The 1,153,433-nt window shown below is 43.5% G+C and overlaps 4 protein-coding genes and 1 non-coding gene across 9 annotated transcripts; 3 read left to right on the forward strand and 2 right to left on the reverse strand.

The window, feature by feature from the left end:
* The first annotated feature begins 107,388 nt into the window (after positions 1-107,388).
* On the forward strand, positions 107,389-158,578 carry GCLM (glutamate-cysteine ligase modifier subunit). The gene is made up of 7 exons (XM_073593115.1): positions 107,389-107,685; positions 110,849-110,914; positions 129,132-129,216; positions 143,351-143,407; positions 150,530-150,732; positions 156,007-156,121; positions 158,099-158,578. Exons 1-7 carry the CDS (start codon positions 107,566-107,568, stop codon positions 158,269-158,271), a joined length of 819 nt encoding a protein of 272 aa, XP_073449216.1. The 5' UTR covers positions 107,389-107,565; the 3' UTR covers positions 158,272-158,578.
* A 14,850-nt stretch (positions 158,579-173,428) lies between these two features.
* LOC141102956 (E3 SUMO-protein ligase ZBED1-like) lies at positions 173,429-179,075 on the forward strand. The gene is made up of 3 exons (XM_073592021.1): positions 173,429-173,900; positions 174,002-174,915; positions 178,857-179,075. Exons 1-3 carry the CDS (start codon positions 173,429-173,431, stop codon positions 179,073-179,075), a joined length of 1,605 nt encoding a protein of 534 aa, XP_073448122.1.
* A 27,398-nt stretch (positions 179,076-206,473) lies between these two features.
* TRNAR-UCU (transfer RNA arginine (anticodon UCU)) lies at positions 206,474-206,559 on the reverse strand. The gene is given in 2 exon segments: positions 206,474-206,509; positions 206,523-206,559. It is a non-coding gene; the product is annotated as a tRNA-Arg (tRNA).
* Positions 206,560-430,877: 224,318 nt separating this feature from the next.
* On the forward strand, positions 430,878-627,907 carry BCAR3 (BCAR3 adaptor protein, NSP family member). Of its 2 annotated transcripts, XM_073593116.1 has the most exons (12): positions 430,878-431,041; positions 464,215-464,543; positions 501,964-502,003; positions 581,100-581,231; positions 595,546-595,994; positions 597,402-597,502; positions 598,920-599,545; positions 614,683-614,798; positions 620,481-620,649; positions 622,411-622,522; positions 625,039-625,251; positions 627,216-627,907. In XM_073593116.1, the coding sequence occupies exons 2-12, from the start codon at positions 464,224-464,226 to the stop codon at positions 627,377-627,379; spliced, it is 2,442 nt and encodes an 813-aa protein (XP_073449217.1). In that variant the 5' UTR covers positions 430,878-431,041; positions 464,215-464,223; the 3' UTR covers positions 627,380-627,907. The 2 variants fall into 2 exon arrangements, with proteins under 2 accessions (XP_073449217.1, XP_073449218.1); XM_073593117.1 differs by lacking the exons at positions 430,878-431,041; positions 464,215-464,543; positions 501,964-502,003 and adding an exon at positions 540,418-540,726.
* An 816-nt stretch (positions 627,908-628,723) lies between these two features.
* Positions 628,724-934,366, reverse strand: FNBP1L (formin binding protein 1 like). 4 transcript variants are annotated; one of them, XM_073593118.1, is made up of 17 exons: positions 934,227-934,366; positions 792,156-792,271; positions 733,096-733,149; positions 727,239-727,386; positions 718,226-718,288; positions 716,585-716,689; positions 708,059-708,187; positions 680,699-680,845; positions 678,651-678,854; positions 669,975-669,989; positions 660,850-660,959; positions 653,841-653,973; positions 646,006-646,100; positions 644,024-644,169; positions 640,906-641,064; positions 638,499-638,555; positions 628,724-633,026 (listed from the first exon to the last, which is right to left on the reverse strand). In XM_073593118.1, exons 1-16 carry the CDS (start codon positions 934,248-934,250, stop codon positions 638,521-638,523), a joined length of 1,683 nt encoding a protein of 560 aa, XP_073449219.1. In that variant the 5' UTR covers positions 934,251-934,366; the 3' UTR covers positions 628,724-633,026; positions 638,499-638,520. The 4 variants fall into 4 exon arrangements, with proteins under 4 accessions (XP_073449219.1, XP_073449220.1, XP_073449222.1 ...); XM_073593119.1 differs by lacking the exon at positions 669,975-669,989; XM_073593121.1 differs by lacking the exon at positions 638,499-638,555.
* Between the last annotated feature and the right edge of the window lie 219,067 nt (positions 934,367-1,153,433).

A 1,153,433-nucleotide genomic window follows, 5' to 3' on the forward strand; every position in this document is an offset into this window, starting at 1 on the left:
GAGTACAGACGCTTCTAAGAGATCTTGAGGACCTTTGTGATTATGCCACACCTCTGGTGCTAGAGAGTCAGCTATGGGTCTAGTTAAAGGGGACACCAGGTTGTCCATCTAATTGTCTACTTAAAGGGACTCTGCTTTGGTGGCTCTGAAGGAGGAGTTACAGTTAACTACTACCACTAACTTAAAGCTTAAGTATGCTGTTTACGACAAGCACAGACTTTGCTATAGCTTGTTCTGAAAAATACCTAAAAAAAAGTCCTCAAGTTAAACATACAGTAGTTCTTGTTTTTGGAGTATCCCACCTAATTCTCTCAGCCCTATCCAAGTTCTCCTAAAATAAAAACAGCACCCCTAGACTGGTCAAAGAAGAAATGTGTGAATGAGCCAGTGTGACTGGCTGTGGGGGCAAAGCTTGTGGGGAAGACCTGGACAGTAATCCTGCAGCTTCTATGGGAGTAGCGCTACAAATACATTCAACAATATCCCCCATCCAGTGTTGGATATGGGGTGGCCACTGACTTGCCCCCTATGGAGGCATAAATGACATTTGATGGATATTTGATGCCTCACACCTTGTGCGTGTTCATTTTATTAGAGTAAGAAGAGGTATGAATTGTCAGACAAATGTGACCGAATATCAGACAGGTGAATTGTTACTAAGGCTAGCTTCACGCTATTGCAGGCACCTGTAGCCAAAAAGTACTGCTCTTTAATAGACGTGTGGAAGTGCCACGAATTCTTAATGGCACCCCACGCATCAAAAAACATGCCAAACTGCGTGGTGCAAAAGCCCATTTAATTCTATGAAGCCGCATTGTTAGAAAAAAGTATCAGGGACTTTTTCCCTGCAGAAAATTCAGGTACAACAGCCCATTCAAATGAATGGGCTGCTGTGCCCACACAAACGTGACATTCCTGAAATGCGGAGATGTGAACCTATCCTAAAGCTTCACTGGAGAAGTTAAAAACAAATCCTTTATAAATAAACCTCATGTATTAGTGAGACACAACTCTGGATGGATGAGCAGAGGAAGCACAGCAGACAACAGCATTGTCAGTCTGGTGGGGAGGGTAGTGTTAAATGTACTAACAGCAGTGGCGGTGCGTCCATAAGGGCGCACGGGCGCCGCCCCCTCTCTCCTGCCACCCCCTCTAGCACCAATAGACAGATGCATGCATTGCATGCATCTATCTATGGCCGCCGCTGCCACCCCCTATTCAGAAGCCCGACACTTTTTGGGTGCCTGAATTACAGCAGCGGGGGGTGTTATTAAAGCACCTGATTAGAGCCATAGGCATCAAAAAAGGCTTTCCTAATACTAAACCGCCTCTCCGCCAATCAGGTGCTCGGATCTGTTACCCGTCACCTGATTGGCTGAAACGACAGGCGCTGTGATTGGACACCTGTCAGGCGTCCAATCATAGCAGAGGGCAGGAAGAGAGGACGGGAGAAGACATTGAGGAGCATCGAGGAGCTGTCCCAACGATGACAGGGTAAGTGCAGACGGCGGGCGGGAGCACACTGGCAGCATTTGATATGGACAGTGAGAGCATTTGATGGGGCACAGTGGCAGCATTTGATGGCACAGTGGGATCATTTGATATGGCACAGTGGCTGCGTTTGATGGGAACAGTGGCTGCGTTCGATGGGAACAGTGGCAGCAATTGACGGGCACATTGGCTGCGTTTGATGCATAGTGGCTGCGTTTGATGGCACAGTGGCTGCGTTTGATGGGCACAGTGGCTGTGTTTGATGGTACAATGGCGGCAATTAATGGGCATAGTGGCTGCGTTTGATGGGCACAGTGGCTGTGTTTGATGACACAGTGGCGGCAATTGATGGGAACAGTGGCTGCGTTTTATGGGCACAGTGGCTGCGTTTTATGGGCACAGTGGCTGCATTTGATGGCACAGTGGCGGCAATTAATGGGCACAGTGGCTGTTTTTTTTTCAGAATTTTTCAGTTTGTTTGCGGGGGGATAAGGGTTTTGCATGAATAAATAAAAGCTGATCATTTTTCACTCCTGTCAGTGTTAGGTGGTTTGTCTCATCCATGTAACCTGATACATTTTGCTGGAGAGCTTGGGCTTTTGAAAAATGCACTTGCTGGCTGGATCACCAGATGAAAACAGAAGAAAGAAAGCCTAAAAAAGGAAACATAGGCTGGGTTCACACTTAGTGTGGACGTGGCTCACAGCAGGGGTCCAGTAAGTCTCTGTTCTAAATTTCAGGGATGAATCAAGCTCAAATTTTTGTCTGAATTCGGACCTGAAACTGAGCCAAAGACCCCTGTGCAATCCGCTCCGCGGCCACCACGGAGATGTGTGAACTGACTCTATTGAGAGCCAGGCACACTCTCCTGGCATGTGAATTGGATGTGGGGAAACCCTATGCTATCAGCATGAGTCACTTCTAACAAGTTTTCCTGACACCAAAAGAGAAATGGTGACAGGGGAGGGCATAGTCTGAGATTGACAGCCCCAGCTCAGTTTCTGTGTTCTGTGTGAAGGGGGGGGGGGGGGGGGGTGTCACTTCCCTCTAATCAGCTCTGAGTTCTCCTCACTGATGCAACTTCAGCTCTTTGTCCCCTGATTTTCAGAGATAAGAGATTTCTGCACTTTGAATGAATGTAGGGAAAAGACGGCGGTAGATAAACAGGTACAACTTATGTAGGAGGATTTGTTTAATCTGTGTATCACCCGAGGCCAGTCACTTCACTGGGTATATGTAAGGGTTTACAACAACCTGAATACTGCTTTAAATTATGACAGATATCTGTTATTGATTTGTTACAATGTGATACACTGCCATGCTGTCAAATAAGTATATTCACAAATTTCATTAAAAATACTCCACCCAGAGTTATATCACAGCATGTAATGCTTGTAGAAACACTCTGCTACATATTGCAGCAATATTGCAGGCCTTACACCTGTATAATTTCCTTTAAAATGTATTGTTTTCAAGAGCTTCATTTAATTATCTAAGGCTGCATTCATACTGGGCGTTTTGAATTGCGGGCAGAATAACTGCGATTCTGCCCATGATTTCAAAATTCTCTGGTAAAATGACAAATTGCACAACTCAAATTTCAGATGCCATTCATTTTAATGGTATCTAAAAATGCGGTGAGATTCTGCCACGAATGATGTACAATAAATCACGTTGCAATCCCAGCAAACCACATCGCGTGAAGCTTGTTGCCCAAAAAAGGTTCAGGACCTTCTTTTGGGTGACAAGCTTCATGCGATGCGGTTTGCCATGATTGCAGCGTGATTTATCATGCGACAACCATGGCAGAACCGCACATTTTAAGGTGCCAATAAAATGAATGGCAATCTGAAATTCCCATTGTGTGATTTGTCATTTTAGCAGAGCGTTTTCAAATTGCAGGTAGCATCACGGCAATTCTGCCCGCAATTCAAAACGCCCAGGTGGGAATTTATTTCGTCCAGAGCGAACGAAAAAAAGGACGAGGATGAAAAGCTTTTGCCGAATTGGATGGGAGAAAAATATTAACCACTTCAGCCCCGGAAGGATTTGCCCCCTTCCTGACCAGACCTTTTTTTGCGATCCGGTGTTCTGACATATACTGTCCTCCTATCGGGTAGTGTCCGCTCCGTACTGCGCAGGCGCAGCGCTTGCGCAGTACGGAGCAGGAGGAGATGCCGAAAGTGTCCGAAGTTGATCAGCTGACCATCAGCTGTACACGGCGCTTCGGCACTTGTTAGCGATGGCTGTGTAAGAGGGCCCCTCGCGGGCTCGCTTCGCTCGCCGCGCTTCGGGCACGGCCTCGCTGCGCTCGGCAACTATTTATTCTCACTCTATGTCCACTTGGATAGTAGGGAATGAACCTGGACATAGGGTGAGAATAAAAGCGCAGGCGCCGTGTACAGCTGATGATCAGCTGTTAAACTTCGGAGACTTTCGGCGTCTCATTTGTCCTCCGTACTGCGCCTGCGCAGTACAGGGAGGACACTATATGATAGGGGACTGTATTTGACAAGACAACGGCACTGCGTCGCTTTAACTAACAATTGCGCGTTGTGCGACGTTGTACCCAAACAACATTTATGTCCTTTTTTCCCAACAAATAGAGCTTTCTTTTGGTGGTATTTTGTCGCCTCTGTGGTTTTTATTTTTCGTGCTATAAACAAAAAAACGCCAATTTTGAAAAAAACACAATATTTTGTACTTTTTGCTATAATAAATATCCCAAAAATGTCTTCATCAGCTTAGGCTGATATATATTCTTCTACATATTTTTGGTAAAAAAAAATCGCAATAAGAGTATATTGATTGGTTTGCGCAAAAGTTATAATGTCTACAAAATAGGGGATAGATTTATGTCATTTTTATTATTTATTTTTATTTTTACTAGTAATGGCGGCGATCTGCGATTTTTATCAGGACTGCGACATTGCAGCGGACAGATCGGACACTTTTGACACTATTTTGGGACCATGACATTTATACAGTGATCAGAGCTAAAAATAGCCACTGATTACTGTATAAAAGTCACTGGCAGGGAAGGGGTTAACACTAGGGGGCGATCAAGGGGTTAACTGTGTTCTCCCTCAGCGTGTTTTAACTGTAGGGGGATGGGACTGACTAGGGGAGAAGACTGATCGGTGATTATACTTAGTATGAACACACATCCCTGTTCTCGCTCTGTCACGAGTGATCACGGGTGCCGGTGATCATCGCACCCGCCAGGCACGCGCATCAGCTCTGGGGACACGCGGCAGACACATGCGCGTGCTGGGACATCTTAAAGGAGCAACGTACACCTACGGTGATTTGCGCAGCCGTGTCAACCTGCCGCAGTGTAACTGCGGCGGCTGGTCGGCTAGCGGTTAACTAATCTTATTCGCATGCGCTTATCAAAGTTAACTACTAGACTACTTGAAGATTTTACCCCCTTCATGACCAGGCCATTTTTTGCTACTTAGCACTGCACTAATTTAACTGGCAATGGCATGGTCGTGCAATGCTGTACCCAAATTAAATTTATATCATTTTTGTCACACAAATAGAGCTTTCTTTTGGTGGTATTTGATCACCACTGGAATTTTTATTTTTTTGTTACATAAAAAAAAAAAAAAATATATAGAAAAAATTCAGAAGGTGGGATTGCTGCACAAACGATTTATTTGAAAAATGTAATCAAAAGGACATGCCTGAAGAAGGGCGTGATCCATAATAGCCCGAAAATGTTTACACATATCACGTATGCCTGATTTTTGGATGTCATGTTGATGTCCTTTTGATGAAATTTTTCTAATAAATCGTTTATGCAGCAATCCCATCTTCTGAATTTTCTCTATATCGAAGCCTGTGGGAAGGCTTGATTGCTAAGCACAACCAACTGGGACTGACGTGCACCTCACCCTCTAGATTGTTTATATATATATAAATATAACTTTCTGCTTATAAGTAAATAATAAAAATAAAAAAAATAAACTTAGGCCAATATGTATTGTTCTACATATTTTTGGTAAAAAAAAATCCCAATAAGCATATATGGATTGGTTTGCGCAAAAGTTATAGCATCTACATATCCTTATAGCATCTACATATACTCAGATTTTTATTTATTTTATTTATACTAGTAATGGCGGTGATCAGCAACTTATAGCAGGATTGCGATATTGCGGCGGACATTCTGACACTTTTGACACTTTGTGGGAACCAGTGGCACTAATACAGTGATCAGTGCTAAAAATATGCACTGACACTGTACTAGTGACACTGGCTGGGAAGGGGTTAAACATCAAGGGCGATTGAAGGTTTACTAAGAAGAAACACACAGATCGTTCCCTCTGGGTTGTGATTGGACACAGCTGATCAGCAGGCCATGAATCATTGGCTGAAATCTAGTTATAAGAAATATGTGGCGCTAACTAAAGTGCATAAATAGTATGAGCAACTAGCACAAATAATGTGGCTATACATTTGACTAGAGGCAATTCTTCAAAGTGACATAAAAAAACTAGTAAAATAATAATAATATAAGGATCCAATAATAATACATAAATCCAATGAAACCCTTAAAGTGCATAAAAGTGAAAAAAAAAATCACAAAAATTGAAAAAAAAAAAAAAAATCACATAAAGTGAAAAAAGTCGCATAAATGGAGAAAAAATTGCATAAAGTGCAAAAAAGTGAAACAAACACTAAATAAAAGTGCATAGTCCAACAAGTGCAATAAAGTTCCAACATCAGTGGAACAAATCTTCATATAACAGTTCATGCAAAAACAAAAGTGCATGTGCATAAAATGATCGGTTTCAGATTCCTCCACTCATCGGCAATCCGTGGTGCCCCACACGATTCCCCCAGCCTCTCACCTCTATTAGAGACCCCTACAGGTCAAATCAAGCCTGCAGTCTGGAAGCAGAGAACCAACAATCGATCGATCTCCTCCGATCATCACAGCACCCTCGGGTCTCTGGTGGAAGGCTTCAAACTTGGCAAGTAAGGTGGAGGCATGCTCTATTAGAGACCCCTACGGGTCAAATCAAGCCTCTAGTCTGGAAGCAGATGAGAACCAACAATTGATCGATCTCCGATCGTCACAGCACTGGCGGGTCTCTGGTGGAAGGCTTCAAGTTTTTATCTGCATATAACGGTCCTTTACACAGAGCCGGAACAAAAGAGCGTCTCTCACCTCCTCCCTGAGCGGCCCCTCAGCTCCGACCACTCTATTCCTGGAGCTCAGAGAACGGACAAGACGACACCGGCAGCTCACAGCTGTTTGCAGCCCCGGAGTACAGAACGAAAAAAAACCATTCAACATTAGCCAAGTCCATAAAGGCCTCATCAGATGGTCAGATGAGTGATTTTTATATTTTCTCATCTGAACATTTAAACAAAATTCTACAGGGTTAAAGCTAGTATAATCTCCATTCTCCTATCAGAGAACCAATGAGTTCAACTTCCACTTGTGAAAAGGGTTCTTAGGTTCTGACTCAGAATCAAATGTATTCTACTTCTTTAATAATGAACTGGAATGAAAACAAAACCCATTTAATAGATTCTGACTGAGAAGGTTATGTGAGTAAATTGAGGACTCACCAATATCGTCGCTTCACTGCAGAGCACTACAAGAAAATGTACAGTATCTCACAAAAGTGAGTACACCCCTCACATTTTTGTAAATATTTTATTATATTTTTTCATGTGACAACACTGAAGAAATGACACTTTGCTACAATGTAAAGTAGTGAGTGTACAGCTTGTATAACAGTGTAAATTTGCTGTCCCATCAAAATAACTCAACACACAGCCATTAATGTCTAAACCGCTGGCAACAAAAGTGAGTACACCCCTAAGTGAAAATGTCCAAATTGGGCCCAAACTGTCAATATTTTGTGTGGCCACCATTATTTTCCAGCACTGCCTTAACCCTCTTGGGTATGGAATTCACCAGAGCTTCACAGGTTGCCACTGGAATCCTCTTCCACTCCTCCATGACAACATCACAGAGCTGGTGGATGTTAGAGACCTTGCGCTTCTCCGCCTTCCGTTTGAGGATGCCCCACAGATGCTCAATAGGGTTTAGGTCTGGAGACATGCTTGGCCAGTCCATCACCTTTACCCTCAGCTTCTTTAGCAAGGCAGTGGTCGTCTTTTTTGTTGTTTTTTTAGACTGCAAATAGCAACTTTAAAGCGATTCTTAAAGCGGAGTTCCACCTAAAAATGGAACTAACGCTTTAAGGCCTCCTCCCTGACTCCTGTTTGTGAAACTGAGCTTTTGAGAATTTGACAGGTACCTGCCCCCATTTCTGTTCTGGCCGCCAAGGCAACCGAAAGCAGGAGCTCTCCCTCTTGAAGTATTCTGGGACATATGACAGGTCCTGTCACAGACCGCAGCACCGCTTGCGCACAGTGGTGTAGTGGCTAGCAGTAAAAAGGGATGTTGGTTTGAATCCCAACCATGACACTACCTGCCTGGAGTTTGCATGTTCTCCCTGTACCTGCGTGGGTTTCCTCCGGGTACTCCGGTTTCCTCCCACACTCCAAAGACATGCTGGTAGGTTAATTGGCTTCTGTCCAAAATTGGCCCTAGTATATGAGTGTGAGTTGGGGACCTTGGACTGTGGGCTCCTTGAGGGTAGGGACCGATGTGAGTGTGCGATGTATGTGTGGAGCGCTGCGTAAATTGACAGCGCTATATGGGTACCTTAAATAAAATAATAATATAATAGATGAGCATCTTAGGCCCGGTTCACACTGATGCGAGTTCATAACGAATGCAATGCGTCAAAAACACTTTAAATTCGCATGTCATCCCTAAAGTCATTGTTTTCAATGACGGTCGTTCACATACATGTGTTGTGATTCCTCTACGAATGCGATGCGATAAAAAAAAGGGTCTTGTGCGCGTTTACTGCGTTGCGTTGCGAATTTAGTCTCCATAGACATCAATGTAGATCATTCTTGAATCGCATTGATGGTTCACATATGTGCGAATTCGTCACCTCCAGCTCCTCCTCCACACTCTCCACACACTTCACAAAAACCAGGAAGAGAACAGGAAGTTTGGGTTCCATTGGCCAGACAGAAATCGCAGTCACCTCCAAAAATGACAACTCATTCCAGTAGAATCGCAGTAAATTCGCAACAAACACGTAATGAATTCGCAAAGAAGATCCGCAACTCAATTGGGTCAAAATCGCGCTAAATTCACAACGCATCAGTGTGAACCGGGCCTTAATGAGACACAATGTACAGGGATAGGGACAATTGTAGACATGCACTCACACTGGATAGACTGTTGTCTTTATTCAACCTTACTAACTATGTAAGTGGGTACCTGGCTGTGAAGCCGCAAGCTGTCACAGCCGGGTGCCCATAGCAGAGATGCTGACGCCACAGAGGGAGGACACGGGGAGAACTCGGCTGCGGTGAGTACATCGCTGGACTGTGGGACAGGTGAAAGGCTGGTTATTAAAAGTCAGCAGCTACACTTTTTGTAGCTGCTGACTTTTAATAAACAAACAATTGAGTGGAACTCCACTTTAACAACAACAAAAAAATTCAAAAGTCAGCAGCTACAAACACTGTGGTGACTGCATTCGTTTTCACCTAGTTATCCAGCCAGCAACACACTTCCTGTCTTAGACCCCTTTCACACTGGGGCATTTTTCATGCGCTTTTGGTCTAAAAATAGTACCTGTAAAGTGCCTGAAAAACACCTCCCCTGCCACCCCCGTGTGAGAGCCCGAGAGCCTGAGTCACACTGAGGTGGTGCATTTGCAGGACGTTAGAAAAAGTCCTGAAAGCAGCATCTTTCGGGCAGTGCGGGAGTGGTGTTTACACTGCTCCTCCACCGCCCCTGCCATTGAAATCAATAGGCACCGCTGCCGAATCGACTGCAGAGCGCTTTAGGTGCGGCTCTTTGCACTTTTAACCCTTTATTCGGCCGCAAGCTAGAGTCCAAAAAGCGCTGCTATAACAGCGGTAAAGCGCTGCTAAAATTAGCAGTGCTTTATCGCTAAGGCCCCCGCCCCAGTGTGAAGGTAGCCTAAGGGTGTCTTCGACACCCTTGACAGCGGCATTGTTAATCCAGGGAGAGGGTGGTGTTGGATGACCTAGCAGATTTACATGAACTTGACTAACAAATAAAGCTAGACTCCAAATAACACTTTTTAGGCAGTTACAGCAACTTTTATTTTACCTTTTGGAATAAAGATTTGACATAAATGCATAAAAACTGACCATTGGAAGCACCCTTGCCAGTGTTAAATGGTTTGTTTCAACCATCTAACTGCCACATTTGCTAGACAACTTGGTCTGATCTTGGAGTTTGAATAAGAATACTGCTAGAGATATTTCCAAAACACTTGGGAGCATGTAAAACATTTTGCCACACCTCACAGAACATTGGCTAAGGAAAATGAGTTCAACTTCACTTGCAAAGTGCAGTCTATTTGCCTTTAGTAAATCAACCCCGTAAACTGTTCACTTTGCAGGGGAATTTTCATAGCGAATGCGGTGAAGTGTCACTTTGCAAAGAATACCCAATCACGTGCAGTGCAAATTTAAGAAAAGCTATTTTTGTTGAACATGATTTGAACATGGAAGTCAGCAGAGCTTCCCTCATTTACTAAGCTCTGGGGAAAATTATTTTGCAAAGTGAAATTTTCTGTGCAAAACAATCTATTTGTCTGTAGGTTGCAATGCCAGGTAGATGCAACAAAATTGTTTATCATGTAGACCTGCTGAGAAAGTGGAAAGAGAGAGAAAATATATCTCTTAATATCATGACAGCAGTCCCCAATCCCACCGGTGTCACCATAGTGTGACGATTGCACTTACAGACTCACCCTGCACTGGGATTTTCCAGTTTTTGGGACAATAATTTAAGTGCCAGCAGACTGAGAGTGATCATCATTGGACTATGTGTCTTAGACCCCTTTCACACTCCTGAAAAACGCCTCCCTTGCAGTCTCAGGGCTTTCACCCTGGGGCGCTGCGCTGGCAGGACGTTAAAAAAAGTCCTGCAAGCAGCATCTTTGGGTGGTGGAGGAGCAGTGTATACATCGTTCCTCCACCACTCCTGCCCATTGAAATGAAAAGGCACCACTGCCAAAGTGCCTGCAAGGTCGCTAAAACAACAGTAAAGTGCCTCTAAAACTAGCGGTGTTTTACCATCATCGCCCACCTGCCCCAGTGTGAAAGCAGCCTTATTGAAAAGAGGCAGGTGCTACAAAAATTTCAACTGTTAAAGTGGTAGTAAAGTCCTTTTTTTTTACTTGTACCTACAGGTATGCATATAATAAAGCTTACCTGTAGGTACAGTGAATATCTCCTAGACATGCACTGTTTAGGAGATATTCACACTGCACGCAGTGACGTCACTGGCGCATGCGCTTTGAAGGGACAGCATACCCGTGCCGCCCCTTCAGTGCCCCATGCCATGGCCGTGACTCCCACCCACATGCATGGGAGTGAAGTTATTGTGGCTCGGCCAGTCAGATGGCTGGTGCATTCGAACCCGGAAGGAAGACCAGGTCAAGATGGAAGACTTGTCAACGATGACAGCGCACCGCTTGAGGGCTTCTTTCTAAGGTAAGTATTTCATAATGTGCTAGCATGCGATGTCTTTGTTACATCTTTAATCGTTTTTATACTATGTTTTGTATATTGAGGTAATTTCTGTCCGGCTGGTTTATGATTGTCTTCATGACCCTGGGGGATCATGGAGACTCTGCCCTTTTCTGTGTGGCCACACAGCGCCGCTCACCCTTTAGTTTTCGTTGAATGGGTGCGTGGCGATTGGTGGGGCTGCTGATTGGTCTTGGCTTCCTTTTGGCCCGCCCCTGTCATTGTGTCATTGGCTGCTTGCTACGGTGTCAGCGGCGTGATCTGGCACATGCTTGTGGTTTGCCTGACCATCGTCACTTCCGGTTTGGAGTGACGCATTTCCTGTCGGGGGTCATGGGATGACTTTCGCCTCCCTCCAGCTCCGTCTCTGCTGCCGCTTCATTGGCCACTTGCGGCGCATGCGCCGCAACCCGTGGCCAGGCCGGACATCGTCACTTCTGGTTTGAGGTGACGTATTTCCGGCCGGGACACATTCATATAGGGCTGCTTTCAGGCTGTCTAGTTAGGCCACACTCTCTCTCCAGGAAAGCACACACGGCTTTGCCTTTCTACCATTTTTTAATTGCACGGTCCACTAAAGGTAAGGTTTGCAGGCTATTCATGGCTGCCTTATTGGCATCCATTCAACTTTGCTTATACTTATTATTTTTCTAGCAATATTACACTGCTTTTCTCCCCTTTCCTTTTGTTTTATTATTAGGTATTGGCTTTTTGAGCCATAGACCCTCTTTCTTGATCATTGGTTCTACTAACAGTGACACTTGTTGGCTCATATTGCTGCGATAGACAGCAATCAAAAGTGTGTGCTCTTTATTACACTTCCTTGACAGTATGGTTACCAGCTGTTTAGTGTTGGATATAGGCCTATTTTAGCCATTAGGTAAGCCCTCCTTCTGCTATATTTTTCATATACTAGCTTCTGTATGTGTGCTTACAGCGCACGGCCGGTTATGGGCTATATGTTAGGCCTGACAGTGTTCTGTCTATACATACTGATATTATGGCCTTGTCTGGCATATATATATATATATATATATATAGATATATATATATATCTATATATATATATATATATGCATTTTTCTTTATTATTTATAGATCTCGTTACTTGAATACTTGGGACAATTTGTTTGACCTACATTTACCACACTGCTTCTATGCTGTGTTATCTAGAAACCTTAAGTATTTATTTTTGTGTAATACAACATGCGATACCTGATTTGCCATATACACACTCTCTAGCTTATCTGTACAGTAGATCTTTTAATATATACGTATGTGCCCCCATGGGAGGGTTCTGTTTCCTGCCCCCTAGTGGTCACCGGACTTGAGCTTTTTCCCTGCCGGACTTTATCAAAATGACTATTTCCTTGCTTTTATTGCTCTTGTTTTATGTATTGAATACTATGATATACTTATTCGATGTTCTTCTACATATCTATTAGATCTGAAAGCTCCTGAAGAAGCGCAAATGTGCGTGTAACATGTAGAACGAATCCTCTGTGTGACCTCATATTGTGACTCAACTACTCCATGCACCTTATTCCTATTGGATGCTGCTACTGGTTAGCTTTAATATTGCACTGATCTGGATTAGAATATATAATTTGGAGGTGTTATTTGAGTCTTTGGGGTCATAGAATATTTAAATGTTTTCTTTTTAAAAAATATATGTTTGTAAACCATGATTTTAACTCTATCGAATTAAAAACTTCAATTTACTTTTATCAATTCTAGGCGTGTGCCTATAAAGTCCATTTTGCAATTTTCAATTTTTTCTTTCAAACTACATTAGGATGTTGGCACGTTATTATCTGTGTATCCACAATGTCACCCTGTTATGATACCCGTTAAAACCTTACATTCTTTGTTAGCACATTATGCCATTGTCTTGCAGAGTTTTTTTTTTTTCTTTAAAGATGCGATTTACTACTACTCTAAGAAATGTCTGTGACACTCATTGTTTCACTAGACAGGAACGCAACAGAGATTAGAATATGGTAGCTTTCATCTACTAGGTTTGCTTTTCTCACCCTGATCCTGCTTTAAACACTGCAGTGCACTGCACCCAAATCCCGCCTGCCCCCATCCTATATGAATGGGTATTCGTTACATTTTACCCCTACTCATTCACCAAAAAAAGTGTCAAAAAATAAAAAATGACAGGAGACAGTTTTTGACATTTCCTTTATTAAAAAATAAAAATAAAAAAAGTGTCCTGCGATGTCCATCCATATGCAATCACAGCGTCTGACGGTCCAGAGAAAAAAAGGAAAAGCTCTACCTCCATGGGAGGCGTCCCTGTGACTGCCGTGTTTCTGCTTTGACAGCTGTTATATGGGCATGGGCTGGGCCACCCTGTGATGTAACTGGGTGACCCCGCCCCCTTCTGACGTCATGTGACCGTCACTGGATGGCCCTGCCCTCAGCTATATAACAGCTGTCATTGTGAAAAGGCTGCAGTCGGCGGGACGCTTTCCATGGAGGCATGGGCTTCCGCAGCATAGGGCAAGGGGGGGCAATTGCCCCCCCTGGAATCGTAAGAAGGTAGAGATCGACCAATATATTGGAGAAGGGAGGAGGAATGTGGGATTCCTCCTCCCTTCTCCACACTCTGTTGGCAGAGCAGCGCCCCGGTGTGTGAAACTGTATGAAGAGAGAGGAGCTATCAAAATTGAGGTTGGATGTTGGGGGTGGGCGGGACCCAGCTATCCAACACCAGCCAATGGGGTGGGATCTGGGCAGGCCGCTACCTATATGTGGCCCCGCCCCTTTCTTTAACAGCATAATCATTGGCTCCTGGGTCCTGCCCACCCCGGGTCCTACCCACCCTGGGTCCCACCCACCCCGGGTCACACCTACCTCTGACATCACGCTGAATTTGTCAGCTCCCCTCTCTCTCTCCATACAGTTTCACACACCACGGCGCTGCAGAGAGCATTCAGTTTTACACAGTTACACTATCGGCTGTGAAACCTGCCATTGCCAACCAGTGCCACCTGCCAGTGCCAATTAGTGCCATCTGCCCATCAGTGCCACCTGCCAGTGCCAGTGCCATCTGCCAGTGCCATCCAGTGCCACCTGCCAGTCCCATCTGCCAGTGCCAATCATTGCCTGCCAGTGCCACCTGCCAGTGCCAATCAGTGCCATCCAGTGCCATCTGCCAGTGCCAACCAGTGCCACCTGCCAGTGCCAATTAGTGCCATCCAGTGCCACCTGCCAGTGCCAATTAGTGGCACCTGCCAATCAGTGCCAACCAGTGCCACCTGCCAGTGCCAATCAGTGCCTGCCAGTGCCAACCAGTGCCACCTGTCAGTGCCACCTGCCAGTGCCAATCAGTGCCATCTGCCAGTGCCATCCAGTGCCACCTGCCAGTGCCAATTAGTGCCACCTACCAGTGCCAATTAGTGCCAACCAGTGCCACTTGCCAGTGTCACCCGTCAGTGCCACCTGCCAGTGCCAACCAGTGACATCTGCCAATGCCACCTGTCAGTGCCTGCCAGTTCCACCTGGCAAAAAAAATCGGCCTAAAATATCGGCCGCAAAAATCGGCATCATATATCGGCCATCGGCACCCTGATTTCTAAATATCGGCATCGGCCAGAGAAAAACCCATATCGGTCGACCTTTATAAGGTGTTAAAGAATGAAGACAGTTGCCCTGTTTAACGCAATGGCCACTGCCTCCGTGGCAGCCGTGGACTTTTTTTTTCTACGTCTGCTGGCCTGGGGCTACTCTCAGTCTGTTCCGACTTATCACAGATTGATACAGACATCCGTCCCTCCCTCCCTCACCCCCGGCCCGATCATCGGATTGGCTCTGACTGCCGCTCGGGTCTCTGCTCAACATCTCGGCTGTTCCGGAATGTGATTGGCTGCCTCAGCCTGCCTGTGTAACGTCGCTATGCCGATCCAGCCGGTGCAGCGCCAGCTCCTCCCACAGGTGCGTGCAGTGACCGAGGGAGAATACGCTGCCAGTGCTATCGCATCCCTGAAGAACCACAGGTAACAGCACTGCAGTGCCACTGTGCCAGTTAGGAGGAATATATATATATATATATATATATATATATATATATATATATATATATATATATATATATATATATATATATATATATATATATATATATATATATATATATATATATATATTGCTTGGAAAGTTGGACAGCTAAGCTATTGCTGGAAAAATATATTTGTGTTGTGTGTTATAATATCTTCTTCACTTTGTATGGAACTTACTCAGGCTCTCAGGTATACCAGTCTATGATGCCCATATAAATATAGCCTAGAGAATGTACATCTTTCTATATTGCAATACATCTGTTGTGGCCATATTTTGATCTTGATGAAAACAACCTATACAGTATAGGCTGTTTTCATGAAGATCAAAATATGGCCACAACAGATGTATTGCAATACAATGCAATATAGAAAGATGTACATTCTCTAGGCTATATTTATATGGGCATGGAGGGAAGCTGAATTATCTCAAGAGCTATTTCACACTGCCATGTGGCCGCGTTATCGGTAAAGCGCCGCTAGCTCCAGCAGCGCTTTACCATCGTCTTAGCGGCGCTATTTGGCCACTAGCGGGGGTTAAAACCCCCGTTAGCGGTCGATGAAAGGGTTAAATGCGAGTGTATCGCCGCTGCCGAAGCGCGCCCCCCCCCCCCCCGAAAAAAGTTCTGCGGACGCCCATGCATGGAGGTGGAGTTTTTCTGGGTTTTTTTGTGATTGAAGATGGATGGACATCGCGGGACACTTTTTTTCTTTTTTTTTTTAAATAAAGGAATTGTCCAAAACTGTCTCCTGTAATTTTTCTTTTTTGACACTTTTTTGGGGGAATGAGTAGGGGTACAATGTACCCGATACCTGATACCCATTCACATTTTTAAAGGAGGCTTCCAGATTCCGTTAAGCCCCCTGCCCGCAGACCCCCGCAACCACCGGGCAAGAGTTGTGGGGAAGAGGCCCTTGTCCCCATCAACATAGGGACAAAGTGTTTTGGGGGGGACCCCAAAGCACCCTCCCCATGTTGAGGGCATGTGGCCTGGTACGGTTTAAGAGGGGGGGGCGCTCTCTCGTCCGTCCCCCGTTTTCCCGCTGCCTGCCAGGTTGCGTGCTCGGATAGGGGCTGGTATGGATTTTGGGGGGACTCCCACACCATTTTTTTTATTTTGGTGCGGGGTTCCCCTTAAAATCCATACCAGACCTGAAGGGCCTGGTATGGTTTTTGGGGGGACCCCACGCCATTTTTTTTACATTTTGGTGCGGGGTTCCCCTTAAAATCCATACCAGACCTGAAGGGCCTGGTATGGATTTTGGGGGGACCCCACGCCATTTTTTAAAAAATTTTGGCGCGGAGTTCCCCTTAATACCCATACCAATGGACTGGGGGGGGGGGGGCGACACTCACGCATTTTTTTTCAATGATTTTTATGTATTATGCCGGGATCGGGCAATACATTACAGCCACGAGCAGTTTTAAATTACATTTTTTTCTTTAGAAATGTCATTTTGCTGCCCTCATTCATTACACTATGTACGGCCGCTGTGTAAGCAACCTTACATAGTGTGGGGCGTGGACTATGATTAGCCAAAGGTACCCTGCCTTTGGCAAATCATGGCTCTCACAGCAGAGCGTGCTGTTATTGGCCAAAGCATGCAGGTCAGGTGCATGCTTTGGCCAATCAGCAGCCGTCAATGCACTGCGATCTCGCAGTGCATTGACGATCTCGCAGTGCATTATGGGGCGTTCCGCGGGCGCTCAGATTTCTCGCGAACGCCCCATAATGTTCTAAATTTGGCGACAAGACGAACACCTGATGTTCAAGTCGAACTTACGTTTGACTTGAACATCGGGTTCATCCCTATTGAGGAGTATCTGTGAGTGCCAAGCCAGGGACCCAGCGGTGAAGCTGGGGTGACGCTTGAGGAAGAGACTGAGTGCTAGATTAGAAGAGCTCAGGGGATCCAGTGGCAGTGGATCAGTTAGTTCTAGTGGAAGACTGAGAGCTCCGTGGAGTGAAGTTTTACAACAGGAGATTGTAGAAGAAGTAAAAGAGTTCATTGCAACCTTTGTTAGAAACTGTTACAAGATTGTTGCCATAGGAGAGTGTTCCTACTCATGCGGATGTGGTAACTGGCTGGATACCTTTTCCTGTATGGATGTCTGCCTATAGTCTGCCAATTAACATTGCATCCCCTGATGAAGATACGATATTTCCCTTGTATCGACACGTGTAGGGAAGGGGACTGGACGGTGCAGGAGGCAGCTGCTCTGTCATATGGAGTAGGAGCACACAATCTCATCCATGGCTTGGCACTATTAAGACATGCTATAGAGCGGTGCACTAACGGACCAGACCCATGTGAGTACCCTATAATAGGGCTTTGTTTGCATTAAATAAAATCTTTTAAAACGTTATTACACTATGTAAGTCTATTTTTGATATTTATATATGAGGATGTCACATCTTTGAGCAGTATTTGGACCGTGCAACCTGACCTGGAATTTGTTTTGACGATTCAAAAGCGTGTACTGACCAAACTTAATTGCAAGGTCACACGCTCTGAGGTGAGCGGCCATTATCTTGGGGTGGGAGCACCTGAGTGTAATCACTGCTGAAGATTGCTATATTCACAGTCACCTATCAAGTCACGTTTATTATCTTTGTATTAAGGATGCTGAAAACTGACCCTGGATGGTCAGAGTATCACGGACCTATATGCACCTGAGCACTTTATGGATCACTTTTGTATCAATATTTATATTTTATGAAATGTGTGTATATTCACGCTATATGATGTTGTAAGCTGTATGACAACAACATTCGCTTATATATATATTTTTTATTCTTGGGATTGCATTTATATGCACATCACTTTAGTTAACAATTTTGTTTTTTAGGTTTTTGCTGCAGGTTCAGCAGATCATTAAGGGGATAGCGCAGCACATTATTTATTTATTTATCTGTGATTCCCACATGCTAGTATGGGACGTGATTAGTGCTACCAGCTGTCATCACACTATTATAAGATAGGGGATCTTTGATTTGGTAACTCACAAGACCTTTACTACTATTTTGGCATCTACTTAAGGGTGTCCTGGCCCCAAACCTTTCTCCCACAGTTCTGTTTAAGAGACAATAAATCTCTTTGCATTCAAGAAGTGTCTGGCGCCCATCAATCCACCTTACATTACACCCACCATGCGTCATAACCCACTCTACACAGAAGGATGTCAGCTGTCCCTAACTCTGGAGGTCACCATTAGGCCTAGGGAGGCCTGGGACTTTGCTACACCTACTTGAATGATCATATGCCATACTGGCAGTACCAGGCAGGGATACTTAAATACTAGTAGTTTTTTGTGGACAACCAAGCCAGTGAGAGTTCCACTAGATCTTTCTTATCATTTCAAAGTTGGTCACCTACAGCAGGGATTTGCAATTAGCATGCATCCAGCTGTTGCTAAACTACAAGTCCCATCATACCTCAGCCATTGGGTTTCATGCTTCTGGCTGTCAGTCTTGCTATGTCTCAAGGGACTTGTAGTTCTGCAACAGCTGGAGGTCCACTAATTGCATATCTCTGATCTGCAGAAAGACAGAAAAATGGAACCAGAAATGAAATGCAGGAACACAAGACTACCACTAGGAGTGGACATGTCATTATTTTTTTCAGCTAAAAAATATTGCAGTTTCCTCATGTTTACTTCAAAAAACCACACAAGAGTTTTACAGTATTCTGTTTCTCATGCTGAATCCTACAACATTTATTCATGTGGGCTTATTTATTCAAACAATATATAGAGCTAAGAACAGTCGGAAGTATCCATATTAGCCTATTTAGAATCCATCTTTTACTGGTTTGGCTTTGCAATGCGAGTTGCAATGGGTTTCTATAGCTCGTGATTTTCTCCTTGCACCATTTATTGAATAAGGTTGTAAAGCTGCAATATGTTCACATTATTTTTGGTAAGTGTAAGCTCTATTTACACATGGGATTCATATATAAGTTTTATATGAACAGCAAATCTAGAATAAAATTCACATGTACAATACTTATGACAAGGCTCCTCTGCCTATAACACAAATGTGCTTCAATGTGTTTGATGATCACAGTGTATACATTAGTTCCAAAAATATGTGCCAAATTACAAGCTTAGCACAAGATTTCACAAGTGTTCTTAGAGGTGTACGTTAACTGTCTCCATTGTAATGATTTAAATATAGCTCAGATTCTCAGAAAGTGGTTAATTCATCTTCAGCATGAAATGCTTCACTGTTCACCTGGTCTCAACCTCTAATATTTCTTTTGATCAGCCCCACATTAGCAGATCCACGGGCAGGCCGTTATGTGTGCATTTTTGTCCCCTAATGCCGTGTACACACGACCGGACTTTTCGACAGCAAAGTTCCGATGGAACGAATCCGCCGGACAATTCGATCGTGTGTGGGCTTCATCGGACCTTTGCTGTCGAAAAATCAGACAGACTTTAGAAATAGGACATGTTTCAAATCCCTCCCCCCTACAAACACCCTCCAACTCACATCAAATAGTGTGTTCAGTCAAATTTCACGAAAACAGTAGGAGGGTCTTAAAGGGGCATTAAATACCAGGATTGCATTACATACAGAGTGCAGAGCTGTCACTTGTAAACACAGAAACCAAACTTCTGTGTTTACAAGTGATTGTGGTGAGCAGGCACCAAAGGGTCTGAGCCAGAGGTGGTGGAATTGAGTTCCACCAAGTTCCCCCTGAAAAAAAGCCTCTAATAAGGCTTACCTATTTGTACTGAAAATATCTCCTAAACGGATGCTGTTTAGGAGATATTTACTTTGTAGTGCGCCAATGATGCCGTGACTGGTGGCTCCCACACGCATGCGCGGGAGTGATGTCACGCGACTCCGGCAAGTCACAGAGCCGGAGTCAGCGGCCCCAGAAGGAAGAGGGGCGACAATGGATGCTTCCACCAGTGGGGAGATCGCGGGCTTCTTTGCAGGTAAGTGCCACATAATGGACTAGTATGCAATACATACTAGCCCATTACGCTTTTACTTTGCAGGGGAATAAAGAGGAATAAAGAGCAAGTAAAACCCATCAGGGTTTACTTCCTCTTTAACAAACTGAATAACATTTCTGAGCCAGCAATGCAGAGCATATAACCGACTCCACCAACCTACATCCCCTCATACCCTTCAGTGTCCCAGTTGACAAACAGTTGCTCCATACTTCATGACATTCCACCCTTCCATATTCCTGGGAGCTAAAAACGTGCTTCTTGCAGGGATCCATCTGTTCTGGAGATGCCTCAAATTATATATACCGTATTTATCGGCGTATAACACGCACTTTTTTCCCCTTAAAATCAGGGGAAAATCGCGGGTGCGTGTTATACGCCGATCCCCTGCGATCCTGAGTTTCAAAATCGCCGACCGCGATTTGAAAATGGCGCCGCCGGCGCCGAAATACACGGAGCCGGTTCTCGGCTCTTCTCGGCCATTTTCGGCTTCACTTGAGCGCCGCCCGAACCTAGCCGAGTGTACTCAGCTAGGTACAGATAGCTCCGCTCACAGTCACGCCCATCCCGGGCGGGACTACGAGTGGAGCCGAAAGGGAACGAGAGCAGCCGAGAAGAGCCGTGGACCGGCTCTGTGTATTTCTGCGCCAGGGGCGCCATTTTCAAATCGCGGTCGGCGATTTTGAAGCTCAGGCTCGCAGGGGATCACAGGATCGCAGTTTCAAACTGCGAGCTGCAAGGTTGCACTGGAGCAAGGCTGCACTGGGGAAGGCTGCACTGACAAGGCTGCACTGACAAGGCTGCACTGACATGGCTGCACTGGGACAAGGCTGCACTGAGAAGGCTGCAATGATGGGCATTTAAATGTAAGTTTTTTTCCCTTAAACTTCCCTCCTAAAAGTTTTTTTTCCTTAAAATTCCCCCCTAAACTTGGGGCGCGTGTTATACGCCGGTGCGTGTTATACGCCGATAAATACGGTATATATATATATATATATTGGATAGATGTGGTAAATACATACATACATACACTATATTACCAAAAGTATTGGAATTCCTGCCTTTACACGCACATGAACTTTAATGGCATCCCAGTCTTATGCCCCGTACACTCGGACATTGATCGGACATTCCGATAAAAAAATCCTAGGATTTTTTCCGACGGATGTTTGCTCAAACGTGTTTTGCGTACACACGGTCGCACAAAGTTGTCGGAATTACCGATCGCCAAGAACGCGGTGACGTAAACCACGTACGACAAGGCTAGAAAAGGCCAGTTCAGAACCAAGCGCGACACCCTTTGGGCTCCTTTTGCTAATCTCGTGTTAGTAAAAGTTTGGTGAGAGATGATTTGCGCTTTTTCAGACTCGTGGTTTTCAGATCGTTTTCTGCTGTTCCGTTTGTGCTTGTGGGTTTGTATCTGCTCTTCAGTGCGTGCAGCAAGCTACGCGTGACTTATTTGAGTCATTGTGTTCTTGTTCGTTCTTACTGTTTTTCAGGTCGCTCTTCACAGGCCTTGCTGTTCTTCAGTACGTTCTGTTACTCCGTTCTGAGCAGCCGACCGTTTTCTAGCCATGTTGCGTATACGTACTCCTCGTAGAGTTCGTGCTGTGCGGGGGCTTGGTGTTGGGGTCCTGACCTTGACACAAGTCCAGTCCATGAACAGGGTGGGGAGGAGTTCATGGACCAAGAATTGGTTGCTTCAGCGTGACCAGTTCTGTCATATGCCTTTGCTCCGTGAGATCCGTGAGAATAATCCTGATGATTTCAGGAACTTTCTCCGGATGACGGACCCCGTATTTCACCGTTTGTTGGCTTTGCTGACCCCCTATATTAGCAGGCAGGATACCTGCATGAGGCAAGTCATCACTCCGGAGCAGAGGCTCATCGCCACCCTGCGGTACTTGGCGATGGGGAGAAGCCTGCAGGACCTCAAGTTCTCAACAGGCATCTCCCCCCAGGCTCTGTGGATCATTATCCCGGAGACCTGTTCTGCCATCATTCAGGTCCTACAGAAGGAGTATATTAAGGTAAGATTTTTATCCTTTAATATCACATTTTAGTGTATTTAATGTTTGATAATATATTGTATTTCTTTCCTTATTCCCTAATTACCATGATTGGAATATGCTGTGAATGTCCCCTTTGTCCTCATGCATGCTGGATTTTTTTGTAATTATTATTTTGCTCCTTCATACATATTTGCCTTCACTTACCTCCCCAGCATGGTCTACAGGCCCTATATTCACCTCATGTAGTCACTTAACAATGTATTTTGTTAGCTCCATAGTAGTACTTTACCCCAAACATCCCCTAAAATGTTTTAAAATGTGATTGGTGCTTTAAATTCAGGCAGAGTGCCATAGGCTTTTTTTGGGGGGTTCCCAAATCATTTTTAACCCTCCCTCCCCCCAGCTGCTAAGTCAGCTGATACCAATTCTCTATCTATCCTCAATCATCTATCTGCTGACTTTGGCAAACCCATACACACTATACCCATCTCTTTTGTGGTCAGATTTATGGATGAATTCCCCAAAGCATGTAGTGCAAGGGCCTGCCTGTATACTTTCAAATGGTACTGTTTAAAGTTTTTTTTATCCTATTATTATCTTGATAGGTAATAGCAGAATGTCCAAACGTGCTCAAATGTGTACAATGTGTATTTATATCTTTGTATTATGACACTTCTTACCTGTCCAGTGGGCTGCCAATAGTGTAACTAAGGAGGGGCTGTTCAAAGTAATACCCATTATTTAGGCATTCATCTCTCAATGAAGTGGAGAGGGTTACCTGTCCAAGAGCTCACCCCCCTCTATAATGTTAGAAATGGCCCATGAGAGGGGGTGGGGGAGGGTGAATCTGATAGGTGTACCTTATACTTTGGTGTTTAAAAATTCCCATTAATAAATGTTATCTTGATGTTGGCCAAGAATGTTTGTGTCTATTCTGCTTTCCATGTTTTAATGTGCAAAAAGACAAATTTTTTTTTTTCCTCCACAGTTTCCTTCCACACCACAGGAATGGCAGACTGTGGCCTCCCACTTTGCCCCGCGGTGGGACTCTCCTAACTGCAGAGGGGCAATTGATGGGAAACACATCCACATCATCCCACCACCCAACTCGGGGTCATACTATTATAATTATAAAGGGTTCAATAGTATTGTGACATTGGCAGTGGTGTCGGCTAATTATGAGTTCCTGTATGTGGACGTGGGGAAGAATGGCCGGATGTCCGATGGTGGAGTCATCGCCCAGACTGATTCTTGCAGGTGTCTCCAGAATGGCAGCTTGGACTTGCCACCTCCAGAAGACAATGTGGAAGGACTCCCATTCGTCTTCGTTGCGGATGAAGCCTTTACGCTGGGGGACCACCTTATGCGGCCATTCTCGATGAGGACCCTCACCCCGGACCAGAGGGTTTTTAATTACTGGCTGGCCAGAGCCAGAAGAGTGGTGGAGAACACATTTGGAATCATGGCCAGCCGGTTCCGCCTATTTCTTACACCCATCCATATGGTGGAGTACAAACTGAATCATATAATCCTGGCGTGCTGTGTTCTACATAACTTTTTACGGCAACATTCTGCCAACTATGATGGCTCAGTTGGGCCTGAGGCTGCAATTATAAATGAAACAACCCTGATGGCGCTTGAAAGTGGCCGTCCTGGCTTGCCCTCCCTGAGTGCCCGTGATGTCCGGCTAAGATACCTAGAGTTCTTTGCGGGTAGGGGGGCCATCAATATGCCAGACAATTTGTGAAACCTTGATCAAATAAAAAAAAAATTAAGCAAATCTTTGGTGACATTTACTGCTTGTGTTTGTTTTAGCTGACCCTGACCGAAATGTGGTGAGTCCTGAAAATGGCGTGATTGTGTAACCTTATACAAAGCACTGTTGGGTGTTATTTACTAAAGGCAAATACACTTTGCACTACAAGTGCACTTGAAAATGCACTGAAACTGCACTTGTAGTGCAAAGTGGATTTGCCCTTAGGAAATAACACCCATTGTCACAGAAAGCAGCAATTACATCACCACAAAAGTGTTGTAGCGTTGAGACAATAATCCACACATTCTTGATTAACAATCTTTTTAATACCTGCACAATCACATGTGCATTTATAAAAGGTTTTTAAAACAAACCAACATGTTTGTTGTATAACAATTTTTGTGGTGGCATTATCAAAAATAGAAATGTCCATTTAAGATAAAACAGGCATGTTTCAAAACAACAAGAAAGACGCAAATCTTGAACTTACAAAGTTCACATTAGGTAAAACTTGAAGGCAATATCAGACATGAGTATTTAGGAACTGTGTTTGATATTGCGTTCAGATGGGGTGAAGTCACCCCATAAAAAGCCAAATTTTGAAGATGCACACCAATTTACGAATGTCAACATGTGCTAGCTGCCATCATGGGGGATCAAGGGACGTGTTTTGGGGGAGCAACCCCTTCCTCTCAGCTACTTTATTATTGAGGAAGGGGTTGCACCCCCAAAACGCGTCCATTGATCTCCCGTGATGGCAGATAGCACATGTTGACACACTGTGTGCATCCTCAAAATTTGGCTTTTCTAAAAATCGCTAAAACATTTTTAACATTGTAGCACACAAAAAACAAAGGGATTTGGAGGGGTTTTAAACTCTCCCCAAAACATCAATGATGTTGTTATTTTTTTGAATAACATCATTGATGTTTTTCTTGAGGTTTTCCAATGCTAAATTACACCCCATGATCTCCCCAATCAGGATCTGTGCACTTTCCGAGGTGAAATGCCCTGGATCCACAACATCACGATCACCTAAAAAGAGAGAAACCAAAAAAAACCCAGGTATTATAAATATGCCGGCATCCATCTCTTACCTGAGCCTGTGGTCGCAGACACTCACCTGTTGTGGTGCCTATTTCCACCACGTCTTCCTCCTCCTGCTCTGCTTGTGTTGGGGGTATTTCCCCTTCTTCCCGAGGTGGGGGGTCTCTGGTCTCCTCGGATGAGGGGTGTCCTCCGAGTCTTTTCACCCCTATGTAAAACAAAAATGGTATACTTAGCACACAGATATTTGATGGCAGAACTATAAAGATGAAACATTGCTTGGAAGTGGAGTACAATTGTCTATTTTTGCAGAGTTCCAAGATGTAGAATTTTTACTGTCCATTGTCAAGCTTCTATACTTTATCTGTTTTGTACAAGCTTCACAGATGGAGACCCCCCTATAGTATCCACTGGAGCACCTGTGTGGGCCCCCTAATAAAAAGGATGTTCTTGTGTCCCACACTAGTGCTCCAGCATCCAGATGTGAAAACAGCTGCTGAGTGTCCTCTCCTTACACAGAATCTAGTTTGCATTTCATTCTAGTAACAAACCCATCTACACAACCAAATATTTTTCATACAAGTAGGCCCTAAAAAATGTGGGCAAATGCATATGGCCTAAACAATGGTGTTTTATAGGCCAAAAGAAAAATGTTTGATACGAACGAATAATGTTTCCATGAACATGAAAGTTGCCATTTTAAACTGTACAACACTTAAGAAAAGCACATGGAGCAGCGCGAACGTAATAAAGACAAAAAGAATAGGAACACAGCATAACTACTTACTTTTTTGCAGCACTCTCCGGATCTTTCTGTACTGCTCGGGCTCTCTTAATTTCAGGTCCTACCACCGCTTCCTGAGCTGATCTTTCGATCGTCGTACCCCGAAATTCCGCTGCAGACTTTTGACCACTTTCGCCATGATCTTGGCCTTTCTGATATTGGAGTTGGGGTAAGGTCCATACTTTCCGTCATAGTCGGCCTTCTTCAGGATGTCGACCATCTCCAACATCTCACCAAAGGTGAGGCCTTAAATTGTCTCCTTCTGGATCAGGACGTTTACGGATCCGGGCTTTCCTCCTCCTCCTCCTCCTCATTGCTATAATTAGCACGCACCTGCTCTGACTCCACCATGTGCTCTTCACCCACTGCGCCGAACGAAAAGGGGCGGGGAATAGACTAGAAAGAACGTCAGGGGCGGGCGGAGTTACACGCATGCGCAGTGTATATAAAGCCTAACACGCATGCGTAGTACGTACGATCTGTGAGCGGAGGAAGGAGTATCGGAGGCGCCGATCGTGATAACGAATGTAAGAGCCAAACTTGGGCCTATACTGCTTCTAGATTGAGGCCTATATTGTAACTAGATTAGGAGAGTTTTGCCTGACATTAGGGTTTGTCTTGTGTTGTGTCTTGCAGTGAAAATGGATATCTTGAAAGATACCGACTTTATGGCAATCTTCATAGATATGTTCAGGGAGCTGCCTTGTCTTTGGGAGATAAACCACCCACATTATATGAACCAAACAAAGAGGAAGGCAGCACTGGATCAATTGCTGGAATTTGTGAAGACGGTGATCCCCACGGCAGACATGACCTATTTGAAGATCCTAATTGGTGGCCTGAGGAGCACTTATCTAAGGGAGCACAAGAAGGTCCAGGATTCCCAGAGATCCGGAGCAGCAGATGACATCTATGTCCCCAGGATGTGGTACTATGACAGGCTGCATTTTCTGGCAGGCCAGACTGAACCCAGGTCATCACTCTCCAGTCTTCCTTCCACGCTTCCTTCCCCCCCAGCCAGGGGCATAACTACCACCACAGCGACCCATGCGGGCGCTATGGGGCCCGCAGCCAAGTGGGGCCCATTGAGGATGAGAACACCGCCGGCACAGTCTCCCAGCCAGGGGAAGAGAGAGGAGAGGAAGAGGCAAGCTGTCACCTGTGCCCAATGCAGCGTGACCTGTGCCCAATACAGCGTGACCTGTGCCCAATACAGCGTTGCCTGTGCCCAATACAGCGTTGCCTGTGCCCAATACAGCCTCACCTGTGCAGAGGAAGAGGCAAGCCACCTGGATCAGCAGAGAGCTGAATTGCCCGATGTAATAGCTTTCATTAGAACTTCCAGTGTTCCTGGGGCTCACGTCACATAGCTCCACCTCTTGGCCCGGCGCCTTTGATAGACAGAACGCCAATCCAATGCGGGACGTGTGACATCATCAAAGGCGTCAGGCCAAGAGGTGGGGCTATGTGAAGATAAGCCCCGGGAAGACGGGAAATTCAAATGAAAGCTATTACAGTGGGCAATCCCGCTCTCTGCTGATCTGGGTGGCTTGCTTCTTCCTCTGCACAGGTGAGGCTGTATGGGGCACAGGCAGACCAGGCTGTACTGGGCACAGGCAACGCTGTATTGGGCAGAGGTCACGCTGTATGGGGCACAGGTCACGATGTATGGGGCACAGGTCACGCTGCATTGGGCACAGGTCTCGTTGTATGGGGCACAGGTCGCACTGCATTGGGCACAGGTTACGCTGTATTGGGCACAGGTCACGCTGCATTGGGCACAGGTCATGCTGCATTGGGCACAGGTCACACTGCATGGGGCACAGGTCATGCTTCATGGGGCACAGGTCATGCTTCATGGGGCACAGGTCATGCTGTATGGGGCACAGGTCACATTGTATGGGGCACAGGTCACACTGCATTGGGCACAGGTCACGCTGCATGGGGCACAGGTCACACTGCATGGGGCACAGGTCACGCTGCATTGGGCACAGGTCACGCTGCATTGGGCACAGGTCACGCTGTATGGGGCACAGGTCATGCTGCATTGGGCACAGTTTACGCTGCATTGGGCACAGGTCATGCTGCATTGGGCACAGGTCACGCTGTATGGGGCACAGGTCACGCTGCATTGGGCACAGGTCACACTGCATTGGGCATAGGTCACGCTGTATGGGGCACAGGTCACGCTGTATGGGGCACAGGTAATGCTGCATTGGGCACAGGTCACGCTGCATTGACACTAGAGCAGCTGTGGGAGGGGCTACAATACAATATTTTGCTATGGGGCCCTGCTATTTCTAGTTACGCCCCTGCCCCCAGCTGAGGCTTCTGACGCCCAATCTGGGCCTTCCAGGCAGCAACATGTGGAGGAGCCCAGCTTGAGCCAGGTATAGCATTCTTCTAAATATTTCTACTTCTCCAATCAATGATGTTAACTAGAAGTTAGTTTGGAGTACTAATTTATGATTGTGATTGATGATGCAAAAAGTAAAACCATGTCCCTTTTTCATACACAGGGAAGTCTCAGCCAGGAGGTGGCCGGGCCGAGCAGGCTGCCTGATATCCAGGTCCCTCCCAGCCACCTGCAAAGAGAAAGTGGCAGGAAGAGGAGTACCCTGGAGGAGGCTGCCATATGCCTCTTTTGGAAGGCTACAGAGGCCCTGACAGCCCCCCACACTGTGGAGGAGGACTTTGCTGGCATAATTGTCTGCAAAATGCAGCGGATGGCGGAGGGCCAACAATTTATGTGTGAGTCCTTAATGTTGGAAGCTCTCAATAAGAGGTTGAGGGGCCAAATAACATCTGCTACCCACATTTGTGACCTCACACATGGTCCTCCTCCTCCTCCAGGTCCTACTATTCCTCCTCCTCCTCCAGGTCCTACTAGTCCTCCTCCTCCTCCAGGTCCTACTCCTCCTCCTGCCACATCTCCAACAGCAGAGCCACAGCCAGGAAGGAAGCGTGGAAAGAAGACCAGAAAGTGATGACCCTGGGTCCAGTCTGGTCTGGCAAAAGATGCAGGCTCTTGTAGTACCACAGCCTGGGGACACAGATGTCATCTGCTGCTTTCCGGATCTCGGGGACTTCTGGACCAGACTGCACTCCCTTAGATATGGACTCCTCAGGCCACCAATTTTGATGATAAAGAATTGATGTCTGCCCTGGGGGTCCAAGGCTTCGCCAATTTCTGCTGTTTCTCCAGCGTTGCCTCCCTCTTTGGTTCTGAGCCCTTAATAAAGACATTTTTGTTTCAATTATACTCGCCTATGTGTGTTTTCCTTCAAAAAGGACAGTTTGTTTGTGAGGATTCAGGTACATTTCTAAAGTACAATGTGAAATTAACAAGAGACACCAACACCAAGCAATCTCCTTGAGATTAAATAATACAAGATGGTGTTGTGGTAACTTGACACACAAAACACACACAAAAATATTCTGGAGTAAAACTATAAATAAAATAAAACAAAGATCAGCCTTAAAAAAAATACAAACCTAAAAAAAAAAAAAATAAAAAAATTATGCCTTAAAATAAAAAAATAAATAAAACAACACAAAAATAATTTTGTCAGATGTGACAAATCAAAATATATTGAGGGAATCCCGATAAATAATAAAGAAAGAAGTTTGTGAGAAGTCTGTGTGAATATGAGCAGCAAAACTACTTAATTCTTCTCACATTATAAAGAAGAAGAGAGTGCGCTGTATTAAACCATTTTTAACATTGCACCGTGACGAAAGTATTGTATTGCGAACGCTAATTTTACCAGACCAATCGGTTCCGTTTCGGAATTTCTTCTGAGCATGCGTGGCACTTTGTGCGTCGGAACTGGCCACACACGGTCGGAATTGACGCGATCGGATTTTGTTGTCGGAAAAATTTATAGCCTGCTCTCAAACTTTGTGTGTCGGAAAATCCGATGGAAAATGTCCGATGAAGCCCACACACGGTCGGAATTTCCGACAACATGCTCCAATCGGACATTATCCATCGGAAAATCCGACCGTGTGTACGGGGCATTAGTCCGTAGAGTTCAATATTGCGTTGGCCCACCCTTTGCAGCTATAGCAGCTTCAACTCTTCTGGGAAGGCTGTCCACAAGGTTTAAGAGTGTGTCTATGAATATGTTTGACCATTCTTCCAGAAGCGCATTTATGAGCTTAGGCACTGATGTAGACAAGAAGGCCTGGCTTACAGCCTCAGCTCTTATTCATCCCAAAGGTGTTCTATCGGTTTGAGGTCAGCACTTTATGCAGGCCAGTCAAGTTCCTCCACCCCAAACTCCATGTTTTTATGGACCTTGCTTTGTGCACTTGTGCGCAGTCATGGTGGAACAGGACGGGGCCATCCTTAAACTGTTCCCATAAACTTGGGAGCATGAAATTGTCCAAAATGTCTTGGTATGCTGACGCCTTAAGAGTTCCCTTCATTGGAACTAAGGGACCAAGCCCAACCCCTGAAAAATAACCCTACACCATAATCCCCACTTCACCAAATGATTTGGACCGGGGCACAAAGCAAGGTCCATAAAGACATGGATGAGTGAGTTTGGGGTGGAGGAACTTGACTGGCCTGCACAGAGTCCTGACCTCAACCCCATAGAACACCTTTGGGATGAAATAGAGCGGATACTGTGAGCCAGGCCTTCTTGTCCACATCAGTGCCTGACCACACAAATGCGCTTCTGGAAGAATGGTCAAACATTCCCATAGACACACTCCTAAACCTTGTGGGCAGCCTTCCCAGAAGAATTGAAGCTGTTATAGCTGCAAAGGGTGGGCCAACTCAATACTGAGCTACGGACTAAGACTGGGATGCTATTAATGGTTATGTGCGTGTAAAGGCAGGCATCCCACTTTACTTTTGGTAATACAGTGTGTTATATCTATCTATCTATCTATCTATCTATCTATCTATCTATCTATCTATCTATCTATCTATCTATCTATCTATCACTGTTTGTTTGTTTGTTTGATTGTTTGGGGGGTTTTGAGGGTGATATGTGAAATTGGTTTTGTATATATTGTTATGTATTTTATATGGAAAAGGAAATTATTTTATTAAAAAATTATTTGAATAAAAAAAAAAAAATTGCTACTTCTTCTTGAGGTCTCACCCTCGTGATACTCAGGTCAGGTCCCTAGGACGCCCCGTACCTTGGCCAGACCCAAGTTGGGATACTGACCTCTAAGAAAGGAATCCAAGCACACTGATCCCTTCACTACTGAGGACTTCCATCACCTCCCCCAAGTCACCTTCTCCCCATCCAGCTGGTTGCTATCCATTCAACACTTGTACCTTTATGTACCATCGGTCGCGACACAGCCACAAGTACTAAAGGCAGTAGGTTTCTTATCCTAATGCATTAGTGCATAAATAGTTCAGTGACATAACTTACACGTGTCAAATTTAAATAAACAATTGTGACAAAATCCTTAATAAATAAAAGTTCATTAAAAGTGCTTTTCTTCTTTCAAATATTCTTCCTTTAAAGTGTGCTTCTTATATTCTGCAGTCTTTAAATCTTCACCCTCGTGGATCTTAATTAATACAAATGTGTAGTGGCTCCCACCACCTTTCACCACTGCGCTCACCTCCAATATAGACCTGTTCCCACTTCTAAAAATGCCTTCCCTTGCTGTGGTTAAATTTAGACTCCTTAGCTATTCACACTCCTTTCCTCACCGAGCTGTCTGGGCTTTCGCTTAGTAAGCTCCTTTCCTCCACGTTCCCTCAGTAAAAGAAATACACTCCCATTGTGTAGTATATAAAGTGTTTCACATGTATTGCATAATATCCACTTACATATAAACTTGAAACAGTTCACTTTAAAAGACCATCTAAAAGGGCAGCGGGTCCGTATACTCCATGATTACAGTACTTCGTCACCCAACTCCGCCCAACACATATCGTCACGATCACGTAACTTCCTCAGGTGAAGAAAAAACAGCAGCAATGCTGTGGATTATTTACAGCTCACGTTCATTTTGGTAGCATAATTAGTAATGTGGAATGTATGTTCTTTTGGAAAAGAACATTAAATATTATCAAACTATTATAGGTAAAGTTTTAAGATCGAACCTGCAAGATGTAAGTATCTGCCCCCCTTGCCAGTCTTATGCATCTTAAAGTTTATGTTTAATGAAAACTGTTTTTAAGGAAATGTCCCCTAAGTGAGGGGAATTCCCCTTTTGTACAGTTGTTACCCAATTTCTCACTCTCCTGGCAGCTGCTGCTGTCCGCTGTCTCATGCCTTCGGGATGCAGACAAGCCCTTGGTGTTCTTGCCTACAATACGGGAAGCTGTCCACTGTCTCATGCTTTCGGGATGCAGACAAGCCCTTGGTGTTCTTGCCTACAATACAGGAACACTGGCCGTGCATTGCATGTGGTGATGTCAAAGAGCTGGTTTGATTGTGCAGTGAAAAGAAGCAGCTTCAGGGGACCAGTACAGAGGAATCCTTCGCCGTATTCAAATTCCTCTAGAAAAAAATGAGTTAACCTTTTTTGTGCAGAGGGGGACCCATTGCAAGAGGAACTTATCTTTAACCCCAACTTCAGTTTTAATGTTCTATAGATTACCACAAAGCCCAACTCCACTTAAAAATTACATTTTGACCAAGAATAGTAAGTTTTGTATTTTTCTCAGCAATGTATGTTCAGTCACCTCTTCCTCAAATACAGTATTTGTGTTCTGCTCCGTCAAAGCACCAGGTTCCTGTGTTATTTCCTGCCCTGGGGACCTGAAAGATTTCTTCACTAGTTATCTCTAAGGGAACCAGTCTCCTCATTGCCCCTCTCTAGTTTTTTAACTGCAGCTGTCTCACCACCACCTCTCCCCACTTTCTCTTGTCTCCCTTGTTGTATTTGTAACTGCCCAAGAAGAGCCATACAACACGCCCACCAAGGAACCCACCTGCCATGTACACATTGTAAATTGAAATGTAGTTTCCCCTATGTGGGGAGGAAAAGGTCGGGAGTGACGTGCGCTTGTACATAGAATCCTCCCACCATTTATTCAGTATGCAAATGTTGATTAGGTGGGGTAGTGCTGACTGCCCCATACATGGTTTAATTATCTGCAGCTTAGTTCAAAACCTCTAGTAAGATGTGTGGACCATGTATGGCAAGCTTTACTATTCATTCCTAGGGTAACATTTCACTTCATTAATGTTTCATTAGGCACAAACTGCTCAATCAATTACAGATCCTGTAAGGTACCTAGATATGTTTATAAAAGATTAATAAGCAATTAATTGCAGGCAATTAATAGATTTTTGAAATTTAAATCCCAAGCCTGTTGGCTAGTTTTGGGTAGACTTAGAAAGATGAAATACTTCTCAAAGTTTTATTGTTGTTCATGGCCCCATTGAGGAGACTTCATTACCTGTCTCAGGACAAGAAATGAGGGAAACGGTTGTAACTGGGAGCGTAAGACACAGACAGTAATATTATCCTGGCAGAGTTTCTATACCCGTCTGTATTTTACAGAAGGTGTGTTCTGTTGCAGTCTTGGAATTTAGGAAGTGAGGGGAAAGTTTCCCATTGGGGACATAGACCGCAAATAAAAAACATGACAGAGCCAATATTATTTCCCCACTCTGTCCAAAACTTAAATCTTGTGCTTGTGTTGGTTTTTTTTTCAGCAGTGAAATAAAATTTATTGCCAACAGCTCCCAGTATGCATACAGTTACTTCATTACAAAAGAAAATCTCACTACAGAATATTGAATCTTCAAAGTACATATATTTTTATTAGAGCTGTTAGAAGAATGTTTTATAGGCATTGTTATAGTGTTTATTTACTCTATTTTCATGCATTCATTTAAAGAGTATGTCAAGGAGGGGGAAGAGCAGATAGCAGATGCTGTACACATCTGTAATACCTGCATATTTCCCCATGTTGTATCCCTTTACCTTAAAGAGTCACTAAACCCACTTCATAAAAAACGATCATAAATGCTGTATTACATGCGGTTCATACTCACTCAGTCACTATGAGATTTGTGAATCACGATATTGTCCCAGGAGTGTGGCATGAAGAAGCCAGCAACGTGAACACAGATCCTCATTTTTTTACACACATGCGGTTGCCTCATAACCGCAAGGTAAGAGGCCATTGCTATTAGTGTGTTTTTGCACAAAGAGGAAATCCTTATTCCTGCACTTTGCACTGTGTGGTTGTATGCACAGAAGAAGAGACTGAGTAATTTTTTGCACAATTCATTTGCATGTTGCACTTTGTTCCATTTATGGAAGAGGACTATTATTATTATTACTATTAATTTCAGCACTTTGTATTATTTGGTTTACTGTCACTTGGCACTTTTAAACAAGTCACTGTATTGTTGAAATATTTTATATATCACCGTATGTGTCAGTATTCATCCTTGTGATCATCATTTACTTTGCACATATACCTGTAGCAATACTGCACAGTGTTTTTCATTAGTTTGTGAAGTTTTTGTTATTTTTTTAACAGCTCAGTATTCACCTTTGTGATTATGGCCCCTTTCACACGATGGACCGTCTATCCGTTTTTCTTCCATCCGTCGACGGAGGTCAATGCATTCCTATGGGCAAACGGATGACCATCCGTTACCAATTGTTAACCTCCACCTCCGTTTTTATCCCATCTTTTTAACGTACAAGGCTACGTCCAGATCCATGAAAACGGATATTAACTGACATTAACGGACAATATCCATCAATGTCCGATCAGTTAAGATCCGTTTTGAAGAAATGTTTTTTTTTTTTTCTGTGAACTCAACCTATGCCCCAGGCAGTAGTTGGACAATAGGAAGTACATCCCCAGTTCATGCCCAAGGAGAAACATGGCAAGAGATGTCTCACATGAGGAGCTTATAAACCTGGTGCACGAAAGGCCAGGCTTGTGGGACTCAACCTGTCGGGACCACAGTGACAGAGTAAGAACACAGCAACTATGGGATGAAATCTCTAAGCTTGTGACACCAAATTGGTCCACCATGACTCCCAAACAGTGTGATCAACGTGGTAAGTGTTACCCAACTGCAGCTTGCTCTTTTGTCAGTGTTTTTATATAACCATTAGATTATGGCTGTTAGGGTTATTTTTAGCATTTTAGCAAACTTTATTTCAGTATTCTATGCCTCTATTATAAAAATGTTGCAAACATTCTAACAAACATTTTTTTTTAATGAAATGTTCAGCAGAGAGATCATGGTTGATGCAAAGATTCACATGCATTACTACAAACGTTAAATAACTATACATACAAAGCATTGTGCCACATGGTTTGGCTCTGCTGCAGCGAGAGACTGAACAGTACATTACTCACATGTTTCCATAATCTAATAATGTCAAAATCTTTACTCAAATTCTTTCTCAATGTGTGTTTACATCATTTGAAATTAACAGAAGGTGGCGTTCTCTGAGAGACCGTTTTCGCAGAGATTTGCATGATGAGGCAAAGTGTGCAAGCGGTTCCGGAGCTACCACAAAGAAAAAAAATCTGTCTGCTTTGAAATGTTGTCCTTCCTAAGGAAAGTCATGGGTGTTAGACCGTAAGTGACGTTTGGATGTTCAATCTAGAAAGTGAAAAAAATAGGTCTCCATATAGTAAGGTTTTGTGACCAAATGTTCCTCCTTTTTATTGTAGTACATCAAACGTCTCAGAGTGTGAGGAGAACACTGACAATAATGAGACAGAAGCAGTGCAGGGAGATGAGCAAGCCACACAAGAGGGAGAAGGCCAGTCCCAGTCTGTGGATGAGACAGCACGTCCAAGTGCACATCCAAGTTCTTCTCAAAGATCCATACATGTAAGCATACTATTGATTACTATACTTTATCTGATGTACACCAAGGCATCATTGCATTTCTCAATCGGCATATTATTCTCTACAGGTTAGTCATGACAGGCCAACAACATCATGATCCTCCCAGCGTGGCAAAAAGCCTGAAAATCCAGAGATGGACAAAGCCATGAAGTCATTCATGGACGAGATGACCTCCTTTAAAAGACAGGAGAGTAAAGATCCATTCTGTGATCCAAATAACTCAAATGCGTCCTTCCTGAGGACAATTTATCATACACTTCTAAAAGCATCAGTAGAGTGGCAGATGGAGAAACATATGGGTATTTTTAATTAAGTGGGGGGATGCATTGCCCACTATTAGCCAGTATGAACCCCCTCAGAGGTCATACCGTCAATATTCCTACGAGTCCCCATGTCTTCCTGCCCAGCCATATCTACCACCCTATCCACAGACCCCTGTGCGTGCATACAGATCAATGCACAATACGCAGAGGCCTTATGCTTCCTCTCCTGCTCATTCCTCATAGGGAACATATCCTCAGAGTGTAAACACTAGCTCAAAATCTGCTGATGTTTCTCAAGCTAATAGCCAAACCAGCTCTGGTTCTTCTTCCTAAAATTCCACTTCCTATTCCCCATCCCCCACCTCTTTTTATCAAGATTTGTAACCTGGTTTTTATGTTAAACTACAAATTTTGTAATATTTTGCATATTTTATGCTTTGTACATACTTTGATAAATAAAAAAACAGTTAAGTGAAGAAACATTTATTTTAAACAGGTTATGCAGAATAATAAAACTAAAACCGTTTTGAACATATCATGTGCTTTTGTGTCTTTTTATGCTATCAAAACACAATGAAATAACCTAATTAATTAATTAATTTAAATTTGCACTTCATTATTTACATATATTGGTACTGCCATGGAACTTCTCCTGATGGAGATAGAAAGTAGTCTGCAAATTGTTCACGCATGGCAATGCATGGCATTGCACGTATTCTGCTGTACTGTACGGAGGGCAGGTGGAACTCTTCGTCTTCCTCAACATGGATGCTCTCCTTCTCCCAGACAGTATTATGCAGAATGCAGCAGGCCTTAATTACTAACTCAGCATTCTCAAGACTGAGTTACAAGGGTGTTTGGAAAACACGCCATTTACTGGACAATATGCCAAATGTGCATTCAATGAGGCATCTTGCGCAGCTCAGCCGATAATTAAAGATCCTCTTCTTGCCGTCCAGATTACTTCTGGCATACGGCCTAAACAGATATTGCAAAAGTGTGAAGGCCTCATCTGCAACCAGCACGAAAGGTAGGTCTGGTCCTTCAGTTCAAGGCAGAGGCTTATCAAATGGTATGTTGAATCACCCTTCTCGCAGTCTTCGACCCATTACAGACTCACGGAACACTCTGGAATCAGAACTGCTGCCATATGCCCCAATGTCCACAGCGAAGTATAATTACTATCACAGATAGCCATGAGGACCAATGAAAAATATTTCTTATAGTTATGAAATCTAGACCCGGAACATGGAGGCTTTTGGATACGGATATGCTTTCCATCAAGAGCTCCGATACAATTTGGAAAGTTTGCTTGATTCCAAAATCCTTTGGCTATTCTTCGCCACATTTTTCCATCTGGTAATGGCATCACTGCTGGACACAGCTATTCCCATATGGATAGGCAAGTATCATGCACTATCTCCGAAATAGTTGAAATGCCCAGTAAAAAATAATGGTTTAAAGATAGGACTGGCCAGTTGCAAGAAACCTAGAAAAAAAAAATGAAACATCTTTTTAGCTTTAGCTTTTAAAGTAAAACAACATTCTACTGGCACATAAATGGATACGATATTTATTATCTATACATACTGTACATACACACACAGTAGACCAGGGGTAGGCAACCTGACACTTGATAAATGAATAACTTCTTACCTCAAAGACACTAGGAGACGTTCATCTGCAGGTACACATTTTCTCATGTTGGTATGTCTCCGCTGCAGCCGTGGGTGCAGCTTGTCCAGTAAGTAGTCAAATGTGGCTACGGTCATCCTGCTGAAGTTGAAAAACTTAGTGGGATACTGTCAGAGATGAGTGTAGTGCAAAGTCACAAAACCTTCAGAAGGCCGCTTCATTAGCATGGGGTGGGTCCAAAATCGACGTCTCCTAGCCACAATCTGCTTTTTTTTGCTCTCCATTCTCCTCATATAGGCAAATACGACAAATAATGTCACGCTGTCCCAAAAATTGTTGGAATCCATTGCACAATGCAGATAGCACACACAAGGACATGGACAAAGGAAGGACACAGCAAGGACAAGTCACTCACTGAAAACTGCAATGCAGCATGGGAGGAGCAATGCTTTCTGGGTAATTTCCTTAAAGGCACAGAAACTGCTGTAAACGGAACAAAAGTATACAAAAACAGATGAAAAAATGGATGTAAACATGTACATTAACGGTTGAAAATGGATATTAACGGAACGGAAGACGGATGAAAACGTAGATTAACGGAACTGATGACGAATGAAAACGGATGAAGCAACTGATAAGAACTGATACGTTTTTAACATGGCTAAACTGACGGTGCCCGTGTGAAAGGGGCCTATCATTTACTTTGCACATATACCTGTAGCACTTTAGCAATATTGCAGTGTTTTTTATTAGTTTATGAAGCTTTAGTTACTTATAAATTTTTAACAGCGCAGCACCAGCTATTCCTTTTATATTCTTGTGTATGGGTATGGATTGACCCACATTCGGTGTTTGCAGCAGTTGTTTGTATTTATATTCATATAATAGCGCAGGAATATATTTACTTTTTACCTACACTGACCTGCCTACGCTGACCTGCCTACGCTGACCTGCCTACGCTGACCTGCCTACGCTGACCTGCCTACGCTGACCTGCCTACGCTGACCTGCCTACAATGACCTACACTGACATACACACACTGACCTACCTGACCAGGGAACAGATTTCATGTTGTGTCCTGCAGCAGCAGCTCAGGCGTTGGTGGTGTGCGAGGCAGCCAGAGCGGAGAGGAGAGCCGCCCGCCCGAGCGCCAAGCGGGGATCGATGTGGTGCGGCGGCCGCATTGTCATTTCCACCTTCTGGAGCCTGCAGTGCCTATGATGGACGTCACACGTCCCGCGGTCCTGCCATTGGATCAGTGGGACATCCGCCATAGGCACTGCAGGCTCCAGAAGACGGGACCTGCTATATGACTCGGCCGCACTCGGCGGTGCTCGGGATCGGATTGGTCCCCGCTCAGCGGCGCTCGGGGCTAACAATTAAATTGTGCATGCCTGACACCTGGAGCTTTTCGGGGACCCATTCGGGGCTCCAGCCCCCCCCTCCCGACGCCCCTGTGTCAGGTGCAATTTTTTTATGTCACATGATAAACATACTAATGTTTATCAAATCCGAATTTACAGTAAAATATACACTACAACTTTAGTACAAACAAACACAATGCAATACCTAATATTTTGGTAAAATATAAAAGATGAGGTTGTGTTGAGTAAACAGATGCCAAATATGTCTTAACTCATACATTTAGACTAATGGCCCTAGAATTACTGCTGTCACTCTGGTGTGTGCAGCGAGGAATGATCTAGCATGGCACCTTCATTCACATTCACTTTACAGCCACCTGAATAACATCTACTACATAGCCAGCAGCCGGGAGTGAAAAAACAGACTCCAAGCTGCTATAGCAGCCATGAGTTTTTTTACATGCTGCATCCAGTAGGTACACTGGTGGCAACAAAAGTGTTAAATTACCCTGCAAGTACAGAAAATACCTGCGTATCTATCAGAAATGCAATTAGCTCCCAACTTCCTTTAGTGAACTTTTTGTAGACTTTTGCAAGATTTGGTGTCAGCCCTGCTCACTTTGTACTTATTAAACAGATATAACAAAATGTTTTCAATAGTAAATTTAGCAGACGATAAGGGAGCAAATAAAAGATGTTTGGGTTTACGTATACTTATATATCACCTAGTACACTGACTTATTTTACAGCACTTTGAACATTCACATCAGTCAAATTCATATACGGTAAGTAGTCTTTATCTTTTTCTAATAGCATTTACTTTTTTCTCCTGCATTAGAAGCCACAGCCACAGGGTATCTCTTGGGAATAGTAATGCTGATTGATATTATTTTATTGCACTACCAGCATACATAGTAAGCAAAACAGGGATTTATTTAAATGGCTTTTCTTTCTTGCCTCTTTACTGAACACTTTTTTGCAGCTGTCCCATTTTGCCTTGTGCTGACTTCCAATATATTCAAATTGTGTCATGAACAGGTTTGCAAACAGATGGATAATATAGAAATTGTTGGATTTATTGCCACATTGTTACGTCCAAGGGTTTAATAAATACTGCCCCCCAGTGCATTTAATAATTCTTATATTAAAGTGCAGTGCTTCCCTAAGCCAATTCTTTGGTGTAAGATATACATAATATATATGTTTAGCTGTATATTTTAATCTGTTGGGTAAGAATAGCAAAAATAAATAAATATAACACAAAAATAAAAGTGTGACTACAACATGTTCTTTCATTTTCAGAAAAATGGCAAGATCTTGTTTGGAGATGTCATCAAAATCAGCTATTAAGTCCAAAGCATTTCACTAAAATCAATAACCCCTTTGCATGGGTAAAAAAAATGTTTTAATATAAACAAAGAATCCTGCGAGCTACCAGAGATATATCCAAACCATAAACATAACTAACCCACATGTGTTGTGGTAAGCTATATACAATGAGATGAAAAAACTATATATACAGCAACTGGCATTGATCACACTCCCATAATTAGTGGTAAATTTGAATATATAGATAAATAATGCAGCGCTATGTGATTAAATCCTCAATATCACCATACCATAATCGCTATAAATTGAGTGTAAAGTGCTATATGTAAAATAAATAAATAAATGATTCATAAATATACAACATCAAATGATATGTGCTTCACAGAACAATAATAACAACAGTGCTCCAAACAGAATCCCAGTACAAAGTGATAAAATTGCTTATATTAACCCCTTCCCGACCAGCCGCCACAGTTATAATGCGGCAGGCTGGCACTGCTGCGGGAGCCGTCATAGCTGTATGTCGGCTCTTTAAGATGCTGTAGCAGGCGTGCGCGCGCCACCGGAGACATGCACCCGCAGCATGTCCCCGAAGCCGATGCGCGTGCCCCGTGGACGCGATGATCCACTGGACACGGTGTCTGTGTGGGATCTTTTGTCAGGGGAGAGGTTCTGTGTGTGTTCCTACTAAGTAGGAACAATGATCTGTCTCCTCCTCTAGTCAGCCACACTCCCCCCACAGTTAGAAACACACATAGGCAACACAGTTAAGCCCTGGATCGCCCCCTAGTGTTAACCCCTTCCCTGCCAGTGACATTTATACAATAATCATTGGCTATTTTTAGCTTGGATAGCTGTATAAATGTCACTGGTACCAAAAAAGTGTCAAAAGTGTCCGATGTGTCTGTCACAATGTTGCAGTCCTGATAAAAATCGCAGATCGCCGCCATTACTAGTAAAAAAAATAATAATAATAAAAATGCCATAAATCTATCCCCTATTTTGTAGACGCGATAACTTTTGCGCAAACCAATCAATATACGCTTATTGTGATTTTTTTTTTAACCAAAAATATGTAGAATACTTATCGGCCTAAACTGATGAAGAAATTTGTTTTTTAATTTTTTTGGGGATATTTATTATAGCAAAAAGTACAAAATATTGTGTTTTGCTCAAAATTGTTGCTCTTTTTTTGTTTATAGCGCAAAAAATAAAAACCACAGAGGTGATCAAATACCACCATATTACCATAATACCACTGCCCATAATATGCAACCTCACTGTGCCAATCATATGTTGTCTCACTGTGCCCATAATATACAGCCTCGCTGTGCCCGTAATATGCAGCCTCACTGTGCCCATAACATGCAGCCTCACTGTGCCCATAATATGCAACCTCACTGTGCCCATATTATGCAGCTTCACTGTGCCAATTATATGCGGCCTCACTGTGCAAATCATATGCAGCCTCACAGTGCACGTAATATGCAGCCTCATTGTGCACGTAATATGCAGCCTCACTGTGCCAATCATATGGGGCCTCACTGTGCCCGTAATATGCAGCTTCACCATGCCAATCATATGCGGCCTCACTGTGCACGTAATATGCAGCCTCATGTGCAATGCACACAGTTGCGAGGTGGTTACAGTGCAGCCCCATTCACCTGGAGGTATATTTCCAGCCGTGTCCACATCATTTATACACCTCCAGCTGCTACCTTTGCAGTTAAAGGGGAGCAGTTGGGGGTGGTAAAAAGTGCTTAACTGCATTTTTTTACTGCCTTCAACCTCATATGTGAACAAGCCTTTGCCTGCAGCAGATAGCACATGTAGGGCATACATAAATATAAAAAAGAAAAGAGGCTTGACTCCCATGTAGACAGCGTATGCCTAAACAAACCACTGTGGTTGCGCTTCAACCCCAAAAGAGACTATGCAAAAAATGTCCCAAACGGGGGGACAGAGAAAAGCGGGGCTAATGAAAGGGCAAAACACAGATAATTGTAACAAAAATGAAAAATTTATGTTTTTGTCTTATGTCCTTGTTACATGTTGTATTGTTCCCCCTGTTTTCTGTGGTTGCGACAGACCAGCAATTCCAGGTGGTCGGCAATATTTTACTAGGAACAGTACATTATTGGGTCTTTACCCTTTTACCTGCAATTTATGTATATGCCAATACATTTTTCATTTTTGATACAATTATCTGTGTTTTGCCCTTTCATTAGCCCTGCTTTTCTCCGTCCCCCCGTTTGGGACATTTTTTGCATAGCACGTGTAGGGCAGTCCATGCATTTCAATAGGTTCCCCTATCTGCAGAAATGCATGGAAAGAAGCTCCTGACCCATTTTTTTAAATTGCGCTGCACCAAGAACACCCTGCATTTGCCAATGTGTGGGGTACCATTAAGAATTAAAGGCAAACTTAACCACTTCAGCCCCAGAAGGTTTCACCCCCTTAATGACCAGGCCATTTTTTACAATACGGCACTACGCTGCTTTAACTGACAATTGCGCGTCGTGCAACGCTGCATCCAAATAAAATGAATGTCCTTTTTTTTCCACTAATAGAGCTGTCTTTTGGTGGTATGTGATCACCTCTGCGGTTTTTCTTCTAATCTGATATCTATCTATCTATCTATCTATCTATCTATCTATCTATCTATCTATCAATATATAATATATCTTTCTGCTATAAAACACATCCAATAAAAAAATTTTAAAAAAATCAAATTTCTTCACCAGTTTAGGCCAATAGGTATTCTGCTACATATTTTTGGTAAAAAAAAATCCCAATAAATCCCAAAATAATCTATGGGATAGATTTAGGGCATTTTTATTTTTTACTAGTAATTGCGGCAATCAGCAATTTTTAGAGGGACTGTGACATTGCAGCAGACAAATCTGACACTAAGTGACACTTTTTGGGGACCAGTGACACTAATACAGTCATCAGTGCTAAAAAAAATGCAGTGTCACTGTATAAATGACACAGGCAGGAAAGGGGTTAACACCAGGGACAGTAAAAGTGATCCTAGGGAGTGATTTCTAACTGTGTGGGGGATGGAGTGACTGGAGGAAGACACATCTGTGTTCCTGACTAGCAGGAGCACAAGATCTCTCTCTTCCTCTCTGACAGAACAGAACGACGGTCTGCCTTGTTTACATAGGCAGGCCGCCATTCTGCCTCTCCAGCGAACGATCGGCGGGTCTCGGCAGCCATCGTGGCTGCCTAACCCGCTGATTGTGTCCAATCACAGTGGGATTGGGTCGCTGGCGACGTGCGCACCCCAAACACTGAGGCGGAAGCAACGTACAGGTATTTTGTTTCGTGCAGCCGGGCCGCCCTGCAACAGTAAATGTGCGGTGCGGGGTCCGGAAGCAGTTAAAGAGCAAAGCATTTGTCTGTGTGTCAGGAAGGAGCGCAATTTTGCGTGCGTTCCGCGACATGCAGTAATGTGAACCAAGCCTTGGACTGGGGTGCCTCGAGGCTGAAAATACTTTTCAAGGGTGCCTGGCTGGAAAAAGGTTGAAAAACACTGGTCTAAAGAACTTCTAAAACCCATTCTCCATTTAATGTTATTGAAAATAACGGTGTCACCTCTCACCTCTCCGCACTTGTCCTCATTTTCCTGGAATCCATCTGGTGCCTCCCAATGAGTCTCTAGGATACAAAGAAAAAAAAACTTAAGAAAAAAAAAAAAACAGCATTATTCATTCACAGAGTTATGTGAATGTAAAAACTTCAAGTATCAACAGCCTTTGAAGCTGTCAGCTTGTAGTCCTCAATGAACTACCAAGGCGTTGAGCGCCAAAAAAAAATTTCAGTGTTGAATCGATATAGTAATACATGCAGTACCTCCGAACAATGTATTGTATAGGTAAATAACAAATGTAAAATAGTCACTCTAACTGTAATTGGTGTCAATGGGAAAGGTGAGTATGCATATAATCTTTGTCAGTTCCCAGCCAGGTGTAAACAGCATAGATACAGCTCACCACTCTCCCAATACCTGGGCTGTCCTAAGCCATCTAGAGACGTTGATTCGGTGTGATCACCTTGTCCTCACAGGATAGGGGAGAAGGAGCCTGTACATTGGCCAGCGTGTCCGCTCACCTCAAGAGATCACTTCCGCCCACCGATGTACATCCGAGAGTGTATATATCTTTATATGTATATCTGCACAGAAACAAGGGATATCATTTACAATTAGAGTTTTTTTTTTTAAAAGGTATTACCTTTTGCAGGAGCTTTTTGTACTTCTTGATTTATAATCCTTGTAAATGGTGAAAAACTTCCTGTTTTTTTCCTGTGCATATAGATAGATAGATAGATATAGATATATACACAGGGCTCAAAAGTTCAAGTCCTGAGCCACTAGCCCAGCCTTAAGAGTTACTCGCCACCAGTTGCCCCACTCAACCCCTCCCCTGGCCCGCCCCGCCCCTATGTCCGCCCCCAAACACGCCCTCGTAAATTATCTCATGAAATTACACTGTTAAATGTTTTATACAGAATTAAGTTCCAAAATAAATATTAACAACAACTATGATATTGCCCCACATTGATAATGCCCCATTAATATTTCCCCATCAAAATCCCCCCACATAATTGCCTCCATTAAAATTGCCCCATCATATTTCCCCATCAATATTGCCCCATCATATTGCCCCATCATATTGCCCCATCAAAATTGCCCCTATCATATTGCCCCCATCAAAATAGCCCCATCATATTGCCATCAAAATTGCCCCATCATATTGCCTCCATCAAAATTGCCGCCATCATATTGCCTCCATCAAAATTGCCGCCATCATATTTCCCCCATCAAAACTGCCTCCATCAATATTGCCCTCATCATATTGCCACATCAATACTGCCATCATCAAAACTGCCCCATCAAAATTTCCCCACCAAAATAGCCCCATCATATCGCCATCAAAATTGCCCCTATAATATTTCCTCCCTCATATTTCCCCCATCAAAACTGCCTCCATCAATATTGCCCTCATCATATTGCCCCATCAATATTGCCCTCATCAAAACTGCCACCATCAATATTGTCCTCATTATATTGCCCTCATCAAAATTGTCCCCATCAATATTGCCACCATCAAAATTGCCCAATCAAAATCGCCCATACAATATTGCCCTCATCATATTGCCCCTATCAAACTTGCCCCTATCAATATTGTCACCATGAATATTGCCACCATCAATATTTCCCCATCAAATGTGCCCCTATCAATATAGTCACCATGAATATTGCCCCATCAATATTGCCCCATCAATATTGCCCCATCAATATTGCCACCATCAAATTTACCCCCATCAAAATTGCCCCATCATATTGCCCCATCAAAATTGCCCCGTCATATTGCCCTATTAAAATTGCCCTATCAATATTCCCCCCCATCATATTGCCCCCATCAAAATTGCCCCATCAAATCGCCCCTACCGCAATTTTCCCATCAATATTGCAACCATCAAAATTGCCACCTTCATATTGCCTCATCAATATTTCCCACATCAAAATTGCCCCATCAATATTTCCCACATCAAAATTGCTCCATTAATATTTACACCATCAAAATTGCCCCATCATTATTGTCCCATCCATACTACCTCCATCAAAATTGCCCCATCATATTGCCCTCATCAATATTGCCACCATCATATTGCCCTCATCAATATTGCCCCATCAAAATTGCCCCATCATATTTCCCCCATAAAAATTGCCCCATCAATATTGCTCCATCAATATTGGCCCCATCAATATTGGCCCCATCAATATTGCCCCCATCATACTGCCCCATCAAAATTCCCCCATCAATATTGACACCATCAATATTGCCCCCATCAAAATTGCCCTATCATATTGCCCCCATCAAAATTGCCCCATCAATATTCCCCCATCATATTATCCCAATCAAAATTCCCCCATCTTATTGCCCCCATCAAAATTACCCCATCAATATTACAACCATCAAAATTGCCACCTTCGTATTGCCCCATCAATATTTCCCCCATCAAATTTGCCCCATCAGTATTTACACCATCAAAATTGCCCCATTATATTGCCCCATCAAAATTGACCCCATCATATTGCCCCCATCATATTGCCCCATCAATATTACCCCATCAAAAGTGCCCCCATCAATATTGCCCCCATCAATATTGCCCCCATCAATATTGCCCCCATCAATATTGCCTTCATCAATATTTCCCCCATCAAAACTGCCCCCATCATATCACCCCACCAATATTGCACCATCAATATTGCCCCCCACAAAATTGCCCCCTTATATCACCCCCATCAATATTGCCCCATCAATATTACCCCCATCAATATTGCCCCATCAATATTACCCCCATCAATATTACCCCCATCAATATTGCCCCATCAATATTGCCCCCATCATATAAATCATTAGTATTGCTGTGACTGTGCTGTCCCCCGGGTTTTGTAATCAGAGCCGATATGCTCCAGCCACCTCCCCCACCGCCCATCACTGTGCACAAGAAGTTTTGGTAACCATGGCAACAAAAGCCTGGTTACCCTTTTAAAAAATGGCGCAGAGTGACGCCTTGCAATTCGTTCCAAGTGTACAGTTTAGTGCTGGATGGTGAGGAGTACAAAATGTGGGAGGAGCTCCGCTTTAAGCCATAGTACTGTAAGAATGTAAACATGTTTTTTTTAAAAGGAGCCACATCCTTGTTTATTAGATTTGTATACTAAGCCTACTGGCTGAATTTCTAAACCAGGAGGAGGCTCCTTTAAGAAAAATTGCCAGTTAGAGGAGCACCAGGAGATTTGAAAAAAAAAAAAAGGTTCCCATGACAACACCAACACTGCTCTGTGATGTCATCGGCTGCTCTCATATAAGAAACACTCAGCAGGGTTCCTGCTAGTTGCTTTGTTTACTCTTTACTCTGAACGGTTAACACAAGCTTCTTTCTCTGGCGAGTTTTTTCTTCTAATCTGATCCGATTTTATCCGATTTCATTATAATTTAATTTTCGCCCATTTAAAGCGTGTTTCATTATTCTTCATAATGAACAGATTTAACCTTAAAAAGGTTGTTTCTCAAAATAACACCAAAGAGAAAGCCACCAGTGGAAGACCACCTATGGAAGGAGATATCAGTGTCCATCCTGCAGATATCCCAAGCAAGAAGCCCACAAGAATAAAGAGGACACGGGCTCTTATGCGCGGCTGCTTCAGAGCCGTTGTTGGATGCTTTGGTGCCAGCTGTAAAGTCAATGGCCAACAGCAGAAAAACGAAGACCTGAATGGTAAGTTTTATGGTTATTGATAGATACAAGATAAAGGAAAACCTTTCATTGGATCCTTTAAAAAACATATGTTTTTTTTTTTTTTAATCAAGTCCTTTTTTATTACGTTTTTTAGTTACAATCAACACAAGACATACATACAACCCATGTACTTATTGTATAATCATAATAAACAGACATTTATAAGCAATATTTAAAGTGGCTGTAATTTTTTTAAGTGGTTGTAAACCCACAAAAAAAGAACATGCCATTGCTTCACTGTAGTAAAAAGTGGTCTGTAAGGGTTTACAATCACTTTAAGAAAAAGAAAAGAAAAAAAACCAGACCTCATAACATTGTAGCCTAATAATATCTTTATCTTTCACCATTCAAGTTTTTACACTGCTATATTTAGAGGTTCATATATATCCGGCGTAGTAAAAGGTCAATACATCATCACAACTATATCTGTCCTCAAAACCCTTGTGCCACTCTACCTAATTGATCGTTGTGAGTGCTGAACCCATGGTAGTCAGCCACATACCCCACACCTTACCAAATTATTCTAAGCAGTTCCTATGTAGATATATTTATTTTTCTCTAAGTACCTTATTATTTATTTGCATTTTCCATTCGCCTAATGTCAGAGGATGTGGAGACATCCATTTTTGGGCTACACGTTTACAGGCCTTAAAGAGAGTCTTAACTATCGGTACATGGGTGTTTTCCGGGGGGTCCTAGATTCATCTATCATACTTAAAAGACATACTCCAGGTTCTTTCATCAATTCTGTCTTGAAGATAGAGTTACCAGTAGAAATAACCCCTTGCCAATAGTGATGGAGTTTAGGACATCTCCATAACATGTATTAAATTAGCCGTCCCCATATTACATCTAGGACAAAGAGGGGAAGAGGGGTATCTTTACACTGCCATTTAAACAATTTCTCAGGGGTATGATAAGTCCTGTGTGAAATGAATAGTTGGGTTAATTTCTGTGTGGAAGATAAAGAGACCATGCCAATGCCGCCTCCCAATGATCATCCGATATGGGACCTAGATTCTTTCCCACTGTCTCTTTGAAGGTTTAATTTTGATTGCAAGATATATGTCAATCTTTTGTTTTCATTTCCAACAATCCACGTGTACACACTACTGGTGAATCCATACACATGCAGATGGATGGTTATAGATCTCTTATTAGCACCATCTCCCCGTGATTTTGTACTTGCTGAAAACCAGATTAGAGGTGCCCCAAAGAAAACATGAAATAGTCCCTCCTGTTCCCTGCAGAATTGACAAAAAATAATGGATTGTCTGAACTGCCTTAGGGCTCATTTAAACATGTTGTGCCCTCTGAACAGCAATCCACATTCAGGTCGCTTTTCAGAGGGCATTTGACAGGTGGTAAGAAGGTGTTATATTGCCTCCTCACCACTTGTTTAAACATGACAACATTATATACACATATTAGATCCCTGTGTGCTGTACAGGTTTTAAACCCCTACACTGTTAGGAAAATGTTGTCACACCCTAATTTCTTCACAGAGCACACCCCCTCCTTTTCCTCTGCTGGCTGAATGTGAGCTGGGGGGCAGGCTCAGGCCCTGGCTCTTATAGGTGGAGGGGGCCCAGTCATGTAAGCTGTACGGGGCCCCATGATTTCTAACAGCGGCCCTGGGTGTGGGTGAATGGCCCTGAATGCAGACAGTGCATGTCATATTAGGAGAAGTGGCTGCGTGTGTGAAGCTGTGCGTTCTGCTCATTTTCAATATACTGCCTGCATGCAGCACCTGGAAGTTACAGATGTTGCAAAAACGACCCGTTCATGCTATATGGGGCTCATCACCCTTGTAAACAAGGCAATACAGACAGACAAAATTCATACAAATAAAACGTGCTAATTAATTATTCATGAGCATTTTAATATGCACTATGCCTTTAACCTAAGTGCTGTAATTAAAAGTGTCTGTACGCCTAAAGCCGGCGATAGACAGTTAGAATCTCGGCCGGTTCAGCAGGGACCAGCCGAGATTCTAATCATGTATGGGCAGGCTGATTATGGGCTGGGTACAACCAGCCCATTTGATTTTACATGCGATTATTGCCAGCCAGTGGGTTGGGGTGAGTGGCGGGCAACCAGCATTTTTATACAAAGGCCAGCATTAGTCATCCTTGTGTCCCTGTCATGTCGAATTTATTCTTTTCTCTCTATTATTTGATGTTGTACAAAGAAAAATACATGAAATGTAGGTGAAGGTGCTAAATCTAATTCCTCTCTTTTTTTATTGAAGATGTACGCGGTATTGACTGCACACAAGGCTCACACGGCAGGCCTGTCGACCAACACATTGAGACACCGCCAAAAAGTGACGTTCAAATTAGTACTCCACCAGAGTGCGACCTGGACATGGCCACTTCACCAGAATGCGACCTGGACATGGCCACTTCACCAGAGTGCGACCTGGACATGGCCACTTCACCAGAGTGCGACCTGGACATGGCCACTTCACCAGAGTGCGACCTGGACATGGCCACTTCACCAGAGTGCGACCTGGACATGGCCACTTCACCAGAGTGCGACCTGGACATGGCCACTTCACCAGAGTGCGACCTGGACATGGCCACTTCACCAGAGTGCGACCTGGACATGGCCACTTCACCAGAGTGCGACCTGGACATGGCCACTTCACCAGAGTGCGACCTGGACATGGCCACTTCACCAGAGTGCGACCTGGACATGGCCACTTCACCAGAGTGCGACCTGGACATGGCCACTTCACCAGAGTGCGACCTGGACATGGCCACTTCACCAGAGTGCGACCTGGACATGGCCACTTCACCAGAGTGCGACCTGGACATGGCCACTTCACCAGAGTGCGACCTGGACATGGCCACTTCACCAGAGTGCGACCTGGACATGGCCACTTCACCAGAGTGCGACCTGGACATGGCCACTTCACCAGAGTGCGACCTGGACATGGCCACTTCACCAGAGTGCGACCTGGACATGGCCACTTCACCAGAGTGCGACCTGGACATGGCCACTTCACCAGAGTGCGACCTGGACATGGCCACTTCACCAGAGTGCGACCTGGACATGGCCACTTCACCAGAGTGCGACCTGGACATGGCCACTTCACCAGAGTGCGACCTGGACATGGCCACTTCACCAGAGTGCGACCTGGACATGGCCACTTCACCAGAGTGCGACCTGGACATGGCCACTTCACCAGAGTGCGACCTGGACATGGCCACTTCACCAGAGTGCGACCTGGACATGGCCACTTCACCAGAGTGCGACCTGGACATGGCCACTTCACCAGAGTGCGACCTGGACATGGCCACTTCACCAGAGTGCGACCTGGACATGGCCACTTCACCAGAGTGCGACCTGGACATGGCCACTTCACCAGAGTGCGACCTTGACATGGCCACTTCACCAGAGTGCGACCTGGACATGGCCACTTCACCAGAGTGCGACCTGGACATGGCCACTTCACCAGAGTGCGACCTGGACATGGCCACTTCACCAGAGTGCGACCTGGACATGGCCACTTCACCAGAGTGCGACCTGGACATGGCCACTCCACCAGAGTGCGACCTAGACATGGGCACTCCACCAGAGTGCGACCTAGACATGGGCACTCCACCAGAGTGCGACCTAGACATGGGCACTCCACCAGAGTGCGACCTAGACATGGGCACTCCACCAGAGTGCGACCTAGACATGGGCACTCCACCAGAGTGCGACCTAGACATGGGCACTCCACCAGAGTGCGACCTAGACATGGGCACTCCACCAGAGTGCGACCTAGACATGGGCACTCCACCAGAGTGCGACCTAGACATGGGCACTCCACCAGAGTGCGACCTGGACATGGGCACTCCACCAGAGTGCGACCTGGACATGGCCACTTCACCAGAGTGCGACCTGGACATGGCCACTTCACCAGAGTGCGACCTGGACATGGCCACTTCACCAGAGTGCGACCTGGACATGGCCACTTCACCAGAGTGCGACCTGGACATGGCCACTTCACCAGAGTGCGACCTGGACATGGCCACTTCACCAGAGTGCGACCTGGACATGGCCACTTCACCAGAGTGCGACCTGGACATGGCCACTTCACCAGAGTGCGACCTGGACATGGCCACTTCACCAGAGTGCGACCTGGACATGGCCACTTCACCAGAGTGCGACCTGGACATGGCCACTTCACCAGAGTGCGACCTGGACATGGCCACTTCACCAGAGTGCGACCTGGACATGGCCACTTCACCAGAGTGCGACCTGGACATGGCCACTTCACCAGAGTGCGACCTGGACATGGCCACTTCACCAGAGTGCGACCTTGACATGGCCACTTCACCAGAGTGCGACCTTGACATGGCCACTTCACCAGAGTGCGACCTGGACATGGCCACTTCACCAGAGTGCGACCTGGACATGGCCACTTCACCAGAGTGCGACCTGGACATGGCCACTCCACCAGAGTGCGACCTAGACATGGGCACTCCACCAGAGTGCGACCTAGACATGGGCACTCCACCAGAGTGCGACCTAGACATGGGCACTCCACCAGAGTGCGACCTAGACATGGGCACTCCACCAGAGTGCGACCTAGACATGGGCACTCCACCAGAGTGCGACCTAGACATGGGCACTCCACCAGAGTGCGACCTAGACATGGGCACTCCACCAGAGTGCGACCTAGACATGGGCACTCCACCAGAGTGCGACCTAGACATGGGCACTCCACCAGAGTGCGACCTAGACATGGGCACTCCACCAGAGTGCGACCTAGACATGGGCACTCCACCAGAGTGCGACCTAGACATGGGCACTCCACCAGAGTGCGACCTAGACATGGGCACTCCACCAGAGTGCGACCTAGACATGGGCACTCCACCAGAGTGCGACCTAGACATGGGCACTCCACCAGAGTGTTACCTGAATATGGCCACTCCACCAGAGTGCGACCTACACATGGCCACTCCACCAGAGTGGAACTTCCACAAGGAGACTCCACCAGAGTGCGAGATTCACATGGAAAATCCACCAGCATGTGACATTCACACGGAGAATCCACTAGAATGTAACGTTCACGTTGATACTCCACAAAAATGCCAGGGGAACGTCTCCAGTGAAGATGGCAAGGTTACAAGAAAGGATAAGCAGATACTAGTGGTAAGGGACTCAGTTATTGGAAGGATACAGAGGGCAATCTGTCACAAATACCCTTATCACCAAACAGTATGTTGTTTACCAGGCGCTCGTGTTCGGAACATTGTAGATTGCATGGATAGATTGTTGGATGGGGCTGGAGTGGACCCAGCTGTCATGTTATATATCGGTACCAATGAGAAAGTTCGAGAAAGATGGAGTGCCCTACAAAATGATTTCAGGGACTTAGGGGCTATATTGAAGAAAAAGTCCCCCAAGGCAATATTTTCAGAAATACTGCCTGTACTTCGAGCCACACCAGAGAGGCAGCAGGAGCTTATGGTACTTCACAAATGGCTGAGGAACTTGTGCAGGGTGGAGGGGTTTGGGTTCATGGAAAACTGGACTGACTTTTTGCTAAATTACCGGCTCTATAGCAGGGACAGACTGCACTTAAATGGGCAGGATGCCGCTCTATTAGGAGAAAAGATGACCAAAAAGCTAGAAGAAATTCAGGTTGATGCTCTACCAGAATGTGAAGTTCACATTGAGGACCTACCAGAATGTGACTCTCACGCTGAGACTCACCCAGAATGTGACGTTAACGTTGACACTACACCAGAAAGTGACGTTCACATTGTTACTCCACCAGAATGTGGCATTCATGTTGTGACTTCACCAGAATGTGACGCTCAAGATGAGACTCCACAAAAATGCCAGAGGAACCTTGGGAACATCTCCAGTGAAGATGGGGGCAAAGTTACAGCAAAAAATAGGAAGATACTGGTGGTAGGGGACTCAATCATTAGAAGGACAGAAAGGGCAATCTGTCACAAAGACTGTTATTACCGAACAGTATGTTGTTTACCGGATGCTCATGTTCGGGACATTCAGATGGACAGATTGTTGGATGGGGCTGGGGAGAACCCAGCTGTCATGATACATATTGGTACTAACGACAAAGTTAGAGGAAGATGGGCACCCTAAAAAATGATTTAAGGGACTTAGGGGCTATATTGAAGAAAAGGACCTCCAAGGCAATATTTTCAGAAATATTGCCTGTACCTCGAGCCACACCAGAGAGGCAGCAGGAGCTTAGAGATCTTAACAACTGGCTGAGAAACTATTGCAGGGAGGAGGGGTTTGGCTTCATGGTGAACTGGGCTGACTTTTCAGTCAGTTACAGTCTTTATAGCAGTGATGGATTGCACTTAAATGGAAGAGGTGCAGCTTTTTTGGGAACGAAGATGACCAAAACATTGCAAGAAATTTTAAACTAGGAGATGAGGAGGGATCAGAGGATGATTTGCTAGTGAACATGACGGAGAAGATCTTCAAGTCAAGCCATCATCACCGGAGTCCACTACGTCATCACTATCGGCACCTATCTTCAAGAGAGCAATCTTTTCTGCATAGTCCAAGTTTTGTGCGTGGGGATAGAGTGTTATAAAACTCAATGGAAAGCTTGAGGAACCCTCCCAGGGACCAGGTACGCCTGTACCAACACAGGTCTCTACACTGGTGGTGGCTGCCACTCCAGTAACCGGAAGGTCTTCCCATCAGCCCTCTATTTTCCTTTCTTTAGCTTCTGAATCACCAACTATCAATGTAGTTGATCAAACAAGACAATTGGCTGTTCCTAGAAGAAATTCAACAAAAAGTCTGAGGAACCCTCCTAAGGACCAGGTACGGCTGTACCAACACAGGTCCCTACAATGGTGGTGGCTGCCACTCCAGTAACGGGAGGGTCTTGCCATCAGCCCTTCATTTTCATTTTTGGCGCTTCTGAATCACCAACTATCAATGCAGTAGGACAAACAAGACAATTGGATGTTCCTAGAAGAAGACTCAACAAAAAGTCTGAGGAACCCTCCCAGGAACCAGGTACGGCTGTACCAACACAGGTCTTTACACTGGTGGCGGCTGCCACTTTAGTAACCGGAGGGTCTTCCCATCAGCTCTATATTTCCCTTTCTGTAGCTTCTGAATCACCAACTATCAATGTAGTTGGACAAAGAAGATAATTGGCCTTTTCCTAGAAGAAGACTCAACAAAAAGTCTGAGGAACCCTCCTAGGGACCAGGTACGGCTGTACCAACACAGGTCCCTACAGTGGTGGCAGCTGCCACTCCAGTAACCTGAGGGTCTTCCCATCAGCCCTCTATTTACCTTTCTGCAGCTTCTGCAGAAGCTTTAAGGTTCGACAATACATCGCCCAAACATAATCACCTGTAAAAAAGTACCTGAGATGTTGGTAGTAAACAGCCTGCTAAGCACGGGGGAACTGAACCAAGTCCTCCATAATCTGCCTCCATAATCTGCCTCATATCCATCTCAGACACTTTTTTACAGGTGATAATGTTTGATCAATATATTGTCGATCGACATTAAGTAATTGATTATGTTGTGAAGTTTGGAGGCTGGTAGGCTTTTGAGGCGTGTGTTAGACCGACAATGAGGAGAGCCTGGAGGCCGGTATGTTTTTGAGGCGTGTGTTGGACCGGCTATGAGGGGAGGTTGAAGGCCGGTATGTTTTTGAGGCGTGTGTTGGATCGGCTATGAGGGGAGGTTGAAGGCCGGTATGTTTTTGAGGCGTGTGTTGGATCTGCTATGAGGGGAGGTTGGAACTCTGTCTTCAGAGGTGGGAGGAGTCTTTCCAGCTTTCTTTAGGCTTTCTCTGCTGGAAAAATGAGAACTCTTCCCACCAGTGAGGTCCTTTATGGAGAAGTCCAAGGCCTCACTCACATGGGGTGTATGAATTTGTACCCTGTGTCGGGCTGTGTTTACCCCAAAAAATACATCCATGTGGGTGCAGTTGCGTGGATGCACCCTGGGTGCGTTCGGGGCCGTGCACCGGCACCCACACAGATGTCACATTGGATACAGCCGCTGCACCCCAGTTGACAGCAATGAGGACTGCCTACATGGGATGCTGGGAACACCTACACGGCCCTCCCATGGGGTACAGATTCATACCCTCCATGTGAATAAGACCTAAGTGTGAATGGAATAATTAGCTCCATTGCGTCTCCATTGTGTGCTAATTTGGGGACCACTGTACCCCGCTTTATTGTTATTTGGGTGTGTTTTATATAGATATTGTAGATTAGGATAAGTTTGTATATGTTGTGGAGGTGTGTGTTATTCCTTGGGTGTGTTTTGGAGTGAATATATATATATATCTATATATATATATATATATATATATATATATATATATATATATATAGATATATATATATATATATATATATATATATCTATATCTATATCTATATATATATCTATATATATATATATATCTATAGATATAGATATATATATATAGATTGTAGTTATTGTAGTTTAGGTTAAGTTTGGATTTCTTCTGGAGGCGCTTTGAGTGGATATAACTGAAGTACTCTGCTCAGCCGGGGAGGGCCTTAGAGAACAGAGGCCGCATATGGGCAGCACAGAGGCTTAGGAGTTAGCCTTGCAGCACTGGGGTCCATGGTTCAAATCCTGACCAGGACACTATCTGCATGGAGTTTGCATGTTCTCCCTGTGCTTGCGTGGGTTTCCTCCGGGTACTCTGGTTTCCTCCCACACTACAAAGACATGCTACCTTGCGTTGGTGGTGCAATGGGGAGCATAGCTACCTTTCAAGCAGCTGACCCGGGTTCAATTCCCGGCCAACGCCATCAATACTTGGAGTCCTCAGAGAGAAAATCGCTATACAAGGTCAATGCGGAGTGTATATTAGCGGTGGAATAAAGATTGAAGCGAATGTGTGGAATGTTTGAGGAAGAAAATGTTCCCCCTGAATCTATAGAATGTGAACCCAGCAACAGACGCTTAGGCTGCGATCACACGGATTGCGGGAAGAATTACTGCGATTCCCAAATTGCTGCAAAATGCGTGACATGTTTGTGATCCCGTTACTTTCAATGGCACCCCAATCACAGGACAATATTGTCACCTGACAAATCGCACAAACAAAATCACGGGATGCCTGTTTCCCAAAAGCAGTCTTGCAATTTGTCAGGTGACAATCGTGGCAAAAACACGCCCCTTTTGGGGAGATATTGAACGTAAAGGGATCGCAAGCGTGTGCTGCGTTTTGCATATATTCGGGAATCCGGAACACCTAGGTGTGAACAGAGCCGCGCTGTGTCCATCATACGACAAGAACTTCTTGCACAACAGTGGCGGCTGGTGCTCAAAATTTTTTGGGGGGCGCAAACAAACTGAAAAATTCTGAAAAAAACCCCATCAATTGCAACCTCACTGTGCCATCAAACGTAGCCACTGTACCCTTCAAACGCAGCCACTGTACCCTTCAAACGCAGCCACTGTACCCTTCAAACACAGCCACTGTACCCTTCAAACACAGCCACTGTACCCTTCAAACACAGCCACTGTACCCTTCAAACACAGCCACTGTGCCAAACGCAGCCACTGTGCCCATCAATTGCTGCCACTGTGCCAAATGCAGCAAAATACTGGAGAGCACATAGAAATATAAAAGGATATCTTATATTTCAACAGGCCATAGCTGGCTCCAGTAGTCATCCACAGGTGACTCCTCTACCTTCTCTGGAAATGCTGGTCTTTTGAGGGGCTTGGCACAATGGCACAATAGTAAAGCAAACATGAGAAGCCACTAACAGGTTATTGCCATGTGTGAACAGACAAAGTATTACTTTGTGCACCTGTTATGCAGAGTACTCCCTGTGGAGAAGCTCAGGCTTTGCATAGTGGCTGCAGGGAGCAAGGCACAGCAATACCCAGCAATTCAGCATTCATTTGGATACAAAGCATTTTTCAAATTTAGCTTACCCAACCTCCGTCATCCGACTGTAAACACCGGCACAGTGCTGGTGCGCATGCAGAGAAGAGACTGTCAACACCGCTGCACACTTTACATCGACCCAGTGGACCCCAGACAAGGCTGTTAGCCATTATTATTATTATTATTCAGGATTTATATAGCGCCAACAGTTTACGCATCGCTTTACAATCTAAAAGAGAGACAATACAGTTATAATACAATAAAATACAAGGGGATTAAGAGGGCCCTGCTCAGAAGAGCTTACAATCTAATAGGGTGGGGCAGGTGGTACAAAAGGTTGTAACTGTGGGGAATGAGCTGGTGGAAGTGGTAGGAGATCAGTTGGAGACATGATAGGCTTTCCTGAAGAGATGAGTTTTCAGGGATCGTCTGAAGGTATTAAACGAAAAAGAAAAAAGAGAGCGCACCAGCCTAGTGCATTATCCTTGACAGATTTATTTAATTAAAAGCAAAAATAAAAACTACTCACAAAGGTCGAAGACAAATTCGCATAACAATGGCGCAGAGGCAATTAATTCAGTGGTAGCAGTTTTCCAGGTTCCAGGAAGGCGGCATACGGATTACTGCTGGCTAACGCGTTTCGAAGGTAACCTTCGAAACGCGTTAGCCAGCAGTAATCCGTATGCCGCCTTCCTGGAACCTGGAAAACTGCTACCACTGAATTAATTGCCTCTGCGCCATTGTTATGCGAATTTGTCTTCGACCTTTGTGAGTAGTTTTTATTTTTGCTTTTAATTAAATAAATCTGTCAAGGATAATGCACTAGGCTGGTGCGCTCTCTTTTTTCTTTTTCGTTTAATACTAGGACAATCCCATCCTCTGAGAGCAGCAAGGCCGAAATCCATAGTCCTTCTCGAACCTCTGGGACTTTTTAGCCAACACACTTGTGCGCAAGAGCACTGTTTTGTATCGTCTGAAGGTAGCAAGAGTAGGGGATAGCCGGATAGATGGAGGTAGCGAGTTCCAGAGGATGGGAGAGGCTCTGGAGAAATCCTGGAGACGAGCATGGGAGGAGGAGATGACAGAGCTTGAAAGCAGGAGGTCTTGAGAAGAGCAGAGAGGTCGATTTGGGTGATATTTGGAGACAAGATTAGTAATGTAGCTCGGGGCAGAGTTGTGAATGGCTTTGTATGTTGTGATGGGAGCCAGTGTAGGGATTGGAGTAGAGGGTTGGCAGACACTGAGCGGTTGGTAAGGTGGACAAGTCTGGCAGCAGCATTCATGATAGACTGAAGAGGGGATAGCCTATGGAGAGGTAAGCCAATGAGAAGGGAGTTGCAATAGTCAAGGCGAGAGATCACAAGGGAGTGAATGAGGAGCTTGGTGGTTTCATTTAATAAAAAGGGGCGAATTTTAGAGATGTTACAGAGGTGAATTCTACAAACTTTTGACAACGATTGGATTTGAGGCTGAAATGACAAGTCAGAGTCTAGGATTACACCTAGTACCCTGGCGTGAGGGGAGGGACTGATGGTTGCATTGTTGATTTTGATGGAAAAGTCATGAAGGGGGGCACGGGCGGGGGGGGGAATATTGATAGCTCAGTTTTAGAGAGATTTAGTTTAAGGAAGTGGTGCGACATCCATGCTGATATGTCAGTTAGTAAGTTAGTAATGCGAGAGGAGACTGAAGGAGTGAGGTGAGGAGTAGACAGATAGATTTGAGTGTCATCAGTGTATAAGTGGTATTGGAAGCCATGGGCAGTTATTAAGTGACCAAGGGAGGAGGTGTAGATAGAGAAGAGAAGGGGTCCAAGAACCGAGCCTTGGGGGACCCCCACAGAAAGGGGCAATGGAGAGGAGGAGACAGAGTTGTAGGTGACACTGAAGGAGTGCTGTGATAAATAGGCAGAGAACCAGGATAGAGCAGAATCTCGGAGGCCAAGGGAATGTAGTTTATTGAGAAGGAGCGGGCGGTCAACAGTATCAAAGGCCGCAGAGAGGTCAAGTAGTAGGAGTATGGAGTACTGGCTGTTGGTTTTAGCAGTTAGTAAATCGTTAGTGAGTTTTAGTAAGGCAGTTTCCGTTGAGTGCTGCGAGCGAAAGCCAGACTGTAAGGGGTCAAGAAGGTTATTTTCATTGAGGTAGGAGCTAAGACGGTTGTAGACTAAGTGTTCTAGAAGTTTAGAGGTGAATGGGAGCAATGAGATGGGTCTTAAGTTGTTCAGGTCGGTAGGGTCCAGTGAGGTCTTTTTAAGAATGGGAGTGATCTGCGCATGTTTTAGAGGGGAGGGGAAGATGCCACTAGAGAGGGAGAGATTGAAGATGTGGGTGAGGGAGCATAGGATAGAAGAAGAGGGTGACCGTAGTAGTTGTGAGGGAACAGGATCCAAGGGACAATTGGTTAGGTGGGCATCCGAGAAAATTTTTGTAACCTCTTCCGTAGTAGCCAATTCAAAAGAGGAGAGTGTTGAATGTGCTGCTAGGCAAGGTATGTTGGGTGGGGAAGACGTACGCACAGTAGAGATGTCCTCACGAATTGCATCGATCTTGTCTTTGAAGTGATTGGCAATCTCTTGGGCAGTGAGTGAGTTAGTGGGTAGAGGGGGTGGTGGATGAAGCAGAGAGTTAAAGGTTGAGAAGAGCTGATGGGGACTGGATGACAAGGAATTAATAAGAGAGACAAAGTAGGCTTGTTTGGCAGCATGGAGGCATGAATTGTATTTTAGAAGGGCAGATTTATATAGGGTGAAGTCTTGCAGGCATTTGGTTTTACGCCACAGTCGTTCAAGAGCACGGCAATATCTCTTGAGATTTCTAGTGTTGTCAGTTTTCCAGGGTTGTAACGGTCGGGGCCTGATTCTGCGTGTGGTTAGAGGAGCAAGTGCATCTAGTGATGATGAGAGTGAACTGTTGTAGACAGATGTGGCCTGGTCAGGACAGGACAGGGGAGATATTATGTCATATAGGTGGTCAGTAGAAGAATAGAGAAGAGAAGGGTTAAAGTGGCGAAGGTTTCTACAAGTAATTGTTTGCTGCTTGGAGGGATGGGTGGTTGGAGGCAAGAATACAGTGAAAGTAATGAGGTTGTGATCAGATAGAGGAAAGGGGGTGTTGGTGAGGTTGCCAGGGTTGCAGAGATGGGAGAATACAAGGTCAAGGGTATTACCATTGGAGTGAGTGGAAGTATGTGTCCATTGGGTTAGGTCAAAAGATGAGGTTAAGTCGAGAAGTTTAGCTGTAGTTGGGCTGTTAACATTGACAGGAATGTTAAAGTCACCAATAATAATGGTGGGTATTTCAGAGGAGAGAAAGTAGGGTAGCCAGGCGGCAAAGTCATCAAGAAAGCGCGATACCGGTCCTGGAGGCCTATAAATTGCTGCAATCCTCAGAGAAATTGGAGAAAACAGACGAATACAGTGCATCTCGAAAGAAGAGAGGGATAGAGAGGGAGGGACAGGAAGGACTTGGAAGGTGCTTTGTGGGGATAGAAGGAAGCCAACTCCACCTCCTTACTGTCTGTTGGCCATAATAAAAGCCGCCCGAGGACCAGCAGCGGGGCTCCCTGGATTATGGGTCATTTAGCCGAGACACCAGGGACTGCATCCAGCCTAATCCACACACACACATGGACGAACGGCCAGCCATTGAGACCAGCCAGGTAGAGGAGCACACCTAGGTCCTGCGCATAGGAGGAAAAAAAGAAGAACGCCGAGGCTGTAGGTGGGCTCAAATTTATATGAGTTAAGTCCTGGAGGCATGGGGAGCCTATACCCAGCTATGCTGCCATGGAACTGTCAGGAAAGAGGCAGAGTACGGGGAATGGTCTGCATAATCCTGTTTATTGGTAGGGTCCCAGCTGTGGAGTTCAGCCACATGGAGTAGTTTGGTGCCTTTCTACATGCTGAGGTCAGTGGAAAGAACCACAATATGTAAAAGAAGTGTCAGATGCAGAAAGCTTTACTGGAGCCCTTAATGCTTGAAGACAGCAGAGTTTGGACCTGCCACAGAGGTAAATATTCAGTGTCTTTTACTGCAGATGTCAGAATCTGCATTTTTAGAGTGACATGGTCATATTAAATTCTTTAAATAATTAAAATGTAAGATTAGGTGATTTCTGTGACCAATCAGTGTTCACTCTTGTAAATAAAGGCTGCATGCTGCAGCCTTTGAGCCATTCCCTTCCATAGCGTTTGGGACTGTAGTAAGCACTCAGAGCATAAAAAAAGAAATTAAAAATGATTACCCCCCACACCCCCACACCCCTCCTCATGAGCAGTACAGTTTCACTATGGTAACATTGCATTGCTCTGTCTATTATTCAGGGACATTGATTACTGCACTGATGACACTATATGTCAGAGCAGCATCCATTTTCTCTGATCAATAGCCACAGTAGTACAATGTGGCTCTGCACTGCTCTAGTAACAGAATAAAGAAAAAATATTATATATATATATATATATATATATATATATATATATATATATATATATATATATATAGTGACGTTATACTGCTTTGGCAGTGATCATGTGCAATGGCTGGCTGCTCTGATATCACTGTATGTCAATGCAGCCAGCCATTGTCTTTCAATCGTGAGACTTACTGCTCCCCTTTCCCCAACGTCAAGTCCCCAATTATCACCACACCAGTCAGTGTTCAAAAATGTGATAGGTAGTCACAAAATTACATGTGTAATTTATGTCCCTAGAAAGCCTGAATGTGCTCCTTGGAGTTTAGGCCTCTATGCAGCTAGGCTGTAAAAAAGTCTCACACATGTTGTATTGCCATACATGGGAGGAGTAGCAGAATGTGTTTTTGGGTGTAATTTCAAGTATGTCTATGCTGTGTGTTAGAAACAATTTTTTATAAAAAAAAATGGATTAGAAATGGATTAAAATCCGGTTTAAGGATCAGACCTGTCCAGGCCTATACTGGCCATCGAGACTACCGGGAGTTTCCCGGTGGGTCGATGGCTCAGTGGGCCGGCCTGGTTGTCAGTGTCACTACTCGTCATCTCTACTCTGAGTCTGTCTGTGTCGTGGACGGTGGATGTCACAATTACGCTAGTGCTCTGCCTCTGCTCCTCCTGCACCCGGCACACATGCACCACCCATCATCGCTGCCACGACTTCACTCCCCCTAAGGTTACAGCCCCGTCCCGGCGGCGTGACATCACTCAAGGCCGGAGGTGGGATGGGAACATGGGAGGAGCGTAGCGAGCTGCTGCCCAAGCTCAGCTGCAACCAAGAGGAGCCAGCGCCGCCGAGGAGGAAATAGCAAATTCCTGCAAGTTCAGACAGCAGCACAGGAACAAAGTCAGTCATCACTAATCATCTGTGTTTTAAATTCAAATAACAAGTAAGCAAGCACTAAATAAGCTAAGCTGATGCCATACGGGATGCAGGCTGCATGATTAATAATAAACGGTTACTGTCTGTCTGTGATTTTTGTAATATGCAGCATGGCGGGGGGGAGGAGGTAGGGGTAAATGTACTGCCACTGGTCACGGTCACTGATGAATGAATTTATTGCCACTGGTCACGGTAACTGAGGAATAATTTACTGCCACTGGTCACGGTAACTGATGAATAATTTACTGCCACTGGTCACGGTAACTGATGAATAATTTACTGCCACTGGTCACTGATGAATGAATTTACTGCCACTGGTCAAGGTCACTGATGAATAGCTTTTGCTCTCCAAGCAGGAGTGGAAGCGGAACTAAGTTGGCTGGAGGAACAAGGTGCACGGCTAGTGGGCATCACCAGTTGTACCAGTAAAGAAAGCTAATGGGGACTTATGCATTTGTGGCGATTTCCGCATGGCACTGAACTCCCAACTGGAGTTAGACCAGTATCCCCTACCCAGAGTAGATGACATTTTTGCATCTCTTGCAGGGGGTCAAAAGTTCACCAAGCTTGATCTCAGACAAGCATTTTTACAGTTTGAGGTCCATCCTTCTTCCAGCAAGTTTCTAACCATCAACATGATCGGATGGTGTTTGGTGTAGCCTCCGCCCCAGCCATTTGGCAACGAAAAATGGACGAGATTTTGGCGGACATTCCTTTCACGCAGAGCATGCTAGATGACATGCTCTTCACGGGACGGACAGAGCGCGAACACAAGTGGAACGTGGCGCTTGTGTCGGCGAAACTCCAAGAGCAGGGTCCAAAAGTGAACTTTGCAAAATGCCAATTCATGGTACCTAAATTGGAGTTTTGTGGCCACCTTGTGGATGCAGAGGGTATACACACCACGGAAGCCAAGGTTGATGCTTTAGTCAAAGCTCCAGCCCCAACCAACGTCCAGGAGCTGCGATCATACCTTGGCTTGCTAAACTATTACCACAAATTCCTGCCAGATCTGGCACACACCTCCAGAAGCCTCTCACCTTGGGTTGTGATGCTTCACCCTATGGTCTGGGGGTGTACTATCTCACATCTTACCAGATGGGTCAGAAAAAACAGCAGCATTTGCCTCCGGGTCTTTGACAAAAGCAGAAAGCAATTACTCACACATTGACAAAGAGGCTCTTGCGCTAATATGGGCAATTAAGAAGTTTCATCTTTACCTGTATGGTAGGGAATTAACCATAATGACGGACCATAAACCACTCCTTCAGATCTCTAGCCCTGACAAAGGCATCTCTCAGACTACTGCGGCCCGCCTCCAACTCTATGCCTTATTCTTGGGAGCATACAGCTACAAAATCCAGTATCGCGGTCATGATGCCAATGCTAATGCGGACGCAATGTCCTGACTGACAGGGACGTCGATGGACTCTTCTCCACCGGTCAAGAGTTGTCGTTACACCAGCCTGTCCTTCTTGTCTTATGGGGAGATAGCAGCACATACAGCCAAGGATACATTTCTGAAAACAATACTCTCCTGGGTACAGTCCGGTTGGCCTGCAACCGTCACTCAGGATTATGAACCTTATTTCTGTAGGCGTATGGAATTAACTGTGGCTGGCAACTATGTCTTATGGGGAGACCGAGTGATCATTCCACAGACCCTCCGGAGACACATTCTGGATTTGCTACATACTGGTCATCCTGGGGGCACACGTATAAAACAAAAGGCCCGAGGCTATGTGTGGTGGCCAAACCTAGACTCAGATATCACAACATATGTGAATGCTTGTGCCGGATGTGCACAGACTGCAAGAGACCCTCCTCGAGGGTGCGTCCAGCCCTGGACTTGGCCTGCGGTTCCTTGGTTTCGCCTACACTTGGACTTTGCAGGCCCAATCAGTGGACACACCTTCTTGATCATAGTGGACGCTCATTCAAAGTGGCCTGAGGTCATTCCTGTTACTCAGCCAATGACTAAGGCAACGGTTTCCATACTGTTACATCTTGCTGCTGCGTTTGGATACCCCAGAGAAATCGTCACGGACAACGGTGCACAATTCACCAGTCAGGAGTTTCAGCATTTCCTGACTGCCCACAACATCAAGCACAAGTTGACCGCACCTTACCACCTGGCTACAAATGGTCAAGCAGAACAGTTTGTGCAGACTTTCAAACGCTATTTCAAAGCTACAGTGGCTGCAAGTAAACAACAGTCCCTGTCACCCCAGCAGCTGGACTCCTTCCTTTCTGCCTACAGAAACACACCACATGCAACCACTGGGAAAACTCCAGCGGAACTCCTTCTGGGTCGGCAGCCATGGACTGTTTTGGACATGCTCCGCCCTCAAACAGTCCAGGAACATGTACTGCAGTCCCAAGACAAGATGGTCAGACACGATGAGCTCCCCCGACTCGCAGCCCAACCAAAGGTATGGTCCCAATCTTATGGGGCTACAAACACCCGTTGGCTTCCTGCTGTTATTGCAGAGACTTTGGGACCCAAGATGTATAGGGTCTGCCTGGAAGATGGTTCCATTTGCAGACGGCATGCGGACCAACTGTGTCCTCGTTCTCAACTGCCCGAATCCCTGACACCGGCTGAACCACCAGTGTTGCAAGGATCTGCTCCCAGCGGATCAGGATACACTGGGACTGATGATTGGGGGGACTCAGAACTTTTGAGCTTAGCTCCAACAGAGCCCTCCAGCCCTGGTCTGGAGGTCTGTTCACCCTCTGAGCTAGTGGATCTCTTCTTGGCCCCACCGGTGCCCATACCGGCCAACCCTGTTTCCTCCGGTCCCGAGTCGCTGGGTGCCCATGCTCATCCCATGGACGGGCTGCCACTGATACCCTGATACCATATATATACCATAGTTTGTAGACTCTATAACTTTTACGAAGACTACATAATATACACTGATTTTTTTTTCACCAAAGAAATGTAGCAGAATACATTTTGGCCCAAATTTATGAAGAAAGAATATTTGTTTTCAAAGTCTTTAACAAAAATTAAGAAAAAAAATTTTTTTCTCAACATTTTTCCTTTATATAGTAAAAATTAGATAACAAAAGTGGTGATTAAATACTACCAAAAAAGCTCTATTCATATAAAAAAAGATATAAAATTAATTTGGGTACAGTGTTGTCATTCAGAGTGTGATAGCGCTGAAAAAAAATAGCTCGGACTGAATCAGTCTGGTTTTCAAGTCGTTTTAACCTAAAAATACATTTATTGTATCGCAAATGTTGAACATGTTAAAATGGTAGGAAACTCTGCCTCTCAAGTGTGCCTTCTCAATGCAGCCAGTATAATAAAGCTTTCCACTACATTCTGCCTAATTAGTGATCCCTTTGAATATTTCTTATGCCGCATACACGCGATCGGATTTTCTGACAACAAAAACTGTAGATTTTTTTCCGACGGATGATGGCTCAAACTTGTCTTGCATACACACACGGTCGCACAAATATTGTCGGAAATTCCGATCGCCAAGAACACACTGATGTACAACACGTACAACGAGCTAAGAAAAATGAAGTTCAATAGCTATTGCGGCTCTTCTGCTTAATTCAGAGCATGCGTGGAATTTTGTGCGTCGGAGTTGTCTACACACGCTTGGAATTTACGACAATGGATGTTGTTGTCGGAAAATTTGAGATCCAGCTCTCAAACATCTGTTGTCGGAAATTCCAACAGCAAATTTCCGATGGAGCCTACACACAGTCAGAATTTCCTACAACAAGCTCACATTGAACATTTGTTGTCGGAAATTCCGACCATGTGTACGCGGCATTACTGTTATTTGGTATGTTTTTCATTTTCTTCCTTCATGTCTGATGCCAGCGCCATCTTGTCTATTGTCTTCTGAGGCAGCAGCGGTGTCGGCTCCCGCTCTTTCTATTTCTCCCTGTCATAATCTCGCACTTGCACATGAGTTTTAAACCAGGCCTCGTTTTCATTCCGAATTACCATGGCAACCCTGTCAGGTGAGCTCCTCGCTCCTGTCCTGAGCTATGCATGGATCACTGCCCTGTGACATTGCAAGTCACATTGGGGGTGAACACAGAAAAGTCTGAATGGGTCTGTACTCTTGCGGGATTGCAGAGCAATGCCGAAGAGAGGACATGATGAAGCCATGGCATGTTACTGAAAGGACTAATGCCGCGTACACATGACCGATTTTTCCGTCGGAATGAACTCTGACGGTTTTTTCGACGGAGTTCCGACGGAGTTCCGCTGAAACAGACTTGCCTACACACGATCACACCAAAGTCCGATCGTTTAGAACACGATGACGTACGACGGGACTAGAAAAAGGAAGTTCAATAGCCAGTAGCCAAACAAAAAAGTAAAGTTGCGCTACTATAAACAACAAAACATAAAAGTAGTAGCAGCCAGCATCAACAGTGTAGCAAACTGCACAAAAACGAAATACAAAAACGAACTGCACAAAAATGAAATACAAATGCAGCGCTAGTAAGTGATATATGAAACAAGGCGACAGCATATCACCCCGGAAGTGATGCAAAGTTACTAATGGCTTGATGGTACACTACAAGCAACTCTGTGACAAAACAAGTAAAATGGAAAGTCAATCTCCAATAACCTAAAAAAATAGTATCCATAATAAAGTGAATGTTCTTCAATAAGTGAAAAAAAAGTGTTTTTCATAGAAAAAAAGAGGATATGTGTAAGTGATGCCTTTCAGCCAATAGGTAAAACGAAACAGTTGTCCTTGTGTGATCAAGGTCCACAGGTCCAGCTGTAATGGCAGAGAGAATGGATACGCTTACCAGAAAGGGTGGACACACTCACCGTACGGCGGTATGTCAATCAGGCATATGGATCCATCGATCCAGTGGGTGCTTGGTAGAAGACACTGGTGGTATGAAGATGCGTTCCAATGGCCTCATCCAAAGTAACCATAGATGGATGGTGATGCTCAGGTCCCCAGCAGATGGATGTGCTCACATTCACGGAGAGTGGACAGCTAGAGCATGCAGACTCCACAGCACAGGATGTCAAATCATAAGGGAGAGAAGGAAAAGTCTCCACATAGTGCATGAATCCAGTATAAAAGGTTTATTAAAAAACACCAGAATGAAAACAAAAGGGTTATACAATCACCTAAACCGGTGAGTACAAATGGTGATCACAAATGAGTATAAAAATCGCGTGGTGACAGGGTACAAAAGGCTCAGCAACCCAATACCAGCCAGTAGCCAATAGCTGCCCTTGCGTCGTTTTTGGTCCGTCGGAATAGCATACAGACGAACGGTTTTCCCGATAGGAATCGATTCCGTCGGAAAGATTTAAAACATGTTCTATTTCTAGGTCATCAGAATTTTCGAATGGAAAAGTCAGATGAAGCCCACACACGATCGAAATGTCCGATGGAATGATTCCGTTGGACCTTTTCTGCCGGAAAGTCCGGTTGTGTGTACGTGGCATAATGCTATGATAAGCGTGACATAAAAAGGGGACATTCTGCATATGTGCTGGTGACATCATAGAACTGAACATGGACGTATTGCAGGAAAAAGTAAGCAGATTAGAAGGGATCTAGAGATAGCGATTTATAGGCTATGTGCTGATTATTTAAATGGGGAAAATTGTACTGGGAGAATTTACTACAACTTTAACCACTTCAGCCCCGGAAGGTTTTACCCCCTTCCTGATCAGAGCACTTTTTGCAATTCAGCACTGCGTCGCTTTAACTGACAATTGCGTGGCCGTGCGATGTTACACCAAAACAAAATTTACATCCTTTTTTCCCACAAATAGAGCTTTCTTTTTGGTGGTATTTGATCACCTCTGTGGTTATTATTTAAAAAATCGCGTATATTGATTGGTTTGCGCAAAAGTTGTAGTGGCTACAAAATAGGGGTTAGATTTATGGCATTTGTATTATTATTTTATTTTTTAGTAATAGCAGTGATCTTCGATTTTTATCATGACTAGGACATTGCAGCGGACACATTGGACACTTTTGACACTATTTTGGGACCATTGTCATTTATACAGTGATCAGTGCTATAAAATGCACTGATTACTGTGTAAATGACACTGGCAAGGAAGGGGCTAAACCCTAGGGGCCAATCAAGGGGTTAAGTGTGTCCTAGGGAGTGATTCTAACTGTGGGGAGGATGGGCTCAATACAACATGACAGAGATCACTGCTTCTGATGACAGGGAGCAGTAGATCTGTCATGTTGCTAGGCAGAACAGGGAATTGCATTGTTTGCATCTCCCCATTCTGCCGCTCCGTGACACGATCGCGGGACACCGGCGGATATTGAGTCCGCTGGACCTGCGGTCGCGCAGCACGAGGCAGGCGCGCGTGCCCACTAGCCCCGCAATTAAAGGGGACGTACAGGTACGCCCATTTGCCCACCGCTGCCATTGTGCCGACGTATATTGGCAGTCGTCAAGTGGTTAATCAGCCCATAGATGATTCAGTTTTTTTTCTTGTTCAACCAAAGGGTTGAATGAAAAAAATTGTCCCATTTCCCCCATCCACACATTCAATGTGCGTGGGAGAATCACTCCCTCTGAGCTATTGTGTTCTGATGGTGGGGAGACTTCCCTGTCATTAGAATACATCGATCAGCGCTGCCAGCTGTAGCTGGCAGCGCTGATCAAAAGGCAGGCTGGTTGTACAGAAGTCCATTGGTAGAGGGACTTCTGCTCAACCACTGTCCCCATTATGTGTATGGAGATTCAGTCTGTTTAAATTTCGATCTACCTATGGCCTGCTTTATACTTAATTGCATTCCCACTTTTGTCTTCAGAGAAATGGCTCACACACTTGTGCACACTTATCACAATCATTAGTAGACCAGTTTCCCAAACAATAGTGGCCAAATACCAGAGCACTTTTTGCGATTCCTCACTGTGTCGCTTTAACTGACAATTGCGCAGTCGTGCGACGTGGTTCCCAAACAAAATTGACGTCCTTTTTTTCCCACAAATAAGCTGGTTGTACAGAAGTCCATTGGTAGAGGGACTTCTACTCAACCACTGTCCCCATATGTGTATGGAGTTTCAGTCTGTTTAAATTTCGATCTACCTATGGCCTGCTTTATACTTGCTTGCATTCCCACTTTTGTCTTCAGAGAAATGGCTCACACATTTGTGCACACTTATCACAATCATTAGTGGACCAGTTTCCCAAACAATAGTGTCCAAATACCAGAGCACTTTTTGCGATTCCTCACTGTGTCGCTTTAACTGACAATTGCACGGTCGTGCGACGTGGCTCCCAAACAAAATTGACGCCCTTTTTTTCCCACAAATAGAGCTTTCTTTTGGTATTTGATCACCTCTGCGGTTTTTATTTTTTGCGCTATAAACAAAAATAGAGCAACAATTGTGAAAAAAACGCATTATTTTTTACTTTTTGCTGTAATAAATATCCCCCAAAAATATATACAAAAACATTTTTTTTCCTCAGTTTAGACCAATACGTATTCTTCTACATATTTTTGGTAAAAAAAAAAATTGCAATAAGCGTTTATTGATTGGTTTGCACAAAAGTTATAGCGTCTACAAAATAGGGGTTAGTTTTATGGCATTTTTATTAATTTTTTTTTTTTACTAGAAATGGCGGCGATCTGCAATTTTTATCGTGACTGTGACATTATGGCGGATACATCGGACAATTCTGACACGTTTTTGGGACCATTGTCATTTTTACAGCGATCAGTGCTATAAAATTGCACTGATTACTGTAAAAATGACACTGGCAGTGAAGGGATTAACCACTAGCTGGCTAGGAAGGGGTTAAGTGTGTCCTAGGGAGTGATTCTAACTGTTAGGAGGCGTGGCTACGAGTGACACATCACTGATCATAGCTCCCGATCACAGGGAGCTATGATCAGTGACAGTGTCACTAGGCAGAACGGGGAGATGTTTGTTTACATTAGCATCTCCCCGTTCTTCAGCTCCGTGAGACGATCATGGGTATCCGACATCGAGTCCGCGGGAGTCGCGATCCTACTCACTGAGCTCGCGGAAGGGCGGCGCGCACGCGACCACATGGCGGCAAATTCAAAGGGACATACAGGAACGCCCATTTGCGCAGCCGTGCCATTCTGCCGACGTATATGTACATGCGGCGGTCGGCAAGTGGTTAAAAAAAATATTAGCTTTTGTTACTGAACATAACCGGAGGATATTGAGCAATATATATATATATATATATATATATATATATATATATATATATATAGAACAAACACATATAAAGGTGGATTAGTATGATAAAAAGTTATGTAAACCAAATAGATCATGTGACAACAGATTGGAGGCATAGTACTGACATACATACGATAAGAACTTGTATGGGTGTGGACTGTGTCACTCATCACTGTGAATGAGATACAAACAAAAGATAAGTGTTTTAAAAAATAAGAAAACAAACCGATGAGAAGAGGAGAAAAACATGCTACAGGAAAAGTTCAAAAGGGGGTGAGAAAATATCATAAACAGGAAGGAGAATACAGACTGTGGGGAGAGTAAAGAAGCTGTAAAGGAGAGATTTAATCAAAACTTCAGCCACAAATTTCTTTTCAACTCAGATGGAATGGGAAAAGGTTGGAATTTTTTCATTGCCACACGTGTCTGTGCTGAGCAAACATTCCCTTGTTTCCTGTCCAGCTGACCAAAACAGGAAGTAGGGAAAATGGAGACACGAACAGCAAAAGAGGAAGGATAAAAGTCAAAATAACTAGTAAAGTGTGGCACAAGACTAGCACATTCTGGGGCAGAATACTCTTTGTCCCTAAATACCTAAAAAGTGAATTTAACAAATATAAACAAAATACAAGGGCTAAGGTGCAAGATTTTTACAAAAATACTAGAGAAGTCAGTATAGATTTATAGAGAGGACGACATAGGTAACTAAAGCTCAAAAAAACAAGAAAAATAGCCCTGGGACTTTAGATGAGGTGAGAGAGGTTTAGCCAATGTCCACAGTGAACACTGAGACAAAATCAATTTATTCATTTCAAAATGTTATGTAACTGAGCGATAACAACAATGATTGTGAGTTACCAGGCATAATAGCCAATGTACACAACACAGATGAACGTAAATATACAAAGATTTATTACAAATGTTATACATCAATGAGCAACAATAAAACTTGAAAATTGCTGGGTCAGTAAGTACACATACAAAATAAGATAAAATGTACATACATGTGGACAGGGAAGTATGTAAACATAATGCAGACATCAATAATACCCAGCATGTACCGGCATAAAATAAGCATCAATAAAGCCCTATGCATTTCGCGAGACCCTGCTCGCTCTTCAGGGGCGGATGCATGAATGTTGTATCCGCAATGTAAGTAATAAGATCAATAAATGTATGTGGTTGGTAAATGGGGGCAGATGGAATGGTTAGCAAGAGAGGCCTGATGCAGAGACCTCATACTTACCGTAGTCTGAGATGAATCGCCAAATGCTGGATATCGAAATGGCAGCAGTGTAATGCATCCAGCTCGGGAGCTGAGGAGGCGGAACAAAACAAGGCCACAATAGGGGAACATCCGGAGGATCAGCACGGACTGGATAGGGGTATTTCTCACTGCGGTCTCCACTTAGCCCCTTAACATTGTGTCTGGAAAATGTCTGCAAGGATGCATATATATCAGAGGGCATCATAACTGCAAAATGAACTTATTGTATAGGGTACTAAGCTTTAATTTATATATACATAAAGATGTAAGTGAGTGAATTAAGATTATAAGAGTGTCTTGGTATGAACAAGCTAACTGAGATATGGAATATAGTAAATGCATGAATGCATGGTTATAAAACTGGTATGGGCAGAGAGACTACGGGGCAATGTAGAATGATATAGTATTACATGTGTATAAAAACAATGTAACAAACCCAATGGGTGTCAGGAAAGTAAAAAAGTTGTACCTCAATAGGAGTGAAAAACATCCAATGGTTGTCAGTTTGTTCTTAGAGATGTGACTGCTCTATCCAATCGCCAAGTAATGAATCAGAATCCCAACCGTGCTGAACGTCCAGATATACCCACAAGACCCCGAAGGCTACACCCCCAGCGTCATGCATGGGCATCCAAAAGACATCCACCATCAAAGGGGGTGCACAGATGCAACCACCACCCAACCGTCCGGGATGACCCACACACCCACACAGCCCACACCTGAGTTACCTCAGGGAGACGTCAGTGTATGGGCGTTTGCATACTGTTCCCAGGGGGCCTTGCTGGGCTGAGCTGTTCCCCTTTCGCTGGTGGTCTTTTGTGGCAGTGGTTTTCATCCAGCTCGGGGGCTGCGATGTGCATAGGGGAGCTCTGTTCTTGATCTCTTGCTGTCCTCTCCTGTCTGTGACGGGGGTGGCCATCTGCACATCGGCGCCATGTTTTCCACGCCCATACACTGACGTCTCCCTGAGGTTACTCAGGTGTGGGCTGTGTGGGTCATCCCGGACGGTTGGGTGGTTGTTGCATCTGTGCACCCCCCTTTGATGGTGGATGTCTTTTGGACGCCCATGTGTCACCGCCCGTACATGACGCTGGGGGTGTAGCCTTCGGGGTCTTGTGGGTATATCTGGATGTTCAGCACGGTTGGGATTCTGATTCATTACTTGGCGATTGGATAGAGCAGTCACATCTCTAAGAACAAACTGACAACCATTGGATGTTTTTCACTCCTATTGAGGTACAACTTTTTTACTTTCCTGACACCCATTGGGTTTGTTACATTGTTTTTATACACATGTAATACTATATCATTCTACATTGCCCCGTAGTCTCTCTGCCCATACCAGTTTTATAACCATGCATTCATGCATTTACTATATTCCATATCTCAGTTAGCTTGTTCATACCAAGACACTCTTATAATCTTAATTCACTCACTTACATCTTTATGTATATATAAATTAAAGCTTAGTACCCTATACAATAAGTTCATTTTGCAGTTATGATGCCCTCTGATATATATGCATCCTTGCAGACATTTTCCAGACACAATGTTAAGGGGCTAAGTAGAGACCGCAGTGAGAAATACCCCTATCCAGTCCGTGCTGATCCTCCGGATGTTCCCCTATTGTGGCCTTGTTTTGTTCCACCTCCTCAGCTCCCGAGCTGGATGCATTACACTGCTGCCATATCCAGCATTTGGCGATTCATCTCAGACTCCGGTAAGTATGAGGTCTCTGCATCAGGCCTCTCTTGCTAACCATTCCATCTGCCCCCATTTACCAACCACATACATTTATTGATCTTATTACTTACATTGCAGATACAACATTCATGCATCCGCCCCTGAAGAGCGAGCAGGGTCTCGCGAAATGCATAGGGCTTTATTGATGCTTATTTTATGCCGGTACATGCTGGGTATTATTGATGTCTGCATTATGTTTACATACTTCCCTGTCCACATGTATGTACATTTTATCTTATTTTGTATGTGTACTTACTGACCCAGCAATTTTCAAGTTTTATTGTTGCTCATTGATGTATAACATTTGTAATAAATCTTTGTATATTTACGTTCATCTGTGTTGTGTACATTGGCTATTATGCCTGGTAACTCACAATCATTGTTGTTACCGCTCAGTTACATAACATTTTGAAATGAATAAATTGATTTTGTCTCAGTGTTTACTGTGGACATTGGCTAAACCTCTCTCACCTCATCTAAAGTCCCAGGGCTATTTTTCTTGTTTTTTTGTGCACTATTAGGGATGGAGGTGTCAGAGGGGTCACACCAGACCTTAATCTTCCTTTTTAGGTAACTAAAGCTGGCCATACAGGGTTCCATTTTTTTTTTCATTCCGCCAGCTGGCTGAACCAAGAAAAAACTAAACCAATTTCTCCATCCGCACATTCAAAGAGCAATCAGAATCCTCCCTGCTGCACTATTTTTTTCTGACAGCGGGGATACTCTCCCGCTCTCAGAATACACAGATTAATGCTGCAGCCACTGATGGAGTGGCTTTTATCCGACAGTCCAGTTGAACAGAAGTCGATCAATAGATCAACTTCTGTTCAACTGCAATGGTCACACAAATTCAGAGGTCTGTGCTGAATGGAACAAATTTAGATCCATCTATGGCCACCTTAACAGTGTAGATTCTGGAGCAATAGAGAGACATTTGATTATATATTGCAAATCTCCTTTCATTATTTGAACATGCTAACATTAATTGATGCAAAAGAAACTAGTATGTGAGCTGCTCAGGCTTTTAGGAGGGGTGCAAGTCCTGCTCAGTCTACTGCTGTGCCAGCTTGGGAGGGAGCACCTCCCAGCTCCAAACATCACTGTGTGTAGAAATGGATCTCCCTGTAGCCGCACATCGAAACAGTCCCGCTAGTAGTAGATTTATGGCAACATTAACCTGGGGTCCAACCAGGCTACGCCCCCAACGTGTTTCACTCCGCCCCTCAGAGCTTAATCATGGGGAGAGGGGCGGAGCAAAATGCATTGGGAGCGTGGCCTGGTTGGAGACCAGGCTGAGGTTGCCATACATCTACTACTAGTGGGATTGTTGCGATGTTTGGCTACAGGGAGATCCATTTCTACAGACAATAATTGATTGCCAAGTTTATAGAAAATACAGTAGGTATACTAACATTGATAAGACTGGTTGAAGTCTTACACTATGATGGCCACACACATATCAATATGATAAAGTGATATATAGTGTCTCAATAATTCAATGAATGAGGAATCACTCTTTGGGCATTTATTATTTTTAAATTGATCATAAATCACAACATGTATGATGGCCATTAAAGTCTCAAAATGATAAGTATATATACAGGGCACCCTAATGGAGAAATTTGCTTCAGACAAATCTGATGGAAGCAGCCATTCCTGGCTTAAGGGTGGAGAAATTGAACCCATGTAGCTTAGAAAGTGCAATCCATGGTTTAGCAATGGCAAACCAAATCAGGTTTATTCTAATGCTGGCCATATATTATACGAAAAATCGGCCGAACCCATTTTCGAAAAACGAACATTCGGCCGTGAGCGCAAACGATGGTGCCGGCCATACATGGAATTGTCGTTCGAATTTTGCACCATTAGTGGGACACAGCAATGGCCGATTTTCGCGCGGCTATCGAATCGGAGTGATCGGACATGTTAGAAATTTTTTGAAAGACAAACGATTTTCTTATCAATGATGGGAAAATCGTGTGAGAAATATAACTGAAAAAGGAATGCTCAAGTGCAAGAAAAGAAAATTCCCAGAATGAAAAGAAGACTCCCAGACACAAAAATTCTTTTCTGTAGCAACATGAGGTGAAATTGAAGGCTTGGTTGGTCGGATTTCAAAAATCAATGGTGGCACCATCGGATCACAAAACGCACTAAATTTCTGATTTTGAAAAGAAAATTTGTTCAGAATTCGACCATGTATGGCCTGCCTAAAGCCTCGGACACACGATCGGATTTTCTGCAGACAAAACCTCGGACTTTTGTTCGAAGGGCATTGGCCAGGAGATTAGAGAACTGGTCACCTGCAATACCACCCATGTGACCTACGTCATTGAATGTCCGTGCCGAATGCAATATGTGGGTAGGACCACTAGACCCCTTTGTGTACGTATTAGGGAACACATTAACAATATTAGAAAGGGGTTCCCTAAACACAACCTCTCCAGACATTTCGATGAATTTCACCATAGGGATCCATCTGGCCTGGTCTTTTATGGTATTGACACCATCAAGGACCATTGGAGGGGGGGTAGTAAAAAGAATCTGATATCCCAGAATGAAACCAGATGGATATACCGTTTAGATTGTCTGGTTCCTAGGGGACTTAATGTGGAAATTGACTTAAATTGTTTTTTATCCAATTTCTAATAATAAGTGTCAATATAGACCACTTCCTTAGTCCCCACATACCCTCCATTTCATCTCCCCCATGTTTAACAGTGTTTCCTATATAGCTTCAATACAGCGTTTCCTATATAGTGTTTTTAACAAAGCATTTTTAATATATATTATTTCCTGTTTTTCTTTTTCCCATTTTTTTCTTCTTATACATATGTATAATTTATATATGTATATGTAGACAATATTAGCCTATACACACATCTGCCTACCGCATTTAAGGTTGCCATAGGAGACATATCTCCTTACGACCATATGGCCTTGCAGTGTTTCACTTTACCCCTTTTACACACTTGATATATATGATGGAGGATTTAGCTAAAATAATTTTTTTTATATCCCGCTTTATAATATTTTTTATATTTTTTATATATATATTTTTTATATTTTTTTATATATTATATATTTTTTTCTTTCTTCCATATTTATTATTAATTTTTCTTTCTTCCATATGTTCCTTATTTCGTTTTCTTTTTGATCTACTGAAGGAAATATATTGTCATGTTATGCATATGTAATTTTTTATGATTTTTGTCCATTTGATGATTAAATTGTATATATGGAGGCGCCAACTACGACATTACTTTAAGAGTCCACTAGATGGCACTCGGTGCAAACCTTCTCATTTAAGCATGAAGTTTTTTTCGCATCCGCTTGGTGGGTGTGACCGCATACTAAGGTTTTTGATTGGAGATCATGGCGCCTCTATGTACTATATATAGACATATGGTGTACCAAGATGGCCGCGCCTCAGATGACGTCTTGATAACGAAACGCGTAAATCGTGGCTACGTGGTACGCATACGTTGCCTTCTGTGTGCTTTTTTTACTCTGGACTTCCGGTTTCTGGTAGGCAGGCGGTGGAACGCACGCCGCCGCCACCACGCTGCTGTTACGGCTATCGGCTTTGAGCCGGCCGGCGGAGCACTGTCAGCTCTCGTTTTTAAAGTGTTTTTTACAATAAACATGCTCTTTTTGGATTTACACTATGAGGCTCCTTTTTTCTATAACATATGGATGCTTATTGTTGGGGACTATTAAGAGGACATCACTGACACATTGGAGAAGGGAAGGACGGCACGGGCTGAGGATTATCGCCAAGAAACATCATTGCTGGATCCTAACCTACACGCCTATTACCCCTGCAGGGGTTGGGCACTCTGGTGAGTGAGGGCACAATTGGGGGTGCAGTGGAAGACGGGGAGCACTTGCTACATCAAGATTCTTTTTATTGGATTGATATATTACAGTTTCTTCAGACTTTAGTGATTTTTTGAGGGTTTTTTTAATAATAATTTTTTACCATCACTTGTACACCAGTATCAACTTTTTTGGTGTTTTGGACACTTCTTCACAGTGGTTTAGAGTGGTTTTGGATGATTTTTTGCAACATGCTATTTGGTGTTTTATATCACTGTTAAAGAATTTTTGTGGATTATATCTCATTGATATACGTCAGGTCACATATTTTCTAGCACTTGGCAATTTATGGTATAGTGTAATATTTTGGCATATTTTCACTTATATATGGTTTTTCCATTTATTAATTTATTTTTATTTATCACTTTTTATCCATTTTTATCTTTGAATATCTATTGTACACGTGTTTGAACAGCGCCAATTCCCCCATTATAGGATCTTGATTGGCCAGGAACTTGTCTTGCATACAAACGGCAAGGAATTGTCGGCCAACAAATACGAACGTAGTGACGTACTACGTGTTTTTTCAGCTCTTTAGCGCCACCCTTCTGCTAATTTCATGTTAGTAGAAGTTTGGTGAGTGATTCGCGCTTTTCATTTTGCGCTTCTCATTTTGCGCTTTTCAGTTCATTTTTGAACGGCCGTTTGTCAACCAGCCATGTTGCAGAATCGGAGGAGATAACATGTTATTTATTATTGGCCTTGGTGTTATTGTTTTGACCCAAGTTCAGTCCTGGAACAGGAGGAGGAGGATTTCTGGGACCAAAAATTGGTTGCTTTATTAATCTTGACCAATTATGTCATATGCCTTTGCTGCGGTAACTCCAGAAGAATAATCCAGATGTTTTTCGGAATTATCTCTGGATGACAGACCCCTGCTTTATTAAGAAGCAGGACACATGCATGAGGCTTTTATTTTATTTTTGTTTGAATAATAATGATTTGATTTGGTATAATTTCTATATCTTTGGATGCATATAATGCACTTTTTTGGTTAAGTTCTATTGACAGATAGCATGTCTAATTTTATTTGTTTTCTTTTTTTAATGCACAATAAAAAAATGTGGAGAATAATACTTGGCTTTGTGTTTTACTTCAAATGACAGTTTGAGAGTAGGCAGTTACATTTTAAAAAATACAATGTAAAATTAACAAGGGACACCAACTTAGTTGTATCTTTGATCTTAAAAACTAGGGGACAATGGTGTTGTGGTAACTTGCACCAATAAAAACAAGCATAATAATATTATTCTTGATATCACAAAAAAAAAGCATTTGAAAATTAATTTGCAATAACTCCATCAGTATCACCAGCAAAGCAGCTTCATTATTATCCCGTTAAAGAAGAGAATGTGTGCTGCGTTTAGAAATGTAATAATTTGCCACGTCACGAATGTTAATACTCCATTACGAACGCTAGTTTACAAGACCGACCGCTTCCAGCTCGTCCTTGCTTCCGAGCATGTGTGTTTGTACTTTGGACTTCAATCCGACGGACTTGTGTACACACACCCAGAAAATCTGACAACAGACATTTGTCTGCGGAAAATTTTAAAGCCTGCCATCCAACATTTGTCTGCGGAAAATCCGACAACAATTGTCCGATAGAGCTCACAAACGGTCGGATTTTCTGCCAACAGCCTGTCATCACACAATTCCCGTCAGAAAATCCGATCTTGTGTACGCGGATTATTCTCCTGGAGCTCCCGCAGCAAAGGCATATGACATAATTGGTCACGATTAATAAAGCGACCAATTTTTGCTCCAAGAAATCCTCCTCCTCCTGTTCCTGGACTGGACTTGAGTCAAAGCAATAACTCCAAGGCCAATAATAAATAACACGTTATGCCCTCATATTGCGCCATATTGCTGGCTGATGAATGGAAAAGCACAAAATGAAAAGTGCAAAATGGAAAGCGCAAATCAACACTCACCAAACTTCTACTAACATGAAATTAGCAGAATTGAGCCCAAAGGGTGGCGCTAAAGAGCTAAAAAAAACACGTAGTACGTCACTACATTCGTGTTTGTTTTCCCGACAATTCCTTGCCGTTTGTATGCAAGACAAAACCCAGGCACAAGCCTTCGTAAAAAAGTCAGAGGTTTTGTCGGTGGAAAATCCAATCGTGTGTACGAGGCTTTAAAATCAGTAAATTGTCTGACCCTATTAAAGCCTGTATAGGAAGGGAGGATAAAATGCCCAAGCATATGCATAATCTTATGATAGGACCAGTCAAGTAAATTATGTTATGAGGGTAAGGTGTTTCTGAAATAACCCTGCAAATAGTTTTCCTAGATTTAAAATAGATTTTCATTCTGTATATGGAGCACAGTCAGCAGTAGTCATTCATATAAAAGATTTCTGTGACATAGAACTGCTACAACATTTTCATTTTAAGGAGAAACATAATCCATTTCCTCAGCAGATATCATAAGTCATACTAGCAGCTGTTTTATTCCAGTATATGTACCACAGGATAAAGCACAATAAAGGTCATGTTATATTAATACGAAAATGCCACTTGCAAGTTAGGACACATTATTAGATTTGACAAGAACATATCCAATGCACACATATATAATTTTTATGATAAGAAAATGTATGTATAGCTTCAGAAATGTTCAGTTTTGTAGTGAAAGGAACAGAATTTAAATTAAGGGTATGCTGTGGTAAGGTAGTAGGGTACATTTCTTGGATACAAATGTAATTGAGCAATATATTTATTTTTAATACTTAAGTTTATTTTCAAATCAATGTTTCATTCATTCACATAAGTAAACATTAAAACAGAACTTCATCCAAAAGTTTATCCCCCCGCTATATTTGGAATGTGTTTACTTTGAAAGGGGTTTTGACAGGTACCCGATCCCACTTCCACTCCCCCCCTTCCCTGTCCTCAGCCTTCTGGGACACATCACAGGTCCCAGAAGGCTACGGGACCATTCAGAAATTGAAGCGTGGCTGGCCTGAGGAGTCCATATATAAGGGAGTACAATCTGGTCCAGAAGTCCAAGAGATCATGAACAGCAGCAGATGATATCTATGTCCCCAGGCTGTGGTCATACAACAGCTTGCATCTTTTGCCAGACCAGACTGAACCCAGGTCATCACTCTCTGGTCTTCCTTAGACCCTTCCTTCCAGGCTGTGGCTCTGGTGCTGGAGGTGTGGCAGGAGGAGGAGGAGGCTTTGGCTTGTAAGATGGCCCCTCAACCCCTTATTTAGGGCTTGTAAGATGATTTACTCACATATTAGGCGTTGGCCCTCCTCCATTTCCAGCATTTTGCAGGCTGTTATGTATGCAAAGTCCTCTTGAACACTGTGGGGGGTTCTGAGGGCCGCAGTAGCCTTCCAAAATAGGCCAATTGCTGCCTCCTTCATGTTACTCCTCTTCCTGCCACTTTTTGGTTGAAGGAGGAGGGGAGGGACCTGGCTATCGGGCAGACTACTGGGCCCGGCTACCTCCTGGCTGAGACTTTCCTGTGTATGAAAAAGGGACATCGTTTTAGTTTTTGGTTCATCAATCACACACAATTTTCAGCTCATGACTGTTGTGAATTGAATGTTAATAAATAGAAAAGACTATCATTCTGAGCCCAGCATTTTTCATTCTTGTCACAATCATTTGTGGCCACTACTGTCTATTGATATGTAAAACACTTTGTGAAATTAGAAATCCAAACTAACATAGATTTAACATCATTAATTTTACCAACAGAAATATTTAGAAGAATGCTATACCTGGCTCAAGCTAGGCTCCTCCACATGTTGCTGCCTGGAAGGCCCAGGTTGGGCGTCATAAGCCTCAGCTGAGGTGGAAGGAAGCGTGGAAGGAAGAGTGGAGAGTGCTGGCCTGGGTTCAGTCTGGCCTGCCAGAAAATGCAGTCTGTCATAGTACCACAGCCTGGGGACATAAATGTCATCTGCTGCAGCTGCTGATCTCTGGAAATCCTGAACCTTCTTGTGCTCCCTAAAATAAGTACTCCTCATGCCACCAATTAGGGCCTTCAAATAGGGGATGTCTGCCGTGGGGATCACTGGCTTCACGAATTCCAGCCATTGATCCAACGCTGCCTTCCTCTTTGGTTTATTGTTATAATGTGGGTGGTTTACCTGCCACAGACAGGACAGCTCCCTGAACATATCAATGAATATTGGCATAAAGTCATGATTATTGACTAGATCCATTTTCTCTGCAAGACACAACACAAGACAAACCCTAATGTAAGGCTAAGTCATTATCGACTTTCCTTGATGAGTTTTCTGCCTGGCTACCCTACTTTCTCTCTTCGGATATTCCCACAATCCTTCTCAGTGATTTCAACATCCCTGCTAATACAAACACTCCTTCTACTTCTAAACTTCTTAGTCTAACCTCTTCATTTGACCTGAAGCAATGGGTACAGGCTTCTACTCACTCTGATGGCAACACGCTTGACCTTGTATTCTCCTACCTATGCACTCCATGCAACTTCTCAAACAATCCTTTTCCTCTCTCCGACCACCACCTTATTAGTTTCTCTCTCCCCCTGTCTTCCAACACCTTTCCCTCCAATCGCCTAACCATCACCCGTAGAAACTTTCGCAACTTCAACTCCTCTCTCCTCTATTCTGCTACTGACCACCTCTATGACAAAATCTCTCCCCTGTCCTGCCCCAACCAAGCCACGTCCATCTACAATAAATCTCTGTCCTCCACCCTGGACAAGCTCGCTCCCCTCACTACACGCAGAATCAGGCCTCGACTCCTGACACTAAAATTCTCAAAAAACGTAGTTGCGCTCTTGAGCGTCTGTGGTACAAGACTAAGTCTCTCAAAGACTTCAACCAATACAAATCTGCCCTCCAAAAATACTATTCTTTCCTCCACACTGCCAAGCAAACCTATTTTACAACTCTTATTAACACCTTCTCATCCAATCCCTGTAAACTCTTCTCTACCTTCAACTCTCTACTTTGTTCTCCACCGCCTCCACCCACTGACTTACTCACTGCCCAGGAAATCGCTAATCACTTCAAAAACAAGATTGATACAATCCGTGATGAAATCTCCATTCTACAGGTATCTCCCCCAGCTAAGACCCCATGTCAACAGGTACAACTGACACTCCCCCTATTCAAATCTGCTACTACAGACGAAGTTGCTAAACTCCTTTCTATCGCCCACCTAACCACCTGTCCCCTGGACCCTATTCCCTCTCAAATGCTACGGTCACCCTCTGACCCCATCCTACACTCTCTAACCCACATCTTCAATCTCTCCCTTACCTCTGGCATCTTCCCCGATGCTCTAAAACATGCACTGGTCACTCCCATACTCAAAAAGCCGTCCTTGGACCCTACCATCTTAACAACCTACGCCCTATCTCCTTGCTCCCCTTTTCCTCTAAACTCCTTGAACGCCTGGTTTACAACCAACTGAGTGACCACCTCATTAAAAACAACCTTCTTGATCCCCTTCAATCTGGATTTCGCCCTCAACACTACACAGAAACTGCTCTTTTAAAACTCACAAAAGACCTACTAACTGCAAAAACCAATGGACACTATTCTGTACTCTTACTTCTGGATCTTTCAGCTGCCTTTGACATGGTTGACCACCCCCTCCTCCTCAAAAAACTTTACTTCCTCGGTCTCCGTGACTGTGCTCTTCAGTGGCTCTCATCCTACCTATCCCATCGCACCTTCAGTGTCACTTACAATTCTACTTCCTCCACTCCTCTTCCCTTCTCTGTCAGGGTCCCCCAAGGTTCTGTTCTTGGACCTCTTTTATTTTCAATCTACACCTCTTCCCTGGGTCAGTTGATAGCCTCTCACGGCTTTCAATATCATTTCTATGCTGATGACACACAAATCTATCTTTCCACCCCTCAACTCACTCCATCAGTCTCCTCATGCATCACTCACTTACTAATCGACATATCTGTATGGATGTCACACCACTTCCTCAAACTCAACTTGTCCAAAACCGAGCTTATAATATTTCCTCCCCCACGTGCCTCTTTCCCTGACTTCTCTGTCAAGAGCAATGGCAAAACCATCCACCCGTCCCCACATGTCAGGGTGCTAGGTGTTATTCTGAATTCTGAACTCTCCTTTCGGTCCCACATCCAATCACTTTCCAAAGCTTGCCGCCTCAACCTCTGCAACATCTCTAAACTACGTCCCTTTCTAACCAGTGAAACCACAAAGCTCCTGATTCACTCCCTGGTTATCTCTGGTTATACGAGGAGGAGGAGGAAAGCCCGGAGCCAGAAACGTCACAATCCCGGAGGAGAAGATTTAAGGCCTCAAATATGGCCTTTGTTGAGATGGTGGAGATGGTCGACATATTGCAAAGGGCCGACTATGAAGGGAAGCATGGACCTTACCCCAACCCAAATGTGAGAAAGGCCAAGATCATGGCGAAAGTTGTGAAGAGTCTGCACAGGAATTTTGGGGTACGACGATCCAAGGATCAACTGAGGAAGCGGTGGTCGGACCTCAAATTAAGAAAGCACGATCAGTATAGAAGGATCAGGAGAGTGCTGCGAAAAAGTAAGTAGTTGTCCTGTGTTCCTATTCTTTATTTTCATTACATTTGTGCTGCTCCATGTGCTTTTCTTTACTATTGAACAGTTTAAAATGGCAGCTTTTATGTTCATGGACACATTATTCGTTCGTAGGAAACATTGTTCGTTCGGCCACTAAAACACCATGTTTTGTCCAGATGCAGTTCAATACATTTTTTATGCCCTACTTCTCTTAAAAAAAGTTTGTTGTCAAGATGGGTTTGTAACTAGAATGAAATGCAAACTAGATTCTGTGTAAGGAGAGGACACTCAGCAGCTGTTTACACATCTGGACACTGGAGCACTAGTGTGGGAAACCAGAACACCCTTTTTATTAGGGGGCCCCACATAGGTGCTCTAGTGTATACTATAGGGGTGTCTCCATCTGTGAAGCTTGTACAAAACAGGTAAGTATTCAAGCTTGACAAAGGACAAAAAAAATTCTTCATCTTGGAACTCTGTGCTAAGTATACCTATTTTTTTTCACATAGGAGAGAAAAGACTCGGAGGACCACACTCATCAGAGGAGACCACGGACCCCCCACCTCAGGAAGAAGGGGAAATCCCCCAAACCCAACCAGAAGAGGAGGAGGGAGACGTTATAGAAATTGTCACCACAACAGGTGAGTGTCTGCGACCACAGGCTCAGGTAAGAGATGGATGCCTGCATATTTATAATACATGGTGTTTTTTTTTTTTTTTCTTTTAGGTGATCGTGATGTTGTGGAAGAGGAATGTAATTTCACAAGTGAAAGTGCCCAGATCCTCATCGGAGAGATAATGGGGTGTAATAGGGATTTAGAAAACATAAAGCAAAACATCAATGATGTTCAAAACAAAATGAAGAATATCATGATGTTTTAGGGAGAATATAAAACACCCAGAAATCCCCAACTTATTGCAGGTTTATTGTTATTTTTATGACAAATTTTTGACACATTATAGAAAAGCCAAATTTTGAAGATGCACACAGTGTGGCAACATGTGCTATGTGCCATCACGGGAGATCAATGTACGAGTTTTGTGGGTGCAACCCATTCCTCAATAATAAAGTAGCTGAGAGGAAGGGGTTGCACCCACAAAACACGTTCATTGATCCCCCATGATGGCAGCTATCACATGTTGACATTAGGCAATTTGTGTTCATCTTCAAAATTTGGCTTTTCCAGGGGTGACATCACCCCATCTGCTGAACGCAATATCAAACACAGTTTGTAAATACTCATGTCTGATATTGCCTTCACTTTCTATAAAAGTTGAACTTTGTAAGTTCCAGAGTTGTGTATTTTTTTATTGTTTAAAACATGCCTGTTTTACCTTAAAAGGCAATTTCTACTTATTATCAATGTGACCTTAAAAATTGTTATACAACAAACATATTGGTTTGTTCAAAAACCCTTTTAGAAACGCACATGTGATTGTGCTTTGATTAAAAAGATTGATAATCAACAATGTGTGGCTTCTTCTTTCAATGCTCAAAAGCATTTTTTGGAGTATTAAGTTGTTGTTTTCAGTGACAATGGGGGTTATTTACTAAAGGCAACTCCACTTTGCACTACAAGTGCAGTTTCAGTGCAGTCTCAAGTGCACTTGTAGTGCAAAGTGTAGTTTCCTTTAGTAAATAACACCCAACAGTGCTTTCTAATTTTACACAATCACACCATTTTCAGGACTCCCCAAATTTCGGTCATGGTCAGCTAAAAGAAAGCCAAGCAGTAAATCAAAGCAAATATTTGTTCAGTTTAAAATATATTTTTATTTAAAAAATGTCTCAGACATTGTCTGGCATATCGATGCCCCCCCTACCCGCAAAGTATTCCATGTATCTTAGAGGGACCTCACGGGCACTCTGGGGGGGCAAGCCAGGACGGCCAGTTTCAAGCGCCATCAGGGTTAGTTCATTCTGAATTCCGGCCTCAGGCCCAACTGAGCCAGCATAGTTCACAGAATTTCTCCTTAAAAAATTGTGGAGAACACAGCAAGCCAGGATGATGTGATTGAGTTTATATTCCGCCATGTGTATGGGTGTAAGAAATAGACGGAACCGGCTGGTCATTATTCCAAAAGTGTTCTCCACCACTCTTCTGGCTCTGGCCAGCCGGTAATTAAAAACCCTCTGGTCCGGGGTGAGGGTCCTCATAGGGAATGGCCACATAACATGGTCCCCCAGCGCAAACGATTCATCCGCAACGAAGACAAATGGGAGTTCTTCCGCATTGTCTTCTGGAGGTGGCAAGCCCAAGCTGCCATTCTGGAGACGCCTGTAGAACTCTGTGTGGGCGATGACTCCACCATCTGACATCCGGCCATTCTTCCCCACGTCCACATACAGGAACTCATAAGTAGCCGACACCACCGCCAACATCACAATACTATTGAGCCCCTTGTAATTATAATAGTATGACCCCGAGTTGGGGGGTGGGACGATGTGGACGTGTTGCCCATCAATTGCCCCGACACAGTTGGGAAAGTCCCACCGCTGGGCAAAGTGGGAGGCCACAGTCTGCCATTCCTGTGGGTTGGAAGGAAGCTGTGGAGTCAAACAAGAAAAAAAAAATTCAATCATTTTGCACATAAACATTGAAAGCAGATTAGACACAAAAAAATCAGTATAGCAATTATTTTAGGGAGTATTTAAAGACAAAGGTATAAGGGCCACTTATCAGATTCATCACCCCCTCTCATGGGCCATTTTAAAAATTTTAGGGGGGGAGATGTTTTGGACAAGTAACCGTCTCCACTTCATTGAGAGATGAATGCCTAAATAATGTGCATTACTTTGGCCAGCCCCTCCTTACTTACACTATTGGCAGCCCATTGGACAGGTAAGAAATGTCATAATACAAAGATATAAATACACACTGTACACATTTTAGCACATTTTTACATTCTGCTATTACCTATCAAGATAATAATAGGATACAAAAACTTTTAACATGTGCAGTTTCTGGTGTGAATTAGTTAGAGGGGTTTTTAAACGAGGCAACGGGGGGGGGGGGGGTGCAGGGTCCAGAGGTATGCCCTGTACACACGGTCGGACATTGTTCGGACATTCCAATAACAAAATCCATCTGATTTTTTCCGACGGATGTTGGCTCAAACTTGTCTTGCATACACACGGTTACAGAACGTTCTCGGAATTTCCGAACGTCAGGAACGCGGTGACGTACACCACGTACAACAAGACTATAAAAGGGCAGTTCAATACAAAGCGTGCCACCCTTTGGGCTCCTTTTGCTAATCTCGTGTTAGTAAAAGTTTGGTGAGAGACGATTCGCGCTTTTCAGCCTCGTGGTTTTCAGATCGTGTTTCTGGTGTTCAGTTTGTGCTTGTGGGTTTGTATCTGTTCTTCAGTGCGTGCAGTGAGTTCCCATTGGTTTATTCAGTGTGTTCTTGTCCGCTCGTTGCTGTTTTTCAGGTCACTCTTCACAGGCCTTGCTGTTCTGCAGTGCGTTCTGTTACTTCGTTCTGACCAGCCGACCGTTTTCTAGCCATGTTGCGTTTACGTGCTCATCGTAGAGTTCGTGCTGTGCAGGGGCTTGGTGTTGGAGTTCTTACTTTGACACAAGCCCAGTCCATGAATAGGGCGAGAAGCAGTTCATGGACCAAGAATTGGTTGCTCCAGCGTGACCAATTCTGTCACATGCCTTTGCTCCGTGAGATCCGTGAGAATAATACTGAAGATTTTAGGAACTTTCTCCGGATGACGGACCCGTTTGTTGGCTATGCTGACCCCTTATATCAGCAGGCAGGATACCTGCATGAGGCAAGCCATCACTCCAGAGCAGAGGCTAGTTGCCATGTTGCGGTACTTGGCGACAGGGAGAAGCCTACAGGACCTCAAGTTCTCGACAGGCATCTCCCCCAGGCTCTGGGGATCATTATCCCAGAGTCCTGTTCTGCCATCATCCAGGTCCTGCAGAAGGACTATATTAAGGTAAGATTTGTATCCTTTAACATCACATTTTATTGTATTTAATGTATGCTAATGTATTGTATTTCTTTCCTCATTCCCTAATTACCATGATTGTAATATGCTTTGAATGTCCCCTTTGTCCTCATGCATGCTGGAATTTTTTAAAGCTTTTTTTTGTCCTTCATGCATATTTGCCTTCAATTACCTCCCCAGCATGCTCTCCTGGGCCTATATCCACCTCGCCTAGTCACTTAACAATGTATTTTGTCAGCTCCATAGTAGTGCTTTACCCTAAACACCCCCTAAAATGTGTATAAATTTTATTTGTGCTTTAAATTCAGACAGAGTGCCAGAGGCTTTTTTTTGGGGGTCCCAAAATCATTTGGAACCCTCCTTCCCTCCCAACTGCTAAGTCAGCTGATACCAATCCTCTATCTGCTGACTTTGCCAAACCCATACACACTATAACCACCTCTTTTGTGGACATATTTATGGATGAATTCCCCAAAGCATGTAGTGCAAGGGCCTGCCTGAAAACTTTCAAATGGTAATGTTTAAAGTTTTTGTATCCTATTATCTTGATAGTTAATAGCCAGAATGTAAAAATGTGCTAAAATTTTTACAGTGTGTATTTATATCTTTGTATTATGACACTTCTTACCTGTCCAGTGGGCTGCCAATAGTGTAAAGTAAGGAGGGGCTGGCCAAAGTAACACATATTATTTATGCATTCAGCTCTCAATGAAGTGGAGAGGGTTACCTGTCCAAAACATCTCCCCCCCTAAAATTTTTTTAATGGGCCATCAGAGGGGGTGAGGAATCTGAGAGGTGGACCTTATACTTTTGTCTTTAAATACTCCCTAAAATAAATGTTATACTGATGTTGGCCAAGAATGTTTGTGTCTAATCTGCTTTCAATGTTTTTGTGCAAAATTACAAAATTTTTTCTTCTTGTTTGACTCCACAGTTTCCTTCCACGCCACAGGAATGGCAGACTGTGGCCTCCCACTTTGCCCAGCAGTGGGACTTTCCCAACTGCGGAGGGCAATTGATGGGAAACATTTCCACATCGTCCCACCCCCAACTCGGGGTCATACTATTATAAGGGGTTCAATAATATTGTGATGTTGGCGGTGGTGTCGGCTACTTACGAGTTCCTGTATGTGGGCATGGGGAAGAATGGCCGGATGTTGGATAATGGTGTCATCGCCCACGGAGTTCTACAGGCATCTCCAGAATGGCAGCTTGGGCTTGCCACCTCCAGGAGACAATACGGAAGGACTCCCATTCGTCTTTGTTGCGGATGAAGTATTTGCACTGGGGGACCATCTTATGCGGCCATTCCCTATGAGGACCCTCACCCCGGACCAGAGGGTTTTTAATTACCGGCTGGCCAGAGCCAGAAGAGTGGTGGAGAACACGTTTGGAATAATGGCCAGCCAGTTCCGCTTATTTCTTACACCCATACACATGGCGGAATATAAACTCAATCACATCATCCTGGCTTGCTGTATTCTCCACAATTTTTTAAGGAGAAATTCTCTAAACGATGCTGCCTTAGTTGGGCCTGAGGCCAGAATTCCTAATGAATAAACGCTGACGGCGATTGAAACTGGCCGTCCTGGCTTGCCCCCCCAGAGTACCCGTGAGGTCTGTCTAAGATACATGGAATATTTTGCCGGTAGGGAGGCCATCAATATGCCAGACAATGTCTGAGACATTTTTAAATAAATTAGGGCGGCACAGTGGTGTAGTGGGTAGCACTCTCGCCTAGCAGTAAGAAGGGTCGCTGGTTCAAATCCCGACCATGACACTACCTGCCTGGAGTTTGCATGTTCTCCCTGTGCCTGCGTAGGTTTCCTCCGGGTACTCCGGTTTCCTCCCACACTCCAAAGACATGCTGGTAGGTTAATTGGATTCTGTCTAAATTGGCTCTAGTATGTATGAATGTGAGTTAGGGACCTTAGATTGTAAGCTCCTTGAGGGTGTAGGGACTGATGTGAATGTATAATGTATATGTAAAGCGCTGCGTAAATTGACGGAGCTATATAAGTACCTAAAATAAAATAAAAGATATCTTTCAAACTTAAGAAATATTTTATTTTATTTCCTGCTTGCCTTTCTTTTAGCTGTCTCCTCGGTTTTCTCTTAATGTTATTATTTAGTTGGCCTTTTGATTCAACAGTGAAAACGAAATTTATTTCAGACATGAGGTGACAATCTCTTATTCGGCTAATATTAGAAAAGTATGTTGTGGGTCTGCTACACACACCTTGTTTTTGTTGTTAATGTATGTAATGCATTACTGACAAAAATCTTCATCATTTTCAGCACCATGACCGAAATTTGGGGAGCCCTGAAAATGGCATGATTGTGTAAAATTATAAAGCACTGTGGGTGTTATTTACCAATGGAAAAAACACTTTGCACTAAAAGTGCTCTTGAAACTGCACTTGTAGTGCAAAGTGGATTTGCCTTTAGTAAATAGCAACCATTGCCAGGGAGAAAAACAAACTTTACTCCAAAAACTGCTTTTGAGCATTGAAAGAAGAAGCCACACATTGGTCAGTATCCAAATTTTTACTTCAAGCACAAGCACATGTGCGTTTATAAACGGTATTTTTACAAACCAACATGTTTGTTGTCTAAAATTTTTGGAGTTCACATTTCTACAAAATAGCCTTTAATAGGTAAAACAGGCATATTTAAAACCATAAAACAATACACAACTCTGGAACTTACAAAGTTCAACTTATGCAGCGTACACACTGGCGGACTTTTCGACCGGACTGGTCCGACGGACCGAATCCGGCGGACAATCTGACCATGTGTGGGCTGCATCGGACTTCCGACGGACCGTTTCGGTCGGAAATATGACGGATTTAGATTTGAAACTTGTTTCAAATCTTCCCGCCGGAACTCCGCCGGACCCAGTTCCTATCGGGAAGCCCGTTCGGTCTGTATGCTGACCGACGGACCAAATACGACGCAAGGTTCTTGGCGACAGGGTACTACATCTCGCGCTCGCTGCAATAGGAAAAACAACACATTTTCCTATTGCCACGAGCGCGCGAGGGAGGTGACAATGGCCTTTAGGTCTGGTATGGATTTTAAGGGGAAACCCCCTGTGCTGAAAAAACGGTGTGGGGTCCCCTCAAAATCCATACCAGACCCTTATCCGAGCACGCAGCCCGGCCGGTCAGGAAAGGGGGTGGGGACGAGCGCCCCCCCTCCTGAACCGTACCAGACCACATGCCCTCAACATGGGGGGTGCTTTGGGGGAGGGGGGCGCACTGTGGCCGCCCCCACTCCAAAGCACCTTGTCCCCATGTTGATGAGGACAAGGCTCTCTTCCCGACAACCCTGGCCTTTGGTTGTCGGGGTCTGCGGGCAGGGGGCTTATCGGAATCCGGGAGCCCTCTTTAATAAGGGGGCCCCCAGATCCCGGCCCCCCACCCTATGTGAATGAGTATGGGGTACATCGTACCCCTACCCATTCACCTAGGGAAAAAAGTGTCAATAAAAAAACACACTAGACAGGTTTTTAAAGTAATTTATAAGGGAGCTCCGGGGGTCTTCTTCCAACTTCGGGGGGTCTTCTTCCGACGTCTCCGCTCTCTCCGGCCTCTTCTCCCGATGTCCAGTTCTTCTCTCGCTCTCCGGCCTCTTCTCCCGGTGTTCGGCCTCTTCTCCTGCTCTCCAGTTCTTCTGCCGGGCTCCTCCGCTATCTTCTGCTCTTTTGCCACTCTTTTGCTAGCGGTGGCCTGGTCTTCTGCGTCTTCTTTTCTCTTCTCTTCTTCCGATGTTGACACGACGCTCTCTCCCGCTGTAATGCAGTGTGAGCGCTGCGCAATTACTTATATAGGCACGGGGCGTGTTCACCGGGTGATGTCATCCGGTGACCCCGCCCCCTTATGACGTCACAGCCCAGGGCATGCTGGGGCTGTGATGTCATAAGGGGCGTGTTCACCGCATGATATCACCCGGTGAACACGCCCCATGTCTATATAAGTCATTGCACAGCGCTCACACAGCATTACATTGGGAGAGAGCGTCATGTCAACATCGGAAGAAGACGACGCAGAAGACTGGGCCACCGCTAGCAAAATAGCGGCAAAAGAGCAGAAGATAGCGGAGACCGGGAGAAGAGGCCGAACACCGGGAGAAGAGAGCGGGAGAAGAACCGGACATCGGGAGAAGAGGCGGGGGCCGGAATCTGGGGGCCCGTTATTAAAGGGGGCTCCCGGATTCCGATAAGCCCCCTGCCGGGAGACCCCGACAACCAACGGCCAGGGTTGTCGGGAAGAGGCCCTTGTCCTCATCAACATGGGGACAAGGTGCTTTGGGTTGGGGGGGCTGCAGGGCTCCCCCCTCCCCCCAAAGCACCCACCCCCCAGGTTGAGGGGATGCAGTCTGGTATGGTTTAGGAGGGGGGCACTCGCTCGTCCCAACCCCCTTTCCTGACCGGCCGGGCTGCATGCTCGGATAAGGGTCTGGTATGGATTTTGGGGGGACCCCCACGCCGTTTTTTCGGTGTAGGAGGTTCCTCTTAAGATCTATACCAAACCTAAGGGCCTGGTATGCTCTGCGACGGGGCCCGCAAGGTGTCAATCTCGCCGATAAAAGCTGCGAGATTGACTTCCTTTTCTAGTCCCATCGTACCCGAGTCACGTTCAAAATGAACGGACTTGTCCGTGTGTGGGCAAGTCCGTTCATTCGGAAAGTCCGCCATAACTCCGTCGGGAAGACCGGCGTATCTAGTCTGCCGGAAAGTTCGGTCGTGTGTAGGCAAGTCCGTACGTTCAGAAAGTCCGTCGGAAGTCCGCCGGGAAGACCATCGGACCTAGTCTGTCGGAAAGTCCGGTCGTGTGTACGGGGCATAATAGAAAGTGAAGGCAATATAAGACATGAGTATTTATAAACTGTGTTTGATATTGCGTTCAGCAGATGGGGTGATGTCACCCCTGGAAAAGCCAAATTTTGTAGATGCACACAAATTGCCTAATGTCAACATGTGCTAGCTGCCATCATGGGGGATCAAGGGACGTGTTTTGTGGGTGCAACCCCTTCCTCTCAGCTACTTTATAATCGAGGAAGGGGTTGCACCCACAAAATGCGTACATTGATCTCCCGTGATGGCAGATAGCACATGTTGACACACTGTGCATCTTCAAAATTTGACTTTTCTAATATGTCAAAAATTAGTCATAAATACAAAAATAAACCTGCAATAAGTTAGGGATTTCTGGGTGTTTTATATTCTCTCTAAAACATCAATGATGTTCTTCATTTTGTTTTGAACATCATTAATGTTTTTTTTTAGGGTTTCTAAATCCCTATAACACTCCATTATCTCCCCGATGAGGTTCTGGGTACTTTCACTTGCGAAATGACATTCCTCTTCCACATCACAATCACCTAAAACAAACAAAAAAAAAAACACCATGTATTATAAATATGCAGGCATCCGTCTATTACCTGAGGCTGTGTTCGCAGACACTCACCTGATGTGGTGACAATTTCTATAACGTCTCCCTCCTCCTCCTCTGGTTGGGTTTGGGGGATTTCCCCTTATTCCTGAGGTGTGGAGTCCCTGGTGTCCTGGGGTACAATTGTCCGTTTTGGCAGAGTTCCAAGATGAAGAAATATTTTTCTCCTTTGTAAAGCTTGAATACTTACCTGTTTTGTACAAGCTTCACAGATGGAGACACCCCTATAATATACACTGGAGCACCTGTGTGGGCTCCCTAATAAAAAGGGTGTTCTGGTACACTAGTGCTTCTGTGTCCAGATGTGTAAACTGCTGCTGAGTGTCCTCTCCTTACAGAGAATTTAGTTTGCATTTCATTCTAGTTACAAACCCATATAGACAACCAACTTATTTTAAGAGAAGTAGGCCAGAAAAAATGTATTGAACTGCATCTGGCCAAAACATGGTGTTTTAGTGGCCGAACGAACAATGTTTCCTACGCACAAATGTGTCCATGAACATGAAAGTTGCCATTTTAAACTGTACAACAGTAAAGAAAAGCACATGAAGCAGCACAAACGTCATAAAGATAAAGAATAGGAACACAGGACAGGGGAGGGGTATGCCTATATATCAAGAATAATATACAGAATAGTGATGCAGAAGAGGAGGAGAGGACACAGGAGCCGCTGCCCGTCGCCCGTAGGAGTCCGCAACCTGCCCGCTGCCCGTCGCCCGTAGGAGTCCGCAACCTGCCCGCTGCCCGCCTCCCATAGAAGCCCGCAGCCCGGCGGTTCCCACCGCCCGTAGGAGCCCGCAACCCGCCCGCCGCCCACCCGCAACCTAGATGGGGTAAGAGCCAGGGGAAGTGTGGGTGTTTACCGCCCCCCCCCCCAAAAAAAAAAAAAAACACCAGCTGCCACTGGCAGGCACTGTTGGGCAGAAGATCACTCCCCCATTCCGCAAACAAAGGAAGTACAGGAAGTTCAGTGTGCAGTTAAGCATAAAGAAAGAGTGAGGGGTTGATCCAGATCCATTTTCATGAAACAGTTTAGCTTTTGAAGTTATTAAAGAGGAAACAAACTTCCTCTGCTGACATTTACCTTTAGGCAAGTCTATAATAAGGCCAAAGGCGTGCGCACAGGGTGTGCCAGGTGTGCCTGGGCACACTCTAATCACCCTGTGTGGTGCAGATTCCCACCCTTGATATTTTTCCATGCCCCCTAACAGGGCTTCTAAAAAAATGTAAAAAAAAAATAAAAATAAAATTGTAAAAAATAATAAAAAATAAAATAATAAAAATAAAAACTACTGACACCGTCCACTGCCCTACTGACCAATCTCTGCCCTACTACACCCTCTATTGCTCTACTGACGCTGTCAGTATATATAGACATGCGCGCGCACAAACGCGCATATGTGTTTGATTTTTGGGGTGCACACCCTAATGTAATAGGCTGTGCACACCTATGAATAAGGCTTACCTATGAGTAGTGTAAAAATCTCCTAAACTTGCACTGTTTAAGAGATATTTACATTATATGCAGCCAGTGACATCACTGGTGCATGCGCTCTGAAGGAACGGCCACGATGTCCTTTCTAGCCCTTTGCCGTGAACGGCAGCTCATGCTCAACACCCGGAAGCAAGTCGGGTGCAAATGGAAGCGGCATTGCGGCGCTTGAACAGCTTCGTTTTAAGGTAAGTTTCACATAATGTGCTAGTATGCAATGCATGCTAGCACATTATGATTTTACCTTGCAGGAAGGAAAAAAAAAACGTCCAGTGTTATACAACCGCTTTAAGCCTATTAAGCTAGGTTAACACTATTGCGGGTTGTTGCGGGTGAGGAGTTGAAAAGTGCTGCTCTTTAAAAACGCGTGGGCTGCCATTCAATCTTAACGGCACCCCCACGCATCTAAATGCTTGCAGGTGCAGAAACCGCAGGGAAATTGCATACTGCAAAAGCACCGTACGGTTTCCCAGACGCTTTTTTTTAAAATGCTGCAGGAACCTTTTCCCTGTGTGAAAGGTAGGCACAGCAGCCCATTCAAATTAATAGGTTGCCGTGCCTGCATAAACGTGGGCCGCAAATCCGCAAGAATGTGAACCTAGCCTAAAAGTATAAATATATTTTTTTATATTGTATACAATGTGGAAGTATCAAAACCCTTGTGAGGTTTTTATTATTGTCTCCGATGGGGAGATGTGTAAGTAGATGTTAAAGCAGAATTCCAATAATTTTTTTGTGTTTATTAACCACTTGCCGACCAGCCACCGTCATTATACTGCGGCAGGTCAGAAAGATCCCACGAACCGGTGTAGCTATACGTCCGTCCCTTTAAGTGGGATAATTAAGCCAATGCTCGTGACCGTCGGTCGCGATGAACGCTGGCCACGAGTGATCACGGGCACGTGAAGCAGAACACGGACGTGTGTGTGTAAACACACACATCCCAGTTCTGTGAGGAGAGGAGAGAGAGAGAGTGTGAGTTCGTACAAGCTGGGAACCACGATCTTTCATCTCCTATAGTCAGTCCCATCCCCCACAGTTAGAACACACACATAGGGAACACAAAGTTACCCCTTGATCGCCCCCTAGTGTTAACCCCTTCCCTGCCAGTGACATTTATACAGTAATCAGTGCATTTTTATAGCACTGATCGCTGTATATTGTCAGTCGACCCAAAAATGTGTCAAAAGTGTCCGATGTGTCCGCCATAATGTCGCAGTCTCAATAAAAATCACAGATCGCCGCCATTACTAGTAAAAAAAAAACAAATAATAAAAATGCCATGAATCTATCCCCTATTTTGTAGACTCTATAACTTTTGCGCGAACAAATCAATATTTGCAATTTTTACTACCAAAAATATGTAGAAGAATACATATCGGCCTAAAATGAGGAAAAAATTAGCTTTTTTAAAAAAAAATTGGGGCAATTTATTACAGCAAAAAGTACAAAATATTGTTTTTTTTTCAAAATTGTCGCTCTTTTTTTGTTTATAGCACAAAAAATAAAAACCGCAGAGATTATCAAATACCACCAAAAGAAAGCTCTATTTGTGGGAAAAAAAGGACGTCAACTTTGTTTGGGTACAGCGTCGTATGACCGCGCAATTGTCAGTTAAAGTGACGCAGTGCCGTATCGCAAAAAATGGCCTGGTCATTGAGCAGCCAATTCTTCCAGGGGGTGAAGTGATTAAAAGCCAGCAGCTACAAAAAGTGTAAAAAAACGCGCACTCACCTGTCTCATGATCCAGCGATACGGCTGCCCGAACCCTCGGTTCTCACCCTCGCCTCTCCCTGGTGCCGGCATTGCAAGTGTGAGCACCTGACTGTGACAGCTTGCGGCTTCAAAACCTAGTTGCGCACTGCGCATGCGAGCGTAGCACTGCGCCTCCTTAGTGGCCGGGAAATTTTCTGGGACCTGTGACATATCCCAGAAGATTGCAGGGAAGGAGAGGAGAACTTCCGCTTGAGTCGCCTAGGTGGCCCGAGCGGAAGTGGGAGCAGGGTACCTGTCAAAACTAATTACCTGCCCCCCAAGAAAAAATGACATGCCAAATGGGCATAGAAGGGGTTAACGCTGAAATTCCACTTTTGGGTGGAACTCTGCTTTACCCCTTTAATGTATGGCCAATTCCCTCTTGCGGAGTGTGCTCCTTAGTAGCCCGGCCCTGTCCCTTTTATTAGATGGGATGAGAAGCTGCTCAGTGGTTGACATGAAGAGGGAATATCAAGATGCAACATGAGAAAGGTAGAACTTCCCCTCCGGGGAAAGGGAAGCCATGAGCCCTAAGGCCTGGAGAGGACATGTTTGAGGACTTTATTTAGTAGGTAACATTACAGCAACCCCTCCTGTATAGTTAGTGGTACTTTACATTTATTACAACCAGGATATGTAAGTAGGGGTTTGCACCCCCTTTAGAGAGGTCCCTCTGGGTGTAATTGTGGGTGGAGTTTGTACCCCTTTATAATCAGGTGTGGGTGGAGTCCTGGGCAGAAGGTGTATGGGAACAGGTTACCCCTGACATACACAACGTAAGTTTATAGTCTGGAAAGGAAAAGGCCTTTTGTGCCCAAGACCAGAAAGAGACTCTAGGTGAGGCCCCCTTTGAACGAGGACTGATGGTGGAGGATGGCTACACTTTCTGAGTTCAAATTATCTAAACTATTATTCCCTGTATGGCTGATTTGGAATGTGGACATAAGGAAGTTGTTGATATCATTTCACAGTAAAATTGTTAAAGCGGAGGTTCACACAAAAATTGAACCTCCGCTTTTCGGAACCCTCCCCCCCTCCGGTGTCACATTTGGCACCTTTCAGGGGGGAGGGGGGTAAAGATACCTGTCTAAGACAAGTATTTGCACCCACTTCCGGCATAGACTCCCACGGGAGTCTATGCCTCTTCCCGTCCCCACCGCGCTGTCTGCTGGGACACACACGGGTCCCAGAGACAGCGGGGACCAGTTAGGAAGCGCAGCGCGACTTGCGCAGCGCAGTGGGGAACCGGGAAGCCGCAGCGCTTCACTTCCTGATTCCTTTACAGAGAATGGTGGCGGCAGCACCCGAGGACCGAGGGATGATTCAGTCTCGGGTGCCGACATCGCTGGACCCTGGGACAGGTGAGTGTCCTTATTTTAAAAGTCAGCAGCTGCAGTATTTGTAGCTGCTGACTTTTACTTTTTTTTTTTCCGCGGGATTCCCTCTTTAAAAGGATACTTGTGTGGACACTCCCTTATTTGTGAAGGTGGGCCTTAGGCCAAGAGAATGTGAGTACAACATGGTGGAGTTCCTCCCCTTAGGCTACATTCACACCTGAGGTTTAGGCTGGTGCGAAGTGGGCAGTCCACTAGCGGATCTTGGGGGAGTGCCATCTGTTGAGGGTGTGTTTTTTTTTTTTTTCTTTGGCTTTAAAGTGCTTGTAATCGATCACCTTGTAAAACAGCTCATTCAGTTTAAAAAAGAAATAAAATACAAAATATTTGTGTAAAATATAATATATATTTTATAAATATAAAAAAAAAAAGATAAATACCTTTTTCCCTTTTTTTAAGTGATCACATTCCCTCTGTTCTCAGCTGCGTAGCAGGGAGTTCCAGAGAGAGCTGGGAAAAGTCCTGTTCGGGGTTTATACGTCTCCCAGGCTCCTCTCATACACGTTTAGGAATCTATGATCCCTGGTCCAGTTCGGGTCTTGGTCCTCTCCCCAGGCTAATTTAAACTTACCTTTGACAGCCAGCCAGTGCTCTTGGCCTGGGAACCTCAGACAACTTCTGTCTAGGAGAGCAACAAGTTGGTAAAAAGCTGTGTATGTGCAAGCTGTATGCTTGCTCCGCCTGGTAGTTGGGACCTGTAAATATTGTATAGTTAGTGCCGAGACACGGCTAGGTTTTTGTTACAGCTGCATAAGAGCTAGGGGGAGGAGAAGCAGCAGTGAATGGCTGTGCAGCGGGAGCGTGTTAGGACAAGTCTGATCATTGAAGGAAAGCAGCATAGCTAGAGAACTGACCACTCTGCGCTCTCCTGCCTGGTGTGGTCAGTTTTTAATAGAAAAGTAGACAGACTAGTAGGAACACGCGTGATTTGACACAAAGGAAGCAATCCAAAGAGAACAGGGTTTTTCATACAAGTACATGGCACAGCAGGCACAAGAATATAAAATGTTGGGTTTACAAACTCTTTAAAGCATGGTTCCACCTGTAGCGGTACCCTCTTGAGGGCTGCTGGGTGTTTGTAGTCTGTCTGTCACAGGGGCGGACTGACAACTCATGGGGCCTCCGGGCAATAGGAGATTATGGGGCCCCTCAGCCAGTGGCGTAGCATGTGTTGTCAGAGCAAGGCACGTAATTTGCGCCCCCTAACCTGCGGACTTTTAGCACTCCCTGAGTCCCTTCCCTTCCTACAATAGTACTGACAAACATGATTCCTACACTGACCAACCTGATTCCTACACTGACCTACCTGATTCCTACACTAACCACTATACTACACTCTACACTGTCCACTACACTACACTATCAACTAAACACTAAACTGCCAACTACACTACACACTAAACTGCCCACTACACTACACCACACACTACACACTAAACTGCTCACTACACTGAAAAAGAAAGTGATTTCACGCAATAATCAAGTGTTGAGGAATTATTGCATTATTGCGCAAAATCACTTTCTTTTTCAGTATTATTACATTTGTGTTGTTGTGAACACTTAGATTTTGCTGCAAATATCTCACACTACTTATTCACTCTTAATGATTCACTACTGAAGAACACGCGCGAAGAACACTCATCACTACACTGCCCACTACACTGCCCACTACACTGACTTACCGGCTGCTCCCTCTCCCCAGACCATGTCCGCTCCCCCCCAGGCCAGCAACGCGACTCACGAGGGAGTCTCTCACTCACCTGCTTTTCTTCCATCTGCTCTGCTCTGCCTTTGCAGTCTGTCACACTGCCAGACTGCCTGCCACAACAGGGAAAACGATCTGGGATCCGGACCGGACTCAGGAGGAGGGGGGAAGACAGCAGCGGCTTACAGCTAAGCTGAGACCAGCCCCGCTCACCAGCGATTGAGGACAGGCCAGCCCCGCCTCTGCACATGACCCCATTCGCCTAATCACAGACGCCAGGGGCTATCCTGCGACAGAACATGGCGGCCAAAGTGCAGAGACATGGGAAATCAAAATTAGGAGGATAGAGCCGGGGGAACACACTCTGGCACGGGATTTTGCCCCCCCAAATGTTGCGCCCGGGGCCACGGCCCCCCTCGCACCCCCAACGCTACACCACTGCCCCCAGCAAGCTGCTTGCTGTGGGGGCACTCAACAGGAGGGAGGGGCCAGGAGCAGTGAAGAGGAGGATCCGGGCTGCTCTGTGCAAAACCACTACACAGAGGAGGTAAGTATAACATGTTTGTTATTTAAAAAAAAAAAAAAACGAGATTTTACAATCCCTTTAATTAAAACCAGCAACTGTTGAGACAACACCTTAGTCAGGTCTATGTACAGCAAATTGTACAGAGTACGTGGGTCAGGAGTAAGTAGCGAACAAAACAACATATAAAGTACAGCAGTCAGGATGAGTGCCTAGTTCACATCAGAGTCCTCTCTTACATCAAAGTCCCAACATTCTCCCTATAATCACAGTCCGCAGAGTCAGTCCACCCTTACATCAGAATCGCACCCTACGGCAGAGCCCCCAGAGTGCAACCCTACGGCAGAGCCCCCAGAGTGTCCCCTTACACACACCTGGCAGCTGGCGGGAAAAGGCTTTAAAAAAGATCCACTTGTTCCAGGCTCTGAACTGCGCAAGTGAGTCATGGAGCCAGTGGGATAGGGAACTGCTGTGGTTGACCTCAGATCGGCCATGATATCACTGCAGAGGTGTGCACCCAGACCTGCCCTGCTGCCTGATCCGAGGCCCAGCTTGGCAGCGCACCAATCAGCTGCCTCCGAATGGCAACAAGTGGATTTTTCATGGGCACAGGATTGTTAGATCGACTTCTGTTGAGCGGCAGTAGGCACACATGGATCATACAGTATACACACACACACAGTATTAAGACACACACACAGTATACATACACAGTATACACACAGACACATGCATGCACAGTATACATACACACAGACACACGCACAGACACACGCACGCACAGTATACATAGACACACACATGCACAGACATACGCACAGTATACATACAAATAGACACACACAGTATACAGACACACACAAACACACGCACTCACAGTATACATACACACAGACACACGCACAGACACACGCACGCACAGTATACATACACATAGACACACACAGTATACAGACATACACAGACACATGCACGCACAGTATACATACACAAGACACACACAGTATTCAGACATACACACACAGTTTACATACACAGTATACGCACAGACACATGCACGCACAGTATACATACACATAGACACACACACAGTATACACACAGACACATGCACAGACATAAGGACAGACACACGCACGCACAGTATACATACACATAGACACACACATGCACAGACACACGCACAGTATACATACAAATAGACACACACAGTATACAGACACACACAAACACACGCACTCACAGTATACATACACACAGACACACGCACAGACACACGCACACACAGTATACATACACATAGACACACACAGTATACAGACATACACAGACACATGCACGCACAGTATACATACACAAGACACACACAGTATTCAGACATACACACACAGTTTACATACACAGTATACGCACAGACACATGCACAGACATAAGGACAGACACACGCACGCACAGTATACATACACATAGACACACACATGCACAGACACACGCACAGTATACATACAAATAGACACACATAGTATACAGACACACACAGACACACGCACTCACAGTGTACATATACAAGACACACACACAGTATACAGACACAGTATACACACAGACACAGGCATGCACAGTATACATACGCATTGACACACGGTATACAGACACAGTAGTATGCACACAGGCACACGCACGCACAGTATACATACACAATACACACACACAGTATACAGACGCACGCACAGTATACATACACATAGACACACACACAGTATACAGACACAGTATACACACAGACACATGCGCAGACACACGCATGCACAGTATACATACACACGCACAGTATACATACACATAGACACACACACAGTATACAGACACACGCACAATATACATACACATAGACACACACAGTATATATACAGTATACATATACACACACACATTAAGCATATACATACACACACAGTATACACACACCAGCACTTTTCATCAAGAAATCAGCCTAATTGAACACACTGCTGCTTCCCCCATCTCCTGGCATGCTGGTACTTGTAGTGCCCCAGGCAGCTTACAGACACATTCGGTGGTAATACAGGAGAGGAGGATGATGTGTCTGTGTATTGGTGAGCAGGTAATCAGTAGGGAGATGTAGCAGAGATTGGGGGAGAACTTCAGAACATTCTTCCTCCAGGAGCAGTGCACTTCTCACACACAGAACAACGATCTAAGACAGGAGCTCTTCTAGAGGAAACACGGCCTCCTCCCCCTCCTGTTCACCAGAGAAAGCACTGATAAAACTACATTTAAAGGGGTTGTAAAGGTTCGCGTTTTTTCACCTTAATGCATCCTATGCATTAAGGTGAAAAAACATATGACAATACCGCCCCCCCCAGCCCCGCCATACTTACCTGAGCCTGTTCACCTGCTGCGCTCGCCCCCGATTTCCTCTTCGACGCTCATCCTGGCCATTGATTGGCTAGAGTGGATGGATTGAAAGCAGCGCAGCCATTGGCTCGCGCTGCTGTCAATCACATCCAATGACGTGGCGCGGCGGGGGCGGGGCCAAGTGATACAATCAGCGGCTATAGCTGCCGGCTGTATCACGGGAGCACGCCCGCAGGAACTAAACACCATGCGAGAGAGCTCGCATGAAGGTGTTTAGTTCTTGTGGGGAGGAGCTGAGACAGCCGCCGAGGGACCCCAGCAGACCAGGTTCGGGGCCACTCTGTGCAAAACGAGCGGCACAGTGAAGGTAAGTATAACATGTTTGTTATTTTTTTTTTTAAATTACCTTTACAACCCCTCAGCAAAGTTAGTAATCTTACCATGTATCAGCCTGCAGCCCGTCCCACACTGCATGCTGTGTCCCCGCCTCCCTCTCCTCTCCTCCAGATGTCGGTATCTCCTGCTCTGAAGTCAAAGAAGCCGCGCCGGGGGAAGGGGGCGTGTACACTGTGTTCCCATTGGCTGAGGAGGTAGTGGAGGGGCAGAGCAGCTATAGCCTCCGAATTTTTACATCAAAATGATGTCGGTGTCAGACATTTCAGGGACAGATGTAAAAAAACATGGATTTTTACAATCTGTCCCTGGTTTTACTAAGGCTGGCAGCCCTGATGGGGCCCCCTAGTGGCCGGGCCCTCGGACAGTGGTCAGTCCGCCCCTGGTCTGTCACCCTGCCCAGTCAGGCACACAGTTTTCATTCACCCTCTGGCAGAAACTTGTCCTTGAACTTTGTTTTTATCGAGGGGAATAAACTTGGATTGGGATAGGAAAATGTATGAGATGCCTAGATGACTAGGAACAATTCAGGGACTTTAGACTATATACAGCTCTAATATTTACACTTCCCCTCTTTTCTCCAACACATCGCTTGCAGACTATCTCTCCTCAACACCTCCAGCACATCACTTGCTTGCAGACTATCTCTCCTCAACATCTCCAGCACATCACTTGCTTGCACTTTCCGGACCAGCTAGCACTATATTTTAGGCCTGATGCTGGCTCAGCCAGGCCCAAAATGAATGCCGTTTGCACGCAGAGACAGCAGGTCCCTTTGGTGTAGAAAAATATGTAGGTAGTCCTAGTGCTAGCTGTCCACATGGCTACCGAGCCCATACCACATCTTTAGGCCCTCCTGTCTGCAGCTGCCTCTCTCCACTGCCCGTGCCACCCCAACCCACTCCACTGGCTCTGCACCCATCTCAGTCTGCACTCTCCCAGTCCTTTCGGGCATGTCGCTCACCAGCCCTCTTGGCTGTGACCTGCTGTTCCTCCCTGGAGACTTGCCCGGCAGTGCTTTCTCCTGTTGTCCTCTCTTGCTCTCATGCCACCTGTCCAGGACACCTCCGTGTGCTATGAGAAGGGTCCTGTCCGAATCCCAGTCACCCAGCCCCCCCCCCCCCCCAGACTGGGGAGCTCCCTCAAAGGCCCTGACAGCCTAGCATTCCATCTCCAGCTTCCACATGAACAACTCCTCCAGCTGGGCTGACCCTGGATATTTAAGGAGGCCTGCCCCCTGCCGATCCACATTGGGAGCCTGGAAATTTACCTACACTCAAAAAAAAATATCACTATCCTGCTAGCACACTAGAGGGTGCTACACACCCAAAAGTGGAACTTCCGCTTTAAGCACTCCTCGACCCCTTTAACATTTGGCATGTAATTTTTTGGGGGGGGACTGGGTACCTAGTTTTGACAGGTACCCAGCTCCCACTTCCTGCGCTCGTCACCTAGGCTACTCCTCCTCCTCCCCACCCCCCTGCAATATTCTGGGACACGTCACAGGTCCCAGAAGATTGCCCAGCCATTCAAGACATGCAGCACGACTCGCGCATGAGCTGTGCGCACCCGGCTGTGAAGCCAAAAGCTGTCACAGCTGGGTTCCCACACTAGTGATGCTGGGGCCGGGAAAGGCAGGGGGGAGAACAGAGGCTTTGGGCCACTGGATCAGGTGAGTATTTAAAGTCAGCAGCTACACTTTTTGCACCTGCTGACTTTTATTAAACATAGAAAAGGCTGTAAATCTGCTTTAAAGGACAAGCCCAGCCTGAGCTTGTTTGACTGGGCTTCTCCTATGGGTCAAAAGAGTGCAATTTGTTTTGCACTCCTGTGACCCGTTTTCAACAGAGTGGACTGAAGTCCGCTCTCTGCTGATGTCACTGGAATCAGTCCAGGCACCGCGTCATCACGAAAGTCTGGATCCGCCAGGTGCCTGGACTGATGCCTGTCTCAGCTTCTCAGCGGGCCACTGAGATGGCCGCTCCCCGCCCCTCCACAGCTCAGTGCTCCAGTGAGCGTGGAGGAGCAGAGTGGAGAGCTGCTGATTGACTAGGGGAGCTGTGAGAACTGAGCCATCGGCGATGTTCGTTCACTCGGTTCCCAGTGTAGAGGCGCCGGAGGACCAATACAGCATTGGACCGATGTTGCATCCACCTAGGTAAGTATGATGGGGGGGGGACCCCAAACCATACTTCTCTTTAAATGTGAGTACTAACTTTTTTAATAAACTGTCCTTTAGATGGCGCTTTTCACTTTCTATACACACAGGAGCTGTGGGGCATGTTGCATGCACCGCATTCCTGTTCAAATTGCATGCAAATTTTTTTTTATTTTGCAGTGCAATTTTTGCCCATTTATTTTGTATTGATGCAAATCGCACCTCAAAGTATCTGTACTTGGTATCGGCAAATACTTGACTGAAAGTATCGGGACTCGCTGATAAAAAAAAACGGTATTGGTGCAACCCTAGTGAAGGGTCATTTCTCATTCCCCTCCAAATAGAGGGCTACATATCTCTGCTCCAGTGGCTGTGCATCCATACAGGCGCACGGGCGCCGCCCCCTGTCTCCAGCCACCCCCTCTATGACCGCTATGCATGAATCTATCTATGGCTGCTGCTGCCACCAGTGTACATTTTGGCAGCTAATTTCGATTTAGTTTTAGTCCTAGTCTTAGGACTAAAATGGCATTTTAGTTTTAGTTCCATTTTAGTCTTCTGCAATTGTTTTAGTTTTAGTCGTATTTAGTCGAATAAATCTCCAGTACATTTTAGTCGACTAAAATGTCCTATGTTTTAGTCGGCTAAAATCTCCAGTATATTTTAGTCGACAAAAACTCGTTTTAGTCGTCTAAAATCTAATGGGTGTAATTCAATTGTAATGCATTAGTTAACAATTCTCTACAATTTGCAAACTCATTATATACTGCTGGAGTGAAAAATCTAATATGTTATTTATTATTACATTGAGGTATGAACATGCACTACAGACCAGTGTTAATTTTGAAGTCAAATTTCAATTTAGTTTTAGTCTTTGGACTAAAATGGCATTTTAGTTTTAGTCCCATTTTAGTCTTTTGACTAAAATGTGTATTTTAGTCATTTCAGTTGTTTTAGTTTTAGTCGACTAAAATAAGATTCATTTAGTTGACTAAAATGTTTTAGTCGACGAAATTAACACTAGCTACCACCCCCTATTCACGCGCCCAGGCGCCTGAATTACAGCGGCGGGAGGTGTGTTTGAAGTACCTGATTAGAGCCATAGGCCCTAATAGGTGTCAAAAAAGGTGCACTGCGAACGTCATGCTTGTCGCTCGCAGTTCACCCAGGTGTGTTAGAACAGTGAATGAATATTCGCTTTTCTAACACTGAACCGCCAACCAGGTGCTCGGGTCTGTTACCTGTCACCTGATTGGCTGAAATGACAGGCGCTGTGAATCGCCTATGGGAGAGCCTGGGAGAAGACGTATGGAGGACACTGCTCGCTGCCGTCACCCGCTGCCCCACTGAGACAGGGTGTGTGCGCCGGGCAGATGGCGGGCAGGGGGGCGTTTCATGGCACAGTAAGTCTGCAATTGATTTTTTTTTTCAGTTTGTCTGCACCCCCAAAAAAAATTTTGAGCGCCAGCCACCACTGCTCTGCTCTATGCCCCAGGTTCTCTGGTGCTTCTGTTGCCTTGCAGTGTCAGCCAGAAGTTCAGGGAATAGGGGTAGAGGGGGCTGCAGTTTGAAATGCTCTAAATTGTAGGTGTCTCTTGGTTTTTCCAGAAGAAAACGCCTATTGTCTGTTGCTTAGCTGACCAAGTGTAATATAATTGTAGATAATGTGAGGCTCTACCCTGGACTGCAGTCTCATCACTCTCTTCATCTACCGGTACATATGTATGGCAGTTATGATGTAGGTAACACTCCCGGACAGCAGGGGGCGCTGCTCCGCTCTGATGATAATAATAGAAGCGGCGTGTTCAGTGTTGTAGTAGAGTGCGGCGGGCGCACGTGTCTCGGTGCTCGGGGCTGGCCGGCTGGTGTGTCACTATTACGCAGCACTTTTTCTTGTGGAGTCACCGTGCTCCGGCTATAACAGCGGAAGGCGGAGAGTCGCTCAGCACACCGAGGAAGGCAGCGGAACGACAAGGAGCTCACCTTCCCCCATTCATAGAGGAGACATGGGTACCGACACCGCCCGGAGCCTGCTCAGCACAGCCCGAACCCTCATCCTACACACCGGGAACCTCATGAACTGGGGCCGCCTGAAGAAGAAGTGTCCGGTCACCCCCGGCGAGGAGGTGAGACCCCCCCCTGGGACTGTCCTATACATCTCTGTCTTGTCATCTCTTATTCCTCCCACTGCCATACATAGACCGATCTCATCTGATCATTGTCCACAGACAGGTGATCAGCTCATCAATAATCACATGTGATGGGGCCTCACCCAATCATTACATTGTTTTCTATGGGAATAATATCTGCACCTTCTTCAATTTTCATTGATCATATTGTAAATCGCTGCGCAAACTTTTGGTGCAATATAAATCCTGAATAATAATGACCTGATATATATATGGTGATCATTGTCTCCTATCTGTGCCCAAAAATGTCACTCATTCAGAATTTTGTGTGTGTGTGTGTGTGTGTGTGTGTGTGTGTGTGTGTGTATATATATATATATATATATATATATATATATATATTTTTTATTATTCATACTGTAGATTTTGATACAAATAGTACAGATTTTGAAAATATATATTACATTTTTTTATATATATATATATATATAATTTTGTATGTGTGTATTGTGTCTTAGACTTTGTGTACAATAACTGTCCCTCACAATCCAATAGGAGGACACGAGGTTACAGCTGCTGCTGATTGTTGTGTTTTCTGTGCATTAAAGGGCTAAGCATGAATTACACAACACAGGGGGCGGTGCCAGCTGTCAGGGGAGGACACTCATTGGCCTGGCAGTGGACACACCCACTCATTGAATGCTCACCTACATACACATCCATCACTTCAGAACGCAGTTACTTATGCTTTCCTTAGTCATTTCCTCTCTCAGGATGACTTGCTTTTTTTTTTTTTTTTTTTTTTTTTTTTTTTGCTCGTCTTATGTTCAGCTCTTTTCTATGTCCAGGCTTCCTTTTAAACATTTACTGTTCTAAAGTGTGTGTGTGTTCTTTTAAGTTAGACCATTCATTAAAGAAGAACTCTGATCTGAACATCTAATAGATCTCCAAATTAAACGTATTAATTTGTTTTGGAAGTTAATATTCAATGTAGAGATTTCCTAATCCAGAGAGAATTAATCGTTGCCTGTTCCCATCCTGCATAAACCTGGCACTGGCATGAGAATGCAAAGTTTGCTTATCTCGTCGCATGTGTTTTTTTTTTTTTTTTCAGTAGGTTGATCATTTTCTCATAATATAAAAAAGGGCCGTGACCTCTTATATGTTGTGCAAGCTTGCATGCCTGTGTGCACAGCGGACAACTCAGTGCCACCTTATCTTGGGGATGCAATGTACAATTTTATAAATATCAAATTTTCCAGCCTGACCAATAAACGGTTATATTAAAGCTGGCCAATGCATGTGCTGTTAGTCGGTGCTCCTTGCTAGCAACATAATCAAAAATCAGTGGCGGGTGATTGTCCGACCACACTGCTTAGCTTCAACACCACTTGGAAAAATAGGACAAGGTCTTGTATGCAGGATTAAATTAGGTGGCGACTGGGGAGGCCGCTTTAAAAGGGAGGTATAGGGTACAGACTTTTTTCTGAATCCTACTTACCTAGGTGGATACAGCATCGGTCCCCCGCCGCCTCTAACACTGAGAACTGAGCGATCTAACACCGCAGATCACTCGGTTCTCACAGCCCCCCCAACAGAGAGCTGGTGACTGTCAGACACCTCTCTGCTCTGCCCCCTTATCGCTCACTGGAGCGCTGAGCTGTGGAGGCAGCGGCCGTCTCGGGTTTTCAGTGGTTTGCTGAAGTGGGTGCCAGTCCAGGCATGTGGACAGATCTCAACCCCGGTGTCGCGATCTGGACCGGCTCTGTGACATCAGCGGACTTTAGCTCACTGTATGCTGAAAACGGGTCACAGGAGTGCAAACCGGACTGCAGACCTGTAAACCATAGGAGAAGTACAGCCAAACAGGCTTTGGCTGTACTCCTTTTTTTTAAAGTGTAAATCCAGCCAAAACCTTTAACTTTTTCTAGAATAAAGAATGCTTAGAATCCCTGTCAGGTTTCACAGCACCAGGGACTCCTTTTGATGGGTTTTTCCATTACTTCCGGTCTACTAAAACGACCGTTATCACTTGGACAGAAAGTGAAGGAAAATCTGAACGTCAATTCCCTAGCACAGCCCCTTGGTGCTGGGGGTAAATGTTTTATATAGTGTCACCTGAGCGAGAGCTCGGAGTCTTCCGGGGCTGCTGACATCACTTCCAAGATGGTGATACCCTGCAGCAGTCTCAGAGCTTTTAGTTCTCTACATAAGGGAGGCTATTTACAGGCAAATAGTTAGCATACAATATATAAAATGCACATATAATCTTAAAATAACTTTGAAATGACTGGATTGGTGACAAGCTCTTTTAAAACACACTTCAGTTCCGTTATGGGAGCACAGATTGTCACTGTAAACAAACTGCCAGTAATATAAAAATGTATATGTATGTGATCCGGTGCACAGGTGCCACTCTGTAGCAGTAAAACTGCTATAAGGCGAACCTTTAAGCAGTTAAAGTCACAGCGTTCCCATTTTGATCTGTATTTAACCTACCAAGCATGGAACTGAAAGATATTTTTTAAAGTCAACAAGTTGTCAAACTGGCTGAAATCTTGAGGATTTTTCATAAATGGCCCCATGGTAAACAGGCGCAGCTCCTATAAAAGCTGAATTCTGTATATACAATGCCTAAAGTTGGCCATACTCTAGAAGTTTGGTTGTTTTTTTTTTTTTTTTTTTTTTTTGTTACATTAACATTTGTACGAAAATTGTCAGTACATTTTGATGACTTGACAAATGATCTTTGAAAGCATTTCAAAATTTTATTTGTTTTTGGAATGAATTGACTTTTCAAGAGGAAAATAAGTCACGGTTAGAAATTCATTGGTTTGAGAGAAATTGTCCGTCCTGATCCTTAATTCTCAGCACTGCGGTAGAAAACAAACATCAGTTTGACTCCACTAACAATAAGAAAATAGAATGAACATTCTGGAAACAAAAAACTGCAAACTAAATTCTGCCAGCTTAAGAGCAGTGTGTGAATGTTGTCTGCTGTGGTCTTTTGCACGCCCTTAAACATCTGTATGTTTGCTTATTCTCTATGGGATGACAATCTGTAATAATACAATTGTAATGAATGTTGACTAATAAGTGTAGTTGTTACAAATACTTTTTATGAATATTTTATCCTAAAGCAGTACTTTTTTCTTTACAGTTGGGAGATTGCATCAGGATTACACTGAGTGAATGGAGCTCGAAGGCCAGTCCAGAACATATACAGGTAATATTGTTGACATCTGGGCTCATAATCTTGTGGATGAATGATCCAAATTTTATAGCGGTTTCTGTTTAACAGTTTCATAGCCTCATAACCCTGGAGACTGGCCACAAGTTATGTTTATGGTCTCCTTTTTTCTCCTGGTGCCTCACCATCCCTGCAGATATTTTCATGTCTCAAGGAACCGCTGCTAAATTTATTTTAGCTATTGTTCACGGTACATTTGCAGGGTCAGTAAGTTTTAAATGTATTAATACTTGAAAGATTGTAGTGTACCTAGCAAATTTTAACACCCAAAACTCTCCCCTGCTTTCTAACAAAAAATTGTTTCAATCATGAAATGAAACCAACGGTGAAATTGTACCCCTCACATTGGTGGTTAATAGAAAAGCGTCCACTTATATCGGTAGTGTGTTTTTAATGGTTCTATACATCGGTGGCCAGTAGACGGACCATCTATATTAATGGCGATTTAGAATTCGGACACTACATTGTTGACCAGTGGAAAAATTGCCCCCTTGCCAACAGTTAAAAAGATAATTGGTATCAGTGGTTACTGGGAGTTAGAAACTTCATTGATCAAAGAATCCCTAGCAACCTGTGGTGGAACCCCAGTTGTGAAGCCTCGTCCTTGATCTTCGGTGGGGAGAAACTGATTTGGGACCAGGCCTGGCAGTCAGGAAGACTGTGGTTACTTGAAGTCCTGTAAGGGAGGCAGGAGCTCTCCCAGGGACATGGTGTGGTACATACCCTGCCGCACAGTTCGCCACCCCAGCTTCACTGAGTGCTGGAGGAAGATCCGAGGGCCCACTATTGCATCCACAGGGTTGCAGCAGGAAGGAAGCTCCGCTCTCCCTGTACACGGGCAAGCCGCAATTGGAACCAGGTGGGCTGAGCGGCGGGTAATGTAATTTCCGGTGGAGAGCAGATGCTTCCCTTTGACCCGTGACTTCTGGTTCCTGGTCGTGGGGCTGATAGTGGGCCGGTCGCAGTCTGGAGAGGATTCGGGAACGCGGCACAGGCAGCGTGAGACTCCACAAGCCGCAACCACAGGTGCAGGTCATATCTGGAGCGGACGCCCAGACAGCGCACAGCGATGATAGCTCCAGCCATCCTAAGGTAAGAGCACCCTGGGGAAGGGTCCACTCCATCTAGGATTTCCCCCCCCCTCTACGAATGGTTCCTGGTAGTGGTGGGGGCCTCTGGGTGGTGGTGGTGGGGGGGGGGGGGGGGGGTTTGGATCCTTACTTGTTAAAAGGGTCTAGTACACTCCCAACGGGTTGTATCATATGTGGAAAGCTGATGTTTATTTTTCTTGCATGTATTTCAGAAAGTTACTGAAAAGTCAAGATCCTCACATAGCTCTAGGAGTGCGCCTCTTGTAGGGACACCCTAGGGGAATCTTGGACAAAAGTATTGTGCAAGGACTGGTATAGATGCTTTAGTCAGAGAGAGGGCATCAGAGCAGGAAGCGGGGTTAGCAGCTTCATTGAAAGAACTTTCTTCCACCTTTTTCAGTCTTTCAAATCTTTGTGTTTGAAGGTTTTCAGCTTCCTACTAATCTCTCAACTGCATCCCAAAGTACAACCCCCTCCACAAGCACAGGGCTCTGCATCTTCCCAACCGACTGCCACGGAAGATGGCTCTACTGGGGCCTCCAGAGAGGAGGCTAGGGAACAGCCGGATAGTGCCACCTCTGGTTCCCAGGAGGGAGAGGACCGGGATGGTGAGTCCAGGAAACCCTCAAGATATAAACTGTCACTGGAAGAGGTAGAGGACCTCTTGGGGGCAATTCATACCACCCCTGTAATTCAAGCGGACAAAAAAGCCCTGACACTCCACGACCAAATATATAGGGGCTTGGGGGAACAGAAAAATAAGGTTTTCCTAGTCCATGAGGTCCTAGTAGAAACTGTAAAGGAGTGGCAGGATCCTGAGCGGAAACTTTTTTTTTTTTTTTTTTTTTTTCTCCAGACCTTTGAAAAGAAGGTTCCCATTTTTCAGAAGATCCATCGTCCATCTGGAATAAGAACCCCACACTGGATGCTGCCTTCTCCCGGGTCTTCAGACATACAGACTTGGCCTTCGACGATATGGGGGCTCTGGCAAATATTATAGACAAGAGTATAGATTCTCCCCCTAAAAAAAAAAAGACCTGGGAATCAACTATAGGGAATTTGAAGCCGGAAATGGCTGTCACAGTAGTGGCCCGTAATCTGGAACATTGGCTTTCCCAAATTCAGGCCCATAGTGAAGCGGGAACTGCCAAGGAGACTATATTGTCATCTTTTCCTACTATTTTGTGAGGAGTGGCATATATAGCGAATGCATCTGCAGAGGCTGTTCGTATGTCGGCCAGAAACGCGGCTCTAGCCAACTCGGCCAGAAGAGCCCTTTGGCTAAAAACATGGCTGAGCGATAGTGCCTCTAAGATCAATCTGTGTAGGATCCCGCTGACAGCAGATCTACTGTTTTGGCCCAGGTTTAGAAGCTGTGCTATACCGCACAGCAGACAAGAAGAAATCCTTGTGCAAAGAGGGGATAGGTATGGCGCTACTCTTATTAAGAGGTGACCTACAACCTCTAAATGCTTGAGGGGTGTGTGTCACGGGTGAATTTAGTGCAAAAAGTGACAGTAGTGCAGAAAATTAAATATCTATATATTCACAAAAATCTACAAAAAAATCCTACTATGTAAACTTCCTAACCGCTTCTATATAGTACATATTGTTATGTTCAAACGAAAATAGAATAAACACAATCCTGTGCAAAACCTGCAATTCAAAGTGACATTTCTGTGCAAAAAAAATCCAACATATGACTGGTGTATATTGCTGTGAAACTGGGTTCAGAATTATGCATATACCGTTCTTAAACCCAGGTGTATTTAAAAAAAAAAAAAAAAAAAAAAAAAAAAAAAGTCCAATAAAGTGACAAATGTGCTTCTTTAAATTGTTCTGTGCTTCTTGGAAAACAGTGCTCCATAAGAAACGAACTCACCGCTATTATTCACCCAACAAGGAGGTATTTCACCTTCACAGTATGAGCCACTGTGGAGTGGGAGGAAACTTCCTGTCCTGTGTTCTCCAAGTGCCTCCTTGTCTGCGATGTAAGTGGTCTCCTCACTGTTAACCTCCTTTAGATGTTGCCCACATGTAGAGAGGAAAGAGACTCCATAGTGTGATACCGTACAAATATCCAAAAATTTATTAATACTGATGGGTACTCACATTTATTAAAAATCATTAAAAGCGAAAACTGTTTAAAAACAGGAAACCTGAACGATCTGCGCTCCGCGTCTTGAAACCGGACGTGATGCATTAATGCTGTATAGTCCCTCCCTACGTGTTTCGTCAATGGGACATCATCTGGAGCAGTGCCATCCTGCTACACCATCTGGTTTTTATATGGTATGAGGTGGCTCCTAAATTGATGGCTATGTGACCGTGGCCATTTTTGGTTAGTCCAGGCTTCGGCATGGCGAATGCTATTGCTAGTAGTGTGATTTAAAATGCCAATAGACAACACTACTCCAATATGACGAGGGATAATTTTAAAAGGACTACTTAACTCCAAGTTGTAACGGACACACCGCATAATACCAAAATTCATATCATAATACACAATATTACAAAATTAAATTTAAGTTAAAAAATGGGTAAGAAATATGATTGCATTATGGTATTCTGTTGGACTAGATGTAAAAAAATTGTTAGAGGATGTATAGTGACATCCGAAGGTGAATATAAGGGAAAAGAGGGTGGTATTGCGATAAAGGCAAAAAAATTGCCAGAAAATTGCATAAAGTCGCAAATTGCAAAAAAGTTGCTAAAATATGTAAAGTGCATTTATATATACAAAAAATGCCTTCATCATTCAGAATAGTGTAATGGTGTTTTACTAGTGGCTTAACTTAGCTTAAAGGTGGAAAGGATGTATATTGTAGTAACAGGTCATGAGAAATCGGGGAAAAAAGAGAGGGTGGTATTGCGGCGAAAGTGCCAAAAATTGCAAAAAAAATCGCATAAAGCCGCAAATAGCTAAAATTGCTGAGAAATGTCAAATGTATCACGTGCGTACAGAAATGCTTTAAAAACATATGATAAAGACCATAGTTGATAAGGGAACCCTTTTGTCGACAAAAGGAGATAAAATTAGAAGTTGGTGAGGAAGCAGTTTAAATCTATGTCAAAGTTCAGTCCTTTAGGCTGAAGGGTGTCTAAAGTAAAGATCCACCTGGTCTCATTTTGGAGGAGTGTTTTTGTTTGTTTTTTTTTTTGTTTGTTTTTTTTTCTTTTATTATCTCCTCTCCAATGTCCCTTTTTTATCTTGTCTATACCATAAAAAAATTAGACCAGATGGGTCCTCATTGTGGCACTCTTTAAAGTGTCTGTCTGGATACACCGTGTTTTGTAAAGCCTGTTTTGATATTGTTTGTGTTCCCTAATTCTGACGATTAAGGGTCTGGTATTTCTGCCCACATATTACTTGTGGCAAGGGCATTCCAGAACATATGTGACGTGTGCTGGTCCACGTTATTAACTCCTTCCCCTTTTTTTTTTTTTTTTTTTTTTTTTTTTTTTTTTTTTATTCTTTCTCTGTAGTAAGATCTAAAAGCCTCTTTCGTTCCGTTCTGGTTTTTTTTTTTTTTTTTTTTTTTTTTTTTTTTTTTTTTTTTTTTTTTTTTTTTTTTTGCTTTTTCTGCAGGAAAGACACTTTCCACATTTAAAAAATCCTTTTAGATCTTTGGAAATCTTGATTTGTTTACGGGGATCTAGTGCATTGTGCACCAACCTATTTCTTAGAGCAGGAGCACTTCTGTAAATGAGGGTTTATTTGGAAGTAAGTTTCTTAAAATGTTGTCCGACTATAGAACAGGCCAGTGTTATGTGGTGGTGTGTGGGGGTTTTTTTTTTTTTGTTTTTTTTGTTTTTTTTTTTTTTTAGTTAGAACCTTTTCTACTAATTTTATGTTGTCGGCTGAAACCTGTGAGGAAGGCCATCTCGTTTGTACCAATGATTTTTCTCATTCTTCTGCTCTATCATGATATTTATGTCCATTGCTTTCATTTGATTCTTTAGGGATTCCAGGTTCTTCTTTTTGTATCCCTTTTTCCTCGCAATGAGTGTATTGGCCTGGTAATCCCTCGTCATGTTGCGGAGTAGTGTTGTCTATTGGCATTTTAAGTCGCACTACTAGCAATAGCATCCGCCATGCCGAAGCCTGGACTAACCAAAAATGGCCGCGGTCACATGGCCATCAATTTAGGACACACCTCATACCATATAAAAACCGGATGGTGTAGCAGGATGGCACAGCTCCAGATGATGTCCCATTGATGAAACGCGTAGGGTGGAACTATACAGCGTCATTGCATCACTACTGGTTTCGAGCCGTGGAGCGCGGATCGCTCTGGTTTCCTGTTTTTAAACACTGTTTTCTCTTTTAATGATTTTTATTAAATGTGAGTAGCCATCAGTATTACATTTTTAGATATTTTATACAGTATTACACAATGGAGTCTCTTTCCTCTCTACATGTGGGCAACATCTAAGAGGTTAACAGTGAGGAGACCACATACATCGCAGACAAGGAGGCACTTGGAGAACACAGGACAGGAAGTTTCCTCCCACTCCACAGGCTACACAGTAACTCATACTGTGAAGGTGAAATACCTCCTTGTGGGGTGAATAGTGGTAAGTGCATTTCTTATGGGGCACTGTTTTCCAAGAAGCACAGAACAATTTTGAAGGAGCACATTGTCACTTTATTGCACTTTTTTTATACACCAGGGTTTAAGGACGGTATATGCATATTTCTGAACCCAGTTTCACAGCAACAATATACACCAGTTATATATGTTGGATTCATTTATTTAATTTTTTTTTTTTGTTAGAAATGTCATTTTTGAATTGCAGGTTTTGCACAGGATTGTGTTTTTATTTTATTTTCGCTTGAACATCACAATATGTAATTAAAAAAAAAAAAAATACATACATACATACAGTTAGGAAGTTTACACAGTAGGATTTTTGATTTTTTTTTTTTTTTTTGTTTAATATACAAATATATTTTCTGCACTTTTGTCAATTTTTGCACTAAATTTACCCGTGACACACACCCATTAAGTATTTAGAGGTTTGTAGGTCACCTCTTAACCACTTGCCGACCGCCGCACGACGATGTACGTCCAAACTTTGAAGGGGTATATCGTTGTTATGGCAGCAGCTAGCTGCCATAAGCCCGGTATCCCCGTTTTTCATGTGGCGGCCGGCTTTCAGATAAAAGTGGTCCCTGCGGTGGATTTGCCGCGAGATCACTTTTATCGGTGGAGGGGGGGGGGCCTCCCGCCGCGATCCGGTGCCCTCAGCCGCTTACCGGAGCCGTCCGTAGCGGCGGAGGCGATCGCATCCTGTGCCTGGAGAGGAGTGAGGCTAAGATGGCGCCCACTCGTCTCCATGACACTGCTGGGCGGAAGCAACGAGCTCGTGCACAGAAGCGAACGCATACGCGAGTAGCGCCCCCATATGAAAACAGTGGTCAAACCACACGTGAGGTATTGCCGCGACCGGTAGAGCGAGAGCAATAATTCTAGCCCTAGACCTCCTCTGTACCGCAAAATATGCAACCTGTAGAATCTCGCCTATGGAGATTTTTGAGGGTAAAAGTTTGATGCCATTCCACGAGTGGGCGCAATTTTGAAGCGTGACAATTTACTTGGCGTAACATTATATTTGACAATATAAAAAAAAATTGGGCTAACTTTACTGTTGTCTTATGTTAACTTTTTTGAAGAAAAAAAAAAAATATATATATATATTTTTTTTTTTTTCTCTAGGGTGTTAGAACCCCCAAATATTATATATCGTTTTTCTTCTAAGTAATTTTCTAGCAAAAAAAACAGTTTTAAACATGTAAACACCTAAAATCCAAAACGAGGCTGGTCCTTAAATGGTTAAGAGCAGTGCCATACCTATCCCCTCCTTTTCACATTTCTTCTAGATTCACCTTAGGGTGAATTTATTGATAGAGGCTGCAGCTCCTCATTTTTCATTTTCACCATAAGCGCGGGGGTCTAACTTTTTTTTTTTTTTCACAAGAAGAAATCCTTCCTGGTGAAACATAAACCCCCAGTTCAGACAAAGGGGTTTCGTCCACAGAAGCGAAGGGAGGGGGTGGGCCTTCCTCCTTTAGTTGGAAGCTGTTTCCCCCAGTCATTTTATCCTGGGATCATAAGGAGTAGTACCGCCTAGAATTTACAATACCAGCTAGAGGTCGACCGATATATCGGCCGATATTTGGCTTTTTTTACTTAATCGGCATCGGCCGATTGTGCTGATAAAAAAAGCCGATTCAGCGGGACTTGCAAATGACTTCTGTAATAGAAGTCAATTGCAAGTTGTCTGATGTTTTCTTCTCTCCTCCCTGGGCAGCCTGCCAAGTCTGATAAGAAGATACATTGTATCTCTTTCAGGTTCTTTTATCAATAGACTGAACTCCTTGGAGAAGTTCTCAGTTTAACCATTTAAAGACTAAATCTTTTCTGACACTTGTTGCTTACAAGTAAAATTCCTGTATTTTCTGCTAGAAAATCACTTAGAACCCCCAAACATTATATATATATATATATATATATATATATTTTTTTTTAGCAGAGACCCTAGGGAATAAAATAGCGGTTGTTGCAATATTTTATGTCACACGGTATTTGCGCAGCGGTCTTTCAAACGCAAATTTTAAAAAATACACTAATGAAATTAAAAAAAAAAAAAAGCAGTAAAGTTAGCCCATTTTTTTTCGTCCAAAAGTTTTGATTACCTGTTTTTGTGTATTTAATATTTAAGATATAGTTATTTTTTTTAAATCTAAATTCTACATACAAGTGAACTGATTGGAGGTTTGTTTTGTTTAATGTTTAAATATAAAAAAATTTCTGTATTACTTAAGGCTGCTTTCACACTGGAGTGGGCATGCGTTGACGGTAAAACGCTGTTAATTTTAGCGGCGCTTTACCGTCATTTTAGCGGCGCTATTCGGCTGCTAGCGGGGCACTTATAACCCAGCTAGCGGCCGAAGAAGGGGTTAAATGCGCCCCTGAAGCGCTGCTGCCGAAACGCTTTGCAGGCGCTTCGGCAGCAGTGCGCATTCATTTCAATGGGCAGGAGTGGTGGAGGAGCGGTATACACCGCTCCAAAGATGCTGCTTGCAGGACTTTTTTTTTTTTTTTTACATCCTGCCAGCGCATCACCTCGTGTGAAAGCACTCAAGCTTACACACAGACTGCAGGGGAGCCCTTTTTACAGGCGCTATTTTTAGCCCAAAAGCGCCTGAAAAACGCCCCAGTGTGTAAGGGGTCTAACTGTTAGATTTTATGAGATGAAGGGAAAAAAATAAAAAAATCGGCCTAATATATCGGCCCAAAAAAATCGGCATCATATATCGGCCATCAGCCACCGCGATTTCTAAATATCGGCTTTGGCATCGGCTAGAGAAAAACCCATATCGGTCGACCTCTAATACCAACCCCACGCAGACTCCTCGTCACACACCTTCCCAAGTGTGCGGCAAAAACTGAGGCCCTACGAGGGGCATTAAAGGATCTAGAGGAACAGAACGTGGTTTGCAGAGTTCCAAAAGGGGTGGAGGGGGGGGGGGGGGGGGGGGCTTTTATTCACACATTTTTGTAGTAAAAAAAGCCATCTGGAAAATGCAGATTGATCCTGAACCAGTCGATTTTCCTACAAAAGGTTCCGTATGGAATCGATCTTTACAGTCAGAGCCTTGCTACCGCAGAACTGTTACATGGTTTCACTAGATCTCAGGGATGCCTACCTCCACATCCCTATCGGGGAAACTTTCCAGAACTTTCTCCATCTAGAAGCGAGCGTAGAAGGAGAAACAACCCACTATACAGTTTCAGCCACTTCCATTCGGCCTATCCACGTCACCCCGAATATTCACAAAGGTCGTGATAGAAGCCATGGCCTTTCTGCGAATCAGAGTCTCAATTATTGCATATCTAGATGACCTGCTCCTCTTTGCAGTATCTCCAGAACAGCTAACCAGAGATCTTGTTCTGACAAAGGAAACCCTGACAGGGCTGGTGTGGCTGCTGAACCTGGAAAAGTCCAGCCTGATTCCATCTCAGCGCATTACCTACCTAGGGTACCTGCTAGACTTCACTTAGTTGAGTTTTTCTCCCGGAAGAAAACGTACAGAGATTGGACAAGGCAGTAGCCTCTCTCCAAAACAACCAGTAGGTCTCCATAAGGTCAGCAATGTCAACTCTGGGTCTGCTAACGTCAAGGGGTTACATTTTCGGCCCCTACAAGCCTTTGTCCTAAAAGTGTGGGATCACAGTCAGGAGTTTAGACACCGTTCTATGTGTTCCTTCTCGGGTAAAAAGATCCCTCTGGTGGTTGAAGAAAATGGTAAACCTGTTGCTGGGGCGTCTGGCTAATCCCGTTCTCCAGGATGGTAACCACAGATGTAAAAACTGGGGCGCACACTTGGGAACCCTACTGGCGCAGGGCACCTGGAGAGATGAGCTCAAAAGGTCATCCAATTGGAAAGAACAAAAAGCTGTCGGGTTGGCACTCAAGGCCTTCAGGAGGGAACTTCAGGGCCACCACATTCAAGTGTGCTCAGACAATTCTTCAGTTGTCGCTTATGTAAATGAGCAAGGCGGCACGACGAGTGGAATCCTGTTAGCCCTAGCAAAAGAAGTGCTGAACTGGGCCGAGGCCAATGCACTCTCCCTATCGGGGGTGTTTCTAAGGGGGGGGGGGGGGAGCGTGGTGGCAGACTTTCTCAGCAGAAAGCAGCTGAGGGGGCGCAATTGAGTCCTCAACCAGGAGGTCTCCAGCGTTGTATATCCAAAAGATGGGGACCCCCAGAGGTGGACTTCTTCGCATCAAGGGACAACGCAAAAAAACCCTGTGTGGGGGTTTTTTTTTTTTTTTTTTTTCCTCACTAAACCGGTGGGAAAACGCACTAGGGGTAGATGCGCTAATGCAATGCTGGCATTTCAAAAGCTGCTATGCCTTCCCGCCCCCAGTCTTGCTCCCGGCTGTACTGAGAAAATTTCAGGGAAACCTCTCTGATTTTGGTGGCACCACATTGGCCCAAAAGGGCTTTGTTCTCGATCCTCAAACAGTTAGCAGTAGAACCTCCTTGGTTCCTACCACTTTGGGAGGATCTCCTTTCACAGGGCCTGGTCCTCTGTCCCCAAGTACACCGTTGGAATTTAGCAGCCTGACTACTGAGGAAGGAATGTTAACCAAGGGATTAAGCCAGATCTACAAAAAGGTCTGGGTTCGCTTTAACGAGTGGTGCATAAGAAACTCCTTCAAGATGCAGAGCCCCATAGCAGTTTTGGAGTTTTTGCAGTGTGGGGCAGATAAAGGGTTAGGCATTTCTACACTTAAAAGCCAGGTATCAGCGCTGAGCACATATTTGGGAAAACCTCTGGCTACCGACCCTGGTTCAGAGCGCTAGCTAGACAAAGACCAGTTCAAGGTCCACCCTTCCCAAGTGGGACCTATCTCTGGTCTTGCAGGTCCTACCAGAGCCACCATTTGAGCCTTTAGAAAATTGTTCACTAAAGGATCTTTCAAGACAGTATTTTTGGTTGCAGTGACAACTGCCAGGAGGGTCAGCGAAATAGAGGCCTTATTTGTCAGGCCTCCTTTCTGTGTTTGTTTTTTCGGATGAGGTAGTTTTTAAAACCGATCTGGCATTTTTACCTAAAGTGGCCTCGAAGTTTTATAGCAGCCAGGAGATTTAGCCGCTTTCTGCCCTAATCCCTAATGGAAAAACTGAAGTCCGGCAGGGGGAAGTAAAAATTTATTGGCTGGCTCAGTGTTTCCTAAAGAAGGGGAGGAGCCAAGGTCTCTCATTGTGGCTGTCCTGAAAGACTACTGGAAAAGACATTACCGGTAAGCGTAACTTTAAACTTTTACATCACAGAAACCTGAGATTTTAACAGGGTGTGTATAGACTTTCTATATCCAATGCGTGTGTGGGGCCAATGTAAAAATATACCATACCTGGATATCATTCCTCACTATCTGCATATTGCTTTTAGTGTGATGGACAACCCCTAAGAATTCAGTGTTCCAGCTCAGTGGGCTGAGTTCAAAGTACACAGTCTGTATAGTATGTGTTTTTTAGTAGGTTTTTTTTTTTTAATATAGTGGACAGTGAGTAGAGTGGATTGTCTCTGTACTGTTGCCAGCATTGCAGATAATGGTTCCAACAGGCTTCTGAGTGTTTTTGCAATTCTATATGGATCAAAACCCAGCCAAAGTTGGGTGATATATTTTTTTTTTTTTTTTTTTTTTTTTTTCCACAAGTTATATTTTTATTCCTACCCTGTATTACTTCCAAGGATTTAGATTGTGATAAATTGGTAGTGTTTATTTTTCTAAACTTTGAATGTACATGGCTGCCTATAATTGTAAGTGATTGCTGATGAGATGAGTAGCCAACTGGCTTATTTTGGGAATCCAGCAGTGATTTCTTCCTGTTTGAGTATGACTCTCCTCCCTATCCCAAAAACGTTGTCAGTTGCGTGTGATGCACTATTGGGCTTCAGTGGGGGAAATGTAAAAAAAAAAAAAAAAAAAAAAAAAAGAGAAATGCCACAGTAAAATGATTACCGCCCAACTGAACCCTTGTATAAATGCTTCTTTGTGCACTTTAATAGTAAGTGTGCAAAGTCTTGGTATTCATGTCCAAGCCCCCTGGTATTCACAGCTAGATCCTTACATTGAGGAAGTGTTGGCTTTGCTGAGTGGAGGCCTCTAACCCTCACTTACAGGGGACATGTTGGACAGCAGCGGTGATGGCAGGTCCTGAAGCTTGCCATAGAGTGAGAAAACCTGATGAATAGGCAGAAATTCGATCAGTGGGTGGCCCTGTCCGCACAGCACCACTGTGCCCACAGCCTTCAACAGTGGGGTGTGTGGGTGGTGTGTTTTTAAAAAAAAAAAAAAAAAAAACCCATATGAAAAATTGTTGGACAAACAATGCCTGCACCTAATTAGATGCTGACACTCTTTGGGAATTCTGACAGCCGTCTGTAAGGATACAAAAGCAGGCAGAGGAGATTTTCTCCATCTGCATATTTTATTTCGTTCAATCCAAAGCAGACTCCTGCAACAAGTTTTTTGCAGATACCTGCTGCTGCAAAGCAATGACTGGCTGACTGGAACTGTGGCTTTTCTCTATCTGCACGACCAGCAAATTCCTGCATGTAGGGACAGATGATCGGTCCTGGACAATCTGTCTGCATTTAAGGACATTATCTGTCCAAAGCAGCTGGTGACCACTCTGTGTGTGGACAGCTGTGGCTCCTATCAGCCTATCATTGCTTTGAATGGACTGAGTGGCTGTTCGCATACGCCTGTGATTCCAGCTGCGGGATTTCATTACCTGGCCGTATTAAGTGTAAATGTGGCCTAAATACAGTGGGGGAGCAGCTCCATATTTGCAGGTTTTCTGCAGTATAAGAAATGCTGCTTATACCGCATAGCTGTTTTGGTATTGGTATTCAAGAGAATTGCCGGATTCATGTGACTGCTTATTCTGCAGTGGAAGGACAGCCTATGACCTTTGGGGTATTGTTACTCTGTGCATAGCGCTGTTATTAAATTGAAACATCAGCCTTTGCTTTCCTGCCAAAATAATAACAGAATATAGTTTAACTTTTGCTTCCAGTCCTGTGTAAATCCAGTAATTGGTCATAGAAGGTAGAATAAATTAGTGGGATGGCGACTGCAGTGTATCTCTGGGGGTGTCACAGGCATGAGATCATTGCTTTATCAGTCAGAAAATGGCTGGTTCATGCAACACTTGTGTCTGGATACCTTGAAGAGAATGACATTTTTGCCTATTAACCTGTTCTGCTGCAATTTTCTTCCAACCACTGATATTTGCCTTCACTCTAGATAGATATGTCTATCTCACGTTCAAGTGAACCTTTCACTTTGTTCTGAAGCTTTTAAAAAGAAAATCTCTTGGATGTGTTTAAACATGTCAAAAAAGCATGTTGGCACTATAGGCGCGTCGATTCATGCTTGTGTGACCTACAGTGTCCATAAGCTGGCCACTAACTGCTACTGATGACCTCAATTTCAATCTTTACTTAAAGTGGAGTTCCACCCACTTTTACAACTCTTCAGCATCCCTCACTAAACTGCGCACTGTAAACAAATTGGATATTTAAAATTTTTTTTTCTCAGCTCCTACTGTATATCTGCTGTATTCATTTTTCACTTCCTCCTCCCTGGCCGCGGCCCATCACATTTCCTGTTTGCAATGCCTTCTGGGAAGGGGCGGCAACTTCCTCTGACACTGCCGTTGCTATGGAAACCTGACCTGAAACCTATTACACTGCTTGCGCTGCACTGAGCATGTGCGAGATCTGCAAGGATGAGATCCAGGAAGAAATACAATCTGGCTTCAGATGCCCACACTTAAGATGGCCACGGCCAGGTGTAAGTTTATAAAATAACAAACTACTGCTATAAACTAACAAAACAGACCTTAGTTTACAGACTAACTTTACTAGAATACATTAAGCTTGTGTGTTTAAAGGGGTATTTTTTATTTAAAAAGTATCATTTCGGCCGGAACACCACTTTAAGATTGCTGTGACTTATCTAAACCCAAAAAATTTCCAGCAGTTGGAAATTCTTTGCTTGCTTGTTTTACCTTTTTGTAAAGATTCCACTAAAAGATGATGGATTCTTTCCCCTGCTGTGCAGCAGAAGAAAGGCTCAAAGTACCGCATATGCACCACTGTTGGCATTGGACAAGGATCATGGCAGGTCCAAGTGTTCTGTCGACTTTCATGAACACCTGGTCTTCTGAGATCTTCTAATTACACAGGTTGGAGTTCAGACATGTTTTGTCTTTGTACAGCTGCTTTACATGTGTACTGATGGGTCTAAAAAGAGAGGCTACATTGCTAAGGCAAAACTAAAAATATAGGTGAAAGAGACCCCTGAAAAAGTCACAGGAGGACCAAGCAGAGAAGATAGGGAAAAAGATTTATTGCACAGTTAGTTTACAAGGACACACAAACTAGATACCCAACGCCTAAACTCTATATTTAAAATAAAACAACGTCTGTGTAAAAGCAGCTGCGTCATGTCATATGGCAACCATACACCAAAATAGGATTAAATACCAAGTACAGGAGGTGGCGGTTAAGTAGGCATGTATGTCCAGGTGTCAAGCACCATCAGGACACGTGCATATCCAGCCGCCATTGGGCCCCCAACCTATAGAGCCAGTGCCACTGAGGAGGCTAGATTGATTGTAGGCAATTAGTGGTGTAGACTGAAGGGTGGCATAGCCATTGTCTGTCAATATTACAGCCTCAGACAAAACCATACTGACAGGGGTAGTTCAGTGGGAGGTGTAATGATGTGGACAGTGGGTAGAAGTTAGCAGAAAGTCAGAACCAGGATAGCTATGAAGTCATTACAGTCAGAGGAGCAATGGTCGGCTCACCCAACCATTAAACAGGAATCTCTGTTGGCTGGCAAGTGTCCCGGGTATCTCCGTGAGGATCCGTCTGTAGGACAGTCTCACGCTGCCCAGTTGCAGTCATCCGGGATGCTCAATTGCCAAGTAGAACTCCAAAGAGTATCACAGTGCAGGTCCGCCTGTTGCGCTGTAGTGTTATTGAGCCATCTAGATGTGCCGTCCTGGTTATTTAGACGAGTATGGCTCCCCACATGACTGACATGTTTCACCTAATCACATGGGTTTATCAAGGATGCTAACTTCTACTCCTGTACTTGGTATTTAATCCTATTTTGGTGTATATGGTGTATGCTTGCTGTATGACATGATGCAGCTGCTTTTTACACAGACAACTTTGTCTTATTTTAATATAGAGTCTACGTGTTGGTGGGTACATAGTTTTTGTGTCCTTGTAAACTGTGCAATAAATCTTTTTCCCAAATATAAGCTGCTTGGTCCTCCCGTGACTTCTTTTTCAGGGGTCTCTTTCACCTCTATTTTTAGTTTTGTCATAGCTTCAAGTCTCGGAGGCCGCAGTCTGCAATTTAGGGACGTTGTACCTCCAACACATAATTATCTGGTGGTACAGCACCTATATTATAAGTGAGTTGATGGTTTTCTTTTCTTTTGCAAGGCTTCATTGCTAATGCTGTTTCTTCAGCACACAGGAATTGACAAAAACGCTGCATTTCTGGCAAGATTAAACCGTTTTCTGTACTTGCTAAAAAAAAAAATGCAGCCTCCACATCTAAGGACTGGTAAGCTGAAATATATAACACAATCGGGTACCAGGCAACAATACATTTCAAGTAACTGGTGTGTTTTTTGGCTTTTTGTTCAAAAGTTTTTGGGCAAGAAAGGGGTCCTAAAAAATACATTTTGTAAACCCCCCCCCCAAATCACAGCTATATTGCAAAGTGTATTTTTTTCTCATAAACCAGATTTGTCTTGTAGTTAAAGTTTGGAGAGAGCCTGTCTGCGGTGATAGATAGCTGGTATGTACCAGGCCATTGTTTCAGCCCAGACAGTTATTTTTACCCAGACATGCCTTGTCAATGTGTATTAGCTGGAAAGATTATTTATCTTCCACTGTAATCACTATTTAGGTCATGCATTCATTATTGACATTGCCACTGAAAATTGTTCTCAAACTTTTATGAAAATTTTTTACGAAGTTACAAAAGTATTGCTACTAAAATAATTATGTAATTACAGTTATGTTCATAGTAAATGGTGGCAGTTGTGTTCCACTATTGAACAGTCAGGTTTCCCGGGGGTCAGCTCTAGCCCTCATGCTTTTAATATCTTTTAAAGAGTTTTTATGAATCCAGTCCGGTGTTTTTGAGGTACTGACCAATACCAGTTTTCAAAACGGCAATATAGGGACATGCCACACAAATGGGCATTGTACATTACAAAAGGAAAAATGTTTCTGTTAGGATTACTCTCCTCTTGTGATCAGTCGAACTCCAGATGTATTGAAAAGCAGACAATTTTTCAGATGTGTCACACAAATGGATGATGCTTACAAGCCAAAAGATGCGGTAAGAATCACACAAAGAGATGTACATCCCCCCCCCCCCCCCCCTCCTAATACCTATAATAATATAGGGATAACGCGTCTATTGGCTGAGGAAACACAGATAGCGTGCCTGGTACAAAATGGTACTTTATTTCGCTAATTAGTGTTTCCTGTACATTCTTGTTCTACCATATATGGTTAAGCCTAATCATCCTACAACTTACTATGGAGTTAGTTAAAGCAAACGATACAGCAAGTTAATACAACAATGTGCTCAGAAGTCATCTTAAGAAAAGTCTCAGGGTTATTGTTTTTCTAAGGCCCCTTTCACACTGGGGCGGTAGGGGGCATCGGCGGTAAAACAGCGCTATTTTTAGCGCTGTTTTACCGCGGTATTCGGCCGCTAGCAGTGTGGTTTTAACCCCCCGCTGGTGGCCGAAAAAGGGTTAAAACCCCTTGTATAGCACGGCTGTAGCAGCGGTATTGCCGCGGTATAGCCGCGCTCTCCCATTGATTTCAATATGCAGGAGCGGTGAATACACCGCTCCTTCCGCTCCAAAGATGCGGCTGACAGGAGATTTTTTTTCTTCTCCTGCCAGCGCACCGCTTCAGTGTGAAAGCCCTCGGGCTTTCACACTGAACAAACAGCGGAGGCTGTTTAGGGGTGGTATGCAGGCGCTATTTTTAGCGCAATAACGCCTGCAAACCGCCCCAGTGTGAAAGGGGCCTAATAGTTTTTCTAATAGTCACACAATAAACATTTAAAACTTTTCTAACAGTTTCAACATGGAATATACAAGCGGTACATTTTACTGTGCATGTAAAATGCCTCAATGACATTCGGAGAGGCCACAACATTGGAAAATAAAACCCAGTACCAAAGTTCAGGTAACATAGTGAAGGGGAAAAGGTAGGGGGAGGAACATGGTATGATGGTTTTGAGAATGTTCTGAAAATGTCTGAACTCATCGTCAAAGAGTTTCCGGAGACACTAAGGGGGTAAAAAATCACTGAATTATTAGGGTACGGAAACCTGTTGAGTCACTATCGGCCCTCCAGCAGGTCCATATAGTACAGACTTTTTCAGGGTCGGAGCTGTCTTCAGCTGCTAGCATGTTCATTTCCATGATGTGATTGAGTACCTGGGCCCACTCAAAGGGGGAGAAGAGAAGTACATTTCCAGTGGTGGGAATTGGCAACCTGGGCCGCCAACAGTGTCTCGGGATGCCTCCCTTTATGCTATCCATCTAACGCTAAACTGGTGCTAAAGTGTGAGAACCTACATAATTTTACCTTTTTTTAAAGTGGTTGTAAACCTCAGACATGAAGAATTGAACAAAACATATCCCACTATAGTGTGTACTAACCTGAATCCAAAGCACCAAGTCTGATTCCTTTCTAATCTATCTGCATGACTCGCTCCTAATAGTTTATGCCTACCCCACCGCCTCCCAGGAGATATAGCCCCAGCACAAAGCAGATGACTCATAGGCTCAGTTTCTCTAAGACCCCTTTCACACTGGGGCGTTTTTCAGGCGCTTTAGCGTTAAAAAAAGCGCCTGAAAGAAGCTGCAATCCCAATGTGAAAGCCCGAGCCCTTTCACACTGCCAGTGCCCGAAAAACACTGGTAAAGTGCCGCTTAAGACCCCTTTCACACTGGGGTGTTTTTCGGGCGCTGACAGTGTGAAGGGGCTCGGGCCATCGGCGCACCCAGCCCGGTGGCAAAAACACAAAAGCGCTGCAAAGAAGCTGCTTGCAGGACTTTTTTTTTGATGCCCAGCCAGCGCAGCGCCCCAGTGTGAAAGCACTCGGGCTTTCACATTGGGATTGCAGATGAGGCTTCTTTCAAGCGCTTTTTTAACGCTAAAGCGCCTGAAAAACGCCCCTGTGTGAAAGGGGTCTAAGCCTGTGAAGAAGGGGTATGTCATTTTTCTCCTATTAGCTCTCAGATTACTCAGTTCTGCTGTGTGGGTGTGGTCAGATCTCTGTCCCCCTGCTTTCTGCTGCTGAGAAAAATCCTTTCATCCTTGTGTTGTAGAAGGATGTTTCAGGACAGATGGCTGTAGATAAACGGGTACAACTTATGTAGGAGGATTTGTTTCATCTGTGTATCACCTGAGACTAGTCATATGGTTATAAATTGGTATTTTCTCACTTTTTAGGACTCGTCACAGACCCTGGAGTGTGCTGTTAATCAGGCTTTGGAAACCATAAACCCTGAAGAGAGAGAGGAAATGAAAGTATCTGGTAAATACTAACAATAGGTGTATTTTATATCATTTATTGTAGTTTACTGTATTTATATTGGTTGAATGGTGTTGGCTTAATACCTAGCTGCATTTACCTAAATGGAATGGACTATAGCTAGAATTGTTTCACTAGAAAGTACTGGCCTTCCTATAGCCATTATGTTTTCAGGAATATTAATAACTTTAACATCAAGTCTTGTTTCACCAGCCAATGAGAATAAATGTAAACTGCATGGCAATCCCCTGTTGGCTGTAAAACTGTTAAATGCGTAGGACTAACGGAAATTTGTCATAAATGTGAAATAAAATAGTAGGTTTAGCAAAGGGTACAATATAGTTGGTGCCATAACTGTAGTATTTATAATTGTATGCTGAAAAATTTTATATACACATACTGAAATGTTACCATTGTTTGGCTTCACACATGTCTAGAATACTCAACTTCGGTTCACTAAAAGGCTATGAGCACTAGTCCATTTTTTTTTTTTTTTTTTTTTTCCTGTAGCAAAACTCGTGCATGGTAAAAAATACAATGAACCTTTTGGAAATGTGCAAAATAGTGTTGCCAGTTCAACAGCTCATCACATCTATGGTCACATAGGAGATAAACATAAAATACCATGAGCAAAAGGAGGACAAATAAAAAAAGAGTGCATTGATATGTTCAGGTCCATAAGGTAGAATGATTGGGGGATAAGTAAGAGCTACAGTATTCTGAAACACGCTGCTTAGAGTGTAGATGGAAAATGCCCTCATGGGTTTTTGCATGCAGAATATTATCAAACCACCTATTCTAAAGCTATAATATTGAGGGTATACAATATAACGATGCTGAAAATTAACCATGTGACCATGTCAGCCAGGCTCAAGCCTGGTGGCCTGATGAGATAGGATATGTAAAAAGAGTAAGGGGGGGGCGTAGAGGAGGAGAGGGGTGACGGACCAGGAGAACAAATGAGGGTAAGGAGTAAGAAGGGTGGGGGGGGCAAGCAGATATTGGATCAATAGGAGTATAGAATCAAATCTGGTAGGTCGTATGTAGGTGACCCAAGGCTGCCAGATCCTAAGGAATTTATCGTGAGTGTCTGAAAGTATGGACGTCAGCTTTTAATTTACCGTAATGTCGTTCATAGCATAAGTATGGGTGTCTTCCAGGCTCTTGCTATAGTCAGTTTAGTTGCAGTGAACAGAGCCAGCTGGTGTTCCTGACGATGTAGTCCTATAATTGGTTTACGTAGGAGAGCCTCATAAGGGTCCCTCTTCAGATTGGTATGACATAAGGTGCGGAGAAGGGCATAGGCTCTGACCCATAATCTGCATGCTCTTGGACAGGTTCACCAGATGTGACATGGTACCTTCTTGAGAGCATCCCCGGAAGCAACGAGGAGAATAAGTTGTAATAAAAAGAGCCAATCTAGCTGGGGTATAATGCCATCTGTATAGTATTTTATATGCTTTCTCCAAAATGAGAGCGTTTTTGGAGCATTTGGACAGAGCGATAGTCATGACCTGCCAGTCCTCTCGATCCAGCTCCCTCCCACTGGAGGTGGTAAGGTTTGATCTGTGGTTTTTTTTTTTTTTTTTTTTTTTTTTTTTTTTTTTTTTTTTTTTTTAGGAAATGATTGCTGTGTAGACTAAAGAAATTGAGGCCGGGATCTACAAAGGCTTTCAAAAGGGCTCAAGATGTATGGAGTAGGTCAGGACTTGATGAGCTGTTGTAGAAAGTGGCGAAGCTGTAGATAGCTATAATGTTCACGGAGTGGAATATCGTGTGAGGAATGTAGCACATCCAAATGCAATTATCCTAGTGGGGGTGAATAAAGAATGGATATCGACAAAACCATTATTAGTCCACCAAGAGAACTGTTGTGGGTTATCACGGCCCGGTGGAGACAAAGGGCAATGGAGGAGGCAAAGTCAGGGAAGATGAGGAGAAATCGGGGCCACCAGGTATTTAATTGAGTCCCACAAGCGGAGGTAATGTGACAGGCAAGGCCCAAGCGTGTCAGGACGGTGTTTGTGAGGGAGCCAGGGCAGGGAGGCATCCGGAATCGGATAAGAGTCAACTAAATCCATTGTGGCCCATAACGGCATTTGATGTTGCTTATGGAGGTGAGATAATGGGGCTATGTTTGCTGTATAGTAGGCTTGGAGATTGGGAACCGAGAGGCAACCGTTGATCTTACGGGCGTATAGAACCTGTTTGTTTCTGGGTCTGGTGGAACCCCAGACAAATTTCAGGATTTTACGTTAATGAATGCTCAGAATATGTCTAGGAACCGGGACCGGCAAGACGCGAAAAAGGTACAGCAGTTTTGGGATATAAGTCATGCAGACTGCCACAATCCTGCTGAACCTGGATAACGGGAGATGGGACCAGGGGGACAGCATATCCAATAGCTTCCTAAATGGGGGGGGGGGGGGGGTTTAAAAGTGCCCCACTAGAGGTCGAAAGCCTCAGCAAAAACTACGGTAAAGTGCCGCTAAAAATAGGGTTACTGTTACAGGGTACTATTCAGGACATGGAAGTTACCATCCTGACATACTATGCCCCAAATATAAATCCAGAGCCCTTTCTGACCCATGTTTGCTCTTTGTTGAAAGCCCACCGGAAGGGTATTCTCCTTCTGGCAGGAGACTCCATTGTGACTCTGAACCCTGCGCTTGACAAATATCCCTCGCAACGCAAAGCACCTTCTCCGGATGATAAAGTTTACACTCCCTGCAAAGTCATGACCTGGTGGACATCTGGAGAGAGCTCCATCACCTGGGCAGGGACTACACATTACTCTCATCCCCATCATTCCCACTCCCGAATTGATCAGATTTGTGTCCAGGAAACACCTTCCCGTAATTGTATCAGCCTCTATATCAGCCACCCCCCGCCGCTCTAGTGGACGAAAAAGGGTTAAAAGCGCCGGTGGTTCGGCGGTGCTGCCCATTGGTTTCCATGGGCAGGGGAGCTTTAAACAGCGCCGCAAAGATGCGGCTTGCAACACTTTTTTTACCGTCCTGCCAGCGCACCGCTCCAGTGTGAAAGGAGAGGCTCTTTCAAGGTGCTTTTGCAGGCACTATTTTTAGCGTTAAAGCGCCTCGGTGTGAAAGTAGGAAAAGGAAGAGAACATTTGGGACTTTATATGAGGCACACTACTAGGCATGATGAACCAATCATTGTAAACATTGTTTAATTGATACAAAAGGCATACATATATAACATAGTAAAATAGCATATTAAATAAGTTGGTCTCAATAGATATCATCTAAACAATTAGTGAGTTATACATAACTATCGCATCATGATATTCATAGTAATGGACCTTGGGTATGTAGACCAGATTGTAATAACATATAGGCATAATAAACAATGATGGATAGGTTCACAATCGTAGCCTATATTCAGATAAATTGGTGACACATGAATACTGTGACATTGCATCATGGAAAAGCTCTATGCGTTTCGTGGTTCCAATATCACTCATCAGGAGCAGATGCAGGATTTGGAAATATCTATAATATCTGTAAGTAAAATGCCAAAATGATATAGTAAGAATATAAAACATAGAAAGAAGAGGGGGACCATAAGATCACAAACACTCTTACCTACTTGTAGTATATGGATAAAATTGTAGATAACAACAATGATGGAAAGTACTATAGATGACATTGTCCCCGGGAGCTGAGGCGGTGACACCTAGGTACGGCGGCGGCACCAACAGCCAAAGGAATGCATAAAAATAAGATCTCCAGTATTTGATCTGTGGTATGTATATTTATTACTATAAAACGGTCATACTGTAAATCCCAAGAATATCTGTAAAAATAGGTAAATTGACAATGAACCAACTATACAACTGAAGAAAGGAGCCCACACCCATATGTGCATATTGGGAATATCAACACTTATTCTCTCTCTCACTTGATATTCCCAATATGCACCCATGGGTGTGGGCTCCTTTCTTCAGTTTATCAGCTGTATGGTTAGTTCATTGTCAATTTACCTATTTTTACAGATATTCTTGGGAACTATTTACATTATGACTGTTTTATAGTACTAAATATACGTACCACAGCTGAAATACTGGAGATCTTATCTTTATGCATTCCTTTGGCCGTTGGTGGTGCCGCCGCTGTACCTAGGTGTGACCGCCTCAGCTCCCGGGGATGACATCTATAGTACTTTCCATCATTGTTATCATCTACAATTTTACCCATATACTACAAGTAGGTAAGAGTGTTTGGGATCTTATGTTCCCCCTCTTCTTTCTATGTTTTATATTCTTTTTCTTACTATATTATTTTGGCATTGTACTTTTTATTATAGATATTTCCAAATCCCGCATCTGCTCCTGATGAGTGGTATTGTAACCATGAAACGCGTAGAGCTTTCCCATGATGCAATGTCACCAATTTATTGGAATATAGTCTACGATTATGAACCTATCTTTTTTTTTTTTTTTTTTTTTTTTTTTTTTATTATGCCTATTTGTTACAATCTGGTCTACATACCCAAGGTCCATTACTATGTATATCATGATGTGATAATTATGTATAACTCACCAATTGTTTATCTGTTGAGATCAACTTATTTAATATGCTATTTTACTATGTTATGTGTATGTATGCCTTTTGTATCAATTTAACAATGTTTACAATGATTTGGTTCATCATGCCTAGTAGTGTGCCTCATATATAAAGTCCCAAATGTTCTCTTCCTTTTCTAAATTAATAGGGATGGAGGCAAGTCTCAGTTATTGCCTCACACAAAGCCCAAACCTTACATCTTGTTCTCAGTGTGAAAGTAGCCTTAGAGTATTCAAGTAAAATAAGACCTATACATAGCTGTACAAGGAGGTCCCTCATTCTCCCGGGGCTGCCATCTCCAAACTGTGCCTCCCAGGGAGAGCAAGCGACCTAAGAAACCAGCACAACAAATGCAGGCCATTAAATCAATAATTGCAAAGTGTAAAACAAACATGAGCCAAAAGTCTCTAACAGATTAAACTGGGATGGAAGACATCTATTTGATCAAATACACCACCGGTTGACGACTGGGGGTCACTGTCATCCAACCCTTATATAAAAAGAATTGTGGGCCGCCCATAAGGGGCAGCCAACCTATATTAAGTGAACAGTCTCTTCCAAGTACCTACCCCCACCCGCCACACAGTAATCAAGAAACTTCTGAAGCGACTAGGGCAACAGGTGACTAGGTGATAGAAAAAGGCAACAATAATACCCAAAACTAGGAACCTCAGGACATTGAGTATCGTAGGTCACTGTTCCCAAGGCCGCCATCTCACAGGGGGGCGGCCCTTAATTGGGCAGCAATCCAGTCCAAAATTCGGAGTAAGGGGTCATATGGGTAGAGGACAAACACCTGAGAGTTCAGTTCAGTTCAATTCCATGAAAGTACAGGAACAGTGGGGTGGATGGCATCAGGCACCACACATATGAGCGCAGCAAAGGACGGTGTCAAATGCACCCATTCAGCCCCTGGAGATCACCGGGGTAGTAGCAATGTATGGAAATCGGAAAGAAGAGGCCACTACCGTCAGCCCACAGGGACCTTTGTAAAACACTGGGCCTGGAGATCTCGCAGGGCCTGAGGGTTGGGTTGAGACTTTTGTGAAGGTTGAGAGAGTGGGATCTTGGCCGGGAGGCTGTAGACGCTGTGTCCTCTTGGGATGAAGGCAGGTCGAACTGTAACTCCTGAAAAAGACGTTTCAGATCAGATGGAGAGGAGACATGGAACTGTCAGCCCTGGTGGGAGAACGAGAGTTTTAAGGGAAATCCCCCATCTGTATTTGATCCCTTGTGACTGCAGGATTCGGAGATAGGGTTTCAGGCTCTGGCACCTTATGATGGTGACTGGTGAGAGGTCTGTAAACAGCTGGAGAGGGTTTCCTTGGAAGGAGAGGTCTTGTTGTTCCCTAGCAGACTGCAGCAGTCTCTCCTTAGTGCGGTAGTAGTGTAGTTTGATAATTCTGTCCCAAGGCGGGCCCTCCGATGGTTTGGGGGCAAGTGAATACTTACCAGTCATCGGTGAATACTCATCAGTCAAATTCCAACCTTTCTAGAGGAATCTCGGGCGCCAATCGCTGAAAGAAAGCAGTTGCTGTGCCCTGTGGGTCAGTGACGACTTCAGGGATACCCCGGATGCAAAGGTTATCCCTACGGGCCCATTCTCTCTGCATTTTCAAGGTTATATCGCATGACGTCCGGTTCTGCAGACAATTTATCTACTTCCTCCTCATGGCCCTCTAGCACAGTAGTAGCCAGATCCATGTGGTGGTCCAACTGATTTGTGCAGTGGCCCATCTCTTTTTAAGGCCCTTCACTATATCAGAGGAGAGCTTGCGGGAGACAGTGGTAATTCCATCCCGCACAATAGAACGGAACTTGGCCAGCATAGTCAGTTTGTATTGGGCTTACCAAGTCCGTAGGGAACTGATGGAGGCTGTCAGTGGGCAAAGCTAGAGCTGCTGCAGAGAGCTGTGTGACCTTGGGCTCCGGAGGTTCGGGCTTCATCTTGCCTTTTCCCTTGTGTGCTTCTGGGGAGGCCTTAGAGCTCTTGTGGTCATTCCGTTGCTGCTTGGACGAGCGGTACATAACCGCCGGGTGCCCAGGGTGTTCCGGAGCTGCGGGCGGTAGGAAAGAAGTGCCGGGATGCAGGCTGTGCGAGCGTGTATGTTCTGACAGCGCAGAGCTAGTAGATATGGGCTTTCGGCCAGGAGAGCCATTGTGCCGCATTAAATCTGCGTTAAAGAACTTGTGTTAACTTTGAAAAAAAATGTGGGACACATTTAATCCCTTGCGCACAGCAATAAAAAAAAATCTTTTAAACCCAGACCAAAGAAGTGCTTGGCAGTAAACCTTCCACATGTCGGGCAGCCACCCCGTCCACTAGAGCTGCACGATTCTACCTAAAATGAGAATCACGATTTTTTTTTTTTTTTTGCTTGGAAGATAGATCACGATTCTCGCGGCATAACATCCTCTTTCACATTAAAACAAGAAATTTGGGCTAGCTTTGCTGTTCTTCCCTTTTTTTTTTTTTTTTTTTTCCCCAAAAAATTGCATTTGAAAGACCTGGACAAATACAGTGAGACATAAAATATTGCAGCAATTGACATTTTATTATAACTTAAGTGTCAAAAGACTAAGGCCCCTTTCACACGATCGGACCGTTCAGGTCCGCCTGTCAGTTTTGACGGGCGGACCGTTCAGGTCCGCCTGTCAGTTTTGACGGGCGGACCGTTCAGGTCCGCCTGTCAGTTTTGACGGGCGGACCGTTCAGGTCCGCCTGTCAGTTTTGACGGGCGGACCTGAACGGGCGCTCCATGTTAGTCTGTGGAGCGTCGGATGTCAGCGGAGACATGTCCGCTGACATCCGACCCCGTCCGATCCGCTAAAAGCAGACAGATGGCCCTACGTCCAGGTCCGTCGCTATCGGATGAGATCTGATGAAAATGAACATGCTGTCCGTTTTCATCCGATCCCTCCATAGGCGGCAGTGGCGCCTGACAAGCCCCTCCCCGCTCAGTGAGCAGAGAGACCTGTCATCCGCCGGCTCAGCGGAGATCAACGGACAGATCTCCCGCTGAGCCAGCGGACTCAGTTTCTATGCCTCGTGTGAAAGGGGCCTTAGACTTTAAGTGGTTAAACTTCCTGCATTTTACATGTTGTTTAAAAACTTGGCAGACTGCCTGGATTTTTTTTTTTTTTTTTTTAACACAGAAGTTTTATCCCTTTTGATCTAAGAAGGAAGTTAGGAGTTGCCATGTTTCATTAAAAAATTGTCAGACTGCCCATGTTTTCTTTTGACAGTTGAGTGAGCAGATAAGTCTCTCAACTTGTTATATGAAAGAATCCGCAAACTCTGCAATAGAGATCGTCAGGGGGTTTGAATCGAGATCACAATTTTTTTTATTTTTTTTTTTAACGATTGTGCGGCTCTACCGTCCACTAGCAGAGAACAGCCTGACAAATTTGACCAAGAAAAATCGTCAGCAACCCCGTCCTCTGACTCCGACAGGCTTATGTTTAGACTCAGTGGATGAAGAGGAAGACCCTCAAAGGTTACTCTTCCCAACAGAGTAACTACTGAGGGCAATCAAGGATACACTAGGAATAAAAACAAAAGCCAGAGCTGTCACTACACGACAAACTGTATAAAAGCCTAGGTCATTCCCTGTACACCAAACCTTAAAATATTAAAAAGGAATAGGAAGAACCCGAGAAAACACTTTTTTTTACATCTTCAGCAATAAAACGCAGGTACCCATTTGCTAAAGACATGCAATTCTGGGCTAAATGCCCTAAGGTAGACTCATCACTGTCAAGCATAGCAAACAAGTCGGACCCCTCGTTTTGAAGACTCCGGCACGCTAAAAGATCCCATGGATAAAAAAAACTGAATCGTTACCAAAAGGCATGGGAAGCAGGGGCAGCAAACCTCAATCCCACTATTGCATCCATATGCACAGCAAGAACCTTGCTGCTTTGGCTAAACCAACTGCAATAACTCCTAGGAGACACTCCCAGAGAACAGATACTAAAAACCATGCCCACTCTGACGCAGGCAGTGGCCTTCGTAGCAGACGCATCAGCCGAGGCCGTTAAAATTACAGCAAGGGCAATAGCCTTGATCAATTCAGCCAGGAGGGCACTATGGCTTAAAGAGTGGACAGGGGACGCTGCCTCCAAAAACATATTATGTGGTATCCCTTTCACAGGCGACGCTCTTTTTGGAACAGGTACTAGACAGGTTAGCAGACAGAAAAAAGGGGTTCCCGCAGGCAAAGAAAAAACAAAGCAAAATGCCTTTTTGTCAGCAGAAAAAAGTTACAAGCAAAGTGAAAACAGTAAGAGATGGTCCTTTCAAAGGAGGAAGAATGGGGAAAACTTCAGCCTTAAGCCTCCCAGGGGCAACTCCAAATAACAGTGACACCCAGCAGATGGGAGGCAGACTCTCTCGGCATTCATAGACAAGTGGCGAGAAGTCACCTCGAACGAACAAGTTTGTCCTCCACGCGGTAGAACGAAGGTATTCCATAAAATTTTCAAACACCCCAACAACCAGATACTTGATGACGGCACTCCGAAGAGCGAAAGCAGAGGGATTCCTGCCATCACTAGAAAACCTAACACAACGTCTTAACGTCTTCATCTGTTAAAAAAAAAAAAAAAAAAATCAGTGGTTCCACAAGACAAAATAGACAAGGGGTTTTACTTGCACATATTTACCAGGAAAAAACTCTCTGGGAAGTACAGGCTCATTTTGAACCTAAAACCCCTCAAATTTCGAATGGAATCCATCTACTCAGTAAGGAACCTACTACCGCCAGGGGCTTTTATGGCCACAGTAGGCTTGCAGAATGGCTACCTGCACATACCAATAAACGGAGACCACCACAAGTTTCTAAGATTGCAATACAGGGTCCAAAGTCTACCCTGCATTTCCAGTACACTTCCTTGCCCTTTGGAGTTTTGTCAGCACCCAGAATATTCACCAAAATACAGGCAGAGGCACTAAAAGGCTTAAGACTAGAAGGCATAGGAGTCGTACCATATCTGGACCACCTCCTCCCCTTTTTCACCAGCACAAGAGAACTTGGCAGCCAACCTCCAGTCAGGTCTCAACTATTTAAAGGAATTAGGGTGGATAATAAACAAAAGTCCAGCCTAATTCCCAGTAAACTACCTCGGGCAGTGATGGCCAACCTTGGCAACTCAGATGTTTTGGAACTACGTTTCCCATGATGCTCAACTACACTGCAGGGTGCATGAGCATCATGGGAAATGTAGTTCCAAAACATCTGGGGTGCCAAGGTTCGCCATCACTGACCTAGGGTATGTGCTAGACGCAAGAGAAACAAAGATCCTTCTACCACAGGACAAGGTAGCAAAACTAACGAACGTTATTGAGACCTTATGTCTCCCCAATGCAGTTACCATCAGGAAGAGCATGATGGTGCTGGGCCTCATGACCTCCTCCATACCGGCCATCGCGTGGGTACAACTGCATGCGAGACCGCTACAGAACTTCATTCTGGCTCAGTGGGACAGGAACCCACGCTCCATGGAGTCCTGGGTCACAATCCCACAAGAGATCAAATCGTCACTGCAATGGTGGCTCAAACCACACACATACAGCCAGGGACGCATATGGACACAAACTAATGTGATCCGCATAACTACAGATGCCAGCACCACAGGCTGGGGAGCACACTTAGCAGAACACCTGGCCCAAGGCTCCTGGAACCAGGGCTGGTTTCTTGCCTCATCTTAGTATCAAAAGAAGTGATTTCGGGCAATAGTCTAATGTGTAGAATGTGAAATGGGTCCTAATGGTGTATGTGCAGTGCACTAGGGGTAAAACAATCAGGTGCACTGTGTGATATATGAACACTCACTATAGGGACATAATATTCTCACATACAGCAAATGCTAGAAATCATCACAAAATAAAAGAATTAAAAGTAAAATGTGTGCAAAAAAAAAAAATCACTAAATTGTATATATCTCTCTCTATCACTGCATAAAAAGTCTCGTGTGTGTGTGTGGAATAGATGATTGAAGGTGACTGGCTATTGAATAGATGATTGAAGGTGACTGACTATTGAGTGACTGGCTAGTGATGTGATTAGGTTAAATAACCCATAAAGATTCCATATAGTGACTTCTAAGTGTGGTCTCTCAGAACTCTCTCCTTCAAGCTGGTAAATATTGGCATTAAGGATAACGTATATAAAGATGTGGTTGCTGATGAGTTCTGTCAGTGAAGCCCGTGAGTCTCTCTTGAATTCCTCCATCGATATCTCCTAAAAAATGCTCCAATGTTGCCACCCCAGTGGCGGGGGAGAAAGGGGGGGGGGGGGGGGGGAAGAGACCTCCACTAGTGTGATAACGTTTAAACAATAGGGGGATGTTTATTAAGTGTCTAAAATTGGACTCTTACATAGGTGACAGATAAAAAGGCAGAGTGAATAAAATGACAGTCTGGCGTTCTCAGCACCCTCTCACTTGTCTTGCTGATGTGCGTATCGTTCCGGCCACTCCCTACGCGTTATGGCACGATCACGTGTCTTCATCTGGGGACAGATGACCACACTTAGAAGTCACTATAGAATCTTTATGGGTTATTTAACCTAATCACATCACTAGCCAGTCACCTAATAGAAGACCTTCAGTCATCTTATTCCACACACGAGACTTTTTATGCAGTATTGGATGTGTTATATGGACTATAATTTTTCCATTATTCATATATACATATACATATATATATATATATATATATATATTCTTTTTCTCCTGTAGATCTTTCTTTGCTATAACCCTTCACTGTTGCTTCATTATCACAATTTTTAGTGATATATTTTTTTTTTTTTTTGCACACATTTTACTTTCAATTCTTTTATTTTGTGATTTCTAGCATTTGCTGTATGTGAGACTATTATGTCCCTATAGTGAGTGTTCATATATCACACAGTGCACCTGATTGTTTTACCCCTAGTGCACTGCACATGCACTATTAGGACCCATTTCACTTTCTACACATTAGATTATTGCGCAAAATCACTTCTTTTGATACTAATACTATATTGTATTGTTGTGAACACTTAGATTTTGCTGCAATCAATTACAATCATTGTTTTACACTATATTATCCTTTTAGCACGAAGGACACTTTACCATTGATCTCTTGCCTCATCTAACGTGAGAGAGATGGAGGCAGTAAATCTAGCGCTGAAATTCTTCAAAATGCAGATCGGACAGACGTATCCAGATAACGTAACAACCGTAGCATACATAAACGGACAGGGGGGAACCAGATCCCCCTCAACTCATGTCTACAGCAGAGACAATCCTGAAGTGAGCGGAAGCAAACTTAGTCAATATCCGGCTTACACCTGAGAGGGTCAGAGAATATCCTAGCTGCTTACCTAAGCAGAAACAAGGTACGGCACATGGAATAGGCCCTAGAACAAGCAACCTTTGATTGGATAGGTCAGATCTGGGGGACACCTTAGGTAGACCTATTCGCGTCAAGACACAACAAGGTCCCGAGATTGTTCTCCCTCTCCCCAGGGGACGGGTGCATGGCAGTGAACGCCCTGGCACAAGACTGGTCATTCCCACTAGGGTATACATTCCCCTTAATGATCCTAATCCCCAGGGTCATCCAAAAACTCAAGAAGGCCGGTTATCCTGGTGGCCCCCTACTGGCCGCAAAGAGCATGGTTCAGCCATTTAATTAATATGAGGTGGTGCGGTTGGCTGCTCATATATTACCATACAAACCAGAGCTACTAACGCAGGGACCAATCCGGCACCCGAACATCAAAATCCTAAAGCTTTCAGCCTGAAAGGATAATGTTACGAAACAAAGGCCTGTCAAAGTGGTGAATACCATCTTAATCAGTAGAAAGAAAGTCACACAGGCAATATACGAAAAGGTTAAAAAAAAAAGTAGCTTGGTGCTGGGAAAAAGGAGGGTGTGGGGAAAGATTTATTCCGACCATCTTGGACTCGCTACAAGAGGGCGCAAATAGGAATATATCGCACAACACCTTAAAAGGTACAGGTTGCCACTCTATCCTCCTTCCTCGATGTAAGGCTAGCAGAAGACCCGCTCCATAAAGCGATTCCTCTTTTCGGTCAGGAAATCAAAGCCCGCATGGGCTAAGAAATTTTCCTTATTGGACCTATCAGCAGTATTGAAAGGGTCCCTCTCCACTCCTTTCAAGCCTATAGACGAATGCTCAGGTAAAACATTAACACTAAAAAACTGTGGTATTGGTCTCCCTGATATCGGAAAGAAGAGTCAGCAAGGTTTAGGCACTGGCAATCCTGGAACCATACTGTAGGATTCTGTTGTACACGATAGTCATCTTGCCTGAGCCGGCCTTTCTACCAAAAGTCAACATTCCACAGGTCTTAGAACATTATCAGAACCATCCCTCCCAGCTAACCTTTTATAGCAACAAAAGGGAAACGTATGACAAAATAGATGTCAGAAGAATTCTGATAGCCTTTCTAGGAAGGACCAAGGCTTGGCGAAAGACCTCATCTTTGTCCTATACTCAGGAAAAAATATAGGCTAGCAAGCTTCAAAGAGCTGTATAGGAGGATGGATCAAAATGGGCATCGCACTGGCATACCAGTCCCAGAACCTACATCCGCCGGAGGAAATCGCAGCCCACTCTACCAGAGCATGGGCCTCCTCCTTAGCAGAAAAACCTGGGGCTACACCGGAGCAGATCTGCAGGGCAGCAACATAGTCGAGATTTAAGACCTTTTTGTGAGGCACTATCACATCAACTGTCTGTCAGACCAAGATCAAACTTTCGGTAGGAAAATGCTCCAGGAGGTGGACAACCCCCCCCCCCCCTAAGTATCCCATGCTACCTCCTTTCGGATGCTGCCCTGGAAGACTACTTGAGAAAACAGAGTTGGGTACCTGGTAACTCCTTTCTTAGGAAGTTTACCAGGGCAGCACTCGTTCCCTCCCTAAGAAAGAAAAAGAAAACAATCGGATTTCAGTGGAAAAGCATGATTTCCATGATTAGCTCCTGTTCTGTGGGTACTATTTTATATTACTGAGGCATGCAGGTATGTGTAATCTTTTTATAATGGTGGACATTGAGGCTCCTCCTACAGGAAACAATCTCTCAGATGCTGCCCTGGAAGACTTCCAAGAAAAGGAGTTACCAGGTACCCAACTCTGTTTTTGTTAACTTAAAGTTTTCATGATGGGGAACCACTCTGGTTCCTGATCATCGGTGGGGACTGGAACTGTAGTGACCATCAGAATTGAGAGCCATGCAGTATGTCAGCTGGTGGCTCTCTCAGGGAAGATATCTCAGGGAAGATATGTTGTCTGTGGTTGGCCTCATGTATAGTAAGGAAAAAAAAGTTGCAAAAAGTCAGAAATTGAACAGAAAACATATCCGTGTCTGAGCTTGACCTTGTAATGTATTTTTAATTTGTCGTGTAATTGCAGCATACTTTGCATGTGCTGAAAGTCAGTTTTATAAGGAAATATGAGCCTTGCATTCTTAACAAAGCAGAATACTCTGTATAAATCACATGTTTTGACCTCTGTGGGTTTTTTTTTTGTTTTTCAGCAAAATTGTTTGTTTTGGATTCTGGTCTCTCATCAATTGGGCATGCTGTAGATATGGGTAAGTTGATATAAAGAAAATGGGTTAATTCGTTTTGAGCAGTTATCTACCTCTGTCTAAGCCTTTTTTTTATAGTTGATCATGTATGCATGATCATATAGAAGCCAATGGGCTCGAATTGTGGACAGCATTCTCTGATGGTAGTGTGCTCAGAGAGCTGGAAGCCTGACCTCATTTGAACTCAGTCTCTTTTTACACTAAAGCCTGTGGTGGTCAAGAGGAATGGAAATGGTGATGTAAACCACATTGAAAATAAACAGCTATTTTGGCAGATCATGTTGCTGGCTCCAGCACTAAAGACTCAGAGAACACCATAGCTTAGCAAACATATGTTGGTATTGTTGTACACAAGTTCAGATTCCATGAGAGTCTGCCAAAAAAAGGCTTGGAGGCCATCATATCCATTGTGTTTGTGATAAAACGGTGTGCTGGGTCTGATGTACTGGGAACAGAAGTTTAAATAGTTTCCTGTGAAATCCAATAGCATAAGGGATCAATAACATTTTGGCTAGCCATTTTATACAGTCTGTTTACTTGCATGTATATATTATGTAGATCAAGGCCACTATAGGCTGTATTAAAAACTGCATTTCTGTTTTACAATTTACTAAAAGTAGCTTGAATATATGACCTTATTTTTGTTAGATTTCTGGTAGTTTCAACAGTATTTCTCTGTATGGTCACTGATACCTTCGCAATACTAATTTTAACAATTTTTAAAGTGATTGTAAAGGATTTTTTAAAATGACAAACGTGTTTGCTATGGGAGCACTCGCACGGGCTCGATCCTGAGAAGGGCTCTGTCTGTCGATGCACGAAGCGCAACTCGGCCTCGCTTTCTCCTCACAGGCTGTGATTGACAGCAGCAGGCACCAATGGCTCCCACTACTGCCTCAATGTCAAGAGGAGAGAGTGACTGTTGTGGGGCACAGTGCTAGATTAAGATTGGGCTCAGGTAAGTATTTGAGGGGTAGCTGAACAGAGATGGGGTTTTTTTGTTGTTTTGTTTTTTGTTGTTTTTTTTTAGCCTTAGTGGTTGTAAAGGTAGATTAAATTTAAAAAAAAAAAATTTAACAAACATGTCTATACTTGCCTGCTCTGTGCAGTGGAATTGCTGCGAACCTCCTCTTTTTTCGGGTCCCCCCGAACCACACTGCTGCATCCCTTGACACAACGGGGCTTAGCCCCGCCCCTCCCTTGTCACTGGCTTTGACAGCACTGGGAGCCAGTGGCTCGAGGTGCCCTAGCGAAGCCAGGGAGACCCGGAAGTGAGGGGAGAGAAGAGCTGCAGACATCCACAGCACTGGATCGAATGAAGGCTCAGGTAAGTAAAAGGGGGCTGGGGGGGGGGAATGCTGACACCTAATTTCCATCAAAGTATGTAGTGAGAAAAATAACGGATAACCTCAAAGACCCTATAATAGAGTGAGCAGTACAGTCAAACACTAACAATAACATGCAAAGCCATTTACAATTCTGCCCCGAGCTACATCACCAATCTTATCTCCAAATATCACCCAAATCGTCCTCTCCGCTCCTCCCAAGACCTTCTGCTCTCTAGCTCCCTTGCCTCCTCCTCCCATGCTCATCTCTAGGACTTCTCCAGAGCCTCTCCCATCCTCTGGAACACACTACACCAATCTGTCCGGCTATCTTCTACTCGGTCCACTTTTAGGCGATCCCTGAAAACTCATCTCTTCAGGGAGGCTTATCCTGTCTCCAGCTAACAACCAAATCTTCCACTCCCCTAATCAGTTCAGTTCATCTTTCACAGTCCCTACCTTTGTTTCACCAGCCCCTCCCTCTTAGATTGTAAGCTTGCAGGAGCAGGGCTCCTCTAACCCTCTTGTGAATTGTACTGTTGGTGTAGTGTCTCCCTACATTGTGCAGTGCTGCGCAAACTGTTGGTGCTATATAAATCCTGTATAAAAATAGTCCTCAGTGCAAACTTTGAAGATTTTTTGAAGGAGAAATCGGAAAGGAAAAAGGGGAAAAACAATAGGCTAGGCAGTGGAATAATGTCCTTTACAGGATGCCTCAGACTTACAAGCTGACCGCTGTGCACTGTTTAATAGGGCAGTTATGTGGAAAATTAGGTTTTAAAGTGTTTGTAAGCCCCGGTTCACACAGGGGCGGCACGACTTGCAAGGTCGCCTCACCGAGGCGACCTGCACACGACTTCCACGGCAACTTGCAAAACGACTTCTGTATAGAAGTCTATGCAATTCGCCTGAAGTTGCCCCAGAAATGCTACAGGAACCTTTTTCTAAGTCGGAGCGACTTGCGTCGCTTCTATTAGAACGGTTCCGTAGTACAGAACGGGAGGCGACTTGTCAGGCGGCTAGGTCGCCTGACAAGTCGCCCCTGTGTGAACTGGCACTAACGGTTCGTTTGTTTTTTTTTTTAATTCAAAATAACAAACATATCCTACTTGCCTCCACTGTGCAGCTCGTTTTGCTCGTTTGGCCCTGAACCTGCTCTTTTGGGGTCCCCCGGCGGCTCCTCCCCGCATCAGATAACCCCCTAGGGCAGTGATGGCAAACCTTGGCACCCCAGATGTTTTGGAACTACTTTTCCCATGATGCTCAACTACACTACAGTGTAGTTGAGCATCATGGGAAATGTAGTTCCAAAACATCTGGGGTGCCAAGGTTCGCCATCACTGCTGTAGGGGAATCGCTTTCCCGAGGGGGTTACCTTGCGGGCGCTCTTCCGAGTCCAGCATTCAGCATCCATAGACATCGAATGTATGATTCAGCCCCGGCGCCCGCCTCATTGGATTTGATTGACAGCAGCGGGAGCCAATGGGCTGCGCTGCTATCAATCTAGCCAATCAAGAGGCGAGAGCCCCCTGCAGAGAGAAAGAGAGAGCGCATCCCCGGCGGGTCACGTTCCAGGGCTCAGGTAAGTAAAACGGGGGGGGGGGGGGGGGTGGCTGGTCACTGCCAGGTGTTTTTTCACCTTAATGCATAGGATGCATTAAGGTGAAAAAACACAAAGGTTTGCAACCCCTTTTTAATGTTAGTCCTCAAATGCATAACAAATGCATCTAAAACATGCACACATCATACATTCTAGGAAGTGAACAGTTGAAGGAATCCATGTTTTGAGAAGGATCTGGGTGTTCTGGTAGATCATAAACTGAATAATAGCATGCAGTGCCAAGCTGCAGTTTCTAAAGCTAGCAAAATACTTGTTATAAAAGGGTTTAGACTTCAGACTGAGAGAGATATTTGCCCCCTGTACTGGAATATGCAGTTAAATTTTTGGCAGCAGTTCACAAAAATGATATTTGAGATCTTGAGAGTGCAGAAGACAACAGCCAAATTGATGAAAGGCATGGAGGAGATCAGCTATGAGGAAAGATTGTCTGAACTGAATGTATTCTCTCTTAAAGAGAATACAGGGGGATAAAATCTGCATGTATAAATAAATTTGTGTCTCCCATATAGTGAACTTGGAGTAAAGTTGTTCACTTTTGGGTCATTACAGAGCACAAGGTCGCACTTTTAACATCTAGTGGAAAAGAGACTTAACCTTTACATACAGAAAGGCTTCTTCACAGTAAGAGCGGTAAAAATGTAGAATAGACTCCCTCAAGAACTGGTTCTGGCCAGCTCAGTAGATTTTTTTTTTTTTTTTTTTTAAACAAACAGCTGGATGCATTCCTAAACACACAAAATATAACTGGATACTAACAGAATTAATAACTCAAAGGGTAGTTGATCCAGGGAATATCTGATTGCCTCCTGGGGGATCATGAAGGCATTTTTACCCCACTGGAGCACATTGGATCATGCTTTATTGGGTTTGTCATTTTCTCTGAATCACTTGTGGGTATAGGATTGTGTACAGTATATGGAGGCTTTTGTATAAGTTTTTTTATGTGTGTTTATGGTGGGATGTTTGTGTGCGTGTTTTTTTTTTTTTTTTTTTTTTTTTCCCCTTCTTCCATTCTGACTAATTTTGTAACTATGTATATAGAGTACTGATGGGGTAGAGAACATAGGTGATAGATGGGAGTCTGAAGATGGGGATCGACTGTAGTGGTAGGGCTATTGTCGGGACCCTACCAGGGCTGTAGTATCACCGTTCTGTCACAGTTCTATCACATCTGATCACTTAGGAGGTTTATACACAGCTTCAGATATTATTTTCTTGAGCCATAGCATATGGGCAGCTATGCATGTCCCACAAGTTTCCCTATGTTTCCTTCTGGTTTAGCTCTGGCAGCATGACCTTGACGTGTCCTTATCAGAATGTATACAGAAAGTTATGAAAACATATGCACTAAAGCTGATCTGCACTGTGGGAACAAGCGTAACTCAGAAATGGTGCACAAGACCTTGGATCTTATTTCAGCTAGGTGGACTTATACTAATTTTCGAAATTCTGATATCGATAGAATTATCTTGGCGCCACCTTTTGTTTGTAGTTTGTGTGTCCTAAAAAAATCACAACCTTTTTTCCCATGGAAATTTTGAAGTGAAATGCAAATATGACTGGTATATTTGTTTATTTGGCAAGAAAAAGTATGTGAAACCCCTTGGCATTAAGGGATGAGGAAAGGTATAGGATAGGTCCAGGTGTCCACGTAGAGTCAAGCTTCAGCATTTTGAGGAGGATACATCATCGCCCTAAGGGTAGAGCTAATTCCGGGTTGTATTGGTGCTGCTTGTACAGAGATTCAAGTCTTTGAAAATGAGCCATCTAGTCTTTTTTATGTAGGAGGACATGGTTTCTCTGCTGATGTGCACCAGTTCCTCCATCTGATCGATTCTGTGGAACCATTCAGAGATCTCGGGTACCTTTTTGGTAGAGTTCTATAATCTTGGGATGAGCGTTTTTAGTTGCGCTAAACAAATGAACAGTATGAGCGCTTGAATGTGGTGGGAGACATTTCGGTATGGTGAAGTAGGAAGGAGACGGGAAACCTTACTGTCTATGAGATTTCCTACTGTTCCATCAGGAGGTGGACTTGTGTCCAGAAAGGGTGTATTTTAGGGCAAGACCACCATATGTGTAAAAGTGTACCTCTCTTCGAGAGACCTCTCTAGCATCTGACAGAGTGGGTGACATAGCGTGAAGACATGTCAGCTTGTGGTACCATGGGCATCAGCATTTGTAGTTTTTTGTCTATTGTATATTTACGTTGATTAATCCTCTGAGGTGGTTCACATGTGACCAGTCTTCCTCTGCAAGTGGCAAGTCCAGGTCTCTTGCCCATGCCTCAGCAGCCCTATCTCCATTGGATTTGTGGGTTTGATATCCTGTAAGGTGGTGTTGAGAGTCTAAGTGGCAGAGTTTTTAATTTTCTGTGAGGTGCCAGTTATGATGTGGGTGTTGAGAAGGTGTTCAAAAAGTGCTTGATTTGGAGATAGGCTAGAATGGAAGGGGTACAGTCAGGTTGTGTTCCTGTAGGGATTGGTAAACATGAAAGGTGTTCTGTTCAAAAAAGATATGTGCCGGTGTTCTGCCATATAGTGTCCTCGTATCAGATAGTGTCCGCAGGAGATGTAGGAGATGCCGAAAATGCCCGAAGTTGATCAGCTGACCATCAGCTGTACACGGCGCTCGGGCACCTGTTAGCAATGGCAGTGTAAGAGGGCCCCTCGCGGGCTCGCTTCGCTCGCCACGCTTCGGGCACGGCCTCGCTGCGCTCGGCAAATATTTATTCTAACTCTATGTCCACTTGGATAGTAGGGAATGATCCTGGACAGAGGGTAAGAATAAATGCGCAGGCGCCGTGTACAGCTGACGATCAGCTGTTGAACTTCGGAGACTTTCGGCGTCTCTTTTGTCCTCCGTACTGCGCCTGCGCAGTACAGGGAGGACACTATATGATAGGGGACTGAATTCGATAAGACACCGGCAGTAAAGGCCCACCAAGTATGTATGAAGGATGAAAAGTCTGCTGGAGTCTCCGCCTGTTCTCCGGGCCGCTGTCGGAGCTTGGAGAGCAGGGTAGCAGTCCTTGTCTGCATGCCCCATCCCGCCTGTCCTCCGGGCAGCTGTTGGAGGAATCCAGCCTCTGGGTGGCGCTGCCGCATTGGGGTTGCGCCTGCCGCTCCTCACATTCTGGTGGTCAGGGATCGTGACTGGGTACAGAACTCTCCATAAATTGCTGAGCTCTGAGGCAGGGATCACAGTGGTCTAGCTGGCAGAGGTGATGACATAAGCATACCTGGGAACACAACCTTTATAATGCAGTGTGAGGAGGGGGAAGAATCAAACTTGGGCATGGTTTAGTTTACCTGCACCTGTTGTGAGTACAACCTAAAACTCTCAAACAAAAATTGCCATTCCCTGATGGTTTCCCGAAAGGCTACTATGAACGTTTCTTTATCTTTGGCCCCCTCCCCACCCCACCCCCCACCCCCTTGCTTTGTTTTGTAAAAAAAAAAAAAGAGAGAGAGTAATTATCTGCACTAGAAAGGGGGGAAAAAAAGCTTTAATTTGCATTTTGCTCAAACATGGTAACCATTCAACAGTAGATAACTATAGACTAACTTTATTAACCACTTCAAGTCTGGACACTTTCTCCCCTTTCAGTTCAGGTCATGGCTGAGTGCTGTCCCTTTTTTTTTTTTTTTTTTTTTTTTTTGATACAGAGCTTTCTTTTGGTGGGCTGTTGTGGCCTGAACAAACGCGGGCCACATGGCCCACACAAGTGTGAACCTAGCTCAAGAGATTCCAAATTCTAAAACATTGATGTGGTATATAATCTGAACTGGAATAGCTAAGCTACACTCCAAGCTTCTCCGAAGTGTTACAAAGGTGGTTACCAGCTGAGCACCATACTTCATATTTGATGGCAAAGGCTCAAAATGCACACATTCTGGATTGGAGTTTTCAACGGGTTATATTCCATAACTCATGTTGCCTAAAACAGCCTTATTTGTGGAAAGACTAACTCCTCCTTCCTTCCCCTTCTTTTTTTTTTTTTTTTTGCTAAACTGTTGACATGTCTATTTCATATGGTTGTAATTCCCTTATACGAAAAGCTTTTCTCCTGATAACTCAAATGCTTGATAAAGCCCTTTGAAAATGTTTTTCTGTTTACAGTAGTCATTTTGTCATTTTGCTGCCTGATAATCTGCTTTCATATCTCTGTTCTTCTAGCATGTTCCACCTTGGCTGTTGGCCAGTTGGATTCAGTAATCATTGCACCACCCCCTCTGGAAGATGGAGTCATTCTTACCTTGGAGCATTTACAGCCCTACTGGAGAGAGCTGGAAAGTCTTGTCCAAGACAATAAAGTTGTTGCTATAGGAACCTCGGATCTGGATAAACCACTCTTGGAGCAGCTTTACCTCTGGGCACAGGTGAGGCTCAGCACCCACTGGTAGTCTTAAGAGTGCAAAAAATTTCCCATTCTTTATATTTCACGAAGATTGTAATAGAATTAAAGAAGCCGCAACCTATTAAAAGGCCTTTTACGCTTGCAGTAATGTATTTTGCAGGACTTTTTTTTTTTTTTTTTTTTTTTTTTCCAGGTTTCATACCCAGTTTAATTTTTCATGTGGTTCTCAAAAGTCTCACTATGGGACCAGAATATTTATCAGGCATTTCCAGTGGGGGGTATGCTATATATACTGTGTATTTGCAAATAATTTTATGTAAAAATGTGGGTTTACTTAATACTCTACCCAGTAACTGTCCTTGAATATGTTCATAAAAGCACATCTGTAATGGTTGCGCATATTGAGCTAATGAAAGGCTATATGCAACATCCATTTTGTTCATGTCCCCCCGGCTCAGCTATGTCATGTGAAGGGCATAGCCACAGTGACCCTGCACCCCTCACCTTCTGTCAGTTATACAATAAACACATATTGCTAACTGATGCCAGGACCTTTTCCATCCACACACACATATATATATATATATATATATATATATATATATATATATATATATATATATATATATATATATATATATATATATATATATATATATACATACACACACACTGGTTAGCAGCCAAAACTCTTAACACATCTGCATATTTCATAACTTCTGAAATCGCACAGCCAGAATGTGCACATATTTACCTCCCTCAGTTAATTTATAGCATTTTGAGCCCAAACACCGCTACCCTAGGATTACTGGGAGCAGAATTGTCCCCTAAGTCCTCTCCTAGGCAAACTGGGCATCTGAAACCTGCCAAGGTTATATTCATTTTGAAGCTAAATTCAGGCTGGATAATCTGCATGTTAGGCTGTACCCGGTAGGTACTCAGATATGAGTACCTATAGAAAACTGTATCTGGGACATAATCATAAACCATAATGATATCCCAGAAACCACTCCTCAGACTATTAATCGGTCAGTTGCCCTCTGTCAACAGCCCTTTGATACCAGAGAAAAAGGGAATGCCAGGACAGTTTGACAGCTCTCGTTAGCATCAAACCAAGGAACACCTAACAGGACTTGAGAGCCTCTGCTCAGTTTTTGCTTATTCGCTGGACTCTGCTGAAACCAGGATTTGCAAGTATTCTATCTTTTCAACTCTATTTCTCTGTGTTGCATTTTTGTCTCTTTATAACACCCTTTTTCTGTAAATATTTTTTATTTGCACCATTTGGACCTTTTTCATTATTAAACCGGAAGTAAACCCTGCAAAGTAAAAGCATAATGGGCTAGTATGCATCGCATACTAGCCCGTTATGTTGTACTTGCCTACAAACGAAGCCTGTGATGTCCTCGCTGGTGGCCGCATCCATCTTCGCCCCTCTTCCTTCCGGGACTGGCCGGAGTCACGTGATGTCACGGGCGATCGTGCCCTTTTTTCAGTGCGCATTCGCTGATGATGGTGCAAGCGCATATGGTAAGCATATAGGCTTACCTGAATAAGGCTTACCTGTAGGTAACAGTATTGAAGTTCAGCCTGAGCTTGTTTGGCTGGGCTTCTCCTAAGGGTCACAGAAGTGCAATTCGTTTTGCACTCCTGTGACCCGCTTTCAACAGAGAGCGGTCTGAAGTCTGCTCTCTGCTGACTTCACTGGAATCAGTCCAGGCACCGTGTCGTCATGACAATGAAGTCTGGATTCGCCAGACGAATGGACTGACGGTCGTCTCAGCCTCTCAGCGAGCCGCTGAGACGGCCCTCCACAGCTCATCGCTCCAGTGAGTGCGGAGGAGCAGAGCAGGAGAGCTGCTGACTGACAGGCAGCAGGTCTCTGCTGGTGGAGCCGAGATAACCGAGCCATCGGCTGTGTTTGATGGCTCGGTTCTCAGTGTAGACGCCGGGGGACAGATGCAGCATTCGTTCATATACAGTGCAGCTCAGGTTTCAAAAAAAGACATTGGTGGTCTGTTTAGACCCCTTATGTCTCTCCAAAGAGCCCCCCCCCCCAAAAAAAAAGATTCAAACTAAAAAGTTGTAAAAAAAATAAATAAATCTGTAAGGGTAGATTTAGACATGTGTCTAAGACCCCTTTCACACTGGGGCTAGTTTTAGCAGTGCTCTACCGCTGTTATAGCAGCGCTTTTAGGGCGCTTTTAAGATGGGTCAAGTTTGGCGCAAAGCATCGCGGCATCTACTGCCTATTACAGCTTAAAGCAGAGCTCTAACCAAAAGGGGAAGCTCCGCTTGTTTGCACCCTCCCCAACTCCACTGCCACATTTGGCACCTTTTTTTTGGGTTCCCACTTCCGGGTAAGATCGCCGCGGCAATCTACAAAGCTGTTTTTCCCCTCCTCCTTCCCCCTGCAGACTTCTGAGACAGACAGAAAAATGCGGAACTATTCAGCAGGACTCATTCATGCGCAGAAGAAATCCAGCTGTTAAACCTGAAAAGGCTTCACTGTGCGGTTTCCCTTAGTGAAGATGCCGGCACCTGCACTCGAAGCCGATTGAAGAATCCGCTCTGGTGCCGACATCGCTGGATCCCTGGACAGGTAAATGTCCTTAAACGTCAGCAGCTACAGTAGTTGTATAGCTGCTAAATTGTCATTTGGGGGGGGGGGGGGGGGGGATTGGAGCTCCTCTTTAGGGGTGGGGGAAGTTTGGCCGGCAGCAAAACTGCAGCTTAACCGTATTTTTGCCACCCCCAATTGCAAGTCTAAACAAAACCAAAGGCCTTGTTCACGTGGGGTATACTACAGCACGGCCATGTTTAGCTGCACAGGGATGCAAGGGTGTTCCATGCAGACAATCCTATTGGTGTCAATTTGGACACAGCAGCTGCACAACAATGCACAGGTGTTCCATGCACGTGCGGGTAAACACAGCCCTCCATGAACGTACGATGTAGCACTCCCCATTGAGTGAGGCCTTAGTAGGAATTTAGCAGAAATTATGTAAGTTATGTTGTGGTGTTATGTGCAAATAAGTTTTTTTTTTTTTTCAGTGAAAATAGCAATGTGACAAACATTTGCGCAAGTATTGTGGGGCTAAAAAAAAAAAAAAAAAAATAATTAGCAACTTTTTTTTCTACAGGTCATGTGCTTTTAGAAAATGTATGGCTTGGGGGGGGGGGGGTCTTCAAAATCTGAAAGCTATAAATGAAAATATCCAAAATTTTTGAGACATTTTTGCGTACATTTTGGTTTTCAGAAAGGTGCAATTTAAAATTTACAAATGGTATTAACTCAACACAGGATAGCTTTTTATATTCATCAGAAATTTAGCAGAAATTATGTAAAATTGTGTGTTTTTATCTGCTAATAACGGTTTTGGTGTATTTTTAGCAACAATGTTTTGATAAACATTTTACGCAAATACCGCGGGGCCTTAAAAATCAGTAGCGCCTTCTTTTTATTCTACAGGTCATATGCTTTCAGAAAATATTTGATTTTGGAGGTGTTTCACAAATTCTGAAAGCTGTAAGGGAAAAATAAAAACCTTCAGATTTTTGGATATTTGCACTTTTGTGTCCGATTCTCATCGTTTTGCAAAAAAGACGCAATTTTTAAAAGTTACAAATATTTCTTATCTATTTAACTCGATACAGGTTAACCACTTAAGCCCCAGGCCATTTGGCTGCCCAAAGACCAGAGCACTTTTTGTGATTCGGCACAGCATCACTTTAACTGACAATTGCGCGGACGTGCGACGTGGTTCCCAAACAAAATTGACGTCCTTTTTTCCCCACAAATAGAGCTTTCTTTTGGTGGTATTTGATCACCTCTGTGGTTTTTTTGTTTTTTTTTTTTTCTTACTTTTTGCTATAATATCCCCAAAAAATATGTAAAAAAAAAATTTCCTCAGTTTAGGACGATACGTATTGTACATATTTTTGGTAAAAAAAAAATTGCAATAAGCATTTATTGATTGGTTTGCACAAAAGTTGTAGCGTCTACAAAATAGGGGATAGTTTTATGGCATTTTTATTTACTAGTAATGGCGGCGATCAGCGATTGAATTTTTTTTTTTCTTTCTTTTTTTTATCTCTATATATCGTGACTGCAACATTATGGTGGACAGATCAAACACTTTTGGCGCGATTTTGGAACCATTCACATTTTTATACAGCGATCAGTGCAATGAAAATTGCATTGATTACTGTGTAAATGTGACTGGCAGGGAAGGGGTTAACCACTAGGTGGCGCTGTAGGGGTTAAGTGTGTCCTAGGGAGCAATTCTAACTGAGGGGGGTGTGTGCCTATGTGTGACACGACACTGATCCCGATTACAGGGAGCGGTGATCAGTGTCCTGTCACTAGGCAGAACGGGGAAATGCTTGTTTACATCAGCATTTCCCCGTTTTTCCTCTGCGAGACGATCGCGGGTATGCCCGCGGACAGAGTCCATGGGACCCGCGATCACACTCGCAGCGTGCGCCCCCTAACCGCTTCTTGAAGGGCAGCGTACAGGTACGTGCTCTTCTGCCGATTTGTATATCGGTCGGCAAACAGTTAAGCTTTTATATTTAGTAGGGATTTTGTAAAATTTGCTGTTTTTAGCTGCTGATAATGATTTTAGTGGATTTGTAGCAAAAAATATTGTTTTCATAAACATTTGAGCAAATGTCGTGGGACCTTAATCAGTAGCACCTTTTTTCTTCTACTGGTCATGTGCTTTCAGAAAATATATGGCTTGGGGGATCTTTTATAAACTCTGAAAGCTATAAGCGAAAAATAAAAAAGCAAAGGAAAAAAATGTGGGTGGCAGTTAAAGGATTAATTGCTTGAATAACTTTAACCCAGTGACAATTACACTCAGGCTGCGGGCACCTAGATTGTAGGCCCGCGCGGTGGAAAAATCTTTGTGCAGGGTGGCGCTGAGAGTAACATTGTTATGCAAGAGACAGCACGATCTGAGATTGGCCAGTCCTTTGTCACGAGTTGATGAGAACTCTAGGGGTCTAAATCTGTCTGTCACAATATGTTTATATATCATTTTTGTGCATCACATTCTGCTATCCTTCTTTCTAGTGAAAATGCTTGGAAGGAGGATAGTGTTGGTAATAATAATGTATGGCTTGTGCAAGTGGTTAACAAATTAGAATATCTACTTCAACTTTTTTTTTTTTTTTTTTTTTTCCCCATTTAATCATAATGCCCGACTGGCTGGTTTTTGGTACAATTTTGTAATTTCATTTTGAGAAATGTATTTGTGATCTAAACATATTCTATGTTTTTATTTTTCAGATAAAGCCAAGTAGTAACCAAGTAAATCTTGCATCATGCTGTATAATGCCTCCTGATTTAACTGCTTTTGCAAAAGAATTTGACATTCAGTTACTAACTCACAGTGATTCTAAAGGTAACTAAGAAATGTTTGATTCTGGCTTGCACAGTGCTAGACCTCTCTGTATGACATACCGTCCTTATCGGTGTATAACACGCACCCGAATTTTAGGAGGGAAGTTTAAGTATAAAAACTTACATTTTAAATAGAGAACTTTGAAGCAAAATTAGGGTCACAGCTCATCAGTGCACCCTGCTCAGTGCCCATCTGCAGCCATTAAATTGACCAGCAATGCAGCCTGTTCAGTGCCCATCTGCAGCCTTGCCTTTCCCTCGCCAGTGTATGCTTATCCCTGCTGTTTCCGAGGGAAGAGGAGGAGCGAGCACCGCTGAATTACACTGAGCCGTGATCTTCTGTGTACCCAGCGCTCTGCCACTCACAGCTATGCCTCCTGGCCCTGCTCACATGATAGACAGAACAGTGGCCCAATGTGGGGCCAGGAGGCGTGGCTGTGAGTGACGGAGCGCTAGTTACACAGGAGATCGTGGCTCTCGCTCCTCTTCCCTCAGACAGCAGGGATCGGTGTATAACATGTACCCACGATTTTCTCCTGATTTTAAGGGGGGAAAAGTGCGTGTTATATGCCGATTAAATACGGTATATGGCTAATCTTAGTCGGCTTTGCTTTGCACTTAAAAGAACCAAGACTAGTGTGATGGCTCTTGGGGTTTAACCACTTCCTGACCACCTGCCATACATAGCCACCCTGCCGCAGTATATTACGCAAAATCGTGTACCTGTACATGATGTCAATGGCCACGGGGTAGCCAGTCAGCGGGCATGGCGGACGGGTGTCCACCAGCCACCTGTGATCGCTCCCTGCAGAGACACAAGTGTTCCTGATAATCGGAAGCACGGATCAGTGTTCATGCCATAAATATATCCCCTATATTGTAGACTCTAACTTTTTTGCACAAACCAATCAATATATGCTTATTGGGATTTTTATTTTACCAAAAATATGGGTCTGTACCTGCACTGCATAGGGGTCCACTGCTCATTTTTCTCTAGGGGAGAAGCAAAGGGAAAATTTACCTGATCCTCCTGACATCCTTGCACTCCAGCGGAGTAGGAGCTAAAGACCAGTAACAGTCCACCACTGGACTGTGGGGGAATGCAGTTTTCCAAAATGATCAGTTGACCTGTGCAGTGTGGGCACAGCCCCACTGTATGGGATAACTTTTTTTTTTTTTTTTTTTTGCCTGCAGTTGGGCTTTGGGGAAAAAAAAACAGCTGACTGTTGGCTATACTCTAACACAGCCCTCAAAAAATTCTGCTCGCAATTTGCAAGTGGATTTTGAGGGCTGGCGAGCTATGGCTGCCTGGGAGCGGGGCGGCGGGGGCGATCACTACCGGCAGCCTGGGTGGAATGAGAGTACTTCTCCCAGCAATCGTGGAGGAAAGAGACGGAGCTGCCCGGATGATCAGAGCACAGGGAACAAAACGATGACAGCTTTCATTTCACATTGCCGTGTTCCCTGCTGCTCGCTGTCAAATACAGCCCCTGTTCCTGGTCCCGGGGCTGTGATAGACAGATCACCTGTCTAATCGCATGAAAGATGATCTGTCCATCAAAGTTCCCCAGCCAGGCAGCGGGGCTGTATATGACCTTGAATGGCGGGAACACAGCAATTAAAATGAAAGCTGTTATCGCTGTGTTCCCTGCGCTGCGCTCTGATCATCCGGGCGACTCTCCTGCTTCTCTCCTCGTGGGCACAGGCTGGCTGCATTGGTGGGCACAGGCTGGCTGCATTGGTGGGCACGGATAAAGTTGTTAAATGTTTTATGCAGAATTAAGTTATAAAAATAATTAAATGTCATTTCATGAGATAATTTGAGGGCGTGTTTAGGGGCGGGATTGGGTGGGGCAACTGGTGGCGAGTAACCCTTGAGGCCTGGCTAGTAGTTCAGGACTTGAAATTTTGAGCCCCGCATTTTTATCTTTTTGTAACATTTTTTTTTTTCTTTATGTCTTCTTTTTTCACAATGCAGAAATCTTGTCTGAAGAAAGTTTCCAAGAAGTTCTGAGGGACAGTGTTGAGGGGAGTGATGCAGATGAATGGTCACCCGTGTGGGTCCTCAGATACTCAGTCATTGTTAAAACCCGTGGGATTATCAAATCAAAAGGCTACATTGTGCAAGCAAAGAGGAAAGCTCCCCATTAACAATTTGTTTGGGACAAACCACTGAAATGTTTTACCAGATGCACACAAATGTCTTTACACATAAAGAGATGTTCCTAAGACCAAATGACTTGTACACCAATATCAAAGCAATATCTGCAGCCACAATGTTTACAAGTTCCAAACTGCAAATGAAAATTGGAAAATATGTAAAAAGAATTTAATTTACCCTTGGGAATCTGACAATTGAAGGGTCCATTGTGTTCTTTTTCACATCACTAGGTGCCCCTGTTTAAATGATTGGTAATGTTGGAGGGAACAGCCTTTGTTCAGGCCATTACTACTACTAAAAAAAAAAAAAAAAAAAAAAAAAAAACATCTCAGTACTTCGAGCTGCTACATTTCTTGATGATTTTGTATAATATGACACTCAATGAGAATCCCCTGTTCTCCCCAGAAGTGATGAAAACTGATACAACCACCTTTTTTAATAGCTTTTATACGTTGTGCATTTTAATTATGACTTAGTATTCCTCACTCTCGCATACAAAACCAACTGACAGCGAGACACTTGTAATAAGGCATACATGTAGGCAACCATTGCTGACCTAGTAGTTGCCTGGCTTCAAAGTCATTGCCCCCAAAGCAAAGGTGCAGCAGAGTGGGTTAAAGCTCAGATCTGCAGACATGTTTTGGGTCAGTATTTCAGAAGTTACTAAAGCTAATAGATCAGCAGCCAGGCAAGTAGAATTTTCAAATGGAAGGGTCTGCAATAGTAGCCATATTTACCTAAGATTAGGTTTTCTCTAAAGACATTTTTAGGGCAAGTGGACAGTGTCATTTCAGAGAGGGCCCCCTGACCAACTGTTACTCTCCTTGCCTGCACTATCCCTGCCATTCCTTGCTTCATCATGGTGTGCAGCAATATCCAATATTTCCGGGTATAGGGGAGCATGTGATCACATCCCAAGTGACCGATGTAGTCTAGTAGCCATTTACTAGGCATGATCACTGTCACCTGACAGATGGAGTAATGTTGCAACCCTTTTTTAGTGTAGAACACTAGCCAGCACTGGGTATTTTGGTGCCAGGTGAGTGGAAGGGGCACTAAATGGGCAAGATGGTAGTGTCTTTTTTGCTTAAAAATGGTGCTCACTATCTGTTATAATACTGGATTCATTCCTATAACTGGGTTTATAAAATCCATCAAAACAAGACCAGTAAAAATTATAATACACAGTTGTGAAGGCAGCATTCGAGTGCTAAAGGCCACTTGAGATAGATATGGGGGAAAATTAAAGCGTGGCAATCCCCTTTTGTTGGGAGTATCTGCTCACTGTTCTATGCTGTGACTGTTACTGACACAGCACAGACCAGTTCAGTTAGAGCCATGTGCTCTGATCCCTCTGCCCCTCTCCGACCGTTGCTCTGCTAGGACCGGAAGAAAGGACAGTTTTTAACCCTGCCAGCTCTGCCCGTACTGTGTAGTTACTGCACAGGCAGAGGGATGTGAGCTTTCTGCAGATAGCTCATAGTCCGTATGCCAGGTCCAACCTGGCTGGGATTTGCAGAGTTTTCTATATTGAAAACTGCCGCATTACCTTTTGTTAATTGGGTGCAGACACTGCACCAATTTAATTTTCACTCTAATACATCTGCTTAATGTGGCAAACGCTGCTCACACCAGTGAGCTTAGGCAGGCCATTGATGATGCGATTTTTTTTTTTTTTTTTTTTTTTTTTTTTTTTTTTTTTTCCCCCCTTTCCTACAACCACAGGTTGTGCATTCAACACAGTCAGTGTTGATGGGGAATCCCTCCCAGAGAGCTATTGTGTTCTCCCAGTGGTGGCAGGGGGGAGGGGGGGGGGGGGGGGGAAACGCGGGGAGCCGTCCCTGCTGGTAGAACACAGTGATTATTGCTACTGGCTATAGCTGCTGGCAATTGCATGCTAGGAATTGGACATGCTGGTTGTACCAAAGTCAATTGATTGATCGACCTGGGCACAGTCAGCCTGCCTATACATGGATGAAATCTCGACCGGTCTCTATTGAAGCGGCTGAGATTCGAACTGCCTATGGCCTGCTTTAGTCCATGTCCCTGTCTACCATTTTACTGCTTTACAATGAACAAGCACAAACCATCTAACCTGCAGAGAATAATTCTGATTTTTATTGTCTAAGGAATATAGCAAGCTTTTTCTGTAACAATATGGCCTCTTCTCTAATATCCGTTACCAACTACTTGTTTTTGCGTAGGAAGCCTTAATGTACAATGTAAACATTGCACTTTGAAGGTTAGTCTGGTTTTATTGTCCTTATCTCTGGAGCTGTACAAACTTAATATCATGACCTTAGTGCTTGGCTAGGAAAATAAGTCTTTTGATTTATTACAGGACCTGACTGACAATTAACCTTTGTTTGTCCTGGCTTATATGCATTGTTTATCCCTCCAGTCCTACTAAAGTACTGGCTGGACAATAGCTACTCAGGTACCTCCCAGATGGGCTCCTTGTATTCTAATTGAATGTCATGTATGGCAGCTAGGGACTAAACAAACTTCCTTGACCTGCTACATTGTTTTTGACAGTTTGAGCATATTATGAAATCATCTCTGCAGATGTATCGCAGTGCAAAATACTTGACTGGTAATTCTAAAGAAAAGCCACTGAAACAATTCTCTTTAAATCTTTTTATGAAAAGGACTCCTGGCAGAAACTGATGCAAAGTAAATAAAAAAAGCTGCTATAACCTTTTAGACAAAGCCGACTGAATACACATTTGTGGCTCTTGCATGCTGAAAGTGAAATTGGCATTTCAGATATCTAAGGATTATTAAACATAATTATATGTTGGAGGGACTTGCTTGACCCTATCTGGATGACCTAGTCACCTAGGAAAGGCCGATAAAATGGGTACTCTATATTATAGTGACAGCTATGTGCAGTAAGCCAATCGGCTTGCTCAGGCTGATGCAGATGTTGGTGTAAATGTTTTAAAGTGGAGTTCCACCCAAAAGTGGAACTTCCGCTCATATGGCACCTTTTTGGGGGGGGAGCGGATACCTGTCTTTTGACTGTCCCCACTTTCTGGGAGTCTGGCCTGCAGCAAATTATGTCAGCGGCTCGGCTCCCTCCTTCTTCCCCTGCCGCCAGGCCAGTAGGAGATTGCAGCGGTGCCTCGCACATTCGCAGTAGGGACCCGGCGTGAAGCCGTAATGCTGCACTGCCGGGTGCCCTTACCCGCAATTGCGACGGCAGCACCTGACAGCTGATGGAAACGGTGTGGTGCCAAGATCGCTGGACTCCAGGACAGGTAAGTGTCCTATTAAAAGTCAGCAGCTGCAGTATGTGTAGCTGCTGGCTTTTAATTTTTGCAGGGGTGGGCGGACCTCCTCTTTTTATGTGATCTTGTTCATATGGTTATTTGTTTTATATGGCTGACTTTATGTATATGTGAACCAAACGTGGTGCCAGAATCCCGCAGCACCAAAATAGTAAAAGGTATTGTATTATATCATCAAAGATACATGTTTGTGTGTATATATGTAGTTGATTTAAAAAAAAAAAATGTATTGTAGAGCTTGAAATTATTTGTATTCATGTTGGGTAATCTGTTGCTTGTTACTTTTTAAAAGTTTTTGTTTTAAAAAATGGTGTTGTGTTTTAAGAAAAAAAGGTAAAGTGTAAAGGTGTTGCATACACTCAGTAAATCTGACCTGTACTGAACAAAATCAGCTGGAATCTGGTTGCTATGGGCAGCACCTCTGTATAGTTCTACCCCCGTTAGGGTCAATATGCAATGTGACAATACAAACTTTGTGCAATTAACTTTAGTTTTACCAAAATTATGTAATATGAGAACCTACCTATTCTATCCAGTCAACTATGAATTAAACTATGAATTAATTTGTATCAAACAGGCACTACATAGTTGGTAGATGTGTTTTTCATAGGTCACGTGACTCAAAAACCGCATCAGAAACTTAAAACAGGTGCATTATTGATGTGTTCTTACTGCATTTTCAATGCATTTTAACAGGGAGGTGTTTTATGTGTGGTGTGTTTTTTTTTTTTTTTTTTTTTTTTTTTTTTTTTTTTTTTTTTTTTTTTTTTTTTCTGACCAAAAATGCAGCAAGCAAGATTTTTTTAACACCACAATGGAAATGTAAGGGACCAGTGCGAAGTCATAGAATTTTTAAAGGGGTGCACTTTTCTTACGCTAAAGGTGGCGACCATAAAAATTAAGTCGAATATAATACAATTATATATAAAAATGTATATATATTTTTAAAAAACTGTAATTTTTCAGTTTCAGCCAAGTGCATCCTGAATTTTGGTGCCAAAATTTCCATTCGATGCACCTCTAGTTGTGACTTCACTTGCTGCTTGCTTGTTACAGGTCAGAGATTATAGCTTCATTCTCATGGTAAAAATTGTTCCACGTGCAGCAAGAATCCAGCTGATTCCTGATGCTCAATGTACAGGTGGATGTGGCTATCTGTACAAAGCAATGACAGGCTTACAGTAGCCACAGACATCTACTGAAGTTCAGATGTAATCGCACAGCCTGTGATTACCTGCGGTTAGGGACAGCTGATCACTTTTGGTGCAGCTGGGACACTTTTGCTGTGTGAATGAGGCCTGAGACATTAAAAATGGAGGATCACTATTGCTGCAAGGCAACTCCTGTTTTTCTGAGGCCAGTAATGTACACTCTCAAAGTTGCATGTTTGTCTGCAGCTGAGCTCAAGGGAAGCCACATGAGCAGCATGCAACTTCAAATAGACAACTTCTGTGTAGCTGAACTACCAAAGGTCAGTGTTTTTTGGCTTCAGCACCAGTGATGTCATTGATCTGGCAACAGAATACAGCTGGCGGTTGAACATTTTTCATACTGTGTACACTACCTAGTTTACAATACATACATTTATGACTGCTGCAGTGTATCCCAACCTGCCTGATTATCATAGTAGAAGAGCAAGAGCTGGAGACTCGAGCTATAGAACGATTATATAATTAGCTTAAACATTTTAAAGTGGTTATTTTATTTATGCTCCTTCATCTCACCTCTTTACAATATGCAGACATTAAAAAAGCTACACCTCAAGCACCCTAACTACTAAACCGGCCATGGCACACTCAGCCACATGTACACGAACATAGACTATTGGCTGTACCTGGCTCTTGCACTACTGTTATCCCTTTATGGGTATGCCTAACTTACACAAAACCATGACCAGAGAGCACATGTTGCAATGTGCAGGAAACGGAGCCTGCATTGTGATGTACAATGAAGATAAGAGCCTGTAATCGCTGACTGTGGGCAAGTCAGAGTGCTATGAGAGGTATTTTAATAAATCTATATTGAGAAGGGCCTGACTGGCATTTACACTTTTAAGATTTCTAGAATATTTTCTGGAATCCAAATGAACCTAGCGTCTCAACATGCCTGAGAAAACATTTATAAATGAGGCCTATTGTCTTGTATAGGAGTGTCCTTTTTGTTAAATGTAGATGAATATATATTACTGATTGCTTTTATTGTACTGGAGGTATATAATAATTAGCTTCTAATTGGTTGCATTGCATTTTGTGATCAAAGACTGTACTAATGAGCATGGCGCACTTTGCATTTAGTGCTGGCGGAGCGGTTACCTGTCAGTGTGCAAAGGAATAGTTCACTATATACTGTATATCATTGTAGATTACAGTTACAGTGCTATACAGCTATTATAGTAGACTAAAGCGTTAACTTTTTTTTTTTTTCCTTTCCTCCAGTAGATGTCACCAAGTGATTTGATTATTTTAGAAATTTATTTGTTTTAATTTTGAAATATTTATGTTCTATGTTCTGTAAGCTTCATGTATGTTTGTGCTAAATAAAAGGCCACTAAACCTGGGATGTTTCCACTTTAATTGTTGAACTTACAGATGACTTTAATAAAGGAAACCTGTCTTTAGGAAATGATGTGAGTTGCTGTTATTGACCAGTTGAATTTGCTAGTTGCCTGCCAACTTATAATCTACCTTCAAAAATTGTAATCCTAATTAAAAAAAAAATAAAAAAAAGTGACTTTTGATTGTCAGCTCAGATATTTTTTTTGTGTAGTGCTACCCCTTAAGGAGCCTCTGAGTTTTTGAGTTCCTTTTTATAGTCTGCACAGCCAGGCAACATGCATTTTCCACACGTTCATCTAATGTCAGTAACCAGTTCATGGGCTTGTTTTTTAGGCTTTAATGGGGATTTCAACTTGGATAGGGTAAAGGGAGTACATGGGATACCCAACTTGCAAAGAAACTTTGAGGACAAAATTGTCCTATTTCTGTACAAAAATACACAAAGATGGATCCTGGACTTTCCACAGTGGCCTGTGTCTCCTAACATATCAGTAACAGTCTCTCTAAGGAGCATTTGGTCCCCTCTAACCCTTTTGCTGTCAGGTCCCTACGTCATACACATCTGACAGAGGGAGGTTTTACACACACACACTCCGAAGGTTACAGACTTCTGCCTGTCTGGTGGATGCATTTGTGCAGCTGTATTGCCTCCAGCGCATAGAAAATATAGGGTACTGAAGTTTTGTTGCCATTTCACGGGCATGCACAAATTTATTAGTGGTTGTATAGGCAGAAGGTTTTTTTTTTTTTTTTAAATCTTAATTCATTCTATGCATCAAGATTAAAAAGCCTTCTGTGTGTAGCAGCCCCTCTAATACTTACCTGAGCCCCATCTTGATCCAGCGATGTTGCACAAGAGTTGGCTGTCTAGGACGCTCCCTCCTCAGTGGCTGAGACAGCAGCGAAGCGCCATTGGCTTCCGCTGCTATCCATCAAAGTCTGTGAGCCAATGAGGTGAGAGAGGGGGCCTGGCTACTAAATGGACACACAGAGCTGCGGCTCAGCTCGGGGGCCCCTATAACAGGTTGCTTGCTGTGGGGGTCACACAACAGGAGGGAGGAGCCAGGAGGGCCGAAGAGGGACCTGAGAAGAGGATGATCTGGGCTGCTCTGTGCAAAACCACTGCACAGAGCTGGTAAGTATAACATGTTAGTCTTGTTTTTAAACAAAAAAAAAAAATTGTTTCACTTTAAGGTTTGACATGTTGGGTATCTATTCACTTGGTGCAACCTTTTGCTTTAGTTTATTGATTAAAAAAAAAATGAAATTTTGTTTCCTAGACCTTTTTTGTGGTAATAGCTATCAAGTGACAAAAAAATTGGAACTACCACAATTTTATTCTCTAGGGTGTCTGCTTGCAGAAAATATGTTTAGGGGTTTTATGTAATCTTCAGGCCTAAAATTATTTTTTTTATGTGTGCAAAAATGACTGGCAGCGAAAGGGTTAAATGAACCTCTTCAGACTTCAGCTAGAACCTACCAGCCCCCTCTGGCTGCCTTGAAGAGTATCCCAGAGCAAGGGATTCCAGAACAGACTTAAAGCACTGTCCCAGGGAGAACTGGTTGAGTATGGCACCTAGCAACCCTCTCCCTTGTAGGCTCTGGGGGGTGTAGAGGTACTCACACGACTGTCTCCTTGTCCTGCAGCTGTAGGTGAAACTGCTTTCAGGCCTGGACTAGTTTCCTTCCTGGCTAACATCCCCTGTGGACTGCAGGTCAGTGGAAAACCCTCTTTCAGCTTCCTTCCAGCCTGGAGGCAGACCCCCTTCTCCCAGGCACACTCGCACTAGTGCTTCCAACACGCATGAAAAGCTCCCGAAAATGAATTTCCATTAAAATCAATTAATGATTTCACACTGGTGCGGTGAAAAAGGGCCTCAAAATCACCCCTCTCCTTTGAGATGAATGGGAAGTGCCTGAAAAAGGCACAAAATGCATTTCAAAAGCGCCCAGTGTTTTATGGGCAGTTTTCAAGCATCTCCGTGTGAAAGCAGCCTCAATCTTCCACCCCACTTCCCTTCTCGTTAGGCTCCTCTATTTATGGACTGGTTCAGCCACCCTGCCAGACCGCCTGCCTGGATATTGGTCAGATTCTCATAAATATTCAGATCGGCACCAAGATTTTTCAAACTTCTAGAACCAGGGGGAGGTACCAGAGGCCTGACCTGCAGAGCCCTCCAGCCTTATCTAAAGTAAACACTCACCCTCAACCAGGCTTCTAACCAGCCTCTATCTACACTACACAACTATGTACACAAGAGGATGCTACACCTGCAGCTACACACATGACAGGTGTGTTTTTAAAGCAAATGTGGTAGTTTTGTACATTTTTTGTATTAAGTATTGTGCAGTCTTCTATTGAGCCTGCAGATGGAGCTCTAGTGTTCTTTTCATATATTTTGCTTTGCTGAAAAGCCTTTTTTTTGAGAAAGCGATATCTCTTGTCACCATGACATAATGGAACTCGACTGTGACAGGACCATCCCATGTTTCCGTCAGTATACTGCTTCCTCTAGTCTGAACTTAGATATCAGATGATATAGCTGCCTATTGCAACCAAGAACTGGACGGGACTCTTTGTACTATTTTACTACACAATCAGGTGGGGCTGATCACATTATCATATGCAAATGTATACAGAAGGATAATTAACACTAGAAACATTAAGTTACATAAACTAGCCACCTGCACACTCCGAGATCTCATTCCAGGTCAGACTTGCTGGCTTCAAGCTCACAAAGTACAATACACATTATTACAAGTGTAAACCATCCCCACCTGTAGTTTGTTAGTAGACAACAGGAGACCCAAGGTTTTCTGGATCTCATTAACCAGCGTTCCACCAATGTGACAGAACCGTCCCACACTCCACTTGAGTGCTTCAGTCAGTATACCCCTTCTTCCAGTCTGAACATAGATATCAGATATTATAGCAACAAAGAACTAGACAGGACTTGTTTGGCTGCAAAACTGGAACTCTTTATTTGAAAACTCACAGAGAATTAATATTACACAACCAGGTGGGACTGATCACATTATCATATGCAAATGCTGTAACTGTATACAGAAGGATAATTAACACTATAAACATTATGTTAATTAAACTAGCCACCTGGACACTCAGAGATCTCATACCTGTTCAGACTCGCCGGTTTCGAGCTCACAAAGTACAATACACATTAATACAAGTGTAAACACATCCCAACAGTAGTTTGCTAGCAGACAATAGTTGTGTTAATTAGCACAATTAACAATGGGTGAAAGACCCTTCAGACTACTAGACAACAGTAGACCCAGGGCTTTCCAGATCTCATTAACCAGCGTTCCTTTCACCTACATCTATCTACTGAGTCCCAAGCTGGAATAGAACATCATGGCCTCCTTATCAATGTCATTTTGCATTACATAACAAAATATCTTCCTAAATGCTTGTAGCTTCCTCAAATGCCAGGGCCCATAGTCAGTAGACAAGAGGCTAGCATTCAGTCCCCTCCAAAAGCCTCTGTCACAACAACGGTTTCATAAGACAATCAATGCTCATTCATTGTAAATTGATCCTAACACGCACATTAAGTGTGCTCATAGTGCACCTAAATGTGCAGGTGCATATGCCCTTTAAGTGCTCTGCTTTTTAAGAACTTGTGCAGGCCTTTTTTTTTTCAAGCATTGACCGCCCATTCAAAATAAATGTACTGCCTAATGCGGTGCTCACCAACTAAAAAAATGCATGTCTGTTAAAGTACACAACATTGTGGTGTGAATCGGCCCTAACGCCTGGGCTGGCTGGTGTGGCTGGTGTGGATGGATAGATGCTGGTTGGTTTATTAATCCACTGGCTTCTACTGTCTTAGACTGATGCCCCTCCCCCATGTGATCTAAAATATTTTGTTGCAACACAAATGTAACTTTGTCCTCCTGTTGCAGCTTCTTAACAGAATATTACTGATGAACTATGTCAGCAGGAGTATATTCCCCTTGTGATGTCCAAGTCAGGTGTATGGTGCACTACAATGTTGCCACCAATTTCATAATAAAGTATTTGCAAAGGTGGAGATTTATTCAGTCTGCTGTCCAAAACCAATATTTCAGTTTTAGATGAAATGGCCCTTTAAAATGTTTACCACTAACTTGTCTACACTATTCCAGCCGTTCTAAACCAGGATTCTGTGAAACGCTAGGGTTCCTCCTGATGTTTCTAGGGGTTCTGTGAGAAATAAACAATTTCTGCCTATTGGATAAGTAACCATTGACAACAATGATTATTTTAGTTATATGTAGATATAGCGTTAGTCTCACAACCTCCAATGTAAGGAGCATTCTTCCCACTGACAACCCGTATAATGGGGCCACTTTCCCAGTGTTATCTAATGTAAGATGGTACTTCTTACACTGACCAACAAGGTGGTAATGGAGCTCTTTCGCTGCCAATCATTGTAAGGGGACACTTTTTCAATAAGCGCCCTGTGTGGGAACACTACACTTTCACTGTCTGTATTTCTTTTCTGGTCAGTATTTCCTTTCAATATTACTGGAAATTAATTGTTCTAAAGTACAGCCTAGGATGTCAAGTAGAGGAGCCATGAAGCATCTTGGGATCACTCATGGTGAATCAATCCTTCTGGGAAGGTGCAGCTCTGGGCCCTTACAGTGGGTCCTTCTGGGAGACTGCTGCCCACTCCTGCATGTACCTCCTTCTTGCATGGGACACCTTGTTGGTGATAGGCTCCCATGGTCAAGATTCAGAAGAGCTGTGTCTGTCAATGAACGTAAGAGAAATTAATTGGTATATAGTGCAGCCCATGATGTCAAGTAGTTTGTCACCTTTAATATTGGCTTATATTGCAACACAAAAGTTGTTGCAAGGGTTTCTCCCTGTTAAAAAGGTTGAGAAATGCTACTCTAAACTGTTTGCACCTTAGTGATCTTAGCAAATTATTGACATAGTTCCAAAGACTAAACTTGTTTTTCTGTACTGGTTTTCAGCTTTAGCATTGTAAATATATATCTAAAGACAGCTGACTTTCATTATATAGCTAGAGGTATAACACTGTAAAAATCTTTAGGGAAAGAAAAAAATAAGTTCCAAACACCACCTCATCTACTTACGGACCAGGAACAATTAACCTAATATTATTTTTTCCCACTTAGAGACAACTACAATAGGCAATACCCCCCCCCCAAAAAAAGGAAACACATACACCCCTCTAAACACACCACTAGTTTTCATCAATCTAATGCCCCGTACACACGATCGGAAATTTCGCCAGCAAAAGTCTGATGTGAGCTTTTGGTCGGAAATTCCGACCGTTTGCTCCATCGGACTTTTTCCGCCAGCAAAAGATTGAGGGCAGGTCCTCTATTTTTCCGTCGGAAAAAGTTCCTATCAGAAATTCCGTTCATCTGTATGCAATTCCGACGCGCAAAAAACCACACATGCTCAGAATCATCGCTTCTTATGGAACTTCCCTTTTTCTAGTGCCATCGTATGTGTTATACGTCACCACGTTCTTGACGGTCAAAAGTTCAGAGAACTTTTGTGTGACCGTGTGTATGCAAGCCAAGCTTGAGTGGAATTCTGTTGGAAAAACCATCCAAAGTTTTTCCGACGAAAATTACGATCGTGTGTACAGGGCATAATACCTTGAAATAAGTAGTGCCGTAATCTACAGATTGAAAAAGGCAAAATGAACATTTTAAAATAGTGGATAATTTTTCAAATGTGCTTTACTGCAACGCATAAATGTGAGCCTGCCTTAATGAAATTGGCCCTTGCAATGTCCCCTCACAGGGTAACCACCAATGTGAAATACCTTTGACCCATTTATGGTCTCTCTAATACCTCCCAACAGTCCCGGATTGGGTAGGACATTCTAGGGCTGGGAAAAAAATCGATTTGAATCTTGAATCGAGTTGAGAGGTCAAATCGATTCAAATCTTCTTCAAATCAATTTTTTTAGATTTTTTTTTTTTTTTAACAGCACCGCGCCGGGCCTGAGGAGCTGCGGGCACGATTTTTCAGGCGAGGCCGCGGCTTCGGCCTAGTCCGCGAGGCCCGACGCTGTGCATGGGTGGGTGGGTGTGTAGGCGGGGTAGTGGACGAGGCTGTTGGTGGAACGCCGCTGTGTATTGGAGGGCTGTGATATCAGGAGGAGGAGGGGGTGGGGGGATCACAGGGACATTCCCGGGCTGCAGCGAGAGAGCGAGAAGGGAGGGTGAGTCAGAGCTGCCTGTATGGTGTATTGCATGAGATAGTGATACTGATAGCCATGTGATGATCACTGCCAGAAAGAATAATACCTCAGAGGAGAGAAGTCACATCCCATCACATCCCATTTCCATATATTCACCCTTCTTAAATATCATTACATAGCACTGTGCTCAATATATGAAAAAACCCCCATATGGCATCACACAGCAATGTGCTCATCACTGTATACTGACACACTACATCACTGAATACTGACACACTACATCACTGAGTGATGTAGTGTGTCAGTATACGGTAATGTAGTGTGTGTCAGTATACGGTGATGTAGTGTGTCAGTATACGGTAATGTAGTGTGTGTCAGTATAAGGTAATGTAGTGTGTATCAGTATACGGTGATGTAGTGTGTGTCAGTATACGGTGATGTAGTGTGTCAGTATACGGTGATGTAGTGTGTGTCAGTATACGGTGATGTAGTGTGTGTCAGTATACGGTGATTTAGTGTGTCAGTATACGGTGATGTAGTGTGTGTCAGTATACGGTGATGTAGTGTGTCAGTATACGGTGATGTAGTGTGTCAGTATACGGTGATGTAGTGTGTGTCAGTATACGGTGATGTAGTGTGTCAGTATACAGTGATGTAGTGTGTCAGTATACGGTGATGTAGTGTATCAGTATACGGTGATGTAGTGTATCAGTATACGGTGATGTAGTGTATCAGTATACAGTGATGTAGTGTGTCAGTATACGGTGATGTAGTGTGTCAGTATATACAGTGATGTAGTGTGTCAGTATATACAGTGATGTAGTGTGTCAGTATATACAGTGATGTAGTGTGTCAGTATACGGTGATGTAGTGTGTCAGTATATACAGTGATGTAGTGTGTCAGTATATACAGTGATGTAGTGTGTCAGTATATACAGTGATGTAGTGTGTCAGTATACGGTGATGTAGTGTGTCAGTATATACGGTGATGTAGTGTGTCAGTATACGGTGATGTAGTGTGTCAGTATACGGTGATGTAGTGTGTCAGTATATACAGTGATGTAGTGTGTCAGTATACGGTGATGTAGTGTGTCAGTATACGGTGATGTAGTGTGTCAGTATATACAGTGATGTAGTGTGTCAGTATACGGTGATGTAGTGTGTCAGTATATACAGTGATGTAGTGTGTCAGTATATACAGTGATGTAGTGTGTCAGTATATACAGTGATGTAGTGTGTCAGTATACGGTGATGTAGTGTGTCAGTATATGCAGTGATGTAGTGTGTCAGTATATACAGTGATGTAGTGTGTCAGTATATACAGTGATGTAGTGTGTCAGTATACGGTGATGTAGTGTGTCAGTATATACGGTGATGTAGTGTGTCAGTATACGGTGATGTAGTGTGTCAGTATATACAGTGATGTAGTGTGTCAGTATATACAGTGATGTAGTGTGTCAGTATACAGTGATGTAGTGTGTCAGTATACGGTGATGTAGTGTGTCAGTATACAGTGATGTAGTGTGTCAGTATACGGTGATGTAGTGTGTCAGTATATACAGTGATGTAGTGTGTCAGTATACGGTGATGTAGTGTATCAGTATACGGTGATGTAGTGTGTCAGTATATACGGTGATGTAGTGTGTCAGTGTATACGGTGATGTAGTGTGTCAGTATATACGGTGATGTAGTGTGTCAGTATACGGTGATGTAGTGTGTCAGTATATACAGTGATGTAGTGTGTCAGTATACGGTGATGTAGTGTGTCAGTGTATACGGTGATGTAGTGTGTCTGTGTCAGTATACGGTGATGTAGTGTGTCAGTATACACTCAGTGATGTAGTGTGTCAGTATACAGTAGTAAATAAATTATTTCTCAATTACCTAAATACCAATTTTCTTACAAAATGTCAGTAAAAAAGACAAGCAAGCATGCATTGTTTTATAGCCAATGTGCTACAAAGCATCCTGTACTCTTAGTCCAGCGTCCCGTCTATTTCCCCACCATAACTATAGTATACTAAGATGATGATATACCATTGTCTTCATAATATAGGCTTTCTTTCTGAACATATGCAGCTGCTTTTTTTTTTTTTTTTTTTTTTTTTACAATTATGCCCTGTACACACGGTCTTGCATACACACGGTCGCAGAAAGTTGTCGGAAAATCCGATCGTTCTGAACGCGGTGACGTAAAACACGTACATCGGGACTAAAAAACGGGGCAATAGCCAATAGCTTTCGTCTCTTAATTTATTCTGAGCATGCATGTGTGGCACTTTGTCCGTCGGATTTGTCTACACACAATCGGAATTTAAAGGATCGAATTTTGTTGTCGGAAAATTTTATAGCCTGCTCTCAAACTTTGTGTCGGAAATTCCAATGGAAAAAGTCCGATGGAGCCCACACACGGTCGGAATTTCCGACAACAAGCTCCGATCGCACCTATTCCGTCGGAAAGTCTGACCGTGTGTACAGGGCATAAGAGTAAACAATACCATATTAGGGCCTGAGTCGGCAGACTTTAGGCTTGTGTTGATGTCATCAATTTGACATCAGTTTAATAATTTACAATTCACTTGCAGGTGGAATTTTACCTACCAGTGTGTGTGTGTGTGACTGACCTGCATTGGACCTGCTTCAAGCACGTTTGGACTTTCCCATACCATAGACAATATATATACAGTACACAGTCACACTTTCACAAACAACATGGCAGAAACAGCCGGCGAAAGAGAGCAGCTCCTTCCAAAGAAATGCTCTTCGACTTCAGTCGTGTGGAGTTGGTTTGGATTTACAGCATCTGATGAGGAACAGACAACACCTCGATGCAAACTATGTCTTAAGGCTGTTGTTGTTGGTAGTAGCAGTACGACAAATCTGTTTCAGCATTTAAAGCGAAAACATGCGGCTGGGTTTGAGAAGTGTTGCCTTCTTCGAAAAGCAAACCACTCTACTGGCATCAGCGCTAGCAGTAGCACCCTGGGGCCGGGCGAGTTTGCAAAGCAAACAACTCTTGAACAAAGCTTTTTACACGGTGTACCGTATGAGAAGAGCGGGCCAAGGTAGAAAGCCATAACTGAGGCAATTACCCTTTATATAGCTACGGATATGCTGCCAGTTTACTCTGTTGAGAAGAGAGGGTTTAGCAACCTGCTGAAAGTTTTGGACGCTCGATATACAGTACCTAGCCGCAGGTATTTCTCTGGCGTTGCTCTTCCTCAGCTGTATAACAAGACTCAGCAAAAGATATTAAGCGAGTTGAAGGGAATGGACTTTTATGCTGCCACTACTGACCTGTGGTCGAGCCGAACCATGCAGCCTTACATGTCTCTTACGGTTCATTATGTCAGTGAAAGCTGGGACATGCGAAGCGTCTGTCTCCAAACATCATATTTCCCTCAGGACCATACGGGCGAAACGATTGCAGTAGAGTTAAAGGATGCTCTGAACTCCTGGGGCCTTTCAGAGGAGCGCCTTACCTGTATGACAACCGACAGTGGCCCCAATATAATCAGAGCTATGAAGGACAATAATTGGCCAAATCTCAAGTGCTTTGGACATCGACTGCACAATGCTGTCAGTAAGTTTGTGTGAAAATAAATTAGAAACAAAAGGGGTGTGTGATGATATAACCAAAACTAGTCAAATGAAATATTGTTGTTGTTTTTTTCTTTATTACAGTGAATGGTGTGAAAGATGAACGGATTGACCGTGCCATTGGAGTGTGTAAAAAGGCAGTTTCTGCCTTTTCATATAGTTGGAAAAAAAGACGGGACATGGCAGAGGTTCAGGCAGAGCTGGGTCTTCCTCCTCATCAACTGGTAACAGAGTCACTTACAAGATGGGGTTCGCGTCAAAAAATGATTGAAAGATATCTTGAACAAGAGAGAGTCATCGTCCGTGTTCTGGGTGCTGACAAGAAAACCCGCCATCTTGTTCCTACGTGGCAAGATCTGAAGGTTTTAGATGCCACAAACAAAGCTATCAAATCACTTCAGGACTTTACTGACGCGCTGTCTGGAGAAGCTTACGTAAGCGTTTCATACATTAAACCTGTGCTGCATCTGTTTAAAACAAGTCTCCTTCAGCGAGAGGAGAAAGATGTAGATCTCACCGCTACAATAAAAGAAAATATTATGTGCTACCTTGAACAGAAATACAGTGACCCCGAGAATGACGAGCTCCTGGACATGGCTTCACTAATGGATCCACGGTTCCGTACCACCTACATTACCCCGGACAAATTGGACATTATAAAGAAAAGAGCTGTCACTGAGCTCTCTGCCCTCTGCTCAGAGGAAGAAGGTCCTGCTGTACAAATATGCCAAGCCCAAGAAGAACAGACGAGCCCACTTAAGAAGAAAACTTTAGCTGCCTTCTTTAAGAAAGCAGCACCTGCACTGTCCCTCCAGTCAGTAAACGAGAAAATTGAAGCAGAGCTCGAGTCCTACTTATTGGGTCCTGAGGTGGATCCTGAAACTGACCCACTTGAGTGGTGGAAGCAGCATCAGCCCAACTTCTCAAGACTCAGTCGTCTGGCAAGAAAATACCTGGCCATTCCAGCAACTAGCGCCCCATCAGAGAGGGTCTTTAGTGTGGGTGGGGGTATTGTCACCTGTCACCGAGCTTGCCTCAAGCCTGCTGTTGTTGATAGGCTCATTTTCCTTGCAAAGAATGTTTAAAATGCAATTTCATTGGAAGGGACAGGGAATGGGGGAGGAGGGAAGTGAAGGGGCAGAAGGAGGGGGGGGAGGAAGCGGGAGGGGGAAAAAGGAGGGGAGGGAAAAAGGGGGGGAGGGGATAGTGGCCAGAAGGAAAAGAGGGGGGGGGAAGGAGAAATAAGAATAACCTTCCACACTTGGTGAAACTTGCAATTGTTCATATAGAAGTAAAGCGCAACCCACCAACACTCAGATGAAAAATAAAAAAACTGTTGTTACTGACACCCGGGGATAAAAAGTTGATTCCCAGCGACCACTTTAGGAAGACACTTAGGCCCCTTTCACACTGGGGCGGGGGCAGCAACGGCGGTAAAGCGCCGCTATTAAAAACCACCGTAAAGCGCCTCTGCAGAGGCGCTTTGCCGGCGGTATAGAAGCACCGTCCCATTGATTTCAATCAGCAGGAGCGGTAAAGGAGCGGTATACACTCCGCTCCTTCACCGCTCCGAAGATGCTGCTAGCAGGACTTTTTTTACCGTTTTGCCAGCGCACCGCTCCAGTGTGAAAGCCCTCGGGGCTTTCACACTGGGATTAAAGCAGCGGCACTTTCGGGTCGGTTTGCAGGCGCTATTATTAGCGCAATAGCGCCTGCAAACCGCCTCAGTGTGAAAGGACCCTTAGGCATACATGGGTAAGGAGGGCCCTTGAAGTAAAAAGTATGGTATTAGAAACAAGTTGTTGCTGGAGGATGGTGTACCCACGGGGTCCTCCAGAGGAGAGGTCCATCGTGGTCACTACATCATCCAGCTAAAAAAGTAATAGGGAGAAAGAAGAGGGGCCGCCAAACTGGCTAACCACTTACTGTGGGTCCGCTGGTCAATAACCTCCGGGTGTCCGCCGTCCACACAAGGTAGCCATGACGGCTGCCTTTTGTGCCCCCAACCCGGAAGACGTACAGCGCTGTGTGCGTCGAGTGCCACCGTCACCGGGTCTGATTCTCCTCTATTGCGCATATGTCGGAAAATATTCCGCGCATGCGCATAGCCCTAATGTTGGTGACGCTGTAAGCGTCACCTGAGGGAAGCAGGGGAAGAGGCCGCCCAACGAGGGAAGCCCAACCTCTGCTGGAAAGCCGCATGCCGCCACTAGGGGCAGAATAAACTCACTTTAGAAGTGACAGATCCCCAATTTATTTGCAAAGAGATTCCTTTCTTTATTTTGTATTGTATATTTTCATTCCTTATTGTTGGCTTGCAATGTGATGTATTAATATGTTTATTACTGCATTGTTGTTATAATGCTCATTTTACTTGTTATATTTTGTGTTAGGATGCAAGCATCCATGCCGGCGAATTGGACTTTTCTCCTCCTCCGGCGGGATGCATTGCTCCCCTAACATTTATCTGTGACTTATTCAAGTTTTTCTTATGTACTACAATCCCCTCCCACTAACACGGCGTGAGGAGTTTATTCTCCCCCTAGTGGCTGGCATGCGTCTTTCCCCGGGTGTCAGTAACAACAGTTTTTATTTTTCATCTGAGTGTTGGTGGGTTGCGCTTTACTTCTATATGAACAATTGCAAGTTTCACCAAGTGTGGAAGGTTATTCTTATTTCTCCTCCCCCCCCCCTCTTTTCCTTCTGGCCACTATCCCCTTCCCCCCCTTTTTCCCTCCCCTCCTTTTTCCCCCTCCCCCTTCCCCCCCCCCCTCCTTCTGCCCCTTCACTTCCCTCCTCCCCCATTCCCTGTCCCTTCCAACCCCTTCCCCCCTCCTCCCCTCATTGCCTTCCCCTCCCCCTGTCTATCTCCCTTCACTCCCTTCCTCCCTCTCCATTTCCTTCCCCCTTCTTTGCTCCTCTCACTGTTTCTCCCTCCCCTTCTCCCCCTCCTTTTTCCCCCTCCCCTTTCTTTCTCCCCTCCTCCTTTCCCTCCCCTTCCCTCTTCCTCTCCCCACTGTCTTCCCACCCTATTCACTGAGGTGGCAATCACCTTACTATTATTTGATACCCCACACCAACACTCATCTTATACCTTTTGCTTTTTATACACTTCGCCAAAAAAACACCCCTTGCTCGCCCCCGGGGGAACGCCCGCAAATGGGCATCTCGCAAGTGCCGTCCAAGCCCGAAGGGGCAGTGGTTGGTGAGTGTGTTCTAAAAATTGAATAACTACTCCAAATGTCATGTTATTTACTGTACATTATTTTTTACCACTATGTATAAGTAATTTTGATTGTTCTACCTTGTAGAGAGTTTACTTGGACGCCTCCTGAGGAAGCGGCTTGACCGCGAAACTGTCGAGGCTCACGTCCTTAAGTATTCAAAACAAGCCTTCATTCACCTATGCGGGCGCTTTAAATTGTTATCTCAACAAATTTTGTACTGTAATATGTCTTTACTACACCATTGTCAATCTATATTGTGTATATATAGATTCTTTTAAAAATGTCTATTTTTGAATAAATTTAAATTTTTTATACTCTGCATGTTTTCATGAGGTACCGCGATAGTCCCCATTGTTCTCTTTCATGGTGAGGTAGGACTTAATTGGAGAAGTCCTGGTCATTCCCTCCCCAATTTCCCTCTATACAATAGTTGAATTGAACATGTAACTTTACATGTTCAACTCAACTAAAGCTGGCCATACACCTATAGATTATCTGCAGATTTTCTATGGTTAGATGGAAAAAGTGCAACAGATTTCTCCATGTATTCATGTATTGTAATGTACGCTACACTGTGTGGATGGAGGAAACTCTCACTGGGCCAAGCTTCAGTATCTTGCTAGTCAGCCCCGTTGGATTCTCTACCTAAACAATGCCTGCACCCAATCAGAATGTTCAGGTATTGTGAGAGCCAGCGGGGCCGACGAGCGCAAGATATGGAAGCTTGGGCCAGTGGGAGATAGATCCTTCCATCCACACAGTTCAGCATAGATGGAGGAATCTGTTCCACTTTTTCCATCTGACCTGACCATAGAAATCTGCAGATAATCTATAGGTAGTAAATAAGTATGGCCAGTCTTAGAGTCAGTTACCTCAGGATTTTTTGTTGTTTTGTGGGGTTATTGTCACCAGGCTGTCACCGAGCTTGCCTCAACCTGCTGTTGTTGATAGGCACATTTTCCTTGCAAAGAATGTTTAAAATGCAATTTCATTTTTGATGGCGAATGGTGTTACTGTTTACAATAGTTGAATTGAACATGTAACTTTACATGTTCAACTCAACTAAAGCTGGCCATACACCTATAGATTATCTGCAGATTTTCTATGGTTAGATGGAAAAAGTGCAACAGATTTCTCCATGTATTCATGTATTGTAATTTACGCTACACTGTGTGGATGGAGGAAACTCTCGCTGGGCCAAGCTTCAGTATCTTGCTAGTCAGCCCCATTGGATTCTCTACCTAAACAATGCCTGCACCCAATCAGAATGTTCAGAGTCAGTTACCTCAGGATTTTTTGTTTTGTGGGGATATCATATTGTCACCTGTCACCACCGAGCTTGCCTCAACCTGCTGTTGTTGATAGGTACATTTTCCTTGCAAAGAATGTTTAAAATGCACTTAAATTTTTTTTGAAATTTTGTTTGTTGATGCACTTTAAAATAATGAAAAAAAAAAATCGGATTCGAATCGTGAATCGAGTTTTTTATAAAAAAATCGCAGATTTTTTTGGGGGGGAAAATCTCCCAGCCCTAGGACATTCCCGCATCTGCACCTTTGTCCCGCTGTGAAGGAGGTATGTCCCTCATCATTGGTTTCAGCCTCGGTTAGTATCCAGCGGGGAATGTAATTGCCGGGAACTACAGCACAAAGATTACTTCGCGTGGACTACTTGATGATTTTTGCCTCTGCTCCATTGCTTTTTTCTGGCAGAACTGCCAAACTTCTCAGACAATGGACAGGATCCTACAGGAGGAGAAGAGGTGCCCAGTAGACACTGAGGGCACTCAAACCCTGGACAACTTTACAGAGAGGAAGAGACAGCTAAAGAAGAAAGAGTTTGGCAGGCAGTTCGCTCTGGCCGGCATCCTGTCAGTGTTCGGGTGGAGAATTGGAGGACAGCGCGCTGGATCGGGGATAGAAGCTCCATGATCCAGCTGACCGGGAACAGACCCTGCAGGAGACCAGCCACAGAATCAGCTACATCCACAGTACTTGGCTGGGTAAGAAAAACATTGACCTGAGGGAGGGGAGAGACGGGGGGAATTCTTAGGATTCTTTGCTATCACCTCTGTGTTGTATGTGATGATCAGGAGTCAGGGCAGGGTGCCAGCATAACACACAGGGGATTATTTACGAAAGGCAAATCCACTTTGCACTACAAGTGCACTTGGAAGTGCAGTCGCTGTAGATCTGAGGGGAAAATCTGAAATAAGGGGAATCTCTGCTGATTTTATCATCCAATCATGTGCAAGCTAAATTGCTGTTTTTAATTTTCCTTGCATGTCCCCCTCAGATCTACAGCGACTGCACTTGAAAGTGCACTTTCACGTGCACTTGCAGTGCATTTGTAGTGCAAAGTGGATTTGCCTTTCGGAAATAACCCTCATAGCGTCCTGCATATGAGCGAGAATAGTGTGTCCACTCCGCATGTCCTTCTGCCTGCCCCCCCCCCTCGCTCACTCTGATCAGATGAATTGCAATTAATTGCAAAGTCCCTCTTTGCCATGAAAATGAATTTAATCCCATTAAAAACAATTAAATTAATTTCCACTGCATTTGTGAAGAAGGCTTCAGGGCACCCAAGAAAGTCCAGCAAGTGCCAGGACTGTCTCCTACAGTTGATTCATCTGTCGGATCGGGGCACCACCAGTGCAGAGCTTGCTCAGGAATGGCAGCAGGCAGGTGTGAGTGCCTATGCACGCACAGTGAGGCGAAGACTTTTGAAGGGTGGCCTGGTGTCAAGAAGGGCAGCAAAGAAGCCACTTCTCTCCAGGAAAAACATCAGGGACCGACTGATATTCTGCAAAAGGTACTGCTGAGGACTGGGGTAAAGTAATTTTCTCAGATGAATCCCCTTTCTGATTGTAGGGGGATCCAAAAAAACCTTGTCCGAAGAAGAATAGGTGAGCACTACCATCAGTCCCGTGTCATGCCAACAGTGAAGCATCCTAAAACCATTCATGTATGGGGTTGCTTCTCAGCCAAGGGAGGGGGCTCACTCACAATTTTATCTAAGAACACAGCCATGAATAAAGAATTGTACAAAAACATCCTCTGAGAGCAACTTCTCCCAACCATCCAAGGCAGTTTGGTGACAAATAATGCCTTTTCCAGCATGATGGAGTACCTTGCCATAAAGCAAAAGTGATAACTAAGTGGCTTGGGGAACAAAACATAAAAAATTTTGGTCCATGGCCAGGAAAGTCCCCAGGCCTTAAACCCACTGAGAACTTGTGGTCAATCCTCAAGAGGCAGGTGAAGAAAAAAAAACCCCACAAATTCTGACAAAATCCAAGCATTGATTATGCCAGTGTTTCTCAACTCCAGTCCAAGGCGCCCCAACGCTGCAGAGAGCAGACCTCTGTGCAGCAGCTCCAGCCATCCGGCCACCCAGGACTCATCCCGGACTCCCCTAGTAGAACTGTACTGGGACCCCCCTACCTATCCATTGCGCCGTCCAGTCCATCCGGACGCCGCGTTCCAGCCCGCCGGCTGCACAGGCCCATCCCGCAGGACACTCCGCGGCTCCAGCCTAGCTCCAGCCAGGGCTGAACTGCCGCCTCACCTCCCACAGCCCATCGGCAGCCTGACCGGTTGGCCCATGCGCCCCTCCGACCGGATCCACCCTCTATCACCTTCCATCGTCAGCCGGACCGGGAACATAGCACCGGAACATAGCACCCAGACAGCCCGCGGCTCGGGCCTAGCCGGCGGCCGTCTTAGTCCTCCCTAGCTCCGGACAGCCCGCGGCTCGGGCCCAGCCGGAGGCCATCTTGGTACTCCCTCCTGAGGCTACAGCACTCCACCGGCCCTCGGAGAGCATCCTGTCATGTCCAAGCAGGTCCCATCATCCCACGGAACCCCTCACTGCCACAGTCCCGGAACTACCACTATAGCCCTCACCAGGGTACCCACCACTGCCGCCGTCCGATCGCCCCGTCTCTAGCCTCTAGACTCGGGGGACAGACCGCGGCTGCGGCCTAGCTCCGGCCAGCATACACCTTATATCCATCCCACACTTTTTTTCAGCAGGCCCCCGTGCCCCCCTACGCCTTCCTCGCTACTGGACCGCACTGCAGGGGCACAGGTTGACACCGGAGGCCAGGATATCCACGGCTCTGGCCTTGCCCGGAATCCATCTTTAGATCCTCTCAGACGCGGCCGCAGCACCAGTACTAGAACCAGTAAGTAGTGGACAGGTCCCCCTTCACCCCTTCCACAGCCCCCCATCCCCCATCTCTCCTCTCCCCTGTCTTTTTCTTCTGGATCGTCCCGGATCAGGTAAGCCCACAGGGGGACCCCAGCAGTTGATCCAGGGTCCTCGAGTCCGACCGCCCCTCGGGGGGTCAGGAAGGAATTTTTTCCTCCGCTGCAGCAATTGGCAAGCTCAGCTAGGGGTTTTTCACCTTCCTCTGGATCAACAGGAGGGCGGTAGGTCAGCAGGCGCCCCCTTCATCACCTCCTCCAGAACTTTCCACACCATCATCTGGACCGTCAACAACACTACCCCCGTAGCAGTGGCAGCCATCTGATCCCTCCATCCCCCAGCAAGCTCATCATCGCTACATCAGTACCATCATCAGATCACCCTTCCTTCAGCAACTTTGTCGTTCTCACCATGTGCAACTTCAAATACTCAGCGGACGCCCTCCACAGGCTAAGAAACACCGCCACAACTTTACCAACCGCCATTCAAAAAAGACTAAAAAAAAAGAACAATTACTAAGGACCAACCTACAATCAACCATCAAATACAGGGAGACACCAATCATGCCACAACAACTAGCATGCGCCCTGATCAACACCAGATCTGCAGTCAAGCACAGACTGGAAATCCACGACTTCATCATTGAAAACAACATAGATTGCCTCTTCATCACGGAAAGCTGGCTTACACCTGACTGCAACACAATCCTAACTGAATTGGTGCCTGAGAACTACAGTTTCCTAACTGAGCATAGAATAGGAAAAAAAGGAGGAGGCCTAGCAGTGATCTTCAAATCGCACCTAGTGTTCACCAAACCAACTTTACAGAACTCAGTGCCTTTCATGGAGACACTCTCCCTTCATCTTCAAACAACACCCCAAGACACTATTCACATACTACTATGCTACAGACCACCAGGACCGAAGACCAATCTCCTTACACCACTCACTGAATTCATTTCAATACACACCCTGAAAACCAAAAACTTTCTGGCACTTGGGGACTTTAACCTCTGGGCAAACTCTACTCAAGACCCTATCGCTACCGCCTGCATTAACCAACTGGAAGAATTAGGTCTTCAGCAGCTGATAAATGCTCCCACGCACGGTTCGGGACACACTCTGGACCTCATCTTCAAACAAAATTTGGACATCAACATATTCGACAACATACCACTACCATGGACGGACGACCACGCTATCAAATTTAAAATCACCACTAACACCACCCTCCAAAAACGGAAACACGTAACAACACACTGGAACAGATCTCAGAAGAAACTACACTCTGAACTCTTCAAAACCACATTATCAAACAAAATACTGCTAAATTTAAACCTCTCAATGGAACAAACTCTCAACTCCCTAAACAAGGCATTACTACAAACAGCAGACTCAGTGGCGCCAAAACGTAGAACACTCATCCGCAAAAAAAACTCGAGATGGTTTAATGGCACTCTCACCCTACTCAAGCAAGAACGCAGAAGAGCTGAAAGAGCATGGAGAAGAAATCCTACCAAGGAAAACCATACAAACTACAAAGCACTCACTGTGAAATACCACAAAGCAATCTTCAAAGCCAAAAAAGAACATTTCTCAAACACCATCTCAACTGCCTTAAACTGGCCGCGGGAACTTTTCAAAATAGTTGCCCTGTCGATGAACCCAACCTGCTTAGAGCCCCCAGCAAATGAAACTCAAGAATTTTGCAATGAGTTATAAAAATTTTTTCATCGACAAAATCGACAGCATTCGGAAAACACAAAAAAACAACCAACCTCACTCAACCAAAACAAAAAAAGGATATCGACACGAACATCACACAATCACCAAATTTCTCTCTGACCCCAATCACCACTGACACCACCAAAAACATCATCAGAAGCCTTCGAGACAGCACACCATCAAACATCATTCCCACAAAACTCCTGAAAGAATGTTCCAACATCTTGGCTCCTACGATAACACACCTCAAGCAAGTCATTCAAAGAAGGGATTGTTCCGACCACCCTCAAGCAAGGCATCGTCAAACCCCTGCTAAAGAAACCCAACCTCGACCCTAAGAACCCTAACTACCACAGACTGATAACAAGCCTCGACACCATCTCCAAGATTATGGAGAAAGCAGTAGCACAACAGCTACAACGCCACCTGGACACACACAAACTCCTGGACCCTCTGCAATCAGGCTTCCGCCCAGGCCACGGCACAGAAACGGCACTTCTCAAAATATGGGACGACGTCCTTGAAGCAGCAGATGACGATGAATCATGTCTCCTGGTACTGTTAGACCTCAGTGCAGCATTTGATACAGTGGACCACAATACTCTACTCGTCTGCCTCACAGAAGTAGCAGGAGCCACAGATTCTGGTCTACATTGGTTTGCATCCTTCTTAGAGAATCGTTCTCAGACAGTGAAACTAGGAGCATTCACCTCAGAAACCCGCGCAATCTCCTGTGGAGTCCCTCAAGGTTCACCCTTGTCACCAGTGCTCTTCAACATCTACATCCGCCCACTCCTCAAAAATCATCAGAAAATCGGGCCTCTGCTTCCACTCATACGCTGATGACACTCAACTCTACTTCCGCATCACCGGACAAAAAGACCATCATCAGCAACTAGAGAAATGCCTCACTTTGATAGATGACTGGATGACCACTAGCTCCCTCAAACTCAACGGTTCAAAAACAGAACTTCTTCTCCTACACGCTAACCAAAATTCCAAAACAAAGATCCCCTGGACACCCCCCACCATCTTTGGACAGACCATCTCTCCAAGCACCAAAGCCAAGAGTCTCGGAGTCATCTTTGACTGAGAAATGTCAATGGATGCACAAATAGGATCAGTAGTTAGCGGATCTCACTATCTCCTTCACCTGCTACGTAGACTCATCCCCTTCATCCCAGAAGAGGACAAAGCAGCAGTAGTTGGAACAATCATCAATTCCCGACTCGACTACGCAAACTCCCTCTACATAGGGTTACCCCAATATCAGCTTGCGCGCTTACAACTCATCCAAAACACGGCGGCAAGACTACTAGCAGGAAAAAACCCTGGGAATCCATCTCCTCATCCCTGAGGAGCCTACATTGGCTAACCGTAAAGAATCGGATCACATTCAAGACCCTCTGCTTCACCCACAAATGCAAACAAGGAAACGCTCAATACCTTCAAGAGTGGATAAAACACTACACACCAAATCGCAGTCTTCGATCACCTAACCAAAACCTCCTCCTCATTCCCAAATACCGCTACAAATCAAAGGGAGAACGAAGATTCGCAGTCCAAGGACCACGGCTATGGAACGCTTTTCCGACTCACATCCGCATGGAAGAAAACCATCAGGCCTTCAGGAAAAAACTCAAGACCTACCTCTTCTAAGAAGCTGACAACACAGAACGGATCTAGCGCCTTGAGGCGATTCAGTTCACATTTGCAGCTCTTTACAAATCATTAATTCATTCATGTTTTCAGGCTCTCCATTATTTTGCACAGGTGAATTGATCGGTTTCACTGCCTTAGTAATTACCGCAGCCGTTTCATCTGAAGTAAATCCTGAAAACATGACCTGTTAGGGCGCCTTGAGGACTGAAGTTGCGAAACACTGGATTATACAAGAATGGGCTACCATCAGTTAGGATGTGGACCAGAAGTTGATTAACATGCCAGGGCAAATTGCAGAGGCCTTAAAAAAGAAGGGTCAACGATGCAAATATTGACTCTGCATAAACTTAATGTAATTGTCAATAAAAGCCTTTGACATGTATGAAATGCTTGTAATTATACTTCTGTATACCAAAGTAACATCTGACAAAAAGATCTAAAAACACTGAAGCAGCAGACTTTGTGAAAATTAACATTTGGGGGGGCATGGCCAAGATCAGCATGTGAGAGGACGCACTTCTCACAGCTCCTGCCTGATCCGTAGTCTGATCCTAGTAGTCGGCATCCCTGATCCTGCTTTTTTCGGCCCCCCAGCTGGCTTCCGAGACCCCCCACCATCCGGACCCACCACCGGCCCTCTGCACAAGAGGGAAGACCCGCTGAGGCCCGTTGGAGATGGCGGGACCAGACTCCCAAGATGGCGCCGCCGCTACAGCAGCCAAAGCACAGCGCACGCTGCGAACGGTAGACAAGAACAGGGACAATACCAGCAAAAAGCAGCTGAAAGCACCGGGTAAGGAGCAATACAAAAACATGACATATTATACACAGAAATGACAAGGCCGGAGGAAGTGGGGGGGGGCAAGCAATGGAGAGGCTGCAGATCTCTTTACACAGGCTGATTGGGGCCATGATACTGACAGTACTCCTGTGCAGTTGCAAGAAGGTATTGCTCATCCTCCCTCCCCCCCACCCTCGGATGAAATAATAGAGAACCTGGAGCAACCCACATTGGCTGATATTCTAAAGGCTGTTCATATGTGCACGGCTACAGTCACTGATATGAAGGAGCAGTTTGGGGGCCTGAGAGAAGAGGTATCTCTCCTTAGACAAGACCTTCAAAAGGTTAGAGAAAGAGCAACTGCAGTTGAGAGCAGAGTTTGTGATATAGAGGAGCAATTACCCCCGCTGGCGTGAGAAGCGAAGGCAGCATACCGCATGGCCCAAGACACATACAATAGAGCAGAAGACACGGAAAACCGTTTGCGCAGAAACAATGTCCGTATTGTTGGCCTCCCTGAGAAATCGGAGGGCAAAGATCCCACAGCGTTTGTGGAGAACTGGCTGGTTGAGATATTTGGTTAGATCACAACGAACAGGCGCTACGCCGTCATCGCGCGGATGCTGAAGGTGACTGACGGGACATTGTACTGGATAAAATGAGGTTTGTCTGTATACCTGGATGCCATATTCCCTCCTCCATATTGGTCTTTTCGACTGCAACGTCGCTACCATAACTCTAATTTTGTTTCTTTACCCTTTACCATAACCCGCCAACATACCTGACTCTCTCCAAGTTACCTAATTGCCGGGGATTATCCTATATCTCTCACGTGAAAGGAACTGAACTGCGAAACTCCCCCTCACTCAACTTGAGATGTGTGATTTTTTAGTCGGCCTGCTTTCAGGCCGCATTAGGCCCTATGGACCTGCCCTGTTGGCAAGGTATGTAAGGTTGACCACACTTTTTATTTTTGCATGGTCTCTCACTGAAGTGAGAGCGTCAAACCGTACATGGAAATATCTAAGTGCAGTTGCACTGTTGTTTATTGGCACCGTTGTGCCCTGTTCTTATGTACAACATAACCCATTCTGCAGTCCAGGATTCTTCTTTTCATTGATCACATGGAACCCTGATGCCACTGAACTCTGCTGCCAACCCTTCAACCAGGATCCTGGTGGTTTCTATACAAGGAAGCCGCTTCATGGCCCACACCTGCAGCTAACTGAGTTTTTGAAATGGCGGGCTCTCCGGTGATCTCCTGGAATGTCAGGGGCATGAACTCTCCCCTAAAACGCACTATGATTTTCTCATGTCTGAAAAAGTTTTATCCTACGGTCATATGCTTGCAGGAAACGCATTTAACGTCTGATTCTAAAAGTTGTATGAAGTATAGATGGATTGGGTGATCGTACCACTCCACTCACACCTCCTTTTCTCGTGGGGTGAGTGTAGTGATACACAGTTCCATGGACTATCAGGAATTTGAATAAAAAATAGACCAGGAGGGTAGATTTGTATTTTTGCATTGTCGCATTGGTATTCTGAAATGTGTATTGGCCTGTGTTTACATACCTCCTCCTTTTGATGCTCGGGGACTCCGGCTCCTTCTGGAATTTCTGGAGGGGAAGTCGGACCTCCCGCTGCTACTAGAGGGAGACTTTAATAGCTGGCTGGCTCCGGCCTTGGATAAACACCCGGGCCCGAGCTCTCCAGCTCCCCACAGAACAACTCCTTTGGCTAGATTGCTGCAGGAGGTGGGTTGGTTAGATATATGGAGACACCGAAATCCCACTGCTAAACAGTTCTCTTGTTTCTCAAAAGCACACGGCTCACTATCTAGAATAGATTTGGCAGTGGGAAATCCGGCTATGCACTCCTCAGTTTTAGACATTTCTTACAAGCCTCGGTGTGTATCTGATCACTCCTATATGGTGATAAACCTTATTGTATCCCACCAATCGGCACTTCCAAGCGTACCGTGGAAATTTAACGCCTTTTGGCTACAGCTATTTACCTCACATGAGGACTTAGAGGGCAATATAAAAAAGTTCTTCTCCTGTCAACAGGGCTCATTGTCTGTCCTTACAGAATGGGAGGGCTTTAAAACCCATCTTAGGAAAATACTTAGTATTGAGGTTACCAAGATTAAAAAACATTCTGAAGCACTACGGGTAACACTGGAATAACATGCTTGATCTCTGGAGGCAAAATATGTTCAGGACCCCACTGACTCCGCTAGGGAGGCATGGCAGTCGGCTCAATCAGCGTACGAGCACCTGCTGGACTCCTCGGCGGACAAAAAGAGGTTTTTCTCTAAAACTGCCTTTTTTGAGGAGGGTGAAACGACAGGCGACCTTTTGGCTAGAATAGCTAATTCTGAACAGAGATCCCCAGTAATTGGTTCCATAAAGAAGGCTGACGGGCGCCTGGTACACTCCCCAGATCAGATACTCCAAACGCTGGCAGAATTTTATGAAACACTGTACTGTTCCTCTTCGAGGAGCAGCCCTGGGGAGTTATCCAGCTACCTGGATGAAATTGATTTCCCGCATCTCTCGGTCTCCCAGAGAAAGGAATTAGACGCCCCATTAACTCTGGATGAGCTGCAGATGGCGGTGGCAGAATTCCCTAACTGTAAAGCCCCAGGGGGGGATGGTATCCCCATGGAAATTTATAAAACTTACTCTGAGGTATTACTTCCCAAGCTATTAAATGTCTTTAATACCGCCAGGGTGCACAATACCCTACCGCCCTCCATGTCTAAGGCCCACATTGTGTTAATTCTAAAACCAGGTAAGGACCCAGTGGACCCAGCCTCGTACAGGCCGATATCCTTACTGCAGTCTGACATAAAAATACTAGCAAAAGTTTTGGCTCTCAGGTTAAATAAGGCTATTGCCTCAATTATACACCCCGATCAGGCGGGGTTTATGCCCAACAAATCCACGGCAATAAACCTTAGAAGATTATATCTTAACATGCAGTCCCTGCCGGATAACAAAGGGAAGAGGGCTCTGCTGTCTCTAGACGCAATGAAAGCCTTTGACAGTGTGGAATGGCCATATTTATGGGAGGTAATGAGGCGATTCGACTTTGGTGAAATATACATTTCTTGGGTGCGTTTGTTATATCACTGCCCTCAGGCGATAATTAGAGAAGCGGGTAGAATGTCGCTACCCTTTGCTCTGGGTCGGGGTACACGGCAGGAGTGCCCTTTGTCCCCCCTGCTGTTTGCCCTGGCAATAGAACCACTGGCAATACGGATTAGAGATCACAAGGATATCACCAGCTTCTGCTATGGAGATAGACAGGAGAAGGTGATTCTCTATGCTGATGATACCATGATTCTTTTGGGAGATACGGATCAATCACTAAGAAACACAATGGATACAGTGGTTCGTTTTGGGGAATTTTCAGGCCTTAAAATAAACTGGACCAAATCAGCCCTAATGCCGATAGATGATGTACAACTACTAAATGAAGAGAAGGTGGGGGATATACCCTTAACCGCTTCCTTTAGATACTTGGGGATACAGATTTCTCCTAAGATCAGGGAATACAGCCAGTTAAATATCTCCCCACTGTTGGTACGATTTCGTTTACGAGTCAAGACCTGGAATGCTCTGTGTATGTCAGTTGCAGGCAAAGTGAATCTAATTAAAATGATTCTAATGCCTCAATTGTTATATATATTGCACAATTCACCGGTAGTGATTCCACTAAAGATCTTCAGGATAGTGAATGCCATTTTTCGTGAACTGATATGGAAGAATCGTCCACCTAGGATAAAACTAGAAAATCTACAACGCCCTAAAGATGAAGGAGGTCTTGCATTACCGAATCCACAGCTTTACTACTTGGCATCGCAAATGCAACATTTGATAGGTACCATGGCCATGGAGGGGGAACTTACAGTCAGAACCCCTAGTGCTTCAGAATATATAATGCTACACACAATAGGTGGTAACTCTGTTCCAACCACCTTAGAGGCCTCAGCTTTCGGAAAGCCTCATAAAAGTTTCCCCACTTATGCCCTTATACAAAAAGTATGGAATAAAACTAAGTATATACAGGAGGCGATAGGCATTAATGAGTATAGTCCTATTTGGGGAAATTAATCCTATAAACATCACGTGACAAGCACAAAGAAACTCTTCTTTAAGGACAAACCGGTACTAAAGGTATAAATCTTTATTCAATTAACTATCCAAAGTTTAAACATATACATCTAAATCAAATGTCAAACAACAACCCTTATTCCCAGAACACATTAAAAAGACCTCATGTCTGAAGGAAATATTGGTGGCCACCAGTTTGCAGATAAATCTCATCGACCTCTCATACTCACATCCACATACACCATTCAATCAAAGTCGCTTGTCAAGTCTGTCTGGATACTCATCCGATGATTATGGGATTTGTCAGTAATAGTGATACACGTGTTGGATCATCATAGGCAGTCCCGATCATGGATTATTTATTCACTATTAAAGCAGTCTCATGAAAAGATTTAAAGTGCAGGTGTGGTGAAACAATTCCAAATGAATTCCGTGAGATTAGCTTAAGACAATTGCGGCTTTAAGTAGAACCAAATGTCAGTAATCTGATCAATTCAATAATAGCCAGCAGTGGGGTAACACAGCATGTAAAGAGTAGCATCTATGTAATATATTGGAGATAAATCTGATTTTACCGTAGGCTGGAGCAGACCAGGAAGCGTCACATCATGCCAAGTGTCAGCGGGATCAGCGTGCAGATATCGACATTTAAAAAAGTTCTTTAGCGAACTGTAGAACGCTGTCACTAAAGCTGGACAGGGGGATCCCTTTTGGTGGTCTCGATGTAATCATCCACAATTTGCGATGTCAGTCTTCATCAGCTGGTTATACGGACATCATCTCCTTGATGCTATGACAGGTGCTATACCCGCTGAGAGAGCCGCAAGTGTCAGGCTCTGATGCTTTTCCACGGTCAGTACGGAGAGAGGTTTGGAGAGCAATTCAATTAAAGGTGTGTGGCCATCCGTAGATCCTTCTTGTGGATATCACCTTAATGATGCTTACATGTTTCGCTAAATAATAGCTTCCTCAGAGCATGCGCATTAGTGTGTCAGTCAGGTTATATATCGTCATTACAATCAAGTTTCAATTGATTACTACTGGTCAGCAGTCCACAGCGCATTAATCATTCATGATATCACTCACCCGTGCATAGTCACACATAGTGCAGAGGAACATTCAGAATTTAACCCCCTATGTATCTGGAATCATTTCAGATATTGGGTTTTGTAGGGGAATTGCCCTTCCTATTTAGATTGACCAACGTAACTAGAAGTAACCAGAAGTAACCACCAACAGTTTAAATAAAATAAAACTATATAAAAAAATCCCAAATCGTTTAGGGAAATTTTTATAAACAAATCATCTATTGAAAATTGCTACAGTGCCTAGTGGATACATGGATGGATGAATAGGTGTAGCCGTTCATAACGGATAAAACCCAGATCAATTTCCTGTGCATGTATGCACCTGAAAACTGATCATTTATTTAAGTAGATGGTTTTTTGAACAAATAGATCAGTGCAGGCAGCTCTAATATAAGGATAGGGAAACTTCATATACAATGTTTATAAAGGATAAAAAACATTAAACAAGGTTTCTTGGTAGCGATTTCCTGATTATAGTTATTAATCATAGGCAGATCATATAGGGATAATGGTTTAGGGAATCATTGGTTCAATACCGTCCTACACCCAGATTCCTGGGCTTCTGGGGAAGTAATCCTATCATATTAAGTTACCAAATATAACCATTCTAAAAAAGTTGCTACATTCCACTATTTAGTGGATACAAAAATATATGTAGCAATTTTATAGCACAAAGAGGTCATCATTACACCTAGTGCAGATATACCCTTAGAGATTAGTCACTTATTTTTTAGAATAACATTATAAACAGAAAGGGTAAACCAGGTAGCTAATATATGCAAGTAAGGAAACTACACATGCCTAGTTAATAAAGGATATAAAAATTAAATGGAGGTTTTTGATAACAGATCCCTAATAATACCTATTGGTCCAGACAAAGGGGTTATATACAGATAGACGGCAGTCATGGGGACTCCTAATTCAGTCCCATCATATGAAGAATCCCCATTCATATCCACAAGCCCCTTGTTAGGGGGGCTTTGCAATGGTAGTTATCCTTTATGGTTCTAAAAAAACAGATAAGTTGCATTCATTGTTCAGGCCTCGTGGCTGCATGCTTTTTAACATAAATATCCACATTTTTTCCTTTTGATATAACACTTTGTCAAAATCACCTCTCCTTGGGGGCAAATTCAGTTTATAGATACCTTTGCATTTAAGGCCACTTGGATCGCCATCGTGTTTCTCCAGAAAGTGCAGTGATAGAGGTCCCTCATCATCCTTATTTAATATGCTTTGGACATGTTCGCCAATGCGGACTTTAAGCTGTCTTTTGGTCTTGCCCACGTAAATAAGACCACACGGGCATGTGAGCATATATATGACCCTCATTGACCGACAGTTGATAAAATGATGGATTTTGAATTGTTTTGTGCCGTCCGAATTGGCAAACCTGTCCGTCTTGTCTACATATTTGCAGATGTGGCATCTGCCACATCGGAACATACCCCTAAGGGGAGGGAGGCTAGTGAGCCAATTTCGTCTGGTAGGTCTCGTATATTCCGAATGGACCAAGTTGTCTCTCAAGTTTGTGGCCCTTCTTGCCGTCATTAAGGGTCTGCTGCCTACTATTCTCCCCAATATAGGGGATTCGGCTAGGATATGCCAATGGCGATTAAGTATTTTACGGACTTGCCCCCATTGTGTCCCATATTTAGTGATGATCCTTATTGGGGGAGAGGTGGTTTTGTCTAATTGTTGGACAGGTTTGTTTTTAGAAAGTAAGGATGATCGTTCAGTAAGGTACGCACGTTTTTTCGCTTTTCTGATACATCCATGTGAGTATCCTCGCTCACGGAATCGCCCGTATAGTTCGCGGGATTCCAGGAGGAATGTATTGTCCTCTGAGCAGTTGCGTCTGGTTCGTAAAAACTGCCCCACTGGGATTCCGTGAATGAGGGACCTCGGATGGTGACTTGTAGCCAAAAGCAGAGTATTGGCTGCTGTATCCTTCCTGAACGTTTTTGTGGAGATTTGGCCATTGTTGATCTGAATCTTAAGGTCAAGGAATGGCAGGATACAAGAATCAAAAGAAAAGGTCAGTTTGATATTTAGGTCATTCAGATTCAGTTCGTCAATGAAGGACTGCAGTTCCCGGGGGGTGCCCCCCCATAGCATAATCACGTCATCTATGTACCTCAGCCACATGACACAGTGGCCGAGGTACATAGACGAGGGATAAACGCGCTCCCGTTCCCATAGCCCTAGGTGCAGACAAGCATATGCTGGTGCCCATGGTGCCCCCATGGAGGTGCCCCTTATCTGTCTATAATATTGATTAAGGAATTGGAAGCAGTTGTTATCCAGCATAAACTGTAGCAAGTCTACAATGAATTCATTCTGAGCGGCTAATTGTGGGAACTTGGAGTCAAGGAAATACTGTACCGCTCTGAGTCCACATTCATGTGGGATCGACGTATACAGGGACTCTACGTCAATCCCCACCAATATGGTGTCTGTTGGTACCCTGAGTCCGTCGATTTTCCTTAGAACGTCGCGAGTGTCCTGTACATAGGAAGGGAGATCAGTCACTAATTCCTTTATCATTGCTTCAACGAATTTGCCCACTCTCTCCAGTGGTCCTTTGATCGCTGACACTATGGGCCTTCCTGGAGGGTTCGTAATCGATTTATGCAGTTTGGGTATTATATAAAAAGTTGGCGTATTAAATTCGCTGACGCAAAGATACTTTGTTTCCTTATTAGAAAGGAGGTTGCTATCACAAGTCATCCTTAATTTGAAGTTTAAAGTATCAATGATTTCGGGAAAAGGATTGTAAGGTAGTTTCTTATATGTAGTTTGATCATTTAAGAGGCGCATAGTTTCCGTCTCATACATGTCCGGTGATAGCAATACTGTATTTCCACCTTTATCACTGCTTTTAATGATAATATCCTTCGATTCCTTAAGCTCTCTAAGGGCCTTTCTCTCCTCCGGGCTTAAGTTGTCTATTCCATGGTAGTCCCAGTTAATTGTGGACAAGTCCCTTTGGACCTGCTCCAAAAATGCCTGGATCTGTTTATGTTTCGAGAGGGATGGCATTTTAAGAGACCTAATAGTTAAATTTGAGGGACGCAGAGGTATGGATGAAGGGCTATTGATTTCATCATTGAGACTAGTATTGTCATTTTCTTCCAGCAGAGATACAAGTATCTCTAAAGCCTCCCTCTCTTCCCTAGTTTTCTCATCATTGGGATTCACTTCCCCTTTGTCAGAGTGCCAGTATCTAAAGATGACCTTACGTAGAAATAGGTTTATATCTTTAAACACCTCAAATTCACTCATTGAGCTTGCAGGTGAAAAAGAGAGTCCCTTTTGTAGAAGTGATATATGGTGCTGATTTAAAGGAAAGTTAGATAAATTAACCACTTTTTTATCTTGCATACCTGAAACATGTATGTTGTGTGTTTCACTCATATTTCCCTCCTTAGTTAAGTCCTCCGTGAGGACGATCTTAATTCCCTCTGGCTTCCTTTTATGTCTCTTTCTCTTCCTTGACTTCCGTTTTTGCCTTGGGGAGGAATTTTTCCTGTTTTCCCTTGGCCCCTTCTGGAATTTGGGCTGTTGGGTAACTCCCCCCCTGTATCTAAAAAAGCAACTGTCCTTTCAAGATTTCCTGTTTCACTATCTGTGGATGAGTGTCTTGATTGAGTTACTTTGGACCTCTTTCTATGGTTTCGTCTGCGGGATCTACTTCTACCCCTGGATATGCTGGGATCAAACACATCACCACTTTCCCAGTCCTGTAGGTTTTGTTTGAATTTTTCTTGTTTTGTAGACTTCAGGGTTCTTTGTGTTTTTTCTACCTCTTTCTTCAAGAGTTCATTAGATTTGATGAATAGAGGATCCTCTTTGTATGGTTCAAGTAATTGGACACTTGTGTCTATGTCCCTTTTAATCTCTTCTAGCTGTAACTGTTCTTCCTCAACTATCATGTTAAGAATAGCTAGACCACGCTCCAAACAGCTTTGTTTCCAAAGCTGGAGAAATCTTGGGGTATGTAGATGCCCTGCTGGAGTTACTCTTTCCCTCAGACCTCTGGGAATTATCTTGTGTGCGATATGCGATTTTAGTGAGGAGATGTCCCACTTTCTATTAAGGAATTTAATCGTAAGTTTTTTATGATTTTTCAAAAGTCCTTTTAGGGTTTCATCTCCACCACTATATATCGCTGTCGCTTCATCTGAAAATGCAGATTGTATTTCAAGGTCTATTTCTTCATCCAATAGATATGCCATCCTCAAGCTGATGATGGAAAGGGTCAGTAATTCCCCACAATTTCCCTAATTTATACCCGCATGTGATTTATATATGTATTTTAAAGAGTATATTCAGAATGTCCCTCATTGTGTATATTAAAAGTGACCCAGGAATAAATGGGTGGGTGGATAGGGAGAGGAGTCCTTTAGAAGGGAAGTATAATCCCACTGGGTTTCATGTAATCAGAAAGAAAAGAAGAAAGGCGCAAAAGGATGTCTCAACTACTCCTGTATACCAAACCGGATCTCCCTCTAGGAAGCTAGGTGGCCATACATTGGCCCTGACCTCTAATGGGGATTAAACCCGATTATACCGTCTAAATCCGGCGTCTCGGATAATGGTTATAAATCAGAGACGCCAGGATTTAGTTGTCCTCTGAGTTATTGTTAAATCATAGAAACATCACGTGACAAGCACAAAGAAACTCTTCTGTAAGGACAAACCGGTACTAAAGGTATAAATCTTTATTCAATTAACTATCCAAAGTTTAAACATATACATCTAAATCAAATGTCAAACAACAACCCTTATTCCCAGAACACATTAAAAAGACCTCATGTCTGAAGGAAATATTGGTGGCCACCAGTTTGCAGATAAATCTCATCGACCTCTCATACTCACATCCACATACACCATTCAATCAAAGTCGCTTGTCAAGTCTGTCTGGATACTCATCCGATGATTATGGGATTTGTCAGTAATAGTGATACACGTGTTGGATCATCATAGGCAGTCCCGATCATGGATTATTTATTCACTATTAAAGCAGTCTCATGAAAAGATTTAAAGTGCAGGTGTGGTGAAACAATTCCAAATGAATTCCGTGAGATTAGCTTAAGACAATTGCGGCTTTAAGTAGAACCAAATGTCAGTAATCTGATCAATTCAATAATAGCCAGCAGTGGGGTAACACAGCATGTAAAGAGTAGCATCTATGTAATATATTGGAGATAAATCTGATTTTACCGTAGGCTGGAGCAGACCAGGAAGCGTCACATCATGCCAAGTGTCAGCGGGATCAGCGTGCAGATATCCACATTTAAAAAAGTTCTTTAGCGAACTGTAGAACGCTGTCACTAAAGCTGGACAGGGGGATCCCTTTTGGTGGTCTCGATGTAATCATCCACAATTTGCGATGTCAGTCTTCATCAGCTGGTTATACGGACATCATCTCCTTGATGCTATGACAGGTGCTATACCCGCTGAGAGAGCCGCAAGTGTCAGGCTCTGATGCTTTTCCACGGTCAGTACGGAGAGAGGTTTGGAGAGCAATTCAATTAAAGGTGTGTGGCCATCCGTAGATCCTTCTTGTGGATATCACCTTAATGATGCTTACATGTTTCGCTAAATAATAGCTTCCTCAGAGCATGCGCATTAGTGTGTCAGTCAGGTTATATATCGTCATTACAATCAAGTTTCAATTGATTACTACTGGTCAGCAGTCCACAGCGCATTAATCATTCATGATATCACTCACCCGTGCATAGTCACACATAGTGCAGAGGAACATTCAGAATTTAACCCCCTATGTATCTGGAATCCTATCCAGAGCTGGCTAAACTACAACATGCGGAGAGGTGGAAGAGGTTTGGTATTTTTTACTTAACGCAAATTATAAGTGAAGGAAAATTGCGATCTTTTGACACTTTGAGGGACCTATATAGGCTGCCGGCTTCTATGCTTTTTTTATTATATGCAACTTAGGCATGCATTTACAACCCAATCAAAAACCTCTGAATGGCATACTGACTCGACCCCTCTTATCGCTTTACTTAAAGCTGCTGAGACCTCTAAAGGCTTCATTTCCCAGAGCTATAGCACTTTACTCCACAAATACCTTATAAAACACCCCTTGACAGTGAAAGGAAAATGGGAGCTGGATGTTGGGCCCTTGGATGAGGATCAATGGGAGGAGGCTCTGCAGTCAGTTTCCGTATGCTCACTGAACGTAGCGCAAAGACTAACGCAACTATATACACTCCTGAGAACGTATTATAAACCTCATAGGTTACATAATATGGGACTGCTGTCCACATCAACCTGTACTAGATGTAAAAGAGATCACGGAGATTTAATACATATGTTATGGAGGTGCCCCAAATTACATACGTATTGGAGGGGGGTGGCGGACACACTGGGCGCAGTGTTTGGGATCTCGATTCCATTGGACCCTAGACACTGTATTCTGAATGTGCCAGATGAACTGGAATGGGACCCTAATGTCAGAGAAGCTCTCACTAGGGCCCTTTTTGTGGCCCGTAAGTTAATCATGGTGCACTGGAAGTCTGAAACACCCCCTTCAGTCGGGGAATGGGTTACCGCTCTAGGCAATACACTGAGAATGGAAAAAATTATATACCAACACAGGGGATGTTCAAGTAAATTTGAAAAACTTGGGGAGTCATGGCTTGGTACTCCTGGGCTAGCCCCGGAGGACCTGGTCATGGATAGGCTATTGCGTCTTAATAGTGGTTAAATGCATTTTGTACCCTGCATTAGACTTGAAAAGTGCTTGAAAGCCCTGCCTGATGAGGACAGAGGGAAGGGATCAGAGAGGAAATAGACATAGTAATTTTACTGTTTGGTAGTGCGGACTATATTAATGTATATACTCAAATCTATTTCTGGAACTGTTCCCATTTATCTTGTATAACTTACCTGAAGATTTTTGGACTGTAAGTACTTGTTTTTCAATAAAAACTTCTTGTTTGGATAAAAAAAAAAAGAAAATTAACATTTGTGTCATTCTCAAAACATTTGGTCACAGCTGTAGATTTTACACAGTGTTCCAATTTTTTGGAATTGGGCTTGTAATTAAAGGTGAACTCCAGCTAACACTTTTAAAGCAGTTACAGCAACAGATTTTTTTTTCTTTTGGGCTAAGGGCTTTACGTATATCAATAAAAGCTGATCGTTGTAAGCACCACTGTGAGTGTTAAGTGGTTCATCTCAACCCTCTAACTGCCACTTTTGCTGGACAGCTTAGTGTGTTAAAGGAAGTAGAAATAAAACAGACTTATTGGCAAGATCAATAGGGTAAAAAAAAAAAGGAAATAGCCTAAAAAAAAGAAAAGAATGCATCCACTAAAGTGTTTGTTACACTTCATATTCCCGATATGTACCATGTACTTGTATGAAAAGGTATCCTGTTTCTATTCCTTCATTTGTGTGAAATCCCTGGTGTTCCTGCCAGTCCCTCTGCTTTCCTATTAAAAACAAAACTGACCACACTAGGCATGAGGGCAGAGTGTGGTCAGTTATCTAGCAGCACTGGGAACTCAGCCTGCTCTCCTCCAATGATCAGACTTGTCTGGACACACCCCCCACTTCCCCACATACACACACACACACACCCTTTCACTGGGAAGCTCAGTGTACTGCTGCTTCCCCTCTCTCCAGCTCTTATGCAACTGAGAACAGAGGGAATGTGATCCCTTATAAAAAAAATAAGGGAAAAATGTATTTATAATGTTTTATCTATGCAAAAATGTTTGGCATTTAATTTCTATTTTAAACTGAATAGGTTGCTTTACAAGGTGAACGTTTACAATCACTTTAAAGTGTAACTAAAGTCACCATACTTATCTCCTCTCCAATGGTCTGAAGTCCCTCAGGGGTCCCTTGCTGGTGCTGGAATCTTTGTCCATCTTTATTGACCAGTGTGGGATGAGGTAACTCTTGCACATGTGCAGAAGTCAGCCATCCAGGAACACAGAAACCAAGCTGGATATGTAAACTGAGAGGCTGATTTACTGTTTTATCCCCGTTACGTAATAGTTAAAAAAAATAAATAATTTTGTTTTTTTTCGAGAAGTGCAGAGAGATCACACAAACACTTGTAGGTAAAATCAAACTGTATATAACATTTAATTGAATAATAATAGATAAAGATAACAAATGTAACAATATTGGAAAATGTAAGAAGAATACTTAACTCTTGATGCCTTTCGCCAAGGAGTCCCCCGTTTTGCGGCCTAGCACAATGAAGAAACCTGGTGTGCTCGCCCTGGTACGGGACTAACTATTACACGTTTTGGCTGTAGTCTATACAAGACTAGTCCGTAGCATTTGAGCAAAAATAACTCCTGGAAAAAGTGTATATCTTTTAAGGAAGACAGCACACAATCCTTGGTCAGTTCGTAATGACATTCCTTTAATATAAGTCATCTAAGGTAAAACCATCCTTATACTTCATGTCCTTATATTGCCCCTTAACTAGGTTTTGGAGGCATTCTTATACATTATTAAGCTACAATCAACGAAAAATGAATTTCTCTATCACTTGTGCATGCGCAGCTCTGTTTACATGCAGCAGAAGACTGTGAGCAGGCAGTTATTTGTATTTTATTAAGAAAAGACATTGCATGTTTTTTTCTATGTTGTCTCCAGTTCCATGTTCAGTTCTGTATTTTTCGGTTTAATACCGCTTTAAGGGCTCATTTACACTTGCTTCACCTTTAACACACATTAAAGCGGAGGTCCTGACAATTTTTTTTTTTTTTTAAAAGTCAGCAGCTACAAATACTGCACCTGCTGACTTTTAAAATATGGACACTTACCTGTCCAGGGTGCCCGCGATGTCGGCACCCGAACTCGATCTGTCCCTCGACTCTTGGGTGGCGGCGCCGCCATCTTCGGTAAGGGAATCAGGAAGTGAAGCCTTGCGGATTTACAGCCTGGTTCCCTACTGCGCATGCGCAAGTCGCGCTGCACGATCCCACAAGTCCCTGCTGTCTCCCAGAAGACAGCAAGGGGATGGAGGAGGCGCCGGATATGGCATAGATATCCGCGGGTACCTGCAGATATCTATGCCCGGAAGTGGGAGCAAATACCTGGATTATACAGGTATCTGCTCTCCCCTCCCCCTGAAAGGTGCCAAATGTGACACGGAGGGGGGGGGGGGGGATTCCGAAAAGCAGAAGTTCCATTTTTGGGTGGAACTCCGTTTTAAAGCACCTACCTCTTCAACATGCTTTTTTTTATGTGTTTTTGATGCTTCTGTTATGTTTTTTTAGAAGCGAAGCTTTAACACCTGCTATAGGCCGGACGGGGGCTTTGCCATCCTGACTGGATGCCATATGTTGTCCTGTACATCATGGCGTGCAGTGCAGTGATCAGTTGGGAGCTGTGTCTTCAGACAGAGTAAAGAGCCAATGACGTAAGCTCTTTACCATGTGATCAGCTGTGTCCAATCACAGCTGATGACATGTAAACAAATGCCGGTTATCTGCATTTCCTTTCCTCAGCGCTGTCAGTGCCTGAGTAAGGGAAAGCTGATAATCGGCTTTCCAGTTACTGGGGACATTTACACTGATCATCAGTGCCCTGATCATTAGTGCAGCATATCAGTGCCCATCAGTGCCCATCAGTGCAGCCTCATCAGCGCACATCAGTCAAGAAGAAAAATTACTTATTCGCAAAATTGTATAACAGAAACAAAGAAAACTTTTTTTTAAAATGTTGTCTTTTTTTTTCGTTTGTTTAGCAAAAAATATTTATGGTTAAATACCACCAAAAGAAAGCTCTGTTTCCAAAAAATGATACAAAATGTTATATGGGTACAGTGTTGCATGACAGAGCTGGCCTGGGCAGGAAGTGGATAAAAGTGCCCTGTATTGAAGTGGTTAATGAAGCTTGGTAGATGTCCTGTGTATGTGTTGAGGCCCAGTAGTACCCCCACTCAGCAGAACCCCACCTCCTTAGTACCCATATTCAGCATTGTACCCTCATTCAGCAGATCCCCGGCTTATTACTAGGGTTCTTCAAAAAGTTTCCACACTTTTTTTAAAGTTTCGCAGTCATCTTCACCACAGCGTGACAACTCGTATACTAAACTGCAAGTTTGCCAGACTAGTCACACATGACACTCTTAGACATGACCAATTACTACTCCTTCCACTTTCACCCTTTCCAATAAAAATATAAAAGTGCAGAAACATTTTAAAGACCCCTCATATTACCCTTGTTCAGCAGATCCCCTGCTCAGTAGTACCCCCAACTGTGTTGATGCCCCACTTAGTAGTACTCCCAGCTTTGCTGATCCCCTGCTCAGTAGTAATCCCCTGCTCTGCTGATCGCTCACTCAATAGTAACCCCCAGTCCTCTCTCGTTGGTCCCCGCTCACCTTCCGCTAAAAATAGATTCAGGATCTAAAAAAAGTTTAAACTATCTTTGTACAAAAACTGTCTTTATGAGGTCTTTATACACAGGGGGTCAGGAGCCCCTCTGACCTGCACTCTGACCATAGTATGTGAGATCTTTGTACACAGGTTGTCAGGGGCCCCTTTGCTCTGCCCTCCCCGTCAGTGTCAGGGTATCATCTACACCAGTCAGCCCAGCTCTTCACCACACACAATTATTGCACTTGTTCTCATTGGAGTTGATGAGGCCGTTGTACAGTGGGGTAGACAGAGACCTCTTTCTTTGCCCTAAGCCGCGGAACCTTCCTACGAGCGCCGAGCTTCCTCCTGGAACACTGAGCCTGGACAGACCGCTAGCCCCCACCAGTCCCTGGCGCAGCAGCCCAGCTTAAGAGGAACTAGACGGGGAGGAAGAAGAAGACGAGAAGATGGAGTACAGGCCTGTTCCACCTCCCGGCCCTGTGAGCTGCTGAGACTGCCGACCAGAGGACATGATCCGACCAAGGGATGCTCAGCCCTGGTACATTCTTCTGTTCACCAGATGCAGAACAATAAAGTGTCAACAAGAGAACCACTTCCAGCCTGAAACTCCTTGATCTAAAAATAGATCGAGCTGTTCAGACCTAGATCTAAAAATAGATAGAGGATCTAAAAATAGATTGAGCTGTTTAGACCTGGATCTAACAATAGATTGAGCTGTTTAGATCTGGATCTAAGAATAGATCGAGCTGTATAGATCTGGATTTAAAACTAGATCCTCTCAAAAGCGGATAGATTGAGCTGTATGGACCTGGATCTAAAAATAGATTGAGGATCTAAAAATAGATTGAACTATATAGACCTGAATCTAAAAATAGATCAAGCTGTTTAGACCTGGATCTAAAAATAGATTGGAGGATCTAAAAATATGTCAAGCTGTTTAGACCTGGATCTAAAAATAGATTGAGGAACTAAAAATAGATTGAGCTGTTTAGACCTGGATCTAAAAATAGATTGAGGATATAAAAATGGATCAAACTGTTTAGACCTGGATCTAAAAATAGATCTAGGATCTAAAAATAGATCGAGCTGTTTAGACCTGGATCTAAAAATAGAGTGAGCTGTTTAGACCTGGATCTAAAAATAGATCCTCTCAAAAGCTGCAGGTGCTGTAAGCGAGCTTTATCATAGACCGCTTTGAAGATGCTTTGAAGCACCATGAAAGTGACATGGGGTATAATTTTTGAAGCAAAACAAACACAGCATGTGAATAGGTCGGTAAGCTAACCATTTGATTCAGGCTGGTTTATATTTGAGAACGCAGCGGCTCACAACAGGAGTCCGATGCATCTCCATTCACCGTTTCAGGTCCGATTTCAGCCCGAATTTTTGTCTGAATTCGGACCTGAGACAGACCAAAAGACACACAGGACTCCTGTGGAATTCGCTCCGGAGCCGCCACGGAGATGTGGGAACCGGCTTCATAGAAAGCCGGTCACAGTCTCCTGCTATGCGAACTGGATGCGGGGAAACCGCATCCAATTTGCATAGGTGTGAACCCAGCCTTAGTTATAGGTGCTCTGACTGGCATTCAGAGTGCTTTAAAAGGCATTTCCAATGTAACATTTTGAAGCAAGTGTGAATGAAAGTTTTCTTGAAAACCACACCCCTTCATCAAACTATTCACATCCCTTATCTAAACTGCCCATACCCACTCTCTGTATTATTATTATTATAATACAGGATTTATATAGCGCCAATAGTTTGCGCAGCGCTTTACAACATGAGGGCAAACAGTACAGTTACAATACAATTCAATACAGGGGGAATCAGCGGGCCCTGCTCGTTAGCATCCTTTAGGGCTGCAACTAATGATTATTTTCATAATCGATTAGTTGGCCGATTATTGTTGCTATCATATACTATTAGAGGAGATGTACTGTATATACTATTAGAGGAGAGATATACTGTATATGCTATTGGAGGATATATACTATTAAAAGGGTGAATCTGGTAAATATCAGACTCAGAGATCAAATCTTTTTTATTTAAAAAACAAACAATGTCTTCCTTCAAAAAAAAAAAAAAGGCATTTTAAGAACGTTAGTTCGATTTTCTAATCGTTAGTGGGGTCAAATCGACGTTCATTTTCAACCATGGTGACAATTTGGAAATAATAACAAACTTCTTGGTCAAAGGAATTTTCAGACGGTGTATATGGTTTTCCTTCATTTTAAAAACAAAATGTTAAAAACAAGTGAAAATTTCAAACATTCTTTCATTCAGCGAATGTACAAAGATTTTCTGTCTGAATATTCTCGTCTAAAAAATTGATCGGTGTGGCCAGCATAAGGCTTGGTACACACCTATGCAGTTTGCTTTTTGATCTTTCTGCAGTGCTTTTTGCTGTGCGTTTTGATTTTTGCACACGTGATTTTGCTGCGATTTGCGTTTTTGCATTTTTTTTGGCCAACTTGTTGTTGGGCAGATTAAAAAACACAAATTTCTGCAAAAACGCATTACATGCTTTTCTGCAGCTTCTCCATTGAAGTATATTGAACAAAAAAAGCACCGTTTTGCGTTAAAAAAGTCCCTGACCCTTTGTGAACGCGTCCCATAGGATACCATGTAAATGAACTGTAGTGCAACCAGGTCTAAGACGTTTAGTAACATAATGGGGTTAAAAAAAAACTAAAATTAGCCCTTTATAGTACAAAAAAAAGCAGATCACCACTACTGTAATGGGTTCATTTTTTTACTGTAGAACAGTGACAGTAATATTTACAGTAGTGATTATTTGCTCTTTTTGTACTATAAAGGGCTCATTTTAGTTTTTCTTAACCCCATTATGTTACTGGCTGATTAATCGATTATGAAAATAGTAATCGATTAATTTCATAATCGATTAGTTGTCGATTAATCGATTAGTTGTTTCAGCCCTAGCATCCTATACAGCCCACTTTCCGCCAACATGGCACCATACTACCACATGTATGCTGCCATGGACTGGTACTAGGAAAGGAAGATTATGGTAATTACCGTATTTATCTGCGTATAACACGCACTTTTTTCCCCTTAAAATCAGGGGAAAGTCGTGGGTGCGTGTTATACGCCGATCCCCGCTAATTGTGAGCTATCGGCGGCGATCGCCGCCGACATTCACATAGCGAGTAGTTTTAAATATGGCGCCGCGGAGTTCGGAGGGACTCGGCGGTGCTGAACGAGCGCCGCCAAAATCACAGAGCCGAGATACACATAGTCGAGTGTATTCGGCTCTTTCCGGCGCCGCTCACAGTCACGCCCAGTCCCACCATTGGACCTGTGTTATGTCCATCATAGGGCGGGACTGGGCGGGACTGTGAGCGGCGCCGGAAAGAGCCGAATACACTCGACTATGTGTATCTTGGCGGCGTTCGTTCAGTTCCCTCCGAACTCCGCGGCGCCATATTAAAAACAAGGCTGCACTGGGGACAAGGCTGCACTGGGGACAAGGCTGCACTGAGGCAAGGCTGCACTGGGGACAAGGCTGCACTGGGGACAAGGCTGCACTGGGGACAAGGCTGCACTAAGGCAAGGCTGCACTGGGGACAAGGCTGCACTGGGGACAAGGCTGCACTGGGGACAAGGCTGCACTAAGGCAAGGCTGCACTGGGGACAAGGCTGCACTAAGGCAAGGCTGCACTGGGGACAAGGCTGCACTGGGGACAAGGCTGCACTAAGGCAAGGCTGCACTGGGGACAAGGCTGCACTAAGGCAAGGCTGCACTGGGGACAAGGCTGCACTGGGGACAAGGCTGCACTGAGGCAAGGCTGCACTGGGGACAAGGCTGCACTAAGGCAAGGCTGCACTGGGGACAAGGCTGCACTGGGGACAAGGCTGCACTGAGGCAAGGCTGCACTGGGGACAAGGCTGCACTGGGGAAAAGGCTGCACTGGGGACAAGGCTGCACTAAGGCAAGGCTGCACTGGGGACAAGGCTGCACTGGGGACAAGGCTGCACTGAGGCAAGGCTGCACTGGGGACAAGGCTGCACTGGGGAAAAGGCTGCACTGGGGACAAGGCTGCACTGGGGACAAGGCTGCACTGACAAGACTGCACTGGGGCAAAGCTGCACTGACAAGGCTGCACTGGGGCAAAGCTGCACTGACAAGGCTGCACTGGGGCAAAGCTGCACTGACAAGGCTGCACTGGGGCAAAGCTGCACTGACACTGAAAAGGCTGCAGATGAACACTGATGAGGCTGCATTGATGGGCATTTTAATGTAAGTTTCTTTTCCTTAAACTTCCCTCCTAAAAGTTTTTTTCCTTAAAATTCTCTCCTAAACTTGGGGTGCGTGTTATACACCGGCACGTGTTATACGCCGATAAATACGGTATTTAATACAATTTACCATTTCCTGGTGCAGCATACATGAGGCAATATGCTACCATGGATTGGCACCAGGAAAATATAAAATGATGGTAAATATTTGATACAATTTTCCATTACTTTATCACCCTTGAAACGTTCTTCCTGGATTGACATCTCTGATCAATTCCTAGAAATGTGCAGTGATGTGTGCCGTTTATATCTGGCCGGAGCTCAGCTTTGGAAAGGAGCAGTAATGGAGGAAACAGAACACAGGATGTCCTATGAAGATGAATATGAACAGTGGGCTAAGCAGATCAAGCGCAGCCATTTCCTACCAAACGCCAGGATCCCCATTCAAATAGTAAATACAACGTATAAAAAGAACGTCCGTCAGTATGAGTCCTGCGACTATCAATATTGTTGTCTTGTCCAGACAATGCGATGCTCTAATCTACTAACAGGCCAGGGATGGCCATACGCTGGGGATCTGATAGTTTGGAAATAAGTAATCAGATTTATGAAGACTCTTCTATTGTTAATCTCATATCTGCTTTACCAGTAGGATGGATGAGAGGTCAGTATTATACCTATATACCTGTTTCCCGCACTCCTCCAATTTGATCATTCATATTCTACGCATGGTGAGTCTGTCAAACAATTGAATGTAACATATTTGTATCCTGCGATCTGTTGTGTATTGCCATATATACTTTTTAAAAAAATTTTTAAATAGCATTTGATCAAAATAACAGCAACGAAACATCACCAACACAAACAGGCAGCTGTCAGAGCTGCAGAATAATAACAGCTGCAGTATTGATGGAGACAGTCCTAGCCATGTCATCCAGATGGTAAATCTGCTTTTCATCTGACCTTGTGTGCCAGCAACTCTTACAATTCTATGACTTGATTAAAATACAAACATTTACTATTCCACCACACACAGTCATCAATTAATCGCGTATAATAATAATGCATTAATCTATTTGGAGGATGAAAAAAATAACAAAAGTCCCGACTCCGCCGGGACTCGAACCCGGAACCTTTGAATACCTTCCCTCCTCTAGAAGTCCAATGCGCTATCCATTGCGCCACGGAGCCACCTGTTGGATTTAAAGGAAATAATATACATTGCACTAAAGTATTCCGGCCACTAAATGAAGAGAATAAATAGCCCGGCACTTCAAGAAATACAGCGGTCGCGATAGTCTGAGTTGTGTCATCTCTCCGCTGCATCTGGAAGCCAGTCGAAGCTGAGAGCTCTGTGAAACATTCCCCAACACGAACACTCACTCCGTTCTGATTTCGCAACAGGAAAAGAACGGAGCATGCGCATTGGTTCACTTCGGTCCCGTAGCTTTCAATGCGCATGTGTGTATGTTTTCTAACGCCTTATGGTTGCATTTATGTCAAGGAAAGAAGACATTTTTGTGTCGTTGCTGACAATTAGGGATGAGCTTCGAGTTCGAGTCGAACTCATGTTCGACTCGAACATTGGCTGTTCGCAAGTTCACCGAACAGCGAACAATTTGGGGTGTTCGCGGCAAATTCGAATGCCGCGGAACACCCTTTAAAAGTCTATGGGAGAAATCAAAAGTGCTAATTTTAAAGGCTAATATGCATGGTATTGTCATAAAAAGTGTTTGAGGACCTGGGTCCTGCCCCAGGGGACATGGATCAATGCAAAAAAAAGTTTTAAAAACGGCCGTTTTTTCAGGAGCAGTGATTTTAATAATGCTTAAAGTCAATCAATAAAAGTGTAATATCCCTTTAAATTTCGTACCTGGGGGGTGTCTATAGTGTGCCTGTAAAGGGGCGCATGTTTCCTGTGTTTAGAACAGTCTGACAGCAAAATGACATTTTGAAGGAAAAAACTCATTTAAAACTACTCGCGGCTATTGCATTGCCGACAATACACATAGAAGTTCATTGATAAAAACGGCATGGGAATTCCCCAAAGGGGAACCCCGAACCAAAATTAAAAAAAAAAAATGACGTGGGAGTCCCCCTAAATTCCATACCAGGCCCTTCAGGTCTGGTATGGATATTAAGGGGAACCCCGGCCAAAATTAAAAAAAAAAAATGACGTGGGGTTCCCCCTAAATTCCATACCAGACCCTTCAGGTCTGGTATGGATTTTAAGGGGAACCCCGCGCCAAAAAAAAAAAAAAAAAAAACGGCGTGGGGTCCCCCCAAAAATCCATACCAGACCCTTATCCGAGCACGCAACCTGGCAGGCCGCAGGAAAAGAGGGGGGGACGAGAGTGCGGCCCCCCCTCCCTCCTGAACCGTACCAGGCCACATGCCCTCAACATTGGGAGGGTGCTTTGGGGTAGCCCCCCAAAACACCTTGTCCCCATGTTGATGAGGACAAGGGCCTCATCCCCACAACCCTGGCCGGTGGTTGTGGGGGTCTGCGGGCGGAGGGCTTATCGGAATCTGGAAGCCCCCTTTAACAAGGTGACCCCCAGATCCCGGCCCCCCCCTGTGTGAAATGGTAAGGGGGTACATAAGTACCCCTACCATTTCACGAAAAAAGTGTCAAAAATGTTAAAAATGACAAGAGACAGTTTTTGACAATTCCTTTATTTAAATGCTTCTTCTTTCTTCTATCTTCCTTCATCTTCTGGTTCTTCTGGTTCTTCTGGCTCTTCTGGTTCTTCCTCCGGCGTTCTCGTCCAGCATCTCCTCCGCGGCGTCTTCTATCTTCTTCTCCTCGGGCCGCTCCGCACCCATGGCATGGGGGGGAGGCTCCCGCTCTTCTCTTCTTCTTTTCTTCTTCTCTTCTTCTCTTCTTCTTTTCTTCTTTTCTTCTCCGGGCCGCTCCGCAATCCATGCTGGCATGGAGGGAGGCTCCCGCTGTGTGACGGCGCTCCTCGTCTGACAGTTCTTAAATAACGGGGGGGGGGGGCACCCGGTGACCCCGCCCCCCTCTGACGCACGGTGACTTGACGGGACTTCCCTGTGACGTCACGGGGAATGCCACAGGGAAGTCCCGTCAAGTCACCGTGCGCCAGAGGGGGGCGGGGCCACCCGGTGACCCCGCCCCCCCCGTTATTTAAGAACTGTCAGACGAGGAGCGCCGTCACACAGCGGGAGCCTCCCTCCATGCCAGCATGGATTGCGGAGCGGCCCGGAGAAGAAAATGAAGAAGAGAAGAAGAGAAGAAAAGAAGAAGAGAAGAAGAGAAGAGCGGGAGCCTCCCCCCCATGCCATGGGTGCGGAGCGGCCCGAGGAGAAGAAGACAGAAGACGCCGCGGAGGAGATGCTGGACGAGAACGCCGGAGGAAGAACCAGAAGAGCCAGAAGAACCAGAAGAACCAGAAGATGAAGGAAGATAGAAGAAAGAAGAAGCATTTAAATAAAGGAATTGTCAAAAACTGTCTCTTGTCATTTTTAACATTTTTGACACTTTCTTCGTGAAATGGTAGGGGTACTTATGTACCCCCTTACCATTTCACACAGGGGGGGGGCCGGGATCTGGGGGTCACCTTGTTAAAGGGGGCTTCCAGATTCCGATAAGCCCCCCGCCCGCAGACCCCCACAACCACCGGCCAGGGTTGTGGGGATGAGGCCCTTGTCCTCATCAACATGGGGACAAGGTGTTTTGGGGGCTACCCCAAAGCACCCTCCCAATGTTGAGGGCATGTGGCCTGGTACGGTTCAGGAGGGAGGGGGGGCCGCACTCGTCCCCCCCTCTTTTCCTGCGGCCTGCCAGGTTGCGTGCTCGGATAAGGGTCTGGTATGGATTTTTGGGGGGACCCCACGCCGTTTTTTTTTTTTTTTTTTGGCGCGGGGTTCCCCTTAAAATCCATACCAGACCTGAAGGGTCTGGTATGGAATTTAGGGGGAACCCCACGTCATTTTTTTTTTAAATTTTGGCCGGGGTTCCCCTTAATATCCATACCAGACCTGAAGGGCCTGGTATGGAATTTAGGAGGACTCCCACGTCATTTTTTTTTTTTAATTTTGGTTCGGGGTTCCCCTTTGGGGAATTCCCATGCCGTTTTTATCAATGAACTTCTATGTGTATTGTCGGCAATGCAATAGCCGCGAGTAGTTTTAAATGAGTTTTTTCTTTCAAAATGTCATTTTGCTGTCAGACTATTCTAAACACAGGAAACATGCGCCCCTTTACAGGCATACTATAGACACCCCCCAGCTACGAAATTTAAAGGGATATTACACTTTTATTGTTTGACTTTAAGCATTATTAAAATCACTGCTCCTGAAAAAACGGCCGTTTTTAAAACTTTTTTTTGCATTGATCCATGTCCCCTGGGGCAGGACCCAGGTCCCCAAACACTTTTTATGACAATAACTTTCATATAAGCCTTTAAAATTAGCACTTTTGATTATTCATGTTCGTGTCCCATAGACTTTAACGGTGTTCGCATGTTCGAACAAACTTTTTTCCTGTTCGCATGTTCTGGTGCGAACCGAACAGGGGGGTGTTCGGCTCATCCCTACTGACAATACACACAGAATCGTGGTCTTCAAGAAAATGGCCAACAAAAATCACTTCCACCACAGAGTAGTACTTCTTTAGTGTTGTCGTGCTGAATTTATGAGTACACCAGAACCTAGGTCACTGTGCTGTGGAAACAGAAACATACATTTCCTGATGATATAAACAGCGGGCCCTGCTCGATAGCATCCTTTACAGCCCACCTAACCACTATTAACCACTTCAGTACCGGACACTTTTACCCCCATCTTGCCCAGGCCAATTTTCAGCTCTGTCACACTTTGAATGACAATTGCGCGGTCATGCAACACCGTACCCAAACTACATTTGTATCATTTTGTTCACACAAATAGAGCTTTCGTTTTAGTGGTATTTCATCACCACTGGGTTTTTTTATTTTTTGCTAAATAAATTTTAAAAAAGACTGAACATTTTGAAAAACAAAAAAACAAAAAAAAAAAAAAACGTTTTTCTTCGTTTCTGTTAAAAATTTTGTGTTTGTGGAAGTGGATTTAGAAGACTGACCTTGAGCAGTGTTTTTTTCATACACAGTCTTTTATGCCTAATACTTCACTTGGATTGCGCCCTCTGCTTTATGTTTATCTTGTTGTCAGTTGGAGATTCCCCACAATCTCAGAGAGGGGCTGCAGTGTATCTGGATGAAGTCTGATAGCCCTAGGTGTCAGTGCACTTTTTCATACAATGACTCATGGACTTTCTAAATAAAAGTTTCCCATAGTTCCACTTCTGGTTGTTTTTCTATCTATGCGTAAAGGGCACTTTTTGAGATATTCCTTTTATGTTTTTTATTTATAACTTTTTTTCAGCTATAACAATAGAATCTTTATTTTACAAATAAACATGTATTTAAAACAGGAAACACTCTTGAGAAAGGATTCCCAAAGCACTATAGATTTTCTACCCTTCCTTAAATCACAGTGTACCAACCCATTGTAACCCATGAGATGTCAGTTAAACAGTGTTAAATCAGTGAAAAAAATATGGAATTTAACTAGTTCCAGTTGGTAACTGGCTTTTGCATGCAGCCATTGCACTTTGAACCCCCGTTCACACAGGTGCGACTTGTCATGTGATTTGACAGGTCCAAGTCACATGACAAGTCGTGACAAGTCGCTCCCTTTTGTCGGCAACTGTTCAAATCGATGCAACATCAACTTTGCGGTGCAGCACCAATTTGAAAACGCAGTTCCTGCTTTATTTTTGCCAAAATCAGGTGCAACTTGCATAGACATCTGTGCATGAAGTCGCACAGATGTCAGCCAAGTTGCACCTGACGATGCACTGACATGTGGCTTTGAAATAGTGCAATTTCAAGTGAAGTTGCACGATTTCAAAGTCGGATTCAGTGTGAACGGGGGCTTTACAAACTTAGTTGCAGATTCCTACCATTTGTTATTCTAAAGAGATAACTGCTTGTCTGTGTCCATGTTCTGAGTAAATCTGTATGGAAGTGATTTTTTATTTATCCAACAACTGCTGCACCTGCAGGGCTCTAATGAGAAAAGTGTCAGGGTCTGCATCCCTTTAGACGTGACTTCCCTTTGGGAGTATCTCACCAAAAATGACATTTTTGTTGCAAGGGATGCCAAAAATCTGACTTGTACCTTAGTGCAGACTTTTCAAAAAAAGTAAGCCAATCACACAAGCAGGAAAGACATTTCTGGTGGGCGTTCTGTACATCATCTGTGTACAGAAAACCTCCAGGTAGCCATATTGCATTGCATTTTCAGAAAATTACAGAGCTGCAGATTGAAAAGGAAATGTCTTTTTTTAATAACATTCAATTGCAGTGTGATTGAGTCCCAAATGTAGACCCTATATTAATATTTTCTTGCTTGCTATTTTTTTTCCCACTAAGGTGTAGTTACTCTTTAACACTACACTGTATGCATTAAGTACTTTATACAGAGAGGGAGAGGAAAAACACATTTTGGGAATTTTCTCACACCCCAAAGGTTTTTCCTCCTCCTCTCTCTTTTCCCCAGGGACGTGCAGTCAGGGGAAGCAGGTGAAGCTTGAACATTAAAAAAAAAAAAATCGAGCTTCGAGGGTCATAGCTCAGCGACCTGGAGTCATAGTGACCCCAAATTTGGGGGGTTTGTAGCCTAAGTCCTACCCCACCACTGGTAAAAATAGTAGGGGCTCCTACAACCTATGGTTCTAGAGATACGGGGCTCCTTGCGCAGCCTGTCAGAAACTAAATACAGAGCGGCCACTTTAAATACAAGCTGGCACACTCTGTTTGCAGCAGACTGAGAGGATGAGCTCACAGTGCCTCTCCTCACTTTTTGTCAGAGGCACTGAGCTCAATGGACAGCCTGGAGTCTTGGACCAATGGTAAAGTACCATTAGTCGCAGCTGTCCAATAAAAATGCTGCAGTGGAGGCACGCCTCTCACTGCAGTGTCATAGAAGGGGCATGTGTCTAAAAGACAAATACTTCCTTCCAGCACAGCCCTCTTAACCACCTCACGTCCACGCTATAACCGAAAGACGGCTGCAGCGTGGACCTAATTTGCCGGGAGGGCGTCCATGGACGTCCTCCTGTGCTCGAGCGGCAGGGAGCGCGGGGCGCGCTTTGTGATCAGCGAGTCTATGAGACTCGGCTGATCACAGATCAGAATAAGGGGTCGATCCTGACCCCTTACCATGTGATCAGCTGTCAGCCAGTGACAGCTGATCATGTGACTTAAACAGAGCCGGTAATCGGCTATTTTTTCTCCTCACGCTGGTGAAAGCTCCATTTGTGTGAAAAAAATGATAAAAATGTAATTTGAGTACAGTGTTGGATGACCGCGCAATTGTCATTCAAAGTGTGAGAGCGCTGAAAGCTAAAAATTGGTCTGGGCAGAAGGGGGGGTTTAAGTGCCCAGTAAGCAAGTGGTTAACTACAAGGAAATAACATGTATTATGGGTGTAAGATTTACCAGCGGCTGTGAGAGGGACATGAGTCCTGATCATGGAGCCACCAGCGCCACCTACCAGTGCCCACCAGCGCCACCTAACAGTGCCCACAGTACCACCCATCAGTGCCCACAGTGTCACCCATCAGTGCCCACAGTGTCACCTATCAGTGCCCACAGTGCCACCAATCAGTGCCTCATCACCAGTGCTGCCTATCAATAGCACCTATTAGTGCCCATCAGTGCCACCTACCAGTGCCCATCAGTACAACCTATGAGTGCCCATTAGTGACATGCATCAGTGCCACCCATCAGTGCCACTCATCAGTGCCACCCATCAGTGCCACTCATCAGTGCCCATCAGTGCCGTCTTATCAGTGCCCATCTGTGCCGTCTTATCAGTGCCTATCAGTGTCACCTTATCTGTGCTTATCAGTGCAGCCCATAAGTGCAGCCTCATCAGCGAATATCAATGAAGGAGAAAAATTACCCGTTTGCAAAATTTTATAACAAACTATAAAACATGTTTTTTGGGGTTTTTTTTCGAAAATTTCTGTCTTTTTTTGTTTGTTTAGCAAAAAATAAATATAAAATAAAAAACCCAGTGGTGATTAAATACCACCAAAAGAAAGCTCCATTTGTGTGAAAAAAATGATAAAAATGTAATTTGAGTACAGTGTTGGATGACCGCGCAATTGTCATTCAAAGTGTGAGAGCGCTGAAAGCTAAAAATTGGTCTGGGCAGAAGGGGGGGTTTAAGTGCCCAGTAAGCAAGTGGTTAACTACAAGGAAATAACATGTATTATGGGTGTAAGATTTACCTACAATCCCATGTTTTTCTCACACAGTTAAGAGGGAGAATGAGAATCTGCCGCCTGCTGAAAAGGTACTGTTATAATCAAGCTAAATCATATATTATTATGCTATATGTTATAAGATAATAATTTATTATTTATCTTTCCTTATCACTTGTCACTGGGTGATTCTCGTATGATTCAATGTTATTTTAGTTATTTATTTACAGTGCCACTATTCACTTTAGTAGTTTATACTGCATGTGATAGCTGCCTAGCAAATATTTGTTGAGGGTTTTTGCAGTCCATTATTATATAGACTGTTAGACAACTAAACCAAGTTCCCAGGGGAGCAATGCCATTTGGACATTCTGCTATTACTTACAGTTGCAACTGACATATACTTAATGTCCACTAGGTGGCAATATAACACAACCAAAATTATGTTAGTCAGTAAGCCTCAAAAGGAAACATTTTATAACTATAATTTTCCAAAAACCCTTTATGTGGAAAAACAGGACCAATCCAGTAATTCTTAAAATGACATCATTTTTAAAATTAAATAGTAATTCATATTTTAAAGTGAAGACCATCTGGGGTCATTTTTTACTTGATGATGTCATCCGCCATATTATATATTTGCTTATGATTCACATATATTGGAACTGTTGTGACAAAAAATATAGTTGACTTTATTTGCAAAGGCTGCCATCCCAGGGTTCTTCTACTAATACCTACAGGAAAGAGCTGACATCTGATTGGTTGCTATAGGGAAAGTACGCTTTTCTCTATTTTTTCTAATTCAGCTTTTAAGTATCAAAGCTATAGAAAGAGAAACATTTTTTGGTGCACCTTGCCATAAGGCTCCGTTCACATCTAGGCATTTTTGGGCAATTTTCTGATCTAAGCTTCAGCTCTAAAAACGCTCAACAAGACAAATCCCATTCATTTCAATGGCCCCTCTTCGCATCTGAGCGTTCTTAAGCAAAACGCCTGTTGCTCAAAAAAGTACATGAGTTTCTTTTTTGGCAGATTACAGGAGTTTCTACTGCTTTTCATTGGTGCCTTGTCAACTTCAAAACACCTGTACAAAAACGCTGCAAAAACGGCAGAAAAAATGCCAGAAAATACGCCAGAAAAAACATCTGTAAAAAAGCAATGCCTAGATGTGAACGGAACCTTTAGGCCCCATTCACACATGAGCGTTTTGTAGCTTGAAGCCTGAAGCTACAAAACACTGGAGGGGAAAAAAGGCAATTATTCTCTATGGAGATGGTTCACATCTCCACTCCAAAACGCCTGAAGCCAGATGCCTGAAGCTCAAAAAAGTTCTGGAGCTTTTTTTGAAGCTCAGTTCGGGCGTTTTTCTCCTTTTTACATCGGTGACCTTTTGACCTGTACAAAAACGCAGCAAAAACACAACAAAAAAAAAAATTGCTGTAAAAACACGTGATTTCTGCCTGAAAACACTATGCTCAGGCGTGAATGCAGCCCGGGCCAGTTCACACCAGATGCAGTCCAGTGGGTTTTTTTCTGCATCAAAAACGCATGGAAATTAGGTTATATGGTTTTCAATGGCATAGTTCACACCAGTGCTTGCAGTTCCAGTGCATTCCAGTTCCAGAAAAAAAGTAGAACATGCTGCATTTCTTCTGCACTGGACTGTACTGGAATGCTGTAAAACGCATCTAAAATGCACTGGAACTCATTAAGGGCCAGTTCACACCACATGCAGTCCAGTGCATTTTTGTTCTGGATAAAAAACGCATGGAAAGTAGGTTATAGAATGAAAGAAAAATTTGTCCCCTGACTGGACTTTAAAGGCACAAAAATTACATGATGAGTAAAAAAGTATGAATTTTATTAATAGCGTAATTGCTTAATAGGATACAGGATAAAAAAGGGAAAAAGGGGAGTGGAATGTTATCAATAACGCATGTAAATTATGACAGTCACCACAACGATTGACAGTTTTGGCTATGGTTCAACCAACGCGTTTCGGAGTTTTCAAAATCTTCTTCGGGGGTACATGAAAGGGTCAATCATGTGTCTATAACATATTAATAGGCAGTTTAGGCATATAAATTCAGTAGTAACATACACATATAGTAAAATGAAATGTTGGTAATAGGTACATATAACCTGTCTACTTACATGTTTTCTGAAACTGTCATATGCATAACATTCCAATAAAGTATCAAAAGCAACACAAAAGTTGAGCGGAGTTGTGTCTGCCCGTTTGTAATCTTTTATATTACATTAAATATAAACGTGCTTGCTGAATGGTAACCAGAGCAACCCGGGAGAAAATAGTCATCCAATAATGCTGAAGTCAATGAGAGTCATGTCCTTGTAAGTAAAAGGGTTTTAGGCTATGTGTATGTTTATTATAGTTGTTTAGTCTAAAAGTCACATGTTGGTGCCACGCATAAAGTGCGAAGTGTCATGGTTATGCAATAGAGTTTGTCTGTCAGCTTACCTCCCACCATGCGTTCATCTCTAGAGACCAGCCACTCTCATCTGACTGCTTTTATAATCTCTCCTCTAAGCATGGCTCCACCCCAGCCCATACCTCCCAACCGTCCCGGATTGCCCGTGAAAGACCCGCTGTGGGAGGTCTGTCCCGCGTCCCGGGCACCTTCATTCCGGGACAATACAATGTCCCGGAATTGCCCCACTGGCCGATCTGATGCCCCCCTAAAAATTGCCGCCGCATTGCCGCTGTCCCTCACTGCCCGTTGTACTAGTTTTGGCCGAGACCGCTTCATTTCACCCCCAGACGCTGCCTGGCACACTGCCAAAACAACTGGTTGCTAGGCATGGCCCGCCTGGCGTCTAACAACCAGTGACGTCACGTCAAGGAGGAGAGAGGAGCCCCAACATTTAGCCAAAGGAGGAGTCCTCTTCGCGCCTAAGCTCCGCCCCTGACTCCGCCCCCGACTCCGGGTCTTCCCTGAGTGGAGCCCCAGCATTTAGCCAAAGGAGGATTCCTCTTCGCGCCTAAGCTCCGCCCCGGCTCCGCCCCTGACTCCGCCCCCGACTCCGGGTCTTCCCCGAAGGCTGTTCCTGCGCTGGATGAAAGGTAGGAGAAATGCTCCCTGCACTGCCCTGACTCTGAGTACACTCATGGTCACTCTGCTCCTTCCCATACACTGCCCCTCTCCAGTCATGCTGTACAGTCCCCCCATACTGCCCTCCACTACCCCCCATTATACTGCCCCCCTCCCATTTTACTGCCCTCCACTACCCCCCCAATATACTGCCCTCTACTACCACCCCTCCCATCATACTGCCCCAATCCCATCATACTGCCCCCCCTCCTATTTTACTGCCCTCCACTACCCCCCCCCAATATACTGCCCTCTACTACCACCCTCCCATCATACTGCCCCAATCCCATCATACTGCCCCCCCTCCTATTATACTGCCCTCCACTACCCCCCCAATATACTGCCCTCGACTACCACCCCTCCCATCATACTGCCCCAATCCCATCATACTGCCCCCCCCTCCTATTATACTGCCCTCCACTACCCCCCCAATATACTGCCCTCTACTACCACCCCTCCCATCATACTGCCCCAATCCCATCATACTGCCCCCCCTCCTATTATACTGCCCTCCACTACCCCCCCAATATACTGCCCTCTACTACCACCCCTCCATCATACTGCCCCAATCCCATCATACTGCCACCCCTCCTATTATACTGCCCTCCACTAACCCCCCATTATACTGCCTTTCACTGCCACCCCCACCCATCATACTGCCCCCCTCCAATTATACTGCCCTCCACCACCACTCCTCCTATTATACTGCCCTCCACTAACCCCCCTCCCATTATACTGCCCTCCACTACCACCCCTCCCATCATACTGCCCTCCACTACCACCCTTCCCATCATACTGCTCTCCCTCCCATCATACTGCCATCCACTACCACCCCTCCCATAATACTGCCCTCAATTAAACCCCCTCCCATTATATTGCCCTCCACTACCATCCCTCCCATCATACTGCCCTGCACTAACCCCCTCTCCCATGATACTGCCCTCCACTACCGCCTCCTCCCATCATACTGCCCTCCACTACCTCCTCTACCGTCATACTGCCCTCCACCCCATCATACTGCCCTCCGCTGCCTCCCCTCCCATCATAATGCCTTCCACTGCCTCCGCCCCCAACATACTGCCTTCCACTGCCACCCCTCCCATCATACTGCCCTCCACTGACACCCCCTCCCATCATACTGCCCTCCACCCCATCATACTGCCCTCCACTGCCACCAACTCCCATCAAAAACTGTAAAAAAAACTCTAAAAAATAAAATGGATAAAATATAATGGTAAAAAATAATAAGAAAAATAAAATAACAACAATAAAAAAAAACTACTGATCCTGTCCACTGCCCTACTGATTATGTCTACTGCCCTACTGACCACGTCCACTGCTCTACTGACCATGTCCACTGCCCTACTGACCATGTCCACTGCCGTACTGATTATGTCTACTGCCCTACTGACCACGTCCACTGCTCTACTGACCATGTCCACTGCCCTACTGACCATGTCCACTGCCCTTCTGACCATGTCCACTGCCCTACTGACCATGTCCACTACCTTACTGACCACCTTCTCTGCCATACTGACCACTTTCTCTGCCATACTGACCACTTCCACCGCTCTACTGACAATGTCCACTGCCCTACTGACTGACACCATTCACAGTCCACACTGACACCACTGGCGGAACTACCAGCAAAGGTTGCACTTGCAACTAGGCCCTGGCCTTCTGCTACCATGGCCGGGCCCAATCTGCTGTGAGACCATGAAGGGTGATGGGATCAGTGGGAAGGGCTCTGGGCTCGAAGGGAATGGCCCAGGCTGGAGGTCGGGGGGCCCTTCATGGTTTCTTGCACCAGGGCCCCTGAAGGTTCTAATTATGCCTCTGCTGCACCCTGTATATAGCTCATCCAGTACCCTGTGCCCTGTATATAGCTCGTCTCAGAACCCCGCACCCTGTATATAGCTCATCCCAGAACCCTGCACCCTGTATATAGCTCATCCCAGCACCCTTTATATAACTCATCCAAGAACCCTGCACCCTGTATATATCTCCTCCCAGAACCCTACACCCTGTATATAGCTCATCCTAGAACCCTGTATATAGCTCGTTTCAGATCCCTGGACCCTGTATATAGCTCATCCCAGAACCATGCACCCTGTATATATGCTCATCTCAGAACCCTGCACTCTGCACATAGCTCATCCCAGAACCCTGCACTCTGCACATAGCTCATCCCAGAACCCTGCACTCTGCACATAGCTCATTCCAGAACCCTGCACTCTGCACATAGCTCATTCCAGAACCCTGCACTCTGCACATAGCTCATTCCAGAACCCTGCACTCTGCACATAGCTCATTCCAGAACCCTGCACTCTGCACATAGCTCATCCCAGAACCCTGCACTCTGCACATAGCTCATTCCAGAACCCTGCACTCTGCGCATAGCTCATTCCAGAACCCTGCACTCTGCACATTGCTCATTTCAGAACCCTGCACTCTGCACATAGCGCATCCCAGAACCCTGCACTCTGCACATAGCTCATTCCAGAACCCTGCACTCTGCACATAGCTCATTCCAGAACCCTGCACTCTGCGCATAGCTCATTCCAGAACCCTGCACTCTGCGCATTGCTCATTTCAGAACCCTGCACTCTGCACATAGCGCATCCCAGAACCCTGCACTCTGCACATAGCTCATTCCAGAACCCTGCACTCTGCACATAGCTCATTCCAGAACCCTGCACTCTGCGCATAGCTCATTCCAGAACCCTGCACTCTGCACATTGCTCATTTCAGAACCCTGCACTCTGCACATAGCGCATCCCAGAACCCTGCACTCTGCACATAGCTCATTCCAGAACCCTGCACTCTGCACATAGCTCATTCCAGAACCCTGCACTGTTTACATAGCTCATTCCAGAACCCTGCACTCTTTACATAGCTCATCCCAGAACCCTGCACTCTGTACATAGCTCATCCCAGAACCCTGCACTCTGTGCATAGCTCATCCCAGAACCCTGCACTCTGTGCATAGCTCATCTCAGAACCCTGCACTCTGTGCATAGCTCATCTCAGAACCCTGCACTCTGTACATAGCTCATCTCAGAACCCTGCACTCTGTACATAGCCCACCCCAGAACCCTGCTCTCTGTACATAGCTCATCCCAGAACCCTGCACTCTGTACATAGCTCAACCCAGAACCCTGCACTCTGCATGCAGCTCACTCCAGAACCCTGCACTCTGAATGCAGCTCACCCCAGAACCCTGCACTCTGTACGCAGCCCATGCAAGAACCCTGCACTCTGTACACACACAGCTCATGCCAGAACCCTGCACTCTGTACACACACAGCTCATGCTAGAACCCTGCACTCTGTACACAGCTCATGCAAGAACCCTGCACTCTGTACACAGCTCATGCCAGAACCCTGCACTCTGTACACAGCTCATGCCAGAACCCTGCACTCTGTACATAGCTCATGCCAGAACCCTGCACTCTGTACATAGCTCATGCCAGAACCCTGCACTTTGTACATAGCTCATCCTACAACCCTGCACTCTGTATATAGCTCATGCCAGAACCCTGCACTCTGTATATAGCTCATCCTACAACCCTGCACTTTGTACGTAATGCACTCCAAACACTGCATTCTTTTATCCTTTTTTTTTAAATTAATGTGCTGGGGTATGTATGTATCCATGAGACTCTTGCTTGTGGAACAATAATAAAAGCATATTTTATAGATACAAGGAAGCCCAAGTTTTGTTTAATGATGCCCATTAAGCGCCTCCCACTGTCAAAAGTTTGACCACGCCCACATTTGCCGCAGCGCGCTATGCAAGGTTACTTCCTTCCTCAAGTGTCCCTCATTCTGAAGTTCAAAAGTTGGGAGGTATGCCAGCCTCTATCAGAGAACTCTATATTAACCTGTGCACTGCAGGCCAGCCCTGCTGATCAACCATTGTATGTTTGGCTTCCTGTTTCCTGCTTGCCGTGTGCTCTACGTTTGTCTCTGTTACCGACCTTGGCGTGTTCTCGACTAATCCTGTCTGTTCATGACCCTGACCTTTTAGCGTGTCCCCGACTATCCCTGTTTGCCTGTGACCCTGAACCTTTGGCGTGTACTCTGTTGTCCATTTCTGCTAGTCGTCCCAACCTTGGCTTATTCCCTTTCTATCCCTATCCTCCTGTTGCCTACTGTGGGCGTGAGCTGGGGGACCCTGGGGTTCACCACCTGGAGCCAGTTACAGCCCAGTCCATCCTCACCACTAGAGGCTCTGGTGAACACCTGCTGGCTGTTAGACTCCATGCCCTAGGGAATCTTACGCTGTAACCCCGGTGGGATCTGTGTTGGTGTTCCATTGGCCCTGCCTTCCTTACCACCCAGGCTCCCATCCGCAGCAGTCAGCCGTAGGCTCCACTTCCTTGCGGTGCACTCCTGATCCCAACGGTGTGCATCTTTCACCTAGCCTCAGGTGGCCTGACACTAAGTTCAATAAAAAAAATACCATATGATAAGAGCGATAATTGCTGCTCATTCACAGGCCATTATAGTACGCTACCAGCAAGGTAGCCACTGAAAAATAGAGTATGAGAAAAGTCGGGGAAGGGAGAAAAAGAAGGAAGGCGTTTTATTGGTAGATTCATGTATGTGTGGACATAATGACTGTAGACTGAAATAAAGCTGACTACATGCCCAAAATAGGTTATTGGTCAACTCTGAGTTTATAGCAAGGAAGGACTCATATTTTTTGTAAAAAGAGAAATGAAAGTGATTAAGCATCGGACATGATGTATAAGAGGGCATTCTGGGTTATCAAAGTAGATGTTTAATCCATAAACCATAACATTTAAACATAATAGAAGACATTTCTATGTGTTTATATTGGCTTGTAATATATGTTATGTCCACCAGATGGCATTGGTCTGACCAAGGCATTGGTCTGATCAGACAGGGATAGCCAATAGGTAAAGTTTAAATGAATCATTGGCATGTAGGTTAGAAATTCAGTATAGTAATTGATGGTGTTGATAACAAGAAAAGGAGTCTAAATAACCATGGGCATGAGACAGCCAGAGGAAGAAAAATGAATGCATAAGCCAGTACCTTAGATCAGTGGTCATCAACCCTGTCCTCAGGGCCCACTAACGGGCCAGGTTTTATGTATTACCTTGGGGAGATGCAGACTAGAATAATGCAATCACTGAGCAGCAAATGATATCACCTGTCATGTATTTCATTTATCTTGCAAACCTGACCTGTTAGTGGGACCTGAGGACAGGGCTGATGACCACTGCCTTAGATGATGTAAACAGCCGTGTGGAGACACAAACCAAGTGGTGGATGTCGGAGTGTGCTGTACAGGGCCTGCTATTTGTAGTGAGAATCCCGCCCATCACAGACACAGCTAGTTGGAATCAGCTGCGTCCAAAATCTGGGGGGGGAGGTACAGAGAGAGAGTGTCATCGGCTTCCTGAGCCGAGCATGCACGTCCCAAACCGACCGCGCATGCGCGACGCAAGCATGGCAGAATTACGGCCTGCTCCCTCGGCCCACCGACACAGTGGCCTCGCCGGCGCACATGCGGAGTGGCAAGATGGCGGCCGGACGGAAAAAATTCCATCTGAACGGTCAGCCATACACAAGACATACCTACATACACCAAAAGGAAAGCATAAAAAAATGCATCAAAAACACACTGGACCCTAGCATAGTGAGAAATTTTTTTTAAAAAGCACCTGGAATGCATCTGGAAATGCATCAAAAGCGCACCAAAAACGCACTAGAACACATCAAAAACTAATTAAAAACGCACATACAGAAACCCATCCAGAACGGATCTGGTGTGCGTTTTTGTGGTATGAACTGGCCCTAAAGGTTAAGAAAAGAGGGGGAAAAAAAGCACTCAACTGCATCAAAACACACTAGAACGTCGAAAACGCGCATGCAGAAAAGCATCTAGAATGCATCCGGACTGCGTTTCTATGGTGTGAACTGGCCCCAGTGCAGAAAAAAGCGCACGGAACTGCATCTGGTGTGAACTAGCACTAAATGTTTTTAAAGCTGAACTCCAGGGGAAAAAAATGGACAATTGCTATGTAAAAATAACTTATCACTAATGATGTGTCTCATGTGTGATTGGTGTTGCGTTAAAACTCTTCCATAGCTAAAACTTACCTTTTTGGCTAGCTGCTCTCTCCCTCTCCCCCTCATCCATTCACAAAATGCCTCCTATTCTTTTCACAGAATACAAGTCCTCTGTGAATAGACAAGGGAGGATCCATTGCTATTTCTGGACATCTGCCATATACTGGATTGAGTCCTTTCGTGAACACTATCAACATTCGTGTTAGAACAGTGTGACTGGAATTGCAGAAATATGATTGGCTCTGAAGAACTGGACCCTCGATTATCAGAAACTGTTCAGGTGTGTTGAATGGACCATCAAGAGTGGCAGATTGTTATCAGATCTGAAGGCATCTCATTTATACTGAGAATTTATATGTGCACACAATGGGGGGGGGGGCCTTGCACAAGGGGTTTGTATTTATAATTATTGTACTAGAGATATTAAAATGAGTTTATATTGTAGAAGATGGTGTGAGAGCATTGGCTTTGGATCCATTGTTAAATTAAGTGTAGGGTTCAGTCATTTTGAGAGAGAGTCAGGGCTGAGGCAGCCATTATGATGCACCCCACCCCAACCCCATCATTGATTGCTAGGACGTTGGTGGCCAGACGACACAGCATCATTGGTTGCTAGGACGTTGGTGGCCAGACGACACAGCATCACTGGTTGCTAGGACGTTGGTGGCCAGACGACACAGCATCATTGGTTGCTAGGACGTTGGTGGCCAGACGACACAGCATCATTGGTTGCTTGGATGCAGATGGCAGCCTACACTATAACAACCACTGATTCTGTGCAGCCCAGAGACTTAACATGCACCAAGGACAGAGTGTTTGATACAGTCTAGCTCTAGCTCAGTCCCCATTACTGATGCCAGTCAGTGCTGGCTATCACTGCTGCCCACCACTGCTGCCCATCAATTCCTATCACTGCTGCCCATCAATGCCACCCATCAATGCCCATCAGTGCCGCCTATCCGTGTTGCCTATCTGTGCCCAACAGTGCCGCCTATCTGTGCCCATCAGTGCCACCAACCAGTGCTCACCAGTGTCACCCATCAGTGCCCACCAGTGCCGCCTATCAGTGCTCATCAGTACCACATATCAGTGCCACCTATCAGTGCCCATAAGTGCTGCCTCATCAGTGCCACCTAATCAGTGCCTATAAGTGCCACCTCATCAGTGCCCATCAGTGCAGCCTATCAGTGCCCATCAGTGCCGCCTCATCAGCGCCCATCAGTGAAGGAGAAAAATTACTTATTTACAAAATTTACTGACAGAAACTAAGAAAAACTTGTATTATCTTCTTTTTTTCTTTAAGGAAAAAATGAAAAACCCCAGAAGTGATTAAATACCACCAAAAGAAAGCTCTATTTGTTTGAAGAACATTATAAAAATGTCACATGGTTACAGTGTAGCATGACCGTGCAATTGTCATTCAAAGTGTGACAACGCTGAAAGCTGAAAAATGGATGGCCTGGGCAGGAAGGGGGTGTAAGTGCACAGTACTGAAGTGTTTAAAGTGGGGTTCCACCCAAAAAAAAGACTACATGAAAAATTACAAAAAAAAAATACAAAAAAACATTTGGATATTTTTTTTTTTTTTTTACTTACCTCTAAATGCCTGTTGTTAGGTGGTCCCTCGTAGTCTGCCTCTTCCAGTGCCTGGGCTGGTGACATCACTTCCCCCTCGGCACAGGAAGGGCTCAGCTCTGCTCCCTCCCTCCTGTCAATCATCTGGGACCCATTACAGGTCCCAGGTGACTGAGCGGCCAATCACGGCGCGCGGCGCCGCTCGCGCATGCGCAGTGGGTGCCAGGCTGTGAAGCCACAGCCCGGCGCCCACAGTTGCAATGCCGGCGCCGCTGAACAGAGGGGGAGATGAGCCGGGCTTCGATCCCCCGAATCGCTGGACCCTGGGACAGGTAAGTGTCCAATTAAAAGTCAGCAACTGCAGTATTTGTAGCTGCTGACTTTTAATTTTTTTTTTTTTTTTTTACTGGACCTCGGGTGGAACTCCTCTTTAAATATGCAACTTTCATTAACATAATACCTGGTGATCTGGCCATGAAGGTCCTGGTTCAGGCACTTCCTGCTTTATGGTGACAATGCCCTGAATCTCAGTTTTGCTCCTATGTTGTCACCCCGTCACATGGCCTACTTGCACAGACTTTATGTAGCCATTGCAACACATATTACACAGGCATAGATCAGAAAATAACTTGAGGAACATTGAGCCATAGCTGGGGTCAATGCCTGTAGATTAGACGTGCCCACAAAGAGGCTGCAAGAGATCAACAGTACTAAAATGCAACAAATGATGATAAAAGGTGAAATCAAGCATCTCAATAAATAGGTATTTTTTTTAATAATACACAGTTTGATGTTTACGGTATGGTCAGTCTTTGGTTCTACCATTGCTCTTCATGCTATATTTTACATCTTTACTCCACAGTACTTTGCTCTCCAATTATTTATGTTTGTTACTAGCCTATGCACTTCCTATTACCATCACTCCAAGAGCCACAAACATAAGAATATTGGAGAATTTCAAGAATACAGGAAATGGGACTTTTAAGGTGCCAATTGAATAAACAGTATATTTAAAAATATATAAATGTTATTAGAATAACAATATATATTTTTTTCTAAATACATTCAATAATCAATTGTATACATTTCATACAACATTGCAGCCACCTATACTCAACATGTTTCGCTCTGAAAGAGCTTCTTCAGGAGATTTATTGTGCTGCACGCAGTTTAATACTGCAAAGAGAATACAAGATATTAACATCATTGATAACATTAAAATATTATTACAGTTTTGTCACATTAGTTGTTGTTTTTACATTTCAAAAAATCATCACATGCAAATTGTCATCAGGCCGAGAGGAAAATCTACCAGTGAATCTAAAATCAATTCTTGAGATGATCAGACATCTTCCAAAACCATGGTCAAGGCTATCAATTTCTATTACCATCACTCCAAGAGCCACAAACATAAGAATATTGGAGTTGATATTTATTAAATTCTCAAAAACTGCAGATGGGAGTCTATGTTGTTTAGATAGAAGTGTGAGGATGATATGAAATTTCAGCTAACATATAGAGAATGCTGGGATATAATAATAATAATATTACTACTATTATAATATTTTTTAAGCCTATGCTTAGAGAACATTTTACAACAGTACATGTTCTCTGACTGTACAAATGAAACAATGGAATATGTTGCTATCATGTTTAAACTCATACTGCACTCCTTGAATTCTTGTGAACTTTAACAATATCCGCCAGGCATAATTGGTATGTTTCCTCCTAAAAGCATTGAGAAATATTAATATAAAGACTACTTGAATGTAACTGGTTGTATGTGCTTAAAATGTAATTTAAAAGAAAATAGTTTTTCTTCAGCTACCAATGAACTTCTGCTTGCTTCCCAGAGTGGTTAAACAGATGTAATTTCCCCCTATAGCTTTATTAGTTAATTAGGTCACTCCTACCAAAAAGTACAAAATGACTTATCTGAAAATTCAGTGTGCATAGTTTGGTATCCCACAGCAGCCAAGCAAAAATCATGTTTCAGTGTCTGGGCTGTACTGCACATACAGTATTATCACACTGCTATGCAACCCATAAGGCCCTGGTGCCCAACCTTCAGCTCAAGGGCCACATACGTCCCTTTGGTGTTTACAGTACAGCCCTTGGACCCAGCAGACAGCAGTGAGAGTTATGATTTGTAATGGGTCTATAATAGCTGTGATCACCAGCAGTTTCATGTAACCTGTCCCCAGTCTCTGACAGCTTGACTCCAGTCTCCAAAAACTCTTTCAGCAAAGTCTATGACCAGCTCCTCTTGTAAGTCTTCAGTCTTTGATAGTCTTTTATAGCAATACATATAATAAATATTGTATTCGGCCCTTTGGTGATATCAGGAGCTGCATTTAGGGCCCCGTATACCTTGTAAGTAGACAACCAATGTCATAAGGTGTCTGGACCTTCCTTCTGCTGGCAATGAAAATCATATTCAAATACAGACTTTCTGAAAGAATTTGCATAGGCCTTTGGGAAGGAGTGGGGGATGGTGCACATGTCCCCAAATCCAATAGTACCCAAGGCACCATAGGGTGGGCATACACACTACAATCCAATTGTACAATTCCTGTACAATCTCATTTAAATTGATCAAAATGTAATATGGGAAAAAAACAAATTGCAAATATAATATAGATGCTGGTAGGAGATTGTACAATCAGATTGCATATTAGTATAGTTAGTTTTGGAAGATCGGGGCAGTGGGGGAACCCAGTGCAGGGAGGGGTAGACAGCCAAGAGGTGGCACCAAATAAATGCTGGAGGGGGGAGGCATTATGTCTTAATTGGTTAGGAGCACCCTTACAAAGAAAGAAAGAATAGGAAATGTTGGATTTAGGATGTCATTTATATTGCATCCAAATGCTCGCCATTGTGTCTAATGTGTTTGCCTAGTTTGGATACAGATTTGCATTAAAAGTCAACCTTAGCTTTGGGTAAAAGGTCCTAAATTACAGATTAAACAAATGTTGCCCAATCATGCTTATTTCAGCTACATCAGTTAATAATTGTTATATTTGGGGGTACCAGTAGTTTATAGCAGACACTTGGCAGATCCAGTAGCTAGGTATTGGAGACAAGTCTATTGGTTGAGTTGAATTTCTCAGGTAATCATCACTGTTCTATCAGAGAGCCGGTGTCTTGCCGAGAAAGTTCCCCCGGTGGATAAGGACCCCCCTCTACTGCGCAGGCGCAGCGCTTGCGCAGTAGGAACAACAAGGGAGCCGCCGAAAAGAGCCGAAGCTGAACACCTGAGTCAGCTGTACACAGCGCCTGCGCACTACATTCTACCCTATGTCCACATTAAAGCCCCACCATCCAAGTGGACATAGAGTTAGAATAATAATATGCAGAGCGCAGCGAGGCCGTGCCCGAAGCGTGACGAGTGTAGCGAGCCCGCGAGGGGCATGTTACAAACTCTTTTTTAATAATATAGTCTTTGCAAGCAGGCGCCATGTACAGCTGACTCAGGTGTTCAGCTTTGGCTCTTTTCGGCGGCTCCCTTGTTGTTCCTACTGCGCAAGCGCTGTGCCTGCGCAGTAGAGGGGGGTCCCTATCCGCCGAGGGGAACTTTCTCGGCAGAACACCGGCTTTAGGGATGTTAGCTCACTGCATAAAGATGCATAATCAGGCAAATAAATAATGGTTCTTTATCATTAGAAGGAAAAAAGGGTAATCAAATATTATTGTCATCTGATGTCCCTTTTCAGAGTAAACTTGTTATATCTATATATACAGTATCTCACAAAAGTGAGTACACCCCTCACATTTTCGTAAATATTTTATTATATTTTTTTCATGTGACAACACTGAAGAAATGACACTTTGCTACAATGTAAAGGGGTGAGTGTACAGCTTGTACAACAGTGTAAATTCGCTGTCACCTCAAAATAACTCAACACACAGCCATTAATGTCTAAACTGCTGGCAACAAAAGTGAGTACACCCCTAAGTGAAAATGTCCAAATTTGGCCCAAAGTGTCAATATTTTGTGTGGCCACCATTATTTTCCAGTACTGCCTTAACCCTCTTGGGCATGGAGTTCACCAGAGTTTCACAGGTTGCCACTGGAGTCCTCTTCCACTCCTCCATAACGAAGCTGGTGGATGTTAGAGACCTTGCGCTCCTCCACCTTCCGTTTGAGAATGCCCCACAGATGCTCAATAGGGTTTAGGTCTGGAGACATGCTTGTCTAGTCCATCACCTTTACCCTCAGTTTCTTTAGCAAGGCAGTGGTCGTCTTGGAGGTTTGTTTGGGGTCGTTATCATGTTGGAATACTGCTCTGCGGCCCAGTCTCCGAAGGGAGGGGATCATGCTCTGTCACAGTACATGTTGGCATTCATGGTTCTCTCAATGAACTGTAGCTCCCCAGTACCAGAAGCACTCATGCAGCCCCAGAGCATGACACTCCCACCACCATGCTTAACTGTAGCCAAAACACACTTGTCTTTGTACTCCTGACCTGGTTGCCGCCACACATGCTTGACACCATCTGAACCAAATAAGTATATCTTGGTCTCATCAGACCACAGGACATGGTTCCAGTAATCCATGTCCTTAGTCTGCTTGTCTTCAGCAAACTGTTTGCGGGCTTTCTTGTGCATCATCTTAAGAAGATTCTTCCTTCTGGGATGTCAGCTATGCAGACCAATTTGATGCAGTGTGTGGCATATGGTCTGAGGACTGACAGGCTGACCCCCCCCCCCCCACCCCTTCAACCTCTGCAGCAATGCTGGCAGCACTCATAAGTCTATTTCCCAAAGACAACCTCTGGATATGATGCTGAGCACGTGCACTCAACTTTTTTGGTCGACCATGGCGAGGCCTTTTCTGAGTGGAACCTGTTCTGGTCTTGGCCACCATGCTGCAGCACAGTTTCAGGGTCTTATAGCCTAGGCAATCTTTATGTAGAGCAACAATTATTTTTTTCAGATCCTCTGAGAGTTCTTTGCCATGAGGTGCCATGTTGAACTTCCAGTGACCAGTATGAGAGAGAGTGAGAGCGATAACACCAAATTTAACACACCTGCTCCCCATTTATACCTGAGACCTTGTAACACTAACGAGTCACATGACACTGGGGAGGGGAAAATGGCTAATTGTTCCCAATTTCAAAAGAGAAGTGGAGTGGTGGCGCATGTATGTGCTGGTCTGGCCAATCCGGTAAGAAAACAAACAGAGAAAGGCCTAGTGCTCAAGGCACAGCATACCCCTCAGGATTTTGAGGACAGACCAGAGATATAGAAAAGGTTTTCTTTATTAATACAAAAATGATAATACAATAAGGTATAAAATCAATGAAATAGCAGTTATTATGTTTGCGACTATTGCACTAACAATAGAGCAGCTATTCTCTGTATAAAGCGATTTTAACTTGATTGCATTTCTATACTGTCATCTATCTATGTTTACCTTATAGAATAATTGTGCTATAGATGACACAAAAGCCTTTGAAGAAGGACAGTTAGTCTGAAACATGTCAGGTGTCATTCTATACAGCCACTTGCACTGATTTTCTGCTGCTCTATTGTTAGCAGTTATCATGTTTGCGACTATTGCACTGTCACTGATTTTATACCTTATTGTATTATCATTTTTGTATTAATAAAGAAAACTTTTTATATATCTCTGGTCTGTCCTCAAAATCCTGAGGGGTATGCTGTGCCTTGAGCACTAGGCCTTTCTCTGATTTGACCCAATTTGGACATTTTCACTTAGGTGTGTACTGACTTTTGTTGCCAGCAGTTTGGACATTAATGGCTGTTTGTTGAGTTGTTTTGAGGGGACAGCAAATTTACACTGTTATACAAGCTGTACACTCACTACTTTACATTGTAGCAAAGTGTCATTTCATCAGTGTTGTCACATGAAAAGGTATAATAAAATATTTTTAAAAATGTGAGGGGTGTACTCACTTTTGTGAGATACTGTATATGTTACTAAAGCTAACATAAAGTTAACAGAAGAACAGCATTTCTCTTTCTGTAGTTCAGAAAACACTGTTATGGTGGTCACCTCGAGCTGGTAAGGAGCCTCATACCTCACTTGGGTGCGAATCACTTTGGATGCTGGATTCACCTATGTCACATCTCTTCTGATTATATGCACTTTGGTCATCAACTCACTTTACTTATGGACTATTTTTGAGTTTTTGTAATATTTATAATTGGGACTTATTTCTTATTACTTTATTTAATTATTTTTCACTTGTGGTATAAGGTGAGGCATCTGTCTCTGTCTTCTATGGGAGACTTGTCCTCTTTTTTTATATTTTCTTTTCATTTATTTTTGGTGGATCAATCACTTCTTTATGGTTATTTTTAGTATGATATACAACTCAAATTTTAGTTTTAGCGCTGCACTCATTCTGTTTTCTGATGTTTTGGAGTTTAGTATTAGACTTTTAGTGCTGGCGGCTTCTACAATTTATTTATCAATATACACTTTTCTAGCGCAGCGTTAACCCTTTTTGTGGGTTTTTATTTTCTTTCTGTAGTTTCCCTAGTGCCCCAGGAGCCCCTGAATCTGGGACATTCATTTTACAAACATCAGCTTCCAGCTCTAAATTCAGACCTAATCATATTCTCTATGGATATGAAAGTTTTTTAATTAGATAGATAAATATGAAAAAAATGCATATTATTTGTCACAGATCAGCAGCAAAGCTTACCTGTAATGTAGATCTCTCACCATGTAAACTCTCTTACCTTATACTGCCACTTGCAGTATAGGCTTGGCCAGATTCCATCCACTGATACACAGCCAGTCTCCAATCAGCTTTTTAATCAACCTCACTATTAACTGTGCTTAGGCCAACACCCAAAGAATTTCCTAGCCCAAGGTTCTAGTCTGTGTTAGCACCTGCATTCCTGTTTTTCTAATTGTAGACTTCAACTTGTATTGAGTACTCATGTTCGCTGCGCGTTCTGACCCCAGGCCTGTCCCTGGTTCTGTATCTACCTGTCAACTTTGTACCATGATCTGGTTCTAACCTTAAGTCAGCTGCCATATATCTGCACCGGTGTGCCCAAGGACTGCAACATGGTACATCCTTGGGTAAAGTCCATCATCCCTTGAAGGGTGCTCTCATGAAGATTCGATGGATTGTAGTTAAGACTATACATCTCAGCAATTTTAAGGGCTTACCCCCTCTCCAGTGTGCAGATAGCACAGAGCAGGGCTTTTTTTCAGCTGGAACTTGGGGGAACTCAGTTCCACTACCTCTGGCTCAGGCTCTCTGCTCACCACTATTACTTGAAAACACAAAAGTCCAGCTTCTATGCTTACAAGTGACAGCTTGTTCCCCAATAGCTCCCACAGGTCAGATCTCCTGAGTGGCTCCCACTAAATGGGATGGGGACAAGGGAGATGCAGGTGCCCAGGATGCAGTACAAATGCCAATATCACCACTGGATGATCTCCCCGCAAGTGTGAGGCGGAGCCACCTACAGTATGTGGGGAGGTATTAGAGCCGACTGGGTGTTTCAACTTAATACAGCAACAAAAATAATACATGTGGAAGATGGTGGAGCTTTTAAGGAGATGGGGAGAAGATGGGGGCAGTCGAGGGGGGTTGCATGCAGAGGTAAGAGCTGAAGAGGGGTGAAAGTGAGATGTGGACGGGGGATGCAGAGGTAAGCAGCTGTGGAAGAAGGCTGAAACCTGCACTCTGTGTGTAGCATACCCCTAAGCTCTGTATGCAGCGCACTAACGAACTCTGCAGTCTGTGTATAACCCCCTCCCCAAAATCTGCACTCTGTACATAATGCACTTCTGGTATCTAATGGCCCTGTTAAGACCCTCCCACTGTCAGTGAAATTTAACCAGACCCACTGTTTGATGTGGTTTGGAAGGTGTGTGTAGGGGGGGTCATGATTGAGTTCCTGTACCTATTTTCAGAGGAAAAAAAAGCCCTGCCACAGAGAGTCCACTATCCATTATTGTCCATAACATTTATATTTTGTACTAGGGACTAATCCCTTTTTATTCTGATTCCAGTTGTTGTAATAGTGACGTATCCCCTCCTGACACCTCTATGCTTGGCAAAACTTATCAGAGACAATGACTGCAGACAATCTTAATCAGATAGCGGAATTCACCAAACATTAGGCATCCACAAATATCTTTATTGCATGCAGAAGGTTGAAGCAATATGATGTGGTAGATATGATATTGAATTGTTTAAGATGGTTAAAATGAATATTTTCTTTTCCTAGCCTCAATGCAAGAACAATACTGGAGCTCACAAATGAAGAAAAAGAAATTACATCATACAACAAAGGGGGAGGAATTTAAAAATTGTAAATCAAAACAATGACCATAAGGTGGCAGCATAACCAAAAACAATCAACTAATGAACAGCATAGACCAAGTGTCTCGAAACTTTCTAAACAAAAGGGCCGTTTTCTGCCCTTGGTGCTTTAGGGTGGGGCAGACTGTGGCTGGTGGGGGGAGGTACCCCCTGTCAGTGGGGGTAAGAATACCCTGTGGTCTTAGCCCCCTTAATACCTGATCCCATCTCGATCCAGCAATGTTGCACGAGAACCTTGGCTGCCCGGGACTCTCCCTCCTGATTGGCTAAAAATTTCAGTCGCAATTGGCTCCTGCTGCTGTCAATCAAAGTCATTTGGCCAATAAGGAGAGAGAGGAGGTGGGGCCAAGCTGTGGCTCCGTGTCTGAATGGACAAACAGAGCAGTGGCTCGGCTCGAGTGCCCCCATAGCAAGCTGCTTGCTATGGGGGCACTCGGTAGAGGAGGGAGGGGCTAGGAGCGCAGACAGGAGACCTGAGAAGAGGAGGATCTGGGCTGCTCTGTACAAAACCACTGCACAGAGCAAGTAAGTACAACGTGTTTGTTATTTTTAAATGAAAAAAGATCAGGTTTCTTTAGGTCATCTGTACTCCAGTGAGCACATTTACCTTTACTTCCAACAGGAAGTCCAACAGAAAGTGAGATGAATTCTCCAAAGTAAGGGAATCTCTTCTTAGACAGGTGTCACTGGAACAAGTGTCTATCCTTATTGGAAGATTTCTCTTCTATTGCTGTCATGGTGACAATTTCAGATTGTCAGTCCCTTTAAGCCTCGAACACACGATCGGATTTTCAGCAGGGAATTGTGTGATGACATACTGTTTGCCTAAAATCCGACTGTTAGTATGTTCCATCAGACAATTGTTGGCCAACTTTCCGCCAGCAAATGTTGGATGGTAGGCTAGTAAATTTTCAGCGGAAAAACGGTCTGTTGTCAGATTTTCCTATCGTCTGTACACAAGTCCATCACACAAAAGTCCACAGTACAAACACACATGCTCGGAATCAATGCTCACCAAACACGACATTAGCAGAAGGTGCCCAAAGGGTAGCACTCAAGAGCTGAAATTCCTCGTAGTACGTCACTACGTTCGTGTTTGTTGGCAGACAATTGTGTGCTGTTAGTATGCAAGACAAAATCCAGACACACGCCCTTCGGACAAAAGTCTGATGCTTTGTCTGCGGAAAATCCGATCATGTGCTTTAGGCTTTAGTGTCAGTGTTCCCCAGGATGAATAGAGAGAATGAATCTCCCAGCAGGAACACAGACAGCAAAAAAAATCTAACGGGTGTTCTAACCATTTCCTACTTTCTCCCAAATTAAAAAAAAGTTTTGCTTTATATATTTAATACAATCACCAGAATCTCTAGTTTGCCAGTATAGCTGTCTATACTATACACTATTTTTTATTGTTATACATTTTATGTAAAATCTAAATGACTCATAGGTGAGTTAACAATTTTAAAATTGTCTTTTAATGCATATTTGATTTCCTACAAATATTTCAGTTTTGGATAGAGGCTAGACAAGTGAATCACTCACCTGGGCGTATAGCCAGGATATCTAATACAGCGATATCACCAAATGCTCTCTTTAATCACTAACCTCCTTAGGAAAATGCTTTTTGCCTGACTACCATGCTGATACACTGTATTCAGGTCTTTTGGGGTCACTGACGCAAAATGGCAGACTTAGCATTTATTTTATAAGTACAGTATATTTTAAAAAGGGTTTTGCATTTTCAATCACTCAGATTTGCAGCGGAAAATGTTTACCTTTGCTATTGGAACACAGCCACTGGCCTGAGCCTTAAGCCTTATTCTGTATAGTAAACGTCTTGTGACAAAGAATAAGGACACAGACAAGATCTGATGACTCTGATGAGGAAGGACAAAAATAAATAGAACAGAAAAAAGGGAAGATGGGCTATACTTAGAAATAGGGTTTTTTGTAGCTAAAAGTAAACATTCTATTATTATTAGCAGCACATACACAGGGTGTGTAAACAAGATTGGCTCAATCCCCAGGGCCAGAACAATGTTCTCTGGAACCCATGACAAGGATGCCAAAGTGTGCCCTCTTCCAGTTCTTTGGTTCACTTCTACAACAACGAACATGAATTTAAAATGGTACAAAAAACATTTTAGCTAATTTTTTTGGTACAAAGCAGTCTTCTTTTAATTTGCCACTACAAACACAAACAAACTTACATTTAATTTGAAGGGTCTTGTGTAAATATTGGGGTGCCCTAACAATTTATTTACCGCAGTCCCTGCCCCTTTGTCTACATTTTGCTGTCAGCCAGGAATTCCTAGCTGACAGCTGAATGGGCTGGGTGGGGATGACTCATGGTTGCTAGGATGCAGGTGGCTGGCAGCTTCCTAACAACCAGCCTGAGGGGTAGCTATCACATTTAGTAGAGTTAGCAATGCCACTGCTATACATTTGACTTCCTGCTGCCATTAACATGACTGTTCAACATGACTGAACATCAATTTGGTGGGGCGATTTGGCCAAACTCTGAACAAGAAAAATTCAGTTTGAACCTAGATTCGTACTGACCTACCAGTTTATTCCTACTTTCTAGACAGCATATATCGCCTGCTCATGGGTAAATATTTTTTATTAAAATATAAATCATTTTCAGTTAACAGTAATATTTGCCTAGGGTCTCTGGAATATACAAGAAGACTTTCACATTTGAATAGTTTAAATACTGCTCAGAATATCCATATTGGAGAAAAGTTTTTACTTTCTCAACCTTTCATTTACCAATGTTTTATTCAACTCTTGTGGATGCTCTGACAAGTCCCAGTGCTGGATCTCCAAACCTCCAAAACTCTTCTTTTCTGGAAACATATGGCAACAGACATGGGTATATTTATAATTGTTTTCACAAACAATTTGTATAACATTCACTGATAAATTATACACTTTGCCAAGTGACTCCAATCAGAAAAATATGTGAAAGCTGTGTGATTCTTGGGTGAAAAAAATATAAATGGACTGCTAAGTGTGCAAATACCAATAACATTAGACTCAAGAGGGGGCTGGGGCCCAACCACCTGCTTGGGGAGCAAAAGCAAGACGAATGTTTTTGTTGCGCTTTTATTTTCCTAGATTTTTATTGCCATGCTCTGCACAGACCTGTAAGGGAGACAATGCCAGTTAAAATTGCTTTACAATCAGTATAATCATAGATCTATGTCGTTTCTGTTTTTTGAACATGTTTCTGATTTATGAAATATCATTACTCGGAAATAACAAAAATAGCACCATACATGTATTTTTTTCTGTTAGTGATTTCCTGTTTAAATATCTTTTGGTTTGGTTTCATTACAACTCGATAAAGAGATCCTGCACAGTCCTAAAATATTTACCCATGACATTTGAATAAATAAATGTACATTGCACTACTGAATATGAAGATATACAGAACATGTGATTGCTTTAATGTGTCCCTGTGGCTACCCTCTAGTAGTTTTACAATATTTTCATTATTTATTTATATCAAAAACTTTTTTTGTCAACCAACTTACCCAACCACATATGTAAAACGTTCAATCAAAAGCTTCTTCCAGGTAAGAGTAATAACTCATAATGCATAGTCACTTAAAATACAGTATGTTTTCTTTTTTTCCTACTTTTTTCCTACAAACAAGAAAATTGCATGCTGTTTTAAGGAAACCTTAAAAAACAAAACATATCCTGTGACAAATCTAGCCCTAAGGCACTACCTGTTTCTTGATCTGCATCATCAGCACTTGGGGATTACGAATGATACGCCTCCAGAGCATCTAAAGAAAAGGAGATGGTTGATAAAGCAATAGAATGCAAGAATGACTGGAATGCTAGTCAGCCATCCATGAGATGAATAAAGTTATTTAAATAGTTTTCTTTTGTCAAACAAATGTTACTGGAATGTGACCAATTCACTTTCAGTGTTCTTAAGGGCTAAAGGAGACACAGGAATATTATACAACTATTTTATATAACATTTTAGAAATGTATATTTCCCCTCCCCAAGACATTCACAAATTATTTATGAAAATACTGCATTATGCGAGAAGTCCAGACATCCACTTTGTAGTTGTTTTAAGAGTCAGTGTTAATTAACTTAGCCTAAGAACTAACTTGAAATAAGTAGACATATTTATATAAAACATTCTTAGCCCCCGTACACACGGTCGGACTTTGTTCGGACATTCCGACAACAAAATCCTAGGATTTTTTCTGACGGATGTTGGCTCAAACTTGTCTTGCATACACATGGTCACACAAAGTTGTTGGAAAATCCGATCGTTCTGAACGCGGTGACGTAAAACACGTACGTCGGGACTATAAACGGGGCAGTGGCCAATAGCTTTCATCTCTTTATTTATTCTGAGCATGCGTGGCACTTTGTGTGTCGGATTTGTGTACACACGATCGGAAATTCCGACAACAGATTTTGTTGTCGGAAAATTTTATAGCCTGCTCTCAAACTTTGTGTGTCGGAAAATCCAATGGAAAATGTGTGATGGAGCCCACACACGGTCGGAATTTCCGACAACAAGGTCCTATCACACATTTTCCGTTGGAAAATCCGACCGTGTGTACAGGGCATAAGTGTTTTCTCTTGGTATTGTCATGTGAGCTATAATGGATTTCCTAAAAGATACTTACTGTAATTTTCCTTTCCCGATAGACTCCATGATGGCATACATTTAGGTAGACTTTGCCCTTACTCTTATCACATAGGACTCCACTCCCACAAATTTTGAGACTGAGAAAGAGGACATGTTCCATAACTAGCCTACTCATAACATTAGGAGAATACCCATGCTGCCATTGAGTTTATAAGGAAAGGAAAATTACAGTAAGTATTTGATGAGAAATTTTCTGATTTCCTGACTCACTCCAAGGCAGCATACGTTTGGGAAATACCTAGCCAAAAACAAGGATTGGATACAGAAAAAAGTAAGGTTTTAATCATAGCTCTAGCCAACAGAAACCTTAAGGCCAAAAATTAACAGGATAATAAAGCTAGCTTCACACCACAGTGAGCCAGAAGAGTTTTAGTTTAGGCCCATGTTGTCACCCTATAATTATTCCTGATACCTTGTTACAAGAAGCCCACAAAGTCTACATAGTCCTGGTTAAGTGTGTTGTCACGGGTTTCTGTAGGAACCAAGCCTTTAACCCTCTAAGCCAGTTGACTAGCCAGCACAACCCATCAGTTAATGATTCTGCATGATTTCTCCATTTGTTTTTCTTTTTTTCTTTTTTTTCTTTTAACAAAAGTTACTGCACAGTGTCTGGTCAGGTGCTTTGTGTCAACCTCAAACCACACATACTCAAGCATCCTAGACCACTTCCGCAGAGGGATCAATCCACATGCTGGGCACACTTTGGACCACCCGCTGTTAGCTGGGCATTCGGTCAAACATAGTCCCATTGGTGGCTGGGAATACTCTCTGATATGTGCCTTATCACATGTGTGAATACCACCCTGCTGTTTGTTGGGGAATCCAGTCCCACTGCTAACTGGGAACAATGTCTGCGAGCCATTGGCTGTCAATGGCTCCGAGTGCTGATCGAACGCTGGTTTTCCAGCATGCTTGTTTGACAGAAGCTAGTCATGAGACCTGCTTCTGTTGCACAGGAAGCTGTACAAATGTGCCAAAAGTAATCCGATTTCTGCCAAGCCAACCATTTTCAGCTGTACCCAGCCTAAGATAAGGCATCACTGGGCCACACAAAAGATGGCCTCTTCATTAGAAGGAACAGAGATACTTTAGCAGAAGAACCCAGCCAGGAGACTTCGAAAATAAAAGCTATGTGTCTTCCAGTAGTCAGGGCAAGGACAGGTAAGTGTAAAGCTTGGGGTCGGTTGCTCGGGAAAGAGGGGCCATTTAAAGAACTCCAGTCACAAATAAAAAAAGGAACATTTAACTCTTTCTCGTCCACCCCTTTAAAATGTTCTGAACCCTGGGTGGGGGGGATCAGCCAATTACGTGACAAGTGATTGGCTGTCAGAGTGGTCACATCAGGAACCGGTCCCACCAGCTATTGATCATTAGCAGGGACCAAGAGCTGTCTTTTACAGCTCGATCCTTGTGCTGGGAGCATGCAGTGAGCGCGCTCTCAGCACAGAAACATCGGCTGCCCATTGACGCATATGTGTAGCGTGTGTGCGTTAAAGCCCACCCTTTTGCCGCCGCACATATGTGTTAGGAAGTCATAAAGGGGTTAAAGTTAAAAATAAAGAGAAAAACAGCTTTTGCTGCAACCCTACCTTTTGTATAGAATTGTTTACTGTAGTATAAACAGAACTCCACGGGGTTGAATGACATCCAGCATCATTTAACCCACTTCCTCTGGGTGAAGGCTTTCATGGACCCACTAGCCTTGAAGTACAAGCAGCAGAGTGATGAGCTCATCTGTCCGTCATTCTGCTTTCTCTTCCTATCAGCATGCTCGATGTCAGCACATGAACCATTCAGCTCCTTGTGCTGCTTCTACCTCTTCCACTCTGAGTTCTGCTGTACAGAGACTGCGAGAGCCTGATTCCAGGTCATATTCAGTTACTTATACTGCTTGCATTTTAAGGAGTTGCAAACTTTAAAAAAAAAAAATAATAATAATAAACATGTTATACTTCACTGCTTTGTGCTTCTGCGGTCCCCTGCTGGCACTCTAGGCTTCTCTCCTTCTCCGTGTGCCACCATAGGAATCCGCTTCCTATGGTGTCACATGTGTGGCCACACTCCCAAACCCTGCTCTGTGTGTCCATAGACACACACAGCGTAGTTCGGATCCCTCCCCCACTTACAGGATTTGATTGACAGCAGAAGGAGCCAATGGCTCCTACTGTTGCCTCTCTGTTCTGTGAGAGAGGTGAGAGAGGATAGGGCAGTTGCAGATGGGCACAAAGCTGGATCGAGTGAGAATTCACATATGTGTTTAGGGAGGTGATGGGGCGATACAAATACTGGAACATTTTTTACTTCAATGCAGGGGAAAAAAGAACCACTATAAACAATAAATTTACTGATATAATGATTACAGAACAACATTCATTTGTGCCTTTTATATCTACCTAGAGTTTAGCCTTAAAGTCTGTCTGCAAATGATATCACAACCTTGAAAACAGTAAATTGATGTTTGTGTCTAGCAAGACTCAGTAATATCAGCCTCTTTGCCAATATACAACCCACAATAATAAAATGCCTGAAGTGTGCGGCTGTACTTTGTCTGCCTCTTATCATTTTCTATGTATACAAATAAGAATTGAATGTTCAGCAGAAACACCTGATTCACCACATATGACTTATGCACATGTATAAACAGGTTTGAATTTCAAAGGTAAAAGACACCTACATGCATTTGAAGTTGATACAGAGCAATTATAAATTATTAATAAAGAATTGTTTCTTACAGCAAAATATTTATCTGCTAGTTATATGGTAATAAGAAATGAAAGGATTTTTTTCTTATTGATGCTAATGACCTTGAACCGCACTCAGGCCTGTCTATTTTGACAGAAAACAGAAGCATAATACCTGGCAGTGGCAATGCTTTTTAACTGTCACTTTGTTTTATGTTCCCAATACCTCCCACAATGAGTCTGTGCCTTTTGTAGCTGATAATCTCTATTTTAATCTATTTGACCCGGAGGAGAAGAATGCAAACTTGAGTCCTGTGGTACATGTGGAAATCAAATACCAGTCATGTTGATTAAATAGACATTACTTGACCTGATTGATTTATCAGAGCACATACAGTAGGTATAGAAAAGAATGACCCCCCCTCTCCCTTTAAAATAATCACATTTTGTTGCTTTGCAGCCGGAAATGAAGACAGACACAGTTTTCGTTTTATCCAGCTGTACTTAATGAAATTTATAACATCCAAGTGAAAGATATAACACCAAGATGTCAGAAAAAAAAATGTAAAAAAATCAAAAACAATCACTGAGTTTAATTACTTTAATTACAGCCTTTCCACTGTTGGGATATGTCTTTACTAACTTTGCACATCTAGACTTTACAATATTCGCCCACTCTTCTTTGCAGAATTGCAAAACTGCTCAAGTTCAGTTAAATTTGATGGTGAGAGTTTGTGGACTGCAGTCTTCAAGTCACTCCATAGATTTTCAATGGGGTTTAAGTCTGGGCTCTGACTAGGCCATGCAAGGACATTCACCTTTTTCTCCTTCAACCACTGTGTGGTCATTCTTGCCCTGTGCTTTGGGTCATTGTGATGTTGGAAGGTAAACCTTCTTCCCATTGACAACTTTCTGGCAGCAAGCAGCAGATTTTCCTCAAGAATTTGATGGCAAGTGCTGCAGTCCCTGCTGCAGAGAAACACTCCCATAACAGGATATTACCACCTCCATGTTTTACTGTAGGAATGGTGTTATTTGGATGGTGAGCTGTATTGGATTTCCGCCAGACATATTGTTTGGTGTTGAGGCCAAATAATTTCAATTTTAGTCTGAGGAGTGGTAATTGTGATATTGCTGTCACATGCACACAATGAACACTCTTTGTCATACATTCCTGCAGCTGCTTCAGAGTTGCTGTAGGCCTCTTGGTAGCCTCTCTGACCAGTTTGCTACTGGCTCATTCACCCAGTTTAAAGTGATGTCGTGATCCAGGGAGGGTCTGTGTTGTACCAAATACCTTCCACCCAATAGACTTCACTGTGTTTCTAGGCATTGATAAAGCTTTGCCAAAAACGCCTTTGAAATTTTTTGGTAGTCATCTCCTGACTTGTACCTGTCCACAACTTTATCCCGGAGATCTTTCAACAGAGCCTTGCCACCCATGGTTGAATGTTTGCTTCAGTTGCACTATCTGGGACTGAAATGCTCCAGGCAGTGACGGAACTACCAGGGTCGCAGCAGTCGCACTTGCAACTGGGCCATGGAGTTCCGCCACAGTGGGTGGGCCCGGCCCGCCCGCCCCGCCCGCCCGTTCTCCCACTGTAAGGGGCCCGCCTGCCCGTTTTCCCACTGTGAGGGGCCCGCTTGCTCATTCTGGTTGTGCCACTGTGAGGGGCCCGCCTGCCCGTTCTCCCACTGTGAGTGGCCCAGCCACCCATTCTCACACTGTGAGGGGCCCGCCCGTTCTGTCTCTGCCAGTGTGAGGGGCTCGCCTACCTGCTCGTTTGTTCCACTGCTGGGGGGCGCTCGTCCTTTAGCCACTGAGGGGGGCCGAGCAGTGACTACCACTTCACTGGGCCTCCCTACCTATTCTCTCATGAGAGAAGCAATGTAGAGAGGCAGACACTGAAAGGCTGAAAGGGATGCATCAGCTGAGCAGCTGACAGCCAATAGAATGAAGGGGGAGGAGCTCTCCCCTCTGCGAGGAGACCCCATGACACAGAGGCATCCCTGGAGGCACATGAATACTGAGGGGAATCGATTGACTGAGTAAGTGACTAGCTGCCAGGTACATAGGTGTGCGCAGCCAATTGCATTAGGGTATGCACCTCAAAACTCAACCACACGTGCGTGTGGGTATGTGTGTGTGTATATATATATATACAGTGGGGACGGAAAGTATTCAGACCCCCTTAAATTTTTCACTCTTTGTTATATTGCAGCCATTTGCTAAAATCATTTAAGTTCATTTTTTTCCTCATTAATGTACACATAGCACCCCATATTGACAGAAAAACAGAATTGTTGACATTTTTGCAGATTTATTAAAAAAAGAAAAACTGAAATATCACATGGTCCTAAGTATTCAGACCCTTTGCTGTGACACTCATATATTTAACTCAGGTGCTGTCCATTTCTTCTGATTATCCTTGAGATGGTTCTACACCTTCATTTGAGTCCAGCTGTGTTTGATTATACTGATTGGACTTAATTAGGAAAGCCACACACCTGTCTATATAAGACCTTACAGCTCACAATGCATGTCAGAGCAAATGAGAATCATGAGGTCAAAGGAACTGCCTGAAGAGCTCAGAGACAGAATTGTGACAAGGCACAGATCTGGCCAAGGTTACAAAAAAATTTGCTGCACTTAAGGTTCCTAAGAGCACAGTGGCCTCCATAATCCTTAAATGGAAGACGTTTGGAACGATCAGAACCCTTCCTAGAGCTGGCCGTCCGGCCAAACTGAGCTATCGGGGGAGAAGAGCTTTGGTGAGAGGTAAAGAAGAACCCAAAGATCACTGTGGGCTCCATCGGACATTTTCCATCAGATTTTCCGACACACAAAGTTTGAGAGCAGGCTATAAAATTTTCCAACAACAAAATCCGATCGCGTCAATTCCAACCGTGTGTGGCCAGTTCCGACGCACAAAGTGCCACGCATGCTCAGAATAAATTTCGAGACGGAACAGCTCGGTCTGGTAAAATTAGCGTTCGCAATGGATACAGCACTTTCGTCGTGCTGCAATGTAAAAAATGGTTTAATACAGCGCACTCTCTTCTTCTTTATAATGTGAGAAGAATTAAGCAGTTTTGCTGCTCATATTCAAACAGACTTCTCTCAAACTTCTTTCTTTATTATTTATCGTGATTCCCTCAATATATTTTGATTTGTCACATCTGACAAAATTTTTTTTTTTGTTGTATTTTTTTCAAGGCTGATCTTTGTTTTATTTTTTTTTTGTTTTACTCCCTAATAATTTTGTGTGCGTTATGTGTGTCAAGTTGCCACAACATCATTGATATTTTATATTATTTAATCTCAAGAAGGTTGCATGGTGTTGGTGTCCCTTGTTAATTTCACGTTGTATTTTTGAAATGTACCTGAATCCTCACAAACAAACTGTCCTTTTTGAAGGAAAACACACATAGGCGAGTATAATTGAAACAAAAAATCCTTTATTAAGGGCTCAGAACCAAACAAAGAGGGAGGCAACGCTGGAGAAACATCAGAAATTGGCGAAGCCTTGGACCCCCAGGGCAGACATCAATTATTTAACCCCTTCCCGCCGACCGAACGCATATATGCGTCCTCGGCTTTCCGGGGTTATACCGGGATGATGCCCGCAGCTGCAGGCATCATCCCGGTACCGTTGTTTTCAGCGGGCGATCGGCTACCCGAATATAACAACCGATGCGGCTAAAAGCCGCTCGGTTGTTATACCGGAGGAGCGGGAGGGGACATCCCCCCCCTCCCGCCGCCTCCCGCCGCTGTTACCGGGCCTCCCGTGCGATCGGGAGGCCCGGTGTCCGGTCCGCTGCCTTCGGCGGCTGGGGGCGGACTGGAACGAAGCTGCGAGCGGCTTCGTTCCAGCCTTCTTCTTGTAAATGCGGAAGCGACGTCATGACGTCACTTCCCGTTTACTCGGCTGCCAATGGCGCCGAATTTAAAAAAGTACACAGTATTCAGAATCGCCGTTTTCGGCGATCTGAATACTTTGAAGTGTAAAGGAGGGATGGGGGGTCTTTTAGACCCCCGATCCCTCCATAAAGAGTACCTGTCACCACATATTACTGTCACAAGGGATGTTTACATTGCTTGTGACAGCAATAAAAGTAAAAAAAAAAAAAAAAAATTTTAAACACAATTTATAAAGTACAAAAATAAATAAATTAAATAAAAAAAAAAAAAAAAAATTTTTTTAAAGTGCCCCTGTCCCCGCGAGCTCGCGCAGCGAAGAAAACGCATACGGAAGTCGCGCCCGCATATGTAAACGGTGTTCAAACCACACATGTGAGGTATCGCCGCGATCGTCAGAGCGAGAGCAATAATTCTAGCCCTAGACCTCCTCTGTAGCTCAAACCTGGTAACCGTAAAAATTTTTTAAAGCGTCGCCTATGGAAATTCAAAGGTACCGTAGTTCGTCGCCATTCCACGAGTGCGTGCAATTATAAAGGGTGACATGTTTGGTATCTATTTACTCGGCATAACATCATCTTTCACATTATACAAAAAAATTGGGGTAACTTTACTGTTTGGATTTTTTAAAATTCATGAAAGTGTCACTTTTCCAAAAATTTGCGTTTAAAACACCGCTGCACAAATACCGTGTGATAAAAAATATTGCAACAATCGTCATTTTATTCTCTAGATTCTTTGCTAAAAAAATATATATAATGTTTGGGGGTTCTAAGTAATTTTCTAGCAAAAAATATGGATTTTAACTTGTAAACACCAAATTTCAAAAATAGGCTTAGTCATGAAAGGGTTAACATCAAAATTGGTGGCCTGAGGAGTCCATATCTAAGGGAGTGCAGTCTGGTGCAGAAGTCCCAGAGATCCGGAAAGCAGCAGATGCTGTGCTACTACAAAAGGCTGCATCTTTTGCCAGACCAGACTGGACCTAGGGTCATCACTTTCTGGTCTTCTTTCCACGCTTCCTTCCTGGTTGTGGCTCTGGTGTTGGAGATGTGGCAGGAGGAGGAGTAGGACCTGGAGGAGGAGGAGAAGTAGTAGGACCTGGAGGAGGAGGAGGAGGAGGAGTAGTAGGACCCGGAGGAGGAGGAGGACTATGTGTGAGGTCACAAATGTGGGTAGCAGATGTTATTTGGCCCCTCAACCCCTTATTGAGAGCTTCCAAAATTAAGGACTCACACAGGAGTCATTGGCCCTCCTCCATCTGCAGCATTTTGCAGGCAGTTATGCCAGCAAAGTCCTTCTCCACACTGTGGGGGCCTCTCAGGGCCTCTGTAGCCTTCCAAAAGTCCTATGGCAGCCTCCTCCAGGTTACTCCTCTTCCTGCCACTTTGTCTTTGAAGGTGTAGGGGAGTGACCTGGATATCAGGCAGCCTGCTTGGCCCTGCCACCTCCTGGCTGAGACTTCCCTATGTATGAAAAAGGGACATGGTTTTAGTTTTTGCATCATCAATCACAATCATAAATTAGTACTCCAAACTAACATCTAGTTAACATCATTGATTGGACAAGCAGAAATATTTAGAAGAATGCTATACCTGGCTCAAGCTGGGCTCCTCCACATGTTGCTGCCTGGAAGGCCCAGGTTGGGCGTCAGAAGCCTCAGCTGGGGGGGAAGGAAGTATGAAAGGAAGACTGGAGAGTGCTGGCCTGGGTTCAGTCTTACCTGCCAGTAGGGATGAGCTTCGAGTTCGAGTCGAACTCATGTTCGACTCGAACATTAGCTGTTCGCAAGTTCGCCGAACAGCGAACAATTTGGGGTGTTCGCGGCAAATTCGAATGCCACAGAACACCCTTTAAAAGTCTATGGGAGAAATCAAAAGTGCTAATTTTAAAGGCTTATATGTAAGTTATTGTCATAAAAAGTGTTTGGGGACCCGGGTCCTGCCCCAGGGGACATGGATCAATGCAAAAAAAAGTTTTAAAAACGGCCGTTTTTTCAGGAGCAGTGATTTTAATAATGCTTAAAGTCAAACAATAAAAGTGTAATATCCCTTTAAATTTCGTACCTGGGGGGTGTCTATAGTATGCCTGTAAAGGGGCGCATGTTTCCCGTGTTTAGAACAGTCTGACAGCAAAATGACATTTGGAAGGAAAAAACCCATTTAAAACTACCCGCGGCTATTGCATTGCCGACAATACACATAGAAGTTTATTGATAAAAACGGCATGGGAATTCCCCACAGGGAAACCCCGAACCAAAATTTAAAAAAATAAAATGACGTGGGAGTCCCCCTAAATTCCATACCAGGCCCTTCAGGTCTAGCATGGATTTTAAGGGAAACCCCGCGCCAAAAAAAAAAAAAAAAAAAACGGCGTCCCCCCAAAAATCCATACCAGACCCTTATCCGAGCACGCAACCTGGCAGGCCGCAGGAAAAGGGGGGGGACGAGAGTGCGCCCCCCCTCCTGAACCGTACCAGGCCACATGCCCTCAACATTGGGAGGGTGCTTTGGGGTAGCCCCCCAAAACACCTTGTCCCCATGTTGATGAGGACAAGGGCCTCACCCCCACAACCCTGGCCGGTGGTTGTGGGGGTCTGCGGGCGGGGGACTTATCGGAATCTGGAAGCCCCCTTTAACAAGGGGACCCCCAGATCCCGGCCCCCCCTGTGTGAAATGGTAAGGGGGTACTTACCCCTACCATTTCACTAAAAAACTGTCAAAAATGTTAAAAATGACAAGAGACAGTTTTTGACAATTCCTTTATGTAAATGCTTCTTCTTTCTTCTATCTTCCTTCATCTTCTTCTTCTTCTGGTTCTTCTGGCTCTTCTGGTTCTTCCTCCGGCGTTCTCGTCCAGCATCTCCTCCGCGGTGTCTTCTATCTTCTTCTCCTCGGGCCGCTCCGCACCCATGGCATGGGGGAGGCTTCCGCTCTTCTCTTCATCTTCTTCTTCATCCTCTTCTCTTCTTCCTTCTTCTCTTCTTCATTTTATTCTCCGGGCCGCTCCGCATCCATGCTGGCATGGAGGGAGGCTCCCGCTGTGTGACGGCGTGTCCTTGTCTGATGGTTCTTAAATAACGGGGGGGCGGGACCACCCGGTGACCCCGCCCCCTCTGACGCACGGGACATGACGGGACTTCCCTGTGGCATTCCCCATGACGTCTCTTTTCCTGCGGCCTGCCAGGTTGCGTGCTCGGATAAGGGTCTGGTATGGATCTTTGGGGGGACCCCACGCCGTTTTTTTTTTTTTTTTTGGCGCGGGGCTCCCCTTAAAATCCATATGGAATTTAGGGTGAACCCCACGTCATTTTTTTTTTTAAATTTTGGCCGGGGTTCCCTTTAATATCCATACCAGACCTGAAGGGCCTGGTATGGAATTTAGGGGGACTCCCACGTCATTTTTTTTTTTTAATTTTGGTTCGGGGTTTCCCTGTGGGGAATTCCCATGCCGTTTTTATCAATGAACTTCTATGTGTATTGTCGGCAATGCAATAGCCGCGGGTAGTTTTAAATGGGTTTTTTCCTTCCAAATGTCATTTTGCTGTCAGACTGTTCTAAACACGGGAAACATGTGCCCCTTTACAGGCATACTATAGACACCCCCCAGGTACGAAATTTAAAGGGATATTACACTTTTATTGTTTGACTTTAAGCATTATTAAAATCATTGCTCCTGAAAAAACGGCCGTTTTTAAAACTTTTTTTTGCATTGATCCATGTCCCCTGGGGCAGGACCCGGGTCCCCAAACACTTTTTATGACAATAACTTGCATATAAGCCTTTAAAATTAGCACTTTTGATTATTCATGTTCGTGTCCCATAGACTTTAACGGTGTTCGCGTGTTCGAGCAAACTTTTTTCCTGTTCGCATGTTCTGGTGCGAACCGAACAGGGGGGTGTTTGGCTCATCCCTACCTGCCAGAAAATGCAGTCTGTCATAGTACCACAGCCTGGGGACATAAATGTCATCTGCAGCTCCTGATCTCTGGGAATCCTGGACCTTCTTGTGCTCCCTTAGATAAGTGCTCCTCAGGCCACCAATTAGGATCATCAAATAGGTGATGTCTGCCGTGGGGATCACCGTCTTCACAAATTCCAGCAATTGATCCAGCGCTGCCTTCCTCTTTGTTTGGTTCTTATATTCAGGGTGGTTTATCTCCCACAGACAAGGCAGCTCCCTGAACATATCAATGAAGATTGGCATAAAGTCCTTATCTTTCAAGATATCCATTTTCACTGCAAGACACAACACAAGACAAACCCTAATGTCAGCCTAAAGTCTTCTAAACTTGTGCAAATACAGGCCTCAATCTAGAAGCAGTATAGGCCCAATGTTAAATCTTACCTTCGTTATCACGATCGGTGCCTCCGTTACTCCTTCCTCCGCCCACAGATTGTACATACTACGCATGCGTGTTACGCTTTATAGACACTCCGCATGCATGAAACTCCGCCTGCCCCTGACATTCTTTCTAGTCTATTCCCCGCCCCTTCTCATTCGGCGCAGTGGGGAAGAGCACATGGCGGAGTCAGAGCAGGTGTCTGATATTTACACCAACGAGGAGGAGGAGGAGGAAAGCCCAGGGCCTGAAACGTCCCGATCCAGAAGGAGACGATATAAGGCATCAAATATGTCCTTTGGGGAGATGTTGGAGATGGTCAACATAATGAAGAGGGATGGAAAGTATGGACCTTACCCCAACCCCAATGTCCGTAAGGCCAAGATCATGGCGAAAGTGGTCAAAAGTCTGCACCGGAATTTCGGGGTACGTCGATCGAAAGATCAGCTCAGGAAGCGGTGGTCGGACCTGAAATTACGAGAACACGAGCAGTACAGAAAGATCCGGAGAGTGCTGCAAAAAAGTAAGTAGTTGTGCTGTGTTCCTATTCTTTTTGTCTTTATTATGTTCGTGCTGCTCCATGTGCTTTTCTTAACTGTTAATCCAGTTTAAAATGTCAACTTTCATGTTCATGGGCACATTATTCGTTCGTATCAAACATTTTTCTTTCGGCCTATAAAACACCATTGTTTGGGCCATATGCATTTGCCAACATTTTTTAGGGCCTACTTGTCTGAAAATAATTTGGTTGTGTAGATGTGTTTGTTAATAGAATGAAATGCAAACTAGATTCTGTGTAAGGAGAGGACACTCAGCAGCTGTTTAGACATCTGGACGCTGGAGCACTAGTGTGGGACACAAGAACACCCTTTTTATTAGGGGGCCCACACAAGTGCTCCAGTGTATACTATAGGGGTGTCTCCATCTGTGAAGCTTGTACAAAACAGGTAAAGTATTGAAGCTTGACAAAGGACACTAAAAATTCGACATCTTGTAACTCAGCCAAAATAGACAATTGTACCCCACTTCCAAGCAATGTTTCATATTTATAGTTCTGCCATCAAATATCTGTGTGCTAAGTATACCATTTTTTACATAGGGGAGAAAAGACTAGGAGGACACCCCTCATCCGAGGAGACCAGAGACCCCCCACCTCTGGAAGATGGGGAAATCCCCCAAAGACAAGAAGAGCAGGAGGAGGAAGACGTGGTGGAAATTGGCACCACAACAGGTGAGTGTCTGCGACCACAAGCTCAGGTAAGAGATGGATGCCGGCATATTTATAATACATGTTTTTTTTTTTTTTGGTTTATATCTTTTTAGGTGATCGTGATGTTGTGGATCCAGGGCATTTCACCTCGGAAAGTGCACAGATCCTGATTGGGGAGATCATGGGGTGTAAAAGTCACTTGGAAAACATCAAGAAAAGCATCAATGATGTTCTCCAAAAAAATAAGAACATCATTGATGTTTTGGGGAGAGTTTAAAACCCCTCCAAATCCCTTATTTTATGGTGTGCTACAATTTTAACTTTTTTTGTCTAATTGGAGAAAAGCCAAATTTTGAGGATGCACACAGTGTGTCAACATGTGCTATCTGCCATCACGGGAGATCAATGGACGCGTTTTGGGGGTGCAACCCCTTCCTCAATAATAAAGTAGCTGTGAGGAAGGGGTTGCTCCCCAAAACACGTCCCTTGATCCCCCATGATGGCAGCTAGCACATGTTGACATTCAGCTATTTGTGTGCATCTTCAAAATTTGGCTTTTCCGGGGGTGACTTCACCCCATCTGAACACAATATCAAACACAGTTCCTAAATACTCATGTCTGATATTGCCTTCAAGTTCTACCAAATGTGAACTTTGTAAGTTCAAGATTTGTGTCTTTCTTGTGGGTTTTGAACATGCCTGTTTTATCTTAAATGGACATTTCTACTTTTTCTAATGTGACCCCAAAAATTGTTATACAACAAACATGTTGGTTTGTTTTAAAAACCTTTTCTAAATGCACATGTGATTGTGCAGGTATTAAAAAGATTGTTAATCAAGAATGTGTGGATTATTGTCTCAATGCTGCAACACTTTTGGGGTGCTCTAATTGGTGTTTTCTGTGACAATGGGTGTTATTTCCTAAGGACAAATCCACTTTGCACTCCAAGTGCAGTTTCAAGTACACTTGTAGTGCAAAGTGTCTTTGCCTTTAGTAAATAACACCCAACAGTGCTTTGTATAAGGTTACACAATCACGCCATTTTCAGGACTCAACACATTTCTGTCAGGGTCAGCTAAAACAAACACAAGCAGTAAATGTCACCAAAGATTTGCTTAATACATTTTGTATTTGATAAAGGTTTCACACATTGTCTGGCATATTGATAGCCCCGCTACCCGCAAAGAATTCCAGGTATCTTAGTGGGACATCACAGGCACTCAGGGAGGGCAAGCCAGGACGGTCACTTTCAAGCGCCGTCATGGTTGGTTCATTTAGAATTCCGGCCTCAGGCCCAACTGAGCCAGCATAGTTGGTAGAATGTTGCAGTAAAAAGTTGTGTAGAACACAGCACGCCAGGATAATATGATTCAGTTTATACTCCGCCATATGTATGGGTGTAAGAAATAGGCGGAACCGGCTGGCCATGATTCCAAACGTGTTCTCCACCACTCTTCTGGCTCGGGCCAGCCGGTAATTAAAAACCCTCTGGTCCGGGGTGAGGGTCCTCATCGGGAATGGCCGCATAAGATGGTCCCCCAGCGCAAAGGCTTTATCCGCAATGAAGACGAATGGGAGTCCTTCCACATTGTCTTCTGGAGGTGGCAAGTCCAAGCTGCCATTCTGGAGACGCCTGTAGAACTCCGTCTGGGCGATGACTCCACCATCGGACATCCAGCCATTCTTCCCCTCACGTCCACATACAGGAACTCATAAGTAGCCGACACCACCGCCAACATCACAAAACTATTGAACCCCTTATAATTATAATAGTACAACCCCGAGTTGGGTGGTGGGATGATGTGGACGTGTTTCCCATCAATTGCCCCTCCGCAGTTAGGAAAGTAATAAATTCAGAAAGTAGGGAGTGGCGCTGTGCATAAAAGAGGGAGTGTTGGTATATAATAATCTTCTTAATTAAAGTGACTGGCGTGTCTATATAATATTCTTTAAGGATATCAATTTAGCATTGTAACATTGGATGCAATAGTGTATACCACGCATAAAAAGTGATAAGTGCTAATTAGTATAAAAATAATAAATTGTATAAAATAAATAATATCAATTAGTGCAACCATAAAATCAAAAAAGAAGAAATTGTAAACTGATTATTTTTGTTAGTGTAATCATGATCCCATATACAAAATATAAGCACTAATGGCCTATACGGTGATCCGTGATATATTAATCGGTCTGTTGTATAAATAAACAAACCAAAAGTGATAAGTGCAAAGTGTCAGGTGCAGACTAATTAATGGTATTTCAGCCCCTACCTAGTAGTGTGCAAATAAACTTCAAATAGTATGTAACAAAAACAAAATATTGGTGTCCCCACCCCTCAATAGTGATGTGCAGGTGAGACTCAAAAAAAAAAAAAAAAATATATATATATATATATATATATATATATATATATATATATATATATATATATATATATATATAAAAAAATATATATATGAAATTTCTGTAGTAAATCCTCTATACTCTCAAATAATAAATAATAATATTTGATATGTATTTATGTTGAACCAAAGAAAAAAGTCTTATATAATGTGAAATGTCAAATGTTCATATTATGTCTTCCAACCGAATTCTTCCCGATTTTTAACAGACTCCCCCTGATGTGGTTCCACTCACCGGAGCTCTATACCCCTGCAGGGGTATAAGCGTAAGATGTTTATTTTCCAGGTACCGATATTCTACCGAATCCTTAGGTGTTGGTATCTTTTCCAATCCAATTCCTCGATCTGGATAATCCACTCATGCAAAGGAAGGAGGTAGGAGGAAAGGTACACAATCCCCTATTTCAATCTTGTTCCCAGTCGAACATCCGCTCCAGCATATTATATGAAAATAAAAAAGTAATCCACATAGCGTAACTCCGAATATGATTTAAAAAATAGAGGAGGGAGCATACAAGCTCTCTAAATCTCCTCCCGATCCCGGAACGCAGCGCTGCTCACAGCCACCGCTTGCGTTCCACCGGTCAGGTAACAGAAACCACGATCACAGGAAATGACGTTGTGCGTGCCAAGATAGTCCCTCCTTACGCGTTTCGTCACACGGACGTCATCGGAGGCGCTACCATCTTGGTCCTCCCAGCGTCTTATATCTGGGTGTATTACATGCTGCGGCCAATCCTCCGCTAGATGCTGAACAACGAGCGTCATGCGGGTCCAATCAGGAAATCGCTCATCATGGAGATAAGGGCCATAAACCTATTCACTTTCAACCTCATTAAATCAGAGGGATATTAGTATGTGAACGAATAGGATCTCCCTGAGTGCCATCTAGTGGTATTTTATAAATGATGCTATAATTTACATGGAATGGCAGCAATGAGAGAAAAACACCCCTTAGCAAACCAGATATTATCTAGTAAAACTTTATACAAAATATTAAAATCTCATCAAGTAACAATCATATAACTTAAAACCCGTACATATAAGAAGAGGTATAAATAAATTAGTTCTAATTTTCCCAGGAGGTATTACTTTTAGAAGTTTATATAAAAGGGAAGGAGGAGAGAAATTATTTTATATATATAAAGGTGAAAAAAATTGAATTAAAAAATACATAAAAATTATATAAATATATAAAATTAAAAAACGGAAAAACAATAAAAAATAATAAAGAAATATATATATATATATATATAAAAAAAAATGTTTTGGGGATATTAAATATGACGATACAAAGTATATAAAGGTATACATGAAACCAATGTGTGTCATGTAATCAGAGCGAGTGCAAACGGAGGGATTAGGTTCGTTTACAGTTAATATGAGAGATTAAAAATTCCCGTCTAGACTATTATGTTATCTCTATACATTGTGTTGGAGTTATCATTAAGGGAAAGGTTAATTAGATCTATGTGTTATGTAAAAAATCCTTAAATATCCACGGATATCCAGAGGCAAGCTAAAAATAGGAACAAGTGTAAAATCCACTCATTTAAAAATTGGATAAGAAACAATTCAGATCGATGTCTACATTCAACCCCCTAGGGACCAAGCTCCCTAGGCGGTATATCCACTTAGTTTCATTCTGGGACACTTTTATTCTTTTATTACCGCCCCTCCAATGATCTTTAATCAAATCTATACCGTAAAAAATTAGTCCCGTAGGGTTTCTATTGTGGACCTCATCAAAGTGCCTAGAGAGGTTGTGCTTTGGAAAGCCTTTTTTAATATTATTAATATGTTCTCTAATCCTGACACGGAGAGGCCTAGTGGTTCTACCCACATACTGTAACCGACAGGGACATTCGATCACATATGTAACGTGAGTGCTTTCACAGGTGATCAATTCCCTGATTTGGTACACTCTCCCTGCTCTAGATTTAAAGGATGATTTTTTCTTTGGCTGTTTTTTACTCAAACGGCAGGGCAGGCACTTTTGGCATCTATAGAAGCCTTTCATCTCAGGGAATAATTTAACCGTTTTAGGTGGGTCGATCACATTATGTACCAGCTGGTTCCTCAAATTAGGGGCCTTTTTATAGATGAATCTTGTTTTTTTTGAAAGTATCTTTGCCAAAATTCTGTCGGATTTTAAAATTTGCCAATACTTCCTAATTATGTGTTCGACCGAACGGTTTTGATTATTAAAACCGGTAATAAAGGCCATATCCATCCCGGACTAGTTGTCATCTTTCTCCTTTTTTCTCAATAGGAGATCACGATCCAAACCCCCTATCTCCATCATCTGCCTCATTAAGGGTTCTTTTTGGTATCCTTTATCAATACATTTTTTGATCAGAGTGTCACCTTGTATGTAATAATCATCTATCTTGTAGCAATTTCTTCGTAACCTCATTAGTTGACCTTTCGGAATATTCTCCTTCCACTTGGGATGGTGACAACTAGATGTTGGGATGTAGCCGTTGCGATCTGTTGTTTTAAAAAAAGTTCTAGTATGTAATTCATTGTTCTCTTTGAAGATCTGTACATCTAGATAATCTATCTCTTGAGGATCCCATTTACCACTGAAAGAGATGCCATATTGATTTTGATTCATTATTCTCAGGAAATCCTGGAAAGAGTCTGCCGTGCCCCTCCACACGATGATCACGTCATCAATATAGCGACGGTAAAATTCAATCTCCGGGCGTGGCTTCTCGTATATGTGTTCTTCTTCCCACATGTCCATAAATAAATTCGTCACGCTCGGGGCATATCTTGCCCCCATGGCGTTGCCCCTAGTCTGAACATAATAATCCTTCTGGTACCAAAAATAATTACTTTCCATTGCTAGTTTTAAGGCTTCCAAAATAAAGTTGATTTGTTCTTGTTTAAGATTGGCATCTCCATGAAGTGCTTTTTCTACCCCCTTTATACTATGTTTTTGTATAATACTAATATATAAGGAGTTCACATCTATTGTCCAAGAAGGCAATCTTCAACCTCAGTCACATGCTTTAATTCATTGATCAATTGCATACTATTCCTTAGGTATGACCTTCCTTCTACTACCAATGGTTTCAGGAAACAATCGATGTATTCTCCCAATCTGGAAAACAAGGAATTAATCCCGCTTATAATTGGTCTTCCTGGGGAGTTCTCTAATCACTTATGCACTTTCGGTAAATAGCATATAACTGGTGTCTTCGTGGACTCACATATCAGATATTTTGCTTCTTTTTTATTTAAAATCCCTCTATCTTTCCCTTTTTTCACGAGAGCTTTCAGTTTCTTCCATAAAGTTGTTTTGGATTTCCTTTAAGTTTCTTGTAGGTATTTTCTACTCTAAGGAGGTTCTTCATCTCTTCCTCGTAGTCTTCTTTCCTTAATATGACCAGTCCGCCCCCTTTGTCTGCGGGGCGTATGGCTACTTCTTTTCTTTTTCCGATTTCTTTAATTGCTTTCCACACGTTCCTATCTTTAGAATTCTTACTTTCGAGTTTCGCAAGATCGCTTTCCACCATCTTCTTGAAAGCATTCATACATTGGTCACCCGGCACCTTTGGATTAAAAATGGAATTGTTCCTAAGATTAGTGTGTGTAAAACTGGATGGTTCTGCTGCTGGTTTCTTATCCTTATTTAAAGCGTAATGTTTTCTTATTCTTAGTTTACGCATAAATTTCTGCAAATCAATGAATACTTCAAACTTATCAATATTCTTGTCCGGTGCGAATTTTAATCCTAGATCCAAAATCTTTAGTTCCTCATCGGTAAAAATGGCGTCGCTCAAGTTAAAAATCCCTTCTCCTAATACTCTCTTCTCCTTTTTCTTCTTCTTTCCTCCTCGTTTTCCTCTTGCCTGTAACCTCTTTCTATATCCCTTAGGGTTTGATCTGATCCTCTGCCTTGGTTCCTGTTCAATCCATTCCTTGTCTGTTGTGGATGTCCGTAGGTAACAGTGTCCCTTTGTTGTGGATGTCCGTAGGTTCCTGTATCCCTCGGCTCTCTGTGCATGGGTGGGCCCCCTTGTCTCTGGAAGTCCCTGCTGATCTCTGATCGATCTTTCCATCCCTGTCTTCTGTATGGGGGTTGCACTTTCCATCTTCCAGGCGGGCCACCCCTGTGAAAATTCCTATTTTCCCTAGGGGATCCCCTATATTGGGGATTATTATAGGTACCATAATATCTCCTTTCTCTTAAGGGTGAATACCTATTTTGAGTAGGGATATTATATCTTGGAGTGCCTGGGGATCTCCCATTCAAAGATTCTAGGGGATATTCTTCCCTACCCCTCACCCAGGGTCCACTTGTTCGGTAATTGGGTGTACGTGGCATCTCGGTACGTCTAATAATAGGGGTATGTTCGAACCTAGTTTGTCTCATATTATCCGATATTTCCTCTTCCTCTACTGGACTCTCATCCATAGAGTTTTCATCCTCTTCATTACTCGGTTCATCTACTTCTTCTTGCCACTTGTAGACCCTTTTATTAGCATAATCCAAAACATCTCTCTTAAATTTTTTCTGTTTCTTTGTCTGTATCTCCACATCATATTTCTTTATAATCTCTTGTAATTCTTTATCCTTATATTTATATTCTTGTTGACCGATGAAGGGGAGTAAGAAGTTTTTAATCTCAGTAATCCGTTCTTCTACTTTTCTTAATTTAATATGTCTTCTTACTAATATTTTATGTAAAAGCTCATTCTCACACCCTGAGAAGAAAGAATACCATTCTTCATTCAGGGAGGCATCATCAATGCTATCGTTTGGGCTCAAATCCCACCTTAGCCTCCTAGGTGTCATTTTCTTTTACATACATCTCAAGGGTAACAATGTCCCACCACACCCTTAGCTGTTTTTGTATTTTTTAAATCATATTCCTTGGAATTGGCTATACTCCTTGGATTTTATCAGCACTATTAATAAACTTATCCAAACGGAGTTACGCTATGTGGATTACTTTTTTATTTTCATATAATATGCTGGAGCGGATGTTCGGCTGGGAACAAGATTGAAATAGGGGATTGTGTACCTTTCCTCCTATCTCCCTCCTTCCTTTGCATGAGTGCATGATCCAATTGGATTGGAAAAGATACCAACACCTAAGGATTCGGTAGGATATTGGTACCTGGAAAATAAACATCTTACGCTTATACCCCTGCAGGGGTATAGCGCTCCAGTGAGTGGAACCACATCAGGGGGAGTCTGTTAAAAATCGGGAAGAATTTGGTTGGAAGACATAATATGAACATTTGACATTTCACATTATATAAGACTTTTTTCTTTGGTTCAACATAAATACATATCAAATATTATTATTTATTATTTGAGAGTATAGAGGATTTACTACAGAAATTTCATATATATTATATATATATATATATATATATATATATATATATATATATATATATATATATATATATATATATTTTTTTTTTTTTTTTTTTTTTTTTTTTGAGTCTCACCTGCACATCACTATTGAGGGGTGGGGACACCAATATTTTGTTTTTTGTTACATACTATTTGAAGTTTATTTGCACACTACTAGGTAGGGACTGAAATACCATTAATTAGTCTGCACCTGACACTTTGCACTTATCACTTTTGGTCTGTTTATTTATACAACAGACCGATTAATATATCACGGATCACCGTATAGGCCATTAGTGCTTATATTTTGTATATGGGATCATGATTACACTAATAAAAATAATCAGTTTACAATTTCTTCTTTTTTGATTTTATGGTTGCACTAATTGATATTATTTATTTTATACTATTTATTATTTTTATACTAATTAGCACTTATCACTTTTTATGTGTGGTATACACTATTGCATCCAATGTTACAATGCTAAATTGATATCCTTAAAGGATATTATATAGACACGCCAGTCACTTTAATTAAGAAGATTATTATATACCAACACTCCCTCTTTTATGCACAGCGCCACTCCCTACTTTCTGAATGTATTCTTTTGGGGGTACACGGTAGTGTCCCCTGCCTATATAGGGGGGCAGCAGTTGCAAAAAAATCCTGAAGCACGGATCCACTGACAAATAAGCAGTTAGGAAAGTCCCACCGCTGGGCAAAGTGGGAGGCCACAGTCTGCCATTCCTGTGGCGTGAAAGGAAACTGTGGAGGAAAACAAAAAAAAATTAGTCTTTTTGCACATAAACATGGATTAGACACAAACATTCTTGGGCAACATCAAGATAACATTTATTTATGGGAATTTTTAAAGACCAAAGTATAAGGTACACCTATCATTCCCCCCCCCCCTCACGGGCCATTTCTAACATTATAGGGGGGGGGGAGCTCTTGGACAGGTAACCCTCTCCACTTCATTGAGAGATGAATGCATAAATAATGTGTATTACTTTGAACAGCCCCTCCTTAGTTACACTATTGGCAGCCCACTGGACAGGTAAGAAGTGTCACAATACAAAGATATAAATACACACTGTACACATTTGAGCACATTTGGACATTCTGCTATTACCTATCAAGATAATAATAGTATACAAAAACTTTAAACAGTACCATTTGAAAGTATACAGGCAGGCCCTTGCACTACATGCTTTGGGGAATTCATCCATAAATATGACCACAAAAGAGATGGGTATAGTGTGTATGGGTTTGGCAAAGTCAGCAGATAGATGATTGAGGATAGATAGAGAATTGGTATCAGCTGACTTAGCAGTTGGGGGAGGGAGGGTTCCAAATGATTTGGGGACCCCCCAAAAAAGCCTCTGGCACTCTGCCTGAATTTAACGCACAAATCACATTTCAACACATTTTAGGGGGTGTTTGGGGTAAAGCACTACTATGGAGCTGACAAAATACATTGTTATGTGACTACATGAGATGAATATAGGCCCAGGAGACCATGCTGGGGAGGTAAGTGAAGGCAAATATGTATGAAGGACAACAAAAATAATTACATAAAAATCCAGCATGCATGAGGACAAGGGGACATTCACAGCATATTCCAATCATGGTAATTAGGGAATGAGGAAAGAAATACAATATATTAGCAAACATTAAATACAATAAAATGTGATATTAAAGGATAAAAATCTTACCTTAATATACTCCTTCTGTAGGACCTGGATGATGGCAGAACAGGTCTCAGGGATAATGATCCCCAGAGCCTGGGGGGAGATGCCTGTCGAGAACTTGAGGTCCTGCAGGCTTCTCCCCGTCGCCAAGTACCGCAGGGTGGCGACGATCCTCTGCTCCGGAGTGATGGATTGCCTCATGCAGGTATCCTGCCTGCTAATATAGGGGGTCAGCAAAGCCAACAAACGGTGAAATACGGGGTCCGTCATCCGGAGAAAGTTTCTGAAATCATCAGGATTATTCTCACGGATCTCACGGAGCAAAGGCATATGACAGAACTGGTCACTCTGAAGCAACCAATTCTTGGTTCATGAACTCCTCCCCACCCTGTTCATGGACTGGACTTGTGTCAAGGTCAGGACCCCAACACCAAGCCCCCGCACAGCACGAACTCTACGAGGAGTACATATACGCAACATGCCTAGAAAATTGGTCGGCTGCTCAGAACGAAGTAACAGAACGCACTGAAGAACAGCAAAGCCTGTAAAGAGCGACCTGAAAAACAATAACGAACGAACAAGAACACAATGACAAAGTCACGCGTAGCAATGATCTGAAAACCACGAGTCTGAAAAAGCGCGAATCGTCTCTCACCAAACTTTTACTAACACGAGATTAGCAAAAGGAGCCCAAAGGTTGCCGTGCTTGGTTCTGAACAGGCCTTTTCTAGTCTCGTCGTACCTGTTGTACGTCACCGCGTTCTTGGCGATCGGAGATTCTGACAACTTTGTGTGACCGTGTGAACGCAAAACAAGTTTGAGCCAACATCGGAAAAAATCCTAGGATTTTGTTGTCGGAATGTCTGATCAATGTCCGACCGTGTGTACAGGGCATAAGTGTGGAGAAAACCAGGCACTGCTCATCACCTGTCCAATACAGTCCCAACAGTGAAGCATGGTGGTGGCAGCATCATGCTGTGGGGGTGTTTTTTAGCTGCAGGGACAGGACGACTCGTTGCAATCGAGAGAAAGATGAATGCGGCCAAGTACAGGGATATCCTGGACAAAAACTTTCTCCAGAGTGCTCAGGACCTCAGACTGGGCCGAAGGTTTATCTTCCAACAAGACAATGACCCTAAGCACACAGCTAAAATAATGAAGGAGTGGCTTCACAACAACTCCGTGACTATTCTTGAATGGCCCAGCCAGAGCCCTGATTTAAACCCAATTGAGCATCTCTGGAGAGACCTAAAAATGGCTGTCCACCAACGTTTACCATCCAACCTGACAGAACTGAAGAGGATCTGCAAGGAGGAATGGCAGCAGATCCCCAAATCCATGTGTGAAAAACTTGTTGAATCTTTCCCAAAATGACTCATGGCTGTATTAGATCAAAAGGGTTCTACTAAATACTGAGCAAAGGGTCTGAATACTTAGGACCATGTGATATTTCAGTTTTTCTTTTTTATTAAATATGCAAAAATGTCAAAAATTCTGTCTCTGAGCTCTTCAGGCAGTTCCTTTGACCTCATGATTCTCATTTGCTTTGACATGCACTGTGAGCTGTAAGGTCTTATATAGACAGGTGTGTGGCTTTCCTAATCAAGTCCAATCAGTATAATCAAACACAGCTGGACTAAAATGAAGGTGTAGAACCATCTCAAGGATGATCAGAAGAAATGGACAGCACCTGAGTTAAATATATGAGTGTCACAGCAAAGGGTCTGAATACTTAGGACCATGTGATATTTCAGCTTTTCTTTTTTAATAAATCTGCAAAAATGTCAACAATTCTGTGTTTTTTTGTCAATATGGGGTGCTGTGTGTACATTAATGAGGAAAAAAATGAACTTAAATGATTTTAGCAAATGGCTGCAATATAACAAAGAGTGAAAAATTTAAGGGGGTCTGAATACTTTCCGTCCCCACTGTATATATATATAGATAGATAGATAGATAGATAGATAGATAGATAGATAGATAGATAGATAGATAGATAGATAGATAGATAGATAGATAGATACACTCGTTTAAATAAATGTAAATAAACATTTTGAAATGTTAAAATGTTTAAAAAATGTTTTAATATGTTTACATCTTATGGCAAAGCCAGTCAGGGGCAGGGCCGTCTTTAATATTGATTGGACCCTGGGCAAAAATTTTCTTGGGCCCCCCTCCCACCCCATGCAATTTCACTCTCCACCTGCTCTGAGACATACAATAAATAGCAGCTAGACTTAAAATCAGTTTACTGAATCAGATCAGGCAGCAATTGCGATTGGTTGCCAGCAGTTACAGTATATCATTACTGCTTACTGACTGGTTGCTAGAGGTTACAGCACACATTACGGCTCACTGATTAGTTGCTAGAGGTTACAGCAAATGATTTCTGCTTGCTAATTGGTTGCTAGAGATTACTGTACAGTAATACTGCTCACTGATTGGTTGCTAGAGGTTACAGCACATTATCTCCTCACTGCAGGGGGGCATGATATACATATAAATGCCGCCTTTATTTACATATCAATGTCGCCGGCCGCAGCTATTTACTTATGAATGGCGGTTATTTACATCTAAACACAGGGTCTGCAGGTGAGTCATCTGTACACAACAATAGGGCAGAGCTTGGCAGCATTAGTACCAGCACTTCACACTGAGATATCTGGGCACTGCACAGGACTAAAACTTCAAGAGACAAGGGAATTTAAACTGGGATAGTTGGTAAGTATGAAGCAGCTGCTTTGGGCCCCACAACAAGGACAGGGCCCAGGGCAGCTGCCCCTTTTGCCCTGCCTTAAAGACGGCCCTGGTCAGCGGGAGAGAGGGGGGGTGAGGGAGGGAGAGGGAGAGAGAGAGAGGTGAGAAAGAGAGAAAGAGAGAGGGGAGAGAGAGAGAGGAGAGAGAGAGGGGGTGAGAGATAGAGGGGGATGTGCAAGAGAGAGGGGGGTGATAAAAGAGAAAGAGAGCGAGAGAGATAGAGGGGGTGAGAAAGGGTGAAAGGGAGGGGGGTGAGAAAGGGTGAAAGAGAGAGGGGGTGAGAGAGGGGAGAAAGGGAGGTGAGAGAGAGATGGGGGATGAGAGAGGGAGGGGTTGCTGCAGATAAATACCTGTATAATGGATTACTTGTGGTGTGTAGTGCGTAACAGGGCACAGTGGGTCCCCCTTCCCTCGTGCCCAGGAGCCTTGCACACTTCTGTACACTGGATGATACACTGGATGGAGCTAGTGCAAGGGGTGATTAGGGTGTGCCCAGGCACACCCAGGCACCCTCACTGCGCACGCCTATGGCCAGGAGTCAGTGCAACTGATCCCATCCTCCACCACCGCTTCCTCTTATCGATCCCACCCCCCCGCCACCACAGATCTCATCCTTATACCCCCATCACCTCTGCGACTGAGGTGATGGGGGATAGGTATGAGATCTTGGTGGTGGTGGGGGGATGGGATCAGTGAGAGGCAGCTGTGGTGGTGGGGGAGGATGGCACCACCTTTGCCGTGGATCCCACCCCCTTTCACCACCACTGCTGCCACTGATCCCACCCCTTCACCACCACCACTGCCACTGATCCCACCCCCCTCGCCACCACCACCACTGCCACTGATCCCAGGGGGGCCCTTCATGGTTTCATGCAGCAGGGTCCTGAAGGTTATAGTTATGCCTCTGGCTCCAGAAAAGCTCTTTTCATGCTGGGCTAATCAAAATGAACACAGCTGAAAGTCAAATGGCTTTGTGTGCCATTGAGAAGGTGATTAGCTACACCTGATTGAGTTTACAAGTAATTTTTAGGAGGGGGTGATCCTTTTCCCAACACAGAGATTCTGTTTTTTATTTATTTATTTTTTTGTGACATGTTGGTGTTATATCTTTCACTTGGATGTTATAAGTTGGACTGAGTAAATACAGCTGGATAAAACAAAAATGATGTCTGTCTTCATTTCATGCTGAAAAGCAACAAAATGTGATTTTTTTTTAAAGGGGGGGGGGGGGTGATACTTTTCTATACCCACTGTACATTGGGGAGTATGAAGAGAAGAATCATTTGATTTGGATTTTCCTGGATTAGTTTAGAGCACGAACAACTGAAAAATTTGTTTTCAACAGATTGACCCTTTAGTTTGTTTGTCAAATAGACCTTAGCAGAGCACAGCAGGAGAGTGGCGATAGAGCATTGTACTTTGTACAGAAATGGCTTTCCACATCTTTTTCCTGATTGGTCAAAGCTGGAATCTCTATGGGTTCAATTCACTAAACAGTGAAATTATTTTGCACATCTTATTTCGCCATGTTTATCATGCTAACTTTTACCAATTAAACCTTGTTCACTAAAATGTTACCGTTCTATTACCATACTTCTAAAGCTAAAATTTTAATACACTAATACATGCAAAATGAATGTGCAAAAATATATGATTTAGGCTGGGTTCACACTGCTGTGCGGAGTGACTCACAGCAGGGGTCTGGTGCGTCCCTGTTCTCAGTTTCAGGAACGAATCAGGCAGAATTTTTGGCTGGATTCGGACCTGAAACAGACCAGAAGACGAACAGAACTCTTCTGCAAACCGCTCTGCAGCCGTCCCGGAGCTGTGTGAACCAGCTCCATTGAGAGCCAGTCACAATCTCCTGACATGCAAATTGGATGCAGGGAAACCCAGCCTCGGGGCCCATGCACACTTGAGCTAAAAAATTATGCTTTTACAGGCATTTGAGCTTCTTTTTTCTCTGCCTCTAAATCCCCTTCATGTAGGCCTATGTGTCCATGTACACTATAGGAATTTACAGGCGTTTAGAGGCAGAAAACCCCCCCACCAAAGTTGTGTTCAGGAGAGGAGCTTTTGAGCATAAAAAAGGCTGAAAAGCACCTATACAAGTATAAACAAGTGTTAACGCTAAGCGCGTTCATGCACTATTACATTCTAATGGCCAAAATAAATGAACATTATGGCCAATTGAATGCATTAATGCCCAAAGCATGAGCGCACATTAACCTCTTGCCGACCGCCTACCGCAGATATACTGTGGCAGGTTGGCTCTATTGTGCACAATGACGTACCTGTACGTCATTTCATGTAATAGACACTGGTGGCGCACGCTGATTGGACAAAGGGGGAGCCAATCAGCGGGTCCGGCGGACCTGATGTCCGCCGGCCACCCGTAATCATTCCCCAGAGAGGCAGAACAAGGTAGATCGCTGTTTTGACAGGGAAGAAGATGGAAATCTAAGCAGGAACACCGAGCTTTGTCTTCATCCAGTCAGACCATCCCCCACACAGTTAGCAAACACCCCCTAGGGACACATTTAACCCTTTGATCGCTCCTGATGTTAACCCTTTCTCTACCAGTGTCACTAGTACAGTAACAGTGCATATTTTTAGCACTGATCACTGTAGTAATGTCACTGGTTTTCAAAAAAGTGTCAAAAGTGTCAGTTAGGTGTCCAATTTGTCCGCTGTAATGTACCACTAAAAATCGCTGCTTGCCGCCATTACTAGTAAATATATATATATATAAAAATATCCCATAGTTTGTAGACATGATAACTTTTTTTGCAAACCAATCAATATATGCTTATTGGAATTTTTTGTACCAAAAATATGTAGCAGAATACATATTGGCCTAAATTGATGAAGAAATTAGGTTTTTTAAATTTTTTTTATTGGATGTGTTTATAGCAAAAAGTAAAAAATATTGGGTTTTTTTTCCAAAATTGTCCTTATTTTTTGTTGCAAAAAATAAAAACGGCAGAGGTGATCAAATACCACCAAAGGAAAGCTCTATTTTTGGGGAAAAAAGGACATACATTTTATTTGGGTACAGCATCGCACGACCGCGCAATTGTCAGTTAAAGTAACACAGTGCCATATCACAAAAAATGGCCTGGTCATGAAGGGGGTAAAACGTTCAGGGGCTGAAGTCGTTAAAGGGTATATAAACACGCATGCAAAAATGTGGCATTTTACAGCCTTTTTTCTACTGTTAAAGTTATGTAAGAGAAAAGGCATCATAGAGAAAACAGTGTGCATTTAGCCTTAGTATGTGCACAGTGCACATATGATCTCTTTTAAAGTACCATTTTGCCTCCACCCCTCCCTGTCCCACTTCATATGCACACATTGATTTCTTACCGAGAAAAACAATCCTACTGTCTTGACCCCAAAGAGCCTGTGGAGAAATGGCTCTTGGGAGATGTAGTTCATAGAGCCATGTCTAGATCAGTACATCAGTTATGCCGCGTACACACGGTCGGACTTTTCGTCTACAAAAGTCCGACAGCCTGTCCGACAGACTTCCGGCGGACTTTCGGCGGACTTGCGGCAGACTTTCTAACGAACGGACTTGCCTACACACGACCACACAAAAGTTCGACAGCCTAGTACGCGGTGACGTACACCAAGTCCGGCGAGACTATAAAACGGAAGTTCAATAGCCCGTACGACACCCTTTGGGCTCCTTCTGCTAATCTCGTGTTTATCTCGTGTTAGTAGAAGTTTGGTGAGAGACGATTCGCGCTTGTGAGACTCGTATTTTTCAGTTCGTTTTAACTGTTGTTCAGTCTGTGCTTGTGAGGTTTGTATCTGCTTTTCAGTGCGTTTGGTCAGTTGGCATTGAGAAATCTTTGTTTTATTGTCCGCTCGTTCCTGATTTTCAGGTCGCTCTTCACAGGCCTTGCTGTTCTTCAGTGCGTTCTGTTTAGTGCGTTCTGACCAGCCGACCGTTTTGAAACCATGTTACCTGTACGTACTCGTCGTCGAGCTCGTGCATTGTATGTGTTTGGTGCTGTAGTTTATTCTTCAGACCAAGACCAGTCCATGAACAGGGCGAGGAGGAGTTCATGGACCAAGAATTGGTTGCTCCAGCGTGACCAGTTCTGTCACATGCCATTGCTCCGTGAGATCCGTGAGAATAATCCTGAGGATTTCAGGAACTTTCTCTGGATGACGGACCCCGTTTTTGACCGTTTGTTGGCTTTGCTGACCCCCTATATCAGCAGGCAGGATACCTGCATGAGGCAAGCCATCACTCCGGAGCAGAGGCTAGTTGCCACGTTGCGGTACTTGGCGACAGGGAGAAGCCTGCAGGACCTCAAGTTCTCGACAGGCATCTCCTCCCAGGCTCTGGGGATCATTATCCCAGAGACCTGTTCTGCCATCATCCAGGTCCTGCAGAAGGACTATATTAAGGTAAGATATTTTTCTTTTATTAGCATCACATGTTCTTTTATGTAATGTATTTGATAATGTAATGTATTTCTTGCCTCAAACACTACTTACCATCATTGCAATATAGTGTGAATGTCCCCTTTTTATCCTCACACATGCTGGATTTTTTTCCTGTTCTTTTTTGTCATGCATGTATATTTTCCTTCAATAACCTTCTCAGCATGCAATGATGGGCACATATCCACCTAGTCTACTCATTTTGAATGTATTTTGTTTGAGTGTATTTAGTGTGCTTATAATTAGCAATTAGCTTGATTTCCCAACCCCCTCCCCCCCACCTAAACTCAATCCAAATAGTGTGCTTATAATTAGCAATTAGCTTGATTTCCCAACCCCCCCCCCCACCCTCGTAAAAATTTGCTAGAATGTTCTGTGGTGTTGATTTGTATAAAGCAAATATATGTTGCAAAATGCATGTGCACTTTGCAAAATGCATGTGCACTCTCCAAGTGCATTTGTTCCAGTGCTTTAGTAAATGAGCAGAAGCTCTGCTGATTTCCATCATCAAATCATATGCAAGCCACAAAGTGTTTTCATTAATTGCCCTTGCATGTGATTGTGTACTCCTTGCAACATGACTGCCTTTTTACCTTACCTCATTTACTGTAAGCTGGGTAGCAACTGCACTTGCAGAGTGCGACAACTGCAGTCTTGTAGCCTTTTTAGTCCCTAAATCCCTGCGTGTCCTAAAAGTAATCTTTTTTAGGGATTTCACAACCCCCTAAAATGTAATCAATGTTCCATCAGAGGGGGTGAGCAATCTGATAAGTGTGCCTTTCCATATTAGTTCTTCCCGAAGATTTAAATTATTTAATGTTATACTGATCCTGGGGAATAATGTTTTTAATTGTATAATTTTCTTGCAATGTTATCTTCAAAATTAATGATTTTGGTTTTCTTGTTTGATTCCCCAGTTTCCTTCAACGCCACAGGAATGGCAGACTGTGGCATCCCATTTTGCCACCCGTTGGGACTTTCCCAATTGTGGAGGGGCTATAGATGGGAAACATGTCCACATCGTGCCACCACCCCATTCGGGGTCATACTATTTTAATTATAAGGGGTTCCACAGTATTGTTTTAATGGCAGTGGTGTCGGCACACTATGAATTTTTATATGTGGACGTGGGGAAGAATGGCCGGATGTCGGATGGAGGAGTATTTGCCCAGACGGAGTTCTGCCAGCGTCTCCAGAGTGGTGGCCTGGGATTGCCACCTGATGCGGATAACGTGGAAGGACTCCCCTTTGTCTTCATTGCCGATGAAGCCTTCGCTCTGAGCAAGCACCTCATGAGGCCATTCCCGCAAAGAACCCTCACCCCGGAGAGGAGGGTTTTTAATTTCCGGCTGGCCAGAGCTAGAAGAGTGGTTGAGAATGCGTTTGGGATTCTGGCCAGCCGGTTCCGCCTGTTTCAAACCTCCATTAATTTGGCGGAATACAAACTTAATTTTATCATTTTATCGTGCTGCATCCTGCACAACTTTTTACAACAACATTCTCCAAATTATATGGTAACAGTTGGGCCTGAGGCCGGACTTATCGATGACAACCTTACGGGCCTGGATACTGTCCGTACTGGCTTGGCCCCCCAAAGTGCCCGTCAAGTTAGACAGCAATATGTTAATTATTTTATGGGTAGGGGGGCCATTGCAATGGGCCAGGATATCTAAATATTTTAAATAAAAAAAATCTTGATGAAATCGTGAATTATATTTATTGCTTGCCTTTCTTTTGGGCTTTCTCCTAGGTTATGGTCGAGCAGTTGTAGTGCCAACTGTATTTTCCTTTTAAATGTCTAAATAAGCTCCATTGCCACTGTAAACAACTTTTTTAAAATTATAACCAAACTGATACTGAGCATTGAAATAACAAACCACACATTTCTTTAATTCTTAAGCAGATGTTTTTATTAATCGTTGTTATGCATTCAGTTATGCATTTAGTATAAAATGTTCCTAGACAAAAATATAATGATATCTTAATAATTTCGAAAAATATAATTATAGTTAAATATTTTTACATAATCAAAAATACAATTTTTTGGGCATTTTGATTTTAGCAAACATGCGTTTTTTTAATTTTTTTTTTTTTGTTTTTTAAAATCCTTTTTTTTTTTTTTTTTTTTGGTTTTTTAAAATCCATTTTTTTTTTTTTTTGGTTTTTTAAAAACCATTTTTTTTTTTTTTGGTTTTTTAAAATCACTTTTTTTTTTTTTTGGGTTTTTGAAAATCACTTTTTTTTTTGGGGGGGGGGTTTTAAAATCACTTTTTTTTTTTTTTTTGGGTTTTTGAAAATCACTTTTTTTTTTTATGGGTTTTTTAAAATCACTTTTTTTTTTTTTTGGGGGGTTTTTTAAAATCACTTTTTTTTTTTTTTTTTTTTTTTGGATTTTTAAGGTATTTTCTCTAAACAGCCCTCCTTTTTTAAATGCTGTTAAACAGCCATATAATTTGACCAAAAATAATAAAGAGAAGGCCCAGAATGGGGTCAGCAAACCAGGAAATGAAGGACATGATCGATGTTTTGGGGTTTCAAAAAGGGCATTTAGATTCGACCCAAAACATCAATCATGTCCTTCATTTCCTGCTGCATACGATCCAGCCGATTACGCATTTCATCGATCTCCCCATTCCAGGCCATTATTTGACAAATTAGCCGTTGGGCACTGTCTGAGGTGAAATAGTCACTTCTTGTACCTAAAGTGGAATGAAACAAAAAAATGTGTTTAGAAATATGCACACGTACATAGTTTACCTTACCATAAAGCTGGTGTCTCAGACACTGACCTGGTGGGGTGCCCATGTCGCATAATTCCTGAACATCCTCGGGGGTGGCGCTGTTGCTTGACTCAAGCACAACCAGATCACCTAAAATAGAGTAGAAAAATTACATAAAAGAAAAGGCAGCCATGCATAGATTACCGTAAGCTGGTGTGTCAGACACTCACCTGGTGGGGTGCCCATGTCGCCCACCTCTCCTTCCTCCACATCCTCAGTGGGGCTTGGGCTGATTTCCCAAGTATGTTCTTTTGCTGGGGGGGACTGGGTTCCTCTTGTTGGCTGAGTGATTTTTCCCCTATGTGAAGCAAAAAATTAATATACTTAGCACACAGATATTTTAGTACATACTAATCTTCAAACATTTGTAGTGAAGTGGTGTACAAATTGTCTGTTTGTGTAGAGTTCCTAGTAGACTTCAAGATTTTAATTTCTAAAGATATATCAAGATGGATAGATATCTCGATATCTAGATATCAATATCAAAATATATACAAAAATCTTTGGATCTCTCTCTCTCTATATATCTATAACTAAATATAAATCTTCAATCTCAAACAAAATCTAAATCTAAAAATAGATATTAATTTAATTAAAAAAAAGAAAAAAATTCTATATCTATCTATATATCTACCTATATATCTATATACATACATATATACATACATACATATGTATATATATATATATATATATATATATATATATGTGTATATGTGTATATATATATATATATATATATATATATATATATATATGTGTATATATATATATATATATATATATATATATATATATATATATATGTGTATATATATATATATATATATATATATATATATATATATATATGTCTATGTGTATATATATAGAGAGAGATATATATGTATATATTATATATAGATATGTAACGATGTTTATTAAAAGATCGTTTCAAACGATGCAAACAATCGTAGAGGAATGAAAAGCACATGGAGCGGTATACGAGGTAATCAACACAAGATGAAAACACAGGTACTTACTTTTTTGCAGCACTTTCCGGATCCGTCTGAACTGATCCGGCTCCCTGAGTTTCAGGTCAGACCATCTTTTTCTAAGTTGATCCCTGGAGCGCTGTACCCCAAAAGAAGCCTGTAAAGTGTCCACCACCTTCGCCATTATTTTGGCCTTGCGCAAATTTGGCCAGGCGTACGTCCCATACTTCCCATCATAGTCCTTTTTTTGAAGAATGGCCACCATCTCCACCATCTCTTCAAAACTCATATTGGAGGCCTTAAATCTAGGCCTCACAGATCTTGTTGACGTTCCAGCCTCCGGGCTTTTTTCGCTACCTGAGGTAGTTAACATGCCGTGTGTCTCCGCCATTATTCACCCCACTACGCGCCGTAACTAAAAATGGGCAGAGAACATGAGTTAAAATCGAACGTCAGGGGCGGGCGACGCAGGCGGAGTTTCACACATGCGTAGTGTATAAAGAGGGGCCTTGCGCACGTGTCGTACGTACGTTCTGTGCGTAGAATTAAGGGGCGGAGAACATGAGTTAAAATCGAACGTCAGGGGCGGGCGACGCAGGCGGAGTTTCACACATGCGTAGTGTATAAAGAGGGGCCTTGCGCACGTGTCGTACGTACATTCTGTGCGTAGAATTAAGGGGCGGAGAACATGAGTTAAAATCGAACGTCAGGGGCGGGCGACGCAGGCGGAGTTTCACACATGCGTAGTGTATAAAGAGGGGCCTTGCGCACGTGTCGTACGTACGTTCTGTGCGTAGAATTAAGGGGCGGAGAACATGAGTTAAAATCGAACGTCAGGGGCGGGCGACGCAGGCGGAGTTTCACACATGCGTAGTGTATAAAGAGGGGCCTTGCGCACGTGTCGTACGTACGTTCTGTGCGTAGGTGATAGTGAACCGGGACGCTACTAAACGAAGGTAATTTAAAATTTATACTTTTGGTCAAGACTTTGTAGCAAGCGGCCTATATGGCTTGACAGATTGATGAGGCCTACATAGGGATAAGATGATGAGGGTTTAGCAGAAACCCAATAAAAGTGTTTTTTGTCTTGTGACTTTATCTTTTATACAGACATTATGAATCCCCTATTTAAGGATCCAGAGTTCCTTACTGCTTTTATTTCTAAATATAGAGAGATGAGGAATTTGTGGGAGGTGAAACACCCACAGTATTATGCAAAGCATGTGAGGAAGTCAACGCTGGAGAGACTTCTGGCCTTTGTCCAGGCGACCATCCCGGAAGCAACAATGGAGACATTGCTCAAGAAAATTGGGGTCTTGAGGAACATGTATAAGAGGGAACATAAGAAGATCCAGGAATCAATGAGATCAGGAGCATCAGCAGATGATGTTTATGTACCCAGGCTGTGGTACTACAATCAACTCCGTTTTCTTGATGACCAGACTGAAGCCAGGGCATCACTTTCAACCCTTCCCTCCACCCTTCCCTCCACCCTTCCCTCCACCCCAGCAGAGGCTGATGAGGAGCAAGCTGGGTCTTCCATCCTGGATGAACCGGATATGACCATCTGGAGTCAGGTAAATTATTTTAACAAATATTTACTGTACTAATATTAATGATGTTAACTGGATGTTATAATTATCTAAAATAATTTTGCCCTCCAAATTGTGTATACATATAAATTGACAGTAGTGGCTAAATATGTTTGGCACCTGCTTGAAATAATTAGGGTGTCTGATTAGACTCTTTTATTAAAGAGATGTATTCACATTGAATTTGCTAGTCATGAGAAGCAAACTGTGTGTCATTGATGAACCCAAAAAAATATACTAAAACTATTGTCCTTTTTTTATACACAGGATGAGTCCATCCAGGAGGAATGTGGGGAAAGTGGCAGGCAGGAGGAGACCGGGCCCATGGACAGCCTGGAGGAGGCTGGGCCCAGTGTCAGGCAGGAGGTGGCTGCTCCCAGTGAGGTGGCTGCTCCCAGTGAGGTGGCTGGGCCAAGTGAGGTGGCTGGGCCAAGTGAGGTGGCTGGGCCCAGTAGGAGCCTGACCGAATCCCAAGTGCCTCCCCTCCACCTTCCCAAAAAAAGGGCCAGGAAGGGGACGGTCACACAGGAGGCATCCCTGCGCCTCATGCAAGAGGCCACCCGTTTTTTAAAGAGCCCCCCCGAAGCGGAAGAGTCCTATGGCTGCTACTTAGCCAGCAGGCTTCTTCAAATGGATTGGGAGCAGCGCCTCATTTGTGAGCGACTATTTGGGGAAACAATCCAGAAGGGGCTGCAGGGCATGCTAACACAAAACACCCAACTACATGAGGCAGCCCCCCCTCCTCCTCCTCCTCCTCCTCCTCCTCCTCCTCCTGCCACAACTGAAACACCAGAGCCACAGCCTCGAAAGAAGGCTACAGGGAAGGCTGCAGGGAAGGCTGCAGGGCAGCGTGGAGGAAAGGCTGCAGGGAAGAGAAGAAAGTGATGACTTGGGTTCAGTCTGGTCTGACAGAAGACGCAGGCTGTTGTAGTACCACAGTCTGGGGACATCTATATCATCTGCTGGTGCTGTTGATCTCTGGGATTCTTGGACCAGATTGTGCTCCCTCTTATATGGACTCCTCAAGATCCCCATTTTCTTGTACACATACTTTTTCCAGCGTTGACTTCCTCTTTATTTTATTTAGACCATAAATAAATGGATCTTTTTTGAGTTTAGGTTTTTTATTTTAAATCATAGATTTTAGACACAATGTTTTAAATTAACAAGGGACAACAATCTCATTGATTTTGCAAAAACACAACAAAAATAGATTAAAATAATGTTAATAATGTTCGAGTGGTAAGTATTTAAAAAAAAAAAGATACATAACCAAAAACGGTTCTTTGGGTTAACTTTATATAAAAAAAATAACAAATCACTATAAAAACAAAAATTATAAAGGGTTCTTTGTGGTAACTTTACAAACATTAAAAAAAATTTAAAAAATATATATAAAAATGGGTTCCCTGTGGTAACTTTACAAAAAAATTTAGAGATAAACAGAAAAAAAGTTCCACAACAATCATAAAATAAATATCTGGATAAAAATTACAAGAAAAGATGACTCCACCAAAAAAAAAAAAAAGTTTAAAAAGTATTATTAGTATGGAAACATTGTTTTGAAAAAGCATACCATGTCATTCATGAGATCAAAGAGAAAAAGAATCCAGAAATCTGTTTGGGAGAACTCTGAATATGAACAGCAAAACATCTTCGTTCTTTATAGCATTCGTAAAGAAGACATTAAATGCGCTGCATTCAACGATCACAGATTTTGCAGCGTGAGGAATGTGCTACCTACAATACGAACACTAGTTTTACTAGACCGAGTGCTTCCGTTTAGTTTTTGCTTATGAGCATGCGTCGTTTTTTTGTCCGTCGGACTAGCATACAGACGAGCGGACTTCGGGGTCCGTCGTAGTTACGACGTAAAGATTTGAAGCATGTTTCAAATCTAAAGTCCGTCGGATTTGAGGCTAAAAAAGTCAGTTGAAAGTCCGGAGAAGCCCACACACGATCGGATTACCAGCCAGCTTTAGTCCGTCAGCGTCCGTTGGACTTTTGTAGACGAAAAGTCCGACCGTGTGTACGCGGCATTAGAACTGACATTCCAGCAGCTGCTTGTGCAAGAACTTTACACATTTTTACACACATTGGACTAAACGTACGTCAGGCTAGACGCGGAGCAGCGGTGACGTCCGAACACTCGTGGAGGGTGCTGGACAAACAAATGTTTCCATTTTGAGCCTAATTTTATCGTTTTTATTGTAAGTACAACTTTTAATAAACTCCTGTGTGCTTTTAAAAGAATGTTGTGCAATGAGTTTATCTTCCTCTTTCATATGCTGAATGTGTGACCGGACTCTGGAGTTTCCTTAACTGATGATAGCTGTGGAATATACACCTGTGGAATCCAATTAAGCAGGCTGGGTAGTGGATGCGGTTGAGCTCATAGTGAGGGGTGAAAGCTCACTAATGCGCAGATAGACCCTGGAGGGTCTTCAAATCTGGTAAGCAGATATACTTACCCTGTCTATCCTGTGGGGAGCACTGGGTGTCTTCACCAATTGGAACATTGGAGCAACACAAATTTTGAGTTCACTTTATGGATGTGGAATTGGGACATTTGGACTATTATTAATAATAATTTTCTTATCGCACATGTGCATGTGCACGAACCTGTGTTCATGATCGCGCATATGCAAGTGATAAACGGCCACGGACAGAGCTTACAGAAACCACACACCTGGATCTTCCCTGACACTATGGTAAGAAGGGGCAGCTAAGAAGCCAGGAGGGAAGGTGGGAGCTTTGTCTCATGTTGCCCATATAAGGCACCTCCATATACAAGATTCACACTCAGGCTTGTGTTAGGAATGAACCTGCCAGGTCCAAATGGGCAGAATCAAAGAATCTGCCTCTTTGACTGTTTAGCTAGAACAAACCATCTTGTAACACTATGAGATGGGCCAAACTGAAGCTCTCCCAAGCTGTGTGCTATCAGATAAACTATGCAAAGTCTGTGCCTACAATAACTGATAATGGATTTTACTCAGCTGTGTTGAATTTTCAGTGTTCAGGTTACATGTATCTTTCCAAAACCCATCAACATGCTGACTCTGCCTGGCAACTCATAACACAATGAATAATGCGGGTGATGGGGGAGAGATTTAATTAAAAATTTAAATCAAGTTCATGACAGACTGTTCTGTGTAAGTAATCCAATATTCAGCTTTCTATTTAAGTAGCTTTGAAATATGGCAACTGTCAAGCAAATCTGATTCATTTTCCAAAGCTGTTTTCCAAAAGCACCTGCATGATAACAAGCAATTTGTTATAGAGAAAACAAACAGCGCCTCTCTTCTTCACCCAGCCAGTTGAGTTAACACTTGTTTGTACAATTTTTTAATGTTTAAAAAAAAAAAATACAGTGCAACCTATGAGTACCAGTAGGGACGTGTAGTCAGGGGAGACAGGGGAGCCAGAGCCTCCCCTGCCATGAACATTAAAACAAAAAAAAACAAAACATTTTGAACTTTGAGGGTTGTAGCTCAGCGACCTGAGGTCACAGAGAACCCAAATTCGGGTGGTAGGGTGGTAGGTAGCCTAAGTCATACAAATGGGGCTCCTACGACCTATGGTTCCTGAGATACGGGGCTGCTTGCGCAACCTGTCAGAAGCTACATACAGAGCGGCCAGTTTAAATACAAGCTGGCACACTCTGTTTGCAGCAGAGTGAGAGGATGAGCTCTCAGTGCCTCTCCTCACTTCTTGTCAGAGGCACTGACCTCAATGGATAGCTTGGAGTCTTGGACCAATGGTAAAGTACCATTAGCCCCAGCTGTCCAATAAAAATTCTGCAGTGGAGGCATGCCTCTCATTGCAGTGTCATAGAAGGGGCATGTGTCTAAAAGACAAATGCTCCCTTCCAGCCCAGCCCTCTTAACTAGAAGGAAATAACATGTGTATAAGATTTACCCACAATCCCATGTTTTTCTCACACAGTCAAGAGGGAGAATGTGAATCTGCTGCTGTTGAAAATGTACTGTTATAATCAAGCTAGATCATATATTATTATGCTATATGTTATAGGATAATAAATGTATTTATCTATTTACTGTGAAATTATTGGTTTGAAGTTCTAACTTCAAACTTAAGTAATTTGTCCGTTAAGCCACCTGCTTGAGTACAGTTTTTGAAAATATAGTAAATTACCTTAAAAATAATATATAATAATTATTTATATATTACTTACTTATAGTAATTAACCCCTTGCCACCCAGGCCAATTCTGACACTTCTCTCCTACGTGTAATAATCATAATTTTTTTGCTAGAAAATTATTCAGAACCCCCAAACATTATATATATTGTTTTAGCAGACACCCTAGGGAATAAAATGGTGGCCGTTGCACCTTTTTATGTTACACGGCATTTGCGCAGAAAATTTCATAAATATTAAAAAAAAACACTAAAGATAACCAGATTTTTTTGTATAGTGTGAAAGTTGATGTTATGCCAAGTAAATAGATACCTAACACGTCACACTTTAAAATTGCACACACTCGTGGAATGGCGCCAAACTTTAGTACTTCAGTACCTAAAAATCTCCATAGGCGACGCTTAAATTTTTTTTACAGATTAGGTTTAGAGTTACAGAGGAGGTCTAGTGCTAGAATTATTGTTCTTGCTCTAACAATCGCGGTGTATGTAACCTGTGTGTATCTGGTGCTGATACTAGCCAGTGCCTCACCAGCCACTAACCTCACCGTACGTCCCTGAGTACCAGTACACATCATTTCAGCACTGACATTGGCAAAAATTTACGATGACTTTTAAGTAAATCTGTCTTTGTGCATTTACCTCCTCACAACTCCCTTGAGTTCGAGAGCATTATTTGGAGGCGGTTCCATTTTGCATCCTATACTATACAAAAAATAAAATACTTAGCTTGGTCTACCCTAACAAAATACACATCTTTTTTGTTCAGCACATACATGCCTTCAATTTGTTAGGTGATTGGGATGCAAAAAAATTATTTCCTAATATTTTTTTTTCTTATTCCCCAATAAGAAAAAAAAGTAAAAAGGCAGCGAAAAATGCATATTCTTTTAATTCTTGCCAACAAAACTTTTGCAGAATTTGGACATGTGTTCTAAAATATAACCAACAAAGTCTAATTAAAAGGATATTTATAACGAAGAGCTTATGGTGCAGATGTGTCTTGATGTTGGCTTCTGGTTTTTCCCTGGTTCAAATATTTGGTGAATCAAGCTAGAAGTTATATTCCTAATAATATTGTAAGTGGGGGCAAAAATGCAAACAGCTGTAAGAAACTCTCATTAGTGTAGCTTTTTAGATATGGCTATCAAGTGACTAACCCACTGGTATTTACCCAAAAATTTAATATTGTTCTTTAACTGCCAAGGTTAGCAACTCCAATGAAAGAACACTTATTTACAGTCACCAGATGCCCTTTGTCCTGCAGGTAGGGATTTAGAGAATACATAAGCGTACCACTGCATGTCACTAGGTTTACATATGCATGTGTGGATACTGTATATGCGGGAGAAAATAAAACAGAGAAGCAATAAAAAACAAATGTTAAGCTGTGGGATACAATGCAGAACTGATTTAGTGGAATGTACAGTTCATTCATCATCCATCCAGGAGGTGAATAAATTAGGAAGGCTTTGTATATTCCATTCCCGGTTTGTAGCAGAGTAGCTGTGAGTACACTGGAGACCTGAGTCATGTTTACCTTCGCTGGTTAACACTAAGGTTATCAGACTGCTGCCTGTTAGACCAAGATTGTTAGACATCTACAGAAGACCAATCACAAAAACACCTGTACGATCAAAAGCAATCCTTGATGCACCAAAAGCTGTGCTTTACATCTGTAGGCAATCAAGTGGTTGGGATCTCTTCAGCAAAAGGGGCAGTAAGTTTGTTCACACTATTTTCTTTGAGGTTGTTTTGCGGGATCTTGACAGTTCTGACCCCATAAATGTGGGGACTTAAAGTAACCCATCTGCTCAGTTTGATCTACATTCGTCATGATGTGGTGGGCTAAATGTGGTCACGACTGCTTTTTGTTCCCTATGGTTTAAAGGGTACCTCCACTTTCGTGGGAAAAAAAATAGCAAATAAAGAAAAAATAATATAGCGTATACAATTACGACACAAGTCATATTATGATTGAAGGTTATTAAAAATTACCTTTCCTTTTCAATCTGCAGCTGCTGAAATTTTATGAAAATGCAATACAATATGGTTACCTGGAGTTGTTCTGTACACAGAAGTAGTGCAGTGTCGGTGAGGTGTCATTATTTTCATCTGTGCTGCTGCACACTGTTGTCAGTGTCAATGTGAGGGTCAATTTCATGTGTTTGCCTTAAAATCTACCTTAAGTCACATTGCTAATAGCATAATATACTTGTTTGTAGCCTACATATTGAAATTTGCACTTTAAACTATAATTTTGTAACCTTTGGTAATGTCTGTAAAAACTTGGCTGTGCCAGTAAATTTTGGGTGTCGTTTCGGTAAATTTCAATCTGGTAGGTTGGCAACACTGAAAAGCAGCTTTGGTGGAATTTAGATTAGCCAGGCAAAAGATTTGAAACTGCACTATGACCTCATGGCAGAGCAGGGAAGATGTGATGCTCATAAGGCTGGGTTCACACTAGTGCGACAAAAGCTCCAACATTGAGAGCTCATGTCGCATGATGTGTGAAAATCAATGTTTCCCTATGGGAGCTATCTTAACTGGTCCGACACAAGTTGGTTCGACTTTGAAAATGCTCCCTGTACTACTTTGGTCTGACTTTGATCCTACTTCAGCCCATTGACTATCATTGAAGTCGGATCAAAGTCGGATCCCGTCTTGCATGATCCGACTTTGGCATGCAACTTGTGCTCAGATGATCTTGAGGGGGAACTCTGCGCCAAATTTTAAATAAAAAACCGGCATGGGTTCTCCCTCCAAAAGCATATCAGGCCCTTGGGTCTGGTATGGGTTTTAAGGGAAACCCCCTACGTCGAAAAAACGGCATGGGGGTCCCCCCCATATCCATAACAGACCCTTATCCGAGCACAGAGCCCGGCCGGTCAGGAAAAGGGGTGGGGATGAGCGAGTGCCCCCCTTCCTGAACCGTACCAGGTCGCATGCCCTCAACATGGGGGGGTGGGTGTTTTGGGGCAGGGGGGCGCCCTGCGGCCCCCCTACCCCAAAGCACCTTGTCCCCATGTTGATGAGGACAAGGGCCTCTTCCAGACAACCCTGGCAGTTGGTTGTCGGGGTCTGCAGGCGGGGGGCTTATTGGAATCCGGGAGCCCCCTTTAATAAGGGGGCCCCCAGATCCCGGCCCCCCACCCTATGTGAAAGAGTATGGGGTACATCGTACCCTTACCCATTCACCTAGGAAAAAAAGTGTCAATAAAAAAACACACTAGACAGGTTTTTAAAGTAATTTATTAGGCAGCTCCGGGGGTCTTCTTCCGACTTTGGAGGTCTCTTCCTTCTTCTCCGCGCTCTCTGGCCTCTTCTCCACGCTCTCCGGTTCTTCTCCCGCTCTCCGGTATCTTCTGCCAGGCTCCTCCACTATCTTCTGCTCTTTTGCCCGCTCATTGAAAGTTGGACATATGTCGGCTTCAAGTCGCAGGGCAAAGTCAGATCCAAAGTAAGACGGCTGTCGTGTCGCACCAGTGTCAACCCGGCCTAAGGACAGATGTCAGGAGGTTCACAAATAACACTGCACATCAGGCAGTCTCAAATTAAGGCTGGCAATACATTATATAATTTTCCTTTCGATTTACCAAAACAATATACTATGAGGTCATACCGAAACACAATTGTATGCAATCAGGCAGGCCCTTGCACTACATAGTTGAAGGTAAATCGAAAGGAAATTGAACAGGAAAATTGTATAATGCATGGCCAGCTTTAGGCCCTTGAGCGGGACACAGCCTGCCTCTCCTTATTCGCATAATCAGAACAATGTTATATTGGCTGCCAATTAGAACCAAAATATCTGATGAGCAATTTGAGAATTAATTGAGAATTGCTACAACATCCATCGACCCAGATATTGATGCATTCGTTTACCACGGCCCATCTCCCAGAAGTTCAGGCCCCCTCCTCCTTCCCCTGCCGCCGGGCCAATTAGAAAGTGCAGCGCACTTCGCGCATGCGCAGTAGGGAACCAGCAGTGAGGCCGAAAGGCTTCACTGCCTGGTTCCCTTACCAGGAATGGCGGCGGCTGCACCTGGGAATCGAGCCGAAGATTGGCTGGAGTGCAGACAGGTAAGTGCCCTAATATTATTTGTAGCTGCTGACTTTTACTTTTTTTTTTTTTTGGCTGGACCTCCTCTTTAACTTGTGATCTGCCCAACTTGTTTCTGCTTATCAGCTATCCTTTTGTTAGTGTATTTTGTTTGGCACAAGACAATTCCTCTTCTCCCAATGCGACCCACAAAAGGTCAAAAGGTCGGACACCCCTGGTTTAGATCATTTGCAAACTTTTAGCTATGCCTCTGGATGGTCTTGTATCAGCAGCAGTTACATTTCAGCTGATTAATAACTCGCTGTCCAGTCAATATATTCATTCATGCTATGATCTGTATTCTGTAATGTTTCAATAAACATTTACTGAAAGTGAACAGGGCACATAGAAAACAATTCTATTCTGTTTACTCTTACAGAGACCTGCATTTTTCTAGCCTAGAAAATGCAGGTCTCTGCAAATAGTGTGAACGAGCTCATCTTACTGTATTGCTGCTGTTCCATTACTCATTCATCCAGCTGGAAAAACAAGAGCAATAGACTACAGCTACTCCCTGATGCTGGATGAATGAGTACCTTTACTGCAGCTGTACTGCAACTCAATCATTCAGCTGCAGGCCAGAAAAAACAACTGCAGCATGCTATGAACTGCAGCTACAGTCTGCTACCCATTTAAGTGTCTGTTTATGGCTGACTTCCAATGAAGCGCACAGGTCACACAGCTCGTGGTACTCCTGACTAGAGACAGCTGGCCCACATAGAAGACAGAGATCAAATGCAAACATAAAAATACAACCCACACAGCAAATTTATTTTATGGCATGCAGGAGTCATTACAGGCAAAGTTGGGTCAGGTGGCAATTGATCAGATCAAGGTCAAAGCAATAGTAAGACCCCTTTCATACTGGAGCGGTTTTCAGGTGCTTTCAGGCCGCCTTCCATTCATTCAAGTATGACTTTTCACACTGGGGCGGTGCGCTTATGGGACGCTCCAAAAAGTCCTGCAAGCAGACTCTTTGGGGCAGTTTGAGACCGCTGTATTTAGCGCTCCGAAAATGCCCTGCCCATTGGAATGAATGGGCAGCACTTCTGAAGTGCCACAACATGGGTAGGGTGACCACATTTCCAAACTACCATTCAGGGACACCCCCTGCCCCCCTTCCCAAAAAAAGATGGGGGGGTTGGGGGAATATAGTCTCAGGGTTGACGGGGAATTCGGCGGCAGGGGTGATTTGTCGGGTTTTATTACATTGGTGTTGTACTACATTGTAATATATAATGAAATTGTTCAACTCACCATAATGCAGAATCAGTGGGGACCCTGAGCTTGTCACTTGCCACCTGATGCAGTGTGTCACTTGCCACAGTTGCCTGCCACTAGATGCAGCTTGTTACTTGCCACTGTCGCCTGCCCCCAGATGCAGCTTGTCACTTGCCACCAGATGCAGCATGTCACTTTCCACCAGACGCAGTGTGCCACTTGCCACCGTTGCCTTCCACTAGATGCAGCTAGTTACTTGCCACTGTCGCCTGCCCCCAGATGCAGCTTGTCACTTGCCACCATTGTCTGCTGCCAGATGCAGCGTGTCACTTGCCACCTGATGCAGTGTTTCACTTGCCACAGTTGCCTGCCACTAGATCTAGCTTGTTACTTGCCACTGTCGCCTGCCCCCAGATGCAGCTTGTCACTTGCCACCAGATGCAGCATGTCACTTTCCACCAGACCAAGTGTGCCACTTGCCATCGTTGCCTGCCACTAGATGCAGCTAGTTAATTGCCACTGTCACCTGCCCCCAGATGCAGCGTGTCACTTGCCACCAGATGCAGTGTTTCACTTGCCACCGTTGCCTGACGCCAGATGCAGTGTGCCACTTTCCACCCATAGCCTGCCACCAGATGCAGTGTGCCACTTTTCACCCGTAGCCTGCCACCAGATGCAGTCTGCCACTTGTCACCTATAGCCTGCCACCAGTCTGATACACCGGAGCCCCGGGAAAGTGAATGCCCCTCCCGCCGCTGGCTGCTGATGTTACTTTTCCCATGCGGGGGCCGGGGGGGTGTCACATATTCAGCTCTGAGGGGTTCATGCTGGGACCTGTAGTCCTTCACTTTTGGGGGGGTCAAATCCCCCAAAAGTGAAGGACTACAAGTCCCAGCATGAACCCCTGATATCTAAGGATGTGACCCCCCCCCAAATTGAAGGACTGCAGGTCCCAGCATGGACCCCTGAGAATTAAGGGTGTGGCCCCATAGATTTCACATGCTAATGCTGGGACCTGTAGTTCTTCACTGATTGGGGGGGCATCACATCTTCAGTTCTGAGGGGTTCATGCTGGGACCTGTAGTCCTTCACTTTTGGGGGGGGTCACATCCCAGCATGAACCCTGTCCTGATATCTAAGGATGTGTCCTCCTTCCATCCCTATGAGGGTGTCAACTCATCTGTCAGTGTCCTCTCCTCTTCGGCAGACCCCTTATCTGCCTACCATACTCTTATCAGTGCTATCTCCAAGCTGACACACACTGGGAGCTCCTGTAAAGTGCTGACAGTTCAGCACAGAATGCTGGCTGCTGGGGGAGAGCTGACTGAGGATTTTAACCCCGAACTGTCCATGGTGAGTGCTTTGGATTCACTTGCATTTCTACAAAACTCATCTCTCCTTCGTGCCCTTCTGCATGCTGCTGGCGGAACAATGCAGGGAGAAGGTGGGTGGAGCTAATTAGTAGGGGCGGAGGAGGAAGTTAAATCTTCCCGCTGTGAATGTTGGGGCTCTGTCTCTCTCCCCCTCATGATGTCACTGGTTGCTATATGCGAGGCGGGCAGTGGCTAGCAACCATTTGGGCACTGAGCCAACGGCTCGTAAAAGGGGTCTCACCAGCCAGGGGTCCACCACAGGCTGTTAGTGAGTGATAGCAGAGATGTGAGAGATATTTTAGAGGGCATCAGAACAGTCCAGTGCCAGGGGGCAATTCCGGGACACTGTATTGTCCCGGAATGAGGGTGCCCGGGACCCGGGACAGACCTGCTAATTGCGGGATTGTCCCGAGCAATCCGGGACATGTGGGCACCCTAAACATGGAAGTCTTTAACCCCTTCTTTGGGGTTAAAAATACCCCGCTAGCGGCCGAAAAGCACCGCTAAAACGAGCAGCACTTTAACGCTAACACGGCCGCGGCCCCAGTGTGAAAGGGGTCTAAGGATGGGCAGCAAACAGATTCTGGAAAACCTGGAGGATCAGAAACAGGTTGACATAACAGGGTAGATGTACTAAAATTAGAGCACTCAGAATCTGGTGCATCTGTGCATGGTAGCCAATCAGCTTCTAACTTCAGCGTGTTCAGTTAAGCTTTGTCAATAAAAGCTGTTTGGTTTCTTTACAGAGCTGCACCAGATTTTGTACGCTTCAGTTTTAGTAAATAAGCTCCAAGGAATCACAGTATATCCACTAAAGCTCACAAAGGACAAGGAAGGGCTTTTTATTTATGCGGTTTCTCAGTGCACTGAAGAATGGGAGAAAAGGGGGTAGCCTTATTGGGCCCCCCTTTGCAATATGGGGCCGTTGCGACGGCAATTCGGTCAATACAGGAGATTTTGATAATAAAAATGTTATATTAAGTTAATTTAGTTCAGGTGTGCTCTAAAAATTAGGTTAATGGTGAGGTCGGGTTATGATTGGTCAAGAATGTCAGGTGACTAATAGAACTCTCTAGAAGCAGAGGTGGGAGTCTATTTAAGGAATCAGCTGACAGGATTCTTGGCCAGTCACCAGAGAAGAAGTCGTCACTAGGAGCTCTGGGCGGAAATTTTGAATAGCTCCATTTCACATCTCGGGCATAATGAAGACTCTTCTCCGTCAATTAATTGAAAGAGCAGAGGCAGCTGGAGGTGAGGAGTGGATTCACCAGTGTTTATCTTTACCTGAGAGCCAAGTGTCAGCGGGGGTCAGCGGAGTTAACAGCGGAGCGTCGGAGGCGGCAGGAGGTGTCATTTTACCTCAGAATATTCAGGCAAATCCCGCTGTGTCAGTCTCTCGTCAGGAGGATGTCAGTCCTGTTGGCAGTGAAGAGTGTCAGCGGCGGAGCAAGAGACGGCGCCAGCAGAGGAGGAGTGTAAACCCGGTACAGCCCGAATTTTCTAGAAGCCAGAGAGGGAGGTTGGTATCAGCATTAGGCAGTTACCAGCCTGTCAGTGTGTCTTCAGGTCAGAGGCAGTGGAATAGTGTTAGAAGGTCGGCAGCGGGAGTGGAATCTTCTACAGGACAGCAGGGAGCGACAGCCATGCAAGTGCCTTTGCCTGTGCATGGGCTTGACCCAGGAAATCTCAGTCAGCATACAGATTGTGAGTTGCCTCAGCAGGTGGGGATAGAGCAAGCCAGCAGTACTATACCTGTGCGGTGTGCCCCACCTTTAGTGGATACGGGTAATGACAGCAATTCTGAAATTGGTAAGTGTAACACAATGGAAAAGCTGTCTGGCATTTCTGCATCATTAGAACTGATACAAATCATGCATAATCAATTCAGTAATGATAGTTCTAAGCAACAAGAAGGTGTTGCAGGAGTATGGTCTTCAGTATTAGTCGATAATCCTGTGGTGTCTCAGAACCCTTTGTCTTTACAGGATAGGAACCAAGAAAAGAATATTAAAGAATGCATGCAGTGTGTCCTATCTCCCCTTGGTTTCCATTTATCTTCCTCAGTTAAGGAAAAGATATGGAAAAACGAATACATTGATTTAAGTTTGTTGCTTCCTCCTACTAGGGATTTTTCACACAAATATGATGAAAAAGATGAAAAAATAGAGGATGATAGGCGTAAACCAGTCCTGAAATCTTTTTATTCATGGTTACAAGCATTTAGTATTTATTCCAGTGTTTTGTGTGAAAAATTTCCAGAAAGAAGCACGGCATTATTTCAGCATATAGATATTATTCTTGAGGTTTACAGAAGCTTTAGGGGTTTCGCATGGTTAACATATGATGAGGCGTTCAGGCAAAAATTAGCTGTACAACCTGCAATACAATGGGGTTCCAAAGATGTTAGCTTGTGGCTGAATTTATTTCTGCCTCAGAAACAACCTTTTATCCGTCAACCTAATATTAATAATATCAACCAATTAGTGAATACATATAAGAAAGGTTTGTGTTCCGCTTTCAATGATGGTCAGTGTAAATGGAGGAATGCATGTAGATACAAACACGAATGTGCATTTTGCGCTGGGTCTCATCCAATATCGAAATGTTTTCGTAAGCTTCAGGCAGGTCAAAAGGAGAATTTTCAAAAAAGCAGCAACCCCGATGAATATCCAAAGAATGTTACCATGGTTGCAGGTTTACCCAAACAGGCAGAAGGCTTCGCTGCTAATTAAAGGTTTTTTGAATGGTTTCAATCTGCCTTCTTTCAAAGGAGAGGGTTGTTCAATTATTAAGAATTTGAAATCTGCTCAGGAATTCCCCAAATATAGTCAGAGAAAAACTTTTTAAGGAGGTGGTAGCAGGTAGAATTGAAGGCCCTTTTATTCCCCCCCCCCCCCTTTTAAGGATTTTAGGATTTCTCCTCTGGGTTTAATGCCAAAAAAAGAATCAGGGGAATTTCGCCTTATACATCACTTGTCGTTCCCTTTCGGAGACTCTTTGAACGAGCAGATTGATCCCAATTTAGCAGCAGTAACTTATGCGTCTTTTGAATCCGCAGTTAGTAAATTACGTTTATTAGGCCCTAACGCGTTAATGGCGAAAGCAGATATTAAATCTGCTTTCAGACTATTACCACTAAACCCAGCTTGCTTTAATTCTTTAGGAATTATTTCTTTAGGAAGAAAAGACTGTTTTTCCAACAACTAACATTGAATTTCTTGGTATAGGTTTAAATACTATAGATATGGAATTTAGTCTTCCAGCTGATAAGGTATATAAGTTATGTCAGGTGTTACTGAAATTCATTAGGATGAAAAAAGTTAGTTTGAAAGAAATGCAATCTTTATTCGGTCAGTTGGCCTTTGCAGCTAGAGTCCTTCCGATAGGTAGGGTTTTTTCTAGAAGGCTATATAGCTCAATATCAGGTTTAAAAAATCCATCATCCCATGTTAGGGTTAATTCTGAAATGAAAGCGGATCTTTTAGTATGGTTAAATTTTCTGGAAAATTTTAATGGAAAGTCTTTATTCCAGCAGGATTTTATTTTGCATTCAGACTTTCATTTAGCTACAGATGTGGCGGGTTCTATAGGTTTTGGGGTTATTTGGAAATCTCACTGGTGTTTTTCAGCTTGACCTATCAGGTGGGTAAGTAAGGGTTTTTGTAAAAACATTGTTTTACTGGAATCATTTCCAGTTCTAGTAGCTTTGGAAATTTGGGGTACTCAATTTGTTAATAGAAGGATTTTAGTTAGCACTGATAATCAGGGAGTAGCGTTTGCCGTAAATTGCCTATCTTCCAAATCCCCTCAAGTTGTGGTTTTATTGCGCCATTTAGTCTTTTTGTGTCTAAAATGGAACGTCTGGATCAAGGCGAAATATATTCAAGGTAAGTCTAATATAATTGTCAATTCTCTCTCTCGTCAACAGATGGAACGGTTTTTCTTGCTAATGCTGGAAGCGGATGTAGTCGGGGAGCATTGCCCATCCCATTTATGGGAACTAATTTAATTTATAACCATATTCAGAACTCATTGTCTATTTCAACTTGGAAGAATTATACAGCATCATGGTTATTATGGTCCACCTTCTTGGCATCCTTGAACACTGATAATTCTGCATTCTCTGAAAATTTTGTGTTACTTTTCCTTCATTCGTTATTGGAGAAAGGTCATTCATGGTCACACGTTAACAAGGTTATATCAGGTGTTTCATTTTTCTTGAAACTTAACGGGTTTCAATCCTGTTTAAGTTTCTTTTCAGTTAAGCAGGTTTTAAAAGGATACAAAAGGAGCAGATTTTTCAAGGATGATAGATGTCCTGTTACCCCAGAATTATTATCCAGTTTAGGTAAAGTTACTCCTTGGGTGTGTTTTTCTCTGTTTGAATCGGTGCTATTCAATTCAGTTTTTTCATTAGCCTTTTTTGCGGCATTTAGAATTTTGGAATTATTGCCGCCATCAAAAAAGAAAGAGTCTGGTATTTTATTTTCAAATATTGTCTTATTGGAACATGGTTTATGAATTTTTCTTCAATTCAGTAAAACAGACCCTTTAGGTTTAGGGTCTTGGATAACTTTGCAGGAGTGTGTGGTAGCTGATATATGCCCGGTTAGGTCATTGAAGGCTTATTTGAAGGTTAGACCGAATTTTCAGGGTCTGCACTCGGGATTGCATCGCAGGATCCATGTTCAGCTTACTTACCTTGTCCCCAGGATCCTGCGATGTCTCCCAGCTGTGTGTGTGAGCCATCCTCCGCTCGATCTATCACAGTGCCGAGCTCCGTTCCCTGCGAGCGTCGCGATGTACGGGGATGGAGCCCGGCGCCAAATTCAAAAAGTAAAAAACACATTACACATACAGTACACTGTAATCTTACAGATTACATTACTGTATCAAATTATTTTACATCCCCTTTGTCCCTAATGCTTTGTCCAGTGCCCTGCATACAGTTTTATATTATATATACTGTTCTTTCTGCCTGGAAACTGGAGAATGTCCATAGCAACCAAAAAGTGTCCCTTTACATCAAAAGCAGTTTTAGACTAGTTAGGAAACAGCAATAATAAATTAGAATCACTTGCAGAATTGAGCGATAGTGATTTGTGGGGATATTAGTCATCAAACACTGAAAGTGACGACAGTGACAATTCAGACCTGAGCAAATTTCAGTGTTTTTGATTTGATTACATTATTGAATACATTTTATTATTATTATATTATTATTTGTTATAATTATTTATAGTTATATTATATTATAATTTATGATTTCGTGTTTCAAACTTTATCATACACGGGATGTCTACTAGACTCTTGTTTGGACAGATTTAAGTGAGTTATTACTAAGAATTACAGGCCTACAATATAAAATGCCACATTTCCATGTGAAACAATGTACCGTTTTGAGCATTGAAAATCTGACATAATCATACCGCCAGGGAGGTTAATGGCTGTGTTGAGTTATTTTGAGGGGACAGCAAATTTACACTGTTATACAAGCTGTACACTCACTACTTTACATTGTAGCAAAGTGTCATTTCTTCAGTGTAGTAACTTGAAAAGATATAATAAAGTATTTACAAAAAATGTGAGGGGTGTACTCACTTTTGTGAGATACTGTACATCCACTTTAATATAAATGGTATGTAGAGGTGTAAAAAAAACCGTTGTACCCTCTTTTCATATTCTTTCCATAAAAAACAGAATTAGGTATACGCCTTAAATGAAACAGAAAGGCCTGCTGGTTAAATTTGCCTAAATCTTTCAAAAAGTTTTACCAAAACAGCTCTGTATCTTGTAGCAAGAGAAGTAGAATCTGTTTTAGAAAAAAATAAAAATAAAAGGCAAGAAATGGTCAACAGATTAAGTGTCGTCGCACATGTGTTTCTCATGTGGCCATTTTTAAGCCCATTATCTGTTTGCCACCTATTTGTGTGTGGTAGAGCGTGGCTTGAAAACGAGGGTCAAGTATTTACTTAAATGTCTGTTGCACCAGCATGTAGCCCCTGGGCACATTACAATTACTTCACTAATGTCATTGAATAAAGGTTTAAAAATTAAGCTCAAGTCATTATTAGTTGTCAATACCCATTGTTAGCAATTAGTCCAGTGGGCCTCTGGGTGGAGAGACTACAGGAAAGCAGAATGTTTTCACACTATGATATAAACAAGAAATCAGCCAATTTTCTTTTAGATTTACCAAAACAATAAAATATGACGTCAAACCTAAATGCTTTCAATATGTATGCAATCGGGCAGGCCCTTGCACTACATAGTTGAAGGTAAATCTAAAGAAAATTGAATAAAAAAATAGAATAATGCATGGCCAGCTTTACTTTGCTTCTGCCACCATTCATGTTCAGACTAGTTCTGAAAATCTGCATTCAATTGATGACTTTGGGGAAATGACTGCCGTTTTCAGGAAGAACACACTGATGTCCCCTAAGCCACCATTTTCAAGCCTGAACTATATAGTGTTCTAAATCGACAAGGAACAACCATTTTTTTTAAAGTGTTTATTTAATACCTTTCTTTTTGCATATTCCAACAGCAGGAACATTTTTACAGGAATGTAGAGATAATAAACAACAAGCCATACAAGGCTGACTAGTTAACAAAATGGTGACATAGCACAAAAATATCCCAATAGGGAGCAATAGGGCATAAAGTAACAAATCTAAACAAATTGGTTCCACACAACAGAGCCAAACATATTGCTCTATTAGTTTCTAAAAGTAAAAGAATCATACACAGCCACAACCAAACACTCATACAACACTCACACCTCCATCCAACCAAACACTCATACAACACTCCCACCCCCCTCCACCTCCACCCTCACCATCGAACAGGAGAGGCCAAGAAGCCCATAGCCTGCACTTCCAACAAACCCACAATGTGAAGGCATCAAAATATGTCTACCACATTACGATTGTTGAGATAACGGAGTATCTTTCCAAAAGGAGTCCACTATATCAAGTCAAGGCTGCCAGATTTGAAAGAACTTTTTAGGGCAAGCCTTACACTTATATATCAACTTGAAAACAGGTAAATCTTTTTTCACCAAACGATAAAAGTTTTGAGGAACAGCCATTTTTAAATTGCTCTGACGTTCTTGGGTTTTTTTTTTTTGTAAACTGACCTAAAAGTAATTTGTATGAGATGTATTCATTTGTTTGCCATGCCATATTTACGTTATAATATTTCATATACAGATTTACAATATGCCTTTTCAGTGGCTGTTTGTAAGGCACTGCAAGTAGCATTTTAATAGAATGATAATAGAATAGGAAAAAAGTTAATGACCAAACCACCTAGGGAATGTATTTTTTTTGAGAAAGTGAGGCCCGGAACGAAAGGACTGCAAGGAGGGATAGTGTAGGGCCGGGCATGACAGTTTGTCTAAGGGAGACACATATGGGGTTAATGTGGAAAGGAGTAATGGGAGTGGCAAGAAAGGGGAAGGTAAGAAAGAAGTTTTTGCCAAAGGGGAGTGGTTATATTTATAGAGGGGGCGGTGCAAAGGGTCAGTGTGAAGATGAACTTACAGGAGGAGGCAGTTTTTCTCACTGCTCCTCCATGATGGCAGAGATTGAAGCAATACCAGAGTGGCTGCAGAGACAGGCGCGGAGCTCATGGAGGATGAGGCAGACGGATCCCCGTCAGGTGAGGTGTCCCATCGCGGAGGTCGCGGCCTCCAGCGTGCTTTTCACCAGGGCCTGCATCTAGACCCATTCACCTCCCCAGAAGCCCGACAGAGGAGCGATCGCTTCCCCCGGCAAAACAGCATCAGCCACAGCTTTCAGCAGGCCCTGGGTGGTCCACACGCCGCCTGCCTAATCCAGTGGGTGGGGCCACGGGCCAACATGGCGCCGGTTCCCCGCACGGACATCGTGGGTCAGGAAGCAGGGCGGCATCCCCATCCGCACACAGCGATCAGAGGGGGGAGATGATGAGGGACGGAGAGCCGAGCAGAGACACGGAGGTGGTGGAGCGGGAGATCGGGAAGTCGGTGAGGGGGCGGAGCCTACCGGGACAGCGCTCGGTGGGACAAGATGGCGGAGGAAGAACAACACATGACAGCCAGGACATCGCCAGGTCAGGTCAGTGACGCCGGTCTGGAGAAGGAGGAATTTCGGGGGTGAAGCGGGCCCCACAACTGCCAAGCACCACGGCCTTAGGGATTTCATCTCCCGGGGGGCTTGCTATGCCACCCATCCTGGAACAGGACGAGAGGTCAGAAGGGAAAGCATCAGGGGAGGAGGAACCACTAGTACCAGCGATGGAGAGCAACGCGGCGGCTGTTGGGGGAGCTCCTGGTCAGCCCGGTAAGTCAATGGTTAATTTGTCTTTGTCTGATGCATTGCAGGATGTGTTAGGGGTGGTAGCTGCGGGTACGGTTAGGCCAGCAGTTCCTTTGATACAGTCAGGGGGGGATACGCTGGGCCAGCAGGGGGCAGGGCACAGGCAGCTGACGGATTTATTGGAGGGCCTGCGGGCGTTGTTAGGTAGATTTGAGGCAGTGGTTGGAGGAACTGGGGGATCTGGGGTGGAGATGCCCCCGGCAGCTCCGATACCCGTGCAGTCAGGGGTAGGAGTGGTCACCGAGAAGGCAGGGGGAAAAGGGGATACGGAGAAGGCGGAGAGGACCAATATGGTCAGGACTGCGAACGCGGCAAAGTGCGAGGTATACCTCTACTTAGAGGGCCTGCTGGGAGCTCATCTAAAACAGGAAGTCCCGGATAAGATTTACAAGGGCGAGTATGTGGAGATTTTTCGCTACTGCCATTGGAAAAAATTAACTTGGACAGGGTGAAACCTGATGATTCCAAGAAGGAGAACGAGGAAAGAAGGAGGTACAGGCTTATACCGTGTACATTTGTTAACTGGCTGCAAGCGTTTGCCATTATGGTGAGCGTTATTGGTGAGAAGAACCCCGAGCATTGCTCGGCTTTGTTCTGTTACATGGACGCTATAGGAGGGGCACATGGGGTGTACGGTGGTACTGCTTGGCTTAGATACAACGAGCAGTTCAGACAGCGCAGAGCAGGCCGCCCGTCTCTGCATTGGGATCATAAAGATATTAGCCTCTGGATGAGGCTTATGTCTTCAGCGAGGGCCCCGCCTCAGTTTTTTCAGGGGAAGGCCGGGGGTACACATTCCTCAGGACTGCCGGCCGGAAAGAAGTGGGGAGTATGCTGGCAGTGCAATGAGGGCTCCTGTAAATTTGGAGCAGCATAAAAGTTCAAGCACGAGTGCTCTGGGTGAGGGGGAGCCCATATATTGTCCAGGTGTTTTAAGAGAGGGAAGCATGCCGGTGACTCTGCTCAAAAGAGGGACGACGCCGGTGAGGGTGGAAAGGATGCTTCCTTTTCTAAGTAAGTATCCAGACAGGGAAGCGGCAAAGTTATTGGCTTCGGGGTTTCAGGACGGTTTTAAGAACCCGTGTTCGTTGGCGATGGTTCTGCCAAAGGCAAGGAATCTGACATCTGCTTTACAGCATCCGGGGGTGGTGGAGGACAAATTGGGAAGAGAAGTGGCCATGGGGCGCATGGGGGGGCCCTTTGCCAACAAACCCTGGCAGGATTTGGTGGTGTCACCATTGGGGGTGGTGCCCAAGAAGGAACCGAACAAGTTCCGCGTGATACACCACTTATCTTTTCCAAAAGCCATGTTCGCGGCTTTCAGCTCGTTTTTGGAGTGGGTGATTAGGGAGGTTTCCGGCTTAGGTTCAGTCATACATTATTTGGATGACTTTTTGTGTATAGGCCCCCCTGCTTCCTCTGTGTGTGCGATTCTACTTTCCACGTTGCAGCACATCGCAGGCAGGTTTGGTATACCATTGGCCGCAGAAAGAACGGAAGGCCCAACGGCTGAACTTAGCTTTTGGGGATAGTAATAGACTCAATGGCGATGGAGTGCCGATTGCCCAGAGGTAAGTTGGAGGACTTGCAGAAGGAAATTCGGGAAATCCACGGACTGCGGAAAGTTCAGTTGAGGACTCTGCAGTCGTTGCTGGGTAAGTTGAATTTTGCCTGCAGGATCATCCCCATGGGGCAGGTATTGCCGACGGCTGTCGGCAGCCACCGCGGGGGTAAAGGCCCCGACTCATTTTATTCGCCTGACCGGGGAACACAGGGAGGATTTAAAGGTGTGGTATGAGTTTTTAGCCTCATACAATGGCAGGGCGGTGTGGATGTCTGGCCCGGTGAGTAATTTCGATGTAGAGCTGGTTACAGATGCTGCAGGCTCCATGGGCTATGGTGCATTTTTCCAAGGGCAGTGGAGCGTGGACCCCTGGCCGCAGTCTTGGGAGAGGGCGGAGTTCCTTAAGAATTTAGTGCAACTGGAACTTTTCCAGTGGTGCTGGCTTTGGAACTGTGGGGGGAGGCATGCCAGATTCTAAAGTTGAGAATAAATTGTGACAACATGGGAGTAGTGCAGGTGGTCAATCGCATGTCTGCGTCACCACAACCAGTTATACGGCTTTTGCGGAAACTGGTGTTGAGGTGTTTGAGATTAAATATTTTATTTATGCGGTGCACATCCCGGGTGTCGACAATTTGCTAGCTGACTCCTTGTCTCGATTTCAATGGAACAAGTTCAGGGAGCTGGCTCCGGGTGCACAAAAAGAAGGAGTTCCTTGCCCGGACTGGATTTGGGAGCTGCCCTTGGAGTCACCGCGGGATGGATTCGGCAGTCTAAGTGAGTCCACTTGGTCAGCCTACGCGAAGGTATGGAAAGAATGGTCAGGGTTGGTACAGGAGGCAGGGGCTGGGAAAATGGGGTCTGACGGACGGTTACTGGTATTGTATTTTGTAGCTAGGAACATTGAAAAATGTTTTTTCGGTCTCTTCCATCGATAAAAAAATGGCGGGCTTATCGTTTCTTTTCAAATTAATGGGAGGGGAGGACTGGAAAAAAGATTTTGGGTGAAGCAGGCCATAAAGGGTTATCGAAAACAGCATATGTGGAAGGATGTGAGACGGCCTGTCACTTTTGCGAACCTGGGGTCCGTATGTGCGATGTTGGGTTCAATATGTAAATCGCGGTATGAAGCGTTGCTGTTTACAGCAGTGTTCTCGCTAGCATTTTTGGGGTTTTTCGGACAGGGGAGTTGGTTAGCCCATCGAAGTGTTTGGCAGTGGGCCTGTTGGGAGCAAGATGTGCAGGTGGAGGTGGATAGAGTGTGTTTGCGGCTGCCCAGGTCAAAAACTGATCACCAGGGTAAGGGTGTGGATGTGTCGCTGTTCGCATTACCTGGGTCTAGGGTGTGCCCTGTTGAGGCAGTGCGTGAATTTCCGAAGATTAGAACAGATGGGGCAGGGCCATTCCTGAGGCATGAGGATGGGTACTACTTGTCAAAGTTTCAGTTCATATCAATTTTTAGGAAATGTCGTAAAGCAGCTGGGTTGGACGGGGCAGGGTACGCTTCACACTCCTTCCGCATAGGGGCGGCTACAGAAGCTGCCAGATGTGGGTTGGATGAGGCGGCTGTGCGCAGAATTGGAAGATGGGATTTGTGAGATTTCGGTCTTATATTAGGCCTCATTTGGCCGTGGAATAGATATAAAAAAAAAAAAAAAAAAAAAAAAACTATCTTGGATGTTTACAGGAAAAGGAGGGTGCATGTGGGATTCGCATGTTGTGATATGGTTGTGTTAAGTTGACAGGTGTGTTGCTGCCTTTATGTTATTTGTTTGTCGTTTCAGATGGAGGTTCAGTACGCCTTGTCTGGATCATAGGGCACTCCTAGGTGAGTTGGGGGGCCAGGAGAGGAGACGTAAGACCGGATGGCAGGCAATTGGGTATTTTCCAGGAGGGAGGCTTATCGGAGATGGTTGGGGATACCCGGGATGAGGTGGGGTAGAGTGATGGTGGAGGTGGAGAGGTACGTAAGGCTGGATAGACCACCTGACGTGTTAGTGATACATGAGGAATGATTTGGGGATCCGGACAGTCAGGGACCTGATCGCGGATATTAAATCCGATTTCACGCACTTGCGCACTAAATTCCCGGGTACCCCTTTTTGCTGTGGTCTGACATTGTGGCTAGAACGACATGGCGTTGGGCTAGATCTGTGGTGAGCATCAGTAAGACTCGTATCAACAAAGTAGTGGGTAGGTTCGTGGCACAGAATGGGGGTATTGTGATTAGGCACAGAGAGCTTGGAAAAAATGTGGGGCTCTACTTGAGGAGTGATGGAGTTCGTCTCTCTGAAGTGGGGATTGACTTATGGCTATGGGTTTACAGGAAGGAATAGAACGGGCCCTGAGGGTGTGGAGGTGCCCTCAAGGGTAAGGTTGTCACCCTTTCGGGCTGTGGCGGTGTTCTTCTGGTGGTCTTTGACGGTGGCAGTAAACGGAGGGATCAAAAAGGGGTGGGGGGCTCATCGTTTGTATGTGCCCCTCCGGTGTATTCCTGAACGGTGGATGGAATACTGGAATGGTTGCACTGTGGGAAGGGGTTGTCTCCGAGCGGTCACAGCTGGAGGCCTATCAGTTTGGAAAAGGTCCCACAGTGCATTGGTGTGGTATGTGGTTATACGTGGTTAAAAGGTGGGTCACCGTCAGAGACCATCAGACTGGGGTTAACAGGTTATGTTATTGTTTATTATATTTATATATACAGTATATATAATATATATAGTGGTTTGGAGTTATTTAGTTGGTTTGTTTTAATAAAATAGGCTGTTATGGCCATTTTACTCCATAAAATATAAGTGTGGTCTCATTATTTGAGGTGGGTAAGGTACGGGTTGGAGATAAGTGGGTAACAGCAATAAGAATGAAGGGGACATTTAGACTACACTGGTCAAGTCTACTGGCATGGCTCTGCCTTTAAACTTGCGCTGACATAAGAGGAAAAGTGGAGTATAATCTTCATACTGTTTTACTAAACAGGAAGCACAGCATTTACATATGAAAATTGCTAATTAAAACTATAAAAAGTACGAACAATCTTGCTTGAAGGTCTTCCTTCCCATATGTCAAAACCGCTCATCTAGGAAGTAAACATGCAATAGAAACTATTGTATAAAAAATTTTTCTCTACTTCTGTTTACATTAAAAAGACAATTGGTTATTTCAGCCAGACAATGTAGACTTTCACAATCAGCTCTATCCAAGTAAACAGCAGCATTGCTGAAAGAAAACTTTATAATAACATAGTAATTATTCAAGAGTCGCTCCGTAATTACAAAAGCATGTACTCAAATGGATTTCAATGAACACATTTTACAAAGGGGTTTATTTACTAAAACTGGAGAGTGCAAAATCTGGTGCAGCTCTGCATAGAAACCAATCAGCTTCTAACTTCAGCTTGTTCAATTAAGGTTTGAAAAAGAAAACTGGAAGCTGATTGGTTTGCATGCAGAACTGCACCAGATTTTGCACTCTCCAGTTTTAGTAGATCTCCCCCGTAGTGTCACCACAGACCATGCTGCATATATCTGCACTTTTGTATGATCTGCGGACATTTGTGCAATGGCCAAATAGACCTTGCCAAGGAAAGCAATACTTTCAGCCATGGCAGACTACTGTATGTTTACAAAATATGTACATTACCAAATTGGCTAATATTGTTAAAGAGTAACTCCACTTTTGTTGAGAAAAAAACATTCCCCCTGGGTGATCTAGGTACATTACAAGGATTAGAACAACCTTTGTTGAAGATTCCTACCTTTTGTTATTCTGAAGAAATCCATGTGTGTTTCTCTGTGTCCATGTGGGAAAGTGAATCTAATGGGAGTGGTTTCAAAATTATCAATCAGCTGTGCACCTGCAGGGCACTATTGAGGAAAGCTACTGGGTCTGAATCCCTTTAGACGTGTTCCTATTGGAAGTATCCCACCAAAAATGACATTTTCATTGCAGGGGATGCCTAAAATCTGACTTGTATCTTAGTGTAGACTTCTGGGAAAATCGTTGAGCACAAACAGGAAATGATGTTTCTGGGGGGCGTTCTATACACATTCTGTGTGCAGATCACCTCCAAGTAGCCATATAGCATTGCATTTTCAGAAAATTACAGCGGCTGCAGATTGTAAAGGAAAGGTAATTCTTAATAACATTAAATTACAATATGACTTGTGTCGCAATTGTATACGCTATATTATTTTTTCTTTATTTGCTGTTTTTTTCCCCACAAAAGTGGCGTTACCCTTTAGATGAAAACAAAATTATGTTATCACATTAGAAGACATATATTTATTTGAAGTGTATATAGTATTGGGATAGCTTTATAGAATTAGTATTTGTGGTCTCCAAGGTAGAACAATCGTTTTTAGTTTAGGTTTAGTTTTATGACAATATGACCCAGTTCGATTCATCAATTGTTAGGAGAATCCTGTTTGAATGTCAACAAGCCTGACTTTAGTGGAAAATACCATTGAAGTTGATCATACTAAATTCGTTTTTTAGGGAAAATAGACAAACTGTAAATGCCCAAAAAAAGCCATTGGAAGCTGGACACTGTCATGGAACACATGTACCGATGTAGAAAAAAATCTTTTAGTAACAGCTACAGAGACAGTATACACTGGCAGCGTATATTTGGCTGTGGAATAGATTTAAAATTAGCTTGGCTTACATACTGCAACAGAACCCCTATCTGATTTATTTCAGTTTCAAAAAATGAGCCAGGACTAAGCCTCGTGGGTGGGGTGAAACGTGCCAGGGGATTGGCTAGGACAGAGATAGACTGAGGCTACTACTACTCTTTGATGCACTCTATTGCTTTGGTGTGCAGCTCTCAGGACACATTTTTTGACTTTGGAATCTATATACTGTAAAATTTGGATGGAGTCTTTCTCCAGCCAACACCCACAGTGGAACCCATTGAAATTAGCTGTACCAGCTGGAGCAAGGACCTGAAATTTATAGTTGGCTCACAGTCGAGCTCTATTCACACCTGTACAGCAGGTGAAGTGCATTAAATAAACTTAAAATAAAGTTTGCTGCAATTTGTATGCTGTTTCATCAAAACGCGTTATATAGACTTCAATTGTATCACATGTAAAACGTGCATAAAATGCAACGCATCTAAAACAAACCATGAAGGTATGAATCCTTCCCTACCAGCTGTGTGAAAGACTTATCACATACCCTTTGGTCTTTATGAAAGAACACTGCATGTATTTTTCTTTTTTTTTTTTTTTTTTTTATGAATCTCTGTTTCTGTTGATACTTTGTTGTTCTCCAAAGCTTTTGTGCGTTCAAAATAAAAGAAAAAATAGACACAAATTAAATCACTTAAAGGCCCCTTTTATATGAGGCGGACTTCATTTTAATCAGCAGGGGATTTTTTCACTGATCCCCTGCTGAGCAGAGCAGCAGATGACAGGTCCGTGTCAGCTCAGTTTCATGAGTGGACATGGACAAAGCGCACCCTGCTCTATGGGCAGCTGGGAGTAAAAGCATCAATTCCCGCACCCCCAACCACCCGCAGCCGAATCGCACTGCTCTTGTGAGATGCGTGGGTGAATGGCAGCCCCATGCATCTCAGTCCACAGCATGATCACCAAAAAGACCATGCGGTTTCCCTACGGCCACGTTTTTAAAAAGGCGCTTGCACCTTTTTTTGTGCGTTTCACGTAGCACAGCAGCCCATTCAAATGAATGAATTGCCGTGCCGAGCAAATATGGAACGCACGGCCTGTACTAGTGTGAACCGAGCCTTACAGTTGACTGCCCACCGATCCACCTAGACAGAAGGACATGGATCCCCTTATATTTTTTTTTAATGGACCAGACTGGACCCAAGCTAAGCAGGTGTAAACGGACACAAGTCCATTTACAGTAACCAGTCCAGGGGTGGATAGACCATCCAATTAGGTCCACCTGAAAAACTGACAGGTGGACCTGGTTGGACCCTTCGTGTAAAAGGGGCCTTAGATATTACTATTTATTTATTTACTGTTTTGATTGCATTAATCCCTTAAAGCTGGCCATAGATGGATGGAAGTTTGGCCGATCAGCAGGGACCTAGGGACCTAGCGATCAACTCCTCTTGAACAGGACTGTTGGAAAATTTGCTAGATTGAGCTGTGTATTCTGGCAGTGATGGAGTCCCACTGTCAAAACACAATAGCTCAGAAAGGAAGGTTCCTTCATCCACCTCGAATGTGTGTATGGGAGAATCAGATGGCTAATCAAAAAAAAAAAGCATCTATAGTCAGCTTAAGTAGGAACATATGCTACAGTATTACTATGTATACTAACAGCCATCATGCAATGTACAAGAAAATTATATAATGTACGGTCAGCCTTACTCTTATACCACAAGAAAAAGTTGGCATTTAAAGCCCTATGTGGTTAGAACTCTTGCCTAGTAGTATTGGAGTCCTCCTCCAGGGACACTTTTGCATTAAAGTATAACTAAAGGCAACAGTTTTTTTATTTAGTTTTGGATAGAGTGCAGAGAGATTAGAATGCTTGCTATTTTTTATTGCTGTCTGTGCCCCCATTAAGGAGATTCACCCTCCCCTTTTTATCATTAGCATTGAAAGTGAAAGTAAAAGTAAAAGAAAATCCTACATTTTCAGTTGTCCCAAGAAAAGTAGAGGGAAAGAGGTAAAATCTTCCACTGTGGACACTAGTTCTGGTGACCTGGAGGTCCCCAAGGAATTTCCTTAATTTGCAGGGATTTCCTCTCACTTCCTGTTTAGCTATGAGACAGGAAGTGAAGGGAAATCTGCACAATGGGACACAGATTGCCTAAAAAAACCTGACAGGGGTTATAACCCTCTCTTGCTCTATTTAAAAATAATGTTTTGCCTATAGCTCTTCTTTAAAGCGGGGTTCCACCCAAATTTTGAACAATATCTGTATGTATTCTCTTCCTTGCCTAGATGCTGACATGCCGTTTAAAAAAATGTAAATCACCGTAATTACCTTTTATTTTTCTATTCTTCTTTGCACTTCCTGGTTCTCCTCCCATGGGAGTAGGCGTGTTTCTAGCCTCTCCCAGACTCCTGGGAGCTAGTCTCAGGCTTCCCAGGATGCCACTGAGCATGTGCAGGAACGAGCGGTGAATGCTGGGAGCACAGCATTCACCACATCCAGGAAATAAATGCTTGTGGGCTTCAAATGCCCACAATGAAGATGGAAGCCGCCTGCAGTGAATAATATAAGTTATTCTTTCCGACGAAATCTGACACAGGCGGAGATATTACACACAATATGTGAGTATGTAATGCTGAGAAGAAAAGTTTGTGAATGAACTCAAAAAAAAAAAAAATGATAGATAGGTGGACCCCCGCTTTAAGTATTATTTAAATATGGTGTGGAAGGACACAAGCCTGTAAGTTTCTTCAGGGGCAGGATCTGCTGAGAATATTTCTCTAATAAGTGCAGCTAAGGTTTCAGAGCTATACTGTGGGAACAATCAATTCATGGAGGCTTAGGGCTTTTGCTTTTTGATTGATTGACTGAAAAGGTGCACCTACATACTGGCTGCTTTTTTTTGCTTGCACTTCATTTTGAAGTTGAACTTTTGGCTTAACCAGAAGTTAATACTGACCCTCCTGGGTCATGACAATGCAGACTACTTGCCAAAATGACGCCTCTACCTTCTAGGAGACCATGCTTGGGGCTTCCATCTTGTTTGCACCTACTTCTCCCTGTGCATATACCCTTACCATAAAAAAAAAGCCAAATTAGTGGAGCTTTATCACAGTTCTGTGGCATAGTTGTCATTTCTGGACTTATAATTCTTACCATAATGCAAACAGTGCGATGGGGAAGGGCTGGGGGCAGCAGTATGGGTGAATGACTTCCTGGTAGACAGCAGCAAATTAACCTTTACTCAGGAATTTTGGGCCTGGGTGGGTGGTTACAAGGATGCTCATCAAGACTAGGCTCATGCCAAATGCTGCTGGCTAAAGTAAACACTCTCTAAAGAAGCCAGTCTGTAGACTTGATAGTCTGTAGTCTAGATGTCTGAATAAGCGCTACAGATAGAGAAGTAAGGACGTATCATACCATTAATATGGCAGCAAAAAATGCATTTAACCACTTGCCTATTTGGCACTTTTACCCCCTTCCTGAAAATTAATAAAGAAACAATAAAACCTTTTCATAGTTTGTTATAAAATTTTGCAAACAGGTAATTTTTCTCCTTCACTGGTGTGCGCTGATGAGCCTTCACTGATGGGCACTGATAGGCTGCACTGATGGGCACTGTTGAGACAGCATTGATGGGCACTGATAAGCTGCACTGCACTGATGGATACAGATGAGGCTGCACTGATAGGCGGCACTGATAGGTGGCACTGATGGGCACTGATAGGTTGCACTGATTGGCACCGATAGGTGACACTAATGAGGACGCACTTATGGGCACTGATTGGCAGTACTGATGGGCACTTATTGGCAGCACTGGTGGGCACAGATTGGCAACACTGGTGGACACTGTTGGGACTGCACTGATAATCAGGACACTGATAATCAGTGTACATGCCCCTTTTAGAGAAACCAGTTATCAGCTCTCTTCTCCTTTCCTCGTGCTGTCAGTGCCAATAACTGTGATTGGACACAGCTGATCACGCAGTAAAGATTGTCTCTTTACTTCAATCTATGATCAGCAGTGTCCTATGACGGCCTTCCAGAACTAGCTGTCTGCGCTGTAACCGGCATTTGGCTATAGCGCCAAATGGTTAAACAGGTTAAAAAACATGGGTTTAAAATAAAAGTAAAGATATTATTTTCATTTTGGATAGCGTAAGAATGAGTTTTAACCCCTGTTAGTTTTTTTTTTTTTTTTTTGCCGTTTGTGTACCAGTAGGGAGATTTATATTCACTTCCTGTCCCATACTCAAAACAGGATGTAAGAGGAAATCCCTCCAAAATGAGGGAATCTCTGGTTCTCACCAGAATTAGTATCCCCGTTGGACATCTTACCCACAACTCCTATTCTTTCTTTCACTTTAAGTGTTACAAGTACAAATAGAGAGGGTGAAACTTCCAACAGGGACACAGAAAGCAATAAAAACTGACAGGTGTTCTAATCCTATTCCATCCTTTCCAAAACTGAAAAAAAATGTCTTTACTTATACTTTAAGTACTGCTGTCAATTCTGTTCAAATAAGAGAGCATTTCATACTGTTAGATCGCATAACATACCTTTACACACCTGTGATCATTTACAGCTAGGTATAAAATAAAATATGATAGCATGTAAAGCTTTTCTGTAGACTTAATGCAGAATGTGTCTTTTATTTGTATGACAAGAATGCAGTAAATTTGGCTCTGTCTTAAGACTGATTTCTTTCTTTTGACCTTTGGTCTCACAATCATTTTTCTGTTGCTAAGAATTTTAATCCTTCCAGCAGTGGGAAGTTTAAGTTTGATGAGTGCATTCAGAATTTCCTTAGTTTGTAAGGATTAGCAAATGACTTCTGTGAAAGCAAACATGCCTCTTTTTGTGTGCGGGTAAGAGGTTCTGGGCATTTTGCATAACGCAAACCATGGTGAAAGGGATATGGACAAGGTGATGACAACCACGACCATGTTAAAGATGATTGGTATTAAATAAGCACAAAAGAAGGACCTTACCCATTTCCCCTCAAAGAAACAAAAAACGTAATTGAAGAATTAGGTAATGAATCATTTAATTTACTTGCTGTCCCTAACAATGTCAAGCAGCCCACTTTCAGTAATGAAAGAAGACATTAGGGGCTATTTAAAGTGTTCTTTAATGCAAAAGAAAACATTTCAAAGAGAAGTGCAAAGTATATATTTAAAAAAAAAATTCATACTCATCTAGTCACCATTCTCTGCTCTGCCCCTCCAGCGCAGATTTAAGTGCCGTGTTATGGGGGGGCGGGAGCGGCTGACTCAGGCTGTCATTGGCTCACTGAGAAGCTGAGCCAGCTCCTGGTCCAGGCATCTGGATGGATCCCGACATTAAAGTTGGGATTTCTCCCGAGCCTGGACTGGCTGAGTGACGTCAGCCGACAGCAGACTTTAGCTGCTCTCAGCTGAATACGGGTCACAGGAGAGCAGATCTAAGTGCACTCCTGTGATCCACAGGAGAAGTAGGGCCAAAAGAGCCTCCCCTCTAATAAATTACAGCTTACCAGTCCTTGGATGTGATGGCTGTATAAGGCTGACTAGTAGATTTTAAAACAAATGGTCGTATGAATATTCTTTGCACATTTGATGGCTGGACAAGTGTCGTTCAAAAGTACGTCAACATTTTGTTTGCATTCAACATTCGATTTATTTTGGAATGAATGTAATTTCCAATACAGAAACCACATTCACTGTTAGAAATGCATCCATTGGAAAAAAAAATTCCATCCTACTCCTTCAAATTTTCTCATCATTGTGGTAAACAACAAATGTCGATTTGACTCTATTAACAATATGAAAATGTATTGAACGTTATTAAAAGGAAAAACTTTGAACAAAATTCTGCTACTGTACAGCAAGCTTTAGTTTTCTTTTTTCCCACTGTTCACCTCTTGTCTTCACCTGTTGATTCTGCCAGTAACTTTGAGCTTTGTCCTTTACAATGTCGATTTGACTCTATTAACAATATGAAAATGTATTGAACGTTATTAAAAGGAAAAATTTTGAACAAAATTCTGCTACTGTACAGCAAGCTTTAGTTTTCTTTTTTCCCACTGTTCACCTCTTGTCTTCACCTGTTGATTCTGCCAGTAACTTTGAGCTTTGTCCTTTACAATGTTCACTCACTCTATTGTATCTATGGAGGAGAAGCATTGTCACCATAGGAAAGGAAGTGAGGGGAAGATGTCCTGTAGTTCTAACACGTTTCCTAATAACATTGTTTAAGGTAACTCTGCAGAGTGCAATGGACAGCTACTCCCCCCCCCCAAATGTATGAACATTGTGTGTCAGTAAGATTCCCCCTCCTCCCCCCCAAAAAAATATTGACCACTAATCTGCACGCTTAAAAATCCCCCTTCTTCCAGTACAATTCCCCCCCAATCCCCTTTTTAGCACAAATCCTTTCCCCCTCCCAGCACAAATCACCCCTTCTAGACCAACTCCCCCCCCCCCCATGTTTCCCCTGCTAGAACATATCTTACCCCCGATAACCCCAAAATTCCCCCTCCCAGCACAAATCCCCCTAAATTTCCCCACCTAAAACAAATTTTACCCCATCACCACCCAAATCCCCCCTCCAGCACAATTTCCCTACTCCCAATACCCCCCCCCACCCCAGCACAAATTCCCATACTTCCCCCACCCCCTAAATCCCCCCCCATTTCCTTTCCTAGAACAAATCTAACTCCCGTTACCCCCCCGAATGTTCCCTTCCAGCACAAATGCCCTGCAAATTTCCCCTCCTAGAACAATTCTTACTCCTGTCACCCCCCAAATTCTCCCTCTCAATAAAAATCCCCCAAATTTCCCCTCCTAAAGCAAATCTTACCCTTGTCACGCCCCAAATTCCCCATCTCAGCAAAACAACTTTCTCAAATTCCCCCTTCTAGCACAAATCCACACTTTTTCCTCTTCCTGTACAAATTCCGCCCCCCCATTCCGCCACTTAGCACTAACCCACTTGTCCTTGCACTGGGCAGGACTGGAGCAGTTGTCAAACATCAGGTCCCATCACAAATCCCTCAAGGCTTGAGAAAGGGGACAGAGCCCCAGAAACGTATCGGCCTGCCCTGCATTCATCCCATTGGTTGACAGGCAGAGATGCCACTGTGTTGCTGCAAGGCTAAGGGATCGCTGCTCGGGGACATGCTGGTTATCAGATAAGGACTTTAGAGAGTTTGCTTACCCTGCACAGTCCTGATCTGACAGTCCCGATCTGGAGTGCTGCAGCAGATGTAGTACAGAGCTAGAGAGGGGAGAGAGCACAGCCCACACCTCCCGGCTCTCTCTCTAGAGTTTTGGCTTGTCATTACCTGCACTAAGCTGAGAGGAGTAGTGATGCATCAGCAACTCTCCTTGGAGCCCCCCCCCAACCTTACATGATACCAGCGCTCAGGGCAGCCGCCCTTCCTGCCCACCCCCTGACCCGGCCCTGAGTAAAGCTTATGGGGGGGGGTAAAAGTTCAAACAGATATGGGGTGCCAAGCCATGAAGAGCCTTATAGGTGGGCAAGAGGATCTTAAAGTCTATGCGAAACCTGACAGATAGCCGGTTTAAGGAATCCAGGATAGGGGTGATATGATCGCTTGTTCCAGACCTAGTCAGGATTCTGGCTGCAGAATTATGAACATATTGAAGTTGATTACTAGTGGATTTAGTTACACCAGCGAGTAGAGCATTGCATTAGCCAAGTCGGGAGAACACAAATGTATGGATCAGCTTATCCGGTACAGTGTATGATAGCCTAGGACACAGCTGAACAATGTTTCTCAAGTGGACAAAAGATGTTCTGAAAACATTTTGTACATGTGGATCAAGGAGTAGCTAGCATCAAATATCATATCATATTATAGATAAACTATCGGGACTGGCCTTACATAATTGATGGGGAGGGTGTGCCAATAAACATTACTTCATTGGTGGTTAATGGAGAAGTGTGCCAATATAGTGGTGGTCAATGGAGAAGTGTGTCAATACAATAGTGGTCAGTGGAGTAGTGTGCCAATACAGTGGTGTCAGTGATGTAAAGTGATGAAGTAGCCCTGGTGTCAGAAAAGCACAATGATATAGGCAGTACGTAGATAAATGCTTTGTTACCTTGGTAGTGTTAAATTGCATTATCGCAGTGGAGCTCAGCACAGATGGGTGTCACTGCAATGGCAGCCAGTGAAGAAATTCATCTGCAGTCAGTGTCTCCGATGTCAGTCGTGGTCAGCGGAGAATCCCATGGTGTCATTGGTAACATACCTGTTAGTCCCTCGACATTGGCTGTGCCAAGGATGATGCTTGCCCTGTCCTTGGAATCATCACTATTGGCAGAAAAATATCAACAGCATAGGCGTGCGCACAGGGTGTGCCGGGTGTGCCCAGGCACACCCTAATCACCCCATGCGCATTAGTGTTATCGCTCTCTGTAGCAGCAGAAACAGGGGAAAGATCTTCCTCTTACCTGCTCTGCCATAAGAAAAGTGTTTATGCTCTTCTCTTTCACTGTGTCGGCAGGGAGATCAATGTGCCGGGTTCATATATATGTAGACACATACACATGCATGTGCGTTTGAGCTTAAGGGTGCACACCCTAATACAATAGGCTGCGCACACCTATGATCAACAGCAACTGTCAATGCCGCTGACCAGGAAGAGAATTTGTTTATAAAATATGAATTGAATATTAATTTGTTTATAAAATGTGAATTGAAGGTTGTAATGTGTGCTACTGGAGCTCCACAGCGCTATGTTGGTGCTGATACCTTGAACGTGAACACAAGTACTTATGTTGATTTATGAAAACACCTTGCGTGAGGTGCAGTTTGAGACATTCACTTGACAGATATAAGAGATGTTTAGAGTGATGGACAAAATTTCCACTCCTGAACCTGGCTTACTATTTAAAAACTGTCAGGCAAAATGAAGCAGAGGATTATCGTTTTTGACAGTCGAATTACGAGAAGTATTACAGTGAACTTGTATTGTAATACTGCAGCAATCATCCAGATAAACTCAAACTGAACTCCAGGCAAAGAGCTAAGTACACAATTGAAATACATATATGGGAGCTGTCTTACCTGCCAAAGGATTTGTATTTCTGTCTATTCGGACCTGCCAGACAACTTAGACAGCCTGGTGATCTGACCTTCTCTATGCAATTAAACAATACAGCCTGCCTATCTTTCAGGATGGAGAGTGAAGCAGCAACAAGCTGATAAGGCAATCCCTGTTCTTTCCCCCTGTCAGCACACATAGTCAGCTCCTAGTACTGGCTCTCCCTCTCTCAGTATAAATGCTGATGTACTGGGGAATACAAGATTCTGAAATCAGCTCAGTTTTAGAAATGTATAATAGTTACTTTAAAAATGCTCTTTAGGGGTCATTTACACAAGCATCAATACCATGTGTTTAAGTGGCATTTAAGCAGTGCTTTTGAAGTCTCATAACCACCCTTCAATGGCTGCCGTGAATATTACAGTGGGCGCAGTACAGTACATGCAGGAATGGTAGGTCGTCACGTCCTCCATGTTTCCCTCCTCATTGGGCTCCAAACAAGGGTCACATGAGAGGGCCACCCGGAGGTGGGTTCTTCTGGGCTACGCTAGGCACCTTTAACAGGATCACTGAATTGGACACGGGGTACCTTTACTTTTGTGCCATCTTCATCAATGCCCTGAGACCAGGCTAAGGCCATTGTAGAGGAATACTCAACCTTAAGGCGGCCTCTGCTTTTAGTGATGAACGTACAACGTGTACACTTGCACCATAATTGTTCTTCAGTTTACTTTGGGGTCCCCATGGCAATGAACACCTTTTTTGCAACTTGCACTTAGGATGGACATGCTGAGCCTTGTCCACAACCACCTGTCCAGCGCATCACCGCTACTCCCAGTAATTGTATGGGGTCCCCCCGTGCACATATCCCGGACACCATACATGCACTTCACTTTATTGTTCCATGCCTGAGCACAGGCTGCAGATCTTCCATAAATCCCTAACCCTAACTCAGGCTGTGTGCTGCCCCGACATACCCGCACAGGTAGTGTCCATGATATTACAGAGTCCATCAGAGGTATTCTCCAGCCACTGGTGTCTTTGGGGCGGACCCCAAGTTCTGAAGACTTTACATCCAGGTAGTAATTAGCTACATCCTTCTGCTCCTCATGGGTTCTATTCTCCATCTCACCTCCTTATGGGTCCTGGATCTCTCTCACTTGTTACAGGCCCTAGACCCGTTAGGATCTTCCCCGGCCCCCAACTACTCTCCATGCCGGAAAACTGTCTCACTTATATAACACAGGATCAGTGGGTTGGACCAGGGGATACCCGCCAAAAGACCAAAGAACTGGGAAAGCATTAACTCCTACCCTCCCACCTGGGACAGCACATAAATAGCTATTTTCAACCTGCTTACAAGCAAGTATCATGAAGGTTGATGATTTTAATTTATCAGTATTCTTAGAAATGGTGGAAAGATAGATTCAATATCTGATATTTACAGCTATGGAATCCGCTTACTGCCAATCACAAGGCAAGAGGCCCTGATGGTGTAATTGTTTTCATAAATGGCCATGAAGAGAATATTTAGACACAACCGCAAAGGTAAAAGATGTTCTTCTGGTGACATAGAACATCTCATATAAATTGTGGCTCCCATTAGTTGGGGTCCAACAATCTCACGAAGTGCATCAAAGTCGACACCTTAATACGGGTATAATAAAAGAAAGCCCACAATTTCTGGTAAAGAGTATGGAAATGTCCCTTGGAATTTCTCAACAGGATTATGGGTTGCACCTAAAATTGACTCACCAACCTTCTGTTTTTCCACTGGGCCATTCTTTCCATAATCGTCTTGAGCTTAACCAAGCTAAGTGTCAAAGAGATCAAAGTATAGGAATCCATCTGGCAGAGAATTCACAAAAATGCCTGCTATCACACTACAATCTGATCACCCCTCAAAGCAGATTATTTCCTTTACATCACATAACCTTTAATCACCTATCCCTAGAAAAACAACACTTTCATGGACATTTAACAAGCTTTCTTGATGCTTTTTTACACAAACGCATCAGAAATACATCATAATTGCTATTAGCGTGTTAATGAGCTAGTTTCCTTCTTCATAATCAACACACGTGTAAACAAACCCTAAATTGTAGGTAAACAGTTATTTAAGTTTTGGTTGTGTTTAAAATTTGGTTGAAGTGGGGAAGCAGTAGCGGTACCCCCGTGAGGGCTGCTGATTGACTGTATACCCCACTGGCTACCTGGATCCTCTCTTACCTCTGACACCTTGAGTTCCATCCTGCAATGTGGCATTAGCAATAAGAAACTCACACAATATTACTAAACCAATCAGAAAGGTTTAGTGAGATAAGTAATGGAAAACAATAAAGAGCATTAATAAACACAATTATGCTTGACAATAGTTAACACTTTATGCACATATAACATATAACCTTTTAATCACCTCAAGATATGTAAACAGATGCACAGAGGGACAGGTACCCAATATATTCAAAGCATATATTAAATACCTTCCCACTGATGCCTCAACACACAGACCAAAATGCAGTCTATAAACATTACATTCAATAACACAGTGTAAAATTAAGCAACTACACAAATGGCTCCACCTAGGCAATAGTTCAGAGATCAACTAGTGAGTAGAGCAGCAATGCTTAGTAAAAGAATAAGATGGTGAAAGTTCTTTAATTCCAGATATCTTCAGCTAGCCTGATGGTTAAACTGCAGTATGATGTTGTAATTTGTAATCCACAGAGACAAAGGAAAATAAATGACTGTAGAACAAAAGGTGTGCTGATGATTGCTTAACTGAAAGAATATCACCACTTGTAGAGTCCTCTTTACATGTGAGTGCAATACAGTACTGACCTTACAGTGCAGGGAAGAAACAAGGCCCCAAACTACAGCTGTATGATGCCTGTAAAGAAGTAGATTCACCTCCGTGGAACTACAAGTCTCACCAGCAGTTTGTAGATAGAACTCACTCAGCAATACTGTAATCTCAACTGAAATGGGCAGGTGCCCTTTCACCGCAATCAGCTCCAATGGCTGTGAGGCTCTGTCCAGAATCCCCTCCTGGTGTCTCTGTCTGTTGAAAATCGCGCCGCCGAGCCGTGCTGAAACTCCCAATGGACTGAAGTGCAGGTGGCTTCCAGTTGCTCTGAAGCACAGGCCGTTCCACTTGCTTGGATAACAAGGCTGTCCTCCAAGATCCCTCAGAAGCGGGCCTGTATAGGCCGCAGTCTCTCACTCCTGGTCACACACAGACCTCCTGCTGGCAGGTGTTGAATGGCGTTCAGAGAGGCTGAAAGCAAGCCGTGCCTGTCCTTTTATCACTCCTCCCAGCAGGCAGTTCTGCGCGCTTTGCATTGTCTGTCATGTAGTTCAGAGCTGATCCAGCTAACAGAGTCACTTCCTCCTCCAAACTCCATCTCCCACAATACTTGGCTGCATTCCTTCTCAAAGAGTGAGGAAATATCCTAACAGAGTCCAGCAGCCACTAGGGGGAGCCAAACTCATTTGCAACAGCAACAGCAACAAACTGTTCAACTATAATGACTATAGTAGCAAACTCTTGGCTGCACATGTTTAAATTAATTTTCTAAATGCAAGTAGTGTAATGCAAGTACCTAAATTTGACTTGGTATAAGTACAGCGGAACTAGAATTAGGAGAGAGAGAAATAGCATGAGGAGCCAAAAAGGAGTGGTGCAGTGTTCATGTGTTAGCAAGGATCATGCTAATAGGAGGAGAGTGCTGCTTCTCCTTTCACTGTCCAGTCACAAACTGGGATTAGGAAGGAGACCTGTAAATCTCAAGACTGGATGGACAAGAATAGAAATGATATTGCCAGTAAAATAGCTCCCTTATATGTATTTCATCTGTATATTTAGGTATTTGATAGAGTTCAGCTTTGATCGTTGTAGGAGAATAGTGAACAAAAGAGGGTGGCTACTTTCCTAAATCACTTGGATTATGGATAATGAGCGTAGCGCACAGCATCAAGGAAAAAAAAAAAAGGAATCTGGGGATTTCGAAGAGGCTGAGAGCAACAGAAGGTACTTTTTGAGTTAGGAACACATTCTTAAATAGATTTTGATTTAAACCAGAGTTTAGTGTCACTTTAATGCATTCACAGAATTAAAGTGATTGTGAACACTTACATATACCCATCAAAGTGATTGGTCTCAGGTGATTCATAGAGATGAAACAAATCCTCTCACATAAGTTAAACCTGTATATCTACAGCCACCTTTTCCCTACATCCTTTCAAAGTGCAGAATTTACACAGGGTCGCTCAGCTCTGAAAAATAGGAGGTAGAGAGCTGACGTTACATTAGTAAGGAGAGCTCTGAGAGCTGATTGAAGGGAAGGGACACACCCTTTACACAGCACACAGGAACAGAACTGAGGCTTCATGCACACTGGCAAAAAAGAAAAAAGCCAATTCTATAGGCGTTTGACGTTTTTTTTCACCTGCCTGTAGAAGCTATTGTATTCTATGTGTCTTTGCACATTATGACGACTACAGGTGTTTTCTGACAGGGACTTTCAGAGGCAGAAAAAAAAACCCTTCTCGATCACGTTTTCTGGAGAAGTTTAGAAGCTGTAAAAACATCAATCGCTCCTAAACTCCTGTTATCTCTTGTGAACGTCAGGTTTCAACATATTTTTTTATTTGGGAGTTAACTTTTGCAGAGGGGAGTGTTGTGCAAAAAAAGCCTGTAAACTCAAACGCTCATAAACTCGCCTAAACTTTGTACAATATGCTCTCAATTCGCATTTTTTCTGCCACGTTTTTCCAGCTAAAATGCTTACGTTTTTTTCTGCTCCTAGTGTGCATGGAGCCTGAGGCTGTCAACCACTGGCTGTGCCCTCACCTGTCATCATTTTTCTCTTGGTGTCAGGAAAACAGATGTAGCAGTTAGAGTGATTCAACTATGTTGCTGTTCAAAGTTGCCCCTGTGTTTCTTCATCCAGAGTGGAGGCACTGTATTACTGATCAGATCACCAAGTTAAAACAGAGGGAAAAAAGGGGCAGTGCTTCCCCTGAGCGGCGGGCGGCTGGTTCACCCTGCGTCTCCTCCTCCTGGGCTTCACAGTGCTTCTCCTGCATCTCCTCCCTCCTCAGCGACCAATAGGATCGCTTCTCCTCTTGGCCAATCGGGTGACGGGTCTCAGCTTCCTGATTGGCCGGGAGGAGAATCAGGAAGACAACAGCGAATATTAATTCACTATTGTCACACAATATAACCCTTTTTTGAAGCCAATTAAAGCCTCAGGCTCTAATCATATGCTTCTAAACAAAAAACCCCATTGGAGGCCATGCGTCATAGGCTTCTAAACAAAAAACCCCATTGGAGGCCATGCGTCCAGCGCCCTACATGTAGATTAGGGGCTGGGTGCATGGATTAGGGGGGCGGTGCCCCTGCGCCCCATATGGACGGGCCGCCACTGTCTGGGACCATGATTTATATAACAGTATTGTTTCAAAAACTATTCCATATGCTAGTAATTGTTTTCTACTTTTAACAAAAAATACTTGGAGTAGCTAATAGCCAAGCTGTAAAAAATTATAATTTTACTGCACAAGTGTTCATCAGTGAAAACAAATAAAAAAAAAAATGTTGGCCACTTTGTTGTTGGGCAGATAAAAACACAAAAAACACAAAAATGCACTACATGCTTTCCTGCAGTGTCTCCATTGAAATCTATTGAACCAAAAAGCGCTGTTTTATGTCTATGTCACACCCACCTAACAACTGTCCCCGAGCCACCCCCATCAAATCATTCCCTGCATCTATTACCTTTTGTACCACCACCCTCCCTTTAGAATGTAAGCTCTACGAGCAGGCCCCTCCTGTCCCTTCTGTATTGAACTGTACTGTAATTGAACTGTCCCCCTCTACATTGTAAAGTGCTGCATAAACTGTCGGCGTTATATAAATCGTGTATTATAATAATAATAATAATAATCACAGCTCTCAATTAAAAGCTTTCTATACTTTCTTTAAACTTCAGGCTGGGTTCACACCTAATACCGATGCGGCTCCCAGCAGGGGTCCTTTGCGTCCCCGTTCACCGTTTCAGGTACGGTTTCAGCCCGAATTTTTGGCTGAATTAGAACCCGAAATGGACCAAAAGACGCACAGGGCTCCTGTGCAAAATCGCCCCAGAGCCGCAGCGGAGATATGTGAACCGGCTCTATAGAGAGACGATCAAAATCTCCTGCTATTGTGGATTGCAATTCGCAATGGTGTGAACCCAGCCTCAGACAATGACTGGTTCTGTAAGGACAAAAAAACGTAATTGTTATTATCAGGTGGAAACTTGGGCCTGGGATGATAAATGCAACCACCTTCATTGAATTAACTTCACATCAGAAGTCCCTCTTCACATCAAAGGTACCCCCATCACAACAGAGCCATCCCTTCACATCACAGTCCCCACTTCACGTCAGAGGCCCCCATCATGTGAAAGTCCACCCTTCACCCTGTGTTTTGTGTATGTTTACTTGATGAAGAGGTGGGTGCTGCCTTGAAACATGTTGTGATTCAATAAACCCTTCAAACTTCACTTCTGTGTTTTTACTTGAGCGTGTATACCACCTGTCATTTTCGCAGGCAGGGTCATTGATCCTCAGAGACACCTCAATACCGGTACCCTACTATATTAGGTGTTATAGCTTGACTAAGGGATGTGCAGATTACTGAGGCTATTGTTTCCTACAAAGCTATCAACCCCTCCACATTCCTTAACCAATGATTGACCAGGCGACACATTCCTTTTTGGAGTCGAATGGCCATAGCAGCCTTTTTATTACAACAAAATGAAATACAAAAAACTCACAAACATACAACGTAATGCATATAATTCATTTTTTACATAACCATTAAACCAGATAAAATTCAGTTTAAACCCGCCCGGTCTAGAGGTCTTTGAAGGGCAATTATTTTTCGACCAAATAGTTGTATCGGTACACCCCATAAAGGCCCCACGCCATGTATTACGCAAGCTCAGGGACAACCAGTTACTGCCTTCCAGATACAACCAACTACACACCATTGTTACCATTGTATTGTTAGTAAGGGAAGGGACACCCATACCCCCAGATGGGCCCAACCCCCCTAAACCTCCATTATTTTTCCAGCACCGCCTTCAAAGACCCCGTAGACCTTCCGCCACAGCACACGAATGTGACACCTTACGTTCATGTCGCCCTCCAAACTCGGAAAGCCCGCTGGACGCATCCTGCAAACCCAGCTGCCACAGGTCAATGCCGATGGCATTTAGGTGAACACCATCCGGACGTAAAAAACGCCACGTCTCCTCCTCCAACTCCCGATAACGCACAGCCAAACCCCCATTACATACAAAAAACTTGGCTACCGCCTTGTCCTTGACCCTAGCTCTGTTAATACCTGCAACAGAACGAGCCAAACGTCAAGCAGACCTGGCCACTATATCAGACCATCATACAAAAATGGTATCCGGGAAAAAAAACTGTAGTCGCAAAAAAATAAAATTTAATGTCCCTGATCAGTTCATGTGTGCAACGCAAACCAAGGTCATTACCCCCCACATGTAACAGAACCACATCAGGGGGCCTGTCCAGTCGAGCGTACCTGTGCATTTCAGGCACAACCCTGGACCATAGCATGCCTGGAATCCCAAGCCAACGTACCATGCCCTCATCCCCAGATAAACCCAGCAGCCTGCCTCCCTTCCTGACATCAGCCCTCCTGGCACCCCAATACACATAAGAGTGCCCCAGGATCCACACCAGTCAGGCCTCTGAATCTGAAAGAAAAGAAAAAAAGGGGGGGTATAGCACCCCCAAACCAACTCAAGGACTCCCAGTAACAAACAACATGGATATGTGAAGAGTTAGGAGAGAGAGGAGCCACAAGGAAACCCCCCCCGCTGACTTACAATAAATGAGGGTGGATATACGATCTGAATCGAGCAGACTCCCAGCACCCAATGCTTTGCACCACCTTATCATCCAGACCCCAGCGGACTGCCTATGTAGCTGCCCCAATGGGGAAAGAATGGGAAGAATAATTATCCGCCCACAACCCCGCCGCCACCAAACATTTTTTATCCACACCGCCTGAAATTGGAAGTGGGACAGAGCAGTCCCATCCTCATGCTTGAAGAACACCCCCGGGCCATGAGGCCTAATCTGATAGAAATCCCCAACAGCCGCGACTGGACATATCGGAGAGAAAGGGACCGCCTTCAACTCAACCCAGGCTCCCCTGCCCAACTGGTCCATCTTGGATCGCCTCAGAAACACCCCCAAGGTATCTCCCCGTACCTACACATCCTGGACTCCCAGGCCGCCCTCACCCCTCCTATTCCAACTAACCAGTTCGCCTACCCGAAAGGCCCAGAAAAAAGGCCAATACAAAAACAACCCGGAACAAACCCCTCTCATACCCAGACACACAAACCTTACCCAACTGACCTACCACGATACCCAGGACTGTAAAAGAAACAGGGCGTCTTGTGTCAGCTGCCACGCGACCAACGCGGTACCCCCGCATAGCACGCCAAACCATAAAGGCCTTCGTTGCGTCCCATTGCCCAGCCAACTGAAACATAAAAGCCAACCCAGCTAACTTCTGCAACATATACGAGGCCGAGACCCCACCCTCAAAATTCCTGCAAGTGAAACAAAGCAACAGATGAACCCTACCCTCATCATGAGAGCACCCCCCAACCTCACTTACCAAGTCCCCCCATTCCTGCCAAACCTTGCTGTACGCTGTCCAGGTAGCCGCAGAGACCAATTTACGGATCAAAAACTGGGAAGTGGCAATGCGATGCTCCATAGCCGGGGCAGGGAATCCCGTGCAGCTCCACTTCCGGTGCTAATTGACGGAATCTGTCCCACTGGAAACGGGACAACGCATCGGCCACTGAGTTATCGATCCCCAGAACATGCACAGCAGACACAAAACAATTAATTCGCAAACAGGTAAGAACCAGGTGCCGCAGTAAGCGAACAACCGGAGGGGAAGAAGCCGTGTTATTATTAATGGCCTGCACCCCCCCATGTTATCACAGTGAAAACGTACACGGCGATTACTGAAATCCTCCGCCCATAGGTCAACAACCAGCACAATGGGAAACAATTCCAAAGCTGCCAGGTTGCGTACCAAACCAACCTCCCTCCATGCTGCCAGCCACTCCCCGGCACTCCATCGACCCTGGCAAAAAGCCCCAAACCCACCTGAACCTGCCGCGTCGGTGAAAAGTTCCATGTCAAAATTTGAAACCACCTGTCCCAACCAAAGAGATCGGCCATTATAGGAAGCCAAACAGGAATCCCACACTTTCAAATCCTCCTTATGATCCTGCACCAATCTGATGTAATGATGTGGTGCCCTGGCACCGGCCGTGGCCGCTGCCAGTCGCCTGCGCTCCATAGGCATAACGCGGCAGGCAGAATTCAATTTGCCCAAAAGAGATTGTAGGTCCCAAAGCCGAATTTTCTTGTCCCGCAAGGCCCCATAAACCTCCCTCTTCAGATCCTCAAGTTTGTCCAAAGGTAAACAGCACCATAGCCAAGGTATCTATGATGATACCCAAAAAACGTAATTCTGTGGCTGGACCCTCGGTCTTGTCGGCGGCCAAGGGAACCCCAAAGGATTTGAAAACTTGTTGAACTCTAGCCAACAGGAAGGCACAGACCGAACTCTCCACTGGCCCTATACACAAGAAGTCATCCAGGTAGTGACAGGCCCGAATCATCCTGCACCACCCATTCCAGAAAGAAACTAAACTGCTTGAACAGGGAACAGGAAATAGTGCACGCCATGGGTAAACACCTGTCAACAAAAAACTGACCCTGCCATTGACAGCCCAACAGATGGCAGCAACCTGGATGCCCCGGCAAAAGATGAAAAGCAGCCTCAATGTCAGTCTTAGCCAACAGCACCCCCCGACCATACCGTCGCACCAAAGCCACCGCCATATCAAAAGATGTGTATGACACCGTACAAAGGTCCGGGTCAATGGAATCGTTGACGGACCCCTCTCGTGGAAGGGACAAATGATGAATGAGCCGACAACACCCAACGGAGAGACAACCAGATTGGGCACTGGCGGCGACTCAAAGGGGCCAGCCATGCAACCCAACGAAATTTCCTTAAACAATTTTTCCGTAACAACCTTCGGATGCGCTCTAGATGACCACAAGTTGTTGGCCAGAGGCGGGACCACCTGTAAATGACTGTTTAACTTAAAACCCTCAGTAAAACCCAACTCCAGTAACTCAGCCACTTCCCGATTAGGATAACGCCTTAGAAAGGGAGCCATCCTTCTTACCCTCACTGACTTCTTCCCTTTTTCCAGAATCGCCCCCTTTTCCACGTCCCTGTTTAAACACCGAGATTGTGGGTGAAATCCCCCACAGCCGGAACACTCGTGCCGGAAACGACACCTGGCCCCGAATTTGCAAACACCAGCATTAAATTGCCAGCAGAAACCCATGCGACTACCGGCCAGTTGCGCAGCGGAGGCTACACTCCAGGCCCCACCCTGAGAGGGAGGCAACATACTTCTTGGAGAGGACATCAGCTTCATCCAGAGGCTGATGTCCTTATGGTCCCACCGCAAAGAAGGGCGGACCGCCTTCCATTGGCGGAATCGCTCATCATAGCGCAGCCAAGCAATCCCCCCGTACACAGGCTATGCCTCGCCAATGGAGTCTAGATAGCAAAAAAAGAGGTGAGCAATTTTCCGGGGCCTTTTCCCCAATAACGCTCGCCAAAATCGCAAACGCCTGCAACCAGTTTGCAAACGTGTGGGGAATCAGCCTGTAGCTACGCTTTTCTTTCTTTTCTTTCTTGCTCTCGTCTGGTTAACTTTGTCCAAGTTAAACTTCTCCAAGGGCAACAAAGAGAAAATTTCAACGTATTCCCCCTTACAGATGCGTTCCTTCACTTCCAACTTTAAATGAGCGCCCAAAGGACCCTCAAAACAGACGTAGACTTCGCATTTTGCGGCATCCGCCAAATGCACCCCATCTATCCCAACCGTACAACCGATACTGCCACTGGGCTGGCCAACACCGCTGTTGTCGTACAAGGGAATCGCACGCTCCCGGCCCACCGGTACTTGGACCACCCCTCCCGGCCCCCAAAACCCCAGCAGGCGGTACCGGGATGGGCACCGACTGAGTTGTGCCCTGAGCAGCGGAAGTGCGGGCCGCTGCATCCGCCACCGGCCGTGCACCAGTCTCGCAGCGCCCCAGCACCTCCCACAGGCCAGCCAACAAAGTGTGCACCACCCCCACCTCCTGCGTTGCTGCTAAAACCAGTGGAGGGGAACCTGTATCACTACCTAAACTATCTGGAAACCCCTTCTGTACCACAGGCCCCCCAGCATCCCCCACACCGCTCACTGAGCCCCCCAAGCTAAGGACAGGAGAAGACAAGGAAAGGACAGAAGACCGGTTCTTACCTGGCTGACGTTGCCCCTCAGGACATCCAGCCACAAATCTGTGCAGCCTCCTGGATCTCGCCCTCCTCTGAATCAGCGATCTCCCGTTCCGACATGCCATCTTTCAAACTCTCCTAAGCCTCCCTGCGTTCCGGAAGAGTAGGCCGCAACGATGTGTTCCTAGGGATCGCTGGGCGCCCTCTGGTGACGTCACACCAGTCCGTACCGGGACTCATGGCCCGCTCCATGCTGCCTCCATGCTGGGCTCTGGGCCGGGCAGGGGAAGCCCGCCTAGCTGCCGACCGGGTCCACGAAGCCCCCACCAAGCTGACAGCCCGCCCGCGACGATCCTCTCCGCCCAGGCATCAGGCCGGCACCCACCGACTCGCCTCTCCCCCGCTGAGCTGCCCTCTGAGCGGGCGGGAAGCCCGCACAGGTGGCCACGCTGGATATATGGTGAGTAGAGGGGGAGTGAGAGCAGGCCTCAGATACTTTGCCCCCACCCCGGGTCCGTGTGGTCGGGGATTCCTCCCGACTAGAGAGATTGGTGGCATCCTTAATAACGTTCAACAAAGCCACATAAATACCCAGTTTAAAGTGGCTCTGGATTTTGTCAATCACGTTGAGAGGTTAGTAGAGAGTGTGATGGTACAGGACAGAAATCTGTCATGGCCTCTGGCGTGCACGCAGGGGCAGGCGGAATTATCAATCAACATCAAACTGATTGTACAGTCTCTGTATGAGGGGCAGTGGCCTTATGAGTTAGCATCACAGCTCAGTAAAATTTTGCCAAAACACATCTTTTACACTAATCCAAGGTGGTGGTCGAATGCCTGGATGGGCTGTGCTAGTTTGGATTATGAGAGTTGTTATGCTTCCTTATTGATCCCCAATACAGAAGTGCAGACTCGGTCTGTATATTTGGTGGCATCAATGGGCTTACTGACTGGGGATTCTACCTTGTTGCATCTGAGGCTAAATTACCCACATGTGATCAGAGAGGATGGAAGCTGGAGGCAGGTTGATATTTCCCTCTGTCGAAGGCATGACCATGACGTCCTTTGTATGCCAGGTTAATACATGGTGGTGAACGAGAAAGGTTGGGAAGATATTTCACTCTGGGTTCTGGATGGAGAGATCATTGCTGAGAAGGAAGCACCTGGGTATTATTTGGGACATAGACGAGTTTGTTTCTTTGTCCTAAAGGATACCGATGTAATGTTAGTCATGGAACTAGGGTGTTCTGTGAACCTAACGATAGGTAGAGGTGCATGGTATACCCTGGGCATGGTCTCTGGAATCCAGGCACAGGGATGCAATTTTGTGGTGTGTCGTTGTTTCTGGTTTATATGTGTTAGACTCAATATTTATATAGAAGGGTCTCCCATTTATCTATGCAAGTTGAGGGCCGAATTGACGGTAAGGTCTGTTCGTACAAGTTAGAGGCTTTGCTGCCAATTCAGAGCCCTGAAATATCGCTGACGTGCCGAAATTGCGGAAGGAAAGGCCATTGTGAGCAAGCTTGCCTAATCCCGACCCGTATCTACAGTGAAGAGTTATAGGAGGTTGGGAGTGGGATGCGTAATTGGATGGGTCACATATATATTTATATATTATGGTAATGGGTTGATTTCTGTTATGGTATAGTGTGACATATGTGTATTTTAGGTTAGTAATATGGGTGAGTAAGGCCCTTCTCGAGACTCTGTATCTGAAAGCTGGTTAATATGTTGCTCTGAGTGTGTGCTGGTGAATTGTGAGTGAATGGACACCCCTTGCCTGTAATGCACCCCGTCGTGAAGATACCAGAGAGCAGAAGACACAGGATGGTGACATGGAAGCTGTCGCGGAAGAATGATGGTATTGTGTCACTTAGTGGCAAAGCGGCACAGGTTGGGAAACACAGCCCGTTAGGACCGTTATGGACTGTTCCATAGGAGACAGTTATGGACTGTTCCATAGAAGTTGTGGCTGAAGAAGTGTGATATGCGCCCTTTAGGTGCAAAGCGGCTTATGTTGGAAGTCAACATGATTTAATATCATATTTCTGGAGTTTCTTTCTGGTTGATACAACCAAGCCTTTGCTTTCTTGGGAGCGGTCTGGAATGTCTTTGTAGCATATCTGAAAGAAGAGATCAGGCCTTCATCAAGGCTGAACAACGGTTGGTTCCAGACCGTCTGTTGTTATAATGCTATGCAAGCAAACTTGAAAGGGACCATAGCTGACAAGATGATTGATGAATGTCCTGCTACAGAAGATCAAAAGATCAAAGACTGAAGATTGATCTAGGATACAGAGTCATGATACATGGACAATGCTGCCCCTAGAGGCCAATACAGCAGGACGGATAGTAATATAATATATTGAGGAGGACTGCCTCATAAGTACTGTGATTCGTCAAAAGTCTAGATGGGATGGCAATGGGGTTGGGTCTGAATGGTGTATAATAAAAGTATACAAGGACTGAACGAGTCAGAGAGCTCACTCTCTCTAACCTTTTCGCTCTTGGTTCAAGCCGCATGGCTCCCTCTCTATCATCTTGAACCCAGCCGAGGAGACCATGCGATAAGTATCTTTGATGTTCTTGTATTATATGTTCTGTTGTTATATGCTTGGTAGTATCTTTCTTTAGTATTTTCATGTTAGCGTTTTCCTATTTTCTTGGGAAATACATAAGACATTGTTTTCCTAAGCAGTGTATTTGTTTTCATAGCTAACCTTATATCATTATGTTTATCAGAGTTTTAATAGACTAGCTAACTATAGGAATAGACAAGGTAATACATATATGCAATAAATAGAGAGAATCCGTAACCAGCCTCGAATAATATTTATTGTACCAATTACTTCAGCATGTTAAACAGCGCCTTCGTTCTCTGCATTTGGTAGACAGTTGGAGGGTGCTGCATGAGCGGGACAGGGATTTCAGCTATTATTCCAAAACACATAATGTATATTCAAGGATCGATAAGTTGTTGGTCGTTCAATATTTTCTGAATTATGTAAATTCATCAATTATTGAGTAAATCACCATGTCAGACCATGCTCCAATAAGCTTAACAATAATGATACAGTATCTCACAAAAGTGAGTACACCCCTTACATTTTTGTAAATATTTTATTATATCTTTTCATGTGACAACACTGAAGAAATTACACTTTGCTACAATGCAAAGTAGTAAGTGTACAGCTTGTGTAATGCCCCGTACACACGATCGGACATTGATCGGACATTCCGACAACAAAATCCATGGATTTTTGCCGACGGATGTTGGCTCAAACTTGTTTTGCATACACAAGGTCGCACAAAGTTGTCGGAATTTCCGATCGCCAAGAACGCGGTGACGTACACCACGTACGACGAGACTATAAAAGGGCAGTTCAGAACCAAGCGCGGCACCCTTTGGGCTCCTTTTGCTAATCTTGTATTAGTAAAAGTTTGGTGAGAGACGATTCGAGCTTTTTCAGACTCGTGGTTTTCAGATCGTTTTCTGCTGTTCGGTTTGTGCTTGTGGGTTTGTATCTGGTCTTCAGTGCGTACAGCGAGTACAATTGACTTGCCGTTGTGTTCGTGTTCATTTTCAGGTCGCTCTTCACAGGCCTTGCTGTTCTTCAGTGCGTTCTGTTACCTCGTTCTGAGCAGCCGACCGTTTTCTAGCCGTGTTGCGTATACGTACTCCTCGTAGAGTTCGTGCTGTGCGGGGGCTTGGTGTTGGGGTCCTTACCTGGACCCAAGTCCAGTCCATGAACCCCGTATTTCACAGTTTGTTGGCTTTGCTGACCCCTTATATTAGCAGGCAGGATACCTGCATGAGGCAAGCCATCACTCCGGAGCAGAGGTTAGTCGCCACCCTGCGGTACTTGGCGACAGGGAGAAGCCTGCAGGACCTCAAGTTCTCGACAGGCATCTCCCCCAGGCTCTGGGGATCATTATCCCAGAGATCTGTTCTGCCATCATTCCAGCATGCTGGATTTTTTTTTTTTGTCCTTCATACATATTTGCCTTCACTTACCTCCCCAGCATGCTCTCCTGGGCCTATATTCACCTCGTTTAGTCACTTAACAATGTATTTTGTCAGCTCCATAGTAGTGCTTTACCCCAAACATCCCCTAAAATGTGTAAAAATGTGATTTGTGCTCTAAATTCAGGCAGAGTGGCAGAGGCTTTTTTTGGTGTCCCAAAATCATTTGGAACCCTCCCTCCCCCCAACTGCTAATTCAGCTGATACAAATCTGCTGACTTTGCCAAACCCATACACACTATACCCACCTCTTTTGTGGTCAGATTTATGGATGAATTCCCAAAAGCATGTAGTGCAAGGGCCTGCTTGAATACTTTTAAATGGTACAGTTTGAAGTTTTTGTATCCTATTATTATATTGATAGGTAAAGCAGAATGTAAAAATGTGCTAAAATGTGTACAGTGCGTATTTATCTCTTTGTATTATGACACTTCTTACCTGTCCAGTGGGCTGCCAATAGTGTAAAGTAAGGAGGGGCTGGCCAAAGTAATCCACATTATTTAGGCATTCATCTCTCAATGAAGTGGAGAGGGTTACCTGTCCAAAACATCTCCCCCCCTTAAAATTTTACAAATGGCCCATGAGAGGGGGGGAGGAGGAATCTGATAGGTGGACCTTATACCTTGGTCTTTAAATACTCCCTAAAATAAATGTTATACTGATGTTGGCCAAGAATGTTTGTGTCTAATCTGCTTTCCATGTTTATGTGATTATGATTAATTTCTTTTTCTTGTTTGACTCCACAGTTTCCTTCCAACCCACAGGAATGGCAGACTGTGGCCTCCCACTTTGCCCAGCGGTGGAACTTTTCTAACTGCGGAGGGGCAATTGATGGGAAACACGTCCACATCGTCCCACCACCCAACTCGGGGTCATACTATTATAATTATAAATGGTTCAATAGTACTGTGATGTTGGCAGTGGTGTCGGCTACTTATGAGTTCCTGTATGTGGACGTGGGGAAGAATGGCCGGATGTCCGATGGTGGAGTCATCGCCCAGACGGAGTTCTACAGGCGTCTCCAGAATGACAGCTTGGACTTGCCACCTCCAGAAGACAATGTGGAAGGACTCCCATTCGTCTTCATTGCTGATGAAGCGTTTGCGCTGGGGGACCATCTTATGCGGCCATTCCCTATGAGGACCCTCACCCCGGACCAGAGGGTCTTTAATTACTGGCTGGCCAGAGCCAGAAGAGTGGTGGAGAACACGTTTGGAATCATGTCCAGCCGGTTCCGCTTATTTCTTACACCCATACACATGGCGGAGTATAAACTGAATCATATCATCCTGGCGTGCTGTGTTCTCCACAACTTTTTAATGCGAAATTCTGCCAACTATGCTGCCTTAGTTGGGCCTGAGGCCGGAATTCAAGTAAATGAACTAACTGATGGCGCTTGAAAGTGGCCATCCTGGCTTGCCCCCCCGAGTGCCCACAAGGTCCGTCTTAGATACCTTGAATACTTTGCGTTTAGGGGGGCCATCAATATGCCAGACAATGTCTGATACATTTTGAAAATAAAAAAATCATTTTAACTACTAAAATCTTTGGTGACATTTACTGCTTGTGTTTATTTTAGCTGACCCTGACAGAAATGTGGGGAGTCCTGAAAATGTTGTGATTGTGTAACATTAAAAAGCACTGTTGGGTGTTATTTACTAAAGGAAAATACACTTTGCACTACAAGTGAACTTGAGCCTGCACTGAAACTGCTCTTGTAGTGCAAAGTGGATTTGCCCTTAGGAAATAACCCCCATTGTCACTGAAAACACTAATTTTACCACAACAAAATTTTAGGAACATTGAAACAATAATCCACACACGTGTTTTGGGGGTGCAACCCCTTCCTCTCAGCTACTTTATTATTGAGGAAGGGGTTGCACCCCCAAAACGCCTACATTGATCTCCCGTGATGGCAGATAGCACATGTTGACACACTGTGTGCATCTTCAAAATTTGGCTTTTCTATAAAATGGCAAAAAATGTTAAAAATGTTTACATTCCAAATACCACAAAAAAGGAAGGGATTTGGAGGTGTTTTAAACTCTCCCTAAAACATCAATGATGTTCTTCATTTTGTTTTTAACATCATTGATGTTTTTCTGGATGTTTTCCAAGTCCCTATTACACCCCATGATCTCCCTGATCAGGATCTGTGCACTTTCACTGGTGAAATGACTTGGATCCACAACATCATTATCACCTAAAAATATAGAAACAAAAACATACCATGTATTATAAATATGCCGGCATCCATCTCTTACCTGAGCCTGTGGTCGCAGACACTCATCTGATGTGGTGACTATTACCACCACGTCTCCTTCCTCCTCCTCCTGTTGGCTTTGGGGGATTTCCCCTTCTTCATGATGTGGGGGGTCTGTGGTCTCCTCAGATGAGTGGTGTCCTCCAAGTCTTTTCTCCCTTATGAAAAAAAAAAAATAGGTATACTTAGCACACAGATATTTGATGGCAAAAATAGAAATATGAAACATTGCTTGGAAGTGGGGTACAATTGTCTATTTTGGCAGAGTTCCAAGATGAAGAAATATTTTTTTCCTTTGTCAAGCTTGAATACTTACTTGTTTTGTACAACCTTCACAGATGGAGACACCCCTATAGTATACATTGGAGCACCTGTGTGGGCCCCCTAATAAAAAGGGTGTTTTGGTGTCCCTCACTAGTGCTCCAGTGTCCAGATGTGTAAACAGCTGCTGAGTGTCCTCTCCTTACACAGAATCTAGTTTGCATTACATTCTAGTTACAAACCCATCTAGACTCAAAAATGATTTTAATAGGCTAGTAGGCTAGCAAAAATGTATTCAAATGCATATGGCCAAAACAATGGTGTTTTCTATGCCGAACGAACAATGTTTCATACGAACGAACAATGTGCCCATGAACATGAAAGTTGCCATTTTAAAGTGTACAACAGTAAAGAAAAACATATGTAGCAGCACGAACGTAATCAAAATAAAGAATAGGAACACAGCACAACTACTTACTTTTTTGCAGCACTCTCCTGATCTTTCTGTACTGATCGTGCTCCCTTAATTTGAGGTCCGACCACCGCTTCCTGAGCTGATCCTTGGATCGTCGTACCCCGAAATTCTTCTGCAGACTTTTGACCACTTTTGCCATGATCTTGGCCTTTCTGACATTGGGGTTGGGGTAAGGTCCATACTTTCCGTCATAGTCAGCCCTCTTCAGGATGTCGACCATCTCCAACATCTCCCCAAAGGACATATTTGAGACCTTAAATCGTCTCTTCCGGAATCGGGACATTATTGGCTCCGGGCTTTCCTCCTCCTCCTCCTCGTTGCTGTAATTAGCACGCACCTGTTGTGTTTCTGCCATGTGCTCTTCCCCCACTGCCCCGAACGAGAAGGGGCAGGGAATAGACTAGAAAGAACGTCAGGGGCGGGCGGAGTTTCACGCATGCGCAGTGTATATAAAGCGTAACACCCGTGCGTAGTACGTACGATCTGTGAGCAGAGGAAGGAATATCAGAGGCGCCGATCGTGATAACGAAGGTAAGATCTAAACTTGGGCCTATACTGCTTCTAGATTGAGGCCTATATTGTAACAAGATTAGGAGAGTTTCGCCTGACATTAGGGTTTGTCTTGTGTCTTGCCGTTAAAATGGATGGCTTCAATGACCACAACGTCCTCCCCCTGTTCATAGACAAGTACAGGGAGCTGCCCTGTCTGTGGCAGGTGAAACACCCCCAATACAATAATAAACAAAAGAGGCAGGCAGCGCTGGAGAAACTGCTGGAGTTGGTGAAGACGGTGGTCCCCACGGCAACCATCCCCTATTTAAAAGCCAAAATTGGTGGCCTGAGGAGCACTTATCTTAGGGAGCGCAAGAAGGTCACGGATTCCCAGAGATCAGGAGCTGCAGCAGATGACGTTTATGTCCCCAGGCTGTGGTACTATGAGAGACTGCGATTTCTGTCAGACCAGACTGATGTCAGGGAATCCCTCTCCACTCTTCCTTCCACTCTTCCTTCCACCCTATCTTCCACCCCAGCTGAGGCTTCCAATGTCCAACCTGGGACTTCCAGCCAGGAAGAAGTGGAGGAGCCCAGCTGGAGCCAGGTATAGCATTCTTCTACAGATTTCTGGTCAATAAAAAAATGATGTTTACTAGATGTTATTATTGATAACTAATTGCTGAATTATTAAAGTGTTTAACATATCAATAGACAGTAGTGGGCAAAAATAATTGGGACAAGAATGAAAAATGCTGAGCTCAGAATGATAGTTTGTTATATTTGTTAACTTTCAATTTGCAACAGTCATGAGGTGAAAATTGTGTGTGATTGATGAAGAAAAAACTAAAACTATGTCCCTTTTTCATACACAGGAAGACCTCAGCCAGGACGAGGCTCTGGAATGTGGCACACAGGAGGAGGCTGTGGAATGTGGCAGCCAGGAGGAGGCGGGGGTTAGTGGCAGCCAGGAGGAGGTGGGGCTAAGTGGCAGCCAGGAGAAAGCCGGGCCCAGTAGGAGCCTGACAGAATCGCAGGTCCCTCCCCTCCGCCTTTCAAACAAAAGACCCAGGAAGGGGAGTAACGTGCAGGATTCAGCACTCAGGCTGATTCAGGAGGCTTCTGCATCCCTCAGAGCCACCCCCACTCCCGAAGAGGCCTTTGCCTGCATGGCTGCCACCAAACTGCAGGGCATGCAGGAGGGTCAACGCCTCATGTGTGAGGACCTTCTTTACAAAACACTAACTAAGGGGGTGAGGGGTGAAATCACACACAAAACCCACCTGTGTGAGTTGGACCATCCTCCTCCTCCTCCTGCCACAACTCCACCACCACAGACACAGCGTGGAAGGAAGCGTGGAAGGAAGACCAGAGAGTGATGACCTGGGTTCAGTCTGGTCTGAAAAAAGATGCAGGCTCTTGTATGACCACAGCCTGGGAACATACATGTCATCTGCTGCTGTTCAGGATCTCTTGGTCTTCTGGACCAGATTGCACTCCCTTAGATATGGACTCCTCAGGCCACCAATTTTGCAGTAAAATAATTGATGTCTGCCCTGGGGGCCAAAGGCTTCGCTAATTTCTGCTGTTTCTCCAGCGTTGCCTCCCTCTTTGTTTGGTTCTGATCCCTTAATAAAGGATTTTGTGTTTCAATTATAATTGCCTATGTGTGTTTTCCTTCAAAAAGGACAGTTTATTTGTGAGGAGGCAGATACATTTCTAAAATACAATGTGAAATTAACAAGAGACACCAACACCAAGCAATCTCTTGAGATTAAATAATACAAGATAATAATGGTGTTGTGGTAACTTGACACACAAAACACACCCAAAAATATTCTGGAATTTAAAAAATTGTATGCAGATCCTAGAGCAAGGGTTAAAGTCAATGGTAGATTATCAGATTATTTTGAGATACGGAATGGGACTAGGCGAGATGCCTATTGTCCCCATTGTTATTTGCTATGGTGCTGAAGCCCTTTCTGTGAACGATTAGGGGAAATAGGAAGATTAAAGGGATTTGTATTGGATCAATAGAACCAGGACTTTTTTTCAGCAGGAACGCAGGGGGAACACAGTTCCGGCACCGTCAGCACTGAATGTATGTAATGGCAAGGAGTGCTGGGTTGTGCTACAGTGTCTATTGCTGCTGGCTGGTGGTGGATGTATTGTTGCTGGAGCGGATCTATTTCTGCAGAAGGGTTGATTGCTGCTGGGGAGGTCTATTGTTGCTGGCGGGGGATCTATTGTTGCTGGGGTGGGCCTTATGTTGCTGGGAGGTCAGTTGTCGCTGGGAGGGATCTACTGTTGAGGGAGCAGTCTATTATAGCTGGCTGCTAGAGGGTCTATTGTTGCTGGGGGTATTTTGCTGTAGGTGGTCCATTGTTGCAGGGGGTGATCTATTGTTGCTGGTGGGTCTATTGTTGTTGGCTGTGGGGGGTCTATTTTACTACTTTTCTTGTTATCAATAACAAATTCCATACGAATTACTTAGTACCACAAATGCTACTTGGTTCTGTATTCTCTAAAAGGGGCAGTGCTGGGAGGTGGGTAGGCGGTGGAACCAAGGACTTGTGCTCAGAGGTAGGTAGGGGCAAAGACAATGGGTAACTCCCAAAAGGGGGAGTTCCTGCACCTATTCTCTGAGAAAAAAAGCCCTAAATAGAACATAAGATCTCAGCTTACGCAGATGATCTACTGTTGTACCTTTCTTCTCCTCAAGAGTCTTTCACAGAACTGATGTTGGAAATAGACAGGTTTGGCCTTATATCTAATTTTAAAATAAATAGTGAGAAGTCAGTGTTGATGCCGAGCCATGTTCCTTTGAGGATGATGACCACTCTGCAACAATCCTTTCCTTTTGTTTGGCACTTCGATTCTATATCCTACTTGGGGATTTATATTTCGTTAGATGCAAACTGCCTATATGATCTAAATTATGGTCCCTTGGTAGTATCTATATTAAAAGATTTGCAGAAGTGGAGAAGTCATACTCTGACGTGGTTCAGCAGGGTAAATGTGCTTAAAATGAGTGTAATCCCTAGACTTATTTATGTCTTGCATACCGTGCCCATAACACTTCCACAGACATTCTTCAAACAAAGACGAAGGGCTTTTATGACCTTTGTGTGGGGATGTAAACATCCCAGGTTGGCATATGAGATTTTGAGGAGACCAAAATGGGAGGGTGGGTGGGACTCCCGGACATAGCGACTTATTACAGAGCCCTGGCCCTGGTCTGTATTATGAATTGTTTTCATGACTCTGTTGGTAAACTTTGGGTGCCCTTGGAGAAGACATTAGCGGGTAGGAACTTGAGCTAATAACTTGAGCTCCCTGGATTCCGGTTTCTTATAGGGGGTTATCGGAATATGTATCACCATTGATGAAAACAACATTATCCATCTGGGACAAAATGAATAGTATGGGAAAGTTTGCCCCCCCCCCAATATCCCCCATGACACCATTGGAAGGATTCCCCTCTTTCCCCCCAGGGGAAGAGAAAGGGAATTTAGACCATTGGGGAATATATGGGAAGGGTAACTGTGCTAGAGTGGCCCCACAGGGTAAATTGTTACCACTGGCAGAGTTGGTTGTGATATTGGGGGCAATACCAATGGCTGCATGGAAATATCATCAAATGACGGATTTGTTTAATAAGTGGAAGCATCAAATTAGGCCAGCAAACCCGCTTACTACTTTTGAGGAATGGTGTGTTACTTTATCAGAACTGGTTCATATGTTGTCTCGAATGTATAAGCTGGTTCTGAGTGCTCAAAATATGACAACTCCCTATTTTATCCGAGAATGGGAAAGGGAGCTGGGTTATAACTTCACATCCGAACAAATTAAAAGGTTGATGGGGGCAACACACCATACTTCAATAAGTTCTCATATACAGGAGATGTCTTATAAGTTCTTGACAAGATGATATCGTACACCGGTTCGACTGGCTCAGATATATCCATCAGCAGATGTTAATTGCTGGAGGGAATGTAACCAAAGGGGTTAATTTCTTCACTTATGGTGGCGTTGCCCAAAGATTAAAGTATTTTGGGAGACGATAGCCCCTTGGATTAGGAAAATGACACTTATGCCCTGTACACACGGTCGGACATTGGTCGGACATTCCGACAACAAAATCCATGGATTTTTTCTGACGGATGTTGGCTCAAACTTGTCTTACATACACACGGTCACACAAAGTTGTCGGAAAATCAGATCGTTCTGAATGCAGTGACGTAAACCATGTACGTCGGGACTATAAACGGGGCAGTAGCCAATAGCTTTTGTTTCTTAATTTATTCTGAGCATGCGTGGCACTTTGTGCGTCGGATTTGTGTACACACGATCAGAATTTCCGACAACGGATTTTGTTGTTGGAAAATTTTATAGAAAGCTCTCAAACTTTGTGTTTCGGAAATTCCTATGGAAAATGTGTGATGGAGCCCACACACGGTCAGAATTTCCGACAACAAGGTCCTATCACACATTTTCCATCGGAAAATCCTATCGTGTGTACAGGGCATTAGACCTATAGAGCCTTCCCCCATTACATTTTCTCTTTCATGGGATGCCATCATCCGCTAGGTTCTATAAAAGAAGCATTACTCCACATTTGCTAAATGCAGCTGATATATTGATAATATTGATACCCAGATTCCGGAAACTGCTTATTGTGATTTTTTTTACCAAAAATATGTAGAAGAATATATATCTAGATATATATAAATAGATATATATCTAGATATATATATATAGATTTTTTTTTTTACATTTTTTTGGATATTTATTATAGCACATAGTATTTTTTTTCCAAAATTGTCACTCTTTTTTTGTTTATAGCGCAAAAAATAAAAACCGCAGAGGTGATCAAATAACACCAAAAGAAAGCTCTATGTGTGGGAAAAAAAGGAAGTCAGTTTTGTTTGGGTACAGCATCGCACGACCACGCAATTGTCAGTTAAAGCGACACAGTGCTGTATCGCAAAAAAAGGCCTGGTCATTAAGGAGAAAATTCTTCCGGTCCTTAAGTGGTTAACCATTCTTCCAGAAGCGCATTTGTGAGGTCAGGCACTGGTGTGGACGTGAAGACCTGGCTCTAATTTATCCCAAAGGTGTTCTATCAGGTTAAGGTCAGGACTCTTTGCAGGCCAGTCAAGTTCCTCCACCCCAAACTCGTTCACCCATGTCTTTATGGACCTTGTTTGTGCACTTGTCACTTGTCTTTGTACTCCTCACCTGGTTGCCACCACACATGCTTGACACCATCTGAACCAAATACATTTAGCTTGGTCTCATCAGACCACGGGACATGGTTCCAGTAATCCATGTCCTTAGTCTGCTTGTCTTCAGCAGACTGTTTGTGGACTTTCTTGTGCATCATCTTTAGAAGAGGCTTCCTTCCGGGACGACAGCCATGCAGATCAATTTGATGCAGCGTATGGTCTGAGCACTGACAGGCTGATCCCCCACCCTTTCAACCTCTGCAGCAATGCTGGCAGCACTCATACGTCTATTTCCCAAAACCAACCTCTGGATATGACGCTGAGCATGTGCACTAACATTCTTTGGTCTGTTCTGAGTGGAACCTGTCCAGTTAAACCATGCTGCAGCTTAGTTTCAGGGTCTTGGCAATCTTCTTATAGCCTAGGCCATCTTTGTGTAGAGCAACAATTCTTTTTTTCAGATCCTCAGAGAGTTCTTTGCCACGAGGTGCCATGTTGAACTTCCAGTGACCATTATGAGAGCGATAACACCAAATTTAACACACCTGTTCCCCATTCACACCTGAGGCCTTGTAACACTAATGAGTCACATGAAGCCGGGAAGGGAAAATGGCTAATTGGCCCAATTTGGACATTTTCACTTGGGGTGTACTCACTTTTGTTTCCAGCAGTTTAGACATTAATGGCTGTGTGTTGAGTTATTTTGAGGGGACAGCAAATTGACACTGTTATACAAGTTGTACACTCACTACTTTATATTATAACAAAGTGTAATTTCTTCAGTGTTGTCACATGAAAAGATATAATAAAATATTTACAAAAATGTGAGGGGTGTACTCACTTTTGTGAGATACTGTATATACATAAACACAGTATATAAATGTATTTTATGTATATAAATATTTTTTACATGCCAAAGGATTCCCAGAGCACTATGGGATGAAACAACAAACTGAGCTGTCTGACAAGGGATGAGGAGATAAGTCACTGGAAAGAGTCTTTTCTGATTAGCCATTGCACTGTGCAAACCACAGCTTTACACCAATACACCTTTAAAACATCAACACAAGCCTAAAGCCTAGTACACACTATCAGTTTTTTTTAATTCACCCCAACTCAGGTCGGAGCCACTGTACTAACAATCCGATGTTAGTACAGCAATCTCCCCTGCTGAGCTTTTCTGGTCTGAAAGGATGACGACCCCCGAAAACCAGAAGCCAGCCAAACAGCCAGCTTCTGTCGGACCGGCTGCCATACATATGGGCCCGTCATTCAGCCCATGTGTACTAGGCTTAAAGCTCCACCTGACGGCTTAGATGCAGAAAGCTAAATATCAATATTCTTAATTTCAAATTTTGCTTGACAAAAAATGTATCTTATTAAGTCCTGACAACAGTAAATGTTTTACAAAACCAAATAATTTTTCCTTAAACTAGCAATTCTAAGGTCACTTTAATTGAAGGTATGTGTTTTGTGGATGTGAGCACAATGAATTTGTTGGCTTGTTGTGTTAAATTAAATTTAGTAACTGAATTTCTGAAATAACATATGTTAATATACATATCCTGTCACATTACACTAGGGGCCAATTAATTGTCAAGTGGGCAAAGATGTGTCTCAGGTAATTGCCACCTCAGTATGTTTATCTGACATTAAGTCACTTTGTTCTGGAAATTTGTTTGCGGTATTTGGTATATAATTATAAATCCCATAAATACAATTCAACTGTTCATCACCAGGTTATTGTTCTGCAAGAGGAAATCTACCATACATAATGGAAATTCTTCCTGTACCACCCATGTTTCCACAGGAAATATGTCTAATGCCAGCTTTGTTTTTATATGCCAGCTGAATCTTCCACTTTCCGGATATAAATGTGAATCAGGCACTTCACTATGTACAATATCCAATATTTTCATAAATGTTCTATGCTCACTAATATCTCTAAAACTGACAATGCTGCACCACTATAACATTTTATTGATTTATTTATAACAATCATAAAAAATCATAATTTGCAGGAAAGAAGGTAATCAAATTCAAATAGACCAAGGGGTGGCCAAATATGGTCTTTAGAAGATCACAAAAACCTTTAGCCTTTATAAGGTTTGTATATTGTTCTTGTATATGCTTTACATGTAAATTATTATTATTATTATACAGGATTTATATAGCACCAACAGTTTACGTAGCGCTTTACAACTTGAAATAGTTTAGGTTCCTTAGACAACTCATTCTAAGATACCTAATTTAGGTCATCAAGAGAGCATTTAATATGTTCTTGCATGGCAGCCAAGGATGATCATACTGATGAAACATCACTGCACTATCATGAAATTTAGCACAGATCTATTGAACTTGTGAACCATTTAAAGTTACCTAAATTGGCCCAAGGTTTAGCCCTGACTGCCTCTTTCTCCCATACCCCTATCTTTGACACCCTAGTTGAAGCAAATACTACCACAGCCCGTACACAACGACTACGTCTTGTAAGCTCAGATGGGAGGCAGACCTGGATGTCCTTCCAGAGGATGTCTAGGATGAAGATTTGTTAAATACTTGTTTTGCTCTCCCCAACTCATAGGGTGACCCAGCTCTTCATTCTGCATTGGGTATATCGTACCCCAAAATGTCTAAAAATTTGTCTCAAAGACAATCCGCAATGTCTGAGATGTGCTCATACTCAATCCCCAGGTACCTTGATAAACCTAATCTGGAGATGTGCTTAGCTTCATCGCTACTGGCGGGGGTGCTGGACACCCTCAATACCCTATATGGTCTTGCGTTGACCCCTAATCCAGTGTTATGTCTTCTGGGGTTTATAAACTCTATTGAGATATTGGCAATCGTGAGATCACTTTTGGTAGCACGTAAACTGATTGCCTCCCAGTGTGTTTCGACTAATCCTCCCACAGTGAGTGAATGCATATCTGAGATGAATAAATATCCTCCCACAGTAAGCGAATGGATATCTAAGATGAATAAATATGTTATGTTGTGTCCCTTCCTCGCCTGTTAAACATGACATGTTTATACTGCTATTCCTGAGATGGCAGTTGGTAGATGATGCTCCATGAGGAGTTCTGGTACACTGGCAGTGCAATCTACCTGCAATATGTGTCTTTTGTATATCCTATGCTGGTTCTGGAATGTACCTGCTAGAGTCGGTATGTATGCCTGGAGCTATGGTGCCCTGCAAGGCAAGCTGTAATCTTTCTTTTTATGGTTTTCTACCTGTTTATACAAACAACCTTTTATAAATAATTCTGATTAAAGTTACCTAAACAAAAGGACACAAATTTAATATATTGCAGCTTAAGGCCAGGTTCACACTAGAACAGGGAGCGGCTCACAGCAGGAGTCCGGTGCATATCTATTCACCGTTTCAGGTCTTATTTCAGCCCGAATTATGGGTTGAATTCGGACCTGAAATGGACCTAAAGACGCACAGGACTCCTGTGCAATTCGCCCCGGAGCCACTGCGGAGATGTGTGAACCGGCTCCATAGAGAGCCGGTCATAATCTCCTGCTATGCGAATTGGATGTGGGGAAACCTGCATCCAATTTGCATAAGTGTGAACCCTGCCTATTAGTCCATATATGTGGTGGCTGCATTTGCTTTGTTTTTTCTTTTTAACCTTTTATTCTTACCTGGTGATTCTTACAGTAACACAATTGCTGCACTAGGGTGACAAACATTGCTCTCTCTTTATACTGTATTTATCGAACAGCAGCATTGTCACTTTGGAACAGAAAGTGTATTAGGACTACAGAACTCCTCGCCCTTTAAAGTTGGACAACTTTGTCATAAGGTACTATTATTGTTACTTGCAGCTCAAACATTGATAATTTTTTTAAGTACTGTATATCTGAACCCCAGAACAAAATGTATAGGAATATAGCAGCTTACCAGTCCTTAAACTATGTGGTTGCATTAGTTTTCTTTTCCTTTATTTTCACCTGGGGATCCTTCTAGTAACTAAATTTCCGTCTACGGGTGACAGCATTTTCTCATTGTACTGTATTTATGGAACAGCAACATTGCCACCTTAAAACAGGAAGTGTATTAGGACTCTTGACCATCTCTTCATCTCAATAAATGATATGTGGTTTGTAGTCCACAAAGTAAACTAGGCAAGTCTCATAATACCATTTGGGATTTCAGTGCAGAATAGGCATAAAGTACAGGAGCTAACTGGATTTCTGGTAGGATCATCAGGTATTTTTCTGTACTTGTAACACAAGACAAAGCATAAGGAAAATGTGCACGTATCTCCCTCAACGTGAAGTCCATTACAGCAACATAAACATAAAACTACATATGAATCTATTATTTCACTTGTATAATTTTTTTAAGCCTCATTGATTAAAAGGTTTTCTATTCTGAAGAAGAATGAATTGTTACATGTATTGTTACACATGTGACATTACTTTCAAATGTTTCCTTTCCAATCTGATCCCCTGCTGTTACCTCATAAAGGTGATTGCAGTCATCATCATGATATAAACGTTTCATATCAAGCAAAGAACATCTACAAAAACTGCTTGCTACTGGACTGATTTATACAAGGTATTCGGCAGGGCATCATAACTCAACCAGAAAAGAACAGTCTCTAAATCAGTCATTCTCAACCAGTGTTTAATGGAACCCTAGGGTTCCTTTGAAGGTTTCTAGGGGATCCTTGGGCTGTGGTTGACTGACCTCCCATTTCATGGTTCCTTCATAGTTCCAGGGACAATGTTATTTAGCATAACAAGTAGCATGTCACCAATTTTTGTAGCAGTCTGTAAGGGTGGCATTCTTACCACTACTGTCTACTGCCTCCTACTGATCACCATTCTAAAAGGCATTTTCCCTATTGACCCCTGATGAATTGGTTTTAGAAAGGGCTCCCCAGGACCTGAAAATTATTTTAGGGGTTCCAATGGGCAAAAAGTTTCAGAAAGGCTGCTCTAATTGTTTCCCTCTAAAGCACATACTGACGGGACTTGTTACCACTGGAGGAGGAGGAACTAGGGAGAGGAGGACGGGCGCGTGGAGATGACAACCCCCCCCTCATGTGTGGCACCCCGGTGGCATAGACGCCCTCTCCTTCCCGCACACCCACACTGCCTGCCTCTGTTTTCATGCTTGAGACCATCCTGCAGGACACGGCTACTAATGGGAACGACGTTCCTGCTGTGGTAAAAGTCCTGGAACATCGTTCCCACGCGTTCCCGCAGGACTCGAGCCCTGAATTCAATACATGTTTAACAATCTGTAGTGGAGCAAAAAAGTTCATATTGCACAATGGGGACTTGAAAGGGTTAATAGCAGAGTGTTGGACTACAAACAAGTGCATGGTACAATAGTTAGGCAACAAACAGACAATTGTTTTAAAACATACGTAACAAAAAGGCAATTGTTGCAATATGCTGGCAACAAATGGGCAATCGTAACAATACACAGGCAACAGGCGAGCAATTATCGGCCAGTAAATTATTCTTACATTGTGCAGGCAACAGACAAGCAGTAGTTGCGATACGGGGGCAACAAACAGGCACTTGTTACAATTCACGGGAAATAACAATAATAGCTGCAATAACTAGGGTCCAGTATGACCCCGCCCACTCTTACCTTTATTCCAGATCAACTGGATGTAGGGATCTCTGCTGGAGTGCACATTTTTCTGTCTCTCTACTCTACTTTAGTGCTAACTTGCCACTTTGGGTGCTGGTTGACAGGAGTAGCAATGCTCATATCTCTACTTCTTTTAGCATATAATCAGCAGAGTCGGAAGGAACTCCCAGTGACCTGGAGATCTGGTAACCAAACTGATTAGCCGGAGCATCCAGGCCAAAACCAGAGAGTTCCCAGCTATACTGATAGATAAATATAAAAATCTATACGCACCTTTTGCCCTAAGACTGCAGTGTTGCGTTACATACAGTACTTTATGTTATTAATGAAGATCATGAGATTATGAGATCATTACATTTGTACATTGGAATATGCTACACTATATGCCCCTCCAAAAATAGGTTGCTGATCACCAGTCACCATGGAAAAATAAAAGTAAATAACTGTAAACTGTAACTGTTTACTGGCACTTGGAGTACAAATAGCATACTAAGCACATTGAACAGAAATGTATCAACCCTAAACATTGTTCCTTTTTAAAAAAAACTTGGCACTGCAAGGAGCTGGATTATTGTGAGGTTTCCACATACTAAGGATTACACTTTATTTCCACATCATGCAAATATCACCTTCAGAAAGGATTCCCTGTGTCTGCATGGATTAGATATAATGCCATTTTTGGCATTGCACCTAATCCACAAATCATTCAAATCCAGCTACAAAATCTTCTCTAAAGGTGTATTTTTTTGTCAGTGTGATGATGACGTGATTTTTCTCATATATAAACATGAATATGATTTCCAAATCGTGAAAAGAATTTTATTCACATAACAGAAACCCTATGGTTAAATAGGAACTCTAGGCATACAGGTAAATACATTGTTAAAATACATATAGACAATATATGAACTGTTTTAACTGCCAAAACATTTATTAATAATTTTGTTTAGCCATGTTTGTGTAGCGATACCCCCGAAGGGGCTGCTTAAGTATGTTCAGTCCGGTACTCTGCCTCTCAACCCCAATAACAGTCTCTACCCCTCTTGGCACACCTGGCAATAGTGTAGGTGCAATGACCAGTGAGAAACACACAAGTTATGATAAAAACACATAAATTGTCTTTACTGCAATATTTCTGTGAAGGAATAACAAACAGTAACAGTATATATTCGAATAATCAACTGGAGAACAATAACTGAGATTAAGAGCAATATAGCTCCCAATCCTATATTCAAGCTACTTTCAGGGGATTCCAAACCTGAGAATGTCCCCAAGAGCAGAGGCACACATAAATGGCAAATAAAGCACAATATAACACTTTAAATCAGATTGGTTACCTTTACTCAGGTTGGCTCTATGAGTCCAGGCAGGAGGAGAGCAGAGGAATGACTCCCTTTGCATCAGGCCTCTCTCTACTGTCCCCTGACACCACAGGCCCAGCTTTACATACTTATTCAAGTCAACAAATAATGGCTTAACTTTATACATAAACTGTCCCACACACCCAATGCATATGGGGAGCCCTGAATATGTGTGTGCAGATCCGTCCTTTTGAAGCTTTGGTGTCTTCAGCTAGCCACTTTCGTTGGTGCACTTAAACTGCTGTATAGCAGGGCCAAACAACACAACTGGCCCAGATTATCAGGTGAAACAGGCAGGGTTTTGTTCAACAAGGTGAGAGGACAATGATGTCTGTATACAGTGTTCAGAAATAGATAGTATTATTCTTTATCCCTGTGGTACTACAAGTGTCAGCAAGATGACTACCAGTAATGATGTCTGTATACAGTGTTCAAATAATTCCTTCTACAGTGCAGTGTCTCTGTTCCCTGCAGATGGGCAAAATTGCCCCCTCGCCACCTCCTGTGATCAAGGCCCAAATGAATGTCCTGGAATAGACAAGCTCTCTTGGCAACCCGACTGGTCACCTCACACCGGAACGATTTACCATCTGTCCAGGTGCGCTTCAATATGCATCTGGGATCTCCCTCTCACAGGCTGGATGTCCCGACTGGCGGTGGAGGCCTGAATCGCGCAGGAAGATCATCTCTGAGACAGCATCTCTCCTCCAGGTCTGATCTCTCTCACTCCCTCCTGGAGAACCTGAGAATCTCCTGAGAACACAAAATCGAGTTCTTAGCCAGCTCTCTGTTTTGCAAACTCCTCGGAGATGTAGTTTCTCCCTGTATACCAGTCTATGGGGGCATTTTGTGAGGGAACTGCATGTCCCAGAATCCATTGCAGCTCTTCCTGCAGTTCAGTACAGTCTCTCTCATTGGCTGCTGTAACTGTGCCTTTAATTGGCTTTCTTCTTCCTGCCAATAGGGGCACAAGAGAGGCTACTGAATGCACAGCTCTGTGTGTGTCAGCTCATATTGCAGCAGACTCAGTCAGTGAAATAGGGAGAAGGGGGGTGAAAAGCCCATGCAGACATGACAGGCAATTCTCCCTCTGTGAAAAGCCTGCTTGGCAGGGTCACGAGTGAAAAAGTGGGGCATCCGCTACATTTGCAATTCACATACTCATGCAAATATGTAAAAACTACCAGGAAAAATTGGTGACAAAAGTCTACTGACTGTATTTGTAAATAATGCTGCTTGTTATTTATCGCAGAGTTAGTTGGTTATAAACAGGTTTTCCTGTCCTTGCTAGCTGGGTCAGAAACCCCAGATGGAGGAAGTAAAAACTTTGAGAAGCTGAGACACATGTCCTACTATAGAGGGGCTGCCACTCACTCAGTCCAAAAACAGAGACTATTAGGTAAGTGTTCCTATATTTAATAGTTTACTATTGTTGCCTATAGCTTCTGGGTATATGAATATATATATTTAAAGACTGGTGACAGACGTAGGTCTGACAACTTGTTGTTATCTCACTCACATGCACTATACCAATTAGTTCAGTCTGTGACACAGTGGGGGGTTATTTACGAAAGGCAAATCCACTTTACACTGCAAGTGCACTTGAAAGTGCACTGAAAGTGCACTTGGAAGTGCAGTCGCTCTAAATCTAAGGGGTAGATCTAAGGGGTATGTGTGTGTGTGTAGTGGTCACCTTGCTGTATGTTATTAGGTGAGCCTTTTTCATGAAATAGAGTTTATATGCAGCTCCTATCATTCTAGCTAACCCTGTCTCTTCTGGTTTGGTTAATTTCAGTTCAGGGCTCAATAACCAACTACTTTTAGCTAGTTTTAGTTCAGGGCTCAATAACCAGTATAGGCTAGAGCCAGGTTAGGCATCTGATGGCCCATTAGATAATTAGAGGTCTGGTTGTATGGCAGATTAGAAGTTACTAGGGACTAAGATGCAGAGTAGATAGGCTATACTGTTGGCCCCTCTGTTCGCTCCCAGTTTTAGAAAAGATGAGCAGTGGAGAGAGTAAAAGGTGACTATATCCTTCTAGGGAGGTTGATGTCAATTGTCAATGTGCATCTCTAGCCACAACATTGTTTTAGCTTTAAGGAAGGGTTAAAACCCTGTTGGGTCTTTTCTTTATTGCTTTGTCCTTTTAGAGCTATTTTTTTTTAATTGGTTGAACTAGATGGACTTGTGTCTTTTTTCAGCCAGTCTAACCATGTACAGTAACTATGTAACTGCTCCTGAAGACTCAGCTGGAACCCTTTTAGACATTTGTCACCAAAACAGGTGCCTCTATTTTCCAAATGGTGACAACCATAACATTTTGGATTTCCCTTCACTTTTTCTGTCTCAGCAACAAAATTCACAAGGAAAGGAATGCAGACAGCAGTATCAAGGTGACAGAGGATATAACCCCTCCCCACTCTATCCTTACTGAAGAAAAAAGGTTTTAGCTGGAGATATACTTTAAACTGTAAGTGCACCATTGATGCACTGACACTTACAGTGGGGAAAATAATTATTTGATCACCTGCATATTTTGTAGATTTGCCCATTTACAAAGAACTGAATGGTCTATAATTTTTATCAAAGGTGTATTTTAAATTATAGAGACAGAATATCAACCAAAAATCCAGAAAAAAACACATGATACAAATGTTATAAATTGAGTTGCAATGCAGTGAGTAAAATAAGTATTTGATCCCCAAGCAAAACATGACGTAGTACTTGGTGGAGAAACCCTTGTTGGCAAGCACAGAGGTAAGATGTTTTTTGTAGTTGGTTACCAGGTTTGCCCATATCTCAGGATGGATATTGGTCCACTCTTCTTTATAGATCTTCTCTAAATCCTTAAAGTGGATGTAAACCCACTCTCATTCTTTCTAAACTACTGCCATGGTAGGTTAACTATAAGGATATACATGCCTCCTGCATGTATCCTTACTTGTCAAATGTCTCTCCTCTGTCTGTTATGAGAACCGAAAAACTCCAGATTCTGTGGGTGGGTCTGTTGTCCAGGGCTCGGTGGGTGGAGTCATGATGTCAGTAGACTCCCTGCCCACCTCTACACTCCCCTTGTCAACATGCATTTTCTCCTGTGTATTTCTTACACTGAACTTCTGCTATGATCACTAACATCCAGTCAAAACCCAGAGATGTCACCACATGACTTCAGCAGCCAATCCTGGGAAATCCTGGGAAAGCTGGAAAAGAAAGGAGGGGGGGTGGGAAGTACATAGAATGCCTCTCTCAGGCTCATGCATGAGATATTTAAATCACCTGTCTGTCACTGCAAGGGGAAATAACTAACTCCTATTTCTCTGTGTGTCAGTTTTTATCTTACTGAAAAAATCTAAGAGGATTGCTCAGAGCTGGATTAACTCTTCATGGCAAGACTGGGCATAGATGACGTGAAATCCTATACTGTACAAGGTGCAAGCCTTAATTTGAAAAACATTTTTTTGGGTTTACATTCACTTTAAGGTTTCTTGGCTTTCACTTGGCAACTCAAAGTTTCAGCTCCCTCCATAAATTTCCTATAGGATTAAGGTCTGGAGACTGGCTAGGCCACTCCATGACCTTAATGTGCTGCTTCTTGAGCAACTCCTTTGTTGCCTTGGCGGTATGTTTAGGGTCATTGTCATGCTGGAAGTTCTATCCACGACCCATATTCAGTGTTCTGGCTGAGGGAAGAAGGTTCTCATCCAAGATTTTACAATACATGGCCCCGTTCCTTGGCCCCTCAATGCAGCAAAGTCAGCCTGTACCTTTATCAGAGAAACAGACCAAAAACATAATGTTTCTGCCTCTGTGCTTGACTGTAGGGGTGGTGTTCTTAGGGTCATAGGCAGCATTTGTCTTCCTCCAAACACGGTGAGTCAAGTTAATGCCAAAGAGCTAATTTTTGGTCTCTGACCACAGCATTTTCTCCCAATACTTCTCTGAATCATTTAGATGTTCATTGGCAAACTTCAGACGGGCTTGTACATGTGCCTTCTTGAGAAGGGGGACCTTGCGGGGTGCTGCAGAATTTCAATCCATGGCGGCATATTGTGTTACCAAGGATTTGTTCGGTGACTGTGGTCCCAACTGCCTTGAGATCATTCACAAGCTCCTCCTGTGTAGTTCTGGGCTGATCCCTCACTTTCTGATGATTATCCTTACCCCATTAGGTGAAATCTTGCATGGAGATACAGACCAAGGGCGATTGATGGTTATTTTGTATTTCTTCCATTTGTGAATAATCGCTCCAACAGTTGTCTCCTTCTTACCAAGCTTCTTTCTGATGGTCTTCCAGCCTTATGCAGGTCTACAATCTTGTCTCTGATGTCTTTTGACAGCTCTTTGGTCTTGCCCATCATGGTAAGGTTTGAATGGAAGAAAGAGATTCTGTGGACAGGTGTCTTTTATACACATAACAAGTTGTCCTTAGGAGCACCTTCTTAACCGCTTGCCGCCCACCAGCCGTCATATGACTACTAGGCGGCGCGGCTCTTGTTCTGGGCGGGCGTCATATGATGTCCGTCCATTTAAACAGGGCATGCGCATGATCATGTGTGCGCAGCCCTGTGCCTTCAGTGGTGGCGTGTCACGGAGACACTGCTCACCACAGAGGGAGGTGAACAGCCATTGAGCATGGCTGTTTACCAAGTGATTGGCCGTGATGAAGTCACGGCCGATCACAGATGGTACCGTCCCACTTTGCACGGCGCATGTCACAGTCCATCTGAGTACCTGTCACAATTCATATGAGTACTGAGTACCTGAGTACCTGTCACCGCCCTTCAGAGTACCCGAATACCAGTCACCAGGCCATCAGAGTAACCGAGTGCTTGTCACCAGGCCATCAGAGTACCCTAATACCTGTCACCAGGCCATCAGCGTACCCGAGTACCTGTCACCAGGCCATCAGAGTACCCGAGTACCTGTCTGCAGCTCATCAAGTTACCCGAGTACCTATCTGCAGCCCATCAGAGTACCCGAGTACCTATCTGCAGCCCATGCCTCATAGAATATACGTTGGGGTGTTTGCTTTCCAAAATGGGGTCATTTTGTGGGTATTTCCACTGTCCTGGTGCTCAAGGACCTTCAAAAGTGTGATAGGTAGGAATGAAATGAGATGTGTAATTTATGCTCCTAGAACGCCTGAAGGTACTACTTCAATGTTGGGCCTCTGTATGTGGCCAGGCTGTGTAAAAGTCTCACACATGTGGTATTGCCATACTTGGGAAGAGTAGCAGAATGTATTTTGGGGTGTAATTTTTGCTATAATCATGCTATGTGTTGGAAATATCTTATAAATTGACAACTTTGTGTAAAAAAAAGCGTTTTCATTTTTTCTTTACACATTTTCCAAAAACTTCTGGAAAAAATGAACCATTCAAAAGACTCATTATGCCTCATAGATTATACGTTGGGGTGTTAGCTTTCCAAAATGGGGTCATTTTGTGGGTAATTCCACTATCCTGGTGCTCCAGGGCCTTCTTTTTTTTTTTTTTGTTTAATTAATTTTTATTGATAGAGTATGAAATACAAAACATTTACAAGAAAATAATCTTATCTGCCATTGGGCCCTAAAAGCACCTTACCTGAAGTAGCCGACAATTGAAGTAAGGTAATCGTTAACCATTTTAAATTCCAAAAATGGTGTCATAAGCCTGACACATAGTTGAGTACAATATGTAGCTTCTCCTCCTAGTAATCCGGCAGTGCAGACCACCGTGGATGTCAGCTAACCAGTAACACAAATAACAAAATAGCCTCTATGTGGGCCTTCATTCGAATATAAGCATATACATAATCTCCAGAATAATCAGAAGAAAGAGAAGAGAGGAAAAAAGAGAAGAAAAAGAGATAGGGGGGGAGGAAAAGGTAGGGGTAAATGTGTGGGGAAGGGGAAAGAGGGGGGGGAGGGGTACCCGCATCAGTCCAATCCTTCTAAGTTGCTTCCAACACAGTGTATTTATCATATCTTTTACTTATTTTGAGACATAATTTCCGTATATGCAGATGTATATTTGAAGGCGAACCAGCAGGACCATATTTTCTGGACTAGATCGGATTTATTTCTGAGGGAGTACGTAAGATCTTCCATGTAGTATGTATGGTCTACTTCTGTTAGCCATTGGCGTAGGGAAGGTATGTGCGATTGCTTCCAATAACGGGATATGAGTGCCTTTGCGGCATTGAGCAAGTGGGGTGTAATGAATTTTTGGTATGTTCCTGCTGGTGAGCCTGTACAGTGGAGTAGTATAACCCACGGGTCATTAGGTATCTCAGTACCTTGAATCTCTTTCACCCAGTGCAAAATAGACAACCAATATGGGCGGATCAGTGGACAATACCACCAAATATGTGCGTGTGTAGCACGTTCGCCACAACCTCTCCAGCATAGTGGCGAGGATTCAGGGAACATTCTGTGTAGTACTTCTGGGGTATAATGCCATCTTGTTAGCAGTTTATAGTTCAATTCCGCTGTTTTTGAAGCCGTGGAAGAGGTGTGAGCCATTAGGAGAATGGTGGACTTCTGAGTTTCTGACAACTCTTTATTAAGATCTTTCTCCCAATTGGTTAAGAAAGTGGGATTGCCTGTAGAGTTTATCATCTGTAAAGCTTGGTAAAAATAGGAGATGGTTCTCTCAACCGGCTGGTCTTCTGAGAAGGCGAAATCTATGGGTGTTAAACCTGTGGCGTCAAATGCCGTCAATTGGCCATATCTCCAATGATCCATGGGTGCAGCCGTAGGGGTAGATAGTAATGTGGAGATAGGGACAATGCCTGTTTGGGTGACCACTTGGTGAAGGAGGGGTGAATTTCCCAAATTCCAGGTATGTGACCTAGGGTCGATGTTTCCAGGGAGAAAATAGTTATGACCCGTCAGTGGCATAAGAGGAGAGTTGTATGACCATTTGTGAGCTTTACATAGTGAGTCCCACACCATTAGAGTCGAATGCGTGAGCGGTGAAGAGGTCAATGATAAAGGTCTATATTTCTTAGGGATCCAAATTTGGGAGAAGAGATCTGATCCGCTGAGTGCTATTTCCAGGTTTACCCATAATTTTGAATTCTTACGATATTTCCAGTCTGAAATCCTATTTAAAACTATTGCCGAAAAGTACTGCTTAAGATTAGGTAAAGCCAGGACTCCTTGCCTTTTAGATCTGACAAGGAGAGACCTAGCCAATCTGGGTTGCCTTCTGTTCCATACATATCTGCCTATCAATGAACTAACCAGCGTAAAGAAACCAATAGGTATTCTATACGGTATCATTTGGAGCAAAAACAGTAACCTGGGTAGTATGTTCATCTTCACCACGCTGATCTTCCCTAACCACGAATGCGACATTTGAGACCATTTTTTGCAGGTCTGCCCTTATTGTTTTGAGAAGGGGCACAAAAGTTGGTGCGAAATAGAGAAGCCAGGTCAGGGGTGAGATAAATCCCTAGATACTTCATTTTATTTGTTTGCCAGCTAAAGGGGAGGGACTGTTTCAAGTGACCTACGGTTGCATTTGACACTGAGATATTTAGAATTTCGGATTTGGTCATGTTAATCTTAAAATTAGAGATATCGCTAAATTTCGAGAAAGCTGTCATAAGGTTAGGTATAGAGATCCTGGGTTGCTGAATGTAAAATAGAATGTCGTCCACATAAGTGGCATACTTATATTCTACGCCTCCTACATTAACTCCGTGGATACAAGGGTCATATCGGATCCTTGATAAGAAAGGCTCCAATGATAAAGCAAATAAAATGGGGGAGAGGGGGCAGCCTTGGCGGGTGCCGTTGAAAAGTGTAAAGGGTTCATTTAGGGTACCATTTATTCGTATTTGGGCCGTAGGGAGGTTATATAGCGCTGATATATGAGTTAGAAGAGAGGGGCTAATACCAAGATAAGATAGTGTTGCCATAAGATACTCCCAGTCCACCCTATCAAACGCTTTTTCTGCATCTGTTGATAATAGAAGGGTGGGCTGGGAGGACCTCCGTACATGAGCTATTAGGGATAAAGTGCGAAGCGAATTATCTCGTGCTTCTCTTCCTGGTATAAATCCCGTCTGGTCACTAGAGACCCAGCGTGGGATTAAGGGAAGGAGTCTGTTTGCAATAACCTTTGCGTTCAACTTGGCGATTATATTCAGTAAAGAAATAGGGCGATAACTACCACAAGTACTAGGATTCTTCACAGGTTTGGGGATCACAGTGATGTGTGCGTGGCGGGTTTCTGGGCGTCGGTTCCCCTCCGAGGGGACCGCATTGGCATAGGAGGCCAGGCGTGGGCAGTAGGATATCTGCAAAAGCTCTGTAATATGCGACAGTGAAGCCATCTGGCCCTGGTGCTTTACCATTAACCATGGCCTTCAATGCAATGTGTAACTCTGCAATAGTGAATTCTCCCTCTAATGTAGTTAAGGTGTCGGCTGGAAGCCTGGGCAATTCAGCTTGTGCTAAATAATTACTAATAAGGGAAGTTCTAGTGTCTTGGTCTGCGATAATGTGTTGGACGTGGTATAGTTGTTGGTAGAATTCTCTAAATGCTTTAGCTATGTCTGGTGTTTTGTGTATTAGGGTATCCGAGGAGGTCTTAATTTTTTCTATGAAGGAGGCAGTCTTTTTTTGTTGCAATGAGCGTGCTAATAATCTTCCCGGTTTATTACCCCACTCATGGAAGCGTTGCGCTACTGTGCGGAAGTGTCGCTTTGCTCTACGTGAAAGAGGGCTTTCAATTCCTCTCTTTTCAGTGTTAGAGTATGAAATACGGCCTTAAATTGATTGGCTTTGTGTTGTTGTTCAAGAGCAGTTATGTCTCGAATCAATTAATTTTGTTGGTGAATGCGTTCTCTCTTTTTCCTGGTCCCTAGCTCAATTAGTTTACCGCGGATATGTGCCTTATGCGCTTCCCACAGTACATCTGGTGAAATGTCCGGGTGCACGTTTCTTTAAAGTAAGTGGCTAACTCCTCCCCTATCATCTTCTTGTCAATATCCTCATATAGGAGATTCTCATTAAGCTTCCAATTAGTGGTTTTAAGCGGTATGGAAGGAATTTTTAAAGTAAGTGTTATCGGAGCATGGTCCGATATGGGGGAAGTTGCAATGTCAGCATTCGTGTGTAGGGGAAGATAGTGATGATCTATGAAGAAAAAATCGATTCTAGAATAGGTTTGGTGCACGTGGGAAAAATGGGTATAGTCCCTCGACCGCGGATGCATAATCCTCCATATGTCCATTAACTGGGCATCATGTAATCGTTTGCGTATGAACAACAAACGTTTGTGCGGGATGCTAGATGTCCCCTGGGATGTGTCTATACAAGGCTCTAATGTGTATTAAAATCCCCAGCAAGGAGAATGCATCCACGGGCGAATTCTTTCAGTCTTTTGATGGTGGACGCAATAAAACCCGCTTAGTGGCATACAAAGTCGCTAGAGTACAGGCAAACCTCCCAAATTACCCCTCAGGAACAGAAAGCTCCCATTAGGGTCGTTTAACATAGAATCTAACGTGAATGAGGTTCCTCTGCGGAACCCAATGGCCACTCCTTTGGCCGATAGGCTATAATACCATGTGGGATATTGAGGTGAAAAAAGTTTTACAAATGTGGTGAGCGTTAGGTGGGTCTCCTGCAGGAAAACAATGTCTCCCTGCAGTCGACCCAGCTCTCTGTACAAATTATGTCTCTTACCTGGAGCATGGAGGCCCCTCACATTTAGGGATAATAATTTCACTGTAGCCATGGGAACCAGCAGAGAGACCCCACACTCAATATTTTCCTGGGGAGTAGTACCTGAGGCGGGGAGTGGGGAGGGAAAAAGAAGGGAAGGGGAGGGGTGGGGTGGGGTGATAGAAGACAAGAAAGTAGGAAATGTAAGAAGAAAAAGAACAGTTAATAAACAGCAGCATGTAAACCACAACCCATGTCAGTACATGGTCAGTATGTGCACTGTCATGAACAGGTGTGACCAGATTGTGTGGACTGCAAAGAGGAAATAAGAATAATGTTTATTTAAGATAAGTGATATAAATAAACAAACACCCCAATTATAAATAGTGCTCAACCAACCAACAGAAACCCACAAACAACAGATAATATATACAGCCAAAGGGAAGTACCAAAATCAAACACGTAAGCCAGGCCAGGGTCATACACAGGGGATCAGCAACTGAACAAGGGATCAGATCGGATACAGGCTCAGATTCAGGTTCAGGTTCAGGTACGGGTACAGGTACAGGTTCAGGTACGGGTACAGGTACAGGTACAAGTTTACAGGTCAGGGCGCAAGGAAGAAAGATACCAAAGGCCAGCCTGTGAGGGCTTGCCGGGTATTTATAAGGCTGTAGTAATTGGCCTCATGTTACAGCTGAGCGCAGAGGGTGCTGTTTGCTCCACACTGCCGGAGTGCACCCGCTGGTGGACACTGGTACTACGGCCCAAGGATGCAACAGTGCCACCAGCAGGAGAGTCCTCTTACTACAGGTCCTATGTGTTGGAAGACACCCGCTGGTGGACACTGGTACTGCGACCCAAGAGACCGATAGCGCAACCAACGGGTAAACCCTCTCATGACAGTACCCCCCCACAAAGGAGCGGCCTCTGGACGCTCCAACAAGATAAAATTGTCCAAAGTTCATGGCCTCAAACCAAACAACAGATGAGGGCACATCAGGCTGGACATCGGGTACATCAAACTGGACAGTGGGTACATCCGAGAAGACAGCCGGCACATCCGAGAAGACAGCGGGCACATCCGAGAAGACAGCGGGCAGGAACAACCCAAGCTGGGCAGCAGGCACTTCGAGCTGGGCAGCAGGCACGGGCACTTCGAGCTGGGCAGCAGGCACGGGCACTTCAAGCTGGGCAGCAGGCACGGGCCCTTCGAGCTAGGCAGCAGGCACGGGCCCTTCGAGCTAGGCAGCAGGCACATCAGGCTGGGCAGCAGGCATGGGCACTTCGAGCTGGGCAGCAGGCACATTAGGCTGGGCAGCAGGCATGGGCACTTCGAGCTGGGCAGCAGGCACATCAGGCTGGGCAGCAGGCATGGGCACTTCAGGCTGGGCAGCAAGCACGGGCACATCGGGCTGGGCAGCAGGCAGGGGCACATTGAGCTGGGCAGCAGGCATGAGCACATCAGGCTGGGCAGCAGGCACATCAGGCTGGCAAGCAGGCATGGGCACTTCAGGCTGGGCAGCAGGCACGGGCACATCAGGCTGGGCAGCAGGCACATCAGTCTGTGAAGCTGGCACATCAGTCTGGGAAGCTGGCACTGAGACATCAGGCTGGAAGCCAGGCACTGGGACATCAGGCTGGAAATCGGGCACATCAGTCTGAGAAGCTGGCACATCAGACTGGGAAGCTGGCACATCAGGCTGGAAGGCAGGCACTGGGACAATAGGCTGGAAAGCGAGCACCTCAGACTGGGAAGCTGGCACATCAGACTGGGAAGCTGGCACATCAGGCTGGAAGACAGGCATCGAGACATCAGGCTGGAAGGCAAGCTTCGAGACATCAGGCTGGAAGGCAAGCACTGAGACAGACTGGGAAGCTGATACATCAAACTGGGAAGCTGGCACATCAAACTGGGAAGCTGGCACATCAGGCTGGAAGGCAGGCACATCAGGCTGGAAGGCAGGCATCAAGAAATCAGGCTGGAAGGCAAACTTGGAGACATCAGGCTGGAAGGCAAGCTTCGAGACATCAGGCTGGAAGGCAAGCTTCGAGACATCAGGCTGGAGGGCAGGCACTGAGACATCAGACTGGAAGGCAGGCACTGAGACATCAGACTGGGAAGCGGGCACATCAGACTGGAAAGCGGGCACCGACTGACAAGTGGGCACATCAGACTGAAAGGCAGGCATCGAGACATCAGGCTGGAAAGTGGGCACATCAGACTGGAAGGTAGATACATCAGGCTGGAAGGCAGGCACCGAGACTTCAGGCTGGAAGGCAGGCATCAAGACATCAGACTGAAAAGCGGACACATCTGACTGGAAGGTAGGCACATCAGGCTGGAAGGCAGGCACCGCGACTTCAGACTGGAAAGCGGGTACATCAGACTGGAAAGTGGACACATCAGACTGGAAGGCAGGCACATCAGACTGGAAGGCAGGCACATCAGACTGGAAGGCAGGCTCCGAGACTTTGGGCTGGAAGGCAGGCACGGAGACTTCAGGCTGGAAGGCAGGCATCAAGACATCAGACTGGAAAGAGGACACATCTGACTGGAAGGTAGGCACATCTGGCTGGAAGGTAGGCATATCAGGTTGGAAGGCAGGCACCGGGGCATCAGACTGGAAAGCGGATACATCAGACTGGAAAGTGGACACATCAGACTGGAAGGCAGGCACTGAGACTTTGGGCTGGAAGGCAGGCATCAAGACATCAGACTGGGAAGCAGGCACTGGGTTGGCAGGTTTAGGTGGGTCATCAAGTTCAACTGGCATGAACGCAGGCTGGAACAGGTTGGTTGGTGTGGAAGCAAGTTGGGTTACTGGCAGGATCGTGTGAGTGGGGAAGAACTTCCGTTTCTTCTTTGGCTTAACTGCTGGAGATCTGTAGGTGGCTGTAGGACTGTAGACAGGAGGTGAGGCATACTGAAAGGAAGGGCTCGGATATGGCAAGGAAGGGGGAACAGCGGCCAGAGGAAGTTCTTGTGGGGAAGTTGCAGGTATTAGAGAAGAGGCAGGTGGGTTAAAGGCAGGAAGTAGAAACAGGGCATTGATACCTGGTGGGGAGTAGGGTATATTGGACTGCAGCTGAGGTTATCAGGGGTAATGGGAGAAAGGACATCTGAGCAGGCAGGTGTTTAGTAGCAGGTCTGGTTTGTGGAGAGCTGACAGAAGCTGGGCATAACAGGTCTGACCATGCCTGAAGTACAGGTAGCACAAAAGTGGGCTCACATTCCCTCTGTCTGACCAGCGACTGCACTTCATCTATACAATCTTTCAACAACTGTTTGGGACAAACCAAATAATGCTCAAAAAAGGATGCAGAGTCATCCTCCAACAGTCATACTAAGGACGCAACCTGGTTAATGCTGAAGGGGGGAGAAAAGTCATCATGGCCCTTTGGGATAAAAGGCAGAGCCAGCTCTGTACACATTCCAATCAAAGGCTGAACATCCTCAAACAGTATACTGCCCTGATCGACCACAGAGTGAGCTAAACGGATTATTTCCAGCAGCTGATCACTGGACCACCCTTTCACTGTCTGGCGGAGATATTCAGAACTCTCTGTTGCCAGCAGAGCATAATAAACAATTATATCTGAATTCATCCCAGCAATGTGAAACAGAACCGAGATGGTTCCCCTGTGCAGCCACTTCTGGTCAGAGATGGCCTTGGTATGCTGTCATGAACAGGTGTGACCAGATTGTGTGGACTGCAAAGAGGAAACCAAAACGCATGTAAAGTGAAATAAGAATAATGTTTATTTAACCACTTGACAACTGGGCACTTAAACCCCCCTCGTGACCAGACCAATTTTCAGCTTTCAGCGCTCTCACACTTTGAATGACAATTACTCAGTCATGTAATACTGTACCCAAATGAATTTTTTGTCCTTTTTTCATACAAATAGAGCTTTATTTTGGTGGTATTTGATCACCTCTGGGTTTTTTATTTTTTGCGCTATAAATGAAAAAAGACCGAAAATTTTGAAAAAAAATGCATTTTTCTTTGTTTCTGTGATAAAATTTTGCAAATTAGTAATTTTTCTTCATAAATTTTGGCCACAATTTATACTGCTACATATCTTTGGTAAAAATAACCCAAATTAGTGGATATTATTTGGTCTTTGTGAAAGTTAGAGAGTCTACAAGTTATGGTGCAAATCATAAAAAATTGATCACATCTGAAGTACTGACGGCCTATCTCATTTCTTGCCACCCGAACAAGTCAGGAAAGTACAAATACCCCCCAAATGACCCCTTTTTTGAAAGTAGACATTCTAAGGTATTTAGTAAGATGCATGGTGAGGTTTTTGATGTTGTCATTTTTTCCCACAATTCTTTGCAAAATGAAGATTTTTTTTTTTTTTTTTTCCCCACAAAATTGTCATTGTAATAGGTTATTTCTCTCATATGGCATGTGTATACCACAAATGACACCCCAAAATACATTCTGCTACTCCTCCTGAGTATTACGATACCACATGTGTGAGACTTTTTCACAGCCTGGCCACATAGAGAGGCCCAACATGCAGGGAGCGCCATCACGTGTTCTAGGAGCATAAATTACACATCTGACTTGTTGACTACCTATTACACTTTTGAAGGCCCTGGAGAACCAGGACAATGACATGTGACACTGACGTGGCACTGATGACAAATGGCACTGATGTGGCACTGATGACAGATGGCACTGATACGTGGCACTGACACTGATGTGGCACTGATGACAGATGGCACTAATACATGGCACTGATGACAGATGGCACTAATACGTGACACTGATGACAGATGGCACTAATACGTGGCACTGACAGATGGCACTAATACGTGGCACTGATGACACGTGACACTGATGACAGATGGCACTAATATGTGGCACTGATGACATGTGGCGCTGATGACAAATGGCACTGATGACAGATGGCACTGATGACAGATGGCACTAATATGTGGCACTGATGACACGTGGCACTAATGAAAGATGGCACTAATACATGGCACTGATGACAGATGGCACTAATACGTGGCACTGATGACAGATGGCACTAATACATGGCACTGATGACACTGATGACAGATGGCACTGATACGTGGCACTGATGACACTGATGACAGATGGCACTGATACGTGGCACTGATGACAGATGGCACTGATACGTGGCACTGATGACTTGTGACACTGATGACAGATGGCACGTGACACTGACAGGTGGCACTGATGACAAATGGCACTATGTGGCACTGATGACAGATGGCATTTATACATGGCACTGGGGACAGATGGCACTGGGGACAGATGGCAGGGACAGATGGCAGGGACAGATGGCAGGACAGATGGCAGGGGCAGATGGCAGGGGCAGATGGCAGGACAGATGGCAGGGGCAGATGGCAGGACAGATGGCAGGGGCAGATCAGATGGCAGGACAGTTGGCAGGGGCAGATGGCAGGACAGATAACAGTGGGGACACTTTTATTTTTCTTTTTTTTTTTTTTTTTTTACACTTACCGCAGCAGCGGTTCGCTCTCCCTCCTCACACGCTGTCTCTGTGTGAGGAGGGAGAGCCGGCGATGAGAGATGATCTCATATGTTTATATATGAGATCCTCTCTCATTGGTAGAGCGATCGCACTGTAAACGGCCGCTGTCATTGGCCGTTTACGGCGATCTGTGACTGGCCGTGTCCGAGGGACACGGCCAGCACAAAACTTCCGCGATGCGCGCCCGCGGGAGCGCGCAATGCGGAAGTAAACAGGAGGACGTCCAGGGACGCCCTCCCGGCAATTGGAGTCCGCGCTGTAGCCGTCTTTCGGCTATAGCGCGGGCGCCTAGTGGTTAAGATAAGTGATATAAATAAACAAACACCCCAAATATAAATAGTGCTCAACCAACCAACAGAAACCCACAAACAACAGATAATATATACAGCCAAAGGGAAGTACCAAAATCAAACACGTAAGCCAGGCCAGGGTCATACACAGGGGATCAGCAACTGAACAAGGGCAGGATAGGAGAGGGAGATAATGGATGGGATATGGATACAAGGGAAGAGGAACACAGGAGGGACAGGATCAGGATGGGATCGGATCGGATACAGGCTCAGGTTCAGGTTCAGGTACGGGTACAGGTACAGGTTCAGGTACGGGTACAGGTACAGGTACAGGTTTACAGGTCAGGGCGCAAGGAAGCAAGATACCAAGGCCAGCCTGTGAGGGCTTGCCGGGTATTTATAAGGCTGTAGTAATTGGCCTCATGTTACAGCTGAGCGCAGAGGGTGCTGTTTGCTCCACACTGCCGGAGTGCACCCGCTGGTGGACACCGGTACTACGGCCCAAGGATGCAACAGTGCCACCAGCAGGAGAGTCCTCTTACTACAGGTCCTATGTGTTGGAAGACACCCGCTGGTGGACACTGGTACTGCGACCCAAGAGACCGATAGCGCCACCAACAGGTAAACCCTCTCATGACATGCACGCATAAAACTGCGGTGCATAGAGGGGAAAATCATGCAGACCAACCCCCACACACCCACCGCCCGTAAACGGGCAGAGGCATGAGGGCGTCGGGCAACCCGACATCCCCTAGGGGGGAGGTGAGTAACCTCAGGCATCAGAGCACGAACAGTGTACTTATTAACATAATACCAAAAGACTGGCGCCCAGAACTCAAAACGAGAGAGCTAGACTACGGCCATTTAAACTGGGGCAAGTAGAGTCCAGTAAGTAGTGATTCAAAGTGGAGCCTGTTTAGCACCCATATAGGTGCTGAAGTCTGGGTGCATTTTAAAGGACGGTTTATACTTGTGTTCAAAAGGGATCAAGCAAACTAAACCAGGGGCTTAGCGGGCCTTGAGTGGTTGTGGTCCTCAGTCACGGTGATCACTCTAACTGGGGTGATGCGTCAGGAGCCACCGAGCGGTTTTCCCGTCTCTGCGTGCAATCAAAGCCGCTGGAAAGCTCCATCTGTAATTGATGGAAGTTGATCGCAGTTTCTCGGTCAAAGGTTTCAGCGCCCTGCAACGGACCAGTGTCTCTCGTGCCAGATCTGGGAAAAAAGATAAGGATGCGCCGTCGAAATCTAGGGGTGCGGCATCTCTGGCTTTTTTCATGATGAGCTCCTTTTCATCATAGTAATGGACCCTGCAGATCACATCCCGCGGGGTGTCTGTGGATAGGTTGCGGGGCCGGAGGGCTCTGTGAACTCGTTCTATTTTTAAAGGATGGTCTGCTGCATGACCTAGTAGGCCATTAAAGATACCACGTACCGATGGTAGTAGATCATCGTCACCAGTCGCCTCTGGAAGACCTCGGATGCGGATATTATTACGCCGATTTCGGTTTTCCTGGTCCTCGATCTTGTAAAGGGCCATCCTGTGTGCAATGGGCAGAGATCGTGTGGATGCTTGCAGATTTCTAATGGCGGCAGCGTGCCTGTCTAAACGGAGCTCAGATTCCTCAACTCGAACTAGGACCTGAGACAAGTCCGCACGTACTGCAGATACCTCTTTTTTAATAGCTCGTTCAAGTCCCAGGAGCATGGAGGCCAGTTCAGTTCTGGTAGGGAGTCCGCTTACCAGCGCTGCGACTTCAGATTGTCTGGAGGTACTTTCTTCTCCTTCTGATCCGGCTGATGAGGCTGACGACCGGCGTCTGGGCCTAAGCCGTCCATGTCCGCCAGTTCTTCCGGGTCCGTTGCTAGGAACCGCTTAATGGAGCCTGCGGAGGTGTTTTTTTTCGGCAGGGATTTTCCAGTCCTCTTACACATCTTCTCCAATGTTTTAACGGTGGTTTAGGGCTGAAATAAGTGCCTTAATTACTGGGTCGGTGGCGGAGCTCAGGAGAGAAGCGTCCTCACCGCTGCATGCCTAAACCACGCCCCCCTCCAGGGCCTTCTAAAGTGTAAAAGGTGGTTGAGAAATGATGTGTGTGAGAAATAACCTGATAATATGACAATTTTGTAAAAAAAAAAAAAAAAAATCTTCATTTTGCAAAGAATTGTGGGAAAAAATTACAACTTAAAAGAACTCACCATACTACTTACTTAATACCTTGGAATGTCTACTTTCTAAAAAGGGGTCATTTGGGGGTATTTGTACTTTCCTGACTTGTTAGTGTCTCAAGAAATGACATACACCTGGTGTTTTGAAGGCCTGATCAGATGTGATCAATTTTCAGTGATTGGCACCATAGTTTGTAGACTCTATAACTTTCATAAATACCAAATAATATACACTAATTTGGGTTATTTTTACCAAAGCTATGTAGCAGTATAAATTTTGGCCAAAATTTATGAAGAAAAAGTACTAATTTGCAAAAATTTACGACAGAAATAAAGAAAAAGGCTTTTTTTTTCACAAAATGTACATTTTTTTTAATTTATAGCACAAAAAATAAAAACCCACTAGTGATTAAATACCACCAAAAGAAAGCTCTATTTGTGTGAAAAAAGATGCAAATTTCATATGGGTACAGTGTTGCATGACTGAGTAATTGTCATTCAAAGCGTGAGAGCGCTGAAAGCTGAAAATTGGTCTGGGCATGAAGGGGGTGTAAGTGCACTGTATTGAGGTGGTTAAATTGGCAGGACTAATCCGTGTACCACATTAGCACATACTGTAGGCCAGCCCTTAAAATTTTCGCTTGAATTTTGCGAGTGAAAAAATGAAGATTGCGAGTGTTGCAGGGCTGTGCTGTCTCGGGAATGTATAGCCAGCCCCCCCCCCCCCCCCCCGCTGCACACAGGCTTGCAGTGTGGCCATTTCAATAGGAGTCAAACAGCTGCCTGGTACCGCCCCCTCCACCTCCCTCCTGCCCCACATCCCACCCCGATTAGGCTCACATAGCGGGCTTTCAATAGGTGTCAAAGAGCCGTTTCGGACCGCCCCCTTTACCTCCCTCCTTCCACATAAGGCATAGGTATGATGGATCAGGGGGAAAAATGAAAGTATAGATGCGCTGGATTGGGGGGGGGGATTAGAGGCATAGGTGTGCTTGAGAGGGAAGGTTGGAAGACGAGGTGTGCTGGGGGGTCGTTAAAAGCAGAGGTGTGCTGGGAGGGGGTGTAAGGAGGCAGAGATATGCTGGGAAGAGGAATTAGAGGTAGAGGTGTGCTAGGGGGAGGGGAGATGCATTGGAGGTAGAGGTGTACTGGGGGGGGGGCATTGGGGATACTTAGTTATTTTTTTAACTTAATTCTGCATAAAATATTTAACAGTGTAATTTCATTAAATATTTATGAGGGCGTGTTTAGGGGTGGAATTAGGGGTGGGGCAGGGTGGAGCAACTGGTGGCGAGTAATCCCTAAGGCCTGGCTAGTAGCTCAGGACTTGAAATTTTGAGCCCTGTGGGAGCCAGACTTATTGTTGGTTGGTAAGGGATCAAATACTTATTTTACTCACAGAACTGCAACTCAATTTATAACATTTGTATCGTGTTTTTTGCTGGATTTTTTGTTGATATTCTGTTTCTATAATTTAAAATACACCTATGATAACAATTATAGACCCTTCATTTCTTGGTAAGTGGGCAAACTTACAAAATCTGCAGGGGATCAAATAATTGTTTCCCCCACTGTATATTGGGTTGCCCCCCCCCCCCCCCCCCCAGTATTAGAGCCCATTCACACAACTTGTATTGTGGTGAAACAGGGAGAAGGAGGAAATGAATGTTAACTGTATGGGTATACTTCAGTGACATTTATTCTGAATAGCAACCCAAATGCACCCTCTATACATATGCTTCAAATGTGCAGCATAGCATGGCACTTTTTTTTTTGCACCCTGCCTTAGATTCTTGTGTGTTGAGCTGTGTTTCTGCCCATTTATTAGGAATGGGCTATTAAATGTAATGCTCTGCAAAGCATGACAATGCATGCAATGTAGTGCACTGTGCTCTGGTGTAAATGGGCCCTTATTTTCACCTGTCCCCAATTCAGCTAGATATTGTTAATAGATTGCCCAGCTATTTGTCAAGAACATTCTCGGCCCAGCTCTGCAATTCCATTCATTCCTATGGACGTCTGAGTATGAGACTTGCCCTACATGAGAAAAATCACAGGCTCACTTAAAACGTTAATGAAATGCTTCACATGTTAGCACAATGTCAAGGTAAAAATCAATTTTCATAAAACAAATATTTTTGTTTTGCAGGATTAATACTTCTATTCAATGTAAATGTAATATCTTCAAGGGAAAAAAAGATACTTTGATTGTTCAGTTCTCATCCATAATTAAAGCTGTGGTAAGCATTAAAAAGAAGAAGGCATTTGCCAGAGTGTTTTGCATCTCATTTTGCAGTGTAATTAAAACAAAAACACATTATGGTATAAAGAACTGGCAGGTTATAACATGAAAGAAGCAATAATCACATTTTCTCTCTGGTGTAAAGGGCTGGTACAACTCACTGATAGACTCAGGATTCACACTATAAAATGAGTGACTCTCATTGGTTCGCTTTTACTTATTTTTCATTTATTTTAATTTGTATTATTTTATTTTGCATACTAATCATGGCCACGGCAATCCGACGATCGTTCACAGGAGAGACGGAGCAGCGGTGTGCATATGTAAACAAAACACACCGCTGCTCTGTCAGGGAGGAAAAGAGAGAGATTGTGTTTCAGCTGACAATTTATGAGGGAATATTTAGTTTATTTTTGTATTCTGTATAAAACTTCAATAAACCTAGATTGAACACAAATGATAATAGGTATGAATGTGGTAGTTTAGGTTCAGGTTTAGGGCTGATTCATAATCCTGGCACTTGGCACTGTTTTCTTTTTTGATACCACAGGAAACAAAGCAAATTACCTTGTCTTTGCATTGGGACTGCATGAGCAATGATGCCAATAACATCCCAATGCAAATTGTGTGACTAGGCCCTTTGGAAGTTAGGTTTAAAGTTGAACTCCACTCTAGTCCAAATCTTTTCTTCTAATTTTGAACAAAGTGAGAAAAGGTTAGAAATGTTATTGCTGTCTATTACAAAAAAAAAGTAATTTGGAGGAGGCCAAGAGCAATATAGGGTACTTTTTGGAGTTAAGAACACTTACTTAAATAGATTTATTTTTTTAAATTAGAGTTTAGTGCAACTTTACACCTATCAGGAGATTTCCAAACTCATCTCCACCTGAACTGTGAACCTGCGCTCTTTTATACTCCAATAAGTTGCATGCCACGCAGTGGCGTACCTACAGGGGGGGGGGGGGCAGTGCCACACATTGGGGGGGTGTCAGGCCAGCTATCAGAGCCAGGACAAGGCAGTGGCCGGTGCAGGAGGTGTTCTGTAGCTGTGCTGGCTCTGTGTGTTTGTGCGAGTGTGCAGCGTTTGTTGTTCAGTGTCACTGAGCTCACATCGGGCTCTATACTGCCACCTCTGGCTACTTCATGTATGTGCGCCCCTCGTGTGTGCTGCCAGCAATTTATTTTCACAGGGACATGTGAAATCAAGACCTGGGACAAGGAAGACCGACCACCTTACAAGTGGGGGCTGTAAGTACAAGGAAGGAGGCTGTTTATGTACGGGGGGCAGAGCTGTGTGTGTGTGTTTACAGATGTGTGTGTGTGTGGGGGGCCAGCTGAGTATGTACAGGTGTGAGGGGAGGGGGGGAGGGGAGTGTTTACAGGTGTGGGAGAGGCAGTTGAGTGTCTACAGGTGTGGGGGGGCAGCTGAGTGTTTACAGGTATGAGGGGGCCAAGTGTGTACAGGTGGGGCGGCTGAGTGCGTACAGGTGGGTGGGCTGAGTACGTACAGGTAGGCTGAGTGTGTACAGGTATGAGGGGGCTGAATGCGTACTGGTATGAGGGGGCTGAGTGCGTACAGACATGACCAGTGAAGGGGGGTATATAGGATCCGCCCTGGGTGCCAAATGCTCTAGGTGTGTTCCTGATGCCAGGTCATTTCCTCCCCAGAGCTCACATAAACAAATAGAAATGGCCCGCAACTCATTGGAGTAAAAAAAATGCACAAGTTCGAAGTTTGGGTAGAGATGAGTTTGGAGGATGCCAAAGCCCGTGAACCCTTCTGGAAAGAGTCAGTGTTTACGGTTGTGACGGGAGTCACCTTTGGGCACAGGGTGACTGAGAAAATATATCTTGGATAACTTAAAATGGGACAGTAATATTTATTCACAATATCTCCCAGGATATATGTAAAGATTATTCTTGGTTTGTTTGATTCTGAACTCAACATGTTAGTTGAGAGAGCTGATCACACTGGCCTCTAGAACTGGGTAGGAGACGGACAGTCTACTCCTACTATAGTTTGTTGCCTAATAGGCTGAGGAGGGGGGGAGATCACTGTTTGTATTGTTAATTGTAATTAGCTACTGCTATTGTGAGAAGGTGTCCTGTGTTTATACTAATGTGTGAAGCTCGGTGACAACAAGTCTGACCTGTAGTGAAATTCTGATTAATCATACAATGCCCAGGAGGGCACGGAGTCACATCGGCTGCTTTAAGGGATTAGTTAATTAATTCATTTTAATTCTGTTTCTGGTTATAGTTGTATTGCTAGAGTAACATGAGCAGGAGGGGGGACCTCCTCTTCTACTGTATATAAGGCTGTATTCTGGTTCTAATAAAAAAGAAGTCTGATTCCTGTTTGACCCTCCGTATAGAGCCTCATCTCGTACTTGGGGGGAAGAATTATTCGTATGGGTTTCTTGTTCGGCTGATTGGAGTGTTCGGTAGCTGCCTTAGTGTTTGGAAATGGAATGTCCTAAATGGCTTTAACCCCTTTCATACTCAGGGTGTTGTTACAATGGTCAACCATTTTTTTAAATGTTTTCTATTTTCACAGCAATTGCTCCATAATGACCTTTTAAAATAAAGGCAATTTACAAAATATATGCAGTAAAAACTAGCTGGAGAATGGCCGAGGCAGATACAAATCACTGAGACAGGTTTTATAGCCAGGATGACAACTATCACCTCTGGGCACACATCCTTTTGATGACTTACAGCAGAAACATGAGTATGTTACCAATCCAGGTGCGAAGAAGAGACTGCTAATTTGGGGGAAAGGCTCTGACTGTAAACATCATGAAGACCTAATACTATGACTGGGTTAGACTGGCATTTCTCAACATAAAACTAAACCTGGTGAAAAAAATATATGTATCTTTTAGAAAAGGGTGATGGGGGAACAGTGGAGAGATGATAAAGATTTCCAACCTAAGTCTATGTAATACAAAATGGTAAAAGTAACTCATAACGGTCCACTAAACTTAAAATGTCTTGCATAAACTGGTTTCTGGAACACTATCATTTTCAAGGAATAAGGAACACATTCAAGAGATTATTGGAATAGAAGTTGTTTAATATGAAGCTGGTTTAGTAGGAAGTGATATGTTCACACAAAAACCTTATGTCCTGACTGATATTCTCATAAATGTAAGCTGCCATAATTTGGTTATGAAAATGTATTCCACATTAACTGATGACCAAGTAAACTAGCAAGCCTAGTGGAAAATATTGGGGTTTAGCAAACAATAATTAAAAATGCTGATTTATTTGAAAGGTTTGCTTTGCAACTCTTGACTATTTAAGAAGACTTCTGATTTGTTTTATGGTGTTTTAGATGTAAGGTGATGCAATATAAATAAACTGTCTGTGAAAAAGCCCTGTTTAGCTGAGTTCTTAGGAACTCTACTTTTCTAGCAAAATGTCTTGTGGAGATAGGTACAGTGATCCCCAGGTTCATTATGTGTCATGGCAAAGTTCAGTTAGCCAGGTAATTTGCAAGACATGAAGCTCACCTGGTTTACTAATGGAAACACTTATAGTGCTGAACAGCAGTGCAGAGACGCTTGGAAACATCTGAAGAATGTCTATGTCTTTCATAAAAACCTTTAATAATAGCCTGCTTTTCTTCACAGATCAGCCAAGTCCAAAAATATTGCCTGAAGGTGAAAGTTACTTCAAGTATATAAATACAAATTAGAGGAGCTGTTCGGTTACATCCACAATAAAAAAAGGGGAGATCATGATATATTTGGACATTACTTTTGGCCCAACTGATTAAAGGGTATGGTCAGTTGTATATAAATAATCAAGGGAAAAACGATAGTTTTTGGGGTAATTTTATATGATATATATATATATATATATATATATATATATATATATATATATATATAATATTCCTTTCTTTACCCGCTTCCGGACCGCCCCACATACATTTATGGTGGCAGGGTGGCCCGAGTGTGCAAAATCACGTACCTGTATGTGATTTCGTGCACGCGGTTTAGGGGGAGCGTGCATCATGGCCGCGGCAACCTGCTGATCGCTCACAGGAGAGGGGGAGCAGCAGTGTGCCAACGTAAACAAAGCATACCTCTGCTCTGTCAGGGAGGAAAAGAGAGAGATTGTGTTTCAGCTAAGCTGAATCACGATCTCTCTTTTCCTCCAGTGAATCCACTCCCCCCGCAGTTAAAAAGCACCTCCCAAGGAACACATTTAACCTCTTAATCATCCCTGAAGTTAACCCCTTCCCTGCCAGTTTAACTTATACAGGGATCAGTGCGTTTATTTAGCACTGATCACTGTATTGGTGTCACTGGTCCCCAAAAAGTGTCAGTGTCAGATTTTTCTGCCGCAATGTCGCACTCCCGCTAAAAATCGCAGATCGCCACCATTACCAGTAAAAACAATAAAAAAGTCCCTAAACCAATCCCCTATTTTGTAGACACTATAACTTTTGTGCAAAGCAAACAATATACACTTATTGGGATATTTTACCAAAAATATGTAGAAGAATACATATTGGCCTAAATTGATGAAGACGTTTGTTTTTTTATATTTTGTTTTTGGATATGTATTATAGCAAAAAGTAATAAATATTGGGGGTTTTTTCAAAATCGTCGGTCTTTTTTTGTTTATAGCGCAAAAAATAAAAACCGCAGAGGTGATCAAATACCACCAAAAGAAAGCTCTATTTGTGGGAAAAAAGGACATCAATTTTATTTTGGTACAGCATCGCACGACCATGCAATTGTCAGTTAAAATAATGCAGTGCAGCATAAAAAAAAAAAATGACATGGTCAGAAAGTGACGTTGCTCTTTGTAAATTGCCCGGCGGTGGGGGAAGGTGAGATCAAGGTACCCCCCCACTCCGAAAGGTGCTAAATGTGGTTCCTGGGGGGGGGGGGGGGCAGATAAGCAGAGCTTCTCCTTTTGGGTGGAGCTCTGCTGTAAGGCTGTCTGAATAGAGCAGGTGGAGGTCGAGGGATGAGTAGTTTTTCTGGTTCATTAAGTGGTGCAAATGTGAGTGTCAGCTGTTGTAAACAATAGGCTTTGTACAACAGAAGAAAAGAATTGGTAGATAAGAGTAGCCTGGAGCAGTTTTTCTCAACCTTTTCCCAGTCAAGGCGATCTCGAGGCACCCCATTCTAAAATGTAAAAAAACCAAACATATAGTTTTACATATAGCAGCAGCTCCCCCCAAAGCTAGTGACAAAAAAAAGGGGTCCTTTAAAAAAAAAATTTTTTAAAGTTCTTTAAATTCACTGTGCTTGGGCGCAGGCCACATTGCACTATGGAAGCATCATGCCAATGCATTCCCATGATTGCAGGCAAGACGCTACACTTGCGGGGTTTTGTGTTCCTTTTGGGTGCGGAGCACCCCACTCCCTCATAAGTACCTCTCATTAGTGTCCACTTGTGTCATGGGCGGAGACCTCAAAGTTCTCCCATATAGAAGAGTTTATTGCTCTCATGGTTCAGAGAAGCAGGATCTCCCAATCTATAGATAGTGTAGGACCCACTAATCATGGAGTACTTTGTCGCAGTAAGTGGGCTTAAGCACCATATGGTGTGACCAAACCCCCATATTTTTTTATAATGTTTTTGAAAGTGTTTAGGTACTTTTAATGAGCCTTACTGGAGGTAAATGTCTTTTTTGCATGTGTGCGCTGTAATATTTTGTTCTGTTGTATGGTCTTATGGCTGCGCCATCTTTAATGCATCTTTTAGGGTGTGCCCCCTAAATATCTTGCTTGTCTATTGTATGGATTCTGACCAAATTCTTCTGGGTGCGGGCATCCCACTCCCTCATAAGTACCCCTTATTAGTGTCCACTTGTGTCATGGGTGGAGACCTCAAAGTTCTCCCCTATAGTATGGTCTTATGGCTGCACCATCTTTAATGCATCTTTTAGGGTGTGCTCCCCAAATATCTTGCTTGTGTTGCTCTGTGGCGCAAAGCTAAGCGCCTCTCCACTCTCATTGGGTCAGTCTTCTGTCTGTCTGCCTATCTGACCATTAGCACCGCCGTAGGACTTGGGCGGTGCTTTAACCCGGGCAGCCATGTCACTTTCGGTTTCTATGCCAGTGGGAAGTCGGCTCCATGAAGCAAGAATCAAGGTAATGTGATCTGACACTCTGTCAGTGTCTGTCCCTCCACATACCTTGTAATGTTCCTTGTAATACCTTGTAATGTTCTCATTCTGTGATGATGATCTGTGATCGGACGGTGGGGGGAGGGGGTGCCCTGCTTCTTCTGTGCCCGGGAATTAACCTCCATTCACCTAGCAATCTGCAGGAGCATTTATGTGTACCATGAGGGTTCCCAGCATTGTGTCCTGCTACAGCCATCGTATACAGTATATCCTCATCTTCACCAGGTCTCTATCTATCTCTCTCCCTCTCTCTTCTCACTCTATCTATCTATCTATCTATCTATCTATCTATCTATCTATCTATCTACCTACCTATGTATGTATCGATCTATCGATCTATCAATCCATCCATCATGTCTGTCTGTGTACCTATCTACCTGCCTATCGATCTATCTGTCTGCCTATCGATCTGTCTGTCTGTCTGTACCTATCTGCCTGCCTATCGATCTGTCTGTCCGTCTGTCTGTATACCTATCGATCTGTCTGTCTATCGATCTGTCTGTCTGTGTACCTATCGATCTGCCTGCCTATCAATCTGTCTATCTATCTGTCTGTCTGTGTACCTATCTGTCTGTCTGTGTACCTATCTGCCTGCCTATTGATCTGTCTGCTTATCGGTCTGTCTGTGTACCTATCTGCCTGCCTATCGATCTGTCTGTGTACCTATCGATCTGCCTGCCTATCGATCTGTCTGTCTGTGTACCTATCTGCTTGCCTATCGGTCTGTCTGTCTGTGTACCTATCTGCCTGCCTATCGATCTGTCTGTGACCTATCGATCTGTCTGCCTATCGATCTGTCTGTCTGTGTACCTATCTGCTTGCCTATCGATCTGTCTGTCTGTGTCCCTTTTGGTCTGTCTGTATGTCTGTCTGCCTATCGATCTGTCTGTCTGTCTATGTACCTATCTGCCTATCAATCTGTCTGTCTGTAGGCCCTATCAAGGGCGAGTGACGGGGGGGTTGGTGTTGTTGGTTGGGGCTATGTTTGCGCCCCTCCAAAAATTGAGCACCAGCCACCACTGAGCAGCACCCATACACATAGAACACCCAATATTAGAGGTGATTTTATGCTTTCAAAGCAAATGAACTTTTGTATTCTTCCTTGGTTTCTCCCCCCATGCAGCTAAAATTGACCGCAGGGCTGATAGAGGAGGGCAGAGGAGGGCGGGGTCAGACAAGGTTTCTTTACAGGTGTTCAATGTCCTCCTTATAAAGCAATGCCGTCAGGAGTTGTTAGGATGCTGGCGGCTGGCCTGCATAGTGCCTAGAGTTGTAATGTTGCACAATGAAAACCTGTAGCTTTGTATAACAAAAAGCAGGCTTAATCAACCCACTGGCTTGTGCACAATTTTTGGGCAATTTGGGGCAATTTTTAGGCATTTTTCCAAGGCACCCCTGAAGAACCTAGAAATCATGGCGTAGAGCTCCACCTGCTAACTAGAAGTAAATAAACAATAAAAATTCATATGCAGTATTTCATATTTTCCCAACTAAAGTGAAACACATAAAATAGTATTTGTTCAGTATTTTTTAAAATAATAAAGAAAAATATGTTACATTTTTTTTTTTTTTTATCCTCTTTACTGTGCATCTTTTATGTGAAGCTCTTGCAACCTCCACCTGCTCAATATTAACATTGTGACCTCCACCCAAAATGGAAACTTACGGGATAGTTGGACCCCAGTATGTATAAAGTGAGTGTGCAGACATAACAAGCTCTGAAAAGAATTAGCAAAACTTGTAGTAAAGTTAAAGCTGTCTTGTCATGGCAACAACACCAAGACAGAGGACTTCCAAAAAAAACAAAACAAATATGCTTATGTCATAAATGTCCTGGTGGCAAGGGTGTTTGTAATAATTTCCAATACAAGATAGCAAAAGAAAAAATTGTCTTACAGCATTGAATGTTCTAAATGTTGTTGTTAAACAATGCCATATTCACAGTGTTAAATATTTCAGATGTCTTGATATAATATCTATATAGTCTGGTAACACAGCTCCGAAGCCATTTTGAGTTGGGTGACTACCAGGCATTCTTTGTCTATCTCAATCTGTAGGCTCAGTGATATGATGTCAGCCAACAGAAATGAATAATAATGTGTTCATTGTCAGATAATTGGGTTTATCAGTATGCCTGGCAGCAATATCTTGCAAGGCTACAGACAAGTCAAAGTGTTCTTTTCTCATTTTATCTAATTTCGGAATGTTTGGGCTTAATTACATCTCTAGTCAAAGCTACATTCGTCTCACAACTAATTTCATCAAAGTGTGAACATTTAATATTCTGTTATATAAAAATACATTTGCATACTAACTATTGTTTCCTTTTTATTTTAGTATCTAATAATTGTACCAAATTCCCACCACTGCCTGTAGGGGGCAAAGATGTAATATGATGGATTGCAGTGTGGTTACAAAAGAAAATTACTCCCTGACACCCATATGTGAACTGTTATGTAATTGGATCTCCGCAAAGTCTGATAAAGGAGGATGTTGGTTTATCTTAAAGGGCCAGTGCCTTCAAAATGAATAATTCCATTATAGATGGATTCTGGTGAGCTGAAATACCAACTTTATTCTAATGTATTGGCAAAATTATATTACTTCTTGAGAAATCATTTGGCAACCAAACAGTAATGGCTCCTCTGTGCTACTCTGGCTTATTACAGCCCCATACACTACTATGGCTAAAGTGGGACTTCTGTTGGGTTTGGAGAACACAAGGTTTCATTTAAAAACAAATGATAAGTGAAACCTTAAATAGTTGGGTCTATTGGTAAAGATAGCAAAGCAATAGGAGATCGGAAAACCTTAATTTTAGTTGATTTTCTCCATAACTGAAATTACACCTCCGGAAGACCAGAATCGCCTTTCTTTTTTGTACAGATATAGGGGTTGATTTACTAAAAGCCAATCAGCTTTTAACTTCAGCTTGTTCAATTAAGCTTTGACAAAAAAAAAAAAACTGGAAGATGGTTGGTTTTTTGCAGAGCTGCACCAGATTTTGCACTCTCCAGCTTAAGTTAATCAACCCCACTGTGTTTAGGTTTGATCCCATGATCCTTAAATAATAGTCATCCTTAGATGATGGTTCCAGCACTTTGGGCTCTTAATTCAATGATCAGGTCTCAATGGGACCTCCAATTGTAGTGCTTGACACTGTTCAACTTAAAATTTGCAGTAACCCCAAGTAAAAGTATTGTATACACAATTTAAAAAAGCAGAACTAAACTCATCAATTCAATGGTTTCCCAAAACCGTTACATTCAAGGCATGTCGTGAATGATAACTGTTACAAGTTGTACTCTACACTATACTGTCAAGCCAGTCAACGGTTAGTATCATTGCTGATCAAATGTGTAGCATATTGGCAATTGCAGATCAAACAGAGGCTAAGATGGCAGCTTCCTTGGCTGAAAAGGATAGGATGCACTTTAAGCCTCTTGATTTAGGCTGGGTTCACACTAGTGCAAATTGGATGGGGGTTTTGCCCCATCCAATTTGCATGACAGGAGATTGTGACCAGCCCTCAATAGAGCTGGTTCACACATCTCCAGGGCAGCTGCGGAGCGCACCGCAGAAGGGTCCTGTGCGTCTTTGTCTCCATTTCAGGTCCGAATTCAGGCAAAAATTTGGGCCTGATTCGTCCCTGAAATGGATAACAGGGATGCACTGGACCTTACTATCAGTGAATAAAAAAACACTCACACACAAAAAACAACAACCCACTTAATCAAAATAAGGTCATTATGTAGCTAATTTTATTTGCTGTATACAAAGAAGTAAACAAACACAAAATCATTTTTAGTAAGTATTGTATCCTATGGTGCAACACAGGCATACCTAGAGCATTTGGCACCCCTAGTGGATCCTATATCTGGCCCCCTCCCCCCCCCCCCAGCCGGGTGGGCAGTGTACATCGATGTCAAGTGACGTTAGGGTGGTATATAGTGTCAGGGTGGTGTATAGTGCCAGGTTAGGGTGGTATATAGTGTCAGGAGGGTGGAATATAGTACCAGGTCAGGGTGGTATATAGTGCCAGGTTGGGGTGATATATAGAGACAGGTCAGGGTGGTATATAGTGCCAGGTCAGGGTGGTATATAGTGCCAGGCCAGGGTGGTATATAGTGCCAGGTCAGGGTGGTATAGAGTGCCAGGTTAGGGTGATATATAGAGCCAGGTTAGGTGGGTATATAGCGCCAGGTTAGGGTGGTATATAGTGCCAGGTTAGGGTGATATACAGAGCCAGGTCAGGGTGGTATATAGTGCCAGGTCAGGGTGGTATATAGTGCCAGGTTAGGGTGATATATAGAGCCAGGTTAGGTGGGTATATAGTGCCAGGTTAGGGTGGTATATAGTGCCAGGTTAGGGTGGTATATAGTGCCAGGTTAGGTGTGCATTGCTCAGTCACTTACAGCATGTCAGAAGATTCCCGGGCTGCTGTGGTCTCTCCTCCTCTTTCTTCTTTAGCTGTGGGAGGGGATCAGCCTGAGGGGAGGAGTCTGTAGGAGGAGTGGAGGAGCCAGCTGCAATGACAGGGAAAGTGCAGGGGCCCCACATGCACCTGGGGTCCCTGGGCAGTGCCTGACACCCCCAATGTGTGTCACCCGGGGTGGTCCCCGGTACGTCACTGACAGGAGACTGGAGACATAACTTTATAACATATAGGATATTCAAACATGAACTAAATCCTACACCACACCTTTGTTAAAGTGGTTGTAAACCCTCTATTTCAACTTCAGCTCATTATAAACTGCATAGAACAGGCAGCTGATTGCTGCCTGTGAAATGTCACTTACTATAACAGTTTCCTCACAATCCGTCCTGCAATCTGTAATGATGTCACCTGCGCATGCCCAGTCCGTAGCGTCTTTAACGGCACGCTATGTGTGCCGTTTCACTATCCACAGCATACCAGCTTATTTCTTTTCACTCTGAATGGCACAGGAAAGGAAGCCTCGCGATACTGTGCCCTACTCACCTTCCTGGATAGAGGCTTGGTTTAAACGTGACTGCGTTCGCGTATGCGCGAGATTAACACAGGGAAGGAAAGGAAGGGCGGAAATGACGTCCACACAAGAGCCAGCAATCAATAGTATAGATATCGTGGCCGATTCCTGGAAAAAGAGAAAATGTATAAAAACAAAAAAAGGTATTTCCAAACCTTATTTTAGTGATATTTTCGCATGTAAGACTTCTATATACATTGCTGCATTATAATTTTTTAAAAAAAGGAAAAAAATCTGGGGTTTACTTCCTCTTTGATGTTACAGACATAGGGAGGGCAACGGCATGGTAAAACAATATCACCAAATTAGTTCCTCCTACACAATAGGTGAGTGGTAGGTTAAAAACAGAGTACGCTTCAGCTTAAGACGTCTAAGCCTATAAAAAAGCCTTGTTGGCCATGGTTCACACACTGAGAGCACAGAACTAGGTCTGCCGTGTACTCCACATGTTATCATCCCTAAGGGCCAAAGGGCCTGTAAAAGTGAAAAAAGGAGTAGAAAAGGAAGAAAAGGAAGGAAGTGCAACCCATCCCATCCAGATATGTGCTGTCTTGGATATCTCATGAGGCTCCAATCAATGGATCCCAAATTTTCTCTAAGAAAGCAAGTTTATCACATAAAACAGCCGAAAGGTGTTCATTAACTACGATCCATGATAATTTATATAGTTGGATTATTCTGCCCTTACCATACTAGTGATGTGATCAATGTTGTATGTGACAAAAAAACTGTGAGAAAATATGTGAAAAAATAAGAATAAAAATTAAAAAAAAAAATTATATGTGAATGCCGCTACTTCCAAGAATTAAATACTCAATTCACAAACATATAAATAAATAAAAAGAAATTGTGCAAACCTAAGCCACATTCAATGTTAACTATTCATACAAAAACACATAAAACCATAAAGGTTAATTGATCAATGTAGATCGATTAATGAATCGATTAATGAATGTTAAATATTGTGTTGAATAAACGTCCCAAAACACAAAAAAAACTTTAAGTGAAGTAGTGATGAAATATCCAAATACAACTTCTGATGCAGCACTTGGATATCTGCATTGGCAAATGGTAGGTACTTTATATCCCAGCGGAGAAAAAAACTAAAGCCAGATGGCCTCTTACCAGACAACATGGACTCCAAATTATAAGAATCAAACTCACTTGATATGCACAGCGATCAGCTGTGTCTGCTCCAAGTATTAGCCACTCTCCTCTGACAAAGACAATGAAATGATTAGTAACTTTCCAACCTTCCAGTCAATTTGCTTTGTACTCCTCCAGTGTATGTACAAGATTCAGAAAAAGAAGGAACTTCATAGTGCAGTAAAAAGTGGTAGTTTATTCCAAATTTTGCATAAGCACAGCGAAGAAATATGATACAGACACAGCCGCAAGCTTTCAAACTGCCAGCTGGTACGTGGTGACGTCACAAGATTCTCTCCAACCGACACGTTTCCCTGTAACAAGCATCGAGTGAGATTGGAGATAAATCTGGGACGTCACTCACCACGTAATTTATACTAGGCACGAGAGATACCGGAGGTACAGAATTCACTTGTTCCTCCCCGGTGTCACACAAATAATACAGCTTTTTATACAGCAAATGTTATTTAAAAAGCAATATTTAACTAGTTGGCGCCCACCAACCGTCAAATGATGGCGGGGCGGTGCAGCTCTTGTTCTGGGATGCCGTCATACGACGGCGTGCCCACCAGTGCCCACCAGTGCCGCCTATCAGTGCCCACCAGTGCCACCTATCAGTGCTCATCAGTGCCACCTATTAGTGCCCTTTAGTGCGGCATATTAGTGCCTCCTCATCAGTGCCACCTAATCAGTGCCCATAAGTGCTGCCTCATCAATGCCCATAAGTGCCACCTCATCAATGCCCACCAGTTCAGCCTATCAGTGCCCATCAGTGCCGCCTCATCAGCGCACATCAGTGAAGGAGAAAAATTACTTAGTTACAAAAACTAAGTTAAAATTTTTTTTTTTTTTTTTTAGTAAAAAATAAAAAACCCAGCTGGGATTAAATACCACCAAAAGAAAGCTCTATTTGTGTGAAGAAAATGATTAATTCAAAGTGCGACAGCGTTGAAAGCTGAAAAATTGCCTGGGCAGGAAGGGGGTGTAAGTGTCCTGTGGGCAAGTGGTTAAAAAGAATTTCACGTATACCGCCACAGTGAAGCATATCATAATCCAATCTTAAAAAAGGTTTTCATTCACTTATTTAATACACTTTCAACAATTCTATGTAAACATGGTTACCACAAATATAGCTATTAAGTATCGCTTTGAATCTGACACCAAAAATAATATTTAAGCATGTTTTAACTCAGTCAGATACAAGGTTTACCATGATATATTCAATAATTAGCTGATTATTATCTAAAAAGCAGTAAAGTTACATAATCAATGTTAATAATACACAGAATACTCTAACCACCATGAATATAAAAAAAAACTTAAAAAAATTCATACCCATAGGGATAATAAAAAAATGATAAACAATTAAAAAAGAAATTAATAAATTGATGTGTGGCAATTAAATAACTGCAAGGTCCATAAAGATATGGATGAGCGGGTTTGGGGTGGAGGAACTTGACTCACCTGCACAGAGTCCTGACCTCAACCCAGTAGAACACCTTTGGGAAGAAATAGAGCAGAGACTGTGAGCCAGGCCTTCTCATCCACATTAGTGCCCGACCTCACAAAGGCGCTTCTGGAAGAATGGTCAAACATTCCCATAGACACACTCCTAAATCTTGTGGACAGCTTTCCCAGAAGAGTGTATGGCAAGGATGCCTATCTGCAGAAGAATATGAGAAGCTTAGCTATAATTCAACACACTACCAATCACTCTAATTTGAAATATCAGTTTTGGTGGAGCTGGTTTTGAAATACATTTTCCCAGTAACTGGAGCTATATAGGATACAGTGTGTGCTTTATGGAAGCATTGCCTTCATACAAGAGACTACGCAGTAACAAAACATTGAGGAGGATGAGAACATTGCCTGCAGCCATTCATTTGTATGTGTGCCAACAATGAATAAGAAAGCTGACTGCAACATGATCTCCGGGATGTTGTCAGACACTGTCTGCTGACAAGGCCAGTGATAGGTTTTATTTAGCCATTTTGTTTTTTGTTTTTTTTTGTTTTTTTATGGTGGCAGATGCATTTTGTAAGGTTGGTCATAAACTGTCAAATATTTCATCAGGTGTATGGAAAGAAGTGCTGTTTGCTAACATTCACTATGCGATTAAACTCAATCTCTAGCTTGAAAATCTTAAAGCCCCACTCCATGTTTCTATGCCTCCCCCAAAGCCTCCTCCTCTCCTTGCACACATTTCCCCCCTACCAATTTATACATTTCCAGCATACTTATCTTAAATACAGAATTCTTACAGTTGATCAAGTGATGATCAGGTGCTTCCTCTTCTTCTCTCCAGCATTGTCAGTTAGCAGTCTTCACTGCTGGATATAATGTTGCTCATATTATGCAGCAATTTGTTTCCTTTGAGCCCAGGTTGTGTGATGATGCACTCCAGGGAGAGTGTCCATGACCCTCTGGGCTCACAATAAGGGGGTTGAATGATGCTGGATGCTGGCCCGGCATATCAGCTTCAGAAACTGAAAGAAAGAGCTCTACCACATGTCTGTATTTGTAGACCAGAATTTCTCTTTAAAGTGGAACTCACTAAAAACTACATAAATGTATTAAAGCTGAACTCTGGGATTAACAAATGTTGTCTAAATACAAATGACACGTGTGTTTGTACTTGAATTTTGTTGTGCCTCTTCTGCAGTCAGCTTGTAGTGGGTTAGCCTGCTGGTTCCTTCACACAGATCTACTATGTGCAGCTCAGAGATAATATTAATGCTACTTTTGCAAGTTAGTAACTTGGTTTGCAAAGGCATTTGATGCATGCAAAGTGGATTTATATCCTTTGTGACTTTTTAGGAATATATTTAAATGATTGTTGTTGTGCCTGGAGTTTAGTTTTAAGTATCTAATAGAACCCTGGAAAATGACCGCAGCTGAATTCATACATGTTTTTGTTTTTTGTTAATGTAGCACCCCCTGGGTATACTGGGAGCAAAGAGGGTACCTCCAGATACAGAGAGCGGACTTACATTCACCCCAGGGCCATGGCTATAATGGGAAGTTAGAACAAATGTGGGCACCAGTCACTTTAGGTATTTTTCAATGCTTTAATTAGAACTTAAGAAAGGTTGTAGGAAAGAGGTTGAGGGGAGGTTTCAGATACCCTTTTTAGCAGATCACTTAGGCCCCTTTCACACTGGGGTGGTGGGGGCATCGGCGGTAAAACGCAGCTATTTTTAGCGGTGCTTTACAGTCGTTTTAGCGGCGGTATAAGGCTGCTAGCGGGGTGGTTTTAACCCCCACTAGCGGCCAAAAAAAGGTTAAAACCACCCGCAAAGCGCCGCTACAGCACCGCTATGCCAGCGGTATAGCCGCGCTGCGCCACTGATTTCAATGGGCAGGAGTGGTGAAGGAGCGGTGTATACACCGCTCCTTCACCGCTCCAAAGATGCTGTTTGCAGGAGTTTTTTTTCCCTCCTGCCAGCGCACCGCTCAGGTGTGAAAGCCCTTGGGCTTTCACACTGGAGACACAGCAGCGGCAGTTTCAGGTCGGTTTGCAGGCGCTATTTTTAGCGCAATAGCGCCTGCAAACAGCCCCAGTGTGAAAGGGGGCTTACAAACCCCTTGAATCAAAGGACACAACAGCTTTTCTTCTAGCAGATCTTGAATACCTGGGTAGGTCTCTCACACAGATCTAGCAACCAGTAAGTGCCTGGATAAGCCTCTCACAGACTTAGCAGCCAGCAGATACCTGGATAAGTCTCTCTCAGGAGCCAGGAGCTTGTTACCTTGATTGGATTGTAGAACAGCTTCACAGTACCAGAACCAGGATCTCAGCTTGGCTCGGCTTCTTCCAAACAGGCAAGAAAGCCTAGGACCACCTCAGGATTAGTAGGCCCCAGACAGAACCTTGGCACCCTAGATGTTTTGGAACTACATTTCCCATGATGCTCAACTACACTGCAGGGTACATGAGCCACTGCTAGACTATACATATTAAGTTCCTGAAGTCTTTCTTGATATGTTTTATCCCTCAGACCTTTCACCATTTTTGTTACTTGTCTGTGTATTTTATCCTTCTTTTGCTGATTTACGTAAAAAAGGGTTTGTCTCCTTTCTTTAGATTTAGCAATTTCCTCCTCATTCTGTGCATGGCAGCACTGATAATGCGTTTGGCCTCCTTTTGTCTATTTTTATACACTTCAGCTACACTTCCTGTTTCCTTGAATCTCCTGTATGCAGATTTCTTTCCTTTTACTATTCTACTTACGTCTTTAGTGAACCATATTAGTTTTCTCTTCTGTTTATGCTTACTAAATTGCCTGACATATAATCTAGTTGCCTCCAGGATAGTAGACTTAACAGTGCCCACTGATTACTGGCTCCTGTCCATATACTCAAACCTTTCAATTTATTTTTAGAATTTCCCCCATTTCAGCAAAATTTGTCTTTTTGAAATGTAAAACTTTTATTTTTGTATATGGTTTTTCAGTTCTTGTTTTAATATCAAATCAAAGACATTGGTGATCACTAAAACCCAAATTTTCTCCCACCTCGTGGGAGAGGTTTCTCTCACCTAAATATCTACTGCCCATTTAGTTTAGAGCAGGGGTCTCAAACTGGCGGCCCTCCAGCTTTGCAAAACTACAAATCCCATGATGCCTCTGCCTGTGGGAGTCATGCTTGTAACTGGCAGCCTTACATTGCCTCGTGGGACTTGTAGTTTTCGCAACAGCTGGATGGCCGCCAGTTTGAGACCCCTGGTTTAGAGGCATGTAAGAGAGAATTACTATTCCTTGGTCCTGCTAGTTTCTTCGATGTAGATGCCGATATTGATGAGTGGTCACACAAAGCCACTCCTCTTTTCCAAGTGTGTGGCTGCCCCCTCGCAACATCATCACGTACAATGCAAGGCCAGCAGCCACCACAACAAGGGCCCATTCACACTTCACAGCTGCAGTCAGAGCAAAGAAAATCTCAGGCTGTTCTTCTCTCTTATACCCCCATTGAGACGTCAGGTTTAAAGGACGGGTGAACCTTTTTTGAAATTTTTCTTAACCCACCCACCCTAAGCTAAACTGCAAAAATACACACCCTTGCCAAGCTTCAGAGCTACAACCCTCTGTGTTTACATTCTTACCATCAATTTTTTACATAGGCTTGAATAGGGCCATATATCTAGTCTTAAGTAGTCAAGGAAAAAGTTTGCCGCCAAGGTTGGAAACACTGAAGCGGACCATAGCTCTGGAATTAAGATAAATATGCAACACTGGGAAGGATTGGTGCATTTTTTCACTTTATTGTATTTCTACTTCTCGCTCTCTCTCTCTTTTTTTTCTATTACCGCCTATGTTTTTCTCAGTTTTTTTTTTTTTTGCTCTGGCGTAACTGCAGATGTGTGTGAGCAAGAAAGGAAAATGAGGGTAATACAATTACCAGGTTTTTGTACCTCCAGTTAGCATGGTTCGGAGAAGATGAAGTTATTGTATGCCACCACTATGTGTTAAATATCCTCTTTTGTTTAGTGGTTATGGAATGTGCCTCTCTGACATATTTAGAATATTTTATTTTGCCTGTACCTCTGTATTTTCTCATAACCTTGCATGAATGAGTGGGACTAGTACTGTGTGTACATCGGGGTGGCCCTAATAACGCAAAGACCTCTTCACAGGTGGGATTGTGTAAGGTACGTAAAGAAAGATTTTTTTTTTTCAAATGAATGAAAAACTATTACAGCCATATACATCCCCTGGCTGCCTCACTGTCTTCATGTATGATATGTTCAGAATTGGTGCCCAGATCACAGCATTGCTGCAGTCTGAAATTGGCTCTAAATCTTTGCATTGTGCTGACAAGCATTAAAACTGTATATGTGCACTGTCATAAATTGTGGCAACATGTAGGATATGAGATTTGATGTACATTGAAATTAATTCCTAATGGCACCCCGATGCATATTTATAGCATAAAAAAATGAATCTGCACTATGTTTTTTTGTAAGTTGAGGTCCAATTTAGAATGTATGGGCTGCACACAAAACTGTGCACCTTAACAATGCAAAGTGTGAAGGGGTTGTCAGAGTTTAAATCTGATTGATGGATTTGTAGGACACAATTTAGTCCACTGGCCATAGTTTCTGCTGTCAGTTTGTTGTGTATGAGAACACTAGAGTTATTGACATTGCTGATAACTCCTGCAATTGTCCAGACAGACATGGATCTATGCCGGAATTGACAGGGGCCCAGTGCAGGGTTCTCCCTCCTGTTTATGTTGTTCTTGTGCTGTATACTGCAGCAGTTCACTTCACCAGTAAAGGCTTACCATGAAGGCTTACCATGGTGAAGGCTTTACCATGGCTTACCATTTAAGTCAGGTCTTCCATAAGCAAAATATGTGCTTGCCCCAAATCCTAAACTACATGTAGGCATTAGGAATTCTAGAAAACTACCCCTACTATGACCCCCAGGAAGGGGAAGAATGGACTATCTCATTACCCAGATATTTACAATAACATGATTAAAACATTTTACAGTTTATTTATACAAAAAATTTAAAACCGCATATCCACATACATGATTAAAAACAACAATTATAGTAACATATTCAAATCATGTGTTATTCTAGACAGTTTTTGCTGGTAATGTGGTATAAAGTACCATCTGTAACAAAGACATAAAAAAAATTTAATCATGGTATTGTTAATATCTGGGTACAGACATAGTCAATTCTTCCCCTTTCTGGGGGCATAGTAGTGGTTAGCCCCTAGTTTTCTAATATTTACTACTATAAGGATGATGGTACCCCCACATCTGTTAACTACTTGATTCATTAGAGGCCCATACTTTAATATGTAGGCAGTAGGGATTTTTTTTTTTTTTTTTTTCCGACAACAGGGTTTGTTAAGCACAGAAAACACAAACCTTTGGCCAAAAATTTCATTTAAGATACTGTGTCAAGGGCCGGTCACTCACATCTGATCACTGCATGAGCGATTACATGCAAGTGGCCGCAATTAGCTGTGGGAGCTTGCAGCCTCCCTTTACTTTTAATGGGGCTGCCTCCCACAGCTAATCGCGGGAACCCCATTGTGGTTCGCCCACATATTCGGAGTGTGGTAGCGTTTGGAGACGTGAATGTATCCTAAATCTTCAAAACACTTATGACAATCCTCAAAGGCCAAGTTTATAGTATAGACAGACTGTTTATGCTGAGCAAATATAAAGCAAAAAAAATGCAAAGAAGAAAAGTGTTAATTTCTGGCCTTCTTCTGTCAGTACTGTCATCTTAAATTACAGGGCTCAGAATACAGTGCTAAGTGATCTCGTACACAGTATGTCTGCAGGTTAATTGCTTATTTTACTAACCACAAGTTCAGTACTCCAGGCACACCTCACACTCTTAAAGAAAAGCTGCCTCCTAATAAAATAAACCAGAGGCTGCTGAAAACTGAGATATAGTAATGCTGTTGGAATATGCTATAAATCTAAAAATGTCTAAATTGTGCATCTTGGTCCGTTTAAGACTACAAGAATTATACAAAACAGGGATAGTTTAAAATACAACTTGGTCAACGCAATTATAGAATTAATAAATCTCCATTATACAACTAATTACTAAGAGGCTGCCAACATTTTGTGAGCATACGCTGTAAAGAGGTGGTCATCACTATGCGTAAAAAAGGTCCAACCTCATCTGATACAAAACTTACACAGAGTTCGACTCCTGGCTCCAACAAAAGAATGGAGCAGTGGGGTAGTTCAGCAAACAGAAGTATACGTGCGTGAGGGGTAGGCTGTTTTTTTTTTCAAAGTGTGCAAAGGGACTTTGTTTCTTTAAATTTAAACAAATGTGTAAAACCCTAACCAAAGTGTATTTGGTTTTTAAATTCTGATGAGAAAGGATTAAAGGCCAATTACACCTAAGTAAATGGTAGGTGGTCCACAATAAAACAAAAAAATTAAAATAAAGCAGTTTTGACTGCCATATTCACCTGCTGTCCCCCCACTCATGGTCCCTGCTGCTGCTCCTTTTTTCAGGTTGAATGATGCCTGGTATCATCCAATTTACTTCCTGTAAGCCTTGCCCCATTATGTAACACCCAGCCAGGATTTATAGTACTCCTAGATATAACATAGGTTGAGTGCCAGGTTATTCAGAAAGAAGGATCTCCCACACCTACTACCTCCAGATAAGAGAATGTACTCATGAGATCAGTGGACCAGCCTGAAGCCTGTAGGAAAAAAATAGCTATAAAGTATATGCTTTTTTGCAGTTGGTGGGCCAAGGGAAAAGGGGGGCTTTATGGAGGAGACAGGTGGGGTATTTACATAAAGTGTAGCTTGATGTTAAACAATTAGGAAACAGACATCATTTATTGGAGACACAATAAAATGTTATAAACCTGAGTCCAATTTGCTAGTGCTGGTATTTAGTCATGACCATGCAGCGGTGTACTTACACCTATGCATGTGGCTGTGGGTGCAGGAATCTTAGGAGATGCACAGGACTACCATTTATTTTGAATGGAACCCCCACGGATCTCAGTATGCTTGTGGGTGCGGAAACTGCAGGTAAATCGCATGGTCAAAAATACCATGCGATTTACCTGTGGCTGCGTTTTTGAAAAGGCGCATGCACCTGTTTTGTTTGCAGAAACACAAGCACAGCAGCCCAAACAAGGGCCGCACTAGCGTCAGCGTTTACTGACAGTTTAAGCTGTACCATGGGTTTGAGGTGAATCTTGCAGGTTCAAGTCACAAGTTGCTAACTTGTTGGGTATTTTTTTTTTATTTGCTTGTACTGTATATGTTAGATCTGCCTTTTGTTTGTATTTCTGTTTAAAATTACCCAACAGATACAGCCTCAACAAAAAAATTGCCAATTTTCTGTATGTAACTTTAAAAGAAAAAAATCTATTTCACAGCCAAATTTGTGCTGCCAGTGTTTGTTGTCCATGAAAATTATACTTTTCTGTAATACCACATACAGCTTTAAGACATCCCCCAAGCATGGTATTTAAAGAATGTGGGTATTTTAAATATTGCTTTTGAGGCCGCATGAAAGGTCCCTGCTCTGTACAGTAATTTTAAAAACTTCTATTGGTACATGCCCCCCATGGCATTTTCAACTCCCCATGTCTTTTTTACAGTAGCGTGCCTATTATCTCTAAAATATGACAGAATGTATTCATGGAATTTGCTTCTCATAAATTTCAACAGGATTGAGCCCAGGTTCACACTGCTGCGGGATTGAAATCGTGCGAGTTCAGCTGAACTCACACAATTTCATTCCTGCATATCAGTCTGGCGATTTCAGAGACATCTGTGCGGTTTCCTGCACAGATGTCTATTGAAATTGCACCTGAAATCGCCAAAAAGTAGTACAGAAACTACTTTTGGGAATCGTTGCTGCGCTGCAAGGTCGCGTTGCACCGTTTCGGGCAGTTCTATTGCGGGCAATAGCCGCCGATTTGGCATGCGATTTGACATGTCAAATCACATGCCAAATCTCATCAATGTGAACCAAGGCTGTTCACTTTGCAGAATTTCAAACAGGATTCGCTGGATCCTTGGCTAATTGAACCCAGGCAGATTCACGGTTCACCCATCCCTATTTAAGACAAATAGCATTAAATATTTATTTAGCTACGGATATAATGGAATCATTGGAATGAAAGCAAGAAATAGCCTCTTCAAGATATGAAGCAATATACACCAAGGCCACTCAGAGATTGAGATATTTTACAGGGTGTCTCCATTTTTGCTTTAAAATGGGTATAAATATAAATGCTAGGCAAGCTGTTTTATAATTTATCATTAATAAAAATAATATCTCTTTCCTCTGGGGCCCCCAAGCACCATGATACAAATTTGCTACTCTGTTTAGACCATTCCTGCAGGATGGACTGCAATGCTGGATCTTTACAAGTATCTTTTAACCACACAACTAATGGCTGCTCGTTGGTAGCACTAAGCAGACATCAACAGTTCTTCCACTATGTTGGAAGCTGCTTTGTTATGCTCATTGGAGGCACCATAGTCACTTTTAAATCATGGTTTGAAGACCCAATATTCTCTCACCCTAGCCATGAAAACTACTATTAGGACCTGGAGTGCAGGCCTTCACTTGGAATCGTTGACTCTGGGCTCTATCTCACCACACACCCCTTTTTGGAATAATCTATGGTTACCACATTTCCTCAAGATTACTGATAAAAAAATAAAACTATTGTGCACATTGTAGAAAACTATATTTTAATTCCTTTTGATGTTTTTCGTGCTAGGTATAACTTCCTCTTTTACTATAAGATCAGAAACCTGCAGGATCTGGAACTCTTGCTCAGGGTTGACCAACTTTCAAAACCAGATTTGGCTCTCTACCATCATCTCCTTCTGGTCAAATGCCCAAATTCAACAGCCCTTAAAAAAAATGACTGATTAATATTCTGGACCTGGATGATGATGACTGGACTAAAAAAATGGGACATGTCATTCAAGCAGCCTGTGTCAGCCATGGATAAATTGATCCAAAAAAACTTCTTAGAGCATACTATACTCCATATTGTCTCCAAAAAGTGAACCCCGTGCTTTCCTCTGCCGGCTGGCACTGTGGTCACTCAAAGGAAGGAGACTTTTTTCATATTTTTTTTACTTGCCCTGTTATATCTACACACTGGCAAGAGATCCTTGATTCTGTGAATGAAATCACTCAGACCAGTCTGTCTTCCATGCTTAGATTTTGCTTATTGGTCCAGGATATTGAAATATATTACTGATCTTACTGGCATTGTTGTTCCCCAGGCTGTCGGGTTATGTCTAATAGGTTTGGTGGTGTCTCTGGCCAATAGAATGGCAACCAAGAGTCTGCTTAGCCTTTTGTTATTTTATGCCAGAAAAGCTATAATCCTTCAGTGGAAAGGTCAAGCTCCTCCTACCCTGAATAGATGGAAATCACTACCCAGATAGCAAGGACAACTTGCCACAAATTTGTGGCAGTGTTGCATTGTAATTCTTGCTAACCTGCTGCACATTTTCACTGGCAAGTTGTACACTTGCAGAGCACTTAAAGCACAAGTTCCAGTTGACACTTGTCCAATTTGTAGCAAATTTGCATGGTAAATCTCTAGCAAGAGTAAAGTTGCAGTGGTAAGTCTACAGCAAGAGCTCTGCAAGTCACAATGCCCCCTATGGTGGGATGGCTAATGCACAACATAGCTGAACCAGAACTTGCAGTAGACTTGCAGAATGTTTGCAAAGAAAGTTGATCTGGAGTCATGCAATGCTGACTTGCTGCAATTGTGCAACAAACTTGTGAAGCCTGGCAAGTCTAGCAATTTTCTTTTTTCCAGATAAAGTCTAGCAATAGCTTAGCAAGACATTTTCAAATGTTTAGCTCAATTGCTTGCTATGTGGGCTCCTTATGATTTTATTTAGCCATATTTTAGCACATCTCCTTACGCTATTCATTAAGGCTAAGTTCACACTGGCATTAAAAGCAGGCATTTGAGCGGCATTAAAAATGCCCCAGAAACACCTATGCAAATGATACAATGGACAACACACAGTGCTGTTCACATTATAAAAACATGAAGCGTTAGCGTTGCGCCGCTTCAAAATTGAAGCCTCCTGTAGAGTCAGGACATGATTGAAGCCTATCAACACCTCACATTCAAGTCTATGGTAATGCTTTGCAAACTCTTTGGCGGTTGCGGGGCGTTAGGATTAGTTTATTTCCCTAATAGAATAGGTGTTTGTGGAGCAGTTTTAACGCTTCAAAACTGCACATAGGGCGTTTGGGGAGTGTTTTTAACTCTTCATTAATGCTTGTAAAATGGCAGTCTAATGCCGCATACACACGTTCGGACTTTTCGACCGGACTTGTCCGACGGACCAAATCCGGCGGACAATCCGATCGTGTGTGGGCTTCATCAGACCTTCAGCTGACTTTTCCAGTCACAAATCTGACGGACTTTAGATTTGGAACTTGCTTCAAATCTTTACGTCGTAACTCCGCCGGACCCAGAAATCCGCTCGTCTGTATGCTAGTCCAACGGACAAAAACCCACGCTAGGGCAGCTATTGGCTACTGGCTATCAACTTCCTTATTTTAGTCCGGTGTACGTCATCACGTACAAATCCGTCGGACTTTGGTGTGATCGTGTGTAGGCAAGTCCGGTCATTAGAAAGTCTGTTGCAAGTCCGCCAAAAGTCCGTTGAAAGTCTGTCGAAAGTCTGGCGGACGGGCTGTCGGACTTTTGTAGCTGAAAAGTCTGACCGTGTGTACGCGGCATAAGGCCCATACTAAAGCTCATTGACGCCAGGCTAACACCCATACTAACTCTATAGGAGCGTTTGTTAAGCGTTAGAAATGTAGCCAAGTGTGAACAAGCCCTTAGGTTACTTGCTGTCTGTTTATATTAATGGTTACTATTCGATTTTACTGTATTACCTCTACTGGCTTCTGTGACTTATCTTGAGCTCTTGTTATCATTAGTTACTATGAGCACGCACAATAGGTGAAGTATGGAGTGGAGTACTACTGCTTCTCTGTTTGGGCACGGTTTGTGCCAGCCTTTTGTACTGTTTTGTACTACCAGTATAACTTTATATTAAATTCAAAATGACTAAAAAAAAGGTTTTAAAAATGTGCTTATTGGGCCTAGTTGAGGATATGGTCCCTACTACAGCCTTAAAGGGTAAGTTCACCTTTGTACACTTTTTCTTTCCCTAAATTCCTGCTCCCCTATGCACCAATATAGCATTCATGTACTTTGCAAAAATATTGAAGCTTTCCATTAAATCGACATTGCATTTCACATGGGAGTGGGTGGGTGGATGATGCAGGGTGTGTACTAATGAGGCTAGCTGGCCAACTCCTTCCTGTGTCATGACCTAAAGTCTGATCAAGAAGAAAGACATTACTAATGGAAACGTCTGGAAATGTGGATTATGACAAGAAAAGTAAGTGACTGTAGATTTAATAGAAAGCTTTGATATTTTTGCATAGGGGAGCTGGAATTTAGAAGAAAAAAAAAGTGTACAAAGGTGAACTTACCCTTTAAGCTCCTTAATGCCAGGAATTACAATCAGCTGGAAAAGGTCAGATCCATCATCTGTAAACAACTGATCAACTCAAACCTTCCGCTGTATCAAGATATTTACCACCACATGAGATGTCCAAAGAAATTTAATCGAGTTTTGGCTAGATGGCTTGAGGACACCTCAAAAGCATCAGTACTAACTTTTCAATTGTCTCATATAAGGCTCTTAATGGGGTTATCTTTGTTTTTTTTCTAACTCCTCTGCCCTCAGGAGCTGAGCTTGATTGGGCAATGTTTCGTACTTCTAACATATCTGTTTTTGACTACATGAGTCACATAATATATAGTATTTATTATATTTTGGTGTGTTTATATTCTTACAAGTGGTCTTCCCCGACGGATCATCACTGATCCGCCCCATGTGAAAGAGCCCTAAAAAAGCATGCGATATTTACCACCAGGGTTTTGCTGGCGGTATCACATGCGGTGTTTTTCAAAAATGTTTTTGACAAATAGCTGGTTGCTAAGGAGCGGGCCGGGAAGCTGGCCGCCGCGTTCTTAACAACGCATGACTCATCAGCTGTCAGTGGGTTCCACGCTGACAGCTGAACGTAAAAAAAAATGCCAACAATTATAAATGATGAAAAAAAAAAACAGTGTGGGGTCCCCCAATGCATACCAGGCCCTTCAGGTCTGGTATGGATTTTAAGGGGAACCCCACGCCAAAATAAAGAGAAAAAATGGCATGGCCCCCCCCCCCAAAATCCAAACCAGACCCTTATCCAAGCATGCAGCCCAGCAGATCAGGAAAAGGGGGGATGAGGGAGCGCCCCCCTCCTGGACCATACCAGGCCACATGCCCTCAACATGGGGGTGGGTACTTTGGGGCAGGGGGTGCTCTGTAAGGGGTGCACTGTAATGTAAAGGGGGGCTGTGATGTAAAGGGGACTGCACTGTAAAGTTGTCACTGTGATATAAAGAGGACTGACTACAGTGCCCCTTTACAGTGCAGTCCCCTTTATATTACAGTGCCCCTGGCAATTACAGCCTCCTCCATCACAGTGCCCCTGCAGTATGTCCCCCCTTTGCTCTCTAACATTCCATGACACTTGCCCATTCTAATGTCTGCTTCCCCTGCACAGGACTCGTACCTTTGCCAGGGCAAAGGCTGTGATCAGTCCGTGCGTCCTCTTCCGGCTCCCCCGCCCACCCGACGATGTCATCCTATCAGCAGGGCAGGGGGCGGGAGGAGCTCTTCATTCTGATCTGCAGCTTCTCCTGCCCTGCTGAATGGATGACATTGTCGGCCGGGTGGGCAGAGGAGCCAGGAGAGGACAGACAGGCATGGCTGCGCAGCAGGAGGTGAGCGGCGACCGTGGCCTGTGATAGCCCTGTGTGAACCACAGTCGGCGCTCATCTCCTGCTATGTGGCCCGGTCATCAACAGGCTCAGGGGTTGGGGACCCCTGTTTTAGCAGACGCATGGTTTCCCATATTTGTTTACGGTACCCTATGCATCTGCTAACGCTCCTACTTTTGTGTGCCAAACCGCATGGTGGTACTGCACTATGCACTTCGGTGAGGCGTGATTTTGGAAAAGGTCAGGCACTTCTTTTCTGCGTTTCTAATGCCTAGGGCAGTCTATTGAAATTAATTGACTGCCCTATACAAGGTGCATGGGAATGCAGTAAAAACGCATGGAAATGCGTATACACTCTGTCGCACGTACAAGTGTGAACCAAGCCTTTTACAGCAATGGTTTAGTCACTTCAGTTGATTAAATGTATCAGCTTTCTAGGTTATGCCAATGTTTTCCTCCTTTACATACAGTAATAAACGAGGACAGATTCATCTCTAGGGGCTTGGGCAGTCAGCATTGTAGTGGGACCCAGCAATCTGTCATTACAGAGAATCGGCAAAACCAGGTGTTATGAATCCCCAGTCTGGAGCAAAAGCTCAAAAAATCTTACCACTTGTCATTTCCTTTTCTTAGAAAGTACTGACACTCACTTAATGTGCGAAAGCTTTAACTTAATAAGTTCCCAGGCTATATAATTTCATAGTCTTACTTCATAATAATAGCACTGACCGCTAAATACCACAATTGGGTTTTTGTTTCATGTTGGTGTCAGTTTTCATATTGGTAACTGAGATAATCACAGAGAAATTATTTGCTTGATTATTTGGTTCATTATTTTAGTTAAATAGAAAAGTTTTTTCATATACTGTATACTGGATTAGACATCAGAAGCTCTGTAGCTACTGAGAAGTCAGCTTTCTACCTCCAAGTGATTATTTTGGCCTAAATAAAGATCTTTTGAAATTTGGGGTTCAGAAAGCTTCCCAATACAAATAAATGTATGGTGGTGGGGCTTAAGGCACCCTAGTAAGGACAATGTGGAACTGCACTCTCTAAAGCCTGAATCACAGCCGGAGCTGCGGTCATGTGAAATCAACATTAAGGCAGTCCTCCAGACTTTAGAAGCGAGCAGCAACTTGCATAGTTAATGCCTTGTACTCCGTGGCTGAACCTCTTACATCATTGACACTTGCACATTTCAGACATACTTCTGTTTGAGGACACCACTTCCCCAGATGTGCAGCATTTGTGAGCAGGTGCCGCAGAGCCTGGACTGGTCTCAACCAATCCAGCAATACAATCACTTCTCTCCTAGTAAGCAATCTAGTTTGCTCTCTCTCCATTCTCCTTGCTTGCTTTCTCTTCCCGGGTCCCCTCTACATCTCTATCTCTCCTGTGACTTCAGGCTGGGTCCTCAGACGCTCTGTGCCATGTATCTAGTCCCATAAATTGGGGAACCAGACGCTAATGAAGGTGTCATGCACATAACCCCTTCCACTACCAGAGTAACCATCACCTTTGCCATGTCACCCGTCTCCTGACTGATTGGCTGCTTTGCATGTGACAAAGACATTGTAGTTACTGGCAACGACATTTTTTTTTTTTGTAATTGTATTTTCTTTAGTTTCAAAAAGAAAAACGTAAAACGGTACAAACATAACAGTTGCATCACATGATGCATAAGAAGAAATATACACAGGGCATGAAAACACATAATCATGGAACATCAACAAGACATTCTCGTTATTAAATCCTCAATAAAGATTAACATAGGGCCTCGACACACAGTATGGGGTATATAAACCCAAGTGATGGGTCATAATGAACGTTTCTACAGTATAGCAGAGAAAAACATTCATTAAGGGCATCAGATGATTTAACTTAAATATAAAATAAATTGTAGCGCTAAAACACATATATTGATAGTGAATATAAAGTTCAAAGTGCATGTAGACGTAATGTCCCAAGAAAAAAAGGGAATATATAATCCAAAAAGGACAACAGTCCGCAGTGAGGATAAATAATCTGTGTATCGATCCTGTCTGCTTCCCAACCGTCAACTTGTATATCATCAACTTTAGCGAATAGATGGAATACGCTTACCCGAGAGGTTGGATTCTACTGCCATGAGCATAGAATCAATGGAGCTTGATGCCACCCTGGGCAAAGTAGTGAAGTGTTAGAGGCAAGGGTAGAGCCTCTACAGGGCCGGGAAGTCCCCTCTTTGTCCACCGAAGCAGAGCCAAAATGGATTCCAAAAAGCAAAGTGGTTTCTGAGTTCAGGGGGATTGAACTCAAATAGGTGTACACCTAGTGAGTCAATCAAGCTTTGTAGTATAATATACCAAGGGGATCAGATGCTCTATTCATATATGACCTCCAGATGGACCTCTGAACAGGTGTAAGGTATGGATGGACTCAGTAGATATAGGCAATCAGCCCCATGAGTGTTTAGCAGTAAAATCAAGCCCTTGTATAAAAGAAGACAGTGGTCTCAGCATATCCTCTAAGTCATAACGCGTTTCGACCTAGAAGTCATCATCTGGGGATGATGACCCCAGATGACACCCCAGATGATGACTTCTAAGTCGAAACGCGTTACGACTTAGAGGATATGCTGAGACCACTGTCTTCTTTTATACAAGGGCTTGATTTTACTGCTAAACACTCATGGGGCTGACTGCCTATATCTACTGAGTCCATCCATACTTTACACCTGTTCAGAGGTCCATCTGGAGGTCATATATGAATAGAGCATCTGATCCCCTTGGTATATTATACTAAAAAGCTTGATTGACTCACTAGGTGTACACCTATTTGAGTTCAATCCCCCTGAACTCAGAAACCACTTTGCTTTTTCGAATCCATTTTGGCTCTGCTTCGGTGGACAAAGAGGGGACTTCCCGGCCCTGTAGAGGCTCTACCCTTGCCTCCAACGCTTCACTACTTTGCCCAGGGTGGCATCAAGCTCCATTGATTCTATGCTCATGGCAGTAGAATCGAACCTCTCTGGTAAGCGTATTCCATCTATTCGCTAAAGTTGATGATATACAAGTTGACGGCTGGGAAGCAGACAGGATCGATACACAGATTATTTATCCTCTCTGCGGACTGTTGTCCTTTTTGGATTATATATTCCCTTTTTTTCTTGGGACATTACGTCTACATGCACTTTGAACTTTATATTCACTATCAATATATGTGTTTTAGCGCTACAATTTATTTTATATTCATTACCTTTTTGTCACATGGTTTGTAGCAGCTGGTTTTTGTTCATTTGGGTAGCGCATTAATCATTTCTTTTTTTCACTGTATTTAACTTAAATGATCGCCATATGTTGATTGGTCCCAGAGCTCCCACATTTTTTTAAACTGAGGAACCATATCATGAGCTGTGGCAGTGAGAAACGCCATCCTTCTGACCTCTGCTATCAGTTGTAGAAATTGGAAGTGAGAGGGAGGAGCAGTGGACAACCAACACAGTCGAATAGACCTCTTGGCTGCTAAAAGAATATAGGAGATCAGACGTTTGATTGATTTGGCAACACCTGGAAAAGGGAGTCCTAACAAGTAGTGGATAGGGTCTAAGGGGAGTGGTAAGCTTGTTACATCCTGAAGCATTTGCATAACCTCTAACTAGAAAGTCTGTATAAGTGAACAGGTCCAAAAAATATAATAATGTGAGCCTGTCTCCACACCACACCTCCAACGTAGCTGGAAGTATGGGATTTATATGGTGAATACGTTCCGGTGTTCTATATCAGAACATTAAGATCTTTACCGCCATTTCTCTCTGAACCACACACTTGGAGGATTTAAAAGTTGATGACCAGATTTTGGTCCATATTTACATTGGAATAGTACATCCCAATAGCACATTCCATTTACGCATATATAGATGCATGTCTTCTAATACTTGAGTGGAGTCATGTAAAATGTGGTATATAGAGGATATTAGATGTAATTGGTGTGGACCTTCAACACACAAGTGTTCAAAAGAGGTGGGTAGATCCAGGGTGAGAGACGGAGACAATGAATGAAAGAAATGTCTAACTTGAAGATAAAAATAAAACAGGCTTTGAGGAAAAGAAAATTTACCCTGTAGTGTCTCAAAAGTATGGAGTTTGCGAGTAATCGGGTGTACCAGGTTACGCAATTGAAATAGAGGTGTTTGCATCCAGGGCAACAGGCGTCCAAAGGACAGACTATCTGGTAGAGCCGGGTTCCACAGTATATTAGATAGAGGAGGGCATGGTGAGGAGAGAGAATATTTCACCACGCATTTAGACCATATGGACTGAATAAATAACATCGGTGCTAAGCACATATGCTTTAAAAAAAGGATCAGTAACCAGGGAGCGAGACCATACTAAAGAACATGGGTGTACAGGATATATGGCGCCCCTCTCAATCTCTGACCACTGGTTTGGAGCCACTTGACATGACCAGGAAATCACAGCCCTTAGGTGAGAAGCGTAGTAGTACTTAATGATATCAGGTGCTCCCAAACCTTCTTGAGTCCTTAGAGCAAAAACCACTGAGCTAGCAATCCTGTGTATCTTATTGTTCCATATAAATTTCAAGAAAGCTCTATGGAGGGCTTTAAGTTGGTCAATAGGTACAGCTACCGGTAAAGTTTCAAAGAGATACAATAATCGTGGTAACACAAACATTTTCAAAACGTTTATTCTACCCAACATAGTTATAGGATAAGTAGCCCATTGGTGGAGGCACCGGTATATGTCCTGGAACAAAGGGGGGAAATTTGTGGAATATACGCTAGAATATGAGGATGTAAGCTTGATACCCAAGTAAGTAAGGGATTTGGGACACCATTTATAGGGATATGTACTCTTTAGTTGCACTAAAGCTTCTGGTGGTATATGTAGAGGAAGAGCTTCAGTTTTGGCAGTGTTCATTTTATAGCCTGATATGGACCCAAATGTATGTAGGAGGGCATGCAAGGAAGGCAGTGATATAATAGGGCTCGTTAAAGTTAAAAGAATATCATTAGCAAAGAGGGATAATTTGTACTCTCGCTGTCTCATCAATACCCCCCTAATGTCAGGATGGCATCTTATTGCTTCCGCCAAAGGCTCCAAACAGAGGATGAAAAGGAGATGGCAACAACATTTTGACTCTAGATAGCGCTCTCTATGTTAGACCCATGTACTGTATCTTCTCTAACTTGGTCACTTTTGTAAGCCCTGTTCTTTTGATAAGCTGTGCACACACCCCTTTAATTAAAACAGTGTGCGGAACAAAAGAAAGAAAATTAATTGATTCTCCCACCCATTTGACGTGGGAATCCCTCCTGCTGAGCTATTGTATTCTAACAGCGGGGAGAGTTCCCAGCCATCAAAATACACCCATCATCAGCACCGCTGGCTATAGCCGGCGGCACTGATCGAGCAAAAATTTTCCAACAGGCTTGAGAGATTGACTTCTGTACAACCAACACGCCTATATATGGATCGAAATTCGGACTGTTCCTGTTGAACCAAACAAATTTTGATCCATCTATGGCTAGCTACACAGAAGGAAGAAATCCTGCGCCTGTCACGTAATCATGGTCAATTGCATCATGAGGGGGCACTCATCCAAATATTTCAGGATCTGTTTGCCGTCACTCTCCAACATAGGAGAGATTTATGTCCTCTTCTCAACGCTCTACGAGAGAGGCACATTGTGTACCGTTGGAAGTTCCCTTTTTGTCTGCAAGCCACAGTGGGGAACCGCTCAGCACTTTTGCGAACATCTGTGGACCTGCAACCCTTCTGTGACACTCTTGGCATCCCGTTGATAGCTGTTCCAGTCTGGTATGGATTCCTTTCTGCAACCAGAACCCTGGATTTCCACTCACTCAGAGGTTACTCCACGCTCCTGTCGCAGCAGACAGAGATGCCGCAGATCTTCGTCTGACTCATCTCTGAGAGGCCAAGGCAACGTGGATACAGATCGCAGTTCACAAGCCTTGCCATCTTCTGCCAGACGCAAAACGGATCATTGTGCTGAGTCTAAATGGATCTGTGAGTTTGCTCCTTTGTTCTGTTTTTTTTCTCTTCATTTGAGGGTTCTAATCCCAGTAAAACATGCTGATTTCCCAAGGTTTTGATTAGCATTGACATGGAAGTTACATACGCCATGGGATGGTATTCAAGACTACTTTCATGCTCCTGCAGTTTGGCAGAATGAAACCCGACCGAAAAGTCGCTGGTAGGAATGTACCTGTTTTGTGGTCCTAACTACCATAGTCCTAACTAACAGGTACCCCCCCCCCTTTTTTTTTTTTTCACGCGCACTTGCCCTTTACTCGGATAAATAAACGAATCCCCAGGCCATTTAAGGCAGGTGCCCATACAGGTCCTTCGGATTGTACAAACTGAGGGGGTTATACAGATATATAAGACAGCTAGACTGTCCTCAGATTCATCTGCAAGATACGGACTGCCTTGACAGACATTGTGCGGTTCGTGAGTGATTTAGGATAATGGGCTCTCCTACCCTGCATACACTGCAGTGAATTTGTAGTGCCTGATATGGCTGGAGACAGCATGTTTATTAAAGCCTAGGTTATATATGCGTACCTGCTAATTTTCCTCTGATTATCATACTGGAGATCAGGGTCCTGAATGAAGTTAATTTAGGTATCAAGATCTCTAGCGGGGTACTCTACCATTATATATATATATTTTTTTTTCTTGCCCTAGTATTATCCAGGACAGTTACTCCTCCGGGGGGGCTATAGGTTGTTTGCCTGACTGTGACTACGGCTTTTGTCTCTTGCTTTCCATGTCCCACTTAGAGCAATCATTACAGGCGAATGGAGTTCAAGCTCTGGCTAAACTACATTAAATATGGATGCTGTTGTTATATATGCTATCTATGTTCTAAATGTTTCACTTAGGAGCTCAGTTATTCAGTTATATAGGTTTAGCAGTATGGTCCGTCATTCAGATGTGGGGGGGGGGGCTTCTACCCTCTCGATATACACACATGGGTGCATGACAGGGGGTGGGAGTCCTCGTCCTGCAGACAAATGGGGTGGCACTGCTGTAACACTGGTTTAATGGATTCTATACTATTTCTAGTTGGGTTTGTGGTTCAGGTGCATTGGGTTCAGTTTACATTCACCTAATGGTTTATTCATTCTGCAGCTTCAAACGATCTGTGGTTTAGCACTGGTGAAAACTTTTGTTATGTATACTATTTGTGTTGAGGATGGCTCCTTTAACTTGTGGTCCTTGGGATGGGGAGGGTCGGTCTGTCATCTCACCTAGTCACGGGTATGGCTGGATCGTATCTTCCCACCCCCCCCAGGAAGTAGGATCTCTCCCTCATGTGACCTCTTTTTATTCAGGGAAGCCCTGGGTAGTCGATATTGTCTGACATCTCCTGTGTTTGACCCGTCTCCCACCTTTGAGAGGCAGGATCCCCTCTGAATCTTTCCGGCTTCCCTTTTCCTTCCATCACTATACTCCCCCTATTAGGTGGACTAGCAGGTCTATAGCCACATCCGGTACTTCGTACATTGGTCACTAATTACTTGGCCTTTCTCCCTGGGATTTGTCTATCCCTTATAGTTATCATATAGTTAACTATATCATCCACACAGTCTACAACAGGCTCTTTCCATTATTGTATTTGTTTATTCCTCCCTCCCCCCTCTTTTTTTTTGCTTTCCTCTCTCTCCTCTCCCCCTCTTTTTACATTAATTTCTCTCTCCCAGCAGCTGTCTTCTCCATTCAACTTCCATAGTGCTTAGCATCAATAGGCACACTAAGATTTATAGCTTGCATACCTATGACTATGCCTCTCAACTCACAATGCTCAACTCCTCTATCTCTCAAAGTGTACTCTCTTAATATTAGAGGCCTTAATGTGCCTGAAAAACATAGCAGCCTGCTTGTAGAAGCACACCAACATCTAGCACATATTGTTTTTTTGCAAGAAACACATTTTAAATCTAGATCAATCCCACGTTTATCTAACGGGTGATTCCCCATTGCGCATCATGCAACTTGTACAGACTCCAAGCCAAAAGGGGTGTCGATCCTGCTTTACAAATCTATGGCATTCCACCCTGCAGATAAATTACTGGATCCAGAGGGCAGATTTAATTTTATAAAAGGGACCTGGCAGAATAGACCAGTAACATTGGCAAATGTGTACTGTCCTAATTCAAAACAGGTATCCTTTTTACGGGAGGTTCTTACGAATCTTGCGCTTTTCCAGACGGGCCTTCTAATCCTTGGGGGTGATTTTAATATACCCCCGGACCCTCATGTGGACACCTCAAATGGGTTCTCCTCTCTCCCCTTCTCTGCTCTACGTCAGATTAAGCTCCAATTGGCTTCTCTTCCGCTGCATAATACGCGACAAACTCTCTACCCTCGGGATAGGGATTACACCTTTTTTTCATTACCACATAATCGCTATTCAAGACTGGAGTATTTGTTTATTCATCAGGCAGACCTTTCCTACCTCCATAGTGCAACTATAGAAAACATGGTGATATCTGACCATCACCTTATAACTATGAATTTGCTTTTTCCAGATAGAACCTCCTTCACCAAAACGTGGAGGATAGACGCATCACTACTTACAGACCTGGGTGATTTGGCTGCTATCACACAACAGATAGGTGACTTTTTTCACCATAATGACACCCCGGATGTTTCACCCATGACGCAATGGGAGGCACACAAATGTATCATAAGAGGCCATTTCCTCTCCATTGCAGCTCAGAAGAAGAAAGAACACCAAGCTCTGTTATTGGAACTTTCCAATAAGATTAGTAAGCTGGAGGCTCAGCACAATTGATCGCGGGCACTTCAGATAGCACAGGAATTGGGGGAAACACGCTCCCTTCTATTGGAAGAACTTTTCAAAAAGGCACGCCGACTTAACATTCTCAGAAGTTGTTCTATGAGCAAGGAAACAAACCAGGCATACTTTTGGCCAGGGCTACTCAACAGCGCATGCTTGCTTCGACAGATCACCATTTTGTAGATGCAGCAGGTGTAACCCATTCTAAAAATTAAGATATAGCTTACCAATTTCAGTGCTTCTATAATAACTTGTACAACATGCAGTGGGGTGCCTTGGATTCTGCTTCAACGACTAGGCAAGCTGATTTGATTCAGGACTTCCCACGACAATATGGCCCCCCTGCCTTGTCTGTGGAGGACTCAAAGGCACTTGAGGCCCCTTTATGAGAGGAGGAGTGGAAAGCGCCATTAAAAGACACAAAACCCGGGAAATGCCCAGGCTCAGATGGCTTCCAGGCAGTATTATAAAACATTCTCAGAGCTCTTGGTCTCTGGCTTTCTGAAGACCTTCAATTTGTTGTCTACTAGACCCTGCACCTCAATGAGCCTTCTTGGGGCCTATATTTCTGTCATACCAAAGGAAGTTAAGGAAGCCACCAATGTAGCTAATTACCGCCCAATTTCGCTCCTTAATATGGACCTTAAGCTGTTTTCAAAGATCTTGGCGACCCGATTGTTCTATCATGTGCCGATCTGGGTGGGTTTGGATCAGGTGGGCAGGGATAACACTATTAAAGCTTTGAATTTGCATCACTGGCTTACCTCAAATCAACAGGAGGGGTTCTTTCTTTACATGGATGCAGAGAAGGCGTTTGACAGAGTGGCCTGGGACTATATGGAAGCTGTCCTAGGAGCTTTGGGACTTGGGACACATATGAGAGCTCTCGTGTTATCCTTATATGCCAACCCCAGAGCCAGGGTTAAATGGCCACCTGTCGAGCGCCTTCTCTATATATAACGGGACCAGACAGGGATGCCCTTTATCCCCCTATACATTCTTACACTGGAACTCTCCTTCGGTGAATTCGGGCCCATCCTGATGTTAAAGGCATTGAGGTACACAACCGGGTCTACAAGATCGCTGCCAAGTGTTGTCCAATCACTCCAGTGCGAGGCAATCCTGATCCCCCCCCCCCCCCCAGTCTTGCCTTTATACCTTTCTAGTGGTGGTGGTGGTATAGAACACCAGATTTACTGCATACATTTTCTCCTTCAGTCCCTGAAAGCTCTTGGAGATGTGGTAGAGAGAAAGGTACTTTCCTCCATATTTGGTTGAACTGCCTGCTGATCCAGTCTTTTTGGCGTAAGGTGCATGACACGACCATGGCGGTCTCTTCACTCCCGTTGGAGTTCTCCCCGTCACAGTACCTTCTGCATTCCAAGATATCTAAAAAGCAATATTATAAATCGGTTGCTATGCATATGATTAACGATTTTTTTTTTTTTTACTGGCAGCAGTGGGGTACCTTAAACTTTTTCTGGACATTTCACCACATCAACATGAAATTTTGTAGTGAAAAAATAATTCTTTACTAGCAATATTTTGTAATGGTATTACATTCAACAGTTAACCAGCATACGGGACATGAACAACAACCCTATAGTCCAGTGGTCATCAACCCTGTCCTCAGGGCCCACTAACAGGCCAGGTTTACAAGATAACTGAAATACATCACAGGTGATATCATTTGCTGCTCAGTGATTGCAGTATTCTAGTCTGCATCTCCCCAAGGTAATACATAAAATCTGTCCTGTTAGTGAGCCCTGAGGACAGGGTTGATAACCACTGCTATAGTCAGACATCACTCTAAAGCAGTGGTTCTCAACTCCGGTCCTCAGGACCCACTAACAGGCCAGGTTTGCAAGATAACTGAAATACATCACAGGTGATATAATTTGCTGCTCAGTGATTGCAGTATTCTAATCTGCATCTCCCCAAGGTAATGCTTAAAATCTGGCCTGTTGGTGGGTCCTGAGGACTGGAGTTGAGAACCACTGCTCTAAAGAGTGCTGCACAGTATGTAGAGACCTACACAAGGTTTGGGAAGCAACTATAAATTCTAAACATAAACTATTAATAATAAAACACCATAGTTTTCACATATCAAAATAAATGGGGAAACTCAACATTTTTTTACAGATATTAATGCCGCGTACACATGGGCGGACTTTTCGAAGGACTAGGTCTGGCGGACTTTTTGACGGACTTTCCGACGGACTTTCCGAATGAACGGACTTGCCTACACACGATCAACCAAAGTCCGATGGATTCGTATGTGATGACGTATGACTGGACTAAAACAAGGAAGTTGATAGCCTGTAGCCAATAGCTGCCCTAGCGTCGGTTTTTGTCCGTCGGACTAGCATACAGACGAGCGGACTTTTCGACCGGACTCGAGTCCGTCGGAAAGATTTAAAACATGTTTCATTTCTAGGTCCGTCAAACTTTTGGGAAAAAAAAGAAGTCAGCTGGAGCCCACACACGATTGAATTATCCGACGGATTCCGGTCCTCCGGACCAAGTCTGCCGTAAAGTCTGCTCGTGTGTACGCGGCATTAATTTCTTCACTGACATTAGAGACTGCTTCAAACAGCCTGCATTTTTAATACACAGTCCACAAATTTCTGTACAGTTAGTAACCCTGATTGTGATCTACACACCCCTGCCAAAAAGAATAGTAAGGCCGGTCATAGATTGAGCAAATTTATTTTCTGCAATCACAGGTTGCAAAAATTTGTTTGATTCCCCCATCAACACAGACAGTGTTGACAAGGGAATTCCTCCCTCGAACCATTCTGTTCTCCCAACGGGGGGGTGCAGGGAAAGCCGACCCGGCTGGGAGAACACAGTGATTATTGCTAGTGGCTATAACTGCTGTTAACGATAATTGCATGTAAAATCTGGCGGGCTGGTTGTACCCAAGTTGATTGATCAGCTTGGGTACATTAAGCCTGTCCATACATGGTTTGAATCTCAACCGGTTCCTTCTGAACCAGCCAAGATTTAAGCTGTCAATGACTAGCTTTAGATCCTCAACCTTCAATGAAATGGCAACACATCCTGGTTAGAAACATATGCAGCTGATTGGACTAATACATGAGACGCAGCACACTGATAAATCATTATTTACTCTGCCTTCTCTTTTTGTTACTACAGCACATCCTAATTGGTTCCCTATCATCAGCTGCTGGAGGTTAAAGGCAGCTGATGCAGGAATTAAAAGAATGTTAGCGTTTAATAAAAATTCACACTTATAGGCTTTTTCAGGTTGCATAAAATGCAATGATAACATGTGAAGTGAAGTTACCCCTAGCAACCAACCAATTTAAATATGATCAGAATGTGAACAATAATTTTGTATGCATTGGGTATGTGCTAAACATCATCCCGGTCCTTTTAAATACGGTACTTTCCTAAATAAACCTTTTAGTAGTATTTGTTTTTTTTTTTTAATTTTATTCCCTGACCTTGGATTGTGTATGTTGTAATCAATTTTAAAAACATTTTCAGGTTCATATGTGATGTATGTAATTCATAGTATACCGATTATAGTCTATTCAAGCAGATGTTGAACAACTATATTTTCTGTGTGAAATTGTCCTGTTTATACATGTCTACTAAAGAGCTGACAGCATATAAAGATTTGTAACATCCATCCAATCAAAGCAATCATTGCTTTTTATTCTTCTTATAATCGTTAAAGAGACCAGAGGGTGTTTATCTGAATATTTTAATGTATATGAAAAGTGCCAGCATTCTTACAAAGTATGGGAATTCAGTGGGAAGCTAGTAATTCAGTAGGATTATTTATTTATTTATTTTGTTAATTGGTGGTGATACTTTTTTTTGCCAGAAACATTACATTGGGATTTTATAGGCAATATAGAACAAGACTTTGTTATATACTGTATAAAACATAATACTTTATTTATACAAAATTCAACAAAACATTCTCTAGTAAGAAAATGGCTGTTGTACAATCCAATTATATCACAGTGATATACTGTGATATACTGTATTTGGATTGTACAATGCACAAACAGCCCCCTTCTTTTTAGAGAATGTTTTTATTGAATTTCATATAAAAGTACTATGCTTTATATATCACACATGTCTTGTTCTATACATGGGAGTTCCTTCTCTATTCCATACACAATCAGGATGATTGCAATGTCAATCTAGGCCAGGGGTGTCAAACGCATCAGCAATATCGTTGCCCTCAAAAGGCCGGTGGCATCTGTAAGACTAGATGTCCAGAGCACCCCCCCCCCCCTTACATCGGATGTCGAGAGCTTCCACACCATCAGAAGTCGAGAGTCCCCCACCCTCATTTACATTACGGTGCACCCCCTTACCTTTTGCTCTTTTGCTGCTGCCAGGAAGGAGCTGGGAAGCAGAAAGTGCAGGATCTGAAGGAAGACTGGAGGGAGTCAGCTGCTGGAGTCTGAGACCAGGGGAGAAGGAGACGAGGGGGTGCTGCAGCTGCACAGAGAGATGCAGGATCTGTAGGAGGCGTTTTGTTCTCCTCTCTCCTGCCGAGTGCTGAGAAGGGTGAAGGCAGAGATGAGGGTGGTGCCGCAGCTGCAGGAGAGATGCAAGGGCCACATGAAATGGCCTGGTGGGCCGGATTTAGCCCGCAGGCCTTGTGTTTGACACATGTGATATAGGCTTTCACCTTATACTTCAGTTGACCTGCTTGGACCAATGTAAGTATGCATTTTCCCAATGCTGCAAAGATTTATCTGATTGGATGAGATAGAGAGGTGGGGTGATGACATCACAAGGCTTTGCATTCACTGAGAAAATGCAGCGTGTTCTGTAAATGGCACATGTCTGTAAAGCTGTAATCACTGTAGTAGCAGTGTATACTACCCTAATTTCCATCTTCTACATGGATAGGACAGGTACACCACATGCATGTAAACATTGGTCCAAGCTGGAACAATGTAACCGTGGAAAGAGAAGACCCCCACTATGCCAACATCCTATTATTTAGAAAAAAGGATTGAATGAGTTTAGACAACTCTATCAAAAAACAAATGGATTTTGTGGGTACAGCATGAGACAATAATTATCTAAAAATATGCATCTTTATTACAAAATACATAGTTTTAAAAAAGACATAAATATACATAGCACCCTACTGACTAATGGAATCAACAATACCCAATATGATAAACATGGATATATGGACATAAATAAAGTCCTTGTGGACAGGTATACTGTACAAATTGTATGGATAAATAGGATCTATAAACTCCTCCATGAACTCTTGTCAATGCGTTTCACAAAATGCTTCCTCAGAACATTACTGGGTAGATGCTGATGATTCTCAGAAGCAGATAAAGGGGACACCTCCTACAGTAATTCAGAAACCAAGATGATTTAAAATAATTTGGAGATCCTTGAAACCAAGCAATAAAAATTCCACCTCTGATCTAGCCAAGGTTGTTGGTAATTTCATCAAAAATGGTTGTGCTTAGCCCTCAATCAGTGATATGTAGCTCCGTAAGTTAATTAAATGTATCCACTCAAAATTTGCCTCCAGTCCTCAGCTAGGTATGCTGAACCGGAACCTTAGGGGGTAATAGGGTCTATTAAAGGCCAAGGTGTAACCATGGGTGTCCCCGCTGATTCTTGTAACTATGCAAAAAAAAGCCACATCTAAATCTCAGCTGTAAAAACCTTTAGTTGGCTGGGGGGCCTTCCAATGTGTTTATCAGTGCCCTAGGAACTCTGAAAACCAGGGCCCTCTGATAAGGCAGTACTGACATTGCTTTACAAAGATGGCTGGCCCACCTACTCAGTTACCTAGCTTCTGGTTATTGAGCCCATCCACTATGCCTAAAGTCCAACAGCTAAAATAATGGTGTGGACTAGTCACTGACTTTCTGAAGCACAGTCAGTATTTGCATATCAGAACACATTAGGGTTCTGAAAATGCATCAAGTTACATGCAGGTACATGGGAGTGCCAGATTGTAATTACTATTGTTGCTTTAGAATTTTCTGTAAATGGAAAGGTTCCCTAAAAGTCGGTGTGATAAACCATGATACGAAGTCATGACTACATGTATATTAGGATCTTACATAATAAATACCACAATAACATTAGTCCCAATAAATGTGGTTGATTTCAATTGTTTATATACATTTACAAATCTGCGTCAATCTGCAGACAGAATCAGAAATAATAGGCTTACACTATCCAAATAAACATTCTTTCCCATCCTCATCTGCAGATATTCTGCTTGCTTTCATCTTTGGGGTTGGTCTGGTTCTGTTTGATTTATTTTACATTTGTGTACATTGTATGAAATGAAGAAGACGAATTGTAATATATGCAACTATCTCTCACTAACCATATATATATTATACAATGCAGTCAGAAGACACACTTCCAAATGCTTGATTTGAATATCCATCCAACATTCTTGACAAGTAAAAACAAAGTGATTGAGCTTTTGAGAGAAATTTGGTAGGGCAAATGATAAGAACAAACAAATTATACAACACTAATATAATCCAATGATCCTGATGTTGCAAGCCTCAGAGCACAGTCATAATTAGGCACTTATTACTTCTTATCTGTTTGTTGATATGATCACTTGATTATCTTATGTCAGGTTTATGGAATAAAAAAAGAAGATTTACAATATATTTCCTGACAAATGGATAGTTTTGCTTATTTTAATTTGTGAGATCTATGACCTTTACATGACATTTTGGTATTAGGTTTCCTCCTAGACCCTGGGTATATTATTACAAGACTACAATGTAATTTAGCTCTTTGTAGATTTGAATACGGTTTACAGATTATTACATTTATGGATTGTTCAAAAGCTCTTGCATTGTCTCTCTGTGTATTGTAAAGAAGTGGAACAGAAGGTATTAATGTAAAATTACTTTCTCAACAAAAACAAACAATAAAGAGTCTATTCTCATTTAGGCCAGATGTGAAAATGCATATGGTGTCAAATTAGCAAAGCTGACCATACGCTATACAATCTGACTATACAATTGCCTCGAGTGCCGGTTCACACTTGTGCGAGTTTATAACGAATGCGTTGCGTTAAACAAAAACTAGATTCGCATGTCATCCAAAAAGTAATTGTTTTCAATTACGGTCGTTTACATATATGCGTTGCGATTCCTCTCCGAATGCGATAAAAAAAAGGCTCTTGTGCGAGTTTACAGTGTTGCATTGTGAATTTGACCACTGACCACCAATCCCACTGACCACCAATGCCACTGACCACCAATCTTACTGACCACCAATGCCACTGACAACCAATCCCACTGACCACCAATGCCACTGACAACCAATCCCACTGACCACCAATGTAAGGGCATGCATCCCACTGACCACCAATCTCACTGACCACCAATCTCACTGACCACTAATCCCACTGACCACTAATCCCACTGACCACCAATACCACTGACCACCAATGCCACTGACCACCAATGTTGTGTAATGAAATTGCATGCTCTGTATGTTGACACAGAAAGTGCAAAAAATAGATGGACACACTGTTGAACAATAAAACTTTATTATATTTATAGAAAAAAGTACAGATAGTAGACAATGCAGCATTGACAGGGAAAAAGTTATTGGTCTTTATTGAATGGCATCAAGCTGCCATGATACGTGACTGGCAGGACTCATACAGAAGTAAATTTCTCACGGATGCTGGCCCCTCTGTAATTGCCCCTTGTATGTGTCCAATCTGCGCCTTCCATCTCATCCATTAAAGAGTCCTCGAAAAGGTATCCATCTCTTTCGCGGACAAAATTGTGGAGTGCACAGGCTGCTTTTACAGCAATTATGGCGTTTTCCATGCTTAAAGTTATTGGGGTGTGAAGAAATCGCCATTTGTTTGCCAGGATTCCGAAAGTACACTCCACAACTCTTTGTGTTCTTGTAAGCCGATAATTAAAGACCCTTTTCTCCACAGACAGTGACCGGTTAGCATGTGGCCTGAGCATTTTTTCTGAAAGAGCAAAAACCTCATCACCGACAAATATTAAAGGGAGAGAGGGTGCTGATGTTCCAGGGAGTGGTCGTTCGTTTGGGAGGTCTAGTGCGTTCTCCCGAATCATTCTTCCAAAACTTGAGTGGGAAAAAATGCTGGAGTCAGAACTGCTCCCATAAGAACCAATGTCGATGTAGGTAAACGAGTAGTTTGCATCAGCCACTGCCAGAAGAACGAAAGAAAAATATTTTTTATAATTAAAAAATTTTGTCCCACTACCGACTGGCCTCACAATTCTGATGTGCTTGCCGTCTATGGCACCAACACAGTTAAGGAAGTTGCAGCGCTCCCAAAACAACTCATCTTTGGTGTTCCATTCCTCTTTGTTTGGTTTTCTCATGACCACATCACTTAGGACCTCCCAGATGGCGATACAGGTGTCACGCACAATTGTGCTCACCGTAGATTTTCCCAATTTGAACTCATAGTGTAAGCTGGCAAATGAATTTCCAGTTGCTAGGTACCTGAAAAAAATATAAAATAAATTAGTTATATTTTTTTTTTATTACAGAAGGACTCATATGCACTAGGTGGCGGAGCCTCAAGGACACACTTCAGAGACACCAGAGACTGCAGCGTGAAGCAAGGAGTGGGTCTGGTGCCCCCCAAAGCGTTCCTATGCCTTCACCAGATACATGGATTTTTTGAAGCCAGTACTAGAATTGAGGAAGTATGTTATGATACATGAATCGGTCACTCTACCATCTCTATCTAATTAACCAGTCCTAACCCTAACCTTTACTTCTCCCCCTATCAGATATACTTTTTACTTCATAACAGAGTTCCAATTTAAATTTTTTTGTATTGCAGCACGGAAGCAAGTTGGGAAGAGGAGGAGCAGGGGGAAGAGGAGCATGCTCCTAGTGTTGACGATGATGAAGGAGTATCATTTGCTTGCACAAATCAGGAGGATTCATCTATGGAGCTCCAGGGTGAGCTGATCGAGGTACATGAGTCCTCTGCTCAGGGAGGATAATGAGGATACGGATGTTTCGACACCTTCCAGCAGAAGGCAAAGACAAGCATCTGCTTCCCACAGGAAGAAAAGCAGCAGGGCAGCAGAACAGGTTGAAGACCAAGACCAGACCAATACATTTCTACACATAGTGTCAGGTATCACTGAACAAATCGATGCCCAGCGATGCCCTCACACTATGTTTGCCATTAGTTTGGTGCCTCTTCTCAAAGAGGTCTTGCCAGACCATTACTTTAATATAAGGATTGCAGTGCAACATTGCATCCATTCATTCACTGTGCCACGCCATGTTTCTGTGCCAATGCACGACATTCCTTGTACTCAAATATTTACTCCCATTTCTTCTGCCTCAAACACTGCACCAAACCCTTATCCCTCTAGTTTTGCAGAACCCTCTAGCATGTATGAGAAACCCAGATCACGAATCCTATATCCTATTCCTTCATCTGTTGCCTCAGTAATTTCACCCCCAAGTAGAACCACGGATATCGGCAGACAAATGGATATGAGACCACTTGACTCAACATCTTACCATGTCCCGACACAAAACAGACCAGCACAGCTCTACGAGCAAATACCGTCCGTGACAAATAAATTTCCACCTGTAACAAGACCAATGGAACAGCAGAAACTGACAATTCCAAGTCATTATCCATATCACAATCGATTGCTTGAAGTAGCCTCAAACATGCTTACACCCTATCGACATCATGGGCCCCCAAGTGTACCACCAGATAACGAGATATCCCCGCCTGTGTTATTTGAGGAAATATCCCTCAACACAAGGTGAAGCCTTGCTGCTAACACCACCAAGCTCTTCAACAGCAACACTACAACGGCATGATTTAACCAAGCCTGATGAACGTAGTTCACCAAGTTTTTTGAATTTGTAGATGACTACCTGCTAATGCTGCTACCAACTTCACGTTGAAAATTAATACTTTCTTTGTTAGCGTTATGTTTTTGTTAAATTATTTTTTGTAATTTTGAATAGTGTATTCCAAAATTCTATCATATTTTGAATGGCTCAGGGAAATAGAGATGTAGAGAAAAAAGATTAGGGGGAAAGTGGAGATGAAGATGCGAGGGAGGGAGGATGAGAGAGTGGGAGATGACAGGGAGGATGAGTTGGAGAGATAGAGTTTGAGTTACTAAAGTTTTGTAACTTAATATTAAAGTTCAGTTACGTTCAAGCTAGACAGTCAGAGGAAGCAAGACAGTCAGAGGAATTAGGAGAGTCAGGGGAAGTTAGAGAGTCAGGGGAAGTTAGAGAGTCAGAGGAAGTAAGAGAGTCAGAGTGAGTAAGAGAGTCAGGGGAAGTTAGAGAGTCAGAGGAAGTTAGAGAGCCAGCATGAGTTAGAGAGTCAGAGGAAGGGAGGATGAGAGAGTGGGAGATGACAGGGAGGATGAGTTGGAGAGATAGAGTTTGAGTTACTAAAGTTTTGTAACTTAATATTAAAGTTCAGTTACGTTCAAGCTAGACAGTCAGAGGAAGCAAGACAGTCAGAGGAATTAAGAGAGTCAGAGGAAGTTAGAGAGTCAGGGGAAGTTAGAGAGTCAGGGGAAGTTAAAGAGTCAGAGGAAGTTAGAGAGTCAGAGGAAGTTAGAGAGTCAGAGGAAGTAAGAGAGTCAGAGTGAGTTAGAGAGTCAGAGGAAGTAAGAGAGTCAGGGGAAGTTAGAGAGTCAGAGGAAGTAAGAGAGTCAGAGTGAGTTAGAGAGTCAGAGGGAGTTAGAGAGTCAGGGGAAGTTAGAGAGTTAGAGAGTCAGAGGAGGTCAGAGAGTCAGAGGGAGTTAAAGAGTTAGAGAGTCAGAGGAGGTCAGAGGGACATAGAGAGTCAAAGGAATTTAGAGAGTCAGAGGAAGTTAGATTCTTTCCAAAACATTTCATGCAAAGTATGTAATCAAAAAATAATTACGTATTAAGTTTTTGAAAATACAAAAATAAATACTTTGGGGGAGGGCGTTCCTGTGGGGCGGAGTTTAGGAGTGCAGTGGGAAGGTGAAAAGGGATAGAACCAGAGAAATGCCTGATCTTAAGTTTCTATCATATAATGTAAAAGGTCTAAACTCACCTATAAAAAGACATAAAATACTGAAGGAACTCCAACACTATGGAGCCGACATAGTTTTCCTTCAGGAGACTCACCTAGTATTGGAGTCCAGGATCAGGCTTTTCTCCCCAGGCCTGCCGCAATGGTTTTACAGCGACTCCCCTATTAGAAGATCGAAGGGTGTGGCAATAGGGCTATCGAGGTCCTCTAACGTCTCCCTGATAGATAGGATGACGGATCCGGATGGCCGGTACATTTTTTTGAAGGGCAATATTGGGAATAAAACATTTACTTTAGCGAATATATACTGTCCTAACAAAAACCCAACGGTATTCTTGGGACAGGTACTGACGAAGCTGACGAAGTTTAGGGAGGGGGAGGTGGTGTTGGCGGGGGACCTCAACTTCTGCCTCGACCCTGGCCTCGATAGTACGTCCCGGGCACAGGGGACAAGGAAGGCCTTAATTAGCGCAACTAAAAAGCCGCCACCCGGTTGACGCATGGCGGTTGCAACATGCCAAGGATAGAGATTACACTTTCTTCTCCCCTGTGCACGGGTTGTATTCGAGATTAGATTATATTTTTGTGGACCATAGTCTCCTGGAATGGGTAGAGGAAACTAGAATAGAAATTTTATCTCTCTCAGATCATTCACCAGTCACGATGAGGATGAGGCTCCCGGAGAGGGATGAGAGGCCTTTCTCGTGGAAGTTGGATGAATTTCTGTTGAAGGATCCAAAAATATTGGAAAAGATACAGGAAGAAGTTGATTTTTACTTCAAATCAAATGACACAGGAGAGGTTTCCTTTTCCATTATATGGGAAGCGCACAAGGCGTATACTAGAGGGGTTTTTATTTCCATAGGAGGGGGATTTAAAAAAAAGAGAAAGGAAGAAAGGGAAAGGATGATTGAGGAAATTTTCTCATTGGAACAGACCCATAAAAAGTTGAGGGGACAGAGTCAGGAAGTCTTCCATCAACTAGTTGTTAAAAGGGAGGAGTTAAGGGACGTTATGGAACAGGACTCTAAGCGTGCTCTCAATAGGATAACAAAGGATAATTACCTATGGGCAAACAAGTCAAGTAAACACCTGGCCAGATTAGTAAGAAAGAAAAGGGACAGGAATTTTATTGAAAAAATACAGAATAAAAAAAGGGAGTTAATAGGGACTAGTAAAGGTATAGCAAATGAGTTCAAAAAGTTTTATGAGGCGCTATATTCTATTGGGCAAAATAGAGTAGGTAACCCAACACATATGGTGATGGCCGAGGAATTTTTGAGGGGGGCGGGAGTTACGGAGCTCACAGAGGAAGAGAGAACGGCCCTCGATAGACCGATAGGAGAGGAAGAAATCTTGGCAGTCCTGAAAACTTGCCCAAAGGGCAAGAGTCCAGGCCCTGATGGTTTCACTACGCTATACCTGGACAAACTGAAACACATCCTAGTCCCTAGACTCTGCCAATTCTGGAACGAGTTGGGCGCCAACTGCGAAATGGGGAGAGAGGCGTTAACAGCTTCGATCACCCTAATATTAAAAGAAGGAAAAAATTATAAGCTTTGTTCTAGCTATAGACCCATCTCGCTGCTGAATGCAGACGTTAAACTCTATGCAAAAGTTCTGGCGAGCAGACTGAAGGATAAAATGACCTCTCTTGTACATGCAGATTAGGCCGGCTTTGTGCCCGGGAGACAGAGCAGGGATAACGGGGTACGAGCAGCGCTCCTTTTGGAATCAAGTAAACAAGAGGGACCCCCAGTTCTATTCCTGTCAGTAGACGCGGAAAAAGCGTTTGACAGGGTAGACTGGGGGTTCATGATGAAAACGTTGGAAGTAATGGGGGTGGACCCGAGGTATATTTCGTGGGTCAAGGCCCTTTACAACAACCCCACGGCTACAGTTAGGGTCAATGGGGTTTTCTCAAAACCTTTCAATATGGAAAACGGCACTAGGCAGGGGTGTCCTTTGTCCCCTCTCCTGTTTGTCCTGTCCCTTGAGCCTCTATTAGCCACTATTCGCAATAACCCAGATTGCAATGGGGTGAAGATAGGAGTAGAGGAACACAAACTCGCGGCTTTCGCCGATGATGTAATGATTTTTATTGCAAACCCTAGAATCACCCTCCCGAATGTACTACGGATTCTTAGAAGATACGGGGAAACTTCAAATTTTAAAATAAATCTGAAGAAGTCGGAGATCCTGAATATTAGTGTGGGAAAACAAGAGGAAGCCCACCTCGCTCGGGAATTCCCTTTCCCTTGGAAAAAGGAAATCAAGTATTTAGGGATAAAACTATCCAATACATTTAAAAAATTGTACCTAAAAAACTATATACCGTTGTTGGATGAGATTAGGCAGGAAGCTAGAAGATTATCATCGAGACCTCTTTCATGGCTTGGGCGTGTGAATGCGGTTAAGATGATACTGACCCCTAAAATATTGTTTAAATTTCAGATGTTGCCTATTCCACTCCCTCAGTATTACCTCAGAGCTCTAAGGAGTTCGATAGCAAGATTTGTCTGGGGTGGCAAAAAAACACGTATCTCCTACGCAGTTTTGAGTAGGGGGAAAAAAAAAGGGGGATTGGCCCTACCCGCCTTTAATAAATATTATTTAGCAGTCACATTATCACACATTATTGAATGGTCAAAAAAGGATTCGGAGAAGAGATGGGTTAGCATAGAACACTATTTGAGTAACACTGATCTAGGAAGGATTATTTGGAACCCCCCAAAGTATAGAGCACTGGGCACAAACACAGCGGAATTGACACGAAACACCCTTAAACATTGGGATTTGGTACACACTCAGAATAAGTGGACACATAACTCACCTTTGATTTACATGAAAGATAATTTGTTTTTTGAGCCAGGGATGAGGGAGGTGGGAGGGAATTGGTTAAAAGAGGAAGGAATTCAACTAAAAAATTTTTTAAACAAGGGGAGATTACGCACATATGCAGATTTAAGGTCAGAACCGGGGTTGCGGGCTATGGATGTGTGGAGGTATCTCCAGCTCTCGCATTTCATTGAAAAATTACCGAAACCACTCAGAAGCGAGGAGGAGTATAGACCATTCGAGCGGCTCTGTGTGAGGGAGCAACCGATTGGTGCTATTTCACAAATCTACAGGATTCTGGGCGAGAGGTCAGAACTGGAGGTGCCTCCTTACGTCAAAAAGTGGGAGCAGGAGTTGGGGTCACAATGTAGTGAATCCACGTTGGTGAAGATATTGAAGTTGGTACATTTGGCAGCACTTGATACTAGGAGAATTGAAAGTCATTACAAATGCTTGGCAAGATGGTATGCCACCCCAGACAAGTTAAGCAAAATAGATAATACTAAATCCGATTTATGTTGGAGGGGGTGTATTCACTTGGGAACAATGGCCCACATGTGGTGGGAGTGTCCCTGTATAAAAATCTTCTGGGAAAAAATCATAATACTGATTAAGGAAATAACAGGGGAAGACATTGCTGAAGATCCGTGGGTGTGTTTATTCCACGGTACGGCAAAGACGTTGAAGAGTTACCAATCCTCTATTGTTCCTATATTGCTGGATGCAGCCAAGAAGCAGATAGCAACAAAATGGTTAGACCCAGCTAGCCCAAACATTCGGGACTGGTTCCTCTGTATTAATGAGGTATACAACGTCGAAAGTTTGGACAGCAGGGGAATGGCACCAGATGAGGGTGAGGTACGGGGTGGCAAATGGGCAGGATGGCAAAAATATAAAAAGACCTGGAGCTATGTGGAGGAGTTTATAAACGCCGCATAAAGCGAGGGTGAGTTAGATAAGATTGGGTGTAAATAGATGTACTAGATGTCTCCTTGAGATCCTTCTGCAGGAACGGGGGGGTGGTGGGGGGGAGATTGTCAGTAATATGTTGTATTTTCCTAATGGAATGTGTATTCTCTTTTTTTTATTGGAGGGGCTTGGTTTTGTATGGAAAAAATATTAAATAAAGTATTTAAAAAAAAAAAAAAAGAATGGTAATAGGCAAGAGTTCTAGTAAAAGGAGAAAAGAGATCAAAAGTAGGATTGGTGGTCAGTGGCATTGGTGGTCAGTGGCATTGGTGGTCAGTAAGATTGGTGGTCAGTGGGATGCATGCCCTTACATTGGTGGTCAGTGGGATTGGTGGTCAGTGGAATTGGTGGTCAGTGGCATTGGTGGTCAGTGGCATTGGTGGTCAGTGGGATTGGTGGTCAGTAGGATGCATGTCAGTGATAGATAGTAAGAAGGAGGGAGGAGGAGAAGGAAGAGGGGTACAGGTACCAACCTATTTACTGACATCCGGGAATAGTTGAAGAACTTCTCCTCATGCTGCCTGAGATCATTGTAGAGGATCCTGAACTGGCCTCTCTCTTCCCTATTTTGAATAATTGGATGGACCCAATATCTTCTTTAACTCATCAGTCTCTTCCTCCTCCTCCTCCTCTTCCTCCTGGCTTTGTCCATCAGGACTGCAGCAGTAGCAGTAACAACTGCTGCCATGATCAACGGCATTTGATGAGCCATAATGACCAAAAATCAAAATCCTCGCTGACTACTCACAAACAAACCACACTCCTCAACTACAATACTCTCCCCACAAAGGAAAACAAGGAAGAGCACAGGAAGTTAACACCCATTTTTTTCTTGCTTTTTCGATTGGCCTGAGCACAAATCGCATCTGTGCCTAATTTACATTCTAAGCGCATAACATTCGCATTGAATTCGCAATACAATCACGCTGGTAATAAGCAAACACGCAATGAAAAAATTTGCATCAAAATCGCATCGCACAAGTGTGAACCGGCACTTAAATCTACCATCAACTATGTAGTGCAAGGGGGTTGTTTGATTTGATACAAAAAAAATGGGTTGTAAAAGTTTATCCTCATATTACATAGTTTTAGTGAATCTAAATGATATTAGACATAGATTTTGTTTAAATATTGTAGCCTTTCCCAAACTTTTTAACATGGAGGGACCTTTGAAATAACTTTCTGGTCTCAGGGAACCTGGCTTATAATTATTAGATATAGTGTGATGGTCAGTGGGACAAATGCTCCATACTTTTTGTGGCCCATAGGAAAAGTCACAGATGGTAAGGCAAAAAGACGATTGTTGGTGGTGATTACATATCTGATAGGTAGAAATTGCTCAAGGAACTCCTAGCAATCTCTGTAGGAACCTGCATCCCCAATGTCACTAATGATAAAAAAGGGAAAAGGAGAAGAGAACAAATGGGGAGTTGGGGAAAGTAGGAAGGGACAGAGGTGGGAAAGGATAAGGGAATGATAAAAGGAGTCTATGCGCACCTCTCTTGGGAATAACTCCTGAGACAAAGAGTGCTGAGGTTGTGAAAAAATGCTGAGGAACATCAAAACGTCATGCTGATATCCAAATAGTGAACGTAAACTGATATTAATAGTGCAGTAAACCCCCACCGGTGAAAATGAAGGCTTACCAGATGGTTTGAACTCAAAAGAACATATATTCTATGAGTCAAACAAACTTATATTGTCAAACGACAAACAGGGTGAAGACTTGGGGATCCTCTGTGGCTAGGTCATGTACCGTCCAGATATTCCTGAAATCTCAATCTCCATAAGAGGGTGGTTTTCATACAGGATGGTATCAAATTCTCATCAGTCCTCGAAGGACTCCACTGCCTATGGCGGAAACCGCTGATCAGAGTGAACTAGCGGGGGGCTATCCCTCTGCCAGAACACAACAGCTCAGTGGGGGGAGATTGCTATACTAACTTTGCATAGTTAGTACAGTGGCTTGAATGGAAAAAACGAATAATGTGTACCAGGCTTAAGGATGTCATGCATCTATGGGCTCAGAGCCACAAATAAGTCAATACACACAATGTAATTTTAGCCAGCACTTAACCCTTCCCTATCAAGGATTAGAAACATATAACAATGGTAAACACATTAAGGGGAATTTACTAAAACTGGCCATAGATGGATTAAAATTCGGCCAGTTCAGCAGGGACCAGATGAATTTCAAGCCATCTATGGCTGTTCTCACTTGACTAACAAGCAACTTCTGTCTAAAAGGAATATTGTTAGAATTCTGGTTGATCACCGGCTTGTAGCTGTTGATCAGTATATTCTGATAGTTGAGGAATCCCGTTGTCAGAATACAATGGCACAGTAGGGCGTATTTCTCCATTCATCTCGCATATGTGGAGTGGGAAATCTTTTTGTTTTTGTTTTTTTTGTTTTTTAGCCCACTGGCTGAATGAAAAAAATATGAATTATCTATGGCCAGCCTACGACTGGAGCAGCCAGAATCTGGATCAGTTGTGCATGATAACAAATTAGCTTTCAGATTTAATTTTCAGTTTAAGTTTAAATGAACAAGCTGAAATTAGAAACTGATTGGTTACTATACATTGCTGCTCCAGTTTTAGTAAATTCCTTCCAGTTATAGTTCTTTCATGCTGGTTTAGATACTAGTCAAATTATGTGTGGCAGTTAAAATATGTTCCATGTGAACCTATTTTTTTCAAGATATTCTATCCACCTATATGTATAAAACTTGCAATTCCCTCATGTCTTCACAGTTCCCACCATGTGAAATCAAAGAAGACCAGCCATGTCTCTGCTTAATGTGACCTGGGGGGATTCCTGTGACATCATCCTTCCTCTATGTATCAGGTACCCAGCTGAGAGGATGGTGACCCTACTTGTCCCTTACGGCTATATGTGCCGATAAACGAGGCAGACATAATTTCAGCCACTGAAAAGACTCTCACAAGAGTTCAGACATACAGAAGTGATCCTGTCACCCAGAGGAAAGCCTGATCACTCTTTATGATCAGTGCGTAAGCTTATTTTTGTACAAAGGAAATAGCATCCCTAATCCTTTTTCTGCTAGTATGACCTCTGGTAAAGGCATTTGTGAGTTTTAGATGTACATTTTAGCAGAAATGGGCAAAACTGGACATTTACAAATACTGGAGATGAGCAAATCAAACCACCAAGTATGATCAGGCCACAATTAAAAGTCTGATTGCCATACCCCATCTCATAGAAATCCATTAGAGTGACCAGAGAATAAGATTCTTGGAAAATCCTATACTCTACTTCCCATATTGTTATTGGTTAATAGGAGCAATTTGCGGAACTAGGGGGTAGCAGCTTAAAGTCCATCTTTTATTAAGATTATAAGTTGGCACAAATAAATGCACAATACAGAAAGTTTAGAGTTTAAGTGATACCTTCTCCTTTTTATCTTTAAAAGACAGCTGTGTTTCCCCAGTGACTTGCCTAGGAAGAGATTATGTCATCAGGCTACTGCAGGCAGGAGGAAGCATTTCCTCAGTCTCTTCTCCAGACTGAAAAACTGTAAATTTGTAGAAAGTTATAAGGGGCAACACACAGCCAAGAACTGCATAGGCACCAGGATTTACATGATTGTATCATACCTGAGCCAGCACTTCAGTCCAGGTAATAGACGCTGATTGGATCGCTCACAATAGATCATTTTCATATCACATATAAAAGTTTTCAAAAACTGGATTAAAGTTGTGCATTTGGCGGACTTTACAATATTTAATTTGCTGGAAATTACTCCCAGTTCACACATTATTTTTATTTTGGCAAGATCGATATTTTGTGTGAAAATGTGCAGCGTTGCACTGAGCGTGTGTCATGACGTCTATTCCATAAGCCAGTTACATGCACCTGTAAATGAAATCAGTATTGAGCACATGGCCTCAGACAACCCACAACAACCAATCAGATTCAAACTTTCATTCTTCAAATGTCACATTATTTTGCAGGTTTTAATCTGTGTTGTAAGCTCTCAGCTGGGACAGAGCCTTCATTCAATACATAATCCTTGTACTTTGTCTGCTGCATTGACAAAACTCATCCTATTGTTCCTGCTAAAACATGACCTGAATTGTCCTCCACTTGTCAATGGCTCTATCATAAAACACAGCCTGATTTGTTTTTTAATGTTCCATTATGTACGTCATTCTCATGCAAATGGTTATAATACATGGCGGAATTACTTGTACCAGACTAGAACCACTAATTTGTTGATGTAATGCAGTAGGCCACCCATGAGGCTGGCTTGGTCAACATAGCATGTTTCAAATAGGCATATTGGGTAATGTGATCTTAATGTACTGTATATAGGAAAGCATTGGGGAACACTGAAATGTATATTCAAATGCAGCTTATATTGTTAAAGTTATATTGTTTATGTTAAAGTAAGCCTTTATGATAGATTTGGCACCATAAATGAAATAAAGGCACACTCGGTTGCCCATATTTTGATCACTCTTTTTGAGTTTTGCTGTACTATGAGGAAATAAGACTGGATGACAAACTACCCTTGCATTTTCTTCATTTAATTTGTCAGTGGAAAATTTTTGAAAAGTTTTTATAATCAGACTTGTATTGTAATGCTGTGCTCTAGGGTCCTGTGATGTGTCCAGCAGACCACTTAACTCTTCCTGTGGTGCTTAATCAGCAAGATATGACTCCACTGCTTCTTCCTCGCAGCTTTCTGGGCCAGCAAGAGAGCAATGTCCAAAAGAGGAACAGTGGTGATTCTATCACTAGAGATGGGTTGTATTTTAACCACTTCCTGCTGATTTGGGTGAAATAAGTTCCCTGCGTGAAGTACCATTTTTGAGCATGCTGACATAGGAAACAAGGATTTTGGAATTGTCAATGGGTTGGGGCTCTGCTTGAAAAAGCTGACAGCATTGACCCAATGCATCTGGTTTGAATGAGCCTTATATATTTACTCACTTTTAAAAAATTGAAAAAGTGCTTTAAGCTAGCCATAGATGGATCAAAATTTGTTTGGTTCAGCAGGTACTGTCCGAATTTCGATCCATATATAGGCGTATTGGTTGTACAGAAGTCAATCTTTCAATTGACTTCTGTACAACCAGCCTGCTGGAAAATTTTTGCTCGATCAGTGCGCCGGCTATAGCCAGTGAACAAAAGTCCTGGATGGCTTAACTCCAATGTAAAAATGCATATAAAAGCAAAGGAGAAGGCCTTCAAAAAATACAAGGTTGAGGGATCATCCTCAGCATTCAGACTTTATAAAGAATGCAACAAGAAATGTAAGGGTGCAATTAGGACAGCTAAGATAGAACATGAAAGACACATAGCGGAGGAGAGCAAAAAAAATCCCAAGAAATTCTTTAAGTATGTAAACAGTAAAAAAGGGAGAACAGACCATATTGGCCCCATAAAGAATGAGGAAGGACATCTGGTTACAAAGGATGGGGAGATGGCGAAGATATTGATCTTATTCTTCTCCTCAGTCTTCACGAGTGAATAGGGGGGCTTCAGTAACCAAAACTGCAGTGTTTATCCTCATGACACAACACAGGAAGCACCTCCATGGTTAACAGAGGACAGAATTAAAATTAGACTTGAGAAACTTAACATTAATAAATCACCGGGACCAGATGGCTTGCATCCGAGGGTACTTAGGGAACTCAGTCAAGTGATTGCCAGACCGTTGTTCCTAATTTTTACAGATAGTCTACTGACTGGAATGGTACCAGCTGATTGGAGAAAAGCCAATGTAGCACCAATATTTAAAAAGGGCCCAAAATACATCCCTGGGAATTACAGACCAGTTAGCCTAACATCAATAGTATGTAAACTCTTGGAGGGGATGATAAGGGACTATATACGAGATTTTAGTAATGAGAACGGTATCATTAGCAGTAATCAGCATGGATTCATGAAGAATTGTTCTTGCCAAACCAATCTATTAACCTTCTATGAGGAGGTGAGTTGCCATCTAGATAAAGGAAGGCCCGTAGACGTGGTGTATCTGGATTTTGCAAAAGCATTTGACACAGTTCCCCATAAACGTTTACTGTACAAAATAAGGTCCGTTGGCATGGACCATAGGATGAGTACATGGATTGAAAACTGGCTACAAGGGCGAGTTCAGAGGGTGGTGATAAATTGGGAGTACTCGGAATGGTCAGGGGTGGGTAGTGGGGTTCCCCAGGGTTCTGTGCTGGGACCAATCCTATTTAATTTGTTCATAAACGACCTGGAGGATGGGATAAACAGTTTAATCTCTGTATTTGCAGACGATACTAAGCTAAGCAGGGCAATAACTTCTCCGCAGGATGTGGAAACCTTGCAAGAAGACCTGAACAAATTAATGGGATGGGCGACTACATGGCAAATGAGGTTCAATGTAGAAAAATGTAAACAATGCATTTGGGTGGCAAAAATATGAATGCAATCTATACACTGGGGGGGAGAACCTCTGGGGGAATCTAGGATGGAAAAGGACCTGGGGGTCCTAGTAGATGATAGGCTCAGCAATGGCATGCAATGCCAAGCTGCTGCTAACAAAGCAAACAGAATATTGGCATGCATTAAAAAGGGGATCAACTCCAGAGATAAAACGATAATTCTCCCACTCTACAAGACTCTGGTCCGGCCGCACCTGGAGTATGCTGTCCAGTTCTGGGCACCAGTCCTCAGGAAGGATGTACTGGAAATGGAGCGAGTACAAAGAAGGGCAACAAAGCTAATAAAGGGTCTGGAGGATCTTAGTTATGAGGAAAGGTTGCGAGCACTGAACTTATTCTCTCTGGAGAAGAGAGGCTTGAGAGGGGATATGATTTCAATATACAAATACCGTACTGGTGACCCCACAATAGGGATAAAACTTTTTCGCAGAAGAGAGTTTAACAAGACTTGTGGCCACTCATTAAAATGAGAAGAAAAGAGGTTTAGCCTTAAACTACGTAGAGGGTTCTTTACTGTAAGAGCGGCAAGGATGTGGAATTCCCTTCCACAGGCAGTGGTCTCAGCTGGGAGCATTGATAGCTTCAAGAAACTATTAGATAAGCACCTGAATGACCGCAACATACAGGGATACATAATGTAATACTGACACATAATCACACACATAGGATGGACTTGTGTCTTTTTTCAACCTCACCTACTATGATGATGAGTGCATTTTAATGGCAGGGAACTCTCTCCGCTGTTAGAATACAATAGCTCAGCAGGAGGGATTCCCACATCAAATGGGTGGGAGAATCAATTAATTTTCTTTCTTTCGTTCCACACACTGGTTGAATGAAAGAAAATGAATCATGCATGGCCTGCCTTAGGCTCCATTCACACCGGAGCGATCCAGATCACGGACAGAATCATCGCGATTCTGCTTGCGATTCCAGAATTGCAGCAAAATGTGGAACACTTTTGCGATGCCATTATTTCTTAATGGCACACCAAACGCGGGACGATTTGGCAGTGACCGTCGAGAGACAAATCACGCTACAATTGCGGCAAAAATCGCAACTGCAAACTCTCCTGGTTCTATGCCAAGATTTGGTACATGAGCTTCTTTTGGAGAGGAGGGAGGCCCATTCAAAATGCTCAACTAAAAAAACAAAGAAAAAGCTAAAAAAAAGACAAGCTGCTGGAGATCGCTCAGGTGTGAATGAAGCCTTATGCCTCATACAAGCGATCAGATTGTTGGCCAAAAAAAACGTGGAATTTTGTTTGAAGGGTGTGGGCTCAAACTTGTCTTGCATACACACGGTCACACAAATGTTGGCCAACAACGAACGTAGTGACGTACTAGACGTACTATGTGATTTTTCAGCTCTTTAGCGCCACCCTTTGGGCTCCTTCTGCTAATTTCGTGTTAGTAGAAGTTTGGTGAGTGTTGATTCGCGCTTTTCTTTTCGCGTTTTTCAATTAGCGCTTTTCAGTTTGTGCTTTTCACTTTGTGCTTTTCAGTTCATTTCTGAGCGGCCGTTCGTCAACCAGACATGTTGCAGAATCGGAGGAGATGACGTGTTTTTTATTAATGGCCTTGGAGTTATTGCTTTGACATTATTTTTTTGGTTGAATAATGATTTCATTTGGTATATTTTCTATATATTTTGATGCATAGAATGCACTTTTTGGTTAAGTTCTATTGGCCGATAGCATGTCTAATTTTTTTTTTTTTAATGCACAATAAAAAAATTGTGGGGAATAATACTTGGCTATGTGTTTTACTTCAAATGACAGTTTGGGAGTAGGCAGTTACATTTTAAAATATACAATGTAAAATTGACAAGGGACACCAACATAGTTATATCTTTGATCTCAAAAACTAGGGGATAATGGTGTTGTGGTAACTTGCACAAATAAAAAAAAACAATAATAATATTATTCTTGATATCACTAGAAAAACAAAGCCTTTGAAAATTGTTTGCCATAACTCCATCAGTATCACCAGCAAAGCAGCTTCATTATTATCCTATTAAAGAAGAAGAGGATTGTGCGCTGCATTAGGAGATTTCATAATTTGCCACGTCACGAATGTTAATACTCCATTACAAAAGTTTAGTTTACAAGACTGTCCGCTTCTGCTTCCGAGCATGTGTGTTTGTACTTTGGACTTTTGTTCGACGGACTTCTGTACATATGATCGGTAAATCTGACAACACACATTTGTTGCCGGAAAATTTGAAGACATGCTAGCCAACATTTGTTGGTGGAAAGTCCGACAATAATTGTCTGATGGAGCATACACACGGTCGGATTTTCTGCCAACAGCCTGACATCCAACATCTCCCGTCGGAAAGTCCGATCGTGTGTACGGGCCTTTAAGCTCGGTTCACGCTAGGACGACTTATCAGGCGACCTAGGTCGCCTGACAAGTAGCGTCCCGTTCAGTACAATGGAACCGTTCTAATCGGAGCAACGCAAGTCGCTCCGACTTAGAAAAAGTTTCCTGTACGACTTTGGGGGCGACTTGGGGCGACTTGCATAGACTTCTATACAGAAGTCGTTTTGCAAGTCGCCCGGGCAGTCGTGTGCAGGTCGCCTTGGTGAGGCGACCTGCAAGTCGTGCCGCCTCTGGTGTGAACCGAGGCTTAGTGTCATCACATACAATCAGCAATTGTCAGTGGTAACGTTAGCAGACCTTTTAATCTTATTTGCATCCCAATTGCAAAAATTCCTCTGCTATTCACTTAGAATACGAATTCTCATAGTTGCAGGAAAAAATGCACATATAGTTTCTTAGCAAATCCCAGTCCCTCTTCCTGATGATGGTGCTCACATAACATCTGTGTTTTGAGGCATATGCTAAAACTTTTTATAGACTGTTTTTACAGTCCTGATTTTGTTTCTGTGACACATATGGATGGGATGTGGGCTAAAAGAGAAAATTAAACAGTGGTGGACATCACCAATATAGGTTGTAAATAGAAATGATTGATTACTCTGGGAACAGTCAATCGTTCACACAGAGATGCCTGAAGGTTTCACAGTTCCACGTGCCCTGATTACACAGCAATTCCAACAAGGGCTCAGAGTTTCACACCAAACTTGTAGCATCCTGCCTGCTCATATACTGCTATATATTAACATTAAATCTAGTGTTCAGTCAGGTAATAACACCCATTCACATAGCTCCCAACTGTCCCTGATTTCGAGGGACTGTCCCTGATTTGGAGCAATGTCCCTCTGTCCCTCTTTCCTCCTCATTTGTCCCTCATCTTGGTCAGATCCATATAGTTGTATATAAATTGCACTTTTTATCTTTAAAAAAGTGTTTCCCAGTGCTAAACCTTTCATCCAATTTCTAAATTGCTGCATTTGTACATTTTAAAAGCCAACAAAAAGGAATAGTAGTGGTAAAAAAAAGCACTTGTGGATTTAATTAACCTTTTTGGGGGTTTATTCTCCTTTAAGGGGGTGTGGCAGGGGACATGTCCTATGCCTACATACATTTGTTAGTAGGTGTCCCTCATTCCTATCTCAAAATGTTGGGAGGTATGCATTCATACCTTTGCGCTTTACCTGTGTTTCATAGTGCTTCTTTTCAGTTTGTTTTCTGGACTTGATATGAACCTCTCATATGAGAAATAACACATTACCATTCTTCAATCTGGGGGATCAGCATGACGACCAAGAAAATTAGCATTTGTTCATGTTCACTATGCTCTTTGTAATTGCAGCACTGTTATTTGTACAAGTTTATGGGAATGCAAAACCTGCTTGAAGTTAGTCACATGCAGGTCAGAATGAGACCAACTGCAATGAATGAATTCTAAATAATCTCAAACTGATGTCATTGACCAAAGTCTAAAACCCCTTTCTATCACTTGCCATTATCCCCCGTTACACAGTTGGATAGTAAAAAATCTTTTGTAGGGGTAGCTTTTCTGTGGGACTTGGTCCCACACTTTATACTTTCTTGCCTAGATGGGAATGATGTTATTCCCCCCCCCCCCCCGACACCCACCCCAGGAGCCTCCTGGGAAACCGACACCACATATCACAGAAAGCTTCAAGCAATCTTGCCCTGGGAACTCTCTGCTGCACCGTGCATGCTCCGCCACCCCTTTATCAGGAGGCCTGAAGCGAGAGCCGAAACCCTGATGATGCCAGATAAGAAGATGGTGGTAAAGGTCAATCTCTGTATTTGCAGAAGATACTAAGCTAAGCAGGGCAATAACTTCTCCGCAGGATGTGGAAACCTTGCAAAAAGATCTGAACAAATTAATGGGGTGGGCAACTACATGGCAAATGAGGTTCAATGTAGAAAAATGTTAAATAATGCATTTGGGTGGCAAAAATATGAATGCAATCTATACACTGGGGGGAGAACCTCTGGGGGAATCTAGGATGGAAGAGGACCTGGGGGTCCTAGTAGATGATAGGCTCAGCAATGGCATGCAATGCCAAGCTGCTGCTAACAAAGCAAACAGAATATTGACATGCATTAAAAAGGGGATCAACTCCAGAGATAAAACGATAATTCTCCCACTCTACAAGACTCTGGTCCGGCCGCACCTGGAGTATGCTGTCCAGTTCTGGGCACCAGTCCTCAGGAAGGATGTACTGGAAATGGAGCAAGTACAAAGAAGGGCAACAAAGCTAATAAAGTGTCTGGAGGATCTTAGTTATGAGGAAAGGTTGCGAGCACTGAACTTATTGTCTCTGGAGAAGAGACGCTTGAGAGGGGATAAGATTTCAATATACAAATACCGTACTGGTGACCTCACAATAAGGATAAAACTTTTTCGCAGAAGAGAGTTTAACAAGACTCGCAGCCACTCATTAAAATTAAAAGAAAAGAGGTTTAACCTTAAACTACGTAGAGGGTTCTTTACTGTAAGAGCGGCAAGGATGTGGAATTCCCTTCCACAGGCGGTGGTCTCAGCGGGGAGCATTGATAGCTTCAAGAAACTATTAGATAAGCACCTGAATGACCGCAACATACAGGGATATATAATGTAATACTGACACATAATCACACATAGGTTGGACTTGATGGACTTGTATCTTTTTTCAACCTCACCTACTATGTAACTATGTAAGGTTCAGAAGTGCTGAGACAAAGTGGTGGCAGAACAGACAGACAGGAATAAAAATCTGCTAGGGATTCTAGCCCTACTCTATTAAGGAAAATAGTTTTATTGATGTGTTTGCTTAATTTGAACTTTTAAGTGTTTTTGAAGGCAGATTTAAAAAAAACAAAAACAAACATGTAATACTTATGCAGTGGTTTTGCACAGAACAGCCCCATTCCGCCTCTTCTCGGGTCCCCCCTGGCCCCTCCCTCTTGCCGTGTGCCCCCATAGCAAGCAGCTTGCTATGGGGGCACCTGAGCAGGCTCGCTCCCAAGCCGTTGCTCTATCTGTCCTTTCCCACACGGAGTGCGGCTTCTCCTCGCCCCCTGCTCTTTCCTCATTGGCTCACTGGCTGTGATTCACAGTGGATAAGATAAGTAATTGATTCAGATAAGTAATTGGGGGGGCCGCTGCACACTGAAGGTTTTTTACCAGCATAGAATACATAAAGGTATAAAACCTTGAGCCTTTACAACCACTTTAGGTACTGCATTTTTCTTTTAGGGCTCCTTCATACTATGTGCAGTGACTGAAAGGGCAGTTTCTGTAAGGGTACATAGAAAAAAAATGTTTTCTATGTGCCCTGATCATACCACAATGTTGACATGCTGCAATTTTCTGCAGAGCACTGGATGGGACAGCATGTCACTGCACTGCTGTGCAGAGACATGAATGAAGCGCACTTCAAATAAAGTAAAAAAAATTAAAAAAAATAAACAATGCAATGTGCTGAAAGGACATCACACCACCTCCTCACCGCAGTTCACTACACGGCAAAACTGATAGCTACTCACTAGCTAAAATGAAGAATGAGCAGTGAACAAGCAGTGTTATTGCATTAATTTATGATTATTGTGCAAAAAAAATAATGATGGACATGCAAGCATGGTTCCTCTGAATTTTCAGTGCTTCAAGTGAAACTATATAAAAAAAATAGGAAAAATGTTAAAACTGGTATCAAAACATACAATGACACACTTACACCATGGTGTAAAACCTTCCAAATTTAACTGAAGCAATTCAAATTTCCAGATCTTCTTTGCTGTTGATGAGAGAATATTACATCCACATCCATGGATAACCGGTCACAACTGTCTAAAGGTATAGCAGGTCTTCATTCTGTGTTCTGCAGATTATGGGGTGGATTTACTAAAGGCAAATAGGCTGTGCATTTTGCCACTGCAGTTGCTCCAGAGCTTAGTAAATGAGAGGAAGCTCTGCTTTCAACATCCAATCACATGCAAGCAAAAATGCATTTTATTTATTTTTTCCTTGCATGTGACTGGGTATTCTCTGCAAAGTGAAGCTTCACATCATTTACTAATCTCTGGAGCAACTGAAACTTCAAAGTGCACAGTCTATTTGCCTTTAATAAATCCACTCCTATGTGTCCTGGACCATGTTCTGGGATCACGGCATCAACCTTATTTTAGTTACTGCACATGTGTAGTAACTCAAAATGGCATTCATTGTGGGGATTGGGGCTGCAAGTGAGCAGTCTCTGCATATTTAGAGGCACGGTTTGGGAGGGACCAACCAATAAAATGGTCGTGATGGGTGGTCGCCAAATATTTTGAATTTGGGGTTGATGTCCACCCTGCATTTTCCCTAACATAAATACATATTCATGAGAGAGTGGGAATTCCTCTTGATGTTGACAGCAGATGTGCAAATATTCAGGAACCCAAGTGCAGAGATCCCATCAGCTTTGCAGATCTCTACCAAAATCTAAATCAGCATTATAGCTCATGGTAATATCACTTGAGAATATACCTTAGCACTTTGCTAATGCAGCCTGTTGAGTCAGAAGCTGCCTCCTTTTAAAGAGCCAGAGCCCAGCACGTCCAATGCAAGTCCTGCCAACCCTTCTGGCTGCAGCAACTTAACTTCAACACCACAGTCTCTCCCTCTGGCTCCACTTCCAATCCTGGCATATCTCCCTTTAGGCTTCTCACTGTGCTTCTCACTCACCGATCCCGGCATGGATCCCTCCTGAATGACTTTCCTGGCTATGCTCCCCGCTGTCTTCCTCCTGCTCCTGTTGCAGGACACCTCTCAATGACTGTGTAGAGAGAGGCTCCCTCCCAGCTCCTGCGCTTCAGGCCCAGGTACACCCCCGCCCAGAAAGGGGGTCCCTCAAGGGCCAACACAGCCTAACATGCCATCATTCAATTCTTCCACCCGACAACTCCTCCTACAATAGGCTGACCATGGGTATATATAGGAGGCCTGCCCCCTGCCAATCCTATTTGGGCATTGGTCAGGGCTCCCAAATACGCCCCATGTCACTCCAGCCCTCTGCCCTTCCTCTTTTCCAGAACCTTCTCACTGGAAACAGAGGAGGCGCCCAAGAGCTGAGGCACATGTCAGTCACCTGCTGCTACCCTTAACCACTCCCCTGTCCCCAGATCAATAACAAACAGGCCTAGCTCACAGCTAGGCCTTCCTAAATTTACCTGGCAGAAAAAACACAAACACTACTCTAGCACCTGCCTACCTAAGGTAGAGGGTGCTACAAATGGGACACTATTCCTTCTACTGATACCAGTGATGGGGCACTATGTCTCCTACTGACATCAATGATGGGACATCTATTCCTCCTACTAATACCGATGGAGGGACATCAATTCCATTTGCTGATACCAATGATAAGGCACTATTCCTCCTACTGATATCAATGATGGGGTACTATTCCTCCTACAGACACCAATGATGGGGTACTATTCCTTCCATGACACCAATGACAGGGAACTATTTCTCCCACTGATACAATAGGTCACTATTCCTCCTATTAAAACCAATGATGAAACATTGTTTACTTCCACTGACACCCAGGCACATTTCCTACTTCCACTGGCCATAGTCTGGCACCCCTAAAGCTGGAAGGACAGTAAACTGGCCCTTTGTTTAGAAAGTTCAGAGACCTTTACCTTAAAGTATAACTAAATGCATTTTTAAAAAATTCTGGATAGAATGGCGCGGGATTAGAACAATGTAACGCTGAAGATTTATCGTCCCAGCCGTCCATTCTAGTCCTAACAATATAGCCGGACAGGGCTGTACACATGCTGCGACTGTACTGCTTTTCTTCATAGCTGCAGCATTTTTGACTTGGGCTGCAGAGCAGTGGCCACCCATCCATTAGGGGCGCAGGGGCGCCGCCTCCTAATCTACATGCAGGGCGCCGGACGCGTGGATTCCAATGTTTTTTTTTTTTTTTTTTTAGAAGCAAGCGATTAGAGCCAGAGGCTCTAATTGGGTTCAAAAAAGGGTGGGCACAGGGAGCAGAGCACTGCGCCCTAAGCCCACCCAGTTGTGTGACAATAGAGAATTAATATTCTCTATAGTCTTACTGATTCTCCTCCCGGCCAATCAGGAAGCGGGTGAGACCCGATTGGCTGAGAGGAGAAGCGATCATATTGGAAGGCGTCGTGAAGCTCGAGAGCACAGAGGAGGAGGAGATGCAGGAAGTAGCCAAAGCTGCCCGCGACCTAGATAGGGTAATTGCGGGGCCGGCTGACCGGGGTGGGGGGGATGGTGGTGTAAGTGTGGGGCAGACCGACAGGGGGATATCTTGTTTGCCGCCCCCCCCGCAAAATATACAGCACCAGCCACCACTGCTGCAGAATTTGACAAATGCTTTGAAACTTGCCCTTTGAGTTTATTAGGGTTGCACCTAAACAGCATGCAAATTTAGAACAGGAATAGATGGGAAATCTTCCCTCATTTTGAAAGGATTTACTCTCACTTCCTGTTTTGGCTATGGGACGGGAAGTGAAAGGAAACCTCCCCATGGGGACACGGCTAAAAAAACTGACAGAAGTTTTTGCTCTCTCTTATTCTATCCAAAATCAGTAAAACTGTTTTGCATTTAGGTCTACTTTAAGTAGCACGTACGTTCGACTCAAACTCGAAGCTTATTCTTAGTGGTAATAAAGGCAGAAGTTTTCTTTTACCTTAATGCATTCTATGCATTAGGGTGCAGCTCCCCCTTATACTTACATGTGCCCCATCTCAATCCAGCGATCCCGGGTCTCTCTCTCCTCATTGGCTCACGCAGCAGCGGGAGCCATTGGCCCCTGCTGCTGTCATTCACAGCCAGAAAGCCAATGAGTAGAGAGCAGGGGGCAGGGCCGAGCATCGCTCTGTGTGTGAATGGACAGTGTCTATTGGGGGCACTCGGCAGGAGGGAGGAGCCAGGGCTGCCGGCAGGGGACCCAAAAAGAAGAGGATTGGGGCTTCTCTGTGCAAACCATTAAACAGAGCAAGTAAGTATAACATGTTTGTTATTTTTTTTTAAATTACAATCTTTAGAATCACTTTACACTCAGAGACTGTTTGGTCGGATGCATGACCGAGTTGTCAATCCAAGAGCATATCCTGTTGTTTATTGGTTGTATATTTTTCAGTTAGGAATGCTCCGAAGTCCAGTTTAGGTAATAATACAGATTTAGTAAGTAGATGTGAATAGCAAGCTGCAACATCAACAGTGTAGAAAGGTATTCATGTCCTGGAGGGCCACAATCTCAAATAATATGCATGACCCCTCCAGGCATGACACGTGAAATAGAACACTGTTTGTAAAGGGGACACTGCAAGTGCTTCTGTCATATTACATTATTAAACAAAATATTAAAAAAAGTTTTGTGAAATGAAGGATAATATTTCTGGTGCAGTCACTCAATATTGCAGCTCATCATTCAGCAGCGAGGATCCTAGAGGCTGATGAACGCCTGAAAGATTCCAGCTAGTTGATGCAGCCCCTAGAATTCAAAGCTACAATGGCCGAATCACTCTTGTGTCTCCTTGCAATGCAGATTATGACAGATATCACCCTAGGGGGAACACAAATCGTGCTGCTGCTAAGCAGAAGTGTTGATTTGACATTCATTTGTATGCCCATCAGTACAACACAAGCTGCCATCTATATACTATTTCATTGCATATTTCAAAGTCAGACAGGCAAGTCTATTAAATTTTGTATTTCATCTTTCTAAATGGTCAGGGTTTTCTTTTTCTAAAGTTTTACTGAAATCTTTTGCAAGATAGGTGGGGGATCTTGTAATAATTATAACATGGCACTATCCCCTATAACAGGGTTCAGCAACCTTTTTCCACTTAAGGGCCAGATTCAATGTATGTGAATGCATGGGCCGCATTCACCTTGTAATAAATGAAGATAATAATCTGGACCTCTTTACATTACACAGCCCCCCCACTGCATATTACACCCCCCCCCCCTACCCAGACCCCCCTTTTATGCTTTGAAATTGCGCACACTTGTGGAATGGCGACAAACAACAATAGTTCAAAATCTCCATAGGCAACGTTTTCAACATTTCTACAGGTTACCAGTTTAGAGTTACAGAGGAGGTCCTGTGCTAGAATTATTGTTCTCGCTTTAACGATTGTGGCGATACCTCACAAGTGTGGTTTGAACACTGTTTACATTTGCAGTTGCGACTATAATATGCACACGAGCACAGAGGGACGGGGCGCTTAAAATTTTATCTTTTCTTTATTTTACACTGTCTCTTTAAAAAAAAAATTCTGATCACTTTTATTGCTGTCAGAAGGAATGTAAGCATCCTTTGTGATAGTAATAGGCAGTGACAGGTACTATTTTGGAGGGATCTGGGGTCTATAAGACCCCAAATCCCTCCTTTGCACTTAGAAGCATTCAAAACACCAAGTTTGGCAGTTTTGAATACCATCTTTTTTTAAATTTGGTGCCTTTAAAGTGGTTGTAAACCTACGCAAAGGAAAAAAAACCTGGAAGACAAAGGCATAATGAAATACTTACCTTAGATCGAAGCCCCCGCAGCGGTCTGGCACACTGCTGTGGCCAGCGACATGTCTCCCGGAGTTATTTCCGGGTATTGTAGGCTCCGACGCTGTGATTGGCCAGAGCCGCGATGACGTCACTCCTGCGAGGGAGACGCTGTAAACGGCATAGCAGCTGAAGAAACGGCACGAGAGAGCTGTTTCTTCAGTGCACATGTGTCGATGATGTCGGCACATGCTGATACAGTGAATATTTAGACGGTACAAGTTTAGGAGATATTCACGGTCCCTGCAGGTAAACCTTATTATAGGCTTACCTGTAGGTAAAAGTGGTGTGTAAGGGTTTACAACCACTTTAAGGCTTCTATAAACCAGAAGTGATGTCATGACATCACTTTCAGGTTACTAGATCCAAGACCTGATCGAAGCCCATTTCTGGTCTATGGTCAGTCGGCAGACGTGCCGACTGGTTGCTCGGCTCCTGGCAGGACGAGCCAAGGAAGGCGGCAGGAGGAGGGGGGGGGACATTCCCTACCGCTGCTTGAGATAACAGCCAAGCTGAAGGCATTTTAATGTGCCACAAAAATCAAAAACAAACATAATCCATTAAATATAATTTTTACTTTCACATTAAAATCAGCAACACATAAAACATGTATTCTTAGTTGCAATCTGGCATAAAAATGATATATCTAAACACTCATAGAAGAGGATAGGTGGACTGATACATTACGCTTGAAAAAAGCTCCCTCAGGATCCGCTTTGTTATTCACTCTTTAGAATCCACTAATCCCAGCTACTGACTGGGTGCAATCAATAAAAGTCCCCAAATAATTCAATAAATAGAAAATGTATATGTTTGCAATCAGGGCTTTTTTTTCAGAGAATAGGTGCAGGAACTCCTCTCTTCCGAGTCGCCCATTGACTCCGCCCCCTACCCACCTCCGAGCACCGTTCCTTGGTTCCACCCCTTACCCACCTCCCAGTACCACCCCTTTTAAGGATACAGAACCAAGCATCATTTTGTTGTGCTTAGTAATTTGTATGGAATTTGTTAATGATAACAAGAAAGGCAGTAAAATAGATCTGGCAACAATGGACACCCCAGCGACAATAGATCAACCCCAGCAACAATGGACTCCCAACAGGCAGCATCAATAGACCCTCCAGCAGCCAGAAACATTAGACCCCTCCCTCAACAGTAGATCCCTCTCAGCAATGATTGACCCACTGCAACATATGACCCACCCCCAGGAACAATAGACCCCCATCAGCAACAATAGACCTCCCCAGCAAAAATAGATCCCCCTGCAAAAATAGATCCCCTCCAGCAACAATAGATGCCCGAGCAGCCAGCATCAATAGATCCTCCAGCAGCCAGCAACAAAGACCCCTCCCTCAACAGTAGATCCCTCCCAGAAACGACTGACCCCCCCCCCGCAACATTAGACCCACCCCAGCAACAATAGATACCCCACAAGCAACAGAAGACCTCCCCACCAACAATGTACATCCTTCCTCTGCATAGATAGACCCCCTCCAGCAACAATAGATCCCCTAGCAGCCAGGACCAATAAACCCTCCAGCACACCCCAACACCCCTTGCCATTACATGCATTTAATTCTGGAGGTGCTGGAACTGTGTTCCCCCGTGTTACTGCTGGGAAAAAGCCATGTCTGCAATAACTACCATATAAGAGTCCAGTGTGTCAGTAAACAGCATCAGTCCCTATGTACGGTCCCAAAGAGCATTTGCATTATTATTATTATTATACAGGATTTATATAGCACAGCACTTTACAATGTTAGGGCAGACAGTACAATTACAATACAATTTAATAGAGGAGGAATCAGAGGGCCATGCACCAGATGTAATGATGTGAATATACAATATACGTAAAGAGCTGCGTAAATGTATGGCACTATATAAGTACCCGTAATAAAATAAATAAATAAATACAAATAAAAGATGTATCAAAGGACACTAAGGTAAGCACTACTGAGGCCCAACTCCACCTATGCCAGAAACCATGCCTATAAAAAAGTTGATGGAAGATGAACCGTAGACGGAATTAAAAAGCCCAGCACAGAGAGTGCATCCACAGATCAACAAAACCCACAATACAAAAAGTGGGTCCGCACAATGGACAAATATATGTACTTTTGAACCCACATTGATTAGATACCCCACTGTCAAGCCTCAATACCCAATTTTGTGAAAGTGCCTCTAAAAGCAATCTGCGCCAATTGATGTACTTGTCTAGGACTTATACTCGAATTTGGGTCACTTTTGGAATGCATATGAGACACTCTTGCAAAATCTGTCTGTGACAGGGTCTCTCTCTGTACACCAAATGAGTTGGTCTTAATTATCTCCACTTTCATAAGATATGAACTGGTGGTATTTTATTTAGAAGGGTTTACAAAAAAACACAAGGGTTCACAACCTCTTTAAATATAATGGCCACAATTGTTTTCTTTTTTAGACATTTTTCTTTAAAGGAGTTGAAAAGGCAGAAGGTTTTTTTTATCTTGATGCATTCTATGCATTAGGATAAAAAAACCTTCTGTGTGTAGCAGCCTCCCCAGCACCCCCTAATACGTACCTGAGCCCCATCTCTCTCCAGCGATGTCCATGAGTGTCTCAGCCATCCGGGACTCTCCTCCTGATTGGCTGAGGCACAGCAGCGGCACCATTGGCTCCCACGGCTGTCAATCAAAGTCAGTTAGTTAATCAGGGAAGAGGGGGGGCGGGGCTCCGTGTCTGAATGGACACAGGGAGCTGTGACTCGGCTCAGGTGCCCCCATAGCAAGCTACTTGCTGTGGGGGCACTTAACAGGGGGGGAGGGGGGTGCAGAAGCAGCGAAGAGGGACCTGAGAAGAGGAGGATCTAGGCTGCTAACAATAACATTTGTTATTTAAAAAAAAAAAAAAAGAAAGAAAAAAGAAACTGACTTTACAATCACTTTAAATTAACCTGGTGATCCCGCCAGTGTTATTTTTCAGCTTCCTTTAACAGACCAAACTGTCCAGAAATAGTGTCAGTTAGAGGGATAAGACAGACCATTTATTACTCACAGGGGTGCTTGCAGTGGTCAGCTTTTATTATTATTAATGTACAACCTTTATCTCAAAAGGGATATAACTTTTGCTGTAACTGCCTAAAAAGTGTTAGCTGGAGTTCGGCTTTAATTTGTTGGTCAAATCTATTTAAATCTGCTAGTGCATCTAACACTGCTCTCCTCTACCCAGATTGACAATGCTGCTGTCCAGAGGTGTCTCCATTGCTCCTCCATCCAGAGTGCAGGCACCCTAGGACAGAAAGTGTGTTACTGGTAGAACAAGAGGTGAAAAAAGTAAAAAAAAAAAAAAATGAATGCAGCCATACCGTTTAAGGAATTGTGCCACACGGAAATGTATGGAGCAAAACGCACCCCTTTTGCCGGCGCGTGGGGGTCCTATTAGGCATTAATGGCATCCCTGTGCATCTGCTAAAGAGCAGCGCATTTCTCTCGTGTTTCAGGAATGCGTGTGATTGTGCGTGTCTTCCCAAATCGCAATAATCTGAACCTCTGGTGAGTGTGATTTATCACAGGTGTGGATTGCTCTCTGGTGTTTTTTCATGGAAGGATTACCAAGAGGATATTTTGTTGCTTTTGTGCAAAGATTGTTATTTGTGTTGCAGTTGGGTACGTAATCATTTGTGAGTGCAGCTACATACCTCCCAACTTTCTGAGATGGGAATGAGGGACACCTATCAGCAAAAGTATGCAAGCATAGGACACACCCCTTACCACGCCCCCTTAAAGGAGAATTGTACAAAAAAAACAAGATTGGTTAAATCCACAACTGTTTTTTTTTTTTACCACTACTATTCCTTTATATTGGCTTTTTGAATTTACAAATGCAGAAATTTAGAAATCAGATGAAAGGTTTAGCGCTGGGAAACACTTTTTGATAGCTAAAAAGTGCATTTTATATACATCTATATAGATTTGACCAAAATGAGGGACAAATGAGGATGAATGAGGGACAGAGGGACTTTGCTCCAAATCAGGGACAGTCCCCCGAAATCAGGGACAGTTGGGAGCTATGCAGCTAGTCTGCTGGTCATCTCTTTCCACAACTTCCTGGTTTCCTGTCATCCTATCCAAGCTTCTCCTCTGCTCTTTAACCCTTTCGCTGCCAGGTTCGTATGTCATACAGACCTACAGCGGGGGGGGGGGGTTGACACACAATCCAGTGGCTGCAGCTACCAGGATTGTGCGTAAAACTGCTTGTCAGGTGGATGCACCCACACACCCCCAGTATTCCGGGCTCTGCTTGCCCATCTGTGGGCCCAGGACCAACATTGCGGCTGCCACAGGGCAGAGGTAAAAGAGAAGAGCAGACATACTCCCCTTTTTTACTGTGACCCGTGTATAACGCCACTTTCAGGTCAGCCTCTCCGTGTCTCAGTAAAGTTACACCCAAGAATAAACTGTAAATATTAATGAATTAACTGCGCTAAAACAATATTAAAATGCATGTCCATTCATAGAAACAACAATAGAGTGATAAATGAATAAAGTCCTATAAAGCTCCGAAGGAGTCTCAAATAATGAAGTCCCATAAAGGCTCTGAATTGTTCAAAACCAATTCTGTGATCAAAAACACTCGTGACTCTGTATGTCTTCTTTTCACCAACATTCATATGTGCATCCTACTCACCAGAGCGTATTGACCCCCATTACAGGTAGTCAAAGACAGCATCATTTGATTATCTCCTCTGGAGAAAGAGACAGCCTGGGGAAGGTACCACTGACGTTGCTCCTAGATTCCTAGATGCTTGTGCTGGCTTATATAGAGGTAAAAAAGAGACCTCTCATTGTGTAGTAAACCCAGAATATTTATAAAATCACACTGGCAGCTTGTGAATTAAAACCAAAAAACAAACAGGGGATGCCGTGTTGCGCTCAACCTACTTTCCAAGAAAGAGGAAGTGATGTGTGACGCTTGATCCCAACCAACGCGTTTCATCGGTATGTGTCTGACGTCATCAGGGTTCACAACTATTTTATTTTCACAAAGTTTTCCGCTTCCCTCTTGGAGTGCTGTTATAGTGTTTTGAATTAACGTCCATAAGCCTGACTTTTTTCATTCATTTTTTTCGTTGGGGACACTCTCTCTGGTCTGATGCTGTTATCCAGAAGCGCCCTTCATTCACATTTCCTGGTTTACACTGTGCAGTCTTCTCTTTTATATTTTTGCCATAAATGTGGGTAATGTATTGCATTTGGTTGCCCTAAAATTTACTTTAGTGTGTTTTTTACTGAAATGTTGTGTTTCCTAGACCTTTGTGGTAATATCAAGTGACATGCAGGGTGTCTGCTTTCAGAAAATATATACTGTTTGGAAATTGTATGTAATCTTTAGGCCGAAAATGCAATGTCTAAGGACTACATATCCCATGGTACTTTGCTGCTTGCAAGGAGGGATTCCTGTACCGACTCCGCCTCCTGAGACTCCTCCTCTCAGCACCTGTGTAGGTAGGAAGGCAGGCTCTGTGTAATGTGTGACACAGCAGTGTCTCCTCCTCACAGGACATGGTGACTTTGTGTGACAAAATTCCAGGAAGTGAATGTGAGGGGATCTTCACAGACTAAAGACTTCAGAATCATTCCAAATAATAGGAGGAGGCGGGAAGTCATTGAAATCCAATGAGGAAAAGAAGATATATTGGGTGTCATAGAGGCGATGTACATGGCTGTGTGAAGCAGTTGCATGCACACAGCACATATCTTCAGAGAGTACATTCGGTGTGTATACCAGTGTGAGAGCTTCCTATAACCCCGGCCATGTACAGCCGCCTCTTCTCTCCATGGGCAGCCCTTGGCCGGCCATGTACATGAGGGGATTATTATAAAATATGAATAGTTTGTGATACATTCTATTAGGAAGACTCAGAGCCGTGTGTATGAGGCGAGTGAGGAGAGAGCGGCTCATCCCATGTAATGAGGAGTCCTAGCTCCGCACACAGGGCTGTACAGGGGCGGGGCCGTTCAGAGCTCTGTGTGAGGCTGAGCTCCGTCTACTACAAGTGTTCAGGATCCGGAGTACTGATATCACCGAGCGGGAGAGCTGGGCGGCTGTACACGGCAATGATCGCTGGATGACCGACACTCATCACACACTGTACAGGTGAGAGATCCTTCCATCTACTCCGCAATACTATCACTGCTGCCTGCATCTCATGTATACAGGTCATGTAACTGGTATCACCCCTGATACTGGAACTACCTGACTCCCCTTTATTACATGTCACTAGACCCCCACCCCATCAAAAATCACTCACCCCCCCTTATCAGATGTCACTGACCCCCTTCTTATCAGGTGTCACTGACCCCCACCCCATCAAAAATCACTCACCCCCCCTTATCAGATGTCACTGACCCCCTTCTTATCAGGTGTCACTGACCCCCACCCCATCAAAAATCACTCACCCCCCCTTATCAGATGTCACTGACCCCCACCCCATCAAAAATCACTGACCCCCCCTTATCAGATGTCACTGACCCCCTTCTTATCAGGTGTCACTGACCCCCACCCCATCAAAAATCACTCACCCCCCCTTATCAGATGTCACTGACCCCCACCCCATCAAAAATCACTGACCCCCCCTTATCAGATGTCACTGACCCCCTTCTTATCAGGTGTCACTGACCCCCACCCCATCAAAAATCATTGACCCCCCCCTTATCAGATGTCACTGACCCCCCCTTATCAGATGTCACTGACCCCCTTCTTATCAGGTGTCACTGACCCCCACCCCATCAAAAATCACTGACCCCCCCTTATCAGATGTCACTGACCCCCTTCTTATCAGATGTCACTGACCCCCACCCCATCAAAAATCACTCATCCCCCCTCTTATCAGATGTCACTGACCCCCTTCTTATCAGATGTCACTGCCCCCCCTCTTATCAGATGTCACTGCCCCCCCCTCTTATCAGATGTCACTGACCCCCCCTCTTATCAGATGTCACTGACCCCCCCTCTTATCAGATGTCACTGCCCCCCACCTCATCAAAAATCACTCACCCCACTCTTATCAGGTGTCACTGACCCCCCCACTTATCAGATGTCACTGCCCCCCCTCTTATCAGATGTCACTGACCCCCCCCTTATCAGATGTCACTGACCCCCCCCTTATCAGATGTCACTGACCCCCCCTCTTATCAGATGTCACTGACCCCCCCTCTTATCAGATGTCACTGACCCCCCCTCTTATCAGATGTCACTGACCCCCCCACTTTTCAGATGTCACTGACCCCCCCTCTTATCAGATGTCACTGACCCCCTCTTATCAGATGTCACTGCCCCCCACCCCATCAAAAATCACTGACTCCCCTCTTATCAGATGTCACTGGCCTCCCCTCTTATCAGATGTCACTGACCCCCTCTTATCAGATGTCACTGACCCCCCCCTTATCAGATGTCACTGACCCCCACCTTATCAAAAATAACTGACCCCCCCCTTGTCAGATGTCACTGACCCCCCTCTTATCAGATGTCAATAACCCCCCCTCTTATCAGATGTCACTGACCCCCCCTCTTATCAGATGTCATTGACTCGACTCCCCCCCCCCCATGTTATCACATGTCACTGACCCCCCTCCCTTGTCAGAGGTCACTTAACCCCCCTTATCAGATGTCTATGATCCCCCCACCCTCGATTAGACATTGCTGCCCCCCCTCCCCCTGATGAAAACACAGCATTTTGTTATCTGTATCCATTCAGCAATTTTTAAATCATTATTATTATTATACAGGATTTATATAGCGCCAACAGTTTGCGCAGCGCTTTACAACATGAGGGCAGACAGTACACTTACAATACAAATGAATACAGGAGAAATCAGAGGGCCTGCTCGTTAGACCTTACAATCTAGAAAATAGATCTGAATGCAGCTGTATAGGTTTCAGTGGCTCCAATGCACACAGTTGCATAAAGTTCTGTAAATGTGCCCTGCATTCAGATCCATGCAAAAAATAGAAGGTCTGAGGTCTGTATTGTACATTGCATGTACATCGTATCGGAGCTGCCTGCATCCTAGCAACAGAAGGACACTAGATGGCAAACCTTGCCTGCTTTCTAGCAACAGAAGAATGCTAGGTGGTAGAAGATGATTTCATCCTAGCAACAGAAGGACACTAGGTGGCAAAACTTGCCTGCATCCTAGCAACAGAAGGATGCTAGGTGGTAGAAGCAGATTGCATTCTAAGTAGGTGCTATATTCTAGTTGGCAGAAGCAGATTACATCCTAGCAACAGAAGAATGCTAGGTGGTAGAAGCAGATTGCATCCTAGCAAATGAAGAATGCAAGGTGGTAGAAGCAGATTGCGTCCTAGCAACAGAAGGATGCTAGGTGACAGAGGACAGCTGTATCCTAGCAATATAGGGACACTAGGTTTCAGAAGCCAACTGCAACCTAGCAACAGAAGGATGCAAGGCGACAGAAGCTGACAACATTCTAGCAACAGAAGAATGCTAGGCAGCAGAAACTGCCTGTGTTCTAGCAACAGAGGGATGCTAAGTTGTAGAGCAACCTGCATCCTAGCAACAGGACACTAGACAACAGAAACCATCTGCCTCCTAGAAACAAAAGGAACGCTAAGTGGCAGAAGTCACCTGTGTCCTAGCAACAGGCAGCCATTTATGTACACATTTATATGTTTGTCTAACGGTGTATGTGTGTAGCATGCAAAGCACTTTATACGTAGGTGCATGTGTTGTAAATGACAGTAATTGATTCACCCCCAGTGAATGTTTGTTGAATGTCACATTTACTACTTTTAAAAATAAGCCCCCCTAGAAGACATGTGTAGATTTGGTCCTTAGCTCGATTACTTGAAGGTAGTGAATTTCGCAGTGTTTGTTTTTTTTGCTGATTATTTATATGCATTTTACTAATTGTTAAGTAGTACGTGCAATGTGTATGTTAGTAGTAAAGGACAAATAGCTGTTTTTCAGCCAGTTCCTTAGCATTTCCCAGCACAGTTCACTCACAGATGAGGGAGGTTATCTCAGGAGCTCCCAGTGACCTGTAGTCCATGATCTCCTAGGACACGGCACTCCGCTTTGGTCACAGTTCAACCATAAAGATTGGAATTTGCAAACACTTCATCTTCCTGCATGCAGTACACATTCGTTTCAGTTTACCTTTCTCAGAAATGTTCCCGATAAGTAACCAGGTCATGTTACTGGGTCATTGAAGAAAAGATGAAACCTTAGATTGTGAGCTCCTTGGGGTATAATCCCCTCTTGTGCTTTACAAGCTCAGTTTAACATTATTGTCTCTTGCTGTGTTATGAATGTTCATTGTGGAAATTAAATGGTTTGTTCACATCACAGTGCTTCAGTGCTGCACAGTACATCTGTATCTATAGGGCACGGGTCTACAAACCTTCTAAACAAAGGGCCAGTTTACTGTCCTTCTTAACTTCAGTAGGGCCAGATTGTAGCCAGTGAGAGTAGAAAATGTCCTGGTGTCAGTTGGGGTAAACAATTCCCCATGATTGGTATCAGTGGGAGAAATAGTGCCCCATCCTTGGTATCAATGAGATTAAAGTGTTACTAAACCCACAACAGTAAAATCAGTCTGTATATGCAGTAAAGCATGCTTATTATACTCACTGTGGAGCCTAAGGGGTTAATCCTCTGCATTGTGTAAAAAGGCTGCTTGATCTTGTATGCATAGATCCTCCCGTTCCTGCACTGTCCCCCTGGACAAATCTGGATAAGACAGAGCCTTTGGAGTCAGGCTGCACATGCCCAGTTTGGAGTGTATTGCTGGAGTATTTAGTAGTTTATATTTACTAAAATAATTGCATTCCCATGTTCTCTGTACTGTGGGAGACCGCGTATTGTGAATGTAGGCACCTGGGTTTAGTAACACTTCAATAGTGCCCCATCATTGGTATCAATTGGAGGAATAGTGCTCCATCGTTGGTATCAATGGGAGGAATACAGTAGTTCACCGCCGTTAGTATCAGTGGGATTAACAGTGCCCCATCATTGGTAACAATGGGAGGAATAGTGCGCCATCATTGGGATGAGAGGGAGGAATAGTGCCCCATCATTGTTATTAATAGTGCCCCATCGTTGGCATTAATGGAAGGAATAGTGCCCCATCATTGATATTAATGAGATTAATAGTGCCCCATCATTGGTATAAATGGGAGGAATAGTGCCCCATCGTTGGTATTAATGGGAGGAATAGTACCCCATCATTGGTATCAATGAGATTAATAGTGCCCCATTGTTGGTAACAGTGGGAGGAATAGTGCCCCATCATTGGTATCAGATGGAGGAATAGTGCCCCATCATTGGTATAAGAGGGAGGAATAGTGCGCCATCAATGGTAAGAATAAGGTTAATAGTACCCCATCATTGGTAGCAATGGAAGGAATAGTGCATCATCATTGGTATCAATGGGATTATTAGTGCCCCATCATTAGTAACAAATGGAGGAATAGTGCGCCATCATTGATATTTTTGGGAAGTGCCCCATAATTGGTTTCAGTGCTCATTGTTGGTATCACTGTGAGGAATACTGCCCTATTGTGGTATCAATGGGAGGAATAGTGCCCCATCATTGGGAGGAATAGTGCCCCATCATTGGTTGTTGTCAGTGGGGATAATATTGCCCCAAGGGATGGATAAAAGCAAGCAAAGGGTCGCAGTTTGGAGACCACTGCTATAGGGCTCATGCAGATGGACGCATTCAGGTGCACAGTGCAGGATTTCAGGGTATTTCCGTGGCCAGCAGCGTGTACAAATCAGTGACAGGTCTTGGATGCTGCCGCTGTGCGCCTGTAACCACACATTCAAGTGATTACACATGTACAGGGACAGATGAGCGGCCCTGAACTTGAACAGTCTGCATCCAGGACTGCTGGTTTGTCCCTATACAGCCCCTTGTTCAGGCTGCTGACCACAGCGGTACACCAACACCTGGGACTCTCAGGAAAGGAAATACACTGAATCTTATGTGTCCATATGCATCCATGTGCGTTAACTCTTAATGTGGTATTAAACCCAAAAACAAATATGTAATAAATTGCAGCTCACCAATCATTAGATGTGGTGGCTGCATCAGTTTTCTTTTTTTAAGCTTTTTTCATCTGGTGATCTGGCCAGTAACAAACCACCTGTATTAAAGGGCATCCACTCTGGATGAATGACCACGGGGTGCACAGCAGACAGAAGCATTGTCAGACTGGGGGAGGGAGGGTAGTGTTAATTGTACTAGCAGATTTAGATACACTAAAAAATTGATGCTGAACTAACAGCAAACAGTTTTTTTCCTTTTTGGGATTTATATAAATAAATAAATAAATAAAAGCTCATAATTGTAAGCACCCCTGCCAGTGTTGGTTAGTCCCATCCCTGTAAACTGAGCTTGTAGTTTTAAAAAACAACAGACCTACTGGTCAGATCACCAAATGAAAATAGAAGAAAGCCTAAAATAGAAAACTAATGCAGCCATCACATCTAAGAATTGGTAAGCTGCAATATAATAAATGTTTGCTTTTGGGTTTAATACTGCTTTAAGTTAGTGATATTTTTTGGCATTTTAGCTAGTGAAACTGTTCATTATTACGTGGTTACATATGGTACACAGAGATTAAGTATATGCAAACTCCTGCATGTCATAGCTTGGGTGCACTGTATGTAGGTGTCAGTGATGGGCGGCCTGTGTGTAGGTGTCAGTGATGGGCGGCCTGTGTGTAGGTGTCAGTGATGGGCGGCCTGTGTGTAGGTGTCAGCGATGGGCGGCCTGTGTGTAGGTGTCAGCGATGGGCGGCCTGTGTGTAGGTGTCAGCGATGGGCGGCCTGTGTGTAGGTGTCAGCGATGGGCGGCCTGTGTGTAGGTGTCAGCGATGGGCGGCCTGTGTGTAGGTGTCAGCGATGGGCGGCCTGTGTGTAGGTGTCAGTGATGGGCGGCCTGTGTGTAGGTGTCAGTGATGGGCGGCCTGTGTGTAGGTGTCAGTGATGGGCGGCCTGTGTGTAGGTGTCAGTGATGGGCGGCCTGTGTGTAGGTGTCAGCGATGGGCGGCCTGTGTGTAGGTGTCAGTGATGGGCGGCCTGTGTGTAGGTGTCAGTGATGGGCGGCCTGTGTGTAGGTGTCAGTGATGGGCGGCCTGTGTGTAGGTGTCAGCGATGGGCAGCCTGTGTGTAGGTGTCAGTGATGGGCGGCCTTTGTGTAGGTGTCAGCGATGGGCAGCCTGTGTGTAGGTGTCAGTGATGGGCGGCCTGTGTGTAGGTGTCAGTGATGGGCGGCCTGTGTGTAGGTGTCAGTGATGGGCGGCCTGTATGTAGGTGTCAGTGATGGGCGGCCTGTGTGTAGGTGTCAGCGATGGGCGGCCTGTGTGTAGGTGTCAGTGATGGGCGGCCTGTGTGTAGGTGTCAGCGATGGGCGGCCTGTGTGTAGGTGTCAGTGATGGGCGGCCTGTGTGTAGGTGTCAGTGATGGGCGGCCTGTGTGTAGGTGTCAGCGATGGGCGGCCTGTGTGTAGGTGTCAGTGATGGGCGGCCTGTGTGTAGGTGTCAGTGATGGGCGGCCTGTGTGTAGGTGTCAGTGATGGGCGGCCTGTGTGTAGGTGTCAGTGATGGGCGGCCTGTGTGTAGGTGTCAGTGATGGGCGGCCTGTGTGTAGGTGTCAGTGATGGGCGGCCTTTGTGTAGGTGTCAGCGATGGGCAGCCTGTGTGTAGGTGTCAGCGATGGGCGCCCTTATGGGAGAACATAATGCATCTTTTAGGGTGTGCCCCCCAAATCTTTGTTTGTCTTACAGGAGAACCTATCGCCACACTTTGAAAACTTTGCGGATTTCAGTGCAGATGTCAGAATAATACCCAATTGTGCTCCAATATATAGAAATTTCTATATTCTGCATGATATGTATATGATATGATATGATATGTATACATATATCAGGGTAAAAGTAGACAAGCACAAAGCTGAAGCTTGAGATTCAGTACATTGCTATCTTCATAGTGATGGTTTGTGCATGCAGGATGGCCCTTATTCACCTGTATGGTGACCTGCATTGCATGTGTATGACAGCAAACCTTCAATGAGAGGTAAATATACAGTGCCTTGAAAAAGTATTCATACCCCTTGAAATTGTCCACATTTTGTCATGTTACAACCAAAAATGTAAATATTGTGATTTTATGTGATAAACCAACACAAAGTGGCACATAATTTTCAAGTGGAAGGAAAATGATAAATGTTTTTTACATTTTTTTACAAATAAATATGTGAAAAGTGTGGCGTGCATTTGTTTTCAGCCCCCCTGAGTCAATACTTTGTAGAACCACCTTTCTCTACAAGTCTTTTTGGGGATGTCTCTACCAGCTTTGCACATCTAGAGAGTGAAATTTTTGCCCATTCTTCTTTGAAAAATAGCTCAAGCTCTGTCAGATTGGATGGAGAGCGTCTGTGAACAGCAATGTCATATAAAATCTGTCACATAAAATCCCAAAAAATACATTTATGTTTTTGGTTGTAACATGACAAAATGTGGGAAATTTCAAGGGGTGTGAATACTTTTTCAAGGTACTGCATTAAACTCTACCTTTTATGTCCGACTCCAAAAACATATGTATGAGCCCAGTTAAATAAGATTTAAAGATTTAGACAAAATAATAAGTATTCCATTAGTACAAATTTTCATTTCAATTGGGAAAAAAAACTGTCATAAAGAAAATGTGAATGGCCAACAAGTCATATGAGGGCTTGCTCACAAGGGCTATACTGATTTAGGCTCCATGGAAAATCGCTGCTTCTACAGGAGTTTTATGTTTTACCTGTAGAATCAGCTTAATTACAGACATATTTTGAGCTCAACGTTTATGCCTCCTTCACACTTGTACGACCTGAAGCAATGCCTGTGGAATCTTGAAGTCTATGGACCTCAAGTCGCATCAAAGTTGGACCAAACTAGTGCAGGGACTACTTTTAAGTCGCTGTGATTTGAAGTTGCACAGATATGAACGGTAGTCATTGGGAATCATGGTGTATGAATTTTAAGCTCAGTGTGCATGGAGCCTAATGTAGATCAACACAAGGGCACATAGAAAATGGCACGTCGCTGTGGTGAATTGTAGTGCAGACATGCTGCATTTATACACAGCTCAACTTGGAGCACCTTTGCGCATGGCAAAGTACAGCAGTGTATAGACTGGAAAGAGATATCATTCTGTGACACTTTAATAGTACCTAATTAAGGTAAACATTGCATTGTGTTGTAACAAGGCAAAACGCAGTCTTGCACTGCCCCTGCACAACAAATACAAGTTTTTGCATGTGGGCTTGTATTAATTAGCTATAATTGTTTTTCATATATATATTTACATCCAGTCCTGAAAAGTAGGGGCTGGAACCTGGTTTTCCACAGCAGGCGGACTATATTTCCCCCATCAGGTCATTGCTGTATCTTATCTGTCAAACCTGATCCATTACATTTTAATCTGACAGTTGTGATCATTTTTGATCATTGCTATTAAATACAACTGCCAGTAAAAGAGAGACTTATTTGATTAAATAGTCCAAAAATGAAAGCACTAAGTGTGAAGTACAGCACCAATAGCAACCAGTACAAATCCATCTGGTCTGACCTTAGAAATCAGATTTTGTTTGGTTGCTAGGAATGCTGTACTTTGCTCTTTGTGTTGTTTATTCAGCGTAGTCGTGAAAGTAATATGTGAATGGAACCCACACAGCCATTTATTACCTCTCACAGAGATCACTGTTCTCCCCTTGACAGTTCTTCATCTGCCTTTCACTCCAGAATGGCACCATCCTCGGTAAGGCATTATCCAGAGTCACCATCAACCTTCTGGATTGAGATGCTGGCTCACGTAAATTCTGGCATTTAGCTCCGCATGTGAATCGCACAGGAACCGCACCGCATTTCTGTGCAATTCACATGCGATTCAGTGTGATGCGATTTGAGCCCACCCATTAATGGTAGTTTTTTTACCATGCGATCCATTTGCGATTCATTTGGGGTTTCGTTAGCTTGTTTTGACACCCGCAGCGGATCACAAACACAGCGCGATTACAGGGATCGCTCCGTTTCCTGCACCACATATGTGCGAACCTAGGCTTACACCGTTTTGGGCTGTGCTCACAAATGTTTGGCATAGATCAGTCATCCTCTTATCTTGTGACTTGATACACAGTTATAATGTGCAGTCTGATCAGTGGGGGAGAAGGAGAGTGAAGAAATTATGACTTCTGTTTGCAGTAAACTGATGACATCATCCCGGCCTAGACAAATTTACTGAACTCCAGGGCTGCTTTGTAATGATAAAAGGTGGCGCTTTTTTGGAAAAGGTCTAGTTTAAACTTGCGGTAGGGGGTGGTAAAAACAGACGTTCCATGTTTTTCAAATTTCACATTCAAATGTGCCCTTGTGTGAGTGATTTTTATATATATATATATATATATATATATATATATATATATATATATATATATATATATAAAGCCTTCTATACCTAATTTCAGAGCTCTTCTCAGCGATCACATGATTGGCTGAGTTTCTTCTTTCCCCGTCTGACAGATGCAGTGGTCAGGGCCGAGTTTTCCCCCTCTGACATCACTCGGGAGAGGAAAAGATAGAGAGAGAGCCAGCCGATCATGTGATCGCTCAGAAGAGCTGTGAAATGAGGTATAGCAGACTTTTTTTTTTTTTCACTCACAAAGGGGCACACAGGTTTAGAACACAGAGGGGATGGTATGAAGATGTGAAAGTTATTTGAGCAGCATGAGTTGAGGGGGCAGGCACTGTCACAAGCTGACAGGCAGAGAGGGGAGGGGGAGAGAGCACAGAGAAGACAGCTAGCAGGCTGCGGATGATGGAGGCACGTACGGATGATTCCAGTGTCAGGGCTCAGCAGCCTTGATATATCGGAGTCAGCGTACAGGGGGGAGGGTATAGCCAGGCAGGATAAGCCAGGTATTACAGGTGTTACAAGGGGCCAAATGCTTTAAAAGAACAGGATCTTTTAGTTTATTTTTTTTGGGTTAACAAACGCTTTAAGACTCACGATTGTTAATAAATATTCTGCTGTGCTTGTAATGAGGAACACTTGAGAAAGTAAGTGGTGTGAGGAGTGTACAGAGTCTTATATTCCCTTTGCTGATCATTTCACTCTTTTTAGTTACACTTCTGTGGTTTGGCTGGAGGGCTTGTTGGGCAGTTAAGTTTTCTGGTGCTCAAACAGCTGCTACTTAAAATGACCACGGCCAGTGTCATAAATATCCATGTTTGTGAAATTCTGCAGGAGCAGTTATATTTGTTTATTACATACAATATATCTGCTTTTTCCCCCACTACCTGGGTTTGGGGCTTTATGTCTGAGCACATACGCTACTTTACACAAATAGGGGTGCATAGCTGGACACAGCCACCTTCATCCACTCATGTCTATGGTTGGTTGTGCACAGCTCCAGGACATCCAGGGGCACCAGAAATATGCAGTGTCTTTAGGAAGCATGAGCAAATGTGCATGAAACCAAAAGGAAAATTGAAAGCACTTTTAGACTTTGTTTATGCTATGGACACTGAAAAATGTATATATTTTTAACAAGCAATAAATAGAATTGAAAAAAGCTCTCCTTGATCTCTGTAGCTGCTGGCACTGTGGAGCAGTTCATCAGGTGTACAGCAGAAGTACTGAGGATGTGCTCTTGGCCAGCTCAGCTCATACTGCTCCTCCTCCCAGCAGTGACTCAGAATCTCAGCTCATCCTGTTTCCTTCTTCCATCAGTGGATATTGTCCTGCCCCTCTCCCTTCCACTCTTCTTCAATGCTACCACCTTTAAGCCAGCCATACATGAATTGAAGTTCAGCCTGTTCAGCAGGGACCGACCAAGATTTGATCCATCTATGGGCAAGCTGATTCTATCCAAGTCGATCCATCGATTGACATTTGGTACAACAAGCCTGTAGGAGTTTTTACATGTGATTATTGCCGGTGGCTATAGCTGCTAGCATTAATCATTGTGTTCTGTGGGCTGAGAAGGCAAGCGTGTGCAGATGTGGAGCGGGTCCAAAAGACATGCAGAGCATGAATCTCATGACGGGCAGGCGCCCCTCAGTTAAAGGTATTTAACTTTTCTAATAATGGGGAACCTTTTCCTACTATTGTGTAAGAGGTGTGTGTTGTAATGGGTAAAGGTCTGCTTTACTATGAACATAGTAGGGGGCTGGGTGAGCAGAGCTGCTGAGAAAACACTTTCACTGCTTCTGTTGTGAATTTCAGAGATGAATTGCTCCATAGTGCTTGCAGCATCAAAGGTAGTAGAGATCTTGTTTTAAAGCTTATTTAAAATACAATTTTAATGTTTTATTTATTGCATTAGTAAATAACCGATTTGATTTTGTTAGTTCTCCAAAATGAATATTTAGCTTTTAATAAATAAATTATTGTGGTGTGAATGTTTCTAAACTTGTAAGAATACTTTCCTTTTAATTGCTGTCAAGAAGTAGCACAGTTCTTAGGCTGGTTAAATTGGAGCAGAGCCCTTAGCGCTCTCAGGCAGTGTAATCCTTCTACTGTGTTGTAATCTTATCTCTGCCACGGCAGCACTAATGAGCATGTTGGCACCTTTAACATGTGAGGTTAAATCAGAATACAGAGAATGTTCTGTTAACCTAGATCAAGCAGAGCGGCTGCTTGTCTGCTCACAACCAGAGGGGTTTAGTGCGTGTGTGCTCAAATGCCCTTTTGTGCTAGAAATGCATTTGAAGTTTGTCCCTTTGCAGTCCATTTCTCCAGCCATCTGGCTTATTGCTGGGTTGCTGTTACTCTGATGAAGTTTTGTAGTCTTCCACAGTTGGGAAACAGTTGGAGGAGGCAAACATTCCAATCAGCCTTCCTAGTAAGAAAAGCTTTACCATGTAGGCTGTATCTAAGTGTCTGGGTAGCATTGTTCTCATTTATTGTTGTCCTGACATGAATGGGGGCACTGTGTCTTCAGTCTGGTCATATGGGTGGCAGCAGATTTCCCATGCGGCTTTTTTGGCACAATATCCATATCCCATGTATAGACACAGTATAAACTTATATTCTTCCTAGGAGTTAAATTATAGGTTTGCATTTCATTACTGTCTATATACTTTAGCAGTTTTAATAAGCAGGACCCTCTTTATTACTTTCAGGGTTATTTTGTGAGGCAGTGATGTGCAGAGTGCATTAATCCATGCATCCATCCTATAAGTAAATGGATTTTGTACATTGCTGTTCACATTAGGGTAGGTTTCAGATAGTTGTGTTTAGTGCAGTATATTTTTAACTCATAGATCACTTCATTATTTGCTATACTTGAATTACACAATAAAGTTGAAGAAAACCCCAACTTTCACTATTCTTAAAAATTTACCACCCCCCTCCTACCTATCCTGCCTAACCTGCATAAAAAAAAAAAAAAGTTTTGTGTACTTCTCTATTTTCAGTCCACTCCGGTCATGTGATCCTTCAGTTCTGTGTATGGCTGGGAATTCCAGGAGCCATTTACCCATAGGCGCATATGGCCCATTGTTGGAGCTCCCTCCTTTCCCCTCTAGTAGCTGCTCACTGACACAGGGAAGCCAGAGCTGCGGATCATGTGAATGGACCAAAGCACATTAACCACTGGCCTACTGTTTGCTTTCACCCCCTTCCTGCCCAGGACAATTTTTAGGTTTCATTGCTGTCGCACTTGACAATTGCGCCGTCATGCAACAATTTTTATCATTTTTTGGAGACAGATAGAGCTTTCTTTTGGTGGTATTTAATCACCTCTGGGGTTTTTATTTTTTGCCAAACAAAAAAAAGTTTTTCTTACTTTCTGTCATAAAATTTTGTAAGTAATTTTTCTCCTTCATTGATGTGCGTTGATGAGCACTAATATGCTGCACTGATGAGCACTGATAGGTGGCACTGATGTGGCTGCACTGATATGCGACATTGATGGGCACTGATAGGCATCACTGACAGGCATCAATGACGGGCACTGATTGGCAGCACTGGTGGGCACTGTTGGGTCTGCACTGATCATCAGGTCACTGATGATCAGTGCCCTAATGATCAGTGTAGATATCCCCTGTGTGGATTTGCCAGAATGATATAGGCATTCAGATAAGTATAAATGTAACGATAAGGCCCCTTTCACACGGGGCTGTCCGTTTTTAGTACTCCGTTTGCTCAGCGGGGATCGCTCCGTTGTTCCCCGCTGAGCCGGCGGATGACAAGTCCGTCTCTGCACTCTGTGGATGGGCGGACCTGTCAGAGAGTCCGCTCTCCCCTATGGGGGAATTGGAAGATTACGGACCGCCTGTCCGTTTTCATCCGATCCGCCAGACGGATGGAAAATAGGACATCCATCCGTCTGGATTTTGCGGAGCGAATCGGATGTCAGCGAACATGTCACCGCTGACATTCGACGCTCCATAGAGCTGTATGGAGCGACCGTTCAGATCAGCCTGAAAAACTGACAGGCGGATCTCAACGGTCCGCACATGTGAAAGGGGCGTAATTGTTAAAGCGGATATCCCCCCTAATTACCTGCCCATGCCAAATAAAGTGGGGTGGGGGGGGGGGGGTTATAAAATTGCCAAAAGGTTTTAGATTTTGATTTGCTTTGAAAAATTTGTTTTAACCTTTCAAAATATGTGTGTGTGTGTGTGTGTGTCGGTATTTATGTATAATTTGCTTCTTTAGCAGTGCCAGTACAACTAGGCTGCCAAGATGCTTATAAAAAAAAAGTAGTGAAGGTAGCAAAGTCTTTCTAATATCAACCCGTGCTCTGAAATGTTGCTCCAGACTGCAAAGAAGAAGTATGACTAACGGGTACATTTTAAATACCATTGGTTAATGAGGCTTAATTAGTTGAATTTGACTTTTTAGTGTCGTCATAACATTCGCAATTCTAATCAGGTGCTGGTGTGATTCCCCTGGACGGTAATCTGGGAAGATTTTTGTTTATCTTTATACATTTTGCATTCTCTGATGATCCAGTATTGGTAGCTGTGAAACTAATGAGCCTATTGGCAGCCAACACATAAACAACTGTAGAGCTGCCAGGCAGAGAAAGGGTCAGGATCAGCCACCTGTTACCCCAGTGCTGCCACTAACTGGCCAATATCGCTTGTGGCTCCACTCTAATGAGCTGGAACTACTGGCCGTGCAGCTGGTAATATGCAGAATGACAGCTGGATATCTTCCTATGAACAACATTGAAAAAAAATTTCCCTTATATACTGCTTTGTGAATTTTTTAAAAATATTTTAAAGCTTGTTTTTAAATCGGTGTGTGTTGTGATAACAGAGGTTAGACCACCACTGGAAGGTCATGCAGTTGGTGGTTTAACTTGCTGCATATGTTAGTGTGGGAGAGAGAGTGGGGTCAGCCTCAGTCATTACCATTTCACAGGCAACAATTAATGGCATTACCCTTGAGAAAGGAATGTGGGATGTCATAAAGGGGTGGTACAGAACTGCTGACAGCGGTGCAATAAATGAAATGGGCTTCCTTTGTAGCATTACTGCACTGTTGTAGTGCAGCTAATAAGGAAAGTAAGGGTCTACTTATAAACAGAGACCATGTAGTTTATAGGAAAAGCAAGGGCACTCTACTAATAAACAGAGACAGTGTAATCTTCAAGGACTCAGCCTCTTCTTCTCACCCTTTCCTTTCTTCAAACATAGCACCATGTTATTTCAAAGTGACCTTCTAACACATCTGATGGCAGCTGAGCGTAAAAACACATTACAGAATGTTGTGTGAAAAGACACTAGTTTATTGCAATAAACAGGTCTGTAAATAAATAATTTTTAGGCCCCTTGGGAGTTAACCCCAGCATGGACAGAATATTCAACCAATTGCAGACTAGCAGATACAATGGGGAAGTATTTGAGTGGCCTTAGGCATTATCCAAGGATGTCTGCCCTTGGTTTATGTTTATATATTTGTATAGTTAGGTTAAAAAAAAAAAAAAAGACACATTACATTGTGTTCAGCCAAACGTCAGAAATCAATAATAGTATACCTTTAGCCTCAGTATCCTAAGGGCCCATTGTGGTACACTACATTAGACATCCCTTCGGAAATGAATGGGCTGCAGCGACCCCCAATGCACAGAAAAGTACTGCTTGCTGTATTTTTTTGCAGCACAACACATACACAGGTAAGGTTTATAGATGCAATGGCATGCCATTTAAAATGAATGGCTCTGCTGTACACCAATGCATGTATAGTGCATTATCGTGCATAGTGGTAATACATGTGTTTTTTTAAGGCATGTCAAGGTCTGAATAGGCCCCAGAGTTTATCCACAGGAGGTAAAAAAACCCTATAATGTATGGTCCAATTTTCTTTAATAAGATAAAAGTCCTCTTATTGATTCCCTAATGCATTCAGATACTTACTGGTCTATACTGGAAGCTGCTACTGTATTAGCAACCATGGCAGGTGTATCATACAGTGAGCCCACGTAAGAGTGTGTGAATGTGGTCATCCTATGATCTCCTGTCTATCCCCCTCATGTTTATCGGAGGTTTAGCTGATTGTCCAAATCTTTGGCCAAGCCTGACAGCTGTGGTCATCCTATGATGACCTGACTGGGCCTCACATGTTAATCAGAAGTTCAGTTGATTGTTCATGTCTGGTCATCCTCTGATCACCTGTCTGGCTCCTCACGATCTTTGGCCAAGCCTGACAGCTCTGGTCATCCTATGATCACCTGATTAGGTCTCGCATGTTAATCAGAAGTTGAGAGGATTGTCCATGTCTGGTCATCCTATGATCACCTGTCTGGCCCCCTCACAATCTTTGACCAAGCCTGACAGGTTTGGCTGCCCAGTGTCGTAGACCTAACTTTACTAAGCTATTGTTGGCCACAAACTGTTACTGGGGGCTGCTGAACATTAGTGTCCCTGGACTGTGCTGTTAGATAAAGAAGCCAATGTAAATAGCGATCTGTCTGTTCCCAGATTAGCGAGTTGTTGACCAATGTTGTGTTTGTTGGGCCACGCGTGGAGGTCACAGTTATTTGTTTCATCTCACTTCACAAGCACTAATGTCACCAGCATCTGCTTTTCCTGCCTTTGAGGGGATCTGAAAGGGTCTAGCTTTTAGGTGTAACTAAACAAACAGCCTACACAGGGCTGCATTTAGTCTACAGGATATGGAGATTAGATATGTTGATTGTCAAGGAAGGAAAAGGAATTTGCAAAGCTTTTGGAAATCAGCTTGGTACAGATAGTTCTTTAAAGATAAAGCGGGTGCACATAAACCCCTATATATGTCTACTATGGCAGCTTGTTTTCATTGTATGTCTACTCATCTGAAACTTTTTTTTCTTACTTTTTTATTGGACTTCCCCTGACAAAATTCTGCTTGTCGACACTTGCTATTCCAACAGTAAAAAAAAATCAGCATTTGTCCAACACAACTAAATAACATGGCTTCAACTGTATTTTTAGACATCTAGACATCATTAGCAAAGTTTTACATCTTGCATGCTTCTGAATGTTTTTATTACAGAACACCAGCACTAATAGCAATATGTAGGTTGCTATTACCAACTTCATTTAAAAAGGACTTAGGAGCCTGACTGTCTCTGGCATTTTATTATTTCTGAGTCATGGAACCAGCATACAGTAAGCTAAGTCAGACAGAAACCATGATCTGTATACTAGTTACATGGCAATGGCTTGATCAGTGAATTCATTGGAGTTGTTGCATCACAAACACAGACTGGCAGCTAGTATTTTTTAGGTCATCCACATTGGCAGACCCATATTTATCCAACATATTTTTCTTTGTTGTTAGTGTACAGTCAAAAAAGGAGTATTCTTTTCTTTAAAATCAAATTAAAAATTTAGACCTGTTTATATATCGCTGACACTTTTTCTATAGTGTGCCTAAGGTGCACATGTACAGTATACTTCATATTTTTAGTGTGGCGTTTACAGCCTGGGGGCAGATCTGTTTGAACGTAACCAGTTATAGAGTACTAACTGTGAGGAAAATTCTTGATTCCCTCTTAGTAGTATAGCTCTGGTTTAGCAAAAGGTTAGAGTTAAAGTGTATGTTAGCACTTAAAGCGGAACTCCACCCAAGAGAGAAATTTCCCCTTTAAGTCGTCCTCCCCCCATCTCCCCTGCCACATTTGGCATATACATTTTTTTGGGGGGTGGATACCTAGTTTTGACAGGTACCCGCTCCCACTACTGTCAAAGAAGACTGCCGGGCCATTCACAAACCATAGTGCAGCCGGCTGTGAGGCCACAATTAGCAAAGCCTGCTGCCAACATTTCTTGATGCCAGCATCGGGAACCCAAAGGCTAGTGAAGAACGGGTGAGGATGGTGCTGGATCCATGGACAGGTAAGTGTCCTATTATTTAAAGTCAGCAGCTACATGATTTTTTTTTTTCCAGAGTTAACAACCTCTTTAATGAACTTCTTTCATTTGCTTCCTTTGATATACTATTGAAAGCATTTTGTTTTATCTGTTCAATAATTATGAAATAAATAATCCTGCCAGTAATTTATTGAGCTAATGATGTCCTGTGCTATTTGCCAACTGATATCAGAATCCCTTTTTGAATTAAATAACCCCCCCCCCCCCTATTTTATGGAGATGAGGAAAGGGGGAGATGTTATGTAGTCCTAATACTTCTTGTACTAGGGTGACATTGTTGCTTCTTCATAGATACAGTATAGCGAGTGAGTGTTGTCATGTTAGGAAACAAAGCCTCTCTATTCATTTGTCAATGGATATCCAAGCTCACTGGCCAACAGCAAGGCTGGGGAAGCAGGAGAAGCTCAACTTTTACAGAAATAGGTTTTCACTTAATTTTTTTCCTTTTATATGCCTACTGTAAACTCTTAGCAATAATGAATTTGCGTTTTGTGCCTTCCTTCCTTTTTGTATGGTCGTCTATTGTAGCTGGCAAGCAGATAGAAAACTACAAGTCCCAGCAAACCTACCAAGGACTGACCAGGCATTTTGAGGCTTGTAGTTGTTCATCAACTGAAAGTTTTCAAAGTTTGTGCACAGCTATGAAAAATAAATGTGTGTTATGTCTTTGTCAATATTAGATAATATAACTTCATTACAAAAATGTGTACCTATATTGATAATGTGCTGTGGCAGTTTATATTAAAGCAGTATGGACAATTTGGGGAGTTAAATCGCTTGTTTTCTGGATAGTGAGAGACTTTTCAGTAGACTTTCTTCTTTTCCTGACCTGATCTGTTACCCAGCACAGCTGTGCACTTCCAAAGACGAGGTTGAAAGTGTGCAGCTGTCACCAGCGACTTGAGTAATATACTTTCACATTCAAACACGCTCCCTCAAATTCAGATTCTTGGAATTTTACAGCAGGTTCAGAACTTTGCATTAGGTTGTTGTGTCCTTGAGCTGAATGTTAAAGCTACAATTCAGTTAAATATTACATTTTGCCTTTGGGTGGTTTAAATTTTAAAGTGTATGTATGGTAAAAACCTGTCAGGTTTTTATTGCCATTTCTGTCCATGCACAGTTGTCAACAGAACAGGAGGTGAAGGAAAATCTTCCTAACGGGGACAGCTGTTCTGGTGACAGCTGTCTGAGAGGGATTGCCTCTAACTTCCTGTTGCATCTCTGTGACAGAAATTGAAAGGAAAGCTTCCAAACACAGACAGCAAATAATAAACTGACAGTTTTTTGTAGCAAAATTCTAGGTAAGCATACTTTGCATAGTTACATTGGTTAAAGTGTAACTTTACCCATAACAACTTAAAAAATAATGTTCTTTAACAAGGAACATGCATTCTACATACAATCTGTGACAAAGACCTGAAGCACTGAACTGTATGCTGTCTACCGGGCCAGGGGCGGATGGGGGGGGGGCGCAACGGGGCCAAGTCTGCTGAGTTACTGCAGCTTAGCATAGAGTACCTGTTCACTGACAAATGGGATTGCATCTCCTTTTCATGTGGCACAGTGAGAAATTGGGCTCATTAAAGCATTGTGACTGCCCCCTGGTGTATGCCCTTCTGACCCCCTGATGTGTTCCCTCCGACACCCCCCAGTGTGTGCTCTCCTGACTCCCCCAGTGTGTGCCCTCCCGACCCTCAGTGTGTGCCTCCTGACTCCTCCAGTATGTGCCCTTCCTACCCCCCCCACGTGTGCCTTCCTGACCTCACTGGTGTGTTTCCTCCTGACTCCTCCAATATGTGCCTTTCAGACCCCCCCCCCAGTGTGTGCCCTCCCTGACCTCCCCGGTGTGTGCCCTCCCTGACCTCCCCGGTGTGTGCCCTCCCTGACCTCCCCGGTGTGTGCCCTCCCTGACCTCCCCGGTGTGTGCCCTCCCTGACCTCCCCGGTGTGTGCCCTCCCTGACCTCTCCGGTGTGTGCCCTCCTGACCTCCCTGGTGTGTGCCCTCCTGACCCTGTAATGTGCCCTCCTGACCTCCCCGGTGTGTGCCCTCCTGACCCCATACGGTGCCCTCCTGACCTCCCTGGGGTGTGCCCTCCTGACCTTCCTGGTGTGTGCCCTCCTGATCACTATCTTTAGGGACACGTCCCAAATCCTCTCATATTTCCCTTTTGGGCTCTTGCCCAGCCTAGTCATCCAGGCAGCCATCTACCTGGCTTTCTACGGCCTAGCGAGTTCACCTCTGGCAGTACCAGTAGTCAGATACTGTACAGTTACCTTCTGACTCGCTTCTCAAACCATTATGTTCTTCATCTTACAGTCTCCAAAACGCAACAAACCGGACCCGCAGTGGATATCAACTTCTTTCAGACCAGCAACACCTGGTGCCCAGTAACGATCCTTGACCGTCTGCTCTCTCACCTACCCAGCCGGTCAACCTCCAGCCCCTTACTGCCTTTTCCGGTCAACCCCCTGAGTGGCAGTTTATTAAACATGTTAGGGTCCTTCTGCTCAACTTAGGCCTAGACCCCGGGCGGTACTCTGGACATTCCTTTCCGGATCGGCGCAGCCTCAGCCGCATCCCGCATGGAATACCAGACCATGTGATCAAGAAGCTAGGCAGATGGTAGTCCTCCTGTTTCACCAGATATATTCCAAACCCTCAAGTGGAGATGGCCCTAACCTTCTCCAAGCTTGCTTAACCACTTGACCACTGGGCACTTAACCACTTCAGCCCCGGAAGGATTTACCCCCTTCCTGACCAGAGCACTTTTTACAATTCGGCACTGCGTCGCTTTAACTGCTAATTGCGCGGTCATGCAATGCTCTACCCAAACGAAATTTGCGTCCTTTTCTTCCCACAAATAGAGCTTTCTTTTGATGGTATTTGATCACCTCTGCCGTTTTTATTTTTTGCGCTATAAACGGAAAAAGACTGAAAATTTTGAAAAAAAATGATATTTTCTACTTTTTGTTATAAAAAAAATCCAATAAACTAAATTTTAGTCATACATTTAGGCCAAAATGTATTCGGCCACATGTCTTTGGTAAAAAAAATGTCAATAAGCGTATATTTATTGGTTTGCGCAAAAGTTATAGCGTCTACAAACTAGGGTACATTTTCTGGAATTTACACAGCTTTTAGTTTATGACTGCCTATGTCATTTCTTGAGGTGCTAAAATGGCAGGGCAGTACAAACCCCCTCCAAATGACCCCATTTTGGAAAGTAGACACCCCAAGGAAATTGCTGAGAGGCATGTTGAGCCCATTGAATATTTATTTTTTTTGTCCCAAGTGATTGAATAATGACAAAAAAAAAAAAAAAAAAAAAAATTTACAAAAAGTTGTCACTAAATGATATATTGCTCACATAGGCCATGGGCATATGTGGAATTGCACCCCAAAATACATTCAGCTGCTTCTCCTGAGTACGGGGATACCACATGTGTGGCACTTTTTGGGAGCCTAGCCGCGTACGGGGCCCCGAAAACCCAGCACCACCTTCAGGATTTCTAAGGGCATACATTTTTGATTTCACTCCTCACTACCTATCACAGTTTTGAAGGCCATAAAATGCCAAGATGGCACAACCCCCCCCCCAAATGACCCCATTTTGGAAAGTAGACACCCCAAGCTATTTGCTGAGAGGCATGGTGAGTATTTTGCAGCTCTCATTTGTTTTTGAAAATGAAGAAAGACCAGAAAAAAATTTTTTTTTTTTCTTTTTTCAATTTTCAAAACCTTGTGACAAAAAGTGAGGTCTGCAAAATACTCACTATACCTCTCAGCAAATAGCTTGGGGTGTCTACTTTCCAAAATTGGGTCATTTGGGGGGGTTTTGTGCCACCTGGGCTTTCCATGGCCTCCGAAACTGTGATAGGCAGTGAAGAGTGAAATCAAAAATTTACGGCCTTAGAAAGCCTGAAGGCGGTTCTTGGTTTTCGGGGTCCCGTACGCGGCTAGGCTCCCAAAAAGTCCCACACATGTGGTATCCCCGTACTCAGGAGAAGCAACAGAATTTATTTTGGGGTGTAATTTCACAAATCCCCATGGCATGTTTGAGCAATATAACATTTAGTGACAACTTTGTGCAAAAAAAAAAAAAAAAAAAAAAAATGTGTCTCTTTCCCGCAACTTGTGTCACAATATAAAATATTCCATGGACTCGACATGCCTCTCAGCAAATAGCTTGGGGTGTCTTATTTCCAAAATGGGGTCATTTGGGGGGGTTTGAACTGTCCTGGCATTTTATGCACAACATTTAGAAGCTTATGTCACACATCACCCACTCTTCTAACCACTTGAAGACAAAGCCCTTTCTGACACTTTTTGATTACATGAAAAAATTATTTTTTTTTGCAAGAAAATTACTTTGAACCCCCAAACATTATATATTATTTTAAAGCAAATGCCCTACAGATTAAAATGGTGGGTGTTTCATTTTTTTTTTTCACACAGTAATTGCGCAGCGATTTTTCAAACGCATTTTTTGTGGAAAAAACACACTTTTTTAAATTTTAATGCACTAAAACACACTATATTGCCCAAATGTTTGATGAAATAAAAAAGATGATCTTAGGCCGAGTACATGGATACCAAACATGACATGCTTTACAATTGCGCACAAACGTGCAGTGGCAACAAAATTAATACATTTTTAAAAGCCTTTAAAAGCCTTTACAGGTTACCACTTTAGATTTACAGAGGAGATCTACTGCTAAAATTACTGCCCTCGATCTGACCTTCGCGGTGATACCTCACATGCATGGTGCAATTGCTGTTTACATTTGACGCCAGACCGACGCTTGCGTTCGCCTTAGCGCGAGAGCAGGGGGGACAGGGGTGCTTTTTTTTTTTTTTTTTTTTTTCTTTATTATTTTTTTGCTTTTTTATCTTATTTTTAAACTGTTCCTTTCATATTTTTTTTTAAATCATTTTTATTGTTATCTCAGGGAATGTAAATATCCCCTATGATAGCAATAGGTAGTGACAGGTACTCTTTTTTGAAAAAATTGGGGTCTATTAGACCCTAGATTTCTCCTCTGCCCTCAAAGCATCTGACCACACCAAGATCGGTGTGATAAAATGCTTTCCCAATTTCCCAATGGCGCTGTTTACATCCGGCGAAATCTAAGTCCTAAAATGCTCGTAGCTTCCGGTTTCTTAGGCCATAGAGATGTTTGGAGCCACTCTGGTCTCTGATCAGCTCTATGGTCAGCTGGCTGAATCACCGGCTGCATTCTCAGGTTCCCTGTTGAGACAGGAGAGCCAGAGAAAAACACGGAAGACGGTGGGGGGGGGGGGGCATTCCCTCCCACTGCTTGTAAAAGCAGTCTAGAGGCTAATTAGCCACTAGGATTGCTTTTACATGAAAGCCGACCGCTGGCTGAAAAGAATGATACCAAGATGATACCTAAACCTGCAGGCATCATTCTGGTATAACCACTCAAAGTCGTGAATGGCGTACCTGAAGACAAAAAAATGGTTAACAATAAAGCACAGTAAACGGTAAAGTATAAAAAATTGCATACCTGAAAAACAAACATGATAAAACATAATAACAATAAAACATTGCAGAATAGAATACAGTAAAAAAGAGCAGAACACCAGAGAGAGAATAGAGAGAGAGAGAACAATAAAACGACAACTATTTTTTTTTATTTTTGTTTGTGGTTTTTTTTTTTTTTTTACACTTTTTTTTTGTAACTGTAACTTTTATAACTGTAACTGGTTCCAGGTTCGGGTCTCTCAAAATGCGATGGCATCTTGGGAGACCCTGTGAAAGTGTGCCTAGTCTGTGCAATGCTGTACCCTACGCTAATACTCAACTAGTGAATGGTAGCGTTCAAAACATTCACCAATGCAAAGACCAGGATTATCAGGACAGGAGGGACAATAATAGCGGGTGTCACGTCTATATACGCGCTTGCTGCAGACACATCTTTTTTGGGGGGGTTCGTTGGGTAGGGGTACTCGGGAGGACATATAAATGCCTCTCATGCAGCCGACTGCATTTGGTTGGGGATGTGAATGGGGGAAATACGGGCGCTGCAGAAGTGGTGGGTTCCCAATTAGGATTGGCGAATGCAGCAGGAAGGGCACTATGGGCACGACGGGCCTGTGTTTGTCTTTTTGGTGGCAGCGGGACACTACTTGTGCTTGCCACCTCACCAGCTTGAACTGCACTTATGGGACTCGCCACGTCACCAAGTGTTACTGCAGTGCTGGTATGACTACGACCGGGGTGTACTAGGCCGCTGGTGCTTGCCAGTTCACCAAAACGCTACAAAAAAAAGTGACAGTGATCGATCGATACTGCACTTGGGTGGGCTGGGCTGGGCCGGGCGGAGGGGCAAAACGCAGGTGCTAGCAGGTATCTGGGCTGATCCCACTAACACTGCGTTTTTGGGAACCCTAAACTGCTGGGGACGCTAGTATAGATCTGATCGGATCAGATATTGATCCGATCAGATACTATACCACTAAGGGAGGCGTATGCTGCATGCGTGGGTGTTAGTGGTACTGGCGCTAATCTGACGCTGCTTGGGGCTGGTGCTTGCCAGTTCACCAAAATGCTACCAAAAAAACTGTTAGCGATCGCAGGGATCAGGCCTGACTCTGCGAACGCTGCAGTTATGCGTTTAGTGTTTTGTAAGTGACAGTGATCGATCGATACTGCACTTGGGTGGGCTGGGCGGAGGGGCAAAACGCAGGTGCTAGCAGGTATCTGGGCTGATCCCGCTAACACTGCGTTTTTGGGAACCCTAAACTGCTGGGGACGCTAGTATAGATCTGATCGGATCAGATATTGATGTGTTCAGATACTATACCACTAAGGGAGGTGTACGGTGCGTGTACGGTGCGTGCGTGGGTGTTCGCGGTACTGGCGCTAATCTGACGCTGCCTGGGGCGACGCATATCACCGCCGGGCGATCAGGGGGCTAAACCTTTATTCGGTAATAAACGGCGGGTGCCCTGACACTATAAAAAATAAACGAACTAACCAGCGTCACCCGTAACAGTTATACGGTGATCAGTGGTGAAAGGGTTAACTAGGGGGCAATCAAGGGGTTAAAACATTTATTCGGTAGTATATGGGGGTCCCTGTCGCTATAAAACGCTGACAGCGAACCTAAATATTTACGTTCCTAACTAGCGTCACCAGCGACACTAATACAGCGATCAGAAAAATGATCGCTTAGCGACACTGGTGACGGGGGGTGATCAAGGGGTTAAAACTTTATTAGGGGGGTACCCTAGACCTACAGGGGGCCTAACACTAACTGTCCTACCACTGCTAACTGTCACAAACTGACACTATGCAGTAATCAGGAAAAAAACAAAACAAAACAAAAAAACCTGCTTGGTGTCAGTTTGTGACAGGGGGGGGGGGGTGATTGGGGGGGGATCGGGGGGCGATCGGGGGGGGATCGGGGGTGTTTAGTGTGCCTGGCATGTTCTACTGTGTTGTGTGTGTGTGTTGTGCACTTACATGTCATCTCTCCTCGGTGCTGGAACGGAAACTGGCCAGCCGAGGAGAGATGACATCACATCCTCTGCCTCTGTGTACTATACAGAGGCAGGGGATGTTTCTCATTGGCTGGGAGCGATCGCGAGGGGGGGGCCACGATCGGATGGTCTCCCCCTCGTCTCTCAACTCTCCCAGCCAAACGCCGACCGCCGATGGCACCGGGGGGGGGGTCCGATCGGACCCCCCGCCCGCGGGAAGGCAATCACGTACCAGGTACGTGATTTTGCCTGCCCGTGCCGCTCTGCTCACGTATATATGCGTGAGGCGGTCGGCAAGTGGTTAAACCCCCTTCCTAACCAGACCAATTTTCAGCTTTCGGTGCTCTCACAATTTGAATGACAATTACTCAGTCATACAACACTTTACCCATATGAAATTTTTGTCCTTTTTTTCACACAAATAGAGCTTTCTTTTGGTGGTATTTAATCACCGTTGGGTTTTTTATTTTTTGCGCTATAAAAGAAAAAAGACTGAAAATTTGGTAAAAAAATGAATTTTTCTTTGTTTCTGTTATAAAATTTAGCAAATTAGTAATTTTTCTTCGGAAATTTTGGCCAAAATTTATACTGCTACATATCTTTGGTAAAAATAAGTACAACTTGGTGTATATTATTTGGTCTTTGTGAATGTTAGAGAGTCCAAAAGCTATGGTGCCAATATCTGAAAATTGATCACACCTGAAGTACTGACGGCCTATCTAATTTCTTGAGACCCTAACATGCCAGAAAAGTACAAATACCCCCCAAATGACCCCTATTTGGAAAGAAGACATTCCAAGGTATTTAGAAAGATGCATGGTGAGTTTTTTTGAAATTGTCATCTTTTCCCACAATTCTTTGCAAAATCAAGATTTGTTTTTTTTATTTTTTTTTTTCACAAAATTGTCATATTAGGTTATTTCTCACACACAGCATATGCATACAACAAATTACACCCCAAAACACATTCTGCTATTACTCCCGAGTATGGCGATACCACATGTGTGAGACTTTTACACAGCGTGGCCACATACAGAGGCCCAACATGCAGGGAGCACCTCCAGGCGTTCTGGAGCACCCAGGCCAATTCTTATATTTCTCTCCTACATGTAAAAATAATAATTTATTTGCTAGAAAATTACATAGAACCCCAAAACATTATATATATTTTTTTTAGCAAAGACCCTAGAGAATACAATGGCGGTTGTTGCAACTTTTTATCTTGCACGGTATTTGCGCAGCAATTTTTCGAACGCATTTTTTTGGGAAAAAAAACAGTTTTGTGCTTTAAAAAAAAACAAAACAGTAAAGTTAGCCCAATGTTTTTGCATAATGTGAAAGATGAAGTTACGCCGAGTAAATAGATACCTAACATGTCACCCTTCAAAATTGCACACGCTCGTGGAATGGTGCCAAACGTCGCTACTTAAAAATCTCCATAGGTGACGCTTTAAATTTTTTTACTGGTTACATGTTTTGAGTTACAGAGGAGGTCTAGGGCCAAAATTATTGCTCTCGCTCCAACGTTCGCAGTGATACCTCACATGTGTGGTTTGAACACTGTTTTCATATGTGGGCGGGACTTATGTAAGTGTTCGCTTCTGCATGCGAGCACACGGACATGGGCGCTTTAAAAATTTTTTTTTTTTTTTTATTGTTTATTTTACTTTATTTATTTTATTTTGACACTTTTTTCCCCCCAAAAAATTTTTTGATCACTTTTATTTCTATTACAAGGAATGAAAAACATCCTTGTAATAGGTATATGGCATGACAGGTCCTCTTTACAGTGAGATATGGGGTCAATAAGACCCCACATCTCACCTCTAGGCTGGGAAGCCTGAAATAAAAAAAAAAAAAAAAACGATCTTGGCTTCGATCGTAGCGGTGAGTCGGTAGAAGCACCGGAGGGTGGCGGGAAGGGGAGGGCGTCCCCTCTCGCCTCCCATAAGAACAATCAAGCAGTGGAACAGGTGCTATGATCATTCTTATGGTGTAAGAAATCGCTGGCTGAAAAAGCTGATATCTGAATGATGCCTGTAGCTGCAGGCATCATTCAGATATCCCCGCTCAAAGTCAAGGACGTCATATGACTGTGGGCGGGAACTGGTTAAAAATTGCGGAGTATTGCGGGGTATTGCAGAGTATTGTGGAGTAGTGCAGGGTATATTGCAGGGTATATTGCTGGGTATATTGCAGAGTATTGCTGGGCATATTGCAGAGTATTGCGGGGTATATTGCAGAGTAGTGCCGGGTATATTGCAGAGCATTGCGGGGTATAATGAAGAGTATTGCAGGGTATAATGCAGAGTATTGCAGGGTATTATGTAGAGTATTGCAGGGTATTATGTAGAATATTGCAGGGTATAATGCAGAGTATTGCAGGGTATAATGCAGAGTATTGCAGGGTATAATGCAGAGTATTGCAGGGTATAATGCAGAGTATTGCAGGGTATTATGCAGAGTATTGCAGGGATGGCTGAGCATGGAGGGATGGATGGATGTGACAGCAATTGTCACTGAGCACCGCTGTGGGCACTACACATGCAGCCCACAGCGGTGCTGCCATCCGATCCCTCCCCCTCTCCCCTCGCACTGTACTGATCAGTACAGAGAGGGGAGGGACGAACATGACGCCGGTCTGTTGACATGTGATCGCTCCGTCATTTGACGGAGCGATCACATGGTAAACGGCCGCGGAAGTTCTCGGGTGCGCGCCCCAGGGGGCGCGCGAGAGCAGTATTCTGGGAGGACGTCCATGGACGTCCACCCAGAACTAGCCGACCGCGCTGCAGCCATCTTTCGGCTATGGCCCGGTCGGCAAGTGGTTAATGAGGTTAGAGCCAATAAGATATACCTCCCTACCTGCTTATTTTTGGCCCCCTTTCTTGGCTTACCTACCAGACAACCAAAAGCCACACCTAAGGTCTATTTATGTTGTAAGTCTTGTTGCGTGTTTATGTGATCCCCTTCTGTCTCGGTTTTAGGGCTACAACCATAAATTAGAAGGCCAGTATGGTGGCCTGAATTTATGGGAGGAGCTCAGAGGGTATTTAAGCTGACCACTCACCCTTGCTCTTTGTCGGCTCCAGTGCGCGATACCCTCCCTCCCATTCCCCTTTTTACAGTATTTCTCAGCACATTCTCCCCCACAATCATCCATTACTTATCTTGGGTATGGCCCCTTTTCTTGGCTTACCTACCAGATGACCAAAAGCCACACTTCAGGTCTATTTATGTTTTAAGTCATGTCGCGTCTTTATGTGATCCACATCTGTCTCGGTCTTAGGGCTACTACCATAAATATATATTTATACAAATGCGTTACAATTATATACTGTTAAACAACATAAGTATACTGTTAAACAACATAAATAATAATGGGCAATCATCTCTCCATTCAATGTTGTTCAAGATGCTGCACCAATATATGCATATACAATCGATCATTCATCATTCATTCTGTCCATCCAATCCAATTTGATTTCAGGTGCTGTCTTTTGTGCTGAGATTAATCACTCATGTGCTCCCCTCCTGTGTCCCTACTCACCAGATGGATGTAAATCGAGTGCACTTTAATTTCCAAGTGGGTAGATATACATGTTTTTCCTCTGATGCTCTATCCACTGCTTTTCCTCTAAGCCTCCAATGTCTATGCAATCACGATGTTACTCATATGTGGAAATATAAGCAAAGGAAATTCTCCCATAGTGTAAAACCATTGAGCGTATTTAAAAACAGATTGCACTCACTTGTTTACAGTTATACAAGCATGGATCAATCAATGTATCTTGTGAATGCCAAGCTGGTGTGCGCTCCTCAGGTCACGTGTGACATCACTGGTAAACTCCGCCTTACGTGTTTTGCCCCTCCCTCTGGGAGTGTTCAGAAGCTAGCTGTAAACAAGTGAGTGCAATCTGATTGTTTATAAATACGCTTCATAAAATAGTTTTACACTGTGGGGGCATTCCCTTGCTTATCTTTCCACCTATGAGTAACATTGCAACTGCATAGAGATTGGAGGCTTAGAGGAAAACAGAGTATCAGTGGAAAAAACATATATATCTGGTCACTTGGAAATTTAAAGTGCACTCGATTTACATCCATCTGGTGAGTAGGGACACAGGAAAGGAGCACAAGAGTGTATTCACATTTGCACAGGAGTGATTATTCTCAGCACAAGAGACTGCATCTGAAATCGCATTGGATAATAAGTTGGATGGACTTAATGTGAAAGATCGATTGTATATGCATATATTGGTACAGTAACTTAAACAACATCGCATGGAGGGAGAATTGCCCATTATTACTTATATATTTGTAATGCATTTGTAGATCTATATATTGTACAGGAGGGTAAGAGGGAGCGCTGTGAACTTATTGGATATCATTTTATAGTATATTGAATATCAGCAGCATACCCATTACACTGTGAAAGACATCCAAAACATAGTAAAAACATATAATTAACACTATAAAGATGGGGTAGTGAGGTAAATAAACCCCAGTTATTACCTTGTAAAGTAGCAGTGACTTCATCACTAGGCTGCACATGACAACCTGTGCAGAGAGCAGAGCTGTGGGAGGAGCCCAGCGGGTCCACCCACTATAGACCTGCAGCTCTTGCATGTGACCAGTATATTAACTCCTTCATTGCCTCCTTCCTCTGTGTATGATCTGTACGTTAAAGTGGTTGTAAACTTCAATCTTTGACTTGTACCTATAATGTAAGCCTACTATAAGGCTTACCTATAGGTATAAGAAATATCTCCTAAACGTGCATCGTTTGGGACATATTTATTATATATGCAGCAACCCCCGCGCTCCCCCGCGCATGCGCAGGAGTGACATTATCACGGCACCGGCCAGTCACACGGGTGAAGTCGGTGGACCCAGAAGGAAGACGGGTGGAGATGGAAGCGGCCTCCAGCGATGACAGCGCATCGCTGGAAGGCTTTGTTTTCAGGTAAGTTTCACATAATGTGCTAGTATATGATGCATACCAGCACATTATGACATTACCTTGCAGGTCAGAAAAAAAGGCACCCAGTGGTTTACAACTGCTTTAAAGTGAAATATAAACAAAGCATATCCCTCTGTAGTGTGTGTTTTTCTCAATACAGAGTATGATGTGTCATCTCGGTTGGCTGCCTCATTCCTCTATCAGCATAAATCACTTCTGACAAGTTTTCCTGACACCAGAAGAAAAATGGTGACATGGACGACATAGTCTATGATTGACAGCCTCAGCTCTGTTCCTGTGTGCTGTGTGAAGGGGTGTGTCCCTTCCCACCAATCAGCTCTCAGAGCTCTCCTTACTGATTTCACTTCAGCTCTCCATCCCCTACTTTTCAGAGCTGAGAGATCCTGTGTAAATTATGCACTTTGAATGGAGGTAGGGGAAAGATGAGTGTAGATAATGGAAACAACTTATGTAGGAGGATTTATTTCATCTCTGTGTATCACCTGAGGCCAGTCACTTCACTGGGTATCTGTAAAGGTTTACAACACGGGTGTGCAACCTGTGGCCCTCCAGCTGTTACAGAACTACAAGTCCCATCAGGCCTCTGGCTTTGGGAGTCATGCTTGTAACTGTCAGTCTTGCAAGGCCTCATGGGACTTGTAGTTCTGCAACAGCTGGAGGGCCACAGGTTGAGCACCCCTGGTTTACAACCACTTTAATGTATCTAGTGCACAATTCTCAAGGTCTGTTTCAACCCCTTAGCACTAACACGTTTCTTCACTTCTAAAAAACTGTAGAAAAAGTTATTAAATACCAACAAAATAAAGCTCTAGCTGTCTTAAAAAAATGGTATAAAATAAATTTGAGTACAGTGTTGCATGACAGAGTAATTGACAGCCAAACTATCACAGTGCTCAAAACTGGAGAATTGAACCAGTGTTGTTGCATTTGGAGATGGAGAGTCACATTTCTGCTTGTCCATACCCAGAGGTATTATTGTTTTTTTCTGATACCTGGATTGGTGGGGTAGCAAAAGGGCAGGAGAAGGTGCAGGGGGGTTAGGCAGTAAAATTAGGGAGATTTAAGTTTCAGTTTACTGTAGTCATACCAGTGAAACAGGATTGCTGGTTGCTATGTGCTCATGATGTTTTTTGACATTTGTATTTGTTACTTCATAACATCATTGTTGTCAGTTCCACAATATATCACCAATCATACATGTTCAGAAGACTTTGTTTCACTTTGGACTTCTCAGTGAATTCCTCATCACAATGAAAGTTAGGGAAAGACGTGTTGACCTATATTTTGGTCACCCTATTGAAGATGTAAACAAAACTCTATTTGCCCTTTCTTTTTTTCTTCTCTCTCTGGAACAAAAAAGTTTATCTCTTGTTATACAAACTAAATTTACTTTTGAAGTTTCCTAAGTGTGTACTTCTTTTGAGATGTTAGCCTAGATTACAAGAGACAATAGTTTTTTTGATGTTCTAATATCATTCCTCAGCTGCCAGAGAGCTGCTAAGAAACCGCATTCAAGGCACGACTAGAGAAGACGGCACAGACAGACTCCAAACACCTTGGCATTTATCAAATACCAGATACTAAATATTTACACAGCACGGCCTGGTGAGCATCATGTTCCCAGGACTTGTGTGATCAGGAATGATGATAACTGTGTGTAGCTCAATAAAAAACACACTTGAGCAGCTTTTGTATGTACCTGTACCGTATTTATGTGTAACTGCTGAAGGTCAACTAATTTATAGAATGATCAAGTCACCCCACACTTCTGGGTCTCGGCTGCAGAAGACCTCGTCCTTAACAGACTCAGCCAGCCACTACAATCCAGACCTTTTGGTACCAACAGCATGTCTGGATTGTGTAGTTAACAATAGAGTTGGTCATTCCAGAATTTGCATGCATGACCATCTTTTGGCTTATCCAAAATGAGGATCATCCATGCCTGTGAAGATTGTTCCCTTGCTAACTGAAGGGTTGCTTTGTTCTGAATACATGCCCTAGTGGTGCTCTCATGTCGCTTTTCCATGTCAGTGTAATTTCCTGCTAGATATCTGTTGATCTTGATTTTAAATAACCAAGTTATAAGCTTTTTTTGCTAATCAGCCTGTGTGTTGGCATCCAGCTGTCCATATAAAGCAGTCCAATATGCTTGCACGATCGTTACTGGGTAGGAGCATATGAAAAATAGGCTTTCTTATTGCTTCTTTGTGTACATATGCCAGTTCTTTATCCTTCCCTTCTTTCATTCCACAATTTGACAGCTGTTGGCTCTCACCACAAAAGCTTGGAGAAAAATGTACTAATAGAAATAGTAGTAGACCTATTGCTGATCGTCTCCTGAAAATACTAGTTGCCATGTAGATGCTCTATACAGCATGGAGGAAAGAATTTCCCACTACGACTATTGTATTTTGACAGCTGACCCTGCCTGGATGCAGCCTCTGTTCAGCTGAAAATTGTCCAGCAGACACCTTCGACAAAATCATTTAATTTTTTTGAATGGAACAAGGCCGGCAGTGCTACCCATTGAGCATATTTCAGCTGGGAACTAGACTAAACCCGAACAGTGTGTGACTAGCCTAAAGCTAATCTCCTCTTTTGTCTTATGGACAAAGCACAAGTTGGCTTTAAGATGCCTATAGTGATCATGATGTTAATATTCGTGTAAGATCAAATTGATTTGTTTTGCTATAGCTAATTATAAGTCGCCAAATATGCTTTAACATACCAGGTGATGCACTCTTTTTCATGCTTTTAGAACTATAAAAAACCTAAAAGGAAAAGTAACTGCTTTGGTACAGCAAGCTGTAAAATTCCATCACTTATTTTATAGCACTAGTCAGAATGTTTAAGAATCTGAATGCTATGGGGCGCAATCACAACTATCCAATTTTTATATTTGAGCCTTACCAGCTTTCTTCTATTTGGATTCAGAACAAAAGTATGAATCATTTGGTGTTCCTGAATCGTCTTTTGAGACCCCATGATAAATGTGTAGCCTTCATGCTTGAAAAAATGTAGGCAATTATAATGGTGTTATAATTCTTTCTGTTGAAGTTGCAGTGTTTGACACGGAAGTGTTCACTTTGAGAAAATGGCTGTAAAGGTCACGATCTAAAAACAATTACATAATCTGTCAACTGTGGAAACAAAACCCAGTCCCAAAAGCATGATTGCCTTGTTGAGAGTTAGTTCTCACACTGATGGAAAGTGGCCAAAGTCACAGAGGCCTTCTGAATGGAAAGCTCTCACGTTCCAAGGTGAACACAAGAGGCCAGTCTGTGAGGAGAGATGTAGAGTCTTTCACCTGACAGAGCCTCTCTCTTATAAGTTAAGTATGCCATGTCTTTTTGTCTCCACAATTTTGAAACCTGCTCTGTTCCTTCTTTTTTGTCAGGACTGAAGAATGATGGCTGCTGGGAAATTTGCCAGTTACCATAGAAATGTGCAAACGAACCATCAGTTCCCACTGACATCTTCAATGGATCTTCTAAGCAGCAAATCCCCCCTTGCTGAGCGGCGGGCTGATTCATTTCAGGATGTTTGTATCCATGGTACATTGCCTCGTAAAAAGAAGGACAGGATTTCCATTAGATCCACTGACATGTTCAGCCACATGGGAACTTTGCCACATAGCAAATCACCCAGACTACCTACACCAATCATGCCGGATATATTGGAGGAATATCCGTTTCAAGGCTGGAAAACTGGAATGTTCCAAACAAGGTAATGTGATAAATACTGACTTAAGTTCCTGTTTAGAAAGTGTTCTTTTATTCTTTCAGTAAACATAACTTTGCACATAACTTTGCATACTAAAAAAAAAAAAAAAAACACGTACGTGTCCATATTTCTAATAGACTTTTGCTGTGGTTCAGGCTGATGGACACTGCACAGTCTCTTCTCAGAATCCCTCCCAGCCAGATTGCACAACATTCTATGGGAAGGCCATCCACCATTGAGACTAATTGAGGCCAGTCTTGTAATTGGGATACTACTGTGCATGCCTGGCAGGGAGACTTTTCATAAAGAGGCTTCCAACAGGCCCTACGGTGAAGGTCTATGAAGAGGGGGGAAAGGTAAGTGTGGGATCTGGTGTGTGGGGTTTATTTTATAGGGTAACTCTACTAAAACTACAAAAAAGTCGCTTGATACAAGGTAGGTAGCATTTTTAGATTACACTCCTGTCTGCTGATTTTATAAGAACAGAAGCCCATACACAGCTATTCATGCTTCAACTATAAATATATTGCCAGAAAGAACTTTTATTAGGAGCTGCTTTTTTTGGCTGCTTTCAAAGTTTCCGATGAAAGAGTTGATCAAGGCCCCTTGTTCTCATAATGCAGTGTGAACAGCTCTTTTGCTCTCTGACCCTAGCTACATTTCTTGCCAGTGCCAGTTTTTAATTTTCATAGCTTTTTGATCAAAAAAAAAAAAAAAAATCTTAAGGCTGAACTCCAGTAATGCATTTTTATTTTTTCAACTTACATGGGTCCAGATCTAATTCTTAATACGTCGCAGCTGAAGGGCTGCTGAGGATGTAGGAATTCAGTACAAACAAAAGGCAACCACCCCAACCTATAACTGGCCTTGGCAGCAAGGAGCACACAGAAGGGCGACACTTTTAAAAAAAAAATAAAGAAAAATTCCCAGCTCGCTTGCCAGCCAGCCTGCACCAATCGAATTGACCCTGTCTAACAGTGTATGTTAAAACACTAGGGGTTTAGTTTGCATACATTTGCAAATGTATGCGTAAGCTGCAGAAGCCACATCACGGCACACCAGTGTACTGCAGTCCTAACTCTATAATTTTGAGAGTCTCCTGAGTTGGATCACATATATAATAATTGATAGATTAAGGGCAGCTATGCCTGGAGGGAAAAATTCACAGTAGTAGCCTGTTCTACATACAGAACTGGTCTGTTCCGAGGGGCTGCTTGAGCAGCTTTACATCCATATACTGAACATATTGTTGGTTGCTTGCTTTTCCACCATTCAGAGAATGTGTCGCATTTTTCAATGATTAAAAGGCATTCTCTGATTTTATGAGGCAGAGAGGAGAGACAGATGACATCGCAGGCTCTGCCTTGTCCAAGCAGAGAAAACTTTGTATTTATTAAAAAAAATACAAGATGTTCTCTGAATGGCAGAGGTGCTGGATGAGAATGACCCACTGTGTTCAGAGAATTGTTCCAGCATCACCCGAAAGAGACCAGTGCTGACTGAAAGTAGCACAGGCCACTACAGTGAATTTTTGTATCCGCCGGCACCCTCTAGATGTGAGATACGAAGAATTGGATGTAACCAAGATGCACCAATATAAGTTTATAAATGACATAATTTCTGGAATTCTAGGAATAGAAAGTTGCAACAGTAGCAATTACCTGTACATCCAATACCTAAATGAACAGGGCCCCCACTTTGACCTGCTGGATATACGTAAAATTCACAGAATTTAATTATTTCTAAGGTTGGCATCATTCATTCTTGTATTCTCTTTCGTGGTCTTAGAAACACCTATATCTGCTTGAAATGTTTTAGTTGGCAAGATTTTCTCTTCCTCCCATTTAGCAAATTGATGGTGAGCAATATCCAGAGCATAGAAGAAAAGTTTGCACCATCCATCGAATCCCTTGGTGACTTTCACCCCCTTGTTCTTCAGCATGTCTCCTTTATTGTGGCCTATTTGCTGCTCCTTGAAGGCAGCTGAAAATATCTGATGAAAGAAAAGAAGACAAGACAGTGTTAGAGTGAGACAGTGCTGTGAGTCAAGATAGCGCAACAAATTTTTATGAGCCTGTCAGATGACTGGCTTTAAAACCACAGAGCTGGTTGGGGCCTCCGCAAAATAAATAAAGACAAAAACTGCAAAACTCCTTGTGTGGGGGGTTAATGGAGCACAAAAGTTCTGTTATGGTGTATTCCAGCAAATGGGTAAACATCTACCTGATGGTCTTCTGCTCTATAGAACAGAACACACACTAAAGTATTCAGCTATGGCCTGTTCAGTCTGGTTTGTAGATTTATTACACAGGCGACATAAGCTGTGACCAGAAGCTGAAAATACCAGATGTTATCAGAAAACAGCAACTGGAGTGTGCTTCTATGTAATAATTATCTTTTTCCAACCTGAGAGGTCAATAAGCATGAATGTGAATGGCTTAGTGAAAAAATTTGAAGGTTCTATTCAGTCCGAGTTTGATAACATAGTCTCAAGAAGGCTTCCAGTCTCAAATGATATATTGAAATGATCCAGCACAAAACCCCATTTGTTTTTGTTGTTGACATAAAGCATGCCCTCTTACTATGCTTGAAGGCTACTGGAACATGCTATGCTATATTACTCTAATTGTGGACTCTTGTAAAATGTCAGTGACCTGTTTTGATTTGACCCAGAACTGGATAATGCACAGCCTTGCCTTGATTTACTACACGTTTTGCTGGTATGTCCCTTCCTTTTTGACATTAAAATTAGGCGTTTATTCTAGGCAAAACCTGTTTGTCTCTAGTTTTGGATAGAGTGCAGATGGGAGAAACCTGTCCCGGAGACAGGAAGTAAGGGAAAATGTTGTCAGTGGGGGAGGGGAGCAATAAAAATCTAGCAGGGGTTGCATGCCTTCAACATCTTCCCCTTTCCTCATTCTATCCAAAACAGAACAATAATTGGATAGAGCTGGGCTTTGGAGAAAATGTGCAGTCCCTTTCAGCCCAAAACATAAAGCACATGAATAATGGCGGAATGTCTCTTGCGCATAAGTGTGATAGCCTGGTACTGATGTAACAGTTGACACCACTTTGCTGGGGAATGCTTAGAGCCCAGAGCCTTGCTGCCCTCTAGAACTGGAGATGCCCTGAAACCACTACAAAAGACAAACTAAAGAGGGCACACCAGCCTATGCACTAGCATTATCCCACGGCATTTATTTAAGTTTAACAAGAATAATACTCACAAATGTGAATTAAATTTGCTCATCAATATACTCATCTATAGCCTAGTAGACCTAGACTTGGTACACTTCAGTGCAGGGCTACCTCACCGGGATCCTTTATGGCTAATGCAGGTAACCCCTTCTTCATCAGAGCCAAATAGAGTGTACAAAGCCTAGGACTACTGGGCTATAAATGAGCAGCTCGATGAGCGATTTTAATTCACATTTTTGTGAGTATTATTCTAGTTGACCTTAAATAAATGCTGTGGAATAATACATAAAGCATATGGGCTGGTATTTCCATGAATGAAATGATTATTTTGTTATTCCCCATTGTCTGGAACTATATTTTTTTGTTGCTGGCTTTGGTCATCCAATAGAAAAAAAAGAAACATCTTATTGATGAAAGAGGGGATAAAGATAAAGTTTTTGTTTTTCCACTACTGCCATCTAAGGATTGCTAGAAAGCTGTGATATTAGAAAGGAAGCAATAAAAATAGTATAACAGTCTCTACATTAGGGAACTGTATGGGACAGACAAAGAAATGGTATAACATCAATGAATTTTTTTTTCTTAAGTCAGCCATACATGGATTGAGTTCGAGTTTTGATTTATGTATGGGTAGGCTGGTTGCACACAAATCGATCTATCGATCCACTTGTTTTCAAGCTTCTTGTTGGAAAATTTTCCCTTGATCACCACCAGTGGCCAATCCACCCATCGCCACCCCCCCAGTTGGTCAGCTCACAGGTACCCATGGTGTCGCCAATAGGATCACTTCTCTCAGCCAAACGGGTCTCCGGACCTGCTTCCTGATAGGCCAGGATGAGAATAAGGAAGACAATAGCAAATATTAATTCGCTATTGTCACACAACTAGGTGGGCTCGGGCGCAGTGCTCTGTGCCCTGAGCCCACCCTTTTTGAGCCTCTGGCTCTAATCACGTGCTTCTAAAAAAACAAAAAAAACCCTATCGAAAGCCATGCGCCCGGCGCCCCACATGTAGATTGGGAGCGAACGCATAGATTAGGGGGGCATGCCCCTGCGCCTTGCATTATAGGCCGTCACTGATCAGCACTGCCGGCTATAGCTAGTAGTGCTGATCAGTGAATTCTGATGGCGGGAAGGCTTCCCATTGGCAGAGTATGATAGCTCAGCCAAAGGATTCCCATATTCACATTAGGTAACTTATTTTCTCATTTAATCTGCTGGTGTATGCTCATGTATGGCCAGCCTTAGTCCTCTCCCAATCAGCACCACTTCTACTACCATTGTTCAGTGATTCAACGTGGTTGTAAAGGCTGAAGGTTTTATACCTTCATGTATTCTATGCATAAAGGTAAAAAAACCTTTAGCATGCAGCTCGGCTCCCCAATACTTACCCGAGCTGGATCCCGATCCAGTGATGTGCACAGGTGCAGCGGCTCTACTAGGTCTCTTCCTCCTCATTGGCTGAGACACAGCGGCAGGAGCCATTGGCTCCCACTTCTGTCAGTCACAACCAGTGAGGCGGGAGCAGGGTGCAGTGCCTATCTGTGCTCTGTGTGTTTTATGGACACACACAGGCGGCTCGGGAGCGAGCACTCACGAGTGCCCTCAGAGCAAGCAGCCTGCTCTGAGGGCACTCAGCAGGGGGGAGGAGCCAGGAGTGCCGGCAGGGGACCCAAGAAGAGGAGGATTGGGGCTACTCTCTGCAAAACCATTGCACAGAGCAGGTAAATAGAACATGTGTGTTTTTTTTTTTTTTTTTAAGCTGAATCTTTAGTATTTATTTTTGACTTGCCTTAATCTGCCATCATTTGTTCCTCGCTGGCACCTCTTCCAGGAATAGAGACTGGTGGCCTAAATTGTCTGTGCCCAGAGCCGACGGGTCTTTTTGTTGGGATGTAATTGCGCCTCTGCAGTTTTCTGTAGCCCAAGAGGACCCTGTAGCTGGACTGTCAATGAGTGTGGAAAGTGTCCAAGTCACCCAGGCAGTAACATAGACACCAGAAGAAGACTCTGCTGTGAGGAAGAGAGAAGACTTGGGGCCTGGGTTGACTTGACTGGAGATTAGTAGTTTGTAGGGCTTTAATGCGCTAGGGTGATCACTAGGGTCAACCTACTTTCTAAAATTGTTAGCTGCCAGATGTTAATAATTCTTGTGTCATCACTAACAGTATGGACGTTTACCACCAGTGATGCATTCGCCACACATTTAGAAAACTGCACCAGACAAAAAAAACTGCCGCAATCTGTGTACAGCCTCCTTGGTCACACCTGAGTGATTAGAAACATGTTTCTTGAAGCACTTAATTACTCCACACTGGATATAATATTCTGATGTGCCCATTCACATCTCAGTGATGTGCTTGCGCTCATAAAACAATGGAGGAGCATGATCACGCATTTTTGGCCTCAGTAGAAACAGGAGCACCTAAATAACCGACTAAATAACCGCCTCATTCTAATAATTTGCCTTCGATTGGCTAAAACAAAAAATGCTGAAGCTCAACGTGTGACAAAAAAAAACAAAAAAACACCGCTTCAAAATCACATGAAATCACTCCCGCTAAAGTATCAATCCAGGCTAAAAATTAAAACTTTATGATACTCGACTGTGATTAAAGGCAGCTTGAATTTAGTTCAACTTATTCTTTTGCTTGGCTGGCTTGTCATGACAGCTACTTTTTTTTTTTTTGTTTTGTTACAAGTTGGGTTGCTTCTGTTTTATAGGATACAATGTAATTAAATATTGTATCTTTTACACTTGTTCTTGTTTGCTCATATGTATTTTCCACACAGCTGATCAAAGTACTTTTAAGTGCAGCTCACAGCATCAGCATTCTGCACGCCTCTCTATGCCATAGTGGTTTCTGAATTTACTTTGGCACTTTGAATGACTTTGAGAGATCTGCAATGTGCATTACATCAGCATCATGGAAGTTGCACACAGACAAAAGGCGCTCATGAACTAGTCATTTGGTTACACTGTGCTTCATCTGACATCAACAAACTATAAACAAAGGCGTATGTGAATGACCTGGCAGAGTCTCTGCATGGATGGTACTCTGTGAACAAACCCCACTTGTCTTGGTGCCCAGTTTATTAAGCATATTGGGAAATTTTATTTTTGGCTTATGTGCCGGTCTCATATTAAAGAGGGACTCAAGTCTTAACGTATCATTTTCTGTTGTTTCTCACTGCATTGCTGTTACATACATACCGTATATTACAAATATACAGTAACTCATTTTGTCTCCTTTTTCCAAGCTCTCCTAAAACATATGACCAGAATGTTTTTTGCCTTTATGATCAGTAGGTGCTGTGGAGTGTCTATGCCATTACAACCATTGTATCATCATGACTGAGTAATAAACCAAAGTGCTAATAGTTTTTAGAAGAAACGTCCTCCCCCAATTTGGATTTTTTGTTTTTTTTTGCTATAACATGCTGAAGAACAAGAGTTGTCATACATTGTAACTTTTGAATTCCTAAATTGTAGTGCCATTAAAGCCTTGAGGAACTCAGTCAGATTTTTTTTTCCTCCATAGAAAGGGTTGTTATATCAGGTTAATAATATAAGCACAGTTTGAATGCAAATATCTCTAAACAAACTTTTTTATTTAAAAGTGAAAGTTCTTGATGGAATTACTCTACAAACATTAAACTAGCCATTTAACTTTTGTACCTTGTAAGTGCATAGCACCATGTATGACTTTTGTCCATGCTGCGGTTATCCAGCAATCAACACTGTAAACTGCCGCCCATTTGCCAGCAACACCATGCAACTCCATGATCACTTTTTTTTTTTTTTTAGCCCCCCTATTGCTATTAATGCCTTGTGATTGCAGAGCCTGAGGGTCCATTTCGCGTGGGTTATTAAGACATCCTATAATTTTCAGTGGCAAAACTCTGCAGATTCCTGTGTCTGGAATGATAGGTGTGTGCAAATATACTTAGCACATACAAAAAAAAGGATAGGCTATTACCTGTTCACTTGTAGACACATTGGCTTGTGATCTCACATGATGTCGTGGATAGTGGCTTTATAAGATAAACCACAGGCCTGACTTAAAATAAATGGCACCCTTTCTGAAGCGGTACATATCAATAATGGCATGAGGCTGGGTTGCCCCCCTATCCCCCCTCCTGTTTATATTATCACTAGAGCCCTTTATCTACCTGACCAATGCAAATCCAGACATAAGAGGTTTTCAGATAGGTCATAGCACTTACAAAATAGCAGCTTACGCGGATGACCTTCTACTCTTTCTCGCTCAGCCACATATCTCAATCCCAAACCTCACTAAAGCCTTCCAGCTTTTCAGGTACATATCCAATTTGAGAATATAAAGTATACTAAATCAGAAGCCCTTAATCTTACTCCCTGACCCACTAGCTAGAGCACGCGCCTCATGCTCGTTCAAATAGGAAACTTCGGCAATCACCTACCTAGGAATTAGATTCACTGGCAATCTCGTGGATACTTATCACGCTAACTTTCTTCCCTTGTTAAACAATATACAAAAAGACCTGAAGGGTTGGACAACTAGGCCCTTCTCATGGTTTGGCAGAACTGCCATACTCAAAATGGTAATATTGCCTAGAATCTTATACCACTTCCATACTTTGCCTATACCACTCCCCTGAAAGTTTTTTAAACGACTTAATACCGTCATGCGCACCTTTATTTGGGTGGGGCGAAAACCACGCATCAAACTTGACACCCTTACCAAGCCAAAAGATTGGGGGGGGGGGTATCGGTCTCCCGGATTTTAAACTTTGGAATATATTTAGCTAGAATCCTAGATTGGAATTGCCATAGGGAATAGAAAGACTGGGTCACCTTGGAGGAGATCTCATCGACACTGTCCCTAAGATTCCTTACTTTGATCCCATGGAAGAAATTACCACACAGTCTACAACACCACCCACTATTGGGGGCGACAATGAGAGCGTTTCATGCAGCAATATCTATATAATATATATCTATATAATATCTATACTATCCTTTTCCCCAGGCCTGCTCACACCCATCACCCAAAATCCGGATCCCCCCCCCCCGGGGTAGATATTCACCTAGCCTCACCCACTGACCAACACGTGCCCCTTTTTAATGACGTGTCAGTACTAACACATTGAAACGTTTTGACTCTTTAAAACTGGACTTGGGTCCTCAACATCCCTTTTCCTTCTAGACCTACTGCCAGCTGCACAATTACGTGTATACTTCTCCAGCTAAACGTCAGTTTTTCAGACCTATGACCCCCTTTGAACAGCTGCCTCTCTGGAACTCCACTAACCAAATCTACTTCACTCGTGTATTCCTGGCTTCAGGGGGCTAGAGGTGGGGAACCCCACAGGGGCTCGAGTACGGTAAGGAAAAATCACTTCAAACTAATCTTACCGATGAACAATGGCGGCAAGCCTCAATCTTTGCCCACAAATGCTCAATTGGCACAAGACTACAGGAAATGTCTTATAAGCTCTTAATACACTGGTATGCCACACCGGATAAAATTAAAAAATGGTACTCACTGTCCTTGGACTCATGCAGGAGGTGTGAGCAAGCACAGGGCACGATCCTACACATATGGTGGGACTGTCCTCAGCTGGTGCCCTTCTGGAAAAAAGTATGCAAGCTAATTAAACTTATCACGGAAACCAAAATCTCTCTCACTCCTGCGTGTTGCATCTTACACATTGCAGACTGCTCCATGAGACTCTACAAAAAGTCTCTAACCAGACATCTGCTTAATGCAGGCACTGGAAATCGAAGTTTGCCCCTTCCATCTCTGAATGGTTTCACTCAATAGAAGATATCTATCATATGGAGGAAACGGTGGCCATTGCTAGGGAATCCTCTGAAAAATTAGTTATGGTCACCTTGGTTGGTGTTCTGGTACTCTGACCAATATTCACAATTAGATACAGGGTGAAACAAACATCACAGCATAGGCTGCCATTTCTTTCTACCTACAGAAGGTCGGATCACTGACTGTTTGTCCCCCCCTGTCAATTGTCAATTTCATTATGCCCCATCTGATACTGATGATTCCCACAATGGCTCCATTGGACAACCATATCTTTAGACATCCTCACCAAGACTCTTTACTGATTTTTTCTTTTATCTCATCTTACTCTACTGGTATATGGCCAATACTATTTACAAGTGTTTATACTAATAGATTATATGCTATAATGTACCTTCTTGCCCAAGTTACATTTAAGACCAGTTACTTTTGTTTCTATGTAGACCTATTCGCAACAGTTATTAATGTTTTGAACTATTGTACTTCCATAATTTTTGAACTATGTAAACTGCTTGCTCTTCAATTAAAAATGATATTGTAAAAAGGATAGGTTGATGGAAGCTGCAGCTATTCATGACAGTTCACACAGCCAGCGGTTACCTGCAGTGGATGCACTTTTGTGCCTGCATGCTTTGCAGCTTTTTCTCTGCAAATTCATTTGCTTTTATTTCAATTTCAATTTTTAAAGACTATATATCCAATGGTACCTTGCTGCCTGCAAGGAGAGATGATGTGGAGAGTTTCCTGTACTTACTGCGCTTCCTGTAGGCAGGCTCTGTGAAATGTTTGACCCAGCAGTGCCTACTGACTAGGCGTAGTGAATACATATCATAGAATTCAAAGGAATAAATATGTGGTATTCTTCATAAAGTACGATTTTACACTTCAAGATCATCCAGAGTAGTAAGATAAGGCTAGAAATAATTAAAAAGAGGTGGAGGCTTATTGAAAGAACATTGGCATGCAGCAAAAGTATGGCCACCGAATCATTTGTTTTTTTTTGCAGAAGGCCTTTTGTATTTGTCTTCTACAGGCAGGTTGCAGAGAAAATATAGGAGTGATTTTCTACAGCTATGATTTTGGTTGTGATACCCTTTAACCCTAAAACACCAAAGTATGATCTAAACTGTCTAGCTGATACTTACCTTTATTGGGCCAATACCTTGGTGCCAGTGCGTGTTCAAAATGGTCCTGTGAACGTTGCTAATTTGTAGCAGCACAAAGGAAAATAATCAGTGACAAAAAGTAAATTCCCTAGTAAAATAGTGGTTGTCAGCTGAGTGGCTGTTGTGGGCAGCATGATCAGCTTCCTTTTAGCATACATTTTATGCCTAGGTCTATTCAATTTTTAGTTTGAGCCTTTCCTAACCAGGGAGATCATCATGGTCTCATTAGAGGGAGGAAGCGCCTTACAATAAAATAAAAATTGTACATGTTCCTTGAAGGAGGTTGTACTGGGTCTCTGAAAGCACACAACACCCCATAATTTCCCTTTTTTAAGCAGCTTTGGTTACCACAGAATTACAAACACTATAAAATGCTCATCCATTCCAAAAATGCCAAGTCCCATGCCATTCATTGCAGGACAAAGAATGGGCAGCACTGTGTGAAGCCATTTGATGTCAAGCACCATCTACAGCGAGTCATTCATTTGGAATGAATTCATTGCCTTGAGAAAAGAGGAACTCTAGAATTACATTTATTCACAAAAATAGAATAGCCTCAAAAGGGCCTTATAGTGACTCAGATTAATGTTCCTTTAACCCCTTAGCCACAATTCCTGGCCTGCAGTGCCCTGTTTTCTGTTCTTTCATCAATCCCTGGTTTTGTCTCTGCTGATGGTAATCATTTAATCATAATTGGGTTATACATCTCATATCTACTCTGCTCCGTGTGGGAATTTTCTGAGCTCCTTTGTAATATCTGCATGTTCACAAACTGTAGCAATATTACTTTTTTGGCTGGCTTACCACCTAGAGATCCACAAAATGTTTGGTGCACGCAAAGGGACTGCAAATAATTATCTTTTAAGAGATTCTTCTAACATTTTATCTAACAAATTATCAAAATTCTCCATTCCTTTCCTGTATACTAGTTAGGAACACAGTCATTTTGAATGATAAATGGATGTCTCTCAATTAATCTCACAATTCTATTCTATTCTATTCCTTTCTACAGTCAAATAGCGAGTGATTTAAATTTGGTACAGGGGCCCAGCACTTCAGACATCGACAGTAAGGACTCAGTTCACATGGGCATGTTTAAGCATATGCCTGTGCGAGGGCCATGTTGGCCCACACAGGGATGCACAGGTGTTTGTGCATCACTATGCAGGTAGTCAAATTCCTGTAAATTTGGGATGCAGCAGCTGCAAAGACAGCTCCAAATCTGACATCCATGCACCCGTGTGTGGGTATGGCTCCCTGATTGCAACAGTGTGCATTCGGGGACCTAAACTCACTTGGATGTCAAATTGGAATCAGTGGTTGTGTCTGTGCTGCCTCTGCATCCCAATGAATTTGAATAAGACTTCCTGCATGGGAGCAAACACAGCTCTCCTATGGGTGTTTAAAGTCGGGATCCCTCCAGAGTCTGGACTGGCTGAGTGATGTCAGCCAACAGTAGACTTTAGCCCACTGTCGACTGAATCTGGGTCACAGGAATACAGAACTAAGTGTACTCCTTTGACCCACAGGAGAAGTAGGGCCAAAGGAGCTTTAATCCTGCTTCTCCTTTGATTCCACTTTAAGCCTGGATCATATATGCACCTAATAGCAAGCTCTCTGTTCAGTCATTAGCTGGAAGATTTCCCAGAACAAGACTTAGTTTGCCCTGGATATTCAAGCATTCTAATTTAATCATCTCTATACAATCTATTATTTACCTATATAAGTTGTTGGTTAAGTCAGCGTTCAAGTATATCAGATGAGCGGATGTTGCCTTTTTTTTATCTAGGAACTTTGAAAGTGAGGTGTAACTGTAACAGGCAAATAATGAGTTATTGAATTTTTGTTCTTGATATTTCCAAAATAGGTTCCAGGCCTTCAAGATCTCTCTAAAGAAGAGTGATCTGTTTGTTGCCTCTGGGCATTCATTTTTTTCTTTGCATGTAACAAGAATGATAAAGTCCCCCCTAGCTAGTCTTTTTCTTGTTATTAAACAAGCTATATACAGCCCCAACAGTTTGCACAGCACTTTACAACATGAGGGCAGGCAGTACAGTTACAATACAATTCAATACAGGAGGAATCGGAGCATAGCTACTGTTATTCTAGATCCTAAAGAATCAAATTGTCTATTTTTTTAAGAGCCATCCTATAGCGATTCTTACCAGGGCCATGATGTTATACCAAGAAACCAAATCTTAACACCATCCTCCTAATATGATCCAGTTAAATACTATCAAATGCCGAGAAGGCCAATACTTTACCAGAGCGTCCCCCCCCCCCCCTTACATCAGAGTCTACAGAGATTCCCCTTGCACTGTAAGGAAGAACCCAGTAAACTCTTATGTAAAGGTGACGTCTGGGGACTGACCAATTGCCCTATAGACTCTGTGTGGCCCGGAGCTGTCACACACTGACTTCCTGTAGTAATTGCCCGATGAGTCTCTTTTTAAATTTGTGGAAAAGATACCAAACGGCATGACGTCACCACGCACCCCCCAGACTTGCGGCCTGCCCCTTTACATTCTATGAATTAAGGTGAAAAAAAACTTCTGTTCTGCAGCTGCCCCCAGAGCCCCCCTTTTACTTACCTGAACCCGATCATTCCAGCAATGGGGACGAGCCCAGCAGCTCCAGCCGCTGTCTTGGGTCCTCATTGGATAGATTGATAGCAGCGGGAGCCTTTGGCTCCCGCTGTTGTCAATCAAATCCCGTGAAGCGGAGTGGAATCCTGCTGTCTGTGTCAATGGACACAGCAGCAGGACTCGAGAGCGTGCCTGCACGAGTGCCCCCATGGAATGCGGCTCTCCGTGGGGGCACTCGAGGAGCCAGGAGCGCTGCTGAGGGACCCCAGAAAAGGAGGATCAGAGCCACTCTGTGCAAAACCCTTGCACAGAGCAGGTAAGTATAACATGTTTGTTATTTAAAAAAAAAAGTAAACAAACATTTACAATCACTTTAAGGACAGCAGGAGAGTGCTCCTTTTTTTTTTTTTTTTTTTTTTTTTTACAAACTGTCCAAAAATGTATGGACAGTTGGCAACCCAGTTCTCTGTGTATTAAAGTAAAGCCTCCCAATAAAAAATATTTTTTGCAGCACTTGAAGAGGCGCTCCAGTCTCCCCCCAAAAAATTTAAAGTCAGCATTTACAAATACTGTAGCTGCTGACTTTTAATAAAAAGGCACTTGCCTGTCCAAGGATCCAGCACTGTCCTCACCCGAACTGATGCTTTAATGGGATTCCAGTCCAGGTGCTGGCATCTTAACTAATGTGAACCTTGCGGCTTCGCAGATGGCTTCCCGCTGCGCATGCCCGAGCTGAGGTGCGCTTTGTGAATCGTCCTGCAGTCTTCTGGGACCTGTGATGTGTCCCAGAAGGCTGCGGGGGAAGGGGGGGGCTGCATGGCGTTCTGGGTGGAAGCAGACAAGCAGGACTTTCCCTTTTGGGTGAAGTTCAGCATTAATTGTGAGTTTATCTGCACTTAGTTTGCGTCTCCTTGTTCATCTTCGAAGTCCCACAAATACCAGTTGATCCTGTCAGGGATGTCCAACTAATTCAGATTTTCTGATGGGGTGGCCATGATGCTGCGCTGCTCCTAAATTCACAGCAGAGTTACCAGTCTCATGTAGGCTATGCCTGCTTGTACTACAGTGGAATGAGATGTTTTTGCAGGGATTATGGCTCTCAGCTTTGTGACTTGTCATTCACAAGCCTGTAACCTGTCAATCAGCACCTGGCCACACCTAAACTTTTCTATTGCTTTCTGAATGTACAGCTTTCTTGCAGAAATCCTCCTACTGTGAGTTGCAGTGTCTGGGAGGGGGAGTATGTGAACTTCGGCTCAGTCTGGAAAGGTATATTCAATTTATATATATTTTATTTTATGAGGCTTGTGCATGCTTGCTTTTTTTTTTATTTTTTTATTTTTTAGCAATACTATACTCCCACAAAAGCTTATGGCTCAAAAATGCTCATAAACGCTGAATAGCTGTATTTTTAAATGTTTTTCAGAGTTAGACCATTTTTATAGCTGAAAAACTCCTCTCGAAACCCACTAGTTCTGGGTGAAAACACCCCTGCCAAAAAACACTGATAAAAACCTATGGGTGCATAGACACATAGGACAACATGCTGGGGAGTTTACTGGCTGTAAAAAAAAAAAAAACCTCTGAAGCCAAAAACAGCAGCTGTAAAAACGTCCAGTATGTATGAGGCCTCATACAGAAGCCTTTAGTTCTACTTTAATTATGTATTTGTAAAATAAAGATGTTTTATACATAATAAAAAGATATCAAGTATTGTTTAAAAACTATATTAAATTGAAAAAGAATAAAACTAAAATAATGCTAAACTTGTAGTTTTCATTTAGGTACAGATATCTTTTAATCCCTAGGAATTCTCTCATTAAAATAATACAAGTTGAGCTTCAACAAACTATAGTAACCAAAACTGCCTGATACTGCCCACGTTAGTCAGTAAAAATTATAGACCAAGACCATCTGTCAAATAGAAGGAAGGAAGATGGAATCTAAAGATGATTGTTCAGGGAACATCCAGATGACAATTTATTACCTGGCTGGACCATTAGTGTGTCTATGTTCTTAGTGGGGGAAATACAATGTTGTATTTTTTCAGAGTAATTTAACAATGAAGTATAGCTATACCAGTTTGACAAAAGACTGGTTGCATAGCAAAAATAATATTGTACAAGCAGGCAGTGGCCAGTATTATGACTTAAAACAGAGCTCCACCCAAAAGGGGAAAGGCCGCTTGTTTGCTTCCTTGGTACAGCGGGTACCTGTTTTTGATGGGTACCCTTCCCCACTTCCAGGAGACCTCACCGCAGGAAGTTCAGCCACCCTCCTCCTTCCCCGCTGCCGGGCCATTAATACGCGCTTGGTGCATGCTCAGTAGGGAAGCTGCAAGGCTTCACTGCCAGTTTCCCTTACAAGGAATTGCAGCAGCACCCGAGAGCCGATTGAAAAATTGGCTGGGGTGCCGACATTGCGGGACCTCTGTACAGGTAAATGTCCTAATATTAAAAGTCAGCAGCTACAGTCTTTGTAGCTGATGACTTTTACATTTTGGAGGGGGTTGGGGGGGGGGGCGGAGCTCCGCTCTAAAGTCTAAACCTAAGGTCCAAAATGTTATCTATTGCAGCTTACAGTCTCCTCAGTGCCATAACATATAGAATGGTTGTTCTGTAGTCCACACGTTGTAGTCAACATTATTTTAATTTCAGCACAGCACAAGAAGACACAATCTCATGTTTGTGGAAAGATCTACCAATATTTTTCTGTAATCGCAGCATTTTTAAAAATACAAAACATGGGGAAATGTACGTGTAGGAGAGATGTACTGAAAGTGTTTTTTTTTTATTGGCTTATGCGTACACGTTAAAACCTTGTAATATATTGCAATTGTTATTTAGGTGTTATATCACTGTTGAGTGTTTTCAAGAGGGATGACTATGATCAGATTTATTTCACAGGAATGGAAGTAGTTATGTTCTCACACTAAGTCACAATGCACTGTTACATGGCCCACATAATACCCAGGTGCCCATCTGTCTGGTACATAAGCTCAGAGTATGATATGAAATCCTCAGAAGGAAGTGAAGCTGCATCAAACTCCCACAAATGTTGTCTTTGCCACACTCATCAGTCTCTCATCAGATCTATGTGGAGCGGAATAAAAATATGGATCCGTTTTCGAGAAGTATGAAAGGTGGTTGAGTCACGCAGTTCTGGGCAACTGGAATGTGGTATTTATGTAGAAATATGTAGATAAAAAGTCTTATCCTTCGGGCTGTTGAAATTCACAGCAGCTTGTTACATATCGCCCTTGCAATGAAAGTATTTACCCTCTTGAAAGGGGAGTTATAGAAATATCGGTATGTGTTTGTACAAGGAAATTCAGACTGTCATGGGGCAATATATTTCAGATGGAATACCTAAACCTTGTATAGGTTTACTCAAATGTTTGGGGAGTTATGTGGTAATGCGTCTGGGAGGCCTTCCACTGATTGCACAATTCAGCTTAGTACTGGTATATCTTTACATTCCTCATATATACTTTTTTGTTTTTTTGTTTTTTCTTCAGTTTTGATCTGTAGATATAAGGCTTCATGCACATGGGTGTGTTTAAAATGCTCCTACCCACACTAGATTCTTCTGCCAAGAGCTAGCCAAAAACTGCTTTTTTTTGGCATACAATTATGCATGTTTATGAGCGTTTACGGGCATATGGTGTTTATAAGCGTATGCACATAAACTCTATTTTGGCTAGAATATTCATTTCTTCTAGCCACTAGAATGAATGTACACACATTAATGCACGTATGTGCATATGTTATTGCAGTAATCTCCTCTATGAATGAGCTCCTGGGGAAGAAGAAATGGGGTAAAACAGTAGAGCGTCACTTGAGTGACAGTTCTGAATCTTTTTAGTTTCATGGCTTTTGAGTGTCTACACAAGGAAGGCTTTTGTAGGTAAATAATTTGCAAAAAATATGTTAAGTGCATGTATAATCTTATGGGAACATTTTCATTGTAATGAATAGCAGTGGAGATTGCTCCATTAATTTTTTTTATCGGCTGAATGAGAGAAAAAGTCTTGTTTTGTCAGCCTTAGTCCCTCCCACTAGGGAGATTCATCCTCTCTATTTGTCCCATTTTTTAACATTATCAGTGAAAGTAAAAGAAAATCCCAAATTTTAGGTTGTCTCCAGAAAGTAATAGGGGGGGGGGGGAGTCTTCCAATGGGGACACTAGTTCTGGTGACCTTGGGGTCCCTAAGGAATTCCCTTAATTTCCAGGGATTTCCTCTCCCTTCCTGTTTAGCTGTGGGACAGGAAGTGAAGGGAAATCTTTGCAATGGGAAAAAATCTGACAGGGGTTATAACCCTCCCTTGCTCTATCCAAAATGAAAAAAAAGTTTTGCCTATAGTTCTACTTTTAAGAGTTAGGCCCCGTTCACACTCCCAGTCTGAAAAATATACAGGCAGACCCGATCGGACCCTCCATTCTACTCTACAAAGCGGTGGATGGACCTCCAGTCCAATCTGATTCAGCAAAAACAAACAAAGGGGATCTGTTCCTCTCCGTCTGGCCTTATCAGATCGAAGGGCAGTTGGGTGTAAACATGTCTGTTTATATCTGACTGCCCATAGAGCATAACACAGACACGGATCTGTCATCCCCCCCAACGCTCCACTCAGCTCAGCAGGGTATCAGCGGGACAGATCCCCTGCTGAGAAAAATGGATCTGACCCCCATGAAAGGGGTCACAAACTGCTATAGCATACAGTATAATACAGCTGCATGACTCTTCTCATAAAAAGTATTGTGGCCAAATAAAGTTTAATGGGTACACCAATCTTTAGTACAAGCTATCTTAATAATTAGACTGGTAACAACATTTGCATAAACCACTGTATACTACTAGAAACCAATCTACAACTTAAGCTGACAGAATTTCACTTGAAAATGTTAGTTTAAAAATATAGTTGTTAGTGAATTACTGTTGTCTGAAATAGAAATGAATTTGTTTGGTAAATCAAATGTAAAATATAGTTAGTAAGAGCAATGCAAAGCCATTTAACAATATAGTTGAAGCAAATTCCCAGCGATTGAGGTAAAATCCAGGTGGAGAACTTTAAATCCTCAAAACTTTGTCCAGTAGCTAAAAAGTGCAGCGTGGCTATCAGTGTCTGCTTCATCAAGGTTTCTTTCTTCTGTATCAGGGGTCCAAGCAAACTCAGCAGGAGTTGAAAAGATTTATTGGCCATTCTTACTTTCTGAAATTGTCTGAGTTGTGTCTTTCAACACCGCAGTACAGCCATGTGGGAAAATTTCCCTCTGTTCTTCAACCAATTCTTGCTCCAAATTCCCCGCTTTCTATTCCTCCTCTTCTTTTGTTTTTGTGTAGCCATTGTTCCAAACATCACTAGGGCTAGGGCAGATCTCAGGGTGTCATCCATAATATTCATCTTGGTGTTGCATGCAACGGCTCCCATGACAAAAGAATGTTTTGTGTCTCAAAACAAGTGGTCACTAAGTACACTACAAGAAAGTGGCTAGTGAGGATCTCGTGCATAATGAATATTACATCCTCCAGAAATTTTACAAATTAAAATTGCAACATTGGCTTGGCAAAAAAGCAAAATCTTTCTAAACTTTGGTCTAAATTTGCCTCTGAAATGATGATTATTATTGAAGACTCTGGTGAATGAATTTTGACAATTTTCACATGAATGAAATTTTGGGTATGGCTTACTTTAGTAGTTCTTTGCTTTTTCTGCATGTAGATTTATGTTCTATATGGTTATGATATTGTGTACTTCGAATCTACAACTGTCAAGATTTGCATAGCTGGCCCAAGGTGTCACAACAGTTACCTAGTTGGTAAGTTTGAATAAATACACCGGTCCATCCTGTGTGTATGTGTTTGTCACTACTATTTCCCATATTTCTGTATATTGCGTTTGCTAATAGACACATCTAAAGGTTTTTTGAATTTATTAATACTCCCCACTGACACCACTAACTCTGGAAGGAAGCTCCACATCCTTACTGCTCAAAGACTAAAGAACCCCTTACACAGTTTAAGGTTTAACCGCTTTTTGAGTGGCCGCGTGTCTTCTAAAGTCCTAAAATTGAATAGTTTCCTCCCTGTGCTAGAATCAACATATAGATATTTTTCATAAGTTTAATCTTTGTAGTCGTTTCTCATAACTGAGGTCCTCCAGCCCCCTTATTAGCTGCCCTTTTCTGGACTCCCTCCACTTCCAGCATATCCTTGCTGAGCATTGGTGACCAGAACTAGACTGTGGCTGAACCAGAGTTTTGTAAAGTGGTAAAATTATCGTTCTAGTCTTAGTAGATACCATTTTTAACTGCTTCCCATCCGCGCTATAGCTGAATGATGGCTACAGCGCGGACCTTAATTGCTGGGAGGCTGTCAATAGATGTCCCATGCATGAGCTGCCTGCACACCCCCTGCGGGGCACGTTCTGTGATCAAGAGTCTATGAGACTCGGCTAATCACGGGTCTGAGTAAGGGGCCAATCGCGGCCCCTTACCACATGATCCGTTGTCAGCCAATGAGAGCTGATCACGTGATGTAAACAAAAGATCGGTAATCGGCTTTTTTTCTGCTCGCGCTGACAACGTGAGCATAAAAAAAAAGCCGATCCCCGGCTTTTGCCAGAGGGACAGTGGTCCCGAAGGGGGTGAGACATCACCCAAGTATCTGTGTCCACCAGTGCCGCCTGCCAGTGCTCACCAGTGCCCACCAGTGCCACCTATCAGTGCTGCCAATCAGTGCTCATCAGTGCCTCATCATCAGTGACACCTATCAGTGCCCTTCAGTGCCACCTACCAATGCCCTTCAATGCCGCCCATCAGTGCCACCCATCTGTGCCACCTCTCACTGCTCATCAGTGCCACCTCATCAGTGCCCACCAGTGTTACCTATCAATATCCACCAGTGCCGCCTTATCAGTGCCCATCAGTGCAGCCTATTTGTGCCCATCAGTGCAGCCTCATCAGTGCACATTAATGAAGGAGAAAAATTACCTGTTTGCAAAATGATATAACTAACTATAAAACTGTTTTGTTTTTGTTTTTTCAAAAATTTTTTAGCAAGCAATAAAAAAACCCAGCAGTGATTAAATACCACCAAAGGAAAGCTCTATTTGTGGGGAAAAAAATGATAAAACTGTATTTGGGTACAGTGTTGCATGACCGCGCAATTGTCACTCAAAGAGTGACAGCACTGAAAGCTGAAAATTGGTCTGGGCAGGAAGGGGTTTTAAGTGCCCAGTAAGCAAGAGGTTAATGCATGCTGATAGACTATTATCCTTGCTTGCTGCAGCTTGGCATTGCATGCTATTGCTGAGCCTGTAATCTACTAGGGGCCCCAGATCTTTTTCCATCCTTGACTCCCCCAGAGATTTCCCCCCCTAAAAAGTATCTTACACTCATATTTTTAGCCACCAAGTGCATTACTTTACATTTCCCTACATTGTACCTTATTTGACATGTAGTTGCCTATCCATTTATTTTATCAAGGTCTGTAAAGTTGCTATATCCAGTTATGAAAATATTACCCTTTTTAACTTTGTATCGTCGACAAACATTGAGATTGAACTAACTATAATATGGGTAATTTGTTTGAGGATTCTTGCTTCGACTTAGCCACAAGGGTACATTCCAATTTACGTTTATACCAATATTGTCTTGTTTATTATATCCCTCCTTTTCCTTTGTAAAAATTGAGGTGAAGAATGTATTTAATACAGTTGCCCTCTCCCTGTCACTTGTGACCAAGGGCCTCTGGTTATCCTTTATGGGGCCAATATACTGACCTCGCCTTTTTCCTACTATTATATTGGGGTTTGAGCATATTCAGAAGATGCAGACCTTCCCAGGACAGGCAATAAAGGTGTCTCCAAGACACGAAGATACAGTTCTGTTGTCTCAGGGAGAGGATGAGTTTAAGGACACCAGTGGGTTTGGAAGCCTTTTTTCAGAACACAGCAGAGCCAGAAGTTGGGGAGAGTCTGGGACTGGTGGATATCTATATTTGTACAGAATGCTGCCTCACCCTGGAATGGAGATAACAAGACAGAGAATGTGAAATAAAGCAGATTCCACCCACCCAGGGAAAGCTATTTTCTTAGGAGCCCCTTAAAAAATGGCAACTGTTCCAGCTGTACACACATGCCAGACTTGCAGTGTTTGATGATGCTGCGGCAATGTGTGACACTTGTGGGACTGCAGGCACACAGTGCCAAATGCAGAATTCTTTGACACAAATGGAAGACATTACTGCTGTTTGGGAAGGTTCAGAGAATCGTACAAAGCACACAGACATTCACTTCTAACAACTCTGAGAATTTGCCTCTCTGATCTAAAGCCACACTTAGGGCGACAGATGATATATGCTTGCTGGATTTAAATGTATGACTACCCTTAGCCCTGCCTTAAACCGTGTGAAAGAGAATTATAATAATGTAGACCAGAGCCTTAAAGTAAAATATGTGCAAAAAAGCTTTATTCATTAAATCTGAGCTCTGGGAAATTATGATTTTGGGATAATTGTTATGTACCACTAATGAGGTGTGTCCCATGGGTGGATGGCTGCTACATTACTAAAACTGTTAGTTTCATTCAGCCCTTAAGAGTCCAGTAATCACCAAACTTCAGGAGCTGAGACTTACAATTTATGGCTTTCATACAGTGCATACAGTGACAGCTTTGTGGGTCATTCACACCTCCTCCATTCATAAGACATGTTTTATTCTTTTTACTAAATACGATGCGATCTGTGGTTGGAGGAGGGGAGATCATGAGGTTTACCCCCCCCCCAATCCAAACAATGCCTGGTATTCATGAAAAAGAATACAAGGCATTTTATGAATGAATGAGGTAGAGTGCAATTGACACACACAAGCCAAAATTATGAGTCTCTGCACCCGAAGTTTAATGCTTACTCTATTATCAGGGCAATACAATGTAAATTGTGGATGTATTTCTGCACCTGGGGGGACTCCGCTGCAATGAACAGCTGCCCATAGTAATGGTTGTACGTGGGCATACACTATGCTTGCGTAAACACATGCATGAACATAAATCCCTAGTTGCACCCAAGCCATGTCCAGGGAATCACGCTCATGTGCATGTTTCTGCAAGCACAGTGTAAGCTTATGTACAGCTAGTGTACAACCCTTCATTCATGTGCATGAGGCTTTAAGTAATCTGCTTAATCCGCTTAAACAGCTATCCACACATGGGATGCCCCTCATTAGAGGTGACTTATTGGTACAAAGCAAATATCTCCAAGAAATTTTTCCCCAGGGTTCAGCCTTAAAGCGGAGCTCCACCCAAAATGGGAAGCTCCACTTGTTTGTCCCCCCCCCCCTCCGCCACCACATTTGGCACCTTTTTGGAGGAGAGCAGGTACCTGTTTTTGACAGGTACCCGTCCCCACTTCCTGGAGACCTTACAGCGACGAAGTTCGGCCCCCCTCCTCCTTCCACTGCCGCCGTGCTATTCAGAGAGCGCAGCACGCTTTGCACATGCGCAGTAGGGAGCCAGCTGTGAAGCCTCAAGGCTTCACTGCCGGTTTCCCTTACAAGAAACTGTGTCGGCAGCACCCGAGTGCTGATTGAAAAAACGACTGGGGTGCCGACTTCGCAGGATCCCTGGACAGGTAAGTGTCCCAATATTAAAAGTCAGCAGCTACAGTATTTGTAGCTGCTGACTTTAAATTTTTGGGTGGGGGGACTGGAGCTCCGCTTTAAATACTACAAGGATTTAGAACATTACTACAAGGATTATCAATCTTACCAGAAAGTCACTTCCTATGAGCTGAACTGAACACTATATGACTACTGGAAATGTCTCATCTACATCCCCTATATATTTGAGATAAAGAGAGGACAGGTTTGAAGTCGAGCCTGAGTGGCACCCATGGTTTCCTCTGTAGATACAGTAGGGTGAGTAAGTGTAACCATCCTAGGACAGGAAGGGTCAGTTCCAGGAATACCAGGTAACAATAAGCGGGGAAAGGGAAAAAGCCTGAAAAAGAGAGAAATCACGCAGGGATCTCATTTAAGGGCTGGCAATCTATTAGAAGCTCTTTAAATATTTAGTAAACTGATCTCCGGGATATGGATATATATATATATATATATATATATATATATATATATCCTTTAAAAGAAATATATTTTTGTGTGCACACTAAGTACATTATCTGGTTTACATTTTCCATACAAATGGAAACTGGGCATGCAGTTAAATAAACATTCTCTGCAATCTAAGACGATATTATTGTGATGATTAACATGCCAAAGAAAAATGGTATATGGTACTACAGATTTCATCAGAACCTAAAGCCGGGTACACGCGGGCCGAATATCGGGAGACAACGGCCGGTTAAAAAGAAAAGGCCATCATTCGGCCCCGTGTGTATATCGGTCTGTCTGACAAAAGCCGGCTGGCTTCTGTCGGATGTGCATGCTGAAAAACCAGCATCCGACTGGCTCCCGATCAGCGCTCTCGGCAGAGATCACTGATCGGAGCGCTGGCAACAAAAGTGAGTACGCCCCTAAGGGAAAATGTCCAAATTGGGCCCAAAGTGTCAATATTTTGTTTGGCCACCATTATTTTCCAGCACTGCCTTAACCCTCTTGGGCATAGAGTTCACCAAAGCTTCACAGGTTGCCACTGGAGTCCGTTTCCACTCCTTCATGACGATATCATGGATCTGGTGGATGTTAGAGACCTTGCGCTTCTCCACCTTCCTTTTTGAGGATGCTCCACAGATGCTCAATAGGGTTTAGGTCTGGAGACATGTTTGGCCAGTCCATCACCTTTACCCTCAGCTTCTTTAGCAAGACAGTGGTCATCTTGGAGGTGTGTTTGGGGTCGTTATGTTGGAATACTGTGGCCCAGTCTCCAAAGGGAGGGGATCATACTCTGCTTCAGTATGTCACAGTACATGTTGGCATTCATGGTTCCCTCAATGAACTGTAGCTCCCCAGTGTCGGCAGCACTAATGCAGCCCCAGACCATGACACTAGGTACTCATCACCTGGTTGCCGCTGGACACGCTTGACACCATATGAACCAAATAAGTTTATCTTGGTCTCATCAGACTACAGGACATGTTTCCAGTAATCCAAGTCCTTAGTATGCTTGTCTTCAGCAAACTGTTTGCGGGCTTTCTTGTGCATCATCTTTAGAAGAGGCTTCCTTCTGGGACGACAGCCATGCAGACCAACTTGATGTAGTGTGCGGCGTATGGTCTGAGCACTGACAGGCTGGTTCACAACACCTTCTACCTCTGCAGCAATGCTGGCAGCACTCATATGTCTGTTTCCCAAAGACAACCTCTGGATATGACGCTGAGCACCTGCACTCAACTTCTTTGGTCGACCATGGCAAGGCCTGTTTTGAGTGGAATCTGTCTTGTTAAACCACTGTATGGTCTTGGCCACCATGCTGCAGCTCTATTTCTGGGTCTTGGCAATCTTCTTATAGCCTAGGCCATCTTTTTGTAGAGAAACAATTATTTTTTCAGATCCTCAGAGAGTTCTTTGCCATGAGGTGCCATGTTGAACTTCCAGTGACCAGTATTAGAGAGAGAGAGTAATAACACCAAATTTTACATACCTGCTCCCCATTGACACCTGAGACCTTGTAACACTAACGAATCACATGACACCGGGGAGGGAAAATGGCTAATTGGGCCCAATTTGGACATTTTCACTTAGGGGTGTACTCGCTTTTGTTGCCAGCGGTTTAGACATTAAGCCCTGGTTCACCTAAATACAATTTGACATGTCAAATCGCATGCCAAATAGGCAGTAATTGCCGGCAATGGCAGCGTCCGAATCATACCAATTCCCAAAAGTAGTTTCTGTACTGCTTTTGGCAATTTCGGGGTGCGATTTCCATTGACATCATGCAGAAACCTGCACAGATGTCTCTGAAATCACCCCTGAAGTCGGGACACATGCGGGAATGAAATAGTGCAAGTTCAGCTGAACTCGCACAATTTCATTCCCGCAGTCAGTGTGAATCTAGGCTAATGGCTGTGTGTTGAGTTATTTTGAGGGGACAGCAAATTTACACTGTTATACAAGCTGTATACTCACTACTTTACATTGTATTAAAGTGTAATTTCTTCAGTGTTGTCACATGAAAAGATATAATAAAATATTTACAAAAATGTGAGGGGTGTACTCACTTTTGTGAGATACTGTATATACCGGTATTTAATTACTCCCACTGACCACCAAGCCTATGGCATTATTTACTCCCACCAATTCCAGTGCATTTTCTACTCCCACTGCCCCCCCCCCTAAAGTTTGAAGTCTAGTAAAGTGGCCCTTTGTTTCAAAAGTTTGCAAATGAGGACACAGGCTGCTCCTGTTACCTAGCATCCTTGCTCACTAGGCTTCTGCCGCCTATCATACTAGGTTGCTAGGACATAGGCAGCTCCATCAAACGTCCTAGGTTGTTGGGATGCAGCTGGCTCCTATTGCCTAGCATCCTTGGTATTTAGGGCCAATAGCTTACATTTATGCTAAACCCTGTACATATGTAAACATTAGCACAAATGTGTACATGCATACAGCATTAAATATGGTTGTGAATGGAGATTTTTTTTTTAATGCAGCTCAACGCAGCTCCTGATTGCAGAACTGTATGCAGCTGTGTGCATAGGTCTGTAGTAAACATATAGCTGTGCTTAGATCCATAAAAAAAAGCTATACATTATGAATCTGAACACGGCTTATTTTGCACCATCCGCATTAGCCCTAAAGGCTACAAATGTATAATTTCTGACTTTACTTTGCAGTTGACAAAGTGTAAAGCTAAGGCAACAGGTGATTTTTAGTTGTTGAGTCGCACTTATAAATCTTTAGCTTTTATTCTTCAATGCTGGCCATACAGCGTGTAGTCTCTATCCTTTAGATCTACTAAAGAATATACTACATAATTGTTGGTGGATCTAAAGAAGATTGTTTAACCAGAATACAAGAGTGTATGACTATGTTAGTGTATGATCACTAAACAGATGGAACAAATAGCTCCCTATAGGGAACACTCCACAAATGGCATATAGCAGCAAACAGTAGCATGTAATTGAAGTATTGGGCGATTTTAATTGCTGCTACAACTGTGCATCAGAAACACAGAACAGATGCAGAACAACATCTTAAGGCCAATTATTTCAGACTACATACAGCTTTTCCAGGCTTGTTAGCCATCATCAGTGTAGTGTATGAAAGCCATGGATTCTGCATTGTACTACTTGAGGACAACTGTGCATCCTGGTTCCTTTATTCCACTTTATCGTAACATGTTTGGTTACACAATCTCTTGTATTTTTTGAATACATATGGGATTAAGATTCAAGCTGCTCTAATTTGCCAGCCTCAGACCCGAGTCCGATGTCCCAATATGGCCCATCTTGGCAGTCCAGTGTGATTGCACTCACATACCTTCTTTTTTCATGTAGATTTTAACAATTCGTCTCAGATGATCGGATTCCAAGAGATTAGACTGCTTTCAGCTCTTGTGGTCACTGGCACATATTTTCCAAATAGTGTATTCTCGCTGAGTGAATTTTTAGCACAATGTTATCCGTGGCTTTTTTTTTTTTTTGTAATCACTCATTTTTATAATAGTTTGTGAAATCGTTTTTAGTTTTTGGTTGAAGAATTGTTGAATGTGAGCTTTGAAAACGACCAAAATCCTCATTAACTGTTGGCGTTAATAGCTGTGTACTTCTATGAAAACTTTCAAACTTAGCATAGCATTTACAGTGATGGATATTACTTATTTTCTGAGTTAGACAATTACAAATATAGGGGCAAATTTAAAAAGCAGTGAATGTGACACTAAACATTCAATATTGGTGAATCACTCACTGTCATTTTTCAACAATGCACCAGGAAGATTCACCTGCAGTGAATGCTTGCTGAATGTCAAATTTACTGCTCTATAAATATACCCCATAGAGTTTTGCTTAGGTAATTGCTTCAAGGGTAGTGTTTCTTCTTACAGAGGTATTAAAGTGGATGTAAACCCCATTTTTTTTTTAAATTAAGGCTTGCACCTTGTACAGCATAGGATTTCATGTCATCTGTGCCCAGTCTTGCCACAGTGTTAATCCAGCTCTGAGCAATCCTTTTATCTTTTTTTAGTGAGATAAAAATGGACAGACAGAGAAATAGGAGTCAGTTTCTCCCCCCTTGCTGTGAGTGACAGGCGATTTACATATCACATGCAGGAGCCTGAGAAGACATTCTGTGTACTTAAGATTCCCTCCTCCTTTCTTCTCCAGCTCTCCCAGGATTGGCTGCTCTACACCTCAGCATGTTTGGGCATGCTGAAGTCATGTAGTGACCTTTCTGGGTTTTGACTGGATGTTAGTGATCATAGCAGAAGTTCAGTGTAAGAAATACACAGGAGAAAATGCATATTGACAAGGGGAGTGTAGAGGTGGGCAGGGAGTCTACTGACATCACAACTCCACCCACCGAGCTCCAGACAACAGACCCACCCACAGAATCTGCAGTTTTTCGGGTCTCATCACAGACAAGAGGGGAGACATTTGACAGGTAAGGATACATGCAGGAGGCATGTATATCCTTATAGATAACCACTATGGCAGTAGTTTAGAAAGGATGACAGTGGGTTTACATCCACTTTAAACCCAAAAGCAAACATTTATTATATTTCAGCTTAGCAATTCTTATCTGCATCCTTTTCATTTTTAGGCTTTTTGTTTCCGTTATCATAAAGCTGGGATTTTCCAGTCCCTGGCTGTCTCTATGGTCTAGGACTGGCTTTCTCAACCCATGGTACGCGTACCCCTGGTGGTACATGCACCACGGGCAGGGGGTACGCAGAGTTTTCTGTCCCCCCTCCCGTACAAACACAGTCCCCGGCGGCTTGCTGTTGCCTGTTGCGCGGGATTGTGCTACCAACGGGGAAGCAGTCTGCCCCGTGTGCGGGGGGTGGGGGTGTCAGGTCGGCGGCAGCTGCCAGGTTCTATCAATGCAATGGTACCATGTCCCCCCGGCTCCTCCCCCTCTCCAGAGTGCCTCAGATGTCCCGCCTGCCATGTGTGTAGATGCCTGCTGCGGCTCCCTGAAAAAATGTGAGTCCTGCCAGCACAGAAACTACACATTCCAGCATGCCCAGCCATCAGTGCCTCCAATCAATGCATCCTATCAGTGCAGCCGATCAGTGCCTCCTATCAGTGCAGCCTCATCAGTGCCTCCTATCAGTGCAGCCTCAGTGCCTCCTATCAAAGCAGCCTCAGTGCCTCCTATCAGTGCCGCCTGTCAGTGCCCATCACTTTCTCGAGACAGGGGTACTTAGGAATTTTTTTTAGACTCGCAGGGGTACTTCGCCATAAAAGGTTGAGCAACACTGGTCTATTGTTTTTTTTTTTTTTTTTTTTTTTATGTAAAGCATGAGGTCAATGGTTTCCTTTTTCTCTTTTATTTTTTATCTCATGCTTTTCAGGGTAGAGGAAAGATCTAGTGTCTTATCCCAGATGTGTCTATAAAGAGGACCTGTCGCCCCTTACTGTATATCACTAGGTATGTTTACATTTCTTGCAATATGAATAAAACTGATTTAAAAAAAAATGAAAGGGACAGTATAAAAATACAAAATAAAAAAATAAATATTACTTTTTTTTTTTTAAGTGCACCCGTCCCTCCAAGCTCACGCAGAGAAGTGAACACATACGTAGGTCACGCATGCATATGTAAACGGTGTTCTTTATAGTGAGAGCAAAAATTCTAGTGCTAGACCTCCGTTGTAACTCCAAATTGGTAACCTGTAAAACATTTTAAAGAATTGTCCACTGAAATTTTTAAGTATTGTAGTTTGTCGCCATTCCATTTTAAAGCGTGACATGTTCGATATCTATTTACTTGGTGTAACATCTTTTATACCTTACCAAAAAATGGGTTATACAGTTGTGCTCATAAGTTTACATACCCTGGCTGAATTTATGATTTCTTGGCCATTTTTCAGAGAATATGAATGATAACACAAAAACATTTTTTCACTCATGGTTAGTGTTTGGCTGAAGCCATTTATTATCAATCAACTGTGTTTACTCTTTTTAAATCATAATGGCAACAGAAACTACCCAAATGACCCTGATCAAAAGTTTACATACCCTGGTGATTTTGGCCTGATAATATGCACACAAGTTGACAAAAAGGGGTTTGAATGGCTATTAAAGGTAACCATCCTCTTCTGTGATCAGTTTCCTTGTAATTAGTGTGTGTGTATATAAAAGGTCAATGAGTTTCTGGACTCCTGACGGACCCTTGCATCTTTCATCCAGTGCTGCACTGACATTTCTGGATTGTCAATCATGGAGAAAGCAAAAGAATTGTCAAAGGATCTTCGGGAAAAGGTAGTTGAACTGTATAAAACAGGAAAGGGATATAAAAACATATCCAGTGTTCAAACTCTAATCAAGAAGTGGAAAATGAGGGGTTCTGTTGAAACCAAACCACGGTCAAGTAGACCAACTAGAATTTCAGCCACAACTGCCAGGAAAATAAGATGTAAATTAAAACCCACAAATAACTTCAAGTGAAATACAGGACACTCTAAAAATGTGGTGTGGCTGTTTCAAGATGCACAATAAGGAGGCACTTGAAGAAAGATGGGCTGCATGGTCGAGTCCCCATAAGAAAGCCATTACTACGCAAATGCCACAAAGTATCCTGCTTACAATATGCCAAACAGCACAAAGGCAAGCCTCAAACCTTCTGGCACAAAGTCATTTGGAGTGATGAGACCAATATTGAGCTTTTTGGCCACAACCATAAACGCTACATTTGGAGAGGAGTCAACAAAGGTACAGAGGTGGATCGCTGATGTTTTGGGGATGTGTGAGCTACAAAGGCACAGGAAATTTGGTCAAAATTGTTGGCAATATGAATGCATATGTTATCAAAAAATACTGGAGGAACATTTGCATTCATCAGCCAGGAAGCTGCGCATGGGACGTACTTGGACATTTCAACATGACAATGATCCAAAACACAAGGCCAAGTCAACCTGTCATTGGCTACAGCAGAATAAAGTGAAGGTTCTGGAGTGGCCATCTCAGTCTCCTGACCTCAATATCATTGAGCCACTCTGGGGAGATCTCAAACGTGCAGTTCATGCAAGACAGCCCAAGAATTTACAGGAACCTGAGGCGTTTTGCCAAGAGGAATGGGCAGCTTTACCATCTGAGAAGATAAAGAGCCTCATCCACAAATATCACAAAAGACTTCAAGCTGTCATTGATGTTAAAGGGGGCAATACACGATATTAAGAACTGGGGTGTGTAAACTTTTGATCAGGGTCATTTGGGTAGTTTCTGTTGCCATTATTATTTAAAAAGAGTAAACACAGTTGATTGATAATAAATGGCTTCAGCCAAACACTAACCATGAGTGAAAGAAAAGTTTTTGTGTTATCATTCATATTCTCTGAAAAATGGCCAAGAAATCATAAATTCTGCCAGGGTATGTAAACTTATGAGCACAACTGTATATTGTGCTTTTTTCCATTAAAATTCATTGAAGTTTATTTTTTCCAAAGGAATTCAGTTTCAAAAACCACTGCGCCAATTCTGTGTGACATAAAAAATTGCAGCAACCACCATTTTATTCTCTAGGGCCTCTGCAAAAAAAATATAATGTTTGCAGGTTCTAAGTCATTTTCTAGCAAAAAAAAAAATGCAGATCTTTTACTTGTAAACAAAAAGTGTTAGACTAGGCCTGGTCTTCCAGTGGTCATTTAAGGACACCAGACCAACAAATAATATATATATTGGTCTTGAGGGGGGGGTAAACTTATTGGTCAAAAATGGATGCCTTCAAATCATCTAAAATGTATTAGTAAAAATCTTTTTTTTTTCTCAGCTGTAATGGAGTACTGAATACAGTTAGCCAGTGTGATCTTTATAAAAACTTTTCTATTTTTTCAACACTGTATATCCTGTATGTATTTCAAAGAGGCAGCAACTGCACATCAGTATTCTGAGCTAGCAATTACCTTTTTTTTCAAACAGTCAAAGCACATCCCTGTCTGCCTCTTCCTACGCTGACGCATTTCACCCACTGACCTGGTTTAAAGCAGACCCTAACTCTTTCTTTCCACCTTCTGTTATTCCACTTCTACCTTCTTCCTCACACAATTGGAATGTTTAACATATTTAATACTACTTTTTTTTTTTGGGGAAACACATCCCCTTACTTCCTGGATTCCCACCTAGGCAAAGAATGATGCATCAGCCTTGTCAATTGTAATATTGGTAATGGACATTCTATATTATACCAAAGAAGGATATGGTGCTGGCCCTTTATGAAGACTACACATTCTCTGTTCCTGGGCTCACCTTCTGTAAATGTATGCTGCTGGTCATCTGCTTCATAACAAAAATACCCAGTGTTTGTTATGGAAAAGACTAATGTTACATTGGCTGATAAACCTACTGCTGGATTTTTAGTATGTGTGGGAGATGTTTTCTGTTTGGAAAATGTACATTATTCATAACATATGTATTAAGTGTGCTGTATTGCAAGCTGATCATTTCACAAAACGTTTGTAATAATACGTAGGTGTAGCCTTTTTGATTCATTTTTGGCTACTTACACACAAACTGTACGCTAAACAGACTCTAAGAGCAGATAATCCAAACCAGCAGATCCCACACAATATTATGTACACATGAATGCTGGTAATAATTCAATCTTTAGAGGGACCACAGCAACCTCTAATGGCCATGAATTGAACTACATATACTGTAAGCTAACATGCCGAAGGCAAAAAATGAAAAAGAATCGCATAGGCATACATGAGCAGCTTCTTTGACTTGTTCTCAAAATATGCAGAATTCAAGACTAGCGTTGCACCAATACCAGTATCGATGTCGATACTAAGCATTTGCATGAGTACTTGTGCTCGTGCAAATGCTCCGATACTAAAACTGATACCTTCTCAAGTCCGCAGACTGTAACCGCCACCTTTATGGAGAGAGATGTAGGAGGACATCGCGCAACGGCGTGGCAGTGTGAGATGTGACATCTGGGCCACAAAAGCTGTTATGAGTTCTTCATAATTATAATTAGTAATCATTTTTCATTAGTTGTAAAAAAACTGTCACATGACACTAAAAATAGGTATCGTTAATTGGTATCAGCAAGTACTAGAGAAAAAGTATCTAGTAGGCTTCTGTATGACTGTTAAAATGAGTTTTAAATCCAGTCATTATGCACAAACCTCATATTGTAAAAGTAAATAAACTTCCTTTACCATCCTTGACTGGGCCAAATCCACTTTCATTTGGCTTTCACATGTTCCCCCTCCCAGACACTGCAGCTCACATAGGGAGGGTTTCAGCAGCAGAGGCAGTGCTGTCCATCCAGAAAGGAGTGAGCAAATGCTGATAGACAAGCTACGGTGACAATGCTGATAGCCATACCCCCGCAACAATTTTTTTATCCCACTGTAATGCAAGCAGGCACAGCCTACATGAGAGTGGCAACTCTGCTCTGAATTTAAGAGCAGTACAGCATTGTTGCCACCTCATCATAGGAAGCTGCATCAGATGTCCTCCATTAACTGGCTAAACAGGTATGTGTGAGACTTTGCAGGGGACTTAGGCTACTTTCAAACTGAGGCGCTATACCACTAAAATAGCGCCTGCAAAGCGCCTTGAAAGAGCCTCTCCTCTCACTCCAATGTGAAAGCCCGAGGGCTTTTAACCCCCTCTAGTGGCCGAATAAAGGGTTAAAAGCGCCCACAAAGCGTAGCTGCCAAAAGCGCTTTGCAGGCGCTTCCCATTGATTTCAATGGGAAGGGGTGCTTTAGGAGCGGTCTATTCACCGCTCCTAAAGCGCTGCAAAGAAGCTGCTTGCAGGACTTTTTTTGACGCCCTGCCAGTGCAGCGCCTCAGTGTGAAAGCACTCGGGCTTTCACATTGGGAATGCAGATGAGGCTTCTTTCAGGTGCTTTACAGGCGCTTTTTTTAATGCTAAAGTGCCTGAAAAACGCCCCAGTGTGAAAGGGGTCTCAGTGTCAAAGCACTCAGGCTTTCACATTGGGATTGCAGATGAGGCTTCTTTCAGGCGCTTTATAGGCGATTTGTTTTAAAGCGCCTGAAAAACGCCCCAGTGTGAAAGGGGTCTAAATACCATTGGGGGTGCTCACCGACACAATATAATCTTTGCTTGATCCTTGCAGGTTATGCTCAGTTTAGAAATTGATTGCATACCGGTTAGCAAACTGCAACTTCTTTAGAAAACAGTTGGGTTTTTCTAGTTGCCCACTATTTCTTTCCTCTCAAGATAAGCTAGTGCAGAGGATGTCTTTCTGCTTTTACACATCACTTCTCCATAGTTTTAAACTAGGGGTCATCAACCGATATAGTTTTTTCAGGGCCGTTACGATATAGTTTTTTCGATAGCTGATATCAGGTGCCCATATTCTGTAGATTTAAACTTTTTCTATTTTTACACGGTCCTTTTAATTTTTTTTTATCACTGTTATTGCTGTCACAAGGATTGTAAACATCCCTTGTGACAGTAATAAACAGTGACAGGTACTCTTTATAGAGAGATCTGGGGTCTGTAAGACCCCAAACCCCTCCTTTGCATGTGAAAGTATTCAAAACGTCAAGATTTGCGTTTTTGAATACTTTCTATTTTTTAAAACTGGCGCCTATAGGATGCCAGTAATCCGGAAGTAATGTCATGACATAGATCTGAGACCTGAACAAAGCCGATCTGCTTTGTTCAGGTCTTCGGCTAGCTGGCGGATGTGCCGCCTGGTCGCCCTCAGGCCTCCCGATGGTTGGGAGACCCAGGCGGGGCAGTGGGAGGGGGGGGTGTCCTTGTGCTTGTAATAACAGCTGAGCCGCATCAAGAAAGCCAACCGTCCGCTCTAAAGAACGGTGTTGGGGGGGATGCCTGCAGCTGCAGACATCACCCCGGTAAAACCCCTTGAAGCAATATCGGTAAGTTTGTGACCGATACCAATGCTTCAAAGAAGTGAATATCAGCCGCACCAATAATCGGTCCACCCCTACTTTAAACTTCTAACTTTGACCTAGTATACATGTTAATGGAAAGTCCTTTTGCATTGAAAATGTTTTGATGGAGGCTGGACAATCCCATCATATTTGATCACATGTAATGTCATAGGTAGCTTTAAAGTATAACTAAAAGCAAACCTTTTTTTTGTTTTTAGTTTTGGTTAAAGTAGAGAGGAAATATAGAACATATCATGTTAACATTATCAAAAGTAAAAGAAAATTCAAAATTTTGGGCTGCACCCTGAACAGTATTAGAGGGTAAATCTTCCAATGTAGATACTGGTTCTGGTGACAACAAAGGATTCTTTCACTTTGGAGGGATTTCCTCCCACTTCCTGTATTGGCTATGGGGCAGGAATTAAAGGGAAATCTTCCCAATAGGGCACAGTTTGCAAAAAAAAATAAAAAACTGACAGGGACCCTCCCTTACTCTATACAAAATGAAAAAAAAAATGCCACGAGTTCCACTTTTAGTGCACTTGTCACTATTTCATGCACTTTATCCACTTAACCACCCACCTGCATTGTACTGCTGACGGGCGGCCGCTGTAGGCACAGCCACATACTGGTAAGTGGCTGCCTACTCCCAGGTTTAGGGCGCGTGCATGCCAGCAAATCCCAGCCAATCATTCACAGCCGGGACCTGTTGATCGGCTGTGTACATTTACAGCCCAGAGCTCTGTGTTGATATTCAGCGATCTCTCAGTTTTCAGAGATGAGAAACTGAGAGATCATTGATAAAAAGCAGCACACTTTACAGCACACTTTACACACGTAGTTGGGTATAGTTAGGCACATATTTTACCCCTTGATAGCCCTAGCTGTTAACCCCTTCCCAGCCAGTGTCATTGATTGCCACCATTAGTGGTTATAAAAATAAAAATCGCAGTATATATACCATAGTTTGTAGGTACTACACAAACAAATCAATCAATAAAAACTGAGATTTTTATTTTATCAAAAAACATTTAGCAGACTACATTTTGGCCAAAATGTATGAAGAAATTAGATTTTTTTAAAATTTTGTTTATTGGATATGGTCTTTGGTCTTTTTTTCGTTTATATCGCAAAAAATGCAAAACCCAGTGGTGATCAAATACCACCAAACCACAATTGTTTGGGTACAGCGTTGCATGACTGCGCAATCTCTAGTTAAAATAGCACAGTGCCAAATAACAAAAAAAAATGGCCTGGTCATGAAGGGAGTAAAATCTTCCGGAGCTGAAGTGGCTAAAATTAAATGTAGACACTTGGGGGGCTACCTACTACTTTAGTATAGTTCTGGTGGATGGAGAGTAGGTCTCCTCTACTGAAAATCAACCCATGACAAAAGCCAGAGAAGGGCGGCTGTGTTCATAATGGAACATCCTATAGTCATTCATAGCTGTGCAATGGCTTCCTGGGGCCTCCATTTAGAAGTTCTGAATAAACATGAGCCACTGTTCCACTTCTCAGAGCCAGTGATTGTATTGTGTTAACTCTTTTGCCTTCCTATAACCCCTCTCGTTCTGGCGTATGTATGTCAAAGAAGAACCAACAAAATGAGAGGAGGCCTCCTGGTTGGGTCAGAATTTGAACTGTTAACATTGCTTACTTGTCATTTTTCACATTCATGTTTAGCTTTACAATCTCGAACTCTGTAGGGTCAATGAACTTGAATAATTGGCAGGCGGCAGGTTGGGTAGGAGGGGTATGGCAGCTGATGAATGTGCAGCGCATTGGTATTAATACCATTCCAGTACAGCTGATATGGAGTATTTGCCCTAGATTATGCTGTTATTCTTAACAGAAAGAATTTGTGTATTAACTGATTTACTGCCAAAGCAAATGTAGAAATCTATTGTAAGGTTAAAATGCCCGAAACACATTCTGAATTGTTTAGTTATTAATCATTCTGTTGTGATTATTGTAATTGTTAGCTTTTGGAATGTGTAGTTAATCCACAGTTGAGTATATTTATGTCAGTGCTAAGATGTAACAATTTTGCATTTAACGTGTATATCATAGTTGTGGTTAAATGCAGGTCCAGGCTGGCTGCGTGGCACTTTTGGCAGGTTTTTTGAAAAATAATAAAAATCACTAGAAATACTCTAAAGAGCAAATCCAAGCTACAAGTAAAATTTAGTTTTTTATTGCTATCTAGAAAATGCTGCAGCTGTGCTAAAGTCAGAGAGTTCACTCGGTTTAGCCTAATCTATGTTCACCAGTCCCAGACTCCCAAGGAAGGTTAGTATCTGATTTCTGGCTATGAGAAACCTCTTTGTACTGGCTTTTCTTTTATATCAGGCTATATGTGTGTAAAAAAGCTCAAAGAGCCAGTAGTGAGGATGTGTAAGAATGTCTCCTGCTTTTTTAGCAGTGGTTCTCAGATCACCTCATTACTAAGAGAAGGATTGGATGGCTTGCTGCACTTCAGCTCAGATGAAGATATAGGCCCCTTGTACATTGGATGCCTGCACTTTATGCCTGCTGGCAGCTTTATTTTTTTAAGTGATAGTCACTTTAATGGAGAAGTACAGCCAAAGCTTGTTTGGCTGTACTTCTCCTGTGGATCACAGTTTGCTCTGCACTCCTGTGACCCATTTTCAGCAGACAGCTGAAGCCCGCTGTCGGCTGACGTCTTGGAGCCCAGGCTCAGGAAAGATTGCGCACATGCCTGAACAGACAACCGGTTCAGCCTCCCAGTGGGCTGCTCCTGCCTCCTCCACAGCCCAGCGGGGGGCAAGGCAGAGAGCCGGTGAGTGACAGTCACCAGAGCTCTCTACTCATGGAGCTGTGAGAACTGAGTGATCAGCAGTGTTTGATCACTCGGTTCTCAGTGTTAGAGCATCAGACCGATGCTGCATTCAACTAGGTAAGTATGATTTAAAAAAAAAAAATCCTATACTCCCCTTTAACTCCTTAATTCTGGTGGCACACATATATGTGGCAGCAGGGTGACTGGCGTACTATAGCGCTAGGCATGTCAAACGATTGGCCGTTCATTCATTCCAAGGCCAGAATAAATTGATAATCTGGGCAATGAAATGAATGAACACCCAAGCACTTGACTTGCCTAAACGCGTTTGAAAAATGCGGCTTTTGGTGCATTTTAACACTGTCCTGGGGAGGAAAAAAATGTCCCGTGTGCACGAGGCCTTATTGTTACAAGCAACAGCAAAATGCCTGACCTTGAAATATAGACCTATTTGTTATTCTAGTGAACATCAACCTGAAATAAAACCCGGCATAATGTTCCTATTGTTTTATGAAGCTTTGTTTTTATAATATTCAGTGGTTGTGCTGCCATGTAAAGTTTATGGAAAGCAGCTGCACTTGTACTGGACTTTGTAGCACAATTAAACACTGTATCATTGGCTATTACAATAGTGCTGTATTAAGAGTCCCTTGTGTGACAGCAGTGTATAAAAAGTAACAGTAACTAGGACAGCGCAGCCTTGGAAAGAATAAGGAACCAAAAGTTGAGAAACATTGGTGCAGAAATGCTAAAATAAACATTGTAATAGAACGGAGGTGGTAACTGATCCCATAGAGTACAACAAGTTCCTCTTCTCTGGCCGCAGTCCACCTCTGATTTACTGACCCCGTGTTCCTTTCTGCTCCATTTTAGGGCTCATGCTTCTCCGGATTCCACCATGGAATATGTCAAGGTAAGCTTTTATTTACACACATCCTAGAGAAATTTTACAGACTTCTTGAGATTTTGTTTTAGTGTGTATAACGGGAACCAGCCTATTCAATAAAGGGACAGTCCATTCATAGTGAATATTTTTATTTTGGGTGGATTCTGGTGGCTTCAATTGATTTCTGTCTTTTTAAATCTCTTGAGATTCCTGGTGACAAGATATTAGGATCTGCTTTTGCAGATCTGGCTTCAACAGCTAATATGCCCTTCCTGTTCCTGTTAGGAAGTTTACATTTTATCTACATAAATGCATCAGGGCAAGTGAAACTCTTTTATGCTACTCTCTCTGATTTTCATGGACATTATGGATAAGCTGCACTGACTGTCCTACCACCTATTATTAAAGAGATTTTATCAATGGAAGTAAGTCGTCCATGCTGGATGGTGGAAGAGTTGATAGTAGGATGCAGAAACTAAATTAAAAAGGGGCAAACTTTTATGGCTACTAAAGGTAATGGTGGACATATGGTGGTATCTGCACAGGTTCTCTTTAAGCCCAATATAGGGATACAATGATACACAAAAGCTGTGTGGATAAAAATCAATGATTTTTTTTTAAAAAATCTAAAAAAATCTGATTTTTTTAAATCTTTTTTTATTTAACCACTTCAATACAGGGCATTTTCACCCCCTTCCTGCCCGGGCCAATTTTCAGCTTTCGGCGCTGTAACATTTTGAATGACAATTGCGCAGTCGTGCGATGTTGTACCCAAATTAAATTTTTATCATTTTTTTTCCCCCACAAAAAGAGCATTCTTTTGTTGGTATTTGATCACCTCTGCGGTTTTTAATTTTTGTGCTACAAACAAAGAAAAAGTGACAAGTTTGAAAAAAACACAATATTTTTTACTTTTTGCTATAATAAATATCCCAACTTAAAAAAAAAAAAAAAATAATAATTTTCCTCAGTTTAGGGCAATATGTATTCTTCCACATATTTTTGGTAAAATAAAATCACAATAAGCGTATGTTGATTGGTTTACGCAGAAGTTATAGCACCTACAAAACAGGGGATAGATTTATGGCATTTTTATTATTATTATTTTGTTTACTAGTAATAGCAGCGATCTGCGATTTTTATTGTGATTGTGACATTGCGGCGGACATATTGGACACTTTTGACACTATTTTGGAACCATTGACATTTATACAGTGATCAGAGCTAAAAATAGTCACTGATTACTGTATAAATGTCACTGTCAGGGAAGGAGTTAACACTAGGGGGCGATCAAGGGGTTAACTGTGTTACCTAGGGAGTGATTCTAACTGTGGGGATGGGACTGACTAGGGGAGGAGACCGATTGATGTTCCTGTATACTAGGAACACACAATTTGTCTCTCCCCTGACAGGACGTGGATCTGTGTGTGTTCCTGCTCTGTCACGAGCGATGGCGAGTGCCTGGTGGACATCGTGGCCACCATGCACGCGCAGCGGCCTCTCGGTGACGCGACGGTGCACGCGCGTCCCCTATACCGCCGGGAAGCTGAGGACGTCTTATGACGCCCGCCCAGGATGGGAGATCCCATCTGCGGACGTCATATGGCAATGGGCAGGTAGTGAAGTGGTTAAATCATATTTTTTTTATTTAAATCTGATTTTTTTTTTTTAACAAATTTATTTTAATAAAATGCTTGTGAAGTAAAAATCTATTTAAGATACATTAATCATTTAGTTTATTTAGCAAAAAATGGAGCTTAGTTATGTTGCATGAGAGTGTATATTATGCAATATTTTCATTTTTGGTAAACTCATTCAATGAATCCAAGCTTTTCAAGCTGAGATAGCATGCACTGGCAATGCTATTGTTTTAATTAAATAAAATAATTTGAGTTGTTCTCCAACTATGTGTGATTAACCTCTTAACCTAAAAAATCGGTTCTGATATCGCTGTTTTACTAATCTGACAGTTTATTATTCTAAATAGAAAACCTTCATATTGTTTGCAAATATTAAAGATAACTACCAGCAAGAATAAGTCCTTACATTTAACGAGCACCTGTCATTTCAGATCCATCATGGCAGTGCCTGTTAGTGGGCATCCACTCACCTGCTGCTGCCACGTCCCTCACCTTGTTGTGTCACTGCCGCATCACCAGCCGTCCCATTAAAGTGAATGGGACTGTCGGTGAGTCAACAGCGGGTCAGAGTAGGAGCCACTGTGGGACTGAGATGACAGTTGCTTTTTAGAAATTGTGATTTAAATCGAGTTGATTTAAAGCAAGCCTTTTTACTAGTGATTTAAATCATGATTTAATACGTGATTTAAATTGACATGATTTAAATCAAATACACCCTGCGCAAAAGACAGTTACTTTAGACAGTTCAGACAGTAGATCTAGACTGGGGGTATGTGTATGTATCTTCTATTTTTCATGTGGGTTACCTATTACCAAGCAGATTAGTAACTGGACTGATAAGTGCAAATGTTTTGCAAAAATGTGACATTACATATCAGGAAAGTAAAAATGTAGGTGATACCATTTTTGTGGCTATTGGCTAAACCAAAGGTATCACCTACATTGTTACTTTCCTAATACTGCACGTAGCTATTGCAGTACAGCACTCTAATATATTACATATACATGCTTAACTCCTTTCCGACCGGTGTTCTGTTGAGAAAGTTCCCCTCGGCGGATAAGGACCCCCCTCTACTGTGCAGGCGCAGCGCTTGCGCAGTAGGAGTCGGTGGAAATAGCCGAAGCCAAATAGAATTGAAATCAGCTGTACACGGCGCCTGTAAGAGGGCCCCTCGTGGGCTCGCTTCGCTCGCCACGCTTCGGGCACGGCCTCGCTGCGCTCGGCACTTTTTTATTCTCCCTCTAGGTCCACTTGGATGGTGGGGCTTGAACCTGGACCCAGGGCGCAGGTGCAGTGTACAGCTGATTGAATTTTTCAGCTTCGGCTATTTTCGGCAGCTCCTAGTCATTCGTACTGCGCAAGCGCAGCGCCTGCGCAGTACAGGGGGGTCCTTATCCGTCGGGGGAACTTTCTCGGCAAGACACCGGCTCACGCCGATATATGTCGGCAGAAGGGCACATACAGGCATATTAACGTACCTGTATGTTGCCCTTTAAGATGCGGCATTGTGGGCGTGCGCCCGCCGCAAGCTCCGAGAGTGTGATCACGGATCCCGCAAACTCGATGTCAGCAGGGATACCCGCGATCGTCTCACGGAGAGGAAGAACGGGGAAATGGAGATGTAAACAAGCATTTCCCCATTCTTCCTAGTTACAGGACACTGATCACCGCTCCCTGTAATCGGGAGCGGTGATCAGTGTCATGTCACATGTAGCCCATCCCCTCTACAGTTAGAACACATCCTAGGACACACTTAACCCCTGCAGCGCCCCCTACTGGTTAACCCCTTCACTGCCAGTCACATTTTTCACAGTAATCAGTGCATTTTTATTCGCACTGATCGCTGTATAAATGTGAATGTTCCCAAAATATCGCCAAAAGTGTCCGATCTGTTGGCCATAATGTCACAGTCATGATAAAAATCACAGATCGCCGCCATTACTAGTAAAAAAAAAAATTATTAATAAAAATGCCAAAAAACTATCCCCTATTTTGTAGACGCTAACTTTTGCGCAAACCAATCAATAAACGCTTATTGCGATTTTTTTTTTTTTTTTTTTACCAAAAATATGTAGAAGAATACATATCGGCCTAAACTGAGGAAAAAATATGTTTTTTTATATATTTTTGGGGGATATTTATTATAGCAAAAAGTAAAAAATAATGCGTTTTTTTTCAAATTTGTTGCCCTTTTTTTGTTTATAGCGCAAAAAATAAAAACCACAGAGGTGATCAAATACCACCAAAAGAAAGCTTAATTTGTGAGGAAAAAAGGACATCAATTTTGTTTGGGAGCCACATCGCACGACCGCGCAATTGTCAGTTAAAGTGACGCAGTGCTGAATCACAAAAAACGCTCTGGTGTTTTGCCAGCCAAATGGTCTGGTGCTGAAGTGGTTAAAGTTCACCTTAAAGTGGTTATAAAGGCAGAATGTTTTTTTACCTGAATGCATTCTTTGCATTCAGATAAAAAAAACATCTGTGTGCAGCAGTCCCCCTCAGCCCCCCTAATACTTACCTGAGCCCCATCTCGATCCAGCAATGTTTCTCGAGAGCCTGGGCTGTCCGGAACTCTCCCTCCTGATTGGCTGAGACAATCAAAGTCAGTGAGCCAACGAGGAGCTAGAGGGGGCAGAACCAAACTGCGGCTCTGTGTCTGAATGGACACACAGAGCAGCGGCTCAGCTTGGGTGCCCCCCATAGCAAGCGGCTTGCTGTGGGAACACTGAGGGAGAGGGAGGTGCCAGGAGCACCTGCGAGGAGCCCAACATTTTTTTTTTTAGAGTAGGGAAAGCATAGAACCCCTATTAAGTTTCGTGTTCCCGCTGAAGAAGATTCACCCTCTCTATTTGTCCTTTTGACATTGTCACTGGGACAAAAATGGTGGGAAATTTAACTTTTACAGTTGTCACCAGATCAAGAGGAATCCTTTAGGGACAACTGTCAGAGAAATGTCCCTTCACTTTCAAGAGTTTTCCTCTCACTTTTTGTTGCATCTCCACAACAGGAAGTGAAGGGGAATTTCCCCTACAGGATAAAGGAAAAAAAAAAAAACTGATAGGTGTTTACCAATTCCCTTCTCTATCTAAAACCAGTAGAAAAGTTTTAACTATACATACTCGTCAAAAATGAACTCCAGGCACAACATTTAAACCATTTCCTCAATATTCACTTTGTGTGTGACAAACATCTTTTCAAACCCTGACACTGCCATGTTAAAATAGCAGTGGCCCCATCAATGGACTGCACATAGCCTGTGCAGAGAGCTGTCCACCCACTATAAGCTGTCTGCGAACTACAGAAGGGAAGAGACAGGGCCAATCGGCTTGCACAAGGAGAGAGATATTCAATGACCGGTCTTGATTACAGCAAACGTTTACATAGTGGAAATCTCCCATCTGAGAGATTTCCATCAACTTCCTGGCTAGAAGACCCAGCAGGAAATGTGGAAATCCCTCTAAAGTCAGGATAAATCACCTCTTCAACAGTTGTCACTGAAATTCCCCATACCACCTATTTTTGAAATTTTCTCCAATTCTGTTGCTGGTGACAATGTTCCCAGTGGGCACCCAGATAGTACAAATAAAAAAAAGTTACATCTTTCCTCACTCCATCCAAAACCTAAAAAGAAGTTGCTTCAGACCCACTTTAGTGTAATCCACTGATAATTATACAGAATATAATATTCCTTAAGAGGGCTGTAAGCAGACACATGGGCATAATTACTTGACACCTTAGCATAGTTCACAGATCACCTATTATATTAGAAACATGGAATTCTTGTATTCTCATTTTTTTCAGTTTGAGGGATAAGTGGTGATTGGTATGGCCTACATTCCCTATATTTAGCTCACAAGGACTTGATTTGTGAGTTAATGAGCTCAACTTCAGTGATTTGTAGATACTCTTTCACAGTCCGGTCTGATCTTGTGTCCCACGAGAGGGGGGGATGCTGCTTCTATGGGATGTGCACACAAGAAAACCTACAGAACTAGCTAATACATCCATTATCCGACTCATACAAGTCGCATTAGGCTCACACAGGGGACAACGTGCTATTGTTTTTGCAAATCCCTTTTCACGGCTTGTTGGCAGACAGATTCAGAGTTGCATAGACTGTTTTTACTACTTGGATAAAAGGGAATTGTGAAAGAGCAATCACAGTGGAAGCAACACAAAATCTGGAGACAAAATGGGGTGACGAGAGAGTATACAAAGACTGCCAGGGCACCGAAGCACCAGACTGATTCTAAACTTGGCACATCTGACTTTTACTGTGTCGCCATTAATGAAGCAGAAATAGATTTATTTAAAAGTTTCTTCAAAATTTGTAGTGGAAAATCTGTGGCTGTATGCCCTTGTTGCTGACTGCTGAGCGTCTCTTTGTTTGGAATCCCTGCTGATCAGTTGTTTGGCATAAACCTCCGAGCAGCTCCAAGGCAACATCTAATCAGAGATGATTTCTTTGAATGGAGTTGGGCTCATGTAGTACAGTACCTTGTCCCATCTTCCTATGTGCCATTTTCTGGCCCTACTTCCAATCACTGTCCAGATCTTGCCATTTTAACCTCCATAGCATCGCCAAAATATGCCCCCTCTTAACCAACAACTGCAGCTCCCTCCTTGCGGGCCTACCTTTACATAGGCTATCCCCCTTCAATCTTCAGAAATGATGCTGCCAGACTCATCCAACTTATCAGTCGCCTAGTATCTACCATCTTTCTCTGCAGATCCCTTCTCTGGCTTCCGCTCACCCAACACTATAAAAAAATCCATTCACAAATCTGCCCTGAGCTACATCACCAGCTTTGTCTCAAAATATGACCCAAATTATCCTCTTTTTTCCTCCTAAGGCCGTTTCTCTCTATCATGGCTCTGCGAGCTGTGATTTGCGCAGGCACAGCAGCCCTTTCATTTGAATGGGCTGCTGTGTCTCCTGAAACCCAGGGAAAAGGTCCCTGGATCATTTCAGAAATCGGAGCCCACATGGGAACTGCAGGCGCAGTGCTGTCCCCAGTGAAGGATCGTTTTTTATGTGCGTGCAGCGTGCCATTAGGGTTAATAGCACCCGCACGCACCTCCTGCCTTTCAATGTACAGGTGGTTACATCTGCAGGAATAGGTGCGGACCTGCAGTGGGAATCACCTGCACAAGTGTAAACCTAGCCTAAGACCTTGTGCTCCCTAGCTGCCTTATTACCTCCTCCCATGCTCACCTCCACAACTTCTCCAGACCCTGCACCTTGAAAAACTGGTGATCACTGAGAGGTCATATATATTTCTAGCCTTACGTGTTCTGCTTAGTAACCCTACATTCATGCTTCACTCAACACCACCTATGGAATGACACGTGCACATATACACAGACATGAATTCGTTTTTTGAAAATGTGTGTGGTGAACCGCGCTCCCTATAGGTTAATACCTTAATATAAAGTGCAAACAGTGCAAATTAAAACTGTATAACCACCGGATTCACTCCAATGGAAAGTTGATCAAATAATCAATCATAAGTGTACAAAAAACTGTGATCAAACACATAATATCATCAACTTAGTAAAAGTCACAAATCAATAGTGTCCAAATAACCAAAATAATGTAGTTTAAGTCCAAAGAACCTCATCAAATATTTTCCAGTGAAAAAGGTGAATTCATTAATCTAATGAATGGGTGACTTTAGGAATCCTCCACCAACACCAAGCACTCAGCCTACTCACCAGATGAAGATGATCGCCATTACGGAGATCATAACAGCTTTGGAAGATTGGGAAATATCTGAAGATCCGTCTCGGCAGGCCCAGTGTTACCTCCGATCAAAATATTCCAAAAGGAATAGCCACACGCATCCAGGTCAGACATGAAACAAGAAACAATCTCCCATGGTGAAGTATATTGTATTGCTCTTAAAGGCCATCCAGCAAGAAACAAAAGTTAAAACATACAGATGGACGCGAGGACGCCGTTTTGCGCTCCACCTGCGTTCCACTGTGGGCGGAAGTGACGTATCACGCTCGAAGTCTGACACCATCAGGGGCCACATGACCGGATACATCACCTCCATAGTTTTATACTGCCGCCCACTCGAAAGTATCCAATCCAATCCTTCCAATTGGCATTGTATTATTTAAAATTAAACTATGTACTGGTAGGTGTACATGTTTATTAGTAAATAAAAAGGTATATTAACTAAAAATATTAAAATAAAAATTGTCACAAAAGAAAATGGAAATTTAAATATTATAGCCTCACATGTGACACCTAGTGGTGGAAAAAAGTTTGTGAAAAATTTCAATTAGAGTATTGTCTCAAAAATGTCGCCATCATGTGGCGGCCAAAGGGTAGTGCTCCTCACAATCTACAGCTCATTTAGCAAGAAGTTTAGATTGGATAAAGGACACCTTTTACAATATAAAAAAAAAATGATAATCACTAATAATTTGATAAACAATTCAGGTCTATATCGGCATTAATACCCGCCAGATTAAGTATATTCATTCTAAAAATCCACTCAGTTTTTTTCTTTAAATCCTCTGGGTCATGTTCCCTCCTCTCCAGTGGGGTTCTATTTTATCTATTCCAAAAAAAGTTGCTAAACTTGGGTCCCTATTATGGTACATTCTGAAATGATTTGAAAGGCTGTGTTTGGGGAATCCCTTTTTAATATTATTGAGGTCAAAAACCTAGTGGTCCGCCTGATATACTGTAACCCACAAGAACATGCCACTACCTATGTTACATGTGTGGATTTGCAAGTAATAAATGAATTAGTTTTTGTTTGTATATTGTATGGTATCATCTTGAAACACAGAATCAGTCTATTGTGTTTTTGGGACAGGGACCCACACAGTGTATCCCTACCCAGATCAGATCAGCCTATTAATATATATGTTCTTCCCCGAAAGTACCAGTCTTTACCACGCTCTGCTGTATTAAATTTATGATGGATTATTACTGCAGCTTGATCTTCTGGTTAAAGGATTAGTTCACCTTTACTTACTTTTGGCAAAAACCTTCCTGTGCATTACAGTGTTCTCAGTACATTAACATGCAATGCTCCATTTCATAAAAGAATTCCTACTTTATTTATTATAAGTACTTATATAGCACCATCAATTTACACAGCGCTTTTTCACATGCTCCTTATATTGTCCTCTCCTCACTGTCCTGCTGATAGCAGGACATACCGAGCGATGGATGCGCAGCCCCAAAAACTCACAAATGAGCACTCTGTGCTTCATTCTCTACCTACGCATGCGCACCCCTCTCTCTGTCAATCTTGCAGAATGCTATGCTGGGAGAGAGAGCAGACTGGGTATGGAATGAAGCCAGGGTTACTGTTTTTTGTTTCTGTGGCTGCACATCCAACACTCAATGTGTCCTGATACCTGCAGGGTGAAGAGGGGAGGACAATGTAATGAGCATCTGAAAAAGTAGGCATTTATTTACAAAACTGAGCACAGCATATTCATGTATTGAGGACACTGTACTGCATAGGGAGGTTTTTTTTTGGCAAAAGTAAATAAAGGATAAACTAACCCCTAAAGATGTACATGTTTACTATATTGTAACAGATGAACACCGAAGGAACAGGAAATGTGGAAAGTTATTGTAAAGCTGCATTTGAAGGGTCTTTCATTTTTATCACCATGTCTCTGGTATAGATATTGAGGAAATAAATCAATATATGTGTGTTTTGTTTTTTTCAACTGCTCACAAGCCCCATTATTCATCAGCTCAGTGTGATGGGAAGGCTGCACACACCCTGTATCACACTGCCATCTAGTGTCTGACACTAGTTCAATGTTTCATCACCCAATGCGTCTCTATTAGTCCAGTAAAGGTTTATTTGGCATTTTTTCCCATGAATACAATGTATGTAAGGCACGTATAGTGACCGCACATGAACCAAAACCAGCATCTGGTTTAGATCTGTATGTGATCATAAATGTGGGAATCTGAAACTGTTCCCTGACATGCAGCCTGGAGAATTTATTAAACAATCTGTACATTCCAGTAAGTCCTTTCTGACTTCATTTACTCATTGACTAAAAATAACTCTCCAGAATTATATTTTTAGAATGCACAATACATTTGATATGACATTTAAATGTTTACTGAAATGTGAATTCATGTTGGTGTTGAGTGCAGAGTGATTCTTAATTACATCAGCGTTTACTTTTTTAGGCTCACAGCAAACCAACAACAGTCCATCAGCAGTCTGCTTTCATTAGATAGACTCATAATCTGATGAAAGGTCCCCTAACAAAGTCTAATTACACTTTGAGCACCTCACTGCACTTGAACCACCTTATAAAAAATATACATGTATACAATATGTTCTATAATATTTCTTATGATAGCCTTACAGAATGCTGTAATGACTAGTGATTAGGTCACTTTAGACCTGTTAGACTTGTGCTATAGTGATTTCACTAGTTTTTTGGGGTGGTCATAATTTAAATAAAGCCTCCCCTTCTCTATAGGCAAGGTAAACAGAAAAATTGTACAGTATAATAATCATGAAATTATTTGAATTTGGCTGGGTAGAAATTATGCAACCACAATCGGGCTTCTGTTGGGAATGAGGGGTACTCCCAAATCCCCCTGAGGGAGGAATGGGGCTTCATCTTGTTATTTGCAGAGGTTTTGCATGGATCATTGGAAGGCTTCTCTTGTTCATAAACGCCATACTCCATTTTCATAGCTCCCGACTGTTCCTGATTTAGAGGGACTGTCCCTGATTTGGAATAAAGTCCCTCTGTCCCTCTTTCCCCCTCATTTGTCCCTCATTTTGGTCTGCTCTATATAATTGTATATAAAATGCACTTTTTATCTTTCAAAAAGTGTTTCCCAGTGCTAAACCTTTCATCCAAATTCTAAGTAGCTGCATTTGTAAATTTTACCAGCCAATATAAAGAAATGGTAGTGGTCCTTGTGTATTTAATTTTTTTTTTTGGTTAATTCTCCTTTAAGTGGGTGTCGCAGGGGGCGTGTTCTACATACGTTTGCTAGTAGGTGTTCCTCATTCCTATCTCAAAATGTTGGGAGGTATGCATATGACAGTGTAAACCATGTCATATATAGCAGGTATACTGTGACCATTTCAGAAAATAATTTTGATGGAGTTTATTTGCATCATGGGATAGGAAGATTTACCAATTTTCAAGGGAGCAGGGTATTGTGCTCTCAAACCCTCTCTTGCCAGCCACTATCAGACATCCTTTCCAATGCTTGCCAGGCATGAAGCAGATCACGTTCCTTACTTCAGTCTTTGATCCTTTTAAATTTAAACACTGTTAATGGAAGGATTTGCAGCACCAATTTTCAGCCTACATTGGGAATATATGGGGTGGAAACGTACTGGGCAGAATTGGGATGATGACAGAGAGGTAATTGTTATGAAGGAGATGTGTATATCTGTGCCCTTTGTGGTCGTGTTAAAGAAAACCTTTACTGAAGAAATGTTTGCTGCCAGTTCTGACTTCTCCTTCTGAAAAATCCTAGTTACCTGGCTGTCCCACGAATCCAGTGGCTGTATAGAGAAAGACAAAACCAGAGAAAATTCCCGACTCAACTCACCAACCAGTCTGCTTACCAACCAAATTAACCTTTTTAACAGTATGCAATAAAAAGATGGGTTTAGTTAGCACACATTTGCAAATGCACGCATAAGCTTTAGGGCCCCTTCACGGCACCCTGTATTACCTGCAGTCCTAACCCTTGTAAATTTATGAGTCTCCACAGTCAAAGCATATACATTCTAATGGATAGATGGGGGCAGGTGAGCCTGGAGGTAGTCCAGTCCAGGCTTTAAAGAGGAACCTTACCTTACCTAGCTAAAATGTTTTTCCTAGTCTTTGGTAACTGTTCCTGTAAATATGAAAAAACTTACTATTTCAATGAGCTCAGTGGTGTCCTCCTTCCAGCCCAAAGTTTTTGTTTGTCACTCTGTTCACTTGCAGCTATCTTGGAAAGGTATCTTGTGCAGACTCACCACAGGTTTCAAACAGGTCTATGGGAGCAGCATGTCTGCACATGCGCAAGCTCCCTCCACACATGTGTAGATTTCTATGGATCTCTGATAATACCCATAGACTGACAGAGACCTATAGGCAAGACTTTTACTGAAACACCAAAATACTGCTTCTTGGGATCTGATGTGACGTAGCTATTTTAGGAGGCAGCAAGGTGAGTAGACATATCAGGAAGCACATCCATGCCAAGAAAAAAGTATTTCATGTTGAAAAAACACTGATGCCGCGTACACATTGCCAGAGTTCCCGACAGAAAAAGTCGGACGAGAGCTTTCACATTCTGACCGTGTGTATGCCCCATCGCACTTTTTCTGTCGGCATTTCCGACGGACTCAGATATAGAACATGTTATAAATCTCTCAGTCGGAAATGCCGATGGAGTTTAGCCCGTTGGCAAGTCGGGCCGTGTGTACGCGACATTGGGCCAAAACGGTGTATAGCCGGAATTCCACTTTAAGCTGATGATTTGTTTTTTTCATTCACCCAAAGGGCTGAATGGAAAAAAAAACTGATTCCTCCATCCTTACAAACAAGGTAAATGGAGGAATCCCCCCCCCCCCCCCCAATGGCCCATTGGGACTCTCCACTGTCAGAATACCTGTTCAGCAAAAGTCAATATGACAATCAATTTCTGTTGTACAGGAAAGGCTGCACTTAGATTGGATTTTGGCCATTCCCTGCTGAACCAGTCAAATTTCGGTCCCTCTATGGTCAGCTTTAGAAGGAGATCAGCGATGGCATCCTCCATGTTTGTTTAGGTACAGGTTTCTTCTAATGTTAATGGCACTTCATGAATGTCATCAGCACAGATTTCTTTACAACCTGTCCTTATACATAGGGACATGTAATTGCAGACTTTTTTTTTTAATTCAAAATGAAGACCATAAACATAGATCAGCTGACATGTAAAATGTGAATTTCCTAAAAATACTTTGTCATACATATTTATCAGGCAATAGATCCATCAGGCCATTTTATTTTAATCTCATGGTTTCCTGTTTGTGTGAATGCTCAGAATCTGGCCTTGTTCTCTTTGCATGAATTTTGGTTCCAAGTCATAAAATGTGTGTGTATATCTGTGAACTCTGCCAGTCATGCTCATTATTCTTTATTGGCCTGTTTCCTCCAGATGGCAAATATCTGACATCTGAATGGCCACTGTGTCCGCTTATGAACTGCCGCACTATATAGCATATGTCATTTCTGTATTTTTAACTGATATGAACTGTTCCTCTGTCTGTCACTTTATTTGCAGCATAGAGGAAGCCAGCATTCAGCATATTGCTTATCCTGTTCCCTCACAAATGCTACAGTCACCCTCTAGCTCTATTCTACACTCTCTAACCCACATCTTCATTCTCTCGCTCTCTTCTGGCATCTTCCCGAATTCCTTAAAACATACACTTGTCCGCCCCATACTTAAAAAGCCCTCACTGGACCCATCCAATCTTAACAACCTACGCCCCATCTCCTTGCTCCCCTTTTATCCAAACTCCTTGAACGACTAGTCTACAACCGACTGAGCGTCCATCTTGCTGATAATAGCCTTCTTGATCCCCTTCAGTCTGGATTTTGTCCTCAACATTCCGCAGAAACTGCTCTCCTAAAACTAACAAACGATCTACTCATTGCCAAAACTAGGGGACACTATTCTGTACTCCTACTTCTGGACCTCTCTGCTGCCTTTGATACGATTAACCACCCCCTCCTCAAAAAACTCCATGCCTTTGGTCTCTGTGACTATACTCTTCGCTGGTTTTCTGCCTGACTACACTCAAATGTATTTCTCTACCCCTCAACACACTCCTTCAGTCTCCTCAAGTATCACTATTTTACTATCAGATATATCAGTCTGGATGTCACACCACTTCCTCAAACTTAAATGTGAGTTATTCCTGCGCTACCTTGGAAATAGGTACACACGTGGACAGCTGCAGACACCGAATGGGATCAAACAAGGCCCATGGGAGGTACAAAGCATAAAAAGTAGATGCTGCGTTAACCTGATGGAGTGAGAGGATGTGATAGCCTATGGCAGTGTAAAATCAATGTAATGGAGCTATAAGATCATATATAAATAGGTAATAGTGAAATCTCACGCACAATGTCTTTTTGAAGAAGTGCAAAATGTATATAAATAAATAACTATCCCGTACTGTAATCATAAACATGTGCAAAATGCAGCAACACTATGTATGCAGGGACCAGGCAGAAATAAATAATCCTCATACATGCATAATGCTATTACAACATGTGCAAAACTAAGCATAAAGTGCTAATGTGCCAATGTGCAACCCACAAGAATATATGGAATCCTATATATATTCATAAATATGTGCAAAGAAACAACAACATCATTGCAAGGACCATACAAAATTTCTATGTTGTCCTCATGCATATATAATGCTATAATGACATGTGCAATTTTGAATATACAGTGCAAATGGGCAAACGTGCAAACCAAAAAAAAAAATTATAACTTGTGCAAAAATCGCATAAAGTGCAAATAGATGTGTGGTATATATCTATAAATCACATCGCAAATGATATCGCCATAAAAAAATATAAAGTCCAACAAAAAGTCTTAAACACACCAAACCTGTGTGCCAGTGAAAACAAAAAAATGAAACATCCGGTGGTAGTACTCCTTTAAAAGTTCAATGTGCAAAAAGCAACCAGTGGGGATCTGCTTGCCCCCAGATTCCAGCCCCCCACCCTATGTGAATAAGTATCAGGTACTTTGTACCCCTACCCATTCACCTAAAAAAAAATGTCAAAAATAAAACACATTACACAGATTTTTAACGTAAATTATTAAGGCAGCTCTGGGGTCGCTTCCAATTTCTTTCCCCCTCTCCAGCTCTTCTGCCTCCTCCACTGATGTCTGCCTCTGCCGGTTCTTCTCCCCTCTCCGGGTCTTCTCCGCTCTCCGCTGATGTCTTCTAGCTCTCTCCAGTTCTTCTCCCTCTGTCCACTGTCTTCTCTGCTGTCTGGGTCTTCTCCGATATTTTCTCGCTCTTTTGTTGGGTCTTCTCTGCTGTCTTCTCCCTCTGTTCTTCTTCCGATGTTGACTCGATGCTCTGTCCCACTCTATTGCTGGGTGCGCAGAGTACCACTACTTATATTGGCATGGGGCGAAGTCACTGGAGACCCGCCCCTTATGACATCACCGACCCATCATGCCCCGGGCAGTGACATCATAAGGAGTGGGGCCTCTGGATGACATGACCCGTTGACCCTGCCGCAAGCCAATTCAAGTAGTGGCACACTGCGCACCCAGCATTAGAGCAGGAGAGAGCGTTGTCAACATCGGAAGAAGAACTGCGGGAGAAGACAGCAGAATAGACCCAACAAAAGAGCAAGAAAATAGCAGAAAAGTCCCGGACAGCAGAGAAGACAGCGGACAGAGGGAGAAGAACCAGAGAGGACTAGAAGACAGCAGCAGAGAGCGGAGAAGAACCGGCAGAGGCAGAAGACGTCAGTGGAGGAGGCAGAAGAGCCGGAGAGGGGAGAAGAAATCGGAAGCGACGCCAGAGCTGCCTTAATAAATTACTTTAAAAACCTGTGTAATGTGTTTTATTTTTGACATTTTTTTTTTTTAGGTAAATGGGTAGGGGTACAATGTACCCGATACTCAATCACATAGGATGGGGGGCCGGAATCTGGGGGTCTCCTTGTTAAAGGGGGCTTCCAGATGCCGATAAACCCCCCCGCCTGCTCTGTACTGGGAGGGTGGAGGAAAGTCTCTGTACTGAAAGGGTGGGGGGAGCTCTGTAGGGCAAGGGTTGGGGGGGGGATGTAATTTTTGGTTATACACTGGCCTGTGTTAGGCTAGGTTCACACATATGCAAATTGGATGCATTTTGAACCACATCCAATTCGCATGAAATATGAAAGAACATTGCTTTCTATTGAGAGTGCGGATTCAGAGCAAATTGATAAAGAGTCCTGTCGGTTTTCTGAGCAGCGCAGTCTGGCTCCGGTGCAAATTCAGGCTTATTGACTTCTATGGGAACACTGTCATTCAGTTGTGAACAGGATGATATCCTGACCTGATCCTGAAGTAAATCTGATACCGATGCAATCCTGACCTGAACCTGATCAAAGACTGACCTGAAATGCTAAACAACTTTTTTGTCAATTGGCTGTGAAAATGGGGCTTCAATTCACACCGCACATGTGTGAATCCAGCCTTACACTCTCCTGTACCCTGTGTTACCCACTTCTGAGTCTTGAGCCCTGCGTGATACACACTCCCGGCCCTGCAGAATTGGTGGAGGGATGTGAGTACCTGCACCTATTCTCTGAGGAAAAAACACTGCCCAGGAATATAGAGGAGATTTGATGGCTCCTGCTATGATGTATCGTGCACCAAAACCGAAGAAATTATCTCTGTCTTTTCAAATTTCATACATAAAGTGGTAATACAATTAACCACTTCCGGACCAGCTGCCACTGTTATACTGCGGCAGGTTGGCTCCCCTGCGCGAGCCGTCGTAGCTGTACGTCGGCTCTTTAAGATGCCTCCGGCGGCTCGCACGCACCCGAAACGTGTCCCCGGGCACCCACGATCGCTCGTGACAGAACGAGATCAGGGATGTGTGTGTGTGTAAACACACAAATCCCGGTTCTCTTAGGGGAGAGGAGAGAGATTGTGTGTTTATACTAAGTATGAACACCGATCTCTCTCTTCCCCTAGTCAGTCCCATCCCCCCTACAGTTAGAAAATGCCTAGGGAACAGTTAACCCCTTGATTGCCCCCTAGTGTTAACCCCTTCCCTGCCAGTGTCATTTATACAGTAATCAGTGCATTTTTATAGTACTGACCACTGTATAACTGTCACTGGTCCCAAAAATGTTTCAAAAGTGTCCGATTTGTCCGCCACAATATCGCAGCCCTGATAAAAATCGCTGATCACCATCATTACTAGTGAAAAAAATAAAATAAAAATGCGATAAATCTATCCCCTATTTTGTAAACTTTTGTGCAAACCAATCAATATACGCTTATTGCAATTTTTGTTACCAAAAATATGTAGAAGAATACATATCGGTAGGGCTGCAACTAACGATTATTTTCATAATGGATTAGTTGGCCGATTATTGTTTCGATTAATCGATTAATCGGTTAATAACCTTAAAAAAAAAAAAAAGTGTGGTGTATAATTTAGTTAATATGTAAAGTTTTTTTTTTTAAAAAAAAGGTAATTTATTCTTAAATATTTCTATGCAGTGGTAAATATAAATAACCAACTATATGGTTAGGGAGCAAAATATCTAATCCACTCTGAGAATAACAGACAGAAGAGATATAATGTAAGTACTATTGGAGGAGATATATACTGTATATACTATTATAGGAGATATACTGTATATACTAGTAGAGGAGATATATACTGTATCTACTATTAGAAGAGATATACTGTATAAACTATTAGAGGAGAGATATACTGTATATACTATTAGGCCCCTTTCACACTGGGGCGGTGGGGGCGTCGGCGGTAAAACGGCGCTATTTTTATCGCCGCTTTACCATCGTTTTAGCGGCGGTATTCGGCCGCTAGCGGTGCGGTTTTAACCCCCGCTGGCGGCCGAAAAAGGGTTAAAACTGCTCGCATAGCGCCGCTACTGCGGCGGTATAGCCGCGGTATTGCCGCGCTGCCCCATTGATTTCAATGGGCAGGAGCGGTGAATACACTGCTCCTTCACTGCTCCAAAGATGCTGTTTTCAGGAGTTTTTTTTCTCTCCTGCCAGCGCACCGCTTCAGTGTGAAAGCCCTCGGGCCTTCACACTAGAGAAACTGCGGCAGTTTTGGGTCGGTTTGCAGGCACAATTTTTAGCGCAATAACGCCTGCAAACTGCCCCAGTGTGAAAGGGGCCTTAGAGGGTGAATCTGGTAAATATCATCAGACTCAGAGATCAATTTTTTTTTTATTAAAAACTGTCTTCCTTCAAAACAAAATGTCATTTTAAGAACGTTCGTTCGTTTTTCTAATCGTTAGTGAGGTCAAATCAACCTTCATTTTCAACCACAGTGACGGGAAAATTTGGAAATAATAGAAAACTTCTTGGTCATAGGAATTTTCAGACAGTGTATGTGGTTTTCAATCAGAAATTACATTCATTTTAAAAACAGAATGTTAAAAACAAGTGAAAATTTCAAACAACTTTCTTTCATTCAGCGAATGTACAAAGATTTTTCGTCTGAATATTCTTGTCTGAAAATTGATCGGTGTGGCCAGCATAAGGCTCGGTACACACCTATGCAGTTTGCTTTTGATCTGTTTCTGCAGTGCTTTTTGCTGTGCGTTTTGATTTTTGCGCACGTGATTTTGCTGCGATTTGTGTTTTTGCATTTTTTTTTTTTTGGCCAATTTGTTGTGCAGATTAACCACTTGACGACCGCCTCACGCCGATGTACGTCGGCAAAGTGGCACGGACAGGCAAAATCACGTACATATACGTGATTTGCCTTCCGCGGGTGGGGGGTCCGATCGGACCCCCCCCCGGTGCCCGAGGCGGTCGTCTTTTGTCCAGCGGCGATCGGTGATGAGGGGGAGACCATCCGTTCGTGGCCCCCCCCCTCGCGATCGCCGCCGGCCAATGAGAACACTCCTTTGCTGCTGTATGCTAAACAGCAGCAAAGGAAGTGATGTCATCTCCCCTCGGGTCGGTATTTTCCGTTCCGGCCCGAGGAGAGAAGACATCTATGTGAGTGCACCAACACACACACACACAGTAGAACATGCCAGGCACACAAAACACCCCGATCCCCCCCCCGATCGCCCCCCGATCCCCCCCCAATCACCCCCCCCCCCTGTCACAAACTGACACCAGCAGTTTTTTTTTTTTTTTTCTGATTACTGCATAGTGTCAGTTTGTGACAGTTACAGTGTTGGGACAGTTAGTATTACCCCCTTTAGGTCTAGGGTACCCCCCTAACCCCCCCTAATAAAGTTTTAACCCCTTGATCACCCCCTGTCACCAGTGTCACTAAGCGATCATTTTTCTGATCGCTGTATTAGTGTCGCTGGTGACGCTAGTTAGTGAGGTAAATATTTAGGTTCGCCGTCAGCGTTTTATAGCGTCAGGGACCCCCATATACTACCTAATAAATGTTTTAACCCCTTGATTGCCCCCTAGTTAACCCTTTCACCACTGATCACCGTATAACCGTTACGGATGACGCTGGTTAGTTCGTTTATTTTTTATAGTGTCAGGGCACCCGCCGTTTATTACCGAATAAAGGTTTAGCCCCCTGATCGCCCGGCGGTGATATGCGTCGCCCCAGGCAGCGTCAGATTAGCGCCAGTACCGCTAACACCCACGCATGCAGCATACGCCTCCCTTAGTGGTATAGTATCTGATCGGATCAATATCTGATCCGATCAGATCTATACTAGCGTCCCCAGCAGTTTAGGGTTCCCAAAAACGCAGTGTTAGCGGGATCAGCCCAGATACCTGCTAGCACCTGCGTTTTGTCCCTCCGCCCGGCCCACCCAAGTGCAGTATCGATCGATCACTGTCACTTACAAAACACTAAACGCATAACTGCAGCGTTCGCAGAGTCAGGCCTGATCCCTGCGATCGCTAACAGTTTTTTTGGTAGCATTTTGGTGAACTGGCAAGCACCAGCCCCAGGCGTCAGGTTAGCGCCAGTACCACTAACACCCACGCACGCAGCATACGCCTCCCTTAGTGGTATAGTATCTGAACGGATCAATATCTGATCCGATCAGATCTATACTAGCGTCCCCAGCAGTTTAGGGTTCCCAAAAACGCAGTGTTAGCGGAATCAGCCCAGATACCTGCTAGCACCTGCGTTTTGCCCCTCCGCCCGGCCCAGCCCAGCCCACCCAAGTGCAGTATCGATCGATCACTGACACTTACAAAACACTAAACGCATAACTGCAGCGTTCGCAGAGTCAGGCCTGATCCCTGCGATCGCTAACAGTTTTTTTTGTAGCGTTTTGGTGAACTGGCAAGCACCAGCCCCAGGCAGCGTCAGATTAGCGCCAGTACCGCTAACACCCACGCACGCACCGTACACCTCCCTTAGTGGTATAGTATCTGATCGCATCAATATCTGATCCGATCAGATCTATACTAGCGTCACCAGCAGTTTAGGGTTCCCAAAAACGCAGTGTTAGCGGGATCAGCCCAGATACCTGCTAGCACCTGCGTTTTGCCCCTCCGCCCGGCCCGGCCCAGCCCACCCAAGTGCAGTATCGATCGATCACTGACACTTACAAAACACTAAACGCATAACTGCAGCGTTCGCAGAGTCAGGCCTGATCCCTGCGATCGCTAACGTTTTTTGGTAGCGTTTTGGTGAACTGGCAAGCGCCAGCGGCCTAGTACACCCCGGTCGTAGTCAAACCAGCACTGCAGTAACACGTGGTGACGTGGCGAGTCCCATAAGTGCAGTTGAAGCTGGTGAGGTGGCAAGCACAAGTAGTGTCCCGCTGCCACCAAAAAGACAAACACAGGCCCATCGTGCCCATAGTGCCCTTCCTGCTGCATTCGCCAATCCTAATTGGGAACCCACCGCTTCTGCAGCGCCCGTACTTCCCCCATTCACATCCCCAACCAAATGCAGTCGGCTGCATGAGAGGCATTTTTATGTCCTCCCGAGTACCCCTACCCAACGAACCCCCAAAAAAGATGTTGTGTCTGCAGTAAGAGCGCGGATATAGGCGTGACACCCGCTATTATTGTCCCTCCTGTCCTGACAATCCTGGTCTTTGCATTGGTGAATATTTTGAACGCTACCATTCACTAGTTGAGTATTAGCGTAGGGTACAGCATTGCACAGACTAGGCACACTTTCACAGGGTCTCCCAAGATGCCATCGCATTTTGAGAGACCCGAACCTGGAACCGGTTACCGTTATAAAAGTTAGTTACAAAAAAAGTGTAAAAAAAAAAAAAAATATGAAATAAAAAAAAATAGTTGTTGTTTTATTGTTCTCTCTCTCTCTATTCTCTCTCTCTATTGTTCTGCTCTTTTTTACTGTATTCTATTCTGCAATGTTTTATTGTTATTGTTATTATGTTTTATCATGTTTGTTTTTCAGGTGTGTAATTATTTACACTTTACTGTGCTTTATTGTTAACCATTGTTAACCATTTTTTTGTCTTCAGGTACGCCATTCACGACTTTGAGTGGTTATACCAGAATGATGCCTGCAGGTTTAGGTATCATCTTGGTATCATTCTTTTCAGCCAGCGGTCGGCTTTCATGTAAAAGCAATCCTAGCGGCTAATTAGCCTCTAGACTGCTTTTACAAGCCGTGGGAGGGAATGCCCCCCCCCCCCACCGTCTTCCGTGTTTTTCTCTGGCTCTCCTGTCTCAACAGGGAACCTGAGAATGCAGCCGGTGATTCAGCCAGCTGACCATAGAGCTGATCAGAGACCAGAGTGGCTCCAAACATCTCTATGGCCTAAGAAACCGGAAGCTACGAGTATTTCATGACTTAGATTTCGCCGGATGTAAATAGCGCCATTGGGAAATTGGGGAAGCATTTTATCACACCGTGTGGTCAGATGCTTTGAGGGCAGAGGAGAGATCTAGGGTCTAATAGACCACAATTTTTTCAAAAAAGAGTACCTGTCACTACCTATTGCTATCATAGGGGATATTTACATTCCCCGAGATAACAATAAAAATGATTAAAAAAAAAAATATGAAAGGAACAGTTTAAAAGTAAGATTAAAAAAGCAAAAAAATAATAAAGAAAAAAAAAAAAAAAAAAAAAACACCCCTGTCGCCCCCTGCTCTCGCGCTAAGGCGAACGCAAGCGGCGGTCTGTCGTCAAACATAAACAGCAATTGCACCATGCATGTGAGGTATCACCGCGAAGGCCAGATCGAGTGCAGTAATTTTTCCAGTAGACCTCCTCTGTAAATCTAAAGTGGTAACCTGTAAAGGCTTTTGAAGGCTTTTAAACATGTATTTATTTTGTTGCCACTGCACGTTTGTGCGCAATTTTAAAGCATGTCATGTTTGGTATCCATGTACTCGGCCTAAGATCATCTTTTTTATTTCATCAAACATTTGGGCAATATAGCGTGTTTTAGTGCATTAAAATTAAAAAAAGTGTGTTTTTTCCCCAAAAAATGCGTTTGAAAAATCGCTGCGCAATTACTGTGTGAAAAAAAAAAATGAAACACCCACCATTTTAATCTGTAGGGCATTTGCTTTAAAAAAATATATAATGTTTGGGGGTTCAAAGTAATTTTTTTGCAAAAAAAAAAAACTTTTTCATGTAAACAATAAGTGTCAGAAAGGGCTTTGTCTTCAAGTGGTTAGAAGAGTGGGTGATGTGTGACATAAGCTTCTAAATGTTGTGCATAAAATGCCAGGACAGTTCAAAACCCCCCCAAATGACCCCATTTTGGAAAGTAGACACCCCAAGCTATTTGCTGAGAGGCATGTCGAGTCCATGGAATATTTTATATTGCGACACAAGTTGCGGGAAAGAGACAAATTTTTTTTTTTTTGCACAAAGTTGTCACTAAATGATATATTGCTCAAACATGCCATGGAAATATGTGAAATTACACCCCAAAATACATTCTGCTGCTTCTCCTGAGTACGGGGATACCACATGTGTGAGACTTTTTGGGAGCCTAGCCGCGTACGGGACCCCGAAAACCAAGCACCGCCTTCAGGCTTTCTAAGGGCGTGAATTTTTGATTTCACTCTTCACTGCCTATCACAGTTTCGGAGGCCATGGAATGCCCAGGTGGCACAAAACCCCCCCAAATGACCCCATTTTGGAAAGTAGACACCCCAAGCTATTTGCTGAGAGGTATAGTGAGTATTTTGCAGACCTCACTTTTTGTCACAAAGTTTTGAAAATTGAAAAAAGAAAAAAAAAAATGTTTTTTCTTGTCTTTCTTCATTTTCAAAAACAAATGAGAGCTGCAAAATACTCACCATGCCTTTCAGCAAATAGCTTGGGGTGTCTACTTTCCAAAATGGGGTCATTTGGGGGGGTTTTGTGCCACCTGGGCATTCCATGGCCTCCGAAACTGTGATAGGCAGTGAAGAGTGAAATCAAAAATTCACGCCCTTAGAAAGCCTGAAGGCAGTGATTGGTTTTCGGGGTCCAGTACGCGGCTAGGCTCCCAAAAAGTCCCACACATGTGGTATCCCCATACTCAGGAGAAGCAGCTAAATGTATTTTGGGGTGCAATTCCACATATGCCCATGGCCTGTGTGAGCAATATATCATTTAGTGACAACTTTATGAAAAAAAAAAAAAAAAAAAAAAAAAAGTGTCACTTTCCCGCAACTTGTGTCAAAATATAAAATATTCCATGGACTCAATATGCCTCTCAGCAAATAGCTTGGGGTGTCTACTTTTCAAAATGGGGTCATTTTGGGGGGTTTTGTGCCACCTGGGCATTCCATGGCCTCCGAAACTGTGATAGGCAGTGAAGAGTGAAAGCAAAAATTTACACCCTTAGAAATCCTGAAGGCGGTGATTGGTTTTCGGGGCCCCGTACGCGGCTAGGCTCCCAAAAAGTCCCACACATGTGGTATCCCCATACTCAGGAGAAGCAGCTAAATGTATTTTGGGGTGCAATTCCACATAGGCCCATGGCCTGTGTGAGCAATATATCATTTAGTGACGACTTTTTGTAAATATTTTTTTTTTTTTGTCATTTTTCAATCACTTGGGACAAAAAAAATAAATATTCAATGGGTTCAACATGCCTCTCAGCAATTTCCTTGGGGTGTCTACTTTCCAAAATGGGGTCATTTGGGGGGGTTTTGTACTGCCCTGCCATTTTAGCACCTCAAGAAATGACATAGGCAGTCATAAACTAAAAGCTGTGTAAATTCCAGAAAATGTACCCTAGTTTGTAGACGCTATAACTTTTGCGCAAACCAATAAATATACGCTTATTGACATTTTTTTTACCAAAGACATGTGGCCGAATACATTTTGGCCTAAATGTATGACTAAAATTGAGTTTATTGGATTTTTTTTATAACAAAAAGTAGAAAATATCATTTTTTTTCAAAATTTTCGGTCTTTTTCCGTTTATAGCGCAAAAAATAAAAACCGCAGAGGTGATCAAATACCATCAAAAGAAAGCTCTATTTGTGGGAAGAAAAGGACGCAAATTTCGTTTGGGTACAGCATTGCATGACCGCGCAATTAGCAGTTAAAGCGACGCAGTGCCAAATTGGAAAAAGACCTCTGGTCCTTAGGCAGCATAATGGTCCGGGGCTCAAGTGGTTAAAGAACACAAATTGCTGCAAAAACACATTACATGATTCTCTGCAGCTTCTCTATTGAAGTATATTGTTCTATAGGAAACCATGTAAATGAACTGTAGTGCGTTTCTGCAATAAACACATAGATGTGAACCAGGTCTAAGACGTTTAGTAACATAATGGGGTTAAAAAACTAAAATTAGCCCTTTATAGTACAAAAAAAAAGCAAATAATCACTACTGTAAGGGGTTCATTTTTTACTGTAAAACTGTGAAAGTAATATTTACAGTAGTGATTATTTGCTCTTTTTGTACTATAAAGGGCTCATTTTATTTATTTATTTTTTAACCCCATTATGTTACTGGCCGATTAATCGATTATGAAAATAGTAATCGATTAATTTCATAATCGATTAGTTGTCGATTAATCGATTAGTTGTTTCAGCCCTACATATCGGCCTAAACTAAGGGAAAATTATTAAAAAAAAAAATTGGGATATTTATTATAGCAAAAAGTAAAAGATATTGTGGTTTTTTTTTTTTTTCAAAATTGTTGCTCTTCTTTTGTTTATAGTGCAAAAAATAAAAACCTCAGAGGTGATCAAATACCACCAAAAGAAAGCTCTATTTGTGGGGAAAAAAGGACGTAAATTTTGTTTACTGGGCATATAGTGCTCTATTGCCCTTGATCCCAGATGCAAACATGATTTGCCCTAAGCCCCTAGCCTAGCACATAGTGCTCTCATCATTGCACAGGTCTGATTTTTTTTATTATGAGATTGCAGCCTTTACTTTCTATTGTGTAAGTGGAGGCTTCTGATTTCTGGGGTAAGATCATAGGAGCCCAGCCCATTCATCCTGTACAGCCCTGTTCTTTTCTGATAGAAATTAACTTCTACTTTCCAGGCCCCATCCATGCTCATAGGCGCACATGAATGGTAAGATCTTTGGGACCGTATTGTATTGGATAACATTCTTTACATCAAGCTAAGAAGCAAAATGCCCCTGGACATTATTTGGAAATTGAAGGTGAAAATTCTCTCTTGCAGTGGGGCTGCATTTGCAATGTACTGTATTTATTGGTGTATAACACTCACTTTTTCATCATGAAAATCGGGTGCAAATAGCGTGTGCGTGTTATACGCCAATACTTCAATTTTAGCTGCCTCGGAGGGGACAGGGAGGGGGGCGTGACGAGAGCCGTCAGAATACATACAGTTTGAATCTCCTGTTTACTTGGCGGCCTCTGTAATAGGAAGTCCCATCTCCTGGGCCACCATTTGACCACTGTTCTGTCTATCATAGGAGATTCTCACTGTATCTGTATGTAATCTGTCGGCGCTCGTCCCGCCCCCCTCCCTGTCCCCTCTAGGCTGCAGATGGGCATCGATCAGGCTGCACTGATGGCAATGGCGAGGCTGCTGCGTTGATGGCAATGGTGAGGCTGCATTGATGTGGACTAATGAGGCTGCATTGATGGCACTTGTGAGGCTGCAGATGGGCATTGATCAGGCTGCATTGATGGCAATAGTGAAGCTGCAGATGGGCACTGACCCTTATTTTGCTTCAAAGTTCCTTATTTAAAATTTAAGTTTTTTTCCTGAAACTTCCCTCTTAAAATGAATGAGCGTGTTATACGCCTGTGTGTGTTATACGCCCATTAAATATGGTAATTGTTAACTTATCCTTTAGGTCTAGGGGGCATGGGAAAGTATATTTACTTACACCATCCTCTGCTGCTGCAGACTCTTCCATGCTGCTAGGCCAGTCCCTGCAGCCTCTTTTTCCTAATGCCCAGCGGTCTAAGGTCCTGACATCAATACCAATGCAGTGTCCTTAGCCCTGCATTGAACATGAGGACACCAAGGGACAGTCCACCGCCATGTCAGCTGTCTGCCGGGAAAGCAAAAAATTGGGTGAGAAAAATTGCTTTTACCACCTCCTAGGCTTAACCACCAGTTAATTCTTGCAGTGTTGGTGCAGCTCACCGCAAGGAACAATTTTCAAGTTTCCCATACATTAAGGAAGGCTTAGGACCTTACCAGATTTTCATTGCTTTTTGTGCCCCTGGTCAGGACATTAACATTCATATTTTCTTATGTCTGACACCTATCACTTGGACAGGATGTAATAACAATTTTTTATGGGTCACACAAAAAGCAAGTTCAAATTTTCCATCACTTCACTGAAATAAATTGTTTTAATTGCTGTTGGTTTTCTCATTGTAAAGATTCCCCTCACTTCCTGTTCTGACATTTGGAAAATAGGTGAGGGTGTAGCATTAAAAACTTAACAAAAAAGTTCTAACATTCCAATAATAATAATAATAATAAAAGTGTTCCCTAGAGCAGTGGTCCTCAACCCTGTCCTCAAGTACCCCCAACAGGCCATGTTTGCAGGTTTTCCTTTATCTTGCACAGGTGCTTTAAATCAGAGTCAATGGCTTTGTATTTTGGACAGCTTTTATCTAAGAGAAATTCCCAAATCATGGCTACTTGAGGACAGGGTTGAGAACCACTGCCCTAGAGCATATCTTTAAAGTACACTCATGGTTCTCCATTTGCAGCAAAACTCCTATGTAGAAAGCCATAGAATCCCCTAGATTTTCTGTAATCTCAAGACTAGGGAAGGCATTAGGAAGAAGGCATCTCAGAGGATCCATTAATGCATCAGTCTTCAGCTCGAGTCTGAGAGGAGTGAATGCAGATCATAACAGTAGTGCTGACTGTAGCTTTAATCGGACTCCAAAAATATTTCAAAGAGGTGCTGGGACTTCAAAGCTTGCTCTGGTACAGCTGCTTACATAAAACAAGGCTCCCCTTCAGTGGGTACCCAGAAAATAACTCAAGGCATGTTCAAACGTCACAAGAGCCAGAGTATTTAACCTTTTCCAATGCTTAACCTATATATATATATATATATATATATATATATATATATATATATATATATATATATATATATATATATATATATATATATATATATTTTTTTTTAATTTATATATATTTATTTAGCAGATGTCATTTAGTATAAAATAGCGGGTGATTCAAACAAGGAAAACGCCGCTCCAGGTGAGCAATTACTACAGTCCGGATGCGCTGGGTGCAAGCCACGGCTCGCCAACGATGATCAATAGGAAGAAAAAAATGGCTGCACACCACAGGAACCTTCCAATGTTTTGATTCCAAAAATAGCAAATGACAGCCAACAAAGAGGTTAAAATTGCCTACACCTGTGAAACGGTGCCAAACTTCAGTACCTGAAAACCTCTATAGGCGACATTTTGAAGGCCCTTACAGGTTACCCACTTAGAGTTACACAGGAGGTCTGGTGCTAGAATTATTACTCTCGCTATAACGTTCACTGCAATACCCCACATGTGTGGTATAAACACTGTTAACATATGCGTGCGCATCCTAGGTATGTGTCTGCCTTTGTGCGCCGGGGGGCGCTTTAAAAAAAGTTAAAGTAGACCCCAGTCTCTTCTGCCCTTATAAGCATCTGATCACACCAAGATTGGTGTGATCATAAGCTTTACCATTTTAAAACAGCGCTGTTTACATTCGGGAAACCATAAGTGGCGAAAATGCTTTCCTATCATCTGGGACTTTCAGGTCCTCTGCGATCTCTATGGTCGGCCCGCGATCCCAGGTTCCCCAGTGAGACAGAAGAGCCCTGAAGGAAGCTAAAGGCGGCAGGAGGGGGAACCCCTTCCACCACCTGTAAAAGTGATCCAGTGGCTAATTAGCAGGGAATCACCTGCTTAAAAAGTAGATATCGGAATGGTGCCTGTAGCTGCAGGTATAACCACTGCAACTCAGTGACATCCTTGGGCAGAAAGTGGTTAAATGGATTCAAGGAAGCAAATGGGGTAGAATTATGCCAACTCTGAAACACATTGAGGTTAAACTATTAAAACCGGAGAGTGTAAAATCTGGTTCAGCTGTGATTAGCAGCCAATCAGCATTTAACTTCAGCTTGTTCAATTAGACTTTGACAAAAATACCTGGAAACTGATTGGTTTCTATGCAGAGCTTCACCAGATTTTCCACTCTCCAGTTTTTGTAAATCAACCCCACTGGCTGTTTTATGATAAATATTTGAACATTTAGTCACTTTTCAACTCTTCCGTCATTGGTCTGAATCTCATGGTGTGTGTACATGCCTTGTAGCTTTCCTCTAGCAGGCTCCTATAGGCTCTTTAGACCTGTGTTGCTTTTTACACTAGTATCTACCAGCCAAGATTAAATAATGCCTGTCAGTTTTATACCTAAAGTCGCTAATAGACAACATTTCAATTAGGGGATTAAGCTGGCTATCCCCCCCCCCCCTCCTTTCCCTTTTTTCTTTTCTTTCAGCCCATAGATTTTTCCTAATAACAAGATGGGTAGAGGAATCCCCATGCTGAGACCTTGTATTCTGACAGGGCACACACTGATCAGCATCTACAGCTGAACGGCTGTTGACGCTGATTGATGGAAAATGTTCCAACATGTCCCTTTGACAGAAGTCTATTAAACAATCAACTTCTGTTGACCAAAGGAGCCCACACACTGATTGGAATTGGCTGGTCCCTGCTGGACTGGCCAAATTCCAATTAGTGTATGACCAACTTGAAATCTAAAAGAGATACGAGCTGAACAAGAATGTGATAAGACAACAGTGGAAGGAATTATGCCGCGTACACACGACCGGACTTTATGGCATACTTGGTCCGACGAACCTGAGTCGGGCTCCAGCGGACTTTTTTTTCTCAAAAGTTTGACGGACCTAGAAATGAAACATGTTTCAAATCTGTCCGACAGACTCGAGTCCGGTCGATAAGTCCGCTCGTCTGTATGCTAGTCCGACGGACAAAAAACGATGCTAGGGCAGCTATTGGCTACTGGTTATGAACTTCCTTGTTTTAGTCCAGTCGTACGTCATCACGTACGAATCCGTCGGACTTTGGTTGATCATGTGTAGGCAAGTCCATTCATTCGGAAAGTCTGTCGTAAAGTCAGTCGAACAGTCAGTCGAAAAGTCCGCAGGACAAAGTCTGCCGTAAAGTCCGTCAAAGTCCGCAGGACAAAGTCTGCCGTAAAGTCCGCTCGTGTGTATGCAGCATAAGAATAAAGATGGTCAGAATTTAAAAAAAAAGTTTATCTCAAGACCAGGATCGAACACAATGCAATGGCTGCTAAAAAAAACTGTGTCATGTGGTATAGAAAGTGATCCACAACTTCATCAGTGGCCCTAAAAAACCCAAATCCCTAACAAGGGCCCCATCCATCCTCATGTACTGTGTAACCCTATGATTATAATATAAACTTTTTACCATAATGAACCCATCTATTGTGTATACAAAGTGAGAGTCTTGGCTCCCATGCGCTGTAATTGTGGTAAACAAGAATTTTCTATAAGCTAATGATCCCGGATTATTTGTAACTAGAGCTCGTGTAGCTGTGTGTGTTGCCGGGTCATGCGTTACTCATCTCTCTTGCTCACATGGAATTCCTACAGATATAAGTTTCCATGTATCATTCTGGCAGCAGGCAGGCTGTTGTTCAACATTTCCCAGACTAATGATATCCTTAGAAATGACATCCATGAAAACACAGTCCCATGACACTTCATTTTCAGCCGCATCAATTCACTCAATGATGGTGGTTATGACTTTCCCCCTTTTTAATCAGTAAACATTATTTTCTCTCATAATAAGTTTTCTGCACACAAGAGGACTAAGCTGTGGAGAGAGGCTGATGAGTGAGAACATTGCAGTTCCTCTGCCAGCCATGAGAACACTTGAGGTCTCCTGCCTCTATGATCACAGCAAACAGAAAACACTCTATACATTTGGATTTGGAAAACAAATTGGCGCTCTTTCAGATTGCTGAGGGAGAACGTCAAGAAATGTCACACATGCACTATTCCAACAAATTAATTCAAGTGTACATGTGTTTTCAGTGCACTTATCTTTTCCCCCCTGGAGAACATTCCAGATGTACTTACCTAAAATGTTAAGCGATCTTCATGATGTGGACACCTGGTGCTACACAGCTTTTTTCTGTCTACCCATCCAGCTAGTGTACCCTTCTGTATGTGCACTGCAGTGCAATGCCTAGTACATGCTATCTGTTTTTTTTCCGTTCAACTCAGAGCCACTATACTAACTATCCAATGTTAGTACAGCGATCTCCCCACTTGGCTATTGTGCTCAGACAGGGACTGTAACCCCCCACCAGAACACACCAATCAGCACAGGCAGCCATTGGCTACCAGCACTGATCAAATACTGGTTTTCCAGCATGACCGTTCAGCAGAAGCTGGCCAGGCTGGTGTACACACGGGCCAAATGTCAGCTGGTTTCTATTTGGCTTAAAGTGGAAATCCATGCAAAATCTAAAATCCCTGCATCTATAGACACCAGGGATCTAACACTAACCTCTCTATCTCTGTAAAGAAAAAACAAGTTACATATCTTTTTGGAAGCCAATCTGACCCACTCCGACTGGATCCCATGCTGAGCTGTCAGCCGCCGCTTCTCTGTGTAGGAAGCCCCATAGTAACTCTATGGGTGATGCCACTTCCCATTCATTTGACAGCCGTTGTCGTCCATGTCCTCTGCAGAGCTTCCAGCACTGGAGATCGGGTCAGAGCGGGTCAGATCGGCTTACAAAAAGGTATGTATACTCCTCTTTTCTTCACAGGGATAGAGAGGTTAGTGTTAGATCTCTGGTGTCTATAGATGCAGGGATTTTAGATTTTGCATGGACTTCCACTTTAAGAGCCCTTTCACACTCATGGCGCCCAGGCTTCGGCAGTAAAGCGCCACTATTTTTAGTGATGCTTTACCATCATTTTAGCATGCTTTTTGGCCGCTAGCGAGGTGCTTTTAACTCCTGCTAGCGGCCGAAAAAGTGTTAAAAGCGCCAGCGCTGCACATTGATTACAGTGGGCAGGGGCACTTTAGGAGCGGTGTATACACCACAAAGAAGCTGCTTGCAGGACTTTTTTTTTGATATCCTGCCAGCGTGCAAGCACTCAGGCTTTCACATTGGAGTAACAGGAGAGGCGCTTTGCAGGTGCTATTTTTAGTGCTATAGTGCCTGTAAAGCGTCTCAGTATGAAAGGGGTCTTATGCCCTGTACACACGATAATTTTTTTCTGAAGGATGTTGGCTCAAACTTGTCTTGCATACACATGGTCACACGGATAGCTGGTCCGTGTCTGCTTTGCTTATCTAAAGCGGACACAGACAACAGCCCTCTTTCCTCTATGGGTGGCCAAATATAAACAGACTGCCTGTTTGTTTACACCCGACTGTCATCTGATCCACTAGACTAATGGGGAATGGATCCCTATCCATCTATTTTTATTGGATCTGATCAGATTGGATATCAGCAGGTGCAAACGGACACATGTCCATTTATATCTGCCGCTCTATAGAGGACAATGGAGGGTCTGATGGGGTCCTCCTGAAAAACTGGCAGGTGGAGCCAATCGGTCCGCTCAAGTGAAAAAGGGGCTTTAGCGTATATCTAAAGGCAGAACTGTTTTGTATAGTGTATGGAACAGTTAGGACCCCTGACAGTTTTTTTTTTTTTTGTTTAGAAGTGTGAGGAGGACTTTTGGTCTTGAGACACTCAAAGTTACCGGAGATCCCTCGAAGTTAGAGAAATCCGCTCTGGAATAAGTGCCCCTTTTTAAAAATGTCCCCACTATTTCTGACCCAGTTACAATTAAAAATGTGTAGTTTTTGTCCCACACTTTACAACCCAGTGACAATAATAAGCAGCACAAATAGAGAGATTGGATCTCCCAATGGGAATACAGATCACAATAAAAACCAAGCAGGGGTTCTAAAGTTTCCCTACATCATCCAAGAGGAAAAAAAAAATGGCTTTAGATACACTTGGTGACCTGTACAGAGAGGAAAAAATATATCCATTTTTAAAAAAAATATAAGTTATTCGGTTGGCATACTGATCCTCTTGCTTTAGTACTTTGGAAAAAATGAGTGCTCAATGGGTACTTTCTTGCATGTTTACAGTGTAAACCAGCTTGTTATCAGGATGGTGACAGGTTCTCTAATTCTCCAGCTTGTGTCCAAGTGGATTTGCTGTTTGTGGACTGGTGCTAATTCCCAGAGACATGATATCACACATTATTGTAAGGTCACCCACTGTTTGTAACTCCACCTACTCTGCTTAAAACTGATTTCTTGGGTAGTTTCCTACAGAACCAGAACTTGTCAACTTTTTCCATTGTCTAAGACAATTTCTCAACTTTTTATATGTTGGTCCCCTTTATAACATGGATGTGTGTCTAAAAACGCACGTGAGTTATACTTCATCTAAAGTACCTCAAATATATTGCAACAGTCCTTTAAGTGTGTGTGTGTGTGTGTGTGTGTGTGTGTATGTATGTATATGTGTATATATACAGTATCTCACAAAAGTGAGTACACCCCTCACATTTTTGTAAATATTTTATTATATCTTTTCATGTGACAACACTAAAGAAATGACACTTTGCTACAATGTAAAGTAGTGAGCGTACAGCTTGTATAACAGTGTAAATTTGCTGTCCCCTCAAAATAACTCAACACACAGCCATTAATGTCTAAACCACTGGCAACAAAAGTGAGTACACCCCTACGTGAAAATGTCCAAATTGGGCCCAAAGTGCCAATATTTTGTGTGGCCACCATTATTTTCCAGCACTGCCTTAACTCTCTTGGGCATGGAGTTCACCAGAGCTTCACAGGTTGCCACTGGAGTCCTCTTCCACGCCTCCATGGCGACATCACAGAGCTGGTGGATGTTGGAGACCTTGCGCTCCTCCACCTTCCGTTTGAGGATGCCCCACAGATGTTCAATAGGGCTTAGGTCTGGAGACATGCTTGGCCAGTCCATCACCTTTACCTTCAGCTTCTTTAGCAAGGCAGTGGTGGTCTTGGAGGTGTGTTTCGGGTCGTTATCATGTTGGAATATTGCCCTGCGGCCCAGTCTCTGAAGGGAGGGGATCATGCTCTGCTTCAGTATGTCACAGTACATGTTGGCATTCATGGTTCCCTCATTGAACTGTAGCTCCCCAGTGCTGGCAGCACTCACGTAGCCCCAGACCATGACACTCCCACCACCATGCTAGACTGTAGGCAAGATACACTTGTCTTTGTACTCCTCACCTGGATGCCATCACACACATTTGACACCATCAGAACCAAATACGTTTATCTTAGTCTCATCAGACCACAGGACATGGTTGCAGTAATCCATGTTCTTAGTCTGCTTGTCTTCAGCAAACTGTTTGCAGACTTCCTTGTGCATCATCTTTAGAAGAGGCTTCTTTCTGGGACAACAGCTATGCAGACCGATTTGATGCAGTTTGCGTCGTATGGTCTGAGCACTGACAGGCTGACTCCCCACATCTTCAACCTCTGCAGCAATGCTGGCAGCACTCATAGGTCTATTTCCGAAAGACAGCCTCTGGATATAACGCTGAGCATGTGCACTTAATTTCTTTGGTCGACCATGGAGAGGCCTGTTCTGAGTGGAACCTGTCCTGTTAAACCGCTGTATGGTCTTGGCCACCATGCTGCAGCTCAGTTTCAGAGTCTTGGCAATCTTATTATAGCCTAGGCCATCTTTATGTAGAGCAACAATTCTTTTTTTCAGACCCTCAGAGAGTTCTTTGCCATGAGGTGCCATGTTGAACTTTCAGTGACCAGTATGAGAGAGTGAGAGCGATAACACCAAATTTAACACACCTGCTCCCCATTCACATCTGAGACCTTGTAACACTAACGAGTCACATGACACCGGGGAGGGAAAATGGCTAAAATGGCCCAATTTGAACATTTTCACTTAGTGGTGTACTCACTTTTGTTGCCAGTGATTTAGACATTAATGGCTGTGTTGAGTTATTTTGAGGGGACAGCAAATTTACACTGTTATACAAGCTGTACACTCACTACTTTACATTGCAGCAAAGTGTCATTTCTTCAGTGTTGTCACATGGAAAGATATAATAAAATATTTACAAAAATGTGAGGGGTATATTCACTTCTGTGAGATACTGTATATGTATATATATATATATATATATATATATATATATATATATATATATATATATATATATATATATATAAAATGTACTTTTTAAAAGTGCCCATATACATAATGATTTTTGATTTTACACCAGCTGTGCTGAGCTGTATTGATCAGTGCTGGTTTAATGCAAAGGCACATAATATTTGTTTAAAATATGCCCTGTTTACACCATACATGTGTAATTCCCGCTGCAGAAATACACTGATACTTCACAGTGTACAACCTTTGTTGGCAGTTTGAATGAGCTCTAAGCAAAAAAGTATTCTGTGTAGAAGAGATGATCTTAGGGATAGTGTCCCAGCAGGGTGCAGTGATGGAAATCTGAATCTGGTGAAATGCAGAATAAGGATTTGCGCTCTGATTTCAGGTGTAAAGCTTGTTTTAGGTTCCAATGGGAGCCATTGGATAGTCATGCCTGTCAAATAATTAGTTGGTGTTTTCCTTAGTGTTATCACATTAGGTTTGGGAGAGATGATCCTCCATTTTGGTGTTTCTTACTCTCAGCAGCTGCTACACATTCCATCATGAAACTTTCTCTAAGAGAGTTATGTGACATGATGGATATGTCCCATTGTTTGTGTAGTAAGAAAAAAGGGTTTGACAGCACTAATATTAGGCAGTATATACAAGTTGCATTTCATAATCTACCCCTTTCTTTCATGGGGACATTATCATACCACTATTTGGTTACTTACAAAGTGGGAACATAGTAACAAATGGTTTTATAATGGAATAAAGCAGGTCTGGAGTAGAGGTGCAGGTTAAGAGCGGTCAGCTGTCCCTAATTAATAGAATATCCTTTATATTTATTAAAACCATGTTTTTTATTATTTTTTTTCAAGTTTCCTGCACCTCCAGCCAGCCAGTGACCCTTCTTTCTACATCCCCAAGCCTTTCTAGAATATTGGCATTTCACACTGATTCCACAATACACTGCTACATAACCATGGTGTGTCTAAAGCGTTTACCCCAATTTGCCAGCCACACTGTGCTGTTAAAGACTTTATACCCTTTGTGGGTGTTTTTCATTTAAAAAAAACGAAATGCATCAATAAATCATTATGTGCCCATGTGCTGTTATTACTTCTTTTGCTGCCCTTTCTTCCTAAGGTGGACCGCTCACTAAAATTCACAAATCAGTAAGGCAACATATTAATTTCTTTAAATCAGAATATTTAAGTGCAAAAAAAAAAAAAAATAATTATGACATAATCATTCCTATGTTGTTCTTCTAATTCCGGGATCTTCAAACTACGGCCCTCCAGCTGTTGCGGAACTACACGTCCCATGAGGCTCTGTAAAACTCAAGACATTCGCAGACATGACTAGGCATGATGGGAATTGTAGTTCCTGAACAACTGGAAGGCCATAGTTTGAAGACCCCTGTTCTAACTGATAGTATTGTCCACATTTCTGTATATTTCTTACAGCTGCATTTTACATGTAAACTCTCAAAACCCAAGGTGTGTCTAAACAAGTTACCTCAATTTGACACCCACATAATACAGTTAAGATATTACATCCTTTGTCAGTATTTTACATTTTAAATATAGTAAATACATATTTAAATCAGCCTATTTGTCTTGCAACTAATTTAAAAACTGTTTCATTGAGCCTAAAACTGACCATTGACATCAAAATGGAACTTCACTCTCTCAATCAACATTAAGACCTCTTTCACACTGAGGCGGGGGGCATTAGTGGTAAAGCGCTGCTAGTTTTAGCGGCGCTTTACCGCTGTTAGGCTACTTTCACACTGAGGCGTTTTTCAGGTGCTAAAAGGCTTAAAATAGCACCTGTAAAGCTCCTGAAAAATGCCTCCCCTGCATCCCCAGTGTGAAAGCCCGAGTGCTTTCACACTGGAGTGGTGCGCTTGCAGGATGGGGAAAAAAGTCCTGCAAGCCGCATCTTTGGGGCATTGTGGGAGCGGTGCACTCCTAAAACGCCCCTGCCGTTGAAATCAATTTGTGGGCGCTTTAAACCCTTTTTCAGCCGATAGCACGGGTTAAAAGCACCCCGACGGTATAGCGGCGCTTTACTGTCAACACCCCCCCCCCACCACAGTGTGAAAGTGCCCTTATGGTGGCGCTTTTTGACCGCTAGTGGGGTGCTTTTGACCCCCGCTAGCTGCCGAGGCAAGGATTAATAATACCCATTTTGCAGCACTGCCGAATCATTTTGCAGGCGATTTGCCAGCTCTGTCCATTCATTTCACTGGGCGAGGTGGTGGAGGAGCGGTGTATACACCGCTCCCGCACCGCCCCAAAGATGCTGCTTGTAGGACTTTTTTTTACTGTCCTGCAAGCGCACCGCCTCAGTGTGAAAGCACTTGGGCTTTCACACTGGGGTGGCTTGAGAGGCACTTTTCAGGCACTTTACAGGCGCCTGAAAAGCGCCTCAGTGTGAAAGGGGGCCTGAAAAGCACCTCAGTGTGAAAGGGGTCTTATTATTGTTAATCCTTATGCTGCTAGCATTAGAATATATATATATATATATATATATATATATATATATATATATATATATATATCTGCAGCTCCTCCAGGGTTACCTTAAGTCTCTGTGCTTTGCCCGGTCCATGAGTTTTAGTGTGCGGCCGTCTCTTGGCGGGTTTGCAGTTGTGCCATGTTCTTTCCATTTGGTTATGATAGATTTGATGGTGCTCCTAGGGATCATCAAAGATTTGGATATTTTTTTATAACCTAACCCTGACTTGTACTTCTCAACAACATTGTCCCTTACTTGTTTGGAGAGTTCCTTGGTCTTCATGGCAGTGTTTGGTTTGTGGTGACTCTTGCTTAGGTGTTGCAGCCTCTGGGGCCTTTCAAAAAGGTGTGTATATGTAATGACAGATCATGTGACACTTAGATTGACTTCTGAAGGTAATTGGTTGCACCAGAGCTTTTTATAGGCTTCATAACAAAGGGGGTGAATACATACGCACATACCAATTATCTTTTTTATATTTCTGAAAAATAGTTTTATGTATATATTTTTCTAATTTTACTTCACCAACTTAGACTATTGTGATCTAATCCATCACATATAATTCAGATTAAAAAAGCATTGAACTAAAGGCTGTAATGTAACAAAATAGGTAAAAAGCCAAGGGTGGGGGGGGTGAATACTGTAGGCTAGGCACTGTACATGACTCAGCCTACCAGATGCCACCAAAAACAGGAATATTTCTTGAAGGTGGATTTACCCATTAAAATACCCATTAAAATACCTACCCTGTATTGCCATCCATACTCCTCTCCTTGAGTTTTTACAAGTATTGGTCTTGCATAAAAGATCAGTCAATGAGAAAAACAATTATTTAACATCTTTATTGAAGGCTGTGGAGATGACAGGACTCCAGATTTAAATAAATTGCCTGCATACATTGCCATACATACCTACATACATGCACACACCCAAATTTGTTGAGATATTTGCATATTTATTGCTGCTATAAAGTCACATGTATTTCACTAATTATGTGACTTCTGATTGGTTGCACCAGAGCTTTTTATGGGCTCCGTAACAAAGGGGGTGACTACATACACACATGCCAATTATCAGTTTTCTATTTCTGAAAAATAGTTTTATGTATATATTTTTCTAATTTTACTTCACCAATTTAGACTATTGTGTTCTGATCCATCACTTATAATTCAGATTAAAAAAACATTGAACTAAAAGCTGTAATGTAACAAAATAGGTAAAAAGCTAAGGGGGGGTGAATACTTTTGCAAGGCACTGTATATGTGTATATGTATGTGTGTGTGTATATATATATATATATATATATATATATATATATATATATATATATAATGCGTGTATGTTTTTAAGCATTAACACACAATGGAGAGATTTTTAATATTAGGCTGATCTTTTACATTTAAATTACCTTAGACATTCTACAGTTCCCCTTATGAGTGTCTTTCACTTTGCTCAGATACCAGTTTATGGTTTGTGATCTGACCACCTAGTTAAACAGTATTGTTATAACTATTATTGAAAACCGCAGCAAAATCACATGAGTTACCCAAATCGGACACCACACATTGACTTGTTTGGCATCCTAATTAAAAGTAAACTTTGAGAGGTGTGCTTCTGTAATTCACGGGAGGTGGTACTCCTCTGCAGATGCACCCTTCTATATAAGAGAATGATGTAGGTAGTTGCAGCCTTCCTCTTCTGACCTTGTGAATTTTGGGTCAAAATTCAGTTTAGGTAAGAGCATCTCTTTACTGGCACTGACAATTTGCTGGCAGAGTCACTGCTACTCCTGATGACAGAGAAATGATCTAGGCATGGTGCCTTCGGTATGCAATGGATGAGCATGAGAATGTCTAATGGGTTGTGTACAATATTGAACACCCTGGGGAGCTGGGCTGGTGGAGGCTTCTCAGATGGTTTGAATTTCATTGGTGAGTAAGAGGAATCACATGGGAATTCTAGCACTCTGTACATGGCAGGCTGTGTGTTCACATGCCAGAAAGCACTGAGTTCATAGACGCTGCTCCATCTGAGCAAATAAACCAAGACAAATGTCAAGCTAGAAGACGCTTGCTAAAGGCAGCACAGCACTGACATTGTGCCGAAGAAACATTAGTGCTTTCTACTGTCTCTATAGTATTTAATGAGAACCTCAGGAAAGAGTTCACAATGGCCAGGGATTGCTTCTGTAATGTCTTTGAGAATGTCACAGCAGCCTTATGCTGCTTCTACCAGCGCAAATCCGTTATTGGGATCAAGGTAAGTGTTGGATTGTGAAGAACGGTCAGATATCTTGAATGCTTTCTAATTGATTGATTGGTCAGAGTTAATTGGTTTTCAGGCTGCTTTTTGTAGAAGAGAGTGGAAATTGTTTTTGTATAGGGTGACATTTATAAAAACTCTACTAGCTGAACTTTTGGAATTGCACCTGTAATAACACAATTACATGCTTTTCTTTCTTTCTTTCATTTTTTTATACTGTGAAAAAGAATTTCCAGACATTTTTCACATTTCAGGAGTGTTCATTGTAGTATCCTTCACATCATATATAAGAGTGATAACATCTCCATTGCCATATGGACAACAGTGTGGAGTGTGTTGGGGGTCTCTGATCAGCTGATTGCTTCTCTGCTATACCTTGCTTACAATATTGTGAACTATAGTAATATACATTACATCCTGCTATATACACAGATGGGACTGACTTGAATTGCCATTAATACATAGTTGTTAGGTCAGGTGAAACCAAAGTTTTTAAGCCAAGTCCCTTTAAGTATGATATATGGCCAAACTTATACTTGGATATTTGGCTAATATCGGATTCATGAAATGATTGTTAACCTAGTATGAATGACTATATGAGCTAATCAATCTATTCATTCGTGTTATGTGTGTGACAATGTCAGGCCAGCTATTAATCTTCCAAGGAATATTTAGTTTTTGCTGAGAATTTATCCATAGCAGTCTTTGTAGGTCTACCAATGTTCTGTACTAATTGCTGTGTATATCTGAATAGTTTGAGGCTTTCCCTGCCCCTTATACATATTTCAGTGGTAAGCCCCCCTGTAGGGGTCAGTCCTCCATATGCATTATTACCATTGGTACCCCATATCCAGTTTCTAAACCTATAATTATATTTCTTAGTGTCTCAGCTTGATCCATATATAATATATAGAAATCTAAAATACATACATTTTTTTTCTCAAACCAACACCAGTGGAAGTAAATACTAATTTAAAATACTGTATAACATACATCCTAAATATGAGTAGTAAATAAAGAGGTCTGCATGTTCTTGGGGCTCTTCATTAAAGGCTTGGAGAACATTTTCTCCTGTTGCACCTGAACTAAACTATATCTGTGTGTAAGTATATGTAATAAAGAGTTGTGTGTGTGTATACACACAAACACTAATGTGAACATAAACGTAAAATAAATACTTTTTTTTCAGATGCTAAAAGTAAGAAGAAATCTGAGATCTGCGATATCTATAGTGTACTAAAATCATCCCAGTTCTCAAATGTACAAAGATAATGTTACTGTTTGCATCTGTTTACACATGCCACCTATCATGTTCATCCGCATCAATTTTTTTCAGTAAGGCTGATGTCAAATGGGCGATTCTTCTGCTGACATTCTTTGCCGCTGGCAGCCCTGGAAGGATTTACCCCCTTAATGACCAGGCCATTTTTTGTGATACAGCACTGTGTTATTTTAACTGACAATTGTGCTGTGCGATATTGTACCCAAACAACATTGACGTCCCTTTTTTCCCACAAATAGATGTTTCTTTTGGTGGTATTTGATCACCTCTGCGGTTTTTATTTTTTGCACTATAAAGAAAAAGAGACCGCCAATTTTGAAAAAAAAAAAAAAAATATTTTTTACTTCTGCTATAATACATATCCAAAAAAGAATTGAAATGAACTAATTTTTTTCATCAGTTTAGGCCAATATTTATTCTTCTACTAATTTTTGGTACAAAAAATCCTAATGAGCGTATATTCATTGGTTGTGCAAAAGTTATAGCGTCTACAAAATAGGGGATAGATTTATGGCATTTTTATTTATTTATTTTTACTAGTAATGGCTGCGATCAGTGATTTTTATCGGGACTGCGACATTGCTGTGGACAGATTGGACACCTAACTGCTATTTTTGACACTTTTTTGGGAACCAGTGATATTATTACAGTGATCAGTGCTAAAAATATGCATGACATTGTACTAATGACACTGACAGGGAAGGGGTTAACATCAGGGGCGCTCAAGGGGTTAAATGTGTTCCCTGTTTGTGTTTTCTAACTGTATGGGGGACTGTATGACTGGGGAAACACATAGATCCGTCTTCCTGCTTAGCAGGAAGACAGATCTCCGTATCATCCCCTGACAGAACGGACAGCTAAAATACACACAAAAGAAAAAACTAGCAGGTGCGCTGATCAACAGTTTGGTATAGCCCTCTAGCTGGCTATTGGTGATAATTAGACAAGTCAAAGGGTGCTGCTGCTCTCTATGGATCCTCTGGGTGGCAGGAACACATCTAGACAAAACACAAAAGAAGAGAGCGCAAAGTAGTGCTGCCCTAGTGTAACTCAGCTTTAATATGGTAAAGTTAAAAACACTACAATGGTCAAACTCACATTGTGTGAAGATAGATACAACATAAGAATTCCACTGTGGCCGCACTCCTATAACCACTTCAAAATACCGACAGGGGAAGGGGGAGCTGTGGACGTCCAACCTAGCTGCCCGGATCATGGCAGCACATCCGAGGCTATCCACCACCACTCTCGATGTGCAGATCCTAATGCGCTTGTGACCCTAATGCGCTTGAGGAAGGAGACCTGAGGAAGGAGGCCATGCCTCCGAAACGCATTGTCATGGCAACTGTGTGATGTCCTCACTCTCTTCCCCCCTGTATCTTGCATGAGTGGGTTCGTGTGTCCTCGAAGAGCAGCGGCGGCTGGACCGGACTCAAAACGCATTAGGATCTGCACGTCGAGCATGGTGGTGGATAGCCTCGGATGTGCTGCCAGGATTCGGGCAGCTAGGTTGAACGTCCACGGCTCCCCCTTCCCTTGTTGGGATCTTGAGGTGGTTATATGAGTGCGGCCACAGTGGAATCCGTATGTTGTATCTATCTTCACAGAATGTGAATTTGACCATTGTAATGTTTTTTCTTCTTTTGGGTTTTGTCCAGAACGGAGATCTGCCTTGTTTACTTTGGCAAAACCCGGTCTGTCTCTGTAGGGAACGATCACAGGTGGTCGGCGGACATTGAAGCCGCCAGACCTGCTGATTGGCTCCCCCACTGGCCAATCGGAGCGTGCACCCACGAAAGCTAGTGCACGAATCATCGTACTGGTAGGGGGATTTGCGCAGCCGAGCCACCTTGACGCAGTACATCTGCAGCGGATGGTCGGCAAGTGGTAAAGTGGTTGTAAACCCCATTCATGAAATTTGAGCTAAGAACACATATCTGTAGCGTTTACTTATCTCTCCAAAGCTCTAAGTGTAATTTCTCTCTGGTGCTTTGTTCCTCAGCATGAGTCACTTCTGACAAGTAAGCTCAAAATTTGTGTCAGGAAGGGAGATAAGCACTGAGCTTATCTTTTCAGAATACAGCTCTGCATGTTAATTCGATCCTCTGCCTATGTGGAAGCGGGGGTGTGTCCTTTTCCTCCAATCAGCTCTTATACAATGTAACTGCAATCTCCCCACCCACCCCTATGTTCTGCTGAAAGATGAAGAAAATGTTTTAACACGATCTGCACTTTTCAAAATGTATAGAAAGGGGAAGACAGCAGGTATACATGTAAAACTTATGTAGGAGGATTTGTTTCATTCCTGTGTATTATCTGAGGCTGTTCACTTTTACTGGGTATATGTGAGGGTTTACAACCACTTTAAGTCTAAGTTTATATCTGCGCATGTTTCTCATGTTGCATTTGTGGTACAGTGTGCTTCCAGATTTTTCCCTCATCCCTAATATGTGCTATGCTGAAAACTGCATAAAAAAAGCAGGATTATTGTACCGCAAAACTGCTAGGTGTGAGCATGATCGTTCTCCTGTTTTGTCTGTATTTTTTGCTCAGGATTTGTCCATAGTATCTACTACTTTGTATAATGATTACATGTAGCATCATTATACGACTGTACAGATCCACAGCAATTTACAACTCCTTTCATCCTTTTCAATATTTCCCGTGCAATGCAACAATCTCATGTTCTACTCAACATTCACTCATATCCTAATTAATTCTAATAGTAGTAGCATGTGTTACTATAGTTGAATAAGGTTCCCAGTCACATATTAGTAGAATTTGTGTGCCTTATTTTTTTTCTTTTTAATTGGAAACAAGCTTTTTTTTACATCCTAACATGAAATAGCTCCGAAATTCCCATAGCAACTTTCCACTCTGTCTAATCTTGTCCCTGGAGAGAGTGACATAGTATTTAGGAGCATGCACAGCCTGGGAAGAAAACATGAAAAATGCTTCATGCCAAAAAATCTGGGACCATTTCCTTTCGGCCTTTCTTCCCTTTGAGCAGCACATATGATCTATAAATAGAATGCTTGTTGCAGAGTTGATGTAGAAGTCTCAAGTCTCCCATCATAGTGTAGTGACTGCCCTATGTACACAAGGCTTGGCCAGTAGTGTCGTACAGCAGGAGAAGAATAGAAAACTTCATAAGAGTTCATGGGGTTGATTTACTAAAGGCAAATCCACTTTGCACTAGAAGTGCACTTGGAAGTGCAGTCACTGTAGATCTGAGGGGAAGCTCTGCTGATTTCTATCATCTAATCATGTACAAACAAAAATGCTGTTTTTTTATTTTCCTTGCATGTCCTCCTCAGTGACTGCACTTCCAAGTGCACTTGTAGTGCAAAGTGGATTTGCCTTTAGTAAAAAACCCCTCTGTCTCAACCCACTGTCACTTTTGCAGGACAGCTTGGTCAGGTAAAGGAAATTAAAAAATAACAGACTTACTGGCCAGATATTTTACAGGTAAATATAATGCATGGAATATGATAAATGAGCATATATTCCTGTAGGAAGATTGTTGTTGCATTGAATGTTCTGGCCACCTTATGACTGGTAAGTTGACATTGTTCAGCACAGTGTACTGAATGTCTACATCCACACTCTGATACCACAATCCAATCAAAGAGTGAGTTTTAGTAGATGTGTCTGTTAGAAGTAATGTGTTTATTTTCCTGGCCTCTCTCTTGTTCCTTTCTGAGCTCCCTGTTCTGCCTCCATATTTCACATACTAAAAATACAGTAACATTCTGTATGGAATATAACCTCTGACAAACATTAGGAGGCATTGCTGCCTGACTTCCTGGTGTAATAATATCTGCATAAGATTGATTGCAATCAACGCATATGTATCTTTGAAGATCATCCTTTATTAGACCAGCTTTATTTGTGGTAGGTCTTCCTGGTATGTATAAATTTAGCCAGCTCAGAGTTCTGAAGCTTCTCTTCGCTCACAACATACCAGGAATAAATTTGGTTATAGTTGGGTGTATGAAACTTTAACATAAAGCAAGGTTGTTTTTTTTTTTTTAATTTTCTTCCCTGTCCACATGAATATGACATTTTTTTTTTCTCTTTACAATTAAAAAATACAACATACTTAAAGTTCGGATGTTTCTGCTTTCCATTGCATCAATGGGTAGAACAGGCACGTCAGACCATTCATCAAGCTACAGTAGCAGTTGATACTGTAAAAGAGCACTAACAGCATGCTAAAGTGGTCTCTCAAAGTGCTGAACTGAAAAGGATAACTATGAAAGGGATATCTGCTCAGAGCTATAATTACATCATCTATATTTAAAGAAATACAACAGTATTTTGGGTATTTACACATATGAAATTGACCTAAACGATATTTTATTTTCACTGCCACCTATAGAGACATTTATCAAGCGCCGACTAAGCTGTTTGCTGCTTATTCCCAACTGAACATCTGTGATTTCATGTTTTCCTGTAGTTATTAGGTGCATTTGCTGGCTATATTTGTCTGAATGCTCATCAGATCAAGTCTTTGGCCCCACATCTGGACTTTCTATCCTTCATAGAACTCAAGCACAATTGCTGTATTTATACCAGGACAAGGGTTAGCTGCAGTACCTGATTTTACACTAGGAACTGTATGTGAATCACACAGGAACTCTGTGCAGTTACCGTGCAATTTACATGTGGTTTGGTTCAGTGCGATTGTAGCAAAATTTCAGCCCCTTCATTTTGAAAAGGCTAAAATGGCACCGCACCAAAAGTAGTGCATGCACTACTTATTGAAACACAATGTAATCTGATAGCATGGTACCATACGGGCCAGTGCGGGCAAATGCGTTTGCGACCTGCATTGGGGGGGTTGTTAAGTTTGTACTGACGCCTGCTGCAGATCACAAGGGCAGTGCGATTGGAATGTGGCATGAACAGGCCCTTAACTTTTGCAGTTTTTATAAACCAAATCTTTGAATATATCAGTGATTCACAGTTGAATCCTTTGAATGATTTGCAGCACTTGATTCGCTCATTGTTTGCTGCACATTTGATGCATTGAAAATAGAAGTTTCAGCGTATAATCCTTACTCGTATTCTGTATCCACTACTGCGAGATATGTGATGAGTGGAAATTGAGAAAAACAGAAAACGTATTTGATTCAATTCAGGCATAGGTATCTGTTAGTGGCTGATCCCCTAATGAATAGTGATGGGTGAATCTGCTGAGGTTACCAAGGGTTCGGTGAGTCTTGTTCGAGATTTAGTGAACCCAGACTTTGTTCTGAATTCCTTTGAAGTCTATGGGGGTGTATCTTGTTAAATTCTGGACATTTTTAGGGCTAGGGCTACTGTCCTCAAAAGTCGCAGGAAGCTGGATGCTGCCAAGAGAGACTTGTATCACTGAAACATACCTTACAACAGAGGAGCATCTTTTCATGCAGCTCCAAGGGCAACATTGTAAATACACAAATTCTTTGAGCATCATGCTTGGGGGGGGGGGCTTAAAGATATGCATAGTGTTACTGAATGGTACAATTTCATAGACAGTCTCAGCAAAAGGGTTCACTATCCGCACATATTTGGATATGGAATTGATTTTTTTTTCATTTACAGTTAGCTTGGCTTACATACAGCTCTACTACCCCTAGCTAATTTCTTTTAATTGAAAAGAAAGGATTTCAGGCAGCTTTAGCAGTGACACATGCTTTTTCATCTACTTTAATAGAACTTGTTTTAAATGGCAGACTATAGCTGTCCTTGTTCTCACTGATGCAAAATAATGCTAATACACAATATACAATTTGCCAACAACAGGATATTTTTAATGAGGGAAAATTGGCTTAAGGCCTGGTTCACACCTATGCATTTTTTAGTGCGTTTTCAGTTTTTCAGAAACACCCTACAGTCCATTTAACATGGTTTTCATAAAATGCATAGATGTGAACTACATCCATAGGAAACCATGTTAAAAGAACTGTAGTATGTTGCTGCAAAACTTAAAACGCAATAAAAAATGCATAGGTGTGAACCAGGCCTTAAAGCATTGGAAAAAAGAGTATAGGCAGTTGCTTTAGTAAATTAATTAAGACACTGCTTATTAGGTCAAGGGGTGAATGAATAAGCAGTAATGTTTACCTTATTCCCTGCCCCAGCAGGCTCCCTCCCTCAATATAGGCCCAAATTTTTTAGTTACAGGCTAGGGTTTTACTTCAAAAATTATGATACTTCAGAGGATACAGATGTGTAAAATTGGTCAAAAAAAAAAAAAAAATTATATATATATATATATATATATATATATATATATACCGTATATACAGTACCTTGCAAAAGTACTCACCCCCCCCCTTGGTATTTTTTGTGTTTTGTTGCCTCACAACCTGGAATTAACATGGATTGTTTGAGGATTTGCATCATTTAATTTACAGAACATGCCCACAACTTTGAAGATGTTTTTGTTTTTATTGTGAAGCAAACAATAAATAGGACAAAATGACAGAAAAGGTCAATGTGCATAACTATTCACCCCCCTAAAGTGAATACTTTATAGAGCCACCTTTTGTGGCTATCACAGCTCCCAGTCGCTTTGGATAAGTCTCTATGAGCTTGCCATATCCTACCACTGGGATTTTTGCCCATTCCTCCTTGCAAAACTGCTCCAGCTCCTTCACGTTGGATGGTTTGCGCTTGTGAACAGCAATCTTTAAGTCTGACCACAGATTTTCTTTTGGATTGAGGTCTGTGCTTTGACTAGGCCATTCCAACACATTTACATGTTTCCTCTTAAGCCACTCAAGTATTGCTTTAGCAGTGTGTTTGGGGTCATTGTCCTGCTGGAAGATGAACCTCCGTCCTAGCCTCAAATCACACACAGGGTGGTACAGGTTTTGCTCAAGAATATCCCTGTATTTAGCACCATCCATCTTTCCCTCAACTCCAACCAGTTTCCCATTCCTGACTGCTGAAAACATCCCCACAGCATGATGTTGCCACCACCATGTTTCACTGTGGGGATGGTGTTCTTGATGGCCAAAAAGTTCAATATAAGACCCCTTTCACACTGGAGGCGTTTTTCAGGTGCTTTATCGCTAAAAATAGCACCTGTAAAGCGCCTGAAAAAAGTTTCAGCAGGCAAACCCAGTGTGAGCTTGAGTGCTTTCACACTGGGGCGCTGCGCTGGCAGGGCTTCACAAAAAGTCCTGCAAGCAGCTTCTTTGCAGCGCTATAGGAGCAATGAATACACCGCTCCTATAGCGCCCCTGCCCATTGAAATCAATGGGCAGCACCACCGTATCGCTGCAGTGGCATTTTGTGGGTGATTTTAACCCCCCCTAGCGGCCTAATAGCGACGCTAAAACAACGGTAAATCTGCACTAAAAGTAGCGCCGCTTTACCGCCAACGTCCGGGCGTCGGCAGTGTGAAAGCACTCTTATGCCCCGTACACACGGTCGGACATTGATCGGACATTCCGACAACAAAATCCTAGGATTTTTTCCGACGGATGTTGGCTCAAACTTGTCTTGCATACACATGGTCACACAAAGTTGTCGGAAAATCCGATCGTTCTGAACGCGGTGACGTAAAACACGTATGTTGGGACTCTAAACGGGGCAGTAGCCAATAGCTTTCATCTCTTTATTTATTCTGAGCATGCGTGGCACTTTGTGCGTCGGATTTGTGTACACACGATCAGAAATTCCGCCAACGGATTTTGTTGTCGGAAAATTTTATAGCCTGCTCTCAAACTTTGTGTGTCGGAAAATCCGATGGAAAATGTGTGATGGAGCCTACACACGGTCAGAATTTACGACAACAAGGTCCTATCACACATTTTCCGTCGGAAAATCCGACCGTGTGTACAGGGCATTAGTCTCATCAGACCACAGCACCTTCCTCCATACATTTTAGGAGTCTCCCACATACCTTTTCGCAAACTCAAAACGCCATTTTGTTTTTTGCTGAAAGTAATGGCCTTCTTCTGGCCACTCTGCCATAAAGCCCAACTCTATGGAGTGTACGGCTTATTGTCGTCCTATGTACAGATACTCCAGTCTTTGCTGTGGAACTCTGCAGCTCTCTCTGTGCTGCCTCTCTGATTAATGCCCTCCTTGCCCAGTCCGTGAGTTTTGGTGTGCGGCCGTCTCTTTGCAGGTTTGCTGTTGTGCCATGTTCTTTCCATTTGGTTTTGATAGATTTGATGGTGCTCCTAGGGATCATCAAAGATTTGGATATTCTTTTATAACCTAACCCTGACTTGTACTTCTCAACAACATTGTCCCTTACTTGTTTGTAGAGTTCCTTGGTCTTCATGGCAGTGTTTGGTTAGTGGTGCCTCTTGCTTAGGTGTTGCAGCCTCTGGGGCCTTTCAAAAAGGTGTGTATATGTAATGACAGATCATGTGACACTTAGATTGCACACAGGTGGACATCATTTCACTAATACGAACATGCCAATTATCATTTTTTTATTTCTGAAAATAGTTTTATGTATATATTTTTCTAATTTTACTTCACCACTTGTACTATTGTGTTCTGATTCATCACATATAATTCAGGTTAAAAAAAGAAACATTGAACTAAAGGCTGTAATGTAACAAAATAGGTAAAAACCCAAGGGGGTGAATACTTTTGCAAGACACTGTACATATATAATATAACATATATAAATAATTTCTGCAAAAAAAAATGTGAATGGAGAAGGAGCATTTGAATTGCAGGATCATCACCATCTATTCACAGAACGAGATGCATTATGTGAGATTAGTAATATGACCAATATGAATAGCAGTATGAGGGCAGAAGGGGGCAAGTGAGCGACGCAACTTTTCTCAGTGGCAGCAGCTGTTACACTTCATAGCTACTTCATAGCTATGGAAGACAGCTCCTCAGGGCAGTATGCAGTGACTATGAAGGGTGCATTGGTGCTGTATAAAAAAGTCACAGGCAGGTAACAGAGACCAGATCTAGCTGTATTCCTTAACTGTGTAGAGAAAATTTGGGTCATCGGGTTGGCTGCGTTATCTGGCATGGCTACCAAAATCTCAGGTTAAACACACATAAATTCTGGCAGGTAAAACAACTCTCAAATATATATCTCATCTTTGTATATAGTTTCTACCCTAGAATTTAGCTTTAAATTCTCATACTATTGAGAGGTTGCTTAGAAAGATTAAAGGGGTTCCAATAGCTCCCCCATATACTTTCTGGGGTCCGATCAGGGCAGGGATCCCATGATGCATCTCCTTTGACATTCTACTGGAAAAGTGGGGTCCATCAAAGTCTCCATATGTGCCCATCGATGAGAGGTTTTGTAGAATTGACAGCATACAATAAGTGCTGCAATGGGAGCCCAGGATCCTCTACAACCATTATAGCTCCACAATGGTGTCAGGTCTAGTCTTTGCTTTATTGATGCTTTTAGGCTTTTGATTTATGATAGTTGCCATCCCTCCAAAATAAAATGGAGTATAATTAACATTTTTATTTGTGTTGTCTGAGTAACTAGATTTATTGAACTTCTTTCTTAAAAAAAAATGATTTGTGTGTTTACTAGACTTCGCAGTATGTCATGCCCATTAAACATTTTACAGGGCTCAATACACGTAGCTCTAGTTCCTGGACTTGTACATTCCCCCCTAAAACCATAGAAATAGTTTAATTTTCCAAGCAGTGGAATTCAGCCCTTTAACAGTCTTTCTATAGTCAATACGGAGTTCAAATATTCTGACCATCATTGACTTCTATTAAGGGAGTTTAATTAAGATTTACAGAGATATAAATCTGTTCTTCTCTGTTGGACTTAGCATACCATTCATGCAGTTTCCCATGTCATTTGCACTGAGACTTCAAAGGTCAACCACTGAAAAAAATGTAAATTAAAGCTGCATTGTCTGCCATAGAGGAATGTCCCTTTGATATATAGACATGATACAGATTTAAATTAAAATGATTTTAATAACACTAGTGCTGTGACTAATGCGTGAGATTTTACAGAATGGCTGCTGGTGCAGTGGACTTAAAGTGGTTGTAAAGCCTTAAGGTTTTTCACCTTAACGCATTCTGTGCATTAAGGTGAAAAAACATCTGTGCTGCAGCTCTCCCCAGACCCCCCCTTTTTCTTACCTGAGCCCGATCTGTTCCAGCGATGTGCATCGGCTCCAGCCGCTGTCGCTCTCCTCATTGGACAGATTGATAGCAGCAGTTGCCATTGGCTCCCACCACTGTCAATCAAAAGCGAAGGGAAAGGAAAGACAGATTCTGGTAGTAGGGGACTCAGTTCTTAGAAGGACAGAGAGGGCAATCTGTAAAAAAGACCTGAAGCGCCGAACTGTATCTTGTCTACCGGTTGCTCGGGTTCGGCACATCACTGATCTGGAGGACAGATTACTGGGAGGGGCCGGGGAAGACCCGGCTGTCATGGTGTATGTTGGCACCAATGACAAAGCCAGAGGCAGATGGAGTGTCCTAATAAACGATTTTAGGGACTTTGGAGCTAAATTGAGGACAAGGACCTCCAAGGTAGTATTCTCAGTACATCGAGCCACACCAGAAAGGCAGAGGGAGATTAGTCAAGTAAACAAGTGGCTGAAGAGCTGGTGTAGTAAGGCGGGGTTTGGGTTCCTGGAGGACTGGGATGATTTCTCAGTCGATCTCCAGTACTATAGAAGGGACGGACTGCACCTAAATGAGGAGGGTGCAGATCAGCTGGGAGTAAAGATGGCCAAAGAGTTAGAGGGGTATTTAAAATAGGCGACGGGGTGGAGGGCACAAAGGTAGAGATAGTCAGCGCGGAACATATTCCAGAGGGTAGTATTGGGGGCATTAGTGGTAGGTTGACTAAAGCACATAAACCCAAGGTAAGTATAGTAACAAATCCTAGTTGGAATCTCGGAACACCCAATAACAGGATAGTATGCGACCGGTCTAAACTACGTGGCATGTTCACCAATGCCAGGAGCCTGGTGGACAAGATGGGTGAACTAGAGATACTGTTGTACAAGGAGGTTTTGGATTTTGTGGGAATTTCAGAGACTTGGTTCAACAGCTCTCATGATTGGCTGGCAACCATTCAAGGGTATATACCCTTTATCACAGGGATAGAGAGGGTAAAAATGGCGAGGGGTACGCCTCTATTTTCAGAATAATGTACAAGTGAATGTGAGAGATGACATCAATAAGGGAGCTATTCAGAAAAAAGGGAGCTAGGGAGGAGGTGGAATCCTTATGGGTAGAGCTCCAAAGGGATGAAGCTAAGGGAAAATAATACTGGGAGTATGCTATAGGCCCCCTATCCTGAGGGAGGAGGGGGAGTCGGATCTACTATCACAAGTTGGATTAGCAGCAAGGATGGGAAGTGTTATCACAATGGGGGATTTTAATTATCCAGACATAGACTGGGCGGAGGAAACCACGCATTCGTCTAAGGCTTGCCAGTTCCTAAAGGTCTTGCAGGACAATTTCATGGTTCAGATGGTAGACGCACCAACTAGAAATGAAGCATTACTGGATCTACTGATTACCAACAAGACACACCTGATCACGGATGTGGAAATATGGGGCAATTTAGGAAACAGCGATCACAAGTCAATTGGCTTCAGTATAAATCACACAAATAGGAAACATAAGGGGAATACAAAGACACTGAATTTCAAAAGAGCCCACTTCCCTAAACTACAAACCTTGTTAGAACACACGAATTGGGATAAAATCTTAGGAACAAAAAACATGGAGGAGAGAGGGGTTTGCTTTAAGAGCATATTAAATAAGAGCATTAGCCAATGCATCCCATTGGGTAATACATTTAAAAGAGCGAACAAAAGTCATGGATGGCTCCAATGTAAAAATGCATATAAAAGCAAAGGAGAAGGCCTTCAAAAAATTCAAGGTTGAGGGATCATCATCAGCATTCAGACTTTATAAAGAATGCAACAAGAAATGTAAGGGTGCAATTAGGGCGGCTAAGATAGAACACGAAAGACACATAGTGGAGGAGAGCAAAAAAAATCCCAAGAAATTCTTTAAGTATGTAAACAGTGAAAATGGGAGGACACACCATATTGGCCCCATAAAGAATGAGGAAGGACATCTGGTTACAAAGGATCGGGAGATGGCGAAGGTATTGAATTTATTCTTCTCCTCAGTCTTCACGAGGGAATCGGGGGGCTTCAGTAACCAAAACTGCAGTGTTTATCCTTATGACACAACACAGGAAGCACCTCCATGGTTAACAGAGGACAGAATTAAAATTAGACTTGGGGAAACTTAACATTAATAAATCACCGTGATCAGATGGCTTGCATCCGAGGGTACTTAGGGAACTCAGTCAAGTAATTTCCAGACCATTGTTCCTAATTTTTACTGACGGTCTACTGATTGGAATGGTACTAGGTGATTGCAGAAAAGCCAATGTAGCAACAATATTTAAAAAGGGCCCAAAATACATCCCTGGGAATTACAGACCAGTTAGCCTAACATCAATAGTATGCAAGCTCTTGGAGGGGATGATGAGGGACTATATACAAGATTTTAGTAACGAGAATGGTATCATTAGCAATAATCAGCATGGATTAATGAAGAATCGTTATTGTCAAACCAATCTTTTAACCTTCTATGAGGAGGTGGGTTGCCATCTAGATAAAGGAAGGCCTGTAGACATGGTATATCTGGATTTTGATACAGTTCACTATGAACGTTTACTGTACAAAATAAGGTCCGTTGGCATGGACCATAGGGCGAGTACATGGATTGAAAACTGGCTACAAGGGTGAGTTCAGAGGGTGGTGATAAATGGGGAGTCCGCGGAATGCTCAGAGGCGGGTAGTGGGGTCATAAATGACCCCACTACCATAAATGACCTGGAGGATGGGGTAAACAGTTCAATCTCTGTATTTGCGGACAATACTAAGCTAAGCAGGGCAATAACTTCTCAGCTGGATGTGGAAACCTTGTAAAAACATATGAACAAATTAATGGGGTGGGCAACTACATGGCAAATGAGGTTTAATGTAGAAAAATGTAAAATAATGCATCTGGGTGGCAAAAATATGAATGCAATCTATACACTGGGGGGGAGAACCTCTGGGGGAATCTAGGATGGAAAAGGACCTGGGGGTTCTAGTAGATGATAGGCTCAGCAATGGCATGCAGTGCCAAGCTGCTGCTAACAAAGCAAACAGAATATTGGCATGCATTAAAAAGGGGATCAACTCCATAGATAAAATGATAATTCTCCCACTCTACAAAACTCTGGTCCAGCCGCACCTAGAGTATGCTGTGCAGTTCTGGGCACCAGTCCTCAGGAAGGATGTACTGGAAATGGAGCGAGTACAAAGAAGGACAACTAAGCTAATAAAGGGTCTGGAGGATATTAGTTATAAGGAAAGGTTGTGAGCACTGAACTTATTCTCTCTGGATAAGAGACGCTTGAGAGGGGATATTATTTTAATTTATAAATACCATACTGGTGACCCCACAATAGGGATAAAACTTTTTCGTGGAAGGGAGTTTAACAAGACACGTGGCCACTCATTAAAATTAGAAATAAAGAGCTTTCACCTTAAACTACGTAGAGGGTTCTTTACTGTAAGAGCGGCAAGGATGTGGAATTCCCTTCCACAGGCGGTGGTCTCGGCAGGGAGCATCGATAGTTTAAAAAACTATTAGATAAGCACCTGAACGACTGCAACATACAGGGAAATACAATGTAATACTGACATATAATCACACAAATAGGTTGGACTTGATGGACTTGTGTCTTTTTTCAACCTCGCCTACTATGTAACTATGTAAAAGCTGTGACACAGGAGCTGGGAGCTGGGGGTGGCTGCGTGTCAATGGACGCAGCAGCGTGACTCAGAAGCGAGCCCGCACGGGTGCCCCCATGGAAAGTGGCTTTCTGTGGGGGCACCCAATGAAGAGGAGCCAGGAGCGCTGGCAGGAGAACCCAGAAGAAGAGGATCGGGGCTACTCAGTGCAAAACCATTGCACAGAGCAGGTAAGTATAGGCATGTTTGTTATTTTTATTTAAAAAAAGAGGGTTTACAAACTGGTAATGACTGACAGCAGGTGAGCTATATAGATTTGTGGCAATCATTTAATACTACAAGGGGTTTGACCTGTACACATAAATATTTCTATCCTAGGTACTGTGCTAAAGAGTAAAAGTGGCTCTGTATCTTTCCCCTTGTCTTGGTGAATAGAGATTTAATTTTAGACATTGGTTTCAATGGAAATATGGGATGCCTTCGCAATATTCCTCCTTTTAAATTCCTTATACTCCTCCCACTTACTTACCTGGCTGTCTTTGGCTTTAATATTGTTTGAGCAACTGATCTAGAACATGCATTCCACACATGAAGCCTAAACTTCTGACACAGAGTATGGAAGGCAATAAACATTTTTAACTAAAGTTAAGCAATGGTGGTCTACCTGTTTCTTACATTCCTTTAAACACCATCACAAGCTTGTTAAGGTTTAGCATCATTGCCTTGACTATGTCTCATTCATAAGTGCCCACTTTGCCCTATCTTTTAGTCACTCGCATCACATCCTTGATAGTAGACAGTGATATATTTAACACAATCAATCATGGAGGAGAGCTGGGAGAGGCTGCAGGTAAACTTTGCAGTATGGGGGGGGATAAAGCAGACCTAATGAACAGCTCTAGAATTGGCTTACATGCAGCCTGGATATTGGCTTCTGAATATCTTTTTCAGTGTGCTTCAGACAAAAAAAGTCATATTAGCAGCTTTGTGCAAAAGCCATTTTGCACGAGGGCTTTGGTATAGTCCTTAATCACACTTGATTGTATGCACTTATCAGATAAAAGTGGAAATTTTAGTTGTTTTAATAGTTTTCTAAAGCATTAAATGAGAAATTGTACACCTTGCTAAAAGGTCATTTTTTGTAGGCATTATACAAAACCCCCGGAAGGGATGTTATTGATATGGATTTATGCAAATTGCTTTTAGTGAAATCATTATCAAGACTCCTTTTATTCAGTTATCCAATGCCAGAACTGCTCCTATCCACTGAAATTCCGCCAGTTGAATGTTAAATGACAGGGGTATGGCTTCATTTCAGTGTTATTTGGTAGAGGACTCTGTACTTTACAGTGTGACAGAGGTCTCTGCAGTCGATCAAACCAAGTACTGCATTCTAGTTTCATATTTACAGGTATTCAGGACACTGAGCAGGTCAGATTAACCATTATCATAGGAATTGCACTAAACTTGGATTGATGACAAGATGCAGCTGGACAAATCCAGTTTTAGTACTTGGAATCCAAACTACCGGACATCCACTGTGTTAGCAGCCGGTCTGCCAGTCTGTGTGTTCAGTTTGGTTGTTGTTTTAGTTGGAGAGTCACAGCTGAGGTTCTTTGACCTTTCTATACGCTTTAAACATTCCTTAAACTTTCTCAGCATTTAAGCTCTAGAAAGAATGCTAAATGTCTGTGGCCCTAGAGTTTTCTGTGTTCTGAGATATGCACAATAGAGAGACTTTTATTATAGCATTCATGGAAAGTACAAGCATTTGGTGCCCCCGGCATACATGTGACTTTATAGCGGCAATAAATACTCTATGCAAAGTATCTCAACCCATTTGGGTGTGTGCATGTATACAGGTATGTGTGGCAATGTATGCAGGCAATTTATATATCTGGAGTCCTGTCATCTACAAAGCCTTCAATAAAGATGTTAAATAATTGTTTTTCTCATTGACTGATCTTTTATGCAAGACCAATACTTGTAAAAATTCAAGGAGAGGAGTATGGATGGCAATACAGGGTAGGTATTTTAATGGGTAAGTCCACCTTCAAGAAATATTCCTGAAAAAAATATATACATAAAACCTATTTTTCAGAAATAAAAAAATGATAATTGGCATGTGTGTATGTATTCACCCTCTTTGTTATGAAGCCCATAAAAAGCTCTGGTGCAACCAATTCATTCAGAAGTCACATAATTAGTGAAATGATGTCCACCTGTGTGCAATCTAAGTGTCACGTGATCTGTCATTACATATACACACCTTTTTGAAAGGCCCCGGAGACTGCAACACCTAAGCAAGAGGCACCCCTAACCAAACACTGCCATGAAGACCAAGGAACTTTCCAAACAAGTAAGGGACAACGTTGTTAAGAAGTACAAGTCAGGGCTAGGTTATAAAAAAATATCCAAATCTTTGATGATCCCTAGGAGCACCATCAAATCTATCATAACCAAATGGAAAGAACATGGCACAACAGCAAACCTGCCAAGAGACGCACCAAAACTCACAGACCGGGCAAGGAGGGCATAAATCAGAGAGGCAGCACAGAAACCTAAGTTAGCCCTGGATGAGTTGCAGAGTTCCACAGCAGAGACTGGAGTATCTATACATAGGATGACAATAAGCCGTACGCTCCACAGAGTTGGGCTTTATGGCAGAGTGGCCAGAAGAAAGCCATTACTTTCAGCAAAAAACAAAATGGCACCCTTTGAGTTTGCGAAAAGGTATGTGGGAGACTCCCAAAATGTATGGAGGAAGGTGCTCTGGTCTGATGAGACTAAAATTGAACTTTTTGGCCATCAAAGAAAACGCTATGTCTGGTGCAAACCCAACACATCACATCACCCAAAGAACACCATCCATGGTAGTGGCAGCATCCATGGTAGTGGCAGCATCATGCTATGGGGATGTTTTTCACCAGTCGGGACTGGGAAACTGGTCAGAGTTGAGGGAAAGATGGATGGTGCTAAATACAGGGATATTCTTGAGCAAAACCTGTACCACTCTGTGTGTGATTTGAGGCTAGGACGGAGATTCACCTTCCAGCAGGACAATGACCCCAAACACACTGGTAAAGCAACACTTGAGTGGTTTAAGGGGAAACATGTAAATGTGTTGGAATGGCCTAGTCAAAGCCCAGACCACAATCCAATAGAAAATCTGTGGTCAGACTTAAAGATTGCTGTTCACAAGCGCAAACCATCCAACTTGAAGGAGCTGGAACAGTTTTGCAAAGAGGAATGGGCAAAAATCCCAGTGGTAAGATGTGGCAAGCTCATAGAGAGTTATCCAAAGTGACTTGAAGCTGTGATGGCCACAAAAAGGTGGCTCTACAAAGTATTGACTTTAGGGGGGTGAATAGTTATGCACACAGACTTTTTCTGTTATTTTGTCCTATTTGTTGTTTGCTTCAGAATAAAAAAAAAACATCTTTAAAGTTGTGGGCATGTTCTGTAAATTTAAATGATGGAAATCATGAAAACAATCCATGTTAATTCCAGGTTGTGAGGCAACAAAACACGAAAAATGCCAAGGGGTGAATACTTTTGCAAGGCAATGTATACCTTCCATCATCTATAGCAGCTGCTAGATCTCTCTGCCGTAATCCTTGTCAATATTCCAGTCGCCCTTGGCTTTTTTAGGGTTTCTGCCTACTTGAGGCAGTTACTAATGTACAGGCTTCACAATTTAGAACCATTTTAAAATAATATCCACCAGAAAATTATTTTTTTAGCAGACATAGTGGAAGTTCTTATAATGACCTTTCCTATAATGACCTCCATCAGTATGTAGACCTGGGAACTGAAGCATCAAATTCACCATTGGTGTTCCTAAGAGATATAAGCATACAACTGGGTCACTTAACTCTCCAAAATCTACAGAAAAACTGGAATATCAATATTGGGTAGACTGACCCTTTCAAGGGTAAGGAAACTTAACCCGAAATTCTTAGTGAGTGTAGTGCTATAGGTAGGGAGGGTGGGCTACATCAGCTCACGGTGTTGGGGTAAAACAGGTACAAAAGAAAAAAAAGTGTCAAAGATTCCTTATCAGGTAAATGTCAAATCTTTTAGGAATAGCTCTGCAGTCAACCAAATCTTACGTGTTTAGAGTTGTATAGATAGTAATACAGATTATACATTGTATGTTTTCCTCACATACAGAAATATATAATACATTTGGGTGTGTATTTTTAGTGATAAACTTGTTTTCTCTATGGGCCAAGACAGAAATTCAATCACTGTGCATTTCACAACACAGTAAACACCCTCTAATCACATTATATGCTGCCTGATGTGAGCCATGTAAGGCTTCAAATGAAAGCACACATATCCAAGTAATGACATAAAACCCTGAAGGATTGTCCTCTGTATACTGCTGTGGCTACATCGTGAATCTCTGCTCAGCATCACTTTACACTGGGGCAGGATACTGGAGACCTCTCAGCTACTGTGAGAGTTAGGTCCCTTTCACACGGGCGGATAGAATTCAGCTTTTAGCTGCGGATAGATCAAGTTATCTACTGCAGCTAAACTCACACAATGCATGTGCCTATGGCCCCATTCACACACTGCATTTAGCAACGGTTTTGTTACATGTGGTTTGGTGCAGTTAGAAAAAATAAATTTGACTGCGTCCAGGACCGATTTATTGCAGCTATCTGCACTTAATTGCAGGTAATCGCAGTGTACTATTTCACCTGCAGATAGCAGCAGCAACAAGGAAAGAAATACAACAGGAAGCACATCAGAAATGGCAAGAATGTTCCAACGCAGCTTAACGCAGCCACATGTAAACGCAAGTAAAAGCAGCTAATCGCAATGTACAACTGCAAGTGATCGCTGTGCCTGGAATTTCAAAATAACAAAACATGCTTTTAACAGCGGCAGAACAGCCGCCCGTGTGAAAGAGGCCTTTTTTAAGAGTGCACTGGGAAAAATTGTATTACACTGGAGGATGTACTGCACAGACCATTATGGACAGTCTAAGGGCCTGGTTATTAATAACAATGCGGGAAGTGTAACCCAGTAATTGGTCAGCTCCCTCAGTATGAAATCCTAGGTAACCCAAGTTACAGCATTTTACATTTAGCAACTTGGAATAAGCCATATGTGAGTTTGAACCATGACGAAGACAACCGATCAAGGTAGCTTTGAGAACAGTTCTTTTTTATGATCTTCATTGCTAAAACACCCTGTTAATGGTTCTTTACCCAGTACATACTTTCTCCTCCACCAGTGAACAAACATTTTCATAAGGAAGTTAGCAAAGATAGCCTAACAGAGAGGTTCACCTTTCTGCTCTGTGCAATGGCATTGCACCAAAGGCGCTTCCTAGCGTGGCACACCTGCAGACTTGATCCTGAACCACGCTGCCTGTGTCCATAGACCCTGTCCAGTGTGCCATTATAACGCTGTGGGAATCAAATTTCTGGTTACCTTTTGGGTCTCATGAGTAGTATAACGCATTTCTTTTTATAATATTTAAATATTTGCCAGTCTAATTAAGCAATGTGCTTTTCCTCTGGTGATGATAACACCTAAACATATTGAGCAGATACCTCAAATCTCAGGTCCTTCAGGTAGGCTTATAATTAAGCTCCATATAATGATGATAGTAAGAAGTATTACAGTTAATTGGGATATAACTTTAAGCAAAAATCAATCATTACATTTCGATATATTCAAACTTGCAGTACATAAAGGTTAAAAAATATTAATATCATAAAAAAGAAATCTATCAAAACCTGCATAAGGTGATGTTGCTTGATTGATTTGACCAATTACTTGTGCTCATTTTGAAGAACTAGATCTTCTTCCCATTCTGTTTTTGTGCTTTTGGGGTGAATCACAGACACACATACATGCAGTACTGTGCAAAAGTTTTAGGCAGGTGTGAAAAAAATCTGTAAATTAAGAATGCTTTCAAAAATAGAAGTGTTAATAGTTTATTTTTATCAATTAACAAAATGGAAAGTAAATAAACAGAAGAGAAATCCAAATCAATATTGGGTGTGACCACACTTTGCTTTCAAAACAGCATCAATTCTTCATTTTCTCTAGGTACACTTGCACACAGTGATGGTTTGGCTCAGACAGAACCCTGATCTCAACATCATGGAGTCTGAGTTTATATGAAGAGACAGAAGGATTTGAGGCAGCCTACAACCACAGAAGATCTGTGGTTAGTTCTCCAAGATGTTTGGAACAACCTACCTGCCGAGAGTCTTCAAAAACTGTGTGCAAGTGTACCTAGAAGAATTTATGCTGTTTTAAAGCCACATCAAAGTGAGTGTGGCCACACCAAATCTTGATTTGATTTGGATTTCTTTTCTGATCATTTACTTTTCATTTTGTTAATTGATAAATAAACAAACACTTCTATGAATGTATTCCTAATCTGCAGCATTTTCTCACACCTGCCTAAGACTTCTACACAGTACTGTGCATGCATTAATACATGCAGGAATCAACTACCCAAAACAGACTTTTATTTTTAGAACAGAACTCAGTTGAAGTTGAAGGGGTTTCTTGGTACAAAAGCTAATATTATATAAAGAATGGAGCATAAAAACATAAAGGTTAGGTATGCTGAATTTAAAAAGCATAGGAGCATTGGGGTTTACTCAAAAATTCAAATCTGAAAAGAGGTCCACTTTAAGGCTTTAATGGTGGTGTCATCATAGCCTCTCCTTTATATTTAATCACATGGTAGATTGCACCTGCAATGTTTTCTGAAGTTCACCACTGAGCCTTGCAACACTAGGAATGAAATGTTCTAGTGAATAATTGAGTATGTATTCTGTTCAGTCATTGGCAGCACATCTGAGTACCTGAGTCATCATCATCAGCTGTTATGAATCAAAAATCTTTAATCTGAGCTGAGCATTGGCACTTGTGGGTAGAATTCTTGGGGACATTGTTCATCCTAGAAACTCCATTTGCACTTAACGGAATTGCCAAGACGTCTTAGTAAGACTGAGTCATGTAATGCATTTTCTTCAAATACTTGTTTTTGTAAGGTAAAATTGGTAAAACAAAAGAAGGTGTGATAAGTAACAAAAGTGGCATGTTCTGGGAAAAGGGTTCATCCTTTGGTATTGTATTAGATCAGTGGTCTCCAAACTACGGCCCGAAGGCCAGATGTGGCCCTTTGCTTGCCTTTTAGTTGGCCCTTGGGGCACTATTTCTCCCATTGATGCCAACGATGAGGGAATTTTCATCAAACTGACACCAATGATGGGGCACTAGTCCTCCGCCTGATAGCAGCGAGGGGGCACTAGTCCTCCCCCTGATACCAACGATGGGGCATTAGTTCTCCCCTGATACCAATGATGGGGCACTAGTCCTCCCCCTGATACCAACAATGTGGCACTAGTCCTCCCCCTGATACCAACGATGGGGTACCAGTCCTCCCCTGATACCAATGATGGGACACTAGTCCTCCCCCTGATACCAACGATGGGGTACCAGTCCTCCCCCTGATACCAATGATGGGGCACTAGTCCTCCCCTGATACCAATGATGGGGCACTAGTCCTCCCCTGATACCAATGATGGGACACTAGTCCTCCCCCTGATACCAACGATGGGGTACCAGTCCTCCCCTGATACCAATGATGGGACACTAGTCCTCCCCCTGATACCAACGATGGGGTACCAGTACTCCCCTGATACCAATGATGGGACACTAGTCCTCCCCCTGATACCAACAATGGGGTACCAGTCCTCCCCCTGATACCAATGATGGGGCACTAGTCCTCCCCTGATACCAATGATGGGACACTAGTCCTCCCCTGATACCAACAATGGGGCACTAGTCCTCCCCCTGATACCAACGATGGGGCACTAGTCCTCCCCTGATACCAATAATGGGGCACTATTTCTCCCATTGAGGCCAACGATGAGGGAATTTTCATCAAACTGACACCAATGATCGGGCACTATTTCTCCCACTGACACCAACGATGGGGCACTAGTCCTCTCCCTGATACCAATGATGGGGCACTAGCCCCCCCTGATACCAACGATGCGGCACTAGTTCTCCCCTGATACCAATGATGGGGCACTAGTCCTCCCCTGATACCAACGATGGGGCACTAGTCCTCCCCCTGATACCAACGATGGGGCACTAGTCCTCCCCCTGATACCAACGATGGGGTACTAGTCCTCCCCCTGATACCAACGATGGGGCACTAGCCCTCTCCCTGATACCAACAATGGGGCACTAGCCCTCCCCTGATACCAACGATGGGGCACTAGCCCTCCCCCTGATACCAACAATGGGGCACTAGTCCTCCCACTGACACCAACGATGGGGCACTAGTCCTCCCACTGACACCAACAATGGGGTACTATTCCTCCCTCTAGTATCAAAAATGATTTAATGATGGCAGGAAAATTTCTAAGCCCACTGGACCACAGTCCGGTCCCCCTAAAGTCTGAATGGCTGTAAACTGCTCTTTGTTTAGAAGGTTTGAAGACCCCTGTATTAGATGATAGTCACCCAACAACACACAATTCAGGTAGGATCCGGTAACCAAGCAGTTATAGGGCACTGCAGAAGACTTCCGGAAACCATGGTCAATTGAGGTAGCCATTGTCCACAAAACGACCTCTTATTTGTAGGTGGAACTTGATGGGCTGGGTCAACCCCCAGCTTCTTGCATGTCTTTGATTCTCCAGAAGTGAGATCTTTCTACCATATTTTGTAACAATTTTCATGTCCACCTAGTTGTTCCTACCCACTTTTGCATGTTTTGGGATTCAACCCCGCAGGTAAAACGCACTGTTCTCTAGCAGATGCGTGGGAGTGCCATTAATTCTTAACTGGCAGAGGCAACTCAGTGCATTTTTTGGGTGCATGAAACCACATGGTGCAAAAGCACCATGCGGGTTCAGTGCGACAGCATTTTTAAAAAGGTGCTGGTACAGCAGCCCATTCATATCATGAAACGGCTAGATGGTAACCGAGCTTAATAAATTCAACAGGTAGAGTGAGAATCCTTCACAGTGGCCACAGGAGATATGCAGACTCAGAAACTCAGCACAAATATCTCTACTATAGAGTCTGCAAGAGATTAAATAAACTATCAGATAAGATACCTCCCCAGCAACTACTTAAAGCTGAAATATTGTTTGATGGTGTTAATGTTAATGGGATGTATGCATTCCCATGTCTTTGTATTGAGCAGGGTAAGATCTTAGTTCTGTATATAGATGCTGTATTCTGCATGTGACTGCTGCAGGTCTTATTAGAGCAGCCTCAGTCTATAACAAATGAAGGAAAAATAAAAGTTTAATGCAGAATTGTATGGATCAGTTGATTAGAGTACTTGTGTTTTTTTTTGGTATTGTGATTAGGAGCCCAGTCTTACTTTATGTATTTGGAGTGATTTAAGCTGTAACCAGATTTTTAGTGCCTTATCTGCCAAAAAGAAAATGGATGGTTTTTAGATTTGTTTTATTAGCTTAAAGGGGTTGTAAACCCTCGTGTTTTTTCACCTTAATGCATCCTATGCATTAAGGTGAAAAAACTTCTGACACTGACCGACCCCAGCCCCCCGCTTTACTCACCTGAGCCCGCTCGTTCCCTCTGCGGAGACGCGCTGTACCTCTCTGCCTGGGGTTCTTGGCTCCTTGATTGGATATATTGATAGCAGCGCTGCTGTCACTCAAATCTAAGGACATAGGCGCCGGGGGCGGGGCCGAGTCCGGCAGTATGTTTCTATGCACGCAAATGCTGGCCTCGGGAGCGAGCCCGCAAGGTAACCCCCAGGGAGAGCGCTTCTCCCAGGGGGTTTACCCATACGAGGAGGAGCCGCGAGCGCCACCCGGGGGACCCCAGAAGACGAGGTTCGGGGCCACACTGTGCAAAATGAACTGCACAGTGGAGGTAAGTATGATATGTTTGTTATTAAAAAAAAAAAAAAAAACAAGGGTTTACAATCACTTTAAACTCTTTTTACTATTGAATAAAGGAGAAAAGCACGCCACCAAACCGACATGTTTCATTCTGTTGACTTTGTGTCAGAAAAACAAACAGTGTTTCTAGGATAGGTGAGTGTACCGACGTCATTCAATGGCCAGGTATCTAGAATTTGGCTGTACTGATCCAGGGTAAGTCTAGAGATTTAATAGATGATGTCAGTAAAAAAAAAAAAAAAAAAAAAAACGAAAGTCTTTTACAAGTACTCCTACTCCTTAATGAAGGCAGAATGGCATTTCCTTAATGCTAAGGCATCTATGTATAGTTTTAGAAATCTCTGCAAATCCATATGTTGTTAAGCAGGGAAATATGCAGTTAAAATATATAGTGGAACTTTTTTTACATGCCAGGATTTGTATTTCTTTTTAGTCAATCTTGTGATCCAGACACCCATGCTAGACAGGAAAGCCAGGTTCTAGGTCTCTGCTTCAGCAGCAACACAGTTTGATCAACAACATTGTCCAATCAGCATTCTGATTGGACAATGTAGGAGCAGAACCACATTGAGGAGCACATCTGTCTGCTCCCTCCTCTATCAGCATTCGCAGTGCCAGCACATGTGCACTGCAGCAGAGTCTGATTGGCCTCTAGTGCTGGTCCCCCTTTTTTTTTTCTCCCAGAGTGTTGCACAGGGGTTTCCAGGAGGCGGAAACAAAGATGCGTTTATGTATTTGTACTAGTTGCTTTTAATATTGCTTTAAACAAATACATATCTGCATTAATCAGTGATTGTATGTGCTTAGAGTTTGACTTTAAGTTGACCATTAATGTGTAACCTGAACCTAAAGGCCTTCTACTACATGACCATTGTCTCAGTACTGACTTTGGAACGAATGATGTGACGGCATCTGGTGCTGCAAAATTATCAGGAAAATCTGGGAAATCCCTGTGACTGGCAGAGTGCTTAGTGGCTTTAGTGCCCCTCCTCTGTGACTGCAGATCCTTGTATGTGCACTGTTCATAAACCTCAGAAAATATAAAAATAAAAGCCCACTTCAAAAATGAAATCTGATTAAAAAAAAATAAAAGCCCATAGCACTCCCACCTCCTTATCTTGTCCTTCTTGGCCTTGTCCAGTGTTGTCCCAAAAATACAGATGATCAGATCTTGTAAATCTGCTTTTATCTGCTATTATTTGTGTAGCGCCCTACTCCCGTAGGAGCGTCTGAAAGTTCGTTCTACCCTGGAGCTTGTTCCATTACCCCTTTCTCCCAACCAAATAGAACACACAGACAGTCATTGAAAAGTAAACTATGTACAACTTTATTGCGGTTTCCATATGAAATGCTGCACTGTACTGGAAAGTCACTCTGAATAACTTCCAGTAAGATTGAGTGATAAGCAATACAACATCACATCCAGATTGTAAGAAGACCCTATTAGTAGACTTCCATCTTGCATCAGTTCTCCTAGTGTAATGCATGTTTCCTTCTTCCTGTTAACCACCACTTCCTGACTTTGCAACACTTCTGATTCTAACTCCATGAATGATACTCTGAATAACATTCAGGAGGTGACTTTCGGATTCCTCCAGGGTATTAGTTCCTCTAGGGCCCAGTTCTGTCCTCCTGAACCCGCACACTAACCCCTATAAAGTCTCTCAGAATTGCTGTTTCCCCTTGGGTTACACTCACTTGTGTTTCTGAGTGATGATCCATGTCGCACATAGAAAATCCTCACCCAGTCCTGGGATGTCAGTATTGGCAACGGTTCAGAAGAAAATACATAAGTTTCTCCTCCACATGACTTGCTTTCTGCTCTTCTCACGCAGGGGAGAGCATCAGCACTGTATCAGTAGCTACATCCTTACTCCTGGATCTCTTCTCTGCTCATCCAGAACCACACCAGAGCACATGTCCCTCTCCCCCAAAGGGGAGAGCACACACGGAAACCTCCTGGATCTTACATCTTCCACCAGACTCTTTTCTTCCCATACAGAACCCCCAGGAAGCAGGCTTTAAATAGAAGTCCTGCCCCTGTCCCAACAAATTAACTATTGGTCCAGAGGGGTCTTCCAGAACTGCCTGTCACTCACACTTGTATTACTCTTATCGTCTAGGCCAAACCCCAGAAAACAAAGGAAACTGTCCAAGCAGAGTGCAGAGGGTCACACCCTCATTTACTCTAATAAACCTCCCCAGAAATCAAACCCCACCAGATTACATTGCAGAGTGAGATTCTAGCAAATTTGGCCTATTATAACACCTAACTCTCTACTGTAGCCCTCACCCAAACAGGTGGGCGCTATATTTGTTAGATCTCATGCACACTGGGTGTGTAGCCCTGGTGCACGAGACTCCAGCATTTATGTGCGGCTGGGGGGCACAGGTGCAGCATCCAGTTCCACTGCTGGCAACCTGTCAATCTCTATGAGAGTCTGATAGCTCCATGGGCTGGATGAGTCTTGGCGGTGCACTCAGCAGTACTTCTGTTTAGGGTAGTCGGTAGGCTGCTGCTTTCTGGGCATTTATTCCTGGGCACATACAGCTGTAAACATACATAGGGTGCATTGCCAAGTCCCATCCAAATGCAGCCGTTATCTCCTAGCGTTTCACAGCTTGCCAAGCAGTGGGGATGGACAGTGTGCCTGTGCCCTCCAGCTGCATATAATCTCCAGAGCCACAGGTACATATAAAATTTTGAAAAAATATTCAGAAGGTGGTCCTATCAAAGAAGAGTGTATACACTGTATATTATATATATATATATTTTATACACTTGATAATATATATAATATATATGTGTGTGTGTATGTATATATATATATATATATATATATATATATATATATATATATATATATATTATATTATATAATATAATATATATAATATATAGTGTCTTTCAAGAGTATTCACCCCCTTGGCTTTTTACCTATTTTGTTACATTACAGCTTTTAGTTCAATGTTTTTTTAATCTGAATTATAAGTGATGGATCGGAACACAATAGTCTAAGTTGGTGAAGTAAAATTAGAAAAATATATACATAAAACTATGTTTCAGAAATAAAAAACTGATAATTGGCATGTGCGTATGTATTCACCCCCTTTGTTACGGAGCCCATAAAAAGCTCTGGTGCAACCTATTACCTTCAGAAGTCACATAATTAGTGAAATGATGTCCACCTGTGTGCAATCTAAGTGTCACATGATCTGTCATTACATATACACACCTTTTTGAAAGGCCCCAGAGGCTGCAGCACCTAAGCAAGCGGCACCACTAACCAAACACTACCATGAAGACCAAGGAACTCTCCAAACAAGTAAGGGACAATGTTGTTGAGAAGTACAAGTCAGGGTTGGGTTATAAAAAAAAATCCAAATCCTTAATGATCCCTAGGGGCACCATCAAATCTATCATAACCAAATGGAAAGAACATGGCACAACAGCAAACCTGCCAAGAGACGGCCGCACACCAAAACTCACGGACCGGGCAAGGAGGGCATTAATCAGAGAGGCAGCATAATATTGACACTTTGGGCCCAACTTGGTCATTTTCACTTAGGGGTGTACTCACCTTTGTTGCCAGCGGTTTAGACATTAATGGCTGTGTGTTGAGTTATTTTGAGGGGACAGCAAATTTACACTGTTATACAAGCTGTACACTCACTACTTTACATTGTAGCAAAGTGTCATTTCTTCAGTGTTGTCACATGAAAAGATAGAATAAAATATTTACAAAAATGTGAGGCGTTGCATGCAGTTTTTCCCTAATTAGGTGAACTCTCATGGCTTCAGAGCTGGCTCATGTAAAACTAATGTAAGCTGCAAAATCCTCTCATTACACTTTCCATATTCTTAAGCTTTTTGTTAAAGACCTCATTGTGTGCCTTCACATCCAACACTGGTAACTGGAACATGATTATTAGTTAACAGAAGGATTAAAGTGGATCTGTCATTTTGCATTAGCAATTTCACATACATTACTAGATCAAAACGACCTATTTCTCAGCCTGGTAATGTCTCCTAAAAATGATTTTAAATTCCCCTTCCCCCACATTACATTGGCCATACTTATATATTTCTACACACAAGAAATGGATGAATATTTACAGATTTTTGATTTGGTCCTGATGGAGTGACCACTAAAAAATGAAAACCTGAATATTTACCTTTTATTAGGTGTGCCCAAACTCTTATATATACAGGTTAGTGCTGTGGAATAAAGTGTCCTTGTGTGTGTCTCAGGAGCTAAAATGAAACCTGTCATGTGACAAAAATAGCAACTGCAGCTGCAGAGCGCTACTTCTGAAAATGCTGGTGGTCTGGCTGCCATATTCATCCTCTTACTTTGAGTCCAAGTTCCAGGAGAATCGGGCATACAGTGTCTTGAAAAAGTATTCATACCCCTTACAATTTTCCATATTTTGTCATTTTACAATCAAAAACCTAAATGTATTTTATTGGGATTTTATGTGATAGACCAACACAACGTGGCACATAATTGTGAAGTGGAAGGAAAATGATAAATGGTTTTCAAAATTTTTTACAAATACATTTCTGAAAAGTGTGGAGTGTTTTTGTATAAAACGCTATGTATGGCGAAAAACGAACACTGCACATCACTATGAACACAACATCCCCACTGTGAAACATGGTGGTGGCAGCATCATGTTGTGGGATGCTTTTCTCTTGAGTTGAAGGGAATATGGACGGAGCCAAATACAGGGCAATCGTACAGGAAAACCTGTGAGAGTCTGCAAAAGACTTGCGACTTGGGCAGCGGTTCACCTTTAGGCAGGACAACTACCCTAAACATACAGCCAGAGCTACAATGGAATGGTTTATATCAAAGCATATTCATATGTTAGAATATCCCAGTCAGTCCAGACCTAAATCCAATTGAGAATCCATGGCAAGACTTGAAATTTGCTGTTCACAGACGTTCTCCATCCAATCTGACAGAGCTTGAGCTATTTTGCAAAGAAGAATGGGCAAAAATGTCACTCTTTAGAGGTGCAAGGCTGGTAGAGACATCCCCAAAAAGACTTGCAGCTGTAATTGAAGCGAAAGGTGGTTCTACAAAGTATTGACTCAAATGCACACCACACTTTTCAAATATTTATTTGTAAAAAAAAATTGAAAACCATGTATCATTTTCCTTCCACTTCACTTTGTGTTGGTCTATCACATAAAGTCCCAATAAAATATATTTACATTTTTGGTTGTAACATGCCAACATGTGAAACTTTTCGAGGGGTATGAATACTTTTTCGAGGCACTGCATAAGGACTTTGGCTTTCGCCATCTGTTTACTTGTTCTTAGATCATTCATTTAGAAGGTATGAAGTGGTGCAATCAGAATCAAACCAGCTAACTAGAATTTTCAGAGGAAGGTTATTCTGTGCATTCTCTGGCTTTAGGTGTTTCTCTAGAGCAGTGGTTCTCCACCTTTTTTTAGTCAATGCACCCTTTAAAATTATGCACATCTCGGGGCATCCCATTCTAAAATGTTAAAGTAATAGATTTACATAATGCAGCAACATCCACACATGTAGGACTCCCAACACTGGAGGTGATTTTTATCTTCTGAAGAAAATCCACCTTTACACACTGGTACTGGCTGGTATTCCAATGTTTCTCTTCTGCCTCAGTTTTGCTCCCTCCTTCAGCTAATGTGTCCCCAGTGCTGAAGGAAAGAGGCAGGGGAGGGGCAAACAAGGATGTGCAGGCACCCAATGTCCTCCTTATCAACCATTGAAATCACTGGTTTTTAGAACACCAGCAGCTAAAAGGTTGTAATGGTGCACAGTGAGAACCTGTTATGTGTAACTAGCAATGATTAAATCCTGATGTCCAAAACACGTTGACTTTTTAACTGTTGTTCACCTGCATTAATAAAACAATGTATGTTTTAGCCGACTTCCATGGCACCAACCTTTGATCCACCCACTGGCTTCTATACAGGTCTTGGGCAATTTTTACGCATTTTGCATTCCTCTCAACTATTTGAGATGAGAACTAGGGACACCTATTAGCAAAAAGTATGAAGGGGTATGACTTTTTTACCACTACTATTCCTTTATACTGGCTTTTGAAATTTACAAATGCAAAGATAAAAAGTGCATTTTATATACAACTATATAGATCAGACCAAAATAAGGGACAAATAAGGAGGAAAGAGGGACAGAGGGACTTTTTTCCAAATCAGGGACAGTTGGAAGCTATGCTTTTGCCAAGACACCTCTGAAGAAACCTGAGGGCACCCTGGATGAAAAAGGCTGCTCTAGACTGGGTTTTTGGCTGTGCCATGTCTGTCACCCTTCTACTGTAGTCTCTGGTATGTACAGTAAATCGAACATGAAACAGGGAGAGAAGGGCTCTCTCATAATGGTTACAGCAATTGCATCTAATTGGCAACCTTGCTAATTACTAAGCAACTGTGCTATTTTTTAGGCTGGATTAAGGCCTGGTTCATTAGTGCATTTTCAGTTTTGCAGAAACACATTACAGTCCATTTAACATGGTTTCCTGTGGGTCATGTTCACATCTGTGCATTTTATGGAAAGTGCCAGGACTCTTTTCTGGTTTTTGGTTCCATAGACTACAATGGATCAAAAATGTGTATTGAAAAACGCAAAATGCACCTGGAATATGCAAACTGCAACCTGCATAGGTGTGAACCAGGCCTAAGGCTCGATTCACACCTATGCATGTTGCTTTTGAGCGTTTTTGGAGGTTTTTTTTTCATGCTTGCCACGTTTTTGAGCAGCATTTTTGCCGCGATTTGCGTTTTGCGTTTTTTTTTTTTTTTTTTTTTTACAGTTTTTTTTTTTTTACAGTCTTAAAAAAAATTAAAAAAAAAATTAAAAAAAAAAAAAAACGGCAAAAACGCATCAAAAACGCACCAAAAACGGTGCACTTGCATTTTTGATGCTTGTCCATTGAATTCTATTACATGCAAAACGCTGCATTTTGCATGAAAAAAAGTCCCTGACCCTTTCCAAAAATGCAGAGAAACAAAAAAGCATTGATGTGAACATGTTCCATAGGAACCCATGTTAAAAAATTCCCATGCATTTCTGCAAAATGCAAAATGCATCAAAAAACCGCGCTAGTGTGAATGGAGCCTTAGATCTTTTCGTCCATAGTAAGCGCATCAAAGCAACACACTACAGCCCTGTGTATTTTTAAACTGGTGTGTTACCTTCATTCTATAAGGCTCCATTCACACTAGCGCGTTTTTTGATGCATTTTGCATTTTGCAGAAATGCACGGGAATTTTTTAACATGGGTTCCTATGGAACATGTTCACATCAATGCCTTTTTGTTTCTCTGCATTTTTGGAAAGGGTCGGGGACTTTTTTTTATGCAAAAAGCAGCATTTTGCTTGTAATGGATTTCAATGGACAAGCATCAAAAACGCAAGTGCACCGTTTTTGCACCGTTTTTGCACCGTTTTTGATGCGTTTTTGCCGTTTTTTTTTTTTTTTTTTTTTTAATTTTTTTAAAATTTTTTTTAGACTGTAAAAAAAAAATGTAAAAAAAAAAAAAAAAAAAACGCAAATCGCGGCAAAAACGCCGCTAAAACGCTGCTCAAAAACGTGGCAGGCATGAAAAAAAACCCTCCAAAAACGCTCAAAAGCAACATGCATAGGTGTGAATCGAGCCTTAGGCCTGATACACACCTATGCATTTTAAGTGCTTTTTGCATTTTGCAAATTTGCTCTACAGAATGTGTTCTATAGGAAACCATGTTAAATGGACTGTAGTGCAAATCTGCAAAATGCAAAAAGCACTAAAAATGCATAGGTGTGAATCAAGCCTAAGGCACCCTGGCAAACAAATAAAATATTGATACTTGCATTGTGTTGTGTTACAGTGCATTGAGCAAAAGTAGCAGGTATGTTTTTAGTGTGTCGGAGCTTGTTAAGAGGTCATTCAAAGTGAAATAAATGTGGAGTAATGTGCAGTCAGAGGCATGAATGGGAAATGAATGGGAAATATTTTTCTTATACACAACAATTTAAAATCAACTATACATATTCCAATACAAATCATTGTTTGGGAGATGTCTTAATAGAACCTGAGTTCATAGGATCATATGATCTTATTCTAGGATCTATTCTAGAGCCTAAAATTTGCTTTTGCTGCCTAAAAAGAAGCAATTATTAGACTATACCTGGATCTCAGGGCTAAAGGGCCCCATAACATTCTCTCTTATGGCTATGTTTGCAGCCTTGCTATAGGATAATTAATTATTATTGCAGTTTGTATTGTCTGTGGAAGGTGGCCCCCTGTAGAGAGTGTCTTCCAGTGATGGCCCACCCACCCAGATAATTTGCAGGCGACACCTAGACGTCAGCTGAGGTAACAGTGTGCTGAAAATTCTGAGGCCCTCCTGTGATCTTTCCCCAATCGGTAACACCATCAGTGAAGCCTGTTGTCATCTCAATAACTTATCCGTAAAATATGCTGAGCAAGTTTGGTCTGCAGCTGTTTAGCAGATCTTGAGCTGAGACTCCGCTCCTTGCAACACAATATCATCATATCAAGAGAGAAAATAGCCAGTGGTTTACTGGGCAAAGGCAATGCCTATATTAAGTGAACTTGTGAACCTGCTATTTCGCACACCCGATAACTTACTTAAAAGGTGACACCCATCACAAAACACTTCCCCCTGTTTATTTTTGTTATACCATGTTTAAGGATCAAATTATGAACACGTGATGTTAAACTGCAGATCCTATTCAGAGCTAGGGATGGGTCATCAAATGGGCTTATTTGAAGGGGAATACTAAACATGATCCGCAGCTATCTAATATAGCTGATATTTATTTATTTCAGGTACTTGTATAGCGCCGTCAATTTACTTAGCATTTCACATATATGTATTGCACATTCACATTCCCTGTCCTCAAGGAGTTTACAATCTAACGTTCCTAACTCACATTCATATATACACATACTAGGGCCAATTTAGACAGGAGCCAATTAATCATCACCATTACCATCATGTCTTTGGAGAGTGAGATGAAACTGGAGTACCCAGAGGAAACCCACACAGGCACAGGGAGAACATGCAAATTCCAGGCAGGTAGATCTGATTTAGTCTTGAATTGGTTGACAAGGTACTTTGCCTGTTGCTCTTTACCTTATTTAATAAAGTTCAGCCCTATGCAAAAGACCATAGAACATTGTATTATCTTTCTCTGGGTTGATCACTGCATGTGAGTATTCCATGTGACTCTTTTAAAGATCTAAATACCACCAGATGTCCACTACTAACTTTGATTGCCATTTTTTTCCGCACTGGGTGGCAATGTGGATGCTTGTATGGACAAACAATAAATTAGTCCTAATATATATATACTGTGTATATATATATATATATATATATATATATATATATATATATTCAAAAATTCTTGGACCACCTTCCATGGACTTTTATGGGCACCACAACACACGGGGACCCCATGTAAGGCGGAGGTTACTACACAGATTCTTTTGGACAGAAGTTTGTATTGTGGCTTATGGGGAATGCCAATATTGTACTTCTTGCATGGGGGCCCATACAATAGCACAAGCGGTTTGAGACTTTTTTGCAACGCTTATTTATGACCTTGGTGGCATTGGCTCTAATATCTTTCAATACTGTTACCACTGTTGGATATAGCAGACTTTTTCTGATGATATGATATATGATTTGTGCGTAATAATGATTGAGTTTTATGCTTGCTTAATATCTGCTGCTCTGTATTGTTGTATCTGGCCCTATTGTTAGTGCACTGTTCCTCTTGTGTAATGTCACCAATGTGGCTTCCTCTTTAGCCAATTCCTTGTAGTGTTTCTAATTCTGCACCTTCTGATCCTAAGAAGAGGAAACTACAAGAAACATATTGAGCTTGTGTGAATGGATGGTGATATTCCCCTGAGATATTTGCTAAAAGTATATGACTTTCTGTCTGTACTAATTACACAGCACTACTTTAGGGTTCCGATCCTAATCGACAAAGGGTACAAGATATGTTCCAATCTTGTGTTTTATGTTTTTATTGGTGCATTATAAAAACCTTGTAATCTAACATAAAAAGCTTGTGTTTTGGTGCCTATAAAGTCCATGGATTGCAGTCCAAGAAATGTTGTAAATCATAAAAAGGATGACACCAGGCAGGAGCTCCAATGAAGTAGGTTCAATTGGCCAGCTGGCAACAAGCAATTCAGGCAAGTTCAAAGAAATATGGTCTTGCAGGCCCTATTTATATTATTTACCATGTGTGTGTCCTTGAATTACCTCCAAAAATCAGGTAGTAATACCACCATGTAATTGTATTACATTTTGCCAAGAACGATAGTTCTTCTTGTCTTGATAAGACTCCCTCACATCATGGTTAGAAGACAACTGTCTTGGCATTAAAACCACTCTTCTTCATGCTAAGGTCAGAAAATGTTATTGAATTTTTGTCATGGAACCTTTGTTACCTCGACCTACAAAGCTACATGCTGCTTAGTTATATATATATATATATATATATATATATATATATATATATGTGTGTGTATATATACAGTATTTCACGAAGGCGAATACACCCCTCACATTTTTGTGAATATTTTATAATATCTTTTCATGTGACAACACTGCATAAATGACACTTTGCTACAATGTAAAGTAGTGGATGTACAGCTTGTATAGCAGTGTAAAATTGCTGTCCCCTCCAAATAATTCAACACACAGCCATTAATGTCTAAACCGCTGGCAACAAAAGTGAGTTCACCCCTAAGTGAAAATGTCCAAATTGGGCCCAATTAGAGGGTCTCGGGTGTGAATCGGGAGCAGGTGTGTTAAATTTGATGTTATCGCTCTCACTCTCTCATACTGGTCACTGGAAGTTCAACAAAGAACTCTCTGAGGATCTGAAAAAAAGAAATGTTGCTCTACATAAAGATGGCCTAGGCTAAAGAAGATTGCCAAGACTCTGAAAATGAGCTGCAGCACGGTGGCCAAGGCCATACAGTGGTTTAACAGGACAGTTTCCACTCAGAACAGGCCTCGCCATGGTCGACCAAAGAAGTTGAGTGCACGTGCTCAGCATCATATCCAGAGGTTGTCTTTGGGAAATAGACATATGAGTGCTGCCAGCATTGCTGCAGAGGTTGAAGGGGTGGGGGGTCAGCCTGTCAGTGCTCAGACCATACGACGCACACTGCATCAAATTGGTCTGCATAGTTGTCATCCCAGAAAGAAGCCTCTTCTAAAGATGATGCACAAGAAAGCCCGTAAACAGTTTGCTGAAGACAAGCAGACTAAAGACATGGATTACTGGAACCATGTCCTGTGGTCTGATGAGACCAAGATAAACGTATTTGGTTCAGATGGTGTCAAGCGTGCGTGGCGGCAAGCACGTGAGGAGTACAAAGACAAGTGTGTCTTGCCTACAGTCAAGCATGGTGGTGGGGGTGTCATGGTCTGGGGCTGCATGAGTGCTGCCGCCACTGGGGAGCTACAGTTCATTGAGGAGACCATGAATGCCAACATGTACTGTGACATACTGAAGCAGAGCATGATGTCCTCCCTTCGGAGACTGGGCCGCAGGGCAGTATTCCAACATAACGGCCCCAAACACACCTTCAAGATGACCACTGCCTTGCTAAAGAAGCTGATGGTAAAGGTGATGGACTGGCCAAGCATGTCTCCAGACCTAAACCCTATTGAGCATCTGTGGGGCATCCTCAAATGGAAGGTGGAGGAGCACAAGGCCTCTAATATCTACCAGCTCCATGATGTGGTCATGGAGGAGTGGAAGAGGACTCCAGTGGCAACCTGTAAGGCTCTGGTGAACTCCATGCCCAAGAAGGTTAAGGCAGTGCTGGAAAATAATGGTGGCCACACAAAATATTGACACATTGTGCCCACTTTGAACATTTTCACTTAGGGGTGGACTCACTTTTGTTGCTAGCGGATTAGACATTAATGGCTGTGTGTTGAGTTATTTTGAGGGGACAGCAAATTTACACTGTTATACAAGCTGTACACTCACTACTTTACATTGTAGCAAAGTGTCATTTCTTCAGTGTTGTCACATGAAAAGATATAATAAAATATTTACAAAAATGTGAGGGGTGTACTCACTTTTGTGAGATACTGTATATGAGCTGTGTATATTAAACTTTAAATGTATGATGTTTCCACTAAAGGCCAGAATAATAAGGATACATATATAATATCTATAATCATTGATAAATATTGAACTACTATTAATATGTAAGTATTGATAACACAAAAGGCACCACTTATTAAGCATTATATAAATGCCAAATTATTTGATTTGCTTACTATATGTTACGAATATAGAAAAGATGTTCAGAATGTATATTCTTAAATGTCTGCTAAACGTTATACAAAACTATGTAGCTAAGAACAATGCTGTGTTTATGAAGAGTATGTTTTTTTTATGAAGTACACTAATGAAGAGAAATGAAAATAATAAAAGAACCCTCTTTCTCGATGAAGGTACACTGTAATATGTAAGGACAGTTCAGATCTTTAAATTCATATTTCTATATAGTGAGATACTCTGCAAGCTTTTAGGATTAAGTAATTTAACTGCTATGCAATAATAATACTCATACATATCCGAAATAATATTAATGAGATGTAATACACAAGGGTACAGTGTCAAGATCCCACTGCACTTTAGTCTAAGCCATGACAATTGCTGTTCCGTTGCCCAATAAGATGACCTCAGTGGTTACTATAAGCATGCTATTTGGAAAAGGGGTATGGCAATTGGCAAAGTTTGGCCATGAAGTCTGAGAAAGTCAGGTATCAATAATAAAGTGAAAGTAAAGAGGGGCACAGAACAGGCTTTTCTGGCTAATAAACGTATAAGATGTCATCTTATGGTGTCTGCTGTTAGATGTTTAAATGTTCAATGTAGGTTTTAAAAGGCTTTAAAGCGGTATTAAACCCAAAACCAAAAATGTAATATACAGGGGGTCCCCTAGTTACAAACATCCGACTTACAAACGACTCCTACTTACAAACGGAGGGAGACAACAGGAAGTGAGAGGAAATCTACCCCTAGGAAGGGAAATTCTCTCCTGTAAGAGCTATTTTGGGGAAAAGGTACCTCCACTGATGCTTTATCACCAAGGCTTGTTTCCACAACAACCCAAAATTTTCAAAATCCAATTGTCATTGGGACAGAAAGTGAGGTGAAATCTTCTGAACAGGGGCACACACAGCAAAACAAATGTTACAGGGGTGTTAACCCTTCCCTATGCTATCCAAAAAGCTTAAAAATATTTTTTTTGGCTGGAGCTACACTTAAAAAATGTACCTGTTCCGACTTACAAACAGATTCAACTTAAGAACAAACCTATAGTCCCTAACTTGTTTGTAACCCGGGGACCCCCTGTATTGCAGCTTACCAGTCATTAGATGTGATGGCTGCATTTGTTTTCTTTTTTTAGGTTTTTTTTTTTTTTTAGCTTCCACTTATACACTTCCTGTATTAGAGTGCCACACTCTGGATGAAGGAGCAACAGAGACATCTTTGGACAGCAGAATTGTCAATCTGGGGGGAGAGAAGTGTTCAATGTACTAGCAGATTTAGATACACTAATAAATTGAAGCCAAACTGCAGTTACACAAACAGTTACAGCAACAGTTTTATTTCTCTTCGGATAAATGTTTTACATTAATAAAAATAAGGCTGATCATTGTAAACACCCCTGTCAGTGTTAAATGGTTTGTCTCAACACATTTTTTTTTTTTTTTGAGAAACAACGGCCTTAAAGAGGAGTCCCCCCCCCCCCCCCCCCAAAAAAAAAAAACTGTAGCTGCTTTTACTATTAGGGCACTTACCTGTCCAGGCAATAGGCGGTGTCCTCTCCCCAGCCAATTCCTGAATCGGCTCTCGGGTGCTGGTGCCACCATCTTGGCCAAGGGAAACTGGCAGTGAGACCTTTACGGCTTCACAGTCGATTACCTACTGTGCATGTGCAAATTGCACTGCGCTTTGTGAATGGCCCAGCTGCGAAGGGAAGGATGGGGGTTAAACTTCTGGCTCACTTTGCCGTGGCGTACTGAGCTGAAAGTGGGAGCGGATATCTGTCAAAACCCCCCCAAGAGGTGCCAAAATGTGGCAGCAGAGGGGGGCGTAGGCAGACAAGCGGAGCTTTGCCGTTTGGGTTTAGCTTCGCTTTAAGCTGGTCATAGCTGGATCGAAACGATTGATCCATGTATGGGCAGGGAGGTTGTACAGAAGTCGATCTACCGATCAACTTTTGTATACTTGTGCCGTCAGATATTCGCCGCTTGATCGGCGCTGCAGGCCAGTCAGTTTTTTTTTCATTCAACCTGCCGTTTGAGCGGAAAAAAAACTACCATCTATGCATTGCCTTACTGGCTAGATCACCAGGTGAAAAAAAAAAAAAAGCCTGAAAAAAAGAAAACTAATGCAGCCATCACATCCAGGAATTGGTAAGTTGCGAAATTTATGAAATGTTTGCTTTTGGGTTTAATATTGCTTTAAAACCTAAAATAGCAGATACATTTTATAAAGGAGTTGTAAAATTGTTTAGAAATGTTGAGAAATGAGCGGAAACATCCCTGTACATGATATATATACGGCTGCTACAACATATTTGCATTTTTTCTTATTGATTCTATATCTGAGACTAGAGGTTGGTTCCCATTGTAGCTGTACATTCACTAGACCAACCCTTCACACAATATCAGAACAAATTGTAGCTATGACAACACGTTTCTTAGGCTGTGAAAGAAGTAATAATGTTAATGTTTATGTGAAGTATATGTGTGCCGTGTGGTTAAATATTAACTCATATTTGGAGCATCAATGCAAACATTTTTTAGGCACACCAGTTTCCATGTATGTCAAAAAAAGCAGTTAATAAAAGTTGGTGGGGGGTGAAATACAAATGTATTGATGTACAGAAAAAGTCAGATGCCTTAGTATGAGCAATTTAATTTTCAAAAGGAAATATGTCAGTGCAATGCCTTAAAGTCTTCTGTGAAGATGGAGTTTATTAAACTAACATTATACTCCAACTTGTCTAACAATGACGTTGATGACTCGTGCAACCTTTAAATGATAAGAGGCAGTGGGCAGCTACTCATAAACTCAGTACAAAGGGCAGATGGGAATTTTGAATGCAAGCCATCTACGGGTGCAGGTGCTGCCTCCCTGGATCCGATCCTGCATGACGGCCTTTGATCACACAAGCAGGCAGGCTTAGGAAATGCTACACCCACACCTCAGAGGACTGGTGACAGAGCATGTGACAAGTGACAAAATGAAAGTTCCTGTTTGCAGTGTGGCTGAGCTGAATGTAGCCAGGTGATCTCAGTGCAGCTAGAGAGACTCACCTGTTGTGTCTTTCAGTTCTCTAAGGAGCGCTATATTATGGATGGAGGGACCCCTGACAAGCTGAAGAAGGAATTGGAGGAGGAGCTCAAGCTGAGCAATGAAGATTTACGCAGTCATGCTTGGTACCATGGAAGGATTCCACGGCAGGTAAGAGATCCCTCATAAAATGTTCTGCTTTACAAAGGTATTTGGAAGTAACCATAAAGACATAGGTGGTTTTCCTCTACAGCAGGCTTGGGTGTATTATTGTGACGTCGGCTATGGTGGAACTAGAAAAAACAGGAGTTGAAGAACTACTGTATACTTTGCTCAACCTTCATATCAGGGCAGACCAGAACTTCACACATCAAATAGAAAGGCACTGGCTACTGGTCATGGATGATAGAACATTATAGGCTAATCATTCCTACCCTTGGCTGGAAGGGAATGCTGAAACTTGTAGTTCCTTAGTTGCTGTAGAGCCTCAGGTTGCTAGTAGTTGATGTACATTTAAATGTCTTTACAAAGAGAGATTAGCACAGCAGAGCAGGCTCTTTTTGGTCTAAAGTAGTAATAAATCCAATAATAATGAATATATTGCAACTTTCCAATTCTTATAACGGTGGTAAAATCCACTATTATTTCTTTTTAGGGGCCCCAGGGTGGGTTATGCCAGAATGTACTGGTATGGGCAGCATATTAGCACATTATGGCATACTTACCTGTCAAACTGAGCCCTCCAGAGCTGCGTTGTAATCTATCTAGCGGGTCCCAGGCGCTTCCATCTTCGCCCCGGTATTCCTTCCGTGCCTTCGGCTACTTGAATAACTGACCTGTGATGTCACTCCCGTGCATGCGCGGGATGTAAATTTTCGCTGAGCTGTACAAGCGCAGCTCAGTGTACATGACGGCCGACAGACAGGAGGAAGCATTTATGACAGAAGAGACTGATAGGGTCTTTTCAGGCATAAATATCCTGTCTTTCAGCAATTAAAAAAAAAAAACTTTGCTACCACTTTAAATATGTTGGCTGCATTGGGATTCATTTTGTGGGCTCTTTTTCACTGGGTGATGTTTCTATTCTGAATGGAGAAGCAATGGAGACACCTTTGGACAGCTGAATTGTCAATCTGGGAAGAGGATAGTATTAGGTGCACTGGCAGATTTAGATGGATTTGACTAATAAATTAAAGGCAAATTCCAGATCAGTTTTAAGCAGTTGCAGCAAAAGTTTTTTTTTTTCTCTTTTGGTAAGAAGGTTTTACATAAATGTAATAAAACTGACCTTTGTAATCAACCCTGTCAGTGTAAATGGTTCATCTCAACACTCTAACTGCCACTTTTGCTGAATAGGTTGGTCATCGTGAACCGTGGATAAAATGTCACTAACCTGCATATTGGAATTTTTTTAATAATAGAATCTAATCTCATTATTTAAAGTATAACTTAAGCAAAACTTCTTTATTAGTTATGGATAGAGTGGAGATGGATTAGAATGCTTGTCACTTTTTATTTCTGTCTGTGACCCCCTTAAAGCAGAGTTCCACCCATTTAAAAGTCAGCAGCTACAAAAATTGTAGCTGCTGACTTTTAATAATCAGACACTCACCTGTCCCACAGTCCAGCGATGCAGGCACACAAAGCCTCGCTCCTCTCCCCCTCCTCTCCGCGGTGCCGGCATTGTAACTGTGGGCGCCTGGCTATGGCTTCACAGCCGGGCGCGAGCCGCGCTGTGATTGGCCGGGCAATTTTCTGGGACCTGTGACATGTCCCAGAAGATTGCAGGGAGGGGGGGAGAGGTGATCTTCCTTCCTGTGACATGTCCCAGAAGATTGCAGGGAGGGGGGGAGAGGTGATCTTCCTTCCTGTGACATGTCCCAGAAGATTGCAGGGAGGGGGGGAGAGGTGATCTTCCTTCCTGTGACATGTCCCAGAAGATTGCAGGGAGGGGAGGAGAGGTGATCTTCCTTCCGGTGGCCGCGGCACCAGGGAGAAAGTGGGAGCTGGGTGTCCTTAAAAACGGGGTACCCGCTCCTCCCCCAAAAAAATGACATGTCAAATGTGGCATGTCAGGGGGTCACCTGCACTTAAAGCGGAAGTTCCAATTTTGGGTGGAACTCCACTTTAAGGAGATTCACCCTCTCTATTTGTCCTGTCCTGTTTACTATTATCATTGAAAGTGAAAGTAAAAGAAAATTCCAACTTTTGGGTTATACCTCAAAAAGTAATAGCAGGGAAATCTTCCAATGGGGACACTAGTTCTGGTGACCTGGGGGTCCCCAATGAATTCCCTTAATTTGCAGGGATTTCCTCTCAATTCCTGTTTGGAAATGAGACAGGAAGTGGAGGGATATCTCCGCAGTGGGACATAGATGGCAAAAAAAAAAAAAAAAATCTGACAGGTGTTATAACCCTCCTTTACTCTATCCTAAATGAAAAAAAAATAGTTTTGCCTATAGTTCTACTTTAAGTTAGCTACTGTATACATTATACAATTTTCTGGTGCAATTTTCCTTTAGAATTACCAAAACCATATAATAATTTGAGGTCCAACCCAAACACTTTCAATTTGTATGCAATCAGGCAGGCTCTTGCACTACATAGTTGAAGGTAAATCAAAAGGAATTTGAATTATAAAATTGTATAATGGGTCCCAGTTTAGGGAAGCATTTTCTATTTTGTGCTAATTGTAAAATTGGCCTTGATAACGGTGATCTTTCCTACAGGTTCAATGGCTGGTTAGTATTACAGCCTGAAGCCCAGATCAATTAAAGGGTTAAGCAGTCACTACCTTCCAACCTCTCCTCTCTTGTAGGTGGAAAGGCATATTATAAGCTACTTGTCAGTAAGCTCACCAGGCCAGTTTATCTGACCTATTTGTTCAACACACCTTCTAGTCAATGAGAGAGCGAAAATCTTGAAAAAGAAAATCTTCCCCTCCCTGGGGGCATGACTACTTGATGCTGGCTTCTGATTATTCTGTAGCAGCACCAATCATAACTGCAATGATCAGTCACATCTCCTAGAAATATATTATACTAAACTCCAGAGTGGGACAGGTGAATAGAAGACCATTGCTGATTTTGCAGGCCGCATCCTCCATCCTACGCATACAACTGATCAGAACTTCATGCCCTCTGTCCACTTTTCTGCATAAGTTCTGTAGTAGCTACAGACTTTGGCCCATAAGTGTACCCTTGGCCAATGCTGACTCACTTGTATTGTCATTGGATCCAGCCACTGCTTTGTAATACTTTTATTAAACTTATTTATACAGAAGACCATTGCTTTATTACTTTGGTCTTTTAAGGGTTAAAATAGGCATCCTGGAGCCTCCAAGCCATCCTTTTCAGAGGAGCAATAATGCCAGTCGTAAGTGTGAATGAGCCATAAAGGTAGTGGTTAACTTTTACAAAGATAACCTAGGTCAGTGATTGGGGAAAATAGGAGGCAAAGCAGATGTTGTCAAATGTTACTGTACTAGCCAACTCCGTAATGGCCAGCACTGGACGAGACGTGGTGCCACCACTGCAAACAGCCATCTGTGGCATTCTCGTTTGGTGGAATTTACAACTTTCCTGTTTAAGATCTTCTGAAAGTTTTCCTGTGACAAAAGACCCAAGTCTGCACAAAGAGCATCACAATGCATGTGTGCCTTGGATTACAAGATGTCTAAACACAACTTGTATAAAACCAATAAAAATTCCCCACTTCCCCCTCAGCAGGAATGTGGATTGTTTTGTGGTCCATCTTATGGTATACTTGAGGTATCTGGCAATAAAGAAAGTGAACTTCTTTCAGGCTGGCATGCGTTGTTTTATGTCATGTGAGAACATGATATTCGCTGATAAACTGCTGTGGTAATCATGGTTTCATTTTGATTCATCAGGAATTGAAAGATATCTTGCAGCAAAAGGCATGTAAATGTTACGCAAGTGTTTGGTCAAAATGTATTCAGGAAGAAATAAAATGGCCAAATTACATCATTTTAAGAGGACTACAAATCTTTTAACAGCTTTTTCATATCTAGCTTATTGTCTGTAACTACCAGGCATGTGTACAAGAATCAGAATTTTAGTTCTCTTTATTGCAAGGAAATTTTCCCTGCTGTGTTGTTGCAAGAAGCGCATTAAGCTGGTCAAGCAGGCAGTATTATTGCTGGCTGACCACTATATGTTCAGTTACAGCTGACTTGATCTTTGTACATGTAGGACCAAATCTTTACCGCACCCCTAGAAATCTTCAGAATTGTCAGGGAAGTTGGAGTCATGTGATCACACAAGACATTCATGCAGGAGATTCCAGGGCAGTCTGTTTCCCCACAATGGTCTTCAGCACATAACATCTAATATGCCCTTTCATTTGATCAGAACCTAATTTGTAATATTTAAGGGCAACAAGCCAGACTAGAATTATTGAACCTGTTGAAGGTGCAAGTTCCTTATCCTCATGGACACAGACCCTGGTATTAGCTAAAGTGTAAGAAAAGCATAACTCCTACTATTCTTAAAAATATCTCACACACACACCTATCTTCCTTACTCTGTGTAAAAAAAGATGTGTGTACTTACCTATTTTTAATCAGCACTGGTTCGGTCATGTTTTTCCACAGCTCCCGCTTGCTTGTAGTGGTTGGGTGGAACATTTTTAAGAATAGTTATAGTTAGGCTTTTTTTCCACTTTAATAGCTTTTAGGTGACTCCCTTGCCCATGCAGAACAAAATAAAACGGTTTAACTTCACTCCCCTCCTCCAGCAGAATATACTCACTGTTCCTTGTTCCCCCCAATGCTCAATTTGGCCACCAGGAGAAAATTGAAATATCCAGCACTGCAGGGTATGGGTGAGCTTGAGACTTATGTCCCCTTCTCTCATGTGACAATGGTGGTTGCGCATGAGTGGCTCGGCACTGTCACATGGAAACAGGAAAGGAATCTTTAGCGCCTGTATACACTCAAACAAGTCGGCCTTTTCTGGCTGCAGCAGATGACAAAATTGATTGAAAATATCTTATACCTTGTCCTGCTGGCCAATGGAAAGGGACACCTTAAGCCAGACCTAATTTTATTTAAAATAAAGCTAAAGTGGTTGTAAAGACCAAAGGTTTTTTTTTTACCTTCATGCATTCAAATCTTTTGTGTGCTGCTCCCCCCCAGTCCCCCTAACACTCACCTGAGCCTCCTCTTGATCCAGCGATGTGCACGGGAGCCTCGGTTCTCCTGGATCTCTCTCTCCTCATTGGCTGAGACAGCAGCAGTTGCCAGTGGCTCCCACTGCTGTCAATCACAGCCAGTGAGCCAATGAGGAGAGAGCAGGGGGCAGGATCGAGCCATGGCTCTATGTGTCTTATGGAAGAAAAGAGCGGGGCTCGGGAGTAATTATGCACCAGTGCCCCATAGCAAGCAAACCTATAATATCACTTTAGGAACAAGAAGGTTTAAAGTGTTTGTAAAGTATTTTTTTTCTTTTAAAATAGCAAACATGTTATATTTACCTGCTCTGTGCAATGGTATTGCACAGATCGGCCCCAATCCTCATCTTGCATCTTCCGCCAGCACTCCAGGCTCCTCCTCTTTTCGGTTTGCCACCATAGGAAGCTGCTTCCTGTTATGGTGCACCTGCAGACTCGATTCCCTGAGCCGCGCTGCCTGTGTCTATAGACACAGACAGAGAGGCTTGGCCCCAACCCCATGCTCTCTCATTACAGGATTTGTATGTCTGCACCGGGAGCCAATGGCTCCTGCAGCTCTCAGCAAGGCCTGTGAGAGCGGGGAATGAGGAGAGAGCCGCTGCAGACTGGCACATTGCTGGATCAAGATCAAGCTCAAGCTCAGATAAGTATAAGGGGAATGATGAGGCGATACACATACTGAAACATTTTTTATCTTAAAGTGGTTTTAATCCTCAGTCATGGAATCTAAGCAAAGCACATACACTATATCTGTAGTGTTTACTTGTCTTTCTCCAATGCTCTAAGTGTCCTTTCTCTCTGGTGCTTTGTTCCTCTATTATCAGCATAATTAACTTCTGAGAAGTTTTCCTGACACAAGATACATTTGTTGTCTATTCAGAACCCAGTTCTGCTGTGTGAAGGGGGGGGGGGCTTTACTCCAATCAGCTCCCACACACTGTTAGTGCAGCCTTTCTGCCCCCTCCTCTGTGCTCCTGACAGATGAAGGAAGGTTTTGACATGTTTCTGCCCTCTTGAAGGCAGGGTTGCAGATAAACAAGTAAAACTTATGTAGAGAGATTTGTTTCATTATTGTAAAAAATGTTTACAACCACTATAAAACCCCATATATAAACTGTATAATAAAAAAAAAAACATTTTCCACTTCTGGTTTCCCATTTTACCGCATTCATCCTCTGTGATTAGAGGAGGGGAGATTGTGGCATTCATCCACCCTTCCTCCAACCTCAGAGCTTAATGCATCTATTGAGAAGAATGTTTACTGAATGGAGGAGCTGGGGTGTGAGCGAACCACTGTGATCAGAGTACTCCAGCCAGAACTGTAAGTCTCAGCACTGACTGCCCTGTACAGGGGGGAGTGTAGGTCAGTTGTACAGAACGCTGTAGCCTAGACATATGGGACACACTTAATTTGTGTGGATTTATTTTTACAGCACACATAAAAAAAAATAGCTTTTGGCCGCAGTTCAGCTTAGTTTTGGTTCTGACTTCACTACTCCAGCATAGACCTTCGAGTATCCGGTGAGTGTGACATGGGTATGTGCTATTTTTTATTACATGATGTAACCCAGAGGATTTAAATAGCCCTACAATCTATTAAAGGCTTGGAAAGAATAGGATATAGAAGAGGTCCATGTGTAAAGAAACATGAATAGGAGACCGTATATTGATTTTCTTATGATCTCTCTGTATTGTGTAAATACAATGTATCCATTTGATGTGAAACAGGCAAACACTGTTGCTGCCCCTGCTGTACTCTTCCAGACACAGCTGCAAGTGCCTGCGACCTCTGTGTACAGCAAATCACTGTAATGGCCGTGAGGTCATTATAAAGGGTCAAACAACATTCCCATGACACACCCACCAGTATTAAAATGTGACAGGCCATGGAACAGGCATTGGCCTCTAAAGTAACGTTCTCTATCTCTAGTGATTAACAGTGTCACTGAGGTCACCTAAAAGCACATTAAAACATATTGACCAGCTGTGCTTATTTTATAATAACAGCTGAGGTTTCCCACTTTTCATCTAGAAACATTACTTATATCTCTACATTAAGCACAATAAACTTACCAGGCTTCAAGCAGGTATACATATCATTTCCTGAAAAGCAACCCCGACATGCAGGTGATTTCATGCACAGATGTCAATGGAAGTCGCAAATGAAATCACAAAAAAATTGTGCAAAAACTAGTTTTCAAATCGCGCTACTTGGAATCACACCTATTAAAACGGTGCCATAGAAAGATATTAGGTGAAATTTGTAAATCGCATGTCGCACCTGAAGTCACACCTATGTGAACGGGGGCTAGAACATCCCAAACCTGAATTCTAACACTTATCTTAATCCTTTAGGCTGGGTTCACACATATGCGGCTGCAGGTTTGTGCCTGGGGTCCGGTGCGTGTCTGTTCACCAGTTCAGGTGCGATTCAGGTCCGAATTTGTGCCTAAATTCACACCTGAACTGGACCCAAACACGTACCGGACCCTTTTTTCAATCCAGATCACGGCCGTCCCGGACATGTGTGAACTGGCTTCATTATAAGCCGGTCACACTTGCCTGTCATGCGAATTGGATGCAGCGAAATCCGCATCCAATTCGCATATATGTGTGAACTCAGCCTAAAGCATATCTAAACCCAAGAACAAACATTTACTATATTGCAGTTTACCCATCATTAGAAGTGCTTCAGGCTTTTTTCCCTTTATTTTTATCTTCCTGTCAGTAACCCATTTCCTGTCCTAAGGTGACAACACTCACTCATTGTATCCAACTGTTAAACCACATTTGAACATTCATTAGCTAGGGATGGTTTTCCCACATCATTTTTAGGGGCCTAAAAGGCAAAGGTGCAGCTTCCAGCTGCACTGCCAGCAACCAGTCAAAACCTATGACAGGCTAAAAATACGCAGTAGCTGGATGCTGCAACAAGTGATACTTGTGTTTAGGGCCATATGCATTCAACATGAGCTTAGTATTGCTTTTCTCTTCTAGAGGATCCCCCCAGGGATCAGGGATCTAGAGTCTCTCTATGCCAAAAGTAAGCAGGCACTGAGATCCCAGAGCCAGAACACATTGATCTAAGAAAAGCGAATAACGAACAAAAGCTATATCTGCAGAATCTGTCAAAAACTTTCTTTCCTGTCGCATCATGGCAGCATACACATTGGGTTGTGACTCCGCCCCCACAACCTGATAGGACCACATAGCTATAAATGAATGAGCAGACACCCGTCCCAGTATTCTCTTATTTTTCCTCACCTGTCAGGACCGCAAGGGATCAGCACCCCCTTAACGCTTCGCCCTAGCCAGGTTCTAGCCTCTCCTGGGTGGAAGTCCTTCTTGTACAGCCTCTAAACGAGCTAAATGGAAGTAGCCCCACTCTGGTGGTCTCAGGGGCACTCTCTCTTCTCACTCTGCTGTCTGACCACGATATAAGCCTTAAACAGGCTTCATGTGCAGCAACCCATATAAAGCCTTAAACAGGCTTGCTGGAGGAATGGCCAGGGAATCTTTGGTTTGGCCTCATAAAATAAGCCTTAAACAGGCTTAGTTGTGTGCAGCGGTCTCCCCCCCCTCCCCATCTTTCCCCGCCTACCAGTTGTTTCTGCCTGTCTGCTGGGCTCTGTTGTCCTCCATCCTGCCCTCCGTGGGTGCCGAGCGTCCTCGGCGTCCTCGCGCATGCGCGGTGCATCGTTTGGGGCGCTCCTATGCCTTTTCCAGCTTCCAAGATGGCGCCGAGTGTCCCACGGGGCTACTGCACATGCGCGAGTGTCCGACGCCGATGACGGCGATTTTAAAAACCCAGCATCAGCTGTGTATTGCTGCTGCTGGATGACTGCACTTAGACAGTTCGTTTCTCCCTGCAAGACGCTCTACAAAGGTATGTGGCTGCCCTTTATTCAGCTATTAGCCTAGGAATCTTGGTCCTTTGCATATCTCTTCTTGTTTTACCTGCAGGTTTCCAGTCCACTCCCTCACCATGGAGACTGCTGCCCCAGTAGATCACTGCCAGCCTAATAGGTAAGGGGGGGGAAGATGAGGGTAAGTAGTGAAGATCGAAAAAGAGAGCACTACTAATGCTGCCTAAATTGGTCAGCCCTACCAGGTCCTCAAGAACGCCTGCTTAAAGACAAAGAGAGTCCTCGCACAGGAGAAGCCGCTCCAGACACAGACGGAGCCGTTCATACCACAGGAGAAGCCGCTCGAGAGGAAGCCGCAGAAGAAGCCGCTCTAGGTCGCATTCTAGACATGGTCGATCCCGCCATAGAAGGTTGTCTTCACGCAGACCTCGTTCCCCCGCACGCCATTCCCGTCCTGCCGGGAACGCATGCTGGATTTGCGGTGCAGCGGCTTTCCCGGATAAATTGGTCTGCCAAAAATGCCTGGAGGAGGCCACAAGAGAAAGAGCTTCGGAGACCGGAGATTCCGCTGGGGCCTTAGCCCCTCAGGCCTCGATACCAGATGTGGATTTCTCCACCACTACGTCTCCAGCCTGGGCCAGCACGTCAAGGGAGCAAGACTCTCGGTCTGATAATGAGGGTCTGGAGGTATCGGCCGGATTCGATTTCTCTCTGATAGAACCGTTTGTCATATCGGTTAAAGAGGCGATAGGATGGGAGGAACCCCAGGAGGCTCAACCGAAGCAAAGGAAGTATTTTCCTCATCTTAAAAAGGATCCAGAAGCTTTCCCATTCATAGACGAACTGGAAGACCAAATTAAAGAAGAATGGCAAAGGCCAGAGAAAAAGTCTAGTCTGACAGACTAACAGACTTCTAAAACTATACCCACTCAAGGAACCTAAAGTGAACCCTCTGGTGTCTCCTCCGGTAGTAGATGGATCCTTGATGCGCCTAGCCAGGCATGTTACCCTCCCGTTAGAAGACGCGGTAAAATTCAGGGATGTGCTCGACAGGAAGATCGACACGGATCTCAAGCGGGCTTACCTGTCGGCAGGGGGTGCCTGCAGGCCTGCGATTGCACTAGCAGCAGTAGGAAGAGCCATCTCGAGTTGGTCTACAAGCACAGAGAAGCTTGTATTGGAGGGGGCAGACCAGGAAAAAATAGTGAAAGCGTTGCAAGAGCTAAGCTTGGCAGGTGACTTCGTGGCAGAGGCTTCGGTCTATACCATTAGGTCTGTGTCAAAATCTATGCTGGCCTCAGTAACGGCCAGAAGAGCACCATGGCTGAAACCCTGGACGGCGGACCCGGCCTCCAAGTCTAATTGGTGCCATATCCCGTTCGACTGAGAAAATCTCTTCGGAACAAAATTGGACACAGCCATCTCCAAGGTAACTGGTGGCAAGTCTGGGCTCATCCCCTCGGACAGGAGGCCTAAGCAGCAGAGACCTCCTCCCTTTAAGCGAAACCTCCCAGAGAGGTATAGGGACGCGAAAGCGTACAGACCGGGGAAGGAGTACCGAAGGAGCTGGAAGAACCCTCAATCCTCCTTTATGAAGTTCCAGAAGCCTAAGACTCCTGCTTCCAGCGACCAGAAGCCTTTTTGAAGGTGCGCCCCTCCGGCCAGCGGTAGTGGGAGCAAGACTCTCCAGTTTCAAGCTGGTCTGGGCGGAGACCATAAGGGATACCTGGACTCTGGCCACAGGTGGTCCTTCAAAGACCGACCCCCAAGGGATCAATTCTGTCCAACCCGTATTCCTCCATCTCGGGGAAAAAAGGTTGTCTCTACTGAACTACATTCAAGATCTTCTCCAAAAACGAGCAATAGTAGAGGTCCCGTCAGCACAACGAGGCAGGGGATTCTATTCTCCACTATTCCTCGTCAAGAAGAAGTCAGGGGACTTTCGACCAGTTCTAGACCTAAAAAACCTCTACAAGTCCATCAGTGTGGAGTCATTCAGGATGGAAAGCTTGCAGTCTATCCTCCAGGCCATAAATCTGGGAGACTGGATGCTCTCCATAGATCTCCAGGATGCCTACCTGCACATTCCAATCCACGTGGCATTCCAGAAATTCCTGCGATTCTCGGTGGGTCAGGGGCACTTCCAGTTTCAAAGCCTCCTTTCGGGATCTCAACATCCCCCAGAACATTCACGAAGGTCTTACTACCAGCAATAGCTCATTTGAGGGAGAAAGGTCTAAGGGTCCACCATTACCTGGACGACATCCTCCTCCTCTCAAGCAGCCAGGAATCACTCGTACAGCATCGCAAGATCCTAGTTTCCACCCTAATGAATTTGGGATGGATAATAAACTGGCAAAAGAGCAACATCCAACCTACCCAAAGGATGGTCTTCCTGGGGGCCGAACTAGACACCCGAGCAAATACAGTGGAACTGCTAGGGGAAAAGTTGTCCCTACTAATTCAGAAGGTAAAGGATGCTATTCCTGCACCATGCCTACCAGCCAGAGCATACCTCAGCCTCCTGGGTTCCCTATCAGCAACCATTCCAATGGTCAGATGGGTGCAATGGAACACCAGACCCCTGCAAGCCTCCTTCTTGCGCCAGTGGGACGGCTGGTCCATGTCCCAATTGATTCACATCTCGGAGGAAGCCAGTCTATCTCCACAGTGGTGGACACACCCCTACAACCTCAGGAGATGCAAGCAGATAGTCATCCCCCACCAGGAGGTGGTAACTTCGAATGCCAGTCTGGAGGGATGGGGGGCACGTTACCTACACTATGCGGCTCAGGGCCGCTGGCACTTCAAAACCAAGGATGTGGTCTCAAACGTTCTAGAGATGAAGGCAGCCTTCCAAGCCCTCTTGGCATTCAGCTCACTTCTGAGAGGAAAACAAGTTCTCATTCAGATGGACAACCGAGTGGCTGTAGCCTACATCAACAGGCAGGGGGGTACCAGAAGCATCTCCATGATGCAGGAGGTTGGTCCGGTGATGCGGTGGGCCCAACTGAACCTGCGCGATCTGAGGGCGGCCTATATTCCGGGTGTTCAGAACCTTCTGGCAGATTCTCTCAGCAGAACATTCGTTTCCAACAACGAGTGGTGTCTAAGCCCCCAAGCATTTGCCCTCATATGCCAGACATGGGGTCATCCGGACATAGACCTCGCAGTAACGCCAGCGAACAGGAAATGTCAGAGGTTTCTGTCAAGGAACCCCTTCCCCTCAGCGGAGGGAACAGATTGTCTCCAGCACTCCTGGAACTTTCGCCTAGGCTACATTTTCCCACCAACTCCTCTTATAGCCAAGTTCCTTCTGAGGCTCAAACATTCAACGGCTCTAGTACTGGCTGTGATTCCCTTTTGGCCACGGAGGCCTTGGTTCACCACCCTCCTGCAGCTGAGCACAGAGGATCCACTTCCACTCCCGGTGACAACGGATCTACTATCCCAAGGCCAGCTGCTCCATCCGAATCTGGAGAAATTACACCTAACGGCCTGGAGATTGAAAGGTCTAGGTTCCTAGACCAAGGCTGCTCTCAAAAGGTAGTCGATATCCTGCTTCAGGCTAGAAAATTCTCCACAAATAACACCTATGGAAGAATCTGGGGAAAGTTCTCTTCCTTTGCCCAGGAACAATGTTGGGACCCTTCCTCCCCATCAGCAGTGCAAGTGCTCGAGTTCCTCCAGTCAGGTCTGGACAAAGGCCTTAGGTCCAGCACCCTAAAGGTCCAAGTTTCTGCCATCTCCGCTTTGACAGGAGTTAAATGGGCTCTTAATTCTCTGGTGGTTCAATTTCAAAGAGCCTGTCTGAAGCTAAGGCCCCCTAGAAAGCCTTCATTCCCGACATGGGATCTATCAACCGTCCTAGAGGTCTTATCCGGAGAACCATTCTTTCCACTTGAAGACATCTCCCTTTGGGACCTGACACTAAAAGTATCATTTCTAATTGCCATCACATCGGCGAAGAGGGTCTCAGAAATGCAAGCCTTGCTAATCAAGGAACCGCATCTGATGGTTTACCCAGACAGACTAACCCTGAAGCCTTCAGATAGATTTATTCCAAAAGTCTCCTCTTCATTCCACTTTAACCAGGAGATTGACCTCCAGGCTTTACTCACGGATCAGGGCGTTCCCAATCCTCTGGATGTCAAGGGCAACATTCTGCAATACCTCTCTATAACCAAGCCATTCAGGAAATGCGAGAACCTTCTAATCATCCCACATGGATTCAGGAAGGGCCAGGCGGCTTCTGCCCGTACCATCGCCTCATGGCTCGTGAAAACTGTCAAGAAAGCCTACTCCTTAAGCACCTTGCAGATTCCAGAAGACTTAAGAGCCCATTCCACCAGGGCAATGGCTACTTCATGGGCAGCTTACTGTAAAGTCTCAGCGGAAACTATTTGTAGAGCGGCCACTTGGTCTTCTAGAAACACCTTCATATCCCATTATAAAGTAGACGCTGCACGCTTAGCAGCAGTTGAATTTGTGAGGGCCGTTATACAGGCCAATTCTTCTGTTTCTTGTCAATAAATTTACTTTGCATTCCCACCCAGTTTGGCGAGTTACTCCCCAACGTGTATGCTGCCATGATGCGACAGGACAACGGAAAATTGTATACTCACCTTTCCGTAATTTTCCTTTCCTGTTGCATCTTCATGGCAGCATACAATCACCCACCCTTCTGAGGTGACATATGTGTATATATACAGAGAATACTGGGACGGGTGTCTGCTCATTAATTTATAGCTATGTGGTCCTATCAGGTTGTGGGGGCGGAGTCACAACCCAACGTGTATGCTGCCATGAAGATGCGACAGGAAAGGAAAATTACGGAAAGGTGAGTATACAATTTTCCATTTTCTTTTCATTTCATATCTAGAGATCTCATAGATAACGGAAAATGTATCAATCCTGTTGCAAGGCAAAGCAATGGTAAACAGGAGCATTGAGATGCATGCTGAGACAGATTTATTACAAGGTTACAGCCTCAGTCATACATTCCTCTTCTGGCTGCTCTGAAGTCCGCACTTGTGATTGCATTAAACCTGACCTTGATCAATTCTTAATTCTGTGTCTGTTTTAGAGTAGAAAACTGTCTTTGAACCCTGTAAACTGTTACACTTGTCTGCCCAGGAATACAGACACACAGATATAGAAACCTGTCGCAGAGACTTTGCCGAAGAAGGCACATCGTAACTTATTATTAACTAATTATTGTATTGCTAATTTGCTGGATAAATGTCCTCCATGGTGTTTAATATTTCCATATGCACAAAGCCCTTAGACTGAGATTATATTTACAACTTAGAACTTTACCTAATAATTACTCATCTAAAATTGTGTACCTTTTGAGTATATAGCAGATATTGTATGAGTAATTTTGTTTCTGGTTAATGTGTTGTGTTTTGTCTTCTGTTCTGCAGGTGTCTGAAAGCTTGGTGAGGAGAGATGGAGATTTCCTGATCAGGGATTCTTTGTCCAGTCCTGGAAACTTTGTGCTTACCTGTCAGTGGAAAAATCTTTCACAGCATTTCAAGATAAATAAAGTCATCGTTCGGCTAAATGAAGCTTACAGTCGGATTCAGTACCAGTTTGAACATGAAAGCTTTGACAACGTTCCTGCATTGGTTAGGTACTATGTGGGGAACCGCAAGCCTGTGTCCCAGCAAAGTGGAGCCATCGTTTTTCAGCCTATTAACAGAACTGTTCCACTTAGGTGTATAGAGGAGAAATATGGAACATCTCCCATTAGACGCTTGGAACTTGGAGCTCCGGATGGAAAAGCAGAAACTCCAAAAAGGCTGAGTTTAAATATTGGCCATGGACAGATCTTGCTGCAGGAGCAAAACTTGATACGGACCAGTCTGCTTAGGTTAGTAGATGAAGGGTATCCTTTGACCCTTGGAAGAAAACCCCAGTTGCAAGTCTGCTGCTGCCATGCTTTAGTCTTACCTACTTGATACAAAGTTGATTATGCAAAGGATAGAGGGTTGTTTTTTTCTATGAGAAAGTTGAATATCCACATAGGTAATGAGCAGTCAACAATTCAGAGGTTGACTTATGATATGAAACTACTTGGCATTGTGGTGTTTTGTTTTTTGGGACAGCTTTAGTGAGGAGCTGGAAAATGCTGGACAGGGCTTTGGGTTCTCAGATTTGTATGGAAGCATTCCAAAACAGGTGCATGGCTGGAGGTCCAAATAGGGGAATCCCTGTCACATAGCTCAGGTTTCAAAGGTTCTTACTAGAGATGCACTGAAATTTTGGTGGCCAAAAATAGGGTGGTCAGCGTTTTATCGATAGAGAAAAAGGTGCCGATAATGGCGGCGAAAACGCAGGCAACGTAACATGGCTGTGTTCTTGCTGCATTTTCAATGCATTTCAACGGGGAGGTAAGTTTTTGGTGCAGTTTTTTTAACTGACCAAAAATGCAGCAAGCAAGATTTTTAACACCACAACGGAAGCGCAAGGGACCAGTGTGAAGAAGACATACATAGAATTTAAAGGGTTGCATTTTTCTTGATCTTTTCTTGCACCAAAGGTGTGGATAATGGCCGACAATAAATTAATATTCATTTAAATTTATGATATTAATTAAAACATTAAATATAATACAATTATATATAAAGAATATATATATAATTATTTTTTTTAAACTGTCATTTTCGGTTTCAGCCAAGTGCATCCTGAATTTTTGGCTTCAGTACCAAATCTTTAATTTCAATGTTTAACTTTAGAGTTATACTGATGGCCTAGTTCTGAGGTATTTTGTGTTGTGTGTGTTGTGCAACGCCTGGTTCTCAGGCTGTTCTTTACTGTTTGTGCTTCTTTTTGTTTATTGCTGAAAATTAATAAAAATAATCTTTCAAAAAATTGAACAAATAAAATTTTCATTTCGGTGCACCTCTAGTTCTTACTGAATGAGGGGCCTCACTCAAGAAGTGACCAGAGTATTGCAAAGTAAAAACTCAATTCACAGCCATATGTTCTTGCACTTATTTTTTCTTATATTTCACTTATATTTAAGTGACTAGATTAATGCCTAACAATAGTAAATGTGCATTTACTGTTGACTTCTGTATCGGTTTTATTTCCAAAACCAATATTTTTTTTTTTTAAGTGGGTTCTCTATACAGTGTCCACCGTAAGCATTTAATTTGGTGTGATTTTAGCAAAATGTATTCAATATTTTATTGTAGTATGTCCTAGTATCTTCCATTTCTATATTATGTGTGTTTTTATTTTTTAATAATAATATATTTGTATTGTATTTTATTAGAAATAAAGAGAAGAGTGGCAGCCACCCAGCTTGTTTGGATAACATGCGCGAAAAGAAACGGCCATTAAATTCTTACCAATCAGAAAGCTACTTGCCACTAGGTATGTTTCCCTCCCTCTTGCTGCTTTTCAATGGCCGTATTTCACTGTGTTTTGGCATACAGCCTTCTTGGGTGGGAAAAGATTTGCTTGGACATATTTTATATTGTTACCTCAAAGATTGGGACAGATATGGGCACTAGATCTATCTCATCCGTATTGGAGCTAAAATACAACTTTTATTGATCAAATAATTTGAAAATTGAAACAAAAGTTTATTAGGGGATATATATTTGACTGCAAGTCTTAGATGTTTCAAGGCAAACTTGTAAACCAAAAGCTACAAGAACCATTTCATTGATGAACTGATCGAGATGTAGCTAATTACTATTTGCCTTTGAATATTACAAGTAAATTAAAAACTAGAACCTAATTCTACAGACTTCTGTCAATTAAGCTGGCCATAGATGGGTCGAAATTTGTCCGGTTCCTGAATTGTAATCAATCTGTGGCCATTCCCACTAACAATCGGCTTCTCTTGAACTGGAATACAATTCAAAACAAGAGGGTTAGAAGGACCCTGGCTTCTGCGAGCTTACATGCCAATCGGCTGAATAATTTTCTGACAGCGGAGGAATCCCGCTGTCAGAATACAGTAGCGAAGCCGGAAGTATTCTTCCATCCACCTCGTTTGTATGGGTGGGGAAATCCTTTTTTTTCAGCTAGCTGGCTGATCAAAAAAAAAAAAAAAAGATCCCTCTGTGGCCAACTTTAGAGGGTTTAGTGATCAAGCTTTGTTGTGCAACTATAATGTAGCTGGTGGGACAAAGCCTTTTTTCCAGTGAGACACATTGCAAGCCTTAAAAGATAAAGTGTAGAGATTTCTGCTCTGTTAATCCAATCTTCACAAAATCTATGAACTGCTTCCAAAAATGTCAACGAAACAGTGTAGCCTTAATATGGTGTATGCAGTTCTAACCCACTACAGTGGCTTATAATACAGCCCCCCCCCCCCCCCACAAGTGAAATTGATATACCATCCTCTTGCCCCCTTTATAGCCAGCAGCCAGATACTTAGGGTTTTGAACCCCATCATTACCATAAACGCTTATGACATTATTGGTGGTAGAGTGGCTGGTGGTGAAGAATGTGACTAATTCTAACTCCCCAACTCAGGTCGATAAGTTTAAAGAAACGTGCCACACTGTGTTCACTGTCTGAAAGCTGGACTGGGCTTACCCTGCACGCTATGTCATGTGACAAGAATGTCCTATGACAGAGAGAGGCAGGTTTATTTTCCCCCCCAGGGTACAAAGTGTGGTGGGCTGCCCAGGTTTAAGGAAGTTCAAATGGTGGAGCTTAAGGACAGGACATCCTAGTCAACTGTTTTCTGGTGTCCATGGTGACCTGGCAACTAAGAGTAGTTCATGCCCAAAAACCATCCTATAAAAAAAATATTCATTTATTGCTTTTCTTTCAGGCTGCAGACCATACTTGTCACCTGGAAATGATGGGAAGTTAACACCCAGGCCAAATGTGTTCCGGACAGGAAGTGAACCCACTCTAAGCCCAACTGAAATTCGAAGGTTTAGCAGTGAAGCTCATCCTGCTGAAGCTTTAAGGGGATCAGACAGTCAACTGTGCCCTAAACCTCCTGCAAAGCCAAGCAAGGCACTCTGTATGAAACAACCACCATCACCTACAGTCTGGCAAAACTCAGAGGCAAATTACTGCGAACTTCATCCTAACCCTCCTGATGACTGTGGATGGTCAAGGACACATTCCTCTCACAGTAGCTTTGTAGAAACCCCCAAAACTGGTGAGGAGGATACATTCTCTTTCAGTAACTCAGAGATTAGCATCCTGGCATTCGAGGACTGTATGTCTCAATGTTCAACAGAACTGATTGACAAGGAGGATGGAGTAGAGTTTATCAGGCCAGTGTATGAGACTGAATCTTCTTTAAAACCCAATGCGTTTGAGTCACTTCTACTCACCCCAGAAAACAAACCTCTAGAAACAGCCCTGCTTAGACGAGCCAAAGAACTTTTCACCAAAATTGAACCAAGTATTATTGCCCAACACATTCTCAGAATGGACTGCAAGGTAAATAAGTGGCACTTTTTCATTTACAAACCCACAAGAAATTCTAAACAAACACACTGTGAGTAAAGACCATGAAAATGATTGTAACTCATCTCAAATCTGTGATGTCAAATGGAAGGTTTTCATATATGTACCAAGCAGTAATTCTGCAAGATCAGGCAGTCTTTGGTTTAATCTGCTAATAATTGCCCTCTAAAAGATTCCTGGGTGTAATCACTAATTTATGACTGGTTAACAGCTGTAATTCTGGATGTGACGTTTTTTTAATGAATGCAGACAAATGACTCCCCTTACAGCCAATTTCTTCATTCTTGATGTCTGCCACTGATAATCAGTTATCAAATATAGTAAAACAAGAGTCAGAGTAAAGCCTAGCACACACGGGCTGAATGTTGGACGGCATCGGCTGGTTCAATAGAAACTGTCTGACATTTTCGGCCCATGTGTACTGGAGTCGGTCTGACAGAAGCCGGCCATTCAGCCGGCTTCTATCGAAGGGGCATGACCAAAAAAGCTCTGCGGATTGGCTCCCGATCAGCGCTCTCAGCCAATGACTGAGAGCGCTTACCAGAGTGTTCAGGCGGGGGGGGGGGGGGGGGGCTTCCCCTATCAGAACACAATAGAACAGCAGGGACGATCGCTGTACTAATGTCGTTATTTTTCGTTCAGCCCTGCTGGGTTGAACAAAAAGAAACTAATAGTAAAAAAAACTGATCAAAGTTAGGTATTCCATAGTACAGTGGCCACTTGTGACCCCATTGGAAAATTTGTCATCAAGAAAAAGAGAAAGTAATTTGTAATTTTACCTAATAAATCTAAAGCAATGTCATCTACATGCAAGAAAGCCCGAAAATTGTATCACAGTAATTTTTTCCTTTTTCGTGCTTATCCATCTAGTGATAGAACTTGCACCCATCCCCACCTACACGACAAGCTTAAACAGAAAGGAATGATGACATTGCAGAATTCTACATAATTGTACCATGATCAGTGGCGTCACTAGGGGGTGGCTTTTGAGGCTGGAGCCCTGAATCTGGGGCCCATAGGCCCGAGTTCATGGCCAGCCCTACTGTGAGAATGGCGCTGGCTGCCTAACACTGTGCTGTCCCACACAACCGCGGTACTCTTACTGAGTCTGAACTCCATGCTTCAGAGCCAGGAGATCAGTGTGTGTGAGAGTGAGTCTCTTCCTTGCTCCTCCCATATGATAGAGTCGGGAGGAACTCCTGAGCAGGTAAGTGCAGACTATGGTGGAGGGGGAAAATGTACCAGCCAGCCTCTCTGTATACCTAGTCTCTCTGTATATACACTAGCCTCTCTGTATACACTAGCCTCTCTGTATGCAACAATCCGTATCTTGTAGTTGATGTGACAAGCTCTCTGGGGGCTCTGATGTAATGAGGGGGGCTTTGGGGACCCTGATGTAATGATACTACATAATGTTTTTTATATATATATATATATATATATATATATATATATATATATACACACACACACACACACACACACACACACACACACGTGTATTATATACAGTGGGGACGCAAAGTATTCAGACCCCCTTAAATTTTTCACTCTTTGTTATATTGCAGCCATTTGCTAAAATCATTGAAGTTCATTTTTTTTACTCAATGTACACACAGCACCCCATATTGACAGAAAAATACAGAATTGTTGACATTTTTGCAGATTTATTAAAAAGAAAAACTGAAATATCACATGGTCCTAAGTATTCAGACCCTTTGTGACACTCATATATTTAACTCCATTTCTTCTGATCATCCTTGAGATGGTTCTACACTTTCATTTGAGTCCAACTGTGTTTGATTATACTGATTGGACTTGATTAGGAAAGCTACACACCTGTCTATATAAGACCTTACAGCTCACAGTGCATGTCAGAGCAAATGAGAATCATGAGGTCAAAGGAACTGCCTGAAGAGCTCAGAGACAGAATTGTGGCAAGGCACAGATCTGGCCAAGGTTACAAAAAAAATTCTGCTGCACTTAAGTAACTCAGAGAGCACTGTGGGCTTCATAATCCTTAAATGGAAGATGTTTGGGATGACCAGAACCGGGTGAGAAGAGCCTTGGTGAGAGAGGTAAAGAAGAACCCAAAGATCACTGTGGCTGAGCTCCAGAGATGCAGTCGGGAGATGGGAGAAAGTTGTAGAAAGTCAACCATTACTGCCGCCCTCCACCAGTTGGAGCTTTATGGCAGAGTGGCCTGATAGAAGCCTCTCCTGCAAGACACATGAAAGCCCGCATCGAGTTTGCTAAAAAAACACCTGAAGGACTCTAAGATGGTGAGAAATAAGATTCTCTGGTCTGATCAGACCAAGATAGAACTTTTTGGCCTTAATTCTAAGCGGTATGTGTGGAGAAAACAAGGCACTACTCATCACCTCTTGAGCGAGCATGGCGTAAATCTAAATCCCTGCACACCACAGATGAAGTTGATAAACTCCTCTCCATGGCCCACCTCACTACCTGTCCCCTCTCAATTACTGCGACCACCTTCCTACTCTATCCTCAACTCCCTAACCCACATCTTCAACCTCTCCCTCTCCTTCGGCACCTTTCCTTCCCCGCTCAAACATTCACTGGTTATCCCCATACTCAAAAAACCCTCACTAGACCCCACCTGTTTAAATAACTTAACCACTTGCCGACCGCCTCACGCATATATACGTGAGCAGAGCGGCACGGGCAGGCAAAATCACGTACCTGATACGTGATGCCTTCCCGCGGGCGGGGGGTCCGATCGGACCCCCCCCCCGGTGCCGTAGGCAGTCGGCTCTTGTTCGCGGGCGATGAGGGGTCAGGGGGAGGCCATCCATTGATGGCCACCCCCTCCCGATCGCTCCCAGCGAATCAAATGCTTCCTCTCCCTCTGTAATGTAAACAGAGGGAGAGGAAGTGATGTCATCTCTCCTCGAGCCGGTCTTTTTGATCCGACACCGAGGAGAGAAGACATCCAAGTAAGTGCACCAACACTACACTTCCAGTAGAACACGCAGGCACACTTTTCACCCCCCTGTCACCCCCCCCGATCACCCCCCTGTACCCCCTGTCACTCTGACACCAATAGCAGTGTTTTTTTTTTTTTGCATTGGTGTCAGTTTGTGTCAGTTATAAGTGTTAGGGCAGTTAGGTTAGCCCCCTTTAGGTCTAGGGTACCCCCCTTTAGGTCCAGGGTACCCCCCTAACCCCCCCTAATAAAGGTTAACCCCGTGATCACCCCCCGTCACCAGTGTCGCTAAGCGATCGTTTTTCTGATCGCTGTATTAGTGACACAGGTGACGCTAGTTTAGGGAGGTAAGCATATAGGTTCGCTGTCAGTGTTTTATAGCGACAGGGACCCCCATATACTACCTGCTAAAGGTTTTAACCCCCTGATTGCCCCCTAGTTAACCCTTTCACCAGCGATCACCGTATAAGTGTTACGGGTGACGCTGGTTAGATAGTTTGTTTTTTGTAGTTTATTATAGTTTATTACAGTTTATTATAGTTTTAGGGCACCCGCCGTTTATTACCTTATAAAGGTTTTACCCCCTAATTGCCCGGCGGTGATAGAAGTTAAGTTTTTAGGATCAGATAAGGTCTGCGTCGCCCCAGGCAGCGTCAGGTTAGCGCCAGTACCGCCAAAACCCACGCACGCAGCATACACCTCCCTTAGTGCTATAGTATCTGAACGGATCGATATCTGATCCGATCAGATCTATACTCCCCAGCAGTTTAGGGTTCCCTGAAACGCAGTGTTAGCGGGATCAGCCCAGATACCTGCTAGCACCTGCGTTTTGCTCCTCGGCCCAGCCCAGCCCAGCCCACCCAAGTGCAGTATCGATCGATAACTGACACTTACAAAACACTAAGCACACATAACTGCAGCGTTCGCAGAGTCAGGCCTGATCCCTGCGATCGCTAACAGTTTTTTGGTAGCGTTTTGAATCAGTCGCTGACAGTCAGGAGCTTTTTTGCCTGTGAGTCTCACTAGTGTACCCCTAAATTTAGAGGCCAAAATGGCAAATCGAAGGTACACTAGTGAAGAGGCCTACAGGTTTCTGAGCATGACAGATAGTGAAGAGGAAGTCACTCATCTGTCAGATTCAGGCTCAGAATATGATCCTGTAGAGGACAGCGGCTCCATGACAGATAGCTCTGACGACGGAGTTGTGGTCCCTGCTAAGGTCAGGCGTACCAGACCCCGAACTTATTCTGTCCTTGAAGTGCAAGAACCGCAGGGCTCTCGTATGGAGCAGAGAAGTACTAGTGCCGCTATTCCTTCTGGTGAACTGGCAAGCACCAGCGGCCTAGTACACCCTGGTCGTACATCCAGCACTGCAGTAACACTTGGTGACGTGGCGAGTCCCATAAGTGCAGTTCAAGCTGGCGAGGTGGCAAGCACAAGTAGTGTCCCGCTGCCACAAAGAAGACGAACACAGTCCCGTCGTGCCCATAGTGCCCTTCCTGCTGCATTCGCCAATCCGAATTGGGTACCCACCACTTCTGCAGCACCCGTACTTCCCCCTTTCACTGGCCAACCCGGAATTCAGGTGGAAACAGTTGACTTTACGCCACTGGATTTTTATTCACTGTTTTTCACCGAAGATCTCTATAGATCTATTGTGGACCAAAGCAATTTATAAGCTGGTCAATACATCGCCGCTAATCCCCAGTCCTCCCTAGCCAGAGATTGGAGACCAATTACGGTCTCCGAATTTAAGATTTTTCTGGGCCTTTCCCTCCTCATGGGGTTGAATAAAAAGAGTGAGTTGCGGTCATATTGGTCCACTGACCCAATTTACCATTCACCCTTGTTCTCTGCCTGCATGGCCAGGGCACGATACGAGCAGATTTTGCGGTTCATGCACTTCAACGACAATGAACTCTGTCGTCCTCGTGGAGACCCTGCATACGATCGGCTCTACAAAATTCGGCCCCTCGTAAACCACTTCAACCAACGTTTTGCAGACTTGTTTACTCCCCATCAAGTTGTCTGCGTTGATGAGTCCCTGGTTAAATTTTCTGGCCGCTTGTCATTCAAACAGTACCTTCCCAGCAAGCGTGCCAGATACGGGGTCAAGATGTATAAGCTCTGTGACAGGGCCACAGGCTATACATGTAGTTTTATGGTTTACGAGGGCAAAGATAGTCACGTAGAGCCGACAAACTGCCCTGACTACATAGGAAGCGCTGGCAAGATAGTGTGGGACTTGGTGTCACCCTTATTCGGAAAGGGGTACCACTTGTACGTGGACAATTATTATACGAGCGTGCCACTTTTTAGCCACCTTTTTGATCATCAGATTGGAGCATGTGGCACTGTGCGACCTAATCGCCGGGGCTTTCCCCAGCGGCTTGTAGATTCCCGTCTTAGGCTGGGGGAGAGAGCCTGCTTGAAGTATAATAATTTGCTCGCTATGAAGTGGAGGGATAAGAAGAATGTTTTCGTTCTCACCTCCCTTCATGCAGACACGATGGTCCAAATTCCTACGGCGACTGGTGTTGTGGAGAAACCCCTCTGTGTCCACAAATATAATCTTAATATGGGAGGGGTGGACCTCAAGGACCAGTTGTTGGCGCCGTACCTAATTGCCCGTAAGGCCAGACGCTGGTACAAAAAAGTGTCTGTTTATTTATTTCAATTGGCTTTGCTGAATGCTTATGTGCTATACAGAGCTTCAGGACAGACTGGATCCTTCCTTAAATTCCAGGAAGAGATCGTCAGAGCCCTTCTGTATCCAGACGGTGCTCCACCTCACCATCCCCAACCAAATACAGTAAGCCGGCTGCATGAGAGGCATTTTCTTTATGCCCTCCCGAGTACCCCTACCCAACGAACCCCCCAAAAAAGATGTCGTGTCTGCAGCAAGCGCGGATTTAGGCGTGACACCCGGTATTATTGTCCCCTCTGTCCTGGCAATCCTGGTCTTTGCATTGGTGAATGTTTTGAACGCTACCATACACTAGTGGAGTATTAGCGTAGGGTACAGCACTGCACAGACTAAGCACACTTCCACAGGGTCTCCCAAGATGCTGTCGCATTTTGAGAGACCCAAACCTGGTACCAGTTAAAAAAGTTAAAGTTACAAAAAAAAGTGTAAAAAAACCAAAAAAAAGTAAAAAAAAAGAAAAAAACACAAAAAAATATATAAAATAAAAAAACCAAAAATAGTTGTTTTATTGTTCTCTCTCTATTCTCTCTCTATTGTTCTGCATTCTATACTGCAATGTTTTATTGTTATGTTTTTATCATGTTTGCTTTATAGGTATGCAATTTTTTTATACTTTGTTTTTTTTATTGTTAACCACTTTTTTGTTTTCAGGTACGCCATTCAGCTGCAGAGCGGATTTATATATCTTGACAGCAACAGCGTTTGCTCCCACGATATATAAAGCCGTGACTCCAGCGCTGTCGGAGGTGATTTCACCACCACAGTTACATACTTCAGCATATATGCCGAAGCGTGGGGGCAGCAGTGGGTGGAGGAGCGATTTGCTCCTGCCTTTTGCGGGAGGATGCCCCCATGCTTCGGCATATATATTTTTTAGGTAGGCACAGGTTGCGTTAAATGTTTTATTTTTTACTATGTTTTTTTTGTATTTTGCTTTGCAGGTATGGTAAGTATTACTGTTATACTGTAATGTTACTTTGTTTTTTAGTTAACCATCATTTGCTTAGCAGGTACGCCATTCAGTTGCAGCACGGATTTATTTATCTTGACAGCAACAGCGTTTGCTCCCACGATACATAAAGCCGTGACTCCAGCGCTGTCGGAGGTGGTTTCACCACCACAGTTACATACTTCAGCATATATGCCGAAGCGTGGGGGCAGCAGTGGGTGGAGGAGCGATTTGCTCCTGCCTTTTGCGGGAGGATGCCCCCATGCTTCGGCATATATATACGGTGCATGTATGCCCATCATTAGAAGTGGGTGGATGAAGGGAGGTATTCTAATGGTGGGCATACCCACCGATCAATATCTTTTTTTTGTTCAGCCCACAGGCTGCATGAAAAAAAAGTTTACAATGTATGCCCAACAAGGACCAGCAACATACTGGTATGTTGCTGGACTTTGAGTGGTTATACCAGAATGATGCCTGCAGGTTTAGGTATCATCTTGGTATCATTCTTTTCAGCCAGTGGTCGGCTTTCTTGTAAAAGCAATCCTAGAGGCTAATTAGCCTCTAGACTGCTTTTACAAGCAGTGGGAGGGAATGCCCCCCCCCCCCCACCGTCTTCCATGTTTTTCTCTGGCTCTCCTGTCCCAACAGGGAACTTGAGAATGCAGCCGGTGATTCAGCCAGCTGACCATAGAGCTGATCAGAGACCAGAATGGCTCCAAACATCTCTATGGCCTAAGAAACCGGAAGCTACGAGCATTTCATGACTTAGATTTCGCCGGATGTAAACAGCGCCATTGGGAAATTGAGAAAGCATTTTATCACACCGATCTTGGTGTGGTCAGATGCTTTGAGGGCAGAGGAGAGATCTAGGGTCTAATAGACCCCAATTTTTTCTAAAAAGAGTACCTGTCACTACCTATTGCTATCATAGGGGATATTTACATTCCCTGAGATAACAATAAAAATGATTAAAAAGTAAATAAAAATGAAAGGAACAGTTTAAAAATAAGATAAAAAAGCAAAAAAAATAATTAAAAAAAAAAAAAAAAAAAAGCACCCCTGCCCCCCCCTGCTCTCGCACAAAGGCGAACGCAAGCGTCGGTCTGGCGTCAAATGTAAACAGCAATTGCACCATGCATGTGAGGTATCACCGCGAAGGTCAGATCGAGGGCAGTAATTTTAGCAGTAGACCTCCTCTGTAAATCTAAAGTGGTAACCTGTAAAGGCTTTTAAAGGCTTTTAAAAATGTATTTAGTTTGTCGCCACTGCACGTTTGTGCGCAATTTTAAAGCATGTCATGTTTGGTATCCATGTACTCGGCCTAAGATCATCTTTTTTATTTCATCAAACATTTTGACAAAATAGTGTGTTTTAGTGTATTAAAATTTAAAAAAGTGTGTTTTTTCCCCAAAAAATGCGTTTGAAAAATCGCTGCGCAAATACTGTGTGAAAAAAAAATTAAACACCCACCATTTTAATCTGTAGGGCATTTGCTTTAAAAAAATATATAATGTTTGGGGGTTCAAAGAAATTTTTTTGCAAAAAAAAAATAATTTTTTCATGTAAACAAAAAGTGTCAGAAAGGGCTTTGTCTTCAAGTGGTTAGAAGAGTGGTCGATGTGTGACATAAGCTTCTAAATGTTGTGCATAAAATGCCAGGACAGTTCAAAACCCCCCCAAATGACCCCATTTTGGAAAGTAGACACCCCAAGCTATTTGCTGAGAGGCATGTCGAGTCCATGGAATATTTTATATTGTGACACAAGTTGCGGGAAAAAGACAAATTTTTTTTTTTTTTTTTGCACAAAGTTGTCACTAAATGATATATTGCTCAAAAATGCCATGGGAATATGTGAAATTACACCCCAAAATACATTCTGTTGCTTCTCCTGAGTACGGGGATACCACATGTGTGAGACTTTTTGGGAGCCTAGCCGCATACGGGACCCCGAAAACCAAGCCCCGCCTTCAGGCTTTCTAAGGGCGTAAATTTTTGATTTCACTCTTCACTGCCTATCACAGTTTCGGAGGCCATGGAATGCCCAGATGGCACAAACCCCCCCCAAATGACCCCATTTTGGAAAATAGACACCCAAAGCTATTTGCTGAGAGGTATAGTGAGTATTTTGCAGACCTCACTTTTTGTCACAAACTTTTGAAAATTGAAAAAAGAAAAAAAAAATACGTTTTTCTTGTCTTTCTTCATTTTCAAAAACAAATGAGAGCTGCAAAATACTCACCATGCCTCTCAGCAAATAGCTTGGGGTGTCTACTTTCCAAAATGGGGTCATTTGGGGGGGGTTTGTGCCATCTGGGCATTCCATGGCCTTCAAAACTGTGATAGGTAGTGAGGAGTAAAATAAAAAATGTATGCCCTTCGAAATCCTGAAGGCGGTGCTTGGTTTTCGGGGCCCCGTACGCGGCTAGGCTCCCAAAAAGTCCCACACATGTGGTATCCCCGTACTCAGAAGAAGCAGCAGAATGTATTTTGGGGTGTAATTCCACATATGCCCATGGCATGTTTGAACAATATATCATTTAGTGACAACTTTGTGCAAAAAAAAAAAAAAAAAATTGTCACTTTTCCGCAACTTGTGTCAAAATATAAAATATTCCATGGGCTCAACATGCCTCTCAGCAAATAGCTTGGGGTGTCTACTTTCCAAAATGGGGTCAATTGGGGGGGGGGTTTGTGCCATCTGGGCATTTTATGGCCTTCAAAAATGTGATGGGTAGTGAGGAGTGAAATTACAACTTTACGCCCTTAGAAATCCTGAAGGCGGTGCTGGGTTTTCAGGGCCCCGTACGCAGCTAGGCTCCCAAAAAGTCCCACACATGTGGTATCCCCGTACTCAGAAGAATCAGCAGAATGTATTTTGGGGTGCAATTCCACATATGCCCATGGCCTGTGTGAGCAATATATCATTTAGTAACAACTTTGTGCAAAAAAAAAAAAAAATTCTCACATTCCCGCAACTTGTGTCAAAAAATAAAATATTCCATGGACTCAACATGCCTCTCAGCAAATAGCTTGGGGTGTCTACTTTCCAAAATGGGGTCATTTGGGGGGGGTTTGTGCCATCTTGGCATTTTATGGCCTTCAAAACTGTGATAGGTAGTGAGGAGTGAAATCAAAAATTTATGCCCTTAGAAATCCTGAAGGCGGTGCTTGGTTTTCGGGGCCCCGTACGCGGCTAGGCTCCCAAAAAGTCCCACATATGTGGTATCCCCGTACTCAGGAGAAGCAGCAGAATATATTTTGGGGTGCAATTCCACATATGCCCATGGCATGTTTGAGCAATATATCATTTAGTGACAACTTTGTGCAAAAAAAAAAAAAATTGTCACTTTCCCGCAACTTGTGTCAAAATATAAAATATTCCATGGACTCAACATGCCTCTCAGCAAATAGCTTGGGGTGTCTACTTTCCAAAATGGGGTCATTTGGGGGGGTTTTGTGCCATCTTGGCATTTTATGGCCTTCAAAACTCTGATAGGTAGTGAGGAGTGAAATAAAAAATGTATGCCCTTAGAAATCCTAAAGGCGGTGATTGGTTTTCGGGGCCCCGTACGCGGCTAGGCTCCCAAAAAGTCCCACACATGTGGTATCCCCATACTCAGGAGAAGCAGCTGAATGTATTTTGGGGTGCAATTCCACATATGCCCATGGCCTGTGTGAGCAATATATCATTTAGTGGAAACTTTTTGTAAATTTTTTTTTTTTTTTTTGTCATTATTCAATCACCTGGGACAAAAAAAATAAATATTCAATGGGTTCAACATGCCTCTCAGCAATTTCCTTGGGGTGTCTACTTTCCAAAATGGGGTCATTTGGGGCGGTTTTGTACTGCCCTGCCATTTTAGCACCTCAAGAAATGACATAGGCAGTCATAAACTAAAAGCTGTGTAAATTCCAGAAAATGTACCCTAGTTTGTAGGCGCTATAACTTTTGCGCAAACCAATGAATATACGCTTATTGACTTTTTTTTTACCAAAGACATGTGGCCGAATACATTTTGGCCTAAATGTATGACTAAAATTGAGTTTATTGGATTTTTTTTCATAACAAAAAGTAGAAAATATCATTTTTTTTCAAAATTTTCGGTCTTTTTCCGTTTATATCGCAAAAAATAAAAATGGCAGAGGTGATCAAATACCATCAAAAGAAAGCTCTATTTGTGGGAAGAAAAGGACGCAAATTTCGTTTGGGTACACCATTGCATGACCGCGCAATTAGCAGTTAAAGCGACGCAGTGCCAAATTGTAAAAAGTGCTCTGGTCAGGAAGGGGGTAAATCCTTCTGGGGCTGAAGTGGTTAAGACCCATCTCTCTGTTCCCATTTGCCTCCAAGCTCATCGAATGCCTTGTTCATGACCAAATGAGTTGCTACCTCATGGGCAACAACCTTCCCGACCCCCTACAGTCTGGCTTTTGCCCACAACATTCTACTGAAACTGCCCTACTAAAACTCACTAATGACCTACTAACTGCTAAAATCAATGGCCACTACTCCATACTCATACTTTTAGACCTCTCTGCTGCCTTTGACACAGTTGACCACCTGCTCCTCTCCTCCTCAGCAAATTACACTCCCTTGGCCTCCGTGATTCTGCATTATTCTGGTTCTCCTCCTACCTATCTCAGCGCACTTTCAGTGTCGTTTACAACTCCATCTCCTCCGCTCCCCTTCCTCTTTCTGTTAGGGTACCCCAAGGCTCCGTCCTTGGGCCTCTCCTATTCTCACTCTATACCTCTTCCCTGGGCCAGTTAATAACCTCCCATGGCTTCCAATACCACCTCTATGCCGATGACACCCAGATCTATCTCTCCACTCCACCCCCTCGAACTCCTCACAGATCTCAAACTTACTGAATGACATATCGGTATGGATGTCACACCACTTCCTCAAACTTAATCTTTCTAAAACTGAGCTTGTTATATTTCCTCCTTCACGGTCCCCCCCCGTGACTTCACCATTAATATCAACAACACAACCATTGGTCCCTCCACACATGCCAGGGTCCTGGGTGTAATCCTTGACTCTGACCTCTCCTTCAGCCCCCATATCCAATCACTGGCTAAATCCTGCCGCCTTAACCTCTGCAACTTCTCCAGAATTCGACCCTTCCTGACTAATGACACCACAAAGCAACTTATTCACTCCTTGATTGTTTCCCGCCTTGACTACTGCAATTCTCTCCTTAATGGCCTACCCCTAAGCAGGCTATCCCCCCTTCAGTTTATTATGAATGCTGCTGCTAGACTAATACGCCTCACTAATCGATCTGTGACTGCCGCCCCCTCTCTGCCAATCTCTTCACTGGCTTCCCCTACCCCACCGTGTAAAATTCAAAATGCTAACCATAACATACAAGGCCATTCACAACATCGCCCCTATCTACATCACCAATCTCATCTGCAGATATCGCCCAAATCGTCCCCTCCGCTCCTCCCGGGGCCCCCTGCTCTCTAGCTCCCTTGTTACCTCCTCCCATGCTCATCTTCAGGACTTCTCCAGAGCCTCTTACATCCTCTGAATATCCCTGCCCCAGTATGTCTGATCAGCCCCTACCCGGTCTACCTTTAGGAGATCCTTGAAAACTCATTTATTCAGGGAAGCCTATCCCACACCCACATATCAACTATCCCCGAGCCACCCCATCAAATCATTCTCTGCAGCTATTACTATTACCTTTTGTACCACCACCCCCTCCCTTTAGAATGTAAGCTCTACGAGCAGGGCCCTCCTGTACCTTTTGTATTGAACTGTACTGTAATTGTGTTGTCCCCACTATACATTGTAAAGCGCTGCGTAAACTGTTGGCGCTATATAAATTGCGTATTATAATAATAATAATAATAATCACCTGTCCAATACAGCCCCAACAGTGAAGCATGGTGGTGGCAGCATCATGCTGTGGGGGTGTTTTTCAGCTGCAGGGCCAAGTACAAGGATAACCTAGACAAAAACCTCCAGAGTGCTTAGGACCTCAGGCTGGGCCGAAGGTTTACCTTCCAACAAGACAATGACCCTAAGTACACAGCTAAAATAACAAAGGAGTGGCTTCACAACAACTCTGTGACTGTTCTTAAATAGCCCTGACTTAAACCCAATTGAGCATCTCTGGAGAGACCTAAAAATGGCTGTTCACCAACATTTACCATCCAACCTGACAGAACTGGAGAGGATCTGCAAGGAGGAATGGCAGAGGATCCCCAAATCCAGATGTGAAAAACTTGTTGCAATTTCCCAAAAAGACTCATGGTTGTATTAGATCAAAAGGGTGCTTCTACTAAATACTGAGCAAAGGGTCTGAATACTTAGGACCATGTGATATTTCAGTTTTTTTTTTTTAATAAATCTGAAAAAATGTCAACAATTCTGTGTCTTTCTGTCAATATGGGGTGCTGTGTGTACATCGAGGAAAAAAATGAACTTAATTGACTTTAGCAAATGGCTGCAATATAACAAAGAGTGAAAAATTTAAGGGGATCTGAATACTTTCCGTCCCAACTGTACATGTGTATGCCCACCCAAGCGTATGACTTTCTTTACTTCGCTGCTATGGGCTCTAGCCCCAGATCTTTTGTAGACCTAGCAACGCCCCTGACTATGACTGAGGGTGGGTCTGTTAGCTGCCATGGATAAGCACCAGTAAAGAAAAAGTATAGTATTTAATACAATTTTCTGGTTTCCTGGTGCCTACTTGGCAGCATGCTAGCGATAAATAACTAGCTGACAGGGAATGATGCAACGAGTTATTGGTTTCACACACTGTAAGATTTTGAATAAGCAATTTAGAACAATTTATTAATTGTGTCAGTATTCTCACCCTTATTGTATTTATTACATATATATCTATATAGCTCTGAAAATGTATGCAGCACTTTACATATATTGTATATTCACACCAGTCCCTGCCCCCAAGGAGGGCACAGCTGCTCTGACCTAAAGCCTAGGCAGCTTAAAGAAAAATGTGCTGCTCCAAGTCCATCACTTACTGCCCAGCCACAACACATGGTGCGGGTTCAGTTTGTGCCGCAAACAATACAAGGAATAAGGATGGATGACCGCATATCTCAAATAGCAGCTAAAACTCCATCTCCTTTATTTCCATAGGTTAAAAGATAGACAACAGCACAGAGAGACAGCAAGGTTGTTTCATGTCTTACTGATAATCCTAAACAGTGTCAGTAAGACGTGAAACACAACAACCTCGCTGTCTGTCTGAGCAGTTGTCCAGCTTTCAACCTATGGAAATAAAGAAGGTGGAGTTTTAGCTGCAATTTGAGATGAGCGGTCATCCATCCTTATTCCTTATATTGTGTAGCCTCCCTGGCGGTATTCCCGAGTGTGGCTCGGGGTTAAAATTCAGTACCATTAGCGGTAACCCCGAGCCACACTCGGGATCGCATTGCAGGATCCTGGGGCGGCTTTACTTACCTTGTCCCCGGGATCCTGCGATGTCACCCGCAGTGTCCGAGGGCTCCGTCCTCCTCCGAAGCCTCTCCGTGCCAGGCTCCGTTCCCTGCGAGCGGCGCGACGCACGGGGGCGGAGCCTGGCGGCAAATTCAAAAAAATGTAAAAAGCATAACACATACAGTACTGTAATCTTACAGATTACAGTACTGTATGAAATGATTTCACATCCCTTTGTCCCCAGTGCTCTGGCCCATGCCCTGCATGCAGTTTTATATTGCATATACTGTTCTTTCTGCCTGGAAACTGGAGATTGTCCATAGCAACCAAAAAGTGTCCCTTTACGTCAAAAATGGCTTTAGACCAGCTAGAAAACAGCGATAGTAAATTAGAACACTTGCAGAATTGAGCGATAGTGAATCGTGTGGAAATTTATTTTATTACTATTTATTTTTATTTTTTTTAATTATTATTTTTTTTTTATTATATTATAATTTATGTTTTTGTGTTTCAAACTTTATCATACCCGGGATATCTACTAGACTCTTGTTTGGACAGATTTAAGTGTGTTATTGTTAAGAATTACAGGCCTACAATATAAAACGCCAAATTTCCATGCAAAATAATTGTACCGCTTTCAGCACCTAAAATCCGAAATAATCATACCGCCAGGGAGGTTAAAGCCTAGGCAGCTTGCATCACATGGTCTTTGGCTACCAGTAAATCTTGAAAGTGTTTTGCATTACACACTATTCAAATAAATAAGAGGATAAAAAAAAAAAAAAAAAGACGGGAGGAGAGCTTGGTCACGGTATATTTGTAGGAACTGAATACATTTGTTTTAAAATTGTGCTTTTTAATTATTATTGAATGTGTAATTGTGTAAAATGTTGTGATTTATATTTTCATCCAAATTGTGTTTTTAAAATTAGGTCAGTTTATTACGTATACTAGAACCATTGGGCCCTCAACGTCTGTCACGTTTTCTAAATTTAAAGGAGGAATAATTTAAACTTTTTTTTCTCATCCTGTCAATACTGAATTTCCTGAACATAAAAATGTACAAACCTTTGCACTTTGCAGGTTGCTAGGATACTTGACGTCTCACCAGAGATGGAGAGGATCATGGGAGTGAGCTGTGGGCTAGAACTGATAACTCTGCCGTATGGACACCAACTGCGCCTAGACTTAATTGAAAGGTAAACATCCTTTTTGAAATGTGTATATGCTGATAGCTCTGCACACCTGTTGCTAGTGACAGTGCTAAGAGTTATATGCAGCTCAGGAATAGAAAAGATCGCTTTATTTGCTTAAAGGGTTTTCCTCAGCCATGGTAAGGTCACTGGAAATGCAATTTGTCCTCATGGAAACAGGTGGTGTATTAGTATGTTTTAAAGAAAAGCTCCATTCAAAAGGGGAAGCTCCATTTATCTGCCTCCTCCCCCTCCCCCCTTCGGTGCCACATTTGCCACCTTTCGGTGGGGGGTACCTGGTTTTGACAGGTACCCATCCCCACTTCCAGGAGACTTCACCACGGCGAGATCTCTCAGAAGTTCGGCCCCCCTCCCTCTTCCCCCAGCCGCCGCACCATTCAGAAAGCGCAGATAATGGCGGCAGCAGCAGCATCCGAGAGTTGATAAAATCATCGGCTGGGGTGCTGACAACGCTGGATTCCAGGACAGGCAAGTGTCCTAATAATAAAAGTCAGCAGCTACAGTATTTGTAGTTGCCAATTATTTTTTATGGGAGGGCTGGACCTCCTCTTTAAGTTGGCCATTATGTTTCTATTTCTGCTTATATGCCAGCACTGCAAAAAGTATAAGGCCCTGTGACAGGACATAATAAACATCGGTGTCTCTGCTGGGGCACTAACCCTCACTTCCCAGGTAGTACCAGCCTCAAAATGTTTTACATTCTTACTTTACTGTAGAAGACACTGCAATGGCCCTCTAACTAATGTTTAGCACATCCATTCTTTTTGGATCCTCTCCTTTCCGCAATTATCTTTTATAGAATACATCTCACTTTTCTGAAATGCTGCTGGAATTTTTTGTGCAATTTCCCTGGTACTGCACAGTCTATTTAAAGTAATTCTAAACCTTGCAATTACTCCAACATCTAAATGGTCACGCCACCAGCCATTCACTTACATGGAAAGTGCCTTAGTAGTAATAGCCTTTTTCATTTTGTTCATAATTGGGTCACATGCCTTTCGTTCTTTTTTACTACAGTGTAGCGCAGGCTAGGAACAGGACTAATTTCCAGCCCCCCCCGGCCATGCAAAGTAGAGTGGAGCTGTCAGTCAAGGATCAGATCCAAACATAAGCTGTAGACAGGGGTCGACAAATCCCAAGCGCTTTTGTCAGCCCATTCCCAGGTGTAGCGATTTCTATTGCCTGACACCCCAGACATGCAGTTCAGAGTGCCGGGCAGCTGGTTGCTGACCACACGGTTGGCTAGTTCTGGGGGGGTGTCTATTGATGTCCTCCCAAAGCCCCACCCCCCTGAACACCTCCGGGCTGTGTTCTTTGGACACAGCTGACCACAGATCAAGCTAAAGGGCCAATCACAGCAGCCCTTTACCATGTGATCAGCTGTATCCAATCACAGCTGATCACATGATAAACAGACTTGCCAGTTATCAGCAGTACTTTCCTTGCGCGCTGTCACAACATGAGGAAAGGACAGCTGGTAACTGGCAATTCTGACCGGCACATTTACACTGATAATCAGTGCAGCCTATCAGTGCCATCTATCATTGCCCATCAATGCAGCTTCCTCAGCACACGTCAGTGCAGAAGAAAACGTACTTATTTGCCAAATTTTGTAACAGGAATTAAGAAATTTTTTTTTCAAAATGTTCAGTCTTTTCTTGGTTTAGAAAAAAATAAAAACCCTGTGGTCAGGGTTACATAAGAGATAGTGTTTTGTCATTGAAAATAAAGCTTTATTAGTTAAAGTGTAAGTAACCCCCCCTATCGTTTTCAGCCAAGGAAGCTGCCATCTTTGCCTCTGTTGTTCTGTTAATCTACAACTGCCATGATGCTGCACATGTGATCAGTTTTGACACCAGCCATTGGATGGTTTGACAATTTGGTTGAGAGCACAACCAATGGGAGTGTTACATTTCTGGAACATGCAGAAATGAAACGGTTTTATGGATGGATTTACTTCCGCTTTAAGAAAAAAAAACTGGTTTCTAGATTCAAAGCAAATTTGTCAAGCCCTGGGCCATAGTAATATAGACAGGTGGGATTTCCTCCACAGTAAGCCATGTATATATTAAATGGAGCATGCACACTGATGGCAGGAGTGCGGAGGCTCTATGAGCCTACAGATCGTTGCAACCACCAAAAAGGCTCTATTGGTTATTGCCAGATTGCCCAAGCAAGTAAGTATAACCTTATAGCATTTAAATTCTTTGTAATGTATTTATTTGTGAATTATTTAAAAAGGACAATTCGAAAAGAACAATTCAACCTCATACACACTACAATAGTTAAGACCATACCAAACATATAAACAAGTGTATTCCTAGAACCCTGTACGCTTATCATAGCAACCATAGTCAGTCCCTAAAACGGAGGATATGGACAAACGAGGAGGTGCGGTCTCCCTAAATCTGAATGTACAGTGGGGACAGAAAGTATTCAGACCCCCTTAAATTTTTCACTCTTTGTTATATTGCAGCCATTTGCTAAAATCATTTAAGCTCAGCTCAGTTTGGCCGGACGGCCAGCTCTAGGAAGGGTTCTAGTTGTCCCAAACGTCTTCCATTTAAGGATTATGGAGGCCACTGTGCTCTTAGGAACCTTAAGTGCAGCAGAAATTTTTTGTAACCTTGGCCAGATCTGTGCCTTGCCACAATTCTGTCTCTGAGCTCTTCAGGCAGTTCCTTTGACCTCATGATTCTCATTTGCTCTGACATGCACTGTGAGCTGTAAGGTCTTATATAGACAGGTGTGTGGCTTTCCTAATCAAGTCCAATCAGTATAATCAAACACAGCTGGACTCAAATGAAGGTGTAGAACCATCTCAAGGATGATCAGAAGAAATGGACAGCACCTGAGTTAAATATATGAGTGTCACAGCAAAGGGTCTGAAAAAAGGTTTTTCTTTTTTAATAAATCTGCAAAAATGTCAACAATTCTGTGTTTTTCTGTCAATATGGGGTGCTGTGTGTAAATTAATGAGGAAAAAAAAATGAACCTAAATGATTTTAGCAAATGGCTGCAATATAACAAAGAGTGAAAAATTTAAGGGGGTCTGAATACTTTCCGTCCCCACTGTATATCATTCAACCAATCTAATGCACAAGGTGTCTGCACCCTCCCGTGTTTTTTGCAGCTTGTTTGAAATACTTTCCGGTCTGTTGAGAGCTGTACCCTTGATTGACATTATCAAAAGAGGCAAGATTGATAATTGGTTTTAGCACTAGAGTGTTTTTTGGAGAACATATCCCCTGCCCATCTCTTACCTTTATAATCCCATCCTTCCATCCCCTATACCAGGGATATGCAATTAGCGGACCTCTAGCTGTTGCAAAACTATCCCATCATGCCTCTGGGTGTCATACTTGTGGCTGTCAGAGTCTTGCTATGCCTCATGGAACTTGTAGTTCTGCAACAGCTGGAGGTTCGCTAATTGCATATCCCTGCCCTATACCCTCCCTCCCGGATACCCTTTTAGGCCCATAACAGGCATTCTTCCTACAGTGGATAAATAAACCTCCATTTCATTTTACTGTGACTCTATATCTTGTGTATTCTTAATAAATTAGAAACCTTGTATTAATTCTTGTGGACCCCAGATGCCATTGACTTCAATGTAAAGCCTGTGTGCATCCTGTCTACCTGTTGGCAGACCAGCCATTGAAGTCAGTGGTATTAGACCGTCAGTATCTTCTTCCTGGACTGGGTTGCTTGCCCATAGATAAGTAATCTAAAGTCTGATGCCCGTGCCGTAGTCCTTATGTTCTTGGCAGCTGAACCCCCTACTGTTGCCTCCCAGTCTGTGACCTATCAGTGTAAAAATTCTTCACTCGCAGCTCAGCCCTTTTAGTACAAGTGTTAACTGCCAGTATATTAATCCACCAAACTCAGCAGCTCTGTTCATTTGCTGCCTTTCACCCAATGAATTTGCTTATTAGGATGAAGTTTTTATTGATACACAGTACAGGTTTTTGAAAAAGTAAACATTGCATCCCAAGAATGAATTTTATGCAAACTATAAATTATTAAAGCTGCAGATGTCTCTGATCTGAGGTCTGCAAGGTCCATCACCACCACCGACCTCTTCTCCTGGTTTCTTTGGATTGTCAGGTCTTCAGCCGTCTTGATTGGACGTCACGGGATGACATAACTCCTGCGCAGGAGTAGAGATGTAAAATTTCCGGAAATTTTAATGCTCGGAAAAAAACCTGTTTTTGTCCGTTTTTTTGGGGGAAACAAAATGAAATTTTCGGAAAAATTGAAAAAAATGCTACATTAGCACTTTTTTGTCTTTTTAAGATTGAAAGTCATTCTGTTACTTTAGGAACATAAAATATGACTATGGACAATTTGACTTGGCTAAAATTATCACAACTAGCATATTAAAAATATAGTGTAGCCAAACAATTATCACAAACAGAATTTACTTTTTTTTATAATATTTATGTGTAACAAAGGGATCAACAATCTCCTGAACTGCTTACTAGTTTATGTGGAACAGCCTAAAAGCCTCCACAAAACAATTTTCAAAAAGTACCAATTTTTCATATTTCCTCTCTACAGTATTAAATAAAAATAAAAACCCCATTCTCATAAAAAGAATTGAAGATGGGGGGAGTGTTAAGAAGAGAGTGGGACTAAGTTTTAATGGACATTTAATCAGAATCATTTTCTGAGCTGAAATTGTCAGTACCCATCTCTGCAGCTACTTTTTTTTTTGTCCGTCATCACAATTAGGAACTTCTAAAAACTTAAGGTTGGACTGGACCGATTCTTGTTACAATAGCAGCACAGCACCTCCTAAAGGAAGAAATGCATACTGTTCTTGCATTGGAGGGTTCAGTTTGTTACCAAGGACTTGCTTGTCCTCAGTGCACAGAAATTAGAATAATCTGATATCATACATTTTTTTTTTTTTAGAAATGATTTGGAAAATATTTGAACACCCTGTCTTAAAATTTTTTTATTCATCATGTTAAAATAAAATATTCCACTTTTTTTTTTCTTTTTTCAATTTTTCCAATTTTTTGGAAAAAAAAGAAAAAAGCCTTCAGGCAAAAAAAAAAATGTTTTTTTCCCCGAATTTTTCAGTTTTTTTTCCGGCCCTTCACATCTCTACGCAGGAGTTCACTCATCCCAACACATAAGCTTCCTGCAGAGAATGTACCTTTAGCTGCACATTGTAAAGAAGGCTGTGAACAGGCAGGTCATTTTATTTTATTGTACTAGGAACATAGCATTTCTCTTCTGCGATAGATAGCCTGGCTGCTTGCAGTTTGCCATTTTCTTTAGTTCTGTTTTGAGGCCTCGTGCACTCTGCAGCGGTCAAAACCCTGTTTTACAGGCATTTGGCTCTCATTTTCTGCCCCTAAATGCTCCTCTGTTAGCCTGCATGCACACAGATATTTACAGGAGTTTAGAGGCAGAAATCGGAATGCACGCAACCTGGATAAACGCTAGGCACGTTTAGTGCCTGAGTGTTTATTCATTTCAGTGGCCAGAAAACATGAATATTCTGGCCAATGAAATTAATAAACAGCCAAACGCCTGAATGCGTTTGAAAAATGCTGCTTTTCCCCTGTCAGGAGAAAGGCGTTCAGAAGAGCCTTTTATGAATGCTCCTCTATCTCCTTTTAGGTAGATTTTCATACCCTCATGTTCATTTTCCAGGCACACCACAATGGCTATAGGAATTGCAGTGGACATTTTGGGATGTACCGGCAGCTCTGAGGAAAGGGTTACAACACTTAACAAGATCATCCAAATTGCAGTGGAACTGAAGGAATTGGGAGATTTCTTTGCATTCTCTTCCATCATGAAAGCACTTGAGATGCCTCAGGTAAGGATGACCAGCATCCATTTTTATTTTATTAGGCAACGGTAATGACCTTTTCATGTTTTTAGCAGAAAATCCCTGAGAACAAATTAAATCAACGGTACACTTTAGTCAAATTTAAGATCCTAGCAGTCAATTATTTGTGCCATAGATTTAATCAATGCTGTACTACATCACCTACCTTGGTGACAGTCACTTTAACCATTTGCTGCAAAGCCTAAGCAAGTCTGTTGGCTGGAGTTGCTCTTTCTCTAGACTTACACGCCTGACTTAACCACACAGGATGCCTTGTGAAACTCAGTAGCATCATGTTATTGTAATCTAAGCCCACTGCTGCATTGTGTGAAGCTTACTTATTAGTTTGAAATTTATCAAGGGTAAATCAGGGTTCAAAATCTTAGAGAGATTAGAAACTTGTCAGTAAGTTTTCCTGAAATGAAGGGAATTTTAATGATCTGGTTAACCACTATGTCTCCAAGGATCTGTACTTACATTACATTATTTGTAAACTCTATATGCTGAGACACATTGCTTTGCTCTTTGAGCCTCAAGCTTCCTCTGACACCAATGATGGGGCACTATTCCTCCCACTGACACCCAACAATGGGGCACTATTCCTCCCCTAATACCAAAGATGGGGCACTGTTTATGCCCACTGACACTAGGATATTTTCTACTCCCACTGACCACAGTCCGGCCCCCCTAAAGTTTGAAGGACAGTAAACTGGCCCTTTGGTAAGTTTGGAGATCCCTGCTCTAAATCATAGAAATAAAATTCATACAGACACTAGGTACTAAGAGTGGAAATGATGCACATAGTGCAGGAACCCATAATAAAATGGTAGATGCTGTTTAGTAACGGTCATGTTCCTTTTTTGTCTTTGAGCATTTCATTTTTTTATTTTGTTTTATGACCTCATTATAAATTAAGTAGGTTACCATGGACTTGCATAAAAAAATGCAAAGACTTATTCACAATAGCAACACCATGGGGTTGATTTATTAAAAATAGAGTGCAAAATTTGGTGCAGCTTTGCATGGTAGCCAATCAACTTCTAACTTCAGCTTCTTCAATTAAAAGGGGTTGTGAAGGTTTAATTTTTTTTTTAAATAACAAACATACCATACTTACCTCCACTGTGCAGTTCGTTTTGCACAGAGTAGCCCCGATCCTCGTCTTCTGGGGTCCCTCAGCTCCTCCCCCGCAAGACTAACCCCCCTCTGGGAAGCGCTCTCCCAAGGGGGAGAGCTTGCGGGCGTGCTCCCGTGTGATACAGTCAGCAGCCATAGCCGCCAAGTGTATCACTCGGCCCCACCTCCCCAGGTCATTGATTTGACAGCAGCGGGAGCCAATGGCTGCACTGTTATCAATCATCCAATGAAGAGCCCACAAAAGCCGGGCGAAAGCAACGCGGGATCGCGATCAGGGAGATTCGGGGGTCAGGTAAGTAAAATGGGGGCTGGGGGGGGGGGGGGGGGCAAGGTGTTTTTTCACTTTGATGCATAGAATGCATTAAGGTGAAAAAACACAAAGCTTTACAACCCCTTTAAGCTTTGACAAAAACCTGGAAGCTGATTGGTTTCTATGCAGAGCTGCACCAGATTTTGCCCTCTCCCGTTTTAGTAAATCAACCCCACAAATCTAAAATGACATCTTGAAACCCCCTTGCATCTACACATAAAACATAACTTTTTTTTAGATCAAGGGCACAACCGGCCACTGGATAAGGCTCACAAGTACAGATTTTCTTTTTGTATTGACAGATTACAAGGCTGGAAACAACCTGGACCATGTTAAGACATCAGTACACACAGACTGCAATCACTTACGAGAAACAGTTAAAACCCTTTAACAAAAGTTTGTATGAAGGTGCAGGTAAGGTCTAAAGCTTTACATTATTAGAGGAATTATTGGCCCTGGAAATTATGCAGTTATGATTATAGCCAATTAGAACAGTGCTTTCTGCTGGCTTTATTGGACAGCCAAGTCATCTAAAGATTTGGAGACACCCTGACAATAGGAGCCCACTTGTACACAGCTCCAGAGAGACTCATAGCTGTTGTTCTTACCAATCCCTCACATTAACATCATTGAGGCTGGCAGCCAAGGTCACTTTGTAGATGGCTGTAGAAAAAAAATGTGCCATCAAAAGGAGAGTTTGGGGAGACTCTCTTGGACAGTGAGTGCCACACGGTGACATGACTTTCATTCCAGCTATCTACACGTGGCCCCCATTACCAGATTTAACACAAGGTTTTGCTGGGAGCTGTAACATAGCAGCAGACAGTCCTTGGGAATGATTTCTACTGCAGCCCTTACACTCCATCATAAAAAAAAAAATTAAAATCACAAACCATTTAAAGACACAAGTAAGTATTGAATACATGGGTTCAGCTCCAACTAAGCTTTTACTTTAACATTTTAATAGAGGGGATAGGAGTGAAAATGTATTTTTGGTAAGATTCCTCATCAGGGCAAGAAATGAGAGGGGGTGTTAGAGGGGGGAAAAAAAAGAGAGCAATACAGTTTGGACTGGTGTTCTACCACTCTCCCCATTAAACTAAACCTGTGTTCTTGTTGCTGTCTTTATATTCACTGGAGATATACCATCATTTTTTATCCTTGTGCCATCCTGGGGGTGTTTGACAACTTGAGCAGTTGTACATGTCATCCACTGAGCTTCTATCTGTAGCTTGTTTAGTAAGCTTTGAAAATGAATGAAAGAATCAGATTGGTTGCCATGCACAGCTTGCTCCAGTTTTAATACCTTTTCCACCCTGTCTCTAGGACAGGAATTGACCTTGGCTGTTCCTAATAGAGACACAGTCATCAGGAAAACTTGGCAGCGGTTTTAATTTACATAAACAAATTTATCTGGTACAGTTAGAATGCAACTTGGAGACACTACCCAGGTTAACAAGGTTCTGGGACTAATCTGAAATTAGTCCTGGCTGAGTTCAGAGAAGGCATTTTAGTGAACTTCTGCCATTTATTGCAGTCCCACCTAATAAATGAAAACCTTTTAAGTGTTTTTCGATAAATAATAATAGGGATGCACCGAATGGGTTTTTTGGTGCCGAAACAGATACCGAAAATAAATCTTCCTTGATCCCGAAAACCAAAACACCGATACCGAAAGTGACCGTTTTAAAAAATATTTTTATACAGGAGATGGTCAGAGACTGGGGACATGGTACAGGAGATGGTCAGAGACTGCAGAGATGGTACAGGAGATGATCAAAGACCGTAGAGATGGTACAGGAGCTGATCAGAGACTGAGGACATGGTACAAGAGATGATCAGAGACTGAGGACATGGTACAAGAGATGGTTAGAGACTGCAAACATGGTACAGGAGATGGCCAGAGACTGCAGCCATGGTACAGGAAATGGCCAGAGACTGCAGCCATGGTACAGGAAATGGCCAGAGACTGCAGCCATGGTACAGGAGATGGCCAGAGACTGCAGCCATGGTACAGGAGATGGCCAGAGACTGCAGCCATGGTACAGGAGATGGCCAGAGACTGCAGCCATGGTACAGGAGATGGCCAGAGACTGCAGCCATGGTACAGGAGATGGCCAGAGACTGCAGCCATGGTACAGGAGATGGCCAGAGACTGCAGCCATGGTACAGGAGATGGCCAGAGACTGGGGACATGGTACAGGTGATGGCAAGGGACTGGGGACATGGTACAGGATATGGTCAGAGACTGGGGACATGGTACAGGAGATGGTCAGAGACTGGGGACATGATACAAGAGATCAATGCAGCCAGCCTGTGTCCCCATTGCAGCCAGTGTCGGGAGAGGAGAGCCGCCGCTGCCTGTTTGATTACAACTCCGGGAACATCACAGCTTTAATTTCAATAGCTGCCTGTTCCCCGCTGCGCGCCGTCACATACAGCCCCTGCCCCTTGTCCGGGCACTTTAATAGACAGATCACCCGTCCCATTGGACGGGTGATCTGTCCAAGTGCCCGGACATGGGGGAGGGGCTGTATGTGACGGCGCGCAGCAGGGAACACACAGCTATTGAAATTAAAGCTGTGATGTTCCCGCGCTGTAATCAAACAGGCGGCGGCTCTCCTCTCTTCTACGATATACGAAGCCCCCACCCAGGCCCCGCCCCATTCGGTTTTGGCAAAAATACTATTTTGGCTTTTTGCCGAAAGGGCCATTTTCGGCTGATATGTTTCGGCGGCCGAAATTTCGGTGCATCCCTAATTAATAATCATGAGTAATTATTTAAGCATGGAAGTAAACCTACCTTATTCCATACATTTTTTTTTCTTTAGGGGGAATGTATGATTTTGTTGGTGGCCATGCTTTCCATTTATTGAACTGCAGTGTGATGAATAAGGCTCTAGAATAATTTTTGTATCATCTTGTCCTAGGAATGGTATTCACCATGTGGGAGAAATCCACTGTGCCGCTTGTGATACCTCTCTTAATGCTGTTAGAGCGCCAGTCTGCCATATTTGAAGGAATGGACTGGTGGGAGAACCATGACCGAGGATGTGAAATAATGTTCAGTCACCTTGAAACTGGACGATTCATTGCCCAAAATGCAGCTTTGTATCAAAGCAATGCACAACAGGCATTGGAAGGTAAGAGAAAAAGAGGACCTGTCATCTTGCACCAGGCCACACATGCTTTACCAGAAGAAGTGCCATCCTATTAGATTGTAAGCTCTTCTGAGCAGGGCCCTCTTAATCCTATTGTATTGTATTATAACTGTATTGTCTCCCTTTTATATTGTAAAGCGCTGCGTAAACTGTTGGCGCTATATAAATCCTGAATAATAATAATAATTGGCTTTCTTCCATCATGTTTATGAAGGGTTTTGGTTACTTAAGCCCCTTAGCGTGAACATTAATATATCATAGCTAGATCTTTTGTGTAGGTTTGGTATTTGCAGGTATCATACTACACTGAGAACCTAGATTTAAAAAAAAAATGTTTTGAAAACTTTAAAATCAGGTGGCCCAAATGATCCTGTCTTCAGTTTTCTTCTTGTAGATCCATTTGTCTTCCCAGAGTAAAATCTGTGCTTGGGCAGAATGTTACCATTAAAGTGTTTGTTACCCTTTATAAAAAATAAATAAATAAAAAATTCTGTATAACAGCACAGTGCTTTTGCTGTGTAATTTGGCCCCCTGTATTGCCTGAAATACCTGGCTGATCCTGCCTGGGTCTTCGCTCTCCCTGTAAACTGACCATGGTTTATCATGGCTGCTGAGCCCTGACACCATGGAGAGTTTACATGCCCCAGTCATCCACAGTTCTCCATCCCAGCTCGTACCTGCTCCAAAACCATTATGTTTATACCATCCCCTCTGTTAGATAACAACATGTGCCCTAGGGTCTGTGCTTTTCTATTGGGGGGGGGGGGGGGGGGGAATGCAGATTTCACAGCAACTCCCGACGCTCACGTAACTCCTCCTCCCAGCTGATGTCAGCGAGAGTTGTCAGACGGGCAGAGGAGAGAACCGAGGAGTCATGCCAGCGCCAGGAGGTGCTGTGAAATCTGCTTTTTTTTTTTTTTTAATAAAATAAAATGCGTCTGTGCTTTATCTAACAGAGGGGATGGTATAAACATAAGAGTGGCTTAACAACCACTTTAAGGCCTCATGCACAGAGTGCTTGCAAAATGCAACTTTAGGCATGTTTTCTTTTTTCTTGCCAGGAGCAAAGGCATTAAGAGAAGCTGGGCAATCACATTTAGGTGCAGTAGGCATTTGGGTGTTTATTCATTTCATTGGTAAGGATATGAATTTATTCTGGCCACTGAAACATTAACTCTCAAGTGCTAAATATGCCTATCGTTTAGGTCTTTTTTTTTGTCTGCAGGAACGCTTCTCTCCTGAACGTGAAACTGGGGGGGGGGTCTGCCTCCAACCACCTATGTGTGCAAGGACACTTGTTTGGGGGGAGAGAAAGGAAAAGTCAAACAATGCAGTGTGCATGAAGCCTAACGGTTGTCCAATTTTGGCTATGCAAGACATCATCCTCCTATAATAGTTTCATTGGAGAGGGTTTATACCCCTGTCCAAGACTACATTAGAAAGATTGCAAGCTCCTTGAGGGCAGGAACTGATGTGTGTAAAGCACTGCAAAAATTGACAGTACCTCTGTTACTTCCTGAAGTGATTTTTCTGTCCATTCTTATGGAATTGTTACTTGAGGGTAGGAAACACCAAAAAATTTGCATCTCCAGCGTTGTCCACGAGTCCCTCGGCCATCAAGGGACTCTCCTCCTAAATGGCTGAAACACAGCAGCAGCACCATTGTCTCCTAATCAAAGTCAATCAGGAGATTGGGCGTGGCTGAACAGCAGCTTCATGTCTGAATTGACACACAGAGCTGCAGCTCGGCTGCCCCCATAGCACGTTGCTCCAAAGAGGAGGCTCCAGGCTGCTCTGTGCAAATCCACTGCAACAGAGCAGGTAAGGATAACAATTTTTTTTTTTGTTTTTTAAACAAGACTTTACAATTCGCTTAACTTAATATTATTAATGGCACATGGTTTCAGAATATAAATATATATAAAAAAATAATTTTTCTCTTTTAGGTTTTAACCCAGATGAGGAGATGAGCGAGATCTTCCGCACAGAATTTCAAATGCGGCTTCTATGGGGTAGTAAGGGAGCCCAAGTAAGCCAGACTGAGAGATACCAGAAGTTCAACCAGATCTTAACAGCTTTGTCAAAAAAACTGGAACCTCCACCTTCCTAAGACAAAAATCAATCTGACCACTTGCGTTTTACAGACTGACTCTAAAAAATACAGTCCCTAGGAATGGCTCTTGTTATATATGTATATTTCTTTTTAGTAACCTATAAGAAACCAATTATTTATTTATGACTTTGAATTGAATTCAAAGTAGCAGAATGGACAATGGCAGTAGATTACATGTTATTAAAATTAGGACTCTTAATAACAGTAAACATGAATTTCATCAGTGACAGAAAATGTTTTAACAGAGTTGGCTTCAATGTCAAACAGAGAGACGCGGCAAGTGAAATATAAAATCATCATTAAAGGAGTGTATGCCAGTGCATATATTAACCAAACCATCACATGCTGGAAGCAGGACACCTTTGAGCCAAGGACAATCATGAAAGGGTTTCCATTTTTATTCCATGAAAATATTCTCAACAGAGAACACTATTCTTCAACAATGCATTTACCAGTAAGAAAAATAAAACATTGAGTGCACATGAGACTAAAAAATGCACTGGAAAAAATAAAACTTTAAAACTACTCAGTTTTTGGATTTTTTTTCCCTTGTGAACCCCATGTTTAAGTGCAAGCATATGCTGTAATTCACAATCAAGAATGCTGTCATAAGACTTAAGAGTTTGGATTTTGCGTGTCTTTGTCTCATCTGCATAGAGCCGTGTTGTATTTGCAGCGATATGGACCCAGGAGTCCATGCAAGGCAAATATATAGGCTTCCTAGTGAAAATTGCTTGCACTTTCCCATAAAGTTGTAAAAAGGGAGAGAAGCAGTTCTGACCCTCTTGACACAGGCCCTCAGGATTGTGAATGTGACAGATAATTAGTCTTATTGAAGACATGTTCTTATACTAGCCGTCAATACAATAAGATTGATATCTTAAAGGTGGTCTCCCATATAGGGACATATACATTGATATTTATAAAGTATTATTAAATAATGAAGGAGACTGGGATCACGATTTCCAAATATCTATACATCTGCAGAGAAACATTTGGCCATATTGTGTAATGGCCAGCTGGCCATCACACCAATATGAGCTTGTTAGGCATCCTGTTCCATAACCTAATATAAAACATGGAATATTTCAGGAGTCTAATCAAGTACCCAATATACAAATGAGGTTTCAACGAACTGAGATACTGGCTTCCCCATGGTCACTGAGGCAGGATACCAACACCTTAAAAACTGATTGTTCGTGATTACAGAAAATCCTTGCTCTCTGCAATATAGGATTAAAAAAAAAAAAAAAAAAAATCTTTTTTTTACAATTATTACTCATAATATTCTGCTATGCTCCAGATGAGAGTGTGGAAATAGTAAATGAAAACAGTCATGTATGAAGAGTCCTTATTGTTTATTTAGACTTTGATGAATGATTTCACTGGTACAATGAGCCAACAATGACACAAGCTCAGTGAGCGTACATAAAGTATACATATTTCCATCAATCCCTGCCTTGGGAGAACCTGTCAAATTACAGGCCATGCTGACAGTAAAGTGGTACAATTTTGTTTTTAAAGTTTAAAAAAAAAAAAAAAAAATATAAACTACCCTTTTGTAGTTTTGTCAATGAGTAAAAGACATAAATAAACCCCTGTATACAATATTCAAAATCTAATCAAATGTTTTAAATAGTCCCAAATGTATATACTCTGACAGTGGTAAGCTTTTTTTTTTTTTTTTCAGACTCTATTAAATGAGCAAAAGTGTTAGAATATTGTGTATACCAAAAAAGTTGAATATAACACTGGATGATATTGGAAAATCCATTTTAATAACTCATCCTAGCAGTTAACAAGTCATACACACTTTCACAGGGTTTAAAAAGCTTATTTGTAGTGGTTAGGCTTAAAGAAAATGGCACTTCACCTGTGGGCATGGAGTAAGGATGGCAGCCAAATGGTTTAGGCCAGTCACGATGTGGCATTTTTGGAATTCCAAAATACCAATTATTGCTTAGGTGACCGTTGGCTACAATAATTTATTATGGCTCAATCAAGGATCAAATTGAACAACAGCATCACCATCTACTACTCCATTTTGTAAAGAATGGAGTCTCCCATCCCCAAAACAGTTTTTTTTCCAATTTTGCAGCCAGATTGGGATAACTACTTTACATATGTTACATATTCTCATTTACATAGTATAACTTTTTTTTTTTTTTTTTTTTAATTGCTGCTTACCAGTTTTAGATACTCTCCAGCACTGAGAAATCGTACTTGGCTCTCTTTCTGTTCACATAGGAGGGTTTGGGAGTTATGTTTGCCATAGCCCTGTCGTCTCTCCTGTGCTGGCAGATCTCATTCTAGATATATATATAGATATAGATATACATATATATATCTATATCTATATCTATATATACACACACACATACTTTACGGTGTATAACTGGGAACTCATGTTGGGGTTCTCTCAAAATGGACAGCAAAAATGAAAATACACTTTAAAAAGAGACACTGTCAGGTAAAGTGACAGTGTCTGCACTTAGCAGAGAAGTTCTAGGCTATGGGGCAGCATTTTTTTTTTTCTATTTAAAAAAAACACAATGTCGGAGACACTGTTACATATGTGATTTCTACATCGTGTAGCTGAAAAATTCCTGCAATCAATTACGATTTGCTTTGACAATGTCTGTCTAGCCCTCCTGCTGCATAGCAGCATAGACGACATAAGTCATTCATGATAGGAGGTCTTTGTCACAATGGTGATCAAACCGGTTATTCTGTCACTATTCCCAGGAGATCGTTTGTGTTTGTTTTATCACAAAAAAATTAAATCATAACATGTAACTGTGCGCTTGGGCTAGCCATAAGTGGCTAGAATTTCAGCCGATTTCCACTAAATCAGCTGCAATTCAAGCTGTTGGCACCACAAAAGTTGATTAAAAAATCAACTGAACCAAGTGGAAAATTCTCAGCCAAAACAGACTGCATCCAATCATGTGCAGTTAGGCCCCTTTCACACTGGAGCTGTTTTCAGGCGGTATTGCGCTAAAAATACCGCCTGAAAACCGCCCCTAAAGAGCCTCCGCTGTTTGTTCAGTGTGAAAGCCCGAGGGCTTTCACACTAAAGCGATGCGCTCGCAGGACGGTAAAAAAAGTCCTGCGAGCCGCTTCTTTGGAGCGGGGAAGGAGCGGTGTATTCACCGCTCCTAAACCACTCCTGCCCATTGAAATCAATGGGACAGCGCGGCTATACCGCGGTAATACCGCGGCTATAGCCGCGCTGTACGAGCGGATTTAACCCTTTTTCGGCCGCCAGCAGGGGTTAAAACCGAACCGCTAGCGGCCGAATACCGCTGCAAGAACGACGGTACAGCAGCGCTAAAAATAGCGCTGTTGTACCGCCGACGCCCCCACCGCCCCAGTGTGAAAGGGGCCTTATTGTTTGGGTATTCACAAAAGCCAGCTGTGCGGATTTCCTACAGCCACACTGTTTAGCATACATGGGGGAATCAATTGATTTTCTTAATCCACGTGTGTATGGCTAGCTTTAGTGTGGTAGAAGGGAAACTTTCAAAACAGCGTATCTGTTTGAGAATGAAGATTGCTTAAACATAAAATAAGCCTCCCATAACAGCCAATTCGATTTTTTCATGTTCTACTACAAGCTAACTTAAAGGGGAGAGGTTGCTATGAGCAACACCAAGACAATACATAGGAATCCATGTAGTCCAACATCCCACATGGCATGGAATGCTGTCTGCCAGTGTAATAACTTCTAAAGGCAACCTTCACCAGCAGAGAACCCCTGTTTCAAGTGCAAGAAAAACCTTACACAGCTTTTTTTTTTATAGAAATGTTGCTATTTATTCTCATAAATGCCAGAGAAGATTCAATACCAAAGATAAATATAGGTTTTGTTGATTACTACACAAAATTGTTTGATATGTTCCATAAAACATGAAGTAGAGTGATTTTCCTCCTTCACACACACACACACACACACGTTAATTCACAAGTTGGGGTAGACGAGTGATTCAAGTTGTCTTAGACAACTCTATGTACATTATAAAACAGATCAATACACTTGTTTATAAAAGAAAAGTGCACATAATTATTAATCTCATTTCATCAGATTTATACAATAAAACGATTGCTTCCAAACAGGTTTACCAATGCAATAAAGTGGACCTCCTAACCCACAAATACTCTACAATTCTAAAGACAATCAACAAAATACAATGATTGTGTTACATGGTCTGGATTCTACATGAAGTTATCCAGAATGGTCAACCACAGAGAACCAGCACAGAGGCCACTTCTGCAGCACAGTAGACTTCCCCAGTGTTTGGGGGGGGTCACAGCCTGGATTCATGTTAGACCTTAAAACACTGAGAAGACAAGGTTTCTCAAGCACTATCCTCAGAAATTACCAGTCATAAGAAACCCATTAACATAACTGATTGAACCAAAGCTTTGATACAAACGAATTGGTTAAATCAACAGAGAAACATGGTCTTAAAAAGGTTATTCCCTGAGGATAGGTTTATAAATCACTGCTTTAAGCTGTTTGAAAGGAAACTATAAAATAACCCATTTAACAATACACTGGCAATCGACCTCCTAGGCACTCCAGTTTAAGGCAGCATCTGAGAGGAAAGTAGTTGAGTCGGGTCTGTGGAGAGAACACTGAAGATCTTCGGTCTTTGGCCAACTGCTCCATGACCTGTGTGTGTGGATGAACTTAATGGGCACATCGTGAGCCAGATTGTTCTTTTGCCCAGAATGGCACATGTGCAAGACATATACAAAAGTTATCGATTGCCAAAATTAAAAAAAACTGGAATGTAATAAGTTATCAGCAATAATGAAGAGTCATAACAACAAAAGTAAAAAAGAAAAAAATGGTTTGGAGATATTAAGTGATTGGTGGTCAAGGAAAAAAAAAAGTGGTTCCGACAGAATGGCGTCTAGAAGTGCAGACTGTGGAAGGAAAATCAGGCTATGGAATAGTTATGGACAGAAGTATGATTCATGCAGGCGGGAAGGATTAGCATTAATAATGCAGATGGCACAGGCAACATTGGCAAGTTAATATCCTGAAGGCACCCAGCCTCATAGCTATGAAGAATCAAACATTCTAGTGAATATTTAAAGTGCTGCTTAAATTCTGCAAATTACTGCTGACCGATTCTGATTATGTAAACATTGGAATTTTGAACCACAGTGGTTAATTAAAAACCTCAGATGGCAATCTGAAGTTTATTGGAAAGATTTGAATAGATTTTTTTTGGTTCCATGAGGAGGAGCAGGATTTTTAACGTAATAGAGAATACAGTTCCATAAGGATGAGCCTTAAACACAGATTGCTGGGTTCTAATTTAAATAGAGGCAAAAGTGCAGCAAAACATTCACTAGTTTGTTTTCCAGTTAAATATTTTAACAATAAAAAGATGAAATGATGAAGGGCAGATACCTGATGCAGTTTCTGACAGAAGCGGAAAATGCACCATGTACCCAAAAAATACAAATCAGGGTGTCTGTAAGTTAGTGAACAATGTATGTATGTATCATGCGTACATGCGTGTTGCTGTTCTCACATGTGTCCCCCGACCTAATCCCCTCCCCTTAAAAGAAGCTGCATGTAAACGCCTTCCACATCTCGCCCAGGTTCACAGACACCCGCTTCAGGAACCTGCAGTCCGACAGGAAAAAACAGAGAAGAGGACAATTATCAGGGTACTTACAGGGGAGACTGTATGTTATTATTGTCTTTGCCTTTTTTTGAAATATGAATCAAAAAATATTTCAAATTTTCATGGAGACCTTTTAAAATAGTCTGTTTCAATATGTTACAACTTGTAATTGTGTATAAAAAAAAAAAACACACCTCTAAATTAAAATTATGTGTATTTTTTGACCATTAAACGGTTTTCCAGTAGTACGAACATTAAAAGGCTCAGGTTGTTTGTGCTCACAGATGAATCCCCTGCTCCTGAAGTCTGCTATTTATATGGGACTCGGGAGACATGGAACTCAGACAGCAGGTGCTTACCCAGAAGACTTAATGTTTAATAAGAAAGGGCCCTCTAACAATGATCAGAACTGCAACAATAAAAGTTCTGAATAGTAGTACAATATACCTTAGCTGCAGATCGTTTCAGTCTGGAAAACATAAAATTTATAAAAGCGAGAATGCTCATCCATAAAGGTGATAACCAATTTGTTTCATAAATACTCAAAAACATATTGAAACTATATTTTGGTCATAGATCTCCATTAAGCAGTGTATGGATCACCAGCAATAACCTTTGCCATGATAGTAAAGGTTGACATCTGTAACAAATGGAAAGGAGAAGAGCGCCATCTACGGTGTGCGATATATCACTTTTCTGCTGAAACTGAACATGCATTTTATAGTTTATAAAACAAGGGTGTTCGAATGCAAAGAATTCTCTGAATGGTGCCCGTACCCAGCGCTCGACTCCTTGTGTTCAGAATGCAAGAGAGCAGCCACTAGGCGTGGGACCCTGGAGCAAGTTGAGATGTGTAGCTTCCAGTGGCATCGGCCAGGTATGTCAAACATAATTACATTGGTCTAAGCTGGACCAACATAACTATGTATAACATACAAATGCCTAGAATTCTTCTATAAGAAAAGCTGACTTTATCGAGAGTCCCTAAACTTAACCAAGTGGCCTCATAAATAGAAGCGTCTATATGCACATTCTGTGCCGCTTATCCAACTAAAACCTAGCAACCTGACTTTCTGCTGTTTTTTTTTAGACTCTTTAATACACAATGCTCACATACTGGCAGGTCTGTTAATATTTACAAACGAACTAAACCTGCTGCTGCAGTCCCTTCAACCTTACCAAGTAGGCAGGAGATCTAAAAAGGCAATGTCTGCATGCACATCTCACAGATTGCCCTGCAAGCTTCATACCTGGAGAACGCCTTTATGTATCTCTTGACCAATGCCTTTGATGAAGAGCTCAGGCTAGCACATTAGGTGCCAATCTTCATTTGTCCTATCTAGTCAGCTTATATAAAATTACTATATAAAAATATATTCATTTATTTTACACATACACACACAGTCATGTGAAAAAGTATATACACCCTGCTGAAATTGTTGCATTTTTGAACATATCTGAACAGGCAGACTTTAGATCTAGGGTTTAGACAGTGCCTACAAATAGAAGGTATTAGCCTTGAACAATTGACGCATCAAATTTACATTTTCATGATCTAAATGAATAAAAATGCAGAGTTGTCATATGGTGAAAAGTACACCTTAACATTTTCCACCCTTTCAAATCCATGAAATTAGAATTGTGTGTTCCAGATTAGAAGCCAATGACCAGAACCTCCTTAGGGCTCATATACACCACATGCTTTCAGGTGCGTTATAACCCCTTCCCGCCGAGCGTACGCAGATGTTTAGGGGGTTATACCACGATGATGCCTGCAGCTACAGGCATCATCCCGGTACCGTTTTTTTTTTAGAGCCAGCGGTCGGCTTTCCAGGGATAACAACCAATGCGGCTAAAAGCCGCTCGGCTATTATACCGGAGGAGCGGGAGGGGACGCCGCCTCCACCGCTCTCAACAGGCCTCCCGTCCCACTGGGAGACCCGATTGACAATCTGCTACCTCCGGCGGCTAGAGACAAACTGGCACGAAGCCGGAAACGGCTTCGTTCCAGTCTCCTGATTGTAAACACGGAAGCGACGTCATGATGTCACCTCCCGTTTATTCGGCTGCCAATGGTGCCGGTTTTAAAAAAAATATACAGTATTCAGAATCGCCAAAAACAGCAAACTTTGAAGTACAAAGGAAGGATCGGGGGACCCCCGAACACTCCATAAAGAGTACCTGTCACCACCTATTACTGTCACAAGGGATGTTTACATTCCTTGTGACAGCAATAAAAGTGATCAAAAAATTTTTTTTTAACACAATATAAAAATAAATAAATTAGAAAAAAAACCATTTTTTTTAAAGCGCCCCCGTCCCCATGAGCTCGCGCAGCAAAGAAACCACATACGGAAGTCGCACCCGCATATGTAAACGGTGTTCAAATCACACATATGAGGTATTGCCGCGATAGTCAGAGCGAGAGCAATAATTCTAGCACTAGACCTACTCTGTAACTCTAACCTGGTAACCTTAAAAAAAAAATTTAAAGATTCGCTTATGGAGATTTTTAGGTACAGTAGTTTGTCGCCATTCCACGAGTGTGTGCAATTGTAACGCGTGACATGTTTGGTATCTATTTACTCGGCATAACATCTTTCACATTATACAAAAAAATTGGGCTAACTTTACTTTCGTTTTTTTAAAATTCATGAAAGTGTCCCTTTTCCCAAAAAGTTGTGTTTAAAACACTGCTGCACAAATACCGTGTGACATAAAATATTGCAACAATTGCCATTTTATTCTCAAGATTCTCTGCTAAAAATATTAATATATATATATATTAATATATATATATATATATATATATATATATATATATGTTATGTTTGGGGGCTCAAAGTAATTTTCTAGCAAAAAATACGGATTTTAATTTGTAAACACCAAATGTCAAAAAGTCGTGGAAGGGTTAAAACGCAGCAAAAATGCAGTACAAATGCATATGCAAGAAAAATTAATGTATTCTAATGAGCCCAGTTTACACTACTGCATGCATGTTAAAAAAAGTACAGCATGCTGCATTTTTCATACTGGAATGCACAGACAATAAGCATGAATGTACGCAAACGCGTGCAAGTGATCGCGAAGACGTGCAAATGCCTGTAAATGCAAATTAGTAAATTCATTGAAAAAAAATAGAATTTTTTCTAAAAAACGTGCTACAGACGTACTGAAAATGCATGCAAATGCAGAAAGGCACAGTGAACGCAGAGACTTGTGGTGTAAATGAGCCCTTAAACTGCATTCACACCTGAGCGTTTCAAAGTCACACGTTTTTTCCTGCGATTTTACCACAGCTTTTTTACCGCAATTTTGTTCAGGTCACTAACGTAAAAGGCAGAAAAACGCCTGTAATCTGCCCCAAAGAAGCTCATGTTCTTTTTTGAGCTTAGGGGGTTTTTCAGGTGTTTTGCATCAGGTGACAAAACGCTCAGATGTGAACAGGTGCCATTGAAATGAATGGGATTTTGCTTGTTGGGCGTTTTTCAGACATTTTTTCAGGCAATTGAGGAGCGTTTTATGAGCTGAAAACGCTCAGGTGTGAATGCAGCCTTATGCAGGTGGAATTACCTCATATCTAGGGTCTGGTGTTATCTTGTCATCATGCCAGAATCAATAGCTCTCTCTAAGGCCCACAGAAAGAGTGGATGAGTCTGGCAAGGGATTTTAAAAGATCAGCAAATTGATTTAAAATCATTCCACTGGTAGGAAAAATGTAGCATAGATTTCAATACACTGCTGATTTATCAAAGACTGGCTGGCCTAGCAAATTTAGCCCAAGAGGTGACCATTTGATGCAAAGTTTTCAAGAACCTCAAAATGTCATCACAGGGTGTTCAGTTAATTCTTTCAACAGTTGGTGTCAAAGTACAGGCATCTGCAGCCAAAGAGTGATTTACCACATTAACTACCACGAAAGGTGTGTTAATAAAAATCCTCTGCGGTCAAAAACATCACTAGAGCAATATTACAGTTTGCCATTGAACATGCAGGCAAAGACTAGGCCTGCTGGAGATGGATCATTCGAAGCTAGAGTATTGTGACCACAGTAAGGGTAGACATGTTTGTTGGGAAATGAAGATGGTATTTCAAGAGGAGACCCTCAAAACTGTGAAGCATCATGGTGAAAATGTTATGCTTTGGGGTTGCTTTGCTGTTTCAGGGCCTATGCAGTTCGTAGTCGAGTCAACGAAACATTCTGCATCACGTAAAGTGTGCCTAATGAGAATGTTAGGCCATTTGTCCGAGAGTTGAAGATGAAACCAAAAAAAGTCTTAACAAAGCAATGATACGAAGAACCCCAGCAAATCGCCAATGAATGGTTGAAAAATTTTTTTTTAGGGAATTGAGTTCTATGTACCGATTAGTCAAAGCTTTGATTTAACAAACATTGACATTTTGTAGGAGGATTTAAAAAAATAAAAAGCAGTTCATACAAGGAAACCCACAAAACATTTTGCAACTCAAAAATTTGCATGGAAAAGGGGTCAAAATTTCATTTCACTTGAATTTTGAGGTCAGAGACTGCTGGACAGTTATGTAAGAATATGTTCCTGCTACAGGGGGCAATACCATATTTTGATGACAAGGCTTCAAGAGTACACCATTATATCTCTTAATATTTTTGTTCAACAAATGATTGAAAAGGCCAGTTTTTCTTGTGTGCTTACACAAATATATCACTTCTACTTTTTAGGCACTGTTAAGTGTAGTACACATGGGCTGAATGTTGGGCGACATTGGCCGGTTCAATAAAAACTGGCAGACATTCAGCCCGCATCTATGGCAGCCGGGTTGACAGAAGCGGCCTCGCGATCAGCGTTCTCAGCCAATGACCGGATTTGTCAGGTTTTTTTTATTCAACCCAAAAGAAAAAAATGGTGTGTACTAGGCTTTAGAATAACAATCTAATGTTGGTCCGTTCAAATGTGCTAACATTTTTTTTCCATGGGGTGCATTTCATTTTTCACATGAATGTACTGGAAACTTATCAATCTCTTATTTCCATAGATCATATTTTGCTATTTACAGCTGACTTTGTTTTCAGAGATTCTATTGAAGGACACTGCAGGCAGACTATTATATCATTACTACTACTTCAGCAACAGAACAGATAATTAAAGGGAAATTATAGTACATTGTCAGCAAGGGCAGAATCTGAGCAAACCCTGTCGCAATTAACTAGATGTAATACCTATGAGATTCTCATTTTGCATGAATTTTATATACACACACAATTTTAGAACCTCCCTCTAGTGGCTATTTGTGTATAAGGAAGGGGTCCCAGAATCTGTTACTCTGCCAATATAAATTTAATTCGCCACACAGTGGTTTTAAATTAGTCTCAGCAGATAAATCTGTACTGAGACAGAATATCAGTAAAGCCAATCACTATACAACACTCTTAACTAGAATGTAGAGCTGCCATATATGAGAAATTATGACTGGAGCCTAGAACACAAACTCACATTTTCTGAATTAATTGCAGGATTAGTTATGTTGAGTTGATTCATTCAAAAGTATGCCTAAAAAATAAAAATAAAAAGACTATAAATTCCCTTTAAACAGATTTTCTGTTCTGTGCACGGTGCATCTTCAGTTTCTAATGTATTATTAAATACTACTATGCATGTTCAGTTTCATTTAAAAAAAAAAAACATAATAATACCACCAAACCATGTAGCAACACCTAGGGGAAAAACAACAAGGCCAGACAGGACATACAAAATGTTCGGAAGGAAATTTGGTTTATTAAATATTAATTAAAAGTGGCTTTGTTAATTTAAAACACAATTAGCTTTAAAGGGAGGGATTCAAACAAACTCCATGCTGCAAAATAAAAGTTTTACATCTACAGCAGATCACATTACAAAACTGCTCATTAGTGAACATGGTACACAGCGGCTTGAGCCCTAATCCAGAACCTTGCCCTATGATTAGTGTAAGAAATACCCACCTCCTTTCTGTGAGCAGAACAGTTTGAGAATTAACAATTCACAATGACTTTATAAAACTCACAGAATTGTAAAACAAAAATGCAATTAGGTCATAAATTATAGATTTTAGGAAAAAGTAAGCAGAAATTATCTGTTTTTCAGCCTGCTCAAATACTACAAATCCCCTCTGTCCGTGTCTTTTCTTCCTGGGCATGGAGTTTATTTACTCTGCAGTAATAAAATAGTGGCCCCCACATGGCTATTGTGGGTGTAATAAATTATATATATATATATATATATATATATATATATATATATATATATATATATATATATATATATATATTATTTTCTTTTGCCATTTACTACCAAAGGTTTTTTTCAATTCCAAACAACCAGTCTTGTGAGTTATAAACAGCTGCCACACTACACAGCCAGACGGCTGACAAACGGAGATCATAATTAAGCAATTCCACTTCCCAGTTCACCAGATACTAAAAGCCACTTCTCCGCCTCCCAATTTGACACTTAAAAAGTGTGTATTACAGGAATGGCTGGCTAGAATTAAAAATAGTATGGCAGAGAAAAACACTAATGCCCCGTACACACGGTCGGACTTTGTTCGGACATTCTGACAACAAAATCCTAGGATTTTTTCCGACAGATGTTGGCTCAAACTTGTCTTGCATACACACGGTCACACAAAGTTGTCGGAAAATCCGATCGTTCTAAACACGGTGACGTAAAACATGTACGTCGGGACTATAAACGGGGCAGTGGCCAATAGCTTTCATCTCTTTATTTATTCTGAGCATGTGTGGCACTTTGTCCGTCGGATTTGTGTACACACGATCGGAATTTCCGACAACGGATTTTGTTGTCGGAAAATTTTATATCCTGCTCTCAAACTTTGTGTGTCGGAAAATCCGATGGAAAATGTGTGATGGAAAATGTGCGATGGAGCCTACACACGGTCGGAATTTCCGACAACAAGGTCCTATCACACATTTTCCATCGGAAAATCCGACCGTGTGTACGGGGCATTACTGTACACATATTTTGACTTTTTTTTTTTTTTTTAAATAGTCTTCATGCTTCCATGGTATGGCTAGCATCCAGGCCAATCAACAATAGCAAGCATCAGCCATTGAGCAACAAACACACATGACCACATGTACTATGCCCTTGTTGTGCAGTGTGCATTAAATATTTCTCATATTACTTGAAGGGGGACACCTAAACCTGTATAGCAAGCTGAGGAAAGCAATCAGCTTTGGACTGAGGATCGCTCCAACATAGGGCAGATGGACTCTAAAAAGCAGATTCTGTTCATGAATCAATCCAATTCACATTGCTAAAATAATTTCAGAAATAACATTGACATTTACAAAAATCTAAAAGTATTGAAAACTGCACATTTCTTTGTATACTGGCTCGGTGACTGGATTTCTTTATTAAAACGGAAAATAAACTAATGTTTGAGATGGAAAAAAACAAACAATGCTTGCCTATTTAAAACATAAATACAAAGATAAAAACAGCATCTTTCAAAATTGTAAAGGTTTTCTTGGATTAATGCTAAGAACAGAACTTTAATTTGTAATAATAAAAAAAAAAAAAAAAAAAATACTAGCTTTCTATGCTGTCTTATTTTAACAATAAAAGAGAAATAGAAAACATCTTTATAAAATATATATCAATATAAACATTAAAATCCTAACAGTCATGTTTAAGGCAATGGCAAAGGATGGGGAATCCCTCCGTCTGTTCAGATCTATCCTTTGGACATTGGAGGCACCTCAATGTGGCGACAGAGGGAACAGCAGCAGCCCAGCAAAGACAAATACTTTCATGTTTATCGCAGCATGAAATCTCATCCATCTTTCAATGACCAATCAATATATATATATATATCTAGTTTAGATATAAGTTACTGCACCTTTACTGTTTTTCTCTAGAGTAATATCTATGTATGATGTGGGGACATAGCCCTCCTCTCCATTTTGTCGTCTTGCCCTTGTCCAGCCGTCTCCTTTATCTTCCTCAATAATGTACATAACTTCACCTTCTTTCATAGACAGGGTGCCTTCATTATTACCTACACAGAATATAATGCAGGACATAAAATTTACTAAAAGACAAAAGCAACAGCTTGCAGAATGATTTACATCCCAACATAAAATGCCAATTGCAATAGCACCCCCTGGTGGTAAGCAGAAATTATTGGTTGTCAAAGGATTACTGTAAAAAACAAAAACAAACAAAACAGCCCAGCCCTATTGCAACCAAGCAAAAGTATTCACACTGAATGCTGATGAAATCAAATCACATTGGTAATGTAACGCACGTATTTACTTTAATACAATGAAAAAAAACTTCAGCATGTTCCACTGATGGAGCTGTACTATATATTGTGTCTTAAGATGGGGACATCAGCTTTCCACTCCTCCAGCATTCTGGTAGGTTGAGCGCAAGACAGTGTCAACTTGAGTTAAAGAGGGCCTCAAACATCACCCAGGGGCTGCACACATAATGTTCAATATATGTAATGCTTGAGAGGACTGTCAGACTGCAGACCTAATCGAGGAAACGAGGGTCAGAGCAAGTGGACATGCTACCTTTTTGGGTGGGGATATGCTGCAGAAGTCATGAATTTGGGAATAGGTTACATGAGGGATTGTAAGATGTGGTGATGACAGCCAAAACACGCCAGATGGGATGTGGAGCACCACCAGGGGAGGCAGGAGAGGAGATGGTTTGGCTTCAGGCTGACAATGGGTATCAGCAATACCATTTTTTGTACGGACAGCAGAATAATTATTTCTCCTTGGTGAACAAATAGAGAGAAGAAAGTAGAATCAGGAAATTATTCATGGAAAATATTCTAGCAACAAGGTCATATTGTATGCGGTTGCCACCATCCTCCTTTCAGCCATGTCCCTTTGGTAAGATTTTAATGGTATACAGTATGTAAAGTGCACCCTCATCCAATATTACTCACAAAACTGATACTGCAATACAAGGTACCTGCAGGTGACTGCATAATGTCAGCTTTGTTTCAGTGCTTCTCAGGCGCAATGAACCCCAAAGTGCCCTTTTATACAAATACCAATTACAGCTTAGAAATGAGCACTTAAGATGGTACTATGAAACCAAACTGACACTGCACACAGGTATCTGGAGCTGCCTAATATTGAACTCCAGTGCCAGTTTGCCAAGATCACGCTGGATATAAAATTTACTTTAAAGAAACTGTCGCCAACTGAAAGTTTTGCCATACTTACGAAAAGCAAAATAGAATATTTACCTCTCCGGCTACTTGTGCCAGCTAATTGCACTCTGCTTCAGTATAATCCCTGGATGAAGTCTCTTACAAAACTGATACCTTCCAGGGTTGTTGAGCTTGTATGTCCCCCCACAGATCAACCTTCAAGTCACAACTACAGAGGTTGGTGGTTGGAGCCATTCAGTGCAGTGGGGAACGTAATAGGTTGTGTTCCCCAGACACATCAGTGAGACGCAGTCCCTGATGCGTCTACTTCTGAAAAGACTTCACCCAGTAGTTACTTTGCAGTCTAATCATTCCTTGGGCAGCTGGAAAGGCAGGTATTTAATTTGCAGGGCTGGACTTTAATAAACCAAGCAGAGTTGCCTAAAGCATTTACATCATCAACCCAAAGGTTCAGCAAAATTGTAATGGATGCAAATGAAAAATCTAGTAAAAAATCTTTGATTTTTTTTCTGATAATTTAGTTTTTTTTTTTTTTTTTAAATCCAATATTTATTCCAAATGGAATTCCGAGCAAACAAACAGGCTAATGTAGACATTACAGTGACATGAGAACACCATATATCATCAATAGCTTGGCAACAACAGCTGGTCTCTAGTCATGCTTGGCTACCATTTTAATCTGTGGTGCAGAATAGCTGGCAGAATGTTTTTCATTTGCAACACCAGGCCCTCAACACAAATGGATAGAAAAAGCTCTAGTACACACACAAATATGTATTACTGAACTGCAAGGTGGATTTGATTTAAATGTAAGTCAATTCAAATCACTAGTAAAAAGGCTAGATTTAAATCAACTTGATTTAAATCATAATTTTTAAAGAGCAACTGTCATCTCTGTCCCCCAGTGGCTCCTCCTCCGACCCGCTGTTGACTCACCCACACCCACAGTCCCATTCACTTTAATGGGACGGCTGGTGATGCGGCAGTGACACAACAAGGTGAGGGACGTGGTGGCAGCAGGTGAGTGGATGCCAGCAGGCACTGCCATGATGAATCTGAAAAGACGGGTGCTCTTTAAATACAAGAACTCAATCTTCCTGGTAGTTAGAATCTTTAATATTTGCTAATAAAATGAAGGTTTCCTATTTAGACTAATACGCTGTCAGGTTAGTAAAACAGCGATATCAGAACGGATTCAATCAGTTTGTAGCGTACATAGATTTGCAAAACAATGGGATAAAGGAATATTCCTGAACTTTGTTTTATCTCATGTTTACTGGGAAATTGTGTGAATGCATCAATGCAGTGCATGTTATTTTATCTTGCAGAGCTTGGATTCATTGAATGAGTTTACCAAAAATGTAAATATTGCAGAATATACAGCCTCGTGCTACATAACTAAGCTCCATTTCATGCTGAATACACTAAATTATTAATGTATCTTAAATAGAAAACTATCTTTAGATAGATTTTTTTACACCAAAAGCATGTATTTAAATAAATTTAATAACAATCCAAAAAATCAGAATAAAAAAAAAAAAAAAGATTTACATTTTTTTTTTTTAAATCATTGAATTATATCCACCCCGCTGAACTGTGAGGCACTAGGGGAGGGGGGGGGGGGGGTGCAAAAAAGGTCTATACGTTCTTACAATAATGTAGCAACTAGATAGTCCTATTATGAATTTTCATTAGCATAAATGGATCAAAAGCTAAAAGTTGAACTTCTGGTTCTAGATATTTTAAGCATTGTGTGTTTGAGGGTTAAGATAAACAAGGAGACTTACAGATGTTACAACTGAAGTGATAAATTACATGTACATACCATCAAACGGATAGAGTGCCTTGCAATGACCTATGGCTGGAAGAGGGTCATCATCATCATCAAATTCATCAAACTCTGAATGCACATGAGGCTGTGGCTGGATTCTACCCTCTTGGTTGGCATCCTCTGTGTAGCTTCCCTCTGGGCTAATGAGACACAGAATGTGTTTAGATATATGCATTACTCACTAGCAACTTTTGCAAACAGTCAGTCTTTGATATGTTGGTGCAGAAGACATTAAGTTGAAATAATATTTTAGTGATGTCATTCCTATTAGTGAGAATGTGATTCACTCTTTCCCTATAGTGTAAGAGATTTTGGTTGCTATACATTCGTAATACCTTGCCCAAGTTGACTAGAATCTTATTTCAGTGTAGAAACACATGAGAATGGATATTCACTTCAGTGAAAAAACAGGAAAAAAGGAAACCACCTTCCAGCTAATCTCCAGCCCCAGCTGTTTACTCCAGTGTTCATTGAAGGACAACAGCCCTGTAATATTCCTCTACCTGTGGGATGTCCAAAAGCCATCCCAAGTGAGAAAGAGGTAGGATATTCAACAAGAATACAGGGCCAAGACGTTTCACTTCAAGAAAACATTAGCAATCAATCAAAACAGCCTGTAGGGCATTACGCCCAAAACTAACATTGCACAGTCGCAGTCACATCCACCCTGTAGAATTTGGTGTGCACTAAAGACAATCTTACAGGCTTGGTAAGCTTGAAAGCACAAAATGGCCAGTGCGCTAGTAGAATATTCAGGGGTCGAACCACTGTTGGAGACCCCAATTCTTTTTTTTGCATAGTGCCCAAACCTCCTGAAGTGGAAAAGGGGCATGCAAAAATAGCATGATTGCTGTAGAAAAACAGGTCTAAACAAAATACCATGTGTATTCCGAATTTAACCTTAGTGTTCTTTGTGCATTTTATCCAGATAGCTGCAGTAATCTAGCATGACAACATATGCACTCTGTGCAGGAGCTTCCTCTAATAAATCTGCATCACAGCTGCTCTCAAGCCTTGAGCAGGGTGACTGGTCTTGTATCTGCCCTGCAGTTTTCTGAAGGTAGACTGTAGTTGCTAGACCAGTCTTGGGGACCCTCTGTCGTATTCTCTGTCCACAAACGCATGCCCTATCTTTGATGGGCAGAACATACAAAACAGGAAAAGGCGCTTGGCATTGCAGCACCTAAGTCAGTTATACTGGCATTCTTTAAGGTGCAGGTAAGTTAGCCATGAATCAGACTACAACACAACACACTACTACATACTGTATGCATTTTCAACTTGGAAATTGGTTATATAAAGATTTATGTTAGGTCTGCCCAAAACCCAATCAAATCCTTCCACCTAATGACTACAGAGGTAGTAATAGTTTCCCATGTACACACATCTGCTCTCTGCACAGGCTAGTTTGACATCACTGCTACTCTTGCAAAGTATTGCCTTGGGTTGAAAAGGCAATTTATGCAAGGAAATTGGTTGCAAAGTCAATTTTTATCCAGTGTAGCTAGAGAAACACACGGTTTCCCACTCTCCAACTTTTGGACACTTTTTTCTCAGGGAGCGGGTTTGTAGTTTTGATAGGTGCCTGCTCCCACTTCTGTTTGGATCACCTAGGTGATCCAAGCAGAAGTTCAGCCCCCCTTTTTTGCCTGCAACCTTCTGGGACACGTCACAGGTCCCACAAAGCGCAGAGTGGCTCAAACATTCGTAGTGGAAAGCTGGCTGTGAAGCAGCAAGAAGTCACAGCTGGCTTCCCAAAGACCAGCGAAGAAGCAGCCTGGGCGAGGAAAGCGCTGGATCCCTGGGATAGGTAAGTGTCCTTTTATTAAAAGTCAGCACCTACAGTATTTGTAGCTGCTGACTTTTTTCTTTTTTTTTGGGGGGGGGGATACTGAAGGTCTTCTTTATGACTATTCACAGCAATAAATGTTATACAGTGGGTAAAGTTCCAGAGCTAGTTCGTATCAGATATTAACCTTTCTCTTCCTTGTGCTACAAGGTGATTGGCCTCAGCGCTGTGCCTCCTCTCACTCCTTTGTGATACTTTGCCCTCCACCTCTGATAGCCAAGCCTGCAAATAGAAAAGAATTTGCATTTTTATCTGCATGTAACACCTTTGATCAGAGCAGTCCTTTTGTCTAACGCTGAGGAGAAAATGACTAATTACTCCTAAACACAACTAAGCACAGCTCAAATCAAGTCAGAAAATGGACAATTTTTTTAACGAACAAACAATATGTTATTCAGGGTATTTGACCTCATTAGATTTTCATCTGCAAGATAAAATATGTTTTAAAAAAAAAAAAAAAATGCAAGCAAAAGCACCTACATTTCCAAATAACTTAATGCTCTAATAAAAATGAGACTGAGATGCTATTCGTTTTTAGCCCCAGAGAGATTCTTTGCATGTCGAAGGCAGTTTAAAATGCAACTCTCCAACCTCTGCTCCAAAACAATAAAAAAGTTAAAAGTGACACGAACAGCTCATGACTTCCCTTATTTAGTAAACTCTGCATATTATGCAACACCTCTGCATGGAACAGACCTATACCTAGCAAGCATATTATGAACCAAACAAGTGCAAAAGTCTTCATTCAGCCCTGGTTCACACTGACTGCGTGAATGAAAAGTCCTGGTTTCGGGGGCGATTTCAGAGACATCTGTGCGAGTTTCTGCATAGATGTCAATAGAAAAAAAAAAAAAAAAAAAATCGTACCTCGAAATCGCCAAAAATAGTACAGAAACTACTTTCGGGAATCGGTGCGGCACCGATTCGGACTGTGTCATTGCCGGCAATTGCCACCGATTTGGCAAGCGATTTGCCAAATTGCATCACTGGGAACCAGGGCTTAGACTGTAAAGTCTAGAGCCACACATGCACTGCAAGTGCTTCAACTAAAACAAAAGTGAGCACTAAAAAAATACAAGTTTTATGCAGCTAACGTCAAGGTTTAACATACATAAACCCAAAAAGTATACTAAGAAAAAAATGTAGTGCCAAAAGTAAACAAACTAAAAAAATAAACACAAAATGGTGAGAAAAAAAAAAGGAATTTTTCATATTTAACTTCAGTATATTTCCTTCTTCATCATTAAATGAGCATCAAATGAAGATCCATAAACTTCAATCACCCATCAATGTAAAGACTCACCAGAATTAATGGCTGCTTGAACTACTGGCAGCAAAAACACAGCACTTCATGCATTCATAAGACCTTTGTGAGGTCACATCCGGCCGTCCAGTTATCGGATCTGTGGAACACACGTTGGCTCTACGCTTAGGAGCTGCGGTACCCTCCCCTTCTGTTCATCATAGGCTGTTTACATTGGTGTTGTTTTAGCACCATTCCATGTAAGTGCATTGTTTTCTCCATGGGCATATTTTATATTTTTTTAATTCTTTTTATTGATATTTGTGAAGAGAGTAAAATACAAAACAGCCTATAGGGCATAGCCAGGCTCGGAACAGTTACATAACATAGCTTAAAACAGCCATAACACTAGTGCCCTAACTGGCACTCAAACCAATAGTGCGCTCTGAAACCTGCAGGATACCTGCAAAGTACAATTTTTAAGTTTTAACCAGTCAGGGTCAATCTTCAGGCCTTGCGACATTAAAGCAGGTGGTGAGTTGCTTAAAGGGAAAGACCAGGGCCGGTGTTCTGCCGAGAAAGTTCCGCTCGGCGGATACGGCAAGACACCGGCATTAGTGGAGGAGGCTTCAGTCCAGATGTCTCACACTTTGTGGAACTTTTTAGGGCATCCCCTCGACAGGTAAGTGGCCTCTTAGGGACAGATTAGAGAGTTGACCAATTTCTTCCATGCCACCAGGGTAGAGGCAGATGGAGCCTTCCAGTGAAGTACAATAGTTTTCTTTGCATAAAACAATAGCAGCCCAACCAGAGTTCTGGAGGCTCTGCAGTTGACTAGGGAATCAACCAGACACAATAGATAGGCCTCTACTGAGTGCAGTTTCTGAATAGTGGTCACTGTGAGGATAAATGATACGACCTCTGCCCAAAAATTGCACATGTGGAGGCATTGCCAGAAGATATATAAGAAAGTCACGGGCATATTTAATAAAAATTACTACACTATAAGGATTTTTTTTTGTATGGTAGCTCTCATCACCTTTCTGGAGAGAGGTTTCTGATGATCAAGGCTGCACTCTAAACCCCACGAGGTGGAGCACATTTGGATATAAGAAAGAAGATACAATTTTATTTGCACGGTTTTGAGATATTATTTAAGTGGCTTTGATTATAGACATTACACATAACTTATTTGCATGATAAGATGTTGATACATGGTTGCATATACATTCACAATTTAGTTTTTTTAGTGCACATTCATTTAATGGTGAAGCACTTTAACCTCTGTATGGATATATTGTTTTGAGCATTGTTATACACTTAAAGGGGCAGCAGCATCACTCCAATCATTTTTCACTTTAGCTGCACTTAAAGTTAGGCACCCCCTCTTATTTTAACAAAAAGGAGCAACCTCTTGCAAAAAAAGAGTGCACAAGGAGTGCAAGAGACAAGGTGTTGGAAAGAATATACAAGACCAGGCTAGGCGGTTGACAATTCCAAACAGAAGTTGGCGCAGGCTAAGGAACAGGAACAAGTTCTGGGATGTAGTTCACACTAGATGAAACATAAGGTGAATAAGAATGTCAGAATTAGATCCAGGTACTCTAGACCAGTGATTCTCAACCCTGTCCTCAAGTACCCCCAACAGGCCATGTTTGCAGGTTTTCCTTTATCTTGCACAGGTACTTTAAATCAGAGTCAATGGCTTGGTATTTTGGACAGCTATTATATCTAAGAGAAATTCCCAAAACATGGCCTATTGGGAGTACTTGAGGACAGAGTTGATAACCACTGCTCTAGACAGTACATGGTGGGAGAAAGAGCACAAGGAGGATGCAATATCAACTGAAAGAGAAAACTATGAGCATCAGCATTTGTATATATGGTTCAAAGAAAAAGGATTGGAAGCCTTGTAGTAAAAGGTCTCCAAGGCACCCTGGGATATGAATGTTCAGGGTGTGATTAAGTGTCTAATAAAATAGCACCACTGAATGTGGTAAGAACTACATTGAAGCGTGATCAGACGGAGTAAAACCCACCATGTTGTATTTGCTGCTAAAAGTAAAAAATCTTCTACATGAGAGATATAGTGGCAGGTCTCGTGAAGGGTCAGCTGACCATGCTCTAAGCCATAAAATTCTGGACACGTGCAGAAAGTAAGGACATTCCGACATTTGGCGAATTCTCCAAAAGTAGGGCTGAGGGCAGCAGTTCTAATCTTGCAAAAATAAAAGGATCATCTATGACAGGAGGGAGTTCAGTATTGGGTTCTCCTGTTTAGCTTGCCACAGTCTGGCACAGCAATAGCAAGCTGCAGGGTTGGACCTGTAAGAGTAAAAGGAGGACTCCAAAAAACTGCCTATCAACTGATAAAGTGGCAAGGACTTGCCAGTTACTGGTGGGAAGAGGTGGTGTGATCTTGAGATTCACTTGGGGATACATATCTAAGTCACCTTAATGGGATTCACTGGTATTCCAACAGCACACATTATATACAGTAGATACACACACACATCTCTCTCTATAGAGGGGGAATAGGATCTAGTGAACGGAGGGTAACAAAACTACGGTACATCTGGGCTGTCACAAGTATACATGAGACTTAGAGGGAGACAGAAAAATGGCAACGAGAAAAAAAAAAAATTGAGAATGGACCAGGCATCAGAAAAGACCTGGACTTCGACAATTAAAGGTTGGGGGGGGGGGGGGACGGGGACAGAATAATGCAGGCTTAGTCACAGAAGAGTAGTGTGAGCAACGCAAGGGTATCAAGTCTCTGAGGCACCCTGGGATTGTTCAGGGCGTAAGAAAGGGCACAATAGTATAGCACCAATAAACATGGTAAAAAGGAAAAAATGAATGAACAAAAGGAGTATAACCAGACACACTGTTTGCTAAAAGGGGAGAAATTCTTACCTGGGAGATCTAGCAGCAGGAGATTCGGCAATGACAAGACTTTGCGGGAGCCTGGCTAATGTATACTTTTTTCCAATACATCATGGGCTTGATGTGATGTGCAGCCCTAAAAGGACAGGGGTTCCTGTGTAGGACTGGAAAGCCCATGTACCCTTTCCCAGTAGGAAGAGAAATGTATATTCATTTTGACAAGGCCTAAATGGGATTAGTGAAACTTTCTTTTCCAAAAGAGTGTAGGGATAAATGACAGTAAGGAATAGAGGGAGATGACATCAATAAAGTTGCACCAATATTGCTCTTCTTGTTAGTACAGCAATCTCTTATTTTTTTTATCATTCAGCCCACTGGGTTGAAAAAAAAAAAAAAAAAAAAAAAAAAGAAAGGGGAAGAACTTCTAGTGTGTACGAAAATAAGGCCAAGATGTCTCTTTTCTAAGTGAGAGTAAATGTCAGTAGACTACCTATCATTGCCAAAGATGGGGGCAAAGATTAATGTTTAAACTGCTCCAGTTTAGTGTGCTGGCAGTGTGGTGTCTAGCCAGCTGTCCATTTCAGCTGCAGTAAGACAGCAGTAGAGGGCAGTGCGATGCATGTTTTACACAGCTCTTTTTTTGTGTGAACTTTATATGAAGTGCACAAAGTGACTTTATTCATTTCGCCACACAGCAGGGTGCATTGCACTGCTGTACAGCAACGTGCAGTGCCTCCCTGTGTGATACGACAAAATGCAGCATGTGTGTATTTATAAGATGGAAGGCCTGCCATGACTGGAAGGACATGCAGTATATGGTGGTGTCTGAAGGGAGAAAAAGATCTTCAACAGGGAATTGTGATTGTTCATAATAGGGTAGGAACCCCATTTCCTCAGTAGCTGCCTCAATGTATTCATCAAGGGAGTTGCCAAAGATGCTCACCATCAAAAGAGAATGCGCAAAAGGCACATTTTCTGAACTGGGCCAATCACCCAAGTCTTAAGCCATAGGAATCCTGCTCTGAAAGATCACATTTTCCATGGCATATACCCAGAATGGTAGGGTCAAGGGCAAGACCTGCAATTTTCAAGAAAGATTTGGATTTTCATAGGGTTTACTAGGCTTACTGTTAATATCTCCAGACCAGTTTTCCATAGTTTAAGAAACTGAAAAAGTGTCTATGGCTGGCTGTAGGGCAAGGCTTGCCAGAGCAAATGAGGACTTTAAAAAGTCCCCAAATGACTATTCACTGAATCTTTAAAAGATGTGGTACCCCCAAGAGAAATAGTAGAGTGAGAATTGAGCGCAAGAATAGCCGGGACAATAGAGGCAGACCATTTCTTGTTATATTCTATGTCCATAGCATACAAGGCCTCAATATGGGGAAATAACCTCTCAGAGTTTGGCCAATCATTGGGTATGCGAGGCCTTCGTGCATTTTGCCACACTAGGTTTATTTCTTCAGAGTGTAGCATGGCATTGAGTCAATCAAAAAGTCTATGGTAGACAGCATATTGCCAGAAGCGAAATGAGTAACTACCCAAAATAGTGGCAGTGAAAAACCTTGAGCTGCCTCTGCTAAATTGTCTCATCACCATTTCATATGCCCCTGCTCTAGAGAACCTGTAATCCTCCATTGCTAAATGAGGGTCTTCCCCTGTGGGATACTCATGGAATTGCTGTGGATTAAGGGACGTTAGCGTGTCTGGTAGAAAGGAATCGCAATAACCCAGGCACAGAGTTTCAATGGCTGTCTCTTTGGAGGTGAGCAGAGGAGGTGGCAAGCAGTTGTGTCAACACTAGGAAATGGCGGCTGAAAGTGCATACTTGGGAGTCTCATTAGTGCTATGTCACTAGTCTGAGGGGAACTTCCGGTGGCGAGGCAAAATTTTTTTTTAAAAAAAACAGGCAAACGCAATAATGTTACCTATAAAGCTGAATAGCGAGACAATAAAAGTTATGGAAAAACACAAGTGTAGATTCCCCCACACCTGTGCTTCGTAAACCACTTGTTTGCAAGGCACTGCGGCATGTCTTATAACATGAGGATGTAGTGTATGCTACAGAGCCAATAAGGCATGTAAAGTCAGGAACCGGTAAGTAGAAGGTTACAGGAAACCCTGTTTTACTTTGTCTATATCGTTGGTCTCATTCAGAGTCCAGCCTTTGCCTACCATGATGGGCATAACCACAAAGGGGTCTTCAGGGTGTGGGTGCTATAGGAATGGACCAAAGCTTTGGACATGTATAGCACCATGCAGCTAACTACACTTGTTGCACCACGTGCCAAGATAAGCACCCAATGCAGGAGCCAGTGTTCGAAGCAGTCAAAGCTTGATAGAAGATTCAGTCGGAAGAGGTAAAATAGATACCATGAAAAACAGTAGGAAATACTTCTCCAAGAGAAACATCCATTACCCAAGGACACAAACAATAGATAAACCGCGGGGCAGACCCAGCAAAGCTTTAACGTGTGTCAAGTTGTCTGAAGGTAGCGGTATATAACTCTTGGTCTATGAATCAGTTGCTGTATCCTTTACCGTATAATAAAGATAAACTAATTTATGGTTACAGAAAAATAAAAAAACAGATTTTGATGTGCATAAAATGAATGATATTTGTTCATGACAGACTCTTTTTTTATCATTTACTTAATTTATGTCAGAAACATGCAAATATGAAAGGTTTGTAGATATAAGTGGTATGCATCTACTGCATATTTTAACAGGTTTCCATTTTTTATGGGTTATTATGCTTACACCATAATTAACAGTATTTGAAGAAAAGCATAGCTAAAACTTACCGAACGTAAGAATTTTCAAAAGGACTTAATACAAAAATTAAAGAGTAGACAACACACACATTAAATATATATTCACTAAAAATTTTAGAAATAAATCAAATAATTGAGGTGGCGCTGTTGCGAATGGTATTTGTTTTTTTAATTTTTTTTTTTAGAGATAGGCTACACTTGTGTCATTATGTAGGTTTCCTTGAAAATTATTCTGGAAGATGTCAAGACAAAGAAAGGTACGTTCTAGTAACCTCAGATTAATGTTTTTAACATTGGAAATTCGTTTTTCTTTAGGTTGAAAACGAAATACAGGGTAGATTTAAAATACTAGTACAATTTTTAAGAAAAAGCAAAAGTGAAAAATGAACAGATAGTTACAATACACATCGCTTTTAGACTGCATGTAGTAGTCATCGGAGTTTCCTTTTTTGGAACTAATAATTCAATCTTTTTAACAAGAAGGAACTCAAAATAACTTCAGGGTCTCAGCAAACCCTTGCTAAACATTATTACAGCTTATTGTACTTGGCACATTGTGGCATGAAGAAAGTGGCATATTTTAACTATTTGACACCCAGGACTGCTCTGTACTGCAAAATAATTTGCAGTAATAATTATGAAAGTAAAGGCATAATGTTCAGAAAACAAACAAGTTTTCTCTCACATTTGTAGTCTGTGGAAAGTGTCCCTCATTAGTGTCCCACATTAGTGGTCATTGAAGAGCCCCCTTACTTTGGTTGTCAGTGGGAGAATGACCACCTTACATTGGTGATCATTGGGAGAGGGACTCCTTTACTCTGGTGATCACTGAGAAAATGTCCCCCCTACAGGGAGCTAAAAAGTGGTTTCCATTGGTGTCAGTGGTTATTTACCTGAGGCGCAGAAATTGCTCATTGCTCAAGGAACCACCAACAACCTCTGGAGGAACTCTGGCTGAGAAAGACAGTTCTATAGGAACCAACCATAATATCTCAATGACTCTCCTAATACAGGATAAAATGTACCCATTACATTCAAGTATTGACTTGTCATACTAACCTCATTTTTATGAATTTCCATCCTCAGCTTTTCAATGTTACTCATTGTTTCCGCTATTTTAGGTTGCAAGCTGCTAGGGTCTCCCATTTGTGGGCTCTTCTCATACACATCTTTCATTTTATTTAGAGCCTCTCTATGGTAAGAAAGAAGTAACATTATTCATTCTGGTTTATTCCTCTGCAACAGTAACAGATTGTTATTAATCACAAACTAAAAATCATACAACTTTAACCATGTTTATCTAGGTGGAGTTACCAGATAAAAGGGAAATTCCAGGCAATACTGAAAATAAAGCCTTTAAAAGGCACATAGAGAATACAACCTACTTCCAGGCATTCCCACTTTGCAGAAGTACATGCCAATCTTTTTGGTAAAACCAAGTTTGTAATGTCAGAGAAGAATTGTTAAAAACACCCCACTTTGATGCATCAGGCTTTGTCAGACAGACATTAGCTTAAAGTGCAGAACTTTCACAGATTTGAATACTTACCCACAGCCAACAATCATATTCAAACCTATTTTTAAAAAGGTTTAAATTGTGACTGGTGCAAAGAATATGAAGCTACATACTGGCCTACCACCCATACAAGAAAGTATCTAAGAAAAATGGATGCAGTGTATTACACAGAATTCCTATTAGGCTAAACCAGATTTATTTTCAGATTGAATGTCCTCCTCCCACCCTCCTCTGACACTTTTGAACATTTTTTGGGGGGAGCGGGTAATTAATTTTGGTAGGTACCCGCTCCCACTTCCAATTAGTTTCCTTGGTGAATCCACTGAAAGTTTAGACCCCCGCCCTGGACACATGATAGGTCCCAGCAAGCTGCAGGACCTCTCACACAGTGCAACATGGCTTGCGCATGCGCATTAGGAAGCTGGCTGTGAAGCTACAAGGAGTCACAGTCTGCTTCCAAACTGTGGCCCCAGGGACTGAAGACTGGCGAAGGGTGAAGAAGGTTCTGGATCCTTTGACAGATAAGTTTCCTTTTAATAAAAGTTAGCAGCTACAGTATTTGTAGCTGCTAATTTTTTTTTCAAAATGGCTGAAGAATTTCTTTAAAAGCACAGCTGGGGGAGGGCCTGACGGCGGCGCTGTGGAAGCGGGCGGCGGGGATGCTCGGGTCGATGACGGGACTTGCATGCGGAGCAGATTATTGGAGGACCCGGTGATCGCGGGATGCGTACACCGGGAAAGGGCATCCAGGAGATAGCGGTGGGTGACAGGCTGAGCCACAAGCACAACATCTTTTGCACGGCGTACAGCAGTGGATCTCGGACCAGCCTGAGACTCAGCGTGCGAGTGGAGCAGTTCCTCCTCTCCCCCGTCCTCCCGGCTTAGCTCCCGGCTAAAGCCTCCCTACGCCATCCCTCCACCTAGTCTGATAGTCCCAGGCACAGCTACTGTGCAGCGCCTCACAGCCCACTGGAAACCCTCTGGAGACCTATTTAAGGTTACAAGAGATGGACTAGGATGTCCTGAGGAGCGGGCTCTAGCCACAGAAGCCATCGGGCTTTACAGGATAATTGAGGAGCGATACGAGGCAAACTCCAGAAGACAGCCGTGTCCTCAAGGTAGGATTATGCACTGTTGTGTATTGTCCAGTACACTTCGGGTGAACTTATAACAAGCTTCTAGTAAAGTGAAGCATTTACCCTCCCTATCCTCTGTGTATCTCTCTGGGACATTTTAAGGTTGTAATGTTGGGATATTCAATAAGTCTCACTCGGTAAAGAATACACTTTTGCAGTGATTGTGAGTTACTTTGAAGGACTGCTGGTACAGAGTTATGAACTGAACTGTCCGTGTATGGGAGGACTAGAGGGAAAGTGGAGTGGGGGCGGTTTTCCTGACCCTGTCCCACGATCGGTCTCGGCCGGTTGATTGTTCAAAGAGTATACAGGAGATCCAAGGAGTGAACTGTTCGCTTGTTGAGATAAGCGTGGCGCACCTAACAGGAAAACACTGGTCGATGTTTGGCAGACAAGGGAGGTGAAGAGGGAGGTGAAAGGAGGGAGGAGAGGAAAGGAAGAGAAGAGAAAAAGGAGAGCTGTGTGCGTGAAAGAGGAAGTGAGTGGAGGTGAACATGCGAGGTCGCTCTCAAAGAGTGGTGGAACCTAAGAAGCCCAGAGAAAGCTTAAATTCAAGCTCTATCCAGAAATATCTGAAAGAAGTAAGCTAGGGAAGCCCAAAGAGCCCTGCTCAGGAAAGTAAACAACAGGGAGGAAAGGAATTGAAGAAAGATTCAGTGAAAAATAAAGGAGCTCAAGCTGGAACTTCTAGGGAAGAAGTGAAGGATCTCAGTTTAGAGGAAGAGTGTATTATGGAGTCACTGCCAACAAAAACTGAACTGCTGGATATGTTTGCTAAATTGGAGAACCTAATCAAATCAGAGATCCTAAATGTTAGAACTGATATGGGCCTCCTGTTGAAGCGAGTAGAAATAGTGAAGGAAACCTCAGAGAAACAGGCTCGAGAAATAATTGAGCAAAAATCACAAGTCAGAAAACTACAAATGGATCAACGGGACGCCCTCTATAAATTAGAAGAACAAGAAAATCAAAGTCGCAGACAAAATTTAAGGATACGAGCCTTACCGGAACAACATGGCGAACACCTGATTACTAAAATGAAAGTAATCTTCAATCCGCTATTAGACGGAGGACTTGATGAAGAATTGAAGATCGACCGGGTCCACAGGATAGGAAAACCCCCAAGCGTCAGTGAAGATATACCCAGAGATGTCATTATTAAATTTTATCAATACGAAGACAAAGCAAAAATCTGGAGCAACCTTAGAAGAGCTCATTCGGTGAAATTGGATAACACAGTGATCCAGATCTTTGCTGATCTCTCGGCGGGGACCTTGGCTAGAAGAGGGCAACTAAAGCCCCTGCTGGAAATTTTGAGGAAAGCAAATATAAAATATAGCTGGGGTTTTCCTACTTCCTTAAATGTGCTAAAAGGAGGTAGAACAGTTAGATTGAAACATTTAGAGGACTTACAGGACTTTTGAAAAGAATTGGATATTCCTATTCCAAACATCCCTGGTTAGAGTGGGGAGGAAGGGGAAGGAGCTAAAAATTGGTATGGGAGTCGGGGGGTCTTGGGGGGGGGGGGGGGGGAGAATTTGTTCCTTCCTTCTCATGTTGTTCTTCTCTTCCCCTCTCCCTCTTTCTCCCTGTGGAAGTATAATGGTGTGACATCCCGCTGGGGTTCTGTGGGGACAGCTCAGGTTTTATGGTTGTAATTATTGAAATTTAGAGTGGAGGATGGGGGGCGGGCCGGGGGGTGGTGAGATTTGTAGGTAGCGTTCTCGGGCGCCCGCGGTTGCCTGCTGTCTGAGTCACACCTCATTATGGTGGCTGGATGCAAGTAGAGATCGATGTTGTTTCTCTGCTGCGGACCTAGGGTCAGGTATTGGCAGGTTGGGGGAGGAGGGCGGGGGGGAGGAGGGCGGGGGGGAGGATCGGGGGGTGGGGGGAGAGAGGTATGGGTTTGGGTGGCAGGGAGGAGAGTGGGGTGAAGAATATTGGGGGGGGGGGGGGTGGGAACCTATCCTGCTGAGGTCTCAAAGGTTTATCAAAAGGTGTAAGCACCAGTGTGAGAAGGCCCATCTCTAAGAACAAGAAGGGATGACGGAGATTAATTGCTTGACATGTAACGTAAAAGGGCTTAATTCTCCTTCCAAGAGGCATAAAGTGCTTAGAGAGTTACAACGGTATGGTGCGGATGTGGTGTTCCTTCAGGAGACCCACCTAACATTGGACATAGGTATTAAGCTGTACTCTAGATACTGTTCGAACTGGTTCTATAGTGATTCTCCCATAAAGAGGGCCAAGGGAGTGGCAATCGGGTTCTCAAAACGGACCAAATTTGTTCTTATAGAAAGAAGAGCAGATCTGTAAGGCCGTTACCTTTTTTTGAAGGTAAGGATTGGGGAAAGGATTCTTACTTTGCAAACCTGTATTGCCCAAATAAGAACCCGACTGAATTTTTGTCTCAATCCTTAAATAAGTTGATGGAATTCAAGACAGGAGAGGTGATATTAGCTGGGGATTTCAATTTTTGTTTAGATCAAGTCTTGGATAGCTCGTCTAGATCACGGGGAGTAAGCAAAAAACTCTTAAAAAAACAAATCGGGCAAAAATTACATAACTGCAAAATTATCGATGCATGGAGAGTGCAGCACGCAAAAGTTAGGGATTATACTTTTTTTCTACTGTGCACGGGTCCTATGCAAGACTTGATTATTTAATGGTCGATCACAGCTTGCTGGAATCTGTAAAGGATATGAAGATAGAGATATGCACGCTGTCAGATCACTCTCCCGTCTTGATGAAAGTGAGGTTTCCAGGACCCCAGAAATTCCCATTTTCATGGCGACTTAACGAAAAACTTATTGATAATCCCAAGATTGTTGAAAAAATTCAGCAAGAAATAGACATGTTTCTCGCATCAAATGATACGGGGGAGACATCAGGATCAGTGCTTTGGGAGACACTAAAAGCATACATCAGGCGCATTTTGATTTCTATCGGGGCGGGTATGAAGAAAGAAAGTGTAAAAAGAAAGGAAGATCTTATAAATGAAATATATTGTCTCGAACAAGCCCACAAAGCTTATAAAGGGAATCATATAACTCTCTTACAACAACTAATAATTAAAAGAGAAGAACTTAAGGATTTAATAGAGACTGAATCAAATCAAATTCTAAATAAACATCTAAAAGAGAGATTCTGGGGGGTCAATAAGGTTGGTAAGCATTTGGCAACAGTGCTGAAGAGGAAAAGAGAGGATAACTTTATAGATAGGATTCAAAATAAGAATGGGGTATTTAGACATACATCTAGAGAGATAGCTGAAGAATTTCGGAAATATTTCACAGTCCTTTACTCAGTCAAAGCGGAAGTGGACCCGTGGGAAAAGAGGAAAAGGCGAATGATTATCTAAAAGCAGCGGGACTACCTAGTCTCTCTGATAGTGATGCAGAAGAATTAGACCGATTACTGAAGAAGAGATCTTGGCGGCCATCCCCCCCGGAAAGAGCCCTGGGCCAGATGGCTTTACAGCCTACTTCTATAAAAAAATTTAAGCTGTCAGATTTGGAACGGGTTGGGGGGGCAGGGGGAGATATGTGAGGGCGCTCTGACAGCGTCTGTGACGTTAATTTTAAAGGATGGAAAAGATAGCTCGCTGTGTTCGAGCTACAGGCCGATAGCGTTACTGAACGCAGATATTAAATTATTTGCCAAAGTTTTAGCTACGCGTCTAAAGGAAGAAATGTCATACTGGGTCCACCTAGACCAAGTTGGCTTTATACCAGGGAGAGAGGGGAGGGACAATGGCGTCAGGTTGCTCCTTATCCTTGATGCAATTAAAGTGAGTGGGTCCCCAGGTCTACTTCTGTTGATTGATGCTGAGAAAGCATTCAACAGAGTAGACTGGGGATTCATGATGAAAACGCTGGAAGCGGTGGGCCTTGGTACAACTATGTTGAAATGGATTAAAGTTTTATATAATTATCCTTCGGCATTTGTCAAAGTAAATGGCATACCGTCAGCAGAGTTTAAGATGGAGAACAGGACCAGGCAGGAATGCCCGTTCTCCCCTCTTTTGTTTGTCCTGACTTTGGAGCCTCTACTGGCCACGATCCGAAAAAATCTGGATATTAGCAGATGCATGGTGGGAAGAGAGGAACACAAGTTATCGGCATTCGCCGATGACTTGTTGTTCTCTATCACCAAACCGAGAATCTCGATCCCTAATCTACTTGACACCCTGAGGAAATATGGAGAGTTATCAAATTATAAAATTAACCTTAGTAAGTCAGAAGCCTTAAACATCAATACAGACAGATATGAAGTCTGTCCACAACCCCACAATAAGCGTATATTGATTATTGATTAGATTTATGGCATTTTTATTATTTTGATCAGTGATTTTTAGCGGGACTGCGACATTGCAGCGGACAGATCGGAAACCTAGTTGACATTTTTGATGCTTTTTTTGGGAACCAGTGACATTATTAGTGATCAGTGCTTTAAAATATGCACTGACATTCTACCAATGACACTGGCAGAGAAGTCGGGTGCGATCAAGGGGTTTACTGTGTTCCCTCAGTGTGTTTCTAACTGTGTGGGGGGTTGGGCTGCCTGGGACACAACACAGAGATCTGTCTTCCTGCATAGCAGAAAGACAAGATCCTGTGTCATCCCCTATCAGAACGGAGATCTGCCTTGTTTATTTCGGCAGATCCCTGTTCTGTCTCCACGGGGAACTATCGCGGGCGGCCGGGAAACAGAGTCCGCTGGACCTGCTGATTGGCTCCCCCGCTGGCCAATCAGCGCCCGTCCACAGAAACTCGTGCACAAACTGATATACATATTATACGTCCGATCCAAGAGATCGGTCGATTGCAAATTTTTTTAATTTCCTGCTTGATTTTGTCCAGTAGCGGTATGTAGTTTAATAAATAAATTTTCCTTAGTGAATTGGCTAATTGTGGGGAGTAGCAGAATACATATTGGCCTAAATTGATGAACAAATTTGATTTTTTTTTTTTATCGGGTATGTTTTGTTTTAAAGCAGAAAGTTAAAAATAGTTTTTTTTTAACTTGTCGGTCCTTTTTGTTTATAACAAAAAAAAAAAAAAAAACCGCAGGAGGTGATTAAATACCACCAAAAGAAAGCTCTATTTGTGGGGGGGGGGGGGGGGGAAATTACACATATTATTTGGGGTACAGTGTCGCATGACTGCGCAATTGTCAGTTAAAGTAATGCAGTGTCGTATCTCAAAAAATGGCCTGTTAGGAAGGGGGTAAATCCTTTTGGGGCTGAAGTGGTTAAAGGACACGTAGGTTTTTCCTCTCAATACTTCAATGCTCAATGTGCTGAAAGCAGTATCATAAAAAGCCTTTAAAGTTCCAAAAAGGCAGCAGCAGCCTGCAGCAGTCTCCTGATGAAGCCAGATAGGAAGGTATATTAGAGGGCTTGCAAGTCACTTACTTTTGATCGATTTCTTTCTGAAGCTCTCGGTTTAATTCATCAATTCTTTGCTGCAGTTTCTTACGTCTTTGCTCTGGAGGAAGGTGACTAAAATCCTCTAAAGATGGCCCCTGTGTGGAGGAAAGATTGAATGAACAGTGGGAATGGAAAATTGAGCCGGACAGCAGAACACTCAATGACACAACAAACAAAACATGTCTGGCCAGCAGAACAAACACTGCCTTAAGCCTGATCCCATGTCATATTTTACACTAGCAAAAGCACAAAAGAATGTGCGTAGATAAAGTGTAACAAACAGCTTATCCAGTATTGAGAATTTCCAGTTTGGTCAGGTCTACTAATGTTACCTTCATACAGCCTCAGCATTTCTTAGAAGCCAAGAACATCACTGAGGCAAATTAAATGGGCAGGAGCTATTCCAGCAGCTGGTTACTGCAAAGTGTATACAGCTATTACCCACAGAAGAATCTACACCCACAAAAACATGATTTCTGGCAAAGCTTGGAAAATCACACACCAAACAGCCACACAAGACCAACCACAAATCCTGAGGAGACACTTTGTAACATCCAGTTGATATGGGCAGTGAGGTCTGATTTCCACAATGAAGTTCAACCCTAGACACAGTTATGACTAATCTTGAACAAAGCAATAGTTCTGTAAATAGGCCTATGTGAAATTCAGCAGGGGGCACCACAGCAATCTATGCAGCTATGAAATACTACAATACAATGTGCCGAGTCTCAAGATGTTGACCTTGAACAACCACAGTTTCTTCAGCCAAAAAATATGGAAACTGGGGATGTGCCAAAAACACGAGGAGGACAAATGTGACTAATCTGTGTGGTGTCACCTCAGCTTGAGTTGGAAATTTTCTGTGTAAGACTCATTGCTCTGGTGTTCAAATCCTGACATTAATTAGCAGAAGCTAATCCAATATGCTGATAATTTTAAAGCATAACAATACATATGGCAGTGCCCTTGCATTTGTTATGTTTTATTTGAATAAGATCATTCTTTCTTCATTCTCATTAAAGGTCAAGTTCACTTTTTAGGAAAAAATATTAAAAGCACACTTTTGCAGAAAAATATTTGCATTTATTTTTTTTCCTACAGGAGTCTACACAGCATTGCACCTGCGATCAGTGGGTGTCAGGCAATGTTGATCTCCTGCAAATACTCCAGCTTTCTTCCCCTTACATCTGTACAGGCTGTTAGAAAGCTGGAGGAAGTATCGATGAACTATTAGGGCGCTCATTGGCGTCCACTTAGTTCACTGAGAACTACAAGCTGTCTGCCCCAGTAGAAGATGGGACCTGTACTTTCTTCAGTCACAGATCACTGTAAATAAATGATATGACTGTGCGGGCGACAGGGATTTTAAAATGTGACAGCAGGTGTAGGTATAGGATCCCCCGCCCGCTGTCACAGGGGAATGGTGAGGAAGGATGAGTGGGGAATGAGCTGGAATATATTACATACTAAATATGGGTGTAACATGTTCCACAGGAGAGGTTAGCCTTTAAGTGTTAGATGGAAAAAAAATCTTCATTTTAGGTTAATAAAAAGCAGACACGCCAAAATAAACAATTGTTACTGTATAAACAAATCTATATTAAAAAAATTGCACAGAATATAAAAATATTTGATAAAGATGTTGGGCTGTTTGCTCTAGATTCAGCAATATTATTTAAAAATGTCCCCCAAGTACACATAAAACCTTTTTAGATGCAGTCTCAGATTCATGGAAAGGCAGGTTCGCACTGCTGCCCTTTGCGTTTGGCTGGTCTTGGTGCCCTTTAACAGTGTGACGCAAGAGTACGCAGCCAAGTATAGATTATAGAAACTTCCATCTCTACACAGCAAAAAAAAAAAAAATTGCCACTAGTGTAGTGTAAAACCAACAGTTCATATTCTTGATATGTGCCTGTTGTACCATGTACTTGTATGAAAAAGTTTACTGTTCTCTTTGTATTGCTTCCTTTGTTTGAAATCCCCATTCCTGCCAGTCCCTCTGCTTTCCGATTAAAAACTGACCACACTAGGCATGAGAGCACATCATGGTCAGTTCTCTAGCTGTGCTGGGAACTCAGCCTGCTCTCCTCCAATGATCAGACTTGTCCTGACACAAAGGGGGGCAGGGCACAGAGAACCAATCTGAAATCTCAAGTAAGCTCAGGGTGCAGCAATAAGGGCCTTAATATGAGAAACAAAATTAAAAGAAAAGTTTTTACTAAGCAGAGCAAAGAAAAAGCTCTGAAAGAGAACGTATAAGACCAAGGCCTAGATCAGTCCTTTCAAAGTGCTTATGGCCAAGTTCTGGTCAAGACCGGATTGTGGGAAGGCCAGAATGCAAGGAACAGTGTATTCTCTGGGACTGAAGTGCCTGCATTCACACCAAGCAAAAATGGGATATCTAGGTACGATAGTAGATCTTTCTGAAAGTATCTTTTCCTGCGTTTATCAAGGTAGGAATTACAGACATTGAGACCCCTCTATCTTTTCAAACCTGGGCTTTAACAAGCCAGAGACTGATGTAGAATGAAGTAGAGGGCCCTGACATAGACCTGGCCTGTTGTGAATAGTCTGGGGGCTGTCTGATAGAAGTCTAAGTATGTCTGTGTACCAGGTTCTTCTGAGCATTTTCCGCTCTTGCTCTTTTTGAGCAGGCAAGTCAGAATTAGCATTGGCGGAAAGGCATTCGATTATTACTGGTTTTAGTAATAACTTAAAAGAAAAGTATGGGGTTTTTGAAGATTTATACTTACCTAGGTGGATGCTGCAACTGTCCCCCGCCGGCTCTAACACTGAACTGAACGATCAAACACTGCAGATTGCGTGGTTCTCACAGCTCCCGAGCAGAGAGCTGCTGACTATCAGTCACCCCTCTCTGCTCTGTCCCCTTCTCGCTCTCTGGAGCACTGGGCTGTGGAGGGGGCGGGAGCAGCCGCCTCAGGCTCTCAGTGGCTCGCTGAGAGGCTGAGCCAGGTGCCAGTCCAGGCATGTGGGCAGATCCTGACCCCGACCCCAGTGCCGCAAACTTGGCCAAGCCTGGACCAGCTCTGAGTTGTCAGCCGACAGCAAACTTCAGCCCGCTGTCTGCTGAAAACTGGTCACAGGAGTGCAAAACGAACTGCACTCCTGCGATCCACAGGAGAAGTACAGCCAAACAAGCTTTGGCTGTACTTCTCCTTTGAGACTTAAGCTATAAAGGGCAGGCGCAAACCAGCACAGAACCCATTCACATGCCTGTAGCAGATGATACAAGTCTGAAAAAGACGGTCGCTGGTATCATCCACAAGAAACTTTATTGGAGACCGCGCTCAAACAGAACATGGTTCAGCCACAGTGTTCGGTCTCAATAGTCTCCAATAAAGTTTCTTGTGGATGATACCAACGGTGTGTGATCCTCCTTTTCAACTGGCAAAGAATTGTTTTACCCTCAGAATAATTATAAGCAGATGTCCAAAGCACCCCACCCCCCCCTTACATCAGATGACAAGAGCTCCTCCACTCTCCCCCACAGTGCACCCCCCTTACTTCGTACTGCAGCCGGGAAGAAGCTGAAGTTTGGAAGCAGAAAGTGGAGGAGGGCAGGAGTCAGATGCCAGAGTCTGCTGAATGCTGAGACCAGGTAAGGCAGAGAAGAAGGGGTGCTGTGGCTACACAGAGAAGTGGAGGATCTAGCAGAGAAGTACCATCCTCCCTCCCTGCTGCAGACTGCTGAGACGAGGGGGGTGCCGCAGCTGCTGGAGGGGTACGAGGGCCACATGAAATGGCCTGGTGGGTCGTATTCGGCCGGTGGGCCTTGTATTTGACACATGTGGTCTAGGGCAGTGGTTCTCAACCCTGTCCTCAAGTACCCCCAACAGGCCATGTTTTGGGATTTTCTCTTAGATAAAATAGCTGTCCGAAATACCAAGCCATTTAACCACTTCAGCCCCGAAAGGTTTTACCCCCTTAATGATCAGGCCATTTTTTTGCAATACGGCACTGTGTTTATTTAGCTGACAATTGAGCGGCCGTGCAACGCTGTACCCAAATAAAATTTATGTCCTTTTTTTCCTACAACTAGAGCTTTATTTTGGTGGCATTTGATCACCTCTGTGGTTTTTATTTTTTGCGCTATAAAAAAAAAAAAAAACAACACCGTGAATTTTGAAAAAAATATATATATATATTTTCTGTTATAAATCATACCCAATAAAAAAAAAATAAAAATAATAAGATTGAATTTCTTCATCAATTTAGGCCAATATGTATTCTGCTACATATTTTTTGGTAAAAAAAACTCCAAGCAGCATATATTGATTGGTTTGCGCAAAAGTTATAGAGTCTACAAAATGGGGGGAAAATTATGGCATTTTAATCATATATCTATTTTTACTACTAATGGTGGCTATTAGCGATTTTTAGCAGGACAGCCATTGCGGCAGACAGATCGGACATCTGACATTTTTGATACTTTTGGATCCAGTGACATTATTACAGTGATCAGAGCTAAAAATATGCACTGACATTGTACTAATGACACTGGCAGGGAAGGGTTTTACATCAGGGACGATCAAGGGGTTAATTGTGTTCCCTGGGTGTGTTTACTAACTGTATGGGGGATGGGCTACCTGGGATAACAGATCAGTCTTCCTGCATAGCAGAAAGACAGGATTTCTGTGTAATCCCCTGTCAGAACAGAGGTCTGCCTTGTTTACTTCGGCAGATCCCCGTTCTGTCTCTGCGGGGAAAGATCACAGGCGGCCCGGCGGACTATGCTGATTTGCTCCCCCGCTAGCCAATCGGTGCACGCGTCCATAGAAGCTAGTGCACGAACCGCCATACCAGTACGGCAATTCACGCAGCCAAGCCACCTTGTCACCGTAAAACTGCGGCAGCTGGTCGGCAAGTGGTTGAAGCACCTGTGCAAGATAAAGGAAAACCTGCAAACATGGGCTGTTGGGGGTACTTGAGGACAGGGTTGAGAATCACTGGTCTAGAGCATCTGACTTGTCATGTGGACATTTGCCAAAAGCTGGAAGTAAGATGAGTATTCAGGGGGTTCTCGATCAGTATTTCTCAACCTTTTTTCAGTCAAGGCATCCTTTAGAATTGTGCACAATCTTGGGCGCACCAGTCTTACGGCTCATTCACACCAGGTGTATCTGTATGCGGGCACTTTTTTGCGCATTCCCATGTGTCATGTTTTAAATCGACTGATCTATGCACATGAAACATGCAAAAAGGTGCGAGCATGAATTTTTACTATGTATTTTAGTGGGTGTGAACGCACGTGCATTTGCTAGATCTGTGGGGAGGCCGTTAAGAATCAATCTCACCCGCTCGCGTCTGCAAAAGGCAGTACATTTCCTGTGTGATGAAGGTAAATGCATGATTTTGCACGCATTACACCTGGTGTAACCAATCCTCAAAAATTAGAAATGTAGTATGTGAGGCAGAGTTCAGTGGTCTGTAGTCGTAAATAATTCCCCTAAACACACACACAAAAAAAAAAAAATTTTTTTTAAATCCCCAGCTATAATAAATCTCCCGCCAAAATCCCCACTCCTAGCAAAACCCTCTCCCTCCAAAATCCCGCTCCTAGCACAAATACACCCCCGTCCCCCAGAATCCAGTGTCCGGAGCAACATTAAAGGCCTTCCCCACATTGTGGGGTCTGGGTACAACTTCCAAGGTTTACAGAGATTGCACAGATCTGGATGCACTGCTTCAGTTTGTGGCTTTAGCAGATAGTAGGGACTTGATTGAAGAATCCAAAGATAAAATAATAAAGGAAAAGAGATAAACTAGTTAGGCTAAGTTAATTCTCTGTGAATGCTTTAGGACCTGTTCAAAAACTGAGGACTTGCATAGTGTGGTAGGGTTTTAAGGGAGGTGTCCAGTGGGTGTGTCCTCAAAAGCTTTGCCAGTGTCCAATCACCTAGAGGTATAAGCCCATAACAAGGTCTACGAATACTTTACCTGTGTACACGTACTGTACATTTAAGATAAGCGTTTCATATTTCTTCCCATTTTTAACCTCCAAGCAAACTTAGAACAAATAAACTGATGTGGCAGCTTATTTTAAGGTTAAGCAGATCATAGCCAAATAGCCAATTAGACAATTCAGATCCATATAAACTTTAGTTATCAAAAGAATAGTAACTCTGTTTGGCACTTTTTTTTTTGTTAGATACACCACTACTGCCCTGATATGTCAGGAGGGCTAAACCAATATTAAAGTCTGTAGCTCTGCAGCTTCCCGTGTCACCCCATAGCCCTCAGCAGAATGAACAAGCTGTAGCACACACTGGTCAGGTGCACTTTGTACTCTGCCCCACTCGAAACTGGCTAAGATCCTTCCTTCAGTTATTAGCACCTGATGCAGCTCACAAAGAAACCAATGTAGACTACATTACACCCGCACTTAAAGAAAAGGCCATTCCAACTCTGAGCCTGATTTCTAGATGCACAGATTATGAGTACTTACTATACAGTTGGATTTTTGGGATTTTACTAACAGTATAGAAATAGACTCAATGGGGTAGACAACAGAGAGATTGACTGGGAAGTCCAGAACCTACAAACATTGCACGTTGGTCAGTATTTAATAGGTGACAGCTACATAATGCTGCACTATATTTAAGCTGGATTATACTAAATTGGCTGAAATTTAAGCCATGGGTGACCTTGTTGGTACCTTCAGGCTCAACAAACTGAATGAAAAGTCAAAAGGAGCTGATGAAACCGTATCAACCCAACAGTGACTGCATCCAATCAGATGCAGTCACTGTTCCAGGATTCAGACAGTTAAAGGTGCTGTAGCTGTCCGAATACAATAGCCAGCCATATGGCCTAGGCTTGTGCCACATCTGTATATTAAAATGGTTATTTAAAAAAAAAAACTGTTATACTTACCGCCACTGTTGCAGTGGATTTGACAGGGCAGCCCAGAGCCTCCTTTTCTCAGGTCCCTCTTCGCTTCTCCTAGCCCCTCCCTCCTGTTGAGTGCCCCCACAGCAAGCAGCTTGCTATGGGGGCACCCGAGCCACAGAACCCTGTGTCCATTCAGACAGGGAGCTGGTGTTCGGCCCCACCCCCTCTCTATCCTGATTGGCTGCCTTTGATTGACATCCGCGGGAGCCAACGGCACCGTTGCTGTGTCTCAGCCAATCAGGAGGAGAGTCCTGGACGGCCGAGGGACTCGTGGACATCGCTGGACAGAGATGGGGCTCAGGGTGGCTGCTACACACAGAAGGCTTTTTATCTTCATGCATATGCATGAAGATAAAAAAACCTTCTGCCTTTACAACTTCTTTTATAACATTGATAATCAGAAAAAAAAAAGTACCAAACATAAATCTATATGATAAAAGACAAATTTTATCTCAAACATACATTAGGATCAGGGTGGATTTGATTTAAATCAAGTCGATTTAAATCATAATTTTTAAAGAGCAACCGTCATTTCTGTCCTGTAGCGGCTCCTCCTCTGACCCACTGTTGACTCACTGACAGTCCCATTCATTTTAATGGGACAGCTGGTGATGTGGCAGTGACATAGCGGATGTGGTGGCAGCAGGAGAGTGGATGCCCGCTAACAAGCGCTGCCATGATGGATCTGAAATAACAGGTACTCTTTAAGTGTAAGGACTTACTGGTAGTTAGAATCTTTAATATTTACAAACAAAATGAAGGTTTCCTATTTAGAATAATAAGCTGTCAGGTTAGTAAAACAGCAATATCTGAACCGATTGAATCATACAGTTTATATTGTACATAGATTTGCAAAACAATGGGATAAAGGAATATACCTGAACTTTATTTTATCTCATGGTTACTGTGAAATTGTGTGAATGCATCAATGCAATGCAGGTCATCCCAGTTTGCAGAATTTGGATTCATTGAATGAGTTTACCAAAAATGTAAATATTGCAGAATATACAGCCTCATGCTACATTTCATGCTGAATAAACTAAATTATTAATGTATCTTAAATAGAAAACTATCTTTAGATAGATTTTTACTCCAAAAGCATTGTATTAAAATAAATGTTTTAAAATAAATAAATCGATTTAGAGCAAAAAAAAAAAAAAAAATTAAAAAAAAAACAAAAAAACATTGATTTATATCCATCCTGATTAGGATACAAGTTTTTTTTTTTTTTTTAAACATCAAAGAATTTTTAATGAAAATTTCCAATACACCAAGACCCTTTTAATACCTGCATCCTAACTGATGTACACTGGAGATAGAAAATGGTCTTACATTTATGTTTCGCTCCTTAAAGTCTGATTATCTACTTTAAACGTTGTAGGAAATCTATGCATGGATGGTTAGCATTACTTTTTTGTGTCCCCAGGTTTGCTTTAAAAAACTTTTATGATAACTGGATGAACGCGTGGTCGAATCAAGTAAATAAGTTTTACAACTTGCTTCAGTTCATTACCCTCTCTTTATGTAGTCTTAACTGTGCCACAGAAATAATTTAAAATGCAATTCTGACCGAAGAACAGTTTTCAGCTGTTTAAACAAAGTCACACAAAGCTTTGACAATGATCCACTCAAAGAAAACTTGTGCTGAGGAAGCATGCAGGCCAACACTGTTGGCCCTTCTTCTTGAGGCGACAGCCAGCTGTCATTTTGTATCAGTGGTTTGTGTACTTTGGGTCACTATGTGGATCAGGAGTTCTTGATCACTATGCCGGTCACAGTTTAGTGAAAGCAAATATTGAATTCAGAGACAGGTAGGCAACTAGCATTTTTTCAGAAGAAGATGGTCAGCAATTGTAGCCTCTGTAACTTTCGGCACAAGTTTCCTTCAAAAGAAAAAATGTCATGAAGTAGCAATTATCAAATTTACTCTGAATTTGGTAAACATAGGCTTTTATCAGAGGCTAAAAGCCTAAAAAGTAACACTATATAGAAAATCCAAACAGACAGCCTGCCATAATGTAGATGTGTTTGTTATACAGCCCACAAAGAACCATAACTATTCAATGTGGAGGAGAAGATGAAGAATCTTGCAAGCTGTCATCACATCCAACCTGCTATTTAGCCACAAAACATACAAGTAGTTAAGCAGTGACGTTCACGTTGGCAGGATGGGACACAGACCAGCACACTTTGCTTACCATCCTTAACGACCACTGAACCGTTCCACAGCAGCAGAAAGAAATGGCAAATTACTGAAAGATATTGCAGCGTTTTGTTCTAATATTCTGAGAAAAAGTCAGAGAACATATTGTAATCAGGCTTGTCCTGTCAAAACGGATGCCTTAGCTATTCAGTGCAACCTAACACTTTCACAGTGTGGAGACTAGGAAAATTATTCAACTGGACACTTACAGACAGGCATGGTCACCTGAGGCTGCTGATTCTGATGGCTTCAAAGCATGATGTAGGCAGATGACCACCAAAGTTAAAATAAAAAGACAAATGATAATTTTAAAGAGATTTTTTATTTCAGAAGAACACAGTGAAGACCATCTGAAATAACAGCCAGCAGGATGCTTGTGTAAGATCCCTAAACCATTGGACTAACAAGGAAATTAGCAGTGGTGTAAAGCAAAACTTCCAGTGAATGATCAGCTTATAGGTATAGTTTTAAATAGGGCTCATACTGAAGGCAGTAAGACCGTAGCCTTTGTTTATTATGCACATAATTTTTTAGGTCACTGAAAATAGGAACAGAGCAAAACAAAAAAATTTCACCTTTTAATGTAGGACATTATAGAATATCCACAATAAAAAGGTAAAAAAAAAAATATGAATATTCTTCCTATTAAAATTTCCTCTACTTAAATATTCAGCCTGCCAAAGATATTCTCCAGAAGATGGTAGCTTCTGGTTTGTTGTGCAGATCCAATGGCTTCAAAACATTGTGCTAATGAATCAGCTCACATCTGCAGATCAGGAGTTCAGACTTTTGATCCCACAGAAAGCCAGGCAACTAGCATCCTAAGGAGGGTAAGTCACAATATTTTGTTTAAAGTGACCCTGTCACCAAACCACTCTCCAACAAAAACCTTCCCATTGGAATATATGTCCATTGAATATATTTTATACATGCTTTTACCAGTAACCTCCCACCCTCCCCGCTTGAGCAGACCTCCAAAAGCCGTATTAATGGTGCTACGCACCACCATTTTAAACGTGAGGCCAGCAGCCACAGCAGTTGTCACTTCTCCCCCAGCTACTATATAAAATTCTATGTAGGAAGATGAGGGCCAAGGGCACTGGCCGTCACAGAGTGTAAGTAGAGATGTGCGGGGAAGGGAGGGAGCTGTTCTAAGGAATTGACTCTTTCTGGAGTAGTCAAATCTTCTAGCAAGTTTAAAAGGCAGATTGAATATGTAAAGAAAAATTGTGTTTTAATTTTTTTTTCATACAGCAAGATATGCATAGTGTAGTAAAATGCATGTACAGTGGGCATAGAAAAGAATCACCCCCTTTAAAATATTCACGTTGTTGCTTTGCAGCCTGTATGTATCTGCAGAGTGTAATTGGATTGCATTTCTCCATTTCCAGTGTCACAAGAGAATTCTAATGATCAGAATAAATCAAACTGGGGCTGCATTATTTGAATTCCTGGAATCCACTAGTTACAAGGATCATCAATCGCTAGTTGTTTTCACACATATTTAATATAGCTCTATGTACTGTATCACACAGCATGCACACTTCAAACATTGTTTACAGCAACCAAGTCCAGATCATGTCATGCATGTCACTGCAAACTGTAACAAAAGCTGCAATTTTTAGAAAACATTTTAATTTTCAAGTTTTGAATTGATGGAAAACCTATAGAAGCATTGTGTAACACTCAGATCTGCAGGAGTCTGTTGTCAAAAGGTATAAAACACACACCATGACCTCAGACAAGCAGACCTCTGTGCACCAAGCTGAAAGAATGTCATTTCCAGAAACATGTTCTAAAGTAGTGACAAGGACTCTTTAGAGGTGGGTAGTATAAATTAACAGCTTAGAATGAATATAACTGTGGTTCCATGTATTTTGTTACCTGGAGACCAGCAAAAATACTTTATGCTCGGAATTTATATACAAGCATGAGAAAATGCATCAGTTCAGCCTGGTTGTAGGGAAAAAAATGCACTTCCTAACACTCAGCACACAGGCTCTGTATACTTACGGCTCTCCTGAGACCTCTGAAAGAAGCTGTCCTCTGCTTGCATACATGCACCTCACTGACACTATAATGGAGTAGTTCCCTGTCTAAATAGGTACACTGGGACCCATTGAATCCATATGCTCCAGGCGATGGGCATTTAGGGGGTATAGTCTAGCAATGGGATACAGAGAAAATATATGTGGCAATTAAAATTGTCCATTACAATATTAAGAACTTTCTGACTAGATCACACACACTATATAGCCTGTATCAGCCACATCCCATCTAAAGAAGATGCTTGTCAAATATGAGAATCAAAATGAGTAAGCTGGAGAATCGTTATCAAATATAGTCTGTAAAATGGTATCAAGAATATCTATTCTGTCTCAAGAAAACTTTGCTGGGAGCAATTACAAATGGAAAAAACATTTACACAATGAAAAACTGTTCAGTGCTACATTACAGGCACAAATATGCATTTTTTAAACAGTCTGACTTAAAGTGGTGTTCCACCCAAAAAAAAAAAACATTTGGCAATTTTTTTTTTTTTTTTTACTCCCCTCTAAATGCCTGTTGCTAGAGGGTCCCCCGTAGTCTGCCTCCTTCAGTGCCTGGGCTGGTGACATCACTTCCCCCTCGGCGCAGGAAGGGCTCAGATCTGCCCCCTTCCACTTGTCAATCATATGGGACACGTGACAGGTCCCATATGATTGCGCGGCGTCGCTCAAGCATGCGCAGTGGATGTCCAGCTACGAAGCCACAGTTGAGCGCCCACAATTGCAATGCCGGCGCCGCCGAACGAAGGGGGAGACGAGCGGGGCTTCCGATCCCCCACATCGCTGAACCCTGGGACAGGCAAGTGTCCGATTATTAAAAGTCAGCAGCTGCAGTATTTGTGGCTGCGGACTTAATTTTTTTTTTTTTTTTTTTTTTAGCGGGAACACCTCTTTAAGTTGAGATTAGGACAAATGGCAAAACTGCCCTTCTAAAAAGGAAACTCGGCAAGTCTGTTCCAAAATGTATATTTTAACGATAGGATTCTAATAGGGCATATTTCACACTGGCCGCTATATACCACCATTCTTTTCTCTGCCCATTACTACATGGAGACTCATTCTTCCTGCTACAGAAGGGAAAATATCAATAACCCGGCCATAGAAAAATTGCTTGATTCCCCCATAAACAGTGTTGTTGGAGGAATTCCCCCGTGGAGCCACCCGTCTATGGCTGGCTTTAACCACCAAAATGCAAAATAAATTGAAACTCTGGCTGTAAAAGTGAACACCTTTCAAAAGAGTGTAGCGATTGAAAGGACTTGGAAACAGAATTCTAGAAATATAGTATATGAGCCCTTGAAGCCCTGTAAGTTAATCAGAATCTGAAATATCAGTTTTCGATTGATTAATCACAAAGTGAGCATTTCAAAAGTTACTACAGGTCTACTGAGTTCACTTTTTACTTTCACAGCTTACCAGTTGCTAGCTATAGTGTTCTTGTTTGAGCATACAGAACTACTAGCTGCACACACTAGAGCAGGGGTGTCAAACTCAATTTCATTGTGGGCCGCATCAGCATTATGATTGTCCTCAAAAGGACCAAGTTGTATCTGTAAGATTAGATGTCCAGCGCATCCCCTCCCCTTACATTAGATGTCAAGAGCCACTCCACCATCAGAAGTTGAGTCCCCTACTCTCCCTAACATCACAGTGCACCCCCTTTCCTTATGCTGATGCTGGGAAGACGCTGGATGCATTGCTTGAAAGCAGAAAGTAGGGGTCTGGAGGAGGACCAGAGGAGGGCTGGAGCTCTTCTGCAGCTGCAGGAGAGGTGTGAGGGCCACATGAAATTGCCTGGAGGGCCGGATTCGGCCCGCGGGCCTTGTGTTTGACACCTGTGCACTAGAGCATGTGAAAGCCTTTTTTTTTTACCTTCTGGAGATGTAGAAACCACAAGGTAGGTCAGTCATAAACTCGCCAAGAAGTCCAGAGTTCCATCAACACAGTTGGTCCCATTCTCACCAGTAGGCACGTGGGCACCCGCTAGTGAGCATTGCGCACACACAGCGGGTCTGTGTGAACTGAGGTAATAGGACAGAAGGCAAACTGTCCTGTCTTTTCATTGGGATGGCAATAGACAACTCTGTCTAACGAGGCTGGTGTGAACCAACCCTTTTTTTTAATAAACTAGCTAATACTACAAAACTGATAATATAATCTAGGGTAAGGGATTCTTTTCACCTTTATGCTGGCTTCAGACACGTGCAGTTTGGTAAATACATTTTTTACTTCATATGACCGCAATGCACATTTACACCAGAGGCTTCAGAAAGCAATAGATTTGGCTGAGTCAGGGATCCAATAAAGCTTAGCTGCCACTTAACCAAAACTTTACAGTACAGCAAGCCAAGCAAATGGATCCATGTTATCATCTTCCCTATATTAACTTATAAACAAAACTCAGAGCTTTTCACAGCGAATGATGTCAAGATCATTCCTTTTATCTTGATAAGGTTAAGATGGTGGTACGTCCATGCCTAGGCATGCTGAGCACAGCAAGAATCTCTGCCTTTTTCTGAAATTTTACAGACTGCGGTCAGAACTTGCTTCTGCTTTTTTGCAATTAAATATTACCCAACTTCCCCAATCTGTGAACTAACATATAAAAGAAAATACTGGCTTGCTTAGGCTGGTGAAACAAATGGATTAGGGAAAATGTATATTTTTTCGAAGTACATAAAATGCCTATTTTTCTATGTACATGTGTACTTGTACAAGTGTTTTCTCATTCCTCTAAAAGCTGGCTACTAGCAGCCACTCCCAGTGCTAGTGTGAGGTATTGTATTTCAGTACAGCAGCAGACTTTTATTATTATTATTAATCCTACGTATCCCTGGCTTAGTCTGCATACCAGCCAGCACTTATTTGTACACAGCAACAGGTGATTTCAGTGTTGTGATGGATCAGATAAGATGCCTATTTAGTATTCCTAGGTTTTATACTAACAAAGTCTATATTTTTTTGTGTATACAAGAAGTGCTTCATTAACTCCTTGCTCAAAATGGCCACCAGCTGCACCCCCTCCCATCATGTGAAAGAATGTGAAGACCAAGATGGCGCCTTCTCCATGACTACACCCAAAAAAACAGGCCTGGAGGAGGCTCACCCTATATGGACATGGCCAAATCACAAGCTACTAGAATCTAGATAACGCCACAGGATAACTCACGCACATATAAAACCCTGTGTAACCAGGAAGAATAAAGGAGCATCACGTATCTGAACACTCTCAGTGTGTGGTTCTTCATGATGCATGGCCTAAATTAGGACAGGGACAGATACTCAGACTATTAGTCTGAACCATTTCAGCTGGCGCCCAACGTGGGGCCCCAGGTTGTGAACCAACGGACAGCCGATCGCAATGACGCCGAGGTGGATCAACGCGGACGGGCTGGAGACTGATCACCTCCAGAGTACGGCAAGACATACTTTTTAGTATCTTACCAGTACGTGACCCATCTCCATTGTTGGTCTATCTCTGTGTCTGATGTAGTTGCCGGCGGTCACCAGAGACCGGCAATTGCTTGCCCAGGGTCTAAAGTCTGTGGCAAGGGGGGTGATGGATGGAAAAGCCATCACTCCTCTGACGTGCAGCACAAAAGATTTCCAAGGCACATATGGACAGATTAGTTAGGATGATTAGGGACAGTTGAAAATAGTCATTTAAAGGGGGGACTGTGATGGATTAGGGAAAATGTATATTTTTTTCTAAGTATATAAAATGCCTATGTTTCTATGTACATGTGTACTTGTACACAGCAACAGGTGATTTCAGCGTTGTGGCGGATCAGGTAAGATGCCCATTTTCTATTCCTAGCTTTTATACTAACAAAGTCTATTTTTTTGTGTATACAAGTGCTTCATTAACTCCTTGTTCAAAATGGCCACCAGCTGCACCCCCTCCCATCGTGTGAAAGAATATGAAGACCAAGATGGCGCCTTCTCCGAGACTACACCCAAAACCGGCCTGGAGGCGGCTCACCTTATATGGACATGGCCAATCACAAGCTACTAGAATCTAGATAACGCCACAGCATAGCTCATGCACATATAAAACCCTGTGTAACCAGGAAGAATAAAGGAGTATCACGTATCTGAACACAGTCTCAGTGTGTGGTTCTTCATGATGCATGCATGAATGCATCAGAATACAAGGCCTAAATTAGACGGGAACAGATACTCAGACGATTAGTCTGATCCATTTCAAAACTATTTAGGTATTTTTCATCTCTTTATCTTCAAGGCTGGGTTCACACATGCTGCGGCCGCAAATCACAGCAGGGGGTCCTGGTGCATCGATTTAGGTGCGAATCAGGTCCGAATTTCTGCCTGAATTCACACCTGATTCAGAGTCAAAGACGCACAGGACCCTTATCAAATGCGGGCCGCGGCCGCTCCTGAGGTGTGTGAACTGGCTCCATTGAGAGATGGTCACACTCTTCTGTTAATGCAGAGAAACCCACATCCAATTTACATAAGTGGGAACCCAGCCTGAAGAATTATGTAGTAAAGTGAACATCGAATGCAGTATGTTGTCAGGTCTATTCCATAAATACTTACTAGTGGATATGAAATATGTTAATTGGACCTCCAGAGTTTAAATACATTTAGGTTTCACCTGTCAAAAGATTTGTAATGTTGGCCAGCCATCTTTACAGCACCTGGGTCAGAAGATGGTGCTAATTTAATATGTAATGATTAGGATGGAGCAACAAGTGCAAAGCAGAGGTGAAATAGAAAAACACAATGCTGGACCAGAAAACAAGAGCATCCCCTGTTTGGCTACACATTATTTAAGAAATAATCCTTTCGCAGGAAAAAACGTAAATGTGTACTGTATATGTAATACATTTGTGTACATAGTAAACATGCAGGATCCCCTGCGCTACTATGTGTGCTTACGATCTCAAGTCTATGATAAATGTGTATGGGTTGTGCTGCTCAACACCTATGTTTGTTCCCACAAATGGTGACAAACCTTGAAAAAATAAAAGGGGGAGCACTAACCCTCTTCAATGTGAAAATAAAAACCAGGTAAATTAAATTAAATAGTATTAATGGTAATCTCTTAGATAAAATATAAGTGCAAAGTAAGAACCTCAATCTCTCCCATTACGTAACTTAAAGGGGTTGTAAAGGTTAGTGTTTTTTTTAAACATGTCCTACTTACCACCTCTGTGCAAGGGTTTTGCATATGTTGACTTTTTTTTTTTTTTTTTTTTTTTTTTTTTTACTATTCTGTGAACCTAGACCTTTGCAAGTGGTTGTCTTCAAAAGATGATATAAAAAATAAGCGAATGCAAAAACGATAGCTTAAATGCCTGTTTATATGATTTGCATTAGAGCAGAGGTGTCAAACTCAAATTCTTCAGGGGGCCACTTTAGCAATATGGTTGTCCTCAAGGGGCCAGTTGTATATCAAAGACTATGTATCTACTCTTTATCATATTAAATAATCACCTCTGCATTTAATTATTACTAATTTTTATTTTAAGTAACGAGCGCAGGGTTCAGGGTTGCGCTGCGTAGAGCGCAGGGTTCAGGGTTGCGCTGCGTAGAGCGCAGGGTTCAGGGTTGCGCTGCGTAGAGCGGACGGTTCAGGGTTGCGCTGTGTACAGGGCGCAGGGTTCAGGGTTGCGCTGTGTACAGGGCGCAGGGTTCAGGGTTGCGCTGTGTACAGGGCGCAGGGTTCAGGGTTGCGCTGTGTACAGGGCGCAGGGTTGAGGGTTGCGCTGTGTACAGAGCGCAGGGTTCAGGCACTGCCCTGCCCCCACTACCAGACATATTCACCCCCCCCACCCCACCCCCCGCAACTACTGCCCTGCCACTCACCACTAACAGACCTCCCCACTGACAAACCACCACCTCCCAACTAACACCCATTCCCCAACTACTGCCCCCCCACTACCAGACCACCACCCCCTGTGAAATCCCCAGGGATAAGTACTTAACTTTTGGCAAGTGGTTCATCCAGCCTGTGTGTTCTCTGTTGCAGCCTTTGCCTGCGTGCCCGGCTGACCACTCAGCATGTAAAGGAGTTAATTTTACTAAGCTGCCTGTTCAGGCTGCAGCATCTCTGCGCTCGGCTTGTATAGCCTGGAACCAGCACATGCGCAGTAACAGGAGGGGATACCGATCTTGCTGGACTCGCAGAGACCATAGCTGTTACTGTATACATAGAAGTTTCTGTGTTTACAGTGACGGCAGGAAGAGCGGGTGAGAGCCGGAGGCCGTTGCGGGCCACATGACAAGGCCTGGCAGGCCAGATTGGTCCGCGGGCCTTGTGTTTGACACCTGTGCATTAGAGTGTATGCCAAGCAAAAAAAAAACAAAAATAATAATACACAGCATGTGTGTGGACTGAGTTCACAGCACAAAGGCTAATCATTCTGTAGTCCAAAATGAGAACCAAAAAAAAAAAATCTGTAACAAAGGTAACAGTGGTACAACAAAAGATCAAACTACACTACAGGCATTTGCTCAAAGTGCCTCTATACTGCTGGACAAATCCAGGACTAAAAATTGCACAGGAAATGCACAGAGATTCTGTCTAATAACTTTCCTTTGAATGATGAACCTAGGTTAAAAATGCTACAGAGTAAGCAGGATTGTTCTATTCTTACCTTGGGTTTCTTTCCAAAGAGCCACAACTTCCCCTTAGCCTTGCCCATTGTAATCTTTGGGTCATTCCGCATTACTTCCTGTTTTGGGGTACTGATGGTACCATCTGAAACTGTCCTGTAAATGTGTAGACTGTAATCTTCAAACGGGTAGTCCACAGGGGGTTCAAAACCAGATTTAAAGCAGTCCACCACAATCTGAGAGTCCTGTATCAAAATACATTGGTTAATGATATATCCAGAAAACCTCAACTTTTATATTGACACACAAACACCATAAGAACTTCAGCATTAGTGTAAACCACAATCTAATCTGTCTGCATTCCATTAGGTTTCTTGGTCAGCCAGTGACCCCACATGTGCGAACATAACACAACCAACCTGCCCAAGTCAAATGCTATTCATCTGATAAGGAAAGCGGTTTTGGCACAATGAAGCTATACACAGTATAAACTACAGCCTTACATCTCTGCAACGGATTTGCTGTGAGCTACAAGAATGTTTTTTTTTTCCCTGCGCACTTCTCATACACAAGCCGCGTTAAAGCTGAACTGAAAGGACGTTATAAGTATAAGTATGTCATATAGGTTTCGGCATTACCTATAATTCTTTCTTTTGAGTGTACACTGTCATGCATGCATCGTTTAGTGAACATTCTCTGCATGCCCTGGGTACCAGGATGAATGAACTCCCGCATGCATGTGCAGGGTTACATCATCTTGGGCCAACCAATCAAGATAGCCAAAGATGCTGTATGTAGACAGAAAAAGGATAGGTCACTATGCTCGCAATGGTGACAGATCGACAATGGACATTGCAATCATTGCATCACTGTAGAGCCGAGTAGCTTTGGCAGTTGAGTATGCCATTTTATGCAAATATGCTGTGCAAACGTGCACATTAGGGCAAAATCTTTCAGGTAGACTTTAGTACTGCTTTAAGGCTAGAGCAGTTGCATGTATAAGTTTCTAAATGTGATTATATGTAGTTATTTCCTTTTAATTCAATGAAGCGGTAAACAAACATTTGACAAAGAATATATCCCTTTTAGTATGTTTTATTTATAGGTTTAATGGTACACTATACTTTTGGAATTGGCAACGTATTCACCACTTTTAGATTTATTTACGGGTTAAGTGCCGGTTCACACTGCTGCGCTGTGAATTTGTTCTTTTTTTTGTCCTGTATGAGGTGCGATTTTACTGCAAATTTAAACGTGAATTTCAGGAGTTGGACATAGCTGCGACTGATGTTCTAGCCAATGGAATCATAATGTACAAAACAAAAGGTCAACTTCCTGTGTACTTCCTGGTTTTTGTGGAGAGTAGTGTGGTGGAATTCGCACATATCTGAACCAACAATGCAATTCCAGAACGATTTACATTGATGTCTATGGAGACTAAATTCGCAACGCAGCGCTGTAAACTCGCACAAGACCCTTTTTATTGCATGGCATTTGTGGAGGAATCGCAACGCATGTATGTGAACGACCGTCATTGAAAACAATGACTTTATGGATGACATGCGAATTTAGAATGTTTTTGACGCATCACATTTGTTATGAACTCGCATCAGTGTGAACCGGCACTTATTGTTTTGTGCTCTTTTGTTCCTGATGAAAGAATTGTGAGCCCCCAAAACACCGCAGCTTTTACCTTCTGATCTTTCATAAAGGTTATTAAATCTATATTGTACTTATCACTCTTACCTTTTACATGTACTTTTGGACAGCTCCAAGGACCTATAGGGACAGCCCATATCATAGAAAGTTGCCACTTAAACTAAAAACCACACCTGAATATATTTACCTTTGGGTTCAGTATTTCACCAACATTACTATTTGTTAGGGAATTTATGACCTCTTATAATGCCTAGCATATTTTCCCTCATGCCCCACTTGCCGATATACAAGCTTCATTTTTGTGTTGAGTTCCAGACAGATATAAGATATTAGGACTGACAGTTTAGCAGTTCTTATATTAGCGGACATGAAATGCCAGCCTAAACTACATGAGAGCTGTGAATCCCCTCTGCAACTCCCAGACACTCACCCTGCGTTCATCTACAGACTTGGCAGCCTGTACCATTCCTTCTAAGCACTTGGAGATAATTGGGATAACTTTACGCTCTGCATCAGCAAAACCTTTGTAACACTCGCTCAGCTTCACAGTCCTCCGTTCATCCATTTCTTGAAGGTGCTGTGAAAGGAAAGCATGGGGTTACATCAAACATTAAAGGGTCACTATGGTGAAAAGTACACATTTTGAAAAATGAATATTTCATAGAGCTATTCTGAGTGTAATGAACACACTCACATTACTGCAGGACAAAATCCTGATTTAGGTGACACTTATGTTAAAATTTAATAAAACAAAAGTACAATGTGGAAAATACAAAATTCCAAGCAGGCAATTGGCAAGCAGCCTTCATTATTCACTACAGGTCCTCTAAGCAAATAGGTAAGCAATGAGCATAAACTAAGGATTCTGTAGCGGTCTAGGTCAAGGCTGCAATAACCTAATGCCACAGCACTAGAAGGATAGAAGGAAAAAATATTTTTTTTCGTCATACTTGCCTGTAAAATCTTTTTTTTTTAGTCATGGGACACAGAGTTAGGCGAATATTTATTACCTACTGGGTTATATGGAGGGAGGGAGGTGGGGGGTGGAGGGAGGGTTGGGGGGGTGCGGGGGGGTGGGGAAAGGGAGGGGCTCTTCAACGAAATGGTGTCATGAGCTTGTACCACAAAGTGAAGAACATAAATGAGAGTGAGTGAGGATGTCCAGTTTAAAAATTATCTCTTATAACGTCAGGGGCTTGAATTCCCATGTAAAACGTGCTAATATCCTATGTGAACTGAAGTTATTGAAAGCCGAGGTGGCGATGCTTCAAGAGACACATCTAAGCGCCAGCAAGAATCAAAAAATCTATTCTAGAGATTTCCCAGTATGGTGCCACGGTGATTCACCAATAAAAGGGGCAAGAGGAGTTGCCATAGGGTTTGCCAGGGAGACCAGGTTTGAACTGGAGGGACTGGCCTACCCGGAGGGTCGGTTTCTCTTCTTAAAAGGCAAAATCAACGGCTCGAAGTGCTCCCTGGCAAACATCTATGGGCCAAACAGAAACACTTATAGAAAAGTAATAGGTATATTGGCAAAATTTGAAGAATTTAAGACAGGGAAGGCTATTATTGCGGGAGACTTCAATTTATGTTGAGACCCTGGAAAGGATTGCTCGTCACATGTCCGGGGGATGGAAGGAGCATGGGCAGGTAAATTCAAAAAGAAGCTGCAACAGCTCCAGCTGGTAGACGTATGGAGGATCCAGCATGGTGATACAAAGGACTATATTTTTTATTCCCCCATACATGTGACGTATTCGAGACTTGAGTTCTTCCTGATTGAACATAGGTTGCTGGAAGATGTCATGGAGGTAGTTATCGGTAATATGACGTTTTCTGATCATGCACCGGTGAGTTTACAAATAAAAATAGGGGAAACTCATATACAAGGCTCAGGGTGGAGGTTGAACGAAGATCTGTTACAAGACAAAGATACTTTAAAGAGAATCAAGGAAGAACTGGAGTGGTACTTTAAAATAAATGTGCCTGGGGAGGTAAACGAGGCTACAGTTTGGGAGGCCCACAAAGTGTATATCAGGGGCATATTTATGATGGTAGGTACGGGAAAAAAAAAGAAAAAGAAAAAAAAGGAGACGGAAAACAGAAAAGTCAGCCTTAATAAAAGAAATCCAAGAACTAGAGCAACAACATAAAACATCGGGAGAGAGGGAGGCTTGGATAAACCTACTAAAAAGAAGAGAAGAGCTGAGGGCTTGTACAGAACAGGAAACGCGAAAAATCTATAACCTGGTCAAGAAAGATAGATACATTAACGGTAACAAACCGGGTAAGCTCCTTGCCAGGGCCTTGAAAAAAAAGAAAACGAGTAATTTTATAGAAAAAATTAAGACCAAATCAGGTGAAATTAAACACAAAACGTGCGACATCGCGAAAGCATTCCAAGATTTTTACGGCGAGCTGTACGCAATGAATGCAAATAGCTCACACGAGTCAAATAGACGTAAGCGTGAGGACAATAAAACTTTTTTGAAAGAGGCGAAATTAACAAAAATCACGGAAGACGATAAAGCCATATTAGATGCCCCGATAACTGAGCAGGAACTTAAGAAAGCCCTACAGGATACTCCAAATGGGAAAAGCCCAGGCCCTGATGGGCCGACTGTCCTTTATTATAAAAAACTACAGGAAATATTGATTCCCATAATGTGTTCATATATGAATGGGATAGGGGAAAACTGGGAGACGAGGAAGGAAGCATTAGAAGCAAGCATCGCCATTATCAGGAAAGAAGGGAGAGCTAGCACGTTATGTTCTAGTTACAGACCCATTTCTCTCCTGAACGTTGACACGAAGCTATTTGCAAAGATTTTAGCCGACAGATTGAAAAAGATAATTAATGAGATTGTCCACTCTGACCAAGTGGGCTTCATGCTGGGTAGAGAAGGGAGAGATAATGGCATTAAAACGTTATTGGTGACCCGGATAACGAAGGATAGGGGAGCCCCAGGTCTACTCCTGTCGATGGATGCCGAAAAACCTTTCGACAGGGTAGACTGGAGCTTCATGTGGGACACTCTTGAGGAGATTGGCATAGGTAATAAAATGCTCAGTAAGATAAAAGCCTTATACACTTTCCCTACAGCAAGAGTTAAGACGAACGGCACGCTCTCCGAACTTTTTATAATGCACAACGGCACTAGACAGGGGTGCCCACTTTCCCCGCTGCTTTTCGTGCTGACGTTGGAACCTTTATTGGCTAAGATAAGACTCAGTCCGGATATCAGTGGGGTCAAAATTGGGGAAGAAAAGTATAAAATTGCCGCCTTTGCGGACGACGTCCTTTTGTACGTCACCCGCCCGAGGATCACCCTTCTGAAACCTGCTAGAGATCATCAAGACTTATGGCAGATTATCCAATTTCCGGGTTAACTCAACTAAATCGGAAATACTGGAAATAGTGGAGGATAAAGTAGGGGATAAGGCTTATCAAAAGAGTCTCCCATTTAAATGGGGGATAAAAGAGCTTAACTATCTAGGAGTTAAAATTTCTCCAGCAAAAGAGACATTGTTCCAAGCCAATTACATGGCACTTCTCAATGAGATTAGGACGGATTTGAATAGACTCCCACGCAACCAACTCTCATGGGGAGGCAGAATAAATTTACTCAAAATGTCAGTTCTCCCAAAAATCACTTATAAAATTCAAATGCTCCCAATTTCAATACCGCAGAGTTTTTTGAACAAATTGCACACTTTGTTTTTAATGTTTATATGGCGGGGGAAAAAAAACACGAATTAAGTTTGCACAACTAGTTAATGATAAGAGGAAGGGAGGGTGGGGGGCACCTGATATTAAAAATTATGTAGCCATAGTTATATCACGAATTTTAGATTGGGTGAAAAAAAATAAAGAAAAACAGTGGGTCAAAATAGAGGGTATAACGAGTGGGGTGGATTTGGGTAAAAATGTGTGGATACCACCACAGTTTAGAAAGCTGAGCACGAAAACACTGGATATCACCAAACACGCTTTAAATTTGTGGGATAAAATACATGATAGGGAGAAATGGGGGTATAACTCACCGTTAATCCCGCTTAAGGACATAGATTATTTTCTGCCTGGGAGGGAAGATCTGTTTGGGAGATGGATACTGAAGGAAGAGGCCCAATTAAAAGACATCATTAGTCAGGGCAAGTTGTGTACTTACCAGGAGTTAAAAGCAAAAGATAAATGGTTCACCATGGACTTTTGGAAATACAGGCAGTTGAAACATTTTTTGATACACTCCCGCGGCCAATAAGGTCGATGGAAGATCTTCGCCCCCTCGAAAAAGCGCTTCTGGAGAAAAAAGGGAGGGGAGGAGTGTCTAGGATTTATAGAATTTTGATTAAAATGGGAGAAGTGGAGTGCCCGATATTCCTTAGGAAATGGGAGGAGGAATTGGGAAATAAGATCAGTGAAAGGGAGGTGGGGATGCTCCTGGGAAGAGTGAACGCTACCTCAGTTAACTATAGGGTATCTGAGATGAATTTTAGAATCTTGGTGAGAATGTACATCACCCCGGATAGAGCACATAAAATACAGAAAGAAACATCGCAATTATGTTGGAGGGGTTGCAAGGACATAGGGACAATGGCGCATATATGGTGGCAGTGCCTGGAAATGAAAAAATTCTGGGGGGAGATAAGGAGTATTATTTTTGAGATCACCAGTATGAGGATCGCGGATGACCCCTGGGCGTGCTTACATCACGGGAGTAACATGCCCACAAAGAGGTATTTGAAATCACTGTTACCGCACCTCCTTAATGCTGCCAAGAGTCCTATTCCTAGACATTGGTTAAACAGAAGACGACCTACAATGCGGGAGTGGTTCAATAAAATAGAGGAAATTCACTGCCTGGAGTATCTGAGATACAGTGAGGGGTTAGAGATGGAAGAGTATGAAGAGACGTGGAGAGATTGGGTAAAATATAAGTCCTCCCCCCAAGCGGCCGAGATGTGGGAGATTGAGCCGGATAACTCACCCAATAGAAATTGAAACACTAACTCGAGCCAGACGTTACACACTCAAACAGGGTAAAAGAGAAGGAGGATAGAGATAGGTACAAGCCATGACCATTGTGGGAAGAGCTGGGGGGTAGGGTTGGGGGGGGGGGTAGGGTTGGGGGGGGGGGGGTTGGTGGGGTGGGTAATAGGGACCACTCGAGAGGGGGGGTAGGCTTTTGGGGTATAAAATCTTTTTATGGGGATATTTGCATTTCATGTTGTAATCATTATAACTTAATAAATGGATGACGAAAAAAGAGTAAGCCACAATGATGTCAAATTAAGGGATGAGATTGACTTGAAAGTTGAAACAATATCTCCCAAATAAACACTTTGCTGATGTGGAAAAAAAAAAAAAACAAAACAAAATAAGAAAAAAAAAAAAAAAAAAAAATAATTAAATGAAAGGCCGACACCACTTTTGGCAAAAAGGGTGGAACAGGTAACACGACCCTGTCGTGGTGAAGGGTCGAGTATGGTCCCCTTCATGAAAGGGCCGCCAGCTCCGACGCCCTTCTAGCCGAGGTGATGGCCATCAGGAAGGCTAGCTTGCGTGACAGCAAGTCTAATGGAATGTCCTTGATAGATTTAAATGGTTGTTTCTGCAACACAGACAGCACCAAGTTCAAGTCCCAAGGACACATAGGTGACAAAATGGGGAAAGAAAACGAGTTGCCCCCTGCATAAAGGTTTGGACCAGCGAATGGGAGCCTAAAAGCTTTTGAAAGAATACTGACAGGGCTGAAATCTGACCTCTGATTGTACTCAAAGCCATTCTGATTTCCACAGCTGACTGTAGAAAAGAATTCTCCCAATCACTTATTTCCGAGGATGCCATTTTTCACTAAGACATCCGAGGATGTCTTAGTGACAGCTTTTCTACCATTCATTAGGGTAGACACCACTGGTCCTGTGATGCCACGGTCCTTTAACACCCTGGCTTCAAAATCCATGCCATCAAATTTAGAGACTGTAAACTGGGGTAGAATATAGGACCTTGAGACAGTAGATCGGGGGGATGTGGAAGCGGCCACAGCTGTCTATTGTCAGTCTCACAATCTCCGGGAACCAGGGCCTTCTGGGCCAGGCTGGTGTCACCAGAATGACTGGAACCCCCTCTCCGAATCCTGCGCAACAAATGTGCAAGGAGAGGGATCGGAGGGAAAGCGTAAACCAGGGAGTACCGGCTCCATGGAACTACCAGAGCATCTGCTCCGATTGCCAGAGGATCTCTTGTTCTGGCTGTAGCTTGTTGTTGAACCTGGATGCCAGTAGGTCGACCTCTGGCCATCCCCAACGCTGGCAAATTTCCTGGAACACCCCTGGGTGTGGGGACATTCCCTCGGGCAGATCTGCTGGCGGCCTTCCAGTTCTCTACTCCCGGGATATGGACTGCCGATATTATTGGCACATGTCCCTCTGCCCAGGCTAGTATGTAGGTCACCTCCTTCAGAGCTGAATGACTCCTGGTACCGCCTTGGTGGCTTATATAGGCCACTGCAGTGGCATTGTCGGACTGAACCCTGATAGGACAGTCCTGAAGGTCCACTGTCCAGGACCGTAGGGCAAGATGTACTGCCCGCTCCTAGGACAGTGGCAGGTGTGGAGTTTGACTGGGGCGGTACATCTGTCAAACGGTAACGCAGGTGTCCTAAGACTAGCTCAGGGAGGACAGAAACCTCCTGTGATGGGCAGGATCTGTTCTGTCCTTGACCATTTCCCCTGAGCTGCGAGTCCCTCTAGGTTTGCTCCCCAGCCTGAGAGACTGGCATCTGTAGTCAGTACTCTCCATGTTACCGGGAGGAAGGATTTTCCCTTTTGCAGGTTCTGACCCTGCAACCACCAGTTTAGGCTTTGCCCGAGGAAATAAGAACATTGGATAATCCAGGGCTTGTCCTCTTCTGTTCCAAGCCAACAAGATATCATGCTGTAAAGGCCTGGAATGGAACTGGGCATAGGGCAATTCCTCGAAAGAGGACACCATCCTCCCTAGAAGACTCAGTCGAATGGAGGGTTGGCTGGTGCCCCTTATCTGACGCACCTGATCCTTCAGGGCACAGATCCTTATGGGTGGCAAAAAATGGGATTTTTGTACTCGCCATAAAATCCATTTCTCTGAGTTCATTGACGGACACGGCGCCTCCTTATTCTTGACCATTGGGTTATGTTGCCTCTCCAGGAGTAGGACTAGGCAGAACAAAAAACACCTGGCTACGCCCATGGGCTGTCCTCAGTCAGTATATAACCCCCTCCCTGCTCTAAATATTCAGTTTAGTAGCAAGCAGTAATAGAAGTATCAAAAACTCCATAGAGGATTGGGCGCTGTGTCCGTTGAACTCAGAGAAATGGATTTTCCCATTTTCTCTTTCGTTCGACGGACACAGCACCTCCTTAATCTCGACCATTGGGACATCCAAAAGCAGTGCCAAAGAAAAATGAGGGGTGGGCAAAATAACCCAAGGCTAACCACAAGCGCCCTAAGCAGGACATAGGAACCTTAACCGGGTCACAGGAGCGCCATCTGAAACAAAAAATGTTTAAAGAAAAAAACACCCCTTATGAGGGAACCCCCCTCTTAAACAGCAGCCTGCAAAACCTTGCGGCCAAAAGAAGCATCCGCAGATGCCAAAATATCTACCTTATAGAATTTAGTGAAGCTATGCACTGACAACCAAGTGGCCACCTTGCAAACCTGTGATATTGACGCTTGATGACAGAAGGCTCAGTAGAATGCACCATGACAGGGAAAGGAGGAACCCAACCCTTAATAGAATAGGCCAGTCACAGTCTGTCTGATCCATCTGGAAATGGTAGCCGAAGAAACGGCCAGCCCTTTCCTTGGTACTTGTGTAACCAAAAAAAAGTCTGACCTCCGGAATGAACCGCATCCAGGGTATGCAAAGCAAATTCCTTGGAATGAGACGGCTTGGGACACAAGGACGGCAACACAATGTCCTCATTCAAATGGAAGTCAGAGACAACCTTAGGCAAAAATGATGGACAGGGACGAAGAACCACTTTATCCCTATGGAGTACTAAGCAGGGACTACGACAGGATAATGCCAACTCCGAAACTCTGCGGGCCGGGGTAATAGCCTCCAAGACTACCACCTTCTGGGACAACGTAGGTTCAGGGAATCTCCCGAATATTCTCGAATGGAGGTTTCTGGAGAACCAATAGCACCAAGTTTAAATCCCATGGCGGCAAAAAAGACCATACAGGCGGAGCCACATGACAGACTCCTTGAATGAAGGTACAAACTAAAGAGTGAGTGGCTAGGGGTTGCTGAAGAAAGACTGCTAAGGCAAACACCTGGCCTTGATGGTGCTCAAAGCCAGCTTCTGCTCAACGCCCTGTTGAAGAAAAGCTAAGATCCGAGCCACAGAAAAGGATCAAGAATGAAAGCCAATTGACTCACACCAAGAAAATAGGATTTTTAATAACAGCTTACCTGTAAAAACCTTTTCTTGGAGTACACCACGGGACAGAGAGTCTTGTTAAATATTTAATGGGTTGTATAGCTCACCAATAGGTGATTGGACACTGGCACACCCAATGAAGAAAAGTCCCCCTCTATATAACCCCTCCCATAAGGAGAGTACCTCAGTTTTTGTAGCAAAGGAATAAGGATCCCATAAGAAGGGGGATCTCTGTGTCCCGTGGTGTACTCCAAGAAAAGGATTTTACAGGTAAGTTGTTTTTAAAAAGCCTTTTTTTTTTTTTTTTCGTACACCACAGGACACAGAGCCTTGTTAATTACTTAATAGGACGTCCCAGAGCAATGCTCAACTTGAGGGGAGGGAGACACAAATCAAAGCAGACCACCATCGGACGTGAAGACCTACATTGCTGCCTGCAGCACACTGCGCCCGAAGGCGGTATCCTCAAGCCCTCTTACATCCACTTGATAGAATTTGGTAAATGTATAGACTGAAGACCAGGTTGCAGCCTTGCAGTTCTGAGCCATGGAGCCTGGTGATGCACCGCCCAAGAAGCACTTACTGCTCTGGTCGAGTGCGCTTTCACACGAAAAGGAGGAATTTTCTGTTTCAAACCATAAGCTTGAATAATAACCTGCCAAATTCACTTAGAGATAGTAGATTTCGATGCTGCCTGGACCTTCCGGCAGAATAAACAAAACATCAGTCTTCCGTATCTGAGCAGTTGCTTTCAGATAGACCTCTTTTGCTCTCACTACATCTAGAGAATGCAATAGTTTTTCCTCCGCAGATTGCGGGTCTGGAAAAAAGGAAGGTAAGACAACATCAATTGATTTAGATGAAAACCCGACACCACCTTAGGGAGAAAGGTGGTGTGAGGACACAACACAACCTTGTCCTTGTGGACAATTAAATAAGGCTTTTTACAAGAGAAAGCGGCTAGTTCAGATACTCTCCTAGCAGAGGAGATAGCGACCAGAAAGGCCAATTTCCTACTTAAAAGGAGCAACGGAATATGGCGAATTGGTTCAAAGGGCTGTTTCTGTAAAACAGACAAGACTAAATTCAAATCCCACGGGCACAAAGGAGATCTAACTGGTGGATTTAACCACAATACCCCCTGAATAAAAGCCCGGACTAGGGAATGAGAAGCAAGTGGTCTTTGAAGGAACACTGATAGGGCCAAGATCTGACCCTTGATAGTGCTCAGGGCTAGTTTTATCTCTATCCCCAATTGAAAAGAAAGAATCCTACCAATGACATACTTTTGAGGATGCCACCCTTTGGATTCGCACCAGGAAACATATGCCTTCTAGATTCTGTAATAGATGAGCCTGAAGGCCGGCTTCCTAGCATTAACCAGAGTGGAGAGAACTGGACCCGAAAGTCCAGGTTTCTTCAAAAATGTAGTACAGTCCAGGCCGCCTGGTGTGGGGTGTCTCTGGCCCCCGGCATGCAATACACTTACCCCGGGATGCCTTGGGAGGGCGTAAATCACACGAGAATTTAACCAATGCAGGAGATATACATTGTGCATATGTGTATAAATTGTAACAGTATGATTCTTGACTTTTTAGATTGTGATGTATTTTCCCTGAAGAAGACTTTTCTCTGTAAAGATATAAAAGTTGAAACATGTTGGAAATTCCACTACTCTATAACAGGGTGGTCATCAATGGTGACTGCATTGGGTAGTGTGATACATCACTCTCTTCTTTATACAATTTTTCTATATGTAAATTCTATACCACAACCATTATTGGATGTACATGCAGAATCACCTTTATGTCTTGAACTTCAATATATGTCTATTGGTTTAAATGCTTTTTGTGTAAAATTTGCACTTTTTAACTTTGAACGATACTAAATAAAATTGAATTTTATTTAAAAAATAAAAAACTCAAAATTCATTGCCTTAAAAATCCCTTAAGAGGCATTATATTTTTCTACATATGTATATGGGATGATGGCAATGACACATCCATACCACCGTGGTCATACTTATATAAATTGATAACTAGGGTGGATAATACACTCACACCTCAAAAGTGACCTAGGTGGATGGATGTGGACCCCCAAAAAGGTACACTACAAGTAATTAATTTTGATAATTGGGAGTTCACTTCTTTTTACTCCCCACATATTCTTAAAGGGAGATTAGTGCACCCATAGTCAAGAGAGCGAGTTGCTCTCCAATTGTATCGACATTTCAATCCCCAAATTGATGTCTGAATACTCATAGGAGAAAATATGGGGGACCTACAGGGAGGAGAATGGGAAGAGTTTATGGCAAACATTCAAAAGAGCTATGAAGGGAAGGAACAGGTTACCTCGGATCTATCTTCACTTTTCTCCAGTTTAACAAAAATTCTAGAGAAGAAATCAGCCTTACATTGGCACATCGAATCCCTTGGGAGATACATCAGAGAAGGAATAAACCCGATCGGTCTTAGAATACAAATATTTCCCATCTTAGAAAATATCTCCAAAGAACTTAAGAAAAATTGGGAGAGTAAGCTTAATGATTGTTCTATGAACCTCATGCTACTGCTCCAGAATGAATACAAACAGCAACTTGACAGTATGAATACGGAAATGAAAACATTATATGATCGACTCACCCCACTAAAGACGCATGAGGAATATGCGACTTACGACAAAAAACTCAAAGAGCACTTGGAGACCTTCGGTAAAGCCATCCTCATCAAAAAGGAGAAAAAATACTGGAGAGATAAGAATGCCTTCAGAGAGGGTAGAGCCTATAGATGGAAGCCAACAACAAAAAAACTAGAAAAAGAAGAACTCCATATCAAGAGAATGCCAACAAGTCAAACGACTACTCTTCGGACACACCATCCAATTCCTCCTCATCAGCACCGGCCATTTCAGAGGCAAAAGAAAGGGACCTCTGGGAAGACAACAGGAGACAGAGGGAGAGGTCAAACAAACCAACAAAAAACGTACTACGGATCATGAGACAATGGAATCACAACAGGGTAATAGATCCAATATGCACAAAGGCACAACTCAGGGCAACACACGAGGCCTTTTCCCCAATCTAGGAAGGGGAAGTCGGAAAGACCAAAGGGCTATCCCTAAGACTCAACAAACACAACTTGACAGTTTTTTTTTTAGACAAGAACATCACATCACTACCCAATCCAATGCCCCCCACACAACTAATGATGATACCCACGGACCCTCTAACTCCAAAGAACTAAACGTTATCAACCTCTCCTCACATCAACTTACTGAAGAGGAGCGAAGAGTGCTATCACTGGGTCTTTCCTTTTGCCCCAATCAAGGCATGGATAGCTTTGAAACTACCAAAGATATTCACCTCTTTGCCAGGAAACTGCTGCCGAAAAGCCTATATGCTAAACAAAAAATCACTCAACCGGAAGTAGCACCCAATTTAAAAACAGCGGACTTCAAGGCTCTCAGAGACCTGAACCTCTTACTACAAGAGAGCAACTTCACAGAGAATCTCTGGGAAGAAGAGTTAGGAGGTGGGGAGAGTGACGAAGAAGAATCAGAAGAAGAAGCTGCCAAACCTAATATAAAAATGGACAAAAAATTTAAAAAGAAATCACATAAATTTCCACCGCTGAATCTCAATCCAGCGATAGCACTTTTCGTTAAACAGACGACTAGAGAAATCGAAAAATTAGATAAACAAACAACAAAAAATAACCTCAGTCCAGAACTTCGACATGCACTCAACACCCTGAAGAATGATATGAACATCACAATCAAAGCATCTGACAAAAGTGGAAACATTGTCCTGATGGACAATGAAAATTATGAAAAAACGTGCCTTAATGTTCTCAACAACACCAAATGTTACAAAACAATCTCCCCAGCAATAGTTGAGAGATTCAACCAGGAATTTCTACGTCTGGTTGATGAATCCTTCAATTAACAGAGAGATATGGGAGTTTATACGAACACAGCACCCTCGTTTACCCACATTCTATGCCCTGCCCAAGGTGCATAAAAGATTGGATGACCCACCAGGGAGGCCGATCATCTCTGGCAACGGGTCAATCACGGAAGGCATCAGCCAGATAATAGATCACCATCTTAGACCCCACATCATGGATTTACCGTCTTACACTAGAGATACAATCCATTTACTGCAGATAATAGATAATTTGACCATCCCCGACTCTGCTCTTCTGGTCACCATTGATGTGGAGTGTCTTTATAACAGCCTTCCACATGATGCAGGAGTAGCAGTGGTTGAACGGGTATTGAGACAAAGAGCAACCACAGACTGGAAGTTCAATGCCTTCATACTCCAAATGTTGGAATTCATCTTGAAACACAACGTTTTCCTGTTTAAGGGCTCCCACTACCTCCAGGTACAGGGAGTGGCTATGGGGACATGCTGTGCTCCCTCATATGCCAACCTGTACCTGGGGGAGTGGGAGAAGGCTTTCTTGCTGGGAGAGGGATCGTCTGTGTACTCTGACCACATTTGAATGTGGCAGACGTACATAGACGATATCTTCATCATCTGGGATGGCCCTGAAAATGTACTCAAGGAATGCTTGAGTTCTATGAATCGAAACAGCTTTAATCTCTTCTTTACTATGACCTATGACTCCAAGGAAGTCAACTTCTTGGATATTACTATTTCTGAAGATCAAACTGGAGGACTCAAGTAATTTGTATAGAAAAGAGACGGCTGGTAATACTCTGCTACACGCAGTTTTCACCCAGAGCCACTGAAAAAATCCATCCCGTTCAGTCAATTTCTAAGACTCAAAAGAAATTGCAGTACACACGAGGACTTCCAGCAGGAATCCAATAAATTGACTGCCAGATTGATGGAGAGAGGATACACTAAAACAGCCCTCAAAAAAGCATTCAACCGTGTAAAAAACATTGACAGACGAAATCTAATCTTTAAAAAGAAAAACTTGATGAAAGAAGACACCTCAACCAGAATCATCATGAGATTCTCCAATGAACACAAACAAATAAGAAAAATCATCTCCAAACACTGGTCAATCCTTACAGAGGATCCCACTTTAGGTAGTCTGGTCACTTCCAGACCCCAAATTACCTATAAAAAATCCGGCTCCATAGGAAATATGCTCACACAGAGCGAATATAAAGGAAGTGCAAGAACAGACCCTTGCAGAACCTGGGGCACATATCCATGCGGGTCATGCACACAGTGTGGAGTTATAGGCAGGAGAACCATGATTAAACTACCCAATGGGGAAAATTTCCAATTACGGCACTTCGCGAATTGCAGAACACGGGGAGTCGCCTATTTAATGCAATGTCAATGTGGGGCCTTTTACGTGGGGAAACCCGATAGGAGCTTACCAAGAGAGTTGAGAAGCACACCCACAGCATGGGCACTGGCAACCTTTACTTACCATTAGGCAGGCATTTAGCGAAACAGCATAACTATAGGATGCCCAAGGTTAACTTTACAGTCTTGGATAGACTGCATATACCGACCAGGGGGGGGTGACTGGAACAAGGTCCTGCTCCAGCGCGAAATGCGCTGGATCAGGCGCCTTAGGGCCACCACCCCTCCTGGTCTCAACGAAACGGAGAGCTTTAGGCCTTTCTTGGAGGGCTTTAGATCGGGCAAAACCGACTAAGGGCACTCCTTCCACTTCTTCCATAATTCAGACCAGATACTCCTTCCCCCCCTCCTCTCTCTCCCCCCCTTCCTTTACACCTTTCGCCCCTCAGTTGTTATTTAGACACGAGTTGGAGATTGTCCAGCCCCTGGGGGGTTTCAAACTTTATTTCATTATATCTGCATAATTTCTATATTAATCTTCTGTAACCTACAAATTTGTTACTATATTACATCAAAGCCAAACCATCAAATTTAGACTTTGTAAGGAAGGATGGAATACTGGTCCCTGCGAGAGCAGGTCTGGGCGGAGTGGAAGAACCCAAGGTTTTTCCATCACCATCCTTACGATCTCTGTGTACCAGGATCTTCTGGGCCAAGCTGGAGCCACCAGGATTACTGGTTTCCCTTCTTTCCTGACCCTGCAAACCCTGTAAGAGCGGAATAGGAGGGAACGCACAGATCAGAGAAAACCGATCCCAAGGAATTACTAGTGCATCTGCTCCGTATGCTAGAGGATCCCTTGTCCTCGATACAAAGTTGTCCAACTTCCTGTTGAACCTGGAGGCTAGTAAATCTACATCCGGGGTACCCTATTTCCGGCATATGGCCCGAAATATCTCAGGGTGCAGAGACCATTCTCCTGGCAACAGCTGCTGGTGGCTCAGATAGTCCGCTTGCCAATTGTCTACCCCCGGAATGAAGACTGCAGAAAGACAGGGAACATCCCGACTCTGGGTGCCCCCTTGATTGATATAGGCCACAGCAATAGCATTGTCGGACTGTATCCGGACAGGATAACCCGGCAACATGTACATCCAGGCTCTGAGGGCTAAATGCACTGCCCGGATCTCCAAAATATTGATGGGCAGGCTCCTTTCGGCCTTGGACCAGTTCCCTTGGGCCGGAGCCTCTTCCAGAACTGCCCCCCAACCCATAAGGCTGGCATCTGTTGATACCACCTTCCAGGTGACTGGGATGAAGGATCTTCCCCTTCTCAAATTTTTGTTTAATCACCAACTGAGGCTTTGTCGTACCTCTGATGACAGGCACATTGGCAAGTCCAAGGCTTGGACTCTCCTGTTCCAGGCAGCTAGGATGGTGTTTTGCGGCAGTCTCGAATGAAACTGGGCATAAGGAACAGCGTCGAAAGAGGCCACTATCTTTCCTAACAACCTCATGCAAAGACGAATGGATGGTTCCTTCCTCGCCTTGACCATCTGGATTAATTCTTTTAGAGACTTTATCTTTGACTCGGGTAAGAATACCCTGCTTTGGGCAGTGTCTATGATCATGCCCAAATACTCCACCATCTTTAAGGGTTGCAAGGATGATTTTTCCAGGTTGAGGACCCAACCTAAGTGTTCTAGGTATTTTACCATGCTGAGCACATTGTAGTTTAACTGTGCTACGACTGCTCTACCAGTAGCAGGTCTAGATATGCCGTCACCGCTAGGCCCTGCGCCCTTAGACTTGCTAGAAGCGGGGCTAGAATCTTTGTAAATACCCGGGGTGCAGTAGCCAGACTAAAGGGTAGGGCCACAAACTGGAAGTGGCGCTCTTCTACCGCAAACCTTAGGAATCTTTGGTGAGTGGGACAGATAGGCGCATGTACATATGCGTCTTTGATGTCTATTGACGCCATGAATTCTCCCCCTAATAGGGTAGAGATCACAGAGCGGATTGACTCCATGCAAAAGGGGCGAATGTTCAGGAATTGATTCAGGCCTTTTAGATCTAGAATAGGTCTGACATCTCCATTTGGTTTTGGAACCACAAAGAGGTTTGAATAAAACCCCAACCCTTGCTCCTTTAGGGGAACTTCTGTGATTACCCCTTGACCCCTTGGGATAGCAGGATTACCCCTTGGGATAGCAGGATTACCCCTTGTGATAGCAAGTGATCCAATGCCTGGAAGAAGGGCTTTCTTATTCCTGGATCTGTGGAGAGGTTTGACCTTAGAAAACGGTAAGGTGGGAAATCTCGGAACTCCAGCTTGTAACCCAGGGACACTGTGGAAATTACCCACCTGTCCTGGATTTCCGCCTGCCAAGCCCCTGAAAATCGCAGAAGTCGCCCCCCCCCACTGGGCCGAGGGGGGGCGCCCTATCATAAGGAGGCTTTGGTGTTTTCCGACCCCAAAGTATCTTTTGTCCTTGGGCTTGGCCCTTGCCTCTTGCATCTGGCTAAGAAGGCCGTAGCCCCAGGAATTGGGGAAAGAGAACGTTTAAAAGAAGGACGTTTAGTCTTTCTTAGCTGGTAAAAGGTAGTCTTACCATTAGAAATCTTCTGGATGTATTTATCCAGGTCATCCCCAAACAGCCTTTCCCCATGAAAGGGGAAACCGGTTAAAAGCTTTTTGCATGGAGCTTCAGCTGACCAATGCTTTAGCCACAGAATCCTGCGCATGTGTACCAGCAGGAGGGTAAGGCGGGATGCCTGCTGAATAGAATCTTTAATGGCATCTACCACAAAACATAAGGCCTTAGGCAGGTCCGCCCATAGCTTAACCTGATCAGCAGGAAGAGCTTTAAGCCCTTGCATCACCTGCCCCTTTAGTACCCGACACATGCCAATCGCTTCCACAGCAGGTTGGGTTACAGCGCCAGCCATACTAAAGGAGGACCTGAGTAAAGATTCCAGCTTTTTCTCAGTTGAATCCTTAAACGCCTAAGCATTGCCTACAGGACAAGTCAAGATTTTTGTTCACACAAGAAATAGCCGCATCTATTGCCGGCAAGCTCCATTTCTTGGTAAATTTTTCCTCTATTGTGTAAAGGAAAGCAAATTTATTAGGAGAAAACAGCTTGTCGATGTTCCCAGTCAGCATAAATACGTTTTTCCAATAAGGGGTGGACCTGGTAAGTATATGCAGCCTCCAGGGATTTTAAAGTGGTGTTCCGGCCGAAATTATACTTTTTAAATAAAAATACCCCTATAATACACAAGCTTAATGTATTCTAGTAAAGTTAGTCTGTAAACTAAGGTCTGTTTTGTTAGTTTATAGCAGTAGTTTGTTATTTTATAAACTTACAGCAGGCCGTGGCCATCTTAAGTGTGGGCATCTGAAGCCAGACTGTATTTCTTCCTGGATCTCATCCTTGCAAATCTCGCACATGCTCAGTGCAGCACAAGCAGTGTAATAGGTTTCAGGTCAGGTTTCCATAGCAACGGCAGTTTCAGAGTAGGTTGCCACCCCTTCCCAGAAGGCATTGCAAACAGGAAATGATGCGATGGGCCGCGGCCAGGGAGGAGGAAGTGAAAAATGAATACAGCAGATATACAGTAGGTGCTCAGAAAAAAAATTAAAAAATATCCAATTTGTTTACAGCGCACAGTTTAGTGAGGGATGCTGAAGAGTTGTAAAAGTGGGTGGAACTCCACTTTAATGATCCCAAGGAAGAAACGGGACTCGGTTAACTCAGAAGAGGGCAATTTGTACGTAGCATGTACGGCTTCTGCATTGCACCTGCAATTTGAGAACCTGAGTGGCAAAAAAAAGCCTAATCTGAATCCCCAGATTCAGCCAACTGCTCCTGATCCTTGTCCCCTGATGGAGTAGTATCATCATCATCAGACTCATCTCATGGGGGATTTAGAGCAGCAGAAGGGGACCTACCCTGCTTTCTGCTCTTCTGCTCGGACACTGCTATTAAAGTAACGATTTTTTCCTCTAAACCATTTAATGCTGCCTAAAGTGTCCTCAGTGACATATGCAGGAGCTGCTATATTAGGAGAAACTGCAAAGCCTTACAGGGGCACTGGCTCATCCTGTGCGGCTGCATCAGGTCCAGCAGGGGAGGATGGAACCAGGCAGGCATGACTAGAACCCCCTCGATCCGGATGGCAACACCTTAGTGCCCCTCTTCCCTGCCCCTGAACTCCTTCTACAGGAAGGCATAGTCCTAAGCTAGAAAAAAGCAGAGGTATTAGCGCAGGTGCATCAACTGCTGAGCTAGTCTAGCAATACAAATAATATGCTGCTAATTTGCACAGCCTGATGCTGAGTAGGAGTTTCGGTGTGCCTGCATCCAACACACATGGAGTTGCTTACGTGCCCCAAGCTGCTGTGTCCTTGTATGCAGAGCTCTGGCGTCGGGGGGGGGTTATTGAAAAAATTTCACCCTGCGCTGTGGCTGGTGTGCACGCCTCACGTGCACGTATACGGCAACCACACCCCCCCCCCCCCGCCAAACTGGCTTCAAAAGCATGCCCCCTGTGCGCGCGTAGGGTAATGGCGGGGGGGAGAGAGAGATCCCCCCCAACGAGCGTCATGGACCCCGGACTATGAGGGACCCCCCTACAGAGTTGTGGCAGAGCCTGCAGCAGAGGAAGTAAGCAGCTCAACGGACCGGCTGACACTGAGCTTTCGTTTCCTGGAGAGCATGGTAAGTAGAACGCCAGGTATGCCTCTTTACTCCCTCCAGTGGCGGAAACAGGTAAGACATGCAGCTACTCATAGGAGAAAGTCCTTAAGATTTTTTTTCTTAGGATTTTCTCACTTACCTTATCCCCGCGCCGCAGGAACTGCTGAAGACCAGACAGATCACCCATCACAGCAGGTAGTGTTGTGCCAACCTTCAGGGCTCTGGGTTCCTATGTAAAGGAGGCCTTTTCCCTGGACCTGTAGAAGACTCTGCCAGAGTATCTTTGCGCATTTTTAAATACGTGCCCAAAGCACTGGATCCCAGAGACCAGTTCTACAAGAGACATTACAAGCAAAACCTCGCTCTCCCGCGAGGCCCGGGTACCATCCATTTTAGCGGTTTTTTTTGGATGGATCCGGTTGCATAGCTCCTTGACCCCCGCAGAGATCTTTCGGTAGAGCTTTCTTTTTAGCACATCTTTAACCGTGACCAACACCTTAGACACTGGCTAAAAAAACTGAGGCACTCTCCTTATGGGAGGGGTTATATAGAGGGGGACTTGTCTTCATTGGGTGTGCCAGTGTCCAGTCACCTATTGGTGAGCTATACAATCCATTAATTAACAAGGCTTTGTGTCCCATGGTGTACGAAAAAGAAATGTACGCTTTCCACGGACGTTGGTATATCTTACTAGAAGTTGACTTCCTCGCCTTCACCATAGTAGGGATCACTGATCCCAACAGACCTCTATCTCTCGGTACCTGGCTTCCAATGGCTAGACCATTAAAACCAGTTACTGTAAAGCAGGATGGAAGCTCAGCCCTTGGTACAACTGTTCCTCTTTTAGAGGAAGCTCCCAAGGGACGTTTACGGCCACCGGAAGTCTTTTGCCCTCGGTCCTTCGCAGGCACCGCAAAAGAGAAAGGCATTGGCCCCGCAGTGACACTAGGACGACTGCGGCATCTACCAGAGGAACTTGCAAGGTTGCCACGAGCCTCAGTTACTTCCCGTTGAACTGAACCTGCTGAAGGGGCCAACGTTTGAGAAGAAAAACTACTAACCTGGTCAGCATTCACTCCAGAGTCAGACCTAATTCACCACCACTGAAATAGAAAGCTTGGACAGCACAGGAGCTGCATCACAAATATACTGTAGCCCATGGACCAACTGGTCCGCTAAATCAACATAAGCAGCGGGAACTTGCTCACTACCTAGACCCTGGTGCAAAAGCTTGGCCCATTCAGTTAGGGTCTGCAACAGCAGGGCCGAGGCCAAGACTGGACGCAATGTCGACCCAGCCATAGTAAACATGCTCCGTGCCACAGCCTCTGCTTTCCTGCCAGCCGGGTCTTTAAAGGACGGGGATTCCTCTACTGGGATCAAGGTTGCTCTATTCAACCTGGAAACAGGAGTGTCCACCACTGGTGGGGTAGTCCACTTTTTTAAAAGTGATTCTTCAAAGGGGTAGTGTATGGAGAAACGTTTGGGGACCACAAAGGGTGATTTTGGTTGTTCCCATGCCTTATAGGTAAACCTATCAAAATAAGGCAGATAAGGAAACACCCTTGGTGTGAGAGGTGACTTATGCGTACCAAAGGACACAGCCAAGTCTGTGGCCCTGTCGGCCGCATCCCCCATCTTTAGAGTCTCCCGCACCACAGTAACAAGTGTGTCCACCAGCACTTTTTCACTCGCTGCTGAGACTGCAGAGGACTCATCCCCACTATCGGACGGGTCAGGGGGCGAGATATTAAACCCCACTGGACAGGCCACATGGGCGGGGGACGCTTCTCCCTGGTCTTTGCACACATGCTACCTCCACCCGGGATACTAATGACTTAAGGATCGCCATCAGCGCAACCATGGGAAGCTGGGGTTCCGAAGGACCTGCCACCTCCACGAGGGGATCAGTGGGTGAGATGTGACCCTGAGGCTCCCTAAGGAAGAAGACCTTGTAGTACAAAGGAACTTTGGCACCACTATGGGACACCCTAATAACCAAATAACCAGGGTACTTAGAGGGAGATACACAAGCACCCCCAAAGATTCATCCTACCAAACGGAGGAGCGCCGCAATTCGGACCCAGCAACACCAATGTCGGCGTCCATTTCATATATCCCGGGACAGGAAGAGAAGCATAGGGGAATGAAGAGGAGGAGCTCTGGCATCTCCATGAGGTTCTGGCCACTGTGACATCATCGGCTACACAAACATGGCCGCCAGGTGGAGACCAGCCAGACCAACGGAAAATGGCTGCCGTGACCTCATCAGCTACAAACATGGCCGCCAGCTGGAGACCAGCCAGACCAAGACGTGATGTCATCAGACCACCCAAAAATGGCCGTCAGCCGTTTGACATGCTGCCAGGATCCTCTCTGTGCCTTCCACGTTGCTGCATCCTCTGCAAGGGGACCCCCTTCCAAAAAGGTACTGTACCACCAGGCAGGGTGAACATTTAAGGGGACACCGCTGTGCCCTCTGCCTTGGGACTCCCAAACTGCACACTACCTCACAATGCGCACACACACACACACACACAGGAGAGCATGCACCTAGGGGTCTCCGCTGCACCCTCTGCACTGGAACCCCCCTCTCCCCATACCGCCAGGGCAGGACACACAACACCCAGAAGGGAAATGGCAGTGAAGACCCCCAGAGGTCTCATGCCTGCCCTTGGACTCCCACCAATCCGTGGGGGGGGGGAGCCCAGTTTAACCAGGGGACTTTAGGATGGGAAGAGGGATCCTGTAGGCAGGTCCGACCATCCCTGGAGGGTACCCGCGTCCACCCCAAACCGTACAAAGGGAGAAAGGGGGAACTGTACTTACCGAACCATGGTGCAGGTGAAGTGGGGGGCTGTCGACCAAGAGACCGCTGCGCCACGGACCAGAGCCCGTTCATATGTGACCGTGCAAGACGTTTAACTCATGGGTCAGCCTCCGTCCGTTGAGGCTGTCGTGGCCGATCTAGCGTGTAGCTGCGGTCTGCACACTCTTGCTGGCTGGACTGGGGAGACCACTGGATCTAGATTATCCAGCCTGTCGCCCAGCCCAGCAGTTGATTGCAGATCTCCCAGGAGAAAATGCATGGAAAAAAAAAAAAGACAAAAAAGTAAAATTTGCTAGGACCAAAAGATCCCAGTAAGGAGCTAGGTCCTCACTCCTGACTAGACAGAAAAAACTGAATACCTATAGCAGGGAAGGGGTTATATAATGGCTGAGGACAGCCCATGGGCGTAGCAAGGTGTTTTGTGCTCTGCCTAGTCTTACTCCTGCAGAGGCGATGTATCCCAATGGTCAAGATTAAGGAGGCACTGTGTCCGTCGAACGAAAGAGAAATACCTTTGCTTGGACCGTATCTAGGATCAGACCTAAATACTTTAGACTTTGAGCTGGTCTCAAGGTTGACTTTTCGGTATTTATGATCCAGCCTAAACTTTCCAAATACCGCACTGTGCACGTTATGCTCTGTTCTAGAGCCTGTAGTAAGGGATCTCTGAGCAGGAGGTCATCCAGATACCCAAGCACCAAGATCCCTTGGGCCCTTAAAAAGACCCAGTACTGGTGCTAGGACCTTTGTGAACACCCGGGGAGCTGTAGCAAGCCCGAAGGGTAGAGCCACAAACTGAACATGACGTTCCTCTACTGCAAATCGCAGGAACCTCTGATGAGGTTGAAAGATAGGACCGTGTAAATACACGTCTTTTATATCGATGTAAGCTAAAAAGTCTCCTATCTGGAGTGAGGCTACTACTGAGCGCACAGACTCCATCCGAAAAGGACTGGATCAGTAGAGATCTTAGGTCCAAAACGGGCCTTATGTCCCCATTTGGTTTTTGAACCGTAAACAGGTTCCAGTAAAACCCTGCGCGCCTTTCGGATACAGGAACCTCTACAATCACTCCTTGTTGCACTAAATCAGTGATAGCCAACCTTGGCCCCCCAGATGTTTTGGAACTACATTTCCCATGATGCTCAACTACACTGCAGAGTGCATGAGCATTATGGGAAATGTAGTTCCAAAACATCTGGGGTGCCAAGGTTCGCCATCACTGCACTAAATGGTATAGTGCCTGAAGCAATAAATCTTTTTGGAGGATACAAGGGAACGCTGAATCTTAGAAACCTCTGAGGGGGAACCCCCCTGCAACTCCAGCTTGCAATCGCGGGATATAGTTGACTCGTCCTGAACTATTGTTCTCCAAATGTCCGCAAAGTGCCGCAGCCTTCCCCCCCACCCGATAGAGTAGGGGCGTCCCCTCAAAAGGAGGGCTTGGTGCTAGGTTTAGAAGAGTTTTGAACCCAGGGCTTTTTCTGGCCCTGGGCTTGCCCCTGGCTCTAGCGCCCCATGAAAGGGGAAACCTGCCAATAACTTTTTACAAGGAAACTCGGATGACCAGTTCTTAAGCCAAAAAAGCCTGCGCATATGTACAGACAAGAGAGCCATATGAGAAACCTGCTGTATCGAATCCTTTAAGGTGTCAACAGCAAAACACAGTGCTCAAGGAATATCTATCTTATTTTCAGCCAGATCATCCTCCTGGTTAGGCCTGACAGGCTGTCTGACCTGATCCTTTAGGGACTGCCAGACACCAATTGCTGCAACAGCTGGCTGAATAGCTGAACTGGCCAAAGAAAAGGAAGCTTTTAATAAGGACTCCAATTTCTTGTCAACAGGGTCTTTCAAGCCCTGTGCATTATCTACTGGACAAGTTAAGTTCTTGTTTAAGGAGGAGACTGCTGCATCTATGGCTGGCATGCTCCACTTCTTAACAAACTTTTCATCCATGGGATATAAAAGGGAAAACCTGTTAAGAGGAACAAAAATCTTGTCAGGATGTTCCCAATCAGCATATACCGCCTGTTCCAACAAAGGGTGTAAGGGGAAAGCCTGTGCAGCCTGAAGAGGCCTCAGGGACCCCAAAGAGGACCAGGGGGGCTCAGTAACCTCTGCAAGAGGCAACTTAAAGGCATAACGAACCATCTCGGTAAGAGAGAGGATGAAAAGCCTCTGCGACTGAGAGGCAGACATCAACTGGATATCTTCTTGTCCAGATTGCTTGGAAGCAGAATCATCCGCCAGGCCCTCCACAGAATCCTGAGCTTTTATCTCTTCCCTATCCACAACTCATTCTTGCTCCAAACTAGGAGGCTCCGGGGAGGGGGATCTGTCACGCTTCTTGCCACCCTGCGGGATGGAGGCAATCATGCCAGCAATTCTGTGCTCTAACCCGGCTAGGGCCAAGGACAGTTCATCCTTGGTGATAAAGGGCGAAGCAGCAGCGTTGACTGTAGGCACAATACCAAATTGGCGCAGCGGCTCAGATTGCCCGGAAGCCTCTGGTCTTTTAGGGGATACAACACTAGGGATATGACTAGGTTCATCAGGAACTACTGACGACATAGGTGTCCTGTAGTGTTAGTCCCGCTCCTCTTTTTTGAAGACATTTACTAGCCACAAAAAGAGTACCTGGGTGTAGCATTTAACACATCTGAGAAGGGAGACCCTTTAACAGGGCTCACCAAGCCCCTATGCAACAATCCTGCTAAGCACCTTTAGCCTGCCAAGCAACACCTGGTGACTCACGTGACCCAAGTAAGGAGAAATGAACCGCTCCAAATGCCTGGTTCAGAGCCCCATGTTTCCCACCACTGCCTTCTGGAAGCACCGCATGCTTAGCATACACAACTTAAATAAGCTGGCTGTGCGCCAGAACGTTCTGTGCATGCATGTGCGCGGTCCCGGCGAATGGGCGTGGCTGTATTCACGTATGACGCAAACTTTTGTGTGCCCAGATAAAGGCTACGGGCGCATGTGTGGCGAAGCCGCATGCACCATGGCTGCCGAACAAACTGCTAAGTACAGCGGCGCTCTTGCTAATGCACGTGCGCCATGGGGAGCCAATGCAAAATGGCGCACGGTTGTGCGCCATCATACAGGTAAAAAACAACCAGACACAAGCAAAAAAAGTACACTTTGCAAACACCCACAGCTAGCCCAAAACTCCCCCGTATGGTCACCGCACACAGGTGTCCAGCCTCTAGCTAACTTGACTGATTGTTACAATCACTGGGACACCCCACAATAAGTGAATAAAGGGGTTTCCCTTACCTGTCCAGACGCAGGGCAGCTTAGTAAACTAAGAGCCCAATCTTCACCCATCACGGCAGGTTCCTGTCACTTGAGGATCTTCAAGGACTGGGTACCCTTTTCATGCATAGGAACCACTCCCTTGGACCTGTACAGCACCCTGCAGGAATGCCTTAGAGCTGTGGTGTCCAGGATTCCACTTTGCAGGGTCCAGCGCCCGAAGGCCGCATTACAGGCAAAACCTCACAGGACCTTGAGTCTTCTTTGCGAGACTCGGGTACCATTTATCTAAGCATATAAAGCCTGTGTCAAATGGATCTGATCGGTCAATCCCTTGATTCATTTAAGAACTGTTTGTGGGACTAGAGACCTGGAGCTCAGAGAGCTCAAACAACCATGCCATCCACCTTGCAGACACTGGTAAACTGAAGTACTTCCTGTATGGGAGGGGTTATATAGGGGATCACTTCCTGTCTAAAGACCTTTTTTCTACCGGTATCCATTCACCTGGAGATGAATATAACCCAGTAGGTAATGGACATTAGCCTAACTTTGTGTCCCATGATGTATGAAAAAGAAATGTCAACATTTTCAGCCAAAGCAAACAGACTGCTGACTTCAATGCCCACAATGCAGAGCTGTTGCAGCAAGTGATCCAATACCAGCTTTAAGCCACACAACCTTAAAAAAAATCCTTGATGTATTATACTGATGGACAGGCAAGTTTATGCTTTTTCCGACACTGCTACCTGGTCACCCCAATGCTGCCCTAATTGTTTAATAAGGCATACCTAAGTGTGTGTGATATATAAATAATTTACTGATCAAAGAGTTTGACACAACTGTATGTTAATGCTCTCATATCATCCTAAACTTCCTTGGACAATAAAATAATGGAACAAAATAAAGAGGAAAGGGTTGCAATGCTGCCTGTAGAATGAGAAACAGCAGGGGAGCTCTTCAATTAAATTACATAAAGGCTTCTCATTCTGAGTTTACATGTGTACTTCAGCTTAATGCAAACTACAGCTGTCAGGGATCAAATAATGTACATTTGAACACAACAATGTGATTTCATGCTTTGTACAAGTAGGTGGAAAATATGTATTGCCTTTTCTTTCAGTAGGCTGCTGAAAATATAGCACAGCAAACATGTAAAAGTATGACTTGGCTGCAGTTAACAGGTATCCGCAGTTCTATAAACAGGAAGCCTATAAGGAAAGTCATTGCTCAAAACATCCCCTAATGACCAAGAAAAATGCAGTATTAAGAGAGGAAATGTGAAACTCCCTTAAACTTCTTACAGCACACAATTCATTCCAATTTCTTCACTTTAAAATGATTTGGGGACATTATGCCAGTTCTCCTATTTTATATACAATACTTAACCTCTTCCAGACCACATATATGCGACAGCAGGTAGAGTGGGCCTTAAAGTCCAGCCACCAAACATATGCGTCCATGGCGGTCGGATTTTGTGTGCTGAGAGACACGCTTCCAGCACACTGACCGAGCTGTCATGGGGGATTTTAACTATCCAGAAATTGACTGTGGTAATAGCACTGCCGAAACAGTAAAAAGGGCGGAAATTTATAAACATATTATGCAACAATTTTATGGTACAGTTCATAGATGCCACAACTAGAAATTATGTTCTGCTAGAACTGTTAAAGTCAAACAATGTGGAAATTATCTGGGTAGCAGTGACTATAACATGATTTTGTTTATTGTAATCTCCAAGATTTAGACTGGGAGGGGATATTGTCATGAAACACAGAATATAAATAGGAATCCTTCAAATAAACTATATGAAAAAACCCTGCTAAATATATTCCCATAGGCAATAAGTTTAAAAGGCTAAAATATAACCTATGTGGCTCACATACAAAGTTAAATCGCTTTAAATAATAAAACCACTTTTAAAAAATCTAAAAATGAGGGATAGCCATCATTAAAAAGGTACAAATAATATAACAGAATATGTAAAAGGTAAATTAAGGCTGCAAAAAAAAAAAAAAAAGAAAAAAGAAAATCGCAAACAAATGACAGGTTAACAGTAAAAAAGGTCAGTTCTGAGCATGTAGGCCCTTTACTAGATCATTTTGAATTGACTACTGAGGTCATAGAGAAGGCCAATTTATTACATACTTTCTTTAGCTCTGTGTGTACAAAGGGAAATGAGGTGGCTCACTTTAATAGGGATAGTACTAGAAACTGGCATGGACCTGAAACATTATATAAAATAAAGGTGAATAAAGCACCAGGACCTGATGGCTTACACGTACGGGTCCTTAAAACGCTGAGCTTATTTATATCTAACCCATTGTTTTACATTTTTAGGGACTCTAATGACTTGGCATTGTACCCCTGGATTGGCGCAAAGCCAATGTGGTGCCTATATTTAGCCACCTAGCTCCCATCCTATTATAATACAGCCGGGTGGGAGCACTGTTATCCTGGGTGAATGTCATGTGTTCTCCTTCCAGTTGTGCACCTCATGCGTGACCTAGGGACCACAAAGCGATACAATCTGTGACCCGCTGTGTCCACCGAACACAGAGGAACACAACAGAATGATGTACTGTACCACTGTGCGTGGCCCTGGTACCATGTGATTGCTGTGACCAATCACGTCAGTTGTAAACAATGGCTTTCATGCATAACCATTGTGTACTATTGCAATGATCTCTGGTCACAGTGATTACATTGTACAGTGCCAATCACAACGGTAGCCAACTTAAAATGGTCTAGTAAAGGGCCTACATGCTCAGACTTTACTTTTTTATCATTGATATAGTTGAAGAATTTTTGGGGCGGTTTTAAAATTTTCGCCTTCCTCTGGATCATCTGTGGGTATAGGATCGTGTATATGCAGGCTTTTTTTTTCTATTGGTTGGACTAGTATCTTTAACCTTCAACCTAGGTTAACTATGTAACTATGACAAACTCTTGGTCACAGTTTCTGATCGGTAGTCAGCGGGATGGGCTCTCGATCATAGGATAGATGTGAGAGACAATCACAGCAGTCATGTGATCAGGAAGCTGTTTCCCCCTCTCTACATTAAAATCCATTTAGAGGGGAGATGGTGTGAAAGGGTTAAATCACAAATATACTTCTGGTCTTTAAATATTCCATCATACACTCCTTTTTATCGAACTATTCTTTTCATCCTAAAAAGTACACAGTCGTCAGTATGTAAACTATCCTTAGACCAAACAATAAGAGAACATTTAAAACCGAGATCAAAATAAAAATAAGCAAAGGAAGGAAGCTACCTTGTAAACCTGTGGGATAACAATGTAGAAATGTTTGTGTTGTTCGGCATTGAAGTTTTGCAGTTGGGCGGCGTATTCATTTTTACTCTCATCAGCCATGTGTGTTCGCAGGTTAAGCTGCTGTTTTGCCTGTAAAAAAAAAAAGAAGACACAATAAATTGGCTATGTATATAAAGCTCAGGGGCTTGCCATGAATAATGTCTTAGACTTTAGGGAAGGTCATTTGGTACCTAGGTTACACTCTTACTGAGCAAGCGGTTACATAAATATTAATAAAGCTAAACTAGAGATCTATAAAGTGACTACTGACAATCACAGTCATCTGATTAAACACATCTACAAGTGTCCCGTGATTCCATTTCAGATGGAACAGTGCTGAGAATTTTAGCAACCCAATCTTGCTACTCAAACTTTGAGAAAAGTAAAAATCTAAAAGGTTGTGCATATTACCAAACACCACCACATGTATTTCGTTTTCTGCGGGTTCACCTTTGAGTGAAATTTAAAAAAACTAAATGTGAGACAGATTGTATACTGTTGTACAAGCTATCCTCCAGTTCCGTAATCCTAAAGAATGACCTAGAGTGACGTTTACCCAGCATAAAAAAAAGCCTAACATGAAGCACTGAGCTACACTTAAAACTTAGAGTTTTAGTCTGCTAAATATACCATTAAATGTGTTTTGTAACATCTGTTCAAGTTGTTTTGATGTCCTACATCAGTTATCTTTTAGCTCTCTTCAAATGTATGCTTATGAGGTGTACAGGAACCTGAGCTGTTAAGGCCGATATCCCTCAGCTTGTAATGGCCTTTAGTAAGCTGACAACAGTGATTCAGCTGCACTAAAAACCCAAAAGCGCCTTTTCAGCCATGCCCAGGTCACAACTGAACACTTCCCTATATATTGTTAAGATGAGGTGAAGGGGGGTGTTCTGTAATCAAAATCAAGAGGACATAGCTGCTCCCACATATATACAGCACAGCGAGACAGCATTGTTACCCTAGGGCTGTATTTTTTTTTGGCAGAATCACTAGGTAAAAAAAAAAAAAAAAATTAAAGTTACGTACCGGTAACGTCTTTTCCTGTAGTCTTTCAGGACAGCCACAATAGAGAGAGATAGTCTCCTCCCCTTCCTCTGGAAACACTGCGCCAGCCCATAAATTCTCTCCTCCCCTGCCGGACCTCAGTTCTTTCAAGAGTACCTCCGGCCAGCTGGGGAGACACAAGAACACATTAATAACATACCAATCAATATCATTACCATATTGCGTTCTGGTCTTTAATAAGACCCCCCCAAGCTTAGGGTGGGTAACTAGGGCTGTCCTGAAAGACTACAGGAAAAGACGTTACCGGTACGTAACTTTAATTTTCCCTTTTCGTCATTTCAGGACAGCCACAATAGAGAGGATAATCGAGCACTTACCAATTAGGTTGGGACTACAGCTTGCAGAACTTTTCGCCCAAAAGCCTGCTCACCTGCCGCCACCAGGTCCACTCTGTAATGTCTAATGAAAGTGGAGTAGCTGGACCATGTCGCTGCCTTGCATATTTGCTCTGGCGTTGCTCCAGCCTTCTCTGCCTGGGAAGTTGCCACTGCTCTGGTGGAGTGTGCCTTTATGCCTCTAGGGATCTCCTTCCCTGCTAAAGAATATGCCTGCCCAATAGCTAATCTAAGCCACCTGGCAATCGTGCGTCGGGACGCTCTGAGACCCTTTCTGGCCCCAGAAAACAAAATAAATAGAGAATCAGACTTCCTTATTGTTTTAGTCATCTCTAGGTATTGTAGGATACACCTCCTTACATCTAAAAAATGAAATTTTAGTTCCCTTTCAGCTGAAGGATTGGGACAAAATGAGGGTAGGACTATTTCCTGGCTTCTGTGAAAGCCTGACGCCACTTTAGGCAAAAAAAGCTGGATCAGTCTTAAGGAGTATCCTGTCTGGCAAAATAACACAAAAAGGAGGTCTAATTGATAAAGCCTCAATTTCGCTGACCCTCCTGGCAGTCGTCACTGCTACTAAAAATACTGTTTTTAGGGTAAGCTCCCTTAACAGGCACTTGTCCAATGGCTCAAAGGGATTTCCCGTAAGGCTCTGTAAAACCAGAGATAGGTCCCACCCGGGAAAGGGAGGACCTCTGGTAGGTCTCTGTCTTGACAGTGCCCTAAAGAATCTGACCACCCATGGATTGGTAGCCAGAGACTTCTCCAGATAAGCACTGAGTGCTGAAACCTGACTTTTAAGGGTACCTACAGATAAACCCTTGTCCGCTCCACACTGCAGAAACTCCAACACAGCTACGGGACTCTGCACCGAGAAGGAGTTTTCTATGCACCATTTGTTGAAAAGGAGCCAGACCTTTTTGTAAATCCTACGCGTCTCCCTTTTCCTACTGTTGAGGAGGGTAGAGATTAAGCTCTCTGAAAACTCCTTGGATCTTAATATACCCTCCTCAGTAGCCAGGCCGCTAATTTCCACTGCTGCACCTGTGGGCAGAGGACTGGACCCTGCGACAGAAGATCCTTTCGAGGTGGAAGGAAAAGGGGCGGTTCCGCTGCTAACCGACTGAGGATTGAAAACCATGCCCTTTTCGGCCAATGTGGAGCTACTAGAATGAGAGAGGTGCTCTCTAGTTGAAACTTCCTCAGAACCACCGGAGGAGGGAAGGCATAGCATGTCCTGAAATGCCAATTCTGAGATAATGCGTCCACCCCCAGTGCTCCTTCCCCTGCATTTAGGGAGAAAAACCAGGGGGTTTTTGCGTTGTCTTTTGAAGCGAAAAGATCCACTTCCGGGGGTCCCCATTTCTTGGATATGAGATTGAAGACCTCCTGGTTGAGGGCCCAATCTCCTTCCTTTAGACTCCACCGGCTGAGGAAATCTGCGATTATATTCCTCTCCCCTCTCAAAAAAAACGCTGATAGTGAGAGAGTGTTGGACTCGGCCCAGCTTAAAATATCCTTTGCTAGGGCCAACAGACTTCCGCTCCTGGTGCCTCCCTGCTTGTTTATATAGGCCACGGTGGATGAGTTGTCCGACCGTACCTGTACATGGTGGCCCTGGAGTTCCTTTTTGAAAAATCTGAGGGCTAGGCCTACTGCCCTCAGCTCTTTCCAGTTGGAAGACCTTTGCAGTTCGTCGCCCTTCCATGTGCCCTGCGCTAGAAGGGATCCCAAATGTGCCCCCCAGCCTTTGCCACTTGCGTCCGTGGTTACGATCTGCGGGACTGGGATAAGCCACAGACGTCCCTGTGACAAGTTCACTTCCTTCCTCCACCACCAAAGAGATCTTTTTATTTGATGGGGAACCTGTACTAAGGTGTCTAGATCCCTCTGACTGTGGTCCCATACTCTTAGTACATATGACTGCAGGGGACGAAAATGTAATCCTGCCCACTGCACCGCTGGAAGAGTAGACGTTAGAAGGCCTAACGTTGACATTATGGACCTTTTTGACACCAGATGGTTGCACTGGAGGGAGAAAATTGCTCTGTCCAGCTTTAGAATCTTTTCCTTTGGAAGGAAAACTCTCAAAAGCGTAGTGTCCAGCAGGTATCCCAGGTACACAATGCGCTGTGAGGGAATGAGACTGGACTTTTCTAAGTTCAGCAGCCACCCCAACCCTGTTAGTACCCGCTTTGTTAGATCGAGGTCCTTGATCAACTGTTCTGGGGATACTGCAAATAGGAGCAGGTCGTCCAGATAGGCTATGACTGACACCCCCTGGAGTCGCAGGAAGGCCAACGCCTCTGCCAGTACCTTTGTGAATATGCGGGGCGAGGAGGATAGCCCGAAATGCAGTGCTTGAAACTGTAGATGCAGTATTGTACCTTTCAGGTCTATTGCTAACCGGAGAAACTTTTGGGAGGTTTCTGCGATAGGGACGTGTAAATATGCGTCTGAGGTCCAGACACACCATGTAACAGTTGTGTGGCAGCAGGGCCCTGACCGCAAAAATTGACTCCATGCGGAATCTTTTGTAGCAAATTGACCTGTTTAAGGGTTTTAAATTCAGAATCAATCTGAATTTCCCTGAGGGTTTTTTCACCACAAATACGTGGGAATAGAACCCCTCTCCTTCCTGCCCCTTTGGTACTCTGTGAACTACGTTCTGAATCTCCAGTTCCTTCAGGGCGTCTACCAAAGCTTCGGCCCTTGCTGTGCAGGTGGAAAGCTGCGTAACAAGGAACCTTTGCGGGGGGGCTTTGAGAATTCCAAGAGATACCCCCTTCTTATGACCCCCAGGATAAATCGATTGGGTGAGAGGGTCTCCCACTGTGGAAGGAAGGCCCCCAGTCTTCCTCCCACCGTGCCTAGAGAGTCATTGATCTTTGCGGGCTTTCTCAGGAGGGCGAAAAATCGCCCCTCCTCTGCCCTTGCCTCTTTGGCCCCAAGTTTTCTTCCCTCGTTTGGGAGATTCCTTGCCTTTTTTCGGACGAAACCCCTTCCTTGCCTGAGCTGGGGCTTTCCGTTTAAGCGGAAAGGACTTCTTTTTGTCCGCCGTACGGTCTAAAACCGTCTCTAACCCAGGGCCAAAGAGTAGATCACCTGTCAGGGGTATCCAGCACAATTTGACCTTAGAGGCGGTGTCCCCCGGCCAAGCTTTCAGCCAGAGCGCTCTTCTGGCCGAATTTGCCAGCGCCGCTGATCTGGCCGACATACGGACTGACTCTGCCGAGGCGTCTGCAATGTATGCGATTCCTCGCAGAATCGTGGGGAACAAAGCTAGGATAGTTTCCTTGGCTGTGCCAGCTTCAATATGTTCCTGAATCTGGAAAAGCCAATGTTCTAAATTGCGGGCTACCACAGTAACAGCCATTTCTGGCTTTAAATTACCCACAGTTGAATCCCACGTCTTTTTTAGAAGTAAAGTCTATCCTCTTGTCCATGACATCCGACAAGGCCCCCATATCCTCGAATGCCAGGTCTGTGTGTCTAGAGACCTGAGAGAAGGCGGCGTCCAATTTGGGATTTTTATTCCAAATGGACCCTGGATCCTCTGAAAATGGGAACCTTCTTTTAAGGGAGCTAGAAAAAAAGGGTTTCCTCTCAGGATCCTGCCACTCCTTTTTAATCGTTTCCACCAGAACTTCATGTACTGGAAACACTTTTCTTTTTTGATCTCCCAAGCCCTTATACATAAGGTCATGGAGGGATAGGGGTTTCTTATCCTCGTGTATACCGAGGGTTGTATATATTGCCCCTAAGAGGTCTTCCACCTCATCCAGGGACAATTTATACCTGGAGATTTTTCTGGACTCCCCGTCCTGGTCTTCCCCTTCTGACTCCTCATGGGAGTCAGACGTGCCACTGTCCGGTTGCCTCAGCTCCACCCCGGAAGGGCCTGACATTTCCTCTGCCATAACTAAAATTAGAAGATCTGGCAGGTGCAGAGCCCTGAGCATGAGGCGGGGTTGTATCCTGCTGAATGGGTTTAGAGGGAAGCTGAAACGTCTCAAAAAACGTTTTAAAGGATGAAAAGGTAGATGACAGCTCCTTCACAGAAGCTGCCAAACCAGACTGCTGTTCAGATTCCCTTTCCTTAACCAGGGAGTCTATGCATTCTTTACACAAAACCTTAGTCCATGCTTCCCCCTAAACTGTCTCTGCAAGAGGCACACTTCCTTTTAGAGACATGAGTGGACTTTGTTTTTTCTGTAGATTTCTGAAATTACATACAAAAACCACATATTACATTCAGCAGTAATAAGTATTAAGTGGAAACAACCCTGGGAGTGTACCAGAACCATCTTAAGGGAACTGTGCACACCCCCCCCCCACCCCCTGACCACCCAGGGGGTCTGCCTCCCCTCTAAGTAAGGAACCATACATGAGGAGGAGCAATCCTTAGATAGAGAGGACCCTTCCCCAGGGAACTCTTACCTTTGGAAGGCTGGAGATATGAGTATTAGTTGCAGCATCTGCCTCAGACATGACTGCAGGTGGTTGCCTGTGTAGAGTCTCACACTGTCTCCACATGTAGCGACTCACTCCAGCCTGAGCCCGGCCCCCTATCAGCACCGCGACCCGGAACCGGAAGTCGCGGGTCAAAGGGAAAGCGTCCGCCCCCCGCCGGAAATGACGTCACCCGTCGTCCGGCCCGCTGGTTCCAAATTTTGCGGCCTGTACAGAGTACAGGGAGAGCGGACAGTCTCCATGCTGCGGCCCTGTGGACGCGATAGGGGTCCCCCACGACCTGATGCCGCGCTCAGCAAGGAAGGGGTGGCTTCAGCTGCGGTATGTACTGCCACTCTTTATCCTGGAAGCCCCTGCTTCCCTAGGGATGTTTCTTTAAAAAGAAAGGCCACAATCTCCCTGACTGCACCCGGCCTGGTTCCTCTGCACAGTGTCTCCCCACCGGAGGAAACACTAATAACTGAGGTCCGGCAGGGGAGGAGAGAATTTATGGGCTGGCGCAGTGTTACCAGAGGAAGGGGAGGAGACTATCTCTCTCTATTGTGGCTGTCCTGAAATGACGAAAAGGGAAAAAAGAAAAACAAAAAGGAGCCACATCGAAGGACTGGTAAGCTGCAATTTGTTATATTTTTGTTCTTGGGTGTATCTATACTTTAAGTCTAAAACACCGTTTATAAATATTTATGAAACTTTTTACATTAGCTTTGTGAAATATATCATTCAAATATGATAATTTTTTGTTCCTGGTTTAAAGTTCTAGAATCCTGGTATGAATAGGTGAATATAGTAAATCGGTTCTTAAAACATGCAAAACAACAAGGTAAAGGCTTGCTGTTGCTTATGGCCCATTCACACTAGGACCTCTATGTGAATCGCACAGGAACGCTCTGTGCAGTGAGATTTCAGCCCCATTCATTTTGATTAGGCTGGAATTGCACCGCACAAAGAGTAGAGCATGGACTACTTTTTGAAACATACAGCATTGCATGGTACTTTTGTACCCTGCGATCTGGTGTGGGCGAACACAATGTGTTTGCAACCTGCATTTGGGGTGTCATTAAATACATTAAAATACAATAACTTGTACTTATAACCTAAAGTTTAGTTTTTTTTTTAATGTGACAAAGCACCTTTTACCTAGGCCAGGGGTGTCCAAACTTTTTTCAAAGAGGGCCAGATTTGATGAAGTGAACATGTGTGAGGGCCGACCATTTTGCCTGACATTCTTTGAACCATTAAAATTCGGTCTAAGTGTGTTAGTTCGAGCACTAATACATTGCCCAACAAGAATTCTCTTGCCTTTGTCACGCTCATTCCTGACACACAGATGAATGCTCTGCTCTTTAGGGGATACCGTTAATTCTTAATGGTACCCCACACATTGGAAAACGCGGGGTGCTTTTGGTGCAGTGCAATTTAAAAAAAAAAAAGGGCGGGGACCTCTTTCCCTGCATTTTTGTGGGTAGGGAAGCCCACTGAAATGAATGGGCTGCCCTACACGCAGCCACACAGATGTGAACCAAGGGCTTGTTCACATGTCAGGTTGGAGGGGCAGTAAAACCACATGGTTAAGCTGTTTTTACCACCCAACTTCTCCCCCTTTAGCAACAGAAGGAGCAGCTGTGGGTGTACACATGCTGTGGCTGCAGCTGGAGGTATACCCAGGCTGAATGGGGCTGCACTGCAACTATCCCGCAACTGTGTGCATTGCACGGATTGCTTTTCAGAGGAACAGCAGTCCTGGCTGCTATCACAAACAAGCCCTACAAAAGAAGTTCTGATGGTACAGGAATTGGGGGGGCAGATTAAAAGTAACATACATGCATGCAGACACATACATACACACAAATACAGACACATGCACACACATACAGACACATGCACATACATACAGACATACATACACATACATATACTCACACACACATACAGACACATGCACATGCGCGCACACACATACAGACACACACATACGCACACAGACACATGCACACACATGCACAGACACATGAATAAAGCCCTTTTAAAACGAATCTAGCTTCTAGCACAGTACTGTACCTTTCCAGCTTCCTAATTCAGCCGGGTACTGCACTGTAGGGGGAAGCAGAGAGCACAGCACACTCCCCTGCACTTTACTTTCACTTTTGATGCTGATGGATCTTCTCACAGTGCTGATGTACAGTTCGGCAGGGGATCGGGCTCATGTCACAGCCCTGATCCCGCAGCACACTGGCTGAGAAAGGCTGGTTTAGATAACCAGGTGGGCCGTTCAAAACCGGACCGCGATTGGCCCGCGGGCCGGACTTTGGACATGCCTGACCTAGGCACACTCTGTGCTTCATATCCCAGAGAAGCCCACCAGGAGGAGTTTGACAAGCATACCCCAACCCATGCCTGTTTCTGATTACAACAATGTGTTATCAGGCATCTATAACAGGAAGAGCTGTTCCATAGAGACACTGTGTATTGGGATAGAAAAGTGGGTCTGGGCAAATAAACAGCAGAAAGTCTACTGCTAAATCATTCACAGTCGATCAGACTCTGGACACTGAATGATATGGTTACCCAAATAAAGGTTCCTGTATTAGTGCTACTACTACAGTATGGTTACCTTCTCTACTTCAGACTTGGTGGCATTGGTGTCATTGTCCATTTTCTCATAGGTCTGCTGTGCCTTCTCTGCTTCCCTGCATTCTCGTTCAAACTTCTTTTTACTCTGCAAGATAAAACACAAATGTTATTTTAAAAAAACATCAGATAACAATTAAAGCACACAAACCAAACAGGAATATTATGAAATCAAAATTAAAATAATAGACACTTTAAAGAGCCCAAGCCTACAGTATCACGCACTGATGAGCTTCGGAAATGCAGAGCACTATTCCCATCACCTATTTAACCAACAAGAATTCATTTTGGGTGGACTAATTGAAGTCTATAAAGCTTGTGCAAACAAAACCTTTAGAAAGAAAAAAGAAAAAAAAAAGTTTTCCTATTTCTAAAACTGGCATTTTTTTAAAGGTGAATTTCAGGTTGCTGCTTTTGCTGCAAAATAATTCCATCTAGTCCGGAGACTTACACACCTGTCAGACAACACAGCCAGGCTCATGACCTGCTGCACTAAGGCAATGCAGCTTAGCCAAGAACAAACCAAAAGCCTGTGATCAGAGTGAAAAGAAGCAGTACATCGATGAGCTGGTCTCCCTGCTCTCTCCACCCGTCAGCAAATGCGGCAACCCTTCCCTCTTGACTGTACAGGGGATAGTAAAAAAACTCATATCAAGACAGGTTCTAGTACTATTTACATTTAAAAAATAAAATCTTAATATAAAACATTCATTTCTTTTTATTTGTCTTGAGCTCAGCTCTAATTTTAACTGCATTTTACCAACTTCCTTTGCTATTTTCATATTGCTGCTTTCCCTGTAAAAATTCAAAAAGAAAACCAAGTAGCCAAGTAGTGTCAAAAGATACTCTGTGAGCCATTGCAGGTTACAGGGCGGGACTTTCCTTATTTTCAGTGGCCGACTAATATATATATATATATATTATACACACACACACACACACACACACACACACACACACACACACACACACCGGTAATTAGGAATATCTAGGGGTCCTCTCAGTTTTGGATTAAGAGAGTTGGTTAATTATGGACCTTTGCTGGCCCTTGATGAAGGAATCTAATGCAGAGTCTCACACATTTACCATTATCTGGATATGTAGTGTATTGATCAGCTGGATGAGCCTTGAGACCAAAACAGGATTATTTCCTATTGGCACTGTATTTGATCCTGGGGCTTGACGGGTGGATTTCGCTTTCACTTGCCGTGCAATTTTCTTCTGACCCACAGATGCATCTGATTTTTTATGCTTTTTAGCTATTCAGCACCTAAATGAGCTCCTGAAAAAGGGGTTTCCACAAAACATGTCGAGTCATCTACTGAAGGATATACTATATGCTAACTTAAGCCAGAAGACACAGAATATGTAACCGTACAGATCATGTCCTATCAGGGGTGCTTGTTATCGGTTATTGTTTACTGATTTCAGAGTTTTTAAATTGTGTGGCAATAAAAGTTTTTTTACATATTTGTATTTTTGTGCCTATAAAGTCCATGAATTTTGTCTATAATTATACTATGTATTCATTTAAAAAATAAATAAATAAAAATAACAAACACATTCTAAGAACAGACCTATAATGTAGAAAAAAACAAAAAAACAAAAACAAAAGATGACTCACGTTGTCCATCTGTTTAAAGCATATGTCTAGGTACTGTTGGGCTTTCCTCCCCTCCTGAAGATGCTGCAATACAAAAAAATAAAAATAAAAACACTGTCACTGGAATACAGAAGGCCATTTTAAAAATAAAATCCTGTAAACCTTGCTGAAAGAATGAGAAATATGTTCCAGAGCATAGTAAATAGTAGTGCAAGATTTGTCGGATTTATTGATATTTTGAAAAACACAATTAAAGCCCCAAAATGGTCCCAAAAAGGATAATGAGAGCTATGTTTGTTGATCTTGATGAAAGAGAAAAAAAAAAAAAAAAAAAAGGGACAATGCCTAGTGCCTCCAGGTATCAAGCAAATAAAGGGTTATTGACCCAGATGGCTTCTGTGTTCACCAAGATCTGTTATTGCTTAAATGAGATAAATGTGTCTGCACGGGGGGGCGTGGCTTAGCAATGTCCGAGTGAGGACAGGTTTTGAGAGAGCTCCTGGCCACCCCACTCTGTCCCGCTAAATTGACGGTATTATTTGAGCAACAGAGAGGCATGATAACCACCAGACATTACCGAACAAGATCGACAGTTGGAGGTAACCATTCTTCTACCCCACAAAGCGGCATTCAACGGTACTTTTGAGACACACAGTGTCACCGGGCGCCATACTAGCAGCGCCACGTGCACATCGCCTGACAGAAAATACTACATTGGACTTACCGTGCTCCTCTTCCTCACCTGTTACCACAGATTTTTCTCAAGAGACACCGAGAGCCTGTACTACAAACATGGATGGCACATCTCCACAGTCAAGCGAAATGCCTGTCAACATCCGCGCTATCCTGCAAACCCTCCTGACCAAGTCGGATATAGAAGCCCTTATCCTACGCATTGAAGAAGCGCACAGCAGAGACATCCAGGAAGTCAGAGCAGATCTGCACACCCTCACGGACCGTGTTGACTCTGGATAGGCATCGATCTCATCCCTCACACACCGGATTGCAGCACTAGAGCGTTCCCAAGAATCTCAGGCGACCACCGCCGTCGATCTACAGCTTAATTTAGAAGATTTGGAGGACTGCAGCCGACGCAATAATCTTAGGCTGCGGGGCCTTCCGGAAGCTACCGGAGCGGAGGATCTGGCGGTGACTGTGTCGGCTATCTTTCAGGAAGTCCTGGGCACCTCTCCACCATCCCTGGAATTGGATCGAGTGCACAGGACCTTGGGGCCTAAATCACCGGACCCAGACAGACCAAGAGATGTGCTCTGCAGGATACACCATTACAACCAAAAGGAGCTTATTCTCCACAAAGCATGGGAGCATGGGGTAGTAGAATTTGATGGCGCCACAATTAAAATTCTCCCAGATCTCTCTAGAGCCACGCTACAGAGAAGAGCCATGCTGAGACCAGTCCTGGACTTAGCCAGAAGACACGACTGCACGTACCGCTGGGGATACCCCTTGGCGGTCATCTTCCGCAAAACAGCTGCCTCCTTCACTTTGCGTACACCAGCTCTCTTTGTTTTCCTGGGAGTGGAACCAATTCAGGTACCAAACTGGTTGGATCCTCCTCTCAGCAGAACAACCAACTCCCCCGTCGGCTGCGGTCTAGAAGGAGAGCCCGGTCACCCTTCACTGAGGGGTCGCGGGAATCATGATCATTATACCAGTGAGTTGCCCTAATATGGAAACCCGTACACATCCGATTTAGTTACCCCTGTCTTTTGAGTTTTGACCGTTAGCTGCCGTAGAGACTTGCTGGAACCGCATACACCCTTCATGAAACGCCGGAGAGACTAGATGCACCAACCTGAGATCTGCAACCTTCGCTCTCCAGACCTCTGTTCACTACTGCAGGCGTCCCCTGCTTCTTGAAAATGCCCGCTGTGGTAACCGAGATGTGACCGGCACGGTAGGGAGCTTGAACTGCACTGAACTGGGGCTAAAATTGAGAAGTACGGACAAACATAGCAGAGCCTCCGGCATTAATGTCCCTGAGGTAAGACTTCTCTACATTATACCCGTGCATGGGCAGAGTAGCATACACTCTACATACATCATTGGACACTGTGTCCAGAGGACACACCACTATATCAGAACGTTTCATTGATTTGGACTGGAGATGTTCTGAGTGCGCAGAGACAGTAGAGGTTGCTTTTATGCTTATCATATAGAAATCCAAGTTTTTCAGATGTTCTGCAATACTGTGCCTTATTATTAGTTGTCTCATTTACTTTGATAGGTGTGCAGACCCTCCCCCACCATCATGTATGTTACGCACACTGTATACTGCCATATTGACTGGGAGGGAGGGGGAGATCTCATTGTTACCTAAGATGGGGGACTGGAGGAGAAAGCAGGCAAGAGGATATTTCCGTGAGTTGCTCCTTCCCTCTTCTTATGGCGCCCACCCAGAGGGGAAAATATGTTACCCTTGGACTATGGGCTTAGGGCTTCACGAGTCGAGTTTAATCCTGGGAGGGGTGCTCTATCCATGCTTTAAAGGGCAAAGGGAGGTGGAGAGTGAGACCCTTAGAACTGAACGATCTCTGAACGATAGTAGACCGAAGCTGTTTTTTGTGACAGCTGTCGGCTTCTTTCCTTTTTTCTCACCCATTGTACAGGGGGGATCCTTGCCTACACCAGTGTTTCTCAACTCCAGTCCTCAAGGCGCCCCAACAGGTCATGTTTTCAGGCTTACCATTATTTTGCAGAGGTGATTTGATCAGTTTCACTGACTTAGTAATTACCACAGCTGTTTCATCTGAGGGAAATCCTGAAAACATGACCTGTTGGGGTGCCTTGAGGACTGGAGTTGAGAAACACTGGCCTACACGATCAGCTGCAGGGAACATGGTTAGGTACCTCCAGTCCTTACTCAGTTAGTATAAGGGGTTGTTTATGTTATGATCATTATTACTGTTTGGTTTCCTATTGGCGATGTGTCGGAGTAATATATACTAGTACTATATAACAAAGGGCACATACCACATTTATTTTATTCTATTTTGCCTTAATTTTCCACTTCTTTGACCCCAGCCTGCTTGCTTCTAATTGTTTGCCGTCATCATACCTGTTTTTTTCATAACATACCACATTTGGGGCAGGGGGGTGGTCAGCGAACACCTCGCTGGTCACTTCTTTCCACAAACCCACTTAGGCCTGCGCGATAACCAGACTTATACTGGTGAGCGTCTCAGCACTTAACCACTTCAATACCAGGCACTTAGACACCTTGCCGCCCAGGCCAATTTTCAGCGCTGTCGCAATTTGAACAACAATTGCGCGGTCATCCATCACTGTACCCAAACAAATTTTTTATCATTTTGTACCACAAATCGAGCTTTCTTTTGGTGGTATCTGATCATCTCTGCGGTTTTTATTTTATGCGCAACAAATAAAAAAAGACCGAAAATTTTCAAAAAAAACCAAGTTTTTATTTGTTTCTGTTAAAATTTTTTGTAAATAAGTACGTTTTCTCCTTCAATGATGGGCACTGATATGGCTGCACTGACGGGCACTGATACGGCGGCACTGTTGGGCACCGATGAGGTGGCACTGATGGGCACTCATAGGCGGCACCGACGGGCACTCATAGGCGGCACTGATGGGCACTCATAGGCGGCACTGATGGGTACTTATGGGTGGCACTGATGGGTACTTATGGGTACTGATAGTTGGGCACTGATGGGCACTGACAGGTGGCACTGATAAAACATTGGGGGCATTGCTGGGCAGATCTTGGACATAATGGTGCCAATCAGTGCCCATTTGTGGGCACTGATTGGCACAGATTGGGCACATGTGGATGGCCATGGGGTACATACCTGGCCATCCACATGTTGCCCATTCCCTGGTGGTCCTAGTGGCGATCCCTGGTGGTCCAGTGTGGTGATCTGAGGGGGGGCTGCGCTGATAAACAATCAGCGCAGACCCCCCCTGCCAGGAGAGCCGCCGATCGGCTCTCCTCTACTCGCGTCTGTCAGACGCGAGTGAGGAAGAGCCGATCAACGGCTCTTCCCATTGACAGCGTGATCAGCCGTGATTGGACACGGCTGATCACGTGGTAAAGAGCCTCCGCCGGAGGCTCTTTACCAAGATCGGTGTAGCGGTGTGTCAGGCTGACACACCGCTCCACCGATCGCCACGATGCGCGCCCCCAGGGGCGCGCGGCGGCATGTTATCCTGCTGGACGTCATATGACGCCCAGTCAGGATAACAGAACCACTTCCCGGACGTCAGTCCGCTATAGGGCGGGCGGGAAGTGGTTAAAGTGCTACTGCATTAGATTGTGAACACAATACCCTTTAGGGGTGTTTTAACTACTACTTTTTCCTTTACCTTCTTTCCTCTTACTGACTGAACCTCCCCTTCTCTTTTAGATTCACCTTCCTTTCCTCTCTCCTGCTTTCTTCCCTCTCCCTCCTATCCCCTCCTTCCTCCCCTTCCGAAACCTGAGGACAGACCTGGCATTAATTCAAGAGACACACTTTAAAGGAGGCAATTTCCCCTTATTGAAAAATAAATTCTTCTCAATGGTGTACAACTCCACCAACGGGAACGCTAAATCTCGTGGTGTATCCATTCTCATTTCCCGCTCCGTTCCTTGGATCTGTGAGGATATAAGGGTGGACCCAGAGGGGCGTTTTTTGTTCCTCAAGGGCACAATTGGAGGGATGGAGGTGACCCTGGCCAACATATATGTCCCGAACAGTGGACAGGATCACTTTATCACCAAAATGACAGACATTTTGTTAGAATTTTCTAGAGGTCAGGTACTACTGGGTGGAGATTTTAATTTGCCACTAATTCCCTCTGAGGATACATCGACAGGGCATTCTTCAATCACCCCTAGTACTAGGAAACGCATCGCGCGCGCGCTTCATGAGGCACAGTTAATTGATGCCTGGAGACTCATTCACCCCACTGAAAGGGACTACACCTTTTATTCAACACCACATAAACAATATTCGAGGACTGACTACTTCTTGATCCCTCATTCCAAATTACATGCAATTCGAGATGCATCAATTGGATCCATCACATGGTCTGACCATGCCCCTGTTCTTTTGACCTATGCCCTGACTGATGTTTTCATTTCCAGAATGAGAACCTGGAGACTAAATGAGAGCCTCCTTCAGGACAAAGAAATACTCCAAGATGTAGTCAGGGAGCTGGACTGCTGTTTTCAAACTGATACTCCTTATAGTAATCCTGGCATTGCGTGGGAAGCTCACAAGGCAGTGATTTGCGGAGTACTCATTAAGCATGGCTCATGCATTAAGAGACAGCGTTCAGAACAAATGGCGTCGCTTCTAAACCAATTGAATCTCACTGAAGCCCGACACAAACATGCCCAGACCCAAGCCCTAGAGACAGAAATTTTGATATTACGTAAGAAAATTACCGACTTGATGCAATTTCGAGCTAAGGCCGCGATTCAGATTTGTCGCCGGGTGTCGTACGAATCTGGGAATAAATGTGGTAGACTCCTGGCCAGGTCACTGAGAGATCAAGTATTGGCTAATTACATACCTCATATTACGACATCCTCTGGCTAGAAGACCACACTCCCAGGCAATATAGCAGGAGAGTTTAAGGAGTTCTATGAATCTCTCTACAATCTGCAGACCCCAGCTCCCTCTCAATCTCCAATCGAAGACTATCTGACCAACTCAGACATGCCCAAACTGCCCTCAGAAGTAGGAGAACTGCTTGACGAATCCATTACCATAGCGGAGATACAGTCAGCGATAGGGGCCACTAAATTAGGGAAAGCCCCGAGGCCGGATGGCCTCACCGCACAGTACTATAAAACCATACTACCGTCCCTTGAGAAATTTATGCACACATTTTTCAATTCACTGGGATCCGATATAACATTTCCCAGAGACTCTTTGTCGGCACATATCACGGTGATCCCTAAAGACGGGAAAGATCCTACCATCTGTGGGAGCTATAGGCCAATTTCCCTACTCAACACAGATCTAATAATTTTCACGAAATTACTTTCCACCAGGATCCAACTCTACCTTCCTTCACTGATCCACCTAGACCAAGTTGGATTTGTCCCGACCAGAGAGGCCAGGGACAACACAAAGTCCTTAATCTCCTACACGTGGTCAATAAGAATAAAATTCCCTGCATTTTCTTAAGCACGGACGTGGAGAAGGCCTTGGATAGGGTGAACTGGCAATTTATGACATCTGTTCTGAAACATATAGGTCTGGGCAACACCATGCTATGTTGGATAAAGTTGATATAGGGTGATCCCTCAACTCGTGTTCGCGCCAACGGGATATTATCAGATCCCTTTGAGATTAAGAACGGAACACGGCAGGGGTGCCCGCTATCCCCGCTCCTTTTTGACCTGTCACTGGAATAATTTCTGTGTACCGTGCGAGCTAATCTGGACATCACTGGAGTGGTTATGGGGGAATCGCATCAGAAGATCGCTATTTACGCTGACGATACGTTATTCTCACTTACCAACCCATCAATTTCTCTCCCAAACCTTCTAAACGAATTTAAAACATATGGTAATCTTTCGAACTTGAAGATTAACTTCAGCAAGTCCGAAGCAATGGGTATAGGAGTCTCCCCACGTCAATTCACAACATTCCAAACCAGTTTTAAATTTAAATGGACAACCTCAGCCTTGAAATACCTTGGCACACATATCCCCCCCCAAATTTTCACAGCTGTTCCCCCTGAACTTTCCCCCTCTGTTGACAGAGGTTCAAGCTCTGTTTGCCAAATGGCAAAACGGGACTACATTCGTGGTTTGGGAGATGCAATATCCTTAAGATGTGTATTCTTCCCAAATTCCTCTATCTTCTCCAAGCCTTCCCGATCCAAATTCCCTCTAGTTACTTTGACCAAACCAGAGCCTTATTCTTCGATTTCATATGGGCCCATAAAAGACCTAGACTCAACAGAAGACAGCTTATGTTGCCCAAGCAATATGGGGGACTGGCTGTACCAGATTTTCGCAAGTATCACCAAGCGACTCATGTAACCAGACTTATTGACTGGAATCGTCACCAATCCACGAAACTATGGACCAATTTGGAACAGACCCAATGTGACATACCCCTGAACAGGGCCCCCTGGTGCCATAACTCACTACCTAGAGACGTGAAGAATCACCCCGATAGGTACTACTACACAAATATGTTCGACTCTTTGCACGCTCTTGCCTTGTGTCATTAAATTCCCCAATTCGCTCGATACTGGGAAACCCAGAGTTTTTTATCCGGGTCACACGGACCCCATCTTTTGCTCTCTGAGAACGGCGGGATATTTCCAAGCCTCCCATTTTCTTGTTAATGGAAAGTGGTCATCCGTGACAGATCTTAGGAATACAGACGGCCCCTTTCACTTAGATTTTTGGAGGGCTCTCCAACTCATCATTTCCTTAAATCAGTACCCCTACCCAGTAGCTCTGACCAAACTCGAACCACCCTAGAGACCTATTGCTCGGGGGATGGTGCTATGCCCCACACCTTATCAGCCATTTATCAATTGTTGATCATGCCACCAGATAGCCATCATCTCCGTTGCCTAGATAAATGGGAAAGGGATCTTCAGTGCACTTTAACGATGCGTCAAAAACAAAATATCCTCCATTTCACATATAAATCCTCAATTTGCTGGAAGACGCAAGAGACTAACGATAAAATAGTTACCAGATGGTACAATACCCCTGCAAAGCTACAAAAGATCTTTCCCTCTGCCACAGACCGTTGTTGGAGATGTCAGAGAGAAAGAGGAACGATCCTCCACATTTTCTGGACTTGTCCCATGTTGGAGATGTTTTGGAAAACCATCTAGCAGACGATGCAGAAGTTCCCTGAATACCCCATTCAAGCAGACCCGGCCCTTTTCCTGTTCAATGCTTCTGACAAATCCCGAAAGGCGTACAAAAAATCACTAATCCCACATCTACTTGACGCAGCGAAGGCTTGCATTCCCTTATACTGGAAGTCCACATAATCTCCACCTATTAGTTTATGGCTCCGAAAGGTTGAGGAAATCAAAAAAATGGAGGACCTAATCCTCGCTGCCCGTCACCAAAATGAACAGTTTACCAAGACGTGGTCCATCTGGAATATTTTTATTTTTTCAGATGAAGGTCTGGCTCTTTTTGGGAGTGAGACACCAGTCTAAAATTGTCCCATTCCCGAGCGACTTATAGTCAATTGGATTATGGATGCCGGTCAACTGTACCAGTTGGTGCTCTAACTAGGAGATGGGTACGCACGCTGCCTCACTGTGCCCCATTTCTTCCCCTCCCTTCTTCCCCATTCCCCTATACTTCCCCCCACTTCCCTTCCTTTCATGCCTCTTCCCTTCTGTTTCTCCTCTCTGTCTTTACTAGTGTTGGTGTATGGGGTGCTACTTGGTGCCCCGTGGACCTACATGGTTCTGTTCTTACATTAAATTGGAAAAAGGTGCAAGATTCACAGAACCTCTCGATGGTCCAAGTGGACCTTCGGAAGTAAGATACCTTCCGTCGCAGCTAAAGTTACAGATGGCATTGTTTATAGTACCAAAGATCACTGCAATCTCTTTATAATTGTACTTTTCATTATTGTCAAGTTTGGTGCTCAGCTCATATTATACTATGATATGTCTTTCCTTTTTTTTTTTCCAATATATGACTTCGAGATGCTGTATTTCGTGTATCTTTGCCCACTCTATAAATAAAGATTTGAAAAAAAATGTGTCTGCACAAGGCATACTTGTATTCACATGCAAAAAATTAGCATTGATCATTCTACAGAACTAACCAGGTCTCATCTTCCAGTCATCATCTCATGTCTTAATGGAGCCATAGGACCAAGCCAAACCAGCACGTTTTAAAGGGCGGTGTTAAGTGCACCGATGAGGACTATCAGTACATTAACGACCATTAGCAAGGTTTCCACCATTTTTAGCAGTGGGGGAACTGTTCTACATTGTCAGTGCAGTATAAGCATTTTGACATCACAACATTGGACTAAATGCAAAAGGTGAAAATGTATACCGATTTTCTCTCTGCTTTCAGGTCAAGGGAATATCTCATTATTTCTGCATAAACTCTGTGTCCGATATCTTCTGCCACCACTTCACGTTGTCCAGCATAATCATTGAGTTCGTTGAGGATATTATAAAAGGATGCACAAGATGTAAACCTTTCAAAAAGCAACACAAAACAGGGTCACTTTAAAACTTTCATACCAGTACCAATCTTTAAAAGATAAGTTCACCTTTAGAACATGTTAAATGCATATTTACGGTGTAACATGTTCCAGCACACTTCCCCTCACTGACTGAGCCTTCCCCCCCAGTGACAGCATATAAAAGGTTCCTCTCCTCTGCAGCTTCCGTCACATTTAAATTCAGGAGAGATTGGTGAATGAACTAAACTACAAGTCCCATCTACCACTACGGCAAACTGATGGACTACAAGTGTGCTGATCGGCGCACTGTTAAGTCTATTGCCACTTTTTCCAGATCTTTAACTGAAAGCCTGTACGGAGGCATGGGCAGAAAGCACTTTTTCCTGCAAAAACATGTGCATTTAATATTTGTTCCCTAAAGGTGAACTTAGCCTTTAATTCCCTTCCCCAAAATACTGAAAAGCTAGCCATACACATGTTCTTTCAACCTGCAGGCTGAACAATAGAAAATCAATTGGATTCCCCATCCAGTGTCAATGGAGGAATCTCCAGTGCTGGCTACTGAATTCCATTAGCTATGGCACCAGCAGCTGTCTGGAAAGAGCAGAGCTGCCAAAGATCTGACATGATAAAGTCAGCTAATAGTTTTCCACCCAGCGCAATTAATTTTTTAAATCCACATTTGTTGAACTAGGTAGTGCCTGAAGGGTCATCTACATCTTAAAGAACTATCATTATGTGTCAGGTCCAGGGTTCAGCCCCCTGCATCTCCACACACACAAAAAAAAAGGAAACAAAAAAGAAGAACCATCATTACATTTGTTTTAATGTTAAATAAATCCCCATTAATATATGCATCCCTTTGACTGAGACCATGCTGCGAAAAAAAAAATCCTGTGGCACTGAATTAGTGGCTGCTTACAGTGGATATAAAAAGTCTACACACCCCTGTTAAAATGTAAGGTTTCCGTGATGTAAAAGAAAAAAAAAAAAAAAAAAACAGAAATCATTTCAGAACTTTTTTCACCTTTAAATGTGACCTATATATGGTTTTCAGTGGCATAGTTCACACCAGTGCTTGCAGTTCCAGAAAAAAAAAGTAGGACATGTTGCATTTTACCTGCACTGGAAAGCTGTAAATGCATCAAAATTGCACGGGAACGCACATGTCCTTGTTTAAGGATAAGAAGAAAAAAAAAAAAAAAAGAAGGAGGGGGGAAAGCACAAGACTGCACCAAAAACGTGCATGCAAAAAAGCATCTAGAATGTGTCCGAACTGCATTTCTATGGTGTGAACTGGCCCTTAGGTGGAGGGAATTAAAAATAAAAAACAAATTATGGTTGCATAAGTGTGCACACCCTTAAATTATTACTTTGTTGAAGCACCTTTTGATTTTATTACAGCACTCAGTCTTCTTGGGTATGAGTCAGCATGGCACATCTTGACTTGGCAATATTTGTCCACTCTTTGCAAAAACACTTCAAATCTGTCAGATTGCAAGGGCGTCTATTGTATACAGCCCTCTTCATTAACTGGTATTTGGAACTGTTCATAATTCCCTCTACCTTGACTAGGCTCCTGTTCTAGCTGCAGAAAAACAACCCCAAAGCATGATGCTGCCACCACCATGCTTCACAGTAGGTACTGTGTTCTTTTGGTGATGTGCAGCGCCAAACATATCTTTTGGGATTATGGCAAAAAAGTTCAAGCGATTTCCTACACCATAAGAACGATCATAACGGCTGTTTAGCTGCTTAATTGTTTTTATGGGCAGTGAGAGGGGACGTCCCCCTCCCTCCCGTGCTTGTCCAGGTTTGCCGCTGCCATTGGCCAACCGGAGAAGGGATCCGCCGGCCCCAGATGCTGACCATAGAGATTTCCAGTAGACCAGATGGTCCCCGGAGTCTCTATGATCGTTCGGAGGACGGGGGCGATGTTAGGACGTCACACCTGGCCTCTGCATTCGAAAAAAAATGGCACCGCCTCGGCTGGGAAGCTGAGATCTTTTTTTAATTTCAGGCTTCCCAGCCTAGAGATGAGATATGGGGACTTATTGACCCCCATATCTCGCTGTAAAGAGGTTTAAATTCCTTGTAATAAGAATAAAAGTGATTAAAATAAATAAATAAATAAAAAAAAAAAAGTAAAAGAAAAAGTGTCAAACTAGAAAAAAAAAAAAGTAAAGTGCCGCTGTTCCCATGTGCTCGCACGCAGAAGCGAACGCATACGTAAGTCGCACCCACATATGTAAACGGTGTTCCAATCACACATGTAAGGTATCGCCACAAACATTAGAGTGAGAGCAATAATTCTAGACCTCCTCTGTAACTCAAAACATGTAACCAGTCAAATTTTTGAAAGAGTTGCCTATGGTTTTTTTTTTTTTTTTTTTTTAAGTACCGAAGTTTGGCGCCATTCCACAAGTGTGTGCAATTTTATAGCGTGACATGTTAGGTATCTATTTACTCAGCGTATTACCATCTTTCACATTATGCAAAAAAATTGGGCTAACTTTACTGTTTTATTTATTTATTTATTTTTTTTTAAACACGTTTGAAAAATTGCTGCGCAAATACCGTGGGAGATAAAAAGTTGCAACGACTGCCATTTTATTCTCTAAGGTCTCTGCTAAAAAAACATATAATGCTTGGGGGTTCTATGTAATTTTCTAGCAAAAAAATTATGATTTTTACATGTAGGAGAGAAACATCAGAATTGGCCTGGTAGGCAAGTGGTTAATGTTGCTATAGGCTTCTTGGCAGCCTCCCTGACCGGTTTGCCTCTAGTCTTTTCACAAATTTTGCAGGGATGTCCAGTTCTTGGTAATGTCACTGTTGTGCCATATTTTCTCCACTTGATAACTGTCTTCACTGTGTTACATGGTATAGCTAATGCCTTGGAAATTCTTTTGTACCCTTCTCCTTATACCTTTTAACAATGAGATCCCTCTGATGCTTTAGAACAGTGGTTCTCAACTCCTGTCCTCAGGGCCCACTAACAGACCAGATTTTAAGTACTACCTTGGGGAGATACAAACTAGAATACTGCAATCACTGAGCAGCAAATGATATCACCTGTGATGTATTTCAGTTATCTTGCAAACCTGGCCTGTTAGTGGGTCCTGAGGACAGGAGTTGAGAACCACTGCTTTAGAAGCTCTCTGCAGACTATGGCTTTTGCTGTAGGATGTGAAGAAAAGGTCAGGATAGACCTACTAGAATAGCTGAACTTTACTTGGGGTTATTTAGAGGCACTTTAAATGATGGCAGGTGTGTACTGACTCCTATTTACCATGAGTCTGAATGCGATTACTTATTTTTGAACACAGCTACATCCCCAGTTAATAAGCACACTTATGCAACCACATTATTTTATTTTTACTCCCCTCCCTCTAAAATATTTTAGTTTGTTTTTCAATAGAGTTGTACAATTTATAGGTCACATTGAGTCTGCATTTACACCTGAGCGTTTTCAGCTCATAAAACATCTGAAAAAACACCTGAAAAAACGCCCAACAAGCAAAATCCCATTCATTTCAATGGCACCTGTTTACATCTCAGCATTTTGTCACCTGAAGCAGAACATGAGCTTCTTTGAGGCAGATCACAGGCATTTTTCTACCTTTTACATTCGTGACCTGAGCAAAATCGCGGTAAAATCGCTGTAAAACCGTGCACCTTTTAAACGCATAGGTGTGAATGCAGCCTAAAGGTAGAAAAAATTCTGAAATGATTTATCTTTGTCTCATTTTTTTTTACATCACAGAAACCTGACATTTTAATAGCGGTGTCTAGATTTTTTGTATCCACTGTATAAAGCTTGGCCGATGTATCAGAAAGCGCTGCAGGCCTGTGTGATCTTTCGGTTTTATGAAAAAACATCTGCACTGTTGGGCTGTGTTATACACTGGACCAGTCAGGCTTCACTGATCATTCATTAACCTGAAAGATCAGAGCAATGTAACTCTGTGTACTGTATCAGCAGCTGCTTTTACTTTAGCCCCTTCCCGCCGAGCATACGCAGATGTGCGGCCTTGGCTTTCGGGGGTTATACCGGAATGATGCCCGCAGCTGCAAGCATCATCCGGTACCGTTTTTTTTAGAGCGGGCGATTGGCTTTCCAGAAATAACAACCGATGCGGTCAAAAGCCACTCGGCTGTTATCCCGGAGGAGCGGGAGGGGACATCTTCCCCCATCCTGCCGCTCTGATCGGGCCTCCCGTCCCACCGGGAGACGCGATTCGGTACTTCCGACGCCTAGTGACAGACCGGAACAAAGCCGGAAATGGCTTCGTTACAGTCTCCTGAATTTAAACACGGAAGTGACGTCACTTCCTGTTTACTCAGCTGCCAATGGCACTGGTTTTAAAAAAATATATAGTATTCAGAATCGCCGAAAACGGCGATCTGAATACTTCGAAGTGTAAAGGAGGGATTTGGGGTCTTTTAGACCCCTGATCCCTCCATAAAGAGTACCTGTCACTACTTATTACTGTCACAAGGGATTTTTACATTCCTTGTGACTGCAATAAAAGTGATCAATTTTTAAAAAAAAATTTTTAAACACAAATTAATAATGTAAAAATAAATAAAATAAATAAGAAAAAAAAAATCTTTTTTAAAGTGCCCCCGTCCCCGCGAGCTCGCGCAAAGACAACGCATACGGAAGTCGCACCCGCATATGTAAACGGTGTTCAAATCACACATGTGAGGTATCGCCGCGATCGTCAGAGTGAGAGCAATAATTCTAGCACTAGACCTCCTCTGTAACTCTAGCCTGATAACCGTAAAAAAATTTAAAGCGTCGCCTATGGAGATTTTTAGCTACCGTAGATTGTCACCATTCCACGAGTGCGTGCAATTATAAAGCGTAACATGTTTGGTATCTATTTACTCAGCGTAACATCATCTTTCACATTATACAAAAAAATTGGGCTAACTTTACTTTTTCTTTAATTCATGAAAGTGTCTTTTTTCCCCAAAAAGTTGCGTTTAAAACACTGCTGCACAAATACCGCATGACATAAAATATTGCAACAAATTGCCATTTTATTCTCTAGATTCTCTGCTAAAAATATAAATATATATATATATATATATATAATATATATATATATATATATATATATATATAAAAATGTTTGGGGGTTCCAAGTAATTTTCTAGCAAAAAAATACGGATTTTAACTTATAAACACCAAATGTCAGAAATAGGCTTAGTCATGAAAGGGATATATACATGGCCCAGGTAGAAATTTACAAAGTTATTTTCAAAGCTATGAGTGATCTTTTACCATCGTGAATGAAGAAGCAGCACTGAATGCCAAGAACAGTGACATATCGCTCAGCTAGGGAGGGGGGGCTCTGTGCCTGCTGTACCTTCCCCCATAATTTGGGCTTCAAATGGGGGTGGGGTTAAAGCCAGCATATAGAGGTGCATTTTGAGGACAAATGGCCATTCAATCACAACAGGACCGAGTGCACTTGGTCCCCTTGGAAATTAAAAAAAAATAAACAATAAAAAATCTTCTGCAAGGGTACAAATGGAGCAGTGGTTTACCATTTTATAATAGTGGCTTCTATATGATTTTACACCAAGACCTCATTCACAGCAGTTATCGCCTGCTGCCATATATCAAAGCCAAACAGTGTTGCAAGCTTGCTGATGAAATCAAGCTTTTTGGACCATTTGGAATGAAAACAATGAAAATAATTGACATACCTTGGTTCATCATCTTTAGATGATCTCTTTGGACAATATTTCTTCACCAAATTCCTACCAAAAAAAAAAAAAAGTTTTTAGATTATGTTGACCAAAACATGTTTTTTGATAGAGACCCCCCCCCCCCCCGATTTTTATTAAGCGACAAAAAACAAAATAAAAAAAGCAGCTCTTCAATGGCTTGTCAGCTGCAGTTTCCTTTACCTGTGTAGAACGTGTTGTACTTCAAACATCCCTGCAATTATGTCTGAAAAGTGAAATTATGCTTAGACTACTTCAAAGTATTTAGTAAAATTTAAACAAAGCTTCAGCATCATGAAAAAGAATCTACCCATGCTTCAACAATCTGTTCACCAAAAACGCAGATAAACTGGATTTCATACAGCAAGTAATGTGCTGCAACAGGCATAAAATATTCATACATAAATGATTTTCAGGACTTTCTATAGGTCTTTAAGTTGAATTTTTAAATGAAAGTATGAGGCTTGGTTCACACTACAACACGCAGCGGCTACATTCACCGGTTCAGGTCCCTTTTCAACCCAAATTTTTGGCTAAATTTGGATCAGAAACAGACCAAAAAGACGAACAGGGCTCCTGTGCAAATGGCACCATAGTCGCTGCAGAGATGTATGAATCGGCTCCATAGAGAGCAGGTCACAATCTCCTGCTATGCAAAATGAATGCGAGGAAACCCACATCCAATTCACATAGTTGTGAACCCAGCCTGAAGGTTTAGGTAAACTATTACAGGAAACCAATCATGGGATAAATTTCTTTATTACAGGTACGTTTATAGCATTGAAAATTTATGCAGCGCTTTACATATACAGTATAGTGTACATTCACATCAGTCCCTTCCCTCAAGGAGCTTACAATATAGGGTACCCAACTCACATTCATACATACACATACTAGGGCCAATTTAGGCCCAGTTCACACTGGTGAGATTTGTGACATGCATCTTGTGCTCGGAGGTAATGTTAGCAATGCAAACTTCGGGTCTGGTATGGATTTGAGGGCAACCCCATGGCTAAAACAGCGTGGAGGAGCACCCCCCCCCCCAAAATCCATATGAGACCCTTATTCAAGCATGCAGTCTGGCAGGTCAGGAAGTGGGTGGATGAGCAATCCCCCCCCCCCCCCAGAACCTTACCAGGCCACATGCTCTTAACATGGGGGTTTTTTATCATGGTGGCGGCCATTGTGATTGACATTGGATCTACATCGGTGGACAAGATTACATTTTAATAAAGGACGTGTCAAAAACTGCCTCATGTTTTTTGTTACACTACACTGGTTTTTGTTTGGGTGGCCCCGAAGCACCCCCCATGTTGAGGGCATGGGGCCTGGTATGGTTCGGGGGGGCTACTCGTCCCCCCCCCCCCAACCTTTCCTGATCTGTGCCAGGCTGCATGCTCAGATAAAGGGTCAGTATGGATTTTGAGGGGACCCCACGCCATTTTTTTTTTAAATACATTTTGGCGTGGGGTTCCCCTCAAAATCCGTATCAGACCCTTCGGGTTGCTGTAAAAAAAAAACACAAAAAACAAAAAAGCACAACAAAAAAGCACAACAAAAAACACATGTATGCTCCAGCCAGGTAGTGCCATGGTTTGGATTCTGAGGACCCTAGTGCTGCCAGGCAGAGTTGCTGACCACTTAGCCATTGATAAAGACAGTCATTGCCAACCAAAAATGCAAGCTTCTCTGGCTTTCAAGCTGAACCTCTAGCTTCAAAACCTTCAAGTACACAGATAAGGACTTCAGATATTACTCTGACATTTCTGACCTGAACACTTGGTCTGGGTCATCAGAAAATACTGAAACTAGCATCTGTGTTGTATTTAAAGAGATTTGTGTCCCTGTTAAAAGTATATGCGAACACTTATAGTGTAAAATAGAGATAAAATAGGAAATGTGCATGTGTGTGCGCAGGCGTGTGTTTATATCGAATATGTATCTAATTAGAAATATTTATTTATTTTTTTTTTTTTTTAGACATTACAAAACCTCTGTTTTCAGCTGCATATGGCTGGGGGGCATGTTAGCACAAGTCTGATCATTGGACGATTGCCAGAAAACTGACCACACTGGAATGGATGTGATTTCATGCCTAGCTTGGTTTTGGTTTTCAAAAAAGAAAAAAAAAAAAAAAAAAAAGGAAAGCAGGGGGGACTGGCAGGATCGCCAGGTATTTCAAACAAAGAAAAGAAAAACGAGAACAGGATACTTTTTATTACAAGTAAATGGTACAACAGGCACATATCAGGAATATGAAATGTTGGGGTAACATTCTTTAACCCCTTGACGCAGATGTAACACATATACGGCCCCACTGCACGGGGCTAAATTCCGTAGGGCAGCATATATGTGCCTTTGTGCTGGGAGCATGCCGCACAGGACACTCCCAGCACAGAGGCTGGGGTCTCATAGAGAGCCCCCAGCCCCCATACTAAATGAATGGGACCCAGAACTCCCGATTCCGAGTCACCTGATCACTGTGGTAGCCTCTGATTGGCTACCACCGTGATCAGTCACTGTAAAGCTGGCCCCTGTGTTTCTCTCTCTGTGAATGGAGAGGAAAGATACAATGTTTCTTTCTTTTACCTTGCAGAGAGAAAAAAGTGTTTGTTAAAAAAAAGAAAAAATACCTAGATCAAGGTTTGATCTAGGTCAGTGCCAGGATTAGTGTTTGGGTCAAGTAAGGATAAAAGGTCAAGGTCAGTATATTTTGGGCAGGATTTTTTTTTTTTTTAATTGTCATCAGTTAGTGTGTTTATTTTAGGTAGGACAAAAAAAAAGAAAAAGCAAAATGTGCACTACTGTTTCTGGGCTGTACTCTGGGTACAAACAACAAAATAACATGCACATATGTGGTATTGCTGCGAAACCACAGGAGCAGAAGAATTTTATTTTGGGTTGTTCTTTGGCGGTAGGTTATGGTAGTAACAAGAAATACAGCTAAAATAATTTTTTTTTTTACTATTTTATTTTGAGCAAGTTTTCCTTTGACAATAAAAACAAAAATCCGGAGCTATCCATTACCAATTACCACCAAATGAAAGCCCAATTTGTCCTGAAAAAAAAAAAAAAAAAAAAAGGTATAAACTAGGGCTGCAACTAAAGATTATTTAAATAATCGATTAGTTGGCCGATTATGGTTTAGATTAATCGATGTGTATCATTTATCTAATATGTAAAGTTTAAAAGAAGACAATTTATTCTTCAATAGTTATATGCAGTGGTAAATATAAATAACCAGCTACTGTATATGGTAAGGGAACAAAAAATCAAATCCATGCTGAGAATACAGGATATACATACTATTAGATGGTAAAAATAGTACATATCAGAGATCACATTTAAAAAATAAAAATATATATATTTTTTAAAGATCTTCAAGGCTACCCGCACCTGCTGCCACTTATGCTAGCCATACAGGAACACATTTTTCCTTTAAAAAAAAAAAAAAAAAAAAAAGTTTGTTTTAAGAACATTCCTTTGATTTTCTAATTGTTAGTGGGGTCAAATCGACATTTAATTTTTCTTTTGAAGGAGCAAAAACTTTGAAAAAACTTTTCCAGATGGAACAAATTTTTGGACAGTATGTGGTTTGTGTTCAGAAAACACATTTCTTTTAAAATTGAATGTTTAAAGCAAGTGAAATTTTCAAATGACATTCGTCCATTTATCGAACATAAAAATAATTTTCATACGGATATTCAAACGAATATTCTCGTCCAAAAATAGATACGTATATGGCCAGCATAGAACATTTAGTAGCAGCAGCATGCAGTTTCACCTGTCATGATGGGGTTTAAAAAAAAAAAAATAAAAAACACATGGGAGATGGCGTCGCTTTAACTGACAATTGCGCGGTCGTGCAACGCGGTACCCAAACAAAATGGACATCCTTTTTTCCCACAAATAGAGCTTTCTTTTGGTGGTATTTGATCACCTCTGCGTTTTTTGGGGGGTTTTTTTGAGCTATAAACAAAAAAAAAACAAAAAAAAAAACACAACAGAGTCCACCGGACCCGCCCGCCATCTCCCATGCACAGACCACCGCTACGGCGGTTCATGCAGGAGAGCCGACCTGCCGCAGTATGACGACGCTGGCTGGTCGGCAAGTGGTTAAAGTAATAGTAAAGGCCGAGACTTTTATGGATATAATAATTTTAACCAGCGCTTCTGGCTCCTCCTGCCTTCAGGGTGCCCATATAGCAAGCCGCAAAGCATAGTATAGAGTGCCCCTATAGCAAGGTAAAAAAAAAAACTTCTGCCTTTAAAATCACTTTAAGGCTGGGTACACACACATGCGGCCGCAGGTTCGTGCCTGGGGTCCGGTGCGTCTCTGTTCATCGGTTCAGGTGCGTTTCAGGTCTGAATTTTTGCCTGAATTTGCATACCTGAATCGGACCCAAACACGCACAGGACCCTTTTTTTAATCCGGACCGTAGCCACCCCGGACATGGTGTGAATGGGAACCCAAACTTTAGCTTCATTCACACCTGAGCAGAGTGACTTTTTATTAGGGAGCTTTTGAGCATTTTTAGAAGTGTATTAGAAGCATATTACAAGCTTTACAGCTTTTTTGTTTAGCCAAAAGAAAGCACTAGGGGGAGGAGAGGTGGAGGAGATTAAGGGTGGAGAGCTGCTGTTTGAGTAGAAAACGTGCAGCAAAATGCTCATGTTGCACATTTTCAGGCATTCCCATTGAAGTCTGAGAGTCCAAATCCACCTCCATTCTGCCAAAAAGAAGCCTGTGTACTTTGAGTGACGGGCGTTTTGCTTCAGTTGACAGAACGCTCAGATGTGAACAGGGGCCATTGAAATTAATGTGATTTGTATTAAGGGTTTAGCACATCAAGCTTCAAGCAGAAAATCGCTCAGGTGTGAACGAGGCCAAATCCCTGCCTTCTCCTGCCCAGGACTACATGTCCCATGAGGCATTGCTCCTCACACATTCACAAGTTTTCAGGCACTTACTGGCATGTATGAATGGTACACTGACCTGTATGTGTGCTGCACTGTAATTTCTGATATGTAAACAAATAATGCATTCTGTATGCAGGCCAACTAAATGGCTAACAACTATTTTCATAAACGATTATGTCGACTAGTTTCAGCCCTAGAATAATTCACGGGGATGCACAAAGTAGTTTTACAAACATGTAAAAGTTGCAAACTTGTGCTTAGGCATGAAAATTGGTTTTACCCTCAGGCGTGAAGAGGTTAAGAATCCACCGTTGCCTATCAAATCTTTCAGCCAGACCGCACCACCCCCCCAAGCAAACTGCAGCTCCTCCATGAGATCAAAGTGGCTGCAAACATTGAACATGTATTAATGTCATCGATGACTAAGCCTGTAAAAATGAAATGTGTCAGGGGGCAGGGCCCTCTAGGGTTCATATGTTGATGAACAAAGTTTGTCCACAAGAGTGACGTCATTAATGTGACTTACTTTTATGAACTGGACATACAAAACATACTCCTCCTAGCACAGAGCACTTGCTGGGAGAATATTTGTGTATGGATTGAAGAGCTGCACGATTCTGGCTAAAATGACAAATATATATATATATATATATATATATATATACACACACACATCGTTTTGGAGGTTAAAAGTCATTTTTGAGAAAAAAAAAATTCTGATTTTAACTTGTAAGCCAACAAGTGTCAGAAAAAGGTTTAGTCTTTAAGTGGTTAAAGACAGACAGAAGTTCATTCCTTTAATCTATTCTAAAAGAACAAAATGTTACAATGTTTCTCTTTATCTCACCTGAGCAATGTTGTAATAAACTAGCAGGCTGCCTGTTATTTTATTTTTATTTATTTTTTATAGCTGTCGGCTTGAGCAGAGAACTCTCTGCACTGAATCAAGGAAATGCTGTGTTAAGATCACGAGGGGGGTTGAATTGCAATGTTGATTTTTTTTTAACGATTAATTGTGCAGCTCTAGTTTGAAGGTGTTATAATAGATATTTACTCAAATGTTAAGATTGAAGATAGGTTAAAAAAACACTACCTATCCTGAAAACTGCTTCCTGCTACAGGAACAGGGTAAAAAAATAAAAATAAATCAGGGGTATGCTGTAGAGGGGGAAGAGGGAAGTTTGGAGATGTATTTGAATAATGCCCTGACATACGTTTTAACCACAAATATGATCTGGAGTCATCCTTTCACATGACAACATACCTAAACCCACACTGGGCGACCTGCAATCCTAAACTTGTAAACAAAATGAAATAATAATATTCTCATCAACAAATTATAATCCACAGGAATCCTACTATGGAATAAAAGCATTACAAAAAACATTTGATATGATTAAAACTGAAAACTTTAGTGAAGAAGAGGACAATGACCACCGTAATGTCATCCTTCATGTTTGTATAATCACATCTACCCTCTCAGGCTCATGCGAATACTAAAGCTACTGCAAGCAGAACACAGTGAGGTTTATTCTGAAGGAAATACTAGAAGCCATTTCATCTCCCTAAACTCAGCATTACATTCTACTGTCACTTTGGAAAAACATCTCACACACAATACAAAGCAAATTAGTGATTCCAGCCATCCCAAAGCACACTGTTTACAACTTGCAAATCATTTTCCCCAATAGAGGTTTAGCTGCTACTTTTTTTTGTTGTCATTTTTGCCCATGCAGATTCTAAACACACCTCATTATCATTCATTAGGTGAAATCCATAACAATGTGGTATCTTGGCAACCAAGCATTAGCCCTTTCAGAAAGGGTCCCTCTGGCATTTACAGATAGCAGGAAGTAAACTGGCTCACAAGAGCATGCAAATAAAAGGTGATGACTTCTTAATTCTGGCTACCAGGGAGAATCTTCTAGAAACTTGCTCAAGGATTGCTTTCCAAATTTCGTGAGTTAATTTGATAGCTCTTTCCTTGCAGCAAGGGAGAAATACGAAAGAGAAGGAATGGGTAGACACTTACACATTTGAAAAGGGTATACAGATTAACTGAAAGTGTAAAAAGTTTACCCCCTCCTCTTCAGCTTTAATGTTAAAGCGGAACTTTACCCATAACAACTTGATAAACAATAATGTTCTTTAACCACTTCACCCCCTGGAAGATTTTACCCCCTTCCTGACCAGAGCACTTTTTGCGATTCGGCACTGCGTCGCTTTAACTGACAATTGTGCGGTCGTGCGACGTTGCTCCCAAACAAAATTGATGTCCTTTTTTCCCCACAAATAGAGCTTTCTTTTGGTGGTATTTGGTCACCTCTGCGATTTTTTATTTTTTGCACTATAAACAAAATAAGAGTGTCAATTTTGAAAAAAAAAAACGCATTATTTTTTACATTTTTCTATAATAAATATCCCCCAAAAATATATTAAAAAAAACATTTTTTTCCCTCAGTTTAGGCCGATATGTATTCTTCTACATATTTTTGGTAAAAAAAAAAAAAATATCACAATAAGCGTTTATTGATTGGTTTGCACAAAAGTTATAGCGTTTACAAAATAGGGGATAGTTTTATGGCATTTTTATAATTTTTTTTTTTTTTTTTTAACTAGTAACGGCGGCGATCAGCGATTTTTATTGCGAATGCGACATTATGGCGGACACATCGGACAATTTTGACACATTTTTGGGACCATTGTCATTTATACAGCAATCAGTGCTATAAAAATGCACTGATTCCTGTATAAATGACACTGGCAGTGAAGGGGTTAACCACTAGGGGGCAGGGAGGGGTTAAGTCAGTACTAGGGAGTGTTTTCTAACTGTAGGGGGGATGGGCTAGCTGTGACACGTCACTGATCTCTGCTCCTGATGACAGGGAGCAGAGATCAGTGACACTGTCACTAGGCAGAACGGGGAGATGCTGTTTACAACAGCATCTCCCCGTTCGTCCTCTCCGTGAGGCGATCGCGGGTATCCCCGCGGCGATCGAGTCCGCAGGACCCGACTCACGGAGCTGCCAGCCGCCGCGCGTGCCGCTGCCGCCGCGCATGCGATGGCACGGCGGAAAATTCAAAGGGACGTACCTGTACGCCCATTTGCCCAGCCGTGCCATTCTGTCGACGTACAATGGCGTGCGCCAGTCGGGAAGTGGTTAACCGCTTCCCGACCACCTCAAGCAGATATACTGCGGCAGAAGGGCACATACAGGCAGATTAATGTACCTGTACGTTGCCCTTTAAGAGGCGGTTTGAGGGCGCGCGCCGCCAGAGGGGTGCGCCCGCCGGGAGCTCCATGACTGTGATACCCGCGATCGTCTCATGTGAGGAAGAATGGGGAGATGCTATGTAAACAAGCATCTCCCCATTTTGCCTAATGATGCTGTCACTGATCACAGCTCCCTGTAATCGGGAATGGTGATCAGTAACGTGTCACACACAGCCCCTCCCCCTACAGTTAGAATCACTCCCTAGGGGACACACTTAACCCCTACAGCACCAATTAGTGGTTAATCCCTTCACTGCCAGTGACATTTTTACAGTAATCAATACAATTTTTTAGCATTGATCGCTGTATTAATGCCAATGGTCCCATAAATGTGTCAAAATTGTCCAATGTGTCCGCCATAATGTCGCATTCACGATAAAAATCGCTGATCGCCGCCATTACTAGTATAAAAAAAAAAATATCAAAAATGCCATACAACCATCCCCTATTTTGTAGACACTATAACTTTTGCGCATACGCTTATTGCGATTTTTTTTACCATAAATATGTAGAAGAATACGTATCGGCCTAAACTGAGGAAAAATGTTTTTTTATATATTTTTTGAGGATATTATTGCAAAAAGTAAAAAATAATGTGTTTTTTTTCAAAATTTCGCTATTTTTTTGTTTATAGCGCAAAAAATAAAAAACTGCAGAGGTGATCAAATACCACCAAAAGAAAGCTCTATGTGTGGGAAAAAAAGGCCGTCAATTTTGTTTGGGAGCCACGTTGCACAACCTCGCAATTGTCAGTTAAAGCGACGTAGTACCGAATCGCAAAAATTGCTCTGGTCTTTGGCCAGCCAAATACAGGGCCCTTTTACCCCCTCCCTGACCAGGCTAATTTTCAGCTATCAGCGCTGTAACACTTTGAATGACAATTGCGCAGTCATGCAACACTGTACCCATATGACATTTCTATAATTTTTTTCCAAACAGAGCTCTCTTTTGGGGGTAATCACCGCAGGGTTTTTTATTTTTTGCTAAAAAAAGACAAATTTTTGAAAAACAAAAAGTTTAGTTTGTCGGAAAGTTGTAAATAAGGAATTTTTCTCCTTGATTGATGTGTGCTGGTGAGGCGCCACGCATGGGTACCCGGTGAGGCGCCACCAATATGCTGCACTGATAGGCACAAATTTGCATCACTAATGGGCACAGATTGGAGTCACTGGTCCAGATGCATCAAAACAAAAGGTGTGCAAAGGGTTTAGAAAGCAGCTACAGCCTAAATATATAAGCTTTTACCCTGCAAGCATGCTGCACAGAAGGACACTTATTTTGTGACAGAGCTACAGCTCTCCTATCAGCAAGAAGCATCAGCTTTGCTAATTGCAGAGCTATAGGACTGACATTCCTGGGGTCACAGCTGACTTGTGTAGAGACCACTGCTTCCACATGGAGTACAAAGGTCATTCTCTACAGTATGCGGAGGACAGACTATACTTGCTAAAGAAAAAAACATTGCTGTGTACTAGAGCTGCATGACTAATCTTTTTTTTTTTTTTTTTTTTAAAGTGGAGTTCCACCCACTTTTACAACTCTTCAGCATCCCTCATTAAACTGTGCACTGTAAACGAATTGGATATTTTTTTATTTTATTTCTCAGTACCTACTGTATATCTGCCGTATTCATTTTTCACTTCCTCCTCCCTGGCCGCGGCCCATCGCATCATTTCCCGTTTGCAATGCCTCCTGGGAAGGGGAGGCAACTTCCTCTGACACTGCCGTTGCTATGGAAACCTGACCTGAAACCTATTACACTGCACTTGTGCTGCACTGAGCATGTGCAAGATATGCAAGGATGATATCCAGGAAGAAATACAGTCTGGCTTCAGATGCCCACACTTAATATGGCCACGGCCTGCTGTAAGTTTATAAAATAACAAACTACTGCTATAAACTAACAAAACAGACCTTAGTTTACAGACTAACTTTACTAGAATACATTAAGCTTGTGTATTATAGGGGTATTTTTATTTAAAAAGTATAATTTCGTCCGGACCACCACTTTAAAACGTGATACCCATTTCCACGATTCTATGTAAACCCGTTGTCTGCTCACTCACAGCTGTCAAAAAAATAAATGAAAAATAAAAAAGAGCCTCCGGGAAATGTTTATCAACATTCCTCAGAAATAACTAGAAAAATGGTATCATTTGGTTCTATTAGATCAAAGAGATAAACTCCGGTCTGCAAATAAGGTCAGTTTAACCTCTTAAAGTGTAAGTAAACCCTCCTATTGTTTTCAGCCAAGGAAGCTGCCATCTTTACCTCTGTTTAATCTACAAGTGCCATGATGCTGCACATGTGATCAGTTATGACACCAGCCATTGGATGGTTTGACAGTTTGGTTGAGAGTACAACCATTGGGAGTGTTACATTTCAATGGATGGTTTACTTCTGCTTTAAAGAGGAAATGCAGTCTGCTCACATAATTTGTAACAAAAACATACCATTCCGAATCTTCCTTCCAACCACTTTGCATATTATTTTATACATATTGTGATTCTGTACTTGCCAAATATGCTGCAGAAATCTCCCTCCACTAAGTCTGCTGCAGCCATTTTAACTGTTGGCAGCTAAAGCTGCTGCCTGTTCACTTCCTGGAGTTACACAGACACACAATCCAACCAATAAAATACAGTCAGTCAGTCATTCCTTGCCCTGCAGACTCAAGTACGCAAAGGGGTAGGGGGATGTTCATGACATCAATGACCCAATATGGCCAAATGTCCACATTAGGTCAATGTCATGGTCTTGCATGCTCTGCTATGGGATTTGCAGTGAGGATGTGTGTGGAAGAGGCTGTCAATGATTACAGAAGAGCAGCCCACAGTCTCAGATGCCCGATTGGCACACAGAACAGGAGAGAACACTTTGTAGCCATGCTTTTGCTTGATTAATGGGAACTTTCCCAGGTAGTTTAGTCACATGCATTGCAAAAGGCAAACAAGCAGGATGGATTGAATAGAAATTTTACACTTTATGAAACTTCTATTGCACAAGAAGTTTACACAATAACAAAGGGAAACCTGCTGTTGCTGATCTACTTCTGAAAATAATCTTTGGCTGTAAAACATCTTCTGGTTTCAATGCTTTAAGCCACTATATTTTTTTTTCCTATTGTTTTGAAGAAGGAACAGAATATTCAAAAATGCATAAATGGAAACTTCTAAAGACTCTTGGAAAAGGCAATTTTAAAATCATAAAGCATAAAATAAGGCAGAGAGCAATGTGCCAAGTGAAATAACATGTAGCAACCAGCTAGAAACCATTCACTAGCTTGAAACACTAAGTAGCTAGATGCTGAATTCTGGATGCTCTGCAGTACTATATACTGTATATCTTAGCTGCTTTTCCCATTTGATCTTAACATGAAGCTTGAAGTCTCCAAGTGGATTCACACTGAAAATTTTACTTGAAATTAGTACTCAAGAAGGACACAATACATTTTTACCTTGAGACCAAAAGGGGGAACATTTTGGCTTGGGCGTTGCCCTGTAAACGGTTTCCCTTTGTATTGAGAGCACAGGACAGAGTTCCACACAGGAAGTGAAAGTTTTGTTTATCATGGATAACTGAAAAAGGTACAGGAAAAATGCCATGCCTGCACAACTAAGATTTAACAAGAAGCTGTGAATGTCACTGCTAATTAAAGCACAAAACAAGCAGGGGAAGGAGAATGTGTCTTACAGATAGCTCGTGTTCTTAGCGTGCAAGAACTCCGTAAGCTTAACAAAAAAAACAGCTGCTAATACGATTTAGGAACAACCTTGCTAAACTCTGACAGTCCTCCCATGCTGGATTCAGACCTTTGTGTTTTTGCTTGAGGGGTTTCCAATCAATGGAACCGCATCAAAACGCATTCATTAATTTGCCTTATCAGGCACATAAACGCATCATGATAAGTGGTATGCTGCCTGTTGACATTCAACACAAAGTGCATTGCAACAAGCATTAAAAACGCGATAACAGATTAACGCACACTGACATGCATTTTGATGGGTTTCTATTGATTTCAATGGAAAATGTATCAGCGGAAAAAAAGGCATACGTAGGTGTGAACCCAGCCCTAAAGCTCCACTCCAGAGACATAAAAAAAAAAAATAGAAGTTTTACCAGTTGCTATTACCCAAAAATTTCTTTAAGCAGAAGTAAAGTTTATCTGAGAACCATAAACCAAACATGTCTCCATGTTTGATTTTGCTGAGAAATCACTTTGAAAAACACCCCCTACCATTTCACGTAAGGGAAAATTGTTCATGTAGCAGGTTCTTCCTGGAACCCATCTGCCGTTAGCTTAGGCATACAGACAAGAGAGTGTGCTTAGCAGAGAAAACCCCTTCTGAAGACTGCAGGGATTATGACATTTGCCTAGACCTGGAAATCAGGAAGTAACTGAAGACATGTAAAAATAAATAAAAAAAAAGGTAATTATGATATACTTTCCTATCTATGTAATAATGCTAGCAGCATAAGGTCAAAAATAGACAATGTCGAGTAAGAGTTTAGTTCGGCTTTAGTTTGAAAAGTCATGGTTATGCTCCATTGACTGGCTGCCAGAATGTGGCAGCCCTCACATTTTCTACTTGCCTAGTGGAAAATGAGGGTATGGCGAGCGTGGGCTGCCTCGGAGGGGGGTGGGCACCGCTGGCAGGCAGGGTTGAATGGGAGCCGTTCTCCCAGCGATCGCCCCGGGGGAAGAGAGTGTGGAGTTAGAGGATTGCTGCTGGACCACAGAGCAGGGATAGCCCGCTGCCTGTAACAGCTTACATTAGAATTGCTTCCGTTCGCCGTCACATACAGCCCCGCCTTCTGATCCGACACCTGTGATAGACAGAATGCTGGTCCAATGCTGGGATGTGTTCTGTCTATCACAGGTGTCAGGTCAGGAGGCTGGGCTATGTGATGGCGAGCGCAGGCAATTCTAATGTAAGCTTTTATAGTGGGATATTCCCTCTGTGTGATCCGGCAACAATCCTCTTCCTCCACACTCTCTTCCCCTGTGATGATCTGGCTGCCCTCTCTTCCTCGGCACAGGTCACGCTGCAATGGTGGGCACAGGTCACGCTGCACTGATAGGAACTGATAAAGAAGTTGTTAAAATATTTGTAACCTACTTCTGCATAAAACATTTTTAGAGATCATTTATGAGGGCGTGATTAGGGGGCAGAGCAACTGGTGGCAAGTAACCCTTAAGGCCTGGCTAGTAGCTCACGTCTTGAAATTTTGAGCCCTGGTATAGGGTACTGTAGAAAAATGTTCTGCTGTAGTACCTCTGCCTCCTCCCTCTCTTAAGCTATTCACCAAGCACAGATGTAGCATCATCACAGGGTTCTGCTGTGTGAATGGCTAACAGAAATGGTTACTACATAGGGCTGGAAGTGTGGCTGGCAGTGGCAGTTAGACATGATTATACAAGTTAACACTTGCTTTATTAAATGGGAGTTACAGGAGCTAGTAGAATTTAAAAAAAAAAAAAATAATAATCAATGTGCCTGGAGTCGGGTGGATTTTTTTCAACCAATTTGGGTTGTTCTTTTGTACACTTAGTGTAGTAGTGTTTATGCAATACATTTTCCCAGATGTCCTATTTACCGATATTGCCTTAGCATCTACCCACGTGGGTGCCTGAGATTTCTCTGTGTACTCTTTACTCCTTCAGGAGGGGTACCTTTTTGTAATATATACCATTGCCTTTGTATCTCTTTTGCTATGATGATGGTAGCATGTGTATATTTGCAGTTCATCGTTCTTTTTCTTTCAAGTGACATTTTTTTCAAATGTAATAAACACAGATTACTCATAAAAATTGCTGCTTAACATTTTAAAAGCTCCTTTTTAGTAACTCAAACCTACCTTATTCCTCTTTGGTTATGGAGGGGACAGGGAAGCTGTGTGTGCCGTAACTAACCCTGTTTGTACTGTGCAGGCAGATCTGATCAATTGTAAACTAGACTTGAACACTGTCTGTCCTAACAAAGAGGTAACAATTTTAGAAGATGGGCTTCTTGCACTGTATACATACTTGCCAACAGTCCCGATTTTACCCAGGTCAATCCCGATTTTGGGACCCTCGTCCCGATCGGAGCTCGTCCCGATTAATGTTTTAGGAAAAAAACGGTCGGCGGGCTACAAAAATATGGCCGCCGCCACAAAGATTATATCCCCTTGTGTTCAGTGGAGAGGGGAGGGGCAGCCAATCAGCTTCTCCCCTCTCCACTGAACACACACGAGAAAGCCGGGAACTGCCAGGAACACAAAGTCCCAAAAATGCCTGCCAGTGAAGTCTACCTAATGTAGCTTCCTGTGATCGTATGGCAACAATATGGCACTGCTCCTGAATTCACACTGTTCTGTGGTCACATCTTCACTAGGTCAAACGATGAGAGGTGCAGTCCTAGGTGGGGCTGCAGTGTGCTTTGTGTGCCTTTCATAAAGTTTGAAGTGATCAGACATCATCAGTGTATGCCTTCCTGCTGTGTGGAGCATGGTGGGGCTCCTTTTGGTCGGCTCCCAGAGTTCCTGGGGTGAGGGGTTTTCATTCAGGCTTGGAGCAGTGACATCACTCTACATATCTATTGTAGAACACTGGATTTGGGAACATACAGGAACCTTTAGTTGTACTTTAAAGGGAATATATAGTGTTTTGGTGTACTATATTAAATTAGTTATTTTTAGTCAGATTCCAATTTAATATTCAACACTTAAAATGGATGTAAACCCTCACATATACCCAGGCTCAGTTCCAGGATTTTTGTGTACATAGGCGAAGGTGCATTTTTGTGCCCCCCCCCAACCATCCTTCCACCACCTCAACCTCAGACAGCAGCTCTGCCGGAGGATGGCACTCAGCACCTGTCTGAATGAGTCCTTTCATCAGAATCCGCAGAGTTCCCGTTTATACTGCAATGAGGAACTTTGATAAAAGGGGGCTCCAAGCATCCTAAATTTAAGGGGAACACTGGCAACTCTGATGTAAGGGGGCTCTGGTGACAAAGCCCCCCTTATATCAGAGTTCTTCTTTACACCAGAGTTTGCAGAGTTCCCCTTACGGTATATCAGTGTCCCAAATACATCAACACCAAAATATTTTGCTATATAAAAATTAGGTGCACTGTTCCTTTAAATCATTTTTAATGCTATCAAAGTGCTTTCAAATTTTCAAAGTCTCCTGCACATGCTGTCTGGGCCCCCCCTTTCCATCACAGTGCTGCCGGCTTCCCTCCTCTCCTCTTTCGCTGGCAGCTACTGCAGGCACACAGGGGGATTGTTTCAGAATGGAGAGCAGAGGAAGAGGCTGGTAAATATGATGACATTTACCAGCCCCTTCCTTTCCTGAACACCGTGAGCAATCCATACTGAAGCATAGTAAACATACTATGCTTCAGTCTGAATAGAAAATAAAATTATACATTTCAAAAATTAAGAACCTGTTCACATGTGCTTTGCGCTCTAAAATTTCTGCCATGGCTAAGAAGCATAGTTCCCGGCCATGGCATGTGTACACCCCTATCCACCTCCCCAGCTGCTAAAGGGTAGTGGTTGATGGGCAGTAAAAGTGCAGCTCAACCATGGGGTTTTCGCTGCCTCCCCCCCCCCCCCAACCTTACATGTGAATGAGCCCTAGGGACTCAACACAGGTACTCTGGCCATGTGAATGAGTAGGCTGTTAATGCGGCTGGAGCTGCCTGTTAAGGCTCGTACACACTAAGAAAATCATGCGAACATTTTCTTCCAAAGAATTTTCGCACGATTTTCATATTGTGTGTACACAACTAGACAGCAGATTCTGACTTTTCATACGAAAATTCCCAAAGGAACAAACTCCAAAATTTTTCTGGTAGGGGAACAGAACGAAAGATTTTCGTTTAACGTGTACCGTTTTCGTACAAGAAAATCAGAAAAAAAAAAAACTGCACATGATCAGAAACAAACATTGAAAAAAAAATGCCTTTGTTGTATGAATTTTCATTCATCGGTTTCGATTTGCTGTGAAACAATTAGGAAAATCGGACAATCGCTCGTCCGATTTTCTTATAGTGTGTACCTCACTTTACTCTATGGCAGGGGTCTCAAACTGGCTGCCCTCCAGCTATTGCAAAACTACAAGTCCCATGAGGCATTGCAAGACTGACAGTTATAAGCTTGACAAGACTTGTAGTTTTGCAAAAGCTGGAGGGCCGCCAGTTTGAGACCCCTGCTCTATGGGACGCATTGGCTATATGAACAAAGGCACAGTCCTAATTTAGCAGGTGAGGGCGAGTGGTCCTGAATGCACATGGTCTTTGTTTGGGGGTCGTACACCTGCATCCACACCCCTGTCAAATTAGGACCTGTAACATATAATATCATCAGCGCTCGGGGCTACTGTTAGTCCTTATAACAATCAAAATAATAGTTGCTTTGTACCAAAACAGTCTCTAAGAAGTCTGTATTAGTAGGTGGATGTACTGGCAGGTAAATTCTTTGTCTTTAATAATCGCCAGCACTGAGGGCAGCTTTCATGGAGAGCGAAGCCAGCTCTTAAAATGACCATATAAAACAAGAAGGAGAAAGCACTTCTGAGTGCAAGCATTTAATTTGAAATATTAAGCGCATAAATACACTTACAGTAAAATAGACAAATTGGAGTTCCAATAAAAGGGTCATCAGGGATCAGTGAAGCGTCCATATACCGAATTCCTATAATGTGACTCCAGAGGGACGGCTGCGGACCTCCGCTCGGAGTAAAAGATTGTAAGGCGGCCAAGCTGGATTACGGCTTCCGTGTTCCGGCCGCTAGCTATGGGCGTGTGACGTCCCCGAGAAGACTGTAGTGAACGAGAACACACAACGCGTTTCAGAGCATGCGCGAAGCTCACAATGGGCATGCGCGCTCCTTTTTCAAGTGTGGAAAGGGCGGAAAGGATCGAATCTTAAATTTAATTATTTAAGTTTTTTATAATTTTTTCAAGGGGGCTGTACGGGGCCCTATGATTTCTACAAGCAGCCCTGGTGGTGCCCCTAACTCCACAAGACAGGATGCTTTTCCAGTGAGTATTATACATGTATTATCCAAACTGAACATGAGCACTTTTTGACAAAAGATAGTATCTCTAAAACAACACATCTGGTTTAGGCATGCTCTGGACAGACAATGTGTCTGAAGCAGTCAGACGGAGCCTGCATTTCTGACTCCTCTCTACTGCTTATTGCTAGCTTGATATCAGATTGACAAGGGGTGTACAAAATTGGACTGCATAAATTGTGGATTTTTCACAGAACGATGGCTTAAAGCGAAACTCCAGCCCAAAAGGGGAAATTCCGCTTTAAGTACTCCTCCCCTGCCACATGCCATTTTTTATTTTTTATTTTTTGGGGGGGGGGGGGGGGGGCGCAGGTACCTATATTTGATAGGCACCTCCCACCTCTACCCCTCCCTCCCCGCAGTCTTCTGGGATGTGTCACTAAGCTGTATTTGTTCTTCTTTCTGCAGCCTATGAGAAAACACCAATATGATAGGTTACCTCTCATAGTCCTGTCTCCAGCAGCAAAGCTTAGCCTGGTTCACATGACTGCCATAAATAAGCTGCTCTTGGTTACCACTAGAGGGTAGTGCTTGGAGATGGTCTACATTTATCTGACTGAGCAATCCTCTCACCAGGAGATTGTTCTCAGCACAGCAAGGTATACAACATGCCAAAACATTATAGCTGCTTATGGCAGGCAATTTCAGTTTCCTTGAATCTCCTATGCGGATTATTTCTCCTTTACTATCCTCTACTTACCGTATATACTCGAGTATAAGTCGAGTTTTTCAGCACATTTTTTTGTGCTGAAAGTGCCCCCCTCGACTTATACTCGAGTTAAGCACTTTTCTGCAGCAAAAAATTGTATTTTCCGAACCGACTTTGGGGCCCCGTATCTCAGGGCCACTTTGTGCTAGGAACCCCAAATTTGGTGTGCAAACCCAGTGGAACTGGTACCACAACATATCCAAAGCTAGGGTTCCTAGCACTAAGGGGCCCCGACATACGGGGCCCCAAAGCTGGTTCGGAAAATGTCATTCTCTGCTGCAGAAATTTTTGGGGCCCTGTATCTCGGGGACACTTGGTGCTAGAAACCCCAGCTTTTGGATATTTTATGGTGCTAGTCCCACTGAGTTGCACACCAAATTTGGGGTTCCTAGCAGTAAGTGGCCCCGCGATACGGGGGCCCCAAAGTCGGTCAACTGTGTCCATCTGCAGCAATGTCATTTCGGGACCATTTGGGTTCAGAGACCCCAAATTTTGGCTGCAGCTAGGGGGCATCTAGGAACCCTTAACGACCGAGTTTGAAGTTCGGGGGACCTATGGCTGCAAATGGGCACAGTGAGGCATGCAAATGGGCATTGTTGACTAGAGGTCGACCGATATATCGCCGGCCGATATATCGGCCGATATTTGGTGTTTTTTACCTAATCGGCATCGGCCGATTGTGCTGATAAAAAAGCCGATATAGCTTCAGCGTGACTTGCAAAAGACTTCTGTAATAGAAGTCAGTGCAAGTTGCCTGTGTGAAGCAACTTCTCCCCCTCTCTGGGCAGCCTGCCAAATCTGATAAAAAGAACCTGAAGGATACAATGTTTACACTTATGAATGAACTAAATTCCATGTGTAGAAGTTCTCAGTTTAACCATTTAAAGACTAAATCTTTCTGACATTTGTTGCTTACAAGTAAAAATCCTGTATTTTCTGCTAGAAAATCACTTAGAACCCCCAAACATTATATATATATATTTTTTAGCAGAGACCCTAGGGAATAAAATAGCGGTTGTTGCAATATTTTATGTCACACGGTATTTGCGCAGCGGTCTTTCAAATGCAATTTTTTAAAAGAAAATACACTAATAAATTTAAAAAAAAAAACTAAGCAGTAAAGTTAGCCCATTTTTTTTCATCCAGAAGTTTTGATTACCTGTTTTTGTGTATTTAATATTTAAGAGAGGTGTTTTTTTATATTTTTTTTATCTAAATTCTACATACAAGTGAACTGATTGGAGGTTTGTTTTGTTTAATAAATGTTTAAAATGTAAAAAATTTTCCGTATCACGAAAGGTTGCTTACACACTGGAGCGGGCACGCGTTGACGGTAAAACGCTGCTAGTTTTAGCGGCTCTTTACCATCATTTTAGCAGCGCTATTCGGCTGCTAGCAGGGCGCTTATAACCCAGCTAGCGGCCGAGGAAGGGGTTAAATGCGCCCCTGAAGCGCCGCTGCCGAATCGCTTTGCAGGCGCTTCGGCAGCGGTGCGCATTCATTTCAATGGGCAGGAGTGGTGGTATACACCGCTCCAAAGATGCTGCTTGCAGGACTTTTTTTTTAACATCCTGCCAGCACATCGCCTCAGTGTGAAAGCACTCAGGATATCACACTGAGACTGCAGGGAAGCCGTTTTGACAGGCACTTTACAGGTGCTATTTTTAGCCCAAAAGCGCCTGAAAACGCCCCATTGTGAAAGGGGTCTAACTGTTAGATTTTATGAGATGAAGGTAAAAAAAAAAAAGAAAAAAAAAAAAAAAAATCGGCCTAATATATCGGCATCACATATCGGCCATCGGCCACCGCGATTTGTAATATCGGCATCGGCCAGAGAAAAACCCATATCGGTCGACCTCTATTGTTGACCCTCTTTTCCACTTACAGTAGCTGTGCATTTCTCACCCTCGTCTTATACTTGGGTCACTATGTTTTTCCCATTTTTTTGTGGTAAATTAGGGCCTCGACTTATACTCGAGTATATACGGTAAGCCTTTCTCATGCAAGTCAAAAACACAAGGTGCAGGTAAGGTAGGACAGTTTATCATGCCTTCAAGTCCCTTTTGGGGATAACATAGCAAATTTTGTGGACTTCGTGTTAATAGCCCAGCGTCTTTTGGTAAACTACTCAATATCTTCCATGCTTAGATCTCTAAAACATAAAAAGCTATTTTGTTAGGACTATATCCTATGCATACAGGAAGTATGTAGAGGTCACAGGACAGCTCGGGCTGCCTAACTGGTGACATGTTATAACTAATATTCCGTAACCACTTGCCTACTGGGCACTTTCACCCCCTTCCTGTCCATGCCAATATTCAGCTTTCAGCGCTGTTGCACTTTTGAGGACATTTGCGTGGTCATGCAACACTGTACTCATATGAAATTTTTATTTTTAAAACACAAATAGAGCTTTCTTTTGGTGGTATTTAACCACTTCAATACCAAGCCTATTCTGGCACTTCTCTCCTTCATGTAAAAATATTTTTTTTGCTAGAAAATTACTCAGAACCCCCAAACATTATAATTTTTTTTTAGCAGACACCCTAGGGAATAAAATGGCGGTCATTGCAACTTTTTATCTCGCACGGTATTTGCGCAATCATTTTTCAAACGCCTATTTTTTGGAAAAAAACAGTTTCATGAAGTAAAAAAATAACAAAAAACAGTAAAGTTAGCCCAATTTTTTTGTATAATGTGAAAGATGATGTTACGCCGAGTAAATAGATACCCAACATATCACGCTTTAAAATTGCGCACAATCATGGAATGGTACCAAACTTAATTACTTAAAAGTCTTAAAAATCGCCACGCTTTAAAAATTGACAGGTTACCAGTTTAGAGTTACAGAGGAGATCTAGTGCTAGAATTGTTGCACGAGCTCTAACGCACACAGCAATACCTCACATGTGTGGTTTGAGCGGCGTTTACATATGTAGGCGGGACTTACGTGTGCGTTCGCTTCTGAGTGCGAGCTACCGGGGACAGGGGTGTTTTAAATTTTTTATTTTATTTTTTTTTATTTCTACACTTTTTTTTACATTTGTTTTTGATCACTTTTATTCCTAATTACAAGGAATGTAAACATCCCTTGTAATAGGAATCTATGTGACAGGTCCTCTTTATGGAGAGATGTGGGGTCTTATTGACCCCACATCTCTCCTCCAGGCTGGAAAGCATGAGATGAGATCGGGGAAAAAAATTCCCTGATCTCATGCTGACAGCCGTGGCTTCATTTATTTCCGGGTACCCGGGCGTGACGTCATAACGTCGCGCCCGGGCCTCCGACGGTCATAGAGATGACTGGTGACCACCTTTTCAAAAGGTGTAGAAAGGGGAAGACAGCAGATATACAAGTAAAACTTATGTAGGATGTTTAGTCTCTGTGTATCATCTGAGGCTATTCACTTCACTGGCTATATGTGAGGGTTTATATCCACTTTACAAGCGGAACTGCACTGCATCTGAGTATCACAAACCAAAAAGTTATTGAACTTTATTGAATTAATTTTTAATATTCAAATCAAGCTCACACATCCATCCATGTCTCCATGCCTTATTTTGTTGAGAAATCACATTGAAATACACACACCTAGCATTTCTGGCTGTGGCCATCTTGAGTAAGGGCAGATGATTCCTATCATATTTACTTCTTGGAATCCATCTGCCCCAAGCTCAGACATGCAGGCAGGAGGGTGTGCTTAGTTTAGAAAATCCCTCCTCCCCGTCTGAAGACTCGACTCCTGGAATGTATGACATCATTCTAGACCTGGAAAGGCTCCGTGGAGCCAGGACGGAACATGGAGCCTTTCACTCCACTGAGATGCGATGCACAGCTTATCCCTCCTGACAGGCAAACTTTGAGGCATACTTTGGAGACTGTTATCAGATTGGTGCACTCACGCACCTTGCAAATTTGCTGCTGAAAACTGTGTATCTGGATTCCATCACTGAGCCGTGGGATGGCTCATAAACGTGTTTAGACTTAGTCTCACAGCTGAGTCGCACGCTCTGAGGTGAGCGGCTGTCCCCGGGGGGTCACGGGATGGCACTTGAACTTGGAATTCTGAGCACTAAGCACTAAGATTAATGCACGCACGTTGGATTTTTAATGAACTGTTTTTATGGACTTTATGTGCATTTCTTTCATAAATTGGACTTTAATAATCACGTACCACATCTTGGATTTGACATTCACACTCATTGTATGGCACTTGGCACTTTGTTGTATTTTGCACTTATCACTGTGATATATTTATATATTTTTTTACACGGTAAATTTCAGACTATATAAATGATTTTTTCATTCATTATATACAGGTAGTAGTTCAGTAATCACTACTCTCATTCTAATGGTATACATCTAGTATATTATTTACACATTGCACTTTAAAATCACTTGTTTTTTTTATATATATCCTTTGTGCCTTGCTGTGGCTGGATAAGCCGCTTATGCGGTATTTTCAGTACACCTCATATGCATTAATAATCTCCAGATGGATATTTTCACCTTAGCGCAGCATATCTTTTGTATACATTGTACTGCACGGCATACAAAACGTGTTCTGGGCGGGCAGCTAGGCGATTTCCACATTTGAGGCAATATACCATTGTGGCTCGCAAAATCCCCTTTTATCTATCTAATGCTAGCAGCAGAAATAAAAAAAAGTCAATGATACAGGGAGTGAAGCTCCACTTTAATTTTGCAGTATTTTGTTTAGTTTACCATAGTCACAGACAGAATCTAAGCCTGGATAAGGGGGGGCTTCAGACTCATGAAACACTGGCTTTTTCTCCTGTTTGTTTTCAAATGCAATAAAGATTTAAGCCAGCCATAGTCCGCGCTGAACCGGACAAATTTTGATACATGTATGGGCAGGGCTGGCTGTACTGAAATTGATCAATCCACTTCAGTACAACCAGCCTGTTGAGGCTTTTTCTTTTTTTGTTCGATCACTGTCGCTGGCTACTGACACAAGCAATGATGATTGTATTCGGATAGCAAGGAAACCTTCCAGTGTCAGAATACAACAGTGCAGCGTGAGGGATTCCCTCAACACCACTGACTGTGTTAATGGGGGAAATCCAGTAATTTTCTTTTCTGAAAATTGCATAATCTTTGGCCTGCCTTACTCAGATAAGTGGTGCCCACATTCAGATAACTATACCTTGCAAAACAGATACCATTCTCTTGCTTAAAGCTGGCCATAGATGGATCGAAAGTTTGTCCAGTTTAGCAGAAATTCCATTTACGTGTGGCCACTCCCCTTGACAGAAGCCGAGGGGTTGTTGGAATAATTTTCTCAATCATCAGCTGCAGCCACTGATCAATATATACTAACAGCAGAGAGTCCAGCAGGTTGAATAGAAAAAACAAAAAAAAAATTATCTATGTTATTTAGTTCCACTGCTAATTGTGTCAAAGAAAGGGCGAGGCTAAAGAAAGGGCGAGGCTAAAGAAAGGGCGAGGCTAAAGAAAGGGCGAGGCTAAAGAAAGGGCGAGGCTAAAGAAAGGGCGAGGCTAAAGTAGTGAGGTACTGCTGCCCCCCAGCCTCTCCCAGAGCATTATGTAGAATACAGTGTACACAAGTACTGGCTAGACAAGTATAAACACTATCAAATGCTCACAAAAACAAAGCCGTGATCCCGCTGTAGTTTATAAGCCTAAATACATGAAACTAGATGAAAAATGAAAGTTTAAGACGGATCTTTTTTTTCACCGACGACACCATTATAACTACTAAGAATTGTTTTCACCTGTAGTACATGTTCAGCTTTGTATATAAACATGACAGAAGCCAATTGTTGTGCTCACAATTAAAATAATCTTAATCTCTATTGTGTTTAACTGTTTTGAGGTTAAATGAATTTGGAGACAATAGAAATGAGTAACAAATAATGAGTGTTAAAGAGACTCATCAGTTTATCGATATAATGCTACTACTGCTACCTTTTTTTTGAAAGCGCATATACACATGTTGCCCTTATTCTTGTTTCACTAAATAGTGACTGACAGTGAACATTGCAGCCTGTGAAGTTTCTGGGCGATGACTCACCCAGTAGTGAAGGCAAAATAAAAGGGGAGCAGCTTCAAACCTTAAAATAAAAAAAACACAATGATAACTACCATATTCTTGTACTGACCGGTTCATGCAAAGTTGCACTCCAGGCAAATAGATAAGTACACAGCTGAAATACATATATGTTTACTATTTTACCTGCCAAAGGATTTGTAAGGCCTTGATCACATGAGAGCACTTAGGTTTACACACGTGCGAGGGCTGCGTTTGCCCACATAGGAATGCAAGATGTTCTGTGAATCCCTGTCCAGGCAGTCCCATTCATCTCAATTGGGATGCAGTAACTGCACAGACACAGCTGCTGATACCAAATTTACAGCTGTGGGGGGGGTGCAGGTCCCCGAATGCTGAAAAATACAGTCAGATGCTTATGATGCCATACCATCAGGAAGGCGTGCAATTGGCACCAAATTTATTCTGCATCAGCACAGGGTCCTGAAACATGCAGCCAATGTCATTAAGAACTATCTTCAGCTTAAAGAACAAGGAGTCCTGGAAGTGATGGTTTGGCCCCCATAGAGCCCTGATCTCAACTCAACATCCAGTCTGTCTGGGACTACATGAAGAGACAGGGGTTTGAAGCAGCCTACACTCACAGAAGATCGGTGGTTAGTTCTCCAAGATGTTTGGAACAACCTACCTGCCGAGTGCCTTCAAAAACTGTGTGCAAGTATACCTGGAAGAATTTATGCCGTTTTGAAGGCAAAGGGTGATCACAACAAATATTGATTTGATTTGCATTTCTCTTCTATTTACTTTCCATTTTGTTAAAATAAACTATTAACACTTCTATTTCTGATAGGATTCTTAATTTACAGATTTTTTTCACACCTGCCAAAAAAAAAAAAAAAAAAAACCAACTTTTGTACAGCACTCTATATATACACTGTATATCTGGTTACCAACCCGTAGATGTGCAGGCTGCATTAGATACTTTTTTTACGCCCCTTTAATGTCATCTGGTGATCCTACCAGTAAAATATTTCCTATCCTACGGTGACAATGTTCACCTACTAAATTGCATATACAGAGGAGCAGAATTGTCACTCTAGAACAAAAACGTGTTAGAACTACAGAACACCTACCCCTCTTCTCATCACCATAAAATTGGTGTGTTCTGTAGTTCCCAAAAGTAACCTCAGCATGACAGCTAAAACTGCTTAGAATAGGTTCAGAATGCACAGGAAAGCAATGGCTGACTGCATCAATAGTTTTTATTTTCTCTTCTCAAACATGTAACAAGCTCGACCAATTGTATGTTTAACAAACCAAAATGAAACAAATAAGACGTCCACGGTTAGGCCCCTTTCACACAAGGACGGATAGAATGGTGCTTTTAGTTGCGGATTTTCTCATTTTCTACCGCAGCTAAAAGCACACAATGCTTATCCTATGGCCCCATTCACACACTGCGTTTAGTTGCGAATTAGATACATGCGGTTCCGTGCAGATAGAAAAAATAGAATTGACTGCATCCAGGAGCGATTTAGCGCAGCTACCCGCACATAACCGCAGGTAATCGCAGTGCACTGTGTCAGCTGCAGATTTTTCCTTTCCCAATGAGCGACAAGCACGGGGATCCGACTCGGATCCCCGCCAATGCCGGGCACTGTTTAACATGAATCTTGAGGGGGAACTCCACACCAAATTTTAAATACAAAACCGGCATGGGTTCCCCCCCTTCAAGAGCATACCAGGCCCTTCAGACTGGTATGGATGTTAAGGGGAACCCCCTACGCCGAAAAAAACGGCGTGGGGTCCCCCCCAAAATCCATACCTGACCCTTATCCGAGCACGCAGCCTGGTCGGTCCGGAAAGGAGGTGGGGCGAACGAGCGCCCCCCCCCCTCCTGAACCGTACCAGGCCGCATGCCCTCAACATGGGGGGTGCTTTGGGGGAGGGGGGGCCATGTTGATGAGGACAAGGGCCTCTTCCCGACAACCCTGGCTGTTGGTTGTCGGGGTCTGCGGGCAGGGGGCTTATCGGAATCCTGTAGCCCCCTTTAATAAGGGGGCCCCCAGATCCCGGCCCCCCACCCTATGTGAATGAGTATGGGGTACATGGTACCCCTACCCATTCACCTGGGGGAAGTGTCAATAAAAAGACAACACTACACAGGTTTTTAAAGTAATTTATTAGACAGCTCAGTCTTCTTCCGGCTTCGGGGGTCTCTCCGGTTCTTCTCCACGCTCTCCGGGTCTTCTGCCGGGCTCCTCCGCTATCTTCTGCTCTTTTGCTAGCGGAGGAGCCCGGTCTGCTGCCTCCTTCCCTCTTCTCTTCTTCCGATGTTGACACGACGATCTCTCCGGCTGGAATGCTCTCTGAGCGCTCCGCTCTGACTTATATAGGCAGTGACCCCGCCCCCTTATGCCATCACAGTCCCTGGGCATGCTGGGACTGACGTTTTATGGGGTGTGGTTATCACCCAGTGACCACACCTCCTAAACCATCACAGTCCCAGCTTGCCCAGCAACTGACGGCATAAGGGGGCAGGGTCACCGCCTATATAAGTCAGAGCGGATCGCTCAGAGAGCATTCCAGCCGGAGAGGGTCGTGTCAACATCGGAAGAAGAGAAGAGGGAAGAAGGCAGAAGGCAGAAGGCAGCAGACCGGGCTTCTCCGCTAGCAAAAGAGCGGCAAAAGAGCAGAAGATAGCGGAGGAGCCCGGCAGAAGACCCAGAGAGCGCGGAGAAGAACCGGAGAGACCCCTGATGTCGGAAGAAGACCCCCAAAGCCGGAAGAAGACCCCCGGAGCGGTCTAATAAATTACTTTAAAAACCTGTGTAGTGTTTTTTTTTTATTGACACTTCTTCCCCCAGGTGAATGGGTAGGGGTATCATGTACCCCATACTCGGTCACATAGGGTGGGGGGCCGGGATCTGAGGGCCCTTTATTAAAGGGGGCTACAGGATTCCGATAAGCCCCCCGCCCACAGACCCCGACAACCAATGGCCAGGGTTGTCGGGAAGAGGCCCTTGTCCTCATCAACATGGGGACAAGGTGCTTTGGGGTGGGGAGACCGCAGGGTGCCCCCCTCCCCCAAAGCACCCCCCATGTTGAGGGCATGCAGCCTGGTACGGTTCGGGGGGGGGGGGCGCTCGCCCGTCCCCACCCCTCTTTCCTGACCGATCTGCGTGCTCGGATAAGGGTCTGGTATTTTGGGGGGGACCCCACGCTGTTTTTTCGGGTAGGGGGGGAACCCATGCCGGTTTTGTATTTAAAATTTGGCGTGGAGTTCCCCCTTAAGATTCATACCAAACAGTGCGAGTCGGTACCCTGTCGGGTTGCCATGGAAATGGCAAGCCGCAGCTAAACGCAACCACAGCTAATCGCACTGTGAAAATGCAGCTGATCGCAGTGCCTGGAGTCTTGAATTTCACAGGAAAAAAAACATGCTTTTAACTGCGGCAGAATAGCCGTCCGTGTGAAAGGCGCCTAAGGTTTTACACGCACTTATGCCTGAACAGCAAATTGCCAAAACAAAAAGTTTTGGTTAACTCTGCAGGCTGGACTGAAGCAGAGCCTGAATATGAATCATGTCTACATTAGACTGAAAATTATTGCTGGAGAGCAATTAAATGAACTGGGAGAATGACAGGTAACTCATCCTAAGCAAAGCAGGAATTGAATTGAAAAGACAAGCATGTCACCAATCCATCTCCCAAAATCCTCTAAAGGTTTTCATGTGCTGAAACAGAGCCTCCGAGAGGATGCCTGGTGCTGATTAATATAACAATACTTGCTGCTACTAACGCTGAACAGGTTGCTTCCTTCCTCTTCATGTTGTCGTACCCCAGAGACACATCACTCACAGTTCTGCCAATACCGTTATTACGTGCAGGATAAAAAGCTGCCAGAGACTTTATAAAACATTTAGGGCCTTGGAAGATTAATTCTGATAGTGTACTTTCTATTACCCAATGACAGCAGTACTTCATGATTGTCGTTTACAATCACGTACCTGACATTTCACACTTATCCTTCTTAGCATTTCAAATTTCCAGAGGGACATGTAAACTAAAGCAGTTTTAATATACGCATTTAAAATAGTTTAAGAATCAAGAAATTAATCCCTATAGGTAAAAACACAGACAGAATATCAGTCATTAAAAGTACAAGAATTTACAATGTCTGCATAAAACAAAAAAAGGATCTTAGGCACAACTCCAGGAAACCCAGTGCACTGCAAGGGTTAACTGGTCAATTCTGTCTAGAGGACATAAAAGCAATTTTACTTACCCAATACTTGCCTCCTCTGTCAGACTGCATTCCCCATGCTCAGCAGAGAGCCCTGTCCTCATGTCCAATACAGGGCTATGGTCCCTGCATTAGTCTTGATGGCATCGGGCAACCTTAGACCACTGAAGCAAAGGGAAGAAGTGGCTGTGGGGAATGGTCTAGCAGCAAAGGAGCAGGTAAAGTAAAGTGCTATAACAATTCCCCTAAACCAGGACCATTTTTAAGGCAGGGCAAAAGGGGTAGCTGCCCTGGGCCCCATCATTGTTGTGGAGCCCAAAGCAGCGTTATACTTGCCAACTATCCCAGTTTAAATGGGATGTCCCCCTGAGGTCATATCTACCATCACTTCTGCTGAATGCTGCTCACTGGGGAGGTAAAGGAGCATGCTTGGAAGTCCTGCCTACAGCTATAGTCATTAAGCCTAACATCAGCCTGTTCTGCAAACGGAAGCAAATTGGAGGTGGAACCATTCTTCAAAAGAACATGGTGCTGCAGCACCCTGAAATTTGGTGCATGTGAATACACACATCTCAGCCGATGCATGAGGGTGTCGTTAACAATTAATGGCACTTTTGTGTATCTGCTAAAGGGCAGCAGTCTCAGTTACATTGGTGGTCAGTGTAAATCTTCTCATTACATTGGCGTTTGGTGTACAATCCTTCCATTCACACTAGTGACCAGTGTGAAAGTCCCCCTTACATTGATGGTCAGTGTAAATCCCTCTTTACATTGGTGGATACTGTGAATGCTCCTATTAAATTAGTGGTCAGTATAAATCTCCATTACATTGGTTGCCAGTGTAGAAACTATTCTTTATATTGGTAATCGTTAAAAAAAAAAATCCAAACTTGCATCGGTGGTCAGTTTCGAATCCTCCCTTACATTGGTGGTCCATGTAGAAGAACCCTTTAAAATTGGTGGTGAGTGTAAATCCCCCTTACATTGGTGGCCAGTGTCGAAATCCCCCTTTATTTGCTGTTGATGTAAAATCTCCCATTACATTGGTTGTCAGTGTAAATTCTTCACAACATTGGCGATCAGTGTACATTTCCCTTTACATTGGTGGTAAGTGCAGATTTGCCCTCACATTGGTGGTCAGTTTAAATTCCTCTTTACAATGGTGGTCAGTGTAAAATCACCCTGACATTGGAGGTCGGTGTAGAAGTGTCACCTTACATTGGTGTTCAGTACAAATCTCCTCGACAATGGTAGTCAGTGTAAATTCCCCCTTACATGGAGGTCATTGTAGATTTCCCCTTACACTGGTGGTTGGTGTAAATGCTCTTATTACATTGGTGTCATTGTAGAAAATCCTCTTTTCTATTGGTGGGTTGCGTAAAATCCCCTGTTACATGGTGGTCAGTGCAAATTCCCCCTCATATTGGTGGTCATTGTAAATTCCCCATTACATTAGTAGAACCCCCACCATATGCTTGCCAAAGACTTCCAGCTTTGCTCTGCATGATTCAGAATTTGTCAGTGTACTGTCCCCTAACTAATCCCATCAACCCCCCAGTATTGACACTGATCCCAGGAGTCCTAGTTTTCTATTGATGGGTCCCCTCACCTCCCCAGTCCATGGCGTGCAGGTAGTGAGGAGATTATGTGCTGTAACCTTTAGCAACCAATCAGTGAGCAGTAATGCTGTGCACTAACCTTTTGCAACCAATCATTGAGTGGTAAGGATATGCAGTAACCTCTGTGAACCAATCAGTGAGCAGTAATAATGTGCAGTAACCTCTAGCAACCAATTAGTGAGTTGTATAGATGTCCAATAACCTCTAGCAATCAATCAGTGAGCAGTATTGATGTACAGTAATCTCTAGCAACCAATCAACAAGCAAAGGTCATGTGCTGTGACCTCTAGAAAATAAACAGCGAGCCATAATGTGTGCTGTAACCTCTAGCAGCCAGTCAGTGAGCGGTAATGATACACTGTAACCACTGGCAACCAATTGCAATCGCTTCCTGATCTGATTCAGTAAACTGATTTTGAGTCTAGCTGCTATTTATTGTATGTCTCAAAGCATGTGGAGAGCGAAATTGCATGGAAAAGGGGGCCCAAGAAGATGTTTGCCCAGGGTCCAGTCAATATTAACCACTTCTGGACCACCGCACGCTGATGTACGTCCAAACTTTGGAGGGGGATATCGTTGTTATGGCAGCAGCTAGCTGTCATAACCCCGGTATCTCAGTTTTCGTGCAGCGGCTGGCTTTCTGATAAAAGTGGTCCCTGCGGCAGATTCGCTGCGAGATCACTTTTATCGGTGGCGGGAGAGAGGCCCCCCTCCCGGGAGAGAGGCCCCCCTCCCGCCACGATCCGGTGCCCTCCGCCGCTTACCGGAGCCGTCGGTATCGGCAGAGGCGATCGCGTCCGTCTCCGTCCTGTGCCTGGAGACAAGTGAGGCTAAGATGGCACCCACTCGTCTCCATGACACTGCTGGGTGGAAGTGGCGCCAAAACGTCCCACGCCTCTTAAAAGGCATATTTTTTTCAATGTCATTTTTTTTTAATTATTTTTTTTTTTATTGCATTTTAGTGTAAATATGAGATCTGAGGGATGTTTACATTCCTTGTAATAGGAATAAAAGTGATGCAATTTTTTTTTTTTTTTTTTTAAACAGTGTCAAAATAAATAATGTAAAATAAATACAAATTTTTTTTTTTTTTTTTTTTAAAAACCCTCGTCCCGGCGAGCTTGCGCGCAGAAGCGAACGCATACGCGAGTAGCGCCCGCATATGAAACCGGTGGTCAAACCACATATGTGAGGTATCGCCGTGACCGACAGAGCGAGAGCAATAATTCTAGCCCTAGACCTCCTCTGTAACACAAAACATGCAACCTGTAGAATTTTTTAAACGTCGCCTATGGAGATTTTTTAGGGTAAAAGTTTGACGCCATTTCCACGAGCGGGCGCAATTTTGAAGCGTGACATGTTGGGTATCAATTTACTTGGCGTACCATTATATTTCACAATATAAAAAAAATTGGGCTAACTTTATTGTCTTATTTTTTTATTCAAAAAAAGTGATTTTTTTCCAAAAAAAGTGCGCTTATAAGACCACTGCGCAAATACGGTGCAAAAAAAAGTATTGCAACGACCGCCATTTTATTCTCTAGGGTGTTGGAAAAAAAACATATATATTGTTTGGGGGTTCTAAGTAATTTTCTAGCAAAAAAACCTGTTTTAAACATGTAAACACCTAAAATCCAAAACAAGGCTGGTCCTTAAGTGGTTAAAGACAGCCCTGCCCTAGACCAAAATGAGAAAGAGGCAAAGCTGCATTGCATGGGAGGATATTTTAGGCTTCCTGGAGTTGAGCTTTATTATAAAACGGGGGGGGGGCAGCAGCTAAAACAGACCAGACCATCAAGAACGGCTCATGTACCCAAAGCCTTGAAGGCCAAATGCAACCAAAATTGGCATTTCTGCTTTAGATGAATACACATGGGTTACACATTCACATCCCTAGAATGGATGCAGTAGCTCAACGTTGAATGCTAACAGATGAAAAGTCACCCCCAAGTGCTTGAAAAACCCCCCTAAAACTAAAGCCTAAATACGCCCCCTCAACCTTCCCAATCACAAATCAATATAGGAACTCACTACAGTGTGCATTGCATTACAGATTTGCCTCCATGCCTGAACATTGATTTGTGGGGCTAAAGCAAATGAAGAGACGCATCAACATTCATCGGCATGTGTAGGAAACTCATGGTACCTGCTTTCTTAAGCAGGGTATATATTGGGTGGTTTTTTTTTTCATTCAACCCAAAAAATAACAGTTCCCCGCATTCACAAAAGAGGTGTGGATGCAGGAATCTTCCCTCTAAACTATTGTATTCTGACAGCAGGATTCCCCACCACCCCCCGTCAGAATAACACAGATTAGCCATGTGCTGACTGAACGCTGATTTTCTAGCAAGACCGTTCCACAGAAAATGGTTGAATTTCATTACATGTGCACCCAGCTTTACTCTGAATTCATCTGCAATGGGATATATTTAGGTTACAGTGCACTCTACAGTAAGTTCATAGTGCGAAAATTATAACCCTTTCATGACTAAGCCTATTTTTTAAATTTGGTGTTTACAAGTTAAAATCCGTATTTTTTGCTAGAAAATTACTTAGAGTTCCCAAACATTATATATATATATATATATTTTAGCAGAGAATCTAGAGAATAAAATGGAGATTGTTGCAATAGTTTATATCACATGGTATTTGTGCAGCGGTGTTTTAAACGCAAATTTTTGGAAAAGGGACACTTTCATGAATTTTAAAAAATCCAAACAGTAAAGTTACCCCAATTTTTTTGCATAATGTGAAAGATGATGTTACGCTGAGTAAATAGATACCAAACATGTCACCCTTTATAATTGCACGCACTCGCGGAATGGCGACAAACTACGGTACCTATGAATTTCCATAGGCGACGCTTTAAATTTTTTTTTACGGTTACCAGGTTTGAGTTACAGAGGTGGTCTAGGGCTAGAATTATTGCTCTTGCTCTGACGATCGCGGCGATACCTCACATGTGTGATTTGAGCACCATTTACATATGCGGGCGCGACTTCCGTATGCCTTTTCTTCGCTGCGCGAGCTCGCGGGGACACTTTAAAAAAAATTGTTTTTTTTTTATTTATTTTATTTATTTTTATACTTTATAAATTGTGTTTAAAAAACATTTTTTTTTTTTCACTTTTATTGCTGTCACAAGGAATGTAAACATCCCTTGTGACAGTAATAGGTGGTGACAGGTACTCTTTATGGAGGGATCGGGGGTCTAAAAGACCCCCGATCTCTCCTTTGCACTTCAAAGTATTCAGATCGCCGAAAACGGTGATTTTGAATACTGTATTTTTTTTTTAAACCGGCACCATTGGCAGCCGAGTAAACGGGAAGTGACGTCATGACGTCGCTTCCGCGTTTACATTGAGAAGGCTGGAACGAAGCCGCCCACAGCTTCGTTCCAGCCCGCCCACAGCCGCCGGAGGCAGCCGATTGGACACCAGGCCTCCCGATCGCACGGGAGGCCCGGTAAGAGCGGCGGGGCGGCGGGATGTCCCCTTCCACTCCTCCGGTATAACAGCCGAGCGGCTTTTAGCCGCATCGGTTGTTATACTCGGGTAGCCGATCGCCCGCTGTAAACAACGGTACCGGGATGATGCCTGCAGCTGCGGGCATCATCCCGGTATAACCCCGGAAAGCCGAGTACGCATATCTGCGTACGGTCGGCGGGAAGGGGATAATCAAGGCTAGTGGTAAGCAACCTGCTAAGTCTAAGTGACCCCACATGCAGCCCCCAGCTTTACTTATGGTAACTCCACACATTTGGTCTTATTCAGTAACACACACACACACACATTAGGGCCAAAATTAATCGATGAAAATAGTCAACTATTTTCATAATTGATTAATCAGCTAGCTGATTAGTTGGTCTGCATACAGAATGCATTATTTGTTTACATATCAGGAAATACAGTGCAGCACACATACAGCTCAGTACACCATCCATACATGTCGTAAGTGCCTGAGAACTTGTGAATGTGTGAGAAGCAATGCCACATGGGACATGCAGTCCTTGGCAGGAAGTGAGTGGTTCTAAAGGCAGAGGTTTTTTTGCCTTGCTATAGGGGCACACTATACTAATGTTTGCAGCTTGCTATTGGGGCACTTTGAAGGAAGGAGGAGCCAGAATTGCCGGTGGGGGGAGTCTAGAAGAGAAGAATCGGTGCTGCTCTGTGCAAATCCATTACACAGAGCAGGTAAGTATAACATGTTTGCTGTTTAAAAAAAAAACAAAAAAAACTTTAAAGACTATGTGCAGGAAAGATCAGCATCTGAACCCAGAGAAGGTGGAGGCTGATAGACTGAAAGTGATATAAGGCATTACAATTACATTTAAAGTAAACTTTTACCAGTGTTGTGCATTATATTTAAAATGATTAAAGCCATGAAGAGCACTCTTTACAATTTGGCACTGCGTCGCTTTAACTGCTAATTGCGCGGTCATGCAATGCTGTACACCCAAACGAAATTTGCGTCCTTTTCTTCCCACAAATAGCGCTGTCTTTTGATGGTATTTGATCACCTCTACGGTTTTTATTTTTTGCGCTAAAAACGGAAAAAGACCGAAAATTTTGAAAAAAAAAATATTTTCTACTTTTTGTTTAAAAATAAATCTAATAAAAACTAAATTTTAGTCATACATTTAGGCCAAAATGTATTCGGCCACATCTTTGGTAAAAAAAATGTCAATAAGCGTATATTTATTGGTTTGCGCAAAAGTTATAGCGTCTACAAACTAGGGTACATTTTCTGGAATTTACACAGCTTTTAGTTTATGACTGCCTATCTCATTTCTTGAGGTGCTAAAATGGCAGGGCAGTACAACCCCCCCCCCTCCCCCAAATGAGCCCATTTTGGAAAGTAGACAACCCCAAGGAAATTGCTGAGAGGCATGTTGAGCCCATTGAATATTATTTTTTTTTTTTGTCCCAAGCGATTGAATGACAAAAAAAAAAAATGACAAAAAGTTGTCACTAAATGATATATTGCTCACACAGGCCACGGGCATATGTGGAATTGCACCCCAAAATACATTTAGCTGCTTCTCCTGAGTATGGGGATACCACATGTGTGGGACTTTTTGGGAGCCTAGCCGCGTATGGGGCCCCGAAAACCAAGCACCGCCTTCAGGATTCCTAAGGGCGTAAAATTTTTATTTCACTCCTCACTACCTATCAGTTTTGAAGGCCATAAAATGCCAAGATGGCACAACCCCCCCCCCCCCCCCAAATGACCCCATTTTGGAAAGTAGACACCCCAAGCTATTTGCTGAGAGGCATGTTGAGTCCATGGAATATTTTATATTTTGACACAAGTTGCGGGAAAATTACAAACTTTTTTTTTTTTGCACAAAGTTGTCACTAAATGATATATTGCTCAAACATGCCATGGGCATATGTAGAATTACACCCAAAAATACATTCTGCTGCTTCTCCTGAGTATGGGGATACCACATGCATGAGACTTTTTGGGAGCCTAGCTGCATACGGGGCCCCGAAAACCAATCACCACCTTCAGAATTTCTAAAGGCGTAAATTTTTGATTCACTCCTCACTACCTATCACAGTTTAAGGCCATAAAATGCCAAGATAGCACAACCCCCCCACCCCAAATGACCCCATTTTGGAAAGTAGACACCCCAAGCTATTTGCTGAGAGGCATGGTGAGTATTTTGCAGCTCTCATTTGTTTTTAAAAATGAAGAAAGACAAGAAAAAAACATTTTCTTTTTTCAATTTTCAAAACTTTGTGACAAAAAGTGAGGTCTGCAAAATACTCACTATACCTCACAGCAAATAGCTTGGGGTGTCTACTTTCCAAAATGGGGTCATTTGGGGGGGGGTTGTGCCATCTGGGCATTCCATGGCCTCCGAAACTGTGATAGGCAGTGAAGAGTGAAATCAAAAATGTACGCCCTTAGAAAGCCTGAAGGCGGTGCTTGGTCTTCAAGGTCCCGTACGCGGCTAGGCTCCCAAAAAGTCTCACATATGTGGTATCCCCGTACTCAGGAGAAGCAACAGAATGTATTTTGGGGTGTAATTTCACATATTCCCATGGCATGTTTGAGCAATATATCATTTAGTGACAACTTTATGCAAAAAAAAAAAAAAAAAAAAATTTGTCTCTTTCCTGCAACTTGTGTCACAATATAAAATATTCCTTGGACTCAACATGCCTCTCAGCAAATAGCTTGGGGTGTCTACTTTCCAAAATGGGGTCATTTGGGCGGGGTTTTGAACTGTCCTGGCATTTTTTGCACAACATTTAGAAGCTTATGTCACACATCACCCACTCTTCTAACCACTTGAAGACAAAGCCCTTTCTGACACCTTTTTGTTTACATGAAAAAATTATTTTTTTTTGCAAGAAAATTACTTTGAACCCCCAAACATTATATATTTTTTTTTTAAGCAAATGCCCTACAGATTAAAATGGTGGGTGTTTCATTTTTTTTTTCACACAGTATTTGCGCAGCGATTTTTCAAACGCATTTTTTTGGGAAAACACACACTTTTTAAAATTTTAATGCATTAAAACACACTATATTGCCCAAATGTTTGATGTAATAAAAAAGATGATCTTAGGCCGAGTACATGGATACCAAACATGACATTCTTTAAAATTGTGCACAAACGTGCAGTGGCGACAAACTGAATACATTTTTAAAAGCCTTTACAGGTTACCTCTTTAGATTTACAGAGGAGGTCTACTGCTAAAATTACTGCCCTTGATCTGAGCTTCGCGGTGATACCTCACATGCATGGTGCAATTGCTGTTTACATTTGACGCCAGACCGACACTTGCGTTCGCCTTTGCGCAAGAGCAAAGGGGGGCAGGGGTGTTTTGGTTTTTTTTTGTTTTTATTATTTTTTTGCTTTTTTTATCTTATTTTTAAACTGTTCCTTTCATTTTTTTTAAAATCATTTTTATTGTTATCTCAGGGAATGTAAATATCCCCTATGATAGCAATAGGTAGTGACAGGTACTCTTTTTTGAAAAAATTGGGGTCTATTAGACCCTAGATCTCTCCTCTGCCCTCAAAGCATCTGATCACACCAAGATCGGTGTGATAAAATGCTTTCCCAATTGCGCTGTTTACATCCGGCGAAATCTAAGTCATGAAATGCTCATAGCTTCCGGTTTCTTAGGCCATAGAGATGTTTGGAGCCATTCTGGTCTCTGATCAGCTGGCCGAATCACTGGCTGCATTCTCAGGTTCCCTGTTGGGACAGGAGAGCCACAGAAAAACATGGAAGACGGTGGGGGGGGGGGGGGGGGTATTCCCTCCCGCTACTTGTAAAAGCAGTCTAGAGGCTAATTAGCCACTAGGATTGCTTTTACATGAAAGCCGACCACTGGCTGAAAAGAATGATACCAAGATGATACCTAAACCTGCAGGCATCATTCTAGTATAACCACTCAAAGTCCAGCAACATACCAGTACGTTGCTGGTCTTGTTGGGCATATATTGTAAACTTTTTTTTCATGCAGCCTGTGGGCTGAACGAAAAAAAGAGATTGATCAGCGGGTATGCCCACCATTAGAATACCTCCCTTCATCCACCCACTTCTAATGATGGGCATACATGCACAGTTTATATATGCCGAAGCATGGGGGCATCCTCCCGCAAAAGGTAGGAGCAAATCGCTCCTCCGCCCACTGCTGCCCCCACGCTTTGGCATATATGCTGATGTATGTAACTGTGGTGGTAAAATCACCTCTGACAGCGCTGGAGTCACGGCTTTATGTATCGTGGGAGCAAACGCTGTTGCTGTCAAGATAAATAAATCCGCGCTGCAACTGAATGGCGTACCCGCTAAGCAAATGATGGTTAACAATAAAACAAAGTAACATTACAGTATAACATTAAGACTTACCATACCTGCAAAGCAAATACAAAAAAAAAAAATAGTAAAAAATAAAAAACATTTAACGCAACCTGTGCCTAAAATATACATATGCCGAAGCATGGGGGCATCCTCCCGCAAAAGGTAGGAGCAAACAGGTTAACAAAATGGTTAACAATAAAACATAGTAAACCGTAAAGTATAAAAAAATTGCATACCTATAAAGCAAACATGATAAAAACATAATAAAACATTGCAGAATAGAATACAGTAAAAAAGAGCAGAACAATAGAGAGAATAGAGAATAAAACGACAACTATTTTTGTTTTGTTTTTTATTTTTTTATGTTTTTTTTTCTCTTTTTTTTTTGCACTTTTTTTTGTAACCGTTTCCAGGTTCGGGTCTCTCAAAATGCAATGGCATCTTGGGAGACCCTGTGAAAGTGTGTCCTAGTCTATGCAGTGCTGTACCCTACGCTAAAACTCAACTAGTGTATGGTAGCGTTCAAAACATTCACCAATGCAAAGACCAAAATTGTCAGGACAGGAGGGACAATAATAGCGGGTGTCACGCCTATATCCGCGCTCTCTGCAGACACGACATTTTCTTTGGGGGGCTCGTTGGGTAGGGGTATGCGAGAGGACATAAGGAAAATGCCTCTCATGCAGTTGGCTTACTGCATTTGGACTGGGAAGGTGAGGTGGAGCACCGTCTGGAAACAGAAGGGCTCTGACGATCTCTTCCTGGAATTTAAGGAAGGATCCAGTCCGTCCTGAAGCTCTGTATAGCACATGAGCGTTCAGCAAAGCCAATTGAAGTAAATATACAGACACTGTTTATGGATCAGGAAAGTTGAAGAAATCAAAAAAAATGGAGGATCTAATCCTCTCGGCCCGTCACCAAAATGAACGTTTCACCAAGAAATGGTCCATTTGGAATGTCTTCTTCTTCTCAGATGAAGGTCAGACACTCCTGGGGAGGGACACGACTGATTAACATAGTTCCACCCACTATGCAGATAGGTGTATAAATCTATAGATACCGACTGACGTTACCACCTGGTTCTTTGATACGCGGGGGGGGCGCGCGTACTGCCTCGGTGTGTAGAGGTTGTCCCAATCCCCTCTTCCCCATGCTCCTTTCCCCCTTCCCCTCTGTTCCCCTTCTCCCCGCCTTCCTTTTTCTCATTCCTTCTCCTTACTTTCTGTTCTCTGTTCTTACATAGACCACAGTGGTTGTAGAGGGTATTGATTGGTGCCCCGTGACCTGCTTGGTCCTTCTCTTTTACTAACCCGAAAACAGGAGCAAGACTCACGGAACCGCTCGACAGTTCTAGTGCAACATGGAATAGGTTGCCCCTTGGTTTCAACAGGGGTCTTGGCTATAAATAGTCCTATTGTCAGGATCGCTGTACTCCATTTACTGTTGTACTTCTGTCTTTATATTAGATAGATCATGACACGGGACTTCGCTCATCCCATTGTATGACAATTTGTTCATGTATGACCTCGAGATGTTGTATTTCGTTTGTCTTGTATCCATTCTTTAAATAAAAAAATTTGAAAAAAAAAAAAATATATATATATACAGACACTTTTTTTATACCAGCGTCTGGCCTTACGGGCAACTAGGTACGGCGTCAACAACTGGTCGTTGAGGTCCACCCCTCCCATGTTTTGGTTATATTCGTGGACACAGAGGTGTTTCTCCAAAACCCCAGTCGCCGTAGTAATTTGGACCATCGTGTCTGCATGAAGGGAGGGGAGAACGAAAACATTCATATTATCTCTCCACTTCATAGCGAGCAAATGATTACACTGCAAGCAGGCTCTCTCCCCCAGCCTATGACGGGAATCTACAAGCCGCTGGGTAAAGCCCCGGCGATTAGGTCGCACGGTGCCACATGTTCCAATCTGATGATCAAAAAGGTGACTAAAAAGTGGCATGCTCGTGTAATAATTGTTCACATATCAGTGGTACCCCTTTCCGAATAAGGGTGACAGCAAGTCCCACACAATCTTGTCAACACTTCCTATGTAGTCAGGGCAGTTTGTCGGCTCTACAAGACTATCTTTGCCCTCGTAAACCATAAAACTACATGTATAGCCTGTGGCCCTGTCACAGAGCTTATACATCTTGACCCCGTATCTGGCACGCTTGCTGGGAAGGTACTGTTTGAATGACAAGCGGCCAGAAAACTTAATCAGGGACTCATCAACACAGACAACTTGATGGGGAGTAAACAAGTCTGCAAAACGTTGGTTGAAGTGGCTTACGAGGGGCCGAATATTGTAGAGCCGATCGTATTCAGGGTCTCCACGAGGACGACAGAGTTCATTGTTGTTGAAGTGCATGAACCGCAAAATCTGCTCGTATCGTGCCCTGGTCATGGAGGCAGAGAACAAGGGCATATGGGTGAATTGGGTCAGTGGACCAATATGACCGCAACTCACTCTTTTTAGTTATGCACATGTTGAGGGAAAGGCCCAGAAAGAGCTTAAATTCGGAGACCGTAATTGGTCTCCAATCTCTGGCAAGGGAGGACTGGGGAATAGTGGCGATGTGTTGACCAGCGTATAAATTGCTATGGTCCACAATAGATCTATAGAGATCTTCGGTGAAAAACAGCAAATAAAAATCCAGTGACGTAAAATCAACTGTTTCCACATGAATGCCGGGTTGACCAGTGAATGGGGGAAGTACGGGTGCTGCAGAAGTGGTGGGTTCCCAATTCGGATTGGCGACTGCAGCAGGAAGGGCACTATGGGCACGATGGGCCTGTGTTCGTCTTCTTGATGGCAGCGGGACACTACTTGTGCTTGCCACCTCGCCAGCTTGAACTGCACTTATGAGACTCGCCACGTCACCAAGTGTTACTGCAGTGCTGGATGTACAACCAGGGTGTACTAGGTCGATGGTGCTTGCCAGTTCACCAGAAGGAATAACGGCGCTAGTACTGCTCTGCACCATACGAGGGACCTGCGGTTCTTGCACATCAAGGACAGAAGAAGATGATCGGGGTCTGGTACGCCTGACCTTGGCAGGGACCACAACTCCGTCGTCAGAGCTATCTGCCATGGAGCCGCTGCTGTCTACAGGTTCGTATTCTGAGCCTGAATCTGACAGATGAGTGACTTCCTCTTCACTATCTGTCATGCTCAGAAACGTGTAGGCCTCTTCACTAGTGTACCTTCGATTTACCATTTTGGGCTCTAAATTTAGGGGTACACTAGTGAGACTCACAGGCAAAAAAGCTCCTGACTGTCAGTGACTGTATCAAAACGCTACCAAAAAACTGTTAGGGATCGCAGGGATCAGGCCTGACTCTGCGAACGCTGCAGTTATGTGTTTAGTAAGTGACAGTGATCGATCAATACTGCACTTGGGTGGGCTGGGCAGGGCTGGGTTTTTGGGGACCCTAAACTGCTGGGGACGCTAGTATAGATCTGATCAGATCAGATATTGATCCGTTCACATACTATACCACTAAGGGAGGTGTATGCTGCGTGCGTGGGTGTTAGCGGTACTGGCACTAAACTGACGCTGCCTTGGGCGACGCAGACCTTATCTGACCCTAAAAACGTAACTTATATCACAGCCGGGCAATTAGGGGGTTAAACCTTTATATGGTAATAAACAGCGGGTGCCCTAAAACTATAATAAACAAACTAACCAACCAGCGTCACCCGTAACACTTATACGGTGATCACTGGTGAAAGGATTAACTAGGGGGCAATCAGGGGGTTGAAACCTTTATTAGGTAGTATATGGGGGTCCCTGTCGCTAACACTAACAGCGAACCTATATACTTACCTCCCTAACTAGCGTCACCTGTGAAACTAATACAGCGATCAGAAAAACGATCGCTTAGTGACACTGGTAACGGGGGGTGATCAGGGGGTTAAAACTTTATTAGGGGGGGTTAGGGGGGTACCGTAGACCTAAAGGGGGCTAACCCTAACTGCCCTACCACTTATAACTGTCACAAACTGACACCAATGCAAAAAAAAAACTTCTATTGGTGTCACTGTGACAGGGGGTACAGGGGGGTGATGGGAGGGTGTAAAGTGTGCCTGCGTGTTCTACTGGAAGTGTAGTGTTGGTGCAAACTTACTTGATGTCTTCTCTCCTCTGCGCCGGAGTGAAAAGACCGGCTCGAGGAGAGAGGACATCACTTCCTCCGCTTCTGTTTACATTACAGAAGCCAAGGAAGCATTTAATTTGCCAGGAGCGATCGCGAGGGGATGGCCACGAATGAGTGGCCTCCCTCTCACCTCTGATCGCCCCTGACCTGAATTCGACCGCCGCAGGCACCGGGGGGGGGTCCGTGGGCAGGCAGGGACGTACAGGTAAGCCCTTATGCCTGCTTGTGCCGACGTACAGCGGTCGGCAACTGGTTAATATAAAAGATTTACTTCTCCCTTCCACCCTGCATATAGATTCATGTCTGACTCTTAGTTAAAATGCCCATATATTCGAATTCTGGGTGTATTTATTATTATATATTAGTAATAGATATTAATATATTCACTGTTTCACAGTATGAAATGAACCCCTTACAGTAGCAATGACTGCTCTTTTTTTACTATAAAGGGCTAATTTTAGGTTTTTTTAACTCCATAATATGTGATAAAAAAAAAAAAGCATGTTGCTGCTACTAAACGTCTTAGGCCTGGTTCACACCTATGCGTTTTTGTTTTACAAAAACACACTACAGTCCATTTAACATGGTTTCCTATGGGACACGTTCACATCTATGCTTTTTTCAGGCTGCATATTTGGAAAGAGTCAAGAACTTTTTTCAATGGAAAACTGCTTTTCTTGGTTCAATAAACTTAAAAGGAGAAGCTGCAGAAAAGCACATAGGGCGTTTTTGCAGCAATTTGTGATTTTTAATTCGCCCAACAACAAATTGTCCAAAAAAAAAAAAAAACAAAAAAATGCAAAAAACAAAATCGCAGCAAAATCGCATGTGCAAAAATTCAAATCTCACAGCAAAAAGCACTGTAGAAATGGATCAAAAGCAAACTGCATAGGTGTGAACCGAGCCTTATGCTGGCCATACACATCAATTTTTGGACGAAAATATTCATACGAAAAATCTTTGTATCTACACTGTCTGAAAATTCCTTTGACCAAGACGTTTTCTATTCTGCTCCTTCAAATTTTCCCATCACGGTGGTCAAAAACAAACGTCGATATGACCCCAACTAATGATTAGGAAATCGAACGAACATTCTTAAAATGAGTTTGTTTTTTTTTAAAAGAAAGACATTGTTTTTGTATGGCCAGCATATAATATGTTACAGTTCTGTATGAAAATCGGTTAAAAAGTCTAATTTTTTTTTTTTTTTTTTTAAATAAAAAATTTGATCATCCGTGTCTGATGATATTTACCAGATTCAACCTCTAATAGTATATCTCTTCTGTCTGACATTCTCAGAGTGGATTAGAGATTTTGCTCCCTAACCATATAGTTGGTAATTTATATTTACCACTGCATATAGATATTTAAGAATAAATTGCCTTTTTTTAAACTCTACATATTAACTAAATTATACACCACACTTTTTGTTATTATCCGAATAATCGAAACAAAAATCGGCTAACTAATCGATTATGAAAATAATCGTTAGTTGCAAATTTTATATATATTTTATTTATATATTTATTATATATATATATATATATATATATATATATATATATATATATATATATATATATATATATATTTATTTTTTTTTTATTTATTATATACACACACACACAGTTGTGCTCATAAGTTTATATGCCTTGGCAGCATTTATGACCCTGATCAAAAGTTTACATACCCTGGTGATTTTGGTCTGATAATATGCACACAAGTTGACACAAAGGGGTTTGAAGGGCTATTAACCGCTTCCTGCCTCACGCAGATATACTGCGGCAGAAGGGCACGTACAGGCAGATCAACGTACCTGTACGCTGCCCTTTAAGAGGCAGCTTGCAGGCGCATGGGCGCCGGAAGCTCCGTGAGCATGATCGGGGGTCCCGCGGACTCGATGTCCGCGGGGATACCCGAGACCATCTTACGGTGAGGAAGAATGGGGAAGTGCTAATGTACACAAGCATTTCCCAGTTCTGCCTAATGACACTGATCACAGCTCCCTGTAATCGGGAGCGGTGATCAGTGTCGTGTCACACACAGCCCCCCCCCAGTTAGAGTCACTCCCTAGGACACACTAAACCCCTACAGCGCCACCTAGTTGTTAACCCCTTCACTGCCAGTCACATTTATGCAGTAATCAATGCATTGTTAATCGTACTGATCGCTGTATAAATGTGAATGGTCCCAGAATAGCGCCAAAAGTGTCAGATCTGTCCACCATAATACCGCAGTCACGATAAAAAAACGCTGATCACCGCCATTACTAGTTAAAAAAAAAAAAAATTTTAAATGCCATAAAACTATCCCCTATTTTGTGGATGCTATAACTTTTGCGCAAACCAATCAAATGCTTATTGCAATTTTTTAAAATTTTTTTACCAAAAATATGTAGAATACATATCAGCCTAAACTGAGGAAAAAAAATATGTGTTTTTATATATTTTTGGGGGATATTTATCATAGCAAAAAGTAAAAAATAATGCGTTTTTTTCAAAACTGTCGCTATTTTTTTGTTTATAGCATAAAAAATAAAAACCGCAGAGGTGATCAAATACCACCAAAAGAAAGCTATTTGTGGGGGGGGGGGGGGGGGAGACGACACGTCAATTTTGTTTGGGAGCCACGTCGCAGGACCGCGCAATTGTCAAAGCGACGCGGTACCCAATCGCAAAAAGTGCTATGGTCTTTGGCCAGCCAAATGGACCGGGGCTTAAGTGGCTATTAAAGGTAACCATCCTCACCTGTGATCTGTTTGCTTGTAATTAGTGTGTGTGTAGAAAAGGCCAATGTGTTTGACTCCCGACAGACCCTTGCATCTTTCATCCAGTGCTGCACTGATGTTTCTGGATTCTGAGTCAAGGGGAAAGCAAAAGAATTGTCAAAGGATCTGCGGGAAAAGGTAGTTGAACTGTATAACACAGGAAAGGGATATAAAAAGATATCCAAGGAATTGAGAACGCCAATCAGCAGTGTTCAAACTTTAATCAAGAAGTGGAAAATGAGGGGTTCTGTTGAAACCAAAACACGGTCAGGTAGACCAACTGAAATTTCAGCCACAACTGCCAGGAAAATTGTTCGGGATGCAAAGAAAAACCCACAAATAACTTCAGTTGAAATACAGGACAGTCTGAAAACGTGGTGTGGCTGTTTCAAGATGCACAATAAGGAGGCACTTGAAGAAAGATGGGCTGCATGGTCGAGTCGCCAGAAGAAAGCCATTACTACGCAAAAGCCAGAAAGTATCCCGCTTACAATACGCCAAACAGCACACATAAGCCTCAAACCTTCCGGCACAAAGTCATTTGGAGTGATGAGACCAAAATTGAGCTTTTTGGCCACAACCATAAACACTACATTTGAAGAGGAGTCAACAAGGCCTATGATGAAAAGTACAAAGGTGGATCGCTGATGTTTTGGGGATGTGTGAGCTACAAAGGCACAGGAAATTTGGTCAAAATTGATGGAAAGATGAATGCAGTATGTATATAAAAAAACTAGAGGAACATTTGCATTCATCAGCCAGGAAGCTGCGCATGGGACGTATTTGGACATTCCAACATGACAATGATCCAAAACACAAGGCCAAATCGACCCGTCATTGGTTACAGCAGAATAAAGTGAAGGTTCTGGAGTGGCCATCTCAGTCTTCTGACCTCAATATCATTGAGCCACTCTGGGGAGATCTCAAAACGTGCAGTTCATGCAAGACAGCCCAAGAATTTACAGGAACTGGAGGCTTTTTGCCAAGAGGAATGGGCAGCTTTACCATCTGAGAAGATAAAGAGCCTCATCCACAAATACCACAAATGACTTAAAGCTGTCATGGATGTTAAAGGGGGCAATACACGATATTAAGAACTGGGGTATGTAAACTTTTGAACAGAGTAATTTGGGTAGTTTGTTGCCATTATGATTTTAAAAGAGTAAACACAGTTGATTGATAATAAATGGCTTCAGCCAAACACTAACCATGAGTGAAAAACGTTTTTGTGTTATTCATATTCTCTGAAAAATGGCCAAGAAATCAAATTCTGGCAGGGTATGTAATCTTATGAGCACAACTGTATATATAGAGATATATATATGGAACGCGAAGTGACGGTTTCCATTCTGCACCACTTTAATAACCATAATAAAAAATTGCCTGTATGTAGCTGTGAAGTGGTGGCATGATGTACAAGAATAAAAAAATGACTAAACTGCCTGGTATAGGGGCTTTCCTAGTTATATAAATTCTTATGTAACTAAGAAAGCCCCTATACCAGGAGCATACTATTACACAAATCGGCAAAGTCAGTCTACAGCCTAGTACAGGGCTAAAAATGTAAAGTCCTGAGCTACTTAGCTAGGCCTCAAGGGTTACTCGCCACCAGTTGCCCCACCCAACCCCTACCCTGCCCCACCCTACCCCTACCCTGCCCCACCCTAAACACGCCCTCAAAGGTTCGCATGTAATGACACTTAATATTTATTTTTATACATTAATTCTGCATAAAACATTTAACAACTTTACCTGTGCCCATCAACGCTGCCTTCACCTGTGCTCAACAACGCAGCCTACCTGTACTGGGGAAGAGAGGAGAGGAAGAGGATTGTGGGCCAGATCAGAGTGCAGAAAACATCGCTGTAAAAGCTTTAATTTCAATTGCCGTGTGTCGCCCATGCTCGCCGTCACATACAGCCCCGCCTACTGGCCCGGGGACTTTGATATACATCACACGTCCAATACCGGGCGTTCTGTCTATCAAAGTACCAGGGCCAGTAGGCAGGGCTGTATGTGACAGCGAGTGCGGGGAAAACACAGCAATTGAAATGAAAGCTGCTACACTGATGTTCCGTGCTCTGATGATCTGGCCGGCTGTCCCGTCTCTTCCTCTGGGTGATCTCACTGGGAGAAGAGCTCCCATTGAACCCATTGAACCCCGCCCCCCCCCCCAAATGTCGGATGGCATCGGCCAATTTAATAGAAACCGGCTGACATTCGGCCTGTGTGCCAGTGGCCCGACCATTCGGCCAGCTTTTGTCAAAGGGTCATGACCAAAAAAGGTCTGCTGATCAGCACACTCAGCCAATAGCTAAGAGCACTGACTGGAGTGTTCTGGGGGGGCGTCCCCCCTTTAGTACAGCAGAGGAGATCGTAGTACCAACATTGGATAGTTATTACAGTGGCTCCAACCTGAGCTTTCAGGGTTTTTTTTCATTCAACCTGCTGGGTTGAACAAAAAAAAAAAAAAACTAGTGTCATGTACGAGTTTTATCTCTGGCCCAGCCTCCTCCTTACTTTTAGCATATCCAAAGACATGAGATGACAATCACTCAATTAGGTCACATTTGGCTGCATTAAGTATGTCTATGGGTGGCCCCTGAGCCTGCCCACTGATAGCAGGGAGAAAAGTCTATTGGGCAGGTTTGCACACCTGCCCCCACTGGTACTGTCCCCACTGCTGATAAGCTTGTATATGTCAGGTAAACGTGTTTACCCGACTCCTATCAGGTAAATAGGTTTACAGTATTTATATGGTTTGAAGTAAAAATAAACCTATTAGAGTAAGGATAGCAAGGGTTCAAGAGAACTCCATTAAAATTATCTCCCACTGACACTACACCCCAGAACGTCTCCATCTGATCTAGCCCACCACCTTCAGCTTATGCTGGAGGTACCAAAATTCAGAGGGCACATTATATCTATGGACCAGTCACAAAATGTAACCATTTTGGTGCACAGTGATTGCTTGGGTTGCAAAATTCACTAATATACTGATTAGGGTTGCCAACCGCCAGTAAATTTACTGACAGTTTGTAGAAATCTGTGATTTTTTTTTTTACAACTGCCAGTAAATATCAGGGGCTGATAATTTCATGCGGTGTTGACTTTTTAAGTGTAAATCAAGCAAATTACTTTGTTATAGGTATTGTCAATGTTTCCATATCATGTTTATACTGTTCAAATATCCACTGTGTTAGTTTTCAATAGGAGTTCTTTAATTTCTCAGGTTGCCAGTAAAAAACGTGTTCCACCAGTAATTTGTCCAGGTTTTGTCAGTAAAAAATGCTGCAGGAGGTTGGCAACCCTGATACTGATATCTCAAGACCCTCCACATTACCTTCTAGGAATACCTTTAGGTGGTATATCCTCAAATTATTCAACCTATAGCTCACATCCTGACTGACTGTCTCAAACTGTCCGATAGCCCTGGAAAAAAAGAAATGTACTACCATCACAAAAGAACCTTTAAACCCTTATAAGGGAGATTCAATCAATTGAACTCTTATCTGCTAAGCTTTGTAACATGTTGAACCTTTTTGATGCCCTTGGGAACCCTGGAATCCAGATCTTTTAATATTGCCCTGAATATACACACGGCTACTGTTTCCAAGAACTGCTATCTTGCTTTCCTACTGGGGCTGTATTTTGCCTATTCTTTTCTGTTGGGCCCCTTTCACACATGCTGTCAGTTTTTCATTCATTCGTTGAGGGATGAAAAATGGACATCAATGCAGCTATTTGGAAAAACAGATGATCATCCATCTACATTCAGTTTACATCCGAATCCATTTTCATCCATTTTTGGAAACTGATCAAAGCTTTATTTTTCTTCAGTTAAAAAAACAGATCGGTCGAAAAACGGATGTAAACTGACAAAGGGTCAGTTTTTCATCCGTTTTTGCATTGGTAGTGGATGTAAAAAAAAAAAAAAAAAAAAAAAAAAAAAAAAAACCCGGATGAAAAACAAAATGAGCATGGATGAAAACCTGAAAATACTTCATCAGTTTTGACGTAACTGATGAAATGAACGGTTCGCATGTGTGAAAGAACCTTCGATTTCAATCCTCGTCTTACTTTCGATGTATCAATATAAACACCAACGCGACTCTGCCCACCATCACTATACTCTATCAGATTGAGCAATTTTTAGACCATTATTATTAGGTGTAGTACGAAAAAAAAAGTACTATTAACACATCTATAAAAAAAATTTAAAAAATTCTTTCACAGTTCTTTCTTGTACAGCTAAAGAGCATAAAACCGAAGAAAGTATGGAATCCACTTAAACATTACTGTAACACACATTAATTTGCTCTCACCATGACCTTGTTTCCCGTTTCTAGCACACATCCTCCATACCCAAGTTTCAGGAAAGCAATGCAAAGGTAAAGCATTGGTTTACTTGACATAAAAACTCCTTGCACTATCAATTCCTTTGGAATTCCTCCTGCTAGTTTTCATTAGCAGCATGTTAAACAAAAACTCCACTTCACCTTTAATCTAAAGACTGTAATTTATTCCCCTGAAAGTAACAAGCAGGCATTTTCAATTCAAGTTGGAATGTTAAATATTTTAAAATAAAATTAAGGTTACCTCCTACTTTAAAAAGTAAATGCAACTGGAAAGTGTAAGTGATTGAGAAGGCCTTGCATGTCATTTCAATAGGACGTGCACGCTCCCTCAAATACAGCCGTGTGCTTTCAGTCTAAAATACTAGATGGAAAAAGGCTAGACTATATACTAATTGCACTACCAAAAGGTACTGATATCTAAACAGCAGCAGAAAAAGCAGGAGTGGCAATGCTGCAGTGATTTCACTGCAGAAGGAAGAGCGTTGTCACCTTATTGAAGAAGTGCCTACCCAATGGTACTACCGGCAACATCAGCAGGTATTTGTGGTTGTTTTCTAATGGCGTTAAACTGGTTGTAAAGGCAGAAAGTTTTTTTTTATCTTAATGCATTCTATGCGTTTAGATAAAAAACCCTGTGTGCACACCTGTGACCTGTATTCAGCCAACAGCAGGTTAAAGTCCGCTGTTGGCTGATGTCACTCAGCCAGTCTAGGCTCTGGAGAGATCCCAATTTTTTTTGGGTAGTGTGAAGGGTTACTGTTCCTGTCATGTTTTTATTCTGTGCATGCCCCATTGGAAGAATTTTTCTTCACTTCACCCATACATGGGTCAATCTACATATTTGCCAGCATACCACAGATCATCAAATGTCATCCGGGAGTTTTATTGAAGAATTATCACATCACAAAAGGCCAAAGTGCAACATTTTAGAGCCGCACGGGATCCCTTGGTCAGAGGCATGAAGGGATCCTGCATGGTTCCAAAACATTGAACTGTATTCTCTGTGATGTGATCATAAAACTTCAGACATTTGATGATCCGTGGTATGCTGGCAAATATGTACACTGACCTCTGATATTCCCAGTCCCCAGCTGGTTGTTGCTGCAACACCTGCTATTTCTGAGGCTTTTCCAGGAACGTGCGCAATGGGATTATCATTACCCATACATGGGTGGTGCAGTAGTCACTGGGACAGAAAGGCATAGACTGTAATAAATGTATTGCATGAAGTTCAAACCCCTGCTCATTTTACTAAATTGTGTTTTTATCTCTATAGGAGGGATATCTGATCACTTCCTGTCCTGGTCTCCGTTTTTATTATTTTTTCCTGGAGTGTGTTTTTTTTTGATAAATTGGACTTAAAGCATGTCTCGAATCTATCTAATTTTCATTACTGTAGTTACCTGTACTGATGGATATTGTGTTTACTTTTTCCATGAAATAATATCTGATCTCAACTGTGCTATACATCATTTTTCTCTGATATTCTGTCTGTATATTATGTTATACATTGAAAAGAGTGCAAAAATAAATAAAAGCTGGTCTCTGTTTTGGTTATACAGCTTGTGGCTGTAGCAACTTTATTAGCGGTCTCTCTTGTATTCTTATGGGTCTTATGAGCACCGCTGCCTCACTGGTCAGGTGGAGTGTTAGGTAGAGCTAACCAAACACAAGCTTCAGTACTTAAAAAAACAAAAAAAAAAAACCACACAACATACAAAAACACCACAGACCTTGTTACCGAGCAAAAAAAAAAGTTAAAAGAAATAAAAAACAAAAAATAAAAAACAAAAATAAAAACACAAAAATAAAAAACAAGGGTAGTTGTTCAAAGTCAAGCATCTTGATTAAGTGATGATGTTAAACAATGTAAATGCCTACAAAAGTAAATGAGAAATGTAATGTCTTATACAATGAATGTTATGTAAGAGAGGGCCAAAACGTGAAACAAAATGCTGGTCATGCGACCAGTAACTATTGTATGCTTTTAAAGCCGGCCATAGACTATTCAAATCTTGATCGGTTCAACAGGTACCAGCCGAGATTCAAACCATGTATGGGCAGGCTGATCGTACTCAAGTTGATCAACTTGATTCAACCAGCCTGTCTGATTTTACATGCAATTATTGCTAGCAGCTATTATTGAACACAATGGCTCTGCGGGAGGGATTCCTCCAACACTGATTGTGTTGATAGGGGAATCAAGCGGCGCTTTCCTGCAACCTGTTGCAGGTGAGAAAGTCGCTCTGACTGTAGCCGGCTTAACTTTTGTTTCCGTTTAAAGGACTATTACTACAAAACTACAATTCCCACCCAGTGAACGCTATTTTAACTAAAAGCACTATATTCATTTTCATATTTTTACAAAACAGGAGATTAGGCTAGTTTAAGAGATTTTAAGGTTTATTTGCACGTGGTAAAGAGATTATGTTGCTGTACCATTGCAGCTGTTATACCAAGCTACTAAATCTAAAAATACCAGTAGGCCAAAAGACCATTTTGCTTTGTCCAGAGATGAAAATATTGTGACAGTGTGGCACAGGACGAAGAGAAAGATAAAAGCACAGGCTTAGCTCCCACAAAGAACACTGTTACTCTACAGAGTAAACTGCTGCCATCTTTAATTAACAGGCCACAATATACTGAAAGGCTATGAGCCAATTAGCATGCAGGTCAGGGAAGCACCATGATACTGCTAGTTAATATAGCACAGAAGTCATTGGAATCACAAAATCAGGAGTAGAATTACTGTAACCCTTGAACAATTCTTTCTGCACTAATAAAAAAAAATCATAAATAAATAACACCATATTATTTTAACCTTTTTTTGCTGATATTTCAAACTAAAATTTTAGCTGTTAGAAAAGGCTAATGATTTGCATTACCCATCAGATTCTTTGATTTCTCAGCAAAATCTTTGTAATTAGGTTTCCAGTTCTTCTCATCTGGTTCTGCTATTAAAAAGGACCTGTCCAATCCCCGATTGTACTATATCTTATTTATACAGAAATCTTCTTTCCTACACGCACTCAGGGGATTTGTATTTCAGTGGGAAAAGTAACAAGGCTCTCTCCAATGATGGCAAATGTACCACAGTTTGTGTCTCACCCATGAGCTTATCCTTTCCACATAATGGAACAATTGGTACCACAATATCAAGGAGACATATGGCTCCTGGATTGCATTCGTGGACCTAAACATTCAGGACTATGGCATGAGCACCAGTGTTAATTTTGTCAACTAAAACATTTTAGTCGACTAAATGAATACTATTTTAGTTGACTAAAATACGACTAACACAATTGAGAGGACTAAAATACGGCTAAAACTAAAATGGCATTTTAGTCAAAAGACTAAAATGGGACTAATACTAAAATGCCATTTTAGTCAAAAGACTGACAAAATTTGACTCCAAAATGAACACTGGTCTGTAGTGCATGTTCATACCTCAATACCATAAATAATAACATATTAGATTTTTCACTCCAGCAGTATATAATGAGTTTGGAAATTGTAGAGGAAGGTTAACTAATGCATTACAATTTAATTACACCTAATAGATTTTAGACGACTAAAATGAGTTTTAGTCAACTAAAATGTACTGGAGATTTAGTCGACTAAATACGACAAACAATTGCAGAAGACTAAAATGGGACTTAAACTAAAATGCCATTTTAGTCCTAAGACTAAAACTAAATCAAAATTTGCTGCAAAAATTAACACTGAAGAGCACACCAAATGTCTCCCTACCTACTGATTTTATGTCCTAGGACTTAGAAGGTTAGGGAACTGGGAAGTGTCAGAAAATCTGGAAGCTTCCACTGCTGATTTATTGGTGCAGGCTCTGAAGCCATCATCCTTACCTTTGTGGAAATAAGAATGCAGACAAAGTTTTTTTGGTTTTGTTTCAAAAAGAGTGGGAAAGGGAAAAAGGAGTAGATCACCACATGGGGAACAATGAGTTTGTGACAAGTGTCTTAGACTGTAATTTCCCTCACTACAGAGAGATTTCCTCTCCTTTCCTGTTGCAAGTGATGAGAAATCTCCATAGTGAAAAACAAAAATAACCCGATAGGGGTTATAAACCATCCCTACTCCAGGCATAACTAGAAAAAAGTTTTTAGCTATACATACACATATCTAAATAAGTTTCGGCACACACCATACATACTTCTCCTTTAATACTAGTAGATAAAGCCAAGATCAGAATGACAGCCCCAGAGGCTACAACAGTAGCTTTCATATATCAACCTTCAGTGTCCTTTTAAAGTAGAACTAATGCACCAGGTAGAATGTTATTAAATGATAGATCAAACCTGATTACATACACACCTATACAGTGTGTGACAGACACAGAGCTGACAGGCAGGGAGGAGGAGGGGGTGAGGGAGGGGAGAGAGGAGAGCAGAGCAGGGCTGCGGATGACAAAGGGACGTACACTGACCATGGTGGTCAGGGCTCAGCAGCCCTGATTTTCGTGGCCTGCGCAGAGAGAGGGACACAGTGTCAGGAACAGGCAGGTTTTTTTTTTATTACAGTTTAGAGGGGGGAGATTACACAGCACAAGCACTGTGCTGTTTAATCTGCTTTAAAGGGACCAAGATCTGTATTTTTTTTTTTTTAGGTTAACACTTTAAGAGCAATGAATGCTTGGATGCCATACATACCCTGGCATTCATAACTTTGCAAGTGGTTTTGATCTTTATTGAAAAACAAAGAAACTACCTGTTCTAGGTCCATATGCAAGAGATGTGCAATAGGTATCCTCACTCAGCAGTTGAAGGGTTCAGAGACTGTGGCTCCAGTTTCAAAGGACATGTAAGCACTGAATGTTACTTGTATCCAGAAATTAAAGCTTAAAGCCACTGAGATGAGCAAATATTGTCTAAGTGGTGTAGTGGATAACACTCTCGCCTAGCAGTAAGAAGGGTCGCTGGTTCAAATCCCAACCACGACACTACCTGCCTGGAGTTTGCATCTTCTCCCTGTGCCTGCGTGGGTTTCCTCCGGGTACTCCGGTTTCCTCCCGCACTCCAAAGACATGCTGGTAGGTTAATTGGATCCTGTCTAAATTGTCCCTAGTATGGACGAATGTGAGTTAGGGACCTTAGATTGTAAGCTCCTTGAGGGTAGGGACTGATGTGAATGTACAATGTATATGTAAAGCGCTGCGTAAATTGACGGCGCTATACAAGTACCTGAAATAAAATAAAAATAAATAAATACAAGAAGCAATGCCTATTCTTGTTTCAATCTTTGTTCAGAGTGACTGATCTTGCAGTTTTCTGCACATAGCCTGTAGTGGGCACCCACATCTCTGCACAGCAAAGTGATGTCACCACTACTTAAATATGATATATTGTATATCGTAACCCCTTCAAGCCTAAGGGTAAAACAAATGTTAATGCCTAAGCACAATTTTGCAACTTTGACATGTGTTAAAAAAAAGGTAAATATCACAACAACTACTTTGTGCATCCATTGAATTACACCTTGTGTTTTTTCAGGACAAATTGGGCTTTCATTTGGTAGTAAATGGTAATGGATAGCTCTGGAATTCAGTTGTACATTTCTTGTTACTACCATAACCCACCAAAGAACAACTGAAAATAAATTCTCCTGCTCCTGACGATCGCAACGATACCACATATGTTTATGTTATTTGTGGTTTGTACTCTTAGTACAGCCCAGAAGAGAGTGCGCATTATGCTTTTTTTTGTGTCCTGCCTAAAACATATCAACACTGATGCAAATTAAAAAACCCTCCCCAAAATATACTGACCCTAACCTTTGACCCAAACACTAACCCTGGCACTAACCTAGATCAAACCTTAATCTAGGTATTTTTGCTTTTTTTTTTTTTACACACATTTTTTCCTCTTTGCAAGGAAAGAGAAAGATACAATGCATCATTCCATTCACACAGAGAGAGAGAGAAACACAGGCTTCACAATGACTGATCACTGTGGTAGCCAATCAGAGGCTTCCACAGTGATCAGGTGACCCGGAACCGTGCGCTCTAGGTCCCGATTGTTAGTACGGGGCCTGGGGCTCTGGATGAGACCCTGTCTATCCTGGGAGCACACGGGTCTCCAGCACAAATGGAGGTACGCATATGTGGCCCCACAGAAAAAAGCCCAGTGCAGTGGGGCTGCATATATGTGTTACGTTGGCAGTAAGGAGTTAAAAGGGTTGTAAACCCTCTTTTCATAAAAACAACAAATTTGTCTATACTTACCTGCTCTGTGGAATCGTTTTTGCACAGAGCAGCAGCCCTGATCCTCTTCTTCTGGGATGCCCTGCCGTCGCTCCAGGCCCCTCTCCTGTTAATTGAGTGCCCTCATGGAAAGCCACTTTCCCTGGGGGCACAGTGCATTTCCATGTTCTGTGTACTGTGGGAGAGCAGATATAGTGAATGCAGGGTCCCGGGTTTAGTAACACTAACTCAACATAGCTGTGACAGCATCTCATCTTGTACATGACTGATCATATTCTTCATGCCATTTATAGGGAAGGATAATTGTGTTTATTTTATAGAGCCAATTCTGAATACATGACCAGATGTTAATCTCCACTGCCAGATTACAGCAAAAACAATTCTATCACAAAGTTTTTAAATATATTGTTCACATATGTGAAAATCCCCAGGTACTTTTACAATGACCAGTAAAAACCTAGAGAAAAACTGGATTCTCAACCGTAACCAATCAAAAATCCAAGTCAGTTTTTGTTTTCGTAAACTGAAAAACTGCTATCAGTATTCAGACTGACTGCTTGGTCTAATGTGCCCTAAGTGTTTATGATAGGCTACTTCAAAATAAAAAGGAATGACTGAAAATACTTGTTAGATCATGTCTGGGCAGTAAAATAAACTCTAAATATTGCTCCCTTGGAAGGTGAAAATTGTCATAAACAGTATGCATTCAAATTAAAAAACACAAACACAAAACCCATCGGCTGAGTCAGGGCCAGAGTCTTTGCCAAAAAGGTTTTATACATTAAAGGGTAAAAATGTCTTGTGGTAAAAACATATCCAAACTGTACATGTCAGTATTAAAGTGGTTGTAAACCCACAATAAAAAAAAAAAAAAAAAAAAAAAAAAAAAAAAATACCTGCAAGACAAAGGCATAATGAGCTTTAGTACGCATAGCATACTAGCTCATTATGAAATACCTTAAAATCAAAGCCCCCTTAGCAGTCCCCATACTCCGCTCCAGCCGCATCGCTCCCGGAGTTACTTGGCTGTGATTGGCTGGAGCCACGATGACGTCACTCCAGAGCATGCTTGACACACCAGCTGATACAGGGGATATCTTCTGAACTGTGCAGGTTTAAGAGATATCCGGGGGAGCTACAGGTAAGCTTTATTATAGGCTTACCTATAGCAAAAAGTGGTCTGTAAGGGTTTACAACCACTTTAACAGACTCAGACATGACTTGATTTAATCAACAGCCTTTTTCATAGCTTAGCCATGGCACCAAGCAAAATTTCAACACTGGCATTTTACGCGCAAGCAGTAAACACAAACATCCAATGCCATTGTTGGGGCCTGGGGACTAATCCATGAATGGGATTTACAAATTCATCTCTATCTACACACACATATACATTATATATACACACATAAACCTCTGAGGAGTCATAACTTTATGACCACTGACAGTATAAGTGAATAACATTGATTAGCTCGTTACAATGGTATCTGAAAGTCAGTGGGATATATTATGAAGTAAACATGTAGTTGATTTGAGTAAAATCTGAAAAAACATGAGAATCGCAGTTTGTTACGTATGGAGCTGTGTAGCCACAGACCAGTAAGGGTGGCCATGCTGACCTATGTCCAGAGCCAAAGGTGCCTACAAATGACATGAGCATCAGATGGATCAGACTGGACCACAGAGCAATAGGAAGAAGGTAGCCTAGTTTGAAGAATCGTGTTTTTTTACATCATGTGGATGGCCAAATGCGTATGCATCGCTTACCTGGGGAAGAGATGTCCCCAGGAGGCAGTATGGAAAAAAGGCAAGCCAGCTAAAGCAGTGTGACACTTTGGGCAATGTTCTGCTGGGAAACCTTGGGTCCTGCCATTCATGTTTGGGCAATGTTCTGCCATTCATGTGTATATTACTTGACATGTACTACATACCTAGGCATTGTTGCTGACCAAATACACCCTATTAGGGAAATGCTATTCCCCGATGGAAGGGGTCTCTTTCAGCAGGATAATGTTGTTCTGTCACACCGCAAAAATGGTTCAAGAATGGTCTAAGGAACACAATGAGTTTCAGACGTGGACTTGGCTCCAAATTCTCCAGATCTCAATTCATTAAAGAGTCTGTGGGATGTGCTGGAAAAAAAAAAACAAGAATGACAGCATGAGCACAGGTGCTGCTGCGTTTATGCTGTTATGCTTGTTTGATCTATCTCCATCAGCTATATACCTGTGTGGGACAGTCTGACAAATGTCTGTATAGCCTGACCTTCTCCTGGATGTGGAGTTTACCATCTCAGCATTGACACTCATGTGTGCATCCTATATCTGAGATTATCTTTTAGTAAAGATTGGGAGATGTATTCAGACACCTCTGAAGACAAATCCTTGAAACGCGTCAGCTCTTATTTCCCATCACTGTTGGATAATTTCTCCCATCTGTATTTCATACTATGAGATGTGGCATCTTAAATTTCAAGCCGCATTGTTTGTATACTTTTGTCTTTTAACTACCATGTAAAATAAAATTTGTATAATTTTTTATAACGATATATTTTTTTCAGGTTTGTGCCGATATAGTCCCAACAAAAGAGGAGTTTGTTCTTACATGGTATTTCAGGGTTGATGGCACCCCCAACACTAGGCCGGCCTTCTATGCATGACAGCAGTTGCTGGGACCTGAGAGAACCAGTGAGTACTGGTGTCATTTTAAAATGGCACCTGGTCACGGTTGTGGTTTCTGTATTTACAGTGAATTCTCTTTAAATAAAGTATTGAAAAAAAAGGCACCTGGGACCCAAGTTAAAAAGCAATGCTTGCCATTTGTGTACCATTGAGGAAGATTTTTCTTCACATTCTGCAGACACAACAGCAAATGAGAGAACATTTCTCCAAAATGAACAATTTCCCTCGTATACAGTTATTGGAACAAGTGTACCCAATGGAAAATTCTCTGTTTGGAGGACAGCTAAAAATGTAGGATTTTCCTTAAAGCGCAACTCCACTTTTGTTGAGAAAAAAAAAATATTCCCCTTTGGGTGATCTATGTACATTGCAAGCATTATAACAACCTTTCTTGCAGATTCCTACCTTTTGTTAATTTGAAGAAATCCCTGTTTGTTCCTCTGTGCTGAGTGGGTCTAATGGGGTTGGTTTCATAATTATCAATCAGCAGGGGCAGCTGCAGAGCACTAATGTGGAAATCTGCTGGGCCTGCACCCCTTTAGACATGTTCCTATCTTACCAAAAAATACAATTTTTTTTGTTGCAGGGGATTCCTGAAATCTGACTTCTAACTTAGGCAGACTTCTGGGAAAATTGGTGAGCCAATCACACAAGCAAGAATTGATGTTTCTGGGGTGTGTTCAGTACACATTCTGTGTACAGAACGCCTCCAGGTAGCCATATTGCATTGCATTTTCAGAAAATTACAGCAGCAGTAGATTGAAAAGGAAAGGTATTTTTTTTTAGAACATTCCATTACAATATGACTTGTGTCGAAATTGTATATGCTATATTATTTTTTCTTTATTAGCTATTTTTCCCCCCACAAAAGTGGTGTTACCCTTTAAGCTTTCTAAACTCCAAGACAATGGTCACCAGGTCAAAAAAAGTGGCAAACTCTCTAGCAGAGGGGACAAAAATAGTAATAAAAATTTGTCACGGTTCTATCCTCTCACCGCTCTTAGAAAAAAGTAAGCAATCAGGAAATACTATTGGCATCTGAAGTCATTAAACTAATAACTGTTTGGATGCAATGTATTAGAGCTTATCATTGCTCCTTGATCTGCTTTTCTGAACAAGTATGATAAAGCAAGAAAATATAGCAGCCAAAGGGCACCTACCTTAGTTGTTTTGCATAGTTCTGCTCGATTTCTAACCTCTCTTTCACAAATTTAGCATATTTGTCCAAGAAGTCTAAACCCCATTGCGTGTGCTTCTCTAAATTATCGAACTGATCCTGTATAGGAAGCAAAATGGAAATCATCAGTGAAAACCTTTAATTCAACTTAACATACATGACTACTAAAAAACTTGAATCTTGTTTAGCACAGTACACCTGCCAAAGTTAATGAGTTAATACAAAATATGATTGCCCAAAGAGTTCATAACACATCCATCAAAATAAGCTCTAATTGCAAACATTTAACAACTCTCTGGGAAATCTGAAGCGATGTGTTGCTTCTCTTTGGGAAAAGAAAGGGAGGTGGTGGTGCATGTGTTGCTTCTGTCTTCTGCCATATAGTGGCAGACCTAAGCATAATTGAGGACTGGCAGATGTCTACCCATCCTTTGTTCTCCAAAGACATCTGTTCCTGTATGGCTACCATGACTTAGCAGGTACAGAGCACTCAGAGCACCCAATATTGATTTAACTCCATGGAGAGATCACAGAAGCTAAGCATACAAAGTAGATATTGATCTTAGCACACAACACAGATCGAAGAAAAAAAAAAAAAAAAAAAGGAAATGAGATTAAAATATAAAGATGTAAGCAAATGCTACATGCAGTGTGTAGAAATATAAACACACAAACATATACACCTATGTACTACTGGGCAAAAGTTTTAGGCAGGTGTGAAAAAAAGATGCTGAATGTTAAACTTTTCAGAATTAGAAATGAAAGTAAATGAACAGAAGAGGCCTCCAAATCAAATCAACTTTTGCAAGGTAGTGTGTAGACACATACGCGCGCACCTTCACGTCTTGAGAAAGATGGACAGAGCTTCATTGAAACGTTGACAATAAGAACACCGCTGTTTTTAACCACTTCAATACCGGGCCTATTCTGGCACTTCTCTCCTACATGTAAAAATCATTATTTTTTTGCTAGACAATTACTCAGAACCCCCAAACATTATATATAATTTTTTTTTAGCAGACACCCTAGGGAATAAAATGGCGGTCATTGCAACTTTTTTATCTTGCAAGGTATTTGCGCAATAATTTTTTAACACCTTTTTTTTTTGGAAAAACGGTTTCATGAATTAAACTACAAAACAGTAAAGTTAGCCAATTTTTTTGTATAACGTGAAAGATGATGTTACTCTGAGTAAATAGATACCCAACGTGTCACGTTTTAAAATTGCGCACTCTCACGGAATGGCGCCAAACTTTGGTACTTAAAAACCTCCACAGGCGACGCTTTGAAAATGTTTACAGGTTACCAGTTTAGAGTTACAGAGGAGGTCTAGTTCTAGAATTGTTGCACACGCACTAACGCACGCGACGATACCTCACATGTGTGGTTTGAATGACACTTACATATGTGGGCGGGACTTATGTGTGTGTTCGCTTCTGAACGCGAGCTACCAGGGACAGGGGCGTTGTACTTAATTTTTTTTTATTTTTACACTTTTTTTGATCACTTTTATTCCTATTACTAGGAATGTAAACATCCCTTGTAATAGGAATCTATTGTGACAGGTCCTCTTGATGGAGAGATGCGGGGTCAATAAGACAACACATCTCTCCTCCAGGCTGGAAGGCATGAGATCGAGAAAAAAAAAAAAAAATCACCGATCTCATTCTGACAGCCGCGATCGCGGCTTTGTTTACTTCCGGGCGTGACATCATAAAGTTGCGCCTGGGCCTCCGATGGTCATAGAGATGACTGGTGACCATCTGGTCACCGGAAATCTCTATTGTCGTCATCCGGCGCTGGCCGATTCTTTCTCTGGGTCCCCGATGGCACGGGAGAGCCCGGAGAAGCTCCGGATGACGGGGGGGGGGGGGACGTCCCCTCCCGTCGCCTATAAGAACAATCAAGTGGCAGAACTGCCGTTATGATCATTCTTATCGTGCACAGAATCGCTAGCTGGAAAGAATGATATCTGAATGATGCCTCTAGCTGCAAGCATCGTTCAGATATCCCGCACACAGTCAAGGATGCCCTGAGGTAACGAAGTGGTTAATCTTCCCCCTCTGCAAAACCTGCGAGTGCCTCTAAATCAGTTTTGGACCTATATGGGATTTCTTTGTGGGCGAGCACCTGGGCATTTACTTCAAGCATAGAGTGCAGTGGCCAACACATTGTATATATATGTGTATATATATATATATATATATATATATATATATATATATATATATATATATATATGTATGTATGTATGTGTATATATATATATATATATATATATATATATATACACACATACACATATACACACACACATACACATACAACTCCTCTGCATTTTAGTGATGGCCAATCAAGGATGTAAAAGCCTACAAAAGAAGAAGGAAGAATGACCGCATATCTGCAGAATGGCCCTTAGTTCTGGGAAACAAGAGTGGTCACAGTTGGTTATCCAACATTGCCAGATCAGGCAGAACACCTCATGTCCAAGTGTACCCTTAGTGGTTAGTATTATGGAGCAGTAGCACTGACATGAAATTCTGTTCAAGTACCCAGTCCAAAATATTTGCACCCTGTTCTACACCACCCAAATCAGAAAGTCCACAGACAGATGAAATGAATCAGAACACATGATATGCAAGGGTGCCTAAGCGTGGGATAACATTGCATGCATAACTACCTTTTTCAACGCAACAGGCTGAACAATATTACAGACTTGAAGAATTTTGACCAGATCTGAAACCTCCTCATGTCAATGTTACCTATCCAGCAATTTAATCAAGGGGCAAGCCATGAGGCCACATGTACACTCAGAACTCAGAAGAAATTACAATTATGTCCCTGGCAGGAGCTATACCAGACCTGAAAAATGTATTTTGTACACTCTCCTGAGTCTAATAGCTTGTTCAACACACAAAAGTATCCTACTGCAGAGAAATTAAAAACAAGGGATTTAAGAACTTCACTGGTGAAAAGCAAAAAACATACCTTTCTGAGGTTTTCCTTGAATAGGATGAAAGGAAAATACTATGCAGTCTCCATCATACTGGAGATTTATTTACCAGTTAAAGGGGTTTATGACTTTCTAGAGAGATATGGTAGCGAATAAGGTAATCAATACGGACGATGGAGACGAGTGCCATCGCTCCGCTGCTTTCAAAGTTGTAATATCCATGATGGGACTTCTTATACATGCAGATTCATAGGTATGAATCTGGCATGCGTAAGCTTGCATGACAAGGAGGCTGTGCAGGTATTACTGCACGAGCAGAGATGAACCTGTGTATTTCATTGTGTGATCAAAATAAGAGCTACCATCTGTTAATTCCAGGCTAATAATAATAATCATAATAATAATAATAAATTGTTGTACCTGTACTTCTACAAAGCAAAGTGTGTTGAAAAGTAAGGCTTCAGGCACACTGGACGTTTTTACAGTTAGTCCTAGGGGCATCTAACTTTTTTTTTGGCCTCTAAACTCCTCTGCATCTTAGCCTACAGTATGAGTCCATGAACATATAGGCTTTTAGCAGTGTTGAGTGGCAGTAGCTTTGAAAGGAAGGAAAAAAACCCAGTGTGTCCAGAAGCAGCAAAGTTTTGGCAGAAAAAACGCTGCGTAACACCTAAGTGCTAGACACGTTTAATATTTGAGCGTTTACTCATTTCAATAGCCAGAATAAATTATTATTCTAGCCAATGAAATTAACACCCAAGCTCTTGCCGCATGTAAATGCGCCTAAAAGCTTGTCAATACTTGTGAAAACTTTAGACACTTATGCCTCATTTCCACTGAGCGGATCGGTTCGGTACGGTATGCTATTTTGGGTGTTTCCATTAGGAAAGCAGCCCATACAACCGAACCACTCCATTCAGGGTCCTGCTTCAGATGTGGGGCCATAGAAAATGGAACGGTTCGGGTAGGGCGGAGCTACGATACATTCCACTGATTGGCTGACAGAAAACCCTCTGCTGTGCTATGCTGAGGCATTGTTTCTAATGTATGGCCCCTTGTGGTCCCATTTGCAGTGGAAACGCTCACCAGAATAGACTGGACCATTCTAGGCCATTCAAACTGTACCGACCCGAACCGATCCGCTCAGTGGAAACGAGGCATTACAAGCATCAGGCATTTTTGCTGCCAGAAGGAAAGGCTTCTAGGCGAGTTTGTAAAACCTATGCATGAGGCCTAAAAGCTGCTAAACGCTAGGCACGTTTAGTGCTTGCGTATTCATTCATTTCAATGGCCAGAATAAATTATTTATTCTGGCCAATGAAATGAATTACCGCCCAAGAGCTTTATGCCTGTAAAAGCTCCTAAAAGCTTGTAAAAGCTTTAGACACTCTTTACTGCATAAACGCGGCTGGCTTCTAGGAGGGTTAAAACATACGTCCTGTGTGCATGAAGCTGGTGAATCATCTAAAATCAGGGGTAGGTAACCTTAAAGGAGGTGGAGATCTACCTGAACAACATGGAAGAAGTCAAAGATCACCAGGCACAATGTCTCCCACTCACACCCGATTTAAACCTCAAATTACCATACTACCGTGTTGCCATTGCATGCATTGCACAGCAATCATGGGTTTAAATTAGGTGGTGAGAAAGCAACATATCACCTCCTCACCACCTGTCAAACACACTGGGATCGCTTTTTTGAGAAGAGCAGCAGTGTATGCTGCACTTTTGAATGAGCCGCATTCAGAAAGTGCACCAAACCCACAGGATAGAAAAGAAGTCTATGGCTAAACGCAGCAAACCTGCAGGTACACTGCACTTCTCCCGCGCTGTGGGCAAACCACAGCACTTCAGTGTGAAAGCAGCCCTATACAATTATGCCCAGTGTATTGCTTCACACTAACCTGAACATCTCTTCTTTCCTACTGCTGTCACCACTCTGGAGAGGTGGCATGCAGTTGGTATCGTTCCTCAGGGAACAGGAGTCAGCACTACAGAGGAGGCATCAGCTTATGCAGCTCTTGCTCCCTACTACAGCTCCAACTTTACAAGTAATCCCTCTGCCTTGCACTCTGTTTGAAGCTCTGTAATGGTGGGTCAGCAAGCCCAGATCGCGATCTACCAGTCACCTGGCCATGATCTACAGGTTGCTGCCCGCCAATCTAAATTCTAGCTGTGGGTGGTCTTGTCAGACAAAAGGTAATTTATTAATCTTTGGCAAAAGAAGTCATCTGGAAAACTGTGGACTTAACAGTGACTGCATCCAGTCAGATGCAATCACTGTTCGGGCATTCAGCAGCTTTGGGTTCCGCTGGATATTGAACACAATATTCGTCAGGGAAAATGCAATTTCTCGAGTTCAGCCCTGCATACTACTAGGGATATCTAAACATGAATGACTACTTAATGTGGATTACATTAAAGACAAATATATGAATAATATATCAAAGGCATATGCTTAGAAAAAGATGGTTTGTGATGGTCTTTATACTTGTATGCACATTCTAAGAACATTGCTTTTAGCATGAATATTATTTTTTTTTTTGTACTGATGACAGCAGTACCTTGTGATAGAGTAATACCCCAAGCCCTCGTTCACATTGATGCGGGTTTGAAATCATGCAACTATTGCAAAGCCACATATCAGTGCAACTTTGAAGACAGATGTCTATGCAAGTCGCACCCGAAATTGCCAAAAGTAGTGCAGTAACGACTTTTTCAAAATCAATGAGGAAACGCAAAGGTCGGCGTCGTACAGGTTTGAACACCATCACTGTCGACAATAGGGTGCGACTTGTCATGTGATTTGACTTGTCAAATCACATGACAAGTCGCTCCAAGGTGAACAAGTGTCAATTTCGTAAGGTTTTCTTAGGTGCTCAAAGTCCTAGGAGTATTAGACAGTATTTGTACAGTTTACCTATGACAACACACAAATCAATATGTTCCTATTTTTAAAGTATCTTCAGTTTTCTTCCATAAAAAAAACAAACAAAAAAAAACTAATTGTGCTCTTTCCCCATCTATGACTGCTATTGGTAGTGATACTGTGTTTTGCTTCATAAAAACAGTTTCCACAGAGGTTATGCTACGTGGTTAGCTCCGATACAAAGATATACTAATAAAGTTCTATTGAAACACAAAATATGAAGCAAATTGGCCAGCCTATTGCCAGCTAATAGGAGAGCCATTACCATGCAACAGAAACATACACAAGCAGCAGGGAGAGCTGACCACAGAGGCCAGCCAGGGCATTTAGGGACAAACTAAAGAAAAGCCAGGAGCTTAGCAGGAAGCTGCATAAGACAGAAAAAAAGTATTTTACAGTCATTTACACAAAACCGTGTCACAAATTTGTCACATAATTAGACGTTCTGGCCATTGTAAAAGTAATACATACACTATATTTATTGTATAGAAATGTTAAGTGAATTCCATATTATAGACAAGCTTTATTTTCAAGATCCTCTCAGTTTTCCTGCCACTTTCACCTCCAATCATTCTGTGAATGTCTAGGAGTTCTCCAAAATGTGGGGCTCCTAGCTAGGGGAAGTGGCCTTACAGCAAAAATGACCCAAAACATCATTGTCTATCCTTGTGGCAATTATTACCAATCAGAACCTTGTACAACTGTCTGTCCCAACTCAGTGAGGTTAATTAACTATAGGGGTGGATAATCTTTATTCAATAAAATACGTGCACTGCATATTCACTTTAATTCTTCAAATCATATGAAACGCAAACTCCTGTAAACTTATAAAAAAAACATGTGCAGAGAGAGATATCGATCTATCATCTATATAGATATATATATCCCCCCCCAAAGTACGTCCCATGCGCAGCTTTCTGGCTGATGAATGCAAACGTTCCTCCAGTACTTTTTGATAACCTACTGCATTCAGCGTGCCATCAATTTTTGACCAAATTTCCTGTGCCTTTTTAGCTCACACATCCCCAAAACATCAGCGATCCGTGTTTCACAGTAGGAATGGTGTACCTTTCATCATAGACCTCTGACTCCTCTCCAAATGTAGAGTTTATGGTTGTGGCCAAAAAGCTCAACTTTGGTCTCATCACTCCAAATGACTTTGTGCCAGAAGGTTTGAGGCTTGTCTCTGTGCTGTTTGGGGTATTGTAAACGGGATAATTTGCGCCATTTGCATAGTAATGTCTTTCTGCCAGCGACTTGACCGTGCAGCCCATCTTTCTTCAAGTGTCTCTTTATTGTGCATCTTAAAACAGCCACACAACATGTTTTCAGAGAGTCCTGTATTTCACCTGAAGTTATTTGTGGGTTTTTCTTTGCATCCCGAACAATTTTCCTGGCAGTTGTGGCTGAAATTTTAGTTGGTCTACCCGACTGTGGTTTGGTTGCAAAAGAAACCCTCATTTTCCAGTTCTTGATTAGAGTTTGAACACGGCTGATTGGTATTTTTTCCAAAAAAATGTAATTTGAAAAATCGCTGCGCAAATACCATATGACAACAAACTGCAAAGATCACAATTTTATTCCCTAGAGACTCTGCTAAAAAAAAAAAAAAAAATAGATGGTTTTGGGGTTCTAAATAATTTTCTGCCAAAAAACCTTAGTTAGACTTACCGGTGACGGTATTTCTACGAGCCTTTCAGGACAGCACCTTGGAGAGAGCGTAGCTCCACCTCTTAGACAGGAAACACTGCGTGACAACGCCCCTTTAAAAAGCAGCTGCTTCCACCATGCCATCAGTTGTTACCGAGAAATCCTCCGACATGCTGGAAAATATAATCAGACAATTACCAGGTCCTATAATTATACTTTACATATGATAACCAAGGGAGGGAAGTAGGCTGCTGTCCTGAAAGGCTCGTAGAAATACCGTCACCGGTAAGTCTAACTAAGGTTTTCTCCCTTCGCCTTTCAGGACAGCACCTTGGAGAGGATAACCGAGAAACTTACTTCAGGGTGGGACTACTGCCTGCAAAACCTTCCTACCAAATGATTGGTCCGAGGCTGATAGTAGATCCAAGCGGTAGTGCCTTATGAAGGTCGAAAAACTGGACCATGTGGCAGCCTTGCAGATTTGCTCAGGAGATGCCCCAGCCCTTTCTGCCCATGATGCCGCCACTGCTCGAGTAGAATGAGGTAATACCCCTTCCGGAGGTTCCAGACCCAAAGATATGTATGCCTCTTTGATGGCCTGCTTTAACCATCTTCCAAGGGTGCTTTTGGAAGCTTTACCTCCTTTGTGAGTACCTTCCATTAAAACAAAGAGTGAGGATGACTTTCTGATTTCCTTTGTTCTTTCCAGATATTTAAGCAGGCACCTCCTGACATCAAGGGTATGGAAAGCTTCTTCTCCTGCTCCCGAAGGTAAAGGACAAAAAGTAGGGAGAATGATTTCCTGTGTACGGTGAAAAACTGAAGCCACCTTTGGTAGAAATGCTGGATCCGTCCTTAAGACTACCCTATCCTGTAGACATCTCATGAAGGGCTCTTTAATTGAAAGGGCTTGTAACTCACTAATTCTACGTGTGGAAGTTACTGCTACCAATAAAATAGTCTTTAACGTCAAGAAACGTAATGATGCTTCTTCTATGGGTTCAAACGGTGCCATAGTTAGACCCTGAAGAACTAAAGATAAATCCCATTTGGGAAAACTAACAACAGGTCTAGGCTTTACTTTTGCCATTGCCCTAAAAAATCTGATTATTAAAGGTTCCCCTGACAGGGTTCTTTCCAAAAAAACTGATAAAGCAGCTACCTGCGTCTTGAGCGTACTTGCTGCTAACCCCTTCTCCAATCCCTCTTGAAGAAATTCCAAAACTGAAAATGTGGTACGAAAATCAAAGTTTTTACTGGAACACCAAGAATTATAGATCTTCCAGACTTTAAAGTAAATGTCTCTCGTCACTTTTTTTCTACTTGCAAGAAGGGTAGAAATAAGCCTCTCTGATAAACCCTTTCGTCTTAAGATTTGTTCTTCAGAAACCAAGCTGTTAGTTTGAGGTAAGCTGGATCTGGATGGAGAATTCGGCCCTGACTCAACAGGTCTGTCCTGATTGGTAATCTCCAAGCAGGTTTCACTGAGAGGTTCATCAAGGTTGAAAACCAGGGTCTTTTTGGCCAATAAGGAGCTATTAATATTAGCTCCGTGGACTCCAATCTGAATTTGGCTAACACCTTTGGTATCAGTTGGAACGGGGGAAAAGCGTAGGACAGATGGAAGTCCCATTTGTGAGCTAACGCATCTACTCCGAGAGCTTGATCCTGTCTCTGAAGAGAGAAGAAGACTGGTATTTTTGCATTTTCCTCTTTTGCAAAGAGGTCCACTTGGGGATGACCCCAACTCTTGGAAATCTTTTCGAATAATTCCTGATTGAGAGACCACTCTGCTTCCCTTATTTCTTTCCTGCTGAGGAGATCTGCTAAGGTGTTTTCCGTCCCCTTTAGATGGACTGCTGATAGAGAGGCCACATTGTTCTCTGCCCATCTTAGGATCTGATGCGCTAGACCCATTAGGGTTTTGCTTTTTGTGCCCCCTTGCTTTGTTAAATATAATACTGTCGTCATATTGTCTGACAATATTTGGACATGTTGATTCACTAGAAATTCCTGGAGGGAGAGGAGGCTTAAGTGAACAGCCTTTAACTCTCTCCAATTTGAAGATCTTCTTGCTTCTGGTTTGGTCCAAACTCCCTGAACCGTTTTTTCTTCCAGGTGAGCTCCCCATCCCCAGGCGCTGGCATCTGTAGTCAGCCTTCTGGTTACCGGAAAGACCCAAGGAAGCCCTTTTGAAACGTTTCCTAGGTTCCTCCACCACCAGAGAGACCTTTTTGCTCTTGCCCCCAAGTTGAATTTCTTCTCCAGAGGTTCCTGGTATGACCAATTCATCAGGATATCCGATTGCAGAGGACGGGAATGCAATCTGGCCCACTGTACCGAAGGAATTGCTGCTGTCAACAGACCCAGAGCAGACATGGCTTGTCTTACAGAGATCTCTGCGTTGGATTGAAGTGTTATCAGGGTCAACTGCATCTTCTCTATTTTCTCCTGGGGTAGAAAAATTTTCTGTTCTATCGAGTCTATTTCGTACCCCAGAAACCTTACCCTTTGAGATGGAATTAAGTTTGACTTCTGAAGATTGAGAAGCCATCCCAAACCTCTTAAATGTGTTTGAACTGTCTGTAGGTTGACCTCTACTTGACCCCTTGAGTCTGCAAACAGTAGCAGATCGTCCAAATAGGGTACTATTGAAATCCCCTTCAGTCTCAGGGGCTCCAAAGATTCCGCCATCACTTTTGTGAATACCCTGGGAGAAGAGGAAAGACCGAAAGGCAGAGCCCGAAACTGCAGGTGCCAAATCTCCCCTCCCCCCAGATTGACTGCAAGACGCAGGAACCTTTGTGATGGGGGCGCTATTGGTATATGGAGATAGGCATCTCTCAAATCGATGGAAGCCATATGACATTTGGGGGTTAGCAAATTCCTTACTGAGAAAATCGTATCCATCCTGAATTTTTTGTATTTTATGGATCGATTTAGAACCTTTAAATTGAGAATCAGGCGGAACTTTCCTGATGGCTTTTTGACCATAAAAATGTGGGAGTAAAACCCCTTCCCCTCTTGATCTTTCGGAACCTGGGAAAAGACCTTCTGTTGCATCAGTTCCTGTAACAGAGACTTCATGGCCAGAGCCTTTTCCCGATCCTTTGGCAGGTTTGTGATGTAAAACCGACTTGGGGGGCTTTGTGAGAATTCCAATTGATAACCCTTTTTGATTAACCCCAGAACAAAAGGACTCTGTTGTTTTTTTCCCAGATTGGTAAGAAGTCCTGTAGTCTCCCCCCTACTAGATGGTCATTGTTTTTTAGGGGTTTGTTCTGGGGTTCTAAAGAGTACCCCACCTCTACCTCTTCCTCTCTGAGAAGACCAGGGTCTCTTCTGTGTGTGGTCCTTTTCCTTATCGGTTTGTCGAAAAGGACGAAAATTTTTCCTCTGCTGTACCGTTTTCTTCTTCTGTGGGAAAGCTTTCTTCTTGTCTGCTGTCCTGTCAAGGACAGTCTCTAGTTCTGGCCCAAACATCAGGTCTCCTGAAAAGGGAATTCCGCACAGTTTTACTTTAGAAACTGAATCCCCTGACCAGGTCTTTAGCCAGAGTGCTCTTCTTGCTGAGTTAACAAGCGCAGAGGACCTGGCTGACATCCTGATAGATTCTGCAGAGGCATCTGCCATATATTTTACTGCCTTAAGCAGGGTAGGGAAGGACTCCAATAAGTCCTTTCTGGAGGTACCTGCCACAACATGATTTTTAAGTTGCTCTAACCAGCACTCCAGATTCCTAGCCACAACCGTAGCCGCCATTGCTGGCTTAAGATTAGCTAGAGATGAGTCCCAGGCTTTCTTCAGTAGCCCATCTGCCCTCTTATCCATAGCATCTTTGAGAATACCCATGTCCTCAAAAGCTAAATCAGTCTTCCTAGATACTTGAGAAAAGGCAGCGTCTATTTTTGGTTTTTTATTCCACAATAGTTCCTCATTCTCTTCAAAAGGAAACCTCCTTTTGAGGGTTTTAGAAAAAAACTGTCCTCTCTCTGGGTTCTTCCATTCCTTTTTAATAGTGTCTGTTAACACTTTATGCACAGGGAACACCCTGTGTTTAATTTCCTCCAGCCCCAGGTACATCTTATCATGCACAGACAGCTGAGCCTTTTCTTCCTGGATCTCCAGGGTAGTATAAATTGCCTTGAGTAATTCATCCACCTCCTCAAGTGACAGCTTATATCTAGATGATCTTGACTCTTCTTCCACCTCCTCCTCCTCAGAATCAATGGTTGAGGGTGGAATGCTTTCCCTTTCCTCCTCCGACTCACTTTCCACCTGTCTGGAAGTGGACTGAGGGAAACTGGAGTGAGAACTCTGCTCTTGGCTGGAACTCTGGCCGTGCTTTACAAGGGAACGCACTGTCCCTAGGGCCTCTGCTAACTCCTTCCTCACAGAAGATAAGAGCTCTTTGCACTCTTGTGAGGATTCTTCTTTTACTAAATCCACAATGCAGGATTTGCACAGTGGTTTGGGCCAAGAGTCCCTTAAAGGATTTTTGCATGAGGGGCACTTTCTCCCTGTTCTCTCTGATTTGGCAGTAGCTTTCTGAAACAGAGAAACAAGAAAAAACCCAGGTCCTTTAGAACTAAGGCTTCAGAGAAAAGTAGTACCTCCAGCCAACACCCTAAGTGCCCAGAGTCTCACTCCTTTGCTGAACTGCTAATGGAAACTGTTACCCCATAGCAGACAGCAGCAGGTTTTGAATAACCACATCAAAGATAAAACACCCAGTGATATAAAAGGAAAGAGGTGCCACCGCACCTCTCCTACCTGGGCCTGGCCGGGAACCTGGGCGCCTGCATCCGCCATTGCTGCTGACGATTCCGCTGTCTCCATAGTGCAATCCGCAGCTGCTGCACTGTGTACTAGGCTCCATGTGCCAAACAAAAGGAAGTCCCGGCCAGAGGACCCGCCCCTTCCTCCTGCGTTCCAGCAGCAGGAACCAATCGCTGCTACGCCCCGCCGGAAGTATCCGCCCACCGGAACTGACATCACCTGCTGTCCGGGATTCGGCGCCGCCATGCAGAGGCCTGGCATGGACGCTCTTACTGAGCACAACCGCGGCCCCCCGAACACCCCGGGTGGAAAACTTCCGGCAGACCATTACTCCTGTGAGCCGGAGAAGGAAAGGACACCGGAGCACCCTCCTCACGTAAGGGAAGGAGCTGGGTTGGTCTGAGTACCCAAACGTGGAGGTCCTGCCAAAACCCTCTCCTTGGAGAGAGCGCAGCCCCTCTGGTTCCCCAAGCAGTGCTTCCACCATGGCGGAGGAAACACTAAAACTGATGGCATGGTGGAAGCAGCTGCTTTTTAAAGGGGCGTTGTCACGCAGTGTTTCCTGTCTAAGAGGTGGAGCTACGCTCTCTCCAAGGTGCTGTCCTGAAAGGCGAAGGGAGAAAACACTGATTTAAACTTGTGATCAAAAAGTGACAGAAAAAGCCTGGTCGACAAGTGGTTAAATGAAGGAACATCTTCAACTGGTACGCGAAGATATTTAAGACAGATTTCAGGGGCCTGTGGAGAGAGAATCAAGAGCAGCAATACCAAGGTTTTTGCACAGAGCAACAGTGCACATGTGAACATTGGCAAGAACATTTGGTGAAGCCATTACATCAGAAGTACAGGGGTCTAGGTAGGGTGAGAAATCCTCTGCAGCCTCCTCTAATGCCGCGTACACGCAATCGGAAATTCGGCCAGCAAAAGACCGATGAGAGCTTTTGGACGGAAAATGCGACCGTGTGTATGCTCCATCGGATTTTTGCTGGCGGAATTCCCGCCAGCAAAGGATTGAGAGCAGGGTCTCAATTTTTCAGTCGGAAAAAGTTCCTATCCGAAAATGCGACCGTCTGTACAAATTCAGAGGCGTAAAATTCCTACGCATGCTCGGAAAGAATTCGACGCATGCTCGGAAGCATTGAACTTCATTTTCTCGGCTCGCCGTAGTGTTGTACATCTCACCGCGTTCTTGACAGTCGAAAGTTCAGAGACCTTTTGTGTGACCGTGTGTATGCAAGGCAAGCTTGGGCGGAATTCCATCGGAAAAACCATCCAAGTTTTTTCCGAAGGAAAATCCGCTCGTGTGTACGCGGCATAACACTGCTATTGAGACCTCTTCATTACCTTCTATGTCTGCCTCATCTAAGGCAGGCCCTAACAGGATCCGTGCACTTGTCAGACCCATACTTAAAAAGCCCTCACTGGACCCATCTAATCTTAACAACCTACGCCCCATCTCCTTGCTCCCCTTCTTATCCAAACTCCTCGAACGTCTGGTCTACAACAGACTGAGCGTCCACCTCACTGATAATAACCGTCTTGATCCCCTTCAGTCTGGATTTCGTCCTCAACACTCCACAGAAACTGCTCTCCTAAAACTAACAAACGATCTACTAGCGGCCAAAACCAATCAACACTATTCTGTACTCCTACTCCTGGACCTCCCTGCTGCCTTTGATACGGTTGACCACCCCCTCCTCCCCAAAAAACTACACGCCTTTGGTCTCCGTGACTGTACACTTCGCTGGTTCTCTTCCTACTTATCCAATCGCTCCTTTAGCATTTCTTATAACTCTACTTCCTCCTCTCCTCTTTCTTTCTCTGTTGGGGTCCCCCAGGCTTCTGTTCTTGGACCTCTCCTATTTTCAATCTACACCGCCTCCCTGGGTCAACTGATAGCCTCCCATGGCTTCCAATACCACCACTACGCTGACGACACCCAAATCTATTTCTCTACCCCTCAGCCCACTCCCTCTATTTCCTCACGTATCACTAATTTACTATCAGATATATCAGTCTGGATGTCACACCACTTCCTCAAACTCAATCTATCCAAAACCGATCTTATAATTTTTCCTCCCCCATATGCCCCTTCCCCTGATCTCTGTCAAAATTGATGGCACAACTATAAGCCCATCCCCACATGTCAAGGTTCTAAGTATAGTCTTAGACTCTGAACTCTCCTTCAAGCAACACATTCAATCACTGTCCAAATCCTGCTGCCTCAACCTCCGCAACATCTCCAAAATACGCCCCTTTCTAACCAATGACACAACAAAGCTCTTAATTCACTCGCTTGTCATCTCTTGCCTCGACTACTGCAACTCCCTTCTCATTGGCTTGCCTCTACATAGTCTATCACCTCTTCAATCTATCATGAATGCCGCTACCAGACTCATCCACCTTACCAATCGCTCTGTGTCTGCCACTCCTGTGTCAATCCCTCCACTGGCTTCCGCTCGGCCAAAGAATTAAATTCAAAATTCTAACAACTACGTACAAAGCCATCCACAATTTCGCCCCCAGCTACATCACTAGCTTAGTCTCTAAATACCAACCTACGCGTTCTCTTCATTCCTCTCAAAACCTCCTGCTCTCTAGCTCCCTCGTCACCTCCTCCCATGCTCGCCTCCAGGACTTTTCCAAAGCCTCTCCAATCCTATGGAATGCCCTACCCCAATCTGTCCGCTTATCTCCTACTTTATTAGCTTTTAGACGATCCCTGAAAACCCTTCTCTTCAGAGAAGCATATCCTACCCACACCACCTAACAACTGTATTTTCATTTTTTCCATCACCTTATCCCCCACAGTTATTACCTTTTGTTTCCACTTGACCCTCCCTTCTAGATTGTAAGCTTTAACGAGCAGGGCCCTCTGATCCCTCCTGTATGGATTTGTATTGTAAGTGTACTGTCTGCCCTCATGTTGTAAAGCACAGCGCAAACTGTTGGCGCTATATAAATCCTGTATAATAATAATGTAGAAAGTGGAGCTGGAGAAGGAGCCTGGCAGTTTAGAAGTTCACTTTTGCACAAAAGTGACAATAATTCATAACGCCTTTTTTTTGTAAGTTAAAATAAGTGCATTTATTTTTTATTTTTTTTATGAGGAAACTCAGTACAGCTGTCTGCCTGTATCTTCCATACAGGCATTTACTAAAGAGCAGGAAGAATAAACTATGGAGGGTGCTCACCAGCACCTTCAGTTCACCAAGAACTACAAGCCATCCGCCGTGGTGGAAGCTGGGATCTGTAGTACAATCACAGAACTCTAAATGAATGGTGCGGCTGTATGGGCAGAACCCCGCTGTGATTAGTTGCAGCACAAGTTGATTAATGGGCCTCAGTTAACACCTGATTATCCACCTGAGACTATGTTCTGCGTGGTTACAATTTATCAACAACTTTCAAAAGTTTACTGTGAGAAATTGAATCAGTTTCAAAAACACATTCACGGTTTTTATGTGTAAACACATACTGTTCAGGACACCCAAATAGTGCAAAGCAAATAACAGAGGTCTATTATATCATACTTGTCATGGGACTAAAGCAACAGTGTAATAAATGACCACAGCCATGGAACAATATCACTATGCTGTCCACTTAGTTCCACACTCCTGTGACCAGTTTTCAGCTGACAGTGGGCTAAAGTGCACTGTGTTCACAGTGCCAGTCCGGGCTATGGGGAGATCTTAAATAATGTTTGGATCCACCCAGATGCCTGGACTGGCAGCTGGCTCATGTTCTCGACACACTGCTTAGACTCTCTCACCCCCTCGATAGCCTGTCGCTCCAGTGAGCGCAGGAGGAGCAGAGAGCCAGTGACTGACAGTCATCAGCTCTCTGCTCACTGAAGACTGAGAACTAAGATCAGTGGTCTTAAATTGCTCAGTTCTTGGTCTAGAGGTGGTGGGGCACAGCTGCAGCTGGGATCAGTGCTGTAGCCATTTAGGCGCGTATGATTGTTATTTTCAATTCCCACACTTCTCAATACAAAAAAAAAAAAAAACACTTGAAAAATTCTAACCCTTCCCTACGCAAAACTAAAAGGAGTTTAAAAATGCAAGTATCTATAAATTTCTATAACATTCTATGGTGTCAATATCAACAGCCTAAGAACACATCACCAAAAGAGCGCAAGATCACAATAAATCTTATATAAACAGTCATTACCCTTGCTTCTCTACCGAGATGGGATACAGTGGCATAAGAAATATTGACCGTCTATACTTAAATGCATTTCATATTAATGGGAAAATGCACTGAGCTGCTGCTAACCAGAAGCTTTCACAGACCTATTTATCAAACAAAAGGCAATGCATTACAACTTGTAAAACAACAAGGACACTTCATTGCTGTTGTATTCTTTAGCTGTAATCAAGGAACTTATGCAATTTTAATCCAGAGTTCAATATGGTGCATTAAACACAAGTTATACTTGGCAAGGATGCAAAAAGCCATTCAAACTGTCCCTGTGGCTGCAGCTCACTTCCCATTTCAAAGCATCAAATATATAGCAGAAAACATCTGGCTGCTTATGCTTTGTGTGAGAGACATATGACATTATACAGTCATTTTGACTTTGAGCCCAGATTAAATGTTCAACCAATTTTACAGCTGAACTCCTGTGGCAGCGACAGCTCAAGTCTGCCTCTCACACGGTGTAGTGGCTCAAAGTAGTGACAGCGTTATATAGCAAAATCTTGCACATGATCAGAGATATATATCAGTAAGAGGGTTTGAAAATGCAGTCCGATGCTTGGTGTTGAAAATGCAGTCTGATGCTTGGTGTCCCAGTTCAGTTCTTAAACAAAAACATGAATGATGCAGGGGCCTTTGTATATGTGGCAATAAGTACATCTTGATAATTTATTTTCAAGATCTTCTATCTGGACTGGTCTTTGTGCCATCAGTATACAAATGCTGGAGACTAGGGTATAGGGATTGGCAAAAGGTGCCAGGAATACGTCAGAAAGGACAGAAGACTTCTAAAGTAAAGACTGAAAGATCCATTTGGCTTAAGCTGTTGTGTCCAGTTGCTTCTCATGCACCAACAAGGTGGGCTCTGCAGCACATGCCCCCTCATTTGTACTTGTACGCTTGGCCTAAATCTTTTATACATTTCCAGTTGTGGGGCTCTTGGTTGTCGTAACCAGAAATATTAGCTGTATTATTTGGGACAAGACAGCAATAAGATACAGCTAGAAGGCAAAAAAAAAAAAAAACGTGTTCCATTTAGTCCGAGCGGTTTGTTGGCCCAGCCAGTTAAACTGTTTCATTGCCAAGCTGGAATCAAATATGCTAACTAAAAGAAGAATATGCAGTAATCCATGTGCCAGTAGGACAAGACAGACAAACACGTACGCTTGCCTTCATTGAAAGCACAAACCAGCAGAAAGAAAATTCCCATATACAATCATCGTTTTCACAGGATTTTCCAGGAGATAACAAGGGAACATTTGCAAACCACAAGAGCATGTTGGTCTGTGTGCATTTTTAACCGTGTCTATGTGCCTACTTGACCATTTTAGAAGACATAAGATTTAAATTTAACAGCCCAAGTTAAAAAAAAGTCATGCCTACTTTAGGTGGTTCAACAAACAAAAATGTATCACGTCACTGACACAATATAAAAATATAATAAAACAGAGTAAGGCCAGTTTCACTATGAAAATAGATATGCGGAAGCTGGTGCTGCTGGCTTGTTTTGAAAGGTACAGGGTACAATGCTATCATTCTGATCCACACATCACCATCTAGTAACTATTCAATAAAAAGGGATTAAAAAAAAATAAAAAAAATTCAACAAAAAAAAAAAAAAAAAAAAAAAAAAAGAAGACTCCCGTTTGTAATCTTACACACAACACAGGCCACAACAAAATTAAACAATTTACCCTCTATTTGGCCATGCGTGGTACATTCTTCAAAGTATACTTTTTCCACTTTTACACAAAGAAAAAGATTGATGCACTGTCCAGATTTTCATTATGATAAAACATGATCCTTAAAAGTTCACGGTAAAATATTCACTTCATAAAACACATTAAAACCAAGCTGCAAATCCTTTATGATCCAGGATATACAATTTGAATTGATTAAAAAGCAAACTGCCTTAACACATCAAAAACCATAAGGCTGCATTAACACCCAAGCGTTTCAAAGTCGCGGGTTTACCGCGTATTTAACGCAATTTTGTTCAGGTCACCAATAATCTGCCCCAAAGAAGCTCATGCTCTTTTGAGCTTAGGGCGTTTTTCAGGCATTTTGCTTCAGGTGACAAAACGCTCAGATGTGAACAGGTGCCATTAAAATCAATGGGATTTTGCTTTTTGGGCGTTTTACAAGCTGAAAATGCTCAGGTGTGAATGCAGCTTAAGTGTTCCACCACTACTCTTCACAGATAACAATACATAGTTGCCCGTTTGGCTCTAGGATTGATGTGATCGTATAAGGTTATAACCAGCAACACAAGCAAACTCCTTATATGATCTAGATCAGGGGTCTTCAATCTTTTCAAAACGAGGGCCACATTGCATATTTTACAAATCAGTCCAGCCTTTAGCAACAAAAGTCCTCCCCCTTAATATCAGAAGCCCCGTACCATATCACAGTTGCTGTGGGCTGGGTAAAATCTTGTAGCGGGCTAGATGGGGCCATCAGGCAGCTGTAGGATACCCTTGGTTCTAGATGAAAAACATTCGGTGAAGCCATATCAGCGTACAAAAGTCTCGGGTGAGAAATCTTCTGCAGCCTCTTCTAACACTGCTTCTGGGGCCTCTTCATTCCCTTTTATGTCTGCCTCTTCTAAGGCAGGCCTAACAGGATTTACCCCACGTAGACAAAGGAACTGGAGAAGGAGCCTGGCAGTTTATGTTTACTTTTGCAAGAAAAAGTAAATAAAAATAAATGCACATTTTTTGCAGGTTAAAAATAAATGCATTTTTATTTCTTAGGAGCATACCCCCAGTACAGTTGTCTTCCCGTCCCTTCTGTACAGGACTGAGTTTCTGTACAAGCAGAGTTTCTAATACAATATACACATCTCCTTTCCTCATAACCAAGGGTTAATTGTTCCCGATGATTGTTTAATTCAACTAGTCTCATTGGAATAATTTACACTGGGCTGTGCCACATATAATATACCGTACATTGTTATGGCAAACAACTTTGCATCTTTTAAAAATTGACAAATGTCAACCTGCTCTTTTCTTATATTCCATGCAGCCGACATAGCAAAGTTCATGTATTAGAAAATACTTGCTTCCTGGAAGATACGCTCCAATAGTTAATAAGATATTCTACTTATCTAAATGTGTTTAAACCCTATTAGTGTACAAAGCACAATAGTTAGAATTCAAGCTTATACCTCCTGCTGGGTTCATGGCTTTTTTACATCCAGCACAACGCAGTGTGTCTATCCAGCCAGATACTCATGGCGAGGGCTCCTAGTCCGACTGGTCACATCAATGCATTTCACCTATGCAATAGGCCTCATCAGGATGGTACACAGCATATGGCAAATTGATTCTTTATATACTGTGTACACATTACTTCAAATGTTTACTATCACAGGTAACTCCCTCTACAAAATTAATGATTAGTGATTCATTTTGTTCAGGTGCTTTATAGACAGGAGGTTACTTATTGCCTCAAAAAATGATCAGAAATAATCTTACAACCCATTTGCAGAGGAACTGAATAAAATACTGAAGTGGGAATATGTAAAATGCGTTTGTGCAAGAGATTTTACACATTCTTATTAGAACACTCCAAACGTCCGTATTTTCTTACAAATCCATAAAAATATAATACCCCTGCCACACCAATTGTGCTGGATGTGGGAGGGCCAACTAAAATGATTTGGATGGCGAACTGCAACCAGTGTTACAGAAATTAAAATCTGTGTACAGAATTCCAAACAAATTAAGCTCCCTACACACTGATCAAAATTCAACCGGTTTAGCAGGAACCAGTCATAATTTAAACAGTGTGTGGCCGTTATTTGAACTACTTCTGTCAGACATGTTGAAAATTAGCGGCTGCAGCAGATGATCAGTATATTCTGATAGCAGTGGGAGCCACTGTTAGAATACAATGTCCTAGTGGGGGAGTGATTCCTCCACCTCATTTGTTTGGATGGAGGAATCAGTTCTCTGGGGGGGGAGGTTGCTCAACCAGCTAATCGAATATAAAATTTTAAAAAAATGTGCAAGTATGATTGGAAATCTTTACTTGGTAGAATAGAATTTAGGTGATTGTAAAGGCACATTCCACAAAATACTTACCCTGAGCCCCCTCACGTTCCAGCAATGTCCATGAGAGCCTTGCCTCTTCAGGGACTCGCACTTCTGATTGGCTTTTGGCAGCAGCAGAAGCCATTGGCTCCCGCCAATCACAGCTGGTGAACCAATCAGGAGATGGAAGGGGCGGGGCCAATACACGGCTCCATGTGTGAATGGACACACAGAGCCGCGGCTTGGGAGCACACTTGGGTGCCGACAGTAAGCGGCTTGCTGTGGGGGTACTTGGCAAGAGCAGTGGCGTGGGAGCAAAGAAGAGGAGGATCCAGGCTGCTCTGTGTAAAACCACTGCACAGAGCAGGTAAGTATAAAATGCTTGTTAAAAAAAAAAAAAAAAAAAAAAAAAAAAACACAAGGCTTTAATATTGCTTTAGGGAAGAATTAAACAGAGTAAAAGAAATAAATAGAAAGCCAACAGTGGGTAATTGTGTCCCTTTGTTTATATGGGAACAGGACCTGCTCAGTTTTGAAAAGTGACAAACTTATATCATACAAAAAAAAAAAATAATATATCTCTCTCTCTCTCTCTCTCTCTCTCTCTCTCTATCTCTCTATCTCTCTCTCTATCTCTCTATCTCTCTCTCTATCTCTCTATCTCTCTCTCTATCTCTCTCTCTATCTCTCTCTCTATCTCTATCGATATATAGATATATATATAGATAGATATATCTATCTATATATATATATATATATATATATATATCTATATATCTTTTTTAATATACAAAAATAAATATATTTCCCCCCCAGATACATTCCATTTGTGTTGCATATGTCGACAACTGCCTCAGCCCTTAAATCATCAGTATATTAGGCAAAGAAGCCACATAATGGAAAAAGTGAAATGTTTTTTGGGTTGGATAGTTTGCTTATGAATAAATGAATAAAAAAATATTCTTCCAATTTCAGCATGTTGCACAATACAAGTAACAAATCCAGGAAAACGTAAGCAGTTTTAGAAACTTTAGTTTACATCCTACTGATGCAGTGAGTTTGCATTCTCCTTTCAGTTAAATTCAGTTTTAAAGCAAGTTGAGAAAGGTATATAATCCAAAAGGGTTATAGAACTTGGTACTGTGATCTGAAACCCTTTTTGCTACTGTTTAAATATCCTTTCAAGAGACAGTTATGCGATCATCATGTGCGACAGGTTAAATGTTATTAAACCTATAGCAAATAAGCAAATACAGAGCGCTATGTACAAGTTCTCATGTCTCAATCTTCGTTTCTCTCTCACGGTCTTCCTTAAGTTTCGGTTCACACTAGACGCGGCACGACTTGCAGGTCGCCTCACCGAGGCGACCTGCACACGACTGCCGGGGCGACTTGCAAGACGACTTCTGTATAGAAGTCTATGCAAGTCGCCCCCAAAGTAGTACAGGAACCTTTCTTCTAAGTCGGAGCGACTTGCGTCGCTCCGATTAGAACGGTTCCATTGTACAGAACGGGAGGCGACTTGTCAGGCGGCTAGGTCGTCTGACAAGTCGCCCCCGTGTGAACCGAGCCTAAGAGCCCATTCACACAGGGGCAACACGACTTCCAGCACGACTTTGGGAGGCAACTTGGACACGACTTGAGTATGAATCACAGCACGACTTGGGGCAACTTACAACACAACTTGAAGTCGCCTCCAGGACAGGGAACTTTACAAGTGGCCAATCAGAGCTTATCAGCTGTGTGTGAGAAGGAGGGGGGTGGCTGTTTAGAGGAGGAAATTACTTTCTGTTTCTTTTCTGCTTCCTGTAAAGTTGCCTCAGTATGAACAGTGATCAGACTTGGAGGCAACTTCCATTGAAATCAATGGGTACAAGTTGCCTTCAAGTCGGATTGAAGTAGTACAGGAACCTTTTCTGAAGTCGGAGCGACTGCAGTAGTGTGCATTAAGAGCCCATTCACACAGGGGCAACTTTGGATCCGACTTCAAGTCGCCCCAAGTCGCCCCTAGTCGCCTCAAGTCGCGCTACACGAAAAAATCAATGTAAGTGAATGGATCTGTCTTAATGCACACTACTGCAGTCGCTCCGACTTCAGAAAAGGTTCCTGTACTACTTCAATCCGACTTGAAGGCAACTTGTACCCATTGATTTCAATGGAAGTTGCCTCCAAGTCTGATCACTGTTCATACTGAGGCAACTTTACAGGAAGCAGAAAAGAAACAGAAAGTAATTTCCTCCTCTAAACAGCCACCCCCCTCCTTCTCACACACAGCTGATAAGCTCTGATTGGCCACTTGTAAAGTTCCCTGTCCTGGAGGCGACTTCAAGTTGTGTTGTAAGTTGCCCCAAGTCGTGCTGTGATTCATACTCAAGTCGTGTCCAAGTTGCCTCCCAAAGTCGTGCTGGAAGTCGTGTTGCCCCTGTGTGAATGGGCTCTAAGACAGATCCATTCACTTACATTGATTTTTTCGTGTAGCGCGACTTGAGGCGACTAGGGGCGACTTGGGGCGACTTGAAGTCGGATCCAAAGTTGCCCCTGTGTGAATGGGCTCTTAGTGTGCATGGCACGTTATTGTTCTCCCACGTGGTTATATCTGTGTGGGACCGACCCAAAAAAAAAAAAAATCAGATGGCAAGCAGGATTTACCTGGGTTTGTTTTAATGATATATTTTACACACACACTTTATGTTTATGCATTAGTGTAAAGAGGTCAGTTAACGAAGACTGAAATATGATCATTATGGAGACCAGTTGTAGTTTGCCGGCTCATAACTTTTTCAGCTTGCTAGATTCAGAGGTTCGTCCAGGTCTGCCCAAAACTATCATAAAATGGGAGGAAAAGTTTTAGCTTAGATACACCAACTCTCAGGGCAAATGGGTTATGGGTCTTTATTGCGGTCAGCCAAGGGAGGAATGATCTTGTATTAATTTTCATGTACTATCCTACCTAATGATTTACAGTACATGCATTCTTCAACAATACAACATACATTGTTCCACAAAATCAGTAAGGATATGCACTATGTGCCTGCTAGAAAAATAAATATTTCCCCATAAAATCATCCGACAACATGGTGTCGTTTAAACGAGTCCTGTTTATTTCACATGTGCAAAACCTATAGAGTTGTACTACCAATAAACCCAAACAAGCTGCTTGTTAAGTGGTCACAAACTTTCATAGGAACAGTGTGGTGTCAATAAAGCCACTATGACCATCAGCTAGTTTGGGCAAATGTCACCTCCTGTATTTGAGTAGCGAGTAGTATAACTAACCTCCATCTTCAGGCTACTTATGGTGCACACAGCGACGTCTAGGATGCAGATCATCGGTGACCAACTAGAATATTTCAGCTACTAGTCTGCAGTTCTGGAAAAATCTCTGCGGTAAAGCCAATATCTTACCTGTTATATCATTACGACTTAAATTCCAATTCATAATAAAAACTGAACCATTTCAGATATCATCTGTGCAGCCAAAAAGCAGTATGGAGTCCTACAAAGGCTTATTCAACTTCAATAGGAAACAAAAGACTACATTATACAGCATGCTAAAACATCAGGAGGGCAAATATGCAGCCCTGTACTATTTTAAGGACAGGATTTCAGTTTGCTGGCTCTTCCTGATATCTGATGAAGAAAGAACAGAACATCTCAAGCTAGAGACAAGGCTTGCAAAGCAAGGTCTGATTTACATAAGGAAGTTGTACATTAGAACATTGGTTTGTGGCAGAGGCCAGTAAGGTTACCAAATAACACTTTAACCTGCTTGTTTGATATATACAAACACTGGACACACTGGAGAGTCTGTGGGCCCAACTCCCAACTTTTGGAGAGGAAAAGAGGGACAATTTTTAGCACAGAGCATGTAGGCTAATGGTAGCTATACACATTTACATTTCCACAAGTGAAATCTAAGTGTTCCACCATCCACGCTAAACAGTGTGAATAAAGGAATGTCTACTGCAAACTACTGTATTCTGACAGCATCGGATTAGATTCTTTGGTCTACAATTTTCCACCTGGCTCCATTGCAGCAGGAATCAGCTGCACACCCACCATACCCCTATTTAATATGAAAACAAACAATTAAACCCACTGAACATAAAACATTTAATATGGATAACTTGTTTAGTAAAATATATATTGATTGCCTAAACATTATGCCCATAGAGGCCCAAAAAGGACAAAAGAAGAAGACAACAGAAAAACAGAGGGGTTTGATTTTCAAAACATTTTTGGGAGATATGTATCCTGTTATTTAGGAAGGAAGGAAGGAAGGAAGGAAGGAAGGAAGAGAAAGAAAGGAAAGAAAGAAAGAGAAAGAGAAAGAGAAAGAAAGAAAAGAAAGAAGGAAAGGAAAGAAGGAAAGAAAAGAAGGAAAGAAAAGAAGGAAAGAAAAGAAGGAAAGAAAAGAAGGAAAGAAAAGAAAGCTCCTCTTGAAAATCTTAGTTGCCCAACTGCGATTTCTGTTATGTGCCACAGACTTAGAACAAGCATGCTGTAACTGACAGAAAAAATTCTATGAATTCTTCATCTCTATATTGTTCCATGTTGGACACTCAGAAAGCAGTGAAGAGACAGAGAACTAACATAGTAAAAAGGAGAGGTCAACAATGGCAATCCCAATCCAATATGTGTCTCACAAAAAAAGAGTCACTTTTAAATTCGAAGTTACCACCGAAGCCTGTCCCAGTATTTCCCAATCATTAGCAGAAAAGACTCCTGAATGAGCTTTACTGAAGTCCTTGGAAAATATATTGTTAACATAACAGTCATCTGACAAACCAGTCTTAGAAATGCATTAAAAAGGCATAAAGGTTTCCTTCCTATGCCACTTACAATTTTGGGACGGAGAAACACTATTCAATATTCTCAAAGCTCTCTGTAGATGTCTGAGATAAGTAAATAGAAAAAAAACAGCCTGATCAGAATCTTTCCAGTCACATAAAAAAAGGTGGAAGGGGTTAAGTAGTAGGCCGTTAAATTTAACATGAACTGGCATAAAGATCCTTATTTACAATTATAATCTAAATGCCAAAATACAACCTATATCAGCATTGAATTTTAGAGCCATAATTAATCCCCAGTCACAGCGTTTTATGGTGGCTTTCCTGGCAGACATAGAAAGATGGAGAGCACAGCAGCACAACAAATGCTCTTTCTGGTAGAGATGCCTCTGTCCACAGGTTTCTAGCCAAAGCCATCCGTTTATTCTTTTGGTCTTCAGAACTAGCAAAACTTTTTGAAGTGTGTAGTATGTTCATGTAGTGCATTGTCAGATGCAGTAGAATATGTCAGTCATATGCAGTTTTTTTTGTAGCCGATTGCTACTAAAGTAACCCTAAAGAAGCCCTACTTCTCCTATGGATCACAGGAATGCAGTTCATTCAACCAGTCACTAAACTGGTCCAGGATCTGTATTGATCCCAACTTTACAGTTGTGATCCACCCATATGCCTGGACCTGCCTCTCCCAGCCCCTCCACAAAACGGCACCCCTGTGAGCCAGTGACTGACAGTCACGGCTCTCTGCTCAGAACGTAGGAGAAAACTGAGCAATCAGCGGTGTTTCATCACTCAGTTCTCAGTGCAGAGCTGGCAGAGGACAGATGCAGCATTGGACTGATGCTGAATTCATATGTATAAGGCTACTTTCACACTGGAGTGGGTATCGGCGCTAAAGCGGCGCTTTACCGTCGTTTTAGCGGCGCTATTCGGCCTCTAGAAGGGCGGTTATAAGCCCCGCTAGCGGCCGAAAAGGTGTTAAACCGCCCGCAAATCGGCGGTTTGGTGGCGCTGCCCCATTGTGTTCAATGGCCAGGGGCGCTTTAGGAGCGATATATACACTACTCCTACAGCGCTGCAAAGATGCGGCTAGCAGGACTTACCATCCTGCAAGCGCACCGCTCCAGTGTGAAAGCCCTCGGGCTTTCACACTGGAGAGACAGAAGAGGCTCTTTACAGGTGCTATTTTTAGCGCTGTAGCACCTGTAAAGCGCCACAGTGTGAAAGTAGCTTTAATGTTTATTCCCCCACCCCCAAAAAAAAAACTTGTCTTTTAAAGTGGCAATAAACCCAATAACAGATTTAACAAAAGAAATATTAGAATTGATGGCTGCATTAGTTTTCTTTTGTTGGGCTTTTTTCCTTTACTTTCACCTGGTGATCCAACAAGTACAATTTGGTGTGACCTCCCTTTGCCTTCAAAATAGCATCAATTCTTCTAGGTACACTTGCACACAGTTTTTGAAGACTCTCGGCAGGTAGGTTGTTCCAAACATCTTGGAGAACTAACCACAGATCTTCTGTGGATGTAGGCTGCCTCAAATCCTTCAGTCTCTTCATATAATCCCAGACAGACTCGATGTTGAGATCAGGACTCTGTGGGGGCCAAACCATCACTTCCAGGACTCCTTGTTCTTTATACTGAGGATAGCTTTTAATGACATTGACTATGTTTGGGGTCGTTGAATACATTTTGGGCCAAATCACTTGCCTGCCTGATAGCATGACATGATAAACAAGTATCTGCCTGTATTTCTCAGCATTGAGGACACCATTGATCCTGACCAAATCTCCAAATCCATTAGCAGAAATCAAGCTTGCAAGGAACCTCCACTATGCTTCACTGTTGCCTGCAGACACTCATTGTTGTGCCGCTCTGCAGCCCTTGGGCAAACAAACCTCCTCCAGCTGCAGCCAAATATTTTAAATTTTGATTATTTGTGCTTCTTCAAAAGAGCTTGAACAGGACATCTTGAAACACCAGTCTGCTTTGCCTGGAAGAGACCTTGCAGATGCAGTATAACTACCTTGTGTTTGTTTCTGTGCTTAGTTATGCGATATATAAAAATATAATTATTTTTGAAAACAAAAGTAGTGATATAGATATATATCTATATATATCTATATATCTCTATTTATCTATCTCTATATCTATATAACAAAATTACTTTTTTATGCCACTGATTCTCCTTGACTGCATAGGCGGTTTTCTGGAAAAGGTAATATTGGCCTTTAACTTGTAGCTAAGCCCATTTATTTAAACATTTTCCAAAATCGTTCATTTCAAAGCATGCTGTAAATAACTGCTGCAGTTGCTTGTGACTTAACTATTGAGCCATCAAATGAATGGTTGTGTCAGAACTGATCACATGTGCAGCAGAGTGTGTGCATATATATATATATATATATATATATATATATATATATATATATATATATATATATATATATATATATATATATATATATATATATATATAACTGCCAGTCACTGCTCTGTGTTTAGAGCAAACAGCTGTCCTTGACTGCTCAGTTCTCAGTGTAGAGACAGTGGGGAACATCTGCAGTATTGGATCCATGCCGCATCTACACGGGTGAGTATGTAGGTTTTTTGTTTTGTTTTTTTAGATCTACTGGGGACCCTTGACTGCATAGGGTAATTTCAGGAAAAGGTAAACCTGGCCTTTAAATTCCTTTACTGCTTCATAAGCATGTGTTCTCAAACCAACAAAAAAAAAAAAATATAGAGTGGAGATGACAATTGGATTAAAAACAAACAGTTACTGAGAAGGCAGACCAAAATAAAATTTACAAAAATGTGAGGGGTGTACTCACTTGTGAGAAAATATATCTATACACACATTATATATATATATATATATATATATATATATATATATATATATATATATATATATATATATATATATATATATATATATATACATACATACATACATACATACACACACATTTTTTTTTTTCCCCCATTTTTTTTTTATTGCCCCTCTCTACAAACTGCCCAGAATGATCATACCTCTTTACATAGTCATGTTGAAGTTTTCATTACCAGCACATTCCAATTGATTTCAATAGTAATCTGACATATAACAAACTCAAAACAGATGCCATTTCCCCTCCTCTGGAAAGGATTACTATTCTTCTCATGTTCCTAAAGGAAAGGCATTGTTAAAATGGAACATGTTAACGCCAGATCAATTTAAGGAGTTTATTTTATGTAGTCTTACGTAATGAATACTTCAACAAGAAAAGACCCATGTGGCACAAAGATAAATCCTTCCATGCAGGATAGCCCACATCTGAGCTCTAAGGAAGTGACCTAAGCAAAGTCATTGAATGTTGTTGGTAGAAGACCAAGCCAACGGCTTACACAACCAGAAGTGACCCAGCCATGGGTAAAAACACAAGGCATACAATTAAAGCAACAGTATAGCTCAGGAAAAAGAAAAATCAACCAATGTTACATACGCTGATGAAATGCATACAGTCATGGCCAAAATTGTTGGCAGCCCAGAAATTTTTCCAGAAAATTAAGTATCTCTCACAGAAAAGTATTGCAGTAACACGTTTTGCTATACACGTTTATTCCCTTTGTGTGTATTAGAACAAAACAAAAAAAGGGAGGAAAAAAAGCAAATTGGACATAATGTCACACAAAACTCCAAAAGTGGGCTGGTAAAAATTCTTGGCACCCTTAACTTAATATTTGGTTGCACACCCTTTGGAAAAAATAACTGAAATCAGTCGCTTCCTATAACCATCAATAAGCTTCTTAAACCTCTCACCCGGAATTTTGGACCACTCTTCCTTTGCAAACTGCTCCAGGTCTCCTATTGGAAGGGCGCCTTTTCCCAACAGCAATTTTAAGATCTCTCCACAGGTGTTCAATGGGACTTAGATCTGGACTTATTGCTGGCCACTTTAGAACTCTCCAGCGCTTTGTTGCCATCCAATTCAGGGTGCTTTTTGACGTATGTTTGGGGTCATTGTCCTGCTGGAAGACCCAAGATCTCGGACGCAAACCCAGCTTTCTGACACTGGGCACTACAGTACGACCCAAAATCCTTTGGTAATCCTCAGATTTCATGATGCCTTGCACACATTCAAGGCACCCAGTGCCAGAGGCAGCAAAACAACCCCAAAACATCATTGAACCTCCACCATATTTCACTGTAGGTACTGTGTTCTTTACTTTGTAGGCCTCATTTCGTTTTTGGTAAACAGTAGAATGATGTGCTTTACCAAAAAGATCTATCTTGGTCTCATCTGTCTACAAGACGTTTTCCAAGAAGGATTTTGGCTTACTCAAGTACATTTTGGAAAACTGTAGTCTTGCTTTTTTATGTCTGTGTCAGTAGTGGGGTCCTCCTGGGTCTCCTGCCATAGCGTTTCTTTTAATTTAAATGTTGACGGATAGTTTTGCTGACACTGATGCTCCCTGAGCCTGCAGGACAGCTTGAATTTCTTTGGAACTTGTTTGGGGCTGCTTTTCCACCATTCGGACTATCCAGCGTTGCAACCTTTCATCAATTCTCTTCCCTCCACGCCAAGAGAGATTGCCATGGGTTGCAAACTTCTTGATAATATTGCACACTGTGGACAAAGGCAAATCTAGATCTCTGGAGATGGACTTGTAACCTTGATATTTTTCCACAATTTTGGTTCTCAAGTCCTCAGACAGTTCTCTTCTCCTCTTTCTGCTGTCCATGCTTAGTGTGGCACACAGACACACAATGCAAAGACTAAAGTTGGCCATACACCATACAATTTTCTTATTCAATTTTCTTTAGATCTACCTTCAACTATGTAGTGCAAGGGCCTGCCTGATTGCATACACATTGAAAAGGTTTAGGTTTCACCTCATATTATATGGTTTTGGTAAATCTAAAGGAAAGTTGAACAGGAAAATTGAATAGTGTATGGCCAGCCTTCGTGAACTTCTCTCCTTTTTATCTGCTTTCAGGTGTGATTTTTATATTGCCCACACCTGTTAATTGCCCCAGGTGAGCTTAAGACCCCTTTCACACGATCAGACCGTTCAGGTCCGCCTGTCAGTTTTGACGGCGGACCTGAACAGGCGCTCCATGTTAGCCTATGGAGCGACGGATGTCAGCGGAGACATGTCCGCTGACATCCGACACGGTCCGATCCGCTAAAAACAGACGGATGCCCCTACGTCCAGGTCCATCGCTGGCGGATCGGATGAGATCTGACGAAAACAGACATTCTGTCCGTTTTCATCCGATCCCTCCATAGGCGGCAGCGGTGCCTGACAAGCCCCTCCCCGCTCAGTGAGCAGAGAGGGACCTGTCATCCGCCGGCTCAGCGGAGATCAACGGAGAGATCTCCCGCTGGGCGGGCGGACCGAGGCGGACTCCGCCTCGTGTGAAAGGGGCCTAAAGGAGCATCACATGCTTGAAACAATCTTATTTATCCACAATTTTGAAAGGGTGCCAAGAATTTTGAGCAGCCCATTTTTGGAATTTTGTATGACATTATGTCCAATTTGCTTTTTGGCCTCCCTTTTTTTATTTTGTTCCAATACACACAAAAGGGAATAAACATGTGTATAGCAAAACATGTGTTACTGCAATACTTTTCTGTGAGAAATACTTGATTTTCTGGAAACATTTCTGGGGTGCCAACAATTTCGGCCATGACTGTATATAATATTTCTTTATAACAAAAAAAATTGGTTGTAGTAGAAACTGCACTTCCAGGCTTAAAGTAGTACTAAAGTCTAAGTGCCAGGTCATACCAAAACGTGGTGCAGGAAAAGCATTCTGTTCACATTTCCCGCAGCACAGTTGAACTGCCCTTGCGATCTGCATGCGGGTGCCAATGATTTGTTAATGGTAGCGCTAACGCAGATCACAAAAGCATTGTGTTTACGGGTACCAAATCGCATGGTACCATATTACCATGTAGTTTGGTGCAGTGCATTTGAAGAAGCAGTGCAAGCACTATTTTTTCGGCATTCCAGTGTGCTTTGTGGTCCATTCAAATGAATGTGCTGTCATCATCCTAATTACACTCTGACTGTCAAGTTGCCTGTTGACTGCATAGTCTTATAGACGATCTTTTATATACTGTATGTGCAACATGCCGGTAATCCTACCACTACCAAATAGAGAAGCGTGTGTTATACATACCCACCGTTCTTCCGCCTCTCCGTTAGACCCATTAGTATACGTATGTACTGATTACCTCTTTGCCACCTACGGCCACACAATATTAATGGCCGTTTTTATTTTATTTTACCTATTATTAGCACTTATATATGATTTGACTCTGTATAGGTGGATTTATATTTTTTATCTCATATTGTTTTAGTGTGTCGAGATGCCTGTCCCAGACCGTGCGATTTTATATATATATATTCTTATACATTTCCTCTTTCCATCGTTCAATTTTGCCTATTTTAATAATTTCAGTTAAATATACGTTTTATATGGTAATTAGTATTAATTTTTATGGAAAGACTGCACAGCCATTTAATGTATGATATAGCGATTTAATTTATTTTTATCAATTTTATCTGCTTCCAACATGTCTTAATGGTTTACCATGTTTTGAAGCTCCATGTCCCCAGCCTGAGTGTCGACCTGTGTGGGCTAATGAGGTATTCACCGCCATACACGGACGATCACCTGGCTGCTTGGTACGTTTTACCTATTTCCCCCCTCTGCTGACAGTCATTAAGGATTAGGATGTGGGCCGGCTAGATGAGGCGGGGCCGCGACCGTGATGCTCCCGCCCCTGCTACTGTGACTGGCCGATTATTATCATGATTATGCCCACTAGTCTCAGGCAAAATGGCCGCCGGAACACTTCCTGGCGGCTCCGGGAAAATGGCCGCTCATTATAGTCTATGGGGCGCTATTTAAAGACATCTACAGTGCCTCCCTGTATCCCCTGAAGAAGTCACGTGACCGTGACGTCACGCGTAGGGACGGGACAGGCACTCTCTGACTGTTATTGGTATTACGAGCTCGCCGCTCGTCGGATCTCCATCCGGTTTTTAACGTTTTATGTAAGTACTGTACTTTATGCTGTAATAAAACTGATACGCTTCCATGCAATACTACACTATTGTGGGCTTCCTTTCTTAATCTATCTGGGTGACCCCGGGACACTACTTGGAAGGACCAGACGCCCCTACAATAGAAGCGATCAGGATAGGACCATATTTCCACCATCCTCCACTGCAGACTAGACCCAGGATCTCTACATAGGCTGCCATGCCTCTGATTGGCTAAACGTGTTTACCCCATTACCTTCAGGTAAGGGGCCACTGCCCACCAATGTGCACACTGTTGCATGAAGACTGACCACTACTGTCACCTGTGTTTAGCACGGAAGTCAATACATGTTTTATGGACTTGCGATTGATTGTTTTTCGCCGCAAGAAACACTGCACCTGAGAATATTTTGCATGCAGATCTGCATGTTTATGGACTCTTAAGCACCTAATCACATTTTAACTTGCACTGGATGCACTTTGGTTATATACGCACCTACGAATGTGTTGATTTATATTGTTTTTAGCCAGTTGGCGATTGATGATAGTCTTAGCCAGCTGTTATTTTTATCCAAGCTATATTCACTCATACTTTTATGTTTGCTACTGTGATGTTTAAGCACCAATCACTTTGCACGTTATATTGATTATTATTTATTGTGTATTTTTATTATAATTTTCTTGACCATATACACTATTAGCACATAAGGACACTATTGCCATATTAGGTCATCTCTCTATTGCTCTGTTACATTTGCAAAGCCTATTTTGATGCACTTTAAGACGCTTACGAGCACAGAGCCTTTATGTGCCTATCTCATTATAATTAGCGCAGCACCACACTTTATTCCATTCATGTTATATTGACATTTGATATATCTACTTGTTCCTGTACAACTTGAAATTCATAAAGTACTTGCTGTCAAAATAAGCCACTCAGGAACGCGTGTGTGTTCCGGTGTGAACCGACCCTAAAAGTTTGTTTATTTTACCTTAACTAGTTGCAGATTTTGGGCATGCTACACATGTGGCGGCGGATCAGGACACCGGGAACCAGTGGCAGTCACCGACAAGGGGCCCGGCCGTTTAGAGGCAGTTGTTGGCAATTTGGAAGAAGAGAGGAAGAGAGAGAGAGAGAGAGAGAGAGAGAGAGATGAGAGAGAGAGAGAGAGAGAGAGAGAGAGAGAGAGAGAGTGAGAGAGAGAGAGGAGAGAGAGAGAGAGAGAGAGAGAGAGAGAGAGAGAGAGAGAGAGAGAGAGAGAGAGAGAGAGAGAGAGAGAGAGAGAGAGAGAGAGAGAGAGACACACACTAATACCTCAGACCAGCTTTTTTTTTTTTTTTTAATTCTGACTCAGTTTGCGAGCGTCGTTTAGCAAAATGAGCAGGTTTTAAGCCTCTGCAGTGTGCAGCACCGCATTTGGCCAGAGATGCGGGGGCGCCGGTGACACTCGGAGCCGCTCAGAAACACTCCATTCCAGAGTGCATCCGAGCGTTTTCCAAGTGTTTCCCCCCCACCTCTGGCCAGATGCGGTACTGCATACAATAGAAGTCACTGTGGAACGAAGTATCCGAGCTCTATGAGGAAACTCGCTTTGATATATGAGTGCTTTGGATTAAAAGCATTCTTCTGGAACGAATTATGCTTGTAATCCAAAAGGGGGTGTGTGTGTGTGTGTGTGTATATATATATATATATATATATATATATATATATATATATATATATATATATATATATATTATATATATATATGTGTATGTATATATATATATATATATATATATATATATATATGGGGAGAGATATACAGAGAATATATATATATATATATATATATATATATATATATATATATAGATAGATAGATATTATACACACACACACACACACACACACACACACACATACATACATACATACATACATATATATATATATATATATATATATATATACATATACACATATATACATACACACATACCTTGCATTGCCCCGCCACTGCATTTGGCATGGTTATTTAATATGGCCAATATGTCACAAAATTATGTTCTATAATTTTTTTTTTTACAGGTTCACGCAGTCACAGAGACAATCCACTGTTTCAGTTATACACTTTAATAAACTGTTTTACTAGTTACGCAAAATCTCAAATGAATACCAGAGAATGCACATTGTTTTGTTCCTCTACTGGTGGCAATACTACACATCTCCCCCTTACATCCTGTTAATCAGATATTTCCATTAACCCTCTCTCCTTGGGAAGTCAAAGTCATGTCCAGCTGCAGCACTGTGTGACAGTCCCTGACTTAGCGATGATGCACTGAAGGGAATAGAAGTATATAAATACACTTGGGATAACTATGTAATTACGGAGCCAATGAGCAATTTTAACAATTCCAAGGCAATGACACATTCAAAAATGACCAAAATGACGGGCTTCAAAGGCTTATTTTGCAAAATTCATAATCCCTATAGTCTATTTGTGGAGGTCCTGGCCTGTCTCCTGTCTAAAGCTAAAAAAAAAAAAAAAACTGTCAGAAGAAGCCTGGATCATCACTGAGCTTTATATTAGTCATTTAAATAATTGTTTCCTTAGGAATATAATCATGACAACTGGACAAGAATAATGACCAAGTTCAGGAACTTTAACCATAACTCAAAGTTTAAATCCCACATCTCTCTCCTAGAACATTTGCACATGGGTCATCTAGCTGCAATGCCTCCAATCCTACAGTTTTAGTGCGCCCAGAAGGCACAAATGCAGCATCCAGCCCCACTGCCTATCAAAGTCTAGGCTCAAACACATTGGGGATGAATGTGGTACTTGCATTTAGGGGCCCATGTATTTAGGGATAAGCACCCGGAATGTAGGTATTCTGCCAAGAAAGTTTAGCTAGCCCAGAACACGAAGGGCAAAAAGTTTCAGCATCTTGCTAATGTGGACAAGCAATAACAGAACAGAAAAAAAAAGTTAAACTGGAGGATAAAGGATAATTGCAGAACACCTCAATGCAATAAGGACAAGTGGGTAAAGAACCTTTCAGAGTTTACTTAGGTGGAGAAGTCTTACCTATAGATATGAACGCTGTTGCATGCCAACATGTTCCTGTAGTGGATATCATTACACATACAGAATCTTCCATCCATAACCACGACATATCGGTAGAAGTGACTGAACAACTCTGTCTGAGGGTCTCCGCAGCCCAGCCCCATGCCAAAGCACATCCTACCAAATTCCCACTAGAGAGGAGGGATCTTACGCAACTAAAAGTTTACATGGGAAGAGACACAGAATAACAAATTGCCCTTTTTGACTGTGTATTACATGTCAAGGAGGGCGATGGCTTTTTACATTGAACTTACCCACCCAGACCAGTATCTGCTTTCAGACTCACCACTCACTGGAACATAAACTGGGGCTAATCCATCTTTGCAACTTCAGCTAATATGGGGATAACAAAAAAACAAACAATGCTTCTCAGGAACGGTTGTGGCAGCGTGGATTTGATTTATATTAGTAAAAAGGCTTGATTTAAATCATAATTTTTAAAGAGCAACTCATATCTGTCCACAGCGGCTCCTCCTCTGACCCGCTGTTGACTCACCGACAGTCCCATTGACTTTAAAGGGACGGCTGGTGATGCACCAGCAACACAACAGGGTGAGGGACATGGCGGCAGCAGGTGAGTGGATGCCCACTAACAGGCACTACCATGATGGATCTGAACTAACAGGAGCTCTTTAAATTTAACCACTTCCCGCCGAGCATACGCAGATGTACAGCCTCGGCTTTCGGGGGTTATACCGGGATGATGTCCGCAGCTGCAGGCATCATCCCCGTACCGTTTTTCTTAGAGCCGGCGATCGGCTTTCCAGGGATAACAACCGATGCGGCTAAAAGCTGCTCGGCTGCTCTCAACGGGCTTCCCGAGCCACTGGGAGACCCGATTGACAATCCGCCACCTCTGGCGGCTAGGGACAGACTGGTACAAAGCCGGAAACGGCTTCGTTCCAGTCTCCTGCTTGTAAACACAGAAGCGACGTCACGACATCACTTCCCGTTTACTCGGCTGTCAATGGCGCCAGTTTAAAAAAAATATATAGTATTCAGAATCGCGGAAAACGGCAATCTGAATACTTTGAAGTGCAAAGGAGGGATCGGGGGTCCATAAAGAGTACCTGTCACCACCTATTACTGTGACAAGGGATGTTTACTTTTATTGCTGTCACAATGAATGTAATCAAAATTTTTTTTTTAAACACAATTAATATAAAAATAAAAAAAATAAAAAATGTTTTAAGCGCCCCGTGAGCTCACGCAGCAAAGAAAACACATATGGAGTCGCTCCCGCATATGTAAACGGTGTTCAAATCACACATGTGAGGTATCGCCGTGATCGTTAGCGCGAGAGCAATAATTCTAGCACTAGACCTCCTCTAGCGCTAACCTGGTAACCGTAAAAAAAAAATTTAAAGCGTCACCTATGGAGATTTTAAGGTACCGTACTTTATCGCCATTCCACGAGTGCGTGCAATTATAAAGGGTGACATGTTTGGTATCTATTTACTCGGCGTAACATCATCTTTCACATTATACAAAAAAATTGGGCTAACTTTAGTGTTTTGTTTTTTTTTAATTTATGAAAGTGTCCCTTTTCCCAAAAAGTTGCGTTTAAAACACCGCTGCACAAATACCATGTGACATAAAATATTGCAGCAATCGCCATTTTATTCCCTAGATTCTCTGAGATATATACACATATATACATGTTTGGTAATTTTTCTAGCAAAAGATATGGATTTTAACTCGTAAACACCAAATGTCAAAAATAGGCTTAGTCATGAACGGGATAAGGACTTCTTCTTACTGGTAGTAAGATTATTTAATATTTGCAAACAAAATGAAGGTTTCCTATTTAGAATAATAAGCTGTCAGATTAGTAAAACAGCAATATCAGAACCGATCCAATCAAACAGTTTGTAGAGTACATAGATTTGCAAAACAATGGGAGAAAGGAATATTCCTGAACCTTGTTTTATCTCATGGTTACTATGAAATTGTGTGAATGCATCAATGTAGTGCATGTTATCTCAGTTTCCAGAGCTTGGATTCATTGAATGAGTATACCAAAAATGTAAATCTTGCAGAATATACAGCCTCATGCTGCATAACTAAGCTCCATTTCATGCTGAATAAACTAAATTATTAATGTATATTAAAATAGATTTTTACTCCAAAAGCTATTAAAATAAATTTGTTAAAAAAAAAAAATAATAATAATAATAATAATTGAATTAGATCCACCCTGGTTTGTGGCTACCCAGGGTGGGCTTTTCATTTGCTTGACAAGGTGAAGCAAAAAATGTGAAACCAATGAATAGAGGGTAGAGAAGCAAAGAATATTTTAGTTCCCCAAAACCGCTGCTAAACTCGTGTAGGGGGAAAAAAATGTCTTTAAGCTTACAGTGTGCATGAGGCCTAACAATGACCTTTTCTTATTGTGTTCCTTTTGGTTTGTGAAATATATGATTGAACATGTTTTATCTGTTGGATAAGTGAAGAAAATAACTGTTGACCCTGCCAGAAATCTTGTCAGCTGATACTGTGTGTGTTGAATTCTTATCAGCTACATTGTTCCTTGCCATATCTGACCAAGACACCTTTCACAATGGGGCGGCAGGTCAGTTAGCAGTAAAGTGCTGCTAGATTTAGTGGCGCATTACCGTAGTTTTAGCAGTGCTTTTCGGCCACTAGTGAGGCCGAAAAGCGCTGCTAAAAGAAAGGGTTAAAGCCACCCGCGTTGCGGCGCTTTCAAAGCGCTGCCCATTCAATCCAATGGACAGGGGAGGTGTAGGGGCTCTGTATACTGCTCTACTGACCGACACCTTCCACTGACTGACCGACACATTTATATTTTTACAGTGACATTTTTTAAAGTTTTCCTTACGGTTTAGTTAGGGCTTGCAGGGTAATGTCTTAAAAAAAGGTGCTGAACCCCGATGATCTTTGATCTCTTTCACATTCAGGTAGATCTGCACCTCTCAAAAGGTTGTCTACCCCTGCTCTAGGGTATTCAAAAGATTTTGGAGAAACTGTCCACATTTTGATATACCTCTCCAATTCTTTTCAATTACCCTCTCAATATGTAAATAAAGATCTGAAATAACTGTTTAGCCACTTGAAGTATCTTGGCGCGAGGTAGCAGGTGGTAGTGGGGGGCCCCCAGGTCAACTTTTACATCGGGGCCCACAAGCTTTAAGCTATGCCTCTGCCTTTACCATCAAAGCAAGGAACACCTGACTTATGAGAGCCAATGTACTATCTTGCTTGTTGACTGAACTTTGCTGAACCAGGACTTGATAAGTATTTTTCCATCTTCTACCGGTTTTTCTTTTGTTGCATTACAGTCTTTCCTTCGTAATACTTTTTTCTCTCTAAATATTTTCTTTGCAGCATTTTTCTTAAAGTGGATGTAAACTCTCACATATACCCAGTGAAGTGAACAGCCTCAGATGATACAGAGTTGAAACAAATTTACCTACATAAGTTTTACATGTATATCTGCTGTCTTCAGCTTGCTATATTCTTTAGAAAGTGCACATTGTGTTAGAAATTCTCTCTTCATGTTTAGCACTGGGAGTGAAGTCTTGACATACACTGTGTGACAGCTGATTGGAGGAAAGGCGCACACACCCCCACTCCACAAAGACAGAGGAAGGAAGGAATGTGCAGAGCTGTGCTATGAATAGACAAGCTCTCTGCTAATCTATTTATAGCAGCCACCCTGACACAAATTTCAGGCTGGTTTTATCACAGTTGTCGGAGAACATGTCAGAAGTTATCATGCTAACAGAAGAACTGAGCAGCAGAAAGACACGGTACTTAGAGCTTTGGAGAGAGATAAGAAAACACTACAGATATATGTGCCTAGGTCAAATTTCATGAATCAGGTTTACATCAACTTTAACTGCTTGTCTGTCTTAAACGATATTTCAAAAATGTTAATATTGTCCCTAATGCAACACAGACCTTACAGAATCCGTGTCTCTTTGAAGAGTACTACTATATGGTAAATCTCTGGATATACTTGTCTGTGGTGACAATGTGTGTTACAGGCATTTATTTTTAAGTCATACCAGTAATTGCTATTGCCAACGTTGAGAACGTTTGAGATTTAAAAAAAAAAAAAAGAAAAAAACAATCTGGTGGCAGTGAAAGGGTTAATTGTGTAGTTATCCAAACCCAGTAATAATCTCTTGCAGTCTGCCGACACTTAAGATTGTGGTCCACCAGCTGAAAAATCTTTGTGTAGGGTGAGCCTGCGAGTGGTACTGTCACGCATCAGTGACAGCGTGGTGTAAGGTTGTCCCGTCATGTGTCACAAAGGTGCCAGGTCCATCAGAACCATAGCAACTAATTCATGTTTTGTCGATTTCTTCAGTAAACCAAATCTAATAATGTGATCATTGTGCTGTTCTATGGAATATGGACACTGATTTATGGAAGAGAGGATAAAAACAGCATCTAAAACTGGATGACATACAAGGTACAACAGACGTCAGCCTCCTACACCAAATATCTCACACACAAATTTAGCACATCCTCATGAGAAGACATCTCTGGATATTTTTAAATAATATCTATAGCGATTCAGAAAATGAAAAAGATAAAAGTGACAGAAGGTGTTAGATTTAGGAGAAAAAGAAATTATCTGTAATCTGCAGAAAATAGACCACAATTAAATAAAATCAATGGCTCTACAGCAGTTGTGGGAATTTCGAACCACACTGTTACCACAAAGCCAAGTCGATATACCGATAGTCTACTTGGTCATTTCTCTCTCCCTTTCTGCAAGACATCTCAGCCAGGATTTGATATGCTCACATTTATCATATGTAGTTTCAGATCTGCATACCTTGTAAGTACACTGAGACATGCAAAATATGAGCAGCAAGAACAGACATGCCTACTGTGCTGGGTACATGGAAGGCACCAATTCATAACACAGACTAGCCTGATCATATGTCGTCAACTAAGAAAAAAAAATGCAAAGCTTTTTTGACACATAGCTGTGAGAGATCAAAGAATAAGATCATAAAACAAACCACTTAAAAGAAGCTTGGCACAAGAAAACCGTGGAGCCAACCCTGTTTGCTACTTTTGGAAATGTCAATTGACTAGCTGTCATGCTGATTCACTTGCTCCAATACGTTGCGTCAATAACCCAGAATAATTGTGCCGCCACTCAGCACTCGGGCCTTCTGACTTTCCTGATTTTCACACTTGCTAGGTCAGGGATTTAAAGTACTGAAATACATGACAGCAGGTCCAACAATTTTCAGAACTTCAGCTATGGTGACCCTATTTTTCCCTCCCGACAGGTTTACTGCAAAGTATCTAAACCCAGAGACAGAAATTGAAGGAGGACTGCAGTTTTTTTTTTCCCTTTGATTCTTCCAGTAACGCTTCCCGCCATATGACAACAATCCTCACTATACTGTATTTATCGAGGCACAGGGTTGTCAACCTTGGTTAGGACTACAGGACACCTCCCGTTCCTTTAATCTCCATACCATTAGGGAAGTGGGTAGGGGAAATTGTAGTCCATGCAGAAAGATGGGAACAATGCTGATAAGTGGAAGCAATCATCTCAGTAGATTTTAAGCAAGTGGAAGCAATCATCTCAGTAGATTTTAAGCAAGTGGAAGCAATCATCTCAGTAGATTTTAAGCAAGTTCACTCACTTCACTGGAGAAGCAGCTTCGTCACCCCAAGGACAGAAAGTGGTAGGACTACACCTCCCCTTTAATTTCCGTAACATTGGGGCGGGGGGATTCACAGAGGAAAACTGGGCGGGTCTGTTAACGCTGAATGCACAGTTATTACTGCAGTGGATCTTTGGCACAATCTTTTTTTTTTTTTGCTGCACTTACTGAACAGATAGCACAAAGCGCTATCAAGGGTATATTTAAAACTGAACTTTCAGCCTTACCTGCTATCTTGCACGGGCTTCTCTCCTGTACTGAAAGTGTTTACTACACAATGTGCATTGAAAGCTGCAGCCAGTCAGATAGAGTCTGCTTATTTCCTGAAGGAGGACACCCAGCATCATCTAGCCCTCCCAGCACCTCCTACCAGCCATGATATGTCCGCACTGCATAAAGACACACAAAGACCTAGCAAAGATGCCATTGGGTCTATAATAAAGTATGTCATGAAAACTGAAAAGTTTTACTTAATTTAATATGTTGACATGGTGGGATACAGAACAAGGGGAGGCAAAACCAAGCTTAAACATTCTCCTTAACAGGCTAAAAGGGTGCAACTAAAAAGTTAAATTAGGGAAAAGTATTTTGGCCTCAAAACAGGATCTTGAGAAAGCTAAAAAAATTCTAAATCCAACACTGTGCAGAAGCACATTCTAGCAACGCCAGCTTTTTCAGGGATCTTGGGGTCATTCCTTGGATGTCATCTAAAAGAAGAGGCCGAGACCAAGGTGTATAGGGAGTAGGTTTCACTTTTTATATGGCAAGCATGCAAGAAACTGGGCAGGGGCACAACAGTGCAATGCATTGTGCTCCTGCTTTAACTTCAGTTGTTTTACTGGTAAAGTAATAGTCCATTCTGCATTTCTATTTTTAATTTGTTAAAACAAAGCCAGTTCTAAATTAACAGACCTAATGTTTTTCTTGTAACTTGCTTAACAACGCATCTTTCAGCTATCTATATATTCACAGGATTGTGTAATACCGGCTCCTAGGTTTTTAAAGCCAGATTCTAATTCTGGGTTAAGATTTGTTCAGGCCTGGTGGAAGGGAAGAATTGATTTACTTTTTCCTGACTTTTTTGGGCACTTCAAGTTCTTCTGTATGGGGACATGCCACAAAAAAAATAAATAAAATTAAATTAAAAAAATAATGAATCGCCTAGCGTTTTCTAGCCTGGTGCATCTTGGGAAAGTTTTGTCATCAGTCTTCCTCCTCTACCTAATCTGTCTAGTCATTCCAAAGGGATGGAGAAAGGAGGTCAAGAAGCACATTATCACCCTTAGAGCTGCACAATTCTGGCTAAAATGAGAATCACGATTTTTTTTGCTTAGACCCCTTTCACACTGGGGCGGTTTGCAGGCGCTTTTACGCTAAAAATAGCGCCTGAAACCCGACCCGAAACAGCCGCTGCTGTGTCTGCAGTGTGAAAGCCCGAGGGAACGGTGAGCAGTGCGCTATCAGGACGGGGGAAAAAAGTCCTGCTAGCAGCATCTTCAGAGCGGTGAAGGAGTGGTGTATACACCGCTCCTGCCCATTGAAATAAATGGGGCCTCTGCAGAGTCGGTGGTTTAACCCTTTCTCGACCGCTAGCGGGGGTAAAACCTCCCCGCTAGCGGCCGAATACCGCCACTAAAACGCTGGCGCACCTCCCACGCCAGTGTGAAAGGGGCCTTAGAATAAAGTTCATGATTCTCGTGGCATAACATCTTTCACATTACACAAAAAAATTGGGCTAACTTTACGGTTTCTTTTTTTTAATTAAAGCGTATTTTTTCCCCAAAAATTGCGTTTTAAAGACCGATGCGCAAATACAGTGTGACATAAAATAATGTAACAACCGCCATTTTATTCTGTAGGGTCTCTGCTAAAATAAATAAATTATATATATATATATATATATATATATATATATATATATATATATATATATATATATATATATATATATATATAATGTTTAGGGGTTGTGAGTAATTTTCTAGCAAAAAATACTGATTTTAACTTTGTAAGGAACAAGTGTCAAAAAAAGGTTTAGTCTAAGACTTCATGTACAGGGGACGTTTTTCCAACCTCTCCTGAACGATTTAACTTGACAGATAGTAAACCACGTCCGTTTTACCGCGTTAAGCTGTGTTTGTGTTTAGAAGCGTTTCTTTAAAAAAAATTTTTTTTTTTTTAAATGGCCAAAAACGAAAAATGTCTATAAACGAAACGCGGGTTACCGCATTTAGCGTCTGAAACTATGGAAACTTCGACGTCTGAACTCATTTTTTTTTGCCTTCAAATAAAGGCCTATAAAACGCAACTGCCTAAAAACAACAGTAAATGAACCTGTGTACATGTACACATAAGATAACATTGAACGAGTTCGGGGGCAGTTGAAAAAAAAAAAAAAAAGTGTCCAACTCCTTCTGAACGTCCGTTTAGCAGCAGCAGTGTACATGGGGCCTAAGTGGTTAAGCTTCCCTCATCTACAGATCAAAGCTCATCCCTTTGATCTTAGGCCTCATTCCCACGAGGAAAATCCGCTCAGCCCTGTCCGCCATCTCAGCAGGAGATCTCTCCTTTGAGCTCCGCTGAGTCGGCAGATGACAGGTCTGTCTCTGTTCACTGAGTGGGGAGGGGCCTGTCAGAGCGCCAATACAGCATGTCCGTTTATCAGATCTCATCCGATCCACCAGGACGGATGCGAACATAGGGCCATACGTCTGATTTTAGTGGGTCGGACCAGATGTCAGCGGACATGGTAACCGCTGACATCCGTCGCTCCAAAGACCTGCATGGAGCGTCCGTTCAGGTCCACCTAAAAAACTGACAGGTGGACCTGGTCCATTCGTGTGAAAAGGGGCCTAAGAACAAAAAGTTACAATGTTTATAGTTATCTAGCAGCAAGGACAATGTTGTGAAAAACTTGGCAGGCTGCCCGTTTTGTTTTTTCTTTTTACAGCTGAGTGAGCAGAGAACTCTCTAAACTTGTTACATGAATGAATCGGAAAATTCTGCATAGAGATCGTGTGGGGGGGGTTGAATCAGCTCTAATTACTCTTACAAGATGCATGAGGAAGGCCAAGGCAGCTTCCTATCAAGTAATACAAGGGAATCACACAGTATATCACATGTTGCCTTAATAATGTACAATATTTACCTAAAGCATATCTATGTTCAAAATTTAAAATACATTTCCTAATTGTATTTCAATTATTTCTAGCCTAATAATTAGAACAATCTTGAAGTTTGTACACTGACTTTGTGAAGATCTCTGCACATTCACTTCCGTGAATTATGCAACATGTATGCACTATGCCCTGTGAGTAGGCCCTGCCATACCACACATTTCACCAAGCCTGACTACTGAACTACAGAGAGGAGGTTGTTCAGGAGGTGCAGTCAGTACAAGAACCACGGCTTGCAGGAAGCAAGGTACCATGGGATATATACCCCTTAGAAAATGAAGGTAAATAGCAGAGAGGCTGCAATGTATCCAGGTAAAGTAATGGAAAGGTATGGCCAGCAGACAGGCAGAACTAACATGAAAGTTTGAAGATTATATTGGATAGTCAAATAAAACTATTGATTACATTGCCGATGTTATGTATGCTGTAACCAGACTTTAGTTCAATGCAGTTTGACAATGTTGTGAGAGCTCAGACTAGAAACTAACAGAAACATTTTAATGCATTAGGCCTCATTCAAATAGGCATACCGTTTTATACATCTGTCATCTGCAGAAGGGTCATCTTTATCGGGGAGAAAGAAACTGTCTGTGCAGCCATGTGCAGGCAGCCTGTTAAAATCAAAGATAGGCAGCTGGCTGGGTGAATCACCAAGTGCACATCTGTGTGAGGCCATGGATCAGAATGTGGTCTACCTGCCTATGCTTCCAGTGCAGGGTAAATATGGCCCTTTGCTTGTGTGAATGAGGCCTTAATTCTGCTTAGCAGATGTTTCCTTTCTTGAGCAGCATGGGGAGGCAAGTCTCTGAGGAGGCACAATGCATGACATGGCAGGGTCAAAGCTACCAGTCCACCAATGGCACAAAAACAGGTAATGATCTATTGTTAACCAAATTTGCTATGTATTAGTCACAAGTGGAAAACAAACGAAAGTCGATCAGTTGCCAAATGCATAAAAAGCTCAAATGGATTTCCAAAAACAGCTTTATTATCAGAAATGACCTGGAAGCACCCTGTGGTACTTGGCTGGTATGCAGGAATTCACCCAGTTGTTTAAAGTAATCAGACAAGCAATGAATGTCTGGGAAGCTCGGCAGCTAGAGACAATTATTTAATTGTAAAATGAGCTATTTTCAAACATGTATTTTCATCAAGCTCAGCAAATGGAATTCTGTCTGCAAGTGTGCAAATATCAGGACTGAAGCACTGTCTATAAACTGCAGAGGAAATTTGTTGTCATGTAAAGAAAAGATGCAACTCTTTAAATGGAAAAAAAAAAAATCTATTTGCATACCTAGCCAAACCATTCTCAGCAGTCCACAGTCCTAAAATAATTTCCACTGCCCACCTCTTGAATGAATGATTAACAGTGGCTGGCAGAAATATCTTGCAGAGAAAAGAACAGGTAGATATCCTGCACTATCAAGGCTGACTTGAGTCGCTACCCATTAGAACGGTTCCATTGTACAGAACGGAACGTGACTTGTCAGGCGCCTAAGTCGTCCCACTGTGAACCGGCACTTAGGCAGAACAGGAAGCGAGAGAAGTTTCCCCAAGGCAACACAAAGCAATAAAACAATGTTTCTATTACAGCAGGGAGGGGTTAGAGCGTCTCATCTTTTGAGGCCGTGTTCCCAATGGGGAAATTTCCAAAAGAAGAAGAAAAAAAAAACCACAAAAAACCTGGCACAGTTAAATAATTTTGCCTTGTAGTTTTTAGTTTCAGCTGTAAAACGCCCACATCATGTGCAAGGACTAGAACAGGAATTTAATTAGGCGCTCCAAGATATTTTCATTTTTGCACTTCTATTTTCAGGGTGTCAATACTCACGAAAAAGACAAGTGTCACCTTGCTGTTTGCGTTCAGCACACAACATCCAGACATGCACCGCGCCTACAAGTCCGATGCTAGGCCCAGAAAGACTGAATTTTAATTCAGAGCAGTGGGTGATGGCACTGGAAGAGATGTGCCAACAAGGAGGGAGTCTCATCAGCTGCTCTAGGCATCACAGCTAGAAAAATGTAGAAAGCAGTGACCAAACAAAAGCTCTATAATTATAAAAAAAAAAAAAAAAAAAGAGTCAGCTTATTTATATCCCAAACAGTTGTCACCAATGTACCAGACCTGCCCGATGTCAGCCCCCTAAAATGCCTAGTACACACTAGAAGCTTTCGTTCAACCCAAAAAAAAAAAAATGGAAGAGCTCGGGAGGAGCTGCTGAACTAACTACCCAATGTTAGTACAGCGATATCCCTCGCTAAGCTATTGTGTTTTGACAGGGCGACGCGCCCCCCCCCCCCAGTTTGTTGAAGACTGAGCGGGCATTCCAGAGGGCACATGAAAGCACAATTTTGGGGGTGGGAATTGGGTGTGGGAGGGCCAGGGTTTGGTGCGATGTCCCCAGACATTAGGAGTAGTAGGAGTGTGAGGGTGGTAAGGCAGGAGTGGGATTTATAGGAGGGCAGATGGTGGAGTGGAAGTAGTGATACTGTGTGGGCTTAGAATGAGCAGGAGGTGATAAGTGCAGTAATATAGAGTGGGCAGGAGAGGGGGAGATATGTACAAATTGCAGGCTGGAGAGGAGGGGTAAAGAAATGAGAGTTTGAGGAGAGAGGACATTATAGATATAAATATATATCTTTATTATATATTTCTACACCAGCCTGAGGTGTAATCTTGCCTAACTGAGCTTCTGTATACTCTATGCTTTATTTACAAGTGCATTCCACTATTATTTCAATCAACATTCTTTCGGTTAAAAATAAAAAAAATAATAATAATAATAATAATGCTTCAGGCCTGAAATGAATTTATGGGCGCCAAAAAAATGTAAAACTGTCCCTGGCAGAAAAAGGGCTAATCCAGACTTGTCTGTAGAAGTAATTCATTTCTGCCCCTAAACGTCATCAGCTTGAAAGCCAGCATCATTCAACCCACTTCCATTGAGCTCAGGTTGTCCTGGACCGGTCACAGAAAGGAGAAGCTGCACAGTAGAGCTTCACGATTCTAGCTAAAATGAGAATCAATTTTTTTGCTTAGAATAAAGATCACGATTCTCGCAGGGTAACATCTTTCACATCTATCCCAATTTTTTGTAATACTTTATACTGTTTAGTTTGTTTTTTTTTTAATTCATTAAAGTGTATTTTTTTTTTCAAAAAAAATTGCATTTGAAAGACCACTGCGCAAATATAGTGTGACATAAAAAATATTGCAACAACGCCATTTTATTCTCTAGGATAGCGGACCTCCAGCTGTTTCAGGACTACAAGTCCCATGAGGCATAGCAACACTCTGACAGCCACAAGCATGACACCCAGAGGCATGATGGGACTTGTAGTTGTGCAACAGCTGGAGGTCCGCTAATTGCATATCCCTGCTCTAGAGCAAGGGTCTCCAAACTTTCTAAACAATGGGCAAGTTTACTGTCCTTCAAATTTAAGGGGGGCCGGACTGTGGCCACTGGGAGTAGAAAAGGTCCCGACATCAGTGAGAAAAAAAATAATGGTTTATTATTTGTCTCACTGGGAGGAATTGTGCCCCATCATTGGGAGGAATTGTGTCCCTTCATTGGTGTGGGGATTATGTCCCATTGTTGGTATCAGTGGATGAAACAGTGCCCCAGGGGGCGCAGTTTGGAGACCCCTGCTCTAGAGTGTGTGTAATGTGTAATATATGTGTGTGTGTGTGTGTGTGTGTGTGTGTGTGTGTGTGTGTGTGTGTGTGTGTGTGTGTGTGTGTGTGTGTGTGTGTGTGTGTGTGTAATCTGTTGCAGGCGAATGCTTGTATTCCAAAGCACTCGCATATCAAAAGAGAGTTTCCCCATAGAACGAAGATAATTTGTTCCACATTGACTTCTATTGCATGCAATACCACATGTGGCCAGTGGTGGGGGGACGCCGGAGAGACTCGGAAATACTCGGAGACCGCTTGGATGCACTCAGAAACCCTCGGAAACACTTGGGAACCGAGTATTTTCGAACAGCTCCTAACAGCTCCGCGTGTCACCGGCGCCCCCGCACCTCTGGCCAAATGCGGTACTGCACACCGCAGAGGCTTGAATCCTGCTCGCTTTGCGAGACAACACTCGCAAACAGAGTCAGGATTTTAAAAAAATAATAGTTTGTATTGCGACACGCTCGTTAACCGTGTTACTCGCAATCCGAGGTTCCACTAGAGATAGATATATATTTGGGGTTCTAAGTAATTTTCTAGCAAAAAATACTGATTTTAACTTGTAAGCAACACATTTCAGAAAAAGGCTTAGTCTTTAAGTGGTTAAACCTCCCTCATTTACAGACCGAAGTTTATCCCTTTGATCTAAGAACAAAATGTTACTTTGTTTTATAGTTATCTCTGATTTTGGGATAAACTTGGCAGGCTGCCTGGATTTTTATTTTATTTTTTGTCAGCTGTCAGAAGTGAGCAGACAACTGTACTTGTTACACAGAATCTGGGAAATGCTTTAAGATCGGGAGGGGGTTAGAATCGCTTGATTCTTTAATGATTAATCGTGCAGTTCTACTGCACAGTGGTGTTTGTCAGCACATGAAGGCTTGGTTCACACTACTGCGATGCAATCGATTTGCAGTGCGATTAGGCAGCAGCACTGAATTGACGCGAATAGGCACCACTGGTCGCATCTAAAAAAGTAAATAAATAAAAAAAAAAAATCAGTGTCTTGGTATGGGTAAAGCTTGTCGGAGGGAGCTTTCATTCTTCTCTGGCTGTCCTATGATGTTGCAGGACCCAAGAAAAAAAAAAAATCTAGCAATACACACCAAACTGAGCATGTGCAGCTTGTCCCCAATGCTCTGTTCTATCACGAGATGGTTTGGGGACAGTGGAAAAAGGGGCAATCAGAGAAGAAAGGATCAAAACAGCCTTTTTACACAGTGCAGAGGATTAACCCCTTAGGTTCCACAGTGAGTATAACAAGCATGCTTTACTGCACACACAGACCGATTTTACGGTTGTGAATTTAGTAACACTATAAATTATGTATTAATGACTACAGAACTGCACTTGTATCTTATATCTGTCTAGCAGCTTTACATTGAGATTCAAGTAATACTCAAGTATTTGAATAGATCTGTTAAATATGTGACAAAAAAAAAAAAAGTAACACCTGACCGTTCTTCATGCTGTTAGAAGACGCCAGTTACCATCTAGCCTTATTTAGGTACTCTAGTGCATTGCATTATGATTCTTTTAAAGGCGGAACTTCATCATCATATAAATTACAAAAAAGGCACCTGAGAAACATTTAGTAATGGCATTTTACAGATACTTTGATAAGCAGGTAACCGCAGCTGAGGGGGAAGGTGTTTTCCATTAAAGTGGATGTAAACCCGATTCATGAAATTTGACCTGGGCACATATATCTGTAGTGTTTACTTACCTCTCTCCAAAGCACTAAGACCCCTTTCACATTAAGGCAGTTTTCAGGCGTTTTAGCGCTAGAGATAGTGCCTGTAAAGCTCCTGAAAACTGCCTCCCATGCCACCTGAACGTGAAAGCCCAAGTGCTTTAACACCCAAAGTCCTGCAAGCAGCATCTTTGGGGCAGTTTGGAAGCACTGTTGCAATGAATGGGCAGTGCTTCCGAAGCGCTGCAACACAGGCATTTTTAACCCCTTCTTCATCCGCTAGCGGGGATTAAAAGCCCCCCACTAGCAGCCGAAAAAGCGCTGCTTAAACAGCAGTAAAGTGCCCCTAAAACGAGTGCGCTTTACCGCTAACGCACGGGTGGCCCCGGTGTCAAAGGGGTCCAAGTTCCAGGTCTGTCACTTCATTCCTCTTATTATCAGCATAACTTCTGACATGTTCTCTGACATGGGAGATAAAAGCCGCTGGAAATTTGTGTTGGGGTGGGTGCTATAGAATAGCAGAGAGCTGGTCTATTTACAGCACAGTTCTGCAAGTTTTTCTTCCTCTGCCTATGTGGGGTAGGGTGTGCGTCTTTCCTCCAATCAGCCGTCACACAGTGTATGCCAATACTCCCCTCCCACTGCTGAAAGAGGAAGTAAAAATTTGAACACAATGTTAACATTCTAAAGAATATAGAAAGCTGAAGACAGCAGATATGCATGTAAAACTTACGTAGGGTGATTGAATTCATCTCTGTGTATCATCTGAGGCTGTTCACTTAATTGGGTATATATGAGAACCCTTTTCTCTTCAAACACATTAAAGAGATTGTAAAAGCTCATTCTTTTTCCTATAAAAACAACATGTTATGTTATACTTATCTGCTCTGTTGCAGTGGATTTGCACAGAGCAGCCTGGAACCTCCTATGCTCGGGTCCCTCTTTGCTGCTCCTGGCCCCTCGATCCTGTTCAGTGCACCCACAGCAGGCTATGGGGGGACCCGAGCTGAGTCACAGTTCTGTGTATTCATTTAGACACAGAGCCCCGACCTTCCCCCGCCCCCTCTCTCCCCTGATTGGCTAGCTGGCTTTGACGGCAGCGGGAGCCAGCGGTGCCTCTGCTGTGTCTCAGCCAATCAGGAAGGAGAATCTCGGATGGCTGAGACATTCATGGACAGCGCTGGACAGAGATGGACCTCAGGTAAGTATTGTGGGGTGCTGGGGCAGCTGTTGCACACAGGCTTTTTATCTTAATGCATAGAATGCATTAAGATTAAAAAAAAACCTTGTGCCTTTACAACCCCTTTAACTGTATCCAATGCTTAACCAAGGTTTAACCAGTAAACATTTCTTGAACATTCCCACCTATGGTAAGATGAGGAAGTCTTCTATAGTTCAGCAAAAACATTTAGACGGGGCTGACACCAATACTTGTAATTTCAGTCCAGCAAAAGGCACGGAGTAGTTAGACAACAAAATGAAATTACTGCCTTTCTGCCGTGATCAACAGGTAATCCTCTGTACTTGCAGGGTCATCAAAAGGGAATAGAACATTAGGAAATGTGCACGTACTGCAGAGATGCAATGCATGTGTTAATTTATTTTGCCCTGACACACTTTAACCTTCTCATTGACTGTGATAAGAGCCTGATGGAGGGAGAGGCAGCGTACAGGTGATCTCCCTGACACAAGCAGATACCATTCCCAGCCTGCTCTGCTAGGTGTGTCTGAGTAAATGATTTAAAGTCTGTACCATTAGGAGATGACAGTCTGCTTACATCATGTTCTCCTACGTAATTGTTTTTTCCTTGAACACGTGGATGAGAGATTATCAAACTAACTACCAAACTGACCAACGAATGACATGCCATTTAAGTACAGTGTATTTAAGGCATTGTATTATTTTTTAAATTTTAGATAGTGTGTAAGTGTTAAAACCCCTAAATTTGCAGAATTATAGAATTTATAGAAATTTTTAATAAAGATGTAGCGCACAAACCCTAAACTGGCCCCGCTATTTGCCCCAAATTCTAGTTCCTGTTAAGTGCAAGCAGACAGGCACATGGTAGCTCACCAGTCTTTCTTCTCAGGAACCAGGTAGAATGTTTCTTAGATTTATTGCTTATTAAAGTTGGGTAGAGTGCAGGGTGAGCCTTGGAATACTCCGGAATTAGTACAAAAGGTAATGGAGGACACTCCCTAACTACACTGTCTCTTCAGGGTGCAGCCATCCTCCAGAAGTTGCTGACTAGTGAACAACAGGTCAGGGGACTCCCTTCGTTAAAGTAAGGCCTGAGCTGGCAAACTTGAATAAGCTTTCCCAACGGTTGGTAAGGACAGTCTCTAGAATCTTTTCATGCTTGTACTCACTGTACTCTGGATACTTGAAATGCTTTCCTGCAGTACCAGCCAGTTCTGTACTGTGTGCCTCCCGGTTAGAACCTCTGTGGACTTCCTTAAACTGCTTTCTGGAACTCCGGGCATGGGACCCCTTGCTCTAAGCTGGGGCTCAGATGGCCTTTTCAAATCTTCAGCTATGTGCCCAGAGGACCACAGCTCTCAGGCTGAGTGTCTTCCCAAAGGACAAGGATGCTGCCTATTCAGGCTCCAGTCTATTTATACACACCACAGCCCCCTACTGGCCCATTTTTCCTGCCAAGGATTGGCTGAGGCTGCATGAATATGCAGGTGAGGGTCTGCTTCCTCCACAGACTTAATTCTGGAACATACCAGACTCCATGGGAAAGTAGCAGAACCAGCAAAACACAGAGCAGACAAAAGCAGCTAAAGTGGATGTAAACGCTCTCCTACACCCAGTGAAGTGAATAGCCTCAGATGATGCACAGGGATGAAACAAATCTCCCTATATAATTTTTATTTGTATATCTGCTGTCTTCAGCTTTATACATGGTTTAGAAAGTGAACATCGTGTTAGATTTTTTTTCTTCCTGTTTCAGCTGTGGGAGTGGAGTCTTGGCATACACTGTGTGACAGCTGATTGAAGGAAAGGCACACACATAAGCAAAGGAAGGAAGAAAGGTAGGACGGGCGGACGGACTGTGCAGAGCTGTGAATAGACGAGTTCTCTGCTAATTTATAGCACCCACCGCGACACAAATTTTATCTCTGGTGTTGGAGAACTTGTCAGAAGTTATCATGCCGATAACAAAAAAACAAAGCAGTATAAAGACAGGACTTTTAGTGCCCATTCACACAGGGGCAACACGACTTCCAGCGGGACTTTGGGAGGCAACTTGGACACGACTTGAGTATGAATCACAACACGACTTGGGGCAACTTACAACACAACTTGAAGACGCCTCCAGGACAGGGAACTTTACAAGTGGCCAATCAGAGCTTATCAGCTGTGTGTGAGAAGGAGGGGGCTGGCTGTTTAGTGGAGGAAATTACTTTCTGTTTCCTTTCTGCTTCCTGTAAAGTTGCCTCAGTATGAACAGTGATCAGACTTGGAGGCAACTTCCATTGAAATCAATGGGTACAAGTTGACTTCAAGTCGGATTGAAGTAGTACAGGAACCTTTTCTGAAGTCGGAGCGACTGCAGTAGTGTGCATTAAGACGGATCCATTCACTTACATTGATTTTTTCATGTAGCGCGACTTGAGGCGACTAGGGGCGACTTGAAGTCGGATCCAAAGTTGCCCCTGTGTGAATGGGCTCTTAGGGCCTTGAAGAGAGAAAAGTAAACACTACAGATATATGTGCCCAGGTCAAATTTCATGAATCGGGTTTACATTCACTTTAAAATATTGTTCCTCTGCTGCAGGGGAGCCAAAAACTAAAATTTGACTCAACTGTTAGGAAGCTAGCTAGGAGGGTGCTACAAAGATATGTCCTATTTGCTGAACACTCAAAAATAAAACTAGGAAGACACTATTATGCTTTTCCATTAAATGGAAAAGAAATCTGCATCACGGACACAGTCCCAATGTATTCTTGCAAAACCCTCAAATCAGTTTAACGGAAGCATGATTAAAGCAACAGCCCCCCTTCACATGCCAGTATCCAAATAGGAGATGCATGAACCGAAAGGTTTTAAAGATTTGTGGATGGAATGGTAACTAAAGCCTGGACCTATCAAAGATGGAGAATAGCGCACCAGGAGGCAAGTGTGCTATGCATAGTACCACATTATAGCAGGAGCCCACCTCCCTCTACCAGATTTTAGAGAGCACTCCTTTACACAGGGGAGCCAAAGCTGAAACCCCAGCGGTTTTCTCTCCTGCTGACCAGACAGGCTACATGGGTTCTGATTGGAATGCCTCCAATACGTACCTTTACGAGGTACATTTAGGAGATTAAACTGTGGGTCTTTCATATCCCCGGACCAGTAAAGCGGCTATACATTGTGTCACAGCGGGAGATCGCAGCACTCAAGGTCAGCGGGACTGGGGGGGGGGGGGGGGGGTGGGGGGGGGGGTCTATGGGGAGAGGGTCCAGTGTAAGTTCACCATATTGGCCATTTATTTATTTTTACAGAGTATGCAAGATAGGTAGGAGGAAGGTGGAGGGAATGCTTTAACCCCATCTTGTCTGGCCTACTGTAATACGACGGCTGGGTGGGAGCCTTCTTATCCTGGGAAGACGTCACATGACGTCCTTTCAGGATGGGGCTATGCTCCAGTGCGATCTGCCACCTGCTGTGTCCACTGGACATAACCAATTACAGGTCACTGTACAGGCGCACTGCCAGTACCATGTGACTGCTGTGGCCAATCACAGCAGATCACATGACAATTGTACACATTGAATGGCTTTGTTTCATGCCATTTATTGTGTACTATTGCGATGAGCTCTGTGATTGGTCAAAGTGAACACATGGTACAGACTGGGCTAATCACAATAGTAAACACTGCTTGCTTTGTGCACTGGTCCAGAATAATTTTGTGTAAAGAGGGGAATTTATGGTGTGGGGTTGTTTTTCAGGGGTTTGGGGCTTGGCCCTTTAGTTTCAGTGAAATGAACTCTTAAGATGTCAGCATATCAATACAGTTTGGACAATTTCATGCTCCCAATTTTTTGTGAACAGTTTGGGGATGGCCCCTTTCTGTTCCATCATGACTGCACACCAGTGCACAGAGCAAGATCCATAAAAGACATGGAAGAGCAAGTTTGGGGTGGAGGAACTTGACTGGCCTGTACAGAGTCCTGACCTCAACCTGACAGAACACTTTTGGGATGAATTAGAGCGGAGACTCGGCGCAGTATACAGTAAATAGCTCCTGAACGGCATACGTTTAGGAGATATTTACAGTACCTATAGTTAGGCCTTATTATAGGCTTACCTATAGGTACAAAGAATACAGAAAGGTTTACTTCCTCTTTAGGCAATTCAGAATATAGGCTCACACTGAGCACTGCTTGTAATGGCGATGGTGAACGTTATTCTAGCAACAAGGTCAACTGTATTATAGCAACAAAGTCATTACTGAGAGGAGCTACACACCCCCAGTACAGCTCATGTTTCAGCATATATTATCAATCTGACCATTAAATCAGGACATGTATGAATACAATTATCTGTAGTAGTAAGGATATTCATTAAAGCAATGAAGGTAACATTGTTATTGCAATTCATTGTAAGGGATGACGATAGGCAACTATGTTACACTTAGCAAAGGTTAAGTATTTTCAAGGACTAAAACTAAAAAAATAGTTTCTTGCAGAGACTACACATACCAAATTTTGTGGACATATCCTTATTTTTAGTTAGTATAGCAAAACAACCCGGTCCCGGCTATACAGAAATGGCATTTATAAACCACTGAGCCTTTGAAACTCATTGGCGGCTAAGAAGCCATGTTTAATTTATTTTTATATAACTGTTTCAAAAGCTGGCTATACACTAGTTTGACGTGCATGGTTTTAAAAATGTTTGTTTGATTTTCCAATTAGTGGGGTCAATTCATTTTTGACCGTAGTTGACGAGAAAATTGGAAGGAGCGGGATGGAAAACTTTTCAAATCAATTTCTTTGTATGTGGTTTTCATTTGTTACAAAATTGAATGCTAAATGGAAACAAAATTTGAAGTACTTTCAAATAAAGTAGGCAGTTACTGTGTCTCCTGGAAAATAGTCCTCATGTACAGAGCTGTCGATTGTAGTGAGAATTTTCGTACGTACGTTTTTTGTTACATCGACTAAAATTTATTTTCTGCACTGAACTATAACAGACCAAAGCCCCTATATCTACATGCCAAGATGGGAATGTATGGTCACAAAAGACAATATGCTTCTGTGAAACCTTTCTAGGCAGTGCTTACTTCAGTTGTGATCTGTTGGCCTGTGGTAGTAAAATAGCCCACTTATCTCATTACTGATGTGGATTTCCAGGCTGACGGGGAAGTGAGAGATCACATGAGGTAGAGAAAAGGTAGAACTGGCAGAAAACAAGGCTGCGCACTGCTCTCCCAGCTAAACTCTGTATAACCTCTGTACTCATAGGGCTGTTCTTATTACCCAGATATATACCAGAGGAGAAAATAAGATCTTCAGAGTTCTGAGCGGTATAGGCTGATTAGATTACTCATTTTTCCTTTTGCTGTGCTAGATTAGGCATAAACTTCCACTTAGTACATATGATTATTTTAAGAACAAATGAAATGCCATATCAGGCTGACAGTGGCAGGGTCTGCAATAAAAAGTGTATTTTAAAAAGCATCACAAACCTGGGAAACTAACAACGCATTCACAGTTTTTTGTCAGTGACTTAAAGCAATATTGAATTTTCCATGGAAGCTGTTACAATAATGTTCAAGCATAATGATCCTCTTTGGCCACTGGTCAGCCAATGATGCAAGTCATTCTATCCCGATACCTGACTACATTCTCAACATGCCAAGAATGAGCCAGTGTGTACACTGCACTTTGCATATGCCAAGTGGTGTATATAAAAAAAACAAAAAAAAAACAAAACGCTAGGAGCAAGGGGTAAAAGTTTATGCGCGTTTTTTTTTTTCCCCCCAGCTCCTTAAAAATGTCCCTTTTTCAGCATAATGTATGAATCGTCAAAATGCATCAGTGAAGCCATTGACATCATTACCAAATGAAAGTGTATTGGCTCAGTCTAGAGCTGAAGTTTTTGACCTAGAGATACCTGTAGCTCAAGAGATCGTTACGACATGATCAATTTTACCAGATAAACACTATGCAAACCAGGTAGGAATATATAGTGCATTATTATCTACTTTCAAGCACAGGACGTATGTTTAGAAAAACAAATTGTGTCACACGAGGAGAATTCTATACAGGTGACCATACACAAAATCTGACTTTACAATATCAATAATCTTTAGATCAAAACTATGTAATAAAAGAACAAATCTAAACTATCCAATCAATCTGTATCCAATTAGGCGGGTCCTCTTATTACATACTTGTTGGTAGATCTAAAGAAGATTGTGTAAGCAGACTAATGTGTATGATGAGCTTTAGAAGAAAATGAGAAATAGGAAAGAAAACATCATTATTGGGGAAAATTGAGCTGTTACAAAGTGGTAAACAATTTCTAAACGCTGAAAAACACAGTTCTAGAGCATATTGTTTAATTTGTCCCTAGTATGTGTATGTATGTATGAGTTAGGAACCCTAGATTGTAATCACCTTGAAAGCAGGGACTGATGTGAATGTACAATATATATGTAAAGCGCTGCCTAAAGTTGACGGCGCTATAGAAGTACCTGTAATTAATAAAATGGTTGTGACCTTAGGATCTCACAAGCCTAACAGGACCCACTAAACGGATAAGCTCTCATGCTTCCCAAAAAGTATTGGGCAGCTACTGTGTCTCCTGGAAAATAGTCCTCATGTACAGAGGGGTAGGGAAACCGATTGGACTCTAGTTATTACCTGTATTTGACAATATCAGAAGACTCTTGTGGCACAACAATCTCATCATTTGATGTATGCGGTTCATTCATGTACGCTTTCACCACTATCCAGCAAGTGATAATAGCTCCACAATGTTAAGTCACCAAAATATTTAAGATGGCAAATATTATTCCAGTAACTGTACATTTATCATAACTTAGAGCTTCTAATGCAGCCTTGTGGATAGCACAAATGTACAATCCTGCTTCATACATGCACACATATAGGTTTTACCAGAATTACTGTGCGACGCTTACACAAGACTTTGAACCTCCAAAAACTGGCAGCTCACCGTTCGGGTATCAAATACAGCATGCATACAATTATTTTTACTATAAAATTCTCACAGCTGTTTACAGATAAACATCAAAGCCTAAGTTTGCAAACTCTGGCTCCTATGCAACCCCCCCCCCCCAATCATCTGAGAAACTGTCACAGTCAAGAGTGCCTAGCCTTTCCACTCAGCTCCTTCATTCATAGAAGCTGTACTATAGCTGTTTCATTCATAAAAGCTGTAGTACAGCTGGGAAAATTGGTCAGAAATAGACTTAGGTTTAGTCAGTGGCTTGCACACACTGATGCTTTGTTTTATGCTGTGGTCTTGCTGCTGTACAAAGCACTCTTGCATTGCAACTGTTTGCTGCCGTGCTGAAAATGGCAGGACAATCCTGAAAATAATATTTATATATATTTATATATATATATATATATATATATATATATATATATATATATATATATATATATATATATACATACATACACACACACACACACACACACACACACACACTTACACACACATTTAGTTACTCCCCAAATTCGTTTTTGTTTAGTTACAAAATGCATTCGTCCAAAAATCCGAATTAAGGTCTAATCTGTCAATTGAAGCCTTATGGTGTCTGTCAGATGTTCTAAGAAGATTCGACGAAGCAGCTAAACTGTACGCCCCTGCAATCGTACATTTCCGGTCGAATGCTCCGCTCACAAGCTATAGTAGAACTCTAATGTTGTATGACTAGTAATAAATTATATTTATTATTACTACTAGTCAAACATTAGAATTCTTCTATAGCCTATGGGCGGAGTATTTGACCGCAAATGTTCACTCGCGGCGATCGTATGTTTTTAGCTGCTTCGTCGAATCTTCACGTCTCTATAATGTTGAATTATCTTGGACTAATAGAGTTAGGTTAGGCACATTCAACTGCAGGTACGATAGACACAGATTGCTATTGTCACTGTCATGTCAAATCTTCTATTTATATCGAACTGTTGTCGCAACGATACGAAAATAAAGCATTTTATTTCGGATTAGTTATTGTTTGTTAAAACGAACACAAAAATTCCTGAAATTCAGACGAATACGAATGCACATCATACACACACAGATTATAGATATATAGCTTTATATCTATCTATAGCTATATCTATCCACAAGGCTGCATTAGAAGCTCCAAGTTGTGATAAATGCACAGTCTCTGCCCTTGTACTGATACTGGAATAGGATTTGCAATCCTAAATATTTTGGAAACTTAACATTGTGGAGCTATTATCACTTGCCGGATAGTGGTGACTGAATACATAAAATGAACCGCATACATCAAAAGATGAGATTGTAGTGCCACAAGAGTCTGATATTAATTGGCAAATACAGGTTATAACTACAGTCCAATCAGTTTCCCAACCACTCTATACACACACACATACACACACACGTGGATTTTGGTTTTGTGCTGCCCTATGCAAGACTAAAATCTATCCCAAATCCCTCCTTTGCAGTTAAAAGCATTCAAAAACGCCAAGTTTGGCCGTTTTGAATACTGACTTTTTTTTAAATTTGGTGCCTTTAAGGCTCCAGTTAACCTGGAAGTGATGTCATTTCCGGTTACTAGATCCGAGACCCGATTAAAGCAGATTCCGGCTTTGTTTGGGTCTCCGGCCAGCTCGGGACTACCGATGCGACGGGAGAGCCCGGGTGGATCGATGGAACGTCCCCTGCCTCTGCTTGTGATAACAATCGAGCAGTTGCTTAGCCGCATCGGTCGTGATCACAAGAAAGCTGACCGTCTGCTCTAAAAACGGTACCAGGGTGAGGCCTGCAGCTGCAGGATTCACCCCCGGTACAACCACTTGAAGCAGAATGACATACAGGTATGTTATTTTTCGGCAAGTTGTTATAGTATAACCAAAGACAAAACTTTTTATTTAGCTTTGGATAGCGTGGAGAGGAATTAGAACCCCTATCAGTTTTTATTGCTGTCTGTGCCTCCGTTAAGGAGATTCACTCTCTTTATTTGTCCTGATTACCATTATCGTTGAAAGTGAAAGTAAAAGAAAATCCCAAATTTTGGGTTGTCCACAGAAAAGCAAGAGGGAAAAGTAAGTTTGACTATGGGACAGGAAGTAAAGGGAAATCTCCGTAATGGGAAACAGATGGCCAAAAAAAAATTAAAAATCTGACAGTGGTAATTACCCTCCCTTACACCATCCAAATGAAAATAAAGTTTTGCCTATAGTTTTAAACAGTCAGAGTGGACATAAGGCATATTAACCACTTGCTGACCAGCCGCCGTCGTTGTTATACGGCGGCAGGTCGGCTCTCCTGCACGTATCGCCATCCCTGTATGGTGGCACGCTCTCGCTCCCGCGATCGCCTAGTACAGAGGCAGAATGGGGGATCTGTTAAAATGTGCCTCTTATCATAGCTAAAGGCTGGATACAAAAGAGCCCATACATCTTGGACACAAAAACATGTTTGATTTAACTGGAGATCTATGATCTGACTTCACTTGATTAAATAGAATGCAAACTCTCCTAAATGATTGCATGGGTTTCTCCCCAAAATGTTGTATAGTAGAAGCATCCCCCCCCCAAAAAAAAATGCCAATGTTTGTTTATACAAGTAAGGAATAACGCAAAGGAATAATTAAATTGGGACACAAATGTTACACTTCTTATCTTTTTTGCATGCTAATCTCATAGCGAAAAAGAGGTTACTAAAGTTACGAAAATTCTCGTATAACAGAATGCAACTTCCGAAGTGATGTAATGTATTGTATTTAATGTATCTTTTCATTTCCGAGCATGCGTGGTCTTGGTCTTCCTTTTTCAGATGAATACTGTACTGATTAAAAACAAAAAAAAAGTGTTCGTTCTGGTATCGTATGAGAAAAATTTTCACGTTTGTCCCTTCGGATAATTTTGCATGAGCTCTCGTGATTGGGTCTCAAAACCTGTGTATGAACAATCAGATTAACATACAGGTGCTTTCGAAAGCGGTAATTTTTGTCCGATTTTCTCAATGTGTGTACTGGGCTGGGAACCCCCCCCCCCCCCGACTATTCTAACCACTTTCTGAACCTTTGGTATGGATTTAAAGACATTAGGCAGATGGTAACTTATGTAATGCAAAAGTTTGTTCCAATCCATATTTTTTTTTTTTTTCCTTCCACACATCCATGCTTTCACCTACCAGACAACAATACAATACTATAAAAAGCTCTGTAGACAGTGTACATCATCGACAAGAGCTATTTATTTTCCATTTAATCTTATGACAACAGGGGAAAGGAGCCAGCTGTTATGTAGCAGGGCCCATCATGGAGCCACTGTGATTTATGGCAATACTAGTAAATCATTAAACATCGACAACACTGAAAAGAGACACAGAATTGTATCTGGACAATATGAGCTACCTTATCTCCAACCACCACCAGTAAATGACTCTGGATGTTTACACATACCATTGTGGGCACAGGGCACATACCATTGTATTAGAGGGCATAAGGGGGACTGCTATTACTTTGTGGGAGCCTTCAAGAAATACAAGCATAGAATCTGGCATATGAAACAGCCAGAAGATTTATAATTAGTGTAAATGAACAAGTCCCAAGCTCCTTTAGAATTTAAAGTGGCTCCAAAGTCAAAAGGTTTTTCCACCTTAATGCATTAAGTAAAAAAAAAACAAAACAAAAAAAAAAACCCTTCTGTGTGCAGGAAATGTTGTGACAGCCGACAGCCTGCCATTACACTGTCTGCACATCGCTCTCAATCCCAGCTGCAGAAATAAGTGGATTCTTGACCTTTGGGATTTTCAGCTTATTTAACCCCCATACCAATACAGCCCAACTCCATAATTTGATTAGCAAGCCGAGAAACTGGGGGTCTGTCTCATATGACCACACACACTGATTGACAGGTCATGAGTCTCCTGGTCTATCATGGCCATCCACTCTAGTATACATCTGCAAGATGCCCGCCCTTAAAGGCAAAGTTCACCTTTTCCGGCTGAACTTAACTTTTTATAATAAATTCCTTTTGCAATATAATTTCTGGCTCAGCTATGCTAATGCTCTTATCTCTTACTTGCCTCATCCACAGAGGGTTTGAAATTTCAAGTCTGTCAGAGTTTTAAAAAATTCTGCTTGCATTACTTCCTGTACTTCCATTACTTCCATTACTTCCTGTATGTCATCTCCCATCATTCACTGGTGTGATAGGGCGTGTATTACCAGTCTGGACCACACCTCCCTCATTACTATACCACCACCTCTTTTTTTATTACCTGATTTAATACAAATGGAATAGATTGTTCAGGTGTGTGGTTCCATTCCATAGTTCTGATAAATCTAAAGAAAATTGTACAGAAATTATACAATCAGATTGTATAGTGTATGGAAAGAAGAGAAAAATGAAGAAAGAAGAAAAAATGGCTGCACATCCAGAACTTCCGACTGCCTTTTATTTTGCTTCACAAAGTAACACCAGAGACACCAAACTGTGGTCACGTAGAGGCATTTCACACATACATCTTGTGCTTAAGCATTACCAAAGGTAATGGATTAGCAATACCCTGTTAATGGCAGATCTTTTTTTATCCACATTTAGTGCAATTTGAGCAAGAATTTCCTTAAGGCTACCAACAAAAGGAAGTTGAAGTACTTCATTAAAAGTATAAAGACCCTGAAACCAGACAACGCAACCACATGCTGTTCAAAATGAGTAAGAATCCTGAATAAGAGACCTCCTACCTCTGTCACATCTGCTTATTTCCAGCTTGGCTTGATGCTGAGCATCAGAGTCATACACAACCCATGCTGGATCCTCTACAGGCATCTTACAACCTGCTGCACAGCAGGAAATCACTTAAAATGTGTCTCCTGGGGTCACAGCTTTATATAAAAAAAGATGCAAAAAATTTAAATAAAAAACACAGCAAAGTGTAAACATGAAAAATTGTCTGGAAATGTTACTGTATAACCATAGTAAAAATAACCAAAACCACCACCACTTGTGGAAATACTGAAATGGTTTACGCAAAAAAAAAAAAAAAAAAAAAAAACACAACACACCTGTACAAGTACAGGGGAGTTAGTCAATTGTTCATTAACAAATCCAGACAGAAGAGCTATGAGTATGGTTACACAGAGCACATTTCAAATGCCCCAACGGGTCTTGCAAATTACTCTGGGGTGCACAATGCATGCTCTCACCAGAAGTGACAAAATCATTGTGGTTTTTATGGCCACTAGTCACAGAACAGATCTTCTATGTATCTAGCTATCCTGGTCCTTTACTGCATTTCACCTTGGGCAGCAGCACCAGATTCGGGTGGGGGAAAGCCCTTCTTACTATTGTAAAAGTGATGAAGAGGCTGTAGAGAGCTGTCCAGATCATTTGTTGACCAACTGATCACCAGCTATAAAAATGATAGCTAGCGAATACCCAGAACTGCAGCCATGAGCTTGTTTTAACTACTTCAATCCAGAATGTTTTTAGCTGTTCAATGGACATGAAGTGGTTAAGTTTGATAAAATCTACTAAGGCCATTGGGCTAGCCAAACATGACTTGTATTTATACCAAATTTGGTAAACTGAAATAAGAGCCATGGACAATTCCCTATACAATGAGGAATGTCTGACACTGCAAACAAAACCTGAACATAACCCAGAAGTCATGCTATGTGGATCTGCTGTCACCAGCCAGGAATTTATCAATTAGATTAATCCATACAAGGGTTCAATCCATAAAAATGATGGGGAGCATGGCAACCACGAGTTAAAATTCAATTTTATGTAAAAATTGGACTGCATACCAGGGGCAAATGGCCACCATAGAACACACTGGACTCAGCGGCTTCCCACAGTAAAGCATTGTCAGGGGGAAAACAGTTAAACTAAACACACTGTTTCTATTAAGTAAAAACATTCTCCATTTCCTCTTGTTCAGCTGGAAGTACTAAAAATGACATTCTAGAGAATGAACTAGTCGAATATCTGCCAAGGCATTCATACAAGCTGGATGTGCAGCCTCACAATGGACAACTGAGGTAAGGTGATAGGAATTCCAGGCTGTGGACATCCATTTCTCAATCCACAGTCTAAGCAAAACACTACATTTCCTTTCACCAATACGTCAAGACAAGCTGTAGAATCCATAGCTGAACCATATTCTCAGCAATAAAAATGAGCACCAGCTACAAATTATTATTTGAACAAAAGCTTCCCAACCAACCTCCGGAAGATAACCTCATCACTGGTACACCACTTATTCTCCCAAATATTACAGCTTTCGGATAAATTCTATGGGGCTGGTAGCCATAGTTATAAGCATGGCTGTGAAAAGTATTTTTTTTCCCCTATGTCTTTTATATGGAAGTAAATGTTGCCGATCTGCAGGCTCTGAGACTGAACAGTGCTGGAGTAAACCGTATTTATGCAAAGAATGCATGTAATGAGAAAATATATATGACTGTCCCCAAGTAGAACAATATATATAATGAAACAAGGTGTTTAGCGTATGCAGACCCCTGAGCAGATTACCATTAATAATGTTACAATATAAGTTTTTTTTTTTTTTTTTTTTAAAAGAAAAAAAAAAGAAAAAACAAACACACACTATGTACCCTAACTGTATGGCAGATTGCTAAAGAACTGAACGAGTTGCCTTTTCCCCCCATAAAATACGGTTTACCTTTTTCCCCCGCATTTCAATGCTGCTAATCTTCTCCATGCATTCATTCCAGAGTTAACAGTACATCATTGGTCTGGACCACCAGGATTATGACAATGGTGGACCATGCCTTCATGGTGTATGCTGGCACAGCCACTTAGTAGTCTAAACCTGGGGCACATGTAATGATAAAACTGGGAGACAATTGTCACCCCACCAAATTTGCCTGAACCAGGACTTTCATGACAAGGTCACTGTGTATTAACCACTTCAGCTCCAGAAGGATTTGCCACCTTCCTGACAAGAGCACTTTTTGCAATTCGGCACTGCGTCCCTTTAACTGACAATTGCGCGGTCGTGCGATGTGGCTCCCAAACAAAATTGACGTCCTTTTTTTCCCACGAATAGAGCTTTAAGGATGCATAAAGGTGAAAAAACACAAGCCTTTACAACCCCTTCAAGTTCCATTGCTAAAGAATGTTGTGATTCTTGGCAGACTGGCCGTTTTTTTCTTCCTTTCTTTTGATGGCTGTGGCTTCAGAAGAGCAGAGAGAATTCTTTGCATAGAAAGAATCGTGAAACACTTTTGTCAAGATCGCAACGATGGGAAAAAAAAAAAAAATTGTGATAACAATTCTTGACGATTAATCGCACAGCTCCAAAATTACATGAACAAGTTAAAGTTAATACATTTTAGTAATTTAGTTTAGATCTACTTAACCCTCTTTATTTACATCAGGTGGATCTCTCCTTGAGCTGTTGAAAGGTCTAGTTTTCAGTATAGACTCATAGCGGTTACAACAAAAAATTTTTTTTTAAAACAGAAAATGTGGAACTCACCTTTCCCGATTATAAACAAAGTGCTGCTAGCCCAACATATGTAACAAAAAGCAAGATACTCCCAATGACTTATACACAGCTTACAAGTAATGAAAAATGTTTGTTTTATATAAAAATATTAATTTTATTTTCAATGGGTAAAATTGCATCAATAAAAGCAGCAATAACAAAAAGGAAAGGGGATGGGAAAAGGGAACATGCAGAAAAGGAGGAACAAAAGCTCTGGTGTACACAAAAATAAACATATTAGATGTCTATATAACATTTAACAAAAATACTGGTATTTTTTTTTTTTGCTTCAATGGTGAGGAACTGATGATACTACTAATCTTGTGATGAACGTATAACTAGCCGCCTGCTCTGACATACTGGATAAATCAACATATTACACACTGGATTGATAGATCGTTAAACAAGGTAATTATACCTATTGAATGTAGCTTTACCTCTATAGACATATGTTATAAACTCTTATACACCTGTTGGAAATGTATAACCCGTATAAATGTATAATCAGTGCATAGGTTATCCTTACAAAAATAAAAAAAGTTGAAGGCAATTCATCCCTAGAGATTTTATATATATTTTTGTATATAACGCGCATTTGTGCCTCCTCCCACCCTTGCACGTCTAAGTATGACCTCTTGTAGACAGAATGGGACTCCCTGCCCACTTTCTGGATGGTGGGCCACTGAGTATATCCTGATGTGTTGTGGCGTTTTGTCTTTTTGCTCTGGCCATTTAAATATTTCTCGTATCAAAAGGTAGGGCTCTTTGTTATTTTTGAATTACATGCTCTTTATTCCCAATGATGATGATGTTATTGATGTCAATATTGCTAATATTTTGTATTGATATGTTATAGAAGTCTGTATCCCCCTGAAGAAGATCGTATACAAAATTATGTATGTAACATGTTGGGGTTACTCTAAACAGTTATATGTACAGATATACCATTTGTGGATTTATTTTTGTTAAATGTTATATAGACATCGAATATATTTTTGTGTACACCAGAGCTCGTTGTTGTTCCTTTTCTACTTGTTTCCCTTTTCCCATCCCCTTTCCTTTTTGTTATTGCTCCTTTAATTGATGCAATTTTACCAATTAAAAATAAAAACAATATTTTTATATAAAACAAACATTTTTCATTACTTGTAAGCTGTGTATAAGTCATTGGGAGTATCTTGCTTTTTGTTACAACAAAAAAGTTTCACCGTCTCTCACTATTTCCACTAATTGTAATACCTAAATAGTTTATGACACAAAGGAGGAAGGGCCCTAAAGAAATCTGTGTGTAGTAATGACTGTACACCGTAGCTAAGCTTCAAATTTTTCTAAATTGCATAACAGATAAGCTTGTACAAACACAGGAGATTCACGTTCACTGTTGCATACTGGTACAAGCAGCTACTTGTGTCCTGCGGGTTATTTACTTCTATGCAGAATTGTTTCACTCAACTAAGTAGGGCAGTTTGTATTCCATAAACCAAGCCGTTAAAGTGAAGCTAAAACCAAGAATAGTATATACTTGCATTTTTTAATTATTAATCAGACCAAGTAACTTTTCTGCAATGAGAGAAAATACCAATGAAAGGTGTCACAAATCCAAAGTGCTTGTAACTTCCTGTGCTCTGAACTAAAAGTCTCAAACAATCTAAATCCATTCTCACCAGTTGCTTTCTGTGAACTACTCAACATCTTCCCACCATCCCCCCCCCCCCCCCCCCATGTTTGGAAGAGGAGAAGAGGGGGAGATGTTTGTATTCCCAATTAGCAACAGTGACAACACTGCCCTCCATAGATCCAGTACAGTGACTGACTGTTGACCCAGGAAGGTAAAGCTTTAATAAAGAAGCACAGATAAAACAAAAAGGTAACATGGTGCCATGTTTGTAGGCAATGGGGAGGTTGGATCGCCCCAGATATTATACATAGGTTTGCATGATGCAGGGCGTTTCTATGACCACTCCTATACAATTAGACTATAACTAGCAAGGAATGCGCAAAGTTCTTCCTATCTGCATTACTGTGACAATCTCTATAACCTACATTCAAACGGCTTTTGCTGCACACAAGCCTTAGACCTCCGCTGAATATCAAACAGATGTGCTAGTTGTTTCAGGAATCTTTAACAGTCTGGAAGGAAATGTATCCCTAACAAAGTAGACAGTTTCAATGAATGAGTAATGCACAATGGAATTTTTTTCCAAACTCATACCAAGATTGCTTCTCCTTGTTTTACAAAGACTTAAGCATAGCATTACAGACAGGGATCCCATGAGTTACAAAGTAAACTGGGCACAAACCTAGACAATGCACGATGAGCGCAAAAAAAAAAAAAAAAGGGATTCCCTCATCCACACATTTCAGGTGAATGGGGATATCCCCCCCACTGCACGACTGTATTTTAGCAGCGGGGGTCCTCTGCTGCCAGAACACACCGATTAGCGATGCAGCCGATTGTGCAGAAATATACCAACAGTGCCGCTCGAGAGTAGTGGGTCACTAGATCAATTCCTCTTGAACAGGCCATACATGGATCAAAATTTGGCAAGTTCCTGCTGAATCAGCTGAATTTAGATCCATGTATAGCCAGCTGTAGTCCACCCATCATATTGAAAGACCAATAGGAGGGCAGAAGCATGAGTTTCCCAGGAAGAGTCAAACATTAGTACATATCAGCTATTATAACCTCGGAGAAATGTACAAGACCTTTTCTAAAATGAAAACCACACATTTAAAAAGTACAAGTAGAACCATCACAAGTTGCCCAGATTTGTGGCATTTTTCCTTTTAACCTAAGGTATATCAATATAAAACAAGAGTGGATGCCCAGATACTATTACAGAAAATTAAGGCTAAGGTGCTGACATGCCTTTTGAAGTCCAGTTATTAACCACTTCAATACCTGGCCTATTCTGGCACTCCTCTCCTACATGTAAAAATCATCTTTTTTTGCTAATATCAAAACGAGGGGGAGGAAGGGAATTTTAACGGTGCAGGGATAGTAAACAAAAAAAATTTTTCTAAAAAAGCTAATTTTTAATTTAACATTCAGAGTTAAAAAACATGTAGATAGTACATAAATTCACAAATATTACAGTTTTTATACAGTTACAGAGGTCAGACAGGACAAAAAAGTAATATCCAACACTCTTATAGTTCCCTGTGTAACCCCAGCCTCGGTCAATCCCCGCACAATCATCCACTAACACTGGAATTTGACTTGGCCAATAGGTGCAATCACAGTGGACAGAAAGGTAAAATTTAAACTATTTAACAAAACCTATTGGTGGATAAAGGTCTTCTTAGCCAGAGCCGGAGGGTGGAACTTTTCTTTTGCAGTGTCAGTGACTGCAAACTGAATATTTTCCTGCAATTTACCACCAGTAGGTGTCTTGAAGACCTTTATCCACCAATAGGCTTTGTTAAATAGTTCAAATTTTACCTTCCTGTCCCCTGTGATTGCACCTATTGGCCAAGTCAGATTCCAGTGTTAGTGGATGATTGTGCAGGGATTGACCGAGGCTGGGGTTACACAGGGAACTATAATGCCCCGTACACACGGTCGGATTTTCCGATGGAAAATGTCCGATCGGAGCGTGTTGTCGGAAATTCCGACCGTGTGTGGGCTCCATTGGACATTTTCCATCGGATTTTCTGACACACAAAGTTGGAGAGCAGGAGATAAAATTTTCCGACAACAAAATCCGTTGTCGGAAATTCCGATCGTGTGTACACAAATCCGATGGACAAAGTGCCACGCATGCTCAGAATAAATAAAGAGATGAAAGCTATTGGCCACTGCCCCGTTTATAGTCCCGACGTACATGTTTTACGTCACCGCGTTTAGAACGATCGGATTTTCCGACAACTTTGTGTGACCGTGTGTATGCAAGACAAGTTTGAGCCAACATCCGTCGGAAAAAATCCTAGGATTTTGTTGTCGGAATGTCCGAACAAAGTCTTTTGGCTTGCATATCCCTTGAAAAAGCGACAGCGAAACATGTCCGGCTAGTATGCATGCAACCATATCTTCTCTCAAAACAAAATACACTCGTGTCCTGTCTGACCACTGTAACTGTATAAAAACTAATATTTGTGAATTTATGTACTATCTACATGTTTTTTAACTCTGAATGTTAAAATTAAAAATTAGCTTTTTTAGAAAAATCTTTTTTGTTTACTATCCCTGCACCGTTAAAATCCCCTTCCTCCCCCTCGTTTGCTATTACTTATCTACAGGGATGTGGTGCCTATTTATTTGGGTGTTTCACCTTTAATCGGAACCAATCTTTTGCTATCTTTTTTTGCTAGAAAATTACTCAAAACCCCCCTAACATTATATATGTTTTTAGCAGACACCCTGGGGAATAAAATGGCGGTCATTGCAACTTTTTATCTCGCACGGTATTTGCGCAAATTTTTTAAACGTTCTTTTGTTTTTTAGTTTCATGAATAAAAAAAAAAACACAGTAAAGTTAGCCCAATTTTTGTGTATAATGTATACTGTTACGCAGAGTAAATAGATACCCAACATGTCATACTTTAAAATTGCACACACTCATGGAATGGCGCCAAACTTCGGTACTTAAAAATCTCCATAGACAACGCTTTAAAAATTTTTTACAGGTTACCAGTTTAGAGTTAGAGAATGACTAGTGCTAGATTGTTGCTCGCACTCTAAGGCACGTGGCGATAGCTCATGTGAGGTTTGAACAGCGTTTACATATGAGGGCGGGACTTGCCATGTGGGGTCAATAAGACCGCACATCTCCCCTCCTGGCTGGAAAGCATGAGATAAAAAAAAAATAAATAAAAAAAAAAAATTCAAGATCTCATGCTTACCAGCTGAGATCGCGGCTTTGTTTGTTTACAATCGCGGCCCGGACGGGACATCATAGCGCCACACCTCCGACGGTCATAGAGATGACTGGTGACCATATGGTCACCAGACATCTCTATGGTCGTCATCTAGCAGCGGCCAATTCTTTCTCCAGGTCCCCGAAGGCAGGGGAGAGCCCGTAGAAGCACTAGATGGGGGCAGGGTGTCCCCTCCCGTCTCCTGTAAGAACGATCAAGCGACGGAACTGCCGATATGATCGTTCTTATGGTGCACAGAATCACCGGCTGAAAACTAGGCTATCTGAATGACTGTAGCTGCAGGCACCATTCAGATATTCCCACTGAAAGTCAAAGATGTCATGACTTCCTTGGGCTGGAAGTGGTTAAATACACAGCACCTAGGACTAACCTTTTCAGCACTTAAAACACTACTAAGCATAAAACATAATTATAGAATAAATGTATTAATCGAAAATCTGTGGGTAGGGCGAGGAAGAAAAATAGCAGATCTTGTCCTATTGGGTGAAGTCCCACATTAGCACATAACAAGAATGACTCCTTTTAGTACATATGAAATTGGAGCAACATGTTTTGCAGAACAGGTCCTCTTCTTCAGGACCAAAGTAGGCAGGGGTGGCATTAACCATTTTGATCCTAAAGTGGACCTGTTCAGCAAAACAATCTGCACATTTGGCAGGCTTTGTTTTATGCCCAGAGTTCAAATTTAAAAACATTTCAATAATACATTACATCTTTCTTTTAAATAACAAATACTTATTTGACACAGTTATTATGGAATGGCTGAGAAGTAATTCGAAGTACATCTTCAACCCCTTAGGCCCCTTTCACACGATCGAACCGTTCAGGTCCGCCTGTCAGTTTTGACGGCGGACCTGAACGGGCCCTCCATGTTAGCCTATGGAGCGACGGATGTCAGCGGTGACATGTCCGCTGACATCCGACCCGGTCCGATCTGCTAAAAGCAGACGGATGGCCCTACGTCCAGGTCCGTCGCTGGCGGATCGGGTGAGATCTGATGAAAAAACGGACATGCTGTCCGTTTTCATCCGATCCCTCCATAGGCGGCAGCGGCGCCTGACAAGCCCTTCCCCGCTCAGTGAGCGGAGAGAGACCTGTCATCCGCCGGCCAAGCGGAGATCAACGGAGGGATCTCCCGCTGAGCCGGCGGACTGAGGCGGGCTCTGTGGAAGCGGAGTCCGCCTTGTGTGAAAGGGGCCTTAGAGTTACTGCCTAGGGTACAATTACCTTCAGTTGAAAAGCTCTATGGAAAATCCGACACAGAAGCTAGTTGTAGAAAGGACAGAAACCAGAAGGATACAGAGAAACGTTTCAACAATTGACCTTGGGAATTCAGTAATGAGGGTATTACTTAGGCCCCTTTCACACTGGAGCGGCTTTCAGGCGGTATTGCACTAAAAATACCGCCCCTAAACAGCCTCCGCTGTTTGTTCAGTGTGAAAGCCCTAGGGCTTTCACACTGAAGCGGTGCGCTCGCAGGACGGTAAAAAAAGTCCTGCGAGCCGCTTCTTTGGAGCGGGGAAGGAGCGGTGTATTCACCGCTCCTAAACCGCTCCTGCCCATTGAAATCAATGGGACAGCGCGGCTATACCGCGGTAATACCGCGGCTATAGCCGCGCTGTACGAGCGGATTTAACCCTTTTTCGGCCGCCAGCGGGGGTTAAAACCGAACCGCTAGCGGCCGAATACCGCTGCAGGAAAGACGGTACAGCAGCGCTAAAAATAGCGCTGTTGTACCGCCGACGCCCCCACCGCCCCAGTGTGAAAGGGGCCTTATTGTCCAGACACACCCATCAACCCCCTACCCTTATAACAAACAAGTGGAGTATCACTTGGAAAGTTCTTGGAAAAAGCAACTTTGTATGAAAAGGATGTTCGAAAGATTGTTTGCTTTTAACATTTGATTTTGGAATTCATGAACTTTACCAAACCAAAACCACATACAGTTTCAAGAAGATGTTTCCATGCTGCCCCTTTAAATTTTCTCATCGCTGTGGTCAAAAACTAAATGTTGATTTGACACACTAATGTGTCAAAAAAAAACTCTTAATATTTTCCTAAGAACTTTCATTTTAAATTCTACCCATCTATGGCCAGCATATTGACTTTTGCACTTTAGATCAATTATTTGTTTTGTTTTTTAAACTAGCAAAACACAAGACTTCCCAAGGAAACAATTAAAACCACATGTAGGAGAGGTCTGTAACTCCCAAAATATTATAGAAATTAGTTTAACTTTCCTCTAATGCCGCGTACACACGATCGGACTTTACGGCATGCTTGGTCCGGCGTACCGGATTTCGTCGGACAATTTGATCGTGTGTGGCCTCCAGCGGAATTTGTTTTCTCAAAAGTTTGACGGACTTAGATTTGAAACATGTTTCAAATCTATCCGACTCCTCTGTATGCTAGTCCGACGGACAAAAAACGACGCTAGGGCAGCTATTGGCTACTGGCTATGAACTTCCTTGTTTCAGTCCAGTCGTAAGTCATCACGTACAAATCCGGACTTTGGTTGATCGTGTGTAGGCAAGTCCGTTCATTCAGAAAGTCTGTCGGAAAGTCCGTCGGAAAGCCCGCCGGGCAAAGTATGCCGTAAAGTCCGGTCGTGTGTATGCGGCATTAGGCTCCGTTCACACCTAGGCGTTTTTCTGCTGTGAGCCTCCAATGGCCCCTGTTCACATCTGAGCGTTCTGTCGCCTGAAGCAAAATGCCTGTCGCTTCAAAAATTACAGGAGCCTCTTTTTTGGCAGATTACATGCGTTTTACTGCTTTTACATTTGTGACCTTTTAACCTTAAGCACCTGAACAAAAAAACTCCAAAAATGCCCGAGAAAACTCTTGTAGAAAAGCAACGCCTACATGTGAACAGAGCCTAAAAGCTTGAGCACAGACATAACAGTTCTTATATAAAGCTACAGCAATACAAAAACTTTATCATAAAAACACACTGCATATTTGACAGTACTTGTAGAGCCTTTAGAATTAAAACATGGATATATGCACAAAAAGTTTAGCAGGGACTGACTGAATTTTGATGTGTGTGTGTGTGTGTGGTCCCCCTGTTTCACAGGAGTCGATCAGAAGCTCGGGCTTGTTAGACAAAAAATTTTGATTAGCTGCTGCAGCTGATCAGTGTATTCTGACAGTGAAGGAGTCCCCACTGTCGGAATACAATCGCACAGCAGAAAAGATTTCTCCATCCACCCCACTTGTGTACCCAGCATTAGATACAAAACACTTTGTTTTGATGGAACGGGAACATATTTACCAGATTAAAATAACGATCAACAGGGCAAAACAGAGCTCAACAAATACCAGGCACCAGATCACTGTGGCCACTAGAAATTGCATTATGGCGTCTGGGCTTATGTCAACCCATTCACTGTTGTGGCACCAGGGGTGAGCATAGGGTTGCCACCTGTACGGGATTGACTCTGACAGTCCGTGTTTTGACACTTGTGCCCGGGTTTCTCTTCACCTAAAACTGGGACACATCAGTCCCAGCCCATTCACTAAGTGTCCTGGGATGCAGCCAGTCACTGCGGGAACTCAGTGGTGGCATCCTCAAACCCAGTGATTATGCCTTCCGGCTATGCCTGCTTGTGCTGTGTGTGCTCTGCCTTCTCCCCTCTCCCCTGTGGCAACCGCTCCCCTCCTCTTAATGACCTCCCTTGCACTTTGCCGTCATTGGTTGCTAGGACGGCCAATGTCCTAGCAACCAATGACATTTTAGCTGCTGTGCTCACATAGTATTTTCGGCCCTACAGCTGATTCACCACCCAGCTTTAAGTCTATATTTTTTTGAAATGGCATCTAGCCATTTTCTGCTGCATACTTGCCAGGCCTGAACAAGACCTACAATTCACACAAAGTCACCACCCAGCAGACTGATTGCAGCACAACATGAGACTGCAGAGTCTGGCCTTGGAACACTTATTAACCACTAACAACTGGATTCAGGAAAAATGACACAGAAGGAACTACCCAATAAAAGTATATGCCTTATAACATTATGTTAATTTTTGTTAATAGCCTACATCCTAGTCTTTAGGAAATGTGAATAAATAAGCTCCCAAAACCATTAGCTCCATTGAAAAGGCACTCTCTAAAATTTGAACATGTTGGATCCTGCAATGGCTGGTTACAATTACACGAACCTAAAAATACTTTCCTAATTGTAGTATCAATGCCATGGGGGGTTTAAATCTGGTAAATGGAATAAATGTGGTTAATTTACCTTGAACTCAAACTGGTTTGTCCTAAATGAAAATTTTTATGAAAATGATAGTAAGCATCTATGACATTGTCTCAGTTTTGTAGCTGAAGGATGGCAGATGAGGAGTGTTTAAATATTTGTATCAAAAGCACAAAGGAAATGCATGGCATTTTCAGCAGCTATTAGGCCTCATTCACACGAGGCGGACTCAGTTTCCACAGAGTCCGCCGGCTCAGCGGGAGATCGCTCCGTTGATCTCCGCTGAGCCGGCGGATGACAGGTCCCTCGCTGCTCACTGAGCGGGGAGGGGCTTGTCAGGCGCCGCTGCTGCCTATGGAGAGATCGGATAAAAACAGACAGCATGTCCGTTTTCATCAGATCTCACCTGATCCGATAGCGACGGATCTGGACGTAGGGCCATCCGTCTGCTTTTTGCGGATTGGATCGGGTCGGATGGCAGCGGACATGTCTCCGCTGACATCCGTCGCTCCATAGGCTAACATGGAGCGCCCGTTCAGGTCCGCCGTCAAAACTGACAGGCGGACCTGAACGGTCCGATCGTGTGAAAGGGGCCTAAGACACCAAGAAAATATATTTGGCCCCAGTTCTGTGATTACACAGTCAATTAAAGGAGAAGTTTAACCACTTAAGGACCGCCTCACGTCGATTTACGTCGGCAAGGCGGCACGGGCAGGCAAAATCACGTACATGTACGTGATTTGCCTCCCGCGGGTGGGGGGTCCGATCGGACCCCCCCCCCCCGGTGCCCGAGGCGGTCCCGTTTTGTCCCCCGGCGATCGGAGGTGAGGGGGAGGCCATCCGTTCGTGGCCCCCCCCCATCGCGATCGCCGCCGGCCAATCAGATTACTTCCTTTGCTGCTGTATGCTAAACAGCAGCAAAGGAAATGATGTCATCTCTCCTCGGCTCGGTATTCCGTTGCAGCGCCGAGGAGAGAAGACAGGTATGTGAGTGCACCAACACTACACAACACAGTAGAACATGCCAGGCACACAAAACACCCCGATCCCCCCCCCGACCGCCCCCCGACCGCCCCCCAATCACCCCCCAATCACCCCCCCCCTCCCTGTCACAAACTGACACCAGCAGTTTTTTGTTTTTTTTTGTTTTTTTTTCTGATTACTGCATTGGTGTCAGTTTGTGACAGTTACAGTGTTGGGACAGTGAGTATTACCCCCCTTTAGGTCTAGGATACCCCCCTAACCCCCCCTAATAAAGTTTTAACCCCTTGATCACCCCCTGTCACCAGTGTCACTAAGCGATCATTTTTCTGATCGCTGTATTAGTGTCGCTGGTGACACTAGTTAGGGAGGTAAATATTTAGGTTCGCCGTCAGCGTTTTATAGCGACAGGGACCCCCATATACTACCTAATAAATGTTTTAACCCCTTGATTGCCTCCTAGTTAACCCTTTCACCACTGATCACCGTATAACTGTTACGGGTGACGCTGGTTAGTTTGTTTATTTTTTTATAGTGTCAGGGCACCCGCCGTTTATTACCGAATAAAGGTTTAGCCCCCCGGTCGCCCGGCGGTGATATGCGTCGCCCCAGGCAGCGTCAGATTAGCGCCAGTACCGCTAACACCCACGCACGCAGCATACGCCTCCCTTAGTGGTATAGTATCTGTACGGATCAATATCTGATCCGATCAGATCTATACTAGCGTCCCCAGCAGTTTAGGGTTCCCAAAAACGCAGTGTTAGCGGGATCAGCCCAGATACCTGCTAGCACCTGCGTTTTGTCCCTCCGCCCGGCCCACCCAAGTGCAGTATCGATTGATCACTGTCACTTACAAAACACTAAACGCATAACTGCAGCGTTCGCAGAGTCAGGCCTGATCCCTGCGATCGCTAACAGTTTTTTTGGTAGCATTTTGGTGAGCTGGCAAGCACCAGCCCCAGGCAGCGTCAGGTTAGCGCCAGTACCACTGACACCCACGCACGTACCATACACCTCCCTTAGTGGTATAGTATCTGAACGGATCAATATCTGGTCCGATCAGATCTATACTAGCGTCCCCAGCAGTTTAGGGTTCCCAAAAACGCAGTGTTAGCGAGATCAGCCCAGATACCTGCTAGCACCTGCGTTGTGCCCCTCCGCCTGGCTCAGCCCAGCCCACCCAAGTGCAGTATCGATCGATCACTGTCACTTACAAGGCACTAAACGCATAACTGCAGCGTTCGCAGAGTCAGGCCTGATCCCTGCGATCACTAACAGTTTTTTTGGAAGCTTTTTATTGAACTGGCAAGCACCAGCGGCCTAGTATACCCCGGTCGTAGTCAAACCAGCACTGCAGTAACACTTGGTGACGTGGCGAGTCCCATAAGTGCAGTTCAAGCTGGTGAGGTGGCAAGCACAAGTAGTGTCCCGCTGCCACCAAAAAGACGAACACAGGCCCGTCGTGCCCATAGTGCCCTTCCTGCTGCATTCGCCAATCCTAATTGGGAACACACCGCTTCTGCAGCGCCCGTACTTCCCCCATTCACATCCCCAACCAAATGCAGTCGGCTGCATGAGAGGCATTTTTATGTCCTCCCGAGTACCCCTACCCAACGAACCCCCCCAAAAAGATGTTGTGTCTGCAGCAAGCGCGGATATAGGCATGACACCCGCTATTATTGTCCCTCCTGTCCTGACAATCCTGGTCTTTGCATTGGTGAATGTTTTGAACGCTACCATGCACTAGTTGAGTATTAGCGTAGGGTACAGCATTCCACAGACTAGGAACACTTTCACAGGGTCTCCCAAGATGCCATCGCATTTTGAGAGACCCGAACCTGGAACCGGTTACAGTTATAAAAGTTAGTTACAAAAAAAGTGTAAAAAAAAAAATATATAAAATAAAAAAAAATAGTTGTCGTTTTATTGTTCTCTCTCTCTCTATTCTCTCTCTCTATTGTTCTGCTCTTTTTTTACTGTATTCTATTCTGCAATGTTTTATTGTTATTGTTATTATGTTTTATCATGTTTGTTTTTCAGGTATGTAATTATTTATACTTTACTGTTTACTGTGCTTTATTGTTAACCATTGTTAACCATTTTTTTGTCTTCAGGTACGCCATTCACAACTTTGAGTGGTTATACCAGAATGATGCCTGCAGGTTTAGGTATCATCTTGGTATCATTCTTTTCAGCCAGCGGTCGGCTTTCATGTAAAAGCAATCCTAGAGGCTAATTAGCCTCTAGACTGCCTTTACAAGCCGTGGGAGGGAATGCCCCCACCGTCTTCCGTGTTTTTCTCTGGCTCTCCTGTCTCAACAGGGAACCTGAGAATGCAGCCGGTGATTCAGCCAGCTGACCATAGAGCTGATCAGAGACAAGAGTGGCTCCAAACATCTCTATGGCCTAAGAAACCGGAAGCTACGAGCATTTTATGACTTAGATTTCGCCGGATGTAAATAGCGCCATTGGGAAATTGGGGAAGCATTTTATCACACCGATCTTGGTGTCGTCAGATGCTTTGAGGGCAGAGGAGAGATCTAGGGTCTAATAGACCCCAATTTTTTCAAAAAAGAGTACCTGTCACTACCTATTGCTATCATAGGGGATATTTACATTCCCCGAGATAACAATAAAAATGATTTAAAAAAAAAAAAAAAAAAAATGAAAGGAACAGTTTAAAAATAAGATAAAAAAGCAAAAAAATAATAAAGGAAAAAAAAAAAAAAAAAAGCACCCCTGTCGCCCCCTGCTCTTGCGCTAAGGCGAACGCAAGCGGCGGTCTGTCGTCAAACGTAAACAGCAATTGCACCATGCATGTGAGGTATCACCGCGAAGGTCAGATCGAGGGCAGTAATTTTAGCAGTAGACCTCCTCTGCAAATCTAAAGTGGTAACCTGTAAAGGCTTTTAAAGGCTTTTAAAAATGTATTTATTTTGTTGCCACTGCACGTTTGTGCGCAATTGTAAAGCATGTCATGTTTGGTATCCATGTACTCGGCCTAAGATCATCTTTTTTATTTCATCAAACATTTGGGCAATATATTGTGTTTTAGTGCATTAAAATTTAAAAAAGTGTGTTTTTTCCCCAAAAAATGCGTTTGAAAAATCGCTGCGCAAATACTGTGTGAAAAAAAAAAATGAAACACCCACCATTTTAATCTGTAGGGCATTTGCTTTAAAAAAAATATATAATGTTTGGGGGTTCAAAGTAATTTTCTTGCAAAAAAAAAAAAAAATTTTTCATGTAAACAATAAGTGTCAGAAAGGGCTTTGTCTTCAAGTGGTTAGAAGAGTGGGTAATGTGTGACATAAGCTTCTAAATGTTGTGCATAAAATGCCAGGACAGTTCAAAACCCCCCCAAATGACCCCATTTTGGAAAGTAGACACCCCAAGCTATTTGCTGAGAGGCATGTCGAGTCCATGGAATATTTTATATTGCGACACAAGTTGCGGGAAAGAGACAAATTTTTTTTTTTTTTTTTGCACAAAGTTGTCACTAAATGATATATTGCTCAAACATGCCATGGGAATATGTGAAATTACACCCCAAAATACATTCTGCTGCTTCTCCTGAGTACGGGGATACCACATGTGAGACTTTTTGGGAGCCTAGCCGCGTACGGGACCCCGAAAACCAAGCACCGCCTTCAGGCTTTCTAAGGGCGTGAATTTTTGATTTCACTCTTCACTGCCTATCACAGTTTCGGAGGCCATGGAATGCCCAGGTGGCACAAAACCCCCCCAAATGACCCCATTTTGGAAAGTAGACACCCCAAGCTATTTGCTGAGAGGTATAGTGAGTATTTTGCAGACCTCACTTTTTGTCACAAAGTTTTGAAATTTGAAAAAAGAAAAAAAAAAAAAGTTTTTTCTTGTCTTTCTTCATTTTCAAAAACAAATGAGAGCTGCAAAATACTCACCATGCCTCTCAGCAAATAGCTTGGGGTGTCTACTTTCCAAAATGGGGTCATTTGGGGGGGTTTTGTGCCACCTGGGCATTCCATGGCCTCCGAAACGGTGATAGGCAGTGAAGAGTAAAATCAAAAATTCACGCCCTTAAAAACGCTGAAGGCGGTGCTTGGCTTTCGGGGCCCAGTACGCGGCTAGGCTCCCAAAAAGTCCCACACATGTGGTATCCCCATACTCAGGAGAAGCAGCTAAATGTATTTTGGGGTGCAATTCCACATAGGCCCATGGCCTGTGTGAGCAATATATCATTTAGTGACAACTTTGTGCAAAAAAAAAAAAAAAAAAGTGTCACATTCCCGCAACTTGTGTCAAAATATAAAATATTCCATGGACTCAATATGCCTCTCAGCAAATAGCTTGGGGTGTCTACTTTCCAAAATGGGGTCATTTGGGGGGGGGGTTGTGCCACCTGGGCATTCCATGGCCTCCGAAACTGTGATAGGCAGTGAAGAGTGAAATCAAAAATTTACACCCTTAGAAATCCTGAAGGCGGTGATTGGTTTTCGGGGTCCCGTACATGGCTAGGCTCCCCGTACTCAGGAGAAGTAGCTGAATGTATTTTGGGGTGCAATTCCACATATGCCCATGGCCTGTGTGAGCAATATATCATTTAGTGACAACTTTTTGTAAATTTTTTTTTTTTTTTTTTTTTTTGTCATTATTCAATCACTTGGGACAAAAAAAATAAATATTCAATGGGTTCAACATGCCTATCAGCAATTTCCTTGGGGTGTCTACTTTCCAAAATGGGGTCATTTGGGGGGGTTTTGTACTGCCCTGCCATTTTAGCACCTCAAGAAATGACATAGGCAGTCAAACTAAAAGCTGTGTAAATTCCAGAAAATGTACCCTAGTTTGTAGACGCTATAACTTTTGCGCAAACCAATAAATATACGCTTATTGACATTTTTTTTACCAAAGACATGTGGCCGAATACATTTTGGCCTAAATGTATGACTAAAATTGAGTTTATTGGATTTTTTTTATAACAAAAAGTAGAAAATATCATTTTTTTTTCAAAATTTTCGGTCTTTTTCCGTTTATAGCGCAAAAAATAAAAACTGCAGAGGTGATCAAATACCATCAAAAGAAAGCTCTATTTGTGGGAAGAAAAGGACGCAAATTTCGTTTGGGTACAGCATTGCATAACCGCGCAATTAGCAGTTAAAGCGACGCAGTGCCAAATTGGAAAAAGACCTCTGGTCCTTAGGCAGCATAATGGTCCGGGGCTCAAGTGGTTAAAGAACAGGAAAGAAGGAAAGAACAAAATGCACATCTTTTTGCAGGTAAAAAACAATGGGGGTTATTTACTAGAACTGCATGGTGCAAAATCTAGTGCAGCTCTGCATAGAAACCAATCTGCTTCCAGGTTTTGTTTTCAAAGCTTAACTGAAGAAGATGAAGTTAGAAGCTGATTGGCTACCATGCACAGCTGCACCAGATTGTGAGTGCAGTTTTAGTAAATCTTCCTCAATGCTCGTTCATTATTTTGTTTACTCTGCAGCCCTTTAAATGTAATGCATCCGCAATCAGATCACGGGTGCAATAGCAGGACCCTGCTAGTAAGCGGTCTGCCTGTACCTCCAATACAGGCAGGCACTGAATGGCAGGAAGATCAATGAACTACGAGAGTGCTCACCAGCGACCTCACAGTTCATTGAGAGCTACAAGCCATTAGCCGATGGTACTTGTAGTCCAATTCTTCCACAGGAAACTGCGAATGAATGGAATGTGCATGTGGGCGGAGCCCTGTATAGCCATGCTGTTAATTTGTGACAGTGGGCATGGGGAGAAGATCCCCACCCACAAAGTGGGGAGCACTAGTGGAGGGGGGTTGCTGCATAGGAGCATATTACATGTTGCATATGGGTGAAACATATTCCTAACAGTGAACTTAGACTGTAAGAGCCAGTTTACACACAGAATCGCAAAGGAACACGCTGTGTATTCCTGTTTAACATGTAGTTCTGTGTGGTGCGATTTGAGCCCATTTTAAATGGGCTCAAATCGCATTGCACCAAAAGTAATGCATGCACTACCTTTGGAAGCTCACTGTAACCCATCACATGGTACTTATGTGCCATGTGATCTGGTGTGGGCAAACGTAATGCATTTGTGACCTGCATTTGGGGTGTCAACCTAAAATTGACACCCGCTGCAGATCGCAACTGGTGTGAACTGCCCCTAAAGAGAACATAGCGAATTTGAGCTTTCTACATGTATTGTGGTTGCAGAACAGTACTTTTTGGATGAATTTGAAATGCCTTATGCCAATGATGCAGATGACAAGATATTGTTTTAAATACCCTGCACTGTAGTTTACAACAAAGAACAATCTTTCTTAGACAACATGTTTGTTTACGTAGCCATAAAGTGTTACTAAATCCACAACTGGGCTCTAGCATGCCCAGTCCTTCTACTCTCCCAGTACACAGCAATTCCGCTCTGATTAATCCAAGCCACAGTGCTGTGTACACAGTAGGTTGTCTGCTTCAACTGTCAAAATAGCAACAAGATACAATGTAACATACTTTATACTTTTGTATCATTCTGTTTATTCATCTGCAGATCAAAAAGGGTACACTTTCATCTGCAGATGTCATCAGTTAAACCAACCTGACAAGTAAAAGGTTCCACTTTAACCCCCAAAGCGGAGGTCCAGTGTTCTGCCGAGAAAGTTCCCCTCAGAGGATAAGGACCCCCCTGTACTGCGCAGGCGCAGCGCTTGCGCAGTACGAGCCGGCGCAAATAGCCGAACAGTTGTAAATCAGCTGTACACGGCGCCTGTAAGAGGGCCCCTCACGGGCTCGCTTCGCTCGCCACTTTTTTATTCTACCTCTAGGTCCACTTGGATGGGGCTTGAACCTGGACTCAGGGCGTAGGCGCCACGTACAGCTGACTGAAGGTTTTCAGCTTCGGCTATTTTCGGCGTCTCCTTAGTCGTTCATACTGCGCAAGCGCTGTGCCTGCACAGTACAGGGGGGTCCTTATCCACCGGGGGAGCTTTCTCGGCAAGACACCGGCTGTTTATTTTTTTTAAAGTCAGCAACTACAAACACTGTAGCTGCTGACTCTTAATAAGGGCACTTACCTATCCAGCGAGCCCGCAATGTCGGCGTTCCCCCCCCCCCCCCGGATCGGGTGCCGGCACCGCCATCCTAATGCAGGGAAACAGGCAATGTAGCCTTGCAGCTTCACTGCCCATTTCCTACTGCGCATGCGCGAGTCGCGCGGCGCTTTGTGAATGGACACCTGTCTACCGGGACACACACGTCCCAGAATACATCGCTCCCCATCTCCCAGGAGACAAAGCGAGGGAGGAGAAGAACCACGGAGTAGGCAGTGGCAGATTAGGACGATCTGCCTAGCAACAGCCATTTCTTGTAAGTAAAACAAATTTTTTTTTCCAAATGTTTAATGTATTTTAAGGAGCGTGTTTATGTTTTTTTTTTTTTTTTCATGGTGGACCTCCGCTTTAAGCCTAGTACACCCTAGTAGTTTGTTTTTCATTCAACCCAGCTCAGGAGGAGGCGCTGTACTATCTGACGTTAGTACAACGATCTGCTGTTCTATTGTGTTCTGACAGGGGGACCGCCCCACCAGAACACTCCGGTCAGCGCTCAGGAGTCGATCGGCAGACCTTTTCCTTCATGCCTCTGTTGGACCGACTGAAGTACACACAGGCCAAATGTCATCCAACATTCAACCCGTGTGTACTAGGCTTCAGCTTACTCTAATCAGTCCTAATTAACACATTCTCCTTATCCATTCAATTATTATTTTCTTGCCAATTTTTTTGTTAGTTTCTATTTTATTAACCATTAATATTTAAACTTTGATTTTATTTTGTTAGATTTTTAAACACCATTTAACATATTTACATGTTTCGCATAAAAAAAAAAAAAAAAAAAGTTGGTTTGATTTGCAATCAATTTTGCAATGCTTTGTACAAAAATCATAATTTGAATGTACTTTTAAACAGGACAAAATACAGAAAAAAAAATATTTATGTTTTATCTGCAGTAACACTATATGTAAATGAACAATGGTAAAAAAAAAAAGGTGCGTTTTTTTATTAGGTTTGTTAGACCCCTTTCACACCGAGGCGCTCTTACGTTAAAAAAAGCACCTGAAAAACTCACGAAAAAACTTAGTTCCATTAAAATCGATGAATGCTTTCACATTGTGGCAGTGCACTGGCAGGGAAAAAAGAAAAAAAAAAGTGAAAAACACCCCTTTCCATTGAAATGAATGGAAAGCTCTTCAAAAGCGCTCAGTGTTTTACTGGTGGTTTAGAAGCACCTCAGTGTGAAAGGGGCCTTACATTTAATTGTCGAAGGACTGTGAAAAAAAAAAAATTGTTGCAAGACTAATTATCCAAAAAAGCCTGATTTGTCCCCCCAACCCCCCCAAAAAAAACCTGGATTACCTTGTTATTAGGGTTGCACCGATACCACTTTTTTAAGACCGAGTACAAGTACCAATACTTTTTTTCAAGTACTCGCCGATACCTATTACCGATACTTTTTTTATGTCAAGTGCCGGTTTTCAAAACACAATACAGACTAACGATATCTTTTTTATAATTATGAAGACTGAAGGGCACTGATTTGCAGCACTGATAGATGGCACTGACTGATGGGCACTGATTAGCAGCACTGACAGGTGGCACTAACTGATGGCCACTGATTTGCAGCAATGATGGGTGGCACTGATATGTGGCACTTACTGATGGGCACTGATATGTGGCACTGATGGCTGGCACTGACTGATGGGCACTGATTTCCAGCACTTATGGGCACTAATAGGGGGCACTTATGGGCAATGATAGGTCGAACTGATTGGTAGGCAGTGGAGCTGAAATGCAGCACTGATAACTGCTGGCAGCCTGGCATGTTAAAATTAAATGGATAAAGGAGTATATAGAGAGCCCATCTTGATACACCCTGCAACTCGACCTCCGTAAGCCTAGTCAGAATGCAGCAGCGGACATCTTGTTACACCCAGCCCATATAGTTAGTGAACTATATGGGCTGGGTGTAACAAGATATCCGCTGCCGCCTTTCGACTGCAGGCTTACTGAGGTCAAGTGCAGGGTGTGCCAAGATGAGCGTCGCGGTGTACAGTCTGACGGAGACTCGGGCCGTCACTTACGTTAACGATCCTGACTGCCCGGGTCACCGATTCTGATGGGCGGCACATGGGGCTGCGACCCACACCCCTGCCCCATAAACCTTCCGCTGCAAGGACTCGCTCTCCCAGTGCCAGGACTCTCGCTCCGCTCCGCCCACTGACTTCCGGGAGACTCTGCATGTGAAAGGTATCGGCTGAAGCATCGGGAGCATTTACTCGGGCAAATACTCGGTATCGGTGCAACCCTACTTGTTATCTTAAGTAATGACAAAGTTATGACCAAATAAACAGGTCCAGAATTGTAAAAATTGCTCTGGTCCACTTTATTTTTTCAGTTGCTTCCTGGTGTTTTTTTAGCAAAGCGAACCCTCCTGCTTGCATGCCTGAGCTAAGGACAGATGGATTCCAGAAAGTAAATGCTACATGAATCATCTGCCCTTACTCAAGAGGACCACAGCCAGAAATGCTAGGGCCTGTTTTTCAAAGTGATTCCTCTGCAAAATAAAGCATGGAGACAGATTGATGGGTTTGCTTCAAATGTGAAAAAACAAATTAGTCTTTTTGGTTTGTTGTGCGCAAATGCAGTGTAGTTCCACTTTGAGTGCAAGATCGCCCTTTACTTTGGGTTAAATTATGTTCTGCGCTATCGAGCGAACTTTTTTTCTTTTTTTAGTTTATGCTCACATCTGTATCTCAGATACATAAGGCTGCAAAAATTGACATAGAAGGGCGGCTCTGGAAGTGCTGGGTGTGTGCATTCCTATACGCTCTTTTTCCAGCATGTATACCCAGGAACAAACCCATATTCTACCTACAGTCTTCAATGACCCTGAGATTAAAAAATAAATAAATAAATAAAAAGAAGGCGGCCAACCACCATAGTTCTGGAAAAACAAATTAAAAAATAAACATTAAAATGCCAATTATATCTTATTGAATTGGTTTATTATGTATGTTTACGGTGATTTTAAGCCTATTGTTTTCTAAAATTAACAACATTGTTTAGGATGACAGCTGACAGACAAGCACATGTCAGTTTATATTATGAAGCGCACATTACAGTGAACTGTAGTAACAAGGAGAGGTTTAGGAATATTTGAGAACCATCCAGAAAAACTAGTTAGTCAGGTATACGTGCCAAAAAGCATACAGAGGCCATGCAAGTCCTGTAGCGCAAGATGAACCTGGTCTTGCAGTAGTAACATTCATGTTCCCTTAAAGGGGCCATTCTGAACTACATATGTGAAATCTATAACATGGTTTGTCATTCCATCACTGGATTCTTGAAAATCATGTCACTTTGTTGCCCAGCTAAAATACATTTTTCCGGTCTGAAAGCATTACGTGCATGTGCATTTGTGTGTGCTACCATTAATTCTGAATAACACCTCAAAAGAAAAAGAAAAAGAAAAAAAAAAGAAGAAAAACAAAAAACTCGCCTATGCTACAATCTACAGATGTGTTGTAGTGCAGTGAATTGGCCATGAATGTGTATTTCATGTGTTGCACCTTGATGAGGGCCTATTCAAAATGTATAGACTGCCTGAACATGCATCAAACAATGAAAACTGTACTACTTTTGCCTGATAAAAGGAGCTCAGAAACAAGGCTTTATTAAAAGGAAACGCCTACAGATCGCCGTACTAACACAAGCGATGTTAGTGTAGCAATCTCCCCCTGCTGAGCTATTCTAACACCCCGAACACTGATCAGCTTGCAAGGGCCGATTTGATGCTCGACTGCCTTTCCTTGGGCAGGAAGGTTTACACGTGGGCCAAAAGTCATCCGCTGCCTGCCAAACTGACCATTTTCTGTCAATATTTAGGATTAACATACTGAAAATGAACATAATAGCCTGCTTTCTGAACCTTTCTCAAACGATCCCTGTTCCTATTCCTAGATCTTTCTCGATTTTACAATCTGCCTTTATAAAGTTTATATGGGGGCACAAAAGATCTAGATTAAATAGGAAAACATTAACATTAAAGTGAAAGGAGGAGCGGGTGTACCGAATCTATATTATTACTATGTTGCAGAAGTTCAGACTAAATTAGTGAACTGGTTTCACCATGCAGATACCAAACAATGGGTATCAATAGAACAGGGGTTGAATCAGTTTGATCTTCAGGCACTTCCTTGGTTAAACTTATCTTCCAGTGGTACTCAACAAGACATGCTCTCTTCTTTACCTTTTCTTATATCTCATTTATTGAGCATCTGGTATAAAATGATTTTGTGGTTAGGGCTTTCTTTCGTCACAAGTAGGACCTATGACACCCTTATTTGGCAATCCTCGATTTCCACCTGCAGTAGATCGGTTACAGTTCTTAATATGGAACAAAGTCTCACCGAACAGTGAGCCAGATTCTTTGTCAGGGCAAATTTACATTCATAATGAATTTAATTTCTACAAAACAGCCCTCACTTATGCAATTGTTGGAATATCAGCAAGTATTGTCATTCCTGTCCTCTACTTCCTTAAACCAATCTTTTAATAGAGATCTAAATTTGTTTGAGTCTATTTTGTTACAAAGTACTAAACCAAAACATGTTCCATCAGCAATATATAAGATTCTTAGGCTTCATGTACACGGGACATTTTTAAAACCTCTCCTGAACGAATTAACTTGACAGATAGTAACCCACGTTTAAAACATCTGTTTTGCCGCGTTTACGTTTAGAAGCGTTTCAAAAAAAAAAAAAAAAAAATTTTTTTTTTTAAATGGCCAAAAACAGCTAAACGGGGGTTACCGCGTTTGGCGTCGGAAACTTCAGGCGTCTGAACTCATCTTTTTGCCTTAAAAAAAGGCCTATAAAAACGCAACTGCCTAAAAACGACAGTAAACAAACCTGTGTACATGTACACATAAGATAACATTGAATGAGTTCAGGGGCAGTTGAAAAAAAGTGTCCAACTGCCTCTGAACATTCGTTTAGCAGCAGCAATGTACATGGGGCCTTATTGCAAAAAAACATCCTGAGCCTCTAGAATTCACAAATACAATGGGCATACGATCTTAATTTTCAAATTGGAGCAGAAGAGTGGGAGAAATCATTTATTCTCACACATTGCTTTTCACCAACAACTAAAGCCCAAGAAACAAGCTATAAGCTATCAATGTCCATCATCCCTGTAGCATATATACCCATATGCATCTGACATATGCTGGTGGTGTCATTCTGCCAAGGGTTCGTTGATACACATTTGGTGGGAATGTCCCCAAATTCATAATTTTTGGGATGGGATCATGCAGCTGCATACTACATTTACAGGAGAGCTAGTCCCCAATACACCACAAATTACTCTGCTATCCAGGCTACAATAAAATTATTAAAAAGTGTCTACTTAAGACACTGGATAACAGCGGTAAGATTGGTTATCCCGCGATATTGGCAATTATTATTATTATTATACAGTATTTATATAGCGCCAACAGTTTACGTAGGCAATCAATACAATCCCCATCAGTGAAGGAATGGATCATGGAAATGGATTCCCTCCTGGCACATGAATTGGATACATATGAAAAATGCTGTCAGGTATGGGCCCCCTGGAGGACGTTTAGGGAGTCATCAGGAAATTAGAATGATTTATGGGAACTTGAGCAGAATCTAAATAAGACATAATAATCTTTCAAAACATGATCTTTATGTGTTGCCATAATCCCCCCCCCCCTTTTTTTTTTTTTGTAGTTGTCTCTTTTTTTGTTTTTGTTATGCAAGCTTGTATAATGTATTTGTAAATTGACTGATGGTATGATTATGCCATTAATGTATGTATATTTGTATAATAATTTTCTAATTAAATTAAATGGTTACCACTCGAAATCATGGCGAATGACTTGTCACGAGACTTTGCAGTAACAAGTCACAAGAAAAGTCGCACAACAAAAAAAAACTAAAATAAAGTTTTGCCTTCAGTTATACCTTAAAAGCGGAGTTCCACCCAAAAATGGAACATCCGCTTTTCTGGTCCCCCCCCCCTCCAGTGTCACATTTGGCACCTTTCGGGGGGGGGGGGATGGGGGGGGGGGCAAATTCCTGTCTAATACAGGTATCTTGCTCCCACATTCAGGCATAGATACCCGCACCACCACAGGTATCTACGCCACTTCTCGTAAACCCCCCCCCGCGCGCTGTACTCTGGGAGACACACGGGTCACAGAAACAGCAGGGACCAGTGGGATAGCACAGCGCGAGTCGCGCATGCGCAGTAGGGAACCAGGAAGTGAAGCTGCAAGGCTTCACTTCCTGATTCCCTTACCGAGGATGGCAGGGGCAGCACTCGACAGCCGAGGAACAGATCGGCTTCGGGTGCCGACATCTCGGGTGCCCTGGACAGGTAAGTGTCCATATTTTAAAACAAAAAAAACGTGGAACTCCGCTTTAAGAATGTATTAAGCACAAAGCTACATTAAAGGGGGTTGTAAACCCTCATGTTTTTTCACCTTAATGCATCCTATGGAAGCAAATGCTAGACTCTGAAGCACGCCCGCAAGGTAACCCCCGGGGAGAGTGCTTCTCCAAGGGGGTTATACGATGCGGGGAGAAGCTAAAAGCGCTGCAGGGGAACCCCAGAAGATGAGGAGCGGGGCCACTCTGCAAAACGAACTGCACAGTAGAGGCAAGTATGACATTTGTTATTTTAAAAAAAAAGAAGAAAAAAAAATAAGCCTTTACACAATCACTTGAACTTGTCTTTTATATCTGCTTGGAGTGGAGCTTTTATGCAGTCTAATGGGATACCGTATAAATCCGATCTTTCACATTTAGGCCTGGTTAACACTAGGACGATTTCAGATGCAACTTGAGTTGCGCACAATTGCATTACAAGGGAAATCAGTTTAACAGTGTGTTCACATCAATGCGACTCAGCACGCAGCAATTTTGTAAAAGGTTCCTGTACTACTTGGTGTGATCCCAGTGCAATTTTTGCCCCATAGAACAAACCTTATCCAAGGTGCACTACATGATCACACTGAAAGTCAGATCAAAAAATTGTATTGCAGCAGTGTAAACCTAACCTTAAACCATAAAAGAAAGAAAATAAAAAAATATATATGTATGTGTGCGTGTATTTACATACACACGGCTGTCCTTATTTTGCATTAAATACCAACTACAAAATGCAGGTTTTCTGCATTCCATGCTAATAAGCAAAATCCCTACATCTGTAGCAGGACAAGCACAAAAGATTGTAGTAATTATGCATGATCGTTCCTGGCAACCAAAGGGTTTAAGTGATCTCTGTTGGGCTGGCTCTGTCAGTTGTGCTAATCTGCTTTGTTTCTTCTGCTAATTATCTTCCTCTAGTATTCTGCCACAGGAAGAGCAAAGAGAAAAAATGGCTCACAAACACCTTACCCAGTGTTCAGCATTGTACTCAAGGTTCTAAACCTCAGAACTTGACACTTCAACTTTTATACTAAAGCAAATTAGCAACAAACTGATTAATCTCCTCATCTACAGTTGTGCATGGATTTTATAAGGCTGCAGTGCAAACATCTGGCTCTAACAATGGGCTCACTTATAAAAACAGGATCATCCAAAAAGCAAAATGTAACAGAAAAATAGAAGAATGGCCAGATGGCCACTTTGTACACCGAGGATTTTTAACTTTTTTTTTTGCTTTACAGAAACATGGATGCAGCATTTCTGAAAATGAATTTGTTCAGTCATCTTTGGAAAAACAAATGCAATACCTTGGACAAAAAGCTCATTTAGACATTGTCATATATAGCTGTAACCCTACTGTACATTGTGGTGCACCACATCAGAAAAAAAATATTACGTCACATTTTCAGAGCTCGATTACCTTAATGGAACACAACAGACAAAACATCTAAATGGACCCTAAAGCCTCGTACACACGGTCTGATTGTTGGGTGACCGAGAATCAGATTTTTGTCAAAAGGGTGTATGCAGGATTTTGTCTAGCATAATAACTATCCGCAAATTGTCGCTTGACAAAGCCGAACATAGTAACGTACTATGAGAGTATAAAGAGGAAGTTCATTTCTCAAGTGCCATCCTTTGGGCCCCTTCTGCTAATTTCATGTTAGTAGAAGTTTGGTGAGCATTGATTCGCGATTTTCAGATCGTACAAAACAAATGCCTTTTAACCACTTGCCGACCGCACGAACATTTACGTCGACAGAATGGCACGGACAGGCAAATGGGCATACAGGTACGTCCCTTTAAATTTCCCTGCCGCAAGCGTGATCGCGGGTTCCGCTTTATGTCCGTGGGGATACCCACGATCGTCTCACGGAGAGGAAGAATGGGGAAATGCTGATATAAACAAGCATTTCCCCATTCTTCCTAGTGACAGGACACGGATCACCGCTCCCTGTAATGGGGAGCGGTGATCAGTGTCGTGACACATGTAGCCCATCCCCCCTACAGTTAGAACACATCCCTAGGACACACTTAACCCCTGAAGCGCCCTCTCCTGGTTAACCCCTTCACTGCCAGTCACATTTACCGTAATCAATGTATTTTTAATCGCACTGATCGCCGTATAAGTCGCCGCCATTACTTGTAAAAAAAAAAAAAAAAAATTAATAAAAAAATGCCATAAAACTATCCCCTATTTTGTAGACGCTATAACTTCCGCGCAAATCAATAAACGCTTACTGTGATTTTTTTCTACCAAAAATATGTAGAAGAATACAACCCCTGGCAAAAATTATGGAATCACCAGTCCCTGAGGACGTTCCTTCAGTTGTTTATTGTTGTAGAAAAAAAGCAGATCACAGACATGGCCAAAAACTAAAGGCATTTCAAATGGCAACTTTCTGGCTTTAAGAAACACTAAAAGAAATCAAGAAAAATAATTGTGGTGGCCAGTAACAGATTTATAGAACAAACACAGGGAATAAATTATGGAATCACTCAACTCTGAGGAAAAAATTATGGAATCATGAAAAACAAACAAAATAAAACTCCAACACATCACTAGTACTTTGTTGCACCACCTCTGGCTTTTATAACTGCTTGCAGTCTCTGAGGCATTGACTTAATGAGTGATAAACAGTACTCTTCATCAATCTGGCTCCAGCCTTCTCTGATTGCTGTTGCCAAATCATCTTTGCAGATCCGGACTGTTTGCAGGCCATGACATTGACCTTATGTGTCTTTCTTCAAGGAATTTTTTCACAGTTTTTGCTCTATGGCAAGATGCATTATCATCTTGGTAAATGATTTCATCATCCCCAAACATCCTTTCAATAGATGGGATAAGAATAGTGTCCAAAATTTCAATGTAAACCTGTGCATTTATTGAAGATTTAATGACAGCCATCTCCCCAGTGCCTTTACCTGACATGCAGCCCCATATCATAATTGACTGTGGAAATTTGCATGTTTTCTTCAGACGGTCGTCTGCATAAATCTCATTGGAACGGCACCAAACAAAAGTTCCAGCATCATCACCTTGCCCAATGCAGATTCGAGATTCATCACTGAATATGACTTTCATCCAATCATCCACAGTCCACGATTGCCTTTCCTTAGCCCATTGTAACCTTGTTTTTTTGTGTTTAGGTGTTAGAGATGGCTTTCTTTTAGCTTTTCTGTATGTAAATTCCATTTCCTTTAGGGGGTTTCTTACAGTTCGGTCACAGATGTTGACTCCAGTTTCCTCCCATTTGTTCCTCATTTGTTTTGTTGTACATTTTCTGTTTTCAAGGCATATTGCTTTAAGTTTTCTGTCTTGACGCTTTGATGTCTTCCTTGGTCTACCAGTATGCTTGCCTTTAACCACCTTCCCATGTTGTTTGTATTTGGTCCATGTTTTAGACACAGCCGACTGTGAACAACCAACATCTTGTGCAACACTACGTGATGATTTACCCTCTTTACCTACATACTAACAAGCAGATTTAATCTGATGCAGGTGTTAGTGTTTGTAATGAAAATTTACAGGGCGATTCCATAATTTTTTCCTCAGAATTGAGTGATTCCATAATTTATTCCCTGTGCTTGTTCTATAAATCTAACTGTTACTGGCCACCACAATTATTTTTCTTGATTTCTTTTAGTGTTTCTTAAAGCCAGAAAGTTGCCATTTGAAATGCCTTTAGTTTTTGGCCATGTCTGTGATCTGCTTTTTTTCTACAACAATAAACAACTGAAGGAACATCCTCAGGGACTGGTGATTCCATAATTTTTGCCAGGGGTTGTACATATTGGCCTAAACTGAAGAAAAAAATTGGGTTTTTTTATATATATTTTTGGGGATATTTATTATAGCAAAAAGGAAAAAAAAGGAATTTTTTTTCAAAATTGCCGCTTTTTTTGTTTATAGCGTCAATGTTTTTGGGAGCCACATCGCACGACCGCGCAATTGTCAGTTAAAGCGACACAGTACCAAATCGCAAAAAGTGCTCTGGTCTTTGGCCAGCCAAATGGTCCGGGCCTTAAGTGGATAAAATACGTTTGGCATAACTACATGCAAAGCAGCTTCATTATTAGATGAGAATTTTGACATTTCATCAATTGCCACGTCACAAATGTTAATTCTCGATTATGAACGCTAGTTTACAAGTCCGACCACTTCCAGCTTGTTCCTTGGTTCCGATCATGTGTGTTTGTACTTTCGACTTGTGTGATGGATTTGCGTACTGACCACTCAAAAATCAGACGTGAAGCCGTCGTTCACCAAAAATGTACTAGCCTGTCAGCCAACATTTGTGTGAAAATTGGAAAACAATTGCCGAAAGGAGCGTACTAACAGTAACAATTTTGGACAACAGCCTGTCAAACGACCATCCCCTTCCAAATGTTGCATTGTGTGTATGAGGCCTTAGACCCCATACACACCATACGATTTTCTCCAGATTTTGGTCTTCAGATTTACCAAAACCATGTAGTGCAAGGGCCTGCCTGATTTGCATACAAATTGAAAATCTTAGGGCACTTTCACACTGAGGCATCGGCGGAAAAGGGCCACTATTTTTAGCATTGTTTTAGCACTTTTTTTTATTGCACTTTTCGGCCGCTAGTGGGGCACTTTTAACCCCCGCTAGTTGTCGAAAAAGGGTTAAAAGCGCCTGCAAAGCGTGCTGAAGCTTTGCCGGCGCTGCCCATTGATTTCACACTAGAGTGACAGGAGAGGCGCTTTACAGGAACTTTGCAGGCGCCATTTTTAGCGCTATAGCACCTGTAAAGCGCCTCAGTGTGAAAGTAGCCCTAAGGTTTGACCTCATATTATATGGTTTTGGTAAATCTGAAGACAAAAATCTGCAGAAAATCTAATGGGGTGTATGGGGTCCCTGCAATACCCTGCAATCTCCACATTCTCTCAACATTGTTCTGTTCCACATGCATTTTCAGTACAATTTTGTGGCATCATTTTTTCTCCCAATACAAAAAAATCTATACATTTATTAAACTGAGATAAGGAATGTTAGTGAGTGTTGCAGCTCATCTCCACTGTGATGCAGTTTAGTAAGCTGCAATGAGAAGTGAAGATGCCGTTCTCTCCCTTTTGCAGCACAGCGAGAAAACATACATCCGCTGAACCAAAGCATGGCAAGTGTGCATACATGTAACAAAAACATGTATGCACACTTGCCATGCTGTGGTTCAGCGGCTGTATGTTTCCCAATCTGGGGGCTTTCAGAGCCCAGATTTGCCTTTTTAGACGATTATTATGTGTGTTAATAAACTTTCATTTTTTGATTATCCAACAGTCCATACTCTGTCATTTATCAGAAAGTAGAGAGGGGGGGGGGGGATGGTGGCCAACCTGCGGCCCAAGACAGCTATGAATGCGGCCCAACTCAAAAGTGTAAACTTACTTAAAATTTCTTTTTTTAAATGCTTTTACACTTAGTAAACACATGTAGTCAAAGAAAAAATTAACACTCTTTACTTGACTTTTATAAGTTTTATCTTTATGAAGAAAAATCTCCTACTCTTCACAAATCATGCGTTATTCATCTGATCAGTTTTCAGCAGCACCTAGATTTATAAGAAACTACTTTCAAGGATGAAGCACACGAAGAGCAAAATTAGAACCAAAATATCTGATGAACACCTTGCGAGTTCATTGAGAATTGCTACTACAGCCATCCAACCAGATAATGATGCGTTACTTTATCAAAAACAGTGTCAAATATCATGCTGGTTTTATGTTGCCCTCTTTCTTCTACAGTGCCTTGCAAAAGTATTCACCCCCTTGGCTTTTTACCTATTTTGTCTACATTACAGCCTTTAGTTCAATGTTTTTTTAATCTGAATTATATGTGATGGATCAGAACACAATAGTCTAAGTTGGTGAAGTAAAATTAGAAAAATATATACATAAAACTATTTTTCATAAATAATTAAAAAAAAAAACCTTATAATTTGGCATGTACCCACTTTGTTATGAAAGCCCATAAAAAGCTCTGGTGCAACCAATTACCTTCAGAAGTCACATAATTAGTGAAATGATGTCCACCTGTGTGCAATCTAAGTGTCACATGATCTGTGACAGTGGCCAGAAGAAAGCCATTACTTTCAGCAAAAAACAAAATGTCACGTTTTGAGTTTGCGAAAAGGCATGTGGGAGATTCCCCAAATGTATGGAGGAAGGTGCTCTGGTCTGATGAGACTAAAATTGAACTTTTTGGCCATCAAAGAAAACGCTATGTCTGGCGCAAACCCAACACATCACCCAAAGAACACCATCCCCACAGTGAAACATGGTGGTGGCAGCATCGTGCTGTGGGGATGATTTTCAGCAGTCAGGACTGGGAAACTGGTCAGAGATGAGGGAAAGATGGATGGTGCCAAATACAGGGATATTCTTGAGCAAAACCTGTACCACTCTGTGTGTGATTTGAGGCTAGGACGGAGGTTCATCTTCCAGCAGGACAATGACCCCAAACACACTGCTAAAGCAACACTTGAGTGGTTTAAGGGGAAACATGTAAATGTGTTGGAATGGCCTAGTCAAAGCCCAGACCTCAATCCAATAGAAATTCTGTGGTCAGACTTAATAATTGCTGTTCACAAGCGCAAACCATCCAACTTGAAGGAGCTGGAGCAGTTTTGCAAGGAGGAATGGGCAAAAATCCCAGTGGTAAGATGTGGCAAGCTCATTGTTGGTGTATTTTAAATGTGGCCCAAGACAATTCCTCTACTTCCAATGTAGCCCAGAAAGGTAAAAAGGTTGGACAACCTTGAAGTAGAGGAATTAGGTCCTTTGCTTCCTCTGTCACTGCTTGGCAGCCCCTGTAAAATGTAGAACAGGTTACATTAGAGGGGCCACCCTCAACCTTTCGTGCGGCTCGTGCCCCCTATGGCATATTATATAGGATTTATATAGCGCCAACAGTTTACACAGCGCTTTACAATATAAAAAGGGAGACAATACCGTTATAATACAATAAAATACAAGAGGATTAAGAGGGCCCTACTCAGAAGAGCTTACTAATCTAATGGATATAAGTTGTGGATCTTCAACCTTCTGTTGCAATCATTTTTATTAGTTTTACAAAAGACAGTAATACAATTTAGTGAACATTTTTACATTACGGAGGTTATCAAGAACGGTTAAGGCCTACAGTATTACCAAGTCAAAGGATACTGGTTTGGTCCCATGTTTCAAGTAGGTAATATTCATAACTGTCCGTCTACTGGATCTTCAACCTTCTAACAAAATACCCTAATGCTTAGGGGACCCTAGGGTCTAGTGTAGGTATAGTCCCATACTAGACCCCCAGTTTACTACTGTTAATATAAAGCTAATAAATGTTTTTATTTAAATCAAGACGTTCCTGTGACACTCAGGCTCGATTCACACAGGGGCAACACGACTTCAACGCGACTTTGCAACGCGACTTTGCAACGCGACTTCAACCCGACTTCAACACGACTTGTGGATCCGACTTTCAATGAACGGGGATCCGACTTGGATCCTCGCCACTGTGTTTGGTATGAATCTTTAGGGGGAACTCCGCGCCAAATTTTAAATAAAAATCCGGCATGGGTTTCCCCCCCAGGAGCATACCAGGCCCTTGGGTCCGGTATGGATCTTGAGGGGGAACCCCCCTACGCCGAAAGGACGGCGTGGGGGGTCCCCCCCAATCCATACCAGACCCTTATCCGAGCACGCAGCCCAGCCGGACAGGAATGGGGGTGGGGACGAGCGAGCGCCCCCCCCCCTGAACCGTACCAGGCCGCATGCCCTCAACATGGGGGGGTTGGTGCCTTGGGGGAGGGGGGCGCGCTGCGGCCCCCCACCCCAAAGCACCTTGTCCCCATGTTGATGAGGACAAGGGCCTCTTCCCGACAACCCTGGCCGTTGGTTGTCGGGGTCTGCGGGTGGGGGCTTATCGGAATCCGGGAGCCCCCTTTAATAAGGGGGCCCCCAGATCCCGGCCCCCCACCCTATGAGAATGAGTATGGGGTACATCGTACCCCTACCCATTCACCTAGGGAAAAGTGTCAATTTAAAAAAAAAAAAACACTACATAGATTTTTAAAGTATTTTATTAGACAGCTCCGGGGTCTTCTTCCGACTTCGGGGGTCTCTCCGGTTCTTCTCCGCGCTCTCCGGGTCTTCTGCCGGGCTCCTCCGCTCTCTTCTGCCGCTCTTTTGCTAAAGCGGAGGAGCCCGGTCTTCCGTCTTCTGCCCTCTTCTCTTCTGATGTTGACACGACGCTCTCTCCGGCTAGAATGCTCTCTGTGCGCTCTGCTCTGACTTATATATGCGGTGACCCCGCCCCCTTATGCCGTCACAGTCCCTGGGCATGCTGGGACTATGACTGCATAAGGGGGCGTGGTCATTGGGCGATGACCACGCCCCTAAAACGTCACAGTCCCAGCATGCACAGGGACTGTGACGGCATAAGGGGGCGTGGTCACCACCTATATAAGTCAGAGCGGAGCGCTCAGAGTGCATTCCAGCCCCAAGCGTCGTGTCAACATCAGGAGAAAAGAGGGCAGAAGACGGAAGACCGGGCTCCTCCGCTTTAGCAAAAGAGCGGCAGAAGAGAGCGGAGGAGCCCGGCAGAAGACCCGGAGAGCGCGGAGAAGAACCGGAGAGACCCCCGAAGAGAAGAAGGCAGCAGACCGGGCTCCTCCGCTATAGCAAAAGAGCGGCAAAAGAGCAGAAAATAGCGGAGCAGCCCGGCAGAAGACCCGGAGAGCGCGGAGAAGACCCCCGAAGACGGAAGAAGACCCCCGGAGCTGTCTAATAAAATACTTTAAAAATCTATGTAGTGTTTTTTTTTAAATTGACACTTTTTCCCTAGGTGAATGGGTAGGGGTACGATGTACCCCATACTCATTCACATAGGGTGGGGGCCGGGATCTGGGGGCCCCCTTATTAAAGGGGGCTCCCGGATTCCGATAAGCCCTCCGCCCGCAGACCCCGACAACCAACGGCCAGGGTTGTCGGGAAGAGGCCCTTGTCCTCATCAACATGGGGACAAGGTGCTTTGGGGTGGGGGGGCCGCAGCGCGCCCCCCTCCCCCAAGGCACCAACCCCCCCATGTTGAGGGCATGCGGCCTGGTATGGTTCAGGAGGGGGGGGGGCGCTCGCTCGTCCCCACCCCCATTCCTGTCCGGCCGGGCTGCGTGCTCGGATAAGGGTCTGGTATGGATTGGGGGGACCCCCCACGCAGTTTTTTCGGCGTAGGGGGTTTCCCTCAAGGTCCATACCAGACCCAAGGGCCTGGTATGCCCCCGGAGGGGGAACCCATGCCGGATTTTTATTTAAAATTTGGCGCGGAGTTCCCCCTCAAGATCATCTGAGCACAAGTCGCATGCCGAAGTCGGATCATGCGAGACGGCGATCCGACTTCAATGATAGTCAATAGGCTGAAGTCGGATCAAAGTCGGATCAAAGTAGTACAGGGAGTACGCTCTGAAGTCGGAGCGACCTCAGTAGTGTCTATTAAGACGCTCCCATTCACTTAAATGTGAATCTCTTTCTGGGGCGACTTGGGGCGACTTGAGGGCATACAAGTCGGATCCCAAGTCGCCCCAGTGTGAACCGAGCCTTACACTCAGTTACAAGTTTCCAAAAATGTATTTATAAAAATAAAAACATTTATGAAAGATCCTTCTCACATCGGTCTTTTATTGAATTTATTTTCTCAACTTTTATATATTACTTTTTATTGAGGAGTATTTGGGCCCCTTATCTCAGGGGCTCAAACCTTATTTCTCACAATACACTTGCAGCAATTCACCATGTGTTTTCTCTTTTCAAAAAAGACTAAGCTTTAACAATAATTCATACATAAAACAAAGTTTTTTTTTTTGTTTTTTTTATGAAGCTATACAACTTGTTACCAACAGCCTAGAAAATCAATCCCTGCTCATGGCTACTTAACCACCTCAATACAGGGCACTTTCACCCCCTTCCTGCCCCGGGCCATTTTTCAGCTTTCAGCGCTGTCACACTTTGAATGACAATTGCGCAGTCATGCAACACTGTACCCAAATAAAAATGTTAATTTTTTTCCCCAGAAATAGAGCTTTTTGGTGGTATTTGATCACCTCTGCGGTTTTTATTTTTTGCGCTATAAACAAAAGAAGAGTGAAAAAAAAAGTTTGGAAAAAAAAAAAAAAAACACATTTTTTTACTTTTTGCTATAATAAATATCCAATTTTTTTTTTTTAAACACATTTTTTCCTCAGTTTAGGCCGATATGTATTCTACATATTTTTGGTAAAAAAAATTGCAATAAGCGTATATTGATTGGTTTGCACAAAAGTTATAGCGTCTACAAAATAGGGGATAGATTTATAGCATTTTTTATTTTTTTTTTTTTACTAGTAATGGCAGCGATCTGCAATTTTTATTGTGACTGCGATATTGCGGCGGACATATTGGACACTTGACACATTTTTGGGACCATTCACATTTATACAGCGAACCGTGCTATAAAAATGCACTGATTACTGTATAAATGTGACTGGCAGGGAAGAGGTTAACACTAGGGGGTGATCGAGGAGTTAATTATGTTTCCTAGGGAGTGTTTCTAACTGTAGGGGGAGGGGACTCACAAGGGGAGGAGAACGATCGGTGTTCCTCCATACTGAGAATACACATCGGTCTCCTCTCCCGACAGGACGTGGATCTGTGTGTTTACAACACACAGATCCACGGTCCTGCTGTGTTATCAGGAAATCGCGGGTCCCGAGTGACAGGTGGCCCGGGAAGGCGAGGGTGTCATATGACGCTCTCCCAGAACGAGAGCTACGCCGCCTGGCCGTCATATGACGGGCGGCAATCGGTTAAACTTGATTATCGATACAGGCAACCACATGTGTGTGTACACACACACACACACGTATAAAAGCTTTTAGTGCGAGACAAAAATCACAGCAGCCCCACCTGCTGAGGTGCATTTAACAAGTGTTTACAATTGCTATTTAAATGAATGGGCTGCCTAAAGCACTGCAGTGGACAACAAATTCACCATTTTTTCCACTACAGTACACTGCTACGCAGGAACATTAGGAAGGTATATACAAATGAATTCTGCGCTGCCCTGGAAAGAAACAAGCAGCTAACACGACCAACAAGATGTATGCCAAAAAGTAAACCACAATAAGTGTAGCGCTATTGAAATATTAAAACGTCCAATGTAAAAAACGTTAAACCGACAGTTCCAAATGTAAATGGTAAGAAAAAGTCATCCGTATGTATATTAATAGGGAATCTTCAGGAACTAAACATTTCAAGCAGAGATATGAGACATCTGAAGTGAAGACAGACACACCACCACCGAAAACGAAGAGGCTTACCAGATTGGATGGACCCAAAGGGGCATACGCCGAGTTGGGTCGGATAAGGCTTAGGTGGTGAGTGGCTGTAGATGGTCCGGAGGGGCGATGTTTACGGAATGACCCACACGTTGCTATGTCCCTCAAAGCGATGCCAGAAACCCGGAGGGGCGAAGTGTATGGAACGAACCACACATTGTTGTATCCCTCGGAGCGATGTTAAAAACCAAATGATGGTGATGACAAATGGAAAAAAAGAAGGAATGGCCACATAGTGTGAATCCGTATAAATAAGTAGACTTTATTAAAAATAAGGATATACACTCACATGTGGACGACGTCTAAACGCGTCGGGTAGGACCCCACTGTCGCCACTCTTCTACAGCGCTGTTTTAAATTGATCTACATGTGAGTGTATATTCTTATTTTTAATAAATTCTACTTTTTTATACGGATTCACACTATGTGGCCATCCCTTCTTTTTTTCCATTTGTCATCACCATCATTTGGTTATTAACATCGCTCCAAGGGATACAACAACGTGTGGCTCGTTCCATACACTTCGCCCCTTCGGGTTTCTGGCATCGCTTTGAGGGACATAGCAACGTGTGGGTCATTCCATAAACATCACCCCTCCGGGCCATCTACAGCCACTCACCACCTAAGCCTTATCCGACCCAACTCGGCGTATGCCCCTTTGGGTCCATCCAATCTGGTAAGCCTCTTCATTTTCGGTGGTGGTGTGTCTGTCTTCACTTCAGATGTCTCATATCTCTGCTTGAAGTGTTTAGTTCCTGAAGATTCCCTATTAATATACATACGGGTTACTTTTTCTTACCATTTACATTTGGAACTGTCGGTTTAACGTTTTTTACATTGGACGTTTTAATATTTCAATAGCGCTACACTTATTGTGGTTTACTTTTTAACATTAGGAAGGTACACTGGGATACCAATCAAAATGAGCAAATCTGCACCAACATAAGTAACAGGTTTGAACACGCACAACACTGGTGTGAATAGGCTCTTGCTGTTCAAATGTTTTGAAATGTTGACCAACAATTCTGAAACCTTCAAGTCATGCTGAGCAATTACATAATAAATGTTACATTCATTTTTCAACCTACATCATTGCAACAGTAGAGTGTCTTCAAATCTTTTGAAAGATCATATAATGTATGGCCAGTTTTAGGCTTAACCACTTCACCCCCGGAAGAATTTACCCCCTTCCTGACCAGAGCGCTTTTTGCGATTCGGCACTGCGTTGCTTTAACTGACAATTGCGCGGTCATGCGACGTGGCTCCCAAACAAAATTGACATCCTTTTTTTCCCACAAATAGAGATTTCTTTTGGTGGTATTTGATCACCTCTGCGGTTTTTATTTTTTGCACTATAAACAAAAAAATAGCGACAATTAAAAAAAAAAAAAAAAAAAAAAAAACATTATTTTTTACTTTTTGCTATAATAAATATCCCCAAAAATATTTTTAAAAACATTTTTTTTCCTCGGTTTAGGCCGATACGTATTCTTCTACATATTTTTGGTAAAAAGAAAAAAAAAAAAAAAAAAAAAAACGCAATAAGCATTTATTGATTGGTTTGCGCAAAAGTTAGTGTTTACAAAACAGGGGATAGTTTTATGGCATTTTTATTATTTTTTTTTTACTAGTAATGGCGGCGATCAGCGGTTTTTATCGTGACTGCGACATTATGACAGACACGTCGGACATTTGTCACATTTTTGGGACCATTGTCATTTATACAGCAATCAGTGCTATACAAATGCACCGATTCCTGTGTAAATGACACACGTCACGACACGTCACTGATCTCTGCTCCCAATCACTAGACAGAACGAGGAGATGCTTGTTTACATTAGCATCTCCCCGCTTATCCTCTCCGTGAGTCGATCGTGGGTATCCCCACGACCCAACTCACGGTGCTCCCGGCCGGCGGCGCGCACACAATGGCACGGCGGCAAATTCAAAGGGACGTACAGGTACGCCCATTTGCCCAGCAGTGCCATTCTGCCGACGTACATCGGCGTGCGCCGGTCGGGAACCGGTTAAAGCGAAACTCCACTTTTGTTTGGGGGAAAAAAAAAAAAAAAAAAAAACACACATTCCCCTCTGGGTGATCTATGTACATTGCAAGAATTATAACAACCTTTGTTGCAGATTCCTACCTTTTGTTATTCTGAAGAAATCCCTGTGTGTTTGTCTGTGTTGCCTGAGTCTAATTGGAGTGGTTTCATAATTATCAGTCAGCTGTGGCAGCTGAAGAGCACTAACGAGGAAATCTGCTGGGCTTGCATCCCTTTAGATGTATTCCTATGGGAAATATCTCACCAAAATTACATTTTTGTTGCAGGGGATGCCTGAAATCTGACTTAGGCAGACTTCTGGGAAAATTGGTGAGCCAATCACACAAGCAGGAAATGTTTCTGGGGAGTGGTCAGTACACATGCTGTGTACAGAGCAACTCCATGTAGCCATATTGCATTGCATTTATAGAAAATTACAGCAGCTGCAGACTGAAAAGGAAAGGTCATTTTTGATAACATTCAATTACAATATGACTTGTATAGCAATTGTACACGCTATATTATTTTCTCTTTATTTGTTACCTGCGTCACCCGTCCCCATACCATTGCAGGGCGGAAGCGACATCAAAACGTCACTTCCGCCCATAGATCTTAAAGCAACATTTATTTTTATTTCTTTCAAATGACAATTTTTTTTATTGCAATTTAGTGTAAATATGAGATCTTTTTGACGCCAGATCTCATTTTTAAGAGGTCCTGCCATGCTTTTTTTTCTATTACAAGGGATGTTTACCTTCCTTGTAATAGGAATAAAAGTGACAATTTTTTTATTTTATAAAGAACAGTGTAAAATTTAAAAAAAAAAAAAGTAAAAAATAGGGAAAAGACATTTTTGTAAACGTTTCCAGTCGAGCTTGCGTGCAGAAGCGAACACATACGTGAGTAGCGCCCGCATATGAAAACTATGTTCAAACCACACATGTGAGGTATCACCGCGATCGTTAGCAATAATCCCAGCCCTAGACCTCCTTTGCAACTCAAAACATGCAACCTGTAGAATTTTTTAAACATTGCATATGGAGATTTTTTAAGAGTAAAATTTTGTCGCCATTCCACGAGTGGGCACAACTTTGAAGCCTGACATGTTGGTTATCAATTTACTCGGCGTAACATCCTTCACAATATATAAAAAAAAAAAAAAAATTGGGCTAACTTTACTGTTTGATTTTTTTTTAAAGATTTTAACTTGTAAACAAGTTTGAAAAAAAGGCCCGGTCTTAAAGTGGTTAAAAAACATTTTTTTTCCTCCGTTTAGGCCGATATGTATTCTACATATTTTTGGTAATCAAAAAAAAAAAAAAATCTCAATAAGCGTATATTGATTGGTTTGCGCAAAAGTTATAGCACCTACAAAATAGGTTATTGATTTATGGCATTTTACTAGTAATGCTGGCAATCTGCAATTTTTATTGTGACTGAAATTGCAGCAAACAAATCAGACACTTTTGACACTATTTTGGGACCAGTGACATTTATACAGCGATCATGATATAAAAATGCACCGATTACTGTGTAAATGTCACTGGCAAAGAAGGAGTTAACACTAGAGGGAGATAAAGGGGTTAAATGTGTTACCTAGAGAGGTTCTAAGGCCCCTTTCACACTGGGGCGGTGGTAAAGTGCCGCTATTTTTAGCAGTGCTCTACCGCAGTATTTGCGGAGGTATTCGGCCGCTAGTGGGACGCTTTTAGCCCCCCCCCCCCCCCCCGCTATCGGCCAAAAAAAGGGTTAAAACCACCCGCAAAGAGCTGCGGCAGCAGCGTTTTGCCGGCGGTATAGCTGCCCCATTGATTTCAATGGGGAGAAGCGGTATACACACCGCTCCTTTACAGCTCCAAAGATGCTGCTAGCAGAACTTTTTTTACCGTCCTGCCAGCGCACCGCCCTTGGGCTTTCACACTGAAGAGACAGGGGCGGCGGCTCTTTCAGGGCGCTTTGCAGGCGCTATTTTTAGTGCTGTAGCACATGCAAAGTGCCCCAGTCTGAAAGGGGTCTAACTGTGAGGGGGATGGGACCGACTAGGGGAGGAGACTGATCGGTCTATATACTAGGAACACACGATCTGTCTCCTCTCCCCTGACAGGACGTGGATCTGTGTGTTTACACACAGATCCACGTTCCTGCTCTGTCACGAGCAATCGTGGGTGCCCGGCAGACATCGCGCCCGCCGGGAACGCGCATCAGGTCCTCGGTGACCTGGCGGGCGTGTATACCGCCGGGAAGCTGAGGAAGTCATATGACGCCTGCCCAGGATGGGAGATCCCATCTGCGGACGTCATATGACTATAGCTGGGTAGTGAAGTGGTTAATGTACACGGGACATTTTACAACCTCTCCCAGGGTGGATATAAAGCAATGATTTATTTTTTTTTTTATTTAACCACTTCTGGACCAACCGCCGCAGTTTTACTGCAGCAGGTTGACTCGGCTGGGCAAATCGACGTTACCTTACGTCGCTTCGCCTTTTGGCCACTAGGGGCGCGCACCCGCAGCGTGTGCCCGGAGCTGATGCGAGTGACAGAGCGAGAACTGGGATCTCCGGGAACACAGATCCCGGTTCTCTCAGGGGAGAGGACAGAGATGTGTTCATACAAAGTATGAAGACCGATCTCTCTCTTCCCCTAGTCAGTCCCACCCCCCCTACAGTTAGAACACACCTAGGAAACACAGTTAACCCCTTGATCGCCCCCTAGTGTTAACCCCTTCCCTGCTAGTGACATTTATACAGTAATCAGTGCATTTTTGTAGCACTGATCACTGTATAATTGTCAATGGTCCCAAATGTCCAAATTTTTCCGCCGCAATATCGCAGTCCCAGTGAAATATGCAGATCACCACCATTACTAGTAAAAAAAAAAGAAAAAAATAATAATAATAATAATAATAATAATAATAATAATAATAATAATAATAATAATAATAATGCCATAAATCTATTCCCTATTTTGTAGACGCTATAACTTTTGAGCAAACCAATCAATATACGCTTATTGCGATTTTTTTTACCAAAAATATGTAGAAGAATACATAGCAAAAAAAAAAAAAAATGTGTTTTGTTTTTTTTTTTTTTAAAAAAAAAAAAAAAAACAATGTGGGATATTATAGCAAAAAGTAAAAGTGTTTTTTTTTTTTTTTTTTTTCAAAAATTTCGCTGTTCTTTTATTTATAGCGCAAAAAATAAAAACCGCAGAGGTGATCAAACACCACAAAAAGATAAACTATTTGTGGGGGAAAAAAAAAAAAAAAAAAGGGACATCAAATTTTGTTTGGGTACAGCATCGCACAACCGCGCAATTGTCAGTTAAAGCGACGCAGTGCCGTATTGCAAAAAATGGCCTGTCATCGAGCAGCCAAATCTACCGGGGCTGAAGTGGTTGAATCGATTTTTTTTATTTTTATCAAAAATTTAATTTTAATAACATGCTTTTGGAGTAAAAATCTAAAGATAGTTTTCTATTTAATAATTTTGTTTATTCAGCATCAAATAGAGCTTCGTTATGTAACATGAGGCTGTATATTCTGCAATATTTACATTTTTGTTAAACTCAATGAATCCAAGCTCTGCAAGGTGAGAACATGCACCCCGCATTGATGCATTCACACAATTTCACAGTAAACAAAGTTCAGGAATATTCCATTGTTTTGCACATCTATGTACACTACAAACTGTACGACTGAATCGGTTCCGATGTCGCTGTTTTACTAACCTGACAGAATCTTTAATATTAGCCAACAAAATTAAGGTTTCCTATTTAGAATAATAAGCTAACTACCAGCAAGAATAAGTCCTTACATTTAAAGGGCACCTGTCATTTCAGATCCATCATGGCAGCGCCTGTTAGTGGGCATCCACTCACCTGCTGCCACCACATCCCTCACCTTGTTGTGTCACTGCTGCATCACCAGCCGCCCCATTAAAGTAGGTGGGAGTGAATGGGACCGTCGGTGAGTCAACAGCGGGTCAGAGGAGGATCTGCTGCAGATTAGAGACGACAGTGGCCCTTTAAAAAATTATCATTTAAATGGAGTTGATTTAAAATCAAGCCTTTTAACTAAGGATTTAAATTGTGATTAAAATCAACTTGATTTAAATCAAATCCACCCTGACCTCTCCTGAATGAGTTGTAACTTGACAGATAGTAACCGACATTTAAAGGCGTTTACATGCCTTTTTCTTTTCTTGTTTTTTCCAATAGTCAAAAATTAAATACTCCTGTAAACGAAATGCAGCTAAACACGAGTTACTGCGTTTACAAGCTGTTACAGGCGTTAGCTGTTTCAAACACCTCTGAACATCCGTCCTGAACGAATTGTTTTACTTTCCAAAAAATGCTATAAACGACCCCGTGTAAAAAACTCCCAACTGCTCCTAAACGTCCTTTTACCAGCAGCAGTGTACATGAAGCCTTAAGACCCCTTTCACACTGGAGCCTTTTGCAGGCGCTATAACGTTAAAATTAGCGCCTGCAAACCGCCCTAACAGCTGCTCCATTCACTCCAGTGTGAAAGCCCGAGGGTAGGGCCTCAGAAAAAGTCCTGCCAGCAGCTTCTTTGGAGTGGTGAACTCACCGCTCCTCCACCGCTGCTCCCCATTGAAATCAATGGGGCAGCGCTGCGATACTGCCAGCAAAACTGCAGGCGGATTTAACCCCTTTTCGTCCGCTAGCGGGGGGGTTAAAACTGCCCCGCTAGCGGCCGAATAGCGCAGCTAAAACGGTGATGCTTTACCGCTGACGTCAGTGGCGGCACAGTGTGAAAGGGATCTAAGTGCATGTAAACAATGAACTTGCTTGATCCCTTTTGTCCTAGTAATTCTACCAGAAATAGTTTTGTTATAACTGCTTTATGAGTGCGCAAAAAACACACAAACACACACACACAAACACACACACACACCTGTTAACCTGGCTAGAAATCTAGGGATATTTTTCTTGGTTCTTTGCCTATGCTGCACAGTTAGCGCTCATTGACACAGGCGCAGAGGCCCAAACAGCATGTGTTTTGCCTGCCTTTAAATGCACCTAGGAGTGACAAATGTTCTGTGTGGCCACTGCCAGCAGCCTGTTATCAATGACAGGAACGGCTGCATGACTCTTCCTGTAAAGCCGAGCATTTACATACACAGAGGGATGCATATTTTGGATATTTGTATAGTTTGTGCATTTTTTTCATCTTGCTTTTTATTAACTCTGTGAATGTAGGAGATTCTGTCATTCAGCTACTCAGCCTCCATTAACAGAACACGATGCATTGTGGAATACGAGTATTATGAATGGTGGCTAGGGCAGAAGGGATACATTAAACTTCAGTTTTAAAGGAACCCCAGACACAAAAGACAGACCATGGTTTAATCTACTATTATGAGCTCACTGGCTGAGAGGTCTCAGTGGAAAAAAAATAGATCAGACAGGATCCTGTTCTGTTCCAACAGCACAGTCCACAAGTCTGGCTCTAAATACTGCTGGAGTAATGAAAATGCTGCTAGTAAGGAACACTCTGCTATACTAGCAGGTAAGCTCTGTGGTCCTGTCACATCAAACATATGGTAACACTTCCACAAAGCTATATTAATATTAAACAGCTAAAATGTAATGTCACCCCGGCCAATAAATTAAGAGTCATATCTAGAAGCAGACTTTAAACCACATAAGATTTTACACTTCATTAGATCAAAGTTACAACTGCACACCAAGGCTTCTTTCTATAATGTAATCTCCATAGCAACCACTACAAGACAGAAAATTACCCATTCAACCCGTTCTCCAGTTTCAGTACAATGCTCGGTGTAAAATGTCATGCAGGTGGCTGAAGGACATCATTTTATTGCCTTTATCTTAGGGCTAGGTAATCACGGATGGGGCGTTTATGCAGTTAATCCATGGGTCAGAATATAAAACACACACACATACATACATATATACACACACACACACACAGTACTGTGCAAACATTTTAGGCAGGTGTGAAGAAATGCTGTAAAGTAAGAATGCTTTCAAAAATATATATTTACAAAAATTACATTTTACAAAAACTCAGTGAGCGAACAGAAGAAGAAAAAAATCTAGATCAAATCAATATTTGGTGAGACTACCCTTTAGTTTCAAACCAGCATCAGTTCTTACACTCAGGCCAGGTTCACACTGGTACGACACGACAGTAGCACCACTTTGGATCCGACTTTTCCCTGCGACTTGAAGTCCGACATGCCGAACAAGGATCAGACTTTGATCCCCGACAATACCTGGCACTGTGTCCGGTATGAATATTTAGGGGAAACTCCACGCCAAATTTAAAAAAAAAAATATATATATATTTACACACATACACACACGGGTTACCCCTTCAAGAGCATACCAGGCCTTTCGGTTTGGTATGGATTTTCAGGGGAACCCCCCACGCAAAAAAAAAAAAAAAAAGTTGTTGGGGTCCATCCATCCCCCCCCCCCCAAAAAAAAAATCCATACCAGACCCTTATCTGAGCAATCAGCTTGTCAGGTCAGGAAAGGTGTTTAAAAAAAAAAAAAAAAATACTTTTTTACCTTTTATTTTTACACTTTTTTTTAACCACTTGACCACTGGGCACTTAAACCCCCTTAATAACCAGACCAATTTTCAGCTTTTGGTGCTCTCACATTTTGAATGACAATTACTCAGTCATGCAACACTGTATCTATATGAATTTTTTGTCCTTTTTTTCACACAAATAGAGCTTTCTTTTGGTGGTATTTAATCACCGCTGGGTTCTTTATTTTTTGCGCTATAAAAGAAAAAAGACCGAAAAATCTGTAAAAAAATAAATTTTTGTTTCTGTTATAAAATTTTGAAAATTAGTAATTTTTCTTCATATATTTTAGCCAAAATTTATACCGCTACATATCTTTGGTAAAAATAACCCAAATTAGTGTATATTATTTGGTCTTTGTGAAAGTTATAGCGTCCACAAGCTATGGTACCAATATCTGAAAATTGATCACACCTGAAGTACTGACGGCCTATCTCATTTCTTGAGACCCTAACATGCCAGAAAAGTACAAATACCCCCCAAATGACCCCTTTTTGGAAAGAAGACATTTCAAGGTATTTAGAAAGATGCATGATGAGTTTTTTGAAGTTGTCATTTTTTCCCACAATTCTTTGCAAAAACAAGTTTTTTTTTTTTTCTTTTTTTTTTTTTTTTCACAAAATTGTCATATTAGCAGGTTATTTCTCACACACAGCATATGCATACCACAAATTACACCCCAAAACACATTCTGCTATTACTCCCGAGTATGGCGATACCACATGTGTGAGACTTTTACACAGCGTGGCCACATACAGAGGCCCAACATGCAGGGGAGCACCTTCAGGCGTTCTGGAGCACCCAGGCCAATTCTGACATTTCTCTCCTACATGTAAAAATCATCATTTATTTGCTAGAAAATTACATAGAACCCCAAAACATTATATATGTTTTTTTAGCAAAGACCCTAGAGAATACAATAGCGGTCATTGCAACTTTTTATCTCGCACGATATTTGCGCAGCAATTTTTGGAACGCGTTTTTTTTGGAAAAAAAACTGTTTTTTGCTTTAAAAAAAAACAGTAAGGTTAGCCCAATGTTTTTGCATAATATGAAAGATGAAGTTACGCCGAGTTAATAGATACCTAACATGTCACCTTACAAAATTGCACACGCTTGTGGAATGGCGCCAAACTTCACCACTTAAAAATCCCCATAGGCGACGCTTTAAAATTTTTTACTGGTTACAAATTTTGAGTTACAGAGGAGGTCTAGGGCCAAAATTATTGCTCTCGCTCTACCGATCGCAGCGATACCTCACATGTGTGGTTTGAACACCGTTTTCATATGTGGGCGGGACTTACGTATGCGTTTGCTTCTGCATGCGAGCACACGGACAGGGGCACTTTAAAAAATTTTTATTTTTTTTTTTTATTGTTCATTTTACTTTATTTATTTTAGTTTGACACTTTTTTCCAAAAAAAAAAATTTTTTGATCACTTTTATTCCTATTACAAGGAATGTAAACATCCCTTGTAATAGGAATATGGCATGACAGGTCCTCTTTACAGTGAGATATGGGGTCAATAAGACCCCACATCTCACCTCTAGGCTGTTCCTGAAATAAAAAAAAAAAAAAAAAAAAAAAAAAAAAAAAAAAGATCCTGGCTTCGATCATAGCGGTCGGTAGAAGCACCGGAGGGCGGCGGGAGGGGGGGGCGTCCCTTCTCGCCTCCCGTAAGAACGATCAAGCAGTGTAACAGCCGCTACGATCATTCTTATGGTGTAGGGAATCGCCGGCTGAAAAAGATGATATCTGAATGATGCCTGTAGCTGCACCCATCATTCAGATATCCCCGCACAAAGTCAAGGACGTCGTATGACGGAAGGCGGGAAGTGGTTAAAACGCTTTTTTTTTTTTTTAACACAAAGTTGTCCATTTATACAATATTTCTAACACATAGCATGTACATATCAAAAATGACACCCCAAAATAGATTCTCCTACTCCTCCTGAGTACGACGATACCACATGTGTGAGACTTCCACAGCCTGGCCACATACAGAGGCTGGGTACGGCTGAGCATGGCTGGGTACGGCAGAGCATGGCTGGGTACGGCAGAGCATGGCTGGGTACGGCAGAGCATGGCTGGGTACGGCAGAGCATGGCTGGGTACGGCAGAGCATGGCTGGGTACGGCAGAGCATGGCTGGGTACGGCAGAGCATGGCTGGGTACGGCAGAGCATGGCTGGGTACGGCAGAGCATGGCTGGGTACGGCAGAGCATGGCTGGGTACGGCAGAGCATGGCTGGGTACGGCAGAGCATGGCTGGGTATGGCAGAGCATGGCTGGGTATGGCAGAGCATGGCTGGGTATGGCAGAGCATGGCTGGGTATGGCAGAGCATGGCTGGGTATGGCAGAGCATGGCTGGGTATGGCAGAGCATGGCTGGGTATGGCAGAGCATGGCTGGGTATGGCAGAGCATGGCTGGGTATGGCAGAGCATGGCTGGGTATGGCAGAGCATGGCTGGGTATGGCAGAGCATGGCTGGGTATGGCAGAGCATGGCTGGGTATGGCAGAGCATGGCTGGGTATGGCAGAGCATGGCTGGGTATGGCAGAGCATGGCTGGGTATGGCAGAGCATGGCTGGGTATGGCAGAGCATGGCTGGGTATGGCAGAGCATGGCTGGGTATGGCAGAGTATGGCTGGGTATGGCAGAGTATGGCTGGGTATGGCAGAGTATGGCTGGGTATGGCAGAGTATGGCTGGGTATGGCAGAGTATGGCTGGGTATGGCAGAGTATGGCTGGGTATGGCAGAGTATGGCTGGGTATGGCAGAGTATGGCTGGGTATGGCAGAGTATGGCTGGGTATGGCAGAGTATGGCTGGGTATGGCAGAGTATGGCTGGGTATGGCAGAGTATGGCTGGGTATGGCAGAGTATGGCTGGGTATGGCAGAGTATGGCTGGGTATGGCAGAGTATGGCTGGGTATGGCAGAGTATGGCTGGGTATGGCAGAGTATGGCTGGGTATGGCAGAGTATGGCTGGGTATGGCAGAGTATGGCTGGGTATGGCAGAGTATGGCTGGGTATGGCAGAGTATGGCTGGGTATGGCAGAGTATGGCTGGGTATGGCAGAGTATGGCTGGGTATGGCAGAGTATGGCTGGGTATGGCAGAGTATGGCTGGGTATGGCAGAGTATGGCTGGGTATGGCAGAGTATGGCTGGGTATGGCAGAGTATGGCTGGGTATGGCAGAGTATGGCTGGGTATGGCAGAGTATGGCTGGGTATGGCAGAGTATGGCTGGGTATGGCAGAGTATGGCTGGGTATGGCAGAGTATGGCTGGGTATGGCAGAGTATGGCTGGGTATGGCAGAGTATGGCTGGGTATGGCAGAGTATGGCTGGGTATGGCAGAGTATGGCTGGGTATGGCAGAGTATGGCTGGGTATGGCAGAGTATGGCTGGGTATGGCAGAGTATGGCTGGGTATGGCAGAGTATGGCTGGGTATGGCAGAGTATGGCTGGGTATGGCAGAGTATGGCTGGGTATGGCAGAGTATGGCTGGGTATGGCAGAGTATGGCTGGGTATGGCAGAGTATGGCTGGGTATGGCAGAGTATGGCTGGGTATGGCAGAGTATGGCTGGGTATGGCAGAGTATGGCTGGGTATGGCAGAGTATGGCTGGGTATGGCAGAGTATGGCTGGGTATGGCAGAGTATGGCTGGGTATGGCAGAGTATGGCTGGGTATGGCAGAGTATGGCTGGGTATGGCAGAGTATGGCTGGGTATGGCAGAGTATGGCTGGGTATGGCAGAGTATGGCTGGGTATGGCAGAGTATGGCTGGGTATGGCAGAGTATGGCTGGGTATGGCAGAGTATGGCTGGGTATGGCAGAGTATGGCTGGGTATGGCAGAGTATGGCTGGGTATGGCAGAGTATGGCTGGGTATGGCAGAGTATGGCTGGGTATGGCAGAGTATGGCTGGGTATGGCAGAGTATGGCTGGGTATGGCAGAGTATGGCTGGGTATGGCAGAGTATGGCTGGGTATGGCAGAGTATGGCTGGGTATGGCAGAGTATGGCTGGGTATGGCAGAGTATGGCTGGGTATGGCAGAGTATGGCTGGGTATGGCAGAGTATGGCTGGGTATGGCAGAGTATGGCTGGGTATGGCAGAGTATGGCTGGGTATGGCAGAGTATGGCTGGGTATGGCAGAGTATGGCTGGGTATGGCAGAGTATGGCTGGGTATGGCAGAGTATGGCTGGGTATGGCAGAGTATGGCTGGGTATGGCAGAGTATGGCTGGGTATGGCAGAGTATGGCTGGGTATGGCAGAGTATGGCTGGGTATGGCAGAGTATGGCTGGGTATGGCAGAGTATGGCTGGGTATGGCAGAGTATGGCTGGGTATGGCAGAGTATGGCTGGGTATGGCAGAGTATGGCTGGGTATGGCAGAGTATGGCTGGGTATGGCAGAGTATGGCTGGGTATGGCAGAGTATGGCTGGGTATGGCAGAGTATGGCTGGGTATGGCAGAGTATGGCTGGGTATGGCAGAGTATGGCTGGGTATGGCAGAGTATGGCTGGGTATGGCAGAGTATGGCTGGGTATGGCAGAGTATGGCTGGGTATGGCAGAGTATGGCTGGGTATGGCAGAGTATGGCTGGGTATGGCAGAGTATGGCTGGGTATGGCAGAGTATGGCTGGGTATGGCAGAGTATGGCTGGGTATGGCAGAGTATGGCTGGGTATGGCAGAGTATGGCTGGGTATGGCAGAGTATGGCTGGGTATGGCAGAGTATGGCTGGGTATGGCAGAGTATGGCTGGGTATGGCAGAGTATGGCTGGGTATGGCAGAGTATGGCTGGGTATGGCAGAGTATGGCTGGGTATGGCAGAGTATGGCTGGGTATGGCAGAGTATGGCTGGGTATGGCAGAGTATGGCTGGGTATGGCAGAGTATGGCTGGGTATGGCAGAGTATGGCTGGGTATGGCAGAGTATGGCTGGGTATGGCAGAGTATGGCTGGGTATGGCAGAGTATGGCTGGGTATGGCAGAGTATGGCTGGGTATGGCAGAGTATGGCTGGGTATGGCAGAGTATGGCTGGGTATGGCAGAGTATGGCTGGGTATGGCAGAGTATGGCTGGGTATGGCAGAGTATGGCTGGGTATGGCAGAGTATGGCTGGGTATGGCAGAGTATGGCTGGGTATGGCAGAGTATGGCTGGGTATGGCAGAGTATGGCTGGGTATGGCAGAGTATGGCTGGGTATGGCAGAGTATGGCTGGGTATGGCAGAGTATGGCTGGGTATGGCAGAGTATGGCTGGGTATGGCAGAGTATGGCTGGGTATGGCAGAGTATGGCTGGGTATGGCAGAGTATGGCTGGGTATGGCAGAGTATGGCTGGGTATGGCAGAGTATGGCTGGGTATGGCAGAGTATGGCTGGGTATGGCAGAGTATGGCTGGGTATGGCAGAGTATGGCTGGGTATGGCAGAGTATGGCTGGGTATGGCAGAGTATGGCTGGGTATGGCAGAGTATGGCTGGGTATGGCAGAGTATGGCTGGGTATGGCAGAGTATGGCTGGGTATGGCAGAGTATGGCTGGGTATGGCAGAGTATGGCTGGGTATGGCAGAGTATGGCTGGGTATGGCAGAGTATGGCTGGGTATGGCAGAGTATGGCTGGGTATGGCAGAGTATGGCTGGGTATGGCAGAGTATGGCTGGGTATGGCAGAGTATGGCTGGGTATGGCAGAGTATGGCTGGGTATGGCAGAGTATGGCTGGGTATGGCAGAGTATGGCTGGGTATGGCAGAGTATGGCTGGGTATGGCAGAGTATGGCTGGGTATGGCAGAGTATGGCTGGGTATGGCAGAGTATGGCTGGGTATGGCAGAGTATGGCTGGGTATGGCAGAGTATGGCTGGGTATGGCAGAGTATGGCTGGGTATGGCAGAGTATGGCTGGGTATGGCAGAGTATGGCTGGGTATGGCAGAGTATGGCTGGGTATGGCAGAGTATGGCTGGGTATGGCAGAGTATGGCTGGGTATGGCAGAGTATGGCTGGGTATGGCAGAGTATGGCTGGGTATGGCAGAGTATGGCTGGGTATGGCAGAGTATGGCTGGGTATGGCAGAGTATGGCTGGGTATGGCAGAGTATGGCTGGGTATGGCAGAGTATGGCTGGGTATGGCAGAGTATGGCTGGGTATGGCAGAGTATGGCTGGGTATGGCAGAGTATGGCTGGGTATGGCAGAGTATGGCTGGGTATGGCAGAGTATGGCTGGGTATGGCAGAGTATGGCTGGGTATGGCAGAGTATGGCTGGGTATGGCAGAGTATGGCTGGGTATGGCAGAGTATGGCTGGGTATGGCAGAGTATGGCTGGGTATGGCAGAGTATGGCTGGGTATGGCAGAGTATGGCTGGGTATGGCAGAGTATGGCTGGGTATGGCAGAGTATGGCTGGGTATGGCAGAGTATGGCTGGGTATGGCAGAGTATGGCTGGGTATGGCAGAGTATGGCTGGGTATGGCAGAGTATGGCTGGGTATGGCAGAGTATGGCTGGGTATGGCAGAGTATGGCTGGGTATGGCAGAGTATGGCTGGGTATGGCAGAGTATGGCTGGGTATGGCAGAGTATGGCTGGGTATGGCAGAGTATGGCTGGGTATGGCAGAGTATGGCTGGGTATGGCAGAGTATGGCTGGGTATGGCAGAGTATGGCTGGGTATGGCAGAGTATGGCTGGGTATGGCAGAGTATGGCTGGGTATGGCAGAGTATGGCTGGGTATGGCAGAGTATGGCTGGGTATGGCAGAGTATGGCTGGGTATGGCAGAGTATGGCTGGGTATGGCAGAGTATGGCTGGGTATGGCAGAGTATGGCTGGGTATGGCAGAGTATGGCTGGGTATGGCAGAGTATGGCTGGGTATGGCAGAGTATGGCTGGGTATGGCAGAGTATGGCTGGGTATGGCAGAGTATGGCTGGGTATGGCAGAGTATGGCTGGGTATGGCAGAGTATGGCTGGGTATGGCAGAGTATGGCTGGGTATGGCAGAGTATGGCTGGGTATGGCAGAGTATGGCTGGGTATGGCAGAGTATGGCTGGGTATGGCAGAGTATGGCTGGGTATGGCAGAGTATGGCTGGGTATGGCAGAGTATGGCTGGGTATGGCAGAGTATGGCTGGGTATGGCAGAGTATGGCTGGGTATGGCAGAGTATGGCTGGGTATGGCAGAGTATGGCTGGGTATGGCAGAGTATGGCTGGGTATGGCAGAGTATGGCTGGGTATGGCAGAGTATGGCTGGGTATGGCAGAGTATGGCTGGGTATGGCAGAGTATGGCTGGGTATGGCAGAGTATGGCTGGGTATGGCAGAGTATGGCTGGGTATGGCAGAGTATGGCTGGGTATGGCAGAGTATGGCTGGGTATGGCAGAGTATGGCTGGGTATGGCAGAGTATGGCTGGGTATGGCAGAGTATGGCTGGGTATGGCAGAGTATGGCTGGGTATGGCAGAGTATGGCTGGGTATGGCAGAGTATGGCTGGGTATGGCAGAGTATGGCTGGGTATGGCAGAGTATGGCTGGGTATGGCAGAGTATGGCTGGGTATGGCAGAGTATGGCTGGGTATGGCAGAGTATGGCTGGGTATGGCAGAGTATGGCTGGGTATGGCAGAGTATGGCTGGGTATGGCAGAGTATGGCTGGGTATGGCAGAGTATGGCTGGGTATGGCAGAGTATGGCTGGGTATGGCAGAGTATGGCTGGGTATGGCAGAGTATGGCTGGGTATGGCAGAGTATGGCTGGGTATGGCAGAGTATGGCTGGGTATGGCAGAGTATGGCTGGGTATGGCAGAGTATGGCTGGGTATGGCAGAGTATGGCTGGGTATGGCAGAGTATGGCTGGGTATGGCAGAGTATGGCTGGGTATGGCAGAGTATGGCTGGGTATGGCAGAGTATGGCTGGGTATGGCAGAGTATGGCTGGGTATGGCAGAGTATGGCTGGGTATGGCAGAGTATGGCTGGGTATGGCAGAGTATGGCTGGGTATGGCAGAGTATGGCTGGGTATGGCAGAGTATGGCTGGGTATGGCAGAGTATGGCTGGGTATGGCAGAGTATGGCTGGGTATGGCAGAGTATGGCTGGGTATGGCAGAGTATGGCTGGGTATGGCAGAGTATGGCTGGGTATGGCAGAGTATGGCTGGGTATGGCAGAGTATGGCTGGGTATGGCAGAGTATGGCTGGGTATGGCAGAGTATGGCTGGGTATGGCAGAGTATGGCTGGGTATGGCAGAGTATGGCTGGGTATGGCAGAGTATGGCTGGGTATGGCAGAGTATGGCTGGGTATGGCAGAGTATGGCTGGGTATGGCAGAGTATGGCTGGGTATGGCAGAGTATGGCTGGGTATGGCAGAGTATGGCTGGGTATGGCAGAGTATGGCTGGGTATGGCAGAGTATGGCTGGGTATGGCAGAGTATGGCTGGGTATGGCAGAGTATGGCTGGGTATGGCAGAGTATGGCTGGGTATGGCAGAGTATGGCTGGGTATGGCAGAGTATGGCTGGGTATGGCAGAGTATGGCTGGGTATGGCAGAGTATGGCTGGGTATGGCAGAGTATGGCTGGGTATGGCAGAGTATGGCTGGGTATGGCAGAGTATGGCTGGGTATGGCAGAGTATGGCTGGGTATGGCAGAGTATGGCTGGGTATGGCAGAGTATGGCTGGGTATGGCAGAGTATGGCTGGGTATGGCAGAGTATGGCTGGGTATGGCAGAGTATGGCTGGGTATGGCAGAGTATGGCTGGGTATGGCAGAGTATGGCTGGGTATGGCAGAGTATGGCTGGGTATGGCAGAGTATGGCTGGGTATGGCAGAGTATGGCTGGGTATGGCAGAGTATGGCTGGGTATGGCAGAGTATGGCTGGGTATGGCAGAGTATGGCTGGGTATGGCAGAGTATGGCTGGGTATGGCAGAGTATGGCTGGGTATGGCAGAGTATGGCTGGGTATGGCAGAGTATGGCTGGGTATGGCAGAGTATGGCTGGGTATGGCAGAGTATGGCTGGGTATGGCAGAGTATGGCTGGGTATGGCAGAGTATGGCTGGGTATGGCAGAGTATGGCTGGGTATGGCAGAGTATGGCTGGGTATGGCAGAGTATGGCTGGGTATGGCAGAGTATGGCTGGGTATGGCAGAGTATGGCTGGGTATGGCAGAGTATGGCTGGGTATGGCAGAGTATGGCTGGGTATGGCAGAGTATGGCTGGGTATGGCAGAGTATGGCTGGGTATGGCAGAGTATGGCTGGGTATGGCAGAGTATGGCTGGGTATGGCAGAGTATGGCTGGGTATGGCAGAGTATGGCTGGGTATGGCAGAGTATGGCTGGGTATGGCAGAGTATGGCTGGGTATGGCAGAGTATGGCTGGGTATGGCAGAGTATGGCTGGGTATGGCAGAGTATGGCTGGGTATGGCAGAGTATGGCTGGGTATGGCAGAGTATGGCTGGGTATGGCAGAGTATGGCTGGGTATGGCAGAGTATGGCTGGGTATGGCAGAGTATGGCTGGGTATGGCAGAGTATGGCTGGGTATGGCAGAGTATGGCTGGGTATGGCAGAGTATGGCTGGGTATGGCAGAGTATGGCTGGGTATGGCAGAGTATGGCTGGGTATGGCAGAGTATGGCTGGGTATGGCAGAGTATGGCTGGGTATGGCAGAGTATGGCTGGGTATGGCAGAGTATGGCTGGGTATGGCAGAGTATGGCTGGGTATGGCAGAGTATGGCTGGGTATGGCAGAGTATGGCTGGGTATGGCAGAGTATGGCTGGGTATGGCAGAGTATGGCTGGGTATGGCAGAGTATGGCTGGGTATGGCAGAGTATGGCTGGGTATGGCAGAGTATGGCTGGGTATGGCAGAGTATGGCTGGGTATGGCAGAGTATGGCTGGGTATGGCAGAGTATGGCTGGGTATGGCAGAGTATGGCTGGGTATGGCAGAGTATGGCTGGGTATGGCAGAGTATGGCTGGGTATGGCAGAGTATGGCTGGGTATGGCAGAGTATGGCTGGGTATGGCAGAGTATGGCTGGGTATGGCAGAGTATGGCTGGGTATGGCAGAGTATGGCTGGGTATGGCAGAGTATGGCTGGGTATGGCAGAGTATGGCTGGGTATGGCAGAGTATGGCTGGGTATGGCAGAGTATGGCTGGGTATGGCAGAGTATGGCTGGGTATGGCAGAGTATGGCTGGGTATGGCAGAGTATGGCTGGGTATGGCAGAGTATGGCTGGGTATGGCAGAGTATGGCTGGGTATGGCAGAGTATGGCTGGGTATGGCAGAGTATGGCTGGGTATGGCAGAGTATGGCTGGGTATGGCAGAGTATGGCTGGGTATGGCAGAGTATGGCTGGGTATGGCAGAGTATGGCTGGGTATGGCAGAGTATGGCTGGGTATGGCAGAGTATGGCTGGGTATGGCAGAGTATGGCTGGGTATGGCAGAGTATGGCTGGGTATGGCAGAGTATGGCTGGGTATGGCAGAGTATGGCTGGGTATGGCAGAGTATGGCTGGGTATGGCAGAGTATGGCTGGGTATGGCAGAGTATGGCTGGGTATGGCAGAGTATGGCTGGGTATGGCAGAGTATGGCTGGGTATGGCAGAGTATGGCTGGGTATGGCAGAGTATGGCTGGGTATGGCAGAGTATGGCTGGGTATGGCAGAGTATGGCTGGGTATGGCAGAGTATGGCTGGGTATGGCAGAGTATGGCTGGGTATGGCAGAGTATGGCTGGGTATGGCAGAGTATGGCTGGGTATGGCAGAGTATGGCTGGGTATGGCAGAGTATGGCTGGGTATGGCAGAGTATGGCTGGGTATGGCAGAGTATGGCTGGGTATGGCAGAGTATGGCTGGGTATGGCAGAGTATGGCTGGGTATGGCAGAGTATGGCTGGGTATGGCAGAGTATGGCTGGGTATGGCAGAGTATGGCTGGGTATGGCAGAGTATGGCTGGGTATGGCAGAGTATGGCTGGGTATGGCAGAGTATGGCTGGGTATGGCAGAGTATGGCTGGGTATGGCAGAGTATGGCTGGGTATGGCAGAGTATGGCTGGGTATGGCAGAGTATGGCTGGGTATGGCAGAGTATGGCTGGGTATGGCAGAGTATGGCTGGGTATGGCAGAGTATGGCTGGGTATGGCAGAGTATGGCTGGGTATGGCAGAGTATGGCTGGGTATGGCAGAGTATGGCTGGGTATGGCAGAGTATGGCTGGGTATGGCAGAGTATGGCTGGGTATGGCAGAGTATGGCTGGGTATGGCAGAGTATGGCTGGGTATGGCAGAGTATGGCTGGGTATGGCAGAGTATGGCTGGGTATGGCAGAGTATGGCTGGGTATGGCAGAGTATGGCTGGGTATGGCAGAGTATGGCTGGGTATGGCAGAGTATGGCTGGGTATGGCAGAGTATGGCTGGGTATGGCAGAGTATGGCTGGGTATGGCAGAGTATGGCTGGGTATGGCAGAGTATGGCTGGGTATGGCAGAGTATGGCTGGGTATGGCAGAGTATGGCTGGGTATGGCAGAGTATGGCTGGGTATGGCAGAGTATGGCTGGGTATGGCAGAGTATGGCTGGGTATGGCAGAGTATGGCTGGGTATGGCAGAGTATGGCTGGGTATGGCAGAGTATGGCTGGGTATGGCAGAGTATGGCTGGGTATGGCAGAGTATGGCTGGGTATGGCAGAGTATGGCTGGGTATGGCAGAGTATGGCTGGGTATGGCAGAGTATGGCTGGGTATGGCAGAGTATGGCTGGGTATGGCAGAGTATGGCTGGGTATGGCAGAGTATGGCTGGGTATGGCAGAGTATGGCTGGGTATGGCAGAGTATGGCTGGGTATGGCAGAGTATGGCTGGGTATCGCAGAGTATGGCTGGGTATGGCAGAGTATGGCTGGGTATCGCAGAGTATGGCTGGGTATCGCAGAGTATGGCTGGGTATCGCAGAGTATGGCTGGGTATCGCAGAGTATGGCTGGGTATCGCAGAGTATGGCTGGGTATCGCAGAGTATGGCTGGGTATCGCAGAGTATGGCTGGGTATCGCAGAGTATGGCTGGGTATCGCAGAGTATGGCTGGGTATCGCAGAGTATGGCTGGGTATCGCAGAGTATGGCTGGGTATCGCAGAGTATGGCTGGGTATCGCAGAGTATGGCTGGGTATCGCAGAGTATGGCTGGGTATCGCAGAGTATGGCTGGGTATCGCAGAGTATGGCTGGGTATCGCAGAGTATGGCTGGGTATCGCAGAGTATGGCTGGGTATGGCAGAGTATGGCTGGGTATCGCAGAGTATGGCTGGGTATCGCAGAGTATGGCTGGGTATGGCAGAGTATGGCTGGGTATGGCAGAGTATGGCTGGGTATGGCAGAGTATGGCTGGGTATGGCAGAGTATGGCTGGGTATGGCAGAGTATGGCTGGGTATGGCAGAGTATGGCTGGGTATGGCAGAGTATGGCTGGGTATGGCAGAGTATGGCTGGGTATGGCAGAGTATTGCGGGTTATGGCAGAGTATTGCAGATTTTTGTGGGGTATTGCAGAGCATGGCTGGGTATGGCAGAGTATGGCTGGGTATCACTGAGTATTGCAGAGTATGGCAGGGTATTGCGGGATATTTCAGGGTATTTCAGGGTATTGCAGGGTATGGCAGAGTATTGCGGGGTATTCCAGGGTATGGCAGAGTATTGCGGGGTATTGCAGGGTATGGCAGAGTATTGCGGGGTATGGCAGAGTATCGCAGGGTATGGCAGAGTATTGCGGGGTATGGCAGAGTATTGCGGGGTATGGCAGAGTATTGCGGGGTATGGCAGAGTATTGCGGGGTATGGCAGAGTATTGCGGGGTATGGCAGAGTATTGCGGGGTATGGCAGAGTATTGCGGGGTATGGCAGAGTATTGCGGGGTATGGCAGAGTATTGCAGGGTATGGCAGAGTATTTCGGGGTATGGCAGGGTATGGCAGAGTATTGCGGGGTATTGCAGGGTATGGCAGAGTATTGTGGGGTATTCCAGGGTATGGCAGAGTATTGCGGGGTATGGCAGAGTATTGCGGGGTATTCCAGGGTATGGCAGAGTATTGCGGGGTATTCCAGGGTATGGCAGAGTATTGCGGGGTATTCCAGGGTATGGCAGAGTATTGCGGGGTATTCCAGGGTATGGCAGAGTATTGCGGGGTATGGCAGAGTATTTTGGGGTATTGCAGGGTATGGCAGAGTATTGCGAGGTATTGCGGGGTATGGCAGAGTATTGCGGGGTATTTGCAGGGTATGGCAGAGTATTGCGGGGTATGGCAGAGTATTGCAGGGTATGGCAGAGTATTGCGGGGTATTGCAGGGTATGGCAGAGTATTGCGGGGTATTCCAGGGTATGGCAGAGTATTGCAGGGTATTGCAGAGGGAATTGCAGAGTATTGCACAGCATTGCAGGGCATGCAGAGTAGTAGGGATGGCTGAGCATGGGTGGATGGATGGATGGATGGCTGGATGTCTCTGTGCAGCGCTGTGGGCACTACAGATGCAGCCCACAACGCTGCAGCCATCCATCCATCCGCCTCTTCGGTCACTGTGTACCGATCGGTACACAGGAGGGGAGGAGAGGGGGAGGAGAGGAACCGGCGTCATCAGATGACGCCGGTTTGTTTACATGTGATCACTCCGTCATTTGACGGAGCGATCACATGGTAAACGGCCGCGATCAGCGGCCATTTACCGGGATCTGTGATGCGCCGGGTCCTGTGGACCCGGCGATCACGGATGCTCTCGAGTGCGCGCCCTAGGGGGCGCGCGAGAGCAGAATTCTGGGAGGACGTCCCTGGACGTCCTCCCAGAGTTAAACAACCGCCCTGTAGCCGCCATTTGGCTATGGGCCGGTTGTTAAGTGGTTAAATTAAAAAAAAAAAAAAAAAAGTGTCACTTTTATTCCTATTACAAGGAATGTAAACATCCCTAACAGAAAAAAAGCATGACATGACCTCTTAAATATGAGATCTGGGGTCAAAAAGACCTCAGATCTCATATTTACACTAAAACGCAAAAAAAATAGTCATTTGAAAAAAAAAATAAAATTAAAAAAAAAGTCCCTTTAAGAGCTATGTGCGGAAGTGATGCTTTGAGGTCACTTCCACCCTGCAATGATATGGAGACGAGTGGGGGCCATCTTCCCCCTCACTCGTCTCCATACCAAGCCAGCAAAAAGACGCGTTAGTCTCCGCCGCTACCAACGGGCCCGGTAAGCGGCGGAGGTCACCCCCCATCACCACCGATAAAAGTGATCTCACAGCGAATCCGCCGCAGAGACCACTTTTATCTGAAAGCGGACCGCACGCTGAAGAAGAGGATACCAGGGTTATGGCAGCTAGCTGCTGCCATAACGATATTCCTCTTCAAAGTAGTGACATATAAGGACAGCGGGCGGTCCGTACGTGGTTAATGCCATACCACCAGGGAGGGATGTTATTGACCCCAAATGTATTCTGCAGTAGGACAATGACCCAAAACAGCCAATGTCATTAACAACTATCTTCAGCATAAAGAACAAGGAATCCTGGAAGTGACGGCTATGCCCCCAGAGCCATGATCTCATTATCAAGTCTGTCTGGGATTACATGAAGCAGAAAGATTTGAGGCAGCCTACATAGTCAGCATGTAGGAACAACCTACCTGCCGAGTTCCTTCAAAAACTGTGTGCAAGTATACCTAGAAGAACCGATGCTGGTTTGAAGTTGTAATCCAAGCATCAAGAGGGTTTAAGGGCTATTGGTCAGCATTGCAACAAAATAGGACTCAAAACCAAGAGTAACGCAGAGTTAATAGTGACAGTCCAAAACAAAATCCAACAGAAATGTTATTAAAGTGGTTGTAAAGGCACCAAGGTTTTTTACCATCATGCATTCTATGCATGAATGTAGAAAACTGCAGCAGCACCCCCAGCCCCCCTAATACCTACCAGAGCCCCTCTCAATCCAGCAATGTCCCTGAGAGCCTTGCCTCTCCAGGAACTCACATTCCTGTTTGGCTATTGGCAGCAGCAGGAGCCATTGGCTCCTGCTGCTGTCAAAGCCAGTGAGCCGATACAGAGGGGGGCAGGGCCGAAACAGCGGCTCCTGTGTGTGAATGGGCACAGAGCAGTGGCTCAGCTGAGGTGCCCCCATTGCAAGCCTCTTACTATGAGGGCACCCGACAGGAGGGGGGAACCAGGAGAGCCGGCATGGGACTGGAGAATAGGATCCAGGCCACTCTGGGCAAAACCACTGCACAAAGTAGGCAAGTATAACATGTTTGTTATTTTAATGAAAAAAATTAAAGCTTACAATCACTTTAACCGGTTCCCGATCGGTGCACGCCGATGTACGTTGGCAGAATGGCACGGCTGGGCAAATGGGCGTACCTGTACGTCCATTTGAATTCCCCGCCGTGCCATTGTCTGCGCGCCGCCGGCCGGGAGCTCCGTGAGTCGGGTCGAGGGTCCCGCGGACTCGATCGCCGCGGGGATACCCGCGATCGCCTCACGGAGAGGACGAACTTGGGAGATGCTGATGTAAACAGCATCTCCCCATTCTGCCTAGTGACAAGTGTCACTCGATCTCTGCTCCCTGTCATTGGGAGCAGAGATCAGTGACGTCACACACCAGCCCATCCCCCTGACAGTTAGCAATCACTCCCTAGGACACACTTAACCCCTCCCCGCCCCCTAGTGGTTAACCCCTTCACTGCCAGTGTCATTTACACAGTAATCAATGCATTTTTAATCGCACTGATCGCTGTATAAATGACAATGGTCCCAAAAATGTGTAAAAAAAATGTCCGACATGTCCGCCATAATGTCGCAGTCACAATAAAAACCGCTGATCGCCGCCATTACTAGTAAAAAAAATTTTTTTTTTTTAAAATGCTATAAAACTACCCCCTAGTTAGTAAACGCTATAACTTTTGTGCAAACCAATCAATCAAAATGCAAAAAATAATGCGTTTTTTTCAAAATTGTCGCTCATTGTTTATAGCGCAAAAAATAAAAATCGCAGAGGTGATCAAATGCCACCAAAAGAAAGCTCTATTTGTTGTAAAAAAAATGACGTCAATTTTGTTTGGGAGCCACGTCGCACGACCGCGCAATTGTCAGTTAAAGCAACGCAGTGCCGAATCGCAAAAAACGCTCTGGTCAGGAAGGGGGTAAAACCTTCCGGGGCTGAAGCGGTTAAAATGGAGTTCCACCCCAAAAAAAAAAAAAAAAAAAAAAAAAAATTGAAATAAACTTTTTTTTTACTCACCTCTAAATGCCTGTTGCTAGGGGGTCCCTTGTAGTATGCCTCCTTCAGCGCCTGGGCTCCTGACATCACTTCCCTCAACACAAGAGGGGAGATCGCCTCTCCCCCCTCCCTCTAGGCCAGTGATGGCGAACCTTGGCACCCCAGATGTTTTAAAACTACATTTCCCATGATGCTCAACTACACTGCAGAGTGCATGAGCATCATGGGAAATGTAGTTCCAAAACATCTGGGGTGCCAAGGTTAGCCATCACTGCTCTAGGCAATCATCTGGGACACGTGACAGGTCCTAGATGATTGCACGGCCAGTCAGCGCGTGGCTCGCTCATGCGCAGTGGGTGCCCGGCTGTGCAGCCACAGCCGGGTGCCCACAGTTAAAAATGCAGACGCCGCCGAGCAGAGGGGGAGACAAGCGGGGCTTCGATCCCCAACATCACTGGACCCTGGGACAGGCAAGTGTCCGATTATTAAAAGTCAGCAGCTGCAGTATTTGTAGCTGCTGACTTTTAATATTTTTTTTCTTATAATGGGAACTCTGCTTTAAGCTGACTAGTAATGAGAACACACTGGGTTTACTTCAGATCTGCAGACAAGTTTTATACAGCCTACTTGCACCTTTGCCAACAACTAACTCTGGGAAAATATAAATATTACCCCAGGTTGGGGAACAAGGTGTGGCCAGTGCTCAACCCCCTGCATCCTAATAAGTGCACATATGTGCAGTGCAGTTTTGCATGTGTTTACAAAATGCCAAGTGTGAATGCAGGCTTAAATGTTTGAGGCACTTACTAAAAGCCAGGAAAGTAAACTCCAGTCATAAATAAGTAGTATCCCAGCATATACTGCCTGGTCAGGTTGCTAAAAGGCTCAGGATGTGACTTTTGCAGATGTAGCATTAAAAAGCATAAATGTACACAATTCAGCCCATGAACATATTTTATTTCATGAATGGTTAGTGGCTGAGCAGACATTACTATGATTGACCTGCAAAACAGATCATCAAACAAACTGAATACAAGTGAGTCTGCAAAACAAATGAGTTATAACCATACCTTTTAACACAGGAAAGCTTCAAGAATGATTTATGTGGCAGGAAACAGCGATTGTAGGAAGTGTACAAATAATAAAACCGAGGTTGAATAAGGGGAAATGCAGGTAACTTCTGGCTAAATCTTTAAATGTGAAATTATAGATACATTTCTATCCCAAGTGCGCCCGGAGTGTTATGCTAGCCAAATAAGGGACGGGTTTCCGCGCTCACGAACCTAAAGGCCTGCAGCCTCCCCTTACACTTACCCCCTAGGGAGTGAGTTAAATAATAATGGAAAATCTATTAGGGGTAAATGGCGCTACCTTACCAGGGTACCTTGATTTATAATTGGATGAACCTCAAAGGGACAAAGAAATCAGAAAAAATATAATACACCCCTTTATCATTCATTAGGTAGTGGATCTAGGTGTCCAGCATTACCTGAATGGACTGTACTAACAGGTCAGTCTCATCCCTACATGCAGGCGTGCATCATGTGGCTAATCTTCATAAATTGATTAAGTGACAACTTATAAAAATTAATGTATGACAATCCAATAAAATAAAATAAGACACCACGATAAAAACTTATGTTGATTCCCAAATGTGTCCAAGTGTGCTTATAAGTATAAAAGTGAATTAAATAGTCCCAACATTAGGTGTATAGTGCAGGACCGCACATTAAATAATAAAAAACTGGAAGAATTATTGAAAAAATTATTAGTGAAAAATTGGTAAAAGAAAAAATATACATATATATATTGTAGTGTATCAAAGTCCAGTAACAGGAAGTAAAAACGTCCGTGGTAAGTGACTTTCGTGAGAACAGCTGATCAAATCCAGTGACTTGCGGTGCTCCCCCTCAAAGATCCACACTCACCAGCTCCCTGCACCCCTGCAGGGGTAGTAGGCATGTAGTAACAGGCACCAATATGATGTGTATGGGTCCTCAGGATCCACCGCTCCAGCTGTGAGGTGTCCTTCAGTATATCCTCATATGAAAGAGACAGGGCTCCATAGTGTGATACTTTTTAATTAGTTTATTTAGCTATCACAGCACAAAATAACTAGAATTAAAAGTTTAAAATCCGGGCTGATTAATCACACAGCGTGTAATCTATATAGTATGGAGAGTGCAGTGCGTCTGGAACCATCAGCTGCACGGCGTGCGCCCTCAAACAGGGCTCAAATGTCAGCCAATGTAGCAGGAATCGTCTGAAATTTGAGTCGTGGGGGACCTGTCAGCACCACCTGGCTTGGCAAATTTCAATCTGAAAATCGAAGGAATTCCCTTAGTTTGCAGGGGATCACCAGAACTGGTATCCCCATTGAAAGATTTTCCATCTATTACATTCTGGGGAGAACACAAAACTTTCACTTATAATAAACAGGACAAATAGAAAGGGGGAATCTCCCTAACGGGGGGGCACAGACAGTAATAAAAACTGACAGGTGTTCTAATCCCTCTCCACTATCCAAAACGAAAGAAAGTTTTACCTTTAAGTCCTCATGCACACGGACGATTTTACAGCTTCTTTTTTGAGCTTTTTTTGCAGCTTAAAAAGGCCTGTCTATGTTAGTCTATGGCTTCATGCCCACCTAGGCGTTTTTGAGCTGCAAGTGGCATAGGCGTTTTTAAGCTGTAAAAAAAACCCAGGACCAGTGGGTTCTGAGAGACGTTTTTCAGCTGTAAAAACGCTCTAACGTTCAAAAACGTCATTCACCAACGTTTAACATTTTTGATCCATTGAAAAAAAAAAAAAAAAAAAACAAACGCTAAAAAACGCTAACGTGGAAAAACGCTCAAAAACGCTATTGCAAAAATGCTGAAAAAAGCTGAAAAAAGTAAAAAAAAAAAAAATCACTGCAAAGATACTGGCGTTTTCATAACGTTATTTTAACAGCCTGTGTGCATGAGGGCTTAATTTTACTTCTAGTATTTATTTTTTTTTAAACTCCAGGGACTATCCCATGAATAAAGAGTGTCCCATGTTCTGGAGGCAACATCCGACTGTGTTGATGGGGGAAATTGAGGGGATTTTCTTTCATTGCAGGAAAGAAAAATCTAATTTTCTCTGACCAGCTTAAGACTTCAACCAGATTGCTTTTAGATGGATGCTATAATGGTTTATCATCGTCAATTTTTATTTCCATTTTTAGAATGCATCCAAGTTTGTGAACTATAACTACTTGAACAAAATATTTAATGAACATTTAATACAAGGTGTTTCCATAGCAACACACTTAATTTAAAATGTATTTCCACCGTACAATTAAAAAATCCATATTGATTCATATGGGGGGGGGGGGGGGGGGATGTGCCACTCGCTTTAGCCCTGGGTGATAGCTCCAACTATAATCAACAAGCAGCTGTACTTTTCAGCATGGAGTAAGCAAGGAGTTTGCTACCAATGACCAGTGCTAAGAGAACATGCCTCCCCAGAAACTACTAGCCCCCAGGGCTGATCAATAAACATGAACTGGTTTCAAAGTGTCAAAAAGCCATGTACTAACACAGGGGGTCATCACATTGTTGATAGCCATGCAAACTGCACAATATGATCATGTGAAGCTCAGCTGGTGTGGCCGATAGAGACATACAGCAGGGAAGGGGGGTGTTTGGCATTATAAAAAGTAATAACCATAGAAAATCAAGTTACTTAATGCTGCCGTTCTAAACAAAACCAGCCCCGCAAATAATGGTGACTGTGCCCTTACTCATTTGTGTCAGTTCAGCCAAAGGTGCGATTCATACATCTAGAAACTATTCAGCACAAAAGTCCATTGTAGGAATACTTAATCCGCTGCTCTCCACACTTCAGCTTCATAGCATGAGCTCGCATCCCAAAATGATACTGGCATTTCTTGGGAACATCCAAATGCATGGCGTTCCAAAGCTGAGCGCTCACACTGTGTTGCCATGGCAACTACAAAGTACGAAGACTGTCCTTCACATCCATGGAGGTTGAAAGTTGAAATATTTGTCACCGCTAGAATCCAGCTAAATACATCTGTATTCTTCAACCTTACCGTTCACATCATTCTCGACAGTTTACATAACAATACTATGGCATGCAAAACAAGAGTGCCATTATTTAAAAGCTATCAAACAATTATTTAGAAACAAAAGGGGACTCCAAGAAATACAAAGAACATCCATGCACACCACAAATCTGCCTCCTGATTCACTTCACAAATATTCAATGATCTCAGGCTGTAATCCACTACATCCTGTGCTGATGTAGAGTACGACTCAAATTACATCCAGGGGGTTCTAGACTAGTAACCGGGTCATACAAGCCATGCTCCATCCTTGAGTTACTGCCAGCCCTGAGCAGCAGAGAAATGCTTTGACTGTACATGTGTAAGGTGACCAGATGTTTATGAAATATACATGCCCCTCCATCACTGCAGTACCACTATATATGCATGCAGATTAAGAATATGATAGTTTGTATAGAACATTATAGAAAAATAAAATATACTGCAAGGCAAAAATATATATATTTTAATTAGAGTGAAACGCTGAGCAAACTGTTAAACCCTTTTTATGTGCATACACTTTAACACATGTAATGTAAATGCAATTCTATGAATTACATCTGTGTATCCTAAAATGACTTTTTAAATAAAATGAGTTTTTGCTTTTTTTCATTTTTATCTCATTTTAAAGCTGCTGACCTCCTGCAATGACTGCATTGCATTTCTCAGGTGCTGAAGCAGTCACGTGTAATTCACGTCAGCACAACTGGGACACAGACTTCTGTCACAGGAAGTGCTTGATGGCAGGATCACCATTTTTTTAATTTATTTTTAATCATCACGCGGTACAGTACAGAAACCATAGAACAGACACATCAAAAACAAAAACAAAAAAACACACACACACACACACACACACACACACACACACACACACACACACACACCCCAACATGTTCATGCAGAGGCTCAGCGAGATGATCACATGCCAACCCAGACACAGAGCAATCCCGTGTCGCATATGGTAACCATTTCCAGGCATGAAGAACAGATGCACAGTTCGGTCCATTATATATATGCACAACTTTAGTTTTCTTCAAGTATTTACCAAAACATATGTACATCCAAATCGGAGGGAGGGTTTAGGAATTACAACTCCTAAGATTAGCCATCCCCCCTTTTTCAAAAGACCAAAAGCAATTAGACAATTGAATAAAAAGCGGTTTCATGGCCAGGTGTGGGCTATTTATTTGCGATTTCTTTATCAATTAAGCAGGTAAAAAGTCAGGAGTTGATCCTAAAGCAGGCCATACACGGTCGAATTTCAAACTAATTTTCTTTTCAAAATCAGAAAGTCCTTTTTTTTGCGATCGGATGATGCCACCATTGATTTTCAAAATTCGGCCGACCAAGCCTTCAATTTCACCGCATGTTGCTACAGAAAATAATTTTCTTGCCCGGGAATCTTCTTTTCTCTCTGTAAATTTTCTTTTTACATTTCTCGCACGATTCTCCCATCATTGATTAGAAAATCGTATGTTTTTCTAAAAATTTCCAACGTGTCCGATTCCTCAAATTTGATTGCCGCACGAAAAATCGGCCGTTGTTGCAGCCCACTAATGGTGCGAAATTCATAGCAAAATTCTTTCATACGATTTTCAAAAGAAAATTCTTACGAAATTCAAACCGTGTATGGCCGGCATTAGTGTGGTATTTGCATTTGGAATCTATTGCTGTGAACCTACATAATACGTTCAAAAGGAGCGGTCCATACAAGGCTTCAAAAATTAAACAAAATCTATTAGAGTTAGCAGCAACATTAGGAGTGGCCAAATCAACTGTTTGGTACATTCTGAGGAAAGAAGAACACGCTGGTGAGCTCAGCAACATAAAAAGGCCTGGATGCCCACGGAAGACAACAGTGGTGGATGATTGCAGGATCCTCTCTATGGCAAAGGAAAACCCATTCACAACATCCAGACAAGTAAAGGACACTCTCCAGGAAGTGGGCATATCACTGTCAAAGTCTACAATCAATAGAAGATTTCACAAGAGCAAATACAGAGGGTTCACCACAAGGTGCAAACCATTCAAAAGCCTGAAGAATAAAAAAAAAAAAAAAAAAAAAAAAAACAAACAACTGATTAGACTTTGCCAAAAAACATCTAAAAACCCAGACCAGTTCTGGAAAAGCATTCTTTGAACGGATGAAACTAAGATTAAATCTGTACCAGAATGATGGGAAGAAAAAAAAAAAAAGTGTGGCGAAGGTTTAGAACAGCTCATGATCTTTCAAAGCACACAAAGTCATCTGTAAAACAGGGTGGAGGCAGTGTGATGGCATGGGCATGCATGGCTTCCAGTGTCACTGGGTCATTGGTGTTTATTAATGATGTGACAGAAGCAGCCGGATGAACTCTGCAGTGTTTAGAGATATACTGTCATACCAGATTCAGCAAAGTTGATTGGATGTCACTTCACAGTACAGACAAACAATGATCCCAAAAAAAAAAAAAAAAAAAAAAACCCTGCAAAAAGCAACCCAGGAGCTTTTGAAGAAAAAGAAGTGGAATATTCTGCAATGGCTGAGTCAATCGCCTGATCTCAACCCAATTGAGCATGCATTTCACTTGCTGAAGGCAAAACTAAAGGCAGAAAGACCCACAAACAACTGCTGACAGCTGCAGTTATAGCCTGGCAAAGCATCAGAAAGGGGGAAACCCAGTCTCTGGTAATGTCCATGGGTTTCAGACTTCAGGCAGTCATTGCCAGTAAAGGATTCTCATCAAAATAATAAAAGTGAACATTTATGATTATATTCATTTGTCAGATTACATTTGAGCCACTAAAAATGGGGGGGGACTGTGTACAAAAATGGCTGCAGTTCCTAAAATTTGTACTTGATATTTATGTTCAACCCCTTGAATTAAAGCTGAAAGTCTGCACTTCAAATTAATTTGGATTGTTTCATTTTAATTTTATTCTGGTGGCATACAGAGCCAAAAGTATGAAAATTGTGTGCCTGTGTCCAAAAGGACCTAACTGTATGTATACGAGAATGCCCTGATTCTAGGATGACCCTGTACCCCATGTTACATTTTTACACTGTAAACACCACCAAAAACAGACAGTAAAAGGTAGCACTAAAGGGAAGAAGAGGAGAAAGAAGAGAAATGTAGAAGAGGGAGAGAAGGAAGGGAAACTACTAAAATAAAGAGGGGGGAGATAAGAGAAAAAATTCCAACTGTTTCCCCAGCCCTTCTCCGTGGCCACCAAGTTTTCCAGCTCATTGATTTCAGCGACCTCTCAACCAGACAGATATGGGCGGGGCCCATGTGCTTCCAGAAAAGCGAGGTGCAGCTCTTTGCCACAGTTAGCAATAATGGTAGAAACGAACGCCTGTAAGCCTGCAGACCCATGCACACTGGGCTTAGAGCGTTTTTTTTTTTTTTGTACAAAGATTTGACGAGCTTAGGAGAGTTTTGGATTTTTTTTCTACCAGAAAGCTCCAATCAGAAGGGGTTTCTTCCCCGCCTAAACCAGTGTTTCTCAATTCCAGTCCTCAAGGCGCCCCAACAGGTCATGTTTTCAGGATTTCCCTCAGATAAAAACGGCTGTGGTAATTACTAAGGCAGTGAAACTGATCAAATCGCCTGTGCAAAATAATGGATAACCTGAAAACATGACCTGTTGGGGGCACCTTGAGGACTGGAGTTGAGAAACACTGGTTTAGGCGGGGAAGAAACCCCTACTGATTGGAGCTTCCTGGTAGAAAAAAAAAAAAAAAATGCAAAAAAACTCTCCTAAGCTCGTCAAATCTTTGTACAAAAAAAAAAAAAAAAAAAAAAAAAAAAAAAACGCTCTAAGCCCAGTGTGCATGGGGCTGCAGGCTTACAGGCATTCCTTTCTACCATTATTACTGCTCTAAACGTTGAGCTCTAAATTTGCCTCCAATCTTCCTAAGGCCTCATGTACACTGCTGCTGGTAAACGGACGTTTAGGAGCAGTTGGGTGTTTTTTTCAGCTGCCCCTGAACACTCCATGTTATCTTATTAGTACATGTACACAGGGTCGTTTATAGGCAATTTTTGGAAAGCAAAAAAAAAAAAAAAAAATGCGGTCAGGACGGATACTCAGAGGCATTGAAATGCCAAACGCCTGTAACAGAGTGTAAACGTGGTAACTAGCGTTCAGCCGCGTTTCATATTTAACCATTTGAAAAAAAATGCTTCTTAGCGCTGTGTCTAAGAGCCCTTTCACATTGGGCCGCCCATAGCGTCGGCGGTAAAACGCCGCTATTTTTAGCGGCGTTTTACCATCCAATTAGCGGTGCATTTCGGCCGCTAGCGGGGCGCTTTTACCCCCCGCTAGCGGCCAAGGGTTAAAACCGCCCGCAATGCGCCACAATAGTGGCGTTTTGCCGGCGGTATCCCAGCGCTGCCCCATTGAAAGAAGCTGCTGGCAGGACTTTTTCCCGTCCTGCCAGCGCAGCGCTCCGGTGTGAAAGCCCTCGGGCAATCACACTGGAGACAATGCTGCAGCTGTTTAAGGGCGGATTTGCAGGCGCTATTTTTAACACTATAGCGCCTGCAAAACGCCCTCGGTGTGAAAGGGGTCTTAACACGGCATTTAAATGCAGCAAATTGAACATTTTTAAACAACGTTTACTATCTGTCAAGTTAAATCATTCAGGAGAGGTTGTAAAAATGTCCCGTGTACATTAAGCCTAATGTGCGTGGACACATAGGATAATATTAAGCGGCTACCAATACTACCCCCACCCCCTAAACACACAGACTCCAGCTGCTGTAAGTCGAATTCTGTGAGGAGGGAGTAGGGGGCATGGCCGAGCAGTGCTGTGTGTGCATCTATGGAGGACGTTTTGGCCCTACTTCTCCTGCGGGTCACAGGAATGCACTTAGTTTTGCACTCCCGTGACCCGTATTGAGCTGACATCACTCAGCCGGACCAGGCTCTGCAGAGATCCCAACTTTAATACTGATATCTACCCAGATGCCTGAGAAGCAGCTGGCTCAGGCTCTCAGCTTGCTGCTGAGAGCCTGAGCCAGCCGCTACCACCTCCTCCACAGCCCAGCACTCTAGTGAGCGCTGGAAGGGCAGAGCCAGTGACTGACAGTCACCGCTTCCTGCTCAAAGAAGACAGAGAACTGAGCAATCAGCAGTCTTTGACCACGCAGGTCTCAGTCTTAGAGGTGGCAAGGGATAGATACATCAGATGAATGCTGCATCCACCCAGACAAGTTGTTTTTTGTACTTCCCGAACTTTTCTTACTGGCAAGGACTACTCTCGTCTTTTCTAGGGCTGTATATGCACAATAGTTCTGGGTCATTAAGGTTAATGAGTTAGTATAACAGCTAAGTACTTGGCTTTTTCAGGAGGTCTACAACAGCATTCCCCAAAATTTGGTCATGCTCAGTATACTTTAAAAAGAAAGAAGAAATTCCCCGTGGGGTTTTTTAGCAGCAATTATGAGTCAACAAAAATATATATAAAAAATAAAATGATTTTATTATCAAAAAAAGAGAAAACAAACAATATGCACACAAAAGTTAAAACATGAGCTCTGGGTACGTACAATGCGAGACTGATAGATTATGAGAGGGAGAAACACAATAACGGCAATACCATCAGGGTAGAGAAAGAAATGAATCTATCTAATGTATCAACCTACAATCAATAAAATGTGGTTGTAGTGTCCGATGTTCGGAACAAAGCCCCAATGCAATGCATTTCGACCTATTTACGGTCTTCTTCAGGGGGCTCTTGTGTTTCCTCTCCATCAAAAAAAGCTTGCCTATCCAGAGACTTCGTATTAAAACACACACGAGATACAGTTGATTTTCCCACTGGTGGTCTTGAAGACTGCTGAGGAGCCACCCCCACCTCAACCCTGTAAGGTGTTGCCTGGGCCGCAGGGCTTACAAGTGGTCACAGGTTATTGGGCACTCCAAAAGGAGAGGAGAGTGGGGGCCATGGGCACCTGACTGCATGTAAAATTAGGACTCTGTGGTCCCTATAAATGGAAAACATCAGGTCCAAAATTGTGGATAAATATAAATGGTTAGAAGCTCCAGTGATCAGTAAGTGCAAATGCTCAGCTGGTTAGGGATCAACTGAAGATCAGTATACTTTGAAATGTTTGTACTGTAACCAGTTTTTAGAAGCAATGGGATATTCTTATAGATGAATGAAACATTTCTGTTCTGTTTTTTATAGCCTTATAATAATGATAAGCCAGGGTGTAAACACACTATAGAACGGAATATAACCAAGATTTAAGACATCTGACACAGCGTTATCCTTCACAAAACTTGTCATTGCACAGTAATATATGACAAAGCTTTTTTTAACAGATCAGAAACAGAATCATCACAGACTTTAAACAAAAGCAGACAGTGTGTATCCTGAAAAGACACTATCCAGCATTCTGGCCACAAGATGTTCTATCTGTAAACAATAAAAATCCCACACTGAGCGAGAACAGAATCATGTACTCCACATGGATCCACACTACAAAATATTCATTAGGCTTGGGGTGGCACCAGTGGGTGGCCTAAAAAGGATGGCTGAGCAAAATAAAAATCACAAATAACCACAATGTTCACTGGAATAAACAAATTTTCTGTCAGCCTATTCTGGGCCCACAATCCTGCAAGGGAAGTCTACTGTGGCTCACAGACTTCCCATTAACCCCTTTGATACTAGAGATGTGTTATAGCTTTCCTGGAGGAAGCTTCTACGATTTGCCCCCTACATCAGTCTACATTTTTACCTTTTCCATAATCTTTTGGACATATACATAAATATGGTACATTTGAATGTTTGTCTTTAAAAATTGTGCTAAAAAAAAAAAAAAAAAAAAAAAAAAAAAAAAAATGAAATCTTTGTTTTAGAATAGCATTGTGGAAGGGTTAGATCCTCTTAGTTTTCATTGCTTCATGTGCCAATGACAATGGGGTCTGAGAGAAAAAGTAGTGATGGGAAATCCCCCTAGTGAAGTCGCTTACACTGGTTCTAATCCCTGCCCGTTTTACAATAAAAAGACGTTTAAACATTTGGCTAGGGTTCAAACTACACAGAATACACAAGAACGTATGCTCGGTTTGGCTGAACCGGCAACCATGGTATCAAAATCACCTTGTGGCAAACAGTGATCTGCCAGGAACATATATTTTGGACTGATCAATCAGCCATTGGGTATCTGCCTAAGGGCTCTTTCACACGGGGCGGATCAGTGATGATCCGCCCCGTGAACACCCGCTTGCTCGGCAGAGCGATCCCCGCTGAGCAGGAAAATAACAGGTCCGTCTGTCAGAGCGCCGCTCTCCCCTATGGGGGATCGGATGATGACGGACCGCAGAGTCCGTCGTCACCCGATCCGATAACGGATGGAAAAGTAGAGTTTTCCTCCGTTACACTTTTTGGATCGGAGTGGGTCGGATGTCAGTGGACATGTCACCGCTGACATCCGACGCTCCATAGGGATACATGTATGTCCGTTTTTCATCCGAAAACGGGAGGATGAAAAACGGACATACGGATCCCCCGTGTGAAAGGGCCCTTAGTAGTAGGCTTGCAAAAACACCAGAGGATATAGCACCTACAAAAGGCGACCAAATAATTTATTGGACAAATGTAATCAAAAAGATATAGCACAGAGACCAAGCCCCACCACAGAAACCTTGGAAAACCCCCCACCCCACTCCCTATACCCAGGGACCCTATCTCCCCCCTCCTATAGCTAATAGGTCAGGTCCCACATATATGTGTCAGATTTTTAAGTAGTAGGTTTCCCACAGTCTTAAGTCGGCCATAGATGGTTCAAATTTAGGCCAGTTCATCAGGGAACAGCCAAGATTCGACCCACCTATGGGCAGGCTAATTGTACCCAAGTCAATCTACTTGGGTACAACCAGCATGTTGGATTTTTACATGCAAATATTGCCAGCAGCTATAGCCGCTGGCAATAATCACTGTATTCTCCCTGCAGGGACATCACCCTGCACCCCCCCACCAGAACACAATAGCTCCACAGAAGGAAAATCATATTCTCTATGGCAGGCCTTATGAATCTAAATGCAATCAACTTGATCAGTTGGTAATCTATGGGCATGTATCCCTAGACCAACCCACACTGTCTTCACAGCCAAAAGGTGCACACAGATAAATTGTTCACAGTAGACACCAACAGCACTTGCCTAGTAGGAAAAGACCCCCCAATCTCAGACAATACTTCTGAAGTGTTGTTTGCAAGAGTAACACTTAACATTCTGGTTTACATATATGACTGTAATGTCTCCAGGTACTTCTCACTGTGATCTGTCCATTACTTGTCTATAGCCGTCTTCCATACTTCCTGCTCTACAAGCAAAAACTGCATATTTAAATGATCCAAAACATCCACACTTATATGATGGGGGTCTTATAAGCAGGCATGTTTGGGTCCTCTAAGGTCAAGTGTAACAATAAAACTAGCAAACTGTAAAATTAGTCACGCTTTAATCAAACATGCAAGCAATTCAGAGGAAAGCAAGGGATGAACAGTAAAAAGTAGATCCTTTGGCACTTCAGTTCATTTCCAGATTACAAGGCCTAAAATAGCCTCTCTAAAATCCCGGTTCCATTGAATCTAAGGCTCGGTCCACACTGGAGTGACCTGTCTGCCGACTTAGTCCCCAGAGAAGTTGCGTCCCATTCAGTGCAATGGAACTGTTCTAATCGGAGCGACTCAAGTCGCCCGGACTTAGAAAAGGGTTCCTGCACTACTTTGGGGCAACTCCCAGAGCAACTTGCATTGACTCCTGTTAAAGAAGTAATTCGCAAGCCACGATGAAGTCCCGCTGTGCGGCGCAGCTCCAATGGCCGGCAACTTTGAAGCTGCGCTAGTGTGAACTAAGACTAAGGTTACTTCAGAGGTTGCTATGGGTTCCTTGAATAATAAGCTACTTCTGCCTCTCAGATATGAATGAATGGGGGAGTGGAGGTGCGAGAGCAGTTGCTGACACTGACCTACGCATGTCCACGCCTGAGAAGTTTGATTTTGATTCTCGGCACTTGATAATGAATAACAATTAATCATAAAAATATAAAGTTTAATGCAAACAATACATAAATATACAGACTGTTTAAAAACAACAAGTTGTATACACCACAGTTAACAAGTGACTGACGGGTTTCCCCGAGGAGTTTGTTGAAGAGGGGTATACATTAAATTCCTCAACCGGTTTCGCAGTAAGAGACCACTTCTTCAGGGGGAGTGGTCTATAAAACAGATAGTACATTTACAGCAACGTAGAAAAATACAGCAAACAATTTTAAACAACATATTACATTCAGTGATAAAAAAGGAGAAGACCAGCTCACCCACTCGAACGGGACCAGTAAACGACAGGACCCAAACAATTCCCTCTCACATATGTAACCACTAACAAGTTTAGTTTTAGCCACCTGTAAGAGGAGATTATTTCCAATGCAAGGAGCATTCTTCCCAGTAATCACCACAATAAATGTACCCTGCACTGTAGATATAGTAATTATTAACAAGTGTTTCCGGAGAATGTCGTTTTTTTCAAGGTGTTCATTGTAAAAAGCTGACCCATTCTTCACTTCACCTCGTTCTTCACTGAAGACTCCACCAGCATTATTGCTCCAGTGCATTGCTGCCATGACTTTCAACCTATGTGAGCCAGAACGAGGGAGCCACAGGATCAGCTGTTTACTCATCTGTACTTGTAACCTTGACTTGGTCAGATAAGAAAGAACAAATTAATTGTGAAGACATCCACGGAGAAAATAAATTTACAATCCAGAATGGAAATGTCTGATTGGTGCAGCTCTGCTCTGATACAAGTAATAGGTTCTAATTTAGCACAGAGAAGGGATATGAATATGACTGTCAAAGAAAAGAAAAATCTGATTTCTTCAGTTTAGTTGTTCTCTAAAGCCTAACCACTGAAAAACTTTTATGATCCGTTTTAGCTTTGACTTGGCTCGGGAGACGATGCCAAATTTGCTTTTCTTCCAGCAAGTTCACAGCTGCTAGACTGCCAGGCAAGAGGACCAGCTCCAAACCAGGCTCCTTGTGAAACTCGATCAGCGTTTTACAGTGAAGTCCATAAGACAGCATTCAGCTCATTGTGGATTTTAATTGTGCAAGACAAGTCTAAACATTACATCTCCATCTGTCAAAAAAATAGCTTACAAAATGAAAAAAAAAAAAGTCCTTAATATCAAAACTTCAGTTAGGAAAGGATCCACCTAAAAAGTTCAACTCCATTGGGTAATAGTGGAAATCAGTGGAATATACAATATCTAATAAAGCTTTCACAGTTGGCTTGTGACTTAACTTTAAAATCTTACAATAATGATCCACTTTTTATCAATAAACAAGCGGTGTCTTGGATTCATTTCCTCTTTTTGTACAAGCATCCCAGCTCCTCACCACGTGTGTTTACTCTGAACGTATCCTTTCTAGGACAGCTGTCAGACTGCATAGCCTGATGTCTTTGGATGATATTTGGGTCAGACCATTTTGGATTTTTTTTTTTTTTTACAAGAATTCTGACCTTGCATTAATAAAAAAAAAAAAAAAAAAAATAGATGATCTTTAAGAAATCCTGATAATTTATGTAGCATTGGGTAATGATTTCTACATCTGAGTACCCTCAGAGGATGTCCCTGCCAACTGTTTCCAGTGGCTAAGCTGAGTTTTTCTGGCCATGAGACCGCTGTACCCAAAGATGAGCGGCGCTCTCAAGGTCTGCTTGGCATAATAGCATTACTATATGCGAGTGCATGCGTAGGTTTACACTGGTTAAAGTGGAACTTCACTCTCCCAAATCAACATTGATATTTTTAATTCTTGTGCTGCTAGCCTTAGTAAAAACAGATAGGAAAGTATATTATATATACACGGTACTTATTTTAACTTTTTTTTTTTTTTTTTTTTTTTTTTTTTTACACATTTCTTCAGTTACTTCCAGGTTTGTTGCCTAAGCAAATGATGTCCTACATCCCAGGGGTCTTCAGAAAAGGGGTATGGGTGTTTTCTCAGCTAAGCACACTCTGTCTGCATGCTTGAGCAAAGGACAGGTGGATTCCAGGTAGTAAATGCTACATGAATCATTTGCCCTTACTCAAGATGGCCACAGACAGAAATGCTAGAGGTGCATTTGTTAAACTTCCTGACAAAATAAAGCATGGATGGATGGGAGAGTTTGTTTTGAATATTAAAAATGAATTAAATTGTGTTTTTGGTTTGTTGTGCTCAGATACAATGAAGATTTAAGGCTGGGTTCATGCTATTGTGAACTGGATGCGAAGTTTCCCGCATCCAATTTGCATGAGTGTGTAACTGTCTCACACATCTCCGGGATGGCTATGGAGCGCACAGCAGAAGAGTCTTTGATTCTGTTTCAGGTCTGAATTTAGCCAAAAGTTCGGACCTGAAACGGGGGCGCAACCAGACCACCTGCTGGGCTCCATGCCGCACACAGTGTGAACCCAGCCCCCACCTCCTGCAGACATGACCCCCCCTCACTAGCAGTAGGAAGCGTATGGCGAGCTGTCACGGTAGACTTTCTACTTAGATTCTACAGATAAACCTTTATGCCAAGGATTTCAATGTGAACAAGCCTTGCCTATACAACACCAAACCTTACTACACCACCCTGAGCACAATGGGATGGGATAGACATTTAAATGCCCCCTAAAGTGATGGGGGCAGCCAGCATCTCAGGGGCGAACATCAGGAGAAAACATATCACTGACAAGCCCCTGGGAACGCCTTACATTTGGCACATGGAGGCCCTGAACGAGGGCTCATAATTAGGTATGGATCTTTTTTTTTTTGGGAGGAACACGCAGCCTTCTTTTCCTTTATGATGAGTAGTTCAGTGTGGAATCTAACAACACACGTTGGCTGGTTGTCTCCCATGCATCTTCCAATAGCAACAAGGAGAGCGAAACCAGGCATGCTACAAAGTGATCAGACGGCCGATTGTTTTGTTGTGTCACATTACATTGTCTGCCCGCCCGAGAGCAAAAAGAGAGAAGAATGGAAGGCAATGACGGGACTGGGGAGGTGACAGGATCCACACCTCACCCAGTATTCTTCTCATGGCCGATCACCGGGTCTGTCATATTGATAACGCAGAAAATGGGACTGTGTGTGTTCCTGGCTGAGGACAGGAAGAGGAGATGAAAGAAAGGGTGTGATCTGTCTGCTGAACAAAAGCTGCCCTTCACCTGGATGTGTGTGTGTGTGTGTGTGTGTGTGTGTGTGTGTGTGTGTGTGTGTGTGTGTGTGTGTGTGTGTGTGTGTGTACACCCCGACAATCACCCATACCACACACAATGAGACCGCACAACTACACAGGGTGAGGGGGGGGAAACACTACACTGCCAGGAGCACAACACATATTATTAATAATAATAAATAATAATAGGGGTATGGCAGTGCTCAGAGGTGTGTCACTGCACACATTGTATACTATATAGAAGGAGAAATACAATGATACATAATATAAGAGACAGGTCTAGAGTGAGGAGTCGCAGACCCTCCAGCAGCAGGCTGCACACATGAGGAGAACAATGAGGGGCTCCATTGTATTGCTCTGCCCAGGTACACCGCACACCTGGGAGGTCAGTGTGAAGTCAGGAGGGGGGAGGGGAGGGTGACCACACCTGAAAGGACACCACACACACCCGACCGGCGGAGTCACCTCCCAGTCCCAGCACTCACTTCACACACTACTCCGGACCTACAATTCCCCCCCTTCCCAGGTAAACAATGGCTCCCGGTCTATGTGAGGAGAGGCCACACTCACCCACAGCTCCGTGCCCCAGCTCATGGCGGCGATGTCCGGCTAGGAGCGGAGACAGGAGACGGAGAAGCTGGATGTGTAAGAGATCCTTCTTCCTTGTGTGAGGAGCGGAGGAGGAGGAGGAGGGGGGAGAGAGGGAGGGAGGGGCTGGAAGAGGAGGGAGGGGAGCCTGGGATGGGATGGGATGAGAGAAGGGGCGGGGACAGTGCAGAGTTTCGGGCACATGGCAGGAGGAGGGCGGGGCAGAGCTCAGGCGGGCAGTGTGTGAGGAGAGGAGGAATGGGGGGTGTGCAGCGCCTTGTCTCCTCTCCACACAACGCAGTCCATACTACTCATGACAATGACACGACTCGGAGCAGAGTGCTGTCCTTGTCATTGTCAGTGAGGTGTACATGAATCTCTCCTAGAAATACCTCACACAGAACTTAACCACTTGCTGGCAGCAATTTACAGGGACATACATACAATTTACAGGGACATGCATACAATTTACAGGGACACACAGTATCACAAAAGTGAGTCCCATTTTTGAAAATATTTTAATAACAACACTGAAGAAATGACACTTTGCTACAATGTAAAGTAGTGAGTGTACAGTGTAAATTTGCTGTCCCTTCAATATAACTCAACACACAGTCATTAATGACTAAACCGCTGGCAACAAAAGTGAGTACACCCCTAAGTGAAAATGTCCAAATTGGGCCCAATTAACCATTTTCCCTCCCCAGTGTCATGTGACTCGTTAGTGTTACAAGGTCTCAGGTGTCAATGGGGAGCAGGTGTGTTAAATTTGGTGTTATCGCTCTCACTCTCTCATACTGGTCACTGGAAGTTCAACATGGCACCTCATGGCAAAGAACTCTCTGAGGATCTGAAAAAAAGGATTGTTGCTCTACATTTTTGATTGTCTAGGCTATAAGAAGATTGCCAAGACCCTGAAACTGAGATGCAGCATGGTGGCCAAGACCATACAGCGGTTTAACAGGACAGGTTCCACTCAGAACAGGTCTCTCCATGGTCGACCAAAGAAGTTGAGTGCATGTGCTCAGCATCATATCCAGAGGTTAGCTTTGGGAAATAGACGTATGAGTGCTGCCAGCACTGCTGCAGAGGTTGAAGGGGTGGGGGGGTCAGCCTGTCAGTGTTCAGACCATACACCGCACACTGCATTGGTCTGCATGGCTGTCGTCTCAGAAGGAAGCCTCTTCTAAAGATGATGCACAAGAAAACCTGCACACAGTTTGCTGAAGACAAGCAGACTAATGACATGGATTACTGGAACCATGTCCTGTGGTCTGATGAGACCAAGACAAACTTATTTGGTTCAGATGGTATCAAGTATGTGTGGCGGCAACCAGGTGAGGAGTACAAAGACAAGTGTGTCTTGCCTACAGTCAAGCACGGTGGTGGGAGTGTCATGGTCTGGGGCTGCATGAGTGCTGCCGCCACTGGGGAGCTACAGTTCATTGAGGGAACCGTGAATGCCAACATGTACTGTGACATACTGAAGCAGAGCATAATCCCCTCCCTTTGGAGACTGGGTCGCAGGGCAGCAAATTTACACTGTTATAAAAGCTGTACACTCACTGCTTTACATTGTAGCAAAGTATAATTTCTTCAGTGTTGTCACATGGAAAGATATAATAAAATATTTACAAAAATGTGAGGGGTGTACTCACATACTGTACATACAATTTACAGGGACATACATACAATTTGTTTGTCTAGAAAATTACTTAGAACTCCAAAACATGTATTTTCCTAAAGCAGACACCCTGGAGAATAAAATGGCAGCTGTTGCAATTTTTTATGTTTATTAAATGCAAATTTCAGGAAAAAATACACTTAAATGAATTTTATTGCACACACAACACATAGCATTTTAGTGGTAAAATATAAAAAATAATGCTGCACTGAGTAAATAGATACCAAACATGTCAAGATTTAAAATTGCGTGCACCTGTGAAATGGTGATAAACTATGATACCTAACATCGTCAATAGGCCGCACTTTGAAAGGCTTTACAAGTTACCAAGGCTTTGTTCACACCTGAGCCTTTTGGAATCACAATTCCAGAATCACAGCAAGACGTGGAACACGTTTGCGATGTCATTATTTCTTAATGGCACCCCAAATGCAATGTGATTTTGACATGAAAACGCAGCGCCTGGCTCTGTGACAAAATGTTGTACTTGAGCTTCTTTGGAGTGGAGGGAGGCCCATTCAAATGAAAAGTGCCGCTCCAAAAACACACCGCAAAAAAAAGTGTCACTGCAGTACACTTAGATGTGAACAGTGCCTAAAGCCTGGTACACACTTATAGTTTATTTTCATTCATCCCAGTGGGTTGAACGAAAAAAAAAATGACAGCTCCTGTCGGAGCCGTTGTACTAAAGATCCAACGTTAGAACAGTGATCTCCCACGTTGAGCTGTTGTGTTCTGACAAGGGGACTACCCCCAACGCCAGAACACTCCGATCAGCGCTCTAAGTCATTGGTCGGCTGCTGGTGTTCCAGCATGCTCATCCGACAGAAGCCGACCAGCTGACATACATACGGCCCGTGTGTATGGGGCTTAAGAGTTAAACACGGGGTCTAACACTAGAATTATTGCTCTTACTGCAACATTCAGTACCTCTCATATGAGGTGCCATCTCCATGTATATATACTTGCAGGACCTATGTTCACATTTGTGCGTAGGCACGAGAAGATGGGGGTGCTTTAACATTTTTAACATATTATTTATCTTATTTAAATTACCTTTTTTACACTTTTTTATTTTTTTTTTTATTCAACCTTATTGTTATCACAAGGGGTGAACAACATCCCTTGTGATAGCTTTGGGCAGTGACAAGGTGCATCTTATGGAGAGATCCAGGGTCTATTAGACCCCTGATCCCTCTCCTGCCCTCTAAGGCAGGCGATCAAACCAGGACCTGCTTGATCGGCTGCTTCTGTGGCCATACTGCACAGTGAAATACAGCAGTGAAACCAGAAATTATGAAATACTCATTACTCCCAGCTCACTCATTCATCACAGAGGAGATGGATGAACTAATGGTCCTCCATGTCCTCTGTGAGCAACTGACTCGATGGTTAACAGCAGTCCCGGACAGGAGAGCCCGGGAATGGCAGTGGGGATGGGGGTCCCCTTCTGAACCCAGTAAAGTGATGGGGCGGCTGTAGAGCCACACAGATCACTTTTACATGAAAGCTGATCTCTTATGCCGCGCACAGACGGTTGGATTTTCCGACGGGAAATGTTCGATGGGAGCTTGTTGTCAGAAATTCCGACCGTGCATAGGCTCCAACGGACATTTTCTGTCGGAATTTCCGACAAACAAAATTTGAGATCTGGATCTCAAATCTTCCGACAACAAAATCCGTTGTCGTAAATTCCGATTGTGTGTACACAACTCCAACGCACAAAGTTCCACGCATGCTCGGAATCAAGCAGAAGAGCCACACTGGCTATTGAACTTCATTTTTCTCAACTCATCGTACGTGTTGTACGTCACCGCGTTCTTGACGTTCGGAATTTTCAACAAGATTTGTGTGACCTTGTATATGCAAGACAAGTTTGAGCCAACATTCATTGGAAAAAAAATATGGATTTTGTTGTCGGAATGTGCGATCATGTGTACGCGGCATAAATGTGAAAAACAACACCAGGAGGATCAGAGCAGTAACTACGATCCTGACATAACAGTTTCTAGTCCAGGACGTTTATATACATATGGTGGGTGGAAAACTGTTAAATAATAACTCCAGGCATGGCTATTCTGCACATAGACAACTAAGTATAAAATATCCATATCTGGCATTCATCTTTATGGTACATTTCACTTTATTGTGGAAATCCTATTTACCTCCACTTTTCTTCTCACCACTATGGCAGTATTTTGAGTTTTTTTAGTCACAGCTATAGCACCAGAAAGTGCCCAACATAGGAAATACCTGTGTTTGTCACTTGCATCAGAAAAAAACAAGAAAATGATCAGACTTTCTTAAATTTGGCGCAGTTCTTTGTAATCCAGCCACAATCCCAGAAAAGTATCATAAATGTACATGGGTGCTCTCTGCAATGAAAGGTCTTCAGTGCTGGGCTGACAGCCTTCTAGTAGCAAGGGCAGTTTTCTGCCTAAAATCAGATGCATGTGGGTATTTCTAACCACTACTGCATACTATTGACCCCTGAACTTCGCATTACTTACTACTGAACTCTGCATAACTTAGTACTGACCTCTGAAGTCTGCATTACATACTACCAATGTCTGCATTACTTATTATTGACCCTTGCACTACTTACTACTAAAGTCTGCATTACTTACCGCAGACCTCTGAAATCTGTGTTACTTACCCCTGAAATCTGCGTTATATACTACTGATTTCTGAACTCTGCAATACACATTGTTGCCACACCCAAAATTTCCCACAGCAAGCTGAGTTCGCCACCCCATTTTTCTCCTCTAGGTGGCCAAGAAGGGCGAGATGGGAAGGGGCCCTATGATTTCTAATGGCAGCCCTGGGCACATGGCTCCTGGCTACATACATACCACCAGAAATGTGGCTCAAGTATCCTATTGAACTGCCCTCAGTATTTTTGGTGTTTCTGATTAGGAAATTGTTTGATTATAAAGGATTTTTTAAATAACAAACATGTTATACTTATCTGCTTTGTGTAATGGTTTTGCACAGAGCAGCTCCTATCCTCCTCTTCTCGGGGTCCCCCTCTGGCGCTCCTGATTTCTCCTCCTGCTGAGAGCCCCCATAGCAAGCCACTTGCTATGGGGGCACTTGTGCATGCTCGCCGAGCACAGTTTGGCCCCACCCCTGCTCCTTCATGACTTGCTATGGCCAGTTATATCACTTTTACATTCTAGGGAATCTCTGGCTGAAAAAAACAATACCAGGATCATGATTGTAGCCTCAACCATGGTCCCAGTATAGCCACTTTAACCTTAGGCCATTTATAAATGGCCCAAGGACAGATAGTGGCTAAAGAACATCCAACTGGTGAAATTGAATGTTGATTTTAGCCTATCAAAATCAAGCAAGAGTCCCTCTGGTAAATGTTGTAAAGTTTTAATACTGAATCAGGTGCACGAATTTGTATCAGGTAAGGAATGGAGATGCAGGATTCAAGGGTTATCCCACAGATGAGTGAATGGGGTGTTTATGATGCCATAGCGTTCCCTAACCTGTGTCTATACAATGATAGTAGTCTTCATAGAAGTAGTAATATTTAGGTTTGAGCGAGGAATGTGAAATACAAGGTTGCTTTGTTTGGAGTAAGAACCCAAGTGCAGCCTCAAGATTTATTAGGGCTCATGCACACAGAACGTTTTTACAGCTGCTGTTAGGGGCATCTGACATTTTTTTTAACTGCTTCTAAACACCCCTCCATGTTAGCCTATGTGTCCATGTATACATAAAGTGTTAGAGGCGTTTGGAGGCATAAGCATTTAGGGCAGTGATGGTGAACCTTGGCACCCCAGATGTTTTGGAACTACATTTCCTATGATGCTCAGCTACACTGCAGAGTGCGTGAGCATCATGGGAAATGTAGTTCCAAAACATCTGGGGTGCCAAGGTTCGCCATCACCGGTTTAGGGCAGTAGAAAAAAACAGGCCGTGCGTTCAGGAGCAGAGGCTGTTGAGCTGCAAAAATGTCTGACGCTGTTAAGCCACATCAAGCGTTTTTTTTTTTTTTTTTTACATGTAAAAATCAATGGTTCCCTATGAGAGCCCATTGATTTGAATAGAAGTCGCACCAGAAGTCGGATCACGATGATCAGACTTGCAGTGCAATTTGTGCCATGAGGATCTTGAAGAGGAACCCCACGCCAAAATGAAAAAAAAAAAAATAAGCATGGGGTCCCCCCAAAATCCATACCAGACCCTTATCCGAGCATGCAGCCCAGCAGGTCAGGAAAGGGGGGACGAGCGAGCCCCCTCTCCTGGACCATACCAGTCCACATTCCCTCAACATGGGGGGGTGGGTCTTTGGGGCAGGGGTCCCTGCACCCCCCACCCTTAAGCACCTTGTCCCCATGTTGATGAAAAATCGGGAAGAGGCCCTTGTCCCCATTTTTACTCTGGGGGGAGGGGGGATTTTTTCTGCTCTTTAGCTACTCTCCTGAATGCGCCTTTGATGTTTTTTTTTTTTTTTCAGTCTGTAAACAATCCTCTTCTAATACATATGTAAACACCTACATTACACATGGGCTTACATAGAAGTGCTTTTATAGGCTGAAAAAAAACCCCGCCAAAGCCTGTAAAAGCGACATTCTTTAGGCCCAGTGTGCATGAGGCCTTAGAGGTCTCAAAACTTTAGGGTCATCATTTTAGTATAACACCAGAAAAAGTAGTAAGGCCCCATGCACACTGTAACATTCCAAATATGCTATATTTTTTTTCCAGAAATTGGCGGAAAAAATGCCTCTAATGTTGCATATGTATGCGCGTAAATTGCGTTCAGTGTAAATACATTCCATTGGGCAGAAAATTAAATATGTGCAATTAGCAATGTTTAGGTGTGTATGCACATAAAATATGCTGAAACCTGAACTCCGAATACAGGTTTAGAGTATTTTTTTATGCCTCTTAACAATGCACACAAATACGAGCATAAATGCCTGCATACGCATGGCCGCATTCAATAACCTGTAGCTGCATTCTCGGGCATAAAAAGAAAGAGAGCCAAATGGCCTTAGCAGTGGCATTTTTTTATGCCTGTGTGCATGAGGCCTAAAGGTGGATGTTTTTGTTTTAAATGTCCATGCTAATATAGCGGTACCCTCTTGAGGGCTGCTAAGTGTTGAAGTCCGTTTGTCACCCTGCCCAGCCAGGTCAGTTCTCATTCACCCTCAGGCAGAAAACCAGTCTTTGAACTTTGATTTTATTTTTATTGAGGGGAATAAACTTGGTAATGGGGATAGGATATTCCTGAGATACCCAAACTGATTTGCAGATAATATACAGGTGATACTCGAAAAATTAGAATATCGTGAAAAAGTTCATTTATTTCACTAATGCAACTTAAAAGGTGAAACTAATATATGAGATAGACTCATTACATGCAAAGCCGTGATTTGTCATAATTGTGATGATTATTGCTTACAGCTCATGAAAACCCCAAATCCACAATCTCAGAAAATTAGAATATTACATGCAATCAATAAAACAAGGATTGTACATAGATCAAAGAGGAAAAAGAGGACGAGGCGGGGGGTCATCATACAAGCAACACAGGCTACAGAAGATATCCAAGGAAAGCCAAGAAGACACAGAACTAGATGAAAGAAATGAGGAGTCTTTACCTTCCCTGGATTTGACCGAGCTGAAAGATATTTTATTATCGCTGGGAGTGACCTCTCCCGACTGGACCGCTATATAGAGGCTTATGGTGACCGTCTGCTGACACGCATCCACCATCCCAGAAGAGACCCATTCGTTGAGAAGACAACACCCCAAATTCATGTTATCATGCCTCTAATTAGAGGCCGTCTGGTAAGCCTTTAATCTCTTCAAGGTGATGGGCATTCATCACGGTGGAAGTCACAGATTTACTCATACAGCAAAGTCACTTCATACTTTTTATGGACACTTTATGTTTGTTGATGCACCTTAAATTTGATTAGGATAGGCGTTTGCGGTGGTGGGAACCACGCACATATCCCTACAGTGAAGCACTTTCATCATCTAATTTGTTTGATCATGTATGGACAAATAATATGATTTTTGCACTATTTGTTCGGATCACGTATCGCATATATCTATTTAATATTACCAATTTTTGTGTTTTATATATCCAGCGCTGCACTTCTTTTTATACTTATTTTGTGGTGCCCCTTATCAAGGTTATAGTGTATAGCTGCAGGATATCCTTTCACAGGTTGTTATACTCACATAATAATAATTTTTTGCACACCTAGCGCAAATTTTTTCTTTGGAATAACTTACAGTTTAAGTTAAAAAATGCATGCATCAAATAGGACAATCGGCTGCAGCGTTCAGCGTGCTGGTGTCAACCTGCCTGACATGTTTCATCCCAACGGATGTCTTCAGAGGCGTGGCCCTTTGCAGGTGTTATGGCTTAATTAGCCGATTAGAGTGGGACGCTTTGAGCCTAGAATATTGCACCTTTTCACAATATTCTAATTTTCTGAGATTGTGGATTTGGAGTTTTCATGAGCTGTAAGCCATAATCATCACAATTATAACAGATCATCTCATATATTAGTTTCACCTTTTAAGTTGCATTAGTGAAATAAGTGAACTTTTGCACGATATTCTAATTTTTCAAGTATCACCTGTATATGGAACCGACTATATACACCTCCAGCATATACAACTCTAACCTTTAACTCCAGCACATCACTTGCTTGCAGACTATCTCTCCTCAACACCTCCAGCACATCACTTGCTTGCACTTCCTGGACCAGCTAGCACTGATTTGTAGGCCTGACACTGGCTCAGCCAGGCCTACGGTGAATGCCCTTTGCAGGCAAGGACCGCGGTCCCTTTAGTGTAGCAAAAATATAGAAGTCCTTAGTGCTAGCTGTCCACGTGGCTACTGAGCCCAATACCACATTTTCAGGCCCTCATGGCAGCAACTGCCTCTCGCTCCACTGTCCGTGACATCACAATTCATCCTACTAGCTCTGCACCCGTATCAGACTGCACTCTCTCAGTCCTCTCAGGCGTGCCTCCCCAGTCCTCTCCCGACAGTGTGTCACTCACCAGCCCTCTTGGCTGTAACCTGTTGTTCCTCTCCTGGAGACTTTGACTGGCAGTGCTCTCCCACTGTCCTTTCTTGCTCCCGTGCCACCTATCCAGGACACCTCCGTGAGTCGTGAGAAGGGTCCTGTCCGCACCCGAGCCCCAGGTCCAAGGTCACCCGCCATCGCCATCCGTCTGTTTTGAGCGGATCTTGTCAGATAGGATGGCAGGCAGGTGTCAGCGAACACATCGCTGACATCCGCCTGCTCATAGAAGTCAATGGGTGGTCTGCTCAGGTCCGCCTGAAAAACGGACAGGCGGATCATAGCAGGCCGATCTGTAAATCTACAGGCATCCGCAATCTAAAGCCTCATACACACTATGGGACTTCCATCTGACTTTTCCGTGGATTTTTGTCCGAATGGGCGTTGGCCGTGAACTTGTTCTGCATACACACGGCAGAACATTTTCAGCCAACTTTCACCAAATCACATGGTTTTTCAGCTTCTTTACCGCCAGCCTTTGAGAAACTTCTGGTATTGTTGGCTGATGTTTAGCATTGGTTCTGAGCATTCATTCCTGTTTGTACTTTAGACTTTAGTCCGATGGACTTGTGTACACACAATCGGATTATCCTCCATCGGACATTTGTTGCCGAAAAGTTTGAGAGCATGCACAGTGAACATTTGTCCGTTGAAAAAGCAACAACAATTGTCCAATGGAGCATACAGATGTTCGGATTGTCTGATAAAACAGGTCTGTCGGACCGTTATTGTCGAACAGTCCGATCGTGTGTATGGGCCTTAAGACTTACCTATGTAGCCCTGTAAAGAAGAAATTGCTATACATAACTTTTCTGAAGCCGCTCCGGTCTGGTTTCCAGCGGTGGAAGCTGTGTTTTTCGGATCCGCCTGAGAAACCGACAGGCGGATCCGAGCTTTCCGACCGTGTGAAAGGGGCCTAATACTAAAATCTGTAAATCTACAGGCATCCACAATCTAAGATTAACCTATCTAGCCCTGTAAAGAAGAAATCACTATACATACCTTTTCTGAAGCCGCTCCAGTCCGGTCTCCAGCAGCAAGCACTACAAAGAAGAGCACAGGAGGATGACGACTAACAACTGCACCATGAGTTGGCCTGCAGACACACACAATAAACTGATGGTAGATTCTTTATGTGTATCTTGTTCAGGGGAGTTCCCCTGCATTCACGCCAAGAAGATGCTCCCTGGCTGGGGGACAAAATATTGCACACTATGAAGAGAGCGTTTAGGATTGAACACTATCAATGCAAAAGTTGTATTTAGACAGTGAAAGGCAATGGAATGTCGCAAAAAAAGTTGCAACTGCCCGGTTGGTAGCCAGCAAAGTTCTTAGACCAGTTGGGTCTGTAGTTACAGTCCACCCCTTCTTTTTCCTTGGCAGTTACTGGCCAAAAAAGGTACATTGCAAAGGACACGGGCTCCGAGCCTGCTCACACATTGACAATTGCAAAGAAAACAACCAGAGGGAGCTGAAGATATTCCTGCCTAAGAGACCGTATGTATATTTGAACACACAACCATCCTGTCAAGTGACCTTTGTTGCTACTATGCATGGATAAGGTCCCTATAGTGTCATGGAATGTAAGAGGCCTACACTCCCCTTTGAAACGTACTATGCTTTTTATGTGCTTGAAGAATTTCCTCCCCGGGGTAATATTTTTTCAGGAAACTCACTTGACAACAGAGACAGAATGCTTTTTGAGGTACTCTTGGGTGGGGAAGGCTTACAATTCTTAACATACCTCCTTTTCCAGGGGGGTAAGTGTACTAATTCGTGGAGCCCTGGACTACCAGGAATTTGACGGTGTCATAGATACGGAAGGGAGATTTGTCTTCATTCATTGTAGACTTAATACATTGACATGTGTGTTGGCATGCATATACATTCCTCCGCCGTTCACGTCGACGGTGCTACGGCTCCTCCTAACATTTTTGGATGGTAGGCTGGATGTGCTGCTGCTCGTGCTTGGAGATTTCAATTGCTGTCTGGACCAGGTGACGGATAGACACCCTAGCCCTAGACCCTCTACCCTCTCTAGGAGTACTCCCCTGACGCTGTTTACATGTTTTTCCAAGACACATGGCTGTCTGTCTAGAATTGACCTGGAGGTCGGAAACTTGAGCATGCTCCCGTTTGTAGCTGATGTAATACATAGACCCCGTAGTGTATTGGATCACTCTCCCTTGGTGATCCAGGTCCTAGTGGCACCGCCATTCACATTGCCCAAAGCCACCTGGAAATGTAATGCCTACTGGCTGAAATTATTTCGCTCACATGAGGGGATAGTGAGGAGCATGCGGGAATTCTTCGACACACAGGATCAGGATTCCTCTAGGGTAGAACAATGGGATGCCTTTTAAGCTTATTTACGGGGGAATATTGATAAGAGAAATTAACAAGGTAAAACATGAATCATCCGCCCTCAAGGTGGAAGTGGAAGCACGGGTCCAGGCAATGGAACAAGAATACATTGCCAGGCCTTCAGATTCAACCAGCTTCAGATTCACACCTGCTCTCCTCGGCTGAGAAGAAGAGGTTTTTTATAAAGCAGGCGTTCTTTGAGGAGGGTGAGAAAACCGGTCGCCTTCTGGCGAGGATTGCAACTCCCACCAACGCTCTCCTGCAATAGGAGCTATTAGATCTCATTAGCGGGTAATTTGGTGAGTCAGCCTGAATTGATCATGCAGGAGCTAACTGGCTTTTATGAGACTTTATACAGTCCTGGCACAGCATATACCCAAGAAGGCTTGGATCTATACCTGAGCCATATTGACTTCCCTGAACTGTCCGAATGTCAACAAGCACAGTTGGAAGCCCCGCTCACAGTAGAAGAGTTGCAGGAGGCAGTTGGAGCCTTCCCCAACTGCAAGGCCCCGGGGAAGGACGGGATACCCATAGAGGTGTACAAACATTACTCCGAGGAGCTGCTGCCACAGCTCTTAAATGTTTTCAATGAAGCTAGAGAAAGAGCTGCCCTCCCCTCCTCCATGTCCAAAGCAAATATAGTCTTACTGCTCAAACTGGGCAAGGACCCAGTAGACCCTGGGGCATACCGCCCAATCTCGTTGCTTCAAAGCGACATTAAGATATTAGCAAAAGTACTGGCAATACGGATGAACGGAGTGCTAACATCTATTGTGCATGATGACCAAGCTCGCTTCATGCCCAATAAATCAACCGCAGTCAATCTGAGGAGACTGTTCCTCAATATCCAATCACGGGCAGACAACATGGGCAGTAGAGCGCTGCTGTCATTAGACGCCACAAAGGCGTTTGACAGCATAGACTGGAACTACCTTTGGTCAATTTTGCTGCGATTTGGCTTCGGTCCAAACTATATCTCCTGGGTAAAGCTCCAACCGCAGGCAGCCATTAGGAGCTTTGGCTCCTTGTCATGGAACTTTGCGCTGAGGAGGGGAACGAGACAGGGTTGCCCCCTGTCCCCCCTCCTCTTTGCGCTCACAATTGAGCCGTTGGCAATTAATATCAGGACAAATCAACACATTACAGGTTTCTGCTATGGTAGCATGCAAGAAAAGGTCATGCTATATGCAGATGACACTCTGCTTCTGCTGGGAGACACGGATACCTCCCTAAGGGAGGCCATGTCCACCATATCCAGATTTGGAGGATTTTCGGACCTACTTATTAATTGGTCAAAATCTGTTTTACTCCTGCTGGACGGGGATGACACGCATATAGTTAATTCAGCCTGCCCTATAACCTTAGCTACATCCTTTAAATACCTGAGGATTCAAATTACAGCTAAACCAAGGGACTTTTTACATCTGAATGTCTCTCCCCTGCTACAAAGGTTTAGAGACAAGGTTAAAACTTGGAAAACTCTCCCTATCAGTTGCGGGTAGGGTGAACCTAATTAAAATGATACTTATGCCCCAACTATTATATTTTCTCCTTAACACCCCCACGGTTATCCCACTGAAGATGTTTTTTACTGTTAATGTCATCTTTCGTAGCCTCATATGGAAAGATAAAAACCCTAGGATTAAAATGGAACATTTGCAAAGGCCTAAAGACAGCGGGGGCTTGGCGCTGCCAAACCCATGGCTGTATTACCTGGCAGCTCAGCTACAGCACCTCATTGGCATGTTTCCACCAACAGGGGGGACAGAGATTCGGTCACAGAGTTCTTCACAAAAATTAATACTACACAATGTGCGTAGGGGACCTGTCCCCATGGCATTGGAGGCACTAGCATTTGCCAAACCTCATAAAAAATACCCAACCTTCAGTTTAATACAAAAGATATGGAATAAAGCTAAATATATTCAGAATGCAGAGGGTTATACAGAGTACAGTCCCATATGGTTGAATGATACCTACACTGAACTAGGCAAGCTGCAGTCTGGAGCTAGGTGGAAGCAGTTTGGAATTACACATCTCAAACATATATTCCGTAATGGGGTGCTGCGCCCCTTTGAGGATCTGAAGGAAGCCCATGATCTTCCATCCTCAATGTATTTTCAATATATACAGCTTGGCCATGCGGTGGCAGCGCAGGGCCGCTCTTCGGATTGGCACCTGTCCCCAACCCCTGTATTTAGCCTTCTGGAGGATGCTGCCTCATCCAAAGGACTTATCTCCCAATGCTACGCTATCCTGTTGCAATCCGCGATGAGGCGACATCCTCTGAAGGTAAGGGAAAAGTGGGAAACAGATGCCGGACAATTAGATGGGGAGCAGTGGGAGGAAATTTTTCAGGCAGTGTGTAAGTGTTCACTAAATGTATCCCAAAGACTGACCCAACTATACATCCTGTTGCGAACGTATTACACGCCCGACAGGCTTCACTTGATGAACCCACAACTTGACCCCACATGCACTAGGTGTAAAAGAGAACATGGGAGTCCTTTTCATATGCTGTGGCGCTGCCCCAAACTACATACTTATTGGGCAAATGTAGTGACTACAGTCAACTAGGTATTTAAAGCGGAGGTTCACACAAAAATTGGACCTCCACTTTTCGGAACCCTCCCCCCCTCCTGTGTCACATTTGGCACCTTTTAGGGGGGAGGGGGGTGCAGATACCTGTCTAAGACAGGTATTTGCACCCACTTCCGGCATAGACTCCCACGGAGTCTTTGCCTCTCCTGTCCCCACCGTGCTGTCTGCTGGGACACACACGGGTCCCAGAGACAGCGGGGACCAGTTAGGAAGCACAGCGCGACTCGCACATGCGCAGTAGGGAACCAGGAAGTGAAGCCGCAGCGCTTCACTTCCCGATTCCCTTATCAGAGAATGGCAGCGGCACCAAGGGACGATTTGGTCTCGGGTGCCGACATCGCTGGACCCTGGGACAGGTGAATGTCCTTATTTAAAAAGTCAGCAGCTGCAGTATTTGTAACTGCTGACTTTTAATTTTTTTTTTTCACGGGACTCCCTCTTTAAGGTCTCCCTTCCACAGGACCTGAGAGCTTGCCTCTTGGGTGCTCTGGAGGAATATGAGTGGGAAGAACATTGCAGAGAGGTCGTACACATAGTTTTATTCCAGGCAAGAAAATTAATTATGCTACACTGGAGGTCTGAGGCTCCTCCCACTACAAATGAATGGATTGAGAATATAGGTGTAGTATTAAGAATGGAAAAATTGGTATACCAACATAGAGGTAGTATACACAAGTTTGAAAAACTGTGGGCATTGTGGTTAGATGTACCAGGACTAGCCCCGATGGACCTGGTAGAAGACAGATTACTGGGAATAAATGTAGATGAAGATGGAGATATGTGAATTAATAAAGGGGAATGTGTGACATTAGACCTGCAGGCTTTACAAATAGTTGTTTTTCTGGTTGGATAAACTACGATTACATTAATGTATTAAAGAATATGTTTGTAATATAATTCAACACAAAAGGCATTGAGAAACATGCATGTAATGTACCTTTGCAAACTAAATAACATTTTTTTGGATAAAAACAAAAATGTGCCGTTCCTTCAGAGTCCGGTGACGTGAATAACAGCTCGCGCGCACCGGCCGGAGGATGCAAACCCAGAACGAAGACCGGGTGAAGATGGAAGCCCTGTCAGCGTTTCACGTAATGTATTGGAATGTGATGCATACTAGTACATTGTAATTTTACCTTGCAGGTTTACAAAAAAAAAAAACATGGCGGTTTACTACCACTTTAATGTATATAATGTATATATTTATATTATGTTTACTAGATTTAAGAATTACTATATTAAGCTTATTTAGAAATTTGTTTGCATTCATTGATAGTATTTTGTTGAAAGTGGACACAAACCACATTGCAAAGCCAAGCTGATTTACAATGCCCTCTGCTGTCTACAATCTAGACTGCTAAGAAAAATTGTTATACTTTATTGTCGGATACTGCAGACTCCCTCCAGCTTCCTTTACATACAATGAATGTAAATACATCCACACTAACCAGCATAGGTGTGCGCAGCCTATTGCATTAGAGTGTGCACCCCAAAGCTCAAACACACATGTCTTTCTCTGCAACCTCAGCTGCACAGGGCAATGAATGAATTGCAAGTGCTCTGTGCTTAGTGGCTTCATGTTCATTCACAAACTGAAGCATTGTAAACACAGTTTACTATACTTCAGTTATGAATGGACACAGTGAGCAAGTGTGTTCACTGTGTTCATTTAGAAAAAGAAGAGGCTGGTAACTTACATATTTACTAGACCCTCCCCCTTCTATCCATTCTGAAACATCCTCTGCAGCAGCCAGGGGGAGAGGAGAGGAGAGGAGGGAAGCCAGCAGCACTGCGGGGCCAATCAAGAGGGGGAAAGACAGGGCAGTAGGGGAAATTGGAACCGGAAATAGTGATTAGGGTGTGCCCAGGCACATCTGGCACACCCCCTGTGCATGCCTATGCTAACCAGTCACGTGTGCTGAGCTGCTATTAAATAGTCAACCAATTAGTGTGCTTGACTTTTTCGGCTCATGCACACCTTGTCCATTGAGCTGTGTTGATCTGCACAAATCAACGTAGACTCAATACAAGGTCACACAGAAAACAATTGTTTTCTATGTGCAGTGGAGTACACTACATAAAAATGCAGCCTGTATGCATTTTACACAGCCCAGCTCACTGCACTCCATGTCAATGCACTGTGCTGTAATGTGCTGTGCTGCGCTACATAGTGTTGAATGCTCATTTTGTAACACCTCAATTAAGTAAAAAAAAGTAAACAGTAATGTCATGTGTCAATGCAACTGCAACTCTGTTTATAGCTTTATACTGTTGCTCTGTTATAGCTATGGCAGCGGCAGTAAGAGCCCATTCACACCAGAAACTTCACATAACTGCGTGTTTTTGACTGCATGTTTACATGCATTTGAAGCATGTTTGATGCACACTTGAATGCATTTTGAAGCGCATTTGTAGCACGTTCCCTGCATTTGCGGTGCAGAAAAATGCAGCATTCTCTACTTTTTTTAAACTGCGCTTAACTGCATGATGTGAACTATGTCCATAAGATTACCTTGAACTGCAATCGACTGCATACAACTGCGTTCAGTGTGAAAGGGCCCTTAAAGTATCATGCCTGTCACCTCAAAAACTCAGGCTGCATGTTGCGTTTGTTAGTTTTTGGTGGCATAGCACACAAACTCCTCATATTTGTAACTTGTAATGCTCTAGTTAAAATAAAAGTAAAAAATTCCTCAGCCCTTTCCCATACCAGCTTTGGTATTCCCCTTCATGGTGAACATTTTAATCTTCTTTTAGCTACTACAGGAAGAAATGCTTTCGCATGGATGATATTTTTTCAGAACAGAGGAATTATTTTCTTCTTAGTTTTTAGCATAAAGAAATTCCCTATCTAAGTTAAAAAATAAATCCTAGTGTATCTTTGAGCAAAACTTTTTTTTTTTTTTTGTAGTTTTTGGTAAAGTAGGAAGTATTTGTTTTTATTAGAGGGATTCACCACACTATCTCTATACAGGTGACCACTGTCACTGAGAAAAAAAGGGAGGGCAAATACAAAATTTTAGAGTTGTTCTCAGAACAAGAAAATGTTACACCAACATTTCATATTCCTTCTACATGTGCCTGTTGTATCATGTACTTGTGTGAAAAAGTGTCCTGTTCTTTTTGTATTGCTTCCTTTGTGTGAAATCCCTGGTGATCCTACCAGTCCCTCTGCTTTCCTATTTCAAACTGACTACGCTAGGCATAGAAGCACATACATCCCAACGTGGTCAGCTTTCTGGCTGTGCTAGGAGAACAGCCTGTCTGTCCTTCAATGATCAGACTTGTGCTGACACCCCCCCCCCTCACAGCCATTCACTGGGGTGATTAGAGTACTGCTGTTTCTCTACCCCCAGCTCTCTAACCCCCTTATGCAGCTGAGAACAGAGATTATGTGATCACTTATAAAAAAAAAGAGAAGAAAAAAATTTATGTTTTTTTACAGCTACACAAAAATGTTTTGCCTTTCATTTCTATTTTCAACTGAACAGGTTGCTTTACAAGGTGAGGTTCCACATACTTTAAGAGGAAATCCATTCTGGGAACAACCGTCTAATAGGGTTATTTCCCTCTCTATGGGAGATTTTCAGTTGCTTCTCTGGAACAGGAAGTGAAAGGAATTTTCCCCAATTGCACAAAGACAGAAAGAAAAGAACATGTGGAAGAGGTTTTAACCCTTTCCTACACTATCCAATATTAATAAAAAAAAGTTCTGTCTATACCGTACACTTTATTGATGTATGTAGGTTTCCTTATATATCCATGTCCTCAAAAGAAAGTATTTTCCTCACAGTAAAGGAAAGTCTTTGCAATAGCTTTTTTACAAAAAAATAAAAATCTTAATTCATCAATTATCTTATAATATCTTATTGATGAATGTTATTTTTTAAAGGTCTTGAAGAAATTTTTAAATAATTAGCCATATTATAATATTGCAGTCTTAAGAGAGATTTATGTTGGCCCTTTCATTTATCTTTATCTGAAGTGGACTGTAGCTGAAAGTCCACTAAAGTCTGATATTTGCTGTTTTATCAACTGCCTGACTTCTAGTTGTTTCCCACATGTCAATGTGTAAAACACAGTGGAGGAATGTACAGTAGCTCAATCTTATAAACACCTTCTATTTGAATTCAGACAGGCTTAAAGTGGTTGTAAAGGCATTCTATGCATTAAGATAAAAAAAACCTTCTGTGTGCAGCAGCCCCCCTCAGCCCTCCTAATACTTACCTGAGCCCATCTCGATCCAGAGATGTTGCACAAGAGACTCGGCTGTGCTGCTGTCAATCAAAGTCATTGAGCCAATTAGAGTGGGTGAGATAGAGAGTGGGTGGGGCTGAGCCACGGATCCATGTCTGAATGGACACAGGGAGCTGCAGTTCGGCTCGGGTGCCCCCATAGCAAGCTGCTTGCTGTGGGGGGCACTCAACAGGAGAGAGGGGCCAGGAGCGCAAGCGTGGGACCCAAGAAGAGGAGGATCTGTGCTGCTCTGTGCAAAACCACTGCAACAGAGCAGGTAAGTATGACATGTTTGTTATTTTTAACAAAAAAAATGAGACTTTAGTAGCACTTTAATCCACGGAGAGAGCAGATGTGTACCTTGAGTATATGCCATTGATACCATTACTTGCCCCTCAGTTCAACATTAACAACCACACTACTATTAAACCCAACTCCAACCTAATCTTAAAAAAAGCTATTTCTTGGACTGGTTAAAATAAAAACAAAAAAAAGCAGCTCTTATTGCAATACAGTCTTTCTCTCCGATGCCGCGTCAAACTCACTTCCCCTTCCTGTCATCTCAGGCTGTTAAAGACACACCAAAATGGCCTGTAGAAGGAGCTGATGCTCCGAGCGTGTTACCCAGCCGTTCTTCCCTTGGTGTCTCTCTGCTTCCGGTGATGTCATCTCCTTGCGTTCCATGGCGGCCCAGAGGCAAACTTCCTGGTGGCGCCAAAGGACAGATTGCGGCTCCTCTACACATCTGCCATACCCGTGGACGCTCATCTCTGATGCCGGACTACACCTACAACACCACCCCATACAGATGAGCCTGTTTTTAACTTGTTTCTTGTAAGTGCATTACTTACCTTGCTAATAAACTGCATTTAACAGGGACATGTCATCAAGCCACCCTGAACTCAAAGGAGAATCCTGCAAAGAGTTTTCATACACTTCTGAAGGAGGAAAAGTGCCTCTAACATGAATTACTAAACCCTTAAAGGTATGTATTAACATTTAAAATAAAATAAAAAACCATAAAGCTGGTGGGTATACTCCAAGGGAGGGGGCCAAAAACAAGGGAAGTGGAATGGAGATCCTAGTGCTATCTGGAGGGAACAATAACCATTTCTATGAAGTCTATGAGGCCAGTTGCTGCATTAATAACTTCTGCTTCTGTACAGTATATAACAGCATTCTCTATCTCCAGCATCCCATTTTTTCCATTCTCCTCCTGTACCCTATAGCTAGGTTCACACCAGGGTTGCCAACCTCAATTTTTTACTGACAAAACATGGAAAATTTACTGATGAAGCACATTTTTACAAGCAACCTGAAAAATTACAGAACTCCTATTAAAAACTAAGACAATCAATAGTTAAACAGTGTAAACACTATATTGAAACATTGACAATACGAAAAACAAGTAATTAGCCTGATTTACACTTGAAAAGTCAACACAGCACGGCAAATTATCAGCCCCTGATATATGCTGACAGCTGTAAAAATCACAGATTTTGCCAAATTTACCGACGGTTGGCAACCCTGGTTCACACTACTGTGGATGCGATTTGATTCGACCTTCAATGCCATTGTGTAGTGCAACTTGCTTGGCCAAAATCGCACTGGAATCACACCAAAGTAACACAGGACCCTTTTCGAAAATCACACCACGCTGTGCTACATTGATGTGAGCGAACACCACTGAAAACAATGTGGTTTCCATTGTCATGCAATTCTGTGTGACTAAAATCACATCTGAATTGCATTAGTGTGAGCCAGACTTATACATTTTGATGCACATTTAAAATAATATTTGTTCATTCATTGATGTCTACAGTGTTTAGGGGATTTTTTTTTATCTTAAAACGTACAAAGGTAAGCTATCTGCTGGGAGGTACAGTAGGTGCCAGATCACACCTTTGTTGTAAGAATTATTCTCTTGATAGCATCTCCTATCCAATCATAAACATATTGAAAGATTTATCCAAATGCTCCATCCCCCACATGCCAGGACTCAGGCCTGATGCACTGCATTAAGGTACAGCCTTGTCAAGGACTATTGCAGTCATTATGGCTATCATACCAAGAAACATGCAATTTGCCATAATAGGATGCGCACTGTTCAACATTTACATTGATATTTTTTTGTTCATTACAGTTTTGCTGTAACTGAGGGGTCTCCTTTTTTGATCTAACATAAGGATCTAGAAGGTTTAGTTATTACCTTGATTAAGACAGTTGTTCAGGAACTGCAATTTCAAAAGACCTACACCACAATTAGAGAATAAATAGAGGATTGAGGCAGATATTTTTGTGACATCCCAACTGAATGATAGCTGGTTTGGAAGAATTGATAAGATTTGTACAGTTCCATTTTTTCTAGACTAGCAATAAAGAGGCACTGTCCTAATACCTTCTACACTTATAGGAATATCCTATAAGAAATAAAATCTTGCTTTATATTATGAATGATTTGCTGTAGTGTCTACACCTTAAAAAACAGCTTCAGTCAGGTTTCGAAACATTTAAAGTCAGCAGCTATAAATACTGTAATAAGCAGACACTTACCTGTCCAGGGATCCAGCACCATGTTAACTGTGGGAAGCTGGCTGTGACTCCTTGCAACTTTACTGCTGGCTCCCCACTGCACATGCGCAAGCTGGCTTCGTTATTTGAATTGTCCCGCAGCATCCTGGGACCTTTGACAGGGCTGAACTTCCGCTTCGATTACTTAGGCAGATGGAGAGGAAGTGGGAGCATGTACCTGTCAAAACTAGGTGCTCCACCCCCCCCTCCAAAAAAATCCAAATATGGTAGAGTAGGGGGGAGGAGGAAGAAAAGTGAAACTTCTGATTTTGTGTGAAGTTCCGCTTTAAAATGGTTGTAAAGCCTAAACATTTTAAACCTTTTTATGCATTCCTTGTATTAAAGGGGTTGTAAACACCTTGCAGTCGCCGGCCCCGTAGCCCCCCGTTTTACTTACCTGAGCCCCGAATTTCCGTCTGCGCATCCCCGCCGTCCCTCTCTCCACGGGTTCCAGGCTCTTGATTGGATAGATTGATAGCAGCGCAGCCATTGGCTCCCTCGCTGCTGTCAATCAAATCCAATGGCGCGGGCGACGGGGGGCCGAGTACTTTATTCGGCCTCTATGGACCCTGAATGCTGGATTTGGAAGCGCGCATGCAAGGTAACCCCTTCGGGAGAGCGCTTCTCCAAGGGGGTTATCTAATGCAGGGAGGAGCCGCAAGAGCCGCCAAGGGACCCCAGAAATAGATGTTCAGGGCCACTCTGTGCAAAATGAGCTGTGCAGTGGAGGTAAGTATGATATGTTTGTTATTTAACCCCTTCCCGCCGACCGAACGCACATATGCGTCCTCGGCTTTCCGGGGTCATACCGGGATGATGCCCGCAGCTGCAGGCATCATCCCGGTACCGTTGTTTTCAGCGGGCGATCGGCTACCCGAATATAACAACCGATGCGGCTAAAAGCCGCTCGGCTGTTATACCGGAGGAGCGGGAGGGGACATCCCCCCCCTCCCGCCGCCTCCCGCCGCTGTTACCGGGCCTCCCGTGCGATCGGGAGGCCCGGTGTCCATTCGGGAATCTCCGGCGGCTGGGGGCGGGCTGGAACGAAGCTGTGAGCGGCTTCGTTCCAGCCTTCTAATTGTAAACGCGGAAGCGACGTCATGACGTCACTTCCCGTTTACTCGGCTGCCAATGGCGCCGAATTTAAAAAAGTACACAGTATTCAGAATAGCCGTTTTCGGCGATCTGAATACTTTGAAGTGTAAAGGAGGGATGGGGGGTCTTTTAGACCTCCCATCCCTCCATAAAGAGTACCTGTCACCACATATTACTGTCACAAGGGATGTTTACATTGCTTGTGACAGCAATAAAAGTAAAAAAAAAAAAAAAATGTTTAAACACAATTTATAAAAGTACAAAAATAAATAAAATAAATAAATAAAAAAAAAAAAAAATTTTTAAAGCGACCCCGTCCCCGCGAGCTCGCGCAGCGAAGAAAACGCATACGGAAGTCGCGCCCGCATATGTAAACGGTGTTCAAACCACACATGTGAGGTATCGCCGCGATCGTCAGAGCGAGAGCAATAATTCTAGCCCTAGACCTCCTCTGTAGCTCAAACCTGGTAACCGTAAAAAATTTTTAAAGCGTCGCCTATGGAAATTCATAGGTACCGTAGTTCGTCGCCATTCCACGATTGCGTGCAATTATAAAGGGTGACATGTTTGGTATCTATTTACTCGGCGTAACATCATCTTTCACATTATACAAAAAAATTGGGGTAACTTTACTGTTTGGATTTTTTTAAATTCATGAAAGTGTCACTTTTCCAAAAATTTGCGTTTAAAACACCGCTGCACAAATACCGTGTGATAAAAAATATTGCAACAATCGCCATTTTATTCTTTAGACTCTCTTCTAAAAAAATATATATAATGTTTGGGGGTTCTAAGTAATTTTCTAGCAAAAAATACGGATTTTAACTTGTAAACACCAAATTTCAAAAATAGGCTTAGTCATGAAAGGGTTAAAAAAAAATTAAAAATGATCCTTTAGTATCACTTTAAGGTAAAAAATGTTTAGGTGCCAGCATCGCCCCCCTCAGCCCCCTTTTTACTTACCTGAGCCCTCAATCGATCCAGCGCCATGTGCGTTGGCAGATCTTCTCTCCCCTCACTTCCCAGTCTCGCTGGGGTGCCCAGTGCTGTCAATCCAAGCCAGTGACAAGGGAGCGGGGGGGCGGGGCCAATTCCCACTGTCTGTGTCAATGGACGCAGCAGCGCCAGCCTGAAAAATGGATGTTTGCGGCCGTTCTGTGCAATTCCATTGTACAGAGCAGGTAAGTATAGACATGTTTATTTATTTATTTTTTTACATTTGAACTTTTAAATTACTTTAAGGCCTCATGCACATGGGTATCAAAATACAGTATATGTGTTCAGACGCATTTGGAGCGAATTTCAAATTGCATCTAGAAGCATGTGATGCTTCATTTAGTTGTATTGTTTAGTTGCATTTACATAAGGCAATAAATGTATGCGTCCAGGAACTTTTTAGCCTGGTTTTATGCATCTAAAAGCATGTAAATGTAGGCAAATGCAAATACATTAAATGCAGGAGAAATGGATCTAGGAAGTGTAAAGTTTGATTAAACTTACCAGTTCAATTTGTCCTGTGTTAAATGTAGAAAACCGATGTTCATGAGGCCTTAGGTCAGTGGTTCTCAACTCCTCTCCTCGGGACCCACTAACAGGCCAGGTTTGCAGGATAACTGAAATACATCACAGGTGATATCATTTGCTGCTCAGTGATTGCAGTATTCTAGGCTGCATCTCCCCAAGGTAATACTTAAATTCTGGCCTGTTAGTGGGTCCTGAGGACCGAAGTTGAGAACCACTGCCTTAGGTTGTGCACCCGCAAATTCAAATAACGGAAAATTGTATCAAATACTTATGGCAGCATACTAATGATAAAGCTCTGCCTCTTGACCACTCCCTCAGGACCAGTGAATAGCATAAATGAAAGGCCAAGTTAGGCCCCACCCCATTCTATGTAATTAGCTACATACCGAAACGTACAAGGGTGGGACCATATGCTGCCATGGTTTGGCGTCAGGAAAGGAAAATTACGGTAAGTATTTGATACAATTTTCCATTTTCCTGACTCCAACATGGCAGCATACTAGTGATAAATAACTAGCTGACAGGGTGGGATCTACTTGTCAAACCAATCTTCTAATTAGGATGAGACAGAGGACTGAATAGTCCTTCCTACCAAGTCCCCTGATGACAAGGCCCCCGGGTCTATTCCGTCAAGTTTCAGTAGGAATGTTGGAACGACCACAATACCGCTCTACAGACGGGCACCATAGATTCTCTTGAATGTGCTGCCTATGAGGCTTCAACCGCTCTGGTAGAGTGCTCCGCCGCCGCTGACGGAGGCTTGCGACCCCTAGTACTATATGCACAACCAAGCCTGGTAGGATACAGGCAGTAACCTCTTTCCCTTGATGATTCCCAGCTGGAATGACAAAAGGTTTATTTAAATGACCTGAAAGGGACAATTTTGGACAGGATACTACTTTAAAGTTCTGAAAATGAACAGTACATGTGACTTTCCTGTGTGAGGTTCTGGAAAGTTAGGCAATGTCCAGCTGTCTTTTAAATAGCAGGCTGTTGCTATGTTTGATGCAGGATGATCTACAAGACCCAACTCTACTCTTTCTGGAAAGAAAGGAATATATATATATATATATATATATATATATATATATATATATTTAATTTTTTTTTTTTTTTACTTTGAAGCTCCAAGAGCATGAATCTCTGATAACCTTCTGCTTAAAGTTCTTGCAATTGATACTGTCTTGTAAGTGATGGCCTGAACCGAACACTGCTCTGTTGGAACAAACGGTTAAACTGATATGAGATCCAGCAACTCCAATAGATCTTTCTTCCTTGGTGGCCGACTCCTCACGACTGCCCTCAAAAGTTCTGCAAACTGATTCTTGGCCCATTTAAATGTGTTATTGCCGATATAGCCCACACTCGTGAGCTATGTGAGGATAGGCTAAGGCCTGGAGGAAGTATAGAACAGCTGACACTTGAAGGGCAGTAGGATCAATGTCACGCCCTACCAAGAAAAAGCAAACTTGTTCCAGAATTAGGCCTAGATGTTGTAAGTAGAATGTCTTCTCGCACACAACAAAGCAGAGATCACTCTGGAGTGAAACTGGAGCAACCGGAGTTGCCCATCCTCCCCCTTTAGTGCCCCTGCTTGCAGCCCCAGTCTGCGTATGTTATGGAGGGGAAATGTCTTCTGTATCCTGAAATGAATGGCCAGGGAAAACCGAGGGCCTCCTGGCCAATATGGAGGACTGGCTATAACAACTATGTTCTCCCTTGACAGCCTCAAGAGGAATCTCATTTACGGAAAATATTGGGGAAAAATATATAGGTTAGATTGCAGTCCCAGGGAGAGAGCATCTGCCCCTGCACCTTGGGGTACGGAAACAATATCAGACCAAAGTTTGTGATTGCTGTGGGAAACGAGTAGGTCTGTCTGTGGTAGGCCCCACCTGTGGACCAGCTCAGAGAAGACCTGGGACGTAGACCCACTTGTTGTGCTCTGGGAAGCTTGTACTTGTTCAAAAAAAATCTGCTGGGAGGTAAACTGCTTCCGGAATTTTGCTGGTGATCTTCCGCCCCAGGCGTTATGGGTTTCCCTCTCTCAATGGCATATTGCTGCGAGGTTTCACCCTGGAGCTGAATATTGGCAACTGCTGCCCTGTTGCTAAACTGCAAGGAGATTGGTCCTTCTTGACTCTGTGTAGAAAGGCCAAAGTTCTAAAAAGGCTGTTTGAATCCCCAGCGCGTTCAAGATTACCCTCCTTGGCTTGTCTTGACCGAAAGTCTCTCGCAGTGCATCTTCCCGGCTGTCTTGCAGACATGATTCGTAGCAATTCTCCAGTCTGACGGTCCTAACGGACCAAGACTTCCTCAGGGTCTTTCCATCACCATGTACCGCTTACTCATACTGAGTAACACTTATTAACCACCAGGAATCATCTATATGTTTGATGACGCTGTGCCCAGATGACTAAGGCACTGAGAAGCCATCAAACAAGCGGAAGTATTCGTCCTCAGAATTCTGTTCCTGACTGTCACCACTTCCTCTGATGGAAATAAAACAGAGGAACTGTCAGGGCTGGCTCAGCCTTTCCTTCTCTGAGCTGGCCGCTCAGCTGTCAGCTAATTGCCAGCTCTCATTTCTCTCCACAGTTACCCAGCTGTTCCTGATCCTGTTCATCTGACCTGCCTACTTAAAGCTGTCCAGCTCACTTCATCTCTGACTTTGTCTTGGTCACATCACTAGAAACCATCTCCTGCGTTCCTGTTTAAAGATTCCATCAAGGATGAGATAGCAGCCCGAGATATACCCACTGAGCTGGAGAGCTTGATCTCGTTTGCCATCCTCATTGACTCCAGACACAGAGAAAGACTTTCTTTTAAGGAGCACTTGCTGAAGCCTCCTGTACGCTTGCCTCCGAGCTTTGCAGTCCCACCCGTGCCTCCCTCACCTCCCATGCCTCCTGGTACCGAGTCAGTCAGTGAAGATATACCCATGCACTTGGGCTTCACGCGTCTCTCTGCGGATGAGAGAGCCGTTAGGAGGAGGGAGAGATTGTGCCTTCAACGTGGCCATGCAGGTCACTTTTTGAAGTCTTGTCATACCCGTCCTGGGAACACCCGAACCTTGAGGTCCTGTCATGGACAAACCTTAGGTGGCGTTGTGTCATCCCCAGTTATCCAGAAGGATAGGCCCCTAGTTTTGGTCACCCTTTCTTGGGCTAAGTCGTCTATCGTGATACAGGCTCTAATCCACTCTGATGCTGCCTTTGTATCAAAGCACTCAATTCCACTGCAGCTGCGTGACACACCACTTGCCATTGAGGCTCTTGACGGGAGACCTCTACAGCCTGCCCATGTGACTCATGATTCCGTTGTCTATGGCCGTAGGGGCGCTTCACCATGAGATAATCCAATTCCAAATTATTTCCTCACCTAAGTTTCCACTGATTATTGGTTATCCTTGGTTACAGAGGTACAACCCCTCTTTTGATTGGCTCCGTGCTGAGGTTCTGTCCTGGTCACCACAATTCAGAGACATGCTTCCAGAAGGTAGCCAAGGGCCTGTGCACCTCTTCATTCTCCTCCCTGCCAGAGGAGTAGCGTGATTTTAGCGATGTCTTTGACAAAGGTCAAGCCGGTAGTTTGCCTCCACACCGGCCGTATGATTGCGCAACTGACCTTCAACCTGGTGCCATACTCCCTTGTGGTCGGGTTTACCCTTTGTCGGTCTTGGAGGATAAAGCCATGGAGGAGTATGTTGCAGACGCACTTTCTCGAGGTTTCATCCGCAAATCCTCGTCTCCTGCTGGTGCCTGTTTCTTCTTTGTGAATAAGAAGAGCGGTGAACTGAGACCTTGTATTGATTATAGGGGTCTCAATCATTCCACGATTAAGAATGCCTACCCGATTCCATTAATTACTGAGTTATTTGACCGCCTCAAGGGAGCAACGGTTATCACAAAGCTTGATTTGAGAGGGGCTTACAATCTTGTGAGGATTAAGGAGGGGCAACGAGTGGAAAACTGCGTTTAATACCAGAACAGGCCATTATGAGTACCTCATAATGCTTTTTGGCCTTTGTAACGCCCCAGCCGTTTTCCAGGAATTTATTAACGATGTCCTCCGAGATTTGTTGCAGTTATGTGTGGTGGTTTATCTATATGATATCCTCATATTTTCCAAGTCCCTGGAGAGCCACCACACAGATGTCTGTCGTGTGCTTCAGAAACTAAAAGAGAACAATCTCTATTGTAAACTGGAGAAGATGTCATTTCCACTGCTGTTTTTTTGATGGACCCAGAGAAACTTTCGACAGTCCTACAGTGGCCTCGACCCGTGGGTTTACGTCCTCTGCTGCGTATCCTGGGTTTTGCCAACTATTATCAAAAGTTTATTCGTAACTTCTCGTCTCTGGTCAAGCCCCTGACTGATATGACCAGAAAGGACAGTAACCCACAGAGTTGGTCTCCGGAGTCCGTTAAGGCCTTGAGAGAGTCTCAAGGCTGCCTTTGTTTCTGCTCCTGTGTTGGCACATCCTGATCCTACGTTACCTTTTATCCTTGAGGTTGATGCTTCTTAGACTGGTGTTGGCGCCCTTCTGTCTCAACGTCCCACCTCTGAGAGTGCTGTGCATCCTTGTGGCTACTTTTCCAAGAAATTGTCACCTATGGAGTGCAATTATGAGATTGGTGACAGAGAGCTGTTGGCGATCATTTTAGCCCTGAAAGAATGGAGACATCTCCTCGAAGGTACCACTGTGCCGGTTCTCATTCTTACTGACCACATAAGAATCTCACATTCTTGTCTGAGGCTAAACGCCTCTCTCCCAGAAGGACGCGATGGGCTCTTTTCTTGTCAAGTTTCAATTACATTGTCTCATTCTTACCCGGTACTAAGAATGTAAGGGCTGACGCCTTGTCACGACAATTTTCCTCCACTTCCAAGCTCCGGTTCCTGTGATTCCTCCTGATCGTATTCTGGCTACGGTTTGCACCAGTCTTACTTCTTTGGGTGACAAAATTCTTGCTGCTCGGGTCGATGCTCCTCCTGAGAAACCTTGTGACCGTTGCTTTGTCCCAGAGTGTCTCCATACTGCCGTGCTCCAGACTTACCATTCTCCTAAGGCAGCTGGCCACCCTGGGAGAAATCAAATCATTTGGGCCATTTCCTAACAATTCTGGTGGCCTAGTCTACGTGCTGATGTAACTGCCTTTGTAGCTGCCTGCTCCGTGTGTGCTCAGAGTAAGACTTCATGACACCTTCCAGTGGGCCTCCTACAACCCATACCCAATGGAGAGAGGCCCTGGATCCACCTGTCTATGGATTTCATTGTGGAGTTGCCCAACTCCCAAGGCAACACTGTTATCCTTATGGTGGTTGACCGGTTCTCAAAGATGTGTCATTGTATTCCACTTAAGAAGTTGCCTACTTCTAAGGAACTGGCTTCCATTTTTGCTCGGGAGATCTTTCGCTTACATGGGCTACCCAAGGTGATTGTCTAAGACAGGGGCAGTCAGTTTGTCTCCCAGCTCTGGCGAGCCTTTTGTGCACAGTTGGGAATTCAGCTTGCTTTTTCCTCTGCGTATCAGCCGCAGTCTAATGGGGCCGTAGAGCGAGCCAATCAGTCCTTTGCTCACAACAGTGCCTTAAATTCTGCCTCCCGATTGTCTCCGAATTATGGTTTCCAACCTTCCATGTTGCCTGACTCATTTGTTCCGCAGAGTATTCCCGCGTTAGAGGAGCATCTCCGTGGTCTTTGTTCCACTTGGGCGCAAGTCCAGGAGGCTTTGCGTCATGCTAATGATAGATACAGACTCCATGCTGACCTCAGACGCCTGCCTGCGCCTTCCTACTAGGTTGGGGAAAGGGTCTGGCTGTCATCTCGCAACCTCCGACTTCGTGTTCCTTCACTGAAGTTCGCACCTCGGTTTATTGGGCCTTTCCGTATCTTTCGCAGGATTAACTCAGTGGCTTACGCGTTGGACCTTCCTCCTAGTATGCGCATCTCAAATGTCTTTCATGTCTCCTTATTGAAACCGTTGGTCTGCAACCGATTTACCACCTCGGTGCCACGTCCTCACCCTATATAGGTTGAGAACCATGAGGAGTATGAGGTACAATCCATTGTTGACTCCCGTAGGTTCCGTGGGTGCATACAGTACCTGGTACATTGGAAGGGGTATGGTCCGGAGGAATGCTCCTGGATCTCATCCTCGGACGTACATGCCCCTGCCCTCCTCCGTGATTTCCATAGACCTTTTAACCTCAAGCCCGGTGGTCCTTCGAGGGGGAGGGGTCGTTGAGGAGGGGGTACTGTCAGGGCTGGCTCAGCCCTTCCTTCTCTGAGCTGGCTGCTCACTTCATCTCTGCCTTCGCCTTGGTCACATCACTAGAAACCATCTACTGCATTCCAGTTTAAAGACTGGCTTTGCTGATATCCCTTCTGTCTCCTTATCCTGCTTGCTGTTCCTCTACTTGGATCCCTGACTTCTGGCCTGGCTGATTACCAGATCTGGTTACTGAACTCTGGCTTGGCTGATTACCCGATCTGGTTACTTAACTCTGGCTTGGCTCTACCCGATCCGGTTACTGGACTCTGGCTATGCTTTGACTACACTTACTCTATTTACCTTTTTATTTTTATTAATAAATGTGACAGACCTAGCCGGGACAGAGGCTGTTGGAGAGGAATGTATGCAAGCCTGTTGCCTTTTGATTATGGGCCCTGGATTTTCAATGGAACAATACTCTTTGTGAAGTGAATTAGAAATCCAGTCTGAACTGTACTAATTGGACCAGCATTCGTGCCTTGTGTGTTGTGATTGGGCGTGTGGGTGGTGCTGGGCTCTCCTCCTTGCGGGAGCCGCGATGCGCCAGTGGGTCCTCCCCTTCTCCCCACCTACTTTGTGATCGGGGGATCGGGTGGACGCCCCTTTGCGCATCGGCGCCACGCCCCCTGCGTCGTGCGCACGACGTCAGCTCCTGACGTCACTGCGCCGACGTTTAGTGTTTCCCATCTCGGTGTCCCTAGGGAGGAGCCTTTCCACGCCGACGGCTGAGTGTTACTCGGTTCAGGTGCGGCGGCTCCTCCTCTGTGTCACCCACGTGGCGTTGGCGGCATACTTATAATCCCCATTTGGAGCTGGCTGCTCACACGGCCAGTCTCTTTCTGGGGTCTTTGCAGACCAGCCCCACGTTCACGTTCGGCTGGTGGTGCCTTCTGATGCTGCATTTGGGTAGGCTTGATCTCCCCTTTCTTCTCCTCCTCCCTCTGCTTTGTTTTTTGTTGTTCCTTGTTTATGTGTCTATCCCTATGGTAATTCTGCCTTAGTCCCACTCATCAGTCTCTTCTCATTTCCAATCTCTCCCGCACTTTTTGCTGTTATGCTTTTACCCCTTTTGGTCACTTCCACTCCTACTCTTATGTCACTCACTTGTAAGCACAGATCCCCATATACTCACACTATTTACACCATCACTTTTCTTGGAACTCTCTGGGTATTTTATCTACTCTTCAATTAATATTACTCATATAACATAATTTTATACCAGATATACACCTAATGGAATTTATTATTCTGTTCCCAGAATTGTTTGTCCCTACAACAGTATATTTTCACCTGTGGATACATCTTGCCCCATTCTATCTTTTTCTTCCTGCCCGATGTCGCATCTATAATTATGCCGCCTCGGCTCCCGTGGAGAGGCAATGTCCCTGGCCCACCCTGCTCCCATCACAGCACACTGCACTTGTTGCTTGAGTCGGTGAGTGCGTTTGGTAAAAACAGTTTTAGATACTTAATGTTCATTTCATTATTTTCTACTCTTTTACATGGACTCCATGGTTCATTATACTTTTATATATATCCTTTAGGAAACTTAATCGCATCAGCTCCTGATGAGTGGGGACACCCACGAAACGCGTCGAGCTTTGTATTAATGATGCCCCAGCTACATCTTACATGGAACCATAGTTCTCTATACCATATGTTTTCCTTATTACATCAATTCTTTCCTACTCAAGAAATGCATATTTACCATATGGGTGCTTGTGTCGGTATCAGGTTTGCTGTTGCTAGCAACATTATGCTATATTACTGTTTTATTTACATTGGATCATGTGCTGCTATACGTATACACAATTTTTATCATGTTTATGTTATGTGTACATCTCCTATGACCATTAATGAATTGTTTACTGTATATGAAATGAATATTCTTTTATTGTTTGATATTATTTACAAATAATAAACATTTCTTAATGCATTTTTTACTATGGTCTACTCTACCTCCACTACCCAAGCGCTTCATTTAAAGTCCCAACTTCCCTCTTTTATGTACCTATATTCGGGATGGAGGCACATTAGTGTGCCTCATTTAAAGTCCCAATTCCCCCTTGTATATCCGTACTAATTGGACTCAGTCGTGTATATATGTATATATTGTATGGGGACTCCTTACTGTAGATTTGTGTCCCTGAAGAGGGAGGGGGGATTCCTCCAGCAGCCCCCTGCTGATAAGACTGATTCATTCTGTTGGGACACATCCTGTGAGGAGATGCTGGTGTCATCAACCTGTGTTTATGCTAATTGAGAGAGCTGATCACATTAGCCACCAGCACTGGCTAGGAGACGAATGGTCTAGGCTGAGGAGGGGGTAGATTGTTGTTTGTATTGTTAATTGTAATTAGCTCCAGCTATTGTGTTTATATTAATGTGTGAAGCTCGGTGCCCACAAGTCTGTCAACTGGTCTGGGTACATTTTGTAGTAAATTAGCTCATGTTAATTAGGTTAGCTTTGAGTCATCCCTGCTGTATAAATGTCTGTGAGATCTCAAATAAAAAGTTAGTTCTGATGTACTCCAAGACTGGTGTTGTCTAGTCCTTGGGGGTTCCTATAGCCAGATCCATTGGGCTCGTGTTCCAGAACTTAGGAAGCGGTATATGACGGAAGCACTCAAGCGGAGTGTGGGACGTTCCGTGACATTGGTGGCAAGCAGCGGGAAAGCTTCCTGCAGTCTGGGAAATGTAAACCTCCACCTGGATCCAAGATCAGGATAGCAGACTTCAGTCACCCCAGCGGAGATATGGACCTGGCATCAGAGTTCCCGGGACTGCTGCGAATCATCCTTTCAACATACACCAGGACTGTGTCTGAGGATGAATACCTGGAGCTTAGGCAGCAAATTCGGGTGGAGCTCTGGATTGCAGCCCTCCGTCTCGCTGGTATAAAACAGGGCAAGTGCTTTCCAACCCAAGAGCAACGGGCCAGTGACCAACGGGCATTGCGGATGGCATTCCTGGGAGAGCAGCCCCAGGAGCAATGGGTGACTGAGTTGGACAGGTTGGTCCAGCAGGAGATAGAGCTGGACAATCGTTATCGGGCTCTGCAATGGCACGCAGAGGAGGGATATTTAGGGGAGACGACAGAATGCTCTCCAGAGGGATATGACTTTGGCGGCCCTGGATTGCTGTGGGAGAACCTTACAGATCTTTTTATGTTTGGCGATGAAGGGGAACCTGACCTTGAGGACCTGAGAGAATATAGAGAGTCTATGCTCGGTCTTGCAGGGGTCTCAGAGCTCAAACCTGATCTGGACCATTTGCTAAGGAAGGAACAGCATCTGGAAAGAGCATACAGGAAACTGCTAGAACAAGTTCAGCAGCATGCCAGAGAATCGGCAGTGGAAAATCCGGAGATTGCCGTCTCCAAACCTGAAGTGCTGACAACAGGGCAGAGCTCTGCTAACCTCTGCCCAGAAATGATAGCATCTTCTGGGTTCCATGGACAGGAGATGGTGAACCTCTATCCCCAGACATCAGTTGCAGAGACATGGGATTTGATAGACTTTTCTGCTGAGGAAAAACAACCTGATGAGCCTCCAGCAGAAGAGCTGCTAATAGGGCCAAAGTTCACTGTGCTCTGCCCAGCACCAACAGTGGCTTCGGCCTTCTTGAGAGAAGCGGTAGTCGGCCTTTCTCCCACAACACTGACAGGGACATGTGATTTTCTGCCAGCAGCATCTATGGAGTTAAAACAAACTTCTCCAGCTGAAGATCTGGTAACTGAACAGAGGGTCCAAGACCTCTGTCCCACACTTTTACCAATTCCAGAGACTGGGGATTTCATAGACGTTTCTGTAGAGGAGGAACCACCTGGCAAACCCCCAGCAGAAGTGCTGGCAACCGGACAGAGGGTCCAAGATCTCTGCCCCACACCTACAGCAATTGTGGAGGCCCAAGGTGAGGAGGTGGCAGTCTATCGCGAGCTGCAGATCGGGATCCAAGGAGAGAATGCAGTCATCACCTCACAACTGCAGCTTGATCTGGTGTCGGTTGATGGGGCTTCAGTCCCCACCTGTATACCCCAGGGATGCTGGGCAGTCGGCCCAGATCCCCAACAGCAGGATGGAGTGAGCCCAGTCCCCCTGTCTTCTCTCCAGCGGCAGAAAGGATTCCAGGGAGAAGGGCCAGTCCGGGCCTCTCCCCAGCGGCGGATATGTTCTCTGAGAGAGGCAGAGGTTGGCTGGGTGAGTAATACTCTGTTTGGAACAATTTATTTGGGGTACTGTGTGGGTACAGGCAGTAGAGGACTGGAACTATGGACTAACTTCGGAGTCAACCCGTCTGGGGTCTCCTCCTGTGCTAGTCTCCTGCCGAAAGGGGAGAAATGTGACAGACCTAGCCGGGACAGAGGCTGTTGGAGAGGAATGTATGCAAGCCTGTTGCCTTTTGATTATGGGCCCTGGATTTTCAATGGAACAATACTCTTTGTGAATGGAATTAGAAATCCAGTCTGAACTGTACTAATCGGACTCAGTCATGTATATATGTATATATTGTATGGGGACTCCTTACTGTAGATTTGTGTCCCTGAAGAGGGAGGGGGGATTCCTCCAGCAGCCCCCTGCTGATAAGACTGATTCATTCTGTTGGGACACATCCTGTGAGGAGATGCTGGTGTCATCAACCTGTGTTTATGTTAATTGAGAGAGCTGATCACATTAGCCACCAGCACTGGCTAGGAGACGAATGGTCTAGGCTGAGGAGGGGGTAGATTGTTGTTTGTATTGTTAATTGTAATTAGCTCCAGCTATTGTGTTTATATTAATGTGTGAAGCTCGGTGCCCACAAGTCTGTCAACTGGTCTGGGTACATTTTGTAGTAAATTAGCTCATGTTAATTAGGTTAGCTTTGAGTCATCCCTGCTGTATAAATGTCTGTGAGATCTCAAATAAAAAGTTAGTTCTGATGTACTCCAAGACTGGTGTTGTCTAGTCCTTGGGGGTTCCTATAGCCAGATCCATTGGGCTCGTGTTCCAGAACTTAGGAAGCGGTATATGACGGAAGCACTCAAGCGGAGTGTGGGACGTTCCGTGACAATAAACAAGTGTGATTTTACTGTACTTCTGTCTTGGTCTGGTTCATGGTTTCTGACATGAACTAGCAGAGCACCCCCGGGTACTCCAACCATTGGGATGGAGAAAGTTGGCTTTGCTTTCCCTCTAAGGTATGAGGATAGGAAAGGCTTCCTGAAGATCCAGCAACAGCCTCCAGCCATGTGGTTATACTGTTTAATGGACTCCGTCTTAAAGATCTCAAAGAGGGCCCAAAAGGGTTCGACCTCTTCCGATCTGTAACTGGACACTAACCAACATCCCCTGCGAACTCCAAACAGGATTGGGTAGAAAACCTGCAATCCCTCTTGAGTCTGAGGTGTCTGTAAGCATTATAGCAGCCAACCCACTGTTGTGGTGGACTTGGCAGCTCTGTGGGAGTGAAATGGTCTGGAGGAGGAGCAGTGAGGAATCTCCCGAAGTAACCATGAGTGCCTGATACCTTCATCCAAGGCTCTGTACAACATGCTGTCCAGAAACCCGTGAAGCATGCCTTCTAGGTCTTACCTTAGGAGTCTGGGCATGCGCTTGTGTGACTGGCTCACTGATTTTCCCAGAAGTCTGCACTAAGATACAAGTCAGATTTTTGGCATCCACTGCTACAAAAATGTAGTTTTTGGCAAGATACTCCCAATAGGAAATCATGTCTAAAGGGATGCAGACCCTGCCACTCTCCTCGGAGTCCTGCAGGTGCAGCAGCTGGTTGATAATTATTAAAAAATTCCCATTAGACTCACCCAGTACATAGGCTGGTTGTTGCTGGTCTGCTGGCACCTGCAGATGCTACAATATGTAGGAGCAGGGTGACCTTTAGCTTATTCAGGGTATACAGTTTCGACAGCCTGTTTATACGGGCATTTTTCTCAAACCCCCTCCATTCTTCCACACTTTTGTTTCTAGGAAGCAATACGCAGCCCAGGGTCTCAACCATATGGCCTCCCTAGCCGCCAAAGTCTTCCAGTGGTTAGACAAGCAACTAGGAGGGACTCCCTGGTCAGCCTCCATATTTTGAGTAGCAGACTGCTGCATCTGTAATATATGTAGCAAGGGTCGTAAGGCATAGTAGGTGCAGTGCAAAGTAGATTTATGGGATCCAGACACCTAGGGTGTGCCACCTGTCCAGGATTCACCCGGACAGTTCGGGTTTTGAATCATGTGGCAGGGTTTCAGCCCACCTGAAACCTAAACACATTACCCAGACCAGGCTGTGGCTCCCCAAGTAACCGAGATAGTCATACATAAATCTGTTGCCGCTGTAGGCGGCTGTTTGGCATCACTGATGATGTCAGCAAGAGCAATTTGGCCACACCCACTAGGGCGCTCTGTGCGCTACATTACTACTCTCCTTGGGGCATCCAAATGTGTCTGTGCAATGCCAACCCGGCAGACTCCCAGACTTCTACAGGAGGACAGCCATGCAGGGAAAAGCAAGATGCCACATCTGCATGGACAAGAACGCTGTCTCCTATGGCAACAGTCTCCAAGAGTTTCCAATACAAGTGTAACAGTTGCTTCGGGTAATTAAGGTGAGTTCAAAACATAATCTTGTGCCACTCTTATCAATAATAAAGACATTTGGCATTACCTGTTAGCTGCATACTCCTCCAGGCAGTGTCTACTTCCCAGCCTCCTGGGCATAGATACTGCGCCACAGGCCCTGCAGGACTCTTGCTGGGGCGCTGGCTCTGGGGAAGAGGAGCAAAGACCTTTTCCTTGGAACTTTTCTCCTGAGTGGGAACGCCATCCGGGCTATGCTCCTCTGAAGAACTTCCGCCTTGCCTTGGTCCGGCCCTTTTGAGAGCGTGGGCCTGCGGGGCTGAAGCAAATCAAAGCAGTTTGCACGAAAGGGCACTCTTTTCCTGAAAAACTTACCGATACGGTGGTCCCCACCCTAGTTGTTGAGGGTCTTTGTATGAGCAGTAACTGACTCTTGATCTGTGGAGAAATGGGACGGCCAGCTGAGGTGAGGATAACTGAAAAGCGACAGAAGGAGCAAGAGTAGATATAGGAGAAAGGATTCCACTTTCTTTTTTTTTTTTTTTTTTATTTATCTACATATACCTACATGTACATACACACATATCTACATATGTACACACACATATATCTACATACATACACATATACACACATTCCCATACATATATATATATATATACACACACATACATACACATATACACACACACTCACACACTATCAGTGAAGCAAGCCATCATTAGGCTGAAAAAACAAAACAAACCCATTAGAGATATAGCAAAAACCTTAGGTGTGGCCAAATCAACTGTTTGGAACATCCTTAAAAAGAAAGAACGCACCGGTGAGCTCAGCAACACCAAAAGACCCGGAAGATCACGGAAAACAACTGTGGTGGATGACCGAAGAATTCTTTCCCTGGTGAAGAAAACACCCTTCACAACAGTTGGCCAGATCAAGAACACTCTCCGGGAGGCAGGTGTATGTGTGTCAAAGTCAACAATCAAGAGAAGACTTCACCAGAGTGAATACAGAGGGTTCACCACAAGATGTAAACCATTGGTGAGCTTCAAAAACAGGAAGGCCAGATTACAGTTTGCCAAACGACATCTAAAAAAGCCTTCACAGTTCTGGAACAACATCCTATGGACAGATGAGACCAAGATCAACTTGTACCAGAGTGATGGGAAGAAAAGAGTATGGAGAAGGAAAGGAAGTACTCATGATCCCAAGCCTACCACCTCATCAGTGAAGCATGGTGGTAGTAGTGTCATGGCGTGGGCATGTATGGCTGCCAATGGAACTGGTTCTCTTGTATTTATTGATGATGTGACTGCTGACAAAAGCAGCAGGATGAATTCTGAAGTGTTTCGGGCAATATTATCTGCTCATATTCAGCAAAATGCTTCAGAACTCATTGGAAGGCGCTTCACAGTGCAGATGGACAATGACCCGAAGCATACTGCGAAAGCAACCAAAGACTTTTTTAAGGGAAAGAAGTGGAATGTTATGCAATGGCCAAGTCAATCACCTGACCTGAATCCGATTGAGTGTGCATTTCACTTGCTGAAGACAAAACTGAAGGGAAAATGCCCCAAGATCAAGCAGGAACTGAAGACAGTTGCAGTAGAGACCTGACAGAGCATCACCAGGGATGAAACCCAATGTCTGGTGATGTCTATGCGTTCCAGACTTCAGGCTGTTATTGACTGCAAAGGATTTGCAACCAAGTATTAAAAAGTGTCAATGTCCCAATATTTATGGACCTGACTGTATATATATATATATATATATATATATATATATATATATATATATACACACACACACACACACACACACACACACACACACCTACACACATATACTGCAGAGGGTCAGTCTGGGGCGGGTTAAGAAAGGGTTTATTGAGGAGGGCAGGAACTTCCCCTTCAGACCTGCTTACTGTCAGCTGAGCTGAAAATGTCAGAGAGGAGTTGTGTGTTTAGAGAGAGAGAGACACAGGACAGCAGCATGCTGTGTGAGAGGATCTATTGCTGGGGTGAGGAAAACCATACCAGAGACTAGCTCTGGCTAGAGCCATGTACTTTGTCTATATATCAGCCTGTTAGCTAAAGAGACTGAACTTTTGCTATCTCTGCACCTGTGTGACAAGACAAGCCTGTTGTTTCTTCTGTTTGTTTTTGCTGAATAAAGCCATTTTTATTTTACTGAACTGTCTGAACCGGCCTTTCACTCCTCTGATCCCCTACAAAACATACATGTATTTACATACACCCACACACATATACATACATATGTATACCCACACATCCAAATACATTTTTTTTTTAACGTGTATATACGTATACACACACACCTATATCACATATACATACATACATATACACACATACCTACACACACATGCAACACCTGCAGAGGACAGCAAGGAATGGGAAAGGTAATGAAAGACAAAAGCGGGAGACATAGGTAAAAGGTACAGGTGACCCTGTATGGCACAAGGGGCCAAGAGAGAGATAAAGCATAGCTGGCCCCCCCATATTCCTCAAGCGCTGCAGTTACCAATTTTAAAAGCAGATTTTGTTCCTAAAGAAGAAACACTGTAGGGGCCCCAATAAGACCCACAGAAGGGGCTCCCAGACTATAGCGCAATTTAGCAGCCTGAGCGCTGGGACTTTGCACTGGGAGAGGCTCAACCCAGTCGGATGCTGCATGGAGGCAGAGGGGGGAACATAGTACTGCTTACTCTTCACTGGTGCGTAGAGGTATGAGGAAAAAAAAAAGAAGAATGGGGTGGGGCCTAACTAGGCCTTTCATTTATGCTATTCACTGGTCCTGAGGGAGTGGTCAAGAGGCGGAGCTCTATCACTAGTATGCTGCCATGTTGGCGTCAGGAAACTGCATTATTACTGAAAAACCTCTGCTTGTAGCTAGTGTTGATTCAGTGTCTTAGAACAAACATACTGCTTCATAAATAGAATGCTATGACAGTGATTGAAAACTTACCCTGAGGACAATTTGTTTTCATGTGGGAGTCTGCTGACCATGTTTTCTATATAGGAATTGAGCGGTCATGAATGAGCCCAATCTGTTTTCACAGTTTCCTTCACCCAATGACAGGAAGTAGACAAAGGATTGCAATGTCTTACCATGGCCTTCACATGCACAGCTGTTTTTTACTTTATGATTATTTTGCTGTGGAATGATAATTTATGGGTTAATAGTTCATATTTATTTTTACAATTTCTCTAAAAACTAGGAAATAAGATAGTATATCAAAATAGTAGAAGGTTTCTAAGAATTTATGGGAAGAGCCACAAGGAGAAACTCAAAGTGGTTCTAAAATGTCTAAAATGTAATTTTTTTTGATTATTTTTAATTCATTCTCTGCATTAAGGTAAAACACAACCAATTATCTTTCCTACCCCTCTTCCCCTGTCCCTAAATACCTGGCTCCTGTCACTACTCTAGCGCTGTCTCAGCTGCAGCACCGCTCCCCTCACTTCCTGGTCTCACAGTAGACTCTGAGGGCAGTGGGAGCCATAGGCTCTTGCTGTTGTCAGCCAAGCTCCTGTGAGGATGGAGGGAGCAGGCTTACCAGAGCTGTATGAGTCTACGGGTGCACACATCCAGCTCAGGAGCAGGGTTCATAACCATCAGTAAGTTTACTGATAGTTTGTAAAAATTATTGATTTTTTTATAACTGTCTATAAATATCAATAGCTGCTAATTTGGCATTAAAATTGTATATGTTGAGTGCGCTACTCTCCTTGCAATACACCTCCCTGGTCAGTGTTTATTCTGCATGAATATCCTAACTACTGACATGTGTACCAATACCTTCAATTTCCAAATATTCCAAAATATCAGCATGTGAACAACATACAAAAGAGCATGTTTAAAATTTTCCCCAAAAATAAAAATAATTAGTCCAAATTTGTGTGCAAAGTGCAATGTGCAATGCAACCTTACATATGCAAATATCCGCCTGTAAATAGCATACAAAAAACATATATAAAATTCAAGAGTCAAAATTCGTGTACAAAGTGCAATGCAGCCTTCCTTTAAGTCAGTGTTATACGTGACATTTCCACCACTGTCGTGACAAAAACCACCACCGTCTAGATTGGCCACTCACCAGCTGTCAGTGGACAATGCGCCTTTGGTTCATTCGTAGGGATAACCACTCCACCTGTATCGTGCTTTTGCTACCCCCAATGAGTATTTTATGAGCCTTGTTATCTTCATAAAAAACAAACAGCGATTATTAATATATAAAAGCAGTTTATTTAGCCAAGTTTAAAAATAAGTTATCCACTCACATTTGGAAGTGCCCATGAGCCGGCACCAAGCTGTTCCAGCAGCTAATGATGGATGCGGGTATGGTGTCCTTCGATTCCCGTGCCGGCGTGCGATACAAGCCTTGTTCGCAACCAGCTTGCGCTCCACCCCTCGCTTTCGCCCGGTCCGGAAGTGACGTATTATCGTGACAAAAGAATCTCCCAGCAGCCTCTGGGATGATAATACGTCACTTCCGGACCGGGCGAAAGCGAGGGGTGGAGCACAAGCTGGTTGCGAACGAGGCTTGTATTATATTGCGCAATGATCGCTGTTTGTTTTTTATGAGGATAACAAGGCTCATAAAATACTCATTGGGGGCAGCAAAAGCACGATACAGGTGGAGTGGTTATCCCTACTAATGAACCAAAGGCGCATTGTCCACTGACAGCTGGTGAGTGGCCAATCTAGACGGTGGTGGTTTTTGTCACGACAGTGGTGGAAATGTCACCTATAACACTGACTTAAAGGAAGGCTGCATTGCACATTGCACTTTGTACACGAATTTGAACTCTTTGGGGAAATTTTATATATGTTTTTGGTATGCTGTTTACAGGCGGATATTTGCATATGTAAGGTTGCATTGCACATTGCACTTTGCACACAAATTTGGACTAATTATTTTTATTTTTGGGGAAAATGTTATACATGCTTTTTTGTATGTTGTTCACATGCTGATATTTTGGAAGATTTGGAAATTGATGGTATTGGTACACATGGCAGTAGTTAGGATATTCATGCAGAATAAACACTGAACAGGGAGGTGTATGGCAAGGAGAGTAGCGCACTCAACATATACAATTTTATTTTTCACCTAAGGGTTTTTTTCTTGAATGCAGCAATTCAAAAAAATCTTTCCAAGATAACGCTAATATTTATAAGCAACACACACTTTTTTGCGCCGGTGACACCTATATAATTAGATAATTTGGCATTGTTGACTTTTTAAGTGTAAACTAGGCAAATTACTTTTTAGGGATATTGTCAGTGTTTCCATATTGTTTATACTTTTTAAATATCCGTTGTCTTCGTTTGTAATAGGAGTTCTATCATTTCTTCAGGTTGGCAGTAAAAAATGTGCTCTGCCAGTAAATTTCACATGTTTTTTCAATAAAAAATGCTGCGTGAGGTTGGCAACACCGCTCAGGAGCACGAACGCATGGGTGTCTTCCATAGCACCTGGCTTGCTAAGGAAGCACCCAGAGCACAGAGAAGATGACATCTCCAGTGGGGGCCGCCAGAAAAGCAGAAAACTGTGCTTTCTGTGCAATATCATTGCACAGAGCAAATATGACTTATTTTTTGTTGAAGAAAAAAGATAAATAGAACTTCAGATTATTTAAAGGGGACCTGTCATGAGAGACATGGGGGCTGCCATTGCTGACCCCCTAAGTGCAGCCAAAACAAAAAACACAAAAATTAGCACAGAGGGCATAACTTACAATGAGTAGGATGTGTCATTTGTGCTGTTGCCTCTTCAGTTAAGTGAAATCCTCTTCTGCCATGCCCCCCCCAACTATTGTAATCTTTTGGTGCAGCAAGGGTTAATAGAACGGTAGTAGCTGTCACAGGCTCTCATCAAGACTGCCCTCCTCCATTCATAAAAGCTGAACTATAGCTTCTATGAATGAAACAGGATCTATGAATAGGAAAAAGGATATGGTTGGTGGTACCCTGTGGGGCTTTTGCCCATTGGGACTTTAGATGAAGCGCTACACAGTCAGTAATAAAAACATAGCATAGATTTATTAAATATGCCAGCAATAGGACTGGGAAAAATGTCAGAATACCAAACAGCTGGCCCAAATGTATTTAGGACTAACTCACGGTGGAGCTGCTAGTTTAAGCGGGTCTGTTACCTTCACCTTGCTTCCCTTGGTTTCACCGGCACCGGTCTAGGGGTTCCGTTGAGTTTACTTCTGGACCACACACGCACCAACACTGGAGTACGTTTTCAATGCTTTATTGAACAAACAAACTTTAGGAAGTAGCAAGAAAGAGGAGGAAAAGGAAACTTTCAGGAGAAACTCAAATATCTTCTTATAGAATCTTAGCGACAAATGTTCTGGTAGAATTCAAATAATTAGGTGGAATGCGCTCCCCTTGTGGGACACACTCCTTGCTCGTCTGGATAGGCCTCTCCCACCGGTCTAGCAGCCAGTACGCAGCACGAATCAAAAGTCTCTGCCACAGACTCGTTTGGGGGGTAAATCCGCACGATCCTCTGCCACAGGATGTATCATATTTTCTCTGCAGTGAAAGTCAGTCACAGTGCCTGAACCTTTAAGCCGAATCGGCAACACCATGCTGTATAGTTACTTCTTTTACAATACGTCCTTCGACCGAGTCACCAGGCCCCTCTATAGACCAGCACGCTGCATGATCTCTCCAAGACGGGTCCTCCCCTGGGATCTCCCCGGCTGATCAGCTTCGTCACACATGACCGACAGCTCAGGACCATTCCTCGGCCGCGGTGGTAGGCCCCAGACAAGCCTCTGGACCCACCCCTGCGCCACTGTATTGTGGGCCTCCCGATCGGAGGACTACGAGGTAGCTCCTTAACGCATACCTGTCAGCCAGGAGGGCCAGCAGGTGGCTGTAAAACGAAACCTAGAACATGGCGTCTGTCCCATAAATACCCTCTTCCCAGAATGCAACTTGGAGGACCACCTCCACCGAGCTTGTCTCCAAGACAGAGGAGCATCTATACACTTCGACACGTTGCCTTTCCAACACTGACCAGTGGTAACAGCGACACCCACCGGTCAGCACGGAAGCACACACAACGTCAGCCAAGCTGGAACAAAGGCAAACTTTTAACCTTCCTAACACACAATTTACTAAATTTACCTAACCTGCGGTAGATTGTAAATCTACCAGCGCTACATGTACATATCCATTACATCGTTACATGCAGTCATAAAATAATATAATAATCCATAGTAGGTGTGTCATAGCATCTATGGTGACCCAACATGTTTCAAGAGTTCAGTCTCACTCTTCAGGGGTTGATGCATAGACATGATCTATAAGTTAAAATGATAACAAGAAATAACATAGTAAGGATCATGGAAATATGTCAAGTAAATTCAGTTGTGGGAATCAAACTGAAGGATCCATACTCACAAAGATGCAAGGTGCTGGGTGTCAAAGTTGCACCAGCGGGCACAGGAGACGTCTCAGCCGGGAGCAGAGGTGGCTCTAGGCTTTGTGAGGCCCTAGGTGAAACTTACACATGAGGCCCCAATCACGCCTATAATGGGACACCCTTGCTGGGTCCTAGATGTTTTATTGGCTGCATATGTCTGATGGGTGAGGAGGGTGCCCTGGAAGTGGTGCTGATGGCTGCAAAAAGATGCACGAATCTAGCACACAGTTTATCAGCACCACTTCCAGGGCACCCTCCTCACCCATCAGATATATTCAGCCAATAAACATCTGGGACCCGGCAAGGTGACAACCCCTCTAAGAATTTTCAGTGTCTTGGGTTGTGGGAGAGAGGGGTGGTGTGAGAGAGAGATGGGGTGAAAAACGAGGGTGACGGAGGGGAGAAAGAGGAGGGACAGAGAGAGAGAGGGGGAGGGAGAGAGAGAGAAAGAGAGAGGGAGCTAGAGGGGGAGGTGGAGAGAGGAAGGGGGAAGAGAGGGGAGGTGGAGAGAGGAAGGGAGAAGAGAGGGAGTGAGGGGGGAGAAAGGGAGAGAGAGGAGGAAGGTAGGGAGAGGGAGTGAGGGGGAGAGAGGGTGAAAGAGAGAGGAAGGGGAGAGAGGAAGGAGGGAGAGTGAAGGGGGAGGGAGAGAGGGGGGGTGGAGAGAGGAAGGGGGGGAGAGGGGGGATGGAGAGAGAGGAAGGGGAGAGTGAGGGTGGAGAGAGAGGGATGACAGGGGGTAAGAGAGAGAAGGGGGTGAGATGGGGGAGGTGAGAAAGAGGGGGTAAGGGAAAGGGGGAGGAGAGAGATATCTAGCCCTGTCCCTGTCTGCAGCCCCTCCTGTGCCCCATATCCCAGTCTGTGAGAGCACCGGGGGGCAAAGAGCAGGGAGGAGCCAGAGAGTGCTGGGGGGCAGAGAGCACTGGGAAAGGTGGAGAGAACAGGAGGGGTGGGGGCTGGAGAGCGTTGGGGGGAGCTTGAGAGCAAGGGGGCAGAAAGAATTGGAGTGGAGAGCAGGGGGGTGCTGGAAAGCACTAGGGGGAGCAGCCAGGGAGCACAAGGAAGGGCTGGAGAGTACAGGGTGCTGGAGAAAAGGGGCGGAGCCAGGGAGCACATAGAGAGGCTGGAGAGCAGGAGGGGCAGAGCCAGGGAGCACAAGGAGGGGCTGGAGAGCAGGAAGGGCTGAGCCAGGGAGCACAAGGCAGGGCCTGAGAGCATGGCGATGCAGAAGAAGTTAGATAGGAGGAGCAGTGGGGAGACTGCACATAGTGGAATAGATTTTTCCATATTCCTCCATGCAGCCGCTGAATGATCACTTCTCCTCCTCTCCCTCCTGCAGACATTCAGCGGCTGCAGGAGGAATATGGAAAAATCAATTCCACTATGTGCTGTCTCTCCACCGCTCCTCCTTTCCAGGCACACAGGGAGGCTGCACAGGCACTCACCTTCTCTCCGGCAGGCCAGGCAGCATAAGGACATAGGAGGCAGAGCTCCTTCCTCTCCACAGTCATGGGGCAGCTCAGCTGGATGATTTTAGCAGCTCCCCCGGCCCCGACTGCTGAACCGAATAGGAGGCAGGTGCAGAGAGATCGGGTGAGTGATGCAGGCTAAAGGAGCAGCTCAGCTGCGGGTCCCACATGGACATGTCTCCCGCATGCCTTGTAGAGATGGCACCTGGAGGCGGCTGCTGTCATCCAGGCTGCTGGCCTCTATTGTCCCGTTTCCCGCACCTGCTGCCACCGGACCACGACGCTCTGTTATGAGGCCCTGACATCAGTGACTGATCACAGGCAAATTGGGCGGCCGCGAGGCCCCTGTGAGTGTGAAGTCTTAGGCAACCGCCTATTTTGCCTAAGGGAGCTGTGGGTAAAGGATCCAATGATGGGCCAGCAGAGCAAAAACAGGCAGATGGAAAACAAAACTGTCCAGCATGGCCTACCAGGATGGTGACTAAAAAAAAAAGGGTGTATGGAAATAATGATGTGCACTACTGAAATGAAAAATTGTAAAAAGAATGGAGAGGTAAAAATTGGTGAAAAATATTAAAGTATTATAGAATGGCCAGAAGCAGCCACATGGTACAATTGAGAATAGTAAAAATGACCTGCACAGCTGAGTTAAATGAGAAACCACGTGGGTTATACCCATTATCTTAGTCCTCTATTAGGACATCATTATATCCATGTCTGCTTTGTATTATGTGGTATTGCTCGCTTGCACGTGTGCTGCGTGTCTTGCTCCCCCTAGTGGCTGTGTGGGTTTCTCTTTCCCAGGAGCTGCGAGATGCTGATCCATCATCCACTGTCTCCGCTCACCTCAATTTGGATGGGTAGCGCCAGTGAATGCATCGAATTAGGGTACAGTGTCCGACACATGGCACCGGCTATGCCGATGTGTCATGATGCCGGATCATGAGACATCCGTCACATGATGCTGTGGAGGGGCACGCATCTCTGTGTTGTCCTTTCCCCTATGGCGACCAGGGCTGGTGGGGTTAACCATCTGTCCCACCCTCTCCCTGGGCGTTGACCACCCGGCGTTGGGAGGGATGCTTTGATGGGTCTGGGGAGCTTTAAATAGGAAGGCTCAAACACCAGTCTATGCAATGCCTCCCAGGTGGTTGGACACAATTTTTGGTTAGCATTTTTTTAAATTTAAAGTACAAATCCTTATTTTTCACACTTTTACTTTTTAAACCTGTTTTTGACCTTGCATATTGGGGTATTCCCAGGCGCTGGTGTCACTGCTTCACCAAGTTGCACTATATAATATCCACTTCAGCTCCGGACCATTTGGCTGGCAAAAGACCAGAGCACTTTTTCTGATCCGGCACTGCATTGCTTTAACTGACAATTGCGCGGTCGTGCGACGTAGCTCCCAAACAAAATTGACATCCTTTTTTCCCCAGAAATAGAGCTTTCATTTGGTGGTATTTGATCACCGCTGCGGTTTTTATTTTTTGCTATAAACAAAAAAATAGCGACAATTTTGAAAAAAACACATTATTTTTTACTTTTTGCTATAATAAATATTCCCAAAGCCGGTTGGCAAGCGGATATATAACACTAATACCGTATTTATCAGCGTATAACACGCACTTTTTTCCCCTTAAAAATCAGGGGAAAATCGCGGGTGCGTGTTATACGCCGATCCCCTGTGATCCTGAGCTGCCAGATCTTCAAAATCACCGACCGCGATTTGAAAATGGAGCCGCCGGTGCCAAAATACACAGAGCCGGTCCTCGGCTCTTCTCGGCCACTTTCGGCTTCACTCGAGCGCCGCCCGAACCTAGCCAAGTGTACTCGGCTAGGTTCGGATAGCTCCGCTCACAGTCACGCCCATCCCGGGCGGGACTACGAGTGGAGCCGAAAGTGAACGAGAGCCGCCGAGAAGAGCCGAGGACCGGCTCTGTGTATTTTGGCGCCGGCGGCGCCATTTTCAAATCGCGGTCGGCGATTTTGAAGCCCAGTATGGCAGGGGATCACAGGATCGAAGGCTGCACTGGGGAAGGCTGCACTGGGGAAGGCTGCACTGGGGCAAGGCTGCACTGGGGCAAGGCTGCACTAACAAGGCTGCACTAACAAGGCTGCACTAGGGAAGGCTGCACTGGGGATGGCTGCACTGACAAGGCTGCACTGACAAGGCTGCACTGACATGGCTGCACTGGGGCAAGGCTGCACTGAGAAGGCTGCAATGATGGGCATTTAAATGTAAGTTTTTTTCCCTTCAACTTCCCTCCTAAAAGTTTTTTTTCCTTAAAATTCCCTCCTAAACTTGGCAGCGTGACATTCCAGCTTTGAGTGGCGAAGATTGGGATGGTGTTTGGGACTTCCCTTTTAGTTCGCTAGTCTCTATACGTGACAAGTTAGTCCAATTTAAAATAGTCCACCGGGCGTATTTCACTCCCCACAGACTTCATTTGATAAATCCTGCCCACTCCCCTAAGTGTTGGAGATGTAGCTACACCCCCGGAGATTTTTCCCATATCTTTTGGCATTGTCCAAAGATACAACAATTCTGGGGGGAGGTACTAGGCCTAATCAATAAAATTGCATCCACTAATCTACCACTGTCTATGGAGATTTGTATGTTGGGCCTTATAAAAAAATTAGTTCCTGCTGTAGCTAAACGCACGATGATTGGTTTGCTTCTATTTTACGCTAGGAAAACCATAACATTTCAATGGAAGAAGCCCTATCCCCCCACAAATGTCCAGTGGAAACGTTTGGTTAACGATAATCTTCCACTATATAAAGATACCTATCTTAATAGAGGCTGCCAATTGAAATTTAATAAGGTTTGGAGTGGGTGGCTGGAGGAAATGAACATTGCTTACTAATGTTGGACCAGCTTTAGTTACGATACCAAGAATCGACGATTAAATGTAATTCCTAGTTAATAGGTATAGGCCTTTATGGGCAGTGGGGGGGCGGCCCAAAAATTCCAAAAATCCCCTTTTCACTTACATGTTAAAATTGTATTGCATGGATGTATTCCTCTCTTTTTCTTTCTCTTTCATTTTTTTTTTTTTTTTTTTTTTTACCTGATGTACTTGCGATATTACCTGTACAAGCTAGACAACCAATTTGTATATGTCTTTATGTCTTTGTGTCTTATAAGGAAAATTTGAATAAAAATAAATTTAAAGGGAAAAAAAAAAAAAAAACTTGGGGTGCGTGTTATACGCCGGTGCGAGTTATACGCCGGTAAATACGGTACTTATTCTCAGATGTGGATTCTCATTTTACTCAGCTGTGCAGGTCATTTTTACTATTCTCAGTTGTACCATGTGGCTGCTTCTGGCCATTCTATAATACTTTAATATTTTTTCACCAATTTTTACCTCCCCATTATTGTTATAATTTTTCAATTCAGTAGTGGACATCATTTTTTCCATACACCCTTTTTTTTCGAGTCACCATCCTGGCAGGCCATGCTGGACAGTTTTGTTTTCCATCTGCCTGTTTTTGCTCTGCTGGCCCATCATTGGATCCTTTACCCACAGCTCCCAGGTGAGACGTCTCCTGCGCCTGCTGGTGCGACTTCGACACCCAGCACCCTGCATCTTTGTGCGTATGTATCCTTCAGTTTGATTCCCACAACTCAATTTACTTGACATATTCCCATGATCCTTACTATGTTATTTCTTGTTACTAATTTACCTTATAGATCATGTCTATGCATCAACCCCTGAAGAGTGAGACTGAACTCTTTAAACATGTTGGGTCTCCATAGGTGCTATGACACACCTACTATGGATTATTATATTATTTTATGACTGCATGTAACAATGTAATGGATATGTACATTTGGGCCAACTGTTTGGCATTTTGACATTTTTCCCAGTCCTATTGCTGGCATATTCAATAAATCTATGCTATGTTTTTATTACTAACTGTGTTGCGCTTCATCTAAAGTCCCAATGGGCAAAACTCTGTATCAGAATCTATGAATGGAGGATGGGTGTATGATTGAAATGTCTGCCCCCTCCATACATAGATTCTGTTTCATTCATAGAATCTGCAGTAGAGTGTCTATAAATGGAGGAGGGGGTGGAAAGGGCGGGCATAGCCTGTGACAACTCCCACAGTTGTATTAACCCCTGCCACCATAATCTTCCAATGTGGCAGGCGATGGAGAGAATGGGAGGGTGAGCTTGAAGAGGAGGATTTCGCAAAGGGATCAAGCATCAGCACAAGGGACACATTCTACTGACTGTAGGTTATGTCCTTTTTGCCTATTTATTTTTATTTTTTTATTTCGCCACACTTATGCCCCGTACACACGGTCGGACTTTGTTCGGACATTCCGACAACAAAATCCTAGGATTTTTTCCGACGGATGTTGGCTCAAACTTGTCTTGCATACACACGGTCACACAAAGTTGTCGGAAAATCCGATCGTTCTATACGCCGTGACGTAAAACACGTACGTCGGGACTATAAACGGGGCAGTGGCCAATAGCTTTCATCTCTTTATTTATTCTGAGCATGCGTGGCACTTTGTCCGTCGGATTTGTGTACACACGATAGGAATTTCCGACAACGGATTTTGTTGTCGGAAAATTTTATCTCCTGCTCTCCAACTTTGTGTGTCGGAAAATCCGATGGAAAATGTCTGATGGAGCCCACACACGGTCGGAATTTCCGACAACACGCTCCGATCGGACATTTTCCATCGGAAAATCCGACCGTGTGTACGGGGCATTAGGCTTTAATGCACATACTTATTTTAGGTCAGAGTCTAATAAAATGCTGAACCTAGATGACCCATGTAACACCCAGATAAATTACATTTTCAGAAGCGATCAGAAATGTTAACACCTGCATTTCTTTCTGTATTTCTTCATGACAGTACATTCACATACATACATTTCGTGAGAGGACCAAAGGCACCACATCCAAAGAAGATATAGGATAAACCATATATATAAAAAAAAATTGGACTTTAACGGTGCCTTACACTTCACAACACATTTCTTTATAAAAATTCAGTTTTATTTAACAAAGTATATGGTAAAACCATTTAGTTAAAAAACACAATATATCAATCAATTTCCAGGATATGCTTGATAAGGTAAGTAACTTTGTGCAGATGTCTTCATTTGTAGGTGGGTGAGACTTCAAGTAATGGCTTGACATGTATCACCATATTGGCTTCATCAGGAATAACATTACTACTGAGTAGAATTATAGGGGTCTGATACTGTTGAGATATATATACAGAGAGACTATCACTTTAAGAATTTGTAATGCACTTTTTTTGTTTCTTAATTTTCCTTTTCTGTTTTTTTTTTGTTTCTGAGAAAATGAAACTGTTGGATATGTGACGACACAAACTACTGATAAGAGCTCAGAAGGCTGAAAAACAGTCTGATCCAGTACTGTCATGGCGGCACCCATGTTTTGTTTCACTTTCTATCAGTCACATGATGTTACCACCTACTTAACTCTTCCCTTGCTGTTAAGAAGATTGTATAGCCTGTAGACGCAACCTCAGAAACACGTTCACTTTACTCGCTTATGTTGCTGAGAACTGTGTTGTGTCTCTCCACTGCAGTGTATGGAATAAACAGCACCTTTTCCTTTTTATCGATTTGGGTTCACAGTCTCATCTGAATGGTCTTGTATGGAGACCCCCTAACCTGATTTAACACTGCCTATAATGATGTTAACTAGAAGTGACCTGATGTGATCTTGTCCTTATCTGTATTGCATTGCCAAAATCCTTGACAGTTAAATAAAGAATAAAAAAAACAACAAAAAAAAAAAACATTACTACCTGAAGTACACACAACTAAACCACCATGTCAAGCCCAGATCACCATCTCATGTGTATAACTCCCCCCCCCCAAAAAAAAAATGGGGGGGGGGGGGCAAAGAGGGAAGGAATGATTCTTGCATGTACTGCGCTTTACTAACACCCAGATAGTGATGGCAGGAGAGGTAAAGAGGAAACAATACTGCTGCAATTAAAGATAGTCACTACTGATGTGTGTATATTCGGGGGCACCTGAGTCTTACTTCTGGCCCTACATAGCCCAGAAAAGCTTGAATACTGCAATTCTAGTGGTCAAATAGTGAAATAGTATAGACATCCTCATACTCCGGCTTGACTAAACTAAATCATGCTGAATTAACTTTTATTCCGGGGGTTAAAGTGAAATCTTTATCTAAATGATTCTGTTATTACTCTAGTAAAATAAAGCACACTGTTAAAAAGAAAAAGAAAATCTTTATATGATAATAGGTATAAAATCAAATCTTGACTCCCCTGAAGAGCTGTGTGCACAATGGCTATCCAACACTTATGGGTTTGTCAGATAATGTGCACCCTAGTTACCCCCTCAGGTCCTTATGTCACTACTGTATTCTGTTACTGGATGACCACTGTCCCAAGGGGAGGACACTCTAATCAATATACCCGGAAGTGTCGGATAACTAAGGAACAAGCACCCTATTTAAAGAAGTGATGCTTTAGCTTTCCATCTGTTGCAATTTTTTGCAGGGGCTTTTCATTTCACACTGTGACTACTTTATGCAGAGTGGCAGTGGATGCTGGGCCCTTCAATGCAGAGCATTACAGAATCACACAGTTTATTTCCTTTGTGACGGTACTTCTAGACTTTTTAGGCCATTTAGTCAACCTGCCAGTAGAGAGGCACTGAACAACAGTACAGAGAAGGTTTCATAATGCCACTAGCACCAGTGGGGGGGCAAAATTTTTCACACTGACACCAATAAAGGAGCACTATTCTTCCCACTGACAACAGCAGTGGGGTACTTTTTTGCCCAATAATATCAGTCATGACATGAATCTTCCACCTTAGGATCACCAGCATCTAGGCATGTTTAATAGACTCTGACCATAGACATGGGAAATATTTAGAAAATATCACTTGACACCAACCTTTCTGCTGAGTGATACTTGTTGAGCCTATTCACTGTATGCACAGCACACATATGCCACAGTCCTTTTACCCACAAAATATGCTCATCAAAAGTAATACCCTGTGTCCCTGATGATGTTGGTGAGACAAAACATGTAGGGCAGAGCTACCCGAATTCAGGACAGTCAATGTTGAACTTTATGCTTTGCAAGCTTCTGCTATCCTTTCCCTTGGTGCGCCTTGGCTTTATATTTAACAAGGACCCGAGAAGAGGTGGAGGTTCAGTACATTTGGCGAGCTTTTAATCCTACTCATTTATGTGAGTGTATATATAGTTTAATTAAAGCAATGTTTTTATCATGGTCTGCATTGAGATTGTTCTCCTTTTTTTTAATGGAGCTTTGTTCGCTGTCATGCTGATTGTCAAATTCATTGAAGTATCCACCCTCAGCCATTAATTCACACAATAGAAGGCTTCTATTGCCCCATATATTGGGGCCCTAGCAGTGAGGTGAGCATACACCCTTGGGGGTTTTCTGGTGGTCGTTTGCACAGAAGATATTGACATCACCTTTAGTTGGTTTCTTGGACATTTCAGGTATTTCACACAGTGAAACTATGATTATTGGACTTTAATTGTTTGTGATTTGTGGGATTATTTTTCATATATTCACATCTGTATTCACATGCACAGTTGTATTTTTTTGTTACACATTTGAGTATTTTGTATGCATTGTTATTTGATTTAAAGCGTTTGTAAACCCAACATTTCATATTCCTGATATGTGTCCACTGGACCATGTATTTGTATGAGCATGTATCCTGTTCTCTTTGTATTGTTCTCTTTGTGTGAAATCCCTGGTGTTCCTGCTAGTCCCTTTGCTTTCCTATTAAAAAACTGACCTCATTAAGCATTAAAGCATGTCGTGGTCAGTGCTGGTAACTCAGCCTGCTCTCCTCCAATGATCAGACTTGTCCTGACCCCCTCAGGCACAGCCTTTCACTGGGAAGTTCAGTGTGCTGTAGCTTCTCCTCCCCCAACTCGTATGCGGCTGAGAACAGAGGATATGTGATCACTTATAAGAAAGGTATTTATAATGTTTTCTATACTGTATCTATACACAAATGTTTTGCCTTTCATTTCTGTTTTAAACTGAATGGGTTGTTTTACAAGGTAAGGGTTTACAATCACTTTAAAGTAGTTGTAACCCAAAAAAATAAATAAAATTATCCTGTTCCTTTAAAGCATGAATAACAGCACAGTGCTTGTGCTGTGTAATTTGTCCCTTTCTATCATCTAAAATACCTGGCTGATCCTGCCTGGTGCTGCCCTCCCCCTGTAAACTGACCACATTTTTATCATGGTTGCTAAGCCAGGATACCGTGGCCAGTTCATGTGTCTCCGTAATCCCGCTGTCTCTCCTCTCACCCCCCCCCCCCCCCCCACTGCTTGTCAGCTAGTCTCAGTGCCGATCTGCTCCCCGCCCCTCCCCTCCTTCTTCTATAATAACAGTATTTTCTTAATAGAATCCCCCGTGTTCTATTAAGTTATGTGCCCCAGTGTATGTGCTTTATAAAAGTTATGTAGCTTCATACCTTATTTCATACCATGCCCTTCTCTCTGTAGTTCTCAGATCAATGAGGGGAGCGGCGGGCGGTCACGTGAGAGCTGAGTGGCGCTCTGAAATAAGGTATAAAGCTAAATATTTTTTATAAAGCACATTCACTGGGGTACATGACATGAACACAGGATTCTATTAAGAAAACAAAGTGGCTTTACAACCACTTTAACTTTATAGTGCAGCCTTATTATTCACACAATACCTGTTGGTTTTTCCAGAAATGTGGCGCTCTTGTCACTTTCTCTTAGTTTAAAGAAAGCACAAAGAACCTTATCTCAATTTTAGTAAACTACTAGTCCCATTAATCCACCACATAATGGAGATAAAGAAAAGCAGACATGTTTGAAGTCTAGTTTAGCCTGTGTGAAAACTACATCTCACTCCATCCGTCACATACCTATAAGTGGAACTAGATATGATGAGGGTGGCCTCTTGCACAACTCCCGTCCAAGCACCCCTGATGGTGGAGACAGGGACTGCTAGGGCAGCGGAAGGGTGCAGGTGCCAGGGAGTTGGTGCAGCAAACTTGAACTTGGAGATGCTGAGGTTTGATCAGCAAAAGCAAAGAGCTGGGACACAAGTCGAGTTCGGTAACAGAAAGGCAGTTACAGTATCTCACAAATGTGAGTACACTCCTCACATTTTTGTAAAAATGTTATTATATCTCTTCATGTGACAACACTGAAGAAATTACACTTTGTTACAATGTAAAGTAGTAAGTGTACAGCTTGTATAACAGTGTAAGTTTGCTGTCCCCTCAAAAGAACTCAACACGCAGCCATTAATGTCTAAACCGCTGGCAACAAAGTAAGTACCTCCCTAAGTGAAAATGTCCAAATTGGGCCCAATTAGCCATTTTCCCTCCCCGATGTCATGTGACTCATTAGTGTTACAAGGGCTCAGGTGTGAATGGGGAGCAGGTGTGTTAATTATGGTGTTATCGCTCTCACTCTCTCATACTGGTCACTGGAAGTTCCGCATGGCACCTCATGGCAAAGAACTCTCTGAGGATCTGAAAAAAAGAATTGGTGCTCTACATAAAGATGGCCTAGGCTATAAGAAGATTGCCAAGACAATGAAACTGAGCTGCACCATGGTGGCCAAGACCATACGGCCTCGACCATATGGTCGACCTTACGGCCTCGCCATGGTCGACCAAAGAAGTTGAGTGCACATGCTCAGCATCATATCCAGAGGTTGTCTTTGGGAAATAGACGTAAGAGTGCTGCCAGCATTGCTGCAGAGGTTGAAGGGGTGGGGGGTCAGCCTGTCAGTGCTCAGACCATACACTGCACACTGCATCAAATTGGTCTGCATGGCTGTCGTCCCAGAAGGAAGCCTCTTCTAAAGATGATGCAAACAGTTTGCTGAAGACAAGCAGACTAAGGACATGGATTACTGGAACCATGTCCTGTGGTCTGATGATACCAAGATAAACTTATTTGGTTCAGATGGTGTCAATCGTGTGTGGCGGCAACCAAGTGAGGAGTATAAAGACAAGTGTGTCTTGCCTCAAGCATGGTGGTGGAAGTGTCATGGTCTGGGGCTGCATGAGTGCTGCTGGCACTGGGGAGCTACAATTCATTGAGGGAACCATGAATGCCAACATGTACTGTGACATATTAAAGCCGAGCATGATTCCCTCCCTTCGGAGACTGGGCCGCAGGGCAGTATTCCAACATGATAACGACCACAAACACACCTCCAAGATGACCACTGCCTCCACCAGCTCAGTGATGTCATCATGGAGGAGTGGCAACCTGTGAAGCTCTAGTGAACCCCATGCCCAAGAGGGTTAAGGCAGTGCTGGAAGATAATCGCGACCACACATAATATTGTCACTTTGGGCCCAATTTGGACATTTTCACTTAGGGGTGTACTCACTATTGTTGCCAGCGGTTTAGACATTAATGGCTGTGTGTTGAGTTATTTTGATGGGACAACAAATTTACACTGTTATACAAGCTGTACACTCACTACTTTACATTGTAGCAAAGTATAATTTCTTCAGTGTTGTCACATGAAAAGATATAATAAAATATTTACAAAAATGTGAGGGGTGTACTCACTTTTGTGAGATACTGTTGCTGGCAAATATAAATTGTCTAGGAATATTTTTAGACCCTCGATAAGTCTGCATAAGATGTACCTTACAATCCCTACAGGCCTGTGAGATTAGCCCATTGAGACAATGATAAAAAAACTGCAAAGTCTCGCCGAGCAAATCTTTATTCTTTGGTGTGAATATTTAAAGGGGGCTTTCAGAAACTACCACCCCTTGATCGCGTCATACAAAATATCCAATAAAATACAGAAACAATTTATGACAAACGTGAAACTAATTATTTTTAAGATATCACGTGCTTTACAGGAAACTAAACACAAAAGATAACAGGGATGTGAGAAACAAAACTAGATTACATTACACTCCTAGTAATATGTGAAATAGAGTACAGGGAAAAACACAAAATGGAAACTAAATTATAAGATGGAGGTGAATAAGCTAAATATGCCTTCAATCCCCTCTTAGATCATATAAGATAATCTCTACATTCTATCCAGTGTTCTAGTACTTCTTTGGGATTGTGGCATAGATTGCCTGATGATTCTTCATGTATGCCATGTAGGATAGAACCTTATCATCAGGCGATTGAATGCGTGCAATTATGCAGGTACAACACTTAAAACAGAGGTAAAGAATCAGAGCAAGGATAAATATCATAGTAGTCAGGCACCTTGGCACTCGTGTTAGAGATCCAAGTACAGCATTCGTAGTCCTCAGTCATTTCATATAAACCTGTGAGAGCTGCACTCATGCTTTCTATAGCTAACTCATGTAGTTCTAGCTGTTTTCCAATTGCTCTAGTTTCTATGTTTAACATAGCAATGTCATCTGAATTCCTCTTCATTATCTCATCCAATATACTTAAATAATTGTTCAACCTTTTCATCATGTCTATACCCCATCCTGTCCAAGAAGGAAACCATGCTCAGGCAATATCTTGTTTATAGAACAATTCCCTTTTGTTGTGGTGTTTGAGGGGGTAACTGGGGTGTATACTGGTCTCTAGATTCGCACATGGAAATGTTAAATATTGACCTACTATAAATGGAGGAGTTAGTCTGTGTCTCATTCCCTAAATTAAAACACCAATCGGGGAATGACTTTTACCTGCTATTGGAAAGGTAACAGAGTTATTTATGTACAGAGTGGATATGTTAGTTAAGAAGACAGGAGGAGTCTCGTTGAGGAAGGAGGAAATATTTAAAGGTACAGCCAAAAGGGAATTCGGGCAGTACTAGGATGTAATTTGCTACATATCCAACATTCTTCATACCCTGATTTTTTAGCATTAGCATACTTAAATTTTAGTAAAAGCATCTTATCAGTAAAACTATCTCCAATCTCTCTCTTTGTTCTAGCTTGTGTCACTGTACTGTTCTTGTGTGTGTGTGTGTGTTCCCACAGATACTTTTAATTGCACCCAAATCTTCAGGGTGGTAGATACAGTCAGTGATGATCCAGGTGGGCAGGAACACTATCAGAGAGATCAGGAGGCAAAATGCCTTGCCAGAAGTCTGTGGTGAAATAAGCAAGGTCATCTTCTCTGGCCGGACCTGCTTTCCCAGGAAATCCTCCTTCATCTGCTTGGACTTCTGCTTGAGGGCCTCCTTTATCCAAGGTCTCCTTCCTGCTCCTGGGGCTTTGGGCAACCTTTTTTACTCGGCTGGCATGGATCCAGGACTGGCAGTTTTCCACTAGGATGGCTGTTCTGGTCACTGCAACCACTGTGGTAGGAGGTCCAAAGGGATACTCTTGCTTCTTATTTCTGTTCAGCTGTTGGACCACCACGGTGTCTCCCACCTTGAAAGGGTGAGTAGCTTCCTGTAAAGAAAAAGGAGAGGTGCGAGCAACATTTCTTTTGCCTGTATCCAATGTTTCAACCAATTTTCTTACATATTCTTCCTGTATTAAGTCTAAATCTCCCTTTTCTACTATTAAAGGTGCTCTGGCCCATGGGGTGGTGAAAGGTCTACCCATCAAAAATTCAAAAGTGAATACCCTGTTGTTTTGGAAGGGGTCATTCTTATTTCTGCCAGGACTGCTGGGAGGACCTTTTTCCAGTTGGCAAAGGTTCCTCCTGTGGCCTTTCTTGTCTTTTATTGTTCTGTTCATTCTTTCTACTATCCCTGAGCTTTGAGGGTGGTAGGGAATGTGGAACTTCCATTCTATCTTGAGAGTTTTTACCAAGTCCTGGCAGACCCTGGCCATGAAAGCTGGGCCATTGTCTGAGTTTATTCGAAGTGGGCATCCCCATTGAGGAATGATTTCCTGAGTGAGGATCCTCACTACTGTTTGTGCATCTTCTTTTGTGGTCACAAAAAGTTCGACCCATCCTGAGAATATTAAAATCTCTACTCAGAAGATCAGCAGTTCAGCCGTGACCTGTATACCTGCATGGCCTATTCTGTGGTACTGTGAGATGAAGAGTGATGCACTTGCCGCTGGTATACATGGTTTCCCCTCTTTGCAGAGAAGTCCAGTTTTTGGATCTTTCTGCACACCCTTTTTATCCCTGTCCCCTAACTCATAATTTGAGGCATAATCCTGGAGATCTGCAAATGACTGTTCAAATGGGGATAGGTCAGGTATCAGCATAGCCATTTGGATGTCTGTTGTCTCTGAGATAGCAGCTTGTTTAGCAGCAAAGTCAGCCAGGGCATTTCCCCTGGCTATCTCTGTCTGTTGGCCTGTATGTGCTCTGCAATGTACTATAGCCAGTGTTTTAGGTAGCTGGATAGCTTTCAGCAGTGATATTACCAAAGAAGAATGTGAAATGTTCTTTCCATCTGCTGCCACAAAGCCACGCCTACTTCATATCACACCGAAGTTGTGTACCACGCCGTACCCATACTTTGAGTCAGTGTAAATGTTTACATCCTGACCTTCAAAGAGCTGACATGCTCTAGTGAGTGCAATTAATTCAGCAGCCTGTGCTGATTGACATGAGATAAGTTTGGCCTCAAGTATAACATCTGGAAGCTGCACAACTGCATACCCTGCATGGTATGTGTGATCATTTGGCCTAGAGCAAGAACCATTCACAAAAACATTCTGTGTATCTGGTAGTGCTGTGGAGGACAAATCAGACCTGGGTGATGTGTCTCGGTGAATGAGGTTAATGCAGTCATGTTGTGGCATGACCTCATCCTGTTCTCCTTTTAATCCTAAAAGGGCATTTAAAATTGGCGCTGGGCCTCCAGTGGCAGAAGCATATTTATTTATTTATTTTATTTATTTCAGGTACTTATATAGTGCCATCAATTTACGCAGCGCTTTCCATATACATTGTACATTCACATCAGTCCTTACCCTCAAGGAGCTTACAATCTAAGGTCCCTAACTCGCATTCATACATACTAGGGACAATTTAGACAGGATCCAATTAACCTACCAGCATGTCTTTGGAGTGTGGGAGGAAACCGGAGTACCCGGAGGAAACCCACGCAGGCACAGGGAGAACATGCAAACTCCAGGCAGGTAGTGTCATGGTTGGGATATATTTGATGTGCAATTTTGGATTGGACAGCAAAGTCACCTCATATCCGCTCAACCTCTGAGCAGACATGTGCTGTGTATGTACATTTTTCAACAGGATTGACACATTGTGGGTGGTGTGAAGTGTGGTGTTGTGTCCCAGAGTGAAAGAAATGGCCATCTCAACCACCATTACACAGAACGCTAGAGTTCTGAGACACATGGGCATGCCCTGAACCTGCACCGGGACCATCTTTGAGAGAAAAAAACTACAGGGCGCAGTCTCCCACCATGTTCCTGGGGTAGTACTCCCGCCATGTTCCTGGGCCAGTACTCCCACCGTGGTTCTGCAATTTTCCCTGGCAAACAAGTTATACATTTTGCCATATTTCAGGGAGGCCGAAACATGGCAAAAACATTGAACATTTCATCAGACCATTTTACAGTATCAGACATTTCAGAGAGGGTTGCTTGTCTCAATATATTGTCATAGAAAGGACAGTCAGGTATTTATTGGCGGCAGCAACCAATCATTCCAAGAAAGGTAAGCATGTCTTTCTTGGTAAGTGGGCGGGGCAAACCCACAAGAGCGACAACTATTTTTTTTTTTGGACTGACTTTCCTAACTCCCGGGGACAGCACAAACCCTAGGTACTCAACCTCCTGTTTACACCATTGTAACTTTTTCTTAGACACTTTGTGACCACATACATGTAACCATTTCAATAAGGATAGGCTATCAGCTCAGCAGTCCTCCTCTGAAGAACTACAAATCAAAAGATCATTAACATACTGCAACAGAACCATGAGGGGCAGTCCAAGGCCTGAGGGTGGCTTGGAGTACTATAGAATAGACCACAGGTGAGTCTATGTAACTCTGCGGCTTTCTACACCAGATAAACTGACGACTGTGTTGGTCAATCGACACAGTAAAAACAAAGATTGGCTGTGTCTCCTCGTCTACAGAGACGGAGAAAAAGAAAATTCTTTAAATCAATCACAGCAAAATACTCTGCATCGTATGGTATGGCGGTAAGTATTGATAGCACATCAGGCACTATTGGGGCATTCGGTACCACTAGGCTATTGATGGCCCTTAGGTCTTGTACAAACCTATAGTCACCATTTGCCTTCTTTACCAGGTTAATGGGAGTATTGTAGGGCGAGACAATTTCCCTTAAGATTCCTTTCTTTAAGAAATCCTCTTTTTCTCTGTATGTAACTCCCTCTTTGTCCTTGCCCCCTCCCTCTTTGTATAAAAGTTTCCCCTTTTGATTTCCTGAGAAATCATTTTGATAATGTGTCTGCACTGGTGTTTGTTTAGGAATGTCAAAACATCCTGCAGCATCCTTCTCTGTCAGCTTCTGATATTTGCTGTCTTACTATAAGTGCATGTTTAAGGCCAAGGTTGCTGAGGTATGTCTGTATTAAAAGACTGTGCATGTTATACCGAACAAATCCTGCCTCTTGTGTCCAAACGTCTATAAATTTTTTTCAGCATTCTAACACGGATTCTGCTAACTTTTGCTTGCAAGTTGTTAAAAAAAAAAAAAAAATTGTTGCTGTGTGTCTTTATGTGATGAGGTCTTTATCTGGTTATGGAATGTAAGGGGGAGGAGGCGGGGAACACAGTACAAGCATAAAGAAGGTTGATTTAACCCTTAAATTGACCATCCTATGACTCTGCTAAACCCATCGTGGACAATGTTTGGGCTAGGATGCTATAGGGAGCCTCGGTCCAGCCGGGGGATCTCCAGAGCATGCATTTTTATTTTCATCTTTATTTTTCTTTCTAAACATTCTAAATTCTTGTAGATACTAAGTCTCTCTCTTTTTTTTTTTCTGCAAAATGCCAATAAGCACTCCTTATGGCTAGAGGTTCCCCTTATCATAAACAAACTTTGTATGTTATTACTTTTCCTATGTTTATAACCAAAAAATTTTTATTTACATTTCAAATTTTTGGCAGAGTGCCAACAGGTTCAAACAGTGCCTTCAATTGCGGTAGCACCAATGCTGCAAACAATTCCCCTCTATGTATTACAGTTAGTGAGATATTAGCACTTGAACCCTGTTGCCAAAAAGCCAAATGTCCAAATTTTGCACCTGACTTTCCCTTCGCAAAAAATGTCAGTAGCAAAAAGAATTATTCAAATAGCATGTTTTAATTAAAAGTTAGCCTCACCAATTTATGTATTACCTTAATAAAGTGTTATTAACGCTCTACCTATATTTTAATTGGTAAAAACGTCCCTTAATGTCACAATACTTCAAAGACCTGGGACAGACTTGATAAGTCTCCCCTGCTCTTCGAATAAGTGACATTACTCCCTTCACTGTCAACCCTTCTTAAAACACAAATTTGTTATGTAAATTAAACCTTAATACAATCAGGACACTTTTGAGACATTTGTACATAAGAAGAAATTAACCTGGATACTCACCAATCCAGGGTTCCTTATAAACTCTAAAATTCTTATTCAACTCTATACAGATAAATCAGCAGAAACTAAACACCAATAAACCTTAAAACAATAATTCCGGTATAAGACATAGTTCTGTCACACCACCCAATATTTTACTTCTCTTTTTAGTTCTTTCTCTAAAATGACACTGAACGTCTGATTACTGCAAGGAAAAGAAAATATTTTTTTACTCACTGAAACAATACCAGAATCATTCTGCCAATTACAATACGATACAGGTTATATCTTAAACTTTAGAGTCAAAGCATTCATTTATAAATCATTAAAAAATAAACAGTGCAGTGGAAAAGGTCTCATCTTACCTTATGACACCCAACAAATTCCACACAGACAAACATTACACAGATTACAAATCATCTTATGACAGCTAAGCAACAGGAAGATAAAGCAAAAAGATCGGGTTTTGTCCAGCACACCTTATCAGACTTTTTCTTATAATTACAATACTGTATACCTTTCCTGAAGGCTTTTTTTTTCTACTGTTTACCCAAAACAGTCCACTGCAGTCTTTTTCTATGGACTTCTCCTTAAAGTCCTTAAAACCCACCCAGGGTTTTTTATTGCTTCTCAGAGCAATTTTCTGCCCACCCAGGGCTTATCTTACTGTTTCTCAGAACAGTTTCTTGAAGCCCACCCAGGGCTTATCTATCGAGGTCTAAAAAAACTAATTACAGGTCCCTTAAAAGGAATCGATCTCTAAATAAATCACGGCAAGAGAAAAATAAATATAAATCAAAATCACCGGAAGTATTATGATCAATCCGGGACGAGCTGCCATTCTGTTGGCAAATGTAGCTTGTCTAGGGATATTTTTAGACCCTCGATAAGTCTGCATAAGATGTACCTTACAATCCCCACAGGCCTGTGAGATTAGCCTATTGAGACAATGATAAAAAACTGCAAAGTCTCGCTGAGCAAATCTAATCTTTATTCTTTGGTGTGAATATTTAAAGGGGGCTTTCAGAAACTACTGCCCCTTGATCGCGTCATACAAAATATCCAATAAAATACAGAAACAATTTATGACAAACGTGAAACTAATTATTTTTAAGATATCACGTGCTTTACAGGAAACGAAACACAAAAGATAACAGGGATGTGAGAAACGAAACTAGATTACATTACACTCCTCGTAATATGTGAAATAGAGTACAGGGAAAAACACAAAATGGAAACTAAATTATAAGATGGAGGTGATTAAGCTAAATATGCCTTCAACTGTATGTACAGAATCACAATCAGAGCCCAGGTCAGAGACAGGCAGTGAAATACAAAATCATCAGGCAGAATCAACAGGTAAAAAATTCCAGGCCAGGGTCGTTAACACGAATCAGTAGTAGATATAAGCAGGCAAGCGGAATCCAAAGAAGAGTCAGACGGAGCTGGGTCAGTATAAGGCCTCATGCACACTGGATGTTATAATAACATTATAAAAATGGCACTAGCTTTGCGGTGAGTTTTCCAAAGTTTTTCAGTGTTTTCGTAATATCGCTTTTTTTTCAGCAGTTTTCAGCGTTTTTTAACGTTAGCGTTTTTAAACTTTTTTTTTTTTAAATCAATTGGATAAAAAACGTTAATAAAACACAGAAGAGCAGCGTTTTTGAGTGTTTATCTGCATTACAGCTGAAAAACTTCTCTCAGAACCCATTTGTTTTTTTTTGTTTTTTTTACAGCCAAAAAACGCCCCAACCAAAAACAGTTGATAAAAGCCTATGTGTGCATGGACACGTATGATAACATGCTGGAGAGTTTATTGACTGTAGAAAAAAACTTCTGAATCCAAAAACAGCAGCTGTAAAAACATCCAAAAACGTCCAGTGTGCATGAGGCCTTAAGATCAAGTAGGCTTTTAGGAACACGGGTCACAAGGGTAAAGCTACGAGCATGAGGAAAATCCTGCAGCGGTGCGTCTCCTTGCTCTCTCGTTCAACAGGCTGTGTCACTCAGAAACCCATAGAAAGCTGTCCGCCGACTCTGTACACTCTGTGGCTCAGATGGTAATACAGAGGAGAGGTCTGCGGCGCAGCAGCATCTGACGTCACTGTAATGTACTACATATTGAGAATGGGAATGACCACGGGACAAAAAGAGAGGAATGGAACAATATAAGGTGGCTAAAATAAAAATAAAAACAATAATAAAATATGTGTGATAAATCTTAAAATATTGGGAAAAAAACATTTAGACTTGATGTAAGTAGTGGACATTCAGCCCATCATGGGGGATCGTGAGGGGATACTAATGTGCTGGTAATTTAAGAAATAGGGTCGAGGGGGCCAAATGGTGGACAGGTTCCATGTATAGGCAATAGCAACATGATGAACTAGAGTAATGTGTATGGGTAAATGAGGAAATGTAGAGATCAGTATATATAAAAAAAACTGATAGGGGTACTGGGCATGAAATTAGTAAATAATGAACTGTCTGTGGTGTACACAAAATAGTTAAAGATCTAGAATAGTTAAAGATCTAGACTGCTAAAGAGAGAAATGATACATGGCGAATATAAGATACCCTAAATAGAGAGAGGGTCCAAAAATCCATGGTGTCAGCCCCAAAGCCTGGTTTGGCAGCATGGAGACAGGTCTCCTGAAAACCATCGGGGGGGGGGGGGGGTTGGGGGGTTAAGAGGAGGGAAAGTGAAAGGGGAAGGAAAATTACAATGAATGTAAGAAAGTGTATCCCGGACAATATACTTACAGGTACTGAACCAGAAACACCCATCACCCTAGTGGCGAAGATCACCCAACCACCTAAAAAATATTTATATACGATATCAAGGTGATCTTGAAGAAAATGGAGGATAATGGTTAGAATGGGGAGGAAAAAGAACCTGAGGTAGTATAATAGCGAATATCTATTATAAGATGGTAGAGACCTCTAGTTTCTTGTTTAACCCTCCAGGTGAGAGGGTATCTAAAGAATAGATCCAGAAAGTCTCCCTCTCATAGAGTGGGTGAAACCTCTCTGCTTCAGGGAGACTTTTTGGTATCTGTTCAACAACCCATGCTTCTAGGCCCTGGGTAGATTTTTGGTGGCACTGTGCAAAGTGGCGAGGGATACTGTGTTGATCTGTTCCCTCTTCCACAAAGCGACGGTGCTCACCAAAACGCTGTCTGAGGGGACGTATAGTACATTCTATATACAGCAATTTACATGGGCAAGTAATGCAGTACACCACAGAGGAGGAACAGTTGTAAAATTCTGCGATTTTGTGTGTTTTGCCTTTTGATGAAAATTCCTTTTTCCTGTGGGTGACAAAGGCACATGTTTTTTTTTTTTGCACTGATACATGCCGATGAGGGGGACGAGGCATAGTTGTGTAAGATGAGAGGTTCGTTTGGGCTGTAATTTGCTGGGGGCAACTTTATTTTTGTGGTTGGGAGCTCTGTGATATGTGATACGAGGTTTGGCGGGAAGAATGGCTTTGAGGTGTGGATCCTCTGTAACCGCTTAAAGCGGGGGTCCACCCACACCGCCAAAAAAAAAAAAATATTAAAAGCCAGCAGCTACAAATACTGCAGCTGCTGACTTTTAATACATGGCCACTTACCTGTCCCAGGGTCCAGCGATGTCGGCAGGCGACGCCGAGAACCCGCTCGGTTCTCGGCAGCTGCTGCCGCCATCCTAGGTGAGGGAATCAGGAAGTGAAGCGTTGCGGCTTCACTTCCCGGTTCCCTACTGCACATGCGCGAGTCGCGCTGCGAGTCCCAAGTGGACCCCGCTCTCTCCTGGGAGCTGTGTGTTTCCCAGGAGACAGCGCGGTGGGGACGGGAAGAGGCGTAGACTCCCATGGGAGTCTATGCCGGAAGTGGGTGCAAATACCTGTCTTAGACAGGTATCTGCACCCCCCTCCCCCCTGAAAGGTGCCAAATGTGACACCAGAGGGGGGGAGGGTTCCGAAAAGCGGAAGTTCCATTTTTGTGTGGAGCTCCGCTTTAAGCCCCGCTGGCCAAAGACCAGAGCACTTTTTGCGATTCGGCACTGCATCGCTTTAACTGACAATTGCGCGGTTGTGCGACGTGGCTCCCAAACAAAATCAACGTCCTTTTTTCCCCACAAATAGAGCTTTCTTTTGGTGGTATTTGATCACATCTGTGGTTTTTATTTTTTGCGCTATAAACAAAAAAAGAGTTACAATTTTGAAAAAAAAAAGTATTATTTTTTACTTTTTGCTATAATAAATAACCCCAAAAAATATATAATTTTTTTTTTTTTCCACAGTTTAGGCCGATATGTATTCTTTTACACATTTTTGGTAAAAAAAATCGCAATAAGCGTATATTGATTTGTTTGCGCCAAAGTTATAGTGTATACAAAATAGGAGATAGTTTTATGGTATTTTTATTAATACTGTATTTATTGGCGTATAACACTCACTTTTTCACCATAAAAATCGGGTGCAAATAGCGTGTGCGTGTTATACGCCAATACTTCAATTTTAGCTGCCTCAGAGGGGACAGGGAGCGGCCCGGGATGAGCGCCGTCAGATTACATTCAGTGAGAATCTCCTGTTTACTTGGCGGCCTCTGTAATAGGAAGCCCTGTCTCCTGGGCCGCCATTGGACCACTGTTCTGTTCGATCAGGCTGCACTGAGGGCAATGGTGAGGCTGCTGCATTGATGGCAATGGTGAGGCTGCTGCATTGATGGCAAAGGTGAGGCTGCTGCATTGATGGCAAAGGTGAGGCTGCTGCATTAATGGCAATGGTGAGGCTGCATTGATGGCACTTGTGAGGCTGCAGATGGGCATTGATCAGGCTGCATTGATGGCAATGGTCATGCTGCAGATGGGCACTGACCCTTATTTTGCTTCAAAGTTTCTTATTTAAAATGTAGGTTTTTTCCCTGAAACTTCCCTCTTAAAATGAATGTGCGTGTTATACGCCTGTGCGTGTTATACGCCGATAAATACGGTAATTTTTTTTTACTAGTAATGGCGGCGATCAGCGATTTTTATCGTGACTGCGACATTATGGCAGACACGTCAGACAATTTTGACACATTTTTGGGACCATTGGCATTAATACAGCGATCAGTGTGATTAAAACTGCATTGATTACTGTAAAAATGTCACTGGCAGTGAAGGGGTTAACATTTGGGGGCAGTGAAGGGGTTAATGTGTGTCCTAGGAAGTGTTCTAACTGAAGGGGGATGTGGACTGTTCAAGGATGGAAATTATAAAATTACTTGAATCCACTTGTGGGCAATTAAATAACAACAGATTGGCCGATTCGTCACTGCGACGGGCTATCTCCCAAGTAGCAAAACTGAATACATGTATAAGAAAGATTGGGACAAGATTAGTCCCGACATTGCCATCAAAGGGAGAATCAACAATGGGATTCAATCAGTTATTGAATAATTAACTTTATCGATGAATGAAAAAAAGTATAAAATAGAATCCCACTAGCGCAGCACAGAGGCTGCCAAAGTGGGACGCATTCCTCCCAGATATCTACTGGTAATAATAAAACACTATAAACCGTAGAAAAAAACAATGTTGTATGGTTAAAAGTAGACGCTGGACAAAAGACCACCCCCACTAGTCCTGAGTAGGAAAATCCTTAATCCCAAATAGAAAAATAGAACCAAAAAGTGTTGATTATTGTTCGTAGCACCAGATCTCGAATGTCCCACAGCACTTATATAGATTATGCCCTGACTAGGGCTTCATTGCTAGGGATGAGCTTCAAGTTCAAGTCGAACATCGGCTGTTCGATCGTTCGATGAAGATTGAACATTATGGGCCGTTCGCACCAAATTCGAGTGACGCGTCACGGCCCATAATGCACTGCGTCATCGCAGTGGTTTGCTGGCTGATGATTGGCCAAGCATGCACTATGACCCGCATGCTTTGGCCAATCAAAGCGCCATAAGCAAACAGAGCCATAACTGGCCAAAGGCAGGGTGCCTTTGGCCAATTATGGCTCAGGGGGTTAAGTACATACCCCACACTATATAAGGTCGCCTGCACGTTGGCCCTGTGTAGTGTATTGCTGGCGTTATAGAGAGATAGATATATAGAGAGAGAGTGTCATTTCATTTACTTTGAGCAGGCAGTTTATTCAGTTAGGTAGATCTCACTGCAGAGCGTTCCTGCTGTACTATTTCTAATCTACTTCAGGTAGGCAGTTGATCCAGTTTAGCTAGATCTCACTGCAGACCTTTCATGCTGCACTGTTTCTAATCTACTTCAGGCAGGCAGTTGATCCAGTTTAGCTAGATCTCACTGCAGACCGTTCCTGCTGTACTATTTGTAATCTACTTCAGGCAGGCAGTTGATCCAGTTTAGCTAGATCTCACTGCAGACCTTTCCTGTTGTTCTGTTCCTAATATACTACAGGCAGGCAGTTAATTCAGTTAGCTGCAGTATATTCAGTACTGTATCCTGTGCAGCTAGATCTCGCTGCAGATCATTCCTGTTGTTCTGTTCCTAATATACTACAGGCAGGCAGTTCAATCAGTTAGCTGCAGTATATGCAGTACTGTATCCTGTGCAGCTAGATCTCACTGCAGACCGTTCCTGTTGTTCTGTTCCTAATATACTACAGGCAGGCAGTTCATTCAGTTAGCTGCAGTATATTCAGTATATTGTATCCAGTTTAGCTAGATCTCGCTGCAGACCATTCCTGTTGTTCTGTTCCTAATATACTACAGGCAGGCAGTTCATTCAGTTAGCTGCAGTATATTCAGTACTGTATCCTGTGCAGCTAGATCTTGCTGCAGACCGTTCCTGTTGTTCTGTTCCTAATATACTACAGGCAGGCAGTTCATTCAGTTAGCTGCAGTATATTCAGAATCAGTATATATATATATATATATATATATATATATATATATATATATATATATATATATATATATATATATATATATATACATCCCAGATTTGTGCAGTTACATCTCACTGCAGGCCATTCCTGGTGTACCTATTCAAATACATTACAAATAAATCAAATACAGTATGTCTGGAAGGCCAACAAGGAGAGGCAGACGCTCACAGGCCACTAAAAGAGGGCAAGCAGGCTCTGTGTCTGCAGCCAACATTGCTGGTCGTGGACACGTGCATCCTCAGCACGTGGCTGTGGGGCACGCTTGTCCTTTTTTTTGGCAGCTGGCTGTGTTGAGCCACAACATGCAGAAGAGTTGGTAGAGTGAATGACCAAGCCATCCTCATCTTCCTCATCCTCTGTCACCCAGGCTCAGAGTACTTTGGCTGGCAATGCAGCTGTCAAAGCGGCCTCTTCCATCGGCTCAATGTCATCAGTCACTCCTTACCTAGCCCCACCATCATGCCCTGGGGAGTCCCCCGAACTGTTCGACCACGTGTTGGGTACATGCTGCAGGGTTTTGAAGGCTCCAATGATGGTACCCAGATTGAGGAAGGCAGTAATGTGAGCGCAGAGAGAGGGGGTGCCCAAGAAGGACAACAAACTGGCAGTCATGTTCCCCCAGCTGCAGCATACTGCCAGGTTTGCTCCAGTGACAAAGAGGGAGAGGATGAGGTCACTGACTCTACATGGGTGCCTGATAGGAGAGAGGAGGAGGATAAGGAGGAGGCACATCTCCAATGAGGCAGGATGCCCTCCAGAGGCCAGCTTAATTGCAGCCAACCAACTGCATCACACTGCAGAGCTCCGCATGTGCAGGGCGCTGCTGACTCCGCGCGTTTTTCCAAAAGTTCTTTGGTGTGGGCCTTTTTTGAGACGTGTGCAGCAGATCGCACCATTGCTGTTTGCAACATATGTCTGAAGCGTATCAAGCGTGGCCAAAACAGCAGCCGCTTGGGCACCACATGCTTGACCAGACATATGTCGAACTCCCATGCAGTACTTTGGCAAGCGTACTTAAAAGAACCACACCAAAGAACAAGGCGGACCTCTCCTTGCTCCTCATCAACTGGGATTTCCAACCCTACTATACCTTCAGTTTTCTCAGAAACCTGCACTGAGAGGAATGAAAGTGTAGAATTAGGTGTGCCAAGTACTTGCGGGTAATCTGCTATCGCTACACCAACGTCCGATTGTAGCAGGCAAGGTTCCCTACCCCAGTTGCTAAACCGGCGAAAGAAATTAGGTCCCAGCCATCCACATGCCCAGCATCTAAATGCTAGCTTGGCTAAATTGCTGCCTTTTCAGCTGGTAGACTCTGCCCCCTTTCATGAATTTGTGGAATGTGCGGTACCTCAGTGGCAGGTTCCCAAACACCACTTTTTTTCACGGAAGGCGATTCCGGCTCTCTACCGGCATGTGGAAGGCAATGTCTTGGCCTTGCTGGACAGGACGGTCAGCAGTAGGGTGAATATTACCGCTGACTCATGGTCCAGCAGGCATGGACAGGGACGTTACCTATCTTTCATGGTGCACTTGGTGACCCTGCTGGCAGCTGGAAAGGATGCAGGACAGGGTGCAGTATTGTTGGAGCTTGTTCCGCCACCACGCCTCCAAAATGCTACTAGTGGTGATTCAGACACACCTGACACACCTCTCTCCTCCACCCCCTCCTCTTCTTCTTCCTTCATGGCCTCTTCCTCTATAGATCTGTCCTCAGAACCAGCGGTGCTCCATAGGCGTTCAAGGGGCTACGCAAGCACTCGGGCAAAAAGATGACATGTGGTGCTTGAGCTGGTGTGCTTAGGGGACAGGAGCCACACTGGGGCGGAGATTCTGTCAGCTCTGAAGGGGCAGGCTCAGAGGTGGTTGACGCCACGCCAGCTTCAGACAGGAATGGTGGTTTGCGACAATGGCACCAACCTCCTCTCCGCCCTCCAACAGGGACACATCACCCATGTTCCCTGTTTGGCTCACGTCTTTAATTTGGTGGTGCAGCGGTTCTTGTGCAGGTACCTAGGCTTACAGGATCTTCTGAGGCAGGCCAGGAAAGTCTGTGTGCATTTCAGCCGGTCATATAATGCCAGTACTGGGCTGGCTGACCTCCAAAAGGAATACAACCTGCCCAAGAACCGCCTAATCTGTGACATGCCCATCAGATGGAACTCAACGTTGGCCATTCTGCAGCAGCTGCACACGCAGCAGAGGGCCATCAATGAGTACCTGTGCGACTATGGCTACAGGACAGGGTCAGGGGAGCTTGGCTTTTTTTCACCACGCCAGTGGCTCATAATCAAGGATGCATGCACTGTCCTGTCACCATTTGAGGAGGCCATGAGGATGGTGAGCAGTGACAGTGCATGCATCAGTGATACTGTCCCTCTTGTCTACCTGTTGGAGAAAGGGAGAAAGAGGAGCAGGACTTCCTTACCTCTCAAGGCCCTTTATCCAGACAGTGTTCCTGCGGGCCCGCCGATCACACAGGAAGAGGAGGAGGATTGTGCCAGCATGGAGGTGGAGCCTAGCACTCAGCATCAGCAGCAGTCTTCAAGGGATCGTTTACAGTCCCCAGAAACCCATGGACTTGTACATGGCTGGGAGGAGGTGGCTGCAGATCAGGTCATCCTTAGTGACCCAGAGGACTCCGGACCGAATGCCTCAGCAAACCTACACTGCATGACCTCCCTGATCCTGCAAAGCCTGCGAAAGGACCCTCGGATTTGTGGTACAAAGGGTACAAGGGTAAGGTTGCGGAACTTATCCAGCTGTCGCAGAGGGATCAGAGGATGAAACATTTTCTGGAGCCCTTGCAGAAAGGTTTGTGCAATGTATTTCCAGAGCCTGGGAGGTTACAAATTCCTGGTCCTGGACAACGTGTTACTGAGGCCTCACTCAGTCACAGAAGGAGCGGTGGAGAATGTGGCCGTCTGACAGATGCATTCAGACAATTTTTTAGTCCACAGCCCCAAGGTCTGATCGGTTCCAGCAACCATGTTGATAGCTTGTAAGAACATTTTTGGTTCTGGGTACCACCACCAGTGCCTAAAGCCCAATTTTTCTGCCCCTATTCAACAGGGGTGTGTAATTACAATTTTTGCTGTAATATTTTGCAGCAGAGCTTGTTCCTGCGCTCAACTAGAGTATCTGTGAGGGGTTGCAGTGTTGTGGCACCAGCACCAGTACCTAAAGCCCAATTTTTCTGCCCCTGTTCTTTTCAATCTTAGTTTATTTCAAAATAAAGATATAACAGAAAGATAAAGTACCGTATAGTATAATATTGTATACATCATATACATAACAAGAAAAATATTGTATTAGCATACTAGATATAGAGGTTTGTAATGTATTAGTACACTAACAAGTGTGGGGGAATCAACCCATAACCACCTTTAAACTTTTGCGTGTTTGTGTTATCAGGAAATTCCTCCTCGTCGGGCTGGAACGCTGTATAGATCATTCAATCATTTGTTATAAATATTTAAGTTGTTGAGCAATTCTGGAAATATAGTCTTTTATATATCGATTTGAGTGACTGGATCAGTACTTAGGGAAAGAAAACAGAGAAAAAGGGATGAGTAAGAGCATGTGGAGAGATAGGGGATGACAACAGACTTGGGGAGCACCCCGACATGGCTAATCAGCGGGCAAGGACGGGGCATCTCTGATCCATATAAGGAAGTCATCAGAGTATCGAAACGTCGACCATGAGGTCCAAGTAATGGAGAACTGTTCCTCCTTCCCTGCTTCCTGCGCCAGCAAACGCTCCAGATCTCTTATCCGATCCACCTCGACAGCCCAATCTCCCAAGGAAGGCACATCTATTGTTCTCCAATGTCTGGGGATCACTGTCCTGACCGCGGCCAAAAAGTGGCGCAGTGTGTCCTTTTTAATCAGCTTGAGTGGGCCCGGAAGCATAGATAGTAGGGCTATCTCTGGTGTGGGCTTTACAGCCTGCTGTAAAGATCAAAGACCTTTTGCCAAAATTTCCGAATTGGAGGGCATGCCCACCATATGTGGAGCATTGTCCCACTAGAGGACAGGCATCTCCAACAAGTACCTGAGATAGAGGGGTTAAATCGTTGGATAGTCACCGGGCATCTGTACCATCTTGTTAATAGCTTAAACCCCTTTTCTTGATTCTTAGTTGCCAAAGAGATCTTATGTGTTAAAATAAAACTTTTTTGCCAATCAGCAGGGGAGATGGAATGCTGTAGATCTGTTTCCCATTTCCGCGTGTATGTTGGAAGGTCAGGGGTAGATACATTTAATAGAAGGGAGTATAACATTGATACTACATGTGTTGGGGGATTTGGCTGTAAGAGCAGCTCATCAAAGTCTGTCAGGTCGTCTAGGATTTCTGAGATGGGGGAGAAAGTACGTATGTACGATATTAATTGACTCCTTTGTAACCACATGGTTGGGGGCCCCGCGCTCGTCTGGGGAGGTATGTCCGGTCTCAAAGATGGGTCGGCGCGTAGTACCTGTGATAAACGTCTATGACTATCCCTATTCCAAATCTCTCCTCAACCTCCGCCGGGGGGAAGGCCGGAGTCCCAAAGAGAGGAGTCATCGGGCCCCGGGGTTTAGATAATTTACTCGTTAATAGCAGTCGGTCCCATATCTGCAGAGTCTGACGGGTAAGGGCAGTAGAGAGGGTACCACCTCTATGCCGAGTCGTAGGTGTCCACGGCAGGGCGCAAAGATCAGCCTCATTGAGATGTTCTTCCAATTGAACCCAGATCTTGGAGGAGGAATGGTGAAACCAATCCACAATACGTGTGAGTACCGCTGCCCTGTGGTAGGAAGAAGCATCTGGGACCCCCGCCCCCCCTCGGATTTGTGGTACAAAGGGTACAAGGGTAAGGTTGCGGAACTTATCCAGCCGTCGCAGAGGGATCAGAGGATAAAACATCTTCTGGAGCCCTTGCAGAAAGGTTTGTGCAATGTATTTCCAGAGCCTGGGAGGTTACAAATTCCTGGTCCTGGACAACGTGTTACTGAGGCCTCACTCAGTCACAGAAGGAGCGGTGGAGAATGTGGCCGTCTGACAGATGCATTCAGACAATTTTTTAGTCCACAGCCCCAAGGTCTGATCGGTTCCAGCAACCATGTTGATAGCTTGTAAGAACATTTTTGGTTCTGGGTACCACCACCAGTGCCTAAAGCCCAATTTTTCTGCCCCTGTTCAACAGGGGTGTGTAATTACAATATTTGCTGTAATATTTTGCAGCAGAGCTTGTTCCTGCGCTCAACTAGAGTATCTGTGAGGGGTTGCAGTGTTGTGGCACCAGCACCAGTACCTAAAGCCCAATTTTTCTGCCCCTGTTCTTTTCAATCTTAGTTTATTTCAAAATAAAGATATAACAGAAAGATAAAGTACCGTATAGTATAATATTGTATACATCATATACATAACAAGAAAAATATTGTATTAGCATACTAGATATAGAGGTTTGTAATGTATTAGTACACTAACAAGTGTAGGGGAATCAACCCATAACCACCTTTAAACTTTTGCGTGTTTGTGTTATCAGGAAATTCCTCCTCGTCAGGCTGGAACGCTGTATAGATCATTCAATCATTTGTTATAAATATTTAAGTTGTTGAGCAATTCTGGAAATATAGTCTTTTATATATCGATTTGAGTGACTGGATCAGTACTTAGGGAAAGAAAACAGAGAAAAAGGGATGAGTAAGAGCATGTGGAGAGATAGGGGATGACAACAGACTTGGGGAGCACCCCGACATGGCTAATCAGCGGGCAAGGACGGGGCATCTCTGATCCATATAAGGAAGTCATCAGAGTATCGAAACGTCGACCATGAGGTCCAAGTAATGGAGAACTGTTCCTCCTTCCCTGCTTCCTGCGCCAGCAAACGCTCCAGATCTCTTATCCGATCCATCTCGACAGCCCAATCTCCCAAGGAAGGCACATCTATTGTTCTCCAATGTCTGGGGATCACTGTCCTGACCGCGGCCAAAAAGTGGTGCAGTGTGTCCTTTTTAATCAGCTTGAGTGGGCCCGGAAGCATAGATAGTAGGGCTATCTCTGGTGTGGGCTTTACAGCCTGCTGTAAAGATCAAAGACCTTTTGCCAAAATTTCCGAATTGGAGGGCATGCCCACCATATGTGGAGCATTGTCCCACTAGAGGACAGGCATCTCCAACAAGTACCTGAGATAGAGGGGTTAAATCGTTGGATAGTCACCGGGCATCTGTACCATCTTGTTAATAGCTTAAACCCCTTTTCTTGATTCTTAGTTGCCAAAGAGATCTTATGTGTTAAAATAAAACTTTTTTGCCAATCAGCAGGGGAGATGGAATGCTGTAGATCTGTTTCCCATTTCCGCGTGTATGTTGGAAGGTCAGGGGTAGATACATTTAATAGAAGGGAGTATAACATTGATACTACATGTGTTGGGGGATTTGACTGTAAGAGCAGCTCATCAAAGTCTGTCGGCTCGTCTAGGATTTCTGAGATGGGGGAGAAAGTACGTATGTACGATATTAATTGACTCCTTTGTAACCACATGGTTGGGGGCCCCGCGCTCGTCTGGGGAGGTATGTCCGGTCTCAAAGATGGGTCGGCGCGTAGTACCTGTGCTAAACGTCTATGACTATCCCTATTCCAAATCTCTCCTCAACCTCCGCCGGGGGGAAGGCCGGAGTCCCAAAGAGAGGAGTCATCGGGCCCCGGGGTTTAGATAATTTACTCGTTAATAGCAGTCGGTCCCATATCTGCAGAGTCTGACGGGTAAGGGCAGTAGAGAGGGTACCACCTCTATGCCGAGTCGTAGGTGTCCACGGCAGGGCACAAAGATCAGCCTCATTGAGATGTTCTTCCAATTGAACCCAGATCTTGGAGGAGGAATGGTGAAACCAATCCACAATACGTGTGAGTACCGCTGCCCTGTGGTAGGAAGAAGCATCTGGGACCCCCGCCCCCCCCCGGGCCTTCGGAAGAATCATTGTGTCATATTTTATCCTGGGGCAGTTTCCTTGCCATATAAATTTTAAAAAAATCTGGCAAAGCTTTTTGAAAAACGGGGCGGGAATGTGAATAGGTAAGGTTTGGAAAAGATAGAGGAATCGAGGGAGGACATCCATCTTTAAAACATTCACCCTACCCAACCAAGAGAGCTGTTTAGATGCGTATGTGGTCAAATCTGCTTGCGTTCTAAGAAGTAGGGGGGTAAAGTTGCTGATGAATAATTGGGAAGCGTCTGTTGGGATATGAATTCCTAAGTAACGAATAGACGTAGAATTTGTCTTAAAAGGGAAGGAAGACGCAAGTTGTTTGAGAGCTGTTTCTGGGAGTGAAATGTTGAGTATTTCTGACTTACTGTGATTAACTTTAAAGTTACTAACATCTCCATATCTCTGAAACTCCTGCATAATGGAGGGTAAAGAGACTTGCGATTGGGTCACAAAGATGAGTAAGTCATCTGCAAATAGGGCAAGTTTAGTATGTATGGGGCCTATACTAACACCGTGGACAGCCGGGTTGTTTCTAAGGGCAATGGCTAAGTGTTCCATAACAAGAACATAGAGAATGGGGGACAAGGGGCACCCCTGTCGCGTTCCATTGCGGATAGTGAATTTTGGAGCTAGAAATCCATTTAGTCTAATCCTGGCGGAGGGAGAAGTGTAAAGGGACATTATTCTTGAGAGCATATTTTGGCCCAGACCCAGTTGTTGTAGTGATATATGCAAAAATTGCCAGTCGACGCGGTCGAAGGCCTTTTCCGCATCTACCGTAAGAAGGCACAATGGGACATTGTGGGTTCAAGCATAATCTGCAATGAGAAGTGTTTTCAGGGTGTTATCTCGTGCCTCTCGTCCACTCACAAAGCACACTTGATCTAAGTGTATGATTCGGGGTAGCAACGGTTGTAGTCTATTAGCCAGCACCTTCGCTTACACTTTCAGATCAACCCCTATCAGCGAAATGAGTCGATAGTTAGCACATATAGTCAGGTCTTTGTCTGGTTTTGGGATGAGAGTGATATGTGCCTCTAGAGTTTGCGGTGGGAATACCGATCGCTCAGAGATTGAATTAAATACTTTTGTTAAGAAGGGAGTGAGAAGGGGAGCAAATTGTTTATAAAATTTCGGGGTAAAGCCATCAGGTTCCGGACTTTTACCAGATGGGGTAGATGCAATGGCGCGGGCAACCTCATCTTCTGATATCGGAGCTTTGAAGTCCTCTATCGTTTCATCATCTAGAGTAGGTAATGCGTTTTGTGCGATATATGAGGCTTGCGTATCTGCTCTAGAATAAAGGGGATCAGTGGGGCTTGTTACAGGTATGTTATAGAGGGATTGATAGAAGTCCCGGAAAACCTGTCCCATCTCAGAGGGTGACGAGACAACTTTCCCAGAACTGTCCCGTATATGGGGTATAAAGATGTTAGGTTGTTTGGTATGTAGGGTGCGAGCTAGTGATCTACCACATTTATCCCAGAATTTGTACTGGTGAAAGGCTAGTTTGTTCGCAAATGTACGGGCTGAAGCCTCATATAATTCCCTAAGTTGAGGGCGAGCGGAAGAAACCTCCGCAAGCACCTCCACAGTCGGGGAGCGTTTATGGGTAGTCTCTAGTGTCCTGAGTTTGTGTACAGCTGTGGCTATCGCAGTCGAGCGTTCTTTCTTCATTTGGATGAAACTACCCCGTAAGACCGCCTTTAATGCCTCCCATTTAATGGGTGGTGAGGTGTCATCAATGGCGTGGTCTGTAAAAAATTTTGAAATAGTCTCCGCTATCTGAGTATCGAACCCTGGCTCAGTCAGAAGCGAGTCATTCAACCTCCATGTCCATTCTTTTATTGGCGTAGAGGGGACTGTAAGTGTCAGGAATACAGGAGAGTGGTCGGACCAAACCATAGGGTCTATTTCGCAATTTGGGGACCAGTCTAGACAGCTGTGGTCGACCAAAAAATAGTCTAAACGACTGTACGATCGGTGCGCGTTGGAAAAGTGTGTGTAGTTTCGTGATTCTGGGTACAGTATCCGCCATATATCTACAAGATGCATATTGTAAATGGCACGTTTTAGGGCCCGAATTTTAGGGAAGGATATAGAGGAACGGGATGTCGATGAATCCAAAAGTGGATCCATAGGAGTATTGAAGTCCCCTCCGAGTATGAGCTTACCCTCCGCGAAACCCGATAAGATCTTAAAATACTGCAAGGCCGATGGGATTTGGTGTGTGTTAAGTAAGTATAAGTTAGCTATTGTAAATTTAGTCCCCCATAGAGAGATTTTCACAAAGACGTACCTGCCCTGGGGGTCTGCCATATGATCAAGCAGTTCAATAGGGAGTGTTTTATGAAACGCAATAGATACTCCCTTAGATTTTTGTGTCGGATTGGTACTGTGGATCCATCTATTAAAATATCTACTGGAGCAGGAAGGGGTGGATTCAGAATGGAAGTGGGTCTCTTGCAACAAAAGTACGTTGACTCGTCATTTGTGCATCTGATATAGTATTTGCCCACGTTTCGAAGCAATGTTCAGCCCATTGACGTTGTATGAACAGAATTTCAATTGGGGGCGTGAGGTTACCGTATGAGCCATGTCGGGGTGCTAGAGGCCGTGCAGGGGAAAAAACAATAGGATATATAAGAAAAGTACGGAGATCAGTTCAGGGTAGAGTGGGGAGAAGAGGTGAAATATAGAAGTGGGAGAAAAAGAAGAGAAAAGAAAAGGAGAGGAAATAAAGGAGAAAGAAGAGTATGAGGATAATAGAAAAGGTAAGGTGTAAGTAAAAGGACACCTAAAAATATGTCCAGAAGACTAATGTGTTTGCTAATGCAAACCACTGCATGATATATCACGCTTTAGGCACAAACAGTGCCTGTCCTACTGTGGGGGGGAAGGTCGAAATGGGTGAACCTGAGCCGTGATCCCGACAGTGAATCAGGTATGTATATAGTATATGTGGCACACTAATCATGTAAAACGTATGTGAAACATAAGGCAGCTTAAGGAGAACAGGTGAGAACAATCAACTAAATATCAACAGTGGGTTTAAGTAGTTAACCTGGAATCATATAGAAAATAAAATACAATTACATTGGTTCCCTCTTGTAAATAAATCAATTAGTCACAACTGCAGTATGCGCATAGGGGCGCAGGGGGAAACGGGGGGCCCACCCGAGGAGGCATCCAGTCGCATCATGCGTGGCGCCTTCTAAACTTACATTCTCCCAAAATGGGGGTTAATTAAGGCCGGTGGCCAAACCTCCCTCCGGTGCGGTTCCCCCACTCCCGCCACACCCCCCCCCAACACACGCCACAGAGGGAGGAGGTGAGAGGGAACAATCTAACATGAAGCAAAACATTTTATATAAAACTGTTGTTGTATTGTATCAGTACCTGACTCCCTTTTTAGTGAGAGTCTCAAGGTGACCATAGACTATGTTCTCTCCCGAACCCCAGCCATATAGTAAATTGGCAAAGAGCAGGAAAAGAGCCAGAAGGTCCGACCCCCGCTGTCACTTCATCATTTACCAAGTGATCCAGGGATCTCGGGCAACTTCTGGGTTAATCTTCTGGAGAGGTAGGTCGTCTCATCCCTGGGCCAGAAGAGACTGACCTAGACCTAGGTCGTCTGCGACGCTGTGGGAGTGAACCAAGTCCCAACTGTCTCGATCCGTCGACTGGAGGGTCTAGCCAGTTCAAAACATCTACCGGCTCTTGCTCAAGAAATATGAAAAAGTCAGGCAGTTGATCTGGATCGGAGAGCGTGAACCTGCTATCTCCCCGTGTCACCTTGATGCTGAAGGGGTGGCCCCATGTGTAGGAGGCACCGGCTTGCTGTATATAAGATCTAGTAGAGGGCGCACCACTCGACGCATGTATAGCGTATTGCGAGACAAGTCAGGGTATAGATGGATAGAGGCCCAAAAGAAGTCCACTGGGCCCACGTTCAATGCTTTTCGCATGATCTCCTCCTTCAAGGTATAATAGTGGACCTGACAGAGGACATCGCGGGGGCGACCCTCTCGGGCTCCCCCCAGTCCGCCCACCCTGTGAACACGATCGAACTCAATTGGTGATGTTGCCTCTCTGCTCAGCACTTTATTGAGGATGGATATGACAGTGGGTTTCAGTTCCGCTCCCGATGTTGCTTCAGGTAAACCTTGCAGTCTAATATTGTTCCTGCGACTGCGGTTTTCGCTGTCTTCAATGCGAAGCTGCTGTTGGCGTAGGCGACGGAGATGTGTCGCGGATATAGATTCAAGGGCTGTTATACGTGCCTCATGGTCATCTTGAGCAGTATGTAAGACTGATACCGCTTCCTCATTAGCTGTAACTTTTTGTCTCAGCGCGTTCAGCTCTACTTGTAGGGAATCTTCTATCTTGCTTGCCCAGGATTCAAAATCAGTTCTGAAGGCAGGCAGTAGGGCCGTAGCTTCCGTTCTAATGGGCACTCCCGTCAGGGGGTGAGGGGTTGTCCGTAGTTCCCCGGTGTCTGTGTCTTGTGATGTGACTGACCTTGTAGAGGAGGCTGATGTCTCTCCTCTGGATTCTTGGAGTTTCTCATTTGCGTCCCCAGTCATGTTAACTGTTACTGGAGTGGCGGTGGGTGGCTTGGTCTTCTCTGGGTTGCGGCCAGGCGCCATCTTGTCTTTAGGGGTTCGGGGATCAGTCGGCACTGTTCTAAGTAGATACCTCTGTATGGTGCCTTGGTGAGGGTCAGTAGGTTCCGAGGAGTGTGAGCTAGCTGCCGCCATGTAAAATGCAGGTGCGCTGTATTGCGGGATTAGCCTGTGGCTGTCGGGATGGCACGGGTCTCAGGGGTGTGCGGCTTCAGCCATCCATGGTCGATTGCTCTCTATCGAAGCCCCCTCCTCCACATAGATAAGGGGGGTCTGGGGGGGAAGGGGCAGGCCCGAGAAAGCAGCAATGTCCCCCTGTCAGTGCGGGTGGCTCTTTTAAATGTTGTGTGTGCAGATGCACAGGGAGGAGAGCACAGTCCAGGTATGACTTGTCCCTTTACAGTGTGGGCCCGACTTCACTGTTAGGTTGCAAGATGGCGGCCAGTGCTGAATGTCCCCAAATAATAAAAGAGCCTGTACCTTAGTCTCTGGGGCAGTGGAGGGGTGTCCACCATATAGGATGGATTGCTGGATGGCTCCTGTGCCTCCAATTGCGGCCCCAAGGTCCAGTAGTCTTGTAGGCCTCCCAGGCCTCGGATCCGCTGTAAGCCGCGGGTATCCGGGGCCCACAGCCGTCAGCTCCAGAAGCAGCAGTTCTGGGTGTAGGCCGAGTGAGTATAGGCCGATCGATCGCCCCCCGCACCGCCGATCGCGGTACTCGAGTCCAGGGATTCCGGCTGTCCTGTAGGCCGCAAGATGGCGGCCGGCATTTAGTAGCTTTCTGCCCCTGTTCAACAGGGGTATGTAATTACAATTTTTGCTGTAATATTTTGCAGCAGGGTTTGTTCCTGCGCTCAACTAGACTATATGTGAGGGGTTGCAGTGTTGTGGCACCAGCACCAGTGCCTAAAGCCCAATTTTTCTGCCCCTGTTCAACAGGGGCGTGTAATTACAATTTTTGATCTAATATTTCACAGCAGGGCCCATTCCTGCGCCCACCAAGAGTAACTGTGAGGTCTTACATTGTTGTGGCAACAACACCACACCATCACCAAAGGCCCAATTTTTCTGACCCTGTTCAACAGGGGCATGTAATTACAATTCTTGATATAATATTTCACAGCAAGGCCCGTTCCAGCGCCCACCAAGAGTAACTGTGAGGGCTTACAGTGTTCTGGTACCACCCACACCTAAGGCCCAAATTTCTGCAGAGTATATAGGGCAGGCCCCTACTTTCAAACATCCGACTTACAAACGACTCCTACTTACAAACGGAGGGAGACAACAGGAAGTGAGAGGAAATCTACCCCTAGGAAGGGAAATTCTCTCCTGTAAGAGTTAATATGGGAAAAAGGTGTCTCCTCCACTGATGCTTTATCACCAATCCTTGTTTCCCTAAAAACCCCAAATTTTCAAAATCCAGTTGTCATTGGGACAGAAAGTGAGGTGAAATCTTCTGAATAGGGACACAGACAGCAAAACAAATGTTACAGGGGTGATGATAACCCTTCCCTATATTTTCCAAAAAGCTTAAAAATAGATTTTTTGGCTGGAGCTACACTTACAAAATGTACCTGTTCCAAATTACAAACAGATTCAACTTAAGAACAAACCTACAGTCCCTGTCTTTCTTGGGACCGCCTGTATACTGCTGTTCAGAGTATATAGGGCCTGGGGGCCCCACGCCTTTTCTTTCTTTAATTTGCTTGCGGGGTTCCCCTTAATATCCATACAAGACCCAAAGGGCCTGGTAATGGGCTGGGGGGTTACCCATGCCGTTTTTCTCAATAATTTTCATCCATATTGCCGGGACCCAACATTACATTACAGCCGCAAGCAGTTTTAAATGACTTTTATTCCTTTTGTTCAGGGACTGTTCTAAACACGGGAAACACGCGCCACTTTACAGGCATACTATAGACACCCCCAGGTACAATATTTAAAGGAGTATTTCACTTTTATTTTTTCACTTTAAGCATCATTAAAATTACTGCTCCCGAAAAAACGGACGTTTTTAAAACTTTTTTTTGCATTGATACCTGTCCCCTGGGGCAGGACCTGGGTCCCCAAACCCTTTTTAGGACAATAACTTGCATATTAGCCTTTAAAATTCACACTTTTGATTTCTCACCTTCAAGTCCTATGGACTTTAACGGTGTTCGAAAGTTCGCACAAACTTTCGGTCTGTTCGCATGTTCTGGATGCAAACCGAACTGGGGGGTGTTCGGCTCATCCCTATTCATTGCAATAATAATAAAAAGTCAGTGTGAACAACCGAAAATCCTCTGGGTTATTGGGTCTTGAGGGATGATCCCCCTATTGATGTAGGATTCCAATGAAAGAACATCCCACTTGCGGTTTAGAGATCTTATAATCAATTTCTTATGTTCTCTGAACAAAGGTCTAATATTGTCTTGCACCTGTGGCTCCACTCCTGAAGCACCTTCAACAAAGGTAGCTCTGATTTCTTGGTCAAATTGGTCACCAGGTACAAATGCCATGCCAGTAAAAAGATTAACAAATTACCTACACCTGAAAATGCAGAGATACCGTGGTAAAAAGGAAACCACATTCATCAAAAAAGTTAAACCAAGGGATCCACGGCAATGAAGTGATCCATAGAGGATCAATGTAATAGGATGGAAATGATAAAATTACTAGAATCCACTTGTGGGCAATTAAATAACAACAGATTGTCCGATTCGTCACTGCGACGGGCTATCTCCCAAGTAGCAAAACTGAATACATGTATAAGAAAAATTGGGACAAGATTAGTCCCGACATTGCCATCAAAGGGAGAATCAACAACGGGATTCAATCAGTTATTGAATAATTAACTTTATTGATGAATGAAAAAAAGTATAAAATAGAATCCCATTAGTGCAGCACAGAGGCTGCCAAAGTGGGACACGTTTCTCCACAATATCTACTGGTAATAATAAAACACTATAAACCGTAGAAAAAAACAATGTTGTATGGTTAAAAGTAGACGCTGGACAAAAGGCCACCCCCACTAGTCCTGAGTAGGAAAATCCTTAATCCCAAATAGAAAAATAGAATCAATCATTCTCAGGCCTTTCGGTTAACCCAGCAAAATCCAAAGCGATGTCTATCAACCTTCGGGCCCTGGAACTAGAATCCCTACAATCGGCATTCTCATTCCAGTGGTTAACCTCACTACCCTATTTAGGTATTAAACTTATGCCCCGTACACACGGTCGGACTTTGTTCGGACATTCCGACAACAAAATCCTAGGATTTTTTCCGGCGGATGTTGGCTCAAACTTGTTTTGCCTACACACGGTCGTACAAAGTTGTCGGAATTTCCGATCGACAACCACGCGGTCATGTACACCACGTACGACGAGACTAGGGCCGGTTCAGAACCAGGCGCGGCACCCTTTGGGCTCCTTTTGCTAATCTCGTGTTAGTAAAAGTTTGGTGAGAGACGCGCTTTTTCAGACTCGTGGCTTTCAGATCGTTTTCTGCCGTTCAGTTTGTGCTTGTGGGTTTGTATCTGCTCTTCAGTGCGTGCAGCAAGTTCCGCGTGACTTTAGGTAGTCATTGTATTCTTGTTCGTTCGTTACTGGTTTTCAGGTCGCTCTTCACAGGCCTTGCTGTTCTTCAGTGCGTTCTGTTACTTCGTTCTGAGCAGCCGATCGTTTTCTAGCCATGTTTCGTATGCGTACTCCTCGTACAGTTCGTGCTGTGTGGGGGCTTGGTGTTGGAGTCCTGACCTTGACACAAGTCCAGTCCATGAACAGGGTGGGGAGGAGTTCATGGACCAAGAATTGGTTGCTTCAGCGTGACCAGTTCTGTCATATGCCTTTGCTCCGTGAGATGCGTGAGAATAATCCTGATGATTTCAGGAACTTTCTCAGGATGACGGACCCCATATTTCACTGTTTGTTGGCTTCGCTGACCCCTTATATCAGCAGGCAGGATACCTGCATGAGGCAAGCCATCACTCCGGAGCAGAGGCTCGTCGCTACCCTGCGGTATTTGGCCACAGGGAGAAGTCTGCAGGACCTCAAGTTCTCGACAGGCATTTCCCCCCAGGCTCTTCTTTGGTGACATTTACTGCTTGTGTTTGTTTGAGCTGACCCTGACAGAAATGTGTGGAGTCCAGAAAATGTCGTGATTGTGTAACCTTATACAAAGCACTGTTGGCTGTTATTTACTAAATGCAAAGACACTTTTCACTACAAGTGCACTTGCAACTGCACTGATACAGCACTTGTAGTGCAAAGTGCATTTGCCCTTAGGAAATTACCCCCATTTTCTCATAAAACAACAATTACATCACCCCAAAAGTGTTGTAGCGTTGAGACAATAATCCACACATTCTTGATGAACAATCTTTTTAATACCTGCACAATCACATGTGCATTTACCAAAGGTTTTTCTGACAAACCAACATGTTTGTTGTATAACAATTTTTGTGGTGGCATTATCCAAAATCAAAATGTCCATTTTATAGAAAACAGGCCTGTGTAAAACCAACAAGAAAGACACAAATCTTGATCTTACAAAGTTCACATTAGGTAGAACTTGAAGGCAATATCAGACATCAGTATTTAGGAACTGTGTTTGATATTGCGTTCAGATGGGGGAAAATCACCCCTGGAAAAGCCAAATTTGGAAGATGCACACAAATTTCACAATGTCAACATGTGCTATCTGCCATCAGGGGGGATCAAGGGACGTGTTTTGGGGGAGAAAGCCCTTCCTCACCGCTACTTTATTATTGAGGAAGGGGTTGCACCCCCAAAACGCGTCCATTGATCTCCCGTGATGGCAGATAGCACATGTTGGCACACTGTGTGCATCCTCCAAATTTGGCTTTGGGAAAAATCACAAAAACATTTCGCACATTGTAGCAGACAAAAGAAGAAATGATTTGGAGGGGTTTTAAACTCGCCCCAAAACATCAATGATGTTTTTATATTTTGGAATAACATCATTGATGTTTTGCTTGATGTTTTCCAATTGTAAATTACACCCCATGATCTCCCCGATCAGGATCTGGGCACTTTCGGATGTGAAAGGATCTTCATCCACAACCTCACGATCACCTAAAAAGAGAGGAACCCAAAATAAATTAGGTATCCAAAAAAATGCCACCATCCATCTCTTATCGGAGCCTGTGGTCGCAGACACTCACCTGTTGTGGTGACTAGTTCCACCACGTCTTCTTCCTCCTGCTCATCTTGTGTTGGTGGGATTTCCCCTTCTTCCAGAGGTGGGGGGTCTCTGGTCTCCTCGGATGAGGGGTGTCCTCCGAGTCTTTTCTCCCCTATGTAAAACAAAAAAGGTATACTTAGCACACAGATATTTGATGGCAGAACTATAAAGATGAAACATTGCTTGGAAGTGGGGTACAATTATCTATTTTAGCCGAGTTCCAAGATGTAGCTTTTTTAGTGTCCTTTGTCAACATGCAATACTTTACCTGTTTAGTACAAGCTTCACAGATGGAGACCCCCCCTATAGTATACACTGGAGCACCTGTGTGCCCCCCCTAATAAAAATGGTATTCTTGTGTCCCACACTAGTGCTTCAGTGTCCAGATGTGAAAACAGCTGCTCAGTGTCCTCTCCTTACACACAATCTAGTTTGCATTTCATTCTAGTAACAAAGCCATCTACACAACCCAATTCTTTGAAGCCAAGTATAGGGCGTCAAAATGGTGGCCAAATGCATATGGGCTAAACAATGGTATTTTATAGTCCGAAATAAAAATGTGTGATCCGAACGAATAATGTGCCCATGAACATGAAAGTTGCCATTTTAAACTGTACAACAGTTCCTAAAAGCACATGGAGCAGCATGAACGTAATAAACACAAAAAGAATAGGAACACAGCACAACTACTTACTTTTTTGCAGCACTCTCCGGATCTTTCTGTACTGCTCATGTTCTCGTAATTTCAGGTCCGACCACCGCTTCCTGAGCTGATCTTTCGATCTTCGTACCCCGAATTTCCGGTGCAGAATCCTGACCACTTTCGCCATGATCTTGGCCTTTCGGATATTGGGGTTGGGGTAAGACCCATACTTTCCATCATAGTCGGCCTTCTTCAGGATGTCCACCATCTCCAACATCTCCCCAAAGGACATATTTGAGTCCTTCAATCTCCTTCTGGATCGGGACGTTTCAGGCTCCGGCCTTTCCTCCTCCTCCTCGTTGCTACAATTAGCACGATCCTGCTGTCTATCCGCCATGTGCTCTTCCCCCACTGCGCCGAACGAAAAGGGGCGGGGAATAGACTAGAAAGAACGTCAGGGGCGGGCGGAGTTATACGCATGCGCAGTGTGTATAAATCGTAACACGCGCGCGTCTTACGTACGATCTGTGAGCGGAGGAAGGAGCATCGGAGACGCCGATCGTGATAACGAAGGTAGGATCTAAACTTGCACCTATACTGCTTCGAAATGGAAGCCTATATTGTAACAAGATTAGGGGAGTTTGGCCTGACATTAGGGTTTGTCTTGTGTTGTGTCTTGCAGAGAAAATGGATGGGTTCAACGACCACAATTTCCTGCCCCTGTTTATTGACAAGTACAGGGAGCTGCCCTGTCTGTGGCAGGTCAGACACCCCCACTATAACCATAAACAAAAGAGGCAGGCAGCGCTGGAGAAACTGCTGGAGTTGGTGAAGCCGGTGGTCCCCACAGCAACCATCCCTTATTTAAAAGCTAAAATTGGTGGCCTGAGGAGCACTTATCTTAGGGAGCGCAAGAAGGTCACAGATTCCCAGAGATCCGGAGCTGCAGCAGATTACATTTATGTCCCCAGGCTGTGGTATTATGAGAGACTGCGATTTCTGTCAGACCACACTGAAGTCAGGGAATCCCTCTCTACTCTTCCTTCCACTCTTCCTTCCATACCAGCTGAGGCTTCTGATGTCCAACCTGGGACTTCCAGCCAGGAAGAAGTGGAGGAGCCCAGCTGGAGTCAGGTATAGCATTCTTCTACAGATTTCTGGGCAATAAATAAATGATGTTTACTAGATGTTATTATTGATCATTAATTGAAAGTGTTTTACATATCAATAGACAGTAGTGGGCACCCAAAATTGGGACAAGAATGAAAAATGCTGGGCTCAGAAGGATAGTCTGTTATATTTGTTAACATTCAATTTGCAGCAGTCAGGAGGTGAAAATTGTGTGTGATTGATGGAAAAAATACTAAAACTATGTCCCTTTTTCATACACAGGAAGACCTCAGCCAGGAGGAGGTTGTGGAATGTGGCAGTCAGGAGGAGGCGGGGATTAGTGGCAGCCAGGAAGAGGCGGGGATTAGTGTCAGCCAGGAGGAGGCAGGGCTAAGTGTCAGCCAAGAGAAGCCTGGGACAAGTCGCAGCCTGACTGAGTCTCAGGTTCCTCCCCTCCACCTGCCATACAAAAGGGCCAGGAAGGCCACTCCCAGTCCTGTGCAGGATTCAGCATACAGGCTGATCCAGGAGGCTTCTGCGTCCCTCAGAGCCTTCCCCAGTCCTGCAGAGGCCTTTGCCTGCATGGCTGCCACCAAATTGCAGGGCATGCAGGAGGGCCAACGCAAGCTCTCTGAGGACCTGATTTATAAAGTCCTACGTAAGGGGGAGAGTGGGGAACTGACACCCAAGATGGATGTCATTGAGATTGACGATCCTCTTCCTCCTCCTCCTCCTGCTGCCACAACTCCACCACCAGAGCCACCACGTGGAAGGAGGCGTGGAAAGAAGACCAGAGAGTGATGACCCTGGGTTCAGTCTGGTCTGACAGAAGATGCAGTCTCTCGTATGACCACAGCCTGGGGACACAGATGTCATCTGCTGCTTTCCGGATCTCTGGGACTTCTGGACCACACTGCCCTCCCTTAGATATGGACTCCTCAGGCCACCAATTTTGCTTTTAAATAATTGATGTCTGCCCTGGGGGTCCAAGGCTTCGCCCACTTCTGCAGTTTCTCCAGCGTTGCCTCCCTCTTTGTTTTTTTATAGTTGTGACCCCTTCATAAAATTTTTTTAGGTAAATTCTACTCTCCTGTGTGTGTTTTCATCCAAAAAGGACAGTTTGTTGGTGACGATTCAGGTACATTTCTAACATAAAATGTGAAATCAACAAGGGACAACAACACGAAACAATCTCCTACAGATTAAATAGAACAACATATCAATGGTGTTGTGGGAACTTGTCACAAAAAACACACAAACATTTTCGGGAGTACAAATCAAAATCACCAGAAAAAAAAAGAGAAACACAAAAAAAGATTCTACATTAAAGGCAAAAAAAAAAAAAATGTACAAAAATATGTTGTCAGATGTGAGAAATCAAAATATATTGAGGGAATCCCGATAAATAGTAACGAAAGAAGTTTGTGAGAAGTGTGTGTGAATATGAGCATCATAACTACTTAATTCTTGTCACATTATAAAGAAGAAGAGAGTGCGCTGTATTAAACCATTTTTAACATTGCAGCGTGACGAAAGTGCTGTATCCATTGCGAACGCTAAGTTTACCAGAACGAGCTGTCCCGTGTCGGAATTTCTTCTGAGCATGCGTGGCACTTTGTGCGTCGGAACAGGCCACACACGGTCGGAATTGACGCGATCGGATTTTGTTGTCAGAAAATTTTATCTCCTGCTCTCCAACTTTGTGTGTCGGAAAATCCGATGGAAAATGTCCGATGGCGCCCACACACGGTCGGAATTTCCGACAACACGCTCCGATCGGACATTTTCCATCGGAAAATCCGACCGTGTGTACGGGGCATTATACTCCGAGATTGTATCAAGCCAATTTTCCCCCACTTTTCCGAAAGCTGGAGGCTATGCTTGCCTCTTGGTCCACACTCCCAATTTCTTGGTTCGGCAGAATAGCGACAGTATGCATGACGTACCTCCCTAAACTACTCTATTATTTTAGAGTTCTGCCAATCCATGTGCCCCCCCATATTATTTGAATACATGAACGTAAAATTATGCAGTTTATATGGCGCCCTAAGAAACCCAGGATCAAGAGGCAAGTACTTTACGCGTGCAAAATCAATGGTGGCCTTTCAGTTCCTAATTTACGAGCATATTACACGGCTGCGGGTATTGCCCCAATATTTCACCTCCATGAGAAGCAACAAATGCCACTATGGGCCACCATGGATTTAGTCGACGCACACCCAACACCTCTAGCTTCTCTTCCGTGGCTTCCTAAAGCACATAGCCCCTCTACCATAGGTCCCTGTCTAGCTCACTCTCTTAAACTGTGGGATGCGGTCAAGTACTCAGCAGGCCTAATTTCTCCTCATCTCCCATTACTTCGCCTCCTCCATTGCCCTTTATTTCAACCAGGTTGTGATAATCCACTGCAGTTTAAATGGTGGTCTGATAACGGCTTTACTGATATCCATTCGTTGTTCACCCCAACCAAGATCATCCCTTTCGCTGCTTTACGCTCCTCACATGATATCCCCCTTAAGGAACATTATAGCTACCTGCAAATTAGGCATTTTCTCCAACAGCTTCCAAAATCCCAATCAGCCCCCTTTACCATGACCCCATTTGAAAGTCTTTGTAGATCGCGCCCCCAATCCTCGGGTCTGATCTCCCTCATATATATTGCTATAATTAATTCCAAGACGCCACCACGGAGACCTTATCATCTTCAGTGGGAGGCCGAACTCGGAAAACAATTAGACCCAGAGGATTGGCAAGGTATGACTATTATGCTATCCAAATGCTCAAAGAATGTTCTCTTCTTGGAGAAAGCCTACAAAGTCTTTTATAGATGGTACTATACCCCGGCTAGATTAGCAAGCTTCATCCCATCTTATTCCCCCCTTTGTTTTCGTGGGTGTTCACAGGAGGGCACGATGGCCCATATCTGGTGGACCTGCCCCAGGGTTTGCAGATTATGGGTCAGAGTTTACGCACTACTACGCAATCTTTTTAATGCCACTATAAAGCGGGACCCTTTTGAGGCCCTCTTATGGAAACCAATTGCAGAACTTCTTCGTCCTGAACGCCAACTAGCAGCACATATTTTTACCGCAACCAAATTGACCATAGCTAGGGCCTGGAAAACTCCGAACCTAAGTTTTGAGGCAGTTAAAAACTGTGTGAATGATATCATGGTAAACGAGAAACTTATGGCCATATTATTGGACACGCACGATAAATTCCTCAGGATATGGCAACCCTGGGTGACCCATAATCACCCATCAAGATTTGACCTAACACTTCTCTCCCTATAATGAGGCTCCGTCCCCCCCCACCCCAGGGTCCCCCCCCCTCTTTTCCCACCCCCCCCTCCCACTTTCAATTCTTCTTTCCTTTTTCTTATTTAGGCCCTTGGGCTTAAATCTTCAGAGAATGGATACTTAAGGTAGCGAAGAGGAGGAAAAAAAGGGTAAAAAAAAAAAAAAAACTACTTTATACAAAGCTACGTTAGCTTTTTTGAGGTTAACCAATTTAACTTGATTTTGTTTCTGTTTTTTTTTATCTTTTCCTTTATTACCTATGCAATGTTACGTCTTACAATAACATCTCACAAGACATCCTCTAAATGTTCAAGAGTGTTTGCTAACATAATACTCTATGTTTACAGTTCACCACTAGGCTAGTAAACCGAGATGAAGACTCTCCTTAATATGTCGCCAGGCCTCGGCTTTGAGTGGCCTGAGACATGGCTAAAATCTTTGAATGTCAGTATTACCTGCCGGATACCGGCAATTTTACACCTGTTAATTCTAGATGTATCCATTACTATTTTGTACTATTTTGTTGATATACATTTTCAATAAAACTCTTTGTACAAGAAAAATAGAATCAAAAAGTGTTGATTATTGTTCGTAGCACCAGATCTCGAATGTCCCATAGCACTTATATAGATTATGCCCTGACTAGGGCTTCATTGCAATAATAATAAAAAGTCAGTGTGAACAGACAAGAGACTGCTTCCCATTCATGCTGTATATTTTGCACATAAATGGAATGTATAAACAGCGGAACTTGTCCCTCAAAGGTGGATACGAATCTGATGTTGGTTTGTTTGTACACACATGTAGCATATAGGTCTCCAATAATTCAGTAATAAAACGTTGCACACTAGGGCAGAAAATATTCCATTCAAATAGTGTGACAAACTGCAGGGACCATTGCTAATGGTATAGAATCCGGAACCTCTATAGCTCATGTCAGTCAGTTCATTGATCAGCAAACAGTCATAGCATATAGGCACATGAGGAGACACATGTAAAAGAATGGCACAAGTCTGTGAGGGGATCTTACCCTTCCTATGCTGTTGCCGTTTGGCCGCTGTGTGTACTTCCTCCTTGTATCAATCGCCAGTGGATCATGAGAGCAGGAACTGATATAATTTGAGCTTGGCGGGTTCCGTGTATCCGACACAATGATCATTCGTTGTATGGGAAGCAGTTGGTCTAATTACTTTTGGTTCAGACTCCAAAGAGCACCGCTACGGTAGCCTGTATGAAGTATCCTCTGGTGAATTTAACAGTAACACTTGTCCTTAGGTGTTCTAATTCAAGGAGTCATCTTGCTAATCTGGATACAGAGCTACTCAGGAGCGAAGGGATCAGCCAGCGTCTGCAGCATCGCTACGTCAACGCGTTTCGTGCTTTAAACAAGCACTTCATCTGGACGTTGTGCGTGTGTAGTCACAGTCTTTAAATAGAGCATCTTAGCCAATCAAAATTTAAGACGCACATATATTATATACAGCCATCTTGTGGTGACAACTTTAAACTACAGTTAGTTTAAGACAAACAGCAGGTGAGTAGTTTCAAATTGGCCAAGAAAATAGCCTAATCACAATATTCTTCAAAAAATTTAATCTGACATGTTTAAAGTGATCACCCCATTATCCAATGGTAATTATACATTTGGATATGATGGGAAACATTTCTATTCCTATGTGAAGATCATTGACCAAGACAGCAAACCACCTGGCTGCTTTCAATAGTCATGGCCTCCTGGGGGAACAAGGCACATCATGTGGGCAGAGGAACAGTTGGTTAGAGTAAACAGAGAGACTATCAGTGGACAATACGTATGAAATATGGGAATGCGAGGAATGCAATGGTCTATATGTTCACTCGTTGCACTCATACAATACCAAAAAAATGGGTTTCAATTTAGGGTTCCAAAAAGATTTTTAGGCTAAAGATCTGGTGCTACGAACAATAATCAACACTTTTTTGGTTCTATTTTTCTATTTGGGATTAAGGATTTTTATACTCAGGACTATTGGTGGTGGTCTTTTGTCCAGCGTCTACTTTTAACCATACAACGTTATTTTTTCTACGGTTTATAGTGTTTTATTATTACCAGTAGATATCGTGGAGGAACGTGTCCCACTTTGGCGGCCTCTTTGCTGCACTAGTGGGATTTTATTTTATACTTTTTTCATTCACCAATAAAGTTAATTATTCAATAACTGATTGAATCCCGTTGTTGATTCTCCCTTTGATGGCAATCCCGGGACTAATCTTGTCCCAATCTTTCTTATGGACTGTTCAGGGAAACTAACAGATCACCTGTTCATACTCTGTATGAACAGAGGATCTGTCAGTTCTCCCCTCAGAGAACCAGAAACTGTGTGTTTACACACACAGCTCCCGGTTCTCCGTGTGCCCCGAGCGATCGCGGGAGCCCTGCGGTGATTGAGACCACCGGGCACTCTCATTGGCTCTAGGGTTGTCCCGATACCGATACTAGTATCGGTATCGGTACCGATACCGAGCATTTGCCCAAGTACTTGTACTCGGGCAAATGCTGCCGATGCTTCCCCCGATACCTGGAAGACAGCTGTGATCGGCGCGTGGGGGAGTTACAAGATTCTCCCCCAGCGGCTTTCAGCTGCTTTAGTGACATACAGCGGTGATCGCTCACCGCTGACTGTCACTGCATCCTCCTCCATGCCCCCTCCGCTTCTCTCTCCTCTTCTGTCCCCCTCCGCTGTCCCCTCCGTTCCTCTTTCATTCTCTGTGTCTCTCCGCTGTCCCCCTCCGTTCCCCTCTCCTTCCCTGTGTCTCTCCGCTGTCCCCCTCCGTTCCCCTCTCCTTCCCTGTGTCTCTCCGCTGTCCCCCTCCGTTCCCCTCTCCTTCCCTGTGTCTCTCCGCTGTCCCCTCCGTTCCTCTTTCATTATCTGTGCCTCTCCTGTCCCCTCCGTTCCTCTTTCATTATCTGTGCCTCTCCGCTGTCCCCTCCGTTCCTCTCTCCTTTTCTGTCCCCTCCGTTCCTCTCTCCTCTTCTTTCCCCCTCCATTCTGCTGTGCCTCTCCGCTGTCCCCTCCGTTGTCCCCTCCGTTCCCCTCTCCTTCTCTCTCCCCCTCCGTTCCACCCTCCCCCTCCTCCTTCCTTTGTGAATAGACAGAGTCAGCTGACTCTGTCCATTCACATAACTGAAACATTGTAATCTCCTGTGATTAGATGTGTCAGTTTATGAATGGAGAGGAGCCGCTGTCTTCTCTCCATTCATTCTCAGTGCAGCTGAGGCTGCAGAGAAAGGGACTGGGGAATCTCTATCCTCTGTCTCTTTCTCTGTCTCAAGGGGGAGATATCAGAGGTCTGTTAAGACCCCTGATATCTCACCAAAGCCCCCCAACAGGGCTGATTAAAAAAAAAACAAAAAAAACACATATTGCAATAAAGAATAAAAAAAAATGATTGTAAAAAATAAAAATTGTAAATAAAAAAAAAAAAACACACACACATACAACGTTCACCCCCCCCCAAAAAAAAAAGCACTGTTAAAAAAAAAAAAATAAAACACTGTCACGTGACATTAAAAAAAAAGTATCGGTAATCGGTATCGGCGAGTACTTGAAAAAAAGTATCGGTACTTGTACTCGGTCCTAAAAAAGTGGTATCGGGACAACCCTAATTGGCTCCATGGGCGAGCAGGAGGCTCGCACGCGTCCCCTAGTGGCCATCTATGGTACTGACGTACCATGACGCCGATTCGCCTGCCTGTGTCATTCTGCCGCAGTATAACTGTGGCGGACGGTCAGCAAGCGGGTAAGGATATTCCAGTGTTTTGCAAGGGTATGCTCCATGTTCCAATATTTTTGATGGGATTTAGTTATGAACCGTGTTGAATTATTAAAGATTTTTGTTTGGTTTTATGTTCAGGTTTGCTGTTGAGATAAAACATGTGTGCTTCCTGTATAAGGGTATTGGGATAACCCTTATCAAGTAATTTTTTGGTCAAAAGAGTGCTCTGTTCCATATAATCGGTGGTATTAGTACAGTTTTGTCGCAGCCGACAAAATTGGCCCTTGGGAATGTTTTTGGTCCAGGCAGGGTAATGACAACTGGTATAGTGAAGTCCAAAGACCCGCTTCCTGCATTCAAAATTGAGACAGAGTCGTTAGTTAAGGTTGCCCTTTCTAGTGGCATCCTTGACAAAACAGAAGCTTCCTTTCCACACCGAGATTTTTACCATACACCATACCTATATCACATACCTAAGATACATAAAAATTCTGAAAGACCCCCAGATAGACCCATCATTGCAGCTATGAATAGCATCACCATCGGCTTCTTAATGTACATAGACCAATTTCTGCAACCTCTGGCACAGAATCTCCAGTCCTATATCAGAGACGGTACACATCTCCTAGAACTACTTGAGCCATACTCATGGGGATCTAGTTATTCCTGGGTTTCAGTGGTCGTTAACTCTCTTTACACTTCCATAACTCACCAATTTGGCCTTTCTGCATTCAATCATTTTCTGTCTGCTGACCCCCTTTCCAACCCTAGGCAAGTCACTTTCATCCTCTATGTCACGTTTTGCCTCACGCACAATTGCTTCAATTTTAATAGAGATTTCTTTCTCCAAACCGAAGGGACTGCTATGGGAGCAAATTTTGCTTTCTCGTATGCCAATCTGGCCATGGGAATCCAAGTACATTTGGAACAATAATCCCTTTGCCAAAAACATAGTGGTTTTTGGACGCTACATCGATGATATGAAATCACTGCAATGACAATCCGTCTGGACTTCCATTCAACTTTGTGCAGGATCAAACTAGCCTTCGTTGATCTTGAAGTTAGCCACAATAAAGGAGTAATCCAAGACAAAAATTACACTAAATCCACGGCAGGCAATTCATTACTTCACTATAACAGTTGTCATTACCCTGCCTGAACCAAAACTATTCCCAAGGGCCAATTTTGTCGGATGTGACAAAACTGTACTAATACTAACGATTTTATGGAACAGGGTACTCCTTTGACTAAAAAATTACTTGATAAGGGTTATCCTAATACCCTTATACAGGAGGCACACATGTTTTATCCCAATGAAACCTTTTATAATTCAACACAGTTCATAACTAAATTCCATCAAAAATATCGGAACATGGACCATATCCTTGCAAAACACTGGAATATCCTAACAGAGGATCCACACCTCAAAGCCATTCTTCCCGCCAAACCTCGTGTCACATATCGCAGAGCTGCCCAACTGCAAAAATAAAGTTGCCCCTAGCTAATTACAGCCCAAACGAACCTCTCAACTTACACAACTATGCCTCGTCCCCCTCATCGGCATGTATCAGTGCAAAGAGGCACTATGTAAAACATGTGCCTTTGTCACCCACAGGAAAAAGGAATTTTCATCAAAAGGCAAAACGCACAAAATCGCAGAATTTTGCAACTGTTCCTCCGATTTTGTGGTGTACTGCATTACTTGCCCATGTAAATTTCTGTATATAAGACTTACTATACGTCCCCTCAGACAATGTTTTGATGAGCACAGTCGCTTTGTGGAAGAAGGAACAGATCAACACAGTATCCCTCGCCACTTCACACAGTGCCACAAAAATCTACCCACGGCCTATAAGTCTGGGTTGTTGAACAGATACCAAAAAGTCTCCCTGAAACAGAGAGGTTCTTTTTCCTCCCCATTCTTACCATTATCCTCCATTTTACTTCCAGATCACCTTGATATCGTATATAAATATTTTTTAAGTGGTTGGGTGATCTTTGCCACTAGGTCGGTGGGTGTTTTTGGTTCAGTGCCTGTAACTATATTGTCCGGGATACACTTTTTCACGTTAATTGTAATTTTCCTTCCCCTTTCACTTTCCCTCCCCTTAACCTCCCAAATCCCCCGCCCCACCTGATGGTTTTCAGGGAAACTGTCTCCATGCTGCCGAGCCAGGCTTGCGGCTGGCACCATGGATTTTTGGCCCCTCTCACCATTTAGGGTATCTTATATTTGCCATACATCAATGGGCATAGCATAATTGGTTGCAGTGGTCACAATCACAACCCCACCCCTATCTCCAGGGGGCCCCTGCAGCCTCCCTGTCATATTGTCATATCCTCCACAAAGTCCAGCTCCGATCTGTCCTAGTGCCCCACAGCCACGCTCCAGTACTGGGCTTTCACTTTGCCTTCCACAGTCCACACCCTTCCGTTCTTATTAGCTGGGGAGAAGCTGCAAGCCATTTCCTGATTGGAGAGGAGCATAGAGTGAAAACAGCCCGGGATGGGAAAGTGTCTGTGCTGTGTCACATGGCTTTGCCCCCCCAGATCTAAGTTGCGCCCCCCCCCCCAAGCCCCCTGACCGCAACTCCACCCTGGATGCTATGCCAGGCTGCTGAGCTCCTTTTCCATTACAGCACTCTATACTGCTCCTCCTCCACAGGGCTGCATTCACATTCCTTTACAACACAGCCAGTCAGCCACGATCTGCACAGGCTGTATCTGCTTACTGCAACTACACTGCCGTTCCGACCAGACAATTTTACAGGTCAGAATGGCAACATAAAAGGCAGATACATCTTGTGTAGGCTGACAGACTGTGTGTAATGGAATGTGATTTCAGCCCTGTGTAGTGTGGGGGGAGGAGCTGTATAGTGCTGGGATGGGAAAGGAGTTCAGCCAAATGACCTGCCAGGGGTACCTGTCCTCTGATGTAAGGAGGAACTCTGGAAACTCAAACTCTTTTTTTGTTTACAAACTATTTTTATTGGGTACAAAAATCTGGCACAAAAAAGTGATATCATATGTCAAGAGAAATGCATTACATGAGATTTACAAGTAAGGAAGATTATGTTAAAGTATACTGTAGTTGATAGATGTACTTTGTTGACTAACATGTTAACATTAATATCCTTGAATACTATAAACAACTTATATTTTTCAATGATCTCTGATGCAAAGTATTATTATTCAGGGTTTACGAAGTGTTTAGAATGATTGAACCAAGGGTCCCATTTTTTATTGCAATCTTATTTTATTGAGAGAAGAAAAATGTACAGTAGACAGTTATGTCATACAAAACCACAAAAATAGAAATAGACATCATTGCAATACTGGTAACATATCATCTCATGGTTTAAACAATTTGTGAGCTTTGATTGATTTAGTTTGATATATAAGCTTGCATAGCTATATCGTCTAATCTGACTTAAGGGTAGGTGAGCACCACTATCCACTAAACGAGTGGCGTCCACCTATTGCAAACAAGCTAGGGCTTTTGTTGCTGTGCTAAACGCATTTTCTCTGATGGGGAAGCTCCGTGTGTGTCACACTATCGGTCTGATGAGATTAGAGAGTATGATTTAGGTGATCGTGTAGCGCTGTAACATATAAAGGGAAAGAGAAAAAGAAGAGTAAGGATAGAGGGGACAAGAGAGTAAGGAATATAGATATTAGGAGGAAGACATTCCATTCTGGTTACACAGTTGCATTGGTTGAGTCCTCTGTAGCCCATGGAATAAATTCTGCGGAGTAACGGAAGATAGACCACGAGAAGATAGAAGATAGTAAGATAGACCATGCGGTCCAGGTCTTGGAGAATTGTTCCTCCTTCCCCGTTTCCTGCGACAACATTCGTTCCAGTCTATTGATTTGGTCCACTTCAATTGCCCAATCCCCCAGGGAAGGCATGCTTGTCGACTTCCAATGTCTGGGCAGAACCGTTCTAGCTGCCACCATAAAGTGACGCCTTTAAGCGGGCCAGGGAGCATAGATAGCAGAACTACCTCAGGAGAGGGTGCAACTGAGGTCGCCATGAGTCTGCAGTACAAGTCGAGGATCTTTTGCCAGAACCTCCGCAGGGGGGCCAATCCCACCAAATGTGGAGTAAGGTTCCCTTGGATGACAAACAATGCCAGCAGGTATCCGGGAGCGCCAGGTTTATCCAGAGTAATGTCGAGGGGCATCTGTACCAATGGATCACCAACTTCCCTTTCCTTGCGATTTGGAGGCTAAGGATATTTTGTGAGTCAGAATGAAGCACTTTTGCCAATCTACAGGTGAAATGGGCTGACCCAAATCTTCCCTCCAGGACTGTGTGTATGGGGGGAGGTCAAGATTATAGACCATATGTATGAGAGAGTATAGTTGAGAGACCACATGTGTAGGGGGGTCAGTCTGGAGCAGCATGCTCTCCAAGTCTGTTAGGTCAGTAAGTATATCAGGCAAGGATGGGAAGGCTTGAATAAAAGATATCACCTGTTGCCTCTGCAGCCAGTGCGTCGAAGTATGGGAAGTTGGACCAGAGGGAACGGCTTGAATCAGAGAAGAATCTGAATGCAGGACTTGGGCAAGTCATCTGTGGTCCTCCCTACACCAAGGGCCAAAACTCACTACTTGTAGGGTCGCTGGAAAAGCCGGAGTTCCAAACAGTGGAGTCATGGGTCCTTTCAGAGGAGATGGGGTCTTAGAGAAATTAATTTGGGTCCAAATTTGTATAGTTTGTCGGGTGAGGTCGCTCAGGTGTATCCCCCCTTTCAGGAATTCAGTAGGCGTCCACGGTAGTGCGCGGAGATCTATTGAATTGAGATGGCTCTCTATTTGTACCCATAATTTGGTGGAGGAATGATGGAACCAGTTAAGTATACGTGTGAGTACTGCTGCTCTATAGTATATAGAGGCATCTGGAGCTCCAGCTCCAACACGAATCTTGGGGAGCGATAGAATCTCATAGCGTATCCGAGGATGACCCCCCCCCCCAGATAAAGTAGGAGAACAGTTGGCGGAGCTTCTTAAAGAACCAGGAGGGTATTGAGATGGGAATTGTCTGGAACAAATAAAGAAACCGAGGGAGGACGTCCATTTTTAGAGCATTCACCCTGCCTAGCCATGATAGGCATTTTTTCGTGTAGTTTGATAGATCAGTCTTGGTTCTAAGCAGAAGGGGAGCATAGTTCATAGAGAACAATTGGGACCTTTCTGTGGGTATTTGGATTCCGAGGTAACGGATGGAAGTGGAACCTGTTTTAAAGGGAAACCTAATGGAGATTTGGCGGAGGGCCTCCTGGAATAAAGAAATGTTCAGGATTTCTGAGTTAGTATGATTCACTTTGAAATTGCTCCACTTCCCAAACCTTGTGAATTCCTGCATAATATGTGGTAAAGATAGATGGGGTTGGGTTACAAACATTAACAGGTCATCTGCAAAGAGAGCCAGTTTGGAATGAATAGGGCCTACATCCGAGATGTTAGGGTTATTGCGCAAGGCAATAGCCAGGTGTTCCATGACAAGGACATAGAGAAGGGGAGATAGAGGACAGCCTTGTCCTGTCCCGTTATGGATGGAAAATGTAGGTGATAATGAGCCATTCACCTGAATTCTAGCAGAAGGAGAGGAGTAAAGGGACACAATTCGGGATAGCATTTTGGGGCCCAGACCTATCTGTTTCAGAGACATCTGGAGGAATTGCCAGTCGACCCGGTCAAATGCCTTTTCCGCATCGACCGTCAAAAGGCATAGAGGGACATCATGGTGTGCGTGGATAGTCAGTAAGAAGCAGGGTTTTCAAGGCGTTATGCCTTGCCTCGCGACCACTTACAAAACCCACCTGGTCCAGGTGTATGAGGCGGGGGAGCAGCGGCTTCAATCTAGTGGCTAAAATTTTGGCATATATTTTCAAGTCCACTCCAGTTAACGATATGGGCCTAGAATTAGCTCACAAAGTAGGGTCCTTATCCGGTTTTGGAATAATGGTAATGTGGGCTTCAAGCGTTTGTGGAGGAAACGCCAAGCCTTCCAATAGGGAGTTGAATACCCTAGCCAAGAAGGGGGTCAATAGGGGAGCAAATGTCTTGTAAAATTTAGGGGTGAAGCCGTCGGGCCCCGGGCTTTTACCGGACGGGGTGGCCGCTATCGCCCCCAAGACCTCATCCGCTGTAATTAGCTGCTCCAGCTCTTCTACATTATCGCCATCCAAGGTAGGGAGCTCCGTCTCCTCAATATAAGACTGTCTATCGGTGTCAGGTGTAAGGGTGGGGCTAGAGGAGACGCCGGGTGAAAGATTTATAGTGTTTGGTAGAAATCTCGGAATGTTTGGGATATCTTGGAGGGCTCACTGAGCATTTCTCCACAAGGGGCCTGAATCTGGGGTATAAATGTGGAAGACGTGTTTGGGTGAAGGGTGCGAGCCAACGGTCTACCGCATTTATCTTGGAATCGGTACTGATGTAATGCAAGTCTGTCCGCATAGGTACGAGCCGAAGCCTCATACAAGTCCTTGAGTTGGGATCGAGCCGTTGAGACCTTTGTAAGAGTCACCGCCATTGGGGCTCGTTTATGTTGGGTCTCAAGGTCTCGAAGCTTTTGCATTGCTGAGGTTATTGCGGCTGAGCGAACCTTCTTCAAGCGGGTTCCCATCTGAATAAAGATTCCTCGCAGGACAGCTTTAAGCGCCTGCCATTGTAAGGGTAGCGAGGTAGTGTCCGATGCATGATCTATTAAGAAATTAGAAATGGTTTCTGAGACCTTTTGGGAACAGTCAGAGTTTGTGAGAATGGAATCATTCAGCCTCCACGTCCACTCCCTCACTGGTGTGGAGGGAATCATTAGTGTCAGATAGATAGGCGAGTGGTCAGACCAGACCATTGAGTCTATCTCGCATTCAGGTGACCAATCCAAACAGCTGTGGTCAAGAAGAAAATAGTCAATAGGACTATAACAGTGATGGATCTGTGAGAAGTGGGTATAGTTGCGATTTTTGGGGAACAGAACCCGCCACATGTCGATTAGACATAAATCATATATAGCCCGTTTAAATGCCCTTAACTTAGTAAAGGAGATGTTTGAGCGAGAGGTTGATGAGTCTAAGAGTGGATCCCGGGGGGCGTTAAAATCCCCGCCTATAATTAGTTTACCCTCTGCCAATGCCGACAAGATCCTCATGTACCGCAGAGCAGATGATATTTGATTAGTGTTTGGTAGGCAATGGTTGGCAATAGTGAATTTCATGCCCCATAAGGAGAACTTTACGAACACATACCTTCCCTGGGGGTCCGAGAGCTGGTCTATCAGGTCAATCGGAAGTGTTTTGTGGAAGGCAATAGAAAAGCCTTTGGTTTTCTGAGAGGAGTTTGTACTGTGAAACCATCTGTTAAAGTACCTGTTGGAGCAGGAAGGGGTGGAGTTCGTGTGGAAATGAGTTTCCTGTAACAGTAACACATTGACCTGTTGTTTATGCATTTGGTAGAGGATTTGCCCTCTCTTGGATGCTATATTAAGGCCATTTACATTGTAGGTGCAAAATTTCAGGCGAGGACGAGATAGTACTGTGTGGGCCATAGTGAAATGAGAAGAAGAGAGTCAGATTATAGACAGCAGAGGGAGGAAGAGGGATGGGAGGGACTTGTAAGGTGGCAAAAATATACAAGGACAAAACTAGGTAGGGGGGACACTTAAATAAGGAGCCTAACAAATCTAAGGGGTCCACGAAAACGGGACACCACGTGAAAAATCACGTACAAGGGCACAGTTCTGCCCAGCTTATTGAGGGTGGGAGGTCGAAGTGGAGAATCTGAGCTGTGAGCCCAGTAGCATAACAGGCATATGTAGCTTATCTGAGGCACATCAGTGTAACAAAACATTTAAACAGCAGAACACACATCAGATCGTCTGTGAAGGAGGGTGGCGGTCCGTGTGGGCAAATGACTCCGCACAAGCCCACCCTCTCTCCCTCACAGAGGAGACATCAATCCATGAAATAACATCAAGGGAGGGGGAAGTAAACATTTTCAACTTATGCTATCCATAGACCCCCAACAAATCTGTGTAATAATACTGAAGTCAGTAACAATGTGTAATAACATTTTAAGGTGAGACTAAGCGGTGTATGAGAAACCGTATACGGAGAGCTAGAGGTGTCCACATGGATAATGGCAAGAGACTGTGGGCCCATCCAGTCCATCTGTCGGCCCCCCCACCCGTATCCAGGTGGAACATTTCCGCTAAACACATAAAGATAAGGCCAGTGTGGTAAAATATGTTAGAAGCTCAACAATAGCATAACCAAATCCAACATCAGAAATGTGCAGTCCTTTAGCCTCTCCCGAACCCCAGCTAGTTACAACACACTAGCGAAGGGCAGGGAGAAGGCCCGCCAATGTTTTGCTCCTTCGATCCTGAGACATTGGGGTACTGAGCAGGTCATCTTGTCTCCTAGCGTAACATATCCTGCTGAAATCAGGTGGAACAAAGGAGGAGAAACTTTTAAAAAAAAGAAAAAACCTCATAAAATTCTGTAGAGGGGGAATGGGGACTCCAAACATCGACCTGACCAGGAGACAAGAGACAAGCAGTGCACTGGGATGGTGCTAGTCATGTGGGGAGCGTTGAAATGGCTTCATGCAACGTCTTAAAGGTACCTTAATCTTCTGGGGAGGTAGGCCGACGTATTCTGGGGCCTATAGAATGTGATCTGGACCTTGGGTGCCTGCGTCGTTGTGGGAGAGGGTCACGTATTTGCACCCTGATGCGGTCATCCGGCGGGTCCAGCCAGTTTGGTACCTCAATTGGGTCTTGCTCCAGAAAGCTGAAAAAGGCTGGGAGTTGATCCGGGTCAGAGAGGATAGATTTGTGCTCAGCCCTGGTCACCTTAATACTGAAGGGGTGTCCCCACGTATGAGTTGCTCCGGCTTGATGTATCAGGTCTAGTAGTGGGCGGACCATTCGGCGCATGTGGAGAGTGTTGCGAGAGAGGTCTGGGTATAGGTGGATAGCGGAACCATCAAAGTCCATGGGACCCAAACGCCATGCTTTGCACATAAGTTCTTCTTTAAGGGTGTAATAATGAACCCTGCAGAGGACATCGCGTGGGTGATCACTATGTTCTCTCCTCAGCCCCCCCACTCTATGCACCCGGTCTAGTTCAATGGGAGATGAAGCCTCTTTGCCCAGGACTATGTTGAGGATGGCAGTGACAGAAGGTTTTAAGTCTGTACCTGCCGTGGCCTCCGGTATGCCTTGTAGCCGTATATTATTCCTGCGGCTCCTATTTTCTCCGTCTTCTATGCGCAATTGATGTTGTCGTATACGGTACAAGTGCTCCCTGGAGGCCTGCTCAAGGGATGTGATGCGGTCTGCATGGTCAGATTGAATGTCAGTTAGGGCAGACACTGCGGTCTTATTAGTTGAGACCTGCTGTTGGAGGGCCTGGAGGTCTTTGTGGAGTAAGGTCTCCATTTTGATCGCCAAGGACTCAAACTCCGCTTGGAAGGCCGCCAGAAGGGTTGAGGCCTCAGATCTAGTCAATCCTCCTGAAGCTTGAGGGGCCACATCCCCATGACCTGTGTCCGAAAGCGGGGCAGCAGGGGTCCCAGACCTGGACACCACATCTGATCCGAGTGCAGGACGGGGGGTCATCCGATTCCTCGTTGCTGTCTGTCGCCTGGTGAGTGGGGCGGAGGAGGCTTGCCCTTCCCCGGATTTCGAGCAGACGCCATCTTGTCTTTGGGAATGCGGGAATCAGACTGAGATGTGCGGAGCAGGTAACATTGGATTGTGCCCTGTTGCAGGTCTGTGGACTCAGTAGATCGAGCACTGTGTGCGGACATGCTTTTCAAAGATGTGTGATGACTGAAGAATAGCCTGGCAGCTACGGGCAGTTACGGAGCTCAGCAGCTCATTGCTTTAGCCATACATGGTCTGTCCTGCTCCTCTGCAAAGTTATATGGATGGGGACCACTGGTGGGCGCCGACCCTGTTGGGCTACTCTTGTGGTTGTGCAGGGAGTGATCCAGGCTCAGAGGGGTAAGAATACCAGGAGCGTATGTGGATACTGCAGCTTGGGTGGAGCAAGATGGCTGCCACTCGTGTTCAGGGCCGTGGTTACAGTCTGCGTACTTATGGGGGTAGATGCTTGCTAGTATCTCTGTCGAGGGCCACAATCCGCCAGGCCAGGGTGCCTCCAGGGGGTGGGTGAGGCTAAGATTAGGCCCAGAGGAGACAGGGGGCTGCCGGGGTGTAGCAAGATGGCCGCCACACTCAGTCTCTGGAGCTAGGGCAGCACCGTGAGCACAGGTTGGGGTGAATGCTAACTGAATATCCCCGTTGGGGGTCTCAATTGGCCAGGCCAGGGTACTTCTGGGGGTGGCTGGGGTTCAGATTGGGCCCAGGAGAGATGGATAGGCCGCCGGGTGTAGCAAAATGGCCGCCGTCACTTACCAGGTCCCACTGGCAGGCCTCCTAGAGCGGTACGGAGGGGATCACAGGCCCCGAGTAGCAGGCTGGATGTCCCCAGTTATATTGCAGGAGGAGATCCGATCTCAGGGCAGGTGTAGCAGCCGGAGACAGGGCCGGTACGGCATCCGGGTGGAGCAAGATGGCTGCTGTTCCCCGTGGGTAGGCCGGAGCCGTGGCCTTTCCTATCAGGCAGCTGGAGCTCTGCGATCATCGCGATCGCCGCGATCATAATGCCAGACAGCTCCCTCCTGGTCTGTGGGACTCCCTGAGGCAATAGTAGGGTCAGTGCCAGTCCGCGGGGGAGTACAGCTCCAGGTGTGCTCTATGCCTGGAGGAGCTCACCCCAGGCACATCTGCTCAGATCTCCGTTCGGCCAGAATTAGGGTCCCATTTTTGTATCATATAAATGATTTGTATTATGTAAGGTGTGAAATATTTTTTCCATAAGATTAATATTGTTAATTCTAATTTTTAAATGGACTAGAGGTGCCAAAGGGGTTTTCCAATGGTATGCTATCAGCCAGTGTATTGCAACACATATTGTGTGGAAACTCAAACTCTTAAGCCACTTTGAGTATCTTGGCAGGCAGTGGGTGTATCTGCATGCACGGTGGAAGTGGTGGGTGGTAGTGGGGAGGGGCCCAGGTCAACTTTTGCATCTGGGCCCCCAAGCTTCAAGCTACACCTCTGCATACATCATTTCTCTCTTTAGCAGTCTAGATCTTTAATTATTTTCAGGCCATCACACATACTCTCACCAATATATGTGTACACCACAGACAGTTCATTATTTACTAATTTCATGCCCAGTGCCCCTATCAGTTTTTTTTATATATACTGATCCCTACAATTCCTTATTTACCCACACACATGATTCTAGATCATCTTGTTGCTATTGCCTATACATGGAACCTGTCCACCATTTGGCCCCCTTGTCCCTATTTCTTAAATTACCAGCACATTAGTATCCCCTCACGATCCCCCATGATGGGCTGAATATCCAATACTTACATCAAGTCTAAATGTTTTTTCCCAATATTTTAGGATTTATCACACATATTTTATCATTGTTTTTATTTTAGCTACCTTATATTGTTCCATTCCTCTCTTTTTGTCCTGTGGTCATTCCTATTCTCAATATGTAGTACATTACATTGGTTATCATTGTTGTTTTTGTTATTTCCAGTATGTCCACTAGATGACACCCCACCTGTATGACCATATTATTCTCCACCTGTGTTTCATCTTCCTCCTATCACTACAAGATGTTGGACTCTATATATAGTATACTACTGACAGTGCGCAGGCTCAGAAACAGCAGTGCAAACACTTCCAGTGACGTCAGACGCCGCTGCAGAGCGCCTCAGACCTATCCTGAAGAGGCCTGCCCTGAGTTATGGACCGTTTCATCTTCAGCCCTGGATATTACCATCCATCTTGCACGGTTTGTGCTCTCCCCTGATCCACACCCATTACAATAACACAGACTCAGGTTCTCAGGCATCATTTGAACTACAGTTTGTGTCAGAACCACCCCCATTTCCACAAGGGTAAAGATAAAGACCATCCAGCAATAATACCAGGCAGGCCTCAGGTTCAAATAGGCTGCCAGGTGCCAGGAGCTGTTGGAGCACCCGTGACATCAGTGGCACGGGTGTGCTGAAGGAACGCATACCCGTGCCATTCCTTCAGAGGTCTGTGTCGTACCCGGGGCTCCCACGCCCGGGAGAGTTACGTCACTGCGGTGTGGCCAATCAGACGGCCAGAGCCTGCAAATCGGGAATTAAGACCGGGTGATGATGGAAGCCCTGTCAGTGGTGACAGCTTGCTGCTGGCTGCTGTTTTTTTTTTTTTTTAGAAGCTTTACTACCACTTTAAGGACTGGTAATCTTTTTTTTTTAAACAGAACGTGTTTATTCGTAAGTAAAGATACAGGTGTGGTACACATCATGCAATACAACAAAAGGGATACATAACAATCACAAACAGGTAGATTGCCCACATCATGCACCGTAATGTATAGTCTATCTTGACATCTATTTGATTATTATAATTGCCATGTTGTGTTTCCTTGCCCTGCCATGTGGACTCTCATAAATGTTTATCAGCATACATTATGGTGTATCGATATTATGTATCTTGGGGTGACACTCTCCCCCTGATATACGTTAGGTCGTGCATACCTACTCGATACATGTGTCTGGGATGTCGAACCACCTGTCCCAAATCTTGTTGTACTTGGTAGGGCACCCCCTGTGTCGGTATATTACCTCCTTATATGGTAAAGTTAAGCTTACTTCCCTAATCCAGGCCTGGATATTGGGGGGGGGTCCCTCATCCAGTATTTGGCCACTAGCTTCCTTGCGCTGAAGAAGGTTTCGTACAGGAAGGTGGCAAGAAATTTATCAATGGTGACGTCTGGGAGCAAACCCTATATACAGGGTTTGGGATCCAACTGTATGGGCGATCCCATGTGATCATGCAAAAATTTTATGATTTGTGCCCAGTAATTCTGAATATCTGGGCATGCCCATATTAGGTGAAAAAAGGAGCATGAGTGGCCCGCACATCTTGGACACTTTGGGTTCTGACTCGGGCAAAATTTAGCTATTCTTGTCAACGTGAGGTAAGATTTATGTATTATATACAGTTGGGTCAAATGCTCGGAGAGCCTGGGAGATACCTTCTTAGTATTTTCTAATATCTCGTCCAAATCTGATTCTTCCAAAGGGCCTATGATCTCCTCCCACCTAATTTTGGCTGTATCTATATTGCATGCAACCAAACGTGTTCTCACCATATTGTATAAGGTGGATATCAGTTTAGCTGGTTCTGCTCCTATAATTACATCTACCAGAGGTATTATTTGTGGATTTGGGAAGCCGTCAGCGAATTGGGTTAGAAGAGCATGTCTCATATGTATATAGCTAAATAGCATGTGGGGGGGTAATTCGAACTCTTCTTTAAGTGATTGGAAGTTTCTCACTCCCATCGGGGTAATTACCTGATATAAGAATATTATCCCCCTGGATGCCCATAGGTTAGCTCCCGGGAGTGACTTTTTTTAGCTGTGGGTTGAGCCACAGGGGTATATGTGAGTGAAAGAAATCAGCTCCGGTCTGTTTGAGCGCAATCTCCCATATGCGTCTGTGTTGGGATAGCAGAGGGTTCCAGCTGTCACTTCTCCCCCTGCCTCCCCTGCATCTAAACAGTACTTGTAAGGGAGACTGAGTGTCATTGTTCGGCTTCCTACATATTAGGGTTTGGTATCTAATTCCATCCGTTTTATGGATATGGTAAAAGTGGGAGAGCTGTGCGGCTATATAGTAGGAGAGGAAATCCAAAAGAGCCGTCCCCCCCTGAGGAGGTTGGGTTTTTGAGGGTGTTCCAAGCTAGCTTGTGTCTGTTTGGTCCCCATATGAAAGTGTTGAGGATTTTGTCAATCATTTTAAAGATTCTTAGGGGAATAAGTACCGGCGAGTTCCAAAACATATAGAAGAACTTTTGGAGTAAGATCACTTTGGTAAGATTGATTCTTCCCATCACCCCCAGTGGGAGTCGTGCCCAGGATTGTGTACGAGATTTTAGATGCGTGAAAAGCAGTTCAATATTATTGTTGATATATTCTAGGGGCTCTCTAGTGATTTGTATACCTAGATAGTGAATAGATGATACTCTATGCAATGGGAGGGAAGCCAAACAGCGTGGGGGTGGTGACACGTCTAGAGGCAGAATTTGCAATTTGGACCAATTCATGCGCAGTCCTGAGTGTTTTCCAAATTCCTCAATGGTCTGAAGGGCACTCTGTAGAGATGAGCCAGTATCCTCTAAATAGAGGAGCATATCATCTGAATACATGCTCACCATCTCTACCAGGGATCCCATACGAAGACCATGTATATTCGGTTTCATTCTGAGTGAGATGGCGAGTGGTTCCGCGGCGAGAGCATATAGGAGTGGGGATAATGGGCAGCCCTGTCGGGTTCCCCGCCCCAGAGGGGAGGGGTCCGAAGTCCACCCGTTCACTGTCACTCGAGCCTCTGGGGAGAAGTAAAGCAATTGTACCCATTTAATGAAATTGGGACAGAACCCGAAGCCCTTCAAACACTCCCATAAGTATCCCCACTCCACGGAATCAAATGCCTTAGCGGCGTCTAACGCTACCACCGCTCTGGTTCCTATCGTCATGTAGCTTGCTTGGATATTCATGTGCAATCGACGTAGATTCATGGCTGTATTTTTTCCAGGCATGAATCCCGTCTGATCGAGGTGGATAACTGATAAAATAATTAGATTAAGGCGGGTGGCTAATACTTTTGCCAGTATTTTTATGTCCACCTGGAGTAGTGAGATTGGGCGATATGAGTCCGGGTAATGGGAAACCTTGCCCGGCTTAGGGAGCACTATAATCACCGCTTGGCGGAGGGACTCGGGGAGGGATTCAGATTCAAAAATATGGTTGTATAATTTCAGTAGTTCAGGGACTAACACCTCCGAATAAGCTACATAAAAATCCAGTGGTATACCGTCCCAGCCAGGGGCCTTTGCCGGTGCCAGAGATGCTATCGCCACTGCAATCTCATCCGTGGTGAGGGGGGCCTCTAGGTCTGTCTGCTGGGACTTGGAAATTTGAGGGAAGGGGATGTTTTGCAGAAAGGCCTGAGTCTCCTGTGTAGTGACATTTACTTGGGAGGAGTAAAGATCAGCATAGTATGCTCGGAACGCCGCTGCTACTGACGAAGGATCCGTTAACAGTGTGTTTTGTGAATCTAACAAGGATACCACCACCGGTGGCCTAGTAATTTGATGAGTCAAATATGCCAAAAGCTTTCCCGCTCGCTCTCCCTGTACGAACACCCGCTGCCTCGAGAAGAAGAGCTTCTGTTTGGCCTTTTCAAAATATATTTGGTCGACTATGCATGTTTGAAGCTTAAGTGCTGAGGCTTTAGCCGGCGTAGGGTCTTGTCTGAATTCACCTGTTACTGATTCTAGTTTCTCTGAGGCCTGTCGAAGCAGTACTTTTGAGGAAGCTTTCAGTCTATTTATGCGTCTGCACAGAGTAGAGCGGACATGCAGTTTAAATGCCTCCCAGACTAGACCTATAGCTACTGTGTTTCGATTAGTAGTTAAATAGAACTGCCATTCCCTTTGTATGTCCCCCTGATCTTTTAAAGCGGACAGCCAAAAGGGATGGAGGCTCCAGGTGTGGGGTCCTGCTTGTGGAGCGAGGTCGAGGTATAGGGAAGCCCAGCATGGAGCATGGTCAGACAGGGACCTGGTCTGATAGCCTGAGTCTCTCAACGAGGGGAGTAGAACATCTGATACCAGAATAAGATCTATGCGGGACATGGTGGAGTGTGTCCCTGAGAAACATGAGAATGCCTGGGTGTTCAGGTGTTTAAATTGCCATGTGTCCATCAGTGAGAATTCCGTCAGTATGCACCCAAATAGGGTAGTGTCAGGAAGTTGGGCATTCTGACTCAGCTGCAGTCTGTCCTCAGATGGATTAAGAATCATATTAAAGTCCCCGAGCCAGATGGCTGGGATTGTAGGGTGTTGCGCCATATACAGAAAGCCCTCGTTGACCAGAGTGGAATTGTACGGCGGGGGAATATAGTAGGCCATAATGAGATATTGCATGCCATACAGAGTACAATGCAAAAAAATGAACCTGCCCTGGGGATCCGTCCGCACCAAGATAATTCCGAATGGGGTAGTTTTGGCAATTAGGATGAACACGCCTTGGAAATATGGAGTATGGGTGGCGTGGTAAGTCCATCCTATCCATGAACGTTTTAGTGCAAGTTGAAGTTGGCTGGTTACATGTGCACAGTGGTGTAGTGGGTAGCACTCTCACCTAGCAGTAAAAAGGGTCGCTGGTTCGAATCCCAACTACGACACTACCTGCCTGGAGTTTGCATGTTCTCCCTGTGCCTGCGTGGGTTTCCTCCGGGTACTCTGGTTTTCTCCCACACTCCAAAGACATGCTGGTAGGTTAATTGGCTTCTGTCCAACAAAAAAAAAACTGGCACTAGTATATGAATGTGAGTTGGGGACCTTGGATTGTGGGCTCCTTGAGGGTAGGGACTGATGTGAGGGTGTACTCACTCAGGTTGAACTGGATGGACTGGTGTCTTTATTCAACCTTACTAACTATGTAACTATGAGTCTCCACCAAAACAATTATATCCGCCCGATAAGACTTGAAGCATCCAAACACTGCAGTACGCTTGAGCTTATCCCGGATTCTCTGAACGTTCCAGGTAAAGAATGCTAGCCATGTATTGTGGGTTGGATAATTTTAAGGAAAGGCTGTGGACTGCTCCCCATGGCAGGGTCACCTACATTCCATGCTGTCAAGTGTATTCCACTGTATCGCAATTTTATATTGTACCACATATGCTTACTTCCAATATATCTCGTTACATTACAAATAATGAACCATAAACTTAACTTTTAATTTCCTCTTTCCCCCCACCCAAGCCTCAGCCGCCCATACTTGGCCAGGGCATCTTTCCCATAACCTGTGCGAAGCTGTCTCAACAACATGCTAAATTTTAGGACAGATAGAATCGCACTAACCACACTGCCACCCGCAAAAGTCTATTTGACAGTGCAGGTGCCAGTTTAACGTCCTGTGGGGGCGAACACACGCTGGTTGTAGACCCAGCAATAGGACTTGTGGTTTTTATAGCCTACCAGTGTTCATTGGCTATATACAGCTGTTCATTCACTCATTCGCGGTATATAGTAATATATCTGTCTTTTTGCAAGGAATGAAAACAAATAAAAAAAAAGGCAACCAACTAGTGAGCCATCACAGCCTGTATTTGGGAGATGTAAAGGCAAAGATGAGGAGGGAAGAGCAGTGAACCCTATTCGGTTAAGCCCAGCGACTTCCTCAGACTAAATATATTAGTGAAAAGTCCCGAAGCAGGTCAGAGTCATCAATTGGCAAAATCCTATAGTCGTGATGTTCATCCTGTAGAGAGAGTTCAGGGGCCAACTGCGCCGGCAATAAGCAAAAGAGGGATACAATGGGGATACATCTGCTACTATACTTATAAGATCAGTCTATACTGTTATTGCAGTTCTGGGGTGGCCTTATTTGTTGTTTTATAAACAGATCCCATGCTACTTCCCTATGTGGGCAAAGTTCCATGATGCGTCTGAATGTGTAAAATCTTACTCACATAAGATGACTTGTAGAGGACTCCATCAAACGGGTCGGTTCCTCTCCGCATCCCACTGATCCAACCAGGCCGAGGCAAGCACCGGGTCTTCAAAAAAATGTGCTCTGTCATCTCCCACTATGCGGAGGCGGGCCAGGAATAGCATGGCGTACTTCAAGTGATGTACTCTTAATCGCCGTTTTACCTCCAAGAAGCGGGCTCGCTGTTTCTGAACTTCTGCAGAGAAGTCCGGGAATACCGATATGTAAACCGAATGGAAGGGAATATCCCCCTTTTCTCTGGTTAGGCAGAGAATGGCATCCCTGTCTCGGTAGTTCAGGAACTTTGCTATGAAGGTGCGTGGCGGTGCGCCCTCAGGAGGACGACGGGCGGGCATGCCCGCTCCACCACAAACGTGGTCGAGAAGGCCTCCCTACCATCAGTTGTAGTCAGGAGTTTCTCAAGAAAAGTGGCCAGATCTGGGCCCTCAGATCCCTCCGGTAGGCCAATGAAACGGAGGTTGGACCTGCGGGCACGGTTTTCAAGGTCGTCATGCTTTTGGGCCAGTTGCTGTATTTGACGTTACAGGTCTTCCTGAGAATGTTGTAGGGGGTACAGCGTATCCTCCGCATGACTGATTCTGGTCTCGGTCTCTGTGACCCGGTCCTGGAGTTTGGTCATGTCTTGTCTTATTAAGGATATGTCCACCTTTATTTCCTCTATTTTGGTTGTTGGGGTGGACTGGCACATTGATAAAGCCTCCAGGACCTTCGCTGTGTCAGCCGCTGCATGCTCTGTAGGTGAATTTGTAGGGGAAGCTGCAGAGTCGCCATCTTGCTCCTCGTGGTCCCGCTCCTGTCTCCGGTATCTATCCAGGGATGAGGAGGCTGTGTTGTTCCTCTTCGGCGGGGACATGATGATAAGGGTATAGTAGACTCTAATCCTCTGAATATCGGGCAAAATGTTAGCTGTGGGCACTCAGGATATCGGTTGCAGGATCTACCACGAGCGGAGCTCTATTCACTCGCGTCCTATCCCATTGCCGTCCAGGCCACGCCCCAAGGACTGGTAAGCTTTAAATACACTTTAATTCCTTTTTGGTAATCACTTCTACGTATATGGTTAAAGCAGAACTTCGCTCACTTCTCTTAATCAACATTGACTATTTTTATTCCTTATGCTGCTAGCATTAGAGAATAGATAGAAAATGATATCTTATTAACTTTTTTTAACCACTTGCCGCCCATGTAACATCATATGACGTTGCGGACTTTGAGCGGTGATATCTGAATGATGCCTGCAGCTACAGGCATCATTTAGATATCGTCTTTTAGAGCCGGCGATTCTCTTCACTATAAGAATGATCATAGCAGCTGTTCGGCCGCATGATCATTCTTACAGGCAGCGGGAGGTGACCGACCGGTCCAGTATGCTGACCATAGAGATTTCCAGTGGGCCAGATGGTCCCCGGAGTCTCTATGATCGCTCGGAGGCCGGGCACGATGTTATGACGTCACGCCCGGCCTCTTCATTTGAAAAAATGCCGCCGCCCTGGCTGAGAAGCTGAGATCTTTTTTTTTTATTTCAGGCTTCCCAGCCTAGAGGTGAGATCTAGGGACAATAGTGTCAAGCACTATTCCTATTACAAGGGATGTAATAGGAATAAAAGTGATAAAAAAAAATGTCAAAAGAAAGTGTCAAAATAGAAAAATAAAAGTAAAATTAACAATAAAATTTTGTTTTCTTTTAAATGTAAAGCTCCCCTGTCCCCGGGTGCTCACTCGCAGGAGCCAACACATATGCAAACGGCGTTTAAACCACACATGTGAGGTATCGCTGTGAACGTTAGAGTGAGAGCAATAATTCTAGCACTAGACCTCCTCTTAAACTCAAAACATGTAACCTGAAAAAATGTTTAAAACATCACCTATGGGGAATTTTAGGTACAGAAGTTTGGTTCCATTCCACGAGCGTATGCAATTTTGAAGCGTGACATGTTAGGTATCTATTTACTTGTAAAATCATCTTTTACATTATACAAAAAAATTGGGCTAACTTTACTGTTTTGTTTATCTTTAATGCATGAAACAGTTTGAAAAATTGCTGCGCAAATACCGTGCGAGATAAAAAGTTGCAATGACTGCCATCTTATTCTCTAGGGTCTCTGCTAAAAAATATATATATAATGTTTGGGGGTTCTGTGTATTTTCTAGCAAAAAAATGATGATTTTTACATGTAGGAGAGAATTATCAAAATTGGCCTAGGTAGCAAATGGTTAAACTTTTTTTTTTTTTTTTTTTACATTTCTTTCGAAATTTCGATCCCAGTAGTCTTCAGGGCAGGAGGAGTGGTTTTCTCAGCTAAGCATACCCTCCTGCCTGCTTAAGCTAAGGGCAGATGAATTTTAGAAAGCAAATTCTACGTGAATAATCTGCCACTGCCAGAAATGCTAGGGAGTGTTTTTCTCTGCACAACAAAGCATGGCGACATGAATAGATAGGTGAGTTTGCTTTGAAAATTAATATGAATTAACAAATTAACTTTTGGTTTCTTGTGCTCAGACGCAATGTAGTTCCACTTTAAAAAATCAATTAGGGGCGTGGCCAAGATGGCGATGTGAGCGGCTGCTTTTTAGAGAGCTCCGCACATCGCTAATAAAACCCGGATCCATCGGCTTTTAAAACCCTCCTGACACATCCCTGCTGTCTGTGGGGGGGTCTGCAGACCGTCTGACTCTTGACGGGGGAGGACAGTTTCCGCTCTGGGGCCGCGATCGGGGCCCGTCGGACGCTCCCGGCCTACATCGTGGTACTAGGCCGCAGACGCGGTCTTTCCTGGCGGGCTGCGCCGCGTCTCGAGGGATCCCTGGCACGATCGGCGCATCCAGGGAGCATCATAGCCCATCGCAGACCGCGGGAGAAGGTCAATAAGCAGGCTCAGGCCTGCCCACACAAGCTGACTTGGCTCTGATCTCCACCTCACCCCCCGCGGACAGCTAGGCTGCAACCGCGGCCTTTCCTGAGGACCTGGGGCCGCCGGATCGGCTAGGAGATTGGCTGATCCCAGGGGCCTGAAGGAGGGGACCCTAATACGGCTGGAGGCCTCTACCTGGACAGTGGAGCAGGCCCTAGACCATCTCTAACCCTGACACCCTGGGTGAGACACACTGAGGATAAACTGCAAGTTCCTGTGGGCCTGTGGAAGTCTGAGGAGGATAGCCCCGGTCTTACTCAATCTGCAGGTGAGAGGGTAGATTCTCTGGGGGGCACGTACCGCTCTACACAGACTGCCTGCATACCCCTGAACCCCCCCTGATGGGCTCCCGCATCCAGCCACTGATTATTGCCCAGACCAGGGCTTTGACATTCTAAATGAGGCGCAGGTCTTCTTGTGCAAAATACAGCAAAGGGGGCAAAAGGTTGGCCTTTCCGCCACAGTCGGACTTCCCTCAGACCCCCACCTGTCCCACTCCGGAGGCTCACACTATACGTAGCGCACATAGAGCTTCACAGACAAGCATCATGGAGACAGACGACTGTCGTCCCCCCTGGCTGGCGGACGTCATGGCGGCCATTGCAACTTGCCAATCCACGTTAACAACAAAAATTGAGGCTGTTCAGCTGGATATGGGTCTAATCCGCCAAGATATAGACAAAATTAGGTCGCGAGTTACTGAGACGGAACAAAGACTGAGTACCACTGAAGACATCAAGGCGGAGCATGGAGTAACACTCCGTACGCTTCAAACCAAAGTAAAGGCCCTAGAATACAGAGCCGAAGACGTGGAGAACAGAAACCGGCGCAATAATCTTCGTATTATCGGTTTACCGGAGGGGGCGGAGGGGAACAACCCTACCTCCTTTATAGAAGGCTTGCTGCGCGACCTCCTGCCGGAGGCCCGATGGTCACCCTACTACACAGTCGAGAGGGCACACCGTATACCGCCTAAGCCAGGGCCTCCTGGATCCCCTCCTCGCACCTTCATACTCCGCCTCCTTAATTTTAGAGACAGGGGTGAAGTTCTTCGCGCCTCCAGAAATGTTGGGGACCTAAGATTTCAGAACACTAAATTGATGATTTTCCCTGACTATTCGGTGTAGACCCCAAAACTCAGGAAATCGTTTGACCAGGTTAAGGCGGCATTGAGATCACGCAACATTCGCTATAGTGTACTCTTCCCTGCTCGCTTGAGGGTCCAAGACGGCGAGACGACACGATTTTTCACCACCCCGAGAGAGGCCTCTGCCTGGCTGGATTCTCTGCCACAGATCCGCTGACCGACTAACCGGTATATGCCGAAGGTCCTCTTCATTGTTTATTCATAACAACCTGGGCCCAGGTCTGAGTTCACGCTGCTTCATGGATGACTTAGTTTTGTTGCACAGGTTGTGCCCAGTTTAACCCCATGGTGTGCTCAGACTTGAGGGGGGTAACTAACTATCCCCTATCAGGAAATTCTAAGTTAATGCCCCTGCCAAAGAATTTGGTCAGGAGACTGTTGAGATATGAAGCTTCTTGACACCTGCATACCCCCTTGGGGGTGTACTGAAGTTCCTATTCAGGGTATACTTTTAACGATGGATCGACTTCACTGTGGGGTCGTAATATGGTTTACTTCTTCTCTGTTTGACTTTTAACACCTCACAGCCTGTTATAGTCCATTAGCGGAGTTCTCACATTTGAAGGGCCGCTTGAACTGCTGCTTACCCCCCCGTGAGAAGTCTTGGGGGGTTGGGCTCGCCTCTTCCACGGACCCCTCGTTGCAGCCAGCAAGCTGAATTGGTTTGGGATTGAAACCCACCTCAGTTTGGGGGGGTTGGGTGGGGTGGGGGGTATAAAGTTCCCCTAAAGGGGCTATTTTAATTTACGTTAGATGTTGGGCTGTTTTCAGTTTGGTTTTGTTTTTGTTTTACAATTGTTTTAAAAAAATTGACTCATCAGCATTGCAATGTTTCCAGGTGTGTTCGTTATGGGTCCGGGGGTCCAATTCAGGTGCCGTGACCTACATTGATCCTAACATTATTATCATTCTGAGTAACCATGTCCTCCCTTAACATCATTTCCTGGAACACCAGGGGACTGAATTCCCCGGTCAAGCGTTCCCTGGTGTTCCAATTCATTAAAGCTTATAACCCACATATATGTGTGTTTCAGGAAACGCATTTAATAGGAAGTAGGGTTCTGGCCCTCAAAAAACCATGGGTGGGCTACCACTACCAATCTACACACTGTTTTCCAGGGGTGTTACTATCCTGATACTGAAATCTCTTCCTTTGCGGCTCCTGGATTTGGCCCTGGACCCTGATGGTCGTTATGTCATCATCCATGCTAAAATATACTCTCTGACGTGGACTATTGTGGGTTTATACTTGCCTCCTCCGGCTTCCTTGCTGGTGCTCAACCAGATCACCGGCAAGATAGCCGAATTTGCATCTGATAACAATATCATATTGGGTGATTTTAATCTGGTCCCTGATCCGGATCTTGACAGACTAGCATCTGTGGGATATCATCACCCTGGGTTGACTGAATGGGCAGATACATATGGCCTGACTGATGTCTGGAGGTGGAGACACCCCCAGACCAGGACATACACATGCCATTCGGCCTCTCATAGGACGTTCTCCCGAATAGACTTAGTCTTTGCGGGAAGTCTGGTCCTCCCACGGGTCACAGATATACAAATACTCCCTAGAGGAATCTCTGACCACGCGCCCCTGTTGTTGTCATTGGACCTTTCACTGGGTCCTGTAGACAAGATATGGAGGCTCTCGAGGTTTTGGATTTCAGACACGGATGTGGACTCCCAATTCAGAACAAAGCTGCTTGACTTTTGGGTGGTAAATGTAGGCTCGGCTGACCCCACGGTTGTCTGGGATGCCTTCAAGGCCACGACGAGGGGACAATACCAGACCATCATAGCCAAAGTCCGTAGGGAGCGCAGGGCAGAGTTGGTAAAGGCTGAGAGGGAGGCGAGTAGCGCAGAGGTTCTCTTTGTTCGTACCCGTGACCCGATACACTATTCACAATTACAACTTATGACGTCGGAGGTGGTTCGTCTTCGTACCTCTCTTACCCAGAAAAAAATGTTGGCTCAATCCCAGCGGATTTTTGAGCAGGGGGAGCGGGCGGGCCGTTTGTTGGCATGGCTCTCCAGGGAACAGGCGGGAGGGATGAGCATTTCCCACATCAGGGATCCCTCGGGACAGATAGTTCACACACCGGAAAAGATCAATGGCTGCTTTGCAGAATTCTACAAATCCATCTACACGTACAGGGCGGATTATAGGAAGGAGGATCTGGTAGCATACTTAGATAATATTGATATCCCAACCCTTACGGTGACGTATCGTGATAAGCTTGACGCCCGAATTACATCCTTAGAAATACTCCAGGCACTCAAATCAATGCAGACGGGGAAAACACCGGGACCCGATGGTATCCCTGTAGAATTTTACAAACAATACGCTGCAGAACTAGTAGATAAGCTTCAGGGCCTCTTCTCTGCGTCAACGCGCCTCGAGAAACTCCCGGATACCATGAGTGAGGCGATCATAGTGGTGATCCCCAAGCCAGGGAAAGATCCTACTTTATGCTCATCGTATCGCCCCATATCCCTCCTGAATGTGGATGCAAAAGTCCTGGCAAAAGTATTGGCCAATAGGCTTAACCTAGTCATCACTGCCCTGATCCACAGGGATCAAACAGGCTTTATGCCCGGGAGAGGTACTGACATTAATATTAGACGTCTTTATACTCATATAGACAGGGCAGATGCGACGTTCGGGGGATTGGTGGCCTCACTCGACGCGGAGAAGGCTTTTGATTCCATCGAGTGGGGCTACTTATGGGAGGTGCTCTCGCGATTTGGGTTTGGCCCGGGCTTCACGAAATGGCTACGCATGCTATATCATAGTCCTTTAGCCAGAATAAGCACCAACGGTTGTCTATCAGAGAAGTTTAAATTGTTTCGAGGTACGAGACAAGGGTGTCCCCTCTCCCCGGGCCTATTTGCCCTGGCGATGGAGCCCCTGGCTATACTGCTGCGGGCTGACCCCGAGGTGAGGGGGCTTCAGGTGGGCCCAATAGAGGAGAAGATTTTGCTGTACGCGGACGACACTCTATTTGGCGGACGCGTCGTCCTCCTTGCAGACTGCACTAGGTCAGATCAACCGATTCGGCGGGTATTCGGGGATCCGAGTCAATTGGGATAAGTTGATATTGTTCCCGCTCCATCCGTCGACCCCTAGGGTCCCACACACGCAGCTTAAATGGGTAGAGGACTTCAAGTACCTAGGAATTAAAATTAGTGGTAAAGTCCAGGATTATATGGACAACAATCTGCGACCACTTATGACACAGCTAACAGCCAAGTGCGCTTCTTGGCGTACCCTCCCATTGACCCCGGTTGGCAGGGTAAATCTGCTAAAAATGATATACCTTCCCAAATATTTATATTTTTTCCGCAACACACCCATACATATTCCTAGGGCCTTTTTCCGAAGGTTGGAGAGTCTGCTGATACACTTTGTGTGGGCTGGGAGGCCACCCCGGGTGGCCAAGCAGATCCTATATCTCCCACTATCGGGGGGGGGACTGGCACTACCGAACTTCCAAATTTACTACTGGGCAGCTGTTCTTGTTACGATTCGGTGGTGGTTCTCCCAGCCCACACAGAATCCTGCTGTCACTCTCGAAGCAGCCATTTTGGGTTCTTTTGCAGCCCTGAGCAACCTTCCGTTCCGTGAACTTCGGGCTAGTCCTTCCATGACAACTCCGATGCGAACCACCGTAAGGGTCTGGCAGGAGGCTAGGAGGATATACGGGAAACCTAATCATATCTCACCTCATATGCCCCTATGGGGCAACCCCATGCTCCCTCACCTTCACAGTATACCAGATCCCTCTATCTGGGCAAAAAAGGGTATTCTCACACTAAAACATATAGTTCAGGACGGTAGGCTTAAGACTTTCCAGGTCCTGAGGCAATCATTTGCTATCCCATCCTCCTTCCAATTTAGATACTGGCAGCTAAAGCACGCTTTTGAAGCTCAGTTCCCTGCCCCCCTTATCTTGAAACCAGATTCCATTGAACGACTCCTGATTTCTAGTGTGATGGGGAAGCCACTTTCAACATTATATCTGTACCTCACCAAACTAACTAAGACATGGGAAAAATGGAGGGTTGATATCCCTTCCCTAGATGAAGAGGAATGGAAGGAGTGCTTGCTCTCCTACATTCCTTCCATGATCGCGGCGAAAGACAGGTTCATACAATTTAAGTTCCTACACAGAGCGTACTTCACCCCACAGAGACTGGCACGTATTTACGATCAAAGGGACCCCAATTGTCAGAGATGCAGGCAGGAGGTGGGCACCTTTTGGCACATGGTCTGGTCCTGTCCCAAACTTAAACCCTTTTGGTCAGCAGTAGCCTCCACACTAAGCAATGTCACAGGTTTAAATGTACCGGTCGATCCTCAGATACTATTGCTTAGCCATTTGGAGGATCTTGAGGGAGACAGATATAGTAAACTGTGTCTTACCTTTGCATTATATTATGCTAGGCGTGAAATCTTAATGGTATGGAAAAAGGCAGAGCTTCCTACTTTGGTGTCATGGAAAAGGTCGGTGAACATGGTACTTCCCCTGTATAGATTGACATATGAAAGTAGGCAATGTCCAGGTAAATTCGATAAGATCTGGTCCTCTTGGGTAGACGCCTCTGGGGTCCTGGAACCCCCTACTCCATAATTATTATGTTGTGAAACTCATTGGAGGACCTCCTATGTCTCTTTGACTATTCTCCCTGGGCCAGTTCCCTCTTGCCCCCCCCTTACCTTTCCTTCGCTCCCCTTCCCCCTCCTCCCTCCTCTCCCTCCCCCCCTCCTTCCCCTTCACCCCCCTTCCCCCTCCTTATCAGGCTGGATTGAAAATGGTTACTTATGTAAATTTATCTACGATGATATGACACTATAATGCAATAAGGTGTACTGTTAAGTGATATTTCTGATATTTGCACAACTGGAATGTCTGATAAACAAAGACTACAGGTTGAAGGTTGATTTTACTGTCATTCTCCTCTATACTTTGAATGTTCTAAATCATTCTGTAATGTAATGCTGATTTGTTTAATAAAATTTTCTGTTAAAAAAAAAAAAAAATCAATTAGAATTGTAATATAAAATGCTCTAAAAATCAAGTATAAATGTCATGAAACACAGTATGAAACTAGAATTACGAAAAATAATTACTTTTATAAGAGCCATTGGGTATTTATAAAAAAAAGAGGTTATACATTTATTTTAAAAGTATGCATTCAGGCATATATGATATAAAAAGTATGAAAGAAGTATAGTCATAATAGAATTTAATATTTAAAGAGTAACTGTTTTCACAAAGATATTACCACACAAGATATTATATCAGAAATGTGTCAGTCCCAGGCTCCTTCCTGTGTACGGTCAGGCGTGCCCTTGTAAACTTCTTGTGGGCCCAGAAGTCTCCTCTGTTGGAGGTGCGGAGAAGAATCTGGTTCTTTTCTCCACATTTTCCGGTCCTGCCGATTACTGCAGCCTTATTAGACAGAGGTCCACAGAATAATCCAGAAATTCACAGATCGTGAGCTACCGAAGGATCCTGCGCTTTTCCTGCTACATCATAACCGCTTCTCGAGTAAGATCTACAGACGCAACATTCTACCCCTCCTGATTACAGCGGCAAAGAGCGGTATTTCACTGTTCTGAAAGCAGCCGCAGGGACCGTCCATAACCGTTTGGCTGAAAAAAGTAGTTGAAATCAATGAAATGGAGGACCTGGTGGCCACGGAGCAGGGCAGTCGGGAAAAATTCCTTAAAAAGTGAATTTACTGTAATTAATTTGTCTATTCTGAGGAATACAAAGCTCTGTTCTCTTAAACCCCACCACCTGGCAAATGCTATGCTAGGGCTCCTAGTTCTATTGGTTTAGTGGCACGACTGGCTCCTTTTCCTACTAACCCCCCCTTTTTTTTTCTCTTTTATTGCTGTTACTGCATGGGGTACAGAGATTTCCTAGTAACCTGGGATTGTGGGTCTCTATAGTATCTCACTCATTGATCTGCATCCAATAAATGTCATGGTTTGTTTTGTTAGGCTGACCTTTCCATGTACATATACCATGGTAGTTATATTTCTGTTGAGATATCTGTACTAGCCATGTGTTCCTTAAAAAATAAAGTATTGAAAAAAAAAAAAAAGAAAGAAATGTGTCAAAAGGTGCTGACAAGTACTTGTAACTTGTCAGTATTAGCTTTTATATTACAATGCTAAAATAGTAAAGGGGAGAAACTGGATGACTAAACGATGGTACTGATCTCTTTTAGCAACCGTACTTTCTAACAAAAAGATCCAATATATCTCCCGCTGACACAATTTTACACATCTTTCCTGTCGTGGGATATTTTTATGTATGGTTTCAATTCTGAACAGTACTAAATAAAGCTGTGTATAATTTCGAACAGTACTAAATCAAGCTGTGTCTCACATAGAGGTTACAATTTTGTACACGTTCTTCTGCCTCAGTTTAGTTTTCTACCACATCAAGTTTTATCAATACATTTTATTCCATGGAAGAATGTTAGGCATAACGTATGTGGGCAGAGCAGGAGAACTCATAACCATAGCCAGGAAGAATGTAAGTGTTGAAAGCCTTGAGAGAATATCCAAATACTATTATTTATTTATTTAAAGATAATAATGCTTTTCTGTTAAAAAAAAAGATAATAATGCAAAACTAAGACTATCTATTGGAAGCCAATATACTACTTTCAGACACCAACACATATAGTATCAAAGATTGAAAAAAATATTTGTTTCCCAGTTTCAAATCAGAAATGTCTAGCATCAGTGATCAAGCATTTTAATTGTGTATCATTAATAAAATGTAAAGATCATTTCTAATTAACTGAAATTATAGTGTGCCTTTTTTCTATTACATCCCTTTAATTTACTATGCCCTCTGAGTCATCCTATTATTGCCATCATGAATGGTTTGACCAATACAATTTCACAATACATTGACTACTTACTACAGCCTATATAGTAACTACATTACCAGCATATGTAAAGAACTCCTCCCATCTGCTTGACATCCTCGAACATTATCAGTGGCAACCTTCGTATCTGTATCTGTCCCTAGATGTTAGATCCCTTTATACAGTACATTGATCCCACATGAATCTGGTCTTACAGCTCTCAATTACAGCTTATCAATAGTTCAGGAATACCAGTGGGTCATACAGTAGTATGTCAGTTACTTTTATTACTGAATATAACAATCAGTACTGTAAAGTGATCCTGTCGCCACACCAATTATTTTTAGAAAAATCTTCCCATAAGATGTGCATTTACGACAACAGTTTGCACAGCACTTAAAGAGTAGTTGTCACGAGGGCCACGTACCTGAGGTGAGACTGAAGTAGTGGGGAGACCTCCCTTGCACCTCGGGTCCTTGAAGCCTTTGGAGATGGAGAGACTTGGTGGACACCGAGTGGCATGGGTGCCAGGGGTGCGGAGCACCGTGCAAGCCTTAGTCCGAGATCGGAGCCGAGGTCCAGTCCAGTTTGGCAACGAAGTCTAAAGGGGTTAATCAGAAGAAGAATGGTTCTCCCTGTGCCTGCGTGGGTTTCCTCTGGGTACTCCGGTTTCCTCCCACACTCCAAAGACATGCTGGTAGGTTAATTGGATCCTGTCTAAATTGTCCCTAATATGTATGAATGTGAGTTAGGGATCTTACATTGTAAGCTCCTTGAGGGTAGGGACTGATGTGAATGTACAATGTATATGTAAAAGCGCTGCGTAAATTGACGACGCTATATAAGTACCTGAAATAAATAAATAAAATAAATAAATTATTGACGAGAAGCCTTTGATGAATCTTCTATAAAAAATAGCGAATCCCACGAACCTCTGGATGCTCTTACGGTCCGAGGGTATTGGCCATTCAAGAACTGCAGTTACCTTTTGGAGGCCCATGGATATGCCAGAAGTCGAAATAATGAGGCCAAGGAATTGTATGGTATCTTTCTCAAACTTACATTTTTCAAGCTTGGCGTGAGTTTATGGGCTCGGAGGCGAAAAAAGGACTTTTCGCATGTGGATGTGATATGCCTCGGGGTGTTAGGTTCAACTTTTAAATAAGTTGCTTTAAGTTTATATTGCTTTGTCAAATTATAGCTTCTATAAGAAAGATGACACGGAGTCAGGTATGTCTGTATCACAGTTCTGAGCATAAAGGACTGCTGCTTTTACTTCTTTCAAAGGCCTTTTATAGGCAATTATAGGCAATTATACAAACAATAGCATCAGCACAACCCCCACAAAGGACAACAACAGGAGTCACCTGGGCTACGAACACAAGCTTCAACACCATGGCAATACAGTTACAAGAAAACAAAAGCAGCTTCAATCGAGTTCAATAGCCAAAAGTTACATTCATAACAGATTTACACGTAGGCATTATATTAAGTGAGAACTCTAAATTAAATCCCTGACCTTATCAATTTCCCCCTTTGACATCATCCTCTCCTTCCCCCTGGGTCCTCATGAATAAGTTCTAGTCAGTTTTTCCCCAGAGTCCTTTCCCTGACCGCGAGTTGTCAGAGGGGTAGAACCCATCCCCCTAGGTATTACCAACATCTTAAAATTCAAGAAGAGGAGTTTTATAGGAGTAGGGTGATGTCAATACACATTTATCGGTATGCCCTGTCTATTCTCCTAATTTTCCTATTTATTTTCCTGTATACACATATATTTGTGATTGTAAGTGATATTAATATTAGAATAATAATTACCATTGGACTTAACAACCAGTGAAAGGTATTGGTTGCTGTAGAAGACATTCCACTAAATATATCCTACCAATGTGGTGCAGTATCCTGTTGTATCTGTGAGGAAAGATGTACTAGTCTACCTTTGTCAATTATTGCAGATACAAGGTTATTCTGTAGGGTATGTTCTAGTGTTTCTATGTGTTGTCTTAACAACTCTGATTGTTCCAAAACCTGTTTTAGTGGGTCTAAAGAAATTATAAAGGGTGTAGTGTCAGTGAGATTATGTACCTCATAGACTGAAGAGAATATCTTATCGGCGTCTGGTTCAAAAAGATAGGTGTCGTTACCCCATTGTAATATTTTAATCTTTTTTATACATCCCGCAAACGGCGCCGATTTATTTAATGCTGACATGGTGCGGTTATCATTAGTAATGATACAAATATGCTGGGGTCCTATTTCTATGAATCTATTGTTCACATTTATCGGTGTTCTTTGCATTTTGCATATGCTAGTTTGGTATTTTAACAAGCAAGGTTCATATACTGGGGAACTTCTGCCACATACCATTCCCTTATTAGTTCCTTCACATAGAGTTAAATCATGGGTTCTGTTTCCTTTATCTACATATTTCCCATATATTTCTGGATACCAAAACTCGTCTTTAATTACTAGTGGCATGACCACTATTTTACACATTTCCATTACATCTGCTACCCGGTATGCTTCAAACCTTCCTACACACCATTTCTCCTCACATTCTATCTTATCCCCTTTTACTTGGAACCATACACCATCGTCAGTTAGACCCTTAAAATATTTCATCCAGGTATGATCCTTATTCATCTCATATCCTGAATCATTTGCTACTTTAGGATCATCTATAGCCCATTCGAAAGTTGTTGTTTCCTCTACTTCAAGTACATTAATACCAGGAGTCCATGCATATATTTGTAAAACAGCAATCTTCAACAAAAAATATGTAAGTAGATATTTCATCATGTTGTTTTCTCGCTTTGTTTCTTGCAATGTGATGCGTGTATCCAGGTAGGTTTTCCTTCCAGCTTTACTGAGGTGGCTGTGGTCAAGAGTACTTGGTAAGGACCTTCAAATCTGGGTTCCAATGTCTTTCTGGTGTGTTTCTTTACATATACATAATCCCCTGGTAGCAGCGTATGTGTACCTGTTATTGAATTAGGGTCTGGAAGAGAAGAATACACACTTTTGTGGATCTTAGTTAGACGTTGTTGTAATTGTATCACATATGCAGTCAAACTATCACATTGCAATTGCATACTCTGTGGAAAGTATAAACCTAATCTAGGTGCATTCCCAAAAAGTATTTCGTATGGGGATAATCCTGTTTTTCCTGTTGGAGTGTACCTTATAGAGAATAAAGCCAAAGGCAAGCATTCTGGCCAAGGCTTGTTTAACTCTTGCATGGCTTTTTGTATTTTTAACTTTATTGTCCCATTTACTCTCTCCACTGATCCTGAACTCTGTGGGTGGTAAGGGGTGTGAAAACTTTGTTGAACCCCTAACATGGTCATCACATTCTGCATGATTTCTCCTGTAAAGTGTGTCCCCCTATCTGATTCTATGGTTTCAGGAAGACCAAACCTAGGTATTAACTCAGTGATCAGTTTCTTAGCTGTGGCTTTAGCTGTAGCCGATTTTATTGGATAACTTTCGGGCCAACCTGAGAATAAATCGATACACACGAGGACGAATTCAAAGGGGCCGCTCTTAGGCATTTGTATGTAATCAATTTGCAGTCTCTGGAAGGGGTATTGGGCCCGGACCTGGTGTTTCCGTGGGGTTTTTACTCTCTGTCCTGGGTTATTCAGGAGACAGATTTGGCAGGCTGCACAGTAGTTTCTTGCAGTGCTACTGAATCCAGGGGCGAGCCATCCTTGGTTCACAATCCTATACATGGAATTGGAACTGACGTGTGTGGGTAGGTGAACTGCCGCTGCCATTGCTGGGTACAGAGAGGCAGGTAGGCATATTTTGCCCCCTTCCCTCCATACATTGTCAAGGTCTGGTGCTGCTCCTATTCTGACCCACTTATCTTTCTCGCTCTCCCCTGCTTGCTCCTGTAATTTACTCAGCTGCTGCCATGTTGGTTCTGGGATACTCACCTCTACCGCTGCTAAGGTCTCAGGGCTTCCTTCCCCTAGAGCTGCCTGTTTTGCAGTCAAATCTGCAAATGCATTTCCTTTTGCCTCAATTGTTTTTGCGCTCGTGTGTGCCGCTATCTTCATGATGGCCACTCGTTTAACCTTTTGAAGATTGTTCAGGACTCTCTTAAGCCCTTCTCCATGTTTTACAGGTGTACCTGCTGCTGTCAGATAACCTCTAGCCCTCCATATGTGGCCATAATCGTGCGCTACACCATAAGCGTAGGCAGAGTCAGTGTAAATATTCCCTTCTCATTCTTTTAAGTATTCTAGGGCTTGTTCTAAAGCTTTTAATTCTGCTTCCTGTGCTGACATGTGGGCTGGTAAGGCCTGTGCTTCAATTACCTGCATATCAGTCACTACAGCATACCCTGTGTGATATTTACCCTTGTCATCAGCAAACCTACTGCCATCTATGTACAAAGTGTGCTCAGCATTTAAAATCGGTGTATCTGTAACGTGTGGGAATCCCATTGTCTCCTGTTCCATGAGCTGAAAACAATCGTGTTCATCTACTTCTTTAAACAAAAGAGTGTCAGTGTCCTCATTTCTTTTCTCACTAGTACTACTAGTACTATCATTCCCCCTTGCCAAATCTGGTGACTGAAGAGGCAAAAAGGTGGCCAAATTTAAGGTTGTACAGCGCTGAAAAGTGACATTTGGAGGTAAGAGTAAAGTACACTGTAACCTTAATTGCCTAGCCATTGAAATGTGTTTGGGCTGTACCTGAGACAAGATTGCATGTATGTCATGTGTGGTATGCACTACAACTGGATTGTCTAGAACAATCTCTGATGACTTATCTATGATAATTGACACTGCAGCTACCGCCCGTACACAAGACGGTGAACCTCTAGATACTGGATCTAATGCTGCTGAAAAGTAAGCGACTGGTCTTTGTTTTACATGTGCCTGTGTCAGAACACCTGTGGCATGTCCAGTGATCTCAGCAATGTACAGATTAAATATCTTGGTGTAATCTGGTATACCAATAGCCGGGGCAGAAATCAACAACTTTTTCAAAGTGATAAACGACTCATAAGCTACTTCTGTAAGCATATAAGGTACAATTTTCAAACAATCGTATAATGGCTGCATCAAAGCGCTAGCATGTGGTATCCACTGTCTACAATATGACACGATACCTAAAAACATACGCAATTGTTTGAAATTCCGTGGGGGTAACATTCCCTTTATCACTTGAACCCTCTCCTCAGTGAGATGTCTCGTACCCTGTGATATACAATGTCCCAAAAAGATAACTTTTTCCTGACACACTTGTAACTTTTTCTTATTAACCTTGCAACCTTTTTCTGCCAAAAATCGCAACAAATTAAGGGTGGTGGCCAAACAAGTTTCCTTGTCAGGGCAGCATAACAATAAATCATCCACATATTGTAACAATACACAGGAATCTGGTGGTACCCATTCTCCCAACACCGTTTGCAATGCTTGCGAATACAAGGTAGGTGAATGCGCCATACCCTGAGGTAGGCGTGTCCAGGTTAGTTGCCGATTTTTGATTGAAAATGCGAACCAAAGTTGGCATTCTTCAGCAAGCGGGACGGAAAAGAAAGCATTCGCTAAATCTATAACCGTAAAGTACATACTGGTTGATGGTATTTGTGACAGTAATGTATGTGGATTGGGTACTAAAGGTGTCATCGGGGCTAGTATTTTGTTGACCGCTCTAAGGTCTTGGACCATTCTATACTTAACCGGACTACCGGCTACTGATTTCTTTTTAACCGGGTACAAGGGAGTGTTTGCCGGTGATTTTACCTCTTTTAGAACTCCACTTTTTAAGAAGGATTGGACCTGCATTTCTATGGCCGTCTCTTGGGGTGCACTAAGTGGATACTGCTTTTGTTGGGGAAGCACTGCTCCTGGAATCAGCTGTAGGGTAACCGGAGGTATGGGCAAAAGTCCAACATCAGCTGGATGTTTCTCCCATAGTTCTCCTGGAAGGGACGACAAAATCTGATCTAAGTCTGAAGGAGGTGGGCCGTACAATTCCGATTCCTCCTCTAGGTATTGTATCAGGTTACACATCTCCATGTGTTCTTGATTATCCCCTATAGCTAAGGTGACAGTGCCATCTGGGTGATAGGTAATGTTAGCTCCTATTTTCTGCAAAATGTCAGCTCCTAACAAATTAGTGGGGGCTCCTCTGGATACCAGAAAGCGTGAAAGGAACATGTGGTTTCCTACTTTAACTTTCAGAGGTTTTGTAAGCGGGGCGTCGGCTAAAATGCCATCATATCCAGTTATTAGTAAAGTGTCAGGTGATTTTTGGCCAGGGAGTAGTTCAGAGTCAGAAAGTAACGAGCGTGAAGCTCCTGTATCGACTAAACAAGAGATTTTCTTATTACCAACCGTTATATTTGTCTTAAGCATTGTTGTTTTGGATTTTTCTAAAACCGGGGCGAGTCATGCTCGTGGACCATCTCCCTGCTGCCTGATATGACTATTTTTGTTGTCTCTGGGCTGGTTCCTTCTCTGATTAACTGGAGAATCAACACCTTCCTCTCCTTCATCCCTTATTCTTTTCCTACAGTTGCGTCTGATGTGACCAATCTTGTTACAGTAGTGACAGGTAAGGGGTTTGCGAAAGGAACCTCTACCTTGCTCTTGGGAACCCCCGAGTGCGTTGATAGCATGAGATTTCCTCCCTTTGGTTTCTGCTAAGTCCGCCTCTATGCCTTGCGCTTTTTGTAACAACGTCCCTCTATCTCTAGTTGCCCTCCACTCTGGTGTGCAGGCTTTCAGTCTCTCACTTATCTGTGGAATTAATCCCTCCATAAATTGTCTATTGAAGGCTCGGATTGTGACTGGCAGGGCCAAGTCCAATCCCTCATCTGCCATCATACTTTCCATAGATAAGTAAAATTCCAATACAGTCTGTCCTGGCATTTGCTTCATGGGTGATATGGACCCCCTCTCCTGTTGTTTTGCCTGACAAAGCTTCTAATCTAGCAATAAAAGGGGCCCTTGAGTCTATATGTCTGACATGTCCTGCCTCCAGGTTGCCATCCCCATCAACTTGTCCTGCAGGTCTGTGTGGACCTATTTCTGTCATAAACTGGTTAAACAGGGTCAGAGTCATTTTTGTGTCTGCATAGATCCTCCCCATCCTGCCAGGTCGCTTCATGTGTATTCATTAACTGTGTCACAAATCTACAGAAAGCAGCTGGCTTTGCTATAATGCGTGTATCAGTGCGTACGGGAGCTACAGTTTCTGGATGAGGTTTTTGTGCCCCACAATGCTGACAAACCCATCCTCTCCCCTCAAGTACAGGATATATCTTGTGTGGTTTACGTTCTATGTCAGTATATGGGGGTGGGATGGCTGAGCTAAGATTATTTAAAATTTCAACATTTTTTGTTCTTCTATCTTTCATATCCCAACCATCACAGTCTGGATTATATTTCCACCCCTCTTCTTTTGCTCTATTTGAAACCTTAATTAAGCATTGAACCTGACTCATCCATTGCTTCTCTAACACCTCTCCTTGTCTGTCCCTTTTTATTTCACTTTTTTTCACTATTTTTTTCACTATTTCACTTCATACATCCGGGTCTAAACCCGCTGCTCCTTTCACCTTAAATTTACGAAAGACATCCTTTAAGTCCTATGCTTCATCTTTCCCACAGATGTTTTTAATTATCTGTGGCACCGTATAGTGCGCCACAATTCCCTGACGGGATTTTGTGTTCCTCTGGCCCATTCTAACAGTCCTGCCTAGGTAGCGTGTGGGACACTTAGTGTACAATATAATGCGGCTACAACATATACAAGAATGAATAATTACTTTATATGCTAGCCCAATAACAAACCAGCTAAGTTACACTAGTTCCTCGTTGCCTTCCTCCTAGGGTGCTAGAATTCTAAAAACCTCTCCGGAATGAGATTTCTGAAATCGAATTACTTTATATGCTAGCCCAATAACAAATAATTACTTTATATGCTAGCCCAATAACAAACCAGAATGCGGCTACAACATATACAAAAATGCGGCTACAACATATACAAGCATTCCTTTAAGTGGCCAGGTATCCGACTAGATCTCCGGACTTTATGGAGATCTTATTCCCTCCCCGTATCTGGGAATCCCTCTCATACACTCTTATCCCTGCTTTATGGAGCAGACAGGGCTTATACTCTCAACTCGTCTATGGTTTAAGAGTTAGATGTGAGGTTAAGCATAAGCGTCAGACCCCCAAGCTCACAAGCCCTCAAGTTCCCAATCATGTGAGGTAAGGCGCATTCCGTTGCTTAGTTCAGCAATCCCCTTCTAACTCATACCATCCTTGACAAGGCTCATTCACTTTCTCAACAAGACAGACAAGACAGACACAGACAACAAACAAACAAATAATTCCAGCAATATAAACTAAAATATGCAGTAATTCTAGACTCGCCACTACAGAGGCTGGTGTTTTAAAACCAGGAGAACCGTAACTGACAGAACGGATAGGCACAAATCAGGGGAGCACAGAATATAAGAAAAATAAAGCTTTTTCTTACCTGGCCAGGTTTTTTGATCTGTGGTTCCCGGAATGCCTGTCCTTTCGTTCCGTCAGCGTAGCTCAGCCACCTCTTGTAGCAACTTGGTGAGTCCCTGTTCGGGCGCCAAAAATGTTAGGTTCAACTTTTAAATAAGTTGCTTTAAGTTTATATTGCTTTGTCAAATTATTGCTTCTATAAGAAAGATGACACGGAGTCAGGTATGTCTGTATCACAGTTCTGAGCATAAAGGACTGCTGCTTTTACTTCTTTCAAAGGCCTTTTATAGGCAATTATAGGCAATTATACAAACAATAGCATCAGCACAACCCCCACAAAGGACAACAACAGGAGTCACCTGGGCTACGAACACAAGCTTCAACACCATGGCAATACAGTTACAAGAAAACAAAAGCAGCTTCAATCGAGTTCAACAGCCAAAAGTTACATTCATAACAGATTTACACGTAGGCATTATATTAAGTGAGAACTCTAAATTAAATCCCTGACCTTATCAGGGGGAAGGTGAAAAAAAAAGGATGTTGTCTAAGTACACTGTCATGAAGAGGTCAAGAAAATCCCGAAAGATGTCGTTCACCAAGTGTTGGAAAGTTGCTGGGGCGTTACACAGCCCAAATGGCATGACTAGATACTCAAAATGGCCAAACCTAGTACGAAAGGCAAACAAGAGTAGTCAAATAGGTTTCCAGGTCACAACAAGTTCAGACAGATCACACACTTGCACAGGAACAAGGGAGGACTGAAGATAATCCAGGGCTTATATAGGGAAGTTGGAGGTCACTTCCTGTGCGCCTCCTGGGCATTTTCCCGCCTTTTTTTCCATCAGGTTGAGGTCACTTCCTGTGCGCCTCCTGGGCATTTTCTTGCCTTTTTCCATCAGGTTGAGGTCACTTCCTGTGCACTTCCTGGGCATTTTCCTGCCTTTTTTCATCAGGTCTTCTGCACAGGTGCGGGTTGGCACAGTGAGGTGTCTTTGTCGCATGCTCAGTTGGCACAGATTTCCTCTTGCGGCAACGCGCCATTGGTGTATGCGTAGTAAGCCCTGGACTCTTACAATAGTTCCGACCACCCAGCAAAAATACATATTGTAGCTGCTGACTTTTAATATTAGGACACTTACCTGACCTGGAATCCAGCGATGTTGGTACCCCAGCCGATGTTTCCATCAGCTCTCGGCTGCTGCCACCAACATTCGTAGTAAGGGAACCCGGAAGTGAAGTCTTTTGGCTTCACAGCTGGTTCCCTGCTGGGCAATTGCGAAGCGCGCTGCACTTTCTGAATGGCCCAGCGGCGGGTGAAGGAGGAGGGGGGCCAAACTTCCAAATGATCGTGCCACGGCACAATCTACCGGAAGTGGAACACGTACCTGTCAAAAACAGGTACCCATTCCTCCCCCGAAAGGTGCCAAATGTGGCACCGGAGGGCGGGGGGGCTGATAAGCAGAGCTTCTACTTTTGGGTGGAACTCTGCTTAAACAACATTAGGGTAGACAGTAAAGTTACAATACAATTCAATACAGGAGGAATCAGAGGGTCCTGCTTGTTAGAGCTAACAATCTAAAAGGGAAGGTCAAGTGATACAAAAGGTAAGAACTGTGGGGGATAAGCTGATGGAGAAAATAAAAGTACACTTTTTAGGTGGGGGCAGGATAGGTTTCTCTGAAGAGAAGGGTTTTCAGGTATTGCCTAAAAGTGGACAGAGTAGGTGATAGTTGGATAGATTGTGGTAAGCAATTTCAGAGGATGCTGCAGGCTCAGGAGAAGTCCTGAAGATAAGCATGGAAGGAGGCAAGCATTGGAGGAAGTAAGTTGTTGTTAGTATTTTGAACTAAATTGGTTGGGTGAATGGAAGCCACTGGAGGGACTGGCAGAGGGGTAGCAGACACTGAACGGTTGGTAAGGTGGATGAGTGTGGCAGCAGCACTCATGATGGACTGAAAGAGGGATAACTTCTGTAAAGGTAAGCCAATGAGGAGGAATTACCAGGGAGTGGACTTGAAGCTTTGTGGTGTCAATGGTTAAGGAGAGGCGTATTTTGGAGATGGTGCAGAGGTTGAGGCTTTGGACAGTGATTGGATGTGAGGCCAAAAGGAGAGTTCAGAGTCCAGGGTTACACCTAGCACCCTGGCATGTGGGGACAGGTTGATGCGCCATCAGTCTTTATTTTTTTTTTTTTTTGCAAAATCTTTTTTATTGAGTTTTTTTCATTAGCATAAAAAATTGCCCACACAGGGGTCAAACATTGCCCATGCAGGGGCAGATCCTCTGATGCAGCAACAGACCACAACAGGGCACATCATACAACATAAACAACCTTACTTATCTATACCCCAATGAGGGGAGAGGTTTAGTTCAGGAGAATCTGTGCTCAATATTATGACAGGATAATGTGACATGAGAGTAATTGGGTCAATATATTAACATACTATAACCATAATGTTAATCTAGGAGTTGGTTACTGCATCAGTTGCCGTTGTATTATCATCCAGCCAACAGGTCCATACCTTTTCAAATTTTTGTGGGCAACCCCTGCCCGAGTAGGTGGCTGTATAAAGGGGTAAACTGGCCTTCACTAGGTTTTTCCAGAATCTGACAGAGATGGGAGATGATTGTTTCCAGTTCATCATGATGGCCTTACGTGCATAATACAATAACAGGGATATGAGTATTTTTCTAGCTCGGAGCATTGACATTTGTTCTACCAGTCCCAGCAGACAATGTTTAGGATCACAAGGGACACTAGTCTTAGTGACCCTTGTGATTACTTGGAGTACTTCTTTCCAATAATGTACAATTGCTGGGCAAGCCCAGAAAATGTGAAAGAAGTCCCCCAGCTGGTAGGAGCAGCGCCAACACGCCAGTGAATATGCCGACGGCATCTGGTGCAGCTTGTGGGGCGTGTAGTAAACTCTGGATACAATTTTGTATTGGACCAGTTTGTCCCTGGCTGAGACCAGAGGGAGAATGGAAAAAATGGATTTTTAAAACAGCTTACCTGTAAAATCATTTTCTTGGAGTACATCACGGAACACAGAGCACCATAATAATGACTATCTGGGTTATATGCTACCTTTAGGTGATTGGACAGTGGCAACCAATAGTAAGACGGTTCCTCCCATATAACCCCTCCCGTACAGGAAGTACCTTTAGTTTTGTAGCAAGCAATGAAGATCCCAGAAAAGAAGGCAGGGACCTCTGTGTCCCGTGATCTACTCCAAGAAAAGGATTTTACAGGTAAGCTGTTTTAAAAATCCATTTTTCTTTATCGTACATCACGGGACACAGAGCACCATAATAATGACTATCTGGGATGTCCTAGAGCAATGCATTTGAGGGGAGGGAACATAGTATTCCTAGACCCCATTCAGGCCCAGGACTTATAAAGCTGCTTGCAGCACGCTGTGGCCAAAAACAGTCTCCCTTTGAGATCTAACTTCCAGCTGGTAAAACCTGGTGAACGTATGAACTGAAGACCAAGTGGCCGCTTTGCAAACCTGAGCCATAGACACCTGTTGGCGCACTGCCCATGATGCACTAACTCCTCTAGTGGAGTGAGCTTTGAGGTACTGAGGTGGAACCTTGCGTTTCAGCTCATAAGCCTGGATAATGACCTGGCGAATCCACCTAGAGATAGTTGAACTAGTTGCTGCCTGTCCCTTCTTAGGACCCTCTGGCAGGACAAAAAAGGAGTCAGTTTTCCGAAAAGGAGCTGACATGTTTAAGTAAACCTTGACCGCTTTCACCACATCCAGTGAGTGAAGCGACCTTTCCTCCTTAGACTTAGGGTTGGGAAAAAAGGAAGGTAAAATGATATCCTGATTTAAATGAAAATTGGAAACCACCTTAGGTAAAAAATCCAGATGGGGGTGCATTATTACCTTGTCCTGATGTAAAAATAGAAAAGGTTTTTCACAAGAAAGGGCGGCCAATTCTGACACCCTTCTAGCCGAGGTTATGGCCACCAAAAAGACCAATTTCCTAGTCAATAGAATTAAAGGAATATGCCTAATAGGTTCAAAGGGTTGACCCTGTAGAGCTGATAGCACCAAGTTCAAGTCCCAGGTCATAAGGGTGGCTTCACCGGCGGCCTTAAGTGCAGTACCCCCTTGTCGAAGGTTCGTACTAAAGAATGAGATGCAATTGGCCTCTGGAAAAAAACTGATAAGGCCGAAATTTGTCCTTTAATGGTCCTGTTTGAAGAAAGGCAAGGAAAGGCAAGGAAAGACAAGGACCCTCCCAATCGTCATCTTCTTCTCTCGCACCAGGAAATGTACGATTTCCAGACCCTATAGTAAATACTCCTAGAAACTGGCTTTCTAGCATTTATCAAGACAAAACTGAACCTCTAATACCACGGTCTTTCAGTACCCTGGTCTCAATAGCTATGCCATCAAATTCAGCGACCGTAAAGAAGGATGGTATATGGGACCTTGGGACAACAGGTCTGGGCAGTATGGGAGGCATAATGGGTCCCCCACCGCCATCCTCACAATCTCTGAGTACCAGGACCTCCTGGGCCACCAGAATCACTGGTTTCTGTTCTTCCTGTATCCTGCGTAACAGGTGTGGCAGCATCTGAATCGGAGGAAAAGCATAAATTAGGGAATACCGATCCCAGGGAACCACCAATGCATCCGTCCCGACGGCAAGAAGATCCCTGGTCCTGGATACAAACCTGTCCACCTTGACATTGAATCTGGATGCCAGAAGATCCACATCTGGCATCCCCCAGTGCTGGCAGATTTGAAGGAAAACTTCGGGATGGAGGGACCACTCCCCTGGTAACAATTGCTGATGACTTAGGTAGTCTGCCCGCCAATTGTCCACACCTGGAATAAAGACTGCTGACAGAAATGGCACGTGTCTCTCTGCCCAAGTTAATATGTGATTTACTTCCGGCTCCGGGTGCCCCCTTGTTGGTTGATGTATGCCACCACCGTGGAGTTGTCGGACTGGATTCGAACAGGAAAACCCCGCAATCTGGACATCCAGAATAGGAGAGCCAAGTGAGCTGCCTGAATTTCCAGCAGATTGATGGGCAAGGACTTCTCTACTTGGGACCATATTCCCTGGACGGAAGCCTCTTCCAGGACTGCTCCCCAACTGAGACGACTGGCGTCCATAGTTCCCACCTTCCAGGTTACAGGTGGAAAGGATTTTCCGCCCCTCAAGTTGCTGGTCTTTGACCACCAAGAGAGGTTGGGATAGGGACATGGGATGATCCAAGGTCTGAACAGACTTGTCCCAAGCCTCCAGGATAGTTTTCTGGAACAACCTGGAGTGAAACTGCGCATACGGAACTGCGCTGAAAGATGACACCATCTTGCCCAGCAGCCTCATGCACAGTCGAATCGAAGGCCTTTCTACCCCTTTGACCTCTTGAACCAGCTCCACTATGGAGTTGACCTTTAAGGGAGGCAAAATTACCCTTTCTTGGGTTGTGTCCAGGATCAGGCCCAGATATGTCAAGACCTGAGCTGGACAAAGGGCCGATTTGTCCATATTCATAATCCAGCCTAGGAACCTCAGGAAACGAACTGTAGTTGTAACGTTTTCTACTAGGGTGGAGTAAGATTGGTCCCTTAACAGAAGGTCATCCAGATATCCTACCACCGAGATCTTTTGGGACCTTACGAATGCCAATACTGGAGCCAGAACCTTTGTGAAGACCCGAGGGGCCGTGGCTAGACCGAATGGAAGTGCCACAAATTGGAAATGACACCCATCTACTGCGAAGCGCAGAAATCTTTGATGTGGACCAAAAATCGGTACATGCAGGTACGCGTCCTTGATGTCTATGGATGCTAAAAAATCTCCTTTTCTCAAGGATGTGATTACTAAACGGACCAACTCCATACGGAAGGATCGGACGTTTAGAAAGGAATTGAGGGACTTGAGGTCCAGAATGGGCCTTACCTCCCCATTCGGCTTTGGCACTGTAAAAAGGTTTGAGTAGAACCCCTTGAATCTTTCCTTGTGTGGAACCTTGATAATTACCTCCTGCCTTTCCAGCTGATCTAAAGCCAGAAACAGGCCCTTCTTTTTCCCTGGATCTGATGGGACTCTGGATACCAGAAACCGACTTGGGGGAAAATCCCGGAACTCTATTTTGTAACCTTGTGTTATAGTGGAAATGACCCACCTGTCCTGAACCAATTTCCCCCAAGCATCTGCGAACAGCCGCAGTCTGCCCCCCACCCGTATGAGTGGGGGCGCCCCTTCACAAGGAAGACTTGGAATTGGTTTTGCCCGGCTTGCAGGGTCTTTTCTAACCCTGAGGTTTCTTAAAAGTAGGCGGCTGAGGCTGTCGATACCTCTTGGGAGAAGAGGCACTTGGCCCTGGAGCGTTGGGAATCTTAAAGGAAGGCTGCTTATTCCTTCTCTTAACTGGAAGTAAGGAGCTCTTTCCTCCTGAGATCTTTTGGATATATTTATCCAGATCCTCTCCAAATAGATGCTCACCATGAAAAGGAAAAGTCGCGAGTAGCCTTTTGCATGGCGTCTTGGCTGACCAGTTCTTCAACCACAAGACCCTGCGCATATGAATTGAGAGTAGCGCAAAACGAGACATCTACTGGATCGAGCCCTTTAATGCGTCTACCGCAAAACATAAAGCGCGAGGAAGTTCCGACAATTCGTCAGAAAACTCCTCCTGAACAGGCAGGTTCCTGACCAACCTCTTAAAACGGTCCTTCAAGGACTGGCAAGCACCGATAGCCGCAACTGCCAGTTGTACTGCTGACCCAGCTACCGCAAAGGAAGCTTTTAGTAAGGATTCCAGTTTTTTATCTGCCAGATCCTTAAACCCTTGGGCATTAACCACTGGACAGGTTAGGCTTTTATTCACTGAAGAAATGGCAGCATCAACCAAAGGTGTATCCCACTTCTTCCTGAATTTTTCCTCCATGGGATATAAAAAGGAAAACCTTTTGTCTGTCTGGGTGGTCCCAGTCAGCGTAAATCACCTGCTCCAATAATGGATGCAAAGGGAACGCCTGGGAACCTTGCTGAGGACGCAAGAATCCCAACGTAGAACAGGAGAGTCCTGGTCCCTGTACCGTGGATAACTTAAACCCACCTCTCACCATTTCAGCCAGAGACTGGATAAACAATTTCTGGGATTGGGAAGCCGAAATTGGTTCCTCAGAACCTGAGTCCTCCGCCGAGACTCTTCAGCCTCCCCTTTCTCTTTATCCTTTATGGCCACCTCCTCCAAATCCTCTGCCCATTCTGGATCCAGACCACAAGGACCCATCTGGCTAAGAGAGTCCTGGTACTCAAGTGACTCTCCACTGGGACCAGGCTCTTTAGAGGGAGATTTATGATGCTTCTTCCCTCCCAGCGTTACTTTGGCAATCATACCTGCTATCTTGCCTTCAAGGCCAGCTAGAGTTCATGCTAAGTCATCCTTAGTAACATAAGCTGATGCAGGGATATTGGTAGTGGCCACTACGCCCGACAAATGCAATGGCTCAGCCAGGCCAAATGCCGCAGGTCTTTCAGAGGAGACTGATGCTGCAATAACCTGAGGTTGATCTCCTGTTTTTGCAGGAGGCACTTTCACCCCTGGACTTGCCCTGCTCCCTGTACCTCGTTTTCTGGAAGATATTGCTTACAAGAGTTGAGGAATAAAAGTACTCCCTCTGAGCTATATGGCTGAATCCAGCGTATAGCAGCCACCATAGCCTTTACCAGCCTTCAACCTGTTGCAACTGCCCAACTCACGTGCCCAGACCTCTGTGTCCCACCGCGCACTAGTATCCTGGCTCTTATGAGCCTTAACGGACAAGCAGCATCAGCACACGTGGGCGCATGACCTCCCTTTATACGCGCGCGCCGCCATGTGACTAACGCACGCCCGGGAATCCTCCCGGCACATGCGCACGCCTGCAGAACGTGCGGCGCACACACAGGCATGCCGCGATGCACGTGGTGACCATCACCCGCGCACGGCCGTTGCGCACGCGGATGAATTCACGCACACGGGCATGCAGCGTGCGCGCCCGGTGCATGCGGCCCATGTGCGGGAGACACCTTCATAAGTGCACCCGACGGCGGTCCTCTGTAACTTCAGATACAGTGGGGCACAAGGCACGCAAATTTGGGATTTAAAACATGTTATGTCATAGGTAACAACAGTATTATCTTTAGGCCTCCCAGAGGGAGTACTTACCGGTCCCCGCCGCAGAGCCTGATACAGGCCCAATCTTCTCCCATCACGGTGGGTAGCGCCACTGAGGACCTTCAAGGACCAGGTCCCCCCCTCTTGGACCTGTAAGGCACCCTTCTGGTTCCCTTGGGCAAGTAATAGACCAGGAATACCAAATAACAAGAGTCCAGCGCCATAAAGGACACATTACAGGCAAAACCTCGTTCTTGAACCGAGGCTCGGGTACCATCCACTTTAGCTTTTTTTTTTTTTTTTTAATTCCTTTATTTTCAATAGTGCAAGTTACAGATTGATGTACATGTTATCAAGATCTATAACATTTTATGTATAATGTAAAACAGAAGTAGGGGTAAGCCGTTAACTGAAACTGTTGTAGACAAAGATGTAACACATATACATTCCTCTTTAATTAAACAATCTGTAAGGTCAAGGCAGTGCCTGGTTGGACGGGAGGGTCCAATGTAATGACTGTCTTAGTACCCATTTACAAGCAGTTCCCTGAAATATGCCTTGTATAAACTGATGACACTTGTAATTATCCTTTATCGACAAATAGTTAGGTAAACCAAAATAACAAAGAAAGAAGTTCTCCACTAACCAGGGGTGGAGATATTCCTTACTGATCAGTAGAGTCCGGCAAAGGGTAACTACCATAGTGTAATGTAATCCATGATATACAGTATATCTGATCAGATCTTCCCTTAGCCGGAAGCATATGGGGGGTTGTGAGTAAACACAGGAGGAATAGGGGGGAGTGGGGAAGGGGGGGGTATAGACTAGAAAATCAATAGGGAAGAAGAGACGAAGGGAAAAAAGTGGAGAGGGGGAGTAGGAGGGGGATTAGGAGAGGAAGGGGTGAAGAGAGAGGTAAAGAGGAGAGGCGGCGGTGTCGCTTCCCTAGTCAGGCGGGGTCCCCGCACCAGGGAATATCCAAGTTAAGTCACCTCACGGAGGTAGGCTTCGGAATAAATGAAGTGTTGCCAGGGGCGCCATGTCTCCCGAAAGGTTTCCTCTCTGTCATGCAGGGTGGCCGTAAGATCTTCCATGTCACGCAGTTCATTAACCCTGGCATACCACTGAACCTTCGTTGGTGGGGTTTCCAATCTCCAAAATAGAGGGATGCAGGCCTTAGCCGTGTTGAGTAGTTGAATAGTGAGGGAAGCTTTATACTTCTTAATTGGACTTCTAGAGAGGTGCAGCAAACAGGCCCCGGGATCTCCCCCCAGAGTGACACCCGTCAAATGCTCGATCATGTCTGTGACCTCCTGCCAGAAAGGCCTAATCTTGGGACAATCGCAGAAAATGTGCAACATTGTTCCTTCTCCTGTTCCACAGCGCCAACATAGACTTGGGACCTGCGGGAGGAACCGGTGGAGAGTGGATGGTACTCTGTACCATCTGGTCACGATTTTGTAGCAAGTCTCCTGGACCCTTGTGGCCAGAGAAGATTTTTGGGCAAAATGTAAGATCTTTTCCCTTTGTGCTTCATCAAAATGGGCTCCCAATTCTGTCTCCCACTTAGTAAGGAAGGGGGGCACGAAGCCCTCAGCCGGGGCAATCAGAGACAGGTAGATCAAGGATAGAGAGTGGCGTACAGGCTCTCTGCGGTGACAGATACGTTCCAACTCTGTAAGTGGACGTGGGGGGCCTAGAATCCGAGCGCTTCGGCGTATAAAGTTACGCAGTTGGAGACCGCTCAAGAAATCCAACGGCATATCCAGATCCTGCATTCCCGCGGCCGCTCTGATCCGGCCACTGGAATACAGAAAGTCGTGGAGGTGTGGCCATCTATTACCTGCTGACAAGGATCTATAAATCGGACCCTGGCAGCCCGGTAGAAAATCCGGGTTGCCTAGGATCGGCACCATGGGAGAGGGAATGGGTGATATCGGGGTTTTACGAAAGGTTTCTCTAGCAACTCTCAGTGTGTTCCCCAGAGTTGGGTGATCAGCGATGGTCTTCGGGATCGGAGTGGAGAGCCACGGCCAACTCTTGGCCGTACCACCGGAGTCTTCTATCTCCATCGTAACCCATTGTTTGGCCTCTGAATGACAGGTCTGGAAGTCCCACCCCTCCCCTGCGTTTCGCCATATAGAGTAGTTATAATTTGATGCGTGGCTGCCTGTGTGACCAGACAAATTCTCGGAAAAGTGCATCAACTCGTTTGAAGAAGGAGGGTGGGAGATGTATGGGGAGAGCCTGCAGTAGATAAAGTATCCTCGGGAGCGCTGTCATCTTGATGGCATTACAGCGCCCAAACCACGTTAAGGTGAGGGAGTGCCAATGCTGCAGATCTGTTTTGAGTCTGTGTAACAGAGTGGCAAAATTTGCTTGGTAAAGGTCGGCGGGGTCCGGGGTGATGGCCACTCCTAGGTAAGGAATGGTATCAGTTGCCCAGTGAAACTGGTATGTCAAGCGCAATTGTCGGATCTTTTGCGAGCCCAGTGTGATATTGAGCATGGAGGATTTAGACATGTTTATTTTAAATAGAGACAGGGCTCCATACTCCCTCAGGGAATGAAGCAAAGCGGGGAGCGAGGTAATGGGGTCAGCCAAGAAGAAAATAAGGTCATCCGCGAAAGCGGCGACCTTATGGGTTCCAGATGTTTTGCAGAAGCCCTCAACGTGGGGGTTGGCCCGTATCCTACACAGCAGGGGTTCCAAGGTAAGTATAAAGATTAGAGGGGACAGGGGACAACCCTGTCGGGTACCATTCCGAATGTTGAAGTAACCCGACCTAGTTTCATTGACCCTAACCGCAGCTGTGGGGTTGGAGTAGAGTGACAAAATCCAGCTGAGCATCGACGCACGGAGACCAATGTGTTCAAGAGTAGCCCTCACAAATGTCCAATCCACACGGTCGAAAGCCTTCTCCGCGTCTGTTGACAGCAGGAGAAGGGGTCGTCGCGTGGTCCTCGCGTCATGTATAAGGTTAAGCACCCTAATCGTGTTGTTGCGGGGTTCCCGTTGGGGTACAAAGCCCGCTTGGTCTTTGTGAATTAGGTTTGGTATGTGTGGGAGTAATCTGTTTGCCAAGATCTTGGCAAATAGTTTCAAATCGGTGTTTAGCAGAGCTATCGGTCGGTAGTTCCCACACCGAAGTAGGTCCTTTCCCTCTTTAGGGATGAGAGATATGTAAGCCCTGAGGGAGTCTACGGGGAAGGAGTTACCTTTCGTGATCGAGTTGAGTGCAGCCACTAGCGGTTGAGAGAGCGTCTCAAAGAAGGTTTTGAAATAGATTGGAGTAAGGCCATCAGGGCCTGGAGCTTTCTTTGGCTTAGAGCTAGCCAATGCTACCCCCAACTCCTCCACCGTAATGGGGTCCTCTAACTCCTCCACGGTGTTGGTCGATAGGGATGGCATGCCAGAGGAGGCTAAGTATTCGTGTGGGGTGGGTCCCCCAGTGGGGTTGGGGGCATCAAAAGAGGGTTTGTCCAAGTTATAGAGATCGCTGTAGAACGAACGGAACTCCTCCGCCATCTCTGTTGAGGTAGAGACCTTCCGACCGGATGGGGACAGAATGTGGGGGATGAAAGTTTTAGTGCGGGGGCCGCGTAAAGCTCTGGCTAGAAGAGAGCCAGGTTTGTTAGAAAATTCGTACATCGTGCGACGTGACCATGCTAACCTCTCTTTTGTTTTATGCAAAAGAAGCGAGCGAAGCTCTTCGCGTGCTTTAAGTAACTCCTGGTACACGGAGCGAGCTAGGCTAGCTTTGTGTGTGCATTCTAGGGTCTTGATCTGAAGAAGGAGCTCTTCAGTTCTACGGATTCTTTCCCTCTTGAGACGTGCCCCAGTGCTAATCAAGATGCCCCTGATGACTGGCTTGTGCGCCTCCCACACCACCAAGGGGTTGGGGACCGAGGCTTCATTAAGTACAAAGTATTCCTGTAGTTTGGCTTGGATCTCAGCGCGGGTCTCTGCAGATTGTAGCAATGACTCGTTCAATCTCCACGAAGGTGGGGATTTAGTCATTGGTCCCATTTGAAGCGTCAAATGTATTGGGGCATGGTCCGAAAAAGAAATGACATCTATGGATGAGTCTACTACCCTTGGCAGGTCCTTGTGGGACAGGAGCAGATAATCTAGTCTCGAGTACGAATGATGTACTTGTGAGAAGTAGGAGTAGTCCCTGTCCCTGGGGTGCAAGAGGCGCCAAGGGTCCATCAAGCGAAGTGAGTGAAGGTCAGATTTCATTCGTTTAAGGCGGGCGTAGGAGAGATGGGAGGAGCCCCGTGAGGTATCCAACAGAGGATCCATCGCAAAGTTCATGTCACCCCCAAAGACGAGCATCCCCTCTGTGAACTCAAGCAGTTTGGGTATCAGCCCGCGCAGGAACTGTGTGTGGTCGGTATTGGGGAAGTAGATATTAGCAAAAGTGACCTGAACGTCAGACACCCTTCCCTTAATCAGGAGATAACGGCCCAGGGGGTCCGCCTGCTGCGCCCCGAACGCTCATGGTACAGACTTTGCCACTAATATGCTAACCCCCTTTGATTTGGAGATAGGTGAGATACTGTGGTATGCCGTCGGGAACAGATTATTAGTCAGTTTAGGGATATGCTCACCATGAAAGTGAGTTTCCTGTAGGAAGGCGATTTGAGTTTTAGTTCTGCGTAGGTCAGCTAGAAGCTGAGAACGCCTTTCCGGGACATTGAGACCCCGTACATTAAGGGAGGTCACCTTTAGGAGAACCATTGTGGCAGCCGCGGCGCTGAGAATTGTTGACAAGACCAGGAGGGCAGTCACTTTAAGCCCACGTCCCCGCCCAACCAGAGGGCAACAGCACCGGGTGGAAGGTGGGGGCAAGGAAGGAGAGGACAGGGTAAGAAAGAGAGGAGAGGAGGGTGAGGAAGGAGGGGAGGAGGGGAGGGGGAGAGGGAGGGAGAAATCTAAGTTAGTCAAGTAACTACTCTGTGAGCTCCCAGCTGAGACACAAAAAGAGAAGTGCAGCAACCGGGAGGTCGCCCTAAGGGGGGGTGGTCAATGCAGCGAGGTGCGCAATAAGATGGTTATTGCTATAACCTATGGCAGCAAGAAAAACTATATTAAGAGGTATTTTTGGGAGTGGATGGGAGATGCACTGGGTGGGGGGCCTTCAGAATCAGATACATTGAGAAAAACAACATATTAACCATCGTAAGTAAAGTGATATATACCACAAATCTGGGCATAACATCCAGATATGCCACTGCGATTAAAGCAAGTGGGTGCAACCAGGCAAACCTCCATCTTCTATGACCTACTGGTGTTGACGCACTGTAGAGGCGGCCGAGGACAGGAAAACCCCTGAGCCAGGTCGCCCCTCTCCTAGACCGGTCCAGGTGGGAACCCCCACCGCCCGACTGTCAGTGCGTCAAGGCAGCATAGTCAGATGCGAGTCATGAGGACATGCACCCCCTCTTCAGCGCCATCTTTCACATCATATACATAAGGATGGGGTGCACGAAGTCTAGCCCGAACCAAGAATACAACATTTATAATGCATCCCCCCTCCCCCCCATCCCTGACCAAAATAAAGAACTAAACCATATAAAAAGGGAAGGCACCTTCAGGAAAACAAAAATAAAGATGTTATCTGGTGCAAAAATTTCCTGGGGACCTAGCAAAGCGGTAAAAAAGAAAAATAGTGGAGCGACCGATACGGCCAGTCTCCCTGATGTAAAAAGGGTCCAGGTGCGTAGGTTATAATGTTCCTGGGAGGATCACCATAGAGGGGGGAAGGTGCGGGACAACTGTCCATAAGAGGTACTGAGAGTCTTACCGAAAATCCGTATGAAAGCAAGCGTTTAGTCCTCGGATGATGTTGGATGGGCTCTTCTGATTTCCCGATTTGGTGGGCGAGATCTTGAGCGCCGGACCCTCTGTTGTCTAGGGGGTGCTGGACCTTGTGGATCCTGAGAGAGCAAAAAGTCGAACCAGTTGGGCACCTCAATCCCTGGTCTGGAAATGAAGTGGAAAAGGGCAGGGAGTTGGTCTGGCGTGCGGAGGTAGAATTCCGCCCCTTGCTTCTTGACTATAAGATGGAAGGGGTGACCCCATCGGTAAGTGGCATCAGCCTCGCGGATAACTTCCAGTAAGGGTCGCATGAGCCCACGCATGGCACGCGTTTGTCTGGAAATGTCTGGGAAAATCCTGATGGGTGCCCCGTCAAAGTCTATTGGGCCCTTTTCCCAGGCAAGACGAAGAATGTCCTCTTTAATGGTGAAAAAATGCACCCTACATAACACGTCACGGGGAAAGTCCAGTTCGGATGATGATCTCTGTGCGGAGGGCGGGGGTCTGGGGCCTGGGATGCGATGCACCCTGTCCAGTTCCAGGTCAGCAGTCGGTGGCTTGCCCAGTACCTCATTTAGGATAGCGACAACCGTGGATCGGAGGTCTGGGCCCATGGTGGCCTCTGGGATCCCCCTAAGACGCAGATTGTTCCGCCTGCTCCTGTTCTTACCGTCGTCTAGGCGCAGCTGAACATCAACAAGATGGCGGCGGAAGGCCCCGTACTCCGACTCCAATGAAGTGAGGCGTGCTTCTGTGGTAGTTTGGGAGGCCTCAATCGTGGTCACTCTCTCCTCGACTACGTCCACCTGCTGTTTTAAGTTGTGCAGTTCTCTGGTTAGTGCGTTGACAATAGAAGTGGCCATGGCGTTTAAGTCCTGTTTGGTGGGGAGGCCTGACACTATGTCTCGCAGAGAGCCCTCGACTAGGCCGCTCAGGTCCCCTACGTTGTCTGGGGGCAACAGGGTGTCGGCAGTCATAAGAGTCGGGGACAGTATAGGAGAGGGTGCTCTGTGCGGGAGGGGGGGAAAGTCCTCCTCCGCTGCGGAGGTGATGGTATGCGCGCCCTTCTTACTTGTGGATGCAGCGCCCGCCGTGCTGACTCGAGGCGGCGCCATCTTGCTCTGTCCCGCCGGCGAGGAAACCTGTTGTTGCCGCAGAAAGTAGTGTGATATTTCAGGTCCCCTCCGTTCCTCAGTGACCGGTGGGTGCTTGCGGCCCCCTGGCATGAAGAGATGGCTTAGCTGAACGGTGCTACTGGTGATTCACGGCCCGTTCCAGTGCAGAGCTCCTGGCGGTGCGTCCTCACGCTTCCATAGCTAAGCCACCCCCCCCCACTTTAGCTTTTCATGCCATTCCAATGGATTCGATTATAACATCCTCACTGGGACATCATTGAAGAATTTGAAGAGCTTCAACAGCCATGACCATCACCTTCAAGACACTGGCAAAAAACTAAAGGTACTTCCCGTATGGGAGGGGTTATATGGGAGGAACCGCCTTACTATTGGTTGCCAGTGTCCAATCACCTAAATGTAGCCTATAACCCAGCTAGTCATTATTATGGTGCTCTGTGTCCCGTGATGTACGATAAAGAAATCCCAAATCTCCCTACAGTCATCTTCATCCAGCTCCGGTATGTCCCCCACCCATTTCCTGCAGAGGGAGGACAGCTCGGGGATGGCAGCAACCAGCAGGGACCCGTAGAGCTAAGACGTGGTTTTCTCCAAGTCTTTCACCCGAAGGGTGGATTCAAGTTCCGAATATTCCAATATAATTGGTTGGCCTAAGAAATGACACCTGTAGGCATGAGCGATTTAAAGATACCTGAAATGGGCCCGTGCAGGTACATTAAATTTGGTACGCAACACATGAAAGGGAATGAGCTCTCTGTTGGTGATAACATGCTCAAGGGTCAGTATTTTGTATTTGGCCCAGGCCTGTGGATCTGGGATGGTATTGAACTGCGATAGGTTAGGGTTCAGCCACAGGGGGGTGTGAGGAGACCAGGAGTTCGGCTGGGGTGCCCTCAGCGCCTCACCCACCTTCCACGCCCGCATAGTGGTGCGTATAGAAGGGGTGAGGCAGTGAGGTGTTTTTGGCCCCCTGAATAGCAACCCCTTCAAGGCCTCCAGAGACCCCACTATAGCCGCCTCTAGCACTGTCGCAGAATTGGTCAGGTCCGGCTGCAACCACCAATGGGTGGTTACAAGCTGAGTGGCCAAGAAATACTTGTGGCAATCAGGGAGAGCCAAACCCCCACTGTCCACAGGCCTGGTCAGAGTGGTGTATTTGAATCTAGGTAGTTTTGACCCCCAAATAAAGGAGAGGAAGAGTTGTTTAAGAGAACTAAAGAAGGTTTTGGTCAGCCATTGTGGGGAATTCCTAAAAATGTACGTAAACTTGGGGAAGACTTTCAATTTAAGAAGGTTGATGCGCCCGATGAGGGAAAGGGAAAGATTGCTCCACTTCTTCAGTTTGGATTTAATTACTACCAGGACAGGGTCGAGATTGAGCCGGACAAAGTCCCCGCCCTCTCTTGAGACAATGATACCTAAATAGGTAAACTTATCAACCCATTGAAGTGGGATAGAGGAGGGTGAGGAGGACCCAGCTCTTCATCCACTGGAAAGAGCTGAGACCTGTGCCAATTCACCCTCAACCCCGTGAAGGTGGGGAAGGCGTCCATGATTCCGAGTGCGCCCCGCAGGGAGTCACCAGCATTGTTTAAAAATAGCAGTAAATCATCGGCGTAAAGAGCCACTCTAACCTCCAGCCAGTCCACCCTAAGACCACGGACCTCGGCCGAGCCCCTGAGGGCCTCAGCCATAGGTTCCATGGCCAGGGCAAATAAGGCCGGGAGAGAGGGCATCCCTGTCTGGTGCCCCTCTGCAGGGGTAATGGAGGCGACAGGGAGCCATTCATTTTAATGCATGCCAGGGGACCAGTGTACAGTGTGCGTATTTAGGCAATACATTTCAGTGGGAAACCCATGCTTCGAAGCACCTCCCACAGATATACCCACTCCACCGTGTCAAATGCCTTTTCCATATCAAGGGTGGCAATGGTCCTAGTGCCCTGATTAGTATGGGGGGCATGAATATTAGAAAGCAGTCTACGTGTGTTAATGTCTGTGGACCTACCTGGCATAAAGCCTGTTTGATCAGAGTCAATCAGAGATTTTATTACCTTATTAAGTCTAGTGGCCAATAACTTGGTTAGTATTTTTAGGTCACAATTTAGGAGTGCTATCGGCTTGTAGGAGGCACTGGTCTTTGAACTTGGTTTTTATGATGTTTGGGTAGGGTGTTATGTTTTCTGGGGGGAGGGGTTTCTCTGCTTTAAAGAAATGAATATGTACTATGCTGCTCAAATGCTGCTGAATATATGTGCCAAATTTGGGTTTACTGGTTGGATAGGATCATTCTGCTTCTGTTTCCCCCTGGTGTTCCATGATGGCCCCCTCAGATGCTGAGTCGCTGACCATTCTGTCGTGGAACGTCAGGGGGCTTAACTCCAAATACAAACATTCACTGCTATTGCTATACTTAAAACTGCATAACCCCCCCATAGTGCTGTTGCAGGAGACGCTCTTAACTGGTAGTAAGGTTCTGGCTCTGAAAAAGCCATGGGTGCAAAGGGCGCTCCATGTGACCTACTCCTCGTATTCTCGAGGGGTGCCTATATTGATCAGTAAACTAGTTCCATGTGTAATTCATGAGGTTCATTTGGATCCCCAGGGAAATTTGTTATGGTGGTGTTGAGCATTTATAATAAGAAATATGTAATTGTGAACGTCTTTCTGCCTCCTCCGAGCCAAATACACATTCTGTACGCACTATATGAAAGGCTGGCTCCGCATTGCCCAGCGTGTGTTCTGTTCATGGGAGACTTTAATGCCACACTGTCCCGTGACTTAGATAGACCTTCCTCACAATCTACTTTGAATCCTGATCTTGGTACCTGGGCTCAGGCAACCGAGTTCAACCGAGGTGGCCAGTAGCAGAATAGAAAAGAGAAGGGTTAAAGTGGTGAAAGTTTCTACAGGTAACTGTTAGGTGGTTGGAGGGAGAGGAGGTGGAATTCAGGGAGAGAATGAAACTAATAAGGTAATGATCATTAAGAAAAAAAGGATTGTTGGAGAGGTTGTACAGAGGGCATAGGTGGGAGAAAACAAGTCAGTAGAAGCATGCATCTATTGCTTTAGATCAAAAAAGGTGTTTAGATTGGGAAGTTTAGAAGTTCCAGGAGTGCTAGTATAAACAGGGATGTTGAAGTCACTGAGAAAGATTATGGGAATTTCAGAAGAGAGAAAGCAGGGTAGCCAGACAGAGAAGTAATTCAGGAAGGTTGATACAAGTCCAGGAGGCCAGTAGACCACAGCAGTTCTCAATCAAAACAGAGAAAATAGATGAATTATTACCCAATAGTAGTTCTATATCAAAGAAAACAGGCACCAAACCAGGTAGTATAGGCACACTTAATATATTGTTAACCAACATGGAAAATGGATTAACAATGGTAATACCACAATTTAGCTTACAATGTGGTTAAAAGTAAGGACTAGGCATAAGATGACATTTGGCATTCAGATAAGTATTAACAGCAGCAAGGCCTCCTCAAGTGCAGCAGTGAACAGTAGTAAAGTTTAATCTACCAAGTGCTGGAACTGTACTGCCAGAGTACATTTATGGCGACAATTCTAGTCCTAATCCGACTGGGTATACACTGTTCAAAAGAAAAGAAGGATTGTAGCAGAGGGGGCAGGGAACAAAGAGGGCTTGCAAAATAATTATTACAGTGGGGCAGTCCTTTGAGATGTTCTTCGGCTGGCTATCACTGGGGCCCTTTAAGAGCATCTTAGCACTTTACGATAGTCCCAGTGAACCTGCCTTCACTATAGGTACAGTATAGGTACGGTATGGTCTCGGCACAAGTGCAAGGTAGATGTGGTGCAGATGCGGTAAAGGTTTGGTATGAGGTGGTATAGGGTTGGTATAGGTGCAGTCTAGGTTTGGAATAAGTGCGGTATAGAGTGAAGGATGGGTGCAGTATGGATTTGGTACACTTGGTGTCCTGCACTCAGTGGCTCAGTCCCTGCTAGCAGTACTAGTAATGGGCTAATACCCCTCTCACCGCCCCCTGGATGCTGTGGTGACCTCTCGCTATAGAAGGGAGGCCCCCTCAGTCTCACCCCAAAATGCTTCAGTGATCAACGTTGGGTAGCAGAGGATGAGTGGATGCTCCAGTCTCCCTGCTGAAGTGGTGCAGGTGCTATGATGTGGGCGGTGCTATGCTGCCCCCGGATGTCCTCATTTCCAGTGTCAGGCTTGGGTCTCCGCTGGTATGGTCTCCTGCTGGCAGGTGAATATCCAGACAGATGTTCTCTCTCACTCTAACACCCTTGGTGCACTGCCAAGAGGAAGAGCTTTCCTGGGCAGTTTAATAAAAAATCATCTATCCACTCCTCCTACTGCACGGTGCCTATTGGGAGTTGTATTGTAAGGAGTCCATTCATCCCATTATATGGCTTCCATTCCAAACTATCACTTCCAGGATTCTCAACACTCTGCTTAGTGTCTGTGCTTTCTTGGCTTTAGCTCTCCCCCTGCTGGATTCTGAGGATGATGGTGCAGCATAACATTATTATTATACAGGATTTATATAATGCCAACAGTTTGCGCAGTGTTTTACAACATGGGGGCAGACAATACACTTACAATACAAATCAATACAGGAGGGACCAGAGGGCCCTGCTTGTTAGAGCTTACAATCTAGAACATCAGTATCTCCGTAGAGGGAGAAGAGAATAAAGGGAAATGTCTCCATCTCCATATTGCTGTAGCCCAGCACCTGATTACATGTAGACACCACCCTGGCAATTACATTAAAGGTTATATAGGGAGGTGAGGAGAGGGGTGGATGAGCTGGGTCAGCATAGACAATAATTAGACACTCCCAGAAGAACAGAGGGCTATGAGGGAGGGGTTTGTGCTAATGAATTGACTCTTCTTGAAGTTCTAAAGCACATTGCAAGTGAAAAAAAATAATTTATAGAAAAGGAAAAGCAAATTTTTTCCTCTGCTTTTACCTGAAATTTTTTTTAAGTTGGTGACAGGGCCTTTTTAATATTTAAAGGAATATCAATAGGCATTGGACCATATATATTCAAGGTACCTATCAATGCATGGAAAACAGTGTTTGGTATGCAAACTTCTTATGTGCGAAAAAATTTGCAGATCAAGAAAGTAAAAGCCACGGTGTCAGGCAGTTAAGAAATTGCTCTACCAAAAAGGTGGTATTTGGTCTGAGGTGCACATGTAGATTGGCATATATGGGGTGTACCCAGGGGCGGACTGACCATTCGGCCACTCGGGCACTGCCCAAAGGCCCCGGGCCACTAGGGGGCCCCATCAGGGTTGCCAGCCTCAGTAAAACCAGGGACAGTATGTAAAAATCTGTGTTTTTTTTACATCTGTCTCTGAAATGTCCCTTACCCACATCCTTTTGGTCTAAAAATCCCGAGATTATAGCTACCCCACCACTCTAGTACCTTTTCAGCTAATAGAAACATGTCTGTGTATACTGTGTGTACATGTATGTGTATACTGTGTGATTGTATACTGTGTGTGTGTGTGTGTGTGTGTATACTGTGTGGCCCCATAATCTCTGATTGCCTGGGGGTCCCATAATCTCCGATTGCCCGGGGGCCCCATGAGTTGTCAGTCCGCCCCTGGGTGTACCGTCAGATCTTTACACACAATATTTGGAAAACAGGTGGTCTTGGGATCATAATGTACCCTGACATTTTCTGAAAGGCTTGCAAAACTGTATTAATCTGAAACATATTGGATCCTTTCCTTAGATAGTATGGCCCCTAAGGCCATGAAGAACTGGAGATCTGTACCATTCGCTAAGCTCCTACTCTTTTAGAACTATAACAAAACAAAAAAAGAGAACATTGACAAGATACACAAGTACTCTGTTGCCATCTTTTGACACTTTCTTGATATAACATCCTGTGTGGTAATCTCTGTGTAAATACAAGTGTCCTGCTGTGGGGATGATCTATTGTGTTTCTGTATGCAAATATCACTATACAACCAGATACGTATCTTCCCTTTTATATCATACTGTGCATACCTCAATACATATTGTTAAATTATATTTATAACCTCTTTTTATGAATACTAGATTATTCTTATAAAAGTGATTATTTTTAGTATGCTACATCCAGAATTATATTGGATTTAGTGTTTTCTAATACATTTTTAGCCACATGCACTGAAATTAAAATTAAAGTAGTTAATGAACTATTTAAGCTATGTATGTAAATAGACACTTATAGTACAGCATACAAAGTTTGACAAAGTTCCCCCAAACAGTACTGCGTGGTTACTGTGACTCACAAGGAATGGGTGTGCATGCCGTCTTGACGTTAAATCCGAGCTCTGCATGAACCAAGTTATCCTGATCTGGGACTCTCCTACAGTGCGGGAAAAAAGTATTTGATCCCTGCTGATTTTGTACGTTTGCCCACTGACAAAGAAATGATCAGGCTATAATTTTAATGGTAGGTTTATTTTAACAGTGAGAGACAGAATAACAAAAAAAAAAAAACACATTTCAAAAAAGTTATAAATTGGTTCGCATTTTAATGAGTGAAATAAGTATTTCATCCCTTTGCAAAACATGAGTTCCTGGTGGCAAAACCCTTGTTGGCAATCACAGAAGTCAGACGTTTACTGTAGTTAGCCACCAGGTATGCACACATCTCAGGAGGGATTTTGTACCACTCTTCTTTGCAGATCTTCTCCAAATCATTAAAGAGGTTGTAAACCTCGAGAGAAAAAAAAAACAAAAACAAAAAAAAACCTGTAAGACAAAGTCATAATGAGCTAGTTAGTATGCATCGCATACTAGCTCATTATGAAATACTTACCTTAGAGTGAATCCCTCCAGGGGCGCCTGCACACCACTGACACAGCTGACATTTCCCTGGTGTTTCTTCCGGGTTCATGGGCTCTGGCACTTTGAATGGCCGGAGCCGCAATGACGTCACTCCCACGCATGCACCAATGCTGTCATTGGCTGCATGCACTCTGAATATCTCCTAAACTGTGCAAGTTTAGGAGATATTCACAGCACCTACAGGTAAGCCTTATTACAGGCTTACCTGTAGGTACAAGTAAGAAAAAAAAAAAAAAAGACTTTACTTCCTCTTTATGGTTTCGAGGCTGACATTTGGTATCTCGAACCTTCAGCTCCCTCCACATATTTTCTAATGGATTAAGGTCTGGAGACTGGCTAGGCCACTCCAGGACCTTAATGTGCTTCTTGAGCCACTCCTTTGTTGCCTTGGCGGTGTGTTTTAGTTCATTGTCATGCTGGAATACCCATCCACTAGACATTTTCAATGCCCTGGCTGAGGAAAGGAGGTTCTCACCCAAGATTTGAGGGTTCATGGCCCCATCCAGGCTTGCAAAATTGTATTAATCTGAAACATTTTGCATCCGTCATACCTTTGATGCACTGACGTTGTCCTGTCCCCTTAGCAGGAAAAATCCCCAAAGCATAATGTTCCCACCTCTATGTAATGGCACTGCTGGATCAGGTAAAGGGTAAAAATTTATAAACCTATTAAGGACAATTTTATGGTCCAGTTTATTTAGGCCCCAACTAGGAATGATGCTCTGTTGGACCTGGTAATCTCGAACCATGCAGAGCTTATTATTAATGTTAATATAAAGGAACATCTGGGTAGCAGTGACCATAACATGATTTCATTTGATGATAGCTGTAAGCAAAAAAAACACATATGGGAAAGATAAAAACACTTAACTTTAAGAAAGCAAATTTTCCAAGGATGAGGACTGCTCTCCAGGACTTAGACTGGGAGGGAATATTGGCATTGATAAAGAAAAGAAATGGGAATTCTTCAAAAAGACTGTTTGTGAACTCACTGCAAAGTATATTCCCATGGGCAATAAGTTTAAAAGGCTAAAAATAAAAACTATGTGGCTCACGGCCAAAGTTAAAAAAGCTAAAAACAATAAGAAAAGAGCTTTTAAAAAATATAAAAATGAAGGAACACTATTGTCATTTAAAGGTTACAAAGAATATAACAGAATATGTAAGAAGGAAATCAACGACGCAAAAATTCAAAAGGAACGACAGATTGCAAAAGATAGTAGGACAAACCCCAAAAAATTCTTCAAATATATTAATAGTAACAAGGTCAGGTCTGAGCATGTAGGCCCTTTACAAAATAATCTAGAGTGGGTGACTGAGGACAAAGAAAAGGTAAATTTATTAAATACGTTCTTCAGTTCTGTGTATACAAAGGAGCATGGGGGAGCTCATGTCCATAATGGGGATGGTATTGACACAGCCCCAAATGATCCACAATGGCTCAAAAGTGATATGGTTCAGAAATCATTAGACAGAATAAAGGTGGATAAAGCACCTGGACCAGATGGCATCCACCCACGGATCCTAAAAGAATTGAGCTCTGTCATTTTGTTTCAATGTTTTTATTGGCGTTTTCACATCAGATAACAATAGCAAAACATGTAGACATTATATCAGTTGCAGAGTACCTGATGTTTGTTTATACTAGTGAGAACACTGGGTACCTCTTTCTTGGCACTCAGATAGTACTCGTCAAACTCCTTTTGAAACCAAAAAGATATAAAATAGAGAGAAAAGAAGAAAGAAAAGAAAACGGGGGGGGGGGGGTGGAGAGCTCTGGTCCCTGCCACTCAAATACTCCTGAGCTCGGTGCCATACAGGGATCTCCAGTCAGGTATCTGATCTACGGGCCCAAGACTTTTTCGAAGGCCACTATTTTGTCATTCAAGACTGCCGAGAGCCTTTCATTTATCATGAGCCAGGAGAGCTTGTGCTTAAGTTGGTCAAATGGGATGGCAGCTGACCTCCAATTTCTGGCTATAGTAATTCTAGCAGAGATAAATATGAAAGTGATAAGCCTTCTCTTTTTTTTGAGGCCGCACCAACTTTAAGCCTCAGCAGGGCATGTTTAGGGGATTTAGTGAGGATGACTTGGGTAAGGGTAAAAATAAAGTTGTAGACCCTTATCCAAAATCTTCGCACCTTGGGGCATTGCCACCATATGTGGTACATCGTTCCATCTTGCCCACAACCTCCAAAGCACTTTGGAGAAGCTCCTGGGACATACAGTATGTAGCCAACCTGGTCGGCACCATGTACCATGTTAAAAGGACCTTATAGTTTGCCTCTATGATAGAGGTGTTAATAAGTGATTTGGAGGCTGCTTGGGCAATTGAGTGCCATTCTTCTAATGCAAGGTTTTCTTAGAGGTCTTGCTCCCACTTGACCATGTAAGCTTGTTTAACCGGAGTATGTGTTAAGATAGTATACAATTCAGAAATATGGACTTTAATTTTATCATATTTATGACATAAGTATTCCATGGGCGACATGGTCGTCAGATCACTCTTGCGAGATAAAGTGTTTAGGTAATGTTTCAATTGGACAACCAGGTAGTGTTCTGAGTCTGGCATCTGGTATTTGTCTATTAGGGTCTGTTTAGTGAACATACCGTTATGGTCACAGATGTCTGCAATATGCAGGAGAGCTTTATTGGTCCACCAGTTGAAGTCATGAGGGGTGAGGCCTGGGGTGAATTCTTTGTTTTGTAGCAAAGGAGCTAATGGGCCATGCAGAGATTTGAATGAATGAGGTTTAGATAGTCTATCCCAGATACTAATTGATAGGGAGAGGGAGGGGCATAAAATCGTAGGTCGGTTCCGATATATGGTATGGGATATCGATTTGGATGGGCATGATTGTGATTCTATATGCATCCATAGCGGGTGAGGCTGAGAGAAGTGGAACCTGATGAGTTGGGATAGTTGAGCTGCATAAAATATTTTTAGCATATTTGAGCAGATCAGATACTCCCAAACCGCCCTTCTCTTTTGAGGTGTAAAGTGTGCGTCTGTTCACCCTAGGCCTGTTGTCACCCCAGAGAAACTGAAATAGCTTTCTTTGAGAGTTTAACAAATCGGTACTGATCAGAGCAACAGGCAACGTGCGAAAAAGATAGAGAATCCTAGGAAGGATGTTCATCTTTATAGAGTGCAATCTGCTGAACCACGATGGAGGATGTGTCTGCCAGCTAATCAGGTCTGTTGCTAATCGTTTGTAGAGTGGAGCTCTGTCATTTCAAAGCCATTGTTTCTAATTTTTAGGGACTTATTAATGACGGGAATGGTACCACTGGATTGGCATAGGGCCAATGTGGTGCCTATATTTAAAAAGGGAACAAAGTCTTTACCAAGTAACTATAGACCTGTGGTGTGGGGTGTCTGTGGACGTGGTATACTTGGATTTTGCAAACCGTTTGACACAGTTCCCCACACACAGCTAATGTGTAAGGTAAAGTCTACAGGCTTGGAAATATCAGTTTGTAAATGGATAGAAAACTCACTAAAAGACAGAATTCAGAGAGCAGTGGTTAATGATTCTTACTCTGAATGGTCTAAGGTTATCAGTGGTGTACCCCAAGGTTCAGTGTTGGGACCCTTACTTTCTTTTTTAATTTAAATCATTTTTATTGTTTTTCCAAAATATACAGGTACAAAAATTAATAAGACATTTAATATGCGCTTGTTACCATAGGCCAGCAAAACACCAACCGAAGGCTCACATTTTTATCATCATACCTTTTTAATTTACCCATAACCTTTATCCCTACCACCCCCCCACCCCCCACCCTTAGGCTCTATCCGAGTAAATCTACAATACCAATCTGCAATATTCTAAAATACAGTTGAAAGATATTTCAGCAACTACACTTTACCATTCTCCTCCTTTCCCATGTACCGTTTCCCATCTTTCCTTTCTGCCCACCTTACAGGATCCCCAGGTCATTGCTCGAACCCTGAAACCATGGTTCCCACATATTCCTAAACTTCCTGTAGGCTCCTCTTCTAATACAAATTGTCCTCTCTGTTCTCACCAGTACATTTATTGTTCTAACCCAGTCCTCCGGGGTAGGGGGGTTCATTGACATCCAGGATTGTGCTATCAGTTTCCACGCCTGATAGAGGCATCTCACCACTGCTGTTACTTTAAGCCTATTTCCCATGTTCTGATTAATTAGACCCAGCACACAGATCTTAGCCTCCGATTCCAGTCTTATCCCAAACCTGGTTTCAATAACCTTCAGGATCTCAGACCAGTATCTGGCTAATTTCGGGCATCTCCACATCATGTGTATGAGATCGCCCATCTCAAGACATCTGGGACATTTATCATCTAATCTACGACCGAACCTGAACAACTTCTTTGGGGTATAGTAAGCTCTGTGCACCAGCAAGAGGTGGGAGGCCCTCTGCGACGGAGAAACCGACACCAGAGGACCCAACGCCAATATCCTCTTCCACTGGTCATTGGTCAACTCCCCCACATCCGCCTCCCACCCCTCCCTGGCCCGCCCAAGCACACAAATATTTGTCATTCTAGTCATCAGTTGTCCATAGATCACTGAGATCATACCCTTAAGGTTAGATGTTAGATGTTGATACCACTCTATTATTCCAAGTTCCTAGCCTTAAATTGTTTATCCAGGGCATGCCTAAGCTGGAGATAGTAATAGAATGTTTCCTTTGGGATACCAAGTTCTCTTCTTAGGTCCATAAAGGACTTAAGAATCTTATCCTTAAACAATTGGGCCAGCCAAACCAAACCACACTCTTCCCACCACTTATTTTTTCCAACAAATTTTAGTTCCTTCAATTGCTCATTATTCCATATAGGTGAGAACTCCGTAAAGCCCCCATATCCCAATTCCGCCTTCACTGCACGCCAGGTTTTCACAACCAGCTTATATGTTGGTAGCACGCAGCAAATAGACTCGGCCTCTAGTGCCCCTGCTAAGAATTTATGTGGGTTACCTGACAACATAATATCCCTACTATTATTCACCTCCCCCCTATTTTCACACCCTCCCAGATGTTGCATCTGTGCAGCCAAAAAGTACTTATATGGATGAGGAACCGCCAGCCCCCCCTCACTAGTGGGACGTTGTAATATCTGTAGGCTGATCCTGGCCTGACCCTTTTTCCATATTAACTCTCGGAAAAGTGAGTTTATTTTAACAAACCACTCTCTACTTATCCACACCGGGGAGTTATGGAGTATGTACATTAACTGTGGCATCCAGATCACCTTGATCAGGTTTATCCGGCCTGCTACCGACAAAGGGAGCCGACACCAAATATCCTTCTTCCTTTTAAATCTTTCTAACAGTGGAACTAGATTATCCCTAATAAACTGATTAGGGGTACTAGATAGCACTATACCCAAATATTTAAACTTTTCCACTATTTTAATCCGAGGTACTTCCTGGGGGAGCAAGCCACTGATTGGATCAATCGGGAGGAGTACCGTCTTCTCCCAGTTGACCATCAGCCCTGATATCCTCCCGAATCCTTCCACCAACTGCATTACTTTTACTAGCAAGGGGCCCGTGTCCCCCAGAAATATCAGGACGTCGTCGGCAAATAGAGCTATTTTTTCCTCTCCCCCTTTCCTCTTAAATCCCTGCAGACCGGAAGCATTTCTTACGACTTCCGCAAGAGGCTCCATTGCCAGGGCGAACAGCAGGGGCGAGAGCGGGCATCCCTGCCTAGTTCCCCTCCCAATGGATATTCTCAGCGAAAATGCGTTATTGATCTTTAATCTGGCATTAGGGTGCTGATAAAGTATTTTAAGCCAATTGATAAATAGCGGGCCAACACCGTACCTCTCCAGAACCCACCATAGATATCCCCATTCCAGAGTGTCAAATGCCCTGGCAATATCCAAAGACAAGACAGCTCTGGAACCTATGTTCTCTACCTGGGTCTGAAAGTTCAGATATGTCCTTCTGATGTTTTTGCTAGTAGCTCTATTCTGAATGAATCCAGACTGATCTGGGTGCACCAGTGTAGCAATACACTTATTTAATCTAGTTGCCAGGACTTTTGCCAAAATCTTAACATCAGACCCCAGCAGAGAGATCGGTCTATATGAAGATGTATCTACTAGATCTTTCCCTTCCTTCTGGATTAGTACTATGGTTGCTTCGGACATCGAGGTCGGCAAGCTACCAACAGCCGCCGACCAATTCAGCGTTTTCAGAAGCTCTGGGACCAGCACCTCCCCGTAATGTTTATAAATTTCAGCTGGAAGTCCATCTGGACCCGGAGCTTTCTGATTGGGCATATCTGATATAGCTTACCACATTTCCTCGGATGTTATAGGGGCTTCCAGACTAATCTACCGCCAAAAGAGACGGGAGCTTAATTCCTTCCAAAAATTTTTCTATCTCACCCCTTTCTACACAGTGTCGTGACCTGTATAAGTCATTGTAGTATTCAAAAAACATTTCCCTTATTACCCCGGGGTCTGATGAGATCTCCCCCTCCGGCGTCTTAATTAGGGGAATTGTTGAGGAAGGGGCATTAGTGCTGGTCAGTTTGGCCAACATCCGACCCACACTCTCCCCCTCCCCAAAGTTCCTCTGCCTCTGGAAGAGTTTCCTATTTTCTGCAGCTCTAATACTTTCCATTTTATATTCCTGTTGCTTCCTTATCCAATACTCTTGATTTTCCGGACTTGGATCTGCCACATATTTTCTCTCTGACACTAAAACCTCTTCTCTAATAACCTCCCCCCTTGCCCTTGTTTGCTTCTTCACTTTTGATATCTGTTGAATCAGAAGCCCTCTAAGGTACGCTTTTAAGGAGTCCCAAACCACCCCTTCCGATACAGAGCCAGCATTGTGTTCAATAAACTCTCTTAACCTTGCTTTCATTTCCTCCCCATTCCCTATTACCTCCAACCATATTGGATTTAATGCCCATATCTTCTGGCTATCACAGTCCTGCACCCCTATTTTTACTATCAGCGGTGAGTGATCCGACACCCCTCTTGGACGGTATTCCATTTTTTTTATTAAAGACTGGATTTCCTGGTTACCAATGGCCAAGTCAATGCGGGAGAAGGTGTGGTGAGACCCTGAGAAACAAGAGTATTGTTGTACATTAGGGAAGCGGGTTCTCCATAGGTCGCACCACCCCATCTCCTCGAGAAACTGAGCCAATCGACCCTCAGACACCCTGCTCGTATCCTGCCCAGGAGGAAACCTATCTAGCCTGTTATTCAGCACGGTATTAAAGTCCCCCACTACAATAACAGGCACCCCTTCTTTATCTTCCATGTACCCTATCAGTTGTAACAAGACATCCATCCTGAATGGAGGAGGAATATACAGATTTACTATGACAAAAGGCCTGCCCTCAATCAAGCAATACAAAAAAATAAAACAACCCAACTTGTCGATACTGACACCCCTGCAGGAAAACGTCAACCCTCTCTTGACCAAAATACTGACTCCTCTTGAATAGGAGGAGTACACCGAGTGGTAATGTGTCTGAAATTTTTTATTTCTAAATTGTAATTTAGTCTCATCTGTTAAATGCGTTTCCTGCAGGCATATCAGATCAGTGCCACAAGATTCCAATTCCAAAAATACAGTGGCCTTTTTAATGGGATCACTCATCCCTCTTATATTCCAGGAGCTTATACCAAATATTTTACACTGCATAGTACAACTAATCTAAATAACGGAAAAAACAAAAATACCAGTAGAGACGAGACCGGGAAAAGACTGATTCCCTACTTAGTAGTGTAAACAGCAGTGCCGAGGGAGAGAGCTGCCCTAGTACCACACTATTATATATTGAAAAGAAAAAAAAAACAACAAAGGAAATAACCCTCCTCTATTATAGACAAACCATTCTACCACCAGTGTCCTTCCTCCCGACAATCCCTTAACACCCTTCTTCAATTCAACAATAATCCCAAACATATACATCAGTGTTACTTGTATAAAACTTTTATAAGAAAGGGGGCACTGGTCGGAAGTAAACAGAGATTCATCCCCCCCCCCCCCCCCCCCCCGAATTCAATATTATTCTCACTCTTATCTTTGTGCATTTTATGTGTACAATCTTATTTACTTTCAACAATACAACTTCTAATAACTGTGCTCCATAATTTTTCACCCTTATTACATTTGGGCCCTTCTTCCCACCCCATTGCCTACCTTGGCCAGCCCTAGGGACTATCCTTGTGACCTTATTATCTCCTTCCTAATCTTACACCCAACATCAGCTACACCAAATCCACACACTCCCTCCCGGTCCCTGCTGAAGAAGGAGAAAAAAAAAAACCCCGCAGTTCCCATACACTATCTGCTTTTATCTCTAAAGGTTCTTCTTGTACTCTTCAAGCCATTCCATGGCCCCACGAGCTGAATCAAAAAACTGGGTTGACCCTGAGGCTACAACTCGTAACCGTGCTGGATATAAAAGTGCGTATGGTATGTTAAAGTTTCGTAAAGCTCGTTTAATATCCAAAAAGCCTGCTCTTCTTCTTTGCAAATCTGGAGAATAGTCCGGGTAGAACGATATTCTAACCCCATTAAAGAAAATGTCCCCTTTTTCTCTTGCTTTCTGTAGCACCTTCATCTTATCTTTAAAACTAAAAAACCTCATTATCAACGGCCTAGATCGATCTCCTGAGTATTTAGGGTTGGTAGGTACTCTGTGTGCCCTCTCAACAGAAAAAAGGTGAGAGAAAGCCTCAGCTCCAAAAACCTCCCTAAGCCATTTCTCCATAAATTCTTCGGGGCAAGAGCCCTCGCATTTCTCCGGGAGAACCAATACTCTTATATTTTGTCTTCGAGACCTGTTCTCCCATTCATCCAATTTAGATTTAATAGTCTCCAACTGGGCTTGCATTTTTTAAAGTCCTGCTGCATTGGGAATACCATATCTTCTGCTTGGCTAACCCTTTCTTCCAGGCCATTAATTCTCTCCACTACTTTCTGAATCTCTTGCCTAGTACTGCTGACTTCTTCTTTAAGGCCTCTTAATTCCCCACACATCTCGTTCAGCGAGCTACTACAGGCGTTTATTGCACCCATTACTTCATTTAGGGTAGGCTCCTGGTGACCGACTATATTCGAATTATGGGTATTGTCCATGGTCGCCCCCAAATGGTCCTTCTCAGGGCTTTTCTAATTCAGTGCTCTCGGGGTAGCTATTGCATTATCCACTACCTTCCCCAGACTCCTTCTATCTCCAGGCCCTCCTACCGGCCCCTTCCCTGGGGGCACTTGATTGCTCTTACCCAGTGTCTGTGGGGGGGTATGGGCAAATTTTTCTAGTTTTGCTGCAGCTGCCGAAACACTTTGGCTCCCTTTCTCTTTAACTGAGCGGGCTGGCTGTGTAGATGAATTCTCTTGAGCCATTTGGTGCAGTTTATCTCCCTTTTTCCTAGTCATCATGGGCTTTAGTTATCTGATAAGCTAACTTGATTTGACTAGGCAGGAGGAAAGTGCATTCAACAGCCCCCCCTTTACTTAATAAGTCCAAGCTTTAGGGATGACAAAAATAGCCCCCCTCTTTTCACTTTATAGTGATGACCACAGCACACTAGTATTTCCGGGGAAAAAATAAAGTCTTCTAATATTTAAAAGAGAGGTTTTTTTTCTTAATTTCTACCTCTTTCAGGTTGCTCCTACTCCGTCCCAGGAGCTGCACAGATCCGACAGCCGTCCGGAGCTTCTCCTCCTCGCCCCCGCCATTTGTTACCACAGTGCGCGTGCCCGACACGCTCGCTGCGGTTCTCTCCTTCCTCCGTTTCCGGGCCTCCAACTCCGATCCGACTATCGCAATGCCTGCACAGCGTCACAGGGCTCAGACGCTGGGACACTGCCGGGCACTTTCTCCTCCGCACGGCAGCACTGCAGGATCACCTGGCTGTCTCCACCGCCCATTAAGCCAAGCACCTCCGCACAGAAGCAAGGATCACCCCCAGGTAGAATCCAATAGGAAAAGTGTCTGTGTTAGCCTAAGGCAGGATCAGTCCAGCAATATCACACTATTGCCACATCCTAGCTTTGCAGCAGAGACCGGGAGGAAAGCACACGCACCACCACTCACTCCCGCATCCGGTCACGCCCCCGGGACCCTTACTTTCTAATATCTTTATAAATGATATAGGGTCTGGGATTAAAAGTACCATTTCAGTCTTTGCAGATGACACCAAACTATGGAATAGAATAACGTCCTTACAGGATGTCTCCAATTTACAAGCCAACCTCAATGCACTGTCTAATTGGGCGACTATGTGGCAGATGAGGTTTAATGTTGATAAATGTAAAGTTATGCACTTGGGGGCTAGAAATATGCATGCATCATACATACTAGGGGGAGTAGAACTGGGGGAATCTGTAGTGGAGAAGCATCTGAAGGTTTTGGTAGATCATAAGCTCAATAATAACATGCAATGCCAAGCTGTGCTTTCCAAAGCGAGCTAAGTCCTTTCTTGTATTAAGAGAGGTATGGAGTCCAGAGAGAGCGATATCATTTTGACCCTGTACAATTCATTAGTAAGACCTCATCTGGAATATGCAGTTCAGTTTTGGGCACCAGTTCTCAAAAAGGATATTGGGAACTGGAGAAAGTGCAGAGAAGCGTAAACAAACTGATAAGAGGCATGGAGGAGTTCAGCTATGAGGAAAGACTAGAGGAACTGAATGTATTCTCTCTTGAGAAGAGGAGATTAACCACTTGCTTACTGGGCACTTAAACCCCCCTCCTATCCAGACCAATTTTCAGCTTTGAATGACAATTGCGCGGTCATACAACACTGTACCTAAATGAAAAATTTTCACCACAAATAGAACTTTCTTTTGGTGGTATTTGATCACCTCTGCAGTTTTTACTTTTTGTTAAAAAAATGTAAAAATTTGAATTAAAAAAAAAAAAAAATGTTTTATTTTTTTATATTTTGTTACAAAAAATTTAAAACAGGTAATTTTTCTCCTTCATTGATGTACGCTGATGAGGCGGCAGTGATGGGCACTGATGGGTGGCAGTGATTGGCACTACAGGTGGGCATTGATAGCTGGCACTTGTGGGCACTGTTAGGTGGCACTGTGGGCACTGTTAGGTGGCAATATTAGGTGGCACTGATGAGGCAGATGTGCCTCTTCCACTTCGGGACCGATGTCCCTCACATCCGAGCCGGTGATCGGCTTTTTTTTCTACTCACGCTGTCAGCGTGAGTAGAAAAAAAAAAAACGATTACCGATCTTTTGTTTACATCATGTGATCAGTTGTCATTGACTGACAGCTGATCACATGGTAAGGGGCCGGGACCGGCCCCTTACTTGGATCAGTGATCACCCGAGTCTCAGTGACTCAGTGATCATAGCGCGATCGGCGCGCGCCCTGCAGCGCGCGTGCACAGGGGAGGCCGTCATATGACGGCCTCCGGGGAATTCAGGTCCACGCTGTGGCCGTCATTCGGCCATAGCGCGAATGTGAAGTGGTTAAGGGGGGATATGATCGACATGTACAAATATATAAGGGATCCATATAGTGAACTTGGTGTTGAGTTATTCACTTTACGGTCAACACAGAGGACAAGGGGGCACTCTTTACTCCTAGAGGAAAAGAGATTTCATCTTCAAATACAGAAAGGTTTCTTCACAGTAATTCAATTTATAACTTTTTTGAAATGCGTTTTTCTGGATATATCGTTGTTATTCTGCCTATCACTGTTAAAATAAACCAACCATTAAAATTATAGACTGATCATTTCTTTGTCAGTGGGCAAACATACAAAATCAGCAGGGGATCAAATACTTTTTTCCCTGACTGTACTCACCCTGGCCAATGAGGAGGCTCACTGAGGACAGCTCCCACTAGAGACACTACTGGCCACAGTTCTGGCTTTGATGTTCTCTGTACAGTAAGGCCCCATACACACTATTAGATTTTCTGCAGATTTTTGTCTTCAGATTTACCCAAACCATGTAGTGCAAGGGCCTGCCTGATTGCATACAAATTGAAACTCCTAAGATTTGACCTCATATTATATGTTTTTGGTAAATCTGAAGATAAAAATCTGCAGAAAATCTAATAGTGTGTATGGGGTCTAAGGCTATAAACAAGCCTACTAACCTCCTACTCCATGTGAGTGTATGTAGCGCTACTCCTGTAGGAGCCACTGGAAATTTGTCCTGGTTCTTCCCCAGTGGATTGCCCCGCAGCCAGGCACACAAACACAGTCACTCTTTTCCTCAATAACCAGTCTAGGGTGTTGTTTTTGTGGTTTTTAATTTTGGAGTACTTGGATAGGGATGAAGGAATTGAGTGGGATACTCCAAAAACAAACTATGTACAAGTTGAGGACAGTGAACTCCTTTCTGAAAAGCTGAAGCAGAAGTTCTTGCATATAGCAGACTTGGCTTTGGAATAGAAGCACCTAACAGCACACAAGCTTCTTCCTTTAGAGCAGAAAGAGGAGAGCCCCTTCACAGAGAACTAAACAGACTACACCAGCCGATGTCCTTTAGCAAACATCCAGCTGACTCTGTAGCACAAGAGGGGTGGCAGCAGCCCAAAAGTCTCCAAGATCTTTCACAGCAGACTGTACTCACAAAAAGTTCCAGGGATGGTTGCCTCCTTCCAGCTTCCAAGTGACACCTTTCTCCAGTGATACCAGACTAGATCTTCAGCAGACAGCCCATCAGTCAGCTCTCCTTAGCTTCAACATCCAGGCCCTCAGTTTGACCCACCTAAGGCTTCACGAACAGTAAGCACATGGCAGCACTGCCCTGAAGGGCAGCAAGCCCTCCAGGTTCGACTAATCCTCTCCAGGAAAAGACCCAGAGCCCAGTTTGCTCAGAGAATACAGTTGATACAGTTACCCAGCATGCCATCAGGGCCCAGCTCCCTTAGATTGGCCAGGGCTGTATAAATATTCATGCTGCCATCTGCATAGCTCCACATCTATGATCCACAAAGTGCTCACAGCTTTTCTGGAAGTAAACAGACTATCAGCAGCTGAGAAAACTGAGCAGACCTACAGTGGGGACGGAAAGTATTCAGACCCCCTTACATTTTTCACTCTTTGTTATATTGCAGCCATTTGCTAAAATCATTTAAGTTGATTTTTTTCATCGTTAATGTAGACACAGCACCCCATATTGACAGAAAAACACTGAATTGTTGACATTTTTGCAGATTTATTAAAAAAGAAAAAATGAAATATCACATGGTCCTAAGTATTCAGACCCTTTGCTCAGTATTTAGTAGAAGCACCCTTTTGATCTAATACAGCCATGAGTCTTTTTGGGAAAGATGCAACAAGTTTCACACCTGGATTTAGGGATCCTCTGCCATTCCTCCTTGCAGATCCTCCCCAGTTCTGTCAGGTTGGATGATAAAGGGTGGTGGACAGACACTTTTAGGTCTCTCCAGAGATGCTCAATTGGGTTTAAGTCAGGGCTCTGGCTGGGCCATTCAAGAACAGTCACTGAGTTGTTGTGAAGCCACTCCTTCATTATTTTATCTGTGTGGTTAGGGTCATTGTCTTGTTGGAAGGTAAACCTTCGGCCCTGTCTGCGGTCCTGAGTACTCTAGAGAAGGTTTTTATCCAGGATATCCGCATTCATACATATATTGGCCGCATTCATCTTTCCCTCGATTGCAACCAGTCGTCCTGTCCCTGTAGCTGAAAAACACCCCCACAGCATGATGCTGCCACCAGTATGCTTCACTGTTAGGACTGTATTGGGCAGGTGATGAGCAGTGCCTGGTTTTCTCCACACATACCGCTTAGAATTAAGGCCAAAAAGTTCTATCTTGGTCTCATCAGACCAGAGAATCTTATTTCTCACCATCTTGGAGTCCTTCAGGTGTTTTTTAGCAAACTCCATGCGGGCTTTCATGTATCTTGCACTGAGGAGAGGTTTCTGTCGGGCCACTCTGCCATAAAGCCCTGACTGGTGGAGGGCTGCAGTGATGGTTGACTTTCTACAACTTTCTCCCATTTCCCGACTGCATTTCTGGAGCTCAGCCACAGTGATCTTTGGGTTCTTCTTTACCTCTCTCACCGAGGCTCTTCTCCCCCGATAGCTCAGTTTGGCCGGACGGCCAGCTCTAGGAAGGGTTCTTGTCGTCCCAAACGTCTTCCATTTAAGGATTATGGAGGCCACTGTGCTCTTAGGAACCTTAAGTGCAGCAGAAATTTTTTTGTAACCTTGGCCAGATCTGTGCCTTGCCACAATTCTGTCTCCGAGCTCTTTAGGCAGTTCCTTTGACCTCATGATTCTCTTTTGCGCTGACATGCACTGTGAGCTGTAAGGTCTTATATAGACAGGTGTGTGGCTTTCCTAATCAAGTCCAATCAGTATAATCAAACACAGCTGGACTCAAATGAAGGTGTAGAACCATCTCAAGGATGATCAGAAGAAATGGACAGCACCTGAGTTAAATATATGGGTGTCACAACAAAGGGTCTGAATAATTAGGACCATGTGATATTTCAGTTTTTATTTTTTTTTCAATAAATCTGCAAAAATGTCAACAATTCTGTGTTTTTCTGTCAATATGGGGTGTTGTGTGTACATTAATGAGGAAAAAAATGAACTTAAATGATTTTAGCAAATGGCTGCAATATAACAAAGAGTGAAAAATTTAAGGGGGTCTGAATACTTTCCATCCCCACTGTAACTAGTCAAAGGTAGTTGTACAGTGAGCAACCAAATTTACCTAACATGGCAATTGCAGCCACCCCGACTACAATGTGACAAACTAAATTTATCTATCAAAAACACAGCTCCACAAAACAATGAGACAACACTATTCTATCTATCTAATCCTAGCATCTGTCTAGGAGAGCGCTATATGTATATTATTGTTTTTAAAAAATAAACTTAATGTTGATAATGTGTTGGCAGTGCACTTTCTTTTCTGTTTTGTGCAGTACTGCATTAGTATACAATCCCTATGTTTACTAGTTCCAGAAACCTAATTACTGGAGTGGGTAGAAGAACTAATGCTACGGTTGATTTGCCGATACAGTTCCATTATTTCTGTTGAAGAAACATTTTAGGAAATTATATTTCTGTAAACAGTATGTATATATTTCCTTGTAGGTTTTTATTTCCTAGGATGTTGCTGCCCATGGGTATACTTCTTCTGAATGATTACCATTGTGGCTTTCTTCTTGAGAAAGAGCTTACCCAAAAGGTACAATTATCCATTGCCTCAACAAAGAATACATTTTTAGATTTGCCGACACAGTTCAATTATTTCTATTGAGGAACATTTTCTGAATTTATTTTTCTGTTAGTAAACAACATATAAACATTTCCATATAAGTTTTTTGTTTCCTAGGATGTTGTTGCCCGTGGTTTTTCTTCTCCTGCTTGATTACTATTGTGGCTTTCCTTTTAGGGAAGAAGCTAACCCAAAAGGTACAACAGCCATTGCCTCGACAAAGAATACATTTTAATAAAAATGGGGACTATGGGGGTGTGGCATGGACATGGAGGAAGAAGAGCAGAAGGAATCTCAGCTCCATCTCATGTACTTAACATTTTGAGCATGCAGACATATAGTCAAAATGGGCAAGAGGGACAACAAGCCCAACAATGTGAAAAAGCCTGAATATCAAATGTTACCTTGCAGCAAATTCCTGCTCAGGATATCAGGCGACATGCACACAGAGACCACACCATGTTGACATGAAGAAATCAGATTGACACACTCACAACGTAGCCCGTCTGTATCCCTAGCTTTCTTTGAAAGGCCAGTGGATGTAGATCATTAACTCCTACATGTCCATGTACTCTCTCCTCACTAAATCCAAACTCTCCAATATGTTAACGTGGATAATGCAGATGATGAAATCAGAGATCTCATCCCTTAAAGGGGAACTTATTCATGACCTTAAGAGAATTGTAGAGGACTGCACTGATGATCATACAAAAATGATCCATGACATGCAGGACAAGGAACATAGTGGATGAAGATCACCAGCCTGGCCCTCTGCAAGGTAGAGGACCAGAAAAATCTCAGCCAGAATAACACCTGACAAATCCAAGGCCTATCAAAAGCCACTGAGGATGCACATCTCTTCAACACACTATGCAGCATCTTTAGTTTTGTTCATGGTAGGGAAGGTACATCTCTGATCATATTTAATAGAGTGTACTGAGCCCTCAAGCCTGAGAACGTCACCAATGATTCCCCCAGAGACATTTTAATCTGGTTTCACTATTTTGAGGAGAAGAAGGAAGTTTTACCTAAATTGCACAATTCATCTAGAGTAGATTTTAGCGGTGTAACTATGCAAATCTTCCCCGACATAGGTAGCAAAACCTTGGCTTGCAGGGGGGCTTGGAAACATCTGTTGAATTTGCGCCAAAAATATTTCTTGCCATAGTGGCTTTCCTGCATGCTTGATGGCCCAAAAGGATCGAGGATCTCCCACAGGGTCTTAGTCAGATGCAAAAGAAATAGGACTGTCTGTATGTCTGTAAATTTTTTGTTGGATCAACACTGATAAAAGTGTTGGACTAGGCATTCTATACAACCCCAAAAAGTTGGGTACAACTGGAACTGAGGATAAGTAACTCCTCACTCTCTTTATCTATATGACTATCCGCATCCACTAGGACTTCTTACCCTTCCACTTCCCCCCTTACCTGCTCCACACTTATGACATGCAACTTCACCCATAAATGAAAACGCTCTTTCCATCCTGGGAAAGATGTTCCCTCCTACCTTCATGGAACGAATGACCAAGTCCTGAGGATGAAGGATGTTCCCAAGGATGCCACTCTATGATTGCTTCAAGTTCCTAGATCTCAGTGGGGCATATTTTCCCTAAGGACTTATGGAATCATAGGCAGCTTATAGCCAAACTGCCAAGTTCATTACTGCCTTCTTCAGCAATTACTCCAACTTATTGCCTCCCCTATATCTACAAAATACTTCTCACCATGTGTTGGAAGGCAACATGGTTTAATATCATGTTTATGGTATTTCATTCCCTGGTTGATACAGGCAGATGGCCCCAAGTTGGAATGTAACCAGTTACACATCAAAGCTTTGTAGCATATCAGAATCTGCATCTGAAAGCTAGCAAGGCTGTAACAAGAGCTTGGCTCGGGGCCGACTGGTGTGATAATACACTCCCAAAAATCAACCATTTTATTGAGGACCAACACAACCTCCGATCACTCAAGAATAGCAGAAACAAACTTTTAGCCTCTTGCTCGGTGGTAAAATATTCCTCCTAGATTGCATCCTATTTACCCATCTGTGTCACCAAACTACTGGCGAGGATGCACTAACCCAGTCATATAATCCCACTTTTGGTGGCATTGTCCTGCTATTTAAATCTTCTGGACAGAAGTCAACAATTATATTAAACAAATATGCAGGGTTGAGGAATGCCTAGACCCAGAGAACAACCTTTTTCTTTTCTCACAAATTCTTTATTTAAAGTATCCAGCATCCACAGAGCAGTAAAACATAATAGAAGGATACAAACATGGAGTGACTTCAGTAACGGCCATGAACCATCAGGAAATAAAGCAGTTATAGATAATGTAAAGTGCAGGGGGGACCTGTTCGCAACACCCAGCAATATCAGCAAAACTTAAAATGGGATAGGGGGATCATCTCTACTGGATCAAGCCGCCTACATGAATGCAAAGGATAGCAGTTTTTTACAGAGAATCAGGAGGGAGGGAAGGGGTAAGGTAAGGACAGGGTGGAGGGGATACACACACGATAAGGAAAAGGGGTTGAAAAGAATACAGTGGAGGGGACGGTGTGGGCCGGGAAAAAAAAGAGGGGGGAATAGTGGCTTTGCCGGAGGAGGGGTGAAGGACCCCGAGGGAGGGGCATTAGTATACAGTGTCTTAGTGCATGCAGGATGCAAAGAACAACCTTTTTCATCTGACACAAGATATACCAGTGGGGGAACTACCAAGGTCACACAGGTCGCGACTAGGCCCTGGCGGGGCTGTTGGCCGCAGGACTCTTGGGCTGAGAACGTCTCTCTCATACAGCCCAGAGCCTGCCCTGACAGTTCCCCCTTCCTTGCACGGATGGGAGAGAAGAGAGCTGATCTGCTCCTTCCTCTCCCGCCCCTCTCCTCCTGTGTGCACTGCGGGAAGTGTGAAGCTAAGCAGCTGATTTTGATCATTCAGCTGTTGGGCTTCACACTTCCCATGGTGCATACACAGGAGGAGAGGGGCAGAAGGAGAAGAAACAGATCGGCTTTCTCCTCTCCCATTTGTGTGAGGGAGAAGGGGGGGGGGGAACTGTCAGTGCAAGCTCTGAGCTGTATGAGAGAGTTGCTCACAGTTTAGAGTCCTGCTGAGGAGACATTGATGAGCACTGATAGGTGGCAATTATAGGTGGCATTGAGGAGTGCTAATAGGTGGAACTGATAGGCACTGATAGGTGGCATTGATGAGCACTGATAGGCAGCACTGATGGGTCTGCACTAATAATCAGGGCACTGATTATCAGTGTAAACACTGTACTGCCAGTCTTGCCGGTTAATGGTTCTCCTTTCCTCACACAGACAAAGCAAAGGGAGGAAAGGACTACCAAAAACCGGCAAGTCTGTTTACATGTGATCAGCTGATCACATGGTAAAGGGCCGCTGTGATTGGCCCTTTATTGTGATCACAGAGGCCCTTAATGGTTTCTTGCACTGGGGCCCTAAAGGATCTAGTTACGTCTCTGATATATACTGTACCTGTTAACTTCCTAAAAAGCATTTTGTATTACATTTTGTTACTTTATCAGATTTCTCATTTTCTGTTTGTATTTTATTGTTGAAAATTTAATAAAACGTGAATAATCACAAAAAATGGTGACTATTATTGCACACAATCTCAAAATGTTAAAAAAAAATAAAAAATCCAGTATTATTGTCACATTTAAAAAAGAACACATTTTAAAGTTAAACATGCTGTCAAGAACTATTGTAGCTTATTTTTTTATTCCACAACTTATTTAATTTAAAACATATTATTTTTACACTATAGGTTGAACAAAATGCTTTACTGTATTAAAAAAAAATTGAAACTTGTGAAAATTTTAAATGACAAGAATGCATTGGAAACCATGCATACGATTTTAATGTTTTTATTCATGTTGGAATGATAAAGCATGAAAACGAGAGAAAGTTACTGAGGAACAGAATGTGAGAATTACAAAGAGAAAGAGAGGAAGGTATCTGAGTTATTCCTAAAGCTTGCATCTATAATAACTCAAGGTTAGTCAATGAAGGATATCACTATGAAGTCACAATGAAGAATATAACGTTCTGACTTTTTCATATTTCACTTTTCAGAGGTTTTTTTGTTTTTCATACTTCCATTGAATTTTGTATTTGTATTGACAATGGTTATTGAGCCAGCCCTTTAGAGTGTTGGTTCACCCTTCTGAGGAATATGAGCCATACTATTTACTATTGAGCTCGCTCTTTAGAGTGTTATTTCACTTTTTAGAGGTTTTAGTTTTTTTTCACTTTTGGTACTTAACGCTGCACTTAATCAAATATTGGTGAATTGTTTAGTGTATTCTATACCATGGTTAATTCTTTTTAAACTTTCTGACTTACCTGTAAAATCCTTTTCTTGGATAAAGTACAGGAAACAGGATCTGTAGCCCTAACAAAGTGGTATGCGCAGCTATGTTCATGTGATTGACCATTTGCAGAAAAAACAAAAGAGTTTCAAGGACACCCCTTATATATCACACTTCCAGCAAGCCAAGCAAGTTTTGTAGCAAGCAATAGGGATATCATAAACAACAGAAGGGGGAGGGAAATCTGTGTCCCGTACTGTACTTTATAAAAAGAATTTTAAAGGTAAGTCAAAATTCCTATTTTCTTAATCATACAGTACAGGATCTGTAGTTTTAATTATGGAAGGTCCACAAGCCGTCCAACTGAGGAGTTGGCAATCCAGCAAACAAATGCAAACAGGTTCTTGTAATAATGGGTCAAGGAAGGACATGTCAGAACTCAAAGAGTAGTTTGAAGCACCTTACGCCTGAAACTAGCATCAGATGAAGCCTGAACATCAACATAAAAAAGCGTAATTTGTGTACAGAAGACCAGGTGGCAGCTTAGAAACAGATAAATGTAAATGAAGGAAGAGGGTGCCAACGTATTGCCCATGCCGATTACTTTACATGGGACATACCATCAGACCACTGAGGGCCGATTTAAAGAGCATCGTCGGGCCATAGAGGCAGGTAGTACCGACTATAGTGTCCCTAGACATTTCAAAAACAGCCATGGGCAATCTACAAAAGGACTGAGTTTGAATCATTGAGAACATCCCTGCTCATTTTTCAAGTGCTAAACCTTTCAAAAGACTTTGTGACCAAGAAACTTTTAGAATTTTTTCTTTAAATACTTTTGCTTCCTAGGGACTCGAGGAAGTATTAGAATTAAATACTGCCATCTAATATTTTTTCCCCCCAACCACAACAACCTCACACTTATTCACAAATATCCCTCTGTCCCAACCCATTACATTACACATCTTCTGACTCACACACATTTACTTACCTTCTGACCTTTATCCTCATATGCCCTTTCCATCTAATCATGGTAATATATTTTCCCTTATACCAGTTATAGTCTTTCTAGTATTTTAATTTTTTAATCTTTTAATTCTCTTACCTACCTCCACTATTACCCGCATACCGCATATGTATTGTTTTTTAATCAATTCCCATTCTTTCCATTTCCCTCTAATAAATATTTTTTTGTCCCATTTTTACCACGTTTTGCTCAAACCCTGTTTTTTTTCTTCCCATTTACCAGTGTTTTATACCACGAAGCGAAAGAAACCCCCCTCATGTCAGCAAACATCCTTTTTGTTTGAACTCCTCCTTTTTTAACAAGAAGGATCCCATCATCTGTCAGTACACGTCCCAATCAGCCCACAGATCGGCTCATACAACTCATAAACTGCTACTCAATTGTTGGTAGGCGTCACCATTGAACTTAGCCCCACCCAGGCTCCCCTTAAAAGTATGCTGATTCACAGCCGCCCTTTTTGCTATTGGTTTGATAAAGGGGCAGGAGTCCTGAAACACGTAACCACGTCCTCTCAACGTAACCATGTCACTCTTGTGGAGACCCGAACTCAGCCGACCCCACCGGAGCAGGCTGACAGGTCAGGAACGCCTATGCACTGCAGGGTATCCGATGCCCCTGCTTTGGGTTAGCACACAGCATGACACAGCCTTCACCTTGCCACAGTATGCCACCATCCTAAATCCCAAGCAGTCACACCGCAAGAGAGCCTGCACTGACAACCCCCAGCTTCCATCTGACAGCCCGGCATTTTCATCTGCAGATACTGACATTTTCTAATCAGCCTGACACTCCATCAAGAGTCGCCTTCACACTCCATTGGCGGACATTGTCATTCAAAACACAGCCCTGACATCTCACCAGCACCTGCTGTCAGTGACCGAGCAACCTCCTGCAGCCGAACAGCCTGATACTGAGCCTGATGCCTCTTGAGCCTGATGCAGCCGCAGACCTCCATCAGATCAGCCGGACATAACTCCTGCATGCCAGCGCATTACAGGCTTCTCTGTCACACTCATACCAGCCGACCTCCACAGAACCTGAGCAAGACCCACCGCCCCTCAAATGATAAGCACTTTCTCCACTTCCAAAAATTCGTTTTTCAATTTTTTAAATCTTTTTTTGTCATCACTGTACTGTCTACTCCCATCCATATCTGCTTTCAATAGGTTGGCGCAGTGTTGCCAACCTACCAGATTGAAATTTACTGACACAACACCCAAAATTTACTGGCACAGCCAAGTTTTTACTGGCATTTCCAAAAGTTACAAAATTACAGTTTTAAGCACACATTTTAGTATTTAGGCTACAAACAAGTACAAATTGCAATTAGCAATGTGATTTAAGGTAGATATTAAGGCAAAAAAGTTCTTATTTTATTTACGATAGTAAATACGATAGATTTACTAGTAAGTAAGTAGCTCAGGGACAGGACTCAGGAGGACAAGAAGTGAAAATGGACAGGCAGACACACACATGAAATTGACTCTCACTGCGACACTGACAGCAGTGTGCAGCAGCACAGATGATGATGACACCTCACCGACACGACACGTTGCCTCCTGAGTCACAGTGACAGTCTCTCTCCACGCCAGATGGTCCCTTCAGTCCACTCCAGTCCAAACAGCACTGACAGTCTCGCTCCCAGCTTGCCATGCTCACACAAGGTTCTAGACGCTCGGCTCAGCTCCCTTGCGCCATGACATCACACAAAATGCTCAGGCACTGATTCCACCAGACCCATCACCTGCCAGCGATGCCCAAACACACTGTAGAAGGCACTCAAATGGTCTTGGCCGGGCCAAGCGTCACAGCCATGTTTTTTACTGGCAACCCTTTTCTGTCACTGGCATTTACTGGCAGGAGAAAAGTGCCCATTTTTTACTGGCTGTCAGTAAAAATACTGACGGTTGGCAACACTGGGTTGAAAAGCCCATGAAGCAGCAATCGACCTGGTAGAGTGTGCCTTAATATGGAAGGGTAGAAACCTACCCTTTAGACCAGGGGTTTTGAATTAAAATTCCTGAAGGTCCACTGAGTAAACATTTCTTCCAGCAGAGGTCTTACTCTCATATTTGTGCTATGACTCAATTCCTTCACATTGCAGTCCCCCTTTACATTAGTGTCCTCAGTTCCTCCTTCAAATTACTGTCCCTCCCTACGCATCACACCCCCCACTCTACATCAGAGCCCCCCCTTACCATTACAGCTCCTTCTTTACAGTCCTACTTTAAGCTGGCCATACAGTATGCAATCTGTTACAATCTCTGTACATTTTGATTTAGATTTACCAAAACTATGTAACGTGAGAACCCACCTGAACAATCTATTAGATTTGTATCAAATCAGGCAGGCCCTTGCACTACATAGCTGACGGTAGATCTAAAGGGAATTGTACAATCAGATTGTATAGTGTATGGCCACCTTAACTGAGCAGGGCGGAGAGTGGGAAGCGCAGCAGGTCTGGAACTGAGGACAGCATTTGCCCATTTTTTCATGCTAACAAGCTGATGATTGGTTGCAAGGACTGCCCCACATCCTAGCAACTAATCAACCACTTGTTAACTTGAAATGTTGGGCACCTTCCACCCTTTACCTTGCTGTGAAGAAGACAGGGACACTGCAGGAAGATACCCAGGAGAGAACACCCAGGCTGCCAAGTGAGATGGTCACTTGGTTCGGATTTGGACTGTGCTCCGCTATTTAGTGATGCCTGTTTTAGGCCATAGGCTTGAATGATGACTTGTCTAATCCACCTTGTAATGGTGGAATGAGAAGCAGGGAGCCCCCTACGGGAATATTTGGGAAGAGCAGAGAAGGAATCAGATTGCTGAGAATAGCCCTCAGCTGGGAGGTAGACTCGCACAGTGCATACCACATCAATACAGTGGAGAGAAATATCCTCGGGATGTTTCAGGGCAGAACATAAGGAGGGAAGAACAATATTCTGGTTAGTGGGGGAGGGGGGGCAACAACCTTAGGAAGAAAGGAGGCCTTAGACCTCAAATAAACCTTTTCTTATAAAACTGGAAAAGGCTTTTTACAGGATAAGCTTGCTATTAATATTATTATTTTACAGAATTTCTATTGCGCCAACAGTTTACACAGTGCTTTACAATCTAAAGGGAGTCAGTACAGTTACAATACAATAACCACTTTATGACTGGCCCATGTAGCTTTACTGCTACAGGGCGGCCACTTTGTGCAGCATCACGTGATTCTGCATTTCCGAGTAGCCCACCCGGCTGTGATTTGTCACCGCACATGCCGTTCCAGCCAGTGATTGACTGCCAGCACCTGGCGATAGTCTCTAAGTCACAGCTCTGTGAGTGTAAACAGTACAGAGCAGTGTTCAGTGATGGGAGATCTAGTTGGTTTTCCATTCCCTGCTCGGGGGGGTAAATCTTACAGAGGGCAAATTGATAAGATACAAGAGGGTTAGGAGGGCCCTGCTTGTAAAAGCTTACAATCTAATAGGGTGGGGCAAGTGGTACAAAAGGTTAAAGGAGATAAGAGGGCAGAGCAGTAGCCGCAGTTGCTGCGTCTGTCAGCTAGTGTCTCCACCCCCACCAAGAGAAGAAAGGGGGGACTATTACGGTACTTGATGTCAATATGCAATGTTAAGTATAAGACAGAAAGAAATATAAAATGTTTTATAAAAATTTACTTTTAATGGAAAAAATATTTATAAAAATACAATTCTGCATACAATTGCACCAACACTACAGATAACCATAAAAAAGGAGATACCACATAGTCTGAGCCAGTGGATTCCGCACAGTTTTAAATGGAAAGTGTGTGTCAACTTTTATTCTCAACCGGTTTCGTGGTTAACACCACTTCTTCAGGAGAACCATATCTACAACGTGACATAAAATGGTTTTAATTTTAACATAGAGATATGTGTATAACAGATTGTTGCAGCACAGTTCTTAACAAAATATCAAAACACTTCATACAGGACATATAAAAATAAGGACAAGCTCACCCGTTCAGGAGATTCCTGTGGGCATACAGGACCCCATATAATTCCCCCCAATAGTGATATTTATAATCATTTAATTAAATATTTATCCATCAGAGGCTGTCTGCCATCCCCTGTGTCCTCCGCGGGGGGGGGGGGGGGGGGGGGGAATATGGTTCTCCTGAAGAAGCGGTGTTAACCGCGAAACCGGTCGAGAATAAAAGTTGACACACACTTGCCATTTAAAACTGTGCGGAATCCACTGGCTCAGACTATGTGGTATCTCCTTTTTTATGGTTATCTGTAGTGTTGGTGCAATTGTATGCAGAATTGTATTTTTATAAATATTTTTTCCATTAAAAGTAAATTTTTATAAAACATTTTATATTTCTTTCTGTCTTATACTTAACATTGCATATTGACATCAAGTGCCGTAATAGTCCCCCCTTTCTTCTCTTGGTGGGGGTGGAGACACTAGCTGACAGACGCAGCAACTGCGGCTACTGCTCTGCCCTCTTATCTTCTTTGATCTTGATACTTTGGGATGATGGTACAGATACCTACTTAAACCCTTATGGTAATATAGGCCCTTCACTGTGTGGTACAAAAGGTTATAACTGCAGGGGGATGAGCTGATGGAAGCATTAAGCCCGGTTTCACACATGTGCGGTGCGAATTGAGCTCAGGTTTCACTGGGGAGATAAAAATCTCCTGTTCAAAGGAATCATTGCGTTTTAGCTCAGGATCAGTGAGCAGGGAGAGGGGGAGGTGTAGTGAGGAGAAGTAGAAAATCCTTGTTCAGAACGCAATGCATCTGCGAATCAGATGCGTTCCCATAGGAGATAATAGGCTTGTAGTTCGCACCGCAATGCCCAAAAAACGCACACGTTTTTTGTGCAATGTGCAGTGCGAATGCAACGCACATATGTGAACCAGATGCATTCATATGAATGTATTTTAAAATGTCCTGCGAATTAGATGCGGTGTAAGTCGCATCTAATTCGCATAGGTGTGAACCCGGGCTAAAGGTTCAGTTGTTAGTTGGAGGGGGTGATAGGCTTCCTTGAAGAGATGAGTTTTCAGAGATTGCCTAAAGGCAGCCAGAGTAGGAGTGTCACGTACCTTGTGGCAGAGCCTGATGTGCAGAGGGAGACCTCTCGTAAAGCCCTAGCTCAGGAACCACTAGAGTTGCAACAGTGGATGCAAGAGCACAGTGGGGTAAGAGTGCCTGCAAGGTCTTCTGTTTCCAGCAGAGATGTGTGGCCGATGAGTCACTAGACTGGATGGGATCGCTGAGCAGCAGGAACAGCAGGTGCAGACACACAGTGGATGCAGGACAGCGTCATCAGGCCCTGGACAGAGCAGGATAGACAGAAGACTGGAGCAGGGTCAGACAAGCCGGATCAGTCACAGATAATCAGATATGGCATAAGCGGCAGGCAGAGAATGGTCAGTATGCAGGCAGAGGTTGGAAACAGGATATCAGGCAAAAAAGCAGGTATAACAAAGTCTAAGCAAGCCAAGGTCAGGACTGGAGATAAGCAAACGTTGTCAGGAAAGCAGGGTCAATACAGGAATCAATACAGGCACAGGAACAGAACACTGGGTAAAGCTGCAGATCAGACAGCATTGCACTAGTGCAGCTGCTGCTCTATATAGGCCGTTTTGTCGCCAGTGCATAAACGGCTAATATGCACGCATACACATAGGCGTTTGCCTCTGGCGAAATTAGTGCGTATTCGTTCGCCAGTTCCCAGCGCACGCAGGGCCGCGCATGCACATCTGCCTACTACTAGAATGTCCCTGACAAGGAGACAGCTGAACAGATCAGGGTAGAGAGCCAGCTGAACAGATCAGGGTAGAGAGCTCCACAAGATGGTAAAGGCTCTGGAGAAGTCCTGGAGATGAGCATAGGAGGGGGAGACAAGAGAGCTTGAGAGTAGGAGGTCTTAGGAGGAGCGGAGAGGACGGTTTGGGTGATATTTGGAGACAAGATTGGTGATGTAGCTTTGGGCAGAGTTGTGGATGGCTTTGTATGCTGTTGTTTTGAATAAAATATTGCTGGGCAATCGGAAGCCAGTGGAGGGATTGGCAGAGAGAGGTGGCAGACACTGTGCGGTTGGTAAGTGTAGATGAGTCTGGCAGCAGCATTCATGATAGACTGAAGAGGGAATAGCCTATAGAGAGGTAGGTCTATGAGAAGAGAGTTGCAATAGCCAAGACGAGAGATAACAAGGGAGTAAAATGAGTAGCTTTATGGTTTCATTATGTAAAAAGGGGTGAATTTTAGAGATGTTATGGAGGTGAATATGAAACAGTGTTGGTGCTGCGCTAATATGTGTACAATAAATGATAGACCCAATGTGACCAATACATCAAACACATAATAAGCTCAAAGTGATCAATACATTTAACACTTAATGCCAATACATAAAAATGTGTCCAGAAGGTTGTGACATTAGACATTCATTTATGTATTGCTATTTTTCTCCTATGCGAAGTGGGTAGATCCATGTGCTGAACAACAACTGGTTATTTATATATACGTGGGTCCACAAACATAAAAACCACCGTAGAATTAAAAAATAAATATGTTGATTAGTGCAAACAAAAAACACATCAAATGCTATTCATATAATTCACTAACGGTATCCAGTGACTAATGAATAAGCCACGTTAGGTTTTTGAGAGATTGATTTTGAGAAAGTGGTGCAACAACCATGTTGATATGTCAGTAATTTAGTACTGCGTAAGGAGACTGAAGGAGTGAGGTGAGAAGTACAGAGAAAGATTTGGGTGTCATCAGCGTAGAGATAGTACTGGAAGGGAGGTTATCAAGTGACCAAGAAAGGAGGTGTAGATAGAGAAGAGAAGGGATCCAAGAACAGAGCCTTGGGGGACCCCTACTAGAAGTGGAGAGGAGAAGACAGAGTTATAGGTAACACTGAAGGAGCCCTGTAATAGATATGAAGAAACCAGGAAAGAGCAGAATCTTAGAGGCGAAGTGATTAGAGTTTATTGAGAAGGAGCAGATGGTCTACAGTTTCAAAGGCCCCAGAGAGGTCTAGTAGTAAAAGTATGGAGTAGTGGCCATTGATTTTAACAGTTAGTAAATTGTTAGTGAGTTTCAGTAGGCCAGTATCTGTGGAGCACTGCGAGTGAAAGCCAGACTGTAAGGGGTCAAACAGGTTGTTTTCAGTGAGTTAGGAGTTCAGAAAGTTGTAGACAAGGTGGTTGATTTACTAAAGGCAAATAGACTTTGCGCTTCGCAAAGTGCAGTTGCTCCTCAGCTTATTAAATGAGGTAAAGCTTCACTTTGCAAAGAATAACCAATCACATGCAAGGAAAATAAAAAAACAGTTTTTGCTTGCACATGATTGGACGATAGAAGTCAGCAGAGCTCTCAATATTTACTAAGCTCTAGAGCAACTGCAATGGCAAAGGTGCAGTCTATTCACCTTTAGTAAATCACCCCCTAAGCGTTCTAAAAGATTAGAGGTGAATGGGAACAAGCAGGTAGACCTTAATTTGTTAAGGATGGTGGGGTCCAGTGAGGGCTTTTTAACCACTTCAATACAGGGCACTTATACACCTTCCTGCCCAGACCAATTTTCAGCTTTCAGCGCTGTCGCAGTTTGAATGACAATTGCGCGGTCATGCTACACTGTACCCAAACTAAATTTTTATCATTTTGTTCCCACAAATAGAGCTTTCCTTTGGTGGTATTTGATCACCTCTGCGGTTTTTATTTTTTGCTAAACAAATAAAAAAAGACCAAAAATGTTGAAAAAAAATACAAATTTTGCTTTTGTTTCTGTTAAAAAAATTTGTAAATAAGTAAGTTTTCTCTTTCACTGATGGGCACTGACAGGCACTGATACGGTGGCACCAATGAGCACTGCCGATGGGCACTGATAGCCACTGATATGTAGCACTGATGGGCATTGATAGGCGGCATTGATGGGCACTCATGGGTGGCACTGGTTGGCACTGTTAGGCGACACTAATGGGCACTGTAAGGAGGCACTGCTGAGCACTGATAGGGTGACACTGCTGGGCACTGATACGTGGCACTGATATGAGGCACTGATAGGCATCCCTGGTGGCACTGGCAGTGGTAGGCATTGGAGTGGGCACTGATTGGCAGCTGCCTGGGCACAGATTGGCATTTCCCTAGGAGTCTAGGGGGCATACCTGGTGGTCCAGTGTAGTGGCCATCTTGGTGGTCCTGGGCGGCTTCCCTGGTGGTCCTGGGCGGCTTCCCTGGTGGTCCTGGGTGGGATCCGAGGGGGGGCTGTGCTGATAGGAGAGCAGCCGATCGGCTCTCCTCTACTCGCGTCTGTCAGACGCGAGTGAGGAAAAGCCAATCACCAGGTCTTCCTATCTACATCGTGATCAGCCGTGATTGGGCACGGCTGATCACGTGGTAAAGAGTCTCCGTCAGAGACTCTTTACTTAGATCGGAGTTGCGGTGTATCAGACTGACACACTGCAACAATGATCGCCGCAATGCGGGCCCCCGGGGCCCCGCAGCGGCTTGATATGCTGATCACGTCATATGACGTCCGGTCAGGATATTAAAACTACCTTGCCGCCGTCGTTTTGCTATATGGCGGGCCGCAAGTGGTTAGGTATGGGAATGATTTGTGCATGTTTTAGAGAAGAGGGGAAGGTGCCAGTAGATAGGGAGCAATTGAAGATGTGAGTGAAAGCATAGGATAGAAGAAAAGGGGACAATTGGCTGGGTGGGCATATGAGAAAAGTTTGGTAACTTCTTTAGTAGTAGCCAGTTTAAAAGAGTAAAGTGTTGAATGTGAATTTAATTATTCTGCCCTCAATAACTAAATCCCAGTGTTGTGTGAACCTCCATGTCCAACAGGGACCTATGGAAAACTCTTCTAGCATGGACATTCAGATTGTGAAGAGTCCTATAACACTTGTTCCCTTTATAAGCTAGGATCAGCTACAGTAGTGGCTTACTGGCTCTTCTCTTTTAGCTGGTCAACTCCAGAATAACTTCAGCCATATAATAGGATACAAAATATAGAAAATAAATGTCCTCCATATATAAGCATTTATTGTGTTAAAATCACACTTAAAATAGTGACTATGACAAAAGGCAAAACCCTGCCAACCCAAGCGGGATATATCCCGCAGCTCACCGCTCTCCACAGAGTCTGGAAAATAGCCCCAGTGGTACAACTAGATTGGACTGTGACTCAGAACAAGATCTCCACTCTGCTAGCTGTATGTCTTGTGGCACTCCGTCCTACACGTTATATAATTATTGACTTCATCAAGGGGCCCCTTGATAAAGTCATTATTGGCGTAACGTTTATGTTTGGATGGATTTTAGTTTCACTGTAAATTAACCTTACTTTAAATATATATAATCCTGTCTCCGTCTCCTGAGTGTACCTAAGATCTGGTCATCCCTGCTGCTGATTCCCGATAGGATTAATGCTTATATATGAAGAAGACTATTTTCTGTATTTTATATCCTATTTTAGGGCCAGACTTATCATTCTGGAGTTGACCAGTTGAAAGAGAAGAGCCAGTAAGCCACTATTGTAGCTGATCCCAGCTTATAAAGGGAACAAGCGCTGTAAGACCTTTCACAATTTGAAAGTCAATATTAGAAGGTGAGAATTTTTCCATAGGTCCCTGCTGGTGGTGGAGATTTACACACACACACTGGAATTTGTTACTGAGGGCAGAAGTAGTTTAACTTTCAGTAGGGATGAGCTTTGTGTTTGAGTTGAACCCATGTTCGACTCGAACATCGTCTGTTCGACCGTTCCTTGAATTGCGAACGATATGGGCCGTTCGCACCAAATTCGTGTGGCGCGTCACAGCCCATAATTCACTGCGGCATTGCAGTGCATTGCTGGCTGATGATTGGCCAAGCATGCATTATGACCTGCATGCTTGGCTAATCACAGCGCCGTCAGTAGAGAGAGCTGTAATTGGCCAAAGCCAGGGTGGATTTGGCCAATTATGGCTCAGGGTTTTAGAACACGCCCCACACTATATAAGGCCACCTGCATGGCGGCCCTGTGTAGTGTGTTCCGGCATGCTGAGAGATAGAGAGAGAGACAGTGTCATTTCATTTGAGTTAGATTAGGCAGGACAGTCAGTCAGCTGCACTTACAGTGCATTGTGTATATATATGCATCCCAGGTGTTATATATATATATATATATATATATATACACTGTATTCAGTTTAGCTAGATCCGTTCCTGTTATCTTCCTACTGACAGGCAGACTTGTCTTGTTACAGTATTTACAGCTACTTGAAGAAAATTGCTGGTGTTCTTTTGATCCTATTAGTACCACAGTCAGGCAGCTAGACTATTTACAGTTAGTGTAGTGCGTCCTCCTCACAGTGTTCAGCTAAAGCTACAAGTTAGTTTAGTGTGACCTCTGCACAGTGTTCAGCTAAAGCTACAAGTTAGTGTAGTGCGTCCTCCTCACAGTGTTCAGCTAAAGCTACAGGTTAGTTTAGTGTGACCTCTGCACAGTGTTCAGCTAAAGCTACAAGTTAGTGTAGTGCGTCCTCCTCACAGTGTTCAGCTAAAACTACAAGTTAGTGTAGTGCGACCTCTGCACAGTGTTCAGCTAAAGCTACAAGTTATTTTAGTGCGACCTCTGCACAGTGTTCAGCTAAAGCTGCAAGTTAGTGTAGTGCGACCTCTGCACAGTGTTCGGCTAAAGCTACAAGTTAGTGTAGTGCGTCCTCTGAACAGTGTTCAGCTAAAGCTACAGGTTAGTTTAGTGTGACCTCTGCACAGGGTTCAGCTAAAGCTACAAGTTAGTGTAGTGCGTCCTCTGAACAGTGTTCATCTAAAGCTACAAGTTAGTGTAGTGCATCCTCCTCACAGTGTTCAGCTAAAGCTACAAGTTATTTTAGTGCGACCTCTGCACAGTATTCAGCTAAAGCTACAAGTTACTGTAGTGCGTGCTCTGAACAGTGTTCAGCTAAAACTACAAGTTAGTGTAGTGCAACCTCTGCACAGTGTTCAGCTAAAGCTACAAGTTAGTGTAGTGTGTCCTCCTCACAGTGTTCAGCTAAAGCTACAAGTTAGTGTAGTGCAACCTCTGCACAGTGTTCCGCTAAAGCTACAAGTTGGTGTAGTGCGTCCTCTGAACAGTGTTCAGCTAAAGCTACAAGTTAGTGTAGTGCGACCTCTGCACAGTGTTCAGCTAAAGCTACAAGTTAGTGTAGTGCGTCCTCCTCAGTGTTCAGCTAAAGCTACAGGTTAGTTTAGTGTGACCTCTGCACAGTGTTCAGCTAAAGCTGCAAGTTATTTTAGTGCGACCTCTGAACAGTGTTCAGCTAAAACTACAAGTTAGTGTAGTGCAACCTCTGCACAGTGTTCAGCTAAAGCTACCTGTAGAAGGTTGGTGGTGTTTTCCTGATCCTATCACTACCACAGGCAGCTAAAGTATTCACACGTTAGTGTAGTGCGACCTCTGCAGAGTGTTCAGCTAAAGCTACCTGTAGAAGGTTGGTGGTGTTTTCCTGATCCTATCACTACCACAGGCAGCTAAAGTATTTACACGTTAGTGTAGTGCGACCTCTGCACAGTGTTCAGCTAAAGCTACCTGTAGAAGGTTGGTGGTGTTTTCCTGATCCTATCACTACCGCAGGCAGCTAAAGTATTTACACGTTAGTGTAGTGCGACCTCTGCACTGTTCAGCTAAAGCTACCTGTAGAAGGCTGGTGGTGTTTTCCTGATCCTATCACTACCGCGGGCAGCTAAATTATTTACACGTTAGTGTAGTGCGACCTCTGCACTGTTCAGCTAAAGCTACCTGTAGAAGGTTGTTGGTGTTTTCCTGATCCTATCACTACCGCAGGCAGCTAAATTATTTACACGTTAGTGTAGTGCGACCTCTGCACAGTGTTCAGCTAAAGCTACCTGTAGAAGGTTGTTGGTGTTTTCCTGATCCTATCACTACCGCAGGCAGCTAAATTATTTACACGTTAGTGCAGTGCGACCTCTGCACAGTGTTCAGCTAAAGCTACCTGTAGAAGGTTGTTGGTGTTTTCCTGATCCTATCACTACCGCAGGCAGCTAAATTATTTACATGTTAGTGTAGTGCGACCTCTGCACAGTGTTCAGCTAAAGCTACCTGTAGAAGGAGGGTAGTGTTCTCATACTGTAGGCAGTTGATTTTGCTAGCTGCAGTATCAGTATATATATATATATATATATATATCCCAGCTTAGTGCAGCTACAGGCCATTAGTATGTCTGGAAGGCCAACAAGGAGAGGCAGACAGTCACAAGCCAATAAAAGATGGCAAGCAGGCTCTGTGTCTAGAGGCAACGGTGCTGGTCGTGGAGACGGTGCATCCTCATCAGCACGTGGCCGTGGGACACGCTTGGCCTTTTTTTCACCAGCTTGCCATGTTGAGCCGCAACATGCGGAAAACTTGGTCGAGTGGATGACCAAGCCGTCCTCATCCTCCCTCACCCATGCTCAGGGTACTTTGTCTGGCAAAGCAGCTGCCAACGCGGCCTCTTCCCTCGGCTCAATGGCATCAGTGACTCCTTCCCTAGCCCCACCATGTCCTCCTGAGGAGTCCCTCGAACTGTTTGACCACAGTGTTGGGTACATGCTCCAGGAGGATGCCCAGCATTTAGAAGGCTCTGATGATGATACTGAGCTAGATGAAGGCAGTAACGTTAGCACGGACAGAGGGGGTGCCCAAGAAGGACAGCAATCTGGCAGTCGTGCTCCCCCTGCTGCAGCATACTGCCAGGTTTGCTACAGTGATGAGGAGGGAGGGGATGATGAGGTCACTGACTCAACGTGGGTGCCTGATAGGAGAGAGGAGGAGGAGGAGGCACATCACCAACGAGGCAGGATGCCCTCCAGGGGCCAGCCTAAGGGCAGCACACTGACTGCAGCACACTGACTGCATCACACCGCAAAGCTCCGCATGTGCAGGGCGCTGCTGTCTCTGCGCATCATTCCAAAAGTTCTTTGGTGTGGGCCTTTTTTGAGACGAGTGCATCAGATCGCACCGCTGCTATTTGCAACATATGTCTCAAGCATATCTCGCGTGGCCAAAACATCTCCCGCTTGGACACCACATGCCTGACCAGACATATGTTGACCTGCCATGCAGTTCGTTGGCAAGCATATCTAAAAGACCCACACCAAAGAACAAAGAGGACCTCTCCTTGCTCCTCATCAGCTGAGATCTCCAACCCCACTATACCTTCAGTCCTCTCTGAGACCTGCACTGAGAGGAATGAAGGTGTAGAATTAGGTGTGTCACAGCCAAGTACTTGTGGGCAATCTGCTTTCGGTACACCGACGTCAGATTGTACCAGGCAAATTTCCCTGCCCCAGCTGCTGCACCGCCGAAAGAAGTTCGCTCCCAGCCATCCACATGCCCAGCGGTTGAATGCTAGCTTGGCAAAATTGCTAGCACTTCAAGTGCTACCTTTTCAGTTGGTAGACTCTGCCCCCTTCCGTGAGTTTGTGGAATGTGCGGTTCCTCAGCGGCAGGTACCCAAACGCCACTTTTTCTCACGGACAGGGCGGTCAGCAGTAAGGTGCATATTACCACTGACTCATGGTCCAGCAGGCATGGACAGGGACATTACCTAAGTTTCACGGCGCATTGGGTCACTCTGCTGGCAGCTGGGAAGGATGCAGGACAAGGTGCAGTAGTATTGGAGGTTGTTCCGCCACCACGCCTCCAAAATGCCACTACTAATGATTGTGACACACCTCTCTCCTCCACCCCCTCCTCTTCTTCTTCCTCCATGGCCTCTTCCTGTGCTTTGTCCTTGGAACCAGCAGTGCTCTGTAGGCATTCAAGGGGCTACACAAGTACGCAGGCCAAAAGATGCCATGCAGTGCTTGAGCTAGTGTGCTTGGGGGACAGGAGCCACATTGGGGCAGAGGTTCTGTCAGCTCTGCAGGGGCAGGTTCAGAGGTGGTTGACGCCACGCCAACTTAAGGCAGGAATGCTGGTTTGCGACAATGGCACCACCCTCCTCTCCGCCCTCCGACAGGGACAACTGACCCATGTGCCCTGTTTGGCTCACGTCCTTAACTTGGTGGTGCAGCGGTTCTTGGGCAGGTACCCGGGCTTACAGGATGTCCTGAGGCAGGCCAGGAAAGTCTGTGTGCATTTCCGCTGGTCATATAATGCCAGTGCACGGCTGGCAGACCTCCAAAAGGAGTTTAACCTGCCCAAGAACCGCCTAATCTGTGACATGCCCACCAGGTGGAACTCAACGTTGGCCATGCTGCAGCGGCTGCACATGCAGCAGAGGGCCATCAATGAGTACCTGTGCGACTATGGCACCAGGACAGGGTCAGGGGAGCTTGTTTTTTTTTCCCCACGCCAGTGGGCCATGATCAGGGATGCATGCACTGTCCTGTCACCATTTGAGGAGGCCACGAGGATAGTGAGCAGTGACAGTGCATGCATCAGTGACACTGTCCCCCTTGTCCACCTGTTGGAGCACACGCTGCGTGGAATAATGGACAGGGCACTTGAGGCAGAACAAAGGCAGGAAGAGGAGGACTTCCTTAGCTCTCAAGGCCCCCTTTATCCAGAGAGTGTTCCTGCGTGCCCGCCGATCACACAGGAAGAGGACGAGGAGGAGGAGGAAGAGGAGGATTGTGTCAGTATGGAGGTGGAGCCTGGCACTCAGCATCAGCAGCAGTCTTTAAGGGATCAGTCCCAAGAAACACATGGACTTGTATGTGGCTGGGTGGAAGTGGCTGCGGACAATGTCGTCCTTAGTGACCCAGAGGACTCCGGACCGAATGCCTCAGCAAACCTATGCTGCATGACCTCCCTGATCCTGCAAAGCCTGCGTAAGGATCCTCGTATTCGTGGTATCAAGGAGAAGAACCAATACTGGCTGGCAACCCTCCTTGATCTACGTTACCAGGGTAAGGTTGCGGACCTTATCTTGCCGTTGCAGAGGAGGCAGAGGATGAAACATCTTCGGGAAGCCTTGCAGAAAGGTCTGTGCAATGCGTTCCCAGAGACTGGGAGGTTACAAACTCCTGTTTCTGGACAACGTGTTGCTGAGGCTTCAGTAAGTCAAAGAAGGAGCGGTGGAGAAGGTGGCCGTCTGACCGATGCGTTCAGACATTTAGTCCACAGCCCCAAGGTATGATCGGTTCCAGCAACCATCGCCAGCATCTGTTTTACATGGTGCAGGAATACCTAGGGGCAAGATCTGACTTGGACACCTTTCCCACCGAAAATCCTCTGGGTTACTGGGTCTTGAGGATGGATCACTGGCCAGAGCTTGCACAGTATGCAATTGAGCTACTGGCCTGTCCTGCATCCAGCGTTCTTTCAGAACGCACATTCAGTGCTGCTGGAGGCTTTGTAACCGATCACAGGGTGCGTCTGTCCACCGACTCGGTCGATCGACTGACCTTCATAAAAATGAATCAGTCTTGGATCACCACCAGCTACCAAGCACTTGATGCTGATGTAACCGAATAATTTTTTTTGAAATGTCAGATCCCTTCAAAGACTGCCTATGCTGATGCTGAGTGACTATCCTGTTATGCTAAGTAATTATCCTCTTCCTCCTCAATGATCATGCTGATAGCTTGTAAGAACATTTTTGGTTCTGGGCGCCGCCACCAGTGCCTAAGGCCCAATTTTTAAGCCCCTGTTTAACAAGGGCATGTAATTACAATTTTTGATGCAATTCTTTGCAGCAGGGCTAGTTCCTGCGCTCCAACTAGAGTATCTGTGAGGGGTTGCAGTGTTGTGGCACCAGCACCAGTGCCTAAGGCCCAATTTTTCAGCCCGTTTAATAGGAGCGTGTAATTACAATTTTTGATGCAATTCTTTTGCAGCAGGGCTCGTTCCTGCGTTCCAACTAGAGTATCTGTGAGAGGTTGCAGTGTTGTGGCACCAACACCAGTGCCTAAGGCCCAATTTTTCAGCCCCTGTTTAACAGGGGCGTGTAATTACAATTTTTGATGCAATTCTTTTGCAGCAGGGCTCATTCCTGCGTTCCAACTAGAGTATCTGTGAGGAGTTGCAGTGTTGTGGCACCAGCACCAGTGCCTAAGGCCCAATTTTTCAGCCCCTGTTCAACAGGGGCATGTAATTAGAATTCTTGATCTAATATTTCACAGCAGGGCCTGTTTCTGCGCCCACCAAGATTAACTGTGAGGACTTACAGTGTTGTGGCACCAACACCATCACCACCAAGGGCCCAATTTTTCAGCCCCTGTTCAACAGGGGCATGTAATTACAATTCTTGATCGAATATTTCACAGCAGGGCTCGTTTCTGCGCCTACCAAGATTAACTGTGAGGACTTACAGTGTTGTGGTACCAGCACCAACACCACCACCAAAGGCCCAATTTTTCAGCCCCTGTTCAACAGGGGCATGTAATTACAATTCTTGATCTAATATTTCACAGCAGGGCCCGTTCCAGCGCCCACCAAGAGTAACTGTGAGGACTTACAGTGTTGTGGCACCAGCACCATCACCAAAGGCCCAATTTTTCTGGCCTTGTTCAACAGGGGCATGTAATTACAATTCTTGATCTAATATTTCACAGCAGGGCCCTGTGAGGGCTTACAGTGTTGAGGCCACAACAACACCTAAGGCCCAAATTTCTGCTGAGTATATAGGGCAGGCCCCTACTTTCAAACATCCAACTTACAAACGACTCCTACTTGCAAACGGAAGGAGACAACAGGAAGTTAGATGAAATCTACCCCATAGGAAGGGAAATTCTCTCCTGTAAGAGTTAATATGGAAAAAACTTTTCTCCTTTCCACTGATGCTTTATCACCAATCCTTGTTTCACTAAAAACCCCAAATTTTCAAAAAACATTTGTCATTGGGAGTGAGGTGAAATCTTCTGAAGAGGAGCACAGACAGCAAAACAAATGTCACAGGGGTGATAACCCTTCCCTATGTTTTCCAAAAAGCCTAAAAACAGATTTTTTGGCTGGAGCTACACTTTAAAAATGTACCAGTTCAAAATTACAAACAGATTCTACTTAACAACAAAACTACAGTCCCTGTCTTGTTTGCACCGCCTGTATACTGCTGTTCAGAGTATATAGGGCCTGGGGGCCCCACGCCTTTCCTTTTTTTAATTTGGGTGCGGGGTTCCCCTTAATATCCATACAGGACCCAAAGGGCCTGGTCATGGACTGGAGGGTACCCATGTTCTTTGTCTCACTGATTTTCATCCATATTGCCAGGACCCGACATTACATTAAAGCCGCAAGCAGTTTTAAATGACTTTTTTTCCTTTAAAAATGTCATTTTGTGCAGGGACTGTTCTAAGCACGGGAAACACGCGCCACTTTACGGGCATACTATAGACACCCTCCAGGTACGATATTTAAAGGAATATTTCACTTTTTTTTTTTACTTTAAGCATCATTAAAATCACTGCTCCCGAAAAAACGGCCGTTTTTAAAAGTTTTTTTTGCATTGATACATGTCCCCTGGGGCAGGACCCGGGTCCCCAAACCCTTTTTAAGACAATACCATGCAAATTAGCCTTTAAAATTAGCACTTTTGATTTTGAACGTTCGAGTCCCATAGACGTCAATGGGGTTCTAACGTTTGTGCGAATTTTCGGTCCGTTCGCAGGTTCTGGTGCGAACCGAACCGGGGGGTGTTCAGCTCATCCCTACCTTTCAGGCACATGACATTTGACAATTACATTTTGTTACAGGTGAATGACATAATTTTCTCACAGTTTTATTTTATACACTGGGTCTTGTTTTGCTGTTGAGGGCAGAAGGTTCTTCACGTTTTTGGCATGGGCTGATAACATTTATTCACAGTCTTATTTATACACATATTTATCATGGCACTGTATATTTTATGAATATCACAGCATATTATTACAATATGACTATTATTTCATACTGTGCAACTGAATTTTGATTTAGCTTAGCGTCGCACATGCAGTAGTATATTCAAAGAAAGTTGGTTAAACTTTGAGTGCTGCTGCTTTTTAATTGTTACATCATTACACATATCGTAAATGGGTGCAAGGAATGTATTGTATAAATATCCTGAATGGGTTCAAAGAGCAGCCTCTGCAGATTTGAAAGAACCAGGTTAGGATCCCGCAGTTACAGGGGAACCTAAAGGGGAGCAATATACATGACACTGCACAAAGGCCTTAACTAAGGAATAAGAGGCCATCAATCTCTGAAACAGAAGCACTAGGGAGGGAATTTTCCTCTTAATGGTACTCAAGGCCAGATGATGGTCCAGACCAGATCAAAGGAAGGACCACATGTGTTCCATGTATTACTTTCTAGGATGGAATTGCAATGACCAAATCCCTTGCATCGAGAGGACAATCAGGTCCCTTTCCCAGCCTGTCAGGCTGACATCTATTGTGAACTTTCCACACATTCGGGTGAAAGATGGTGATGTGTAAGTAAGCATCCCTAATGTCCACAGGGGCCAGAAGGTCCCTTGATGGAAGGGAGGCAAAGACAGACCTGGCCAATTCTATGTGGAACTATTGAACTCACAGGAACAAATGCCTCCGTATCGGCTGCTCAGGGGCATTGCTAGGTGGCAAAAAGACCAGGGGCTTCATCCCGAAGTCCAAGGCCGGGGGGGTGGGGGTGGTAGTGGAGCGGGGTTTTTTGGCTGGGCGGTGGGGTTGTGTGGCGGGGGGGTAGGTAAGCTCACTTGCTGGTTGCTGCATGGCTTACCAGTGCCCATCAATGCTGACCGCTAAACTCACCTGCCTGACACACTGACCTACCTACCTGACCTACATACACTGACGGTAGTGACATGCATACACTGACCTACCTGACATACATACACTGACCTACCTGACATACACTGACCTACCTACCTGACATACATACACTGACAGTAGTGACATGCATACACTGACCTACCTTCCTACCTGACATACATACACTGACCTACCTACTTGACATACATACACTGATGGTAGTAACATGCATACACTGACCTACCTACCTGACATACACTGATCTACCTGACATACATACACTGAAGGTAGTTGGTAGTGACATGCATACACTGACCTACATACCTGACATGCACTGACCTACCTACCTGACATACATACGCTGACGGTAGTAACATGCATACACTGACCTACCTACCTGACATACATACACTGACTTACCTACCTGACATACACTGAAGGTAGTTGGTAGTGACATACATACACCGACCTACCTGACATACATACACTGACGGTAGTGACATGCATACACTGACCTACCTACCTGACATACATGCACTGACCTACCTACCTGACATATATACGCTGACGGTAGTGACATGCATACACTGACATACCTACCTGACATACATACACTGACCTACCTACCTGACATACATATACCTGACCAGGAGACAGACTTCATGTGCCCTGTAGTAGCAGGCAGACAGCGAGAGGAGGAGAGGAGAAATGCCCGAGTGCCGAGCGGGGATCTCACAGTGGTGAGGCGGCCGCATTGTAATTCTGGCCTTCTGGAGCCTGCAGCGCCTATGATGGACGTCCCACAGTCCCCGCAGTGAACCAGTGGGACGTCCATCATAGGTACTGCAGGCTCCAGAAGGTGGGACCTGCTATGTTACTCGGCCGCACTCGGGATAAGATCGGGCCCCGCTTGGCGGCAATCGGGGCTAACAATGAAATGGTGCGTGCCTGACACCCGGGGCTTTTCGGGGACCCATTCAGGGCTCCAGCCCCCCCAGGCTGCTGGAACCCAGGAAACATCCTAGGATTGCTAGGATGTACAGAGACAACCAAGAGGTGTTTTGCCAGTTGGAGTAGCTTATCATGAGGAATAAAATGGCACATGAATGTGCAGTAGCATTGTGGAGACTGATGTTGCAGAGGTGCAATGGCAGCCCCATGAAACAGACTTTGACAGGAGGCAGAAAGGCTCCAAATTCAAAGCACTGGCACACCCTCCGCTAGAAAAAAACTGAGGCTTGCTGAAAGTAGTAAGGGTTATATGGGGCTGTCACTGAAGCATTTTTTACCAGTGTAAGTACCTAAAAGGTAAGGCATATAACCAAGGGTTGAGATTAAAGATCCTGTGTCCTGTACTGTATGATTAGGAAAATACCTATTTTTGCAAAGCTCCTAGTAACAACTGTCACCAGGATAGGAAGTGAATGTGAATCTTCCCTGTGGGGTAACAATATAACCCTTACAGATGATAAAACTTTCCTAACGCTATCTAAAAGCAGGGCCTACCACTAGGCAGACTAGGCAGCTGCCTAGGGGCGCAGCCACGCTCCTGGGTCCCCTCCAGATGATTGGTTCCCCTCTGGCAGGTGGTGGCGCTGTGCAGAGCATAGTGAGAGGAGCAGGAGGTGGCTCCCGTGGCTCTATCTGGCTGGCTGCTGGTGCAGAGTTGCTGGAGAAGGAGCAGGCAGATCCCCCGCAGTGGCACCAGGTGGGTGCTTAGTCCTCCGCTCCATTGGGTCGTAAAGGGGTCTGGCAGGAGCAGCCTCTTACTTTGTCTTCAGCTGCAGCACCTGGCGATCTGCCTCGTAGGGCAGGCAGCCTGTAAGGACTCGCTCTGAAGCCTGTAGATTCTCCCGGGTTGATGAAGATGGTGGGCGGGCAGGGGGTGTGGCTGACTGCCCTTCCTTCTCTGAGCTGGCCACTCAGCTGTCGGCTAATTGCCAGCTCTCATCTCTCTCCACAGTTAACCAGCTGTTCTGGATCTGTTCGTCAGTCCCGCCTACTTAAAGATCTCCAGCTCACTTCATTCCTGCCTTCGCCATGGTCACATCACAAGAAACCATCTCCTGCGTTCCTGTTTAAAGACTGGCTCTGTTGACATCCCTTCTGGCTCCTTATCCTGCTTGCTGTTCCTCTACTTGGATCCCTGACTCCTGGCCTGGCTGATTACCCGATCTGGTTACTGAACTCTGGCTTGGCTGATTACCTGATCTGGTTACTGGACTCTGGCTATGCTTTGACTACGCTTACTCTATTTACCTTTTTATTAATAAACAAGTGTGATTTTACTGTACTTCTGTCTCGGTCTGGTTCATGGTTTCTGACACTGACTCCCACATACATTGGTGTCCTCTCTGGCTGAAAATGCACTGGACTGCACTGGGAGGAGGAGCTGAGCTGGCAGCCCCGGGAATCTTCACCTGTAGCCATGAGGTGAGTGACTGAAGTTTTCCCCTACAGGAGTTCCTTCTGTCTATAATGCTTCAGCTCCCAAACCTACACACAAACAGCAGGGAACTGCTCCCAGGGGTGCAACTTCATACTGCCCCCGCCCCAGCACATACTGCCCCCAGCACCTACTACCCCCACCACATACTGCCCCCACTAACGGAGTTAATGTTGGCAAGGAGGGGAAAAGGTATCCTTGTACAAACATGGGCAGGGCAAAGGGGGTGGAGTCAGGGGCAGAGCCAATGGGGCAGCAAAATTAGGATTTTTGACACCCTAGGCGAAAAGCTTGCACTAGCCCTGTCTAAAAGCAAAGTATTTCCTGGAGTTCAACTTTAATAAAAACCTGTATAAACTGGTTCCATTACTGGCATTCCTTTGAAACAATTGCCTGGCTCTCCTTGGTTTAATTCTTTCCAAGTCACTGACTCAGAAAAAGTATGTAGCAAGTTATGCCAGAATGCTGATGTACATATTTGGCTCTACGAAGCCAGTGATTACGACCCGCCTTTTCAAAGGAGTCAGTATCCTGCATTTTTCTCTCTAGAAGATCAAAATCAGAATATGAATTTACAACCTATCCACTCAGATGTCTGGTATGTTCTCATTTAACTTGGAAAAAAATGAGAGGCAAGTATTTGTATTGTTCCATGAAGGAAACACTTGTTTAAAATTAGTGGTCCATAACTAACTGGCTAAACCAAACAATACATTGAAGTTGTTCTAAATTCTAGCTGTTTTTTTTTTTTTTTTTTTTTACCTTAATGCATTCCCTGCAACCCCCACCCCCCAACACTTGCTTGGCTGCTCTCATTGATCCAGCACTGTCTCCATCTGCAGCACCACTCTTCCACTTCCTGGTCTCACAGGAAACACAGGCAGCAGAAGGAGCCATGTGCTCTTGCTGCTGTCTGTCAAATCTTGTGGGGGGAGAATATTCGGCAATTCCTGCCTTCAGAGTGATTGTACCGAGTCCTACTAGTTTTCTACATGTGGTAGTTGAGAGGTACTGCGATGCAGCATACCATTTTAAGGTTTCATTTTTTTCTACTGGAAAGAACACCGCTCAAGTGTGTTCTCACAAACCTATGACTTTTGTATTGATAATGATTATGCCTTGTAATGTTGTGCTGGAGCAGCCTCTGGTGAATGCACAATGCTTAAAAGGTTTGTAAAGGTTCAGATTTTTTTTTTTTTTATAACAAACATGTCATACTTACCTACTCTGTGCTCAAACATACATTCAAACATACATACCTCCATACTGCAGCTGTTCCCTGCCAACTCTAAGCCCGAGAACTAAGCGATCACATGACTGCTGATTGCCAAGTTGTTGGCCAGCTCTGAGCAGAGCCAGGACTGTCAATCACTAGCAATCAGGCAGCTAGGTGGATCCTGACATTACAGTCAAGATCCCTGCAGAGCCTATTTCGGCTCTGATATGTCAACTGCCAGCAGGCTTTAGATTGCTATTAGCCGACTCTGGGTCACAGTAGAGCAAGTGCACTTCTGTGACCCAGAAGAGAAATTTGGCTGAAAAAAAGCTTTGGCCATACTTCTCTTTTAGGTAAAAGCAAAAAATGTTTAACCACTTCCCGCCCGGCCTATAACAGAATGACGGCCGGGAAGTGGTTCTGTTATCCTGTCTGGGGGCATCATATCACGTCCAGCAGGATAACATGCCGGCGTGCAGCGGCGCGATCGCGAATGCGGCGTATTAGTCTGACACGCTGCATCTCCGATCGTGATAAGAAGCCTCTGACAGAGGCTTCTTACCAAGTGATCAGCTGTGACCAATCACAGCTGATCATGGCGAGAACCAGGAAGTGCCGGTAAACATCATTCCTTGGTTCGAGTCGATCGGCGGTTCTCAATGTCAGGGGGGGTGTGTGTGCTGATAATCAACACATTGATTATCAGCACAGCCCCATCGAATGTGCCAATCAGTGCCCAAATAATAAAGTCTGTCAGTGCCCACCACAGTGCCAATCAGTGCCCACAGTGCCAATCAGAGCCCACCACAGTGCCAATCAGAGCCCACCACAGTGCCAATCAGTGCCCAGCATTAATACCTGTCAGTACCTGCCCAATCAGTGCTGCCCATCAGTGCCACCTGTCAGTGACAATCAGTGCCGCCTATCTGTGCCCATCAATGTCGCCTGTCAGTGCCCATCAATTATGCCGCTTATGTGTTTAACCACTTCAGCCCCGAAAGGTTTTCCAAAAAGGGGTTATTTTGTGGCCTCAAGAAATGAGATAGGCTGTCAAAACATCAAGAATTGATCAATTTTCAAATATATATCCCATAGTTTGTAGACGCTATATCTTTTAGGCTGGGTTCACATCTAAGCCATATGCGGCTCGCAGCAGGGGTCCTGAAACAGAGCCAAAGAGGTACAAGACCTCTGTGCAATCTGCTCCACAGCCGCCACGGAGCTATGTGAACCGGCTCCATAGAGAGCCAGTCAATCTCCTGTCATGCGAATCGGATGCGGAGAAAACCCACATCCAATTAGCACTAGTGTGAACCCAGCTTAATGTAAACCAATATACACTTATAGGGATTTTTTTTCTCTTTTACCAAAGACATTTAGCAGAATACAATTCTGGTCTAAATGTATGACAAAATTTGATTTTATTGGATATGGTTTTATGACAGAAAGTAAAAAATATATTTTTTGGTCTTTTTTCATGTATATCGCAAAAAAAAAAAATATAAAACTCAGTGATCAAATACCACCAAAAGAAACCTATTTGTGTGAAAAAAAAATGATTAAAATTTCATTTGCGTAAAATATGGAATAATCGTGCAATTGCCAGTTAAATTAGCACAGTGCTAGATAGCCCAAAATGTCCTGGTCATGAAGGGGTAAAACCTTTCCGGAGCTCAAGTGGTTAATTAGCCGCATGCTTCTTCCAGGTCAGTTACTCGAAATCCTCGTACACACGATCAGATTTTACGATGGGAAATGTTCGATATCATGCTGTTGGCGGTAAATCCGACCGTGTGTATGCTCCATTGAACAGTTGTTGTCGGACTTTCCGCCAACAAATGTTGGCTAGCAGGTTTTCAAATTTTACGTGAACAAATGTGTGTTGTCGGATTTTCCGATCATGTGTACACAAGTCTGTCGGACAAAAGTCCAAACACGCATGCTCAGAAGCAAGGATGAGATGGAAGCTCTCGGTCTTGTAAAACTAGGATTCATAATGGAGATATCACATTCGTGATGCGGCAAATTATGAAATCTCTCAATGCAGCGCATTCTCTTCTTCTTTATAATGGTATAATAATGAAGCTGCTTTGCTGGTGATATTCACAGAGTTCTGATAAACGTATTTCCTTTTTATTTTTCTAGTGATCTCCAGAAAAAATTTTTTTTTTTTGGGTCAAGTTACCACAAGATCATTATTATCTCGTATTTTTGAAGCTCAAAAGATACAATTATGTTGGTGTCCCTTGCTAATTTGACATTGTATTTTTGAAATGCACCTGCATACTCACAAACTGTCCTTTAAGCAAAACACATAGCCAAGTATTTGTCAACAAAAAAATTTTTAGTCAATATGGAGCACAAGGTCATATAAAAATGAAGAGGAAGGCAATGGAGAAACTAAAACTCAAATTAAACAAAAAGAAAATTATAAATGATATTGCTGATAATCCCCAGCCCAGCGGCCTTGTTGGGGGTGTTGCGGCTGCATTGGCCACGGTCCGCCATGCTGCTGTGGTGGAGGATTATGGTCGATTTCGCATATGTGCGTTTTCGTGGTTATTTAGCCCCTCCTTCCCTTGTTGAGGAGCTGATGGATCATCTCTTCGCACATGCTGCATTGGTCCTCCTCCATATTCTTCAGCTTGTTTCCCGTCATGCAACCAAAAGCCTCCTGCGCATCAGGGGCCGTGCTAATAGCACATGTGGCATGCCTGAGGAACGCAGCTGTGGCATCATCCAGGTTTCTCGACTTCCTGGCCCTTTTAGTTGGAGGGCGGAGGGGAGGAACCTGGTATTCAGTCTGGCTCATGGGCTTTTGGCTGAGACTTTCCTGTGTATAAAAATGGGACATATTTTTAGGTTAAGTGGTCATCTCTGCCAATATTTTTGTAAAGCCAATTATGGTTATTGTGAAACGTGTTTTTAAAGAATATAATTTTTTTCTATTATGTACTAAATAAACAAATGTTTTTATACGGATAGATTCTGCATACATACTTTTTGACCTTGATTATCTTGATATTTATGCACCTTAAAAATCCCTGGGGTAATTGTGCCCCATCTCCCCTTCCTTTTTTATCTAAACCACTTTGGTAAATCAGAAATTTGGGATCAATAATGTCTAGTTAACATCATTCAATTTTTGCCCACAAATATGTTCAACAATGCTATACCTGGGTCAAGCTGGGCTCCTCCACATCTTCTTCCTGTGTCGAACGACCAGGGTGGACCTCAGGAGCTGTGTTCTCCGCAGATGTGGAAGGAAGCGTTGAGAGTGATGGGTGTGGTTCGCTTTGGTCTGACAAAAAATGCAGGCTGTGTAGTACCACAGCCTGGGGACATATGTCATCTGCTGCTGGTCCAGATCTCTGGGAATCCATGACCTTCTTGCGCTCCCTATTAAATGTACTACGCAGGCCACCAATTTTGGCCTTCAAATAATTGAGGTCTGCCGTGGGAAACACAGGCTTCACCAATTCCAACAGTTTCTCCGTCACTGCCTTCCTCTTGATTTTGTTGGAATAATCCCTGCATTTAACTTGCCATAGACATGGCAGCTCCCGGTATTGTTGGATAAATTCTGGTAAAAAAATCAGTGGCTGTGAATTTATCCACCATTTTGCCTGCATGACAACACAAGACAAACCCTAATGTCAGGCTAAACTCTCGTAATCTGGTCCCAATTTGGGCCTCAATCTATAAGCAGTATAGGCCACTAACCACTGATGCCCCAATTTACAATTGTACCTTCGTTTGAACGTTTCTTTGTGCGATAAGGATCTTACATCCTCCACTCACAGATCGTTCCTACGGCCATTACAGCGACCGTGCGTTATGCTTTATATACACTATGCATGCGTGAAACTTCGCCCCTGTCCTCCTTTCTAGTGTATTCCCCGCCTCTTCTCTTTCGGGACAGTGGGGGAGCAAATGGCGAAGAGACAGCAGGTGTGTGCTGATAACAGGAATGAGGAAAGCCCGGAGCAAGCCAGTTCCAGATCCAGGAGATATAAGGCCTCAAATATGTCTTTTGATGAAATGGTGGACATCTTATTGAGGACAGACTATGATGGGAATCATGGACCATACAGAAACCCAAATTCCAGAAAGGCCAAGATCATGGCTAAAGTTGTGAGAAGTCTGCAGAGGAATTTTGGGGTACGATGATCCTAGGATCAGTTGAGAAAATGCTGGTCAGACCTTAAATTGAGAGAGGAAGATCAGTATAGAAAGATCAGGAAAGTGCTGCAAAAAAGTATTTGTCGTGTGTTCCTATTATTATTACTTTCAGGCTGGTCCATGTTCTTTTCTTTACTGTTGTACAGTTTAAAATGCCAAGTTTTATGTTTGTGGACACAGGAATCGTTCACGGGACATTAAACATTGTTCGTTCGACCACTAATACTTAGTTTTTGGGAGATGCAGGTTAAATACATTTGTTCAGGCCTATTTTGATTAAAATAAGTTCATTAGATTGTTGTCTAGATGTGTTTGAAACTATAATGAAACTTTGCCCTACAAGTGTACTTGCATTGCACTTGTAGTACAAAGTGGTTTTGCCTTTTTTAAACTTTGCCCTACAAGTGCACTTGCATTGCACTTGTAGTGCAAAGTGGTTTTGCCTTTTTCAAACAAGTCCCAGTGTGTCAACATGTGCTAGCTCCCATCATGGAGGATCAATGGACGTGTTTCGGGGGTGCAACCCCCTTCCTCTCATCTACTTTAGTTTGGAGGAAGGGATTGCACCCAAAAAACGTAAATTTATATCCCATGATGGGAGATAGCACATGTTGAAACACTGTGTTTTGGGGCTTTAGCAAAATAGATGTAGGGAAAGACACATTTTAGGAATGGGATCATGAGGGAAATCCAAATTTGGAGTCCCAATTTATGTGCATCTTCAAAATTTGGCTTTTACAGGGGTAAGATCACCCCATCTGAGGAAGGCAACATCAACACACTAATGTCTCATATGGCCTTCACTTTAGCAAAGTCGAACTTTGTAAGTTCCTGAGTTAGGGATGTGTATGTTATGTTTTTAAACATGCCTGTTTAGCCACAAAAAAGGCTAAATACTGTCAAACTATCAGGAACCATGAATCAGACCGAGACAGAAGTAAAGTAAAATCAAACTTGTTTATTAATAATAATAATAATAATAATAAGGTAAACAGAGTAAGCGTAGTCAAAACAAGGCAGAGTTCAGTAACTGGATCGGGTAGTCAGCCAAGCAAATATCAGAGAGCCAGAGATAAACGTAGCAGTACAGCAAGCAGGATCAGGAGCCAGAAGGAACGTCAGCCGAACAAGTCTTCAACAGGAACGCAGAAGAAAGTCTCTGTGATGTTGACAAAGGCGAAGGCAGAGATCAAGTGAGCTGGACAACTTTATGTAGGCAGGACTGACGAGCAGAATCAACAGCTGGGCAACTGTGGAGAGATATAGGGCTGGCAATTAGCCGACAGCTGAGCAGCCAGCTCAGAGAAGAAAGGGCCGAGCCCAGCCCTGACAGTACCCCCTCCACAGGACCACCGGGCTTGAGGGGAAAACATCTATGGAAATCACAGAGGAGGACAGGGGCATGTACGTCCGAGGATGATACCCAAGAGCGTTCCTCCGGACTGTACCCCTTCCAATGCACCAGGTACTGTATGCGCCCACGGAACCTACGGGAGTCAACAATGGATTGTACTTCATACTGTTGTGGAAAATTTTATATTAATGTGTTGTCATAAATCTCCCAGTGTCTGATCAACCAGAGCCCGCTCAAAGAACTGACTGGAGCAGTCCGACGCTGGCTGAGACCTGTTGGGTAGTGGAAAACTTCCTGGTGTTTGGAGAGAGGTGTTTGCGGAGAGAGGACATGTCCGCCAGCAAAGGGCCCCTGTGCAATGCACAGAACGATCGTCTGGTGGGAATGCGTTCACTCTGCAAAGACATTATCGGTTTAGAGGTGTTTTGCTCTTGTCACCCCTGGTATGCCTGATCAACATGTTTGGGGTGCCATGACGTATACCTGCAGATAATCTCCCATGCACAAGGAACTTTAGTCATCGTCATTTAGTATATTGTATCATGTCCTGTAGTCATTGTTCATTGGTTGTTTTGTATTCTGTTGTTAAATCCTTATATGGTCACTTACATCCTGTGAGGTCATATCCTGTGAGGCTGAGGTCACACCCTGTGAAGGAAACGATTGGCTGTTGGGGCCAGGGCTTCCTGTTTGTGATTGCTTTTGTGGTCTTTTGAATAAAGGAGGCAGACAGAGCTGTAAAGGGCAGTCTTGCTGAGATGGGAATGTAAGAAGGATGTGTTGTGATTCTATTTGTAAGCATGAGGCACACACCAGAGGATGAGCTACACCAGAGGAGAGACATATGATCAAAAGGTGAGATGGTATTATATCATTAGACGAAATTGTTATTATGATTAGAAACAGGAGATTTGGCTGTGTGCTTTGCGTACAACCAAATTTCGATAACAATACTCCTCATGGTTCTCAACCTGCATAGGGTGAGGATGTGGCACCGAGTTGGTAAAGCGATTGCAGACCAAAGGTTTCAATAAGGAGACATGAAACATATTTGAGATGCGCATACTAGGAGGGAGGTCCAAGGCGTAAGCCACTGGGTTAATCCTGCGAAGGATACGGAAAGGCCCAATAAAACGAGGTGCGAACTTCAAAGAAGGAACACGAAGTCGGAGGTTGCGAGACGACAGCCAGACTCTGCCCCCAACCTGGTAGGAAGGTGTAGGCAGGCGTCTGCGGTCAGCATGGAGCCTGTACCAATCGTTAGCATGTTGCAAAGCCTCCTTAACTTGTGCCCAAGTGGAACGAAGACCATGGAGATGCTCCTCTAATGCAGGAATACTCTGCAGAACAAACAAGTCAGGCAACATGGAAGGTTGGAAGCCGTAATTCGCCATAAATGGGGACAATCGGGAAGCAGAATTCAAGGCACTGTTGTGAGCAAACTCTGCCCATGGTAATAGGCCTGACCAGTTGTTATGATGGTCAGAAATATAGCAACGTAAGAATTGCTCCAAAGACCGATTGGCTCGTTCTGCGGCCCCATTAGACTACGGGTGATACGCAGAGGAGAAAGCAAGTTGAATTCCCAACTGTGCACAAAAGGCTCGCCAGAACCGAGAGACAAACTGACTACCCCTGGCCGAGACAATCACTTTGGGTAGTCCATGTAAGCGAAAGATCTCCTGAGCAAAAATGGAAGCCAATTCCTTAGAAGTGGGAAGCTTCTCAAGTGGAATACAATGACACATCTTTGAGAACCGGTCAACCACCATAAGGATAACAGTGTTGCCTTGGGAGTTGGGTAACTCCACAATTAAATCCATAGACAAGTGGGTCCAGGGTCTCTCTCCATTGGGTATGGGTTGTAGGAGGCCCACTGGAAGGAGTCGTGGAGTCTAATGCCCCGTACACACGGTCGGAAAATGTGTGATAGGACCTTGTTGTCGAAAATTCCGACCATGTGTAGGCTCCATCACACATTTTCCATCGGATTTTCCAACACACAAAGTTTGAGAGCAGGCTATAAAATTTTCCGACAACAAAAATTGTCGGAATTTCCGATCTTGTGTACACAAATCCGACGCACAAAGTGCCACGCATGCTCAGAATAAATATAAAGATGAAAGCTATTGGCTACTGCCCCGTTTAGAGTCCCGACATACGTGTTTTACGTCACCACGTTCAGAACGATCGGATTTTCCAACAACTTTGTGTGACCGTGTGCATGCAAGACAAGTTTGAGCCAACATCCGTCGGAAAAAATCCTAGTATTTTGTTGTCGGAATGTCCGATCAATGTCCGACCGTGTGTACGGGGCATTACTCTGAACACACGGAACAGGCAGCTACGACGGCAGTTACATCAGCCCATAGACTAGGCCACCAGAATTGTTGGGAAATGGCCCAAATGAGTTGATTCTTCTCAGGGTGACCAGCTGCCTTGGGAGAATGGTAAGCTTTGAGCACGGCAGTACGGAGACACGCTGGGCAGAGCAGCGGTCACAAGGTTTCTCAGGAGGAGCATGGACCTAAGCAGCAAGAATTTTGTCACCCAAAGGAGAACCGACTCCAACTTGGAAGTGGAGGAAAATTGTCGTGACAAGGAGTCAGCCCTTACATTCTTAGTACCGGGTAAGAATGAGACAATGTAATTAAAACTCAACAAGAAAAGAGCCCATCGCGCCCTTCTGGGAGAGAGGCGCTTAGCCTCAAACAAGAATGTGAGATTCTTATGGTCAGTAAGAATGAGAACCGGCACAGTGGTACCTTCAAGGAGTTGTCTCCATTCTTTCAGGGCTAAAATGATCGCCAATAGCTCTCTGTCACCAGTCTCGTAATTGCACTCTGCAGGCGACAATTTCTTGGAAAAAGTAGCCACACGGATGCATAGCGCTCTCAGAGTAAGAACGTTGAGACAGAAGGGCGCCAACTCCAGTCTCAGAAGCATCAACTTCTAGGATAAAAGGCAACGTAGGATCAGGATGTGCAAACACAGGAGCAGAAACAAAGGCAGCGTTGGGAGTCTGAAAGGCCTTAATGGGCTCCGGAGACCAACTCTGTGGGTTACCGTCCTTTCTGGTCATATCAGTCAGGGGCTTGACCAGAGACGAGAGGTTACGAAAAAACTTCCGATAATAGTTGGCAAAGCCCAGGAAATGCTGCAGAGGACGTAAACCCACGGGTCGGGGCCACTGTACGACTGCTGAAAGTTTTTCTGGGTCCATCGAAAAACCAGCATTGCAAATGATATAGCCCAGGAATTTAACCTGTTCATGATGGAACTTGCACTCTCCAGTTTACAATAAAGATTGCTTTCTCTTAGTTTCTGAAGCACACCACAGACATCTGTGTGGTGGCTCTCCAGGGACTTGGAAAATATGAGGATATTATCGAGATAAACCACCACACATAATTGCAACAAATCTCGGAGGACATCGTTAATAAATTCCTGGAAAACTGCCGGGGCGTTACAAAGGCCAAAAGGCATTACAAATTACTCATAATGGCCTGTTCTGGTATTAAACGCCGTTTTCTACTCGTCGCCCTCCTTAATCCGCACAAGATTGTATGCCCCTCTAAAATCGAGCTTCGTGAAAACCGTTGCATCCTTGAGGCGGTCAAATAACTCTGTAATCAACGGAATCGGGTAGGCATTCTTAATCGTGAAACGATTGAGACCCCTATAATCAATACAAGGTCTCAGTTCACCGCTCTTCTTCTTCACAAAGAAGAAACCAGCAGGACACGAGGATTTGCGGATGAAACCTTGAGAAAGTGCGTCTGCAACATACTCCTCCATAGCCTTATCCTCCAAGACCGACAAAGGGTAAACCCAGCCACAAGAGGGTATGGCACCAGGTTGAAGGTCAACTGCACAATCATAAGGCCGGTGTGGAGGCAAACTACTGGCTTGACCTTCGTCAAAGACATCGCTAAAATTGCGGTACTCCTCCGGCAGGGAGGAGAGTGAAGAGGTGCACAGGACCTTGGCTATCTTCTGGAAGCATGTCTCACTGCATTGTGGTGACCAGGAGAGAACCTCAGCACTGAGCCAATCAAAAGAGGGGTTGTGCCTCTGTAACCAAGGATAACAAATAACCAGCGGAAACCTAGGTGAGAAAATAACTTGGAATTGGATTATCTCATGGTAAAGAGCCCCTACGGCCATGGACAACGGAACCGTCTCATGAGTCACATGGGCAGGCTGTAGAGGTCTCCCGTCAAGAGCCTCAATGGCAAGTGGAGTCTCACACAGCTACAGCTGAATCGAGTGCTGCGATACAAAGGCAACATCAATGAACAGGCCTGCAGCCCCAGAGTCGATTAGAGCCTGTATGTCAATGGACGACTCAGCCCAAGAAAGGGTGACCGAAACCAGGGGCTTATCCTTCTGGATAACCGGGGACGAAACAACGCCACCCAAGGTCTGTCCATGACAGGACCTCAAGGTTCGGGCATTCCCTGGATAGGTAGGACAAGACTTCAAAAAGTGACCTGCATGGCCACAATAAAGGCACACTCTCTCCCTCCTCCTAAAGGCTCTCTCATCTACAGAGAGACACGTAAGTGCATGGGTTCATCTTCACTGACCGACTTGGTACCAGGAGGCATGGGAGGTACTGCAAAGCTCAGAGGCAAATGTACAGGAGGCTTCTGCAAGCACTCCTTAAAAGAGAGTCTTTCTCTGAGTCTGGAGTCAATGAGGATGGCAAACGTGATCAACCTCTCCAGCTCAGTGGGTATATCTCAGGCTGCTATAACATCCTTGATTGAATCTGAGAGACCATGAGAAAAAGCAGCCACGAGGGCCTCATTGTTCCAAGCAACCTCTGCTGCCAGAGTGCGGAATTTAATGGCGTAGTCGACAACAGTTTTCCTACTCTGGTGGACATGAGGCACTTGGCAGCAGAAGCGGAGCGTGCGGGAACATCAAATACCATTTAAAGGAGGCCACAAAGTCAGGGTAACTCAAAACAACAGGTTTTTGCGTCTACCATAGAGGGTTTGCCCAGGCCAAGGCTCTCTCAGAAAGCAAAGATATCACAAAAGCTACTTTGCTTCTGTCCGTGGGAAATGCCTGGGGCAGCATCTCAAAGTAAATCTCAACCTGGTTGAGAAACCCTCTGCATTGAACTGGATCGTCCCCAAATCGCTGGGGAAGCAGAGCGGAACCAGACATACCTCTTATAGAGGTAATTACTCGAGGCGGGTGCCTGCACAGAGACTGTCGCAGCAGCAGGGACGGCCTGCAACTTAGGTTGTCCTGGAGCAGCCACAGTGGGAGTTTCCAGGAGAGCCGTACGACTCAGGAGCATTTGTAACGCCAAGGCAAACTGATCCATGCGGTGATCTTGCTCATCCAATCTGGAAAAAATATTACCAACAAGTGGATTGACTATCTTCTGAATTCATGGCCTTCGCCTACTATCAGGAACCATGAATCAGACCAAGACAGAAGTAAAGTAAAATTACACTTGTTTAATAATAATAATAATAATAATAATAATAATAAGGTAAACAGAGTAAGTGTAGTCAAAACAAGGCAGAGTTCAGTAACTGGATCGGGTAGTCAGCCAAGCAAATGTCAGAAAGCCAGAGATAAATGTAGTAGTACAGCAAGGAGGATCAGGAACCAGAAGGAACGTCAGCCGAGCAAGTCTTCAACAGGAACGCAGGAGAATGTCTCTGTGATGTTGACAAAGACGAAGGCAGAGATCAAGTGAGCTGGATGACTTTAGATAGGCAGGACTGACAAGCAGAATCAACAACAGCTGGGTAACTGTGGAGAGAGATGGGAGCTGGCAATTAGCCGACAGCTGAGCGGCCAGCTCAGAGAAGGAAGGGCTGAGCCCAGCCCTGACACAAACATACATGTTATACACTAAGATGTTGGTTTGTTAAAAAAACGTTTATAAACGCACAAGTGAATGTGCTTGGAGTAAAATGTTTTATACTCAACAATGTGTGGCTTCTTATTTGAATGCTTAATACCAGTGTATTTGTTAAGTTGGTGTAGTTACAGTGACAATGTGCTGTAAAATGTGCCAAACTCAGGCAATTTTAGGGACTCCAAGAAATTAATTCAAGGAGTTGAAAAGGCTCAATATTTTTATCATTAATGCATTACATACATTAACAACAATAACATTGTGTGTGTGTAGCAGACCCACAGCACAACATAATAGTTCGCTGAAGAACAGATTGTCACCTCATGGAGCAAATAAGTTACATTTGCACTATTGAAGAAAATGGCCAAATTTAAAAGGCCATTTGAAAACCTAGGAGACAGATAACAAACACAAACAGTAATTCAAATGAAATATGAGTTTAGTATAAAAACAAAATTTTATTCGACATCAGCCATTTTGCTGTAAAGCAACTGCCCCTCTACCCACAAAGTACTCCAGATATTTTTGTCGGACTTCTCTGGCCGTTTGGGCGGGCAAGCCAGCACAGCCACTTTCCAGAGCCGTCAGCACTGTTGATTCAGCTGCAAAGTCCACCTCAGTTGAAACTGAGGCAAGATAGCTGGCTGCATTCCTCCTTAAATAATTGTGAAGACTGCAGCACACGACTGAGTTTGTATTCCGCCAGGTTGACCGCAGTAAGAAAAAGCCGGAACCAACTCGACATGATGCCAAATGCATTCTCCACAACTCTTCAGGCACGAGACAGCTGATAGTTAAAAATCCTCTGCTCTGGGGTCAGGTTCCTCATGGGGAACGGCCTCATGAGATGTTCCCCCAAAGCAAAGGCCTCATCCGCAACAAACACAAAGTTGAGACTCTCCTCAGGAGGTGGCAACCGCAAGGTGCCATTTTGTAGTTGATGGTAGAATTCTGTCTGGGCTATCACTCCTCTGTTTGAGTTTCGGCCATTCTTCCCAACGTCAAGGTAAAGAAATTCATAATTGGCTGACACCACCGCTTATATGACTATACTACAAAGGCCCTTATAATTATAATAAGAGCCTGAGTTGGGTGGTGGGACAATCCGCACATGCTTCCCATCAATAGCACCACCACAGTTGGGAAAATCCCACTGATGGTGGAATTGGGAAGCCACAGTCTGTCATTCCTGTGGGTTTGAAGGAAACTGTGGAGTAAAAATAAGAAAAATTAAATTCTTTATTTTTTATCAAGCAGATTAGACACAAACATTCTTGGCCAACATAAGTATAACATTTATTGAAATGAGTACCGTATTTATCAGCGTACAACACGCACCCCAAGTTTAGGAGGGAAGTATAAGGAAAAAAACTTTTAGGAGGGAAGTTTAAGGAAAACAACTTACATTTTAAATGCTCATCAATGCAGCCGTGCACACTGTCCACCTGCAGCCTTGCACACTGTCCACCTGCAGCTTGTTTTGGTTTTAAATTTAGCGCCGCAGAGATCTTCGGCTCCTCTTGCGGCCAACATAGACCAAGCCGAGTGTACTCGGCTCCGCTCATAGTAACGCCCTCGTAACATCCCCTTGGCCTGGCTCCTATGATGATGAAGGCTAGGAGGCGGGACTGGGCGTGACTGTGAGCGGAGCCAAGTACACAGTACACTCGGCTTGGCTCGTTCAATGTCGGCGGCACTCCACAGACAGCGGAGATTGGCGTATAACACACACCCACGATTTTCCCCTGATTTTAAGGGGAAAAAAGTGTGTGTTATATGCCGATAAATACGGTATTTAAAGACAAAAAGTATAAGGTCAACTGATTCCTCACCCCCTCTGGTGGCCCACTCTAAATATTTTATGGTGGGGGGGTGGGGATGGGTAGATGTTTTGGGCAGGTAACCCTCTCAACTTCCATGAGAGCTGAATGCATAAATAATGTGTGTTACTTTGGCCAGCCCCTCCTTACACTATTGGCAGCCCACTGGACAGGTAAGAAGTGTCATAATCCAAAAATATGGATACACACTGTCCAAATTGAAGCACATTTTTACATTAGGAAATTACCTATCAAGATAATAGGAGACAAAAAACTTTCAACAGTACCATTTGAATGTATTCAGGCAGGCCCTTGCACTACATGCTTTGGTGAATTCATCCATAAATATGACCACAAAAGAAGTATAGTGTGTATGTGTTTGGCAAAGTCAGCAGATTATTGCTATCGGTTGACTTAGCATTTGGGGGGGGGGGGGTTCCAAATGAGCTTGGGCCCCAAAAAAATAGCCTCTTGCACGCTGCCTGAATTTGAGGACAATAACATTTGTACACAATTTAGGGGGTGTTTAGAGTAAGCACAAAAATGTAGCTGACCAAATACATTGTAAAGTTACTAGGCTAGGGGTGTATGGGCCCAGGATAGCATGCTGGGGAGGTTAGTGAAGGCAAATATGCATGAAGGAGAAAAAAGGAGCCTTAAAAGCTTACAACATGCATGAGGACATTCACAGCATATTACAATAGTGGTAATTATGGAATGAAGAAATGAATACAATACATTACCAATACATTAAATACTAAGAATGTAATGTTAAAGGCCAAAACTTATCCGAATATAATCCTTCTGCAGGTCTTGAATGATGGCAGAACAAGTCTCTGGAATAATAATTCTCAGAGCCTGGGGGGGGAGATCTCAGTGGTAAACTTGATATCCTGGAGATTTCTCCCTGTCGCCAAGTACCACAAGGTGGCGACGAGCCTTTTTTTTGGGAGTGATGGCTTGCCGCATGCATGTGTCCTGCTTACTAATATAGGGGGTAAGCAAAGCCAATAGACGGTGAAAGCAGGGGTCTGTCATGCGGAGATAATTCCTGAAATCATCAGGATTATTCTCCTGGAGCTCCCGCAGCAAAAGCATATGACAGAATTGGTCACGATCAAGCAACCAATTCTTGGTTCAAGAACTCCTCCTCCCCCTGTTCCTGGACTGGACTTGGGTCAAAGCCATAACTCCAAGCCCAATAATAGCACGATCTCTCCAACGAGAATGCCACATGGCTAGTAGACGAACGGCCATTCAGAAACTAACTGACAAGAACACACTGAAAATCAGAAAGAACCTGACATGCACGATCTGAAAATTAGAATTAAACCGACAAGCACACACTGAAAATCCGAAGTGAACCAAAAAGAACGCACTGCAAAACAGAAACAAACTGACAAGCACAACCTGAAAAACAGAAACGAACTGACAAGCACGAGGCTGAAAAGCGCAAATCGACACTCACCAAACTTCTACTAACACGAGATTAGCAGAAGGAGCCCAAAGGGTGGCACATAACTAGTGAACTTCCTTTTTATCGCCTCGTAGTAGGTCTAGTACGTCACAACGTTCGTAATTGTTGGCCAATATTTGTTTGGCCGTGTGTATGCAAGACAAGTTTGAGCCAACGTCTTTTGGATAAAATTCCACGGTTTTGTTGGCAGAAAATCCGATCGTGTGTACAAGGCATAAGTATTAGAGACCATGACAGTCAGCAATCTAGCAAGTTCAAGTGATTAGCAATTGAAGACCACAAATTTCTGTTATAAAATATGTAGGCTACAAACATGACAAATACATGGCATAGCTCAGTTTATTTACTAAATATGCTTTTCCTATGTTTACCCAATGTTCTATTTGTTTAGCGAATTCAGCTATAGTGTACCACGACCACCACCAACTGTTTGAAATGGAGCAAAGTTGAAACAGCACAGTTTAATACTGCTTCAAAACTATCACTAACTTCAATAGATAAAACAATGGCTGCTTGCACACAGATTACTAGAATCCTTTGCAGAGAGAAGTACACAAGATACTACCATTAGGCCCCATGCACAAAGGGCGTTTGCTTATCTCTCTTAGATGCCTTTCCTCCTTGCAGCAGCATTATGGCAGAAAAATTAGGATTTTTCCATCATACTTCCCTGTAAAATTCTTTTCTTGGAGTACATCATGGGACACAGAGCAACCATAATAATGACTATATGGATTATATGCCACCTACTGGTGGATGGACACTGGCAGATAGTTAAAAAGCAAGTCCACCCCTATATAACCCCTCCTACACAGGAAGGACCTTAGTTTTGTAGCAAAGCAATAAATATCCCAAAAAAGATGGGAGGGACCTCTGTGTCCTGTGATGTACTCCAATAAAATGATTTTACAGGCAAGTATGATGGAAAAATCCTAATTTCTTTATCGTACATCATGGGACACAGAGCAACTATGATAATGACTATATGGGATGTCCTAAAGCAATGCCCTTGAGGGGAGGGGGACACAATCACAGAAACTGCCACCTGAGAAGGACTAATTCTGCTGCCCAAAACATACTGTGGCCAAAGCAGTATCCACCATGGCTTTAATATCTATCTGGTAAAATTATGTGAATGCATGAACAAAAGACCATGTAATGGCCTTAAATCCTGAGCCACAGACACCTGATGGCAGATGGCCCAAGATGCCCTCACACACCTGGTAGCGAGCGCTTTTACCAAAAAAGGGGTGGGGGACCTTGCCCTTTCAAGCCATAGGCTTGAATAACTAACTGGCAAATCCAATAAAAATAGTTAACTTGGATTCCTCCTGCCCATCCTGGGCTCTACTGGTAGCACAAACCAGGATTCCTGACCTGTACCTACAAATCAAGTAATTCTGACTGCCAGAACTACCTCCAGAGTATGCAGTGATCCAACTCCTGCCAACCGAGGATCAGAAAGAAGGCAAGACATTGTCTTGATTTAAGTGAAAACTAGACACCATTCTAGGCAAAAAATTGGATGAGGACGCAACATCACCTTATGATGCGAGACCAAGAACGGCGCCTTGCATGAAAGAGCCGCCAACTCTGACACTTCACTTAGTGAAGTGATAGCCACCAAAGAAGCCACTTTCTGAGATAAAGGAACAACAGAATCCCCAATTGGTTCAAAAAATGGCCTCTGCAAGGACAATCAAGAACAAATTCAAGTCCCAAGTTACATGCTGTATGAAGTATGAATCAAGGCGTGGGAAACAACGGCCTACGGGAAAAAATGTATAGGGATGAACTCTGAACCTTAATGGTACTTAAAGGCCAATCTCCTTTCCCGTACCGATTGGAGAAAAAAGAAAATCTCACACACTCATATTTCTGCGGGTGCCACTTCCTGGCTTCACCCCAGGCAAAAAAATATTTCCAAGTCCTGTAACTGAAGTTCCCCAAAGCTGGCTTCCAGGGGCTCAACAGTGCTGATACAGGACTTAAGACCATTAGGTGCCGCTGGACTGGGAGTGTTAAAGAAGCGACCCCCCGCAAGACTCGCTATGTCGATGTACCAAGCCTTCCTGGGCTAATTCGGCTAACATTATTATCAGTGTTACCACCTCCTGGATTCTTCGCAAAAGATGTGGGAGAAGTTGAAACAGAGGGAAATGTCAAATAAGGGAGAACTGGTCCCTAAGGCGTTACCAGTGCATCTACCCCTATTGCCAGTGGGACCCTCGTCCCGGACACAACTTGTCCCAACTTGTTGTAGAACTTGGAATCTAGTAGATTCATCTGCAGAGTTCCCTTTCCCACGATTCTATACCTGGAATATGCAATAAGACAGCCCTTGTGCTGTCCGAGACAGAATGTGGTTCACTTTCCTGAGCCGCACGACTCCTGGTGCCGCCCTGGTGGTTGATATATATGCCCCTGCAGAGGCTTTCCCAGATAGAACCTATAACTGGTTTGTACCATAATCTAGAGCAAGGCGTACTGGCCAAAAACTCCAAGATAGTCATTGGCAGTATACCCTCCTGTGGAGACCATGTCCACTGAACTGTAACCACCCTCAAACCAAATGCAGAAACTGGCATCAGTGGTTATCAAGGAAGAATTCAACATTTCTAGATTCCGAACCATCAACAACCAATCTTTAGCTGTGCAACACCCCGGGAACAGAGCTCTCCGGCAATCCAATGCCTGGATCCTCAAGTTCCAGACAGAGAGAATGATCCTCTCCATGACCTGCAGTAGGACTGTACATAAGGAATATGCTTCGACCTGGATACAGGTCCCTACTGTAAAATATATTGATGGAAAATCTGGACCAACTGCTTCTCGAGCAAAGGTTATTGAGGTATACTGAGATTGACACCCCCTTGCATCTCTAGCAAGTCCAGCACTAGAGCTAGGAGAACCTCAGAAGCTGTGGCCAGCCCGAAGGATGGTCACAAAAAAGAAAACAGATGACTTTTCACTGCAATTACAGAAATCTTTGATGGGGCTGAAAACAACCCGGCACATTAAGTTGTGTGTTTCCTGATGATTATGGGCCCCGCAATCTACCTCTTGCAGAGAGGTCATCACTGAACAGACCGAGCAGAAGGATGCCCAGCGGATTGAGGTCTAAAGATAGACCTCATGTCCCTATTCAGTTTTGAAGCTGCTACCAATTTAATTGTTCTACAACAATGAGCCCATAACTTTTGCTCCAAGACCCAACGCAAGGCAAAGACTGACCCGGCTAAAGAAGGCGCAACCACCTCAGAGACTGCTCTAAAATTTTATGGTCTGAGACACTCTCAAACACAACAACCTCAGATGCCTCCCTCACTTAGGAGGGAAACCTGGGCAGTCTCCTATCCAAGTACTAATCAGGCTTGATCCAAAATAAGGCGCCACAGTGGCTCAGATCACCCTGATGCCATTGGTCCAACAGGAGACATGAACATTGCCAGACCACTGAACCTGAAGGCGTTGTGCCTGCCTCACCATTCTAAGTCATTTAGCTAGCCTAACAGATACATAATAAAGTGACTGTATTAGACATAGTAATACACCGTTCCACAAGGATGCAGGCCTAGACAATGTTGGTCTACCGCTATACAACCCCGTAGGTATATAAGTATGCAGGTACCCAGGTATGTAAAACATGCAGTTATACAAGTATTCTTGCCATTCATGCATCTATGTATGCAGCTCAAGGCAATAAGCACATATGTATGCAGCTCAAGGCAATAAGCACGTATGTATGTAGTCCTAGGCAAATAAGCACATACGTATACAGTTTAATGCAATTAAGCACATATGTATACAGTTTAATGTCACTAAGCACATATGTATACAGTTTAACCACTTCAGCCCCGGAAGGATTTACCCCCTTCCCAACCAGAGCACTTTTGGCAATACGGCACTGCATCGCTTTAACTGACAATTGCGCAGTCGTACGACGTTGCACCCAAACAAAATTGATGTCCTTTTTTTCCCCACAAACAGAGCTTTCTTTTGGTGGCTTTTGATCACCTCTGCGGTTTTCATTTTTTGCGATATAAACAAAAAAAGAGCGACAATTTTGAAAAAAAAAAAAAAAAAACAACATTTTTTATTTTGCTATAATAAATATCCCCCAAAAAAATATATAAAAAAAATTTCTGTCTCAGTTTAGGCCGATATGTATTCTTCTACATAATTTTGGTTAAAAAAAAAAAAATCCCAATAAGCGTATATTGATTGGTTTGCGCAAAAGTTATAGCATCTACAAAAGAGGGGATAGATTTAGGGCATTTTAATTATAATTTTTGTTTTTTTTAAGTAATGGCGGCGATCTGCGATTTTTATTGTGACTGCGACATTATTGCGGACACATCGGACACTTCACACCATTTTGGGACCATTGTCATTTATACAGCGATCAGCGCTATAAAAATGCACTGATTACTGTGAAAATGACACTGGCAGGGAAGGGGTTAAACACTAGGGGGCGATCAAGGGGTTAAGTGTGTCCTAGGGAGGTGTTCTAACTGTGGGGGGGATGGGCTACCACTGACACAGTAGATCCCTGTCATGTCACTAGGCAGAAAGGGGAAATGCTTTGTTTACAAAGGCATCTCCCTGTTCTTCCATTCCATGACACGATCACAGGCCCCCGGCGGATATCGAGTCCGCGGGACCCACGGGCGCGGTCACGGAGTATGCGGCGGGCACACGCGCCCACAATGCCACGATTTAAAGGGGACGTACCTGTACGGCCATTTGCCCAGGCCTGTCATTGTGTCGACGTACATCGTTGTGCGCTGGTCAGCTAGTGGTTAAAAACGAAGCATATGCATATAGAGCATAAGTGAAAACATGAGAGCATGCGTTTAAGCAATATGTATTTACGGAAGCATGGAGGGATATGCTTAAGCAAATATGCGTTTAGTCAAAACAGGAAAGCGCGTGTCTATGCAAACTTGCACTTACGCAATACGTGCCCATGGAGACATGCATTTACGGAATAAGCAAGCATGTGATTATGAACATGTTTATGCAACATATATTACGCAACACGCATCTATGCAAACATGTGTCTATGCACCATGTGTTTATGCAAACATGCATCCACGTGAACGTGTATATCTATGCAACATGCATACACACTTATGCCCACGCATCTATACAAGCATATGCTTATAAAAACCTGCGTTTATGCAACATGCGTCCACGCAGATGCGCCCAGTCTTGCGGGGCTGCATGCTGGGCGCCGCCTGCTTGTCAGGCACGGGGGCCACGGGGCGGGGCCTTCTGCGAACATGTGCCTATGCAGGCTTGTGTTCTATGCAAGTAAGCAAACATGTATACTATGCTGCACATGCTCAACTGCACCTGGGCCCATACTAGTTATAGTCAGGATTAGCCAAGTACATAGGCATCCAATGCAGCCTCTATGCGGTTTCAACAGCCTAAGGCCACTTCCACACCTGTGCGACCTGTTCTGCAACTTGGGACTGCAAAGTTGCACCTTTACATTCGTGCATCTTTAGGTCGCAGCGACCTCAAAGCAGCCCCTGCACCACTCCGGTCTGACCTTGGCACGACGAGGTCCATAGACCTCAAGATTACACAGGCACTGCTTCACGTAACTGTAAAATCGCATTTGTGGCAAAAATGCGCGACTTTCAAATCACAAAAGTGTGAACAGGGTGCCCAAAACCAAGCTACTGCAGACCCAATGCATGCTATTCTGGAGACACAACTCCTTCAAGTGCACCAATGCCCATGGTCTTCCAAACATGTGCTCATGCCACATGTATGTATGCAACATCTATGCAAAACATGTGTTTATTCAAGCATGCGTTCAGGCAACAAGCTTGCAAGCTATGCTGTACTTGGCCCCATACTAGTTTTTACTAGTTTAGCACATATGCATGCCACGCAGCCCTTTGCTGCTTCAGCCTAAAAGTAAGCTCCTGCAGCCAAATGCACATTATTCTGAAGTTTGCACCTGTTCAACTGCACCAGGCTCCATACTATTTTTGTGCCAAATGCACATTATTCTGGAGACCCAGCACTTTAAAGTGCACTGCTAGGGGTGTATCGACTTACAGTTGTACAGGCCCCCCCAAATTAAGCAGTAAGTATGCAGTATATAATCATGACTTGTCTGGCCACATATTTCTCCCAGTACTTACACTTCCCTGTCGCCACATGGCTTTCTTAACATGGTCGCCCTTCCACTTCCTCCCTATATAAAAATAGGCTGAGCGAGCCTGCGCCCTCTAGTGGCTGGAAGAGAAATAGCCCACATGTCTAAGTACATAGCACGATTAAACAGCACACTGCCCCCAGTGGCCACTGTGAGAATAGACAGTCAGATTTCTCTTTTTTTTTTAAAAAAAGAGAAACTGCAAAAACGCAGGACTTACCATTCCCGCTACAGGACTCTGAACATAACAGGAGTCTAATCTTCGCTCATCACGGTGAGCTGTCATAGAAGAATATATTAACAATTAAAAAAGTGCGCTAAAATTAACTTCCTAATGTGAAATATAAATTATTAATGTGTTAAGACAGATAACAGAAACGTACTATATAAACCTTAAACAATAAAATCATTTCTTGGAATGTAGAGCATATAATAGTCCTAGATGAGTGTATAAACCAAATCCAGAAATTATTACAAAGCATAGGAAAAATGCAGGGTTTCAGGGTGCATACTTCACTCAATAGACAGTTGTCTTCACCCTAGGTTTCTCCACTGTATTGCTGTTTAGTCAGCCTAATTGTTATGAGATCCTCCAGTGGTATGTTTCGTTCATGCAACCTAAAGAAAAGATATAATTGCGCAATGAACCACAACATTGTATCCATCTCCCTACTGCATATAAATGGATGCACTCACTATGTGATACAAAGTATCAGCGCATAAGGCAGTCAGTCGCTCACCGCGCTCTCTCCTCACACTGTACTATGTGTACTGAACAGGCACATTGGATGACATCACTGGAGGAGCCAGCTCTGGCTGGGCCATTCAAGAACAGTCACCAAGCTGTTGTGAAGCCACTTCTTCGTTATTTTAGCTGTGTGCTTAGGGTCATTGTCTTGTTGGAAGGTAAACCTTCGGCCCAATCTGAGGTACTGAGAACTCTAGAGAAGGTTTTCGTCCAGGATATCCCTGTACTTGGCCGCATTCATCTTTTCCTCGATTGCAACCAGTCATCCTGTCCCTGCAGCTGAAAAACACCCCCACAGCACGATGCTACCACCACCATGCTTCACTGTTGGGACTGTATTGGGCAGGTGATGAGCAGTGCCTGGTTTTCTCCACACATACCGCATAGAATTAAGGCCAAAAAGTTCGATCTTGGTCTCATCAGACCAGAGAATCTTATTTCTCACCATTTTGGAGTCCTTCAGGTGTTTTTTTTAGCAAACTCCATGCGGGCTTTTATGTGTCTTGCACTGAGGAGAGGCTTCCGTCGGGCCACTCTGCCATAAAGCCCTGACTGGTGGAGGGCTGCAGTGATGGTTGACTTTCTACAACTTTCTCCCATCTCCCGACTGCATCTCCGGAGCTCAGCCACAGTGATCTTTGGGTTCTTCTTTACCTCTCTCACCAAGGCTCTTCTCCTCCGATAGCTTAGTTTGGCCGGACAGCCAGCTCTAGGAAGGGTTCTGGTCATCCCAAACGTCTTCCATTTAAGGATTATGGAGACCACTGTGCTCTTAGGAACCTTAAGTGCAGCAGAAATTTTTTTGTAACCTTGGCCAGATCTGTGCCTTGCCACAATTCTGTCTCTGAGCTCTTCGGGCAGTTCCTTTGACCTCATGATTCTCATTTGCTCTGACATGCACTGTGAGCTGTAAGGTCTTATATAGACAGGTGTGTAGCTTTCCTAATCAAGTCCAATTAGTATAATCAAACACAGCTGGACTCAAATGAAGGTGTAGAACCAATTTAAGGATGATCAGAAGAAATGGACAGCACCTGAGTTAAATATATGAGTGTCACAGCAAAGGGTCTGAATACTTAGGACCATGTGATATTTCAGTTTTTCTTTTTTAATAAATCTGCAAAAATGTCAACAATTCTGTGTTTTTCTGTCAAAACGGGTGCTGTGTGTACATTGAGGAAAAAATTAACTTAAATGATTTTAGCAAATGGCTGCAATATAACAAAGAGGGAAAAATTTAAGGGGGTCTGAATACTTTCTGTCCCCACTGTGTGTGTGTGTGTGTATATATATATATATATATATATATATATAAAATGTTTGGGGGTCCTACGAAATTTTCTAGTAGAAAATACTGATTTTAACTTGTGAGCAACAAGTGTCTGAAAATAGGAGCTTACCTGTAAAATCCTTTTCTTGGAGTACATCACGGGACACAGTGCCATAGTAGTTACTATGTGGGTTATAGGCCACCTTCAGGTGATGGACACTGGCACACCCTCAGACAGGAAGTTCACTCCCTATATAACCCCTCCCACTACTGGGAGTACCTCAGGTAAGCTGTTAGAAAAATCCTATTTTCTTTATCATACATCACGGGACACAGAGCCATAGTAGTTACTATGTGGGATGTCC

This window comes from Aquarana catesbeiana, linkage group LG07 (genome assembly GCF_042186555.1).
Source record: "Aquarana catesbeiana isolate 2022-GZ linkage group LG07, ASM4218655v1, whole genome shotgun sequence".
In the NCBI taxonomy this organism is placed as follows: domain Eukaryota; kingdom Metazoa; phylum Chordata; class Amphibia; order Anura; family Ranidae; genus Aquarana; species Aquarana catesbeiana.

Coding starts and splice junctions, on each gene's coding strand:
- LOC141102956 (XM_073592021.1), top strand. CDS start 173,429: ATGCTGCCAGTTTACTCTGTTGAGAAGAGAGGGTTTAGCAACCTGCTG. Junction 173,901..174,001: donor TCGACTGCACAATGCTGTCA/GTAAGTTTGTGT, acceptor TCTTTATTACAG/TGAATGGTGTGAAAGATGAA. Junction 174,916..178,856: donor CATCAGAGAGGGTCTTTAGT/GTGGGTGGGGGT, acceptor TTTTTCTGGCAG/AACTGCCAAACTTCTCAGAC.
- FNBP1L (XM_073593118.1), bottom strand. CDS start 934,250: ATGAGCTGGGGCACGGAGCTGTGG. Junction 718,289..727,238: donor TGAAAGCAGAGAGAAAATCG/GTATACATTTTC, acceptor TTTGTATTGCAG/CATCTTCAGGAGGGGAGGAA. Junction 644,170..646,005: donor GTAGCACAAGGAAGAGAAAG/GTTAATATCTGA, acceptor GTGTCTCATTAG/CCCAGAGGGAAGCTACACAG.
- GCLM (XM_073593115.1), top strand. CDS start 107,566: ATGGGTACCGACACCGCCCGGAGCCTGCTCAGCACAGCCCGAACCCTC. Junction 110,915..129,131: donor CCAGTCCAGAACATATACAG/GTAATATTGTTG, acceptor CTCACTTTTTAG/GACTCGTCACAGACCCTGGA. Junction 129,217..143,350: donor AGAGGAAATGAAAGTATCTG/GTAAATACTAAC, acceptor TTTGTTTTTCAG/CAAAATTGTTTGTTTTGGAT.
- BCAR3 (XM_073593116.1), top strand. CDS start 464,224: ATGATGGCTGCTGGGAAATTTGCCAGTTACCATAGAAATGTGCAAACG. Junction 502,004..581,099: donor CCACCATGGAATATGTCAAG/GTAAGCTTTTAT, acceptor TGTGTCTTTCAG/TTCTCTAAGGAGCGCTATAT. Junction 581,232..595,545: donor ATGGAAGGATTCCACGGCAG/GTAAGAGATCCC, acceptor TCTGTTCTGCAG/GTGTCTGAAAGCTTGGTGAG.